At 34.8% G+C, this 928,332-nt stretch overlaps 8 protein-coding genes, 4 long non-coding RNA genes and 2 pseudogenes across 20 annotated transcripts; 5 read left to right on the top strand and 9 right to left on the bottom strand.

The window, feature by feature from the left end:
• Positions 1-6,631: 6,631 nt before the first annotated feature.
• Positions 6,632-14,287, bottom strand: LOC141458610 (legumain-like). The gene is made up of 11 exons (XM_074136852.1): positions 14,031-14,287; positions 13,867-13,964; positions 13,713-13,794; positions 12,347-12,432; positions 11,306-11,444; positions 11,151-11,220; positions 8,866-8,984; positions 8,594-8,776; positions 7,236-7,349; positions 6,970-7,143; positions 6,632-6,883 (listed from the first exon to the last, which is right to left on the bottom strand). Exons 1-11 carry the CDS (start codon positions 14,169-14,171, stop codon positions 6,746-6,748), a joined length of 1,344 nt encoding a protein of 447 aa, XP_073992953.1. The 5' UTR covers positions 14,172-14,287; the 3' UTR covers positions 6,632-6,745.
• Positions 14,288-28,785: 14,498 nt separating this feature from the next.
• LOC141458585 (uncharacterized) lies at positions 28,786-66,234 on the bottom strand. Of its 2 annotated transcripts, none has more exons than XM_074136814.1 (3): positions 66,178-66,234; positions 33,069-33,229; positions 28,786-31,119 (listed from the first exon to the last, which is right to left on the bottom strand). In XM_074136814.1, the coding sequence occupies exons 1-3, from the start codon at positions 66,217-66,219 to the stop codon at positions 29,250-29,252; spliced, it is 2,073 nt and encodes a 690-aa protein (XP_073992915.1). In that variant the 5' UTR covers positions 66,220-66,234; the 3' UTR covers positions 28,786-29,249. The 2 variants fall into 2 exon arrangements, with proteins under 2 accessions (XP_073992915.1, XP_073992924.1); XM_074136823.1 differs by lacking the exon at positions 66,178-66,234 and adding an exon at positions 44,166-44,392.
• Positions 61,649-79,966, top strand: LOC141458627 (uncharacterized). Its single transcript, XR_012461082.1, has 2 exons — positions 61,649-61,919; positions 79,590-79,966. It is a non-coding gene; the product is annotated as an uncharacterized lncRNA (long non-coding RNA).
• Positions 79,967-87,963: 7,997 nt separating this feature from the next.
• On the top strand, positions 87,964-98,564 carry Cdc2rk (cyclin-dependent kinase 10). Its single transcript, XM_074136764.1, has 9 exons — positions 87,964-88,123; positions 88,963-89,102; positions 89,190-89,262; positions 89,482-89,656; positions 94,096-94,298; positions 95,007-95,168; positions 97,145-97,429; positions 97,935-98,083; positions 98,163-98,564. The coding sequence occupies exons 1-9, from the start codon at positions 88,099-88,101 to the stop codon at positions 98,196-98,198; spliced, it is 1,248 nt and encodes a 415-aa protein (XP_073992865.1). The 5' UTR covers positions 87,964-88,098; the 3' UTR covers positions 98,199-98,564.
• A 6,136-nt stretch (positions 98,565-104,700) lies between these two features.
• LOC141461978 (uncharacterized) lies at positions 104,701-121,351 on the bottom strand (annotated as a pseudogene).
• Positions 118,576-139,573, bottom strand: LOC141461392 (uncharacterized; annotated as a pseudogene).
• A 4,964-nt stretch (positions 139,574-144,537) lies between these two features.
• On the bottom strand, positions 144,538-833,563 carry unc-5. Of its 7 annotated transcripts, none has more exons than XM_074136688.1 (19): positions 833,199-833,563; positions 762,675-762,737; positions 603,494-603,620; positions 572,996-573,412; positions 409,679-409,957; positions 310,837-311,004; positions 246,630-246,650; positions 230,424-230,588; positions 228,735-228,779; positions 161,125-161,271; positions 153,149-153,469; positions 151,177-151,401; positions 150,213-150,391; positions 149,292-149,549; positions 146,977-147,123; positions 146,707-146,898; positions 146,479-146,570; positions 146,302-146,403; positions 144,538-146,169 (listed from the first exon to the last, which is right to left on the bottom strand). In XM_074136688.1, exons 3-19 carry the CDS (start codon positions 603,570-603,572, stop codon positions 145,998-146,000), a joined length of 3,009 nt encoding a protein of 1,002 aa, XP_073992789.1. In that variant the 5' UTR covers positions 603,573-603,620; positions 762,675-762,737; positions 833,199-833,563; the 3' UTR covers positions 144,538-145,997. The 7 variants fall into 7 exon arrangements, with proteins under 7 accessions (XP_073992789.1, XP_073992807.1, XP_073992816.1 ...); XM_074136706.1 differs by having other exon boundaries at positions 153,149-153,466; positions 603,494-603,622; positions 762,676-762,737; XM_074136715.1 differs by having other exon boundaries at positions 150,225-150,391; positions 603,494-603,622; positions 762,676-762,737; positions 833,199-833,562.
• Positions 149,510-155,508, top strand: LOC141458570 (uncharacterized). The gene is made up of 2 exons (XR_012461057.1): positions 149,510-149,764; positions 155,295-155,508. It is a non-coding gene; the product is annotated as an uncharacterized lncRNA (long non-coding RNA).
• Positions 833,564-838,716: 5,153 nt separating the features above from the next.
• On the bottom strand, positions 838,717-846,468 carry LOC141451440 (uncharacterized). Its single transcript, XR_012456785.1, has 3 exons — positions 846,393-846,468; positions 844,981-845,532; positions 838,717-838,835 (listed from the first exon to the last, which is right to left on the bottom strand). It is a non-coding gene; the product is annotated as an uncharacterized lncRNA (long non-coding RNA).
• Positions 845,849-862,072, top strand: LOC141451438 (uncharacterized). Of its 2 annotated transcripts, none has more exons than XR_012456784.1 (5): positions 845,849-845,906; positions 848,008-848,286; positions 856,221-856,331; positions 859,631-859,794; positions 861,852-862,072. It is a non-coding gene; the product is annotated as an uncharacterized lncRNA (long non-coding RNA). The 2 variants fall into 2 exon arrangements; XR_012456783.1 differs by lacking the exon at positions 845,849-845,906 and adding an exon at positions 846,562-847,619.
• Positions 862,073-883,624: 21,552 nt separating this feature from the next.
• Positions 883,625-887,135, bottom strand: LOC141458526 (uncharacterized). The gene has a single exon (XM_074136629.1). The coding sequence runs from the start codon at positions 887,066-887,068 to the stop codon at positions 886,010-886,012; it is 1,059 nt and encodes a 352-aa protein (XP_073992730.1). The 5' UTR covers positions 887,069-887,135; the 3' UTR covers positions 883,625-886,009.
• A 16,747-nt stretch (positions 887,136-903,882) lies between these two features.
• LOC141458525 (uncharacterized) lies at positions 903,883-907,406 on the top strand. Its single transcript, XM_074136613.1, has 2 exons — positions 903,883-905,231; positions 905,940-907,406. Exons 1-2 carry the CDS (start codon positions 904,370-904,372, stop codon positions 907,139-907,141), a joined length of 2,064 nt encoding a protein of 687 aa, XP_073992714.1. The 5' UTR covers positions 903,883-904,369; the 3' UTR covers positions 907,142-907,406.
• A 3,278-nt stretch (positions 907,407-910,684) lies between these two features.
• Positions 910,685-911,512, bottom strand: LOC141458537 (uncharacterized). The gene has a single exon (XM_074136655.1). The coding sequence runs from the start codon at positions 911,477-911,479 to the stop codon at positions 910,718-910,720; it is 762 nt and encodes a 253-aa protein (XP_073992756.1). The 5' UTR covers positions 911,480-911,512; the 3' UTR covers positions 910,685-910,717.
• A 2,172-nt stretch (positions 911,513-913,684) lies between these two features.
• On the bottom strand, positions 913,685-914,969 carry LOC141458528 (uncharacterized). Its single transcript, XM_074136644.1, has 2 exons — positions 914,659-914,969; positions 913,685-914,550 (listed from the first exon to the last, which is right to left on the bottom strand). Exons 1-2 carry the CDS (start codon positions 914,783-914,785, stop codon positions 913,685-913,687), a joined length of 993 nt encoding a protein of 330 aa, XP_073992745.1. The 5' UTR covers positions 914,786-914,969.
• Positions 914,970-928,332: the final 13,363 nt, after the last annotated feature.

Below are 928,332 nucleotides of genomic sequence, written 5' to 3'. Positions count from 1 at the left end.
AGGAAAAAACCATACATTACCCCAAAATGTAAGTTTGCAGTGAAGTCTACACTAATGCTGCACGAGACCGAGACGAGGCGAGACTTTATGCAGTCTCAATCTCGGTCTCGGTCTCGGTCGCTCAAGTCTCGGTCTCGGTCTCGGTCTCGTCGAGATATCTCGGTCTCGGTCTCGTCGAGATATCTCGGTCTCGGTTTTTTTGAATTTTTGTTTAAGTATTAAAAGCGGTTTGCTATTAATAATCTTTTCAAAAAATGTTATTATTTTCTAATAATTATTTTAATTTATATATTGGTAATGAAAATGTGTGTAAAAGAAGACAACTACTTACACTTCAATGCATCATATAATACTATTACTGTTATATATCTTTATATAATTTCAAAAAGATGTTAAAAACGCGCCATATGAAAGACCCAAATAACATATCTGCCTGCTATAACAAGTCGATTCGGGAAATAAAAAATACACCTCCCAACAAACTTCCCGCTCCATTAGTTATGGCTGTTGGTGAAGATAAAGAATCTGATGATTCATCTTTTGACGACGACGACGACTGCATCAATATTTTTGCAACATTTGCTCAAAAATCAGCAAATATCACCGAAGCATGGAAGACAGAAATAATTAATTACACCAAATTAGACCAAGCACCAGTAGATGTTGACATTTTAGAATGGAGAATTCCTTCAAAAATTTGTCTAGAATGGCGAAAGATATTTTTAGTATCTGTGCAACTTCAGTGCCATCGGAAAGATTATTTTCGCAAGCTGCGATGATAATGACCAATAGAAGATCTTCTCTAACTTCTGACTCAGTAAAAGCTCTTTTATGAATCAATGTTTGCGCAAAGTGTATCTTAAAAACGAAAATTTGTGGCAATATTTTTTAGGTGCATAGATAGTCTTTTTTTTCAAATTCATTAATTCTAAAATTCTAAAATATAATTCAAATAATATCTAAGTTCAAAGTATTAGATTATTAATAGTGAAATTTATGAAATTGAATGAATGAATGATATGAATAGTGAAATTTAGTGAATTTATGTAAAAATTAGGTAATTCGAAGGGGGCCGCCACGGTAGCCGAGCGGTGCGAGACCTGCGAAGCTAATGTGTATTGTGGTACTGGGTTCGATTCCCGGTCTTAGGCCTTGTATTTTATTTAATGGTTAATATGAGAAATTTACAGTAAAGTATGTTTGCTAGTCGCCTCCGTCCGCGACACCTAATTGGTAGTTGGACGTAAAGCCCCACCTGAAAAAATAGGCGATTACTTTACTTTGCTTACTTTACTTATGTAATTCGAAGTCAAATAGATGTAGTAATATTGAACATATATAATAAAATCGTATCTTTTAATACTTAATTCAATACCCGTAATGATTATTTATTAATAAAGAACACAATTTTATAATTTTGTAGCTAAAAATTAATATTTGAAAAACCGAGACGAGACCGAGATTTGTCTCGTTTCTCGTGCAGCACTAGTCTACACCAAACCTTTCCAGAGAAGTGCCCTAAAACTATTATTTTTTTTGAAAAATTTTAGAAATTTCAGAGCTGCTCGAGTGTATGCTGAGGAGTTCCATGGTACCCTAGATGGATTACCGATTACCGGACGCCAAGTCAACGTACATACTTATTGTACATTCATCTTTTTTACTTGCTATACAGTTGTTAAATTCTTGAATAAAGAGAAAAACAAGATCTGTTATAACGAGTTTCAGGTACTAAAATCTTCAAGACCCTCCATTCCTTTAATAATTATTGGGAAAATAATGCAGGATTATGGTTTTAAAAGGAAAAAAAAAAAATTAATGATTTATAACTGTTTTTATTAATCAAAATAGTCTCCATTACTTTCTATACATTTCTGCCAACGTGTGGGTAACTTTTCCATACCCTCTGTATAGAATTTGGAATCCTTAGAATTTATAAATTCAGAAAACGCATTTTCCAATGTTTTTTTAAAATCGTAACTCGCAAAATATTGCTCACGAAGAAAAATTGTACAAGTAAATTTTACATTTAAAAAAAACAACAAAAATAAACGGATATTCATGTGCATATTGGAACATCATTTGTTCATATTCCAAGGATTTAGTCCAATTGGCGAGAATTAGCTTCTAGAGCGAAAACACAAGAAAATACACCCGAAAGTGGACAACAATAGAAATCCTTTCAACAGTGAGAACAAACAGTAGTTAGACTCAAACTCCTTCAACATACCAGCACATAATTCACCATTCATTCGGTAAGATTATTTAAGTCACGACTCTACACTTATTCAACTCAATAATTCATATTCATCTTCAATTTGTTCATTATACATTAGAATGGCTCGGGTTATTTAAGGTACATTATAGTGTGATTTACTATTTTGTTACTAGACTACTAGACTCAATTATTGATGTCTATTTCACCTTAATTCCATATCATATTATCTCATCATCTCCAAATTAAATAAAATAACTCTACTTCACAATGCCATGCTCAAAAAACAACACGGGTTTTCTCTTTAACATTAATTACTGGTGGTCTACTAAACTCGCTACTTCTCGCAGTCCTTCGTACTCAACCTAAAATATGATCCTAAGGGATACATCTTTGCTAAATAAACAGAGAATGTGTACAAGCTGGTCCTAGATTTAGAACAATCTGAGGAATTCAAAGCAATGGGGGTTTAATTTTCACATATGATTCAATTTAGGTAGTAATTATTTAAATTTTGCTAACAATTTTTTTATTATTTATCCTTTTAATGTAATTTACACCTGTACCTACAGGGTACAATACGTAAATGAGATAAGTGTATAAATAAATAACGTGGCAGACGTGAATGACGGTCATCCAGTGATGGCCGCCATTAGTCACCCAGCTGGTCACGAGGATTGTAGGGTAGCGTAGTTGAAGACAAGTTTGCAGCTAAAGGGTTGAGATTAAATGAGAGTTTTTGATGAAAATTGTTATATCGGATTTTGGCAAATTCGGAGATGAGTGGAATTTGGAGATTTGTATGTATTGTGTGGTTGCTAACATAGAATGGAGCGTCTACTATGCGGCGGAGTATTTTGGATTGGAATGTTTGCAGTCTATTGATGTTTGATTTTTTAGCTGTTCCTTAAGTCCATGTTGGTGTGAGAAGAGCTGTATAGAGTCGTCGTTTGTTCTGTAGTGAGAGTTTTGAGCGTTTGTCGAATAGTCTGGCTAGAAGTTTGTATCGTTTGTTTAGTTCGGTACGTTTAAGTTTCGTATGGGGGTTCCAGGTAAGTCTCTTGTCTAGGTACATTCCAAGGTACCGCACATGGTCGGCTGGTGGGATAGGTGTATGATGTAAGAAGACAGGTAATAGAACCTTGGTTAGAAAACTGGCGTATAAAAATTAACCCAACTAAATCTAAATACATAGTCTTCACACTCAAAGACAAACTCCACCACCTGTCTTCTTACAAAATTAAAACTTATTTAATATGAAATAAATTGTGTAATTAAGATAAAAATATTTCGATTTTAAGATTAGATTGAATAGAAACAAGAAAAAAAAAGGGAATATTGAGCCACTCTGTTTACATGTTTTATAATTATGTCACAGCCTATGTATGAATGGCTTTCTGATGGAACATACATTTAATTAATTGTTGTTTTGATACCACAAATTTGCTATTTTACATCACGTCACCAGCTAATTAAGTTACTTGGCAGAAGGTTATGAAAATTATATATGAAACGGGAAAACTAAAAAAACAATTGCCTATTCTAAAACTAAATCAGCGGCCGATTCAAACTGAATAATGTGGCACATCAATTGTCAAACAAGCAAAATGGATTTCATAATCCATAGCATCTGAATGTGACACCGTCCAGATTTACACCATAATGGCGCCAACTAGTTGACCTACTCATTAATACTAACCAGTAGAAACTTTCAATTAACATGGCGTTGCTCCAAACAAGTTACCAGTACAGACAATACAAAGCTGCATGGCAAACAGAACTCCGCAGCCAACTGCTAATTCTGTACCTGTGTAAATAATTAACAATTTAATACTATTTACTTTTACCTGGTCTAACAAAACTAGTGATTTTAATCATTTCTGCAATAATTGCTTCGTTTTTACCAATTAAGTTTTGAAGGAATAAAGTTTAAACTTCTAAGAACCCACTAGACGAATAGTTGTAAGAGAGAATAGATCTGCAAATTGTGTGACCTTGGTTTGGTGATTCCCCATTTTCAATGTCTTGGTTAATAGAGATGAAACGAGTTTATGCAACACTTATGGGAGATTGCATGTAACCTCCCATGTGGTTTTCAAGTAATTAAGACCCTGCTGTTCATCGATCAAAGCTAATATGGGCGGTCCTCAGACTTGAGTTAGTGACGAGGAATAAACACACGATTATAATCAACTCAAAAGACTATTAGACAACAGATCAAGATTATAGCTACAGGAAAACACTTTACTTAATCCGATATTGGCCTGTTGAGATGAACTGTGGAATTAAGCCAAACGATCTCAACAACTAAGGACATAAAACTTACAAAAAAATCAAAAAGTTAACACTAATCCTCATATCAACAGTGTAAGCTTCTTATTGTTGCTTCTATCAAGAAATTTCATAAAAGTCTACGGCACATCATAATGCCCTGTTGGATTGGCTTTCTTTTCGAACAGCACCTTCATCTATTTCAATACTACGTGCATTGCTGCCTACAGACCGATAAATGTTATTGAGATATCTAGCTAAATTAAAAGTTTTATCGGGAATTCCTTTTCAGCACCTTCCTTTCCGAAAGGCACTCGCCTATAGAGCTAATTTATAACCATGATACAGAATAGACTAAGGAATTCGTTAAGGGATTTGATTGACGTAAATTTCGAGATTGTCCTCAGCTGCAGTCTACATCGCTACTGTATTGCCACAACGTAATTAAAAACCTTTGCCGCAAAAGTTAAAGTACAAGCTCAATTAATTTCAAAAATTCATTACGTCATTAATGTATTTGAAAAATATCTGTATAGATAATTAAATTTATTATTTAATTATAAACTAATTTAATTATAAATTAATTATAAAATCCCTTTCATTACAGATCTTGCTAACACTCGTACCTTCAAATTTCATTCCTCTACAGCAGCTCATCCTAACCCTCTCATAGAACACCTATCTTCCTCCACATTACCAGGTAATCCTCTAAGGAGATTGAAGAGAAGATGGCCTCGTGATCTTCTCTTATCGTGAGAGCAAAGCACGTTACTGGAGTGGCACCACTGGGTGCCTTCTCCACTCATGATTTTCTTTTATTTCTTTTTTTTACCATATTTACTTGTTGCAACAACTGTTGCAGTGGTAAATTACAATAAAAGATAAATATATATATATAAACAATGGGTGAACCGGAAAGTATTTCGATTTTCTGAAAATAAACCCGCCTGGAGCTATTTCCTCTTAAAGATAGCGGTTTAGCAGATTAGCACCCTCTGAATAGTTAAAATTTGTTCAACGTAAATCTGGGATGATTGCGGGCAGAGATGATGTTGGTAATACATGCATTAGTCTAATTAGTTGTTGAAGAAAGACTAGCCAACTTGCTGGTGCCACTTAATTATGCAAATATTGATCATTCCCGCAAAAACTAATCATTGCGTCCTTGATACACATTCATCACATCAAAATTACTTTTCACATGAATAGATAATTACTTTATTATTAATTTCATGTATTAAATAATGCGATGAGTCCGCGTAATTCACTGAATGGTTTGTTGAAATCAATGAAAATAAGGGAGTCTAAAGAGAAACATAGACACAAAATGATCACATCAAGTTTATAACCTCACCAACTTCTCTCCTCGTATTGCGATTATAATACGAACTGATTTGAGCCAAAGACTGTCTAACTATTTATCTAGTTAACAAACAAATCATTTGCACGAAGTTAGAGATTATTTCAAATTGAAAACGATTTCTTCCTGCCAATTAATTGGTTCTCAGTCATGAATTCTGCCCTTTCCACGATCAGTTTTGTCCATAAATGACATAATTCAGGCATTCCATAATCACTTTTTTAGTACAGGTATTGACTTTCTATACAATTCTTCCTTTGGTGTATTTTTCAGAAACATTTTGTTCGTTTGGCCCAACAAGAAAATTACCTCTTATTAAATTCGAACATAGAAAAAATAAGATTAATGGCACAATTGCGTCTAATGGGTAAAATACTTGGAAGAATTATAATTAAGAAAGAAAAATTTGAATTTAACCCAACAAATACTTGCTTGCTATTGTAGTGGTTATATCAATGACGTTCGGGCGCGATTAGTAGCGTGTTACTCGATCTAGGCGCGCCTACAGCCTATGGCACTCTTAAATCTCCTTAACAATGAACACTAAAGCATTTTTTTTATAAAGGTTAGTACCTTTTTCTTGTTTTGAGGTCCGAAATTCATATTTTCAGTTAGGACACTTAACCCTGAAACACCCTGTATATATATTTAATTATTCAAAAAGAGAGCATTTACTTACAATATTCTAATTTTCAAGATGTTTAAGTTTCTGAAATAACATATTCTTTCAGACGATTACTTTACACTTTATTAAAGGTTTAGCTTCTTCTTTTTTTATGACACTGTTTTAATTGATAATATTTGTAAAAAGGATTAGTATAAACGAAACAATAAAAATAAGTAAATGAAATGTTTTTTTTTAATCCTTTTTCTTCCACTAGAATCTCACAATGCGTGAATTACAGTGCAAAAAAGTTAACGTATCTTTCAGGATCGTAGCAAACGCTTTCAATGGCTTCCTTTGCTTTCTCAATATCCAGACTGGGAATGTCACACATATTTATGAATTTTTGTAAATGAATGCGGACATAAGGATTCTGCAATATTAAAAGATTATCATTAAATATAATAGAGTACTTCCACAAACCAAATTAAAATAGTGAACATAAATAAATTTCGTTACTTTTGGCAGATTGAAGCATTTTTCAGAAAACAAAGAGTAAAGCTTCTTGTAGCAAGGAAAATTTTGTTTGTTAAGGGAATGCCTTCCAATCCTTATTTCGTCTTTAGCATCTTCGTCGAGATCTAACAAGTTATTAATAATCTTTTCCACGACTGAATCAACTTCAGATCGTTTCTTAAAAGAAAACATAATTGTAACTAAACGTCAGTAAAATAGAGAGAGAAAATGAGACAGATCTATATTAGAAAAAACTAAAATACAAATACCTTTTCCAGAGTATGTAATTTTGTTTTTAATTCTTTCCTCTTACTAGCATCCGTGTATTTTTCAAGTTGGTTCTTTAAAATTTGAATTGGGACATGTAAATTGTCAAAAACATCCTTAAACATAATAATAATGGTTAATGACTGCATCCATCAAAATAATTATTGAAATTAGTGAAAATATAACACAACGCCATTCACGCGAGCTGCCAACACAGGTCTATTTCTTTGTCTTTTAACCCTGCCAGGGATTCAGTGTAACTTAAAAAACTTGCTATACGATATTATGAAAAGCATGCAAATCTGCTACTGTTATATGAATTAATATTGCTTTTGCGACTCATAAAAATTGGCTTTAGGTGAACATTAGTGATGGGCTATTAGAGCGAATTCGTTCCAGTGGAACGAGTCCGATGGTGGAACGAGTTGATTCAAATCCCTATTTTTAAAAAAAGTGATTCCGCCCCGCCCCAAAAAATTGAGGCAAATTAAAATGAAAATAATTAATACTGTAGTCGTTTACACTAAAATAAAACTGACTTGAGGCTACTATGTAGAAGTTCACTGACACATTCAAACTTGAAAGAGGAATCCACACCAAAATACAAAACCTGGCGAGCTTAAATACTGATGCTTGAAGAATAAAATAAGTTCCAAGGTTTTTTTAGAATATCAATTCTAAAATAATATTCATTTTATTATTTTGTTAATTTCTAAACAAAAGTAGGGGTCGATCTAAGACAGGGAGTCGAAGGAAAAATAATTTCGTACCCAATATAGCGAACCTTGCAAAGAAACACCAGGCACACCCATCTCATTAATTAAACAGCAATGCTGTAGTTACTTTACTTATTATTTAATATATTTTATTTTACATAAAGAAAATGCTGTGTGCTTAATCGAAGACTTTCCCAGAAAGAGAAAATGCAAGGGCAACCATCTGATCTGCAGCACAAATGTTTAGCATGCAAAAGCGAAACTGCGGTTATTCAGCCCCCGAATAGCGGGATGGCGATTTTTATTCCCATCTCAATAACGCTTGAAAGCGTGCCTGGGTGCTTAGAATAATAACTACATAGCAAGCTTAACCAACAGTTGAAAAGTATTCCAGCAGAACCCAACCTCATTGCTACGAACAATGAAAACATGCCTCCATTTCTCGGTAGATTCTCCAAAAGAATCATCTTTGAAGGGTACCAAAGTACCCTTTGATTAGTCAAAACTTATGAAAACACCAAAATTCAAAGTTAAAAAAAAAAATTCATTATTTAGTGGCACTTCATCATTTGATTCAGGATAAAACAATATTGTGAAATATTCCAAATTAAAAAGAAATACTTTTAAAACAAATTTATACTCACTATCATTGGTTCACTTTTTATTTCATTTTCAACAGAATTAACGCTTTTCTTTTTTAATCCTAATACATCCTCCAATTTTGTGTTCCCTATATCTAAGTCACCATACTCTTCAACATGGCTTGTGTTCGTACGAGTTCTAACTCTTTCAAACTGATGGTGGAGATCATTATGTACTAGACTTTCCTAAACAAATTAGTACATTAAACAACTAAAATGAATTCATATTTAATTCATTTTAATTAATTATAAAATCTCAAAAAACAAAAACTCACAGAACTCATATCTTCCATCCAATTAACGCTGAAAAAATCACCCAAATAAGTATTCCTTTTATCATCATAATAGCACGCATAAGAGCTCTCAAAAGGGTCAGCAGCGGTGGTAACAAATACTAAAAGCAAAATCCAACACTTAACAGTAAGTTAATTTTTTCACAATGAATTTAATAATATTATTGCTGGGTTCTTCACTGACTAAAAAGTTTGTTTAAAACTAAGTTGATCTATATTTTAAAACACGCACTTGTCCTTTAAAAATTTAACAATAAGGTCAGAAAAAGAAACTTCTACTCTCTTTCATATTTCTAGTTGTCTTAATAATATATAAAAGTAACCCAATTTTTCTTATATGAAATTATTTTTACTTATTTTTAAGTTCTAACTTTTTTTTGCCATTATCAATAGCACCGTGAAATATATCTGTACCTCGGAGGGAAAAGGCACCATGTCCACTTTTTCGATTTTCAGATTTTGGCATCATTTTACAAATTTTTTGTTGCTCTTTCTATAGGTGTAAAGCACTATGTCCTATGTTTACTATTAAGCAATTTATGTATTTTTAAAAAGCACCATGATACTTCATTACTTAAGGGTAAAAGGCACTACATGGGCATAAATTTTTTTCACAATGGAGATCAAAATAAAATATTTTAAAATATGGGAGTTAAAGTGGCCATACCAACTATAATAATTACGGTGAGAAGTACAGGAAAGAGTATAACCGGAAAAGTGGAACAAAAAATGAATTTGGGAAAATATCTTCATTTGGCACCCCTGTAAAATTTACTTTTTGTGACATGGTGCCTTTTCCCTCCGAGGTACAGATATATCAAATATACTCCAGTTCATACGGGTAGTATAATAGCACAATTGTTAGTTAAATATATTATAAAGAGAGATTATTTCAGTTCCACAATAAAGTAAAATGTTTACACTGAAAATCAGTAATTTATTGCAATTAAAGCTAATTTTAATGCTAACTCAACCTTAGTTCTTTCCATTTTTTAATAAACTTTGTCTTTATACGATTATTAACAGTATTAAACTATTATTTCCCTTATAATTTTGTGAACCTGTATTTAAGAGGAAAATATTTAGTAGTAATTATAAGTACCAGAATACGTGATTTTGCTGTATAATTATGTTGTATAAGTTGTATTTACAAACGATATTCTCGTCGGGCTTAAAAGTGAAATCGGAAAAGCATGACATGATAGAATATATAAAGATACATTGGACCTGAGAAAAATTTTATTCCAACAAAAAACAAATGTAACAAAAAAAAGCTAGCCCAAGCTAATGTGATTTAGGGAAAACCTAGATCAACTTTATAAGGGAAGACGGTTTTTATTTATTTTAAAGAGCGGCAGGGATGGAAGCAATATCAGAGACAATAATTTGTATTGAGGATAATTGTTAGGGTTAACAGGGGGAAAATAAGAATACTGAATATATATAAACAACAACACAATAATAAGAGTTACATTACAATCATAATTAAAGTAAACACATTTTACAAATTAAATTTTATCTTAAGGGCATGTACATACAGTCGAGAATAACACACTAATGATATTAAGATATAGGAAGCGCGCAGCTTCTCCCTTTGCCCCACTCTTCCAATAGTGACAACCAAGACTTGCTGAATGCCAGATATTTTATTTCCTTAACAATAATAAATCAAAAGAAAGAAGAACTAAATCCGCAATGAAGTTTCCTCTAAATAATTAGATACAAACTGAAGAATTCTGTTTTTCATTTATGGCCTGACAAGATTTGACGTAATTGGCGTATGGAGCTTTTTCACTGCTTTACTACAAACCACTGCGTAGGCTTCGTACCTTCCTTGATACCTATTGATTGTGTTTGAGCAAAGAAAATACTCCTTCATTAATTTTATTAAGATACGTAAGCACAATAAAGTAGGAATATTATTCTTCGCTTAAAATGCTTATCTTTATCGCTGCCATGAAAAATAGTATGCCAAATGAACATTGAGAGGAAAGTGAATTGTCTCTTATATAGATCTGAACTGAGGAACAGTAGATTAATGAAAAGCCGAGATTTACATACAGGGAAAATGGCAAGTCTGTAGTTGAAAAGCAAATGCCCAAAACTAAAAGGCCTTCCTTAGGAAAGTAATTGATGGACTGGGAGGTACAGGCACTTTAAAGCAGGAATAAGCTTTAAGCTTAGTATTCTAACGATGAAAAAGAGCTTTAACTAAGAGTAGAAAATTAAATACCAACATTTTTTTATATAATAAAAAAAATACTCACTATTTAGATCATCATCTAGAAGGTTGTCAAACATGGATCCAGAGTAGCATGCTTCAACATAGAGTACTAACTAAAATCGTTTATTAAATGAAATTAAATATTTTTTTTATAAACTAAGCATTATGATGAATTATAGCAAAAATTTAGTGTACTACCTTAGAAAACTGAGAATTGTGGGCCATACTTTTGAGAGCTTTTATAAGATCGTCAGCAGCTAAATCGTCATCAGGGAAGCACAAGACTCCTGGACCGCCATGATCAACAAAATTGACGAAGATATGATCATTTGGTTCACTTGAAACAAAAACAAACAAAAAATAGCTGCTGAAAAACTCACAAATTTCTTTTTTCAAGTCTACCTTAGATTTTTCTATGTTTCAGAAGTTTATTAAATGTTTTATTATTTTGAAGTAACTAGAATGGCGAGAAAAGTTGTAGATTACAGCCACTTAATTGTAAGTAATTTCACTAAGGTGTTTCGACAATTCGGAAATGTTTTCCATAAACACACTAGAGCTTACGATTTTCCTCAATCTATGAATACCAGGACTATATTTATTTCTCCGAATATTATATGGAAAGAATACATGAAGAATTTACTGAACAAGAAGTTGCGCAGTTTCACAAAAGTAACCAAAGAAACATTTCCTGAATTTTTTGTTCCTTCCTTCGATTTTTCATAGTGAGATATTTTATTTTCACGTAGACTACTTGCCAAAAGTGTTCAGGAAACACCAAAACAAACATTTTCATTGAAGTTCAAATTATAAAGATTTGATTCGATTTCCTCTTATAAACTCAGGGAGATGTGAAAAAAAAATATGTATCACACTATCTTCACTTTTTACAATTCTTGCGATCCTATATATCTTTTCAAAAATTATTGGCTTATTTATTAGTAGACTTCCCTTCAAATCTAAATAATCATCTTTAACGAACCGCACTTTTCCTAAAAATATTCATGATTACGTTTGCAAAGAAAATCGTTAAGAGCGTTTCTAAGTAATTAAGAAAAGCTTTCAAAAACTATCGTTAAAATCTACTTCTGGTAGATTGATTTAAAAACAGATTTCATAAAGTTCGGAAAGTATTTGATTACATCTTTAAACACAAGACTTATGAGGCAGCAACAATTCTTCTACCAGGTTACAACTTCGAGGAAACGTTTTAAAAATCTGTATACACCCTATACCAACCTTTCGATAACTCTTCCACTTCCAATTCCTAGAACTGCAGACTTATTTCCAGTGAGCACATGTAAAAATGTTTGGGGATTCACGTTCTGTAAAAAAAATCATTCATTAAAAGGTTTCAGGCAATCTTTTTAGAATAATTTAATCCCCTCTTGAGTTCATTCCATCAAGTGAATTTGAAATGGGCTTTGCATTAGAAAAGATCTCTTGTTTCGGAAAACAATAATTAAAAAGAAATCGATTAGTATTTGTCTAGTTATTTAAAAGTAAGAGAATAGAGAAATATTTCTATAATATTCACAGCCAGGCCAAACGCATCTACTTTCTAAAAAGGCCGAGAATAAAAATACCATACATAAAACTTTTTTAGGCAAGCTACAATCAAAAATAATTTGAGATATAGAAATGAACACAAATTATTACAAATTTTTCAACGAAATAAAGCACTTCCAGTTTACAGTTATTTGTTTATCTGCACCCAACATTACCGCTATTTATCATTAGGTTTTATTTTTCCTAATTAGCCGGTGGTTTGTTTTTATATAGTGGGTGATTTGTCTGTTTGTATAGTTTTAAAGGCACTGTCCATATAGTTGTGTGTAGATTAAATTTTAATTTTCTTTGTCCTAATGTAGTTATACAAGACTGGGTAAGTGTTTGGTAAGTCAGTATAGTGTTCAAATTTATTGGAAGTGGGCAGTACGTCTGTAATATTGCCTTCCACAGCTGATCCCTTTAGTTCTTGTTCTTCTGTAGTCCAAGATGATGTAATTTGCTTCGGCTGTTGATTTCTTGTCGCAGGAGCATTAGTTATAACTTTATAGTTACAAATTAAATATTTGCATAGCATTTTCACTTCATTAAACATGGTTCTCCCGAAAATTGTTATAATTATTATTTATTTAATATTTTTATTTATTGTGGCTATTCTACGCAAACAGATTTGAGCTCATCTAATTAAGGAAATTATACAACCCTATAACCCCCCCCCCCACAAACATTTTATCGTAAATACATTCAATTGATAACATAAATATTATCCACTAATTTAGTAGTTAGACCAATGACTGCCTGAAAAATGCTTTTTTTTAATTTTACGCAATATCCACAACATTTTAAAATATACTCTTCAATTTCTTGACAAGCCTTGGGGACAAATTTTCACTTTATTTGGCCCATTCTTTAGATCTAAGCAGATATGCTTTGTGAGACTAAGAATCATTTGATCCCAAATAATAAAAACAAATAAACGAGTACTACTAGGGCTGTTCTTGATCATTGAAATGTTTTGATTGTTGACCATTGTATTCATTTCCTAATATTTTAACAAACTAATTTCTTGTTAGTGACTAAACCTTATGTACCTTACCTTTCCTGTGTAATCCTTTGGTACTCCATGATAAACATCTTTTCCACCTGGTGAGTTAATAATAACACCTGGAGTTGGGTTCCTGTTAAAAAATAAATAAATAAATAGCATCTGAAGGAAACATTACATCAAAATGCATCTGAAAAAAACTAACTGTGAATTATAAGCGATATCATCTGCCATCATAACAATGATATTTTCATCGGGAATACCATTCGAATGCAAAATCTGATAAGCATGACAAACATCGGCCTAACAAAAAAAAAATATTATTTTCGGTATTACATCACAGTGTGAAAAGAATCACAATAAGATTACCTGGTGTCTATAATTTCCATATCCATCAGATCCTGCAACTAAAAAAGCCCATATTTTACCACCACCCGGTTTAGATGGGAACCCATAAGTGCTAACTACTAATATCAAAATAAAACACCCTAATAACTGTAAGCTATACATTTCCCAGCACTTACAAAACTTAGGTATGTCGTACAAAGCAAACTTTTCGCTTTTAAAACCTGAACATACCTTATGTTAGAACCATTGAGCTTTCCCATCAGTTATATACTACATTCTCTTCAGTTTAATCAATGCGATAGGGAAGACTAGAATGACACAATGATTTTGTAGTGGGGATTATAGGTAATTGTTCCATCAATCTTCTTGACACTAAAACTTACAAACATTGTCTTCGGGTGCTACTAAGTGTTTTAATTCATAAACAACCTTTCAAAATTAAAGTGGCGCTATTTAATTCAAGGGCTATGATGAAGTCATACTGATTAATTGATTTTATTTTATTTATGATTTAAGGCGCTTCAACATCTAAGATTATTGGCGCCCGGAGCTTTTTTCAGTGCACTGCCGGCCTCCGGACAATGTTCTCTCGTTACAGACAACACTGTCCATCACTGGAAGAGAAAATCTAAGGGTCAGCAGCTGGATTCGAACCCGGGACCTCCGCGTGGGAGTCCAGTATGCTAACCGCATAGCTTATCCCTTCCTTATGATTAATTGATGATTTTATTTAATTTTGTTGAGCCTATTTTTAAACAACAAAAAATAAGAATTTTTTTTGTTTGTTTTAATTATTTATTGTAATTTACCACTGCAACAGTTGTTGCAACAAGCAAATATGGTGAAAGAGAAAAGAAATAACAGGAAATCATGATTGGGGAAGGCACCCAGTGGTGTCACTCCAGTAACGTGCTCAGCTACTGCTCTCACGATGAGAGAAGATCACGAGGCCATCTTCTCTTCAATCTCCTTAGAGGATTACCTGGTAATGTGGAGGAAGATAGGTGTTCTATGAGAAGGTTAGGATGAGCTGCTTACAAAAGTAAGTATAAGGAAAAAGAAGAATCCCTTAACCAAAAGTACCTGTTCACTTTTTAAAATGTTGTCTAAACATCTTAGTTTTGTCATTTGGTATTGTAGATCTATAATTTTTAATTGAATATTTTTTCTGGATACTCAGTTTTGGGGAGGGCTGTGGATGATTGCCAATGAAATGTCATTTCATTAAAATGAACGGTTTTAAAAACTATTTAATGTGAGTAAAATTCCGAATTTTAATAAAATTTATATGGTAAAACTATGACAATCATTGTGAAGAAAGAACTTTCTTCTTTTTTTTTAATACAAATGTTGAGAAATGACTCAATTCTGTTTTTTTTTAAGCAAGTTTGTCTAAGTAAACAAGATACTTCTTTTCTTGTAACTAGTGGACAAGAAATAACAGATTTATCATTGTTAACTGATAAGAAAAACCGCATTGACGCTATCATAAACATATACATATGCACAGATAACACAAATTTTGGGAAATTTATTTTTAAAAAAACTTTAAACACAAAAGCATCATCAGAAAAGTATTTAAAATGATTATTTATGGAACCACATTTCATTTTATTTTTTTTGCAATTTATTAAATTTACATTTTGCTTCTAACAATTGGTATCAAATGCAATTATTCGTAAGAAATTTCTAGATGTAAGTAAAGTAACCGCTTATTTTTTCAGGCGGGGCTAAACTTCCAACTACCAATTAGGTGTAGTGGTCGGGGGCGGTAGCTCATACTTTACTATAAACAGTTTTTTCTAACAAATAAAAAGTAATCATACGCGGGATTAGAACTGGGGTCTCCCCAGTTTCTTATATTTAAAAAAGAAGAAAAATGGGATTAGAAGAGAAAAAGATTCTTATGTTACAGGTGCTCAAAAAAAACAAAGAAAAATCAATAGAAATCAATAAAGTACCCATTAAAGCACCTTCTTTTTGGCCTGACAAACCTTCACATTTGATTTTTTTAAGGTAGAAGCGAAATTTGCTTTAAAGAGAACACCTTCAGAACAAACAATATTTATCTAGCAGCACAATAAGACTTGCGGATAATGGACTTGTGGCAAATCATTTTATCTAACGAAGTTCAAAAACATACAAGGCAAAAGAAAGACTGTTCACGAATTAAAAGGAAAGACAAATAAAAAAAGCTACTAAACGAAATTGAACTTGGTGACAATAAGCCAAATCAACTTCCAAGAAAAATGATAAACTTATCGGGAACTGTGATTTCCGAAAAGTTAGAAAAAGGGACAATGGCGCACTGCGGAGATGAATATCCAGATAGATATTCCATTCCAGGAATAGAGGAATCAGCCCAAATATTTTTTCTAAAATAGAGTACTCCGTGCTTTTCAAAACACCTTTAGTGAAAGGAGATGTTCAAAGGCAACCGTAAATACTGCTTTTGGATTGAACGACTTCAACTTTGGATGTAGGAACGCCCCTAGTATTATCTTCTTAAGTTTTGCTTCGTTAATCTTAATGATGTTTCGGTTGCCTCAAATATTTTATACAACTGCCACAGAAGTATTTTACATCTCTAAAATCTTACGTAAGCTTTTTTGGCCAATTTCTTCAAAATGGAATCGGAATAAATGTCAGGAAATCTAGTTTCTATCTATCAAAAGTAAAATTCATTTATCTCATCTCTCCAGATCCAGAACGAGTTCTGTAACTGTTAGCCAAACATTGTCTGTGTTAAATATCTCTGTGCTTTAATTGCGGATTTGAGGGTTCTATGGTTTGGTATGAGTCAATATTAAGTTCCACAAATTTGGATTTTTTTAAATTTGAAATAATTCAGAAGAAAAAATCGTCCTTGGTCGATTATTTCCTTGGCAGGGACTCCAAATGTTTCAATCCATGAGCCGTCACAGATTGAATATCTTTGATATTACTTTGATACTATTTTTGGCCAATTCAGTTCAGTTAGTGTGTCTGTCTACGCACTTTAAACGAAATGATGGTTTTGGTTTTCGACCGTAGTTAATTGATGAATTTTGGGGAATATTGGGGTGCGGTCAGTAAATTCAAAAGCAAATTTCTTAAAAGTCGTAAAGTCAACTTTGGACGGAAAATGTTCTGGAAGGAGAAAATATAAATCAACATATCAAAATACTTTTTAAATAATTAATTATGTTGTACTTTTTTTATTAGAAAAAAAGATGCACATTTAAAAATAAATAGTTTTTGAATTTTATTTGTTAAAAATATAATTGTTATAAAAGTTGCTTGAAACATTTTGTTTTTTGAATTAATTGAGTGTGGTGCGTTCAATAGAAACTCTTATTTTCATAGATTCTATCCCATGGAATAATACATAAATGTATATGTAAGTAAGTAATTGCCTATTTTTACGTACAACTACCAATTAGGTATCGTGGACGGTTGCGACTAGCAAACATACTTTGTTATACATATAACATAATGTTAAACTTTGTTTGCATATACATAAATGTACAAGTATTTATGTTAGAAAATTAATTTGACATTAAGAAAAACGTCAAAATTCTTATTTTTTTGATGAAATTATTGTATTATGTAATAATATGAATACAGTAAATGAAAGAAACAAATTTCATTTATTCATTTCCTTATTAATAATTAAATTCTCATTTCGTCAACTGTTGAGGAACTTTTATTAAAATCATTTTTCTACTGACGATAAGATAGGACTAACTGAAATAGAGTCTTATATCTTCTACGAGGTTAAATTGTGTAATGAACATTTCTAGCTCTTACAATGAAACTGATCAACAAAAACTTGACTGTTTTAAAATTAAAGTTAAGTTAAGTAAACGGCAGAAGGAACACAAGTTTTTAATGATATTACCTCGTATAACATTATTTCAAGTATTTCATTTATATTTCAGCCAGATTAAAACGTTCGAAAAAGTTAATATTTATTGTGAATGTTTTTCACTTTTTCCCCATTCTTCTGAACTGAGTTCTTTTACTAGAATTAGGGCTTTCTTGTTGCTTTAACATTAAGACACATTTGAACAATGTCGTCATAAATCCTAACAGAAGTTACTACAAATACTTTTGGAATTTTTTTCAAAATTGGTTTCACTGAAATAGAATTATAGAATCACATTTACATTTATATTTTTAGAATTTATTAGATGTTACCCCTCACGCTGGCCAATTTCACTTATAAAATATTTTTTTCATTAAAGAGTAACATTTGTAACTAGCTATTTACATTAGATTGATGTAGACAAAAGTTTAATCAAATCAAATTTGTAACACGAGCAATCAAATTATTATTAATGCGTGAGTTTTTAAGACACGCTATTGCACTCACTTGCGTAAAATAGATAATGACGCTAAAAAATTATTTTACACTTTACAAAAACAAACGATTTTCGGTGTAGTCCTACAGCAGTATGAATAGGTATTGTAGGTTTCAACCTACAATAAATATTATCAACATATGTTCATCCTTCTCATTCTTTAATTTGAAGGTTACTGGCCTAAGTTGTTATGTTAAATTATATTATTTTATTTTTATTTTTTATGTATTTGAGACGCCGGACTGTGTTCTCTCGATACAGTCAAAACTATCCACTCTACCAAGCAGTGAGCTGTAAGTTTCTAGGAAGTGAAAATCTAAGAACAGCAGCTGTGTTCAAACTGCATTGGAAGCAGGGCCAGATTTTCCTATAGGCTAACTAGGCTTCAGCCTAGGGCCTCAAGATCAAGAGGGACCTAAATTCAAATCGTTAGCAAAATTAAAATTACACTATTCTAAAAACAGTACTGTCAATGAATACTTTCTTATTATAGGAAACAACTTTTATTGCAATTACTATCAACAATAATTATAATACAATCTGCTATTAAAACATATGTTACCCTAACTAAAACATTGATAACTCAACTTCGATCCCTTACATCTCCCTCTTTTAATTCGCTACTTTAAAGTTAAGAACAATCGTAGTCTTTATATTTTTCTGGCCTTTTAACCTTTCTTATGAATCGTCTATTCCGCCATAGTTCTCCTCCCTTATTCATCTTTACATCGTAAGATTTCTTCCTATCACCATGGCTTCCTTTTACTTTGCCTGGCTCCCATCTTCCTTCCCTCTGTACCATCACCTCTTCACCCTCCTGTAACATTGGTAACTCCTTCTTCCCTCTGTTATAGTAAACCTTCTGCATCTCATGCCTCTTCTTAAGAGCTTCTCTGATTCCTTCAAAGTTCCTATGTATAGGATTGTAGGGCAAAAGCCCCCTAACTTTACGTCCAAATAGTATCTCTGCCGGTGACGGTAATTCCTCACTAATTGGTGTGTTTCTATATTCTAATAGACATAGTTCCATCTCTTTTTTGCCTTCGCTCGCCTTCTTCATCATTTTCTTTATTGTTTGAATGTGCCTTTCTACCATTCCGTTTGACTGAGCATTGGTCGGGCTAGAGCATCGGTGTTCAAAGCTCCATTCCTCTGCAAATCTTCCAAATTCTCTTGAATCAAATTGTTTTCCACCATCTGACCTTACAATTTTTGGGATACCGAAACGTGCAAACACAGTTTTCAATAAGTTGATTACTCCTTGACTGCTTAATGAATTCAATACGCTTACTTCCACGAATTTTGAAAAGTAATCCACTATTAATAAATATGATTTTTCGTTGAACGCAAATAAATCCACACCAATAAGCTCCCATGGTCCCTGAGGTATCTCCAGACTTTGTAACGGTTCTCTAATATGTGCCTTTTGGTACTTCATGCAGACTGTACATTGCCGTACGAAATTTTCAATATCATTATTTATGTGCAACCAAAACACACACTCTCGTGCCCTGTATTTACATTTTTCTATTCCCAAATGGCTGTAATGTATTTTTTGTAACGTATCCTTCTTGAGGCTTTCAGGAATTATGATCTTATTATTTTTTAGCAAAATTCCATTTACTTCTGTTATGTCCTCTTTTAGATCCCAGTATGGCTGCATTTTATCATTGAGCTCCGTTTTTTCTTCTGGCCAGTTTCCTATGAGCCTTTTTAATTCCCTCAAACATGGATCTTTGCTTGTCTCCTCTCTTATTTGGTGCCACCTTTTGTCTGATATTGGTATGAAGTTATTAATTAGATTCACCTGAGCCACCAAACTGTTCTCTATCCATTTATCAAAGACGTTGTCTTCTTTCGCTCTCGTTCTACTCAAGGCATCTGCTAGTAGTAGGTCTCTTCCTGGTGTATATATCACTTGTATATCATACTGCTGTAAGGCTATTCTCATCCTTTGCAATCTCAACGGGCACTTTATCAATGGTTTCCTAAAGATTGTTTCTAGAGGTTTGTGGTCTGTTTCAACCACTACTTCTGATTTTCCGTATATGTATTGGTGAAATCTGTGGCAGGCAAAGACGATGGCAAGCATCTCTTTCTCTATCTGGGCATAATTTTGTTGCGTTTCCGTCATTGATTTGGAGGCGTATATAACGGGCAAATTGTCTTGTAACAGCACCGCAGCGACTGTATCTCTGGAAGCATCAACTGTTAGTCTACAAGGTTTTTTCCTATGGTAATACTGCAGGACTGGCTGACTGGTCAACATGTTTTTTATCTCATTCAGGGCCTTCTCTTGATCCGAACCCCACTGCCACGCAACATCATTTTTTAGTAGTTCCCGTAATGGTGCCGTCACCTTTGCAACATTTGGCAAGAATTTTCCAACGTAAGTCACCATTCCCAGTATTCTTTGCAACTCTTTCTTGTTGTTGGGTGTCTCTATTTGTATGATCGCTGCAATTTTATCTGCATCCGGTTGTACTCCCTTAGCCGTTATGATGTGACCCAAAAATTTTACCATGTTCTTTGCGAAACAACATTTTTCTATATTAAATTTTATGTTAGCGTCTTGTGCTCTTTGCAACACACTCATCAGAATTTCATCATGCTCCTTTGCCGATTTGGCATAAATTAACAAGTCATCAATATATGTTATTATCCCTTCAATTCCTCGAAAAATATTCTTAAATCTTTTGTGGAAAACTTCCGGTGCACAGGAAATGCCGAATGGTAATCGCTTGAATTTATATCTTCCATTTGGCGTAGCAAATGTGCATAATTCTGAACTTCGTTCGCTTAGTTTTACTTGATAAAATCCTTGTGAAGCATCCAGAGTGCTGAAAATATTTGCACCCGCTAGTCTGCTCAAAATCTCTTCTTCCGTTGGCAGATCAATGTACTCCCTTTCAATATATTTATTTAAATTCTGTGGATCCATGCATAATCTCACATTGCCATTAGGTTTCTTTACTATTACCACAGGATTTACCCATTCAGTGGGTCTGTCCACTTTCTCAATTATCTCCAGCTGTTCTAATCTGCCTAACTCTTCCTCTAATTTATCTATGAGGGCAAATGGTATCTTGCGCGCAGTATGAACTACAGGATTATAATCCTCTTTTAACTTTATGTCAAATACCTCTGACATGCAACCAATACCTTCGAATACTCTTTTATATCTATTTACAATCTGTGTGCAATTATCCTGTCTAATTGCGCTTATGCGACGATCTATAAGATTTAATTTTTCGGAAGTTTTCAATCCTATAATTGGTGAACTATTGTTATTTCTTGTTTGGACGACATAAAACTCTTCGTTAGCTACAAAATTATTTTTCGTCTTGAGCTGTAAGTAACATTTCCCTAGCACATCTAATTCCTCATCATTGTAAGTGGTTAACTTAGCTTCCGTCTTATACAGAACTCCCTTGTTTGGAATTTTCTCATAAATATGTTTAGGTAATACATTAACCTGAGCTCCTGTGTCTATCTTAAAATTGATGAACACATTTGGTTGAACCTCAAATGGAACTTTCCATTCCACCATATTAATCCCCTCAATCGTAATGGCCTCCAGCCACAGACGTTCAGTTTCATTTTTGTTCCTTTCTTTAAGTTCTTTTATGGCTTTTCCTTCTGACTCACAACACCTCGCAAAATGGTTCATTCTATTACACAGATTACAGGACTTGCCAAATGCTGGACACTTATTCGCCAAATGAGTTAGACCACAATATCTACAGTTACTAGTAGTTTTTTCTTTTCTGGCAATGAAACTATTTTTCTTATTATAATTTTTTAAAGCATCCACACATGCTAAATTTTCGAAATTTTTCATCTGAACAACTGTATTCTCATGTAATTTGCAAATGTCTATCACTCTCTGTAAAGTAATATCGCCTTCCTTCAAAAGTTTTTCTCTTAATTTATCATCTTTTAACCCACAAATTACCCGTCCTCTGATGAGCATGTCTTCCATTTGTCCAAATTCGCAGGATTGGGCCAAATTCCTCAATTCTGCCACATATTTTTCTATATTTTCCTCCGCACTCTGATTACGCGTAAAGAACATGAGCTGTTCGAAAACAACATTTTTTTTCGGCAAGAAGTATTGATCAAATTTTTCTATTAAGCTCTCAAAATTATCAACTTCTTTTTTTTGAAATTTAAATGAATTGTAGACTGGCAAACTTTCTGGTCCTAAGGCGTGTAATAATAAAGCACACAAACGCTTACCCGAATTCTTACTTGATGAAATGCCACTGGCAGTGACATAGATCTGAAATTGTTGTTTAAAAATTTTCCACTTATCAGTAACATTTCCTTCCCAATTGAAACCCGTCGGTAATTGTAGATGTAATATGCCATCTTCCGACTGCGCCATGTCAATGAATACTTTCTTATTATAGGAAACAACTTTTATTGCAATTACTATCAACAATAATTATAATACAATCTGCTATTAAAACATATGTTACCCTAACTAAAACATTGATAACTCAACTTCGATCCCTTACAAGTACCAATAACAACATGTTTCATTTAACATATTGATATACATATGTCACAGTATCGTAGTGATGAATTTTTATCTCTCATGTAATTTACAAACTTAAAAATGGGAGGTGAAAGGGCCTCATAAGTGGAATAGCCTTTGGCCTCTTTTCATCTAAATCCGGCCTTGCTAAGCATGATTATTTGTGTATATATTATGTTTAGGTTATCCGAGCGGTTAGAGGCGAGACCTGCGAAGCTAATATGCATTGAGGTACTGGGTTCAATTCCTGGTCTTAGGCCTTGGATTTTATTTAAAGGTTAATAAAAGAAATTTACAGTAAAGTATGTTTGCTAGTCGCCTCCGTCCACGACACCTAATTGGTAGTTGGACGTTAAGCCCCGCCTGAAAAAATAGGCAATTACTTTACTTTACTTTTTATTATTTTGATAGAGTTTTTGGATACGTAGAACGGGTTGTTTTCTCCTTAATTAGAGTGATTTTTGATAAGTTAGCGATAGGTTGAATACTATCATTTGAAAGACAGTGTCATTTGTAATTTATGAACAAAGATGTTCATAGTTGTCGACTATTAGAGAATGTAACGGTTAGTTTCAAAATAGTTATCCTTATCACAATACACCTTTTACTTGACCAAACTAGGTGATAGTTCCAAATTAGTTCTTTGTTCTTTGCAAAGATTAAAAGCAAAAACGTCTCTTTTTGTTGTAAGATTTGACTCAAGCTTACATAGCTATTGTCATTACCGAAAAACACCCTTTTCACTCAATCACTTTTACTAGGCTAGGTGTAATTTTCTAATTCATAGTTTTACTCGCAAAGTGGAATGAAAAAACGTCTATCGGTGTTTAAAAATTTAGTACTGAACTAAATATTCGTTGCTACTACTGAGAAACTTCTTCTCTTAGCCAATCTAGCAGTTAGTTCCTAATTTAAGGAACCTTTTACTAAGTTTATAACGATGAGCAAAATGAAAAGGAACCAATTCTGCTGAAATATTTAGCGCTACCGAAATTGTGTAGTTTATATCACAAAACACATTTTATTTACTGGCAAAACTAGATTATAATTTTTAATTTTTTTTTTGTTTTTCACAGTGAAAGAATAAATGAAAAGAAAAAGAACAACCCCGGTTGCAATATTTAGTTTTCGCTTAAAAAGATGTATTACCAATCGCTAAGCACCCTTATATTGGACAAACGAGGTGTACATTCTAATTTTACCCTTGTTTTTTGCAAAGAAAGAAAAGAAAAAATACAACTAACTGATACTAAGTACTGTCTAAACTAGCTAATAGTTTTTAATTTATCTTTCGTTACTTGCAAATCAATGAAAAGAAAAATCTCAAACCATGTTGTAATATTTGGTGTAGGCTAAAATAACCGTTGTAATTACCGCAGATCACCGTTTTTCTGATCAAAGTACCAGTTACATTCAACATTATCCTACGTTTACCACATCGAATTTACTGGTAAATGTCTACCAAATTTTTATTATTTGTAATGGCCAAAGTAGCCACTGTACTTAACATAATATAAAATAATTAGAGTAACGTTTAATATGGCCTAAATAGTTGACTTTATCATAAAACACACCTCACCGTCTAAAGTAGGTGATTATTTTAATTCTTCCTTGATTTTTCGTATTTAATGGAATAAATAATGTCAATCCCTACTGTATTATTTGTAGCTGGCCTAAGTAGGTGCAGTCTTTAACATTAACAACTCCATTCCCGCCTAATGTATTGTAGCTGTTGCTTTTTTTCATTTTTCCTTGGATTTTCGATTAGAATAAAATGAATAATGTCCAGCCCGGTTGTAATATTTGTAGCTGGCCTAAGTAGTTTTTGCACTCTTTTCCCGTCTAAATTAGCTGTTAGTTTTTATATGTTCCTTGGTTATACGAAATGAATGAAACGTATAATTTCCACCCCTGTTGTAATAATTTTAGCTAGCTTAAATTGTCGTTGTATTTATCATAATGCACACCTTTCTGTCCAATGTAGGTGTTGTTTTTTAATTTTTTTTTTGCAACGAATGAATTGATTAATGTCCATCCCTAATGTATTATTTAGATTTGACCTAAATAGCCGTTGTTTTTATCATAAAACACTCTTTTCCTGACTAAACTGTCTCATGAAAGAAAGATATATTTCTTTACCGACGTTTTGGCAAATTTATTTCCTTCTTGAAGGTAATATAAGTTTGTAAAGTTGTATGGTGTAACTACATCATCGTAACTGTTGATTTTGCCGTGAGCTATTGAAACTTTAATAATAAATTTATTACCTTATAATAATTTGTAAACCTTCACCTGATTTTAATAAAATTTGTTTGGAAGAAGTTGCAGGGATTTATTGCAATCGTGCCGATTTCGCATTTTATAAAAATACGAAGGTTTCCTTTTTAGGGTAAGGTATGTAAACGCAGTTGTTCAGTTTAATCTCTTACATGGAGTTGCTATTTACCTAAAAATAAATACCTTCCACTTTTCTTCGAAACCTTTTTCTTATTAAATTTTTTTTGTGTTCCTTGGAGACCGCATTCTTTGGAGAATAAGCATTCTTTTAAAATATATCTCCAGTCATACATATGTATATATAGTTCTGTCGCTACACAACATCAAGTTAGCGTGAAAACTGCTTATTCCAAATGTTAAGAAAATCTGCAATTCAGATATGCAACATTACATAATAGACTTTCTACCGTTTGATATTTTCGGCGAAAAGGTGTTAATGATTGCTTTAAAAGTTGGAATGATAAATTACAGAATATTTACCTATTCATTTTATTGAAAAGTAAATAAAAAAATTATTGGATTTATATTTTAGGGAAATCTATGATATTGATGTCAAATGTCATAAGACATTAAATAAAGTTGTTATCCTCCATTCCCGGCTCAAATCAGCCCAATTGCTTCAGATAACCTAGTATTTATTGACCATTAGATATATTTAAAGTGGTTCATATCTAGGAACAAAAAGAAAAATCTATCCAAAAAGACCAAAAATCTCCTTAACAAAAACTTATCGTTTACAAAGTTAAGCGTAAGTGTTGATTAGATAATAAAATTTCGGTATTAATTAATAAAATAAATAAATTAAATTAAATATTAAAAAAATAATCGATAAAAATACACAACTGGGTTAACATCTTAGCAACTACATACAGTGGTCAAAAAAAGTATTCATACACTACGTTTTTTTACTTTATCTACTGAACTTTTGTTTCTAGGTTGACTATTTCTTCGGCACTGAAATCGAAGATAGTAACAATGAATTTAATGCTCTCATTTTCTTTTATAAACATAGAGAATTGATTAAAAAGCAGAAAAACAATTTATAAGTAATAGGGAACTTGAACCAAAAAACATAATAAAAACTGTACAGCATGGAGGAGGCAGTGTGTGATGGTATGGGGCTGAAAGAGTGCCGCGGGAGGAAGAGAACTTGTCGTCATCGATGGTACTCTTAACGCTGAAAGGTACGTGGACATACTCCGCGATAATCTAAGCAAAAGTGCTGGTAAATTGGGAATCGATAGCGCATACTCGTATTTCTTTCAACAGGATAACGATCCCTAACATACAGCCCAAAAAACGAAGGAATGGCAGCTTTATAATGCCCGGAAACAACTGCCCACCCCTCCACAGTCTCCGGGTATAAACCCTATTGAAAATTTATGGTCTTATTTGGAGCGGAAAATTCGAAAATTGAAATGCTCTTCCAGAAAAGAGCTCATAACCAACTTAAAGAAATCATGGGCAGAAATCACATCTCAAGAGACACTAAACCTGGTGGAATCTATACCAAGGAGGCTTCAGGCAATAACAAATGCAAAGGGATTGCTTACAAAATATTAGGTCTTTAGTTTTACGTTAATTATAACATTCAGACTCAGTGTTTGAATACTTATTTTGCATACAATAAATTATTTTTCTGCTTTTTAATCAATTCTTTATGTTTATAAAAGAAAATGAAAGCATTAAATTAATTTTTACTATCATCGATTTCAGTGCTGAAGAAATAGTCATCCTAGAAACAAAAGTTCAGTAGATAAAGTAAAAAGTGTATGAATACTTTTTTTGACCACTGTATGTATTTGTGTATCTATGGTAATGCCTTAATAGTAGCTTCTTAACAATTTAAATCCTAAAATGAAAAATAAAAGACAAGTAAATACGCAATATGATTTATATTAAATACCATAACTAGCCCAGGTTTTAAAAGTGATATTCGATTGAAGACAAAATATGGCCATAGTACGAACAAAAATAGAACTAATTTGTATTACACCAAACAAAATTGGCCTTTAAGCTTTAATTATCATGTGAATAAGAAATAATAAAAGAACAAATTTTTCTTTTACAAAAGGTCTAAAAAGTTGAAACTAATCAAACACCACCTGGCGTTGTACCTCCAGCACGATTGCACTTTTAACTATAGTACTCACTGAGTTCTGTTCGAGCGGACAACTTGCCTCTCTTCGATAAATATCTTCCGGTAATTCCTCCGTCTTTTTCTTGAAAGACCTTGTGAAATAGAGCAATTCAGAAAATATATCCGCTAATGCTTTCATCTCACCATCTCAGACTCGGCTCTCCTGGTCTGGCCATAGCTTGACTGTCTTTTCTTCGTTTCTACTTCTTCATTTCTTCTCAGCTGTTTTTGTTTCTCGCGCCAATATAGTCTAGAGAATCACATGAATAAATCACGACTAAGGCGCAAATGATTAACTTTAACAATTAAAAAATTCAACTAACGACTAAATTAGTTGTTCTTGTTGCGACTAAATTGTTAGAAAATAAAATTAGTTGTCAATCTTATGGCTACTAAACAGAATTAATCGTTAGTCTTAATAATTTCCAAGATTAAAACTAACCTTTATACGTTAGTCGTAATCGGTCTGTGACTACTAATCTAGTCATGAGATTCAGTCGTTAGTCGTAATTGAAGTATGCCCAACTCTGGGTAGAAAAACCCTGTACAGGACCATATATTTGGGAGAAATGTGCGAATACTATCAGAGAAAGCACATGTACTTGCGCCAACTGTTATGAAAACCATTCTACCAACTATCGTGGTTTTTGAATTCACAAAGAGCTCTAAAGGCTTAGCAAAGAAACAGCCCGAGGCCAGTCTATTATGACTAGAATGCAGACTCCGCAAATCTACTCACAAGTCGATTTTTTCTCGCTTTCCTTCACTTACATTCTGTAAATTAGAGATGAAACAAACATATCCTCAATATCAGCAGCATCAGCTCCGCTACAATTAGCCTTATGTACGGAGTCACTTCTATTCAGAAAGCGCGAGGTTTTATTCTTCTCCTCTTAGTACAATTCCTACCCACCACCAAATCGTAATTCCAGACTTGACAAGCGTATTGAATTCCTTCCAAATAGACGAATTCCACTTCACACTTCTTGATAACGTTCTAAACAAACTTATTACCCAACTTCTGCCTCTCCTTAACACATAAAACCGAGTATTCCCTAACAGTCCTGCTAGGGAATTGAATGGCTTGAACTCCCATAGAGGCGAACTTGCACACCACTACATGACAGACGCATTGATGTACGTTACCTTATTGAAACACACTTCACCAGCAGGTCTCACTTTTACCTTGTTATCGGACATACAGGGCTGATCACCCGGATGATACAGCCCGCGGTGGCGCCCAGTTAGAAACACCAACTACTTCCTCATACTTTGCCGCCAGTAAATCTGTACAGAGAAAGAACCTGTAAGTAGAGGGCTAACTCTTTCACACCTGATGTATCAATCAAGTTGATGAAAACAAGTCATCGATCAAGATCGAGGCAGAAAGATTAAAATTAATGTATAAAATAACGGGAATTAGAAAATGATTTTTGACATTCAGATATTTATTTTACAATCTTTTTACAAGTATGCTCGAGAATCACTTTTCTCTTATAGTTCTAACAGTTCATATTTCTTTACAAGTAGACATTGCCATTTCATTTATTTCTTTGTACAGGCACTGATCAAGATATCGATTTTAGTAATCATTTAATAATCATGCAAGACACTAATTACTAAGTGTCAATTTTCTTAGTTTCATCTTTCTGATTACATATTTTATGTACTTTAGCAACTCGTTTCGTGCTATATACAAACATATTTCATGTTCTTTGCAAACATAATTAATTTTCTCTACTAAAAAATAATGGTAATCGATACCGTGATAAAAACTTCATTGTTAGGTAATTTAAACTGCAACCTCATGTTGCCACTTAATGGGTTCATTTACAAGTTGCTTGTTGTACTTTGCTATCAATCAAATAAATAAAATAAAAATAAGTATAAAAAAAATGGACTTACAAATTTTATGCTTTTTTAAAAAAATTACATCAAAGTTATCCATGAGGAGTGAGATTTTGTTCAAGCGCTACACTCGGCGGTGGAATCCTTGAACCAAACGGCAGAATATCTAATGATTGCACATGCGCCCTTATCGCTATACCATGAGGAAAGCCATAATAATTCTTATTCGAACTAAGGAAAGTGCTATCATCTCCTTTGTCTGGTAAAGTTTGTGGTTTGGATGTGGTCAATGGTTTGTAATAGTTGTAGTCATTGAAATGTTTTGGTGGGATATTTTCAAAAGGGACTTTCAAAAAATCATCATCACTGGAAGATGAAGGCGGAGGCCTAGATGGTCTGAGACCATCCTCTGGAAATGCAGCGTCAGGTCGGCCACTTTGACTAGGACCAGGCCGGGAATCACTTCCACCTGATGGTTTGCAACAGTTGTTTGGAAGATCGGTTGGAAAGTTACTTGAAGGTAACGTTGCGGCACCCGCTGGTGGCCGACCGCTTGGATAACCAGAGAAAGTCTCCTGAGTAGGGCGTAAAGTTGTACCTTGACCAGACGTCGATTGCTGTCCACTTGGAAATTTATCTAAATAGTTGTCTTGAGGGCTAGATCCAAAAGTGTTTGAGGCTGATGAACCTCCACCAACACCTTGTTGACTTCCACCTGGTCGGCTAGCACCCCCTACATAGTCGCCACCTCCACTTCCTGAACCTATACCCAGTGAATCCTCTGAGCCACCAAAACCTCCAGATCCTCCTGAGCCAAAACCTCCAGATCCTCCTTGGCCACCAAAGCCTCCGGATCCCCCTGAGCCAAAGCCTCCGGATCCCCCTGAGCCAAAACCTCCAGATCCCCCTTGGCCACCAAAGCCTCCGGATCCCCCTGAGCCAATACTTCCAGATCCTCCTTGGCCTCCAAAACCTCCAGATCCTCCTGAGCCAAAACCTCCAGATCCCCCTGGACCACCAAAACCTCCAGACCCTCCTGGAGTCCCTGCTCCTGTTCCTCCACCACCGAACAGACTGGTATTGTCAATAGGTCTGCCTCCTCCAGAACCACTTCCACCGAGGCCTCCTCCTCCGCTACCACCAATACCTCCACCACCTCCAGTTCCGAAGTTCCCTCCAATCCCTCCTAGTACATTACTACCTCCCTCTCCAAACAAATCGCTAGTAGAACTTGGACGGTTTGGTCCACGATCAGGAAATGATTGCAAACCAGATTGTGTTGGCCTGAACGGAAATACTGGTGCAAAATTCGGTCCGATGCCTTTTTTAACAATTCTATAACCAATATTGGGTCCCGCTATATATTCTACAGTTCTTTGTTGACCTTTATCATCTAAATAAGTGTAAGAACCTCTTACATTACCAGATGCATCGCTCATTTCTGCCCTCCTCTGGTCTGGACCTGTTGAGATGAATCTGTAAGAACCATCGCCTCCCTGTTGTATAGATGTCGTCCCTCGTAAAGTTTTGCCTCCAGGCTTTGACGGCCTTCCCCGGTAAAAAGAGGCACCAGTAAACGGGACTGAATCTGGGAAAGGAGAAATTACTTTGAAACCCGTTTTTGCTCCAGCCTCATAAAGTACATCATGCCGTTGGCCGACGTCATCTAGAAATGAATATTCGCCATTTACGAAGCCTAGTGAATTGGATTTCTCCTTTCGCGAATAAGCAGGCGTACGAAATCCAAACTCATAACTTGGATCCTCATTAGGATCATGATAGGTGTCATAAGTTGGATTATAATTCGGTGAATTTGGATTTACGGGAGGATTGTAAGGAATCTTATTTTGAGATATATCCATTTTGCGCGCTATGTTGGGTCCTCTCGCCCGAAAACCTCGTCTGCCGGATGTGTACTGAGTTTCAACGATGTTACCGGTTGAAGGATCTCGTGATCCAAACCTGTAAAAGAAGCGTACGTATTTATTAATCTTTTAAAATAATTAAATACATTTTCTTTCTTATCTGAATAAAAATGAGTAAAATGTAGTTCAACATGATCAGTGATAGGACGTCAATCCCTTACTTTATGGAGATCAAATCAAAGCAGAAAGCATGGCCAGGTCCGCAGTGCTAAATCTTTGATTTTATCCGTCTTATCGCGCATGTTTATTGTCTCCTTGACCGGGTTCGTACTTTCATCCATCACCAGAGGTGATTAGTTTGTTGTAGAGATTTCGACTTCACTTACGTCACCGTCTCGCACTGCACTTGCTGACTCAGATCTCGATCTCCAAACTGATTAATCTCCTCTGATAATGAATGCAAGTCCAAAACCCTTCAGGGTTACAATATCCGTGCTAAGACGCATGAAATCAAACATATATGTTAATACTTCACTCAGAACCTTAGTACATTTTTGACACAAAATTTCTGAATCTATATGTTGTTCTTAAACTGTAATTTAACCTCTTTTCTGGAGTCACTATTAGAGCGATTAATAAGTTTTCGGCTTATCCATTAGCTCTCCACAACCTTTTAATTCCAAATTTTTATTTTGTTGTTTATTTTGTAATTCAAGAAAATCTGTGTTTTATTCATGTTATTTGGCATATTTTTTTAATTAATTAAAGAATGGCACACAGTTACTAAACTTGTTAAACGAAAATCCTTTCCTTCAAATTGGTACCCTTATTTAACATCATATACCATTTTCATCTTTTTATTTTATTTTATTATTTATAATGTAAATTTTATATTTTTTGAATATAGTTCTTAATTAATTAATTATTAAATAACGCGTTTGCAAAAAAATGGTACTGGATTTGATGATTCTTATCAGTTATATTCTTATGGTAGGTGAATTCCATTCGTAATGCCGACGCTGCATCTTCCTATTTTTTGGCAATTAATAAGAAATTTCTGTGTATCAATTGTTTAAAATAACCACTATTCATGGTATACCTTTCAAAAGGTGTTTGTATGTAGATGTTTTGCATCAGTAGATCACGTTTTAAACTTATATAATATTTTTGAGAAAAATGAAGTCAAAGTTTTTGGAAAAAAAATAGAAACTTGCTATTTGTTATGTTTGGGCTACAAAGTGAAATACTTGATATTATTATTTTGAAATATAAATTAGCTTATTTAAAAGGAAATTTAACCTTCTTTCTAATGAGCTGATTGAAATTGCTTTAGCTTTAGTAGTTTGAAAAATATATAGACAACTGTTTGCTAAAAAGTAGTAATACCTTGAAAAAACATAAAATTAAAACTAACTAGAAAACGGAGCCGAATCGAGCCATAGTTTATATAGATTTTTTTGTCGAAAATGAAGCCCAGAATCGCCACCCGAAGTAACGGTAGTCTTATGCTGGGATAAAATGAAATTTGTTTTGGAAGCCTGAAAGCTTGAACAGGGCGAATGCTGAATTCGTCCGATAAACAAAGGCCAAAGATAGCTGACCCAATATTGCCTTCTTCTCTGGTCGCTTGGTCAACTACTACAAACATATAATTCAATCATTCAGTGATTCCATACGAACCCATTATTCTCTCATTATTTTCAACCGTTTAGCCATTTTTAATATTTATTTTATAGTTAGTGAACCTCTGAAGATACTGCGAATTTCTGGTTATAGTTAAGTTTTAATGCTACGTTGATGTAATTCTAACTTTATTTCTGTTCTCCCCAGTCGATCACTTTTCTTATTTACAGAAACCCCTCCGCTTGGTGTTCGAAATGCTACTATTGGGTGTGATTGAAACTCCGCATATCTACAACTTCACACCAGCAGCCTCATTCTAATTTGAAATAGTTTCTTTTTAATAAATTTGAAGGAATTTCGGGGTTCTCGAAAATTTGATAGAATTAAGAATGCTAACCGACCACTAGATGAGTAATACTTTACCTGCCAGCCACCTGGTTATCTGCTGTCGCTACAGCAGCATGATAATGCCCACCAAAGTCTCCAGTACGAAAACCAAAACTGTAACCGCCGTCAGGATTTTTGTTGTTATATTCACTGCCAACCGCTGGAACATTCTGGCATTTAACGTTTGTCACTGTCAACTATTAACAAAAAGCAAAAAATTAAAATTAACTCATTTTTAGAAATACTTACATAATTACAGTCAATATTCTATGAGATTAATGCATTAAAAGATGCGTGCCATTTTCGCATCGGTGTGCAATAATTTAATTTACTCAGTTTGAGGTGGACACGGAATTAATCAACAATGTAACTCCTCTAATGCCTATGATGGGGGTCTTACGATATGAGCAATCCAGAACCTATTTCTTATAAAAATTTACGAAATTCTCTGCAAAATACTTAAATTTTGAAAATCATATTCAATCAAGAAGTTCATTGGACAAAGAAAGAAAAAAGGTAATTGTCGGAAGGAGATACTTTTGATGAGACGGCCGAGTGGGGAGGAATCTTCCTCTGGATATTGTTATAAAGGGGATGGGGGTCAAAATCTCTTGGCTTAAAGTAAAATGTCTCCAGAGACCTGTACAATAAGAAGAATTTATTGTACAAACATTTTGTTTTAATCATAAAATGGGTTACATTTAAATAACCTACGAACTATTAAACTATGGATGAAAATTAACAATTAACTAAAAATTAAATAACAAATAATAATAAATAAAATAAGAATAAAACTGGGTTTAAAGACGTCTGAATGGAAAAAAAAAAGTAGAGGTTTGGTAGCGGAACTTTGATTCGAACTTCGTAGTTCGACCAAATCTGCGTACAAAAAAGGGCTGTTCCAAGTAAAGGTAGTAGGGGAAAATAACTCTCGTACGACGTAGTATTGACATGACTACCTGGTGATCGCTTAACATACTCCTGAAGAACCAGATTTGAAGAAGAACTTAACATACTTGAAGAACCAGATGTTGGTTAATTAATCTTCTACATCTCTTTATTTTCTTCAGTATTTTTGGAACCGTAGTAGCAGATAGTGTAAATTAGCATGACACCCATGTAGCCGATTCAGGCGTATCAATGGAAATGCCACCTCTATTCGGCGGAGTTTTTTTACAATATAGTGCGGAGTTCACAATTCGGACAGAAGATGGCGGATGTGCAGCCTATTAAGATCAGGGAACTTTATTAATGTAGCAATGTCTGATTGTAAGTAAGGGAGTAATTTCCGTTTTTTATCTTTTGCTTTTCATTATTGTGGGACCTCAACAAGGTAGGGCGCCATTTTATATTTAGTTATGTACATTACAGTGTTGTTGTGCAAGTATTTATTTAGTTGTTGTATGTGAAATTGGTTATGTTACGAAATTTAACTGAAATGTAAGGTCCAAGTATTAAATATTCTTTTCCTTATATTCTTCCAGGAGTGGCCCGACGTTTCATTACATCTCAATACTCAGCCAGAACTAGATATAGCCTGAGGAGCATTATTAGGATGCCTGGACAACGATTGCCAACAGATTTTATATCTTCGCCACTAACCGTTCCGGCTATCCTGGCGACTTCAATTAGGACTGTATAAATTTACTCATTTATATTCATAGTAAACTAAAAAACGGAAAGTATTCTTAATAAAGATTGTAAAATCATTAACAAATACTCCTTTCTCTTGCTACAATTTCCATGGTTCTAACTTAGGCATTTTTAAATGGCACTTTATAGGGAGCCAATACCTATCCTCCAACAGGATCCCCTCAAACTATTAATTTAAGTAAAATTATTATTTTAAAATTGTGGCGACTAGCAAACATACTTTACTGTAAATTTCTTTTATTAACCATTAAATAAAATCCAAGACCGGGAATCAAACCCTGAACACAATACATATTAGCTTTGCAGGTCTCTCCTCTAACCGCTCGGCTACCGTGGCACCTAATTTATTTATATAAAATCGAGTAATTTCAGAAAAAAAAACTCAGATTTGGTTTCTGTGAGCACCGCCAAATCTACTTTGATTTTAATTTTTTAATTTTAATTTCCATCTTGAAAACTTAATTATTCTATTTATAATAATGGTTTTATCGTTGTCGACCAACCTTCTTCTTGAGTATTAAGTATTAAATGGTACCAAATAGATAAACAAAAACTAATAAAAGATAAAACTACCATTTATTTCTGTCTACTATTTATAAAGTAAATCAAAGTACATCTGCAAATAACTAACATAATCTAATAAATGGTGTAAAAAAAAAAGTTAGTGAATAAAAAATATAAATCGCCACAAACTAGAGAGAAGTGAAAACTAAATATCAGACAAATCAATAAACAAAAATCGATTAAGAGATTTAGTAATTCAAATGAAACTCAAATGAAAGTGAAAATTAATTAAGAGAAGGATGAGAATTTTTTCTATACTTTAGGATTTTTACTAAAAATTCAAATAAAAGTCCAATGTGAGAGGTGGTTTTTAATGTTTATAAACCGCGAAATATTTAAGCGTTATTCAAACTTGTCTTCAATAACTTTCACTAAGGTCTTTTAATTTTTACTATTTGTTAGGTTGTTATTTGGAAACTGACCGTAGAAACAAAGAGCATCTTCTTGGCTTCCTATGGGACTGCCTTTATTGTTAAACAATGACGGCTTAACCTTCGAGGCTGCCGCTATTCCTGATGATTTATTTTGCCCTGTAACTTTTCATAGGTTTCTATTTACTAATCTTATATTCAGGAATTTTTTTTTGTGGTACTATTAATAATGCTAATGCTTCTAACATATTGTTGCTCAAAGAGATTTAAGTATTAAATTGCCTTTTGGAGACAACTTTAAGTTTAATTTTAAAGAAGGAACCGATTTGACTGAGTTTATTAAATATAAGGCTTTGCCAGTACAACTATCCAGAGGTAAACACAAGCTGCTATGAAGTCTACGACAAAACCGTTTAGATATATCGAACTGTATGGTAACAAAAACTACTTTTAATGACATAGAGATATACTATGAATTAGGCATTAAAAAGAAAGCATATGTGACTAATTTTGCGTGACATATGATCGCCTTAAGCGATTTGTAATGAATGCTGATAACTAGAGAATATATTCACAGTCACGAACTGTGAGAACCATTAATTCTTTTTTTAACGAGCATGCAAAATGGTGTTGATTGTTGAGGACCAAGCTATTGGAAAACTACCGTACTACTAGCCAGTCCGCGTCAAGCCTCTTCCAAATCGAATTAACTCTATTATTTGCCTTTATAAACTCTTTAAAAAAAAACTGAGAATAAATTTGATTTATAATTATGAATATTAAATCAATTCGAATCCAGTTAATTAGAATTCTAAATAAAGATATAAATAAAAACAAACTAACCTTAGTGAACTTGAAAATACTGAAAGTACCACCACTCTAACTGAACAAGAAAGAAATTTGGCGGAATTTTACTTGATTACGTAATCTAAGGATGTAGCACTACCGCTTTAACGTTGGTAGCAACCGCAAAGTGCTCCAGAGATTAGAAAATTTGGAATGAGAGTTACTTAATAAAAAGGGGTAAAAATAAATTTAAAAAAACAAGTTCTCTGCGTAATCCCCATTAAACGCTTTTTTAATGCAGCATCTTAAATATTGAATCCATGTTGTAATAGTACTGTAACTAGTCATAATGCTGCGCTACAGGGCACAATTCCGCTTCATTAGTTTGTAATCTTTAGAAGATGTCCTTAGAAGTTACATAAAAGCAGTTGTTTTCCACTTAAATGTAGCAGACCTGTTAAGGCACTTGCGATCTATTGGTCAAAATGGGACTTAGTTTCTTTCCGGAGGAGCTGGATCCATTCTTTGGGCAAAGTTCTAGACAAATCATTGCACAAAGCTCCGTCTATATATATATTTTTTTTTTTTAGTAGCTTAACGTTCTACATCATTAGTTCGACTTCCGAAATATGCCCAGAACAATCTAGCAATGCCAGAGTGTATTAAAAGAAGTAGCTTTAGCATTAGAAAGATAGCAGAGTTACAATGCAGCATTTTTGGATGATACTCAGGCGTTTGATCATGTTTGGCATCCAGGGTGGTTGCATGAATTGAAAAAAAGATCTCCCATTAATCAGATATAATATACTAATAACTATTCCCTTTATACTGTAAGTACAGAGGATAGAGTTTAACCAAACGAAATAAACAATTCAAAAAAGTTCTGTTAGACAAACTAAGTAATTAAGAAAGGTACATTGTAACAATACAAAAATACCATTTTTCAAACGAATCTAAAAAGCGAATCTGAAGCCGTCTGCTCTCCGAATTCAACCATATTTCTAGGTTTCAAATAGTTTTATTTCGGATATTTAAGTTAATTTTTAACTAGTCTTTTCCCCATCGTCAAATTTCAACAGTTACATCAACTTCCTTCCTATTTTAACATGAAGAAAATATTTTCAGACTATTAATAAATAAAATTACCCTCTGAAAACCTTGAAACGAAAAATACGGCTTGTTAGGTCTTTGGCCATTATTTTATTGGTTTTGCCATATTATACTTGGCAAAAATTGTCGCTTGCTGATCTTGGCCGGTTTTTATTGTTTATTTTTTTTTATTATTATTATGTATAAATAATGGACCCAGAATGTATTAGTTCTGCATGGAACCTATCCAGTGTATTTGAAGTAGCTGCGAATTGTTAGAAAAAAGAAGGTAGGTAATCGATAGCGATATTGAACACGTTTTTCTTAGGTTCTACTTAATTATCGAGAAGGTAGTTGATTCCATTCAAAAGCTGCTGCCGGATTACGTATTAGAAGAAACTGACGAGTAATTTTTAGCTGAAGAACACTTTGGGAACGTGTTAGTTAGTTATGCATCACAATAAATCATAAAATAAAACTACTTTTTTGCCGCATTTGACTTGTTTTTATCTTTACAGATTTACGGAATTAGTTAACAAATTACTGATTTTCAATTCATCTTTTTAAGCCTAAATTATAAAGTCTGGGCAACTGTCGCCATGAAATTTATTGTAATGTATTATGTCCGCGGTTAAATTAATTATAATTATAATAATAAAAAACTAAGACTTATTTTTTTTATCGTTTCTAGACAGTTTTTGAAGGATAATTTTTCTCAGCTCTCAGACAATATTTTTTTCACTTTCAGCAATAAAAATTAAGCAAATTGATGTATTGTTATCATTTGACGGTGGAAAAAAGATCCTTTAAAAATTAATTATAGCCAAAATAAAACAATTTAAAACTAGAATTGTTTTTGGGTCCAGGAGGCTCATTGGAACGGACGCTCGATGTACGTACATTCATTGAAAAATAAAAAATGGTTGATATCGGTGACCTTACAGCAACAAGGTCCCGCCTTGTAAGGCCATAAATTTTCTCTGCCTTAAATTTTCCAGAGAAATTAATTAACATTTTTTAAACATAAAATAATGTAAATTCATTTGTAGAAAAATTGCATGGAGTTTGCTAATAATAATAATTATATAGATGGGATTCAATTTTAATTAACTTTTAATTTTATTTTTAAAATCGGAGCCTTACCTTCACAATATCATTTTGTTGAATCTCAAATCACAAACAATTTTTTAAAAAGTCGATTAAAACTAATCTTTGATCGCCTATTACTAAAAATATTTATTATTACCAATAAATATTTATAAATAATCTGTATCCACAAATAAAAGCAGTCTTTAAGGCATTCAAATATAATTTGTCTTTTAAAATAGGTGACTTATCTTTACAATATCATTCATTAATCTCACTGAATGGTTATTAGTAGGGAACGGATTCGTATGTATTTACATATTTTTTTATAGGCAATTTACAGACGTTTTTCAACTAGAAGTGTTCATACTGACACTTTTTAAGCCGTTTGAGTCTACTTTTATTTCACATATTTGGATGTTATCGCATATTTATACATATTTGATTAAAATAAATAAATATTTCTACATATTTAATCAAAATATGTACATATTTTTTCATATTTTTCATTTTGGGCATATTTTCATAATTGGGAGGTGGTTGACAGGAACTGTGAACCACAGACTGTAGGGCTGTGAATCACAGTGGGTACAATGGTTATTGTAATTTACACAGAATGCTGCTAAACAGTGACGGGCACTTGTTAGTTCTTTGAAGTTGTCTGACGTTGTCTGTTCTTTCAGCTCGTTCGTTGAAGTGTCCAATTCATTTCGTTCGGTCACTTAGTGTATTCTTTTTTGGGTGAAATGCCACGAACATCGGCCTCAAACAAACAATTGGTTGCTAAATATCAGCCAAGTCTTTATTCGAGAAACCTACTTTAAGGAACAACCTTGCATTCATTTCTGACAATAGCGTATTTCTTGCACAAGCCATTACCCAACTTGAGTCCCAAAATGTTTGACTGACAGAAAACGTGTCCAACGTTAAAAAAGTCATCGAAAAGGTGGAAGGAATACCTGGGAGTAAGGGAGATCTGATCAGATCAAAACTGGTAGAAGTACTGAGCAAGAACAAAGGGTGGGAGACCATCTGCCTGATTTCTGATATTATCAGTGGAACAGAAGTCACCTCAGAACATCGTGTACCCTTTACAACCAACGAGATAACTTCTTTCAGCAAGGCACCTATAACATCTGTAGATGTTGAACGATCTTTTAGTCGTTACAAGTCCATATTACGCCCAGATCGTCCTCACTTTACGTTCCAACATTTGAAATTTCATGTGGTTGCAAACAATTTCGAAGAGTGAAGTTTTCAAAATTGAAAATTTAATACATCTTTTTATAAATAGTAAAAATGTTCTTTGTTGTATAAATCATTATAACTTGTAAAAACAAATTATTTTGTTCCTAATAAATTATTATAAATTGTAAAAATGTTCTTTTCTTGTATAAATAATTATAACTTGCCCCCCCCCCCAAAAAAAATCCATTTTCATAAAAAAAAATGTCCATTTTACTTAAATATTCCAGAAAATATTTTAACAAAATCACATATTTTCCACATAATTGACGAAAATAAATGCATATTTTAATTAAATATTTGGCATTTTTAAATACATAAAAATCCGTTCCTTAGTTATTAGATTAGAAATGCCTAAAAAGTTGCAATCGAAAGTAGAAAACCCGAGAAGAATTCAAAGAAAATGATCGATGGTAAAGATTTGAGAAGAACTGCAATGTGTGAAAATTTGTGAAAAATCACTGATGAAATTTTGAAAAGATGTGATTGTAAATCCTGACACAAGATCAAGGTATATTTAAAAATGTAGAAAAGAAAACGTTCTAGTGAATCTACAGATGTCATGAAAATACAAGCTACCGCTTGTTACCATACAAAAAAACTATCTAAGGAAGTTGCGTACCATCGCAAAAGGATTAGTCTTCAACACTTGTCGCCATCGTCAGATATTAAAGTATCTTAGAGTATTTCTCGACGAGAATCAAAATTGACGGCAACATAATGAAATGTTATACACACCAACCCAGTCAGAACTTTCTGACAGTGCCAAAGGGGTGTGGATTCATTCATGGATGGATCGATGGATCTATATGGACCATCGATGGATGGGGAGCAGGCAAAACGTTTAAGAGTAATGCACTTGCATGCGAAGATAGTATTAAGGCCAATGATTTCCTAAGCAATTTTTAATAGTTGGCTTGAAGAATTATGCCAGAGCAACAATATGTTCCTTGCTTTAATAAACTTCGAAATATTCATTAGTTTAGTACTTCAGGAGCAACCGCACCTACAGCAGCAATGGAGGTGCTGCTCAACTTGGCAGCGTAAATGTTACAATTAAAAGAGAAGCTATGAAGCAGACTTACTTGAAGACGAATGGCAAGGAAAAGTGGGTAATTAAATTTAGAAATAAGCACATGGAGTTTACAAAGTTTTATCTAGAACATACTGAGAAAGCAATTGAAGAATTTCATTAACAACTGTCGGGTACGACTTGCGAAAGTAAGCGAACATTTAACTAGAACAGAGCCAGGAAAGTTGAGTTTTTACGGAAAATATAGAGCAGAAAGAAACGGGTCTTACAAGAACTGGTATGTGGATAAAAGCTTAAACGATTTAAAGGTCAGACAACCGCTGGACTCAAGCAGAAGTCATAAAGCTTTTAGAGTATTGATCGAGATAACCAGAGAATAACTGGTTAATTTAGTAAGAATTTCCTCGTATAGCCAGGCTGTTTTAAAAGCTCTAGGAAAATAAAGTGTCCATCAAGGTTGGTAAAGACATACAGAAAAAAAAATTGAATTAACTAGGTCAGAAAAAACCCGTGAGCCTTTTCTGGGATCCTGCATCACGAGAAATCTACATAAGCTGACGAAGAAGGTGGTTTAATTTCAAACTTTCGAATGCCCAAGAGTCTGTGTACCGATCAGTAGCTGTTAGGCTGTGAGCTTTAAAGTTTGCGAACCACGTGAAAGATGGTGCCACCTTAACTATCGCGCCTAATTGAACAGATTTATCAAAAAATTAAGGGGATTCCCTTAAGATCGTCAAATTGATCAAGAAGGATTTAAGGAAGTAGGGTGCTGATTACTGGGCTTGCTCTCTACAGGATCAGTGTGATACGTATAATAGTATACAGGATTGGTAGCATACCAAAGATGCTCACGTTTTGTGCGACGAACATTGAAGGTCACTGGAAGGAATTCAGAGATACAAGTTTATACAAATTTCTCCGACGTTACTGTAGCTGGACGGGTAAGTACAAGAGTAGCCAGTGTGAAGATCTGAAGAGGGTGTTAGATGAGCGAAAGGTTCGGTTTTCTATCTGATTGGTTAGGGACTAATCGTGGTCGAGACCTTAAGTCTTAAAGCACCCATCACGTATACATAATTAAAAAGAAATACAGTCGGGTGTAAAAGCTGCGCAATATAGTTTTTTGTAATTTTTTTATTCCAGCTCAAAACTAGACGAGGAAGTATCCGCTTTCCTTCTTAGGGATCGCAAAATAAATTAGTCCTAGACAGTCATCTACTTCTCTTCATTCAAATATTTATCTTTTATAAGTTACTAGTTACTAAGTTAACATTTCAAGATTAATGTTAAATTATAGTTTTTCTTAATAGATGGTTGAATATTTGTGAGACGTAACTATAAGAAACTAATGCAGCAAAGGAAAACAACCGACTATATATATATATATATATATATATATATATATATATATATATATATATAGTGAGAGAGAGAGAGGAGGAGAGAGGAGAGAGAATTTCAGATTATATAAAGTTTATATAACAAAGGTGAGAATTTGGAAGCAATTGGCCTTGTATTGTACATTTTTATTTGTTGCAGTAATAACATCTAATAATGTTATAATGACTGGTAACTAATTATCGTAATATCACAGTAAAAATATCAGTTAAAAATGATTAACTTCCAAAAGGAAATTATTTCTTTACTTATCATTAATATAATCAATAAATGTTTCCCATATTTGGAATTTTAAATGATATTATCCAAATTATAATGAATGCTGTTAGTTATATTATGCTAATTGCAGTGGTCATCACCATATAATAGTGATTATAAAGTTTTATTGTGAAGATGGTAATCAAATAGAATCTGGTGGCGATTTCCCCTCCTCCCTAAAACGGAATCATATTTACGTTAAAATTTCATGTGGCATCAAAGTAATAAGTTCATTATTCAAAAAATGGCAAACAAATTTTATCCAAAGGTTTGAATTTATATTTAAATGGAAAATAAAAGAGCCAATGCACATAACATTAAAAATTAATTGGCCAATTGCGATAAAAAGCAAAAAGTAAAGTAATAGCCTAATTTTTTTGGGCGGGCAATAAAGTCCAGCTACCAAATTAGGTATTGTGGACAGAATAGGGTAGCTCATACTCAAACAAATGGCAGCTCAAATAAATAAAAAGTGGAACTCAAAAAGTGGATCTTTGCCCTTTACTTGACAGCGCTCATCGACACTGCACTAGATGCACCTTCCAATTGTCAATTGCCACTATCTCGCTCCACCATTATAGACCATTATTTTGTTCTCAAAAGTAGAATCGCAAATCTTAGGACTAGTGTATTAGAGGGTACTGCATAATGTGTAATTGTTTTCTGTTCGTTCACGTGAGCCGGACGAATAAGGCACCTAAATTCAGTCATCACTCAATAATGATATACTTACTTACTCAATGATAATGATATTGAGTAAGTAATGATACTTACAATTCTTCATGAGCGTTGCAAAATTAGGGGAACAAAGTCTATCATAAGGACTGGTGTACCCTAATATAACAGCTAAATAGTGAGTAAAGTCCATTACATTACGAACTAAGTTTGAACAACCAATTTTATGGAATTCATTTTTGCAGATGGGAAGAAAATTCGAGCTGCATGTTTATGAAGTATTGCAAAGAACTTTAAGATTAATACCACACTTATTGTTGTGGATATTGTTTTGAATCATCTATCAAAATGGATTCAGAAGTTCTGAGAGAAGTATTTTTAAAAGCTGGAAAATGATCTTTTGCACATAATGAATTGATAATAGTCCTAGTCAAAGGTTTCATTTAAAAAGATTAATCAACATTGCCAAATTCTAATTCCATTTAATTTGAAAAGGAAATAAAAATATTTCTAATGTTAGCTCTGAGACCTAAACGAGAGTTCAGAAAGAATTAAGCAATTCTTCTAATTAAATAAAGCACAATTAATAGTTTGAATTAGTTTAAAAATTTATAAGGAATATTTTAAATTAAATAAGTGCAAAGTCAAAGATTTTTTGGTGGGAGGAAGATTTAGGTTTTATTAATCCAAATTCCAAAGGCTATATTAAAGCAGTTGTAAGCAGAACTAAATTGTAATCTGTTTAATTAAATGCAGGAGTTAAAGAGAGGGGTTGAGGAAGCCGTAAATTTAATGTCCTTTTAGCGTGTTTTGGTTTGAAAAGTTAATTATGGTGAAACCACAAACACGTATACTAGAGATACATCCTGTCAGGTTAACCTCACTTATCAGGTCTGGAATGTCTCCCAAACTAGTGAAATAGGCTTGACTATTTTCAAATACTGCACTACAACTACTAATGAAAGCAATACGTACAATTATTGCGAGGATGGTCCGCTTCATCTGTGTACGAGTGGCGGATGGCTGGTTGCAGACTGTATGATTTGTTGCAGGTTGATGAGCAGAATATTAGAGCAAGAGAGACAGATTGGGTAGGTGGGAGAATGGGGGTGGCATACGATGAATCTGTCAAGTTAATATCTACTGATGGCTTCACACAAACAATGCAACACTGTTGCGATCTGCTCGACACAGCGCACTCTGGCCATTGTTGTCGTTGATTACTGTTTTATACGAGGGGAGAAGGGTTGGTGGATCTGCCGGGGTATGAGGGACAAGTGCCCCCTCTCTGGCTGCTGGACAAGACGCTGTCAGTAAACCCTTCATTGTTGAAGAGTCTGAGCACAATGCTAACTGCTCGCCATCTAAGGTCGCTCTCACGTATTGTATCTGTAGATTTCCTTTAGATACGCTACTATAATCTTTCAACTTAGAATTTGATTATTTAATATTTGTTTGGGATTTTTAAATAATTTTCAAAATTATACTGATTTAACTGAATGCCCGAGCGAAATGTATTATTATCCTAAGTTATTCGCTAATAATTGGAGTCGTAAGGGTTCTAACGTTTCATTCCAATTTAAAACAAAAGAACTAAGCTAAAGGACAAGCTAATACAGACGCTGAAGTATATTTTAAGCAGTTCAAACCTCAGGCAACAAGCCCCCTATATATCCACTACTATAAGAACTTGATAGAACTATCATAGACTATCAATTCCTCTCTCATATTATGAGCTCTGGACTCCCATGCTAACATTTCTGTTCGTTTTTCACCTGGCTGGGGAATTTTACCAGTCTAGTTAGGTGAACTAGATCGAGAGCACACCACGTCCATGGGAGAAACAATCTTTCCTCAGGTCCGCTACATTTAAACTTTGCCCCTGTGGCTTATTGTTGGTCAAGGCGGAGCACACCTTAACAAGGAAAAATTCGGAATATAACAGTTTCTTCCTGAACGATTACTGTGGAAGTCGTGACTTCTATGACGTGTTTGTGCAAAGTCCACCCCTCTGAAGCCTGGTTCTATTCGAACAGTTTCGAAAGGTTTAGATCGCGCAAATGCTTGATTTGAGCGCTAAACTTGAGGTAGAGGTTGAGAAATGGTATCTTGGTAACCCAATCAGAAATTGTTACAAGTGCATTGCTGAAAGTTTCCTATGTCATCAATAACCACTTGGAAATCTCTCTACATTTTCAGACATTTTAAATAAAACATAAACAGACGAAAGATTCCAGTCTACAGTCTACCCTCAAACCAGACAAGCCTGATCTGTGTCATCTCATACTCGAAATGGCCTCGTTGAACTGTTCATGAACTTGTGTTATGCTGAGCGAAGAATGACTGAATCTATTTCAGTTAAACGCAGCAGGCGAAAGCAGTTTATTATTTATAGAAGAGAACATTATCCGGTTTTGACGATAAGAACATTAATAAGACTATATTTAAGAGCTACCAATTTTAAATTAAGAGCTAATTTTGTTTAAGAGTAGGAGACAAGATTTTGAGAGACACTTAGACCACTTAAGAAGTTAGTTTTGGCCATCTTAGAAGGTAGAATCAGCTTAGAATGGATCAGACAATCATGTTCAATGGATGCAACTTATCTGAAGCCTGCAAAATGCTTTTAAGATTACAATTGTCATTATTCCCTGTCTTAAGTCTTAATGCAAAATCTGAACGACTACTTTGAATCTTTAGGGTACCGAGAAATTAAAGTGAAAGCTGTTACGAATTTAAATAATCATTTATTGGTTGACAAATTGATACAATCGATAGTAGTGAATGCTGATTAGAATGTGGCAGGTTGTAATTTCGAGGGGTAATTGTTCAAGATTTGAATTCAAAAGTTAGAACTAGAGACTCCGATTCAGTGATTTTTCTTCAGAACGGTTAAAAGAAAACATTTTTATCGAATTTTCGTGAATTAAAATTTCCAATGAAAATATAATGCGAAGGCGATACCATTACAAAACAAAAAATACGTAAACTCCATTTGATGATTTATGAATAGAGTTTACCGCAATAAGTACCACGTCAAATAAGTCAAAAATTGTAAACTTTTTTTGTTAAATAGCGATATGTTCTTTGTGAATTATATTTGTGACAGTCGCCGTTAATAAAAACTTAAATCTTATATAACAGAATTTTTTTCTGTGAATGAATAAATAAAGGAAGGAAAGTACTTTTTCTCTAATTGGGATACATAATTAGATAAAAAGATACATTAAGTACAAAACTGGCATGGCGTATTGACATGTGCCAGGAGTACTGCAATACTATAAACTTAAAAAATAACAATAAATGAGATATTCCTTGAAATAACACCAGCTTCTATAAATATTTAATTGCAAATCAGGTCTGCGTTCTAACGTTAGAGATGAATGTCTTTAAATTACATATTAACTGGGGCAGTTGATCATTATGGCAGTGCCCTCTGCAGTATTCGCTCTACACAAACCGCTATCAAACGTCTGCAGAGGGAATTTTTTGAAACTAGTGAGATAGACAGAACAGATTGCCGCCTACTGCACTTATTGGTAAAAATTGGCCTAATTTATTCTGATATGCATTAAATGCATTAAATTTCGGTAAGCAATTTCTCATCAAAATTTAGTGAGATAGATCTTAAACAAGAGACGTATTATTTCAATTTATTTTTTATAATCGTTTTATTCTAAACTATGAATTTTCTTCCTTGTGAATTTAGAAAATTTAACTTTAACTTACTTTTACATGCTATACAGACCGACTTGTGAGGAAGTTAAAACGTTTACTGCAATTGCTCAAGAAAGTAAAGAAAGAGTAAGTAGTAAAAGAAGAAGTAATTAAAACAGAAAGGAATGGTAGAGAAACTTCTAAAATAACATTAAAAGTAATAGCCAAGGATGACATTTATTGCTACATCATTTATAAAAAACAAAATTCACGGTTCCTAGTTGTAAAGAATGAAGCGTTTACTGAAAAAGCGGAACTGATCCCAGATAAAGAGAAGAAAAAGTCGGAGATGTTCAGCCGTTAAGAAATAATTCAAGGTCAGTGGGGAAAGATTTTACATTGATATGGTAACAATGTAATTGAATACCATCATTATTACTCCATAAATTTTTACTGTTTGTTTTATTTGTGATAATTAAAATGTAATATGTAATGGATTAAAGCTTTTATTGAGAATGGATTGTTTATAATTTTAACGAATGTGGTACTTATTTAGGTATGTTTAATACGTTAAGACGCTGATCTATTGATCCAATGTAACCGTTTTATATTGTCCCATCCCAAAGATAGTAACCTAGATGTTGCAATAAACAACTTTAAGAAAAGCCGTTCATCAGAAAAGGGTGCAAAAGGTTATTAGAAGGAATTACTTATGACAGGGACATGGGAACAGATTAGCACACTCCCTATAATCCCAGAGTTCACAATTGAGTTCAGCTTGCTTTTTAGTGAAGACATTGAAACCTTTCATCCCATAATACTCCCAGGTTATGAAACTATTCGCTTAAGGAAGCTAAGATTAGTGGTAGGAGGTTAAGCAATAAGACGAGCTCAGATTCTGAGCCGCTTATCTTAAATTTAACTTTAGCTTGAATATACTGAGCAGCAAGAAAAAAAATTAAACAATCCCCCGCGGAAATCCCGAGTTTGAATCCACATGTTAGTCTTTAGATTTTCTAAACTTGTTTTAGCTGAGCCCGGTGATGGCGCTCCGGGAGCCAATGATCTAAGATGTTTTAAATTTAAAAATAAATAAATTACTTTTTTGCTGCCAGTCAAATGGCTTTTTGTTAATAATTTGTGCCATTTGATATTTTAGTTGCACTTCTGGTTGAAAAATGCAATACAACAAATTAGCGAGTAAAACACATAAAATGAAAATTTTTCAAATAAAATGTGAAATATTTTGGTAATACTAATTGGAGGTACAAAATTCGTATGGTTAGAACTGGATAATAGCTTATTTCAAGTGGTAGTTTTAATTGTTAAAGGAAATCCAGTAAGTAGATGTCATTCCGGAAATGACGTACTGTGGAAGAGAAGCTAAAAGCTGTGTCACATCAAATGTTCAACATGTGGTAATGAACTGTGTCAAACTCGATGTCACCCTGCAGTCTTACAGATAGAATTACTAAGTGGCTCAGTCTACCCTTCACTTGACAGAATGTAACCGTCATTATCTGCAACGTTTAACATATCCACCCATTAGGATGGATTTCTCTAATTTGCCCTTTCTACTGGCGAGCAAAATATTGCAATTACGTCAATACAAGTGTCAAACTCAGTTTTCACCTGCAATCTCCGTATTGATGGCACACTTTTTTTATTCATTTTTATTTAGACATTCACAAAAATTATTATAATAAATGGAACTGCGGTCGGTTCGTGGGGGAGAGGCCTTCCAGTAAAGGAAAAGTGATTTTTAGGACACGGAGGATTTAATGGTTACTCTGTCTTTCCGAGGGTATGTGTAACTACAGGAGGCTGAAACTTGGTATTTCGGTTTGGTCGCTCGACTCTATCGTAGAATTTGGGCCTTTATAAAAGAGTAAAATGTGCAATGAGGCCTCTTGGGGCCTTTGATGCCTCCTTTCCGTTTGTATCATTGAAAAGCGCCGGGCCAAGTGCCAGCGAAGACTCCATACCCAGTTTCACTCCGGGATACTGGCGCCAAACAGGAATCTTTTGCTAGCACAATGCGCGCAATCATCAAGCGAATAGAAACGGAGTTCCTGGTCCACATTACCTAAACAGCGGTTTCGCTACTAGTAGTTTCCTATCTTGAGATTCCTCATCTTTACAGGACAGGATCGTTACCTAGGAGAGAGTGAAGTAAAGTAATGTCTATGTTTTCAGGCAGGCGCCACGTCCAACTATCAATTAGGTATCGTGGACGGAGTCGATTAGCAAACATACATAAAGTTCTCATGTAAAAAGTTCTCATATTAAACATTAAATAAAATCCAAGGCCCAGACCGCTCGGCTCCCGTGGCACCTAACTAGGACAATAATCTTCCTAAACTCAACTTCTGTTCTACCAAGGAGATAAGTTAAGCGGATCTCTTCTAGTCCTTCCATAAAGAACTTGGAATGCCTCATGCAATCGTATCAAGTCACTTTGCAATGGCCCCAAAACCATATTTATACGAAATGCCGTAAAATTGTGGGGGGTCTAAAGGTACCAAACAGGAATCGGCTAGCTAATCGGCCTTCTCAGCACCTTCTATAAACTTGGGCCCCGACACCTAACTTAGTCTTACAATTCTTGTTCTTTGCGGCATTTGTTGCCGATCCTCAGTCTGGCGCAGTATGCTTTTAAAGCTCTCAGGTCGGCCTGACTTTAGAGAGAAGGCTATTCTCTGGCAATTCAAATGTTAGACTAATCTCGTAAAACGGTAATTTCAGTTTAAAAAACAGACGGAGTATTCCTACGCCAACTCTTCATGTAGCCCCTCCACTGGCACAGGTCTTGGAGGCATCCGTGTAACGATCTAATTTCTGTTCTAGCGGTTTATCAGCTGGTAATCATAAATTCTCATCTGAAAGCACTAATCTGATTTAAAGAAGTGAGTCAGTTCATTAAATCTGCTGCCTAAACGAGGGATTTGTTCCAAGCCTCCGACTATCTTTCCTAACTCCTCGTATCTTTATGCGCTTCTTATTGACGTTCCTTCCCGCCAAATCATGTCCACCAAATTTTCTAAAGTTGACTTTCCTTGCTCACTTCTCAGTACGATAGAGAGATGATGATGATAATGAAAAATAGGTTTATGATTACCTCAATCCCTACTATAAAGCAACTTTTCATATCATTTTTCACCACGAGGAAGTTGGTTGAGATCAGACTTGAGTTCGATCAATATCAATGAAAACTTGGCGAAAGAAAAGCCATGAAAATTTGCTCGCCACTATATCTTGAAATATTTAGCCTAAAACGGATTGATGTATTTATTACGAAAGAAAAAAAAATCAAAAGAAGCGGGTTCATGATGATTAATAATGATAATGAAAAATACTAAAGGAAAAGAAGAAACGGTTGTAGAGTTGATGGAACAACCCTCTAGGTTACACAGGGTAGAGCTACGTAATAGTTCCGTGAACTCTAGATTAATGTAACTCAATCCAAGTAAACGTTAAATGATCTGTAAGTGGATTGGTTGAAAAATAGTCTCTACAATTGTTTAAGGATTTATGGCCAGTTTGCTATGAAGTATGGAAACAGATGTTCCTCTGCTAAACCGTTCTGATGTTGCAAATGGAGAGACTTCATTATAAAATTTATGGTTACCTGTATTCAAGTTAATATAGTTTCTTTTTACTTCCTTTCTTTAGTGCAATATTTTTTATTGGATTAACATGTTCTTCGAATCATTTTTTTAAATTATTACTTTTTCTTAACTGATAAGGGGCAGCATTCCTGGACAGGATAATGAAAGGGCATTCTCTGGCGTAGTTAGTAAGAGGCAAACTGCGGACAGCAGGAAGGAGTCTTTAGACGGAAGTGGAAGCAGTTAGGGAATCAAAATCAAGAACTCTTCGTTCTTTAAGTTTTAGGTTGGACGCATGTCATTGACAATCCAACAGTGTAAAAACATTTATTAAATCCGATCTTGACCTCCTCGTTTCGCGGGATAACTGCTCCAAGCAGCAGGACGACTTGTTCAGTCATGAGGCAATAATTATAGGTGTGAGAGTAGGATAAGGAAGTCATTCTCTGAATATCTGGAGAAGGCGTTTGAGGGGAAGGAAGCATGTCTGAGATTCCTGCCCTATGCCCAGAATTTCCTTTGCCCATTCCCTTTCCCTCTAGGTGAGCCATTGTTTGCACATTTGGGGTAATGGGGTGCGTGGAGACCCTACGCATCAGAGTTACCAAAAAGGGAAAGGACGCATTCTCTACCTAGAATCCTATTTCTTCACAATATTTTGAGAGGACAATGATTGGGGAGTGGCTATTTGGTTTCAAAAAATTACTAACTGTCGGCACCTCAACTCCTCTCGAACTTCTGCAGAGTATCTGGGTGGGTTGTTTTTCAATTGCCGGAGGTACTGCAAAGACACCTAGCTCTAATGGGGGGAAGCATAATAGATCTTGAAGTTCGCAGTGTATAATTTAATCAACAGTACAAAAGCGATACAGGCCACACGATTTTTATACTGATCTGGAGCATTTGTAAATTCTGAACTTAAAATTAGATTTTGATATTTCTGTTGCATTAAGCATTGTTATGGATAAGGAATAGAATTATGGATAGTAGCACTACTTCTTTGAATGAAAACAGCAATGACTAAGAACGTCTTTTCAATAAACTTAGTTAAAAATCGAAACATATAATTGGTTATAAAGCTTACTGTCTCAAATTCACTCAATAAAGTGAAACCAACCGCACCAGAGGACCCAAAGAAGGATGAGATATATCACGAAATTTTGGTTTTTCTTTACGCAAGATGTCCAAAATATGACAACATAATACTTGACAAAATAATACTTTTTCAACATTAGTCATTGTAGCCGCTGCGACAATGATTTTTGATAGTTTAACAGATGAAAAATTTGTGTTTATTAGAGGTACCAGAATAGAGCACCTGTAGAAGGACAACAGAGAGAGGTAACCGAAACGCGGTATCAAAAAAAAAACTTATTTTAAAGAAAATTGTGTTTTTGGATCCAGCCAATCATATATATTAACAACGTCCAAACTTTCAAATAAATCATCAGAATCTCTATGGACTAAGAAGTAATCAATAGGAGTCTATATATTAACTCTTTGTAATTAGATTTAGGTTATAAAAAGAAAGGACAGTTAAAACTTAATTTTTAGCATTAAGTTTCATGTCAATATTTCAGGTTGTTGGGACACTTTGTCAGAGTTCCGTTAGCCTTATTCAATTTACTTCTGACGTGGACCACAACTTCGGTGGCTCAGTTCTTTACTGATACAGATAATACATTTTTTAAAAAAGTAATTGACGGAAATATATACAATATAGTGACATTAAAAATTGAACGATCGATAATTGCATCCAAATACAATTGAAGTAATTCTTATTTTTTACCACTCACTCTGTCTTCATCTTCTAACATCGTAATTTTTTCGGAGTTGCATATAAAAGTGCCATCCGAAAGTAAGCGTATTTTCATACCAACCTTGATGCTCACGATTTACTTTCTTAATTTTCTTCAAGCACTTTAACCACGTACATATAATTACAGGGTAATACCTTCTTCTTTGTTTCCGTTTGTCCTATTCTTGCCCCGTACTACCTTTCAGTTTTTGGCGAGAGATTCCCTCTTTGATATCTTTCTCAGTCCAGATTGGTCTCCACTTTCAGATGTGTGATCGCTGCTTGGAACTAAAGACAAATAATTCATAGTGAATTGGACCGTGAGTGAATCTCCAATATATTTTTATTTATATATTTTATTTTATTTTTTTTTTGTACCCTTGAAACACCTTATTTAGCAAGATGAATAATTCTCGAACTAGGAAAGAAGTATAAAAACCAATTTCCAATTATTCTGGTTTGATTTGGATAAACATATTTTGTTTATCAAAGCCGCTACTGTAGGTTAAAATATACTTAGATAAAAGCAATGCTTCATTTTTTCAAAAATTATTTTGGATTGGCTCAGCCATGTGGCCTAAGGGATCCTATTTAGTTACCTCTAGGTAGCGCTTTGTAAAATTTCAATTAAGTTAAAGGATTTTAAGGGTCTGGATGTACATAATCTTGAGACATATTGTCTTTTGAGGATAATAAAACTGATCGATAGGACGGTTGCATAAGGGTTGTTTAGTAATAACCATCACTTAGAATTAGCAGGATCTGGATTTTGTTGAGATTGCATTTATTGTTTTTTAATAAGACAATTGCAACATCTTTAAGAATTAGAAAACTTTGGTAAAAAAAAAGGAGGTTGATGGTAATTAACAATAGGAATTCGTAAAATCTATTTGTTTGATCTAAAATAGTGAATATGATCTGCAGATGGTGTAGTGTATTGATGTACGATGTCGTACCTACTGGTGAAATGACTTGAAACAGTTTATATCATAAAAACAAGGGTAAGCTGGAGAGGGAGCCAAAAATATTCAAAAAAAAGAAACAAATTATTTGCAAGTTTTTCAAACTCTGTTCCATAACATGGTTAACAAGTTGGTTGCTTCAAGGTAAGAGTACTTCTTGCTTGTAGCAAGCTATTTCAGCCTCCGATAACGTGCACTTGCTACCAGGTCTGACAGCGTAATATCAACATCCGCGCCAGCTGATACTTCTTACAGTGTTACAACTGTATTAGCAGCTACATTCAAATGTTTGTAATCTTTCTTCTTCTTTTTTTTACCCTTGAAGTAAGTTGTTTCCTATATATTTAGGAGTTACAGATATAACAGTCGCAAAAAGTTAACAATTCTAGGACTTTTGCCAAAAAAGGTTTTACTTTTACTTTTCAGATTTAATTTAATACTTATTTCAAAAGAGAAATTTTTCAGCTTCCCAGAGCCAATCTCCAATCTACAGATCAATATTTTGTAGGCTTTAATTTACAGAATTGCTTGGAAAAGGTGATGGGTGAAACACGAATTTACATCACTGTATATACCCTACAACTAATTCACTATACTTAATAATAATTATTCATTTGAAAATGTGATTATGTAGGTAGCAGTACTGGATATTAATCTTGGATTTTATCTGATTTAGCACGCATATTCTTGTTCCTTTGACCGGTTTCGTACTTTCATCCACCATTAGAGGTAGATGGATCAGTATTGTGTAAAGATTTTGACGTCACTTACATTACCGCCCCGCATAACTTGCTGACTGAGATGACATGGTCTGGTTTTCGTATTATTTAATAAACTTTTTAACTTACAATGCACTTTTTCCTCTTTTTTTATCAAAATGCTAGCTTTCTTATCCTATGAAAATATATCTAACGCTTCGGGCACTGAATTGTTCCAGCTTCTACAACACCTGCCAGCCACTTTTCTAATATTTGCTGGATATGAGCCTGGAAAAATGAGGCATCTGAATCCGACAGGTAGGACAAGGAATCTCACGCTAGATAAGATTTCGGCACAATCAACCAAGGCATTTAGAATTTTAAAAACAAAACGCAGATCAACCCTCAGTCGCCCGTCCTCGAGGGTACTAACTGGTAATATACCTACAAGAATGTAAACAAATTTCTTTTTTTTTCAACCCGCTGCATTTCGCTGCTGAAAATGGATTCCAAATGAGGGAGGTTTACTCAATTAAGACGCTATAATACAGTAGTTTATTGATTTCACGACTTCGGAATCTATGAGTTTCGAATCATTTTAAAAAAAGTTCTTGCATTTTGGAAACCATCTAGAAATGTATTTATAAAAGCCAAGAACGTCTGAGAACAGCGTCTGCAGCTTGCGCATCTGTCAACTGAGTTATTAAATAAAATTGTAACTAAAGAGGAATTAGAAAAGGGATTAGGAAACTAAAAAATGTTTAAACAGTGGAATTGATATAATTAATTTGTTAAAAAAATCTTTGTATATTCGTTAGTCATCATTGTTTAAACTTAAACATAAACCCGTGATAAAATCCTAAAGATGAACCAGGTAATATGACCAAAGTTAAAATTATATTCAATTTTACTAAAGTATTTTGAATTAAAAAATGAGGAATAGTTGATTAATTTGCAATATATACGAACGTAGATGAAAATTTTACAGAATTGCTAGTTCTTTTTAATGCCACCGCAGAATAATGTGTCTATTCAATTTCATGATGTTTCGCAAAATTACTGGTAATTATGCAAAAGTAAAAGAATTATTCAACTTTTACCCGTAGGTCTCTATTATTTATTAAATATTAACAGAGCACTAAGTAAATCAACAAAATAAAATAATGTTTTTAAAATATGAACATAAAATTTAAAAGTTCGCAACGAATTTTATGATAATAAACCAAATTCCAATAAAGAGCAATAAAAATGAGAATATTATACACATGGACGTTTAACAGCGAGTGAATGTACATCTTACACACACGGAGCAGCCAAGTTATATTGTTTTGCTTCTTAAAAGGTTGTTTCTATTCAGCTAGTGCCTACTTAAATGTGGATCAGGTTGTATACCCAAATGAGGCGAACTACCACTTCCTTGACTACAAAGACAGTCTGTTCTTCCATTACGGTTCGATCTTCTTTCAGTCCTTCTTACTGCTATCGCTTCTATTCCCAAAATAAAATCCTTTTCCTTTAAGTCCTTTCCAAATCCAAGTGAGACCGTTTATTATTCTGTAGGAGGTCTCTAAACGAATTTTCTTCCTTTGCTGAATTCAACAGTAAATAAAATCAGCATCTAACGAAAACAATGTTATAAACATTCTTGTTCTTGTGATTATTGAGGATTTAAGAAGTAACACCAAAAAATGTTACACTATTCTTTTTAAAATATTGAGATTTTATTTTTTAATAAAGGTCGTAATTTCTTCTTTCTGTCGTTGCGTCAGGGAACGGATAATAGGTTTATGATCAGAACTTTATTAAATAAACTAAAAATAAGATTACTTAAATACAATATAAATGATCTCTTCTATCACGTACTATTTATTAGTAGGTAAAACGTACTTATACCTACTAATTACAATATTAATATATACATAAGTCTCTAGAATTAGTACAAACAGAGCTAACCAGACCAGACCATATGGTCCAGAGGTTCAAGCTCACCCAAACTACAAAGAGCACATCTCTGCTTTCGTTCCCACTAGACTGAGGCTGCCCTAGGTCTGTCCAGTCCCTCCCTCATAGGCTCCATCGCGCTCTTATCGCGGATCCTCTGTTTATTGCTTCTCTTCAGTTACACATCGTGTATGTACTCTTTTACGTTTAAGCCCAAAAATAATAATAATAATAAGTTGTTTATTGGCATTTCAAAATATGCACATAAAAGTAAGTTTCACATTTTTAACATTTAAGCTTGGACTTCTCGTCCGTCTGCTTGAGTTGCACTTTTGTACTAATAATTACAATTCCATCCCGACCAATTGCCAAAATTTAAAATAAAAACAAAAAATAAACAAAGAGAGAGGCTACATTTCCTTTATAAATATAGAACTGAAACTTAAAAACAATTTTAAAAAATAATACAAAATTAATAATTATAATTTTCCATGAGAAACTGTCTATATCTCCCAGCGGATGTACAGAATTTATTTAAATTAGCCCAATTCTTACCGTTCAGGTATTCTAAAAATTCCGCCCTGACCAACACTTTCTTGCCAAAACACGCAATTCTAAATCCGACCATTATGGGGCATGCAGCCACATAATGGTAGACATTTTCAGTTTCTGTTCTATTGCCCACAGAACACAGGTGCTGCTCATTTGTCCGCCCTATTCTAAAATTCAAATTCATCAGTTGTCCTCTAGCTCTAAACACATTTTTCATTATTAACTTGAATGAATGCTCATCTGAGATATAATGGTTAGCCCCTAAATCAAATCGCAATTCATTATATAAGCTATGATAAGTTAATCGACCAGCTTTAATTTTATTTAAACACTTTACATTAAGAACTGAATACTAATTTAGACCGCCTCAATTGTAACACCTACTGCCCGGTTGAAGGAGCGTAGAATACTGCGAATAGTAAAAGCTATGTCTATTCATAGTAAAACAATTTATTTTCAAAACTTTTAAACATTACAAGTTCAAAATAATTAACTTAAGTAAATGATTGTAAATGAGAATAGTAACTTAAAGGAACAATGCCAAAGAAAAAAGGCTCCAGACCAGACCAACGCACAGAGTAAACTGCAAATAAAATCTAGAATGAATGGGCCAGCCAGGAGTTGCCTTTGTTTTACATCTTAGCGCCTTTAATACAAATATCAACAATTATTGGTAAAATCAATATGCATTCAACTACAAAACGACTTTATATGCACTATTATGCAAAATCAGTTGTGTTTGTGACTGCCACGAACAGTGTTTACACTTTCCTCCCAATCAAGGCGTAAATGGTAACACCTGTTCATATTAGCCCCTTAATTGGTGTTTACATATGTTCAAGGCCTATCCAATGCAGAGATTATGGTAAATAGCAAATAAAATCTATAGAATTACGAATAATTAATTAATTTAAGAGGGTATAATGAAAAAAAAATAATAATAAATTTTTAAAAGTTGTGAACAAAAACGGAGAAGATCTTATAGATACTTTGACTGTTATCACCACCCAAATCAACCCTGTCCAATAATCAAAATAAGTATTGGCAAAGATTGATTTCTAAACTTACATAAAATCGTAAAATGCTGAATTACAATATAAGGTTTAGTGGTGTGCCAGTAGTGGCATGAAAACTAGATCTCTTAGTTTCAGAGCCTAGAATTGACATAACTGTAATGGTAAGTTCACAAACGACGGTATTTACAAATATAATTTGTTTCAAATTATCCATATTGACCCTAAGTATCAGTATGGGTAATTAAATTAGATGATTGAGAATACCAGTTCAATTATACCGGTATATAATTATTATTTTTAACAAGTATAGGTACATCTACAAAATCTTTATAAATAATATTATTTTCAAATTTTCTTAGTTTGCTGTAATTACCTTTTGTTTTAAGTTAATGCCAGTAATCGTAATCTTAAATTAAGTTGATTTGCTAGTTTTGTTAAAAGCATGGCAAAAATTAATACAAATTTTACAATTTTAGAAATTTGAGCTTCTAATCAAATGTTAAATTTGCAGTGAGTACGCCATTGACGCTTTCTAACAAAAAATAAAGGAAAGTTAAAATTGTAAGGACTGAAAAAAAGATTACGTTTAATGTGTGAGCAAGATTCATTAATTTATTAAAAAGAAAACAAAAGCATAAATATATGCCAGGTCTGTTGTCAGAATAAATAGTGGTTGGTTCTAAATTGAACAGAAAAAGAAGAAGGTGTTGGAATATTTTAATATTTTATTTTTTGTTTTAATAGGGGCTTAGTAAATAATGCATTGGTAGCTGAATTTACAGATGGTGTAGCTTGAAAGTAAAATATCAATTTTATATCTGCAACTCAATCAATATTAATGAAGCGTACACTTAGCTGTCAAAATATGATTTTTTAGCCTTTAACAGGTTATAACCCTTCGGTAGTAACAATATGGTTGGTCTACTCAGTTCAGTTCAATCGCACATTTTATGGAAGAATATTTCACTGAAGCCTTGACCTTGATCCTTCGATTTTTTTTCCCCTATGAGAGAAGCTTCGCATGGTCATCAGCAACGAAGAGTAGAAGAAAAAAAGTACAAAACTGGCAACCAGATTAAGGTAAAGAATTTTTCGTTGACGGATTAAGAAGATGGGACAAGAGCATAGAAGTTGGTGCGGAAGACTTGGAAAAATAAACAAAAAATTGTATTGATTTACATTGATGTTCACATTCTGACAACTCTATCTGTATTGTAATAGAATTTTTAAAAATAAATTAATTTCTCTTCTATTTCAGGCTTACTAACAACTAATTATTTGTTTAATTATTGAATGACGCTCGTACAATCTTAGAAGTAATGTTCAAAACTCAAACACAACTTATGGCAGTAAAGTAATGCCTTTTTTCAGGCGGGCTTTACGTCCAACTACCAAATTAGGCGTAATGGCCGGAGGCGATTAGCAAAACATTCTTTACTACCAAGTTCTAATATTAAACATTAAATAAATTCCAAAGCCTAGACCCCGTAATTAACCCAGTATCACAATACACATTATTTTTGTAGGTCTCGTCTATCGGCGCCTAACAAGTTATTTCAGAAAGCCCTCCAATATTTGGCGTTTTTCATAGGTAAGCTTTCACAAAACCAAATAACAATACTACAGCATTAACGAACAACTCATGGACTTAATCGTAATTCAATTATATATTCCACTATTGGAGTGACAAGGGCATTATTGTTATATTAAACAAACATAATCAACTACAGATGTGCAGCAATTTACATTCGCTTAAAATGGATTATTGGTATAATCTATCGGATGAGACCGTCATATAATTAACTGCAAACAGCATTACCTATAAATTAGATATTGAAAGCCTAATTATGGTGTATTATCACAAGCTGCATAAAAGAAATGTACAATTTTATTCGGGAATATTTAGACCAGAAATAAGTTTTAAGAAGGCTGAAATAGAAGAGAAATTAATTTATTTATTTTTTTAAATTCAATTACAATTCAGATAGAGTTGTCAGAATGTGAAGAGATCACTGAAGGATAGGTGCAAGCCTGTTGTAAGTTTGGAAGAGGGAATGATGGGACATGCAAATGATGATGTAGTCTGAGGTCATCCTTCATCTAAAATGGAATTTTCAAGGATGATACAGATTTGAAGGAGTGCCCAGGCTAGGACAGATCCGTTATTTTAATTCAATGTTTTCTTTACTTTAAGCAATATTAATACATAAATTAAAATTAAGCGAACATTTAAAAAAATAACGTCAAACGAATTTATTTTAGTTTCGTTAAAGGCTATTCATGCTATAATTGTAACTTTTGTAAACATTGATGACAAGATCTCGTGGCGGAGCGGGACGAACTTGTGCCAGGAATGGATTCTATGTCTTTGATTGCATCAAAAGTTTAAAAAGTTTAAACGAAGTTCACAGAAAATCTACTCCATTTCGTCAAACGCAGAATAGTTAAAAATAAAAATGAAGAAGATACCTATAACTGGTTAAGGAATAATAGTAAAATATATAATTGAATTACGATTGAGTCCATGAGTTGTTCGTTAATGCTATAGTATTGTTATGTGGTTTTATGAAAGCTTACCTATGAAAAACGCCAAATATTGGAGGGCTTTCTGGACTTGTTAGGTGCCACGATAGACGAGACCTACAAAAATTATGTGTATTGTGATACTGGGTTCTATTTCCAGTATAGGCCTTGGAATTCCCTTTTGAAATTTCAGCAAACATTTGTCAGTTTACATTTAATATCTTTAAAAAAAGATTACACAGAAAGGAATTATAGAGGAAAGATTAACGTAATCTTATTCGAGGAAGGGCCCTTAATCCAATTTTTCAGAAGAAAAAATGCTTCTTATAAAACTTATAAATTTATAAGCTTGTAATCATCACTAAAAAAGGTTAGATAAAAGCTCCATTACAAAGAGTACGTAGTCTTCACAAATGCATAGTCTTCATACTCAAACGTCAAACTCCACCACCTGGTCTTACATCATACACCTATCCCACCAGCCGACTATGTGCGGTACCTTGGAATGTACCTAGACAAGAGACTTACCTGGAACCCCCATACGAGACTTAAACGTACCGAACTAAACAAACGATACAAACTTCTAGCCAGACTACTTGACAAGCGCTCAAAACTCTCATTACAGAACAAACGACGACTCTATACAGCTCTTCTCACACCAATATGGCCTTGCGGACTCGGAACTTTACGGTACAGCTAAAAAATCAAACATCAATAGACTGCAAACACTCCAATCCAAAATACTCCGCCGCATAGTAGACGCTCCATTCTATGTTAGCAACCACGCAATACATACAGATCTCCAAATTCCACTCATCTCCGTACTTGCCAAAATCCGATATAAAAATTTTCATCAAAAACTCTCATTTCATCCCAACTCTTTAGCTGCAAACTTATCTTCAACTACGCTACCCTACAATCCTCGTGACCAGCTGGGTGACTAATGGCGGCCATCACTGGATGACCGTCATTCACGTCTGCCATGCTATTTATATACACCTATCTCATTTACTTATTGTACCCTGTAGGTACAGGTGTAAATTTCATTAAAAGGATAAATAAATAAAAATAATAATAATAATAAATTGATATAACAATATCTATTCTGAGTCACAGTAGATAACATATGTTACATTCACAGGAACACATCCAGGCCAATTGTGTAAATGCTACCTTTTCCGAACTAAGAGGACCTAAAAACGCACCTTTCCGGTTATGACTCAAAATTGAAAATCCTCACAATTCTAAACCTTCTTCGTTCATGAAAATCACGGAAATCAACAAATAGAGAAGGATGTAATGTTATTAAAATGAAAAAGCGTATTAATAATTTTATAATAAATTAATCCGGACAGAAAAAGTGCAAAAAAATGCAGAAAAAATGTAAAAATCACGACTTGTGCTACCTCAACAGACCTAAAAAAAAAAACTAGAATGATACTAATTGTATCATTTGGTCAAAATTAAGCATGAACTAATATATTTTAAGCTAGTGATGCCATATGGCATCATTGAGCTGGAAAGGGTTTTTCGCAATGTCTTGAGGCGGAATTAGCGCTTGGCCAACTCCTCTGTATTCACAAAACTGAACAATTTTAAGGTCTATGTTATTAATTTAAATGGTGCTATTATTAGTTGTAAGTATAGAATGAGGCAACACTGCAAACATGCGTGGTAACTGTTTTGAGATGATGGTGATACAGATTCAAGGTCCTCCTGTTTGAATATTAGTTTCTTTTAATATTGAGCGCTGGAATAACATAAATTTTAAATAACCTGCTATTTATAATTGCTGTTTTAAACATGCCGGATCTCGCTTTGTATGTGAATGTTTTCATTGAGCTATTTAATTGTAAACACAAAAGTGTTGGGTTCCATTGTGCAAAAGTGTTTTACTAGCATGGACTCTTCTAATTAGCAATAGCAGCTGAGGTCAGTGATTGCAGCTGAATCTAGACAAGAACCGATGTTTCAGTAAGTCAATGGCACTCACAAATATCAAAACTGTTCAAAAATAATATCTTAAAGAAATTAATTTCATTAGAACTTCAGATATACGTTTTTAATATAATTTTCTACAAATTAAAATAAAATGGAAGGCCAATTCAAAAGAGTAAATTTAACTAAGTTTACATGAAGGAAAACTGTTTACTTTCCCCAAACATTGAATTCTTAAAGTAATCAATCTACTTAGCGTTTTAATAAGCATTATGAGTTAACAAATGAAATATAACATTACATCATTGCCAACATTTCGATATATGTGCGTGTTGTGTATGTAGGTATTGAAAGGTATGTAAGTGTATTGAGATTTGCTAAGTTGGAACCACAAGTATCAATGCTCTTAAATGCAAATAGTAATTGCAGCAGAATCAGACAAAAAAAAAAAAACCTGAGAACTTGTAATATAAATTCAGAAATAGCGAATTTAGAAATGATAAAAATTCAAGTTTGACGGAGTTTTGAGATCAAAAGACAAACCAAACACCGTAAGATTAATCTCATAAAAAATACAATGAAACAGCCTGGTGTATGTACCAACGAGAATTCGTCTGCAGAAAAACATTCTAAATTCAACCTTTAACCTCACTGTTTGGCTGCCATTTGTCTAATCACTTTTAATTGTTATTTTTATCTTTGCATTTTATACGAGTACATTTAAATTGTCCATGTTATTCTAGTAATTAACTAGTTTCATCAAACTATATTCCTAGGTATGTACTTGGGTATGTGTTATATTTCTTCAAATGAACTATCTGCTCTCGCCGAACTAAGTAGATCTTCTGCAAGACATCAGACAATCACAAAAATTACTGACCTTTATTAAACTAATAATTTCAAATTTTTGTACCAGAGTTCGCTGCTTTCATCGAGGGATGATACTTTGATTAGTGCAAAACTGTTTCCTAAAAAAAAAAAAAAAAGAAAAAAAAGCCTTTAGATAGCAAATCATGGGTTTCGGGAGAAAACGTTATTAGAAAAGAAAATTTGATTGTGTGTCATTGTGTTTCCTATTTGAAATGATAAGAAGTAAAATTGAAACTAATTTTGAAAAATATTGAAGCTACGTTGAAGGAATAACTGTCATTTTCTCCCAAAAATGGGCACTTACCTGCGTCAGTAGGGTCAATTAGCAACTGTATCCCGACCTTGACTATTGGTTACCTTGGGAAACTATATTCACATCAACCATCACACATGACAAGAAATTATCTTAAAATTAATAAATTAAAATATTATTTATTACATGAGTACAAACGCGTTCGTGAGTGTGCGTGAGTATGTAGAGCTTCTCATAAATGATACGTATTCTGTTTTAATGATTAACAGTTTAAGAAAAACCAACAATAAGTAGTACCTGTTATATTTAGCCATTTTAATTGGCCTATTTTTAAAAACATGTAATAAAATTTATCAACAAAAAAAATGCCTCAGCTATTTTGCCATTTGCTTTTATTTTATTTTTTAATCGCTTCCCAGCAGCCTCCAAATTTGAAAAGGAGCAGTACTGTGCGGGAGCTTTCTTCACGGTGACTCAGGCATTTGAAGTGTGGAGTCCCGGGTTACTCTCAGGAATACTACCCCTAATTCCACGTACCGGTTTTGCCAAGTCTCTCAAGATACTCCCTTTTCTCTTTACTTTCCAGCGAAAGCAGGAGTTCCGCAAGGAAGTATTTTGAGATTAATTTTCTACACAATTTACATTGCTGATCTTCCTTTGCATCATAGTACTTCGACCTTTGTTAATGGTACTGCTATCCTTTCTTCTCATCCCGAACATAACTTAGCCTCTAGACAACTTCAAGAACAAACTGCCCTTAATAGAAAAGTGAAAGAAAAATTGGAAGATAAGGGCGAATAAACAGAAAGGCATTCAAACCACTTGAGATCACTACTTATATCGAGACTACTTGCAAAACGATCTAACTTTCATTATAAAACAAACTTATTTCGTAGAATACTTTGCTGTGACCAGAGTTGGGCAAAATTTTTAGTCGCGACTAATATTTTTAGTCGTGACTAAAAATGTGATTAAAAATTTAGTCGCGACTAATTAGTCATGACTAATTCAATCGTGGTCACATTTAATCATGATTAAATTAGTCGTAAGCGCGACTAAATAAAATAATCATGATTAACATTAGTCGTGAATTAGTCGTGACCAATTTTCTCCTACAGATTAAAATTTGAGGTTTCCGTTGAGCATTAAAACCTTTACAGGATCCAATCCTTACAATCCAAAATCCAATCTCTCCAATAAAACCTCGCATAATGATCCATCCATTCACTTCGATCTGAAATCAATCCCACAACTCATTCTATAATCACAATCCTCTCGTACAACAGCTTTCAAGTTTAACCTTACCTAATACTCTTTTTAGATAACTGGAGCCCCAGTGGCTTCTTGACTACCTTCACTAGTTCCACTGGGTATCTTCTTTAAATGTCAATCATTATTCTAGTTCACATTTGCTTGTTGTAAATTTTACAGTAGCAAATAAATGAATAGGTTATTTAAAAAAAAATAAAATAAAATAAAGTTTTGTTATAAGCTGTGTAACTCGATATTTTCCCCTGAATTACACTTCGCAGCTCAATCTATCCCTTCTAAGATTAGTGAATCTCGGAGATCGATTTGTGGTGCATCGAGGCCGTTAGGCACAGACTGCTCAGTGGCTAGTCCAGAGAAATTTATGGCTTTAAACCTCAAAAATACATGCTTACATAAAATTGTTTCAAAAATTTACAGCAAAAAGTATATAATATAGAATGTAATATTTTTCATTAAAAAAATTCAGCTCTAATACGAGATTAAATGGCTTAACTTTTCTACAGTCTTACAGAAACATGAATCCTTCTGGCCGACGCTTTCTAAAAAATAAAATTCTTTAATCAAAAAGTTGAACGTTAGATTAGAATGGTAGGGGTGGTGCGCCATATTCCTTTGTAGCATTTACAGCCGTTTTTAAAATCGATCCATCAAGGAGTGCTTGGCAAAAGACTGATATCAAATATCTAGTCGCTAATCTCTGCAAGCTTTTCAGGCATGCTACAAGAAAGCTGCCACCTCTAAAAACGCAAATATATTGCCGAAATTCTTAGTTTAGAACGTGCAGTAAGTGTCCTCAGAAAACAGATAAAAAGTCTCGTGGAAAAAAAAACTCAATTTGCGATCGAAATGGTCAAAGAAAAAGGAATCTTTTTATTTGTATTAAAGGCTTTTTTACTGCGTAGACATGGCGAAACCCACAGCAGTTTCTTGCTGGTCAACTGTCCATCGTCAAAGTTTAACTATCGTATGAAAAATCATAGAAAACTACCAGCATACACGGATGCCTCGATCCAACATCCAGAAGCTACCTGATTCATTACTATGCTGTAAAACCAACGCAGGACGGCCAATACGGTCTCCGCACGTTATGGTGGGCTTGGAAGCAACGACCTTGGACGGAGGGTAGTGTAAAAACATAGATGCATTGCGAAAAACTATACTATATGATAGTGATATGTTTGTAATTACTATTTGAGAATTACAAGGATATATAGGGATCCCATCCAAATACAATTGCACTATATTAAAGTACTGATCAACTTCATACCGAGGTCAATTATAGTAAAATCGTACAGAGTGTGGGCACACAATTACAGAGCCCAAATGTATCTGGCCAAGATGACGATAGACCTTCAGAAAGCGGGCTCTCCGTTGGTGCGACGACAACAAAGAGAACTAAATTACATTTTAAAGTCCACTGCCGGAAACAATTAAGGAAGGGCCAGTTTCAAATGTAATTACAATAGTTGGTTGAAAACACTATTGACACTCTGATTTACAATTTCCATTGAAATTGACCGGCTAAGGGAGAGAGAAAGAGATCCCTCTCTCTTAAGGGACGGGGATCCTTACGGAGCTATCAGAGACGATATCGCTAACCAGCCCCAAACGAAAAATACCCTTAAGGGCGCCTCTGGCGGGATAGCTCACTCGTGAAAGGAGGAGGGTCCTGTAGACAATCACCCGGGGCGACAGGGAGCAAAATAAAATTCTTTCTTGTGCTGTACTTGAACAAACAAAAGAATACCTTCATTTAAGGAAAGATTGAAACAGAAAAGATTGAGAGATTCATTACAGAAAAATTGTATGTCCTAAACTAAAGCAAGGTAGAATGAAAAGTATATAAAAATGAATAATGATGCTAAATACAACATAATAATAAGAAAATACAAGACTCACAGTGACGATAACGATATCCAAGGCACTAGCCAGGCCGAGCATACGGGAAGGAATGAATGAATTTTTAAAAATGTTAGCGGTAAACAGTATATCGCTCTTGCAGTTCAAGGGTCACTCCAAATTTATATTAATGCGGCATATCCTGCCATCTAAAACCATTTTTCGGTTACAGTCACTATTTTCCTTGGATTCTAAATTCAATTTTGATTTTCTCTGACCAAGAGAAATATTTCTAGAGTGCAAAAGATTGAAGATTGCATGCGAGAAATCCAGTTTATTAATAATAACTTAGACATCTAAACTTGTGAGCTCACTTCAAGCCAGAACTGAAATGGCCTAGAAATGAAATTGCAAAGTGTTTAGAAATTTGGAGTGTAAAACTTGTATAATTCATCTTTTCAAAAAGGCTAGTTTTAAAAGAAGCTATTGTCTTTTTGCTATTGCGAGAAAAAAACTTCTTAGCCGCATAAAGTGACTTTTTTTTTTAAACTTAACCAACTTTAGATTCTCTTTACAATAAATTAGAAGTCAGAACATATCGCAGGCAGCCAAGAGACAGAACTTCTGGAGATTTAGATTTTTTAAAAAGGGAGGGGAGGTTACAGGACGTTTTCAGATAAGCGGTAATGAGGAGCGCCCCGAAATATTTGGATTGTCCAAGATTATTTTCTCTTTTAAAAATGTTGAAACTTCTTTTAAAAAATTGCAATACTAAATCAATAATACTGAGCGATTCTTTTTGCCAGAATTCATTGCTTTAAACCCTGTAATAAAGTTCATATTTGAGATTTGCTAAGCAGTTACAGTAACTTTTCACACGCATTTTATATCCTACATTACATCCCTGTCATTCCTCGTGTTTATGCTCTTTGCGTAATGCAGTTTTTTTCTCTCTTTCTTTTAAAATTATTAGTTATTTTTATATTTTAAAGTGCGTACATATCAGAAGTCATAAACGCTGGGTATCTTTTTTCAGTTTACTTCCAATTCCCAAGTATGAACATTCCTCCAAGATACCTATCCTGAAATAGACTAAAAAAAAAAATCCAGAAGCTGTTCTTCCCACCTTCCAATCTCTTCTTGTTAACCTCATTCTTAAGCAATCTTATAGTTTAGGATTTGTTCTCTCCTCGACATTTTGTCTAAAGAATAGATTTTTTTTTATATCCACCGCGCACGACTAACTTCGCCATGTTTAATAGCTAATCATTTATCAATATAGATTGATGAAAAATCAAAATAGAAACCATAAAAAATAAGAATACAAAATTAAGAAATGAATTAAACTAGCTTTTCATTACAAAGTAATTTCCCAAGTTTGACTTCTGTCATATAAATTATTAAAAAGAAATTCACCTTTACAACCACCTGATGTAGATAAGTTTGTCCTCAAGTTGCGAACTTCGAGGCTGTATTTTGAATTTATAAACTTACAAACTTTATTTAAAAAATAAAAACAAAAATAAGTAAAAAAAAACACAGTGTAAAGGAAATTTCCCAAATAGTCGAGTAAAAGTAGGGTTAAAAGGAAAAAAGCATAGAATGTTTGCTGTTGGTTTTTATATTCTCATTCTCTATTATTTAACATCACACAAATTAGCTTCTTTTTTTAAAAAATGTGAGGTATAAAATTATGGAGGAATATAAAAGAAGTAAGATTTTACTATTTAGTTTGTTTTTAAAAATAAAATTTTAAAAAAATCCTTCCATTAGATTTACAACTTTGAAAGCAATATTTTAAAGAAAATAGATTAAGTAGGGCGCAAAGAAATGTAATTTAATTTGTAATACATTTTTTAAAAATAAAGTAAAAGAAATCCTGAGCAGATAAAAAAAATTCTTAAAAATATATGTTATTTGAGAACTTGAGCTTTCCTTTGTTATATTGAGCTTAAAAAAAGTACTACATATTCATTTCAAACCAAAGAATGGAATGTTTCTAAGTCATATTCGCTGCGTTTGAAAATAATAATCTCTAGCTACTTTGCTATAATTTCGTGATTAGGCTACTTCTCGCTACTAAAGGAATGTACCTAATGAACATAAAGTGAAATGTCCTTATGATACCCGCTCCAAAAGAAGAAGGAAAATGGAGGAACTGTCCTGCAACTGAAAAATAATAAAGAAATCTTCTTGCGCTTAATAAAATTGAATTGTTAAGAAATTATACCTTCCCTTTAAATAAAGAAATAAGACACCTGTGCAATTTCGTGCTCATAAATATCTAGCAATAAGAGAAGCTTCCGAAAATTAGCTGCGAATTTGAATGGAAAAATAAAAAAACATTAAAATCATACAAAGATAACATCCTTGAATCGGCTGACATTCTTCAATCAGGGCTCACAAGTAATTCATCGCTCTCTTGGTGAAGGCAGGTTTCTCTCTCGATCAAACTGCCCCACCAGAACCATCTAGCGGTTAACGCGCATACTTCGTACACAGCGGTTATCTCTCAGTAACTTACTACCTTTAGAGAACTATCAAATCACCAATCCATTTTTTTTTTTTGGTAAGTTATTTTTGTAAAAGATTTATTTTCCATAAGTTTATATAACTGAAGTATACCTGCGTACTCTCAATAATTACTCATTACTGCTAATTCAAAATACATTTATTTCACGATCTTGCTTCTGTACAAAAATACATTTTTATTTCATTTTATGAAATAAATATTTCAAAACGTTGAAATGATAAAAAAAAAAATTAGAAGATCTTACAGCTAAATTTTATCAGGAAAAAACTTCTGTTGATTTAATAAACATTTGATTACTATAGAATGTTGTTCATAGTTTTTGGTGACTGAATCATCAGAAGAAAGAAAACATTATTGCCAATTCCAGTAATAATTTGCTTACTATTTTTTGCCCAGCTTTCGACCTAGGTCATCTTTAGAGCTTATGCTTGTAGACAGCTATAGTATTTTTTACATTTATAACTCAGTACTATTTGATTATTAATTTTAAACAATATAAAGTAAAAGAGGATATTTTAAAAATAAAAATCTGGAGTGAAAATTCACACGAACACTCCAGAAAATGTCCAAAACGAATTTTGCTAGTATTTTTTTTTTAACTCTTGATATAAATATAAAGTTTGGAGAAACTTTCGAAAATAAATCTTAGAAAATTGAAAAATCCATTGAATAACGAGTTATTTTAGAAAATATGAGTTACTGAGGATAAATATATTTAAAAGCAGACCATTTTATAAAAACCTCTTCTTCTTACCCTGGGAGCAACAAAACGGATTTATCCGGTGAAATAACCAAATCGAAAATCAGCACATTAACATGCAGAAAGGAAACAAACAAAGTTCACCTCCTGATGAAGTAATCAACCAACATTTCGCAATGGACTGAAAGTTAATGGGAGTAACAACACGTCGTGCAAACTATTGATTTCCAAATTAAGTTTGCTTATTTTACAATTCGAAATATTGTATGAAAAGTAGCCCGACCCGACCTGTTCACTAAAAAGCAATGAACAACCTGCCACAAAAATATTCCGTCCAATATGAAGTGGCCACATTGCCGACCGGCGAGACGTTCGTTGTGTGTCATTGCAGATCGCGTTCTTAGTGCCCGGCTTTAAGGATTAGAGATCATTCTTATAAAGAGTACTAGACCACTTTTAACCGTTAATACATTGTAAAAGCCTGCATAAATTGTAACTAGTAGAACGCAGTGCCACCAAATTCCTTATTGCATTGTATTTTATTTTACCTGGACATAACGGTAAAATGCATTTTATTGCAAATATGTAAAAATGTGGAAATAATAAAATAGAAGTGTTGAATAAATTTATATTTTTAATCACCGGTAAAATTGAAAAAGCCGTTATCTCTCTCTAAGAAGTGAAGAATGTGATATGCAAATATAACTGGCCTGCTGTCTTGGCGTAAAATAAATAATAAAAGTCCCAAGGCGTCCACTCCTTGCAATCGAGTGAAAGTTTTTTGAAAAAATGTTTACTAGAATAAATTTTATTCATTTATTTTACAAGTGCTAAAAATATAACTAATTTATTCACATGAACTATTTTATTTTCTTTTCAAATAATCCTTACTTGATTATTTTGTAAGCTTCAACTTACTGTGCAGAGCAGTACAACATATGTGGCCGTCAAACAAATATTCATACTCTGGTCTATCTTTCTTACTACATATATTGACGCGATTTAAGTTAGATCTTATAGTCAATTTCACTTCTGGTGACGCCTTGGAAAGATTTTCAGAGAGTTTGAGAGCTTTGACAAAGAGTTTGACTAAGAGATTTGACAAACAAATCTGGTGAATAGCAATGAAAGACTAAAGTGGAATTTTCTATCCGAATGGTAATCAGAATGAAAACAAAAGAACATTGGGATCTTAGAGAAGGTATTAGCTCCGTAGATAGCGTATACTGACTGGATTCTGAGGCGGAGATCCCTGGTTCGTATTCAGCTGCTGGCCCCTTACAATTTCTTTTCCTATGACCTTCTTAAAGCTCATTGTCAGGTAATATACAGTGTTGCCAGTAACGAAAGCACACTGTTCGGCGGCAAAGCAGGGCACTGAAAAAAGCTCCGAGCGCCATTGACTTCGGATGTTAACGATTTTAAAAAATAACAAAATAAATAAAAGAAAACTTTGGGATCCTTATAGAGGATAAAGTAAAAGGGTGCATCAAAAGGGTGGCGTAGGATTTTGGATGCAATAGAATTTAAAAGACTTGGTTAAAACACAGTTCAGCCGTTAGTCCTGGTAGATCGATTAATTGTTAAGTAAATCATTTTTTATTTATATTTTGTGTTGGTCGTTCGTAAATAAATGTGCAGTAGTGTGTAGAGTCTTCTCATGTCCTGTCTGTAAAATTTATTGTGGGAATCCCACACAAAATGACGCTCTAGGTACTAACATCTCAAGTATTTTACAATGTCCGAATTTTTTTTTAAGTAGATAACCGAGTAAAAGTAAAGTAATCGCCTTTTTTTTCAGGCGGGGCTTAACGTTCAACTACCATTTACTAGGTGTCGTGGACGGAGGCGACTAGCAAACATACTTTACTATTTCACATTTAACCATTAAATAAAATCCAAGGCCAAGACCGGGAATCGAGCCCAGTACCACAATACTTATTAGCTTTGCAGGTCTCGCCTCTTAACCCGCTTGGCTACCGTGGCGCCTAGATGAACCGAGTATACTACGCCTTAAAGTAAAGGAGATAAAGTACTATTTTATTTCAGTCATTTCAATTCTACATTTACGAAAACATCCTTCAAAACCTAAATTGTCTTGTAGGTCTCTTCTAGCATCAATAGATTCGGATTTATGTTTTTACCGAAAATCACCTATTTTGAGGCTCTCTGTTTTGGAAAAAGTTTTTTTTTTATGTATGTTCTTGTGTGTGAGTGTGTATGTAGTCAGTACAAATCAAAACCTTTAATCGATGTACGTTCAAATTTGTAATTTAAACAAGATGGCACTGCGGACGCAATAATAAATTTCAAAGATTTCTTGAAACTTAGCACCATTACGATTTGCTTAAAACTTTGTTCATTGCGTAGCTGATGGTCTGTAACTTTTATTTTAAAGAACTTGCCAGAACTTATGGTGCTTCTTAGGTAGTGAGTTGGCGTTTTGCTTCCCAACTGAAGTGTCACTTAGTTGCATTACTTACAAGTAATTGCAGTCTTATTACTTGTAGAATAATAATGAGAATTATATTTGTGATCAAAATTACTTAACTTTAAGTTAATCAGATGACCCTAAATGCTACTTCACAAAAGAGATTTCATCGTTTTTAACGATTTATTTTTCTCATACATTTTATGTTCAAGAAAATTTAATCACATGAATTCGGTGAGAAAAGCCCATCATTTTCTTGAAAACAACTTATCAACGAAACTCTAGATCAGAATAAATATTTTCATTTATTTCAGAGTAATCTATTCATTTTTATCTATTCATTCTCACGAAGAGAGGTTTTCCTCGCACTGCTGTTGGGCTCTTATTGTCACATTATAAATTCAGAAGGTGTTAATACAATACATATATGAAATGTTCCTTTCACTCTCTAATATTGTGATTACCTTCAATTCTTTTTTGATATTATATTATTTTTCCATTGTTTATTTTATTCTCTTTATTGCTATCAACATATTCTAATAAAAACATTTATATTCTTTGAGACTTAGTTTATTAATATTATTACCATGCTAATTATGGTGGTAATTTCCGGGAGAATTCTATTAAATTACGTCATGAATCAAGACTATTAAGACAATCGGAAGAAACTACTTAGTAGATAATATCACACTAACAAGACTAAAGGAATCTGCAAACGAATTTGTTGCCCCCAAAAAAGGTGCAAGAACTCCTAGGTAATAAGAATGTCACTTTTGAATGAAAATAATTGTTCCGTTCCAATTTCAAGCATATGAGGGTCGCCCAACAGTTTTCCGATTGAGCTGAAGTTCAGTTCAATTTTTTTTTTTTTTTTTTAGGATTCGGGGGAGAAGCAAAATTATAACTCGAAAAAATTTCCTACAAATGTGAACCATCTTAATATATAAATAAGGGTAATGAGTGGTTCTATGAGCATAATTGATTCAAGAACCTCTAATGGAAAGTAATCTATGAGTGATGAATGTAAGATTACATTGCTTCTTAAGGGATGGCGCCAACCAGGTACACAAACACCTCTTCGTCTTCTTGATCAGTGGCCTAAGAGGGAATGTGCATTCCAACGCTCGTTACTTTTTGAGGCTCCGTCATATCTCGCGGAACAAGATAGCATGATGGAAGCTACTATAGACACATAGTCACACTGTGAGAGTAGGAATGGTGCGAAGATATATTGTGAGACGCTAATGACCTAAACTGTCGAAGCTCAAAAAAGTAATTTCTATATAATGTGTTGTTGAAAATTGAAAATGATTGATGGTTGTGATCATGAACGGATTGCCAAAAAACAAATAAATGATTTTTTCTACTGCTCTGCTTGATTGATAACGTTTCCCTCTTTACTCTGAAAAATCGTTCAGAGGTAGTGTGAAACAATGTCTAATTCGATTTTGCAAGAAAGATTAGTATAATTGCCAAACAGCATAAATAATAAAAATAGAACTGTCAGACAAAATGGAGTTAGTAGAAATATTCACTCTCTACCGCTCTACCCGACCGAGTGTCCACTCTTTCGTTCATGTTCCCTCGTCACACATAATCATTGTGCTGAAAAAAAAAAAAAACACTGACATCCAGAGACTCTTAACATCTGAATTGATTTGACTTTAGTCGGTCCATAAACGCAATCTAGACAGGAATGTTCTTAGAAAGAAACGTCAAAATTATGTCATTTTCGACCATTATCACTTGGTATTTTGGCCATCGCAAATTGGATGATTTGGATGATGAAATAACAATTATAGAGTCCAATTTTAATCCAAACTTAAGCAAAGTCATCATTTTTATATAAAAGTAATAAACACTCTTTTAAAAGATTGTTCTCCAAGTTTACGGTTAAATCATTCAGACATATCTGAGAAGTATTAAACATAATTATGATTTTTATCTCAAGGTAAAACACAAAGAAGAATTAATAAGACCGTTAATTAACTTGGATTTCTTTATAATGATCTAATAGCTCGCAAGTAGTACGCAGAAAATAACTTGTCGCAATTATGTTAATAGTTTTACTTATCTCATTATTATTTTTACAATAAATAAGTGGCAAAAAGTGTGCATTTGGCCATTCTTTGTACTAAAGTGGAATTTTATTTCTGTTTAAAAAGATTAGCTATTCCATCATTGTTAATCTAGAGTCCGGTTGGTTATGCATGCCCTGATCCCTTCCTTGGAGAACGAATGACAATTACTCTTAGTAAATAACGATCCAATAACCAATAACGATAACATTGAAATAGAGTGCTTTGATAGCTCAACTGGTCGAGAGGGGAAAGGTATTACAGTGGTTATCCACATGATAGATCGGACTGCGAATCTTTAACTACAACTTAAGTTATAAATGCATAAATTATGTAAGATTCTAAGTGCCCTAAACGGTTTGACTCTCAACTGTACCACCTAAAATACACATTAGCCCTCCAACAAGGGTATCAATGTATTCTTTAGGGTGTAAACTTGAAAACACAAAAACATGTTTACAAACACAGTAATAATATTTAACTTGAACCACACTTAGCTAGAGATCCTTGCATTCTCTTTCACCCGTCTGAGTAACTAAGGCTTGTGGTCGAGGTGGCAGAGCTAACAAATGATGTACCTGTGTAGATACGGTTCTCAAGTCTGATAAGCTTACATTTTCTCAGATTATCATGTGAAAAAAAAAAAAAATGTCTAACTTAATTCTGTAGGATTGCACAGCCAGGTAGATGAATGATAATAAACTCTCCTTTCCCTCAAGTACTTGAACATCTATGTAGTTAGCCAATCTTTCCTGTGTCATAGAAACTAAAAAAGTAAATAAAGAAACTAGAAAAAGAGAATACTAAGTATGATATGATAACTGAAGGCTATTCTTTCCCATCTCATCCACAAATGACCTTCCGTTATCTGCCTCTATTTGCCTTTCCTCTACTTCTTATCTTCCTGCAATTATTGCCTATTTTTTCCCTACTTTTTGTTTTGAATGTTCTTTAGTTTCATACTACTTATTGTTTTTGAAAAAAATTCATTTTACCATTTATTTCTCTCATTTGTGATCCAAAATTGCACTTAACTTGTTACATCAGAAGATTAAATTCATTTTAATTTGATTTTGATACTGAAATAAAAGAAATACCAAACCACAAAAACTAAGATAAATATTTTCAAGTGACACAGTGTATCACCTTGCCTAATCGCATTCACTGAATATTTCTTGGGGACTGCATAACTTTCTGAGACCTTTGATAGCAAACACAGGTTTTGTGTATCTCACAATTTAACTTAAGAATTACTTAGTACAGATGGCGGATTTATATTTATTTATTTTTTCTGTTTTGGTATTTATTTTCTAAGATCATTCAGTCAATGAGGCTTCCAATTATTCTGATTTTTTTCAATGGCTACAAGTTAAAAATATCTCTTTGGGAATTATAGGATTTTTTGTTTACAATTATACTTCAGAATACTAAGTTCTGTCCTATAACCAAGTTTTCAAAAGTGTCAAGAGTTGGGATGGATATGTTACTTTGTTCTGGCACTCTACCATTTCTCATTTATATATTTGAATTTTTATTTAACTTAATTTTACATTATTTTTTACGAAATTTATTTATTCTTCTAACATTGACATTTTTATTTTATTGTTGCCTAAATGTCTCATTCATTAGATGATTTAATGGCTGCAATTAAAGAAAATAGCAATGAAATAAGATTAACAGACCGGAATATTAGAGAAGATTCTGCACTTGACCAAGGTTAGTAAGAGATCAAAGATTTGAAAGCCAGTAACGCTTTTCTTAAAAAAAAATAAATAAAATCGATGAACAAGCAATAGAAATAAAGAAAATTTAAAACAATAAAAGCATTATTCATTTCAAGTTAGAAGAAAACTCTGGGTATGAACTATTCAAGGAAATTGAAATAAATTTATGTGAAGATTTGGCCCATATTTACTTTCAATATGATTAAGGGGAAAATATCAAGTGAACAGCTTAAAGTTTTGAAAGTTTCTGTTTCTCACGGAATCGAAAACTCATTTACGATTACAAAGTAAATATTTCAGTTTAGAAGGGAGATGATGAAAACTGGACGCAATGGGTGTCAGGGATGAAGTCAACAGGAGGAACTTCTCTTAATTTCTTCTTCTTAATTTACTTCAGTTGTAATAATTTGAAGATTTTTTTTATGGAATGTCTCAGGTTTTAAACGACTTTTGAATCAAATTCTGTAAATAACTTAAGTAAGTTATACGCGGAATTGATAAATTTTGTTTTGTAGAGTCCTGGATTATTCATTACAATTGTAAGGGTTCTCGCAGTCTGCTTCCGTTTGCCTAGGCTCCACCCTGCCTTGCTGAGCAAGATATGTGTGTGGCAGCCCGATAGGACAATAGGTACCATCCCAGCACTAGTGGCCTTGGTATGAGAAAAGAAAATGTGCAGTAGGCGCTAATGGTCACAGACGTCGATGCGCCGGGAAAAAAATAAGGATTCTCTTTCCGTTTTTTAATTTAGTGTCTCGGTTTCTTATTTTTATTGTAGTGTATTAAAAGAGAAAACTTATGGTCGTGCACTTTCTAGTATTATGTTATTTATAAAAGAATCTCTAACTGAAAATATCAAGTTACTAAGTTACTTAAACAAATTGATCTTTTGCTATTTATCCAGCCAAATTTTAATAATTTTAAGCATTTAATCCGGGACCTAATGGCGCCCCCAATCAGATATTGAAATGCTCAATAATTTTTTATTAAATCAAAATGTTTACTTGAAAATTTTAGTTGCGATAATGTTTTTGTTATATTTAGTAATTTCAATTGTAGAATGAGGATCTGTATGAGAAATGCCTTTTTGATGACATCTCCTCTGAGAGTGTAATTTGGAAATATATTGAATACTCGAGGCCAAATTATACTCGAAACAATGGAGAGTGTAGGTTTTGCAATTGTAGGACAGACAAGTACAATTTATATTGTTACCTTAAGTTGGTAAGAATGTAATAGTCCCAATATGGACCAATCACTTTGCATGAAAGATTTAGAAATTGTGAATCTGTCGGATCTGTTTGACAATAATACTTGCTTTATTTAATAACAAAAGCAAATATATTCAGAATATACTAGACATTCTAATTGTGTTCGTAATACTCGTACAACCAAAAAACCTGGATCAAAAATAGCATATTATAGTTAACTTTTAAGGAACTTAAAAAGGCCAATCACGAGAATAGTGTCTTTTTAAACTATTTTAATGTTAAGTAATCATTTTCATTAATTAAAAATACTACCAAAAAAAGTATTATTTAAAACCTACTTGATACCTTAAATGAGTTTATAAATTCCAAGCAGTTTTGGCTGGCTGTGAGGGTCTGCTATGTTTCAGGTGTTCCTGGGTTTTTATATTTCCATAGCTATTTTAGTCAATCAAACCCTCGTGGGTAAAGTATGAGTGTTAACACGATTTGTTCTATATGATTTATGGAGGAGATCATAACTGAAGCAGAGTATGCCATAAATTGTGGTTTTTTGTTTAAGAGAAGGCCATTTTAAAGGGCTACTTTGTTAGGTTAGTTAAGAGCTGATATGGGTGAAGGGCTAGAGCTGTTGCAGCAGAATATGCTTTTCCAACGAGTGTGGGCTATATCAAGGTATAAGGTGAGAGAGAGGGTTGGTCGGGGAGTTGGTGTGTTACCCTAAGGCACTAAGTGTGGTGCCCTTTGGGTTCATGCCTTTATTTATGAGCACGGGTGAAAAACTCTTTTCACCAAGTGTAGAGCCTTGCGAAGAGGTTGGGTAGGAAGTGCTGTGGCGGGTGATAAAGCAAACTCAATACTTCACAAAGAGGGAACTTGGCGTATCTTCAAACTTGGTCACACTTCAAATAAGAGGATAAAACATGAAAGAGACATTTTTCAAAAAAATAATACCATTTTCCTGTTTTTTTTTTTTATTGTTATTAAAAACAAAGTCTGGTATGAATACTCTCACAACTAACTTTTAAAGCAGTTTACGTAAATAAATTTCTTGCAATTTACACTTTGTACTAAAAGAAAAAGATGTCTTCAAAATTATACATATTTAAATATAAAGCTTCTATTTTCGAAACAATAAACAACAAATACATATTATGTGAACACAGACGATTTTTGATTAGAAGAATTTTTTTTATTTGGCAATGGTTTTTAACAACAGCAATCAACATCGACATGAATTCGCTTCGAAGTCACACTTCGAACGCCTCCTCAGATACAGAGAGCAGTTGATAACCTCCTGGCTTACCTGGCTTGCGAGCCAGAGGAGGCACCTTTGAAGGCACAGTACATGCTTCACAAGTTGAGTAAAGTGCATTATTTGATAAATTAAGGAATAAGTTTGATCCTTTACATGAAAGATATTGATCACTTAAATATGTGGCAGGAGGTTTCCAATTATTTTGGTAATTAAACGCAACTCTCCCAAAATTACCAAATAATTATTAAACCTTCTTGTTTGTAACAGATGTAAAATTAATTTTTACCCATTTTGTGTATGCTTGAGAACATCTAAAGCTCTTAACATTTGATTTTTCTTAGAAAAATCACTCGGAAAACGACATATTTCCCGATATTAAGAAAAATACTAGCTTTACTGCCGGGCAATATTTTTAGTAGAAAAGGGATGAAAAAATACATAAATATGACCTATCGCAGGCTCTTCTTTCACTTTGATAACAATTTAAAAAATTGAAATATGATTAATAAATACCAGATTTTGAAATAGCCTAGCACATTTAATTTTGATATCGAATTGCGGTTACCGGTTCTTTCATAACTTTTTATACTCTTTAAAATTGTGTATATGAAAATGGGGGTCAACTGCAAACCCTCACTTTTGGTCGCGCGTCAGCCGCGTATGCGAGCAGGAATCTAAAATCAAGTTACATATTCTGAAACTAGAGATGACCGGCAACAAATTTTTCCTCTACCATTTTTCGCTCAGATTAACCATTTAAGCATGAAATGCATTTGAGCCGTCTTAAAATGAACACCTGTATGTGTAATGTATGCAAAGTGGTTACCAAGTTAGCAGAAAATATTTTATGGGAAAATATATATTTTTTTATTGAGGTATTTTTGGGGAAATCTGAAAAAATTGAACAATTCATTGAGTGAAGGCTTACTTCACTTTGGGGAATCTTATCTAAACTCTGAATTTTAATAGCAAACTTATTATCGGTAGACAAGAACAGGTAGCACCGTAAATCTCACAAAAATGACACTTTAGATCTTCTAGGAGGAGGATAAAAAACTTCAAAGCGTTTTCAGAAAAATCGATTTAGTGTATTGGCACTTTCGGTAGGCTGAGTTTGTCCAAAAGCTTAAGGCCATCTCCGTCGGTGGCAACTAAACAAGAGAGCTTCCTGCGATTGTTCGTTTTCGTTTACAGGCTGATACAAATACTGGCCAATTTAAAAGAACTACTTTTTCGGAATCAAAAGATCTCAAAATGGATATTTCCGCCGAAAATTCGAAATCAAAAAATTGCCACGATCGCTATAATTTCTTTTACCTTGGAAAAATGGAAGCCTGAATAATAGGGAATACTTTCTTATTAAAGGCCCCTGCACACTTTAGCTCTCAGCTCCTCTCTTATAATTAAGGAGTATGCATAATTATTTATTTGAGTTAATAAAAATTATCTTTTTTTAAAAAAAAAATTAAGAAGCGCCAACCTCTGGAGTCAATAGCACCCTGAGCCTTCTTAGTGCACTTTTGGTTTTTTCTTGTTGCAGACAATACAGCCAACGCTGGAAAGTGAATTTTACATAAATGGCTTCAATAAAGAGAAAGAAATGGCCGGCAGCTAAAGAATCTCTCCAACGAGAACTGTTCGCAATCCACTACTATTAGTAGGCTTAGAATATATATAGTATATATTCTAAAGTATATCTATTAAGTAAAGTAAGCCTATATATTATTTATATTTTATTTTTATTTCTATTCTATGTCTATATATGTATATATGTATTATATATGTATATTCTATAAATTATTATATGTTGAGTTATTATTATATGTTATTTTAAATTATATTTCTTTGTAACTGGGTGATTGCCCGTTTTGTAAATAAATAAATAAATAATTGTTCATAACAGTGATGAAACAATAATCTTTGAGGCTACAATTTTATTAAACAATTAATTCCACTATAGTTAGTAGATGTAATTTCAGTAAAATTAATGTCTAATTGAGAAATACAACATTCCTAGTAAACAAATGATGAAAAATTACTCATTGTAAACAGTTGGGTTAATGTGAGGAAGTAGGAAACATGTTTTCTTAATTCTGTTTGTGTATGTATTTGGTGTGAAATTAGGTGTAGAGTTAGGTATAGTTCGGTAAAGGAAGGTGACAGGGCTGAAGGTTATAGGAGCCCGAGACCAAGCTACTACTTATATTTACTGCCAAATTATGCAATGTCCATTATTAACATTCTCAACCTTCATTCTCTAAATTGCTGCGTATCTAAATCATTCACAACTAATCCTTAATTATGTATCTAATTTATATTCCATTGTTGAGATTATTTTGTTTCTTTTTATTTCCATATCATTTTATTCTTTTATGACTTTTCAGTTAATTTAATCAAAACGTTAAATTAAAGTAACGGCCAAGACTAATGTTTTGTTTGGCCTAGTAATTCGAAGTAAACAAATGTGAACATCATGTCATGATTTATTTTTATTTCTAAATAGTCCCTTTTAGATTGCTATCTCTTACATTTATACAGAAAATTATTTCTTTAAACAGTTTGTAAAATACGGATCCTAATTAAAGGTAGTTTCAAGCAATAAAGTTTTTTTTTTTTATTCACACCTTTAAAAAGGCGGTTTCCTTTTTTTGTTTACAGTACAATTTTAAACGTACCTTCCCTTGTGACTCTAGAAAGTCAAAGCAGAACAAGTGGTAAATTCCTTACAAGATGTGCAGGAATCTAGGTAAGCTAGTCATGAGAAAAAATGAAATATAAAAAAAAATCACAGATTTAAAAAATGCACCATGGAACCAAAACAATCTTAGCTTTACAACTACATTTCATCAGCAGCTAACACCCTCATCTCCTCCCTTAAACTTTATTTCATTTAGATCTGGGCACAGACATTCTGGAGGTCTCAGCATAGCTTGTCCACCCCAGAAGCTTAAACTAAGCGATGACACGTAGGCTGCCTAGTCTTGAGCAGTGGGATCTTGTCATTCAGTGTCATGGACATTCATGCGCATCTAGAGGACACCTAGCAGGCACTAAGTTTCTTGCACCAGCCCGATTCACTTTTCCGACTCATGCCTCAACTCTGATTTAGTTTTTCGGTTCATTAAGCCTAGACTTTGCTTTAATTTCCCGACTGTTAGTGCCTAACCTCCCGCGGATATCTAGCTTGCGCATGGTCTAGTTCTAAAATAATGTGTATTTTATCCCAGGTTTTCGATGAACCTCTACTCTGTGGTCTTATTTGCTAACTCCATTTCCTTCAAGCCTGCTTCCGCTTTACTGATCCCAGTTACTCTTCCGGCTTATTCGTAATGCTGTCCATCATCTCTAACACTAAACACATTCCATGGCAGGTGACTCACTCGTACTTCATCGGGCCCAATTAACACATTTATAGCAGAGCAGTTCCTCCAACAAGAAGATGCCTATGTATTAAACGCGTGTGACCAATTTTGGGCCTCGTTAGTATAACAACAGATTTCCGCCGAGGGAGCTTTTCGACTGGCCTAATTCGTACGCAAGACTTTATATCTTTCAATTTTTCTTTCATGAGAATCCATAGATTCTGCCGTTTACCTATCAATTTCTTTCATTAAAAATTTCAAATTATTAGGACGTAATGGAGTAATCATATCTATATTTCCAGAGGTAGCACTTAAAGAGGATTTTGTACAAAACTGAGGGCCTATTTGCTTCTTTTTTTTTTTCTTCTTTTCTTTTTAAAAAATTTGTTTGTTTCACAAAATGTAAGTTAGGATATTCTACTATTTACATTTAGGTAATGATAGGTTAAGCTTTATTTAAGTGGGGAGTGGAATATTAAGCTCCTCCTCATAGCAATGAATGCAAGAAGTGACAGTTTGTGGCTGTGTATTTACGTAGGTTAGGATTTTATCTGGGGCGAAGGTAATGCAATCAAAGTACTTCACCCCTTCTTATAAATAAATCTTATAGATTAGGTATACCCATTTTAGAGAAGGTAGCAGAAATTAATTTCGAAAGTAGGTGGGTCATTTATTCAAAGCGGTAGCCGCCCTCCAATATGTGCATTAAGCAACAATGATGATAAACGTCTAAGTTCATAATATTTCGGTTACAAGTTAGAAATTGGAAAAAGTAGAGACTAGGAAATTAGAATTGAGGTAAAGTGGTGATAAGGATATAATTAACCCGAAGCATAGAATAAAAGTAAGCAAGTCTCTTCCCACGGTCGAATGGTATAGATGGCTAAAGAGCTGAAGAGAAGCGATCTGCTCTAATATCGTACGACTTCATACTACTTCCGAATGGAAGCTGTAAAGGACTTAGCACGGAAGAAGAGGTGTAATCCTATCACGAGAGGTTAGATGCAGAGACGGCGCTAATGACCAAGTTTTCGATGCGCCGGACAAAAAATATAATATATTTTTAATTTTTATAATTTCATATTATGATAAATTGTTAAGATTAATTTTCGTTTTTTTAAACACATCTGCTGGGAAATATTTAAGTGAGGTCAATTGAAGAAGAAAGAAGACACACTGCTAGGGAAGTGATGTGAGAATTTTATTAGAGAATGGACAAGCTTAGGAGAAGAGTTAAACAAGGATAAGGGGAACATAAGCATTCGTTTTTAGGAGCGCGCAATTAGTAGTGAGCCCAAGAAGAACGTGGTCCTCGGCCAAGGGCAGCCCTCTACCATGACCGGAATGCTCCGCTAGCCGAGTGAGCACTGAATTTCTTCTATCCCCTCCTCTGAGATGCTCCAAGGTAGAAAGAAACCTTGAAACACACTTCACTTCTACAACATTTTATTTCTGCCATTTCAAACTGACCGTTCACCGGAACATCAGCAACATCGTACAAAAGCTCGTAATCATACTTAGCCCAGACTGATTATCTTTATTTCTTTTATCTTAACTTTCTAAAGAGACCCCTCATTTTTACGCAATGTAGTACCATCTCGGTAGTCTCCACGACCTTCAGTGACTGTTGAAACAGGTCTTTTGTTTTCATTCAGTTTCTTTATTAGATCTGTTTAGAGAGTAAGCATGCATGGAGCGAGTCCTCCTCTCTCACTTTTACCTGAAATAAGATATTCAGTGGAACATTCAAAACTTTTCTAGAAGAAAAACATATTCAATGGGCAATTCAATCAGCAAATGAATTGTGCTGCTCCAGGAAAGTAAAATAAAAAAACTTAATTAAAAATTATTCAACGAAATCCATAATAAACACGTAAGCGTTCAGATAGAGTAAATAGAGATAAAGGAAAGTAAAAGTTGGTTGTTGTCATCATATTGGCATTAAAAGGAGCATCATATCAAATAAATATATTTCTTAACAATAATATTCAAAGTATTAAGGTACAATATTTTATTGCTACATTATATACCTGACACCCTATGCTGTAAACTACTTATACACTTTGTTAAATAAGTTAGTTTCATGTTCATACGTATGTGGTACAAACATGTTTTATGAATTATGTTGCATTGAAGTGTCCAACTTTGTTCTGCAAGATCCGCAGAACAAAAAGGTGCAATAACTTAAACTAATTACTACATTAATAACACTGAGTGAGGTGGTAGGAAAGACGAGAAAACAATGTCCGGACCCTCTTAATAAAAAAATGTTTGGTTACGACACTTTTTTGCACAAAAACCATGTAGAAGGATTTGCTGTCACTGTACGTTTCGCATAGGATTTTAAAGTAATCATCAGCAGTTATAAATTGTAGTTATCTCCATTAGATATCAGTAAAATTTGGTTGAATTTAATTTTAAAATATAAAATAATTTTTATTATTAAAGCTTTTTTATAAATACTTTATATTTATGTACAAAGTATATAAATAAATATGGTCTGTAAGTGAGTGATTTGCAGAATTGAGAGGGGCCCTTGTTAGTAGCGTGTCATATTAACCAATAATTAAGTTTAATTAACAGACACTCTAGATCATCTCTGTCACGGCAACACTCCTCTTGCCTTTCTAATGCCAATATTTTCTGTGTAAAATTAATTACTTTTTTTTTATGATCATCATTATTTAAAACAAAAATAAATAAAAAAATTATAATATTCGTCTGAGAACAATTAGTTATTTAAATTGGATGTATTCGCTTGTAGTATGTCAGTGTCACAACAAGAAGAGAATCTTCACACAATAACCATGCACCGAGGAAACAATGATGACCTTTCGCCATAACGATAATTATTTGATCATGATGTACTAATGCGATAAGATTACTTACAGAATGTGTGTGAGTTTAGTTTTTTTTATCAAAACAACCTTTTTCTCTTTTTTATCTTCATCATGTTCAAATTCACCAGCTTTCCGATTTAGACAATCTCAAAGCTTCTACCCTATATCAAATTAAAAACTTATAAGAAGGACATCAACAAATAATTTTGATAAAAATGAATATATATTGAACTATATTGCACTTTTTGGAAACCCCATGGGAAACATCAGGATAATAATTAATTTTGACTTGGTAAACAATGAAAATCGTTTATGAAGATAATTGAGAGGTCCAACTTTCTCTTCCCTGTAAAGCAACAATTTGTGGTCATGGGACTTATAAGTTAAAAGCGTTGCAAAAATTCTGACTTTATACAACTTTGCTAAATGGATTTTTCATTTTTTTTTTTTAATGAAATGGCTCCTATGAATTTCATTAGACTTTTTTAATTGTATTCTGTTGATCTTATTATTCAAAGAAAATCCGTAAATCTAAACTATATTTCAGTGCATGTCTTAGTAAAATTCGTTTTAGCTATTCTAAGATTGTTTAAATCTAGTTGATGTTATTAATAAATGTGTATTAAAATTCAAAGGTTTTTATTCATGTAATTATTTAAAACATTGAGAGGTACAGCAAAATCGAGCGAGTATTCACATTTGTTTTTGAGATTTTTGTGATTTTAAAGTATCAATAATTCCAAAAAAAAAACGTTCAAGAGATTCCTTTCTATAGATATATATAAGTTTAAGACGCGTCAACACCGGAGGTTATTGAAACCCAGAGCTTTTTCACTGAGTAGTCAGCCAGGGAACAGTGGTCTCGCGTTACAGAAAACACTATCCATCACAGGACAGTGCTTAACTCTTTGCATGAAATTTTAGTTCCAAAACATCTCTTTGATCCGGCAAAACTTGGGTAAATTGTTCGCGCAAGACACCAGATGACATAAAACATGCAATAGTAAGTAGTATGTCCTACTTATGCGACTCTCAGAGAATTATATCTAAATAAATTGCCACGGTTTGGTCAAGATACCCAATATTATATTTTGTCCTATTATCCGAAATTGTTAGCATGACTAACACTGATAACACTGTTTTAACTACTTGCTTCTGGTCACTGATTAATTCTGCTTGGTTCTTTTCGTATCTTCTTTTGAGACTTAAGCGATACTTATTTTTTTAAGGTGTCGATATTACAATTTTAATTTACAATTACTGAGTTAATGATTTAAAGATTAATAATTAATAATAAATGATTAATATGAGTACGGATTAAGCAAATGGTGAAGTTGCAAAGTGGTGTCGTAATTCTATACATAAGTAAGTGACTTGCACAGCTGTCTGCCTCCCAAGTCTCTTCCATAAAGTTGAGGAGACAGTAAGCGGTATCCTTACCGAGTCTCCCCATCTAGACTGTGGTTGTACCAATATAAAATACTAACTTCTGTGGGTGAAAAAAATGCATGAATATTTTTATGGAGACTGATGATAAAACCAAAGAAATTATTAAGTTTTCACTCCGCCTTTTTATATTTAAATCAAGGGATGATTAAATTTAGTTTTGTTTAAACTTTTTAAACATTCTTAACCCCTTAACGTGCACGCTCGAGTTAACTCGAGCGCGCTAAATTGGCCAAACTGTGCACACTCGAGATAATTCGAGCGGCGTTGTACTTTATGCTGCTATAATTTTTCACACTCGAATATAATCGAGAATTGAAAATAATGTGAAAGCAAAGAAAAACAATCGTTTTATTGATATTTATCATTTACATGGGATTGCAAGCTATAACACTTACTTAATCGTATAAAATATAGCGGTTTTTTTTCAAAAATACTGTGCATTAAGGGGTTAATTGGGCCGGCTAAAAGCTAAATATTTTTGGACAAACGCTTTATGGTTCCCAATTTAGGGCTGCGATAATTCCTTAAGAAGATAACTTTTACTCGTCTAACTGGATGAATTTCTAGAAGAATAAAGACATGCCGCTGAATTGAAAAGATGACCAAAACCCGAGTGTGATATTGAGGGCAGGCGGCAATACTTGGGGTAAAGCTTCACCCTACTTTTTCTTGAAGAAATTTACGTTTCAAAACTTATTATTTGTAAGATAAAATCGCTAAATATAACAAAGTTAATTAGAAGTTGCCTATCCGAACTAGCGATTTCTTCAAATTAGATTTTTACATTCATGTTACTTGCGCTAAGAAATGGTATAACCTCAATATACTCAAATAGCACCTTACTCTGGATCAAACTTGAGAAGACTGTCAAATAAGAGTTATAAATAGAATAGAATAGAATAATTTTATTTGTTTTCAGGGTTCTACCCTATACAAATGGAATTTGGTTAAGTAAAATAAAATAAAATAATACTTTATCAAAAAAGTGGGTGGAGCATATCGTATGTCGATTTCATTTTCGTATGCCATTTGTACAGTTGAAGTGACAGTTTAATGTCAAGCTGCAGGTTTTTCCATCATTTTTTCCTGCCTTTTTATCCTAGTTTCCTTTAAATATATAATGTGATGAAGGTTGCAATGTAATTACATATTGAAACTTCATGCTTGTAATATATATATTAATAATAAAGTTTTTTTACTACTATTATTTATCTAGAGACAGTTTAGAAGGGGATAGAAGAAAAAAAAAATATTTCCAGCTAATATAAAAACTGGATCCCTGGTAATGTTAGGTTTAGTGTGTAAAAAAGCAGTGGAAACAGTAGAAATAGCAGTGGACCTGAATTATACCAGAGAAGAGAAGAGTCTGGATTTAAGAGATTTTATCTTTAATACTTGTAAAGTGCCTGTTAAGTTAATAACTTTGAAACCACATAAGTTACTTAGAAGAATGATAGAAAATGAAAATAGAATACATTACTGATGAGTAAACAGATTGGTAATAGTAGATTAAGAACATCTTACGCCTCCTTAAGAACAACTTGGGAGCAATGGGAAGTAGCGTAAATTGTTAGAGTGAATGGTTTTCTTTAAATACTGAAAACTTCACTAGAGAACTTAGAGTTGTTCCAAAACCTGAACAATGCTCTCAGCGAAAATAACTTAGTCACAGAGAGGAAAAAACAATGCATCAATAATGTGTTGGTCAGGAATGCAGATCGAAAGAAATTTACTTTAGTCTTTATAACTTTAGTCTTCAATTAGCCTTCAATTTCGAGAATTCCAACAATTCAGTTCAAAAAACAGTCTAATATCAATTGTCAAATGATTCTACAACAATCTGCTTATGGACACTCACTATTTTTACTTTCTATCTGAATCAATACATTTAAAACGCTCACCCAAAATACAATTTTTGAAAAGTACCTACCAAGAAAAATGTCAATGTAATCCAATTGACAATTTACATTTTCATCACATGCAGACATTAAGTTTAATAATAACAAAGTTTAAACTGCAATAAAAATTTATAATTTAACAATAAATGCTAATACAATATTTGTTAATAAAATAATTGATTTGGGGTGCGGCCTATAAAAAGTAAACAATAAAATTTTAATTATATTTATATTATAATTTATAATCTTTCTTATTTGCTTTAAGTTATTTTGGATTTAGCTACTTTGTCACATTTGTAGAAAGAAGTGGAATATTTAATACTAAAAATACATTTGGAATAAATATTTTTTTTGTATAAAAGGGATTTTAGTTGAATTTATGTTGGTAGTACGACAATTATGTTTGTTTTTACGATTGCCGGTGTTGGTTGTTTATGTTACTTTAGGGTGATTAAAGGGAATTAATACATGCAGAAAGTGCTTTAATTAGATCTAATTTAATGTTTGACATGGATGTGGAACGAGGTACGGAATGGCATAATATAGTTAATAATTTTATATATTTTGTTCAATGTAATTTTGGATACTTCTACCCTTCACTTCATACATTTTATTTCTATTTTGCCAATTTTCATTACCACATTTGCTAATTAATTCTAAACTAAAATCGAGGGGGCTAATTTTTTTTTAGTGTTACTTTAAAAGCTTGATTTTGATACAAGGAATGATCAGAGGAATATTGGAATAGCTTCTTTAATTCTTATAGCCTAATAGGAACATAAATGTAGTTTTTTAAAATTTAAAATATGAAATTAATAATCGTGGTGTATCTGAAAAATTAAGATATCCAGAAGTGAAAGAAGAATGGACAAGTTCAATGATAATCTTCTTTCAGTTAGTGATTGGTGTGCCTTTGCTCTATCAATATCGTAATATAAATGTAAATTTTTCAGCTTTAACATTTTTTAATTTTCAGATATCGAAGGCTTAATATTCTTAATATCACTGCTAATTTCAAATTTTATGTCATGTTCAGGAAGATATTTCAGATTTATATTTTTTATTATCGCATAAGTAAGGACTTATTCATTAAGAAAAGTACAATCTGACATTAATTTTCAAATTTATAGTTACCCATAAAAAAATGAAACATCATATTTTGAGGGTCATGCTGGCTAAGAACAAAGCGTTCAGTGTTTTGATTAAAACAAATTATTTTTGTGTGTGTGTGTGTTACGGTCCCATTTGTTCGAATTTATTATTTTGTTTGCACTATTCTCAAGTGAAAGACTATCTTGTTTACTCGTTTAAAAGTTTCTTAAACTGAAAAGGAAATATTTTTATTGTGTTATTTATTATTCCAGCAATGCCTACGAAGAAATTTAAAGGAGCAAGTGACAAAAAAGATAATAAGGAAAATGAAAATAGTAATCCTGTTAATCGGAAAGGAGTGCTCCTTTCGCTCGTCAGTGGTGATCAGATGGAAATCCCAGAAAAAGATATTGTAAGAAAATTTAATAATTTTTAATTAATTTAATTAGAAATTGGGTTACTAAAGTCATCATAAGTATTGCATACATTTACTTTGCAGATGGGGCGTTGTAGATCAGTAACAGAATTTGAAAAACTAAATCGAATCGGAGAAGGAACATATGGAATAGTTTGTAAGCTTTCTTAAATTTATGTTAACAATAACAATGTTAAGAATCACAATAATATAGCTTCAGTTTAAATCTTGTAAAGTTAGTTTGTTGAGCTTTTGGGCGAACATAATCCCTTTTGATTAGCAACATGAAAACTCAATTTAAATATATTTATTTTTGAATAGGGTTTCAATAACAATACCACTTTTTTTAATGAAGTTTTTTTTATTCTATTTTAAGACAGGGCAAGAGATACGAAAAACGATAATATTGTTGCTTTGAAAAAAGTGAGGATGGAACATGAGCGAGATGGTCTTCCTCTGAGTGGACTTAGGGAGATATCAGTACTATTGAGTTGTAAACATGAAAACATAGTTGAACTAAAAGAGGTTGCCGTTGGGAGGAGTTTGGAAAGGTAATATTTATTTAGAAATTATATATCGAGCTTTTATCTTTTTATGATCCTCAGTAGCAAAAAAAAAAAAAAAAAATGATGCGATCTTTTCGATATAAATTATTCAAACTCGAACGCAGCATTCTACATTTGTGTTAAAAACTGTAAGCTACCAGGAGATAATCAGTCACACAATTTTGGCAGAGAGGCCAAATATAAGATCGGAATTGCTTCTCAAATAGCTATGTGCTCAGGTACATGGAAATATTTTGGGTTTGTTACTTTAAATCTCAGAAAAAGAAAGAAATGAATGTATGCGTTTTTCATCTAATACCTAGTTTATCTACATTGGCTTATGATGTAACGATTTCTAAGTTGTGAAGAGATTTTTTTTTTATTATTAAACTATATAAAAATGGATCTCCCTTTTTGCAAACACCAACTCTAGTTAAGTTCGAATTGCAGCATTAACTTTTAGGAAAAAAGGGAGTGACGTAATATTGTGCTAACTTAAGATTATCTAAGCAAAGCATTTGATTAAACTAGAAAAGAAGACAAGAGAATATTGACATTGGAAGGAGAGGAGCGTTTGGTGTAAAGATTATCAGCTCAGAATTGTTAGTGAGAGATCTTTGTTGTTGTCCTACCTGATGCTAGTTTTTATTTGTTGGAAATAAGGTCATAGTGAAGTATAACATTTTGCTCCCTTCCCCCACGATGCGAAACTTGGTAATCAGACTTATGCCCTGCCTGATAAAAATATTGCTTTATTCATTCTCTTGGAGAGGACTAGAGCAGAAAATGTAGATTATACTGTAGTTTATAAAATATATAAAGACGATGGCTTTAATAAGTGCCTCGGAATTAGGTGGGGGTGTTGTTTTAGCCCACTTTTCTTAATCTTAATCTTGGATCGTGCAATAGAAGCAGCGAGACAAAGAATCATTAAATATCATTTAATTTTATTTTTTTTGGCTGTGAGGAACTACAGCCAGTTTATCTTATTTGATTAGGTAATGTTTGCAAAGAATAATAGATTGTCGATAAAACTTTTTATACTTAAGAAATAGCACAAAAACTTATATCTTTGAATCATTTGAAGATTAAAGAAATGAGATTTGGAAGGAACAGAGTGGAAAGAGCAATTTCGTTGGATATTGCAGGCCACTTATTGCAACAGTGATTTGGAGTTTGACAGTAATTTGGAGGGTGAAGACACAACAGGAATTGAGATAAAGGAAAGGATTAAGGCTGTGTGAAAGTGTTTCAGCTGTTTGAAGGTTTCCCTAAAAAAATTAAAAAAAAAAAAAAGGTGTGTCTAAGAAGAGCAAAAAGGGCTCCATTTCCGTTCGAAGTGCAGCAAAATGTTTTATTTATTATTATATCCCTATTGAGAGCAAAGTCCCCTTTGGCATCTATGTTCCTAACAGTACCTTCCAGTTCCTACATACTGGATCCAAACCGAGTTTAGAACAGTGAACTTTAGTCATGGATTGTCAAAGATTACTGTTCGATATAGTTCACAAAACTTTAAGAATATCAGTTTCCAAAGAAAATAGAATTCTAACAGTATTCTAAACCTCGAGAAAACAAAAAAAACTTCTTTATAGATATTATTGATTTTTTTTTTTAAAGATGCTCAACGTGTAAGGTCCTTCGCATCTGGCAATGTTTCTTTATGACACTACACTAGTTTTACTGAAGCCGAGCTTTTATAGCATGTACTGGTCTGAGAATCTATCATTATTATTATTACCCTTAATGGACTTTGGAATAGTTCCCTATATTGCTCAAAAGAGGAAATCAATTTATTTAAACTGCGATTATTCTAAAAACACCAATTCTAATAAAAAGCAGACTCATGTATATAAATACTTTCATCCAAATATGTAAATACAATCACACTCATTAAATCATACCTATTGGGCATTCACTCTCAATTTACTTAAACACTAATTGAAATTAGTGATGGAGTATTTGGTATTCCTCGTGATTACATTAATTACCTAATTTAAGATAACTTATTTACAAACTATATAATTATACATTCATACGACCTTTTCACACTTACGTTGGGGTCGGGGTGCCAATCCCGGCACAGACTCGCACTCCAGAATACAGTGGCCCCTGAAATATGGGAAGAAATCTCTCCTTCATTGTAGCAAACAAGTATAATTCTTCAGATCATTATTATTTTCAACACACTACAATTATGTAAAAATCTTAATTATAGGTACAGAAAACGTCGCTAGTGCCGCCACCTGGGCTACAACTGAGATATTATTTAAATTTAATCGGTTTATTAATTATTCCATTAAAAAAAAATTATTTTAGTAACTGATTCGGACATCGTAACATGAAATTGACTTTGGTTTCAATTAAAATAAAATTTAAATCAGTATTGCAAAGTTTGCAATGTAATAGAAAAAATGCTTACCTTAGCTCAAGAAAGACTAACGCATAGCCCTTGGTATTCGCGAACCTTTTTGCCGTGGCTCTCTTTCCATCTCCTCTCCCTCTCTCACTTTTCTCGGAATACTTGAGTCAATTCTCCTTCATACTACTGCAAACTTCAGAGGGTGAGATGTTGCCTACCCTGTTCTCCAATTTATCTGATTTAGCTGCTTGGACCTCTCTTGGGTTCCCCTTTATGGCCGAAACATGGCGTCCAGTATTCCTTTGGAACATGTCAGATTGCTGACTTGGTATGTCTCCTCCTACACTGACTGCCAAAATTACTATTGGACCTCTGAACCGTGCTTGATTTTTTACGACTCACCTATCTATATTGCTTGTTGGATAAAATCAATATCTCCCACATTATTTTTTGTGGTTCGATAAGTCTTTTGGCTGAAGCTCTTTTTTCATTTGCAACTGAGTAAGTCCGTTTGTTGTCGGATTGTAGCCAGCATTATTATTACCGGAGATTTTTAATCCTGGATACTAAAGTAGAATCGCGTTACACTCTGTTCTTAGGAATATTTAATAGTTTTAAAGGTCGATGTCATGCTTGATGTGTTTAGGCGTACCAATTAAAATTGATTATATATTATTTCAAATAGCTGTTGATTCCTGCTTTTATAAAGGGGCCCAATTAATCAATATCAATTACTCTAATCTTTTAGGGATGAAATTGGAGGCTTTTCTCTTTGTTTCTTTCCCGTGGAATTTCTTATTCATTAGTATAACTCTAGCCTGCCTAGATCTTGACTTCGCCACCATAAGTGCTGCTACAAACAGAGCATGGGAGTTCACAGTTTTGGCTTGCCTATCCGTTGATTGTGCCCAGTTTGAACAGATTCTTTAAAAAAAATAACGTAATTTTGACAATATAACTGAAATTTGTTTTTCATATTTTAAATTACCACAAATTTTGAAAAACTTCACCCATTTCAAAAAAAATTTTTTTTTTTAGGAGCTCAAATACTATAAAAATATGCAACAAAAAATATAACGTTCCATTTGAAAAACAAAAGTTGGATTCTGTATCTCGAGATTCAAGGGTTTAAAAAAATGGGTCAATCACTGAAAATAAACTAGGCTAAAAATGATTAAATACGTGTTTTTTATTTTTTCGAAATTTCCCGCCGTTAAAAAAAAAAAGTGGGTGGAGCATATACGTAACTTTGGTCACCCTGTTTAAATGTACAACTCAACTCTCTGTATGGGTTATGTAACTTAAACAAATAAACTATCTATCTATCTATCTATCTCGTAATTCCTTGATAAGGCTGTAATAATGTGTAAAGTAATAAATAAACTTAGGAGTAACAGTTTGCGGAAACATTTCCTACTAAAGAGTATTTTAATCCATCTGTCTTATGTATATTCGCCGAAATTTTAATACGAATTCTACTCCATCTTTGAATTTCTGGGAGAGAAACCAATTTTTCGCTGGGCCTGTCATGTTAGCTTTAGCTGCCGCAGCTTTAGTTTTACTGGTCCTGTTTTGCGATTTGTCAAATCTAATTAACGCTTTAATCCGTACTGCTTCAAAGCTAAACTCCTTGAGTGAATGTGAATAAGTGAATATTTCATTTAAATCACGCTTTACGGAGAATTCCCTGGATATGGAGATTTTGAATTAGGACTTTACTTTGGGCTAATGCTTATGTTATCCGTAGATTGTTTTGTTGCTGCACCTTCGTTATTACTATTTTAATGATTTGCATAACCTCTGCGTTCCATCCAAACTTCCTTCTCTATTCAGTCTTATAATCCTACATAGAACTGTGACTTTTAACGGGAGAAGGTGCACTTCAGCAAAGAAAGATTTCATCAAACCCTTAAAACAATTATAAAAATTGTAAAATTAACTGTAATTCAGAGGATGTCCTATTTTTACCAACAAAGCTACTTTCAAGTCAAAACACTTCAAATTTTTCCTAGGACCTGCACTTTAAAATAATTATAAAACCTTATTATTTTATTTCATTTAACTGTTTATTTTATTTTTTCAGTATATTCTTAGTAATGGAGTATTGTGAACAAGATTTAGCAAGCTTACTAGACAATATGCAAGCTCCATTTACAGAAGCACAAGTGAAGTGTATTATGATACAAGTTCTCAAAGGACTTAGGTACCTTCACAACAACTTCATCGTTCACAGAGATCTGAAAGTATCTAATCTTTTGATGACTGATAAAGGTTGTGTTAAAATTGGTATGTATTTTTCTTATTTTGTTAATTTTCAATGAATTTTCAATTTATGTTTATTTCTTATTAATAGCTGTAAAATCAAAATGTGTGCTCCTCATCACACTTTTTCGTTCTCAAGGGACCCCATCGTTATAAACATTAAGAACTTTTAGGCATTACTTTCTTAAGAATAGCTTGATATTTTAAAGGTAGCTCGAGGTAGCATCATATCCTCAAAATATGGTGGCCATTAAAAGTCCAATAAGCCATAAATAGCATCTCTAAGCTGAGGAGGAACTGGGCTGGAGATTAAATAAGAAAGTGACAGCTGGGGTCGACTCCAAAACGAACACCATTGTTAAAAGCACGACAATTTTATTGAGAAGGGAAAAGCGGAAGTTCCAGGATCGAGTGAGATGGCTGCTGTTAGATTTTCTCTTCCTAGAAGCCTCCTCAGTTTACTGTATGGTAGAGGACATTGTTGTCTTTGACGAGAGAACACTGTTTGAAAGCGGCGGCACTCCAAGAAGGCTTGAGGCGTCAATGACAACAGTTGTTGAAGTCCTTAATAGAAATAAATAAAAAAAAACATGTCGAGTTATTTATCTTGCTTCTACGAAAGCAATCTCAGATTTCTTTTCACATATGATCAACTTCCTTTGAATTTAAAAAGTGCCTTACATGTTTGTTTAATATTCAGGGTTTTAAAATATAAGAACCACTTTTTTCCAGCTGACTTTGGGCTAGCACGTTGGTTTGGTTTGCCTGTTCAGCCAATGACTCCTCGAGTAGTTACATTGTGGTACAGATCACCAGAATTATTGTTACAAGCCAAAACTCAAACAACGTCTGTGGATATGTGGGCTGCAGGATGCATACTTGGAGAACTACTAGGTAAAAATTTAATTCTTTAGACTTAAACCTTAAAAAATAAAATAACCTATAATTGAATTTTAGGTTCACAGTATTGAAAGTAAAAATTGGGAACTTAACTCTCCAGTCTTTCAACACTTACCTTAAAAATTTGTTTCATGAAAATATGATAAACTGAAGCGGAGGTCTTCGTCTTAGATGAGTTCTTGAAACTTAATATTATCCTTCTAAACTGATTAAATGCCTCTCTTCAAACTCGTGAATTTGTTCGACATATTTTATCTCACTAATAGGCTAATAGGTCAGCAAGTTTACTGCGAGAAGGTTATTTATTGTGAAGTGGAGTAAAAATACTCCAGATGTTATTTTTAAAAAAATCTAGTTTATCTTTTTTATTTAGTATGAAATATTTACTTAGTTGTAAAAATAGGATAGTTCGTGGCATTTTATTAAAACCAGAAACTCTACTCTACTAACTGAGCTGGACAAATACAAAATTGATTTAACAGCTATCCAAGTGATCAGGAGGACCGGCAAAGGAATATTACAGCACGCTTTCGGTACTGGTTTTATCATAAACAGGAAATGAAATAAAATGTCCTTGATTTCAAAGCAATAGTCCCAATATATGTTACCTACGTGTGAAAGGAAATTATTTTTAACTATATTTTGTTAAGATGAACCCCCTGAAGTGTCTAAAGAAAGCGAGAAAGGTGAATTCTACGGACTCCTAGAAAAAACGTTGGATGACTGCCCCGGATATGATATAAAGATAGCGCTTGGAAATTAAACGTAAAAATAGGGAGAGGGAGATCATGTACTATCCAACTGTTGGGCGATATAGTCTGCATGAACAATCAAATGATAATGGGCTAGTTCAGTGATGGGCAAAGTACGGCCCGCGGGCCAACTCCGGCCCGCGAAAGTATTTAATCCGGCTCGCCGAGGGTCCATCGACAGGATAGTATATGGCCCGCTATAATTACGTTTTGACGGTCGAGAAGTATAAAGTAGATTCTACTTAGTAGAATAATAGATGCATAACCTATAGGTTAAGCTAAACTAGCCGCGTAGTTACACAAGTGTGTAATGCTGTAATGTTCTTATAATATTATAATTAAAAGCTTTAACACAAAATGCATTTTTTCTATAATTCTGGCCCTCCTCTAGAATTTCTTAAACTTTGTGGCCCCCCATTAAAAAAGTTTGCCCACCACTGGGCTAGTTAATCTGGTTGCTGCACAAGATGTGGTCATCAGGAACACTTTATTTCCCCCACAAAAGAATTCATAAGGCCACCTGCAGACCATCGAGAGTTCTACCCATAATCAAATTGACCAGCTACTGATTAGTACCAGACATAGGTCAAACATCATGGAAATTCGAGTGTACAGAGGGGCAAACGTTGATTCAGTGCAGTGTAGCACGAACCAGAGTGAAGATCCGTAGCACCAGAAGCGCTGATGTACCGAAAGCCAAGAAATTGTAATATATCTAGATTAAGAAAAACAGCAATCGAGGAAAAATACTCGCAAATGCTCACCTCAAACCTCGCAAGATTAGCATCGGAGCTCAAAATGTTGAAGACGAATGGACGAGGTGCATCGAAGCTATTCGTATTCTTCCCCCAAAAAAGTTATGAAGGAAAGGCTGAACCGTGTAAGAAGAGTCCTAGAGTTGGGTTGATAGTGTAAGAGAAGATGCCAGAAGTATGCTTGGCATCAGGAATGAGAAGGCTTCCGCAATGAATCGAGAGGACTGGGGGAAGAGCATCGAGAAGTCCAAGGCTCATTAGAGGGCTGTTGTTGCCTATTATTGTTGATAATGAAGTTTAATTTTAAATTCTTTAAAGACTTTATCAAAACATCTAGTTTATGTGGACTTTCCACATTTATAATTTTTTAAAATGCTTCATTACAGGATTTAGACCCAAAATTGCCCACATCCCACCAAGCTCAAAGCTTTTCTTTTTAATTTCGTTTGTTTTTGTTTTACAGGACATAGGCCATTGTTACCGGGAAGAAGTGAACTAGCCCAGTTGGAACTAATAGTAGATTTGTTAGGCACCCCTTCTGATTCTATATGGCCTGAGTATTCTAGTTTACCGGCTTTACAGAATTTTTCACTGAAGCATCAACCTTATAATAACCTAAAACAGAGATTTCCCTGGCTCTCAGCCGCTGGCCTGAGGCTGCTCAATTTTTTGTTTATGTACGATCCTAAAAAAAGAGCTACTGCTGATGAATGTTTACAAAGTTCATATTTCAAGGAGCCACCATTGCGTAAGGAAATCTTTCATTACTTTATATTACTTTCTTACTTTACTTAAATTATTTTTTTATAATTCCTTTAAATTACAGGAGTGACTTTGAAATGTTAGTGTAGAAAACTATAATAAAGTTCGTTTGCCATTCCCCTCCTAGCGCGCCACTAATTTGCTAGTTGGAAGTAATGTCCGCTTAAAAAAAAAAAAAAAAAGCATTACTTTAATTCCATTTAATCAAACCCCAGCGAATGGAAACTTCAGTTCTTTTCAAATACCCACACATTTCAATGCTACATAGACATTCAGTTGATAAATTAAATAAAATTTTATGTAATCTTAAGAGTAAAGTTTAATTTTAAGATACATAACAGATGTGTAACCGACAATATTCTAAGTACTTCTTTTCTTTTTCGAGTTTTAGGATAGTTTGCAAAGATTTTTACTTCAAACTTTATGCGCAATCAAATAAAATACATCTCAACGACTAAATTTATGAAAAATTGACGATGTTTTTTTTTCAGCTTGTGATCCAAAGATGATGCCAACTTTTCCGCAACATAGAAATATGAAGACTAAAAGTAATAATGGCACCAATCCACCCGCTCCATCAAGTGCTGTTGATACTGGTATAAATGATCAAACAATGAATTTACCAGCTATCACTGACTTGGTTTGTTTCAAAGTTATCATTTTTATTAATTAATTAATTATATATTTACGTGTTACTACAATCTTTCTTTTATTTTTAGCTTGGTTCTTTGGTGAAGAAGCGGACGTACGATTAAGTAATTTCCTATTGTCTTATATTCATAACGCCTATATTTATGCTGAATTTGTTTCAATAATTACATTTTTGTAATTTCATATCTCCTTAAGCCATGTAATTATATAATTTTGTAAATGAAATTTCTTTTAGTTTATGAATTGCCATAATGAATAATCCCTAGCATGCTATTTAGCTATCCAGGAACCAATAGCTCAAGCATACATTATTATGTATTTTGTTTAGGGCGGCAAACTTATTATTCACATTTATTAATTTAAGTGACAATAGTAGAAATAGTAAGTGTACGTTAAATTGTTGCATGAAAGTGTGAATAGATATTTAACATAATTAAATAATAAATAAATTATGACTTTCTCTTATTTTATTTTTATTCGTTTTTGTTTCTGTCAAATTTAAAAGTTAATGTAAAATAGGAACTGTTTTACGGCAGTATTGAACTATTAAATTGAAATTTCAAATAGAAATACATTCAATATAATATTTTTTCCTCAAAATGGGAAAATTTCGGAGTTAGTTACCAATAGAAAATAACGCCTACTACTGAAAAGGTCAAGTAGCAATCTGATACGTATAATTTGTATTAATAATTTTTATATACTCTTTTAATCTAGACACGAGTCAAATCTGGGCTTCTTATAATATATTAATATTAAGCAGGGCAAAAAAAAAAAAAACGACAACTGCAATATCCTATAATTAACTAATGTCACCTCTGAAACCTCATTGCTTTAATTTTTTTTTATGAAAAGTAAATGATCGCGTATTTTTTCAGGCAAAGCTTAACTTTACGATTGTAAATTCTTGTAAATATGTACATCTGTACTCAGACCATTATTGACGATAATAAGATTGCCCCTGCAGGCAGTGGCGCCAGCAACACTGCAATGAATAAGATGCAAGATTTCTAAAATAAAGCGCTGCCTATTACTTTGGGAACATCTTGATTCATCGTGTATGAACAATTGCACAGGATTTGCCTTGATTACGCAAAGAAAGGGCAACATATTATTTCTAAAGAAGCTAGGTACAACAGCCCCAAATTAAACTACCACTTGATATTTGTATTATATTGAATTTTGTACGGCGATAAAAAACTGCCAGGGAAATCAAAAGATATGTTTCTAATTCAAAAAATTCCTCTTTATGGACGAAAAGGATGGTTTTAACCTTTATCACTAGCGTTAACTTTTAAAAAAATTATTTTTCATTGCGTCGAAAAATTCAATACGATAGTTTATAGTTGACAATAAAGTTTCTATTTTAGAGAATATCTTTTCAGCGAATATAGATGTACCTTACAGCCCAAAACATGCTTTGCTTTAAGTCATAGTAAATATGGCGTTTTATGAAATAATCAGAAAAAAATTATACAATGGCAACACTTATGGCAACAATGCTTTTTACTTCATCTGACATAGTGAGATTTCACATACCCAATTTAAATAATATATTAATAAACTGTTATTAAAGACTTTCGAAATTTTACTAATGTGATTTGTTAGGACAGTTAGGTATATGTAAGGTAGAACAATTTAAATAATCCTAAAACATACTTTAATGTAAAAGCAAAATCAATTTTTCTTTCAACAAAATCAGTACATTTTCAAGTTATTCTGAGCGCTTTCTCTTACTTAAATTCCTGTACTTTCTTTTCCCATCCAGGAAAACACCTCTGTCATTTTCAGAGAAATTAGATTTTTTTTACAGATTTTTAAGCACAGTTTCAATTTTTTCCTCTGATCTCTACATTCTATAACATACCATATTTATGTATTTCTACTTCTATTGCCAGAAGCAGAATTCTTAACCATCCCCAAATTAGACGAAACCTCTAAAATAGTTTCAACAAAATTATGATAAAGAGAATCAAGAGAATCATTTTGAAAATTAACCACAATTTTATTGGAATACATCAGTAATGCATTAAAACCTTCATTTAAGTGACTCATTGAATCTTACCATTGAGAAATTACTTAAGTAGAAACAGGATTGGATACTGATAAATTAAAATCATAATTATATATCTGTGGCTTGGTGCAAGAAGTGCCAATGTTAGATTTTGGTAAAAATGAGTAAAAAATCTTTTTTGATATATTAACCATCAAAATTTTTTTTGCGAGGAGTGCCAAAGTCAATTTCAAAGTAGTTACTAAAAACTTACTAGTGCCAATGTCAAAATTTAGCATCAATATTTCCCCCCCTCCAGGTAAACCAAAGAGGACGTAGATACACTCGTAATCTTTTTTTTGACATTGGCACTTCTTGCACCAAGCCACAGATATACATAGTTCCAATGTAAAATGGTCAGAGAGGGTTACAAAATTAGCAACTTTTAGGTCATCAATAACATCCAAATGATATATTACACCAAATTAAATCGACCGTACTTGCCGTACTACAACCATTTTTAACATAGATAAGTACTTATAATTACCAACAACATCACTCTTCGTCCGGCCATTCAAAAGTAGAAAACCCAATTCTTCCAGTATATCGACAAGTGATTTACCTCTTTTATTACACACTAAATCAAGATTATTTCTGTAACAATATTAGTATGTTGTACTAATTCAAAACTACATTGATTGAGATCAGCCACTCTGCTATTAAAATCACCGCCTATGATAAAAGGAACTTAGCTAAATCTATTTTTTATCCTATTTATAGTTAAAGAGAATAATTCAAAAACTTCATCCTCAGAGGTTGGCTTGAAATATAGTAGACAAATAATAAATGAAAATTTAGACTTACTTATCATTTTAGCAATTATCTAATATTGAGATAACTCTAATAAAATAGAATAAAAAAACAAGTGTTTACTAATAAAACAAGAAAGATTTTCTACAAAAAGTATTCAGGGGAATTGAAGTTATTTGAGCAATTATTGCCATAAATAACAGTTAGGCCGTATTTGTGACCTTATCGTTTCTGCTTGTTTATAGTGATAAATGTTTAAAAAACAAATAAGAATGCAATCCAATAAAAACGGTCACAATTGTATGACAAATATTGGCATTGCTATAACCACAGGATACCCTTAATTTCGTTTTATACATCCTCAAAATACACACTGTATTTTCTGATCAGAGCAGGAATTGTTTGTCACAGATGGTGCCCCCACTGGTTTGGTTGAAATTTAAGAGTACTGGAACAAGTTGAATGAATGACCCAGTAGAGCTTTACTAAAATAAGTGCGCCTTAACTGAACTTTTCTAACACTAATTTTGAAGTAAACATGATGTAACATTTGGTTTAGAGAACTACTGTTACCAGCTCAGTCAAGCTACAAGTAGGCACCAATCTGTACGAATCAATTTCATTAAAAACTAAAAATGTGTCTCTAATAAATGAAGCAATAAGCGTGCAAACATTCTTGAGAGGTATTTATAAAAATCCTTCAGGAGCTACAGTTCCTACAGAAGTAACTACTTTACGGTAGTGTTGATGCAGCAGCTCATGGCCCCCCTAAATCGCTGGAGATTGCTTCAGGTGAACCTCCATCACAGTAGGGGGGGGTCTGCGGCTCTAATAAAGTACATCGAGGAGGAAGATATCGCCATAGTCCTCATCCACGAACCCTGGCTGGTACGGGGGCGAATTACAGGACCTGGCGAAGCAAAAGGTAAGATTTATTATGATCATAACCTTGATAATCCCAGAACATTTTTGTTAGGGAAAACATTACGACTTTACTGCTAAGGGAATTTTGTTTCAAAGACCAGACCGCAATAAAGGTGAAGCTACATTAGGAGAAGGAAGCCAGGGAGATTGTCATGGCCTCGACCTATCTTCCACATGACTCTACAGTCCTACCCCATCGGAGGAGATGCAGTATCTGGCCAACCGGTGTAGGGAGAGAGGGCTGCAACTGGGTGTGATGCTAATTCCCATAATGGGGTATGGGGAAGCTCAGGAACCAATCAAAGGGGTAAGTATCTCATTGGCTTCATTATTGCGAATAATTTGCATGTTTTAAATGAGGTATCGGGGGACTAGGGAGAAAAGGGCCGTGGCAGAAGACTCATTAGCTTCAATAAGGTGGTTTGGGCTGTGAATTATTTTAAGCCCTATAAATCCCCGGGACCTGATGGCATTTTCCCTGCTTTTTTGCAGCAGGGAAAAGAAATAATTACTCCTTTTTTATGCAGGATAATGAATGCAAGCTTGGCTCTCAAACATGTCCCTTGGGCATGGAGGCCTGTAAAAGTTATCTTTATTCCTAAGCCGGGGAAGAATCGCTGGAGCTAACGACAGATAGGAGTGCCCTCAGGGGGGTTCTAACCCCGCTCCTCTGGTGCATGGTCGTGGAAGATTTACTTGAGATGCTAAACCATCGTGGGTTCTCGGTCCTTGGCTATGCGGATGATATTTCAGTGGTGGTCAAGGGTAGGCATGAGATAATCGTGGCTGAACTAATGCAGGAAGCACTCAAGATAATAGAAGATTTGTGTAGAAGGGTAGAGCTTCAGTGAACCCTTCTAAATCCACTCTGGTTCCCTTTACAAGAAGAAGGGACAAGGAGAGCTACAAAAACCTTCGGTTTTTTGATAAAACTCTGGCTTTGTCAGGTGAGGTTAAGTATCTGGGAATTACCCTGGACACACTCACTTGGAAGGCGCATAGAGATAGAGTTACACTAAAGGCTAAACAGGCTCTTTGTAGAAAAACTAGAACTTGTGGGAAGACATGGGGTCTTAGCCCAAAGATAACCCACTGGCTTTATGCACTTATAGTCATACCTATCATCACATACGATGCAGTGGTGTGGTGGAGAAAGACTGAACAGCAGACGGCCACTAAGGCTCTGGCCAGGGTGCAGAGACTGGCTTCAGATAAATACGGGGCCTTCAGTAGTACCCCTACTGCAGCGCTGGAGGTACTGCTGGGGTTGTCTCCGCTTCAGTATGTTATTCAGGCGGAGGCAAGGGCCAGTGCGTACAGAATGGCGTGCAATGGGCAATGGACCGCCACTGGCCACAAGCATTACGGATAAGGTCGCCCCTTGGCCGGTTTTCGACATGGCAGGTGACAGTATCTGTCCGAAATACAGCTTCGAGAGTCCGTTTCAGGTGGTTATTAAATCGAGGACCGAGAATGGAGGGTGGACTGGATGGAACAGAACCGGAAGGGAGGCATTTGGTTTACTGATGGCTCCAAGATGGACTGTGGGACTGGGTGTGGAGTGTATGGGGTTAAACCCAAGGTACTCATTGAGAGATCTCTTGGGAGATACGCCACCGTCTTCCAGGTCGAGGTTTTTTGCGATTAAAACATGTGCTGAGGAAAACCTGCGGATGGAACTTAGAAATAGGGACATCTGCATCTTTTCGGTCAGCCAGGCTGCATTGAAATCTCTTGTTTCCCTCAGAATGACCTCTTCCCTGGTCTGGGAATACAGAATGGTCCTAAAACTGCTGGCTCGGCACAATAAAGTTCGGCTGGAATGAGTACCGGGTCGTGTGGGGATTGAAGGGAATGGGATGGCTCATCTGGCCAAGAATGGATCCAACACTCCTTTCATCTGTCCGAAGCCTGTCCTGGAGATCTCCAAGGGTTCGGTTCGTGCGGCTCTCTGTATTATTCTATTCTAACTACTTTACGAAGAGATACTTACTCAAGGATACTAAATAGAATAGCTTCAACATAAGGACCACTGCTTGTTTATTGGTGCTTCTTGGACTCAAATCCTAAGTACTAGTTTTGTGCAGTGCACATATGTATTGTTATGATTGCAATCTTTTAACCTAGACTCGTGTATCTTTAAAACAAACCAATTTTTGTTAGAATACTGATTGTTACAGAACATGGTCATTTGAGAGATTTAATTTCATTGTTGAAGCTGCATTGGATTAAAATACAATTTTTGAAAAGATTCTATCAAAAGAAATACTTCTATCAGAAATGCCTGGTTATCTGACGTTATCTGAAGAAGATTACAAGTGGCCATTTTAATCTCAGTAACTGTAACCAATTCATAGGAATCGGTCCTCATGGCTGAATAATTACAGAAGCTTGTAACAGAAATAGACATACTTAAGACATCATTATTTACAATTATATAAAGCATTTCAATTACTAAAAATAATAAAGCTGTAAAAGTAAACATTCAAATTCATGCCAAAGACTAGGCAGACCTCCCAAGTCTACTTTAAACTCAGACTTTACCAGAAAAGGCAGGCTCTTATTCAGAATTTCCTGCATTAATGTGTCAGAAAGTAACGAATCATAGTAGGTGTTGCTATTCAAGTTGTGACTCTATTATTACACCCAGAAGATGCTAACTGTCTGGGTCAACATGGACAACTGAAATTCAACATGGCATAGTACCCGAACTATTTCTGCCTCTTCAGTTGGAGTATCTTCATCATTCAGCAATAGGCACTCAATTATAATCTCACGATTTTTAATCACGACAGATTCAACCATGCACCATGCATTTTCCCGAAATTTCCAAGAATAAAAGAAAAAAAAGGCGCAAATAAGTATAAGTCAAACCGGTGTACATTAATTAACTTTTAATTAATTTAATTAATATTAATAAAGTACATTAATTAACTTTTATTAGATATGTCCATGATAAGATAACCTTCCATTTTGTATCACAGCATTTTTTTCTTCCATTTTTAACATCCTTGATTCAAAACTTGCACGTAGGTTAACACGATAAATTCTTAATTTAAAAAAAAAATTTGTAATAGAAATTCTGATATTAATTTTAATTATGATAAAGTTGAAGGGAAGCGCACAGTTCCACCGGATTGTTTAAGAACTAATCAATAGAACTGACTTTCCTGACTGAGCCAAAAGATTCGATGAATAGGAAGGACCGATAAGACCTGAAAGCGAACGGGGAGCTTCATCAAGGGACTGAACTTGATTGCGATTGCACTGCAGCAAGTAGGATGTCAGAGATTACTTCTGGAGACCAACAGTTGAATAGATGGCTGGTTGAATAGATGAACTAACGGTGGAAAAACTATAATCACTTCCATAAGCTTTTTCGCAAGTATGTACTTTCATATGTCTTTGGAAAGACATAGCTTGTTTACAACTGTAATCACATACACTACACTTATAAGGTGATTCGCCAGAATGTACTCTCATATGTTCTTTAAAACGGCTAGAATGAGTACAAATGTAATCACATTCACTACATTTAAATGGCTTCTGACCAGAATGCGTTCCCATATGTTTTTTCAATTCATCAGCTCGTTTACAATTGTAATCACAATCTCTACATTTATATGACTTTTCGCCAGTATGTACTTCCGTATGTCTTTTCAAAGTGCTAGCTTGTGTACAACTGTAATCACATACACCACACTTATAAGGTTTTTCGCCAGTATGTACTCTTATATGTATTTTCAAATATGTAACTCGTTTACAACTAAAATCACATTCACTACATTTAAATTGCTTCTGATCAGAATGCGTTACCATATGTTTTTTCAATTCATCAGCTCGTTTACAATTGTGATCACATTCACTGCATTTATACGGCTTTACACCAGAATGCGTTACCATGTTTTTTCAATTCATCAGCTCGTTTACAATTGTGATCACATTCACTGCATTTATACGACTTTACACCAGAATGCGTTACCATGTTTTTTCAATTCATCAGCTCGTTTACAATTGTGATCACATTCACTGCATTTATACGACTTTACACCAGAATGCGTTACCATATGTTTTTTCAATCCATCAGCTCGTTTACAATTGTAATCACAATCACTACATTTATATGGCTTTTCGCCAGTATGTATTCTCGCATGTCTTCTCAAACTGATAAGTCGTTTACTTCTGAAATCACATTCTCCACAAATATATGGCTTTTCGATAGTATGTATTAACATATGTCTTCTCAAACTGGTAGGTCGTTTACTTCTGAAATCACATTCTCCACAAATATATGGCTTTTCGCTAGTATGTATTAACATATGTCTTTTTAAATTGATAGCTCTTTTACAAGTGTAATCACAAATATTACATTCAAATGGCTTTAGACCAGAATGTACACCCATATGATTTTTCAAACCTACAGCTTGTCTACAACTGAAATCACAATCCCTACATTTATATGGCTTTTCGCCAGTATGTATTCTCACATGTCTTCTCAAACTGGAAGGTAGTTTACTTCTGAAATCACAATCACTACATTTAAATGGCTTTTCGTCAGTATGTATTCTCTTATGTTCTTCTAAACAGCTAGCACGAGTACTACTATAATCACATTCACTACATTTATACTTTTTGGAGGAATGTACTATATGTAATATATACACTGTACTTGTTTGCAAATCACTGCATTTCTCTGAAGAATAACTGCAATCAGTTAACATGGAAGACATATTGCGTGTACTCATAAATATGCCAGTACTCTCCTTAAACAGAATTCACCGGCACTTTAGAAACACTCCTATTACATTTAAGTAACCTGCCTTAAACGGGTAGAATATCACTACATATTTAGTTCAAACTGCAAGCCTATTTTGTAATATTGGGTCTGAAAAATCGCCTGCATTATATATGAATTGCCCAGCAATATCACTCAAGACTGACTTTGAAGAACCAAGCTTGATACACCTGTTTACTCTCGTCAACTCCCATTTCTCTGCAAGGGCTCAACACATCTACATCATTTGTAAGCTTCTCAGCATGAACCATCCAATCTATAACAAAAATATAGTTTGTTTCATTACAATGCTCCAAACATTCAATTCCTTTTCTATATGGTTAAATTCTTTTTCCCACCAACTTGTTACCATTCCCCCATAACATGTGTCAGTTTTTTTTTTTTTCAAACTAATTATTCTCGATGCCCATATATTTAAAAAATCATTGGATGTACAAATTTGTTCCAACCAAGGAGCAAAAAGGAAAATCTATCCAAAAGGTACAAAAATCTCCTTAACAAAAGCTTAGTTTTAAAAGTTAAGTATAAGAGTTGATTAAACGCCAAAAGGTACACAAATCAGTAAGTACCCAACATTTCATTGATACTTCTAGTATCATATTTTTTAGAATCTATCAGATGTCACAGACCCTTATGCTGGCCATCTTCATGCATAAAATATTTGTTCAATACTGAGTAGCACCCATTTAATTTAGATTGTAATAGGAGGTATTAAACTATTCATGCACAGGTTTAAACAAAAAAAAAAAAGTTAATGAAAAATACAAATAGTAATTGTTTTGACGTTAAAAATTAAAAAGGCATATACCAACGTACATACCGATTTTATTTTGTTTTTGATATCTGATTTAAGTGGAAGTTTAGCGCAGCAGAACAAAGTAACAATCTTCGGTTTAAGTTCATTGTTGATTTAAACTGATTGATACTTTATTTTATGCAGTAGTTAAGCATTAATAGTAATATGTAATTAATAAAATTATTGTTAAAATGTTAATGTAGTTTTCTTCAATTAGATTGATAATCGAGGTGTTCTAGACACAATGTTATATAATTACATATATGTAAAATAAAATAGATATGCATATTTTTAGTTGGTTATAAAAGTTCTTTACAACTACTCAATTAAAGGGCTACATTAAATTGAAGTTTGAAAATTAATGAATTATAATAACAAGTATTATTTATTTGTTAATAACTATGCAATGTTTGCTCACGTAAGACGAATTCAAGACTGAAATTTTGTTAAAACTGTTATTCATATCACGGCAGAAATAGACCAACTATAACTTTCTTTTTTTCTTTTAATATGCGAGTGAATGTGATGATTATTCAGAATTAAGATAAATCACAAGAATAATTTGTAATAGAGTTAAAATGAAATGCCTTTTAATACTATGATGATGAGATACATCTTTTATTATTCTGACAGAAAAATATTTATGGGTGATAAAAGGCCAGCACAAGAGTCTGTGACAATACATTCTAACAAATATGATACTAGAAGTATGAATGAAATGTTGGGTACTTTTAAATAAAATTATCAATCTTGAAGTAGTAATTTGAATCAAAATCACTTTGATATTGGGTTTCCGTGGGCTATTGTAAAGATTTACCGTTACCTGACTTACTCATTAGTGCATTACTCAAGAATAAGAGCCTTGATTGAACTTTTCTATTAACACAAATTTTAAAGTTTACTTTATGTAAAAACTGGCTTTGAGAGCTACTGCTCCCAGCTCAGTTAAGCTAGCTAGTAAATACGGTCTTAGTGAGTTCTTACAGGCATGGTGAGTAACAGAACTTTCATCGTAGGTATGCTCCTCGATGTTTTCCAACTTGCAAAGAACCAGAGAGCACAATAATCATCAGTAGTTAGGATACAAGTAGGCAACAAGTTGCATCAATCAATTTCATTAAAAACTAAAAATATGTCTCTTATAAATGTAGTACTAAGCGTGTAAACATTACCTGTAATGTATTTTAAAAAATCCTTGGCAAGCTACTGTTTTTGCTGAGAGGTAACAACTTTTCAAAGATATTTATTCAAGGAGACTAAATAGTAATATAGTTTCAACATAAATATTATTTCTTTTCATTTATTGGTGCCACTAGGACTCAAATCCAATGTACTATTAATAGTAACACAAGAGCAGTTTCTTGAATAAAACTCACATAAATTAAATAAATTGAAGGCCCCTCATACCCAACATCCAACTTGATGACAAATACAGAATTAGTTTGTTCATGTTCCAGTCAGTCTTGACAGTCGGCGTAGTGTCGATACTTATATAATACCCCACTCGTATGAATAAAATTCTCGTATAAGTTTAATATTCCAAGCAAAATTAGGTTTCTCACTCTTTTTTTAGTAAAAAAAAAAGGTAAAAAACTGAATTTTTTTCGATCATGGTGATGTAATCTGCAGCAATATTAATAGTTATTGCAAAGTTATATATGTAATTACTAATAAGTGTTCCCTTAAGTGGGCTCCCTAATTTGGTATCAAGACAGAGTGCCTACTTTTTTGTTCTTTGACTTTTTCAAATGTTCTCCTTGTCAATCGTTAGTGATGCTAAATTGTAAAATTTCAGCTTTTATGCCTTAATATGAGAAAGCATTTCAGAAAAAAGTTCCCCCTCCAGCAGCCTAACCTGAACATGTACAAGGATCTCTTTATTTTTACTATTAAACATAAACATCATAAAACTACATATGTATACATATGAATAAGATATTTAGAATTGAATTATTAAAACTATCCGGTAGGACAGTAGTTCATCATCAAAAACTGCGCGTAAAAGCGTAACGTTCAGAAACACCACTTGCTACAAGTCTTCTTTAGTGCAGGGTTACGGCTTGCCTAATGTTGTAAAACAACATTTCTGGCGCTCAAAAGTGCATTTTAAATTATGTGAAGTCAATGAAAATGCTGTCTTGGAGGTGGTGAAGAGTGAAGATCACTCTGGTTTTTCTAATTTCTTTATTAAGAAAAATGTACACTTTTAAATATCGCGTGATAACTTTATAAACCGTTTTATTTTAGGTGGTTGTTTTCCTGCAGAATTGAAAATAGCGAAAGTGATTCCTGTACATAAAAACAAAAATTAAACGAACCCAATAATTATCGTCCAATAGCTTTGGTCCCCGTCTTATCTAAAATAGTCGAAAAAATAGTGGTCCATCAGCTAAAAAGAAATAATTTGATTATTGAATCACAGTTCGGCTACAGGGAAGGTATTGATGCAGTTTGTAAACTTGTAGAATAATGCAGGCTTAAGAAAATTTTAAAAAAATGTATAGTCAGTTTTTCTGAAAGTCTTCGATATGGTCCCATGAAATTTTGCTATCAAAATTAGAAAAATATGGAAACAAAAAAACTGCATGGAACTTTTTCCACGAATATGTAGCTTCTAGAAGACTACAACAATAGTACGATCATGGAAACTCTGAAACAAGAGAAATTAAGCGAGGTGTCTCTCAGGGATCTGTGTTGGGATCACTTTTATTTTTAAAATATATTAATGACATAGGAATTGTAATTCCCAACAGAAATATTTTGTATGCAGACGGCACAACACTTATCACGATAGGTAGGAACCACAGCTTCAGAAGACGCGGATAAAAATATTTTATGTTTGAAAGAGTGGTTGAAGATAAATAAGCTGAATTTAAATGAAAATATGTATACAAAGAACGAAACATTCAACAACCGTAAAGAAGGAGGGAATGGTGACTCGGCACCGTTTCTAGGTGTTACATTGGACAGTCATCTATCTTGGAGAAATCATATTGATTCTCTGAGTAATAGGTTATCTCTGATAGTTTCCCAATAGAGAAAACTAAAAAATGAACTTTCTTTGGAAGTGTTAAGAATAGCATGTTTTGCACAATTCCACTCAAGGATGACTCTTTGGAATAGAGTTATCGGGATTTAAACCTGGTGCAAGTTCAATTTTCAGACTGCAAGAAAAGCAATTAAAGTGATCCTGCAAAAAAGAATTTATGAAAGCGGAAAACCAGATTATGACTTTGCCTTCTCTCTATATACAGTGAAACACAAAATTTCATACGCTCTGGTTAGCAGAATTAATGAGACTATAATTTGGAAATCGATAAAGTAAGGAAAATGCAATTTTTTCCCACCAGTATTTAAGTAACCTCGACAAAGAATCCATTTCGAAAAAATACATTCATTGTAATTTTAAGCCGCTAATGAAGAAAACAAAACAAAATTACAAATTTTACCTCACAAAAGTTTTCAAACAGTTCAGTGTTATGTCAATATTTTTAAATTTATGACCTTTCCACCCAAACAAACCTTTATTGAATCTTAATCTAATGAATGACAAGGGGTAAAATAAGGAAATATTGGCAAAAATATTTTCTCAGTTGCTTTATGGCTTGGTTAAAACACATAAAGATAACTTCCCTCTTAGGCCCATCATCTCTTTCATATCTTCACCAACCTATCAACTTACCAAATATTGAGCCAAAATTTTACAGCCGTTACCCAACAACCAGTATAATGTTAAAAATTCGTTAGAACTTAAACAACGCTTCCCTCCGATTGTCAAGAACCTCCTGCAAAACATTACATTGCTTTCCCTTACATTAATACCCTGTCGGAAAAAATTAACAAACTACTTCACAGCTATAACATAATCCCCGCATGGAAATCGGGGAACACCATTAAACAATTTTTCACCAAAACAAAGAGCAAAATTCCAACATCATTTACAAAATAAATCGGCAAGACTGTGACCTTTGTTATGTATGCCAGAGAAGTCAGTATCTTAAGGCAAGGTTGTACCAGCATCAGTATGATTGTAAGACGAAGAAAGACGACAATTCCACCGCGCTACTCAGACACCACATTGACAACAAACACAATTTTGACTTCCAGAATGTGACAAGACTTGATAGGGGAAAAAACAGTGCAAACGAAATTTTCTAGAAATGTATACGAATATTAAAATGTCATCCTGCTCTTACACCTACTAAGAAGAAGTACTGCAATCGTTTAAATTATAGACGCGTGAACCTATTTACATGAATGAATTGTCTGTCATTCGATTCGAAATTTTATGTGGATACAGCTAAATTGGAGAAGTAGGGTTTATCATAATTAATGAAGAAGATTGAAAAGCGATGATAAATAATCGCGCCCCGTGGATTGCAATTGGAGCATCTTGGGTTACTTTCCGGGGCAAACTTAATTTATTTGCACCTTTCCGTTTATTTGCGGTGATACCACAGATACCTAAGACCTGAGATTACTGCTTAGCTGTAGCTCTGCCCAAAACAGAAAAGCGGTGTGAGCTGACCTGCTAACAATCCTTCACTTGCGAACAGATTTTTTTTCCCCTGGCGCATCGACCTCTGTGGCCATTAGCGCCTACTACTCATTTTCTTTTCTCACACAAAGGCCACTAGAGCTGGGATGGTACCTATTGTCCGATCGGGCTGCCACACACATATCTTGCTTAGCAAGGCAGGGTGGAGCCTAGGTTAACGGAAGCAGACTGCGCTCCCTCTTACATCATCGGTTTAGCCGAGGAGGGGAATGCGATTTGGCCGATTGTACCATCCCTTATTTTCACAAGCTGACGTTTTCCAAAATTCAAGCAATTAAAAGTTCTTTGGGTTTTGCTTTAACTATTAATAAACATGTGTGTAACCGACTAACGACTTACATAATAATACATATAAGTATTTACAAATACATTATGTATAACATATGTAAAATCTAGTTAATGACTATAGCGTCTTAATCTAGTTCATGTTTATAGTCTATCCTAAGGAGGCTATTTCGTAGAATCTAACTCGTGTGCAGCACTTTTAACAAATGTTCCTGCACACTCTAAAAGTGACCTAATCCTAAATGAATTTAAACCTAAGGAGGGTTGAAATACTTTTATAAATTTCTTTCAACCCCGGATTAAAAGCCTAAACCTAACTTTCATACCACCATTCTCGCAAAAAACACTCGTACACTGATAAAATCATTCTTGCCAATAAATACATTCACAGCAATAGCAATCTCGCAAATAAATACTTTTATGCCAAAAAATACACTCGCTACTAAACACAGACGAACTACTCATTCATACAAGGGAAAAGTACTCGATATTCCTTTCCCCTACTTGCGGACAGATGTCTCTAGTTTCACGCGTCTTTTTCTTGCGAATCGTTGTAGGGTTGAATTTTGTTAGTAATAACTTATGTTTTTCTTAATAATAATAGTAATAATAATAATATTTTTTTTTTTTTTGGCGCATCAACAGCTGAGGTCATTAGCGCCCGGAGCTTTTTCCAGTGCACTGCCGGCCTCCGGACAGTGTTCTCTCGTTACAGACAACACTGTCCATCACCGGACAGTGAGCTGTAAGAAGCTCCCAGGAAGAGAAAATCTAAGGGTCAGCTGCTGGAATAATAATTATTATTATTATTTTACTCTGTATTCTATATCTACTCATTTCATCAGAATAAACTAGCAAGTTCGACAGGCAGCTTTAAGATGGTTGTGCGCGAGTTAGAAGCTGGACGAAATATCTCTGTATATTTTTATTTATTTATTACATTAGAAAGGTATTATACCCAATAAATGGAGTTCGTTTTTTTATTATTTACATGCAAATTTAAATAAGTAATTGAGTTTTTTTTTTTGGTAGGTATATTGTTAAATTTTTTGTTAGAATAAACGAATTAAAATAGACATAACAATGGTAACAACAAAAATTTGTGAAAATGTAAAATAATGATATAAATCTTTGCCTGCTGATTTAGAACTTGTGGCGATAAAAATACAATTATTAATTCTTGGTAATATTCTTAATAAGCCAGAGGGAGAAGGGATTAGCTTAGTGGTTAACATACTAGATGTCAATGTGAAAATCCCGGGTTCGAATCTCGCAGCTGGTCCTTAGATTTTCTCTTCCTAGGAGCTTCTTACAGCTCACTGTCCGGTGATGGACAGTGTTGTCTGTTACGAGAGAACACTGTCCAGAGGCCGGCAGTACACTGCAAAAAGCTCCGGGCGCCAATAACCTAGATGTTGACGCCCTTAAATCATAAAAAAAAAAAATCTCCAAAATTGCTTTCTTGCTAAGAAGGGTGGTCCCTCTGATCTGGTAAGCTATAAATGTCCTCGACCGTAGTCTTGCCATTTCAGCTGATGGAACAGTAGAAACTCCATCAACCGTTGACCGCATTCTATTCGGGCCAAAAAGTTCCCTATTTCATTTTTTTTACAAGCAAGCTTAAGGACTTTGATAATGAGCTTATAACGGACACGTCTGCACCAGTATCCAATTTAAAAAGTACTTGCTTGCACGCCACTAATTTCTATATTTGCATTCAAGGGATCATGCAAATGCAATTCACTCACTGCAAGCTCCCCTAAGTAAGACATTATTTTTTCTGTCTCGTCTTCTTATTGGATTTCCCGAACAGTCCGCTACTGTTGTTTACAGCAATTCTCGCAGAGCAATTCCCGCGACAATGAATTTTTGGTCCTCTCCCAAACAATATAGCAACATATTAACCTGATTTCTTTGAAATCAAATCTGAAGCCATCCTGAATCTTTCGAAGCGTCGAATCCACCTAAGCCAGGGGTCGGCAACCCGCGGCTCGCGAGCCGCATGCGGCTCTTTTATCCCAGTTGAGTGGCTCTTCAGCCTGCCCAAAATACATTGTATATTTTAATTTTATTGAAACGAATGAAAATTTTATTAATTAAAGATATTTTTTCAAAAATAATTTTAAATGTGATAAGTTCGAAATTGAATAGAATTATACAATATTAAAATAAAGTACATGATTATATTATATTGTAAGACTGCCGCCCTTTCATTCGTTAAGTTATTATTTATTTGTTTATTTACTATGCAACTTGTAAAAATAATATATAAAACAATTAAATGTTATTGAATATCATAAAATAATAATTTGTGAATACAAATGATCTACAGAATTTTGTACATTATCATCCTTGCGGCTCTTGGTAAGATTTATTGAAATTATTTAAGGAGAAATGGCTCTCTACTTAAAGTAGGTTGCCGATCCCTGACCTAAGCCATTCGAAAGGGTTCTTAATATCAAATTGTTTTGGAGTCATTAGAAAAATAAAAAACTAAGACCAATTTTTGAAAAATTTTGTGTACATTTTCAGCAACTTTTGTCTCAAAATCTATCAGATCTGGGTTGTTAAAAAAAATATATGTATAAAGGAGGATCTGCCCTACTTTATAAAGAGAATTTGGGAATTTTATCTTTTACAGAAAATAATTCTCAAAGTTAAGTGTTTTTCAACGTTACACTTTTTTGTGCACTTTGTTTGATGGTCAACCCTTATACACCTGCCCTACTGGACAGTTTTAATACTTAAGCCATATTTGTGACCTTACAATTTCTACTTCTTATAGTGAGATATGTTTAAAAAATAAATTAAAAATGGTCACAATTGTAAGGCAAATATTGACATTGCTATAACTACCATTAATTTCGTATTAAACATCCTCAAAATATGCACTGTATTTTCTGATCACAGCAGCATTTGTTTGTCACAATTGCCCCGACTGGTTTGGTTGAAAGCAAAGAGTACTAGAACTAGTTATCTGAATGACCCAGTAGAACATTACTAAAGTAAGAGTGCCTAGAGTAAATTTTTCAACACAAATTTTGTAGTAAACTTTAGGTTACAATTGGCTTAGAGAACTACTGTTCCCAGCTCAGTAAAGCTAGATAGAACATACAGTCCCATTGAGAAAAAACATCAAGGAGAGTAAGAGAATATTCATCGTGTACGCCTCGATGTTCCTAAACTAGACTACTAACTGAACAATTGCTGCCTCCTCAGTTGGATTATGTTCATTATTCAGCAACCGGGACACAATTCTAATCTCAAGATCTTCAATCACAACAGATTCAACCATGCACAATGCAATTTTCAGCAATTGCCTAGACTTAATAAAAACATAAAGCAAATAAGGATAAGTCAAACTGGGAATTAACTTTTATTCGATATGTCCATGATAAGATAAGATTGCTTTCTATTTTCCAACACAGCATTTATTTTTTCTTACATTTTTAACATCCTTGATACAAATCTGGCACTTAGATTAAAATGAAAAATTCTTAATTTAAAAACTGAAACCAAAAACGCCACAATTCGGTTTTCGTCACATTACGGTTTTTTGTCAGCATGTCTTCTCATATGTGCTTTGAAAGACTTTGATGCTTTACAACTATAATCACATACACTACATTTATACGGCTTTTCATCAGAATGTGTTTCCATATGTCTTTTCATATCCCCAGACTGTTTACATCTGTAATCACATAAACTACACTTATAAGGTTTTTCGCCAGTATGTACCCTCATATGTTTTTTCAAATCACAAGCTCGTATAAAACTATAATCACAATCACTACATTTAAATGGCTTTTCGCCTGTATGTATTCTCATATGTGCTTTGAAAGACTTTGATGCTTTACAACTATAATCACATATACTACATTTATACGGCATTTCATCAGAATGTGTTTCCATATGTCTTTTCATATCCCCGGTATGTGTGCACCTGTAATCACATAAACTACACTTATAAGGTTTTTCGCCAGTATGTACCCTCATATGTTTTTTCAAATCACCAGTTCGTATAAAACTATAATCACAATCACTACATTTAAATGGCTTTTCGCCTGTATGTATTCTCATATGTTCTTTAAAACGACAACTACGCGTACAAATGTAATCACATTCACTACATTTGTATGGCTTTTCGCCAGTATGTTCTCTAATATGTCTATTCATTAACGTAGGATCTGCGCTACAGTAATCACATACACAACACTTATAAGGTTTTTCGCCAGTGTGTACTCTCCTATGTATTATCAAATTGTGAACTCGCTTACAACTGTAATCACATTCTTTACATTTGAATTGCTTCTCATCAGAATGCTTTCTCATATGTTTTGTCAAATCATTAGCTCGTGTACAACTGTAATCACAATCACTACATTTAAATGGCTTTTCGCCAGTATGTTTTCTCATATGTTCTTTAAAACGGATACCACGCGTACAAATATAATCACATTCACTACATTCATACTTTTTGATGGAATGTGCTGTATGTGCTTGCAACTCACTGCTTTTCTCTGAAAAATAATTGCATTCAGTGGACATGGAAGACATTTTGTATAAACTCGAGAATATACTCCTTAAACAGAATTCACTGGCACTTAAGAAACACTCCGATTGCATGTAAATAACCTTCTATTTGCGCCCTTAAGCTGGATGAATGGGGTAGAACATCAAAGCATATTCACTTCAAACTGCAAGCTGAGTGCGAAACATTGTTTCTGAAAAACCGCTAGTATTATTTACGACTTGCGCAGCACTATCACTCAAGACTGACTTTGAAGAACAAAGCTGGATATATCTAGTAGGCTGTCGTCACCTTTTATTTTTTAGCAAGGGTTCCTTAACGGACTCAACACATATGCTTCATTTGCATGTAAGCTTCTCCGCAAGAATCATCCAATCTGTAACACAAATATAGTTTAGTTTATTAGAATGCTTCAAACATTTTTTTTTTTTCTTTAAATGGTTTAATGACTCTTATGGCATTCTGATGAAGCTGTTTGCTCATTGAATAAGTGGGTAAAAATTATTTCCTCATTTAAGAAGTGCAACTTAAAAAAGGTTTCTGAAGGATTAAATCTGCCATTGTGCACTAACTATTGCAGGATTAGTTCTCTTGCTGACATTATAACTGTTAAGTGTGGAGCAATATATACAAAAATGTTGTTAATTACATAGAGAAATATTCAATATCAATATTAGGATTTAATTCCATTTCACTTCATTAGGGCAGACCGATCATATCACTTTACCAACTTATCTCCCTAAATTTTTGTCATGAAATATTTTCTATCCTGTAATTATGAGTGTGTTCAAAACTCACTTTTTTGCTAATGTATAGCATTGAGCAAATTAGAATATTACATTTCCTTAGATTACATCACCTCGCCTAAAAATATTCAACAAATCAAGCCAGACACCTGATAGTCACACATTCTTCCTATCCAAATCTAATGTGGATGTGGGCGAATTAAATTAATTCCAAATCACTATGTAATACCGGTGGTGAGCTTATTTTACAGCTGAAACGTACTTTACAAAGAATTCAGTGGAAAAGAAATTACTGACCTGGAAAGATATTCTACTGAAAGTATTTAGGGGAAATGAAGTGATTTGTGCAGTTATCGCCACAAATAATACTTAGCTATATTTGTGGCCTTATTGTTTATGGTGAGAAATGTTTAAAAAATAAATTAGACAAACATTCCAATGAAAATAGTCACAATTATAACGCAAAAATTGACGTTGCTATAAGCACAGGATACCCTTCATAATTTTGTATTAAACATCCTCAAAATATCTACTGTATTTTCTGAACAGCGCAGCAATTGTTTCCCCGACTGGTTTTGTTGAAAGTTAAGAGTACTGGGACAAGTTATCTGAATGTCCCAGTAGAGCATTTTAAACTGAGGGTGCCTTGATTGAAATTTTCTACCAACACAAATTTTGAAGTAAACTTGAGGTAAAAATTGGCTTAGAGAACTACTGTTCCCAGCTCAGTAAAGCTAGCTAGTACATACAGTCCCAGTAAGAAAGAACATCAAGGAGAGTAAGAGAACATACATCGTGTACGCCTCGATGTTCCTTAACTAGACTACTAACTGAACAATTGCTGCCTCCTCAGTTGGATTCTGTTCATTATTCAGCAACCGGGACACAATTCTAACCTCACGATCTTCAATCACAACAGATTCAACCATGCACAATGCAATTTTCAGCAATTGCCTAGACTTAATAAAAACATAAAGCAAATAAGGATAAGTCAAACTGGGAATTAACTTTTATTAGATATGCCCATGATAAGATAAGATTGCTTTCTATTTTCCAACACAGCATTTATTTTTTCTTTCGTTTTTAACATCCTTGATACAAATCTGGCACTTAGATTAATATGGAAAATTCTTAATTAAAAAACTGAAACCAAAAACGCCACAATTCGGTTTTCGTCCGTTACGGTTTTTTGTCAGCATGTCTTCTCATATGTGTTTTGAAAGACCTTGCTGCTTTACAACTGTAATAACATATACTACATTTATACGGCTTTTCATCAGAATGTGTGTCCGTATGTGTTTTCAACGACTCTTTTCTACTTGTACTGTAATCACATACATTACATTTGTACGGCTTTACACCAGAATGTGTGACCATATGTCTTTTCAAATCACCAGCTCGTGTAAAACTGTAATCACAATCACTACATTTAAATGGCTTTTCGCCAGTATGTATTCTCATATGTTCTTTAAAACGACAAATACGAGTACAAATGTAATCACATTCACAACATTTATATGGCTTTTCGCCAGTATGTTCTTTAATATGTCTTTTCATTAGCGCAGGATCTGCGCAACAGTAATCACATACACAACACTTATAAGGTTTTTCGCCAGTATGTAATCTCATATGTATTTTCAAATAGTAAACTCGCTTACAACTGTAATCACATTCTCTACATTTGAATTGCTTCTCATCAGAATGCTTTCCCATATGTTTTTTCAAATCATCAGATCGTTTACAACTGTAATCACAATCACTACATTTAAATGGCTTTTCGCCAGTATGTACTCTCATATGTTCTTTAAAACGGCTAGCACGCGTACAAATGTAATCACATTCACTACATTCATACTTTTTGATGGAATGTGCTGTATGTGTTTGCAACTCACTGCTTTTCTCTGAAAAATAATTGCATTCAGTGAACATGGAAGACATTTTGTATAAACTCGAGAATATACTCCTTAAACAGAATTCACTGGCACTTAAGAAACACTCCGATTGCATGTAAATAACCTTCTATTTGCGCCCTTAAGCTGGATGAATGGGGTAGAACATCAAAGCATAGTCACTTCAAACTGCAAGCTGAGTGTGAAACATTGTTTCTGAAAAATCGCTAGTATTATCTACGACTTGCGTAGCACTATCAATCAAGAGTGACTTTGAAAAACAAAGCTGGATATATCTAGTAGGCTGTTGTCACCTTTTATTTTTTAGCAAGGGTTCCTTAACGGACTCAACATATATGCTTCATTTGTATGTAAGCTACTCTGCAAGAATCATCCAATCTGTAACACAAATATAGTTTAGTTTATTAGAATGCTTCAAACATTTTTTTTGTTTTTTCTTTAAATGGTTTAATGACTCTTATGGCATTCTGATGAAGCTGTTTGCACATTGAATAAGTGGGTAAAAATTATTTCCTCATTTAAGAACTGCAACTTAAAAAGGTTTCTGGAGGACTAAATCTGCCATTGTGCGCTAACTATTGCAGGATTAGTTCTCTTGCTGACATTATAACTGTTAAGTGTAGAGCACTATATACAAACATGTTGGCAATTACATAGAGAAATATTCAGTATCAATATTAAGATTTAATTCCATTTCACTTCATTAGGGCAGACCGATCATATCACTTTACCAACTTATCTCCCTAAATTTTTGTCACGAAATATTTTCTATTCTGTAATTATGAGTGTGTTCAAAACTCACTTTTGTCTAATGTATGGCATTCAGCAAATTAGAATATTACATTTCCTTAGATTACATCACTTCGCCTCAAAATATTCAACACATCAGGCCTGACACCTGATAGTCACACATTCTTCCTCCCCAAATCTAATGTGGATGTGCATGTTGGCGATTTAAATTAATTCCAAATCACCATGTAATACCGGTGGTGAGCTTATTTTACAGCTGAAACGTACTTTACAAAGAATTCAGCGGAAAAGAAATTACTGACCTGGAAAGATGTTTTACTGAAAGTATTTAGGGGAAATGAAGTGATTTGTCCAGTTATCGCCACAAATAATACTTAGCTATATTTGTGGCCTTGTTTAAAAAATAAATTAGACATACATTCCAATGAAAATAGTCACAATTATAACGCAAAAATTGACGTTGCTATAAGCACAGGATACACTTAATTTTGTATTAAACACCCACAAAATATGTAATGTATTTTCTAAACAGCACAGCAATTGTTTGTCACTGATGGTGCCCCGACTGGTTTTGTTGAAAGTTAAGAGTACTGGAACAAATTTTGAAGTAAACTTGAGGTGAAAATTGACTTCGAGAACTACTGCTCACAGGTCAGTTAAGCTAGCTAGTACATACAGTCCCAGTGAGTAAGAAATGGCAAGGAGAGTAAAGGAATAGTCATTGTGTACGGCCCGCTGCTTTCTAAATTACAAAGAATCAGAGAGCATGATAATCATTGATGCAAGTAAGCACCAAGCTGTACCGATCAATTTCATTAAAAACTAAAAATGTATCTCTCTTATAAATGAAGGAATAAGCGAGCAAACGTTACCTTAAAGGTATCCAAAAAGAATCCTTCGGAAGCTACTGTTTGTGCTGAGTAGTAATTACTTTTCGAAGAGGTATGGATTCAAGGACACTAAATAGTAGAATAGCTTCAATATAAGAAGTCACTTCTATTTTATTGGTGCTAGTTGGGCTCAAATCTATAGTGCTTGTAACACAAGACCAGTTGCTCGACTAAAACTCACATAAATAAAATAAATTGAAAACTCCTCTACCCTTCCTGCCGACCTGATTCCAAATACAGAACTAGTCACTAGTCAGTCTTGCCAGGCGTCATAGTGTCGATACTTGTAAAATACTCTATAAATTCTCGTACGCCAAATAAAATTCTCTTAGAGGTTAAATATTTCGAGCCCAATTTAGTTTCTCACTCTTTTTTTAGTAAAAGAAGATATAAAAACTTTATTTTTGTCAATCATAAATTATATGTTGTTGGAATCTGCAGCACGATTAATAGTTTTTATCGCAAAGTTGTCCACTAATAAGTGATCCCTAAAGTGGGCACCCCAATTTGTCATCAAGACAGTATGCCTTCTTTTTTGTTCTTTAAAGAATTTAAATGTGCTCTTTGTCACTCATTAGCGCTGCAGAATTGCAAAATTTCAGCTTTTATGCCGTAATATGAAAAAAGTATTTCAAGAAAAACGTTTCCCCTCCAGCACCGTAACATGAACGAGTGCCGGTTTATTTTTACTATTAAACATAAAAAACTACAGGTACATATGAATAAAATGTTTAGAATTGAATTAAAACTGTTCAGTAGGACAGTTGTATCAGGGTTGAACGTCAAAAACGGCCCGAAAAAGCGTAACGTTGAATCACTTTGAAAAACACCACTTTTTGGGCTTGCTACAAGTCTCTTCTGTAGGGCAGGTTTACGGCTCGTCTAATATTGTATGAGTCCGCGTGGTAAAAACACTCCCTCGAAATAAGAAAATTAATTTTAGGAAAAACATTAACATTGCATTGGGAAAAGTATGCAAGCTACTGAAAGATCTGTGAAATTGTCAATCTGCTGTTTCCTACAGTGCAATCCATAATTCAAAAATTTAAATACAAAAATAATTCATGACAAACCTAGAAGTGGCCGGCCTAAAATTTTAAGTTCCCGTTGTGAAAAACTTATATTACGCTAAATTTGAGCTAAATCCCCATATTAGTGCTCCTAAAATACGTTCAGAGATTAGATCTGAATTAAACATGACAGTAGTACAGAAACTGTGAGGAGGGTTCAGCGGAATGCCGGATACAATGCTAGAATATCCTGCAAAAATCCATTAAATAGCGATGAGAATAAAAAGAAAAGAATTGACTACGTAAATTTATACTTGTCAAAGGATGAAAAATTCTGGGATGAAGTTGTTTTCAGGTGACGAAAGCAAATTTAATCTTTTTGTGTCGTTTAGTTTGGAGAAGAGTGAATAAGGAGCTGAAAATGAAGAATATTAGAACAACGGTCAAGCATGGTGGTGGATCAGTTATGGTCTGGGGTTGTATGTCGTCCTGTGGTCCAGGAAATCAGCATTTTATAGATGGGCTCATGGACTAGTGTGTATACTGACATTTTTTTTTTTTAATTTAAAGCAAAGTGCATCTAAAATGGGATTCTGGAAAACTTTAAATTTTATTAGGACAACGACCCCTAAGCATAAGGCGCGTTAAGTAGCGAATGGCTCCTTTATAATTGCCTTAAAGAACTTGATACTCTTTCCTAAATGTGCCTACCACGCAAATGTTAAGTTTCGTTAAACAAGTATTTAAACAAAAATTCATATAGTTTGTATTTACTCCAAATTACAATTTCACACTCAACTACACTGTTGAAAAAGATAAATTGTTGTAAGCCTTAACAACCCTTTGAACCTACTTACAGATAATCCTTATAACGGAATTAGGTATTAACCAATACGACTAGGTATCTTATAAATAAACTTCCCTGATCTGTTAGACTTGGTTTTTCAAAATTTTCTATTGTACCGTATATGAAACTAAAAGCAAATTAACCTTCGATTATAAAAATAGCACTTGTTTGAAATATTTCCTAACATTGTCTCAAATGTGAATATATAGGTTTCGTGACCGTAAATTGTTAAGCTTAGGATTCAAGATTGGCGAGGAATCGGTCAAATAAAAAACAAACTCGTCTTCTTGCCAACGTTTCGACAAATACCGTATTTGACGGCATATAAGACGCACCCTTATTTAGAAGGCCACACACAAGGGAAAAAAGTTTCAATAGTCCGCCGCGGTACCACAATAACTTAAAATGTGGTTTCTTTTAGTTCTCACGTTTCGTAAAAGCCAAACAAACATTCATTGTATGCAATTACCAAACATATTTTTATTAAGGGAAATTAACAAACGGCAAGCTATTTTGAACATATGTAAATTTCAGTTCTATGGGCGCTAAACTGATCCAAAACCAAAAGAAAGGGTTTTCTTAAGAGTCCACCAGGTCGCCTCGCCCATACGTTCTGTAACCACAGTTTCATTCCAGCTTCATCCATCCAGCCTTTCGGATGAACAGTCAATTATAAATTAAAGCAACGCAGTTTAGTCATTATTAAACCTGATAAAATAATTATGGCAGATGTAGAAAAAGTTATGTGTGTCTAGACCTTTATCCGGGCTAAAAATAGCATTCAGTATTGAAAGTTAACCTGTGTCCTTCACGTATAAGACGCAGGTAACTTTTTTGAGACCTAATTTAGGCAAAAAAGTGCGTCTTATATGCCGTCAAATACGTATATTGTCCTCTTCAGGGCCTGGATATTACAAATACACAAATACAAACAATTCAGTAACACAGAAAATCAGTAAAAAAAACAGTAATATAAAAATAAAATAAATAAATAAAATGAAATACAATAAATTCTTTATAATTATTGAAAACTTACGTGGCTATGCGGGTTGGTTGAGTTACAGAAACCAAGAGCCAGAATTGGAGAACAGGTATATTCATATATATATAGCGGGACTTACACGGGAATTTTGGCAATGCCAATGGGACAGATACGAGTAATCTAGAGTAATTACAATGATCAATTTTGACAATAAAATAGATATTGGGAAATTTCTTTTAATACAAAAAAGCCAGAAAACCAAAACCCTTATGAACTAAATAACATAACCAAATGATTAGTAAATTTAAAAGAACACAGCAATAATTATGTACAGATGTTAGAGATCTTTTTATTTTTTAATGATCAAATTGTAGCAATTGGCTAAATTCGACGTGTCTATCCTAAAGTTTACTGTGTTGTTTTGTTTCACATGTGTCACATTTCCACAATGAGTTTTATTTTTCCAGCATTCGGAGGAAGATTGAGGCTGTTTGGAGAATAACTTATGCTTCAAAATGGTATCAATTTTTAGAAAATTTATCTGTCTTTCTAACCGCGTTATCAGAATCGAATTCGGACTAAAACTTTCTGAGTAATAACATTTTTAATGGAAAAAAGTAATGATTTTGGAAAAAAAATTAAAGTGACGTCACTCAAGAACGGTGGAAAATATGAAGTTGGCCGGCCAATATGTCATTGAACTCCACTTTAGATGTACTACACACAGTAGGCCTATGGACAATACTTACTGGTTCACCCTGTATATTAGCTGGCTCTGAGGCAAAAAGGAAATAAAGGAGTAGTAATCACAGAAAATTAGCACGAATATAACATAAGAAATAAAGGAAATGTTTACTTACCTGAGACCAGGTTAATGAAATCGGTTTTACTTCCGAATCTTGTTTCCATAAGAATCTTTAATAAAATCCCAGTAAATGTAAGACAGTAGAAAATTAAAAAAATTGACCAAATTTTTTAAAAAACTTTATTAACCAACTGTCTTTGTAGTGTAAGAGAATTAACGGAGACCTGGTGATTTTGAACTGAAATGAGTAGTAGTATAATGGCCACGTTAAAGAACAGTGTCGTTTCAGTTTATAATTTATATTTTTTTATTTATTAAATTACATCACAGTCATTTAAAAATTTATTTATATTATTGTATTATAAAGACTTGAAATATATTAACGTGCCTTTTGTATTTCTATATGTTCACAGGCAATAAATAAATAATACCCAAATTAAATTGAACAATTTTTTTCTCATTTTCTATAAAAAATAAAATTCCCAAATTTTCTTTTAAAATGTAGAGGAAATCCTTTTTAATAACTTTTTTTTTTTTTGCAACAGCGTAGATCAAATAGATTTCGAGAAAATAGTTGCCAAAAACTGGAAAAAACAGCTTTTTCAGATTTATTTATTTATTTATTTTTGTAAACAACGTAGCGGCTACATACGATAACCGATTCGTAAATGAAGAGTCATTTTAAAATCGAAATTTCATATAGATTTGCATTTTAGATGTCTCGACGATGTGAATCTTAAGATGGGGAATTGGCCCCACGTAAGTAAGGCCCTCTCAAAAATTATAATACTAATAACTCTATAAATCTTAGCCCGATTTTGATAAAATTTAGCAGAAAGAAGTGGTCAGAGATTTTCTAAATATTAAAATGCTATTCTCTTCTTAACCTACTAAAAAGATGTACTGCAATCGTACAAATTACAGATGAGTGAACCTGTTTACATGAATGGTCATTCGATTCAAAATTTTATAACTATATAAATAACATAGCAGTGTATTAAAAAAGTTAAAAAGTAATTGTATAAATTTAACCTGGACAGTAACTTTAATAATTTTGTTTATAATTATAATCACCTGTAAAATTGTAAATATTATTATTAGTGTTAGGCAGTGTACATACGCATTTAGTTCGATTTTCTTCTTTTTTTTTTTACTAACTTTTTATAATTATCTTTCTGTTTATATTGTTATTCTCTTATTTATTTCTCTTTCACAATGAGCCATTCTAGTGATCGCACAGTAATAGCGACCTCCACGGACAACGAGTCCACTACGTCCACTTCTTACAAGAGGAACTATCCTTCCGGTGTCTCCCCCAAAAAGTTTAAAAAAAACCAAAAGTACACGGAACGCATCAGCCAAGAAAGGTCCCCAGGGCCCACAAAACCTTCCTGTCTTTGTGCAACCAGCAACGTCCTCAGCTGAGAAACCCGAAGTAGCTCGAGGCCTAGCAACTGTTACGGCTCCCCCAGGAGTGCTGACTAATAATCCCTTCGCTCCTTTGGCTGATCTACAGGACATGGAGACAGCTGCTCCTGTCTCAACACGTGTCCACAAGCCACCTCCTATTTACGTAAAAAATCTCAGTCAGTATGCTGTTTTATGTACTGAATTAACGCAACTCGTGGGAAGAGATGCCTTTATATGCAAAGCAAGAATCACAGATCTAGTCATCCACGCAAAAACCATTGACAGCTACCGAGGCATCATCAGGTACCTTAAACAAAACAAGGCGGACTTCCACACATACCAACTGGAGGAGGACAAAGCCTACAGGTAGTCTTAAGACATCTCCACCAAAGCGTGCCCATAGAATTCATAAAGAAAGAACTCAATGAGCTGGGCCACACTGCGAGGAATATCGAGTACTCCACCCCAACATTAGTTAGTTAGGTTAGAAGAAAATAGGAGTTAGGCCAACCGTTAGGTTTGATTCGATCAGATTGACTAGGTGTAGGTTAGGCTGTGTAGTAAAGTGTCTATTCTACAGTATAGTTTAGGTGCAAAGGACCCTTGTTGTTGCGCACCTTACAAAACCCCAAAACAAACAAAACCAGTTATTCACCCAGTCACCAAACAAACTCTGCCTCTCTTCTTTGTGGATCTCGAACCACGGCCAAATAACAGAGATGTTTTCAATATTGATACTCTTTGTTACTCGAGAATTAAGGTTGAAGAACCCACAAGCAACGGATTGTTGTGCAGTGCAAGCGTTGCCAGGAGTACGGACATACGAAGAGCTATTGCCGGTGAGCACTTTACACAAGATTGCGGCAAGATGCCAACCACACCAGCCAAGTGTGCTCTCTGCAGCGGCGACCATACAGCCAGCTATAAAGGGGTGTACAGAGAGTCGCAGCGAGCTCGGAGACAGCCTCCCGTATACGAACATCGCTCAGCACAACGGAGTACTCCACAACCACCGCCAACAACACAACAGTCAAGAAACTTTCCTCCTCTGCATACTCCCTTCACTAACCAAAATCTATCATATGCAAGGGTGGCCGCGGGACCTCAGCCGCCTCCTATTTCTCAAATGCCCAAACCTTATCCACAGGAGACATCAATACACTTCTCACAAGCTTCTTAACAGACTTCAAATCCCTCATCTCTGATATCTCTCCTTACAACTGTCGTTTCCAGACTCCTTCCTAACCAATCTCCTTAATGCCTCTTTCACAACACTCTCTCACCATCATCCTCTGGAATTCTAATGGAATGACTAACCGCAGACATGAACTAGAAATATTACTACGAGACAAACGTATTGACATCGCCCTTATAACGGAGACGCACTTCACTGACAGATCAAGATTTTTCATCCCAGGTTACACGACTTACAAGACCAATCACCCCGACGGAACAGGTCACGGAGGAACTGCAATACTTATTCGAACTTCTTTACAACATTTCTTAATACCCTACAACGCTACACCCTTCCTACAATCTACAGTAGTCTCTTTACTGACAGAGCCCTTCTCCTATACTTTTGCAGCTGTTTACTGTCTTCCTAACCACAATATCCATCAAAACGATTTCTCATCCTTTCTCTCTTCTCTTGGGTCTCGTTTCATATGTGGTGGCGATTACAACGCTAAGCATCCGAGTTGGGGCAGCCGGGTGGCAAATCCGAGAGGTCGAACTCTTAGGACTATCCTCAATCAAAATAGTTACATTTCCTTATCCCCTTCTCAACCGACTTACTGGCCAACTTCTCCTCGCAAAAGACCTGACCTTCTTGACTTCTTTATCTGTTCTAATATTACCTCTTTACACACTGACATACACACATTAAACGACTTGTCTTCAGATCATAGCCACGTCATTCTAACCCTTGACATTTACCCAAAACAAGCTCTTCCCCGACAAACCCTAATAAACGGAACTGTTGACTGGGACTTATTTCGAGAAACTCTTGACGAAAAACTGAACTTAAATGTGTCCTTAAAAACTCCTCAACAACTAGACGATAACGTGGCATACTTGACTACCGCTATTCAGCAAAGTATTTGGCATTCTACACAACGCACTTCACCCAACAGAACTGCACCATTACCTCTCAATCTACCTCTTCACTTGAGAGAACTGATAACGCGCAAACGTCGCGCAAGAGCTCTTTGGCATCGCACCAGATATCCCTCTCACAAAAGACTGTTTAACCAACTTACTAGAGAACTGACAACAAAACTAAGGGATTATTTTAACGACCAATTCTCTGATTATACACAATCACTCACAACTGAAGACAACTCTCTGTGGACAACAACCAAAAGAATTTTCAAATACAGAAAAACTTCTCACCCACTAAGACGCCCGGACAATTCTTGGGCTAAATCCGACGAAGAGAGAGCCCAGTACTTTGCCGAACATCTTTCTACAGTCTTCACTCCTCATTCCGACGTACAAGACTTACAACATACTGAAAATATTCTCAAAGAACTGGACATCCCTCTACAACTTTCACCTCCTCCTAAGCCATTCACTCCTAAAGACATCATGGACATAATCAACTGTCTTCCCAAAAAGAAAAGTCCGGGCTATGATCTGATTACTGCTAACATCCTGCTACAACTCTCCAGGAAAGCAATAGTATTTCTTACTACTCTTTATAATGCTGTACTTCGAACCACTTACTTTCCTATTCTCTACAAATTCTCTTCGGTAACAATGATCCCTAAAGCAAATAAACCTTCTCATATCCCAAGCTCTTACCGACCAATCAGCCTTCTACCCATCCTGGGGAAAGTCCTCAAAAAACTTCTACTACTCCGCCTCCAAACTGAAATAGTCCCTTTAAATACGTATCACTCCTGACCATCAGTTCGGTTTTCGGAGTTGCCACTCGACTGTTCTTCAAGCACATCGAGTGGTGGATGTAATCGCTACTTCCCTTGAATTAAAGCAGTATTGCCCGGGTGTCTTCCTTGACATATCTCAGGCATTTGACAGGGTATGGCACACGGGACTGCTTTATAAACTCACATGCCTACTCTCTTCTACCTTTTACCTCATTCTTAAGTCTTATCTCTCCGACCGCTTCTTCCAAGTCAAACAAGGCTCTTCTTCTTCTCTTATCCTTCCAATACTCGCTGGAGTTCCTCAAGGAAGCGTTCTAGCTCCCTTACTTTATATTCTCTATACTGCAGACTTCCCAACTAACCCGACTACAATTACTTTCACCTTCGCCGACGACACTGCAATTCTTTCTCCTCATTTAGATCCTGTAATAGCAAGCCGTGCACTCGAATCACACATAAATCTTCTCGAGCCTTGGCTGCAAAAGTGGAGAATCAAAGTGAATGAATTAAAATCTAAATACATAGTATTCACTCTAAACAAGAAAACTCTCCCTCCTCTCTCCTTCCAAAATACTATATACCAATTACTAACCAAGTACGTACGATATCTTGGACTACATCTTGACAAACGACTAACTTGGAACCCCCACACGAGACTCAAACGAACTGACCTCAATCTGAGGTACAAAATGCTGAAAAGACTACTCGACAAACGATCAAAACTGACCCTGACGAACAAACGAACTTTATATACCGCTCTACTTGCCCCAATATGGACGTACGGAATACAACTCTACGGAAGCGCTAAAAAATCGAACATAAACCGACTTCAGACCTTACAATCAAAAATTCAAAGAACAATAGTTAACGCTCCCTTCTACGTCTCCAATCATACTATACACTCTGATCTCCAATATTCCTCTCGTCTCTGAAATAGCACAATCTCGTTACACAAAACTCCACTCAAATCTGCACAGTCACTACAACCCTCTGATCCACAACATGTCTACCACAACACTTCCTTCAAATCCACAGCGCAGACTGAAGCGGCGGTGGCCACGCGATCATCTCATCATTTAACGCCGACCTCCTAGGATGGTTGCTGCGTAAGCTTGCCAATCTGGCGAACTAATGGCTTCCATCACTGGATGGTCGTCGTTCACTCCAATCAAGCCCTTGGCGCACATGCATGTGCGCGTATATGTATGGATTGTATGTATGCGTGCATGTGTATTTGTGCTATCCTTATCATTCATCTCTTTTGCTTGTTGTATCTGTTACAGTTGCAAAATAAATAAACAAATAAAATAAAAAAAAATAAAATAATGTAGTTTTCTTCAATTATATTCAAAACCTAGGTGTTCCTATCACAATGTTGTGTAGTAATAGATAAAAATGTGCATATTTTTAGAACAGCTAATTATTGAAGTATATTACTACAAATACTCAATTAAAGGGACTATATTAAATTACAATTGAGAAAAGTATAATTATTGGTAAATAATTTATTTGTTATTAACTGTGTGCAATTTGTGCTCTCATATTTTTCTGTAAGACAAATTCAAGATTCAAATTTTGTTTTAACTCTAACTTTCCTTTTTTCCTTTTAATGTGCGCGCGTGATGATTACTCAGAATAAAGGCATAAAATCAATGAGGAAAGTTGAGAAGCGGGGTTTACCACAATTAATGAAGAAGATTGAAAAATTATCGTACCCTGTGGATTGCAATAGGAGCATCTTGGGTTCCTTTCCGTTAGCAAAATTAATTAATTTGCGCCTTTCCATTTATAGAAAAATCAGAAGAATAATTTAGAACAGAGTTAAAATAGGGTATCTATTTATTTATGAAAAATGTAATATACATTGTATTATTATTTTCACAAAAACATAGATACGAATGAAGTGGCCAGCAAGATAATCTGTGACATCTAATAAATTCTAAAAAATATTTACAAAAAGTTAATTACTTAGATGATCAATGAAATGTTGGGTACTAGCTGTATTGTGTACCTTTTGGCATTTAATCAATCCTTATATTTTAAACTTTTTAAACTGTAGGTTTTATTTTGTTAAGGAGATATAAAACTAATTCTTCATCTAGGAAAACTTTGATTTTAGGTTGTATACGACGAAGAATAAAATCAATGAGGTAAGTTGAGAAGCGGGGTTTACCACAATTAATGAAGAAGATTGAAAAATTATCCTACCCCGTGGATTGCAATAGGAGCATCTTGGGTTACTTTCCGTTAACAAAATTAATTAATTTGCGCCTTTCCGTTTATTTGCAATGATACCACAGATCCATGGCTACTGCTTAGCTGAAGCTCTGCCAAAAACAGTAAAGAAGTGTGACCTGACCTGCTAGCAATCCGTCACTTGCGGACAGATGTCTCTAGTTTGATTTTCTGGCGAATCATTGTTAATCCTTTATTTTGTGGCTTAACTACCTAACTGTTCGCGATACCATTGAACTTCAATAAAAGATAAAAAAAAATATCGATATGGTTAAATTTTATGTTAGAATAAACGAAGTAAAATAGACATAACAATGGTAACAAAAAAAAAAATTATGAAAATGTAAAATGATATAAATTTTTGCCTACATGCAGGTTTGCCTATTGCTTGAGGCGATAAAAATAAATTTATTAATTCTTGGTAATATTCTTGATAAGCCAGAGGGAGAAGACATTAGCTTAGTGGATAACATACTGGATATCAATGTGGAGATCACGGGTTCGAATCTCGCAGCTGGTACTTAGATTTTTTCTTCCTAGGAGCTTCTTACAGCTCACTGTCCGGTGATGTACATTGTGTCTTGCGGTGGTTCTGTGCGGTAGGAGAATGTGCTCAGATTGGAGGAAAAGAGCTCTGCTGTGTTAATGCAATAATAATGATCAAAGCAGTCGATGCGCCTATCCCCCCAAAAAGTGCCAATACTAAGATAACATTGCCATCTGTTTTGTTTCACAGCATTTTATTTTTCCTTTTTTTTAAACATCCTTGATCCAAATGTGGCACGTAGATTAACATGATACATTCTTAATGTGAAAATTATTTGTACATCACATAAAATAGGAATTCTGATATTTCTTTTTATTAAAAGTAAATAAAGTTGAAGAGGAGTGCACACTTTCACCGGATTGCATAAGAACTAATCACACAGAACTAAAGACTCTGCTGACTGAGCCAAACGATTGGGTGAGTCAGAAGTACAAACGGGAGGAGAAAACGATCGGGGAGCTTCATTTGCACTGCACCAAAAGAAATCACCTCCAATATATTTATAAGGCGTTTTCCCAGTATGTATTTTCAAGATCCCAGCTTGTTTGTGTCTGTAATCGCACACACTAAGTTTTTGTGGATTTTCTCCAGTATGTACGAGTACTTTTATATGTCTTTCCAAGCTCCATCTAAGTCCACAACTGAAACCACAAACGCCACAATTCGGTTTTAGTCACATTATGGTTTTTCATCAGTATGTATTCTCAAATGTGCTTTGAAAGACCTTGCTGCTTTACAACTATAATCACATACACTACATTTATACGGCTTCACATCAGAATGTGTGTACATATGTGTTTTCAACGACTCTTTTCTACTTGAACTGTAATCACATACACAACATTTATACGGCTTTACACCAGCGTGTAAGCCCATATGTGTTTTAAAAGTCCCTCTTCTACTAGAACTGTAATCACATACACTACACTTATACGGCTTTACACCAGAATGTTTCCTCATATGTAGTTTCAAAGACCATTCACGGCTAAATCTATAACCACATTCACTACATTTATACGGCTTTTCGCCAGTATGTACTCGCATATGTATCTTTTTATTCCCAGACTGTGTGCAACTAAAATCACATTCACTACATTTGAAAGGTTTTTCGCCAGTATGTATTCTCATATGTCTTTTAACATCCCCAGACTGTGTGCAACTGTAATCACATTCACTGCATTTATACGGTTTTACACCAGAATGCGTTCCCATATGTTTTTTCAAATCGCCAGCTCGTTTACAATTGTAATCACAATCACTACATTTAAATGGCTTTTCATCAGTATGTACTCTCATATGTTCTTTAAAACGGCTAGCACACGTACAAATATAACCACAATCACTACATTTATATAGCTTTTCGCCAGTATGTGCTCTCATATGTCTTTTCATATCCCCAGTCTGTTTGCATCTGTAATCACATAAACAACACTTATAAGGTTTTTCGCCAGTATGTACCCTCATATGTCTTTTCAAATCGCCAGCTCGTTTACAACTGTAATCACAATCACTACATTTAAATGGCTTTTCGCATGTATGTATTCCCATATGTTCTTTAAAACGGCTAGTACGAGTACAAATGTAATCACATTCACTACATTTATAATTTTCGGAGAAATGTACTATATTTGTTTGCAAATCACTACAATTCTCTGAAGAATAATTGCATTCAGTGTACATTGAATACATATTGAATAAACTCATGAATATCCCAATATGCTCCTTAAGCGGAATTTCTGGCACTTTCCAATTACATTTAAGTAATCTGTCTATAAGCGCACTTAAGCTGGATGCATTAGGTAGAACATCACAATATATTCAGTTCAAACTGCAAGCAGCATTATCATTAGAGACTAACTCTGAAGAACAAAGCTGCATATATCTAGTCGGCTCTCATCCATTTTTATGTAAGGGATCCTTAACAGACTCAATGTAAGCTTCTCCGCATGAATTATCCAATCTATAACAAAAATATTATTAGGTTTTAGAATGCTTCATATATTCGTAATTTCCTTTTGTATATAGATTAGTGACTGCCCCGGTATTTTGATGCAGCTGTTTGCTCACAGAATAAGTGGGTAAAATTTATTTCCTCATTTGACAACTGCAACATTAAAAAAGCTTCTGGACGTGGACTAAATCTACCAATTATCTGTTACGATCTATTAAATTAAGATTTAATTCCGTTTCAGTTGCGATTAGACTGTTGGACAGGTAACATCTAGTCTCATATTTTTTTGAATTTCTCATTAAAAAGAACTCTGATTAATGTGAAAGTTTGTGAGAGGTATCGTTAGTAATTTAGTAACTTGGAAATTAAATTTCAACAAATTCTAACGAGTGGTTTTTCGTTTAATTCAACGAAGACTGAAGGTCAACTTTTTGAAAGAAGAGTGAGCATAGGTGAGTTTTGTGTTGGTGGGGGTTATGTGTTGGTCTGTAGGGGTTCACCCTCTCCTCCCTTTCCCCCACTACATAGACTACCCTAAAGTATAATGATGCTCTCTAACTGTGTTGAGCAAGGGGAATGCTCGAATATGATAACTGACCAAAACATGTCAGATGAATTTGTAGAAGTGCCTTTTAGAAGAAAAGCGAAAAGAAAATTTTACACCCTTTCTCCGGAAATGGCCTCCAAGGGGAAAAACTTCTAACAAATACCTTTTGAAACTCCTAATACTGTTTCTAAAACTAAAAAGGTAGCATTTAACATGCCCCCAATAGTTATGTACTCCCAATATAGAAACCATAAGGCATCTATGGAGTCAATAAAGCCTAAACTCAAAGGTGAGATTGAATTTAAAGTCAAACGAGATCGTGTCATTGTTTATACCCAATGCATTGAGGACTACCGCTTCTTTGAACAGTATCTGAATTTTTTTTTTTTTTTTTTTTTTAGTATCTGAATAAGGCTTCTATTGAGTATCATACCTATCCTATTGAAACTGAAATAGGCCATAAAATGGTAGTTAAACTGCCTTCTGCTATAACCGCTGAAGAGATAAAAGAGAATTTACAGAGCAAAAATCTGAAAATTGAAAATGTTATTCAATTTCAAAAAAAAAGGGGCTGATGAGCAAAGTGTTCAAAAATACCCAACATATCTTGTGAGTTTCACAAAAGGTACATTAATGAGGGACATACGAGGGTCGTTTGAAAAGTCCGTGCAAAAATAAAAACTACTTAATTTTTTGGGGTAAACCTTTTTTATTTTTCAACATAGTCTCCTTTTAGGCTTATACACTTCGTCCAACGCTGCTCTAGTTTGTTGATCCCTCCCGAATAATAGGATTTGTCCAAGTCCGAAAAATAGCCATTCGTTTCTGCAATCACCTCCTCGTTTGAATAAAATCTTTTTCCCGCCAGCCATTTCTTCATATTGGGGAACAAATAGTAGTCCGAGGGAGCCAAGTCTGGAGAATAGGGGGGATGTGAAACGAGTTGGAACCCTATTTACATTAATTTTGCGACCACAACTGCTGAGGTGTGAGCTGGTGCGTTGTCGTGATGGAAAAGGACTTTTTTGTGGGCCAATCGTGGGCGTTTTTCTTGCAGCTCGGTTTTCAAACGGTCCAATAACGATGAATAATATGCACCTGTAATAGTTTTACCCTTTTCCAGACAGTCGATGAGGATTATTCCTTGCGAATCCCAAAAGACAGTCGCCATAATCTTTCCGGCCGAAGGAACGGTCTTCGCCTTCTTTGGCGCAGATTCCCCCTTGGTAACCCATTGTTTAGATTGTTCTTTGGTCTCAGGAGTGTAGTGATGTATCCATGTTTCATCCACAGTGACGAAACGACGCTTAAAGTCCTGCGGATTCTTCTGGAACAGCTGCAAACCGTCCTTGCAACACTTCACACGATTTCGTTTTTGGTCAAGCGTGAGCAATCGCGGCACCCATCTTGCGGATAGCTTTGTCATGTCCAAATGATGCAAAATATTATGTACCCGTTCATTCGAGATGCCCACAGCACTAGCAATCTCACGCACCTTCACTCTTCTGTCATCCATCACCATATCATGGATTTTATCAATGATTTCTGGAGTAGTAACCTCAACAGGGCGTCCAGAACGTTCAGCGTCACTTGTTCCCATATGGCCACTCCGAAAATTTTGAAACCCATTTTGATAGTATACTCATTGTTATAGAACATGATCATTTGAGAGATTCAAATTCATTGTTGAATCTGCATTGGATCAAAATACAATTTTTAAAAGATTCAATAATTCGGCGCTCTGTGTAGGCAGGCATCATTAGAAATACTTCTACCACAAACGTCTGCTGATCGACGTTATTTGAAGAAGATTACAAGTGGCAATTTCGAACCAATTTTAATCTCCTTAACTGTAACCGATTAATTGGAATCGATCATAACGGCTGAATAATTACAGGAGATTGTAACAGAAATAGATATACTCAAGGTATCATTATTTACAATTATCTGGAACTTTTCAATAACTGAAAATATTATACTGTATAATTAAACATTCAAATTCATGCCAAAGACTAGGCAGACTCTTAATTTCTAGACTCCTAAGTCTATTGTAAACTCAGACTTTACCTAAAAAGGCAAGATCTTATTCAGGACGGATTGTGCCGTGGGCTGCCACTATCAAGTATCTTGGAGTATTAATGGATCGTAGGCTGACCTTTACCCCCCCACATAAAGGACAGAGTAAATAAAGGCAAGGCTGCCATTCGAGTGTTATTCCCACTGTTCTGCAGGGACTCTAAACTGTCTCCAGAGAATAAACTCCTCCTGTACAAGGTCTGCTGATCGACGTTATTTGAAGAAGATTAGGCCCATGTTACTTTATGCTTGTCTCTCCTGGAGTCTGACATGTCGATCCAATAACGCCTCGCTGCAGATCATACAACATAAATTCCTCAGGCTTGTGACAACTTCCCCCCGCTACACGCGTATTATAGACTTACACTCTTAACACCAACATGGACTATGTAGAACACTACATCAAGTACCTCGCTACTGGTTTCTTCAGTAAGTGTGAATCAAGTCACAACCACCTATGCAGACTAATAGGGGACTATAGTTTGGACACGGAGTACAAACCACGTATCGAGGTTATGTTTAGTTAGTAGCATCTCTTGGAAGAACACACACCAAGTTTCAGCCAGATCGGTCTATTTCTTTGTATTTGGCATTCGTTTGAATCGAGGAAGTCGAGTGATTTTCAAAAAAAGGACGAAAAAGAATTTCGTGTGTTGATTAAACACTACTTTATGAAAGGCAAAACGCCTGAGGAGACTAAAGAGAAGCTTGATAAACATTATGGTGACTCTGCACCTTCGATTAGAACAGTTTATAAGTGGTTTCAAAATTTTCGGAGTGGCCATATGGGCACAAGTGACGCTGAACGTTCTGGACGCCCTGTTGAGGTTACTACTCCAGAAATCATTGATAAAATCCATGATATGGTGATGGATGACAGAAGAGTGAAGGTGCGTGAGATTGCTAGTGCTGTGGGCATCTCGAATGAACGGGTACATAATATTTTGCATCAACATTTGGACATGACAAAGCTATCCGCAAAATGGGTGCCGCGATTGCTCACGCTTGACCAAAAACGAAATCGTGTGAAGTGTTGCAAGGACAGTTTGCAGCTGTTCCAGAAGAATCCGCAGGACTTTAAGCGTCGTTTCGTCACTGTGGATGAAACATGGATACATCACTACACTCCTGAGACCAAAGAACAATCTAAACAATGGGTTACCAAGGGGGAATCTGCGCCAAAGAAGGCGAAGACCGTTCCTTCGGTCGGAAAGATTATGGCGACTGTCTTTTGGGATTCGCAAGGAATAATCCTCATCGACTATCTGGAAAAGGGTAAAACTATTACAGGTGCATATTATTCATCGTTATTGGACCGTTTGAAAACTGAGCTGCAAGAAAAACGCCCACGATTGGCCCACAAAAAAGTCCTTTTCCATCACGACAACGCACCAGCTCACACCTCAGCAGTTGTGGAAATAGGGTTCCAACTCGTTTCACATTCCCCCTATTCTCCAGACTTGGCTCCCTCGGACTACTATTTGTTCCCCAATATGAAGAAATGGCTGGCGGGAAAAAGATTTTATTCAAACGAGGAGGTGATTGCAGAAACGAATGGCTATTTTTCAGACTTGGACAAATCCTATTATTCGGGAGGGATCAACAAACTAGAGCAGCGTTGGACGAAGTGTATAAGCCTAAAAGGAGACTATGTTGAAAAATAAAAAAGGTTTACCCCAAAAAATTAAGTAGTTTTTATTTTTGCACGGACTTTTCAAACGACCCTCGTACGTCCATGATAAGGAAAGATTGCCTTCTATTTTCAATCGCAGCATTTATTTTTTTCTTTTATTATTAATATCTTTGATCCAACTCTAGCACGTAGATAACCATGATAATTCTTAAATTAAACATAATTTGTATGTAACATAAAATTTCTCTTAACATAAAATTTTTCTTTCAAAAAAAGGAAATTCTGATATTAATTTCAATTAACCAGTTAAGCGGGGAATGAAGCCCCCCCCCCACAGTGTGCGGAATTAAAACCAGACAATGACGTGTGTACACGTTGAACGCAGAACTAAACAACCAAAAGTTTTTTAAAGTCGTAATAGTCGCTGCAAGCACTTTTTCTGTAATCTCTGGGGTTCGAGTTTACAGAGCATTCTGTGCATTTCATAATCTTGCACCGCTTCACTTATGTATTGCCTGGTTAACTAGGGACACAAGAGCTTTTACATGGAAGAAAAGAGCATTGAACTCTTTAAAATGATTAAAAGCGGCAATGCACAAGGGTTGAGAGCTCCTATTTGTTTGCGTAATTCCCATGTTCTAATGGGGAGACCAAACATGTACCAACAATTTATCATTTGGCTGGCTTCCACCACCCCCTCCGTATAAAATACTTGGTAGTTCTATTGGTAAGATAAAGGAAACATCCCGCCAAATAATATTCTTGTTGTATTTTATTAAAATTTCGATTTTTTTATAATTAATGGCAATCTTATATTTTTTACGAGTACACACGTCGAAGGCACCATAATTGAGATTTGGTTAAACGTGTTTACACGTCAAAACACTTAACAGGTTAAGAAAGCATAAATTTGAAGGGAAGTGCAAAGTTCCACCGGATTGCTTAAGAACTAATCAATAGAACTGAGAGACTTTGCTGACTAAGCCAAACGATTGGATGAATAGGAAGAACCGATAAGACGAGAAAGCGAATAGGGAACTTCATCACGGGGCTAAACTTGATGGCGATTGCACAGCAGCAAGTATGGTGTCATAGTTTACTTCAGGAGAGCTACAGTCAATTTTAGCTGGTTGAACTGATGAAATAAGAGTGGAAAAACTATAATCACTTCCATAAGGTTTTTCGCCTGTATGTACCTCATATGTCTTTTCAAATCGCCAGCTCGTTTAAAACTGTAATCACAATCACTACATTTAAATGGCTCTTCGCAAGTATGTATTCTCATATGTTCTTTAAAACGACTAGCACGCATACAAATGTAATCACATACACTACATTTATACTTTTCGGAGAAATGTTCTATATAATCACATTTCTCTGAAGAATAATTGCATTCTGTGAACATGAAGGACATATTGTATAAAGTCATAAATATGCCAAGTACGCTCCTTAAACAGAATTCACTGGCACTTAAGAAACTCTAAGATTACTTTTATTACGCACATGTGCTGGATGAATTGGGTAGAACATCACAACATGGTTTAATATAATAATAATAATCCGTCTTTATTCAGAAATAAAATACAAAATACATTCTTGTAGACATACCTCATTGGTCCATGTCCGTCGAAGGGAATATATTCAGTTTAAACTACAAGCTGATGTGCAATATTGTGCCTAAAAATAGCAAGCATTATATACGACTTGCCCAGCATTATCACTCAAGACTGACTTGGAAGAACGAAATTGGATATTAGTCGGTTCTCCATTTTACTGCAAGAGTTCCTTAACAGACTTCCTTAACATCTGCATCATTTGTAAGCTTCTCTGTATGAATTATCCAATCTACAACAAAAATATAATTAGGTTTTAGAATGCTTCAAATATTCGTCATTTCCTTTTCTTTAGGTTAAGTAACTGTTATGGTATTCAGATGCAGCAACTGAATAAGTGGGCAAAAATTATTTCTTCATTTGATAACTGCAACTTTAAAAAGGTTTCTGGAGGAGGACTAAACCTACTATTGCGCACTAACTATAGCAGGATTAGTTCTCTTGCTGAAATTATAACTTTAAGTGTAGAGCACTAATATACAAAAATATCGACTATTCCATCAAGAAATATTTATAATCAACATTAAGATTGAATTCCGATTGACTTCTTTAGAATAGTCCGGCCATATCACTTTACCAACTTAACTCCTTAATTTTCTGTCATGGAATATTTATTATTCTGAAATTATGAGTGGGTTAAAAACTCACTTTTTCGCTAATGTATAGCATCGAGCAAAATGGGTAAAACAGTATTTAAGGATATTCATTTCCTTAGAATACATCATCACGCCTCAAAATATACATCACATCAGGCCAGTCACCTTAAGCCCATACCACACATTCTTCCTCCCCAAATCTAATGTGGATGTGGATGTTGGCGATTTAAATTAATTCCAAATCACTATGTAATACCGGTGGTGAGCTTATTTTACAGTTGAAACGTACTTTACAAAGAATTTAGTGGAAAAGAAATTACTGACCTGGAAAGATGTTCTACTAAAAGTATTTAGGGAAAATGAAGTGATTTGTCCAGTTATCGCCACAAATAATACATAGCTATATTTGTGGCCTTATTGTTTAAAAAATAAATTAGACATACATTCCAATGAAAATAGTCACAATTATAACGCAAAAATTGACGTTGCTATAAGCACAGGATACACTTTGTATTAAACACCCTCAAAATATATACTGTATTTTCTGCAATTGTTGGTCACTGATGGTGCTCCGACTGGTTTTGTTGAAAGTTGAGTACAGGAACAAGTTATCTGAACGTCCCAGAAGAGCATGATTAAAGTATGTGTGCCTTGATTGAAATTTACTACCAACACAAATTTTGAAGTAAACTTGAGGTGAAAATTGACTTCGAGAACTACTGCTCACAGGTCAGTTAAGCTAGCTAGTACATACAGCCCCAGTGAGTAAGAAATGGCAAGGTGAGTAAAGGAATAGTCATTGTGTACGGCTCGCTGCTTTCTAAATTGCAAAGAATCGGAGAGCAAAATAATCATTGATACAAGTAAGCAGCAAGCTGTACCGATCAATTTCATTAAATACTAAAAATGAATCTCTTATAAATGAAGGAATAAGCGAGCAAAAATTACCTTAAAGGTATCCAAAAAGAATCCTTCAGGAGTTACTATTAATGCTGAGAAGTAATTACTTTTCGAAAAGATATGAATTTAAGGACACTAAATAGAAGCATAGCTTCAACATCATAGTGCTTCTCATAGTAACACAAAAGCTCAAGCAATTGCTTGAAAAAACTCACATAAATAAATAAAATAAACTGTATGCCTCCTCGTACCTTCCAACCAACCTAATATCAAATAACGAACTAGTTATAGTTAGTTCCAGTCAGTCTTGCCAGGCGGCATAGAGTCGATACTTGAATAATACTCTATAAATTCTCGTACGCCAAATAAAATTCTCTTATAAGTTAAATATTTCGAGCCCAATTTAGTTTCTTACTCTTTTTTTAGTAAAAGAAGATAAAAAAAAACTTAATTTTTGTCGATCATACATTATATGTTGTTGGAATCTGCAGCAGGATTAATAGTTTTTATCGTTGTCCTCTAGTAAGTGATCGCTAAAGTGGGCACCCCAATTTGCCATCAAGTCAGAATGCCTTCTTTTTTGTTCTTTAAAGAATTTAAATGTGCTCTTTGTCACTCATTAGTGCTTCACTATTCATTTCAGCTTTTATGCTGTAATATGAAAAAACATTTCAGGAAAAAGTTTCCCCCTCCAGCACCCTAACATGAACATGAACAAGGGTCCCTTTATTTTTACTATTAAACATAATAAAACTACATATGAATAAGATATTTAGAATTGAACAAAAACTTTCCAATAGGGCTGTTGTATCAGGGTTGATCGTCCAAAACGGCACGAAAAAGCGTAAAGTTGAAAATCTTTGAAAAGCAACACTTGTGGGCATGTTACAAGTCTCTTCTATAGTGCAGGGTTACGTCTCGCCAAATGTATCACAACATGTCTGGTGCTCACAAGTGCATTTTAAATTATGTAAAGTCGGTGAAAATGCTGCCTTTCTTGAAGGTGGTGAAGGAAAGAGGGAATGAAAGGAAAGAAGAGTGAAGATCACGTTGGCTTTTCTAATTTCTTTAGAACTTTTATATATCGCCACTCACTAACTTTATAAACCGTTTTATTTCAGATGGTTGTTTTCCTGCAGAATTGAAAATAGCGAAATTGATTCCTGTACATAAAAAATCTAAAATATGCTTATCTAAAATAGTCGAAAAAATAGTGGCTTATCAACTGTTAAATCACCTAGAAAAGAATATTTTGATTATTAAATCACAGTTCGGTTTCAGGGAAGATTATATTAATATATTAAGATTATATTGGTGATTATAAAAAAAAAAAACTATTACCCAACTGTCAGAGAATAGTCCATACCGTAATTGCAGTTCAATACTGCCATTTACATTCGCATACCTTCTAATTTTATTCGAAACGTGTTCCCAAGAAAACTGTTTTTGAATTCTTTGATGACCGCAACTCTAAGCATTCTTTTAAAAGATCTCTCCAGTGGTAGTTACGGTTCCGACTTAACACTATATCAGGTTATAATGAAAGTACGCTTATTCCAAATGTTAAGAAAATCTGTAAAGTAGATACTATGTAACTTTGCAGAATAGACAAAAAAATCTATCCAAAAGTTATACATGTCTCTTAAAAAAACCTGCAGTTTAAAAAGTTAAGGATAAGGGTTGATTAAACGCCAAAAGTACACAAATCAGCAAGTAGCCATCATTTCGTTGATTCATAATTTATATCATTTATGTAATTTTACTGCATTAACTTTTCATTAATATTTTTTAGAATATATTAGATGACACAGAACCTTATGCTGGTTATTTTCTTCTACATAAGATTTGTTCAAGTAGCACTCCATAAGTTACATTGATTGTAATATCTATTAATCAATAATAATCAAACAATTGGTTAAATTTTAAAAATATAAGCTAAAAAATAAAAGGTTAAAAATTAATGTGCGGGTCTGATGATTACTCAGAATAAAGGCTCAATGAAGACAGATCAAAATAATAATTTAGTACAGAGTTAACATAAGGTATCTATTTATTTATGAAAAATTTAATATACATTTTATTATTATTTTCACAAAAACATTGTTCTGAATGAAGTGGCCAGCATAATAGTCTGTGACATCTAATAAATTCTAAAAAATTGTATTGTGTACCTTTTGGCGTTTAATCAATCCTTATATTTTAAACTTTTTAAACTGTAGATTTTATTTTGTTAAGGGGATGTAGAACTAATTCTTCATCCAGGAAAACTTTGATTTCAGGTTGTATACTACGAAGAATAAAATCAATGAGGAAATTTGGGAAGTGGAGTTTACCACAATTAATGAAGAAGATTGAAAAATTATCGCACCCCGTGGATTGCAATAGGAGCATCTTGGGTTACTTTCCGTTAGCAAAATTAATTAATTTGCGCCTTCCCGTTTATTTGCGGTGATTCCACAGATACATAAGACGTTGAGGCTACTGCTTAGCTGTAGCTCTGCCAAAAACAGAAAAGCGGTGTGAGCTGACCTGTAAGCTTGAGGCGATACAAATAAAATTATTAATTCTTGGTAATATTCTTAATAAGAAGCCAGAGAGCGAAGGGATTAGCCTAGGGGAGAACATACTGGATTTCAACGTGAAGATACCGGGTTTGAATTTTGCAGCTGGCCCTTAGATTTTCTCTTCCTAGGAGCTTCTTACAGCTCACTGTCCGGTGATGAACAGCGTTGTCTTGCGTAGGTTCTCTAGTAAGAAAATGTGCTCGGCTGTGCTAATGTTTCCGCATAGTTAAGAACTGGTTTAAATACACAAATAGGCAATAGTGACCAAAGCAGTGTCGATACGCCTTCCCCCAAAAAAGTGCCACAATAATAAGTAAAGTAATGCCTATTTTTTCAGGCGGGGCTTAACGTCCAACTACCAAATAGGTATCGTGGACGGAGGCGATTAGCAAACATACTTTACTGTAAATTTCTTTTTTTAACCATTAAATAAAATCCAAGGCCTAAGACCGGGAATCGAATCCAGTACCACAATACATATTAGCTTCGCAGGTCTCGCCTCTAACCGCTCAGCTAGCTTGGCGCCTATGTGCCACCATAATAAATAATTATTTTAGAGAGTTGAAGCAATATTTGCGGCTCCGACGTATCAACTGGTTTTTCCAATCAAATCAATAAGCAGAAATTTAATGTCCAAAAATCTTTATTCTCATAATGATCACAAGATTCCATCTTTTCTATTTGAAAGTTTATGAAGTAGAAAATCATGGCAGTAATCTAACATATAAATATTCTGTTTTTCTTTTTATATGCAATCTATTTTATATTTGGATATTGCATTAAATTAATCCTATTATATACTGTACATCACTAATAAAATCTAACCACTAAGCACTAATTTTCACATTAACTTTTATAGTTTCTGTTTTTTTTTTTTTGGTTGTTCGTTTTTTTGTTTGTTTGTTTTTTTAAATATATTTATTTACAATTTACTATTAACATTCAAACTAGATTTACAAATTATCTTTTTCGATCCTTTTTTTTCTGTTCATCGTTGCTAGTCTATCTAATTGAAAATGTACAAATCTGGTTATTTTTCTTATGTAATTGCAACAGATTTCTATTTTTAATTGTTCAGTAAAAAAATGTTTAATTTCTATAAAGAGGCAGCTTATTTTGGTTATTTATTATCTGCTTTATCATTTTAAAAAATTAAATACTACATTTAATTATGCTTCTTAGCATTGATTTCATTATAAGAATCGTGTTATATATATATATACGAATATATATATCAACTAATTGTACAACAATTTTTATTTTTAAATAAATTTTGCAATTTTTGAGGTCTGGGTTGTACCTTAGCGATAAATTATATACAAAAATTATTAAATTTCAACAAACATTATGTAGTAAATTATCTTCCATAATCTATCTCCAAATTTTCATGATTGTTTTATTTATTTTGAGTAAATATTTGTTTATAAATATTCTTTTTGAAGTTATAGTCACTGGATTGCTTAAGTTTGATATTCCTCAAATCAAATATGTTGAAATAATTTAAATAATTTAAGGAAACAAAGTAAGATGTCAAACAAAAATTTGACAAAATAATTATTTATAGTCTATATAAATAATACATTGACTTAAATTATATATATATTTTTTTGACAGAAACTTGGTTAACATCTGTACAATGAGTACCCAATGAATGTTGCCAGTGAAAATTAAATTATCAAGTTGAAAAGATTGCAAAGTACTGTATATAAATTACAGGAAAGAAAATCGTATTATTTTATTAATAGTAATGTTCAATTATTGCATACATACGTTTGTTTACATGTAGGCCAAATTATTATCGTTATACATATTTTTAAAATAATTTTTTTATTTCTTCTTTACTCAAAAAAATTATTACAATAAAGCAACACTGTTTACATATTGGTGGTCAAGGCATAAGACAATGATGCTATTTATTTCTGTTTTATTTTTGTAAAATAACAGTTGTTTATTGTTCTAAACAATTTTTGTTTATTTCTTTTATCTCGCAACAAAACTTACTTTTAGAACTATACTTAATAACTAGGTAGCCTGTGTTTACAGCATAAATGTTTTTGAAAACAATATTTTTAGGTGAAAAAAAATGAAATTAAAAATATTTTGAAATAAGGTGGGTAGATTATTCGGTGGTAGAATTAAAAAATAAAAAATAATAATTTAATTTATAAACATTCATTTAAAAGCGTCCTTTTGAATTATGAAAATCATTGTATAAAAATATGTAAGGTCTATTTGTTACAGTCCCTTGCGATTAGGAAACATTCACTAACCTACTTCACAAAATAAAATTACAAAAAGTGTGGTGCAAATTTTATATCCAAGGGCCGAGCTCTTTCTCTAATAAAACTGCAGCATCACTGCGTCCCATTACCCTGAAGATGTTCAACAAATCAGTAACTGCAGATGGCTCTCGATGTCTTGCCTCCCATAAGTCTAAAATGTGATCTGTTGGGCTAGCTTTCGTTGCAAAATAATTTATGTACCTACAATAATAATAATAATCATCATCATCATAAAATGAAGAGTTTAATAAGATGTTAAAGATTAAAAATGAAAGATTAATTATAATGTTTTCAATAAATCAGATATTAATTTAATTGAACTATTGAAATTACCTATCAACGTTAAGTTTCTGAGCAAGCATCCTCCAATCATTGCTTCTTGCATTTGGAGGATCAAGACACTGACATAGTTGTTTACGTAAAGTTTTACTAAATCTGTAAAAAAAGGAATATTCACTTAATAACAAGAATAAGAAGTAATAAAATAAATTATTATAAAGGTGCTCCTACCTAAATGGTGGATCACATGTTGTAACGCTTGAACCACATCCACTACTGCTGGTTACTGTCCGGCATTTACCAACTGCTGGACTGCCAGGAACCTAAATTAAAAAAAAAAGAAAAAATCCCATGAAAAAAATTGCTAAAATAAGTTCAAAAGTTAAAACCGCTAAAACCTATTGTTGTTATTTAAATGTAATTTACATATATTGTATCATATACGAAATAAAAAACTACCAAAGAGGATAGGGAAGAATCCGGCCTCAGTTCTGTGTTAACTCGAAATATTTGCCGGTGATTCTGGCACCCTTTTTGACAAGAAAGAACTTTAAAGTTGACGTTTGAAGTCAATCTGTCTGTACGTTCCAGTGTGAATGAACAGTGTAAATGAGTCTGAGTTGAATTCCACACATGTTGAAATGGAATTTCCTGAAGCAATAAAAATCGATTTAAAATGTCAATAAAATAATGAAATACTAAATAAATGGTCAGAGCAACACAAAATACCTGATATTCTGCTTGAGGTTTACTTCTCCACCCAGGTCCAATATCTTCCAAGCTCAAACAAAGATTTCCCCCGCCATCTTGGAATAAAAGAACTTTGGGCTTATCAACAAGACAACCACCAAGCTTTTTCTCCATTTGTACTACTCCCTGGAATAAATAATAAAAAGTGAGAAAGAAAAAGTAATACTTTTTAACCTAACTTACGAAATCAGATTTCAATTACCACCGCAGCTGGATTATTTAATAGAAGATATTTTCAAATAAAAAAATTAACTTCTACGGCCACAAAGCCTAATATTTAGAAACTTTTTTATTTTAATATTTAGAAATTTCTAAATACAAAATAATTCTAATAGAAACTTTTCCTCTAATACTTTGATACATAAGTTTGTTTACTATACTATAAAATAGCAATCTTACAAATTCATTATAATACTTGCATTTTCAAATCTTTTTTTTTATTTACTTAAATACCGTATTGATAATGTGCCGCGTGATCGAAGCTAATGTTAGGCTTCGTTTCTTCGCTTTGAAACCTTCACTTTTTCTGTCACACAAAAAACGCCCTTAGTGCAAACTCCAATAGCTGACTTTTACAGCTTATACATTCTCAGAAGGCTGCACTAAAAAGGCGTTTTGCGATGGCACGAAAGAGCTGAGATACCGTGAGAACTCCCTTTTCCGTAACAGCAGGCTTAATCTTCCCCATTTGTCAACAAGGGTGGAACCCTAGGCCACAAGTAGACCAAAATATATTTAATATTACCTATTCGCGTAAGTTTAGAACGGGTATTATACCAAAAAGATCGAGAGCCATTCGGGCAATCGTGACATCTTGTCGAGCCGGTTATACATATGTAAAAAAAAACTATAATTGTCAATAGCATAAGCCCTGAAGACCCAAGGTCGTTAGCTAGGGAAAAGTAAAAAAATAATGGCTGAAATAGACAATATCCTTTCTTCTTTCTAGATTAATGAATCAGTTACCCAAAACTATGAACAATACTCTTCATTAAAATTATATTTGGTTTTCTTTTATTGAAAATAATTTTCTTTCTTTTCCTTATTTTTTGACTAGAAACAATTTTTTCATTTTACTTAAAATTTATATAATACATAGTTATTTTTATTGTTTGAATATAGTTTAGTTTGGTATTCCTCTCCATTTAAACAAATATAACTTGTTTTTTGACAGTTCTAGTTAATTTGATTTTTTTGTTTGTTTATAAAGATATTTAATATTAAAATCTCACAAAAATTATTCAGACTTATTTTTGTTTATAAATTATCTATTTCTATTTATTGTATTTTGCATTCTTTGTTTGGTTTGTAAAGCTAACTCCTCGTAAAAGGAACACATATTCCTGCTTGCAATAAACTAATGAAATATTAATGATAGTTTTGGTTTTCGACCAAATTGATGATTTTGGGAATATTGAAGTGCGGTCAATCAATAAATTCAAACACAAATTTTGATTCGTCTCACTAACATTTCCGTAAATCTATTACCATCTTCAGGGTCTGTAAAAAAGAAGTATTTCATTAATACGGATACAGATTGAGTAACATAAAAATTATACAACAATTTTTTTACTATTTTTTTGAAATTATCTAGAAATAAATAAATAAAGATATTTGAAAAAACTTAGTGTAAAATTTGTGGAGTTTAACTTTAAGCTACTTCATAATAGCTATTAAGGATTCATGGAAAAGCGGGTTTATACAGAGGTAAGGGATACAAAGAATATAGATATAGCAATGAATCAGTGGATTAGTGAGCCTGTTTTTGTAATTGAAATAATTGGTAGGATAATTACGATTTCAATGTCAAAAATTAAGAATAGTACTGCAATTAGAAAGAATTGGATGGAAAAGGGCATGCGTGATGATCTTTTTTGGATCGAATCCACATTCGAAGGGCGATATCCTTTCTCGATGAAAACAGTAGGGCTGGGAAAAACCAAAGGTATTTTGGTAATTGTTAAGTTACGGCTTGAAGAATGTTATTGTAGAAATTTGAAAGGTTGTTGGTGTCTGTCCTAAAGTTAATGGATGTGCTTTGTTGTTTAATGTGGATCGTTTTGAATATATTGCGTTTGTTTCTCTTGGTATTCGTTGCAAGTATGGAACTGTTGTCGAAGTCTGCTCTCTCTAAACACCATCTAGATCTGCAACACGAATTCTACTTTGACATTTACCGAAACGTTGGTTAGATAAAACAAAATTTGTGTTTGAATTTATTGATTGACTACACCTCAATATTCCGAAAATCAATAATAATAATGAAAATAATAACAATCACCAATGGTACTAACATCAAGAGCTGCTATTGTATCTTCTAGTGTGTATACACGAATACTATAGTCAAGATGTTGAGAGCTGATGGTAGGCATTGGAGCGAATACGGCCAGCCTGAGCAATTTGACGGGCCTAGTTACTGGCAACATTGGATTGGCAGCTTCCCCAACTAATACAAACCTGGTTAGCTGGTCAGAAACTACAAACACTTGGCTTTGGTCCAGTTGGGTAAAAACTGGTGTGTTAATTGTTTCCTCTCCAAGCGTTACGATTTTCTGTAATAAAAATTATAGTGACTTAATTATAGTAAAAATTATTGAATGTTGTTAATGACAATTAAAAGATGTCATTGAAGATTTCATTGTGACATTAAAAATCGAGAAAACTAAAATTAACAAAATTCCTGACTAAGATTAATAAGCTAGTAAATAGAAGAGAATAGCTGAGTGACAAATGAAGATACTAAGCAATCTATGACTGATAATCTCAGGTAAATTTATGAAATTGCAATATAAATTTTGGTCTCTTAAAATAACAATTACATTTCACCCATCTCTTTTGTTTTTGTATTAATAAAATTTGCCTGATAAAAAGGTATGATACCTGATTAACGTTAATCAGTTATTTTATAGACGAAAAATCACTTAGCAGCTTAGCAGACGGATTTTCTCCAACACATATCCAAGAAGTCTTAATTTAAAGGTAACTATTAGAATAAGAAAATTAACTATTCCCAATTGAAGATGGTTGCAAAGAGGCTCACTACTTGGCAGTTATTTCTAATTTTTAATTAACCTCAATCTACTATAAAATTAAGTAAAAACCATTAAACACAATGACGCCAAACATTTGAATTCTATGTACAAAATCATGCAAAATAGAAGGTCGGTAATCTTTGATTTCACAATGACACTGATAAGTTAGTTATAGATAATTACATTTGTATGTACCTGCCAGACAGGGGTAGCTTCAGGTGGCGAATCACTGGACCAAACAGAAACACTCCATTGGCCATGCTTGAGGCTGGCGCAATGATGGAAATTCAGTATCACTGGCTTCTTGAAAACCACACCAGCTGGACCACATAGTACCACTGGACTTAACTGGGTTTGTCGGTCTGCAAAATATCAAATAAAGTGTACCTAATATAAAGTAAAGGCAATCTAATCCTGACGTTTATAGGGACACACTTTCGAAAATTTGGTTTCACTATTTGATTAGCAATATAATGGAACATTTTTTAAAATTATTTTTTGCCAAGCTTTGAGCTACGTAATAGCTCATCTTCAGGGCTAATGCTTCTAGACAATTATGGAATAGTATTTTTTACCTAAACAGCATCTATTTTTTAACTATTTGAGTACCTGAGAACACACTACAACCTTTGTTCTTAAAAAATTACTATAGTTTTTATAGTCCACAAGCGTAAACCCTGAAGGACCTAGTCGTTAGGCCGAAAGCTTAGCAAAAAATAATAAAAAGATTATGACTGAAATTGCCAATAATCTTTCTTCTTTTTGGATCAATGATTCAGTCACCAAACTCTATGTACTATAACAATTTAATATTCATTTATTATACAATCTAGTCGAAAATTAGGGCTTTTGTTCCAAGGTGCATAACCAGTTTTTTTAGCCCACATTCAATGTGGCATATAAAACTTAAAAATGAAAAATACCCCTTAGTTGCTCATAATGATTGCAAAAGCTGTCAACAGGCTTCTAAGGAAACATTAGAAAGTCAAATCAAAATTTTGACATGTCAGAGTCACCATTTTAGTTTGATGTCTTAGATGCAGACCGTGCATTTCACAATTTAATACTCATTTTAGACAATGAACTTGATTGTTGCTCAATCTATATATTAATACAAAAGATTCGAATAAATCTAAACGCACTATACCTGTAAGTTTAGGCCTGTGTCTATCATCCCGTAGCACTGCAATGTAAATATCTTCTTTATGTCCTCGAGGAATTGCTCCTTCAGGCACAGTAAGCGATATGCCAGAATCAGGTAGAGACAATCTCCCACCATTACAGGACATAGTACTCCAGGCCACACAGTCGTTATCTAAGCCTCTTATTGGTAGGCACTTTGAATCGTAAGTGGAATCAACATTAGATGGTGCTGGAAAAATAATTTGCGAATTATAAAAGTAGTAAAAAATAGCAGTAAAATAAGGTGGATTGGTATGTCTTATTCTAGTGGTGAAAACAGAAATTGCTAGAAATGGAATCAAGGAGTCACTTAAAAATAAATTCTTTAAACCGAGAGGCAGTTAAATAATTTAAGCAAAGTTAGTGTGTTATGGAACTTAAGAACTATTTAAAATGCACTAAAAGTTATTCTGGAGTTAAATAGTGTGGCGAGAATGTTATATGGCAGCGTTTCCCAAAGTGTGGGTCGCGACCCGGCACCGGGTCGCAGAAAAATTCAGCTGGGTCGTGATAAAAATTGTAAAAACACAAAATATCTATAACATTTTGCTCTAAATTTAATATTTTTCGAAACTTTTTCAAGTACTGCAGGTGGCAACCCTTTACCACCGTTTCCTACCGGACCGTTTAAATTCGGATGCTCTGATTGGCTGATTTCGATTCGTCATTCAGTGCCCTCTGTCGATATTGAAAAGGAAGAAATGCTTAATCTTAGTGAACAAGAAGTTGATAATTTAATTGAAATTTCATGCGACACCGATCTTAAAAAAGTGTTTGAAACTGTACCACTAATTAATTTTTGGTTGCGCTGTCAAAAGGAATATCCAAGCGTAAGCGAAATTGGTGGCGGAGTAGTATCTATTTCAGTTAGACAGGTTGGAGGGACGATTAATGTTGTAAACTTTCCTGAAGTACCAGAAACGTAAAGGCATTTCGTACTCAGTTAATTACAAGAATTCATCATGCCTTGACCAATGGACTCCTCACTAAAATAAAAAATCTGGGATTTTTTAAAAAAATGAATACTTCTTTCGTGAAGTTCCTCAATCACTAGGACACACATACTGATGCTACAAATTCAACCGGCTGAAATGGTCTCGAATAAATGGAAGGTCTTCTGAACCGTTTGGGATAATAGTAGGACGGTTTCTAAAACGCGAAAAAAAACCAGGATTATGGAAGAGCTAAGGCAAAGCAGAATGGCTGAAGATTATTAATAAGGCAGAAGTCATTTAGATACTTTAATATTTATCACTTTTAGCTCCAAAAGAAAAAAATGAAGCACAACAAAGCAGTCCCCAGTAGTGACTGGTGCAACATTGAGTCGATCATCTCGAACTGCCTCTCTCCAATCAAGAAAGATAAACTCTTGGAAAAACAATTTTATCTTCCAAATGTGTTTCAAGGTTACGCTTTTTTTTTAATAATAAGCTTCCTTTTCACAACTCGAAAGACCATGTTTGGGGGTTTTGGACCAGAGGTTTCTGTAACATTTCCCAATTAATGAGAATTAGTTTCCAGAATGTTTTTTAAAATATATTTTTAAGGAGAAAGTGCTTTTTCGGATAAAGAGTGTCTTTTAAAAAAGGTTATTATTGCTGTAGTTAGTGTCATTCGTGCAAAGCATTGGTAAAGACCAGGAGCTTCTTTAGAATGGAAAGCTTATTCGTTACAAATCGAAAAAGTAAATAGAGAGTTACGAGTTAATTTATCATTGACTGCATCAAATGCAAACCTTTCAATTTATCTATTCCCTTCAAAATTTGTGTTGGACATTTTATATTCATATATTTATTTTTCTGATAAATAAAGAGAGTCGGCAATGATAATGATATAATTCCATACTATGATTACCAATTAAGAATATTTAATGAGAAATAATAATAATAATAATAAAATGAATGAATATTGAATGTTTATCACGGAAAAATGATTACTTGAAAAACTTGTGAGGGAATGTTGACTTGAATGCTGATCCGTTCTGGGTGGAGTCGGCTGGGCAGACGATTCCATTGAATGCGTGGACGTGGATGTAGATGGAGACACACCTGGAGGTGAATTCAGATGCGGTACGTCGTAATGGTGTTCTGAACAAGATCTAGGCAGCCCATATTTATCGGCCGCGTCCGAATACGGGTATTCGTAGCATGCTGGTACGGATAGGGGGATAACCACTGTCCTGGTCAAGTCTGGCTGCTGGCCAGACCCATGTAGGTTCTTCTTGTCATCTTCTGGGTAATACTCGGCCTGATACTCTGCTGGCAGATTTACAAGAGTAAATTTATTATTCTTTTCAGTTTATAACAGAAATTTAAAAAAGTAAAGTTAAAAACCTTGAATTAGGTCGCTAAAAGGTAACTAATACATAAGAAAAAAACTAGTGTCAACATTCACATGATTTCCTCTTAAGCAACTTACATACATTTTTTGAAACCTATAAAAACCTTATAAAGAAAACAGTTGACTTTAATAAAGTAAAGTAATCGCCTATTTTTTCAGGCGGGGCTTAACGTCCAACTACCAATTAGGTGTCGTGGACGGAGGCGACTAGCAAACATACTGTAAATTTCTTTTATTAACCATTAAATAAAATCCAAGGCCTAAGACCGGGAATCGAACCCAGTACCACAATACATATTAGCTTTACTGATCTCGCCTCTAACCGCTCGGCTACCGTGGCGCCTCAGTTGACTTTAATATTGCACATGTTTACATTCAAACCGAAACTTTTGAAAAGAAAACTAAAAGCCATTTTTAAGAAAATCTAAATAAGGATAAGTACCGCAGGTTTAATAGCAAATAGCAACTTTGAAGCAAATAAATAAAAATATGGTTGCGTTTTGAGGGCGGTCCACTTTCGTAGCTCATTTTAGAACGCAAACAATAAATACTGACTGCTGAGTTTCTCTTTTCAAAATAGTTTCATCAAAAATCTAAACATTACTTAGATTGACGCAACTGCCACGGTCATTAGCGCTATCACTCAAGAAATATTTTGTACAGTAATTTTGATTGAAATAATTTTGACTCAACAATAAAGTAAATCTAAAACTATTCTAAAATTGAACAAATACTTGGATAGACCATAAATTTAGCGTCCGTGTGATAATTAAAACAATATTGTGATTTGGAGTGATTGAAGAGACAGAATATTACAATTAACTCTTAACACGTTTTGTAAAAATAAAAAATTTACTGTGATCAATATTTGACATTTTTCTTTTCTTTTGGGAGGTAGGTTGCAGGATAGTAAAAGGATATATTAAGGTAGAATGTTTTAGTAAAATATGTTGGGTGGAAGGAAGCCACATTTCCCATGGTGACATTAAGCTAGAAGTCTCACGATCCATGGAAACGAGCTCTGAGGAGTGATAAAGTGAACTAAATTAGAGGTGACAGTCTTGAGGAGACCATATGACAATGTTCATGTTTAGACCCCGGGGACACATGGCCTATGTGTCTATGTAAGCCCCAAACACACACCAAACACCCCTCTTCGGACACACAGAAAAAACACAAATATACACCAAAATCTTCTGGAAAACAAACAAATTGATATTCAGCGATAAACAGTCACTAATGATGTCTTTCGGTTGAACAAATATTCTTCATATTTAATGTATATATTAACTTATTAGTTTCATGGAGAAATAACCCATTCTCTCGATAACAGACAAATTTATAGCAAAATATAAAAGGCAGAAATACCGGACAGAATACTAACAGACGATTAAACGAGAACTATCACAGGGCTGCTCCAGTATTAAAGATCACTCCAAGACTAAATTGTTATAAAACTGTCCTGCAAGACAGTTGTTTGAAGGTTGATCGTCAAAAACTGCACGAAAAAGCGTAATATTGAAAAATAGCCAACTTGAGTTGTATATTATACTTTTGGTACTTAGTATGGCCGAAATAAACTGCCGGAAAAACAGGCATATTTTATTTTGCTTCCCTTCTTCTACGATTCTCATCACGCAGGAGAAAAAATGCGAAAAAACGTATTATTCTTTCTTACATCCATTAAATACTAAAAATACTAGAAATTTATACTAAACGTTTAATTCAATTTACCTCTTCCAGGCGGAAAAACATGCAGTACACTTACGAGATCACAGAGAGGAACTTGCATTGATCCTAGCTGACATTACAGAGAAGAACGAATGGAACAAGAACATTACTTCAAATAAGAAGTTTTTTTTACTGTTTAAATTGAAAATAAAGCCTAATAAATAAATAAATAAATGCTTAATCATTGTACTAATCATTAAAGTTGACCACGAGATACATTGCAACATGGCCGCCGTTTGTATTTAATGTATCTAAGTAGGTACCATGTTTTTCTGAAGTCAATGCCTAAAAAGGGCCTGTTTCCCCAGCTTTTTATGGGATAATTATTAAACAGAACACAAAAGTATATGGTCAGTCTCAAGTATATACAGGGTGTAAACGGAGGAGTGGTCGAAACTTCGGAAGGTGATTCTGGGCATCATTTGCAATAAAAAAATCCATATAAACTATGGCTCGATTCCGCTCCGTTTTATAGATTTTTTAATTTTATGTTTTTTCAAGGTATTACAGTACACTCTCAGAAATCCGGTCCTTTGATGAGTTCCGTCTTTATGGCGAACAATTATGACAATACTGTCAACGTTTATGTGTTAACGTTTATTAACAATAAGTTGCTGTTCTATATTATACTGTACAGTAGTACTGTAATTAACAGTGAAAACATTTTCTTTTTCCACTTTATTTTCTTCGTTTTTAAACTCCCCTCCATCGATTTCATTGAACTGCCTCGTCAATGTTACTGAAACACCGAGCGCCCGTCGATGCAAACTACTGAACATAACATTTGTATAATGCGGGCTATTTGCGTGCCATGCATATAACATATGTTACCTTATATCAAATCGAACGTTATGTCGTTTTTATTTGCAAGAAATTTTATTTTTTTAATTCAAGATCATCGATCCGGACTATTGAGAGTCCGGGCCTAGTCCGATCCAGATTTCTGAGAGTCTACTGTATTACTTTCTAGCAAACAGTTGCCTATATTTCTCAAACTATTAAAGCTACATCAATTTCAATAAGCTCATTAGAAAAAAGGTAAAATTTCCTTTTAAATAAGCTAATTTATATTTCAAAATAATATCAAGCGTTGTGACCCAAACAAAAGGAATAGCAAGTTTCTAATTTTTTCCAAAAACTTTGACTTCATTTTTCTCAAAAATATTATATATATAAAAAACGTGTTCTACTCATGAAAAACATCTACTTACAAACACCTTTCGAAGGTATACCATGAATAGTGGTAAATAAATAAATTAGCTTATTTAAAAGGAAATTTAACATTCTTTCTAAAGAGCTTATTAAAATTGCTGTAGCTTTAGTAGTTTGAGAAATATAGACAACTTTTTGCTAGAAAGTAGTGATACCTTGAAAAAACATAAAATTAAAAATATCTATAAAACGGAGCCGAATCGAGCTATAGTTTATATAGAATTTTTTGTTGCAAATGAAGCCCAGAATCGCCTCCCGAAGTAAGGGTAGTCTTATGCTGAACACCCTGTGTATAAAATGAAAGTGCGTGATTGGAAAACAAACACATTACTGGTTCACATCTAGAAAGGTTGTGCCGCAGGTCGAAAAAAAAAGCAACAACTACATTGTATGTTTTACAATCACTTTGCCATCTCATGTTTTGGAACATTTGCAGATTCAATTGTCCAGGGATACAATAGTAATCCCAGTTTATGGGGGATCTGCAGCAGGGTCTTTGGGCCATTGCATTAATTCATACATTAATTTACAGTCCCCCAGTGGGCTACACATAACGAAAGGGTTTCTGATACACCCTCCCACACGGACATCCCGCCTTGTTTAGAATATATATGGCGTGTGCGCGGAAGAGAGGCAGTGAAGGACAAAGGTACGCCACTGCCACTCCGCACCAGCTGATCATCTATGTACTGACCCACTAGCTTGATAATAGAGCAGCAATGGCAGGATATCGTAAACAAAGAGGAACTTTCTAAATTTTACTTAATCCCAAACTGACAACATTTAATTATGGTCAAGTATTATGAAAAGGCAGTAAAATGAAAATGGGCGTACATATTTTCTACAGACAATATGTGGCCTTACGATTTATAGTTAAAAGGACAGAAGGTTAATAAAAAAGGCTTGTACAAAGTCGCATATTGGCTTTATTTTAAATAAAAGCTATAAAATAAATAGAATTTTATTTTTGAACTGAGAGAAGGAAAAGCTAATAAAGCTAATACAACAACTGAACAGGCATCTCGATAGTCTAGTTCATGTGGAACAAACCTGAGACTGTCTACGAACCGCAAGGAACATTTATGATTCGTATTTCAAAGAACTGAGAATCACAGAAGAAAAAGCAATAGTAAGAATTAGTTGAAAAAACAGAAATGATGATTGTGTAGAGTAAATTCTGATTCAGAAAGAATCAATGTGAAAAGATAAAAGATCAGTAACTAATCATTGGGTGCTTCTTTTCATCTAAAAATTTCGTCGGGAATTTCTTTGTTACAATCAACCTGTAAAAACCTGTAAAAACTAGTTAAAATATTCCTTTGTAGGATGTAAAAGAAGTAGGACATGGCAACCCTAAAAGTCGTCAGGACTTTGGTCAGTTCAACTATTCAACCGTAGGTACTAGACCATATATTCAATCTGCGGGTAGGAGCGCAGCTATCGGATTATTGCGGATCTGGCCCCTTGAACGACACTTCTTGTTGGAATTAATACCTTCCAATGTCTCCTTTAACTCTGTCCTATTCGTTTCCCAAGCTGCCGCTTCTGGGATTAAGGCACAACATGTATTCGGACACATAAATCGCTAGCTTTTTCACATTTGTAGGTAAATGCGAGAGCCGCAGGATGGCTATATGGGTAAGGGTTGATAGCGAAGGCCCCAAGATATAACTTATTCATTTGGTATATCTAATCAGATCCAAATAAGGCTCACCTCTGGACGAGTCGAATGCTCACAGACATAGATAGATAGATAGATAGATAGTAGATGGGACGGGACCTATGCCCCAAGGCACCGCAGCCACAGAAGACTTATTGTGCCAGTCCCTTCTTAGTTCTAGTAGGCGAACCCTCCCCTCCTAAAGAGGTCAAGGACTTTCCCTACTAGTTCTTTTTGCGCTACTATCTCCTTCGGCCTCAACGTTCTAAAGGTTTCATAGCGCAAACGTTCGATTGCAACGCAATCGAACAACAGGTGCGAGGCCGTTTCCTCCTCTTCCTGACATAATCTGCACAACGGCTCCGAGCTGATAAGCCCCACCTTGCGCAGATGCTTCTTGAACCTACCGTGCCCCGTGAATAGGCCTGTAATCAGAGTAATCTGATTTCTGCCCAAACACAGGGTCTCTTTGGATCTTTGCTTACACAGCCAAGGCATCAAGGTCTTGCTGTGTTTAACCCCAGGACACATCACCCAGTTCTTTTCGTGCTCCCTCCAGATCCAATCTCTGAGAGCCGCGCGAACCGAACCCCTGGTGATCCCCAGGACAGGCTCTGGACCGATGAAAGGAGTGTTAGCGCCATTCCTGGCCAGATAATCAGCTTTTTCATTCCCTTCAATAACCACATGACCCGGCACCCATTCCAACCGAACTTTGTTGTGCCGCGCCAGTAGTTCTAGGGCCTTCCTGCATTCCCAGACCAGGGAAGAGGTGATTCTGAAGGATACGAGAGCCTTCAGTGCAGCCTGGCTGTCCGAAAAGATGCGAATCTCCCTATTTCTAGGTTCCATCCGCAGGTTTTCCTCAGCGCTCACAGACATAAATTGCGGAAGATAAAATAAAATTCAAGAAAAATTTGTAGAGGGATTAAATCTCCTTGTAAAGTAACCGAAAAAAATGTTTTGGTGAAATCATTTACAAAATGATATTCAAATGTGCAATGTGATTGGTATTGTGATCAATAATTAAAAGATTTAGGAAGGTTTCTTTTTCATCCAATCACCAAGATGTGAAAGGAAAAAAAATAGGGTTAACTAGAAACAGTTGTGTGAAACATGTCTCCACCCTGCCTAGGGTAGTTTTTCCATTACTAAAAATTTATGTAACATCGTTTTTATCTGCTTCACAGTCGGTTAGCAAGGCGGTTCTCTTCAGTGAAGCATGAGTGATAGTTGACAGGCCGTCCTATTACATGTTGGGCTGACTGTGCCCCATTTTGTGACACATGCCTTTTCCAACGACACTGGGCCGCCGCATCTCCACTCTTTATGTCCCAGCTCCAAACGTCTCTTCTCTCTCTCTCTCTCTCTCGTATCCCTCAACATCAGCCCATTTCTAAGTCCACTAACCATTTCATCAACCATCACCATTCTACCCAGCACATAGCGTCTTGTTAAAAAACTGACAATTACTGTTCGCCCAACTTTATACTCAGAACGAAACCAATTACTTGAACGTGTCCAATGACAGATAACATGTACGAGTACGTACAAACAGATCTACAGCTAGAGAAGTGAGAGAATTTTTTTTATTATTTTTTTAAGTAAAAGTATAAAAGTTCCAGCTTAGGATTTCATTAACAGTGTGGAAGTTTGGAAAGAAGAACTTCATCCGCTGACGACAATGTTCTATCAATGGTCGTAGCCAGATTATGTATTGAACAGATGTCAAACATTATGGAAAAGTGTAAAAAGTAGGAAGGGAGCCGATGAGGAAAGTCTTGACAGCTTGCAAGGTTGGGGCGGGTTGCCAACAGACGGAAAAAAGGAAATTGAAAAACTCTTGCAATAGTTCAACTTGAAAAACAAATATATAAATTTCTGTTATAGTAATCGGGTCAAATTTTTGAAATTGAATTTTCAAGAAAAATACAAGAAGGAGAACTGTCAGTTCTCATAACTAACACTAAAAAATAACACTTTCAGTAAATTGTCAGAGATGCAAATGTTTTTTTAAGTAATTTATCTTTAAGTTAGATTTTTTAAGCCAATATCGAGAAGCAAGATATTCTTTTTGTTGCAAGATCCTAGAAATCCATTAATTTTTTGTGAGCAAATCTTTTATTTTAGCAACAGGATTTGTGGATAAATGTGTTTTGAGATTTGTGGATAAATGTGTTTTGAGATTTGTGGATAAATGTGTTTTGAGATTTGTGGATAAATGTGTTTTGAGATTTGTGGATAAATGTGTTTTGAGATTTGTGGATAAATGTGTTTTGAGATTTGTGGATAAATGTGTTTTGAGATTTGTGGATAAATGTGTTTTGAGATTTGTGGATAAATGTGTTTTGAGATTTGTGGATAAATGTGTTTTGAGATTTGTGGATAAATGTGTTTTGAGATTTGTGGATAAATGTGTTTTGAGATTTGTGGATAAATGTGTTTTGAGATTTGTGGATAAATGTGTTTTGAGATTTGTGGATAAATGTGTTTTGAGATTTGTGGATAAATGTGTTTTGAGATTTGTGGATAAATGTGTTTTGAGATTTGTGGATAAATGTGTTTTGAGATTTGTGGATAAATGTGTTTTGAGATTTGTGGATAAATGTGTTTTGAGATTTGTGGATAAATGTGTTTTGAGATTTGTAGCGAATTTCGGGTATTAGAATGCTTTATCACTCTCCACCGATCTATCTGTCCTGCATCAAAAGTAAAATTCGATTTAGCAAAGAAGGTGTTACGTTCATCTAACTTCCTCTGCCTGTGTTCCTTCCGCGTTTTGGTGGAACCGCCCTTCTAATACACTCTACAACTTCATCTAAACTAAAGACAACTGAATAAAATTACACTTTTAAAGTTTAGGCTATTCATTTTTGAGTGAATATTTATTCATGCGGCTCAAAAAAGAAAAAAAGCTATCTTGAAATTTTCTTCAATTTTCAATAATAATAATAAGAAAGAAATAGCTACCTGATACAGCCATATTGTACATGGAATGGTCTCGTCCCTTTCTTCTGAACAGCCTGAATATGAGAGCGGACAGCACGGCGAACACTAGACAAGCAACTGCCAGTCCGATGTACAGAGCTACATCTGTCTGCACTTCCGCTCGTGTCGCTGCAACAAACAACAAAAACTGTGAAATAACAAGAGAAATTTGATTTGATTGTTTTTGCTGCATGGAAGAGAAGTTTCTTTAATGAAGGTTGGTTCGGCTCCAAAAAAAAAAGCAGCCCTCCTGGATGCTAATCAGTGCCCAGTCCGCTAATGGAAATCTTTGTCCGCAATGAAAGAATATTGCCTAGAGGAGGGAAGTGCACTTAAAAACTCGAGACTGCAATGGCTTAGTATTTGGTGCGAATTTGAAAATTTTTCTAAAGAACAACTTAATAATAAAACAATCTGGACACAAAAATATTTAAAAAACTTTGATAAGATCACCCCAGTTACATAAAATTTGTTGTAAATAATAGATTTATTTGCATCTGTAGAACTATCTACAACAAAATAAGTGTGTGAACAGAATATATTTATACAATTCAAGTCACAATGAAAATTACCAGTCATCGTTGCCACTCTCTTGGGCGCAAATTTATAAACATATCTATTGTGAATATTTAATTTTAACTTATATTTGCACCTATTTCGTTTATTACTGCAAGAACTACAAGTTCCCTAAAGAATTGGCTAGTCCATTACTTCCTGCAGGAAGAGATTGGATAGCAAGGAGCTCGCCTTGTCTTAAACGACGTGTGGGATTATGAGGATAGAAATTTGTGGATAATAATTAGACAAAGGTGTTCAAGTGATTCGCTAGATTAGTGTGTAAAGTTTGGAATCGGGTGGCTCCATTGACTTTGTAAATTTAAGGTTATGCCTTACAGTACGATTGCAACATTTACAATTCGAAGAACTTAGGCTTCACGAAATTATTGTATAGGTTGGATACTGAATTAACACAGCTCCACAATTCTGCTCTCCACAAATCCATATTGGACGAATTAGTACTTTGTGAAGTAAGAGTTAGTTGTTTTAGTACGGTCGGATTTAGTTTACTGGTAGTCTCCAAGATTGTCCAGAAGATCCGTTCAATTCCTTTCTTTTATATCTTGTGTGGAGGTTCAACGTTAGTTGACTGTCTTTGGAGAGCGCTGGTAACGAATTTGTGTCTGAACTGAAATGGATTATGAATGACAGATCAGTTTTTGAAACCATTTAGAAGAGTAAGATGAATTCTCTTTATGGGTACTGAGCTTCAATGAAAGAGAATGGTTCTTGTACAATGAAAGAGATTGCTAAGTTTATACTTTATGCTTTCTAAGTTTATACAGTAGGCCTATTTGCTACAATGAGTTACAAAGCCTAAGTTACTTCCAGATAGGCAATGCTCCTTAGAGCCAAAGAAATATTATCATGAAAAACAAAATAAATAAAATATGATTGTTAAAAATGAAGGTCTCTGGTGAGCCCGGAAAAAAAATATTAGATAGAAAAATTAATTTTTAATTTAAAAGAAACCTGCAGTTAATTAAGGGATGAAAATAATACAAAAATACAATAAACTTTTATTTCTTAGAGGATAATAATTATATGCGGCAGGAGATATAAACCGCATAGAGTTTAATAGCAATACTTTTGGAAAGTGTCCAAGAAACAAATACAGTTTATCTTAACTAGCCTAGTGATTAATCAAGAATGGAAGATAAAAAAAATTGTTAGAGAAGATAGAGGAGGGAACTGATTTACAGCGCTTTTTCCCCTGTATTTTGATATATTTGATTACAAGAATTTTCGAAATAGCAATCTTGAAGGATAGACTAACATCAGTCTTCATTCTGTCTAGTTCGAAATAACACATTTGTTATTTTTTTATCTACTGTTTACAATCTAAAAAATAAAAAAGAAATGTAATCAGTGAATTTGTTGTGTCTTCTTGGCTGGATCAGCTGGAAGAGAGAATCGGCCCACTGAATTCACATTCTCAATGGAGTTGGTGATATTTACTGTTGGAAGTGGTTAAAAGGCCAACGGACGGGCAGGATTATCTGGAATAGAGGTGGAGGCGAGATTTTGTATCAGAGGATTAGAACAGAAGAGACTTGAAGAATGTTTGATATTTTGAATGAATAATGAAGAGGAGAATTTGATACATAAAATAGGGCACCAGTAATTTACCGAAGAATTCTTGATTGAAAAAACTAATTTTTCATTTTTTTAAATATGAGAGTTGGATTGAACCCCACTACTGAAGTCCTAAGTCCATATCGGTTTGAGTATGCTGTCGTTCCTGTTTCAGCGGTAGCTTCGATCCTCAATTTGTTTCGTCTGTTCAGATCAAGTAGGGTATGAATCGTTTGTCGAATGTAAATTCCAAGGTAGCGAACCAAATTAGCAGGAGGAACAGGCATTGAATATAGTCTGCAGAATGAAGATTCGTTGCAATTTCTTGGGTCTAATTTGATTCGCCACTTTTTGGCCCGAGGCTCTATTCGGTTTAAGTGTGTCTCGGGATGAGATGAAGCTGTAGTTGGACCCAGAGTTGCAGGAATGAATGACAGTATTGTCAGCATACGTACAGAATAGTTTCTATGGGTCAGTTGTGACATAGTGTACAGAAGTATTCCTTGAGGTACTCCTGCCTATGCTAGCGAGTAGAATCGATTCATTCACAACTCAAGTAAAAGAAGCGGTGACATAAATTTAATTTATACGACAAAACCCATTATTATTCCATTTAATTAATACTATTCAGGAAATAGGCAAAGATCGAGCCCCTAAACTACCCATTTATAAAATAAGGATAATAATAACGAAGTAATTGAAAAAGTATAGTACAGACATATGAAGACCTAAATTAAAATAAATGCAAAATCAAAATCTGTTTTGAATCTCTCCGTCAAAATTTCTTAAGTACGTTCAGCTAATGATATAAACGATAAGATGGCGGCATTCTATTATTCCTTCAGTGACGTACACTGGCAGAGGGTAGAAAAGACAAGATGATAACCTCCCAAACAAATCGTTGGACACATATGTGCTGCCTATATTTACATAATTTTATGCCATTTGTCACCTTTTTTATATCTTCTTTTCGGTTCAAGATTTCTTTCTCAACTTATGGAAGTACTCCAAATACGTCCGTCTAAATGTTTAAGCAAATACCAAATCCACCTTGTAATAAATTTAAATGTAAAATTACAGGAAAGTAATACATGTTATATGGAAAGTAATCGCCTATTTTTTCAACTACCGATTAGTAACTGATATTTGTATATACGAGGTGTGTTCAAAAAATAAGGTGAATTTTCATTTTTCTCAAAAAAGATTTATTTATTCATCGATTTTTATTTTGTCTCCTTCAAAGTAGTCCCCCTCAGATATAATAGATTTGTGCCAGCGTTTTTTCCAATCCTCGAAACAGTTCTGATATGCACTTTTTGGTATGTCCTTGAGCTCTCTCAGCGATTCGGTTTTTATCTCCTCAATCGTCGCAAAACGCCGTCCTTTCATGGGTCTCTTCAATCATGGGAACAGGAAAAAGTCGCAGGGCGCCAAATCTGGTGAATACGGTGGCTGAGACATGATAATGTCATTCAACAATTCCTGAGCGATGCTCATGCGACGGTTTTTTTTTTGTCAAAATTCAGCAATTTTGGAACGAACTTCGCTGCCACACGCTTCATGCTCAAAATTTCCGAAAAAATTGCAGGACATGTGCCAACCGATATGCCGACAACCTCAGCAACTTCTCTAATTGTGATTCGACAATTCTTCTCAACATTTTCATCGGTTGTTGATGTGCTGGATGTGCGTCGTCATTCACATCTTCTCGACCTTCTGTGAAAAGCTTGTACCACTTGTAAACATTTTTTTGACTCAGTGTACTCTCACCGTACGCCACTCTCAACATTTCAAGTGTTTTTGAGCACTTAATTCCATTTTTTACACAAAATTTCATGCAAATTCGTTGATCCATTTTTTTCGACAGAAGAAAATCGCCGAACTCGCAAAACACTTGTCTTATTTATGCCTCTAACATACAAACTAAACATGCTATATAGCTACAACTTTGAAAATATGTTCGAGACATAAAAAAAAAAAAACAATCGAAATTCGAATGTACGTAGCCCGCGAAATTTGAAAATTCACCTTATTTTTTGAACATACCTCGTATATCATACAGACAATATTGTAACGAAGTTGACCTGGGCATAGAAGAAAGGCCTAGATTGTTCTAGGGGTTGAGCGATCAAAGTCAGTAACAGGCCGCCACTGCATTAACAAAAGGGCGGTATCTACCTGTGGCAGAGAAGAAAGGCCTAGATTGTACTAGGGGTTAAGCGACCAAAGTCGGTAACAGGCCACCACAGTGTAGACAAAAGGGCCGTCTCTACCTGAACTAGAAAGGAAAGGGCTAGATTGTTCAAGTTTAGTGACCGTAGCCGTAGCGGTCAACCGCTGTGTAAAAGCCAGCTAAGAGAAAGGCCTCAGTTGGGGTGGTGGCATATGTGTTTTCCCAGCCGGTGATTGACAGGTAGGAGCGAGACAGATAGTAGGAGGAGGGCGGCCCCAGCTGAGGTGGTGGCAGTATGTTTCCTCCAGCCAATGAACGTCAGGAGGGCGTGGAAACTTTTGCTCAGAGAGTTGGAGGAGGGCAGTCCCAGTTGGAGGGAGGCACGCAGTTTTAAGGAGTTTTAAAGAAGAGTTCTTAGTCAGTTGTAATCAAGTGCAGTTAGTTATTAGAGTTTAGAGTCAAGTTGTGGAGAGGCACTTTGGAAGTGATAGTTTTTGAGAGAATCAGTGTTGCGGAGTGCTTCAGTGGTAGCTAGTTGGGCAAGTAGTCAGTTAGTGAGTAGAGCTTTGTTTGTGTAGCAGAGACTAGTGCAATTCGGTGCAGTGCGGACCAGTGGTCAGTCGGGGAACAGTTTTGTGGCGTTACGTAGTGAGTAAGTAACAGTAAACTGTTGTGACTGTTGTAAATGGTGACTGTAATGAATAGCGTTAGTTGCTAGTAAATGTTAATGTGAGTAAAGGTAATGTGTTAATAAATCAGGTTATTACTTACAACTTTAGCAAGTTTTATTATTTAATCAAACCCACATATTATTAAAATAACTAGTGGCAGGCACTAGTTGTGTAAGTAAAGTTCTTTCTTAGTAAAAGGACAAGAAAAACTTTACAATATATTAAGTCTTTAAAATCTAACCTTTATTATTTCTCCAGATTTCGATAAGAAAAGTGCTCTACTTTAGGAGGTTTTTAGAGCATTGCTTATTAAGCAATTTGAGAGCAAAGTGCTGATTGGATGACAAAACGTTCTAGTCTTTGTACTTTCGTAACGTCTACTTCTAAATAAAACCCTGCTAGTCCTGAAGAACAACATAAATCCAGATACTCAAGCTTTGATGAAACTAATTCCTTCTAAAACTACTGATAGTAATAGCTAAATCTATGAATGAATTCCGCTCTCGTCTAAAAGTGATTATTACGATATCGATTAGTTTTCAAAATGAGATTTCCCAGATCTCACACTAAGGTCCTCAGCCCCCAGAATTGGTCGGAGAAAATAAAGTCAGTCAAGCCAGAAAAATTGGAAAATTCAAACTTTATTTAGATGGCAAATATTATTCTGAGTCTATTATAAATTCCTACTTATTCCTAGATTAATACTTTCTTGAGTATTGATAGACACCTATAAAGCAATTCATTTAGATTCAAGAATTGGTTAACGCGATTGTAAAAACGCTCAATATCAGAACTGGTAGTATGGCGGAATTCCATTGCAAAACAAATAAAATAATATTTTTACTATCCCCTTGGAAAGGGTTACAGCAGAAACTGCTATTCCTGCGCACATTCTTTTTTAAATATTTAGGTAAATGGAGTAACGAAAAATAAAAAAAATCCAAGCAATGTGCCAGAAACTTCGAGTATTTTTCGAGGGAATTGAATTTGAATGAATAGTTTCTCTGATTCTGTTAGAGCTGAATATTTCTAGAATCCAGAAGAGATTCGGATTTGTCAAGAAGTCTATTTAGTGTTTACATTGCGGTAGAATAATTCTAAACAAATGGTTCTCTCTGTTCTATTTAACTATTTCTTTAAAATTATTGAAGCTTTTAAACATTCTGCCTTAGCATTTGTAATTAGTTGCCGTTTGTGTCATGAGATCTTCAATTAGTTTTTTTTCTTTATTCTATTAAATAATAATAATCTTTTGATTTGTTTAGTTTTCTTGTTCTTTGTTAGACTTAACCGTCTTTTCATTTTCTTTTCTAGCTTACGAACTAAACCGTTCTAGAACCACAGACGCCAGCATGTTTCGTTTCCAGAAAAGAGCAAAATAGAAATTCCCTAATAACTAAAAAAATTGTTATAAAAAGGGATTATTATTATAACTATTATTATTATTTCTCAAGGTGTGATACCTCCTAAATACTACCCATTGAGATCAAAGCACACGCATTGGTGTTCTAAATATTTAAGTCCTTTAAATATTTTTTTAAATTGGAAAACACACACCAAATAATTATTAAATTTGTCATCACTGATAAAAGTGTCAATTGTATAATTAAATCAAACAAAGCAGGTTTTTAATTAAAAAAGGCTGATTTTGATTTTATTGATTGAAACTTAATTTTTCTAAAAATATTTTTGTTACTAATTTTTTTTTAAAGCCAGAGGGAAAATTGATCCACCTTGCCTCACCTCTGGATGCCTAGCCTGTCTACAATCCCTAGTTTTTTCTGTACATAATTAGACAATATAGAAAGTTGCATATTGTCTTAATATTGTTATTAACTCGGTCTAGGCATTAATTTTACTTTTACAAAATGCAAATGCAACAGCTCGTGAAAATGTAATGAAATAAAGACCGTATGCCAGTTTAATGTGATATTTCTCTCGTTATCTCTGAACCCAGCGATTCACAAGCTTGCTTAGACACTAAAAATGATAATATGTTAGTACGAGGCGTTGAAAATATATACGAGCAATCTGATAAGTGATTAAGATATGGACAATTTAAACTAACACGTACACAGAGGTAAAGTGTCCAGCTGGACGGGGCGTGAACAGGTGCAAACATGAACAATTGTAATGGCAGTTAGCGATAAGAGTATCAGTGAAGAAATGTGACCGTCTCTCAGATATCCAGCGGGTGAAGGAGTATATTCGACCACGACACTTTATCTCACGGCATCCAGTTGGTCACAGTTCTAGCCATTACCACATTCCTCCATCTTGATTTCATCTCCTAGACTAATCCATGCTTCCACACATTATGGAAAATGTTCACGAAACAACTAACACTGATACCACTGGTGACAATTAAGTCTTTTCTCTAGCGTCATCATTGAAAGTGCGTTCACTAATATTTCAGGGATCCAGTCTTTCATTACGAGACTGTAGTGACGTAAAACTTGTTTGTCTAAATTATCATATCGTTTCAACTTATCACCTTGTTACTCAAGTAACCCAGTTCAAAAGTAAATTGCTAAGTGGCTTAATGATTTCTGACCAATGTGGGCATCATCCGCGTTCGAAACCATATCCACAAACTAATATAAAACAGATTTAGATTTCTGTCTGTCTCAGATTTCTTCACTTAAGCTCCAAAAATAGCTTTCATTGTTGAACTAAAAACATTTTTTAACATTAAACGTTAATTACTCGAGAAATTAGTGCCTAATAAGGCAAAAGATTTGCATACATTTTATCTTTTGTAAAGATGGATTCTAAATTGAATAAATTTTAGAATTTAAAATTTATATTTACTGTTTGTTAGTGTAAAGTAAGCCTTTATATGTATGAGGTGGTTGTAGGTTTGAAAATTCGTTATTGTTTTTAGATGTATAGGAAAGAGATTCAATATCTTGCTTAGAAATTATACATACATACAATTTGTTAGTGTAAAGTAAGCCTTTATATGTATGAGGTGGTTGTAGGTTTGAAAATTCGTTATTGTTTTTAGATGTATAGGAAAGAGATTCAATATCTTGCTTAGAAATTATACATACATACAATTCTTTCGAATGTTCGAGATAACGTTTTCTCGTGTTTATAAACTAAGAATAACGAAATCAGAAGGGCCAATGACGGGGAACAAATCAATTAATCCACAATCTATCTTTTAATATGGACTAATAACATCTATTACCATTAACTTTTCAATGTTTAAAACTAGGCCAGTTTCTACAACTCTTTTTTTGGGTTATATTTTATTGAAAATTCAATTTTATTACCATTCACTTTTACAACTCCATGTCAATAAAATTACATAAACATAACCAGTTTAGGTTGTAAGCAAAATATTTGAAAGCAATAGCCGCTGTCTATTGGAGTAGCAAGAGCTGAGTGGTGCAAATGGAAGGTAGTATAGAGCTAAAGATAGGAGCTAAGTTGGCGCACCTGAAGCCACTAGCGAGTCTAGAGACCACTCTAGGGCACACAGAGTACTGGGCCACTTGACCTTATCCAGCCACCTTAGTGCCAAGTGGAAACATGTTTCCAGGAGCCACCATCACATCCCCGGGGGTACTCTACCAGCTAAGTTAAATGCATGCTCTAACCTATATAAACACGAACTCTGCAAAGGTAAATACAGGACCCTATTTTCTAAATAACAAATATAAACATGGATAACTTTCAACGCGAAATGTGTTACTGAAATAAGGAAATGTAGAAAATATAAAATAGTGAAGACAAACAGGTTGTAATGTTTTAAAAGAATAACAGGCTGAAGATATAAAGTTTAAATTACATGTGTATAACATATAAAAGACGGTAAAATAATAATCTAAAGGGAAAAACGATTATTGTACAATTTCAATACAAGCTTTCGACCTGGCGACTAGATCAACTTCAGGGCTTATAGTTTTTAAAGATTATAATTTGTTTTAGTACATTGTTAACATTAAAGGATGGTGTTTCTTCTGTTCTGACTGTTTAGGTATCGTACTTTAAGCGCACTTAATGTGCATTTAATGAATCCAATGCGCGTCAAAATCAAGGATCAATGGCGCACGGAGTGCCACCGCAGTACAGGACACTCTCAAGTCAGCATTAGCAAAGAGTAGCGGCAGCGGTAGGGGACATAACACGAAGCGCATCTTGTCCCGATTTGAACTCAGTCCACCGCGCTACCAACGGAGCTAACCTCTTACTGCCCCTGGATATGATACTGTCTATCAAGACGTTCTTGAATGAAGAAAACGCCCTACACTTGAGTCTGGCCCAACCCCAGCTGACCAACACGTGTTCTCTTACACAACATTTTCGATTAACTCCCTAAAATCGTAAAGAGAAAAGTAATTCTACCTATATGTATACAATTGAGTGCTTGAAAATTGGAATTGTTATTTCAAATCAGAGAAGAAAAACAGCGTCAAATAAAAAAGAAAAAATGCTACAAAAGTTCTGCAAAAATCTCATTTTAGTTTACGTTCTTCTGAATAAAATTAAAATGTAAATTGAATGTAAATATTTTGTCTCAATATGTATTTTCAAAGTGAACTTGCATACTCCAATTTTGATAATTATATTAGATTTTAATTATTGGTATTTCATTTAATCGTGTTTCTATTTCAATGACTAATTACAGGAAATTTAATCTTGAATAAAATCAAGATAATGCTCGAATTAAAAATAACCACCCAGGCTGTTAGTAAGAAAGGAATGTTCCAACTTTTCGCCGGGTTAAAGTCTAGCAATATTTAACTAAGAATTTGTAAAATCACATAGATTAGTTCTTAGTTAAATTTATTTTGTTATAGTAAATTGTTGCCATGCCAAATGTATACGATATACATATCTCTACGTCGTGCAAGGGGGTTAGGGCAGGGAGTTTACCTAGTGAAAATATTTGGATTCAAATTTTGGGTTCAAATTTTTAGTATCAGGATAACAAGATTAAGGTGAGACAAGTATTGATTGTTTGCAGACGCATGAAGAAGAACGTGATGAGATGGGTGGGAAATCCCATCAGAATTTATCTCTTACATCAATCTGATCAGATTGTATACGTTGGACCAGCATCCAATCTCCGTGAGAGGGGAAGCTAACATTGGCGGACCGGCTGCAACACTGGACCTGACAGGCCTGTTCGACACATTTAGTTACAAACTTTTATCTGCACAATAATATTACACCTTAATCTGTCTTAAACAGTCTGCACATAAAGAAACTTTAGACAAATGCGTATGGTTTACGCTGTCTATAAGACAAGTCCATTGTTCTGAATGAGTTGAAACAAAACGATGAGACACCCAGTACATACGGCGCTCTGTGAATTTGGAGATCCGTAGGCTGTAACTGTGTAGGGAATTTGCTGTAATGTCCTTCAATGAAATGGTCCTTAATGAAATAGAAGGGAATCTGGTTTAAGACTCACTAGACTTTCTCTTACTACCACTCTCACAAGTTGTGCTTCTGAGTTCTAAAACTAAGTCAGTTTATTACTAAAACTGATAAATAAAACTAAACATTACACTGACATATCTCTAGGGGGAACCTAAACCAGTACTGATCTTAAAAACTCTAACAAGAATGTAGCTATAAAAATAACAGTTGTCGATGTAAATAAATGAAATGAACATGAGAAGTACAGAAACTATGTAGCAGCAATTGTCTAAAAAATACAATAAATAAAGTGGTGATTCAGGTGCGGGATTTCTTGAGAACTGAATATTTTAGCTAAATATATGTACTCTATTTTAGAATACATTGGTGTGGCTATTAAATAACGAGACTGATGCTGCTACAGAAGAATTATGCATGTGCCAAATCCTAACGACCGACAGCTGTGCAGCGTAAAACCTTCTCTTTCGATTGCAGCGTCTCACGTGTTTGTAGAGAAATCTGTCTGACCGGAACCGTCGTTTGTGTAAGAGGTGTTACTTTCGTTTTGCCAAAAACATGGTACTACACATGTAGTAGAGCAACGAATTGTCGTGAAATTTCACATCTTAACTTGATAAAACCGCTACTGAAATTTATCTTTTATTAAAACTGCCGTAAAGTGTAAAATCCATTCTTTACAGCGGTGCTTTCGACTGAAGAAATGTTGATCTTTAAATTATAGTTAGGTCCCCTGGTGTGACTAAATCCAAATCCAAAGAATTCAAACTCTGGAATTGGAGTAAGCAAAGAAATGACCTTATCAGGAGGGCTTTACGTCCAATTACCAAATTAGGTAACATGAACGGAGGTGACTAGCAAACACTCTGTTAATTGTTAAGTAAAATCCAAGGCCTAGCCCGGCAATCGAACCCTCTACCCTAATACATCTCAGCTTTATGGACCTACAGTGGCTACAGTGGCACCTGAATTGCAGTCCATAATCCACAAAGATCAGCAATTAGAAAACGTAACCCATGTTTATTTCATTTGTTCCAGAGGGTAACCTAACTCAGTTCTACTCTTATTTGATTCAGTTAAGCAAAATCAGTTCGCAATGAGCGGGTTCATCTAAATGTGTCTTCTTTCTTATTCAAGGACCAGTAATTTCACGAACAGACCTGCTCTGTATGATTGCTCACGACTCTTGCCCGCTTTGGTGATTGCCAAAGAAACATTTATCCTTGGTGACCAAATATATTAATGTACGTCTTAATCAATAGTAAAAGCAAAAGAGTTGTTTAACCCAAAAAATATGGAGCTTCTAGCAGTCACGAAATAAATGAGTACTTAAATCAAATTTAATAAAGAAAGTTTTATACAGAAAACAAACATTTACATCGGGTAAAGTTGACGGCGAGCTAGATTTCATTATGGAACGCTTTAAGGGAGAAGTTACAAATTGGTCAATAAGAATCTTAAATGAAATGGAGAGAAGTCCATATTAAAACTTGTAAGAAAGTTAGTAATTTTTGTGAGTTAAGTCTTTAGTAAGGGTAAATTTCAAGCTTCTAAAATGCTTAAAACACTTAAATAATATATGTTCACTTAACTTTGATTTCCTCTAATTTCAAGCAATTTTCTTACCCTTGGAGCTTAATTTTGAAGGGCTTCTTTTCTAATATTTACTTTAATGGAAAAATTAAACCAAAATAAGTTTATTATTATATTTGCAAGAAATTTATGTTACATTTACTTCGCGCAGAACAGTTCACTTCCATAATTTTTTCATTTATTTTTATTTTTTTAAGGAAGAATTATCATCACTTGGTTAAAATAATTGTTTAATGGTGTATCTTATTAACTGCATTTTCTAACATTTTTCCCTTCTTACAGCTAATTTAAATTATTCTTGCTTTGAAACACCTTCAAGCTGGTGTTATTAGAAGGGAGGATCTGACTACAGAATTGATTGTATTACAACTGACTATTACTAGTCACTTAAAAATATATCAATGAATTATTTTTTGGATATTGAGTAGCAGATGTGTATTTTACTAAAGTTACACCAAATTTATTGCCTTATTCAGACTTTGTGAATCCTAGAATATAATGATATTTGCTGGGTTTGGAAATTCTATTTAAATTCTATTTAACCACTGGACTTTAGCTTCGGTGGCAAATTATTCCACTGCATGGAGGCTCTAATGCCTTGTACACTGGAAATGAGGTTGGGGCCAGGAAAATTGTACATTTTAACGTAGTGGATGCCAACAGATGCCGGCTAGTTATTATTAGACGCTGATCAGAAATCTTCAGAGAATCTTGGTCAGTGACGTTCTCCTTTATTGGGGTCACAGAACGGAATTTGACCAGAAGAAGAGGCGTTTCTCTATACGGTGCTGTTTTTTAGGGGATTAGGAGTGATGATAATCAAAGCACTATGGTCCTTGCCCTTTCCACATATACTCAGAAGTGTTCCTTCATCTAGTAAGGTCAGGAAGCTGTATTGAAGTCATCATCTCCAGAACGTAAACATTAGTGTGCTAGCTATTTGTTTATTGATATTTTCCTCGTATTCACTTATGGTTTTATTTGTTTTCTTTATTATTGAAGTATAGATGTCGTTGCTAGGAAGGCGTTGCAGTAGAATAAAAGGATTCTACGCCTTCTCAAGAATAATCCAATGCACTTCATGCAGTTGCGGTTCATTAGAAACAGTAATTACATGCACTCAGGAAAAACTATTTTTATCTTTGAAGATGATTTTTTTTTTATAAATTTATTTGTTAACTTACACCAGTGCTGGCTGCACTATTAGTAACAATACTGACACCACTATACAATTCCTAACTGAGGGGAGAAGTTACCCAGCGGATAATCGGTTTAAGTCATCTCCAGGGTTAACTACTCACCTTAGAATAGAGAATATCACGAGGGCACTGGCGTTTTAATTTCCTGGGAGGATGATCTGGAAGGTGATGAGATGGCTAGAGGATTAGAAAGAAACTGGAAGTCCTGATGAAAGTTTTTATAGCGAGTTCGAGCCACTTGACAAATGGAATTACTAAGTCTGTGTGGATGGTTAGATTTGAAACGTAAAATGGAGCGTTAACAATAGTGCGGAGAATTTTTGATTGAAGAGATTGAATTCGTTGAAGATTAGAGCATTTCGTTGAATCCCGCAGTTCAATACTTTACGTCCAGGCAGGTTTTAGTAGAAAAGTTTATTGATGATAAATTTGAATTTTAACAAACTTATTCCCCTTTTGATTCAGGATGATATACATTTGATGAAGTTGAATTAACAAGGATTATTATCGCCTTCTGAAGTGTGGATCATTTTTGGGCCAGAAATAATTAATTGGCGAACTGTTTTAATAAAATAGCTAAAAAATAACTAGATGCACTCATCTAACCAATCAATGAAATTTTCATTTTAATTTAAGTAATATTCGTCGAATTGAACAAAAACATCTACATTATGGGAGCATGAAACATAAAGTTCTCATTATAGCAGAAAGTATATCTGTAAATGGTTGACAATTTGACCAATATAGCAGCTATTGTCGCGGCAAGCACAAAGGAGGAGAAGTGGTGGAATTATAACGTAGCTAACGATATACGTATAAGTGGCGGAATATAACGATGTCGCTTCAAGCTCACAACTTCTCGTTAAAAATGACAAGTATATCTCTTTTTCGATACGATTTACACTGACGACTCTCCGGATAGTCACTAAATGCAATGAAATCCAATTTCCAAGAAGTTAAAAATAAATATCGCCACTTTATTAAATATCAAAATCCTGTGTAAAAGTTAAATTTAACATATTCACGTGTAAGAAGTATTCTCAAAGAATTATATAAGTTGGAACTTCTCAAATGTCTCTCTTACTCAAATTTATGTAATAAATCTTAAATCTGTACAATTAAGATGTAATGAAATTGTATTAAACGTAGAATTTATATATTATTGTTTACCGAACTCCTCATCACCTCCAGAACGTAAGCATTAGTACGCTAGCTGTTTGATTAATGTTTTCCTCATATTCACTTATGGTTATAGTTGAGTTCAGTACTGTTAATTGCTACAATAAAATGATTTTTGTCGAGGAATGTGCAAATCACAACTGTCTTAGATTCAAAATAACATGAATATAACCACAGATTGAATGAAATCCTTTTGACGTTTTCTTTCCAAATTACAGAGAAAACTCATTCCGGTAGATATCCCACTCGAAATTTTAGTTGAAACATAGTTACAGTGGTGCCGGGACTACTGAAATAAGCACTTTGGTAGAGAGCTTAACTTTTCCTCTTTCTAAAAGCCCCGTTTAAACAAGGATTTTGGGAAAATGTTCCTAACACAAGCGATAGACTGACACACATACATCCAACATAATGTTTAAATAAACTTTTTGGAATTATTTTATAAAAAAAATTGCAAAAAAACAAAAAATCTACAATGTGGTATTTTTTTCGGGTGAACTGGTTTTTATCAAATTTGGAATTTCGATAATATGTATTTATTTCCAATGAATGAATAAATTACGTGCTAAGACAGAGTATAAACAAAAAATGACACTTTAGAGGGGAAGCCAACCCCTCACTTTCTCTAAAACTACTCTTGAAATTTTTTTTTCTGAGAAAATACTTCAAATAGAAGTTTCAGATCCGTATATGTATTTAATTTTTTTTTTATTCTTGGTTTTACATTAGTTTACAATTTTCCGATGTCTCAAGAAAATGTAGCATCTTGGTATAGCTGCACTCTTCTCTTTAGACCCACTAACTCTAACATCCGCTTCTTTTGAGATTTACTGGACTCCCTCAAACCCTGAATTACATAATGTTTTCTTTCGTACTTTACCCAATATTCCTCAGCAAGCGATCTCCTGGTAATCTCCTTGTATGCATTTTTAAACCAACTAAACACGCTATTTTTTCCTTTTATGGTTTACCATTAGAACGTCTCCCAAATACAGTTTTTATCGCTGTAAATCGTACAAATAGTTCCTATTTAGAGGATACTCTCAATTTTTTTTTTAATCATTATCTTAATGGACATTTAAATATATAGTTTTTATTGACGATAGCAATGGAAGGTTTTCAACAAAAAATGAAAACTAATAAAAACTCTCAGCAAAGTCATTTGTATTTTTTAATTCACATTGCTAACGTAAGTATAACTGAATTGATTGGGTAAATTAAAGCAGCAAATTTAGAAAATGCCTAGAAAAAAAAAAAAATATTGTCGATAGTACATATTTAATGCGGAGAAAGAAAGTATAAACATAAAAATAATACCATTTAGAAACAGTTTTGGAGGAAGATGGAGGTAATTCGGAGTTAGTTTAAAGTTGGCGTGATGAAATAGCGTGAGATTGACACTGAGATTGAAACCTAACTGATGATGATTAGATTTCTGATGCATCAGATATTTTGAAGAAGACCAGTCTGATAAACCAGCGCCAGCCAAAAGCAATTCTTGCTTTTACCTTTTATTTGGGCTTGCGTTGTTCACAAATATATTTGTACTACAAAAATGACAGACAGATTACAATAATGGTGATAAAGGTAGATTTTATAAAACTATGGCAGATCAGTTACCTAGACAACCATGGTTTAAGGGAACTGTCACTAATAAATGGGTTGTTACGACAATAAGCAGGCTGAGAGCGAACCACGCGGTGTGCGGATCGTATCTACACAGGATCAACAAAAGGTCCTCTCTTCTTTGCGTAGATTGCAATGAGGAGGAGGATTTCAAACAGCTAATAATAATATGTCCACGTTATGTGGTAGAAAGGAAACGAATGTTTGACGATATATACAGGTATTTAGATGCACCATTTCGCTACGAAGACATTATATTCTCCACCAACATTTATGTGCTTAAGTCGATAGCAGAGCTAGCAATGAAATATGAATGTATTTAAAAGCTATAGCCGAATTAGAATGAATGGAAGAAAATGCTTAGAGAAGGATTACGTGATTTTAATTTTGGTTAAGCTCGTAGAAGGATGGCAGGAGCACAGAGTGCTGCTCCATCCATTAGCAGTAGTTTATGTAAATAGCGGTATATAGTAGAATGATGAATGTGTGAAGCGAATGTATTTGTAGGTAAGAATGGAGAGTGAGTGATATTCTAGTGATAAGCACCTAGACGATGCCTGGCTGTATGGCGGAAGCAATGCCAAAAAAAAATAAATAAAAATAAAAAAAAAAATATATTTGTAAGGTAGATAAATGCATCATATAAGTGGAAGCACAGTTTGGTTTTATGTATCATACTTGAACTTACAAGTTATCTCCAATGTCAGAACAAATGTAGACATTGAAATCAACATAGTAAATGTTAATTTTCGTTTATTTCATTATTGTTTTATTCAACTCCTGTTTAATTATACCTGGAGATGACAAAACTTATAAAAACCTCCGGAAATGGTGAAAAACAATGAATAATAATGTTTGGCCTAATAAAAACGGCCGATGAAGAACAGCAATTTCTGGTTTCATTTGTTAAAAATTGAATTTTGAACAACATTTGGCGCAACAATGTCAGCATAAAATTTTTTGTTATCGAACAAGACCATCTTACAGTCCTAGCTCTAGCGGACGTCCAGAATAAGGCAGCCTAAATGCGCCCGAACTAAATGGAGGGTTGTAAAGTAAACATTGTGAGCAATGCGCCCTGCTGGTGCGGTTCCGTACTGTGTGCTCACCAAACAAGTGATTGCTGTAAATCACTAAACTGAAGCCAATTACTTACTCCTGCCACTAAACTATTGGGGGTTCGGTGAACTCAGATGTGTCCAGGATTAAAGTACCAGAGGGATCATAAACAAGTGTGTGCTATAGTTTTATTAACACAAAACACATTTACTTTAAACAAAGCTGCGATAGGTATATATATTTCTATCACAGGCAAATTTCTAAAATGACTACTCAGTATTGGAAATATAGAACTCTCCAATAACTGGCTGAATCGAGAGTCAAAATCCTCTACAAGGTTTATATAATATTTAACAATATAATTAATATATTACTGCAATATTATCATTAGTCATCAGAAAAAATTAGACAGAAGTTAGTGAGTTAGGTTATTGAATAATATTTATTGTTTGGAGAGCTGAAATTTTGTTGGGATATTGCAGGAGACAAGAAAGGTGATGGTGAAGTTCATAAGGTAGTGCAGGATTTCTGCTACCTACAGGACATGAAACCCTCAGGGGGGAGAAGAATGGGCGTCACTGTCGCCCATTGATAGACGGTAGACTGAACATATTTTTTTAGAAGCTGCAATAGACAATGCTTCTTAGAGAGGACATGGTGAATGTATCAATTGCTTAGGCAGATTTAGAGCAGTAAGGAAGTGTTGTATCACCAACACCAGACGTCCAAGGGTGATTATGTGGGTACCCACCTGGACTGCACCTCCCGGTAGAAATCTATCGAACGAGACTACACTCTTCAACCCAAACTTAATTAACTAACTATATAACCCTCTTCTTTAAATTTATCTTTTATGCCAGCGATTCTCAACATTTTTGCCACGCGTCCCAATTGTTTATTTTATAGTTTTTAACATATTACAGAAACAGAATTATATCAGCGAAAATGTATTTACTGGATCAGCTTAATATTACTTATTACGGACTTTTAATTTATGTTAGTGAGTAAAAATTATATTATTAATCACAAAAATGTAACCTCTTTTCTTAATTGACGGAAAAATGTTTTCTTTTTAAGTAAGATATCATTTCTGTAATAAATTTACCCAAAATAAATAATACATTATTTAGAATTGAATTTGAGACACTTATATAAAAATTAAAATAACAGACTAATTGGAAAAATCAGTAGATCGGTGTCATTATCGTTTTAATTTATTATTTAAACTATAGTAACGAATGTAATTGGGTGATTAAAAATTAAACAATAAATTAGATATATTTTCTTAAAATGTTTTGAGGAAACTCACTCAGTGTGGAGAAGTTACCCAGCGGTAACACCCCAATAATATTCTACATTCTATTCTACTGACTCTCTTCATCAGAGAGGAGATCGCGAGGCCACTGTCTTTTAAGACGTCTGGAAGTGTAATCTAGTAGTGTCCTGGAAGAAAGATGTGCCAATGGATTGTATTGAGATTGTGAGTTAATGAGTTAATGAGTGTTAATGTGAGACTACTTTTTAAGATGAAATTTTGGGTAACGGCAATTAATTTAAATTTTATTTATTAAAAACATATTTACATAATGAGATGAGAATACATTACAAGATAAGTATATTTAATGACTTTGCTGTTGCTTATTAATAATTGATTAATCAATTCCAGCTCCAGAAGAATTAATGCTAGCCTCTTTTTGAAAAGCTGCTCTATAGAACTCAAATTACTACTCAGATAAATTAAATTGGACAACTTAATGGTGAAACCTCTTTCGTTTCACAAAAATAGAAAAAATTGTTATTTAATATTACTGTATAATAATAAGGCTAGCATCCATTCAACCTTTTTTCGCTAATTTATGTTAAGTAAAATTATTGTACCGCTTAGACATAATAAATAAGTTCAAGTTAGCTGATGTGAATAACTGGATAACCCCGTATATACATGGAAAATAAATATATGATTTAGATATGACAACTAAATAGCATGAACGGAAACCAACTCATCTACTCCATGTTGAGCTCGTAAAGTCTAGGGAGCATTTAGAGGCGATATTCTTGGCAAACCCTAAACGGTTAATCATTTTTATTGTCACTCAAGCGATATAACTGGCGCTGTTTGTGTGTGGTTAAATTAAAGACAGGGCAAGGGAGGGCTGTTGGTTAATGGAATTTATCGGCAAACGCAATTGAGGTTTCAAGATGGAGTAAGTAAGTTAGAGGGAAGCAAAAGGAGAAACAGGGTATAAGATTTGCCCTTAAGGTTGTACAAGGACCATTAGACGAAGGGAGATATCCCAATATAGTATGTATGCGACTAGGTGTGTAGTAGTAGAAGAGGTGGGGGAATGCGAGCTGGCGAGGATTGACAAGAAGAGAGAGGATGAAGAGTGGATCCAATCAGCAAGGTTGGATTGATGGCTCTTGATGATCGGCGCTAACTCCAACACATGCACAGAGTGGGTGTGATATCGAGAAACTTCACATACACGTCAAAGGCACACCCACTACTAACGGCCATATCCCACTCTTCCAAGTACTTCCACATTATACCTGCTGCTTGTACGTCAGCAGAAGTGTCCAACACTGACTTTTCCTCATTTATTGATAAAAAGAAAAGCGCAGGAAATAAAAAGAAAGAAATCACTAACTGAAAAATAGATGCCATTATTTATTAGGATCTTTTCCAAAGTTGGACAGAGAAATGGAAAGTTAGCCGGGAAAGTGTAGAAGAGACAGGGCTGTAAGGGTTGGGGGGGCTGTAAGGGATAGAGGGGGCTGTAAGGGATGGGGGGGCCTGTCGCAGGGAGTTAGAAATTAATTTCTGACAGGGTTATACCCATATCCACCTCCACATGTAATCTTACTCAATATCATTGCGTCACAACTTACTCTTAGCAAGATTGTCAGTAACAAACAAATCCTTCAAGAGAAAGCAACACTTATCCTGCTCCCCGAGGAAAATACCAAAGTTAGATAAAGTTTAGCGCACATATAACTTTTCATTCTGCCCAAACTAATGATACTTGCTTTTAATTAATGGTCACTACATTGTATTCATGATGAAATCATGATGGTCAGTTATATAATAACAGAAGTACTGAGTTCTACTAAGGACAAAACTTACGCTACTAAGAGACACCAAGAGCTGGAAAAACAGCCTTTCCAGAGGAAAGCTGGGACAAGCTCCAACCTCTACCATAGAGTTATACAGTAAGCTAGGCACAAAACTAAGCACAGCATTGGAATCTTCAATCGATAGTAAGTTCAATCAACAGTGACTTTAGGCTCGGCCATTCGCTAACAGATTTCAGCTTTAAAGCCAATCGTCTTTAAACATTCAGATTTAAAAAAAGAAATCCTTGTCAGTTTATCTTACTTAACAACCAATAATTTCAAGTTATTATCTCTTAGATAGTCAAAGTGTAATGGATCCATAGAAATGAAGATTCACTTTTGACAGACTAATAAATAATTCTGGTAATAGACTATATTTTGAAGAAACAATTTCACATTTAATAAATTACTCTGGAATGCGTGGAATGCACAGTTTACAACAAATTAATATAAATTTCTATTTAATCTATCTCCTGTTAAACTATAACCCCTGTTATACCAATTAGGCTAACTTAAACACTTAAATGTGGGATACTCAAGATCGTTAATAATTTTCGCTCAAAGCGAATGAACTTAAAAATGTGAAAGCCAAATAATTAAATTTTTTTTTGAAAAGATGCGTATATAAAGATTTTCAATTTTGCGTTTACGATGGATGTATCCGAGTGTTGGTAAAGTAATTTTTGCAAATTGGTCAGTCCGTGAGTCTGTCGGTTACTTCAAACAGATTATGAATTAGGATTATGTCTAAAACTGACGCTATCAATATGCAGTTGTTCTCCTTCTCCTACCACACATTTTAACAGATTCCAGCGTTCATCTGATTTGCTTATTGTACTTTTACTTACACAGAATGTAAATTTAAATAAATTAAACAAAGATTCATAGTCAAAAAAAAAAGTTTTAAATATTCAGCTCGAAGTATTTGAATACAGTTGAATACATTTATTTAAGTAAGACATTAAATTGAATAAATTCTGTTATTCTCTGAATGGCAAAAAACTAAGGAAATAACTCGTACTTTATTTTTTCAGAGTTACCACTTTCTATTTTAGAGAGGGCAGAATGTTTACAATCTACTTGGCGACTAGAGAGGGGGAAGTATTACATTTATGAGTTGCAGAAGTACTACTGCGCAGGGGGTGTTCTCAGTTTAAATTAAATTGCACGCTCAGTTACGACTGTTACCACATCCCTTTCTTACCAGAGAATTCCTTGGTCGTTTTCCCCCATCAAGTCTTAGAGCCATCACTCGCTTACAACGTAATTTAAAGTTTAGAAATTAGGTTGCTCTATTCTCTTTTCTGTATTTGTTCGCAAGTTTTACAGCAATGGAAGGTTATTTTATAAGCTTGTCACACCATTTCATTGACACCTTACTCATCTTTTGCTCTTTAGATATCATGTGGTATTTCCGTGAGTTATACCAATAGTTATTATTATTATTAATACTTCCTTGAGAAATAGAAAAGAATTCAAAGATGGCAAATTTTGAAAATACATTGAAAAATTTGTTCTGACAACAGCGAGTCTTGTAGATTGTATTAAAAGGGCGGTACCACCAAAAAGGGGAAGTAACGCAGGAAATCCAAAATGCCCATTGTTCTCCGCCCACCCATTCTCTCATGAGAGGTACCGGGGCTTCAAGACCAACAAATCCATTGCCGGATAACAGTACAATGAACTAATACATTAGTGACAGGACACTATGGAGCATGGCGACTCAATTGCACAGTGCACTGAATAAACCTAGAAAGTTCGTTAAGATTACCAGGTGGCACAAATCTCCGGGAGGGAAACATTTAACCTCCCGAAGACGAGGAAATCTAGTTTTAGAATAAACTGGATATACGAAGGGGTACCCAAAAATAACCGGAATTGCGTTTCCGCGCATGGAGCTTATGTAGTACGCATTTCTGCCGCTAGACGTGTATAGCGCAATTCCTTGCCAGTTCAGTCCTGCCTGTGTTGTCTGCCTGGCTTGTTCTGTTCATCTGCAGTGATTGTTTTTACCAGCGCTGTTTTGTTCTTTTTTTGTTTTTTATGATGGCAAGTTTAAGTGAATAACGTGCAGCTCTGAAATTTTGTTTTCTACTCGGCAAAAATGCTGCTGAAAGTGTTTTAATGTTGAAAACAGCTTACAAAGATGACGCTATGGGAAAAACTCAAATATACGAGTGGTTTACTCGGTTTAAAAATGGCGACATGTCGATTGATGACAAACCTCGTTCTGGACGTCCATCAACTGCCCGAATCGACGAAAATGTTGAAAAAATTCGAGAGCTGGTGTTCACAGACCGTCGACAGACAATTGATCAACTGTCAAAGAGTAGTGGGTTATCTTGGAGCTCGGTTCAGCGAATTTTAACGGAAGATTTGGGGATGAAAAGGGTTGCTGCCAAGTTTGTTCCTCGAGTTCTGACTGACAATCAAAAAGAACATCGAGTTGAAACATGTCGTGCTTTGAAACAACAGCTTGAAACTGATCCAGACTTTCTGTCAAAGGTCATTACTGGTGATGAGTCATGGTGCTATGGTTATGACCCAGAAACAAAGCAACAGTCGAGCCAATGGAAGACGTCATCTTCACCCCGTCCAAAAAAATGTCGTCAAGTCGAGTCAAACATCAAAACAATGCTGATTTGCTTTTTTGATGCCAAAGGCGTAGTCCATTCAGAGTTTGTCCCCCCAGGTCAGACCGTCAATTAAACCTTGTATTTGGAAGTTTTGAAAAGATTGCGCAATAGTGTTCGCCAAAAAAGACCCGATTTGTGGCAAACAGGAGACTGGTTCTTCCACCACGACAATGCACCTGCACACACAGCCATCTCTGTTACACAGTTTTTGGCTAAAAATGGCATAGTTCCGCTGCCCCACGCACCTTACTCGCCTGACCTGGCTCCGTGCGACTTTTTCTTATTTCCACGCATGAAAAAGGGCATGAAAGGTCACCGATTTGACAACATTGAAGAGGTCAAGAAAAAAACGAAGAAGGAGCTGTCAGCAATTTCTAAAGATGACTACAAAAAATGTTTCGAACAGTGGAAGCACCGGTGGGACAAATGTATTAGTTGTAATGGAGAGTATTTTGAAGGGGATAAGGTTGTTCTGTAAAAAATTTGTAAATAAATAGCTTTTAAAAAATAATTCCGGTTTTTTTTGGGTACCCCCCTCGTACCTCTACAAAGTGCCGCACAGTCTCATTGGACTCACTGGATTAGCTGGCGCAAATTGGCGACTGGGTAAGGCCAAACAGCGAGCCTTCGTGGATTATGATAGCGTTTTCAATTGGAATATTCTGGCCGAGCGTTGTAAATCAAATAACTAAATACGAATTTTTCACAATAGAACATTAAATATTTATCTGGTTGCCAAACTCAACAATTTATAGATCGAAACTGGTTCGGCTCTTGCTACCAATAAGCTAAATAATGCAAATTTTTTTAACAATCACTAACACTGCAAATGGTAACAGCCTAAAGATCATCCTAGCCAGCTTTTGTGCCAAAGTAAATGAAATTGCAACCTTCTTGCTTCTTGTAGAGAGATTAAGAGAGAGAGGGCAACTTCTCTATTGCTTCCCACATTTCTCTTTCATTCTTAAAAGACTTGGTACAAGGAGATTTCAATAAACTTACAATGAAACAAATTCGGATAAAGCCTTTAAATCGTGAAAATGATGGATAGATTTTTTGAGGATTTTTCTAACGAGAAATACTTTAAAGTGAAAATTACTGCATCTAATTAAAGACCAGTGCACTGAAAAAAGCTCCGGTATGACCAATGACCTTATACGTTGACGTATCTTAACAAAAATAATAAATAAATGAATAAAATTGAAGGATACCTATCTCAAATTATCTACAAGTATCTAAAAATTATTGACATATACATAATTTTTTGGGTAATAAATTGAAGCTTGCTTTCTTAAAAGCGAAATTTGAAATTCATAAACCTTTGAAGAAATAAAACATTAAAGTTTGAAGTATCTAAATATATTAGAAAGTTGAAAAGAGCGTTTTAGGTGTTTTGGAAAGAATATACCTTTGATTTGTACAATACGCGTAAAATTGTAAGCATTTGTAAATGAAAAAAAAAAAAAAGGAAATAAAGTAAAGGGGGTTGAAAATTGGCAGGGAAAGAGTAAAGAGAAGCAGTGACTGATTTGGTGTAGATCTAGTAAGCAGAGAAGCTGGTATTGGGCGGAAAGGCACTGAAGAAGCACAGTATATTGTGGCTGAAAGTGAGGCTACAGCCAGAGCAGACTGAGGCTAAGTGACTGCTGTCGGCTAACCATTTCTCACCTAGTTCATCCCATTCACCTGGAACAATGATCCTCTGTATGCCAACCCATTCACCTTTGGGATATGTGGAAAGGAAAAAAGGGTCCGAGGAAGAGCAAACGGCTATACTCTTTACATCCATTTCAATCCTTTGTGCAAAGTTGAAACAAAGAACGATGAGTTATCACAAGGTCGATATCATTTAACTTGCCACTATTTCAACAATAAATAATCATTAGCAAGGATTTCTCTCTCTCGATAAAAGAATCTAAAAGAAACGATAAAACATACTCGTATCATAGTGACTCGCCAATTCTGACCACACAATTCATTGGTAAATCCATTTTTAAAACAATCTGGTATATAACGTATGTATAAATGAAAAACGCAACCATAGAAGTTGAACAATGAATTTAAAAAGAAAAATTAATTCATAGCATTAAAATGACGTGTGGGCAACCAAACAACCTAAAACAAAATTGATGTAACCATTTTTGAAATAATTTGAAAAATATTAAAAATAGATTCAATAAAGTGGCACTTTATGACGAAATTCGCCATCATCTTATTTCTGCGTCCAATGATGGGCAAGCAAAACATCAAATTTAAACCGTCAGCGATTTTTAGTTTTTGAGTTAACAGAAATATTTTTTAAAATCTCTTTTGGATTTCACAAACTGGACTGTGTTTGGTGTTACTCTGTAAATAGTAAATAATAAACAACCAAATTAATTATTATTTTTAAATAAAATACTAACGGTACCAAATGAAATTTAAAAAATATATACAAATACAAAAAAATATTTAGAGAAAATTAATATATTATTTCACAAATTTGCTGGTATTGCGTTGTCACAAAAAGAAAGTTTAAGAAAAAAATAATAGTTCAGTAAAGGAATATTTAAAATGAATGCAGAGGTTAGATATCAGGTTATAAGACATGTAAGTATTCTTAAAAGCTTATAGATAGAATCAATAGACTGTAAGGAAATGGGAGAAGAAGCTGAGCTGGAGCAAAAAGAGAACCAATAAGAATGAGACCAACCACAGCGAATGCTCTGAGATAAACTCATATTGTGTGGTAGAAGCAAAGTGAGCAGTTAGCTATACTGGTTTGATTTACTATCAGACGTGAGGTATAAATCGTAATTAGTCGTTTCTGTCAGGACAGTTCGTCTAAAGAAGAAGTTGGAGGTAAGTAGCATTAAGATGGTTGAAAGCAAGAAGTAAAGTCAAGAGATCGGAGTCGTGATCACAATTTACATTTAAGCCATTAACAAGGGTGTATCGCGGAGAAGTACCTGGGCTCAAGCGTACCTGTACTACCTTACTGGAAATACTGTGCAGCTTCCAACTACCAAAAAGGAATATTAAAAAATGTTGCACGATTACTATGCAAATTGGCAGATCAATATTTCAGAAGAATTGATTTTTCCGTAGATTAGAGTAAGTCATAAAGAATATTTTAAGTGCTGCACTTAGATTTTCTCTTCCTACGAGCTTCTGTTCTGTGATTAAATGTGTAAGTAGTGAGAGAACACTGTGTAGTAGCAGGCAGTGCAGTCGGAATGCAACTCACGTCTACTACGAGGGTCGTTTGAAAAGTCCGTGCAAAGTCAGAGAGATAGCACCACTGGCGCGTATCGAGGTTATGTTTAGTTAGTAGCATCTCTTGGAAGAACACACACCAAGTTTCAGCCAGATTGGTCTATTTCTTTGTGTTTGGCATTCGTTTGAATCGAGGAAGTCGAGTGATTTTCAAAAAATGGACGAAAAAGAATTTCGTGTGTTGATTAAACACTACTTTATGAAAGGCAAAACGCCTCAGGAGACTAAAGAGAAGCTTGATAAACATTATGGTGACTCTGCACCTTCGATTAGAACAGTTTATAAGTGGTTTCAAAATTTTCGGAGTGGCCATATGGGCACAAGTGACGCTGAACGTTCTGGACGCCCTGTTGAGGTTACTACTCCAGAAATCATTGATAAAATCCATGATATGGTGATGGATGACAGAAGAGTGAAGGTGCGTGAGATTGCTAGTGCTGTGGGCATCTCGAATGAACGGGTACATAATATTTTGCATCAACATTTGGACATGACAAAGCTATCCGCAAGATGGGTGCCGCGATTGCTCACGCTTGACCAAAAACGAAATCGTGTGAAGTGTTGCAAGGACGGTTTGCAGCTGTTCTAGAAGAATCCGCAGGACTTTAAGCGTCGTTTCGTCACTGTGGATGAAACATGGATACATCACTACACTCCTGAGACCAAAGAACAATCTAAACAATGGGTTACCAAGGGGGAATCTGCGCCAAAAAAAGGCGAAGACCGTTCCTTCGGCCGGAAAGATTATGGCGACTGTCTTTTGGGATTCGCAAGGAATAATCCTCATCGACTGTCTGGAAAAGGGTAAAACTATTACAGGTGCATATTATTCATCGTTATTGGACCGTTTGAAAACCGAGCTGCAAGAAAAACGCCCACGATTGGCCCACAAAAAAGTCCTTTTCCATCACGACAACGCACCAGCTCACACCTCAGCAGTTGTGGTCGCAAAATTAATGGAAATAGGGTTCCAATTCGTTTCACATCCCCCCTATTCTCCAGACTTGGCTCCCTCGGACTACTATTTGTTCCCCAATATGAAGAAATGGCTGGCGGGAAAAAGATTTTATTCAAACGAGGAGGTGATTGCAGAAACAGACTTGGACAAATCCTATTATTCGGAAGGGATCAACAAACTAGAGCAGCGTTGGACGAAGTGTATAAGCCTAAAAGGAGACTATGTTGAAAAATAAAAAAGGTTTACCCCAAAAAATTAAGTAGTTTTTATTTTTGCACGGACTTTTCAAACAACCCTCGTAGCTTAGATGTTGACATGTCTATAATGTTTTTAAACAAATTCCTTAATATATATGGTTTTTTAACAGACATTTAGTAACAATTTCTAACGAGAAGTGTTAGTGACTAGATTGGGTTTAATAATAACTTGAATTTTGTGCGTTTTGTTTTGTTTCTTTATTCGCAGCTGGTACACCATTGCTTTCTGCGCCGAAGCGAATTATATTTCTTTAGAGTGTATTCTTTGTGTTCAAATTACTCTTTGCTCTTATTCTGAAATTCTGCAAAGTTACATAGATTGCGATGGAACAGAAATCTATAGAAAGTGAATTGTGTCGACGAGATGGCTAATCAGGGATCACTGTCATATCCTCTGAACCTTCCATTAGATCTTTCAGAGAAAAAGCCATTAATAAAGTCTTTGTAGAAATGAAATAGGAATGTTCTTATTTCCTAGGAGGGTTCTATTTCGCTTTCGAATAACTTTGCTTGCTTCTGCAAGATTTTCGACGACAGATATCTGAGGAAGTTCTGTCTCACCTAGGGATTGTGGATAAACCGTATTTGCTTTTATATCGTATGGAGGGCAGAAGAAAGGACTTACTCAGCTGTGCATTGAGACAGCCACAACCTTAGAAGAGGAACCCAGTGTAAATAAAGTTCATATTCTAAAAGACATCTAATTGGCTCTTTAACAACAAATGAACAATCACAACAATCCGATCAGGGTTATGCAAGCTTCAATTCCCACACAAAACCAGTACGTGATATTTTCTTGCCAGGATATTATCAAAGTCGATGTCAGCAATCCTCTACTTCAATATTTACTTTGCATCCAGTCACGCTAACGTTACCTACTTAATAAGGTTGCGATGAATGCTTAATTCAAAAGAAAGGTTTCTTTTAAAATTGGTTAAAGTATTTACAAGATATAAAAATTATTTTCCACATTAAAAACTCGTCGAGATTGAACTTTCTACAACTTAAATATTAATATTAAATTAGAACTAGTATGTGGTGTGTTTAAGGAACGGCAGTTTTCCTGAAAATGTTACGCAGACTTTTCTTTCGAAGGTTAATTTTGCAGATATATTATATTTCAGAGGGATCCTTGATCGTATTAACACTTTTCGCAAGGAATCCATTATTGTTTAGCTGATCTAAAAAAATTAAAAAAACTAATTCCTTTAAATTTTAATTTTAAAACCTTTATTCTAAAAACAACGCTTCAGATATCAGACCTCAGAAACTTAAATTATATGGAGTACTGTATGGCCTTAGTTGCCGTCAGAACCAAGAACAAAGTAGATCCAGAACGGTCACAGAGCGCAGTATCCTCTCAGCCCCAAATATCCTCCCTACAGTGATTGTTCCTGGAGAATATTTCAAACAGAAGTTACGCCTTTAGAGGTATACATTGACGAGCCAAGTTAAAAAGAAAATCTCTGCGCTGTTTTCGATAAAAGCGGAAATGATTATTATACGTCAGGAATAAATGTATTATAAACGTCTTCGGAAACTGTATTTAATTTGCATCCAAGGAATTTAAAAATACTTCATGAATGTTTTACTTAAGGTTACGGTTTTTTCGAATGTATTGATCTAACTGCTACTAAACTTGAACCATTGATATTACATTGGTATATATATTGTACATACGGTGAATATAATATATATGTAATGTATTTAGTATGTACCAATTACCTCATACATAATTAAACAGCATCTACAATCTCCATAATAGCCAAATGTAAACAGTCAAACCTCAAATTTACCTTTATTAAAATCTGTAACTACAATTAGCAGTATACACGCTGTACAAAATATTCTAAATCTTGGCCAATTGCTCTTAAATTAATGGATAATTAAGTTTATGGTTCAATGATTAAACGCAATATATATCTCAGTTCAATTAATTTATTCGTATTACAAAAGAAGAAAATTTGTTCAGCCTGGATCCTTACACAATGGTAAGAGGGTGAAACAGTGTAATGACTGAATGATGTAGAAGATGCCATGCGCGCATTAGGTAGCTTTCAATTAATATCGAACGGAAGCATTTATTAATAATTGATGATACGAAGGTCTTAGTGGAAATGATTGATTTAATAATGCGTTTAATGCCTGGCAATAACTAACGAGAGATTAACAATTACTAGCTACAGAAACTAAAGAAAATTATCTAGATGGTGGAGGAACTAAAAATGAATGAAGACTAGAGCGACCGCTAGAGCAACTAGATAGTTCCAGTTCTTATACTTAGTGATCAGAGAGCGACGGCGCTATTAGGTAACTTCTGTTCTTGTCTAGGTTTTGCCTTTTAAACGCCAACGCATGCTTTTGCAATCTTTCGAAGGTGCATGAACCGCAGTTCTATCTTTAAAGAATGATTCATTCCGTTACCGACTAGGACGTACCTGATTAGTACGAGTTGGACGTAAAGGCCATACCGAGAAATTGGCATTGAATTATTTTTTCAACACTTCAGGTGCCGGTTGCAGCAAGAAGTTTTGACATCATATTTCGAACAATGTATCTGTTAATTCAAACATGAACTTTCTGTTTTTTTAAACTTTATAGTTTAGTTGCCAGACTAACTTGAAACTCTCGTTGATTTTAAAAGGTAATTTAGCTGAAACTCAAAGAGAAATTCATCATAGCATTAAATTTTCTATTTTAGTTGCTAAAGAGATGCTAATGAAAAGCCACTTTGAGGAAAATTTGTTAGAACGGAGAAAGTAATGCATGTTAGCATGTATAAAGGTAAACTCTCCTTTACAGTAAAACTAAAACTATTTTGTAAACAGGTAAAACCGCCATTGTGGAACACAACTAAACAAGTAAAACACAAAATACGCGCACACCACAAATAACTCTTCGAAAGTGTAGAGAATGGAATCTGTGAGATCTGTGAAGTTGGAAAGTTCCCTAAACCCTTTTCTCCCCTTTAAGCTCCAGTACAGATAAAAGCTAAAATATCAGGAAGGCGGGTGGTATATTCTGGCGAAGGTGGAAAGGTTAGGCGCAGGAGGTTTTGGAAGTGTCAGTGCTGTATTGACATTGACTAGTCAGATCAACAACCCGTACAGATTTCGAGTTTGATTAATTGCCAAAGGCCTAGCGCTGAGTGAAGCTACAGTAATCTAGCCGGCAGCCATTTCCAGACAACACTACCGTCAGCTAGAGGCGCCTGCTCAAATATCCGGTATGCTTATATAAATTCAGCTGTTGAACACAAATACATCCACATGGTGCTGCGTTCGGTTGCAATGTTTTATCTTGCATTCCCCTAGTTACAATGTTGTTTCCCCTATTTCTTTACAACTTAACTTATTACATTAACTATTTATCTTTCATTTTAAATGTTAATAATAAGAAATACAATATAAAGTATTGGTATTTCTATACCAAGAATTTAGGATAACTGAGTAAGCACGAAGGTCGAAAATTAACAAATAATTCGAACATACGTGGACCAACCCAAGCAAATGCCCAAAACAAAGCAAATTCTCATCCATGCACAAAAACAGACACATGCAGGTAAGATTAGGCCAAGGTAAACGGTGTATTCGTACACGAAAAGGTTGGGGATGAACAAAAATCACAACGGATTCTGGTGTTTCGTTGGCATGATTTAGAAAGAAGATATTCTAATTGGAAAGAAGTCCTTAAATAATCAAAAGTCTTGACGCTACTTTAACATTGCAAATTGCCATATAAAGTTAATTATTTTTCCGAATTGAACGCATTTATAACATAAAGAAAATTTGGGAAAAGTGCCGCTAATACTACCCAGTATCAGGAGTATCGAGGAGGTACACTTATGAGGGCTGAATTGGACGTTTCTCTCAGACTTAGATTGAATAGAAACTAGACTGAATTAGTGTTCAGCTTTTTTAAAATTATAAATTTATCAACTCTACAGAGGACCTTACCATTTCCTAGAGTACAAGGCTATTTCATACGCAACCTTCTTTACAAAGAAGTAACACGCCTTTGGCCTAACATTTTTGTTTTTTAATTAAACGCGTCCACATCCTAATGCAAAAAAGGTTAATATATTCATGAACACAATCATTTAAATGTATACACCATAAAATATGGGAGTGGCGGACGCTCAAAACGAGAGCTCATTACTAACTATTAAGCTTAAGGTTGCTAAAAATATAATTTTATCTGTAGAAATGTACCCAAGTTCTCCAATAATTGCATTTTATAGCAAAATAGAATCAATTATGTTTATAATCAATTTTTTCAACATAGAAATCGCTAAGAAGACATCTTTAGCATAGTACGAATTGAAGTAGTTATCTGAGAATTCATTTACATTAATAATAAAAAGATTGTGCCACAAAAATACTTCAAAGTGCAGATGAAAATCACTGCATTGACTCATTGAATCAAGGCAAAAGTTAGCAATAAACTCAAAATTATCGAAGACAAATTATCTGCACTAGTGGTGTACCATTGAAAATATAAAATTTAATCGTAATTCTTTTTTACGCTATCCACTCACTTGGTCATAAGTTTTTACAACTAAAAAATCATCCGATATCTTATCAAGCTAAATTAAAAACCTTTCTGTAGGCAGCGAGAGAAGTATGAGACGGAAACTTAGTTGAAGCTAAATTTTAAACATCAAATTGATTAATCAAGGTCTGATAATGGACGAAAGTCTGAAAATTCAAATTTCATCATATTTGTACATTTATCAAAACTGTTCCAAATTATTAAATGTGTTTAATCTACGTAGATAAGCCGAAGAGTTGTGCTAGCGCTATATCGGAAGAAATAGTAGAGTTTTAATGAGACTATTCTGAACTGGAGAGCTGCGATTAGGGTCCGCCTGGCTATGTGTGTAGCTAAGATTTACTGTCTAGAAATAATATTATAATTCACAGATTGTATTAAAGTTTTCCCCAGGGTGGAATTTAAGGGTGTCATTGTTCGTCGAGATCTTTTAATTAAAATCGGCCACGGTAAACACTTTATCACTTCATAAAGTTTTCAGATTGGGGTGGATATTATTGCTTGTCATCCATTCTACATGTGCTGCTCTTCTTCTAACTTATTTCACAATTTTCAATAACATTTGATTCACTTTGTTTACAAGGTACCAAATGTTGAAGAATCAATTTAAGGAAAGGAAGGTAAATCACGAATTGTGAAACAAATCCCAAACAACCTCCCAGTGTTTCAAATCAAAATTTAAATTTAATTATTTTCTTTTTAACACAAATATTCTTATTACATTCTCTTACTATGGTAAGAGATGAAGGCTCTGCGGGACATTTCGTTGGCCAGGAGCCCTGTTTTGGGGTTTCGAAGTGTGTGAAGAAAGTGAAGACTGCGGCCATTAATTTGTGGGTGCAGTACTCTGGTCTCAGAGACCTACTGGTCTCAGGAGTGGTGGCTCGTCTCCACTGGACAGAGACAGGCGAAGGAGTTCATCAGAGGCTATTCGCTGAGGCTGACTGCAAAATTAATCCGTCAAAGCCGTGGGGCTATAAGGATAATTGTAGGCTTATTAACTAGCCACTGCAGGTTCAGAAAACCCATGCATCGCATGGGCCTGGCAGATGACAGCCTTTGTAGGTTCTGCCAGGAAGAAGAGGAAACGGCACTGCACGTGAAGTGTTGTGTCAGTGTGAAGGGCTTGTATGGCTGAGGATGTTACTTCTTGGGGAAGGAAAAACCAAGGCCCGAGAGCTTTACTCAGGTGTCACTCTCCAGAATTAAGAGTCTGATTAAACGGACGGGTCTGGAGGGCGAGCTCTAAAGTCGGGGAGCAACAATAGATCCAAAGGGGTCGCAGTGGCGTAGACCTTGAGGCAGCCCTAATTTAATCTATTCTATGGTAAGAGATAATATTTCGATGTGGCAAATTTTCGATTTCAAATCCTCAACAGAAATAAACATTTTTTGATACCCTGAGTCTTCCCCGGAGTATACAGTCGGCATAACTCTAAATCGAATAATTATAGTAAATTCAAATTCAACATTTAAGAGCAATCATTGGACATAAATTCAAACATTTTCAGTATTCACTAAAATATCCATTTTGTGGTCCCCTATGTCCGAAAAAGTGATTTTCACAAATTGTGCGCGTGTGTATGCTTGTGCGTTTACGAGGGTAAGTATCCATGGTAACTCGAAAATGATGAAATTTAAAATTTCAATTTAGAGGTTCCAACAGAGGATGCCAATAAGGTTTTGGTCAAATTCGGTCAATCGAAAATACCACTCTTATTCAGTTTTATAAGATTGTCCTCTTGTTTCAGACAACACTGTCCATTACCGGACTGTAAGCTGTAAGAAGCTCTTAAGAAGGGAAAATCAACAGGCCAGCAGCTGGATTTGAACCCGGATTTCTGCCTCGTAATCCCGTACACGCTAATACTTATTTTAAACACATTCTAATTTTTAAAATATCAGAGAATTTAGGTTCCCGGAAAAACAATGTTCAACAATTTTGATACACAATAAAGGAAAATTAATTTTCCAGCCTTACGAGCAAATACGTAAGAAGGATATAGTTTGTTTAAGTAAAGACTGTGACATGTTGGAGGAGGTTGTAAATACGACAGTGATAACTTCGTGGGTTCTGGGTACTACCATGGAGTGACATGGATAACAATTCTCAAGGGAAATTCAAGCAGCGAAACTCATTCTTTTAAACAGTTTGACCTGCTCATCGTTTACAATTTGAAGGGAGGTTGCTACATAGAGATTTATTTCGTCTCAAATTTCCACTTTACATTCCTCATGCAGTCAGAGAGCAATTCAGGGGTAGTTTCTTAAAAGGATCTCTGAGACAATGAAATATTTGAGTACGCAGGATGGAAGACAAAGAACTCAAGTCCAAAGAAATCCATAGACATGACGGCTTAAAACTTACCAATTAACGGTTTAAATATATTTAGATAGAATTTATTCTGTCTAGTTGACTGATGATATATAACGTAATACGATTGATTTTGAAAAATGAAAAAGAAATAATCTTGTAACTCAAACTAAATAGCTAACTTTATTTTTTAAACTTTTTTTTTTTTTGTTTTAATTTATTTATTTTCACAACTGCAGAATAATTCTGCATCAAGTGAAGCTGATACAACATGATAGTGGAATAGATACATGAATACATGAGGGGAGAATTCACCCATTGGTGAAACTCCCAAAGTGGTACAGTTCACTACTGTACATTGGCTCTTACTTCATTTAGAAGATCGCGTGGCCACCTTCGCTTCAACCGCCTGGGAGGATTTCCTGGTAGAGTGGTAAGTTGAGCTACTAGAGGATTGGGATGTGAGGTGATTGATGTGTGGAATTTAAAGTAACGGGATCTTACAGCTTCTGAAACATAAGGAACAAGGAAATCTCGGTGCAAGGTATGATTGGAAACAAAGTAAGGAGCATTAGCGATTCGACGGAGAGTTTTTGACTGGAAGGATTGGATTCTGTAGATATTGGAAGCTTTGGCTGAGCCCCAAAGTTCCATTCCGTAAGTCCAGGCAGGTTTCAGTATCATAGTGTAGATAAGTCGTTTATTCTGTAGAGAGAGTTTAGATCGCTTGTCGAGTAGTCTAGAGAGAAGTTTGAATCGTCTGTTCAGTTCTTTCCGTTTGAGTCTAGTATGTGGATTCCAGGTTAGGCGTTTGTCCATGAAGAGTCCTAGGTACTTAACACAATCTGTTGTGGGAAGAGGAGAGAGGTTTAGGTAAACGGGTGGAAGGATAGTTCGCCTTAAGAAGAATGTAATGCAATTACATTTGTTTTCATTAATTTTAATTCTCCATTTCTTTAGCCAAGGCTCAAGAGATTTTTTAAACTTAATCATAATATTAAATTCCCTTGACTGTCTTTGACCCTGTAACTAGTCTTTAAAGTTATATCTTTCTTTGTAAAAAGTTGCACTTTCAATTTGTATAAAAAAATAAAGACTAATAATAATAATAATAATAATAATAATAATAATAACAATAATAAGGGAAGGGATTAGCTATGAGGTTAGCATACTGGACTCCCACGCGGAGGTCCCGGGTTCGAATCCAGCAGCTTACCCTAAGATTTTCTCTTCTTAGGAGCTTCTTACAGCTCACTGTCCGGTGATGGACAGTGTTGTCTGTAACGAGAGAACACTGTCCAGAGGCCGGCAGTGCACTGGAAAAAGCTCCGGGTGCTAATGACCTCAGCTGTTGATGCGCCAAAAAAAATAAAAAATAATAATAAATTTAGTAAAAAGAACATTCCTCGCTTTAACAGTGTAAATGAACAGAAAATTCCTATTTTCCCCATTAATAATGGCTAAAATTATTTATGGGTCATACTTCCACAAGCGTAACATTCTAAGCGATACGGGGGCTAGAATTTGGCATGCACCCAAACGGAAGAACACGTTTTTATCAGTATTTAAATTATAGAATGAGCAATGACAGTCAAAATCAGAGATCTCCAGCTTTCATAATTAATAAACCCAGATAGCGATGAATCTATTTCACTTCTTAATGTGAAAAACAGACGCTTCCTAAATACTGAACTGACACACATATTCATGATTGTCTTTGCTTCCGGGATAATTGTACGAAGGGCTCCATTACGATTGTCTCATTTAAACAAGGTAAGAGAGTTAATCTATTCAAAACTATCGAAGAAAAATTACTGCACGAATAGTTTTTAATGGACCATTTCATGAATCCTAAATAACAAATAAAGAAATTAATTTTTTAATATTTAACATCTATAATTTTCAAAATACAAACGAGTTACAAGTAAATTTGATGTAAGTTGTTCAGTTCACATGTTACGACTTGTTACTAATCCACCCAGAAGAGAATCCGGTGATAAGATTAACGGTAACTCCCATTAATAGGGGTCTCTAGGTCACTTCCGCTTCTAGCGACGAGGAGAACCTGCCTGGAAAGTGAGAAGAGGAGAACTGTGGCATAAGAAGATTGGAATGAAGAGCTATTTATTAGCTGAATCGAGACTTGATTAGATCGGTGATCAAAGTAATGTGAATGTTTGATACTTAGTACGGTGCAGTTAAGCGTGGAATTTAGTTTTAACCCCCCCCCCCCCACAGTGTGCGGAATTAAAATCAGACAATGACGTGTATACACGTCGAACGGAGGGCAAAACAACCAAAAGTTTACAATAATCGTAATAGTCACTACAAGTGACTTTTTCTGCAATCTCTGGGGGCTTGAGATTACCAGAGCATTCTGTGCATTTCAAAACCTTACACCGCTTCACGTATGCATTGCTCTGGTTAACTAGGGACGCAAGAGCTTTTACAAGGAAGAAAAGAGCTTTGAATTCTGTGCAAAATGAAATCATGCTCGTACTGAGTTCTGAACCTCTATTTAAGGTAAAAACGGCATTGCACAAGGGTTGAGAGCTTCTAGTCGTGTGCGTAATTCCCAATCTCTAATGCGGAGACTAAACATCTACCAACCACTTATCATTTGGCTGATTCCTCCACCCCCCTCCGTATAAAGTACTTGGCAGTTCTATTGGTAAGATAAATGAAACATCCCACCAAATAATATGAAGTGTATACAACGTCAAACACGCTTAACTGGTTAAGGGATTTCCGTAAGATTTTGCATTGCAGTGTTTGCATGCGATTGGAATTTGAATATTTAGTTGAGCTCCACACATCTGCTCCATATACCATATCGGAGTTCCTTAACAATGACTTGTAGATGGTTAATTTACGAGTAAATACAAGAATTGATCTGCGATCAAGCAATGTACAAAGTAGTTTAAAAGGTCTGATCACATCTTTACAGCTGGCATTTATTTTAAACTATCAGCTGATCAGCGGAAATAGTCGACGATTCTGTATAACAAACCTGATCGATTGAACTCATTGAAACGGTGAAATTGATTAGAGGATTGAATTTTAGAACAAAATCATGGTACTAAGTAAGCGATAAAACGAAGAAGGAGAAACGATTGGATGTCAATTTCTAACAGCGAACCAGTTTTTATGTATGTAAATATAATACCGTGTTTCAATGGTTTTATTTCTCTACCAGAGCTTTAAACCAGTTAATGTAAGCCCGTTTCTTTCTAAGTTTGATGTAAAGAAGAAATTGGTAAGACTCAGAAATCTTGAGAACAGTTTTGAGAATGATTCTGTGAGGAGTGCGTTAGATAGAGGGCATAAAGTATGTCAAACAATTGGTCGTGTCAGGCTAGCCTGACAATACAATAAAGTGACAAGCTATCTATTACTGCGTAGGATGGACAAACTCCCCTCTCTAAACCATTCACTTATATTTTTCTTAACTCTTCTGTGGGGTTTTAGATGGGTGGGACATCTGGTCAAGACACATTGCACACTGGAGCGCGCTAAAGGTAGTGCCGGCAACTAATCCCCAGGGATATTACTTCTCATACCTCCTGAGTGCTTGTAGAGGCTCTTACACAGAGCAGGACAACCCTTAAAACCATTTCATAACGCACTGGCCAAGGATCCCTTGCCACCTCTTACAGGAACATGAACACTCCAACATGGCCACCTCGTTTCCCCGCCTACATTCGGTCCATTAACTAAATTTAATGAGTATAATAACCAGTTCACTTAAGTTATTATCGTCACCAACAATCTTTAGTGTTCAGAGTACCATTCACCGAATGAACTATAAACTAACAATATTATATTCATTATTAAATTTACAAACGACATTACAGCAATAAAGTCTAATTGATTCTGTAGATACGTCATTATATATTTCGCTGAATGGTAATAAGGGAAAAAGTCAATTAGATTGTGCTGGGCAAAATGCTTCCTTGGAACTGTCTAATGGCCGTTGGTGTAATGAAGCAGCGGAAGAGATTAAAGGGAATTCCCTTCTCTCCACCAAATTGCCAGCTTTTATTTCAAGATTGATTCATTTGTCCTTTCCATTCTGTTTTGTTTTTCGTCCTAAAACATCATATTTAGCAATTTTATAATTCTATTCACATCATTTTGTTTTCTTATTTTACTAATGGAAATATATATTTATTAGTTTATTTCCGGTTGACATTATTTTTTTAACGAACAGTATCCTCTTCTGCAATGCCCCAGGCTTCACAAAGTATACGGAAATATACTAATAGTAGAAAGAGAAAAGTTCAGTGGCAAGCATACTGGATCCCCAGCAGAGATTCCAGATCAAAGTCAGAACTTGGACCTCAGATTTTCTCCTCTTTCTCTTACAGCTAACTTACCCGGTGATATTCAGGATTGACTGTTATAAGAAAACCCTGTAATGAGCCAGTATTGCATTGTTAAAAGCTACGGGCGTCAACAATGGCTTCAGATAGTGACGTATCTTGAATAAAAAAAAAAATTAATAACAATGGATATTTTGTAGATAGCTGATCGAGAGAGATAGTTATCAGATAAAAGGATCTGATTCTGTTAGAGGTTTATAGTCCAATGCAAGCTCCAGGGAGTCGCACAAGCCGTTGGTGTCGGATCGAGAGTAGAAGTGCTACTCTTTAGATTGTCACTTTGCAGAAGCTTCTTCAGGGCTTATGTCTTTAGTGGACAGTGATGTCTGGATAGAGAACAGTAGGTATACTGCCTGTTCCAAAGGCCAATTTCCTGAAATGATGCCTTAAAGCTAACAATATAAAAGTCCCAATTTGTAACTCTATTTGGAACTCGATTATTTCACTTATTTCTGATCTACCGATATTTTGTTTTTGCTTTCCTAACGAACGATCAACGATCATTCCCATGCACATTACAACTGAACAGGCATTACATTAGAACAGGCTGTTTTAAATCTAATAATTGCCACATTTTCCCGAGAGAATTGGTTAAGGGCGAGTGTTCAGTCTTCTCTGTAAAGTACCGTTTTATTGAAACTAATAATCTGACTTACGGTTAAACGCTTACCATTAAACACATTTTTACTGACTGTCTGACTTTCGACTCACTTTGGACTTCAGATCGAACTTCTATACGATGACTTCAGCCTCATTGAAATAATATTCGATTACCTCATAACCACTAATCTTTAAAAAATAAATATGAAAGATTGATTAGAATGTTTGGTACATTTATTTGCAGCAACGGGAAAATTTTTTTCACTAGCCGGCCAGCGGCAGATGCCAAAAGGCACTGTAACGACAGTTTAATCTCAATTTCAGAACGGAGGCCGCTTGATACAGGATAGATTACCGCCCGCAGCCTCCTTAGGTGGCGCTAATGCCGAGGGCCACCCACCAGTCAAAAGGATGAGCTATGACTACCATCTTAATACTGCCCTAACTACGCAACACCATAGTTTACTCGCCATAATGTACCATCTAAGAATCATTCCAGGCGCTTGTTTGAGCACGCTAGTTTCAATTACTGTCCATTCGTCTTTAGTACAGCGCTAACACTTGTTTTAATGACTTTTCAAGATGGCATATTCGGCAATTTTGGAACTTTAAAATGTTCACCCAGCGATGTACACATTAATTCACCCCTCGTTTAACCAAAATCATTTACATATTTTGAATATTAAAACGGTGAGTGCTTTTGTTTGTTATGGTCATTTATTTTGGAATTTTAAGTAATTGCAACGTTCGCTAATATCAGTAAGAACACAAGGAAACGTAGCGTTTCTATTATTCAGTCAGCTTCCCTCTTACTGAAGAAAGCAATGCGCTTAGATTTTAACAAGGAAATTTTCACGAGAAATAAAAGTTAAAAGCTTGCCAAATAATAAATTAGAGTTAGAACTTAGAAGACGAAGTTCATTGTACAAATCCCTGCAGAAAGACAGATAGTCTGAAACTAGTCCGAATATCCAACTAAAAGTGTGACGATTAAAACCTCTGAAGTTCAAATTTGCAGATCCAATCATATATTTCATTGGTCTATTTTATCACCAAGTGGTGTTGTTCAGCCCATCTTTGAACCATGATGCTCAGCACTTTATTCTGGAAAACTTTCAGCTTATTTCTTGAATCCTTGTTAACCCTATTCATACGGCATAAGCCGTAAGTAAATAATGGTCTGCGTATAGATGTATACAAGAGTCTAGAGCAATGAAATTAAAGAAAAGAGTTGTTCAGAGAGTTTGGAAAGACTGGCCTAATTTCAGAGTAACTGGTGCATCCAGGATAGTGAAGTTTAAGAGTAACTGGTGCATCCAGGTTAGTGAAGTTTAAGAGTAACTGGTGCATCCAGGATAGTGAAGTTTAAGAGTAACTGGTGCATCCAGGTTAGTGAAGTTTAAGAGTAACTGGTGCATCTAGAGGTTGGTGAAGTTTAAGAGTAACTGGTGCATCCAGGATAGTGAAGTTTAAGAGTAACTGGTGCATCCAGGTTAGTGAAGTTTAAGAGTAACTGGTGCATCTAGAGGTTGGTGAAGTTTAAGAGTAACTGGTGCATCCAGGATAGTGAAGTTTAAGAGTAACTGGTGCATCCAGGTTAGTGAAGTTTAAGAGTAACTGGTGCATCCAGGATAGTGAAGTTTAAGAGTAACTGGTGCATCCAGGATAGTGAAGTTTAAGAGTAACTGGTGCATCCAGGTTAGTGAAGTTTAAGAGTAACTGGTGCATCTAGAGGTTGGTGAAGTTTAAGAGTAACTGGTGCATCCAGGATAGTGAAGTTTAAGAGTAACTGGTGCATCCAGGTTAGTGAAGTTTAAGAGTAACTGGTGCATCCAGGATAGTGAAGTTTAAGAGTAACTGGTGCATCCAGGTTAGTGAAGTTTAAGAGTAACTGGTGCATCTAGAGGTTGGTGAAGTTTAAGAGTAACTGGTGCATCCAGGATAGTGAAGTTTAAGAGTAACTGGTGCATCCAGGATAGTGAAGTTTAAGAGTAACTGGTGCATCCAGGATAGTGAAGTTTAAGAGTAACTGGTGCATCCAGGTTAGTGAAGTTTAAGAGTAACTGGTGCATCTAGAGGTTGGTGAAGTTTAAGAGTAACTGGTGCATCCAGGATAGTGAAGTTTAAGAGTAACTGGTGCATCCAGGTTAGTGAAGTTTAAGAGTAACTGGTGCATCCAGGTTAGTGAAGTTTAAGAGTAACTGGTGCATCTAGAGGTTGGTGAAGTTTAAGAGTAACTGGTGCATCCAGGATAGTGAAGTTTAAGAGTAACTGGTGCATCCAGGTTAGTGAAGTTTAAGGAGTAACTGGTGCATCCAGGTTAGTGAAGTTTAAGGAGTAACTGGTGCATCCAGGTCAGGGAAGTTTAAGAGTAACTGGTCCATCCAGGTTAGTGAAGTTTAAGAGTAACTGAAAATTATTTCTGCATTATTGTTTCTAGGTAACCAGACAGCTATTCACAATAAATCCTCGAAATTATTCTGGTTGAGAGTTTCAGAGAACAATATCAAAATGTTGAGTATTTGCAATAAAAATTAAAAAAGAAAAAAAATTGGCGAAAGAGCTAGTTAGAACCCCAAAGATCAGCGATGTCTTGCGATAAATGTAAAGAATCAAAATATTAATAATCTATTTTGTGCGTTTGTGTATAAATAAATGGATATTTTTAATGCAAAAGTCAATTCAAATCTCATTTTTTTTTGTGGGCAGAAGAATGGAAACCAATCACTGTGTGACATAATGTCGTGCCAGGTATATTGCGGCGTATATGGAAAACGCATGTCAATAACGAAACCAAAAAGGAAATGGTTCTTATGTAGATAGAGATTAGAATGCACGCCCCACACAAAAGGCGCTCGTACATATGTACATATTATACAGATTCGTAAATAAGAAAGTGATGTTTGTTTAAATGGTAAGAAGTAAAATTATTCATGATATATAAATCGAATATATGGTTAATACAATATCAAGTTGTAAAAAAGTGAAAAAAAATAGAGCCTCATAATGTGGGCAGCGCATATTGTTCCATTTGTCTGAAAATTTGAATAACAAAAATTAGCTTTTATCTTTATTGAGCTACACAGGCCTGACAGGTAGTTTAGCCGAGCGTTTTGTTAAATAAAATACATAATATGCATAAAATAAAGATTCTTAGTGTGAAATTTTACCGAACAGAATTTGTTACGTGTCGCCCACCTTTTTTAGAATTTTGTTTTTAAAACCATAGCTTGCCGAAAAATGGAGAAAAATTTACTTGTTTTCTCAAATAACTTTCTAACGAGGCTGATACTTCCCACAACAAAGTCAAATTCAAAGCAACAAACCGGCGAATTAACCCACAATTTAAAATCCCAAGAATCAATCTGCACTATTCGTTTGTCTAAGCTACCTTAGGGTACGTTTACAACGGAGCTGTGAGCATAGATGATAGCGGAGATGATAGCAGTGATGCATCAGCGCTTATAGAATAACCTAGTACATTCTTATGTGAGCGTGCACAACGAAGCTTCGACTAGTGACTATAAACGAGCATAGATCTATAAACGAGCATAGATGATAGAATTGAATTTTTCATTTTTCTGCTAGCTGAACGCCAGTATCGGAGCTTCAAAATGGACGTCGAAAAATTATTTAGTGCTGTCTTTAAACATTATTTTTGGTTATTATTTTATTATTTACTTTTAAACAATATTTTGTTTTTTAAATCGTGCTTACATTTATTTTCATGTGTATTTATTTGTTGTTTTTTTTCAATAAAATCATTACTAACCTAAGAGTAATCACTACTTTTTCTTCTATGGTTATAGGATTTCCATGACAATTTTTCCTACGTTTTCTTAAATTTGACCTTATTTTTTCTAAAATATAGTCGAATGTGGGTGGACCCATCCTCACATATTCAAAAAAACGATCCGGATAATTTCTAAGTTCCTTATATAAATAGTGAAATTCACCCAAAGAACTTCGTTTTTTATTTATGGGATGTACATGATATTTTCTAAAGCGTTTTTTCTTTAAAATATACCTTTTTGTTGCTGCTGAACATAAAAACTCTTCTTCACTACACGACATGTTGCATGTATCACAGCTCCGTTGTGCACACTAATCAGCGATTATATTTTACTCTATCAGTTATCATCTCTGCTATCATCTATACTCACAGCTCCGTTGTAAACGTACCCTTACAAACCAGTAGAATTTGAAGTTCGCTTAAGCATTCAAATAGTTAACAATCACATTTCCTTGTAAAATTTTAGAAGAAAGTTAAATTAGGATATCCTCTGGTATTGGCAACAAATCAATGCTACTCCACCTCCAATATAAGATTATGTTCTTATGAGTGCGGAATATTGTGCCACAAGCGATGGCAAGTGTTATAACGACAAAGGTAAGAAAACAGTTCCGCATTAATTACAATATTTTTCCCGCGGTCAACAAAATTAAAAGAATTAAACAAAATATATGATGAGTTAGAAATGCAGTTTTCTAAGAAAAGTAAACCAGATTACTGTGGTACAAATGTAAACAACAACTTCTACTTTCAAAATAGAAAATATCTAATCAACTTCAATTTGGTAAACAAAGTCACAATAAAACTTAATAGTCAGCAAACAATTTAGTTTCAAATGTAAACAACAAAAATTCTGAATTCATAATAGATACATATAATTTAATTTACACAATATTAAAAGTTATTCTAAACTATGGCAAAAGCTGCATATTATCGGGGTAAGTGGCAAAATGTTGCGAATCTTAAAAAAACTCTATGAAGCTTCAGTGTTCAGACTAAAGTTAAATGGTATTGTCACAGATTGGTCTATTGATATTTCACGTGGGGTTTTGCAAGGGGAGTCCCTTTCACCCTTACTTTTTAACTTGTTTTTATCAGATTTTGAATCATTTTTTAGAGAGCGCAATCTATCTGGAATAACTATAAATGAAAATTGCGATATTTTATGTCTGATGGGGGCAGACGACTTGGTTATTTTTGCCGACTCTCGACCTGATGCGCAGGCTAAATTGAATGTGTTGGCTGAATATTGTGCTCTGAATGATCTTGAGGTCAATACAGACAAGAGCAAGGTAGTCGTTTTCCATGCTGGGGGGAGACTGAAAAAATTCAGGGCTCTGCACTATCTCGGACATGAAGTAGAATTCGTTAAAAGTTATTTATATTTAGGAGTACTTTTCAGCTCCTCTGGTTGTTTTAGATTAGCAGCCCAAGAATTTATTAATAAAGGAATCAAAGCTGTAGGCAGAATAAAGCAAATTCTCATTAAAGGCAAGAATAGTTCATGGGAATGTAAACTCAAACTTTTTGAGAGCGTAGTGTCTGCCATAACTTTGTACTGCTCCGAAATATGGGCCATTCAATATCTGGAAATGGTGGAAAAGGTACTGCAGCACTTTTTCAAAACATTACTGTTATTGCCGCGTAATACGCCTTATCATTATGTGCTAGTGGAAACAGGCTGCAAACCACTTAAAGTTGCTATTTTTAAAAGAACAATATCTTGGTGGCTCAAGTTGTTACATATGAGTCCAAGTAGGTATCCCCGCATTTGTTATGATAAACTTCGTGAGTGTGGCCTCAACAAATACAATAAGTACAATTGGGCTTTACAAATTAAAAACCTTCTGTGTCCTATTGGTTCTGAAGAGTTGTGGAATGCCACTAACCCTCAGTTGGTGAAAAATGTTATTAAAGATTTAACTGAGAAATGGTCGAACCACTGGTACAGTCTAGCGGTTGAAAATGTATTGAATTCCCGCTACAGTAACATTTATAGAAGTATAGCCTGTTGGGGCGATGGAGAGACTTATTTAAAAGCAAATTTATCTATTTCAAAAATTAGAATCATAGCTCAACTTCGTCTCTCTCATAAAAATGTAATAAGGATATTCTATAAAGGCAATAAGTATTGTTTGGATGGCGGCGTGTTGTGCAGTTTGTGCAAAAGAAATGAAATAGAAAATTTGGAACATTTCTTTTTCTACTGCCCTATATACGGACCTCTACGCGATCAATATATATTAAAGTATTTCCCTTCAATGAACCTTGATATTGTGAGTTTGTTTGTATTTGACAGTACAGACAAGATCAACGACATTGTGTATTACGTGTTGGGTTCATTGAAGCTGAGATCCTTTATTATGAATGAATAGTTAGTCAATATAAATGTTTGTGAGTTTGTTAAATTTTTCAAATGTCCAGAAGATATCTTTCTTATACTTGTGCTGCACTATTGGTTGTTTCTTTTTATTATATAGGTGTAATTTTTCTACTTTTTGTAATATTATATTTGTATATTATATTTTTCCATATTTTGTCAAGTCCCAACTCTCTTGTAAAACTGCTAAGTTGTAACAAGTAATAAATAAATAAAAAAATAAAAATATTAAAAGTTAGGTTAACTTTTAAGTTTCTTCGTTGTATTTATTTTTATAATTCAATAAAAACAATTCTTTTGTGCAAATAAGTTAGCCGAAGTTAACAAAAAATGCATTGTGTAATAAAGTTGTACTTTAATATGGTTAGATCCGCAGTGCTGGGTAATATTGTTGATTTTATCCGTTGTTGCAAGCTTATTGTTTCAACCATCTTCAAAGGTTTTATTAATTAGTTTGGCATAAAGAATTCGACTTCAACTATATTTCCGCATCAAGATAGATAACAGCCCGAAACCGGACAGGGATACAATGAACATGCGCGCTCCGACGGATAATATAAATTAAATAGTGAAATCAATATGGCGCGGTAAGTGGACACATTGATTTCGCTTATCAGTGCGGAAATTAAGATCATTACGCAAAGTAGTAACCATGTGGTAAAAGTAGATTTTCGGCCAGACAGAAGGAAAAATAAGAGCATTTTCAATTTTCTGTCTTTTAAACTATAAAGCAAGTCCATAGGTTTGAAGTGAAAATTATTATTTTGTAAACATGTTTATAGTACCGTTGCAGGCGGTTCATCCTTGAACTCGGTATCAAATTAGGAAAACAAATGGGCGATAAAGAAAAAGGCTTATTTTTTCATAGTATTATTATTGCCTGCCTGATTTTATTTTTATCTGCGAGAAAAACAAGGTTAATCGCGTGAGTACTCTAACTTCTATTAATAAACGTAGTAACAGGTTATTACGATCTTGATAAGGCAGTCATGAATAATTCCAATTTCAGCGCCCCTTTATAACTTATATTTTTGTTTTGAATGATTATTTTTAGTAATTTCGCTGTTTTTCTATAATCACGACTATCTTAATCTTATTTTTGTACTAATGTTAAAATGTGGCTTCAAAACCATAATTTCTTTAGTTACATTTTCATTTGTCCAGTTCTTAAAGAAACAACAATCAATTTTGTAATGTTCATTAAATATTGGCTCAAGTTTAATTACGTTAAAAAACTACAACAAAGGATGTTAAAAACTGTAAAGATTTCATTAATTACTTATCTATATAAATCCCGTTCGACTTAGGTCGATTGGCTAGCCTTTCAACTTCCTTTGTACCATTTCTTTTCAGTCCATCGTCGTTTAAAGCAAACATGAAGGATTATCGAAAATGACCAGTAAGTAGGGCTGCATATTACTTGACAGAATTTAACTACATTTCGAGTACTTTAAATGAGAATATCTCATTGCCTTTCTCGTTTAGACTGAAGATAAAGGGGTGGCCTGTTACTAAATATTAATTTGTCTGTAAAACATAAAACTTAAGGAGTTATATTTATAAAATGCTTTTGTTCATGATAAGTGAGTATTGATTTGTTTGTGTGTTGTTTCAATTATCATTAAAAAAAAGTTAAAGAAAATCTTCATAATTCACATTAAGTCAATATTTGTGAATCGAAAAGGGACATGGAAGGCAGGTTAGACGTTTTGTCAACAACTTTTATCCAAAGGTAGCAGTTTTGATAGACTTCTTATCGATCATTTCTCGCTCGCAAGGTTTCTTCAACGTTCTACTCCTTCTCAACAGCTAGTGGCGAAATTCTCAGAATAATTTGTTCGCTGTGGTAAAGTTATTGCAAAATTAAATTATAAGTTAGATAAAACTGAATTGCTAAAAGTTTTATCGTTTTATCTATAAACAAACTAAATAAGTGTTTACTTTCGTTTTATTTCAATGAACGGTGTTTTAATTTTATTAAAATTAGCAGCAAGATGGAATTAGATAAATAGGAGGCAAAAATCAACCAAAAAATAAAAGGAAAAATAATGAAATATTTACTTGAGATAAATAAAAAAAACTGGATATTCTAAGGAAATATTTCTTTACTTCTGACGGAAATGCACTATTCTAATTTCTATTTTCACTTCATAGTTGTTTAAAATGAGTCGTAAAAATTAATTTTTACATTATTAGTTATCAGGTAGGAGCAATCGTAATAATTTTTATCAGTTATTTACCTTGTTTCCAAACTAATTTTTTTTCATTCTGTTTTCTTTTAAATTGAACTGGATTCGCACAATAACAAATTTTTTAGAGTTTTTAGAGGTGAGAGATTTTTAAGGCGGGTCAAAATTTGGAATCTTTGGCGACCGGAGCTTATTTCACTGCCAGCTCCAGGCAATGAATTGCCAGCTCGTTGCCGCCAAAGGTAGCAGTTTTGATAGACTTCCTAACGATGACTTCTCGCTCGCAAGGTTCAGTTCTACGTCCACCTGGATTGTTTGTCATAATGTCCGTTTCCTTCCCTAAACAGTTGTATACATCCCTTAGTAGAATATTGGAAACAAAAAGGTACTGGAACCTTGAAGAAGTAGGGGAAGTAAGAGGAGATATTCCACAGTTACAGAAAAGAAAGGAGAGAAGGAATGGCTGATGATGGAAACAGCAAGGATGGTAGTTTAAGAGGAAGTGAGTGGCTGAAAATGGTAAATGAAGAAGTTAGAAGAAGAAACTGAGTAGTAAAATATTAGCATTTTACCAAAAGAAATTAATGTTAGCGCGGGGGTTGTTGTGGGACAAGTGGTCTAAAGCTGATGGCGAGGTGGCTGACAGGGGAAGAATCAATAAAGCCGCGGTACCAGCAAGTGGTAACGTTAATGTAGCCAAGTCGTTAGTGCTGGCAGAGTGTCTCCTCTTACCTTGCCAGCACCACAATGCTTGAGTACCAACAGTTCCTTCCTTGAACGGAAAACGCCTCATCCTACACTGTTTCAAGATTCCATACTCCCCTCTTCAAATCATAACAGAGTATTTACATAATAACTACGTTTATATTTTAACGCCTCTGGATTTACAGTTCTATGTCCCTTAGATTCTTTGTCATAATGTTCGTTTCCTCCCCTGTTCAGTTGTATACATCCCTTTAACACATCTTCAAACAAATATACACACAGACACATTCCCTCTAGAACTATTCCAAGCCCCACCTCAAATAATTAACATTTCTTTTATAACAAAGAACCAACTAAAGATCCAGCTTGTTTTGAATATGTGTATTGAAGACCAAAATATAGAATTGCACATTGTGCATTGTATATAATGCAGACCGCAATACCATGTGTTTACGTTTATGCAGGGTTGGTAAAGAAAGATTTTTCCATAAAAAATATATTTTGATATCATCGTTCAGAACTAACAATGACTTCTTTTTTTTTGCGTTTATTTGTGTTACAATCAGTGCCTTAGCGCTAAAAGTAACAATGATAACAGAGTAACAAATGAAGCAAACGAGTGGAGAAGTTACCCAGTGGTAACAATCCAAAACATTAGCCGGTTGATGGCTAATCTTCACTTGAGAGGAGATCTCGAGGCCAGACTGTCTCTTAAGACGTCTTGTCGGATTGTCAAGAAGAGTTCTAGAAGAAAGATTTTGAGCTAGAGGGTTTATATGAGATTGCAGGCTGAAGTGGAGTTTTCTGTAACGTGTTTTAGGAACTTGTGTGACAAAACGAATGTTAAGGTCAGTGTGTATAGTCAGGTTGGAGACATAAAATGGAGCGTATATAATAGTTCGAAGTATTTTAGATTAAAGGGACTGAATCCTTTGGAGATTGGAGCGTTTGGTTGAACCCCACAGCTCTATTCCATAAGCCCAGATGGGTTTTAAAATAGTAGTATAAATCAGTCTTTTGTTGTCCAAAGAGAGTTTTGATCTATCGTCTAAGAGTCTTTTAAGTAGTCGATAGCGTCTGTTTAGTTCTGTTCTTTTTAGTCTAGTGTGGGGGTTCCAAGAAAGTCTTCGGTCTAAGTAAAGCCCAAGGTAGCGGGTGACGTTCACTACTCACAGAGGTGTTTGGTTATAGAAGATTGGAGGAAGAGTAATGCGACGAAGAGTGAAGGTGATGTTTTGCGACTTGGTTTCATTAAGCTTAGATCATGGTTGGTGGACAGTAAGGTGGTGTCCTCTGCGTACGTATGTGAGAAGTGTGGTGTTAGGATCAGTTGGTAAGTCTGAAGTGTAAATGTAGAGTAGGACCCAGAACAATTGTTGAAGAACAATTCACCATGGTAAATTTTAATCCGCACTTTTCAAATGAAAATTGCCAGTAGTATTTGATATGGTTGCGATACTTTTCTTACCTAGTGGCACAAAGTTGCAGAAAAAACGATAAAAGAAACGAAGTGTGATAAAGTGCTCAAGAATACAAAATAAAACATATATTTCACATGAAAATTGAGTCTATGAGTTAATTGTAACCGATTACTAAAATTCTAAGTTATCACAGGAATAATCTGAGTTAATCTTCCCCGGAGGGTTGCCATTTGGTACAGGAAAGCTAGAGTTCTTAGTAGCGTGGACCCTTAAGATGGTGCTCATGGAGTTGGTGATCATTTTCGCATCATATTCACTAAAGGAAATGACGCAATCATATTCATAACAAACAGATTTATGTTCACAAGGAGATGAGGCGGCCAAGTGAAAGATGGACAAACGAACTTCGCTGACATTCTCTTGATATAGTGCATCACTTTACAGCAAGCAATGTCAGCAACTTGTTAGAGTGTGATAGCAGCGCACATTGCAACCGCACTTAGAATAAACATGTAATACTTGTGTACTTTATTACAATACCAGGAAACATCCAACTACATGCAGCAGATAAGTACATTGACATGAAATACGAGCACAATCACAATGTGTACACATACTGTTTGTACAGAGAGTACGTTAATAAATCAGTAAATGCAGCAGTTAAATTGACCTACGGGGAGAATGCTAACAATACGCAGAGTTCAACGCACAACTATTGCTCGATATCGCTTTGAAGCTAACTGAACTCAACAATCATTAACCAAGTCATCCAAATGCAATCACTTATGAGAAAAATGTTCGCCAATCCTCTATTTATTACAAAAACTATCAACAAAAGCTGAGTTTTCTTTGTTCGTAAAAGCCAAAATTAACAATCGATTAATCCTAGAACTATATATAATACTACATATTTGTTGCAATTCTTCACTATTTTTCCCAACAAAATGGCGAACAGCGTAAGACCTACTCATCATTTCGCTATTACCAATTCGCATATTATTTTTAAGTCACTTCACTATACTAGGATACATTGCTTCATTGGTGGTAATTCGCCCATCGCATTTGGTGAAGTACTTAGTATAAAGTCTCAAAAAGTTCACATAAAATCAAAGATCAGTCTTAATATGATTTTAGAAAATTTCTGTATTATCCCCTCTCCTTCAGTTAACTTAAGGGCTCACCAACTAAGTACTCTGCGCTTAAAGTAGATAACCTGAAAGCAGGAATCTAATTCCCCTTTGGGATAATTAAGTCTAGAACTGCATATAAAAAGATCCATAAACATTTGATGCAATTCTTCACAATGAAGATGCGAAAAGCCCTACACTATATTATTTCTCCATTTCTAATTTGCTTACTACGTGCAATAGTAATCGTATTAGTGGATTATATTAGCGGGCTAACCACTTAAATTACCGCAACCGAAGTTTATTTACGATAATAATTCAAATAAAGATCTGTTTCCACATTTAGTTATTTCTGCCGTAAAGTTAATAAACCTCTTCAATCGAGACCAATCAAATAGAGTGTTTTTTAAGGTACAAAAATAAAAAAGGTATATTTAAAGTTAGAATCATTAAATGCTTACATAAACCTAAAATGTGGAACTTTATTCAAATAAATCTTTCTCACTTGGCATAAATTTTAAGCAGTCCCATTACGGGGTGTACAACAATTTACTAGAAAACTATAACAATGATCGACTTTTAACTAATGAGAACACAGAAATTAGTGGAAAACAAGAGCAGTAAAGGGACTTCAGTACTAAGTGGGCACAAACCATTGCTGGAATGTAACAACGTTATTGCTAGACCTAAACATCTGTCGAGTAATTGGAGGGCCCTCTATCCTTTACGCAAAACATCTCCACTTTAATTGAAGTGGTTTTTCCAGTGGTTTAAGGAGACAGGAACCGTTTGTGAAGACCCCTCCAGAAAGGTGCAGTTAGTTGAGGGTTGACATGGCAATGCCTTTGGCACCTTCCTCAAGAGTTATTGTCTCTCTCTCTCTGTCTCACACTCATCCCTCGCTAACCCCAATGCTCCCTAACAAGCTGAAACAATCGCCCCAAGGCATCCAACCTCAATAGGCTGACATTGTGAAGAGCCAGCACCCAGGATATTCGATTCTGTTATATCTATGTGAGGGGGTGTTTTTGCCTTTTCAAAATGGTGAAACACGAATATAAGAGGAAATTATTTCAAAATCACTTACTAGTTAGGGGAGTCTAAAACGATAAGGGTGATTTAACAAATTGTACAGGGAAGCCAACCACCTTTTGCAGGCCGAACATATGGCTAATCTCAGGAGATGTCATCCTCTAGAAGAAACAACTACTAAAGGGCTAAAAAAGATTTTTGCACAAAACAAACAGTTCTTGTTTCGAACCCACTCACTTATTACTACTTTTTTTTTGTAATCAATTCCAAGCTAATACATCCTTTAGAAGATCAAGTCTATTCTGTTCTTAGATTTTCTCTCTCAGAAGCTTCCTATAGCTGCCAATGGACAGTGTTGTGTTTTACTAGAGAACATTGCCGAAAGCTGCAACTTAAATTTCAAAAACAAGGTACTAACTAAAGCATTACACTACTTATAGATTTTTTACAAATAGATTCCGTAAGTTCTAAGTTATTATTTTTTGCTTGAATTGCCTGTACATATTTTAATAATATTATTAGCTCGTCATACAAACATAACTAATAAATGACAGCAAATAAAATTCATTAACAGTTCTTTTGAAGTCAGTTACGCGCAATTGTCGAATACCCTTCTGGATTTTTTCTCGTATTATAAATTCTAGCTGAAGAGACTAGGTCTTCTTGTTTTGCTCCTTATCTTGTAAAAATATTAGGCTCCTCTGAATACCTTAAGTGTATTATTTTTTTGTTTTTGCTTTAGGGCCAACCTGAAATAAAGGTCTATCACTATAACGAACTTTTTTCGCAGCATTATTTCAACTGCTTCCTTTACCAATTTGAATATTATGTAAACATCTAATGTGGCTCCCCCATTCTTTAAAATATTAATGCAAAATAGTTCATTCTCAAAACATTTACAGTAGTAACCTACTTCCTTAATTTCCTTCATAAATAAATTACCTGATGACCGTTCAGCGTCATCCACAAAAACCACTGTTTTTGGGAATGCTGAAGAATAAATTTTCAGTATTAGCTTCTTGCAGAATGAGAGAGAGTTTTCTCATAATAATTTTTTCGAACATGAAATATTTTCATGGGCAAAGGTTATTGGGTCATTCATGACCCTTCCTTTTTTTTATCAGTGTTGTACCATCAGTATAAAATTTTTTTCAATAACGATTCGATAATAAATTATAAAAATAAAATTGTCCCGAACACAAACATTGCATTTGATTTCCCTTACAGCGGAAGTCTGATTACTACCAACTGCTATCTGGAAATTTATTAAATTTCCCAGAAAACTAAACGTAAGTACTTGCTTTTGATCCTGCAACATTTTAACTTTTGCATCAATCTAGAATGGGAAACCATTATCGAAAGCGTTGCCTAGATCGCAAACTGATAACACAGTTTTCTTGCTTCTCAAAGGCCTGCATTATTTTCTCTATAAGTTTGAAAATTGCATCAACTGCACTGAAACCTGTTCTACAGCTAAACGAGTATTTATTCAATTATTGCTCTCCAATTAGATTACTAACTATTAAGGTTTAACTATTAAATTTTCTATTATTTTAGATATAAATAATAAAAATAGAAAATCAAAGTAGGCTTCACTTTTTTCCTTTCATTTTCTTTGCAAACTTTAGTCCAATATCCTCACTCCCTCAAGCAATTTAAATTCAGCTAATGAAATGTTAAATGAATTGGTTACATGGATTAAAGTGTATATTTGTGGCGGTTCAATAAAGTAGGAGCTAAACTATTAAACCTTTCAAAAAGGAAAGATCCGATCTCATTCAATCATTTCATTGCAGCTCATTTCTGACTGCGTGGAAAATTTCTGGTTGTATTTAATTTTGTTCTTGTTTTTTTAAAAATAAACTTAATAAAAGAGGATCTAATAAAAGTTGCTGTATTAAATTCACTTAATTTGTTTTTTTTTGTAAAATTCACTTTTACTGCAATTTCAGTTTTGATTAGTAATTTGAAGACATCGCACTGTAAAGAAAGCCAAATAGGTCAATGATGAGCCGTCCGATCTAGAGGAGAACCATCACTCAAAGGAAGTCAAACCAGGGAGAGGATTTGTATAGAGACAGTAGCTGATGGTTGGAGAACTTAGATTGGAACCCTCACTTCACCCGGCTGCAGGGCCGGATTTTCCTATAGGCTAATTAGGCTTTAGCCTAGGGCCTCAAGATCAAGAGCCTACATTCAAATTGTTAGCAAAATGAAAATTACACTATTCTAAAAACAGTGAACACTAAAACACTGAACCGTAAATAAGGAGTAATAAGGATTAATTCTACGCAGATGACTAAAAAACAAACATAAAAATGTAAGTTACAAACTTAAAAATGGGAGGTGAAAGGGCCTCATAAGTGGAATAGCCTAGGGCCTCTCTTTATCTAAATCCGGCCTTGCCCAACTGAACACAATCGCTTTTAAACAGAGGATAAAGCAAGACATTTTAATATTTCTAGATAGTAAAGATCAAGGAAGATAATGAATATATTACTAATTAAAAAAAATGAAACCTTAAACAGAAGATAAGTTTCGTCTTCATGTACCGTACTTAATCTGGACCCAAGATTGTAAATAAGAATCTAATGAACTGCACTTTCCCACAGAGGGACCTTTTTATGTATTACTACTCTGTTACTCAGCGTGTAACGTTAAAACAATCCATCATATTCTATGGCCACATGATTTTGGACGATATTGACCTCAAAGTCTACAGAAAGAAAGAGATATAGACAGACATCCCACCCAATTTGTAAATACCACTATTTTTTTTGTGTATCCAGCTGACCTTAAACCCAAAATATCTTCCATGGAACCTCCAAATGGAAGATTTGGCACAATTGCTATTCTTGTTACCTATAGTACAGTTGGAAGTATTTTTTTTTTTTTAATTTAAGGCGCGTCCACATCTAATGACATTGGCGCCCTGAGCTTTTTTCAGTGCACTGGCTCTTGTTCAGACAACTCAAGTCCAGCTGCAAGAAGTTCTTAAGAACAGCAAATATAAATGCCGTCAGATGAATTCGAATCTCCGCGTGGTAATCCAGAACCTACAACTGAGCTGATCCGTCCGCTAAAGATTGTAATTATTTTAATAAGTGCAAAAGATTAAATTTTGTTTGAAGCTTTTTATTACTTATTTATTGTTTTGTTAATTAGTAGCAAGAGCAAGAAGAAGCTTCCAATCATTCATTATTTAAGAATTGGTAATCTTTCCTTTCAATAGACTGAGAAAGCACAGGTAAAAGAAACGTAGAGTTTAAATTATTTAACCAAATAGCAGGGTAAAATCAGAATAATACTTTTTAATAAAACATCAAAAGAAAAGTTAGAAAAGCTAATATCATTTAATTATTAAGGACTACATCTCTTACACAAGGAGAACCTTAAACTCCAAGACTTAGAGCTATGATGAACTTTTAATTGCGCCCTCTAAAGCAGAATTCTCTTCTCTTCATTTTTGTTTATCTTAATAATTTTCCAAGTTTAATATTTATCCCATGTTATCTAATTGTGAAGTTGCGGCAGTTCTTAAAGGCTGCCTGCGTACACTTTATACACCAGATTAACTGTTTTATAAATGTTTATTTAGAAAATGACTAACATATTGCTGTATATCTTTTAAATTAATAAAATATACATAATTTATTTAATTATTTAAAGTAAATTTTGAGGGGTTCAGTAACTAAAAATTAATTTACCTAATGCGAACTTAGAATTAACTGTTTTGGTGAAGTGTAAAGGTGTGTATTTGAGGTTTTTTATTTTTTTTTTGTCCAAGAGCATCTTCATCAACAGCATGAAGCATGGAGGATTCGAATTCATCTGACGGCCCATATATTTTCTCTTCTTAAGAACTTCTTGCAGCTGGAATTTCCAGGAATAGACAGAGTTGTCTGAACAAGAGAACATTGGAAGCTGCCAGTGCACTGAACAAAGCTCAGAGCGCCAATGTCATTAGATGAGAACGCGCCTTAAATTAAAAAAAAAAAAAAAAAAATACTTCCTCCAACTGCACTATTTAACAGGAATAGCGATTGTGCTAAATCTTCCATTTGGAGGTTCCACGGAAGATATTGGGTTTAAGGTCATTTGTTCAATACTTCCTTGGACGCCATTTCAACCATAGAGTGATGTTCGTCTTTCTATTTAGTCCTTTATTTTAATACTCAGTAATCCTGTAATTCTCGCCACAGATCTCATCTTGCTATTTCAAAGTTAGTCGTTATATAACTCACCTCTATAGATAAGTAAGTTAGAATTAGATTTAGATTATTAGAACCATCACATAGCTTGACTTTTTGCATAAACAATCCGGTATGATGGTGTTTAGACAAAAAAAAAATTGTTTAATCTTAATATTTACGTTAGTTAAACAAGACCGCGCGAGCCTTTTAATTGATAGATACGTTAACTCTGTTCGACTTGTGCCGATGTTTTTTTTCGTCATTACTTCTTGAGAATTCTAGAGAGATTTGAACGGAAAATGCTCTGGAGAATGCTAGGTCGGAGGCCATCATCTTCATCTTCGTTTTTATTGCGTGGTATTTATTGGCGCGAAAGTACGAATTTACCAGCGTAAATGTATTTGTTAGTTCAAACGTATTTATCGGCAAGAATGCGGTAAGGACGTTTAGGTTAATCGAATTTTGGGTTGAAAGAAATTTTCATAAAAGTATTTCGAAGCTCCAGGTTGATACTCTTTAGGGTTGGTTAATTTTTTGGGATGTGCAGAAACATTAATTGAAAGTACATCACTTGGCATCTAGCTTGCAATGTGTTTTTATATTATAACACTCTTAAGTATCTTGAGAATAGTATATCAATAGTTTTAATAGCACTAACACACTTTTGATATTCGTTTGTGGCACAAAATTATCAAACACATTCAACTCGGCTAGATCGATGAGATAAGAGAGGATATTTGATGATCGTTTTCCAACAGCAGACCTGGACACCACCCTGACTTGCTGCGCAAGGTCTTGTTGTGGAAGCGAACAAGGTTAGGTATGCAGTAATCTAAACATTTAAAATCATTTTAAGAATAATTGAAAATTAGGATTTATCCTGCTGCAACTAGCATACCTTCCCAAGAAGGCTAACTTAAATTATAAAAATTAGCGCTACCCTGAGAGTATCGTCTAAATTCATGACTAGAACTACCCGGAAAGAGTAGTTTGCCATTTGGGGTGGCAAGGGCAGGAACGAATGCAAGGGTTTTCGAAGGAATTCCTTCAGAAAGATTCTCTACCTGATTGCCTATGTTGGACATGAACAGTCTACGCAGTCTCTCAGAAGTTACTGCAGTAATGAATATATTTTTAATTCTGCATTGTTAACAATAAAATTTACAAAGGCAGAAAGGAAAGTATACATTGTTGCATTGTGAGAATAAAGCGCCTTACAGTGTTGCGCTGGCATCCACTTGCCTCTTCTTCAACTTTCCCTCTGGGGATAACTTTTTAACTCGTATTACCCCTATAAATCGGCTTTACTTCCTACCCCTCTTCCGTCATCACCAAACCATTCCAGACTCACTCGCTGAAGCCTACAACACTTCTAGTCACACTTCTTGAGCTTCAAGCCGCGCTTTCCCAGTAATGGAATGCAAAATTATTTAAAGTATTCTAACTGAAGAGACGAAGTACGTTTCCACTGGAGCGTTAGACTTGTCTCCATAGGAATAACAAATATAACATGGTCTTGACACTTTTGTCTCCCTTCATCAGTTTTAACGAAGTAATATTTGTATGCAATGCCCAAGTGAGTCTTGCCTTGTAACTTATATCTTATTCTCACAAACTTTAGATGTAGAAGGAAATAAGTGTTAACTAGAAGACTGGCACACATCTGTTAACTGCTAGTCTGCCAACTTAACAATGATAATAATGGAATTCCGTTTCTACTTTGTCCGCCCTGGAGAGCAGCTACAGCAGACTAAATGGCTAAAGTTCCTTTTTGGAGACCAAGATCCATGGTAGGATTGCAGCGCGTTAGGAAAAAAAAGCAGAAATACCAGTTTGGAGGCCTCGCGAGTACGGAAAGGTAGAATTGTTCATCAGCTTTCTCGAATCTGAAGGGCCAGACTGGAAAAGACAAACAATAGAATGCTAAGACTGTCACAAAATATGTATAGCAGAAACATCGCTATAAAGACTGTACCAACACTCCTTCGACACTAAACTAAAAAAGAACACCACCTCCAGGAGAATGTAACAATGGCTATGTGGAGTCTGGAGTCAACTTGACTCCAAGTCAAGTAATCTCCCATTTACAGATATTTTTATTTAAAAAAGTACGTCTCAGAAGGATCTAAAGTCTTGGCTATAGGTAGCGTACTATTGTAGTTTACAATACTTATGTCTAGACTGAATGTAAATAGGGAAATGTAAAATGCACATAACTGCAAAATGAACTACCATGAAGGATACTTAATGATTTCATGAATACATGAACGCTTCGCCCTTCGTTCGCAAGACAATCTCTAAGCTGGATCGAAGCATTAGGCAGATAACAGTGAATACGTACGAAGATTATGAAATCCGCATAACATATATACATATATATATATATTCCTTTTTACAGCTACCAGAAGGCCGTAATTTCCCATCTTCAAACGTCACAAACGGGTGTGGAAAGATTCTCATCTTACTTTTCTAGCAATATCCTAGCTAGCAGTGGAAATTGTATCTGGACCCTTTCGGCCATTCTCACGCACATATTCATATAATATATTTTAGTGAGGCAAAAATTGCGCAGCAATTTCCGTATTACATTTCACTATGTATGCATATTATGTATCTCTGGGCAAGAGAGATACTTCAGGCCAACCATCACCTCTTATAGTTTTATATATACATCCTCAAATGAAAACATAAAGAAAATAAATTGGATTTTTCTGGCATTTTTTCTCCCAAGTCCAATATTCTTGATAAAAATTAATACTTTTTAATTATTTCATAAATATTTTTTAATAAATAGAATTGAAAGGCATGCAGTGTAGCCTTGCATCCTTGGAGAATGCTCTTCTGATAGGTAAAAAGATGTAGGATAGCTGCCTACCGGGTTGTGAGGACAACACAGAATCTATTAAAAAATGGCCCAGCGATATCCAGTTTTGGCCATGCAAACGTGCAAGATAGGGTTCGCCAACACTTTTCTTGTCAGACAAAAGAAGAACATGAAGAAGTGGATAACATTATATATACTAATAGTTACATCCATCTTCTTAGTCTTGACTTTCTACTTCGGACCGGCATTTGTTTCGGCATGCGGAAAAAAATTAAATGACTTCAACCAGGCAGACACTGGACCCCTAACCCATGGAATGGGACCTGCAAAAAACCAACGTTGGTAGAAAGATGGTATGCAACAGTCTATTAAAATGGGCGTTGTATTAAACCTTAATTAAACGATTAGTTCTTTACTACAAACACATTAACTAAAATGAAATCAAGTAATAAATAGAATTTTAAAGAATTTTAAATTAAAGACGTACACTCAATCATTTCTCTTCAAGCAAAAAGCAAAGGAATATTATGTGATCAAATCGGGAAATCAACTATTAATAAAACTAATTTTTTATATTAAAATGAGATAAAGAAAATAAAATTTAGCAAAGTCAAAAAATTACAAAGAGATTTAGTTGATTAAATTTCTTATTATAACGTGCTGCTAGATAAGTCCCAGGGCTTTGCTTTTCATTCGGAACTTAATATAAATCCCTGGCTAACAAATCCCTGCCTTAATCCCTCTTGAATGTCTCAACTAATTATTCCCAGAATTTTCTCATGCTTTTGACTGTTCATGTTTTTTTTTTCTTTTTTTTTAAAAAATCTAGTTTAATTTTCATAGTAATTTTCTTTTATCTTTTACTTCCAAAAATTTTACAGAAAATTTATACAATCTGTTGAGACTAATTTTCAAAATTGTTGTAGCAGATGAGGAAAGAGATCTCATTTTTAATAAAGGCAATAACTAGCAACAATATGGAAGAAAATTGTCATAACATTTTTAGAATCATGCCCTAAAGGTTTATGATTCTAGATTCAAAGACAATCTGACAACTTATACAATTACAACAGGAGAACCTGTAGCGAGCGTTTCGAAACAAATGCTTTCAGTTGAGCCTGGATTGAAGATGCATTGCGATTTTGCAACTCTGTAGCTAAGAGTGGTTACTTTATATGAGTAGCTAGGGAAAACTTAAATCAGTGAAACTTCTCCGAATGAACTCTTTCCTAATGTCGGACTTTTCTGTTCATGGTCATGGGTAAAGGTCATCATGAGAACATATTGAATATGTCTAACAGTGAAAGAACTTCCTTAAAATTTTAATTTAACTAAAAATCAAAATATTTTATATTTCTTGCCAATTAAAATACCATGAAATTTTACGTAAGAAGCTGTGTCTGGTAATACGCATAAATTTCCTATTAAGTGTTGCCAAAATCTATTAGTTGTAATTTTTGTAAAGGCGGAGGTTCTATTGAAGAATTTGTTAAGTTTTCGATTCCAATTAAACCTAAGATCCACAAGTAATATAATTCGGAAAAAACTAATTTTCATTTTCCAATTGACCCGTGTCTCTTGAAATGATAAACAAATTTTCATAATAAAAAATGTACAGCAACTGAATATTCAAATTAAATAACGTTTTCTGTTCAAAATGATAGTGTCATTAAAATGCATCTCAACTCTCCGATAACTTCCGATGGTAGAGGAAAGCTAAGCCTGCGAACACACAATAAGACCCAGTAACCGCAACTGCAATGGAAAACTGCATAAATGCAAGGGACTGAAAACAGGAGCGCCAGATTTAGATTAAAAAAATCCTTGAACGTTCAGACTTGGTTAATTCTTGGAGCACATTTATTCTAAGAGATATTTTTTATCCAAGCTTTTTGCATGCTCAAAATATAGGTAGTTTATACAGGATCCAGGGGAAAAAGTCACAGAATTAAAGAACAGGACAATCTTAGCACTGGGATTGCATCCTTCCTTTATAATATTAATAGGGAATAAATATTTAAGTCAAATTCCAATGTGAAGAAAGTTTGTTGAACGGAAATAACATTTTATGGTTTCTGTCATTTGTCTGTTTAATTCTAAGGTTATGAAACCTTCATAATGTGAGTTTTCGAATTTTACACACTTGCCATTAACATTCCTTACACAAATTTCTTTGTTTAACTTCCACTGCAATTAATTTGTGATCTTTTTTGCGATTTTTTTATGAATAACCGATATAGAAGACTAACAAAAACCATTAAAAAAAAATTACGCTTTTGGGTGTTACTGTTTCCTTGTTACTGTTAAGATTTTTAAGAGGCGTTTTTAACCGTATTACATCATTCTTCTCTAAAAGTACCGTCACATTATTGCAAACTTACATAGAACCGTACTACTATAGGAATATTATTCAAATTGATTACTTTTTTTTTTAAAAATAATAAATAACCGAAATGAAGGTATGCATGGCTGTAAGGTTATAAATGCCGTAAAAGGAAATTCCTTCTTTTTCGACCTCTTATATAACTTCTAGCATCGTGAATTGTCATCATTCTAGAAGCCAACAAACCAGAATAGTAAAGAAAGAGCGTCTGCACTCTATACAGAGCAGACCGAGTAGTAGGGCAATACTGAGAAGAATGTTTAGGGGTTGGAAATCCTATAAAAAGCAAAGCGCTTCGGTTATTGGAACAGAGCGTACAAAGGGGACCTCTGATATACACATCCACCGTTCTGATTTGCACTTAATCGAATACGCATCAGAATTTCAGGTCTGAACGGTTCGCCGCCTTTCCTCTACATTTCGTTTTCCTTTCTTTCAATTCTTACTTCTCTTACAGCAGAAAGTCCCCTCGCTTTCAGCATCAACTACAAGAACTTAATAACTAAGATGCAAGTTGGGGGTGAAAGAGAGAAGCAATGTTCTAATTGATACCATTAATTAACATTCATTAATTTACACAAACCAACAGTTCTTTTACGAGAAAAAATTGGTTTAAACAAAAGTGACATCTGTATGAAATTAACATAGTTTCATGGGAGGAATTAATCGGTTCTTTTGGACTTTTTCTAGAGCAAAAACTGTGATATTTCCTGCCGAATCAAAAAGTATGCATCCTAAGTCAATGCAAATTAAGGAAAAAACAATATCATTTCCAACGTCACTAAAACTTAAATGAAATCCTTCCTAGTGAGTCAACGGGGCTAGCAGCTGTTTACCACACACATCGTTGATCGAACGAACATCTCCCCATCAAACATTCATAGTTTCAAATAGTCATTATCAATGACTCGGTACATCCAATTCTGCTTTGAACCACATAAACAATTGTGATAATCACATCTAACTTCTTCTTGGCGGCTAATCTATTTTAGGAAATACAACAGGGTTTCAGTAGGATAATGAAATAAGGAAGAGTTCATAAAAAAGCAGTACGAGTTTGATGGATGAAAACTGCTCTAATAACCAAGCGAAAGAATTGGCATTAGATATAATTCTGCTTTAGCAGACATCAGTCTGCCAGTTTTTCAAGGGACAACCAGGTGCCTCTGAATTTCTTGAAAAAAAAAAAGAGGGGCACCATCGAGATGTACCTTTAATATAGCGAATCAGATAAAAAATTCACCTTTTAACAAAGGCAGGTTGGACCGTACTTTTTAATTGGGTGAGACACTAAGGTTTGCAGGGCAACGAGACTACTAACAGGTCCGTTTGCAAAACCTTCAAAGTCTGAATCGTTGCTACTGGGTGTACCATGCTCGTGTATTCAGTTCGTGCGACATTTAGTCATCTTGGTCAATTGGAACGAGTTCCGACTTGCTTTCGCCTAAGTCTAACACACCAGTTGTTCTTGCCGACAGTTTGCGCCAGCAAAACATGACCAACAAGATTAACTAGATACTTAAGCGCCCAATTGGAGTTTTGGATCCTACCTAAACAGATTGATACGGAAGAGAAATAGATACTGGAGGCCAACAATAAGTGAAATTAATCATTAATAGAAATGGATTCATATTAACCCGAAGCTTAAGAGTTCCCAGGCGAAGATTCCGGGTTCGAATCCAGCTATTGGCCTAAAATTTTCTTACATCCTGACTGCTTTGTTGCATGTAACAAAAGAACATTGTCCGGAGGTCTGCAGTGTGCTGTAAAAGGCTCAGGGTCTACATTTTCAATATTTGACGCGCCTTAAAATTAAAAAAAATAAAAATAAAGAACAGCGGAGGACGCGGTAGATTAGGTTAGTAGTAGAGAACCAATAATTATGCCATCATTCAGGTGGAATTTAAATTTATTAATTACAATAAAACTAATATTGATTACTATGAAGGAACCATGAAGGAAAACTGCATACAGAAAGTTGAAATACTTTTTAATTTCCCAAAAACTGTCTGCATCAAATTAATGATTCAATTAAAAATAAAAAACTCTGGAGTAAGAATAAAATTAAGTAGATGGTATAAGTTAGGTAATTATAAGACAACACTCTGGAATGTTTAATTAAATTTAAGAATTTTCTAGAAGATGGTAACTGGAAAAGAGTGTCACATTGGAGAACAAATAGGTCTGTAGTCTTCTATCTTCCAAAAAAGGACAAATTGTGACCGTCATTCAAGACTAAACTGGCATAAATTTAATTAAGGTTATATATCAGTGTTTAGTGCTGCAGACTGCGGAATCATGCAGACAATTCCCTAGGTGTTAACATTAGTTGGTATGGTTTCTAAGCTGCACGGGTTGTAGAAGCGGTTTTGCTTCTAGTAAAGACAATTGTAACCAAGAGACGAGTGGTAGGTAAAACAAAGCCAGTTAATCTCTAGCTATTCCCATATCAAATTACCGGAACCTCAGTCTTGCTTGACAACAGAGCGCATGGAGGGGAGAGTACAGAGTGGCCTTCTGTATTATCCTTGAATCCTGCCAGAGAACTTCCGAAGAACGGAGAGGACGAGAGGGTCCCTACTGTTTTCTAGTTAGCGTCACACAATCTCTCATCCTCTTGGCTTCACGCCTTCATTTGTCAGTAATATCCCTTTGTTTCATCGGCTACGTTCCAAATAAGGGCCACCCTTCTATACAAGTACTACAACTATTTCTCTATTCTAACTATTCCCCTTCGATTCGTGCTGTGCTCAAGAATTCCACAAGCCTTGGAAATTGGGTTAGAGGAAGCGGAAATAAATTTCATTAGATAATAAAGCTTTACTAAGGGAACACTTCTGTTTAGTTTGAACGGCCCCTCTTTACGCCCCGCTGGCAATTTAATAAGTACGTTGCAAGAAGTTATTGATCTTATAGATTGGTTTTTAATACCAACACCATAACAAAGTATCTAATCAAGTGATTTTCTATCAACTTTAGCGTAATCGATCGAGCGTAGTAAATATATTTGAAGCTCTACATTTTTTCAAATTCCTCTCAGGAGTTCAGTTTTTTTCTGCAAACGCTTCATTTCTTCAAAAGACTATCTTTCGTAATCTGCAAAATGGTTACATTAGGTGCTTAGGTTAGGTTTTTATATTTAGAATACTGTAAATTTTGAGAACTGTAGAAGTGTAAATACTTATATTAAGCTTTTAAGATATACATTGAAATAGCTGATATATTTTAATTATTACAAATTTTGTAGTTTTATTTTTAAGTAAAATTTTTTACTTTATGTTAGTTTTTTATATAATTCCAACTGCTAGCTACAGCTTACAGGGGATTATGTAAAACCAACATAAAATAAATAAATAATTTTTCAATTGTAATCTGACAATTAGAGTAAGGGAAAGATGGGCGTTTAACATCCTGGCTTTGTAAAAGATCAACTTCTGGGAGAGAAGGTTAAGAATGAAAGAAAAACAGTAAAAAAATCTCATATCCACCCTTCTCAAACCCCAAATTTGGTCCAAAGGTAAGAATGGAAAACATGGCAATAAAATAGTTAAACATTGCTAAAAGGAAGGTCTCAACTAATTTTCTCTTTCAACACCTGAAATTATTGGCGCCATGAGCTTTTTTTAGCGCGCTGCCGGCCTCCGAACAATGTTCTATCCTTTCAGACAACTGTGCATTACCGGAAAGTGAAATTTGAGAAGCTCCTTGGAGGAGAAAAATCCAAGGATACAACTAGTTAAAATGTGATTTGATGCACATATTGTAAAAGGGGAGAGATAGATTTCATTCTGACAGAAAATAAGTAAACGTCACGTTTAGAGGGCGCTGCGAATAAAGGGGCTTGTTAAAAAGTTTCTCTAGATTTCCATGGCAACTGGGAAGCTCACTTTTAATTAGCACCAACTCTAGAGAGAGATGCAGCAGCCTGTTAACAATCTTCAGACGTGTGACCCTACCTAGCAAAAAGTGTCATAGCGTTAACTGATTTAAAAAGGGAAAAAAGTAGGCTATTCCAGGTGGTAAGTGTTCCACTCCTTCCGCTCGTATTAGCATAAAGACAGCCACTGCTGAAGCGAGTCGCCGTTAGTTAACACCTACACAGAGAACAACCCCCGCATTACTGGCGCTATCAAACAGGAGTCAGTGAAATGAGGTATTCTGTAAAGTTTAGCCTTTACAAGATGGCAACCAAATTGCGTTGGACATTAAATAAAGAATGTATGTAGGAGAGCGTGTAATAATAGCCATTATCTTACGTCTTTAGCACTTAATCGCCGTAAACAGCCTTTCTACGAAACGTATGCTAGACATTGTTTATTGCGCATTTCAAATTCACAAACCTGTATTTTTTTTTAAATTAATAAATACAACATTGAAATTTTTACATGTTAATCATAACATTTTTAATTTAGTAAATTCAATAAACTTTGTTTAAACACTTTTATAACTTCCGTAGTCTATTTCACTGTAATGACCACGGAAAGTGGTCCCTAGTTACTGATAACCCTGTCCATCACCGGGAGGAGCTGGATTTGAAACTGGACTCCGCGTGGAATTAATTAAGAAGCAAGTCCCTTCCCACAGGAAAAATTATTAATTTTTCTTTTTTTTCAATTCAAATGCAAACCAATTTTTTCTTTGTGATTTTTCTGCGCAGTAAGACTTTAATTTTTAGATTTTAGGGACTTTTGCAAAAAAAAAAAAAACAACAGAAAAACAGGTTCTGAGTTCATCCGTCAAGTGATGTAGCCCAAGAATGAATGTAAACTCCATCTTGAAATGCAGATCTAGAACTGTAATACGAATTTTTCTATAACCTAGACTTTAAACCAGTAATAATTATAAAATTTAGCTATTTTTCAAAAAATTTCTATTTCTTGTGGAGTCATCTTTCATTTTTCAGCATGATGCACCTTTGGAAACCCCTAAAATTTAAAATAGATTGTCAATATGAACTTCACTAAAAATTGTACTTCCATGTAACGTATAAAATACAGTATCTAATTTATAAGCAAGTATTAGTAAAACTGAGTTATCGTTTCTGTAGACAGTAAACCTCTTGGTACTGCTGAGAAATATCAGCTAAACTTTATTTATTGACTGGAAGATGTTGAGCTCTCCTGGGTATCCTGCTAAATAGTATAACATTCCCAAGTTCAAACTTTAAATTGAGTTCATAAACTTAAAGGAATTAGTTTCAGTCTAACTAAGAAACTTGCATCATTAGAAATGAGGGTTGTAATATAATGATTTGTTTATTTCAATTTAATTTAAATAACTTTATATAAATTTTTTTATTAGACACTCGGCCTTCCTAAAAAACATATAATTGTTTAAGGATTTAATTAGTACTAAATGAGTTACTGAAATCCCGAAATGAAGTAAACCACTACGCCAGATTGCGACCAATCGATTAGATCTAATTAGAAATTTAAATCGATTAAATTTATAAAAAATGTTAACTGTAACGATTTACTAGAGATTATTCAATGCAGCAGAAAAGATCTAATGAACATTGTGACGCTAATTAACCGGATATGCACCAATGGTTCACCACGAATTTAACATGAAGGTAATTTGGCAGGAACAATGTCAATAGTATGGAATTGAAAAGACCACAGAGTCGCATTAACTTAGGGATGCTCCTTTGTTCAACGCCGATTGAAGGTGATGGAGGTGATTCAGGGGTATAAGTTTATAATCCTAGAGAATCTGTAGGATTTAAAGAAGTACTGTAACGAGATTGCTGGGTTTAAGAGCAGCAGTGAGGATAGATTGATCGGGAATTAGTAGGGATTTCCTACCTGGTAGGAAAGAGCCCTCTCATGATCTAGGTCCTGTATCTTAGTGCACCCCAATTAAGAGAAGTTGACTTATACAGTGGTAACCTCAGTCGAAAGATTTAGATGTGTGAAAATGTAGTTACATTAAGAGTTAACAATGAACATCAGTAGATCTTTTACGTTGAATGTCCTAATATTAAAGGTAATAGGAAGTCTAATTAGTACTTGATATAAACTAAATTTAAGCCGTTTTTAATTTTACAGTCTAACTAAAGAGATTTAATTGATAAACCAGGATCCAATTTCTTCCTGACGAAGAAAAGTACTGAACGCTCGGGCCAACATCTTTTATCCAGCAAATGCTTTTGCTCCTCTAAACTATAGAAAGATAACTTTTCAAAGCTACACTTCCAGTAAGAAAGAAAAACAATCTGTCAAGTTGCAATCTCATGCAGGTCACTGCTGGCTCAACTAAAGCATTTTAAAGAAATGTTTTAATAGCATCTAATTTTTTCTGAGTGCGGAGCAGTATTCTTTGACAAGGTCAGCTGTAATGAAAATTAAAGTGAACAATCAATTCAACGTTGTTTGCACCGCCTAAATGGTAATATTTTACAAAATTAACTCTCAGTATATAATTAAATGCAAACAGAATTATGTAAACATTTTACCTTCTTCAGTGAGGTGTGAACCATCTGCACTGTCGTCCTTGCCAACTGCACATAAAGAAAATGACAATTAATCATCAATGGTAGGCTTATGTCCCTCAAAATAAAGCCAAATTGTGGGTTCCGAGTACTTTATTCGGTTTCACTAATACAGCCAGAAGCTGGAACCCTGTATGTTCGTGGCAGAGAGAAAGATGTGAACAAATGTCACACTAGGTGGCAGTTAATGATAGTTTGGGATTTAACCATACTTACAGGCTGCATCGAGTGTAACATTATCAGTTCGCCACTGAATGCACCCACATCACACGATTCACTTTACATTCCACCTCTCTAGTGCACATTATTCCCTCTCTCTCCCACTTAGCCCACTGAGGCTGCTGTGTGGATATAATCACCTCGAAAAGACCACTGTTCAGTGGCAGGAGTAACGTAATGCTTGATGTGAATGTTCGGATGGGGAAAATTCCCCAGCAATAGCCCTCCCAGCTATTATGATGAAAGGGGTTTGATTTAGGAGGGCTACGCCCACTTGCAATATCATGGAACTATCTACATAGTATCTATTATACTTTGGTAGAACTTTATAAGTCGTGTAGCATACACTATTATTTTGGAAGGGATAATCCTGAGAGTTAACAGTTTTAGACCCATTCGTGTCTCACTGTAACACAGGCGGAAGGAAGCTTTCCTCAATTGGTAAAACAACTCACTCAAGATACTAAGGGAAGAAGTTCGAGGAGGGAAAATAAGAGCTAGCTACCACTTTCTCACACCAAACCTTAAGCTACTTTCCGCAAGGAAGACGTATCCTGCCTTAATGCATGGGAACCACCCAGGTTTTCTTATAGAGGGGAGCAGGCAGGTTCAGATGACCACCCTCTAAAGCGCTATCATCCCTCCTCTCAAGGTAAGTTACCCCTTCACTCTACTACTTTATATTGACGAAGGCTTTCCATAGCGGTCAAACACCCTTGCAAGCCTGCGGTAACCAGGAATGGCTTCTTAATCGGAGGAGGCACCCGGTATCTCCGAGACAAAAACTATAACTAACCATTAGACAAACCGAAAAATTTGAAATTTTGGTTATTCAAGTTTATATTGTAAGAATGAACAGTTCTTGATCAGTAACAAACATGCCAATGAAAATGTAATATCAAATATTTTCAATCTATCTGTTGAGAATATTAAAGTTAAGTGATTAACATCGTTGTTAAATATGTACAGTCAAGTGCATAATGTTGTAACGGGGTACAGTTAAATTACCCCGGGAAGTCTCTGCCATCTTTGAAAATTTCGCGAATTAAGAGCTTACAAAATTAAGAGTGAAGGAGATTCAGAGGTTAATAATATAATTGGTCAAGTGAAGTTCTTAGTGGTGTGTTGGGTTTTTCGAGCAAGTGAAGAATCCTCTCCTGGAGTGGAGAAATTGGGTTTACACAGCTTACGCCTGATCAGGTTGTTAGAAGAAATTATATTTTGTTTGAAAAGAGTAAAGGACATGCTTCTTATTGTACTTATATTTTTAATATTTCAATATTAAATAATATGAATCTAATTCAAATCTGTTTTTACAGCTGTAGAGAAACTTTGGTTTTCTAGTCCATTAATAGAAAGAGTAAAAGAATGGTGTCTAGATGAAGAATATTGTGCGCGTAGTGTAAAATTAAATGTTTTAATAAGATTACTTACAGGGACAGGCGCCTCCTGTACAATTGGCCGTTACAGAATCCTTGCCATAACAGAATTTGCCGCCATTCGATGGCGAAGGGTTGGTGCATGAACGTCTTTTGTGATGCCGACAATCAGAACCGCAAGAACTCCATCCTGACCAAGTGCTCCATCGGCCGTCTACCGCTGTAAAATAATAACATTACTTTAGTCATGCCTAATTGTGTTAAGGCTTTTTATAAAATGTGACATATTTTTGGTGACTATTAACGCCCCCAATATCAAAGGTGAATATTTATTTACCTTATTTTAAATTTACACAAAAAAGGAAGCTATAATAATAATAATAATAATAATAAAAAGAACAAATATTTCTGCTTAGGTGAGCTTGAATTTTACTCTTTTATCTCAAATTATGCGATTTATTTTTCGAGTTGTTTAGTCGAGTTTAAAATACTCGTAATTGCTCCACATAAAGCTTTAGTTTACAATAATTCACTACAGTCACCATAAATTAACCAAGTAAGTTTAGGTCTATTCTTTCAGGTAGACTTTAAGCCCAACTAACAAATTGGGTTCGTAGACGAAGCCTTTAGCTGACACATTAATTAAAATATTTTTATCAACCATAGACTTCAACCAGTTAATAAACAGGTTCGTCTTTATCAAAAACGTCAGACTGCAGTAACACACTGTTTATTGTACCATACAAACGCTGATTACAAGAAAACTGAATTTATACAGAACAGTTCTCTAGGTGCATTCTTTCACACTTAAAAGTTTACACTAACAGCTTAGAGACTGAATCGGGCCATTCGCTTTTTGCGAATTCGTTCGAATTTTCCAGATCAATCAGGATGATCAAACTGTCCTGTAAAATCTGTCGAAAGTTGCCTCGACCAGTATAGTTAGAACTCTCAACTAAATCGTGCAGAAGGTGAATTGGAGTTCGTAAGGTGCCTAACATGTTCTCTACAAATAGCGCTTCTGAACTATAATACTGCAATACTTTATTAGAAATGACTCATATAATGTAGTGGCTCCGATGTATCCATGAGCCTCCACCTTACTGACTACATACTGAGGCCGATGTCGTAGGTGAATACAATGGATTTTAATGATAGCCCTGTTCAAGAAGCCTTCCGAAAGATTAGCTGAAAGCTCGCCAGCCACTGATATTATTCTCGTTTAATGAACTAAGATCGTAATCTTATTAAAGAAGATCTTTTAATCAATATTTCTGTTAAACGAATAATGACTCACAGTGAAGCTTAGCTTCAAGGACTACACCGTGGAATTGATAACAAAGGAATCATTGAACCAACTTTGAGAACAAATCTATTTATCGCTTCTTTCAAGGACTAGCAGTGAAATTGATACCCTAAGAGATTGGATCTGCAAAGAAGAAGAGGGAATTTCCTCCCGTACCCTAATAGTATTTTTTACATCAAATCCTACGAATTTGTTAAAACAGAATAAAGACTAACATAAGCGACTAAAACTGTGGCGACAAAAATTGAAGAAAATATTGGCGAACTTGACAGAAAACAGTTCGATTCTTCGATGGATAAATCATAAGAATCATCCTAATCCTAATACTCTGGAAGAACGTACAAAAAACTCTGGAGTGACCGACGTAGATTGTATATAAGAGAACCCACTACACACTGTTATTACTTATTTTTTATTTATGTACCTAGCATTTTTTTGTGATAGTAAAAGTAAAGTGATGCCACTTGGAAGCCGAGTTAGAGAAGCGCTCTGCTAAATTATGGTTTATTGTGACACTGGGTTCGATTCCTGAACAAGACGTTAAATGAGAAAATTAAGTATTTTAGTTATATGATTCCAACCATTCTACTAATCGGAAGGACATAAAACCCGCCTGAAAAAATAAGCAGTACTTAAATTTTACTGTTACACAAAACACTAGGTACTTAAAATAGAGAAGAGGTACTAAAAGTGTGTTGATTGTTCTATAGGACTACGTATATCAGTGACTCCATAGGATTTCTAGTGATTCTTCCATATGTAATTCAGAAATAATAAGGCTTATTTCGGACAATAGGGGCGCTAATTTCCTTAGCTGTCGACGGGCCAAAGAGAAAGAAGTTTATCGAAGAGAGGACTCTAAGAATGTAGATCCGAGGTCTCCCTTAAACACGAAACCTTAATGACTGAATCAGGCTCTCCTCAATGACATGTGTAACCTCACACACTTCAGTTTCTCTGAATCAAACCGTAGACCACAGCATCTTCGTAATCTCATTGGTCCTAAGATATGCACTATTCGAACTTAATGGGTCCATACTAGAGAAAACTGTTTGGGAAAAAATTAATCTTTAAAAAATGAATTAATCAAAACATTTACCAGCAATTCGTATTATATCTACTTGCTCCACAAATACAGAAGTTATGATATAATCAATTTCTAAGAGGATTTATTAGGTTAATATATTTACAAAACAATGTTCATTAAAGGGAAATATAATTTTGTTTGATATCAGCCAAAACCTTGCTGATACTACTCATAATGAAAACCAACTGAAATACAATGCACTGAAATTGGTGTAGAAGCAAACAATGCGCATTACAAGCGACATCGCTACTGTCCATTCTCAGCTTTCCGGTTCCTACTGGCTACCTTTAGGTAATAGACGGCTATAGAGAGAAGAGCGAGAGTTAGCTGAATGGGTGTGGGATGAACCATTAATTATCAAAGGGTGAATTAATAGAGGCAGGGTGACCTTTTGTGACGAGGCCCTGTGAACTCGGCCGCACGCTCTCATTCGGAGAACTGGAGGCCATTACTGCTACATTACTTCCTCCAACAGAGAGACCGCAATGTATTAATCACATCTACAATACCTGGCGGCCGGCCGTTAAGCAAATCTAAAAACATCCCGTACCTAACACATTCTCAGTTGGGCGTTCACCATCTCTTTGGTGTTACATGCTTTCACAATCCCTTATAATAAATTATATTTCCCGCCCAACCTATACAAATGCTGTTAAGAATGACTTCTCCCCCCCCAAAACCCCAATTTTAATTGTCTCGATGAAAGTGAAGTATTAATTAAAGCGCTAATGCAATTGTGAATTAATTAGTACAAAATAAACACAAAAGTTAACGCATTTTCTTTTCTTTTTTTTGCACTTACAAGTGATCAATGGAGGTCAGCAATAAACTCGAAGTGCCACGTTAGAATTCTCTGTTCGGAGAGAGATGTGTGGTCGCCAGACGAGGGGAATCGCTTGGGATTGTGAGCTAGGATTTGCTTAGGATTGCTTTCAAATAGTGGGTGAATTAAGTTTGAACAGTGTTATGAAATTTTTTGTAAAACTTCTTAATTAATGAGAGGTATTTTGAGGTAGAAGTGAAAGTATTTTGAGGTAGGAGTGAAGCATCAATTTCGATAGTAATTTGGTGCCTAAATAGTCAAAAAATGTAAAAATGTGGGTGTAGTTCTAGCTCAGTCAACAGGCTAAACTTACATTTTTTAAAAAATTTTTTAGGGGCAAATGTTGGACTAGTGGTCAAGACCGTGGATTTGTGATTGGAAGATGCCCAGTTCGAATCCTGCGTTTTATTTGTTAGGAATAATTGTTTACAATAAAGTATGAGCTTCCGCACCCGTCCACGACACGTAGTTGGACGTTAAGCCCCGCTTGAAAAAATGGCGATACTTTTTTACGTTACTCTTTTATTTATTTTTTAAAAGATTTTTTGGCAATTTTAAAAATAAACTAGCTTCAAAGAAAGTTGCACTGACTTCGAATCAAACATCCGACATCCGATAAGCAAAGTCTTCTTTTAAGAAATTTGTTTTGACTTATATAGGGTTTCCTTTCATTCAATAAAAGTAAATCGTAACGAGAGGAGTTATCTATATTTAATAATCTGAATAGACTGGCAATCAATAAAAATCAAAATATTGACAAAAACTGGGATCTTAAAGAATAAATTATCTCTCTTGAACTTTCATAAAAGATGAAAGTTACAAAAGTAAGATCAGGCTTAATAGAGTTCCAGTTCTCTTTCTCGCTATATTTTAATTGCTTAAGAAAAATTAATTTTTTAAAATGCATAAAATAAATACTTTCTATTTTGAAAATAACTGATATTTTTAAACATTATCAATGAAATAAATAAATTAACTTAATCTAATCATTTGAATGCTATTAAATTATCTGGAATGTAAGTGCAGTACGATAACTAAAGTACGATTAACTGCCTTGTTTTAATGAATATCGCACGAGGGCATCTCGATTTTTGTATCTAGATGCTTTTACTACATAGGAGATATCTAAAAAAATCATCATTTTCAAAATAGAATGAATATTTTATTCATTTTATTTATTTATTTTTTAATAATTCAAATATTTACAATTAAATGGTCAGGTAGCATTATACGTAACAGCTGATGTAGTATTTTGGGCAACATTAGTATCAGCTGAAAGTGGAAATGCTGGATAAATCACATCTGATTGGTTAAATCATATAAAATTGATTGGTTAAAATTGGTTGTTGAGTTTATGAGCGAAATAATCGCTGTAATAAGGATTTTATTGATTGAAATGGTAGAAGTTGTACAAATTGATTAGCGGCTAAGCATTATTTAATTAAATATTGTACTATTGGTGCCATTTAAAGTAGACTATGTCTCGTGACTGGTTTCCAATAAGACAAAGGGACTCGTGTGAAATTTTCATATAAACAAAGCAGTCGTTTAATCAATTCACGTTCATAACACAATGATGCATTAAGAAAGTTTAATATTAATTGGATATTTAAGACAAAGATTAAACACAGTTTAATAATTTGGGACGTTAGGCAATGAAAGAGAGAATACTAAGAGTTAGATGGTAAATGAGTTAGTTGACGAAATACACGTGGAATACCCTGAAGCAAAGAACTTAGATCGATTGTCGCATCAACGCACAAACATATACAATTAAAGTAAAATCTCATTTTCTCTCTTTCATTGGAGGCAAGACTAAACAATGTGGTGGTTGGATACATTGCTGAGTTGTACCACCATCATCATGTTTACAGCAAGAGAGCGTTACAGGATCTGCGGAAGTAGATAAAGGAGAAGTTAGAGAACAAATACTCACACTTATATGTACAGCTTGGAATGATCTGTTTTAATTAACGTGGAATGTTTGCGGTCGTTGAATGTGGCGGCTCTGTCAATAGACTACAGAGTGCCAGTCTAAGACCTAGAGGAATTGCATGAAGAGAAGTGTGATGGAGAAGAGGACGAACTGTTAGGGTAAGCAAGGCATTAGTACATGTCTTAGAGTCAAATGAGGTAGTTGCTATAGGTATATTGAAGCTGGCAACTTCCGGCATCGATGTACGAACTGGCCGGACCCTATTGCATATCCATGAGCCAGAACCAATACCTCTTACTAATACTACTTCTGCCCACCCTTGCCGACCTCGGGCTGGCTATATCAAACCTTTGGAGGAGTTCGCCATCCACTTACAGTTCCATTTCCATCTCACTCTAAATACCATTCTCATTCCCTCTTCTAATATCGATCCTTGAACAAATATCAGAAGGACACAGCCAGCTTGCCTACTTCTCATAGGCTATCTTGGGCAAACATGTTGGACACGTACACACATCTGCTACTACTTCCACAACCCATCATACCCAACTGAACATCCCAGCTCTCAAGTTTTCTTTTCTATATCGTTGCCAATACACAGTCATACCTGCGATCTAATGTTGACCAACAATCCGTTTAAGTGCTGCGGAAGTTTTCTTTATTTTTTGTTTCAACCGCAAATAAAATATTTTGTTATTGTAGATAGCAATGGAGTTCAGAAGGAGAGAGTACGGTAACATTTCACCATTTTCTATTTTCAATCGGAACGTTTTAAGTGCTCTGCCTGCCCAAGAACCTGGGGTCAGGTTGGACTTTGACCTGCGATCTCCTGTGGGAATCCATGCATCACCAGCTAATACCATTACCTATATGTTGCTACTATCACTTTAAAAAGAAGAATAAATAACGAAATCTAATTATTTGTCCTTTTAAATTCCTCTTTCATTTAAAAGTTGATAAATCTTAGGATATACTCACTAGTGGATTCGTTTTGGAGAGTTCTTTTACGTAAAAAGTACAATAAAGAAATAGGGAGAATGAAGTATAAATGGATGCGTGAAAGGCAGGAGGAAAGAAACTGCCCAGCGGTAAGCACTCTCTACAGGATATGATTTTTAGGCCTTCAGACTGCGAGGAAGTCGCGGGGCCACTGGCGATTCAGTCGGCGCGTATTGTTAGGAATATAGATTCGGAACTAATATCTTAATAAGAAATGTACATGAGTTAAGTGGTTCTTGTCAAAGCGGTTCGATGGAAGTCCTATAATCGTGTAGATGTCCGATTCTGAATTTTTAAAGAAAATACCAGTTTGAATGTGAGCAATAATTGAATCGCCTCAAAGAAAATCCAAGAGAATTAAGAATCAAAATGTTCGAAAAACCAAATAACTCAGAGGGAGTTGTTTTTACTTGTTTGGAGAATATTAAAACAATTTGCTTGGGCAGTTCTGAAATCATTTTACATACTTCATGGTTTAATGTTACCTTTTATTATGTTCATATTTTTCTCTTTTGTTGAAATATGAGAATAATTAAAAAGAGATAATTTTAAATGAATAAACAGAATTCGTATCTTCAGTATTACTGTGAATATGTTAAGTACGAGTATATTGCCATGTTATAAATTTACTGAAAATAAGTTTTAACCAAAAAGACAAGTTTCATTGTGCGCTGAGTTCCAGTTCCGGTTGGTGTTTCTTCTGTCCTGACAGACAGGAGGCAAAAGACCCACCTAGGCGGTCAGGACAGAAGATACACAATCCAACCAAGGCAGAAGACCCAATAAGGCGGTCAGGACAGAAGACACACAAACCAACCAAGGCAGAAGACCCACTAAGGCGGTCAGGAAAGAAATCACACATCTAACAATGTAAAAAATATAATTTCTTAACAAGCCCTGAAGATGACTTAGACCCTATTAATCCTTTTAGATTAATGATTCAATCACCAAAAACGATGAACCATACTCTACAATTTAAGTAATTAAAGAACATTTGATTGTGTTTTTTGTTTTTTTATTTCGTATAAACTTTGACTTTAAGCCCTTTGGAAATACAGGTAATTACTAGTGGATTTAAAGGGCAAACTGGTATTTAATAAAAATTACATTTTTTCAATTTCAATAATTGAAACTTAGAGAATCATCAGGTTTCGTGCGACCATTATCAAATTTAAAAATATATTGTTTTGCAGTATTGACTGGACTGGACACCCACCAATAATCACAACAACCTCAGGACAAACACTGCTCTTTCAATAAATGAAACATAATTAATATATAAATATACATAATGATGCTGTAACAAGTATATGTTGTAGTTAATATTATTGAATGCATGATTGAGGTTTCTGTATTTTAGTAAAAAAGGAAATAATACTAATGTAGGAAAAGTTGAAGTGATAAGTTCAGCGGAGACTTCAAAAAATAGAAAATGCCTATTATTTCTGATATATTAGGTGTCAATAGAATTAATTATACACTATCTTCATTATCTCCTTCGGCTTCAATATTCCACCGCCATTAGAAAAGTATCACTTTACGGCACTAGTCACTCAAATAACTGTGTTATAAATTCTAATCGTGCCATTTTTAACCAAGTAAAATCTAACGTGCCTCTATTTCAACTATAACTGCGCGCGCATTAGTGCAAAGCTCTAGAATATTTGGAACCAGTTCGTACCCTTATAGAAGTAAGCTGCAGTGATTACTTATTCAACAACATTATCGCAGACCCTTTCATTGCGTTTCCAACTACATCACTATTCAGAGAGGGGTATGTCACAACCCATTTGGGCTTACGAATACCACCACTTCTAAACTCTCTGAAACTGATTCACTATTCCGGAGCGTGCTGACGTTCCTCTTAAACAGATTCCTAGTACTTGCTTGTGATACTAGTATATCAAGTTGATACAATATGTAAATAATATTAGCAAAGCATTATCACTAACAGGTAGCATGCTCTTGGCAATAATCAAATAAGTACTGATAACATGGTCTTGAACATGGTTAATGCTGAACTGGAAATGTAAGCTGGTAAATTTAGCATTATTTTCTTTTAGTATTTTGATAATGAAAAGAGATAAAAATTAAACCACAACATACTCAGCAAGAGTGCTATTGATTTTAACCCAAGTACGGTAAAAGTATGATTTTTTAAGTAATCGCCAATCAATGGGCCCAGTATTGTACTAAACCACTGAATTTTGTTTTCAAATCATCTTCATAATGGCCCAACAACATTAAACATGAAATAATGCGACTCCATAAGGAGAAACGTTACTCTTGCTTTGTGGAGATCAGTCGACAAAGCGGGATCGATGAAATATGCTGAAATAGTTGTGTTTTATGATCTCGACAGCACAGTTAGGAGGTTAGATCTAACTGTAAGATATGAGTGCAATGAGTCCTAACAAGCAGAAAAAGTGGACAAAGAAATGGACACAATATATAAAAAGTTGTGTCCCACTTCTCTGCGAAAGATTTAAAGATTTCGGTGACAAAGCGATTGAATGCGACATCTTTCGTCTGGAGCCCGAAGTGATCCCAAAAGTAACTCTAGCTTCTTTCTGTAGTTAGATATCGACTGGAATGATTTACAGATTTTGGATGAATCGAGCATCTTAAATACCATAGCAATAATCCATTACCACAAATAACTTGAGGTTACAATCGAAGGGAATTCACTCCCAATAAACTGATATATTTGTTTCCCAGTGGGTTATTATTACTATTTGTTAAATCGGATTTCGTTATTACCTGGGGCAGGCATGCTGTGTTCTAGTAACCCAATCCATTCGGGTAGTGCCCCATTTTATATAAAAGTTTTACATTAGAGTAATTCTTCTTTCTCTTTGTATTAATAAAAAATCACTAAAACAAGAAGGCTCAAACTTTAATACTAAAAGTGACTGTTAAAAAAGATTTAATTTAAACCTTTGAAAGAGATGGTGAAAATCAATGAGTCTAGTAACAAGAAGAAATAAGAGAAGAGTGACCAATAACATATTGTCCAATCCAGTAACACACACAAAACAAACTTCCTGTAGCAGCCGAGGGTATGGGAATCGTTCTAGTTAATGAACCTGCAGGATGCATTTGATCCTTGCCGAACTGTCTGGATCAGGTGTTCTTCACAGAACCAACATTATGCACTCTTTTTTTTGCACGATACAAACCTTCAGCTTAGCCTTCCGGTTTCTTTACTGTATTGCGCCAAAAGGTTATTTTCTACCCCTCTGCTAACGTCATGGTTTCCAATGATCTGGACAATGTTTTATTGAAAAGGCCTAGAGATGAAGTAAAAAATCTAAAGGTTGCTATCGATTCGTTCCTAATCTAATTTAATTTAGAAGTACAACCTTTTGCGTCCTATTCTAACAAATTTATCAAGTAAATACATACAAAGTACCTGCTTTGAAGAGTTTTATCTCATCAAGCTTATACCACCTCTCACTATATTCTAAAAAAAAGTACTACCGTTTTTATAGTATTTGAACTTTCATTAATTTCATTTCATATAAGGGTACACAATCTATGTTTAGACCAACAATTTTTCCTCGAATAAAAAAGTATCTGCTGATTCAAGATATTGTATTTGCATTTTTAGCTAAATCAACTCGCCCAGACTCCCTCAATCTTTGTGGAAGTGCAAAATTCGCTGGGATTCTGATAACAAAACAAATTTCGGATTATTTGGTTCCGCAATATAATTTATTGTTTTCATTTAAGGCGCTTTATTGTAATCCAGTCGCCAAATTGTGCTGACTGTGGTGAGTCCGATGAAACTGTGAGGCACTTTGTTGAGGTGTGCCCAGTTTATTCTAAAACTAGATTCCTCGTCTTCGGAAGGTCAAATGTCTCCCTACCGGAGATTGTAGCATCTGGTAATCTTAATGAACTTTCTAGGTTTATTCAGTGCACTGGGCGATTGAGTCGTCAAGCTCCCTAGTGTCCTGTTGCTACTTTGTTAGGTTATTATATTAGCATCTGGTAATTTTTAGCCGGATTTGTTTTTAAACCCCGGTATCTCTCATGAGATGAGGGGTGGGCGGGGAACAATGGGCATCAGGATTGCCTGCGTTCCTTCCCCTTTTTTTGGTGGAACCGCCCGTCTTGTACAATCTACAATCTACAAGGCGCTTTATTGTGGGTAATGGAAGAGGAGCCTGCCTAGGACACTGTTCTCGTTACTGATAACGCTACCCATCATCAAACTGAAGAAGTTTCTTAGTAGAGAAAAATGTAATGTGTTTTGAGACCATGTACGAAATGAAATCAATAATTTAAGAGAATAACTATGTACATTGTACTAAAACTGATCTACTTCGTACTGAAGTACTGATGTACTTCTTTAATTGAAGGTGGTCGTATTAGATTGTCACCATGGAACTGATATTTAAACTTCTGTCGGGTAATAGTGCCAACAGATTCCAATATAGGAAAGCAACAATCACGGATTTTTCAAATCCTGGTTGACTTTTGTCTATTTTAAATAAAATAAAACACTAACGTAACCGTTATGTAAAAACCAAATAAAACATGTATATCCTTTTCCTCATATACATATCAGATGGGGAATTTTCACTGTACATTTGACAAGTTGTATGAATGAAATTTACCCAACAGCAGATTGCAACATTTAGGCATGTCTGTTGTTTTCATTAATACAGATTTACGGTCGTACCCACCATGCATGGAGAAGGCCTTGTAGAGAGTACGACTGAATCTGCTCTGGATAAAACCCCCACTTCTCTTTTCTATTGTCGATTTTTTTTATTTCGTGCCGCCCCTTTTCGAAACTCTAACCTGATTTCCAGGCTTTTCCACGTATCAACCAAACCCCTGTTCTATTGTACAACAACCCTTTCCCTAATGAATTTAGCCAACCGTAATTGAAAACTTTCAGATTAAAACAGTGTATTGTTTTGGGTCTCTTTTTTTGTTAGAAATCTTTTTTTTTTTTCTTTTTTATCTTTTATTTACAAAAACATTGAACTAATTATTGTTATTTACAATAATTAATAATTCAACGTTTTGTGAACTAATCACAGGCAGCCAATTACTATAATTGGGAGTGAAATTTGTTTCAACAATTAATAAAATAAACGGTGTTTATTAATTGAGCCATTCATTGCACAATTTGATTAACTCCATAAAACAAAAAATGGAGAAAAGCGATGAAATAATGTACAGCATTTTTTTAAATTTCGTTTATAATACAAATTCAAATAAATTTATCGTTACCACTCAGCACCTGCTACAGAATTTGAGTTGTATTATTGCAATGATTTACACTAGAGCATTGAATTAATTAAAATGACTTCTGAAATAAATTATTTATTATTCAGTGGCCAATTCAATTTATTTGTCGTTTAATGGTGTTAATCTTTATTATTTGTACAATTTATTATAAATATAAAAATCTGTGACCTTGAACCACTTAAATTAATGACATTTCAAAAAGTGAAGTTAATCAGTTTGTGCATGAACGGCTAAATTAACGATGAAACATTAGAAAACAACATGAATCATATGAATGGGACACTAATTTTTACTCACCTTACTAGATTTTACTTTAGCTCATTGCAAAGCAAATTAGATGCAAATGCAACAGCTAAATGCGTTGCAAATGCACAGTAAGATACAGTAAGTCTTTCAGACCTACTTATTTATTATCATTTTGGATTTAAAATTTATAACCTTTTTTTATAGTTGTTCTAGGTTTTAATAAAATCTATTGAAGAAGAGGATGAGAAAAAACTCATTGAAAACCAATTAAAATATGAGATGTATCATTTCTACTGAAAACTGAAAGGGAAAGAGGTACCTCTGGAAGATTTCGTCAAAATTCCTGAAGGATTAATTAGAAGATCCTGTTCTTTTTGAAAAGAAATTAGTTGCATTATTTATTAAAATAAAGTATAGATTTACAAAAAGAAAAAGTTCCTCAGAATGGGAATAAACGATAGTCGAGTGCAGATTATAGCACATTCGCACTAGGGCTTGTACAATGATAGGTGCGCATATTGTATGGGACGCTCGTAGGTACGTGTGAGGGGTGCCTTATCCAGGGTTCACGGGCGATTACACGTGGGGCTACAGGAGAAAGCCACCCCTCTCTAACTAGAGGGTGCATGAGAAGGGCTCGCTGACGGGAGTAAAACCCTCCAATACTGCTAATAATTTATCTACCGGGTCCACCCTTATACACCACGAGACTTGGACTCGTCGTCCCTCTCTCCCGAAATGACAAACCCTTTATTTCCCTGCGAAATGTCCACTATCCCTACTTCTCTTCAATGGTCAGACACTGGACAATGGTAGGATAGATAAAAATCTCCGTACATACTCGCACACATAGTACTTCGCTATTCGAGGTGTAGTGTGGGGGAGCTCTATTCGGCCGCATTTAATTGTTTAGTATAACTGCCCCCCAGTCGGCTCACATCCTAAACCCCCTCCGTATTATTGAACCCGGTAAGTGAAACATAACAATCAACAAAGTAGGCCCAATCAATAACCCTAGAATTGCATGCACCTTCGAACAATTTACTCCAAGAAATATAAAAAATATATTCAATCTTACAGAAACATTAAATAATTTAATATTATTAATTATTACTCAATATTATTAAGATTTTAATTTATTTGTAAGAATTTTTACTTTTACGGAATGTGTTTTAACTTTACGGAACCGCTAAAAAATCAAACATCAATAGACTGCAAACACTCCAATCCAAAATTCTCCGCCGCATAGTAGATGCTCCATTCTATGTTAGTAACCATACAATCCATACAGATCTCCAAATTCCACTCATCTCCGAACTTTCCAAAATCCGATATAAAAATTTTCAACAAAAACTCTCATTTCATCCCAACCCTTTAGCTGCAAACTTGTCTTCAACTACACTACCCTCCAATCCTCGAAGACGGCTGAGGCGCCGTTGGCCCCGTGACCAACTGGTTGACTAATGGAGGCCATCACTGGATTACCGTCATTCACGTCTGCCACGCTATTCATATACACTTATCGCATTTACTTATTGTACCCTGTAGCTACAGGTGTAAATCTCATTAAATGCTAAATAAATAAATAAAAAAATTTGACCAATTTTACAACTAACTTTTATTTTTGACTTTTTTAAAAATGAAATAACACTATTAAACCAGCATACGTATAAATTAAAAATAAATGTAAATCTTTATAGCCTAAAGACACCGATAGAGTTGGTAAGATACCAAAATGAACGAATAAAAAAGTGAATTAGAATATCTTATTAGTTTAAGACTGTTAAAAAAAATACGCGCATTATACCCAATAAATTAATTGAAAACCACAGATTTGCTAAGCCTATCGTTAACTTATTAGTCTTGAAACGCAAGGATTCAGAGCGGGTAAGAGCAGAATTGTAACAGGTTCACAATTACAAGGATACGGCAGATTCCATCTCATTATTTCCGGTTGTTGTCTATATTTGCTCACCACATAACTCCATTGTTTATTGTTTCTGGCGCTGAATACAAGTGTACATTTAATTAGCTTCGTCAAGGCTAAAACCTTTTAGTCTCAAACAAGGGGCAAAGGGAACATCTTCAGTCAGAAAAGAAACTGAATTCGCACCTTAAAATATTGAATGATTACAACAGGTTCCACTACTGCTAATAGTTGTAGTTGGTGCATCCATATCTTTGCGCAAAACAAAACATTTAAGGATTTTCATGTTCACCCGTAATTTTACATAAATAAGGATGGCAGACAATAACCTGTCCTGAATTTTTCTTCGTCTAACCCTCACTTCCAGCGGGGGATACCAGAACGTCAGAACGACTATCGAGTCAGGAGGTAGTAAATGATTATAAATAGTATCAGTTGCGGATCAGAAGAGATAGTGGTACACCTCCTAGTCTTTGTTCGAATCTAAATAGCTAGTATAACATACCCGACATAACAATCTCTGTAAGCAAGACTTCCACCGTCCTGAACACAAGGAATCTTTAAGCCTCTAGAATCCTCTACAAAGTAGCGCTTAGTTTCCTTAGAGACACACCGCACGCAATGCAAATTGGTGGCTGTGTAAAGCTGGTTAAATAAGTGGTAAGCCAGAACAGCGTCCTGGACTAACTGGTCTATTCAGAACCTGTTAAAATTAAGCAGTGACGTCCTGACTAGGGCTAATTTGTGGGCCTTTCTAGTCTGAAGACACTAAGTGTGGAATATCTACCACTTCCGGTTTTTTTTTTTAAGATCCAAAAAATTCCACAACCGAAGAACTTTATGGATTTTTTACTTTCTTTTTAGACTTCTTGAAAATGAGACCAAAGACTTATCGTAAATTTAGTAAGTACATTTTATTGGTATTAGTGAAACATCCTATCCATCATTTTCACTAATGAAACATTAGTGAAAAGAAGCAGTAGACTTCCCTCCAAGATGTTATTGCAGAATAGTGTACGGTTTTGGTCTTACTTTAAAGGAGAACTGAATGTGTCACTGAAATTACAATGCTGGAAGTACCAAATTGCTAAATGGACTTATGGACTGAATGGACTGTGTCCTTTTACCATTTCGGAAGTGGCGTTCTTTTCTTACGCTTCAGTTGCTTAAGCTATTAGCGCTACCATTATTCTTTCTAAATTTTGAATATACTATGTAAATATTGGCCTGCAACTGTTATTAGTTTCGATTAGAAAATCCATTTTAGAACTAGAGGAGGGAAGCAATAACTATGTTTTCAAACATGGAGTTCTTAAATAAATGTATAAGGTTAGGAACTCAAAAATGGAGAACAGAGAAAGACGGTAATAAATGTTAAAACTAAGAGACCATTTGTAATTACAAATATAAGGTAGTAGGGGAGAGGGGGCACATTTGAACAGAATTTACATTTTCTGTTACCGAGTGCACAGAATCGTATTATTGAACCTTTTTATTTTGTTTTCTACAACTTTTAAGTATTCTGAACAGATCTATATCAATAAACAGTTATTAATTTACATACATATCTATATTTTTTTAATTTAAAATTTTTGTGTCAAATGTTAATATCTGCCCCTCTGGTGAGGTAGCTTTGAACACAATATAAAATAGAAAGAAATGCTATTACTTTACTCTGAATCTAACTTCTATCAGTTATTTCTCTCGACTACTAAATTACTTTCTCTTTTAAACCACTGAAATCTAGTTCAAAAATCAAGAATGTCTCTGTTCGGGATGTTGTACCCGAAGTGTGATGGGTTTAGGAAGTTCGAACAGAATATTCGGTTTTTTGCGCTTCTAATGTAGGTTCGGACCATTTTCCCCTTCTCAGTGATTAAACAAAGCCACAAACATGAAGGTCGGTAAGGCACATTTTAACTGTGATGATGAAACGTAGTGCCCCTCTCCTTCCATAAAAGAAAATATATTGTAATATCCAACACTTTTTGCAAGCAAATAGACTTTAGTAAATACTAGGTTTAAATATACGAATTCCAAATGTTAATATGGACTAACAATACTTACACCTTGTCCACTACAATCTTCACAATACACTACCAAAGCTGCAACAAAAATTTGACTTCCACCATACAAAATATAACATTCCTCATTTCTAACTTTACCAAACAATGAAAACGAAGGGAAACTCTATCAATTATACAACAGGTCTACCACAACATATGGAGAAAATTACAATCATGAATGTTTTAAATATTTGGCGAGAAATTAAAGCTGTTCAAAAGTGCCCCCTCTCCCCTACAGTTGTCCATAAACTATTTTGAAAAAACTAGAAGTATACTAAAAACACTAACAAGAAGTATGAATAAAATTTGTTGTGCATTCTGTACCCAAAAAAGTAGCCAAAAAGCATTCTAGATACTATGTACTCTAGGTGTAGGTAGATGCTACTTCATGAAATCCAATGAGATATCGCAAAAAGTAGGCAATTAAATTTAGTGAGGACGTTTAGGCACCGGAAACCCATTAAATATTAGGATTTTTGATTATTGGTGAAAATAAATTGAAACGTGTAAATCAAGCAATACAAGAAACAAATAAAGCTAAAATGAAAACTATTAATAATACTAAAAAAAAAAAAAAAGATAAAAGTGCAGTAAGTGCGTACTTACCATCAACTTCAAACACTCCGTCTTGTGAAAGCAAGGCAAACAGAAGAGAATAAAGCAACGTTAGACAATATGTACACAGGGTAGTGCGCTACTAATTATTGTAATATCCACAGAAATGAGTTTACACGACAAACTTTGTGAGAGCCAAGCCAGTGTAAGAGAGTGTACAAAGAAAAAAAAGAACAAGATGCTGTGAAGACAGTGCTGGCGGTGGCTGTACACAGGACTTGTGTATTCAATGTTGATAATGTGCTTTTAAGCAAGTTTAAACATGCTTGTAAGAAGTCTTGCACAGTTCTATTATAATAGGCGTTATGATTTTTATTTATTCTACAAACCTTTCACTAACGATGTTTTTATACAAAATTAGATTGTTTGTTTTTTAAGTGGAATTTGTAAAGCAGCTAACAGCTAACAGCCAGTAGTTAACAGCTACCTTGACTAACCTTTCGCACACAAAACATCTCTTCAACAATCTACTAATTATAGAACAAATTTCGCTTTTTGAATAGATTGCTGCTGTTTTGAAAAAACCATTTCCGTTACCTTTTTGTAGCATACCACAATACCAAATATTAAATGTTTGTAGTATTTATGGTGATGACGTATTAATATAAAATAATGTAGGCGCCACAATAGCCGAGCGGGTTAAGAGGCGAGACCTGCAAAGCTAATATGCATAGTGGTACTGGGTTCGATTCCCGGACTTAGGCCTTGGATTTTATTTAATGGTTAAATGAAAAATAGTAAAGTACGTTTGCTAGTCGCCTCCGTCCACGACACCTGATTGGTAGTTGGACGTTAAGCCCCGCCTGAAAAAGTAGGCGATTACTTTACTTTACTTGATAAAATAATGTTATTCATGTGACCAGTGCGGAAATCGTTTTTTAATTACAACAAATAAAAAAAAAATTATAACTTCTATTGTATTAGAACGGTCCAATACCACTTCCTTAATTACGGGAGTATTGAGATACAAGCAAAAAGAACAGCTACAATCCCCGAGTAAAATAAAAATTCCATATTAGTTACAATATTTTTCCCTGGTTCAAAAAATAAAAAGATTTTAAAATAATTAAAAACTATTAGGAAAAAACAACATAAATTAAACCATCAAAGATTACACTGATTAATGATTGCTACAACCACACAATATTTCCACATTAAAATTTTATTAATTTCAATTATTATTTCTTAGCCATTGGTAACACTGTGCTTTTATTGGTGAGGGAGTGGCTTACCGTGTCACTACGTCATCAGCTACAGACCGCCTACTCCACATATCCCGTCCGCCAATGAGATTAGCCAATCGATTTTGGTAATTATTTCTAGGAAAAATACTATTTAAATTTTTTTTTACTAATTTTTCCCCCATAGGTATTTGATAAATTATCGAATAATGCAATAAAAATTGATATCGTAAAAATGTCCAAAATAAACATGTTTTCAACATTATATTTCCGTTTTCATACTTCTAATGTAATCCAGAATCAAAAAAGTTTACGAAATATTTTCCTGAAATAAAAGAAAGTAAAATCTAGATGATTGTATGAAAGTAAAAGAGCACCATTTTATATACTGGACAACTGTGCTTTTATTGGCGAGGGAGTGGCTTACCGTATCACTACGTCATCAGCTACAGACCGCCTACTTTACACATCCCGTTCGCCAATTAGATTAGCCAATCGTTTTTGGTAATTATTTCTAGGAAAAATACTATTTAAATTTTTTTTACTAATTTTTCCCCCATAGGTATTTGATAAATTATCGAATAATGCAATAAAAATTGATATCGTAAAAATGTCCAAAATAAACATGTTTTCAACATTATATTTCCGGTTTCATACTACTAATGTAATGCAGAATCAAAAAAGTTTACGAAATATTTTCCTGAAATAAAAGAAAGTAAAATCTAGATGATTGTATGAAAGTAAAAGAGCACCATTTTATATACTGGACAACTGTGCTTTTATTGGCGAGGGAGTGGCTTACCGTATCACTACGTCATCAGCTACAGACCGCCTACTTTACACATCCCGTTCGCCAATTAGATTAGCCAATCGTTTTTGGTAATTATTTCTAGGAAAAATACTATTTAAATTTTTTTTACTAATTTTTCCCCCATAGGTATTTGATAAATTATCGAATAATGTAATAAAAATTGATATCGTAAAAATGTCCAAAATAAACATGTTTTGAACATTATATTTCCTTTTTCATACTTCTAATGTAATGCAGAATCAAAAAAGTTTACGAAATATTTTCCTGAAGTAAAAGAAAGTAAAATCTAGATAATTGAATGAAAGTGAAAGAGCACCATTTTATGTACTGGATAACTGTGCTTTTATTGGTGAGGGATGGCTTACCGTGACACTACGTCATCAGCTACAGACCGCCTACTTTACACCACGTTCGCCAATAAGATTAGCCAATCGTTTTTGGTAATTATTTCTAGGTAAAACACTATTTAAATTTTTTTTACTAATTTTTCCCCCATAGGTATTTGATAAATTATCGAATAATTTAATAAAAATTGATATCTTAAAAATGTCCAAAATAAATATGTTTTGAACATTATATTTCCGTTTTCATACTTCTAATGTAATCCAGAATCAAAGATTCTTGTACCTACCGCTAGTCATCTTCATAGTGCGGACTCCCCACTAGACACGGATAGTTTCATTATAATTATTACACTAATTGCGCTCATGCGCGCGATGGTGGGGGTCAAGGCCAAAAGAGCCAGGGCCATAAAGAGGGCAAACAAAAGACACCCCTGCAGATGAAGATGGAGAAAAATTGATGCTGAAGAGATGAATATGTAATGTTAAGGACACAGCTATAAACAAATAGCTGTAATTCTGTAATAGCTTTAATAAAAAAAAAAAAAACGCACTACTACTTCTCAAGAAGAAAGCTACTAAACTGGACCGCTCTAACAAATAATCGCGTCCTGTGTAACGTCCCTATATTGCAGACCGCCGCGACGACCGCTGGATCGCTGCCCGCTGCGACTGACTGCTTTCTTATGCCCAAGGCCTTTATTATTAATTTTCACAACAATAAAAGTTAGGCTAACTTCGTGGGGGAACTATATCTGTCTAAAGACACTAACTTTTCTTAACAATTATTTCTATACCTACCTATTATTTATTTTAATAGATTAGGCTCGAAATAATTAACCAAGTCTTTTAAGAAAAAATTTGCCTTCTGAATTTAAGTAACGATGAATTTATTTAATAAAATAAAAATAAATAATAAAGGAGAAATCTAAGACAAATAAAATAATGCAAAACACATTCACAGTTATGCAAAATTGTAAATATGCAAATAGGAGTAACAAACAATTTGGACATATTGGAATATGCGTATACAAATTCAGTTGGATGTACTCAAATTGGATGCAATAACATGGAAGCGCAAATGGTAAATCAAAGAATTTATTCGCCTGTATATATGTATCTATGTAAAACAAGAAGCATCCGGGTCTTTGATAAGCGGGAGCGATGGCTGCCAGGAGAGACACGTGCATCGTCCCACCATGTCACAGAGCACGGCTGCTCCGCTGGAGATGCATATTAACAATTATTCGTCCGTGAAATAACGCAAGTGTCGTCAATAACATGTTACTGTCTGCAGGGTGCTAGAGCCGGTGGTGTTTTGACATTATCCTGTGGCAGCCAGACTGCTGTAACAATGTTGTTAATTGTGACTGTGTTTGCTCTACTACCATCTTGTCCTCTCCCACCCCTCTTATCGTGGTGACAAAGTGATGCTGCGCATAATTCCAGCGGCGGCTGGGAAAGCAAGTTTGTAACTTGTGAGAGAGAAAGACATTTCTCCATTAAAGCAATGTTAACTAGGCCACTTTGGCCGTTGATTATCTTAACTATGTCTCAAGTTATCTTGGCTAAGTATTCCTCCACAACCAGCTAAACAATCTGGATGAATGATCAACATCAGAATTGTACACCACGCTTATGCTCACTTTACTGCTTGCTGATATCTCGGAAATTCTCTACATATCTTAAGAGAATTACTTACAACAATAGCACATTAAATTAAGCCACAATTTAACATTGTCTTTGTCTTTTTTTATCTATTTATTGCGTATTTATTTTTCTAGCGGCAAATAGATGCTTAGAAAATTGCTTAAATGCTTATAATAATTGCTTAGATGCCTCTAGGATCCTTAGAATATGTAACGATTTTTTGTTTTTGTTTTTGAGAATGGCAAAATTCTTAAAACAATTTGGGTTAGTAGCCAGGACGCTGGTTCATTATTTACACTTGGAACTGATAGAAGGTGCAAAGTTAGCTAGGAGCACCACGTTCGTACAAGAGAAGAACACAAGAAGAAAGACCATCATGATGAAAATGGTGGGCAACATTGAGTGGTAAGGCCAAACATGCATTGGTTGACTGATGTAAGTGATCCGTTAGAAACTCAAAATGGCACCACAATTAGTAATGATTCACAGCGGAGACTTAGTGTTGAGGACATCTCCCTTCTTCTTCATTTCTAGATGAACGCTCGAGAGCATGTTACATATCGAAAAAACCGCTAGCAAATTTATGCCGCTGATGAAACTGGGTGAATAAATTCCAGCAAAATGATGACTAAATATTTTTAAATGTATCAATAGATATCTCACTCGCTGGCGAGCACCAATACGAAGATTTGAGCCTAATTCAAAACTATAGTATATAGTAGGTCTACAGTAGTATAGTAGGTAGTACATTATATATGGAGCTAGTCCTTGGCCCTTGGGACATAGTGGAGGAGTGAATGTGACCGACCCTTAGGCTAAAAAGTTTGGAGACCCTTGATCTTCGAGATCTAGACTATGATTTATTACGGACCGAATTTGATACTAAATTTGTCCAGGGCCCGACTGAAGGGATGTAGCAATTGTAATTTATTAATAGTTTATTTTTAGTAGCTAAGTAAGACATAAATCAATTTATAATAACCATTTTATTACAAAAGCTCGAACCTTGCTGCAATCGAAATATAGTTTAGTAATTCTGATATTAATATAATTAATTAACCAAAGCGGTAGTTGGTGCAACGGCCGCCTGGATAATAGGCGACTACTTAATTACGTTATTAAAGTGCAGATTCTGTTAAACAATCTCACAATTGAATTTAGCTAACATTCAGTATCAAATTTCATCGGAATCTCCACAAAACTGAACTTGGAGTTGCAGTAAATCCTTTGAAGTACATTTGGAGGTGTACACAATTAGTACTTGGCAAACCACTCAAACGTATCTAATTCCTTCTAGAAGTTTGTAGAATTAGAAATTGCGAGTGGCATAAAATTATTCCTTTCTACAGTTAAGAAGTTTTTACAGCTGTCTACAGCTCTGCAAAATATTTCTGCGTCTTATATCAATTTTAGATTAAATGTAACAGTTATAAACAAAAAAAAAAAGGTCTGCTTTATTATAAACTCTGTAGATTGCCGTGAATTTAATCTCTTCTTGTACACATTGCAAGACAAAATACCGAAATTATGCAGAAGGTTGAATGGTAGCGTGTTAGCTAGTCGCGGATAATAAAAGATTAATAGATTTCAATAATTATGCCTGGCCTCTTCTAAAGCAGATTAGATATGGAAGCTTCTAAGCGTACTAGGGCAGTTAGCTCTTCTCCAATATTCTTGATTTTAGACTGTTTACTGCCGGCTTCTCTGATACTGCTGCTGATAAATATGTAGCTTTAAACTGGTCGCTTTCAGACTCTTTAATAAGCTTATGTTTATGGAAGTAATAGTGGATTGTCTAAAATTTACTGATGTTCCTTTGTAGATAATGCAACCTTTTTTAAAGAAGGGCCAGATCCCATATCCTTTTGAGATGGTTAAAACCAATATTTCTGGCAGGTTCGATAGCTCAAACCGTCAAGGAGCAATTCATCACGAATTACGAATAATAACCAGATCTTTAACAGATATAAGGATTTACTCGGGAGTGAAAAAGAGGAAAAACTATTTCATAAACAAAATGGAGATTTATCGATTGATTATTAACTATTCCAATGTTAATACATCTATTATTTACAAATTATGAAAGGCCGGCTCACTAAGAAATTCATTCCAAGTAATATATCATTTTAATAAAGCGCAAAACACTAAAAATATAATTTTACACATTCATACATGGTTCAACTAAAAAATTCACATAAACAACTAGTGCCTATAAGATAATAACAGTAGTTGAGGAGCCTCTACACACAACCATTTCCCCTTACATTGTGTGAATTATGCAAAGGATAGAACTAATCGATATATCGAACAAAGTAAAACTTATTTCCTCAATCAACATTCCAGTTATATATCAAAGTGAGAGGAAGATGGTATACTTTATATTTTCATCCTTTATTATAAATAGCTAGATATTAATTATAAACAAATTCCTGTTTAGAAATCCAGTGCACTAACCACAGAGCTGAAATCCTCACTATTAAAATTCTGTTAACAAAAGTAATAAAATCACCGATTCTACTTAAAATTGCAATAACCAACAAACGGAATATTAAAAAGCTCACTAATATAAATAAATGGAAACTTAAAAAATTGTAAGTTAAACATTATCGCTATTTTTAATATTAAAATTAATTTTTAAATAATCTGGCCGGTTGTATATTAGATCTAATTTTAGCGGGGTGTAAAGTATTTTCTAAGTGGATTACCTGAGGTGAAACATTTTGTATTCCAGCAGTTTGAGGGGAAAACTTAATTTAAGGAGCCATTTTCTAAATTGAATTCATACAACGAATAGTTCCCATGTTGGGCAAACAGCTTCTCCCACTCTCGAATTACTCTTCTTCTTTTTTTGCATTTTATGTAATAACTAAATTACATTTAATATTAAATAGAACGTAGCTCTTAACCTGTTTACCCGATAACTTTACCAATTAAATATTAAACATTTGTATTTCATGATAAAAGTGAGCCTATATTTTTCTACTTTTAGCCTGAACACAAATAATGGTTAATTTGAGGGTGAAAACTGTTAAAATGGGATTGTAGCTTGAAATATTTTATATTTTATGCAGAATGCTTATATTTAAATTAGAAAAGAAGTTTCAAAAGTCAAACTACATTTTCATTTTGAAATGCAAATTAACAGGAGTCATGTGAGTCTTTCTTGCGATTAGAACTGAAAACTAGTGAATTTGTACTTCAAATCATCTCCAAAGATGAACGACCGGTAACCGATTCAGAAGAATGAGCTCTATTTGCCAACTCTAGACGGCCAGAGATGCTTCATAATGGTGAATCTAAAGTCATTAAAAACTTATATTTTCATTTTCACTCTTTCCTCACAGAATTATGCTTTGGAGAAATATTTGGAAATTAAATGCTAACCAGAAATACAACTTCATTTTAAATAGTTTTTAGATTTTTTAGAGAGAGAATGGTTGTGTTGGCTATTTTCACACCTCAAAAGCCAAAAAAAAGCTAGGGCTATACAATTTGATACACCACTGTATCTCCAGCTGTAAACACAATACAATAAAGCTGTGGGTCTTGATATATACCAAATGAATGCTCTAAATTTTTTACCTAACTGTTGGATTCATTATATTTTAAATCCATTGAACAGTTTGGAATAGTGAGAGCATACCGTCTGAATGGTTTAAAATTAAACATAAAATGATTTTTAAAAAAGGAGATACAACCTTACTCGTCTGTTATAGGGAAATCGCAATTTATATCTCTCTTTCTTTTAAAATTTCAATTATAACATATACTTGAAGTATTTAAATAAGTATTTCTAACAACTTACATTTTTGTAAATATTATTGTTATATTTGCATCCATACATTTTACCTGCGGCACTGCTATGATGACGGCACTGTTACTATGATGAAACTATTTATGCATGTTCAATGCATGTTGCACGTTCAATAATTTATTTTATTTTCTATTAATAAAAGGTCATATAATGCATAATCATAATGCTGCACTTTGTGTTGTTTAAGGCACGCCTCTCCAATCTGTACCTGTACTCACTTTATAAATGCCAACAAAACAATATGCAAACATGTGTTTATTCCTTCTGTCTGTTCATGGGTTAATCTCTGATAGATGGAAATAGGCTGTCGTCTCCACTGATTGATCCCTTAAAGCCTTAAACTCCTGCTTCTTTACAGCTCCGCGTTTAGGTTTATACACATTTATTTGCTGTCGCTCATAATCCAAAAGCGTCTCTCTCAGGTTGGTCCCTCTCGTATTACACAATGATGAAGGTAGGAGCACACCAGGCCAAAGTTTCTACATCATTTGGACTTAACATGCATGGCCGAGCTGAAATAAAGGGAAAGGTCAAGTTGAATGGGCGTGGAAGGTTTTCTTATTGCGAATTTTGAGGATTCTCACGACCAAGCGTAAGGACCAACATAAAGCTGGGAGATGAAACTACTCAAGCGACTGAGGAGAAACCAGATCGAGATATCGCATTACTAGCGGTGGCCCCTGGAAGTTAAACAAGCGAAAGAAGTTTGGGGCAAAGAACCGCTGAGAAGGTTTGGCCATAAATATTAGAATGTGAGAGACGAGGCATTAAGAGAGGTCTTCCAAAGGAATGGAAGAAGTGGAGCCGAAGGAAGCAGTTGGCTGAGAATGGCACGACTACAAGAAGGTTGCCTCACACTGTAAGACACTAGACAGGATGGGACAGGTAAGTAAACAATACTTACATCATCAGATGGTTAGTTTGTAAGGGGATGATTTTGTTTAGTAGTGGGGGTAAAAGCAAGTTGTGGTTTGCTTTAGAACGCTTTACGTCAGTTAATTAGCGAGTAGTGGCGTCATTAATTTGTACAAAGTTGCTGGTCCTCTAATGAACCGGCTGACAGGCAGAAACCTGCTTTAGGCCAACCTAGATTCACTGTGTTCCCGTTTAATTAATAAAACTAATCACTCCACTGATTTAAATCTATTACTTTTTATTGTGTGTTAGTGTGTGTTTTGTCTATTGCAGCTTGTAATCAGAGTACATGCTGGCTACTTTGATTAAATAAAACTAATACAAAAATAGTATAAATCCTCCCTTCACATATTGCCACCTATCCTTGTTTTAAAGAAATAACATTGAATTTAATTACTAAACTTTTTTAATTAAAAATTTAAAGAAAAAAGAATGAATGAGAAGGAAATAGAACAAAAAGTTCTGCCTCAAAGTGACTGTTTCTTTATGAGCGCTCCAAATGCATAAATGAAGCTAACAATGACATCAAATTTGATCATATTTGAAAATCAACTAAAGCAAAAGTTTGTTTATATTTTGGGGATTTCTATTTTAAGACTGAAATATCATGGTATTAATTGAAATAATTAGTAAACAGCGACTATTATTAAAATATTATATATATTCACTATAATTAAAATTACAGATGTATAAAGAAATCGATTTAAAAAGATTCAATTAGATATTCTTTACAAAATCAAGAAAACATGACACTTTCTTCATGGTGCCACACTACAAGTGGATAAACTCATGATCCATCATGGAAAATAAAGGAGAAAATTGTTGGCCTTGGAAATGAACTTCTGGAGAAGCTTTAGCATTTCTAGGATACAACATGTTACCCAACTCTTTGTTCAGAGAGTGTAATAATGTAAAACATAATAGCTTAGAAATAACAATTGATCATAATGGGTTTGGGCGAGAATAGACTGAGTTACCGTGGCTGCGAGGACGGAGAGGATTCATTTGTAGAATTCTGAAGAGAGGAAATGATAGGTAGAGGTCTGGAAGAAGAAGCCTCGGAAAAGAGAAATACGGGCAAGGAAATGTCTTGCTGCATATGACTTATAATGATATATGAATGTTATTCTTGGGCCGAAATGTGCATGTATACAATAATAGTATGACAGTAGGGTTCTGCCACCCGTCATCCGTAAAAATAGATTCTTTATTCCTTGGAGATCCCGAGTTAGTATCTAGCTAGCTGTAGGCTCTTAAATGTTTTTCTCCTAGAAGCGGATGGTGTTTCATTTTTTATAGAACACTGTCCGCTGTTATCAGTGCACTACTGAAGAAGGATCCGGTACCTAATGATATAAGATGTTGAGGCGCCTTGAATTAAAAACAAAAAAAAAGGGAGAAAATATTGTGTTTATAGCTTTAATATGCTGTAACGACAATTTTTTAAGAGGAAAAAAAGATGTCCTAAAGACATGACTAATACGTTGGAAGTAACCTGAAACTGTTTGTAACGGAGTGTAAGGAGGGGGGTTGAGAATGAAATGAAACACAATTTCCAAACTTAAATTGCCAAGGGACAGAAGGAGGGTGTACAGTTTGTGTGATGTTGATGGCCTTGACGATATAATGTACGGAGGGTCCAACGAGGAACGGTGTTGTCGAGACACTGAATTAATATCTCTCTTGCCTCGCAGTTTCCATTCAGGGAGTAACAGGGTTTACAGTTTAATTCAAACTTTAAGAAGAGAGAGAGGAGCGAGCACCAAGGCGCAAGCAGCCGTAAGTCTATCGTTTTATAACAAGGACGCTGCACTGTTTACTAAACTGTTAGCACGAATTACTGCTTCAACGGTGCATGAACATATAAATTTGAGGGAGATAATAACCTAAAGTTTACGCTTCCAACGGTCAGAAGGTTCACTTGAGGTTATCATTTAGTCCGATTTATAGTGGTAGTGCATAGGTTATCATGAGCTGGGGATGGTAGTACCAAGGGGGCCTCCCTTATATGGCACACCACAAAATTATTTTGTGAAACTGGGCTTTATCTTACTGAATTTAAATTTCAACTATTTATTGCCAGAAAAGAAAAATTCGCAAATGAATTATTATAATTCACTTTAATAACATTGTCTTTTTACTTTAAGAGTCGAAGATTCTGGATGAAGACCTACGTCCCTTGAAACTCAACAAATTCCCAGGAAACGAAAAGATCAAAGAGGGCGCTACCTCTTCGTAATTCTTGATGCAACTCACCTGGAGGCTGCATATTTTAACAAAATACCTCGACTGAAAAAGTTACTATAATACCATTAATTAACAGAAAGAGAAGAAATTAGCTAAGTGGTTAGCGAATACTGGATTTCAACCAGGAGATGTTGAGTTCGAATCCAGCTGCTGGCCCTTAGATATTCTCTTCCCATGGAGTTTTTACAGCTCACTGTCCGGTGATGAGCGTTGTCTTTAACGAGAAAACACTGTCTGGAGACTGGCAGTGGACTAAGAAAAGCTGAAAATCTCAGATGTTGAAGCGTCTTAAAAATAAACAAAACATTAACAGAAACAAACACTCCTGCAGTAACACTCTTTAGACCAGGGGTCCACAAACTACGGCCCGCGGGCCCCATGCGGTCCCTTGAGGTCACTTATCCGGCCCCCGCCACACTTCCGGAAGGGTACCTCTTTCATTGGTGGTATGTGGCGGCACCGCTCACGTACAGTACTACTTCCGGTGACACGGTATGCACGCGTCACGGCTCCGGTAGCATTGTGAAATAAAAGCAGAAGTAGGAAGAAATTCAAAGCTCTTTAACTAAACCGGACATAGACAATCTCATCAGCCAAAAGCAGGCCCATAGTTTCCATTGAAATACTGGGCAGTTTGTTGATTTAAATTTACTTGTTCTTCATTTTAAATATTGTATTTGTTCCCGTTTTGTTATTTTACTTTAAAATGAGATATGTGCAGTGTGTATAGAGATTAGTTCATAGTTTTTTTTATAGTCCGGCCCTCCAACGGACTGAGGGGCAGTGAACTGGCCCCCTGTGTAAAAAGTTTGGGAACCCCTGCATTAGACAAACGTCTGCTCATCCTGGATCACATCTAGCACCAACTATCGAAAAGACTACACATTTTTTAAAATAAAGAATTATGAATTGAACTAAACGCACCCACGGTGTACTAGGAACACACTAATACACTGAGAAATCGACATTCAAGCCATTCACACTCACATGACCAAACTAACAGACAACTTCTTCCTGACCCTTCACACACGGCCATCCACATCTCAATCCTAACAAATTAAAGAAGACTAAAACCAATACTTATAACAAGATCTACGAAGAACTGAACTCCACTTGGAATTTGGAATCAATATGTGTAAAGCTGAGTCCATATTTGTTTTGTAAATATAAAAAAAAAACACTTTAAATGGAAAACTAATAACAATCGATTACATCGAAGAATTATCGACTAAAAAAACTTACAGAAAACCCTGCCAGGAATTTTCTTGACTAATATTCATATAAAACGCCTTATACTCCTTAATAATTCCCATATACAGGAAAATATGCATTAAAAAACATTAATATTCATGTACCCGGCGACATTTTTAATAAATAACCTGGAAGCTTTTGTAGAATTGAGGTTGAAGAGGGTATGGCTTGCTTGTGGCTCCCTTAAGTGAAACTGTTACTAATAATAATCCTTTATTTTTATAATAAAACCAATAATACAAAATTTATAATAGTAAGTAATTGCATGGCTTAAGTGAAACTATTTCTATGCAGATTGCAGAGATTTCAAATTTGATATTTAACTGATGTTGCAGCATCGGATGAGGCAATAAGCTTTTGGTTTAGATCAGCTAACCAGAACTGCTACTATGGGAAAACCGCTCCCAGTAGTTTGTTTAAACATGGCGTCCAAATTGGAAATCTATAACATTTATTTACAAAAGTTTTTTCACGAGAAATGTTTACATGGGTGCTTTTGGGCAGGAAATGGGAGAGAGACTTATCTCTAAAGTTCCACTTTAGAGTTATGTACTAGCTCAGCAACTGCACAATGTTTATTAGAAATCAATAAGTGAATGAAATTCAAAATTTGAGAGAATTCAGCCGATCGAGGTGCAGCTTTTACAGAATGAGTTTGAAATTTGAAATCTTCAAAGATGATTTCTGAAAATGTCACTAATGGTTTTTCTTTAGACTTTGAGTACATTCCACTTACATGTAGGAGGCATGGTAGTCAAGCGGTTAGAGGCCCAGCCAACAAAGCTAAGACTAGATTCCTGGTCTAGACCTAGGATTTTCTTCAAAGTCTAATATGATAAATTTATAGAAAGATATGTTTGATAGTTGAATCCGTCCATGTAAGATAGTTGGTCGTAAAGCCCACCTAAAAATCTAGAGTTACTTTAATTTTACCTAAAATTTAGGAGAACTATTGCTTCCAAGCAACTTTATTTAAGCACGGTTTTTTACGAACAGGTGAATTTAGGCTTTGATATTTAATTATGGTATGGCTTATCTAAATTCTTAGTAGGAAAAATATGGCCTAGGAATTCATTTGAACTTCAAACAAAAGGTGTATTAGCCTATTTATTTCCATTTTGGTTTGAAGCTTCATCAGAGAATGTAGTATGGTTCTATGCGGCTGTGACGTCATCTTTTCTTCATCAGCATTACCAGTGATCATGTATAATATTGAGGTCAAATATTTGTGTTTAAACGCTCAAAAATGATAAAATTTTATATTTTAACGTTTTTTTAAAATTATTATTGTTTGCTAACAAATGTAAGGAAATGTAATTAAGAAAAGCTGAATGAAGTTTTAAGGTTTCCTCCCCCTCCACCCACATACTCACACCATTGAGAGAGGAAAAAAGAGAGTAATTAGTAATGAATCATTATCCGTAATTTTAAGGGAACTTCCCAACCATCTCAACCATTCCCCTCAACGTTGAAGCCCTTTCTCAATTTGTGTAAGTGGCATTGTCCTGAGAAGGGTAAAAGGTTTCACCCAAAGATATAAAGGGATATTGCAACCACCCCCCAAAAAAAAGAAGAGAAGACAGAGTGGGGTTGATAAGTATATCCCCCAGCTTGCTCAAGTTATACGAGTAACAAAGATTCGTAGAAAGCACTCTGTGAGTCAAAAACTCACAAAATATATAAAATAAAAAAGAAAAATGAAGAAAATATTATAGACAAGGTTACAAACAAACAGGAAAAGGAAGTGCCAGGAAGAAGTATATACTCGTCCTTCTGGAGTAGCAGTTAACCCCCATCTATCTCTTGGAGGAAGAAATTATTACTTCCCATTAAGAGGCCTTCTGCAGCCATAAAGTGGTAACGTTAATGTTTCCGGTTTTTTAAATAGGCTTTTGTGCGGAAACGACCTCCAAGAATTATTTGCATATGATTTCTTTAAATGCATACATGTAGTCAAACTATTTTAAAAGGGTTTGTTTTAATGATAAAGGGATTTTTGCTTATTTATTTGTTTACAATGCCCTACGGAAGTTAGTAACTCTGAAAGTTAACGAACTTCTATTTGGTTAGAAGGGCCGTTATTTGATTTACGTGTCCATTAGTGGTAAATGTAAACCCTTGTGTAACTGGTTTCATCATATTTTTACCTTTTTATTTTTTAAATGTTTAAAAATTGTTTTTTGATTAAAAAAAAAAAAAAATACATACTATAAGAGGTTGCTCCGGTCCAAGCCAGTCAAAATATACAAACACACTTAAAGCTTCTCGAAACCTGGTTCCGCAAATGGAAAATAAAAATTAATGAACAAAAGTCAGTACACATTACGTTTACTTAAAGAAAATCTGCGAGTCCGCCAGTTCAACTGAACGGTGTATCGATTCCTCCAGCTGACGTCGTACGATACTTAGGACTGTACACTGATAAGAGACTCACGTGGAACCCACATACTCGACTGAAACGACAAGACGTGAACAGACGCTACAAGCTACTTACTAGACTACTTGACCGCGGATCCAAACTCGACTTAAATCACAAACTGACAATTTACAAGACCCTGTTAAGACCCACATGGACATACGGAGCAGAAGTGTGGGGCTCAACCAAACCTTCTAACTCCAAACGTCTGCAGGCACTACAGTCTAAAATCCTACGGAAAATCCTGAATGCTCCTTATTACATTTCTATCCTTACAATTCACACTGACCTTCACATCCCTTTCGTCACTGACCTAATAAAGTCTCGCTACCGCATTTCTCAGCCTCCTAGCTCTCCATCCTAATCCTCTTGTACAACAACTCTCCTCTCCTCCCCTTCCAGACAATCCTCCTCATCGCTTGAAGCGGAGGTGGCCTAGGGACCTACTGATGTGAGTGTAATATCCACTGAGAAAGAGTTCCATCAATGGGTGGCGACTCTTACATGTCTTTCATGTGAAAATTTAACCAGTTTCATCAAATTTACTTGATGCAACATTTGTTGCAGTTGTAAATGCACTAATGAAGTGGAAACAAAGGCAAAAAAAGAAAAAAAAAGAGGTTGCTGTAATATTTTCTATTTGCAACTGCAACAAGCGAATGTGGTACATGATAACAATAGAGGAATATGATCGGAGAAGGCACCCAGTGGTGTCTCTCCAGTAACGTGCTCTTACTAGACTGCTCTCCACGATAAGAGTAGATCGCGGGGCCATCTTCTCTCCAATCTCCTTGGAGGATTACCTGGTAGTATGGAAGAAGATAGGTGTTCTATTAGAGGGATAAGCTGTGGTAGAGGAATGAAATTTTAAGAAACGGGTTTTAGCAAGATCTTTAACGAAAGGGATTTTGAGATTATCGATGGTGAGGTTAGAAATATGGAAAGGAGCTTTAAGTAGTTGTCGTAGTATTTTTGACTGTAAAGTCTGGATGCGTAGAGAGTTGAAACGTTTAGTCGATCCTCATACTTCGATGCCGTATGGCCAAATGGATCGCAGTTACAGCAGGTATGAGTCTTTTGTAGGTTAGATCGTTTGTCAAGTAGTCTGGCGAGAAGTTTGTAGCGTTGGTTAGTTTATGGTCTTCCTAGTCTAGATGGGGGCTGTAATACGAGTTGTTAATACTCGTATTAACAAAAAATTATGACATTTCAATTATTTAAATATGGGACAGCAGTTTAAAGAGATTTCATTTTTTATTTTATTTTTATTTTTAATTTCAGCGTACCACCATAGCTACAGTACCGATTGGTAAAGTATGCTGGCAAGTAGGACTGGCAAGAATGCATAAATCAAGGGGTACTGTGAGACAAGCAGCGAAGTTAATAGTGTGCAAGTGTCAGTATTGTGGCTACAGAGAACAATAACAGAGTGTAGAGTGTCTCGTTGGTAATGTTGTGGCCGAGTTTTGATTTAAGGCTGGCCATGATACCCAACTTCTACAATACCAACAAACCTTACAGCCTCACTCCTCAACACTGCGAACTCGAGTTGGTGAGAGGGGAATGCTGGATGTCTAGTGAAGACACCGGCGGTCCTTACTGCTATCTACCCTAACTCAGACTGCGTTCTTCACACAAGTACATTTACACAGCCAAATTTACACACACAGACGCCCAGATGTAAACATTCAATGGCTATAAGTAATGGCAGATAAATGTACGACCAACCACCCCTAGTAGGCGGTTACTACTAGGCTAGCAATAAACTGCCTGTATATGGCTGCAATTGTAATAACTACAATCATAAAGTCTTCAGGTTGTAAGTTTTAATATATATGGACGTTTTTGCCAATAACCATTTCTTTCATAAAGTAAGTCATACATTTATGTTATTGCTGAAGTTCTCAGAATGACGCTTTCTGATGTTTGATCAATCATTCACACATTTACATCATTCAACGACAACAAACTAATTGATTTCTGAAACGGATTGTAAGAGAAATATGAGCGATTCATTTAAATATTTAATTCTTTCAGCCTTTTTCAAAATAGCCTATACTTCAACTTGATTAGCAAAGAAATTTAACAATCAGGGAATTCATTAAAAATTTATCTTTAATGGAGACAATCAAATACAAACTAATAGTCTTCCTTTGAAAAAAATTGATCTTGATTTTGAGAACAATTTTCTTAGAACTTTAACAACAGGATGTAATAAAATAGTAACAATAAAGAAGGTATATTTAGTGACATCCCGATCGTGAAAACTATCGTCGCCAAAAAAAATATAAAAGTTTTTTTTTTTGTTTAAATTTATTAAGTTATCTACTATCTGTATATAAATATAAGTATACAATAAGTAAATCTGGAAATACAAGATTAATTGGTACGTGAAGAGCAGGAGATAAGGAACTACCCAGTGGTAGCACTCTCTACGGGATATAATGATCTTTAGGTCTTCAGACCTCAAGGAAGTCGCGGGGTCACTGGCCACTGGCGATTGGATTGTTAGGAGGATTGTCAGAGGAGGCGAGAGACAGTACAAGTGGAATTTTAGAGTAAAAAAATAAAATTATAGAACTAGATAAATTGGTTTTTAAAATGTCCTTTGCAACTGCACCTACAACGAGTAAATCTGCAGGCTGACAGATGCTTTAGAAATGAGAGGAGTCATTACACAATGACTCGAAGAATAACTCAATTACTCAGCTCCACCGCGAGTAAATCGCCGTCTTAGTTAACGATTGGCACTGTCAGGAATAGTTAAAAGACGAGAACTGGTCAAAGAGAGGATTATGTTGAGCGGAAACGCGATATTGAAATTTCTCGTAAAGGGGCCAAGATGAAATCTTTATGATTAGTATAAATTGATGGAGGCTGTAGGTACTGGAATGCTTGGCTGTGATGGAACACCTTGGTTCAAGACCGTAAATCCAAATCATTTCCGTAGCGTGTTATAATAGAAATAATTTGTCAGATTTGAAGATCTATTAAGAAGTCGGGCAAATAACAATAACACAAATAACACAAAATACCTACTAATGCAATAAGAAAGCAGTGATATCCTTGATTCGAATTGATGGACGACTCGTATTTTGAAAATATTTATCCTCTATTTTTTCAACAAGCTCCACGTCCAACTAACCACCCATCGAATCTGGAGCTCAGAGGCGGATAGAACATAATTTACCATAAATTTCTTATAAATGTATGAATGTATGAAATAAAGTCATTATCTATGGAGAGCACAAGATTGCCGAATATCTGTTTTTTTAGACTTTTGGAGTTGAGTACTGCTCCTGTGAAATATAACTGGTTTCTTCAGTTGAGAGTTTTGTTGGGCAAATATGGTGTTTCTTTTGAAGCGGCTGATCTCAATGGACTTTCTGCTGGAGAAATAGTTTCAAAACTTCATACTAATTTGCTCCAGTTGGACAGGCAATCTCTTGAATATTCCCGGTTTAGTGATATTTACAATAGCCTACCACTCTTGGCTGGAGTACCTCAAGAGTATATTAATGTTAGACAACCCTTCAGCGTAACTAGGTTGATTGCTCAGATGCGAACTTCTAATAAATATTGTAGTGTCTCTATACTACAGTTATGGAAAATAATTACACTTAATAAAAACAAGGCGTTACTTCTTTCAAATGCTGAATCGAACTGCCTAAATCTTATTTATTTAACATTATTATATACAGAAAATAATAATTATCATATGTATAAAATAGAAGAAAAATATATAGTCCCATATGGGAGTTGAATTCTTTAGAGTGCTGCCGCCACACCAGTCCCCTCCGTAGTGGGTTGGCCGTATCTGTGCGGGGGCAAGATGAGACGGCCAGCCCGCGACCGATATCCTGTTTGGCTGCGCGATTGCTGTAGGTTTCCTGCTTCTTGTGGCGCGGGTCGCTGCTGGTCCTGTTGTGTGGCTTGTTGTGGGCTTCGCTCTGTGATGTAGGTCAGAAACGCCGGCTTGACGCGGTCTATAGGCACTGTTTTTTGCTTTCCCTGTTTTTCCAGAGTGATGGTCTTGTGGTCTCTTGCAATCACTCGAAATGGGCCTTCATATGGTGGTGTAAGTGCACGGCGGTGGCCTTCTTTGCGTAGAAAGACGTGCGAGCATGAGGCCAAAGCCTTATGTACAAATGGCCGTTGTGTTGCGTGCCACTCAGCTGGTACTGGGCGCAACTGACTTATTGTCTGCTTAAGTTGTGCGACGAATTCCGTTTGTGGCATTATGGTTGGTTGGTCTGCGAAAAAATCTCCTGGCAGTCGCAGCGTGGTGCCGTAAGTGTACTCCGCCGGTGATAGTCCAGTGTCCTCTCTGACAGCGGCTCGGAGACCCAGCAACACAGTGGGCAAGTGCACTGCCCAATTTGTAGAGTCGTGTGAGCGTAGTGCTGATTTTAACGTACGGTGCCAGCGTTCTATAATGCCATTGGCTTGCGGATGATATGCTGAAGTGTGCTTAATTTGTGCTCCTGTTAATGCTGCTAACTCCTGGTATAGTCGCGACGTAAACTGTGTCCCTTGATCTGTGGTGATGGTTGCTGGGCAACCGAACCTTGCGATCCAATGCTGGTAAAAAGCTGCGGCAACTTCTGCGGCGGTGACGCTGCGCAGAGGGATCGCCTCTGGCCATCGCGAAAACCTATCCACGCAGGTGAGGCAATAAGTGTAGCCTCGCGACACTGCTAGGGGGCCTACAATGTCCATATGAACGTGCGCGAAACGTTCTTCTGGTGGAACGTAGGGTACCAAAGGGGCTTTGGCGTGCCGCGCGACTTTATTTTTTTGGCATTCAATGCAAGCGCGGGCCCATTCCCTGCAATCTGTCTTCATTTTCGGCCAGACAAAGCGCTGCGCGACAGTCCGTGTCGTGGCCTTGGGACCGATGTGTGCCAGGCCGTGAATCCGCCGTATTACTGACTCTCTAAATTGGAATGGTAAATAGGGGCGCAAGCGTCCGGTTGAAGTGTCGCAAACGAGTGTTTGGCCGGTATTTCCAATGGGGATGGATGACAGGTGCATGGCGGTACTATGTGGGGTGTCCGGCGTGTCTTGCAAGTATGACTGTAGTTGTGAGTCTGCTGCTTGTTCTTGAGCAACCTGGGTGTAATTTAGTCCTTCGAATGCGCTAACCTCATCAATTCTAGAGAGAGTATCTGCTACTGTATTAGCCTCGCCTTTGATATGGCGCACGTCGGTTGTAAACTGCGCGATGAAATCAAGCTGTCTTACTTGCCTAGGGGAAGCTTTGTCCGGTGGCTGCCGGAAGGCGTACGTTAAAGGTTTATGATCTGTACGTATTACAAACTGGCGCCCTTCTAACCAATGGCGGAATTGTCGAACCGCGGCATATGCAGCCAGGAGTTCCCTATCATATGCGCTGTACCTTCGTTCTGTATCACTAAGGCGTCTCGAAAGGAAGGCTAAGGGTTGTCTGCCTTGTGCGGTGAGCTGATGTAGCGCAGCGCCGATTGCTACGTCTGAAGCATCTACAGATAGCTCGAGATTAGGGTTCTTTTCCGGGTGTGCTAGTTGGGTAGTTTCGGCTATCGCCCGTTTGCACGTGTTGAAAGCGGCTTCTGTGTCAGAGTCCCAGTCGATTGGCCTAGTATCGCGTTTGCGACTATTCTTTAGGAAACGTAGAAGTGGGGCTTGAATGTGTGCTGCACTTGGGATGAACCTACGGTAAAAATTGAATAATCCCAGAAATCGCCTAAGTTGTTCTACTGTACGGGGTTTTGGGAATGAGGAAATTGTGGTGCATTTGGCTGGAAGGGGGCGTATTCCCTGGTCATTTACCAAATGCCCTAGAAATTGCACCTCAGGGAGTCCGAAATGGCATTTCTGAGGGTTTATTGTCAACCCATAGTTGTCCAGTCGTTGAAGTAGTTCGTGTAGGTGTTGTTTATGTTCGTCCTCTGTCGTGGAAGCAACTAAAATGTCGTCGATGTAGACGTAACAGGCGGGGAGATCTCGTGTTACCTCGTGCATGAATCTTTGGAATGTTTGTGCCGCATTGCGGAGGCCAAAGGTCATGCACGGGAATTCAAAAAGCCCGAATGGGGTGATAATAGCGGTTTTGGGTATGTCCTGGGTTGCTACCGGAATTTGGTTGTAGGCTTTCTGTAAGTCTATTGTAGAAAATATCGTTTTACCCGCAAGAGAGCTTGTGAAGTCCTGGATGTGTGGCAATGGGTATCGGTCTGGTATAGTCAGTGCGTTTAGTTGGCGGTAGTCGCCGCAGGGGCGCCACTCTCCCGATTTCTTCCTTACCATGTGCAAGGGGCTAGCCCAGTGGCTATTAGAGGGGCGACAGGTGCCTTCCTTGCACATGCGGTCAAATTCCGCTTTGGCGGCTTCCAGTTTGTCTGGGGGAAGGCGTCGCGCTCTTGCGAATGCTGGCGGTCCAGAGGTTTGAATGGTGTGTGCAATTTTTAGTTGTGGCTGTGGCTCTGGTGGCAATAGCCCGACGACTCGAGGGAAGCGGTCTAGCATGGATAAATAAGCGTTCGTAGGCCGGTTGGGTGGTATAGTGGACGTCTCAATGCTGGCTGCAATAATACCAGGCCCGTGGTGCGTTTGCGGTCGGGATGAAAGTAGGCATTGTTGGTGCAGGTCAACTATCCATCCCTGAGCCCGCAGAATATCCGCTCCGAGTATGGGGCGAGATACTCCCGCGATATAGAAACGCCAGCATGCTATTAGGTCATTTCCGAAATTGAGGCGTAGTGTTTTTTGCCCAAAGACCGGTATGGAGGTGCCGTTAGCTGCTATCAAACGCGTAGTAGGGGTATTGTGAGTTGTATTGTTATCGTTTGGAGGTATTGCAGAAACTTCTGCGCCTGTATCTACTAAAAAGGATGTTCCTGAGACTCTATCTGTGATATAGAGGCGGCTAGATATTGAGGCCAAACCGCTTGCCGCCTCTAGCGATTGGCCGAAAGGTTTTCCGAGCGGAATTGACATGGGGGTTTACATTTTTGAGCACGAGCTCCAAAACGAGTGTGGTAGTAGCAGGTGAGTGTTTCTCGCGCTTTAAGGGTGTGCAACTGATCAGAGAGCTGTTTTATTTGCACTTCTAGCTTGGTTATCCTTGAGGCATTAGCACTGTTCTTTCGTTGGCGTATGTATGTGCGAGCGTCTGCGACTTCCGCTTGAGCAAGCCCGTACAGTGCGGTCGCACCTTGCTCTTCGAGGTTCGATGTTTCTGGGACGCTATCGACTGGCGCCATTACTGGTGGCATGTTTGTGGGGGCGGCATAGCTGGGTTGTTGGGCGGTTAAAACACGGTCAGCAATGGCCGCTAACTCTTCTAAAGGCGCGGAATGCGCGACCACTATAGTCCGTAGGTTAGTTGGGAGTCTTTGGAGCCACAACCGTCGTATGACGGTTGCCCCCACTTCCGTCCCAGAAGCTAGTCGCTGAAGGTCGTCCAGCAGTTGCGTGGGGCGTCGATCACCTAATTCGCCTTCGGCGAATAATCTATCGAGGCGCCGTTCGCTCGTTACTCCATATCTAGTAATTAAATAACTGCGCATGGCCAGATACTTACCCCCTGTGGTTGTGCGTATAGCGCCTGCTGCCTGAGCCATTACGTCCGTGGGTAGAAGTGCCGTTAGATATGCATATTTCTTCTGATCGTCTTGCACCGCTCCGAGGTTCATAGCATTTTCAAACTGCTCCAGCCACGTTTCTACATGTTCAGCCGTGAAAGGCGGTGTTAGAGCGCGAGGATTGTAGACCTGCGCTGCCGGCACAGCGTGTTGTGACCATGGTGGTGTTGCTACGGCAGCAGAGATGGCATCATGCGTCTCACCTAGTGCGTTTGGTGAGCTAGAGAGCGCCCTCCTGGCTCTCTGTCTTTTGCCCACCATTTCCGGTTGTCCAAGGCGGGGTCACCAGTGTAGTGTCTCTATACTACAGTTATGGAAAGTAATTACACTTAATAAAAACAAGGCGTTACTTCTTTCAAATGCTGAATCGAACTGCCTAAATCTTATTTATTTAACATTATTATATACAGAAAATAATAATTATCATATGTATAAAATAGAAGAAAAATATATAGTCCCATATGGGAGTTGAATTCTTTAGAGTGCTGCCGCCACAAATATTTTATCAAAATATCTTTACAGAAGTCCATTCACATCATAAATTGTAAATTGTTGTGCACAGTTTGTGATATGCACGTTGAAGAGGATTTCTCGCATCTGTTTGCTGTTTGTCCTCTATATGCCTCCATAAGGATTTATTATTTCAAAAGTAATCTGCCCACTGAGGTACAAAGAGATCTATTGGAACTAATGTACAGTTGCGAAAAATCAAAATTACTTATTGTATATAATTACGTGTTTAATGTATTAAAGTTAAGATCATTTTTACTAAACGAATAATTTCAGTTGTTAAAGTTTTGTTTTTGGGTTTTAAAAAGGTTTTATATTTTTTTTGTTTCCTTTAGACAGAATCTGTAAATATTATTTTATTATTTTTATTACTTTTTGTTTGTTTAGTTTAATTTCATTAATGATATTGTTTTTCTTTTTTAGTTTACTTTTATTATCAAGTTTGATCATTTCATTTAATTATTATATTATGTATATAATTTGTTTATTGAAACTCCGTTTGTAAAAGGCTCAGGCCTTAAGGACAAATGAATAAATAAATAAATAAATAATAAATAAGTCGGGCAAATAGATAGTAGGGTGTTCTGAGGTCTTGCCTTTTTAGGCGTGAGAGTCGGTTCCAAGTTGAACTTGATACTTAGACTGTGCAGAACAAAGAAGTGCAGTACAAAAGTGCCAGTAAGTCAAATGGAACACAAATTGCACATTCGGAAGCAATATTTAAAATTACATGTTATAAATTACAATCGTAAGTTACAATGTAGTAAGTTATAAAGTCATGTTTTTTCGTAAAAATATTATAACAATATTATCTAACTGAAGGAAAAAGTAGAATTGGAATAAGTGTGTGAAGTGAAAAAAAAAGAACTTGAAATGTAAGTGTGATTCTCGTTAGGAGTATTTTTAAAAGTTTACGATTTACTTAAAGTACGTCACAGCACATGACAAAGTGTCCTGGAGATTAAAAAAAGAATGTTTGTCACGTACTTTTTTTATTTTACTGAGGCATTGTGTTGAAGTAAAACATTTATGAGCTATTCTCGGCTATATGGACTATTTATGTAAACTATAAGATTGTTTATTACCAAATTTTGATATGCGCATCTATTTACAAGTCTAAAAGTTGGGCCGTTCTTTGCTTCCCTCTACCTCCGAAAATAAGGGCGTATTCTAGTCGTATACTTATAGCTGTGGAAAGAATAAAAAAGCAATAAGCAGTGCTAGGGGTTTGAGGAGATGATAAGAAGAGACAGCAGCCACAAACGGAGGAAGTGGAGAAGTGGACGGACGAGGAATCAATGGAACGGGACGTTGTCATCCTTGTTTTTAATGTGTCTTTCCAACCCTATCTCTATCCGCTTAACTGGTTATTCTCCTCATGAGCAATCCAGACGCCTAATTGTCCCGCAGGGCAAGGCACAACCCCCAAACTATAGGCTGCAGCAGGAAAAACAGCCTACCCTAACTCTTTTTATTGCTTTTTATTCTGTTCTCCCCAAACATACAAAACTTGCCCATTGTGTGCTAGCAACGCGGATTCGAGGTCGAATTTATTTAGTCTCCAGATCCTCCTTTCCTTGTTGCTGCAATGTAAAACTTTTCTCCATTTCCACTAACTTCGGCAGCTTCCTCCAGGCAGTTTACTATTCAATCCAGTATTCGCTCCTTGGATCGTATTAATGTTACAAATAAAACATATAAAAATTTTGTTCAGTTTATAGCTACAGTTACTGTTATATTTAACATAACGCAACTTTTTCCTACAATGACCGGTTTTAGCTTTTCATTAATAAGGTTCATTTATAAGTTGAGAGTAGAGCAGTTAGGAGTCAAAGGGGCTAAAATACATTACCTACTTCATTTCCAGTGAAAATAATTTTTTTACTTCAATTAATCGTTCCTAGAAACAATTGCTAACAAAAATGAAAAGATGGTTCGAATTCGCACGCCCTCTTTTATAAATTGTAACACGTCCCATTTCCATTGTCAAACATACTTTTACAAAAAATATACTCCCAAAAACATTTAATTCTCACCAACTTTCATGAAGTTATATTATTATTTGTATGAAAATGTTTCACTGCAAAGAAGTAAGAGAAAAGTTGATTCTTTTTTTTTTCAGACGGGCTTTACTTCAAACTACGGACTAAGGTGGATAGCTATACTTATTTTTCTTATATTTTCACATTAAATAACGTCAAAAGCCAAGAACCACAATATACGAGTATCTTTGCTTTGTGTACAACATCTCTAACCGTTGGGCTATCGTGGTGCCTAAATTGTTGTAAAATTAACAGTTTATAAGCTGTAAATAAAACTGTTTATTAACATTCTAATAATCAACCGAACATATTTCACTCTCCATGTTCAATAAACTGGAGAAGTAACAAAAACTTAAATGGAAATAAAATTCTCTACACTGAAGTGATGTTGAATGAGAATGGGATATATGATCTCAGATTGAAGGTTTTGAACCCCTACAGTTGTTCCTGCAGTGTTTAGGTAATTCTAGTAAATTTCTTAGACTTTTTAACTGCATGATAGATGCAAAGGATTCGTCCAGGAATCAAAACAATTTTCTGTGAGGATTCAACAATGAAAAAAAAAAGAAAATCAGATATTACCTAGTACGTTTAGCTACGGAAAATGCATTCACGCAACAAATCTTGGAATAACTACGCAAACCGGCGCAGAATTCAGAGGAAAGCGATCGAATATAACAATGACGATGCTCTAACATATGTTTTGGACACAAGACATAAGGTATCGTGTCCATATCAAGAATAAAACCATAAACATCGTTTAGTAGATTCGTAGATTGATTGATTTGTAATCAATTTTTAGTACACTGCCATAAACATTAAGAGACAAATCAAAAAAACAACTTGTCAATGAAAAACAAAATACGATAATCCTCCTAGGAGCTTCTTGCAGCTCACTTTCCCGTAATAGTGAGTCTGTAACTTTAAATACACAAATAATAATAATAATAATAATAGATAGGGAAGGGATTAGCTATGAGGTTAGCATACTGGACTCCCACGCGGAGGTCCCGGGTTCGAATCCAGCAGCTGACCCTTAGATTTTCTCTTCCTAGGAGCTTCTTACAGCTCACTGTCCGGTGATGGACAGTGTTGTCTGTAACGAGAGAACACTGTCCGGAGGCCTGCAGTGCACTGGAAAAAGCTCCGGGCGCTAATGACCTCAGCTGTTGATGCGCCAAAAAAAAAAAAAAAAATAAAAAAAAAAAAAAATAATAGATAGGTCTTCCACGCGGAAATCACGAGTTCAAGCCCAGCCTGCTCTTAAGTACATTTCTGTTCTGGAAATTCTTGAAGAAAATAATAATAAATCAAGAATAATTCTTATAAGAATGTTCGTTTAGTAGTGAATGTTTTCTCATCAGGGCCAGTAAACCAACTAACAATCAGAGAAAAGAGAATAATAATGAGATAATAAAGTATGTGTTAAATATGTTTAAAAAATACCTATAAAAATAATATAATGGTATCTGAATTAATTAATTGGAAGGTTTACACAGTTGAATGTATAAAAGTGGTTTGGGATACCACTCTTCTAGTTAGTATGGGATACATCAATGAGTTTGTAAACGTATTCAAGTAGAATACACAATTTAGATGCCACGACTGACATTATTTAGTGATTTCCTCAGTTTTACGATCTTTAATAAACAATATTATTCTTTTTACAACGAACGATGTGGAATATATATGGTTGATACTGGGAAAGAGCAGATGAGAAGGTGTTGGCGCATGGATGCTGTGAGAATTTACCAAATAAGTTCAGCAATGAATACTAACTTCACAAGTTGTTTAAGTTGAGAAACAAGCTTAATGGGTTGAGATTGCAGCTTTAGTGTTTACATCATGCAGTTCTTATTAAAGTCTCTATCTCTCCAAGAACATGCTTGGGTTTGAAGTTGGATATTAGCAGCTGATTTTCTTGACTGATCAAAGATTTAATATGTCCAGAGAGCCCTTAAAATTCTAGCTGATCACACGATATCATTCACGAACTCCGACAGAACTAGGAAAACTAATTTGGCATAACAATCTACCACTTTAACCTTCTTAAAAAGTGGGTAGTATTTTCGATCAATGGCATAAAGAGAATCTTTTTTCAAGCGAACAGATTGGAATTCAAAGTTACTTTCAGTGTAGCTCCGCAACCTCCACCAAATCCAGGCTTCACGAAAGAAATGTTAATTTTATTTAAATTTCACATTGTCATGCTAGTAGTTTTAATTTACATACTAACCATTTTCATGGAGAATAATAGTAATAAAAACTTTGCACAAAAACGCAAATCGTTTTCGATACTATATTTTCAAAATCACAAGTTCCATTCGGCTTATTTATCTCCACAGATATACTCGCAAATAAACAGGTTTTAATGATTTAGGGAATGCAAAAACAAAATAAACCCAACTTTTACTTTAGCGTAAATTAATAATAATTATTGAGCAATACAGGCTATTTTTTATGTTAGAACTGCATTGTTTCCCACTGATTAAGCCTAATTGTGCGCTCAAGTCGAAAGTACCAGTTCCTTATTACAATTGTTTGCCTATGTAACGATGTTCACATTACTTCAGGTCAGGATTTCAAGTAATTATAGTTTTTAAAATTCTTTTTATTTTTCAACGTAGGAAAAACAAGTATTGCGGAAGAGTTTTCTAAGAAATATTTACAGCACCAATCACGCAGTCATTCCCTAAATCACGTACAAAAACCATCCATATCCGCTTTTCTAAAACATTCGAGTAATAATGACAATAGTCCAAATAAAATTTGAAAAAAGCTAAACTTGGCAAAATGAACTTATATCAAAATTCAAAGTAGTTTAACATTCGGAGAAAAGAGAAAAATGAACAAAAAGTGTGATGTTTAAACGAATAATTTTGTATAATATTGTGTAAAATACATTATACATTTAAGGAGGATATTCCTTTCGTTAGTGTTTTTATTGAAGAGAAATGTCCGATGAGTAGAGAAGAGTAAGTATTGTTTTGTATAATAAAGGGAAGTGTCGCTTCAATTCCACATCGCAAAGGCAAGTGGAGTCGGCTTTTCATTTGAAATTCAGAAATCTAAGACAGAGGGCGATGAAGTTATTTTCATTTTAATGGAGAACGGTGGAATACTAGAATAACAGATGGTAAAGAATTATTTAGCTTTGCAATATTTTGGACGATTACATTTTAAAGAGGGTTTCATTTCTATTTATAAAGTATAAACCTCCGGAGTTTATTCTTTCAAATACGAGGATAAAAGCTCCTTCTAACTTCAATGGGTGGCTGGGAACCCAAATAATCAATTTTCTTGAATGTTCCACGTATCGGGTACCTCAGGTGTCCTTTTTCAGGAATTGGTTTGTGGAGATGTGGAAGATTGTAATATAAAAATTAGTAGTTCACAAAGAGCAAGGCCAGCCAGAAATGAAAGATGGGGCTGTTGGTCTTCAGAAAAGAAGTGATTGTGGTTGCCAATCCTAACTGTAGAGCGAGCCACTAAAGCGCAAGGGGAGGAGGGCGCAGCTTTTCTCAGAAATATCTTTTGCCTTCAGAAAAGATTCTCTTCTCTCTGCATCTCTCTGGAGAGAGTCATGCCCAGGCCAAGCAGGACATCCTAATCCTTGCCCACGCGATTTCATTTTCCTGAAGGAAATTTCTTTGATAGCGGCGGCAACAATCCTTCTAACGCTGGTTAATGATTCAGGCTGCGGTTGGACTGGGCTCCAATCCGAACGAGGTTCAGCCTGTTTGCACCCATATACTATGTACCATGTACCCATATACCACTGTCATGAACCCACTGCAGAGACACCTTCTTAATAGCTGCTTTGATATCAGCTAACTCCTGACAACTACTGAAATTCTGCAGACATCTAGACAACTACCAATAATCACAATTAATGCTGCTTTTACTCCGATAATATCGTTATTTCGTTAATACACTGTAAAAATAGTACTAATAAAATTAATCTGTTAAAAAAATGCAGGGGGACGCGGCAATTTATTATTAAGAAGAAGGGGGCGACTACAGAAAGTTTGGAAACCACTGCTTACTCAATACTAACTCCTAAATGTCCTCTTCGTCCCATTTAGCTATAAATATACTCTGATGAAAAGTACAACAAACATGAGGAAGAACTGATTCTGATGTATCGAATGGAGCCAAACAATTTGGAACATAACCCTGGACCACCAAGATACCACTGCCTGCTAAATCAAGGAACTTACTTCATTTCATCATTCATTTTGACACATACAGAGGGAAAACATAAAGTCACTCCTCTTATTACAGAGTAAATTTAGATAAATATATCTTTATCTCGAGGGGGAGTGGAGAAAAATTAAGTATAATAATAGATATTGTATCAACTATTGTAATAAAGTTTTAAAAGCTAACGCAAATATAGGCTGTTTAGATTTATGAAAGTATTTCGGTTAAGACGTGTTTACAAGGGTCATTAATAATAACAATAATAACTGTCATTATATTTATACAAGTGGCAAGGTTTTAAAGTGCTGGCAACATGCCCGGTGTTGTCAGTTTTAGAAGATCTTCAGGCCAATTATTCATAAAACTGTTATCGTCTCTCAATATTATTATTAGTAGCTTATGAAAATATATGCCAGCAAAGAATAAAGTATTAGATATCTGAATTTTTAGGCTTAATTACTTTCATTTACACTTCGACGTAGTATTGCAATCAAAACTGAATGAAACATTAGCCATAAATAATGTTTCCAATTTTACCTTGAAGTAGGTGGTTTAATGTAACAAGTAAAGAAGTGAGTTCCCTTCCTTTGCTTAAAACAAAACGCCATAAATTGATAAAGGAGGGTGCAAACAAAAAAAATTGATGTCGAAAGATCGGCATGTCACATTTGTTTTTTATTTTGATAAATATTCTAATACGTCACGAAAATTGGTATGACTGATTTATAGCAGCGAACACCTTATCTTCTAAACAGTAGATATTGATAAAAAGTGTAATTTTAAAAAATAATCTATACGGCGTGATGAATTTTTCACTTCCATAAAAATAAATCATATTTAACAGTAAACTCGCCTAAACAATGGCAGGCATATAATGATTGGAGAGCAATATATTATCAGTAATAGAAAATAGAGCCAACAGATAACCAATAATGTAAAGGAAACAATTGATAGCACTTATCCAAGTCTTAAATCACAATGAATATAAATATTTGTTGAAAAGATTATCGTGTACATTTATTTGATTGCTATGACAGTAAATCAACGGCTATCTGGCAGTAAAATGATTCGTAAGAGCAAACTGTGATAATACACATAATATTAGGATTGTCCAAACCCAAATAACTTTTTGACATGAGAATACTTTTGTTCTGAATTTTAGCGACAATAAGAAAAAAACAGATATTTCTTTCTTACAAACGCGAAATTTTCAAGGTAAATATTAGGTACAGTAAAATTATGAGTTGCGTCAGAAAGGAATTTACGTAAGAAAAAAAGATGAAAAAATACAGAAAGTTAGATGACCCCATTTGCTTTGACAGAGTTCAAATAGAAGTAAAATTTAAGTTATTTTTAAGATTGGGTTGGTGTTTTTTTATTTCTGTGAAGAGCTCACGAAGAACTTCTGAAACTTCTCCTAATTGGTCGACGGGATGACAACATAAATATTTGACAGTCTGGCGTACAATATTTACAAATAAATCCAAATTAATGATAGCTATCATATCTTTTTGTAATCATTAAATCATCAAGTAGATAAATAGGTAAATAGAAAAAATTTGTGTCCAGTTTAAATTGAAATATCATAGTGCAACTTGCAAAGTATCTCTTTCAACTAGTTTGAGGAGACGAGCCCAACAATGTGTTCGCTGCTTGAACCTGCCCTCGTCTTGACAGTAGATCATATTGCACGTAATACGAAGCTCGTACATGAGCTTCTACTTGAATCAAATTTGTAATATCTTTAGATTTATATATACAATTAAGGACGCATTTTTAAGAAGATGCCCTGCGTTAAAGCTTCTAATAAATTCTCGACGGAATTGATATCTTGCGTCGTACAAATATGAATGGAGTTCGTTATCATCAGCTTGTAAAGGTTTTCTTGGTTTAAAATGGATGAAAGGTTGAATTTAAGTAATGGAAATATGTAAATTAATTATTCAATTAAAAATATTACCAAATCATTATGCTGCCTCTGGATAATCCCATCGAAAGGGTCTCCGTAGAGCAGTTTGTGGTTGCAGTAACCTCCTACCCCATAATACAAACTATTATCTGCAGTTACATGGGTTTTAGTCGAATACCGCAAGAGAAATTGATATTTAATTGGTTCTACCAGGGCTATTTGATGATAATAGTTTGGAACGACATGGATTTTAAGCTACATTAGCGTGCAAGAGATACACACGTTTGTGCGTGTGCATTTGTGAAGGCTAGTTATGCGCTTGCATGTGTGGTCAATGATGCTCTGCAACTGAGCAGTACAGTCTCACAGCTTTGTGGACTGCGTTCAAATGGACCAAGCTAGTTACTCTCAATATTGACGCAACAGTGTATCTAATAATAACCACAATAAGGCTCGCCAAGGACCACCAACCTAAAGACGACTGATTTCATTAAATAGAGATTGGTAAACCGCCTTAATTATCGAACATAATGTCTCCATCATTCCAACCTTTCAAATTTTGATTCTGACACATCCACCGGGCAAGCATCAAAGCGCAAAACCAAGATGGGTCTGTGATTAATTCAACCTCGTAACTTAAGCCCTTTCTAAACATCCCTCTTGAAATAAGAGAGATAATAATTAATTTTTAATGGTCCCCCCTTTTGATGCACAAAGTCTACAGCTTTGTATTTAATTGCGGACAAGAGCAGATAGTCGTGAGTTTACGCACAGCATTAATAATAAGTCCTAAATTTAGTAATTACTCCCAAGTTGTTAGTCGATAGACTGATGATAATTACTTGAATATTTAATAAAGATTCTGCAGAGACATAATCACTTCTTTGGCATTAACTCAATTTAACTCTAATTTTATCATTTATAATTCTTTTTTTAAAAAGTTTCTTCGTAATTTAGTGAATTGATCATAATTATAACGAGTCCACACATGGCTTGCATGGCTGTCTTTGATTTGGAGGAAGCCTAACACCAAGGAATCACTTAAAGCATTAAAGTCGGCTAAAGAAGGTCAACATTACTCACTGATTCCATACTCGATGCATCCACTCTAAGAAGTATGGTTTAGCATTGATAGTCAGGATGTCATTTTATTCTGAAATAAGCAGCATTCCTGATCTATATTCGTTCGCTATCTCATTGAACTTCCGTTCAATTAAAAAAAGAAAAGAAAAAAAATGCGAATTCAGGGGTTTTAAACATGTATTTCCTTTAAAACCGAACATAATACATTTGCACAATAATTCTGAAAAAAGCACCGGGCGCCAATAACCTCAGATGTTGACGCGCCTTAAAATCATTTAAAAACAAAAATTCTTCTTTAATGAAACAAAATAAAAATCAGAATAATGAAACATAAAAATATATTTTGTAAGTAATAAATTTAGTAATAATTCTGAAATTATTGTTTCTTAAGAAAAAGAAAAATAAATAAAACAAAAGCAAAGAAAATGTAGAAAAAAGACAAGCAAAAAACAAAAGACTGAAATGATTTAGAAGAGAAAGAAATACAGCGACAAGAGAAAGACTCGAGGGAAATAGGAAGGAAGAAAGGCACATAAAGGACGAGGCTGGGTTGAAGAAAACGAATCATTAGCTTGGGCAGAGATTTTTTGTTTAGACAGAGACTTCTTTATTCTCTCGGCTGGAAAACATTTCGTGCCGTTTACACAGGCTTCTCCTAAAATTTTGCAAAAAGCATGAGAAACAAAAATATAGCGCAAGCATTTTTCTGTCATTAGAAGTCAATTAGCCCCAGGCTAAATATTGCAATTCTCTGTACTAGAACTAGCTGTCACTTCTTTGCCTTAAATTATGGAATGCTTAAAACATGGCGTAACGTTAACCATATTACCAGAGAAGTCAAGTCAATAATAGCGACAGGAAATAGATGCCTGTTCGCGGTTTTGTGATCATGGATTTATCCCACAAGGCTAAAATAATATCCTACAAAACCCTTATAAGGCCCTCTATGCCCTCTATGGCTACATATGGCCAGCGAAACATGGGTGTGCTCAGCAAAGAAAATGAAAAGATCCTCGGGGTTTGGGAGAGAAAAGTACTTAGAAGGATATTTGACCTGAAGTGGGTGAATGGCGACAAGAAGATAAGAAAACAAATGACTGAAATATTTGGAGAGCTAGGAACAGTCGCCGAAATAAAGAAAGAGAGATGGCTGTGGCACGTGGAGAGGATTTCTGCCAGGTGCTTACCTCAAGAATTATTAATTGGAAAACCAGGAGATGCGAGAATTTGAGGGCTTAGGTTGTTGGATGATTTAATGGAAGGCCACTGGCGCCCAAAGGCATCCAGACAGTGTTCTCTTGTTACTGTTACCGTTCATCGCAGGGCAGTAAGCTATAAGACGGTTCTAGGAGAAGAAATCCTAACGGCCGGCAGTTAGTTTCGAACCGTAAATCTCAGCGTAGGTATCCAGGGCGTTAACCACATAGCTAATCCCTTCCCTAACGCATTACAATTATTGCAATAATTAATTGAATAATTACAACCATATAACTGTATACTATACATCTATAATTAGTTCAATTAATTTGTATACATAAATAATTATGCGCAATATACATAATATCGCACGTGTGAGTGCGTAAGATCAATACTTGTATAATTCAAAATACGAACTTTGCTCGGAATTGAAAAAACTGTATTCCGTTCGTAATCTGCACTACAATATGATTTAGGTTATAAACATTTTTACCACTTTCCAAAACAATTTCGTGAAAATACCAAATCGCTTATGCGTAATATTGGGGAAACCGAGACAAGATGTGCGCTGAAGATATTTGTTCATCCTTTGGAGATCGCAAATCTATAATTTGTGGTAATACCTTAACGTAAAAAAATACAGATCTAGTTTTTGGTTGTTCTGTATCTTTTGGAAAGATCAGTATTGACAAAGATGCAGAAGGTATAACAAAAAGAAAAGAACAAATACGGAAAGCATAATATTTGCTAAGGCTAACAAATTGATTGAATTGAAGTTAAGCAACCTGATCCACTGTTGATACAAGACACATAACTTTCTTAATAAAGAAGCTAATCTTCTTAATTAAATTATTATGTAATTTAGCAAATGATTCTCATCGTTCAAAGTGCAGAAATCGAGAGTTCAGTATTCATAAAACATGATTTCTATTGTATGCTGATGGCGAAGGATTCAGAATGTCAGCCGTCTTTTCCATCAGTAATCTTTAACGTGATATCACCAGGTTGTTTGCAGTTCTCTGCAAGAATATCTCCAGTGATCCAGAAGGTAACACTTTAGCAACGATCCATCATTTAGGATGCTTGCCTCATCGGTTACGATCCTCTGGGATTCTCTGCGTCTCATAGTGCCACATTTCTGATAGCTGTAGAATCCCCATTTCCTATTCGTACGTTAGTTTGTCTGCCAACGGACTACGTTATTTAAATTAGAAATCGTTTATTTTTTACATTTCAATTTCTCTAACAATTTTTCGTGATGAGAAGATCCAATGTTGGCTTGTTCTGTGAAAGAGGTTATCAATCCAATAATATACATATATCCAAATATATTTCGCAGTTGATTAAAAATCAAACACACTACTTTTGTAGAAAGAAATATATTTTTACACAGTCGTCAGTTTATGTTAAGTTCCGAAATCAAAAAACTTATGTATTTGCTTATTTCTGATCGATATTACGCAGCATTAATATGGAGTTACACTTTTTATGACCAACTTAATAACAAAATAAATAAATTACAAAATAAAAGTTTACGATGCGAGGGCCGGCGGTGGTTGACCATGATGGACATCAATAGATCATATATTAAACTGTTTCAATTTTGTGCTCAGCTCAAGGTAATATAAGTCGTACTGGTAATCACAATACAATAAATTCGGCTTAAATTATTAGGTGAGATTATATAAATTCTTTAATTTGAATGCTGCAAATCTTTTTCTTTTACAATTTTTTAGACAATTTACTTCATTTCACAAGAAGAAAATGATTATCAAAATTAGTTTGAAGTGTCATTTCAAATTCACTTCTTCTTCTTATGTTGCTTTTGTTTATGAAAGTATTATTTATAAAAAGAATTGGGGAAAACTGTCCCAAAATTAAATATCCGATTAATCCCAACAGATTAAACAACTAATAGATTTTATCTGATCATTGATTTATTAGATGTTCCATTAACGAAGACTCATCTCCGGCGGTAAAGAACTCCGAAACATGTCAGGCACAGAAGTAATGGCGGCCAGGAAAGGGCTTCCTGGCTAAAGAGTGGCGTCTATCGGAATACAACAATAAATGGAAGACTATTTGGTTATTAAACATGCCACAGGCGCAGGGTGAGATGGAAAGGTGCCGAACGGGAGCCAGCAAGGTGCTACTGGACGGGTTAACACCCAGTGTCTGCTGCAGCTCAACCCTTTTGTCAACAGCCAGTACGTGCTACAATCATCCAGACCTGGACTTACTCCTCTCTTAACAAGCAAACATTCTCAACCCTTTGCATTTTTTTTTACACAAATCATCATCATAGCACGTATTTCTTCTCACCAGTTCTCTATATTTGTATGAGTCGTGTCACAATGTGCGATATTTTTATTTATTTTTTATAAGAGTGTTTGTGTACACACCTCAACATAACGTTTTTTTATCCTCCTAAATGGTATCCCCTTTTAATGGTAACACGCAAAAACGAAATTCCGTTTATCTCTTGTAAACATTGTGAAAGTGATACAGACGTTGAACATGCTAAAGGCTTAAACCTCTTCTTGAATACAGCAGCTTTATCACTAATTTGTATAAATAAAAACGTTATTTATTAAAAATAATTCGATTCTTAAAATAGAAATCAAAAATACTATTTCCAAACTTAGGTTACTTCTTACAGAAACAAACGATATTGTTCTGCCACTTCTCCATGATCTACCAGGTAATCTAGCCATTGCAACAAAGATAACACACCTGAATCGAGACCTGATAGGTTCCTGTAAATCTCAAATTTAGTCAGGCGAACTGTGACCTGTAACCCCTCCTCTCATCCTCTCACATAATTGAGCCACTCACTGCACAAATTGATTAACTTCACTTTTTGAAATGTTTTAAATTTACGTGTCAAAGCACTTGGTTCAATCATAGCTTTTTATATTTATAATAAATTTCCCAATTAATAAAGATTAACAAAATTAAAGGACAATTTTTTGGGGGCCATTTTGATTAACTCCGTGCTCTAATCGATGCAATAATTATTCAACTCAAATGCAGTAGCAGTCGTTAAGTAATTACGCTAAATTTATTTGAATTCATATTAAAAACAGAATTTTAAAAACCGTGTACATTATTTCATCGCATTTCTCCACTTTTTGTTTTAAGGAGTCAATGAAGTTGCGCAGTGAACGGCTGATTGTAGATCAAGGAAAAAAACCTGAACAGTAGAAATGGATAAAAAGTTGAATAATAGTGTCTAATTAAGTGGGTACATAATGTTGGAAAGAATAATTACAAAAAACACTCCATTTGAGCACATCAGGGGTCAGCAACTACAGATCACTAGGTCGGACATGATTCCTTCAGTAGCCCAAATTGAAGGGAATTTATATTTCACATGTACCGTAATGGTACATTTCACGTTGTTTTCTCTTATTTATATCTCATTACATATTTTTATTTAATAACTTATGTCTCCCGATAGTGTACAACCTTAATAGCAGAAGTGATTAACTGGCAACAGAAGGAGAAGGATGCTCTTTCCTTTTTTACAATACTTATATAGAGTCAGGAATAAAAAAGAAGATAGAACTCGGGCAGCCTTTGTCATGTATCATTTTGAATCCTTTGCGCATATTCAACAGTACAGTTGGCGGCAGATTGCTCGCACAATCAAGCAGAAGTTCTGGCTTTAAACAAAGCATTGGCACGGACGGTAAGTACATCGCTAGCAGTAAAGTGCGATTCAAGTCGGTCAGCGTGGTAAATCTATTGGTTTTACAGAACATTTACTCTCTAATTCAGTTCATAAAGAAAAAGATGTATAATCTGTCGATTCCTCAAGACATTTCTGTTCGTAATTCATTGGTTAAATGCCATTCAGGTTTGTTATTGGGAATGAAGAAGCTGATCGATTGGCGAAGGAAGCGACTAGTGATGCAAATCTGGAATTAAAATACAACTACTGTCGGTAGTTTTAGGGAAGATAAGAGAGGAAAGTTTACCGGAATGGAACAAAAGATGGTAAAATTCAAACAGGGAGGCTCTGGACCAAAAAAAATCCTGATGTTAAACGGAGTTTTAAAGTTACTCTTAGCGATAGAATAAGCACGGGTAAACGAGAGAAGTACATGTCCTAGATTATTTGCTTTGGGAAAAAGTGTTTGATCGCTTGATGGAATATAGAGGAGAAGATGTCTTTAATAATGTGGAGGAGACTTGGGGCATCTTATTGGTGAGATCATCCTGTGTAATCCAGGTAAATAAACATTCACAATCAAGGAAGTTTCAAAGGGTTACTAAAAGCACAGCTTCGAATAACTGGAGCTTCGAATATTACAATAAAACAAAACATTAGTAAGAAGTGTAGCAAAACGAATTCAGTTTGATGATTTATTCAATGTTATTGAAGCCGCTATTTTTTATAAGCACATAGTATTGGTAGAAATGAGCTCATATATTTTCTTATAAAAATATTGGCCCAGGCAAGTTGTACCCCACGATCATTGCCCAATCATCAGCTAATGAAATAACAATATCGGCGGACAATGATAAATCCTTGTCCAGTTGGTAAGCTATATATATCCGTCTGGATTCCGAACACATACTCCAATATCTAATCCTCCTTTGTCTGTTAATATTGGGCAAGCTCTTTCATTGGAACGTCTTCTTCCAATGATAATCTGGACGAAATACAAACATTCCTGTACATCTTTTCTAATGACCAATTCTTTTTTCTATGGCTACAACAAATCTTGTCTACTTTGTGTACACCGACTTAAAAAGAAATTCTTTAACGAACAACTTCCATCTAATTTCACTCTTATAATTAAACTGAAAATAAGATTAAAAATAAATAATTTTTGTATTAAAATTTTAACCTTTTTCCAATTGTTTTTTTAAATTTCTCTTTTCTCCGATTTAAAAGAAAGTTACTTGATCGAGAATGTCATCAAAATTTTCTTTAGTTTTCTTCGGTCTCTTTGAAAAATACTCAAGCTGATACCTTTTTTCCGTTAAAATTTATTTTAGAAGGGTGTACTTTAGACTTCCTCTAATGTGTCATTTCAGTAAATTCACTTTTTACCACCTAGGTAATTAAAATTGTCCGACAGAGAAGTTGTACAAGGTTGATCGTCAAAAACTGCACGAAAAAGCGTAACGTTGAAAAACAACCAACTTTGACAATTTTTGTCTCTTTTAATAGGTGAGTTTTAAATTTAGTAAAAATTGAATAATATTCTAACCTAAACTCTTAACTGATACTAAATATCTTTTAATTAAAGAAATGTTTAAAATTTTAAAAAAGTGGACTAAAAATGATTAAACAATTCACATACCACGTGCGCCTTCCGTCTCGTCATTAAGTAAATTGTATCATAGGTAGTTATAGAAAATAATTATATGAAATTGTTACTCTCCAGCTGTAAATGAACACGAATTTGTTTCTGAAAGTTTGGCTCTTGGTCAGTCCGAACAGTCGCTTAGCGCTACAGCTTTTAACTCTCTTAACAACATTACTATTTCACTATAACTAAATCTGATCTCATTTCAGGCAGCGTAGCTTCTTTCCACAATAACTAAATTGACTCACAGGCAGGTCTCTCTTAGGAAAACCTTGCCACTTAAGCTCGTATTTATGTGGGATATATTTTTAAGTCCAAAGTCTCAATAAATGATAAATAGTTTAAGAGTTGTAGTTTTAACATCTAAAGTTAACCGTTACTTCTAGGCTCTCTTAACTTAACTAGTGCTCTTAATTCGTAGCTTCGTCTCCAAACCAGGCAGAATACAATCAGTAAGGCTCTTATTCTGTTGGAAATTATGGCCAAATAGAAGGACTTTGGGAGAAGAAGGCCACGGATTCTGATGTCTAGCCTCAATATGTCATTGATGCTTTGGGGAATCAGCATATTTGCAGTGATTTGATTAGTTTTGCCAGGCAGGCCTGGAACTATAGATACAGTCTCATTAGAGAATTCAATTATTAATTTTTTGATTTTGAAAATATTACTTTTTTAATTACAATTAATTTGATTTAAAAAATTTACTTTAAATTTTCACTCAAAGTGTTCTATTTTTTTATTATTTTATTGTTGTATTATTTTTTTTGTGCCATTAAGTTTATTTTCATATAATTTACTAAGTTTTTTCTTTCTTTTTATCTTGTAACCAAACTCTGGCAGACGGCGTTAGCCATGCCTTTTGTACATTGTTTAAAGGATTTTATGTACTATATCTTCTTAAATAAATGTATATTATTATTATTATTATTCTGATGTCTAGCAATCATTACATCAATGCAGAAATAGAGTTGAGCCATGAAAGCAAGCTAGCTATTGATATGGTACAACTTATCAAATGTGAAACACAGATTTCTATTGACAGCAATTTACATATCTTTAAGGGAGTCGATTCTCCTAACTTGGAATATCTCCACTTTACTGAAACAAAGATAAGTAACTTGATATTATTAAACCGGCACCAAAATTTTTTTTAAGGAACCTCTGTAATGTTGGAGATATTAGACAACTGATTTTATTGAAATGAAGATGGAGTTAGATGGGCAATTTTGGCCACTCAATTTAATTCTATTATTATCGTTTTTACAGGAATCACAGACATTTCAAGAGTGATAATCGATCACACTCACACACACAAATAATTTCACTAAAGACTCTTTCACTGCACTAACATCACCGGAATTGAAAATTCTAAAACAAAATACATGAATTATATTTCCAACCAGCATTAGAGGTCGAATGACTCATGCAAGCGACTTCCTTACTGTTCGATAGTTCTTACATCGTCTTAACTTTCATCAGTTACAAGACCTTCCTACAATTTACCGCCAAACAATATATTCATATGCCATGACACCATTATAGATGCTAACAATATTGAGGAAAGCTACATTACCTCCAACGACAGGTCACAGAATTATGCTATTAGTAAACCTGTTGAGTCCAGAATTTCATTCTTTATGCATTATTCAACGGCATAAACTTCTAAATGTATGGTATTATTTTTATTATTTTTTTTAATGTCGAGGTGTCACAGGATGCATTAGGCTAGCAATTCCATCAATTCAGTTATACAGGAAGTTTCTAGCTAATGAATACTTATGCATACGAAGAATGCCGGAAAGCAAAATAAATGATTAAGAATGTGGCCATCGATATGTAAATAGAGAATGGACTTTATAGCTTTTAGAAAAAGTAGCTATCACTCTGGAATATTAGCGCTATTTGTCAATTAAATGTTTTTTAATTAAATTTCACCTTCAACTTCACACCAGAAGCTGTAAGGAAATCTGCCTCACTGTCAACTTGGACCGAACGATTGCAAAGAAGTCATGACACACACAAAATGACTATTTTTCCTGATATTCACAATATTTGTGCCAAACAAAGATAAATCGTACCTTCATTGAAAGATGTGCTTTGATGTGTAACTACAGAAATTACGAATAGAGTGAGACAGAGTAATAGGATCTTTGCTTCCGAGAGTGAAATATCTCAAAAATGGAAAACTGAAGATTTTACTATGGAAGTTTTCCCTCGTTCCGTTAGAGAACCCTAGAGAAGGCCCCCAGGAAGGGAAATAATGGCAACCAACTGAACTACTATATATATATCTTTATTGCTTTTAGAATTTTACATTCATAGCAAGTGAGTGGGAATATAAAATAAAATATCAACTGTTACAAAAAAAATAAAAAAATGTAAACATTGAAAATCAAATTAAATATCTTTCATAAATAAACAAATTTAGATCAAAGCTTTTTGAATACTGATCTGACATTAGTGACTAACAAAGACAGCATAAAACATAATATATAACTTAATTATTTCCAGATAAAATGATTTTCTACTATCTCATGTCAACATGAATTTTATAAATTTTAAACTATTAATTACAAATAGATATACATTGTTAATTTTATTAATATCTAAATCAGATAGCATACATTCAAGATTGTCCAACATATTATTACTTGTAATGTACTTGTCCAGGTATATTGCTCTATAGGGAGAAAGGGCTGGGCAATAAAGCAGAAAGTGAGGCAGATCTTCTTTCTCACCTGTACCACAACATCTACAATATACATCTTTATTGAATTGTATTCTCTCCCTATTTACAACAATCCTAGAGTATTTTTTACCTGCCATTCTCAATTGTGAGATCAATTTAAGTTTACAGAAATTTATATTATAATAAAGATAAGCTTCTGGTATTCCAAGGTTACTGACTCTACGAAAGTATTTATTAAATGAAGAGTTTAATATAAATTCTATATCTTTACTTAAATAATGATTGTTTATACTGTCAATGAGACTCTTCAAGTTTTCGCTGTCCAAATTTTGGCAATCCCATACATTTTTGGCTCCAAGTTCTCTTAGAATTACCCTTACATCTTTTGCCCAATTAAAAGGAACACTTTTAAAATCTATTATTTGCAATAATTTATTATAACATTGTTTGGGCAATTTTTCCTCAGACATTTCCAGTAATTTACTCCACCATCGAAGAGTTCGTTTTAATATTTTACATATAACATGGGAGCGTCCCGTCTCAACTCTAACAAAACTATCTGGAGTATTGACTGGCAAGCTTAACAACATTTTAAAAAATTTTAATTGTCCTCTTTCTACAACATTAGCATACTGTAATCCCCAGATTTCAGACATATACAACAACACGCTTTCAGATAACGAATCGTACACCTTATTCTTTGCATCCCAAGAGTCAGACTTACACGATCCTAATAACCTTCTAACTCTTTGACTGGCAATGGCATTCTTCGATAGAAACGATAAGCTTACTTGTCTAAATTTCCCCGATGATGCAAATTTTACTCCCAGATAATTAAAAGACTTACAAATTTCAATTTTAGAGCTATTGTAAAAGAAATTATTCGTTTTGCCTAATATTCCCCCTTTATGGAATATTACAATTTTTGTTTTTACAATGTTTGTGGGGATTTAGACTTCAAAGTGATCAGACGTATGTAATTTGCTCTGTATAATTTGTGTAATTTTTTAGTGTTTCTTGGAAGTTTCAAACAGTTATTTTTTGTCATTGTAAACTTTGAATACCGTACTATAGTTTTATACTATTAAAAGTGGCATTTATAAAAAGTTTTAAGCGAAAAAAAGAAAAGAAAAAAAGGGAAAAGAAATATTATCTTATTAAGTGATTATCAAAGTTCACAGACTTACCAGTAACATGAGCAAGGTGGGGGAGTCTACTACTGGAACTGGTGAAAATAGTGGGGGTACTGATGTAAGTAGTCTTATCTTAGATAGAATTACTGCTCTGCATCAAGACGTCTCGAGACAAATTTCTGAGATTAATACGAAAAATAAAGAACTAAATGATAGTATTCAAACATTTAAAGATGAAATTAGAGTAAACCTAGGTAATATCAGAACCGATATTAAGAAAATAGATAAAGAAACAACTGCCTTACGCCGAGAAAATGAATTTCTGAAGAAAAAATTGTCTGAATTACAGGCTTCTCTTAGTGAAAACGTTCAGTTTACTTCTTATAATAAAATTAGAATATCGAATGTTCCCTTGCAATTAAATGTTGACATTGAAGAACTAATTTTGCGCATATCTAAGATAATTAATTTTGAATTTCAAAAAGAAAAAATACAAGATTTCTATCGTCCTAAAATGATAAATGAAAATTTTAAACCACCCATATTGTTTAATTTCATAAGAATTGTTGATAAAAAGGAATTTTTAAACTGTTATCGGAGATATATAAAAAATAAAAATAAATTAACATTTGATAAAATTATGGGAAATGAGGAAACGTCTGAAGTTCACACATCTGAAATTTTTATTTCTGAACACATGAGCCCAAATTTATACAAATTATTTAGAACTTTAAGAGAATATAAATTCCAGGGCACATTAAAATATGTGTGGTTCAGAAATAATAGAATTTGGGTAAGAAAGGATGATGGAACACCAAGTTTGTTGATAAAATCGAAAGATGATTTTCATAAATTTCTGGCTGTAACACCTTCTTTAACTATCCATGACTATTCGGATGACGAAGAAATAGAGACTGATAAATCTGAGGGATCGAGGACAAGTGTAACAAGGAAAAGATTGAGGAGGGCTCCTAATCAATTGCGTTTACGTCCTTTTTTACAAGAAAGAGCCACCACTCAAGAGGAAAAAGGAAAAAAGTGATATATGTTGATGGTACAACTGTAAAATTTGGCTTTTGGAACATACATGGATTTAACAATTTTTCTAATTTGTCTACTTCGGAATTTAATCAGTTGCTTGATATGGACATCTTGGGTTTTTCTGAGACATGGCTGACCACTTCGGACCTGAAATTTGCACTATTAACTACCAACTATGACTGTTATTGCAGAAACGCTAATAAGCCGTCAGGTAAAGGTAGACCCAGTGGAGGTTTAATGATTTGTTTGAAAAAAGGTAAATTCTCTAATGTTAAAATTTTGGTGTCTACTAACTGGCTTTTGTGTGTATTAATTAAGTATAAGGAAGTGTATTTGTGTGTAGGAATAGTTTATTGGCAACCCGGATCATTACATGATTCAATTATAGATTCTTTTTCTTTCGATTTATTTAACATTTATTCTGAATATGAAAACTGTTATGTAATAATTGGTGGCGATTATAACTCTCGTATTGGAAATTTAAATTCTTTGGACAATGATATTTTTATTAATTCTAATTTGTCCGGATTTAGAAGTTCATTGGATGACGTTATCAATAAAAGAGGGGTAAAATTGGTTGAATTAATGGAATCTTATGGTATGATCTGTTGTAATGGCCGATCGCGTAGAGATAATAAAGGAAGTTATACCTATATGGGTAATCAAGGTATGAGTGTCATAGATTATGTATGGATCTCAGCTAGTTGCCTAAATAACGTAATCGATTTTAATATTGAAAATGTGTCAGATATTTCAGACCATTATATGTGTATTCTATTAATAAATTTTTACAGTGATTATAAAAGTAATGTAGAAGAATATAAACATGAATCTAACACTGTTTACGTACACAACAGGTCAATTGAAGCTATGTGTTTGTTTAATGAACTTTTAGAATCTTATTCATATCTATGGTTTGATGCTACTTTTGTTTGCTCGCCAACGAGTCTTTATAATTATTTTTGTTATATAATTCAACATACAATGTACGAATCTGGGGCCCTGAAAGCAATAAAATTTAGATCTAATAATTCAATTAAAAAAGATAAGCCATGGTATAATGCTGATTGTTACGCGTCCAAAAAAGAAGTAATTAAATTATATAAAAACTGTTGTAAAACGTCTTTTAAAAGTAAAGATTTAATTAATTTGTATAGACAAGCCAAATCTTCATACAAACAAGTAATAAAACAATCTAAAATATACTTTTTTGAAAATGTTAAATTAAAACTTAGAAACATAAATAACCCTTCTGAATTTTGGTCAGCACTGAAACAATTCGAAGGTAAACATTACACTGAATGCCCAATATCGGTTACGGAATGGGAAGTTTTTTACCAAAATATTCTCCCCCCTAAATATAATAATGAAATAATTTTTTTTACATTTTACCATCCTGAATTGGACGACCGAATAACGTTTGACGAACTAATAGACAGTATAAATAACAGTAAATGTGGTAAGGCAACTGGATTTGATCTCATTCCAAATGAGTGTTTTAAATCACTTAACTCATACTGGATTTGCTTTCTGTTGGATCTTTTCAATCGTATTTGGAGCTGTGAGGATTTTCCTAAAATGTGGTCTCTTATAAAAATGAAACTGATTTATAAAAAAGGTGATCCCAAAGATCCAATGAACTATAGAGGCATAGCTATGTTCAACTCAATTACAAAACTTTTTACATACATAATTTATAACAGAATCTCTAAATGGATTGAATCAAGAGGTTTATTACCTGAAGAGCAGATGGGCTTTAGAAAAGGAAGGGGGTGTAGAGATAATATATTTACTTTATCGTCCGCAATAAATATACACTTAAGGTTAGATAAAAGGAAAGTGTTTGCCACTTTTGTCGACTTTAAAAGAGCATTCGACTCTATTCCGCATAGTAAATTGTGGCAAAAAATGTATGAGGCGGGTATAGGTGGTAAGTGTTTGCGGTTATTAATAAATCTTTATGATTCAGCCTCCATAAAAATTGCAGATAGTTCGAATGAAATCCCCGTTTCGGAAGGAGTGCTTCAGGGTGAAATATTAAGCCCTCTCCTTTTCTCAGTTTATACTGCGGGAATTATTGAATACTTTGATAAATTTAACTTCAAGGGAATTAACCTTGGGGTAGAAAAGGATTTACACATTTTAATGTATGCGGACGATTTAGTGATGCTCTCATACTCTGCGATAGATGCCCAGTTAAAACTTAATTGCCTCTCTAAATATTGTGAATTAAACTCTCTCACTGTAAATTCCAACTGAACTACTAGAGGATTTCTTTTCCTCAAGATGACTATTAGTTTGATTATTACATCGCGATTGATATTATTTAAGGAAACTAACCTTTGAATTTACATCTTAAGATATCATGAAGTTTGATATAAACATTTACTGAAACACATTCAATACAAATCAATAAACCAGCCAGTGTGAAGTAATAGTAATTTTCTCATCCTAATATGCTCTTACGAATCTATCAGGTGACGGACAGCGTTGTCTGTAACGAGATAAAATAGCAGGGGCCCCCATTTGCACACTGAAAAAACGTCCAGGTGTTTATGACATTGAATGCTGACGAGCTTTACATTTAACAAATGAAATAATAATAATAATAATAATAAAGAGAAGGTAAGGGATTAGCTATGAGGTTAGCATACTGGACTCCCACGCGGAGGTCCCGGGTTCGAATCCAGCTGCTGACCCTAAGATTTTCTCTTCCTAGGAGCTTCTTACAGTTCACTGTCCGGTGATGGACAGTGTTGTTTGTAACGAGAGAACACTGTCCGGAGGCCGGCAGTGCACTGAAAAAAGCTCCGGGCGCTAATGACCTCAGATGTTGACGCGCCTTAAATCACAAAAAAAATAGTAATAATCAAAACATTTTTTCCTTCAGATAAGGGCACTTAAATTAATTACTTTTCATGAACATGAAATACTTCTTTCTGAATTGGGAATTTTGTTGATGGTTTCAGGCTGAACTTGTGGACTTTTGGACTTGCTTACAATAGCATTCAACATAATTCAAGTATCGCGAAAATGACTCCATAGCTGACCCACTGAGGTAAATTTTTGTTTTGCCTTTTAACAACAATAATAAAATATCCTCTCAGCCGTATTTACTAGGCTAAAATACAGTCTGTCAGTTTTCTGTTTGGAAGAAGACCAGTGTAACTGATAGAGCAAAAAGATGCAAAAATTCGAAACCTTCAAGGAGACTCGTGGATTGACGGGCCGTGATTAGGTGATTAAAGTTAGTTAACTAGTTGATTAAAGAGAAACAATTTATTCCTTAAATGTGGAAAAATACTTTAAAAGGGACGTAAATTATGTGAAGAGAAGGTGAATGTTATTCAAGCGGCCGGTAATTAACTGTGGAAGGGCGAAAAACTTTGTATTTACCCTTGAATAGTGAAGCCAGGAGTTTCTTTGCCTCCAAATTACCTAAAGTTTTTCTTATCAAGGAAGTATTATAGAAGAAGATTAGAATTTTTTCATCTCTTCCAGCATAAAGAGGAAACAAGATTTAGAAAAAATGGTTTTCCTATATTATTATTATTTTAAAAAGTAGTAAGAGACATTTTATAATATTAAAAAAATAAAATCTTAGGATAAACACTTCGATTTCTCTTACTAGGTAAGGGAAATATAGCGAACATACCAAATTCTTGATATTGGAATTTAATCGAAAATATCAGGTTATCGAAATCCGGAAATATTTTTTAAAGAAATATTCAGCGAAAATTTATATTTTGACTTTGGTCCTCTAGGATAGCCGACGGTAACTTAGTGATCACTATCTCTCCGCCTAAAGCACTGCTTTACCGCAAGGTTATCTCATTATTTTGAGATTTTCTTTAAAAATCGGATAAAACTAGATCTCATAATGGTCTACAATATTTAATTGATACATTTTCCAGGTCCGTTTTATCAAGAGCAGAGGGGCAGGAAGACAGGAAGAAGGAAACATGGCTGGTCTACTTCATACCTGGAGAACTGATTAACTCAATGACTGAGAATAGAATTTAATTGAATTGATTGGGAATTAATTGGAGAGGTTGATTAATTGATTAATCAGGCATTGACGAGGACGAAAACCCGAAACTGGTCAGGAATGCAGAATACAGATAAAATCACGATTATACACGATTGAGGACTCAACCACATTTACAACTCTGATTTTGTGTCTTATTATACCTATTATGAATGAAAATATTAAATTTTGTAAATGTCCGTTTACACCGTTCTTTCGGGATAGAATTTGTATTATGTCTAATATTTTTTACTTTTTAGAAGTTAGAAAAATGCGTAAGTTAGAAAATCAAGAATTGCAATTAAAGGAGTGTTAAAAACTTTTTGTCTAAAAGTGATAATGGACGACAGTTACGCAGTTAAAATAGAGGCTAAACTTGTATTTCCAATCAATCGCAAGAGTAGAGAAACGCAAAATCAATCCGTTTTAATCTCTAGTTAATTACAGCTTCTTTATTTCACAACAAATCAATCAAATACCTGTTTTTTTTTAAGATTCATATTAATAATTTATATTAATTGCCAAATTTTTTAAAATGATTTACCGGTTTGAATTCCCAATTCGTATTCATGTAATCTAAAACTATTAAGCTTTTAATAACTGGTAAACATATAATAAGGTGCAGGTTATATCTTCAAATAGATATCCTATCGATTAGGCTACATTTAAGTGATTTAAAATCAAAAATTATGTAGAAAGAATGATTATTTATTCAGCTACAATCACAGCAGTCTTAGCTAAATGGCAAAGGAACTTTGATAACACGATGGGACGCCAGGAGAAAAATGGTTAACTGCCACCCACTGATGTAGAAAAAAAAGTTGAACTGAAGTCCTTATATTATGAAATTAACTAATAATTTCTTGCTAATTGTGCTTTTTAATTTTAAATTGTCTTTAAAAAATAAAGTTTGTTCCGAGGAAATCTTGCTTTTTTATCATTTGTTGTTTCATACGAACTCAAATAATTTAAGAACACCACTTTACTCATCAGCTATTAGTACAAGTTTTTACAGTAAATATTTACAATATGATTAAAAAAATAACTGCCAATCTATGAACAGACAAGACAGAAGACACACCAACTTTTAATGATGTAAAATAGTACATTGTAAATTAGCCCTGAATATGACCTAGTCCCCGAGGTCGAAAGCTGGCAAAATAAAAATATATCATGACTGAAACTGGCAGTTATTTTTTCATCCTATTGAAACTTACGAGGGTCGTTTGAAAAGTGCGTGCAAAAATAAAAACTACTTAATTTTTTGGGGTAAACCTTTTTTATTTTTCAACATAGTCTCCTTTTAGGCTTATACACTTCGTCCAACGCTGCTCTAGTTTGTTGATCCCTTCCGAATAATAGGATTTGTCCAAGTCTGAAAAATAGCCATTCGTTTCTGCAATCACCTCCTCGTTTCAATAAAATCTTTTTCCCGCCAGCCATTTCTTCATATTGGGCAACAAATAGTAGTCCGAGGGAGCCAAGTCTGGAGAATAGGGGGGATGTGAAACGGGTTGGAACCCTATTTCCATTAATTTTGCGACCACAACTGCTGAGGTGTGAGCTGGTGCGTTGTCTTGATGGAAAAGGACTTTTTTGTGGGCCAATCGTGGGCGTTTTTCTTGCAGCTCGGTTTTCAAACGGTCCAATAACAATGAATAATATGCACCTGTAATAGTTTTACCCTTTTCCAGATAGTCGATGAGGATTATTCCTTGCGAATCCCAAAAGACAGTCGCCATAATCTTTCCGGCCGAAGGAACGGTCTTCGCCTTTTTTGGCGCAGATTCCCCCTTGGTAACCCATTGTTTAGATTGTTCTTTGGTCTCAGGAGTGTAGTGATGTATCCATGTTTCATCCACAGTGACGAAACGACGCTTAAAGTCCTGCGGATTCTTCTGGAACAGCTGCAAACCGTCCTTACACGATTTCGTTTTTGGTCAAGCGTGAGCAATCGCGGCACCCATCTTGCGGATAGCTTTGTCATGTCCAAATGTTCATGCAAAATATTATGTACCCGTTCATTCGAGATGCCCACAGCACTAGCAATCTCACGCACCTTCACTCTTCTGCCATCCATCACCATATCATGGATTTTATCAATGATTTCTGGAGTAGTAACCTCAACAGGGCGTCCAGAACGTTCAGCGTCACTTGTGCCCATATGGCCACTCCGAAAATTTTGAAACCACTTATAAACTGTTCTAATCGAAGGTGCAGAGTCACCATAATGTTTATCAAGCTTCTCTTTAGTCTCCTGAGGCGTTTTGCCTTTCATAAAGTAGTGTTTGATCAACACACGAAATTCTTTTTCGTCCATTTTTTGAAAATCACTCGACTTCCTCGATTCAAACGAATGCCAAACACAAAGAAATAGACCGATCTGGCTGAAACTTGGTGTGTGTTCTTCCAAGAGATGCTACTAACTAAACATAACCTCGATACGCGCCAGTGGTGCTACCTCTCTGACTTTGCACGGAATTTTCAAACGACCCTCGTATGTATCAGTCACCAAAAATAATGAACAGTAAATAGTTACTTTTAATCTTAACCATACAAATAAAATATTCAACGAGAGTAAGATTAATAATGTTATATGGTATATGCATTCACATGACACTATATTACCATATTCTTAAAGTTCTATATCACAATTTTTTTTTCAAAACCGAATGTTTGAAACATATTTAAATCTAATAATTTTGAATAGAGATCCCATAAACGGAAGTAACAGTAATCGAATGTTTTGGAAAATTTTGCTTCAAAACTTTCAGATTTATGTGTTTGTGATCACTAATCAAAGCTTAAATAAAATGGTAGGAGCCGAATCTCATAAAATTTGGAAATTCAATCCCAATATCACACACACAAAGGACCGAATTGTAAGCAAGGGACCAATTTTCGGACTTAAAAGATCTCGAAATTGATATGTGCAATGAAAACTCGGAATCGATAAAATCTGCGCAAGTTCACAATGCGTTCTTTTCAAAACTGCAGCGGCTGAAAACAATCTGAGGCCGTTAATCAGCCTGTTCAGCTATTAGTAACGAGTAGGGGTCTCAGGGTGATTGCCTGAAGAGGTTTGCAGGCCTATTATTTTACAAGTGTTGAACGAACTCTATTTCCGGTAAAATAACTAAAAGTTACACAAATGAGAAAAAGAGGGGAAATTGAACAATGTGGGGGGCAGGAATATTGTCATTGATGGCATTAACTTCTTCTCCAGGTAATTTACTTGGTGGCGAACCGACCCCTAAAGGGTGGCATTTCGTTGGAGAACTAACGTCACCCTCCTGCGTCCCAGCGTTAGTGTGTTAACGGCCTTCATACACGGCAAGCACTATTAGAAAAATTGAGTGGCGAGCAACCCTTGCCAACAGCCGTCTTGTTACAACATATTGATTAAATAAGGTCTCGACACCATACATGATCGACGAGGGGAACTGAGCCGCTTCTTATATCTTGATAGATTGTCTGTCACTCGGTGTAACATCCAATCTTTCTTTTTAACTCGCTTACCTACTTGCTCAGTGGCGATAACGCCAACTTTGTAACCGCTCTGTCAGCAGTATCCAACAAAAAGAAGGAGATGAGATTAACTAAATTATAAAACTAAAATGAACTTTGTTTTGCTTGTTGGCACACACATTCTGTTGGGTTGGTTTAAAGAGTAAAGCCATTCCTTTTTCATAATAAAACCATTTGTTTTAGTTATGATAAATAAAAGTATTTCCTTAAAGAGATTGTTTTTAGTTGTTTAAAGAACTAAAATATATTTAGCCAAGAAATTATATAGCAGTAAAAACTAAACGCAGTACATGGTGGAGCCCTCCGCGACAAAGTATCTTCATAACAGAGGTGGACTTGGCTCAACTACTAAACATTTCTACTTACAGCGCATCCAATATAATGTTCGCAGTACGTATAAATGCTCTTGTTTACTTTAACACCGCAATCCTTCATAATGATCCAAATAAATCTCGCGTCAAACATCTCTTTCTTAACTTCGACAATTCCACTTCAGCCTGTAATCTCATGTAAATCCTCTGGCTCAAAATCTGCCTTTAAGAACTCTTCCTGACCACCCGACAAGACGTCCTAATAGACAGTGTCCTCGTGATCTCCTCTCAAGTGAAAAGAGTGACTACGAGGGTCGTTTGAAAAGTTCGTGCAAAGTCAGAGAGATAGCACTACTGGCGCGTATCGAGGTTATGTTTAGTTAGTAGCATCTCTTGGAAGAACACACACCAAGTTTCAGCCAGATCGGTCTATTTCTTTGTGTTTGGCATTCGTTTGAATCGAGGAAGTCGAGTGATTTTCAAAAAATGGACGAAAAAGAATTTCGTGTGTTGATTAAACACTACTTTATGAAAGGCAAAACGCCTCAGGAGACTAAAGAGAAGCTTGATAAACATTATGGTGACTCTGTACCTTCGATTAGAACAGTTTATAAGTGGTTTCAAAATTTTCGGAGTGGCCATATGGGCACAAGTGACGCTGAACGTTCTGGACGCCCTGTTCAGGTTACTACTCCAGAAATCATTGATAAAATCCATGATATGGTGATGGATGACAGAAGAGTGAAGGTGCGTGAGATTGCTAGTGCTGTGGGCATCTCGAATGAACGGGTACATAATATTTTGCATGAACATTTGGACATGACAAAGCTATCCGCCAGATGGGTGCCGCGATTGCTCACGCTTGACCAAAAACGAAATCGTGTAATGACGGTTTGCAGCTGTTCCAGAAGAATCCGTAGGACTTTAAGCGTCGTTTCGTCACTGTGGATGAAACATGGATACATCACTACACTCCTGAGACCAAAGAACAATCTAAACAATGGGTTACCAAGGGAGAATCTGCGCCAAAAAAGGCGAAGACCGTTCCTTCGGCCGGAAAGATTATGGCGACTGTCTTTTGGGATTCGCAAGGAATAATCCTCATCGACTATCTGGAAAAGGGTAAAACTATTACAGGTGCATATTATTCATCGTTATTGGACCGTTTGAAAACCGAGCTGCAAGAAAAACGCCCACGATTGGCCCACAAAAAAGTCCTTTTCCATCACGACAACGCACCAGCTCACACCTCAGCAGTTGTGGTCGCAAAATCAATGGAAATAGGGTTCCAACTCGTTTCACATCCCCCCTATTCTCCAGACTTGGCTCCCTCGGACTACTATTTGTTCCCCAATATGAAGAAATGGCTGGCGGGAAAAAGATTTTATTCAAACGAGGAGGTGATTGCAGAAACGAATGGCTATTTTTCAGACTTGGACAAATCCTATTATTCGGAAGGGATCAACAAACTAGAGCAGCGTAGGACGAAGTGTATAAGCCTAAAAGGAGACTATGTTGAAAAATAAAAAAGGTTTACCCTAAAAAATTAAGTAGTTTTTATTTTTGCACGGACTTTTCAAACGACCCTCGTAATAGTCAAATGTTTTGGAGTGTTACCTAACTTCTCCACTCGTTACTTATCATCTGTTACTCTGTTATCACTGTTACTTATAACGCTAACGCGCTGATTGTAGCACAATAAATGCAAAAAAAAAATTCTACAGTAACCTTCCTTTTATCTTCCCAACCACACGACAAAAGATCTTTCTTCCACAACTCGTCGCTATCGCTTAGCGATACTTTCTTATTGCTACGAGGGCTAACGTGGGATGACTTCTTTTCCCTGTCCTCTCAGAAGAGAAATAAATAATGATTATTACTATTATAAAAATTATAAAAAATGTTTGTAATTTGCGCATTTACATTTACAATATTTGCGTGATATGTGAGCAATTAGTTTAAATGTCTGTTAGTAGTCTTAGCGATGACAAACACGAAGGAAGCAATAAGCAAAACAAAAAAGGAAAACAATAGAAAATGCATTTATTAATAAAAGATAGATTAGCCATCAATGCCACTGGTAGGCCAAGTGTAGATAATATGGGAGTGTGAAAAACTAATTTGCTACGGGTTTACGCTTCTTTAGTTAGAAACCATCCAAAGATCCATAATATTGCCAAGGGTGTCACTAACAGGGAATACGAATAAATCGCATTCACTTATTAAGAGGGTGCCTGAGTCGAGTTGAAGCTATGCAATGCAGGGAGGGAGTAGATTTATCTATAAACAGTTTTTAGGTACTGTCTGTTCCTTCTTTTACAGTTTTGTCTCTCTCCGCACTTAAGAGGAGGGTCAGTTTGGTCATTAAAGCGTAGAATCAAGATGAAAACCGTGGAGAATGCAATAAATATACGTAAGTCGCTATAATATTTGTTTTAGAGAAAATAAAATTTTAAAATATTTTATGTTAAACATGGTAGAAATTTCGGATTTTCAATACAATTTCGCTTTATTTTCAATTTATATGAGATTTTCTTTTTTTAAGTTAAATTTCATAATAAAACCTTCAATATGGTATTTTGAAATCGTATGATTACTGAATAATGTTATGTATATTTTATTATTTCTAATTGTATATTTAAATATTATTTTATGTAAAAAAATGTAAATGACTTTCACATAATTTTATTTACAATATATAAACGCAAACCATATTCACCAATTTGTAGTGGACTAGTTTTTAACTTGCGGGACCTGAAAACGATTACTTGCTGAGGAAACACGTGATCAGAAATTTGACATAAACGATACTATTTACGTTAATTATTACAGAAATGTCTCTAGATAAAGGAAAATATTATTTCATTTATTTTGTATTTAATCATTTATTTAGTTGCAATCAACGCATAGTGTTATAAGCAACAAGGGTATCAATAAGCAACATATCACACATATCTGAGTGGAGAAGTTACCCAGCGGTAACACACCAATAACATTTTTACATTCTACTGATTCTCTTCATCAGAGAGGAGATCGCGAGGCCACTGTCTTTTAAGTCGTCTGGAAGTGTTGTCTGGAAATGTTTTGGAAGATAGATGTTGATACAAGTGGATTGTGATGTGATTGAATGTTAAGATGGAATTTTCTGTATCGTGTTTTAGTCACTCTTGTGACGCAAGAAAATATTAATAAATAAAAATAATAATGATTTTACTTCTATTCATTCATAAAAAATGCTTTTATTAAGTATGTCGAGTTAGTTAACATTTTATTAATTTATTTGTTCTTTTATTTATATTATATTATAAATGCATTCCAAAAATAGTAGTTTTAATGAACGGAATTTCACTACATTATAATTTTTAGGGTAATAAAGTTTAACATTTATTGTTGTTCATTATTTTTGGTGACTGATTCATAGTTTCAACAAGATGAAAAAATAATTGCCATTTCAGTCGAGTAAAATTTATTTAGCCGAGCTTTCGACCTAGGGACTAGGTCATCTTCAGGGCTAGTTTAGAAAGTAATACTTTTACATTTCAGGGTTGGTGTGTCTTCTGTCCTGTCTGTTCATTCACTGTTGGTGTGTCTTCTGTCTGTTCATTCACATGGACACTCAGTCCATGAACAGACAAGACAGAAGACACACCAACCCTGAAATGTAAAAGTATTACTTTCTAAACTAGCCCTGAAGATGACCTACGAGTAGTCCCTAGGTCGAAAGCTCGGCAAAATAAATTTTACTCGACTGAAATGGCAATTATTTTTTCATCCTATTGTTTGACATTTATTTATTTTATTGCTTTTTCTTTATTGTTGTTCACTATAATGATTATTTTGTTCACTGAAATTGTATCTGTCAGTACTTTTTGAAGTAACTTTTATCCAGTAATTTTGATTTGTTAAACACTAACTTCTTCTTCTTCAATTTGGACTTTATAAACAACAGACATAATTAGCAAACATTAGATGGTATTATTCTCCAAGATACGTCTACAGTTATGAAAACAATTATTTTGTTCACAAACTTTCTTTAAAAAACTAGACGATTATTTAGTCATTCTAAGATTAAAGTTGTAATAATGTATTGCAAATAAAGCTAAATATATAGACCGAAGGAGACCCAAGGGTGTACCAAATATTTCATCAGAGGAATTGCCTAGCAACTTAAATAGAGTTCAGATAGGCATTTCCAACATGCCTACGGGCACACGGAGTCAATAGGAGTCAATAAGTGAAAGTGTGTATATTTGTGTTAAGCTGAACCACAGGCAAACTTTAGCTTCACTAAGCACACTCAATGTACATTAAATCTTTACGCCCAACTCCAAACAGCCAGCAGTATACCAGGTAGGCCAAATAAATGTACCTTTCAGGCAAGTTATCGTAAATTGAAATAAATCTAATCGATTTTACCAGCCTAAATTTACACATTTGGTGACCAATGTTTGGTAGATTCGCTATTTTTATGTTACGTTTGATTGTTCTCGACGATGGATTTAAATTAAATCAAATGGTAGAGAGAAGCCGGTCACATCTTGCTAAACAAATGTAAATATGTTATCTACCAGCTCAGTAATTTAGATCCGCAGTGCTCGATATTACAGCAGGCAAAGTAATGTGAGCTAGAAACATTAAAAGGAGAAATACGATTGCCTTCTTTTTGAGATAAATTATGAAGATGGTTGAAATTCCGAAAATAGACCAATATTGCATAGACATACTTTTATGCAGAAATATTGCTGCATAAAATCTATGCTAGAACAGGCAGGAGAAAAGTGGTGGGGAATCGATATTTTCCAGAAAATAACCAAAATTGCAGAAATCTAATTTTTTTTAAAAAAACGCAGTTCCGATTTTCTTCAAACTGGCATCCAATGAACGCTTTACACTTTCCTTGAAATTGTACAACTGACAGATGGTAAGTACGTATGTACATCGTTGAGACGAGGCACTTTAAGGACGGTTTCAGTTCGAAATTTCCTAAAAACCCATAATAAATCAATTTTCCTTAGTTTTTAATACATAACTAACAATTGGAATTTAAAATACTCAACATCAAAAAAATTAGCTATTCAAGGATTTTTGAAATATTTCAGTGGAAAACTTAACATTTTTATTTGACAATTGAACTTGATTTACATGTGACAAATTTTCTTCGAAGGGTTGGATTGCAAGAAAAAAGAAGTGGACTTGAAAGGGGTTATTTAGGATATGTAGATCAAGAGTATGATTAGTCCAACAGCCGATCTTCTGATGTCGGAATTACGGAGTTACAAAACTAAAATTGTTAGGCCTGCAATACAGTTAGGCCTGCATGGGACTAACTCCTCTCCAATTTGATGTACAGTGTCCAAACCCCCATAAGGCACATCTCCAAGAAATTCCGAATCGAATTCATGAAAATCGATTCACGCGTGTAGGCGCTACTTTGTTTACAAAAAAGGTAACAAGAAGTAGGGGAAGAACAAGAAGAACAAGAACAAGAATAATTTTTGAAAATGCCTTTTTTTGCTCATTTTTGGCAACTTTTTCTCGAAATCTAATCTATGTTGTTGCAAAAAAAAAAAAAACTTTTATAAACGAGTATATTTAATATATTATAAGGAAAATTTGGGAATTTTGTCTTTTATAGAAAAAGAGAAAAATATTGTCAAAGTTGGGTGATTTTCAACGTCACGCTTTTTGAGCACTTTTTGATAATCTTCCCCTTACAGGAAATATTTCATTAATAATTTTTAGATAGAATGTGTACCGGCAATTACGAATTGTAAAAGAGTACGGCGGAGGCGTTAGATCGCTAACGCAGTTCGCGTAAAGCAGAAAAGATATTTAGATCAGAGTGTCAGAGAGACATCTCGGGTTTGGAAACCGCATGTTTAATGAGAAAGTTGCCAGCTCAGAGCTGGGAGTAGTTGTGTGGCTGAAGAGTTAAGAGGTTGGTGTGTAAGCGCTCGGACAATATTTACACTGGGCCCCCAGCTCTCGTCAAGTTTGACTCCTTACACCTTCACTGGACCTCTAAGCCTTCCTTCTAAAATAAGGCAAAATAATGTTTACACTGATCTCAAGCAGAAATATGCCATTCAAATGTTTTTTCTACAAAATAGTATTAAAAAGAAAATAGAATTTAATAATTTTCTTGCAAGTTTTCCATTTTTAATTTCTCTTATTTAAAGAAAGAATTTCATGTAAAGTTAAGCCACACATTGTGTAGAGTAGAAATGCAGTTAAGAAAAATCATTGATGCCTTTATATCTAAATATAGAATCAACCTGTTTGCTGATTTTGTCCAAAACTTTTCTGTCAGGAACTCTAGTGACGCCAATCAAATCTGAAATTTATGCAGTTTTTTAAATTAGGTCAATCTGATCGATCCAGATCAAATTGTAAAACCATTTTTTCGTCCGCTTTCTTTTAAAATCGATTGAACGCTCACAAATTTAACGATTGCAATACTTCCATTTACGTGCAGTAGGTAAGAGACAGTAAATAAATTCCTAATGATTTTACTATCTTTTCCGACATTGAATTCATCATTGAACTGCGAAATGCTTTCAAATTGCTGTGCTTGAAATAAATAATTCGCCTCATCAACGAAACATTTAAACCAAAACCTTAAAATAATGTAAAAAATCATTTCTAGTTCCAGTTAATTCCAGACTATGGGACATGCTATAAAGTCGCCATTTTGAAAGAGTGATGATTGCACCAAGAGCATCAACGAACTATACTCGTCTTCCTTGCTTATTTACGCAAATCCAGTTACATATTTATCAATTTCAGTCTAGAATTTGTTTTCTATTTACCACACTCATTAAGGACTTATATCAATAAAAATTGATCAAAATTGCGATTAGAATTAATGTTTTTTACAATTTTGATTTATCGATAATTAGGGCTGGGTGTTGGACTAGTGATTATGAAGCGAGCTTTGTAAGTGGGAGATCCCGAGTTCGAATCCCGCGTATAGTTACTTTTTATTTGTTAAAAGAAATGTTTATACTGAAGTATATGCTTTCGTTCCCATCCAAGACTCCTGATCGATAGTTGGACTTTAAGCCTAATAAGAAAAAATAGGTGATTACTTTAACGATAATTATCTCGAGACAATAATTCTTTAGAAACAAATTCAGCAGCAGTATTTATTAGATTCAAATTAATATCAAGTTCTCTCTTTCATTTTCATTAATAATAATTTTTTATAATTTAGCTTATTTCTTCAACACACGTGGAAATACTAGAACTCTTCAAATTTTATTCGAACATTTGCTGAATTTTGTCTCGTTAATATATATTTTTTCCCCAGTTGGATTTCATGACTTTAATCTATATCGAACGTTAGAATATCCAAAACGTTTTGGTGAATGATTAAGAGAAACCCGAAAAGGGAATAGAAATGAAAGGAACTGGCAAAAAGTCGGGAAAGAAAGGAAACGTTATAATATGAAAGGGGGTTGGTATGGGCTGGCTCTGGTACATATTACAAGATGAAAGGAAAAACCCTTTTCTGGATCTGCAAGGAGAGATTGTGTAGGGTTCGGCTAAAGCCTATTTTGTATGACTAAAGGTATCCTAGCCGTTTAGGAGATTGTCTGAGAATACTGCCCATTTTCAATAGAATAAAGTCTCCATATAAAATACACTTGTACACTTATTAGAAATGTTCAATAAGGCAAGTAGTTCTTTTCGGCATCTATGGTTTTTAATACTAACAAGTTTTTGGATATTCTGTTATAGAAATATTTACATCAACACTAATTATACAATTCCGATTGAAAAGCCGACTAGCTTAAAATCACAGTTACCCGCTTCGATTTTATAGATTCTCCATTAACAATAATTTTAAATGTGATTTTAGGAAATCCCATAAGGTAATTATGCACAAGGATAATTACTGTTACTACGTGTACATGGGAGACTTTCAGCCTGAAGATGTAGTGAGTACTGAGGTGCCTCAATCCTGACCGTTGCATTTTTCAACCACCTCCTCAGCCTTGAGTGCAGTGTCAAAATTGGAAGCCAATCAATATTAAATTTGCCGAACTATATTAATTGTAATTTCCTCCGAGCGCCAATAACCTCAGATGTTCACGCACCTTAAATTATATACATAAACTATTAGTATGATATAAACTTTGAAATTCATAAAATAGGCAAGGCAGTTTATTAGCTCGGTAAATACGAGTTACTGGATATATCAACAGCTTAGCAGCAGTAGTGAAATATTTTATGCTACCAACTATTTGACATGCCATCTTTTTTTGAAATAATTTTAGTTCAACTGACGTTCAATTATTCTCTTACTGTTGCAAGTGGCATATAGGCGTGACGTACTACGTCTAAAACGGAAATATAAATAATGTATTTCGAAGCGTACTTCTTTCTAAAATGTTTTTACCAACGTTTTGCGCTTAAAACAGATCTCAAAAAATGAATAACCACAAAACTTTAGATTCAATAATACTTATGAATTATCTCTAGATAACTCAGAATAGTTTCCCTGTGAATTCACAAAAGTATTTATTCAAAATACCCGTAGAATCATTCATTCATATCAGGAGGAAACAAAAAGTGAACTTCTTTTCTTAATCTTTGTAACAATAATTAAACCTTTCCGTAAGGACGCAGTAGTCTAGAAATGATTTCAGTCTCCACAGATTCTAGAGAAATGTCGTTGCTATTCCGAAGAATGATTAAGCGACTTAAGAGCACCTCGAAAGACACTTGAGTACTCTGCTATCTGTAAGCTGGCACATGAAAAGAGATGATAGCCAGGGGGGTTGGGTTCTCAGGGTAGTTAATTTCTCCGTTCAACATTTTCCTTATAAAATACTGTCTGCAATTGATTTTCTTGAATCAAGGATATTAATTAATTAATTCATAAGGAGACAAACTTCCGCAAAATGCTCTAATGAAGTGGTCCTTCCATAACTCAGAGTTACACTCCAAAGTGACTCTGACGTGCGAATAAATAATGGACAAACACCGGCTAGTATTCATAACATCACGAATATGTCTCCAAGTACAATACAGATTCCTTCTTCAGTTCTCCTCTAGATGAGAGCTAAAATTCTTTCTAAAAGTCCTTATTTAGGGTTGCTCTAAAGTCCCTTACACTATTCGTTCTACCCAACGGTTCACAAGCAATTGAATAATTAAAAGAGGTTTTATTATTTTTTCGGCAAAAAGAAATGACTTATTGCATAAATAATAAAATAAAATATGTTATATACATACATATTATAAATGTATATTATAGGCTACTCTACTAAAGTGTGTGTGTGTGTGTGTGTGTGTGTGTGTGCAAGGATAATATAATTCATTTTTAATAAATTATTCACAATCTCAAAATTATTTATAATTAAGCTTTATTACTGCGGGCAGCAATTAAGTTATTAAAAAGCTATCTTCTAGAGGAAAGTTAAACAATCCTCTAACTAGCAGGATACAAAAGGAGTTATTGTAGCGGATAAAAAAGAACAATATTTTTTTGCATTTTACTCTATCATTAGATACATCAGATAATTTAGCCAATTTTCATAAATGCTTCGAATAGATGGAGTTTAATAAATCATTTTTCCCACGGAACTAGCTGTCTCCTCTATTACCGGCTCAACGCCTACACTTTAAATTCTCTTAGCTCTATCAAACCAGGAAACTGTACCACAATTGAAGAGCTAGGTGCAAAAAGGAGTTATCTACAGTTTTTTAAAATTTTTAGTAGGGACAAAAAACTAAATATACTTTAAGATGTATTCCTAATGTTGTGTCTGCTGTAAGGATTAGTTAATATATTGTGATGGGGTCATAGGGGCTCAATTTGAACTTTCTAGGTTGCAGTTAACTCTTTTTTGCACAAAATCATAATTTTCAGTAAAACTTGAGTACATATTAATTACTTTAGTCCACAGATTTCTTGTTTTTGAGCTTTTAAGTTGCATTTTGTGTCTTGTCGAAGCGAATGTTAGATATATTATTATGCCTGTCAAAAAAAAAAAAAAAAAAAAAAAAAAAAAAAAATAATAATAATAATAATATCTACCTAATATGAATATTAAATAAACCTGATAAAAAAATTTTGGTTTGATTGATGGCGTCATCTTTTCTGTTTGGAGCAAAAGAAAGTCATCTGCAGTAGAAAACTCATTTTTGCTCCAAATCTAACCTAGGTTAGAGAAATAAGTAATAATAAACGAGTCTGCATAAAGACTCGTTTATGCACCAAAAGATGTAGAATTGAACATACAATAGGGGGCGCCGCTAAACAAATTTTCTGAAAAAAATGTAGATAACTCCTTTTTGCACCAAGCTCTTCAAGACCCAATATTTAACCAGCTGAGAAGATATGAATGAAGGTAATGTCAGATGAGTTTCATGGTTTTGTTGATATTATTCTTGCCAAAAAATAAGGATGTTCTAATCTTTGATAAAACTTCTTTCATTTATGGATTGTGGTAAATGCACCCTGCGGAATATTATTAAATAATATTGATATATCAAAGTGTGCATCAAATTATTGACATATAAATTCTATCAGAATACAAAATAACATCATTATACATTTCCTATGTTCATAACATGTTTTGAATATGGTATACAGAAATTTATTTACGATCAACCACTTCCTTTTAGGGCAATATTCCACAGAGTATGTCTGTCTCCCAGATTCTCGTATAGGCAGTGGCAGTATCGATCAGCAGATATCGCGAGCCCACTCTATGTGCCTGTAGGTAGTCCTGCAGTGGTAGTAGTTATGGCCTCCCTTAACGGAGTTTCGCGCCCGGTAAATAGCCACAAGTTATGGGGACTGAAACAATGGCACCGTACACACACAATTTAGTATGCACCCTCAGAGTCAGATGCTCGCTATGTTTGGCGTACGAATGAACGCCTGTGCGTACGTACATATTTTACTTTAACATCTCTACTAACTATTTTGTATTAACAATAACTGTAGTACCTCTTAATAACAGCCCATTTAATGGAAGTTTATGTATATACATATATATTTAAGTGAACACAGTTTGATAGGCTTGGACAAGAGCTCCTATTGTGAGCTCGTCTCTTTTATGAAAGCAGACTCCTGTAGTTCGCAGATTGGTTTGTAGGTCCCCCTTAACAACCTTCTTCACCATTTTAATATTTGTAAACAAAGGAGTTATGGAGAGGCCCCAAGCTGACATTCTTTCAACACATTCTCGCAGGCCATATGCAGCCAGCAGGTGACCACCTGGGCCTATTTACTTTATATCATATAATGCGCTCGCTAGAAACTGTTTTTGTTCTTTCTATTAATTACTTAATCTCAAATGATTGTTCGATCCGTTTCTTTGTGAAGGTAAAGTATACTTTTAACAACAGATAAAAACCTATTGTGAAGAATCGATATGATGAAACCTTCGCACTAATTTTTTATAGCAAAAAGCTGGTCTAAAGACTCACACGACTTTCAGTGGTAACAAGATTCGAAAATCTGTACGACATCTTTTTTTTGAGGAAGAGGAAGTAGAAACAAATCAGTGGCACATCAAGTTTAATTAATTATAGGTTGAAATAAACGAAATTATTCTTAATGAGGAGATAATTACATGATAAACAAAGCGCTAATTGGCGAAATACATCGCGAAATTATAAATTTGGAATCTTTCCATTCCATCACTCAGAATTACTCTAAATACTTAAATTCCTAAATTCTGTGTAGTGAAAGTTTTAGATTTATGTGTTTGTAATTAGAATATAAAGTTTAAATAAAATCGCAGGTGATGTCTGCATTTGAAAGTACGAGAAATTTTAATCGGTAAAGCGGCAATTCCGAAAATTCAGTATATTTTCTTCTTCTCCTTTTTGATATGCAGATGGAAAGCCATCTGACGGTGTTGGCACTTTAGAGGGAGAAACACCCCCTCTTTCCTAGAAGTGCCCTCAAACGAATTTTACTGGAAAATATTTTAAATACAAATTTTAGATCGATATTTTGTACAATTAACACCGGAAATTTAAAGCAAATCTTAGGAACCGTTTTCGAGAAAGCTAACTTCCTGTCAAGCCTCAATAAACTCGACGTAACTAGCCAGCCGAGGTTGTAGGCTCATTTTGAACAATCAGTCTTCATCAAAGACCTGTTTTCCTGAAGACGTGCACCCTAAATAATCTTATTATAAAATAAACAAATCTTCTAATTTTTCACTTTCCAAAAGGGTGAAACGAATTTACTAACCCATGCGGACATGACAAGGAAGTTTCAGATTTTACTCGTATAAATAAAATTGGAGAAGTATGAATAATGATTGTGCTTTACTAAGGTAGTTATGGCGACATTCCTTTACTCCAGTGCTCCTTAGATAGTTCGTTAGAAACAAAAATCGATTACTCACTCCCAGATGCCGTTGGCCAAACTGTCATAAGTTCCCATCATTCCACTTTCCACTTTCCACAATTCCCATCATATTTCTTACTTTTTCTTTTTCACTTTTTCCTCCTTTCTCAACGTTTCCTATTTTTTCTAAATCTCAGTCTAAAGGCTATTTATGACCCTTCCTTTTTCAGACATATCTCATACGGTGACTACACACTATATAATAAACGACATCTGTAGATGAGACACATTTCTTCCACTTCTGCAGCGAATGAGTAGCAAAGAAGATGTGTTTTCTTGTGCCTGAATGACCATTTTGACAGATATAATCCTTCCAGTCTTTAGTAAATGGTACAGAGGACTTCTACGCACATTATTACAAACGATGTTATAAGTTCTGCAAGGTAATCCATCAATGTAACCTCGTAACAAATATAATATACATTTGACGCTCCATAATCTAATTGTTATGAAGAAAAATCATGATTATTGTTCTTATTCTTGCTCAAAATTACAACAAAAACTGAAAAATTATGAAAACTTGGACAAGAAAGTTTCTTAATATTTTAAAAGAAATAAGTAAAGCAAAACTCACCTGGGCAGACAGAAGTGCATTCATCTTTCTGAACAGAAGACCCCTGGCAGGTCTTGCCACCGTTCAGCGGGGCTGGATTAGAACAGATTCTAGTTCTTTTCTGAACGCCGCGACCGCAGCGAGCGTTGCACTCTGACCACTGCGACCATGGAGACCAGGCTCCATTCACTGAAACAAACCAGATAGTGACATCAGCTTGAGCTTTTAGAATGAAAAGCAGTAGGTTGCAATACAAGAAACTTTTATGCGTCAATGTTAATCTATATCTATTATTTCAACGTTTTTCAATACACTTCGATTTAGGGAAACTTCTAAGAGAGGAGAGGGAGATTTCTAGTGCTGCACGAGAAACGAGACAAATCTCCGTCTCGGTACCACGGAGAGACGAGACTTGAGCAACCGAGACCGAGACCGAGATCGAGACATGATATATATCTCGTCGAGAAATCTCGGTCTCGTCTCGGTTTTTCAAATATTACTTTTTAGCTACAAAATTATAAAATTGTGTTCTTTATTAATAAATAATCATTACGGGTATTGAATTAATTATTAAAAGATACGAATTTGAATTTGAAAATGTTTATTTACAATTTAAAATTGTTTATACAAATATATATAAAAGGAGGTTTCAGGCTGCATGCCTATATCCTCTCCACAACATATCAACATTTACATTGGATACAAGTCGAACTTAATGCTAAGGCAAGAAAATTTAAAAAAAAAAAACCTTACTACATAAGATTAATTAAAGCAAGATATGCTTTAGCCTTTTGTGCTTGCATTTTCTATAATTAAGAGAACTTAAGTTATAGTCCATAATACTTTTTATATGCGGGTAGGGACTATGTGTACAGGAAGTTACGATTTTATTACATATGTTCAATATTACTACATCTATTTGACTTCGAATTACATAAGTAAAGTAAGCAAAGTAAAGTAATCGCCTATTTTTTCAGGCGGGGCTTTACGTCCAACTACCAATTTAGGTGTCGCGGACGGAGGCGACAAGCAAACATACTTTACCGTAAATTTCTTTTATTAACCATTAAATAAAATCCAAGGCCTAAGACCGGGAATCGAACCAAGTACCACAATACACATTAGCTTCACAGGTCTCGCACCGCTCGGCTACCGTAGCGCCCCCTTCGAATTACATAATTTTTACATAAATTCTCTAAATTTCACTATTCAGATCATTCATTCATTCAATTTCATAAATTTCACTATTAATAATCCAATACTTTGAACTTTGATATTATTTGAATTATATTTTAGAATTTTAGAACTAGTGAATTTGAAAAAAAAAAAACTATCTATGCATCTAAAAAATATTGCCACAAATTTTCGTTTTTAAGAAACTCTTTGCCCAAGCATTGACACATAAAAGAGCTTTTACTGAGTCAGAAGTTAGAAAAGATCTTCTATTGGTCATTATCAACGCAGCTTGCGAAAATAATCTTTCCGATGGCACTGAAGTTGCACAGATACTAAAAATATCTTTTGCCATTCTAGACAAATTTTTGAAGGAATTCTCAAGTATTTTCCACCATTCTAAAATGTCAACGTCTACTGGTGCTTGGTCTAATTTGGTATAATTAATTATTTCTGTCTTCCATGCTTCGGTGATATTTGCTGATTTTTGAGCAAATGGTGCAAAAATATTGATGCAGTCGTCGTCGTCGTCAAAAGGTGAATCATCAGATTCTTTATCTTCACCAACAGCCATAACTAATGGAGCGGGAAGTTTGTTGGGAGGTGTATTTTTTGTTATAGCAGGCAGATATGTTATTTGGGTCTATCATTTGGCGCGTTTTTAACATCTTTTTGAAATTATATAAAGATATCTAACAGTAATAACAGTAACATATGATGCATTGAAGTGTAAGTAGTTGCCTTTTTTTACACACATTTTCATTACCCATATATAAATTAAAATAATTATTAGAAAATAATAACATTTTTTGAAAAGATTATTAATAGCAAAACATTTTTAATACTTAAACAAAAATTCAAAAAAACCGAGACCGAGATTTGAGCGACCGAGACCAAGACCGAGATCGAGACTACATAAAGTCTCGCCTCGTCTCGGTCTCGTGCAGCACTAGAGGTTTCTCTCTGAAATACCACTTCAGTACAATGTACGGTCTCAATTTGTCATACAATACAAAGGAAATGAGTTATTAAATTTCCCAGACAAATTCTAAGAAAATTCTACTAAAAGAAGTATTAATTTGATAATTACCTGAGATTATTTTGATTTATTGATTTGAAATTTAAGTATTTACAAATATATACAAATACAGTATCAAGAGGTGTAACAGGCCAGCTGCCTAAACACACCTTAGGCTGGAAACATAGTGGAGCGGCGAGCAAAGCGGCGATGATAGCGAAGAGCAAAGCGGCGAAATCAAACAGAAGTTAACATATGGGACCGCGCATAGTGGCGAGCAAAGCGAAGATAGAGCAACTCTATCTATTTCTAGTGTTTGTTTTCGCCGCTTTGCTCTTCACTATCATCGCCGCTTTGCTCGCCGCTCCACTATGTTTCCAGCCTTTAGTGTGCAGCACTAGAGGTTTTTGTTTAACAAAAAAATAAATAAATAATACAATATGAGATTATTTTATAAAATATATGTGTTAGGTTCATGCAGTTAAATAATTTATATTTGAATAAATTATTCTAAGAAAATTCTTTAAGAAATTTAGGTTCTTTTTAAGGTGTACTTAAGGGTGAACAATTTAGATTATTTAATGATTATTAAAATCATTAAAAATTAATAATTAAAAAAAAGAAAAATGTAATTATAGAAATTCAAAACTGTCGTGAGTTAATTTCTCACGAGATAGTAGAATTAAAATCAAGTCAAGAAGACTTGCTTTGATTATGAAAATTCAGTTAAAAAAGTAATCAATACCATTCTGTGTGCGAGCTATTGTGTGATAGTTTTTTAAGAGGCAGTAAAGCCAATGTATTCTAAAGATTCTTTAACGAAGATAAAATATTGAATAAATAAAAGTGACTGAATAATAATAAAAAAAAAGAAAAAAAGATGAAATAGCAACATAAAGGATAACGATATTTCATTAAAAAAATGGTTCAATATAGACACAATACCGGGAGGTGACACAATAATAGCGGCCCTCTCGCGTATTGCAACAACCCCCCAAACTAAACCTGATATTTCCACAAGAGATTATGGAATACCTGTTAACATTAATCATTCTAATATTATTTAATCTCCTCCCATCACTCTCCCCCTCCATCCACTCTGCCTCTCCCCCCTTACCGGTATTGTGTCACTGTAGAACCTATAAAAATGACTTATGAAGTGCCATGTACAATATAACATGTTTTACATTGACAACAGTCTAGTTAAATATAACGAATATCTCTTCCTCTAACAATTGTATTTTAATTCCCTCTATTTTCACAGATACTAACTTTGTAAAACTTTATATTGATTTAAACCGAAGTATTGTAATTAAATTGAGGAACTAAACTACTTTTTCTTTCACAAAACTTCAATATAAAGTAAAGTAACGCCTACTTTTCCTAACTACCAATCAGGTGCCGTGGACGGAGACGACTAGCAAACATAATTTAATTTCAAAGTTCTCATATTAAAGATTAAATAAAATCGAAAGGTCTAGACCAGGAATCGAACCTAGTACCATAATACTGTATTATAGCTTTGCAGGCCTCGCCTATAACCGCTCGGCTATCGTGGTGCTACAGATACAATCTGTGTACTTCTCAACCTTTACATTGATACCGTGCTAGCCGCATTATCTTCAAGTTTTGCACAAGTGGCAAGTCCGATAATCAGCACCACACTACGTCCCTTGGATCATTACGTTCAACAATCTTGAGAGAATGTTTAACTTTTTTTTTTTTTTTTTTCACTTTATTTGTGTATTTACAACTGCAACAATTGTTGCATCAAGTAAACATGATCTTACTGGTTCAGTTCACTTGTTATGACATGATTAGAGCAATCGGTGAAACTCTTTCGCAATGATTTAGTCACAACAGATCTCTAAGCCATTTTCGCTTCAAGCGACGAGGAGGATTGTCGGGAAGGTGAGGAGAGGAGAGTTGTTGGACAAGAGGATTAGGATGGAGAGCTAGGAGGCTGTGAAAGTTGCGGTAGCGAGACTTTATTAGGTTAGTGACAAAAGGGATGTGTAGGTCAGTGTGTATGGTAAGGTTAGAAATGTAATAAGGAGCATTCAGGATTTTCCTTAGGATTTTGGATTGTAATGTCTGTAGGCGTTTGGAGTTAGAGGGTTTGGTTGAGCCCCACACTTCTGCTCCGTATGTCCATATGGGTCTTAACAGGGTCTTGTAAATAGTCAGTTTGTGATTCACGTCGAGTTTGGATCTGCGGTCAAGTAGTCTACTAAGTAGCTTGTAGCGTCTGTTCACGTCTTGTCGTTTCAGTCGAGTATGTGGGTTCCACGTGAGTCTCTTGTCAATGTACAGTCCTAAGTATCGTACTGCGTCAGCTGGAGGAATCGTTACACCGTTCAGTTGAACTGGTGGACTCGCAGATTTTCTTAGAGTAAACGTAATGTTTACTGACTTTTGTTCATTAATTTTAATTTTCCATTTTCGGAACCAGGTTTCGAGAAGCTTTAACTTTAAATGTGTAAAGATATCTCACATGGTACAAGATTTATGTTGGTGCCACATCTTGTTAAATGCATATCTAAAATTCCAAATTTTGAAAGAAATCGATGGAAGTGTGGCCTACGGATTTGGTTTCCTAGCATTTTCCAATGCTTTTCTGGAAAATGAATCCATCGATATTAAATTAATTTAATATTAACTGTGCACTGTATTAACAATCAATATTATAAAAAAAAAAATAAAGAAAAATTGGGCGAAGCGAGTTCTGTACGAAATACATTTATTTTCTAAATAATATGAAAGGCGACAATATCGCTAATGAGACGCTATAGATAGTCATACCTTCTTTCACTTTATAACCTTACTTTGGAGAAACAGTGTTAGCTGCAAACAAGATTGTCACTTAAATAAGACAAAGTTTAAGATTCACCGGAGATTACATTATTCAATTCACATATATTTTATCCAGGATACTGATGGGAATTAGTAAAGTAAATTTCTGCACATTTATAATTTAATAATGGATAATTATTACAATTGTGGAACGTGCTAAATTGTGTGGAACGAAACAATAGCTGGCACAGTGAATCATCTAACAGATAATTGCAAATCCAATAATTTATTCAAGAACCAGAAACTAAATCCCTGAAATAATACTGTATACTAATACTGTTTAATAGTGCCTAATAAATCGTACCTAATATGCCCTTATCATTATAGTAAAATAATACTGCAAGCAATTAATACTAAAACAGACAATTGAATTTATTGAAAATATAAGTGATTTTACGTCAAAAATAACTAGAATTACAAGTTGAACCTTACAACCTAATTACAATAGCCAAAACTAAACACAGCCATTGATTGGTAATCATTAATTAGGTAAAAGCGTAACATTTGAGGAAGAGAGAGATGAGCAAAAGTCTGACATGCTCACAGAAGAGGTAGTTGCAATCAAAGGAACAGTCTGAATTGTAATCTACCATTGTTCTGGGGGGAAAAAGTCCTTCCGAATGTTTTTTTTCTGTTACGCGCTGTTTTTTTAGTCGTTTTAGTTTGTGTGTTAATTCAAAGTAACCAACAAAGATAAACGTTCGGACAAACTGTCTTTACTTTTTACCATTTGTTTTTGTGTGTATATAATGACAATAGGTTTCTGCAACACTAGCAAGATATAAAGGCTCATTGTTTAATTGCTTTGAAAGAAGAGAATCGATAGTTCAAAATTTATAACCAGCGTGTATTAGCGAGCCGGAGGGCAACCATCTCTCTGGCGAAACTACCTTCCTGCCTCATTCCCCACTTTGTAAAACCATTTTCATACCAGTCACCATTGGAATATCCCCATGTGGGACCGCAAGTTCCTTCTTCTAAACGAGCACCCGCACTGCCTGCCCTTTCCCATTTCTACCCACTGGTTTTTTAAACTAGAAATAATAAAAGTAAAAACAAAGTTTATCTTTCTAAAGCCAAACGAATTGCTAACAAGGTTCGTTCTCCAGATTAAAGTTTTACAAATCATTGCGACCAAAACCAATTTTAGGGCTTCTCCTTACAAGCAGAGGCAAGTATTGTAATTATGCCAAATTATTGAATTTGTGTTTTCGTTGGAATTGTCGGTTTTAAGGTCCCCTCTTAAGTCAGAATAAGTGATTTTAAAAAAATGACATGGCGCATGTAAGTTTGATCAATATCGATATATTTTTATGATTTCTACGAGGGTCGTTTGAAAAGTCCGTGCAAAGTCAGAGAGATAGCACCACTGTCGCATATCTAGGTTATTTTTTTTTTTTTTGTTTGTTTTTTTTGGCATTGGCTTCCGCCATACAGCCAGCATCGTCTAGGTGCTTATCACTAGAATATCACTCACTCTCCATTCTTACCTACAAATACATTCGCTTCACACATTCATCATTCTACTATATACCGCTATTTACATAAACTACTGCTAATGGATGGAGCAGCACTCTGTGCTCCTGCCATCCTTCTCGCTTAACCAAAATTAAAATCACGTAATCCTTCTCTAAGCATTTTGTTCCATTCATTCTAATTCGGCTATAACTTCTAAATACATTCATATTTCATTGCTAGCTCTGCTATCGACTTAAGCACATAACTGTTGGTGGAGAATATAATGTCTTCGTAGCGAAATGGTGCATCTAAATACCTGTATATATCGTCAAACATTCGTTTCCTTTCTACCACATAACGTGGACATATCATTATTACATGTTTGAAATCTTCCTCCTCATTGCAATCTACGCAAAGAGGAGAGGACCTTTTGTTGATCCTGTGTAGATACGATCCGCACACCGCGTGGTTCGCTCTCAGCCTGCTTATTGTCGTAACAACCCATTTATTAGTGCCAGTTCCCTTAAACCATGGTTGTCTAGGTAACTGATCTGCCATAGTTTTATAGAATCTACCTTTATCACCATTATTGTAATCTGTCTGCCATTTTTGTAGTGCTGCTTTTGCAATTATACGCTTGATATCGGTGTGTGGTAATTTATAATTAGCCATTTCCCCACTGTTGGTGGCTTCCTTTGCAAGTGTATCAACAATTTCATTCTCTTTTATACCACAATGACCTCTTACCCACAAAAAATTAATGCAGACTCCCTTCTCTTTAAAAATGGCAATAGTTTCTACAATCTCTGCGATAATGTGATTCATTCCTGCAGCCTGGTTGTGTATATGTGATAATTTACACAACGCACTCTGGCTGTCACTAATAATGGTATAGTTTTTCTCCGACAACGAATAAATATATTTTAAAGCCGTTAAAATAGCAATTAGCTCCGCTGTATAGATGGACGCCTCATCTTCTAATTTAATTGTCGTAAAATAGTTCCGAACCGGATCATACACAGCACTTCCGACTTTATTATTGATTTTGGACCCATCTGTAAATAAACGATATGAGCCCGGATAATGGGAAGAAATGTAATCTTCGAAGGCCGCAGTTCTCATCTTTTCCGGTACCTTTATCAAGTCGAAGGAAGTGTTAACACTTAATTCGCTCAATAAATGTTCGTATTTTAAGTTGTACACATCTAACTTATTATTCGAATATACCTTATCTCTAAAGGTAGAGATTCTAATAAAACTTTCTGTGTAAATGGTTTCTAGGTTATGTTTAGTTAGTAGCATCTCTTGGAAGAACACACACCAAGTTTCAGCCAGATCGGTCTATTTCTTTGTGTTTGGCATTCGTTTGAATCGAGGAAGTCGAGTGATTTTCAAATTTTCGAAATCGTGTGAAGTGTTGCAAGGACGGTTTGCAGCTGTTCCAGAAGAATCCGCAGGACTTTAAGCGTCGTTTCGTCACTGTGGATGAAACATGGATACATCACTACACTCCTGAGACCAAAGAACAATCTAAACAATGGGTCACCAAGGGGGAATCTGCGCCAAAAAAGGCGAAGACCGTTCCTTCGGCCGGAAAGATTATGGCGACTGTCTTTTGGGATTCGCAAGGAATAATCCTCATCGACTATCTGGAAAAGGGTAAAACTATTACAGGTGAATATTATTTATCGTTATTGGACCGTTTGAAAACCGAGCTGCAAGAAAAACGCCCACGATTGGCCCACAAAAAAGTCCTTTTCCATCACGACAACGCACCAGCTCACACCTCAGCAGTTGTAATTCCAAAATTAATGGAAATAGGGTTCCAACTCGTTTCACATCCCCCCTATTCTCCAGACTTGGCTCCCTCGGACTACTATTTGTTCCCCAATATGAAGAAATGGCTGGCGGGAAAAAGATTTTATTCAAACGAGGAGGTGATTGCAGAAACGAATGGCTATTTTTCAGACTTGGACAAATCCTATTATTCGGAAGGGATCAACAAACTAGAGCAGCGTTGGACGAAGTGTATAAGCCTAAAAGGAGACTATGTTGAAAAATAAAAAAGGTTTACCCCAAAAAATTAAGTAGTTTTTATTTTTGCACGGACTTTTCAAACCACCCTCGTAATATGGCGCAAAAATGTTTGTTTAAACTAGGCATACTTATTGAACATGAGCAATTACTATAACTTTTATTCAAAACATGATCCCAAATTAATCGTTGAAGAAGCCTTTTGAGAGGAGGTCTGGGTTTAAGCTTTTCTCAATGTTTTATTTTTAGTATAATTTTTGGTCCTAACTATGAGGCGCTACGGTAGCCGAGCGGTTAGAGGCGAGACCAGCAAAGCTAATATGCATTGTGGTACTGGGTTCGATTCCCGGTCTTAGGCCTTGAATTTTATTTAATGGTTAATAAAAGAAATTTACAGTAAAGTATGTTTGCTAGTCGCCTCCGTCCACGACACCTAATTGGTAGTTGGACGTTAAGCCCCGCCTGAAAAAATAGGCGATTACTTTACTTTACTTTGGTCCCAACTCTTGTACAATATTACAAGATGGATTAAGTGAAATGCTGCTAAAATTCCAAATTTGAAGCAAACCCATCAACCACACTCTTTAACAATTTAAAAAATTATTTTTATTTTTAACTCTAACGGGAAGGATGTTGGCCTAGTGGCCAAGAGCGAGGATTTGTGTGAGACCCCCATTTCGAATCCCATATTCCGCTACTTTTCACTTGTTAAGAACAAAACAAAATGTAGTAGTAAATTATGTTCTTCTGCCGCCGTCTACGATACCTATTTAGCTGGGGAAGTAAAAAAATTGGTGATTAACTTAATTTTACTTTTAATAGTAGAGATCATAGGATCTCTATTTTGTGTTATATAAAAATTAGTTTTATGCAAGTTTTGGGCGGAGTCAGAGGTAGACTTCCCTCTTAAATGACATTTCATAACGAAAAGCTGTATAATGTGAGCAAGAATTAAGTTACGATAATAGTTAAGAATCTGAAGAAAATTGATAGTCCTGGAGAGCGGACGGAAGTAAGAGAAAGAATCGTCTGAGTTCAGATTTGCTGTTCGCTCGGTCGTCCGAGAAGACAGTATATATATTGCAATAAAATTAATAATTTGAAAAAGAAGAATTAAATAGTATTTAAAGAAGTTTGGAGCAAACATTTTTGTTATTTCGTAAAATAATTTAACTTTTTTTTTTTAATCTTTTATTGAATTTACATCTGCAACAAGATTCTTGCAACAAGTAAATGTGGTACATGATTAAAAAAAATAACACATGAAAATATACGATTGGAGAAGGCACCCAGCAGTGTCACTCCATTATCTTGGACATACGTATGCTCTTATGACAGTAGATCGCGGGGCCATCTTCTCTTCAATCTTCTTGGAGGATCGCCTGGTATTACAGAAGATAGGTGTTCTATTAGAGGATTAGCATAAGATCTTCAATGAAAAGGATTTTGAGGTCATCATGGATAATGAGATTACATAGTAGAACGGAGCGTTAAGAAGTTTTCGAAGTATTTGTGTCTGTAATGTCTGGAGGCGTAGTGAGTTGGAACGCTTAGTCGATCCCCATACTTCGATGCCGTATGACCAAAAAAGTCGCAGTAGCAGAAGGTAAAAGTGTCTTTTGTTACACAGGTTGAGTTTAGATCGTTTGTCAAGTAGTCTGGCAAGAAGTTTGTAGCGTTGGTTAGTTTCTTGTCTTTTCAGTCTAGTAGGGGGATTCCATGTCAACCGTTTGTCTAGGTACAGTCCAAGGTAGCGCACTTTGTCCGCAGTTGGAGTTGATGAAGATGGGAGGTAGGTCTTTTCGTCTAAGAGTAAATACTATATATTTTGATTTCAGAACGTTAGTTTTGATTCGCCATTTGATAAGCCAGTCCTGTAAGTGGTTGATGTGTGTTTGAAGAGCCAGAGTAGCAGAAAGAGGACCGGAATGAGGAGATAAGATTGCAGTGTCGTCAGCAAAGGTGGGGAGGACGGTATTTGGGTGTTGATTTAAATTTAAATTAAGAAATTTTAGACACTTTTTTATTTATGATGAATGTGATTTAAACTATTTTTGTGCATTTCAATTTGTATTAGGCACATAAATAAATGGTGTTGAGAGAAGTTAAGTTCGATTATCCACCTTTTCCACCTAAATTAATCGTTTATAACAGGCATAATTAGAGCGCGCTGGGCTTCTGAAAGATAAGCAAAAGAGTTAATTAATGGAACACCATTGTAAATAAGAGTTAACTTTTAGAACCAATAGCATAACCTCTCATCTCAGGCAGAGGCGGATCATGCAAATATTGAGGCGTGAGAGTGAGTGTCTGTTAATGCTGTAGTATCACAAACCGTTGTCCATTTTATTTAAAAGCAATTTACTTATTATTCTTTGCATAAAATTCAATTTTATTTTTAGATCAAAATATAAGATTTGTACCATAGTAACCAAATTCCAAATTTGAAAAAAAAATTAAGCTACCGTGAGTGCCTTAGCGATATTCTTCTCTGGAGTTGTGTGTACCAGCCAAATTCAAAAACGAAAAATCGCCGGAAGTACAAATTTGATATCTGGCTCGGATCCACCATGGGATCCGGAAATAAACTTTAGCACAAAATCAGCGACACAGGAACTACCACTTTACCAAGTCAATTATTCAGTTTTTTGAGATTTTTCCGCTAACTATTGCTAAGATCATCTTTATTCTTGAGGTACATATCACGATAAGAAGTTTACAATTTTTAATTGAAACTTTTTGCCAAAAAAATTCAATTAAGGGCAAAATAGATTCTATATTAGTGCAATTTAAGGACCTAATAAATGTAAAAAAAGAGAAATTGCTTCAAAATTTTGTAAGTGAAGAAAATTGGGCAGAGTTGTAATTCATTGAATAGGTATTCGACGTTTTCGGCGATTATTACGAAAATAGTTTGTTTAAAGAGAACACTTTTAACATTGAAGTAAACAATTGTTTATTGCCAAGTATAAATTTAGAAACTTTAAGACATATTAGAATATCATCATCATCATTAATTCTGTGAAAAAAACAAAATAATATACAGGAATTTTGCCATCAAACTATTCGCCAAAAATTTAAAACAGCGGAAATACTGCCTACGAAAAAGATACTATATTTATTTAAGTGCGGAACTGGTAATATTTTAAGGTTGGAATGAAATTCAAAGAAAAAAGAGTCGATACGGAAAAGGTGACCCAGGAATAAGAAGAAAATAAGTATATTTCTAAGTTATGTGACGGAGACCAGCCATCCATCTCTTCTTGCTGATTCTGCCAGGGTGGTTCTTGTCTTCGAGATCTCTTTAGAAACAAGTAGAAGAATAAAAAGTAGCAACTTTCTCTACCGTGTCCAATACCTCGGTCTTAACAGTTCCACCCTCTTTGCAAAGAGATCCATTTCTGTAATTTATTTTGATAAGATCCTCTTTTCTCCAACCACTCTTCCAATACTTTTTCTTGCTTTCACAATGCTTTCCTGTTTTTTCTTGGCAAAAATCTGATTGTATTAGCTTTCCCAACGAAAAGGGTTTGGTAAACTAAGTGAAAAACTTTTCCAACTTCTTAGGTATACATATATATAATAATATACATATAACATTTGTGTACATCATTACAATACAGTTATCAAGCCATATTGGTTCGATAAAAATTAAACGAGGAAGTGTTTTATATTGGAAATCCAATACACTGAAAACCTGAACGTTAACTAACTAATTACTCAAATTTCAAAATTAACAAGGAAAAAGATTAACTCAGAAGTACTTGTACTCAAAAGCAGCTGATTCCGGTTTTGAGTGCTGCTATTATTTTCGGACTTTCAGGTCTTCTCAGCACCGAGGAGTCAATAATCACTGGTTTGGGTTATCTTGCATGCGTAATAATCAACAAATATAGCGCAGGATTTATTGTAAAGACAGGCGTGTATACAAGTGCAATTTCATGCTGGACGTGCAAACTTGAAATATTAATGCATGTACTCTTCTCCAGTGCAGTGAGAGAGGGATAAAGGGTGAGAATGTAATGAAGTACGGGAGGCTGAGCTGGTGAGTTAAAACGGGTTGCCCAGCCATCCAAATAGCCGCCGGCAACGTCGAGCAGGAGGCGGCCAGACAAGAAACAGATCGCTACCCCACCAGCTCCTCTGGTAGCAGCCTGTCTCGCTTGCTCTTTTTGGGACGACGGATAAAAGAGAAAACTCTAATTTGCATAGTACAACATGGACTTTAAGTAGCTGCTTCATCCTGAACTAGAGGCGTTACTCATTCTGTCCGGCGAGGGCTAGCTCTAGCTCACATGTTAATATCCACCCACATTCAGCTCTCTAAGAACCTATTACTGTAAACTACCACTGTGCGCGTTTATCAAGTTCAAAACTAAAAATCACTAAAATCTAAATTATGCGATAGAGGAAAGAATTTTGTAATTTAAATGCCACTCTTATCTTAAGAGGCTCTTCAATCTCTTTTAATTCAATCTTCGACAAAAGAATTTTTCCAAAAAAAGGTCTTCCTGAAGGACATCTATGTAATTTCCGAGTCCCTTCCATTCTAACCCGTATAAATCCTTTATTCTATACAAAGTGCTCCAGAACCAATTATTTCTATCATTCCCCCTATTAACAGAATGATGTACCTCGCAAATAGGCTTCTGGATTATATTGACCTAAACAATATCTAGAGGAATTATATTATACAAATATCTAATAATTTTTGGTATTTATAAACAATTATTCTTTGCAAATGTATTATGCCAGTAATTAAAAATTAACAAAACTAAAATTTATTTTGTAATTTAAATGTAAATCAAGAAAAAAGAATCAATTTTCGATAATGTGGGTATAATTACATAATTGACCATTTAGACCGTTTTGTTATTGTTTGCGGGCAATTTTAGGTTTATTTGGCGCATCAATTACGACGGTTATTAGCGCCCTAAATCTATTTTCCTACTTCTGGAGCCATTCGAGCTGGATGGTACGATACCGCTTCTCCCGCTCTACCTTGTCCAGCTAGGTAGGGTAAAGGTGGTAGGGTAATTTCTCGGCACCCTTTTTTACTTCATCGCACTAGTCGACGAGAGGGAGCGAGGAATCTTAAGCGGGAAATTTCTAATGATTTTCATGGATTTTCCCGTAAATAAATAAATAAAATGGAAAGAGATTCTAAATAAAATAAACATTTATTTATTTTTAATTTATATAGATATGGCTCATTAGCTTTTCTTTCAAAAATTTTCTTTAATGGTGAGTAAAAAAAAAACGGATCGCCCCTTATTTGGAAGGTATATTTTTTCGTAATGTGGTAGGTAAATATGGAATTTTTGGTATACAGATTTTTAAGACGTTGGACAAGGGTGTATATTTATATACACAATATAAAGTTAAATGTTTTATTGTTCGTAATGAACGTTTTACAGTATTTTGGAAAATTAAGAATTTTTCTTCTACTTCCGGTACAAATATACATAAGTTTTGTACGGTTAATGTGGTAATTGACAGAAAATTGTTTCAAAACTAGTACAGAAAAAACGAGAAAGATGTGGTAATCAAAAGAAGTTAATCAGTTAAATTTAAAAGGATAAGATAAATCATAAGTCACATTATTTTGAATTCAGACTGCGACACCACAAATGTTGTCAATTTGTTGGTTGAATAATTAATAGGCTATTGTTACAAGTTAATACATTAGGATGTCATTAATCCTATTTGGTTGATTGGCTCCTGTATTAGGATCCGATAGGAAATAATATTATCAATACCAATTATCCAAATTAGGAGCGTATACTGTTTGTGACACACCAATATGAACCATCTGACAATGTCCGCACTAACGAGGTTAACTGTGCTGTTACTATTATGAGTTAATTTTAAATTTAAATGCGAGTGAAGTCATTTTTACTAGATAAATATGAGATAAAACTTGGATACTATTAATTGGTTAGTGTTTGAAATATTCCAATTACATATAATTGGTGTATTCACCATTTAATACACCAATGGTTGTAAAGTAGTATCTGGTAATTCAGTTAATTCTACGTATTTAAGCATCACAAATTATTTTTTTTTTTTTTTAATAACGCCAAGCCGTTGGTGCTCAGTCCATTCGGCTTCTGGCAGCCCAATATAATTTGGTCATAATGGCTTTATTTTCATGGGTATGTGGATTTGTGCTGTCGTTCGCGACGACATCTATCAAGGCGTGGCAGACCGGTAAGTGCTGACTGTCCATTTCTTCCTCTTGCAGACACAAAGGACACATAGGGCTATCCACCACCCCAATCCTGTGCAAATGTTTTTGGAGGTAGTCATGCCCTGTAGTCATCCGAAAGCATGCCACAGCCTCCTTTCTTGCAGCTGTTACCGAAACAGGATTCTCAAGCAGCGTCCGCCACCGCTTTCCTTCTGCTTGATGCTGTTGGGTCCTTTTTATTTCTTCATTATAAGAAGACTTTACTACATTTTTAACAGCGGAGAAGGTGAGCGGTGTGTCGGGTTGCTGCATTTCGGCTCCTCTGCGGGCTAGCTCATCTGCTTGCTCGTTCCCCGTTAGGCCGCAATGACTCGGCACCCATTGGAGCACGACACGAGTTCCCCGCTCGATCAGAAAAGCTATGTGGCTTCTTGCTATCCCCACCTCCGAGTGGTCAGTGTAATGTCTACTAGAGATTGCCAGTATTGCAGCCTGGGAATCAATAAAGAGCACTATTTGGGGGTTATCTTTTTGGTCTTCTATTAATTTAGCCAGAGCCATGGAGATAGCTTTGACCTCCCCATCAAAATTAGTGCACATCCTACCCACTGGCTCAGCTAGCGTAAACTCTCGACAGTACACTCCGGCCCCTGCGTTATGGGTCGCCGCTCGGGCGGAACCATCTGTGTAGATATGTAGCCAGTCCCGAGCGGGATATCGGGAATGTATTGTCTCCAGGGCCAACGCTCTCATTTCCTGCTCGGAAGTTTTATCCTTAAGAAGCGGTTGCAAAAGATTTAGTTTTCCCTCCGCCAAGTGTCCGTACTGCACGCAGCTGCGCTCAAAAGGTTGTTTTCTGCCTAGATCCAGGCCTCTTGTGGCTATGACTTCGCTAACCTTAACAGCGAGTGGTTTCTGTGTTTTCAAGCGTTGGGCGGACGACTGTTGCAAATCCCAGTGCTTTATCTTCAGCCTTTTTACTCTTTCAAAGAGGTTTATTGCTGAAATTTCTCTTCTGATTTGAAGGGGTTCTATACCAGTCTGAATCTCCATAGCCGCAATGGGTGTTGACTTTGCGGCTCCCGTGATCAACCTTAACGCCTTATTTTGTAGTAGATCCAACGCTTTTAAAGAGTTATCTGACGCAGTCAGAAGAACTTCATTCCCATATTCTATAGTAGGCCTGATATAAGTCGCATCACAAATTATTAATTACCAAGCTCGAATAGATACAGTGACGGACTTTACAGCTTGCGATAATTAAACAACTCCAAATAAAAACTCACTTTCAGCTCCAGTCACACAGATTAGTAAGCTGGAGTATGCAATTTGCTCGCAGCCTCACTTGAACTATTTTGATGAGATAGTTATTTCCTAATGAACTTCAATGCGAATGTAGACCTACAGCTCAAGGCGCACTTCTTTTTTGTTTCCTTAAATCCCTTTTTAAGTTACGTATTTTTTCATCCTCTAACTAGCTAAAGAACGTATTGCGATCATGAATAGAATAGAACAGAATAGAAAAATTATATATTTCGTGTAATTTAACACTTTTTAGGGGTTCTATGCAAGTAATATTAAAATAATTTTTAAAATTATTACTAATGTTAATAAAAAGTGAAAGAAAATACATAAACTCACGTAAATTTTCAGCTTACATAATAACCAAAATATCAGTACTGGTTCCAGCATCAAAGACAGATAATAATAACAATAATAATAATAAATAGAAAATAATATTAATAAAACAGATACGAATACAGTAATATATAATATAATAAATTATAATATAGTAAATAATAGAGTAATATTCGTGAGCACAAAAAACACACAGTTAATAAAAGTAGATTATTCAACAATAATTATTCATTTCTCAATTGTAATTTAATTTAATCTCCCTAATTTTACTTATAGTAAAATACTGGAATAATTAGCTGTCCTAAAAATATGCATATCTTATTTATTTTATATTACATATATACAACATTGTGGGATGAATACCTAGATTGAAAATGTAATTGAAGAAAACTATATTATTTGCGATAAAGCCAGATAATTATTACCTATTATTATAAACGTTTGACTACTACATAAAGTAACAATTACTTTAATCGAAGAATGAACTTAAATAAATAAAATAAACAAAATCATTGGTGTATGTTGGTGTAAGCATTTTTTAAAAAAAGTTTTTGAATTTTTTAGCCTCATAATTGTTTTTAATTTTTATAACGTTTTTCTTTTTAACCTGTAATGAATAGTTTGATTATTATAAATAACTAGATATTACAGTCAATCTACAGTGCTACATGAACATATATTTTGTGGATGAAAATGGCATAAGGGTCTGTGACATCTAATAAATTCTAAAAAATATTAATGAAAATTAATGCAGCAAAATTACTTAAATAATATCAATGAAGTATTAATGAAATGTTGGGTACTGCTGATTTGTGTACCTTAGGGCGTTTAATCAACCCTTATACTTAACTTTTTAAACTGTAAGTATGTATTATACATAATAAAGAAGAGACAGATATGTTGCTAAATACACTGCATTGAAGAAAAATGAAGCATGGAGTTGATTTTGCGAAAAATATTTGGCTAGGCTCGATCTAAAGCCTAGAGGAAGCTCCCGCCACCATTCCGCTGGGTCGCTAATTCTGAGTTAACAAAATCGAACAGGAAATATTCCACTGTTGAATGGATTTTTGGATTTTCTGAGATTTTTTCGGGAACTCTAAACATTTAACTACATATATTTTTCTTCCAATTGTTGGAGAAGTTTTAGTGAAGTAAAATTGAAAATCCTGCGCAGTGGCAGCCTACCTAGATAAGATAAACTACCAGATAAAATTACTGATTGAATAGAACAGTTACATGTGTGGTCACAATCTCAAACCAAAATTTATGTAGACGTTGAGATGCTGCCGTAAATATGTCGTGTGCTGGTCTTCAAGCGTGAGTTGTGTGGAAGGTGCCATTGAAAGCTTACATTGTATTACACATGACAACTGTAGGGGCAATAATTTCATCGTCGCGTTGAGCATAGCTCCCACATTTCTCTGATAAGCCTAGGCCGCTGGTTGAAGTGGTTGTATAGGCTAGAGGGCGCGCGGATAGGATTGATTCTAGTAATTGAAACCGTCGACGTGGTCGGGAGGTCTCCCAGTAAGCACTGCTCTCCCAATGTGTGTTCGGAGTATCCGGCTCTGTTTGGGACACCTGAATGTGATATATGGACCATTAGGAGCCGAGGGAAACGGCCACTCCAGCGACAGCAGCACTACCACGAGCATGAAGAGTTGGCAGTGTGTGCAAGTAAGGTAGAAGGACGGTTGTGCAAGGGGACTTGGCTGGATTAGTCTGGAGGGCTCCTAAATGCCCACATTCTGCGATTACTCAGGAGGGAGGACTTCCATTCTTACTGCGCTACACACACGCGCGCGAAAATAGTCGTCACCACTCCTTTCCTCAAACATTATCATTATCATTTCGAATCCCCCCCTCTATTCTTTCAGAAACAAACAACTTGTAAGGTAATGCCACTTCTTCTTTCCACAAAATATACTGGTGCCATAATCTTTAAATAACCGCAGTTCTTCTACCATTTATATTTCTTGAGAAATCTTCAAGTATTTCTAAAAGAAGGCATGTCATTACTCATCTTGATATTAGAACATTAGTTTTCTGAGTTGAGTATCGTGTTTTTCCATGATATATCAGACTGGCAGTGGCAGTTCTTGACCACTGCTAGTAACATTTCTTTTCTCAAAATATTCATCTGGTGATTAATTTATTTAATTGCGAATAAGTTATCGCTGGATTCCACTAATCGTCCAATTAGTCTTCCACAAATCGTTTAGAATATTTATAAAGTATCAAAAATACTAATTTTCAAAATTAGCGGCAAAGTTAAGAAATTCGGTAAACTGAATTATGAGAAGCATTTTTTATTCCCCTTACAATCTGTCATAGATAACGCGGATTTTCATAGAATTAAAATTACTGTACTATCGGTTCGAATTACGAATAGAACGATTGCACTTAAATAATACAAGCCAGACGAATAGGTTCTATACTGTGAACTTATTTCAACAATGAAATTGCTTAACGATTCTGACGGTCAAATAATTGTAAATCTTACATTCTAATTCACTAATCTCCACAAAATATTTTAGGAAGTACAGCGGAAGTAGGACTTGTTGTATTTTGAGCTATTTCTGTCCGTCCGGTGTATGTTGATTTGCATAAAATGAAGAATATAGTCCTTCATTCCACACAAACCTCTTAGATACTCAACTTGTTTTTTCTTAGACCTGCCTATATTGCATTTTATAACCTCCCCCAATTTCGTAGGCATGCTTTTGCTGTAGCTCGCAACCTATCATTTCACAGGCCTCTGTGATTGTAATAAACAATCTCGCTTTTCCATAGACCTTTTTTGATTACAGAGCCCAACTCTTTCCCATTCAACCGTTGATTGGCCTGCTTTGATTGCAGCGCAAAATCCCACATTCTAGATCAGCTTAGTTTGCAGTGCACACCCTCTACGTTCATACCACCTGTATCGGTTGCAGCGCAAAACCAATCCGATTTTTTTAGACCGGCTTGGCCTGCAATCCAAAAGTTGAGGAAGTGACTGTGATAGTTGGTGGATTAGAGTAGCTCTAAAGATAGCTCCCAGCAGCTGCCTGAGTTCTCTACAGTTATACTTGTGTTTGTTGGGGATGGTTACGTTGGTGTTGGGATGCCAGTTTGAGATTCCCTTGAGGATGCCAACAATTCTAATAAAGTGACTAGTGCACATCAAATTTAGAGGGGGAATTCCCGTTGAAGCAACTTCTCCATTATTTTCGAGAACTGCTTTCTGAAAATATGAAGCGGGGAAGACACCGATATTTATGTAATATATAAGTAATAAGTATGTTCGTAACTTTTAATTTGTGCTACTTTGAATGTGATGGAAACGATTGCTGTTTTGGTTTTTCTTATCACGAATAGACGCGAATATTGGCAATTACCATCAAAGGGAGGGATAGAAGAATCTCTGACTCTCTAAACTTTTTAGACAATCGTGAGTTAGGATAGACGAAAAAGGGTTTAGAAAACCTACAATTTTGTCCACAAATCCTAAGCTTTTGCGGTTCTAATGTGATGGCTCTAAAGGAGAAATCTTTCCTTGCTTGCCCATTACGATTATGATGGGGTGAAAAGGAATGCATAATCAACTCATTACCGGCAATTTTTTAGTAGTGAGTATTAATATGTTTGTACTTGCCAGTTCGTAGGTCACCAAATAGCTTCCTAATATCTTGGATTATGAAAGATGCTACCCACCAATTATCTAAGCTCACCAGTTCAAAGGTTGCAGGAACAGCCAGAAAGACTTTTGCTTCGTCTCCGATTTCTGGAGATAGGAATCCCTCGCTTGAAAGCGAACGACCGTATATTTTCCTACAACAAGCTTGCATTTAGTCTTTTTCCTTTTTCATTAGCCGCCTTCTGTCTCATTTTCTCTTCCTTTAGTTAATAGCCACTACCCTCCGTGTCCTGCTCTCACTACCCTCTGAGTCCTGCTCTCTTTTACAAAGTTGAAATGGGTTTTATTTTGTCTAAAATTCATGAAGTGAAAATAAAAAATATAAAGAAGCTTATTTCCAAGAAAATGAAGAATCAGAAAGACATGCCTTTTCCTTGAGATATACTTTATTACGCCAAGCATAAGAACGTTCATTAAAGAACATTCTTGAATTTTATATAAATAAAAGAAAAAACTCTAAATGTTAATTGCAACTCACTTTATAACTGTAACGCTATCATTAATTATAATTTGGCCGTTTCCGTCGAAATATTGCCCATACGAGGGTTAGATGGTACATCATTCTCTGCATAATACAAGAACACTGCCGGGGATCCTGTTTCCTCGCACTCTGGCACCGTACCTGCCAGTACTACTGGGCCACTTATACCACCGCATACAATCCTTCTAGCGTCCCACGCACCGCTCCTGGAATACAGAACGTACAATGTTGCTGTGAGGAAGGGCTTTTGCTGTAGACTACACCAATCCTTCTTCTACCACATTCTCTCTTACATCTTGCCTATTTGCACGTGGGAATCTAAATTTAAAATAAGCTCAGATAATGGTCAGTGGCAGTAATATAACCTTCTTCTCTCCCAACCTACCAGTGGCTTCTAGTCTCGGCTGTGAAATTATTTCGAACACCCATCTAGCGCATTATAAGTATTCAGAATTATTACGACGGTTCAAGTAATCCGAGCCAACTGGTTTTCGCAACCAGGTGTGAATGGTGAATGCTCTCACCTCATATTATAAGTAAATGGCAGGAACTTTTGTATCTAATTCACTTCCTTGTAAAATAATCTATAAAGGCTCGATATTACTATCCGTTGTTATGATGCTCATCACGAATCATTTTGTTTGGTGTAGCTAAGAATTCAATTTCAGCAACTCCTACAGATCAAGAGATCTTGAAGGTAGCTGCACGATTTATTTTCCTTCCTTTTGATGCATCAATACCAAAGGAATTATTGATAGTTATAATATGTATAATAGATAGATATAATCACTAATTGTTTCTTTTATACTTTTATTATTTATACAACTGATGATAGATACAATTCCAAAACGGACCAGGATGACAATAAACATTGTACGATGGATAAAATCAACCATATAATCTAGCTCTGTGGACCTAAATACATTTTTAACATTTTACATGATTTACATCACAAAACCTTGTGCATTACAGTGTTCCTCAAAATGTAAAATAAATAGAATTTACCTCATCTTCACTAAAACTCCAAAAGAGGAACTTTTTCTCAATAACGTACAAGAATAACGTCTAAAAAGCTATTGTAGCTATGTATGTTACAAAGTATATCGTCTAAACAAAAGTTATCTTTGGGCGACGCCGAGCGAGTTGTGTATCTCTTTTTAGTTGAGGAGGAAAAACAGCAAGTTGTGAGTGTAGTTGACAGTTTGCGAGGAGCGCCAGCACCCTCTGGATAAAGTTAGTTCAGTACAGCAGGAAATGATGTTGACAAAATAAGTAAAAAAAGAAAATGTTGAGGACAAGTTGTTAACCACCAAGAATAGATTTTGAATAAAAGAAAATAGAAATAAGGAACTCAGCGAAGGCGTAGAGTGATGAAAAGGAAATATGGTAGGCTGGTACAGCGATGTGATGAATAATAATTGTGAGCAACGCACTGCACTGAGAACGGATTAGCTGAGTGGTTAACGGATACTGGATTCCAACGCGGAGATGGTAGGTTCGAATCCAGCTGCTGGCCCTTAAGTTTTCTCTTTCATGGAGCTTCTTACAGCTCACTGTCCGGTGATGGACAGTGTTGTCTGTAACGAGAGAACACTGTCCGGAGGCCGACAGTGCACAGTAAAGTGCATGTGAGAAAAGAAAGTCGGAGATTTTGTTTTTGTTTTCAATTAAAATCAGATTTCAGTCACATAGAAAATTAAATATGATTTAGTAAAATAATTTAAACTTACACGTAAATGAAAAATATTCGCTAATAAAGCAATAGAGCGGAGATTTGCTGGTCCTGAATGGGCCGACGAATTTTCAGTCAACGTAATAAACAAAGAATTTAATAAAACATTTTATTTCCATTTTTTTTTTCTTTTAATTTATTATGGCGCGTATTATCTTTCCGACTACCACCGGAGATCGCAGAAAAGCTAGCTTTCGGTATTATTTATTATTATTATTATTATTATTATTATTATTAATATCATTATTATTAATATTATTATTATTAATAAAGAAGAGAAAATCTAAGGGTCGGCAGCTGGATTCGAACCCGGGACCTCCGCGTGGGAGTCCAGTATGCTAACCTCATAGCTAATCCCTTCCCTAAAATTACTTATTATTATTAAAATTACTTATTATTATTATTTATTTATTTATTTTTTTATTTTTTTTTATTTTTTTTTTTTGCGCATCAACAGCTGAGGTTATTAGCGCCCGGAGCTTTTTCCAGTGCACTGCCGGCCTCCGGACAGTGTTCTCTCGTTACAGACAACACTGTCCATCACCGGACAGTGAGCTGTAAGAAGCTCCTAGGAAGAGAAAATCTAAGGGTCAGCAGCTGGATTCGAACCCGGGACCTCCGCGTGGGAGTCCAGTATGCTAACCTCATAGCTAATCCCTTCTCTATTTATTATTATTATTATTATTATTATTATTTTTTTTTTTTTTTTTTTTGGGCGCATCAACAGCTAAGGTTATTAGCGCCTTCTATTTATTATTATTATAGTTCTCACAATTGGAGTGGACAAGTGCGGAAGTGTAGGACTGCGAAAGAGAGCCTTTGGACTAATTTTGTATACATCCGAATTCTGATTATGGGTGTTCTTTCAGGATTTAGCAGATGAAAACTTCTTGATCGATGTAGTACTATTTAAACGAACATTATTTCGCGACTTAAACGAATCAGCATGATGTCAAGGCACGCGTAGTTCTCATTCTTGTTATGAGGGAGTTGAGAAGTATGTGGCTACCTAGGCCTGGGTAGAGGTGGCCAATGCTAAGTTTGGAACAGATCTACTCCCAAGTGAATGCTTGGGGTGTTTGGAGCTCAATGATATCTCAACGTTAGGCTGGTAGGCTGATGCTGGAAGAAATCTCTCGGGAAGCTTTTCGGGGGAAGGGTTTTTGTGAATGGGGCAAGCAACCATGTCTTTCGAAAGAAATAAGAAAGTTGATTTACACCGAACCCATTCTTAAACAGCACGATCTGACTTTAGCCGAACCTGAATCCAAGCAAATCTTCTTACAGGTTTAAGAAAGGTAATTATAGTATTTTATGAATAAAAACTGAAGATTAATTGGCTTTCACTAATCTGTAACGTTAGTGTGTAATAGATTTTTATGTTTTATTTAAACTAAAGTTTATTGCAAGATATAATACTTGGAACTACTAATTAATGCTGAATAATGTTTTTGTAAAGTACTGCATACAATATTCAATATCATAAATACATTTATTGAACAGACAGACTACATAGTATCTTATTGTAATTTAGAATGTGTGATAACTCCATCATTAGAAGCAACACTTCTTACATCTTAATTAACTTTATTATACAACACAGCCTACAATATTTCTATTGTTTTAAATAAATTATCATGCACACAGTGTCCTCTCAACTACATTTCAACTTTACCAAATAACTATGTGGCTTTTCTTTTTTGAAATATTATTAAACAATATTATGTTCACATATTAGATTATATTTTATTAACTCAGTTTATAACTTTTAGAAAATGTTTTAAATAGGCATTGCAGAAATACTTGTTCACAACACACCGCTGCATTGTTTATAAATGTGACGTAGTGTGTGAGGCACACGAATCTTTAGGAGAATGGCGCCCCAGTCCTCTTGCAATTCATTCTTCTACGGTTCATGCATAAATTATAAGTTCAAACTTTTTTAAATTCCGCTCTATTCGCTAAAATGATCCACATGGTCCCATATAGCATGCCCACAGAATAGAAAATACATTCGTGAAAGATGGTTATCTAATTTCTGATTTCATTTTGTATGTGAATTTATTAAGAACAACAACAATTTTTGAAAATGTAGTTTTTGTGCATTTTTCGCATCGTTTTTCTCGAAAACTAATTAATCTATGTTATTACGAAAAAATTACAGTTATAAAGGAGGGTTTGCCCTACATTTTAAAGAAAATTTGGGAATTTTATCTTTTATAGAAAAAGAGAAAAAAATTGTCAAAGTTGGGTGTTTTTCAACGTTACGCTTTTTCGTGCAGTTTTTGACGATCAACCCTTATACAACTGTCCTACCGGACAGTTTTAATTACTCTAATGTTGAAAAATTTCTTCTAGCTATAATATATAAATAAAATTGTAAAAGTTTGTTTATTCAAAATCTTAAATCTCCGAAATATCTTCACCGATTGCTTTGAAAGTTTGACACAACGTTGCATTTGAATATGGGCGTGTTTTTATTTATATACCTGCACTTTTTGAAAAACAGCGCCTGCCACCTGTTGGAAGCAAAAACATCACAAGCTACACTAAATATTTTACGATTCCATTTCAATGTTCCCGATAGCATTGTTAAATTGAATGTTCAATGTGCAAAAAATAGCCCTGAATCCACCGGATAAAATATTATCTGCTTTCTTCACGATACGTCAAAATGACGCATTTGCGATAACACTGCTGTATTCGGAAGTACGTACGTATTACACATGGGATGCGATTAGAAAAACCATTTAAACGATGCAAATGAGTATAGTCTGGCATATTTACAGAAACTACGATAGGCAGACTGTACACCGTGCATCCCAATCAAAATTAATGCTTCTTTCTTCGCATGCTGTTGGGTATATGTGCCCTGGTCCAATGTCTTCCATTAATTGAGAATTATCAAGAGCGTTACACATGCCACTTTCCGCAGTGCATGTCAAACCCTGAATTTATTGTAGAACGACCGACACTGGGATGTACGAGGTGTGTGTGTTCAAAGGTGAATTTTCATTTTTCTCAAAAAATATTTATTTATTCATCGATTTTTATTTTGTCTCCTTCAAAGTAGTCCCCCTCCCTTCAGATATAATACATTTGTGCCAGCGTTTTTTCCAATCCTCGAAACAGTTCTGATATGCACTTTTTGGTATGTCCTTGAGCTCTCTCAGCGATTCGGTTTTTATCTCATCAATCGTCGCAAAACGCCGTCCTTTCATGGGTCTCTTCAGTCTTGGGAACAGGAAAAAGTCGCAGGGCGCAAAATCTGGTAAATACGGTGGCTGAGGCATGATAATGTTATACAACAATTCCTGAGCGATGCTCATGCGACGGTTTTTTTGATCAAAATTCAGCAATTTTGGAACGAACTTCGCTGCCACACGCTTCATGCTCAAAATTTCCGAAAAAATTGCAGGACATGTGCCAACCGATAAGCCGACAACCTCAGCAACTTCTCTAATTGTGATTCGACGATTCTTCATAACAATTTTCTTTACTTTCTCAACATTTTCATCGGTTGTTGATGTGCTGGGGCGTCCAGGGCGAGCGTCGTCATTCACATCTTCTCTACCTTCTATGAAAAGCTTGTACCACTTGTAAACATTTTTTTGACCCAGAGTACTCTCACCGTACGCCACTCTCAACATTTCAAGTGTTTTTGAGCACTTAATTCCATTTTTTACACAAAACACTTCGTTGATCCATTTTTTTCGACAGAAGAAAATCGCCGAACACGCAAAACACTTGTCTTATTTATGCCTCTCACAAACAAACTAAACATGCTATATAGCTACAACTTTGAAAATATGTTCGAGACAAGTGTACCAACATAAAAAAAAAAAAATCGAAATTCGAATGTACGTAGCCCGCGAAATTTGAAAATTCACCTTATTTTTTGAACACACCTCGTACATATGTATTAATGACGCCGTGCAACACCTTACATCCAAGCCAAATTCGTGCATCGTTTGCAATCATATTGACGGCCTGTTCTCCTTCAATTCCAACACAGTTAAGGTAGAAGTATAAATCGTTCAGGCTGAAGACAAGGAAAATTCAAATATGAACATGGATTTCACAGCAGAAATCAATAACGATTGAAGATTAGTGCTTAGAAATCGCGAACAAAGTTCTCTATCAATTGTGAATGCTATCACCAAATCGATCTACAGCCACAGCAACGCGTGGCCGGGTACAGCTAGTAAGAAATAAAGTTACTAATAAATTTAGCGCGAAGTTCGTTTGCATTTCTCCACCCTTGCAATATTCGCAGAAAGGAGTACATAGTTTATATTCTGCTTCAAATTAATTTAAGAAAAATAACTTAAGAAACTTTATTAAAAATCTGTTAAGAAAGTGTCGAAACTTTGAAGTTTTTCGTAACTTGCAATTAATTTAGTTTTAATGTGTGATAAAGTACGTAAAACCAAAGTTTATGGCTTCTTTTGAATCGTGGTTCAAATCAAACTGTTCTTAACCAAAACTTTCTAGACGTTAAAGTAGGTTACTTTATTTCTTTTCTGAACTCACTTGTTATTGATGGTTCTGTCTTTGGCCGGTGTGGATAGATGAATTATTTTTTGGAGTTTTAAGAAACTAAAGATTTATGCTCGATCGATCTTTCATTGTCACCTTACTAACAGCACGTAACTGATAACTTCTTTCTTTTAGTTACTTTACAGCTGTCGTTTGAATTGCCTCGTATAAAATATAATTAAAGTAGAATTGCTCAGTACCAAGAGACAAGGGAAAGAAAAACTGCTCGCTTAGAATGTGGTAAATGTGCTCTTAGTTATCTTAAGCCACGAATCATCCAGCTAAACTACGTTTTCTCCCTTTGGAGTTTAATGAAAGAGTTGCTCATCGCAGCCAGGAAGGCGGGTCATTAATCTCGCTGTTCTCTCTTGCTTCCGACTGTAAATATTTGTACCAAATAGCAGAACAACATCAATTTGCGTTCAGCGAACTAATTAGAAATGTTTATTAATAAATATGAAATAATTAAGTGCTGAGAGAGAACAAATTATTGTTTAAAATTATCATAAAAAGATCACTCCTTTGTTTATATTGTAACTAGAGCTGCGTGCCAAAGGCGCTTCACCACACTCAATTTAAATTCTTCCCATTCAACCTTAACAACCAATTGTTCACAGTTTCTTAAGCATTATACTCTAAAAAACACTTGATTAAGTGCGCAACTCCTCACTGTACAGCACCATTTTATACAGAACAAGAACGTGCAGGGGAAGTTCACTCGATGTCTCGGATTGAATCAATTAAGTGTACAACTCAACAATGTAAACAGTGTCGAGTGTCACTGTCTCTATACACATGACGTCATCTGTGTGTACGTGTGTTTACACTTTTAGAGAAAAACATATTCACACGGGGAGATGACGTCATCACTCCATCACTACTGTTCACTATGCCTACAGTTAACTCTGCGTTCTCTCCTTATCTCAAGTTTCTAATTAAAGGAATAAATCTTCCTTATAAGTTCTCTTCAAACCGATTATTAAGCAAGTTCTGAATAAGTTGAGAAATTATAACTTCATTGTGAGAACTGCAGTTATCTTCGTGTAATCAGAAATATTTTGTCTTTTAAACTGAGAACTATTAACATTATATTAGAGGCAAGATGGCCTCTTCTGCTCTAGTTATCTAATTCTTCTTCTTCCTCGGCGCTATAGTCCTGAATAGACCAGGGCCTCCTCAATCAAGGCTCTCCACAGAGCTTTATCAAGACCCTTTAATCGCCAACTTCTCCCACCCATTTAGTTATCTAATTAAAAAGAGCTAAATTTTATCAAACACATAATAATACCCAAATAACAGAAATAATAATACTCTTGAGTTATGTTTAACTTAAAAGACAGCAGAGTTGCCAGTATTACTAACAATGGGGAATCCCAAAGGCATCCCTAGATAAGATTGGCTCTTAGGACAAAGACTTACTGTGCCAGAGAAAAAAAACTTATAATCCATTTGACTTGCAGGCAACATCTTACCAACAGAATGCAGTCGCCAACGTTTGAAAGCTTCCTGCAATACTCCAAGGTGATGAAACAGTGTTTCAACAACCATTTGTTAAAGTAATAAGGAGAAAGCGAATAGGAGAAACGCGACAATGAGCGCAAAACCCCAGACTGCTATAAATGCAACTAACAGAAAGATTGAGGGAAATAAACCAAGCGCAATTTTTGTTCTACACTTCCAAGCGATTAAACTGATGCACGTTTATAATAATTGGCACCTGTAATAGTTTTGCACCAATAATTGGGAAAAGAATGATTTAATACAGATGATTTTTCCTGAACTCTGGGGATTGCCTACTACCTAGAGGACAATTGCAACAGCTTAAATTGGGAAAATCATTTTAGAGTCCCAAATAAACCACAAAATTTTAAATACAAGGTAGATGTAAAAAGGAAAATAGTAGGCGCGCACTGAGAGATTCGCTTGTCTGAATTAGATATTACACTTCAATAATACAGACTATATATTTTTAAGTAAAGCACTCAATAAAGTATAGAACATCGTTTTGTGTCCCGTTAAATAGATATTTAAATATATTTTTTCTCTTGGTCTCTAAAGGCATTAATGCAATTAGAACACTCAGCCAATAAAATATAACCATACTGAAATGGCTCAGGATGGATGTAATGTAACGTGGAATAACTATAGAGATGTTCCGCTGTCAAGAGATGTTTCATTGTCGGAAGAATGTTCCACCATAAATGTATTTTCGGCCGTCATATTCTGTACATCAAAGTGAGAATCAGATACATGAATTCTATACCTCTATAAACGCTTAACGGTATCGGCTAATTCCTGGCAGCATCTGGAAATTCTGCGATTATCTAGTTGTCTAGAGAATAGTCAGAAATTGTTATTAACGCCGTCTTTGAGTGTGCTATGTTGTACAGTAGTTACGAGAATTCAATTGTTACAGTGATCGGGACCATTTATTGTGAACAAGAAGGAGTCGATGGTACAGAAAGTTTTGATATCACTGATATCAGGCCAGAAATAAAATGATTAGGAATAAAATAATCACATACGGAGACAGAGCGACGTTTTGTTGACAACAGTTAGTTATCCTAACGGAGAACAGTATCTTAAACGTGTGACATATAACACAGTGACTATTCATTAGCACATCTCTTACCTAACCTTCTGTCTAGATGACAATCTAAACTAGATGACATCTTTCACATTCAACCCTCCACATCTCTAGTTGTCCTAATTGGCAGGATACATTCAAACAACAACAAGATGACACAATCTTAGTCATATTTCATCAAATCTTAATCCCTCCTCCTTCCATCTTTACCCTCTTCTACTCCTGGAATACTTTTCATACACCCTACTCGGACTTAAGAGGAAATTGGACGACATAGGGATGTCAGGGTATTCATTGTCCCCTACCCAATTTCTTTTAATAAAGCAATTCGGTAAACGGCTTATCTTCATCTTCTTTTTTCCCTTATTTGAGTCTCAACTTTTAACAAGGTTTCGACCTTCTGCACAAGAAATATTTAATTCATTTTTTTTCTCTCTGTTTAAGAAGATTGCAAAACTTTTGCGTTTTCGAAGTTGCACATAATGCATAATACTTTAACAATAATACCAACACCAACTATCATGCTTGGTTGAACATTCTTCTTTGGAGGCAGACTCTAATGCAACGCTAAACCGAAAATGTGGAGGGGAAAAAGGCAGGTTTATTTTCAGCTAATAATACGAGGCAGTTCAGTTTCGATGGGTTACTTAGACTAAAATTCTAATCTATATATTGTTGATAATGCCATAAATTAAATTAATAGACCCTCGCAGACTGAATCGCCAGTGGCCCCGCAACTTCCTTGAGGTCTAAAGACCTAAAGATCATTATATCCCTTAGAGAGTGCTACCACGGGGTAGTTTCTCTCCTCCTGCTCTTCACGTACCTATTATCCATCATAACTAATTTTTTCCAAACCAAGAATTTATCAAAGTAAAAATTAATTGCACATTTCTGTATAATACAGGTTTTACATAAGTTTAAACTGGACCAACATATTAGAAATGATATCATAATATTTAAAAATTTCTGATTGCTATAAAGTTATTTATTAAAAGAGTCTGCTAAAAATGTAAATGGTAGATTCATGAATTCAAACGCAAAACAAACGGTCATTTATGACTTGTAAGGAATCTAAAGTTTATATTTATATAATGAAATCAGCTTAATAATTATTTTAACTTAATATTTTTTAATTGTCAATTAGAAGGGAAACCCAACCTTATTCAAGCCATTCTGAGACGATGTAACTACCCTAAAGATAACAATAACCGACTTATCATAAAATTCCAGTCTCAGGCCTAGGCCATCTAAAAATCGCAGCTCGAACTATCGAGCCATCAGCTTAAAGGAAAACAGCCTCCTCCATCGCTAACTTATTCCTAACAAAGGTCCTAAACCCTCCTGACCTCCTTAAGACCTCCAAACAAATCCTCATAAGATGGATGAGTACCTCCTCCACCGTCACAAAAACACCACAGAAATAATCGAACAATGAGTTCCATTGTGTAGAAATGTCCCTTAAACCACCATTCCGTGAGTCCAGTCAGGGAACTAACCAAGCGTTGGGAGAGGTCCTTGGAAGGCTCGGCAACATCTCATAATCAACACCGGACGAGCAAATCACGAGTTATGGACAGCCCACAGAGCTCATCCATAAGGAAGGATGCTGAGAGGTGGGCGATGCCCGGAGTTAAGCTTGGCACAGTCAGTTAAGAGATCATTCAAAATAAAAGAATGAAAATGCGTTCAAATATCACAACATGGACTGTACTTACATTCACTAGAGGAAAATGAACAACAATAAAAGAAGTTGCAGTTTGTGTTATTCCAAAAATCCAAACTGCCAGAGGAACCGAAAGGTAATGTTAACAACCAGAGGGGGTACCCATTTCGTGACCAAGGAGTTGTGTGAGGAAGGAATACCGTCTGAATAAGAAAATATAAGAATGCAAACAGGCGAAGGCACGATATAACACCACGACCCTATTGAGTGCACTACTTTATAAAAGGTTCCAAACGTGCCAGTCGTGTTTTCATTACACTAAATTCCCTTGATTGGAAAATATGGCACGAAATGTCGTTCTAAAGCTGTCTATAATAAATGTGAAACACTCTGTCATCAAGTTAGTAGTATTTTAAATGAATTTAAATTAACGCTTTAATGAATGTTACGTGTGCAATGTTTAAACCATATCTGTGAACTTTTGCATTTACATTTCAATGGATTTCCGCTATTATATTTCGTGTTAAACGATCTATTTAAATTCCGCGGAAATTGTCAGGCACTATTCATTGCACTTATAAATACTTAATAAATGTACCATCAATCTTATCATCAATGCGAACAATGCAATAAAATAATTTTAACATCATTTTGAGCATCAACTCAATCAATTTACGACTATAGATAATTTGTCTTTTATCTAAATGGGTTGGTAAGACTGCTGCTTATTTCGAAAGGGCAATTCGTCACTCTTTACATACATGCGAACGTGAAATTAGTTTGTTATTTCGTTTTAATTGACTAAAAAAATAAGACTACCAATGAAATATCTAAATGGCACCTCTAACAAGCAAAATGTTCTGCAAATTACTAATAATCCCGTTTTGCATTACTTATAAAGTTTTTTTTTTTTAAATAATAATTTTTAATGGTTCATTTTTCCAATATAAATATTGAAACAAGAGGACGATTCAATAATTGAAGATGTTAGTAGAGGCAAGACTCAAGAATTAGTTGGTGGTACAGAAGAGTAAAAAGGCCATGGCATTAAATGAGTAGAGAGTGCTTTCAAGCTTCTCTTCTTCCAAGAAGAGAACTTCTTTGATTCCAAGAGTCAAATCTCGAAGATTTAAAGATGTACGTAATCCCTTTATTAGCAATTGCCCTCTTTGATAATAACTGCGCCCTTTCTTTGCCCTTAAAAGAAGGGGGCAAATGCATTAATTAACTCCTACAATCGAGTGTTTTTTCATCAAATTGAATCTTTCATATTTTCTTACGAACCACATTAATGCATCGTTTACGATGGAGAATGTTACACAATCAGAATGTTGGAGCTTATTCTCTTTGGCTCCGTGGTTCAGCCAATCATAATTGTGTTATCGATGTTTACTATGAATTGATTTCACAAAATATTCAATTAGTATTAACTGAGCAACGTCCCAAATTATTCAGGACTATGAATCCGCATTTAAAAAAACAAAACCTTTTTACAGATTCTAGTCGCTACCTAGGTCAGTACTCTTAAATTCGGTACCATTAAAGTGATTTTAAAAATTAAAAACGTGCAATGGTCTCAAAAACTCACTCTGAAGAACGCTCTCAGAATTCGAAATTAACCAAAATTATCTAGATTTATCTTAATTAAAACTAAGCATAAATATACTTAATTAAACTTAAATATTTGAAACGAAGATCTTGCAACTGCAGCTTGTGATGAGAAACCGCAATAAAGATGTTTTGAAATCCATAGTAATGAAGAAAACACATTCTTCTTTTTGAAGTGTATTTCACATTTCAAAAGTTCACCAAAATGCATAAAGTTTGTTCACGTAAATGTGGATGTATTGACATATTTAGAGGGCCAAATCAATTGTCAAGATTCAACCTATAGAATTTAACAATCATAAACAATTAAAGTTGCTTCTGTTTTAGCTGTTTACTTTTCTTTGAATAATAAAAACGGAAATCTAGGCCTTGCACAAAACATAATTATGGAAAAACAATCAGGTTTCGAATTGAAATGTTTGCTGCTGCCAACATCTGGTGAATGCACATAATGATGCACTTTTTAACAACTCTATCTTACAGGAAAAAGAAGGCGACGAGACCGTTTGAGACTGCGTTGAGTAAAAGAAGGTGTGTTGTTGACACCGGCTAATTAATTTTTACGCTCCACATCTCCTGCTTGCATCCAGCATCCACAGGCCAACTAGAAGTCCTCGTTAAAACTTCCTTCTAATCAATCAACTATTGTGACAAGTAAACCCCAAATCATGACTAAACAAAATGCAACCGATCTATTATTTATTTGGTAGGGAACTTTAATGATGCTCTAGCAATAGAATATTTTAAATTTTTTCGTATAATCGATTTTGTAACTGTAGAGTGTAATCGATTTTGTACTTGTAGATTTTCTTAAATTTTCTTAAATTAGATTCATTTCTTCATTATTTTAGAGGAATTAAATACTTAATAAACAATTAATTACTTTATTTATTTGTAATTCTAAATGTTAAGAATTTTTTAAAATTTAGGTTTTAGTAGTTAGGATGTTAGGACAAAAACTTTGGTGGGTCTAGAGAACCCACAGTACTATTTCCTTCAGTTTCATCTCCTAACATTATTTTGTTTTTCACTATTTCCCAATAGTCTTTCATCAGTTTTTCACGTAATCCATTATTCTAAATCTTCTTTCAGAAAAAGATGGCAACGATCTCATCGCAAGTGTCTGGATTTGATGATCCTAAATTCAGCGACACTCTTCAAGGAAATTGAAATTGACCCGCGCTGACTGGTGCTAAATATTGAAGCTTTGAATGTAGTGATGTGAACTTACGCTGTTCAAATGATGTCACTACAGAAATTAACTACACAAGCGAAAAAGGTACTATACGAGTATCTGTCGATCTAAAATAGACGGGATGAAAATTAGATTTATACACTTACAAAATGTGAAACAAATGAAGAAATGTGCGCCACATAAATCCGCTTGTAATACCAGTTTATTTTTTTAATAATCCGAATTTTTAATGTTTTAAATTTTTATAAATCGTAAAAATCAGTAAATGAAGTTTTTAAACTTATTTTATTTTAATCTTTGCATTGGTTTCACCATCCCAGCGACATTTACTTGTTATTGATGGAGCGGTGTTAATGAAATCTAGCTGTTAAAGTTCTTGCTGCATTTTAGTGCCGATTTGCTTTTGAGCAGCAGGCTTGGTAAGGCATAGGTGACTTTTAACAATTCTTAGCCTGCCTATAGTGCTCATTGTAATTTTTAGTAGTTAACGTTACAATCTAGTCAGCACTTTTGTCTTCCTTATAAGGGAATTTAAATAATAAGTGCATTATTCGCAGTTTTTGTTACGTGCACATCTAAGTAAGTTTTCACTTTATTATTATAACCAAATATCCCTACTTTACCAAATTACTATTTTGTCCCGTTTCTTTAAATGATGTAGAACTTAGTTTTTATTACGTTTATTTCGCCGAGAAGTACCACCTCTATTATTAACATAAAACATTCAACAAAATAGTTAAAAAATATTTCAACTATAAAACTAGAAAGCTAGAAAGCTAGAAAGCTAGAAACATTCCACTGGAATGCCTTATTTAAAAATAAATAAAATGTTATTCTGGTAACTCTATTATCACTTTAATTGAATTTTGATTAACGCTCATATTGGAGACGAGCTATCCATAAGAAAAAATGAAGCAATTTTGATTCGTTTCCTCCCACAAACGATAACCCACTTCTTTCTCTGAAAGTGAATGTTATATAAATTATTTAATTAGAATGCTTCCTCAAAAGAAGACACGAGAAAGAAATCTAATTATTAAACTAATTATAATCAATTTCACTGTCTAGAATATTAATTTGCTATGATAGAAGGCAATTAGAAGAGTAAATTAAAGTAATTTAGTTTCAGCAGCAGTTTGGAAAGAATGTTCGACATGTGTTCGTTTGGAAATGAAAAAATCTAATTTAGGTCTACCACATGACTCCCCCCTTTGAGAATAATTCCAGGAAATCTCTTACATGTCACATCATCTCTAAACAAATTTAAACTATTTAACCTTAATCAAAGAAGTTAACTAATCAGTCAGAGTAATCAATCATTGCAAGTTCTATTTATTATTATTATTATTTTAATTTTTACAACGTAAAATTCATTAAATAATTCAATTTGTGATTGAAACTGTCATCACACTTCAGTGATTTTGAAATTATCATCATATTTTCAACTAACACTTTATCAATATTCATTTAACCCTGGTTACATATTTTCATCACTTAAATTTGGGCAACCAAGTAATTGTCTGCGGACATTAACAGCGACAATATGTACTTGCACTCTTCAAAGTTAGTTGATTTAGGTGCAATAAGACAGGAGTCGTCTACTAGACAGGACGGAAGTGGGTTTGGAAAAGATGTGGCGAGCAATATTCTGTTGCAACCTTTACTGAAAGAAGATCCTTTGGTGTAGGAAGAGTTATAGTTTGGGCTGAGATTAATTTGGAATCTCGGACTGAATTAAGTTTTACAGAGCGGTCTTTTGACAGCTGCTTATAGCAGGTTAGGTTATTCTTTGGAGGCCATTACCTGAATTCGGCCATTTGTTTTTAGGCACGACACTTTCATTAAGAATATTTTCAATTAACTAGAAAATGTTTCCTTTCGATGTATAAAGAGGCCAGTTCTGGATCCCATTGAACATCTACAGGATGAGCTGTACTGAAACTATCCTTCAGGATTACATTCAAAACCTTGTGAAATTGCTGCCACGTCGTGTGCGAACAGTGATAAAACACAAGGGGTAATACGCTTGTTGGGGCTTGATAGAGCTCCTTGCGGGGCTTTCCTATTTACGCACCCTAAAAAGGAGAAGTACGCCCAATGGGGGTCTGCAAGAGAGGGAACTGCAATTACTACCTAATTATTATTAAAATAAAATAATTATAATATCAAATAAATGGGGAAATAAATTAAGTAGAAATTCAATTAATAAAAATAATTTAAATGATAATGAAAAAAAGAAGGAAAAAGTGTAAATACCACAGTGGGTAGTGAGATTCGAACCTACACTGCACAGGCTGGAGGCTTAGGCTTCCAATCAGCTAGGAGGCTGATTCTCAGATGAAGATGATGCAGCATGTCCACTTGTTGACTTACCGATGCGCCTGCAGGCCACCGGAAGCGCGAGTATATGTACGGGGCATACTTCTTTCGCTGCTACATCACTACCACACTCAATTCCCACTTGTACTTTTGTTCGCGTACTTGGTATACAATTATATAGTATTGTCACTGATGATATACATATGTATAATAATATGCAATGGTACTTAGTACAAATGTTAGCCTAATAATACTAATGGTACTTGGTACGATTACAAGACCAACGCACGGAGGGTGTACACGGTACAAATACTGATGGACTACGCGATGTACTGGTTACAACGAATACTTGCTACAAAACCTGAGCTAGTACTTGCTAGCGATGTGCATGGCACGACCAAAAGCAGCTAACTGAAGCTTGTAGCTATGTATGTACATATGTACAACCACAAGGTACAAAGTTTATTCAAGACTTTATTCTTTGCTTGCTGTAAACAGCACTAACTTTTATCTGCTTTATTCGTGGTTATTTATTCCATAATTATAACTTATTTATTTTGTACAACTAATTCTAAAACCTCAAATATGGCCGCAACAACGCTTAATCATAAATTTTAATATTTTTCAGATTACTCATCGAAAATATACTCGTATATAATTTTATGTCCATTTCCAGACTTTATTATTGTAAATATCCAGTTCCTTTCTTTTAAATTTGAAATGTTAACAATAAATGAAGTTGTTTATGAGCAATTAATTAAAAACAATTTTAAATAATAACAGTGTGGCCATTTTTTTTGCCTTCAGTATATTAATTAATGTATAACAATTAGTAGATATAGGATTATAAAAGCGAACAAATTACTCTAATAATATCTAAGGCTGAGTCGATGATTCAAGAGAGGAGGTGCAGATCCACTGTACTTCTACCTGAGCTACATTCAACCTTGCTGGCCAAGGTTCGGCGTCGTATGCGCTTAGGTGGCTGGTAATTAGGGAAGGAACGGAAATTAGGAGCGCCTTGGCCGTCGACGCGCAAAAAAAAAAACATCTAACGTTTCAACTTTTCTTTTACACATTTCCGTTCTCTTTAATTGTAAGTCAGAAACGTTTACGTGATATTTGCAACAAAGTACATCCATTTGGATAGATGACTAAAGCAAATTGCGAAAGGAGTAATACTGTTCAAAGGGTTTAGAGCAGGGGTGGGCCAACTTTATCTTTAAATCGCCACACAAGGTTATTGGTTTATTACCGAGGGCCGCAGTATACATACATATATATTTCTTTTTATATGAATTAATTACTCATTAGTTACTTCTATGAAATTGCTTCAATATCTTCCTTCATCATTTTTTCTATTAAAAATTAAAAAGCTAGACGAAATAAAAATAATGCGATTGCATTCACATTTATAACATCAACTGTTGCACCATCAAATAAATAACTAGAGAAGAAGCGAAAATCCGTATCTACGACGGCGAGAACACGCTCTGTCTAGTGTCAAAGTGGCGTACTAAAAGTCGAGTGATCATACAAAGAAAGTGCGCGGATTACAAATATAAGATTTGAACGCTGAGACAATAATTGTACTAGCGAAAATTATCAAACTTTATTAACATCAAATTTGAAATATTTTATGATTTCAAATTTTATTATTTGCCGTTTTGTGCCGCGGGCCGCAGGAATATGTTAAAAGGGCCGCACGTTGCCCACCCCTGGTTTAGATGCAAGGTAACAAAAACTTTTTGCCTAAACTTGCATGAAGTTGGGAGAAAGTTAGTTTTTTTTATAAAACAAACTAAACGATTTTCAGCACAAAGTTGTAAAATGTAAAATAATTGGAATAAATTCATCGCAATTGAAGAAAAAAAAGGAATCAGTTATAAATTCCAGAGTCCCAAAAATACTTCTTTCTGTAACTAGCTATATTTAAATTCAATAATAATATTAGCTAAAAAGAAAATCCAATACAGTTAAATAGCCACCATGTCAATGTTTCTGTATCTGCACATGTATAAAATAAATATATTTTGTATCCTGTATGCGTGCGTAGAAAAAAAAGAGGATGGAAATAAATAATAAGAAATTGTTTCGAGAGAAATGTCAACTCAACGCGAGCACATGATACGACAAAAATATCGAATTCTTCTCACGCTTTCTTTGCGACATTTCCGTTTCCCAATCTAATGTATTCCAAACTCATACTACAGACACCGATATGTTCTGTAATACATACATTTCGGCACACGCATAACACAACTGGGAATGTTTACAGACAAAGAAAGTTTACTTCATGTTAATAGGTAAAAGGCAAATACAGCGATTTCCATAGGAAATGTCCGCTTTTTTGGTCCTTTGAGTTCGAAAAAGTGTTTTTCTGTGACAGTGGCTGGAACGTTATATTTCGATTTGGTCCTCGATTGTAAGGGAGCCATCAATATCTTTCAACCAGAAGTTTCAATTTTTCAGTCTTCCTTAAGACGGGCTCCAACGTTTTTTATTTAAACTTTGAGTACTTATTGATCTCATGAAGGTCTGCAACGTTAAGTTAAAACGTTTTTCCAGTATAATTCGATTCAAGAGGGTTCTGCGAGTTTAGGATCTTCCACCTAAACAACTAATTCAGTGTAATATATGGTCAAGTGTTATTATTAAAAAGTGTTAAATGATTTGCTAAAATTCTTGATTTAAATAGAATTCCACTAACGGAAGTACCATTCTTCAGTAAGAACGGATTTCTAATGTCCTGAAATTTTTCGACCCTAAATTTACTTAAATTCTCTTAAATTTACCGCGTATTTACAATCAATTCTCTGATTATAACTTGTATAATATGAGTAATTATCTTCATGAAAGCAATTTTTTAGGCGATTCTGAAGAATGAGTTTAGGCTTCAATCTAAGGAGCCGATTGGTCGCAGTGAACAGTTTTACAAAGTGGGCAAGTTAAATAATGAACATTTTGTAATAACTGTTTTAAAATTCGATGTTCAAAAAAAATTGTACACTTAAAACGTTGTGGATTATAGTGACGAGAAAAATGTTAGAAAATTAGGGAGAGAATTGGCTCAGTGGTTAGACATACGAGGGTCGTTTGAAAAGTCCGTGCAAAGTCAGAGAGATAGCACCACTGGCGCGTATAGAGGTTATGTTTAGTTAGTAGCATCTCTTGGAAGAACACTCACCAAGTTTCAGCCAGATCGGTCTATTTCTTTGTGTTTGGCATTCGTTTGAATCGAGCAAGTCGAGTGATTTTCAAAAAATGGACGAAAAAGAATTTCGTGTGTTGATTAAACACTACTTTATGGAAGGCAAAACGCCTCAGGAGACTAAAGAGAAGCTTGATAAACATTATGGTGACTCTGCACCTTCGATTAGAACAGTTTATAAGTGGTCTCAAAATTTTCGGAGTAGCCATATGGGCACAAGTGACGCTGAACGTTCTGGACGCCCTGTTGAGGTTACTACTCCAGAAATCATTGATAAAATCCATGATATGATGATGGATGACAGAAGAGTGAAGGTGCGTGAGATTGCTAGTTCTGTGGGCATCTCGAATGAACGGGTACATAATATTTTGCATCAACATTTGGACATAACAAAGCTATCCGCAAGATGGGTGCCGCGATTGCTCACGCTTGACCAAAAAGGAAATCGTGTGAAGTGTTGCAGGGACGGTTTGCAGCTGTTCCAGAAGAATCCGTAGGACTTTAAGCGTCGTTTCGTCACTGTGGATGAAACATGGATACATCACTACACTTCTGAGACCAAAGAACAATCTAAACAATGGGTTACCAAGGGGGAATCTGCGCCAAAAAAGGCGAAGACCGTTCCTTCGGCCGGAAAGATTATGGCGACTGTCTTTTGGGATTCGCAAGGAATAATCCTCATCGACTATCTGGAAAAGGGTAAAACTATTACAGGTGCATATTATTCATCGTTATTGGACCGTTTGAAAACCGAGCTGCAAGAAAAACGCCCACGATTGGCCTACAAAAAAGTCCTTTTCCATCACGACAACGCACCAGCTCACACCTCAGCAGTTGTGGTCGCAAAATTAATGGAAATAGGGTTCCAACTCGTTTCACATCCCCCCTATTCTCCAGACTTGGCTCCCTCGGACTACTATTTCTTCCCCATTATGAAGAAATGGCTGGCGGGAAAAAGATTTTATTCAAACGAGGAGGTGATTGCAGAAACGAATGGCTATTTTTCGGACTTGGACAAATCCTATTATTCGGAAGGGATCAACAAACTAGAACAGCGTTGGACGAAGTGTATAAGCCTAAAAGGAGACTATGTTGAAAAATAAAAAACGTTTACCCCAAAAAATTAAGTAGTTTTTATTTTTGCACGGACTTTTCAAACGACCCTCGTATACTGGATTCCAATGCTGAGGATCAAAGAGTTTGAATCCAGCTGCTGGCCCAGAGATTTTCTCTCCCTAGTTAGTCCAGTAATGGACGGTGTTACCTATAACGAGAGAACACAGTTTGAATCCGGGAGTGCACTAGAAAAAAACTCCAAGTGCAAATGTTCTCATTTGTTGACGCGCCTTGAATAATTTAAAAACAAAAATTATAAAAATTCAAATGAGCGTCCATATTGGATGTTTCGTTTTGATTGCGCACTAATAAAATTCAAATAAAAAGCAATCAGTTCATCCAACAATAGATAATAATGTACAAAATTAAATGGTAAATTTAATTAATTTTAAATAAATGATGGCGGGGAAAAAAAACTAACAATATTTTTCAAGTGACAACGTTTAGAGGGTTAAAAAAAGAAGAAGACTGAAAATAGGGTGAGAAATTCGGAGAAACTGTGGCCCTATTAAATTAATGATCCCTCAATTTATTTGAAATAATGTGAGGAGAAAATTGATTAATGGATTGCGCAGACCAACCATTTCTCTAAAATGTCTCCTTTCAATTTATTGTCCATCACTCCTTCACTTTCTGCTCCAAAGCCCATGTTTTATAAAATAATATAAAATTTAATTGAATATTATTTTTTTTTAGCGGAAAATATGGTTGACAACGTTTACTTACTGGTTCCTGTCTAGTGCGCAATGGGATAGCTCAGGGGTCGGCAACCTATTTCAAGTAGAGAGCCATTTCTCCTTAAATAATTTTAATAAATCTTACCAAGAGCCGCAAGGATGATAGTGTAGAAACCTCTGCAGATCATTTGTATTCATAAAATATTATTTTATGACATTCAATAACATTTAAATGTTTTATATATTTATTTTCACATGTATTGCAAAGTAAATAAATAATAAATAAACGAATGAAAAGGCGGCAGTCTTACAATATAAATCAAGTACTTTATTTTAATGTTGTATAATTCTATTCAATTTCGAACCTATCGCATTTAAAATTATTTTTGAAAAAATACCTTTAATAAATGGAATTTTCATTCGTTTAAATAATATTAAAATATACAATATATTTTGGGCAGGCTGAAGAGCCACACAATTTGGATAAAAGAGCCGCATGCGGCTCGCGAGCCGCGGGTTGCCGACCCCTGGGATAGCTCATTGTTTATAAAACATTTAGAATTACAAAAATTGTTTTTTTTTTAATACTTTTAAACATTCTTATTCTTTTCTATTTACCTAATTAATTGGTTTATATGAGTAATTTAAAATACACAGAGGTTAATTTTTCCTGTATTGGCATATTATTTAGATAAAAGTAAGGTACTTTTCCGTTAGCCGGGCGCAAATGTCGCCAATTGTGAACCAAACGCGAGCCAAGTCAACGGAAAAAAGTCGAAAACGTTCAACTATAAACAAATATTAATTAATAGTAAGCAAAACAAGTTCAACTATAAACAAATATTAATGAATTGTAAAGAAAACAGTTTTACCCAATACTGTTTTTCGCTTGCGCCCGGCTAACGGAAAAGTACCAAAAGTAATTATCAAAACCAAAATAGTAATGACAAGAAACAATTCAGTCATGGGGTAATCAGTATCTTTATTGATTTTGTAAATTACAGATTTACTGAATAATGTAGCTGTTATTATAGTCTTACTAGTATCTAGTCTTATACGAGATCATTTCATGCCATTTTTTTTTTTTTTAAGAAACCCCGATTTTTTTTAAACTTGGTATTTTATATTTGGCTCTAATCCAGTGTTTCCTTTTTTCTTTTTTTTTTTGTGGATGGGGCCCACTGAAGTATTTCTAAAATTCTGACGCCCCTCCCTAAAATATACATAATCTTTAATATTCTAAAATTGAAATGTTCCCTACAGAAGCTAAATTGATGGGTTTTAAAAAGAAATAACTAGGAAATTGTTGAGCAAACAATGTAATAGTAACTTATCAAAACATGTCACGGGGAACTGTAATTCAAGAACAAAATAATTTTAATGAAAGACTTTTCTACATTATTTTAATTAATAGTAATAATTTATTATTTAAATTTAGTGAGATCCTGAAAGATTTGTCAAAGATCAAAAATTAATAATCACTAAATTCCTATCTTGACCAAAACTTATGGAAAATAATGGATTAAATTAGATGTACTTGGAATGCTCTAAAAATTATGTTTAATGTAGTCGGTACGTGCAGTAAACTTCTTGCGAAATTGGGCACGGCTGTTACAGCAGAAGTTTATTTTTTAAACGCACGTAATGTTTATTTGGGGAAAATACAAGGAAAAAAAAAAAAAAGGTTTTAGTATCAGAACTTCATAAAAGTTAGGAGCTCTACTGTCTAGTACTTGAAAATCTTATTAGCCATTCATTTCTCTTAATTTAAATTGCTTGAATGTAAAATTTTTGTACTACCAACAGCCTACTGGTACCTAGAGGCAGTTTTTACTCGAAGACGCGCGTTAAACAGTACACAATTCATGGGCAAATATTTAGTAATGGCATACCTTGCCTTATACAAGCTTGATGCTTACTGCAAAGAGATTTTTATGTCGGTTTCCAATTTAGCTAACTTCAGTCTCAAATCTCCCCGTTGTGTATGTTTGTTTTTTTTTTTTAGCTTCTGTAGGGAACATTTCAATTTTAGAATATTAAAAATTATGTATATTTTAGGGAGGGGCGTCAGAATTTTAGAAATACTTCAGTGGGCCCCATCCACAAAAAAAAAAAGAAAAAAGGAAACACTGGATTAGAGCCAAATATGAAATACCAAGTTTAAAAAAAATCAGTGTTTCTTAAAAAAAAATGGCATGAAATGATCTCGTATAAGACTAGATACTAGTAAGACTATAATAACAGCTACATTATTCAGTAAATCTGTAATTTACAAAATCAATAAAGAAACTGATTACCCCATGACTGAATTGTTTCTTGTCATTACTATTTTGGTTTTGATAATTACTTTTATCTAAATAATATGCCAATACAGGAAAAATTAACCTCTATGTATTTTAAATTACTCATATAAACCAATTAATTAGGTAAATAGAAAAGAATAAAATGGCCAAAACAATGAACAACGTGAAAGGAAGAAGATGAACAATCAGAACGAAATCTAAACAGAAAAACTCAACCCACAGAAAAAAAAAAAAAAACTCTAAAGCGCCGAAGGGTGTGTGACAGCTGCAAAAGTCTTGGAACCTTTTTAAAGGCAGTTCGTCAAACCGCCCTAAGATAAATCTAGGGTAAACCTTAACAGGGCAACAGCTGTTGCAAACACTGGGTAGCAGAGGCGGTGGAAAGTAACTACTTCTTCTTGTCTTGCTGTTTGAAAGCAATTCTTCTTAAAGAGCCCACAGAGTGACTCAGTGAGTGACAGTGAGAGCGGCCAGAACGGCGAACGAGATGGAGAATTACACGAGAGGAGAGGGAATCCATCAGAGCTTTCTTCGCACCATTCCCTAAATCCTCCAGATTAAGGTAACGCCACAGTGTTCCCAACAAACACACTCCTAGATGGCAGTTTAAAGATCCCACAAATAATAATGTTAATAACAATTCAAGTCAACAGACTAGGATAAAAAAAAAGAAGTGTATTAACTACTTCATGAATTTAAAAAGAATCTACTGCTAGATAATTACAGAAGAATTGCATCGAGTAGATTTGCGTGCAATGTACACGAGCTAGAGTTAAACTTCCAATGCTATAAAGATAGATATCTACAGCTGTTATCACTAAAATACTGTGGAGAAACACGAATATACAGATTGGAAAAAGATTACAGCTAGAAATCTGTTAATTAAGGAAACACGATAAACATTCACGTTTTTCAACCATGCACACTACACTCTGACACTAATCTAATTTAATTAATTGGAATATTTAAATACTATTGCTAAATAACAGAAAAGAAGGGGAAGCTGGCCAGAAATGGCATTTTTAGATGAACAGAACAACAAGAATAAAAGAAGCGGAAACAAAAGATGATTTGCCAATTTCAGTCATAATTATTTTGTTTCTTTTAATGCCAAGCTTTTGACTACGTCATCTTCCGAGCCTGTACGTCTGAACAATTGTAATCTGATTTATAGTTAGGGTGTTCGCCTTAAAAGTCGATGAGTCTTTGGTTCTGATTGTTTGGTTACATTGGGTTCCAAATTACAATTGTTCGTAAATATAATAAGCCCTGAAAATGATCTAGCCTCTAGGTTGAAATCTTGGCATTAAGAAATAAATTTAGACAGAATTTAGCACTAACCGTTTCTCTTAATTCCCCACGTATAGTACAGTCAGACTTTTTTATTTTGTTGGAATAATCCTTGAAAATAGACATGACCTTGTAATCTAAAATTTAAATAGCACAGGTGAAAAATTGGAAATTGTTTCAGCTAAATTGGAAGCTTTTTCAAGTATTAAAATATATCCATCAAAATATCGTAAAAAAAGAAAATAATAATCTGGGTGGGAAAACTTTTTATTTTGGCGTCTTTTCGAAAATCGAGTAGTACTTTTCGATTTGGTTATTATTTTATATTTCATTTAATTTAAATTATCATTTACAAACACTCATTAGTTTAAGGCACACATAATGTTTGAATAATGTTTTTTACGGACAGAAAAATTTAATGTGTAGCGAGACCCTTCCTCCTCACAGTCTAAGGACTAAGGAGTATTACCTGAACTAAAATTTATTTATGTAAATGTATATTTCTGATGAAAATAAATCTCTCTATTATTATTATTATTAAAAATTAACAAATACTTAAACTTCCACTGAAGAATTCAGTCCATAAAAATTATCGCACTTACCGCAGTAAGAGAAAGCGAATGGCAAAACAAGAAGATCAAAGGCTAATTGGATAAAAATATTTCGGTTTAACTCCATTGCGAGCCTAAATTAAAAGCAATAAGATCACTTTTTTTTTGTTTTTTAGAAAAGCTTTCATGCAAAAATGAAAAAGGCCAATTAATCTAAGATGAGAACTCTATTACATGCTCTAAAGAGATTAAGACGTTTTAGATCAAAGTTAGTTGGCAGACTCACAGGTGATCAAGGTAAAAGGGAGATGGAAAGACTGAATTACAACTGGATATAGCATTCGTAAACCAGTTATGTGTGCCCTTAGGGACTGATGGCACTAGAAGGGTGGTCGACTAAAAGACATTCGCGAATAAACCAATTACACCAACCATTTCTAATCGTTGTACGAATAAATAGAAATCTGTGACAAAGTCCTTTGTAGAGGTACCTTTGAACTGCGAGAAGTAATCTGCAAAATGTAATTTCTACGTTTGCTTTGTGAAGCAAGAAGATAACTAGAGAAATGAAGGAAAATAATGCAGTTAAGAAATATGTTAATTTTACCTTTTACAAATCGTGGAACTTAGTTCACAGATTACATGGAGTTCCAACTTGCTGTAAGTGGTGAACAGTAGAGGATCACCTTGAGACAAAATTCCTAGTCAAAAAATAAACAAAATAGTCTATTTTTGGATTACCGGACGGCAAGAATAAATCAACTTCTTGTGTCATTACTGGGAAATCAAGAAACATTAAATGTTTCGCATTCGCCGGTAAGCGATTTTCTGCAAATCAGGATTATTAGCAACTTATTTAATCCACAAAATACAAAGTCGAGTAAAATTTGTGTGTTCTGCAACTTCCTAAAGACAAAATCTCTTTTAGATTTTTCAATTTCATGAAACTCTCTCATTTGAAATGGAAAACTTGCGTCTATTCTGCAATATTCTTAGTCTACATTGCCATGGAAGTGTCAGAAAGTTTGGTATCGCCTGCAGTGGTCGAACTTCTTTTGGTAATACCTAGTAAAAAAAAAAGTAAAGTAATTGCCTATTTTTTCAGGCGGGGCTTAACGTCCAACTACCATTTACTAGGTGTCGTGGACGGAGGCGACTAGCAAACGTACTTTACTACTTCTCATTTAAATAAAATCCAAGGCCAAGACCGGGAATCGAACCCAGTACCACAATGCATATTAGCTTTGCAGGCCTCACCTCTTAACCCGCTCGGCTACTGTGGCGCCTTGATAATACCTAGTTTTCTCATTTTTGAATCTATTTTAATCAATGACTAACGAAGAAAACTTTAAATTTAAAAGAAACATTCCTTATTCTGCTGGATCTATAGGACGTGATTTGTCTTGACGGCCATGACAGTTCATAAACTTCTGGAACCTTTTCGCGATTAACGACTAGTTATAAAGAAGTGCTGTTAATTGTGTCACCTGGTGTCGCCCGTTTGAAATTTCGAGTCTTCATCGTATTCTGCAGCCTTTTATCTAAGAGATAATTGCAGTATACAGCTCTTTCTAATAAAAACTGTCATGTCCACTGCACATAAACACATATATAATTCCAACATAATAACCGAATAATATTAAGAATATTTTACTATTGACTCGAAACATTATTCAGGTACAGAAGCAGGTAACAAAGTCTACAAATTGTTTTAAAACTCGTTCACAACAATATGCAGTTAAAAGTCAGTTCCCCAATTAGAGTCAACTAGTTTTATGCAGCTCCCACCTAACTGAGAAGGCAGACGCTTGTTTCTACAAAGAAACTAATTTTGATGAAAATAAGAAAATTTGCTGGAATTTTGTTTCTATTTACTCTAGGAAGCAATGAAGCAATAATTTTATTGTAGTTAATAGAGAATGTCTAAGGTATACTCGTACTTGTAAAAATAATACTAATGGTATTCATAAGAAACATCAAGACCTCATTATGGCCGATAAAATACTTTAAAAATGAAAAGTTAATAAAGATAATGATATAATAATACAGTTTGAAGCTCTTTACTAAAAGATGAAGGGCGCAGAAAGTGCTGAATTATTAAACAAAAATTTTCAGCCATTGCAATATAAAAGAAGGACTCTCTAATTGGAGGTTCTTCTATTACTGAGGGGGAGGAAACTTCAAGACAGAAGCTGAAGAGACGAGTAATGTTGAAATGCAAAATGCATGATGACTTCCTTCATCCTGCTCTTCCCTCTTGCTGGGGCGATGGTCAATGAAAGCGGCTTCGACCTTCTACAATGTTATTTCCTCCATCAAGAGAATTTTTTATCAACTTCCAATTATGAACAGAGGGTTTAGTAAGAAGTTTTGTTTTAAAAATTGGAAATGAGAAAAAAAAAATGAATGGAAATAAGATCATCAAAAATATTAGACTAAAAGTGAAGAGGTGCCCGAAAGGCTGCAAAGGAAAAGATTTCAGCGTTTTAATTAAGCCTCATGCTGAAGGTAAAGTCAGTCGGAGGTAAAGATTTGCATAGAAGTGTCTCCCAAAGGAGGAATATAGCAAACTATAGTGAATGGCCCAGCTTTGCACTTACAGGAGGAGTAAAATTCACGGCAATAGTACTGTTAAAAATTCAGTGTAGTAGGTCGGTGAATTTGTAGAATCATGTTGCCTTCCTAACACACAATTATATTTTTGAATATTTTGCTGTAGAACAACAGGTTGAATGAAACAATCGGCAAGTGCTCTCCCTAAGGAACGGTGTTTATGTAAAACATTCGGGCATTAATTAATTTCAATCTCTGGAGAATACATACACTCTCACAATTCCTATTGTACCTACAGACGAACACACAGATTGCCAGGGTATTTTTTTTTTACCTCACTGGCGACGGACATTCAGCCCATTGTTTCATTCTCACTAGGTACAATTCCACCGTGCACTCGGCTCCCTTGGTACACTACTTGAATTTAAATTCGTTCTAAATTACAAGCTTAATTAAAAGTACACTCTGGATGAAATTAACTCTCAGTTCCGGCCAGTACTTTTGTAACATGTAACAGGAAATTTACTGCAAATTTTTAAGCATGAACTGTTAAGAATAACAAGTTTTTTTTTTTATCCTTATTTGTCTTTCTTATCCTGAATATTTATTAGAATTATAGGAATTTGTTAAATAAATGAGAGCTATCTTGGGAAAATCAGGGAGGAAATTTGGCCGTTTGCTTTTTTTACTTTGGCACAAAAAGAGGAATTAGGATGGTGCAGATTTTCGATTTTTGTGTTCAGCAGAAATCTCTGGTTTGGAAAACCCTGATTCTAAAAAATGTGCTCTAATTGACTCAAAGCGTGACTCAAAAACAGAAAGGTTGTATTCTGAATCAGTACCTTCGTCGGTAATTACCTTTTGAACCAAATCTCCAAGTTCTATTTATTGCGATTTTTAGTTTCTGTGCCGTTAAACCTCGCGAGTACAACCATTTCAAACTTTTTTTTGTTTTTCTCTAGAAAATTATATCTTAATTATGTAGCTCTTTCTGTGGGAAAATTGGGTAAAGCTTTCCTGAAATTTAATTGAAAGGTCTCATAAATCTGTGTAATATTTACAGGAATCAAGGATGAAAATTAAATTCCATATTTGAGATAAATCAGTTGAACGAAGTGCCATTTTACTAAATTAGAATTAATTTTGCGGTTTTTAGCTCTTTTTTTTTGGCCTAAAATTGATAAACGAAAATTTAATCAAATAGATTGCAGTTAGAAAAAGTCATGTTAGAATTTCCTGACATCACTGACCCTGGAGAACTTTTCCATTACATCACACCGACCTCAAAATAGTGTTCGTCATTGATAATACTGTCCATCTTTGGCCAGTGAGCTGTCAGAGTCTATTCCGAATGGAAAAATCTAAGGGCAGTTAGCTCTGAGACCTGTTATAACTTGTCATGACTTTCTGGATAGTTTTGTCTGTCGAACTGGAAAATATTTAGATCGAAATTAAGCGATTATTACAAACTAAGCCATGTCAATTTATAAATCATGTATTTGAGGAACCTGATTTAATCAAGTATTATAACAAACTAGATGAAGTTAAAAATTGAGCAGGATTTTACGTTTTTTTTTTTTTTTTTTTTTTTTTTTTAAATCATCCTTTGTACAGAATAAAAATAAAAAAATAAAAATACGTCCTGAGCTGCATTGTTAGAAAAGAGTAAAATTAAAAATGGTAAATGAATGTCGCTGCCACTCTATTCCGAACAGTTAATTAAAATTCGCTCCCTAATCTGAACCTCCTTTTACCAGCTTCATTCAAAACCCTGTAATACTTCATTTACTAGAGTATTAAGTAAAAATCTGGGATTGATTCCAGTATCGTTTCCCGTAAAATGTGCTAGCAATGTTCCACTGAAACGTTATCAAAAGATTCAACCTTAAAATGATTTAATAGTCTCATATCATAATGAAAAAAGAATCATTTATGCCTTAGTAATACCGATTCACAACAATGTGGTTGTTTTAAAATTATACGATTTTTGTACCTCTCTACTTTGGACCTTTTTGTTATTTGGTTGGTAAATCTGTTTTAGCCTGCTGACAGTTAACTTTCTCAAAAAAGATATCAAATTGTAGGGAACCAATTTCACCATCATTGGCTGTGTAAAGTAATCTTAAAGTAATAAATTAAAGTAATCAATAAATTAAAAATTAAATAAAGAAAATAATCATAACAAGACATTAAAATTAAATCAGAGTGTAACATAATTGCATTCGACTCTGAAGAAATCGATTTGAGACTAAATTCAACCTTAAGATTATATAGTTTACTATAAGTACTTGATGTCTCTCACAACTATGAGTGCAAAGGAACCCTATAAGGACCAATTACGACAAGTTCCTTTGTTTATAAAGCAAATTATTCAAACATATTGCACTGATAAGGTTGTTGGTATAATACCTCCAACATAAATGTATCTGCTATCTCTATTATGTGAAACTCAGGCATGGCTCAATGTAACACAAAACATACCGCACAGTGATTATAGTGATTGCTAAAGCCCTGTAGGTTCATATATGAGGCCATCAAACAATGATGAACAGTTCCAGAATGTGTTCTTAAACTTGGCCAATGCTTAGCTGCAATCATGCAGAATTGAAAATGAAGAAGCATGGGGAAAAAAAAAAAAATGCAGTCGTAAACTAATGCAACTGTACAGAACTACCTCACCAGGAAGACGAAGACGACGTTAGCATTTAGTAAACATTCAGAGTATGAAGTCCTCATGCAACTTACAACATTTTATAGTGATAGAAAATCGAGTTAGTTCGCTGCGCTTGCATTTAAGCGAATGAAATCAAAATTATTTGCTCACACTGATGGGAAACAAAAGGGCGATAAAATTAAAACTGATTCTCATGAAACAATGAGATTTCTTATGGATCAAACAATAAACAAAACTTTAATTGAGTTTAAAACGATGTAATCTTGTTGCAAGAGGTTTTAAACTTCTTTCGAGAAAGTAGTTAATTGGAGTAGCGAATCCAGAGGTAAGATATCTCAGCAGAGAGAGCATCACTCTCCAAATCTAGATGAGAGGCTCTTTTTCCACTCTCTCCAAAAGGAAAGAGCCAAAGTTCTAATTCTCCTGCCACAGACTCCATTTGTTAAAAAGGAAGTACAGTCCATTGTCCTTACTTCCACCGTACCATGCTGTTTATACCAAACATAATTATTTTAAAATTATAATTACCTATTAGGGTAAAACATAGTTGAATCTGGCTACTTACGGCGGACTAAATAATAAGGGAACATGCCTAAAGCAGTACCTTCAAACCTATCTCGGGTTTACATCTCCAAGGCAAAACGACCATACACTGCACACTTATTACAATATTTTAATAGAAAATAATTACAAAGTTTAAACATCTGCCCTCTCTGTCCAGCAAGAATGCAGCTTAGTTGCATTATTAATATTCATTTGTTATTGTTTTTTAAACACCAAGTGAGAAAGATGGTCTGAAAGAGAGAGACAGCGAAGGAAGAAAAAGTTTCGAGAGATTGACTACGTGATCGAAATTCAAGTCGTGATGCTCTGTAGTGAAATATACTACTCATATAACAAAAACTTTATCTTCTTTGCAATACATCATTTTTGCTTTATATTGTAACTTATGGCTCGGCGATACGATATGAAAACTAATTTCATATAAATAAAGGGTTATTATTCTTAAGTAAAGAATAAATATTTATAAATATTCTTGTTTTTCATTCCTTTCTCCATGTTTTGCCTTTAAATTTCGTTTCTTGCTTGGCTTTTTGTGATTACATCCTTTTTGTTGAATAACCTCCCATTAATGTGCACATCCAAACTTAAATGAAGTCTAAAATGACCCGCCTGAAACTGTCTCCGGACAAATTCACTCCAGGGCGACTGAGCTTCTACGAGCTTCAACCTACGAGTTGCTAATCAAATTCCCGTTTATTTTGTATTCGACGAAACGAATGCCTTATTTCCATTGTATAAAAAAAAAACATGAACGATTTAATAATCTGCGCCCGAAGCTTTTTTCAGGTAACCGCCGGGGTCTTCGGACAGTGTTCTCTCGTTTATGACGACATTATCTATAACGCTACTGTTTTAAGGAGAAATTTATAGACAGATAAGTTACCCTAGATTTCCGCGAGGAAATTTACTGTAACCAAAAAAATTGAGACCACCTTTTCTTTAATAAATATTTAACACAAATCGATTCTCTTTTAAATCCAAATATTTATTAAATTAAGATTTCTCACTGATTTGGAAGGATTGTGATTAAAAGCAGTTATTAATCACTCTTACGAGTTTAATGGGTTTTAATGGTTTAATTGAATTTCTATTTCCAAGACTTGTAATTTTGGTGAATTCCTCTTCTAGGACTAAGAATTTAGCAATTTTTTCTGTTGCAATTTGAGCTGGTCTATTTCATTTCATGATTGTAAACGGTTATTTTAAATAGTTAATTATAATTTTTGTTTTCCTTGAAAAAGTTAAATTTGTCTTTAGATCTAATTCCAAAGGTACCAATAAATAAAGACTTGGGCTTAGAAGCAAACAAGATAAAGCTACATCTTAAACTGTTATAAGCTAATAAAAGACTATGACGGTATTCTGTCGCTTTAATATGCACTTGGTTGGTTGAAATAATTAAAATAGTGCCATCTAATTAGTGGTTAAGTTTGTGAGTGAAAATATCAGTAAAGTGTCCTATTTTCATTGTAAAACATATTTCGTATCTGCATCATGCGGGTATTGAAGGCGACTATTCATTCATTCAGTAAAAATTCTAAGTTGGTTTTCAAACTACCGTTAAACTATCTTGTCATCGCAGCCATTCAAATCAATTTATTTATTTACTTTTATTTTTCAGGAGTTCCTCTACGCTGAGGTTTTCTTCTACCAGATATTTCTTTCAGCTTCCAACTAGATCTATCCCGGATATCCTCTTCTCTCAGTCCATAGCCGTGGATGTTTCCTCGGGTGCTATCTATCCACTTTTCCTTGGGTCTGCCCTTTCTTCTCCCTTCGGCCTCCCAGTCTAGGATTCCTTAGCCATTATATTTTTTTTTGTAAGACCGTACTATCTAAGTTTCTTTTCCACCACCTTCTTTAGAGCATGTTTTTCAAACGTTCATTTTGTTCCATTTTTCTTCGAATCTTAATCTTTGAAACCTTGATATTCGTGCTGCCCTTCTCCAGTAATCCGTCTCGGTGACTAGAAGCTTTTTTCTTAAGGCATTATTCAAGATCCACGTTCACATTTCTTCGCAACAAGTCATTTTTACTTAAAACTTCCTTACTGATGATAGAGCCTAAGAATCTGAACTGCTCAATCCCTGGGATTGTTACGTTTACTACAGTAAGGTCTTCTCAGCTGGTTATTGTCGTGTACTCAGTATTAGCTAAATTTATCTTTATATCCCATTTTTATATGCCTCTATTACTTTGCGCCACATGTTCTCCAGGTCCTCTATATCTTTTTTTAAATCTTTCCAGGTCCTATTTAATAATATAATTTCAGTGTCTCCCTAATTCGGAAAATTTTTAGGAATTTGATTCATATATTTGTTCTTGTCTGTTAAAAACTAATTTTCTCAGAAGGATATCCTATTGTAGGGAAGCACCTCACCACCGTGCTGAAAAATTGTTTTCAGTAATCTTTATATATTAATAATAAGGGCGAAGACAATAAATAAAGCAAAAGTAAATATCAGTAGATGCAGAAAGAAGATACTAGAAGAAATAACGGTAATACTGTCTGATATATTGCATTCAATTCCATATGAACTTAAAGATACTTGGGCTAAAATACTTGAATCTAAAATGAAATTTATTTCTTCATATTCAGAAAAATATATACTTTTTCAATAACATACGGAAGTTCAGTTTTATCTTTCTGGAAACATATATATGAGTTCTATTTTGGTAGAAATCTTTATTTACACTAACTTAAACAAGAGTCATAAGAGAATATTATACAATATCTCCCCTTGAAGCGAAGATAAATAGCACAGAAAGGGAAAAAATATTATTTCAACATCATTATCTCAACTTGATTTTTGTACGAAGCGGAAGTGAAAAAATGGATTTAAGGGATTGAAATGGAATACATCCTTTAAAGAATAGAAAAAATACTGCTCTTCACGCTTAATTAGTTCGAGAACTTCCGTAATTTACGGGACAAAGAGAGAATCGATTAGTTTTCGATATATTTGGAAACATGAGAAGGGAGTGAAGAGCCTCTTTTTCGGATTCATGGTCTCGCATGCATCCCAGCCTAACAAAACACTTTCAATGGCACCCTCACATTTCCGGCACCAGTGCACGGGGTGTCCAGAGGTAGTAAGCAACTATCTGGACTCCGCTAACTTCCAGCCAAACTCTTATCATCACATATCCTTCCTTTACCCCTACTTATACATACTCATATATTGTACAGTATAATCCGTATTAGTATCTTAGATTATTATGGAATTGATTAATGGCTAATTCCTGAAAAAAATATAGTCTATATATGTTTGAAAATAACGGTTTTTGATTATTAATAAACAAGCGACCATTGAGCTGGTATTGCACATCATTGTGTCGGGCTGGAATTTTTTAAGAGATTTCTCCTGCAGCCATTTTTGAAACAATGTATTGATTAAATTAAATCCTGATGAGAAATGAGAGAAATGGGGGTAACCCACGCAAAGAAATTACATCGCAGAAATTTCAAATGAATTGTACCAAAATACACACAGAAAATACTTTGTAAAATAAGAAACAATTAAATATTTTTGGAACAATGATCTAGAATTATTGATATAAGAAGCCAAATTGGAAGAGCAATTCGTTAATACATTTAAGAGATATAAGAAGAGATACGATACTAATGGGTAAGCATGAAGTGGAGGTAAATCGTAGACAGAAGGTTGTCTTCTACAACATCCCGATATAACCTGGCCAAAAAGACTTTCTACTAATAGGATTGACAAACGGAAAATCAATTAGTTCCGTTTAAGCAGACAAGCAAACTGTTGGGGCCGACCGAGCCTTGTAATTGTGGCCTCAGGTTTACCTTGTTGTGGCATCTGGCCACCTCATGTTCCTATTAGGGTAGTCGTTAGGCCATATGACCTAATTTTCTATTTGCTCCCAGTTCTATTAATATTGCTGGTCAGAAGGGAGAATTGTAGACTCTGCAAACACTTCTTTCATTTAAATATTTTTACTTTAAATAATTTGTTTATATCAATCCAAATAAGTGCTGAAAATATTAGTTTTGAGTAACCCCACACTACTTGAGGCGATTAAATTGTTTTTTAAACACAAAATCTGTAGCAAAAAGATAGCTTCATACATGTTCACTAAAATACCGGGATACTTTTGCATGAGGTATTACGTCATAAAAAAAAAACAGAAAGTACAAGATAACCTCAACAATTTTTGAAACAAATCTGATAGGTAAATCTAACCTAAGATACACCTAAATTCAAATAAAACCTTTCAGGCAGCTGCTAAAATATTGCGGAAAACTAGTAAAGATTGTGCAGTCGAAGTATTTGTTTCACAAAGATTTTTTGAGGATTATCATACATTTATTTGAAAGTATACTTTATTGAAATACAGTGACTTCATCCAAAGAATACTCTGAACTTTTGTTAAAAATGAAGGGAGTAACTTATTAAAAAACTATATTTAAAAAATTCATTTTAAATTTGCGATCTCTCTGCCTCAGTTACAGATCTTCAGATAAAAGTGAAAGATCTTCCTTTCTGTCCTCGTGTTCCTCAGCATAGCATTCTTGGGGCCAACCCTCTGCATCAGACATAGGGCTGACATATCCATCCACTCTCTCGCTACAATGTTCAATTTCACAGGTGAAGTAGTCATTTCTTATCCACATATGTTATCGTATTTTGCTACTGCTTTTACTGTTTCTTCAGCAATGGATCATCAATTAGAGTTAAAAATTTTTAAAAATGCCACCAAAATTTAACGTACGCCCTTAGATGAACTATTGCGCCTTCTTTAAGGCGCTTAAATGAAAATAGATTCAGTTCGATACCTTGGATTCTATAGTGAAAAGCAACACCAAAAATACATCATTAACTAGCTCGACTTCTGAACAGCCATTCGAAACTGACTTTAAACTTTAAATATTTTAATTTACAACGCACTCTTTAAATCGATGTGGACCTAGAACTTATTTAGTTCTGCCGAATTTTCGAATATACATCGCCTTCAATCTTTACAGCATAAAATTCTTTGTCAAGTACTGTCACTTCAATTTGAAACAATTCCCAAGAAACTTTGTTTAGTTTGATTCTTTAATGGCAGAGATATACTATGCCTCTAATAGAATTATTCATTACGACATAGACCATTCATTGAAACTCTTTTCTCACTTCATTTTTTTATTTTTTAATAAATAATTCCCCCTTCCCTAAATTCCCAAACCTCTAATTTACACTTTTCCACTTCATTTCTTTTAAACTAACCAATTCGTTGACTGAAGCTCGCGATTTCCTCGGCGATCGACTAAAAGCTGTACTCCTCTAGGTAATCACTCTTCTAATATCTTTCAAAATGTCTCCATTTATTTGTTGCAGGAGATCTGCTCTTAAATTTAATTGTATAATAATCTAGTGTTAGCAGTAACTGTAATGAAAGCAGTTACATGATTTAATTACAAAAAACATAAATACTAACATAGTAAAAATATTTTACCTGAAACAGTTTGGAAACCAGAAGGTACATACCTGCAACAAAGAGTGCAATTAGATACGATAATGTTGTGAAAGAGATGTTGTTAATTGTGCACATTATTTGATAATCCATGAGAGTCAATAGAGACATACAATGGGAACAAATTTAATTAAAATTTTAACCAACTTACCGCTGCAAGTTATAATTTATTTGACCAAACACCGTGAGGAAGATATATAAATTAAAGTTATAATACTCAATCACATTTTCAATAAATAAAACTTATTTAAAAGGCATCTAAAACGTTCATTAAATGAGTTTCATTTGGCTAACAGTGCCGGCTGTAAGGTGAGAATTATTGAGTTTGATCGAGTTGGGCTGGCTGTCCCAATTAATTATACAAACAGAGAGTCGTTGAAAGGAAGGAAACACTCGTTAAAGGAGAAATGGATTAATTTTATTTCACGAGAACATTGTTTCAAAGCAGCTGTAAAAAAAACAGCCTTCAATTAGTAAAAAAAAAGGATAATTTTGATAAAATGTTAAATGATGTCATTTTTGTGATAAAGTAAGCCAAGCTTATTCTAAAGATATTCAGCAGACAACCTTGGTATGAGGCAACTACATCACTACGGCAGCGTGCTTTATCTTTAACTATCATCTTTTGGTACACAGCTTACCCCTCATAAACAATTTACTTAACTCTCCATAACATTCATTAAGTAGAAAAAAAAAATATGGTGTTGGACACCACCAAATCCCTTCTAGAATAATCATATTTCTTATTCAACTTAAAAGCATCAGTTGCTAAGAGGTATAAAAGACTAGTCTCTTTTCTTCTCAATTTGTTTTAGTTCTCATCTGTTGTGGAGTAAAAAGTTACAAGTATTTTTTAGAAAAAAAAAGTAATCATTAGATTAAACTTAAAATAAACTCTCAATCTTGAAGTCGACTTAAGGATGGTGTTACAGGCATTCCGTTCGGAAAATAAAGAACACAACTTCCGTTTTTATTCAGATGAATGCAATAAATAGAAAAAGAAGTAAAAATAAAGGTGTAATGACCGGCATCAACGCTGAATTATTATTATTATTTTTTTTTATGATTTAAGGCGCGTCAACATCTAAGGTTATTGGCGCCCGGAGCTTTTTTCAGTGCACTGCCGGCCTCCGGACAGTGTTCTCTCGTTACAGACAATACTGTCCATCACCGGACAGTGAGCTGTAAGAAGCTCCTAGGAAGAGAAAATCTAAGGGTCAGCAGCTGGATTCGAACCCGGGACCTCCGCGTGGGAGTCCAGTATGCTAACCTCATAGCTAATCCCTTCCCAAGCTGAATTACTTATTATTTTTTATTTATTTTTTTATTACTTGTTACAACTAGCAGTTTTACAAGAGAGTTGGGGCTTCACAAAATATAGTAAAAATGTAATATACATTACAAAAAAATAGTGAAATTACACCTATAAAAAACAACCAATACTGCAGCACAATGTATAAGAAAGATATCCTCTGGACACATCATTTGAAAAATTTGACTAACTCACAAATTTTTATATTGACTAATTAGGCAATTGGAATAATTATTCATTCATAATAAAAGATCTCAATTTCAATGAACCCAAAACATAATACACAATGTCATTGGTCTTGTATGTACGGTCAAATACGAACAAACTTACAATATCAAGGTTCATTGATACAATATTTTAGTAACTATATACTGATCGCATAGAGGTCCAGTAGAAGGGCAGTAGAAGAAGAAATGTTCCATATTTTCCATTTCATTTCTTTTGCACAAACTGCACAACACGCCGCCATCCATTCTTATTTACCTTTATAGAGTATCCTTACTACATTTTTATGAGAGAGACGAAGTTGAGCTACGATTCTAATTTTTGTAATTGATAAATTTGCTTTTAAATAAGTCTCTCCCCATCGCCCCAACAGGCTATACTTCTATAAATGTTACTGTAGCGGGAATTCAATACATTTTCAACCGCTAGACTGTACCAGTGGTTCGACCATTTCTCAGTTAAATCTTTAATAACATTTTGCACCAACTGAGGGTTAGTGGCATTCCACAACTTTTCAGAACCAATAGGCGCTGAATTAAAACAAGAGATACTTACAATACAAAACTGGAGAACCAAAATACAACTGCTTAACTGTTATAAATTTGTTGAAATAATTTTTTTTTGGGGGGGGGGATTCAGGGGACCTCCAAAGAGTTATTCGTTGAAACTACAAATAGTAAATCTTCACGATCTATTACTTCTGTTCGAGCAAGAAAAACAAGAAAAATTATTGTAATAATTCAGTAAAAATTGTCGGGAATCATGTTTACAGGATATGCCAGTCTAATAATGATGAGTTACTTGATCGTTAATCGTAGGCTTACTCAGGGGTTTTGATGCTTAGTTTGTAGATAGAAATGTGGACAAAAATAATACTCACGGCCAATTAATATCTCAGGTTTGTTCGCCAGAAAAAAAGGCAATTAAATGAATCGAAACGTACGTAAATACAACAGAAGAAATCCTCGTTTTAGAAATGTCGGTTTATTAGTCGGCCATCTTGGTGTTTAAAGGCCAAGAAGATGTACATATGCGCAAAGCATCAGCCACAGCTGTTGTGCTAATTTATCTATGCACCCTTGTTTGTCAGGTCTCGTAGCTAGAGGAAACACAAGTTTATTTTTGGCTACTCATAGTACAGACAATGTGCTCAGGTCAGGAACAGTGGTCTGGTAGTAAGTTCCGCGTGTTCAGCTGTAGTCTTCATAATGAATGAGAATCCTCATTACTGTTCCCAGTTCACTCATTAACGTTCCCAGTTCACTCATTAATGGATTAGAGTTTCAGCACTAACCCAGTTTAATGCACACTCAACAGTTGGAACATTACTGTTTATATGCAACCCTTATTTTACAGGAAACGGTCTTGATAGTCATAAAAGTTATTTTTAGGTTTTTCCTTTTAGGAGCTCCAAAAAATATTTGGGACAATTATGTCAGATATAACAGCGAAGATAACACTAACACCAAGAGAATTCAAAGAGCTGCCTGTGAAGTTCACAAAGAATCCTTTAGCCTAGTAATGATCAACAATCGCAGAGCGACCCACGGTTTTAAAATAACCAGTGATACTTATTACATGTTCATTAAAGATACGATCGTGCATGCCCAATAGTTGGAGCAAAATATTGACTCTTCTTTAGAGTGAAAACGTCTTCAGATGATTTCGTAGAAATAGTGGAACGAACATCCCCGCACAAGTCTTACTTATTACGTTAGTCTTTAAATTTTAAGAAATAATTATTGAGAAACATTTTGTTAAAATGCCGCTATAAAAATTTATATTTATTTGAACGAATTGATTTGTTTTAATTTTGGCTAAAAATCAATGATAATGATCGGGTATTAATCACCCAACTACCCAAATTAGCATGGAAGCAATTATATGCATAAGTAATCTTTCTTAAAAGAAATAAAAGTATAAAACTAGCACTAATTATCTCAAACAGTGGGTTCAGGTAACGTCCTGACTGCATATCCCCGCTCACAACCTACCAAAGTGTTTTTTTTGATAAAATATTACATTAAATAAACTCTTAGGAAAATATAGTTCGCCCATCTTGGGAATCACTGAATACCGAACGAAGAGGGTGATGGATTTTGGGCACGCCGGAATACTATAAAGAGATTCGACCTTTTTTTTTCTTTCTAGAAACTGAAGATCACTGCGGGAGCTGAATCGTCTCTAAAACGAGAGAACATTATGCGGGCTAAATTATTATTAAAACTGATAAATTAATATTAATATTATTTCTTTAGAATGGCTGAATAGTTGTTTATTGTATAACCAAAGGATGTGCTTTCAGACACGAATGCCAGCAGTGTCCAGACGAAAGCAGCAAATGTGGCACTGGAACGGGGATATACTAGGCACTTTCCTCAAGTTTTCAATATTTAATTTATTTTTTCTAAAATTGTTTAAATAATTCAGAAGAGTTGGTGTAATGCAATAGATCATTGAATTAAAAATATTGGATTAACCTGAGCTTTAAAAGTGTATAAATAAGAAATAAATTAAAACTTTAAATACAGTATTTACCTACATAATTAATTTTTTTACTAATTAGTTCCTTATTCTCCTTACATCTGGCAATAACAGGTGATCTATCTGTTCAGTCGAACTGATCTTTTCTTGGTGCCCCATCTTTTTAAATTTCCCGCCATGCTTTTCCCGCGTTTTGGTTCCCGCCAAATTTCTGTAGCCTCGCATCTTGTAACCTTCATTTTGTTCTCATTTCAGTTTCTTCTAGGCTACAGTGCACCTCGTTCATCGGCAAGAAGAAGGAGCAACAACCGCCTTCCTGTATCCTTTACGTTACATATTCTCTTCAGCATCAGTTTTTCTCCATCTTCAACTGCAGGGTTATCTTTTGTTTACCCTCTTTATGGCCCTGGCCCTTCAGGCCTTGACCCCCACTTGGTGTCCAACTTTGTAGAGGTGGTGGGGCTTACGCACTATGGGCACTAGAGATTAACCCCCTCTAAAACTCTCGCGTCTTTCGCTTCTGGGTGTAGGCGTCTTTGCGCGCCTACACTATCTGTTGTACAGTTGCTACTATTATAATATTAGAAAGTTAGTTATCTATTAGTTTTCTGCAATTGATTTAATTTTATGAAGAGTGTTATCAGAAAAAATATTCATCATTTATGGTGAAATTAGTTCCTGCAAACCTAAATTTAAAAATGTTTTTATTAGGTAACAGTAAATAGGTAACTAATATTATAAGTAATATTAAAAAGATATTGCATAGTCGTCAATTTAAATTGTATTTACTTACAATCTACAAATTAAATTTATAATACGAGGGTCGTTTGAAAAGTCCGTGCAAAGTCAGAGAGATAGCACTACTGGCGTATCGAGGTTATGTTTAGTTAGTAGCATCTCTTGGAAGAGCACACACCAAGTTTCAGCCAGATCGGTCTATTTCTTTGTGTTTGGCATTCGTTTGAATCGAGGAAGTCGAGTGATTTTCAAAAAATGGACGAAAAAGAATTTCGTGTGTTGATTAAACACTACTTTATGAAAGGCAAAACGCCTCAGGAGACTAGAGAGTAGCTTGATAAACATTATGGTGACTCTGCACCTTCGATTAGAACAGTTTATAAGTGGTTTCAAAATTTTCGGAGTGGCCACATGGGCACAAGTGACGCTGAACGTTCTGGACGCCCTGTTGAGGTTACTACTCCAGAAATCATTGATAAAATCCATGATATGGTGATGGATGACAGAAGAGTGAAGGTGCGTGAGATTGCTAGTGCAGTGGGCATCTCGAATGAACGGGTACATAATATTTTGCATCAACATTTGGACATGACAAAGCTATCCGCAAGATGGGTGCCGCGATTGCTCACGCTTGACCAAAAACGAAATCGTGTGAAGTGTTGCAAGGACGGTTTGCAGCTGTTCCAGAAGAATCCGCAGGACTTTAAGCGTCGTTTCGTCACTGTGGATGAAACATGGATACATCACTACACTCCTGAGACCAAAGAACAATCTAAACAATTACCAAGGGGGAATCTGCGCCAAAAAAGGCAAAGACCGTTCCTACGGCCGGAAAGACTATGGCGACTGTCTTTTGGGATTCGCAAGGAATAATCCTTATCGACTATCTGGAAAAGGGTAAAACTATTACAGGTGCATATTATTCATCGTTATTGGACCGTTTGAAAACCGAGCTGCAAGAAAAACGCCCACGATTGGCCCACAAAAAAGTCCTTTTCCATCACGACAACGCACCAGCTCACACCTCAGCAGTTGTAATTCCAAAATTAATGGAAATAGGGTTCCAACTCGTTTCACATCCCCCCTATTCTCCAGACTTGGCTCCCTCGGACTACTATTTGTTCCCCAATATGAAGAAATGGCTGGCGGGAAAAAGATTTTATTCAAACGAGGAGGTGATTGCAGAAACGAATGGCTATTTTTTCAGACTTGGACAAATCCTATTATTCGGAAGGGATCAACAAACTAGAGCAGCGTTGGACGAAGTGTATAAGCCTAAAAGGAGACTATGTTGAAAAATAAAAAAGGTTTACCCCAAAAAATTGAGTGGTTTTTATTTTTGCACGGACTTTTCAAACGACCCTCGTACTTTATTACCAAATTAGTGATTCATGTGAAAATGAAAACTTACTATGAGTATAATAAAGCACGAATAGCAATAGTGCGGTTATAAAGCAGTAATTGAAATTAGCTTTCATTCACTAATGCTTTAAATTTGAACTTTTCAAAAAGCTTATTATAAAAATGGTGCAATTATTTGGTGATTGCAAAAACAATTTTTTTAAAAATAATTAACAAACAAACCTTGATTCTATTTTGTATTCAAATAATTTTCGTGATTAGAACATTATTTATAAAAAAAAATAAAAATAAAAAAAATGTGAAATCTGGGAATAGAAAGAAGGAATTTGTTTTCAATTTAAGGAGCCAGTGGGACGGAAAGAGCCTAAGGGGTGACAAAAGTGTAATTAGCTTAGTGAGTGTTGTCAGCTTTGTAAATGAGTTACAGCCCGGACCTAAACAATTTCATACAAAACGACAGCCTGCTCCCTGGTGACAAAAGAACTAATTTAAGTAAGAAGACTTTTCTTTAACAGACTGCAAACTAAATGGATCCCTTTTCATTAGAACACCCTACAGTCTGGTCTTCCCAAAATATCACATTAATTACCCATCAACTCCAGCCCGCAAAAGCATACAATAAAACCAAGAAGAAATACTAACTGCAGGGTGAGAGTAAGAAAGGAAATAGCTGATGATAGTTCCAAAACTGGAGCAAGACCATCTCCTCAGTAGTTCTCAGATAAATGGATCAACTGTTTTGGCTAGTGCACCAAGGATATATTTTCGCTAGACCCATAAATAAAAACAGATAGAACGCCCTTGGACAAAAAGGGCCATGTTGGTGGGCAAAGTTTGCCATTATGTAGTCGGCCCAGTAATGAGTTATTTCGCACCATGGTATCATTAATTTAACTTATAAATCACAAACTTTTATTCTTTTTTATTCATTATATTCTATAATTCCATTTAGAAATAGATAAATATAAAACTACAAAATTAAAAGAGTTTTTCTGCAACCATGTAGGGAAGTTCTCATTACTCAATTAAAATCAGCTGTGCAATGCCCAACTTCCCACACTAGTGGGGGGAAATTCCCATTAGTGTCACTTTCCGCACAAGTGAGTGGAAAAACTTTATTGTGCTTCCTTGATATAAGAAGTTTTGTTATTAACATAAATATTTTCTGTAAAACTCTAATAAGCTTATTTAAATTTATTTTATTTAAATAATTAAAAAACGAATATTAAAAAATAAAATAAAAATTGAAAGGAATATAGAAATAAAAATAATACTTTAATAAATAATTAGATATTTTTAATTATAACAGTTAAAAAGGTTATAGTGTTACCTTATAGAAATTTAAAATGGATTCTAGTGATTCCTGTTTAGAAAACACTCCTCCATCAATAAAAGAAACAGCAGAAAATGTAATAAGTAATGTAAATACGTAAGTAATGTTAATAATTGTAATATAACAATAAATGTTTATAATAAATAAATTACTTTTTGTAGACTGTAAAAATGACATTTTTAATTTTATTAGTTAATAAATGGTTGCAGAAAAAATATAATATTTAACTCTAGTGTAAAGTATTTTCCTCACACTCGGCAATTTGCACTTGCACTCGCATCGCTTCGCTCGCTCGTGTGTGCAAACCTTGCCTCGCGTGAGGAAAAGTACTACTTTCCACACTTGTTAAATAAATAACTATTGTCCACAATGCTATGGCTATTGTCGCATGTTAAAGCATTTTTCCAAGTTTTATCCTTAAGGACAAATATCTCCTTTTATTATGTAAGTTATTTAACAAAGGGATGGTTTCATTCCCATTAACTTAACTAATAACAGATAAATGATTTACTAAATAGAAACTTTTCCTTCCAGAGAAATGGACTAGGTACTCCTTCAGGGCTCTATCTTGGTACCCCTGCAGGTATCCAGTTGAACAACACCAACTAATATTCGCTAATTGCCACACATTTCCTATTGTTACCCCTCGCATTTCCCGACAGTTCTAATTTTATAAAGACTAATTCAATTCATTTCTTAAATCGAATATATTTTTTAAAGCTCTTAACAGAAAAATCTGCATTGACCACTCCAATGACCTCCTCTTACTCTAATTTCCACAGTTCTAGACTAAATATTTCCTTCAAACTCGGCGCTTTTAAACATCTTCTACCCTTTATTGTATTACATAGTTCCTAAAAGGTGTACATCACAATACATAATCTGCGACTATGGAGAAGTTTGGTCTCGTCCCAAAAAGAATTCTTCAACATTCCAATTATTCCAATAAAAGTTAATTACTAATATTTAAGATGGGTTCGTTAGTTTCCTGACATTAAGCTGATTGTAACTTATTGTTTGTAATTTAAACAGCTGAGATATTTCAATTGGAAGTATTTTCTTACTCGTCTCGGGACGCAATCACAAGAAACTATCTTTGTATTAGTCACAAAAAGTATTTTCTATATTAATTTCAAAATACTTTTTGTAATTGTGATTGCAAAAGAAGCTTTTGATTTGATGTAATAACTAATAAATAAATTAATTTTATCACATCCCTTTTGTCACTGATCTAATAAAGTCTCGCCACCGCAAATTTCACAGCTTCCTTGATCTCCATCCTAATCCTCTTGTGCAACAACTCTCCTCTCCTAACCTTCCAGACAATCCTCCTCGTCGCTTGAAGCGGAAGTGGCCTAGGGACCCACTGATGTGAGTGTAATATCTACTGAGAAAGAGTTTCACCAAAGGGTGATTACTCTTATCACGACTTTCATGTGAACTTAACCTGTATGATCAAATTTACTTGATGCAACATTTGTTGCAGTTGTAAATATGATTAATAAAGTAGAAAAAAAGAAATAATTTTCAAATATTTCTGAACTCAAGCAAAATATTGTTAAAAATGAAATAAACGAAATAAAAATTTGAGAGTCTACTTTGTTAAACTCAATTTTAAAAGCTCCTGTCCATTTTTTGCAGATATAAAAGAGCGATATACTGCATTTGTGATGATGAAATATAATTTCGTTTTAATTTAAATTGAAATGTAATTTATAGTTTTCTTGATGACGTTTTAAAAGGTGTCACTGTAGATGGCGAAACATTTGTAATAAGGGTTGGTGAAGTCATTTCTAGGGCGTTATTACATATACAGACTACGTTATGTGTTGGCCGTATATCCTTGTTATTAAGGTTCAAACCTTGAGGGATAATATTAATCATACCCAAATCTAAATACAGGTTATGAGATGGAACCGCAGCGCGCTCCTGGCACCCACTGAGGAATGTAATAGTGGCTGGCTGCCATTCTAGCCTCCTTATTGCAAACATCACTCTCGTAGATGCAATGCAAAAATTTCATTTACTGTTTATGTAATCAACATACCAGCAACAATATCCTACCTTCCTTTATGTAACACATGAATACGCTACTATCATCTTCTCGCAGATATCTTTAGGATCGTTTTATTTGAACTTACTGGTGCCGTATTTCTTTTTAAGGGAGGTTTACGCTTGTTTACGTGTTTTTTTTTAAAGAATTGGGCAGTGAGTAAGTGTGTACTTCCGGAACCTAAGCTTTCTGACTGTTGAAACTGGCATTGTTGGGCCTTTTCCAAAAAAAAATTGCTGGCAGACATTTATTTCATTAAACTGAATTAGAAGATGGCAGATTTTGACCGATAAATTTCGTGCAGAATTCCCCGTTTCTTTTTCCAACACGAATATAATTAAACAGTTTTTTCACTATTTTGATATTTTGACTCCTTCCAAAATGAAAATGCTGTTGTGACATCACTAGATGTCCTTAAAGTACGATTTTGATTACAGATAGTACGCTTAAATAAATATTATTTTAATAAAGAAATAAAATTATGTTCGCCGTGCAATAGACGGGAGGATGAGGATATCTATCATTTTATTTGCATATGCCCCATACTGAAAGAATTTCGCATCTTATGTTTTCAGAATACTGTACTTAACTTTGAGGATCTCCTATATTATCTAAATGGGAATGATTGGCCCAATTTAGTCAAGTATGTTAAAATGGCCTGGAAGTACAGATATGAATTAGTCCAGCAATTCAATTTTTAATGATCCTTAATTCTATGGTTTCCTTATTTTTGGTTTTGTTTAATGTATATTTTCTGTTTCTCAGATGCCTCGATATTTTGTTTGTTTATCGTGTTATGGTGTGCAATTTGTATTGTATTGTATTTATATTATCTGTATTTATGTTGTAGTATATTCATATTATATTGTACGCCCTGTCAATGGTTTTGTGCTTATTTAAAAGACGACCCCCTCAGACGGCCTATGGCCATGAGTACGTCTTTAAATGTATTAATAATGTAATCATCCTATGTATACACTGCGCTAAATAAAGACAATTATTATTATTATTATTATTATTATTATTATTATTATTATTATTACAGATAGTACTCAATTCCAAAATTATAATCACATCTTCAATCTTTGCTAAAAACAAAAGAAAATTACAATTCTGTACAAAAAAATTAAATCTTGGATACAATTGTCCTCGAAACTGTCCACCTCCTAAAGAGAGCGTGTCTTAATGGAAAGACGGTTGATATGGATTAGGGGCCACTCAGGTATACCTGAGAAATGAAATTGCAGACTCCAAGGCTAAGGAGGCAACTCACCTGGAGAACCTAATGCTTGAGAAAATGTTAATTGCAGATGTAAAGAATCTCTCTAAACGTACCTATTACAGGGAATGGTCTACAGAGTACGAAAAATCAAAATATTCCAAAGGTAAATTTTACATCTCACTGCCGCCGAAAATACCTATAAGACCGTGGTACACTGACTTCGCAGAAGGTAGAAAGTTCTTCACTACTCTGATCCGACCGCGCTTTAATCATAATTTCTCGCCCCACCATCTCAGCCGTATAGGAATTTCAGTCCCTCCAATTTGCTCTCGCCCTTCTGTCACTATAATAGACGCCAACCAGCTCATCCTAGAATGCACTAGACTCCAGGATGATAGGGACGAACTTTAGAACCCAGTTATAAAAGCGAAATGTCCACTTCCTGCCAACCTACATACCATCCTCTCAGAACCAACACCCGAAATATATTTAGCTATTTTCCACCTCATTACTCAGAACAAAATCAAACTCTGAAAAAAAAATTAAAAAATAACCGTGACCAAAAGCAAAAATAACAATAATACTAATGTCCACAGACATTAGCGCTAATGGCCACAGACGTCGATGCGCCGGAAAAAAAAGAGTATAAATATTAGATGTTTTAAACTTTACTTTATTATAATTAATTTAGTTTCAGATTCAAGAAATAAAGAGGATTGACATGGACAGCGCATTACTTAATTCAACGCAAGTAAACCTGATTTAAAAGAGGCCTCGTGTCGCACGGCAACATTCTTAGTACGTGGATGATGAAACTACAGGCCTATTGTAGGAAGGGTACCTTTAAAGCTTGATGGCAAGAATTTGGACAAGTATTGATAAGGGCAAGGATTCGTACAAGTGTATAAGTGTTGATGAAGGGACAGTTTTGTGGACAGGTTAGTGGTTCTGATGTAAGGGGCCGTACTTAAATTACGTAACGCAATTTAAAGAGCTTTTTAATCCCTCCCCCCCCCGATGTAACAGATCGTAACAAAATGTCAACCTCCCCTCACCCCTAGCCAAATGTACGTAATTTTTTGTTATGGAATATCGTCATTGCATAGTATTTAATTAAAATCAAACATATATTTTTTATTTATTACTTATTTAATTACATTATCACTTAGTATGAAGGTTGGCTATAGTAGAATTTGGCGCGAAAAATATCGTTAGTATTTTTCCATTAATGACCAAAAAATTATAGATTCAATTGGAAAAATTACGTACAAGCATTAAAAAACCCCCTCCCCGAACCATAACGAATGGTAACAATCGAGCCTTACCCCCCTCCCCCCTTGCGTTCGTTACGTAATTTAAGTACGGCCCCTAACCAAGTACTTGTGCTTTGTGGGTAAAGTCAACGTTGGACATATTTAATGAAAATACGTATGAAGTCCTATGCAAATTGTTAGTCTAGCAATCAGTAAAAATATATCTGACGAGGAAGTGAAGGACGGCGAGTTGGGGGGGGGGGGTTCCGCTAAATGTCTGATTTGAAGGCGGCTCAGGATTATCTCGACGTTTAGGTCGAAAAGAGGAGCTCCATTTGATAATCTCGCTTTTAGTTTATCAATTTCTTTTCCATAGTGACACTGATTAGCAAACGAGGTACATTAGTCGTGGCATTAAATTTGGTTTTCTAAAGTAGACAGTGCCTTTAGACGATCATTTCATTTAGACAGTATAGAAAGATTTACAGGATTCTAATATCCTGTTTGCCAAGTCAATAGTTTCAATACATAATCGGTAAGAAATTGTAGCCACTAAAAGAATCAGTCTCAGCAACCACTCATAACTTCTTTCCAATTCCTAAATTGCCAAGAAATATTTAAATAATAAGCAACCAGAGTTAAAGATAAAGTTAGTTATCCTTAGTTATGGCAACCAGAACTGTATGTCAACATTTAGTAATTTTTACTTTTTGCTACAGTAGAAGGCCGTGCAGCCGCGCCAAATATTTGAAACAATCACAGTCCAAAAATTCCTGAGGGGTGGTGGAAAAAAAATGAATGACGAATATATGAAATTCTCTTTTTAAAAAAAATATTTTTAGCGAATATTTTCTATCTCTCCATCTGTGATTTTCGATTGTGGTTGAAATATTTCGAGAAGGATCGTATGTAAATAATATTAATTAAAGAAACAAAGATTATGTTCAAATATTTTGGCCACAACAGTTTTTAATAACTTCAATGATAAAATAATATAATAAAACCAGAATCCTTAAATATTAGCCAATAAATGTCATATCCTGGATATTTCCCGGCCATAATAAAGTATTATGAAGGTCATTACAGAAATCATTAATTAGTAATGTTATCTATTTAAGGAGATTAATTTTAATTTATTTCCAAACTCCCAATATCTTCTTTACCACAATAAATACTGTTGCGACAAGATAAAGACATTAAATTTTTATTTAACACGCCACCATTATTCACCAGCGGGGATCCCACCCGTTCTTCATCGCTACATCTTGCTGACCTCTAACCAACTAACTTAGGCTCTTCGTATATAACAGACTCTCATAGCAGAACATGTTGTTACTAAGCCAAGTTTTTACAGACTTCTTAAAAAGCGATCTAAATTACAAACAATCATTTATTGACAACAGTACCATGAGCCAGTACACATGGACTTACGGACTGCAACAGTGAGGACATTCCAATTCAAGGTACTCCGATAGCCAGCTGATGCTCCAGACCAAGTACCTTACTGTCACAACTCACTAATCCCAAAGGTCTCAAGTACCACGGCTTTCTTCAGTCCTATAATTCATTTACACATACCTTCGTTTCCAGTATTGTCCCTTAAAATCAATCTCTAGGTTTATAAATAACAGGCAAAAAGCCACAAATCTCAGATGTAAAACACTCTAATGGCTCCCTCATTCCGCAATCTGTGTAACATAATTTGTGCTAAATTTGTTTTTAAAAAATCTTCCAAATAAAACCGCTGAGAAAGAATATGTTGTTAGCGGATCACGGATCTCTGGTTCAAATCAAGTTGCTGGCTCTTAGATTTTCTCTTCCTAGGGACTTCTTAAAGTTTACTGTCTGGAGATGGACAGTATTGTCTGCAACGAGTGAACACTGTCCGGAGGACAGCAGTACAATGGGGAAACAAATTTCAATAACTCAATGGACAGGATGAATGGTACTGATTGGTCGGTTTTTGTAAATGTTCTGGATATTAATTAAATTTTTAGCCTCTATTTCGAATTTAATGACAATATTTTTACAAAAAAGATGTGAATTTAGAGATTTTTCTTATCACGTTCCATATTTTCGATTAGACACTAAAGCTTTCTTTAAGATGGGAAAGTAAGTACACAACATGTGTACTATTCCTTCAGTTCAGCTAATTAAGTCTTTCCTATTTTCAAAGATAAAATTGACGCTAGAAAGTGCCAAGAATACCTAACCAAAATTCCTACAATAATTCATATTGTATGAACGAAGTCTTCTGTTATCATTCTTTCTATGGCGACTAGGGCCAACAAGATGAAACCGTGCCCTTAAATATTTGATTCCTTACGTCTTAAATTCGTATTTCTGAGCTTTTTATTCAAAGTAAAGTAAAACTCATAAACTTACAATTTCCATCAAATATTTATTTATTTATTTTGTTTGCCTTTTTTTTGGCATTGGCTTTCGCCATACAGCCAGCATCGTCTAGGTGCTTATCACTAGAATATCACTCACTCTCCATTCTTACTTATAAATACATTCGCTTCACACATTCATCCCTCTACTATATACAACTATTTACATATACTACAGCTAATGGATGGAGCAGTACTCTGTGCTCCTGCCATCCTTATAGCTTAACCGAAATTAAAATCACGTAATCCTTCTCTAATCATTTTCTTGCATTCATTCTATAACTTTTAAATACATTCATATTTCATTGCTAGCTCTGCTATAGACTTAAGCACGTATATGTTGGTGGAGAATATAATGTCTTCGTAGCGAAATGGTGCGTCTAAATACCTGTATAAATCGTCAAACAAATATTTATAAATATCAAATATTTATAAAAATGTCGGAACGCCTCAGCACATTCAATACCAAAAGTATAAAACGATATCTTCAATTGGACATGAGACTGACTAGTAAGACCAGTAAGAGTGTAGGTAATCAAATGATGAAAAAGGAAAGAAAAATGACAATTGGTGAAAAAATATTTGTGATTAAAGGAAGAAGAGAATGGGAGATCATCCAGAACACATGTGGACCTGTCTCTGTGAAACACCAGCGCAATAAGACTGGAAACGGGGACTGTGGCAGGATTGGTCCAATAATGGACTGCCTATCATTTCCTTTGCTCCTCCCGATAAGGATACTAAAATAAATCAAAATAGGAGTCCAATCAATAGAGAAAATGTCTGCAATAAATAATTCAACTAATTCAGTAAATGTTTTTTAATACCGATAATAATTGAGAATTGATAATTATCAATCATTGTGAATCAGTAAACCTTTGCGAACAGATTATTGGAGATAACGTTCAGCTTGCATTGTTAATGATAAATGCTAAATTTTTTTAAATTATCTTTAAATTTGCCGTTAATTTTTGTTTTTAATTTATTCACATTAAAGTTAGTCTGAATCCTATAAAGTGCTTTAAGCCAGCATGCAGCATGATTAAATTGCAAGCTCATATCAAGAGAATCTAAGTTCAACATCCGGCTCAAAACAGAGGCTGTCCGCTAGGTTTCTTGTCTGTTAAGAGTTTTTTTTTGCTGCTGATAATATCATCATTCAATCAAAATCTGCTCTCAGAGAATATCGCTGTTTTTGTCTGCGTCCCAAATAGTTCACCTAACTGCGAGCTCTCGTTCCAATGCCCCACTAGAATGCAGGAACTGTGTTCACTAATGCGAAACCTGCCATCAGCTAGCACTGTTTTCTGCTAGTACGAGGTAAAAACGTGTTTGACAGCATCACTTAGTTCAAGACATTACTGTGCAGGTGAGAGTCTAGTAGAGTGTTAGTCTAATAGTTTCTATTGCCAACCAATTGCTGATATTTCTAAATATTTTTACGGTACAAACGTTCTCGCAATCAGGACAAACCTGGTCTGAGTGTGGTATTTGAATTATCATTCAAAAAATGACCTCTGGTGCCGAATATTTCTATCAGATATGCTCTTGTTCATTTAAAGTTCACGGGTTGTTGTAAAGTTAACTTGTCCACAAGATGGAATAAAGGTATCATTGACAAGATAATGAGGAATCAAATCATTGACACTATCCTCTGCACCAAAATAAAAAGTCCTCAAGTTAATAAATTTCTGCAATTTTTTTGTGCCAGTATCAGACCGAAAGCCGCATTTTCTTAAAATAAGTGTTACGGCTCACCTCAAGGAATTCAGAGCATGCATTTTAACAAATTTATCATGAAACAAAGCTTGAATATTTTGAAAAGCTTTCTAAAATTAAGTTCTAAATGAAAATATATAATTATTATTTGAGTTATTAGTGAACCGTGATCCAAACTTCTTGTTAAATCTGAAGTACATACCAACAATGATTTCTGTTTGTTTTGTTTGGTTAGAAAATATTAATTCTTAGTCAGCGGAATAAACTAATTAAGCGAGGAGCCAGTGAGGGGTCGACTGTTTGAAATATAATAGCAAGGTTTACTCATTAATTACCCGCTAGATCGAGAGCTGATGAAGTGGGCCCTCGTTTCCCTGGCCGACAAGAGGGCTTTCCAGTTCGTTTGGAAGCTGTGCACATACCTACAAACCTCCTCGGACCCGCAGAGATAGAAACACAATGGACTAGTGTTCGGCTCGTACTGTACACAAGGATAATATATGCCAGCTACCCCCAGTCTTCATGGAATTCGAATGCTCCTGTAAACGTCAAATGCCAACGCTATAAACATTATACAGCCGGCGTCCCATTAAAGGCTGCCGCTCACCGCTCCACCCTAGGCACTTCTCATCGTCCTGGAACTCGCCACCAAAAACCAACTGATCAGAAAACAGAGGCAAATGAAAAAAAAAAAAGAAGAAGAGAAATGTACTCGCCTTTGATATGTTCGTTTTGTGCGCACAAAATAGATGTTCGATTCCTATCTTTTGTTGGTTCGATGGGAGTACTTTATTATTTGTGAATGCATTGTTTAGCTTTATTTATTGATTTATATTTACCTTCTACCAAGAAATATGCATTAATTACATAGAAACAATAGAATTACTCCGGCACTGTGATGTACAGATACTACAAAATAATGATCTCCGGTTGTCCTACTTAGGCGACTATGCGGTCTAAGGAGTACGTCTCTTCAGTATTCGGGAATTTCTAGAACAAATCATGGAAACTATCTACCGCACCAACATTTTCCTCAAGTTACAAATTTCTTAACCTAGAGCAATGTTCTGTTTCTTTTCTGTAATAGCAGCAGAATGAAATCACTTTTTCATAGGTAAGGCTCACCAAAAAATATTCAGAGCACGCATTTTCGAAAATTCAGGGTTATATTCTTAAGCGCCATTTTTCATTGGCAACTGAACGAAAAAGTGAGAATTTCCCTCAGGTGTACAATATTATTATTATTATTTTTTTAAATTGTTTCAATTTAGAAGATACCCACTAAGATTAGGCGAAAAGGCTACCAGCTGAAGGATAGGTAAGTAATTAAATTTAGAATAATAGATTAACTTGAGCTTTAAAAACGGAAAAAATAAACTAACTGAAATTGCTAAGGCATACTTAGGTTTAATTTTATAAAAATTATGTTTTAACATTGATGTTTATTGTATTCAAAATTGTTTTCATAGCTGACAATGGTAGGAAAGTAATGCTGCTGTTGGTTACTTGGTTAGTTACTTGTATTAGTAAGTGTTAAGTAACTAATTTATGAGTTGCCTGCAATTGTCTTAATTTTAGGAAGAGTATTATCAGAATTATATTCATCTCTATCGCATGAAAGTAGCCACAGCATCGTGAGGTTAGATATTAGAACAGAATACAAGCCAGTAACGCAGAGGACGTTGTAAATGGCAGAGATTTTACAACTTTTTTCCCTTATTTCTAACGAATGTTGAATGAAAAGTTAAGGCAATTGTTTTGCCCCTAGAAGAAACTAAAATCTGACCATTTCCTCTATCTATTACACTCCTACAGGTCGTGCTGTTATTAAGGCCATAGTTGCGTATATCAAGGTGGTGTCAAGAGGCTAAACAGTAAATTAAAATGCTTTTGGAAGAGGGATAAACGGTTTTAATGCAGTGTTTGGCTTCAGAACCTTTTAATAAGCGCTCCTGAAACCAACGGACCAATGAGCTGGATCAAGAAGGAACACTGAATAAGCCATCCGGACTTACTACTGGAAAACTATTATTCATTTCCATTACACTACTAAAATAGCAATTGCTGTTAATTATTTTTGGTGACTGATTCGTAGTTTCAATAGGATGAAAAATAAATGCCAGTTTCAGTCGTTATTCTGCCGAGCTTTCCACCTAGGTAATCTTCAGGGCTAGTTTACAAAGTAATATTTTACATTACAGGGTTGGTGTGTCTTCTGTCTTGGTCTGTTCATGGACTGGATAGAAGACAAGACAGAAATATTACTGTAATGTAAAATATTACTTTGTAAACTAGCCCTAAGATGACCTAGTCCCTAGGTCGAAAGCTCGGCAGAATAAATGCATAACGACTGAAACTGGCACTTATTTTTCATCCTATTAAAATAGCAATGTAGTCTCAGTAGAAGTAAATAGCCTACCTAGAAAAATATTTCGTAGAAAAGTGAACAAAATCAAGGCCAATACAAAAAATGACCTATTTGTATAATAATGGTAACTACACTGTTTCGTTAATGAACTAATAATTATCAATCTACAGTAATAGAATGAAATGATATAAAGATAAAGCAGAAATACTTTATTATTTAGATCCATAATGTATTTATTCTCTCAACAAACGTTTTTTAAAAAGGGAAGTATTAATAAATAGAAACAAAGCCTATATAAAGGAAATAAACAGTTCTTGATAAAGATTATTGTATAATAAGGTAGCCACCGTAGCAAGATTAAACACATGGTCCTTGTAGTTCCTATAAATATTTAGTTATGCAGATGATGTTAATAAATTAAAAAGGAGACTGAGTCTAATTGAAATAAAAGAATATAATGAGACATTGTATTTTGATTTACCACCCGTTTTAAAACTTATAAACAATAAAAAATAAATGTATACAATATCAGATGATTTTTTATTTTATTAATTTTATATTCACACAGGAAGTTTATGGACAGGAAGTTAGATAAATAATGAAAGGCGAAGTTTATGTTAGCTCAGCGCTGTTCACTCTCTCAGCTCTGGGAATTTATTTAAAATTTAAAGTGATAATTTGTATTCAAATTATGGAATTCTATATAAATAAATATATTGTACATGTCTACCATTATATATTACACATTTAATACGCATTTTTTAGTTTGCTGGCTATTACGAAGAAGTTAGTTCATTTTAGGTAATGAATAATCACTACTGACAACTTGTAAAACTAAAAAAAAGAAAACATGTAGAAGATTTAGTATTAAACTTGTGGGTAAGAAAAAGACTATTGGCAATTTTAGTCCTAATTTTTTTGTTTAATTGTAATAATGCCAAGCTTTCCACCTACAGACTAAGGCACCATCAAGGCTTCACTTCTGGAAGATTGTAATGTGCTTTACAAATTGTTACTTAAAGGTTGCTCCTGTACTGATTGTCACTCAGTCTGAGAGCACCTCAGCAGTCAAGAAGTTATTAAGTTTACTGTTTTGTTTGTTATTTATTTACTTTTTTTCCGTGGATTTTCTTAGTAATTTTCCATTATTAGTTTGACGAAAGCTGATATAATATTTTGTTGGGTGCAACTCTAATGCAACGACGGAGCAAGATCCTTGTTTTTGGGGTTCAAAATGAGTAAATTTTATGCGCGTTCTACTTAGCTAACAAAAACACATTAGTGATATTATTATGTTAAATTCAAATTGCGCCTGGAGCTTTTTTTCAGAACGCTCCTGCTTTCTTCAGTGTTCTCTCATTTCAGACAATAATGTCCATCGTCGGACATTGAGCTGTAAGAAGTACCAGGGCAGCTTTAACCGGAGTATTATTATGCCACCGGCAGAGAGCGAGGAGGCACTCCGATACCAGCTCTCACAGAGAATGGGTCTCTCTTATTAATGTTATTTGTACAGATTATCAACCTTAAAATTCAATATAACAATGTTTTGTGAAAATTAGAGTGGTTTTGGTGTCGCACACCTACGGATCACCCCTTCCACACCTTGTCTGGCCGAGGAGGAGTAAAAATTTATTTCTTTGTGACTGGTGAATCCAGGTAGTAGCCCTATCTTAGTTTACCTTGAGCCGCTGGAAATTTTCCGGGTCATACTAGGAAGAAAAAATCTAAGGGTCAGCAGCTGGATTCGAACCAGTGACCTCTGCGTGGGAACTTAGCACGCTAGCAACTCAGATAATTCCTTCTTTTTTAAATTGTTCCATATTTCAATTCGGGCAGACGAAATGTAGAGAGAGAGAGAATCGATTGTAAAACAAAACAAAGGGTGCTGCCCAAATAGATCGGGTTGCTAGACACACAGCGTACCAATCAGTCAATCAAGATATATAAAGTGGATAAAAAAGAAAGAAGTCAACACCAATACTACACCATTGAGAGATCTTCAATTCGTCAGGCAAAAAAAAAAAAAAAAAACGAAAATCGTTCCTAACACTAATACAATATGTCAACAAAATAAAATAAAATAAAATAAACTAAACCAGCAACAGAAACATCCAAATCAGAATAACAACATATCATAATCATACAATACCAACAAATAAGCGGGCAGAACAATCAAACTCATGCCCCGTAGATGTGGTGGTGGATAATGCCAATCGAGTCCACAATGATAGACTCCGCCAAGGCCTCCAACTCCCTCAGATCAATCCCTAGCTCCTGAAGGAAGCTGAAAGTCAGCTTAGGGATGACACCTCGGGCACCGAACCAGAGACCCCGAACCCGAAACTCTCGGTCACCGAAGTCATGGAACCTCTCTTTCAAGAAGGGGACACAACTCTCATATATACCTTTTTTTTCCAAGTCCACCTGCTCCGCATTGCTCTCGAATCTCACGGTCGGGTCGAGGACTAGGGCCGATCTGTCGCGGTCATGAAGGGCGACTATATCAGCATACCTCGTCGATCCCGCTGAGTCGATGCAATAAACTTCCTCAAAGCATGTATATCCTTTTTCCCTCAGGAGCCGAATTAGCTCGTGCTTGACCTTATGGTGGCGCCGAGTGATAAGGAGGGAGTTAAAAGGGCATTTTCCCAGCACATGAGCTGGAGTTTCCGTCTCCCTGCCACACTTGCGGCAGAGGGTCCCAACTTCTCCCACCATTTGTCCACCGGCACCAGGAACACCACGAAGTGGTGCGTAGTTAGAATTCAATTTTATGGCGTTTATCCACTCCGAACCTGTCAATATTCGTTTATCGAAGAGGAATTTATTCAGTTTAGGCGCATTTCTAAAGTGTTGAGCCCCGATACCCTGCCACTTGCACCGAGTCCATTCCTCGAACGCATTCTCCCGCAATGTCTGCCTCAATTTTTTGACGCTCGTGTGGTGCTCCTGACTCATGTCCAACCTCTCAGCGCACTGACTCACCTCCGCCTCAAAGTCAAACACTGACTGGAATTGTGCATCCTGGACCGAGGACAACCGCTGAGCGATGGACCAATGTTGGAGTGGTGCCTCCCATTGACATCTAACTAAACCCAAACCTCTAAATCTTCGAGGAGCATAGAACATAGCTGTCGACGTGTTAGCTGGTAGTCCAATAATAGCTTTGACACTCCTTCTAATCATAATATCGATGCCTTCAAGCAGGGCAGGTCGAAGTTTCGTGAGAGGAGCTGTTTGGAGTGGATAGGTCAGGGATGGAAAAATATATTGATTCATTATATTTAGTTTCTGGTCCGGTCTCAATAGACTCGAGGTAACCAACTTGCCAAGGTTATCATTAATTTTAGTCACCGAGCTTTCATTAAAGACCAATTCTCCAGAAAACGTGCATCTCAAGAATTTAATCGACTCTCCCTCGCCCACAGAAAGGATTTCATCTCCGCTCCCCAGATGTAGCTTTTCTGGCCTTAATTCGCCATTTATAATGACTATCGCAGTACTCTTACTTGGATTAATATCCAGACCAATTTCTGCTAGTCTTCTTTGCACACAGTCTATGACTCTTTCCCCAGCTCTTACACCACGTGCGGAAACAGCCTGGTCATCAGCGAATCCCGTTAGGATCACGCTATCGTGGCCATCTCCCAACTTGTAACCATAATTTTCGGAGAAATCGTGGTCGCAGACTTCGTGATAAAGATGGTCAATTGCAAGATTAAACATTGACGATGAAAGAGGACCGCCCTGGGGAACGCCCCGAAGAACGTCAATCGCCCCGGTAGCGTGGGCTCCAACATTTATTCTTATTTTATTAGAGCAGAGAAGAGCAGAGATGGCGTTCTTGAGATCATGGGACACGCCTCTCGCTTCCAGAGAGCGAACAATATGCTCATGCCCCACATTATCAAATGCTCCACTGACATCAAGAAAAGCAATGGCACAATCACCTTTCTTACTTTTTGCATCGCGTAAAAGCGCGTCAACCATTCTCGCGTTAACGTGGGCCCCTGGAAGTCACTGTAATCACTCCACAAAGACCAACAAAAATCCAATGAAAGAAAAATAATAATTTTTAAAATCTACGGCAAAACGGACGATAAAAGTCTTATTTCTACTTCACATACTTCTTTGAAAGTAAGACTAAGAAGGACACAGAAGCAATGTAAAACTTGCTATCGGATGGAGATGGAGGGTGCAGTTAAAATAAATATATAAAAAGTGAGACGGAATACAGAGTTTGGAATGATGCACGTGCGCCTCAACCAGCTATAAATCTGGACAATTTCTCAACTCTTCACATAAATCTGAATTACCTTTAGGTAGAAGTCTATCCCAGATGGATTTCCACTACGCCGAATAAATTCTACTTTAGAAATGTGGTAGACTTTTTTTTTTTTTTTTGTTTTCAGTCTAGATACATATGTTGAGATTAAGTAAGAGCTCGCTTGGAAATAGTAGCCACTGTGCGTTGATTAGACAAAAGGGATGAATTTTTTTAGCAGAGCTAGAGAGATTTTTCCCGTTCTCTTTGGGTGTAATTCCGCGGCATAAAGCTAGAAAAGGTTTACACAAAACGTGATGATACGAACAGACATGGAGGACCTAATGAAAAGTGAGCTCACATCCGCTTCCTCTCATTTCCCACCAGTTCCTGTTTTAATCCCGAATATGATATTCATCCAAGAGCCAGTATTCAACTCCACTGAATAATAATGAATAATAAAAAAAAACAAAGAAATTCTTAAATGAAAACCTTTTTAGGCGATTTATAAACATAATGAATGCGTTTGTCTTTTCATCTTTATAAGACTTTTCCTCCAGAAGAAAAGGGAAAAAACTAATCTAATTCCCATTTTGTACTTAGGGAAAACCACATGCAATTGGTTGAAATATTCCTTTAACACAGTAAAAGGAATAAATATTTAAAATGTTTGCTTTGGTGCAATATTTCGTTTTTAACTCTTTTTAGAGGGTTTTTTAAAATATAAAAATTCAACCTTCAAATAAATTTATATTTGAAAATAATAAATCGGTTAAATGCGTAATAAAAGTAAAAGTAAAGTAATTGCCTACTTTTTCAGGCAGGCTTTACGTCCAACAACCAATTAAAAACAAATTAAAGAGGGTATGTTCACGTACACCTTTATATTGATGTCCTAATGGACGGAAACTGAAACTCTGGTATTCATTTGTACTTCTTAAGAAGCAAAAACTACCATAATTCGTAATTATAGTGAAAATGCGTTTAGAAGCCATAATAGGTAGCAGAACCTACGTTTTCTTGAGATGTCTTGAATTCTCATAAAAATGAGTGTGTTAAAAATATAAACAAAAATTTCTTATGAAACTAAGATAAAATTTAATATGTGAAATCGTATTAGATGTGTAGCGCAAAGTTAAAGAGTTGTAGAAATGAAATTGAAATGCGGTTATATACTTATAATTTTAAATAAACTAAGGATTCAAAATTGAAGAGGAATCGGTCAAATAAAAACAAAAACTCGTCTTTTTTCCAACGTTTCGTCAAATATATTGTCTTCTTCAGGGCGTGGCTACAAAGACGAGTTGTTGTTTTTATTTGACCGATTCCTCGCTAATTTTGAATCCTTAGTTCAATAATTTACGGTCACGAAACCTAGATATTCATTTTAAATAAAAAAAAAGAAGAGATAAATAGCAGTATCTTAATCTTAAGTTATGAGGATGACCGCTATGGATGGAAACGTCAACCACATTTAAGAAAAGTAAAAGAAAAATAAAGACATTTTGGGACTAAGGAAATGGAATTGTATGAGACAAATCTCTAAAAGAAGTGAACGTGAGTTAAGATACTTCCAAGCAGGTACATTGCGAAAGCATTTGGATAATAAGGAATGTAACACTAATTCATCATTAGTTAATTCTGTCAGCTGGGGGTGTTTCGCTGATATCTTCCAGGCTGATCTCAATGTGCAGTCATGGATGAAATTTTGATAAGTACTACTACTAAATTCTAGCTGAACCCTATTTGCAGTAAATTTTCGTTCTGAGTATGCACACACATACATATATAAATTCTCTCGGCCTATCTTCCAGTGGACACCCGCGGTTAAACGGGTGAACTAGCTACCCTCGGCCTCAAACTCCCTGGGTTCACCACCGATAACCGTATGACCTCTCTCCAGGGTTAAACAGCATCTCTTCACGATTTACTACTATCTACCTAACCCATTTCTACTGCTGGATTATTCCAGTCCGACACATTAATTTCATTAGCACTTCCTCCACACCCTTAACTTGGCCATATCTCCCTCTCTGCTTGCTGGCAGGTTGTAAGCTGGGTTTTAGAATATTTCGGATAAAATGAACCAACTGGCCAGTGTCTCTCCAAGTGATAATCTAATTCTACTGTCGTAGAATTCAACACCTTCAAAATACAACAAAAAAAATATTTATATTTAATACCGTGTAACACAATTTCATTTGAGCATCCAAATTTTAACTGCACTTTACCATTTCAGACACTAGCAAGGTTTACTAATTGTTCTTCAATGAATATATCGTAGATTAACTTCCCTTAACTTCACTTACTGAAGATTTTTCCTCTCTTAACTTTCCCGAGTAAAGAGGGTAGAAAGCAAGATAAACCAGATGTTGAAGGAGGTTCATGACGTTTAATAAAACGAATTAAAAAACCGCAAATTAGTTTAATCTGCAACATAAACTAACAGCTTTTGCTGTTTTCAATAATTTTACGGTTTAGAACTTTTTTTTTTATTTTGTCAGCTTCCGCCGTACAGCCAGCATTGCCAAGATGCTTATCACTAGAATATCACTAACTCTCCATTCTTACTTATAAATACATTCGCTTCTCACATTCATCCTTCTACTATACACAACTATTTACATAAACTACAGCTAATGGATAGATCAGTACTCTATATTCCTGCCATCCTTATAGCATAACCGAAATTAAAATCACGTAATCCTTCTCTAATCATTTTCTTCCATTCATTCTAATCGGCTATAACTTTTAAATACATCCATATTTCTTTGCTAGCTCTGCTACAGATTTAAGCACATAGATGTTGCTGGAGAATATCATGTCTTCGTAGCGAAATGGTGCATCTAAATATCTGTATATGTCGTCAAACATTCGTTACCTTTCTACTACATAACGTGGACATATCATTATTATATGTTTGAAATCCTCCTCCTCATTGCAATCTACGCAAAGAGGAGAGGACCTTTTGTTGATCCTGTGAAGATACGATCCGCACACCGCGTGGTTCGCTCTCAGCCTGCTTATTGTCGGAACAACTCATTTATTAAACCAAGGTTGTCTAGGTTACTGATCAACCATATTTTTATAGAATCTCCCTTTATTACCATTTCTGTAATTTGTCTGCCATTTTTGTAGTGCTGCTTTTGCAATTATACACTTGATATCGGTGTGTGGTAATTTATAACTAGCCATTTTCCCACTATTGGTGGCTTCCTTTGCAAGTTTATTAACAATTTCATTTTCTTTTATACTACAATGACCCTTTACCCACAAAAGATTAATGCAGACACCCATCTCTTTAAAAATGGCTATAATTTCTACAATCACTGCGGTATTATGATTCATTCCTGCAGACTGGTTGTGTATATGTGATAATTTACACAACGTATTCTGGCAAAACAAACTTATGTGGTATACTTACCAGAAATAGTAGAAAGAAAAAAAATAAAAAGTTTCGAGGAAATCTTAGTAAAAGTGAAAAATCAATTCTCTCGCATTACTTCCGGTACTGTCGAAATTTTCCTCGAACTGGAAACTCTATCAAGACATTCAAGCCTTCACTTTAATAATATAAAAACAAGCAGGGACGTGTAGTATACTGAACAGTTTTGGAGCAAAGCCTAGACTTAGACAGAAATGCCTTAATCGAAGTATCCTAGTAAAATGTTTTAAATAAAAGTTGTACCCCGATGTCAATGTATTTACATTGATTGAAAAAAAGGTACCGCCCATTCCCCCCCCCCAAAAACCCTCCAAGGTGGTTCTTCCAGGTGAGTGATTTCGATTGCTGGTTGCAATCAGGAAAGAATTCATCTAAATATTTCTGTGACATTATTTTAAGCACACAGAATATGATTCAAACACTTGTTGGGTATTGGGGAAATTCTAAAAGGATATTTCCGTGAAAACGGAATCGAAAATTTGGCATGATTGCATTACTTGCTGTACGTAGTAAAAGGTACAAGTTAAGTAACTAGTGCAGAGTTTTATAAGTAAATACCAAACGAACCTTGGCTACATGTGTTTTTTTTTTTTTTTAAGACTGTGCTAAAATGAACTGGTTGCCAAAATAATTGCACAATGACAATATTAGAAAGTGTTCAGTTAGATGCAGGATGCAAACTTCCACATTTTTATACAATTACCTAAAAAAATAAATGATTTCAATTGGCGGTAATCAAAGGAGAACGTCACTACGATTAGCGAAACATTTTATACCAAGGCGGGCCCATCCAATTGAGTCATCGAGAGAGATAAAGCTATATCTTGCAGGAAGTTGGCACCAAGCTAATCATTCAGCAAGGGTAACAAAACTGGTTCTAAAGGTACTGATGGGCAATGAAGCTGTCTCAGGTAGAGGTAGCCTAAACGATAGGATGCATCTAGATTTAGTACCCCTTACAATGTATTTTCTTTCTTTTAAATTTCAACCTTGACTGCACTAAGTTCGCCGAGAATGATACCAGCGAAATATACCTTCTTAACTTAATTAACAAATGAAGTAAAGATGCAGTTTCATAGAATTCGGCCATTTTGTTTCCCGTCACCCAAAGCCTGTGCATCATCCCATCACCAATTATTGACATGGTGCAATGGCAATAACCTCGAAATGGCACCTTTCACCCTTAAAGCTCAACACTGTCATATCCTTCTTCACTTTCCGACGGTGCCTGGTGCCTTTTCCCTGCCAGGATCACCGTACTATCACAGAAGAATCTTTCTGTTCCAATGAGCGCAGAAAGATTTAGAAGAAATGTACCATCCTCTGCAGTATAGTAATTCTTTCAAAATCGGTTAACTACAAAATTATGCGCCTAGAGAAATTTCTCGGCACAGCGGAAGTTCAATATTCTTTTTTCACATAAAATTCTGGATAGACAGATTATTTTATTAAATAAAACCTTCATTAAGATTTACATTACTTATTGTGGCGGGTGATGGTCAAGACAAAATTGGTGGCTTTCTAAGTGGGAGATCCCCAGTTCGAATCCCGCCTATGACTACTTTTTATTTGTTAGAAAAAACTCTTTATAGTAAAGTACGAGATTCCGCCCCCGACCACGACACCTAATAGGCAGTTGGACGTTAAGCCCTGACTGAAAAAAGTAGGCAATTACTTTGGATTACTAGTTTACCAATTTGACCTTTGAATCACAAACTTCTTTTCCATTTTTCACCTAATTGATATCGTTTATTTCTCAAGTTAATGTAAATGAACTGAGAAAATTACCAAAAAAATAAATTTTGATTGGAAATAAATAAATAAAAAAAATATATATAGAATTGCTCTATTTTAAAGTATTCTAAGAGATAATACAAAGAAAAATTCGGAAGTATTAACTATTTAAAAATTAAACGAACTTCATTAGTAAGGTGAAAAACGACTTTTTCTGCATTTAATAATGTCTCTTAGAATTTTTCCAAACTAAAATTCCTCCTAAGTAGAAGTTAGGAGCGAGCGAGCTAAAAGATTTATGGCGGCTTTCTTGGGTAGCAATTTTGTTCACAGAATGCAGCCATCTACAAAATGTAAAATGTATAAGAATGAGTTGGGTCTAAGGATAGCTAAAATTTACCTCTGGGTAAACCCAAGTATAACTCAACAGGTAGCCCTAGTTGGCGTTGCGGGTCACAGTGGAAGTAGTCCTTAAGTTGTTATCTCGGTTACCGGCAGTTAGGCTAGACTTGGTGAAGCCACCAGTGCTAGAATAAGTGCAGTGAATTTATTAAGTACATACAAAAAATCTCAACAGAGGAAAATCTTCTCCTTTTTGAATAGAAGAAACGCGCACTTTCAGTTTCGACGCTTTGCCACAAACAGTTTGTAGTAAAGTGCGCCGGAAACCGGTTTCCATTTAGAACCGGATGACGTTAGTAATTTCTTTGTTATAACATTTTTGTTTGGCTCAGTTTCACCGTCATATTAATGTGTTGCAGTTCCCTATTACTTCATCCACCACACTCTCATTCAGAAAGGTTTAAAGTTTTCCGGGACGAGTAGTATGGAATGGCCTGGAATTAAAAGGCAGGCCCACCAAAGTTCGCATAAAATAATGGTATACATTTAGCAGGTAGAGAGGCAAGATGATACTCTGTTGGTGGGATATGGAAGGAAGGTACAGTTAGGTCGGAGTTATTGCAGCCTCTCCGCCAGTACCTGGTGTATTCATAACAATGTTGGATGGCCGGGGGAGTGTAACTGAGTAGGCCTAGGAACTCGAAGGCCAGAAGAGAAGGTTCGCTGCGTGCCTCACTGTGCCAAGGCTGGGCACTATCTGCATCACAATACTCTTCTTCCTGATTCACTCGTAACTCCCAACTCCAGAACCTGCACTTCTGCTCCTCTATACCAACTCCTCATCCACCTTCAGCTCTTTCCTACTAACTGCCTCTAAATTAATTAAACACAATACTCGTGCCCACAAAGCTTCAGTCCTTTCTCTTCACTATACCCATTTACATTACCATTAAAATGGCTGACGAACCTTTAGGGAATTTTCGCCCTCGTAAGACTATTTTTTATTTGCTCTTGTTTAAAAGGAAAATAATGCGATCAAGTCCCACTTTCTAAATAGAGTTTGTTTTCAACTCACGTATCCGTTTTTGAAGTCCCCCTGATTACAAAAAAAGTGTTTTTAAGAAAATACTCTGAGTGCATTCCACATGTGTGCCTGTGTATCTGTGAGTCTGACAACAAAATATCAGAAACCGGCAATCGTATTATTTCATTTGAAAAAACATAATACAGCAAAACATAAATTACGCTTCCGAAATATTTATTATAGGAATCTCAGAAGTTTGGAAAGTTTTGCTTTTTCAAGAATATTTTTTCGAACGACAGAAAAATAAACATAATTAAATCCTTTTCCTCTAATTTATATAATTACTAGTATGTCTCGAAAATAAAAGAAAGATCCAAAGCGGAGAGTTCGGTAATTACATACCCTTTCATCTCTAGATTATTAGTTTAAACCTATCAATTGCAAAGTAAAATTCTGTAATCAAAACAAGTCTACTATTTTAAGAATAAGTCATTTGAATATTTTAAAGTACTAATTTTGAAAATACTATGTTAGAAGAAAAAACAAACTTTGATTACGCTATTTCATCACTGACTCCTTCCTTTCTTTGACAAAATATAAACATAAAAACTGTGTGCTGGAGAATAATTTGAAACTTTACAGAATATTAAAATAAAAGTGACTTTTCTCTGAAAAAAATAAAAATCTGCTATTCACTCCTTAAAACGATTTCAAAAACATCTACAGGATGCACATTTTATTCGTAGAAGAAATTGTTTGATTCCAAGATAATAAATTTAAATTGACAGAAATACAAAGGTTGGACAACATTATAAATGGATGACAACAAATTTTCAAAACCAATATGGAGATAAAATATAATTTATTTCTGTCTGTTTATTGCAATTTCAGAATAGAGGAAACTGCACTTAATTCCTGCATCAGCTGATATTTAATATTTGGGAGGGAGAGATGGAAATCACTATTTTCATTTATTATTATAATTATACTTTGTGTGTGGGGAGCAACACAGCATTACGTCATCCAAGCACCCTCTGGATTAATTAATATTCATTTGTTTGTTTTATGGTTTTGCTAAAAATGTTAAAAATAGGGTTGAAGGTCTAATATTACTGCAAAAGAACACACCTTGAAAAGTGCTTAAAATAATAGTTTTAGGTCTGTATGCGGGTGATGGAAATTCAAAGTTCATAAAGAAAATTAGAAGATATTTTATAGAAAATCTACGAAAAATGAAAATGCCAAAAAAAAAAAGACCAGTTCTCAAGTTTAGCAACTTACTTTAAATTTGGAATTTTAGCTGGACATTTGATCCTTCTTTATGGTGTAACATATAATGCACAAGACTAGACATTGTACTGAACATACTTCAGAATGCAACAGCATTATTACTTTGCAAAATGTCTCAAAGGTACATCAACATGAGTACATTCATTTGTATGCAAAGTTAAAAGCAGATTGTTGAGGAAAATACCAAAAGAAAGAGGAAAATCCATTCAATAAAATGAGAGTCCCAGCTGAGAGATTTTCATCGTTCAGTTACGTACAAGTCCAATAGAAAGACTTTCTAAATAGAAGGTTTTGTTTAAATTTTATAATTTTTATATCAACCACTTTGATGACTCTCCACGCAAACTCGATATCAATAATGTGACCCGAGCGGAATAGTTCATAAAGAGAGAAAAGTTAGGACCTGCAAATGAAAACACAGTTTTGAAAAGCAGACAATATATTCATTATATTCTGTAAACATCATTTCTCCAAATGAGAAAACGATGAAAAATTAGTTCGACGTAATTGCCAATCGGGCCTTTCCTACAGAAGAGCAACTAGCAACAAATTTCTATTTTTTACATACTGAATTTCTCGATAACAAAACATGATATTAACTAATTTATAATTAAAACTTAGAAATATATCTCACAAGCAACAGAAAGTGTATTTTAATAGCTACTAAAAAAAAACAATAATTAACAAATATTAATAATTTTTTGATTTAAATATCGTTTAACAAACGATTATACTATTGATGATTTTCCAAGACCATTATACGGCATAAAATATTGTTAATTTATTAATGTATTCTAAATGAAAACTAGTTATCATCAACCTCTAGAATGCGCTCCACTCCCACTCTAAAAATTAATATTTACTTATATTGTTTTTAAATAAAATTTTAATACAAAGCTTTTATGACCATAATTTATTACAAATACTGGAATCGTTTCAAACCATTAAATAAAAAAAACCATTTTATAGCTATTACCTAATTTTGAATTTAAGTATTAAAAGCAAAACTATAAAACATTATTTATACAGAACGTTTTGACCTTTAGCAAAATACTTGAAAAAACACATATATTATAGTTACTGTGCAGCCGACGACCAGCTGATCCAGCCGACAAAATAAATATCAGATACTTGTTTTATGTTGAAAAGTTTTATTCCATAATATTTGCTAGTTTATTAGCAATAAAAACTGAATTTAATGACAAAAATATGTTATTACTACCGTTTTGCCAATCGGGAAGTGAATATAATTACACTAGTTGTTCGTATATTGTTAACATTCAATTTAATGACGTAACAATTAATAAACTTTTATAGCAGGGGGCTATAAATTATTTTATTTTATTCTATTTTGTTTAATCAATGATTATTTACATTTTAGAAAAATGTTAACATTTATTACAGCTTCAGTTACCGATAAAAACACACGTATTTCAAGCAGTTTTATAGCGTAATTTAATGCGCTTGCAAGTTTAAAGTAGCGACTTGAAAGAAACTTCAGCAACATCAAAAAATAATAATATTTATTTAAGCGCTGATAGTATAAATTTCATAAAGTGTAAAAGTTAGATTGTAAATTTTCAACATTCAATATATGTAAACTTAAAGCTCGAACACACAGGACTGTTTCAGACTAGCGATAACATTACAAAAGTAGCTCTGACTTAAGAGTAACAACATCTGCTTGGCGAGCAGGTCTTTTGGTCCTATTTAGTTGCTACTGATAAGGTAATTGCTGTACGACTAGGGCGAATGCATGGCAGTCAGATTTTATATCAGCTTAAACTATTAGTTTCACTATCTTATCAACGGCTAGCGATTATGGAAAACAAAATTAATAATAGCAAAACAATCGCGACATGAATGTAGTTACACGTAGACTGTAACATTCATAACTATAACGGAGATAAAGAAAATACATTTAGTACTATAGTACACAATAGAAACTAATTAGTATTTTATAGCTGAAAACTCGTCAAGTCTTTAAAACGCTTTACTAGCTCATAAATTAATAATATTGCATAAATTAATGCAATTCACCCAATAGTGGTTCCTCAGGTATTGAATTTACCTTTGAAAATGGGGCCTAAATAGATAGAAATGCCAAGGAAATAGCTGTCTGGATGAAACGGCCTGCCTTAAAGAATGTAGCAGTTGCCCTAAATTAGAGATTAGAAAATGGATGAAAATTAGCTTCTATATGTTTGATTTTATTCACGGGTGTTTATTGTATCCCTGATCGGTTCCGGACTTTCAAGCATCATTAGAGATAGATTAATCAGTTTGGTCAAGTGATTTCGACTTCACTTCCGTCTCGCACACCATTATGACCGAATGACAAGTCGAAGATTGTTAATGCAGCACTGCGGACCTAACCAAATAGCCTCAACAAGTCCACTAATACTTCCTACCTATTTTGTTGGAGGGAAATTAGACTTTAAAAATCAATATAAGAACATTTGTATTGAAATTAATGATTCACATTGAAATGTATGTTTTATTCGTGGGTGTTGAGTTTATCAATTAACCAAGTAATGGCATCATAGATTTCCACTGAAATAGTTCCTGAATTATATTTATTCACACATGTTTTAATTTTTTAAAGGAATTGCAGTACGACTAGCCGAATGAATAGCAGTCAGATGAGCGTTTTTTTACATCAGTTTAAAAGATTAGTTTTACAATGTAATCAACGGCTACTTTATGTTATGTTTACTTATGTTTTCGAAAATAGAGAAAAGAGAAAAATATAGATGAATAAAATAGATAAAACACAGCCTCTAAGATACTTACATCCTTAATTTACGTCATTATCGTAAGCCGTGAACGTACTCACATATGCGGAACAAAATTTTCAGTTTCGCGTTCAAAAATTACGCCATTTTAAAAATAATTATAAACATTATCTATGTTAATCATTAGTATTAACATAATTTTGTAATCGTTCTAATGTGTATGAAACTAGTTCCAGTGTATACAATTTTTACAACATTGAGGATAAAATAAATATTTTTAAAACGACAGCAGAAATTAAATATTTTTAATTTTCAAGACCAAAATCTTCAAAAAGCTGAATTAAATAATCATTGATAGGCCACAGCCAAATGGCTAATTTGAGAAAACTTCAACATTCTATTATAGTACATCTAAAGTGGAGTACAATGACGTATTGGCCAACTTCATATTTTCCACTGTTCTTGAGTGATGTCACTTAATTATTATTTCTAAAAACATTACTTTTTTTTTGCAATAAAAATGTTATTACTCAGAAAGTTTTAGTCCGAATTCGATTCCGATGACATGGACAGAAAGACAGATAAATTTTCTAAAAATGGATACCATTTCGAAGTATAAGTTATTCTCCAAACATCCTCAATCTTTCTCCGAATGCTGGAAAAATAAAAGTTATCGAAATTTCTAAGAAAACTCATTAGGCTCTTATGTGATCATTATCAGACCTAGGTGCTGGCACTTTTTATAAAAGTTTCCTTGTTTAATGGGCTTTCAAACGGTGTATCAAACGGAAGAGGAAATGGCACATACTAACTGCACCACAAAGAAATGAAACTTCCAGAAATGGGACACTCAGAGAGATTAATGTTCAACACACTAAATATAATCAAAAGAATTGAAGATGCACTCATCTGTTTCTTTTCACTACAATGATATGTACGTACCAAATCAATTACAGCCAAAAATCAAATAAATTAAAGAAAATTTAAATCTAACATCTGCATTAAGTGCGGCTTAGGTAAATCCAGCGGCTTCCCCTTCCTTTCAAAATCCGTGCCGACAAGAGTTAGCCGGGGTGTTTCCACAATTACATCATTACGAACGCTGTGTTGACACTAAATAACGATCTGGAAAGCGGTACCAACAGCGGCCCTGCCAGGGCTAACATCGCCCTTCTGCTGGTGCTGTTTAAATATACCACCATCCTCAAAGGAATTACTTACGGCCGCCCTCCACAACTTCTGTTCTTTCCTCTTAATTTAATTTTCTACCCCCACACACACCAATGCTAACTACACACACACACACACACACACACACATCTGTAGTTTCGAGCTTACCCTAGATATATGTATGCACGCATCTATTGTCAGTTATTAATGAGCAAATATGGGGCATTCTCTCCCTCCTCTAGCAGGGATAAATTCCTGAAAGGAAGTTTTGCGGTATATTCAGATCCAATTAAGGACAAGTTCAACAAGGGGATATTTGAGCCAAATGTTCATGTAGTCATTAAAATGTAAACCAATTAATAATTAAAAAGCGCATACTATTCAACATGAAATAAACCGGTTTGTCGCAATCAGATCGAATTTCGAATGATGTGGGTTCGTCAGAGCGCTTTAACGGGGTGGTCTCGAAGTTAATCAGATGATCAGTCATGTCTTTTAAGTAGGATCGGTACTAGAACCGAGCAGATAATAGCAAATATAGGTAAAAGGAAGGAAGTGATAATGGAAAATCCAGTCCTTAGGAGTGCTGTGCCGTAGAAAATAAAAAGTGAAAATTTAGCTCTAACTTCGAAGGACTTACTACTTAGGTCGCTAAAACTTGGTCTCTAAAGGTAGCTTAAAAGTGAAGTGGAAAGTGTAGAAATGAACTAGGTTTTCATGAAAAGCAATAGCCAATCAATGCGGCAGGTCTTTTGAGTCTTTGAGGTGTAAGAAATTGTAAAGTCTGCTAGAAATTGAGGTTTAATCAAAAAATGGAACCAGTGAAGGCGACAGAGGCACAGAAGAGCTATTAGGGCGCTGAATAGTGAGCTGTGGGGCAGCGCAATTCGAAAATAAATAAAAAAAGGATCGAAGACGCGAAAGCGGGAAGTGTATGGAGTGATGAACCTGTGAATATTGACAAAAGGTCAGCGGAAATAGATAGAAATAAATTAATATGAACACTGTAAAAAAGTCCGGAACGAAAATACCCGATTACTAATGATGTGCAAAAGGATATCCTCAGAAAAAGACTCTTTAATGGTATGGTCATGTGAGACAAATGGAGGATGAAAGATAGCCGAAGGAAGTCCTAATGTGGTCTCTTTCTGGGAGAAATAAAAGGTAGAGTCCAAAGCCTTCTCAGAGGCTGGAGTTTTACAAAGGAACGTAACCTCGAGGATTAGTAAGTACAGAATCGGATGGTCTTGTGTGAAGGGATAAAGAGAAGCACTAATAAATGGAAATTCAAAATAAAAGGTCCCAAACATAGAAAAAAACATATTAATGAAGTCCTTTAGGGAAGTTTAAGGTCTCCCCACTTTTAAGCGGAAAACGTGTAAAATTATTAAAAGTAAAGAAAAAAAGATCTTTTGAAAAGGCAATTGTAGCTATCACGTCAGTTAACAACTTGCTTGGTGCTAATCACGATTAAATCAAAATTATTCCAAATGCTTTGAGCTGTTTCTATTAAATACTTCATACGCACAACGAAAACTACAGGTTTCTAATCTTACTGCCGGTTACTGAAGTGAAAATCTATTTCACGCTTTTAGTAATTGATCAAATAATGATAAAACTTCGAGGAACAGACCTAAAAATTGATTTTTGTTGATTAAGCTAAAATTTAATATTACAAGATCAAAGAAATAAATAAAGCAATGACAGGTTCTGGAAAAGTCTCTGTTCCAACGTGAAGATTGGACTTTATAGAAAATAAAGGCGTAACAAAGAAAAACCTGGGGAAAAATCAACTGATTGGAAAAGTGAAATATATAAAAAAAATCCTCTTTTTCATTCACTTCAGAGAGTTTATTTTCTTTAATTTTTTTTTTTGTATTTATAAATCACGAGTTTAGGCTACATGAATTTTCAGAAATAATTTCAACAATTATAAATTGTATTAATCTCCACAGAAGAGGAAAGGATTGTAGCATGAAACTTAGATGCTCTGATGGAGCATGGAGGATGTGATCAACATTGTAAGGTCAGCCTTGCCTAAGACGCAAAGAGATTGGTCTATGCAGACCCAGAAGACCCGCAATAACCAAGGTCTATGTTTGGTCTTCCAAATAGGTCTTCTTATTTTGGGTTCTAAATGTTCATTTTTTATGCATAAATTTCAGAAGAATAGATTTTAAGAATTTAGCAAATGAATAATTTTGATATGACCGTTAGCATTTTCAAGTGAGTTCCTTTTTTTAAAAAAAAACAATGCATACACAGCGATAAAAACAAAAAATCACTCGTATTTGCCTGAAGTTGTTTCGGGCATTGACACAACCAAAGCACAGTTCAACTTAGTTTGTGTAATAGTAATTAAGTTTCTTTAAACTTAAGAGAAAACAACCTTCCTGTAAAAGTATAATGTAAAGATTTTATGAGTAGAAATAGAGCAAAAAAGAAAATAGAACCAACAATGTACATGTTGGAATCGTTGGAGGTTGGTTAAAGGGTGCGACCAGATAAGACAGGGGAGCGAATTAAAGGAAGTCCAAGTTAAGTGTAGAACATTTCCAACATATATACGTCTTGTTTACAAGAAGCTAGAAGCGATAAGAGAAGTCAGTTAATGATTGTGAGGGTCTAGTAAGCACTACCGCAAGATGGCTGGGTCCAATATTGGGAGTGGGGAAGACGCACTAAGTGTGTATTTGTGTGCGTGTCCCAGATATTATCAAAAGGTTAGTCCAAAGAAACTGCCGCCTATCTTGTACAGTAGTTAATGGTAAACGCATGGGGAGAAGCCCAGATTTCAGTTCCTTTAACAGTACGACATACTCCCATTACCTCTACTTCTCTCCACTGGGCTACAGCTCCAGAGAAACCTCACTCTCTTATCGGTGCCTAAATCCACTAGATCTACTTAAAATATTCACGCGTGCACTGCCAGGCAATGTTATTAGAAGAGATGGAAGTGAACAGCATCCCGACTACACACACTCCAGCAACTCTCAGTTAGCCCCACGCCCCACTCTCTCTCTCCAACTGTAGTCGGCTGTGGCTTAAATCTCGGTAATAGGTGGTAAATTTTGTACAAGCTCTAAAAAGACGGTTAGATTACAGGACAGGAAATTAAGGTGAACCTCAGTTGGTAATACTGGTGATGTGGGTAATCCAGACCACAAATTTCACCGCAAAACATCCTAAATATTTATACCAAACTTCTTCTTGCCGAAATAAACATTTCACACATTGTAATACAGCTGTACTGTTGGAAAATTATACGAAAATTGAAAAGCTCACTTTTATTATTCTGCTCGTTCATTAAAAACACGTTAAAATTTATAGCAAAGGAAATTAACAATGTTCTCTGGAATACGGGATTACATTAATGGTCAATCTGAAGCATGAACAATGATTATGAAAAGGGCCTTGCACAGAGTATGTACCAAAGTACTAAGAATGGACAGCATCATTCCATCATCCTGTACCGAAAGAAGATGGTGCACTGTCAGTTTTACTATTTTTGTACTTTCAATATTTCTTCACGTCTTTTAACAACTACATTCATGTAACGTTTTGTTCTTCTCTTGTGATTCATTAATCCAAAAGGAACAAAGATTATTGCCAATTTCAGTCATAATTTTTCAATAGGTCTCGACGAGGTGCGAATTTGCAGGATAATATCCTGAATTAAAGAATATTTTTCGAAAAAAAAAATCTGCAAATTTTTTGATCTGTTTTTAGAAGAGTTTTGGGAATTATCTGGAAGCAAGAATTTGATAAATATGACAGCAACAAGTTTTAAAGCGATGGAAGAAAGATTGCACTAACAAAAAAATGCCAAATTAGGCGAAAATTTCTTGGACCTGAAAAATGATCACCAAATTGCCGAATTTGGTAGCTGGAACCTTTTTGGATAAAGTGAGATCTAGAATTTATTGCCCAGTAATAAAAGCAAAGTCTTGGAGAATGCGGACGAAGCAAAATTTAATAAAAGGATTGCAAACATAGATTTAAGTAATATCTTTGATTTTATTCGACGTCGCTCGCTTGTTTATTGTATAAACAATGACCTGACTATAAACAAGACTGGTTTCGGACATTCAAAGGTAGATTAATCAGTTTGTTGTAGAGACCTCGCGTCTCGCCCTACACTGCCAGCTAGTCAGCAACAATAGCCAATAGTAAAAATAGGAGATTTGTTATCAGTTTTAGTTATACAGATAAAACTTTTCGCTAAGCAGAGAATAAAGATAATCAACCGAATATTTGAGAAGATTACCGTACGCCAGCAAATGTCAAAGAAGGTTATGGATAAAGCGGGTTGTTTTAGGAGTGAAAAAGCTCTTGGATTCGTGTGATGATCATTAGGGCGGATAAAGACCTTGCTTAGCCTTGGAAACTGAAAGGTTGCGCATTGAATTGTCAAGACTTGTGCGCTCCGTGAAGCTAACGACCTTTCGCGCCGTAATTACCATCATCCACATCTATACAGTGACAGCTGTTCGAATTGAAACACATTAATTCTGGTTTACACCAACCATCCTTGCCTTTAAATTGATCGAATGATTGAATATTGAGCATAAGTATAAAGTATAATTAAATATTAATAAAATATTGAAAAATTTAAACAAATGATTTATCTAAAGAAACACCAAGATGTTTTTTCTCATTGGTTTTCTTTAAAAAATAAACTTTTTTTCCCCCAGAAAGTCGGGAAATAAGTGGAATAAGAGAATGGAGAAATGAGTAAACGGGGAAAAAGAAGTGCAGCCGCGGCGCCACCCTCGAGAAAGGAAGATCTTATCGCAGTAATTGATTTCCAAGCCCTGGTCTTAAAGGAGCCCGACTTAATTGAAAGGCATGAAGTTTTAGAGATTTCCGAATGTTGAAAAAGTAGCTGATTCACTCTATTCTCTCCGTTATATTTCTGTTTTACAATAACTATAAGAAGAAAATATATTTTGAAAAACGAAAAATAAAAAACTTGGTAAGCACTGACATTAGAATCGTCAGACAAAGAACAGCGTTCTTCTGCGAGTTTTTCCCGAGAATAAATGTTGAGGTTCTCTGAATGCAAAGTGGTGTAATTTACGGAACAGATACCTACAAAGGGAAAATCGCAAAAAATTTACCACTATTGACGTTCTCTCCATCAAGATTCTTTCAATCGTAATTGCCTTTTCTGATTTCACTAAAATTGCTCTAAAGATTTAATTTACCCTTCATAAGGGCGCATCACTTGTGTACGAAACGTTTTCCCAGAAAGCATTGTTTTTTAGGGCGATATAAGGAAATTCTGCTGTTAAAAATCCCTTTTTCAGTACAGTTTTCAATTCCGCCACGTTTACATCACCACAAAATTTAATAAATATTTCTAGAAACCAAAGGACTAAGTAGATACTCGTTTAAATTTTTGGAATTCTCTTTTTGAACTGTAAGAGGTACGAAAGGAAATTGTTAATAATAGATACTATTCCTATTAGAAAATGGAAAAATAAAGTTTTTGGATTTTAAGAAATGTGGGTGCCAGGGGAGTTTCTCTCCCCTAATTCCATTGAGGGAACTAACAAGATTAAAGTACGTGGATTAATCACCTCATGACGCTGTAGAGAATTCTTCTCTACGAAATTTTCGTATATAAAACTGGTATTAAAAAAAAAAAAAAATATATACAGGGTGATCTATTTAAAACGCACTAATCGCTAATAACGTTTTAGCAAAGCGGAATTCCGGAAAAACCCACGAAGTAAACTATGTTTTTTTTTTAGTCTAGTTTTCAAATTTTCCACCCCCGATGCTGTATCTTCATTTTTGGCGGAGTTACGAGCAAAAACCTGATTGGGGTAAAACTACACTTTACGTAGTATGATCGTATGACTACACTTTAAAAAAAGTATGATGATTTTTTAAGTAATAAGAATGACTGCAAACGCGGGATTCGAACTGGGGATCTCTCACTTACAAAGCCCCGCTCTTGACCACTAGACCAACACCCTGGCAAGATATTCTTACCGTAATCATAGGTGAAGAAGTCTTGCATACTGGGGTGCATTAAAATGATGTGATGATTGCTTTTATTTGATTATAAAACAAATTTATCCCGATTCACCCATAACCATTACATTGTACTACATATTTTAAAATTTTCAATTATTATTATTTTTGTTCTTTGCGTCCCAAATAACATTTTTTGCGGTCAGAGGACCTTCCAAAGCGTGTATTGAAAACCGTTCACGAATAGATAAAATTGTAACTTTGATCTTAAATATCTCGACAAATATTAGGGACATCAAAACGGGGACAAAGTCATTTTTCACAGTTTTCATAATCACTGTCAAAACCAGTGGTCCTTATGTAACCCCGACCAGGTTTTTGGCCGTAACTCTACCAAAAATGAAGATACAGCTTCAGGGTGGAAAATTTGAAAACTAGACAAAAAACATATATCGTTGTTTACTTCGTGGGTTTTTTCGGAATTCCGCTTTCCTAAAAAGTTATTAGCGATTGGTGCGTTTTAAATGGATCACCCTGTATTTATAAAACCCATCAAATCATCATTCCACTGTTGGCTAGTGTAAAGCATAATTCGTCTCAAAATATCATTAAATGAATTATAAAAACTTTATGACTTTAAGGTAATAAGTCTTCGAACCACAAACAATACGATTGCCATAACACCTCTTCAATCTCCAAAATACAAAAGAAAATCCAAATGACTCCATTATTGTGGTAACTACTACTTCTAAACCACAATGAGGAGTAGAACGATGAAAGATGATAGCGAACTGCTGGAGATGACCACTAAAAACCTCTACCGGAATTACCGCTCGCTGATCAAGAAAGTCGTATCGTTTTCCATTCATTTGGTCTTCATGATTACATTGGAACTGGTAACCAGAGATGGTGTATATTAGTTAACGAGAAAGATATAGAGGAAGATGTATATTTGGGTTGGCGGCGGTGGTCAACCAATTCTGGCGTGTTGGATTACCTTGCGGTCTGGCTAGCCTGCCTCCACACACGACGCCCCCCGCGCCATCTAACAGCACATACTGGTCAGAGTCAGCTCTTTCATTCAAACCAATTGCATTTAACAACTGACGGATAATTTATCGATTACATAGGGCAGAGGTTAGGCAATAAAATAAGGCGCCGAGAGTAATGAAAACATGCCCCAACTATTTATAACCCACGCTAAAAGGAGAACAACATGCCTTCGGTTTAACTAACCAGCTGTAATTTTTTTGTTTTTGTTTTTTTAATAGCACCCTATATCAGGATGAAATATCACGACGAAGTTAAAATAAAGAACAAACAAGGTTAACGTAATTTCTAAAGTTTAAGACTTAAAATAATTCATTGTAAGTTTGATTATAAGGAATTCGAACTAAGTGTAAATAGTTCGGCAGAAATTGTAAATAAAATAACGGTTAAGGGCCAGCTAACATTTTGAATTGTAAATAAAAATCCAGAACGAAAAATCACCCGACTTATTGACAAATTCAACGCTAATCCTGAGTTTACCCAACATGTTTAACATGATTTACGCTTCAAGAAATTAAATGGGACTAAGTAAACCAATCTTACTGCACCACCGCAGAGTCAACTTTTATTCTAGGCTCCCAAAAATTAGTTCTATGCAAGCAACACAATATGAATTTTGGATAGATTTCTAACAGACAGACAAAGATATATTGTAGTTTCTTTGTAAAAACTACTTTTTCGGACTCATCGGACCTCAAAGCGGATATTTCCGCTGAAGACTCAAAATAGGAGAAAGTAAATGATGCTTTAAATAATAAGTTAAACTTACCGTAAACGGTGAGCAGAGCGGGGTCACTAATGCGGCGCGCCGCAATATTCTCGGCCACGCAGGTGTAATTAGCGGTATCCTGCAGTCGTGCCTGACTCACCAGCAAGTGTCCTTCCGATGACACAATAATGTTGGTGTCCGGTTCCAGCGGAGCGCCGTTCCTCAGCCAGTACACCCTGGGCGGAGGAACTCCGACAGGAGGATGACACCGCATCTCTGCCTGATGGTCCACTTCTACTCCTTGGGAATATGGGGGCGATTCGAACTGTTTCTTTAAATCTGTAATCATAAAACATTAAGAATATCGTTAGCAACTTACTAAAAATAGAAAGGTGAAATGTTGTAGCCACTGCTACTTACAACAGTTTGCATGTTCTCCACATGCTATTCATGCATAGGGAAATAGGTTTACTAAAATAGAATCATTAATTCATGAACAACGAACATTCAACAGCGAAGAAAGTGCTATTTATTCAAATTACTAAAGTGTGCTTACGTCACGCGCATAAGTAAAAATAGCCCCTAAATACCGTGGTTCACAAAGGGTCAAAAGTTTTTACCGCTAAAGTACAGTTGGCAAAACCGTATATTACTTCTACCTTGCAGGGCAAGGTAAATTACCCAACTTAATTTTACAAGAAATGAATAACGTACGAATGAACAGAGCTCTTAATCAGTATCAATATCGTATCAAAGTATCCAAAATATAAAAAAAATGTTAAACAGAAATTATTTAGCACCAGAAAATGCAGACACATCCAGATGGCACAAACCAATCTTGTCAAATTTAATCTTCGGTCGTATATTTTTCGACAATCTAAGAAGAAAATACATTTTTGAATTACATTTAAAGGTACGAGCGGGCTGTGGATCTGGAAGTGCTCCATATTTCTCTTTAATCAACAATTTCATTAAATGTATTGTGAAGCAATTAGGAAATCTGCATTATTTTCTAGCTACCCAACTTTGTTAAATTTTTAATGACCTTTTTTATTTTAAATTAATGAATTAATATCATAATTTTTTCATCGCATTTCATTTGTAAATGTAAACTTCTTTTTTCTTAAATTATTTTGTATTAAAATACTGCAGCATCTCCTCTTCGATCATATACTGAGAGAACCCAATAACCCTTTCTGCAGGAAATTCATAATGAAAATCAACCTTAGCATTCTGCAACTGTAAGAGATGCCCAAGCGATGACTCAGATTGCTTTTAGTTTAAATTATTTAACGTGTAAAGTAATCACTCCTTTCACTTATATTCTTTACTATATTTCCGGGGCTTCTAAGGTTCTTACGCAGGGTTGCATCAGAGGCAACAGCCTGACTCCTACCGTTTTGTGGAATTACAGTACTTCTTGTATAAATCAAAAGAATACTATTTTTAATTCATAATAGAGAATATGCTAGCTAATGAGATACTTCCCAAAAGTAGAATGCGTTATTGGCACCTATTGCAGTGCACTGCTAGACAGTGTTCCCTAGTTACAGACAACACTGTCCATCACCGGGCAGACAATTTACTGTAAGAAGCTCCTACGAAGAGAAAATCTAAGAGTCAACAGCAGGATTCGAACCCGGGACCTTGGCATGGGAATCCAATACGCTAACCGCATAGCTAATCCCTCCCCTATCTAAAAAGGAGGTGATATTTAAAAAATGCGAAAGGACCGAATGAAAAATGAAAATGTCAGGTAAGAAATGGGAGTGACTAAATGGATGGAAAAGAGGATAAGAAGAACACGTTACGATGGTATGAACATCGAGAGGATGACAACTCGGTAGATGGCCAGAGATGATGGATCTCCAGCGGAATAAAGAACGAGGAAGACAGCGATAGGAGAGGATGGCAGAATCGGGAGCTACAAAGGGAAGCTCTAAGCGCAACCTGTAGTAGGCTAATTTCCGATCAAGTAAGATATACCGTCATTCACTGTGAGCTCAACAAATAGCTGTGAGCCAATAAAGTTCCTATGAAGCTGGGAACTGAAGCCTTTCTAGAAAGGCAACATTCATCATGTTCGGTTACAGTTGGGCTGACCGTGTATTATCGGCAAAGAGTGTTTGCAATCTGCTTGTTCCCACGGTCTTGATATGTACGTAGTGGTACAGCAAACCTGTTAAACACAATAAAAACTCAACTTATAGCTTCTTTTCTGCATTTAAGTTAAACAGAAAGCGCAGCAATTTAAAACACTAATATCAAGTTTTAAGACGCAAAGGTTGCAAAACAAGTGCCAGCTTTGCGCGGATCTTTTCATTTTTCCGCGAACATACAAGAAGACAAAAAAAATACAAATAAAATAACAGAATGAAAAAGAAAGAGCTATGTAGCATGAAGTGTAGTGTAAAAGTGGACGGTGTGTATGTAACACGTAGAATCTGAAGTGGGTGGGTAATGTGGCTGGGAGGCTGGAGAGTTGCAGACTGAATGAGTGGGTGGTAACTGCTCTCAACTGCACGCGCCGTCACACTGCACAAAAGGAAGGAAAAAAAAATATAGTCGTTGACACAGATGTGAATGAAGTTTAAACGGTACTCGAGATTATTCGCCTCATTAAGAACATAAAGTGGGCTAAAAGGAAGCGAAAGGGTCGGGGAGTAGGCTCTTTCATGTTGTGAAGGGTTCGTGACATTCACTGGCTACGGGCAAAGGGTAACAGTCAGCAAATGTGAACTCCAAGGGGGGCTAAATCGGGGTGGACACCTATTTTCGCTCACTTCTATCCTCAAGCTTCCAACTCACGAATTTTCTCGGTAACTCCGAGAAAAATGTACAGAACAATGCAACTGAACAATGTACAGTTTGTAACCGTACATTTCAATGAAATATAATTTTACAAGGAAGACTACCTCTACTAGAACGTAGAAAAATAATAAAACAATACTCAAATCTATATGTCAGTAATGTATATATACGAAATTAACAGAAAAGCCTTGGGAGCCAGAAACCACACTTGCGTAAAGAGGTACCTCCTGTTGAGGAATTTTATTCAAACTCCAGCACAACAATGCACGAAAGTACATTCCAGGAAAGTGGCACTTCTGTTAAATTATTAAATATATTTGTTCAATGGGAGTATGTGATTATAAACCTTGGGTTCGCTAAGCCCAAATTGTTGTACGTATAAAAAAATATCTCTGTGACATGATATATAATGATGTGATTCAGTCTGGGATACTGGCTAGAACATCAACAACCCTGAAGAAGTAGCTTCTATGTGAAGGTATCTGGAAAGCTTAAAACGAATGATCCCCTCAAAATGGTTTCAATTTTTTTAATCCCAAAATCTCTCCATTCAGATTAAGGTGTTTTTTTTAAAGTGGTTTTTATTTAGAAAAAAGTTACTTAAAAGCTAATTGTTGGGTTTCTCTCATTCCAAGTTATCAAAATGTCAGTCCAAATGTAGAGTTAGAGAGCTCTCTAGAGTCATTCCACGAGAAAGAAACCCAAAAAACTTTTGGTGATTCCCACCTGGAATTGGCCCGTTCTTCTTTAGTGTTAATATTTAATTAATTCCAGTTGTCAGTACTTATTTTGGAATTTATTGGGTGTGGGCAAAATTGTGAGGAAGTGCGGCTTGAAAAAAAATCCATTCTGATTAGAGACTAATGGCAAAATGCAAATCGAAGTCATTTGATGGTTGATACAGAGTACACATGACAGTGTTACTATCTATTTGAAAGATTGGTGTGTGTGTGTGTGTGTGTGTGTGTGTGTTCGATTCAATTGGCACTGGAAATTTCCAGAGAATACATTAGCGTAAATTAAGTGGAGGAAAACGCGAAAAATGACGAATGCAAAGAGAACATAGTGACACTTTGACACAGGTCAATCAGTACAGCAGTATGTATATGCAAAGTGGATAAAAAAGATATGAAAGGGCGGAAGTTAGGTAGATAGACCCTGTTTTTGTCCACTCGGCCCTTCGTTAAATAATGTAAGTGGCCGCCTTTGATAGGCTAGTTGTCATGGCGACATCAGAGGCTAGACAGGAACGGTTTGGTGATCAATTGGACACCCCAGTTGATCGATTCCCTCGTATTTCCTACTATAACATAATCATATTCCTAATGTTTAAGCAATATTACTAACGATGCAAGTATTTTCAAAACCGCCCGGATAGAGCTGTGTAGTAATACACGTGTATATCGCAGTTGCGCAGAACACTAATGCTTGCATCACACATATGATTCTATTCATTGAGAATATGCATGATACAGAATCGTCAAGGTAATGGAAATAACATATGTAGAAACCAACAATCGTAGGCATTTTTCTCATTCAATTTAAAACTATTTGCTAAATAATATTCACAGGGAATTGGTTTGTTATAAAAATATGTTCGGGTGTTATGGAGCAGACACCTGGGTACCTCTAACAGACTAGTTTTTGAAAGAAAGAGTGTAAGGAGTATTTCTGGCTGAATGAATAAAGAAGGCACGCGCCTATGCGGAACAAGTCTCTGATCGAGAATATATTAGGAGACGAAGAGAAAGTTGGACAGTTAAAGAGGGCTAGGACATGTGAAAAGAATGCCAGAATGTTGCATTCAGAGAATTAGCAGAAGAAGAGGTAGACTTAAGGCATAGTGAGATAGTATAGAGGGAAGCTGAGATTCTGGAAGAAATAACCTGGAGATGGTGGAGCCGACGGTGGTTGGGGTTTGCCAAGCCAAAGGGCCATGTTGGCCGGTAGCACACATGACTAGGTAGGAAGTAATTCATGTTAAAGTATTTTTCTTCTAAACTTATAGTTGAATTGATAATTTATATTCTTGGATAATTGATCACCCAAGAATATCTTAAAACTGAATTTACTCACATCATAAAAGTGGTTAAGCACTAATTTAACTGATGTTACGAAACCCGAAAGCCGTTTTCGGTAAAACTTCAACGTTAGTTTTAAATTAATTAATACTTTTTTTTTATAGATTTCTAGCGAAAAATTCGAATTGGTTCCAGCCGGTGATTTTTTTAAAATTTGGAATCTCGTTAGTCAGTCGGTAAGCAGAGTGGTCCAGTCACTCTTATTCCAACTTCACCTGACTAGATCCTCAATGGTAAATATCTTGTAACTGGCCTTCAGGATGGGAGAACACTTTCCAAAAACGATGCACAGACTCTCCCATCTCATTCTCAAGCCATGTACAGAAATCTTCGGGATCTTCCTTCCGAAAGCATTCAAGTGCTCAGCCACAGAAGTGCTACCAGTCACCGCACCAGAACTCTTACATGCTTCTTTCCCAGATCAGACAGAGTGCTTCCGCGAACTTCCTAGGCCTCCTGACATCCTGTGACCTCCATCCAAAGTCTCTCTCATTCCCTTAGCCTCCATTTCTAGATAATCCCGCAACTATATCGCTTCATCATTGCCAAGGCAGGTTCGGATCCATATAACAGAGAGCTAAACCCTTCCCTTGCAACTTCATTAGCTTTTTTTTTTTATCGCCCGTAAAATTCAAACTATCATTTTTGCAGCTTGGCTACTTTTGTGCTACGCTATTTAAGCAAACGCAAGGAAGTATCAAACGGAAAAACCCATGGTACGAAAATTATTTTCTTTTAAAAGATGCTCAAAATTTGGGTAGGTGGGCTACAGTCTTTCAAACAAGAATTGTTTCTGTATTTGAGCCACAATAGGCTGGTTGGGTTGAGGCGCATAGACTGATTATCATCTCCACGGCGTGTGGTATTACAAGCACCAGTCGATTTGTGTGGTATGTTTGTTATCCCAATACAACTTTGCCCAACTGAAAATACACCTCACTTAGGCAGATTATCTCTCCATTCCATTATCCAAGCGGTTTCTTCCTCATCCAAGTGGAATCTGGAAACAGACTCTTGAAATGATGGTCCCTGATATTTTATATAATAGATTGCTAATAATAATAAAAATGATATAATAATATTATTTGCGTCATTTATCAAAATACACTACTCTAATCTAAATTGGATATTTAGATACTTAGTTACTTTGAAATTAGAATTAAACCCGTTAGTAAAATACTTCAAGAAACAAAACATGTTGAATCAGTACGGGCAACTATTCTAAAGTACGAAAGAAACATGCTGTTCATTACGGAAGAGGAACAAAGAGGTATAAATCACGAATCAATTTCTTTAGGCCGGGGTTACTAATTCACCCACTAACCAGCCAGCAGGACCGTTAACAACTTACCGATCTGTATTTGTAAATATCTCCACTTTCACTAATTTATTACCTATTTATCCAAGTAACTGGCTTTATTTCACTTTTAAAAATAACTAAACTAACCGATTTTCAAGAACGTGATGAATTTCAGCCATCAATTAATTAAGTTCGACATGCAGGGTGGTCTGTGGATTTAAATAAAGAACCTACTGCTTTTAGAAAATTTTTCAGATCATTTATCTTTAAATTGTACTCTCCTTGATAGTTGTAGACACTTCTGCCAGATCATTAGAACCAACAGCTTTCTTAATGCACAGCCGATCTTCGGAAGTGTCCTCTAATCTCAGAAAACACTGTCCACCAGTGGCACCTACAAAGAATAAATTCCAAGGACAGCTAGATGGATTTGAACCTGAGATTTCCAGAAGGAATTGATTGCTTTAACCATTGAGTAGTCCCTACACATCCTGTGGGTACTAGTTACCTGAACTTCTACAAAGTTGATGGCGAAAAAAATGAATAGAACTAAAACAGTCTGTCCGGAAATTATTGCGATTTTATTTTAAAGATCGCCAATAATATTTTAAACTAATTTCTCGAAAAACTGCATTTTATAGCAAAGAATAGTTCAAGTGCTGGCCAAAGGGTTTCAGAAGGGTGAGACATGGGACGAGTACAGGCATTAATAGCTACTAAATCAAAATAAATTATTTCTTTAAGTGCTCGTTATTTGGTGGTTAAAAACATATTGAAAGTTATACAGAGAGAAGTATATCCTTAAAAAAAATCAGATCATATTGAGTTGCTGATGACAATGTTAAACAGTAAATCTGAAACGCAAATTAAAAAATTCTCAACAGCAATAAGAAATTGCTTCTAGATATTGCGTTATACAATAAAAGTAAGTAACAAGTAACATTTAAGCAGGATACTAGTATTAAATATATTCAACATGAAGACGATATTAAAAACTGGGTGTAAAACAAAGGAGAAGAGAAAAGAGATGGTAAAAAAAGTATGTTAATAATGATTAGCAGGAGCACAGGAAAGAACTTTGCGGCGGGTTACTCAGCCTTTTGAAGCAGGAAGTGGAAATGCCGGCAACTGTGGGTATTCCAAACGACCCCACATTGTTTTTGCAGACTTCATCCATTATTCAGCAATTTCCTAACGGTTAGGTAAAATGTATATTTATTTGAGAATACAGACAAGTGAATATAGGAGTCTGCACCATCCACATCGAATTTGGTATACACAAAGTTTGAAAATCAAATTGTCTTTTCTTTTTTTTTAACGTTGATCACTGGGTTCAGTATTTTGGCAAACAAAAAATTTAAGATAGTAAAAAATTTGTCATCTCTCACAAGACTTTTAACATTAAAATATTCAATTATTACAAACATCTACATTCTAAAACTACCCATTTCACCGAAATAGGTGACAAACCTACCCTCATTCACGTCGAACATCTTTACAAAAAATTAGCTAAAAATATCATTGAAATAAACGCTACGTATCTACATTTGCGTAATGAATTTACCGTAACCAAAATATTTATCTCGTTTTATTACGAAGCGCTTAGCCACTTCAACGCTGATCTGTACTGCCTGACATTCGGAGCGTATTAAGGTTAAAATATTGTGCGCCGCATTGTAATGAGTTTCGTGTCCTCCAATGCGGCTGATATTATCGTGTCACCATTTTATAAAGTGGCAAGCCATGAATCGCCGCTTTATCATATTTAGTTCCTGGTCGCTCGTGACCCGGGCCAGCCATAACAACAAATGTGGGTTTGCACACAGGAATTGCGTAAAAATAAAGTGCATACATTGATGGCATTTTGGAAATATTATATACTATAGTGAATATTATAATTTTAGACATAATAATGTACAAGGGAAGGGATTAGCTATGCGGTTAGCGTACTGGACTCCCACGCGGAGGTCCGGGTTCGAATCCAGCTGCTGACCCTTAGATTTTCTCTTCCTAGGAGCTTCTTACAGCTCACGTCTGGTGATGAACAGTGTTGCCTGTACCGAGAGAACACTGTCCGGAGGCCGGCAGTGCACTGAAAAAAGCTCCGGACGCCAATAACCTTAGATGTTGACGCGCCTTAAACCATTAAATAATAATAATAATAATGGGCGCTAATGACCTCAGCAGTCGATGCGCCAAAAAATAAATAAATAAATAAAAATAATAATAATAATGTACATCAAAAAGCGTAATTTGGCCATAAAGTTTAGTAATCTGCAGCCTTCGATGCAAACGTGCAAAAAATTTGCCAATGAATGCTGGCAGTAAGTTAATTTAAACTAAAATAAAAATACTTCTGAAGACCGTACCGTTTGTGTGATACCTACAGAAGAATACTTTGATTCATTATTGGAAATCCATAAGGGAATTAGATTCAGCCGTCTAGCTATGTACTCGCAGCAACATATTTGACATCCAAAAAAAAGACAGAAATATTAGCTTCCTTTCTTCTATTTTGCAGTTTTCTATCTGGCCATCCATTATGTCCAGTTTTTAGTTTGGATTTGCAAATATAAGTTTCAATAATGATTTAATTAATTCAACTCTAAAATAATTCTTAAACAAAAGTTAAACTAGAGAAAATTATTATTATGGATGCGTTCTCATCTGTATTCGTTCGCTCCCTAAAATTTTTCCAGTTCGCTGCCGGCCTACACAATGTTTTCTCGTTACAAACAGCCCATCGGCGGAAGAGAAAATCTAAAGCCCCTACATTTGAACTTAAAAACTACCGTAGAACGAATTGAAAGAAAAATGATCAAATATCTTTGATTTTACCCATCGCAGTCAATTACTTGTATACCTTGTAGGTTTCACACTTACATCCATTATTAAAGATATATAATCAGTTTAGAGATTTCGACTTCACTTACGTTACCGTCTCACTCTACAATCAAGGTAATCATCCAGCACGGCGGACCTAACCACATTTTCAATAGTAGCTTGGCGTCGTAGAATATGATTAAAGAAGTCAAAAGTATAAATGAAAAGTCTAAATTTAATTTATTTATTAGGCGCTCAGTTAAAACGACTCTAAATCCTAAGAATAGTCTAATTTCTTTTTTGTTTTAAATAAATTAATATAATACAACCGTTTCGTTGGAATTCTTTCACCAGCTCTTTCAAGTTGGAACTAATTTCACAGCTATTACCATAAACATTAATTTCTGTCCCCTGCAATCACACACGAACAAAGGCAATCCCAGCGTCTTCATTAAAATAGTTTTCTTCACTTACATTTGTGATATTATTCTTAACTTTGACGTTTCATCTGTTTACACGGAGGTAAAATAAGAGAAGACATCTTTCTATATTACCTAAATTGTTTCATTTACTAGAATTTCTATTTTGATTATTTTTAGCAGCTTTAGCTTCTAAAATTAGAAGTTAGGGCAAAGTTCAGATCCTTATGTTCGCATAGGAGCGTCTATTCGAAATCTTCTTTGAATAAAACTTTCAAAAGTTCAATTTCAGTTCAGTGTCTTCACAAATATAGAACTAAGTTTCGTCTAATTTTTACCCCCTGCAAATGAGGCAACAATTCTAAGACAGAGGAATTATTACTTAAAATCGTGCAACTAAATCATGTGTTGAAGTAATCAAAAACTCATTTGTTTGGTCCATCAACCTAAACGACTAAAAGTTTAAGTTTATTTTGAAGTTGAATGTTGTTTCGTGAGATCTGGGTTTAAGGTATCTGACATTGATTGGTGATCTTTGAATTTAGTTTAACCAAGGTATAGAAGGCAGGTAGATTGTCAGGTTCTGATTTTGGGTGTTATGGTTGGTTTTAACTTTTTTTATTTATATCATAATATTTAAATCAGTTAAATAAAGTTATTGTGATTTATAAACAAAAAGTGAAGGCTAACGTGGAGCAGTTGGCCAGAAGCTCGAAAACTAAACTGCTAAGAAGTAATATCGAAACGAACAGAATGATTATTATCGAATCTCAAAATAATGTTACTCTCACTTGCGGAAATTTTTCAAATAATACAAGTGCAAGAAAAGTACTTTTACGGAATCTTAAAGTTTTTTTTTTTTTTTTTTTTTTTTTCACTTTATTTTTATATTTACAACTGCAACAATTGTTGCACCAAGTAAATCTGATCTTATTGGTTCAGTTCTCTTGAAAAGTCATGGTTGGAGCAATCACCCACTGGCGAAACTCCTTCACAATGATTTAATCATAACAGATCTCTAGGCCATTTTCGCTTCAGTCGACGAGGAGGATTGTCTGGAAGGTTTAGAGAGGAGAGTTGTTGGACAAGAGGATTAGGATGGAGAGCTAGGAGGCTGTGAAATTTACGGTAGCGAGACTTTATTAGGTCAGTGACGAAAGGGATGTGAAGGTCAGTATGTATTGTAAGGTTAGAAATGTAGTAAGGAGCATTCAGGATTTTCCGAAGGATTTTAGACTGTAGTGTCTGCAGGCGTTTGGAGTTAGAAGGTTTGGTTGAGCCCCACACTTCAGCTCCGTATGTCCATATGGGTCTTAACAGTGTTTTGTAAATTGTCAGTTTGTGGTTCAAGTCGAGTTTGGATCTGCGGTCAAGTAGTCTAGTAAGTAGCTTGTAGCGTCTGTTCACGTCTTGTCGTTTCAGTCGAGTATGTGGGTTCCAGGTGAGTCTCTTGTCAATGTACAGTCCTAAGTATCGTACTACGTCAGCTGGAGGAATCGTTACACCGTTCAGTAGAACTGGTGGACTTGCAGATTTTCGTAATGTAAAAGTAATGTGCACTGATTTTTGTTCATTAATTTTTATTTTCCATTTTCGGAACCAGGTTTCAAGAAGATTTAAATAGATTTGAATGTTTTGAGTGGCTTGCACCGGATCGGAGTGGGAAGAAAGTATGGCAGTATCGTCAGCGAATGTTGAAACTATTGTATTTTGAGATAGAGGTAAGTCAGCAGTGTATATTAGAAAAAGAAAAGGGCCTAGAACGCTTCCTTGAGGGACTCCAGCTTTTATGGGTATAAAGGATGAGAGGGCCTGCCCTTGACGAACGCGGCAGTAGCGATCGGTTAAATAAGATTTTAAGATCAAGTAGTAGGTGAAAGGAAGATGATTTTTAAGTTTGTGCAGTAAGCCCGAGTGCCAGACTCGATCAAAGGCCTGAGCCACATCGAGAAAGACACCCGAACAGTACTGTTTACGCTCCAAGGAAGAGGATATGGTATCTACCACACGGTGCAGCTGTTGAGTTGTTGAATGAAATGCGCGGAAACCAAATTGATGTTCAGGCAGCAATTCCTCTATTATAGGGATTAGACGCCTTAGCAGAAGCTTCTCCAGTATTTTCCCTAAAACAGGTAAAAGGCTTATTGGACGATAGGAGCTAGGTTGCTGTGAAGGTTTATTGGGTTTCAGTATCATTTTCATTATGGAGTATTTCCAGAGCATTGGAAAGTAAGTCGTTCGTAAAACTGCGTTGTAGATGTAAGTTAGAAAGAGAATACCACTTTTTGGTAAGTTGCGTAAAAAAGCGAATCTTAAAGTAAAAATCAAATTTGAAGTTCCTACAAGTTTTCGTTTCTGAGTTAAGTTGACCACGCAAACTACAGACAAACTGACAGTTTTCTGTTATGTTTATTTTCATTTTTATAAACACATTTTTATTGTTTAGGCACAGGCTAATAAACCATTTCCAGGAATCAGGATACTTCTAATGTAAACTGGTAAATCGATAATTTGACATGACCAAAATACATCCTCTTAATCTCTGGTTAAGTAGTGAGAGAAAGTATAAATTAGTATTCTTCTCTCGCGATCCTCTCCGAGCTTATCTGTAATGAACTGACCCTATCGCCCAGGAAGTAATCTGAAGAAGTCCTAATTTTGGGCCAATAATTGGTGAACATTAGCAAGTTGTTGAAATAAAGAGAAAACAATGCATTAATCAGCACAACTTTGAATCTACAGTAGTTTTTCAAAAGCGGTTATTTCCCAATCTCAAACGAGCTCCTGTATACTAACTTGAGATAGTGAATCATAAACTTCAAACCATCAATTAGATGTAATTCATTTCTCTTATTATCTAGCAAGAAATTATATTCATTCAGTTTTAGAAGCGTTTGAAGTGGACTTGAAATTAAGAAAATCCGAACAGAATAACAATTATCCATTGAGCAAGTCTATACTCGTCACAACGATAGGCACAGTATTTCCGTATCTTACTTTGTACTTATACGAGTATTTCACGTGACAGTATATTTTAATCATGTACAATTGGAGGACACGGTAAGTTTAGGAAGCAGCTTGGGCAGAAATCTCAACAAAGATAGAGCACACCTTCCCTTCAAACTGCAATGACTTATTTCCTACGCACCGATCAGAATGCACTTGCACTTATATTGAATAGCATCAACAAGCATCTAGACGCCACACTGCTTTGACAAAGATAGCCAATATGACTAGTGTTGTTCAATAAACAACTAGCAGCTACAGTTGTCACAGAAAGTAGGACAGAGTGAACAACATAAAGTTTACTCGTGCTCATCACTTTTTGCGTTTAGCCACCATATGCACTTACTTTAACTCCTGATACAAACATTAAACCCAATGCTCTTGTTCTTTATTTTTTTTTATAATAATAATTATTATTACTATTCAATAGTGATTAATCATAATATACATACGTACAACTCACAAATAAATTGGTCTGCGGGTTCAATTAACTTATTATTAGAGTTACTAATTGAGTTATTCCACAGTCCCTTTGTTACTGGTATTGTTTATTGAGAATAACGTTACTTTTTTATTTTTTATGGTTATTATCTTTACTTTTTATTTCTTTAATTACGCTTCAAGTCTCTTTATTATAACTGTTCCGCTTTATTTGCCACTACGTCTGGCGCCATAAAGTTTTCTTCCTTTAATTAACCATTGTGAATACTCTAATGTTTACCTGAAGCGCTTGCAGAATTTAAACAAGACAAAAAATGGACAGCCAAAAAGTAGCAACTCTTGGGACGCTTGAATACAGCTGCAGGCTGCATTCTTGATTTTTAGCTAGAGACTTTATATTGCTACCTGCAGCGGAACTTCCAGCCAAGTGCCAGATGTAAATCTTAATTGAAGATCTCTTCCAGATTAGAATAAGAATTGAAGGGCATCTCATCGTTTTGTGAGGAAGATGGTTAATTATTTCCCGATCGGATGTTCATACATTAAGTACAAGACAAAATGAAAATGTTTGTGTACCACCCAGACGAAACCTAAGTGGTATATTTTATAAGAAAATTCCACAAAATAAAAATATAAAATATAAAAAATAAATTAAGCAAGTAACCGAAACTTGTACACAGGCTGTAAAAAATATTCTACATTACAAGTTCAAATTCAGAGTAAAACTGAATACAAAACAGTATAAATTACTGGCACATTTTAGGGTCAACTTCAATAAATTTAAATAGGATTTTAATTTTAAATGCAATCCTAGACTCACAGAAGATTTAAACAAATTAAAAAAAAAAAAACTTCAAAGAGATGTAGCTTAGACCTCTTATCTTTTATTGATAAAGTATTAAACAGTCTTCAGCTAAATTCAATGAATAAATCAAACATAAAACAGAAACTCAATGCAGACTAAACCCAAATCAAGTAAATAAAAACCGATTTAGTAATCACAGAGTTCAAGAGAGATAACTATGGAGGGAAGAATAAAAAAACTAATTTATTGGTCATCAGAATAAAATGTCTCTCTCTGTATACGAGTATAGCAGGTTGTAATTTATTTACTGAAGGTAAGTTGTATCAGCAAAACGAGCATTAAACAGAACACTCAGTATTATGTTTTATAATTGAATAAGACAAGAAATAAGTGTTATCTTAGTAGCAAACTTCATTTCATCGATAATAATTGCACAAAAAAGGTGTATGTTGATTCCAGAAGAAATATCCAATTAGATATTTTTTTTAATGTGTCTTATTAACAAAACTCTTAACAATGAACCTGAAAGTAGGAATTACCACAAAACCTGAAGAGTCAACACCTATTATTCAACTGTTTTAGCAGGTTTACTTGATCTACTAAACGTCTGTATCATGTTCCACAGTTGCTCATAATAGTTTGCTTGATTCTTCAAAGAATTACCTAAAGTAATACGGATGCATGTTTAATCCATTTCCTAAGCCCAAAATGAACTCTTCTATTTTTATGTCCGCATTCATGTTGAAAGGTTTTTTTTTAATGGTTAATAAAGGGAGTGCAAGGTTCAAAGACAGATTCACGCTCGGAAGATCTGCAATACAGCGGCTTTGTATTCCTCCCTCTCCTGAAGAAAAACTTTTCAACATTAAAATGATGGAAGCATACAATGATAAATGTTTGGAATATACGCTGTAACCCGTAATCAAAATATCTTGCAAAGACAATGGATGTAAAACAAAAATCAGAGGTCCCCAAAGCTATACAAACTTTCAGCCCAGAAAGTAGTACCGATCCATCAGTCATACAGCCATATTGTTGGGATATTAGCAGCAAGTGTAGAAGATGAAGGTTAGAGACACATTATGCATGACGTCAGTGTCATCAGTGTAGCAAGATCCAACAAACGCTAGCAAAGGGTCTTATCGTGTGGCGACACTCAGTGTGACAATTTGCTTGATTACTGTCACCAATCTTCCGAGCTCACAGCCTCTCTTCATCGAACAAACAAGGGATGCTGAACCAGGACGTACAGCTTTTTATTAGGACTGTCTGTCAACAGTACACCAAGGAAATTAATAAGTTATGGGTTTGGCAGGAGAAAAGGACGAGTTGGTTTGATGACAGATGAGCAGCAGTCGGCGTCAACATGCTACTCCAAACACAGCCAGTACTTCAACTAAAATAGACTCGCTCCCTCCATCATTGTTTTCTCAAACTGAGAAATTGGTTTCTTTAGAAATATAATGCCTTTTATTATTTTTTTTTTAATCTCAACACGACACGTGGGAAATTTAATGAAATGGACACGTGGGTCCTTGAGATCCATAACCGAAATTTACAGATTTTTTAGACAGATTAAAAAATTAGTTGGAGTTCCATCATTCCAAATTTTAAGTGTTTATGAACCAAGAACAAAAATACTTTTATTCTGTAGTCAGAGGTAAGGATTTAATAAAAGTTATTTAAATAGAACACAACTACTTACACAAGATGGTAACTAATTCAGTACGATTGTATAACATGAGTAATTATAGGTTTATGAATATTAACTTGAATGTTAATGAATGTTAATATTAGTGGTGTATAGGTCATTAAGCTTTAGAGCCAGCGAGAGCCAGAACTGGAGACACAATGTCCAGAGGAATCAATTCCACTTAAACCCATTGTTCTCCTTCATGCATGTATACTATATACATCCCGCCGCCTCCATCAACTACTGATAATCAACACGTAATTAGTTCACAATGTTAATGTGTTGTTTGGCGTCCATTACCTTTTATTTAAATTAATGCCTACTACAACCATGTATATTATGTTATGTATCCTTAATCCTTACTATATGTTTATTAAAAAACAAAATGCAACAAAAGAGGGTAAATGGGAAACAATTAAAACATAACCAAAGCAAAACCTAGCGCACTGTAAAAAGTTAACTGATATACACACGAAATAAAAACTTCGATTTTGATAAGGACGCGAAAAATTGAAGCTGTTTTTTTCTAAAGGAAACATTCACAAGGGCTTTAACGCTACACAGAGTTTGCTGTTTACATTTCTAAACTGTTCTATCCTCTACCAGACTCCCAGTCACAGCAGATTTACAACATATTTCTCCATACTGCAGGACTTTCAAAATAAACACAACTGGCGAAAGCTTAATTTAAAACAAGTAAAGCAATGCAATATTTTATATCAAGATTCAAAAGATTTGATTTAAATAATCGCAGCAACAGGTATGCTGTTCTTAATTTGATACAGACAGATATAGAAGTAGTATTTCAAAGTTTGAACATCAGAAAGTTTTAAAACTAAACTGCTCAAAACGTTGGTTACTATTGGGTTGGTGCAAAAATAATGCAGGTTTTTGAACTTTCATCTTTTGTTTACTTCTGCTTGCCAAGTAAACAAAGATAATCCTCCAGTCTAGGTAATGGATTATAAACAATGTTTATTAATGTTGTTTTTCCTCAAATATCAGTTTAGTTTGTGTTCCATTTTGTATGAGTTAAGACCTCCGATATTCACCATGTCAAAACGAGATTTTCGTCAAATTTATTTTTACGAGTTCAAACTTGGTCGAAGTGCGGCTCAAACTGCTCGTAACATCAATGTTGTTTGGGGTGAAGGAAGCATCAGTGAATGTACAGTGCAGCGATGGTTCCAAAAATTTCGTGTTGGAGATTTTGATCTCGAAGACAAGGAAGGTCGCGGTAGGCCCTCTGTTGTTGATCACGACCATCTTAGGGCATTGGAGAAAGATAACCCTCGCAAAACCACTCGGGACTTTGCGAGAGAAGTTAGTGTTGACCACTCAACAGTCGTTCGCCATCTCGAACAAATTGGTAAAGTTAAAAAGCTCGACACGTGGGTACCTCACGAATTGACCCAGAGCCAAAAACATCGGCGTTTTGAAATTTGCAATTCTCTTCTGTTGCGCTACCAAAATGAACCATTTCTTAATCGAATCGTGACATGTGATGAAAAATGGATCCAATACGACAACAGGAGACGGTCAGGCCAGTGGCTGGACAAGGATGAAGCACCAAAACATTTCGCGAAACCAAGCCTGCATCCGAAAAAAGTAATGGTGACAGTGTGGTGGTCTACTGCAGGTGTTATTCATTACAGCTTCCTAAATACTGGCGAAACAATCACGGCTGAAACATATTGTCAAGAAATTGACAAAATGCATAGGAAATTGCAAAATCTTTGTCCAGCATTGGTGAATCGGAAAGGACCAATTCTTCTTCACGATAACGCCAGGCCACATATCGCAATGCCAACTCTCAGGAAACTTCAGGAATTGAAATATGAAACACTTCCGCACCCTCCATACTCCCCCGATCTCTCGCCGACGGACTTCCACTTATTTAGACATTTGGACAACTTCTTAAGAGGAAAAAATTTCAGGGACCGAAGTGAAACCGAAAATGCCTTCCGCGAGTTTATTGAGAGTTTAAATAAAGATTTTTTAGAAACTGGAATAAGAATGCTTCTGACACGTTGGCAACTATGTGTTGATAATGATGGAACATATTTTGAATAAATAATCTTAGTTTTATACAAATTATAATAATTATTTTTTTGGCATATAAAAACCTGCATTATTTTTGCACCAACCCAATAATTTTTGATGAAAGCTGTCTGTTTTTCTGGTTTATTTTCAAGTATTACGAAGAAACATCCGCGATTTTCCTAGTATAGTGACATTTTTGTAACAATTTATTAATTAAAGCGATTAAAACGAATCCAGGAACAAAAAAATGAAAAATTATATTAGGTAGCCTTAAACCTGACACCAAAAAAATGTTTTTAAACTTACGAGTACAATGCACTTTTCTCAGGATTTTGATTTTTCCTTGATCTACACGATTGGATTTTAAAATCCCTCATTATACGATTAAGCGAAAGAAGTATTGCAATTGTGTTTAATTTTCAAAATGGAGTCTTTATCGGAAAAAAAAATCTTTGTTGAAGATTTGGAAAAGACGTTTATTGTTGGTGATTTTCCCGCTAACCGCTACAATTATTTTCATAAGACTTTGTAAACTAATTTCTCATAATATTTATTTAAACCATACGTTAGAAGTTTATACAGGAACATTTATTTGTTTGAAGGAAAAGTACAAAGTTGAGGGACAAAGTCCCTGTGTCCTTCAATGGGCCGATAACATTTCGTGTTAGAAAGAAAATTCTTCAGCCGGAAGTTTCACTTTAGTTGTCCATTTTGTAATGGCGTATTTGATTTTCCATTATGGCAGCTCTGATTTTCTTTAAACTAATATAAGCTGGGGTACTCGCAGAATAAGTTTTCATGCGAAAGTGGTTTTTGTTCATTCTGAGCAAGGTTAGAGTAGTCTTTAATGTTTCGGTGGGTGTACAGTTTCAAAAGTTGTATAATGTTAGTTAGAATTAAATATGTTTCGGCATTGGAGTTAGTTGTAAATGTAAGTTGAACAGTTAAAAATGGTACTAATAGTGTTGTGACACAAAACTTCGTTTCACAAAAAGAAAATAATTCTATCAACTGCAATAACCTGGGGTGTTTTATTAAGTGAATAACACTGTGGATAAGAAAGAAAAAGAACATCAATAGTACAGTGAAGAGAAAGAATAGTAAAAGAGAATACACAGTAACTTTGTAATACCGCAAATTTGCAATAAAAAGTGTTTGTTAAAAAACAAACTTCCTTATGAAAAGTAAATATAGCCGGTTCTTTAAAATGTAACATTTCCTTAGCCATAGTCTTGAATAAAGGAGGGATCCTATAAGGGTCAGAAAGGAGCCAACGAGGGGAGACGAACCTGGGAGGAGATTGAATGAGAAGAAAGAGACGGTGAATATTTCATCTCACATTGACGACGGGCGGTCCTTTGAAAGAAGTATTTCCATTACAGTTTGATAAGCTAGTATCGGATTACATTCCTAATAGAGTTTTCTCAAATAAGAGTCTATGTATTTAGGCAAAAATGTTATCAAAAATAGACATTTTATAATTAACTTTTTTTGTAAATTAATTTTTGTGATTTAATAAAATACATATTTTATTTAAAATATTAATTTATTGAACCATCTATTGTTGACTTCCTCAAAATGGAAACATTTCTCATTGTTTGAACAATAGGAACTAAAATAATCAATTTTTACTAAAAAAGTAAACTGTCCATCTGAATACTATTATTGCTAGTAGGTTATGAGCAAATACAAACTGTTACATTTGATTGGGATTAAACTTTATTTAGAATTTTAAAAATAGAGACCAAGTTGATGAAAAGGTTTATTTAATATCTAAGTATTTTCAGCAGAATAGAGTCTCATTGCAAACGCATTTCTTTGATCGGGAATGCCTTAAATCCAATATAAATACTATTCGCAATGCAAATTTGAAGCCTGGTTAACAAATTTATGAACTTTTATTAGTAACAATGTCTTTCTTAACCATTTAAGTAAAACTAATTTCTATACAAACCAGTCCAAGCCAAAAGTCAACGCCAAATAGAAGTAACCCTCTTTTAATCAAATATTTTAAACTAAAAATAAAAATCCTCAAAATCCCTTTCGTTAAAGATCTTGCTAAAACTCGTTTTCTCAAATTTCACTCCTCTACAGCAGCTCATCCTAACCCTCTAATCGAAAAACTATCTTCTTCTGCAATACCAGGTGATCCTCCAAGAAGATTGAAGAGAAGATGGCCTCGCGATCTATTGTCATAAGTGCATACATATGTATCTCCAAGATAATGGAGTGACACTGCTGGGTGCCTTCTCCAATCGTATATTTTCACATTATTTTTAATCATGTACCACATTTCTTGTTACAACAATCTTATTGCAGTTGTAAATTCAATAAAAGATTAAAAAATAAATATCCAAAAATCAAATTTTAATTAAAGCAAATGCCCGAGTCAGTTTAACAATAAAAAAAACTTTCCTTATTAAGAAACTATATTTTGCAAATTATAACGTAACAATTCAAACTTTTCAAATCCTTCTTAATAGCTTTTAGAAAGTGATCATAAAATAGTTATTTATTTAACAAGTGTGGAAAGTAGTACTTTTCATCACGCGAGGCAGGGTTTGCACGCACGAGCGAGCGAAGCGATGCGAGTGCAAGTGCAAATTGCCGAGTGTGAGGAAAATACTTTACACTAGAGTTAAATATTATATTTTTTCTGCAACCATTTATTAACTAATAAAATTAAAAATTTCATTTTTACAGTCTACAAAAAGTAATTTATTTATTATAAACATTTATTGTTATATTACAATTATTTACATTACTTACGTATTTACATTACTTATTACATTTTCTGCTGTTTCTTTTATTGATGGAGGAGTGTTTTCTAAACAGGAATCACTAGAATCCATTTTAAATTTCTATAAGGTAACACTATAACCTTTTTAACTGTTATAATTAAAACTATCTAATTATTTATTAAAGTATTATTTTTATTTCTATATTCCTTTCAATTTTTATTTCATTTTTTAATATTCGTTTTTTAATTATTTAAATAAAATAAATTTAAATAAGCTTATTAAAGTTTTACAGAAAATATTTATGTTAATAACAAAACTTCTTATATCAAGGAAGCACAATAAAGTTTTTCCACTCACTTGTGCGGAAAGTGACACTAATGGGAATTTCCCCCCACTAGTGTGGGAAGTTGGGCATTACACAGCTGATTTTAATTGAGTAATGAGAACTTCCCTACATGGTTGCAGAAAAATAATTATTCTTAATGAATAATGAATCTGTCTCCTTTAAGTTCATTTTATTTTTCTTTGCTTACATTATTATAATTATGTTCCTAATTTTTCAGAAGCTCCAAAAACGGCAGTAATAAAATGTATTTTTAAAATGCATTTTTCTGGGCATTAACAAAACCCCCTTTTTTTTCTTGTAAAAATAAAATGTTTATAACGTTAATTACTGCATTTCGAAGCTAATTTCAAACCTATGAATGCAGTTAGGTCATGCCAAGATATCTCAATGATATCTTGAGTATTTATTGGACGGGTTAGAGTAGAAACTTGGTGGGGTTATTTTAGATGGCGCTCAAAAAAGGTGTTAGAGAAGACTCTAAAAAGGAAGTACAACCTCTTTTGTGCATGAAGTTGAAGCTGAGTGAAGTAACTAATGCTTCCGAAGGTTTATGATGTAGGACTGGACAATAAAATTAATAAAGTAGCTAACGTTCAAGAATAATTGCTACAGTTTCATACATTATGTAATTATAAAATTTAGATAATATAATTTGTGTACATTTCTTGTTGACTATCTGTTCTTGTCATTTATTTGACAGTTTTTAGTAGTAATTTAGTGCCATTTGGTTAATTTAAAAATTCAGACATAATGGAAAACAGTTTTTTAATAAGTAGCTTTTCCAAGTCAGTAAATCTGATTTTTACTTCTATGGAGCCTGGCTTCACATCTTGAACGCGTTAAGTTATGAAGTTCAAACGTAAACAAAGCTAAACTCTTTCTCGGCTTTTATTTTTATTTTTTGTTCAAACTCAAGCAAAAACTAAGCGGACGGCCAGAGTGGTGGATTAACCAAACGACCAACAGAGAATGGAAATGGAGGTAAAGTACAATGCTGTTTGCCCAGTCGTTTTCTGAACACACTTTTACAGCATCATCGGCCCAGCTAAAAGTACCCGATTAGCTGGACCCAAACTGGCGGCTTTACCATCCATTCACACACCCAGCTACATTCTATCGCTTTCTATGTTTATCTTTAAGCTCTGATTCGGCTTTATTGGCAAAGTAGTCATGGCTACCATTCTGGATAGGTTTTTACATTATATAGGATAAAGGTTGATATAAATCTTCGATTTACAACTCTGTGTAGACAATTTCTACACTTGCTCACAAACGGTCCTGGCAATCATTCTAATATATTACACACTCCTTACTGCCTTGGGAAAAAGTTCTGCGGTTGATCTGCCATTTTATTAAAGAATTCTCGTAAATGAGATAAGAAGGTGTATTAAGTAATATTTAGCGTAACGGCTTTTTCCCCCTCTTTCTCTCTTACTCCTCAAGTAAGGAAGGTATTGCAATCGTGAAAATATTCCATTTTGTATTTTCACAGTAAATATAAGAATCACGATCACAAAATCAACCAAAGCATAGGGTTCACTTCGGACCCGAGAGGCACCACGGTTAGAGGCGAAACCTGTAAAGCTAATATGTATTGTGGTACTGGGTTCGATTCCCGATCTTAGGCCTTGGATTTTATTTAATGGTTAATAAAAGAAATTAACAAACAGTAAAGTATGTTTGCTAGTCGCCTCCGTCCACGACACCTATTAGTAGTTGGACGAAAAGCCCGCCTGAAAAAATAGCCGATTACTTTACTTTACTTTTGTATTTTCACAGGGGAGTTTTGTTTTTAAATTCTAATAATCCGAAAAAATTATTTTTAAAAATTGTGTGAGAACCATAGGTAAGTAAAATTTTCCACACCGAAATGACCAATCAACCTTAGATGATGGAAGAAAACCCGAAAACGACCAGAAACAATTAAAAAAAAAATAGAATTTAAACGGTCTGGTGGTGTAAGAGTTGATCGCCAAAAAATGCACGAAAAAGCATAACTTTCATAAACACCCAAATTTAACTATTTGGTTTCTCTTTTTTTATAAAAGAAAATTCTCCAATTTTCTTTAAAATTTAGAGCATATCCTCGCTTATAAGGGTTTTTTTTTGGAACAATTTACATTGACTTTTCTGGAAAAAGTTGCCTAAAATGAACCAAAATGGCATTTTCAAAAATTGTTCTTGCAGTTACCTTTTTTGGTAAAGAACGTAGCGCCAAAACGTGGCGAACCGATTTTCATGAATAAAGTATTCGATTCGAAATTTCATGTAGGTGTGCATTTAGGCGGTCTCGACACTGTACATCGAATGGGAGAGGAGTTAGCCCCATTTATGTAAAATTATTACTGATTCTTAACAAAAACTTATAGTTTAAAATGTTAAGTATTAGGGCTGATTAAACGCTAAAAGGTACCTTATTTATTGACCTTTTGTTGTTTAATCAACCCTTATACGTCACTTTTTAAACTGTAAATTTTTGTTAAGGAGATTGTGTATAAGTTTGCAAAGGATGCTGTTAATGATCATTCAGATACCCTGGATTTTACACTTTAACATTTTTGGACAATTTGATTACACTGTACGAAATGAATGTACAATTTGAGAAACACATATAATCCCCGCCCATTTCATTCCATCTATTGTCAAGAGGAAATTTCAATTCCATTTCCACCAATTATAAAAGTTAAAATTAATCAAAAGCAAGTCTAAAAGCACCACGATAATAAAGTACGGTACACACTACGCCACGACTAGCTGTAGTGTTGCAAGTATTCCGGGCACGGTTCTAGCACATTTCTAAGTAGTAATGTAAAACATAATCCGTGTGGGCATGTCAGCCGTGTCTTAACAGCCTCTGACTTCACTAGAAATTCATAATTTTCTCTTTGTTGTCTCATGTTCACGACTCTTATACAGCATCTCGTTAGTTTAACAAACAACATGGTAGGTTGCATGTTTGTTTAACCACGCTGACACAATACCACAACCTACTCCAGCCACAATTAAACAACAAAACACGTTTTTACTACGCCAATTTTTTAAAGAACTGTTAGAAAATTTGCAGATAAATCTCTTAATAATAAATTATTCAATTGCCGTAGCGGTAAATGAACAGGCCAAGAGTTGTCAAAATAAAGTGATCGTCTATTATTATCAGGGCGGAGCTTATTTGGTCCGGTCCATCTACCCAAATAGGGGTCGGAAGAACGAAGCACGTATTTTTAAAACAAATATCGCTACACGCGGAACACGAACTGGCAATCTCCCACTTACTAGAACACACTACACCAAACCCTTCTAAGGAATTTGAGACTAAACTGCCTAAAATTCATATAATTGGGCATTCCGCTTTTTGCTACTTTTTAAGTTATTTATTTTTTAAGAAGCAAAACCTCTTAATCACTAACATCTGGAAGATTCTCAGGGTTCCCTCGACGACAGCGCATTATTCTCCCAACCATTTTAATTGTTTGCTATAAGTACTTCCTCCCTCTTTTTAATTCAGAATCGTGAAGATTCAATGATTGTTCTCTACTGTTATGAGATGAGTATAACGATTCTAGTTTCAGTTCGTACGTTCTGAATCATCCACTTTTCAGATTTAATTAACTTCCTTTGTTTCATTTTTAAACTATGATAAATGCCAAAATTATGCTTCATCAAAGTGGAGAATTTCTTGATTGTATTTGTTTGAAGAGTTATTCACCAATCTTTTTATTAGATAAATGTTTTGGAGCAAACTTGGACTTCATCTCTACCATAATATCTCACAATGTCCACCCAACAATGTCTATTTACCAAGGAAAAGTGTAAAGTAAATAAAGATTCACTTAATCAAGATGCAGACATTTCCACAGAACAATGAACAACCACCTCTCAAATAAGGGCTTCTAAAATGGAAGATAAATAATAATGAGATCCAGTCCAAATTGTTACTCTCACACTTGGCAGAATAAATTCTCTTCTGAATTAAAACCAAACTGCTCTTCCAACCTCTCCAATATTGTACACTTTCTTGGTCTTTACATCGCTATTGAATGACCACAACTAACAGTCGATTTACAAGTCAGATAAAGGAACACACATATTTTTTTTGTGGGGCAATGAACCTCTTGGTTATTATGCCCTGTGTCCTTGTTCCACACTACAGACTACTCTATCACTGCAAACCACTAACGTACGCAGCATTTACTAAACAGATATTTGGATTTAGGGCTATGATTGTGGGGGTTCCACCAAGCGTTCCAACCGCTAGACATTGAAATCCAGAACATTCCACACAATAATCAACTCCGCTCCATATCTCCAACTAGAGCATCCACAACGACCTGAAATCGTCTTTCCTATCAGGAAGAAATAAACTTTGGTAGCAGATATTCTTTGCCCTCACACCAAAACTATCTTGACTACCACCTCTTATTTTACAATATCCCTGGAGAGCTCCCCCCGACTACTCAAACGCTAGAGGCCCCGTGTCTTCCTCCCTAGGGTTACTGTTAGTGACAATAAATGATTAATTAACATGGTACAATGGGTAGTTCACAACTCGTTATTTTTGTTGAATTGTCAAGTTTAATAATGACACTGCATTTACTTGTGATGCATTACTGCCGCTGAAAATAAAAAAAAAATAAGCGATAGAAAAACGTAGGCCTCCATATTTACTAGAAACGCAGCAAGAGGAATGCAATGACAACTTTAAATAAAAAGCTTGATAATTTAAAAACTACAATATTTCGAGTTCCTCTATTCCTATCACACGGCTGAGAAACGAAAGGATCCCACTACAATTTGGGGCTGATCGTGACCTGTTGGAATGTCACGACGCCATGAACTGCGAATGTTACTGCACAAGAGGTAGCCACAAAGCGAACTTATATTTATTTTAGTAGCGAAGAATGAAGAACATGAAACTATTTTTATGCTAATTGTTTTTGCAGAGTATGAATCAGAAAACATCGTTTATGCCTCAAAAATGGAAAAAAAACAACAAAAAACCAACATAAAAATTATGCAATTATTTGTGTTATTAATTTCAATACCGATCGAAAGAAATATGGCAAAATTAAACAGTACTAACAAGGAAGTTTTAGATATTTTTCAGATTTTGGAATTAACGCATCTTTTATTTTCAACACATAAACTTAGTATAAAGCTAAAGATCGGAAATTGGGGCTAACTTTAGCGACCAGCTATGGTAATCACAAACATGTCCTTCCTTTACTAAAAACTTTGTGTCGTACGCACGAACTTCAAGATAAATAAATTTCTGCAAATACTGCTTTTCGAAAATACGGCACAATTGCACTACTTCCTCTCAAGCGCAGTAAGATTACATAAGAAAATGGGCAGCACTTTCTTTATGGAAAACAGCGCACTGTATAGCTAAGCTACATATGTTCTGCTTTTAATTATTTTTAATTTTTTACTTATTTATTTATTATTTTATTTTTGAGCAATTCAAATCGCAAAGAATCTACTGTTGCTACAAGATGTCCCAACATTAATTTTAAAAAAATCTCTCATTACTGTTGTATTTCTTTCTTTATTCAAGCCGCATAAAACGCAAATCTGTATGATGTGCGGAAAACATTTATTATTTTCGAAAAAGCGGACATTACTTTAGATTTTTTCCAAATAAATGGGCATCCTGACAAGAAGGACCTTACTTTGGCTACCTTCTCGTGGATAATCAGAACAACACCAGCCTTAAACAGACTTCATAGACCTGTTTGGCCGCCTAACTGTTAGAGTAGATTGCAATTCTGCATTAATTACTCCAGTCTTATGATTCAGTAGTGAAGAGGTGTATAACGACTGGCTCCGTCTGAGGGACAGTGGTCAGCACACCTTTTCAGGCTTACGGAGATGCCCAACTTAGGTTTGTCCCAGTTCTCCTGGGTGCCATAGTTCCTCTTTCTTGTAAGCGGTTAGCCGTACCACTCAGAGCCGCCTGACACTGACGGTCCTTGCTTGCAAGACTAGACCGGTATAAGAACTTAGAAGGGAAACAGTCATATTCCGGCAAGCTAGTCTTAGAATGCCACTAAGTTCTCTGACGTTAAAATAATTAAAGAGAGAATAAACGTTGAACCAATTAAATGATAACCAAGTCTAGATTTAATTTAATTACAAAAGTAAAATGAACTAATTAAAGTATATCTCAATAACAGGGCACTGCAATCATACGAGTATTAAATTATAAAACGATTAAAAAATGAACGAAAAGAAATCGAGCTGAGCTGAACGAGAAGGTGAAGTTAACTTGCAGTCTCTTAGCCGCTTATTAATGACACAATACGTCACCAGCCTACAAACACAATTTTCCCAGCTTTAAAGCGATTAGTGAGGTACTCTGCTGGAAAATACAAACTAAATTTGTTTACGCCGAAAATTTCACCTCCATTCTTGTTCTCTATATATCCACAAGCTATCCTCTAGTATTATAAGGCTGCTTTGTAACCGCATTGTTCTCAATGTTGGAACAATGCCAACATTAAGATGAGTTGCTATTTTGTTCCCTTCTGGGCCATGTCTTCACTCCCCTCCGCTTCCGTTGAAGTTCACATAATTTTTTCCCGCTTTCTCCCCGCTTGAGGTTTCATCCATCTTCTTTTCTACCCTCACAAAAAGAAAATAAGATGCTCTCACGAGTTAAAGTTGATATGAAAAATATAAACCACGAGGATCTTGAAATTTAATTAAATGTTTTCCGCATTTCCGAGAAATATTCTCTTTTTTTGCCCCTTTCTTTCAAGAAATTCTAGAAAATGTTGGGCGTAAAGGCGTCTGAACGTCTGAGAGAAATTAATTTCTTTTTCAATTAGAAATACACGTGAACACTTAAATTTATTTGAACTGAATAAACAGAAGTTAATTGTACACCAAATTGAAAACCTTGGCGACCAGTTAATGTGACAGAGATCTTTTCCACGACAGCCTGATTACTTTTGGTTCAACAGCCGTATCAGGCGACGTTCACCTTCTGGATTACTCGAAGTTACCGTGTATATGCTGTCTGAGTTAGTCAGTCTGTGATGTCCTGTTAACCAAAACATCCTGAAGCAGGTCGAATGCTTGAAACTAGCCATAGCCATAAAACAAAGACAATCTCAATGGAATGAATCCATATGTTTTCAACAATGCGGACTTACATGATCGTACGTTAAGTTACTACCTATAACGGGCCACTAAACTCAATGTAATGCAGTGTGTACAACATGAAAGAAAGATCAACACGAAGTAAGAGGTAAGACCCTTCATTTGTCTGAATATTGCATCTCACGCTAATCGCGGGGGGTTGCAAAGTTGAGCCACTTAATCCACTACGCTAATTGAAGATTTAATCTTTTGCAGGAGACAATATGGAGAGGTAAACCTAAATGATTAAACATTCGTAAACGAGAACGTATTTTCTAAAACTTAGCGCAGGAACTTAATAATTGAAATAATTGAACATGTCTAAATGTCTTAAACATTCTAATAACATAGTATTAGGCTTAAAGTAAATTAGACGATTACGCTTTTTGTGGTCGACTAGGAATCGGTGCAACTAATGAAATTATCAGGTAAAAAGTGACGCTGCTGAAAAAAAGTTACATATTATTAAATGCAGCACTCCAATTATGATCATCAGTTACAGACGTAACCCATAAATTTGATATGGCTGTTACAAACATTAAGGATTAACTATACATGACAACAACCTCAACTAACATAATGTCGCCATTGCAGATTGAAAAAAATATATAATATAAATTAATTAAATATTTAAAGAGCATTTCAAAAAGAAAGGATGGGTTAGATCTGTGCCTTTTAGATCTTGCCAGAGTGAGGTCACAGAGAATGGAGTTGGCGGCGGTTGGCGGGTCCAAAGGGTTTTAATTAATTTCTTTCCAAGTATGACAATGGAAAGTCAGACATGAGGCAGCTTAGATTAATCACATGTCCTCTTTCTCTTCTAAACATCATCATCCCACATCCCACTATCTCTATTTTAGTTCTCTATTCTCATTCGTACATAGAACTCGGCCCATCTTTCAATTATACACAATCACTTTTTAAGTTTATTATTAAACTGGTGTTATATTTGGATCTAAGCAGAACACACAATGCTGCGATTAATGGAGTTGTTGCTAGCTAGCTACCATAGTTACCGTCTTACATTACTCACATACAGATCACACAGAATCGATTTCATCTTAAGATAAATTCAACGCTTAAAAATATGTTAATTTCGACTTCACCTGGTTGGCACAAATTGCAAGCATAAGCCTTTTCTTTTCCATAAGTCGTCAAATTGATCATAATACGAATGAACTGCACGCGTAGAGACGGGAATTACCTGCGAAACAAAAATGAACCCCTAACGTACGAGAAAGTAAGGACCTATATTCTTTGTGATGAGGGGGATACTTAGAGAATAAAAGAAAGGACGATGAAGAGAGTAGGAGAGAAAAATGAAAAATCCCGCACGCTATTCGAGGATCGAGAATAGGAGAATGACCTGGCCCTCGGAACGATGGATTCTGACAATAACCACGAAGAACGCTATGAGGAAAACAGAAGAGATTGGTGAGCCTTTAGAAAGGTGATTAAAGTTTGCCTTAGTACAGCTTTAACTGGAATAAAAGAGGTCCGGAAAGGAAGCTTGCAAGGGTAAATACGTAAAACGGAAAATGAAATAGAATAAAACAAGACAATAGAATAAAATAAAACCTTTTTTTATATAATTGCTCAAATGAAAGATTTTCTTTCAATAAGAAAATTCCATTAAGAGAATACTAATTAAATTCTGCTCTTCAACATGCTTTCGAGCTTTGCCTATGGCATTATATTTGTCTGTAAATGGCCCGGTATTTGGGCTGAAAAGTAGATTAGAAAACTTTGCTTATGGGCATTATTGAATACTTTTTAAGTTTCTCAAGTACAAGGAATGATAAGAAAGATACTGATACCAAGCAGGCACTCAAGTAAATTGGATTTGAAAGGATTATTGACGTATATATATATATATATATAAGAAGATTTAAGAGTTAAATCAATGAAGTTACTTTTGGTAAAACGTTAGTTTGATAGAAGTGCTGTTTTGAAGTGTTGTTGAACACCCTAGAGAGTACTCAAGCATTAACTGAGGAGTAATGAGTTGAGTGCAGATAAGGGGGTTGTTGGTTTGTAGAAGGAGATCTGGATCTTGCCTTAAATTCTCCCACACTATTAAGAGATAGCATACTGGCAACTCCAAACTCCTTCTAATGAGGGCTACTTAATTCATACCTCTTTCCCAACGCTCGCCGTTCGTGCTCACTAAACCAACCGCCCCGCCAGCCAACTAAGAACGCAAGGAAGCCTCATAATACTTGAAGGCTGATGCCCTGCTACGATAACCTTGGTACACCCTTCCACAATTCCTCACTACTCGCCGCTGATGTTTTCTCTTTCACCATTGCACAGTGGTAGTAAAACTGCTTCGTTCCAAGTTAACGGTTAATATGTAACGACCCACTGTCACGATAACTCTTCCATTCCAAGGTAAAATTGTAATTAAACAATTAACTGTGCCGGTTAATACGGTAACAAATACAGAACACTGTTCAGTTCTATAGTAACAAATGAATACCAATTCAAAAAAATATTATATTTTCAGGTAAAGAGCTTTTTTGGAAGGAAGCATTTACAAAGAAAGTGATGAAAGGCGGCAGGCCGTTTGTTTTAATCTTTCTCAAATTAATTTTTAAAATTGAGTTTTATACTTATTATGAGCTTTATGGTAACTTAATTACAGAAACTTTTTTTTTTTTTAAGGCAATGAACATATTGGTTATTATGCTCTTTGCTGTTCTGTGGCGGTGCATATGCCAACTTCATACACAAGCTTTTACTAAAACAACCACACTTATGAAACCACATCCGATGAACTGTCCTTATTTTGTCTAACAAAACCACTTATTGGTTCTCCCAAAGTGTTGTTTTGGCAAAGCTAAAGTTACTACCATATCTGTGAGACATTTTTATCAAACTGTCAAACCAAAAAGGTTTTGATTAGCATACAGCTTACGTTTAGGTATTAATTGTTTCACCCGAAACATAGAGTACTGGTTATAAAATTGGTTTTATTTGTATAGTGTTTGTATTTAACATATTTGTTTTCGTCGTATTCTCGGATATTAAATCTTTTGATCTTCTAGATTATGTTCATGTAACACAAATTAGTTAGTGATTTTTTGTTTAATCTTCACTTTCTGAATTTTAAATTTCCACCCGCTAGGTTCCCGTCACTGTTGTAGCAGGAGCACGATTGTCAAGTAAATAAGATTTCATTTCGGAAACTGCGATATTTACGTCAGCTGAGATAAGTTATTAATAAAGGAAGGTTAGGAAGGAAGGATTAAAGCGCAATATTTATTGACTTGCACGTCCTCTACCGTTCCAACAAGATTAGTTGCCTTTGCTGCTTCTATTGAAATCATGTTAATAAAAATGTCACTGGGCATTCGGAATATCACGATCGTAAATTCTGAAAACAGACGGTAATTCAGGTAAATTAAGTAATAAAATAAAGAATTTAATAATTACTACCCGATGAAGTGTCTTTCGCGCTCACATGATATAAAATCCAATTTTAATTTACTTATTTTATGACGCCTTCCATTTCGCTGTGTTAATACTTTTTGTTCTCTTCCACCATCCGTATGCAAAGAATGAACATTATTTAAATAAAGGATATCAATTCAATATTAAATGACAATTTTTAAAACCATTTAATGAAAATGGTTATTTTAATTCTCGTCAATTTTTTTATAAAAGGAGACTCAGCTAGAATAACTTAACTTACTCCAGGGTAATCTAGCTTGAAATTAATGTTCATAAAAATAAAATTATTTTAGCTATTTGCTTATGCATTTGTTAGTTTTTAAGTGTATGCACGCATGTTAAGGAGTTTGATTAGGCATGGATGCAGCTATCTTTCATAAAAATCAAAGATATTATCCAGCACTGCAGACCTAATCGCATTTTCATGGATTTATGCATTTTAATTATTCCTTTTATTTGTGGAAGACGTATCTAGACAAAAGGTGATCAGCAATCATAGAGACGTTAATTGAAGCCTAGAGCTTCAAACGTCAACTGCTTTTCTTTTTTCTTTTTTTGTTAACAAAATGACTGGAAGTCACAACAGACTGATGGTCTGCTTCTGAGAATGAAACTCTTCTCGCTCAAGAAATCCGCGCAAACTGGTACGTTTCCGCATCTGAATGTCAACCCAGGCTACAGCAATAGTTCTTGATGGGCTGCAGCGAGCTTACTCCGAACTTTCTCCTTTACCTGGCGAAAATGAGCGATTGCAGGAATTGCACATGCATTTTATAATAAGCATGAAAAAGAAGTTTTTAGTTTAATTACTTTAGCAATCCGCTTCCGTCCACGACACCTGATTGGTAATTATCGTAGATGCAAAGCGCGCCTGAGTACATGGGCATTACTATTGTACAATGTAATTAGAGACCAAATTACAAAAATAGAAAGAACTAGAAGTGATGCACGTAGCAACAAAGAATTGTTTTAATACAAAACACATAAAAACATTCACTGATTACTCACTACACTAACACACTATTCAAACAAAATTTTGATTGCCACAATACCAAGTAGCATAAACATAGAAAATAACAATTGTCAACCTTTAATATTAATAGAGAACTTTTAACCGCAATCATTGATTAAGTGTTAAAATAAGTAAGAAAAATTCATTAAAATGTTAAAGTAAAAAAATAATTTATAAACTATAGTTTTCATGTATTATGTATCTTGAGTTCGAACCCACTGCCGGTCCTTAGATTTTCTCTTAGCAGAAACTTTTTACAACCCACTGTTCGGTGAAGGACCGCGTTGTCCGCAACGAGAGAACACTGTCAAGAGGCCGGCAGTGCATTGAAAAAAGCGCCGGGCGCCAATGACCTCATATGTTGACCGTTGCCTTAGTTAAAGATAAATAAATAAAATAAATTCTAATAATTATGTTTTCACAAGCCCGAAGATGATTGGCCGGAAGATTGGCAAAAACAAATAAAAAAGACAATATTGACAAATTGGCAACAATTCTCTTCCTTTTTTATTTTTTATTAATTAAAATATCAACAGTTTCTGCCAATCCGTAGCTTTCAGTTCTTAATTAATACTGAAAGCACTGTTGTAATGGATACTTATAAAAATAATGCTTTATATTTCTTCCCGTAGGCTTAATTAATCTTTATTGAATGCTACAAAATTTAATACTTTATTAACTAAAATGCTAAAAATTTCTATTTAAATGAACATTATTTCGAAAAGCAATTTTACGCTTTATTAACGAATGATTAAAGCACACGGGTGAATTCAAGCATTAACAAAAAACGGAAACTAGTTTTAATGGAGTAACTATGCAAACAACGACCTCTTTACGGCTTCCTTCAATGCTGGGAATGCACAGTAGAGGGTGTTGCCCACTTAATAGATGAGGAGAGGCAATGGCAAACTACTAGCTGCAATTAGTTAATTGCATGCTTGTTTTTAAGATTAGTTGTTTAGAACAGGAAAGAGGCCCTTCCCACCTAGAACCTAGTTAGAACCTATTTTAAAAAATATTAAAAACAAAATAAATAACATGATGAAATAACCCGCTAACAAGCAGAACAACCTCAGTTTTATAACTAATATTTAACTAATAATTTTCATAAATATAGATTTGCATCTAGTTTACCGAGTGCACATTAAAATTATAGCGTAATTAGCATGGCTGGTTAGCAGGTGATAACAAGCTTTAAAGGTGATACAATTTTCTTTGAAGACAAGTGTCCTACTAGACAGGTAAATAATGGTTATTATTGCTACAGCAGAGGTGATCTAACAGAAATTTTTCACTTATTTATTTTTAAAAACATCAGCTGTTGTCACTACCGGAGATTTCTGTCAGCCCCCAGGTGATCAACTCCAACTTAATGATAGCCTGTCCTTCTCCAGAGAGCTATGGAGTCCACTATAGGTGGAGAAAATCTGAGGTAACATTGTCTGGACTCAACTGGCGGCTTCCGTTTGTCAGCCCCTCAGTACTAAGAGCTAGTTTCATGCGTATTGTGGACAAGAGCTTATATAGTCCAAATCTCAAAGGTCACTTAGTTCTCTAACCCATAATCTCCACTGCTTAAACTTGGTGGTATGAAACAATGAGGAAAGAATGCTGTCAAGAATGAGACAATATCGAAATACTCGCCACTCTTACACATGAGTCTACATAAGACGGCAAAACATGAAAAGAGAATGTGAAAAGTACGGGAATGTGAAGTAAAGCCTTGGTCGAGGAGAACCTGAGAAAAGGCCTTAATGATAAGCAGATTCTTATTCACTTGGTCAGCCAGAATGCTGAAACCACTTTACGTTTATGCACTTTGCACTGTCAGCTAGAAAATATCATCTTTTGTTTGGGGATGTAAAGTAGCTTTCTCTACCCAATAAGACAGTTCTAGTCATTTGGGATCAGAGGTAATGAAGTTACTGAACAGCTGGCCAGCGCTGGAACATTCACTCCCTTCATTGGTCCAGACCTGTCCTTGATTATTTCAAGATTACGTTGATTGGTTCCAAAGGTATGTTCCAAGAACCCCTTGAAAATAGCTCTTAAGCAAAAACTTGGGAAAGAACAAGACAAATCATGCAAAGCTGTACCAGGAATGAAACATGGTAATAGTATTATGCCCGGTCTGTTTAATGTAAGAACCGAAGAGACTCTGAATATGGTTAGTTATCAGATTGGTCTGGCGGGGACAAAGTAAGGAAGCAACTCCACCAAAACTTAACAAAAAATTTCTGCGCAGGTTCTGCGAGGAAGAAGAGTTAACACGAGGTTGCGATATGAGAGAATTTGGCTCACCGCTTCTAGAGGAAATCTCATCAAAACAAAAGTAAGTAAGATCCTAGACCCTATTAAGACGAGCAGGATTTGCCAAATAGATTATGTAGGGGTTGTTACAATACAACTTTTTACTACGGTGCCTTGGGAACAGCACTCGCTCCTTATCCAAATAAAAGTAGATAATGGGATTGCAAAGGCGCCTGCCTGATCTCTAACCCACCTGGATGCCCTCTGATACACTGTCCCCACCCTCACCACCTCTACCTGTAATTCAGAAAACTAATGTTAACGTCGCACTAGCATAGCATCTTCACATTTGCTGACAGTTACTGCTACCTAAGCGTAGCTGATTATTTCTATTATTATTTTTTAAACTGAACTGTTGAACTCATGGTAAATATAGATGAAAGACCTAAACTAAACTTATTATTCTACAAAACTATAGATCCTCAGTCACACGGTCAATCCAAAACAGCTAGAGTTCAACTAACTAAAAGTACATCATGTTCCCGAACATGAACAATTTCCACTGGTATCATGATGATATCACCTCTTTGTTAATGACTGCATTGATTATTTTTACGGTAGAAAGACATTAATCAATAGCAGAAAGAGTAGAGTCATAATGATGCGTAGTCAGACATCAGCTAGTAAAATGAACGGTAATATTAGATATTATCAACAGAGAGCATCGATTGGAGTAGATGTAGAATGTGAAGGGTATGACCAAGGAAGGTGAACTATCAATAACCAGGTGCAGCACAATGAAAGCCGGGCGAAGAGAAGCGCGAGCAAGAGGACGCTGAAGGTGCCAGTAGACAAGGTGATAAAAACGAGGTGATCAATCGCTCCCCACATTCGACAACAGTCACTGTCTTCAACATCTCCTGCCTACTAGTCTCCATTGGCGCCCATTGTCACGCTAAGCTGACGCTGTACACTGTGCGTGGATGACGCCAGCATAGAAGGGGAGTTGGTGGTGTGTATAACCATATACCCAGTGGTTCCTTCCTTCTGAGCGATGATATATCAGCTCAAGATAGACTTCATGAGGTGGGAGAAGGATTTTGAAAGGTGATCCAGGGTTTTACATTGTGTCACAGTGTTGTGCGCGTGCTATCAAGCAACTTGATAAATATCCTGTCTAAATGAACAATCCGTAACGTGAGTGCACCTGTAATTCAGTAAACTAATGTTAACGTCGCACTAGCATAGCATCTTCACTTTTGCTGACGGTTACTTCTACCTGATTATTACTGTTATTTTTTTTTTTTTTTTTTAAAGGAGCGTCAACATTTAAAATCATTGGCGCCCGGAGCTTTTACCAGGGCACTTCCGGTTTCCAGAACGTCTTTCCTCGTTACAGACAACACCGCCGCACAGAAGATTTCGAAAGGGTTTGGAGCTAGCCTCCATAATCACATACTCTAAGCAAACAATCTTGTCAGTAGAGATCTGCGCATTTGCAGCAGACTAGGTGATGTAGTTCGTAAAAATGTTATTTTTTCACGAAAATTTTTTTTGGTTCGCTCAGCTTTGATGCCTTGCTACGAAATAGTAGTTCAAGATCAAATTTTCGGAATACCTTCAAATGTAATTCACCCTATTTTGTTTTGTCGTTTACTACGAAAACGACTATTCAGTCACATAATTGACTTGTTCTCTTTTAACATTCATTTTTATCTACATTTGTTTTTTTTGTTTTGTTTTGTAAGGTGCGCAACATCAAGGGTCCTTTGCACCTAAACTAAACTGGAGAATAGACACTTTACTACACAGCCTAATCTACACTTAGTCAATCTAATAGAAACTAACCTAGTCGTTGGCCTAACTCGTATTTCCTGTTAACCTAACTAACTAATGTTGGGGTGGAGTACTCGATATTCCTCGCACCCCATAGAGATCTAGCCTAAATTTTAAAATAACCTATTTACACAAAATATATATGTACACTCATACACTCATTCTAATAAATACAATCATCCTAATAAAAACATACATCCTAATAAATACATACATCCTAATAAATACATTCATCCAGATAAATATATATACATTGAGTGGAGTACTCTATATTCCTCTCACTCATTTACTATCCTAAATCTATTTACATTCACGCAACCCATTCATACGCGTGCCAGGGTGCCAATCCCGGCACAGACCCACCCGTCCTAGAAAGCAGTGGCTCCCGAGAAAGTGCAGGAAGACGTCCTGCGAGACAAGAAGACAACTGTTTGCCACCCCTGCCCGGCATTGGCCCCCCCCTACCTCTTTCACACACACACATTCACACTGCCTCTACATTTGTGATGATTACTAGGAAACAATTTACTATAGATAAAATATAGATGCCTACATGAAAGAGGAAAATGGAAAACTCAAGCCCAGGATAGGTAGTAGTAAATTTCAGGATTGTTAAAGGAAGCCCAGGACCTTCTAGGGCTGAAGGCCAAAGGGGCGACGCCATACTGAATAGGTAAATCTGACTTTGGTTAGTTTTAACGTCAAGCCTCAGCTTCTTAACAGATGTCCTATATCAATTATTGCTGGCTACTTCTCCACGAGGTAACCATGACCATTTGTCGCGGAAAACCTTAATTTGAAAAACATCCGTTGAAAGTCCCTAGATACAGATTTTTTAAATAAAATAATTTGTCCATACAAACAAATACTTTGCAAAGAAATCATTAAAGAAATTCATCGAAGAGATTGGAAAAAGTTGCCTTATAATTATCAGGTGAAAATGGATCGTAAGATTTCCCTAATTATTAAGGAAGCAGTAAACAGTTACACCAGCATTGAACCCTTAATTGCAAGCAAAGTCCTTCCAGGGCATTTCCACCCCGATCAATCCTGCTAGAGTTAATTACATTAAAAGGGTGTGTCAGTGGTTTGGAAATGGGACAGGAGACAGAAAAAAAGTTGCAGGCATGTTGGAAAGGAAAAAGGTTCATTGCTAGGCCGCTGGAAAGATTTGGTAAAGTGCCTCCTAATGTTAATTTCTTCAAATTAGTGAAGTAAGTTTTAATTTTTTATAACCTCTTATTTTTCAGGACGTTTTCAAGTTTTGCAGTTTGTAAAGCTCTGGCTTCCTAAGTGATGAACATCCCACCACCAGTGCGAAAATATTACCGAAAATTCAGTATTTGCTAAGATTCAGTAAAGTTTAAAAATTTTAGAATATTTTTTCCTAATCAAGAGAATTTTTTTATTATTTCAATTTAATCAATATTTGTTTATTATAAAGATATTTATTATTAATTCACTTTTTTCATTCCATTCTTTTTTGGTCAGATCTTTAATTTTACTTTCCTATCTATGTTCTTTGAAGATAGAGCAGCATTCGTTTTAGGGAATACATGCTTTATCAAGATAAATCAAGAATTGCAAACAATTTTAAAATGACAATATTTTTGTTTTATTGTTGGGAATTTCTTGTGAAAATCTTGCTGATTCTCTTTTCATCGAACATGCTTTGTTTTTTGCAGTAAAACACGCTGTAACAAAGTATTTCAGACGCTAAAGACTGTAGCAGTGGAAGTAATGATAAAACAAGTACGACAGTCAAAAGAAAGAGGACTGTAGATTTACTGCAGCTGAAGATTGAAAATTAAATTGACTGTATAAGGCTTTTTCCTTTTTCTTGTTTGAAATATAAAGATGTCATCAATTTTTATATCAATTTCAGTTTAATTATGCGGAAATAATACCTTTGTTCTGAGGCAATTCAATATTATATTTGGGAAGGTATATATATCATTTTATAGATAATATACATTTTCTGCTTCAATTGTTGTTTATTGCAGAATTTATGCCATCAAAACCGATTCGCGAAGGTATACATTGGCATCACTTTACAATAAATAATCTTCTTTACTTTTCTCAGTCAGTTGCAAGGGTGCCTGCAGAAAAGCCTTCAAATTGTGTTACCTAAATATGATAGTAAAATGCCTTAATAAAGAAATATATGGTAAAGGGATGATATTTCTCTTATATCAAAACTTAGTGGGTAGATGTAGGTAATTTGAGGCACAGTAGAAGGAGAAATTAACGTAACAGAACACTCGAATTTACTACTCTATACTAGTTCTTCGTGAGACAATAACGCGCTAAATGATTGACGAATGATGACTAACTGAAATGAATGATGGTAACGTAAGAAGAGGAGAGCGACTGGAGCCAAATTGTTAGCGTGAGGTTTCGAGCGTAGATCTGCTAGAATGTTCTTGGCTCCAAAATCTAGTGGAGGATTAGTTTATGGGTGGAACTTTTTCTTGCGCAGGTAAGTTATGAGTAAATTTTGCTCTTAATTCTTAGTTCATGTCAAGTTAGGTAAGTATGTTTTGTTTCAAGAACGTTTTTTGAGAAGTATACAGTGCGCAATTCGCCCAATTTGATGGGGAAGGAAGAATTAAATAATATTAAAGAGTTTTTCACTTTCAAAATAAGGATTATGGCGTACCCCCGGTAATCCTGCGATTTCTTCGAAACATTTCCAATGCTGTGTTATTTCATGTTTAATAACCTGTTGCTCTAAACAAGGCAAGAGACCAATAACTTCTTAAAAGAGTAATTAAGAAATACTGGTGTTGGCTTAGCTGCTTACCCTTTATGGAGAAGTAGACATCGTTCAATGTATTAAAAAAGGAAGATTAAGTTGGTTAGGATGGTGGATAACCGAATCCCTAAGCGCCTATTATATGGAAGGCCCGGAAGCGTCAGAATGAGATGGCTAGATGACGTCGAGGGGAATTTGTGGAAAATGGGTGAGCGAAGGTGGCGACTGAAGGCGCTTGATAGAGCTCAGTGGAGAGCCTTGGTTGAGGAGGCCCTGGTCCTTTTAGGACTGTAGCGCCGAAGAGGAAGGAAGGTGATGGCTTAGTGGATATGAAGCGTAGATCTGTAAATGGAGTTCCCCTGTACGAATCACGCGCATTATTACTTTTTATTGGTTAGAAAAAGAAACAGCATATTCGTTTCCGCCAGGACACCTAATTGGTACTTGGACATTAAGCCCCGCCTGAAAAAAAGATGATAAAAAACTTTTTTATATTTTAAAATTAAAGGACGATTATGATTAGCCTGGTGGCACCCGTACAGCACGGAATTATTAACAAAATTTAGAACGTCCTTCCGTTCTTCGCTCTTAATAATATAATCCTTCCAGATATAAATATTTACTTAATAACAACTCTAACCAATTCCTTCTGCTACGAAACAGGAAAGAACATGTTCATAATCTTCCTGGAACCAAGTTAATTCTAATCTCCATTCACCTACGTCACTTCTTGTTACATCAGTCCTTGTCTCAATCGGTCCTGCGCACAACGTCACATGTCACAAGCAGAGAGTGTGGTCTTGTGTGAAATAGGCTGAGTTACCACGTTTATAATTAAATTTGTATCTCGACTGGGCACTCCTCGAACTAATTTAAAAATAATTATTGTATTGGCAACTTTCAAGTTCGGGTTAATCTGTAATTATTTAAAAAGTGTTTTACTTTCCTAACGTTAAAAAAGGCTGAGAACTCATTTTAAAGGAATAAAAAATTATCGTTCCAAATTTATTACTGATTTTTATGATATAAATATCAATATTTTATAGCCTTCATTCCTATTAACGATAAACTGGAGTATTCGTGGTAATCGCAGCACATTCAAGGAATTTATTGTTATTTGAAATTTGGTAATCATTAATAAAAATTCTAGGAAGTTTGTACATTTGAAATAGAATGGCATCTATTTTACCCACAGCATTATCTGGAGGTGGTCCGACAGAACTGAAGCAATAAAAGTTGGAGAATACTTTCAAGTAATAGTCTCTACATATAGTTCCATACTCTTACATCTAATCGCAGTTCCATTAATACTAAGGACGGGCTCTAATTAAAAAGACTAATAATTTATTACTAATAAATTGAAAAGAAGATAATTTTTTAGGCGCCTGCGATAAGTTTTAATTAAAACAGATTAAGATTATTCCGTTAGGATAATAATTTGTTATAAGGCATCAAGACAAGTATATCATCCATTTCTTCAGAGACCATTGCATTCTCCAGGGTTTAAAGCCAAGAAACCTAAGGGTACGTTTACAACGGAGCTGTGAGCATAGATGATAGCGGAGATGATAGCAGTGATGCATCAGCGCTTATAGAATAACCTAGTACATTCTTATGTGAGCATGCACAATGAAGCTTCGACTAGTGACTCATACTCGCTGGTATAAACGAGCATAGATGATAGAATTGAATTTTTCATTTTTCTGCTAGCTGAACTCCAGTATCGGAGCTTCAAAATGGGCGTCGAAAAATTATTTAGTGCTGTCTTTACTCATTATTTTTGGTTATTATTTTATTATTTACTTTTAAACAATATTTTGTTTTTTAAATCGTGCTTACATTTATTTTTATGTGTATTTATTTGTTTTTTCTCAATAAAACCATTACTTACCAGAGTAATCACTAGTTTTTCTTCTATGGTTATAGGATTTCCATGACAATTTTTCCAATGTTTTCTTAACTTTGACCTTATTTTTTCTAAAATATCGTCGAATGTGGGTGGACATATCCTCACATATCCAAAAAAACGATCCGGATAATTTCTAAGTTCCTTATATAAATAGTGAAATTCACCCAAAGTACTTCGTTTTTTATTTATGGGATGTACATGATATTTTCTAAAGCGTTTTTTCTTTAAAATATACCATTTTGTTGCTGCTGAACATAAAAACTCTTCTTCACTACTCGACATGTTGCATTTATCACAGCTCCGTAGTGCACACTAATCAGCGATTATATTTTGCTCTATCAGTTATCATCTCTGCTATCATCTATACTCACAGCTCCGTTGTAAACGTACCCTAACACGAACTCAATTCAGGCGAAAAAATGGAGAATACTATTCATACTTAGAAGAATAACAATTATTCCTATAATATTTCCAGAATCATAGTTTTCTAGTGGGTGTGGAAACCTGAATTGGAAGGGAGTTGATGTTGAAATGAAAACAGAGCATCTAGACTTAGTACACTTTTGGAATGCTCGGCAGAAAGCTAGACACAGAAATAGATCATAGATCGACACAATTCTCTTTATTTAAAACAAAAAATCTATGAAAAAATTAATCAATTTTTAACTGAAATAAAATAACTGCCTTAAAATAAGGACATAAGTGGTGGTCACCGAGTATCTGCACCAAGGAAATGGTATCTATTTTATTGAAATTAACGTACTATCTATTTTTATCTATTTTCAGGTGGTCTTCGCATCCAACTTTTCATCCAATCTAAGAAATAAACAGCAGATAAATAAAATTCCTGCTGACCTTTAGCCCTGTAATAATCGGCTCTGTGGACCAATTGTAGACATCTTTAATCATACTCTAGACCGATGTCACTTTTATTTCATTCGCTTTAGCAGTCGAAGTTTTTTTGTTTGATCATCTTGCGATCAATTAGAGGCTATTAAGCGATCAGTAATATAGGCGAGATATGCGATACTTGCGAGAGATCCGCGACTGTTTAAGAATCGACTCCCAAGCGATACCCCAGCCTCAGTCTTGCAGAGATTGACAACCTCTCACCTGCCTACCGTAAAAAGTTTTAAATTTTTAAATAATAGACCATAAATTATTTATATATTCTATAATACACTAATTGAATTTATAATTTGCAGCGTGTAAAACTTTATGTGACCTATTAAAACGGAAAACTAATGAAATAAAATTTTAATTTGCCTGGCGAACAATTAAATCTTTGTTTATGTAAGCTACATTAAGACTGGGATAGTAGACGGATTTAAATGGAGCGTTAAATACATTAGCACGTGTATTTAATTACAAGGTAGACTGGAATTAACTCAATTTAACTATGGTCGCTTCAAATGGATCCAATCAGAATATAATTTCGCTAGAAAGATGGGCCAAACTAATGAATGAATGTTCGTTAATCTGAAATGTTAGAATACTGAATTTAAATATAAATAACAATCACTAGAACGTGCTTTGTTGCGATGAGAAGGCTCTATCTAAAAATTTAGAAGAACATCAAGGTTGTTGTAAATGAATTTAATCATGTTTTCCTTAATCAATAACCAAATTTTTAAAAATAATTGAAGATAAATATATGTAGATTGTTTTTTCTCGTAACATAAAAAATATTTGTGCTAATTTGTGTGCATTTAAATATTTTAAACAAAAGGACCCACTGATGTGGGAACATTTACACCAATAGGAAATTATTATTCTAATCAAACTCAGAATACAATTCATTCATAAAACTTTTACAACCTTCAGCAAACATTTACAAAACACAGGTTTTGAGTTTACCCGAGTCCAAAATTTGGTTTTTACTAATTAGTAGGTGTGTGTGTCGGTTAGCATAAAACAAAAATCAAAACCACAACAAGTTAAAATTTCAAACCTATTTTAAGAACCACAATATAGGACCGGGCAATACGTTTTGGGCACAATAAGCCAACCAAAAATGTCACTCAGTTTTTTTGTGAATTTACTGTAAAACGGCTCTAAGGTTTTCTTTAAAGTTGTTATAACTTATTGCGCGTAAGTAGCTCTACGAATTTTGTTCAAAATATTTTCGCGGCAAAGTTCAACTAAAGGAGCTTTAGGGTTAAAGGGGTAGGTAGTAAGCTTCTCTCTACAGCCCTATTTCAATGAACGGACTTTACCACTCATTAAATAATTATAAGGGATAAATATACGAGGTGTGTTCAATAAATAAGGTGAATTTTCAAATTTCGCGGGCTACGTACATTCGAATTTCGATTGTCTTTTTTTTTTATGTTGGTACACTTGTCTCGAACATATTTTCAAAGTTGTAGCTATATAGCATGTTTAGTTTGTATGTTAGAGGCATAAATAAGACAAGTGTTTTGCGAGTTCGGCGATTTTCTTCTGTCGAAAAAAATGGATCAACGAATTTGCATCAAATTTTGTGTAAAAAATGGAATTAAGTGTTAAAAAACACTTGAAATGTTGAGAGTGGCGTACGGTGAGAGTACTCTGTGTCAAAAAAATGTTTACAAGTGGTACAAGCTTTTCACAGAAGGTCGAGAAGATGTGAATGACGACGCTCGCCCTGGACGCCCCAGCACATCAACAACCGATGAAAATGTTGAGAAGAATCGTCGAATCACAATTAGAGAAGTTGCTGAGGTTGTCGGCATATCGGTTGGCACATGTCCTGCAATTTTTTTCGGAAATTTTGGGCATGAAGCGTGTAGTAGCGAAGTTCGTTCCAAAATTGCTGAATTTTGATTAAAAAAAAACCGTCGCATGAGCATCGCTCAGGAATTGTTGAATGACATTATCATGTCTCAGTCACCGTATTCACCAGATTTGGCGCCCTGCGACTTTTTCCTGTTCCCATGATTGAAGAGACCCATGAAAGGACGGAGATTTGCGACGATTGAGGAGATAAAAACCGAATCGCTGAGAGAGCTCAAGGACATACCAAAAAGTGCATATCAGAACTGTTCCGAGGATTGGAAAAAACGCTGGCACTTATGTATTATATCTGAGGGGGACTACTTTGAAGGAGACAAAATAAAAATCGATGAATAAATAAATATTTTTTAAGAAAAATGAAAATTCACCTTATTTTTTGAACACACCTCGTACACCCAAATTTCAAATTTGAATAAAATTGGCAGACCGAAAGTGTATTTTCTGAATTGAATTTTGAAGTTTATAGCATTTTCTTGTAAATGGTATTTTTATAACGAACATGCATAATATGGAAGACAAGCACTTCGTGTTATAAACAATTTGTTACAAGAAAAATGAATTACCTAAACTGCAGTAAGAGAGAGGTACAGTGGTACCTCGGTTCTCGACCACAATTCGTTCCGGAAGTGCGGTCGAGAACCAATTTGGTCGAGAACCGAAACAATTTATCCCATAAGAAATAACGTAAACTATGTAGTTTATTTCGTTTCTAAGTCACAGAAATATGCCATTTTACTGGCCTAATTTTTATATTTTATGTAAAAACATATATCTAAACACAGAAATAAGATCTAAAAGTGTAAATACAAAAACAATTCGGCTCATTTCGGATGTTCGAGTTCCAAATGTTTGTTCGGATTTCAGGACAATATTTTCTCGAATTTCTTGGTCGAATACCGATTTGTTCGAAAGTCAAGTCGTTCGAAAACCGAGATACCACTGTATTTGTTTGTACAGCTGATTTTATTTCGTTCTGCAACCGTTTAATAATGTGATAAGTATGCAACTAAAAGTAGAGGCTAAATTTGTGTTTCTCAAACAATGGAACTGAAAAAGTGGCAATTTTTTCTTCAGGTAGTCTTTGCATCCAATGTAAGGAATTATCAACACCGTAAACAAAATTCCTGCAGCCTTTATACCTGATGCAGAATGCACTATCACCTGTTGCAGGTATTTTTCTATTATATTCTTGATAGTTCATTTTTTAATTCGATTTAACCTGCCGAAAAAAAGTAGGTTTTTTGATCATTTTGGTCTAAAAGTAACTAGGGGCCGATAGTTAAGGTGGTTATTGCTACGAGATTTTTAAAAATCATTTTTCATTTGATCATTTTAAGATCAGTATCGTAAAATGTAACAGAATATTGTAAGCGCTGGTAGTGTAATTATTTCAACAAAATTACGAGGATCATAACAAGCAAAATAAAATAATGACCATTTTGCAAATAATTTATTTAGCGCGTTATTAGATATGTTTGACGGATAAACCTGCTTGAGATATATTTAGTTAGGAACGTTCAGTTCGGAATTTCTAGTTAGAAAGCTGTTACAGTTATAGCAGCGAGCTCTCCGGCAGTAGTAACTAAGCCGGTTGGGAACCGAAGAGTCTGCTAGGATGTTTACGGCGAGATACCTGCCAGTGTGCACTAGATCTTCGCTCGGCAGTAATAATACTGAATAAACTTACAGGTTGTAACTCTGTAAGTTATCCTTAACATGTAAGGAGACAAGCTCGTGAAGGTGTACACGCAAGCTCTGCTTCCATTCCCTAGTGAACACCTGTCACCGTGCACACCATAAAATACAAAAGTGAAATTAATACACCGTAATACTTTATGTTTGCTGTAAGCCGCAATGTAAATACCATTAAAAATGATTTATTCTGTATCGTTTGGAAACACGGAAATGGCCACGTAGGTCTTTAGAAAAAAAAGTGCACTGATAATATAAATTTAAAAAACTGCATAAAGAATTTTACTACCATATATTGCAGAGTAATAAAAATTAGGTTTATACAAAACTGTGTGAATATTCTCCGAGCTCGGCAGTTTATTCTGAAGTAATTCCTTCCGTAACATTATAAGTAACTGAGAAAAAGGAAGAGGTAATTATTTATAAAATTTCAATATGGCTGCTACAATTTTTACTTCATGATCAAAACATGAAGATAAAAGCTTTAAAGTTGCGGCTACCTCTCTAGAGATATAGGAAACGAACCATATTGTTGGCTAACAAAACATTCCACCAACATCTGAAGCTTGAAAGCACACTAGTATCTGAAGTAAGAGCTTTCTTTTATGGCCAATGGTCATTTTTTTGGCATTCGGCTGGACAATGTTTTCGTGTTGTTTCAGAAATGAAAATCTAAGAGCAGATAAGACTCGAACCAGAGATCTCCTCAAGGAAGTCTTTAGCTCTAACCTCTTCTCTCATTAGAGCTTGTCAAAACATCTTAAGTCATTGGCACCCTATGCCAAACTTCAGCCAGTGTTCTCTCGCTAAAGACAAACACTGTCCAACAACCGACCATGAGCAGTAAAATATCGCTTGAGAAGAGCAAATCTAAGGGAAGGTAGGCCAGGTTCGAATCCCGGATCTTACATCGAAATTCGAACACTCAGGATTAACGGTTCTACCTCCTATCTTGCGGAGATGACTGACCACCCAGTCAGCACAATGACCAAAACTCTGCAATGCATACTATCCAGGGAGATAGGAAACCGTGTCTCCCGGCTTCAACATTTTTACGTAATTTTGTAGGCTCTAGGGATAAAATTTCACAGTTCTTCCTACAATCCTTGTTATCTCCGTTATAAAATTGCTTCGTGAAGCAATCCGCTGTTTTGAAACAGAAGAACAATGACAATGATCTCCTCTCCCAGTCAGCTGGTACGTTTTCTACCTCGAAATATCCAGCTTTCACACTGTTTTTCTGTGTAAGACTGTTTGTTGCCTTTTACGTTTTTACACTACTGAACAGCTCTATCACGCCTTGCCTAAAGCCTTGAACGCAACTCGTCCTAAAAAAAAGAATTGATCTAAGAAAATGGAAGTGGAGACTATAAATAATTTAAAAAAAATTATCTTAATAGCAAAATTACGCGCCATTTTTGCAAATTTTAGTCCCAAGAACTCTATGTTTATTGAACTTTTTATACAAAGTTCTGTGAAACTCGTTTTAAATTCAAAATGATTTTCGGTTTAACAAAAAAATTATATGAAATTGACAAATAAATGTTCTTCCTTATTTCAGTATATTGTAAATATCAACTGCTTTTATCCATTCATACATTAGTTATATTAACCATGATAATGTTGGAAAGAAAAATGAAAAAGAAAATCAACATTAATTTTGCAAATTTCAGCCAGAGTTTCCTTCCGCGAAGAAGGGACACACATTGTGTTTGATTATATTTTATTTATTTTTTTTTTTTATTTTTTTTTTTTTTTGCGCATCAACAGCTGAGGTTATTAGCGCCCGGAGCATTTTCCAGTGCACTGCCGGCCTCCGGACAGTATTCTCTCGTTACAGACAACACTGTCCATCACCGGACAGTGAGCTGTAAGAAGCTCCTAGGAAGAGAAAATCTAAGGGTCAGCTGCTGGATTCGAACCCGGGACCTCCGCGTGTGAGTCCAGTATGCTAACCTCATAGCTAATCCCTTCCCTGATTATATTTTATTATTATTAAAAAGAAATTTGGTGCTGGAGGGTTTCTAAGAATGCAAAGGACGTGTAATTTTGGTCTCAGTAGAGGGATCTTTTATTATTTCAAACGTAGATGATTCTTTAAGTTTCTGTTTATTAGTATTCCGTAGACCCTTTTATTTGGATCTTAAGTATCTGGGATCATACCCAAAAGCGAATGGTTGTCTCTGAAATAAGCTGGATATTAAACGTTATGTGGAAGAAAAAAAAAGTAAAATCAGATTACAAACAGAGTAAAGTCCTTAATGTAGCTGTAACTTATAACGGTTTTGAATAAAGCTGATGCATTCTTTATGTACCTGCCTATATATTGTCGGAAGTAATGCTAAGTCCCTTTGGAGTAAGCCTCTTAGTCCAGTAGTAATCAAAGCTATTCACTTTTTAATGATTATTTTTTAAAAATAAAATATTTGTTTACTTTTTTTTTAAATTTAAACACGTCAACATTTGAGGTCATTGGCGCTAGGAGCGTTTTTCAGGACAACCTCCGGCCACCAGACAATACAGACAACACTGTCCATCATCGGGTACTGAGAAACTGCGAGAAGAGAAAATTTATGGGATCCGAACTGGGATCTCCGCGTGTGAATCCAGTACACTAACCTTCCCAAATCCTTCCCCTTAAAATAAAAAATAAAATATTAAATAAAACAGCTTTATTATTCCATTCCCATTGAGTAATCCGGTAATCTATCTACAGAGAAATGAAAAGATTATTTACGAAAACACAATTTAAGGAAATGCTCTCCATTTATTTAAAGTTAGCAACTTTGAAGAAAGATCTTCAAGCATAAAATGTATACAAAGTTATGGAAATAATTAAGAAATATGACATATTTATAATATTACGACGCTAGTGGGTGTGCATCATAAATGAGGAGGTGAAGTTAACAAATGCCTGCGCACTTATGTGTTTAGAAATGTTTTATACATATATGATTATACTTTTCTGATTACTGAAGGAACTACAGGGTTACAAGAGAAGTTAACAATAGAACCATGCAATAGTGTTTTATGTAAAGCAAAAGAATAGAAACTTGTATCATTTATTATAGTTAAATTAAAATAAATAATGGAATAAAGCGTAGCGTTACCTGAAAAGCGCAACTTTGTAAGAGAATGGCGGCGGTAAAGGGTTTGAAAGTTTGTGTTCCATTAGAGGTTGGCGGGGACTCTTAGGGCGGCTAAGGGGGGAGTTTTGTTTTTGTTGGCGATTGTTTTTAACGCCCTGTCCAAATATCAACAATGGTCCATTCGCCCACTGCGCTGCTTGGCATTAAGTAAATATTCATTCACCAACTATGGGCAAGAATTTAGTGTGAGATTTATGTCCTTTATTCTCATTTCAATGGTTATGTATTCCTAACATTCAAGTTGCCGAATATTAAGGAAAGGTAACCAATTCATTTGCATTCATGCTTACATTTCCTAGAGCTTTATTGGCTCGGAAGTGTGATTGTCTACGATAAAGAACGAATTACATATACCTACGATTTCAGAACATTCAAATCGACACAACATTCTGATGTCCAAACCAAATAATTAATACAAATCACCACGTAATGACGTTACGTTACAGTCCCCATCTAAAACCTTAGCTGCTAAATCTAATCCACTAACTTAATTGTGGTTCTAATAGACGGTCCACGACGTTCATGAATTCAAAATTAAATACTTTGAATCCATACTAATCAGTATAATATAGGAATTTGCAACTTTCAAAAATGTTTTCTGTAGGATTTATTGAGTGCACTTAAGGAAAGGCTTGTCATAACTTTCAGTTTTTGGGCCCCTATTCTAGGGAGCAACGTAATGGGTCAGTAGGATTAGTAAACGCAAGAATGGAATTCTAACTTCTACTTGAAGAGCCAGGTAAAGAAAACTAATCATATAAATGAAAGACGGATTACCACTTACCTGATACAGAATAACAACGTTTCGGCGATAATAGATATAGTTTCCCAAGCGAAAACATTTTAATATTCCTAGACACTGATGGAAGTTAAAGCATTATACTTGGGATAGGTTGTTCGTAAACGTATTCTGACAGGAAACAAAGGACGGTTTAGAGAAGCATTTCCCAACCTATGGTACGCGAGTTGCTGGTGGTTACAAAAAATAATCAATAATGTGGACATAAAAAATTAAAAAAAAATTAAATTATAAAAATATTATAGAAACGTGTTTTATTATATGCATAAAAATTATTTTAATTATTAATATTATATCAGTAAAGTTGTTAATATGTACAGTAATAAGGTTAGAGTCTGTCTCAAGATATACGAGAAAATATAATAGCATATTTAACAGGATTAAAATTGTCTTTCATGGAGTATTTTCCCAAAACCCAAAAACACAAAAGATAAATGGATTTCAAACCCCTCCTATAAAGAAAATTTAGGAAAAGCTACATGATTATCGATAAAAGATAAAGAAAATTTGATAGAATTATCATGTGACAGAACTTAAATGATAACTACGTAAAAATCTGCTTAAAGAGACTGCTTGTAATGAGGAAGCTCTATCCAAGCAACATTAAATTTAATTTAAAAACAAGTTTTAAAACTAAGATCTTACAATTTACAAAGTTTATAAAGTGAACAGATACATTTTATCTCTATACAAATAAAGATAGTAATAATAAAATAACACTCGGAAAAACAAATTTCACGAAATACAATCATTTTTACGAAGTGGTACAATTTAGCATGATAAACTACCAAGTGGTACGCAAGCCAAAAAAGATTGGGAAACGCTGGTTTAGAGAAATGAAGAATGACCCAGTCAAAGGCCGAGGATCTCCCAAGGAGGGTTGACTCTATTTTGTTGCAACCGAAATTAAACAATAAAAATTATTATTTAAAAAATACAATTTTTCATTAAAGGATAAAACAAGGAAGAAGTAGCGTTAAGTTGGAGCCAATCAAGCTAAGTTACTAACTAATGGATGATACCATTCACTAACTTCAAGGAAAACCTTATCTATAGAAGGAAAGGTTTTTGGTATTAAAGTTTTCCATGTGGCTACAAAGTACAAGCAGAAGGCTAACAACTCCGAGGTCTGTAGGGCAAAAGGAAATAGTCTAAGAGAAATTAAGGTCAGAAGCAAAGTAGTCCTGAGAGTATGGCGTCTTTATCCAATTAAAGAGTTGCAATCTTCAGAACTCTTCAGCAGTCTTTCCAGTCGGTGGAAACATCAGAATTACTCCCTGCAGACTCACTAACACGTTTCAGTTTTTAAGACTTTATTATGTTTCGGGCAATGTAATACTTACTTAACATATTTGACTAGGCTAAAAATTTCATAAGCACAATCTAAGATAAGCAGCTTTTTTTGAAGTCGAGCCCTATTAGTTTGGTTATTAAGAAAGCTCCACTATCCCATTATGTAATACCTCCAGAGAAAGCCCAAAGCTGCTTCACAGGATTATATTACTAATCTTGTTACATGTTAAAGAGAATAATATTTTATAATTTTTTCTTTTGTAATATAAACCTAACTGAATTTCATATTTTTTGTTTAAAACAAAGAGGAAGATGTTAATAATAGTTAGCGGTGCCTGAATCAAACTGATATTAAAGACCAACTGCACAAAAATAAATAAAAATTATTTTATTTTATATTTTGAGAATTTCCCAAACGCAATTCGTTTAATGAAACTTTTAGCTGAAAAAGTGACGCTTAAATAAGATGTACGATTCTTAAAACAATGCGTTTATCTTCAACTTTGTACTTAATCACAAATTCTACCACTTTTATTGAATGAATAATAGGGTTCTGATTTTCGATGGGAATTTCCTCGCCAGAAGCTCCCAAACCTTATATTATACTATGCTTACTAAAAATATCAAACTTAATATTTTTATTTAAAATATTACAATAAAAGTAAAATAATTGCTTAATTTTTACGTCGGGGTTTAACGACCAAACTACCAATTAGGTATCGTGACGGGGGACGGAAGCACATACTTTACTATTAACAATTTTTTTTTAACAAATAAACAGTAGCTACAAGAGGGATTCGAACTTCTCCCTCTTGCAATGCCATACCACTAGACCCTCAAGAAAAGATTACTATGGAAAAATTGATTTTATGTAGATTATTGGAAGCCGGATTGCACAAATACAAATTTATGATTTGACATTTAAATTTAAGATTTGGAAATTTCAATTTAAAATTAAGACAAAGTACGCTACCTTGGACTGCACCTAGACAAACGGTTGACATGGAATCCCCATATTAGACTTAAAAGACAAGAAACAAACCAACGCTACTCGCCAGACTACTTGACAAACGTTCGAAACTTAACCTACATAACAAAAGACTCTTATATCTACTGTTACTCGACCTATTTGGTCATACGGAATCGAAGTATGGGGATCGACTAAGTGTTCCTAACTCTCGACGCCTCCAGACATTACAGTCAAAAATACTTCGAAAACTTCTTAACGCTTCGTTCTACTATGTATCTAACCTCACTATCCATAATGACCTCAAAATCCCTTTCATTGCAGATCTTTCTAACACTAGTTTTCTCAAATTTCATTCCTCTAGCTCATCCTAACCCTCTCATAGAACACCTATCATCCTCCACATTACCAGGTAATCCTCTAAGGAGACTGAAGAGAAGATGGCCTTCCATCTACTGGAGCGACACCACTCGTGATTTTCACGTATTTTTTTAATTTTTTTATCAGGTACCATATTTGCTTGTTGCTACAATGGTTGCAGAAGTAAATTCCAATAAAAGTTCAAAAAAAATAATAAGATGAAATAATGAAACTAAATAAACAAAAATTCCAATAATCGATTCAGATTTTATTAAAGCTTCTTTTCGGCTCTTTTCATATGAAACAGTTTTATTTGTAAGAATCATTTTGGGTCCCTCAACCATAAAACAAGATTTGTAATTACTAAAGGCAACTATTTTGAAAATATGAACAATTACACAAGTGGGGTATGTAGTTTGATGAATGGACAAAGACCGGTAGTAATCATGCAAATGTCATAATGATGTTGTGATAAGCAATGATCAATATCTGAGGACAATCTCCACTATAGTTGGGTATTGTGGGAAGCGTAGCGGATTTGTAGATGATCCCCGTGTGCTTAAAGTGATATTACAACAGTTACCGCCCAGAAAGGTGAGGAGGGGCGCGCATTGTTGTTATTGATGATGTACAACAATGGATTTGGGTTTATCAAACTGGCCTATATTGTAACGGAAGTATCATGGAGCCGTTCAAATCCCCTTCGTCATTTAGTCGTCATAGAGAAAGAGCTTGGTGGTATTGTCCAAATGGACGCTTGATAAATCTCACTTGAATTAATTTCGCTTTTGCCAAAAGCGTTTTATCCATTAAGATAAATCTGGACGCAGAACGCTAGAAATAAATGGTATAATTTTTTTTTTCGTTTATCTATTTTTGAATTCAGAGGAGTTTGAGAACCCAGTTGAATGATATTGATCAATTTGAATTAAATACAAAAAAAAGAGATCTACCTTTCCCTTCAGGTATTTACCTTGCCATTCAGGTATTACCTTACTCTTCAAGGATTTACCTTGTCGTTCAGGTAAGCCTTACCATTCAGGTAAGCCTTGTAGCACAGTGTATTTTTTTAGTCTAAATTAGGAAAAGACCATAAGAAATTTGATCATCCATATTTTCTTGTCCTTTACAAATAGATACTACATCCATATAAACTCTGCACCGGGTATTGAGACGGCAATGCCCCTTCAAAGGGATGAAACGCAGCTTAGTATAAACATATATTGGAAACGAGTTGTTGAATGCTACAGAGTCGTTGCTTATGTTTTTGGTTTACATTTTTGACTAAACATTTTCGCTTTTAGTTTAAGTTACTCTAGTCTGGCGCACAATGTCTATCTAATTAAACAAAATTATAACCTAGAATTTCCGTTTTAGAAGGTTCTTACTGCTCACTGTTCAGTGTAATTGACATTTCCGATGAAATCGCACTTGTCTCAATTACCTAGTAAGCATAAAAAGAGTAGGTAAAAAGACAGTACAACAACTTATTATTTCACACAAAAGAGAAAAAATGTTTTGTGAACTGTTATATTTTCCTGAACAAACTGAAGTAAGAGTTAATTATATCAGTGGATAAACAGGCAGAATGGCAAATTTCTGAGAGTTTATAACGAACAGTTCATTATAAGCCGGAGCATAATTATTAATTAAAACTTTTTGTCAATAATATATATATATATATATATATATATATATATATATCAGGGGAACAATGGCGGTGATGAAGAGGCGAGAATATTGCTTAATGAGTACCAGCAATATTAAAAGCAACAAATTTGCTGTAAACAGTGTTGCCAATGCTTGCTCCGGTCGCTCTTGGTCTCCTTCGTGCCGCCTCCAGAGTTAAAAGGCCGACGGCAAAGAAGAGAATGGCACACAACTTGGACTTAGTTAAATGGTTTGAAAACTAGATGGCCAAGCGGGCGGACTAAGGGACCTCTACTATTCCTGATATTTCTGAGTTACAATATTCCTAATTGTGTCAGTTTGAAAACTTGTCTTTCTTCTCTACAAACCGTTCAACAATCTGTTTTATTATGGCCAGATAATTAAGAAAGTTAAATTTTTGTCCACGGTTATAAACAGTGTAACAGTTTAAATTAGCCTGTTAGCTCGCTTTATCAATAAGTTTATTGCAATCAAACTTAATTACCAACTAGGTCATTCCATTAAAAAGACCTATATCTTTGTTCCTGGCCATATTGGTTTATATTGAGCAATGGTAAGGTTATTTTATCTCGGAAGGTAGTAAGCCGGGTTGAATCTTCAATTTTACAGCAGTAAAACTTCTCCTAAAGAACTCCTCCAAATATCAGGCTTACCAGTATCATGTCCTTAAAATAAAGCTCTTCAGAACATGCGTAAGTGTAAAAGAACCAACCCCATGCAAAATTTAATTTAGTGATTTCTAGAAGGAAATACCCGAAATTTCTTGAACACATGAGACTGTTTTTTGATGCGGATCTTCACTAACTTGTGAGGAAAACCCTACAATTCGATCTCGAAGAATATCATCTTTCATTAATTCAATTTTTACTACCGTAAAGTTCTACTGCAGTTCCAAACTTAGATCGGATCTTCCGTGGTAATTAAGATGAATTTTCATTTCAATGGATAGCATTACTTGAGCCAATTATTCACTGCACACTGTTAAATTGAACAAATATATTTAGTTGAGCATCAACAAATCAATCTAGGCAGATTCAGCGATACATCAACCGCTCCACCAACTTACTGCAGACGTAAAAGTAGTAAGAGACTAATCGTTCGCTTTTAAACAAAATTCACCTCCCCCCCCCTCAATCGCGTAACTTCCTCCTATTAACCACCAAGGCTGAACCCGCAAAAAAATAAAAAACTTGGCTTTTATAAGTAACTTTTCTATTCTTCGAAACCCAAAAACAACGAAGACCAAAAATCAAGATAGCACCTAAACGCGTCACCATCCTGCTTTAGCGCAGTTCTTGATTTTTGTAACAATAAGAAGTCTGAACGCTTAATGGAGGAGTTAGCCATGTTTTTCCTAAATAAGAAAAATAAGACTGCTTGAGGCAATTCTCTTAGAACTCTGCCATTGCTTGCAAAATAAACTTTAATAAAAATAAAGTAGAGACTGTACAAAGGAACGTTTCAGAAATAAGTTAAAAGTACAAAAAGTGTTGAAATAAAGCATATTTAGACAAGTACAACAAAAAAAAACAAAGCGATGAGAGGACAAAGTGGAAACAAAGGGAGGATATCAGGAGACGAAGGGTTTTACGAGAAAAGCGAATAAATAAGAGTAAAAGGCACGTGGAAAGTAGCCACAGACTTTGTACAGAATGGTAAAACAATTAACGGATGAGTGGGCAGAAAAGAGTGAAATATAAGAAATAAGTTTGATTTCTCAGCGGAGGAAAAAGTAAAAGTTTTACTTCAAGTGAGAAAATAAAGTGTTCGAAGAAGAGAAAGGCTTAAAGAGAATTATGAAAGAGAAGGCGGAGTTTGGCCATGAGAAACTTTATAAGGATCTGTTTATTCTCTAGCATTTCTCTTTGAGAGCAAACAGAATAGTTAAACTACCATCCGAGACCCACAAGTAGGTTGTGCAGGTTCTCAAGAGTCTGTTCGCCACATGTGTCTAGTAGCTGCTGCAATTTTATTATCATATCAAAGCAGCAGATCCCACAATATTTGTGTTCCATGTGTTCCCGCATATTAAAATATTCTCTAAAATGTTTTAAACGTTCGCTACATAACGAATTGTACCCATATTTCCATTAGATACAGAAAAATTGTTAGAGACCAAAGTAAGAATTTAAGTTCCCACGACAATTTAAAGAAAACGCTGATTTCTTTGTTACGATTGTTAAGAATTTTTTAGGATATAGCATTTTAGGATAATAATACATAACGAGTGTGCGTATCCTCTGTCGGAGTTTGAGAGTAAATGTAAACATAGCTCTTGGGATGGACCAAGATCTCAAAATAAAATTTTGTAAGTTTAATGATCGCATTGTTTTCAAGAAACTAATTTTGGATTCTCTGGATGTTCTTTTGGTTTATGTCGTTAAAAATCCCTTCCATCTGTTAGAATGATACAAAAAGTACATTTTAGGCCATTAACGGGCTGGTTCACGTTGGTTTCGTCTAGGTTATTCTCCGAAAATTGTTTTAGGTGCTACACTGATGACTCTAAAATGGAACACATGTACCCTTTGGCTATGGGAATCACTAGGTGATGCCTTTTGGAATGTAAAGCATTTTTCAGGAGTTTTTCAGGTCGAGTTTCATACTATACTTTGCTGTGATTCAGATGAGCAGATTCGTAGCTCCTGGTAAAAGGATTATCTGTTCGGATAGTCAAGCGCTGAATTTATGTGTTTTTACTATCATATTGGTGTTTTGGAATCTTTTAGGTGATTGGAAAAGCTTCTCTAAAGAAGTCTGGGTGCCAGAGTATTTGGTTATTTTGAGAAATGAGAATGAGAATTGGCTAGTACCAAACGAAAGCCTTACTTCCCTTAATTGGTCTCAAGCCAGCTATTGGCGTGTCTATGTCAGGTTTTCAGGCGTGGAAAGACTTGCAGGACTCACCGTTATGCATAAGTTCTACGGACTGTCAAACAGTCTTAAATGTTGATTCGGGGCCAGTCCAGAATCGTTAGTGAGTTACTGAGGAGATTATCAGGAACCTCTCTCTCCAGCACTTGGTTTTGAAACTTTTCTGGATTTTGTGTTTTGGGAGATATCACTACAAAATGCGAGATCATGCCAGATTTTTTCTAGTAGAGTTACCGAAGTTGAAACACCCTTCAATGTTTAGGATGCGATCAGGCTAGAATATTTGCCAGTATTTCAGGTTCTGTGGACGGAATAACTAAATGTTGACGGTGGTGGAGATTAGGCTGTTTTCTCCAAGATTAGTTGTTCAATTCTTTCAGATAGTTTCGAATCTTATGTGGCTCAGACCTGGTACTGGATTTGCATCCTGTATTTATGGTTCTTGTTTTTTGGGAGAGGCGGAGGGTAGCTGTTTAAGTATGGAAAGCGTTTTAATGAGTTTACTTGGATACTTGGTTGCCCGGACAAGAGGGGAGCAGAGCTTTAGGACGCATCAATCTGTGGCACAGTTTGTTATTACTCTCTTTGTGCAATTTATGACGGTTCGGATCTCTAAAGAGTAAAATAACTGAGAACAATCTAATATGTAAATGCTCACATTAAAAATATTAAACTTGAAGGACAAAATCGCCATTCAATCTCATTTAAATTGCAGTTATAAAAAAGAAATAAAGCTACATAAACTATATATAAAGATGTTTGTAATTTACTAACATGTAATAAAACTCTAAACATATAATAAACTTTAGTTGTAGTAATTAATACATTAAGAATTATAAATAAATATTCAATGCCGGTAATATATATTAAAGACACGACACAAAGCCGCAGTGGTACAGATAGCCTTCTCCTCTCTCCTTGCAGATTAATGAGTTGTTAGAGTAACCTCCTGGCTGCTCAAATAGAAAGTATTTACTGATTTATAACTTACTAATAAATGACTTATAAATTAAGGAACCAAATGTGTAGGAGTAGCGAATGTTTTGTAATTATTGTTTGGCTAGTATTTCTTTATAATTAACAATAGCTATCAAATAGGTTTATCTGTTGTATGGGGCTTTGATTATTTATTTGGCAAATATAAAAGAAGAATATAAATATATTTTTATAGCATAATCTAGTACATAATTCAAAATTACAATTTTATCTTAGCTGGAATTCTATTCTTAAAAAAATCAAAGTATGGAATAAACTGAAATAATAGGGTGCTGTCTTTATTGTTCTACTAGGTGGTCGCGGAATCACCGGGGCTTCAGCCTACGAGGAGGATTAGTCAGCAAAGTTTGGGATGGGATTGGCTACAGCGAGAATGGGCTAGGAAACAGATGGGGTTCGCAGGTCGGTGTGGATGTTTTCTTACATAAAAGGGAACTTTCAATAATTCTTCGAAGGACTTATGAAACTTGAACCTTTAAATCGGTTTTAAAACTTCATGAAGAAGGGTGACGTTAGACTTATTTTTTATATGTTACTTCTTTATTCTCTGATTAAAGTAACCGGCTAACCGAAAAAAGGAAGGCGCATTATTGGATATTATATTGTCACTGGTTTTATAATATTTTCTTCAAAAATAATAATAATAATAATAAACTTATTGAAACTTCAAGAAAGTAGCAGCACAAAAAATTATTGTTTGTGAATATTTTATAAATTTTATTAAAATTTTTATAAATTTAAACCTTGGCATTTTTTTAACTAAATATTTATATTTAAAAAAAAATAATCATAAATATTCAAGTTAGATACAATTTCAAAGAACAATCTATTTACCCACGGTTACATCTTCAGAAGAGAAGAACCACCTATTTGCTCTGAGTGTAATAACGTCCCTTTAACTGTACGCCATATCCTGGTTGAATGCCCCAAATATTCCAGAGCTAGGCAAAAGTGTAACATTCCCTCACAACTGGAAGAAGTATAGAAGGACGATGAAAACAGCGTACAAAACACTCTGCGATTTCTAAAAGATATTAATGTTTTTAATTCAATGTAACAATAAACACTTTACTACGCGAGGTCACTTTTAACACACAAACTTATAGAAATCGGTATTTTACAAAAGTTTGGTAGTAGTAAAAATAACAGCAGTATTTGATAATAGTAACAATTTAGGAAGGAGTAGGTTAGGCAGTGTGAATGTGTGTGTGAAAGAGGTGTAGGGGTGCCAATGCCGAGGCAGGGGTGGCAAACTTTTGTCTTCTTGTCTCGCAGGACGTCTTCCTGCACTTTCTCGGGAGCCACTGCTTTCTAGGACGGGTGGGTCTGTGTCGGGATTGGCACCCTGGCACGCGTATGAATGGGCTGCGTAAATGTAAATAGATTTAGGATTGTAAATGAGTGAGAGGAATATAGAGTACTCCACTCAATGTATATAGAGAAATATATCTATTAGGATGAATGTATTTATTAGGATGATTGTATTTATTAGGATGAATGTAATTATTAAGATGAGTGTATGAGTGTATGAATGAGATCTCTATGGGATGCGAGGAATATTGAGTACTCCACCCCAACATTAGTTAGTTAGGTTAGAAGGAAATAGGAGTTAGGCCAACCGTTAGGTTTGTTTCGATCAGATTGACTAGGTGTAGGTTAGGCTGTGTAGTAAAGTGTCTATTCTACAGTATAGTTTAGGTGCAAAGGACCCTTGATGTTGCGCACCTTACAAACCCCCCCCCCCCCAAAAAAAAGAACAATATATTAATTTTTTTGTAACTTAAAAGGAAATAATAACTAAATTTTAATTAATAGAAACTATACTTAGACTAATGAATGCATGGAGCACGAATTTATCTGAAACTAATTTAATTACAAAAAGGAACATTACCAACAAAGTGTAAGAATTGTTTATTTTGAGATGGTGATTTAACGCGAATGAAAGGTGAGTAGTTACGGCCATTAGTGCAGCTAAGGTGAGCGATCTATGTCTTTAAATGTTAGGCTCGGGATTTTATTTGATTTATTGGCTAAATATTGGAGTAACATTAGAAATGTTTCCATGACCTACTGACCTCTGTGAGTTGGAGTAAACATGTCTCTAGAAGTAGACATCAATATCTTTACCTCTAAAATTCGATTTAAAAAAGAAAATGGAAGAATATTTGTTATGATTTCTTTTCAGTATACGTCCGAATCTTAAAAGAACAGCAATCAATTTTACGAACTTTCTAGACAGATTAAAAGATCAAGTTGTTTAGATTTTTACGAAAGTACTTAATATCTACAAAATCAAAATTCTGAACTTTTAGAGCAGTAAGATTGTGAAATAACTAGACTACAGTATCGATAGTAAAAACCAATAGTAATCAATCAAACAAAAAATTGAAAAATTATAGTAACTGGGAATGACCAAATAAAAGTCAAGTGAGATGGAAGTCCTGCAAAATCAGTTTGTTTGTGAGAATCTACTTATTGTAAGAAGAAATTCTTGTTTAATTATTATTACTAAAAATGATCTTTTATAATATTTCTGATACGGGTGAATCAAAATCGTTTGTCAGTGATGCATACTTCATTTTATTTATTTTCTTACTTCAATTTATACAGGTAGTCCTCGGGTTACGACGGTCTCGTGTTACGACGTTTCGAGGTTAAGACTCCCATTTACAGTACAGTACTGTACAGTATGTACTATGAAAAGCCCGCGAACTACTGTACGTGATTTGGTGTGCAGCAGCTCGGGACCGAGAAAGACGGCGTCATCAGCATCCCAGTATGCCATTAAGATCGCTGTCACGATCACTTTTTGCCCTTCATTATGGCACCCAAACGTAAGGCAGACTCTTCTGATGGCAGTGCGTCGAAGAAAAGGAAGGCCATCACCATGGAAGTAAAATTAGATATCGTAAAGTACGCTATTGTTTTTTATTACTGTTTCATTTCATTATTAAACGTACTGTACAGTATTTTATATGTGTTTTTTGATAATTATGTAGAGTATATTGAGTCACTTGTCACTGCTGCATAACGAAATTCTACCGTTATTTGTGAAATTTGTAAATAACATCAATTTTGATAAATTGTAATTAAGTCAATCGACCCAAAAGTGATATTTTTTTATTTAATTATCTTTCTTTTCTCTATTTTGATTATTATGATTTTAATATTCTTTATTATTTTATTATATCATTTAATTTAATATTATTATTTCGTTAGTATTATCAACTATTATTGTTGTTAAATGTTGTATACCAGCATGTATTATACATTGTATAGAGCATGCAGAAATAAAAGAAGAAGAAGAAAAAAAAAAATTATGTAGAGTACTGAGTTAGGATAGGCTAAGTGCTTACAGTACTGTACTGTATATGGTACAGTTTACGTATGTTCCGACTTACGTCGAAAAACGGTTTACGACGCCGCGTAGGAACGGATAACATCGTAAGTCGAGGACTACCTGGACTTGCAGAGTTCTAAGAAGCAAATAGAATGGTACCCTGGAGCCATCCAGTGGAAATTCTTAACAAGTAGTACTTATTTATTGATTTATGCCGCCAAGAAAACCGCGCGCCCAATGTGAACTCATGTCAGAAAGTGTCAGAGAATAGTGGGTTAGAATGGCCTATGAAGAATGAATAATAAATTTTTTGTAGCAAAATATTTTCAAGACTCTGACGAATGGAATGAAAAATACAGAATTAATTATTTTGTTAGAGACAAAGTATAGGATATTGGCTATTCGGCAAAGAATTTCCGACTACAATATTTGGAGGCGGTAGATACTGGAATGTTCGGATGACCCTCACTCTTTATAATCAAATTTTATTGGGCCAATTGGCTCATTTTATTTGGAAGATTAGCCTTTTAAATCACATAAATACCACCATGAATATACAGGCTTCGTGAGCGTAAATTATTAAACTAAGGATTGAAGATTGGCGAGGAATCGGTCAAATAAAAACAACTCGTCTTTTTGCCAATGTTTCGACAAATATATTGTCTTCTTCAGGGCGTGGCTATCTTGCAACTCAACCAACCCGCATAGCCACGCCCTGAAGAAGACAATATATTTGTCGAAACGTTGGCAAAAAGACGAGTTGTTTTTATTTGACCGATTCCTCTCCAATCTTCAATCCTTAGTTTATAAATGCCACCTTTAGCTTTTATCTCTATAGAGTCTCTATTCTACTCCACATTGATAGACGCTGTTCATCACACTTTGCTTTCTGCAAAGGGAGTACATTGTCCAGAGGCCGGCAGGACACTGAGAATACTCCAAGGCTCTAGACATTGAGCTCATAAATAAACAAATAAACAACGATAAGGTAACAGGGAAGGGATTAGCTATGCGGTTAGCGTACTGGACTCCCACGCGGAGGTCCCGGGTTCAAATCCGGCTGCTGACCCTTAGATTTTCTCTTCCTAGGAGCTTTCAGCTCACTGACCGGTGATGGACCGTGTTGCCTGTAACGAGAGAACACTGTCCGGTGGCCGGCAGTGCACTGAAAAAAGCTCCGGGCGCCAATAACCTTAGATGTTGACGCGCCTTAAACATTAAAAAATAAAAAAAAAAGATAAGGTAATGTAATCGGGTCTATCTCTAAAATTATTTTTAGAATAATTAATAATTTGAGATCACCTAATTAGCGATAGTATACGATGTTAAGAAGCAACATATTCGCTTACTTCAACAAACAAGGAAGAAATATTGAAAAAAATAAATTAACGTAGCCAACAGAATGCGCGCCCTCTCCAAAACAAACCCAGCTCTAACTAAATGAAAATAATCGATCGAAAATGCCAAGACTAATTTGTTAAAAGCTTGGATGCTCCTCACGGGTGTAGGAGATATCTTGCAGCTGAACAGATCGTGACGAAACTGAAAGCGATGTTAACACAATTATACCATGCACCGCCCCCGACCTCCTCTAGAAGGCACCTCACTAACTGGCCAGACTGCCCACCTGGTTTACAAAATGGGATGCTTTAATATAACATAACACATCTGCTTGGCCTGTCATAATGAGAAATTTCAATTTCTGATTTCACACACCCTCCAAACAGAATAGAAAAACAAAAGAAGAACTCGATAGATGTTACTTAGATATGCTTTTCAAATTAAACTTTGATAGAAGGCTCATTAAGTGAATTGTAAGGCCATGGAGAGAACAAAATAAAATAATAATACACACTACATTATAAAGGATCTAAAGAAGGCCCTTCATTCAATTATTTTTGGTTTTACAAGGATGGTTCCCGAATGAACGAGAGGTCTCTGGAGAGGCTGCCTACTTTGAAACTTCCTTGGTGGTACCCTGGGGAGTTGGCCACTGTTTTCCAGGCCAAGATTTATGCTAATTTCTGTTGTGTTTTGGACGAGCGGATTTGCAACTCCTTAGTGAAAGGGGTTTGCTTCTGTTCGGAATCAGACTGCATTGCACCATTCTGGTGTTGGATCGTTCTAGGAGACTAACAGAACTGATACTGTTGAAGATGTTCTTCTGTTCTGGGTGTCGGGTCTTATGGGAATTTGGAGTAACTTGGAGGTAGACCGGTTAGCCATTTTGGGAGTCTTACTCCCCAATACCGTCTTAAATCATCTGTCAGCGTGTCGTTGGCGAGGTCTGTCAGATAGCTTTCATCTTTGTGTATTTACGACTGACAAGATTGTTGATTCGAGGCATGGGCGATTGTAACACCATGGGGTCTACCAGAAACTTCTCTCAGACAACTGGTCGGTTCTCTCGTTGTGTATTATGATTAAAGAAGACTACTCCACAAAATGGAGCAATCTTATTGTAGAATTTATAAAATTAAGTAGGATACGTCCACCTATCTTTAGATTTAGAATCTTTAGTTGGATTAGTTGGCTGTTTTCTTTTAAGCTGATGGCTCATTTACTTCGAACAGCTTTGAATTTTCGGTGGCTCAGGTTGGTTATTGTATTTTCAACCTAGACTCTCGAGAATACTATACTTGTTACTGTTATTATTAGCCTAGTTACAAGGGATCCAAGAAACTTAGGATAGTATTTCTTCCCGACCGACATACTAATAAGCCATAATTCAAGAAGTTAGCGCTAAAGAAATTGGATGGCCAATTTTAGAGGAGAAAGAATTGGAAATAAATTGACGTTCTGGGCGTTGGGCTAAATAAATTCCTTCTCTGAATCTTAATACGTTTACTACTTTTGCTTCCAGATGATTTGTTTGAGCAAGTAATTGAAATATTTTAGTAAAAAATAATTTTCAGCACAATATTTCAACATATTTTCTAATTTTATTACTTTTTCGCAAACATTTTAAATGCTGTCAGAGCACAATAACCGCAACGTTCATTGCTCAAATAAATTTAAAAAAAAATTATTACTTTTCCCAATTTTCTGACTCAGTATGTTCAACACGTTATCCCTACTTATTGACAACAAAGTCTATAAGTACTTAACAGCTACAGAACAGCTCTTCAGCCTGACTAAAACGATTTCTTCTTTTTTTTAAATAAAGGTGATTCTTTCCGGCTGTCACTGGTCGATCGTAATGTCACTCGCACTCCGTCCCACATCACTTATTTTATTCTACACTTATATATATAGTGAGCAAATCTATACACACTCTATACACTCACACGCAACAAAGGCGATCCTTTCAAGTGGCAACCTAACCTGGGAAGCGACCGTCCTTTTTCCACAACCCTGTACAGTATGGCAGCACTTTTTTGTAAGCCCAAAAGAAAATACGGGGTATAATAGAGTTCTTTAGAACTTATATTACAAAAACAAATGATTAAAACGACCACTACGTAATATTCATTTCACTACCAAAACAATTTTTGTAATCTTGTGTATTACAAGTGAACACACAAAAAAGAGGGTCTAGTTTTTTTTTTTTTTTTTTTTTTGGCGCATCAACATCTGAGGTTATTAGCGCCCGGAGCTTTTTTCAGTGCACTGCCGGCCTCCGGACAGTGTTCTCTCGTTACAGACAACACTGTCCATCACCGGACAGTGAGCTGTAAGAAGCTCCTAGGAAGAGAAAATCTAAGGGTCAGCTGCTGGATTCGAACCCGGGACCTCCGCGTGGGAGTCCAGTATGCTAACCTCATAGCTAATCCCTTCCCTGACATTTTTATTATTTATGGTAAAATACGTTTTAGGTATTTTTTGGTGCTGCCCGGAGCCGCCTTAAACTAATCTATTGAAAAAATGTTATAAACACTCAAAACAGTTTTTCTTAAAATGCTTTCTGTGCGTATGTTATGTAAATGCAAAGTTTAAAGTAAAGATTCGAATCCATTTTCGTAAAAATCTTTAGAGGGTGAAGTGGAAAAGTAGTAAGACTTATGGTTGAGGAAATGTCCTAACAGCCGTGAATTCTAGCATACGATGAACTCAAATGTAATCTTTCCTGACCAATGGGTTTCACAGCTCTGAGGATGATCTGGTCTCTATGCTGTCTAATGCTTATCAAAAGTAAATAAGAAAAGGAAGACTGAAGCTGGCAGTAATTCCTCTTCCTTGGAACAGTCAATAATTCACCAAAGAAGATGGATTCTACTCTTCAGAAAAGCACGGCTGATTCCACTGAATCGATTCGAAAATTTGACTCGTTTGCAATACATTATTCAACTAGTGTTGAATAATTGAGAGAAATAAATGAAAGCAATGAAAGCCTTATTCTTAAAACAGTTCACCCAATTTAGTCGAAAGTCTGATTAATTACTGAAGTATCAGATTCAAAGCAATAAGAGAACGCGCTATAATGAGAAAGCCTTAATAATCGCAAAGACTCTGTTGGGCTTAACAAAGGGTAAGAAGACAAAATGGAAATGTTAAAGAAAAATGAAATTAAATGTGCGGTTAAGAAAAGATTGTGCGGAAATTGAATTAAGGCATTTTAAAGACGATTTGAAATTGGATGCGTTTCTTTTAGTTAAATTCAGAAGGAAGAAAACTTACGTTCTGTGATGCAGTGCAGCACTACGGTTTCTCCCATAAGTCATGCAGAATGAGCTGCAAGATAAACGTAAGTTTTCGAAAACAATGATTAATTGCAGAAAAACGAACACTTCCTTCTTTTTACATGAAGTATAATGGGCACAATGAACAGTAAATTTGGAAATTTTAAAGCAAATTTAACAAGAAAATCTCTAGGAAAGCCAACATGATGATAAACAATCTACTGGTGCAACGGTCTTCAGCATTTCTTTCTTATCCATCTTTCCTTGCATTTTTTTTATTTCAAATGAGGAACAAAAGAAAATAAGGAAGATCTTGCTAAAAGTTTGAATTTTGATGTATTCAGATTTGCACACAACTTTAGCTCAACAATTAGGACTAAATCAGTAACTCTGGCAATATAATACATAAAGACAGAAAGATTATCAATTAGCCGACTATGATGAAGTAACAAGCTTAGTAATAACCCTAGCTAAAGTCTGAACCAATGGGAAACAACTGCTTCAACCCCGAGAAGAAGATATAACATAAACTTGCTTAACTTAAAAGAATGGTTAACAAGTATCAAACATAAGCCCAATAAGCAATAAATGAGTTTAAAAGTATTGTTGAAAATTATTTAAAAAGCTGAAAATACAGCAATAATTGTTTAAATACGATCGCTAGGAATTTAGAAAGAGATTTATTCCTTCTATAACTGATTATTGCAAAGGGTGGTCATGATAGAAATTCTATAACTCGGAGTTTTATGATGTAATAGAATAATAATTTGTAAGGTACGATAGAGCGTAGACAGTTGTTATTGAAATAGGTAGGTGTTACAATAATGTTTGCAAATATTTGTAACGTTCATTACCACTGTTTATTGGTTAATTAAATTTTTTAAACTGTTATTGATTATTGGTTATTGCTCTATCTAAGAGTATTAAATGAATTGAAGGGTAAATACATATAAAAACTTATTGTTGTTAACTTAGGGTTGTATTTTTAATTGAAAAAAGAACTGTACAAGTCATTCGTAGTGGGGAGCGCACTAAAGATGGAAGGTTTATTATTATTATTATTTTTTTTTTTTTTTTTTTTTTTTTTTTTTATTTTTCCTTTTTTTTCAAATTCCTCGCGGCCCGCAGGCAAGGGAGGAACCTGTTTTCTTTGGTATTACCTGTGGTATTACGGTTCTAACTGGAACCGGACAATTGTCCTATGATAAAGACAAAAGAAAATATGTCCGTGCTAGTCTCTGGCGTCTTCCCTTAGCACTTCCCTTACAATGCGGCAGGTGTGGAGAACCACAGCCTGCTGCATCTCGTATATGATGGTCTTCCTGATTCCCATCATGCAGAGGCCCTCACCCAGCGACCGCGGCACAAGTCCCGTGGCTGAAATAATCAACGGCTGAAATAATCAACAATCAAATTATTATTATTATTATTATTATTATTATTATTATTATTATTATTATTATACGATGCAGAATGAGCTCACAAGATAAACGTAAGTTTCCGAAAACAATGATTAATTGCAGAGATATGAACACTTATTAATCAACGAAAACAAATAAGAAATTATGTATTAGTTATCTGAACAATTTGAAACAATATTTTTTTAAAAAATTACCCAATCATTTTCAACTCATCAATTCATTGACCTATTGTTTTTGTGGAAATATACGCCAAATCCATTTTCCATATTGTTTTTTGGAAACCAATACGAATTCTCGTGGTAGAACAGAAAATCCAAGAAGATTAAACTTGATATTTCGTTGAGATGTCACATCTCTGAATTGAACATCAAATTTTCGGTAAGGATTTCATCAATCGTAAAGAATTTCTTTTTCACTTTTATCATGATTTTTTCAGCAATATGGCCAATAATCTTAATTTTCACAAAATTTAAAGCACTCTGTACAAACATGAAACATTGTTTACGTAATTCAAGAAGGAAAATTTGAATCTTCTAAATTTTTTTAGCTTTATGTGAAATAAAATTTTAAACAAGGCTAATAGGATCATTTCCCCGGAATGGAATACTGGACGGAAGCCTACTCAAAATTCCAGAAGTGCCCCTATTAGTTTTTGATTTTTTTTTTTTTAATTAATGTTGTAGATACACAATAAACGAATGCACAGAGTGAAGTCCTAAGCAAAATCGGAGTGTTTTTAAGAAAACTAAAAATTAAAAAACAAATCATTTGAGTAGAGTGGAATTTGCGGTCGCCAGAGTATTTTCCTTTATCCTGTTAGCAACTAAACCGCACTTGATATTTCCGGTCTAGAGATAAACAGGGGAACTCAAATCGGATACTCCCGGTGTAAGCTCAGAGAGAGAACCAGCAAGATCGCAACACCTTCTCCTAGGAATACTAAGAGGAAGCAATAAGTAAGTAATGTAACAGTAATCTAGAACTGCCATCTATTAAAATGAAGACATAATGTTTAAATAGTAATAAGAAAGATAAAAACATAACCTCTAGAGTAAGGAGAGGGTTGTGGAAGAAGGCGGGTGTGCACTTTGTGGGGGAGGTTTGAAAATAGCGTGTCGAGAAGTGTTGTTGGAGACCGAGGAGGGGCCAGTAGTCTACTAACAGCATCCCTGTTCTCACATACAGATAAATCTACATGGCAGTTGCGTTATTGTGAGGTCGCTTTCCTCTTAGTAAGGTGGTCTATACTTACAATACGTGAGTGGAATATCCTCCACCACTCTACTGGGGCCTACCTAACTGACTGTGTACACACATTGAATACCATCAGCACGTGTCCCTGGCGCTTCTATAGCAGGTCCGGTAATTACAACTGTAAGGTTATATATCGGCAACAATTCTGGTCTAATTCTTTTTAGACGGCAAGTACATTATACTCCATTATTTATATTGTATTCACATTTACCAATTTTTTAAATTCCTATCTGAATAGTTATTTTTCTTAAATCTATTGATTTTTTTGGGATATAATTTTGAGAACCGACCAAAAATGGAATCAATCTCCGATACCGACTTTAAAAGAGTAAAATTAATCAGTTTTTAATTTAATCTGTCAGAGAAATGCTCACCAAGAGAAGCTTTGAGATTGGCGGACACATTGTACATTACAAGTGCTTGTTTTTTGAAGAACTTACAGGCCGATTCGCTAATGCTTCTGTAATTAATTCTTCTAAAACTAAAGCTCCTAGTCTGTCGTAATGATATCTAATCCCAAAAACAATCCTGACGAATGAATGAACATACGTTTATTGTAAAGCTAAAAAGAAAAGAAAAGCCTATTTTTTGAGGCAGAATTTAAGCCCAACTACCGATCCTGACCTTAAGTTCCCATTAAACATATCAAATAAACTCCAAGGCTGAAACCAGAGAAATCGAACCCAGTAGCATAATACAGATTAACTTTGCGGGCCGAGTCTCTAACCACTCGGCTACTCCAGCGCCTTTATGTTTTAATAAACAAACATGTCACAATGGAGTCGTACAATTAGAAGCATTATCATTGGTTACATAATTGAGGTTAGTGGTAAGGAAGAAAGACAGGAATCCCAAATTGGTGCATTAAGGATTAACTGCAAAAGTACTGAACAGAGAACGAAGTCTTCTTGTTTTTTTTTTTGTTAAAAGTTTTAAAATATATTTAACTTTTGTATCTTTAAGAATTTTATTTTTATATGAGTCGCTTAGGCAGGGATTGGCTCAAGGATTAGTGTTGGGAGCTCCTCTTATCAAAACTCTCTGTCAGTAAGACAATGTTATGGAAGTTGGTAGTGCACTTAAAAGCGCTGCAGGCACCAAAAACCTCAAATTTTGTTCTGCAGGATATCAGCAGCGAACTTGTTTATCTTGAACAAAACGCGACAAAAAGGAAATAAAAAAACATGGCAGAAAAATAGATTAGAAGTACTCGGAGAATAGATTAAATTAAAAAAAAAATCTGTAATGAAATATGTGGGTAGTATACCCCTTTGCTTTTTGCAAAGTCATTTATAAAACTTTTTATTTCAGAAATTTAGTCAGTCCATGTAAGTAAACAAAATGCAAAAAAGATGAACAATGCAATCTGAAGGACGTCAAAACTACCGCTTAGTAGCATACTTGACCAGATACCAACATTACTGGTCATCCCTGAAAGATATTTCAGGACTTCTGGAGGTTTAGTCAGCGAGGTGGATAGTCAGGGACGAAAGGCGAGAAACTGTACACAAGGATTAGGGCAATGAAAGAACGTAGTATCTGGGCTAGCTGTTTTGAGAAATTGATATTATTATTTTTTATTTTTAATTTATTTCGTTATTTACAATCTGTATAATATAATATACAATAAGTAAATAGGAGGGAAGGGATTAGCTATGAGGTTAGCATACTGGACTCCCACGCGGAGGTCCCGGGTTCGAATCCAGCAGCTGACCCTTAGATTTTCTCTTCCTAGGAGCTTCTTACAGCTCACTGTCCGGTGATGGACAGTGTTGTCTGTAACGAGAGAACACTGTCCGGAGGCCGGCAGTGCACTGGAAAAAGCTCCGGGCGCTAATGACCTCAGCTGTTGATGCGCCAAAAAAAAAAAAAAAAAAAAAAAAAAAAAAAAAAAAAAAAAAAAAGTAAATAGGGAGAATGAAGTATAAATGTATGCGTGAAAGGCAGGAGGAAAGAAACTGCCCAGCGATAGCACTTTCTACAGGATATGATTTTTAGGCCTTCAGACTGCGAGGAAGTCGCGGGGCCACTGGCGATTCAGTCGGCGCTTATTGTTAGGAATGTCAGAGGAGGCGAGAGACTGTACAAGAGGATTAGAGCTAGTCGAGAGAGTAGTGTGGAATTTTTGATATTTAGTCTTGGCGAGTTGGTCTATAAAGAGGATGTTGAGGTCAGTGTGAAGAGTGAGGTTAGTCACGTAGAAAGGAACGTCAGCTATCTGTCGGAGTAGTTTTGATTGAAATGCCTGTACAGACCGTATTAAAACTGTCCGGTAGGACAGTTGTATAAGGGTTGACCATCAAAAACTGCACGAAAAAGTGTAACGTTGAAAAACACCCAACTTTGACAATTTTTTTCTATTTTTCTATAAAAGATAAAATTCCCAAATTTTCTTTATAATATAGGGCAAATCCTCCTTTATAACTGTAATTTTTTTGCAACCACCCAGATCTAATAGGTTTCGAGAAAAAAGTTGCCGAAAATGAGCAAAAACGGCTTTTTCAAAAAATGTTCTTGTTCTTGTTCTTCTTCTTCTTCTTCTTCTTCTTCTTCTTCTTCTTCTTGTTCTTGTTCTTGTTACCTTTTTTGTAAACAACGTAGCGCCTAAACGCGTGAACCGATTTTCATGAATGAAGTGTCATTCGAATCGAAATTTTGTACAGATTTGTACTTTAAAAGTCTCGACGCTATGCCTCATAAGGAGGGGAGTTCGCCCCACCCAAATAAGGCCCTTTCTAAAACTATTATTACCAATATTTCTACAAAGCTTAGTCCGATTTTGATAAAATTTAGCTCAAATAAAGTGGTTAAAGCTCCTCTTCGTGGCTGTGAAGTGCCATCATGCTCTTACACCTACTAAGAGGAAGTACTGCAATCGTTAAAATTATCAATGAGTGAACCGATTTACATCAATGAATTGTCGTTCGATTCAAAATCTTTGCCTTTTAGGGAGAAGTACTGTAATCGCAGTTTATTTTTCTTGCTCCTCTTAAAAGGAAGTACTGAAATCGCAGTTTAATTTTGCTATTTACGTACAAATACCTTCCTATTTTATTCAAAACGCTTTCTCAAAAAAATGGTTATTGAGGATGGTTTGGGGACCGCAACTATAATCATTCTTTAAAAAGATCTCTCCAGTTACGGTTCCGATTTAACACCTTATCAGGTTATAATGATAGAATAGCTTATTCCAAATTTTAAAAAATCTGTAAAGCAGACGTAACTTTGCAAATAGACAAAAAGGAAAATCTATCCAAAAGGTACAAAAATCTCCTTAACAAAAACTTACAGTTTTAAAAGTTAAGTATAAGGGTTGATTAAACGCCAAAAGGTACACAAATCAGCAGTTCCCAACATTTCATTAATACTTCATTGATATAATTTAAGTAATTTTACTGCATTAACTTTTCCTTCACATTTTTTAGAATTTATTAGATGTCACAGACCCTTATGCTGGCCAGTTCATTCATAATATTTTTTTATTATAATTATGATAAAATGAGTGATGAATTATTCTGAGTAGTCACATATACATGCATGTTAAAGTAGAAAAAAACAAAGTTAGAGTCGGCCACTTTTTAAATTTCAATCACGGAGGATTCAAAACAATATTTCAGTCTTAAATTCGTCTTACCGAAATATTCGTGAGCACAAATAACATACATTTAATAACAAGTAGATTATTCAACAATATTTACTCATTTCTCAATTGTAATTTAATTTAGTCCCCCTAATTTTACTTATGGTAAAATACTGGAATAATTAGCTGTCCTAAAAATATGCATATCTTTATTTTCTTTATTTTATATTACATATATATAACATTGTGGGAAGAACACCTAGATTGAGAATGTAATTGAAGAAAACTATATTATTTGCGATAAAGCCAGATTATTTATTACTTATTATTACAAACGTTTGACTACAACATAAAATAACAATTACTTTAATCGAAGAATGAACTTAAACCAATGATTTTTATTTAAAAATAAAAATAAATGCATAAAATCATTGATGTAAAAAAAGTTTATGAATTTTTTAGCCTCTTATTTTTTTTATATTTTTTATAACGTTTTCTTTTTCACCTGTGATTAATAGTTAGATTATTATAGATAAATAGATATTACAGTCAATCTAAGTTAAATGGTGTGCTACTTGAGTAAATATTTTGTAGACGAAAATGGCCAGCATAAGGGTCTGTGACATCTAATAAATTCTAAAAAATGTGAAGGAAAAGTTAATGCAGTAAAATTACTTAAATTATATCAATGAAGTATTAATGAAATGTTGGGAACTGCTGATTTGTGTACCTTTTGGCGTTTAATCAACCCTTATACTTAACTTTTAAAACTGTAAGTTTTTGTTAAGGATATTTGTAGGTTTGGCTGAGCCACACAGCTCTAATCCGTAAGTCCACATAGGTTTGGGCATAGTGTTGTAATGGGTAATTTGGAGCGTCGTCCAAGTAGTCTGTAAAGCAGTTTCGCACGTTTTGTCATGGCTTATCTTTTAAGTCTAGAATGTGGGTTCCACGTGAGTCGCTTGTCTATGTAGAGCCCAAGGAAGCGCACCAGATCTGTACAAGGAAGAGGATTGCTGTTGAAGATGACAGGTGGACAGGAGCCCCGCCGGACAGTAAACGTGGCGTGCTGGCATTTCTGTGGGTTCATTTCAATCCACCACTTCTTTGCCCAGGATTCTTATATTAAATTAAATTCGAGAACTCGTATAATTATGTAATTCTCAATGGTTACGTAATACGCATTGCAGTTCCATGTAAAACGCTGAGTAAATAAAGGAAAATTGAAAGTATAAAAACCATGGTAACATATTGTCAGTAGAATAATATTACAAAATAATACATTTCATGCAACAGAAAAACGAATTTTATTTTATTACGGTAACCGAAAGGAAAATAGAAAAGAGGAAATAAAACATTTGGTAACACGTGTGCCAACTGTATTTCTTTTGCGCGCACATAAGGGTTCTCAAAGGGATGGAGAGGGGGTGAATAAGAAACGGTAAGGGCTGCCTGTTAGCTGCAATGCAATAAAAATGTAGTCCGTCAATAACGGTACTACCCGGAGAGTATCGTATATTTGGGCTCGCATTGTGCAACACCAGATTGGGGCGCAGGCAGAGAGAGAGACGCTTGAGGGAAGGCCGAAAAAGAAAACACTTGTAGCTCTGAGGGGTATTTGTGAACACTACCAAATCATCATTTAAATGCGCACGACACCACGCTTAAAGTGAGAATGTCTTATATATGCTGTAGACGGATAAAAGACTGGGGCAAAATACAAAGAGTGAAAGTTAAGTGACAGGTATATGCAACCCAGGAGACGACCTAGAAGAAATGGATAACGTCTCTCAACAGAGGGGCGTACTAGTCCGTCAGGGGTGACATTCTTTCACCCTTGCCTGTAAGAAGAGGGGATACGCACTCTGTTTCCCCTCCAACATGGCAATGCCCTACTCAATTTCCGGCGGCGATGTTGGCGGGACATTGATATCTCGTCCAACAAATCTACCCCACTTTACACACCCTTTTACACAGGATACATTTTTTGTGGCATAACGGAAATTAATTAGGTACGAAAGAGGGGGTGACGTCAAAATTTATTGAAACCACAAAGCGCCCGAGTATCACTTTATTAAAATATAATTTTAGCTCGTTCTCTCAGCAATCAATGAAAATGAAATATACACAGATTTTCACATTTAGCCAGAAAAAAAAAAGGAAACTGTGTAATATTTTAATCCCTCAGAAATTTCCCAGCTGCAAAATGGTTTAGAAAACGTTGCTTCGCAGAAATATGAAACGAAAATCACCTCAGCACCTAGATTCAATTTAATTCAACTGACCTGAATATTCCCTACACCAAAGACCTAGTGCTTCCCCATTAAAAACATTCCCATAAATCACTATCACCTACCCAAATCCTCTAATCGTGAAGCTAAACTCCCCGCACCGTCCATTCCTGAAAACTAGAAGTGTGTCGAGAGACCCTAACCACAGGCTCGGGACAATAAAGACAACACAGCTACCTAACATCCTCTATTCACGAAACATGTCCTGCCATACAGTCCAAGAGAATTTGCTATCAGAAGCTTTAGTCAGTCACAATCGTAGAACATTCCAACACCACTTAAGGTGGAGAAGACAAAAGAGTTTGGTGTCATCAACGCAGTTAATTATCAAAGCAAATTGTTCAAGCTCATTCCTACTCCTTTCTGTCCTCCAATGTATGCTAACCGCATCGCACGCATAGACCTCGGCAGTTGTCGTGCTTACGACAGTTCTCGGCTGCTCTTTGCTCTGTGCAGTCACCTCTCAGTATGTGAGTGAGTCTCTCTTCGTTTTACCGCAGTCTGTTCCTCACGTTTGTTCTCTGGCACTCGTACGGAAGTGTTTTCCGTTTTCCGCTATTCTCGCTACACCGCACGTTCACCGCAACTGTACGATTGCTCAGTTTACTACTCTTCCTGTTACACCGCAATTTCAAGTGTTATCCCGTGTTCACTTCTATTCGTTACACCGCATGTTCACGGGTACGCAGTTTTCCGCTATTCTCGCTACACCGCATGTTCACCGCTATAAAAGAATATTTACGCCTATTTGGCCTTCAATCAGCTCGCCTTTAGTCAAGAGGACATAATCTACGCTCATAAAGGTATCTGGGGCCAGGGGGTGGGGGAGTCGACTCTCTTTTCCCTTTGGGGTTTCCATCTCCTTAGAGCTGTGTCACGCCAGTGTCCACATCTTGCAAGGTAAGCCTTATTATTTCATTCTATTTGTATAATTTCATTTGATTGCCCGCTTAACGAACTACACTCTATTCTATACAGTCCACTTACCGCGTTTGTTTGCAAAGATCAAACACAAATTCAAATCCATTAAGAAACTGAGGTTTTAGACTTTCATTCGGAAAAAGTAGCATAGTCTTGAACAGGCAGTTGTCTTACAGTGTCCTCTTTCGGCTTCTTGTTAGAAAACAGGCCGCTTCTCCAGCCCTTCCATCCATTTCGGAACCAAGCGTATGACTTTTAATGTGATTAACAAGTATCAAATCAGACAGCTTTAAAACAAAAAATAGCTTTTATGGAAAATCCAAAATAAAAACTGAAAATCAAACCCAAATTCCATGTTTATAATTACCTAATTGTTGTGAAGTGAAGCTCGCAAATGTTCATTCTTTAAACAACTTTTAGGTACACTGAATAAACAATAAATTGCAATCAAACAAATCAGTAATCCCGCCAAAATCATCTTCCTTCCATTTTTCTTGTAAAAACCGCCATTGCTGGAAGCTTCTTATGCATTTCCAACAATAAAGAAAGAGTGAGACACTATTACGATTTCTTTCATAGGAACATGACACTCAAATTTTAGGCCTATTATTACTCAAAGGACTCTGTTGTAGGGCTATTAAAGTATAAATCAAACCCAGAAATTGTTTGCAAAGAAAATCCTAGATGAAATTAAATATATTTCTGATTTTTTTTTTCCAGAGAAACATGAAGATGGGTTCGTTAAGAAGACAGTGACTTAAAAAGAAATACTAGTTAGATCTTTAAACCTCAAGGAAACAGTTGATGAAGGCCATCCATAGGAAACTTTGTAAAAGACTCGCCACAGCCCCCCCCCCCCAAAAAAAAACACGCTAGTCATAATTTAGAGGCAGACGTCCCAAGAATCAGTTCGAATTTGGATTCGTTTACAAAAGAAGTCATTAAGGAAATCCTGACACTTTCATTGTCCAACAAAATTTCCTACGTTTCCTCAACGAATTTTTAATTACATCCTATTGAATATTCATTCCCAAGAGGACATAGGCGCCTGAAAGCCGAGGTGTGGGTGGAAAAGAGAGAAAATGTTAGAGGGGGGAGATGGAGATTACCTGATCAGAGCAGAAGTGCGTTAATTTCTAACAATCAACGCTCTTTTAATCACAAATTTCCCGAGATTTTGATACTGGGGAATTTTGATAATTTATTGAAAATGAAAAAAATGAAGAGGATTTCCTACGAATCCTGTGCCACTTCGTCTTACAAAAGAGAAAAAGAGAGAGGAGATGTCATGTATGAATATTGAAAATGTATAACTTCTATTTGTTTGGATACTGCCCAATTTATCTCGACATTTTTTTTGTTGGCACGGGACCAAAGTTTTGTTTTCAGTTTGTAACAAAATACTAATGTTAGTTTGCAGTTGACATTTTTAATTTGTGGCCGCCAACAAATTTCGGATTCAATTATTAGACAGTTAATTTCCAGTTAAGTAAAAGTGAAAAAAAAAAAATTGATATGAACACCCGAGGAGTTTATAGTTACCAACACATAATTTGAAACCTGCAATCATAAACAGATAGTGGGAAGGTATAAGTTAGTTCGCAATAAACTAGGAGACCTCAGCTCTTTATATCTTTATCGCGCTCCAATTTGGTAAAACTATCGACGCGAATTTCAAAGAGATGTTACAAATTTTTTTGTTTTTCTTTTTTTCCTGCAGGCGATGTAACAAACAATCGTGTACGTGACTCTGAGAGTGAATTCTGTTCTGTCCCTCTCTAACTTCGTATGGGATTCAGTTCTTTCCAAAAAGCTTACCACAAGCGTATAATAAAAAAATTGCAAGTTCAACGAATTTCATAAGATTAAACTTAGAATGCGCAGAATGCCGAATTAAAGCTAAAAATTAATCTTTGATCTGGATTATTTTATTGTAATAAAATATTTTAGCGCGTAAGAAATTAATTGGGAGTTACAAATGCAAAATAAATGCAGTTCGATAATGCAACGGCAGACTGAATGAACTCATATTCTTCACTCAACATGATAAGGCCAATATGGTTTTTTAAGACATATTAGACTTCTAGCGGGAAGTTGACAGCGTTTTTTCAGGGTACTCACAGCCCTACGGGTACCCCAGTCTAGCAACACCAACACAATCTAACAACACTTAACTGAACTCCCCATACACAGTACACACAGGACCAGAAATTCAATCATAATAGATTGTGTTGGCACGTGCAGCATCTTTTCTATGACTTGATACACCACCATTTTTCTTATTACGCGCTTTACTTCTAGTATTTCTGATGTCACCCCTTTGTGGGAAAGCAAACACCTTTTTGATCAGTTATTCGGGCAGAACTACACCCCAACCCGCGACCATTCTAAGAACAAATGTTTAGAAATACACGTTTTGAATTCTTTTTTCTTTTAGTGATTACGATCTCACTAGTTTATTTGCATAAACGCGTAGTTACAAATCGACTCTTAATGTGTTCCTCCTAAACTTTTTGATCTCATTCTCGTTTTGTCCAATATTGAGAATGGCTGCCTCCATTAATTTCCCGAGGGACATTGCGTGAACAAACTAAATGTCGTTTCTATCCTAAATAAGGCTGCGTACCAAAACCTAAAGTGGCCCCGCGTGTTCATTTCTATGCATCTCCTGCCCTATTTGTTCAGGGTGGTCTGAATCCTTTTCCGGGATGCCTATGTTCATTATGCCTTACTTACTGCACCATCCGGATAAGCACAAAAACTAAATAACTAATAATTAGCACTGGAAGAAAATGATTAGAGAAGGATTACGTGATTTTAATTTCGGTTAAGCTATAAAGATGGCAGGAATATAGAGTACTGATCCATCCATTAGTTGTAAGTTTGTATGTAAATAGTTGTATATAGTAGAAGGATGAATGTGTGAAGCGAATGTAATTATAAGTAAGAATGAAGAGTGAGTGATATTCTAGTGATAAGCACCTAGACGATGCTGGCTGTATGGCGGAAGCCAAAGCCAAAACAAATGCAAAAAAAAAAAAATATTGTAAAAACTACAAACAATGACTTCCCTTCCAACGAGGGAATTCAAGAATTTAATCGCTGCACTGTGGCACTGCCATTTTTGATGGTTTCTTTGCTTTATATCTGATTTTAGTTCGGAAATATTATCATCTATGTTTATAATCATTTATTGTAAATACTGTCCTGCCGAAAACACTGAAGTTAATGAAGAAATTGGGAGGTACCAATAACCTCCGATTTTGTTGCTTTAAGGCTAAAAAAAATTATTTACCTTAAGGGAATTTCCTGTACAATTTGAATCTGCCTCTTTTCGATTCAAAAGTGAATACAAATATACATATTTTACCCAAAAAGTATTAATTTGCCCATAATATGAATGACACTGCCAAGTGCATTTAAATTTGGAAGAATAAAGTCAAAGAAGAGAAGGATTCAGTTCACATTTTTATTTCATTTTAATAATTTTTAATTCCATTTTTAAGACATTGATCCGTTCAACCAATAGGAATCACAACTCTCGCTAAGTAGACTAGTCCTACAAACAAGAAACAACAACATCAATGGCACATATATCGTGATACAGGAGATCGGAAGCAGACAGAAATTAAAACAAAATTATTTTATATAGATTCCCCTTGAGGCCACTCCGATGGCTCACAACATTACAAAACGGTGACCAGACATTATTACCGCCATTAGCATGGTGGCTACCACTTAAGTTGCCCTCGGGGCTTCTCTTCTCGCTTCTGTGCTGTTTCCTAACTAATAAAGTAGTTTGAAATTAAACTAATGATCTGCATTCATAATAATGAAAAGCACACAATTTCTGTATAATTTGTAAGTTTTAACTCTTCAAAATACCGATGAGAAGGCTTAATTTAATACTTTTAGAAACACCCACGATTAAAAAATAAATAATTCTTAGCTGCGTGCTGGCTGCTCTACCTACAGCAGCCTCAGGGCCATTTATAATGAAGAATATAAATTGAAAAAGAAAGCTTTTAAAGAATTCCATATCTACTACGATTAGTGTACGTATGTTAAGGGTTAATTTTGTATACTTAAAGCCTTCTTACGGTACTTAGTGTTAATTTTTAAATTGACTTCCGTTTAATGGACACATGGATCAACTTTAGCTGAACATGGACCAACAAGAACAAGTTCTAACTTGAATAAATATACATATATGTATATGAATTACAAATGATTACCTACATGTTTGTTCATACGTAAATCTGTACATAATGTTCGACACCATCATGTTATTTAAAAAAATAAAATAAAGAAGTATGGAAATTAGAGCAATGAAACGCAGACATGCCAAAAACGTTCAATAATCTAAACTAAAGAGAAGATAGAAGATTTATTTACATAAACTAGGAAGGGCATCATTCTACCATCAGATCTTCCATATTTAATATTTTTCATGAATTACCATAATTTGTTTCTATTTTTCATTTGATTTATTCTTCTTTTTTTTTGTGAACATATGGAAGGGGGAAGTTTTTCCGAAAACAAGTGTACGAGAGTTCTTTTCTTTTTTAGTTTGTATTAATTACACTGCGGCCAGTTTTTGTTAGCTAGAATCGAATATCAGAATTCTTTTTTTCTAGCCTTCTGTAGACAAATATGTAGCCAAACACAGCTGTACAAAGCGGTGAGTTTTTATTCCGATAGCGTGAAATGCATTATCATTAATCTGTAAGTAATTATTAAATGATAACTTGCTATTTTCTTGCAAGAATAATAAAAATAAAACTGGAATTTAAAATTAAATAATTGATAATATTGTCTTACCTTGTTTTAAGATAATACATGAGCAACTTAGTAGATCACGAGTCCAGTAGCACTTGACATTTGACACTAGTTAAATGAATTTACAACACTATTTGCACTAACACTGTATATCACTCACAAAGAATAACTTAAACGCAATTTAAAAATAGAACTTCACTTTACAATGCACTAATATTCACTTTAAAAAATCACATAAAAAAAGAGTAACCAGTAACGAGTTAAAGATGGCCGCCGGCAACTGGACAGGCAGATCAGTAGGTAAATTTAGGTTATCAAAGCAGAGTGACCAACTTGTTTTTCATTTATTTTCATTCATAATCTACAAAAATATTTGTATAGTGAATATGAAGTTAGCGAATCAGGTATTTTATTTGATCTATTTACGATCGATGTTTAAAGCAGATTTTAAATAATCAAAGAAGATTGAATTAAATTAATGCAAATAAAGAAAAATCTGGCGTGAACTCCCACTAGACTTAAAATTTCTTTCAGCTTAAAATATTGTAAAAAAAAGTCACTGGTTACATTTTATTTAGGTGGACTGCGCATGGCAAATAAAGAACAAAAAAAAAGTTGATCACTTGCTTAGATAACCTTACCAGCTGATCTGCCTGGCTGGTTACCGACGCCCATCGTTACTGGTGCCTCTTTATTGACGTGATTTTTTAAGCGAATATTAGCGATTGTTAAAGTGAAGTACTATTTTATAAATTGTGTTTAAGTTATTATCAGTGCGTGATATACAGTTTTAGTGCAAATAGTGTTGTGAATTAGTATAACAAGTTAAGTGCTTTGAATTGGTGATCTATTGAGATGCTGATGGACTTTTATATTCTTTAAACAGTAAATTATTTTTTGTAATGTTTAGTTGTTTGATCAGTCGTTTACTAGCTGTTATCTTAATTCGACAGCGGTATGTTAGAATAGGTTTTAGTAGTTTCTTGTACTTATTGTTAGGGTTTTGTTAATGCTAACTGTCTCAGTTGGGTTATTATTGTTGCAGTTTTATGCTGAAGAGTTATATCGAGATAGCACACTCCTTGATCTTTCTGATTCTAAGAGATTTCTCGATTGTTTAAAGGGATCTTGGATCTTCATTTCGTAATCCTTCTTAGTGGGAAGATTTTTGCTTACGTTTTCGATAGCTTTAAATTAAAAAATTCCTTTTTTTAGCTAATCTGTTATAAGATTAGTTAATGTGTTGAAGTCGATGATGGTCCTGTTAATATCTGTGTTTTCGTCTTTTGTAAATAATATTGTGTGGCAAGAAGCTAACATCGTTATACTAGGTGCAGGTCTGTGCATAGAGTAGAAGACAGTTCTGAAAATGAGCTGAAAAACATGACAACAGTATTACGCTGACGCAACTACCCAATTATTGAGCACCTGCCTCCTATTGTGGCCTCTACCGATTTGCTTGGTCCTGCCAAACAGAACCGCGATCCGATCGAACTCTCCCTGCATTCCCTTTCACTCCATCCATCTTACCGCGGTCGTCCAGCTCGTCTGAATCTTGACGCATCTAAAGGCTCAGTCAGTAGCTTTTTGGAATTTCATCGTTAATAATTTGTCCTCTCTTAAGTTGTATAATAAGTAACATGTCTTATGTGATATAATAGTTCTTATTATAAAAGCAATATTAATTTTAATGAGAGAAAAATGATATCCCAGAGCCAGTGAACGCTAACGCGTTGAAATATTAAAGTTATCAATAAAGTTTACTAAAAAGAAATAACCTACTATGTTTGTCACAGGATTAGTAATTAACTTCGAGCAGAACGGCGAATGCCACGAAATGCACCGGTATATATTTGACAAGAAAATTGAAGTGCTTCAGAAAGAATACTAGTACTTACGGTCTTGGCACGATAACATTCAATCAATTTCTTTAAAGACTTACCTGTAACAAAATAAAAGTGTAATTAACACAAGTGAGAAGATAAATCTTAAAATTATATTCATTGGTCTTAAAATTTTAAAATGCTTGATTCAGAAATGCATTTTTAACAAATTGACTGTCAACTTTTTCTCTGGAATTGGATTCAAATGAATCATTTTAGTTTCTCATGACGTTTTCTTATAAGAAATTAATTTTGCTTTCTGAAAATAAAAATGCCTGCAATTGACTAAATCTTTGAATGAGAAAAGAAAATTATTACTACACCTTAACACACAAAATACCAAATACATACACAAAAATAATCGTTTTATTCGTTTCTTATATTTCTTAAAATGCTTACCAATTCGAGATAGAATCCTGAATGGAGATAAAATGGCAAGTTAATCGTTGGGTCATCATTGGTAAATGTCTATGTACCTTAAATACAACTGAAAGCCAATGAGGTCACGATAATAAAAATTTCCAAAATGATTACAGAATTGAAGAGATTTTGAAAAACAAAAGATAAAATATTTATAGACCAATTTTTTTAAAAATAGAATATATATACTAGATGAACGATGCATTAAGGCTCTGAACCCTGCCAATCAATTTAAATTTTCCTATGATGAAATTTTTGAATAAAGTATACAAAAATCAGCCAAAAATTAGGAACACTATTTCGAAATACAGTCGAACCTCTCAATAACGGACACTGGCGAGGGAAAGCAAAGTGGCCGCTATTTGGAGGTGGTCGTTAGAAGGAGGTAGGCAAGTTTCATAATGAAAAAATATGGGTTTTTCCCCAAACATCTATTTAAAAATTGTTTAATATTAATAGATTTAAAAACGAACATAATTGCATTATTATTTAGCTATACGATATGCATCAAGTTTTTCTTAATTATCCAAAAAAATTATCAAAAAACTACATATTATTGACTTAATTAATAATTTTTATAACAATCATCACATTTATTCATAACAATAATAATTTATGGTAAAATTATCATCATACTATCATCTATTATTAGAAAAATAGAGCAAACCTTTCGGCAAGTTGACGATGGCTCGATTTGGTTTTTGCAAAATCTTCCCAACACATTTATTTTCTCTTCTAGAGTTAACCACTTTCGTTTGAGAGACATATCGGAAAAAATAATATTGTTCGTCCAAAGTAATATTGAAAAATGATTAAAATGGTACAAGATGTATGTGAGCTTATATCGGAAACTTTAGAAAAAAAAGCAAAAACTTAAGAGGGGATAATTATTTTGATCACCGCGTCAAACGAACTTTTAATAATAAGGTGGTCGTTGGTGGGAGGTGAAACATTTAATCCGTTCCCCAAAATCAATGTCCGCGGTCGCTATGTAGAGTGTCCGTTAGACGGAGGTTCTTTTATATAGAAAGTGTGTAGGGGTAAAACAGGAAAATCCAAAAACTGTCCGTAAACGGAGTTGGTCGCTAGTGAGAGTGTCCTTTATGAGAGGTTCGACTGTAGTCATTACTGAACAGCAAATCGTTGGTATAGATAAACACCAATTATTAAAAAAATTGTAACAAAAACCCTAAAATTTAACTGGATATTAAATGAAAACCAACAGCTTTAAAGTTTAGAAAATTATTAAAGTGGTAACAAACCATTTAAAACGTTTAAACCATGATGGTATTATACCTTAATAACAAGTTTTTCTAAGAGAAACACTCGTTTCATAAATATGAGGCTCGAAAAACATTTTGTAGACAAGCTTCTTAATGTGAAATTATGGGGTTTCTCAACCCCTCCTGTTTCTTCAGCTTCCAAACTCACTTTCATACCTAACTTCCTCCATACAATGCTAGAACAAAGTATCCGGAACTAAGAACTTGTTCTGGTTCTTTGCTGAAGACTTTTTAATACAACTCTTTTATTAAATACTTTTTTTTTTGTTATAATTTATATGAGTAAGAAGTAAAGCCCCTCAAGGAAATAAAGCACAAAGCTGTCTGCGAAGGCACGGGCTACTCTCTTACCCTCTCTCTCTAAAAAAAAAAAAAAATATATATATATAAAAAAAATTAATAATAATAATAACTTATTCACCGACTATTAAATAATAATGTTGCCATTTGTAGAATGATTCTGTTCACCGGCCAAATGGGAGTGGGAAGCGATATTTCAGTTTTTGGAATTTTCTCGATCGATTCCAGCGATTTCATCACTTCATGTGCTTATTATTGCGCTGATTAAATATGGCAATATTCCAAGAAAATGCTTCTTAAGGCGCATCTGGGGAAGAGTAGGGGTCCCTCTAATTTTTTTTTTTTTTTTACTTTATTTGTCATATTATACACCTACAACAAATGTTGCATCAAGTAAATTTGATGAAACTGGTTAAATTTTCACATGAAAGACATGTAAGAGTCATCACCCATTGGTGGAACTCTTTCTCAGTGGATTGCTCTCACAACAGTAGATCCCTAGGCAACCTCCGCTTCAAGCGACGAGGAGGATTGTCTGGAAGGTGAGGAGAGGAGAGTTGTTGTACAAGAGGATTAAGAAGGAGAGCTAGGAGGCTGTGAAAGTTGCGGTAGCGAGACTTTATTAGATCGGTTACAAAAGGGATGTGAAGGTTAGAAATGTAGTATGGAACATTAAGGATTTTTCTTAAGATTTTAGACTATAGTGTCTGTAGGCGTTTGGAGTTAGAGGGTTTGGTTGAGCACCACACTTCAGCTCCGTAAGTCCATGTGGGTCTTAACAGTGTCTTGTAAATTGTCAGTTTGTGATTCAAGTCAAGATTGGATCTGCGGTCAAGTAGTCTAGTAAGTAGCTTGTAACGTTTGTTCACGTCTTGTCGTTTCAGTCGAGTATGTGGGTTCCATGTGAGTCTCTTGTCAATGTACAGTCCTAAGTTTCGTACTACGTCAGCTCGAGGAATCGTTACACCGTTCAGTTGAACCGGTGGATTCGCAGATTTTCGTAAAGTAAACGTAATGTGTACTGACTTTTGTTCATTAATTTTTATTTTCCCTTTTCGGAACCAGGTTTCCAGAAGCTTTAAGTGAGTTTGTATATTCTGACTGGCTTGGACCGGATCGGAGTGGAATGAAAGTATAACAGTATCGTCAGCGAATGTTGAAACTATTGTATTTTGTGATAGAGGTAAGTCAGCAGTGTATATAAAATTTCTTAAGAGAATTAGTGGCCTCACCACCTCTATAATATTGGTAATAGAAATTAAATATGAAAGTAGAATTTCAAATATGAAGATAACCGACTTTTAGCAATTTTTCACTCAAAATGGTTTCAAAAAATGTTAATACAAAAACTGACGTAAGAGAAAGTTATGTGAGTATTATGTACCGTGAAATCTATATTTTTGTTTTTGTTTTAAAATGGATTTTTTAAATATTTCTTAACAAAAAAAATCCCATTTTTTTAATTTTATTTTTACTTTTCTCAGTGGACTATTCTCACATATCCCAGAATAGAGAGCCGACTGTGGACATGTGGTTTAGTGGGACGAGGTGGTTCACTTGACCCAGTTGGCCGGGCAGTTAGCTGTCAAGTGCAGCTTTAAACCCTAACCACACAATGGTGCCGCCTGTATGTACCTTACACGATTTACTTTTAAACCATGTCTGCCTTATAACGGCTGTGTTACAATAAATACTGACCGCATTTCTATTTTATTTTGCGGTTCTGGATATTAGAAGAAAATCTACTTCACCTAGCTCGGAAGTAAATTAGTAGACCAAAACATCTACGTCAGCGGCAGCCTTATTGGCTTCCCCATTGTGGATGAAATAAAATTTTATAGAAAACGGTTAAAAAGAATTGTTTGCAAAAGAACATAAATATTGGGCGTCCACTGGACCAGAGACAAAATTAATTAGTACAAGCATCCATCTTTATTTTATTTGATGAATTAATTCAATATTTACCTGTTTTTTTATTTAATTTTTTATTGAATGGAGACAAGAAACTTTAATGGTTCCTTTTCAAACACCCCCCTTTTTTTTATTTATTTTTTTTTTTATTTATCCTTTTAATGTAATTTACACCTGTACCTACAGGGTACAATAAGTAAATGCGATAAGGGTATATGAATAGCGTGGCAGACGTGAATGACGGTCATCCAGTGATGGCCACCATTAGTCACCAGGTTGGTCACGGGGCCAACGGCGCCTCAGCCGTCTTCGAGGATTGGAGGGTAGCCGTAGTTGAAGATAAGTTTACAGCTAGAGAGTTGGGATGAAGTGAGAGTTTTTGGTGAAAATTTTTGTATCGAATTTTGGCAAGTTCGGAGATGAATGGAATTTGGAGATCTGTGTGTATTGTGTGGTTGCTAACATAGAATGGAGCGTCTACTATACGGCGGAGAATTTTGGATTGTAGGGTTTGCAGTCTATTGGTGTTGGATTTTTTAGCTGTTCCGTAAAGTTCGAGTCCGTAAGTCCATATTGGTGTGAGAAGAGCTGTATAGAGTCGTCGTTTGTTCTGTAGTGAGAGTTTTGAGCGTTTGTCGAGTAGTCTGGCTAGAAGTTTGTATCGTTTGTTTAGTTCGGTACGTTTAAGACTCGTATGGGGGTTCCAGGTAAGTCTCTTGTCTAGGTACATTACAAGGTACCGCATATGGTCGGCTGGTGGGATAAATGTAGGGGAAACACCCCTGTAAGGAAAACATTGTAAATTCTAAAACACCTGAACTCAGTTTTCCATTTCCCGATGAAGGATACCAAAGGTGTCCGAAACGTCGTACTAATAATGCTTTCTGTTTAAAAAAAATTGAACTTATTGGACCCCGTCAACCTTCAGAAGAAAGTTTTAATTTATATTAGTCAGTTTTACATTGATTCTTGAAAATATAAAGAAATTTTTACATTTATACTTTTAGTATATAAATGCATGTATTTCTGGACAGAAGCATACATTTTCATGTAGCCCTACACTAGATGTATATACTGCGCTTAGTACGTTACAAATGTATGTACAAAGAGGAATGAAGTCGGTAAGCATGAAAGAGAGTGGTTAGCATGAAAGTTGCAAGAAGATATAAAATGGATAGAGCTGAAGAAGAGTTCAGCAAAGCGCCTGCAGGGCTGAGATCTGTAACTTATTCCTCCTTTGCTCCAAGTTAAAACTAATCCACTTTGTAGTTAATGAGGGCCAGGACTCTGCTCTCTGAGTCAGAGAAGAAGGATTAGTCCTTCAGGTCCTCCTATGTATATTCTTAACTCCCTTTTAAACCCTTTTTGTACATTTGAAAAGTTATAATAAGAAGCTTGTCCTATGTAATGCAGTGTCTTTATTCAATTTTTTTTTTTTTTTTTTATAAAATAATCTGCAACATTAATGTTACAGCCATTTGCTTTTCAGAGACACAATCATTGACCTCTAATTGTAATATTCTGGAACAATTCGTTTCATAATCAGATGATGATCTTTTAAGTGGAGTTCCGAAATCTTAAAATCTCTGCAGTACAACAAAAGGCAACTAGCTAAAGTTGAAGAACAAATACCAAAAAAATGAATGGTATATTTTTTTGGAGGGAATCAATATAGGGACGGAAGCACGTACTTCATAATTAACTTCCTTTGTTTTAAACAAATATAAGTAGCATCACTCGTTCTCGAAATGGAGAGCTCTCACTTACAATTCCACGCTTCACAACCACCACACCTTTCACCCATCAAGAAGAACAAGTGTATGAACTGTAATTGATTTAGAGGCTTTTATAAAATAAGGAATAGAATTTAATCAGATCAGGTCTGCGGTTCTCTCAACTATCACCGTTAACCAAACTTTATACAGAAATTTAATAACAAGTGCAGAAAATTATAGTTATTAATCATGCGCATGTCAACAGCATCATCAGGAATTATATAGTATATGCAGAAAGAAGACTTTCAACTTGAGTTAATTACTACTAATACATACATACGCCTTGTGTTGGTAAGAGCAATGTGTCTGTTCCTCTCCTGACCAATGATGGATCTCTAGCCTACTCTAACGTTCCGACTCCTATTGTTGATTTCACTTGTACTCATTGCCTAAAGTGGATATATCTATATAGCCTCTACTGATAGCATACAAGATTAGTGGTTAATTCAATTATAATGTGTTATTTGATATGAGAGAGTGGTGATATTTTAGAAGGGATTGGATGGTAGAGAATCAGTTCAGCACGAACGGTACATTACGTGAACGAAAACAAAATGAACGAGTGTACGGTGATGAGCGAGGAGGGGAACAAATATTGTGAAGTCAGCCGCACAGCTCATCATCACGAGGCCATCAATCATCCATCATCCTCATCCATTCTTGGTCCAGCAAAGCACCACTTCCCTTGACTTTAAGCGCAGCTAGCACCCTACTAAAGCAAATACAGATTGGAAGAGTAACGCTCATAAAAACAGGCATATCTTCTTTATTTCGCTTTCTAATTTTTTATTTCATTATTATTATTATTTATTTATTTTTTAATTTTGGTTTCGTAGTGATAGTGTTTTTCTTTGTGATGGTCGAGGGGCTGGCACTACTCATCAACGTCCTAGGAGAAACAGGATATTTTTGGTTAAGGTTTACTCGCTTAAACGGGTTGCGTTCACCTCGGCTATGAGACCCATCTTACAAGGGCGCAGTATAGTATCATATAACGCTGAGACTTGGATCTTGAATAAAGCTTTAACAAACGAGCTTCTAACCACCGAGAAGGATTACTAGAGAATGGCAGCACTAGATTAAGATACGAAAAAATAAGGAAGAAAATGAACGTTTCAAAAAAAGTGCTACAGAAGTGGAGGAAAAAGAACTTATATGGTACGGCCAAATAAAATGAATGGAAGAATGGCAAAGGAAATCCTAGGCCGAAGCCAAAGGAAGCAGAATAAATGACAGACCCAAGGAAAAGTGGATAGATGGCGTCCGGTAAATCCTCCATGGTTACAGACTAAGAGAAGAAAGAATCTGGGATAGATCCAAGTGTAAGCTGAAATAAAAAGAAATGTTTTGGAAACCTCAGGACTAAAGAGAGTGCTAAAATATCTTTTTTTGAACAGAACAGCAAAGATCACTAGTATGCCTCAAATTCAAGGATTTAGCACTCTAAAATGCGATAATCGAACAAAATAACTTTTCCAACGCATTCGTTTTCTTGCTGTTGTTCTAAAAAACTAGATTATCCATTGTTCTTAAGGACTAGATTATCCAATGTACTTTAATCTATCTATTAATGTCCACACTCTTAGACCACTTCTTTTTTTTTTTTTAGTGTTTTGTGCTTAATTTTCTGTTTTTTACTTTAAAAATTGTACTCATTTGTCAACGTTTGAGTTTCGGTCTGGACATACATGCTTAGAACCAAACATATGACTTTTTGTCCAAGTTTTCCAGCATTTAGATGGAAAGAAAATTACGCTACTGAAAGAAATACCCAGTTCAAACTGAATACACAAACTATTTTACCCAGAGTTCTTCACAACGAATGATTGCCGTGAAAACTCAAAATGGAGTACCTGCACGAGACCAACACTTATTTCTAATGGGAAATACGAGAAGTTAACATAGTCCGGAAAATCTGGAAAAGTAAAATCAGTGAGTTGGAATAAATTTTGAATTTAAAGTCATTTTAATTTCATGAATTAGGGTTATCTAATCAAATAATGTATCTCATTTGTCTGGTAGGTTATTTACGTTTTAATGAATATAATTAAATCGGTTCATTAGCAATGCAAATATTACTGTTCAATGTCAGAGCTTACACAAAAAACAACACACGTAATATGTTAAATGATGTTTTATAAGAAAGGTGTGTACATTCAAAAAATTAAAAATAAATAAATAACAGCCTTCATTAAATATAATTAAGTGAAATTAGGGAGACAGGGAGCAAGACTTAATAGAATATAAGGAGAAGTATCCAGTGAAGCGCCGTACAATCTTAATAATGTGGAGATACACAGTTATACCACTACCTGGGAGTAAGAGGCGCGCTGCAAGAAAGGCTGAGCACCCAGCGAGGAGAACACTGCTTAAATAAATCAAGATAAGCATTATCAGTGTGAGAGAGTTGGTGAAGGACTAAGCGGTCGGGAGTGCGCAGTTAAGGAAGTCTGGCAGACACAGGACATCGCCAGCAGGAAATGCTGTCTGTGTTGTGCACTGTTGTTGCAGCAGCAGAACTGTAGTACAAGCTTTACTTCATTTTTTCCCCTTTCTCTTGTCCCATTTTATTGCATCCAGCGAGAAGGTAAAACGCTAAAAGTACATCCCCAGTAGTGTATAATTTAAACTTAAGGTTTGTCCTCAACTAAGTCTTAACTGCATTATATATTGCTTTTGTTTAGCTACCTAGGGTCTGGCAAACACTTTACGGTAGTTTTTACATGGAATATAAACTGTAGAGGTAGTTTCTGCAACTATAGCAGGGGAGTTGAGGAGCAGTTTATATGGAAGTCAGTAAGTTAGAGAGTGACCAGAGGCGCCATCCAGTCAGTCAGTCAGTCTCCTAGATGGTCCGTACCGACCTTCCGCCACCAGAACCATTTATATGCTTTTAGAGCTGATATAAGACCAAAACTACTGTGCAACTCTCCCTATATGAATGTTGTTTATAACGATACGGTAAGCCATTCACGATATTATGTGAAACTATAAATTGTTTACACTTTATAAAACTAAACTATTAAAATATGGCTTGCACTTTATGGAAGTTCTTATTTTTATGGTACAGTTTTTTGCCAACATTACCAAAATGGCTGGAAAGCTATTGAAGCAGGTCTGCGAAACCCGCGGTCCGCGGCCATAAATTTAATTAGGAAAAACCAATTAATGACCAAGAACAGATTTAAATAACCTATTGCGGTTACTTTTCTTTTATCAATTTCTTTCACACTACTTGTAAGAGTAGATACTGTAACCGCTCAGATTTTCAATTTTGTGACTTTTTCGAAAATATCCGTTCGGAGGTCCCCTGAGTACAAAAAAAATGGTTCTTACGAATTGTCTGTGTGTTGAGAGAATCCAGCGCAACTTAAAAACAAAAATTTGCAGAAAGCTGAAGCGTCATAATTCGCTTAGCTTACCAACAGAAGATGACAAAATAAAGTTTTTGGCAAAAATCAGTCAGCTATACCACTTTACTAAATCGATTCAACTATCGATACTACTCGATTCGATACAACAAAAAATAAACACATCTAATGCCCATCAGAGATCATTTCCCTCATTACATTTTCATGATGTATAATTATATGCGATAAGGAGAAGAAGCATCCGAATGCTGAAAGTAACGTTCCTTTTTAATGACTGCGGTAAATAATTCTGTCCGATGATATCATCCATTTATCCAGACATCTAGGACATGATACGTCCGAAACCGGTTATAATAATTATAGCGAAGAGTTCAGCTCAGTTAAGTAGCGCGGTAGACTAAATAAGTCGGCAGTTTTGGGTTCAAATCCAGGCGTTCTGCCCTTAGTTTTCACTGAACGGTATGACTTTAGTGAGAGAACACTAACTGGTGGGTGGCAGAGTACTAAGAAAACTTCGGGGCGAATGAACTTTGTTGTTGAAGCAACTTAACGACTTAAAATAATAATTTAATAATAATGCTTGGTAAGATTTAGAATGATATCACTCACTTTAACTCAATTTGAAATTCTCTAGAAAATATATAAATAAAATTTTTAATAAAATAAATAATCCATTGGGGAGTGATACAGAGCCGGAGCGAGGTGGATTAAATAAATTTGGAGTTAGTTGGTCAGAAAATGTGGCGCCGGAGATAACATTAAATAAAAAAAAAGAAAAAAGAAATTCGCATCTCTTTTAGGAGGTTAGTATAAAAGGGGTCGCTTTTTCATTGTTGTTAATTATTTTATTGCCAACAATGATTCAGCTACTTTTTCACTATGTTGTTGGTGGAATCAGAGGATGTGCTGGCCAGTGGACGATAGGAACAGAGAGGAGGGGCCCATGTTTTCCCACAGTGTGCGCTACAAACACACCCCGCCAGCTCTTCGCTAACGTTGTTTGCAGACGATAAATTTTAGTAAAGGTACGCTAACTTCCTGACTAATCGACCCTTGCAAAAAAAAAAGAGAAAAAAATGTTTAAGCGTGTTTGTTGGAGAGAATCTATTAAATTCGTTCTTTTTAACGTTTTTTACTGATGGCGCGCCACTGTTGCAAAATTAAAATGAGACAACAAAGAAACTAAACTGAGAACAGATTCTCAAATTTGGGAACTATAACATGTAGTTTTGCACTGTGGCAGACAAAGTATCGAAAGGCCGTAGGATGACCAAAATAATTCGCTGTTTACAGAATGAGTAAGCTGTTGCACAGTCTCCGTACATAAATACATTGTTTACATCCGATGTTAAAAACTATTTTAAAAAGTTATGCTTTCAAAAGTGGGAAGAAAGTTACGCAAAATCATCAGTTCTCAAAGGTAAATTCTACAGATCCATACAAACCGGTATACCGCAAAAACCTTGGTTCCATAATTACTCTGGAAATAGAAAATTCTACGCCGCAATAAACAGACTTAGATTTAATCACAACTATTCTCCACACCACCTAGCCTGCATAGGAATCACAATAGACTCAGCCTGCTCTTGCGATCATGAATCCACAACCAACGATAATAAATAAAATAAAACGAATTATATTACTATTGTAATTAAATAAATGACAAAACCAACGATTGCCAGCCAAATAGTCACATCAAAATAACAATAATAATGGCTATCTGCTTCAGTATAGAAGGCTACAAAAAAAAAAGCTGTTGCACAAAATATACGTCATCAATATTGAATTTTATAAATAATTTATGATTGCAAACGTAGCGATTTCAAGCTAACATTTATTTAAAGGTTAAAAGTTTAAAAAAAATTAAAATACAGCTATGTTTTTGCTCTTGCTACAATAATTAAACAAGCAGGGTCATAATACAACTTTAGAAAGAGTGCAATCCTGTTTGGCACCATTACCACTTGGTGGGAAACGAGCCTTCTTGTCAGCAACGAAACAAATGGAGCCGGCAGTGAGCTGAGAAGACCTAATCAAAGAAATAGGCCATCTTTAATTACAGCAAATGAAATTTATATTTCCTGATAGTACTTTAACTTTTGGTTGCAATTAAGAAATCAAAATTAGTTGCATTACTGAATTGATAAGATCGAGTAGGAAGCAAAAGTATTTATGTGTTAAATCAGTGTTTACACTAACAAAAGGCGCATAATAAGATGCATCTGGCATGATACAAGAGTCAGTGCTGGTTTCTGTAACCCACAAAGCTAATGGAATGTCTGTTGCTTATTGGTAAAAAGTCACAATACTGCGTTGAGGCTGACTTTTTCAGTGCCGGACTTGCGAGATGGCTATTTTTTACTTGAAAGTAATAACTTCGTATATAATAATATACGAAGGGTTATTTAAATAATTACGTTCATGGAAGCATACCTGTGGCTAACCCAAGAAGTTGCAAAAAACCATCTTTGATTTGGTGAGAGTGGGAAGATTTAGTTTGGGTAAGATATTCACTGTACTTAATCTGGAGGAGTTAATGATGCCAATTTGATGGCTGGTTGTATATTATACTAAACCAGGTCTCAGCCGGAGATTTCCGTTGGTTTACCGCAGACCTACATATTGTGTTCCAATTGGGTTAACCTCTTAGTACACTGATGCATGTTAAACATCTGATTCATACCATAGATTGCAAAACATATCGCGCCATTTTCAAAAAAGAAAAGGATTCAGCTATAGTTTTGTCAGCCTCTATCTTAACTGGCCACGATAATCTATTTGTGATCAGCTTCTATTTTGGTAAATAAGTTCTTGCTGCAATAAATACACGCTCCACTCTACAAATTGAAGGAAGAGATATTATTAATTTTTTTTACCAGAGTCCTTAAATTCAAGACAGAGTTCAAATAACGACTAATGTGGTCACACAGTCAATACCCAGATTTAAATTTAAAATACACTTTGTTGTTAATTCATCTTACAATTTTTGAGTTTGTTTTCTAAATTTGCGATGTTTGTAGCTGACAAATGAATTCAAAATGCAACTAGGTATTTCATATTTAAAATATCTTCTTAACTTTGAAGTCACAATCGAGAATAAATGATTCCTTCAACACGTTTGTCCACTTAGATTAAGTTAGGAAACTCCCTGAATTCTCTTCGCATTTCGCACATAAGTTTTGTCCTAAAAGTACAAATAACACTTCTTTGTTTAAATAACTCCCCGTTCATCAACTTAAAGCAAGCAGATTTATTTCAGTAAATTTGTAAAATATCTGTGTTTAATAAGTTATTTATTTTTTGCAGTTAATCAAATTGGCTCGAACAGTCCGAACTCTGTCCCCGAATCGAAGCGAGTGTAGAAATTGTTTCAAACATGTGTATGTTTCGATCATCAACATTCTTAAAAGAGAAACAACATATTGATTTCTGCCAATTAATGCAAATGATTTTTTATTTTTAATGACCGCTTTGAAGACATTCGAAATAAATTCTTCAGTGTTCTCAAAGACTTTTGGCAAAGAAATGTTTCACTTTTATTTTCTACAGCATTTCTATGTTTCTACCACTCCTTTACTTTCGAGGGAATGCTTCCAAATTGGATCTGAGCTGAAATTTTTAAACATCCTACCCCATTTTTGGAACCAATGATGTAGAATCTTAAAAAGTTAGAAAACAATCTTTTTCGATTTATATATACATCATTCATTTATATACAACATTTTTATCTTGTCCTCTATTGCTTAAATAATTTTTTCAAAAGCGATTTTGAAAAGAAAATTAAACCACTAAGCTAAACATGTAGATAAAAAGCACGATTAAATTCATAGAAGAAAAATATGGGCAGTGATTGTGGGTAAAGTAAAAAAACGGAAAAGTTTCTAGTGAATGTCAAGATGGAGGTGTAGACGCTGCAAGATTCCAGCACGAAGAAGGTAGGGAATGTCCACGATTCTCATTATTTCGTAGCGCGCCGCAATCTTAGCCGAAGAAGCCTGCTGTATCCTTGGCAAGAACACAGACACTTTAATTAAATTCAACTTGCCAGCTACGGACTCACGTTCTCAAACATAATCATCCTAATGGCAAGGTTAAGGTTCCAGCTCTAGGAAATTATATTTTATAAAATTAAATTAATATTTGCTTTTAAACCAGTAATTATTTTAATTCAATACTAACTGAGTAATTGAACTTAATAATTATTGCTAGGTCTTTTACATAACTTGAGACTGCTGTATCTCTGGTCACAGGAAGTGAAAACAAAATGAACTTTGTTGTAACCTTCACTAAGTATAAAAGTGACAACATAGTTGAAGTTTGCAGTTGATTTTACCTCAATTTAGGAGTAATAATGTAGGCAAACAAAAATTTGGAAACCTCATTAAAAAGACAGCCTACTGCAAGCCGATTTCGAACTCACAACGCCCTTTAACAGCAAAAGCTTCAGTCAAAATCTACCAATTAGAAGATACGAGAGTACGCTGTCCGGAAGCCGGATGTAAAAAAGCTCAGAGCGCCAATAACCTCAGATGTTGACGCGCCTTAAATTAAAAAAAAAAAAATTATTAATCATTATTACGATTTGAGTAATTTTGTGCTTAATTATCGATAGTTATTGTAATATTTTTTTATTCAATTAAGAAGACGAAATATTTCTCTCTTTACAGACAACACTGTCCATCACCGAACATTGAGCAGTAAGAAGCTCCTAGGAAAAAAAGATCTAAGGGCCACCAGCTGGATTCGAACCCAGGACCTCCGCGTGGGAATCCTATACGCAAACCGCATAGCTAATCTCTTCCCTCAGTTCATTATATTGTTACTGGAAGAAATAAAAAACCTTTTAACACAGCAACGTTACCGCAGCATCCATTTTTTTAATCTCTTTTTTAGTTTAGGATTGCATTTACGAATAATTTTATTTTATTTCTTTCTTTCCGCAACTATAGCGGAAGTGTTTTCCTACAAATGCGGTTACCTTTGCGGCTCGTGTAGCAATATTCAATACTTGCTGAAAATAATCTCTTTCCTCACGAGTCACACAAAATTAATAGCCTAACAACGTAAAATGCGAGTAAATAATTTCTTTAAAAACCTATAATAGCCACATATCTCATGAAAGCGACACATTTCGACGGAGGAGGTATTAGGTTCTCAAAGAGCAATAAATCGTCCATGTATGTTTTCTTTCCAGCACAAAGCCAAAGGAGAGGGGATAGATAATTAGGTAAACACGTGTTGTGGACCACACAAATAATGGGCTTCACTATAAATTTGTTACTCGACACCAGCTTTTTTGTTCCGTTTGCTTCTGTTTGTGGGTGTGTGGGTACGGTTTTTTTTATGTTTTTATTTATGACGTAAAAATCCATATTTCATAATTCATTAACTAGAAGTAAGTGATGTTATATTTAACCCTACACTTATTTCATTTTTTTGAAGGGAGTCACTTTTATTTTATTACCCGGTCCAAATTATTAGAGCAACCCCTTCAAATAAAACAGGCCACCCACCAAGAAGAAGACAGACGTTAATAATTACAAAATAATTGAAGTTATAATGACAAATGTGTACGTTAAATATTAATTGAACTGGCGTAACCATTGATACGTGGAGGGTCGTTCGTAGAGGGAGAAAAACAGAAATTAAAGAGGCTGGGATATCAGACCAGATGGGTGCATATGCCCAACGCTTACCCTAAAGTGTTTATAATTAGTAAGTAATATTAATATCTAAAAGGCCGCGCTAAGTTGGCGGCCGGATGTACTCCTAGACTCCTAGCACACGCCTCCTCTCTGATTGTTATTAACAGCACACAATCCATTCTAGTTTACAGCTTTTCATTGTAAACCTTAAAACTAAGCGCTCACGTCAATGAATATTTATACAATTTGGTGAGAACGCTAATAAGACTTTTAACTGCATATCTAATTCACAAAATGTCAACTAAATACTGAACTGTACTACATAAATTCTATTGCAGGTGAGTATAGTCGGCGAGAAGTGAACTGGCAGCACAAGATTAATTACTACATTTCTATCACTGCAAAAGGGGGTTATCGATGTTATGAGGTTAGTGCAAATTAGGTTATAATTGTATCAAAAACCGCGTATTTCATTTCACAATATTCAAACATCGTGAACTTAACTTAGGAAATAAATCAGATGGAAAAAATAGTGTACAAGGTACTAAGCAACTTTGAAGAAAATGTAAAAATAGGAAAACCTCATCAGTAAAATGTAAAGTAAAACCAATTTTTGCCTACAGGCTTTAGTCTATCACATGGATGTCGGTGGACGGAGGCAGCTGGCTATCGTTATTTACTAAACAAATTTTCATGTTAACCATTAAAAGAAATCCAAGGCCTAGACCGGAAAATCGACCCAGTATCTCAATAAATCGTAGCTTTAGGGGGCGCTAAATTACTGACTGGAGGCGCCTTTCAACTGTAAACTTTACTTCTTCATGGATTCAGAAGTTTTTTCAAGTTTCTGTAAAAAATTCTTCAACATCCCTTCAGGTTTTGTAGAAATCATTCAATCAAAAGTAAATACTACCATAATTAAAATCACACTGATAAATACTGACAGAGTGAACAGGTTTCAATTACTCTGAGTCACACGTAGATTTAAGTCAATTTAATTCCGTTCAATTCTAAATAGTGCAGTTTTAATTGGGCCGCCTAATTCAGGCATCTAGTTTTTTTTCAAGAATTATTATTTTTAAGAACTGAAGGCAAAATTTTAACGAGGTACATAAAAGTATTAATTCAAAACCAAGCAACCTAACAACTTATGAAATCGTCCTATCTAATTTAAGATTATTCAAATCAAGTCTAACGCTGCCTAACTAACAGCAGTGATAGTTTATTTAAGCCGAATATCCTTCTTCGAAAGACGTTTTATTGATTAAGTAGTTAAAAATTTCAGATTTAATAATTATTCCCTTGAGGTGATTTTTCAACTTCGGGAAGAGAAAAAAGTCACAAGGACTCAAGTCAGGCGACTAAGGAGGTTGAGGAGCCACAGGAATGTTTTTAATGGCCAAAAACTCGTTTATTGAAATATCAAGAACAAGTTGGTGTTGCATCACGATAATGCGCCTTGTCACACAGCAATTTCAATAAACGAGTTTTTGGCCAGTAAAAACATTCCTGTGGCTCTTCAGCCTCCTTATTCGCCTGACTTGAATCCTTGTGACTTTTTCTCTTCCCGAAGTTGAAAAATCGCCTCAAGGGAACTGATTTTAAGACAGTCGAAAACATTCAAACGGCTGTAACCGACCAGCTGAAGGCTATTCCAGTATCGGAGTTCGAGCACTGCTATGAGGAGTGGAAGAAACGTCTCCAGCACTGTGTGGCTTCAGAAGGAAGTTATTTTGAAGGTGACAATATAGAATTGTACAAATTTCTTTTTGAATAAAAAAATTATTCTCATTAGTTAATTTACAACCGTCGTTCAATTAATTTTTGTGCTCAATATTCTAATTTTTTGGCGTCCAAGTAACAAACAAAAAAGTTTTTAATTTTTATATTAAGGTACAACATCTGAAGTAAGTATTTTTCCGTTGCGGATTGCACGCAACGGAAGACAGTCAAATTTAAAAGCCTCTAAAAAAACATTGCAAGAGAGACAGCTGGACTGTATTTCCGCGTGGAAGTACAGAAAACAAATCACTAAGCTAAAACCTTACCTCCCAAAATAAAAGTCCCAACAGTTAAATATGGCGGCAAAATATTGTAAGTTAAATCTTTGCGACTTTTTAATGTTATCAGTGTAGCAGTAAATTGAAAAAAATGAGTAGTCCGCCTTATAAAGATAAAAAGAAGCCCAATTTTGATGTAAAGTTAATACCAAATGCTAGTAAATGTTTAAATAATTTTATAGAATAATATATAATGCATAGTATAATAATTCCACGATATTAAACTAACAATAAATTATATAACAGGGTCTAAATTTGAATAGTATTATCTATTTGAGGTTGAGTGGATCAAGTTTATGCTAAATATAAATGGTATCACATAAATATATACGTACGTAAGTATTATAACATAAATATTTGAGGAACAGAAAGTATTAAAAATAAGGAATTGGTTTATTTTATAACATACAAGGGTAATACCACTTTATGTACTGCATTTGATTTAACATGATGTGTATATCTTGATGTTAAACAAATAAAAACACGAGGTAACAATAAAAGCCCTCTCAGTAAAGGGAACAATGGCGTGCTCATGTATATATTGTACATAAGATATGAAAATAAAAGCTAAAAATATTTATTTAAAAAAAAGAGAAAAATTAAATAAAATTAAAATATTAAAAACAAAGAGCTGCTTATCATGTTTAAAAAATTCACTGGAGTGTATAACTAGATAGGGTTTCCAGGGAGCAGGCAAAAGCTGCGTGATCGTAGCAATGGAACTTGAAAAGGCCACCATATTTATATCTGACCCAGCTTGTTTCGTTAAAATATACTAGTGCGATGAAAAATAAGTACAACGTTTTACTGCAAACAGCAGGTGAAACGTGCAGGCGACAATTCAGTAAACTCTCCGTTCCCATGCTGGATCATTTTTCCCTTGTTATACCTTTATAGTAAAGCTTTTTATACTAATACTTATGCTATTATAACATTATTATTATAACAATTGTATTTTCCAACTATTTAGGAATCAAGCAAATCTCTTCTTCACCTTCATCAAGATTGTAAACTTTTGTCAACAGACAAATGTTGCCAGAATCAACATTAATTGCCAGTCAATCTATCGACCTAACTCGCTGAGTAAACGCATTCCAAATAGGCCATGTGACAAAGGTGTGAAGGTAGGTCAGGGGCTTCTAGTGAGAAAACTCAATCTCGGCACGCTGCTTAGTTAGAGCAGAGATGGCGTATCTTTTGGAATGTCAAAATTTTGAAAAACCCAACTTAACTCATGTAGTGTCACATTTAGAAATATTCATAATTTTTTAAAATTTGCAACCACAGTGAAAAAAAGAACATTATTAAATGACCCACTTTATGAGCATTGTTCTGAGGAAAGTTTGCCAGATCGTTATTCTCAATAAATACCGTAATTTATTCAAAGTAAACCACAAATCGCCCATTATTATTTAAAATTATATAATAATTTTTTCTCTTTGTCGATGCGTGTCACCCAAAATGAGTTGCACCTCTGACACGCGTGTCATAGATTTGCCATCACAGACTAGAGGATCGTCCGTTGCTGTGCGAAGGATAGAAGCAAGTGTTTTGCCCCCGTGACTAAGCGATCACCGGCAGCAGATTAGAAAATTCTTTACCGACAATATCTGGGTTGAATACGCATTCAAATTTCTTTCACCTCAATTATTTATAACATTTGTAAATAAAAGGCCTTGCCTCCTTAACCATAGAAATCTTCTTAAAAGTACAACCCGTCTAAAATCATTTTTACTTTTTTCCACTAGAAATGGTTTTTACAAAATGTTTCACAAGAGTACCATAAAAGATAAAACCCAGAAACTTGATCGACTGGATCTCACCAGGTAACTTGGCGACCAAAATACCAAATCCAGAAGTTTGAAAACCAATTTACTGCATAGATTTCTCAATTTTCTCACGAAACTGTCACGAAATGGGCTCCTACGATTTACTTTGAAATTTGTAAGATGGGCTGAACACCCTACGACTACATTTTTATTTGTATAAATTTTAAGGGAGATTCTGTGTTTTTAGGTCTTTCGAGAGGAGAAAAATAGCAAAATTATTATTATTAGGAATTGGAACAAATGTTAATTAGGATTTCGAATAAAAAGAAGCGTGTGTCCCAGTGGTCACATCAGGTTTTCTGAAATATAGATTTTTTTAATTAAAGTAGTGGACCATTATTTGGATATCTTTGACTTTATCGTTCGTAGCACGCATGTTTACTGGACCCGATTTAAATGATCACATCAGTGTCCGTCAGCAATGTGCAGTGCGCAGCGGTACATAAGTGAAGCCGAAATCTCTACGCCAAACTTATTTATCTATCTCTTAGGTTAGAGTTCAAAACTGATCAGAGATGCAATAAACGTGCTTGTAACGATGGCTAAAATCAATGATGTCCAGCACTGCGTACCTTATCACATTTACAATTATTTGTATATTTAGTGGAGTGTTTAGAGAGGAAATTGATGCCGGCATGCTAAAGGAAATTCGAAAAATATAACCTCCAAAACCTGCTTAGCAGAGTTGTTCTTCCGTTAAACCGAATTCCCTCTACCTTGGAAGCGACGGTGCTTTTAAAATCCAGAATCATAATACTTTTCAATCAACTTGCACTCATGGCACTTGAAATGCCAGAAAATATTACGTACCATCTTCTTAAACACTATTTTATATTATAGGAAGATCTACAGCTATAATTACAGGTTATTATAGAGCCATTCTTCAATCTCTAATTCTCCTTTTTTTTTAAAGATATTTCAGACCACCCTGTGTCCTTCTTCAGTATTATCATTAAGAATACCACAATACATAATACATGATATTATAGTATATTATTAGTTATTGGAACGCCCCTATTTTTATATTTTTAACTATACTATTTTACCATCAAGTTATTAAACACATACAATGTCAATGTGACGTAAATAATGACTTGATTTCGTATGTTAAACTTGACAGTCTAACTTCTATTGTCCTCCAGTGTAAGAAAGAGAAGTTAGTGCAATCGTGCAAATTTTAGATTTTGAAAATTCCTCAGGAATATCCATTTTGAGGTCCTACCGATCGAAAAGATGGTTTCCACAAATTAGTCTGTGAGACGATGTACGTATCAAGGGTAACTTTTTTTTAAAATAGTACTTTTAAAAATTGAAAATTAGGCTTTTTGAAACAACCAATGATGCTATCTTATCAAGCATAGTGTATTTTGGCTTTTTTTTTTTTTTTTAGATAATTAACACTATCAGGGAAGATAGTTGTGTATAGGTTGATCAAACATAATTGTACGAAAAAGTGTGATGTTGATAAAACACCAAACTTTGACAAAAAATAAAAAAGAAGAGAAATAGAAAATTCGAGAAGATAATAATTGAACATAGCAAACCTCATACTTGTAGAGCAATCAACTAACTGTTTAGTGTGTATAATTTTAAAAAAATCAAAAATAAGAAAGTGGCACGTGTAATATTATTTCCAATTTAGTGAATGATGAATAAAAGTGATTCTTCCTTTGATATATGCACTGTTTGACAGGATAATGCTAAGCTTGTAAGGCGTAGAAGTCAACAAAAGGCAGAGAAAGAAGTAAAGGGAGACCTCTCGAGTGTACAAATCATATAGGTTGGACTCCTAAAATACACTGTTAGCTAACAATGCGTTTCCATTCACAAAGGCCCTACAAACCCAGGATGTGCCAACTAGCAGCAAGCTAGAAGTGGGAAGGTAATAAGGTGGGTGGAGATGGTTATTTCCAGATTTCTTTTTTTGTCTTCTTCTTCTAAAAAATGAAAGGGGAGTAAGAAGTGATGCGTTGAGAGTTTTACAAATTTGTTTTCTGCCGCTTTGTTGTAAACCCGGTGACTGGGAAAAAATTAGTTCTTTAATCATACATTCATTTGAATGACATTCTATTAATAGAAAACTTCTAGAGTAAGGGTTATTTACTTAAATGATTTAAATTATGAAGCTTAAGGGCATCCTTCCTTCAACTTACTAATCATACCTCGCTGATCGATTTTTCAAGGTTGTACAAGGTACTTCGTTATCTCCCATATATCCTATTTTTGCCGGTGTCGATGAACACAAGGGAGTATTCTTGCACTCATCGTCTACACAATATACACTGCTGACCTTCCTCTGCATCCAAATACTGCTACCTTTACCTTCGCCGACGATACGGCCATTTTATCGTCCGACTGATCCCATCTTAATATCCTAGAGCCCTGGCTACGTAAGTGGAGAATTAAGGTTAACCAATAGAAATCCAAACATATAGTTTTCACACTAAACCGAAAAACCCTCCATTCCATATATTTCAATCATATCGCTCTTCCTACCGTTACAAAAGTACGTTACCTTGGACTTTACCTTGACAAACGACTAACCTGGAACCCTCTAATACGTCTAAAAAGATGTGAGTTAAACAAGAGATATAAACTGTTAGAAAAATAACTAGTGACGTCACGTAACAAAAGACAGCTGTACCAATGCCCCTACATGGACATCAGGAATAGAACTATTCGGGACAGCCAAACACTCGAACCTTAATCGCATCCAAAATCCTTCGATCCCTAGGCAATGCTCCTTTCTACGTCTCTAACCACACTATCCACAATGATCTTAAAATTCCCTTAGTCTCTGCACATGCCGAATCCCGTTGCCTAAACTTCTACCCAACTATCCTCTCACATGAATCCTTAGCCCCAAGCCCTCTCAACCTCCACTTACCCAACTAATCCTCTAGGATGTTTGAAGCGTCGGTGGTATTAGCGAACAATTGCTAATGTAGCATCGATTAGTATAATAGTCTTAAATCTCCTGCTGTTATGGCATATTATGACTACTATCGCTGGATGTCCATCGTTCATATTAGTCACAACAGTATGTGCTTGTTGGCCCAGCCTACCAGCACACTCTATTATGGACTATCTGTTTTATTTATTGCATTGATTTCTGCGCAGTTTTAAAAATGTAAATAGAAGTTCAAAAAAATAAAATTAATATTTTAACAAGTGATTAACTTAACAAAAGGAAAATGAAAATAAATCTCATGGACTAAATTAAGCTTTGTTAAAAAATAAACCCAATTTATAATTCGGGCATCTCAGCGTAGGGTTCTGCTCAGTGAATAAATAACTGAACACCTCCCCTGAGAATTTGGTAGTACTGCGATCTAAACTCAAATTTCACAAATTCAATTTTCCCCAGGAATATCCATTTTGAGATTCCGTTCAAAAAGTGATTTTATTCATTTCTTTGTAAGCTGTGAGATTAAGTATGTCTGTCCGTCGGTGGACAGTACAACTCAAAAACGAATAATTGGAGTAATTTCTAATTTGAAATTTACTTTGATTGGCACCAACGGACCCGACGATAAGTTTTTGGATATCAGCCATCCTGAAGTGCCACTTTATTGACAAGCCACTTACAAAAGAGAGAGAGAGAGATAAAATGACATTTTTAAGTGCATTTCAATAAAATGTACGTCCTCAACGTCTTTAAAAAGTATTTAGTATTTAAAACTTGTTCGATAGAGGTTCCAACGATTTGTAACGGAAATCAAATTAATTAAATTAATTAATTAATTAATTTCTTTTTACAATAATAATAATATACCCATCACCGGACAGTCAGCTGTAAGAAGCAGTTTCTAATGAATTCAAAAACTTAACAAATATCACAGAGATAAAATGACTTCTAACCAAACCAATAATTATTTGTGGTTTACAGCAATGAGCTAAATTAACTTAAAAAATATAATACAAGAAAGCCATCAAGGTTAAATCTACCCTGGAGGTTAAAGTAGATAACAAGGGTATCCCAGCTTCTAACAAATCGCTGTATAGATAATCTTTTAAAAAGCACATATAAATGTGTTAAGACTTGTTAGGTGAAGAGTAGATCTATCAGACTAATAATAACTTCATTATGTAATAGCCAGCGGACTTTACATCCTTTATAATATTACAAATTTTTATGTACTTAGCTGTTACTAATCTTTAATTTAACTGAAACCTGTTTTCGATTAAAAAACTATTACGAAACCTAAAACTGGATTCTCGTTAATCACAATCTGATTAACTCCATAGTTTGTAGTAAAGATTTCAGGTGTATCTAATGAGCTGGACTAAAGGAAAGAAGACCCAGTCTTGCGGGCCTAGTTTCTCCAGATACAGACCGACCATGTGGTGAGTAATGGGTTACAGTTTGCCTCAAAACCACAAAATATTCCTCACATTAACTACCTTACTTCTGCTTTTATCTCTGGGTGTACTGTATGCGCTTAGATGGTGTCAGTATTATGTTTATTGGGTTGGGATAAACATCCTCATTCCTCGTCTAGGATTGTAAGAAATCCCTGAGGCAGCCGGCCAGAAAAGGAATATCCACACTAATCATTGGTCCAGAACATGAACTTGGTACTACCAGAGGAATTGTGCGAACAGCACTTTAGGCAGTGGCTTTGGAAAAAGCAAAATCCAAGTACTGTAAGGCTATGCCAGCAATCAAACACGGTAAAAGGTCCTGATCTGTGTAAAATCAAAACAGAGGAAACTTCCAGATTAGGCAGGTGATATATTATTCTACTGACTGGCCTTCTTACAGTGCCCGGTAGGTACAGGAAACACTTCCAAAGGATGGAGTTGATTAATCCGGAACCTCTGTGCACACTCTGAAAGGAGGAGGAGGAAGAAAAACGACCTCTCATATCCTTTTTAAAGCTTTGTTATCGCAAGGTATTTAGAGTTTGGCTCTCTAATGCCACATCACAACAAAGAAAGATCCTTGAAAGATGGAGCTTGAAAAGTGGGAAAAGTAACCTCCTAGACCATCAAGGAAATGGTACAATAAATCTATCTGGTTGTGGTGCCTTAGGGACTGGACTCTTACTCAACAACAAGCTAGGATAGGTAGAGACAGCTAATTTTCAGAAAAAGTGGTCCGCCTTCTTCTGCCATGGATATTAATTATATGGTAACAATGACAAAAATTAAGAAGTTGATTAACAAAGGTTTGAAAGTGAAATCAATTTTCTAAAATGGCCAACCTATAATTCAGGCTGAGGCAATTTAATCAGATACGAGACAAATCAACTGAATATATATGGCATTCTGATATAAGGTAATTGAATTATAAATATATATACATATATATAAGGTTAGTGTATGACAGCTAATATGGAGGATTATTATCGGTAATATAGTGGTCGTATATCTGGCACAATGGTAATAACAATGGCAATCTATTAGACAGACAACAATCTACAATATCGCACACTGGCGTGAATCAATACTCACAATAAACAGGAATAAATGTTAAATTTATTTCATGAACTTGGTTATTGTTTAAGGCAGTGGAAAAATACGACATGAAATATATACACCACTTACTCTAATTAGCAAAACCAAAATCGCAAAATTTAGTTAAATTTGGATTGTATTTTAATCTACGTTGGTATTAGGCGCCACGGTTATCATCTGATTGGGTCGCACTTAGCCAAAATGTATTACATGGAAATGGATGTATGGATGAAATGCTTTAGACTTCTATTCCATTTGTTATTATTGAGCGAAATTTGTAATAAACTAAATGTAGAGAAGGATTAGCTGAGTGGTTAGTGAATACCGGGATACCAACGCAGAGATCATAGGTTCGAATCCAGCTGCTGGCTCTTTCTTTTTCTGTCTGGAGGCCGGCAGTGCACTGAAAAAAGCTCCGGGCGCCAATAACCACAGAACGTTTATGTTGTTCGTTTTGGCGAAATTCGCACAACAGTAACTGATTAGAAACTGGGTAGAGATAACGCCAACTTTAAAATTTAGTTGATGATGACGTAAAAACATAAAATATTGGACTGGGCTTCATTTTGCGTATCAGGCGCAGCGCTAAAATAAAAACTTTCGTACGGTATGTATTTTCTTTTATTTATTTTATTTTTTTTAATGATATAAGGCGCGACAACATCTAAGATTCTGAGGCCGGCCTCCGGACAGTGTTTTCTCCATCACCAGACAATGAGCTGTGAGAAGCTGCTAGGAAGAGAAAATCTAAGGGCCAGCTGCTAGATTCGAACCCGGGACCTCCGCATGGGAATCCAATACGCTAACCGCATAGCTAATCCCTTCGCTCTGTTTTTATTTATTTATTGTGTTTTTAGTCTTGTTTGCATATTAACCACGTATTGTTTTCGTGGGCTGGACAAAACCAACAATTGGTAATCATGGCTACTGTTGGCTACTAATTCCTCAATTTACCAATATACTGGAAGAAAAAACAGCCCTATCCTTTTCGACGATCATTTTTTTAAAAGAATTGCCCTGCATTCTCTTTCACTTCTTTCTTCTCCATGACTTCCACGAAATTAGAATGGACTGTACGAGGCATTCCAGAGTATTTAACTTAATCAAGCGACTTACATGAGAGGAACACCCCTAGAATGGTGGATAATAGAACCTAGAAGGAAATATATGTAACTCTTCAGGCGGAGGGAGACCAAGACGTCGTCCCAAGAATGGATGGAAGGACAAGTTGCATCAAGATTTGGTATAAACGTGTAGCCCACCGCCTACCTAGAACCAGGTAGATGGTAACTGTGCAGGAGTCTAAGGGTGTCACCACCTATTGTGCATATTGAAGGACGAAACCAAACAAAAGTGGAAGTTCTTAAAGCATTTCAGGAAAACATTTCATTTAAAACCAGTGTGCATAATTAGGATGCAAGTTGAAAGAAAATCGATGGCTCTATTAGAGATATTGCAGTAACAAACGAATAAATAACTCACCTTTACTTATAACAACCAAAATCGTCTCTTTGTAGGAATCAGAAGAGCCAATGAACTTACGATTCGGCAAATAAAAACTCTTTGAGTGAGATAGTTTTGGTTCTTTCGAACATAATTAATAAATATTCTATATAATTATGAGCAATTATAAAGAATATATAGAAATTTAAAAATTAGCACTCATACAAGGGGGCAAAAATTAGCCCTTTAGACGATGTGCTGTTTACGGGTGACTATTTCTGGCAGGCAGATTTTAAGCCTAACTATCAATCATAGGTCTTTAATTAGCAGAAGGTAAGTCTCGTTCATTTTTCGGAAAATTAAAAATCATCCCAAAGTACTAGTTGTACACGTGTACCCAGTAAGAATACTGCACAATTCGACTACACGTCCACAGCAAACATGTTGCCTCCAATCTTTGAAATATTTACTGATAAAACCGAGAAAAATACCATTTAATGAATATTAAACATATCAAAAGTAAAATAGATGTCTCGTTAAAAGAAATAACTTCAAATTTATTATTAATTATTATTGCAAACAATTTGCATAAAATAAATAAAAATAATCCAAATTTATTATAAAATATAAATAAATATTATTGATAGAGCAGAGCTACTGGAACTGAAATGGGTTTCATTAACTGGACAGGAAAACCTACGCAGATTCTCGTTAGCATAATTCAACAATGACAACAACCGCAAGTAAATTATAAACGTTAATTATTTTCTTTTTTTATTCGCCCACATAAATTCTCTAGAAAGTATAGCAAATAATAGGAGCAGATTGATATCCTAACGTGACGCAAGCTCTTGTTCAAGACACATATTTCATTTTATTTAAGGATATATTTTATACTTTAATTAGGGCACATATAATAAATAAAAATACTTTTTTAACAATTATTTTTAATAAAATAAAAAATAGTTATTTATTGACAGTTATAAAATGGTAAATTCCGTTTTTTTATTTTTATTTATTAAAGTAAAGGTAAAGTTTATCCTAAAATAATAATAAAATTGTTCTTACTAGATTAATTGTAAAATTCATTAAAAAAAACTGTAAATATATTTATTTGAACTCTGAGATACCATTGAGCATGAGAAGAAAAGACGGCCGTCACTTCGCTAGCCACCTGCTAAATCAACGCCATATGGGCAATGGTCGAAATAGACAAAAGACGTTTATTTATGCCCAGAAACTAGATAAATCCAGCGACTCGTAGTAAGTTAATCGAAGCTAATCGCTTTAGTGGAAGAAAGAAGGATTACATGAGAGGCGGGGATAGCATGCTCATGTACAGTACAGAATTTAGTCTACTGTAGGTAGAGCTCATTACGAATAAAATCTGCTGGGAAAAACTCTTAACTTTCTAAGTTTCTAAGTTCTAACTGCAAAAACGTTCCTTAAACTCCGATCGTTTAAGTTATTTAATATCACTTCAGAAGGAATCTACCCCCTGCCACCCACAGGTATGTCCTGAATCTATTTTTGGAGAACATGTTTCATGTAAAATTAGTACAATTATGACCTACAATCACTATGTACGAAGTTTAAGCAAAATCGCACGAGCCTTTTGCGATAAAATCTCAAACATGGATAAAAGCATTCGCTGATGATACTGCTATACTTTCATCCCACTCCGATCCGGTGCAAGCCAGCCAGAATATTCAAACACACTTAAAGCTTCTCGAAACCTGGTTCCGAAAATGGAAAATAAAAATCAGTGCACATTATTTTTACATTACGAAAATCTGCGAGTACACCAGTTCAACTGAACGGTGTAACGATTCCTCCAGCTGACGTAGTACGATACTTAGGGTCTGTACATTGACAAGAGACTCACATGGAACCCACATACTCGACTGAAACGACAAGACGTGAACAGACGCTACAAGCTACTTACTAGACTACTTGACCGCAGATCCAAACTCGACTTGAACCACAAACTGACAATTTACAAAACACTGTTAAGACCCATATGGACATACGGAGCTGAAGTGTGGGGCTCAACCAAACCTTCTAACTCCAAACGCCTGCAGACACTACAGTCTAAAATCCTACGGAAAATCCTGAATGTTTCTTACTACATTTCTAACCTTACAATACACACTGACCTTCACATCCCTTTCGACGCTGACCTAATAAAGTCTCGCTACCGCAACTTTCACAGCTTCCTAGCTCTCCATCCTAATCCTCTTGTACAACAATTCTCCTCTTCTCACCTTCCGGACAATCCTCCTCGTCGCTTGAAATGGAGGTGGCCTAGGGACCTACTGATGTGAGTGCAATCCACTGAGAAAGAGTTCCATCAATGGGTGGTTGCTCTTACAAGACTTTCATGTGAATTTAACCGGTTTCATCAAATTTACTTGATGCAACATTTGTTTTAGGTGTAAATATGACAAATAAAGTAAAAAAAAAAAAAATCTTTATTAAAAATTCTTAAAAAATTAGTACCAAGTCTCTTTAGCAAAAAGTACATCTCTCCATTTTGAAAATCACTAGTAACATTTGAAAGCCTAAGGTGATAATGCCAATTTCTAATTAGAAACGTGATTTTATTAATAAATGATGAAAAAATTTGCATATTTTTACGAGTGAATAAATTATCATTCTAGGCAGAAATTCAAATGGCTAAATTTAAATTATTCCAAGGGTTATTAAATTGAAGATATTGAGAATAATTCTCGTTCATATTAACAATCTCCGCAGATGTATAATATCCAACCTTATCAGATGAAGAAGTTATGCAAATGAAGCAATCAAGCGAGCAGGATGTCAATTTCCTTTATTGCAAGTGATTACAAGGAAACTTGTCGGTAGCATTTATATTCTGAAGACGATCAACTGACATTCTTTCTCTCCACACCCCCCGCCATAACCAAACTCTTTCCTTTTAGTTCCATCACTTGTCCAGTCGGAAAAAAGATTGGAAACTCGTATAGGAAATTCACAACCGCTGTTACTTTTAAAACAATTGTTTGACTTCCTTCCACAGACAGGAAGGAAAAACACTGTTACCTAAGTTTATACTAAGGGCTGTGCTTTGACTTTTTTTTCCCATTTCTTTCTTTATTTTTATTATTTTTTCCCCTTTCTTTATTTCTGCTTAATTAAAATGTCAAACGACCAGTTTTTCTTTTCTCAACCTTTCAGTTTACTTTGGCAAGAAAGAGTTGTTAATCTAGATTATGGTGAAAAACACTTACTGTTCAAGAACACCAGAAATAAAGGTAAATCTGAGGATGAAATGTTGATTTAATGTTCAAAAACAGGTTGGCCAACCTTCTAAGATAAAGTACTTTTCTAAGTGGTGATAAATAACGTGTAGAAATTAAAACTTTTACCAAGGAGTGTGTGTGTTGTTGCTGATAAAAATATTTTATAAAAATGTACCGTCATGCAAACAAGCCACACAAAAACCACATTTAAATTTTAAAAAACATTTAAGCGAATTAAATCTATAATCCTCTTCATAAACCATCCCATATCAATATAGTCAAGAAGTGAAGGAAGATTTGACTGAAGTATTGGTGGTAATGTTTTCCCACGTTTGCAGCTGCCAAGAGATTTAGCAGGGAAAAAAAACAGATTTTTCGAAATTAAATGAACTTCTTATTAGAGTTTAATTTAAATATTTAACAATAAAATCCATTAATAAATGCGAGCTTTACCAGAGGCTAACATTCACAGAATCCAACCATTAAATAAATAAAATTTAAAGCAATCTCTAAAATTGAATTTATTTCCATGACTTAAAAAAATTTTTTTTTTCTTTTAATGAAGCTAACTTACTGCCATTCACAATTAATATTAATAAAGTGAAATAAGAGTTAATAGAGAATTGATTATTTTCTCAAATTATAACTGGAGATGATTTATTTTTTCAGCGACAATTTGTGAATGTAAGATAATGAAGCAAGATAAAGTTTCTAATATAAGCCACTCTTTGGATACTATCAAATTACAATTACAGAAATTTTTATCTTCAAATTATAAATTTATAATTGCCGAGAGAATTTTTTAATCGAGATAAAAATAATAATCTCTTAAGTCTTTTATAAATAACAGCGAGAAGACGTAAAGAAGGCCGGTAAGGTAATTACATAAATTGAATAAATTCTGTATAATATCTGAAAGAGCCGACAAATTATAGTATTTTAGCCGTTAATAATAATTTCACTCAATCTTCTTGCTCATTTTTAATGCATTTTATCGAATAGAATTAATTTTTATAAAAGCATGATTTATAGTGTAAACAGAAAAAATAAGCTAAAAATGTGCGTGCAACTTTACAAAGATTAATATGCAAAAAGTTGTGTATAACCTTTAAAGAAATTGGTTTTACTGAACTGAGACTAGATTTTGATTAATTAAATGAAAAACGATTCACAAAACGCCGATGAAATTATAAATTAATTTTTGTATAAAATCAGGGCATTTACGGCTGGGTAAAGTGATTTCCATGGTATTGCTGCACCTTGTTAGTCACGTAGATAAACAAATTTGAATCCAAACATTACTTTAATTGTTAGCAATTAGCTGGCGAACGGCCCATCACGAGTGAGGGAGAAACATCTAGCAGACTGTGTCACACCTTCTAAAGAGTTAAGCCTTGTTCTGACAATTAATCACGCTGAAGCAAAACCGAGAAACAAAGTGACACAGAATGTTCATTTTGCTGGCAGCAGACGTGGTGAGCGAACGAGGTACCACAGTATAAGAGAATGGTCGTCGGCAAGGTGGATGGGACAAACCGCTGAGTGGAGACTGGAGCTGCAGCCGACACTCTGTAATAAACGAACTGATGATAAATCCTTTCTTGATTTATTATCGTTTCTGTCCCAACTTTACCTTATTTAGCAGCTTAACAATGTATAAAGCATCTCTTCTAGTTTCCCATACAAGGCTGGCATCCATCAAATTCAAACATTATGAGGATGAAATGTTTATGAAAAATTGTACAAAAGCGATAAAAGAAAGAAATCTGCTGCTAACTCCCAGCACGACCTTCTCTCAGCGCGATTTGCGTGAAGATTTGTTTTCTAATATTTTATGCATAAAATGAAATAATTATATATGCAAGTGATTTCCTAAATCTGAAGACAGTGGTCCCACCGGAAGTAACACAGGTTTACAATTTTACCTTTTTTTAGAATATGGTGTGGCCGGCTAGGGGAGAGGGAGAGAGATCCCTCTCTCTTAGGGGACGGTATCCTTACGGGCGCCAGACAGCCGGAGCTATCAGAGACGATATCACTAACCAGCCCCAAACAAAATATACCCTTAAGGGCGCTTCTGGCGGGATCGCTCAATCCGAATAGGTGGGAGGGTCCGGTAGCCAATTACCCGGGGCGACAGGGAGCAAAATAAAATTCTCCCGTGTGCTAGAATTGTACAAAAGAATATCTTTATTTAATAAAACAAACATTAACTTCAAATAATAGAAAATTTGTATAAACTAAACCTGAGAGATGGATAATGAAAAATTATACAACAAAATAATTATGTTACATACCAGAAGGAGAGAAAACTCTTTACCAAATAATAATAAGACACAAGTTAGTAACCTAGAGTAGCGTCAACGTTAATCAAGGCACTGGTCAGGCCGAGCACACGGCAAGGGCAGTCTAAGGGTCACTCCAAATTTACAAGTATATTAATGCGGCAGCTCCTGCCATCAATGACCATTTTCGGTTACAATGGTTCTTTTTTTTTCAGGCCTACAAGAGATATGATGGCTCAACTAAGCGTAAAAGTTAGGTTTTGCAACTAAATATCACTTTTATAATCTACATAAAGTTACAGTTATAGATGGAGTAAATGCAGTTGCAAGAGACCAATGGACTATACAAGCATGGTATGGCTGTGTCGTGTGAATCAATGAAGGCATACTACGATGTTGAATTGGCATGTCAGCAAAGTAGTTTGATGAAAATCAGTCTAAAATATCGCCGGCCTCAAGATATTGGATTAGTAAGATGGGATGATTAGAAAGTAAATATGAGGAAGGATTTTTTTGGGCTTCCAAATGGTGAACTCGATCAAATGCTTTCACACATCTAGAAATCTAACGAACCTATTGTAAGATTTGACTTTTACATTTATGGTTATCTCCCATTAACCTAATGGCAAAAGAAATATGGCGCAGCTACTGTAGTAGAGTACGCATAAATAAAATTCATCATCTCTTTTTGCTCATCCTATGATTTTTTCCACGGCAAAGCGAAGTAGTACCAAAAAGAAGAAGCTGGGAACATCCTCTTTAAGAAAACAGAAGCTCGTGAGGCATCGATCTCGAAGAAATGCCGAGGTAAAAGACGAGTCTACCAGATTATTGTCTCTCACCCACACGACCCATCTTGCTTTTCAAGAATGAACTGAATATGCCCAGATTCTGTATAAAGCTCACTAATCACAACTAATATTAGATTTAAAAATTTAATACATCCACCCTTCGAGCCCTGAGTGTTTAGCTCGATTCTCCTTTATAAATAATTAAATACATTAAATATTGAAACGTACCAGCTATCTAATTATGGAAATATAAATCGCAAAACAGAGGACATCTTTTAGCGGGGAAATGATATTTCAAGAAAGCCTACTGAATATTTTAGGGCGAATACAATCAATCGGCGTCACTGGCAGCGTCTAAGGAATAATTCAGACGAAGATCTTATGGACCACTTGGGTGCCCCCTCCCTTACGGGAAATAGCACTTACAACCCCTTGTTTCTCATTAATCAGAGTCTGTTGGCAAACATGGCACGTACTGGCATCACACTCCCAATACTGGGGCACTCTCTTCTCTAAACATTTACCCAAAGTAGTCAATCAATTCGGTGTTCGGAATGAGCTACTAGGATGCTGGAAAATATGTTTAACGAATCTTTAAGAGTGAACGAGAACAAGTGCCATACAATTATATTTAGGTGCGCTATTCTGTTCGTACATAAGTGACTGTTCATCACAACGACCAATGCTTAATCAATATCTTTAAAATAAAACTTCTATTTCCCAATGCAATAACTGATGGAGAAGAAGACATTTGCGACACTAAAAACTTACCTTATTACTTACTTACGACACTTAAATTTACCTTATTTCAAACCCAAATACCTTGTATAGTTACCATAAATTTCAATAACTAATTAAGAATAATTTAAATAACTATTATAACCTAGATCTAATAGGCAAACCTTTCTATTTAGTAAGATTACTATTTGCATTTATCTCAGTCCTCCTCTGAACCACTTCAATCTAATGCCATTAAGTATAAGAAAATTCTTCAAAGAGCATAAAATATATATATTTAAATAGCTATTAAAAGCTTTAAAGTAATAAGAACATGGTTACAGATACCAACGTGTTCTAATTATTTAAATATAATTTATAAACAAATAAAAGGTACTTATGTAAGTTTACACATAGTCATAAATTCATTTTTTCTAGTTAAAATTTAGTTTAACCGTACATTATCTTCTCAAGGTAAAATTGCTAGTTTTTTTTTTTGTTAAAAATGTTGACCAAATCTATAACAGATTTTATAAATGGCACATATTCTTCTTATACAGACTACCTCTAAATTGTAGTGCGACTTATAAATTTAAGAATTCCATTATTAATCAGCAACTAATAATTCAATTTGCATAATACATTGCTTTCCTGGGGGGTTCAAAATGTATTAAAAAGAGACTTGGGACTGAATAATGGCTTATTTTTATGCATCCAAAAGATTTGTACATTATCAATATCTTTAGAAATGGAAACAAAAACGCATATTACAATTCAATAATAGGTACAAAGCAGGGCATTTGCGACACCTCATACTTACAAATTTACCTTAACTCGTTTTTATCAAAGCAAAGCAGAAAATATAAGAGAGATGTAAGGGAAGGCGAGTCCAAGGGAACTCATCCTCATCACGAAAAGTCTCTTGGCTATCCCAATATCTAATTAAAATAATTATTTTCATTAAACTCTGATTTCGATAACACATTTTATAAAACTATAGAATGATATCCGATCTAGGCTTCTAGGGTTCAAGATTAATTCAAAGCACTTACTGGAGTCATCTCAATTACGAACCAACTGTCTAGTAGACTGAAACCCCAATCAACTATACAGGGTGTTCATTTTAAGACGGCTCAAATGCATTTCATGCTTAAACGGTTAATCTGAGCAAAAAAATGGTAGAGAAAAAATTTGTTGCCCGTCACCTCTAGTTTCAGAATATGTGACTTGATTTTAGATTCCTGCCCGCATATGCGGCTGACGCGCGACCAAAAGTGAGGGTTTGCGGTTGACCCCCCATTTTCTTATTCACAGTTTTAAAGAGTATACAAAGTTATGAAAGAAACCAGAAACCGCAATTCGATATCTTCAAAATTAAAGCTGCTAGGCCATTCCAAAATCTGGTATTTATGAATCATATTTCAATTTTTTAACCTGTTATCAAAGAGAAAGAAGAGCACGCGATAGGTCATTTTTATGTAATTTTTCATCCCTTTTCTACTGAAAATATTGCGAAGGCAGTAAAGCTAGTATTTTTCTTAATATCGGGAAATAAGTCGTTTTCCGAGTGATTTTTCTAAGAAAATCAAATGTTAAGAGCTTTAGATGTTCTCAAGCATACACAAAATGGTTAAAAATTAATTTTACATCTGTTACAAACAAGAAGGTTTAATAATTATTTGGTACTTTTGGGAGAGTTGCGAGAACAGACAAAATAAGTGGAATATTAATTGAAGTTGAAAAATTTAGAAATAGAGACGAGAAAGATCACAATAAAATATTTTCTCATAAAGACTAAAGCAGTTACTGCACATTATTTATTTTATTTATGTCTTAGTCACAATTAAATAAATTATTTTATAAATTTATGGCCAATTTATGATGAGAAATACATTCAGAAGTTTAAGATGTTCTTCGTATTATTTGCATTGATTATTGTAGAGTCCGTTTGTGTTTTAACAAAACATACTTGTATTTATACAAATATGAAATTTGATCTTGATTTGCTCAGGTCTTTGTTTAAACTTTAACTAAACAAAACGTTTGATGAAGACGATTAATTTTGATTAAAACTGTGAAAACCGTGAATGTTAAGAAGTTTCTAGAATCTGGGATTCATACTGGCAAAAAAGCATACAAACCAACAGAAGATAACAAACGATAGAATTAGATTTGTTCATGGTCAGGTAAACAACTAATACCACTGAGGTGGTTAGTTGGTTTCCACAAGGTTTTTGCTACTCCCTGGCTGAACTGGCTGCAAGCGGTTGGGAACCAACATCCCCAGTCTTTCTTCCTGCAAATACCTTCATCTAACCTTCTGGCTAACAAGCAACCCGGACTTAATCAGAGTCTCGGTGATGTATTTGTTTCCCACGTAACAATCTCCGCCCAAATTGGTGCTGAATATTGGACTAGAACAACTGAATTTCTCGTTTCATTTAATTTATACTTTATAACACCAATCTGTACTTAATTAAAATCTAACTAGCAGAAATAATAAATAAAGACAAAGAAAGAAAAAGTAAAGAATAAGAACTGTTTACCAATGAAAAGAAGACTAATATTAAAAATAAATTAAAGTGATATTTTCACTCACAAATTCATTATTTACCATTCAATGATTTCAACCAATCAATTGTTACTACGATAATATAGCATCGTTTTATGCAATCGCGATAGGATTAATCCATTAATCATCCGATACTGTGATTTATTAAATAAGTTCTTTTTTTAAAAAAATATATTATTTTTAGAAATCAAACAGTTGAATCTTTCATAACAATTTTTCAAATCTAATTCAAATGAAATGTACCACACCCTTCCTCTTGTATATTCCTATAGTGCCAGCTACTTATTCATCTTGAAGGGCATCTTGTTGGCCTAGTGGTCAAGAGCGTGGCTTTATAAGTGGGAGATCCCTAGTTCGAATCCAGCGTATGACTACGTTTTTATTTGTTAGAATAAAACATTGTTTATAGTAAAGTATGAGCTTCCGCTCCCGTCCATATAACCTAATTGGTAGTTGGAGGTTAAGCCCGCCAGAAAAAATAGGCGATTACTTTATTTATTCATCTTTTATCACCGATCGTACTACCTAGTGCAGCTTCTCAAAGTTTACATTTCTTATTACGGTATTGGGCCAGAGTTTACGTAAGTCATCTTCAAGAGAAGTAAAAACAAATTTAAATTACAAGGTACGCTCCATTACAAGATGCGCTTCTTTCTTCGCTATCGAAAATTCAGTTTGGATGCCGTCAGATAAAGATAAAATATCTCAAGGTAAAGAAAGTTTTATGAAGCCAAGTTATAATAAATAATGACTGAAATTGGCAATATTCTTTCCTCCTACTGAATTAATGAATCAGTCACCAAAAACTATGTTAATTACAATAATTTTTTACTTTTTTTTAACTACAAAAAAAAGTATCGTGCTAGAACTTTTAAATTACAATAAAGCCGTGCAATAAACTCTGACATTAGTCCATTTCTTGGACAAAGGTAATTGAAACTCGACTAAATTACAGCCTAGATGCTGACCTGCAAGGCGCCGAAGCACACTTCAAAATCAGTATGCTCAAACAAGGCAAAAGCTTATAACTAAAGAGCTATCAGAACAATTGAAACACTCACCAACAATGCGTTTTATTCAATTAACTTCATTAAACACTTACCTAAAACAAAAGAAATATATCATTAGCATAATTATGGGTTAGAAATTATACTTGACTAACAAAACAATCAACCAACTAATAGATTAATTATAGTTTAATAATTTCTAATCATTCACTACTACTCTCACAACATACAGTTAGGAAATAAAAATAAAAAAATTAAATTGGAAATAGACAAAGTAGTCAATTTATTCAAATATTTCTCTTAGCCAAAAATGATAAAAACTGCGACAAATAGTTGAATGATCATCATTGTTGGTAATTTACAAATTGTGTGGGTGTGCCCACCGTTTCTCAAAAACGATAAACTGCAGAAAGATCGCCAGCAGAGGAGGCCACGATTAAGTGTAGGTCCCGATCGGTCTACCAACTGAACAGAGTTCTACATTTTCTATAATCTCGAAAGTGTTAATTGTGTAAAAGTAATTCTAAAACTTTTATTTAAAATATCGTTCAAGAAAATTCAATTAAGAATACTAAAGTGAAAAGAATGTATTATATATTTAACAGATATTTATCGTTTATAGCACGATAGTTCTTCCCACATACACACTCCGTACCTATTGTACCAGAATGGACGTACCATACGTATCGTTAAAAAAAACGTTTTATCGCGATTAGAAAAAAAAATCGACTAAAGCCCAACTTATCATCTCGCTGCATTATAAAAAGCTGTTTCCTAGAGAAAATGCACTTACCCTCTTCCACTGCAACATTTGCATTGGTCTTATTGGGACTGAGATCTGTTTTGGGCCCCCCCTTACTGGTACTAGCCAAAATGCAGTCTGGATATCTAAGAAATCTCAGAATCTGAGAGGATTCTAGGGAGTGTTCGTCCTTCTCCGGACAGTGTACTCTCGTAACAGATAACATTCGACGCTAGAGAGCTGAAAGAGACTGCTAGGAAGAGATAACCTAAGGGATTATTTGTTTATTTTTTTTAAATAATAACCTGCAAAGCTTTATGCATCAAAATGCCAAATTACAAAGTGCAATGAAAAAAAGTAAAGTAAAGTAATCGCCTATTTTTTTTCAGGCGGGGCCTAACGACCAACTACCAATTAGGCGTCGTGGACGGAGGTGACTAGGAAACATACTTCACTGTAAATTTCTTTTATTAACCATTAAAGAAGATCCAAGGCGTAAGACAGGGAATCGAACCCAGTACCACAATACATATTAGCTTCGCAGGTCTCGCCTCTAACCGCTCGCCTTCAAAGTGCAATGAGTGTTGGTTGATAGCTTTTAGAAGAATCTTTTCACGACTGTATACTAATGGAAAACTAGAAAGAGGCCAGCAAGAAGTTCGCTCCATAAAAAGTCACTCTCAAGTCAAAATGTCACTAGAATTTTATTAAAATTGAAACAGTCAATGATTGGAAATGAAATTTACGTTATTATCTTTAGATAATTGATAGGTAACAGGTAGCCTCAAATAATCAAATTATCCTCACTCTAATGAGGCCTGCACAGGTTGTCTATGCTTCTGGTAAAAAGAATTTATAATTAGGTTCAGAAATAAATTACAAGTAGACCAAAAGGAAGTTATACGAGTAGATGTAACTACGAGGCGAGTATATAACGAAATTAAGGACACTGTACAAGTCTTTCATAAATGATTCTACATTTGTTACAATTTTTTTTTTTTACTTGAATGTAACTACAATGAAGCTCACAATGTGGTAAAAATAAAGAACTAGATTGATGACTGAAATAAAAATTGTAAAAAGTAAGTTGGGCCACTTGGGAAACAAGCTGAAACACGAGAGTTCCATTTGTATAGAATAATACTGTTAAATCCGGCGAGCCGTCCTGGAAATTTCTTTATCTTCCTCTATCTCTGGGGGGTTTAAAAAAAAGTACAAAAAAGAAGAAGAATAAGAAGAGGAAAAAGCAGAGAAAAGAGAATAAGAGAGTCACCCTAAGGGAATGGAAACAGCCGTGAAAACACTTTAATTCACTGGCCAAAGGACGATAAAAGTAAGACAAATATTTTATTAGAAAGGGAGGAATACTGTAGGGGATGGAGCTGCAGAGCAGTCGCTTTACAAAGGTATAATTCTCAGACTAGGAGATCCCTTTCTCTTTCTGTTTATATTTTTTTATCTATAAGAGTAAGCGTATAGAGTTCAGAGGAAACTATACTAAAAGTAAGTACTATGTGCATATTTTACAGCGGGGTCTAAGTATCATTACTAACTTTATCCGGTTCTATCCAGTGAAATCCATTCAAAAAAAATCAAAATATTAATTAATCTATGAATTTAATTCATTAAAAATAGTTATATTAACGACAATCCATAATTGAGGTGAGAGAGAATTCTTTTAAGAACATGACAACCAAAATTCTGAGTTAGAAAAATATCGGTCCATCAGAAGTACGGCTGCCTTTTGTCGAGTTTTCTGTAAACGGTTTCTAATTGAACGTGACATCACTTTACTCACGAAATATTGAGTTTAATGAGGTTTCGTACATGTTTAAATAATTTACCGAGATAGATTACATAATTATAATTGCAACTGCATACTTTAGTGTGGTATTTATGACGGACAAAACATATCAAAATCGAAAACATAACTCTAGTAGGGACTACCATAATGATCGGAATTGAAGTACCTAGAGCACTACACAGTCAATCGCTTGACCTGGAATCCACAAATAATGACGAAACAAAAGAAAACAAAACATTCATGAGTCTTATTGTGAAAATAGAATTAAAGTTAGGTTGTTTTCATTCACATTTAAGATGGAAAAGTCGAAGTTCCTTCTGCAGTTCAATAAAATTAAAATGAAAGATTTGTTCAATAGATACTTTACTGCTCAGTTATCCTTATTTATTATTAAATTAGTCATTAAATATAATTAAGTGTTGTTTAATAAGTTCTGTTTCTGAACTATTTACCGCTCCGCTACCTGAGTTATATTAAAAAAGATTCGTGGTGGTAGATTATTCTGAGAAATGCCATTCCCACTAGTCTCAGGACGAATGATTTTATTCTCCCATCCTGAAAAAAGGTACAGAGCTACGGAAAGCCTAAAGGGTTTTCTATGGAGCACTTATTTGTGGCTACCCATGGCTCTAGAGCAGGGGTCTCTAAACTTTTTACATAGGGGGCCAGTTCACTGTCCCTCAGACCGTTGGAGCACCGGACTATAAAACAAACTATGAACTAATCTCTATGCACACTGGACATATCTCATTTTAAAGTAAAAAACGAAACGGGAACAAATACAATTTTTAAAATAAAGAACAAGTAAATTTAAATCAACAAACTGCCCTTGGGGACCCTTGCTCTAGAGGGTTACATTCGCCAGTCAACCCATCTGAGATTATTGGTCTTGTAATGGGAGAAAAGTTTCACATTTGGAAGTGGCTCGATGATTTAAAAAACAAAACAAAAAAATTAAATTATAGGTGTAAGATACTGGAAGAGATTTGCTAAAGATATAGAAGCATTGAAGAAAAAGAAACTGCTAACAATCCAGATTTGAGGAACAAAAGCTACATAAGAAAGCGATTTCAAGTTCTCTCGAAAAGAGTGCACCGATTTTCTTCTAAAAATGAAACGATATTTACAGCATCCACGTTGGTATATATAAATTTAAATTTAAATATTTTTGAATGAAAAGTGATTTTATGTGGTTACTTAAGGAAGGTCATTTTATTTATCTTCTTATTCTTAAATGGTTTGATTTTAATAAACGTTTTTACATAATTTTATTTTTAATTAAATCTGACTATAATTTTCAAGTCAAACTGATGCTTTTTTGAAATTAAGTCCATAAATAAGCCCTTAAATCTTTTAAAAGAGAGTACTAAAAATGTCTTGTATTATGTATAACAATTTTAATGAATATATCAAAGATTTAAATTAAATTATTTAATTAAATTAAACTCAAATTAGAAGAAATTACGTTAAAATTAGCAAAATCATAGCCACATTGTTAGCACTGATTTACGACTTCATAAGTGCAATCTTCACAAACGGGACTTAATTTGAAAATTTATCATGTTTATTAAGCAAGTATTCATACTTTACGGTGGAAAATTAAGCGAAACAGGACAATATAATTAATGCATTTTCAAGCAGGACTATTTTAAGCAATGCTTTAGGACGTTGAGCTGAAACAATCTGGCCAGAGTAAGGCAAAGAAGGCAAAAAGAAATTTCGCCCCGCTATTACGGTAAAACAGAAGAAGGCTGGCTCGTTTTAATAAATCAAAGAGAGTACCTCATTTCCCAGAAGGCAGTGCGCCACTTCCTGTATATTCTGACTTTAATTTCCCCCCTTTTATCTCGACTCCTTCTAGGCGCCTTTAGAAGTGCGCCAACTGGTGCGAACCGGTCGCGTTATGGAGTAAAATGTTACTTTTCTCCACTGCTACTGCTATCATACCCCACTCACAGATCTCTCCCGTTTTCTTGACGAGAAAAATCACCTCTTACGTAAATTGTATTATTATTATTAATATTATCCTTTCTTCACACGATAAAAACGATATCGTTACATTGCAATTCTGCTTGAAAGAATACAAGACCAGCTACCAATATAGATTGTGCTCCCATCGTACTACCTTGATCGCTGCAACCACCAAACACTTCATGTGGAAAGATAAAATAATAATTCCACTTTTCAACAACCCCTTTCCATTCTAAACCTTAGCACTCGCCAAGTTATACAGCATCTCGATCGGGGATTTCATTTCATAAATATCAACCGGGCGTAAAGAACAACACCGATGAGATAAACAATTCTTTGATAAATTTTTACAAAACATTACCCCGAAATACGTATTATTTGGAATATACAAATGGTAAGCATTTTAGTCGCTGTTACATCGCACTTAACAGTTAATGTATATTTGATAGTTTGGAGAACAGTTATACTTGATAGTTTGGAGGTACGCCATTCCGAATATATTCGTTTCCATGATCGATTGATCCCAAATATTAGTACATAAACCCAATAAATAAAGATAAATAGTATATAAACAGGGGCTTCTTCATATAATGTATAAGTGTCACTGTTCACTATTCAGGATGATCTTCCCAAGATAGTTTGATACTGCGTATGTACTAAAACTCATCGAAGCGGAAATATATATACATCTAAAGGGCAAAACAATAACAGGAAACTAATGTGTAGCGTACCATGAAATTATTAGGACTTCCGCGAATTTTTATAACAATGTGAACTTTCAAGCAATTATCGTTCGTTCACAACAATAATTTACTGATACTATTTATTGGCTAACAATCCCTAACTAATGAACTATCTCTCGCTCATTCTAGGTGTACCCGAAAGTAATGGTGCGATTAGAATCGCCGTCTTACGCGTTAAATCATGTTGTGCGGATAAGAAAGTATTAACGATTTAATAACAAACTTACCGGAACATTCCTGGTGGTCTAAGTGGGAATCAAGCCAGTCTGTACTCTGCTTTACATATATATTTTATGGTACGCGGAAGCAAACTAGAAGCAAGTAAGTTTGTTTTAACTATTAGATTTACTTGAACTGTCACACGCAATAACTGATCACAACAAATGTGGCAGCTTTTTAAGCTGAACTACGTTTGCATACGTTTTCTCTAATGATAATCGTTATAGGGTGTATTGAGTTTGAATATACAAACTTCATCAGAAGTCGGTCGTAACTTAACGAAACTTACGTCGATCCAAATCCTGGTCGAATTCGGCACCTTATTCCGGTTCTGGTTTTATTTTAAATAAACGCCATAATTAACGTGTCTACAAGAGAGTGTTAAATTAACTATAAATACGTAACAATTGACTACGTATAAATAAATTCCTCCTCCAGTGACTCCTGTTACTGACACCAAATAATTAAATAAATAAAAAAGTTTGTGAAAGGTCAATTCGTCCAATTCCTTCGAGGGTTCCTTTGCAATACTAGATTAATATAAATAGTAAATTTATTCTTCTATAAAACTAAATTTGCTTCTTTCGCAGTGGTGACTTGAGGAGTTCTAATAATTTCGAGTATTGGAAAGAACAGGTTGCTCAATTTTAGATTGACTCCATTTTTGATTAATAGAAAATTGCATAATATTTATTTAACAGATTGAACAATGAACATCAAAATTGTAAGAGGAGCTTGGCACTGGGAAAAGGGAAAACAGTTCCTTGGGAGCAGCGTGTTCATTCGCACTTAATTTATCACAACACAGAGCCAACTTGTCGGAGTTTGACAAAAGAATACGTAATGAGTGTTTAGGCTAGACGCGTTTAGCGGCTTTTCATTAATGAATGATTTGACTGTGTAAACAAATCCGCTCTAATCGTTTAACTTTGTAGAGAATATTCGCCTTTTAAGTCACATAATTGTTATCGCTTTACGAATGGGGAAGTAAAAGAAAGACATACATTGCAAGTGTGTGTCTATGAGAGGGAGATATTACTGAAGGAGAAACTGCAAGAGGAATTTAGTATCCAAAAAGTGGTGGAGGGATGGATCTTTACAGTGTTCTTTGAAAGATATCCCTTGTCTCCGGCGGGATTGTCAGCCAAGGTTAGAGGGGAAGAAAGAAGGACGGCAATTCCAACAATTCTATGCAGCAAGCACCACAGCCGCCGCAATCCAAAAGCGACTTGTATTAAATTCTACCCCATTGTAGATTTTACCGCCCAGCCCTCTGTCACACGGCTTCTTCCCTCCATCACTCCTGGGTAACAGTAACCAACCGCTTCCCCGCACTAAAACATTCCCTCCTCCGCAATACTCTCCAAACCCTGCCACTAATTAAGGGACAACTATTCCAAACCAGTTCTTACTTGCTACTTGTGTTCAAAGGGTATACAGGCAACTGTCAGACAAGGGGCGCGCAAAAGTCTTCCTTACAGTTTAAAGGAACAGAAACTTTGTCTTAGGTAGGTAACGTAGTAGCATTATTTAAACTTTACATCAAATCAGATACTGTTAATTCTTAAGAATTAAGAAGAGAAAATCTTATGACTGATGCTCAAGCGGTTTGCAATGACGAAAAAATTATGCAAATAAGGTGATGCGGCCCAACCATGAATGCAACTGTTTCTACAGTCGTTCCGGAATAATGAAGAACGTAATCTCGTTCAAATCTGGTGTTTTTTAAATTAATTATTAACAAATTTCAGTCGTACATACTTTTTCAAACACGATTACGCGTTATTCTCAGAAGTTTATTTGATGAAATATACATAAAAAAGTAGAGTAATAATCAATTTTTTCAGGCGGGGCGTAACGTCCTACTGCCAATTAGAAAATCTTGGACGGTGGCGGAAGCATATACTTTATTTCCTAACCAATAAAAAGCAGCTCGTACTTACAAATCCACGCTTAGTAACTAAACCAACATCCGCTCCTGGTACCGGGGTCTTTAAAATATTTACAACCGAACCATTTTAACATCCTCTTTTCCAATTTCCTCATTTCTCCTTTATAAAAATTCTTTTTTCTTGAAAAAATTCATAGAAAACTGTAATTCATTTGTTTTATTTGACTCTTTCTTGTAATTGAACAATAAGAATTAATAGCAAAGGGATTATTAGCTCGTGGTAGCTATCAAGAATGAATAACAGAAATCTTATATTTGAATTGTAGACAGCGCTGAGTGCCCAGAATGATGTGAGCCTCTGCAACACATTGGCAGATGAGAATAACTAGAAAGCCCAGAGTGCGGCTCTGGGCAATGGCCGCTGATTCCAGTGACTTCAGAAGATGGTTAGCCTTGATAAAAAAAAAAAAAAAAAGTTTAAGAGAACTACAGTAAGAGAAACTGAAGAAGAAGCCGATGCTGATCTTAAGAGTCAATCACGGTTTTCTTAACACCAAGAGCACATTAAAGATGTTTTATCTATTTAAACAACCTATCTTTCACATTAGCTTTATCAATTAAGGAATCGAGAATTATTGCGACTCTCCTAAAAGAGTACAAGCAAATCTTTTTAAAAAGAGATAAAAGAGAAGAACCATTTCTATTTTATTATTTTAGTATTATTTCTGTTTGTCCTGTATTCCTAAAGGTACATAAAAACTCATGAAAATAAAATAAAAACTTAAAAGTACTCCTACATTCAAAAATATACGACCACATTAAACCAATTACATACGCGCTTTCACATGGAGAGATTATATGATCTGCCCACACAAAGTACCAACCACATATCTAAACACAAAAGTAATTTACCAGAAATTTTTTTTAAGTAACTTTATTACAGAATAATATGAAGATAGAAATAAGATGGTGACAGTTTTTATGGCTCTCCACAATAGTTTAGAAAATTTTAATAATAAAATAGGCCGATAAATTTCCAGGTAATCATGTATGATTGAATCTTTACTGTTATGTGACAGTATTATCAAGTGGGGACCGTCCAGGATGTGTTCACATTGGATGAAGAAAATATTTCATATGTGATGCGGAAACTCATTGAAGCCTACTCAGCTAGCGGATTAGCTGTCAGCAAATAAAAGAAAAAACGAAATATATATATCTCTTCTCTAAATGCGAGTTCCAGTGAGTTTCAAATCGAAGATTGGGGATTACCTCGAATTACGTCGTTCCAAGTGACTTGGTATCTGGTTCTCCAAGGAAGGCACCAGACAAACAGCGGACACAGTTACAGACATGATAAGGTAAAGGAAACATTAAATTCTCTACTTTAGGAAAAAATATGGTGTCCCTCCCCCAAAAAAAAACAAAAAAGAAGTTAAGCTCCTTTTATTTTGAGAACTTTTCTTATCAGGCTAATATTTTGGACCAAAAAACCACAATTGACCCAAAAATGTGTAACCATGAAGATATCTATCTGAGGAAGAGGTTGTAGGTCCTTTCGACTGCAAAGAGTACGAAATGAAGGAAGTCAAAGTCTGGTGGAAAAAATAAAACATCCTACAGTACTTAGATAACCTGTGTCTTTACCAGTTTGGTCATCTCTTTAGAAATAGTAATTCTCATTGGCCCTAAAAATCTGTTAACTTTCGTACCCCAAGAAAAAATGGGAAGAGGAAAACCAAGGTGGATGGGATGGAGGAAATAAAACAGGAAATGGCTGGAAAAGGATCGCAGGAAGGCGTCTGGAACGGAAGAAACTTATGGAGGAAACTGTATATGATTTAACCTTGATAAATCCTACTGTTGTATACTTCCGTATTATTATACTTCGTGGTGGCGCTGTGGAGGTTTATGGTAAGGCCGCTTCATTCGCCTAGGTTGAAGACAGGCTTTCAATTAGAAGTGTAATTATTGCGTTAAGAGAAAAACTAATGAATGTTTGCCCAAAAATAATAGATCATTCTCTCTAAGGCGAACTATACTGCATGTCCTGATCTTCAAACCCACATGCATTGATTACACTGCAATTGCAACTTGGAATTTAAGACTTGCTTAAATTTTTTCAGGATGCACTCATTACTGTTCGATCACAATTAACAGACACCTAGTCTGTAACACTAACACTGTAATGAACCACAGAGAATCTTTTGGGATGCAGTGATTATGGCCACTCCCCTTATAATAATCTACCTGCCAGCTGTACCATTCTCTCCGGAGATGCTGTTTCTCAGTTACTTTAGTTCTATATTAAGCGAATAACTTTAATTAAATTTCAATGTATTATTAAGAGAATATCTTCCAATAATTTTTTTTGCTTCTGAAACTTTAAATGTTTCATTACTTTGAAAACCTCCTTCGAATTGTGTTATTAATTGAGTTCAAGGCGTTCTCAGTGTACGGCAGCCCTTCGGATAATGTTCCCTCTTACAATCTCACATAATCTGTACATTAATCTCGGCGGATAACAAGCAATGATATTCTTAGGAATGAATCATTAATCGCAGTCTTTACTCAAAAGAGAGGCCACATCTTGGCACGGCGCGCTTCTAATCCCGTCTAATTTTTTAGCAACTTGTCACAGACTCCACTAAAATTAACCCGTTTCTAATTAACATTCGATTAAAGGGAAAAAAAATTACAAAATAATGAATAAACTAAAAGAGAACCCTTTCAGAGCAATTTTAATAAATACTTCGCTAAGAGTAAGCATATTTAGTAATAAGCAGGAGCTCATGCCTTCACTAGAAGAACGTTACAGCAGTTAAGACTGGTTACGTTAAATTGTGTTCACGCTCTTGGAAGTCTATCTATAAAAGTTAGAACACCAGATAGCGATTTAAGTTCTGTGTAAACAAATGCAAACAAACGTTGTTTCAATATTGTCAAGTACAAGGTTGTACGTAGAAACAAAAACGTAATTTTAACATAAAAGCCGTCACATTTTCGAGTGCTCCTTCTATCAATCGGACATCATTTTTAGAATTTGGGATGGAAATTCACTTTATCTTAACAATAATTTTTTTATGAAACTTTTTTTTCAAAACAAAAACAACAAATTTTAGATAAGGTTGGGATTTAGATGTGTGAGTTGATTAGAATGTTACTGGACCAGAGCAGACTGCTGAACATTGTATTTACATTCAATACTTCCAACGTCGAGAGTTTGCCACAATGTCTACATTCACTTGTGAGATAACTTCAGAATAAAATTATCAAGTTATGGTTTAAAACTGACAGCAAGAAGTCTTTTCAAGAAGTCAAGAAGAAATTAGAAGTACTGAGTTTCTTCAATAACATTGTTTTCATTATTGAAAAAGCCAAAGGTAATTTGAATAATAACATAAAACGTGAATGAAACCTTGTAATATTTTAAGATTTTTGAATGTGTTTCATTATAAAATCCAAAGTTTTAATAGAAATGCCAATAAACTATAACAAAAATTTAATTACACTAAAACAATTGGTTGAAACCATGAACTGAAATCGAATTCCTATGGTTCAATCCCAGAATTCCGTTCACATTTAATCTAGTAGTACAGACGACAAATGTGGACTAGAAGGAGAAGAAATGGGCAACATCCCTCTTTGCTTTCCTGTCGAATCAATCTAGGGCCAAGTCCTCTTAAAGGGCAGCTATTGTATCCTTACGATGGTGACACAGAACCGGAAAATCCTTGCCGACAGACGCACGCCATTTGTCCACCCTCCTTTTTCTACTTATTTCACCGAGACAGCTCCTTACCCTTCAATGTCTCTCAACCTCTTAAAACTTTTCCCTATCTATAGATAAAGCAATTCGTTTCAAATTGTAACTAAGAATTAAATATATCTACTGCGACAGCATCAAAACATAAAAAGCTAAATAAGTTTTAAAAAATACTAAGAAATAAAAGAGAAACTTTATCTACTTAATCAGTAGGTTGCAGTTAAGAGAACTTCAATGGATTCTCTGGCGGACAGTAGCGATAACCGTCAAGATCTAGGCACCCATGACCTCACCATAAATTTAAAAAAAAAATTGGTGTGAGCAGTTACACGGATTTCTCTTTCCGCGGTTAACGTGATTAATTTTTCTAACAAACTTACTTTAAAAAATCAATGACTTTAACTCTTAATTGGTCAATTTAAAGGAACTATTTGCGATAAAGTTGTTAAAAACAATAAAATCTAGTGAATTGTCCTTCTGATCAACCCATTTGCTTCGAATTTGGAATTTATGTTCCATATTTATTCCTTAATAATGTTGAATAGGTAGGGGTTTGTAAATTAAACTGCAATAGTTCTTTAGAGAAGAACCTAACAACCTAGTTCAGAAGTGCACTTAATCGAATTTGACCAGGAAACAATGTGTAACAAGCACGATAAGTTAAGTTTATAAAAAATCGTAAAAATAATTTTCGATAAAATTTAAAATGAAAATAAATAAAATTGTGCAGTGTCAGCACCTCCGATTGGATGATCTTTAACCGAAAGCTTATTAATTGGTCCAAATTAGGAACCACGACTAAAATATCAAATTTGAATTTTCTGCGAGATTTCGATTTTAGATAATGCTGACCACACCCAAAATCACTTTTGGGGGGGGGGGCTGAAGGGGACATCAAAACGAATATTACCAGTGGTAACCTGATTTTTGGAACTTGTTATCTAGATCGCAATTCTTCCTTGTAACAGAAAGTAAAAAAAATAAAATTGGGTACGCTTATTATTGTTAATAAGTGAATATAGGATGCTGATGACGTGCAGGGTGATGGGTTCATTAGTTGGGTGGGGGGGGCAGGGTGAAGTGAGGGCTAATGACGACTTCCTCGGGGGTAGTTTCTATTAAAGAGCGTTGATCTCTGTTTTTCGACCTGCAGTGCGCCTAATTGACTCCTTGATAGGTCAATTTAGTGACTCATCTGACTCCTTATAAAGAAACTATTTTTTAGCATTAACACATCCTGTTAGAGAATTATAACATGAAGATGAGATAGTGGTTTCTGTACTTAAGTTGAAACAAAAAAGAATATCCATAAAATATATACACGAGGAGACTACTTATTTGGAGAAGGGAGAATGTAATAAAGCAGTATTTTTAAATGTACCACTTGTGCCAGTAATATCTGCCCGTAGAAAGAGGGTGGTCCTTCAGAAGAGCAGCCTTCATAAAAGCACAACTACCATCATAAATAAATATTTATTTACATAAAAATGTTTACTACGAAAATTAATGTGTTTTAAAATAATTACAAAGCGAAGGGTTCTGAGGCTGTGTTCTTCATTTAAATGGAGAACATCAGCTCTGAGCCATTATTGCCTTATTAACCAAACAGCTACATAAATAGAAAGCTGCCAGTAGCTGGACTACTTAAAGTATTTCGGGCTAGTCGAAGGTACAATACGATCGCATAGTCAAAAAGACTTATTTCAAATAAATTGACTCCTACCCAAAAATAATAGGATCTTTCTATGTTAGTTTTGATATTTTAACGCTTGCAATGTTGAATGATATAGGAAAGCGAATCAATAATAGAATCATTTGAAATATTATCTAATTATTTAATTTTAAGTAATACTTTTTAAAATTTCATATTTATTACATCACTAAGTAATGAAATGAGTTGTTGAATTAAGCATGTAATGCACATATTTTGTGCAATGCAAGCAAACGTAAGAGATACTGGAACTAGAGGAAGGAAAGTAAGTTTAGGATCAGGTCAAAAGTTTAGGTTTAGGTTTTTCAGGATCGTTAGGAAAATTTCGGATAATTTTAGTTTTGTTTTTTAAAGGATTTCCTCATTACTAAAGATTTTCTCAAAAGAGTAATATCCTCAAGGAGTCAGTCTTTCCCATAATTACGGTCTGATGCTTCCTCCGCTGATGCAAACTGTCTCCCAAGAAATCCAAACAAATCCTTTCAAGTTCTCTCTTCTAACACTTTCAACGCTTCTCATTTCCAAATTTGCGAAGGGAATCTCTCCTGATGCATCCTACAAACATGCCAGTCTCTTCTCCACAGTCCTGCTTAAAATAGTATCCTTCATCTCCATTACTTGCTCCTTCTTTCCATTCTAGATACTCTTGCTGCCCTACTCCGGTAGTCCATCTCTGTAGATAGAGCAGTTTTTTTCACTAGTCTTGGAAGTTACTGTCCATACCTCTGCTGCACATTGTTCTATAGGATAAATAAACAATTTTCTGCTTTATTTCACAGTTCGAGGAGCCATCAGCTTTAATAATGAAGGCTAAATAATTGAAGGAGAGCACTCTTTTAATCACATTTCCGTTTGCGGCCAGATCCTTCTGATCGCCTCTTGTGGACAAGTATTAAATATTAATTATGCATATTCTACTTAATACTTAAACATTGACATCCGGAGCTTTGCTTTTATTCGTTAGCCATCATTCTCAGTAATAAGAATCTTCATAAAAATGTCCATGAGAAACACATTATACAACTTAAACTGAACTCGTAAGGTCGTTCTACACTTCAAATTAATCCTAACCAAACTGAAATCTTCACACCAATGGATTCATTTGGAAAATACTGAACTTAAGTGGAGGTGAATTGGATGCGCTTTTCATGTTTGGTAGGAAAGTTTTTATTTTTTTCCTTTCTCTACTTAATAAATGGTTTTATAACGAACGAAGCATTACTTATGGGGAAGTCATAGTTTTTGAGGCTAGAATTATACGTTGCCGGGTACAGAACCCGGTTGTAAGTTATGTGTGTGGGGTCGACCCTCACTGTGTCAGTTGTGGGCGGACCTAGTCTCCATTCGTGAGAACTGATTCCTTTTTACCTATTCTTTGCCCTTTTGCCTTCTCACCCTCTCCTTGCTTTCTGTTCTTTTCTATTTACACTGCCACATTGATATATTGTATAAAATTAGAAACAACTAATATATGAAGGCTAACTTGATAGAAACAATATTAATTTGTAGAACAGAACAATTATAATAAAACAAAAAAAAAAAACCTCTAACTACAGAGCAATTTGGAGTATAAAAAGGCAAAGAAGCTCTTTGTGGTAAAACATAACTAAAGCTTTAAGAACTTGTTTATATTGCCGACAAAGCTGACCACATGCTGAGCTAAAGAGTTCCAGTTTCCATGGCGACTAAACAGGGGTGCATGAAAACATCTTTATGTACAGCGTACATTCAGTTATGATACGGTTAGTACAATAGATTGCCGCAAAGGAAGGACTCTCAATGCACGCCATTTTGTAACATACAACTATTTTTTTTTTTATCAATAGTTTTAGCACTCTGCATGATTGTAGTATATTTCAATGTAATAACAAGTTGTTTGACCTGTACTAGGCGAAAAATATTTTAAAAAGTAGATATAAATTTTTTATGGAAAACTGTGATTAAATATATTTCCTGTTACAAGGCAAACAATCTTGGCTAAATTGATTAACTTAGAGAGGGTTAGTAGTAACAAACTTATCTGTAGAAATTGTAAAATTTTTATCTTCACGAACTGGTGGTAGCAGATGGAACAAAGGAACCCCCCTCTGAACCTCCCAAAAAATATTATAGATCTAATAATATTAAGGGAAGAGTACTTAGCCTAAATTAATTAATTGCTCTTCGCTTCTCGATTATTTCTAAAGGCGAAATTCCAATGAGATAATAAATGAGAATTAGGCAAAATTACTGAAGACAATAATTTGGTTTCCACTCGATAGAATTATTGAAACTGCAGTCAAAATTATCAATCGTTCTATCCTCATTTTAATAATATAATCATTATCGTACGATAACAGGCACTAATAATGGTTGCTCCATTCGCCGGAAAACCCGCTGTGGTCCTCTCCTCACGCAAGTTCTTTGCCACAATATTCAGGTTAGGAAAAAAATAAGTAAGTTAAACTGTTGCCGAGTTCAAGATGTCCAGGATGCTGTTTATTTTCTAGTCCAGTATAAATTTCTATTTTTTATGCATCACTCTTCCTCCTGTCTTTTACAATCTTATTCCTTTACCAGCTGTCAACGCAGTCCGCTACCTTGGGCTTTACCTTGACAGAAGACTCACATGGAACCCTCATACTCGACTTTAGAGAACAGAACTCAACAGACGCTTCCGACAACTGAAAAGACTACTCGACAACAGATCAAAACTCACTTTGGACAACAAAAGACTTATATATGTAAGTATAATAAAGCCAGTCTGGGCTTATGGCATCGAACTGTGGGGTTCAACCAAACGCTCAAATCTGCAAAGGATCCAGTCCTTGCAATCTAAAATTCTTCGCTCTATAGTAAACGCTCCTTTCTACGTCACCAATCAAATCATTCACACAGACTTGAACATTCCTTTCGTCACACAAGTTGCAAAAACACGTTACAGAAATTTCCATCTTAACATTCAAACACATCACAATCCACTTGTACAACATCTATCTTCAAGAACATTTCCAGACAACACTTCCAGACGTCTTAAAAGACAGTGGCCTCGCGATCTCCTCTCTGATGAAGAGAGTCAGTAGAATTTAGGATGTTTTTGGAGTGTTACCGCTGGGTAACTTCTCCACTCTGTTATTCTGTTATTTATTGTTATCATTGTTGCTTCTAACGCAAAATGCGTTGATTGTAACTAAATAAATGATTAAAAAAAATTTTTTTATGCTTAATTATAGAAGTAGCGAAACAATTTATAAAATTATTGGAAAGATCAATTTGCTTTATGTAATGGCTTCGTGAATCCAACAAAATAAATAAAAAAAAAAAACTTTCTGAAAAAACATCTTCTTGCAATGAAGGAGACATGTCTCTCTGAATTCCTCAATATCAAATACCAGTAGAGATGCTGGCATCACGTCATTTTTCTTTACTGTTTACGCTACTTCATATACTATAACGAAATTTGACGAAAGGAGGGTGGGCGGATGAGAAGATGAAATCTCTGTTACAATTGAATTTTATTAAAAATAAAAACACAAGTGCCAAGTCAATCGGACACAAAATGAATTGAACAGATGTAAAGTCAGAATCCATTGTTAAATTTACAATGAATGTTACGAGTGTTTATTCATTTGACCTGTATATAAATGTGACAGAAGAGAGACAGGCCGTTCTGTCCATTCACCCCTTTAGGCCCGACTCTCACTTCACGCACGAACACACATATATACGAGAATATAAATAAAAGAGTGATTCAAGCAACGAGAGTACGGAATATGAAATATATAAACAATGTACTTCTTTTTTTTTTTATAAAAAAAAAAGTCAACTTAAGTTTTCTCACGTACATTCAGTTACAAATCTATTCAAATAAGTGTCGAAATACAGTTCGTTTCTCGAAATTTATTTATGTGATATTGTAATGAAGCTGTGGGACAGATTCTTTAATAATGCCTTAAAATCCTAATATTATCATTACATAGGTAATTTTAAGACAGCTAACGAAAAACTGGGCAGATCTTTCTAGGCTCAGTCTTGACGGCTGCCAAATTGAAAGATGACTGGAACTACACAAAATACTGACGAATTTGGTAAAATCTATTACGCTACTAACACTCCCACTTCACACTAAACCAAATTTAAAGCTCATCCACACACGAATATACTATTTATCTCTGAAAAGAAGCTGTACAGCCCTAGAGAGGGTTTTGGGTAGGATATCGCATCATCCGTCGCCAACAAGTGATTGGTAATAATTAAGTAATAATGGCAACAGAAGTAATTATGCTACAATCAAATGAGATACAGTATAATAGCAGTGTATGGTACTAAACTTAGGTCCTAGCTAGTTAGTAACTATGGCGGACGAATAACCCGGCACAGTTGGGAAAATTGAAATCATATTTACAGTTTAAAAGTGGTTAACAAAAATATATTACCAAAATTCACAGTACAATATGCCGAACGTCACAACATATCTAACTATCAAGGGATTAGCTCTCTGCATTCTGACGCGTAGATCCCAAGTTTGGATCTAGTTGCAGGAGATTTTCTCTTTCTAGAAACTTAGTAGTTCACCGTCCGGTGATAAATAGTGTTGACTGTAAGGTGAAAATACAGTTCGAAACTGGCAGCGCCCCGAAAAATGCTACGGGTGCCAGTGACCTCAGATATTGGCGCGCTTTAAATTTGTAAAAATAATAATAATAAGCGTGGCAGACCAAAGATAACAAGTGAAATCATTTTACCGAAGAATGATTGTTTTCAAAATATTAAATTCGTCAATTAAAAACCGTATCGTATATTAAAAATAAAGGCGCAGAAACATGGGCGTTGGACAGAAGACAGCGCGAGAGACTTTTGGCAGAAGAAATGGATTTTTGAAGGAGATCTACAGATCTTCGAGGTGGGAAAAGGAAGAAATTATGACATTAGGAAGAGAATGGGCGTGGAGAGGAACGTCTTGGAAATTAGTGAAACTAAGGCACTCACGTGGTATGGACATGTAAGGAAGATGAGTCCAGAAAGATTGCCTAAGGAGGTGGTGGACAGCGAGATGGATGGCCGAAGGAAGAGAGGAAGACCTAGAAGTAGATGGAGTGACCAGGTGAAGGAGAGGATGGCAGGATATGGAGTCTGACGGAGGAACAGGCAGAGGATCGTGTTTTTTGGAAAAAAGCATTTACACTCCTTGACTGAAGTGAACCCACGAGGTGTGGAAAACCCTAAATAATAATTATAATAATAAAATTAAAGTATTTATTTTTAGTTTATAATTCTCTAATATAATTTTGTGGTTAACTTTACAGTATAAGAAATAAGATTAAGGCTTATTCAAGATATGGAACCTCAATTATGTGCAACTCAATAATTGAGTGTTTAGAAATCAGCAGTCGGGAGGAAGTAACCAGAATAAAAATGTATTTTATACTCACATTATTACAGTATAGAGTATACTATAGTTTTATGTGCTTGTGTAGTTCTATAAAATCGGGAAATACGCTGAGTCAGAAAAATAATATGCATGGATGCCGTCCCCCGCTGTTACTGCTGAAGAGCAAAATGAAGGAGTTTTCACTGGTGGTCACCATCGCCTCATATTCCGGAAGTTTCTCTCCCCCAATCAATTGCTCTCTCACTATGACGTCTTTGTCCTCCTTGCCCATCCCACAACTACTTCCTTTGGCATCCATTGAGCAAAGAGAGCGAAGCCGGAGAAACAATAGAAAGCTTGCACAATCAACAATACAGACTCGGCTGCTAGAGTAAGCTAAAGTCCCAGATGCGCCAGAACCTTAAACTCTCCCCCACTAATTCAACCTATACTGCCCCAGACATTCCCAGATTATCCTTCTCCATTCAGATATTAAAACTCTGATTGCGGTTTGGCCTAACATTCTCTCGGGAACGAAAACCAATCTCTGATAATCAAAACACCCAAGCGAACCCATATTGTAGACCCTTTATAATGCTATCGAAGCAGACCAAGTAAAGTCCTTAGGGCTGTTATACAGTGAAGAGGAGATTATTTCAAAACCCTCCTCTTAGGGCCGAATAAAACCTCTGCCAGTACCACTAATCCAAATGGTGCTCCGATTAAAAGATACGCCGATACATATGGGTTGCCCTCTGCTCCCTTATCCCACCTATAAAAAAAGGAGAGAGACAGAGTGATAAAGGATTCAAACAGGAACAACTCAATCCATTCTCTCTTTTTAAAACAGTACAGACGCTGTACACAAGACTCAGACGACTTTCCTTCACAAGGATTCTCTAGGTTCTTTTATATATTTTCTTATAACTTCAAATATCGGAAAAAAATTCATTTCTCACCAACTTTATGCAGTTTACAAAACTTAAATGACAAAAGGAAGCGTCCCAATACTGTTCTCCACAACTATCCTGAGGCGAATAATCCTCGAATGTATCGCAAATAAAGGTTATAGATCTGACAAGTAATCTAAATCATTAGTCTAAAGGGAGAATCTCACAACAAGAAAAAGTATTTCCATTTTCAGGATCTTGTTTTATACTCGAATTTTACCAAATTTAAACCTTTCTTAGGTGTAAGACATAAGAATGTACATTGCACTGAAATGGTGCATTAGAGAAAGGCTTAGTCACGCATTAACAAAATGTAAATTCATTATTAGCTCTGGTTTTCTCTTCCTAGACCCTCTGTTCTTACATCACCCTACCCTGTGGACAGAGTTGTCTGCAACCGGAGAATCTGCAAGTGGGTGGCTAGATGCTAGTTTTCACAGATTTTTGTTTTCTTTATAATACAAAATATGCAAGTTAAAAGCTAAGAAACTAGGGTAACATAACAAATTAAAATAGTTAAACAAAACAAAGATTAACTGTGTGTCCTCTTACTTTAGAACTACTTAAGTCGTCTTTTAGAGATCACTTGGTCATCATGAATATCCGTTTCAAGATTCTGTTATTGACTTATGGGACTTATAAAGCACACAGCCTTACAGTTCGATGGACTTGGAAGTCGAAACCCTACTTTCTAGAAACAACTTTTTCTTTCTCAGGAGATTTCAAAATGTGTATTTCCCAAATCTGTTTGCATACAATACTTCCAACAGAGATCATATTTGTACGATTATTTTATTTTATTTTTTGTGTATTAGTTACTAATATAAAATACAACAACCCCTCAGACGGTCAATGACCATGAGTAAGTCTTATTGAATTAATTACATATTTAATAAATTTTCAATATTGAAAGACAAATGTAATAAAAATTTTAAATAAAGACTGTTATTATTATTATTATTTATTACTTCCAACAGAGTTTAGGCAGAAGATAATAACAAACCTGTTGCGAAAAATCACACGACATTCTCGTGCTATAATTATGTTCAAAGTGTAATACATCAATTTTACTAAAAAGCCTTGGGCAGTGTTCAAGGAAAAATCATTCCATAGAATAAAGAGGCACTTTCGGCAAGGGAATTTCAAACTGCATTTTAGAGACACATTTAACACCTCTTAACATTACACAAGAAGAAGGGCCGCAGATTTAAAAACACAAAAAAACAAAATGGCACTTAAGAGCGAATCTGCTCTCCATTTTTCCTAGAAGTATTCAAAATCAAATTATCAGGAAGAAATGTTACAGATAAAATGGTAGATCTACGTACAAACAATTAGTACATCCAGTTTAAACAATGGAGTTGCTTGCGATGAAAATCTCAAAATAGTGAAATATCTGTTCGTCAAAGTGGCGATTCCACTCAGCTGATTCTTTTCAGATTTAAACATTTAGCCTCGCTTTTGATTCTCAATAGATCGCAAGAGGGTACAAAATAAAGAAATAGCCCTTAATAGTTTTCCCCCTTGAAAAATGTTACAAATGTTATAGTTATACTTTGTGCAATTACTGCATCAAGTTTTTAGCAAATTGATCGAGCCAGTTTTGAAAACAACTTTAAAACACAGAAAAATGGATTCAGTATAATTGTATTTCCGGTATGCGGATTTAATGACGTCTTCTGACGGCAATTCAACAAAATATCCAATTAGAAGATTCAGTGATTTCTCATTTTTCAGTAGTGCTGCACGAGAAACGAGACAAATCTCGGTCTCGGTACCGAGTCTCGGACGAGACTTCAGCAACCGAGACCGAGATCGAGACATGATATATATCTCGTCGAGAAATCTCGGTCTCGTCTCGGTTTTTCAAATATTAATTTTTAGCTACAAAATTATAAAATTGTGTTCTTTATTAATAAATAATCATTACGGGTATTGAATTAATTATTAAAAGATACGATTTTATTACATATGTTCAATATTACTACATCAATTTGACTTCGAATTACATAAGTAAAGTAAGCAAAGTAAAGTAATCGCCTATTTTTTCAGGCGGGGCTTTACGTCCAACTACCAATTAGGTGTCGCGGACGGAGGCGACTAGCAAACATACTTTACTGTAAATTTCTCATATTAACCATGAAATAAAATTCAAGGCCTGACCGGGAATCGAACCCAGTACCACAATACACTTAGCTTCGCAGGTCTCGCACCGCTCGGCTACCGTGGCGGCCCCCTTCGAATTACATAATTTTTACATAAATTCACTAAATATGAATTTCACTATTCATATCATTCATTCATTCAATTTCCTAAATTTCACTATTAATAATCTAATACTTTTCGTTTTTAAGATACACTTTGCCCAAGCATTGATACATAAAAGAGCTTTTACTGAGTCAGAAGTTAGAGAAGATCTTCTATTGGTCATTATCATCGCAGCATAATTTTTGAAGGAATTCTCAAGTGTTTTCCACTATTCCAAAATGTCAACGTCTACTGGTGCTTGGTCTAATTTGGTGTAATTAATTATTTCTGTCTTCCATGCTTCGGTGATATTTGCTGATTTTTGAGCAAATGGTGCGAAAATATTTATGCAGTCGTCGTCGTCGTCGTCAAAAGGTGAATCATCAGATTCTTTATCTTCACCAACAGCCATAACTAATGGAGCGGGAAGTTTGTTGGGAGGTGTATTTTTTATTTCACGAATCGACTTGTTATAGCAGGCAGATATGTTATTTGGGTCTTTCATTTGGCGCGTTTTTAACATCTTTTTGAAATTATATAAAGATATATAACAGTAATAGTAATATATGATGCATTGAAGTGTAAGTAGTTGTCTTTTTTTACACACATTTTCATTACCAATATATAAATTAAAATAATTATTAGAAAATAATAACATTTTTTGAAAAGTTATTAATAGCAAACCGCTTTTAAAATTCAATAAACCGAGACCGAGACCGAGATATCTCGACGAGACCGAGACTTGAGCGACCGAGACCGAGATCGAGACTGCATAAAGTCTCGCCTCGTCTCGGTCTCGTGCAGCACTATTTTTCAGTTTAAGTAGATCTAAGCAGTTCTACATTTCCGTAAAAACCACTCTTTCATTTTGAGGTTTCCAAACACAAGAGACCTCAAAATCGATATTACCGGCGAATACACAAAATCGAAAATCGCCGCGATTACGATACTTTTTTTATTACTAGCGGGGTATAAGAAAATTAAAAATTATCAACTAAAGAACTATCGAAACGACGGAACCCTGAAAGTATATCTTGGACTTTATCTATCGCTATTTTTTTTTATCTCTAGAAAATGCCGTGATTAAACGATAAAATTACAGACCTGATTGTGTCATTTCTTCATATTCTTAATGGATATGGTTGTTTGGGAAAACAAGATTTCTAGTTTTCTGTACCTTTCATCATGTCGGAGTGGTTTTTACACAACAATGCCCTGAATTGAAAAAAATCTCCCCTATTACCCTCGGCTAATACAAAAAGTCCATTATCCTTGTCTGTTCGCCATTGTGCCTGTGTGTATATCTTTTCAGTTCTTCTTGCTTGTTTGATCTTCATTTATGCTGTTGTCACTAGCACGCTTTTACTTTTCTTTTCACGACTTTATTGATATCATGTACAATGTGCTTGGCAAAGATGTACACGTGCACAGAACACTCGATTACACGTGGATCTTCCTCATTATTCATTAGGTACACGTGATTTACTTTTTCGTAGTTCACTTCTTGATATGGCATCGAGATTAAAGTACTAGGTTTAAGCGTAGTCGTAATTCCCTAAACCTCGCATGCGAAAATAGGGTATCAATAAATTCAAAACTATTGCACCAGGTTTAAGGTTGAAACCATTTTCCACAGTTAATACCTAATAGGACCCAATTTATAGGCACTTATACTTCTGAATTAATGCTTTTCTCCATAATTAGACATTAACAACGAAAATTTAAACCTTCTGGCGTACCTTAACGTTATTAGGCTTGTTAAAACTTTGATTACTGCTGAATAGGTCCAGCACATCAAGCTGGAAAACCCCAATTTTTCTGGAAAATTGAAAATGGCAAAGCCCCAAACATGATATGTAAGATATTAAAACTTATGAAATACAAAACCGCAAGGTTAATGTTATTTTAAATATTTTTTAAAATTTTATTTCAGGAAGATTCAAATTTCTTTTTGGAAACCTGTTATTTTGACTTCTATTATTTCTTGTCACCGTGATGATGCCGCCGTTTTATCTGACAACCAAGCAATGATAATAGCTTATAAAAACCTTTAATCCCACCTCAAATCTATAGAACAATGGTAAAAAAGAACAATAAAACTGACCAAATGAAATCTCAACACATTATCTCTTCAACGCAATACTCTTCTTACAATCAAATTCCTATACCACAATCAACATCTCGGGCTTTACGTAGACGAAAATTCTCTTGGGATCGTTCATACACGAGAACAGAATTCAAAGGTTGATATGAAAAATTCAAAGACTATAGATCAAAACAAACTGAGTACAAAAAAAGAAGTTATTTTGACAATAACTTCAAACTTTGGGGATCAACCAAACACTCAATCCTCCAGGAAAATCCAATCCTTAAAATCTAAAATTCTTTGATCGATAGTTAATGCTCCTTTCCAATCCTACTGTTAATACTGTTCATAGGGCAGAAGGGATTAGTTGTTCGGTCGCGTGTACTGGTTTTCAATGCAGAGATCCTAGGTTCGAATCCAGCTGATGGCCTTTATATGTTCTCTTTCTAGGAGCTTCTTACTACAGCTCACCGTCCGGGTGATGGACAGTGTTGTCTATAACAGAGAAAAAGGTGACGGTCGCCAATAACCTCAGATACTGACTTGTCTTGAATTAAAAAAAAAAGACAAGGTAAAAAATAAATTCCTTTGGTCAAAAAAATTGATCAAACTGGTTGCAGAATTGATTCCAGATTGACCTACTCGTCCCAGTACACACCTTCCTTCCTCGACTCCAGATAATAACTCTTTTATTCGTTCTAAAACTCTTTTAGTGGCCTCGCGATCTATTCACTTATGACAAGAATAATAGATTGAAAAGTGTTGTTAAAGTATTATAACCAGAGAACTTTAAATAGGTTGCAGTAGTTGTGTATTATTCTTGTTAGTGCAATGACGCGCTTGATGTAAGTAAAAATAACAAATCTGGTTAAACCTCTTGAAGAGAGAGTAAGGTGTCTCTTCTAAATAACGCAGTTCAATTTTACCAAAATGTATGAATTAAATATTTCTTAATATTTGCACTAAACTACGTCCAAATTTGGAGAAGTCAGAGAACGTCCTAAAAACTGATTAGGGGAGTAAATCGACCAATTAATCGACGAATTAAACAAACAATCGTTTTTCAGTGAACGTTTCTTTAATTCTAGGCGCGAAAGACAATTTAATGAAAGATGGAAGCAAGAAACTAACTCTGGGAAACTATCGGAACTATGTTTTATAGTTTTGAAAAGATATACCGCAATTTGACCGATTACTGCCATTTGGAGAGAGTGCGTTATTTTTTAATTTAAGATAAGAAGTATTTTGATTCTCTCCCAGCTTACGAGGACGAAAATTACATTCGTTCGTATCATTTAGAATTCTACATATAGTAAAAATAACTTTAATATAATTGCAAGTTATATGAAGTTCAGTACTTAGAAGATATTCAAGAAGCTACCAGCTGCAGTCAATAATCAAGTTACCAAAAAGTTCTAGGAGGGGTGTGATTATCACTTTGAGTTCCTAATTCACTTGAAATCACACTATCACTAATCTTGGACAAAAATTGGACCCTCGATGAGTCATAGAACTAGTCAAGTGTGAAAAATCCAATGTTTCAACATCAGAATGAACGAACGTTGAAGAACAATGCTCCTCAGAATGTTTCATGCTCTTCAAAATCAGTGCTGAAGTGAATTATAGCTTCACTAAGTTCATCTAACAAGAAGAACATTGGGTAAATCTGATAAAACAATTATATGTACATATATGTACTTATATATACCCTTAACTTACTTCATGTCTGTACCATACAGTTACAGATAGGGTGACGTAGAGGAAGGAAGTTCGTCTACTAATGCAGGTGTGATGTCATGCTTGTGAACGACTCCCGGAAACGTTTGTGACTAGGGAGCGCAAAGGTAAATGACAACCAAACGTGAACACTCCACTGTCTGGTAAACAGTTCTAAACATGTCTTCTCTTATTCAAACATTTTTTTGTTTTATACAATTTGTGCGCAGACTCTAATATTTAGATAAATGAACAGTTTTTAAATTAAAGCCATAATCTATTTCTGACATAATATAAATATTCATTAAGAATAATAGTTGATTTAACGAGTGAGGGGTGTGTACCCAACTATTGTAACATTCTGAGTACAAGTAGAGTTCCGTAGATAAAGGCGAACTGAACGAAGAAGTGAAAAACAAGTCCCTGAAGTGAGCAACAGTAAATATTTTGTTCAAACGTTTCAATAACTCAGAAGGTAAACTCTAAACTTAGGCAAAAAGGATGCCGCTGAAGTTAAGCTAGGTTATTGAACTTAGAATAGTTCAACTTGAGTTTTAGAAGCGTAAAAATTAAGAACCAAATTAAAATTGCTGAGGTAAATCTATATCTTCAAAAAAATATTTTTTATCCCAAAAGACAGCCGCCATAATCTTTCCGGCCGAAGGAACGGTCTTCGCCTTTTTTGGCGCAGATTCCCCCTTGATAACCCATTGTTTACATTGTTCTTTGGTCTCAGGAGTGTAGTGATGTATCCATGTTTCATCCACAGTGACGAAACGACGCTTAAAGTCCTGCGGATTCTTCTGGAACAGCTGCAAACCATCCTTGCAACACTTCACACGATTTCGTTTTTGGTCAAGCGTGACCAATCGCGGCACCCATCTTGCGGATAGCTTTGTCATGTCCAAATGTTGATGCAAAATATTATGTACCCGTTCATTCGAGATGCCCACAGCACTAGCAATCTCACGCACCTGCACTCTTCTGTCATCCATCACCATATCATGGATTTTATTAATGATTTCTGGAGTAGTAACCTCAACAGGGCGACCAGAACGTTCAGCGTCACTTGTGCCCATATGGCCACTCCGAAAATTTTGAAACCACTTATAAACTGTTCTAATCGAAGGTGCAGAGTCACCATAATGTTTATCAAGCTTCTCTTTAGTCTCCTGAGGCGTTTTGCCTTTCATAAAGTAGTGTTTAATCAACACACGAAATTCTTTTTCGTCCATTTTTTGAAAATCACTCGACTTCCTCGATTCAAACGAATGCCAATCACAAAGAAATAGACCGATCTGGCTGAAACTTGGTGTGTGTTCTTCCAAGAGATGCTACTAACTAAACATAACCTCGATACGCGCCAGTAGTGCTATCTCTCTGACTTTGCACGGACTTTTCAAACGACCCTCGTATGTTTTTTGTCCAAACATCACAACTTAAGCTGTTTTCAGCACTATTACTATTTGTACTTAATTATTAAGTTTTTTATTTTACATTAATCATACCAAATATTAATAATAATGTAATATTTTAAGTTCAGTTTAAAAAATAAAATTATTAATAACAAGCTTTTTAAATTGTCATACGAGTATATGACATTTTATACCCTTCTGTTCTGCATCCTCGGAAAAAGATACAGGTCTATGCACTAACATCACAAAGTTTGCGATAGTTATAAATATTTTCTAGGAGAATACTCCGTTTAAAATTCAATTATTGCAAAAAATGATTGATAACTTATAATTAACATAATTTAGGCGCCACAGTAGCCAAAGAGGTTAGAGGCGAGACCTGTAAAGCTGCTATGTATAGTGGTACTGCGTTCGATTCCCGGTCTTAGGCCTTGGATTTTATATAGTGGTTAATAAAAGAAATTTACTGTAAAGTATAGCATCTAAGCGACATCAAATTACATCAAGACTGCTAGTTAAGGAAAATAAATATCAATTTAAAAATAAATTCAGTGCATCTTAGCAACTTGAATTCGTTTTATAATTTTTACCTTCCTAAAGCTCAAGTAGAACTGTTCTAAATGCAATAACCTGAACTTGAACGAGTAGTCTTTTCGATTAAACTTGGGGAGTACCTTTCAAAATTATTTAAACTACTACAAAAGAAATAATAATAAATAATAATAATAAATAATAATAATATAAAATAATAATAATAACCTTGAACAATTTAGGATTTTTTTTTTTCATAGCCTACTCGTTAGACTCGTGTGGACAAAACCAGACTAGGTTTTAGTGAATTCCATTTTCTAACTTGTAAAATAAATAACTATTCCTACCAGACTCGATCCCTTCAAACTTGAACCATTCCTAATTAACTATTGTAATTTGAAAAAAATATTTCGCGAATAGAATGTAAATTAAGAAAGAGTTACTTCATCAACAGCGTTAGCAGGATCCATCGCTCATCAGGTTCAAGAGACACAGGTAGTGTTTTCACCCTCTTCAGTCTGCACACTGAAATCTAATACTTAGCATCACTTGCATGAGGAACTTCATAACATGGCCGTGAAACTGCCAGTGATGTAGGATAAAAGATGACAAACTCTCATACATGGTTTATGTACGAACAGAGTCTGCTTTAATGTAATCACAATCATTGATTATCTTCTAGTTACTGCTGTATATAATGCAATTGTACAAATACTAAAGCAGAATGCTTTATATGCGTGCATTTTGCAACTTTCTTCTGTTCAAGTTCTTTCCTTCGTACCATCCTGCTACTAAGTAAATGGAAGATATTGCGTTCATGCAGATTCTGAATTTTAATAGGAAATATCCATTTCGAAGTTCTAAAAACAATTTAAGAATAAAAATTGAGGTGATTTTGTTAACACAACTCGAAGAATCTCGTAAAGTTCACATTTCATATTTACACTTGTGCCACTTTGGATAACGGCAAAAAGCTTTTAGATAATATCAGTCATCAAACAACACATTAAAAAAGATTAGACAACAATTAGCGAAACAAAGAATGTTAATTTGGAACTTATAGTTAAATGAAAAGGAAGATTTAAATGATACATCATCAAAAAGGTTTAAAAATCAGTTTCATAAAGACAATTAGGTAAACAAAGAAAACTAATTTTTAACATATAATTTTGAACTTTTAGAAAAAGATATTAGTAGGGAATACATCTACATGTAAGAATAATGAAAATTTAATTGATAATAAAGTCTTACCTTGTTTAAGAAGCATAAAAGTTCATCAGCATCTCAATTGTCCATCAGTCCAATAGCACTTGACACTTTTTAAAATAATTGACAATACTATTCGTACTAAGAATAATGCAATGTATCACGCACTAAGAATATCTTAAACACAATTTATAAAATAGAATTCCCTTTAATAATCACTAATATTCACTTAAAAAATCACGTTAATAACGAGTCAGTAATAACAAGTTGTAGATAAGATGGCTGCCGGTAACTGGCCAGGCAGGTAAAGCTGGCAAATTAAGGTTATCTAAGCAGTGTGACCAACTTTTATTTTCATTTAATTTCATTCATATTCTACAAAAATTAAAATGTAATTAGTAAATTAGATATTTTATTTCATCGATTTATTTTAAAGTCGACTTCAAAATATCAAAGATTTATTTAAATCAATGCAAATAAAGACAAATCTGATGTGAACATTCGCACGTCTTCAATGTTTTTAAATTTCAGTTTGAAAGTTTGTAATAAAGTCACTAATTACATTTCATTTTAGTAGATTATGAATGGAATACAGAAAAAAAGAAAGATTTTTTGGAATTTTTCTAAACCTTTTTGATTTATTAAAGTCATAAGTAACAAGTAAAGAAATTTTATCATGTGCGCTGAAATAAAATTAGAGTACGTAGTAAAATTCTTAGTAATTATTTAAAAGTTATGCATGTTTTTGCGTAGGTAATGCTTTAGAACCGTAAAGTGGAAGTTGTAAGATTGTAAGCAGGAAAAACTGAATCCTACCTAATTTTTGATTATCATTTTAACCTTCAAAATAATCAATAATGACATTTTCCAGAACATTTCAAACCTTTAAAAGTTTATTCCTTAAAGTTACATCTGTACATTAAAGTTCTGGTTTACAGATTTTCTTTATTTTTGGAATAAGCAATATTTTCATTACAACTTGATATTGTGCAATAGCGGAAATTGATTGTTAATAACTTATGTAAATAACTATTTATCATAAAAAAGAGTGAGAAATAATTTTATGAACCTTAGAGGCGCCACGCAAAGCGCAAAACCTGACGCAAACCGCAAAACTAAGATGTTGAGTTCCATCCCCAGTGTTGGCATTGGATTGTATTTATTTATATGGGTTAAATATCGAATTTTATAATGCAGGTATTGGCAAACAACGGAGCGTTAGTACACTCATATATCATTATTTTATGTAACCTCAATGATGTTTGCAACTTTTTGTTCGCGTTAATAAACACACATGCAAAGAGAATGCAATTTTGGGTTTCATTGTATCAGGGTAAGTTTCCTGTTTAGAGTAGATATAATTACAAAGTAAATTCAGGCTATCAAAACATAACTTATTAGAAAATTAATTTTCAAGAATTTTGGGAGAGTCTAGGTACATAAAATATAAACAAGAGAATTATTAGTACTGAATTTCGTTTTGCAGGCAACTAATTTTACTGGTGCTCCGTTTATGTGATTATCACGATACGAGTATTATTAGACAGCAGAATAAATTGAATAAAAAATCTGTTTAGAGACCATCTTAACTTTTCGGGTCTTTGGAACCTGCGGTACTGAAACTGCGGTCAGCAATGCCAAAATTGTACGCAATATTTATGATGAAGGCGGAATTCAAAGCCTATTGAAAATCATTGTAACCATTTTCGAGAAAATTTTTAAAATCTCACAAGATCATACAGTGTTTTTTTTTAAAAAAAAATACATTTCTTTCATACAAGGGGAGATGGGAAACTATTCTATTACGGTGAGTTCCACACGGACAACAAGCAGAGGTAGTAGAAAGCAAGATTTGGCCACCTCACCTGACTGTTTAGAGGGTAGGTGCAGTTAGGAAACCTAATAGAAAAGAAGATGGTTACAGAGGATTCGGTCTCATCTAAAGGCGAGTCATTTGTCCGGTTCGTTACACCGATATAGCCCACGTGTAAAGGGGCCGTCCCTCCAGTCTCTCTACACAGTCTCAATAACCAGGCCTCCTCCGCATGCCTTCACACGACACACCACCTAAACTCCAGTTTGGACGACCCTGCCTACACCTTATATTGGCTTACCCTTGCCAGAATTCCGTCCAAAAATTAGCACCTGAGTCCACTGCCCTTATCCAATAAATGTTCACACGCTTTAACGACTACTTACACGCTCCTTACTCTGACAACGCAATATTTTATTGATAGCTGGTCTGTGCAAGAACTACGACGATTTCCCAAATTTAATTGTGTTTTTCATATGGAAAGAAGCCAACAAAAAACCAAATTTTGAACTTTAAAATGGATCTAATATGTAAAGAAAAGCAACAGAAGACGACTTAAACATTCAAATCTCAAAAATAAAATTATTCTCCAAGTAATGATTATTTTTTACATTCTTCAATTGGAAAAGTGATTACAAAATGCTATTATACGAGGTGTGTTCAAAAAGTAACGGGAATTTTTAAATTTCGCGGGTTTGGAGAGTCTGATTGTAAATTTTTTTTTTTATTATGTTGGTACACATGCCCCTGAAGTACGATAAAATTTTCAGTAATATTCACTGTTTACTTCTTAAGTGCCAGCCGTTAAGGTTAGACGTGTTTTTCGAGCTTGGCGATTTTTGTTTGTTAAAAAAAATGGATCAAAGAATTTGTATTAAATTTTGCGTAAAAAATGAAATAAAGTGTAATAAAGTTTGTGAAATGTTAATAAAGGCATATGGTGAGTCTGCTATGAGTAAAACAAGGATTTACGAGTGGTATAAGCGTTTCCAAGATGGCCGCGAAAACGTTGAAGATGACGAACGACCTGGACGTCCAAGCACATCAACAACCGATGAAAACGTGAAAAAAGTGAAAGAAATGGTTATGAACGATCGCCGAATCACAATCAGAGAAGTCGCTGATGATGTTGCCATATCAATTGGCTCATGCCATGAAATTTTTTCGGATGTTTTGGGTATGAAACGTGTGGCAGCAAAATTTGTTCCAAAATTGTTGAATTTCGAACAAAAACAGCGGAGAATGGAAGTTGCTCAAGAATCACTCAATGAAGTCGACAACGATGCGGATCTACTGAAACGTGTTATAACAGGTGACGAAACATGGGTTTACGGATATGATGTCGAAACTAAGGCTCAATCGTCCCAGTGGAGGCATTCTGGATCGCCAAGACCGAAAAAGGCTCGACAAGTGCGGTCGAATGTGAAGGTTATGCTCACTGTGTTCTTCGATTTTAATGGCATAGTGCATCATGAATTCTTGCCACAAGGTCAAACAATCAATAAGGAGTACTACCTACAAGTTCAACGCCGTTTGCGTGATGCAATCCGAAAAAAACGCCCGGATTTGTGGCAAAACAATTCATGGATTTTGCACCACGATAATGCACCATGCCTGTTCGTGAATTTTTGGCCAAAAACAAAACTTTAACGATGCCCCAGCCTCCATATTCGCCAGACATGGCTCCATGTGACTTTTTTCTATTTCCAAACATAAAGAGAACATTAAAAGGCCGTCGTTTTACAAGCATAGATGACATTAAAAGCGAATCGCTGAAAGAGCTGAAAGCTATCACAAAGATCGAGTTTCAGAAGTGTTTCGAGGATTGGAAAAAGTGCTGGCACAAGTGTATTGTATGCGAAGGGGACTACTTTGAAGGCGACAATATTAATGTAGATGAATAAATAAATATTTTTTTCAAAAAACGAAAATTCCCGTTACTTTTTGAACACACCTCGCATGTTTAATCTGGCAGTTTATCTATAGTACATATCTACATAAAATAAATACAAAAATCAAATCTTATTTTCTACACCCACTGAGAATGATGTGATGTAAAATTTGAGTTTTTAGAAGCCATGCTCTAACCGAGTTGGAATGCTCGCTCGATCGCCAGTGTTCTTAGAACGTTAATCGGTAAGAGTACAGCCATGAAGCGTACTCGAGCAATCTAGCAGTTTTTAATTCAATTAGTTTTTATATTTTATCGATAACGGTACCCACGATTTTTCTTTAAAATAATTTTTTTTTTTAATAAGTATTTGTGTAATTTTTGATGATTTCAAATTTTTGAAATCGAGTTTCCAATGGCAATATCCATTTTTGGGATCCCCTGAGTTCGAAAAAGCGGTTCTTATAAATTGGTCAAGATATCCATGTATGTGTGTATGAACCAAAAGTTTGAGCAACTCAGAAAACTTTAGCAACAATGAAATTTTTCGCATCTGGCTAAGGTTTTCTCCCAGTGATTGCTACTATTTACCTTATTTCAACGCTTTGAGACTGTTCTGCTGCGGCATTTTCATGAGGTCTTATGAAAAAAGAAGGTAAATCTGTCCAAGTAATGGATAAACGAGAAATTCTAAAAATAATAACGTTGTCCCATTTATTAATTAATACCAAGTACAGCCAAGAAAGTACAATAATGTAATTGGTTTCCTGACTTATGTAATGATTACATAAGACCCAGTTGACACAGTGACTGAGGCAAATCGTAAGCAGCCAAACGAGTGTAGAATCATTTCCTTTCTATTAACAAAATAACTAATAATATAAACATTGCGTTCAGGATCTAATTGATGTTTATTTTTTCTCATCCTGTTTTAACTAATAAGTTTTGCGGTTAGGATTAATTTAGGGAACTAAATTTGTCCATTAAAATAGTTTTAAAGGGTTAGTGCGTCATTCAGTGATCTTGCGAATGAACGATAGCCGAAATAAGTTTTTATATCAGAGATTAGGTATCATCTTTGGATCTGTTTTCGGCAACAAACCAACAATATGGCGAATTTATTTACTGTCTTATTTTCCCAGAACCTTGAAATTTTAATCTTGTTTACATTACTAAACGCAAAAAGTACTTTTTTAAACTTGTGTGTTTGTGTGAATCGTGTATAACACTCCAATAATATTTTGCTATCTATTGACTCCCAAAATTAAGAGTCTGATTAAACGGACGGGTCTGGAGGGCGAGCTCTAAAGTCGGGGAGCCACAATAGAACCATAGGGGGGTCGCGGCGGCGTAGGCCTTTAGGCCGCCCTAATTTAATCTATTCTATTCTATCTATTGACTCTCTTCATCAAAGAGTTGCGAGGCCACAGTCTTTTAAGACGTCTAGAAGTGTTGTCTGGAAATGTTCTGGAAGATAGATGTTGTACCAGTGAATTGTGATGAGACTGAATGTTAAGATGGACTTTTCTGTATCGTGTTTTAGCAACTTGTATGACGAAAGCAATGTTCAAGTCTGTGTGAATGGTTTGATTGGTGACGTAGAAAGGAGCGTTTACTATAGAACGAAGAATTTTAGACTGTAAGGTCTGGAGGTTTAAGCGTTTGGTTGAACCCCACAGTTCGATAAGCCAAACCCAGATGGGCTTTAATACCCTTAAATAAATAAGTCTTTTGTTGTCCAGAATGAGTATCGATCTATTAAATAATTTTCAGTTATCGGAAACGTCTGTTTAATTGCGTTCTTTTAAGTCGAGTATTCCGAGTAAGTTTTCTCGCGAGATAAAGTTCAAGAATTGTTTTACTTTATTTTTGAGATTTTCTCAAAACTGCATCAAAGATATTCTTTAACTTTGAAAACTGATTTCATGCAGGTAAGTTCTATGCATCTTTAATTTCTACCTTCTCCCCAAGTAACTTCATTCTTATTGCACGGGGAGCGCTTGTCAGTCAGCATTCCCTCCCAAATGCCTTTTCAGGGTTATTTATAGATCAACTATTTCTACAACTTTATTCTATTCATTGAGTTGCTGAAATTGAAGGATTGACATGATCAGAAGAGCGATTTTCCTTAAGAGTCTTTCAGTCGACCGCGATTGTCTCGAATCTTCTCCAGCTCTATTATGCAAGGTTTATTATTAAAAGCATCAAAAGCATTATTATGTAAGGTTTTACACTATTATTGAACTATTTTTCAGGAAAAATCCATTTACAGCACTTCCACTAAAGTAATCCACTATATTACCTAAGAAATATTAAGTTTTACAATTACTAATAAAATTGCAAGTTTTTGGAGAGGAAATCTTCTTCATAGACCCAAGCTTCTTAAACTATCGTGCTTCTAAGTTTCTAATTTTGAAATTACTTTCATAACTTTTGTTATTTACATTTATAAATTATACCTAAGGAATACTTAATAAAAAATTCGAAGTAGCAATAATATTCTCGAGAACTGTTATAGCATCAAGTCGCGTGAGTTTTCTAAAAATTAATATCCACTTATTTTGTCCATAATCTTTACAGTTTTATTTGTAAAATGTTTCTAGGAAGCCTGTTGTAGGCGAACGGCTTCTCAGACACGGCTGAGCTCTGTCATCCTATCAGTTTGAGAGCTAAGCACAACCGACTGCCCTTCATAGAACGATCTAGGTTTAGGTTTAGAGAAGTGCAAGTATGTCTTAGATTGACAAGAGTGAAATTCTAAAGCTAGAATAAGCAACTATCTAACAGCATATAGGATGAACATCGCTCATGTATTCACAACTTTATGTACTCGTAAATAAACAAATTTTATTTCACCAATTCCTATCAAAGAACTACCAACAACTACAACTATTTAATGTAAGTATAAAGTTTGAAAAGGATATTACAACACAACTTGTTACAAATATTACAATATAAATTTAAAGTTGATTATAAAACTAGAAAGAGATTAACAGCATTTATTGCAGCTCATTACTGGTGTTAACTGTAATGTCGTAAATTGCATTTTATTACATCTCCTATTTATACGCCTCCATTTATCAGATATTCCAAGTAGTAAATGTTAACTGGCATGGCTGTGTTAATGCGAGACAATAATCTAAATATTAAGATTAATTAAAACGTTTTTCACTTTTGCCGACTCTAAGTATAGGTGCGATCTTGTCATAATTTTGATTTTGGAATTCGGAAAAGGCTTCAAAAAATTTCTAAGCTGGAACTGACAGTGATTCCCCAATCACTGTTTTGTTCACAACATTTTTATTTAAAGAAATCTGCACTTATCACTTCTTTGTTAAAGTGGACTTCAAGGAACCGATTGCATGCAGCATGATCATAACTAGACTACCAACCACAGCCTCTCTCTTCTTGGAACTTCCTCTGATGAACTTGAATCCCTTTCGTTAAGGGGGAGCAATCCTTAGAGCATCTGAGGAGCGTTAGTGTTGGAGGAAGCCTTGAATGGTTTCCACGTATTAAAAGGAGCATCTTCCCTAGAATAACGTAAAAACCTCTTTGGGAAGTTTCTTCTGAAAATTTAGGGAAGACAATAGAATGAATTAGAATGAGCTAAATGGTGTAGAGTTATGCTTGGTTATCGGTTTTCAATTCTACTGGATTGCCCGGATGAGTAGTTTCACCATTGCGGGTGTTGCAGGACCTAACTGAAACCAGCGTAGGGCAAGAGAACTAATAGAGGGAGGAGGTTAGAGCTCAATTGATAGTGAATACTGGATACCAGCTGCAGGCCCTTACATTCTCTATTCCTAGGAACTCCTTACAGCTCTACTGCATGGTGATGGATAGTGTTATCTGTAACGAGAGAACCCTGTTTAGAGGCTGGCAGTGCATTGAAAAGGTCCCGGAAGAAAGGCACCAGGCAATAATTACATGATTAAACTTTGTTAAAACTCTGGGACTTCTATTTTTTCACAGAGAAATTTAAGTAGGCGAATCGATCAGATCGCATATTAACAACCTCTTACTAGAGCAAGTAATTAATTCAAAAATTAATTCCATCAGCTAAATATTTGTACTGTCGTCCTTATACAAGAGAGTTAAGTATGAGCTGACGAAAGATAATTTATTAGAGTTAGCGCAATTAATGGTTTCATGTTTGGGTTGTGTAGTTTGGTGTGTACAATGTAATTTTAGAGGAACAACATCAACAGCAAACAACTGGACTATAACCAGTCTGTAAGTAGTGGTTTATTTAAGAAAGTTCACTGTAATCTACCTTCTCTTCTTTTATTTTTTGTACAACACCATTTGTTAGAAGGGTCTTCTATTGGTGGTAGAATTTGTCTTGTGATTCCAGTTCGCGTGCTTCTAATCAGAAAACAAGCCTCGCGGAACTATTACTTATGGATGAAAACGTTAGGCTGGGCGATCACGTTCATTTCCAAACAGTACACCCACTAAAACAGACCAATTTCACTACGAGCGATTAACTTAAAATTTCATTGCATTCAGGTCTGACACAGCGGTGGGCCTAGGTCTCATACACACGCACACACCAACACCCATGGTGGGTCAAACACATGTCCACCGAACCCAGATACAGTAAAAAAACTGGTTGGTCCTAAATAACATTTTAAATATTCATTCCCAATACGTGGAATAACTGAAATCTATAACCCACTTGGCATTAAATCACCCACAGATATTTTACGTGCGCGTGTTTATAAATGAAATGACATTTACACCAAAATTAAGAAAAAGATATTTTTTATTTTTTCGTTTTAATTATTTCATATTTTTTTTCTTTTTAGCATGAAAAAAATGTTGCGTGCGATAACAAGAACATGTTGAAACTATACGAGGGTCGTTTGAAAAGTCCGTGCAAAAATAAAAACTACTTAATTTTTTGGGGTAAACCTTTTTTATTTTTCAACATAGTCTCCTTTTAGGCTTATACACTTCGTCCAACGCTGCTCTAGTTTGTTGATCCCTTCCGAATAATAGGATTTGTCCAAGTCTGAAAAATAGACATTCGTTTCTGCAATCACCTCCTCGTATGAATAAAATCTTTTACCCGCCAGCCATTTCTTCATATTGGGGAACAAATAGTAGTCCGAGTGAGCCAAGTCTGGAGAATAGGGGGGATGTGAAACGAGTTGGAACCCTATTTCCATTAATTTTGCGACCACAACTACTGAGGTGTGAGCTGGTGCGTTGTCCTGATGGAAAAGGACATTTTTGTGGGCCAATCGTGGGCGTTTTTCTTGCAGCTCGGTTTTCAAACGGTCCAATAACGATGAATAATATGCACCTGTAATAGTTTTACCCTTTTCCAGATAGTCGATGAGGATTATTCCTTGCGAATCCCAAAAGACAGTCGCCATAATCTTTCCGGCTGAAGGAACGGTCTTCGCCTTTTTTGGCGCAGATTCCCCCTTGGTAACCCATTGTTTAGATTGTTCTTTGGACTCAAGAGTGTAGTGATGTATCCATGTTTCATCCACAGTGACGAAACGACGCTTAAAGTCCTGCGGATTCTTCTGGAACAGCTGCAAACCGTCCTTGCAACACTTCACACGATTTCGTTTTTGGTCAAGCGTGAGCAATCGCGGCACCCATCTTGCGGATAGCTTTGTCATGTCCAAATGTTGATGCAAAATATTATGTACCCGTTCATTCGAGATGCCCACAGCACTAGCAATCTCACGCACCTTCACTCTTCTGTCATCCATCACCATATCATGGATTTTATCAATGATTTCTGGAGTAGTAACCTCAACAGGGCGTCCAGAACGTTCAGCGTCACTTGTGCCCATATGGCCACTCCGAAAATTTTGAAACCACTTATAAACTGTTCTAATCGAAGGTGCTGAGTCACCATAATGTTTATCAAGCTTCTCTTTAGTCTCCTGAGGCGTTTTGCCTTTCATAAAGTAGTGTTTAATCAACACACGAAATTCTTTTTCGTCTATTTTTTGAAAATCACTCGACTTCCTCGATTCAAACGAATGCCAAACACAAAGAAATAGACCGATCTGGCTGAAACTTGGTGTGTGTTCTTCCAAGAGATGCTACTAACTAAACATAACCTCGATACGCGCCAGTAGTGCTATCTCTCTGACTTTGCACGGACTTTTCAAACGACCCTCGTATATTCAAAAAACACTAAACCTAAATTAAATTAAAGAACCCGGAATAAAGAAATAATAACGGAAAAACAAAATTTCCCATGTTGAAAATACGCGCTCTGAACTCTGGAGAATGAGAAAATACAGTTTAGTAAGATCTCATTTGGGAATAAGACTTTACCTTCAGTGAATATATTTATAGAGCCCTGAGAGATTGCAAACTGCTCCCGAAAGCCCCACATACGCTCTTAAGAGGTGTGAATTTTTCATCAGCAAAGGTTATTTCAGTTCATATGGCAAGGAGTCGAGCCGACGAGGTACGAAATATCTTCAAGTAAAGTAATGGCTCTTTTCTCTTAGTTTTTTTGTGTTTTGTTTTTAATTAATTTTCAATTAATGATGAAAAAGGATTGCAATTTTGAAAAATTTTCATATTTAGTTTCAAAAAAATCGAAAAAACTAATTAGTGAATAACAATTTATAACATACAACCTCGTCTTGTCTTTTTTTTTTTTTTTGTCAGTGACTAATGAACAAAAAAAATACATATATTTTTAATTGTTACAATAGCAACTATTACAATGGATACAGTATCCTCTAAAACTACCTGGATTTCCTGGGAAGCTATATTTTTGTCCTGGAATTTTTCAGCAGCAACTGGCAGCTTCCTAAATTAAACCAACTGGAATTTGTTTGGAATGAATCTTTGAACCATTTTATTTGAATTTAATTGCTTTTTACTGAAGTACATGGTAGCCTTAAACTTCCTTTTGATTGGGTGTATAAATCAAAACCAAGTGGTATATCTAATTAAAGTTTACAAATGAAAGTTTAAAATATCGTGGGTTTCATCGCCTTATCATCTGTGATAAAATGAAAAAAGTAAATATCAAAACTCGCTCAGGTAACAACAATTACTTTTTTAGCAGATTACAAACTAAGCATTCCTTCCAAATTTCTTATTCATCAAATTTAATAGCGTGTTGAATGATGATTTTATTGGGGCACAAAAATGGGTTATGAGTTTTCGCTGCTATCAGTTGAAATAATTTTGCTGAGAGGGTAAAAAATAAAAATAAAATAAGTTTAGCAGCAGAAGAAAAGTAGCGATAGAAGAGGTTGGATTTTGAGCTGAATAAGCTTAGTTCGCTCACGGTCTAACCGTACGCAGCTCTGGAAGGCAGTGCTGATATACCTCTAGAGAATGTTAACCTCCTTAGTCACTACACTGACGTAACCACAACATAAATCCGTATTGAGTGAAGCCTTGAAAATAGCTCCTTCAACGAGTTTTTTTTTCTTTACTTATAAGTAATTGCTTGGCTTCTCTGTAAGCTACTTAGTGATGCACAACAAATAATTATGCATTCAAGCTTGAAGACAAAATTAGATGAAAGAAAAATCTATCACAAAAAAAAGTTATTGAAAAATTTAAGAAGCTAATATTTCCTCTGCCAAAGTTCTAATTGCGCAGTCACGTTTGTTATAAAATTGTTACAGAGCTTATTCTTTCATGAATTTCTTTTGTTGTAAATTATTTATTTTGTAATTTCGGCTGTCTCTACTGTGATTTTAAAGGTATAGACATTGGCGGGGAAACAGATCTGCAAAGCTTGTTCTATGCAGACGATTTAGTCCTCTTTTCTCCCACTTGGGGCGACGCTCAAAAAAAACAATAAATTATCTGATTATTGTAAAGTCCCTTCAAGTAAATATAGATAAAACGAAGGTAGTGGTGTTTCGAAAAGGTGGTAATATAGGGAATATAAAAAATCTTGAGTACGAGAATTCGGTAGTTGAGGTCTGTAACTCTTTCACTTATCTTGGAGTTCCTCTATCTTGTTCCGGCAAGTTTAGACAAGCAAGTAATTATTTTTTAGCGAAAAGTGCGATTGCCAATAATAGGGTCATGTGTCTATTGAAATCTTGTAGTTCAGCTTCTTGGGACTCAAAAAACTTATTATTTGATTCTCTGTCTGAAAGTATATTACTTTATCTGTCAGAGGTTTGGGCTTCTCAATACTCAAATCTCTTGGAATCAGGGCAGCAGAAATTCTTTAAAATTTTGTTAAACCTTCCCATAAATACGCCTAACTATCATGTTAGACTGGAAACAGGACGAACGCATGTGAAGTGTAGGATTTTCAAAAGAATGTTCCAGAAAGGGTATGTCATCACCTAACACTTAGTACCTTCCCAGAAATCCAAATCCAATAGCATCGCCGTCATTTGGAAAGTAAATTAGAGTTTCCATCAGTTCCCCACGGAATCTGAAGGATCCATCAGGTACCATGCACATCCAGCTTCTTCAGGAGGCCTTCTGGATCGACAATATCCTACAATGAAAACATTGCAGCTTGCAACAGGTATTTTTACTCAGTCTCTGTTCTAATCCCTTTATAATTGCACCGACTGATTTTCGCCTGCTCCTAGACCTGTTGGTGGGTTGGTTCAGTGCTTTGCTTCTTTTCTTTTAGCTTCTCCAGGATAGATCGTGAGCCAGTCCGGCTCTGTAAGACGGAATTTAGTACTCGTCTTTCCGGGGCGTTTTTTCCCTATCCCATTTTCTTTCCCGGCATATCTGACTATATATTTGAGAATTTTCTATTAAGACCACCTAAGCACAACCAGCTAGATATGATTTCCTTAATCCTTAAAGAGAGCACAGTCTGAGGCTAGGTTTTCAAAGGATTATTATTTTTTTAAAGTATTATTTGTTCCTAGTTTGTAGAAATATTCACAACTGGAAAACTTTTAAATACGATGTCAGTCACTGCAATGTTAACAATGGAATTTTATTTTAACCAGTTAAGCGTGGAATTTAGTTTTAAAAACCCCTCACAGTGTGTGGAATTAAAATCAGACAATGACGTGAATACACGTCGAACGCAGAGCAAAGACAACCAAAAGTTTACGTCATAATAGTCACTGCAAGCACTTTTTCTGCAATTTCTGGAGGTACATATGGCATTGCACAAGGGTTGAGAGCTACTATTTGTGTGCTTAATTCCCAATCTCTAATGCGGAGACCAAACATGTACCCACCACTTATCATTTGGCTGACTCCCTCCACCCCCTCCGTATAAAATACTTGGCAGTTCTATTGGTAAGATAAAGGAAACATCACACCAAATAATATACTTATTGTATTTTATTAAAATTTCGAGTTTTTATAGTTAATGGCAATTTTATATTTTTCACAACGAGTATACACATAGAACAGAGATTTTGTTTGACGAGTATAGGGACGTGAGTACACGTCAAACGCGCTTAACTGGTTAAATGTGTCCTATAAAAGTACGCAATGCTACAAGTTATCTTCCTTTTTAGAAAGCGAATGGCTGTAAATATACTAAAGAATAGAACAGTAATTTCGCTAATAACAAAAAATAGATTAAATATTTTTTCTTCGCGTTCCAAGACGATAATTAAAACGATGCTCCAGGTGTAGGTATTTGAGATGCACTAAATAGTTCCAAAAAGATTTATTGCACTGCCGGATCTGCCCGCACTCTAGTGCACTCCGTCTGACTTAGTATATCATTTAGAAGTAGGATACATAATTTCCCCACACGCTACGCTGCACCACACAAACCTGGAACCCATAATCTAAGTATTTATGTATCCCGTTTTTGCAGCAGCCCTTTTCATTTCCTTGCTTGTCACTACCACAAAATTATTTCTATTTGTAAAATATCCTTCTTTCAGGAGCTTCATGATTCAAAACCCAAATATTGTGGATAATGATAGATTTTTTAATGTTCACTTCAGGAAATTGGGTTTTATTGTTAGCCATTTACAAAGATAATTTTACTTTATTCATTTGTACCTTGTACGGTTAAAATGAGAAAAGTTAACAGTTTGATAGTTTTCACATTTCCTATGCATACACAGTTAAATAGAAGTTCATTTTCTCGCGCCCAACGAGAGCCACACACACACACACACTTGCACATTGTACTATAATTACCACGGTGGTGTTATACCAACACATTTCTATACTTCTACAACAACTGCGTTTAGTTCCTCTTGGCCTTGCATTCTCTATATCCAATTACCCGAGTTAGTCCAGACTTGTTCACGATACAGTTGACACGCATTCGACATTCGACGGAAATCTAATAGAGAAATACACCAGGGAGATCGTTACCACGCAATCAGATTATATATCGTCCAACACCACCTACTTTTCCTTTCATATAGATCTCTGTGGGTAGGTATGTGTCAAAATGACAAAACAACACCATTGAAAACCAATAATTTAACTTACCATTTATTCAACAGACACGTTAATTAATTCATTTTAAATAGACTAATGAATTGGGGTTTTAGCTATTGGTTATTGATTCTCCAGAGACATCCATCTCTAAATAAATAAACCCAATTAATTTCTCATATTTCTGTTTTTGGAAAGTTCATTCGCGGTTAATTGAAAGCCGTATTATAAATTTCAAATTGGCAGAACCTATTTATGGAAGGGCTATTCAAAGTTACCTTTGCAGAATCCGTTACTCTAATAGTCTCTGAAATTGCAGGTATCCTCGACTGGGAACATTCTACAACATTGTCTTTCTGATAATTTATTATTGTACTTTTGGTCTTGTTTGTATTGTTTCCGAGGGCTAGGAAAAAAACCAACATATTGGTATTCAAACTTCTGTTGGCTTCAAATACCTCGAGTTTCGAATGAATGAATGAGTAATTGACCTTGAAAGAAACGAAAATACTAATGTGTCGAAGAATCTTCTTTTAAGATAGATGAAAAATAGAAACTTCTGAAACATGATCTCGGCTGTTTAGTTTAAATTAGAAATGTAATTCGAAAAGCAACAGTCACACTGAACGGATTAAAAACTAACCTCAAATGTAGATGCTCAATTTTATTGGGTTGTCCGGAAAATAATGCAGAATTTTATGTTTTCTTTAAAATACCCATGGCTTGACAAAGGAGAAGCAGCACGACATTTTCCAAAGCCCCCAAATCATCAAAAAAAAAGGTGATGGTTACTGTTTGGTGGGCTTCATTTGGTCTGATTCATTACAGCTTCTTAAATCCTGGCGAAACCATCAATGCCGAATCATATTGTAACCAAATTGACGTAATGCATCAAGAAATTGGCAATAATGAAGCCATCTTTAGTCAAACGAAAGGGGGCCCATTCTGTTGCATGACAACGCTCAGCCACATACTATCTCACGTTTGACTTCCCGAAAATTGTTGGAGCTTGGCTATGAGACTCTGCCACACCCGCCCTACTCACCAGACCTCTCGCCTACAGATTACCATTTTTTTAGAACCTGGACCGCTATTTACAAAATAAAAAATTTATTGACCGAAGAACATTTGAAAAGGCGTTTATAAATTCTAAGGATTCCAAATTCTATACAGAGGGTATGTAAAAGTTACCCCACACGTTGGCAGAAATGTATAGAAAGTAATGGAGACTATTTTGATTAGTAAAAACAATTATAAATAATTAATTTTTATTTTTTGTCTTTTAAAACCAGAAAACCTGCATTATTCTCCGGACAACCCGATATAAATAAATACGTATATATTTCCTTTTCAAATTAGGAATGTGAAAACAATGTATTAAAAAGCCCGGATGGAGAGAGGAATCCTGGGGGTTTAGAAAGACTGCAATTACCAAACTGTGTGCAACAGGTAATTAACATTTCTGGTCTATTAAACAGCTTATTAGCAGTTAAATAATTACAAAAGCAACTAAAAGTATTTAAATTCGTTTTATAGTAATCTCAACAGTTATACCTCAATCCATAAAGTAAATTATTTTATTGAGGAAGGTTATTTTCATTTAATACCTAATTAGTAATGAACTTTCATAATTCTGTACCTCGGAAGGAAAAGGCACCATGTCCATTTTTTTCGATTTTCAGATTTTGGCATCATTTTACAGATTTTTTGTTGCTCTTTCTAGAGGTGTAAAGCACAATGTCCTATGTTTACTATTAAGCGATTTATGTATTTTTAAAAAGCGCTATGATACTTCATTACTTAAGGGTAAAAGGCACTACATGGGCATACATTTTTTTCACAATGGAGATCAAAATAAAATATTTTAAAATATGGGAGGTTAAGTGGCCATACCAACTGTAATAATTACGGTGAGAAGTACAGGAAAGAGTACAACCGGAAATGTGGAACAAAAAATGAATTTGGAAAAATATCTTTATTTGGCTCCCCTGTAAAATTTACTTTTTGTGACATGGTGCCTTTTCCCTCCGAGGTACAGAATTATTTCCATGCATACTGCAGTTAAATTAATTATTCAATTATTTTTTATGGGAGAGAGAAGCTCAAAAGTAACCAACATAAGGAAGTACTTATTGCAGCATGAACTGTTACGGGTGCAGCGGCTTAAGGGGGTGGAAAAATGAGACATGAAAATGATGTTCTAGAAACACAGTAGAGGGAGTTGAAACCTCTTAATGAACAGACGACTGTTCTTTTCCAAAAAAGCGTAGTGACGTGGAGTAGGTCTGCGCAGCAGATACTTTGACCGACCTCCAAGGTATAAGGCAGGCGAAGATCTGGCTGGGCAGTTATGTACCAACCGTAAAACTGTAACATCGGGTACATCGGGCTGAGAAGAAGTAAACGTCGCCAGCCAACAGGCTTCGTCATTGGTTTTGATGGGAGTATGATGACAACCGCAGGTTCTGTGTGTGGGGTGATGGCCGAATTACAATTCAACTCTTAACTAACTACGATCTCATTGTTAAAGAAAGATGCCTGCGAAATTACCAGGCACTGGCAAGGACATGTCCTCCATGGGACCTTTTCAAGAATCTGAGATTACCCGGATATCTTGGCTTAGAGAGGATGTTGTAGAACAAGGAGGCGGAGTGGATCTTCAAAGTCGCAGGTCATCCGTTCAGCTCTAATAAAAAAAAACTAAAGTCTCAATCTTCTAAGTGGATGAAATAATTCGATTTTAGGGAAGAGGAATAGTTCTAATAACAACTAACTTTGCTCTATCTTAAATCATTACTACTGTCACAATCAATATATGTTACTATACTATGTTAGGCAATACTTTTACTTTCGACTAACTCAAAATAAGACATAGACCTTTTTATTTAGGTACAGGACGCCTAATTTGGAAGGTGGGCGGACAAAAAAACTCGCCTGAAAAAATATTTTGTTAATTTTTTTTTTTTTTTTTTAATCTTTTATTGGAATTTACAATTGCAACGGTTGTTGCAACAAGCAAATATGGTACCTGATAATAAAAGAAAATCATGAGTGGAGAAGGCACCCAGTGGTGCCACTCCAGTAACGTGCTTTGCTGTACCTGGTAATGTGGAGGAAGATAGGTATTCTATGAGAGGGTTAGGATGAGCTGCTGTAGAGGAATGAAATTTGAGAAAACGAGTGTTAGCAAGATCTGTAATGAAAGGGATTTAATTTGTTATATTTTTTACAGTATTCTAGACTATCCGGTCATCCAGTAGATAAGTACTAATTGCATTTAAAATAATAACAATAATTTGAAAGTAAATTTTGTAAACTTACATGCAACTTCTAGTGTGGCCGGTTGGCTTTTGATCTGCCCCCGTGATGACCAGGCAATACACTCACACTTGAACTTGTCTTTTCCAAAATATTCTTCAACGTCATCCCGCGTTATATTTACAGCGGCTTCAATGTTTCTAACACCTGTCTGCGGGTCAACAAATTCTTGATGCCAGGCTTTTTCATGAGTCGGCCCACCATTGCACTTGAAAAACACTTGTAGAGCGTGTTCAGCTCGACACTGTAACGTTGCTGGCTTATTTTTGATAATGTAAGTGTCCGTTGGTTCTTCGAGAAATACGGGTAGCGGTACCGATTGTGAAGCATCGTGCACTTCTGATGATGGAATTGTAGGTGAATTAAATGAATCTTCTAGGACATAGCTGTCATCTTCTTCCACTTCATCATCTTCCGCTCCTGCAAATTAAGAATTTCATTAATTAGAATTTAAGATTTCTTTCAATAAAAAATATCTGTTTAAAAGAGAATGTAAGTTAATGATAATCACGAATTATCACAAGATTTCCTAAAAATTATTAATATTCACTTGGTTTTTTATTTTTCTGCCGGCGCATCTACGTCTATGGTCATTAGCGCCCAATATTCACTAGTTAAAAGTATAATTAAAAAAAAAAAAACTGACTCAACCAAATTCTCTGACATTACTGCTGGTTACTCAAAGAAGGACGTAGTGTTATAATTTTAGATTTATTTCAACGAAAATATATTAACGCAATTTTAAACCCACTTATGCCTTGCGTCTGGCATTTACTCATGTTTGCTGTACAAATTTTATGTTATTTTTGGAGTACGTCCTTGAGTGAGCAACTATTTCCGTCTATGAAATTAAATAAAACGGCATGCAGATCAAGATTGACTAATAAACATTAGATTGTCTTCTCAGTCTTTGAATCCAGATATTGGGAAAAGTAGAGAACATTTTTGCAAAATATGTTGTGGCCCGCGTGAATCTTGCCTGTTGCACCAAGTGGCCCGTGTTTTAACTGAGTTTGGCACCCATTATTTAGGGCATTCTGAAGAGAGGCATTTGGAGTTTGAAATATTGTATAAGTTTTAATTCCAAAAATTATAGAAAGAGAAAGCATGTTAATTTTTGAGAATTATTGACAATAATTTTTAATAAATTGTAATCTCTTCAAATATTCCAGTCTTATCACGTGAAAACTTTTGCCTTATACACTCTTGAACCCCTAAAGTACCTACTTAAATAGGGAGCTTGCTTTTCAAGATATTCGCCTCACTAATCAAGGTTACAAAGGCCAGAGTTTCAGAAAGACGAACCATTACTACCTATTTCAGCTGCACTAACTTCGGACAGAGTAAACATTCACTCCAGTCCCGAGACTAAAACCGCTGAAAATGAATAAAAGCCTCTAAACCAGGCCACATATAATTGCATACCTAGTAGCCCAGTAACTACAGGAAAAAGAACTTTTTCTTTGTTATTAAAAACATTATCTGCATTTCGCCCATTACGCCAAGGAAGTATTATTACCCAACGTATCTTAATTCGTGCATCAGGAACAACTACGTGACTGAGGAAATTTGTTCACAGGACGCTCCATTCTATTGCGTAACCACGTTATGTCTAACCTTCAAATACTTAGTCAAAGTTCGTTAACGCCACTCGTAAAATGTGAAACATACATTTTGATTTAATAAATCATTTTTAGGCTTCTAAGAAGCTGGAAACAGAGCACTTTGAAAGTGATATATATATTTTTTATTTTTTGTCTAAGAAAAAGTATATTTTAAAAATCATATTACATTGCCAAAATTTAGACAAAAATGGTACCTAAATAAAGGGTATCTATAGGTTTTAATTTTTCAAAAAATAAAAATGTATTAAGCTGCCACTTGTAACAAAAATTAATCAACTTTTCTACTTTGAAAACGTGACTACCACCATTAAAACGCGACCACTGCCATGAAAACGTTTATAATGAATATTAACTAAGGGTCAAACATTCTGAAAGAGGTGAAATTTTGAGCGTGGCAAATTTTCTGTTTGTTGGTGTATCTGGCAGTTCAAAATCCGAAGGAAATATTTCGCCAAGGAAAGAAACAATGGCTATCACTTGCCTACTAAGTGGATGCTGGGAGCAGGACCAAACCCATTTTTTAACGAGTAGAGATTTATAAGGCTTCATTCTTGCAGCATAAAATAGCCAGTAAAACCAGAAAAGTCACTGAAACAACGTTCTCAGGGAAGCAAACTCCTCTTCTTCCCCAAAAAGAGCGCTGAATCAAACGAGGAACAAGGAGAAAAGAGGAATTTGTCTGTGAAATACTGTACTTATACTTAAAAAAGTAAAGGTAATCGCCTATTTTTTTCAGGCTGGGCTTAACGTCCAAGTACCAATTAGGTGTCGTGGACGGAGGCAACTAGCAAACATACTTTACTGTAAATTTCTTTTATTAACCATTAAATAAAATCCAAGGCCTAAGACTGGGAATCGAACCCAGTACCTCAATGCATACATATTAGCTTTGCAGGTCTCGCCTCTAACCGCTCGGCTATTGTATTTATACAAACGAGGAATTACAAGGCTCTCAGCTTTTACATGAAATATATTTTTTAAGTAAAAAATATAAGAGCAAATTATAAATTTGTAATTATTTAAATAATAAATAATTATAAATATATATTATTAATAAATTATATTATTAGAGCCTTATTAGGCCTTAAATAAGCAATAGAAATATAATAAAAATAATCTGGCAGACGGCTAATAGCCATGGATGTTTTGCTTGAATTATCTAAATGTTTACAAATATTGTAATCAGAATAATTTAAATAAAGCGTTTATTATTATTTTTTTTTTTTTTGGCGCATCAACAGCTGAGGTTATTAGCGCCCGGAGCTTTTTCCAGTGCACTGCCGACCTCCGGACAGTGTTCTCTCGTTTGCAGTCAACACTGTCCATCACCGGACAGTGAGCTGTAAGAAGCTCCTTATTATTATCTATACGGAAAATAATAGTTATATTCTGAGAAATTGTGCCTGAATTAACTAAACTATAAAAGACTAATTATTTCTGTTAAGGACTTAAGAAAATCTAGAACACTGTTTAGTAGTGCATTTAATTATAATGCGAAAACAGTATTGGTAAAATTAAATTAAAAACAGGGAGGCGTGGCAATTTATTATGAACAAGAGTGCGGCAACGCTGCAGAAAGTTTCGAAACCGCAGCTTAAACAGCAAAAGCTAACTTGAGCACGTCCTCTACAAAAAAATGTTCAAATAAAATTTTAGTTCTTTGAAAGTGCCATGAGAGTGTGATTTTAAAAGAAAATTTTAAGCATTGTTTTCGAGAAAACCTGAAAACTTAAGAAATTTTTTCAGGAAGGTGGAATTCCGGAAGACAGATAACTTTTACCCAGACCTCATGGCCATATTTTTTTTTAAAAAAAATATGAGGTTCGAGGTAGTTGAAAAAAAACTTTTTTTGTCCTGAGGAGTTCAGAAGATCATTTTACCACAAAGAAGAGGAAATGAGAGGCAACTTGAGAAAATCGCGTTAAGGGCAAACTGGTACAGAAATCCTTGCTCCGAAGCCGAAATTGCAGGACCAAATTCCTTCCTACATAAACAAAGAAGATACTATAATCAGGATGTAAAATATTTCTCAAATTACTGCAAGAACGCCGCGCATTAATCACTTTTCCACAATATTGTTACGATATAAATAACATCTAATATTAAACGTTGATCAAGGTTTCTATTTGATTTACACCCAATGTGCCCTTATAAAATGCCAAGGGTTTAGTCGAGGGTGGTAGTAATAATAAATTATTATAGCCTACTGGAAATGATTATGGCTGACGAAGAACCGGATACTTTTCATAGATCTATGTGGCATACAGAGGGGGTACACATAAAGCAGGGTTCCTGTGAATAGCTTTTTGAGAAGACTAGAGGAAATACTTGGATTGACTCTCATTTCTTGCAGTGAACCTCACCGGAAGTTTTGAGTCATCCCAATTTTTCACTACCGCCCTTCTTCCGCTAGTTTTATTTCTTAGCTTAGAAAAATAGACACTACTAATTCTGGTATATTTTTATAGAATAGGACAGATTTATTTTTCCTTAGAAATAAAAGATCAAGAACAGCAAGCTTCTCGATAAAATTTTTTACTGCTTCTGATTTCTTCATATCAGCGTTACCGTAACAACCGCTTTTTTTCAGGTTACATTTGAACTTCAAAAAATGGCACAATTTTTGTTTTCTTATCGAAAAAAATTACTATTTTCAATGCAAGATTATTAATGCTTGAATCAGTACTATATTAACTTTAACATTTCTAAAGCTCTTAATAATACGTACCATAAAATTTATAGTAAGTTGTTTTTCAAAGTAAATTCCACTTATATTGGTTTGGATGCCTACAGCGTGGGTCTAATTATGAAGATTAGAGGAGAGCTACTTGACCTAAACTATAAGCCATATATTCAAGGAAGAAACTATAAGGTGCAGTATGTGCAATATGGGCGTCAATGAAGATGTATTTCACTTTCTTGGTCATTGTAGAATATTGGGTTTTATAAGAAAGAAATTCTTTGACAAGGTGACCTTAAAAGAAAGTGAAATGATTCTCTGCTGTTGAATGGTTCCAATTGACTGCCATTAATTGCCTGTATTAAAGAATCTATGGCATATAGAATGTTTCTAGTAGCAAATTTCAATTATCAAACATTATTACCAACCCTTGTCTCGGATGTAGTTTTGATTATTATTATTTTGATTATTATTAACTAGTTCTTTCCTTTGGAGCCCGATTCCCATTCCTTAAATTGAAAAGATTTCTATTTATTTATAGTATAATAAGCTTGAAAATGTTGTTCCTTTAAAATGTAAGCCACAATTTCCTGACAGACGATTGTATTCATGTCAGTATTCGTACAATTCAAATGTGTTATTTTTATTTTTTTTGTAAATATGATAATAAAGTATGTTTTCTATCTATTTATCTATCTATCTATCTATCTATCTATCTATCTATCTATCTATTTACTACTTTCAATGATTATTAGCTTTCTTCAACGTTAAAGAAATAAAATCTTATTTTTACATCCTCTCTTAGAAGGGTGATGCTGATACACAACCTTTAATCCCCTTAAAACTGAGATTTTTTTGGGATGGACGTAATTTTGTACCTTTATTATTTTCGGTTAGGTTTAATCTTAAGCTAAGAATAAAAGGTTCACGAAAACGACTAGAACAAATAAATTTCGCATATCATTATACACACGATCTGTATCTTTAATATAACCATTGAAATGTTTCTTATTGTAGTTGTATATACAGGGTGAACCAGTTAGTAATGTCCATAGGCCTACTGTGTGAAGTACATGTGAAATGGACTTCAAAGACGTATTGGCCAACTTCATATATTTCCAACTGTTCTTGAGTGACGTCACTTTAATTTTTTTTTTTTAAATCATTACTTTTTTCTAATAAAAATGTTATTACTCAGAAAGTTTTAGTCCGAATTCGATTCTGATGACACGGTTAGAAAGACAGATAAATTTTCTAAAAATTGATACCATTTTGAAGCATAAGTTATTCTCCAAACAGCCTCAATCTTCCTCCGAATACTGGAAAAGTAAGAGTAATCTTATTTTTTATGTAAACTCATTAGGCCCTTATGTGACCATTATCAGACCAAGGTGCTGGCTTTACTTCTGTAAAACTGTACTTCACACAGTAGGCCTATGGACATTACTAACTGGTTCACCCTGTATTCTAAATTTGGAAAAAACCGGTTGAACAGAATACCATTTTACTGAACGATTTAGGCTTATTAGCGACTATTTCGAAAAAAGATAATTTCAAAGGTAAAAAAGGTAATCTCAAAGAAATGTCTACGTAAGTTGGGATATAAGAAAGTCACAAGGATGCTCTCCCGAGAAATTTATCAACAAAAATGGACGCATCATAAACTATCTTTGCACTATTTTACACTTAGAATCACAGTGGATGTGTTCATAGGATTAGAGTTGATTCTCTCAGTAATATCTAGATTTTTTTAAACAGGTAATTGCAATAAAGTACAAATAATTCTAAGAACAACTCGGAATTCTCGGAGACACAATAGAATCTCTAAAGTGCAGCGCAAATTATCCCTCACTATCCCATACATTCCTGTCGACATTGTAAGAAAATAAGGCATGTTTCCATTGTAAATCAGTTACTTTTTATAGTTCCTTTTTTTATGAATCATAATTACCCTCCTTAAGTATCCAATTATAACATTAAAACAGATTCCTCATGGAAAGAATGCGGAACGTTTTACATGTAAAATGATTAGCTAGTGAATTACACTTTTCTTAGAAACCATACAACGCATTCAACTGCACCGTCAGTAAGCAGTTCTGGCTGGTGTCGTTGTCCCATCATGGTTGCAAAGTCCAGAGTGTCTGCATTTTCTTACAATTGTCAATTGTTTTACAGTTTTTAATCTTTCATTATAAGCATTTTAGCAGTTCTTTCAATTTCTTTGCTAATATTTCACGTGCAGTCATCGAATAGGTCAAATTACTCCAGAGTAAAGGTCTTTTATACCCTGTGAACTTTTGAGTTGCATCTTACAGATAAAAAATTAAATATTTATAATAAAATAATCAATTTAAATATATTCACAAAACAAGAGAATTGAAAGTTGCGCCGCAAATGATTTCCACAGATAAAGAGCGAATATAAATGTTTACAGAAGTTATGATTTGGAAAAGAAAGTTATTCGAATGATAAAGCAAGAACGGTGAATACCTTAGATGAATATTATTTCGCAATAATGGACTCGAAGCCGAGTGATTTATCTTGTCCTCAGCGAGAAAGGACGAGCCGTCAGGTAAACAGGATTTCTACATTTATGTCTGATGACGTTCAGCTTAATGTTTTGAAACGGAGATGACATTAAATAAAAATAATACTAAAAGAAACAACTTAAAGGTTATCGATTTCCTGAAGCTTAATATAGTGGAAACGAGCGATACGATAATGGTGATTTTGCTAATACTTATATGTACATTGAAATATCATCAAATCGGATCTTCGATGAAACTTCATTCACATTCAACGCTACACCTTTCATATTTTAAATAAAATGTATTTGAAATAATTTACCACTGGATTCCATTATGAGTATAAATATTTAATTAAAGTTCATATCAAAATAATAATGAAGTACAACTATCAAATAGTACCATCCATTGATTGCGCAGTTCACTGGCGAATGGAACACCTTCGCTGACGACACTGCCATTCTCTCCACACACTCTGACCCTATCCTCGCAGTACGCTCACTACAGTCCCACCTTCACTCAATAGAACCTTGGTTAGAAAACTGGCGTATAAAAATTAACCCAACTAAATCTAAATACATAGTCTTCACACTCAAACGTCAAACTCCGCCACCTGTCTTCTTACATCACACACCTATCCCACCAGCCGACCATGTGCGGTACCTTGGAATGTACCTAGACAAGAGACTTACCTGGAACCCCCATACGAGACTTAAACGTACCGAACTAAACAAACGATACAAACTTCTAGCCAGGCTACTCGACAAACGCTCAAAACTCTCACTACAGAACAAACGACGACTCTATACAGCCCTTCTCACACCAATATGTACTTACGGACTCGAACTTTACGGTACAGCTAAAAAATCCAACCTCAATAGACTACAAACACTGCAATCCAAAATTCTCCGCCGCATACTAGACGCTCCATTCTACGTAAGCAACCACACTATACATACAGATCTCCAAATTCCACTTATATCCGAACTTGCCAAAATTCGATACAAAAATTTTCACCAAAAACTCTCACTGCATCCCAACCCTTTAGCTGCAAACCTGTCTACAACTACGCTACCCTCTAATCCTCGAAGACGGCTGAGGCGCCGTTGGCCCCGTGACCAACTGGGTGACTAACGGCGGCCATCAATGGACGACCGTCATTCACGTCTGCCACGCTATTCACATACATTCATCGCATTTACCTATTGTACCTGTAGGTACAGGTGTAAATTTCATTAAAAGGATAATAAAAAAAAAAAAAAAAGTATTATTTAAGTTTTAAACGAAGGTTTTAAAATTAATTGGAAGAATGATGCATCAGCGCATTTATCACACTGATCAGCCACTTCAGATCCGATGCTCTGATCGAGGGTGTCTGATCGCATTTAAAAAAAAAAAAATTATTAATTATTATAAATTCGCCAAAAGACTCTAGGAGGCTAGCTGGCCTCTCTGTATATACATGCCACAATGACATATACCCGTATGTGTACGTAAAAACCTCTTGTTTCCCTCAGGGGATCTAAAAAAAGTATATTTTTGAGTGAAAACTATAAAAATAAAATTAGAAACACAAGTTTTGGTTTTGTTTGTTTGTTTCTTTTTTATCTGAAACAATAATAAATGTGAGTGGAAATAGTAATTGCTGTACGCAAGCGCACAGGAAGTGAGATATATCAGCTACATCAGGACCACCCACGGGGCCACGCCACACTCTCTTCTCTATTTGCTTTAATAACTAAAATTCTCGTGAAACGTGAAGAATTTCACGTTAAGAGAAATATAATTAATAATTTAAATAAATATCTTCAGATATGATTTTTTTTTTTTAAATTTTCTTACTCTTAGCTTCTAGTTCCGTCTGTTAAAACTGTCAAAATTACTGTTTAGACCTGTCTAGTTCAGGAACATTAACTGAAGGTAAGATTCATTAATGTATGCACGTTTAAGCAAATTAAAACTGAATTCTTAGCAATGTATGGTTGGAATTATTAATGGATTGTCTATTTCACAATTCACTTCTCACTTCAGCCAATGAGGACGGTAATTCTAATTAAGTTAAAATAAAATAAAATCTGGTATGATTGTTTGGTATTCTGATGTGAATTCTCTCGCTGCAATTATTACATTGGTAGTACCTTCTTATAACTGGTTGGGACAACGGGGCTAAGAACCGACTTTGAAATACAAATTTGTCTTCTGTCTTCTTCATCACAACTTGTGACGAAAATTTAAACAGCCACTTCAACAATACAGTCCAAAAATGCATCAATTCAACTTTTCCAAAAAAACGCTGTCAAAATTATTAAGGATGAACGTACCTGAATTCAATCACAATCGTCGGAGCCGTTTTTTAGAATTTGGTAACTTACCGAAGTGAATTTCTGGGATAAACTTGCTAATAAAAATAAGAACCCGTTACAGTATTTGCAGTATAGTTCTAGGAATATAATAAAATTGTTGGGTATTTAAGAAAAAAAGAATTGCACTTCAGATTGACGGATTTCAGAAAAAATCTTAGCCTGGTTTTGAGGTGGGACAGTTCTCCAAGCACCGCAGCCAAAGTTAGGCTTGATGCAACAACCCCTTGCAAGACTAAAAAAAGAAAACCATTTTTTCTTAAGGACTGCAATAGATCGTTATAGGTTGTGGATACTATGAGCTCTTTTACCCAGTCATCATCCATACTACATCCAACGACTGCAAAGCAATCAAACAGACAGGACTGCTAAGAAGGTTACTCCTTGCTTCTAGAGATTGTTTCCGAGCCATCCATGCTCTGCAAGAAACATAAGTAATAAAATAACGTTGTAAATTTAGCGAGTAGGTAATCATAAACTTGTTGATCTGTCTCTAGACTAGATCTCCACCCACCATTCTGAGACTTGCGTACACCGATTCTTGCCACAAATGGATTCACGTCCCGAAAGTGAATCGTCGGTTCCAATAACCCCTTTATGTCTTGTATTTCTGGAATCTTGGTTTTACTACTCACTATTTTATTAGAAGAAAGTAAAATATTAGTTAAAAAAGTGAATAAAAATTTATAATGTTACTAACAACATTTTAAGTAATTACTGAAATGGTTTAGACCAAGTTATAAGTAAAAACAACACTCATAATGGCAGTGTAATAAAATTACATTCATACCCAGCACTGTTATATTTATACCGTCATTAATTCAATATTAGAGCCGTGATGGGCATAATAAAATAGTAGGAATTTTCTCAGACAGTTGTTAGAAAAGTTCCCCTTCGCCGCATTCTGCCCACCGCCAGCTCGATTACAACATAAAGTATACATTAACACGACTAAATTACACTATTAAAACCTCACTAATAAGACTGGGTTATAGTTAAAATTAAAAGCCGGCATGAGGCATATTAAGAGTTAGATCTACTTAAGGATGCATAGGTACCTACCATTAGATGCAGCGCAAGGTCTAACACACAACTTATATATGTATGCGTCCGCATGAAAGTAACATGAGTTCGGTGCATTTTTCAATTTTTTGTTTTATTTATAACCAACTACTGTGTATTTCTTTTTTAGCCGATGAATAGTGGGCGAGGCAAGATACAAAACGGCACAATGTTTAGATCACAGTTTTTAATCGAATAACAAATTTAATTGCAGTTTTTATTTAGCATTTTAATCAAATTCATTTAATTTAATAAATGTCATTGGAACTCCGCTGAATTTATGTGTCTATAATTCGATATGAAAAATGTCAAGAGTATGTACCTCAAAAAATGTCTTGTAGCAAATAGTTCTTTATAAGATATGCATGTGAATCTGTTTACACTAAATGCTCTAGACAATTAGATAAATACAAGAAATATTCACTAAATATGGAGATGAAGTTACATCTTTGATTGTTATAAGTAAGGAACGGATTTTTATGTATTTAAAAATGCCAAATATTTAATAAAAATATGCATTTATTTTCGTCAATTATATGGAAAATATGTGATTTTCTTAAAATATTTTCTGGAATATTTAAGTAAAATGGACATTTTTTTTTTATAAAAATGGAATTTTTTTTGGGGGGGGGCAAGTTATAATTATTTATACAAGAAAAGAACATTTTTACAATTTATAATAATTTATTAGGAACAAAATAATTTGTTTTTACAAGTTATAATGATTTATACAACAAAGAACATTTTTACTATTTATAAAAAGATGTGTTAAATTTTCAATTTTGAAAACTTCACTCTTCGAAATTGTTTGCAACCACATGAAATTTTAAATGTTGGAACGTAAAGTGACGATGATCTGGGCGTAAGATGGACTTGTAACGACTAAAAGATCGTTCAACATCTACAGATGTTATAGATGCCTTGCTGAAAGAAGTTATCTCGTTGGTTGTAAAGGGTACACGATGTTCTGAGGTGACTTCTGTTCCACTGATAATATCAGAAATCTTGCAGATGGTCTCCCACCCTTTGTTCTTGCTCAGTACTTCTACCAGTTTTGATCTGATCAGATCTCCCTTACTCCCAGGAAAAAGTTCTGCTGGAAACTTGCGAAGATATTTAGCAACCAGTTGTTTGTTTGAGGCCGATGTTCGTGGCATTTCACCCAAAAAAGAATACACTAAGTGACCGAACGAAATGAATTGGACACTTCAACGAACGAGCTGAAAGAACAGACGTCAGACAACTTCAAAGAACTAACAAGTGCCCGTCACTGTTTAGCAGCATTCTGTGTAAATTACAATAACCATTGTACCCACTGTGATTCACAGCCCTACAGTCTGTGGTTCACAGTTCCTGTCAACCACCTCCCAATTATGAAAATATGCCCAAAATGAAAAATATGAAAAAATATGTACATATTTTGATTAAATATGTAGAAATACTTATTTATTTTAATCAAATATGTATAAATATGCGATAACATCCAAATATGTGGAAATATGTGAAATAAAAGTAGACTCAAACGGCTTAAAAAGTGTCAGTATGAATACATCTAGTTGAAAAACGTCTGTAAATTGCCTAGAAAAAAATATGTAAATACATACGAATCCGTTCCCTAGTTATAAGTATAGTGTTCACTATAAGATCCCTGCCAGGGCAATACAGGAGCTTAAGTTAGTACTGATAATTTTGGACAGAAATAAACACTCAGAGGCAAAATAAATCTTTTCGGTACTTAATGTACAAACAGAGGACATCTGAAGAAGGTGGGTCTGGAACGAGACAGCAAATTCTGTGGGAAGATGGATGAGGCTCCTGACAGACTGAGAAAATGTTGTTCAGGAAAGATTTGGATTCCTGGGAAGCAATTCTCCCAGATTACAAACTTCTCATAGGCCTTGAACTGGATGGAGTAAAGCTCGGCTAATCTGGCCGAGTGACTGGTGAAGAGCAAAATAGAGCTGCAAAGTTGCAGTGCGTTAAACAATAAAAAATCGAATTATGCACTAAAGCAACCAAGTTGTTTGTCGGTTGATCAAAACCGAAAGGATGCGAATTTTTTTTTTAGGGGCTTTTATGGAAACCCACATTGCTATTTCTGCGGCATAAAGCTGCAGTAAAACCTTGACTGCCAAAAGATGATGATAGATACGTTTATTATTGCATATGCAGCCAACATGTAGTACGTATATATTGTTAAACATATGTTAAACAAAAGTTTATTAAAGCAAAAAAGATATGAATACTAAATTACGATGGCCACTGTAAAAGAGTACAATATACATCTAATACATTATGTAAGAAAGGTTGGTTATATGAAAGAGAGAGAAGCAAAAAAACACCTAAAAGAGATAAGAAAAGTAGTCTGACAATGTCAATATCTGTTTATACAGGCCAGTGCGGGTGTTTTACCCGCGTAAACTCTTTACATAAACATATATAACAAAAGAAGGGAGTTAAAGGGAAGATAGAATATGGGAGAAAAACATAATCTACAAGAGAAAGGAAAGACCCTCAGGTTGCCATTCACTTTTTGTCGAGGAAATAGAATATCAGATCTGTCTCGGCATGTTGTTTTATTTTTCCTGTGTGATATAGTTACAGTTAACAAGTAGATATAAAAGGCAAAGGGAGCCAGCAAAGGGAAGCAAAATAAACATTGACGTAGACCATACGTGGATCTTAGAACATTTGAAGTTTACTGACGAAGCGTTTTATTAAGTCACTGAATATAAATGTAAAAACAAATATCTAATTTGTTGCAGCGAAAGGTAATTTAATGCATGAAAATATAGCATTTACTTTCATTTTTGAAATACTGGAAACTAGGAACTTTTCCAGATATGTTTGTGTTTTTCAGATTCTAAAGACCGAATTATTAAAATATATTTTGTTTTCTTTTATGTTCTTAGGTAGATTAGGAAGTCCTGCTAAATTTTCGTTATCAGGATTTCAACAGAATCAACCGTTTGAGGATCCACGAGTCCAAAAAAGTGGTTCAAAAAGCACTTCCAAAGAAGTGGTTGGTACAAATTGGTCTGACAGAAAGAGATTTTTTAGAAAATGGAAAGTGAAATGTAAAATATTTGGAAAGTAAGTTTCCAAAATTCAATTATACAAACTGCAGTGTGAGCAAGTCATGCAAGCGTTCGGAGCAATTTATTTTGTTTTATTTTTAGGGAAAAGAAATCGAGATAATGATCAAGAAACTGTGCTAATACTAGTACAAAAAGTATTATGAGAAAAGTAAATGCAATGTAGAGAAGACCAACGTAATCGACAATCAAAATGCCAAGTAGCCCCAATAATAAGATATCGTCAGAGGGAAATAAAATACTACACTTTTAGCACAGGAGCTCTACAAAATGGCACATTGTCAAGGGTACATCCCAAGATTAATTTATAACAATTAATAGCATGCCAACAATAATGTTCACATAAATAGTCCTAAACGTTCTGTCGAGCAGATTAGTCAGTCTTTCTGCATCAAATTACTCTTAAGAATTCACCAGAGAATTTTGGTTATTAGTGCTGTACAATTTGTTGTGGTTCACTAACTCTCATACTTACGACCTTTGTTGAGACCAATTTTTGAAACCAAATGGCCACACCAAAGTCAAAACTCTCGTAAACACACTAAAAACCAATGTGGTACTTCTGGATCCTTGATTTTAATGGAGAACTTGGCGAAGATTGGGTGGATGGGTACACCAGTCGCCAGAACATGGTGTGACGGAAGTTCTGGTTCTGTGGGAGGGACTTGCTAAATTAAAACCTTTTGTCTCTACAGGACGGTTGTCCTGTTCATCTCTTGCATAACAGATATTGCAAATAAATTGTTGCAGCGAAAGGTAATTAACTGAATGAAAATATAGCATTTATTTTCATTTTTAGAATACTTTTCCACAAATATTTGTGTTTTCCAGAATGTTTAAGGACCGAATTATTAAAATAATCTATTTTGTTTTCTTAGGAATAATGTATTTTGTTAGGCGTTCAGGAAAATACTATTTTTTTTTCTTTTTTTTTTGGCAAAGCAAAACACTCTTAGAATTCATCCATTTGTTTTAAATTTCACATTTATTAAAATTTTGGAAAAGAACTAAAAAAGTGTAATCCGGGGGGGGGGGGCTATCAGAATGTAAATATGAATGAAGTAAAAAGAAAAAAAAGTAAACTAATGCCTATTTTTCAGGCGAGCTTTACGTCCAACTACCAATTAGGTATCTTGGACGGAGGCGACTAGCTAACATGCTTTGTTATAATGTTCTCATATTACAACTTAAATCAAATCTAAGGCTTGTAGACCGGAAAAGGAACCCAATAACGAACAATAGCTTTGCAAGCCACGCCTCTAACCTCTTCGCTAAATATGAATATTACCACAAGAATAATTAATGCGAAGTTCCAAGTATTGAGATTCATAGCTGGCCGAAATATGCACGCCCAGTTTGACGAAATAAAGGATCTTACCAAGAACGGAGAAAAAAGCTCCTTCTTTTTTACAGTAATATCCATATTGCTGCTAGCGGATGTCCGTTTATGGAACTCCACTGAAAGGAATATTAAACGTAGGTTGTGTACAAATCAGACAGGGTAAGAGCGGGAGAAATTGAATACAAAAAGACCATTAAACTCAGTAAATAACCATAAAATACTGCAGAGTGGTTCATCAATCACGTAAATAGTTATTGTTATTGATTTTAAAAAATACATCGTGAATAGACTTTCAATTGGCCAAACTGAGACAAACTTCATGGGCTTGGCGAAGCGCAGAAATACTTCGATTTCCACATACTTACGCAGAACATGGATTCAGTAATTGTAAAGCATTTACCATCAATTACCCAGCTTCCTAACTTTTTTTTTTGTCTTGTTTTTGTTGTAATAAATAAAATGTTTATGTGAATGGCTAAGTATAGTGGACGATGTTCACTGAGCACTCACAAGAAGCGCGTTCTAAAGGAGTGTCGCCATATCGGACAGCCTTTCTCTCAGACGCTGGTGGCATTACAAAACAAAGGAAGACCGCCCATTAGCTTGCTGGCCGCATAGATCTCTCCCTTACATACTGAGCATCACCACTCGCATCATCACTTGCACCATCCTCCCATCGCGTCTTCATCACCACCTTCATCCAGTTTATCATTTAAAAATAATCTATATGTTTTTTATACAAAATTTGTATTTTTATATAGCTTAATCCATTTAATAAGGGCAAAATATTAGCATTCATTCAAAACATTTCAATTAAAAGTTATTAGCTTTGCCTTTCTAGGCGGAACTAACTTTTTGAAGAGATCCTGCCGGAAATTAGTCTTTTATTTTCTATCCACACTTCTTGTTTGCGAATGGCTGCTGCTCCCTAATTACTTACTGTAATATCTCTATTATTACCAGAAAGAACTCTAGAATTATTCCCGATATTCTTTATTTACGTTTTTATACAATTCTGTATTTTTAACTCAACATAAGTTATTTTTATCGCATGGCAATTAATACCAGTAACTAAACAACACTATAACACACTTACCAAGGGGAAACTATGCACCCTTGGTCGTTACTTCTTCATGTTTGAAATATGAACTCATTTTCCTTCAAAGAGAACAGGTTCAAAAACGAAAATAAACTCATGAGGTTAGAGTGCATCCACGATTGTCTCTAAACTGCATTCTTATGTGCTTTATTTATGTACAGGTAGACCAATATCTCTAAATTTGTTCTAATTGTTGTTGACAAGAAATGCATTTTTGATATCAAGTCTTTCAGCGAGGTTACTGTGCAAGCACAATTTAACGTTCAGCGATTCCGAAAGTATTATCGGGTCAACAAATTTTAATCCCGGGGTGTGAGAGATGTTCTCCAACTTTTTTTTAATAACCATTTAAAGGAGTTTATTAATCTTCCGGATAAAATCGTGGTAAAACTGATTTAGTCTTTATAAAGTTCAAATAAACATCCTTAAAACTAGTTTTGAAATGAGTGAAAACCGTTCGCGCACGCGCCAGAGAGTGCACAATTACCAAACCTCCATAGAAGGGTCAAACTATCTTATAATTTGAGTTCAACAAAAACGTTGTGAAATTAATCACAATATTTCCATCGTTTAGAATTAATTTTAAAAAAAAACAAGTTAAGCTTATAAAATATTAAAACTTTATTTATACATGTGTATTACAAAGCAGGACACATGTTGGGATTATAACGTTAATGTTTAGGCAACATGAGTCTATGTTAGCGAAGCACGCAACCATCAAACTTGAATGTATTTCCTACTGTCCGCGCTATTAATGAATTTTGTCAGTCATACACAGCGGGCAGTCTCTCTCTCTGACTCACAACTCCAGTGATGACTCCATTATTTCCTTCTTTGGCCGGCCTCTCTCTCATAACAGTACAACAAACCACCTTATATAGTAGAAGAGTAAAGCTAATTTGGCGGCTTAGAAGGAACACTAAACAGTACTACATGAGAGACATTCATGAGCTTTCTTTTTGGAGATCTGGGAACTCACGTTTGGAGGAGCATTCCCAGCTGAACTCCTTACTTAACCCTGATTCTTATTTTACCACCACTTTCTCAGATTTTTGTTTGGCCGTTGACACAAATTGTGTAAATGGCTGACTGGGATGGAGAAGTACAATTTTTTTTTTTTTTAAAGTTAGACGTCTCAGTCCCTTCTGTTAACCTTCTTCAAGAAGTGCGGAAGAAGAGTGTTGTAGAGGTATGGAAGAAGGAAGGTTATATGGAAGTCACGTAGGCAGTTTCTTCATCACACAGTTTAACATACCTTGAATATGATGTAAGAAGATTTAATTTATGTTAAAATTGGTAAGGCGCATAAACATCTAAAGTAACCTAATGAGATGTATATGTGTATGTGTGAGTGAAAAGCAGAATAGCGAGCGAACAATACCCCAAAACTTCTGAAAGTAGAAAAAGAGAGAAGCTTTTAACCAACCAAAAAACCACGGAGACAAATATGCGTTACAAAAATGCCGGAGGAAAATGTAGATTCTATTGCAGTGTTTCAATTCAGAGACAGAAAAAGAAAAGAAATTAAATGATGCTATAAAAGTTGAGACAGTTGCAAACTGGAGAAGGAAATCCACCTAAGGCTGCTGCAAAGACCAGAAGGGAATAACGACACACATCGTCCTGTTCAGTATGTGATAAAAAAAGATTGCAAAAAGAAAAAAGAAGAAATTTCAACTGCATTAATTACTGCACCTGGTAGCGGGGATTTCTCAGATCTCAACGAGGAAAAAAAAAATATTTCTTTTTGATGGGAGACTTGGGTTGTACCTCTCTGGAACCCCGCGCATCATTATGGCATCCAATAAGGTCCTGAGTCTATTGACCCTGTCACTCTTCCTTCCTCAATGTTTACGGCTTCTTCACTTAAAGATTCCTTGTTTACCGTTTAACAAGAATAAATGTTCTGGTTACTAATTCTACAAAACTTATTAATGAACTTCGTCAAAACGTTAGTCACATTTAATTAAATGATTCATTAAAAGTTGCAAATTAAAGGAAGCACAAATCAATTAGCTTTTAATTGTATAGAATCTATACTAACCTTACGTCATGCAGGAGTTTCATATGAACGCATCGATTAGTTCAACAATCAATTACGTATGTTTTTATTAACAAATTTCATTTTGAACTGAAGATGGCTGAAGATTGACACCATGGAGCGTTAAGACTCCACTGCCGATATTAGCTGAACGCAATTAAACTTGTAATTAATATTTGTTTAATTACTATAGTACAGATAAGTCAAAAAGTAGAGTAATCGCCCATTTTTTTTAGCGTCTAACTACCAATTAGGAGTCGTGGACGGTAGTTCAGATAAGTATAATTGATTATCTCGTTACTATGACATTGGCTAATTATAAGTTCACTAGTTGCCACACCTAAGAAAGTAAGTAGTATAAGCAAAACGAGTGCGTGTTGGCCAACAGCCTAGCGCGATAACCCTGTAATTTGACCTCTTGTCAGTGGATTTATCTGTGAACCGGTCTGTAGCTAGGTCTCTCTATGTGACAGAAGGTTATTCCTTCAGCGGGTGAGAACGTTGACGTGTGGCCGTCAATCATCTAGTTAGCTGACTCCTTCTGTTCGTTACCAAGGTGGAAGGCAGCAGGCGAGCCACGTACTAGTCATTAACTAAACTAACAACGAAATATGTTTGATGAATCTACTATGTGATATAAATAGATCGTTGATTAATTATATTTTGTTTTCGTCATCAGTATGTAAAAGTATTCATTTTGATTTAATTGATTATATTGTTTGTTTTTATAAAATTGCTCCAACCACCTACAAAATTTTTTTTAAACACCAACTTCTAAAATTAAAAAAGTACATTATTATTTTTCAATTTAAGGCGCACCAACCGCCAAGGTTATTGGCGCCCAATAATAAATATTATAATTTTTTTGTTTGTTTGTTTGTTTATTATTTGTTTATGTGGTGCAGTAGAATTCCATTTGTTTGAGCTCTTGTCAGTCAATATTAAAAAATCGCGAAAATCAAAACCATTCTTAATTTAGTTAACAGAGACAGCAATTAGAGAAGCAACATTAAAAAAAACTTACTAACGTAAGACCCAACTGGACACACAGAGGAGTCTGTGGAGTAGGTTGAAAAGTTACTGCATTCCCATTAAGAAATCATTAAATCGGAAACTAGTCTTCCTTCCTTCAAGATCAATTCGAAAAGAATCTTCTGTAGAACGTTAATAGTGAACATTCGTTCCGTAACGTCAAGAATAATCACCTAAGGAAGATAGCAACACTAAACTACCATCGTTTGTGCGCATATCTTTGCAGTACTCAGGACCAGAAAGTGCGAAGTAATAGCACAAACAAATTTATAAGGAGAGAATTATTCTTTAAAAATAATCACCACATCTTAAAACTTCACCTACATTACTTAATTGAAAGAAAAAAAAAAGGCGGACGTTCTAGGCCGGATCCTGAAGGCAAAATCCTGAGAATTTCTCACTTCCTCATACTCTAAAATAAGGAGTATTGTGATGGTCAAATTTTCTATATAGATTTTTTCCCGAAAATTGATAAGTCCTCTAGATTCTAATTTCGAAATTTTCAGCTACGCAAAATTAACTACAGGCGGCCCTCGACTCTCCTATCTAATTGGATTCTGAAATATAATTTAGAGTGAACATTCACTTGACTTTTCCTAGCTAATATTCTCAAAACAAGTTCAAAACTCACAAATTTTCTTTAAACTGCAAATGTTTGTCTCAAATTTAATTTATAACACTTTAAAAAGGCTCTAACCCCCACCCCTTAAAAGTTCAATTTTCTAGTAAAAGTTATAACTTTGTAAGTTGTAAACACAATATACAATGTTCAGATGAAATCACAGGAGCTTTTTGAGAGAAAAAAAAACACAAAATAGAGAAAAATATATTCTGTTAAGAGGGACTTTTGGTCTGCCAACTTTAATCACATTCAGAATTCAATCCCACATTTGGTTCTTATAATTACAAAGAAGATGGCAATATAGTACAATAATACCCCTTTGGAGGAATGCGAACCATTTACCAAAAGTGCTCGGAAAAGATGTTTCAAATAAAATCATTAGATCTAGGAGTATGCAATTGGTACAGCAAGGCTAAAGAGAATCTAGGAGGCGTTTTCGAGACGAAAATCTTATTGTGGCGTCGTCTAATAGCGACTAAGTGAAATATAAAATTTAAACTTTTTGCAGCTTTAATTTTTGAATTACGTGGATACATACACACTGACAGACAAACTGTAAGAGAGGGGAAAGGAGGGATTTTACCAATCTGTAAAAAACCTCTTTTTCGGTCGCAGGTTACCTCAAACCGATATTTACAGTAAAAAATAAACATCGAGAATCTGCAAACTTCAATACCTTCTCTTACAGCGTCGTCTTAATTATTTCCCAAGTAGAAGTGTAGCATTTATTTCACCCGACACATATCGTTTAAAATTTAACTTGTAAGTAGGATAAACAAATCAGTGAATTAGGCGCCACGTTAGCCGAGCTAAGTTGCATTATAGGACTGAATTCGATTTCCGGTCTAATGTTAACAAAAGCAATTGGCAGTAACGTATGTTTGCTAGTCGCCTCCGACCAAGATACCAAATTGGTAGTTGGACGTAAAGGCATTACTTTACATTTATTAATTTTTTTTCTACTTTAAAAAAAAAATGTGAATTGGTAAAAGACCAAAACTGTCTATAATTGAGATTATTTCCGAGTTGAGTAATCTATTTTGAAGTTATAATTGCTTCACAACTGGTGAACTTAACTCAGATTAATAACGATACAGTTATCACAATGTTATGATTTAGTGAACGCTGTTGAATCAGAAAGTCAAAATGTACACATATCCTGTAGCTATTTACTCTAGTTTTGTTGATGGTCAAAGGAAACTGGCCGAGAGTTTGTTAGAGATATCAGATGTGTTTATCTGGCAGGACTGCGGTGGTTTAACAGAATACTAACAACAACTATGTAGCCGCTAGATGCTTGTTACTGGTAGTTTTGGTTTAACCTTACTCTCCACCACTTGCCGGCTGGCAAGCTGCCCCATTTCGCTGCGAGTTCAAGTTACCCTGAGTAAAGTAGTTAGATGTAGGTTAGCCCCAGACATATCCGCACAACTAAGTAATACAACTAGGCCTGTATACTTCGCTCACAGTTAAAACGTACACTCCCACACTGGCCAGTTTCAGAAACTTGACCGTGCAAATGAGAGAAACCCTAAGGAAGATGATATAAGCGAGCAACTAGACAGAGACGGAATGAATGAGTGGCAATAACCAGCAGGTCCTTCTTACACAAAACCACAAAGTTTACACAAGAACCCCCAGCACCAATTTTGGGGCAGCACCTCTTTACTTTCTGCAAGTTTACTCCTGAAGTCCAATCCTTTAGTAAACCTTCATTCGACGATTAACTCTCTTTGCTTTACACTTTAAAGTCCACACAGAGTTTGGTGGACTCCATTAGCCAAGTACGGTCATCAAACATATTTGAGCAAGACACTCTCTACTAAAGTAGTTCACAGGCGGTTAAGAGTGCAAAACGGCCGAACGAATTAATAATGAATCACCAATTTGCATGCAACATATTCGGTTAAACTTTCTCAACTCATTTTTTTTTTTTTTTAAGGACGCTTAAAAATCCACTTTAAAACAATTTTTAAAGATGGATGCTCCTTAAAGCGTACTTTCATCGTTGTTGATAATATTTTGAAGATCAGAAAGGCTATTAACATTGTACTTTATGTTGGCAGAAGCAGCCCCAACTTCTTTTGCTGGTAGCCGACAAAAGAACCCTGCAGTTTTTTATATATTCATATAGCTATTGTGAGGCTCTAACTTAAAGAACAAGTCCAGTTTATTGTTTTCTGTTTGGTGAGAGGACGCTCCAGAAACTTGCCAGTTTACATAAAAAACAACTTTCAACAAATATTTACTGGCTGGTGGCTCTTAAATCTTTCTAAAAATCTAAATTGTATTTTTTGTATATAATCCAGCTAAAATAACGGTTAGGTACATTTGTGTGTGTAAATATATATAAAAAAAAATAAAAATACATATATATATAATATTTCCAAAATTTTGGTAAAACTTAGACACACGCTACTCACTGATGAAACATTAAATATTCTTCTTGCTTGGACTATTAGCAGCACACTGATCCCTCCTGGGGAATAGGTGTACATTATTAGCATGAGCCAAATAATTATTGTAGTTAAATGAAAATTGTTAGAGCCCTCTTCATGAAAATCTTAAACTCCATTCGTAAAGTACCATTATCAATTGCCTTAGCATTTCCTACTAACTTGGAGTTTTAACAGGGCATTGAATTTTCTTGTTGGACGTTCACCGCAGTGATAGTCTAGGTTCTTTCTAATTTCTCAGTTTCCTTAAACTCTAAATTTCAAAACTCATTTAATGGATTAAAAATCGTACATTAGATCAGTATGGCACTTTAGAGCAAGGATGAGCAACACGCGGCCCGCCAAGCATTTCTAAAATTGAATTTATTTTATCGACTTTCTCCCATCAATATATTGTTATAAAATTAATTATAATAAAATGGTAGTACATACTAAACCTAAATATTTTTTTATGGCGAGTTACTTGTCGACGACGTTTTTAAACATGCAATACGAACGCGCCGCGTCTGCGCGATTTTTTTGTGACGAGATACACACTTGTCGATGACTTGTTCAAACATGCAATACGGACGCGATGCGTTTCGTACGAAGTTTCGTAAATTATTAATAAGTGTTAATCTATGTGCGGCCCGCCAAAAAAAATTTAAATTTAAATTGGCCCATTGATTAAAAAGGTTGCTTACCCCTGCTTTAGAGGAAAGAGAACCACACTCAGAACTATCCTAAAACTACTCTTTCCAGACTGTTTCACTGCCGGAGATTGTGACACCTGGTAATCTTAACGAACTTTCTAGGTTTATTCATTTCACTTGAGTCGCCATACTCCCTAGTGTCCTGTCACTACTTTATAAGTTTATTGTTCTGCTATCCGGAAATTTTTAGCCGGATTTGTTGCTCTTGAAGCCCCGGTATCTCTCATGAGATGAGGGGTGGGCGGGGAACAATGGGCATTTTGGATTCGCCTGCGTTCCATCCCCTTTTTGGTGGAACCGCCCTTGTAACACAATCCATAATCTATTCTTTTCAGACAAAATTCATCAAAAATTTATAGATAGATCTATAACAAACGGATGCAATGTAAAAGTTTGGTTGAATCCTAAAGTTTAAGTCCATAAGTCCAGATCGGTTTGAGTAAGCTGCTGTATATTGGTCGTTTGAGTTTTAGTGATGGCATTGATGTCTGCCTTTAGTCGCATTAGTAATTTGTTTCGTCAGTTAAGTATAAGCCTTTTTAGTCTAGTGTGCGACTTCCACTTTAGTCGTTTGTCGATGTACATCCCAAGGTAGCGAACTTAGTTCGCAGAAGGAAGAGGAATTCAGTTAATACTTATAGAAGGACAAGAGTTTCGACGCAGAGTAAAAGTTATCTGTAGGCATTTCTGCGTATTGAATTTGAACTATCAAATATATTTTGGTATTTAACAGTTTTGTTAACGCGCTCATACTGTATTTGTAAAACTACTTTTTAGGAGATTTCCTAACGGATATTTCAAATATAAAAACAATTTTCAAAAATTTGGACGATCGTAATGGTTACTTTTATCAAAAGGAGAAGTTGTTTATATGAACCTTTCAGCTAAATGATCATTTCACGTAAATATTGACAATTGATATCAAACATTAGTTTTGTTTCCTAAATAATATATTTTATTTTCTTCGTTATTACGAAAACTGTGAATAAAAAAGTGCGAAAATTTTCGTCTACCCAAAAATAATATTAAACCGACTTCGACTTGGTAACATTAGCCTGCATGAAAACAAAATTATACTACTCCTTGTTTTCAAAATTAGATATTTATGAAGCGGTGAAGTAGAGAAATGGAAGGTGACAAGTCACAGACATTATTAAATATATATCTACTACAAATGAAAAATACAGTTAGTAAATAAAGTGAAAATAATGAGGTTTTCGATGTGTTTTCTTCTGTTCTGCAACATTCCCAAGTAATTATTCTACTTGTCCTGGGCTATTCGTAAATTTGATTTCATCAAAGTAAAATCAGAAACAGTCAGCTAATTTAATCTATTTTATATATTTAATTTTATTTTTTTATTTAAAATTTATTCTTCTTTTCCAATATTAAGTGAGGTAACAGAGCCCAATCAATACCATTCTTTCAGCTTGCATGTCGAGCAACCTAGTACTTTACCAACTTAGTAATTTGCTCACTTTCTACTATAAAATTTGTGGACACCTATAACTGTTATATCCAACGCTATTTTTAAAATGTCCACAAGTTACAATTTCCAAGCACTCTGAGTTCAACGACATCACTGGGAATTGATTGATTCAATACAGACAGAATAAAAAATAATAATAATAACAAACAATTTAGATTAATATCATATAAATGTAACAACCCTTGGAAATTTGATAGAATTACGAGGGTCGTTTGAAAAGTCCGTGCAAAAATAAAAACTACTTAATTTTTTGGGGTAAACCTTTTTTATTTTTCAACATAGTCTCCTTTTAGGCTTATACACTTCGTCCAACGCTGCTCTAGTTTGTTGATCCCTTCCGAATAATAGGATTTGTCCAAGTCTGAAAAATAGCCATTCGTTTCTGCAATCACCTCCTCGTTTGAATAAAATCTTTTTCCCGTCAGCTATTTCTTCATATTGGGGAACAAATAGTAGTCCGAGGGAGCCAAGTCTGGAGAATAGGGGGGATGTGAAACGAGTTGGAACCCTATTTCCATTAATTTTGCGACCACAACTGCTGAGGTGTGAGCTGGTGCGTTGTCGTGATGGAAAAGGACTTTTTTGTGGGCCAATCGTGGGCGTTTTTCTTGCAGTTCGGTTTTCAAACGGTCCAATAACGATGAATAATATGCACCTGTAATAGTTTTAACCTTTTCCAGATAGTCGATGAGGATTATTCCTTGCGAATCCCAAAAGACAGTCGCCATAATCTTTCCGGCCGAAGGAACGGTCTTCGCCTTTTTTGGCGCAGATTCCCCCTTTTTAACCCATTGTTTAGATTGTTCTTTGGTCTCAGGAGTGTAGTGATGTATCCATGTTTCATCCACAGTGACGAAACGACGCTTAAAGTCCTGCGGATTCTTCTGGAACAGCTGCAAACCGTCCTTGCAACACTTCACACGATTTCGTTTTTGGTCAAGCGTGAGCAATCGCGGCACCCATCTTGCGGATAGCTTTGTCATGTCTAAATGTTGATGCAAAATATTATGTACCCGTTCATTCAAGATGCCCACAGCACTAGCAATCTCACGCACCTTCACTCTTCTGTCATCCATCACCATATCATGGATTTTATCAATGATTTCTGGAGTAGTAACCTCAACAGGGCGTCCAGAACATTCAGCGTCACTTGTGCCCATATGGCCACTCCGAAAATTTTAAAACCACTTATAAACTGTTCTAATCGAAGGTGCAGAGTCACCATAATGTTTATCAAGCTTCTCTTTAGTCTCCTGAGGCGTTTTGCCTTTCATAAAGTAGTGTTTAATCAACACACGAAATTCTTTTTCGTCCATTTTTTGAAAATCACTCGACCTCCTCTGTTCAAACGAATGCCAAACACAAAGAAATAGACCGATCTGGCTGAATCTTGGTGTGTGTTCTTCCAAGAGATGCTACTAACTAAACATAACCTCGATACGCGCCAGTAGTGATATCTCTCTGATTTTGCACGGACTTTTCAAACGACCCTCGTATAATGAAATGAAATTCTAAATTCGCTTTCCTAAGTTCACATAATGTAATGGATAAAATACAATTATTAAATGAATAGATCTAAACGAGATAAATGGGATTTGTTTCGAAATAAAGGTAAATTAAAGCTCTGATCCAATATTAAAGCTGTACAGGTGGCTACATCCCATTGACAGATAAACATCCGAAATTTAAACCATTTGATGTTGAACCAGTTAGGAATTTTTCTCGTCACGGAGTTCAGTTCATCAAGTTCGGCTAAGTTGAGAATTTCACTCTTTAAAAAGTTTTTTATAAGCTAATCTCACTGCCTCTCATCAGAGAGAACTTAAAAATTCTCTACACTATCACCAGAACAAGAAGTGGTTGTTGCAATTTAATTAGATCTTTACAATATATGGTGACAGGCCTTAGTTCTAGAACTAATTTTGTTTTATTTATTCGAAACATCGATCTCATTCGTTTTACATATTCTAATAAATTATTGTTCCTGTAGAAGTGATTATTTTGGAAATATAACAAAAATGTTATTACTGAGGTTAAGATGTACGGTCGAAAGTCGAATTTAAGGCGTTCATAATCATTGAATTTTTTAAGGTTAACTCTTAGGAATGTAAATATCTAAACTTAAAAGGAAATTGAATTACAACCGAAACTTCTTGTAATAAACAGAAATTACCTTTAGTAGACCTTTCAGTCATTACGTTAGTGTTGATTTTGATTAATCGTTACTATATAACCTTCACAGAGTAATAAGTTTTTAATACACGTCTAAAGTATTTATTAAAAGTCTAGAGAGCTCTTAATGGCTAGCTATATTAATTTGGACTTGGTGCTAATGTTGTAAAGCGCGCGTTCTCTTACAAATAATGTACAATTCTCTCCCTCAAATTCTCTAAAATATTTTCCTCTTTCTTCAATTCTAAACTGGCGAGTCAGTTATATTATAAATTCATAATCTTTAAAAGACTACAAGAAATAATAGCATCAGAAGTAAAATAATAATGGTTTACTTTATTTGGGTATAAAATCATTTTTGCCGAAGGAATTCAGACAGAATTTCATAAATTCCTAATATTTGATGCTAAAAATATCTTCCCAGCGGACAGCTCTTGTTTTTCTATTTTATAAGTGAAATTCACAATTACAATTAACTTGTATCAAGCAAATGTGGTGTAAATAGTTTTAGTTCAGATGCTATTTGATTTGTTAGCGTGTAATCAAGCAGTAGAGAAGCTTTTTTACTGTTATTGAACGCATCAATAGCTTCTTAAATTACACTAAATTCGCTTCATGCATTCAAGGAGTATTGTCTGGCTGGTGAGAAGGGAAGAGGGTCTTCGAATGAATGGAAATGAACTAACTAGTAGGCTGTAAAGCTTGAGGCAGGGGACTTCATAAGACCATTCACCAAACAGGATGTAAATTCACTGCGGTACGGCGAAAGAGTTTTCAAAAGATTGTGGATTGTGATGATCGTATGCGTTTGGAATAGAAACGTTTCTATTGAGCTGCAAAATTCAGATCTCCAAGTCCATGTAGGTCTTGTTAAGATATTGTTCCATTTTGAGCCAGGTCAAGGTTTGATCTACGGTCAAGTAGACTAGCAGCAGATAAAACAAAAAAGATTTTAAACCTCTTTTAACAGTGAAGAGTTACAGGAATATGTTCTATCTCAACTTGATGCTTTTATAACATAAACACAAGAATCTCCTCTAATAGTTATACAAACTTCGAACTTTTATCTATCCATACATATTTTTGTTTATTTTTATTAGAAACTGCGCTTAGATAATTTTAGTGCATATATTACTCCTTAAAAAACCTTTGTAGGGTTTGCAGTAAAGAGTAAACTAAACATGGTACATGCAAAGTGAACTCTGACCCGTGGCAGTATACGTTTAATGAATGGATAATGCCAAAAGATGCAGGTATACTCGCTATGGCAGTGCCAACACATTCTCATATCAGAATTTCTAGTTGGCAGAGTTGTGTGAACAAGCATGAATTCCTCCACTGCGCCGTCATCAACTCCGCTGGTGCGGCAGGCCATTACTGAATCCCCGTTATTACCATTATCTTGATGAATAGATAGTTATTTGTATAGAAACACCTGACTGACTTGACTGACAATCTTATCGTGTAGATTATAATCATTATGCACAAAATGATTGCTATTTCTGTTGAAAAAAAAAAAATTCAAGTCTTTCTCAAAAAGTAATCACCGCTTAAACAACTCGTTAGCAATGAGTATGAAAATAAACCACTTATACTACCAACAGGCTCAGTCAAAAGTAACAACTCAGCACCAAAATTTGTTACTTAGGACTGTTCAAAACTGTAACTGAAGTTACATAATTTTGTAACAGTTAAGGATCGCTAAGCTAGAAGATACATTGTTGTGGTTCTGGGCTCATTTTTCGTAACACCCAATAGGGAGGTTATTTTTATCTGGATAGGGGCGAATCTTCTACTTTATTTCAGTGAAACTCATTGTGAAGAACTCCACTGAATGCTGGACTTATCTGTTTGCCCTTAAATAAGGTCATGAGAAGTTTAAGTAAAGAACTTCCGCGTAAAATTTAAATTTAGCACAAAAATCTAAATAACATTTTAAATTTTCGGCGAGAAATCTGTTTTAGGCGACGCCGACGTCGAGAATTTCTATTAATAAAAAAGGTGAGATTACGAAAAAATCAATAATAATATGTTTTATTGGGTGTAGAAAGACAGAAATTATATTAAAGTATTATTGTTCATTCTTTTTGGTGACTGATTTATAGTTTCAATAGGATGAAAAAATAATTGCCATTTCAGTCGAGTAAAATTTATTTTGCCGAGCTTTCGACCTAGGGACTAGGTCATCTTCATGGCTGTGGAACATATTTACAGATTGTTAACAATGATTCTATTGAAATGAATATGTATAATATAATGAAATTTACAAAAAATTAATTACCTAGGTTAGAAAGTAATATTTTTACATTACAGGGTTGGTGTGTCTTCTGTCTTGTCTGTTCATGGACTGAGTGTGATCGGTCTGTGTGTGATATGTGTTAGGTTGTGTGGAAGTCAGTGTTGCCAATTGTCAAGTATTTTGTAATAAGTTTGCGAATATGTTGTTTAAATTGTTCAGAAACCAACATACAAAAAAGGAAAGTGCTAGAAATGATGTACATATCTAAGACAGAAAATAGTTTAAACTTCAAAACAGACACGAACAATTTAAAGTTTATTATACATATTCATTTCAATAGAATCATTGTTAACAATCTGTAAATATGTTCCACAGCCCTGAAGATGACCTAGTCCCTAGGTCGAAAGCTCAGCAAAATAAATTTTACTCGACTGAAATGGCAATTATTTTTTGCACCCTATTAAAGTATTAGTTATTTAATCATTTTTATTAAATTGAAAGCAAGACCTCTATTTTACCAAATAATATGATAAGAAATATTTTTAATTTCCTCTCCAACTAGAAAACACTTACACATTAATTCAAATCTCACAAATAGAAAGAAGTGGAAAAAACATATTAATAGAGGCAGAAATCAGTGATATTCCTGTCCGGAAATAACGAACGAATTTCCTGACTGAACCTTAGACTGCAACAGAGCATTTAGTATAGTGTATTCGTTCAAAATGCTAGTAAGCTAGAGAAGCTAGCCTGCGGATCCTCTACTCTACACTACGAAGTAGTAATCTGGAGCGAACAACTTTGCAAGTGCACAAGGACGCGAAAAGCTCCAGTCTTCAATATAATTCTTGAACGCTAATTTTTCATTTATCCATAGAGCACGTATTTCAAAATAATTTTTATTTGTTCAATTCCTTATTATAATCGATTTAAATTAGATGTCCCCCGTTAGTCGCAATAATTCAATAAATTTCCGGTAAACTGTTCTCTACATCTACAGCCGATAATTAATTTAACAAAACTGCATTAGCATTCTGAAATTTAGGTCACTATAAAAGGTTAACTACCAAAAGTCATGTTGCCTTTTTTCGAATTACATTTTGGGTAGCCTTAGAGCCGCTAGCGAAGCTTTATTACACCATGACCCATGGATGATTTATCCGCGATTCTGGTCCGGTGAGGTTCCTTAACCAAGAAAAAATAATACTGGCTGGTAGCTTTAGGTAAGCTTTTATATTGCAATTCCTAAATGCCGCTATAGTGATCGCTCATCCCCATCGAAAAGAACAATAAATTTGAGAGACATTAGTTAACGAACAAGTATTCAATTATTGTGACAAACGGGGACACCTAACTAGCTACAGCCGATTATAATAAGGAACTGAAAAACGTACAGAATAAATAATAACTTACAAGATATTAAAATTGATTTATCTTTTTCTAATATTTTTTAAATATTTATAGATATAATAAGAAAAAATTTCAAGTGAAAGAGTATTACACACTGTTTTATAAAAAGAGGAAATTTAATTTGAATAAATTATTTAGACGAACTGTAGGTTGTTAAAAGTTTTAATACAATTTCGTACCCCGGGTGCGGGCAAAACAAACCGCTAAATTGATGCCAAGAAAAATAAAGTAAATACCAAGAATTTAATAAATATATTTTTAAAAAAATATGGTGGTATGTTCCAATTACATACACCAACAGAAACATGATTCTTTATGGATGGGTAGAGATTCAATTTAAAAACGGAAGGAGGTGTTGCCAGAGTGGCGAGCCAATGAGTAAAAGGAACGGCTCTGTGTGTTGTGCAGTAATGAAGAGGGACAACTAGCAATCACTGTCGCTCACCGTTAGATATATGAGTCTTGACGTAACGTCTCCAGAGAGAAGGCTAAGAGTGACTTGGTAGAAGATTGACTATCTTCTGGTTTGAGTGTGTTCGTATATTACATTATAGACTCACCTTCAAGTTGAGTGGCCGGAACTGTTGTAGACAGGAGCAGGGCGACCAGCACAGCTAGCCGCAAGAATGGTGGACACATTACAGACGACTGGCTCAGCTTAATATCAAGCCATTATGAACTGCTAGTCTGTAACAGAATACAAAAACAAAGGATTAGTTAGCAGTTTTATGTAACACGAAATAAACATTACCAGTGGAGGCAAACATTTGTGCTTTATCGAACGCAAATCCTAAACTTACTGCCACAGCAGTGAATATAATTGTCGGTATTTATTTAAATAAGGCACCCGGGGACACTTATTTCAACACGAACCTGTTACCTTTTAAATGCGGAGCACATTTAATAAAACTTAGCAAGTCCATCATTCTCAATCTACGTTAATCACTGCGTATAAATATGTCTAAAAATTAAAATAGTTCTTTATTTAACTTATGATTAAAGTAATTCTTTATTCTTTTGCCTAAGCTCCTCCCCAAAAATTAATTAACAGATGATATTAATAAATTTAATTTTAATTTTATTTTTATTATATTTATTAAATCGTTAAATTAGTTACTAAATTATGTAATTACTGTTCACTGTTTCCGAGATCGCGAAAGCTCGGCATAATAAAAGTTTATCATGACTGAAACTGGCATTTATTTGTTCATCCTATTAAATTATGTAAGGAAACATATATATACTGAAATCGTAATTATGATATGGAATGTACTGATGAGTCGCTTATACATCTAAAATGTGTGGACACAATCGTTACGTGACTTCCGACCAAGATCATACAACCGAGAGAACCAGGAATCTATCTTGTTATAGCGTTGATTAAATCAACTAGTTTTACTTTTAAAATGATTTTACTTCTATTTTATTTCTTCCTCCAAATACTAAATACTTTTCATTTTCGTTATCACATTTATTTGTGCTACATTTGTTACGTTCTAACTTCTTTTGCAATGGTGGAGACTGGTTGGAAGATAGAAGCAAACTAACTGCATCAAAGTACACTTTTCACCATCAAATTTATTGAAAAAGTAAACGGAAGAATATCTCCGGAAAAAGGAACCCATCGATGAAATTCATCTTCATAAATAAAACTTCGATAACCTTAAAAGTTTAATGCTTTTTAAGTGATGCAACTTCTCTTGCACTTTACTGGGCTCAAACATGGGCAATAACATGCAAAAAACACTCTTTGTCTACCATGAGAGTCCCTTTTTCTACAGTCCAGAAAGACGGCGACAATTTCCACAATTACCACACTCCGGGAGTCTAGACCAGCAAGATTATGCGGGGCTTCCCGGATTATATCTAGCCCATTACGTGGTATCAACATTTTTATTACAATTATTATTGTGCGGTGTATTTTTGACTTTAGTGTCACTCCTTTTCTGGTAAAAAAAAAAGGTTCAGTTGGTCTTCGAGGTAACTGCGACCCAACAAGGACGAGTATTTCATCATCATTCATTTTCCCACGCCCCCACATACACCTTCCCAACTGGAAGCTCCCATGGAACCATTCAAACTTTTACCCCTCAGTTTATGGTTGCGCCACTAAGTCTGCATGAACTTTTCTTTTCACAAACGTGATAGGTCGGGGAAAATCTTCTTTCAATGAGTGCGCTGCTGGTTAAATTTAAAGTTGGTAAAATTAATCTATTTGTTTCCGATTCAAGTGAACAATATTTATGAATATTTCTCAGCAAGTTAACACAACTCAGCCATTGACAGTTTAGCTACAGAAGTCTTTGTTTCCCCTTACAAAGTCTTACTTCTTTACAACCGTATTTTCATTTTCAAGTGACTTATTTAAAACTCTGTTTACCTACTTAAGCACGTCTGATAAGTGAAATAAGAAAACTCTATTATGTCTTGTGAAAACAGAACGCATTCATTAAATCAGTGAGTCAGTTGGCTGCTAGAGTGATTCAAATGCATCAGTTCTTTTTTCTACTCCCCTACATTATTGTACTCAGGAAGAAGAGAGGGAAGAACAAATGTAGGAAGGAGCTGAAGGTAAAAATGTTGTTAATACCTCGAAGAGGGTGGAAATAGGGTTTTCATCCCTTCTAAGTGTGCTGGCATAGAATACGAATGTTGTATTACCGAGAGCAAGTGTTCATCCCTCCGGGTTGGCCTAAGTAAAGGCGGTGGGACGCAGTACGCGGGACTACGGTTTGTATAAGATCTTATTGTACGTTTCGTTATCTTTTTTTCTTTCTTTCTGCCTTCGTTGAGTAACTGGAGGGGATAAAGCAGCCGGTCCCTACTTAAACATTTATGTTGGAAACTGTATTCTCCTTTACCATTTTTCTCGATCCGTTGTGGTTGAGAGAGATGGTTTTATCGTATAGTTTGGTCGCTCATTTTTAATGGACCCAACACTACAGCCCTGAGGGCCACTCACCATTCATTAGGTTCCATCAACAAGTATTTACACCCTTACTAGGTCATTTCTATTTCATCTCCAAGAACTTGAAACAGTGATATTTATATATAATTTTACCTGCTAGAGAGCCTTTATTACAAACGTAGGTTTCATTATAACAGCGACAGGCTCTATTTCTTCGCACTCGCCTGTTTTATCCTTAAGGGATGTTTTAGACCGGCCCTTGATTTAGGAGCGATATCTTTTCATTATTTATTTATTTTTAATTAAATAAAAAATACTGTAGGCCATAACAGATTCACAGGTGGGCATCGCTTACAAAAGAGCATCTCAAGGCACCAGATTGTCTGAGGATAACAACGGAACTTTAAAACTAGTGCAATTACTTTCTACAATTTATAGATTTTGAACCCATTACAAAAATTTCTTCTAATTACTTTAATATGCGAGAGGACCCGGAAGATGTGGACGCCTTCTATCCTATGCTGTGCCTTGGAGGGAACTGGTCGTTCCTTCATTGTATAGGCAAAGTGGAAATCACTACTGTTCTTTAAAAGCAAAAATGCGGATAGAGAAGTTCTCCCTTGACTCCATCTTCATTAAGATGATAATTCAGAAGATAGCAGAAATAATGGAGAGGATGTGCACAGCAAGTACTGCGGCTAAAGAAAGATGTCTTGGACGCTGTCAGAGTGAGCCATGAGTGAAGACGAATCCTTACGAGTTCAGTAAGGATCTGGCCAAATATGAACACTTCCTTCTTCAGTAACAAGAGAAAGGAAATGTACATTTTATTTTAAATAGACAATCTTTTATGCCCCTAAAAATAAAAGTAGAACCGAATAACATAAATCAAATTAGTAATTATTCATGAATCTGGAGACAATCTTATTAAAATTTGAATAATGTAAGAACATGTTGCTTACATAATGTACAATCTAGTCAGGAACAATGTAATTCGGCTTAGAAAAAAATAATGAAATATGTATGGACCGAAGGATAGCAGAAAAACCCATGATAGTTCTCCAAACCTCTTCCTCTTCACCACGCTTATTAAAGTAACGAAGAGAGCGAATATTTGTTCAATGTGTCTTTATATACGGAGCAGCCATAGATAGACATCTTGCAGCAATGGCTTCAGTTCCAACTGTCCCACAACTAATTCTGTTGTTTACAGACATTATCAGCCAATTATTAAGTAGTCGGCACGCATTAAGTTTTTCTTTATTACCATCTTTTCTGCAAAAGTTGGTAAAAGGAAAACAAAAAACTTACGATAAAGACAAAACTCATGGACAGACTTCCAGAACAAAAATACACACTCACACACACGCACCAACTTTTTCAAGGTTTTTGTAGAAATGTTGTTTTATAGATGACAGAGAAGGGTCGGATGTTTTGATAAGGGATGGACTAGGGATGGTGAGGGGTCTGCTGGACAAGATAACGTCAATAAAGTCCTTGTACGAGTAGAGATGGGAATATCTTGGCAAGAACTGAAGGAGGAAAAGACATATATACTATCAAGATGTGGCTAGCTGATTTATGCGGCCAAGTTATGTCCGAGACTTTGTGCAGTATACAACAGAATAGTGATGACTAAAATGGGAGAAATGTCAGGAGGGGATCATAAAATCTGGATCTCTTATTAAAACTGTTTTCAATTATTCATTCTTTTTTTTTTTTTAAAGAAATGTTAAAGCCGAATTTTAATTTTTTTTTTTTAAATAAAATTATTTAATCAAAAACTTATTTTCAGTTACAGGGATATTTGACATTAACGCAATTCGAAAATACGTTCGCTTGAGAAAACACCGATTTATATATCTCTGCACATCATAATTAATCCTCAAATGGTATAAAAAGGTATTTGTAAGCAAAATGTAGAAATGGTCTATTGTTCAAGAGAACCGCAATCAAAATTCAGCATGCCTTTCATTCCTTGACTCTTTTCGAGATTTTGTAATCGTTGTTGGAGCAAGATCCTCTTTGGTTGCAATGACATCAGGGAGCACTAGCCAGCTCTTTCCTACGGTATCCCTAGTATCTTAAAACGTATTGAAAAGCAACGGTTGGTAGTTCAGAGTAAAGTGATCACTGACTGCAGGCAAAGTCGCTCTTCCTAGAACTACCCTAGAGGAGCTGGGTGAGAGCTTTCATCAACAGGAGGCCCCATAAGAAGAGAGCTGAATCTATTTATCTATTTTAAGATCTATTTTGGTCGTAATGCGATACATATTAAAGAAAAATCAAGACATCAAACAGTTGATTGTACATTTCCACAAAACCTCAGCTTTAGTGAAACGTCGTAGAATTCAATGATAACCAAAAATGATTGCACTAAACACATATAAACTGTTCGGCGTGTCACAAGATTGAAAGTTAGAATTGGCTGAAGAATACTGCTGTAAAAGACAAAGAAGAGTCGGACATTTCGGCGTTGAATTCAAACTTTTTAAAATAAATGTTATGTTTCGAAGAAATATTAAGCTTGAACTTTCTTAGATCTTCGAGACGACACGTGCGAGTAATAACACGTGCGAAAGTATCATTTAATTAAACAAAAGTATAAAGAAATTGTTCAGATTACATTCTTATACATCAGCCTATATTTATAAGGAAACTGGTAATGCACACACTTGTTTACTTGAAATGCCCCATAATTATTTATATTAAATATTTTTCTTTTTTTTTGTTCCCTGAGATGTAAGTGTAAGTAAAAGTAAAGTAAAATAAAGTAATCGCCTATTTTTTCAGGCGGGGCTTTACGTCCAACTACCAATTAGGTGTCGTGGACGGAGGCGACTAGCAAACATACTTTACTGTAAATTTCTTGTGTTAACCATTAAATAAAATCCAAGGCCTAAGACCGGGAATCGAACCCAGTACCACAATACATATTAGCTTCGCAGGTCTCCCTGAGATGTCAATTATCTTAGTTTTTAATTTTAGCCATATTTTACTAAATAATATTAATGATTGGACTAGGAGTTTCCTGAGGGCTAGAGAATAGAGAGGATAAAGTACATTAACGGCTTGACGTGGAAGGCCGCATATTGCCCGAATGTCCAGTTTACAAGGATCTTTTTTTTTTTTTTTTTTGGATCATTTGATTACTTCCTCCACAAAGTAATCTTTACTTTGAGAGTATTCAGTAAGGATTGGAAGAGGCGTTGCCTAGTAACAAGTATACACTTCCTTTCAGTACCAGCAATACCACCTGCGACCAGTAGTCATTTGGAACTCATTGTTAGTAATCATTTTCCAGACTTCTATTATGGGGCAGAACTGAGCACACTCTCGATATTTTATCGACTACAGAAAGCAGCACTGAGGTAATATGCGCGACGGGTTTATTCTTAAAGAGCTTCCAATTTTAACCATTTCGAACCTCTATTTGAGTAGAACAGAATATGACGAGCCGAATAGATGAGTTGGGTACAGTTTAGTCCAAAATGGAGAATCGTCTGCGCAATGCCAATAATTAGAGCATTACATAATTAATTTTTTTGTATAGTTAATTTAGTTTATTTTAAAAAAGTTAAAATAAACAAAGATCAATAAAAATAATTTAATAAAAAGTATAAACATAATGGAAATCTCTTTAAAATAACAATAACCAGGACGGAAAAGAGACAGAAGTTGGCGATGCAGCGGCAGGGGAATACTACACCTTGAGGAATACAAAAAATAACCTCAAAATTATATTTCGAAAACTCTTGAACGTCTGGTAGAGCCACTGGTAGAGCCACTGGTAGAGCCACTCAGTGACCGTAAAATTAAACCCCCAATAGCCAATAGAAACATATTAGGCCGTTAAAACGCTTCAATGATAAAATCCCATTAAAACTAATGTAATGAATACAAAATCTGGATTTTATGATACAATTTCTCAATTGATAAAGGAATATAAAATTTTCGAAACTATTTTAAAACGTTCCTTATAGTTCCCCTAATTGTTTCCCATGAATGCATTAAGAGAATTTAATCATGGATAATAAATCGTACGAAGTACCTGCGGACAAGGGTCTCTTAGAGTATCACCACATACCAGCCAGACATTCTGTCCATTCCAAATAAGACTAAAAAACTAGTGAAAAAAAAATAGAAATAAACAAACCAACATCTGTCCTGGAGACCTTCCATTTTTTATAAGACTGAGCCTCTTTAGGTAGAAATATATTTCAATTTCGTCACCAAAAATGTTTCTCCTCTTAGAAACTTTTCTAATTAACTTTACGTCGTTTAAATAAATTACAAAACTAGCTACTGATTAATTAATAAAGTTAACTTCATTTGTAAAATGATTTATAAAGTTAAAACATTCATTTTCGCATTATTTATATCACTGACAGGCTCACATATGTTTAATGTGATTTCTAAAGAGATGTACTGAAATACCAAACAGCTTCCAACGTAGAAACCACCTGAAAATGAATGTTAACCAATATTCTCCGCTGATTTCATCGAGCCACTTTCTGCTGTTGCAGAGCACTCTAAAATCTTCAAACAGCGAGCTAAAAATGTATGTGGTATGAAAACGCTTCAGAGGTCTGTAACTATATGATGGCCTCCATTACACCTCCATTATGGGACGAAAAAATGTTTTTTTTATAAAAAAAGAAACAGATCTTCGTAAGCTCAACAATTCGTAGCGAGTGTTTTAAAGTTACAAGAGCGAGCTGAATAAAAGGGTTGGGCTAGTTTTTGTTTTTATTTTCGAAAATTGAACCTTTTCACTAGCGAATTATTGTTATCACTTTAGATTTCCTCTTCTGCCCAAAAATACGAATAAAATTCCAAATCCAACTTTCAGACACGCCAGGATTGTCCGGATAGACGTTCATTACTCCCTACTAGAAAAATTAAATTACCTCCAAAAATATAGAATAGTTTGACAATTAGCTTGGCCTTACTACCGATCAATGAAACGTGTTTTCATTCAATGAAGCAAGTAACTTCTTTTGAGCTGTAAAACCGGTTTCGGACCTTTGTCCGGCGATAATTGCTACAAACAAATCTGTATAGAGCCTATTGCACTGCAATTTAACACATATCGATCAATAATTCTATTTAAAACTTTAGCAGTAGGAGATCTTGGCCAAATAATGATTTTTCGCCACTTATCAAAGTATTCATTCTACAGTCCCGTATTGCATCCATACTCATTATGGATACAAAAAGCAAACAGTACATTCACATGCAAAGATATTATGAGCACATCTACTGAGTTGTACATAACACACGTGTATATATCCATTTTACGGGCTACGGTAACCGAGCGGTTAGAGGCGAGACCTGCAAAGTTAATATGTACTGCTGGTGCTGGGTTTGAATTCCAGTCTACGCCTTGGATTTTATTTAACGCTTAATGTAAAAAGTTTGTAGTAAAGTATTTTTGCTAGTCACCTCCGTCCACGACACCTAATTGATAGTTGGACGAAAAAACCCGCCTGGAAAGTATCTCATTTGTACAGGTAAACTAAAAGCAAAATTTGTAAATGAATAATTAAGAACTATTTACAATGAATAAACACTAAACGAACAGAGAGAACGAATGAAAGCAAAAGCTAACTAACTTCCTGTAATTTCTATTTAACACAAATAAAGCGCTCTAAATAGAGTGTCTTTATTTACCGGCAGAGACACAAAACTGATCTAGTTAACGCCAATTTTTGCCGTTTAAATACTAAATCAAATCACATCTTTCTAATATCTACTTACTGACATACCGCACTCTAAACTCAACCATAATCGAACATTTGGTTACAAATGAAAAAAAACTTCTACCTCAGACCTTTTGAGCATGGAACATAACATATTCAGCCCTTACTGAAATTAAAATGTTATATTGGAACCCTTATTTTAAAAATATTCCTCATCAAACTATTACTATCAGATATACAGGGTGTATACGGAGGAGTGGTCGAAACTTCCGGAGGTGATTCAGTAGCTCAAATGCAACAAAAAATATTCTCTTCACTTTGGCCCGATTCTCAATAGTGTCCGAGATATTTGCATTTTTAACTTTTCCGTCGATGTTCGCGTTTTTCGCCATAAAAACGGCCGTAACTTTTCTATCCTTTATCCTACAACAAATCTGCTTATTCCAAACGAAAGAGCATTAAATATCCTATAAATTTGCTTGGTACAGAGCCTCAAAACGATTCTTATAACAATGAAATTTTTACTTGAATGTCTAAAAATTTCGTTCTCGATGATTTCTGTTAAAATTTTCAACTGCATTTATTCAATGGTTAATGAATCAAGGAATCACATAATTTCAGAAAAAGTTGCGCATTTATTCAGCTTCAAGATCATATGGATTTTTTTGGTTTTTAATAAAACCCTACCCCGAACAGAGGGGTGTAAATGCAGAAAACTGGGATTTTGCGAACTGACTTTTCATTACTAATTAGGCCGTTTTTATGGCGAAAAACGCGAATATCGACGGAAAAGTTAAAAATGCAAAGATCTTTAACACTATTGAGAATCGGGCCAAAGTGAAGAGAATATTTTTTGTTGCATTTGAGCTGCTGAATCACCTCCCGAAGTTTCGACCACTCCTCCGTGTACACCCTGTATATTCTGAGTACATAAGTAGATTGATACACAGTAATTATACTCGTATAATAATATTATTAAATCATTGGAGAACACTGTTCTTAATGTTAACCATAATTCCTAATATACATATATATAATATATATTTTTTTTAAAAAGTTCAGGTCGTTCGTATAATTAACTTTGGCGTTTTGAACGTTGTTTTACAACTTTCTATTGAAAGTTCACCTCTCTTTTCTGCAAGCTAAAATGTGTTACTCCTTTATAACTATTCCTTATGACCTTTTCTTTTAGGCACAGGTTTATGAAGTATGCATATTTTTTGTTCAATGTACTGTTTTATATAAATTTGCATTAAGTGTGCAATTTTCTGTATTTAAATAAGGCAGTTTATGCAACGCCAACAAGAGAGCAATTTTGTCTTTTTTACTTCTTCAAGGACTTGCACTTCCTTGACGGAGTGTTAAATGAATGAATTTTATTTATTGTACGGCTAAATTAGCTTTTAATGAATAATCCTGCTCAGCTTTGCCAAGAATAGATAATTTATTTTGATTATTATTGAGCCGAAATTATTCCGCTCACGACTCCTAAATGATAATTCTTGTCTGCTGATAATAATACTAACTCACAATGCAGCTTTAGTTGTAATAATCAGCGTAAAAATAACTTACTTTCCAAAAAGGAATCTTTAAGAAAACTATATTATAAAATAATATCTATACATATATTAATAAAGTATAAGGTGCATTTCATATGATAAACGTAGACAGAAATAAGCTAAAGTTAACCTTCCATAAGATAATACATAATGTGAGTATAAATTAAAATTAGTCACAATATATTTCTTGAAACAGTAATTACTTAATATACAAAGAGATACAAGAATTATATGTTACGTTTAATACGTTATAATGTGATATTGTTTGTAAGGTGAACGTGAGCCATATTGCATGCAGCATCTTTTCTAAATATATAATTGCCGTATCGGAAAGTGAGATTTCAGAAATGAATATAATTGGCCGCCTGTGGAGATGAAGGTGAATTAAAAGGAAACAATCTGGAGAGAAGAAGGAGCGTAGAACGATGATTACGAAAAGGACGAAAAGGGTCACTGAAAGAATCAGATATATAGACACATGGAGGTCACGGCCACCAAAATGAATGTCAGAAGGAAATTCAGCCGCATTGTTGAACTATAAATATAATCTTTGTTTACGAAACATTCTCTCCTTCAAAGGAGAGGTCATTAACTATGATTAGTAAATACTTTCACTCTTTACAATAAAATAATAAATACTCGTTTTCTTGATGAAACATGAAGATTAACCAAAAATTTGGTAAATCATTTCGAAAACGGCTAACAGTAATGTGAAGAAAAAAAGAGATATTTTGTAGACAAATTGGAGAATCCTAAGAGGCCGAATAGTCAACAGGGCTAGCTAGGACCATTAGGCCAAGCGACAATAATGGCTGTGCATTTTAAATTTCCACCTATTAACTTTGTTTGGAGTGTCAACAATGGATGATGACCACTTCAGTATTATTATTGATGGGAGTGTTATCACCGAAAAAAATTCCCTTTTTGAGCCTCATAGGAGGTTCTAACATCACGAAGAGATTTATGCTTCTTCCCCTATCATAGAGTGTAGAGTCACCTTCTTTGCCATATTTCGAAATGATACCACGAGGTTTCTAGTTCTTTGCATTACACAAATAAAGCTATTCAACTTGGTGCATAAGAAACAAAAAGCAAATCCGACAAAAGAGAACCACCAATATAATACATAATAAAATAATCTCTTTATTGAACAAAATATCAACAAAGGCTGTTAGTTTGACGAGTGCCGAGAGCGATTCTTTTTTAAGAATGATAAATATCTTGAATCTAACAAAAGGGATAATCCAGTTCACGGGATTATACTCGGTTTGCGAACCGAATGTAAACTCTTTTTATTATCATTAAATCAAAAATCGAAGTAAAATAAGGACAAAACCTTAAAATTTAATCAGTTAGGTTAAAAATTGAAACAATTATTGCTTGTAAGATTCTTTGCAGGGCTTAAGGTCTAAACGAAATCTCACTTTAAACAACAAATAAATAACCTCAAGTTACATAATTTTTTAAAATAACTACAAAACCTTTCGATAAAAAAAGGGGAGCACAGAAAAAAACCTGGCGTCAGCTTCATTAACAAAACAGAACTCCGACTTCTTACTTCTTCCTTTTTGCCCCTGAAGCTAACAAGCAGTGTAGAACTGTGGAGAGAAGAAATAACTTTTACTATTATTATATTGTCACCAGACACATGGTAAGAATTAACAAAGTGACACACATATTTTTCAACACTACGTAACAAACTCAAATTGGAAGGGACCACTGTTGTGTTGATCCTGTGGTTGATTTGGTGATGCTTAGCCGAGGGAGGTACTTCGCTTCTACAATTAGTTTGGGCCCAACAAACCTCAGCTACTCAAACTCTTGATTATTAACGTCAATCAAGTGTTGATGACTCATTTACCACGTGGCTAGACAACTAAGGTCGCCTACTAGGGCCATCCTTATCATCACTCAATATTTTTTATTTTACTTTTTTAAACATTATTTTTAGCTTCTCATTATGAACCACCATAAAAGTATATTTTTTGTTTTTAACGACAATTTTATTCCAAAAAAAAATGAAGAATGAAGTCTCGCCAAGGTACAAACTAGCCACAAAAAACTATGATCTGACTGGAATCCTACATAGGAAAACGCAAAGTATAAATATTGCTGATATACCTAAATAATATTAATTTATAAATAAATTGCCTGACTTCCTTCTATGAATTTATAAATAAGAAAATAATGTTTATTTTAAGGAAGACTCCCTAAGTTTGGAGAAAATCTGGCCTCCTTATCAGAAACCATTTTTTTTTAACCTACTCCTTCAAGGTCAATGGCTACTTCGGCCATACGACATCTGGATATCAAAAACCCAGGCAGTTTGGATAAACAAAGCGAAACTGCACTTCACATCGTACATCATAAGAGAAGCAGTAGTAGAAAAGCGCAACTAGTCAAGTGTCCAATGCATTAATTTTGGCCCAATACCTCATAAACTTATTTGGATAACAATTCATGTAAACTTCTCGTTTTGGTCTTATCGGTTGACGATTTCTGTCTTGATTAATCAAATTTCATTTAATTTTTCGTATTTGATTTTTCTTGTTTATTTACTCGGCACATAACAATAGAAAATGAAAATATTTTTCCGTCAACTGGGCACCGCAAAACAAGTATTCCTTGGTGAAATTCATTTTAGTACAGAACTTAATTAGTCTATTATATAAAGACCGAAAAATAAAATGCTTTAAATTAAAAACAAGTTGTGTTGAAAGAGGAAAAGACATAGAATACTTGTAGCCGATTTCACAAGCTCAGCTATCTCGAGAGGCAGGCCACCTCCAAGGAAGATAATATCTGCAGTACATTCGACCGAAAGATGCGACTTTAGTTATAGAACCTTTAAGAAGCTAAACTATAGTCATTCTATAGTACCATTGTCCTATTGTCTCCTTCAAGTGCACCTAAGAGACTTCCCAGCACGATTGTGGTAATTAACTAATTTAAATGGCGCCCCTGCTCGTGACCATTTCACCTTCACCACAGCAGGACACGAAGAAATATCTAAGGTAAATCTCGGAAAACAAAAAGACCTTGCCGCACATTCTCGGATACACAATCACGAGCTTTATATACAACCAGCGCACTGTCCTTTTCTTCAGTTCTGTTCACTGGCGGTGCACCCACTCACTTATACATACAATATGCATTGTTATACAGAGAGATCCTTTCTCTCCCCAATGTTCTTCCTCCGTTGCAAATGATCTTCTTATAAATCCGATCGCTATCTACAATACTGGTTAGTCGGTAAGAAGGATTGAAACAGCTTCTTCCAGTACTAGAATGTCTTCATTATGAATAGTCTGAAGGCGGGGAAGTGGTAGGACTTTTATCTCATACATAGTAAACAGTTATTATTCCTTCGAAGTCCCAGAACTTATGTTGAAATTAAGACTTGGAATGGAATATAAAATAAAATAATGATAAAAGAAGAATAAGATTGTATTCCGAAGGAGACGAAAAGAGAGAAAAATACAAAAAATAACTCTAAAAGGAGGTAATTTCTTTGGTACTTTGAAATTATTAAAAAGAAGATTGATAGATAGGTGATTTTTTCCTCAGCTACTCGACTCTACTAAAGGAAACCAGGAGTTCCGTCACGAGAGAAATCACTATGTGGACCGGAGGAACTGGACTAATCTCTTCTTTAAAGTCCGCCATGCGTCTCAGACTAGAGACATCAATTGATTGCCAGTTTCACACCAGTGTTCTCACAGTGCAGACAACATTGTCTATTACCCGAAAATAAAAACTAAGGGTAGCGTTTCTGGATTTGAACACGAGAAGTCGAGCTATACGCTACCTACTGAGCTAATCCCTTATCTTCTAGAATTGATATAATTATCCCTAATCCTCGTCTGCTTGCCAGTAGAAGTATGTAGATAGAAATATAATTATTAATATAAAATCGGTAGAGTTCAATAATTAGATTATAAATATCCTGTACTGAGTTCAGAGTGCAAAGGTGGACATACAGTAAGTAATAAGAGAATGAGACTGGATGCATTAACCGGGATGATCAGTATTGTCGGCAATGAAGAGGCTTAGAGCACAGCTAGAAGTTAAAGTTAAGTATTACTGGAGATATTCCATATCGGGAGGTTCCAGAATCGGGTTTCATCGCCGTTACCAAAAGAAAACGCATTACCGAAATGGACGGCATGCCATCACTGGCAATAAGTTTGGAGAAATTAAAAGCGATGTAAAAGTGTGAGGTGATAATGACTCGCCTCCGAATTGGACCCACAAGACTGACAACGGAGATTGGAAGATTCGTCAACCACCATCCACTGGCCAATCATGCGGTGATGCCCTCATTATTAAACTAATGTTTCCAGACTGCATGTCTCATGCCCACTTAGGACGTCATATTTTCTGCCCCAAACTCCAGCTATCTTGAAACTATATTTTCCTTAAAACCACTATAACACCTCTATAACATGAATTAACTGACTGGATTTTATATAAGGCACGTTTAACTGCAAGTGGCCTTAAATTAATATGAAAAAGACTTTTAATAATCTTCACCACCCCCAAATAGGCTATTTTCCAAGATCTATTCTTTAGGAATCAAGGGACCTCGAACATCTAAAAGTTGAGGTAGTAATCCTAACTTTAACATACAAAAGATCTAAGGCGGTATGAACATGAAGATTGACATCTTACGTACAAGTGCATAAAAACAACAGAATGCAGTTCCAGTTAGGCCATTTTCTTAAAATTATGAATTCAAACATTACTTTGACCTCCCACAAAATTACATTGCTGATTAATAGAATAACAAGCCAACGTATACCTTAAGGGATGCACTTAAATTTTCTGTGCCAAACAACAGTAATCGAGTAACACTTTCGTAATCTGTAAACAAAGTTGTGTACTGTGGGAGCCATTTTTTCCGGATTGAGAGATTATCACCGCCTAAGTTACCGTTGGTTCCCAAGACGGTGCCCAAATGAACTATAAATTTTAGCACCTGCGATTCTAGCCTTTTAATATACTTTACCACCCATAAATAGGCTATTTTCCAAGATATATTCTTTAGGCATCAAGGGACCTCGAATATCTAAAAGTTGAGGTAGCAATCCTTACTTTGGGTAAAAAAGGTGTATTCTAGGAGAATCCTGCAGAATGCAGAATGTGAATTTAGCCAGACTCAAGATTAGACAAACATCAAAAGTCTTCTTTAACCAAAGATTATACAAAATAATATATACTCGTATATTCTAGTTATATATTTTTCAATATTTCTATAAAAATAAACAATAGTTAAATAGCGTATACTATTGTAAGAATTGAGAAATGGCAATTCTGAGGTAAACACTGTAGAAATAGACTTTAGTTAGGCACCTGTGTAAAAGGGCCGCACTAACCTTTACTGGTATGTGGTGGCCACCTGTAATTCTCACACAGCCTAGGGTCCTTTCAAATGACAGCCCCCTATCTGTTGTCCCTTCGGCCTTAATTAATGGGTTCCTGCACCAGAGGCACATATCCTCCCTGGCCCTTCTTCTCTACAGCTCTAGCCAATTACACTCTTTACTCCCAAAGTTAACGCTTATCTTTGACGTGTCTCATTAAAATTCGCAACGGTCCAGGAGCAGCGCGCGATACACTCTCTTACATATCCTGGTCAGCCACATCTCTGTAAATATGTTTTTTTCTCCCCCTAGTGTGGTCTGCAGAATATGTAATACGCTGGACTTTTTTTTTATTCTAACACCATGGCGCGATAAACGAGATGATATCTTTCACAGGGGGCCAGACAATGTATACAATTTTTGTAATCTTTGTTTCATGCAATAAAGTTTAATCTAATTTTGTTAAACCCATACATATTTTTATTGAATAAGCTTTTTATCGAGCTATTATTTCCATAAACTTCCATTAAAACATTAATTCCTGTATGCTCCTCAAAAATTTAAGTCATGCTCCCAAATATGATCATTCCAACTTTCTGTAAAAGTATTCTAACTTGATTACTTATACAGGGTGTATACGGAGGAGTGGTCAAAACTTCAGGAGGTGATTCAGCAGCTCAAATGCAACAAAACTTATTCTCTTCACTTTGGCCCGATTCTCAATAGTGTCCGAGATATTTGATTTTTATCTTTTCCGTCGATATTCGCGTTTTTCACCATAAAAACGGTCGAAACTTTTCTATCCTTTATCCTACCTATCGTTTGGAATAAGCAGATTTGTTGTAGAATAGAGGAAAGAAAAGTTGCGACCGTTTTTATGGTGAAAAACGCGAATATCGACGGAAAACATAAAAATGCAAATTTCTTGGACACTATTGAGAATCGGGCCAATGTGAAGAGAATATTTTTTGTTGCATTTCAGCTGCTGAATCACCACCCGAAGTTTCGACCACTCCTCCGTATACACCCTGTATAAGGAACGTTTAACTGAAAGTGGCCTTAAAACAGAGTATGAACTGGATGCCTTTTTAACATTAACATCCCAATACAAATATTATGAATGAAAATTACACTATTGCATTAACAAATAACTAATAACATTAGAGGAAGGGAATAGGTCAGTTATGGTGCACTGGACTCAAAATGCGGAGATCTAGAGTTTGCGATTCCCGCCGACTGCCATTAGATAGTCTCTTGTTAGAGTACTTGCAGTTAGGTAATGGAAAGGATTTTCTGTAACGAGAGGAGACTAAGGTGGGGCTTAAACAAATTTATACAAACTGTAAGAAGGAAAAGAATTGATTACAGGTAGTGTAAACAGGACTAGGAATCCTTTGGATTGAATTTTCTCCATTCCGGTAAAGTGAGAGCAATCTACTGCAAGAGATTGCTGACCGGGGAACGTTAATACAATTTATAAACAGAGAGCCCAATCCTGTGGGCGACAGTGCAGCCTAGTCTACAGCTTCGAGCGTCCAGGTCATTAGATATTGATGCGGCTTAAATTTAAACAAAGCAATAACATTATCCCAGAAATGCAATATGAAATTTAATGAATTTATGATACAAACGAGCAAAATTTCGGTAGTGTAAATCATTTGAAGGAATTGGAAGCCCACCTTCTCGTCCCCTATTTAAAAACGTCAATGTAAATTCAGTAAATTATTTTTAGTTTTAATAAAAACAACTTTGGTCTTAGTGACGAATCATTTCTACATCACGATTGTCAACTTTAAGGGCTACGAAAACTTGGCTGAGCTCTATTTCTTATTGGTTAAAAAATAATAAATACAGCTGGCATAAATCAATCATACAACAGCACCTTATATCTTGAAATAATTAGGTAAGTTAGGTACTACTACAGGAGGTTTAGGTTTTTTAAGTACAAGCATAAAATAAAAGGAACTTGGTGGTTTAAATGCAGTAACATCTCAAGTACATTTTAATTAGTATTTTTTCGTAAAAAAGAGCAATTGAGAGAAATATAATTTAGTATTCATCACTGGAAATGAATCCGCCCTAGAGTACACAAGAAGAAATGGGGAGGAGCACTGAAACAGCCAAGTGGCCTTTAATTAATTAATGTAATGAAAACAATATATACATATATATATTGGAGCTCTAATTGGCTTCATTCTTATACATTTTTTTATTAGAGTACCGATTCATAATTTTAATATTACTCTATTTAACTTCAGGACTCTCTGAAGCCTTTTAGTTAAATATTGGGGATAACATTCAAGATGTAGCTAGCACTATGAAAGGTACAAAGATATAAATAAAATGAAGATAACAGAGAAACAACATTGTTTATAAAATAACAGCATTGTTTAGTTGTAAAGAATATGGTGCAGGCAAAGTGTGTGACTAGGGTTGCCCGTGTGGGCGTCATGGCGCTTGAGTGAGAGAGAGCTAACCAGGTTAGGCGAGAGGTTCACCGTCCAATATACACACACTCTCCTGCGCACTTGAAGAACACCTAAGCAGACAGAACAACGTGGAAGCCCGTTAGCAGAAGTGTCGACATGTAAAGAGTTGGGACATGCAAGAGGTCGCCAAGCTACTACTATGGTGGGTACAAGGCCAGGGTGAAGGAGAAAACCACCGCCCTCTAGTGACACTTATACCAAGATGTCCCGGTTTGGAACATGATAATATGGAGTAGACCGACAAATATTTTCCTCTATCTAAAGGAAAATGAATTTCCATTTCTCTTCTCAACATCTTCTCTCGCATATCCTCCAAAATGTGCTTCTCTAGATCTTGAAGACCTTATTTTTAAATGATTCCCATCCATTCTTGACTGCTAGAGTGTAAAAACGGAATTTTTTTTTTTTTTAAACAGTCCAAAAATATCTTTCATTTTATCCGCCTTATCACGATTACTTTTTAATGTTTCTGACCAGTTTTGGATTATTTTCACCCACCTTCAAAGCTTGATTCATCAGCTTAATTTGACTTCCACATGTTCCGCTCATACACTACACTTATTTACTAATTACAGTAGATTTACTTAATTACAGTAGATTGCATGGTAAGTGTGCGTAAATGTAGTTAAAATGTTAGTAAACAGTAATAACATAATTATTGTAAAACGTGGTAATAAAGTTAATGAAAACTGGTTCTTATTAAAGAGCTCTCTATGTTTGGACAGTAAATTTAAGTGTTGGTATGATAAAGCTGGTGATATCCTTCAACGAAGTAAAACAGAACTGGCAAAACTGAATTACCTATAGTTCTAATAATATAGAAATTGCAGTTCACTATTCTAGGCTGAAATTTGTTGAGCAACTAACTATGAACGATATATGCATCCACTTCGAAATGCCCATACAGATCTTGTTAAACTCGACCAGAGGTGCTTCAGCTTCTCACCTGGAAATTAGCCACATTTCAGCATAGTGGCTTGACGAGGGTTTACTTCTTGGAGTCCATATCCTTTGAATGAGTTCGTAGAGCAAAGAGAACTAGGTTTTCATGAAGCTTGTACTCATCTCCGAACCCTAGCGAGTATTATTGATCTCTACCACAGATTATTGCCTCTAATTAAAAGATTGCAATGTAAAATATTGTAATGAGATTTATGATTAAAATTTAGTTAATTTTTTAAAGGTGTAGCTAAGTTCTCAAACATGGACATTGCATAATGTAGGTAGAGAATTAATTACATAAAATGCAAGGATTTCATTCTCTGCCGCTAACACAAAGACTAGGAATAAATTTTAGTTTTTGTAAGTGTAAAAAACAAACAATCAACAAGTATTTTAGAAAAGAAATAGGTTTTGTGATGATATTTTTAATAAAGTTTGTTTTGAGTTGTAATTCTTTAACAAAGAGAAGAACAAGAAATACAACAATCCAATTCTCTGACCACAAAAACAAAAAAGAAACAAGAAATGATACCTGGAACAGGAATCAGACCTACATATAAATAATAAGTTCGGCAGCCACACAGACAAAGAAGGGACATAGGACTACCTGGGAAAATAATGGCCACATCTCAGGAGACCAATAATTTGTAGCAATCGTTTTCTTTCCTTCCTTTCATCTTCTACTAATGGACATGTGCTCCTCAATTAGTTCAAAGAAAAGAAGACGTAAAAGGGGAAAGTTACTGGTAATCAATGCACTGGGACAATAAAATACAACTAAAATAAGTAATATTAGGAAATTGTGCACTTATTTGGATTACTGACCCTTTTATGACCCTCTTATGGCATAAGACTTGAGCTGGGTGTGTAGGTATTAGAACCTGGAAATGACTGGGCCTCCTTCAGGAATAATGGCGCCCCTGCGGGTATTCCGGTTAAGAAAAACATTTACAGGAACTTAGAAAACTCTCATAGTGTTAGCAGAGAGGTAGGTTAATGTTGCATTTAGTTAGGTTAGGCCAACCTACAACCACTGTAGATCACCTAGCACACAATATGAGTTCGGAAAGAATAAGGTAAATCTACGAGCTTAAATTTGCAGGGGTCACCAAAACTTCTATTTATGAATAACAATAATAGTATTTATTGGGTTTACAGACTGCCTCCCGGTCAACGACCATCGGGTTTTTTTATGAATATACAGGGTGTCCCAAGCTATATGGATATCGACTTTTTCTCGGAAACTAAGATAGCTAGAAAAAAACTAAAAAATACGTGTTCCTTTAGTTTTTTGTTAGGAATCCAAATTTACTTTGTAAATTTTTTTCGGTGCCTCCAGAAGCGAAATACGGGCACCAACTTCATTTTTTCAAATGGGAAGGTGGGTGCGGTTTTTATTTCAGCAATAGATTCCTCTATTTTTTTTAAAGTAAAATTTACTTGAACGGTTTTTTTCTGTGAGCGATATTTTAGAAGTTATGAATGAAAACATGATTCTTATAAGAAATGACAAAATGATAATATTTTAACGGTTTTTTGATTAAATAAGAAGAAAAGTACTATTTTATTATAAATTTTACTCCTCATTAATGTTACAGATCATGCTCGAAATGGCGTCCACCATTAGAGATGCATAGACATGCACTTTCCTGCCAATTACCCCTTACTGCCAAAGAAATAGATTCGGCTCTAACCGAGTTACAGGTATCTATTATTCTCTGCTTTAGTTCATCTAAAGATGCAATCCCGGCTTGATTCTGATGCACCTAGATTTAGCAATGCTTTTAGATAAGCAGAAATAAGGAAAGAAAGAAAAAAGTTATGAATAATCACCTTGTTTTTCAGGTATCCCCAAAGAAAATAGTCCATAGGTGTCTAATCCGGTGAACGAGGTGGCCACTGAATAGCCCCCGTGATGGATATAATACCATCAGGCATGTAAAGAGATATCTCGATAGGAAATTTGATGGGCGTGTTATATCGACATGGGAGGCGATTCAGTGGCCACCTCGTTCACCGGATTTGACACCTACGGACTATTTCCTTTGGGGATACCTGAAAAACAAGGTGATTATTCATAACTTTTTTCTTTCTTTCCTTACGAGGGTCGTTTGAAAAGTCCGTGCAAAAATAAAAACTGCTTAATTTTTTGGGGTAAACCTTTTTTATTTTTCAACATAGTCTCCTTTTAGGCTTATACACTTCGTCCAACGCTGCTCTAGTTTGTTGATCCCTTCCGAATAATAGGATTTGTCCAAGTCTGAAAAATAGCCATTCGTTTCTGCAATCACCTCCTCGTTTGAATAAAATCTTTTTCCCGCCAGCCATTTCCTCATATTGGGGAACAAATAGTAGTCCGAGGGAGCCAAGTCTGGAGAATAGGGGGGATGCAAAACGAGTTGGAACCCTATTTCCATTAATTTTGCGACCACAACTGCTGAGGTGTGAGCTGGTGCGTTGTAGTGATGGAAATGGACTTTTTTGTGGGCCAATCGTGGGCGTTTTTCTTGCAGCTCGGTTTTCAAACGGTCCAATAACGATGAATAATATGCACCTGTAATAGTTTTACCCTTTTCCAGATAGTCGATGAGGATTATTCCTTGCGAATCCCAAAAGACAGTCGCCATAATCTTTCTGGCCGAAGGAACGGTCTTCGCCTTTTTTGGCGCAGATTCCCCCTTGGTAACCCATTGTTTAGATTGTTCTTTGGTCTCAGGAGTGTAGTGATGTATCCATGTTTCATCCACAGTGACGAAACGACGCTTAATGTCCTGCGGATTCTTCTGGAACAGCTGCAAACCGTCCTTGCAACACTTCACACGATTTCGTTTTTGGTCAAGCGTGAGCAATCGCGGCACCCATCTTGCGGATAGCTTTGTCATGTCCAAATGTTGATGCAAAATATTATGTACCCGTTCATTCGAGATGCCCACAGCACTAGCAATCTCACGCACTTTCACTCTTCTGTCATCCATCACCATATCATGGATTTTATCAATGATTTCTGGAGTAGTAACCTCAACAGGGCGTCCAGAACGTTCAGCGTCACTTGTGCCCATATGGCCACTCCGAAAATTTTCAAACCACTTATAAACTGTTCTAAGGTGCAGAGTCACCATAATGTTTATCAAGCTTCTCTTTAGTCTCCTGAGGCGTTTGGCCTTTCATAAAGTAGTGTTTAATCAACACACGAAATTCTTTTTCGTCCATTTTTTGAAAATCACTCGACTTCCTCGATTCAAACGAATGCCAAACACAAAGAAATAGACCGATCTGGCTGAAACTTGGTGTATGTTCTTCCAAGAGATGCTACTAACTAAACATAACCTCGATACGCGCCAGTGGTGCTATCTCTCTGACTTTGCACGGACTTTTCAAACGACCCTCGTATTTCTGCTTATCTGAAAGCATTGCTAAAAATGATCTATCGCGTGCTCTTCTTTCTCTTTGATAACAAGTTAAAAAAATTGAAATATGATTAAAAATACCAGATTTTGAAATGGCCTAGCACCTTTAATTTTGAAAATATCGAATTGCGGTTTCCGGTTTCTTTCATTACTTTTTATACTCTTTAATACTGTGTATATGAAAATTGGGGTCAACTGCGAACCCTCACTTTTGGTCGCGCGTCAGCCGCGTATGCGGGCAGGAATCTAAAATCAAGTCACATATTCTGAAACTAGATGTGACGGGCAACAAATTTTTCCTCTACCATTTTTTGCTCAGATTAACTGTTTAAGCATGAAATGCATTTGAGCCGTCTTAAAATGAACACCCTGTATACACCCATTTTAACTAATTAACATTTTTTTAGCCTAGAATTTCCTTTACAGGATTTCAACCAATTTCTTCTGTTGAAACATGGGGTTGAGTCCACAGTGCTTAATAATATCGTTGATTTTGTGTGTATGAAGTGAAGACTTCGTATTTTTCTACATTTACAAAGGTTGCTGTATCAGTTTGATGATCAGAATATGACATCGAATTTTTTAAACACAGACTAACCACGGCTTAGTCAGCTGATTTTAATTTTTTTTAGTTTTCCGTAAAGAATGGGATTTTTTTTTTTACTTCTTTCGTAAAAAATAAAATAAAAATTGTTCACCATTTCTAGGCTTTAATGAGAACTTTGAATACATTTTTTAAAATAGTAAATAAATCGACCTAAAATGGGATGAATTAGTTCAGAAACACCAATATACAAATAAATAAAAGAATACAACACGAGATAAAAAAAAAGACTAAACACAAATACACAAGGAACTATTGGAACTAGAGGCAAGTGGACCTTTTTAACATTAAAAGAGCAACAAAAAACGTCTGTAGACAAATAAAAAACAATAATAATAAAAAAAGAATAAACCTACCCATAAAAAAAAAAAACTCGACTACCTAGGCTTCTGCATTATGGAATCGAAGAGGATTACCAATTAACATGGAAATGATCTCAGTAGCTAAGTAGAACCGGTTTCAATTGGGACACGCTGTTCGTATAGAAATAAAGGAAGAAAAATCTGGTCCAGCGCTTACAGATAAAGATCTGATGGTCAGGGTTTTAATTAGATCGATGCCCATGTCTCCATTAAAAAACATACTTCTAAACATGGAGTATATCCATATTACAGCTGTTTCCTCTAGCCTGTCCTTGATATCCGCTAGTAGTTACGAACGCGTTTCACTTCTGGCCAGTAAGCTGTGTGTTTACTTTGTTTAACTAATCTAGATAATTATCTTGAATGCATCTTAATTAGTTTGTAGCATTTCCATTAACTGAATATCCCCAACCTCCAACAATATCTTCATAAATTCATTCTTTTTTAAACATTTATAAATTTAGATTTTATTTGATGTTTTATACTTAAACAAGTTACGGAACTGTATAAGCTATTGATTGATTTGAATGGCTAATTCGCGGTTTACATAGCGATAATCTTGACATTCAGAGTATTATCTCAACAGGTAGTAATTACTTCTCATCTTTCGCTTTTCGCAACCAAGTTACATGGACTCTTCAGCTTCTTTTTCGAGATGGCACTTAGTCACGTCACACTACTATCTTTCTCGCTAATTCCTACCTCCTAAAATCTGGGACTGTAAATTGCTTAGGCTTCTTTGATGCTTCCATAAGCTCATGTCCTATGCTCTTATTCCTTTGTTCTTCTAAACAACGTTTTTCTCCGACTGTTTTCTTCCACTCAACAAAGTGTTGCACAGCAATTTGATAGTTTTACATTATCTTAAAACTAATAAAATCAAGAGATAATATTTAAAATATTCTTGAAGTTAACATCATTCAATTGGTGAAATTCATGAAGAAACAACAGGTAAACTATCAAAAGTCAGATTTGATATAGGGTATACTAATAAATGAACGAGGTGCGAAAAGCAAAGATATTTTGTGGAACTGGCTTAGATTCCCGGTCTAGGCCTTGGATTTTATTTAATGGTTAACAAAAGAAATTTACAGTAAAGAATGTTTGCTAATCGCCTCCGTCCACGACACCTAATTTAGTAGTTGGACTTAAAGCCTGGCTGAATAAATAGGAATTAAACAAAAAAAATTGGCACGTAAGCAACTAGTACAACAATTCTAAAGAATGTCATAGGAGCAGTTTTCAAGTAAATCGGAAAAATTGAAAAATCGACCCAGTAAATGGTGGTATTCCCGATTGATCGTTTTTACAAGATCCCTTGATCTAAAATGAAATAATAAATTTAAGTGATCTGTGGTTTTCCGTTTATTTTTCCGTTTAGTTATGGTAACCACGAACTAACATACAGACCAATTGGTAAAAAAAAAATTTTCGTAAGGAGAGGATCTGAAAACCATTCCAAAGAAAACTCAAAATTTAAAACCTGCCCGACACCTTAAGGAAATGTAAGAGTAAGCAATAACAATCTTATCACAAGGTCAGTAAGTCGAATTTGGTTTACACTATTTCTTGACACAAAATTGTCTACAGTTATATATTTGCAGATTAACCTTTTGGCTTGCTTTTTCTTATTCACTGTGTTGTATCATTTAACCAAAAAAAAGGGCTAAATGTCAACGCGGTAAATCGGAAATTCGAAAAAAAAGTTGTGGCTAAGATTGTTAATTTGTTAGCAAGCGTTTGACACTAGTTTTTAGTCATTTAAGAAAAAATCGGATATTCCAAAGGCAAGGGGTCACAACTCTGGTGAAAACTAAATAAATTTAAACCACTGCATTAAAAGAAATTCAATTACGAGTACATAAACAAATTCAACTAAAGGAACATTTTTTAAAAATTTATAGCAATGTACACATATGCAAAATACAGATCAATTGAAAAATTTAGCGTAGGCACTTTCAGTTACAGAATTATGTTTTGCTAACAAGGCGCCTATGTGGGTTGAAAATAATTTGTATTTTACTCGTTTCTATAATGCATTTGTTACAGTAAATAAATATTTTATTTATTTATAGCAAAATATATAATAATTTACAACAAAAGATTCAAAATAAAATAAAAAATACAAGAGGTTTCGCATTGGAAAAGAGATAACTATACTGGGTGATAAGACGAACAGCGTCCAGACACAACTCTGTGCGCTGCAGGTAAAAGGGGTAAAAAGAAGAAAATATTTATTGTTCTCTTTCCAGATAAAAAGCGAAACATTTATGAAATAAAGATAAATATAGTATAAATATTTTATTCTTATTGTGCCGTACGTATTGCTGCACTACCAACGGTCTAAAACTGAAATATCTTCAGACAACGCTCTACACCAGGGGTGTCAAACTCGCGGCCCGAGATGAACATTTCTGCGGCCCAGTCAAGACGAGGGTCGTTTGAAAAGTCCGTGCAAAAATAAAAACTACTTAATTTTTTAGGGTAAACTTTTTTTATTTTTTAACATAGTCTCCTTTTAGGCTTATACACTTCGTCCAACGCTGCTCTAGTTTGTTGATCCCTTCCGAATAATAGGATTTGCCCAAGTCTGAAAAATAGCCATTCGTTTCTGCAATCACCTCCTCGTTTGAATAAAATCTTTTTCCCGCCAGCCATTTCTTCATATTGGGGAACAAATAGTAGTCCGAGGGGGCCAAGTCTGGAGAATAGGGAGGATGTGAAACGAGTTGGAACCCTAATTCCATTAATTTTGCGACCAAGACTGCTGAGGTGTGAGCTGATGCGTTTTCGTGATGGAAAAGGACTTTTTTGTGGGCCAATCGTGGGCGTTTTTCTTGCAGCTCGGTTTTCAAACGGTCCAATAACGATGAATAATATGCACCTGTAATAGTTTTACCCTTTTCCAGATAGTCGATGAGGATTATTCCTTGCGAATCCCAAAAGACAGTCGCCATAATCTTTCCGGCCGAAGGAACGGTCTTCGCCTTTTTTGGCGCAGATTCCCCCTTGGTAACCCATTGTTTAGATTGTTCTTTGGTCTCAGGAGTGTACTGATGTATCCATGTTTCATCCACAGTGACGAAACGACGCTTAAAGTCCTGCGGATTCTTCTGGAACAGCTGCAAACCGTCCTTGCAACACTTCACACGATTTCGTTTTTGGTCAAGCGTGAGCAATCGCGGCACCCATCTTGCGGATAGCTTTGTCATGTCCAAATGTTGATGCAAAATATTATGTACCCGTTCATTCGAGATGCCCACAGCACTAGCAATCTCACGCACCTTCACTCTTCTGTCATCCATCACCATATCATGGATTTTATCAATGATTTCTGGAGTAGTAACCTCAACAGGGCGTCCAGAACGTTCAGCGTCACTTGTGCCCATATGGCCACTCCGAAAATTTTGAAACCACTTATAAACTGTTCTAATCGAAGGTGCAGAGTCATCATAATGTTTATCAAGCTTCTCTTTAGTCTCCTGAGGCGTTTTGCCTTTCATAAAGTAGTGTTTAATCAACACACGAAATTCTTTTTCGTACATTTTTTGAAAATCACTCGACTTCCTCGATTCAAACGAATGCCAAACACAAAGAAATAGACCGATCTGGCTGAAACTTGGTGTGTGTTCTTCCAAGAGATGCTACTAACTAAACATAACCTCGATACGCGCCAGTAGTGCTATCTCTCTGACTTTGCACGGACTTTTCAAACGACCTCGTATATCCGACGCAAAGTAAAAATAAAATAGAAATGTGAATTAGAAACGAAACCAGCATACAAGATTATAATAAACTTTATTTATAAACTATACGGATCATTTTAAATTGTACGCGTGAAAATGTAAAATTCTAGTTGGCTGAAATGGGGTCCATTTCACACTAAGCTATCAACGGCAAACTGCTACGCATCAGCTCAGCATCAGCATTATTTACATGTTTGGAAGTACTTATCAGTGCGAGCAATTATTTTCTGTTATGAATGGAAATAAATCTCCTGTCCGAAACTGTATTAATAACGTCCAAGTTGCGTCAATTTTGAAAGTAGTCTCGGCCAATAATTTCTCCCGAAATAGGAAAGATAGTATCAGAGAAGAGATGTCAAGTATCAGGACGTAAACAATAATTTAACTTTATAAATGTTTATTAAAATTTACTAGTCAAAATAAAAATATTTGTTTCTATGAACATTGATTTTTTTGTTTGAGCATTGTTTATTTGGCCCAAGTTAGCTTTTGAGTTTGACACCCCTGCTCTACACGGTGCTCGTAGAGGAGAGCTTCATTCTCACAACTGCAGCACCTAACAATATGCTTCAACCTGAAAGTAACCTCGCTTTGACCCGGCCACGTTATGATGTATTCTGATAATTGCAAATCTAATAATCTGTCAGCCTATGAACGGAGCAGAAAAGATTAGAACCATTTTAATGTAACAATTACCTAAGTTAGGAGAAATTAACCCAGGTCATTCCCTCAGATATTAAATAAACAGAAAATGAAGGGGAAGAAGAAAGGGGAAATAATGGAAGAAGTAAATGAATGCATTTTTTAAAAAGTCTTGAAACCTGTGAAATTTCTAAACGGCTAGCAAAACTGGCTTCCATTAGATTTACAAGTTATGGAAAATAAGCTAGAGCACAATATAGTGAAGCAGAGTTTTTTTTCAGGAAGAAAACTTAGCTGACCGCAGAGGGATTAATTACAAATCATAGGAAGAAAGAAGTTGAGTAAGATTTGCAATGGAATTTGGGATCTCTTTTGTAGGACTAGTACTGAATAGAAGGATAGTCCCAATTTTTTTAAATTGCTCACTTACTAAAGTTAACCTGAGTATCGAGTAATTTCAGAAATGAAATAGAACAGGTTATAAGTCAATTTAATGACGTTATAAAGAAACCGGAATATAATTACCCTTTGTTGTTTAAATTATTGTCTGCTTAGAAAACAGTACTCCGCACAAACGTCTGTAACAATAGTTATTTGAGCCTTTCACTGCACAAATCGATTAATTTCCCTTTTTTAAATACAGTGCAACCTCGATTAACCGGCCCTCGGTTAACCGGGATTCGGATTAACCAGGATCATGTTGAGTCATCATAAGAAAACTTGGATCGGCGCCGAAACAAAAGTTAATTTTCGGTCACGATAGGAAAATTTTTTGTCTTCCGATGTAACATAATTGTAGGCGTGATAGCAACTCTTTTATACTTGATTTCCAATTCAGTTGCTGAACTGATTGAATTTTTTCACGATAAGGACATTCCAACCAGGGACCAAGTTGTGCTTTTTAAATTGCGTACACTCATCAGAGAGTGCATCAGGATTGCCGTCCAAGATAGGAGTTGATCTCTGGGACGAAACAGTTATGTATTACTGTGTAATACTGTGTATTCGGTTTAACCGGGATTTCAGTTTTCCAGGGTGGGTATAGCCGGAGATCAACCCGGTTAATCGAGGTTGCACTGTATCTTAAATTTAAGTGTCAAAGCACTTGGTTCAGTCATAGGTTTTTATATTTGTAATAAATTTCCCAAATAATTTGGGTTTGTGCAAATTTGATTCTTCAGTCTTGACTCCAAATTGCGACTGATTGTTTCCCTACACTTTTATTATTAACTTTATACAAGAAATATACTATAATCACGCGTGACCTTTCAGAAGTATCGATGTATTAGATTCGCATGATCGAGAGCTCAGGCAATACTTTTTGATATTTCCGAAACAATATCTCTTGAGATTGAAATTGCACCCGATCAGTTACTAACAAACTTTTTTGGATGGTAATCTTTTAAGATAGTATTTTTTTTTTTAATACTACGACGTCGACAGGATGATATAAAACTTTGAAAATTTAAAAAAAAATGAAGTTTTAAAAAACTTGTAATTCAAGTGTAGAACAGCGAAGGTATTAATTCATAATGAAAAGAAAGTGGATTCGTGCTCCCCAACTGGATTCACCAATACAAAATTATCTTTTACAGGTTAAAAGGAATTTGCTGCTTTCGAAACTATTGACGGCTAAGTAATAAATATTCTTTAAAAAAAAAATAAAAACAACTTTAACGGGTGGAAAAGTCAAGACCTATGATTAAAGATCATAAGTTAGAATAGTGACGACGCTAAAGATATACTGTCATTATAAATATATGTCGATATTAGTTGTGCAGACTTGTAAATACCAAACGCCACGATGTGAATGACAGGCAGCTATGGATGTGGATACTTTATTTTTTCCATTTTTTTTTAACACTTGACTGAAATTTTTTTTAATTAAAAAAGATCTCCAATCTATACTATCTTAAAAGTTAATTCAGATTTAATTAAACTTTGTAAAACCGTTAACAGTTTAGCCAACATTTGGTAGAATAAAGTTGAAATCTGAGTTTTGATCACAAATTTGCTCTTCAAGAACGATTTATATACTCTCTCAATTACTCAACCTCGCTCTCTGTTCCTCACACACATACTCGTATTGGTGTGACCGAAGAAAGTATTTTCTCCTTTTTAAGGTCGATTGATTTTGGAAGTTAGTCCCAATGTTTGCTTTTTCTTGATAAACATGTGATATCACAGAGATTGGGTGAAGCTATGTTAGAATATATATTTAAGGATAACAACTAGACCTCCTACCACAAAACTAGTTTTAATCTATGAATACCATCAATGAATAAGTCTAATATCATGCTTTTGGGTTTTGATTTAATGACAACATGGTTATCAAGGTTCGAAAATTTCATTTAAATTGCCTATAAATACAAATTGAAATCTTGAACAGTTACACGATAAATTTAAATTGTGCAATTGCTGAACGAAGCCGTTTGATAATGTATCTTTGATAACTTGTTGGTTTCTATCTTATAAGATTTCTGTAAGTCGTTGATTTACTTTTTAAGGTACGGATACCTCAAGATCAAGAAAGTTTGGCTTTGCTGGGATAGTCAAGCATTGTCGAAAGCAAAGTTGCAGTAACCTCAATGCCAAAATTATATGAAATATTTTGAATTCGGTGTTAGCGAAGTGTTATAGTTGGTCTTCGATCCTTGTCTAGACAACCTAGAAAGAAAATTAGGTTTTAGGAAAATTTGGAACGTGAGGAAGTATTGTGGTGGCTAAATTAAATGTCCAGTCAACCATTCTAAAACTCAAAATAGAGACTAAAATTCCGGGCTGACCTGGTCACGTGTCTGTCTAGCGAATATAAAATTTAAGAATAGGAAGAGTTCAGGCAAATGTTATCACTTTCGGTTAATTTTTTTAAATATTAATTATGTTTAAATAAAACTTTTCTGTCGTAGGAAATCGATTTATCGATTTTTACGATTAATAAGTGATGAGCTCAAACGTGAAAGAAAAAGGAGTCGAATGGAGCTCATAGGGTACACTTTATAAACTTTCGTAAAGTTACTAGAACGTTTAATTAAAAAATCTATGCTTGAAAACAAAAAAAAAAGAATTATGATCACATTTAATTTTTGTTTAGCTTTGAGAGAACAGAAAACTAATAAAATCAAATTATAACTGCAGTTCAGAATGTTTTAGGGGATATGAGACCTTAATTGTGCTCAAAATGAGCGGTTACGCAAGCGGAAAAATGAAACAGTGACACTTCCTTCCATATCATCAACATGTATCGTATTTATACCTAATTCGCAAGCATTTAAAAAAACACAGTCCACTCGCAGTTTCACTTAATATGATTTTTTTTCGCGTCCTGAATCACTGCACGTTGTCATGGAACATTGCACCAGAACAAGCGACAAAAAAGCTAGAAATTACAGCTGTGTGAGTATCTTACTTTACATGTTTACTTACAAACTTTCTTACAGGTTACATTAACTCAGCTTCTTGCCCTATAATTACTCACCTGTAACAAAGAGAAAACAATAAAGTTAGAAGTAAATAAATTAGGAGTTTAGGTTAGCAAAACACTTGTAAACAAGGCAGATGTTTTCTTCAGGTTTGTAGATTAACAAACTTGCGGTGAACTTCCATTAAATAATAATTAATGATGATAGTTTTTACAAGAGGAAAATCGCGTAATATTTCATAAAGGTTTTCAAGAGAAAATTGATTGCTTGGAATATTTAAAAGGCTATTCATATTTACACCACATAATTCGATGGCATGAAGGGTAAATAATTCTCCGCATAGGAGTCGAGGGAATCATATTATTGAAGCTGTAGAGTACATAAATGCAATAGGGTCGTATAGTAGAGGCTTTGTATGAAATGACCAGTTTCAGTGTCCTGGGCGGGACTTTCAATGAACATGACGCTTTATTTGGCTGGCTTTAACAAATATCGTTCGATCTGGGTTAGACAGGAGGAACGGATAGAGAGCCGAGATGCGTGGAAGAGAGAGAGAGACAGAAGACTGAAATATTTTCGGTGGAACGAGGATTTCACATAAGGGTTCGGGGATAGATTAGAGCAGGAAGTGAACGAGTAAATGAGTGCAAGGGTAGGGTAATAAATTGAGTTCAGTGGCTTCCGCAAAATCGTAATTATATGCGTGATATGTGTACTGTTGCTCTCTTAGTAGGTAGAATGTCCGCCGCAATATTCCGGTTTACACACTAACACTCACTCCAACAATCACCTCCATGCATTGAGTTACTTTAACTACATGCAAATCGCGTGGTACAAACTCATCATTTCGTAGTGTGCTACAGAGGGCCTGTTCCCCATATTAACACAAACACAACCCATTATAAACAATAATGATTGACTCACGTAGATTTCTGTTAACTTTAACTAGTCATCATTTGTTGAATTTTATTTCTTTAAATAAATTTTATGTAAATTTTGTTCAAAAGTAACTAATTTGTCATAATGTCTCTATTTGGTATCAAGTTATATAAATATTCATTTCTTTATCTAAACTGGAGCAAACATCGACACCTACACGCCACGACGACAAACACGTCCTCCCACTGCAATGTGCATCAATCGTCCTTGACATCGCTCGCTCACGAAGTCTCGACGCACAATCGTTTAGAGCAGCGTTTCCCAACCTTTTTTGGCTCGCGTACCACTTGGTAGTACATCATGCTAAATTGTACCACTTCGTAAAAATGATTGTATTCCGTGAAATTTGTTATTCCGAATGTATTATTTCATTATTATTATCATCTTTCTTTGTATAAAGATACAATGTATCTGTTACAAAGAAGTTTAAGTTCATGTTCACTTTATAAAGTTGCGTACTTATTTTTCACTTCAAAATTATTAATTAATTTACAAAGTTCTTCTTTAGGATTACTGTATTTTTGCCCAAATTTTATAAATTAATATCTTTTAAGCATTCAACTATCTGTAATTACCAATTAAATTTAATGTTGCTTGGACAGAGCTCACTCATTGTAATCAGTCTCTTTAAGCAGATTTTTACATAGTTATCATTTAAGTTCTGTCACATGATAATTCTATTAAATTTTCTTTATCTTTTATTGATAATGATATAGCTTTTCCTAAATTTTCTTTATAGAAGGGGTTTGAACTCCAATTATCATTTGTGTTTTCGGGTTTTGGAAAATACTCCATAAAAGATACTTTTAATCCTGTTAAATATGCTTTATATTTTCTCGATTTTCTCGTATATCTTGAGACAGACTAAACTCATTATTGTACATATTAACAACTTTACTGTAAATTAATTTATTAATTAAAATAAATTTTATGTATTATAGGAAAAAACGTTTCTATGATATTTCTATGATTTAAATTTTTTTATGTCCGCCATTATTGATTATTTTTCGCGTACTACCAACCAGAAACTCGCGTACGCGTACCACAGGTTGGGAAACGCTGGTTTAGAGAGAGAACGACGCTTTTAATAAACGAAAAACTTACCCTGATACCTCTGCTTTCATTCAGAGAATAATCATTATTTGAAATGATGGTAAAGTAATAAAACCTTTAGTGATACTAAATAAATAAATACAATCAGCAGCGATCACTTAACGACCTTTCTCTTACCAGAGTTCAGTCATTAAATTTTCTCCAAATTTAAAAATTTATAATCAAAATTAGTTGGTTTCAATATTATACGAGTTCACTTAAAAAGTACCATTTTCGAAAAAAAATATCAAAATCAGTAAAGTGGGAATTGCATTCAACATATTTTCTTCAATTAATAATTTTAATTACAAATTTAAACCTCCCGGACCTATATGGATCTGTGAGGTTCAACGAAACGCTTAAATCTTCAAAGAATTCAATTTCTTCAGTTGAAAATTCTGCGCACGTTACAAAAACTTTCACAGTCTCATTCCAATCATCTTGTCCGCCATTTATCTTTTCATCGACTTCCAGAACATCCTCCTAGGCCAGGCGTTGCCAACGTATGGTCTGCGTTTAATCTTCCAATATTAAAATTTTACTTCCAATAATTCACGAATGGATTCGCGATACTTTATTAAAAAAAAAAAATCCGTTGTAGAAATTATCAACTTATGTACTCGTCTTTTGTAATTTTAATAAACTTTTACAATTTTTGAATGCTCAAATTTTGCAACTTTAGTTCAGCCAGTGAACAAAGTTTTCTTTCCAATGCGGCCCGGAGGTTTCAAAAACTATTGGCCACACTGTCCTAGGCGATTAAAACGCCAGTGGCCTCGTGATTTTCTCGGAAGAGAGTAGTTTTATAGATGACTTAGGGAATGTTACCGCAGCGTAAATACTCCTCTCAGTTAATGAGTGTGAAGTAATGTCAGTTTAATACCAATGTAACTAATAGTGCAGCTAGCGCTGGAGTAACTTAAAAAAATGTTAAAAAGAAATTTGTCAATACAATACAATGGCACATTTTTTAATGAATCGGAAGCGGAATGAATAGAAGCGGAACCTCCAGCCTGGCTCAGAAAAGCCCTTAAATTGAATTCTCAAAATTTGGAGAACAACTTATTCACAATGAGTATACCAATTATTAGAGAAATAGTAGGCGCCGATCTTAAAGGACCCAAAATCGATTGGGTCCAGTTGCTCTTGCGATTGGCTGATTTTGTCCAATAGCATATTGAGGCGGTGCCATGGCGGTACCAAATCAATATATCATTTCAACTTTATTTTCGACTTAAACTGACCATAGACGTACACCCTACAAAATATTCAAAATATAGCAAAATACTCAGATATAAATCTCGCAGGAACATTGAATTATTAGTTCTTTCGCAAATATACCAATGGTCACACACTTGGTTTTCGGTCTAAGGTAAATCATCAATCATTTTTACAACGTTTAAATATCAAATTATGTTAAATTATAAATGTAAAACTAAAGAAATAAAGAAGTTTATTTTGGAACAATTTGAAGAGAAAACGTTTATACATGATGAAAGAATTTCATGGGAATTACATTTATCTATATATCCATATAAATGATTAAAACGGTTCCCTTTGTAAGACTAAAAAGCAGTACACATTCCGGGATTACAGCTGAATCAAATTACTTTAGCGGTAGCATCTGTCACAAAATGTAAATAAGACAAGACTTTATTAGCTTTAATTAAGCAAAAGCAAATTACAGAATTTTAATTACTTTATCAAATATTACCACCAAATGATATTAAAAAGTATTTTATTACATTTATGTTCATATTAAAAGGGCTTTCTTTATTCAGTAATAAAATAGGAATATTTTAATTGAAGGCAATGAAGGGCAAAATGGTTTATTAACATATTTCTGTCGGTTTTTGAAGTTTTGCCCTTTCTACGAAGGAAATGCCACGTCATCTGGTATCATGGCCTGTCACCCAAGGTAGACTCTGAATTCAGCGTGAAAAGCAGTGATTGTTTTGTTTTTTAATATATTTCGTGTAATTATAAAATAAAGGTTAAGTGTTACTTTTTTTGAAATTGTTTACTCGTGTTGATCGACTATTTTCTTAAGGTTAATTCACCAAAACTTATTTATTTAATGGCTCAGCTGATAATGAAATAAAAAATGGTGACACATCCACTTTACGACTTTTATTGCGGGAGTAAAATGAGTGAAGTAAAAGTAATGCCTACTTTGTCAGGCGGGCTTTACGTCCAACTACCAACTATCTTGGACGGGAGGCGACTACTATAAAATTCTCATATTAAACAAATAAAATCCAAGTCCTAGACTGGGTATCCAGTACCATAATACATATTAACGTTGCAGGTCTCGCCCCTAACCGTTCGGCTACCGTGGCACCTATTCTTGCAGGAGTAAACTGGAGTCTTTGATCTAATCAGGGAGAATTAAAAAATTCTTTTTCTTTCTTCTCCGGTGCTTGGATTGGGACCAATCAACAACTGGAGAACTTTCTTAGGCAATTTCAACTCTTAATGTCTTCTATCTTAGCTGTACCTCAAATGTTCTAGCGATAGTTTCTTCTACTTTAATATTTTATTTTTCTCCTTTCTAATTCTAGAGCAGAAAATTTATTAAGGAACACGCTTCCGCACCCTTGAGCGGTTTTCAACAAAACAGAAAAAAATATTCCTTTGGAAGAGAAGAGCGATGACTGTTGCGCGGTGTAAGCCTTCGAGACCTTCAGGAAGTTCTGTTCAGTGTTCAATTGAGAAACAAATCCTCTTCTATAAATTTTGCTTAGTTGCTTAATTTTCCCATCATTTGTTTACTCTTCCGAGAGTGTAATTAACCATTTTAAGTCGTAAAATTGTAAGCCAAATTCCAGGTTTAGCTAAGAGAGAAAAATCTTATATCTACTTCTTCGTGGAGCCTCCTGCATTCAATGAGTACTTAAGAATATATCTACAGAATATACTAATAAAAATTAAAGTTTCTTAACACTCAATTACATTTATTAAAATAATTTGATGGGTATCACCAAGCAGGAAATGTTAAACAATTTTGCGTCATAGATAATAGACTAGAATCAAGCAGAAGGCCTAGAAGCACGGAGTGATAGAGAAGAGAAACATTATCATTGGAAGATTGTCAATTTCGAAAATCTCTATGCGACTCAAAATGCAGCATACTCAGTATGCAGCATTGCGCTACTTAAAACGAGAAAAAAAATTGGAACTATGAACACATAAAGAGATAAACAATGAATGTTGTTTTTGCTAATTCAAATGTTTGGATTGAGTGAGGTTTAAGGCCTCAAACAAAGTCGTGAAATAACTTCGTACCTATTTGCGAGGAAGGTCACGACTGCCAGTTTAATGTGCTGTTCCGATACGGAGGATTCAACTTTGTGGGAGTGGCTTCAATTTTTTTTTTATTTCTGCAACATTTTATTGGCTGTCAGTTTTTAACAAAATAGCCATAAATAATTTTTTTTTAGTAAAATAACCATAAAATTTATATACAATTTACGAATTCCAGTAGAAAATAACGTGGCACAAATATTCTCCTAACTTTAAAAATGGAAACAAGATATTTTGTTTATTCACCTTCATTGCACTGAGTAAATTATTTTAGAAGATGAGATTCGAAGTTATTTCATGAAATACTTTGCATGAAGGGGTTTTTAAATAGATTGCACTTTTTACAAGTGAATCGTGTTTACTACTTTTATAGCCAGTTCGTGCAGACTGCAGAGTAACCTGCATACGAGTATATTACTGGAGTACTGGATGCCGTAAAATCACACCCTTTCAGTTTACGTTTCATGGAGATGTGAAAGTTAAATGTTTATGCCTTTCTACTCAATTTTTCAATTTGACTTTACCGACCGGAAACATGTGAGAAGTGCTAATTAATATAACTTGATTAACACGACTCGTTGAACAGATTCGCCTTCACGTTAGTTGTGGACTCGGAAGGGACTTTTATTCGTGTTTTCCAAGTGAAAATCAATTTTAAATTGCATATGAATAAATTTACTGCAACATTATATAAGTGGCACATTATACGGCATTTACACCGTACTATCCTTTATGGCGTTAACTATTGTTGTGTATTTTGTATCGTTATTGATGAATTCCAAATAATTAATTTAAATTAAATTAATTTTCTTCCCTTTTTTTAAAATTATCAAATTAATTAACATTATAATCTGTTACAGTAAAATATGTTCCACATTTCTGAAAGCGAACTAGTCCCTAGGACTCGAAAGCTCTGAAAATATCATGACTGAAACTGGCAATATTCTTGCTTCCTTTAATATAAATTGTGAAATAAGTATAAGGCCCAGTTTAGAATTAATTGAAACTACACTATAATTAAAACATTGAAAATATAGTTATCATCATTAATGGGGTTATTGAAGAAAGAAGTAAAAGCTGAGAATGATTTTGGGCGAAGAGTAAGATGACTGGTGAATAGTAAGTCAAATTATGTGACTCATTATTTTTTGGACCGAAAAGTTCTTAGAGAAGATCTAAAGCCCTCCTCCAGGGAGGCGAGTAATAGTTGGAAATTCCATAACAGATAATATTACATGAAATGATTAGAAAATTATTATTTTGGACTCAGTTTTAATTAAAATGTTCATCTAAGAGATGAATAAAAATAAAATCGTAAAGTTTGAAGAGAGCCCAGAACAATCAGCACAGCTAACAATGGCCGATTGTAGCAGTAGTTAGTGTTACTTTTAACAATCAAACTTCGGCTGATAACTGGGTGTTCCAGTCTAGTTATACAACACTTTCAGCCAATACAATACAGCCTTTGAATCGTCGTCAGTTTAACGGAATTCTGGAATTGTTGATGAGAATATTGAACTCATTGTAACTAATAATTATAAAATCAACAACTTTGTGAAAATGGAAAGTTTTTTTTAGTGAAGTGGTTTACTTCTATCGGAGTAGAGGAAATAGAACTTGCTAGATAAAGTGAAAGCGCTGCAAGCCCAATTTTAATAATACGACATTAATCACATTGGTTCACAATCGATCTACAGAAACTATTGCTCAGGAAAGTGGAGTTAACATCGGAAATATCTGCTATGTGGTCACCTAAGCTCGGAAAAGTATATTTAGAAAGTGGTGTGAGAAGTAAATACCTCAAAACTAAACAATCGCATGAAGCTGGTCATTTAAAGTTAGATTCATTGATACAAAGCGACCAGACTAAAACTTAGCGTTCAAAATTTCGTCAAGTCGAAGTACGTCTTTATGCGTTGGGATTTTTCACATTTATTGAAGATTTCCTCAAAAATCTGAAGATTCTATTTCAACTTCCTAGTTAATTAACTATTATACAGGGTGTTCAGCATAAGACTACGGTAACTTCGGGAGGCGATTCTGGGCAACATTTGCAACAAAAAATTCCATATAAACTATGGCTCGATTCGGCTCCGTTTTGTAGATAGTTTATATGGAATTTTTTGTTGCAAATGATGCCCAGAATCGCTTCCCGAAGTTACCGTAGTCTTATGCTGAACACCCTGTATAGATTTTAATTTAACCTCTTAGAGTCTAAAACGAACAATTTTTAAGAAATGATTATTCTATAAATTTATCAAATCACATCATTTGAAGTGTATTTAGTTGTGTTCTTATTGAATCAGAACTACTCTTCCCAGTTCAGTTATTTTACCCAAGTTTTCTAATTACTGTGTCTCATTCAGAAGACTCATGAATCATGATCATGACATTAGAGGGGACTCCATAATTATTCTGAAAAGCGCGTTGGAAGACATTTACAAACATTGACAAAATGAGCTAAAAAATAAAACATAAATAAAACGAAAGGAAAGTACAAAGCAAATGAAAGATGCTGGTAGTTAAGCGCAATATATATCGATTATGCGGACCAGAAGAAGAAATGTCTCTAAGTGGGGACAGAATGTGAAGGCTACAGTTTGTGATGATGCTGCAGGAAGAATGGTTGCCTAATTATAGGGAGGAAGTCTTTGTGGCGGATGTCGGTCACAACCACTGACTCTCAAACAGAATGAGCTAAAAAATTCTCTTCTGAAAACTATTCAAATATCAACTTCATTTTTCCCACAGTTTGTGTGTGTGATGATGCTCTTCTACATCTATATATCGTACGTTTAGCTTCCTCTCTTTACATCATCAAATCTACACTAATTTACATTTAAATTGAACTTTACCAGCATCACACTCTCACCAAACTTTTTTTTTTACATCCAGAAGACTCATCCATATTGCGTTAACTCAGTGATACATCAAACCTGCTCCAAATCACCGCTGCACACCTAATAACTGTGTCGTAACTCAATCCTCTTTCTTACTTTAGTTAATACAATGTTCTTGGAACCACTGAATTTTATTTGTCTTCATGAAGGTCCAATATTATGATTAAAGGACTTATGAGCAAAGTGACATTCAGAAGGGTCTATTCAACAAATTTGTATGAAAAGATTACAAACAACAGCGGGAGCCCTTTATCAGAGCAAATGGTGTACCAGGAGATTAACAATTTTGGAACACATAATTTTAGCATCTATTTAAAATTCTCTCTAATAATTTAAAAGATGAATACAGTAAAATTCCTGAAATGGCACCTTAGAGAGAAGCATTTTACCCCCAGAAATGTCTTGTAATGGAGGAAATTATATAAGACCACAAGTACGCAGCTACGCAAAGGAAATGATTGTTCAGGCAGAAAATACTCCATGATCCTAGGGAGGCACATGTAAACTTAAACATAAGACATTTTACTGAAAAGATAATCATGTTAAATAAGGGTGAGTACTCTTCGAGATCTATCTCAATAAGCCAACGATAATCTTCGAGAGGAGAATAATAAGCATTGACGGATTAGGCCTAACCAAGAATTGGACAATCTGACAGGTCATGAAGATAAAGGACGTTTCATTAAATCTTGAAGAATAAGCTGGCTTGTAAAGACTACCAAATGTGAGGATGATCAAGAGAATAACTAGAGATATTTCCTGGAAAAAGAAAAAGAGATAGGGAAAAGACTCAGAGTAAAGACTAGATTAAAGACTCAGAAAATGACCTGTTTAAAATTAGAGTAAACGATTGGAGATCTTGTAGAGGAATGGTCAGGGAGGCCCAAGTGTAACTTGGACTGTACAGCCAGTTAAGTAAGTAAGATGGACTCCTAATATCCATTATTACCACAAGGGACCTCAGGCTTGGGAAACTGACGCAATGATACGATGCTGATCAGGAAGGGAAGGTTGCATAACGAACTTATAATATAGGATGTGTACAGTATATGCAAATTTGAAGAGTTCTTTGTGTACGACTAAGTACTGACACTGATGTCTGAATCAGTGAAGGGGAACATTCAGACCACTCACTTAATCGATTGCACAGACAATGTAATTGTAACGTATTTTTGCAACAGTGAACATTGCAATAGTTGTATACTATTCTCTGCTGCTTAAACAGCTGATATCCATGGAAATCGCAGGTACCTTCAGCGCTTTTACAAGAGATAACCAGTCCTCTTACTCCACTAAGAGAAGGATTGATTTGGAGAATTGATTGATTGATTGAGAAGGACTGATTTGGTCCGATTTTGTTTTCACCGGATATACCCGGATTGAGAGTCCGAGAAAGAGATTTTTACAAATTGGTCTCTCTCCTCAGCCAGGATTACCTTTTAATTAAATTTAAGATTCCATTGTCTCTTCAGGGAGAGAAGGTTGATCAAACACCGCTAAGGTGCCATTACTGTTAATTTTACGGTCTCACCAATTATAAAATGTTAATGAAAATCAAATTTGGAACCAAATTCCCAAATTTGAAAAATTTCAGATTGAACGAAAGTGCCGCTTTAAACTAAAAGAGCTTTTTTCAGTATTTTAAGATTTTCTCAAAATCGACCCCTAAAAATTTAGAAAACTGTGCAGCTTTCATTTGGAACGTTTTTGACGGGAAAATTCGATTAAGAGCATTCTGGCGGAGGAGGGGGAGAGAAGTGTCTAGATTTCCTCTAAAGTATCATTTTCGTGTAATGTACGGTCATATTTCTTCTGTACTGTTAAGGATGGTTAAATTTGCTGCTGAAATTTGAGAGTTTTTAAAAAAATATCTCAACCGGAAATAGGTCTTTACTCAATGGGATTTTCATGTTTCTGAGATTTCTCGGAAACGACTCCCAGGATTGTCTATGAAATTCCGTGCATACCCACACATTTGTTTACTGTTTTTTGTTGAAAAATTCATTTTAGGGTAGCCCCTTCTGAAGAGATTAGGGCAGGCTTTCCAGTAAGTTTACAATTTGTAGTTACATTCTTGGGAATAGCAGTAAGTGTGTTCACACCAGAATGTGATAATCACGAGCTGGTAAATTCGAAACTTAATCCTTCGATTCTATGTAGGATTTGAGATTCGCATTAGAGTCATTCAAGCAATTCTCTACACTTGTCAATCGTAACCTGCACTTAACTAAGCAGCAATTCAACTAATCCGTGAAACTATTGTTGAACTCCTATTTCTAAATACAGAACAGACAAAACATACAACTTTATTTACAAACAACAACAGAAATCTTTTCCAATAATATAAAGAACAGTCTCCAGATATTTTTGAAAAGTGCGCTGCCAGTGACGAAGCAAAGAAATGTTTATATTTTTTAAAAGACAAAGAGCTTTTAAATTCAACATTGTTATTTTTGAGAAAGCTATTCCACATGTTTATATTTGGTCTAAACACAGTAACAAATAGTCTAGAAAAATAGAATGAATGGAGCCCAAATACAAGTAGGGTTCTCTAAATACGTCCTTGGAAGGCTAGGACTTGTCCAACACGACCAGATGTTACCGTACACAAAGCTGTCAAAGATCTTACTCCCTGCCTCTAAGCTCTTTCTACTCAAACTGTGTTTCCCTTAACCTGGAGCATCTTAACACTGGAGTTAAATCTTTTAAGGGGCGGAGGGAATTGGGAAAGAACTGTGTAGTGTTTATATGTTGTAGAAGGGCAGGGAACTGAGTCTGGAAGAAGGGGGTCTTGTCTTCACCATTGAAACTATAAAGTACAAGGACAGGTGCAGGCGTTATTGTAGCCTTAGTAACAGTTCTGTTACAGCAGCTCCGTCACTCAGAAGTGCGTATGTGAAGGTAATGGTTGTGCGCGTGTGGTAGAAGGAGAGAGATTTCGTCAAGATGACAGTGTGAGGGCGTCTCCTGAACATAATTAGTACAAGACTTTGCACTACCTCTTATTTCCTCCACATCGACCACCATTCTGTCACAGGGAAGCCTCTGAAGACAGACCCAGCCACAAGATAAGTAACATTATACTTCAATACGTCACACTTTATCTGGGCTTCATATCAGATCTCAATTTAGTTTTAAATCTTAACCAATCAAGGACCTTTTCTCCGAAATTCTATAAATCTGGATTTGATTTTTCCGTTATTTTATAAAATAACACTACTAATAAGTTATCTTCTTAGCAAAAACTTAGTTTTAAAAGTTAAGTATATAAGGGTTGATTAAAAGACAGGAAATCAAACCCTTATAACTTTTTAAACGGTAAGTTTTTGTTACGGAAATAATAAATTATTACAGAGTTATAATAAAAATATAAAATAAGACATGGCACGAAGAAGACTAAAACTTTTAGAAAAATGAACTTATAGCAAAAGGAAATATGCTGCTTAGAACCATCCAAAGCAAGACATGAATTGTTTTTGGTCCAATCACTTGCTCTCAACATGGAAGAAGGATACACCTCACTTAAGGTTCGATCCTAAAGTAACATATCCAAAAATGTTTGGCTCTTTTTAATGCAACAAACAGCTTCCTTCCGTGATTGTATAAATTCAATTTACCATCACGGAGCGTGACGTCAAATATAGACACCTAGCAGGTTGGACATAATTCAGTAATTAAGGGACACGTAATTAGTAGCAATAACTGCTGGACAATGAAGAGTCGAAAGGAAGGATAAAGTCCACAGAAGTAATGGAAGTGGGAGTAAATAACAAGGAAACAATAATTTTGGCCTTAAAGGACGCTGGTTCCAACTTAAAGAAAGCATAATCAGTTTTAAATGGCAAAAATTACGGACTTACAAAGAACCCTGGGCGATGTGTGGACAGAGATTCTGGCGTCCCCGCAGGTATCCCAGCCTAACAACACTTAACTGCTGACACCTCAACACCCAACTTTAAACAGTTCTGCGTGTTTAACTTAAGTAAATCTGCGGGCAACTGATCACCATCAAACTACACTTCAGTAAGTGTATTCAGTAAAACAATGGCACACGCCTACATTCTACAGATAAACGCGGTCTCGTAAGGAAGCCGATCTTTTAGATGCTGTAGATTTATCATTACAGCCAGAGCCTACATAAATCTACCATCCAAGAACGAGTTTTATTGTAATGTAGTAGCTGCAACAAAAATGAAATTCGATGCGAGATTTTTTTGCATATTGCATAAATCATAATATTAATCAATTAAATATTGAAGTGGAAAACTCGAAACAGCAAGAGCGAAACTAGTAGGTTAAAAATAAATAATAATAAAGATTCATGTTATTCATATGAATAAATAAGAAACCACAAATCGATTCTAATAAATTTTACCTTTAACATGAATATATAATTTATATGCAAATTATTTAAGAATGTAATTATAAAACTGTTAATAATGAAATACAAATGATTTTGCTTAAGATTGAATCAATTTTTACATAAAATAAGGAGCAATAAAAGAAACCATAGGATGTAAACACATATAGTGAAAAAGAAGAATGTGGACACTCTCCAAGTGAATTAACGTAAATTTAAAGTTGATAAAATATATGATAACTCAATCTCTTTAGGAAGTCATAAATTATTAAAATGAGTATATAATCTTTAAATTTAACACTAATTTACGGAATTGAATTCATATACAGTGCAACGTTGTTTTATGGATTCATTCGACGAATTTATAATAATCGCAGTGCTAGAGAGAGAGAAATAAATCTGTAGCTACATTCACTTAAATACAATTAAATCTACTATTAATATTTAGGATTAAACTCGCGAGGATTCGGTCAAAATTAAAAACAACTCAGTTTTTACGCCAACGTTTCGACAGATTTATTGTCTTCCTCAGGGCGTTTTATTGTGAATTAGAGAGAAAACCGTTTTCTGTTGAAATGTTGGCGTAAAGTCAGAGTTGCTGTTATTTTATTTTGACCGAATCCTCGCGAGTTTAAAACCCTAAATTTTAATAGTTTGCGGTCCACAAAAGATAATACAAATTCTACAATTAATTAATTTTTTTTCAACGACAGTTATCGCTTATTTATCTCAGTAAAATAAAAGGATAAATTTGTTGCGAAAATTATTAACTTATTTCCACAATTCGCTTTTCCACTCAAAGCGCCAAATATTAAAAATACAAGTATTTTAGAATATATTTGAGGCAACTTCCGATACACGCCCAGTTGTCTCATGTTATCCCTCTGTCAACCCCCTCTCACACTCTTTCTCATTTCCAAATTTTTTCCACCTTTCGAAACTATTTATTTACGTCTATACCACCATTATTTTCGGCAACCTCTTGCTGAATATCCTTCGAACATTACCCTCTTTATATCGACAATCGTCAAATGTCAGAAAAATCCATTTAAGGGGATGTAAGCAGATATTTACAGCTCACTTTCTTCATGTAAGTCCAAATTTCTCCTTCAACAAATAAATAATTTACCTTCAACAATAGCGTATTAATATTTATTTATATATTTACTTTATTTTATTTTTTTGTTAGGGTCTTATCCCAAATCACTGGGAATAAGTTCAGAGCTATTCCTACTTATTTTCCCAAGATAATCCTGCTGTGTGTGACTCTCCTTTCAGTCTTAATTTCTTTTGAGAACAGACCTTATCGCCACCCTTAATGACAGTTCCTTTCTCACCTACAACCATAGGTATATAATACAAAAATTATAGAACGTTTTAAAATTAAAGAGAGAAGAAAATACCAAAAGCAAACGAAGGCTAACGTAAAATACGAGGGAGTATAGTAGGAATATTTTCAGAAACATTTGACAAGACACAATTTTGCTACGATTAAGGTAGCGAGGGACTGAAGAAGAGTTGGCGATTCTCAGAGTTGTGTGAGCGAGGCCGTCAGGGCAGAGAAATACTAAACTTTATGGCGTTGCTTGTTACGGTCACGCAGCTTGGCGCAGTAAGTTTGCATGAAGCCCACCGAGGCACACTGACGGCCTCGACGGTCATTCACTCACTCACTAACTCCGTCTGCATCCTACTAGAGCCTTGAGTCACGAGTATTGCTTCCTCCAACATCCAGCGGTCGTATCTAAATGGAAGAGGATGAAGTAGGAGTACCAAGTCATTCAAAAACAAGCAATTTTATGTAAATATGTAAAATTTGCTCAACAATTATTTTTCTATTTTTTATTTTTATAGATTTAAAAACAGCAAATAACGATCCAGCCCTAACAATTTCTCTCTCCTAGGAGCTTCTTACAGCTCACTGTTTTGTGATGAACAATGTCTACAACGAAAGGACATTATCCGGACACCAGCAGGGCGCTGAAAAAAGCTCCGGGCGCCAAGGACGCGCCTTAAATTTAAAAAGTAAAGTTATGCTTATTTCTTCACTTTGGCTTTACGGCCATCTACCAAATTGGGAGTTTCAGACAGCTCCTTTCGGCGCCTACATTTGTATTGCCTCAAACCATTAACCTCAGTCGTCTCCTTCATAATAGCCAACTTGCTTAATGTTTGTAAGTATGTCGTAAGCAACATTTAAGTTGTTGAAAAAAGTGCAAATTTGTACAACGTTCAGAAGTGGGATTCAAAAAGCGAAAAAGTATTTTTGGTAAATGAAAACTCTCTTAAATTTTCTATTTAAAATGCCACATTTGCTTTCAACTCTTCTGGCCCTTAATCCAGATTAAATGAACAGGTTTACCATTTCTTGGAACGGTATTTCATTAGTTAAATGTTTCTGAAATTAGAGAGAAATTTGAGCACTATTATTAGTTTACTTAGGAGAGTATTTGAAAGAAGCAAATAGATGCGCTGCGAGTGATAACGCGTATTTATTTAGTTTAAATTTTAATTTGAAGAATTGCAAAATCAAACCATTGCACATCCAGATTCTTAGTTCTGTGAACAAATGGTATCTATTGGCAAGGTAGCGCTGCAATTGCACAGCATTGTTCTAAAGAGATGGCTGTATTAGATACGGTTTTATAGCTAAATAAATATTTTTATTGGGCCGACCGGTAAAGTACTATTTCAGATAATTGATTTTTTCTTTAAAACCTCAAGAAGGGCCGTTTTCATATCCAAGTACATCTCATCCTGACCTACTAGGGGTGCGTTCCACTTGGCGACCACAACGACCACGACCACGACCGCGATTTTGGCCGTTCCACTTGCTTGTGAGCGTTGCGATCGAAAACCCAAGTGGAACGGACTGTGGGCGTTTTAACCGTTCATGTAAACATTGCATATGGCGGCCTCGAAAATAAGTTAGAAGCTTGAAGAGGTTATTTTTTAATTTAAACCCCATGTATAAGCAGTTATAATAAACTTTATTAATTATTGGTAAAGTTGACTTATATTAAAAGAATATATATAATTCAATTTTTTATATTACATTTTAGTGGAGTATTTATAAAATTTACGTTTAAATAAAATTAAAATGTCTTTTGTGGCAACAGTTGGATATTTATTAATAATGCTTTAGAAAGTTCTTTATCTAGTTCCGATTAGAGTGGAATGTAATTTTACAAAATCGCAATGATAAAAAGCGAAAACTTAGGCCACGTATTATTAGCTATCAGAGTAATTGATCTTTATTCAAATGAAGAATTTAAAAGTTATTTCAGGTAAATGATTTTGTGTTATTCAGTGATTTAGTGTGTAAAGGGATAAGTAATTATTTATTTATTTATTTTTTGGAGACTTTCGAGAAACACATTCTATTATTTACATGAAATAATACTTTCATTTACATGAGATCATTTTTTCGGTCGCCATATTTTGTTTTAAAAATTGCGCCAACTCTGAACGCCCACTTCGACCCAGCTCTATAGATGGGGCGTTGTGGTCGTTGTGTGGGCGAAAATAATGACGTCATTAGTGACGTTTTCGCCACGACCACAACGACCGCGGTCGCCAAGTGGAACGCCTGAAAGTATGTTTTGGTCGTTGTGGTCGCCAAGTGGAACGCACCCTAGGAGTGGAGTTCTAGAGATTAACAAGCGCTGAGAAAAGTCAGACCAAAGCTCAAAGTAAGAGAAAATGTCCTTAGTCCTGCGAAGTAATTTTTTCAACTGGTTTCGCGAACAGCATATTTTTAATTTAATAATGTTTTGGTTAATATTTGTTTTGTTTATTAAATCATTACAATTTGAAAAGCACCAGCGACTATAAACAGAGTAACACAAACAGATGAAAGATATGTTTCTAAAACAATTACAATGTGTTGTTAGAAATTTGGGAATCTATTCAAAACTAAACAAGAGATAGGAACTTTACAGGAAACAGAGTATATGCCCTAGTAATAGAACGCTATTGTGCCAGGACGAACATGTGTATCCTAGTTAACAATAGAGACATGTCCCAACCTTTCATGCACACAAAACCCACCAACATCTACACAAATTACCAGGAATGCTTGTTTCTAATAAGAGAATCCATTAGTTCACATAAATTCTGCAATACCATAAATATTCATGGACGTAATGCGAAAAGAAGATTAAGGATCCTTCTTAGAGTTACAACCGATGGTGAGGTTTCAATGATAAATTTTCCAGGAAACCATATTTAGGGATATTTGGAACTATTTGGGAGCCCCAAGGATATCAAATCTCGAACTAAAAACTGATGTTCTAGGCTCTACACCGCGCAAAATGTGCAAACACAAAGAATAAATACTCTTCAATTTATACTACAGAGCTGCTAAAATGAAAGAAGCTGGTACAAACCCCCATGTGACTTTCTCTGGCCCTTGTTATCAAGGTTCTGACTCACTAATTTTCTTCATTAGAGTCATACTAAATTAGCACCAACAATGCGCAGTTAGTAACCGTACATGTCACAGGAATGTAACCTTACTTATGGACTGAGAACTGCTCTAAAACAATTCTTTCTAAAAAATAGAATGTAGCATAGAATGTATACACAAACTTTACAGTAAAGCCTAGGAGCCATTTCCTGCCAAGTGAACAACCCATTGAGTAAAGACGGACTTCTGGCAGAAGAATTTCCAACAAATTTGATATATTTAGCTCTCATCGACAACAGATAGGAATCCCGAGGGAAACTACCAACCACCTTCGCAAAAATAACTGAATCAAATTTTTCAGATTTTTTTTTTTTAATGTAAGTTAAAGTTTATATGTTTTGTAATCTCCGTACAAAATTTTGAATAAAATCGTAGGTGCTTGATTTCGGGAAACTTGAAAATCTATTCGGAAATGTGGTACTACCGGTACCAGATATTCTTCATGTTTGAAAATTTAGTTTTCTATTCCAAATGATTGCTATTAGGTAGCAAAACTAGTAAAACAGTGCAATGAACCACGATGGCACGTTAGAGGAAAGCCAAACCACCACGGAGGGGGGGCATTTAAGTAATTTTCCAAAAATGTTTTAAAAATCAATTTAGTAAAAAATGGAACTTCCGATAGATCGATTAAGGTGGATCGATTAAGGACATCCTTCGTTGGCTCAAAACGAAATATCAAATTAAAACTGTCAACGATTTCTCGTTTACATACCACACACTGACCAATTTTTTAAAATCACAAATCCTGTGGGACCTTATTAAACCGGATGCTTCCGGTGAATTTCCCAAATCGAAACTCTGTTCGATAAGAATACTTCCTCTTATAGCAGTTGGTGAAGAGAATGTTTAATGATTAGATAAATACCTGGAACTCTGAGGTTAACACTGCATAATTATTAAAAACTCAGTACTTTTGTGTTTTTATCAGCAACGTCCAGAAAAAGTCCATTCGGAGAGCAACTCCTTTATGATTTCACTACGTATAGGCAATTATTTCTGGCCTTTATCACCTCTAAAAGGTAATTCACTCACTCACTATCTGGTGCGACAGTCCTTAAAGTAGGACCTGGACCTCCTCAACAAGGTGTCCCCATTTTTTCCGGTCTGCGGCCTTAAGGCGCCATCTTCTTATTCCAGCCTCTACATCATGCAGCTATCTAAGTCGAGGGCGCCCTCGAATTCTTCTGCCTCCTGGGTTTCCTCTAAAGGTAATTGCAGATAAAAATCACCTCTGAAGGTAGAAATGGTACTTGCAGAGAAATAATAGTGAAATCGGTTTCCTAAAAGTCTCCCTAACCGTTGGTGATAAAACTATCTCATCTAAAAGCCTTGACGATTCACTGACCACCTTATTACTAATAATTTAAGAATGAAATACACCGTATGGCGAGCAACATTTACTGTATCCCACACAAATCTATTGTCCAGCATTGTGGACAACGCCAACTATGGCCTAGTCCAGTTTATGTGGCCACATTTAGAAACTGGAATATGTTGGTCCAAAAAAAGTATAACAAATAAATCTATCGAGAATTGAAAAGATAAATAAAAATAATTGTTCAGTGTTGGTACGGATTGAAAATGATTCAGATCCACGCAAAGCGTATTGTTTAGTAAAACGATTCTCACACCACCGGCACTTCAGTTTTTTCCTTTACATTTATTTTTTAACTTCTTTCTGTATTTGACACAGAGCCAAAGCTCTTATATATATTTTTAAGAATAGCGGAAGAAAAAGCGGTTGTTGGAAAGAGTATGTTGTTACAGTGGAGGAAGCATTATGGAAGCTACCAAAACAAGCACTCGGCCAGGAGTATGTGTGTTGTTAGTATCAGAGTGTCGTGTTGTACACATTCGCCGTCGCCTCCGGCCCGCGTCTTTTGATGGTATGGGCTAACGGTTGGGTTCATGTAGAGAGAGACAGAGTGAACAGCAGCAGCTTCACTGTTAAGCCTTCATACAGAAACAACGTGCGCCGCCAACAATCCGCCTCATTTCACACATATTTTACCGGATATTTTATTCATAGCAATGTTGGCAAACCTACTGATCATAAAAAGGGAAAAGCATCTGTTTCAACAATTCTACAATTTCCGAGTATTCTAAAATATAGCCTGGAGATATGGTTTCCTTCATTCTGAATTACAATAAATCTCAGAAAAAGCTTTGGTTAAACTGGAAAGATTGTGGACTGAAAATTTTAGTTAAATTTTAATTTTAAATCAAAACTTTATTTTTTCATCTTTATTATTACGAGGGGCACTACTTATATTTTGAGCCTTGGCAACACTGAGTGTTGTCAGGTGCTATCTGACGTTCCCACTTGAAAGTTTGACAGTTTTCACCATAACCTTCTTCAGAACGTTTTGTTATTTGAGCGCGATTTGTGTTGTTTACAGTCACTTTAAAATTGTGACTCAGCGAAAAATGGAATTAACTCGTGAAAATTTTCGTGCAATGATTTATTACGACTTTCGACGTGGATTATCAAGACAGGAGTGCATTGATCAACTTACCTCCACTTTTGGCGATAAAGCCCCATCCTTTGCCACTGTGAAACGCTGGTATAACGAATTCAATCGTGGTCGTCGTTCGCTCACCGACTGAAAGTCGTGAAGGTCGTCTAAAATCAGTTGTTGTGTCAGAAAACATTGATGCTGGGCAAAAACTAATAGTGCAAGATCGTCATGTGACACACTGTGAGATTGAGGCAACCTTAGGCATTAGTTCTACCAGCCTTGCATAAAATATTGCATGATCATTTAGTCGTTAAAATAATTTGTTCTCGTTGGATCCCACATAATCTGACAAAATCTCAAAAAGATGCTCATGTCGATTGGTGCAAACAAATGCTTAAGAAATACGATGGCGGTGCTCCGAAGACGTGCATAAGATTGTAACAGGTGACGAATCATGGATATATGCGTATGAGCCGGAAACTAAACAGCAGTCGACTAGTTACTTCCTCCCTAGGCGATCGAATATTGCGTTCGTGACAATTTTCCAAGTAACCTCAGTTTCGAGGGCTTCTGGGTTAAAAAAAAAAACTGGCTTTTACAAATTCCTCTCTCTCACTCTCTAATTATTATATTTTATTCCAGCGGAAAACCCGTTGAATAACTTCCCCGGATTAATACTAACTAATGAAGGCTAATTACCCGCAGCTGATCCCAGCATGGGAACACATGTCTCATCCAGTCTGTCTAAAGCGTCAAGCCCACCTAGAGAGAACCTCAAGGAAAAATAGGAAGTTCTAAAATAATTACAAGGAAATTAAAATCGGATTGTGGAATATGCTCAAGGGAGTACTACTTCCGGCTTAATTATGTATATTTGAAATAAGATTCTTTTACAATCCCTGAAAACGAATTACATTAAATTCTCACCATACTTAGGGGGATAAGAATTGTAATCCCTTGAACAGATGGTCAATTCTTAGACACCAGAAAGAAGTAACAAAGAGAAAGTAGCTATTTAGAAAAGGGAGAAAATATACACGCTTTTAGGAGAGACAGTGAGAGGATACTGTAGGGTGAAATTGCCCTTTAGGAAACGCCTTTAACACAGCCTGTAACATCAACCTGTGTTTGTCTTGCCACGCATTACTCACCTTTATCGTACAAACGAACAAACAGAAAATTTCGCAACAACTCAGTAATAAAAATAAACTGCTTACAATCCCTTCCCAAAATATATATACATATTCTTCTTTTAATTCAATGAATATCTCAGCTCTAAACAACTAACTAATTTCACCAATAAATGAAAAATAATTCTGCAAAGAGAAACTTTCAATTTTACAAAGTAAAACACAGGGTTCCCAACATTGAAAGCTAAACAATAAAATGTAATGTAATGCACATTTTTTTCTCAATGGGTTAAAAAATAAAATAAAAAAAAAGTATGCAAACGGCTACTGTAAATAGAAAACACGTTGGTTCTTGAATTATGGGCCAGGAAGACGACATGATTTATGACTGTTGTTGGCTTTGGTACGTTTTGTTTTCACTCGAACACAAGTTTCGACACTCTGTGATATATAGAAAATAAATTACCGTTCCAACAGCACCATAGCTTTTTTATACTTTTTTTAGTTATTGCAATTAGTTGAACTTTACAATGGCGGCGAGTGGCACTTCCATCCGTCTGAGACAAGTTTATTTTTAACTCACAATATTCAGAATAAATACATCCATATTGAAAGTGTGGTTAGTGCTGAATAAAAAATCAGATATTCCTTTTATGAATGTAACCGAGATATATCAAAATCTGTACAAGTTTGATCCGAAATTGGGGGTGAAATTACAGGAAAAACTCAGAATTAAAGAGCAGGACAATCTTAGCCCTAGATCTGCATTTCGCTGGCAGCTAACAAGTGGTATAACTTCTTCATCACTTATTTTTTTAAATTTTATTTTTTTAATTACGAATTCCGTTTTTCAATTACGGCTTCTTGTAATCCAAAATATCACACAGTCGTTTCTATAATTGACGTACAATCATTGCTGCTGTGCTGGTTCTTACTGCCTTCAACAAGATGAATCGCCTAAAAAAAAAAATCATCCTAAAATGAGATATCTTTTTGACGAGAAGATTCTCAGTTGTTGAATTTACTCAACTATTTCGTTTAAATTCTAAAGCAATTTGCAAAATGCGCCAAGTCATTATCCAGGATAACCCCCTTCTTAAGGCAGTTTTTAGGGAGAAGTGAGCTTTATTTTAAGTGTCAAGCAAAATGTGTGCCCACATGTCATGTGCCATATTAAGAGGGGCAATGTAAGGGTGCGGAGACATATTTATGCGGAAATCTACAAGCCATATGTTGCCATTAATAGTTGATATAAATATTTTTAAAATAGATTAAATCATTTAATGCTTTACGGCAGGAACTTGAATAATGCGGGGTAAACATAATTAATTTTGTCGGATTACCTGGTTTCCCTTCAATAACCATAATTTTTATTATTATTAAAAACAGAACCAACTTCTCTCTTACTTAAGTTATTTTTGATTATATTGTCAGTTTCGTCATATTCATAGCAGCTTGCTGAGAATTCACTTTCTAAGTTATTCGCTACTATTTTACATAAACCTATGTACATATATAATCCAAGTTGATTTTATAAGAGAATTATTTTCTTTCATTGCAGAGATTTGTTATTATATTTTATGTTAACCACTTTCATTTGTTTTTTTTTCTCTTCCAGAATATGAAGTCCATTATTATTATCAATTATCTATTCAAAGCAATAGCATCGTTTGCAATAGCTACATTTAATACTAAAACTGTATTTCCGCTAGAACACTCGGAAAAAATCGCAGAATCTAGGAACATCGACTCTAATCCGTACGGAACAACGCGAGCAATGAAATTTAGAATGGGAAAAAGTTAAATTAATGAGAAAGAAGACCTAGAATAATGAGATGAATGAAACAGAAAACACGATTCAGTGATAAATAAAGTAATAACAAGATAAATCTGGCAGAAGTTGATCTGCGGGTCCTCCACTGTTTTTTTTTTTTTTGACCCGAATTTAAAAATATGTAACAAATGAATGTTTTAATTAATGTAGAACTTCAAAACAATGGAAAAGTGAAACTTACGTGAGTAGTACGTGGGATGCACAAACCCAAACCAGTTTATAGAAAAAAAATATTTTTAGGAATCTGGGAAAACAACGCGTTTCCAAAATGAAAGAAGACGCGCGCTCATTAAAGCAAAATAACAAACATGAAGACTTCTTACTCCCCGTTGAGCGAGTAGGGTAAGGGGAGTGACTCTGGAATCAACCTGCTCAGCACGAACTAACAGCACACAAAAAGTTCTTCTCAGCAAACTTAGTTTTTAGTGAAATTTTTCGTCGTTTACGTCAAAGAAGGTAAAAATATTTAAAAAAAATGTTAAAATATCAGTATTATTATATTGCCACAGTAAGGTAGTAGAGCAGGTACCACATACTTTGCTTTCTACGTGTAATCATACTCACAAGTCGAGCAGCCCGATATCTAAAGGGCTTTGAAACCCAAATTGTCCATTTCTGTCTCCTCTCGAAGGAGGTGTCCGCGGTTTATACTTCCGCTGGAGCGCAAGATGTTCATCAGCGCGGACGCAGATTCCGATAAGAAGAAGCTGCAGGTAATCACGCCCCATCACTATTTTGAACTTCGTCATGGCCGTTTACCTTGGAAGAGACTGTGGCTAGGCAAATAGGTCACATTTTTTCATAAAGCCGACCACTAACTCTGTTTTAGGCTGCAACCTATTAGACAATCAGTCTGGCAGAGTTCCATAAGGAGTGCCAGGGTGCTCCTTTCTTTACCAAATAGTCGGCCTTATAATTCCCAGGAAGTCCAACGTGCCTGATGACTGCACGGTATTCAGACAGTTTTGTCTGCTGAATTTGTTAGTAGTTAAGATTGATATATCTCTATACGGCGGGTCGCATTGACAGCGGAACAAGCGCTAAGATTGCCGCCTGAAAATTTATCTGGAACACTGCACTCCTCATCTCGTGAGCCTTTATTTTTTAATGTTCCAGCTTCATAGCTGCCATTTCACCATCCAAGATTCTACAACTCTTTCCTACTGCCTAGGACAGCTTGAAAAACACTCCAGTTCCGGCAATTCCCATATCTACTGTTGTAGTGTATAAGTAAGGGGGAATTTATTTGCAGGATATCTTGCCATTAATGTTGCCAAGTCCATGCTTAGTAAGTGGCTTGAGTTATTTCCTTTCAATGAAGAAGTATTGAGAATATAGGAGATGGTAGAACGCAAGTGGTCGATATATTTATGCTCGAGTTGTTCAGCGATTATTAGTTGTGTGGTTTGGGATCCGGTCGTTGGCCGGACGGTATGTGAGCCAGCAATTTCGTGGAAGTCTTCGTTTAGGTTCGAAGAATTTTAGCACAGCTTTATCACGCCTTGCTTTCAAAGGCTCTATTTGTGTCTGCAATTCCATAGTCAAAATCGCTGTGGATTTCGCCACGCCATAAATTTTACGGAGGGCCTTATTTTAGGCTACGTCCAATTTTATTAGGGCGCGATTGCTGGGAGGGCATAAGGCCTCATTTCCGTATACCAGCACCAGTCTTATGTACGATATGTATGAGTCAGTCAAGGGGCTTCTTGGATCGCCTCCCACTTTGTGCTGCACAGACGTTTTATATACTGGTATTGTATACTGAAGAGGGTTAAAGGTGGCAACATTGTGCTGCTGGAAAAGAAAAAGATAGAGGTTAGAAGTATGGGTTTCTGAACAAGGTTATCTCCCTCACAGGTAAATAACAATGCTTTAGAAGTTTGTTCCTCTCTTCTTAACCTTGTGAACACAAAAGCCGCTCACATTTACAACTAACAAGCGTCAACAATAAGGACAAATTTAGTAGTGAGCTTGAAGAGGGGTAGCCCATTCATGGTTAACTCCGAGACTTCTTGGAAATGAAAAAAATGTCTGGATGTACACAAAGCGTGAATATGGAATATTAATGCGAGTGCTTCTAGAATTTTACATCAGCAATTTATTTACGGTAGAGTAATCTCATTTTCACATTCAACGGAAATATATTTTCATATTCATATGCATCTAAAAGAATCTGCTGACATCTCAAAAATATATAATGCATTACATTTAAAAGCAGGGTAAGTAAATACTTACGTGTTGTTTTAAGAATGCAACAATAATGAGCAGAATGTTAGCAACTGCTTAGCAGTTTATTACAGAAAATAACATTGAAGGGAACTTGTATTCCCTATTAATCTCAATGGTATCTCTGGATACTGTGATAGGTACGATGAGTTTTCGACCTCTGTTTCACTGAGCTGCTGAACAGAGAGCTGTTCTAGACCTCGCTCTTAAAGCTCATAGGTGTACATATTTCGACTGTTAGAGACGAGTGATTCCACCTCGCTTCATTATCTCCTCAATAACCTACATAATATCGAGTATTTCAAACTACATTCCTGAAGAATTGTGACATCTCGTAGAGATTGCAAAAAGGATTGAATTGTGATAAACTACTTCCGGCAACAATTTCCCATAGCAGCAAGAGATTTTCAGAGAGTGAAATGGGACTTATTTGAAACAGAAAATTATCATATTTGATTACAATTTTTGAAACATGCTTTTAAGTATTGTCTGATCGAATGCGGGAGGTGGAAGTTAGATCTACTGGTTTGAATCACTTTTACATTTGTCTCGTATAGTTTTACTTCCCAAATCCTTGCTTTATTAAGGACAATAAGAATGTTTAATAAAAAAATAATTTCAACTTCAGATATTTCCATAAACAGTATTCTGTACGGTATCAAAAAAATACATACATACAATTACATATAAATGAAATTACAGAGCAAGCATTAATATAAGTGAAGTATACGATGCACATTAGTTATTAGAGATGCAGGTAGAAAATAGGTATGAATTAACATTCATATCAGTTGATTTAGATCAGATATCACACCTTTATTGTTCTAATAACATGTACTTATTTAGGTCAAATATCTGTCTTTAGTACGAAATGAGTTTCGTGTACTTAATTTGAAACCAAAGGGTAGAAATAAGTACTTGGACGCAAACATTAACTTGAGGGTTTTAAGTTCACTGGTAATCATTATACCAGAATAAAGATCAGGTGGTCATTAGTGCTGGGTTGGTCTGGGAGGGGATTCTCGCTGCAAGGTGTTCAGAAAATCGAACTGAAACTTTTTTCCTACCTCACAAACCGCTGCAGGAGGTTTTAGCCAATACATTTTATACTTACGAGTCTAACAAAAGCTACTCAAAGCTCACCTTAACATCCTGGCTCCGGAAGTGGAAAATAAAAGGTCAATAATTAAAAATTCAAGCACATGTTTTCATCTTGAATCTTAAAATCCTTCCCGCCGTACATTTCAAGCACACTTTCCTCCCAGCAGTATCTCAAATCCTTGAAAAGAGAAATGACATGGAACCCTCATACCTGATTCAAACGAACTGAATTGAACCACAGGCACAGAATGCTAAAGAATCTACTAGAAAGACGCTCCAAACTCACTCTAAAAAACACAAGCGACAAATATACAACTAATGCTGCACGAGACAGAGACGAGATTTGAGCAACTGAGACCGAGACATAATAAATATCTCGTCGAGATTTATTCGAGAAATCTCGGTCTCGTCTCGGTCGTAATATTTATTTTTAGCTACAAAATTATAAAATTGTGTTCTTTATTAATAAATAATCATTACGGGTATTGAATTAATTATTAAAAGATACGATTTTATTATATATGTTCAATAATACTAAATCTATTTGACTTCGAATTACATAATTTTTTATATCATAAATTTCACTATCATTAATCTAATACTTTAAACTTTGATATTATTTGATTTATATTTTAGAATGCGGTAAGTTTGTTGGGAGGTGTATTTTTTATTTCACGAATCGACTTGTCATAGCAGGCAGATACGAGTATGTTACTTGGGTCTTTCATTTGGTGCGTTTTTAACATCTTTTTGAAATTATATAAAGATAAACAGTAATAGTAATATATGATGCATTGAACTATAAGTAGTTGTCTTCTTTTACATACATTTTGTTTCTTTATATCAATATCAATATATAAATTAAAATAATTATTAGAAAATAATAACAATTTTTGAATAGATTATTAATAACAAACCATTTTTTTATTCATTTTGAGTGGCTCAGATATTGGGTTCATTTTTTTTTTTCATTTTTAATACTTAAACAAAAATTCCAAAAAAAAAACGAGATATATCGACGAGACCGAGACCGAGACGAGATTTGAGCGACCGAGATCGAGACAAGACACTTGTCATACGAAACCGAGGCGAGATTTGCATAAAGTCTCGCCTCGTATCGGTCTCGTGCAGCACTATATACAACACTTTGCTAGCTCCAGTGTTGACTTACTGATTTGAAAAATACGGGACTGCCAAACGCGCAAACCTCAATCGCATTCAATCCTTACAAACCGAAATCCTGCGTACCATAGTCAATGCTCCCTTTTATATCTCATGTGTTGCTTATGTTGGTGAGTGCAATGAAACTACCGCCATTTTGTAGACGCATTGTTGCGTTTATGTCAGTCACTCGGCTTTATATCGGTCAAAAATTTCCCTTCTTAACATTGCCGGATGTAGTAAATTAAACGAACTCTCCAATTTCATTCAGAGCACTGACCAGCCATGATTCCCAACTCATCTAATACCCGGACTTTCTAAAGATCACTTTTTTCGTCTCTTTGTCTTTTTTTTTCGGGTAAAACTTCATTATCTATTTGATTCGAACCCAATACTTCCTCTAACCTTTACTTAAATTAGAAATTAGTGAAGAAAGATTTTGTACTTTGTAACCAAGTGTAACGAAATTCATTTCACGAGACTTAAGCAATGAATGGTTGGTGTATGTTTTGTTTCTGAGCTATCAACTCAACAACTCAACAATTTTACTCGAGATTTCTGAATTACCAACTCAGTAGTCCACAAAACAAAAATTTCTGGATAAATATACATTTTTTTTTTAGATTACCGCAATGATTTCTGCTAAAGAGAAGGTCTCATTCTTTTAGGTAAAAAACAAAGACTACAGGAAATAAAGATTAACCGTTAGAAATTTAAAGGAAATGTTTTGTTAGCGATTACAGAGAATAAAAAAAAAGAAGCAAGAGATAGTAATAACAGTTTAAAGATGGATAATAGTGATAATAAATCTTGTCGCGCTTCTTTATTCCAGCACGCCGTCAAGAAACAGGTCGCGATTCTAATTTACCTCGACTAATAAATAGTTAATGGAGGCAGCAGTACAGCAATAGTGACCGTTGAAGGTTAACATTGCACGTACAGAACTCTGATTTATATTCCAACCAGTGAGTACATATACATAAACACATTGTGTCTGTCTGTTAGTCTGAATTGCTCTGCGGTTTTAGTGTTGGTAAATAGTACTGGACAGTAAATAGAAAGTTTATAGTTGTTATAGCCAGATATGTAACTGTATCTATGTAAATATATCAACTTTTTATTTGTGTAAAACTCGATTTATTTACAAATAAATACCTCATTTACTTTTTTTTTTTTAATCTAGGAAATATTTAAAAATGAGCTCATGACTTCAAATCAAGTAAATGTTTTCAAATGACTTGAAAGAATGCTTAGGTATTAGGTAGTTACACAAAGATTTAAAGACAATGAGTAGAGAAGCCAAGCGTCAAGCATAACAGCTTCGATTGTGGAAACTTGTAAGCCGTATTCAGTGAAATATTTAGGCAAATGTAAGAAATATTACATTGCAGGAAGCAGAGCACCACATGAAGGCACATTGTCCTAATTGTTCACTAAATTGAACCGGAGTTAGAAGTTTAATTTGTATGTATGTAAATTGTGTGCACAATGTTTGTAAAAAATGATTGTAAAATGTCAACTCCTTGCTAAGAGAGACTTGACTCTCAAAAGCAATAAGATGAAGAAATAAATAAAATAATAATAAAAATTGAACCGGAGTTCACGCAAACTTCTTAGCGAGAAATGATTTTGGACTGAATTTATTGAATTGCATTTGGCCAATACATTTACGAGGGTCGTTTGAAAAGTCCGTGCAAAAATAAAAACTACTTAATTTTTTGGGGTAAACCTTTTTTATTTTTCAACATAGTTTCCTTTTAGGCTTATACACTTCGTCCAACGCTGCTCTAGTTTGTTGATCCCTTCCGAATAATAGGATTTGTCCAAGTCTGAAAAATAGCCATTCGTTTCTGCAATCACCTCCTCGTTTGAATAAAATCTTTTTCCCGCCAGCCATTTCTTCATATTGGGGAACAAATAGTAGTCCGAGGGAGCCAAGTCTGGAGAATAGGGAGGATGTGAAACGAGTTGGAACCCTATTTCCATTAATTTTGCGACCACAACTGCTGAGGTGTGAGCTGGTGCGTTGTCGTGATGGAAAAGGACTTTTTTGTGGGCCAATCGTGGGCGTTTTTCTTGCAGCTCGGTTTTCAAACGGTCGAATAACGATGAATAATATGCACCTGTAATAGTTTTACCCTTTTCCAGATAGTCGATGAGGATTATTCCTTGCGAATCCCAAAAGACAGTCGCCATAATCTTTCCGGCCGAAGGAACGGTCTTCGCCTATTTTGGCGCAGATTCCCCCTTGGTAACCCATTGTTTAGATTGTTCTTTGGTCTCAGGAGTGTCGTGATGTATCCATGTTTCATCCACAGTGACGAAACGACGCTTTAAGTCCTGCGGATTCTTCTGGAACAGCTGCAAACCGTCCTTGCATCACTTCACACGATTTCGTTTTTGGTCAAGCGTGAGCAATCGCGGCACCCATCTTGCGGATAGCATTGTCATGTCCAAATGTTGATGCAAAATATTATGTACCCGTTCATTCGAGATGCCCACAGCACTAGCAATCTCAGCACCTTCACTCTTCTGTCATCCATCACCATATCATGGATTTTATCAATGATTTCTGGAGTAGTAACCTCAACAGGGCGTCCAGAACGTTCAGCGTCACTTGTGCCCATATGGCCACTCCGAAAATTTTGAAACCACTTATAAACTGTTCTAATCGAAGGTGCAGAGTCACCATAATGTTTATCAAGCTTCTCTTTAGTCTCCTGAGGCGTTTTGCCTTTCATAAAGTAGTGTTTAATCAACACACGAAATTCTTTTTCGTCCATTTTTTGGAAATCACTCGACTTCCTCGATTCAAACGAATGCCAAACATAAAGAAATAGACCGATCAGGCTGAAACTTGGTGTGTGTTCTTCCAAGAGATGCTACTAACTAAACATAACCTCGATAAGCGCCAGTGGTGCTATCTCTCTGACTTTGCACGGACTTTTCAAACGACCCTCGTATTTTTAAAGTAACACCTAAAATATTTAATTGGCTAACCATGACTTCTCAATACTCCTTAACAAAAACTTACAGTTTAAAATGTTAAGTATAAGGGTTGATTAAACGCCAAAAGGTACACAAATCAGCAAGTACCCAACATTTCATTAATACTTCATTGATATTTAAGTAATTTTACTGCATTAAATTTCATTTATTTTTTTGAATGTATTAGAGGTCACAGACCCTTATGCTGGCCATTTTCGTCTACAAAATATTTGTTCAAATAGAACACTATTTCTTAGATTGACTGTAATATCTAATCAACAAACTATTAATCACAGGTTAAAAAAAAAAACTTTATAAAAAAAGAATATGAGGTTAAAAAATTCAAAAACTTTTTTCAAAAATGCTTGCACCAACATTCATCAATGATTTTGTTTATTTTATTTATTTATTTTTATTTTTAAATAAAAATCTTCGGTTTAAGTTCGTAATTCGATTAAAGCAATTGTTACTTTATTTAGTAGTCAAGCGTTTTTAATAATAGGTAATAATTAATCTGGCTTTATCGCAAATAATATAGTTTTCTTCAATTCTCAATCTAGGTATTCTTACCGCAGTGTTATATATTTGGAATATAAGATATGCATATTTTTATGACAGCTAATTATACCAGTATTTTACCTACTATAAGTAAAATTAGAGGGACTACATTAAATTACAATTGAGAAATGAATAATTATTGTTGAATAATTTACTGGATATTACCTATGCGTTATTTGTACTCACAAATACTTCGGTAAGAAGAATTCTAGACTGAAATATTGTTTTAAATCCGTGATTCAAATTTAAACAGTAGCCGACTCTAACTTTGTCTTTTTCTATTTTAACATGCATGTATATGTGACTACTCAGAATAAAGGGCCTAATAAAGATAAATCAGAAGAATAATTTGGAATAAAGCTATAATAAAGTACCTATTTAATTACGAAGATATAATATACATTTTATCATAATTATAACAAAAAATAAAATATTATGAATGAACTAAGGGAAGGGATTAGCTATGCGGTTAGCGTATTGGATTCCCACGTGGAGGTTCCGGGTTCGAATCCAGCTGCTGACCCTTAGATTTTCTCTTCCTAAGAGCTTCTTACAGCTCACTGGCCGGTGATGGACAGTGTTGTCTGTAACGAGAGAACACTGTCCGGAGGCCGGCAGTGCACTGAAAAAAACTCCGGGCGCCAATAACCTCAGATGTTGACGCGATTTAAATCAATAAAAAAAAAAATTATGAATGAACTGGCCAGCATAAGGGTCTGTGACCTCTAATAAATTCAAAAAAATAAATGAAATTTAATGCAGTAAAATTACTTAAATATCAATGAAGTATTAATGAAATGTTGGGTACTTGCTGATTTGTGTACCTTTTGGCGTTTAATCAACCCTTATACTTAACATTTTAAACTGTAAGTTTTTGTTAAGGAGATTTTTGGACTTTTTGGATAGATTTTCCTTTTTGTCTGTTTTGCAAAGTTACATATCTGCTTTACAGATTTTATTAAAATTTGGAATAATAAATTCTACCATTATAACCTAAAAAGGTGTTAAGTCCGAACCGTAACTACCACTGGAGCGATCTTTTTAAGGAATGATTATAGTTGCGGTCCCCCAAACCATCCTCAATAACAATTTTTTAGAGAAAGCGTTTTGAATAAAATAGGAAGGTATTTGTACGTAAATAGCAAAATTAAAAAGCGATTTCAGTACTTCCTTTTAAGAGGAGTAAGAAAAATAAACTGCGATTACAGTACTTCTCCCAAAAAGGCAAATATTTTGAATCGAATTCATTGATGTAAATAGGTTCACTCATTGATAATTTTAACGATTGCAGTACTTCCTCTTAGTAGGTGTAAGAGCATGGTGGCACTTCACAGCCACGTAGAGGAGCTTTAACCACTTTATTTGAGCTAAATTTTATCAAAATCGGACTAAGCTTTGTAGAAATATTGGTAATAATAGTTTTAGAAAGGGCCTTATTTGGGTGGGGCGAACTCCCCTCCTTATGAGGCATAGCGTCGAGACTTTTAAAGTACAAATCTGTACAAAATTTCGATTCGAATGACACTTCATTCATGAAAATCGGTTCACGTGTCGATAATTTGAAACGATTGCTATACTTCCCCTTAACAAGTGTAAGAGCAGAACGTCGTTTAAATGTTACGTAGGAGTGCCCTAAACCTTTCATCCTGCCAAATTTTATTAAAATCGGGTTAACATTTTCAGAGTTATTAGTAATAATAATTTTGAGAAGGGGCCTCACATATATGGGGCTAACTCCTCCCCCATTTGATGTACAGCGTCGAGACCCCCAAAAGGCACATCTACATAAAATTCCGAAACGAATGACACCTCATTCATGAAAATCGGTTCACGCGTTTAGGCGCTACGTTGTTTACAAAAAAGGTAACAACAAGAAGAACAACAACAACAAGAAGAACAAGACCAATTTTTGAAAATGCCGTTTTTGCTCATTTTCATTAACTTTTTTCTCGTAATATATTAAATCTGGGTTTTGACAAAAAAATTACAGTTATAAAGGAGGGTTTGCCCTATAATTTAAAGAAAATTTGGGAATTTTATCTTTTATAGAAAAAGAGAAAAAAATTGTCAAAGTTGGGTGTTTTTCAACGTTACACTTTTTCGTGCAGTTTTTGATGATCAACCCTTATACAACTGTCCTACCGGACAGTTTTAATGAAGCCTGTATCTCCTTCTATAAGACAGAACTATTATATTCAATGGACGGCACCCCTGTAAAAACCTGTACAGACCACAGAGCACATTTGACCTTGATCCATCCCAACACGTTACCCATGATAACTGGCCAGGTGAGCAAGGCAACAGTATCTGCATGATAAGTAAAGACATGTATTCTACTCATCACAAAATGGAACAACGTGAAGCAGTAAAACTTCTGCAGGTTTCGGGAAATGAGTTCTGGACAAGGTTCTTTCGTAAGCTTAAATGATTTTCTCAAATCTGAACTGCTATTTAGATAATCCAGTTGGCGGACAACGAACATCACGGACTTGATGACAATATTGCCCGGGTGAACGAATTTTCAGACATGTTTTGAAATCAAGTTAAAATATGTTAACAATGTCAAGGAACACCATTTTCCAGTTGCCAGTGTAATTATAAACATTTATACTCTTCAATGACCAACTAATACTTATCTCATCTTATTCAGAACTTTGGCAATATTTAAGCCAAGTTAAATACCGAATATTAAGGGAGCAATAAACGATTAATATTCATTGATGAATAAATTAGTGTCTGATCGTTGTCAACACTTGTTAAGATGATTTTTTTAAAAACAAACAATCCAGAGTTGGTAAAAAAAAAGTGACATGGTGTTTGCAATAATACAGCTGTGCTTGTGGGCGTGACTTTGATGAATAATTAATTGACACAAAAAAAACAAAATGAATGAAGTATTAATGAATGGAAATACAAGTTTAATAATTTAGAAAAAATGAATTAATTTTTAATAGTAGGTAAATTAAAAATGAACTGAATCAAATAAATATTTGAAAATTGCCATAATGGAAAATTGAAATAAAGGTTCAAAGAGGAAGGTTTCAGTTTGAAAAATTTCAAATCAATTTTAGTCAAGATTAGAGGTTACAAGAAGAAAATATTTTGTAAACTGCTTACGTTTTGAACATTAATTAACGCTGCAACAAGTCAACGATTAGCGGTTTACTTTAATTCGTTAAACGTACGAGATATGATTAAAAATTTGACACAGAACATTTAATACCTTGTAAATTAATACATTAATTTATGATATTAAGTGAAAGGTTGATATTTCTTTAGCTCCTAGATAGCAGACCAATTTAGCGCTATCTTCTGTAATTTAAGGAGCTATTTATCGTTTGAATTAAAAAGTAAATCTTGTTTCTACCTTTAAAGATTACATTCAGTGTTTTAGAGGGAGATCCGGATACATGGTTTCAACTATCTACGATCCGAAGCGACTGTTCTATTCCATAAAAATAAGGCAAAATAAAACTGCTGTTATTTCCATCACTACCAGCAAAGATGACCAGAATTTGCATGTCACGGATCAGTACAGCAAACGGTGTATTCCTTTCGCTTATTTCTTAATACCAACAATTTACAGATATAAAAAATTAGTTGAATTACAATTTTTTCATGTGTTCTAGGGCGTTGATTACGAAAATGGTGGCCCGTTCTTTCGCTAAGAAATTTTATTCTTTCGATTACTTCTTTAAAAAAGTTATAAAACACGACTTCTTTTACAGTTTCAAGAATTGTTTTTTGGGGGTACTTTTTTTACATCGGCACAAAAGAATTTTTCTCCGTATTCGAAAAATAAATAAAATAATAAAATTGAAGCATCATGTTCTTACATTACAATGGAGAGAAATGATCCGCAATAAATTAACGAAACTGGCCAAAATGCAGCTCATTTTTGTTGATATTTATTTTAAATGCTTGGAAACCGCAAAAAGAGATTTAAATCAGTTACCCTAAAACTTTGATTTCCTTTATAAGAGGAAGTGTTCCCAATTTCGCAGTAGAGTCTTCAGCAGAATACGATCATATCTGCAATATTGATCGCTTGTTCAAAAAAATACAAATAAAAAGCCGAATGTTTGAACTGAAGTTAACTAGAATGTTCCATTATTCGGTTCGCTCTCACAAACTTGTTATTATTAAATATTGTTGCTTCCTTCATGCTAGTTTGTGCCACATATGAGTTCATTATTAATGAAGCAGTTATATACTAAATAATTTGAACTGTGTGTTAAAAGTAGCCGGAGAGAATCTTGATGGGATAGAGATAGGATCGATTTCCAGGTCAAAATTAATAGGATCTAAATTCTCTCTAAAAAAATAAACATTGACATCCTCCTCAACTTACATTAGAAGTGAAGTCGTTTCGGTAAATCTTTTGCGAAATTTCAATTTCATGGAACAACTTCGTTTAACTGTTATGAATTATGAAATGTAAAAGTATTTACCACGAGATTAGAGAGCAATGTGCGCAATATTCAATATGCGCCTTACTTTTAGCACCTCCTCCTCGCTGGCTATTAGTCAGAGTTTGGCTAGGCAAGATAGGAAGAACATTATTCTCACTGAGAGACAAAAAGGGAGCAACACAACCATGTTCCAAATGTTCTTCCATAACTTATAGATTGTTTGCAGCAGATAAATAACATATTAAACGTCCCACCCATTGGGATGTGTATAAACCATAATTTTATTTGTATTGAAAATAAAAATGGATTACTATGTTCTCAATCAGTGTGTTTGCTAGCTGGTAACGACTTGTTTACTCTAAGTGTGATTTATAAAATTGAGTGAAGCTGAGGGAAAGAAAAAGGTGTACGAGTGTGATGCTCGCAGGGCAAAAGAAGAGGAAGTATTTTTTGCTGGCCATATTTTGAGAGGGAACGGACAAAGAACTGTGGAAGGGTTTGACTGTGCATACATTTTAGTGGTGACTGGAAACACTTCACCAGGGAGACGGGGACAGCCAGCGATGTCTGAACATACAGGATATTGAAATGAAATGTACAATGGAATTGTTTTGCTATATTTATCTTCTTGCTGCCAAACTCTGTGAAAACCAATTTATAATCTCCATGCCACTTGTTTCGCACCGCCTCCCCTTTACATCCTCAACATTTTATGTTCATATGGACCTTCTTTATTTCCTCTTCACACCACATTTACTAAGTATTTTTTAACAACTTTGACTCTGGAGATTTTCAATTACTATGAAGCAATTATTTCCGTTACTTCTGTCGATTCTTCCTTAGAATATATTTCAAATTCTGCCTTCTCAATGAAAAAAAAGAAAAGAAATTCAAAAAAGAAAAAGAAAGAAGAAGAAAGACCCTTCTAGTTCTTTTTGCGCAGCCACATCCTTTGGTCTCACAGTTCCAAAGATTTCAAACCATAGGATTTGGTGGGTTCATAACCAAATGTTTCTGGTTATATACATATACAGCGAAAGAGGCGAGAAAATGAATGAATAAAAAAAATTCATTTTACGCTTGGTCCAGACATCACAGATGTTCATGGCATCAAAATAAGCCTTGATGCAAATTAGCCAAACAAATTTTGAACTGGCTTAGAATATGATATAAATAACATAGGGTAAAGTCGGGTGAGATGGCCAATCGGGAGAGATGTCCAACAGCCGAAATTTAACCGAAATGTCGTCCGACGGCGCTGCGTGACCTCTCAAGTGATGAACATTCATGTCTGACTACAGTGAGTTCATTTTGGTCTGCGTCAAAGCGTTATTAATTCACTCAGAGAATAAAAATATTATCGTCTCAACAAAAAATTGTATGATAGTTGCATACTGCGAGCTGCAGCGAATGTACGAGGGTCGTTTGAAAAGTCCGTGCAAAGTCAGAGAGATAGCACCACTGGCGCTTATCGAGGTTATGTTTAGTTAGTAGCATCTCTTGGAAGAACACACACCAAGTTTCAGCCAGATCGGTCTATTTCTTTGTGTTTGGCATTCGTTTGAATCGAGGAAGTCGAGTGATTTTCAAAAAATGGACGAAAAAGAATTTCGTGTGTTGATTAAACACTACTTTATGAAAGGCAAAACGCCTCAGGAGACTAAAGAGAAGCTTGATAAACATTATGGTGACTCTACACCTTCGATTAGAACAGTTTATAAGTGGTTTCAAAATTTTCGGAGTGGCCATATGGGCACAAGTGACGCTGAACGTTCTGGACGCCCTGTTGAGGTTACTACTCCAGAAATCATTGATAAAATCCATGATATGGTGATGGATGACAGAAGAGTGAAGGTGCGTGAGATTGCTAGTGCTGTGGGCATCTCGAATGAACTGGTACATAATATTTTGCGTCAACATTTGGACATGACAAAGCTATCCGCAAGATGGGTGCCGCGATTGCTCACGCTTGACCAAAAACGAAATCGTGTGAAGTGTTGCAAGGACGGTTTGCAGCTGTTCCAGAAGAATCCGCAGGACTTTAAGCGTCGTTTCGTCACTGTGGATGAAACATGGATACATCACGACACTCCTGAGACCAAAGAACAATTTAAACAATGGGTTACCAAGGGGGAATCTGCGCCAAAATAGGCGAAGACCGTTCCTTCGGCCGGAAAGATTATGGCGACTGTCTTTTGGGATTCGCAAGGAATAATCCTCATCGACTATCTGGAAAAGGGTAAAACTATTACAGGTGCATATTATTCATCGTTATTGGACCGTTTGAAAACCGAGCTGCAAGAAAAACGCCCACGATTGGCCCACAAAAAAGTCCTTTTCCATCACGACAACGCACCAGCTCACACCTCAGCAGTTGTGGTCGCAAAATTAATGGAAATAGGGTTCCAACTCGTTTCACATCCCCCCTATTCTCCAGATTTGGCTCCCTCGGACTACTATTTGTTCCCCAATATGAAGAAATGGCTGGCGGGAAAAAGATTTTATTCAAACGAGGAGGTGATTGCAGAAACGAATGGCTATTTTTCAGACTTGGACAAATCCTATTATTCGGAAGGGATCAACAAACTAGAGCAGCGTTGTACGAAGTGTATAAGCCTAAAAGGAGACTATGTTGAAAAATAAAAAAGGTTTACCCCAAAAAATTAAGCAGTTTTTATTTTTGCACGGACTTTTCAAACGACCCTCATATGTGTCGAAATTTTAGTGTTGTTTTTTACATATTAGATAAGTACAATATACATTAATGAATCCTAACCTCTAAAACTGTCAAAAAGTATGCGTTGAGTTATGTTTATCATGTTGGCCATCTCTCTCTAGCATTCGGGACAGATGGCCATCAAACAGTAGGGATTGATGGCCAATTATTTTTACTTTTCTTCTGTTATAGTTTCGCTCAGTTTCCAATTCACTGCAGAAAAATGCCAACTCATCATAAAAGACAGAACACTAACCGCGGAAATTATACTGAAGAAAATTTGAGATCGTATTTACCCCACATTCAAACTGTCGTTTCTGCAAGAAAACGAGCAAAGTCTATTCCCACTTTATTAATTTCTCCCGAGCACATTGCTGTTGTGAAAAACAGAGTTGCTAAGAAGTCCAAACCAACAAGAAATACCATCCCCAAAGAGACAATTCTGAAAGAAAGGAATGTCCGAAAAAGAAAACGTTTACCTTCCCCAAGTTCCGATGAACAGGACGAAACAGGAATCGAATTTGAAGAGGAAAGTGATGCCATTATAGAAATCGATGATACTGAATGTACAGGATATGGGGAAAGTTACAACAAGACCATAAAAAAAAGATTGGTTGGAATGCATAATATGCCGGAAGTGGATCCACGAAAATTGCTCTTCTTTTGCATACGCTTGCCAAAATTGTAGTAAAAGCGCATTTAAAAAGAAGAATAAGTAAATATTAAGTAACTATTCATTTTTTTTCTGTTATTTTTACGTTTTACTAGTGCAATTTCATTTACAATATGTGGCCATCTCTCCCAAGTTACATTGGCCAACTCACCCAACCCAGTGGGAATAGATGGCCAATTGCTATTTTTTTTTTTTTTTTTTGTAAGAACAAAAAAATGTTTCCGTTAGCATTTTTTCTGAAATTTTTTCCTTATCTTATGTTTGTGAGCGTATGAGGTTTCCAAAAATAATAATAAAGTAAGCCTAGCCCTTACCAAAAATTTGCAGGCACCCTCCAAATAAAATGGTGGCCATCTCACCCTACTTCACCCTAATTGAAAAAATGTTATTCTAGAAACAAATAATTCTATATAAATTAATGGAATAAATGAGATCTTCGAGCAGAAAAGAGGTAACCAAATTACAAAATAAAATGAGGATAAATGGATGCCAATTTGCAAAATAGAATTGTTTGTTTAGTAAAAGGAAACAAAGTAATCGATATCCGGGTGGAATTTTAAAATTGCAGATAAAACCAAAGTTGGTAAGATGTTTTTTGCTTTTAAAGATCGGCTATTAAAAAAGTAAAGATCTTCGATAAAATCCACGGAATGAATGGGAAAAATGCAAATAAAATAAAAACAAATGGTATAGAAGAAATAAATCTAAAGATAAACGTCATGTGGCCGGTATGTGTAATGATGCAGAATTCTAAGATAGCAAGGAGTTAATGACATTTGTAGGTTAAGAAGGAATTTCAAAATGCGGACAATAAATTTCAAAAGTAAGTACAAAGAGTGCTGCAAGGAGACGAGTCTCTAGGAGTCATTATCTACGAGAAAACATTTCTCTGGTGGGTGGTCAGTTCACTCACTGGACATTCTCTCACCGTTTGTACCTTCCCCCGGTTCCTTCTTCCGCTGGAGAGTCACTTTGCTGGTACTTTTTTATGGTGCTTTTTATGAAATAGTCGCCCATCTCACTTTGAGAGTAAGTCCACGTAAAAAATAAATAAAAAATAGAATATTTTAAAATAATAAACAACAAACATAAACTTATAGGTAACTATTTATAATTATTACCTAGGTAGATATTTTCTTTATTTGCAGAAATATTACAAAATTGGGGTCAATAACAGTTTTACAGCTTGTATAAAAGTAATCTCTTTTGAGATACACATTTTTAGGGGCACTTAAGGAGATTTATCTTTAATTTTTTTCAAAAATTAATTTCTGTCGACTTAAGCGAAGATTCAGGCGAAAAATTGTGATTTTACGGCCATTTACAACTGGTTTTTATTAAATTTTAACATGCACGCACCGCATGTCGTCACGTTTACTTCTCCTCTGAGTCTAATGTTTTTTGAGTTGTTCAAACACAAACAGATCCATTCGCAAAATATAGCAGCAAAGCAAAGAAATACTTCACAACAACTCGTGCCTTTTCTTTCTAAAGTAGATCCTCTTTGCTGTTATGGCGAAAGCTTTCTGATCAACCCTTGCAAAATCTACCCATCTTACATCACTCCCACAAATCTCTTTTGCTGCTTGAAGGTTTTAGTCACATAAAGGACACTTCTCCGCAGAATTTGGAGCATATCTAACCGAGTGGAACTGCGCAAAGGTGACTGATTTCAGTCCCTCAACAGTACAACGTGAGCATGTTAGTGAATCGTCTCAACAGAAAACAAAGACTATTCTACTTCTCGCTCAGTTTCACAAAGTGGGATAATTTAATTTATTAACAATGGATTGGCTGGTTTTCATTAACGAGAATTCAGTTCCCAAATCTTAGATTGTTCATTGTCAAATTAAGCATTATGATGGAGCGCATATCCTAAACCTGATGCATTATATATTTATGAAAGTATATGTTTGTAAATACTGATGGCAAATAGGCGCCATGGTAGCCGAGCGGTTAGAGGCGAGACCTGCATAGCTAATATGTTATGTATCACAATTCTGTACCACAGTACTGGGTTCGATTCCCAGTCTAGGTCTTGGATTTTATTTAATGTTAAATACGAGACCTTTACAGTAAAGTACGTTTGCTAATCGTATCCGTCCACGGCACCTAACTGCTAGTTGGACGTAAAACCCGCCTGAAAAAATAGGCGATTACTTTACTTTAAATATAAAAAGCTATGAATTGAACCAAGTGTTTTGACACTTAAATTTAAGATATTTCAAAAAGTGGAGTTAATCGATCTGTGAAGTGAACGGCTCATATAGAACTAATAAATTAATTTGTTTTCGTTGACGAGTACGATCTAAATCGCTGAGACCAAATCCACTAAGAATTAAACTCTTTACTCGATGTAACTGTACAATGTTTTAAGAATGTGTAAATGATAATAGCGTTCGCTTGATTAAACTAAGTTGCAAATAAACTGAGGCGATTATAGAAAGAGATTTTGATCTTGCAGTAGATTCATTAAACGAATCCTAAATACTCCTAGAACATTGAACGAAGAATAAAATAAAATCGGGTTCTAGTTAATGGACCCTGGGTTGGTTTAAAGTCTTGTTCTCTAGGTGTTGCCAATAGCACTTTTAAACATACACGTATAACCCAATAAACTGAAGTCTATGAAATCGAGAAGCTGTAGGAAGTTAAGCCCGCCTAAACAAGCTATAAGGTCATGATGCCTTCGTTAATTCAGATAATAAAAATAAATATTGGTGGTTCAACGCATGCAATGATTTAAATAGATTGTACTGAAGTTATACTTCGAAAGTGAACTTTTTAAAAATAAAAGTCTGAGTAAATATTAAATTATAATTATAGTAACCTTAAAAATTTATTTATTAAATTTTCTGAGCGTTTTTATAAAAAAAAAAAAAAAAAAAATTGATACATGTTTGATATAAGTAATAGCAATTGCTATGTAAATTCTATATGTACTATATAATTATTCATCACCAAATATACGTGTATATATATATATATAAAATAATTATAGGGGGAGTTTGGCTTAATGTTCTCTACAATCTGTCTTGAATTTTAATACGAAAATTCCATTAAAAGATCTTCCATTAAATTACACAACAATAGATAATTATATGAGATGGAGTCGCTGAAGCTCATCACTAGAATATTATGAACAAATTAATATAAAGGAAGTGGACCACAAGGTTTTAGTGATACACGAAGAGGAGTGGGTTTGGTTAGGTTAAACAAATAGTATATTGTGGGGACCCAAAAAAATAAAAGACAAATTAAATACCTACCCACCACTTAGCTATTCAGGTAGATCTCGTTAGTCACCGGCTTCAGGAACATGACTTAATAGTTTGCATTATTCAATAATTCAGTGGACCACTGAATATCATCAATTAAACCATAACTGTTCTTGTAGCGTGAATTAATTGAATTATAAAGGAGTAATTGAAAGTCTGTACAAGAGATTTATGTCTTTAAGATTAAGGGTAGTAAACAGAATTAATCACGAGTACAAGCGAAGGATCCGTACAGTGGTTGTACACGTTTTTATTGTTTCATTTTCTCTCACTAGGAAAGGAAAGCTCAAATTTTCAGCGGAAATATCCAATTTGAGGTCTCCTTGAGCAAAAATTTAAAAAAAGTGTTGTTCCGTTAATTAACCGTTGTTAATTATCTGTGCGTTTATATTTTGTGAACGCTTAAGATTAAAAGTGAAAGCAACCAAGTAGCGCCTTAAATAGTATCTTAAATATCGTTTGGTTTCCTCACCGCAAGATTTGATCAGAGAGTAAGCGGCCAAAATCTCACAAAAAGAAGTAGGATTTTCTAGTAAAATTCTTTAAAGGTTAATTTTAGAAGAATGGCGGGAGATGCTGCTCCTAAAAGTGTCATTACACATCTAAAGAGTATCAATCTATTAGCATAGAATGGTTTTCACGTCAAAATTGTTGAAGTAAATGTTTCAAAAATTAGAAATTTAAGAAAAACTAGGTTTATTACGTGAGACTAGAGCGGGAAGGGATTGTTTTTTTAGCGCGTGTACGGAATATTGCGACAGGAGTCGAAGGCGGGAAGAAAACCACTTCAGCAAGAGACAAATATTAGTATTGTTCCTCCCCAGAAACTTTTCCGTCCCTAAGAGTTCTTTGATAGTTTGAAGTGAAGGGACTCACCGGTCATCATAAAGGGCAGCGCAATAATCCAGGTAAAAGAGGATTTACCTTTGATACAACTTGTCAATGGACACTACCAAATCATTCCACTAATTTAAAGAAGTCCTATATTTGGGAAAACGGCCAATTTATTTATAAAACCTCCCCTAATAAATATTTAAATGTGAAAATTTTTGTTTTTGACGAAAAACACATAACTTCGTTTTAAAAAGTAAAAATAAAATAGCCAGTGGTGAATATATTTCAATTATGTACCTAATTATCATAACCTGTTCCTAAATGTATGGGTTTTGCAATTTTTGTTAAGAGCAATAAAAGTGAAGTTACAGTTAGATACCAAGTGTAAATTATTATCATCTACATTCCATAAGCGTTAAAAACTAATCAATTTAAATTCTTTTCAAACAATTTACCTGTATTATTAGCTTACACGATCTAATTTAAATAAGTGCCAACCACTACCTATAGGTCAGGGTCTATCATTTGTAAATTCAAGTTTATTTCTGAACAACGTCCGTATTACTGTGGTCCAGGTTAGTTGCACTTTTAGATAATAACAATAATTACTACTTTATAAAATGTAATAAATCAACATGGTTGTCAACATTTCCGCACAACCTCCGTCACCATAATCGGTTTAAATCTTGTACAAATTATATACGCTCCATTTGTGTATGGTAGCTGGGCGTATCCGACACAATTTAAATTATATTTTAATTTTTAATATTCTTGCCGAATTAAAGACATATTTAATTAAGTCATGTCAAACTAATTCGTTATAATAAATAATACTTAAGGTCAATTTATTTTAAATTATTATTATAATCGATTAATGCCAAAAATATTTTACTTCATCATAGAATATTATTCAACATTTTTTTTTTTTTAACTTTTAATTCAACAAATAAAGCCACCAAGTGCCAAGAGACGATTATTTGGAAATCAAAAAAGGATCTGGAGGGGGCAAAAAAAGAAACTTTTATTGTCTGCGATTGTTTCAACATAATTCAAAAACTAGAAATCGAGTAAAGTTCAAAATTAATACTGCGATTCGTTAGGGTTCCAAACACCGTAAGTGCCACATTGATGTCGTTTTTTGAAATGGGTGCTGCTTCAATGTGGTCAAGTAAAACATTTATTTGTCTGAAGTGAAACATCTTTTGAGGACAATTTTTTTTTTTTTATGATTTAAGGCGCGTCAACATATCAGGTTATTGGCGCCCGGAGCTTTTTTTCAGTGCACTGCCGGCCTCCGGACAGTGTTCTCTCGTTACAGACAACACTGTCCATCACCGGACAGTGAGCTGTAAGAAGCTCCTAGGAAGAGAAAATCTAAGGGTCAGCAGCTGGATTCGAACCCGGGACCTCCGCATGAGAATCCAATACGCTAACCTCATAGTTAATCCCTTCCCTGTTTTGAAGACAAATGTTTCAAGAAAATTTAATTAAACAGTTTGCGATAAGCGAAAGAAATCAGATTTGCTTTAAATTTAGGACATCAGAATTTAATTATAAAGGAGAATTTGCTGTAAAACAAAGATCTTACTTCTACCATCAACCAGCGAGATTGTATGCAAGTAAGTTAGGTACTTGCAATACCAATACTAATTAGGGTGGATGGAGCAGAAAAATACAAAAAAAAGATTGTGGTATGCCAATAAACATCGCTAGAAGGGTTAAGAAAAGATAGAATCGTTTCGAGACAGAACCTTTTAAGAAGAAATAAGAAAAGTAGTAATGGCGTGATTTAGACTTGGAATATGGGAGTTGACGGCTACAGGAATGGCTGTCCTAAGGGTATAAGTGGGGTGCTATGTAGGGCGAAGGAAGTCATGAGCACATAATGTTCAATTGAGAGGTCAATGACAAGGAAAGATACCTGATAAAGGGTAAAGATATCTGATTAGAGGGAAATATGAAAAGATAGAAAAACAGCTAGATTCTTTGTCTACTGCAAAGAAAATTATGGAAATTCAAACTATGTGACATTTAAAACAGTATGACTTGCATTTATAGAATATTATAGAATAATTTGTCAGAATAATTTAATGTGTAATTAATATAAGATTAGTAATTTTTAGTGTTTGTGAAAGATTGGACAGCTGATTTTGTAAACCTCAAATAGGTCATCATGTAAAATATAATATAAATATTTTTTAAAAAATGTATAAAATATAAAAAATAAATGCAAATTTTAACACGCCTGAATAAATAAATAAAATAGAGTAGTGTACTGAAAGAATATCAGAATTTTAAGATATAAATAAATTTGAAGCATTACGATCAGAAATTAAAATGAAAAAAAAAGGTAACTCTATCAGAAAGGCTATAAACATAGCCTGAGAATATTCCGCTAGGAAAATTACAGGCTTACACTAGACTTTAGAACACAATGGTGACACGTCACAACTTGAAAGAGCACGTATAAAACTAAATTAAATGTTGTATACACGCGTAAGAGTTCCTATTTAGATATTTGGACAAATTGAACGACTCAACCAATTCGTTCAGGAATAATGATGGCCAAATATTCCATAATCACTGTAATTTCTAACGTGATAGACTTGTCTGTCAGTTCAGATCTGTGGCTTGGACAGGTGTCTTCTTTTCTTCAATACTGCGCAGCTAAGAGAAAGGTACACCTTATGCACGAGTATTATACAGTTTTATTTTGATGCTAGAAAATTATTCCAGACTAATCAAAAAGAAATGTTGAGAATTGCCTTAATAAAATTATGATTAGGTAGTGGCGGAGAGCGGTTTTTAATTTCAGTAATTATTGTTCAAGTTCATTTTGCCGGATGCTGTTCTACTTGAGTTAATTTAATCTTAGAACTAGCTAGGAAATTTTTGATTTTCTTTCAAATATACGTTTTGAAACTTTAAATGTAAGTTAATGAACATTCAAATATGTGATAGGAGATTTCCAATTTTTTTGGTAATTAAACGCAACTCTCCCAAAATTATCAAAAAAGTATTTAACCTTCTTGTTTGTGACAGAAGTAAAATTATTTTTTAGCTCTTTTGTCTATGCTTGTGAACATCTAAATCTCTTAACATTTGATTAATGCTTAGAAAATCACTCGGAAAACTACTTATTTCCCGATATTAAGAAAAATACTAGCTTTACAGCCTTGGCAATATTTTCAGAAAAAAGGGGATGAAAAAATACATAAAAATGACCTATTGCGTGCTCTTCTTTCTCTTTGATAACAAGTTAAAAAATTGAAATATGATTAATAAATATCAGATTTTGAAATGGCCTATAACTTTTTATACTCTAAAACTGTGTATATGAAAGTAGGGGTCATCTTGCAAACCCTTACTTTCGACGCGCGTCTGCCGTGTATGCGGGCAGGAATCTATTCTAAGCCATTTCTCTATGACGGCCGAAATTATTTGCTCTAGGTGGAAAGATAATTAGAATTCTAATTGAGTTTTACGGTTCTTCACGTAGGTTTGTTAGAGTTAAAGGCTAACCATCAAAATGTACTAGATCTATCAGGGACTGAGAGATACAAGTATTTTGCCAGAGGCTTGAAATGTTGAAAATAGAAGTCAAAGTTATTACTGCACTTCGAGAAGAAAAAGGAATATCCCACGTTTCAGGAGATACGTTAAAATCCGCACATTATCTTGCTACACGAATCCAACCCCTAATCAAATAGGAATAATCCTCTTCATGTCAACATTTCTCACTCTGAACCTGCTTTTTAAAGCACCAAATATATCCTACAGTAAATGATAACATTAGTTCCTCTTGCCTCATCGCCATGCAATTTCTTGCTCTCTAGGTTCGGTACATTCAGTTCTTTCCAAAATGTATCCTTTAAGGAAGTTATTATTATAGTTTCTAGGTCTAGAATAAGGGCGCATCTACACGTCTACTTTACGCTACTTTCTGCAAGTGAAGTGGTTTATTAATGAACAATAATCTCCTACTCCTACTATTGAATCATCAAGGTTCTATTTCATTAAATTCTCTTCAAACTTAACTCATTTAGGTATATTCAAATTTTGTGCATTTATTTTTCTACACAACATTTTCACTAAATTATTGTTAAATCCAATTTCATTGGATTTAAATTTTAAAGATGCTCCAAAAAGATTTTAACCTTTTGTAATAATTTAAAAGGAAGAAATCATTAATGAGCGACTTCCCAATAATTTGTAATCTTTGCCTAATTTATTTTAGACATAAACTTAAAATTTATATAACTTTTGTAATTTAATACAATTACAGAGAGATTGGAAGGATTTTTTTACTATAGAAAACCAAACAGCACTTGTCAAGTAACCAAAAGGCGGTTTAGTTAAAAATAAAGAAAGTTGGGTAACATTTATGAGTTAGTGAAGTTGGCAAAAATGAAGTCCGCTTAACGAGTGAAACACGGAAAGCCCCCTGTGGCGATGAAAGCTCTCATGTCAGTTTTATGGCTGCCCATCGTAGCCGGTTATTAATAATCACCTTCTAACAATTTCGTTTGTTCTTTTTTTTTTTTTATGAATATAACGATGTTCTCTAAATCGAAAGAAATTCTTTAGCCATTAATTGGGATCAAAACTTAATGAAACTATGTTTACAAGAGCTAAAAATATTTATTATTATAATTTTACTGGGAAAGAAAGTAAATCGTAACTTTTATTTTTATTCATTAAGTATTTTGAAGAAATTGTTTTAGCTTTTGGATTTCAATTAATGTTTTTCTGTGCACGAACGAAATATGTACAAAACAAAAAATCGCTGGAGCTTGGTCTCGTTGAGTTATGCAAGGAAGCGATAATTCGGCTCTCATGATGAAAAAAAAGACTTTAAAAAAGGGGCTGCTCCCCCCTTTCATTTGAATTTCATTTAGCAAAGTTTTCTAAATAATAAATCCATTATTTAACAACCGAAAAAAAAGCAAATTTACGAAGCGATTTTACAGCAGCTCAAATTAAACCGAGTCAAAAGTAAAGTAAACGCCTATTTTTTCAGGTTGGGTTTAACATCCAACTACCAATTAGGTGTCATGACCGGAGGCGGAAGCTCTTACTTTACTGAAAAACAATTTTTCCTAACAAATTAAAAGTAAGCCATACACGGGATTCAAACTGGGAACTTCCCACTTACAAAGTCACGCTCATGACCACTACACCAACACCCACCCCTAAATTGAGTAAATATTGTAGGAAATAAATAAAATAACTGACTAATAAAAAATAGTTTTAAATTTACGTTAATTTCTCGTAAAATAACAGCAGTAAGTCAAAATGAAGATATTTTTTACTTAAAAAACAAGGCGTAATAATATTTTTTGAGTTTCCTTGAATTGGAAAAAAAATGGTTTTTGGGAAATAGTGTGTGGGTGTGCGTTTAGAACAAAAACAAAAAGCTGCAGGAATCGCAAACTTAATATTTCATTTGAACCACATGTGACCCGTCAGAAATTTAGCGGGTAAAATAAATAAAAAATACCGGGAGCAGCGCCTCTACTGAAAATATTTCACTTTGCTGAGATTTCCTTTTATAGTATAAACTTTAAGTTTATTTAACTGATCGAGACAAAATCTCAGCACATTACCTTCACACTTTGGCGCATAGCTCTTCATCATATTTTAGAGTCTGAATCCTTTGCCATTAGTCAATGTAGTGGCCTTACCTTGGGCTCTATCGCTACAGAGACTAACTTTGAATCTTCGTACATCACTTAAAAGAAAATAACTCAACAGGCGCTTCTGACAACTGAATGCTTCTCGACAACAGATTAAAACTCACTTTAGACGACAAAAGACTTATTAAAACTGTCCGGTACGACAGTTGTATAAGGGTTGACCATCAAAAACTGCACGAAAAAGCGGAACGTTGAAAAACACCCAACTTTGACAATTTTTTTCTCTTTTTCTATAAAAGATAAAATTCCCAAATTTTCTTTAAATCTTACTCCAAAACCTCCTTTATAACTGTAATTTTTTTGCAACCACCCAGATCTAATAGGTTTCGAGAAAAAAGTTGCCGAAAATGAGCAAAAACGGCTTTTTCAAAAAATGTTCTTGTTCTCGTTGTTGTTCTTGTTGTTACCTTTTTTGTAAACAACGTAGCGCCTAAACGCGTGAACCGATTTTCATGAATGAGGTGTCATTCGATTCGGAATTTTATGTAGATGTGCCTTTTGGGGGTCTCGATGCTAAACATCGAATGGGAGAGGAGTTAGCCCCCTTTATGTAAGGCCCCCTCCAAAATTATTATTACTAATTACTCTGTAAATCTTAGCCCGATTTTGATAAAATTTGGTAGGATGATAGAGTTAGGGCTCCCCTACGTAACATTAAAGCGGCGATCTGCTCTTACACTAGTTAAGGGGAAGTATAGCAATCGTTTCAAATTATCGACAAATGAACTGATTTTCATGAATGAAGTGTCATTCGAATCGAAATTTTGTACAGATTTGCACTTTAAAAGTCTCGTCGCTGTGCCTCATATGGAGGGGAGTTTGCCCCACCCAAGTAAGGCCGTTTCTAAAACTATTATTACCAATATTTCTATAACGCTTTGTCCGATTTTGATAAAATTTAGCACGAAGAAGTGATTAAAGCTCCTCTACATGGCTGTGAAGTGCCATCATGCTCTTACACCTACTAAGAGGAAGTACTGCAATCGTTTAAATTATCAATGAGTGAACTGATTTAAATCAATGAATTGTCGTTCGATTAAAAAATCTTTCCTCTTTGCCATTTAGGGAGAAGTACTGCAATCGTAGTTTATTTTTCTTACTCCTCTTAAAAGGAAGTACTGAAATCGCAGTTTAATTTTGCTATTTACGTACAAATACCTTCCTATGTTATTCAAAACGCTTTTTCAAAAAAATTGTTATTGAGGATGGTTTGGGGGAACGCAACTATAATCATTCTATAAAAACATCTCTCCAGTGGTAGTTACGGTTCCGACTTAACACCTTATCAGATTATAATGATAGAATTGCTTATTCCAAATACCTTCCTATGTTATTCAAAACGCTTTTTCAAAAAAATTGTTATTGAGGATGGTTTGGGGGAACGCAACTATAATCATTCTATAAAAACATCTCTCCAGTGGTAGTTACGGTTCCGACTTAACACCTTATCAGATTATAATGATAGAATTGCTTATTCCAAATTTTAAAAAAATCTGTAAAGAAGATATGTAACTTTGTAAAATAGACAAAAAGGAAAATCTATCCAAAAGGTACAAAAATCTCCTTAACAAAAACTTACAGTTTAAAATGTTAAGTATAAGGGTTGATTAAACGCCAAAAGGTACACAAATCAGCGAGTACCTAACATTTCATTAATACTTCATTAATAGTCAAGTAATTCTACTGCATTAATTTTCATTAATAAGTTATTTTTTAGAATTTATTAGATGTCACAGACCCTTATGCTGGCCACTTCATTTATAATATTTTTTTGTTATAATTATGATAAATCACATATATACGTACATGCATGTTAAAGTAGAAAAAGACAAAGTTAGAGTAGGCTACTGTCTTGAATTCGTCTTACCGAAATATTCGTGAGCACAAATAATACACAGATAATAACAAGTAGATTATTCAACAACAATTATTCATTTCTCAATTGTAATTTAATTTAGTCCCCCTAATTTTACTTATAGTAAAATACTGGTATAATTAGCTGTCCTAAATATATGCATATCTTATTTACTTTATATTACATATATACAGCATTGTGGGATGAATACCTACATTGAGAATGTAATTGAAGAAAACTATGTTACTTGCGATAAAGCCAGATAATTATTATAAACGTTTGACTACTTCATAAAATAACAATTACTTTAATCGAAGAATGAACTTAAACCGACGATTTTTATTTAAAAATAAAAATAAATAAATAAAATAAAATCATTAATGTAAGTTTTTTATAAAAAAATGTTTTGAATTTTTTAGCCTCATATTTTTTTTTCTTTTTAACCTGTAATTAATAGTTTGATTATTATAAATAACTAGATATTACAGTCAATCTACAGTGCTACTTGAACATATACTTTGTAGACGAAAATGGCTAAAATATTTCCCTTCATTGAACCTTGATATTGTAAGTTTGTTCGTATTTGACAGTACAGACAAGACCAATGACATTGTGTATTATGTTTTGGGTTCATTGAAATTGAGATCTTTTATTATGAATGAATAATTATTCTAATTGCCTAATTAGTCAATATAAAAATTTGTGAGTTAGTCAAATTTTTCAAATGATGTGTCCAGAGGATATCTTTATTATACATTGTGCTGCACTATTGGTTGTTTTTATAGGTGTAATTTTTTATTTTTTTGTAATGTATATTATATTTTTACAATATTTTGTGAAGCCCCAACTCTCTTGTAAAACTGCTAGTTGTAACAAGTAATAAATAAATAAATAAAAAATAATAAGTAATTCAGCTTGGGAAGGGATTAGCTATGAGGTTAGCATACTGGACTCCCACGCGGAGGTCCCGGGTTCGAATCCAGCAGCTGACCCTTAGATTTTCTCTTCCTAGGAGCTTCTTACAGCTCACTGTCCGGTGATGGACAGTGTTGTCTGTAACGAGAGAACACTGTCCGGAGGCCGGCAGTGCACTGGAAAAAGCTCCGGGCGCTAATGACCTCAGCTGTTGATGCGCCAAAAAAAAAAAAGAAAAAAAAAGAAAGATCTACTTTCCAATGTTGAATTAAATTACGCTACAGGCGATCATATTTAGATAATTTAGATTTCTGAGAGAGTTGATACCAACAAATTAAGTAATTAATTTCTAATGAAATCCAAACTATTTTGAACAGAGTTTAAATTATGTTATTTTGTCTTTTCTATTTTTAATTCCAAGATAAGCGGCGAACAAGCACGAAGCAAATGAATTCACGTGAGAACATCTGCGATTCGCCACGGTTCAATGTTCATCCAATTAACTTTGAACAGTGCCGTTATAATAATAATTTTTATAATTTGTAATTATCAGCTCACGAAGAGTGGTGAGGTCACGAAATGGATTGTGGCTGTGCGAAGGTGTTTAAAAAGAGAGTAAATAGTGATTTCTTTCCATTGCTTTGCGCGCAATAAATAATGAAAAATATAATGTTCGCTCAAATGTTTTAAGAGAGTGGTGTCTTTAAGTATAGGTTTGGTGTCAATAGTTTTATTAGCCTAATTAGCCATAAAATCATTAAATCACCAGTGGTCTCGAATCTCAAAGAAATAATCCCCTTTTTTTTAAAACCACCCAGCTAGCCTAATGATCCATTAAGGAAGGAGTCGCTTAATTAAAGAACTATTCTGGCGAAACTGCTTCTTCTTTTTGTAACCAATTTGACCTCCATTGAAGTTAATGATGATTAAACCTGCAGAGTAAGATTTGTAATGCACTAATAATGGACGGCATATAACTACTGCACCATTGTTAAAGTCTACACTAATAACCAAGCTAGATCCCTTTAAAATGGGGGGCTTACGATGAATAGCGGGGATTGATTCTAAAGCCATGTGTGTCGCCCGATTGGGACGGACAGCGGATGAAACATACCGTGCGTTATATTATAGTATGACACGTGTCTAAGTAAGTCATCATCGTAGACTGGTGAGATGTTGTCTCAGTGAGATGTCAATCGTGTGACTAGAGATGTCTGACAACCCTATTCTTGCAGCATGTATTACAGATTTTCTAACAATAGATAAATCATACAAAGCCTGATGAGCAAAGTGACAAAACTAGGTTGAATACGTTTCCTAAATCTTCCAGAAACAATAAACTCTGGGTGATGACTCTTGGAGCGACAACATGCTATAGACTTTTCAATCGGCTGACAGTTTAGTAGATGTGAATAAGTTGCAGGGTTCGGCAAGTTTGCAGTTCTTAATAATTTTATGAACAGGTATTCGTTTCATTAAAGATTAGTGTGCGTTATATTTACAAAGATTTTGTGGTTATTTTCCCAACTTTAGGTCGCTGTAAATGGTAAATGAGCCGCAAAGCGTTAAAAAAAGAAGAAATCCTAGAGGTTGAACTCCTATACTAATTGTACAAAAATTATTGTTACAGTTAGTAGCTTATGTTGACCGTTGAAATTGGTACCATTATTGCTAACATATTTATTTACCAGAAAAAATATACTGATAATTATATCTACTTCTGTTTTAAAAAGAACGATGAAACAATCTGACGATACAAACTTGTCCACTGGATTCAAAATACGTAACAATATACCGATATACAAGGGAAACGCTATGCAGCAAGCGCATCATCCCTTCGTTCGCTTTGCAATCTTGCACAACAGGAGAACATCTATCACTTCATTGCAAACTGTCCAATACAAAAAGGGTATCGCGTAAAGTGATTTAAAAAAAGTGTTCTTACACGACAAGAATTAATTAACTAAAATGGTACCGATTTTAGAGCTTTACAATAATTATTGTAATATGGCTTGGTAGTCCAGATGCTTCCTAATCCAAGAATTTAATTTTTGATTTTCGCTACAAAACCCTAAGCGTTCCCTCTTTTATAAGTACTAATAAAATTACCGCTGGATATTTATGTAAATATGAATTACTTTGGTTTGTAAATGTGGCATTTATTTTATTTTTTTATCTTTGTTTAATATTAAAATGTATAAATATACATATTTAAAATATTAAGTTCGAAGTACTGTTAGCTATTTGTATACAGAAGTTTTATTCATTTTTATTAATGCCAGCTCCCTCTGATGGTGTTATCTTTATGTTGATATTCTTTTCCATGTTCTGTTTATTTTCTTTTAAAATTTGGCCTAATAAAGATAAATACTGATCTGCAAGGCAACAATAAGACATGTCTTTGGAAGATAAGTTGTGGGTCTCAAGCAAGCGCCCTAACTGTAAAAGAGTCCTAAATTCTCCGGAAATAACCCAAGCATTCTAATTTAACTTCCCACACTGGCCTGAATAGTCTCTACATCAAAAAACCTTAACCTTTCCCGTCAAAAATTTCTATCAATCATTAACACCCCCCACACAAATCGTTTTTAAACCATAAACTCTCCTCGTACCCCAGGAAAACGTCGACTGACGCCTTGAGATCTCAAAACATAGTTATCAAATTTCAGAGACATTTGTCATTGGAAGGCTTTTCCCTCCGTATAGCTTGACAGTGATGCAGTATTATCAAATTTACTAATTTAATATAAAAGATTAAATTTCAAATAAAGAGAGAGAAAATCAAAACTTTTAACTAATAAAATAAATTATATGATAAGTATCAACCAACAAATATATTATCTTGCTGAATGAACACATTTTTTAACTAATATATGTAATATAATATTTTTTATCTATATATCTCATAAATAATAAAATTAACAATTTCGTTACAATACAATTTCAAAGAAATATGTGGGGTCGCGCGGCAAAAACGTTGATATATAGTACAAAATTTCGGAACATTTGTCTGTATCCTTGATTGAACGGGCAATTAGTTCCTATCAGGTTAACTCAAAACTGGTTTGGGACTGTCTGGGTGCCCTGAAGGAAATCAGTGACCAAAATAAGGTCTTTCTGGTCTGGGTACCTGGTCATTCAGGACATAAGGGTAACGAAGCGGCAGATTTATTGGCCCGGGAAGGCTCTGCGAGATACTTCGTTGGCCCGGAGCTCTGTTTTGGGGTTCCGAAGTGTGTTAAGACTGCGACCATTAATCTATGGGTGCAGAGTAGGTCTCAGGAGTGGTGGCTTGCCACCACTGGGCAGAGACAGGCGAAGGAGTTTATTAAAGGCTATTCGCCGAGGCTGACTGCAGAATTAATCCGTCAAGGCCGTGGGGCTAACAGGATGATTGTAGGCCTATTAACTGGCCACTGCAGACTCAGAAAACACATGCATCGCATGGGCCTGGCAGATGATAGCCTCTGTAGGTTCTGTCAGGAAGAGGAGGAAACGGCACTACATGTGTTGTGTCAGTGTGAGGGGCTCGTGTGGCTAAGGATGTTACTTCTCGGGGAGGAAAAACCATGGCCTGTGAGCTTTACCCAAGAGTCGCTCTCCAGCATTAAGAGTCTAATTAAAAGGACAGGTCTGGAGGGTGAGCTTTAAAGTTAGGGGAGCCACAATAGACCCAAAGGGGTCGCAGTGGCGTAGGCCCTGAGGCCGCCCAAGTCTAGTCTAATCTAATCTAATCCTTGATTGAATGTTATCCTAAAATTAAAAAGATTTCTGCTATTTTTCTCTATCGGCAGTAATTTCCTCTCTTTCAAAGCTGAGACATTACAAAGGAGTTTGCATGCATCAGTAGCAAAGGAGTCAATAGTTACATCATTAAAATTTACTTTCTCTAGCGTAATTGTGGCGTTGCTTTACTTATTTATTTTTAATAAATACAAAAATATTTACTGGAGAGACCGGAACCACTAAATGATGAGATTAGGTAAGGAAATACTGAAACTGCCCAAGATGTAGCAGTAATCAGAACTAGCTTAGCATTAAAAAAACAAAAAAACATAAATACTTTTATAAATAAAATTATAAATAGAATTCAGCCATATCTTGGATCAACTGGAATACAAAATAATGTAACAATACCGTCCAAATTAGAATGTGGAAAGTGTGTTGATAGAGCGTAGAACTCATGAGGGCTGGTGTATGTCAATGTGAGGGGCACGTCATCTCGCTCGGCTGGACATTGTGCAGAGTGTCACTCAGAGTGATGGACCCACTCTCTCTTGCGGCTCGAACCCTTTCATTGGTAAAATGTACCGTCCCCAACAACGGCCGACTGTCGTTCTCACAGTATCAGCAGCGTTACCGCCCCAATTCTCCAACCTCCTCTTATCCAATTCCAATTTGCATCAGCTAATCCTCTTTGCTACTCAATCTTATTCATCCCTTATTCCCCCACCCGTTTATTCCAAATATAATTAGATAGCTTTCTTAGTTAAGTCTTAAGAACAAGATTAACTGCGTCTTATTTGCGGTTGAAGGAAATTCCATTGGGATGCTGTAGAGTTAATAAAGGCATTTTCGTCTTACACTGAATCGTTTAAAATGAACATAACCGGATTTATTGGCATAATTACAGTAAGAAGCGATTAAAAGCGTTGTTTGCTCTATTAATTTGTCACTTTCCGGAAGGCATAAGAAAGTGCGCATTAAGATAATAAGAAGATCCACTTCTCGAAGAATTCCTTACTAATTTCAATTGCAATAAAGTTTAAGAAATGATCTCCAATCTTAATTAATGTTACTTTTCCTGCCACGAAATATGGAGGGGTTAAAGGAAGAACGCAAGCGCTTTCTCTCGTCTGCCGTCTTTTGGCCACTCTGTATCTTATTCTGACTGAATCAGTCAGTCAGTCTTATCTCCTAGATAATCTTCTTTCCCTAAGAAGCCCTCCCGTCATTCCTTCCTTCTTGTCCCGTCTAGGTATCGATAGCTCTGAACTATTTACTATATCATACCATATTAAACCATATTATCTGCCTTAATTCTCATGGTGATGGAGATCAGATTATCTTTAATCTCTGCTTCTAATTCTATCCTTACTAGTCTTACTTTCATTTTTTATACTGAAGAATTGCATTCCTCTCGTCACCGGTAGTTGGCTTTAATTTGACTCAGTCAGGGAACAGAACATTGCAACCCCATCGGAATGCTGCCAGCTTGATCTCCTTACTCACTTCTATTTGCGCTAAAACTTCTTTAAATGACAAATCAAATTCCTAGCGTTGTTGTTATTATTACGTTAATTTCGTTTAGAATATTTGCCCTCATATTTATATTCATAACAGATGTCTGCTCAGTTGGTTGCCGCGCAATTAGAAATTAGGAATTACTCGTCCGTGCTCAGCCAACTCTTCTGTGTTTAAGAAGAGGAATACTTTGATTATGACTTCATAGGTTTTTCTAATCAAGAAAAATGTTCTTTAAATAGGAATTTAACATTCAAATTCTTCAAGAGCACTCTTGAAGAAGCATCTTTTCTAGCGAATCTAGTGGCAAAGATTCAAACTTACGGACCGTATTGTATTCTTTCTTTTTTTATTGAAATCTGCGACTGCAAAGGTTGTTGCAACAAGCAAATGTGATGTAATATAGTGGTGTCTTGATAGAGGATTGGAGATGGCACCCAGTGGCGACACTCCATTAACGTGATCAGATCACTATACTCGTACTGTAATGAGAAGAGTAGGTCGCGGGGCCATCTTCTCTTCAATCTCCTTGGAGGATTGCCTGGTAATGTGGAAGAAGATAAGTGTTCAATTAAAGGATTAGGATGAGCTGCTGTAAAGGAATGAAATTTTAAGAAACGAGTTTTAGTAAGGTCGTTAATGAAAGGGTTTTTGAGGTCATTATGAATGGTGAAGTTAGAAATGTAGAATGGAGCGTTAAGTAGTTTTCGTAGTATTTTTGATTGTAATGTCTGGAGGCGTAGAGAGTTGGAACGCTTAGTCGATCCCCATACTTCGATGCCGTATGACCAAATAGGTCGCAGTAACAATAGGTATAAGAGTCTTTTGTTTTGTTGGTTGAGTTTAGATCGTTTGTCAAGTAGTCTGGCGAGAAGTTTGTAGTGTTGGTTAGTTTCTTGTATTAAAATTTATTTTTCTTTAAACAAACAAGAAAGTAATAAGGAAACTACTTAAAAACATAAAATAGCTGATATATTAAAAGTAGCATTTTTAATACCGCATTACATAATTTTTGCAGAACACTTTTTAATTCTTAAAAACCGTAATTTTAATAATCGTAAAATCATATTTAAAAAAAGAAATAGGTTTTATAATATTTATATAGACCATTTGCTTTTAGAATAAGATCATATTATTTTAAAAAATTTTATGCTAAGCTTGTCATATTTTATACATAAATAATAATTTACAGCTTCATCAACTATTGAAAACTTAATATTAATTTTTTTATTCCAATTTTACTACTTTTACGACTTTTTTTTTTTTGTCGTTTATTAGTTCTGAAGATATTCGAGTGGAAAAATAAAAGATTTTGGATAAACTGCATGTTATAATTGTTACAATATAGTTAACATCGTACACGTTACATTATAGATAAACAGCTATAAAATATCCTTTAACTACCAAGCTTAGAAAACATTAGAAAAATCTAATTTCATGAGACAAATAGTGTTCTGCATTCATTGTTTGTAAACTGGAAGAGAGGACAGCATGCAATCAAATACACTTCGACGTGAATGAACTATTAAACCTTGCTGTACAAATGAAATAAGATTGCAGACGTTTTTAGTGCAATTAGTAAGAACTCTCTACGAGCAGAAGTTAATCAGTAGCTTCGCCAAACCCTAATATTTGCAGATATCAACTATCTCTGCAGACCACATGAGCTTTTGGAGAGTCGGTTTGACGTAAAGAATAGTTCGTGTTCCTCTGGGTAATCCACAGTGACGCCCATATCTCTGAAGAAGTGAGTCTTCCTTTTGCCACTGTGAAGTGAATTAGGAGACAATTTGTACTAATTTTCGCAATAAAAAAGTTGATAAGAACGTCGACTGAGAAAGCAAATTTAGTGCATGATAGAAACAGAGCGGAAGTCAAACTCTCTACAGCAAATCTGATTAATCTACCTCTGATAGTGGATCAATACCTCTGATACCACTGATCTGAAACCAACCAAAACCTTAAAAACACACTGCTACGAAGAATAAAACCAACGAAATCATCCAGCACCGCGGACCCAACCACATTTTCAATAATGCCAATAGTAACTGCGGTCTGTGGCAATTGATTGAAATACAATACGGGCCTTTTTTGACCAATATGATTCCCAGAATAAAAATAGAAAATTTAAATATTAAAAAGTAAAACAGGGTTCAACAATCCTGCATTTAGTTCATTTCCGATAAGCAATTTACACACCAGCCAGAATTAATTTTAATGAAAAATAATGTCCTAACAGAAAGTTGTAAACGTCACAAGATAAGAAATTTATTATCCGAAACCAATCAACAATCAGAAGATAAAAATGATTAAAATTATCTGGAGCAAATCATTCATAATAAATTCCTCAATTACTTTTAATTTATGGAGAAGGTGGTCATTTTTCTTCGTTATCAGAATTTAAATTAAACAAACTGAAATTCCAACAGTTCTTAAAATAAGTAAATCATTATTATTTTAGAATTAATGGGGTCATTTTAAGAGGTTGAAATGATTCCTCAAAATGGGACAATACTTAACATTAAATCATGGCTATATAGAACTTGATTTAATATTTAATTAATAAATTTTTGAAGCCAGTTATTTTGATTTAGTCTGAGCAGGTTATTAATTAATTCAAAACATATATTAACTAAATTCAGAGTCCCACTATGGATAAATTTTTTTTCCAAATTCCAAGAAATTGGATGCTCCCAATACACTAAATTATAGATCTACGAAATAAGAAATCACGGTAAGTGTTTTCTTGAAAGTGAAAAATTAGTTCAGTTAGTGGTACATCCGGTTGATTGACTTTGGTCTGAATTAAATAGAAAATGTCACCTTCTTTCCATGTTTTCCGTTTTTAAGTTGACAGTGGATACTCACACAAACAAACATCGATAGATAAGAGAACAAAATATTTGGCAGTGTGATCTGCCCATCTCAGCAACGGTTCTCTCTCGTTCAATTCGAGATTTGATTTAGGCACCTCTAGAGTAAGAAGCTTTTCCAAAATTCAGTTCTAACTTGGATGCCACTTTTTTGAAAGTGTCTATACTTTAGTTTTTCTAATAAATAGCTCCATCATTTTCATTTAACTTTGAAAAACAAAACACATGCAGCAGTATTGGCTTGAAACTTTTTTGAAGGAAGATTCATTTTCGCTAAGTTCAACGGAAGAGCTTCAATAACTCAACGCCACTGATATACGAGGTGTGTTCAAAAAATAAGGTGAATTTTCATTTTTCTTAAAAAATATTTATTTATTCATCGATTTTTATTTTGTCTCCTTCAAAGTAGTCCCCCTCAGATATAATACATATGTGCCAGCGTTTTTTCCAATCCTCGGAACAGTTCTGATATGCACTTTTTGGTATGTCCTTGAGCTCTCTCAGCGATTCGGTTTTTATCTCCTCAATCGTCGCAAAACGCCGTCCTTTCATGGGTCTCTTCAATCATGGGAACAGGAAAAAGTCGCAGGGCGCCAAATCTGGTGAATACGGTGGCTGAGACATGATAATATCATTCAACAATTCCTGAGCGATGCTCATGCGACGGTTTTTTTTATCAAAATTCAGCAATTTTGGAACGAACTTCGCTACTACACGCTTCATGCCCAAAATTTCCGAAAAAAATTGCAGGACATGTGACAACCGATATGCCGACAACCTCAGCAACTTCTCTAATTGTGATTCGACGATTCTTCTCAACATTTTCATCGGTTGTTGATGTGCTGGGGCGTCCAGGGCGAGCGTCGTCATTCACATCTTCTCGACCTTCTGTGAAAAGCTTGTACCACTTGTAAACATTTTTTTGACACAGAGTACTCTCACCGTACGCCACTCTCAACATGTCAAGTGTTTTTTAACACTTAATTCCATTTTTTACACAAAATTTGATGCAAATTCGATGATCCATTTTTTTCGACAGAAGAAAATCGCCGAACTCGCAAAACACTTGTCTTATTTATGCCTCTAACATACAAACTAAACATGCTATATAGCTACAACTTTGAAAATATGTTCGAGACAAGTGTACCAACATAAAAAAAAAGACAATCGAAATTCGAATGTACGTAGCCCGCGAAATTTGAAAATTCACCTTATTTTTTGAACATACCTCGTATTATTTATTTTTAGTTGATTGTATTATATTAATAAGAATCAAACGTTAACAATATTCCGAATCTGAAGAAAATAAGATGATCGAAAGTGATTCTGTACTGAACCAGTACTGAAACGATTCATAGGGGTTGCGGAGGTAGAGAAGAACGTCTAGCTTTCTAGATCTTTCATAGAATATTGATTTTAGGGTCGTTAATTTTTCTAAGAAATACTGTTTTATTACAGTGAACTTGTATAGTGCAAATCAAATGATTATTTAGTACAAAATCTATGTAAAAAGAAAATTTGTTAGTTACGATTTTCTTTCGCAGTAAAAGAAAACCCTGGGATTGTTTTCATCTCATTTTCATTTCCTTTTATTATAGCTTAGTACTGCGATATTGAAATCTGTCTAGCATAATTCTTTTAGGACATACTGTAGGCACATTTAAAGTGCAGCACGTTATTTCGGTTTAATATGTAGTTCTAAGCTGTGCATAACGTAATTAAGAAGGGAACGCAATTCAAAATTTGGACAATGAAAGTGCATCTTGGAACCTGGAGAACTGTAGTAAAAGATATGAGTGCATTAAAACAGATTTAATCAAGACAATATTATTTCGATATGCATGAAATTAACCTACATTTTACTATAAAAATACTTAATACAATACACAATTGAAATAAATGAACTCCTCTTCCCAAGGGATCAAATTTTTCATTCAAAGGCATCGTGAAAGACATATCACAGAAGTTCCAAACTATTAAAAGTATGCGGGGAACCCCACTAAGCATTGAAGTAGCCCAGATTCCATCTCTGGCTATAAGTTTAGAGATAGTTGCAGGAGAATGGCAAGAAATTCTGTTACTAATCCTAGTTGATAGTTCGAACAATTTGCGGAATTGGTTTGGTCCATTCACAATCAGAAATGCCGGGCTATTAAGAGCGAAATGTTATTCTAAAATAATAATTTTTTCGTCAAAATTGTACTGATTTTAAAATAGATTAACTACTGATAATTAAAAATTCTGAAACTCTATATGTTTTTATTTTTCTTTATAAATCTTGTTTTTGGAGTGCAATTTTGATTTCTCTTAGAATTGCTTGATTTATATCCAATCTTCAGCCGGCAAGGAACTATGAATACAATTCTCTCCAAGAACTTGCCGAATCACTTTAAAGCTGAGGATTATGAGAAAGAGCTTCCTTTGCGTGCATGCGGGGATCACTTTCCTGCCTTATACGCCTGGGGAGGCCGAGATATACGATACCGTTTTGTAAACACTAGGGAGATATCACAATAGGAGTTCTACTTCCGAACATTAGTAATCTAATGGATGTAGGATTGATCAAAACCGGAGATAGATTTCGTTTTGATTCTCCATGTCAGCATAATGTACGGTTTAACCATTAAAAGCATTTAAGCATGCCAAGAAATTCTTATTTTAAGAAAATCCGTTCGCCAAAAGTACGATTTAAATTTTTTGAACTGTTTTCTAGAAAACGGCTCCCACAATGTTAAACTTGACTTGCTTAACTGCTTGTGCTTTAAACAAATACACAATTTGTTAGGCTGCATAACCGTAAATTGTTTTATAAATTAGTCTCTAATTAAAACTTCAAGAATGTATGTTTTCCTACTCTACATGCAAACCTTGCGGCATTTAAATATCTCACCACCAGCCTAAAACCTGATCATCCCTTCTGCTTATAACATCCACTTTAATTTAAAGCTTTTTTTAATGATATTAAATTAATTATAAATATGAATACATTAATTTAGGCTCAAAACAGAAAAAAAAAAATCATACTTCAGAATTAATAAATAATTACATACGTAATGTTTAAAATAGTTTTACGAAGCAGAACATAAATGTTGGTAAAGAAATGTTATTTGGAGACTACGTTTATAAATAAAAATTGCAATTGCAAATTCATAAATTAGTACGAATATATTTTTAGAGAGTATGAATTTTCTCTGTTATGACCGGGCATATTTATTAATGGATTGAACAAGTGAAGAAAAAATGTATTTTTTCTGCAACCATATAGGGAAGTTCTCATTACTCAATCAGCTGTGTAATGCCCAACTTCCCACACAAGTGGGGAAAAATTCCCATTAGTGTCACTTTCCTCACTTGTGAGTGGAAAAACTTATTGTGCTTCCTTGATATAAGAAGTTTTGTTATTAACATAAATATTTTCTGTAAAACTTTAATAAGCTTATTTAATGTAACTAAATAATTAAAAAACGAATATTAAAAAATAAAATAAAAATTGAAAGGAATATAGAAATAAAAATAATACTTTAATAAATAATTAGATATTTTTAATTATAACAGTTAAAAAGGTTATAGTGTTACCTTATAGAAATTTAAAATGGATTCTAGTGATTCCTGTTTAGTTTTTTTTTTTAGTTAATAACCCTAATGGTTGCAGAAAAAATATAATATTTAACTCGAGTGTAAAGTATTTTCCTCACACTTGGCAATTTGCACTTGCACTCGCCTCGCTTCGCTCGCTCGTGCGTGCAAACCCTGCCTCGTGTGAGGAAAAGTACTACTTTCCACACTTGTTAAATAAATAACTATTTAAAAATTATTTTTTTCATTGAATGGGATAGAGATTAAAATTTCAATGTGTTAAACATTATAAATTTGTGTTAAATACAAAATTATTTTAAATAAAAATAATAAAACTACTATATTTGAATGGAACTTATAAGGTTGTCAGTTTTAAGCTGATGATGACGAAATAAGGTTCAGAAACGTTCTAATATTGAAGAGAAAAATTAAAAATTTAAATAACAATAAAATAACAAACTGTACATTCTTATCATATTGACAATAACAATAGTCTGAATCTAAACCAAATTATTTTGTCTTCAGAATAAAAAAAAAACTAATCATTTTTCCAAGAGAACTATTTTGTGTGGTTCTGGAGACGACAGATACAATTTGAAAACATATTTTAGAACATGTTCTACGGCGCCGAAGCTCAATGACAAGTTGCCTTTCCTTGTCAACAATCTTTCCTAAAATTGGCTAGTCCCATTTGCTAGGAATGGTTAGCTAAAAACGATTGGCAATTTGCCAATTAGAACTGCCCTAATAGGAAGTTCTGTTCTCCCACCAGAATGCTTGGAAGTTATACATTTTTTTTAAGCATGCTAACCTCAAAAAGAGAGGTTACGTAGCCGATCCCTGTTTTATGGCGAGCATTCAGAAGTAAATGCAGCGTTACAGTCAACTAAATATTAGGAGGATGGACTGAAGGATGTTGCTTATAGATAGCTGAGTCTGCTTTAAGTAAGAGTGCAGGTGAGTACTCCATCAATCACACGTCCTCGCCTGCACTGATTAATGCCTAAAACCCCACGGGAAAACGGGGCCTCCTCCAGTCTGTTTACATTATAATTCATCTTAGTTATACACACAGAGGGAAAGAGAAGCCGAAGAAGGAACTACCCACAAGGGTAAGGAATAAGGACAGCAGAGAGAGAGAGAGAGAGCCTGCGATAGCGTCACCGATAGGGGAGGTAATGTGGCTTGCCCTACAGCTGCCCGTCAAATCGTCTACTCTTAGCGCTGACGGTGAGAGACCCTCTAAAGGCAGGGAATAGTGGATCTTCAGCTTTCCACCAGTGGTACAAAGCGATAGCTCACCTTACACACTCATAATATAAACACCCACACATTATCATACAAATCTACAGACAAACAAATATACGGAATTCCCATATGTCTCCTTTTTACACGTGAAAAACAAAACTCGTGACGTCATTTTGTGTATTTTATTATTTCTACAAGAGCTAAAAGGGTGCGCCCCATTTATTGGAATGGAGGCAAATAAAAGAAAACACAAATCCATTTCCTTCGTCGACTACCTGATATTAATACTGCCATTGTTATTATTATAATTTTTAATATTACTATTTAAATTCCTTCTACTAAAAAATATAATCTTGCAGTTTTTATTTTGCGTTTTCATCCAAAATGTCTGATTTGAGCATCCCTCAGTCAAAAATGTCATTTAAAAAACAAAAACCTTTTATGATGTAATTTAATAATATTCTTTTTAATTGGTGCGTGTTTCGGTTCAAACACGCCGTAACTCCAAAGTGAGAAATTGTAGAAAATTCATCATTGATAAGTCGCTTAGGTATTTTAAGGAAATACGAAAACAAATTGTTGGCTAAAGATTATTTTTATTATCATTAAAAAAATATATATTAACGTGAAATTGCAAATATTTCTAAAAATTTGATGTATTTTTTATCTATCCTAGCATGAGTAAAAAAGTTAACGGTTACCTTTTACTAATAAATAATACAGATTTAGCTTATACTTTTATTATAAACTTAGAGAAGTGTTTATTGAACTTAAAACTTTTACGATGCGAAAACTTTTTGAAAAAGTTATTTGAAAACTTTTGCCCAACGAACTTAATCCGTACACCTTTCACACAATCGTTTATTACAAAACTTAATCATAAAAAGTTCTGTTATCGAGAGGGTGGGGAAGAATGAGAAAGGCAAAAAATTAAGGTGTAAAAAGGTTTTTACGAGACTGATCCATTGTATCTCGGAATCTCTTGCTGTTATTCCAGACAAAATCTAGCCTCTTTGTGGGTGTCCCTGATTCCAACCAACAATCCCACTTTTTCCCCCCAAACTTGGTACCACTTGGAGTTCACTGCCCAGTAATGGAATGTGTTGTCTCTTACTAGGAAACACTCTTCAGAGGCTGGCCGTGCGCTGAAAAAGGCTCCGAACGCCAATGACGTTGGATTTTGGCGCGTATTCATAAACGCCTTTTATATTCACAATCAAGGGCCAACTTTAATCAAACTTATTCTTTAATTTTTATCATTAAAGAGGTCGTGGCATACTAGAACTTCTAAACGAGAAATCTTATCATGTAAGTGTTAGAAAGATTGTAAGGAGCAAACTTTTTTTTTTTTTAATCTTTTAAAACTTTTCAAACGAAATATTTTTAAAGATTTTAACGACTTCGGCAAACTTATTCTAAATTCATGTTATCTAAACTACGATAAAACTATTGATTGTACTAAAAGTTTCTTAGCGAACTGGCTGAAATATTGCGTTATTTTAATTGAGGTGATGTAACGGTAGCAGTATCAGACGATAAGCCTTTATTCGAAATGGAAATCCACAAAATAAACATAATTTAAGATGATATGAACTCGCTTTCATGAATACGAGGACTTTTTCAGCTAGCAGTAGAGTCTTACTCGTATTTCAGCGCTGTTACGCTGCGAGTTTGTCTATCTGTTATAATTGTCCTTCTAATTCTTTTTTCATAATTGTAAATTGCGTACCTATTATATTTTCGTCGGTGAATAATTCACGGAACCTCAAATACAATAATTTTTGTGAATACGTACTCAATTCGAAAATGAAAATTTGAGTTGATTATAACCCAAGAATGAGAGAATTATCGTGCGATTGGCAAAGTGTCGCCCCAATAACTATGAGGTAGGCGCTAGTTTGGAGCAAAATAGTAAACGCAAAACAGTGGTAGTCGTGATACTGATCACAGGCAACAACAACCACAGGTATCAACTACCAGTTTTGTAACAACTACCGCAGGTAAATGTGGAAACAGTACTTGTTATTAGTAAAGTAATGGAAACCGCAGTTCTGATAGAAAATGTACAGCAATAAAACTCTCTACACAACATTTGCATAATAGACAATCCTTAAATATATACGAATTGATTTTGAATACAAGTTAGAAATTCAAGCTGGACTGTAAGTACCAAGTTGATAACGACCAATGAATAGTGTATGAAGTACGAAGTATGGGGAAAATTGTTTCATGACGAGACATAATTAAGTAAGAAGAGCGATATATAATATGTAGACCATCAATATGAAATGAATCACTCCCATTGGTCCTCGTAATAGAGAAATGGTAAATATTGGATAGACTTGGCTAGTTGACTTGGTGATAGTAACAATGTGTTTTATTCATGCAAATCACAAACCAAACATAAGAACATAGAAACATAAAATTTAAACCAAGTTTTCCTATAAATCTATGACAACTTTGACAACTCGTGTTTTTTTAAAACTATAATTTTCTTTATTGATTCTTACTTTTAAACTGCTCAAGTATAAAAGGTGTCGCAATGGTGCAGTTTGTCGCTTAGTCCAGAAATACCCAATATGGAAATCCCTTGAGTCCGAAAAATGCTTTTCATATCTCAAGCGTATTCACCGGAACTGAAAAACTAGAAATCGCAGGAAGTCGAAATTCGATATTTTGTTTAGGTACCACTAGAGGATGCATTTCGGAGAAAATTCAGTCAACTGGAAGGGGTAACTTTACTGAGTAAACTGCAGGATTTCCTCAAAAACGCATCCAACGCTTATCTTAAAACTTGATGCACTAGTTGCATATGTAGAGTTATAAGCTTTAGTTGAAGTATTTTTGTAAGTGAATTCGATTAATAAGAATCAAGTGAGAGGCAGAATTTCAAAATTTAAAGCGACTTGGCTGATGGGAAGAGCCACTATACAAGATTTCCTTGCAAACAGTTCCTATTCTTTTATTCAACATATAAATTTTCAACTTTTACTTGAGGCATTTTTTACAGAAAATTCGATTAATGGCATTTCTCAGGGAAGGATTCAGTAGATTCCTTCAAAAGTAATAAGGACTAAATGTATGACTCAAATGTTCGGAGTTCGGAGAATCCTAAAGATTTAGAACTTTGAGAGTAGTAGTAAGAGATAGTCGGTTGGTTATTACGCCAGATTCGTTTTTTTGAATAATAGAGCCAGCCATGAAATCACCCAAACAAATAAAGTCTAAAATTTCTATTGTAATAAGAAATGTTTTTCTTTCCCAAATATAAGTTAGGTTTCATTTAAAAGATATACGTATAAGAACACGAGGCGGTCTAATTACTGCCCTAAGATTTTTGCCTTCCAAGGAGCCTCTTGCACGTTTTTGATATACTGGAGTAACTTACCAATGTTCGACCTGTAAGACTCTCTCCAAATAGGAGTTTTTTTTCTAATCAATTAAGAAAGAGAGTAATCATTTATTTAACAATTACAATTTCTTTTCAGCAGCCAATAAAAAGATAGAAATTATTAGCTAATTAAAATAATAAAATAATGCCATCGGCAGACTAAAGAGGATAAGAAAGTCGTATAAATGAAAATGGCAATTTCCCTTGGAAGTTCAAATCTTGCGAGAGAATTAATTCATTGTCAATTACACAAGATAGTAGCAGCGGAGTAGGAAGTAGACGGAAAGAACAAAAGGGAATATTCTCTAGAGAATAAGATGATCGTGAGGAAACGAGAGGATCTGAAGCAGAAGGAGAAGAATAGAATGGTGGAATTGGGCAGAAGGCGGAGGCGTGAAATCTAGAGGGGCGCTAATAATTGAAATTGACTTAATCCGGCTATGAAGAAGTGAGGAGGTTGGTTTCCTCTTTTTAAGAGGACATTCAGATGTGCGTAATTAAAGACCAATAACTGAGGTAATGAGAAGCAGAGGCGTCTCTCCTGGATGGCTAAAAAGGAGAATTGTCTTTAGTAATATAAACTCCAAGGGGGTGATTAGTGTTGCATGCAGAGGAAATAGTAGCAACCTTCACTTTAATGGTCCACACAAGGAAACCATAAACTGCGTTCTATTTTCATCTCCGTGTGCGCTGTTTCCATCTTTTAACTCAGCTAATAGAGTTTACCGTAGATCTGGATTAGTGTGCGCCAACTAAACTATCGTCTCTCTTCTCTACCTAAGCTACAGACCCATTCATCCACTTCACTTTCATTCCGGAGTCCACACTACTTTGTATGTCTTTTATTTATAGTTATTCTTGTTCCAGCTACCATCCACTTCACTCTCTTTAAGCTCTGGGAGCATAGTTATTTACATTTTTTCATTAATTTGATTTTCTCATGTATTTTTTCACACCCCCGTCTTCAAAGTGGAACAAACTGTAACTCACAAATTTTCATAAAATTCTGAACGTTTTGTTTCTATTTAATCCCGATTCCTTTTGAAGAGATGTATCTCTCTCCCTCTCACAGAAGAATCATTCATCGAATTTTCGTGAAAAAAATGTCTAGTAAGAGTTGTAGTTTTTAAGGGTTTTGTTTGTATGTTTCCACTTTACAAAGTTTAGATAAAAACGTAGTCACCGTTTGCGGGAAAGTCTCAAAATGCGGGAAAATCTAGTTAGATAAGTGAAAATTCCGGTCTGCCAGTTTTCTTCAAATTTAGTAATTTAATACCACATTTGAATTCCACTAGTACTCGTACTGTACAGTAGGCAGTACAATAAACAGTTGAGGAACTTTAGAGGTAAGGTCTCCCTTCTTTTCCACTCCCTTCTTTTCTCAAAAAAAGCCCTTAATAGAATTTTTCTTGCAAAAAATTGTATAGAGTTTAGAGAGAATCGAAGGAGCCCTTTTTTAAGAAAATTAAAAAAAAAAAAACCTAGAAAATTGATTTACGTAGAAAAGTGACACTTCCTTCCGGTTGACCGGGTTTTACCAAAAACTTAATGTGGTTTCTGCGATTTTTCGTTTTTGAGTTATGATGGTTACATACCCACACTCACTCACCCTTTTACAGACTCATGGGGTCACAGAACGGATATTGTGATCTTATCAAATATTCGAAATTGATGTAACAGCGAAAGTATATTTCCCTAAAAATTGATTTTTTTATTTGTTAACGCACTGTATGAATACAAATATATGCCAGTATAAATATACGGAAAATCAAAGACAGCTAAAACTTTTCATTTTGCCTACGGACCAACGCCAATGGCACTGGAATATTGATTACAATTCTAGTCGTCTAGATTCGCAATGTTATTGAATGCTTTGCGATTTTGTTTACTTTTATTTTTATTTTATTTTTTTTTTGCAATTTAAGGCGTGTCAACATCTGAGGTCATTGGTGCCAGGAGCTTGTTTCTGAGTACTAACGGCATCTGGACTGTGAGCCGTAAAAACCTCATAGAAAGAGAACAACTAAGGGACAGGGACAGCATTCGCTAACACTGACCTGATCCGTTCCCAGGTTAAAGATTTTTGATACAATATATTCTTAAAATCTAACGAAAACCTCATTTTAATTAGACTAATTAATGATAAAAGCAACTCAACGTTTCAAGAACAACCAAGCTTTAAAACACTTTCAAACCGATATTATAAAAGAAATTAATTAAAAGCAGGATTCGTTATTTATTCATTCATGTCCATAAAATATGTTTATAACAGGATGTGCTCTATTCGCAACTTTTATCACCGTACTCTCCGTTTCTATAACCTAAGGAGACATTTTAAAAAACAAATCTTTGTGTACCCTCACACGACGTTCTTTAATGACAAAATTTGAAAATTCATACAATAGAATGAAGTGACAACCAAATCTATTTCAAGCCTAAAAATGTAAATACTACTTTCATAGTAAATCATAGAAGATATTTTTCGAAAAAACTATTTTTTTTTTAAATGACCAGAGGCACTTCCTGTGCAGGATTTTCACCTTAGCAAAAAGACAAAAAAAAGAAATTGGTTCACAACCCAGCGGACCCCAGAACAGATATTTCTGGCAAAAATGAATTTAGAATATTTGGCAAAATTGCAATACTTCCCTTACCACTGCGGGGTAAGAGAATTTAAACATTAAAATTAATGAAAAGAAGTAACCATAACTTACAGCTGCACTCAAAAATTAAGATGTAGGATTTCAAATTGATCCCACTACAGGAAACAATGGATACTCTGTTAAGACTCACCCTGGAACAGAAACAAAAAAAGAGAATATTAACCATAATGAAAATATCTATAGGCTGCATTAACAATACTTAGTTGTGTGACTATAGGATGCATCTTCATAATATTGTTTCTAATATTGCGACACGAGTTCGAAGGCAAGCAAACAACAGTTGCTTATTAACCATTTCAAGTTGAAATATCTCACATAGTTACGAAAACAAAACATGAAAATCTGACTGAATAAGTTAGGGAAACGAGTTTTGAAATTATCACACCATGTTGTGGCTATATTATTGATTAACCAAGCAGCAGTAAAAGTTTGGTTAACTAAAGGATCCCTGTTGAAATAAATTAATTAAAACCCCATTTGTGTGAAATATAACATAGTAATGTAAGTTTGTACATGATATCACAATATCCGTGTGGAAATGGGTCACATTCCGCACTCAAATTGATATTAGTGCGAAAAGTAAGTTCTTGAAGGACTTTTCACCCTCGTAATCATCCTGGTAAACACTGACTTTCTTCAAGACCGAAGTAAAATACATTTAGAAATACTTAGCATTAGGAAATTAATAAACTTTAACGCTTAGTGGAGATAAAAACAAACTACCATGTGATTATCTTTTTACAGCAATGAATAATTTATGTGACATTACTGTGAAAGCAATTTTATTTTTAACATAAACCTTATTATCTATGCAACACCCACAATTAGTGTCCGCCGCTGAAGGCATGTAAATACTGTCCGGCACACTAAAGATAAGGGCATTACCCTTGTACGCTTTCTACGGCCAAACTGGTCTCTCTAATCACAAGTACAGTTAGCAGTTTGGAAATTGTAGTTAAAAATAAGATAAGCTGGGAATATTGAAAAATTGATGGCATACTCGTATATCCTGTTTCACCGCCAACTTGGGCAATACGCTGCCGTCCTACATCCTGTTCGCTATATTTCAAATTAATTATTAATTACTTTAAAGTACACTGAAGTAAAGTTTTCTGCGGTAAGAAAACTTAGAACAGTGCATGAAAAATTTAAAAGGAAAACAAATGTGGGTGTTTTGCAATGAAATTAATTTTCTTTCTTACTCTGTTGGGATAACCAAAGTCCGCTATTCAGTTATCACAAATAATCTTTCCCTCAATGCATCTTCTCAATCTTCAACAATATGCAGCACAAACCAAGCATCACTGTGTGAGCCGTGGTAACCTTGAATGCCAAACTCATCTAAATCTATTTTTCCAGAATAATGTTCCAAGAGAATTTAGATATTCACTATTAAATTAAAGAAACGTCAACATCTAAAGCTCTGTCTAGCTTAATAAGTTGTAAAGACTTGCAGAAAAAAGGAAAATCTGAGGATTCTGTGCTTGAATTTGACCCAGAAACTGCGGCTTACTAATCCACTGCGCTAACTACTGAGCTAATCTTCCCTTTCTAGTATCTACGATCTCGAGAATAGAGTAAAGATTTTGAAGATAACAAAATGGACTGATAGAATTCAGCCTTATAGCAATTTTTTTTATTTATTTAATTATTTATATAATACGCTCCAAATTGTCTATGACCAACAAAAAGAAAATCTACACAGCTCTACCAGCCCCAATCTGGACATACGGACTTGAATTGTACGGTACTGCAAAGCGTTCCAATCTCAACCGCACCCAATCCCTTCAGTCGAAAATCCTACGCACAATCCTTAACGCTCCTTTCTACGTAAGCAATCACATCATCCACACTGACCTAAAAATCCCTTTTGTCCTTGACCTAGCCAAATCCCATTACACCAAATTTCATTCCAAACTTTCCCAACCCGCTCACAAACAATCTATTCCAAACTACTCTTTCCTCAAATCCTCGCCGAAGACTGAAGCGTCGATGGCCTCGTGATCACCTGATCGCATGATAAAAAAGGGCATCCTTCGAATTCACTTCAACGGCATCCTGTCTTAGCCGACTCATGATGGTTATCGTTGGATGGACCTCATTCAAATCTTTCCAGCCATGTTTATTTATACAATATATGGTATATTGTAATCCGATTTACTTGTTGCCAGTAGGCAGTTGTAAATTAGAGTTAAAAAAAAAAAAAAAAAAAATTATATAGCTCTAATCTTTATTGGCTAAAATATTTGAAATATTGCCGCAAAGAATTAATTATTAAATACATTAAATTTACAGAATTTAGGGTACACCATTGAATAATAAAAAGTAACAATTATTGCAGAAATTATTGGTAAAATTATAATTTTTTTCGATTATTTCATCTAATTAATTACAGTTATAAAGAAGGATTTTCCATAAATTTTAAAGAAAATTTGGGGATTTTATCTTTTATAGAAAAAGAGAAAAAAATTGTCAAAGTTGGGTGTTTTTCAACGTTACGCTTTTTCGTGCACTTTTTGACGATCAACCCTTATCGGACAGTTTTAATAAAAATAATAAATTAATGTACGATAGCACTAATGACCCACACAGTCGATGCGCCAAAAAATAAAAATAAAATAGTAATGTTAACCATTTAAAAGATTAAAAATTAAGTTGAGATTTCAACAAAACTACTGAGAAAAAGAAATTGAGCCTAATTAAGTTTCTAAATTAAACTTAACTTTCTTTTTTAGTATTCATAACTTTTTTTTACTTAGGAAATAGTAATAAAACAAAATTATTAAACAAGTTCATAATAAATAAAGAAATGAGGAATTTATTTACAGATTATATACAGAAAAGTAATGATGTGAAAGAGAATAGGAGGTAAGGTGAGCCGTTAGAGAGGTATTAAATATTTTTATGACATACCATAAAGTTAGATTAGGATTTTTGAGAAGTAGAATGACGAGACAGAATAGAAAGAGATAATGTGAATAAATATGACGAAAGGAGGAAAAAAAGGACGATGGGTAATGATGGTGAAAGAAGACTTATGGCGTGGAAAGATTTGTACATAAAGGGCGCAAACATCGTGCCCACTTGTTGTTAACCTACTCAGCATGTAGATGTCGCTGGATGGGTTGTGGGTGTTGCCAACTGAGTGGCAGGTGGACTGTTAAGGTAAGCTCGCTTCCTTGGATCAGAGAGGTGATGAACGCTTTGAATCCCATCAAACACGTCTTAGCATCATTTTCGATTCAAAATAGAAAATAATGTACAAAATAGTGAGAGAGAAGTTTGAAAACAGCAAGATTCTCTTAACGGGTATCGCCCGTAACTATACCTAATTTTACTGAAATCCGTCTTTTTGACGGGTAAATTAAAATGCAATTTTTGTAAATCTTTTTATCTTAAATCAACAGATTTTTATTCACAGTTGTCTCGAATACATTTTTTACATGTAAACTCTATTTTGGATGTATACTTTCCGCATACATATTATTAGACCTGTTTTTTTTTTACATAATCCAATTTCCGATCCAGATTGGACTTCATTTATGCTGGTTATTTTTTTAATCAATTCTTTTATAGACTTGTCCATATATCCCCAGGCTAAATAGACACAATATAAATGCAAAAAAATATTTCTTTTTGGATAAGTTTTCAACAAACCTTGAAAAATTCAAATTTTCTCTTATGAAAATAAATTTTTACTGAACTTCCAAATAGCACTTATACAGGATGACCAGAGTTATATGCTCCACCCACCTTTTTTTTTAACGGCGGGAAATTTCGAAAAAATAAAAAACACGTATTCAATCATTTTTAGTCTAGTTTATTTTCAGTGATTAACCCATTTTTTTAAACCCCTGTATCTCGAGATACAGCATCGAACTTTATTTTTTCAAATGGAACGTTATATTTTTTGTTGCATATTTTTATAGTATTTGAGCTCCTAAAAAAAACAAAAAACAAATTTTTGAAATCGGTTAGGTTTTTCAAAAGTTATGGTAATTTAAAATATGGAACACAAATTTCAGTTTACTGTCAAAATTACGTTAGTTTTTTTAAAGAATCTGTTCAAACTGGGCGCAATCAACGGATAGGCAAGCCAAAACTCTGGACTCCCACGCTTTGCTTGTAGCAGCACTTATGGTGGCGAAGTCAAGATCTAGGCAGGCTAGAGTTATTCGACGTATCAGATCATCGATTGAAGCCACGGGATTAAGGATACTGTACACTTTATTTTTTAGTTATCCCCACAAAAAATAGTCCATTGGGGTTAAGTCCGGAGAGCAAGGTGGCCATTGGATGGGACAATGTGTACATTGTCTTTTCATGGAAATTTCTGTCCAGGTAACCTCGAACCACTCTCGCATTATGTGCTGGGCAATCATCTTGTTGAAAATACATATCTAGCCGACGTTGTAGAAGAACATCTTCAAGCAGAACTGGCAAAATGTCTCTTAAAAAAAAGTTAGATACCTTTCACCAGTTAAGTTCTTTCTGTAGAAGTATGGGCCGATTAGTTGATTTCCTAAAACTCCACACCAAACGTATGTAGAAAAAACAACCTGAACGTCGAATAACTCTAGCCTGCCTAGATCTTGACTTCGCCACCTTAAATGCTGCTACAAGCAAAGCGTGGGAGTCCAGAGTTTTGGCTTGCCTATCTGTTGATTGTGCCCAGTTTGAACAAATTCTTTAAAAAAAATAACGTAAGTTTGACAATAAACTGAAATTTGTTTTTCATATTTTAAACCACCATAACTTTTGAAAAACCTAACCGATTTCAAAAAAATTTTTTTTAGGAGCTCAAATCCTATAAAAAGTATGCAAAAAAAAATATAACGTTCCATTAGAAAAACAAAAGTTGGATGCTGTATCTCAAGATACACGGGTTTAAAAAAATGGGTCAATCACTGAAAATAAACTAGACCAAAAATGATTAAATACGGGTTTTTAATTTTTTCGAAATTTCCCGCCGTTAAAAAAAAAGGTGGGTGGAGCATATAACTCTGGTCACCCTGTATATATATATTTTTTTTTTTTCAAAATACACAGTTGAAATAATAACTCACATTGATCTAATTGTATTATGAAATATCACTAAATTTCCAAAGATCACTTGTTTTCTCTGCAAAATGCACCGGTGAAATGATAAGATTTACTCTACTTGTAAACAACAAGTTCAAAGTTCGTTTCTGTAGTTATTGCTCATCAACCGTTATTTGTTTCATTTTTTGTTATTCAAGAGAAGACTTGAAGCAATTTATTGTAAATTTAGTAACCCATCAATTTGACGGATTTTCGTAAAAATGGGTATACGACATATAGAAATAATAAAATATAGGTCTTTCGGAGGAAAAGAGTGGAAATATATATTCGTTGCATTATATCATTAAAAACCTTTATGTAATGTCTAGATAATAATATTTACATGTTCGGAATTTTTAAGCATGAAATCAGAAACCGGTCAATTTGAGTGTCCCTTATGTCCCTTATTGAGAGAAGTGCAGCATATTTCATCATCATTACATCATTGCTGATGATGGCTAAAGCAATGAACTAAGTGAGATCCGCTAGCTCCTCCTATCATCAAAATTATCAAAGTTCATCAAATTTAATATAAAGAAGAAATACGTATCAATTTGGGTAACAAAAAAAAAAATTTTTTTTAAATAAGAAATCCCTTCCTATATAGACAGTAACACCCGTATACGCAGCAGACCGACGTATGACTAAAAGACATGAAAATAAGTCTTTTCGTCATGAGAAGTCTTCTGAAGAAAGAGCTGAAGAGATTCTAAGCTTTTACACGGACAAAATTAGGAATATGATGCGCGTTAGGCAAAGAAATATGTTCTCTGTTACATAGAAACGCGAAATTTCAAGTGGTTTGGCCATGTAATGGAATGGGGAATCCTAATAAATGAGAGGGAGACGGAGAAGTACTTTGCTAGAGAGCACCAACAGTTTTATGAAGGACTTTGAGAGAAAAGAGGTAATGGATTTAGTGCATTGGGGATGCGGCTCAATCCATGGCATCTAATGTGGTGGTTTGGCTTGAAGTCCGTCTGGAAAATAGACACTGGGGATCACAACCACTCCCGTCACAGGAAAAACTAATTAGAGATGTAATTCTGAGCTGGCCTAGGAAAAACTTTAAACTGAAATAATATTTTTATTACTCCCTGATGTTGCAAAAGATCTAATGCAATAAAGAGAAAGAACCAATAATCATTAGTTTTATTAAAATAAGATGGTCCTATGATTCGAAAATGTCCAGGCCTCCAGTTTAAAGCCCTCAAAAAATGTTTCTTCCTTCCATTTTTCCTAGAAGCCAAACATTTCTGAACGTTTATTTCAGTTAAGTCCAATTTTCGAAAACTTCACGCACGATGTGAATGTTTTAAAAGTATGGCGAAGCAATGCATGTTTATTGCAAGGCGACCTTAACATCAAGCAGCTAAATTACAAAGCTTATTATCAAACAAAACCCTTTTAATATAAGTGAGTTCGGTTTGGAATTGTACGGACGTCTTGTACAAGACTATTGTCGAAAAACATGGTGAATCTGAGTAGCCATTATTGAATAAAGAAACGGAAGCTAATTCTAATACACATGATTGTAAATAAATATAAAATGCTTTTTAGCCCGACCATCATAGAATGGTGTGTGAGGGTAAATCTCTTGTCAGAGGCAGGCGAAAAGTTCATAAGCAGGTCTCGCCCAATTCTAATGTGTCATTCTTCCATCAAGACCATTAGAATGATCGTATTCCTTTTTACTGGCCATTGCAGATTGAATAAACCCATACAACGAAGAAACTGGACTGCACGTTTTGGAGGGCTAGTTTCTCCAGGATCCGCGGCTCTTCGAAAAAGTAAAGCCAGTAGTATCTAACCAGAGTATAAGCCTAGTCAACCTAACTAGACTTGAGGAGGTGCTCTAAGTAGGGGATGCCAAAATAGACCATTGGTCTAGCTTACTGGCCAACTCGCAAAGAATCTAAATATAAAGTATGTTCACTGTTTAATACTGGTTTTCTCCCTTGAAAATTAACCAATTTGTAAGAATTATTAGCGATATTATTAGTTCTGTTAAACAACAAATATTTTTCCAATTAAGGGGCCAGGAAAAGAGATAATTAAGCAATGCCGCTAATGAGTGAAGCAGTCCATTAGCCCGAAAAGAAACCAAAAGTAAAATTAACAACTTTGAAAACGGAGTACTAAAAAAATCTGAAATTAACATCAATTACCAAAAATGTAAATTTATTTGCGCCGCAAGGATTATCAAATTTAACAATGTTCGATAATGGCTAGAGTTTAAAAAATTCTAAATGTACAAACTAAATTGGAGCTTTTAGGCAAAGCCAAAGAATGACCGCAAAGTACGAGAAATAGGCAGGAAATGGCTCGCCTTACTCCAACACAGATTGTATTTCCAATTAATTCTGCACATTCCATACGCCGCCCCGCAACTTCTATCCTAGCACATCTTTACTTCCCTGTTGCGATCTAACGACATGTAGAAATAATCATCCCTGGATATTCAGTTATTAAAGGTATACTCACAGTAATAGCAAGGTCTGGGATGAAGAAGGTAGGTAACACAGTTTAATACCCCATACCTTGCTACCATGCAGGGAGAGTTAGCAACACAATGGCAATACCCTAAGCGGGTGACTGGGGGGGGGATAACCTTCCAGTTATATCCAATCCCTAAATTTCACCCTTTCCACCAAACCCAATATTCATCAACTTCCTCAAGTTAACATTATAACTGTTAGCAACAACTTCTGATTAGCCGTCCATTTCTTCAATCAACACCTGCGGTAATTATTGCTATTCAGAAGACTTCGAATAAGAGGGAAAATGTAACTGCCAGTTACCAATAGTTCAGTTCTCTTGTTTAGAAATTTAACCAATCTTGTAAATCTGTAATAGATTGGTGTTGATTAGGTTTCTTTCTTGCGTCACTCAAAAATTATTTAAACAAACATCAATTCTTATTAATTTGACAAAAGTGTAAAGCAGTAATTTTTTACATTCGATTTCTTACTCACAGAAGTGTGTAGCAAGTCAATCAAGCGCATAAAACGAAGGGAATAATAGTAATTCTCTTCGTTTGTAATAGGAATTATTTATTCTTCCTAAATTATTTATTGGCAAACAGAGCCCTCCGTCCTTCAAGCCAATGCAGCCAGAGATGCTTATTGTATCCATCCCCGCACAAGCGTTTAGAAGGAACTGCCTTTCCTTCCCAAAAGTTCCAAGGTTCTACCTAGTACCCTAGCCCAGCAAATGAAACCCGTCAAACAGTAGGGGCGTTTCCTTCTCACCCTGTGGGCACAGGGACTCCAGATAATTCATCTATTCTAGCCGGAAAATGTAACTTGTTTAAAGTCGAGAGTTTTTCAGCAATCAAATTTTTGCAAATGGTGATTTTTTTTTTTTAATATCTTTTATCGTACTCTACGTGAGGAGATGTGTTGTAATCCTGTGAAATTTTGGATATCCTGTTTTCAAATATAATAACCATTTTGAGGAGCCTTAAGTACAAAAAAGTGGTTTTCACAGAATGAACAGATTGTGTCATTTAAGGAGTTCGTACTCAACATACTAGAAAACGAAAATAAGAAATCTGGCGAAGGTGCATCACGGTACTGCTTACAAGCTTCTTAGCAAATTCAGCCAACAATAAGTGCCAATTTACAAAATCTATTTTTCAGCTTGTTTTTTATATTTTCTCCAAAATGGCTGATATCATTTTTTTTTTTCTTTTTAATTAAATTTTGCATTCTTATAAGTAGCTCTACTAGTTTGATTAGTAACATTTTCCAAGGAAAGATCCGAAAGAGATTACTTCTAGACAAGAGGGTAGTTGGGCTCTTTCTGCAAAAGTTCTCCTTTAGAAATATTTGTAGTTACAACGTATTAAATTAAAATTATTGGTAAGACAGTTTTTATCAGGGGTGATCGTCAAAAAATGCATGAAAAAGCGTAATATTGCAAAACATCTAACTTTGACAATCTTTTTCTCTTTTCCTATAAAAGTTATGGTAAAATTCCCAAATTTTCTTTCATATATCTAACTAGCGATTGTAAAGCAATCTGGCAGAGTGGGAAGAGTATCTCTCCTCATTTTACACAGCCTCCACTGCACTTCATTCACTACCGCAATAAGAACATTGCTGAGAAGATGTCTTACGAACTATTGTGTTCTAAGTTAGGATGTGGTAACAACCTATACATCAGAAATTAGTAACTTTATTTTAGAAATCAATCAAGAGTTCGCCTTTTTAGTCAATTCTGATTTTTGACTTAGGAAATGAAACCCGTATAGACACTAAATAACTTGTATGGAAGCAGTAAAATTGCAGTCAATCATAGTTATGACGACTAGATTGACAAGAGAATCGCATTTCATTTTTTTAAATTTTTTTCAAACAGAAAAAACTTATAAGTTGTATTGCAAAGAAAATGTTGATCACTTCGTTGATGGAATAGCGGTACTTCAGTCTTAACATCGTTCTTTCATACAAGTTTTAACAAGTCTTAAGTCTTAAGAAGTTTTGGTATGAATGAACGAACCATTGAGAATAAAATCAGAAAGTTTTTAGATATCTCTCTTTCCTCTCTCAATGTGATATCAAATTAAAGATTAATTATAAGATTTAAAAATAATGTTTAACCCACCAAAGTCAACGATTATAAACTTTATTTTTTTTGTAAAGTAAAGCGCGTCATTATCTGAGGTCATTGCGCCCTTTGTTTTTACCAGTGCACTGCTGACCTACGGGCAGAACACTCTACGGATAGTCAACTATAAGGAGCTCTCAGAAAACGGAAATTTAAAAGTCGTCAGCAGGATTCAAACCGGTAGCACTGCGTGAGAATCAGGGTGCCACTAAGCTACTCCCACCCGAAAGGGGTTTAAACTTCTTACCACTGTTGCTATAAATGTAATTAAACATTTTGTAAGAAATAAACAATTCGCATTTAGGGACACACATATTTATCCAGAGCAAATGTCTCAATTTCCAGGATTAATTGTTTCGTCACAACGCTGTTAAATTAAATACTTCTGCTATCTCAATAATAATAATAAAAAAAAAAAGTGTTATAGATTGAAATCGGAATTATTTGAAATATGCGCTTAATGCCGGCATCCAACTGTGGGGATAAAATGTAGGAATTTCACCCCTATAATTATTGATCGGAATATGTCGCATCCAGAACAGAAGGGTGATGAATTGAATAGTATGCTGATGAGCAGCCACTGAACCACTAATGCCCACGTGCACGGGATGCCGCGTGATAACTTTTTTAAAAAGACCCATGTGTACGAATTGTCAGGATGACGGAGAGATTTCAACATTAGAATAAGAATGAAAACAGACCAATAAACTCAATAATTCAAGTCATTCACCGAAACTAAAAGAAATTTAAAAAAAATAAACCTCAAACATGATTCTATTTTACATCTGCCGCTACCATGTCTAATGTTTACTAAATAAATATTGCTTAATCTCCGTCCTACGTTTGTCCACATCAAATCTGAAATTATAGTCAGAACTCGATGAATTTCATTTTGATATTCTAACGTTAGAGCGTGGGTATTTCTTTTAATACTCCTGAAATGAAATGTTTTAATCAATATTCTAATGTTAAACCAAATTTAGAAATAATTTCAACAATCTCCCTTTTCTAGAAGACTTTTTTAAGGAGGGCAAATTATAGTTTCCTAATAACTGACAAAAGTAATTTCCTTTATAGTTTTCTTTAAGAAATTTTCCTGCACAAATGCTATTAAAAACATTGTGGTTTGTGAATTTTAATTTTTTAAAAGCTGTAAGGGGGCATTTGAACCAAATTGCTCTCCTCTCTAGACACCTGTGGTCTCTCGTGCTTAATTAATAGTGGCGTCTTCATTGGAAAGCACGAAAAAGTACTGTTTTAATTTATTTTGTCTAGGGTGTGTTCAGCACGATTCCAAATAACTAATCAGCTGCAATTCGCAGCATGCTCTAGTTAGAGATCTACGAGGGTCGTTTGAAAAGTCCGTGCAAAAATAAAAACTACTTAATTTTTTGGGGTAAACCTTTTTTATTTTTCAACATAGTCTCCTTTTAGGCTCATACACTTCGTCCATCGCTGCTCTAGTTTGTTGATCCCTTCCGAATAATAGGATTTGTCCAAGTCTGAAAAATAGCCATTCGTTTCTGCAATCACCTCCTCGTTTGAATGAAATCTTTTTCCCGCCAGCCATTTCTTCATATTGGGGAACAAATAGTTGTCCGAGGGAGCCAAGTCTGGAGAATAGGGGGGTTGTGAAACGAGTTGGAACCCTATTTCCATTAATTTTGCGACCACAACTGCTGAGATGTGAGCTGGTGCGTTGTCGTGATGGAAAAGGACTTTTTTGTGGGCCAATCGTGGGCGTTTTTCTTGCAGCTCGGTTTTCAAACGGTCCAATAACGATGAATAATATGCACCTGTAATAGGTTTTACCCTTTTCCAGATAGTCGATGAGGATTATTCCTTGCGAATCCCAAAAGACAGTCGCCATAATCTTTCCGGCCGAAGGAACGGTCTTCGCCTTTTTTGGCGCAGATTCCCCCTTGGTAACCCATTGTTTAGATTGTTCTTTGGCCTCAGGAGTGTAGTGATGTATCCATGTTTCATCCACAGTGACGAAACGACGCTTAAAGTCCTACGGATTCTTCTGGAACAGCTGCAAACCGTCCTTGCAACACTTCACACGATTTCATTTTTGGTCAAGCGTGAGCAATCGCGGCACCCATCTTGCAGATAGCTTTGTCATGTCCAAATGTTGGTGCAAAATATTATGTACCCGTTCATTCGAGATGCCCACAGCATTAGCAATCTCACGCACCTTCACTCTTCTGTCATCCATCACCATATCATGGATTTTATCAATGTTTTCTGGAGTAGTAACCTCAACAGGGCGTCCAGAACGTTCAGCGTCACTTGTGCCCATATGGCCACTCCGAAAATTTTGAAACCACTTATAAACTGTTCTAATCGAAGGTGCAGAGTCACCATAATGTTTATCAAGCTTCTCTTTAGTCTCCTGAGGCGTTTTGCCTTTCATAAAGTAGTGTTTAATCAACACACGAAATTCTTTTTCGTCCATTTTTTGAAAATCACTCGACTTCCTCGATTCAAACGAATGCCAAACACAAAGAAATAGTCCGATCTGGCTGAAACTTGGTGTGTGTTCTTCCAAGAGATGCTACTAACTAAACATAACCTCGATACGCGCCAGTGGTGCTATCTCTCTGACTTTGCACGGACTTTTCAAACGACCCTCGTATGTAGTTTAGGTACGATAAGAGAATCCCAACATTAAATACGAAACGAAATGAATTAGCTTAATGATTATCGCACTGTACTTCGACGCGGAGATCACGGGTTCGAGTTCAGTTGCCACCTCTTCCAAAAAGCTCACTGTCGGAAAGATGTACAGAAAAAAACTTCTAACGCCAATGATCCCAAATGGTCTTAAATAAACTTCTTTACGAAAACTTACAGTTCAAAATTTTAAGGCATAAGGGTTGATTAAACGAAAAGGTACACAAATCAGCAAGTACCTAACATTTAATTCTTACTTCAGCTCGTAGTCTCAGACATACTCATTAAATCTTTAAAAATTGTTAAATAACAGCTCTATTCAAATAAACATACAAAATTCCTTATACAACTGTCCTACCTATCAGTTTTAATACAATTGCTAAGCAATAAAATAGTCATTTCGGGAGGAAGAAAGAATTTGGCCAATTTCAGTCATTGTATATTTATTTATTGTTTGTATATTTCTATTAATTTTTAAGACCAACACTGGACCTAAACCGAAACTAGCCTCAAAAAAATAACATAAATGTACCCCAATATAAATTGAAAACACTAATATGAGAACGATAAAACTTTTAACAACCTGGATATCACTTATAAAAGACTAAGAATTCGGAATATTCAGAAATTCCACGTCCACTGACACTATTATACTAAACAGTTGCCCTACCATCCTACTCAACATAAACTAGTCGCTCTCGAACATCTGACAGATTGAAAACTAAACCTCTTGTACGACCAATTATGAGTGAGAACTCAACATCTTTCTCACAATAGCCACAAATAACAGTTATACACTAACATTATTAATAAATTACTAAAGACTACATCAAACAGGTTAAGAAATCAATCCAAAAAACTAATGGGGAATAAAGAATGCTAATTTTGAACAGATTGACGATTAATATGAAATGTTTAAGGATACACCAAAACAATTTGGAAATCAATTCTAAAAACCTACTACTCTAAAAACAATTAAATAAAAAGGTTAAAGAATACATCGAAAGGTTTAGAAATCCATTTAAATACTTTTTATAGCTTTCCAAATTAAAAGGTTTATCAACACTGAACATATTCAAGAAGTAGCATTAATATTAATTAATAAATAGCGATTAAATCATAAAATGTTACTTGCATGCAAGAATAGAAAATAAAACTGGAATTTAAAATTAAATAATTGATAATAGTGCCTTACCTTGTTTTAAGATTATAAAAGTTCTTAGTAGATCACGAATCCAGTAGCACTTGGCATTTGACACTAGTTAAAATAATTTACAACCACTATTTGCACTAACACTGTATATCACTCACAAAGAATAACTTAAACACAATTTATAAAATAGAACTTCACTTTAACACTCAATAACATTCACTTGAAAAATTATGTTAATAAAGTGGTAACACTATGGAGTTAAAGATGGCCGCCGGTAACTGGCCAGGCAGATCAGTAGGTAAATTAAGGTTATCTAAGCAGTGTGACCAACTTTTTAATTTATTTATTTTTATTCACACTGTTAAAAAAAAAAATGAAATAAGGGAATATGTAATTATAAATATCAAAGTAGATTTAATTAAATCAACGCAAATAAAAAAAAAAGTGTGAAAACTAACACGACAGGAATTTCCTTTGAGCATAAAATTTTGTCATAAAGAGTTACTAATCAAGTTTTATTTTGGTAGATTGGAAATGGCAAATAAAGAAAAAAACAAAACAAATGTTGGTCAATCTGCTAAGATGACTTTAATTTACCAGATGATCTGCTTTGCCAGTTACCGGCAGACATCTTTAACTTGTTAATGGTCTCCTGTCTCTTTATTAAAGTGATTTTTTAAGTAAATATTAGTGAATATTAAAGTAAAGTTCTGTTTTTAAAATTTTATTTATGTTATACTTAGAACGTGATATACAGTTTTAGTACGAAAAGTGTTGTGAATTATTTTAACTAGTGTCAAGTGCTTTTGGACTGGTGATCTATTGGGATGCTGACGAACTTTTATATTTTTTAAACAAGGTAAGACTTTATCAATTTCTTATTTTTATTACTCTTGCATGCAAATTCGAATTTATCAATTAATTAATACTATGTATTGAGGTACTGGGTTCGATTCCCGGTCTTAGGCCTTGGATTTTATTTAATGGTAAATAAAAGAAATTTACAGTAAAGTATGTTTGCTAGTCGCCTCCGTCCACGACACCTAATTGGTAGCTGGACGTTAAGCCCCGCCTGAAAATAATTAATACTAGCACATTAATATTAGTACTACGTCTTGACTTCGTTCAGTGTTGGATATTCTTTTATTTTGAATCCTACCAAAAAAATTTAAATTCATACATGATAAAATACATTATTCTTTATTTTTTTTCTATTTCAAAATTAGCAATTGCTTCAAATTGTATTTTGGAATTAATTTCTCCTCTTGTTTGATGTTTTGGCTTTTTTTTTTTGGCATTGGCTTTCTCCATACAGCCAGCATCGTCTATGTACGAGTATACAGCCAGCATCGCCTAGGTGCTTATCACTAGGCATTCTTACTTATAAATACATTCGCTTCACACATTTATCCCTCTACTATATACTACTATTTACATAAACTACAACTAATGGATGGATCAGTACTCTATATTCCTTATAGCTTAACAGAAATTAAAATCACGTAATCCTTCTCTAATCATTTTCTTGCATTCATTCTAATCGGCTATAACTTTTAAATTCATTCATCTTTCTTTGCTAGCTCTGTTAAAGATTTAAGCACATATTTTTTGTTGCATTTGAGCTGCTGAATCACCTCCCCAAGTTTCGAACTCTCCTTCGTATACATATTTAAGGCGTCTCAACATCTGAGGTTATTGGCTCCCGGAGCTTTTTCCAGTGCACTGCCTGCCTGAAGACAGTATTCTCTCGTTACAGAAAACACTGTCCGTTACCGGACAGTGAGCTGTAAGAAGCTCCTTAGTAAGAGAAAATTGAAAGGCCAGTAGCTTGATTTGTACCCGAGATCTCACGCGGAAATCTATATGCTCACCGCTTAGTAATCTTTTCCCATCAGAGTTGTTATTATTATTATTATTAATAGTTTTAGAGGGAGCCTTCTTTGCGTGGGGCGACATTCGCCCTTAATGTTGCGTAGCGTAGAAACCTTTAAAAGGCATCTTCATGACATCCCGCATCGAATGACACCTCATCCATAAAATTCAGTACACGCGTTTAGGCGCTGTGTAATTTATAAAAAAAGGTAACAAGAAGAAAAACAACCATTTTTTAAAAATGCCGTCTTTATCTAATTTTTGGCATCGTTCAAGAAAAAGAACAAAAAATAAATAACAAATCACACAAACTAGAAATGGGTAAAATATAAATCTCTCTCTGAAATTATTACATAAAAAATAGAATGAAAATAAATCTAACTTACACGCGAGCGATTTTGATACGAATTCAGGAATGCTTCACTTCATTCTGCTGAACATACGTCTTGAATAGACTGTAAATCTTAATTAATGTGGCTTTATTTGCATTTCTGGCGATAATAATAAACGAATCCAAAGAAAAATGGAATTCAATGTACTTGTCACTGGACGAGAACGGTCGGCGACTGCCATTTACAATTATGTAAATACAAATTTCGAATGCTATTATATCACTGGCTGGTCTACAATTATTAAACCAGATTGGCATCCTACACAATTTTAGAAATAATTAATTTGTCGCAGTTTTCAATGCCAAGTATTAAGTTCTGGAGAACTTGGTAGAAATTAATTTGTATATTAAAGCATATACCTACTGTAAATAATAAGACCACAGATTTTGCATAACATGTCCAGATTGTTAATAGTTGCCCTTTACCGTTATGGGTGTGGCTAGGTGGGACCACAACAGGATGTCCAAGTATAACAGTAATATTGAACTATAAAAATGCCTACCCATCAAATGAAGCACATAAGTTCATCTAGTAACGTTTGCAGGTTAAAGATTGAAGAGCGAATGGATTAATAAAGCCAGATCCACCAAAAATATGCACAGCGTCTCGATAAGTGTTAATATTTGTCAAAGATGATTGGTTTATTCTTTGAAGTATACAACCTGTAAATGTGGGCGAATGAAATGAGCCGCATTGAAATCATGTTCGTAAAGAAGTGACGCAGTTTGTCTGTGGTTACGCTAAACCCAACTACTTGCTCACGAATTACTTCTGAGAGTCCTATGTAAGTTGAATGTGCATTGAAGGTATTAGAAAAGTCAGTATTGAGTGTTATTTTTGTTGCTAGGATAGAATATTAGCAGGGAACAACATCCCTTATTTTATTTAGTCAATTAAAATTTCGGAACTCTGAGAAGGTTTAAACGGGTTTTTAATTTGATCCCGAAGGTAATAGCGGTAAAGGATTGTAATGGTAAGATGAAGGATACGAAGAATTCGCTGACTACTAATTTAAATTAATCTTGAAATTTGTTTACTAGATCTGTTATTGAAGTCATAGAAACTGAAATGACCCTGATATTTGGGATGGATTAAAAAAATCCATTCCAAAGCATTGCACTCGTTTAGAAATGATAAGCATTAGAGAAACAAGTTTTCAGTTTAAAATGCATTTTTTAACAATTATTATTAATAATTATAACTAATAATTAGTAGCACTAGAAATAACTAAAACTTACGATAATGAGTAAAATTTACAGTAAAAGTAAAACTTAGAGATGTAATTAAAATTCATGACTAACTCGTATAAGTTCATTAATTAACTGCAGAGCTGCAAATAACAATTAACAATAACAATGATGGGCAAAGGATGAAACGAAAAAAAGATTATTTATTCGAATCTTTTGATTAATTCAAAATCTTTAAATCCTACACAGGTGGGATTTAGAATAACTTTTGGGTGAATTAAATGTTGCCATTGGTACAAACTACAGTTACACCACCTAACTACTGGCGGTTATATTTTTATTATTTACAGAAAGTCACTACAACTAATTCAGTCAATAAGGAAATCAATTGATATCGAATAGTTTCAGTTATTGGTTTAGCCTTCATGTAATTATTTTTGCCTAACAGTCAAGGTGAACTGTTTTGGAATTAGGTAATTGGTAATTAGTTTGGTTTCAGTGTAGAATTGCAAAGGTGGAAATTGAAAACTCAAAAAACAAGTCTAAAGTGAATCCAATTAATATTTCAGACAATCCACCTAAAGTAGGAATTAGCAGAAAATATAATATTGACGAAATCAAAACCAAAAACAAGGCTTTGTTTGATTTTATACATCCAAAGATGGATTATTATTGTTCTTGATGGTTTTCGAGTCCATTAGTGAATCTGGAATCCTCTCTACCCCTCTTCTCAACGCTATCTACATCGACAATGACATTAGGATTACATCTCAACGGCCCAAGTCCCTCTCAATACAATATGCAAATCCTATTCCATGATAATCCTTTTAAACCCATATTGCTTCTGAGGCTTACACCTTAATGTAACTCCATTACAATCTTGAATTATTATTCTTCCAAGTACGTTTGCACACAACCAGACTGAGGTGGACGAAATCTTGTTAATCGCTACCAATATATAACACCGAGGGAGGAAATATAACAACACTTCACAACAACACACCCAATGGCTGCACATCTTGCGTACACCTTTGTTTACTTCCATTTGCTAACGTTCATTATGTTTACACATGATTTTATCTAACGACCAACAGTAGATAACGTTAACTCCTGTGTTCGTTTTATTATCATTTTATGTGATAACACTGTAAATTATGTAACAGAAAAAATAAATAAATATAGAAGAGATTATCAGTTATGTACTGACTATATACATATGAGTATAACAGGCTTAACATTACTAATTTATTTATGTACACAATATATTGCACACGTAATTTTTATCTTAACAAGAACATAGATTTACTTTTATCAGTTTTAGGTATTTAATATCTACTTAGTTTCTATTAGACAGCTCCTAGAGAACTTTCTAGCTTAGATTTATAAAAGTTCACAAACAAGTATAAAAAAGTGCAGTCTGCACTGAATAATTGTAAATTAAGTGATAAAGGCTTTTGAAAATACCACGATGGATAAAAAATAAATTATCTGGAAACTAGGTCGTATGTGCATGTGGAGAGTGTGTTGCCCAAGATGCTTTTATGCATTCTAGTACTCCTGGTAAAGCAAAAGCAACTAATTCTGAATGTTTCGAATAATTTGCTTTGAAAGCTTGGTAATTGAGAGGTTTAATTAGTTGAGTTTTAGTGATTATCCAAACCAGCGTAAGTTAGGAGAGTGCTAAAAACTGCAGTTAGGATGTTCCTTGTTTCCAATATACCTGAATGGTGGGTGTAGCATTAAGTTGAAATTTTCTTTGGCTCGTTACATGACCAAGCTCTAAAATCTTACCAATCTTTAGACACAGGTACTAGTATCTTCCTGGTTAGACACAGGTACTAGTATCTTCCTGGTTAGACACAGGTACTAGTATCTTCCTGCTTAGACACAGGTACTAGTATCTTCCTGGTTAGACACAGGTACTAGTATCTTCCTGGTTAGACACAGGTACTAGTATCTTCCTGCTTAGACAAAGGTACTAGTATTTTCCTGCTTAGACACAGGTACTAGTATCTTCCTGCTTAGATACAGGTACTATTATCTTCCTGGTTAGACACAAGTACTAGTATTTTCCTGGTTAGACACAGGTACTAGTATCTTCCTGCTTAGACAAAGGTACTAGTATTTTCCTGCTTAGACAAAGGTACTAGTATTTTCCTGCTTAGATACGGGTACTATTATCTTCCTGCTAAACACAGTTACTAGTACCTTCCTGCTTAGAACAGGTACTAGTACCTTCCTGCTTAGATACAGGTACCAGTATCTTCCTGCTTAGACACAGGTACTAGTATCTTCCTGCTTAGACACAGATACTAGTATCTTCCTGCTTAGACACAGGTACTAGTATCTTCCTGCTTAGATACAGGAACTAGTATCTTCCTGCTAAACACAGTTACTAGTACCTTCCTGCTTAGAACAGGTACTAGTACCTTCCTGCTTAGATACAGGTACCAGTATCTTCCTGCTTAGACACAGATACTAGTATCTTCCTGCTTAGACACAGGTACTAGTATCTTCCTGCTTAGATACAGGTACTAGTATCTTCCTGCTAAACACAGTTACTAGTACCTTCCTGCTTAGAACAGGTACTAGTACCTTCCTGCTTAGAACAGGTACTAGTACCTTCCTGCTTAGATACAGGTACCAGTATCTTCCTGCTTAGACACAGGTACTAGTATCTTCCTGCTAAACACAGTTACTAGTACCTTCCTGCTTAGAACAGGTACTAGTACCTTCCTGCTTAGATACAGGTACCAGTATCTTCCTGCTTAGACACAGGTACTAGTATCTTCCTGCTTAGATACAGGTACTATTATCTTCCTGGTTAGACACAAGTACTAGTATTTTCCTGGTTAGACACAGGTACTAGTATCTTCCTGCTTAGACAAAGGTACTAGTATTTTCCTGCTTAGACAAAGGTACTAGTATTTTCCTGCTTAGATACGGGTACTATTATCTTCCTGCTAAACACAGTTACTAGTACCTTCCTGCTTAGAACAGGTACTAGTACCTTCCTGCTTAGATACAGGTACCAGTATCTTCCTGCTTAGACACAGGTACTAGTATCTTCCTGCTTAGACACAGATACTAGTATCTTCCTGCTTAGACACAGGTACTAGTATCTTCCTGCTTAGATACAGGAACTAGTATCTTCCTGCTAAACACAGTTACTAGTACCTTCCTGCTTAGAACAGGTACTAGTACCTTCCTGCTTAGATACAGGTACCAGTATCTTCCTGCTTAGACACAGATACTAGTATCTTCCTGCTTAGACACAGGTACTAGTATCTTCCTGCTTAGATACAGGTACTAGTATCTTCCTGCTAAACACAGTTACTAGTACCTTCCTGCTTAGAACAGGTACTAGTACCTTCCTGCTTAGATACAGGTACCAGTATCTTCCTGCTTAGACACAGGTACTAGTATCTTCCTGCTTAGAACAGGTACTAGTATCTTCCTGCTTACATTAATCGTAAATATCAACGCGATCACACCCTACTTTTGTAAGAAATTCAAGAGCTGTCCACAAATTGTCCATACTTACTGAAATCATTGATTACTAATTTAAGGAATTCCTTTTTTTAAATCAAATAAGATTTATTGTGTTTTGCATAGTTATTTAGCCGACTGTTTCATTCATCTGGACCGTTATGCTATCCAGGATTAGTGCATTAATCACAAATTTGAATATCAAATTAATTAAATTAAAATTCTAGACTTAGCTATTTAATTAGGCAATTAAAACCATTTTTCTAAGATTCTCTGTTTAAGTAATGCACACCACACATTAGTGCATCTTCTAGTCTTAGTAATTTAGGAAATAAAATTTTCTATAAATTATTTTGTGGGAACAAAATTTAAACGCCTTAAAATTCAGGGTGTTAAGGCACTTCCTTCAATTTTATAATTTTACCTATCTGTTTTACTTCTATTAATATTACTATTGGGTATGAAGCCAATCATTACACTCGACGAAAGCTACCACGAACCAATTCCTCAAACCGCTTTAAGAATTTTCATAGAAAAATTTTGTAGATCTATTTGGGCGCAATGAGCTCACATATTTAAAGGAAATCGGCGCCATTTTCGAAAAATTTCCTCCCCTCATTAAAAAAAAAAAAATTGAAAAATCAATTACGTAAGTTGGTAGATCTGTTTGACTGATTCACTCCAAACCCTTTTTACCGGGCCCTTAGTACTCCATTGAAAAGATTTAATTTATAATTTCTGCGATTTTCCGTTTTTTAGGTATGCTACTCACACACACACACACGCACACACAAAATTTTCATGTTCAAAGAAAACCACAATCAACATATTACCAGCAAAAACTCTAAACCTCGATGGCGGTACTTTCTTCTGCTAGAAGTTAGAGCATACACAAATCAATAAATTGGAAGTCTGCCGTTTGTTACTACGAAAATTGCTAACAGTATAAACTAAGGTTGCTTTCTAGGGCGATTACAACCCAAATGATTACAATGAAATGTTAGAATAAAAAAAAAAAATTTATATATATATAAGTAACATTTATAAACATCTCAAAATATAAAATAAATAATGAAAGTAATGTAATAAAGATGGGCATTCTGTTTTATATTTTTCTATATAAAGTTGCGTGCATAAAGATCATAGCAAGGTAAATTTGGGCATTGCTTTCAAACACGAAGGGATTAAGGTGTAAATAATGTCTAATTTATACAATGAAGGAACTAAAAAAAAAGGATTAGAACTTGTAATAATAAAATATAGTTGGTGTTGATACTTTAATAGGTTTACTCAACACGGATTTCTATCAGGGCCGCCAACATGAAATGCATGGAAGATTGTATTAGAAAGAAAAGGAAGTAATCCAAAAAAAAAAAAATTGCTTGCTTCATAAATCTTAATTTAGCAACTAGTCGGATTATCGAGTCAATACAGATGTATGTTTACATTGAAATGAAAATTTTCAATGTAACTATAACTTTGCAAACAATATTAAAAAGCGAGAGCGACAAGCCTAGAATTGGCAATGTGTATATTATATATATATATATATATACAGGTGCAAGAGATTGGACGCTAGGTGGAAGCGCAGGAATTCGGTGGATCCTGTACGTCAGTTTGTTGGACAGAGTTTAGACTGTAGCTGTCAGGAAAGCAAGCAAGGGAAGATGACCGGCAGCAGCTTTGACACATTGTTGTATAATAGAGTGATGTATCGGAGAGGATGCCATCCAACGTGGGCGTAGGATACTTGTCTCACCGGACAGTCACTCACACACGAGCACTTAGTTTACACACCACACACAGGGCCAGGCTTAAACACTAAACAGATCAATTACTCCAGAACAAACGTACGCTTCTCAAACCACTACCGGCTTTTGGTTTTAACCTCGGCAATGCCAGTTGATGAAGTTTATGTCAGAACAATAATTTGTTATCCTGTTATGGAGAATTATCTTTGACACCTTAACTCACTTCAATTTACAACTTTTGGTAATAATGAATTTTACCAAACTGAAAATTCAATTATCTTCAAATTCTCACTGAATTTGATGAAATTTTTTTGGGGGTAAAATAAATCTTTTCACACTTTCAATAAAATTGATTAATTTCATTTCAAAACTTTAACATTTCCCTCGGACTAACTCCATATAAGTGAATTGCATTTTTTTCGCTTGAAAATTATTTTCTCTTCATGAGAAAGAACATCAGAAAATAGTTTATAAACTGAGAAAGTTACAAAATCGAGTACCTAAAAGTCAGAGAAACACTTCGCAAAGCTGGAATCTGTAGTTGTACTGGACTCGGATTTAGCCTTAGAGCTGAATTGAGTTGTAAATATGAGAAATTATTGTCTGTTTCATGCCATAGTGCATAGTGCTGCACGAGACCGAGACAAGGCGAGACTTTATGCAGTCTCGATCTCGGTCTCGGTCTCGGTTTTTTGAATTTTTGTTTAAGTATTAAAAGCGGTTTGCTGTTAATATTTTCAAAAAATGTTATTATTTTCTAATAATTATTTTAATTTATATATTGGTAATGAAAATGTGTGTAAAAGAAGACAACTACTTACACTTCAATGCATCATATATTACTATTACTGTTATATATCTTTATATAATTTCAAAAAGATGTTGAAAACGCGCCAAATGAAAGACCCAAATAACATATCTGCCTGCTATAACAAGTCGATTCGTGAAATAAAAAATACACCTCCCAACAAACTTCCCGCTCCATTAGTTATGGCTGTTGGTGAAGATAAAGAATCTGATGATTCACCTTTTGACGACGACGACGACTGCATCAATATTTTTGCACCATTTGCTCAAAAATCAGCAAATATCACCGAAGCATGGAAGACAGAAATAATTAATTACACCAAATTAGACCAAGCACCAGTAAACGTTGACATTTTAGAATGGAGAATTCCTTCCAAAATTTGTCTAGAATGGCGAAAGATATTTTTAGTATCTGTGCAACTTCAGTGCCATCGGAAAGATTATTTTCGCAAGCTGCGATGATAATGACCAATAGAAGATCTTCTCTAACTTCTGACTCAGTAAAAGCTCTTTTATGTATCAATGCTTGGGCAAAGTGTATCTTAAAAACGAAAATTTGTGGCAATATTTTTTAGGTGCATAGATAGTCTTTTTTTCAAATTCAATAATTCACTAATTCTAAAATATAATTTAAATAATATCAAAGTTCAAAGTATTAGATTATTAATAGTGAAATTTATGAAATTGAATGAATGAATGATATGAATAGTGAAATTTAGTGAATTTATGTAAAAATTATGCAATTCGAAGGGGGCCGCCAAGGTAGCCGAGCGGTGCGAGACCTGCGAAGCTAATGTGTATTGTGGTACTGGGTTCGATTCCCGGTCTTGGGCCTTGGATTTTATTTAATGGTTAATATGAGAAATTTACAGTAAAGTATGTTTGCTAGACGCCTCCGTCCGCGACACCAAACTGGTAGTTGGACGTAAAGCCCCGCCTGAAAAAATAGGCGATTACTTTACTTTGCTTACTTTACTTATGTAATTCGAAGTCAAATTGATGTAGTAATATTGAACATATATAATAAAATCGTATCTTTTAATAATTAATTCAATACCCGGTGCCGAGACCGAGACCGAGATTTGTCTCGTTTCTCGTGCAGCACTAAGTAGGCATTAAGCACAACTTTACTTATTGCACAAAAATAAAAAGGGACTAGGAAGGCGCCAGAGTTAGCCGAGCAGTTAGAGGCGAGGCTCACAAAGTTAATGTGAATTGTGACGCTAGGTTCGATTCCCGGTCAATGATTTGGATTTTATGTAATTGTTAATCAAAGAAATTTACAGTAAAATGTATTTTCTATCCGCCTCCGTCCGTGACACCTAATCGGAAAATGGACGAAAAAGCTCGCCCCCAAAAAAGGCATTACTTTACTTTATGAGAGGAGAGAGAGGGGTTGGGTGAAAGAGGTAAGAACGCAGCAGATTCTAGCTCATTCGGTACCATCTCCAAGCGAACTTTCTTTATTTAAAACCAGAACCTGATTCTTTATACAAAACCTGAATACCAAATTTTCTTTCATTCGTGAATTGACGTTGATCCATCACCTTAAGAATAGCTGAGAGTTTCGCCGGAATCCCAAAGTGACCATAAGAGACCACAGTTTTATAGATTAGGGAAGGGATTAGCTATGCGGTTAGCGTACTGGACTTTTACGCGGAGGTCCCGGGTTCGAATCCAGCTGCTGACCCTTAGATTTTTCTCTTCCTAAGAGCTTCTTACAACGAGAGAACACTGTCCGGAGGCAGGCAGTGCACTGAAAAAAGCTCCAGGCGCCAATAACCTTAGATGTTGACGCGCCTTAAATGATAAAAAAAAAGAAAAAAAAAAGTCTTACAGATTAACAAAATACGAGTAATGTGGCAATTACTTGGATAACTTTGGGAAATAGAAGCCTATTCAGATATTGAAATCTAAATGTACATATTCCATTGAACAAAATAGGGTTTAACCAAGTATTTTGATTTCCGTCGAACGCATTCTTTGTAATTAACCAATCTTAAGTTCTAGTTGCCCTCATGTGTCCAACCTAACTCTCCAACTAAATTCCAATATTCATTTCCATTCCGAACTAGTTAAATCTATTTATAAAATGTTTGCAAAAACTCTGCGGACATCCCGACCCATTGATCCTCCAGATGGGTTTCACTACCCTTCCAAGGACAACTGGAGAGTTAGCGTTAGTCTAATGCAGTCCCGTTAATGGGCTAGCTAATGGATCATAAAATTGAAAATCATTATTCCTCATAATTATTCAGTAATTACTTAACATACACATGTGAGTAATTACATTTGTAGACATAAATTAAAAACAAAAAATATCAAAATGCTGAAGTCGAAAAGGCTGGGTGACCAAAAATACAATTAAATAAGAAATTATAAAAAACAAATTACAAAGTAGCATGAATTTTTAATCCACTGCAAGATTATGGCGAATATAACAAGAAATCTGTGCAGCCTTCCAATCAAAAAAAGTGATTTTGATGATGTAAACAGTGTTTGATAAAGAAGTTAGAAGGATAAATGGACCAGACGTGAATATCACATTCAAAGTTCCTGAAGCCGAGCAAAGAGTAGAGAGAAGTATCGCACAGGGGAAGAGGCAAGGCCCAAAGTGAGGGTGCAGAGGCAGGGAGTTTGGTAATGAGCCAAAAGTGGCAGGACGGTGGTGGAGTGCCTTTGACCAGACTAGAACTCCATGAAGAGACCACCCCCGCTCAAATTGGAACTCTACCTAGCTCGCTGATGACTTCCAATCCCCTCCGTTATAGCAGATGATCACTACCCTAGTTGCTTCCACAACTAATAATCATCATCATTCTCTAACACACACACACCCTTGGGGAGTCTTTTCTCTACCAGTGTTGAATAACTAACTAAAAGTTACCATATTTTCTTATAACTCATAAATCATTCCATACTTTTTAACTCTACGTCATTCGGACAAGATAAAACCAAATCATTCATTTATCTTAATTGACACCTTAAAACAAGGTTTGGTACAAAAACCATTCCTCCTCAGAAAACAGAAATAAACACACACTGCCATACGAAATACCCGAAGTTTTCGTCCCAAAAAATAAATAAATTACGTGAATATTTTCACCAATTGGCACTATTAAAAACCAAAAATGATGTTTTTATATTTATTAATTTTATTTTTATTTTTTAATAATTACAACCATTGTCCAAGAACACCTTGAGCTCATAGAAGCTTGGTGCAGAACATGGAGGATTAAACTTAACACTACCAAATGTATACAGGTGACATTCACATTACGAAGACAGGCCTACCCTCCACTAACTATTAACAATACTGACCTACCGATTTCAACACAGGTTCGTTATCTAGGGCTCTACCTAGACAGCCGTCTAACCTGGAACCCTCACACAAGACTTAAAAGACAAGAACTGAACAGACGTTACGGACTACTAAGGAGACTCCTTGGACCAAAATCCTCCATGAACGTACAAAACAAACTTACACTTTACAAAACACTATTACGACCAATATGGACATGTGGAGTAGAATTGTGGGGCTCCGCCAACCATGCAACATCCAGCCTATCCAATCTTTCCAGTCTAAAGTCCTCCGCCGAATCGTTAACGCACCATTCTATGTCACCAAACGCACCCTCCATCATGATCTCAATATTCCCTACGTAAATGAGTTAATCCACACCCGATTTCTAAATTTCCACAACAAACTCTCTGTGATCACCCAAATCCTCTGGCTCAATCACTATCCACATCGTCCCATCCTGACAATCCTCCACGTCGCTTAAAACGGCGCTGGCCACGTGACCTCATTGCCACCTAAACCCCCAATAAGTTCCTAGAGAGTTCCAGCGCTGGCTGGTTTCTCTCATCCCTGTCATCTCTGGTTGTCGCACTGAGCCTGCTCTGTGGCACAATCAAATGTTTCTTTGTACTACTCTTTTGCTAGATGTATACTTTGTACAGTTGCAAATAAATAAATAAATAATAAAAATAAAAAAATAAAAATCATTACAACGCGGTTCTCGTTACTTTCGCCTGCCATCAATATAGTTACTTTTTAATCTAAAACTTTTTGAATTTTAATCAAAATAGATATTTCCAGCAGAAAAATAATTTCGAATTACTGAATTAATTTTGTGGTTTTACAATTTTTTCTTAAAAATTTAAGTTACAAAAAATAAAAAATCATTACGTAAACCGCTGTTAAAGAAGGTCGTATGAGGAGAGAGTCAGAAGGTCTTCCGGTACTTTGATAACACAAAGTACTCAAGAACAGCCACAATCGACACAGACATAGATGCTTGCAGCACAAGAATCGTGTGTAGGGAACAAAGGTCCAGTAATGTTCTGGTCGATTAGGACAACGAGTTATTTGATGACTATTACCAACTGCAATAGCCAAAACATCTTTCCGGCTAGTTTCCTTATTATAATAGAAAAGTGAAAAGCTATACGTCCAGGATGCAGTAATACATCTCGAGAGACGTAGAGATATTAATTTTTCAGAAAAAAAGAAACAATTTCCACGTATAAAACACACGAGGGAAATAACTCATCCGTAAAAGATAACCCTGCTGAAATTATTTATTCGTATAACTTACCCAGGTGGAAGGTAGTTCATCCAATTTCAGCTTCATATTCCCCTCGCTAGTGTTCTAATAAACATAATTTACTGAAATTTGAAATAAATTGTTATCCAAGGAATATTATGTATTCTTTGCTCATCATTTTAACAACTATTCATTATTTCACTCACAAGACATTCTCATAATTTTCAAATCTTCTTGTAAGATGTATTTTCTAATTTTCTTTGCATTTGGCTGCTAATTATTGATATCTTTTGTATTATTTTCCAATTCATTTTCAAATACATGTAAAGGAGATAATTCACACGTGTAAACACGTGTTAGAAAAAGTGACAAGTTGCTCAGAATTATATTCTTAACTTCACTTCCGGTGAAACAATAAATGACTAAGAAAACAATAAAATAAAGGAGTTACATTCAATTCCATGAAAGTATCAAAGACTAATGGGAAAGATAGAGAAAACAAAATGGATTTAAGTCAGGAAACCGTGTCAAGTAAGTTGTCACTCTGGAGACATGTCAAGTGGAAAATCCAAACCATAAATCACAAATTGGCGGCGCCACATGTCTATAACTAGAAAACAGAAAATAGATAAATGGACAAAAATCGTCTCGGAGCTACTAAAAAATGAAAAATAATATTTGGCAATCATACAAATAATAATTGTGAACGAAGCAGACGAGATTAATTACATTATTTCAGCCTCTAGAACAAACACTCCCACTTCAGGGGGTCTCAATCGGCGTAAATTTTGGGTATAGGGTTTATTGGCCACTCTTTTCAACTTACAATCTATCCATGGTAAGCGATGGTCTATGGGAAGAAGGTAATTAGGTAGTGCTACTAGGTATGATGTCAAACAGCGTCAGTGATTAGTAATTTCATATACAGGGTGATCCATTTAAAACGCACCAATCGCTAATAACTTTTTAGGAAAGTGGAATTTCGAAAAAACCCACGAAGTAAACTATATGTTTTTTTTTATTTAGTTTTCAAATTTTCTACGCCCGATGCTGTATCTTCATTTTTGGCGGAGTTACAGCCAAAAACCCGATTGGGGTTCCATAAGGACCACTGGTTTTGACAATGATTATGAAAACTACATAAAAAACTGTGAAAAATGACGTTAACCCTGTTTCAATATCCCTAATATTAGTCGAGATATTTAAGATCAAAGTTACATTTTTATCTATTCGTGATCGGTTTTTGATATTAATTTTCCACCAGAAATACACGTTTTGGGAGGTCCTCTGACTGCAAAAAATGTTATTTGTGACGCAAAGAACAATAATAATAATAATTGAAGATTTTAAAAAATGTATTGCAATGTAATGGTTGTGAGAAAATCAGGATAAATTTGTTTTATCATCAAAAAGCAATCACCGCATCATTTTAATGTACCCCGTATGCAAGACTTCTTAACCTATAATTACTGTAAGAATTATATCGAAACGGAATTAACGTAATTTTTGACAGTTTTTTATGTACTTTTCATAATCACTGTCAAAACCGGGGTCCTTATGTAACCCCAATCGGGTTTTTAGCCGTAACTCCGCCAAAAATGAAGATACAGCATCGGGAAAATTTAAAAACTAAAAAAAAAACATTTAGTTTACTTCGTGGGTTTTTTCGAAATTCCGCTTTCCTAAAAAGTTATTAACGATTGGTGCGTTTTAAATGGATCACCCTGTATAATTGGACCAGTAATTACCTCTCACGCCTTCTATCACTCTATCTCTCTCTAACAAATGCCCCTGAAAAATAAAAAGTGTTGCGTCCGAATTGTAAATCTCTTTGATCTTTAGTAAATCCCACTCGAAATCGCTTCCGGCTTTTTCGTATCAAAGGAGTTGGTTAACTTGGAACATACTATTTGCAAATAAATCGTAATACTATAGTTATAGCTAAGGTAATCTTTTTAAGTGATTAGTGAAATAGTAGTTACATCCAAATAACATAGATTGGTTCTATTCTAGCCTGCCAATGTGGAGAGATCCAAATTTTTCCTGAGCAGTAGAGAATAATACATAGAATAAAATATATGTTAGTAGAGTAGTCCAGGATGGAAGGTGGCACTGTAGCAAGTTTACTATGCTGAGGAGCGTACAACAGAGGCGATGATATCTAAGTATCAACCAGAAAGAAGAAGAACATATCGGACCACTATAGGGGTAAACATCTCGCCGTTAAATCATAGTTATGAAGGGTAGGTGCAAGGGGTTATCAGGGATAAGCCGAACTTGCTCACACTCCTGTAAACACTCTATATAAAAACATGCACGATAGGGTGTGTTAGCCAGACACGATCACAGTGCAGGTCGGCCGTGATGTTTGGCGTGTCCATGGGGAGGAACGAGGAGATAGAAGCAGAGCAAGGGCAATGTGTTCCAGTACGCTCTCGGAATACCCAATGGGACCAGCGCACCCTTGCTCACAGCCATCCTCGCTGGAGACTGTACCCACCTAAGGCCTCTACCCCTTTTAGCTTAACATCTGTATTCTCACTGCTCAGGAATCTACCTTGGAATTTCATTAATTCCTAACACCCTTGTCTCTGTATCATCTTTTGCTACATAAACCCATGTGTCTTTGAAGAACAGAGTAATTCTTCATAAAAGCATACTGGAATGTAAAATAATATGATTCATAATTCAAAGCAAAGAGACTAGAAACATCTAAATGTACAAAATAACGCAATATTACTCAAATAAATTAAAACTATTGCATTGCCGCATTGCTATAAATAAACCAATTAGACAACAAACAAATGTAACTGGAATTAGCCCACTAATTAACCGACATTTACCATGACCGCCCAGTAACATGTCCTCTTCCCATTAACAATAAACCTTTTTTGGAAGCCACTTATTAAATTGCCTAACAATATATCACAAATGGCAATCACTATGAGCCCGTTAGCTACTAAATTTTGTAAATTAATAGTTGCAAGGATTCAATCAATCAATGAAACTCTAATTTTTCGCCAAAGTTTCGGCAAATTTATTTCTTCTTCAGAGTCCAGGATCATAAATACACACTAGCCACAATTTAATATAATTACAAACTTCATTAAAATATGTTATTGTTAAAAATAAAAATTATAATTAGGTATCCTCTCGGCGCTAATGACTCCAGTAATCGATGCACAAAAATAAATCTGTATGAATAAATTAATAATCTCACTTAATTCTAATCATATACTGGTTACAAATTAATTGTCAGGCTTTAAATTATAATGAGTAGTTTCTGTAGGTAATGGCAGTTTCTTTAGCGAGTGGAGGGAGAGCTGCGTAGAGTTACTATGAGGTAACAACGTTATGTTATTCTATTTTGCAAAGTCGCACTTACTTTAAACCGAATTCCTTCAGTAAAATTCTTGCAATTTTTTGATGTTTTTTTAAACATTACTATTTTTCTGAGAGCACTGAACGTTAATTTAATTCATTACTTTGGAGAGGAGCTGTAATTGCTGGTCTCTGAAACAAACCCAATTTCAAACAAATTGTTACGAGTCGTTAGCAGAAAAAAGCAGTAAAAACCGTATTAGTAAAGTGGCATTTCCAGTTAAAATTAATTCGGTCAAAATCTAAAAAAAAAAAAAAAAAAAAAAAAAAACCAGAACCATAATATTAACCAACTTTGTACAAATTCTCGTTTTTGAAATATTCCGATCGCTAAAGAAATGTTTTCTGCGTTTAGCAATGTGACAGGGAGTGGCGTGCGAATAGTGGACTCCAACGCGGAGATCACAGGTTCGAATCTACTTTCTGGCCCTTAGATTTTCTCTTCCTAGGAGTTTGTTACAGCTCACTGTCCGGTGATGGACAGTGTTGTCTGTAACGAGAGAACACTGACCGGAGGCCGGCAGTGCACTGGAAAAAGCTCCGGGCGCTAATGACCTCAGGTGTTGATGCGAAAAAAAAAAAAAAAAAAATTTGACATGATTGCTGAACTGTCCGAACATGGAGAGAATGAAATAAATTATTTGCAATTACATAATGGGAAAATTAAAAAAGAAAACTACTAAAAAGGACAATAATAAAGAAAATCTTCATATTAATGGGTGTTTGTACACAAGGAATATGGTGTTATACTGGCCAGTGGGTTTCCATAGATGTACTCCATAATGCAGTACGTGAGCTTTATAAGACCAACAACGTAAATCATGTGAAAACCTAGTAAACCCACTAAACCAGCTACTAGTACAAGGGAAGAGATTCTAAGGGCACATATGAGTGCATATACAGGGTGCCGGGCGCGATCCAATGAACTATCTCAGAAACTTTGTGCACACACATACATACGCGCGCGCGCGCGCATGCCAAGGGCGAGGGTGACTAGTGGGCAATAGTACGTCCGTACGCACACCAAACATAAGGCTGCATGTTTTAGAAAGCTTCTTTACCTAGTAACTCTCAAGTTTACTGCACCATGTTACACATTCACCATCAGGTGTATTAAATAAAAGATAAAACATATAGCAATTGTGGGCCTTTCATTTTATTACCGCATGCAAAGAAAAAATTAAATAAATTAAAGAAAATAAATTTTCATTTAAAAAAGAACTGGTTTGAACCTTCTCATGACTCATTTTCATAAATTATACTTTATAAGAGTTGGAATTTGCATAAAAGAAAATATCGTACAAATACCCAAGATATACACTTACCCACAAGGGTACTTATTCACAAGGTTCTAGCCAACTAATTTTCTCCAGCTCAGAATATTTGAGTAGCATTTTATTCCCACCAATAATTCCCAATTCCCTACAACCACAATCATTACAACTAAAATATAACCTTACAGAAAAACCAAAATAACCTCTCCCCAAAACTCTGCTCTAAAACGAATTTCTCTAGAAAAAATTATGTAAGTAAAATAGATTTCTATTTGTATTTAATGTAAAATACAAAATTTACTACAATAAAGCCTTGGAGCCATTTTCGACCAAGTGAACAATCCATTGAGTAAAGATTTCCAATTTGGGATTTTTTTTAACTCGATTTTAGCGGCACATTTATCTCTCTTTTACCAAAGTTAGACCATCCATCAGAGAAATTGGCAGTTTAGAGGGCAGCTTACCTACCTCCTTCTCAAAGAAACGCCCTTAATAAAACTTTCCTTCTGGTGCGGCGATTTTGACTACTATCTAATTGCGGCTTCCTCTGCAGTGCCTAAGGAAAGTATATGATCTCCACTTTTTTTGAGATTTATCTATTTTGAGGTACAGTGCATTCCAGCCGGCTTACGTTAGAGTATTCTCTCTAATACAAGACAACACTGAACAATCATCACTGGACGTTGAGCTGAAAGAGGTGCTAAAGGCCTAGCCGCAGCTAGAACTGGGGATCTCCACATGGCAATCCAACACAGCTAGTCCTTAGGCACAATAAAACCTAATATTGTATTTCAAATTAATTGTTGCATTGTCCTCTACAAATTTATAAAAGCCAAAAATTTGTTGACGTCTGCTACAGGTTAAAAAAGATTCGAAAACATCTGTTGTGAATACCCACACGGCTTTATCTTACTAGAATAATCGATTAGTGTTAATTATTAATAAGAGGAAGTAATGTTACAGATCTCATCATACATGCAATTGGGTTAAAAAAAAAAAAAAATCGTTTTAACCGTGCAGAAAATTTTCTGTAATCAGTTTCCAGACAAATTCTAAACAGCTGGAAACTCTATTTAGCGATCTGCCTTCACAAAGTTCTTTATTTCATCCAAAAGCCTATTGTCAAGTCGAATTCTAGAATTGATCAAAGTGTAGTTCTTGCTAATTTTTTCTACTTTGAGTTACGCTAATTTCTATATGCTTACATAGGCTTACTATACGTCCCGGCCTGACCGGGATGGTCCCGGTTTGAGATCCCTGTCCCGGCTTCCCTGTCAAACTTGAACAACTCCGACACCGCGGCCGATCGTTCCCCCGCGCCCATTTATTAATATGTTTTCAGTTCTTAATAATTTTGATTGCATTTCAAATATGAAAAAAACAAATTAAGCGAAAAGCAAAACGAAAATGAGCCTCTTCCTCCTCTGCGTCCCGGTTTGGCTCTTCGTAATTTATGGTAAGCCTATGCTTACATCCAATTTATAAACACCACTTATTTCTCCAAACATTTTAAACTGAATTTTCAGTTTAAAAAAATCAATGTCGAAATTTGACAAATTCATAATACTTCCTCAAACATTTTAGATGGAAGAAGAAGCTAAACATTGTTTGGTTTTCCAAATTTAAAATAAAATATAAATCGATTGCTTCTAAAATTTTTATTTCCGTCAAATGTATTTATGCTTCACTTTTGAAGTGATAAAAATGGACGTACGGAAAAGTTTTTTGAGAATAAATCTCGACTGTTTTTTGTAAAATCGACAGCAGAATATCAACTGATATTTATTATCTGCACGCTCTGTAGAAACCATAACTTTGAAATATCTACTATAAGTTTTAATGATACAATGTGAGGTGAAAAATCTTTTACAATAAATAAAGTGAAGTGTGAAATTACAGAGTCTGCTTTAAAATGAAATAGATAAATTGTTCAGGAAAGTAAAATTGTCCATTGGTCTGTCTAATGTCAATAATACATTGCACCGAGCTCTATAAGTTTTTAATTTTACTTCAGATGAGAAAACGACTTCATAATAATAGAAAAAAAAGTAATAATTTATATTTCTTCGTGAAAACTAAAAAATAAAAATAAAAAGTAAAAATTATAGTTCATCTAATATCATAACCTATTTCCTTGATGGACCTAACAAATGTAGAAAATAGAATATAATAATAGACACGTGTAACCGTATATAAATAGAAACTCATCTCTAAAACTACTCGAGCAGAGAGAGCAAATGAAGAGGGCGTGTCGAATTACTCTGGTAAGCTGACTTTAAATAACAATCTTACCGATCGCAGGGGAAAATAAAAAGAGATCAAGGTGTGTCTTGTCATATCGAGAGAGCCTCAGATATTTTATTTGTTTTATTTCCGTTGTAGCGGTAAAACATGGCTACAGCTGGGGGTGTGGAAGGTATTCGAGACTGGCCAACTCCACACAGGAAATAGCCGCATGTTGCACTGGTATGTGAAGGGCGCAAGGCCTAACTACAACTAAATCAGCAGTTTGTCCTAATGGCAAACTCTTGTACATAGCACTAGCCGGTAATCTGGTTGATACTGAGAAGCTGTGAACCACCATTCTGATAAAACGGTCGACCAGCCATTAGCGATGACGGGTTGCTCGGCTACCTATCCACACTGCCGCCAGGCGTTCACTTGTGACTTGAATAGAGGCAGTCCGATGGCCGCATTCTTAGATAATATCGTCTATTTAAGTTAGATAACTCTACATACTTCTCTTTTTTATCGAATGCATAATTACTACAAACAAAACTTTAAAAAATAGCAATGAAACAGAAATCTGTAATAATCTATTTATTTAAACAACGAATAAATTAAAAACTTTCTGTGAAAAATCACATGACTTTCCCTTAAGGAAAGATTTCATTTTATCGCATCGAATTTTTCATTTAATTCATCGCACTTTTCACTAAAAATTAGTGAACTTTTAACTGTCACCATAGTGGGACCTGATATATGTTTGGTAATAAGGGATGGTACTGGTTATATTCCCCACCACAAGCAGCGCCATATCTATTTTGGTGTCTATAACTTCCCTCAAATCCCTAGTTTCTGACGTTACTGTCCTTTTCAAAGAAGGCGTTTCGTAATTCTTTTGAAATACCATTTAAAAAGGAAAATCGAGGAGTAAAAGTCACAATAATAATTTGCTGGAATTAGCGTTTTGACTGTTGTACAAATAATGAATTAGAAAATTATTTACTAATGGAGTCGCTGCTTGTACTCTAGGATTTTTTAAAGCACAATATCATCCAAGGAGATTCCTTAATAGGCTGTCCTCAGCCAATATCAGCTATTTTAAGCTCCGTACGAGTAATCAAATATTTTTTTTTAATTTTACATATAGCTCGCGCGTTAATTAGAGATATTTATTTCAGTTAAGAATACTCTAGAAGCGTGTGAACCTCATGTTATAGCTCTCGTCTGAATAGATTGAAATTTGAGAAGCTCTTTAGAACACCAGGTGGTAATGTTACCCACTAACAGCAATGAATGTGTTTTCAGAAAAAAAAAAAAATAAAAAAAAATGGCGCCTATTGTGAGGAGAGGGTGCAATAGTCGACACAATAGGTCGTGTCTGGTACAAGCCAGGTATTTGGAGGGATGAAGTTGTCACACACAACATAAGAGGATTACTTGTCAAGTAGACTATAATAATTTATGTCTAGTCAATTACAAACAAATTATTAAATAGCAATTCATTTTGTTTTTTGTTCTTATTGCTGTTGCGAAGGGCTGCAAAATTATTGATCTAGAAGTTTTAGTGGAAATTTAATTGCTACAGCCCAAAATTAGTGTCTAATTATTAGTAGAAATACAGGATGGTGATGCGATTGAGCCGATTTCCTAGAATATCTTAAAAAAGTGAAAAAAAAGTCCCTTAGTAAATAAGTTCTTTCGATTGAGAGATTTTGGCCGCAAACTATTCGTCATGTCCTAAGTATTTAAACAGCATTTTACGAAGGAGCTATCTGCGAGTAAGCAAAATTGAGCTTGGGTGTTCACGTACACACAATGGGCAGATCATTTACCAAAACCAAGAGTTATTTCCTCAAAACTCGACATCAAAACATGGACAGCATAACCGCCATACATTGTTCGCCTAGTGAAGGGAATATAGCAAATTGCCGTCGTATAAAAATTCATCTGCTTCTCGGTATTGTTTTTACAAAACATATCTCTCTTACGAGTAAACAGCCATTACAGCACTCTTCTAAAACTTAAAGCAATGTTTGACATAAAATACTCACTTCAGTGAAGAAAACATTTCTCAAGTGGTTAAATCATCTATGTTGACTGAACTATGTTTTCTTGTATGTTTGTCCTGAGTGAGAAGGGCCTAAAGGGATGAACATGTAGTACAAGTGGTAGAAGGCCCTTAGTGTAGGTGTGTCTATCTGGTCTGCCCTTTGTTATTCTAGAACACTTCCGCTCACGATCCTCTTCTTAGTAGACGTTTACTATCTCTCACGATCTCACCACTTATTTACTTACCTGTTCTAACTGTATTAATTTAATCTACTTTCTACGCTAAATCGTACAAATAAATAAGAAGCATTATTCTTCTTTGTTTAAAGTTCTTGAAAATTAAACTCATTATAAATGTATGTACCTTCTTCCTCAAATCTCAGGTAAAAGTCATCACGACATTCGACTACCATGTTGAAACATTTCTGTCGAAAGAGAAATGTACATTTACTTTTCATCTTCATCCACGTTAACCAATGGTCTAAAGTTTCTGTAATCTCACTTGTACGGAGAACAGCATTCCCATCCGGGATAAGTCTTTTAGCAGTGCTCACTCCAAGCTACAGATATGAACGAAAGAGCCATTGAAACAAGAACAAGTGTTGTAATGCCTGCGGCATATTGCAGACTTAATATCCAACAATTTTTTAGCATAAATAAAGAAATGAAACAGGTACAAAAACTTTCGGCTGAAATAAGTAATCTTTTAAAAAAATGATGAAAGGGAAGGGATTAGCTATGCGGTTAGCATACTGGACTCCCACGCAGAGGTCCCGGGTTCGAATCCAGCTGCTGACCCTTAGATTTTCTCCTCCTAGGAGCTTCTTACAGCTCACTGTCCGGTGATGGTCAGTGTTGTCTGTAACGAGAGAACACTGTCCGGAGGCCGGCATTGCACTGAAAAAAGCTCCGGGCGCCAATAACCTAAGATGTTGACGCGCCTTAAATCATTAAAAAAAAAAAAAAAAATGAAAGTCTTGGATCAAGAAGTAAGAAATTGGATATCTTTTATTCAATCTCTATCGTAGGCATACTTTTTTAAAGGTGCGCTTGGTTTTCTGTTAGATTCTTTGGGCAATCCCTCAGAAATTCATCTTTGAGAGTCTGCATCTTTGAGAGAAACAGTTTTGGTATTTAATCTTCAATTACATTATTAGCTTAATTACATATTATTAGCTACAAGTACTGCCAAGTACACAAATAGAGTTTTACTGCAAGGATTTTTCCTTTGTTGAAATTTCCTAGAAATGACTTCTCGGATTTTCTTCAGGATATCTTGTCAAGCAGAACCAGATTATTCGGAAATTGAGACTTTTCATAATTCTGCTTCCACATTTTGCGGTTAGATGTGGGAGCGCAGTTGTACTGTAATATATGGTTTAGCTCAATGCCAAATGTACTACAATCAAAACTCTTAGAACGATTAAACTTGCGATAAATTCATAATAAGGAAGAAAGAATATTGCCAATTTCTACCCTAATTTTTACTTTGTATTTTGCCAAGCTTTCAGCCTAGAAACTAGGTCATCTTCAGGGCTTAGGCTTGCTTATAAAGAATTATAATATTTTTTACATTGTTAACATCAAAGGATGGTGTGTCTTCTGACGGTTTAGGTTCTCTAAATTTAATCAAAAGGTTGGCCAAATATAAATAAAAAATTATTACTGCAATTGTTAATCAACTTTCTTCATTTTTGGTTAAAGAATTAGCCGCCAAAAACGATGAACAATATACATAATCAATGTGCAATTGACTGTGCTGACCCAAGTACTAACTTTGATGACCAAGTTTACCAAAAGTTTCTTCAAGAAAGATAACTGCAAATGACAGACTAGAATAAAACTCCTTTCCCTTTGATCTTTAGGGATTTGTTGGGCTACAGGCTGAAAATAAACATTGTTAAACTTTGACGAAATTCCTAAGTATTCCTATCGATGGAAAGTTGGCCGAGAGTTATTTGGGTGGACTTTGGACTTACTTTTAAGCCCTGAGCGTATCAACCATAAACTCAAATATTCACAGAAGGGTTATAAATAAAAAGAAACCTTCAAACTGTACCTACAATATGGCTACCACCCTGTGTGACAAACCCTTCACTGCGGTTCATACAATGTAATAAAATGTTTGCTTTCAATCGTACGTGCTCACGTTGACAAGTAAAATGATACACTGTTCACAAACAGTTAAATAAAATAATATGGCTTCTTTAGTGACGTTAATTTTCTAAATGGAAATAAAGGCTCCGAGGAAATGGAATTGTTATATTTATTGATTGACTTGCGATGAAATGATGTCTAGCCTAGTTTAATAATGTAATACATAATATTTAATAGAAATAATACAAAGGAAAAGTTATAGATGAAACCAAGTTATCACTGAACGCTTCGGAAGCTTCTTTTCCGGGACATCCTTGAATGTACGAGTATATTGGTATGATCCTTTTTTAAACAGAAGCATATGCCATCATATGCGTATCCCATCTTCCTTGGTAGCGGTCCTCCAAAGTCTTAATATCCTGGGGAAATCTTTCACACCTTATTCCTCCTAAATTCCTTCACTGGTGTATCCTAAATTTTGAGAGAAACGGTATGCCTGGTTGTGTAATTAGTATACCTTTAAGCTCATGTTACACCTAAGGGATTTGAACTATTAAGCATCTCGTTTACCAGCTCAACATACGAGTAGTTTTCAGCTCTGCGTTTGGCCAGAGAATTCCCGACAGCTGCAGCAGGCAATATTCCAGGCTTTTCGCTTATCGAATTTACGAAGACCTGATCCTAAATTAGTTGTCTTATTTGTGGGCCATCAAATACTCCTGCTTTATTTTTTTTTTTTTTTACTCAACTAAGGCACTTTTTCTTCTTATATACTTTATATTCTTCTTTCATTTTCGTCAAGTGAGCAATTGGTATTGAACCATCTTTGTTCCCATTATGCAGAAGGACGCATTTAAAACTTCGCTTTGAGATGTCAATAAGTAGGCGCCAATCATCCGGAAAATATTCAGGAAGAGCCATTTTTTCAAGGAGTCCTCTAATTTCGTGACAAAATACAAGATTGTCTTCTTTAGAGAAGCAGGGTAGCAGATCCTTTTCTCTTGTACGGTGGAAGGTGATTTTGGTTCCTTGTTCCAGTAAATTTTTGTCGTTCAACTTGGAAGCCAGTAATTCAGAAGCTTCTTTTGACAGGTTGAGATCTCTGGTGAGATCATTGATTGATGACATTTCCTCATAATCACTGCCATCTTCATTAGTATCAGAAGGTTGATCAGAGGGGCAATACTCGACCTCACAGAGCTCTGGTAGTTGGTGGAACGTTGGTATCGGCATTTCCTCTGTGTGAGGGACCGGGCGTCTTGCAGAATCTTAAATCAGGATAAGTCCACTTCCTACGGTTGTTTCGATTGATTACAGTAATATTTACTAGGATCCAGTCCTTGTAAATGTGAATTATAAGAGCATAAAATGGAGTTAGAACTGCACATTTTGTGTAGAACTGCACACTAAAAAATCACTTATCTAAAAAAGTAGAGCTGATAAAGAAAAACTAATTTCATATTTAGATTTAGCGCCCCAAATATAGCTAAAATCCGTTCTAAAAGCCTAGGCACCATTTTTTTTTGTAGGCCTGTGTAATATAACTCAACAAATGAAAATTATTCGTGACTTCATAAAGAATATTTTGACCACTTTGACTTAGAAAATCACAAGTATACCATGTTGCTGATTTTTAACTATTCGCAATTTGTTCAAAAAGGTGCCTATCAATAATTTATTTAAAGAGCACATACTATCTACCTCTAATATAGTTCTTTATATAGTTTTGTATAAAAAGCATGATTTATAATTGATAACGTTTCGACTCATATTTAAATAAACTTCTATGGAACCCCCACATAGTAATGAAGGAATAATTGGGATTATAGTACTGGAAGGGAATCAGGAATCCATATTCCTTGACGAACCATTTGTGGCGATTCTAGGGCATTTCCAATAATTACAAAAATTATATTTAAAACAAATTTTAGCGCAAAAGAAAAATTAACAGTTGAATGAAAGAAATCCCAAATTCAATTAATTTTTCCCCAGAAGATTGGTTACATAAAAGGTATAACTGTTAAATTAAACAAAAGAAAATTTAAACTCGTGTCACCAACGAACAGAGCGGCTTTTGAACTAAGTAAAGCACTTTTTCCGGATTTATCCGTAAATTTTTAGCTCGAAAGCTGGATGAAAGGAATGCTGAATTTGAAATGTTCATGATGTTTCAGTTCTTTATAGATCTGACATTCTCTTCTTCGTACCCTTAAAAGTAGTAGTTGACAAAAATTATTCTGGTTATATTAATAACTAGAGTAATATTAAATAATAAATGTAAGCGCGATAGATTAGCGCAGAGTTTAGGCGTGAGAGACACGAGGGAGAAGAAACGAGTTTGTTTATAATTAGACTAGAAAATAACATTGGTAAAGTGAAATGGGATTACGGTTTACTTCCATTGTGTATTTTCCATTGGCATGAGCGCAGGCAGTAGAGCCAGCAACATACGGCCGTGTAAAATTCAATTACTATTTGTCACAACCGTCTAATACGGTGCCACAAATTATATTATCTAGAAGGAGCCAGAGAGAAAACCTACAAGAAGAAGAACAAGCCTATCTCTTGTTAAGTTAGAGAAGACTCTGTGGTATCGATTGTTGCAGCAACTGCAGCTGAAAAAGAAACCTCATTTTAATAAAAGGACTTTTCGTTCTCTTTAGGATATCAGTGATAAAGCAGCAGTTGTATTAAGTAGTTGTAATTTATTTTTTTGACTTTAACAGAGCAATTTACAGCCTACATTGGTTCTTTCTCGTATGAATGTGAAAGAGTAATTGCCAGGAATCATTTTATTGTAATCAAGAGTAGCTTGTTGAAAACTGAATATATTTGAGGAAATAATTGTTTTTTGGAAAAGCATGTCCCTCCCAAATTTTCTTGCAGATATTTCAACTAAATCACAACATAACTCTTGTAAACCAACGATTATTCCACCAATTATTTGTCCTTCAGATCAGGAACTGATTGCAAAAAAAATCATTCCTTCATTTCAAGCTTTTTTAAACTCTAGCAATCATTACAATACCCACAGATTCCAGAGTATTATTGGAAAATGAGACAACAGTCAAGCGGTTAAAGACGCTAACCTGTAAGCTCAGATGTCTTAAGTAAAGGGTTCAATACTCTGGATAAAATTATAAAGTATCATTTCAGAATAAAGTACGGTTTTACTGAATAATGTTTGCAAAAAGCAAATATGTATTCGTAGTTTTAAGTATAAGTCTGAACCTCGACAATTATTTTGTTTTTTTTAAATGATTTAAGGAGCGTCAACATCTGAGGTTATTGGCACCCGGAGCTTTTTTCAGTGCACTGCCAGCCTCCGGACAGTGTTCTCACGTAATAGACAACACTGTCCATCACCGGACAGTAAGTTGCAAGAAGCTCCTAAGGGCCAGCAGCTGGATTCGAACCCGGGACCTCCGCGTGGGAATCCAATACGCTAACCGCATAGCTAATCCCTTCCCTCTGACAATTATTATAAGCAATAGAAAATGGTGTTTGATCAGAGCGGATTTTGTGTTCATAGAACAAGGCTACTACTACCTGTGTACCAGAGGAACCTTCATTCAGGAATGTGTAAAATAGACAATCTTGTTCTCCTCAAGACCAACAGAAACTAATCAAGAAAATTATGTGACAGTTTAACAAAAAATGACTCTTCAACATTACATCCGTTTCACTAATAATCGTGGAAATGTTTAACTACTAACAACGGAAAAACCAAAGATATCTTAGATAGTGATCTGAAATCGAGATATGTCACACACTTCAGTACTTGTAAAGATTAATAAGATAGAAAAGAGATAAGGAACGTTCCTTCAACGTGAATGCTTAAAAAAAAAATACCCTTCAATAAAATTTCTGCTCAAAATGTAAAGAGAGTGCCGCAGTGTAGGAATAGATTTTGCGTTATATTCTCTAACATACTATATACAAGGGAACAATAAGGAAGCATGTTTATGCATGAACGCCCCAACTAACATTGCGATGGTCGGGGAGTTGTACTTCCCTTCAGATAGATAGCACTAGTTGAGAGCATATGAAATATTCGTAGCCATTGCGGTCTGGAAGCTATAGAGAGACAGGGAGATGCTATTAAAGGCAATTATTCAAATTTTGTAGCTAGACTAGTTAATGATTCAGACGGAAAGGTGATGGTGCAGCTCCATAAAGTGTTAGTACATATCGAAATTCAAATGAAGACAAATACTTGAACTCATTCATCAAAACTTCGCCGAACTTGTGCAAATAACTGCTGTTTAAATAACTAACTACACAGCCAATTAAAGGTGTTCCCACTTAAATGTCAAACCTATTTTACCCCATTAAATATAACCTGTTTCAAAAAAGAGATTACTTTTTTATATATATTAAATAATTACCTTACAGTTCGACCCACAATGTGGACCTAACTTTGATTAAACTAATTTCACGTAGAAATAATCCTTTCGAACGCTTTACTTTAAAAGATGTCAATCAAGTAAATGTAAGATTATTATTTATGAAGTGAAGACTAGATAGGATACGCAATCTCGCATTAGGACTTTTGCCAGAATCAAGCTATGTGAGTTTGCAAGACTGAAGAAGTAAGGGCAAAACGATATTTCTGTTTTTTGAAGCTTTCTGGAAAATCGCTCCACCGTTAACCTCATTGCACAGAGAAATGTTTCTTGAGGCAACATTGGTAGAAGACCTCCAAAGAAATGTACCGTTTTTATTACTTTTTTCAAATATTAATAAGAAAAAATCCAAAAATTTAAAGAAACCTGTTGCTGTTAATGGAATTATAATTAATAATTAATAATTATTTACAGTGATAACTTCGCTAACAAACTCAGCAGCCAATTAGTCTCCACCATTTCAATGATTTCAACCAATCAGGTGCACATTACAGCGATAATGCTCCACCACGTCGATTTCTATCGTCATAAATACTATCGACATAGTATTCCATTAATTACTTGTTGTTCTAATTTTTGGTTAGTAAGTTAGGCGCCACGGTTAAAGGTGAGGGCTGCAATTCTAAGATATATTGTGGTACTGGGATCGATTCTTGGTCTAGGTCTTGCATTTCATTTAATAGTTTAAATGAGACATTCATGAAAAACTTAAGAAAAAAACTCTATTTTGGAAAGGTATCAATTTGGTAGATCTAATCAATTTATAGGTAACTTAGCCTTACTCCAATCATTTGAGTGTTCAGGAAATTATCCAATTAACGTACTAATCGTGCAATAAATTTTCATCAGTAATTAGTATTAGATTATTAACAATAGTTAGCTCTTGTATTGTTATTTCTTGTATTGTGCACAGTGGTTTAATCTACTCAACACTTCTGGAAAGATTATCAGCACTTGTGGCATTGCCTTTGAAAATAAATCCACTCTCCGGCTGATTATACCGAACTCAGAGTAACTGCACTCAGACAACTGCAACAAATGTTGCATCAAGTAAATTTGATGAAAGTGGTTAAGTTCTCATGAATGTCATGTAAGAGCAACCACCCATTGATGGAACTCTTTCTCAGTGGATATTACACCCACATCAATAGGTTCCTAGGCCACTTCCGTTTTAAGCGACTAGGAGGATTGTCTGGAAGGTGAGGAGAGGAGAGTTGTTGTACAAGAGGATTAGGATGGAGAGCTAGGAGGCTGTGAAATGCGGTAGCGAGATTTATTAGATCAGAGACAAAAGGGATGTGAAGGTCAGTGTGAATGGTAAGGTTAGAAATGTAGTATGGAGCATTAAGGATTTTCCGTAGGATTTTAGACTGTAGTGTCTGCAGGCGTTTGGAGTTAGAGGGTTCGGATGAGCCCCACACTTCTTCTCCATATGTCCATATGGGTGTCTTGACAGTGTCTTGTAGATTGTCAGTTTGTGATTCAAGTCGTTGTCTGGATCTGCGGTCAAGTAGTCTAGTAAGTAGCTTGTAGCGTCTGTTCACGTTTTGTCGTTTTAGTCGAGTATGTGGGTTCCACGTGAGTCTCTTGTCAATGTACAGTCCTAAGTTTCGTACTACGTCAGCTGAAGGAATCGTTACACTATTCAGTTACACTGGTGGGCTCGCAGATTTTCGTAATGCACTGATTTTTGTTCATTAATTTTTATTTTCCATTTTCGGAACCAGGTTTCGAGAAGCTTTAAGTGAGTTTGAATATTCTGACTGGCTTGGACCGGATCGGAGTAATAAATAAAATAGAAATCTTTGCATTAAATAGTTGGTTGAAAGGATTTTTAATTATTGAATAGCTTTCTAGAATTAGCAAAGGCATTCATTATTACGTAGTTAACTGCTTCTTAAAAAGTCCTTTTTAATTTGCAATTGGCAAGATAAGAAATGAATTTAGTTGCCAGTAATCGCACCGCGTTAATATTTTTAATTTTAAAAGGTAATTGGGGCACAATGTCGGCTTTTAACCTTTCAAACTGCCCATATTAGTCAATAAATAATTTAGTGCGGTAGTAAAAAAAAAATCGAATAGGAGAAATGAGCCAAGATAGTGCAAACCTAATTTATGCTGCAAGAAAGAAGGGAATGTAGTAGCATTAATTGGGTACCATGCTTTAAAGTAATCGATACAATTAGCTAACAACATTTAGAGCATAACGGAAATATTGAACAAAAACCTGACTATTAATAAGGACGGTAGATACGACAATGTTCATAGAAAGCTGTGGAAGTGAATAGAATAACTATATTAATAGTAAAGTAATAATTTGTATAGAAATGCAAGAGGCGTTACTATTGTTACCCTGGAGAGCGAGCACAAGCTGGATGAAGTGGCGGCTTTATAGAGTCGTTCTGTTATTATAGCCTATCCAACAGCATGTTGAGTACTGGATCTGCAGCCCCTTTCAGTTAGTGAGCCACAGCCGTACTGGCGGATTACAGCGGTAACAAAGAATAACATAGTGTGCTGCGCCAAGTACAGCCAGAGCTTGTTACGGCTGGGAAAGTCTCTTATTACCATTACAATGGTCTAGATGGCAGCGGAGTGCCGACAACGCTGGTCTTAGCTTGATTCCAGGGCATAAACCTCATTCCTGGGCCGCCTAATAAAACATATATACCTGGGGCCCACACTAACTGCGAGAACTGCGGGTGGTAGACAGAATATATAACCTTAGTATTACCTTCTTTATGGAGTGAAATGAGTGGGGATGCCCTGCCCTTATAGTTCATTTCTGCCGCCCTAGAAAACAGTATTTACATTGATACAATATTTACACATGTGAAGTACTCTACTGTAACCAGTAATTACTCATCTACATGTGATAATTAACGCCACTATTATATGAGCACCAAGCCTGTCCACCATCTAAGCCTGTCCACCAACCACTATTTATCATTAAACTTTAAAACTGTGCCACTATAATTCTGCGGCTTAAATATTGTTTTCATGGATCACATCGTTCCACAGGCAGCGCAGGTGTACATTAACGTTATTAAATGTAATAGACCCATCGCTCAATATTCAGTGGACAAACTAATACACGTTTCACTTCTCTGGCTTATGAAAATCAATAATTACACGATAATTTAGTAATTAAAACAGGCCACAACTAAACTTGACATTATAGCTTTCCTATACTACCGTAAATTCACCTTTGCAATCCTTTTTTTATGCTCCCTCCCGTAAAATGTTAGCGGAAATCATATTAGCATTTCATGTGCAATACACAATCATTTAATAGATGCAGTTTTTCTTCAGCGAATCGCCGAATTCCTAAATATCCAAAAGGTTTGTTGCGAAAAATTCTGCTATAAATATCTATAAGCGTTTCTGTAGCATTAAAAAATTGTTTTTATAGGCTGGTGTAAATAAGGGAATAAGTTTTTGGAGTTTTTTTTCACTTAAAGTTATGAAGTAAGCCCTGATAAAATGTTTATGATTTATTTATTTTATTTTTTTATAACTTTTATAAATTTGCGACTGCAACGGTTATTGCAACAAGCAAATGTGATGTCATGTAATTTTGATAGAAGATTGGAGAAGGCACCCAGTGGCGACACTCCATTAACGTGAACAGATCGCTATGCTGTTATGAGGAGAGTAGGTCGCGGGGCCATCTTCTCTTCAATCTCCTTGGAGGATTACCTGGTAATGTGGAAGAAGATAAGTGTTCAATTAAAGGATTAGGATGAGCTGCTGTAAAGGAATAAAATTTTAAGAAACGAGTTTTAGTAAGGTCGTTAATGAAAGGGATGTTGAGGTCATTATGAATAGTGAGGTTAGAAATGTAGAATGGAGCGTTAAGAAGTTTTCGTAGTATTTTTGACTGTAATGTCTGAATGCGTAAAGATTTGGAACGTATAGTCGATCCCCATACTTCAATGCCGTATGACCAAATGGGTCGCAGTAACAACAGGTGTAACATAAGAGTCTTTTCTTTTTTAAATTGAGATTAGATCGTTTGTCAAGTAGTCTGGCGAGAAGTTTGCAGCGTTGGTTAGTTTCTTGTCTTTTCAGTCTAGTATGGGGATTCCATGTCAAACGTTTGCCTAGGTACAGTCCAAGGTAGCGTATTGTCCACAGTTGGTATAGGATTTATTGAAACAATAATTCTAGCCTTGTTGCAACAATAGTTTCTTTAAGTATATATAACATTATTAAGATCACGAGAATTTAGTAAGTTTTGTGGTTAAAGCAAAATAAACTCTTTAAAAGATTATAATAATGTGTAAAACACCTTTTGTGAAAATGATTTAGTATTATCAGATTGGGAATGAACATAAGAGAGGCAGTGACAACTTAGTGGTCGTTACTCAGCAGATCTATGGCCACAATAAAGAAGGCTGCAGGTGCTGAGAAGTTTGGGGAAACTCAAAAGAGAGTAAGCCCTTAGAAGTTCAACAACTTTTCCCACAATGTAGAGCATCAGTTAGGTAACTCCCCTATTCTTAGAGATGTTTATCTTCTTTGGCAATATGAGATCATTCCATAAAAATTCTATTTAGTCTGTTACACATTCACAATCACAAATTGTAATCACTAAAAATGGTTACATATTTAGATTTAGTCAAATGCAACCCAGATAATATGTTAGCTGTAAACATCTATTACTTCTTTGATGATGGTGGGGATACAAATATTAATTATTTTGAACTGTCAATAATTATATTTTTTTAAATGTTTTAAATGAACACTTAGTAATGTAGCGTTGACCATCCAAATCAAAAGTAAAATTGGGCCGTATAGGAAAAATTGTTCAAAACTTGTCGCTTGTAAAACATTTAATGTATCTTGCCTGATATAAATTTTCTATTTCTTATTTTTTCCATCCCCATAACAGAAATTAAAAAGAAGTTCACCATCATAACAGTAATTTGATAGCATATTTTTCTCAAAAACACCTCGAGCAAGATTATATTTTCATAATTATGCAAATAATAACGCTGACGTAAATTTGTTTATTTAAAATATTTTCGGTACAATAGAGAATTCTGTTTTTCTAACGTATAAATTCTTAGATGAGCAGAAATATTTAATAGCAGGTTGGAGGAAACTGCTATGGAAGTACGCTCAAATATGAAGTGATCATTTCCGGTAAATTACCTACCAAAGGTATAGTGGTGATTCTGTAAAGATTGCGAACATGATTGGACTTGGATTGGTCCGATCATGGACTCAATCACAACTCAACACCACAATCAGCTCATTCTGCGAACTCACCTGCTGCCATGGATTCAGGGGAGTTTGAAATGGGAAGTAGATGGGACGGCAGGAGGAAACTATGTTATAACAACTTCACCAGCCATACACCGCTAACACAGCACACACACTAACACACTCACAATGAAGGAAAACCTTATCAGCCTGCTGGCTTCATATTGTGGCACCCCTCTCCTGTCCCGGTAGTTCTATTCTAGAGCATCGACTTGAGTTCCTCAACTGCCAAACTCTTACACATGAAGTGTAATTTATCCTGAATGCGATACCAACTTTAAACATTATCCTTTACAACTCTCACAAACAATCTATTGCCCTAAAATTTCTAATATAACAACCAGAGAATTGTTTATATCACTTGTGCCCTAAATTTACAAACAATTTCGCCAGCGAAGAAATGTTCTTCACTAATGTTCCTAAATGTTCATTTGTGATGGTGTAAACAGTTTGCACATTATTGTGAACTAAGTATCATTGTAGTTTATCTGTTTGGGTAGTTTTTATTCCACTTTCTACTCTCTCCCTAGGAAGTATTAAGCTTCGGCAAATTCAATGATCTGGACTGAGAAAATAAATTAATTTATTTCTGGGTGCCAATGGAGTTAGAGAATGAGTTGACCGACACACTGGCGCCGAGGATCCCGAATTAGGGATTTTTCAGGATAGGCCTCAGATTTTTTAAGGAAGCTGCCATCTGGACTAAACTCTCGGGATTACAAGCGAAGATCTGTGTAGGCAATAATACCTGTCAAAATGATTTAGATTAGATTGTCCCTAACCGAAACTATTGTTTTATTGAGGTGTTTTTAATAATGTAGTACTAGGTTTGAATGTTACCAAGAATTCTAACGGGAAAGAAGTAGGTCTGGTTTCGTACATCAGGTTAAGCGATTAATTATCGTATATTGTATTAAAACGTAGAGAGAGAGGCGCCACGGTAGCCGAGCGGTTAAGAGGCGAGATCTGCACAGCTAATAAGTATTGTAGTACTGGGTTCGATTCCCGGTTTAGGCCTTGAATTTTATTTAGTGGCTAATATGAGAAATTTAAGAGTAAAGTATGTTTGCTAATCGCCTCCGTCCACGACACCTAATTTGGTAGCTGGACGTGAAGCCCGCCTGAAAAAATAGGCATTACTTAGCTTTAGGAGAGAAGAGAGGGGTTGGTTGAGAGAGATGAGTGTGTATCAGATTCCTAACTCATTCAGCGCAATTTGTAAGAAAAGAGCAATACAAGTGTACCTTACACATTTGCAATACAAATTACACTTGTATCACACTTGTATGGGGCTATAACAATTAGTTAGTAAGTTTTCTTCAGTTCTACAAGGAAGTAAATGGCTAACAATTGGATTTTGACAATTTTAAACTCAGGCAAGTCATTTACCAAATTTGAGAGGAATATTTGTTTCCAAATACTAGAAAAACATTTTTTAAGAAAATTTCTTGAGATTAAAAAATTTATTAAAAAAGTTACACTATGATTAGGTACAGTTACTTGTACTCAACTAGCAGCTGCTGCATTTTGGAAATTGAGAAAGTTAGAATACTCATGAGATAGTAAAGATAAAATATAATGGGAGTAACTCTAATTAATAATAGTTATTTATTGTACAATTGTGGAGAGCGTAGGATGAGGGAGTGACACTTCCTTCAAGGATGCAAATTTAAAATGTTTCCTGCAAATCGTTTCAACAATGCGGAAAATTAACTTTAAATTTAGAAGAAAAGGTGACTCGCTGAAGGCTGGACTAAATTATAGGATAATAGTTAAACTCAGAGTTTAGAGAGAAGTGTGTAATAATTAAGAAACCCATGGGCACATTTCGTGAACGTATGTTGTGTGATGAATGTAAAAATGAAAATGAAGTGTTAGCAGAATTAGTTATTAAAACTGAAAACATTTTCAATCAATAGTGATTATAGTTTGAACTCACTTCACCAGGGGTCCCCAAACTACGGCCCGCGGGCCACATGCGGCCCCTTTGAGGGCATTTATCCGGCCCCCGCCGCCTTTCCTGAAGAGGCATCTCTTTCATAGGTGGTCAGTGAGAAAAGCACTATATGTGGCGGTACCGCAAAGCGCTGCGTCGCTCATGTACAGTACCACTTTTGATGACGCGGGATGCACGCGTCAAGGCTCCGAAAATAGTGTAAAATAACAGTAGAAGTAGGAAGAAAGGCAAAGCATTATAACTAAACCGGACATTGACCATCTCATTAGCCAAAAGCAAGTCCATAGTTCTCACAGAAATACTGGACAGTTTGGTGATTTAAATTTTCTTGTTCTTTATTTGAAATATTCTATTTATTCTCTTTTTTTTTTTGTTTTTTTTGCTTTTAAATAGTTGTTTTATAGTCCGGCTCTCCAACGGTCTGAGGGACCGCGAACTGGCCCCTGGGTAAAAAACTTAGGGACCCCTGCTCTGCACTAAGATGCATTAAAACAGGCCCATTATTTAGCGATAGTCCATACAAAAACAAAAAATATTTATTTAATTATGTTTTTGAAACGAACATAATATTATACATCATTTTCCAAAGTCCTACTTGATGCCACATTCCTTAAAATAAGTCGCAAATTGTAGCACGATATAGGAAAACCAAATATTACTGCTCTTGCGTTAATGAACAATCCATATTTAGTCTTTCAAAAAGGACATACACAAAAAAAAAAATAAAAAGTTAAAGGGAGATGATTAGATGTCCTCAAGTTCTGGAAAAAAAAGTTGAAGAAGGAGAGTTCCAGTGAATGTGTAATTAGAGGAAAGTGGAAGACCGTGTCCTGGCCACTAATGAGCTGCATTGATGGTGGCAGTTCCACTCCCCCATCTTGATGCCAACATATGTTCTACACAACTATTGTTGAATAATCTCTTTATTTCGTACCTTTCTATATATGTCGCTTCATTCACCTTTTGTTATCATAACAGTGAAAGAACTATATTTCATAACTTGGCACCCACCCACGGCGAGGCGAGTGACAAATAGCCTCATTATAGTTTCAGTTTGGTAAGAGGTACAAGTAAACGTTCCGCTACCACAGTTGCGTGATCGTTACATTTAACCAAAAAAAGAATCACACAATGAAAAGGAAATTAACAAATTGATCGTTAACTTCTAATCACCATCATACGGCCCCTTAAAAATAGTTAATACCCCTCACTAAAATGTCAATAGTAAAAATATATATAGTTTTCTTGCGTGGCAAAAATGACGTCACCCTTTGGCAAAGCCAAACTAACTTGGGGGTGATTCATGTACATACATGTATAGTAAGTACGGATGCACTTTACCAATCTCCTCCTACCACCTCCAAATTGATTTATAATCCAAGGGTGTAATTTGAGAGATAGATTAGCAAAGAGCCAACATGGGCGTCTGTGTGCCGCCGGACTAATATTCATCAGAAAGATAACACTGATTGCTACAAATTTAATTGTCCCATAGATCAAAATTTAAATATCACATGTAATATACATAATGGATTTTTTTTTTTTTTTTTTAACAGATTAAGTTTTATCTTCCAGTCCAAGGCGGATAGATTTTGCTCCAAACAATTAATGGCTGGAAGTGCAGATAATATTTATAAGTTAATTACTTTAATGCAAACTGTCTAAATGCAATAGAAACTCGGTAGAACCATTCATAGGACCAAATCCCGTATTTTTTTTTAAATTTTTGCCAAGCTTTCTACCCAGGGACTAGGTCATCTTCAGGTTTCATGCTTCAACTATTACAATATCTGTTTACATTTATTATATGTAAGATTGGTGTGTCTTCTGTCCTGTCTGCTTATGTACTGTACATGTTGGCTCTAAGAAAACGACTTCTAAAGTTTAAAAACAACAAGGGCCAATGGAAAGGTCTCACTACAGTCGCCAGTTGTTCTACTCAGGGTAATCATGGTCGCCCAATGATCAATGTCTGTTTCTCACCAAATTTACAATAGGTTAACACCGTGTTACTTCTTAGTGAACTTTTTTTAAAAAATATAACTAGTAAATACTTCTAATTTCCACTTTTTTTTTTAGAAATTTCGGAATCGTAATTGTCAAGAGCTGTAAGACCTTACAAGAATCTTTCACATAAACTCCATTCCTATTTTCACCTTGCCGGATTGAAAAATGAAACAATCATTTTTCAGATTTCAAAAAGTGATTACAATGTTAATAAAGGATGAAATTCTATTAATTAATTCAGTTGAAACTGATTATCTACATAACTTAGTCCATTTACTCTCAAAGCCATATGAAGTCGTCCATATTAACATGCGCTGCCTGCAATGAAATTTTGTTTATAGCTCTGTTCAATTAACCAAGTTACATCATTACAACCAGCATAAAGAACTCACCAAGTATATTTTTATATTACGTAACACATGTTGATGTCAATAATGCCTCTAAAGGCATTAATAATGCTATTGAAATAAATGTATGACAAGCCCAATAAATATGAATATGAATTCGGGAATTAGCTATTAGTGCTGTACATAATTACTAATAATAACCATTCTAAAATAATCTAGTAGAATTTTTACTAATATTAATTTAGCTTAAATTTAAATTAATTACAATTTGGAGGAAGATGTAGCGAGAAAGCATCACTTCCAAAGCTACTGTCTTTTATTCAAAGTTCCGTAAGTAAGTGATTCCTTCTCAGAAATTTTAGCGACATATTTTCTTTTTTATAATTTTAACTGGATCATAAGATTATAATATCTTGAACTTAGTGAATTTGCTCCTTTAAAAGGAATGCCTTCTTCTACCTTGAAATGAATTATCCAGGGGAAAAAATGTCAAACAAACCATCTGTATAGATACAATCCAACTAACTATATAGATGTACCACGTGTTCAGAGAATCGGTAAGAGTCACTTTTAACCTCAAAAATTAAAGAAAAACCCACTCAAATACGTAGTAAAACACTTTCGTTTGGGAGATTATGATCGTCAACGTTCGATCAGGTTCCCAAAACCGAATTGACGTATGTGATTCAAACTTCCAGCGACTTTTGAGATAGTGTTCACAAACACAAACAGGCTAATATTTTCTAAAATCCATTTTTATCACTCAGAGAATATCAAAACGAATATTTCCTGCGAATAAACAATTTCGTAATTTAACACTGTATCTTTGTTTCTACTTATTTGTTGGAGAAAAAGTAAAAATGTTATCATTACATATAAATAAATATGTAATAATTTCAGATTTAGTTGATTAATAAATAAGATTACCTCCTAGACCACAGTTCAGTTTAAATATTCAACTATAAAACAACAGAACTTTTAAAAATTTAAACTGTTTAATGTAATGACAATAATTCTTTATTATTGCAACTATTAATAAAGCTCAGGCTTATCTTTAGAGCCTTAGATTATTTATAATAATTAAGCATAATATTTCTCTTTAACTCATGGCACACAACTTACGTCAATACGAATATTGTAGACTTTTTCATAGCTGACGTGTTTTGCATAGTCAGCTTTAGATATATTATATGAAATGCAGATGGAGCGACTACGCTTCCAGACGACACAAATATTTAATTCTCAGCATTCCTTCAATTTTTTAATGCAGAGGTAAATAAAGTAAATTAAGTTTTATGTGAAATTAGTAAATCACTAATATGTGTAAACTGAATGAAAAATGTAATGACGGATGGTATTTTAGGATCTAAAGAGTTAAGTAAAGAATGAATATGATTGGCAAGTGATGTACAGCCAATTATTTTAGAGGGCATGGTTAATTTCCAATCTTTCATATAGGAAATTAAAAATCAATAGCTAGAATCTAGCCAGGATTAAGAATATTCATCTTCTGTGAGGACAGTAAAAGGATTTCCTTCGAAAAATGGATATTATCCTCCCCAATGTATCTTAGCTTCTTCTTAATATCTCCAACCTTACCTACCATTAGTGGTCTTCTTTCAGAGTAAGCTGGTGTAGAAAGCACAGCTACCGCATCCTTGCTTACTTTTTGAAGCTTAAACTTCTTAGAAATAAACCCACCAATGAACTGTCAGTATTCAATTACCCCCACTTACCACTCAATCACACTTCTGGGGATGATGAGTAGATAATTGGAATCTTGCCTTATTTTCTTTGCGGAAGGTGAGTTACTGAGACAAGATTTCTTATAATAAGAAGGCCACCAAATACTGAAGATGACAAAAGCATCGTGTTTCATCAGGTACAAACTAAACTTGGATGGGTTACTAGAAACGTTTAAGATTAAAGTTAAAATTTCTTCTATCAGATAGAGTCTCTCAATTCTTTTACGCTTTATCTTGATCAGAGAGGAATCTCGATCACACGCCATAAAAGAGTAGCCCCTAACTGGATAAACCAATTCAACTTTGTCCAATTTTCCAAATTTATCAAGTGCCATGATGAAGCTCGCATGGTTCTTATATAAGCCGACAAAGATCTTCAACTTCTTGATATCAAGGTCTCATAAAATGTATCTTTCTATTTAACTGCCTAAAAGATTGCACAGGGTACAGATCGAGTACTAGTATCATGGGCAAAGATATGTACATATTGATGGAGTTCGAGCCGGTGCGGTATCTCGACTCCTGCTGTGGTTTCAAAAGAAACCCTACCTCTCCCCATCCTCGTTTTGAACGAGGTGTATCTGAACCACTATCATTACTAGAAATCGCAACAGACTCTCAAGATAAATAGAGAGAGACTTTCATTATTATCGACAACCAGATTGCAACAGCTGGCAGTGTGTACTAGTGAGTTTCAATTGCATGAAGGAGACTTCTACTGCAGAATTCCTAATTATGCAGTTAGAGTAAATCGATTCATTCATCCTTTTTTTTATAATTGTACTGAAATGGTACGTTAGAGGAAACCTATCCAACCTGACTATGAGAAGTTTTATCTACAGCTGTTTTTGTTTTTTGTCTTAAAAGATATTTTTCATCAATTTTCTAAAAACCTATTATACTCTACGGAAAACTGAAAAATACTCAATTTCGGAACACTGAGATGAAAATTACTTCAAATTTTAATTTTATCACAAATATGACGTTAACTGTGCAAATATTGAAAATAAATAATGAACCTTGGGATCAAATGAGAGTGGTCGTGATTTTATTGATTCGACCCTAAATATGGCTGGCTACTTACTTACAGAATGCTGTATATACAATGGAAGTGAAAAGTAATATACATGCGCATATGTATTCTGCATTTTGTGCCTAACCAGCAGCAGGTACAGGTCCAATTTTCTTTGCACTCGGCTGAACAAAATAACAAAGCAAACATCACTAATGAAAAATCCTGTCCCCAGGAGATCGACAGTCTATTCAATTGAATTCTATGTCTACTGGCTGATGTTGCTGTTGATGGAGTGAGATAAAAGAAGAAGTAGAGGGAGCAGAGTTTAGTGTGTTTGTATGTTCAGTGTGTATGAGTGAGATAGAGCTACCTATATTCAGTGACCTTTTTACCAATCTCTCTCTCTGGCCAATTAACACGAGGTATAACGAGCCACTGACAAGCTTATTGGTTGTGCATGTCCGCTAAGAAGCGACGTGCCTGGTAAAAGCATCCTGTCTAACATCAGTTAGGCGTCCCCCATAATCCAGCTAATAGTAAGCGAACATCTTATCTGCACTACTTCTTAACTTTTTAATGAATGTCTTACAAACGAAAAGACAAACATACAAAGAAATAAATATATATATAATCAATTTCCCACGGCTGAGATTCTTTAATAATTATACCCAAGTATTTTCTAATGACCCATTAGCGCAAATCTCAAGCTAATATCTTAGCTATCGCTGAAGAAAGGAACATTCATGGCGGTCATTCGTCCAACCTTGGAGATGTTTGGTGCGTGATAGAGTATTCCGATATTTCCGTTAATGACAGAACAGTTTAGTAGCTGTGAATTAAAATATGTAAATCTGACAATAACCGGACAGAAACATGCCTGTCTTCAGTTCTCTTAGTACTTTTTTGAGGTGTGCTATTTACTTTTATCCAAACTGCTCTTCGCATCAAGTTTGTGATTCTTCAGAATAAATCGAAGTTAGATGTTCGTACATTTTAACTAATGAATCCATCAAACTGTTGAAAACATCGATTAATTGAATCGATTCTTGAAAGTTCCAATTCCTACCAAAAAAAAAATGGCTTGACTTCAAAAATATGCCATTTTCTGAAAAAAAAAATCGCTAAAAACTGTAAATGTCATGAGTAAAGTTGGCCAATTTTCGAAAAGTTTGTTATTTTACTTTGCTTATTCAGTAAGTAATCAAACTTTATAACTGGTAAGACGATAAAATAGACTGCAATAGCACTTTAGAGAAAAGTTGTTTTCTTTCCAGAAAATCCCAAAATTCTGTAAAATTGATCAAGCAAAGTGTCGTGTTCAGTAGGCCGATTTCATACACCTAAATATCATTGTTGAACTGTAGGCTATTTTTGGTTACCACAGGCACACAGGCAAGATATTAAGAGTAACTATACTGAGGTAATTGCGAGCGTTATATTTTGGAAAGAAAAAAAGAGTCGTCAGCCTACTTTGTGAAATCAAAACAACTTAATTGGACCAAAAACGGGCCCAAAATTTTTTTTAAATTTAATTTGATGAAAATTTGACGCGATCGCAATACTTCCCCTCGTTAGGAAGAAAAAGTAAAAGTATTTCTTTTTTTTAGAAAACTCCTGCCTTCCTACAGAAAAGGCTATTACAGATTCAAACACTAAACTATCTGTAGTACTTTTTGGATTGAAAATTATTCGCGGAAAATGCACTGGGCTATACGAGGGTCGTTTGAAAAGTCCGTGCAAAGTCAGAGAGATAGCACCACTGGCGCGTATCGAGGTTATGTTTAGTTAGTAGCATCTCTTGGAAGAACACACACCAAGTTTCAGCCAGATCGGTCTATTTCTTTGTGTTTGGCATTCGTTTGAATCGAGGAAGTCGAGTGATTTTCAAAAAATGGACGAAAAAGAATTTCGTGTGTTGATTAAACACTACTTTATGAAAGGCAAAACGCCTCAGGAGACTAAAGAGAAGCTTGATAAACATTATGGTGACTCTGCACCTTCGATTAGAACAGTTTATAAGTGGTTTCAAAATTTTCGGAGTGGCCATATGGGCACAAGTGACGCTGAACGTTCTGGACGCCCTGTTGAGGTTACTACTCCAGAAATCATTGATAAAATCCATGATATGGTGATGGATGACAGAAGAGTGAAGGTGCGTGAGATTGCTAGTGCTGTGGGTATCTCGAATGAACGGGTACATAATATTTTGCATCAACATGACAAAGCTATCCGCAAGATGGGTGCCGCGATTGCTCACGCTTGACCAAAAACGAAATCGTGTGATGTGTTACAAGGACGGTTTGCAGCTGTTCCAGAAGAATCCGCAGGACTTTAAGCGTCGTTTCGTCACTGTGGATGAAACATGGATACATCACTACACTCCTGAGACCAAAGAACAATCTAAACAATGGGTTACCAAGGGGGAATCTGCGCCAAAAAAGGCGAAGACCGTTCCTTCGGCCGGAAAGATTATGGCGACTGTCTTTTGGGATTCGCAAGGAATAATCCTCATCGACTATCTGGAAAAGGGTAAAACTATTACAGGTGCATATTATTCATCGTTATTGGACCGTTTGAAAACCGAGCTGCAAGAAAAACGCCCACGATTGGCCCACAAAAAAGTCCTTTTCCATCACGACAACGCACCAGCTCACACCTCAGCAGTTGTGGTCGCAAAATTAATGGAAATAGGGTTCCAACTCGTTTCACATCCCCCCTATTCTCCAGACTTGGCTCCCTCGGACTACTATTTGTTCCCCAATATGAAGAAATGGCTGGCGGGAAAAAGATTTTATTCAAACGAGGAGGTGATTGCAGAAACGAATGGCTATTTTTCAGACTTGGACAAATCCTATTATTCGGAAGGGATCAACAAACTAGAGCAGCGTTGGACGAAGTGTATAAGCCTAAAAGGAGACTATGTTGAAAAATAAAAAAGGTTTACCCCAAAAAATTAAGTAGTTTTTATTTTTGCACGGACTTTTCAAACGACCCTCGTAGATGGAGGCAGCTCTTGAATCTGCATTCCCTAACAAACAAACATAGCTTGAAGTAGTTTTAAAAATAAAATTTTACATACAGCATAAGTTGGAAACAAGCTCAATATAAAGTAATTCGCTCATACTGTAATAGGGGATCCGTATTGCAGATTAATTTATTTAGTTTTATTTATTTTTTATGTTACAGGCAGCTATCTCGGGAAGTCTCGGGTTCCTTGACGGTTCAGTCGGCGAGGTGGGTTGTCAGGGATGACAGAGAAAGCGTGGGAATGTACGATAGGATTAGAGCAATTAGAGAGAGCAGTTGGATCTTGAGATGCAGTGAAAATATAAAATTAAATAAAACAATTCCACTTACTCAATGTAAGATGTGCATGTACAGAGTCGTCCGATGGTGAGTGATTTGGTTCGGACCTCAGTTCTGAAACAATCATATCATCCGGCTTAGAACGAGACAGCAATGAAAAAATAACTGTTATAGTTTTTTATTTTTTAAAAGAATATAGTCTTAAATAAATGTATTAAATTGATAATATTATGTGAAATATCTAGACTTCCTAATCTGTGAATATCTTTTTCGTAAATAAATCCGGAAAGGACCAATAAAAAATTCTAATAAAAAACAGTCTAAATTGATGTAACGCGATGAATATAAAAATACATTTCTAATAATTAAGACTAATTGAAATAACGTGTGTCGTGGCTCTTCGTGAACTGTCATTTTTTTTTTTTTTTTTTTAAGAAAAAAGCCTTAACAAATTGTTCTTTATTAATCTAAATGTTTTTATGATTTGAGCTTTCTTATTTGTGCGTTCAGTAACCTCAAGGACTGGGACCTCAAGGACACCATCATTTTTTATGCAATTTTTTTGGTTTATTCATTTATTTGTTTGTTTGCTTGGTCGAACGTGGAGCTAAAGGACTGAAGGAACCAGATATCTTGACAATCATAAAAAAGAAAATGGAAGTATTGCGAGAAAAGGATGGAGGTCATTCGATTGGCCAAGAAGGATGCTCTATGACGATCCTACGGATCACCAGGGAAGGCCTCGTTTTAAGTGGTTCAATGACATAGAAGCACATATAAGGAATTCGAGAGTGCATAAATAGCTCTCTAAGACCGGTGATCGGGATGAAAGGAGAAGGGTGGATTAGGAAGTCCAAGTCATTGTCCTAAATTAAAGAAGAAGAAGACTGTAAGAATTAGAACAGAAGAAAGCTTTTTTCAGTAAAGTCTTCTTCATTGATGGAGCTGTTAATTAAGTTTATGGATTCCTTGGCATCAAAGAAGAATTCAGAGTAACGAAAACAGTTAATGAGCTGGCAAAGTACGTTCTTCACAACGCCTTGTAGATGCGGAACCTGTGATTACTGTCTCAGCCAACTACTGGGTTGCAAGAATCAAAGAAAGGGAATTGCAAGAGATGGCGCCAACTAAACTCTTGCACCCAGTCAAAGAGAGTTTTCAGAATGTTAAGCAATAGAATTAGCTCGAGATTTTTCAAATGTAGCAGAAACCGTCTAAAGTAAGCAGTTGATTACTGGGCATGCACAATGGCATGTAGTTCTTGAAAGCAATTCGCGGCATGCACAATGTCTGCAATGTGGGTACGTACAATCGTGTGGCGAAAGAACTTGGGAAACGCCCAGCGCTTGGTACAATGCAGGCTGAGGAATGATGGATGTAATCCAGAGCCATAAGTTTAGAAACTGGTCTCTAATGGACTTGAAAAGGTACTGTAATGGCAGGTGTAAAGTTAGCCACTTGGATAAGAGTTGAGGCATCATGTCCTTCCTTTAGAACATCCGCCTTAAATAATACTCTCGAACTACAGGAACTACGCAAAATTTGATATATTCTTTTTTGTTTTCAGCTCTTCTATCACTAATTTATTTCTTCATTGATGGAGCTGTTAGTTATGTTTATTGTAAACCGAAATATTACAATGTTCTACTGCTGTAATAATAAGAAAAAAGAAACGTAAAGAATCATTTAAATAAAAGCTAACGTAGAATGATTTTCAGTTTTCTTTCTATTATACAAATAAGTAGTCACGGTGTTGATTTGTTCTTTTTGGTGTCTATAAAAATCGAAAAATAAAACTAAACACAAACAATTTGACTCTATTCTTTCGACATTAGCAGCAATTTATCGGACTCTTGCAGCCCAAGATGTAGACATGACAAGCACTAACTAGCGCTATTCTCCTCTCACTTAGAAAACAATGAATCATCTATTTTCTCCATCACTATCATTCGGATTGTGAGGTTCTTTAAATTATAAGCCTTTTACCATGTGTTTAATTCCTGAACATCCTTTAAGGATTTATCGTGCTTACTCTGACGTTCGCATGAGTCGACAGTTAAATGACTTCATATTGCAGCAATTTATGAAAACAAAACAAAAAAAACTCTTAAACTAATTTTGTGCGCAAATTGCTAAAAACGAAAAACACCAATAAAGAGGCACTCTCGCTCACAGATACATTCTGAATTAAATTATTTGAAATGGGTAAAACAACTCAACAATATCTTACTCTTTTAGAGAATGCTGCTTCTCAGAGGCAAACAGAAATTGAACCATATTCACCCATGAAACGAATCTTTGGTTGATTTTAATTAAAAAAAAAAGAATAAGTTGTTGGAATAGAGTATCTTGAATTTTACAATGAGCTGGAAGGGATTTTAAAAGAAAGAAATGATATCTGGAATGAAATACACAAATGACTTTCTAACACCACTACGAGGGTCGTTTGAAAAGTCCGTGCAAAGTCAGAGAGATAGCACCACTGGCGCGTATCGAGGTTATGTTTAGTTAGTAGCATCTCTTGGAAGAACACACACAAAGTTTCAGCCAGATCGGTCTATTTCTTTGTGTTTGGCATTCGTTTGAATCGAGGAAGTCGAGTGATTTTCAAAAAATGGACAAAAAAGAATTTCGTGTGTTGATTAAACACTACTTTATGAAAGGCAAAACGCCTCAGGAGACTAAAGAGAAGCTTGATAAACATTATGCTGACTCTGCACCTTCGATTAGAACAGTTTATAAGTGGTTTCAAAATTTTCGGAGTGGCCATATGGGCACAAGTGACGCTGAACGTTCTGGCCGCCCTGTTGAGGTAACTACTCCAGAAATCATTGATAAAATCCATGATATGGTGATGGATGACAGAAGAGTGAAGGTGCGTGAGATTGCTAGTGCTGTGGACATCTCGAATGAACGGGTACATAATATTTTGCATCAACATTTGGACATGACAAAGCTATCCGCAAGATGGGTGCCGCGATTGCTCACGCTTGACCAAAAACGAAATCGTGTGAAGTGTTGCAAGGGCGGTTTGCAGCTGTTCCAGAAGAATCCGCAGGACTTTAAGCGTCGTTTCGTCACTGTGGATGAAACATGGATACATCACTACACTCCTGAGACCAAAGAACAATCTAAACAATGGGTTACCAAGGGGGAATCTGCGCCAAAAAAGACGAAGACCGTTCCTTCGGCCGGAATGATTATGGCGACTGTCTTTTGGGATTCGCAAGGAACAATCCTCATCGACTATCTGGAAAAGGGTAAAACTATTACAGGTGCATATTATTCATCGTTATTGGACCGTTTGAAAACCGAGCTGCAAGAAAAACGCCCACGATTGGCCCACAAAAAAGTCCTTTTCCATCACGACAACGCACCAGCTCACACCTCAGCAGTTGTGGTCGCAAAATTAATGGAAATAGGGTTCCAACTCGTTTCATATCCCCCCCTATTCTCCAGACTTGGCTCCCTCGGACTACTATTTGTTCCCCAATATGAAGAAATGGCTGGCGGGAAAAAGATTTTATTCAAACGAGGAGGTGATTGCAGAAACGAATGGCTATTTTTCAGACTTGGACAAATCCTATTATTCGGAAGGGATCAACAAACTAGAGCAGCGTTGGACAAAGTGTATAAGCCTAGAAGGAGACTATGTTGAAAAATAAAAAAGGTTTGCCCCAAAAAATTAAGTAGTTTTTATTTTTGCACGGACTTTTCAAACGACCCTCGTATTTACGTCATAAAACTTAATCCACAATAAATCAATATGTTCTAGTCCTTTCAAGCTTAATTTTTTTGGAAATATTACATAAGTAATGAGGTCGCATTACATAAAACTTAAGAGGGAATCGAAATCCACCACGCTGCCGATACACCTCAAGAAGCATTTCCATAAAAGAATGTTACTACTAAAAATTGTAAATTTACACGTGTGCAATGTGCATCGCAGTTTAAAGAAAACCGTTAGAGTCACATTAGGGAAAATTTTATAAAACTGAAAATCGATGAAGTAAAGAGGTAGATCCGATTGGTTGATTTGCAAAAAGTCCTTTGACTCATATACGGTGGATTCAAAGAGCAAATTTGAACTCTATGATTTTTCGCGTTTTAATTATGCTAATGATCCCAAATAAACAACACACAAACAAATTTGTGAAAACCACTTTTACGGACTCAGGGGACCTCAAAAACGGATATTTCTGATGAAAACTTTAAACAAAAAATTAGCACCTTCTCTCGAATAAAAATAATAAAATGGTGTAGCTCATTTTAAGCCATGACTTACAAACAATACCGTCATCAGTGAATATTTCTACAATGGAGTAAAATATAGAAGGATTCTCTGTTATCAAGAATTAAAAGTTTTCCAGTTGTAAAACTTCCTTTTAGAGTATAAGGTTGGCTTTCAACGACAAGCACTTCGCTTCAAGAAGTGGGCAAGAAAGGAGAGGCTGTGATCTTATGAAGGAACAATTGGTTTGAGGGTTACTGGGAACAATGCCAAACAGCAGGCACACGCTTACAAAGCAGAACCCACCCGCAACGTCCCTAACCACCATCCTGATATCGACTTTAGTACCTCTTCACCCTCGCAGGTAACTAAACTGCCATCAGATGCCATTTCACTATTACTTCCAACTTAAAGCGATATTGTTTGCAAATTAATAGACGTTGCAAACAACAGGGATAATTTCAAATGGAAAGTGCCATCGGATAAATTTAGATATTTTGAGAAATAATTTATGAAAAAGTAAATTACTATATTTTACATAATTTTTCATTTTCATTTTAAACATTCTTTAAAACCGGAAGTAAACAGTTGGTGTTCCTGCAAAGAAGTTCCGATTGCACGTCAAGTTTAAGCCAAACCAGCTACTATAATCTCTACTTCTTCATTGACTTCAACAGGACTCCACCAAGTGAGTACCTTCAAAGTAGGCTTACCTTTCAATCACCACCTTCATTAGATCGTCCTCCACAGCAACATTTACATCCTGATACTCTTTAGCCTGTTGCATCAGCCCACACACCAGAGACCCAATAACAACTTCTTTCAAGAAATCGAAATCTTCCTTTCTTCGGTACGCGGATAGTATTCTGTTTTTTTTAAATTCCTGACTCTATCGTTATTGGGCGATAACACTGAATTTAGGCTTTTAGTTAACTCTAAATCTTTCCATTAAAATTTCCTTGTTAGATCACCCAAAGCAAAATTGCAATTATTTTGAACCTAGCAACAAATCTAATTCTTATATTTTTACCAATTTACCCAGTCTTCTTTGACAATCACGCTAAAAAAGCTGTATCATTCAAAATTAATTAACGAAACTCACTAAAGGAAATTTCGAAAGTACTGTAATTTCAGTTTCGAAGTTAGATAAGAGCGAGTTAACCAAATAAAATTAAAATTAAAAATGGAATTAAAAGATGTGATGCTGGTTCAAGTTAATTTAAAAGTGTTGCATTAAAAAAATTTTTTAATAAAATTATGTTAAAATGTACAAAGTTCAAAAGTGTTTGTCGTTAATTACCTGCTTACAGAAGGAACGCCCTCTTTCCACACCAATCTCTTTAAAGATATATACTTCAAAGTTAAAAATTAAAAACTTAATTAGCGATATATTGTAGTTCATTTAAATCGTAAGAACTTATTTTCTTTTCAACTTTTTATCTCGAAAAAAAAGGGTTAACTTTATTTGTTAAAATTGCAGAATATAAAACGTTATTCACAAAATAAGTGTTTAAAATAAATTAAACAGCGATTTATCATTAAGGCAATTATCTGAGAAAGTGTTATGAAGTAGCGAGGATTGGTTGTTCCATCGCGTCGAACTTTTCTTTTTGTTTATCGCATTATTTTGGATTTGAAGACTTCTCTATGATAAAATGGTTCTTAGATTTGACGACGAGCTGACATGAGCTTGAGCTCGTAACTCGCACAAAAAGCCCATCTCTTTAGGCCTGCAAAGGTGCTACGGAATCATTCGGCCACCCTCCTTTAAACATATGTACCAATGATCTTTTTAAATTATGACTACGAGTTGGATTTAGGCTTTCATCTAATGAGCACGACAAGTGCAATGAGAGCAAGGAGCGAGAATATTCTGTATCTATCTTAAAGAGATTTAGTAGGAAGGCAGTACTCAGAATAGCAAAGAGAATAGCTGATAACGAGAGAAATCTCTTCTGCGATTCTCGCTTCTGGAATAGAGTAGCCAACAAATAGGATTTATTGGAGAAATGAGGCACCCTTTAATCACACTGTCGTTTCGAACAGAAATTTAAAGGTTATGGTAATGTCGCGTCCAGTTAGATAATAGATTCGCCATTAAGGGTAACTGTGTCATTGTGTAATTCTGTTTTCATTTTGAGCATGAGATTACAGTCCAGACGGAGAATGAAAATTAGTTCTTACTGAATTAGCATATCACATGCGTATAACAGAGATCTTTGCTTTAATTGAAAACGAAACTACAAAATTTTTCATTCATTACACAAATTAGCAGTAAAAGAACTACCCATATTCTCTATTTTATTTTATTATTTAATTTGCCGTCAAGGCCAATGCCTTAATTTAAAAAAGATTGATGGGAAAGTCACACATCATTTCCAAAAACAGTTTGGTACGTAATAACAAATTCCTGTATTTCCGTCAAGAAATTGGAAACCCAACGTATTTTAATGATGTGTGCTTTATGACAACCACAGTGATAAGACCGATATTCAGAAGAAGTTTGTTTGAAGGGTTTTATTAATGTAAAATTTAAGATTCACTCCGGCCGCAGCCTACCCAGATAAAATAATCAGGATATGAACTGATGAATTGGGATATAAAATAAATCGCCACTGAAGGAACTAGAGCTGATGTATATCGTCCAAGGACGAAAAAGAGCCTAGGATTTTCAGAATGATTTGCCCATTTCAGGTGGAATTAAAGGATGGATCAAATGCAACTTTAACATCAATAATGCAACAAATTGTCATCCTATATCTCAATCGACTAAAAAATTATTCTCCTGATAGGGTTAAAGATTACGATCCTCTCCAACAGATCTTTGGAAACGTGGAAAATAACAGAACATTGATAAGGTTTGAGCAACAGCAAAATCGCTTTGTGGCTGCAACGCTCAAAACGAAGTAGGTAGTTAAGGCTAACAGTTTCCTGGTCGTTCCAGAATCACAAGTGGCATCGAGCACAATATTGTGGCTCAAGTGGCATTGAGCCTTGCGGATAGTGTAAAGTGATGGTGAAGATACCTTTACAATTTCTGAACATCTCGCTTATATCCGAGAAATGCTATCTTTAGAATGTAAAGGTTTGGAAAAAGAAATATTCTAACCAGGTAGTTTGGCTTTCTTAGGAAAGTAGAATTTGAAAGGATGCAGCTCGCTGAGCGTCTCAGGGATGTCATCAAACTTCTTTTAGTCAAGAACAGAGTGCTCAAACAGATAACGTTCAAATCATGAAAAGAAAGAAATTATGACACCAAATTTGCTATCTTAAAATGAAGTAGTAACCTTAGGTTCCGGTAACTCCATTGCAACGCTAACATTATCAGTTGTCACAAAATATATGCCAGCAAAAAACTGAAATTAAAGTACCTATTAAGAAAAAATTTATTTTTCTGAAATTGATCTGGAAAATTAAAAAAAAAAATAAGCCTGGGTCTGAGTGCGTCAACTTTAATGGCGAGTGTATGCAGATGAGGTCGGCCAAATAAACTGTTTGAGCGGCTTGACCGACAATTAACCCAGCAATATATTTACTCTAATTGCAAACCAGAGTGTTTATTGCGAACAGTTTAATTCCAGCCGCGCAATGTTATGCTAATATTTCCATACCAACTACCCACAGCCAACAAAATCATAGGGAACTGCCACCCACTTATCTCATTGCCTAGTTTTACTTGTTTTTTTAGACATACGCACTTATATATATAAAACAATTCCAAGACATTAAACCAAACTTAATGATAAAGTTTTATGTTGGCGGTACTCCAATGGTAGTATATTTTTTTATTATTATTTTTATCCTTCATTTAAAACTGCCCCATAATCATTTTAGGGGAAGTAGAAACTGTTTTATAATGGTCCGAAGAATAAATGTTATCTGGGAAAGTTTTGTCGTGATTCACACATCATCAACTGTTCCACACTTTTAGTGCCACATAAAATATAATAGAGCTCCCACTTAGTCTGCTACAACTTACCAAACTACCCCATCCCAAACCCTCCTACCATAAGGAATTCTCTGCCACATTAAAGTAAATAATTATTTCTATCATTATTTCCAACAATAAAGATTAGTTATCATCAATTACGAGCCAAAATGACAAATTTGTGCTGTCTTAGAAGACAGTAAACTGCTCGCAACTATTGAAATCGTAAAATTTTAGAAATTGAGAGTTAACTCAGAATAAATGTATCGAGCCCGGAAAATTTCGAGCGCCACAAGGAAAGTTAAGATAAGGCTCTTACCTGGGTTATCCAGACACACAAAAAATAAAATTAAAAACCTCCTCGGCCTGAGCAGGTGAGTAGGGGGGATCTGTATATACACACAAAAACCACTCCACACTACCACAAAAACCACACTAAAATACAATATTTACAATAATTACTCATAAGAGAGGAGATACGCACACTGCGAGTGCGGGTAGCGGAGTGCTGTCTCCTCGCTCTCCGCTGGTACCATTATTTTGGTGGACTTTACCCTGTCGGGTTAAATCTACCAATATACACAGCGATAATCTTATACTGTTCGGGATTTTAAGCTGCCCTGGTTACAAATGTCTTTTAACCAGTTAAGCGTGGAATTCAGTTTTAAAAACCCCACACAGTGTGTGGAATTAAAATCAGACAATGACGTGTATACACGTCGTACGCAGGGCAAAACAACCAAAAATTTACAACGTCTTAATAGACACTGCAATCACTTTTTCTGCAATCTGTGAAGCTTGAGATTACAGAGCATTCTGTTCATTTCAAAGCCTTGCACCGCTTCACGTATGCATTGCCTAGTTAACTAGGGACGCAAGAGCTTTTACAAGGAAGAAAAGGGCTTTGAACTCTGTGCAAAATGAAATCATGCACGTACTGATGTCTTAACCTCTATCTAAGGTAAAAACGGCATTGCACAAGGGTTGAGAGCTTCTATTTGTGTGCCTAATTCCCAATCTCTGATGCGGAGACCAAACATGTACCAACCACTTATCATTTGGCTGACTCCCCCCTCCGTATAAAATACTTAGCAGTTCTATTGGTAAGATAAAGGCAACATCCCACCAAATAATATTCTTATTGTATTGTATGGTAATTAAAATTTCGAGTTTTTAAAGTTAATGGCAACTTTATATTTTTCACAACTGGTATACACGTCGAGATTTGGTTTGACGTCTAAACACGTCAAACACACAACTGGTTAATCCCCTGATTTCGGAAAGAACTCTTCTTAGTGATTAGTGTTTGAAAAAAACAGTTTGAAATTAAACACAAAACATAAATATGATCTTCCCAATGGATACCGTCGCACCTCCAACACTGAAATTCGTTTGGAATAAGCCAATGAAAGGGCAACTTTACTGAAAGTATTTTTCCCATCTTTTTTTAAAATTTTGTTCTGTTTCTTTGTTCCCAAAAAAAGCATCAATCATTTCGTTACATTATTTCCTACTTTCCGAGTTGGGAAATTGTGAATTTTAACCACCACGTCCAGGATATGCGCCACGAGCGTATAACTGGACAATAAACTGGAAATCTTTCCCTCAAAAAAGTGCACCAGTGAATATTTTCTGCAATAGTTTGAATAATTCAGAAGATAAACTACAAAATTTAGAGGAAATTGATTCCCGCTGAAGATCAGGTAGGTTACTGAATTTAGAACAGTGGAAATACTTCGGATTTGGAAATGTAAAAATCTGTTTAACAATAGTTTCCTAAACTGGGAATGGTAATCTTGACATTAATTAGTAGCAAAAATTGTAATTATAAGTTTTAAGTAGGTTTTACATTAGTTTTCTATAAAGTAAAACAAGTAACCGTTTATTTTTTTTCAGGCGGGGCTTTACGTCAGACTAATTGCCATTTTTTTTTTTTCATTTTTTCTGTACCTGATTTAGTTTAGGATGATGTTATAAAAAATTTAATACTGTTCCATAACATCATGGCGTCGTGAGGTTAGAAGTTATACCAGTGTCTAAGATTTGTTTTATTTCGTAATCATAGTTTAAAACTAAAGTTAATAATAAATTTACATTTCATTATTTTGTTTGTATGATTAAAGTAAAGATCAGCTACCATCACAGAGACTGAAACATCAACTTCCTTTACTAAATTTAGAGCAACAGTGGGCCTTCATTTAACGATTCCAAAAGAAAACAAAAAAAATGTTTTCCAGTGAAAACTGATTTTAAACAATCACGTAGAGGCAATGATTCAACTCTGAACTTGATATTTCCGATTCTGGACGGAACAGCGCGGCTGTGGTGAGTTCTGTAACCATCCAGTTTCATTTACCTGGAACTCTTTCATATCCTGGAGCCTATTAACAATCCTTTCAACAGAGGCGCACTTTTGTTTGAAGTTTTGTAGCGGAAATAACCTTCCTGTTAGATCGATCCCGCCGGTGGTGCCTGTGAACAGAATATAAAGTTTGGAGCTGCCTTGCAGTTTTACATCTTTTAGATATTCTGCTCTATCCCTCCCTAAACAATTTCTTTTCCTTTCTGTCTATCACTATTCATTCACTCACAAAAAAAAAAATTGCTAATCATTTTTATCTTCCTTTAATCCACGTAAGAAGGCATATTGCAGTCATGCAGACTTCCGCCTCTGATTTTGAGCAGGACGATACTAGGTAAACATTTGAAGATAGTTGCGCCGATTCAGCTAATCTAAAAGCTATTAGATTTGTTAAGAATAAGTATAAGAATAAAGACGTTGGCTGAGATTCAAACTATCTATACGTCTTATTTAAGATTTATCACTAATCTTGTCAAGTTAATGGATCGCTGCTAACTCGCTATTGTATTTATTATTCAAATATGGTGGAAGCGCTTAAAAAGAAGGCCTGAGATCGGACCCGATTTAATTCGAATTAACTCCATTCTCCAAACGAGCCAATTACCATCATTATATTTATTTATTTCAAAACGACAAGATTTATAACTCTGGCCTAATAATCTCGCCCTAACGAAGTCATTCACCGTGCGGTGTGCAGCTGCATGCAAAATTAACTTCAACTGCCTGTAGGCGTATCATTTTTCTTCAAATTTAAAGAAGTAATTCAGAAATTTGTAAGAGAGATTTCGAGACAACTGTACACGCCCGAACTCAGGTAGCCAGTTCGCCTACATTCAGAGTAGTCTATTATTTTAGGTGTACATAAATCCCACATTGGGTAGATTAATAATAATAGTGTGCAGCCAGTCTAACCAATATGTAATGAGTATTACAGAATATCCATCTGGCTTTCTCTTCAATCTTATATGAGGAATTAATAAGATCGTAACACCCTATTCACAAGAGTAGTGGCTAGGAAACATTTTAATTAAATAATAAAAAATAAACTTACGATTTAAAAAATAGAAATAAAAAAGTGGGCACAACTAACACCGCCACTCAAAGAGTAGCAGAAAGAAATATTACCATCTCTATTTCAGTTTAAATCTTGTCCTGTAATAACACTGAAAAGAATTAAGAGAGGACTAGTGTTCATAAAGAGGAAACAAGAAAGCGAAGAACAAGCGAACAAGCACAAAACAGCTTTGCAAACAACAAATACGGAGTTATCCAAACAGGCAGGGCTACTAGTTGTTCTACTAATGTACAATACTATGAGTTCAAGCTGTGCAATTACTGTCTTTAAGTATCACTTTTACATCTGTTAAACTAAACTCATTAATGAATCAACGGAGACTAGTTCATATAGGATGGTAATTACGTACAAAAATATTAAAAACTTCGCTTAAAATAACTAATTCTGTTAACTGACTAATGGGGATTTCACATTTACCTGGAGGAATGAAATCCTTTTTAAATCCAGAAATTTCACGTTTCTTTATCTTCTTCACTGAAAAAGAAGGAAAATTCCTGTTTCTGAATCTTTATCGGTATTCTGTGATCATTAACTTATTTGAGAGTTTATTATTTGGCTAATAGAATTATTAATGATTTGAACGGATTGACATAAATATACTGCGGATGGTAGCAAATAGAGCAGAAGTTTGCGTTGTGGCTTCCAGCGTTCTATTTAATAGAGATCTACTGAAATGGATTTTGTCCAAATCCCTCCGTCCCCAGCCTTCTTGTTGGCTAACCCAACCACAGCTAGTAGCAGAAGGTTGAGTAATGCTAAGTCTCGGCTAGTGTGAGGGCAGAATCTTTTGTTTTTGCGCAGTTAAGTTTTGCCGTTAAATATGAAATGCACCAATCAAAAGTGCAAGTTTACTGAACGATTGTTTTTTAACCAGTTTAAGAATGAAATTAAAGAAAAAACAATGGCCCCCTTTCAAAACAACTTTTCTTAAAGCTTTCTTCGTAAAGGTATAAATTAACCCGTCATTTTACAAGGAGAATGTTTGGTCCTAAGGAAACCGCTAGCTACTCAATAAATTGATTCTGTTGGTTGGCAGCAGTTTAATTGGCGTTTAAGCAAAAGAAATGATATGGTAACGTTTAGTTTCAATTTACATTTGAGGATTCAAACGGAATGATTAACCTCTGATGGCATTATTAACTCTTAGATTCCAGCATGGCGGCCATAAAAGCCTTAAAAGCGACCCAATGGATCTATTGTGGCTCCCATTACTCTATAGCTCGCCTTCAAGGCCCGTCTGTTTAATCAGATTCTTATTTCTGGAGAGCGGCTCCTGAGTAAAGCTCGCAGGCCTTGATTTTTCCTCCCCGAGGAGTAACATCCTTAGCCAGACAAGTGCATCTTCGCAATGACACAACATGTGAAGTGCCGTTTTATTCTCCTAGAAAGAGGCTATCATATTAACTCTGTTAGCTAAACATCAAATAACAATTTTCTGCGATTGTTTTTAAATTATGTTATAGATTCTCAGAACGTGTTATAAGAACAACTTTTTTTGTTCACATAGGAACTGAAAATGGATATTTTCGGTAAATAAACAATAGAAAACCTATTGAGAAAAGTAACACTTGATATTGGCTAGTTTTATCCAAAAGCTTATTATTACCGATTCAAAGTCACTAATTTGAGCAGTATTCCATTTTCCGTTTTTGAGTTATGCTGCTCACTCGCAGACCAATTTAGAGAAACCACTACTTGGAACAAAAATCTGGTAAAAACTCGCAAAAACATAATTAGTCGATCGTAATATCTTCTCTTGCTGGTACCGTAAGGGAAAAACAGAAGCAAAGATCTGTATACTGTACTTGCCGGGTCATTATCTTCACTTTTCCTTCTTGGGTCGGACAAAGTAAGCCTCAAAATTACAACAGCTCAAATGTAAAACAAGACTGTACAGGTTGTTAACCCAAGCGCGGAATGTTGGGTTAGCTCGCGTGCTTTGCTCGCACACCCTCTTATAATTATCTACAAGCCAAACCAATTATAGTTATCTAGTTTGTCCCAACGTCCTATATGAAATGGATGTAGGGGAATGGTAATTGATAAAGTAGTTTCTAGGTAGACTGGTGGTCCCCCGGCGTAGTAGCTGGGAAATCCCTCAGATGTATAGACACTGGTGAAGTTGTACTTAGCAACTTGGCAAGCGAGTTAAGTATCACAAGGAATTACTTACGACCCTAAGGACTCCTCCACTAACCTAATTCAGAAACCTCATCTTCCCTTCTATCTTGTAATTGCCGGAGCCTTTACCTACTCCATTACTTTTCACGCGCTTCCATGCTTCTGGTCTTAATAACCACTGCAGAACTCCTTTTCAGACTTCTGTTTCAGCTTTATCAGTAATTCATCGCTTCTGGAAATATCCCAAACTTATCAACATAAGCGGAACTTCCCATTTTGTCATTTATTGTTTAAAACTGCGTTCAATTCAAAACTTTCTCTCCGAAAAGCGAGTAAAACCTTATTTGCTCTAATTAAATTAAGTTTCAGCAATGAAAATAGGCAAAACTTCCAACTCGACATACTTAAACTAATCGTAAATACGTAATTAAGAACCCATTCCGTTCAAAATATGATCCACCTGCGACCACTAATACTTTTACAATAATACTTCTAAAATAAAGTTATACTTTGGTGCCGTAAGCCTCTCAGACCATAAGCGGATTTCAAAGTCGTCCTGTAGCTTCAAGAGAGTTGGGTCGGTATCCATTTTTACTTAATACTGCTTTTCTAAGGCGCCACGTTGAGGCACACTTGCGAAATAAATTTTTCAGCAAAAATCTACATTGAGCGATCTCTTGACGACAAAGTAATCGCAGCGAATCACTAGCTAAATTGTTGCAAAAGCATTGATACAACAAAATTGAGTTATATTCTTCAACTCTGGAATGATTACTCAAGTTTAAATTCTCCATATAGCCCCGGTCCAGGAACAAGGCCTAGAAGAACAAAACTTGACAGTCTAACTTCTAAATTCCTGAGATTCCAGCTAAAAAAAAAAAAAGAGGCAAGAGTAATTGATCCATGAAACCTTATTCCAGGAGTCAGGTCCTCGAAAATAAAACTTGACGACTAACATAATCCCCTAAGGGGGAAGTGGATTAGCCACTCCTTCAGGGTTCTTGGTGTTCCTGAATGTATCCCAGTCTAACAAAATGAATACCCCCAATACATTTACACAGCACACATAGGGCATAGTGGTGATATAACCCCACTACTAAACCTTGCTTCTATCCCTTCTTTGATTCTGTCTATCCCTTTCCTGAACCTCTGGAACCTATCCAAGCTGAGATGGGGCCTTATGCCTATAGGGTGGTAAAATATATGTGCAGTAACGATCACCTTGGGGCACCGGGCGAAACCTCTCTGTAATGTAGCCCTCCTGTGGCAGTAGGGGTCTGCCCAGGTGACCGTTGATCCCAACCTTACGCTGGAATCAATAACCGGCGGGGGGACTTAATTAAGATGCTAGACCTTCGCGGGTTCTCGGTTCTGGGCTATGCAAATGATATTTCTGCAGTGGTCAGGGGCAGCAATAAAATAATTGTTTGCTGAGCTCATGCAGAAAGGACTCAAGATCATAGAAAATTGGGTTAAAAAAGACTGAGAACCCTTCTAAGACTACTCTGGTCCCCTTTAAGGGATAGGGAGCTACAAAAATCTTAGATTTTTTGACAAAACTCTTGTTGTTTCGGGCGAGGTTAAGTATCTGGGCGTTGTCCTAGACTTCAGACTCACTTGGAAAGCACATATAGATAAAGTTACACTAAAGATGAAACAGGCGCTTTGTAGTACTTCTAGAACCTGTGACTCACTGGCTCCATACACGAACAGTCATTCCAAGTATCACCTACGGTATTGTGGTGGAGAAAGACTAAACAACAGGCGGCCTTCAAGGCTCTAGCCAAGGTGCAGAGACTAGGCAGCTTGTTGCTTAGAGGGGCCTTTAGCAGTGCCCCTACTGTCTGGGAATCACCAAGGGTGCAGTTCTGCAGACTGGATCTCGAGAGATTATGAAAAGAACTGGATGAAGTGTCCTGGGTCAAACACAGACTATGATGCCTTGGCTGTGTAAACAAAGAGCCCAAGAGACTCTGTGCTTGGGTAGAATCAGATTACTCTGATAACAGGCGTATTCACGGGGCATGGTAGGTTCAGGAAGCGTCTGTTCAAGGTGGGATTTTATTAGCTCGGAACCGTTATGCAGATTGTGGCCTCTCACTTGTTTGATCGAGTGGTTGTACTATATGAAACCTTTGGATCTTTAGACCAAAGAAAATAGTAGGCGCAAAAATGTCTAGTAAGGAAAGTCCTCAAACTCTTTAGAAGAAGAGGTGTCGTCTACTAGATTCAAAGGGGAAGGCACAATAAGTCTCTTTTGACTGCGGTGCCGTGGGGCATAGGTCCCGCCCCGCTAATTTAACCTTAATCTTCATGGTTCCCATAATCCTCTTTAAAATAAACAGTTACCGGAAGAAGTTCCAAATAGGAGCGATTTATCATTTTGGAAAAATTGCTAAAAAGAAATATGTAACTTTCAGTAAATTTTCGCAAAATTTACTTTTTTGGTCAAATTTCTTCCCATGCTTTTCAATGTTAATAATTGACTAAAATTTTGGCCGTTTTGTCACACTACCGTTTTACTTGTCCCCTCATAATCATATTTCAACAGTTTTTTTTTTTTTGATATGGCAGTAAACAAATAATACTCCTGTTATTTATTACAATAATTTGTTAAAACTGTATAGAAAACAAAATAACAGTCTTTTGATGTTCTTTCTACACCGATTAATATAAAGAATAAATAAAGGAAATCAGACCAACAATATATATAATGATAACCTTCAAATATTTAACGCGGACGAATGGAAAGATCATTTGTCCAAATGCAGATAAATTTAGTAAATGGCAGCCCCTTTCACAATTTATGACGCTAATATATTTACATTCCTCGGTGGAGAATATTTTTAAAGAAGAACAAATTACAACAATTCATTCCCCATACTTTAGATGAATGATGATACAATATACGTCGAAGACTATTAAAAAAAAAAATACCTCATCATTTTAAAGTATACTCTGGTTAAATTTAAAATAAACACAAACCCTGTCGCCTATCCATTTCGACTTCTTGCTAAATTTGTTATTTTTTGTTTTAAAATGTTTTATCTTCGTAATCCATTTTCGGTTATTGGTGCTTCTAACATATTTGTGGCTGTCAGCAAAATGTACTATGGTTGAAAGAATTCCAAATTTTTTCCATCTGAACCATAATCTTTAGTATGAAAGAGTAACAAGGTATAACTTTTTTAGAAAATTAAGTGCTTCGCATTCACAAGGGTTTGAGGATTACAATGAGTTGAAAATAAAACTGACTTTGAGGAAACTTATGCAAACTTATTTGCAGATTGTAAATTTGATTGCCTTTGCAGGAGAAAACACAAATTAGGTAAGCGATATTCCAGACTTTTAGCTCATGCCAGATACGAAAAATACAACGTTTGAGCGTGGACAAAGGACTAGTGGTTGAAGGGGAAAAAAATTAAAAAAACCTAGTATTTAAAAGATGCAAATTCAACAAAGGTTTACATCTCTCATTTTGAGTAGCCACTTTTATGAAAAGATTTGGGAAATATAAGCACTCCCAATTTTTCAGATCATTTTTTAATCGATTGCTTTTATCCATTGGATCCCTTCCTCTCTCTGCGATTGAATACAATACAATCTACGACAATTAATCGCTTAACCAGATGTGTACGAAACCAGACCGTGATCACAAAACAAAGCAGGCTGCACAGGTTAAATCCATGATTGAACTGCAGTACCGTTCTTCCTTGGTTACTCTCCCAGCATCAAAATTGTGTATCACAAAGTTTGTACTAGTTAATAAGCTTAAATTAACTTGACTTTTATTCCATTAAATAATTATTATTAATCATATAGATACTTAATAATAATATTAATTTATAATAATATATGTATATAATCAGCAATAAAAATATAAATAAATATTAACAAAGTGAACTGCTAAAGGAATAAGGATGGAATTCTAAGCATTTTCACATTCACATTCTCTGTTTTCATCCACATGTCCACTCAAGCTGGCGACTGTGTTGGGTGAAACATCTAAATTAATTTAGGGCCACCGAAGCCCTAACACATATCGAGGTGGCATCTATTCGTCGTCCACCATACTAGACATATTCCCTTAACATCGTCCTAGTCGATCTATTAAGTTATTATTTATGTAATTTTCAACTATTTCCTGATGTCTTCGTTTCTAAAATGAATTAATTAGTATCTAGAAGTAGGTTGATTGGTTAATATAGTTCGCAGGTTTAAGAAATTCCTTCAAGAAAACAGTTGGAATTGAAAAATTTGTATTAAGAAGATGTAATCAAGAAAATTAATCAAGTGGGTAGATATAGCAGTTGTGGAAACAAGAAATTACTAAATTTATTTGAGGAGTGAGAACGGCTTGGATTAATTGGCACCAAGAGTGTCAAAGTCCTGACGCAGATTTAGAAACTGGAGGGGGGGTTAAGTTGGTCAGATTTTCCATAATTTTCCTCTTTTGAAACAAGATTTTTCCAGGCCAAAGTGAAGGAATTTCTTTTTCTTTTCAAATTCAAATTAGATTCGTATCGTACGATTAACCGAATATTATTATTACAGTTATTTTTTGTAAAAGAACTGATTAAAAAAGTAAATTAAGTGAAATGATTAATCGGGAAGTCTTATTTAATTTATTGCAATAGCGTTAATAAAATTCCAAGGTAAAGGTAGTGGGTGAAACATCTGAATTAATTTAAAATGTTAATCAATAAAAAATGGCGGAATAATTTCCAACTTGCGATTTATCTTTGTTCACGTATAAATACATATGCCATGGAGAGAATATCAGTGATGCATTCAACAACTAACTCTTCATAGGTGGAAGAAATCATGGATACGGTCCGTACAAGACGTCTCTGTTGTTTACCGTATAAATTACGACGCTCATGAAATATTGATACGTAACATTACTTATCGCAATACCGAAAGAAATCCAACTCACATGGATTTACATTTTTTCCACTTACATTAATTCACAAATCTATTTCCAATTGGAATTAATATGGAGTTTAATGCAATTTTTACATTGTCTATCATTTACACAATTAGTGTACAATGAACTTAAAATCCATAGCTACATGAACTTTTTGATTTGTTCTAAAAAATGTCCACTCAAAATATTCACTCACATTAGAAAATGTAGCCATTTGGCAACAACATGCATTTCAGCCATATCCCTTCTACTGCGACCATTGGCTAAAGCAATGTAATCTTCTGGTTACTAAATCTTACAAGAGAAAAACGTTTATCCTAAAAATAAAATAAGTTAATCAATAAAATACACGCTTCCAAAGACCAAACTTTGTTTCGAAAGAAGAAAAACAAAATGGTACCTCCATTACCTTTTCTCTTAAACACGAGGCACTTATTAGCTCCTGTAAGTTTCCTTTGCTAACTCTTTTTTTTTTTTGGAATTTCTATTCCAGTATTAGGATCGGTTGCCGTTAATGCTACAGGCATAGGAAGTTCGGAAACAAAGTTTACTAAATGAAGCCCTTCTAGATGAAAACCCAAAAACTATATGAATTAGGAGGGAAAAAATATGTAGCGTTAGAACGGATAGATCAACGATTTTAAGGCAATTTGACAGCAAATCATGAGTGACGTATCAGGCCTCGTTTAAATACTAAAATTGCACTTTCGAATGAAGCCTAATATAACTAACATCCAGAATCCTTAGAGGAAACAGGTGATGGTTTCAATTAAAAGTGATAACTCCAATACATTGGCGTATCGTTTGACCCAAGGCATTACATTCATGGTAAGATGCAGCGTCACTCACTTAGTTTAATGCCACTTTCTCTTCATGAACTATACAGTGACGAAGTTTAAATCTATAATCAACTAAAAATGGAAGTCTCAGTATGAATGAATTGCTCGAAGAGATAATTAGCACACCCAGCATATTTCAGGTCTTCGTTTGTAATGTTCTACTTTGATACAAAAATAGAAATCCTTAGCTGTTGAAGCGGGATCACTGACCTTCTGAACGTGCTAGCTACTTGATGACTAATACAAGACTGCATAATTTCAAGCAAAATAAATACCATAAATCACCAATGCTTCAAAATAATGCCACTTCCCGTACTGTGAAAAATTCAAACGACCAACGCTTTAGAAAAATAAAACTTATTACAAAAAGAAGTTCGAAACTGAATCAGTGGGATATTTCTTTAAAATAAATTTTTATTTTCTCCAGATATTGTTTGTTGGAAACCGGGTGCTATCCTCCGGGCTAGTATAGAACCAATTTTCTTACGCCCATAGCTCCATTAAATTGGACAAAGCCTGACCAGTTGACGACTACACAGTTCTGGAGTACACAGTGACGCTGAACATTGGTCTGGATCAAATGAGTCATTTCAAATGAGCCAATTATGAAAGTTGCAGAGTGACAGCAACAATAATATTACTCTTCACTCAAAATTACTTCGCATGCGTAAAAAAAACACCTCCAAGTTTGTTGACAACTGGAAATTGAAAAACCGTTGCCGGCTTTCTTTCTTTTTAAATTTCAAGCGCAAATTTAAATTGAAAACTTGATGAACCTTGTAAATAAGAGAACAAGAGAATTACAGCAATTGCTATGTTTATTAATCAAACATTGAAAAGTAGAAAAATGGTAAAGTAAGTGGTTGTATTTTTAAAAGAATATCTGCGCATTTAAAGTAAAAGTAACTTCTTTTCTTCAAATTCAATAGGACAAGATTAGATATCTTAAGGTGTCAGTGTACACTCGGCGGAGAAGGGGAAATATTTATCATCTACTCACTGCTTACTTTAATACATTTTTAATTCTACTTCCAAAATGACTTTCTTAAGGCATAGCCACACCAACTCACTAAACCTAAATCCGCTCTCCTAACTTTATTTCCATTTCCACTAGAGGGAGCGGCCGTAAAGGAAGAGCTATCCCACCTCATTCAACGGATACAAGCTTTAATATTCCATTTTCATCGCGCGGCGACGCCCCATCCGTGAAAGTATTCAACCAGTTTTTCTTTCATTGAAATTGAACTTCCGTTTTTTTGCAAACACAAGAGGATAAATAACAAAAAATAAAAAAAAAAGTGGAAAAAAGTAAAGAGAAAGAATAAAAACTAACCCAGAGAGACGGACATTATGCAAATACTTTGAAACTTTTGACCGAACCATCCGAAGCTTATAAAAATTTTTATTCTGTTCCGGAAGTGTTTAGGTAAAGGGGTAGAAATTTATGTTGTTATGGAAATAGTATGCAAAGTATAACGGTAAAATATGGGATACTTGTGATGAGCTAGAGTCGGGCGAGGACACATGTGGTGGATCTGGCCAAGTCATTGTAGAGAAAGGAGAGAATTCTGCGCAGAAGGAGAATGATGAGGAGTTTGTAATGTAGAAGTGGGTAAGGCTAATTATGGGTTTTTGGCGGGTTAGAAAGCGAATGAAACTAGGGTGTTCCCGCCCAAATGATTGAGAGGGTGACTTGGCCCGGCTTGACTACTTCACACACACAGTGTTGAGAAGATGGTAAGCCCTTAGTTTGGCCAATACTCGGCTGCCCTCCAGCGCTAATTACCAGCCTTGGCTAATACTCCATTAATCCATCCACAGTGATTACTCGCCTCCCGGATGCTCCCACAGCATCATCCACCTCCACTACCACACACCAACGATTATCAAGGTAATGTGCTGTAATGTTAAAGGATTATGTTATATCCATTTCCTGTTGCCTATGTTTTTTGCTTCAAAATGTTGTGCCATTAAACTGAACCCGAAGGCAAAGCGATTTATAGAATTCTCTAGGTACAATTAGTTATTTCCTTTAGTACGCTTTCATTTTCTATTCAGACAAAACTTAGCGTATCCACAGAAATGCAGGCGTTTAATCCTTATCCATTCTTTCATCAACAGAAACGATAACTAGAGAAAAAGATTCGATTCAATTAAGTGGAGAAATGCTATTGGTTGGAAAAAGACATTTTAATAACACTGAAGAGTCGCTTGTTTGAGTAAGATAGGAGCAACACGAACAAGGTGTAATGGTGTGAAAGGCTTGATATTGAGTTGTAGATGCAATCACACGCATTAGGTGGACCTTGATAAAATACTAAGCGGAAGGAATAAGCGCGGAAACAATAGATAATAGAAAGTGCTACGTAGAAATACATCGATGAGATAATAATTTGTTTAATGATTGGTTTTAAAACAAACTATAAAATAACGAGAGATATTACAAATACAAATCTAGGGTGACTATTTAAATAAGAAGAAAAATTGACTGAATGGTAGATGAACTAATACCGACCTAATATGTAATTGTTGACTGATAGATTAACAATGCTGAACTACAACGATGTTTAAACTAGGCTTGGCAGCATGGTGAACTACATGGTGATTTTGTGAAGCGCAGTCCAGGTAGTTAGTTATACAGCTATCAGATAGAAATAATGCTATGTGGAAACTGCTGTGCATTTTTATGACCTGCCTTTTGCACGCCAATGCAATTGGCATTTTTCTATTTTATTTCTAATTAATGGAAGTTATGAAAATATTGCTCTGGCCCAAACTTCTGATAAACCCTGGTTTAGAGAGAGAAAGGTAGTTTAAACAAAACGCCAACTTTGAAGAAGAGAACCTCTTGTAAAGAATTTAATAGTACTGAACTTTTTATCTAAAAACCATCTGATTTAAATTTTACTAAAGTCATTATCAAATATATTCTCAGTGTTTACATTTTTTGACTCCTCCCGCATGTGTCTTATGGTTTTGTAACTCGAGTGGTAAAATAACTGTAGAGGAAGACCATAATACGATCTTGTATATTTCAGAGTTCGCAACTTTTTACTCTCCTCCTCCACTTTGTAAAACTTTAAGAAGTTGGGTTACTGAGCCTGAGCACGGCTGCATGGAACTGACTTAATGCACATGTTTACACAGATACATCTTCACACAAACTAATTAAGAAATAAATTCTTTGAATAGCCGTAAATGTGATCTTGGAAAAGATGGGATCTTGCAAATAAAGTTTTTCACTTCTAGTCGCCATAAACGTAAAAAGGTGAGAATACAATTGGGAAAAGGATCATATAGAGAAAATCCTCGTTCCTCAATATTTGGTCGCCCTCAATAAATAATATAATGATTTCATTTGCCTCTTCGCCACAAGAGCCCGTCTAGTATAAAGTCAATGGAAAGAAACGCAATAAAGCAATCTTTTTTTAGACATTTCTAATTTTTCACTGAGAATGCAGAACTGGACGATGCTGACCGAAAAGTCGTCTATTTAAATAAATAAATAAGTTCGTGTTTATACACTTATATTTATCCATTAATGTAATGGCTTCTAGTAATAGAATTAGTAATTTTCGGCCCAAAAAAAAAAAAATCGAAAAAGAGCATGAAAATTAAATTAGAATATTGTCCTCATAAAAAAAATAACCAATAGGAATGTTGGCCATTAACGGCCATCACAGTGAAAGGTTGAAACGAGAGCACATGTGCTGCAGATTTGAACATGTGTGACCAGCCGCAACCAACACTACTACTCCACTATTTCCATTCAACATTTGACCGGTTGTAACAGAAAACAAAAAGTACTTGTAAAATTATTTCTAGTACATTCATAAATAATAAAAATTAAATTTACGTCATAAAAATTTTCAAAAAAGTATTTGGCGCGCAAAAATGGCTAGAATCCACAAACTTTATTAAGCATCTCAATCGATTTACTTCTAATTATTGATAAAATCGAATTATCCAGGTCCATGAGACCTGTCTTAACTAGCACGTTAGAGTGATTTTTAACCCAACACACCCACAGTACAGCGTAAAGAAACAATTTTCATGAGAAAATATATCGAATAGGATACTGACGACATTTTTTCTAGAAGCTTATTACTAGACTCCTAACAAAAAAAAACTGTTAATTATTTTTATCCTGAAGAATTTCTGGGCGAATGGCTATCAAATTTTGAATAATGAAATGTTACATGTGATGGGCCCAGAAATGACAATGTACCTTTTTAATCATTGTTTTCTAAAAGTTTCACGAATACAGCTTTCAAAATTTATTCCAAGTTTTATAGATTTTGAGGCCTAACTTTTGAAATAGACAACGTTGTTGTTATGTTAGGAAAAATATCCGATCTAAGAAATGCTATGAACTTCAAAATAGAATAGTTACCTGAGAATAGTTTGGTGAACTCTTTTTGCCACAAGCAGTTAGTTGAGTTTTAAGGCTCTCTCTAAACTTATCTTCTAATAAACTTTCTGCCTGTAATTTAGTTTAGCCAAAGTTGGATGTTTTATGTCCAAATTAAAGACACTAGTTTGGTCTAGTTGTTGCTACCAATTAGTGTATTTTATTTTAGTTATTTATTGTACTACTAGAGTATGAAAACACGTTCCACAATATTAATTTTTTTTTTAATCGTTTTAATTTGGAAGATAAATTCTAAACATAGTCTAAAAGGCTACACGTAATAAATGCCAGAACTCGAAAAGTTTCGAGTAAATATTTTATGAATTTAGAAATATGTGACAATGGGGAAAATAAGAAAATGTCAGCAGCGACGTCTCCTTCAGTTTTTTTTGCAATTTGCCTTCTTATATGCAGCAGTATGTTGCAGCTACTTCGCTGTAGTATTGCATTACCTGCCTCTTGTACATCCCATTCTTGTACTTGTGGTATTAATAATGGAAGAATAAAAGGATAGGCTGTCAGATCTCCGTTAGAAGGGTGCAGTTGGAAGGAAGGGTGGTAGAGGATTCCATTTCGGCTGCTGATGTATTTTTCAGACTCCTTCCCTGACGTATACATTTACACATACTCACGCACAAGCGCATGAAGGTAGAAGCGTTCACTAGATCCATTCCTCTGCCTACCGCCGGCCATAGCACACCCACAGAGTCTCAAGTCTTCACACGGTACACTGGATCCAACGTGGTGCCACCGACCTGCCAGACCCATCCAGTGCCACCACGCAGGATAACAGGAAGAAGGGAGAAAGCCAAGATGGAGGAGGAAAAGTTTTGATGCGATCAAGCGTGAAACTTTTGTTTTTAACGCTCACACACTGGCTCCAATGACGTCCTAACAATAAATTCACTTTCTTATTGACACAACAAAGATTCATTCCATTCATTCGAGTTAGCAACTCAAGATTAATGTAATTCTTCACTATTTCTGAAGTTAAATTGTTTTTACCATTGTGTTTATCTCTTTGTCTTTAAATCTATTTAAAAGTGACATTGTTGCTGTGCCGATAATCGTAGAGGCCCATTGTTCTGAAAGGACAGACATAAAACATGTCACATGCTAATTATATACCAATTACTTTAATAATTAGGCAAAATATAATTAAATATTTTATAGTTTGTAACCAAAGATATGTGAAAGCAGTTTTATGTGATAACATTCTTTACTTCTCTTACTAAGATAATGTGTTACTACAGATAAAAAATTCAAAATAGGATTTTAACCGGAAGTAACTGCATTGGAGCCCCAGAATACGAAAATGTAGTTTCAACTAACGGTCAGCTTGTCTTTGCCTTAATAAAACACCAAGAAAACTGAGAGTTGTAGAAAGCTCACCCTAGCTACTTCGCTTTGTAGCATTGTCACTTCCGTTAGTTGCAAAAAACTCATAGTAGATACTTTGTTTTGCAGTATTTTCTACTCGCCTACGGTGCCATTACAAAGTTTCATGTGTTCCTAAACTTCCAAAATTGTTAAATCACTAGACCAGAAGTATGGATCTCGTAAACCATTTCTATTTAGCACCCGCATCTCTTTCACAAAGTTACAAGATCTGTGTCGCTTTCGTTTGGAATTCTTTTTTTTTTTTTTTTTGAAAACAGATTTTAAAGAAAACAATTCCAAAATAACTTTGATTATAATGAAGCAAATTAAAATTAAGTAAAAACTCACTGTTGAAAGAAAACTGTCGATTGTAATAAGATGAAGTCGAAAGTGTAAGGAATCATTTTCATTTTATTTTTTAATAACATGAATAAAAGCTGAAGCTACTCAAAGATCATTCAAAATTTTACGGGAAGTTTCGCCTAAAGAAAAATAGCACCCAGAGAGAATTTAATTTTTCCAATTAATAAAAGATCGTAAGTTTTCTTTTTTTTTCGATTTTATCAACTTTTATTTATTTGTCAGTAGAGAATACGTCACACCTTTACTCTTAGGGGTGCCAGCCTAACAGTAAAGAGAACTGTTCTTCCGGCAGTCACAAGTAACAATTAAGAAATACGACATTTGGTAGGTGTGCCGACAAACCTCAGCTCACTCCTCTATCACCCACATTATAAACACCCACCAGCAGATATCAACTTCTTTATAAGACTTGTTACGGTGGATTTAAAATTAAAAAAAAGAGGTTCTCAATACAAGTTACATGGTGCTGTCGATCTGGTTTTGTAATTTATCACAAATTCAGATCCATTCTAGATCTTTGGATTTGAATGCGCTAAATATGAGTGAATTCAGAGTGCGAACTGGCATGTATTCACTATCGTAAATCGATCGACAAATCGATTTGCTTTTAAAAATTTAAAATAACTTCTTTTGATTTATTGAAAGAGACGATTCCATTGTTGTTTATCAACGTAAAAAAATACCTTACGAACTGTTATTTCACAACAATTTAAAGCAAAAAACAGTATAAAAAAAATTATAAAATGAAAAAGATCGAATTACATAGGAACATTTCATAACTGTTGGAGGTACCATATTAAACATTACATTATATAGGTAGCGGAGTTTTATGTAACTGAATATCAGATTACATTAAAATCTAGTTTGCTCTTGGAACATAACTGATGGACAGCGGATTCTGGTGAAATAATTCTAAACGGCCAAGATATCTTTTAGTACCGGTTAAAACAGAATACAGGCTGTACTCTGTGGCATCAGTGAGTTTAGTGTTGGGTTTCAACGGGAATGCATTTCTATGCTTATTCTATGCCTTAACCTTATTTCTTTTCTCTTTCGATTATGCATCTAAGTATGCACTAAGTACAATGGTAAAGTGCAAAATTCTCTGCCAAGCCCAGAGTTAGCGTTGCCATGATAACGGCGTTTTAGTGGAATCGCAAGAACAAAGCCTGCCAATATTATCATGTAAGTAAAAGAATAATAACCAGCCTGTAAGTTAAATTCAACTATATCACAAACATCTTCCAGATAACTGATTTACTTTATGCGAACCGCTTCAGGCAACTATTCTAAATTACCTGCAAAATGAGGTCATTGAAAAGCGTCCCATGCCCATCTAGCTTTCGGCAGAGCAGGCCTGAAACCATTCCCAAGAATGTTCTAGAAAGGCAGCAGTACGCTGTACTCCATCACAAAATTGTCGGTGAACTTTGGATCGTTTTAAAAAAGAATTCAATTGATTTTTGGCGCCGAACTGATAGTACTGATAGATGTTACTGACCTCAAATGTTCAACAAAATCGAACCAACAATCGAAACCAGCAGCTCTGCACCAAAAAAAGAGCGTGTCGATTTATGCTGGAAAAAGCATGCCAGTGTTTTCAGGAATGTAAAAAGAATTCCTTCATTGATTACCTTTCAAAGAGTACTAACAATAAATGAAGAATATTATGCAAGTCTGACTTGCGAGACTAACTTGATAATAAATAATTATAATCGTGAAAAATGACCTGGATTACAAAGCAATTTTTTTTTTTTTTTTTTTAGGATAATGCACCTGCCCACAAACGTTTCTTGCCAGACAAACTGAGGAATTTGAAGATCGAATTATTTTATTATCAATTCAATTCACCAGATTTGGTCCGATTTGACTTTCTCAAAAGCATTTTGAGTAAAATGAAGAGATGATAGTAGTAGTAAATGATGTAAGTTGCACACCTTCTCATATTCATATTTCCAGAGATGGATTATATTAATTGAAAAAACATTGAACTAACGAACCAAAAAAGGGGCTCACGAGGAAAATAAATGCTTTTTTGAAAAAAAAAGAGAAGTGTTTTGTGGGCAGTTTCATTGGCGGGCCGAGAATTTTCAGCTGGATCGCATTAAAAAGATGATTATTAAAAACGATAACAAAAAAAATGTCTTATAATTGTGTGAAAGATGATATGGGTAAAATTAGTGAAAATAAATTGTTCAAACTTCCCTTTTGTTGGTAGAGTAATTAGTCCCCTTCGGTAATTATGAAAAGCGGAGAAAGAAGGTAACTATTGTGGAGAAAAAAAGCTATAAATTACATAGGAGAGGGTTTTACCACTCATTTTCCTCCTTCCAGCATATCAGAACGATATGTGCAGAGTGGGGAACATTTGTAAAGCATCGCGAGCAACCAGGCATAGTCAATTTAGGTGTTGCCGCACGCTAACCAAAATGTTGCGCTATCTAGCGCTTCACAGCGATGGTCAGTTGAGAAGGATTGGTCAGGTGAATCATACCAGTCGGGACGGCTCGAATTAATTGTTAATAAGTCGGCGTCTGGCCGACTGGGCGATTGTCGAAGCACGAACATGCTCCTCAACTTACTTCTCTTCCACTCACTTCAGTTTCCAGTTCTTCACCGTTCCTGAGTCACTTATTTACGAGCTGGTTTTGCCGACTAGGCACGCGCCTTATCCAACTTAACAATACCTCTTCCTCACGGCCCATCTTTAGTACTGACTTTCCATAGCCTATTGGCCCAACAATTTTCACCAACTACTAATGGCCAAGTGTCAGGCATATAGTTCAAGTTATAAACAAACTCATGTCATTAATTACTTGTAGTTACACTCCATAACGGCTTGAAAATAAAAACCTCAATCCACCACCGATGGTAAAACCCAACAACGTGTAGTTTATGTAAGGAGGTACTCAGTAAGCAGTTTGTGACAACTTTGCTATACCGTTGTAACATTGGAAGGAGGAAATCGCAGTTAAACCCTCGCAGCAACAACTTTAAAATAATCAGACATCTTCCTTAAATTACAAGAGAGAATGGATTTATAAATTTCCATTTCCCACAGTACCAGAAATCTATTATAATCCAAGTTGGAACACCTGAGGCAGTGTCTTCCTTCAGTTATTCTCCTGTCAGTAAGGTATGCTTATTTAATTTCTCTCTCCCCACTTTGATAGATGTCGCTCTCCTGACCAAATTTTAGACGAGTTTAAATTCAAAAGCGAAAAACCAGTCGGTGGGAAAAATGGCCATTTCTTTAAATAAATATTTTTCCCCACAATCATGTTGAAAATCGTTGTTCGCCACATGGTTACTGGCTTGCGTCATGAACTTACTTTTAGGATTGATATCAATGAGCGTGCATAGTGGTTCTAAAATTAGAACTACGCGTTATATTTTACACGGGCCTTTTTAGTTCAATATGGTTCTGTTATACTCGTATAAATACAGATGAAAAATCCTAGCAGTTCGACATCTCTATTTAATGAAATAAAAACCTGATTAAGGCTGATGATCATAATGTAATAAAATCTTCTAATAGGCAATTGACGAACGACAGATCATGTATCATGGAAATAATACATCTGTAGTCATTTATCTGCAGTCGATTAGAGATAACATGAATTGTAAGGCACTTTACAGTCGTTAGAGCATTCTAAACATTGATTACACAATTGCAATATGCGTAAAGTATTGTATATGGTATTAGTTAGAAAGAGGCGTGCTCATATTCTTGAACTCCTAAGTTAGCTGCATCGTATAAGCAGTATAAAGGAAGCCGACCGAAGTTAAATGCGAAAGACTATTCAAATGCCTACGGCTTATTAACTGTGTGCGAGCCAGTTGAAGAAAGGAATTAATGTAAAAAAAACTGAAGCGAGAGGAAAAGATATCTTTTACAATGGAAGAAGTAAGAGGGAGAAAGACAAGCATCTAAATGCGCAGAAGAAGATAAAAAACAAAATCCTTTCCCAAGTTTTGAAGTAATTTTTGTAAAGTTTTGATGAAGTAGTGTGGAAGGTAATAATGTTTACAAGGTATCGCATATTGTTCTGTGTGATTGTGCTGATTATAGTGAGATAGTGCTAAGTTACCGCTCTATAATGTAATAGCAGTAAATCAATTGGATAACAGACATTTATAGTTCTTCATTATTCCAGCTTTTATGGCAAGCACATCATGCTTGAATGACATTTAGTTTTTTATTTTTATTGATTATTATCATACGCCGAATTGCAATCAATGTTTCAACATATTGTGCTAGAGATAAACAGAAATACATTTTTAATCAATAACATTAATTGACAGTAAGGAGAGTGGATTAGTTTAACCTCTAGGAAAGAAGTTTGTGGTTCTAATTCATTTTCAAAAAGTTTAGATTAACTAAGGTCCAATCTCATACTATAGACCTAAAAATTGTAAAATGCCGGGACCCTAAAACGCACATCTACAAAACATTTCGATTTAATGACAATTCGGGCAAAAGATTTTCTGCGGTAAAGGAGAATCTTCCTTTTATTTAAATAATATATGTTTATTTATTTATTTACTTTTAATTTACAACTTCAGGGAAGTAGAGTTCCTTACAAGTAAATAGCTGACAATAGAAACATGAGAGGAGGATAACATCCAGCTGTAACTTCAGAATGTGATATTTACTTATTGACTTACTTCATCAAGAAATCCAACGCCTCAGACGTCATGAGAGTTACCAAAAAGTATCAGAGATGACAGATGACGGATTACACGGTTAGGATGTCCAGTTAAGAGAGAACGACATTTATTGTAGCGAGACAAAAATTAAATCTTTGACGAAGGAATATGAAGATTCATGAAGAATTGTTTTGGCAAAGGTGTACCCAGTATGGAGCGTGGCTGATCCGGCGAATGATTTTGTCTTCATTGATTGAAGACGTTAGATGTTCGGCTGATCCAAATACTTCCAAGCCTGAGTCTCCAAACAGTTTTCAGTGGTGTTTTGTATCTGATGTATTTTGATGGTCAGCGTTAGTTTTGAACGGTGATGTTCCTTTAGTTCTTGATGTTTATTAAGCTTAACGAGCGTCAATTATTGTCCAAAGTGTAGGGTTCTAGCTATATGACAATGCAAGGAAATACAATTTGGGTAAAGTAAACAGGAGTGCAAGTTGTATTTCTGAGAATGAAAGTAATGCTCCGACTAAAAAATGTCATTTCCATGAAATCATCACTATACAACATGATTTTGGGAAATATTGAGGCGCGCTCATTAAATTCACAGACAAATTTCTTTCTTCATACCAACGTTTCGGTAAATATATTACCTTCTTCAGGTTATTGTAAAATTTGTGGAGTTTAATGTTAACCTTCATCATCATAACTCTTGTTCAACAGCAGTTGTTGGTTTGAATAAAGAAATTTGCCTTTGAATTTACTGACTGTACCTCAATATTCCCCAAAATCAACAATTAACAACGGTCGAAAACCAAAACTATCATTAAGGAGGACTAACTTTACAACAAAATTCCTGAATTGGTGGAAATTGGTGTGATCAGAAGTGCGAATTTCACGAAGGATTTATCAATTTCTGCGACTTCTCAAAAACAAACTCTCCAACTGAATTCTTTTGAACTATTGAAGGCAATCAATGGTTAAGGGAGGCTACATATTTTGTTTTCTACTTCCGTAGAAATTTCTCTTAAGAAGCTCTGGAAGGAGGGAAGGATAAAGATGTAGCGAACCCCTCCCTGATATCGGTCATTTTAGGTAATTTTCCTGCTTCGGGCCACCTATATTAGAGTAGTGTGAGAACTCAATCTGCTGCTAAAAGCCTGAGTACTTTACGTTTTTTTTAACTTTTCATTAAAATTAAATTTTCAGGGATTCCTTGGTAGAATTTAAGTCAAGGTTTACTTGGGTTAACAACAGCGAACAAATTTTGAAACCAATTAACGTAGTAAAATATTAAACTTTGAAGTTAAAAGCAAATGTACAATTAATCGAGAAATGTTGCGAGAAGCTCACCCAATTTTTATTTAGCTTTAAATGCTCCAATTATGATGTAAATCATATCGTAGGATCTTTCTATCCCAATATTAGACAAGAAGTAAGAATTTAAACACAATTTTTTGTTAGTACCAATGATCCCAAATAAGAGATAAGGCCAATCTACTTTAATATGAAACAATCTGATACTAAATTTATTCCAATTCCGAAATGAATCGATTAATAATAACTGATAAAAATTAAGGCACAAGAAATGGGTAATAAATTTAATACTGACAGTATAAATGTCAATTTATTTAAAAAAAAATTCTCTATGCAATTTCAAATGCTTGCACAGTGCAAAGAAAGCGCAGAGGGAAAAGAAGCTGTTCGCCCACGAAACTTGGTCAACTCTAAGTAGCGGTACAATTATTTATATAATTCAGTTAATTAATAATATATTTCTTTTTTGTATTTCGTGTACAACTTCAACGGGAAGCAATTTGGAGAAATCTGAGGTTATACGTAGCCTTTCACAAAGACTCTTGCGTGGGCGCCATATTACATTTTAATGCCAAACCAAAAAACTAGAAAACGGTTATAAAAAGTAAATAAATAAAAAAAGAATAACATTTTTTCAATGAATGAGAAACTTTCCGACATTTTGATTTCAACAATACTTGTAAATTACTGCTAAACAGTCTGAGAAGTAGATATTCTAAGGTGAGCGTATAAACCAATCAGCCATCTCATCATGCACTGCCCAGCTTCACAGTTTAAAAAGAAAAGGTTGTACCCAAAATCAATGACTTAATTGTGGCGAAAACAATAAATTCATTCATAAATCAACATCCAACATTCTCTAATTCTGTAGAACGTACAAGCACTTCGGAATTAACCAAACTGGGTTAAACACACTGGATGTGATAAACCAATCGTTATGCAAATTAGCTAGCTTTCATTCATGCATTCCAGATTGCGAGTACTCTTCTAACTTAGATAAATTTATTTATATTTACTGTCTTTCTCATTTCTGAGATTTCTTCAATCAAAAAATAACCTTAATTTTCCTAGGATGAAAAAATAATTGCCATTTCAGTCTTAATAGATTTATTCTGCCGAGTTTTCAACCTAGGGACTAGATCATCTTCAGGGCTGTGGAACATATTTACAGATTGTTAACAATGATTCTATTGAAATGAATATGAATATTATAATGAAATTTACAAAAAATTAATTACCTAGGTTAGAAAGTAATATTTTTACATTACAGGGTTGGTGTGTCTTCTGTCTTGTCTGTTCATGGACTGAGTGTGATCGGTCTGTGTGTGATATGTGTTAGGTTGTGTAGAAGTCAGTGTTGCCAATTGTCAAGTATTTTGTAGTAAGTGTCTGCTTTGAAATTTAAACTGTTTTTTGTCTTAGATATGTACGAGGGTCATTCAATAAGTAACGAGACAAATTACTACTGCTCAAAAACAGCTAAATTGATCCGTATGAAACTTTCAGGACATAAAGTTGGCAACCTTGCGATGACATCTGATCAGCTGTTCAATTATATTTTGTAAACATAATCCCAAATTTACTCAGTTAACGATGGCGAGTCCACTCGAGAATTGCACCGTGGAAGAACAACGTGCCGTGATCAGATTTTTAGTCGCGGAAGGTGAGAAAGGTAGTAAAATCCACAAAAGAATGTTAAAAGTGTACGGAGACAATTGTTTGAATCGTTCGAACATTTACAAATGGGTAGAACAGTTTCAAAGTGGCCGTACAAAAGTTTCTGACGAGCAACGCAGTGGACGACCGATCGAAGTTGGGACTTCCTCTCTCGAATCTCGGATTGACGCGTTAATTCGGGACAATAGGCGTATCACCGTTGAACTGATAAGTGAAAAAGTAAACGCGAGTGTTGGAACTGTCCATAACATTATTCACAACAAACAGCAGTACAAGAAAACCTGTGCGAGATGGGTGCCCAGACAACTCACGGACGCTCACAAAGAAACCCGGCTTCAAATCAGTCAACAGTTAAAAAATCGATATTCGACTGAAGGAGAAGGTTTTTTCAAAAGAATTGTAACGTGTGATGAAACATGGATCCACCACTATGAGCCAGAGTCAAAACGACAGAGCCTTGAGTGGAAGCATACGACTTCTCCCATTCGGAAAAAATTCAGGACCCAGCCATCTGTCGGTAAAGTCATGCTTACAGTATTCTGCGATTTTCAGGGGCCAATTTATTGTGATTTTCTTGAAGGCCAAAGAACAATCAACAGCCAGTACTACAGTGACATGCTGTAAAACAAGATAAGACCTGCAATTCAGACGAAACGCCGTGGGCTCTTGACTGAAGGCGTGATTTTTCTTCATGACAACGCCCGCCCACATACGGCACAGCTGACGAAAGAAAAACTTCAGAAACTAGGATGGGAGATCCTTCCACATCCCCCCTACAGCCCCGACCTCGCCCCATCAGACTTCCATCTGTTTGGACCCCTTAAAGATGGTCTACGAGGGATTCATTTTCGATCCAATGAAGAGTAAAAAATCAGGTGCAAAAGTGGCTTCGAGATCAACCCAAAGAATTTTATGCCAAGGGTATTTACAAATTAGCAGAAAGATGGGATAAGTGTATAAGTGTTGCTGGGACTATGTTGAAAAGTAACCAAAGTTTTGTACTGATTCAATAAACCGTTTTTGAGCAATAATAATTTGTCTCGTTACTTATTGAATGACCCTCGTATATCATTTCTAGTACTTTCCTTTTTTGTGTGTTGGTTTCTGATTTAAGTATCTTTGTGTTTGGGAAATCGAAAGTGTGATGATTTTCTGTGCTGTGTAAGGAAAGTGCTGTGGTGTTCTTTTTTAGTTTTGTGTCGTAAGAGTGTTGGTACAGTCTTTTTTTTTAAGCACTGTGATGTTTCAGTGATTTCAATATATTTCAATTTTATGAATCTTCATTTCTGTCGATGCAAACTATTGCTTCTAGCACCCCTATTCATCTGCATCTATGCCATTCTTCCTTCATCAATTCTGTTCCTTGGCCAAACAACCTCCATTTCTATACTTCTCCTTTTGATACACGTACCTAACACCTTTCAACCTGTTCAAAATGACACTTAGAGGCCACAATTGAATTCAAACGGCGTCAAAATAATTTTGAAATTTGGAGGCTAAAACCTTCCACTTAATTACCTTTATATTTTTAGTTGTAATTAACTACTTGATGTAAACAGTAATTTAGAGTTTTGAGAACTTTATCAGTTGTATTTGTTGTTTCAATAATTATAATACTTGGGAAATTGGCACGTTTGTACTTTTTTAATAACTTAGTTTTTCCTGTTTAAAGTCAATTTCCTCACGATAACTAACGTTTCGAGTTTAACTCATCGGTGAACCTAATGTGCTGTAATCCTAATTGATTTCGAACTACTCGTATTTTTTGTTTCTTAACAATAATTCACTGAACATCTTTGGCACAGTAAGTAAAAACGATGAAATGCACATAAAGTAAAAGCTGTGACTGAGGTTCAGAGCGCACACACATTGACTTGATTTCGTTTTCGGCGGATATCCAGCGATATCAGCCGATATAGGCTGTTAAGGGGCTATGGAGTACCTTTCTGGACGACTGACGTCAGGTATTCCATATGGTACACGACCAGCGACGCTGTTTGATACATATTAAAATATATATATATATATATATATTTATATATTGGCAAATAACTACAGCAATGAAAAACGAAACGTAGGCTTTAATTAATAGCTAAATTAATAATTATTATGCAAAATATTTGGGGGCACAATAATTTGTATTTAAATTAATAGTTTGTTAGAATATTATTTTAATAAATAAAATTAAACATAAATAATGTTTACGTACCACATAAAACAAAAAAATCTTCAAAATATATCATTAGAATAATCGATGTGTACGTGCTGGGAATAATAACGGAAACTATGAGGACTTTACAAGATTTGCCTAATCTTATGAATGTCTCTCTCACGCACTTTCATAAATTAAGCAAATTTCGATGCCAACAAAGATTCGGTCTCATTGTGTAAATATGAAAAATGTGTGTCAGCCTTTTTTACATTACCCCCACATGTTAATATTTAAAAATGACACCACTTTGAAAATCACTGGGAATATTTAAACGTAAAACCTCATTTCTATATTCTTCATCTGAAAGTGGCTAGTTAATTATTTGCAGCACAGCTGGCGTCCAAACCTAAGGCTTCGATTACGATGGAGAACATACGAAATGAAACACCGTCCGAAAGTCAACATGTTCAGCCAATCAGAATTTACGAACGATCTTGCGTTACATTACATTCTCCATCGTAATCGAAGACAAAATATACTGATACTTGAAAAATGGCTTACTGAAACATTCGGAAGTACACAAGATGTTTTTTAACTACCGATTTCTTAACTTCTCAAAAATTATTCGTTAATAACTGGATTTAACTTTTGAGCCTAAATTGCTCAAAATGTTTAGAAAATCCAGAGAATTTGCAGCCGGAACTAATATTAATAAAATACATTATCTTTGAAAATATACCGTCTCACTTTTCTACTTACATCAACTGTATGCATAAATTTCTGAATCGTTCAATGTATCTTCGAATCAAATAGTCTCCACAGGCTGTGTAACCTGTCGCTTCTCCTAGATGTAATTGCTTTTTAGTAGCCACTATCAACTGGGAGATTTATCTTATTTTGTTAATTATATGTCTTGTTAAAGTTTTCGCCCAACTCTGCTGTCTTGGAATGAGCCAGATACAAAATACAGATCCTAAACACTAGAAATCCATAGTACACCAATAAGGTAGAACAGAAATTTTAAATTACATCAAATACTGATGGAGACAGGCGCCACGGAGACCTGTAAAGCTAATATGTATTGTGGTGGTATTGGGTTCGATTCCCGGTCTCTAGGCTTTGGATTTTATTTAAAGGTTAATAAAAGAAATTTACAGTTAAGTATGTTTGCTAGTCGCCTCCGTCCACGAAACCTAATTGGAGGACGTAAAGCCCGCCTGAAAAAATAGGCATTGCTTTACTTTACTGATGGAGAAAAGGGATGGAATGAGAGGTTTTAAAAACTAACAAAAATTGAATTAGAAATAATAATAACTTTGTTAATATAACTTGAGAATATAACAGTAAATGTATTTTTTTATTGGTCACACAAGAAATGCTGCGCTGATGACAGCAGTGACGAGGCGAAATGTAAACAAACGTCTTGTCTAAATTTGAACAGCCTTAAAACATATGGTTACTGTAAAGGGGCTAATCCATGATTATTCCGACAAAGATTTGTGTTTTTCGTTTTTGGATTTTGAAGAGTAAAATATACAAATCTAATTTGGTATCAAAGTTCAGTTTACTTATTAATTTATGTATAATTTAATTTCTAGTATTATTAATGCTTTTTACTTGGAAGAAGTAGTTCACAGTTATATCGTACGAATTGGTGGAATTTTATTTCTATGGGCAAGGACTTAGATACAAAAGTGCCTCCTCGATTTCGTGACACATTCAAAAGTAGGCGTTAACCTAAGTAATAATATATATTCATAAGGTCGGTCACCCAATCCCTGTAATTATTGTTTGGTAAGTAACACTGTAAATCCCATTTACTTTCCAACCTACTAATTAAATAACACTAAGGTCACACTTTGCAAAAAAGTACATATTTAATTTCAACAATAAATAATGGTATAAAAAATTTGAACAACTAGATTAGATCTAAATAATTTTTTTAAATAATTTAATTTTCAATTAATTTTACGGGTCAACTTTTTGTCTTCAATAAGTTCCCTCAAATTCGGCACAAAACTAAGAATAAATAAAAAATAACTAAAGAACAAGTGCAGGAAATAAAATAAATAAAAGTTGAAGAATGAAATACGTTAAACAATTCACATTATATGATTAAAGAAGAACTTGTAAAGCGTCAAGTGGAAGAGAACAATAAATGTTTAAAGAGGGGAACAAGTAATTGTACTAGGAGGCCAGGGCTGGGAGGGCACTGTCTGTAGGAGCACGCTGAGTTCAATTCGAGATGTCAGAGAGTGGCTGGCTGACAGGATGATTGCGACTGCTAAAGCAAGTTTTATGGACCAACAACGTCATAACATGACGGATACAGACCTTCCTCTTCATTATTTTTATAAATCATACAAACCTCTCAACCTGTACTATAATACAAATATATACATTATTTTTTAAACAATTAGGACAAAAGAAAAGTTGGTAAAACTAGAAATTAGTGAGTAAGGAGAATGTAATTATAACAGAGTGAACTGATAAACATCGAGACAGGACAATACATAACGGCAAAGCATTGCTTCGGTGTTCACAGCAGATGGTCTCATCAATTACAAACAATAATATTTTTATCAACTGCCCAGGCGGGTAATTACTAATAAAAAGTGTAATTTTATAATTTATAATAACGTAAACAACATTAACATGCAACATGCAATAAATGTTACTGGGTAAACATACTGGTTACATCTCAACTACATCTATCTTTTATTAAACTAAGGGTTCCACTATTTCTATATTATTTCCATTTTAAGGAAATCTAGCTGATGTAATCAAAAACCAAAATAAATGCATGATTCTCTTAATTATACAACTCAAATAGCTCACTTTATTCCATCAAGAGACTTGGTAATGCTAAGTTTAATCGAAGTAGATCAATGATTAATCATATTAATTTTCGAACAAAAGTTGTAGGGCTCCAAAAAGGTGAATAAATAAAAAAATAATATGCAATAAACCCATCAAATCATATTCTTGTGGTAAAACAGTAAAAGTTTATTTAATGAAAGAAAATTGAAAAATAAATCAGTGTAGCCTTTTTCAAAAAATTCCAGAACACAGAGAGATACCTCCTCTGTTAATTCGCTTTTTCTATAAAAACTGGCCACTGTTTTTGTCTCTAATTCGGAACTCCAAGAATGTTTTGGTCTGCTTCTAATTACGATACAGGCGAAATAACAATTGATCTGAACAAAAAACATAATATTCACTTACAAATCCTGCAAGTAAGTAAATAATTTTTTATTCAAGCTAGAAATCTAAATTTAAAATTGAACAAAGTAGATTCATTAGTAAGTAATCAGGCGAAACATTAGATAAGAGAGAGAGAGAACGTCTAATAGTGACTGCCGATGGGAGCACCGACTGTTGGCAGATGTTCAAACTAACCAACGAAGCTACTTACCGGAAACTGGACACTGAACTTTCCGCATCATTACACATTTTACTGCAACCGAAAACGTGAAAATTGGATGCAAACTTTTCTTTTTTGTACTAACCTTAATCTATAGTGTATAGATTATAGACGGTCTTTACGAAGAAAATCGTATTTCTTGTAGAAGTAATTGATAATAAAAAAATCGAGTTGAATTTCTCGATTTGACGAATGCGAACTTCTTTTTTTTTTAGAGAACTAGCAGTAAGTTAGGGATGAAAATCCATAACATGGAAGTAACATATAATTTAAGATATTACTTCAATTTGTTTTATAAAGGTCCCTTAAATAATGTAAACTGAAGATAAAAAATTTAAGCTCGTTGAAAAGGTTTCAGTAAACTAATATTTAAAAACATAACTGCCATAAAACACTGTGTAAGCTTCTTCCATGAAGCCCACCACCATTGCTGATAAGAACTAGATAATCAGACACGTGACCAACTGGTTATTCTGTACACAAAGTATCTTGTATATAAATTAAAAAAGAAAGCACTAATTTAGCGATCTGTTACGGACAGTGGCAATTAATCTGCTGCTCTAACCAGATGAATAGATAAAGATCCTAATGAAGCTTACAAAACGTTAACATTTTGCGATAAAGCACATTTAGCTAAAGAACTTAAAAAATCAATTAGAGGAGGAGATTCTGGTACAATTCTTTTATTCTTTTTATATGGATTCAATTCTCACAATAACAATTGTTATCTAGATACTGATCCATTTTAAATAATATGATTAATTTCACTGAATAACACTTCGCAATCAACTAAGAAATTGCTACGTTCTTTTAACATAATTTAAATTTAGTAACTCGAAAATTACACTAATTAATTTATGCAAGCACATATCCCAACTGTAGGCCATATTTGTCAGCACTTTGCCTTTTTCTGTTCCAGAATTCGCCTTTGGATATTCTACATAAAGGAAGTAATAATTGGTCGAATTGTTAAGGGGATATTTAGGGGGCAATAACTTAAATGCTTATTGTGCCTCCCTGGCTCCATCTGCCTTTCTGCCTTTTAAGGCGTTGATTCGGTGGTCGGGCAAATGTAAGGCAAGCGTCATTCCAGATTTTGAGGAATTAGTTCGAATTGAAAAGAACGAGGGGCGTTAGTAGTCGATACACCCGAAAATTATATATTTATATATATTTTTAAAGCAGAATTCGTTAACTTTATTCTCTAAACTTGAACATTTATACCAAACTCAGAAGAACTCTGGCAGAATAAATGCATTTACCCTCACAGTAAAATTGACCAGTACGACTATTGTACAAGGACTGTTCGTCAAAATCCCAAATTATCTTTAAAATAAAGGACAATCCTGTTTTTAAGAGACATTTGTAGGAGATTATTTAGGATTTGTAAGAGATTAAAGAGATTTCTAGAAAAACGTTGCCGAAAATGGGCTATAACGAGGTTTTTATAAATTGCTGCCTCTTATTGTTTGGAGTTCATTTTGCATTATAACCAAGTCAATCTCTCTTTTGGTCATTATCCACACTGTTATCCAATATGGACTTCCTAACAACATTTAATAAATTAATTTGACTTATTTAATTCATTTGTACGCAGCAAATAATTTACCCTATTTCTTTTTAAAAAAAAAATTATCAGCAGTAACGGGACATTCAGATCATTTGATTTAGGCTTCCATTAATGAATCTGGAGCATCACTTTGCTGGACAGGATCCTACATTCACCAGACAACTACAACTACATGTTGTGTGCAAAAATGTACGTTAATATGGCCTAGATGATGGAGGGATCGCTCGGCACATGAGGTACCATGGGTAGCGGATGTGACCAAGCCACTGACGCGTAACACCGCAATGAAGAGTCAATCCAAATTTAGCAGCGTTTGATCCTCGCTTTGCTAACTATCAGTCGCCTGCATTATGGCTCACTGACTACGTCAATAACCATACTGCAGCTAGGTCTCGCAGCTAGGTCTGCAGAAGTGTAATCAGCGATTCCAGAGTGACCTGGTACCCCTTACGATTGTAACATCAACTTTTTCTTTACCCATATTATATGCATGCCCTGCACTATTTGAAGTCTTAAATATATTTGATTCAGAGATTTGTAGGTGTACAGTTGAATCCAATATCAATAACTTCACCTCAAATTCTTCTAAATTACCTAATGGTCGAACAAAAGGCGTACAGCACAGCAACTTATACGAAACTTCTTGCTGATAATTCGAATTATACTTCTGTTTTCAATTATCACATTCTGTGCATATTACCGGATTTACATTTATGCGTACTTTAAATCCATTGAACAGGAGTTAAGTACAGGACTGAGCTTGAAATTCTAAGTAGCTACGGTACTAGATCAAAGCTCATAAATAATCAACGCTCGTTAAAACATGCTTACATTTTGTTTAAAAAATATAGATTTTTTGAAGAGTACCCTAATCTTGTAAAAAGGAAATTATTGTAAAAGTTGTCATTAAAACTGATAGGTGAACGACTTATTAAAAAAATCTATTAATAAATAAACTACTTAGATATTTGACGACTCAGTAATGATTCAAGGACAGTGCAATTTCTCAAAGTAAATCGGCTCTAAGAAAAAATCATAAATATGTAATAATAATAATTAAATACGTCCATGCACATTGTGGCTGTTATAAAGACATTAATCTGCAGTTAGTGTTCAAAGCTATTTTTGTTGATGGTAATAATTTGCAGCGAAGTGCTTTTGGTGAAATGAACTTTATTTTTTAAAGTTTGAGAGTTTGTGTATAAAGGTGTAATGGGAGGTGTGGGGGAGAGGTCGCTGTACGGAAAGTAGTGAAGAGAGAATGTTGAGTTATTAGAGCGCATGTCAGAGAGGGTCGAAATTACAACGGTTGCAAGTTACTACCTCGTTTCCACAGACCTGTTTTTATTTACTTTTTTATTTTTTGGTAGTTTCATTTTTAACGAATGGAAATTGGCTAAAATTGGTCCCACTATCGGAACTTATCACGTTCTTCCAACATAATTTTTGGTTTTCTTTATCGACCAAGATTACTACAACATCAGAAGAAACCCTTTATTATAAGTGCGGTTTTTCAGCAGGAAGTAAGTTATTGACTGTAAATTAAAAAGGCTCTGGTTTACACTCACTTCTCCAAACAGATGATAAAGACTATTCAAAATAATACGCGCCGTTAATATTTGAACAGTAAATATCAATTATTGTAAATAAATGGTGCGTTTCTCCCACCATTGTGCGTAGATTGATAGCTACGCAGTATATTTTTTATACTTTTTATTTTTTAATCCTGTTTTACTACCTAAGGAAATTATTGCGATCAAGCTAAATTCTCAAAACTGGGATTTCACCAAAAAATCCTATTTCAGATCCTCAATTTTTTTTAGAAAATAGTCTGAACTTATGTGCGTCTATCTGTGCATCTTAAGGGGTTATAGGCAGTCAGAAATTTGAAAAAATCGATTTTTTTAATTTTTTATATTAAAGTATAGTATCTCAGAAATTTGTCCTAAAATTTCAAGTCGATCCAAGCAAAATTGTAAGAGTGAAAGTGTTTACAAGCCCCGACCGTTCGAATTACCATCGCTGAGCACAGAGCTCAACTTGCTACGCGGGAGGCAAGAATCCTACGCAGACAGCAGAAATCGGAAAACTTGGACATTTTGGAAGACATGGAGGACTTATTTTATGGGCCTGGAATCGATGACACTGTGTAAGTTGAAAAAAAAAAATTATCCAGGTTTTATTCGCAAACCTTTAACCGCTGAAAACTTTAAACGTGTTTTTCTCAAAACTACGTTTTCAAGGTCGGTGGACACGATATCTCAAAATCTACTGCACCGATCTTTTTGAAATTTTACGTATTTCTTTTACACATATTAAAATCGTACTTGGACGAAGGATTTTTTTTTTCAATGAATAGAACTTGTTTTACAAACATAAAATGGTCAATTTTTTTTAGTGAAAATCGTGACTCAAACTTTAAAGTTGTCCCAAAAATTAAAAATTCAATTTTTTTCTAAATCCTTCGTTCAAGTACGAGATAAAGTCATCTACTAACGAAATCTTTTCGAAATTTTGATTTCAGATGATCCAGTTTCAAGATATCATGTCCACGAGAGGGTTGCATTTTTTTTGACGTGTTGCATTAAAATATTCGCCATTAGTACAATTATTATTAATTTATAACGAAAAAATTACAATAAGTTCTTTAAACATGGACTGATATGACGCAAAAGTTTCCGAATAAAAAAGTAAACACGTTTTTCCCCCCCAAAAATTGAAAAAATGACTTTTTTGGCGCCATTGACTGCCTATAAACCCTTAAAGCATGATCTAATCAGAGCAAGAAAGATTAGCAATTAATTTTAGGATAGGATGCAAATGAATGTTTGAAAAGTCGGCTATTCACAATAAATTTGTTCATAAATAATATTAACCTCCTCAAACAAAAAGGTAGACTTAATAATAAATTCTCGGCATTCCAAATGTGTGTCTACAGTGAAAACTGAACGAGACTGGAACACAGGGCCAACTCTTTTGTCCCTAAACAGAATGTCAACTATACGCGCGTTTTCTCTTTAAAAACCTCTACCCCAAAGGGAATTTTTTTTTTTTTTGTAGCCCTATCCTGTAGTAATATTTGACATTTTTGTTGCGGTTAAACCCTTCCTCAGTCGTTACTTCCTCTCTGTAGTTAGTAACCTTCTTTTCTAAGAGAGAAGCTGTGGGTCGCTTTTATCGTCGGCCACTCAAAGGATTCCAGAACGTTTTCGCATTCTCTAAAACCATTGGTCTAGAAACTGAACAGTACTTTGATGGCTGTAAATTCGTTTGATGGTTTTCATCAGCAGATTTTCTTTGCTAGCAAATATGAAATTGTTCGACAACCTTCTACACAACTATTGCTGGCTTTTACTTCCCTACATCCAACCGTTTGATCAACATTTCTATCAACTGACGTTTAAGTAACATTTAGGAAAGAGTTGTGTTAATGCGCAGGTGCTCTAGTCATTTGTGTATTAGAACCATCGTCCTCTATATATAGCAATTGTAATTTACTCCAAGTTTGTCGCCAGGAATGAGTTAATTGCACTCTCTTACAAGGTACGGAAAGGATTGCATTCTTGACAAAATTTTCAAATTCTTTCAATTAAAATTGAATCCTGTTTCACACCGGAAATAATAAGTTTAGATATGAAGTAAATTTAGATCAATAACTTTTAATAATAAATAATTTTTCTAGGAAGCAATTATGAGGATGTTAATTAATAGTTTCTTTCCAAAATTTCAATTTGGTGAAATGCGAAGTAGTACTGTCTCGTTAATATTAGTGGGCACGGAATACCGGTCAAAAATATTAGTTTTAAAAAATTGAACATTTTAATGATTGAATATTTAATGCAAATGAAAACCTCCAATTAATTTTAAATTGAAGCTCATGTTTGATGGATTTTTAAAAAGGGAAATTGGCAAATATCCATTCTCCTAGTTGACTGATTGATTGATTTGTAACAAAGAGCGGTTCCCCCAAGAGGGGGCTGGAACGCAGGCAATCCAAAACGCCCATTGTTCCCAGCCCATCCCTCATCTCATGAGAGATACCAGGGCTTGAAAACCAACAAATCCGGCTAGAGATTGCCGGATAAAAGTACAATAAACTAATCAAGTAGTGACAGAATATCTAGGGAGCCTGGCGACTCAATCGCCCAGGAGCACTGAATAAACCTAGAGAGTTCTGGTAAAGATTACCAGGTGCCACAAATCTCTGGGAGGGAAACATTTAACCTCCCGAAGACGAGGAATCTAGTTTTAGAATAAACTGGATTACACCTCTACAAAGTCAGCGCAGTCTCAATGGACTCACCACAGCCAACGCAAATTGGGGATTAGGTAAGACAGGATTTGAAAAGATAGTGCGCTAAATTCGCATATTCACTCTACACCTACTGAAGCCAACCACAGCCGTTTTAAGATCAGCTCGAGATCTCCACCGTTTCCAGTGTTATTCTCCTAGTTACAGAGAGGATGTAAAACTACAAGTGGCATTACTTAATCTCCCAGTGTATGGAAGTGACGGCTATGAACTAGAATTACATTTAACTGTAACATTTTTGAAACAATTCCCTCATAAGCACAATGCACCAAACACATAGCTTCTATTTTACAAGAAACAACCATTATAACACTTCTCTTAAAGATTAACATTAACTAAAAAAACGTTTGGTTCAATCAGCAGAGTGATAAGATGACATCGATATGTCCATTATCTCAAGTAAATAAAAAAAATATATAGATTTGAAGGTGAAATTTTTGATAAAAGTTTGATTACTATTTCTGTTTGATCAGTTTTGGGGAGTGTATTTACTTACAATTTGTTGGTAGACTGTAGTTGAGACGAGAGATTCTGTATTAGTGTTTGTAATGAGGTGAACAAATTTTCTACACAATGACAAAATTACTAATATTTCGTTAAGTTTATGAAACGTCACACAACTGTACTAGGGCAATTACGACATATTATACATACAGCGCCTCAAAGGGTGTTTGATCTGTTATCAGAATTTATTTTGTTGTATTATTTGTTTTTTAACAGCGTTTCTTTTGGTGTATTAAGCATCAGGGTCTCTACTAGAAAATTAAGTATTAAGTTTAGTATAATCTAAGTTAAATTATTAAAACTTCTATATGAATAGAAATTATTTATAGTTTTCTGACTGTATTATAGAAAAAGAGGGTCGAAACCAATAACTCGAAGAGTTAAGCGTCAAAGCGAGAGGAATGTTGAGGTAGTGGTGTGTGAGTATTTAAGGAAACACTAAGATAAAATAAAAGATCCTTTCCTCTGAGTAGCCTGCGAACAAAGTAGTATATGAAGTGAAGGAAAGAATTATGTCCTATTCAAGGAAGGGTAAATTGTAGTTGTGTTTGGGTAGAGAGAAACAGTGTATTGTGATGGTAAGATGTTCGTCTAGGGTCTAGGCATTGCCGACCCACCCTAGGCTCTGCACTTGTATCACAACGTAGGCTTGTGTTCCTTATGCTGTATAGTGTGTTAGTATTTGTGAATCATAAAGAAGCTTTTTAGGAGGCAGAGCGTGGCCTCCTAAATACCAGAGTGTAGCTGGCAAGAGAGGGCAAGGGAGGGAAAAAACATGGTTAACGGAAATGTCTGGTGAGTGGCTTGGGAACGAAGGATACTAGATAGTGAAGTTACCTGAAGATAAGGACTTGCACCCTAGCGTGTACCTTGTACATACTTCCGTTCGCTTCCGGCACACTTCAACCAGAAATCGTTGTTTCCTTTTTAAGAGGAAAAGAAAAACCAAGGTGTACAAAACTTCTTTTTTTTTTTTTTACACGAACTGGATAACTTTCTGGACAAACATTGCTTTTTATATAAATTAAGTAATATATATAATATATTTATAATATATACAATAATATATTTAAACAAATTTATCGGCGTTTCAGGAAAAAGCTTGTAATAATCACTATAACTTATGGTTTTGTTAAACACCTTAACAACTTCATGAATTATTTTTATTTCCTCAGACTCTACTTTCTAATCGAGCGGATTTTGGATTAGGAATTTTCATCGGAAATATTCCCTTTGAGGTCCCCTAAGTCCGGAAAAGTAGTTTTTATAAATAATCTTTGAGTGTGTGTGTGTGTCCATCAAAATTCAAAAACCAAAAAAACGGGGAAAGTTTGAATATGGTAGTTATCTTAGAGGCAACAAAGGACGTCCAAAAGGAAGTACAAAATCGATCAATGGAAAGCACTAATTGATTTTATCAGGTTTTCTAATCTTTTATAGGATTTTTCGACCTTAAAAACTTGTATCCGGCCCCTGAAGCTTGTCCCGATCATATCGCCTTATTTTTTTAACTTAAAATAACAAATAAAATTTTAAACTCGCCAGACTACTTGACAAACGTTAGAAACTTAACCTACATAACAAAAGACTCTTACATCTACTGTTACTGCGACCTATTTGGTCATACGGCATCGAAGTATGGGGATCGACTAAGCTTTCCAACTCAATACGCCTCCAGGCATTACAGTCAAAAATATTTCGAAAACTTCTAAACGCTCAGTTCTATGTATCTAACCTCACTATCTATAAAGACCTCAAAATCCCTTTCATTACAGATCTTGCTAACACTCGTTTCTTCAAATTTCATTCCTCTACAGCAGCTCATCCTAACCCTCTCATAGAACACCTATCTTCCTCCATATTACCAGGTAATCCTCTAAGGAGATTGAAGAGAAGATGGCCTCGTGATCTACTCTTATCGTGAGAGCAAAGCACGTTACTGGAGTGACACCACTGGGTGCCTTCTCCACTCATGATTTTCTTTTATTTCTTTTCTCTTTCACCGTATTTGCTTGTTGCAACAATTGTTGCAGTGGTAAATTACAATAAAAGATTAAAAAAAAAAAATTAAACCTAATCGGAGAGCGATTTATGTCGCCCTTCCCTTCTTAGCTCTCACTATTGTTCAACTATTGTTATAAAACAAATTCTACCGCTTGGTATTATTATATCCAGCGCCTAATGCGTGAGATAACATAAATGCTGATAAACAGCATCATCCAGCCTTTCACAAACATACCAGCAAGCTTTATTTAATTTAAATATTTCAAACACTGTCACATTTCATTTGTGCCCCAATTACTGTTATAATACTTCCTGAGAGGTTAGTCCAAATTACGTTTCCGTTAGATTTTGACCTGTGTAATGTCTCAATTTATAAGGTATTGCATTGTCATACAAGTTAGGTCAAGATGGAGAAAGTGAACATAGTACCAACCTAATGCTGATTGTTTAGTATTACATACTATTGATTTGTCGGTCTTAGCAACAAGCGTGTTTATTGTATCCCTGACCGCCTTCGTACTTTCATGCACCATTAGAGGTACATTAGATTCAGAAAACATAGTTGAAGTCAAATTTCCTACACAAAACTCACTAATCTACCTCTGCTGAGGATGATAGTCCGAAACCAGTCAGGGATACAATTAACATGAGAAAACTAAAACGGATAAAATCACACTAACACATTTTCAATACCTATCATTGTTCGAAACATTATCAGTATAAGTTCTTTTCAATTAGTAGTTAAACAAACAATTTATTCTTAAATTGATTTTAGTTTTTTTGTATTTATTTTTTAAAGGAAAGTTGTAATTCGTTTTAGGAACAATCATCATTGATTTATTGGGTAATGTTTGGAGATGACCGATGCGGGCAACCTATTTATCATTAGACATTTTTTTTCCTTGTTAAAAAAAGGGAATTTATTTATATGTCATATTTTACGCATAAGTTGTGTGTGTGTGTGTGTGTGTGTGTGTGTGTGTGTAAAGAGCTATAAAACTTGTAAGGCTCCAGTTATCGAAACATAGGCCCACCAATGCGGGTGCTGTATGAACGCCTGGAACATTTTACTAATTTTTTTTATTTTAATTTTTACATTTTATTTTTAATAAATAATTTCTAACATGAAGACTCATAACTCAGAGCTGTTCATAAGTTCTTTAAATTTTAATGTCCATTCTATGTTTTTTTAAAAAAAAGCAAGATACAATGCTGCCAAGAATTAAAAATATAATGCTCTTTGCAAAAGTACTTAACAAGTTCAGCCTGGAATGGGAATGAGTGTATGGACAAGGAACTATAGCAAGATTTCTTAGCAAATTAACAGATTTTCTTAACTAATTTCTTAGCAAGATAAACAGTCTAGAAGCAGAAATGTCGAGGATATCCTTTTATTCACTTAATTTAGTCAAACCGGAAGACGTAATTAAGCAGACGGCGTCAAAGAAGTTTTAAAAAGTTGCTTCCAGAAGTTGTAAAATATTTTCACTTTGAAACTAAGCGAATACTTTTGAAAGTATAAAACTGGCATTTAAAAGAAAAGTATATAAATGCTACAATTTCAAGCGCCGGCAATAACTTTCCCGGACCTGTCCCGTTCATAGATATTTTTATTTGAATAAACTGTACTTTAAGTTACGTTCTCTCTTTCTCGGTTTACTATTTAGATATCTATCGTATCATTTAACAGTTAATGATGTCATTAAACTTTATTTTAAAGATGTCGGAAAGTGTTCTTTTTATAGTTCTGTAGGTAGAACAGTTCTAAGTGCCCCAGTTAAGTGGGGAAAATTAAAACAGGTTCAGAAAAAAAATGGGGAAAAAAAGAAACTGTTAAGGTAACAGAGTCCGGTTGGATTTAGAACCCATTAAGTTTCGAACAGCCTTCAGGAAATGATAAATTATTTTGAAAAAAAAAAGGACACTATAACAATATCTGCCTCCATCGTACAAAAATAATGAGCAACTTAATTAAACCAAACTTTAACTAATTAAAAATAGTATTAACTTAAGAAACTCGGTACACAAGATAATATTATAAAATCGCACTTTATTAATGAAAGTTCTTATAATATTTCGCTTCATTACATGGTGATAATTTAAATTACTTTTACTACATCTCTATAAAATATATCTGCGGTACACTAGCTGGTAAGCGTCCATAGATACAACCCGTTCAATAAGTTAAATGTCAACCAGAACATATATCCGCTTTACGACTCTTTTCGCCGACATATATACGCGTATTATTATTTTATGTTAGATCATAATTTAAGGTAAGTTATATTTGCCCCATGCTTGGCGTTACCTTTTTCTAACATTCTGTACTGTCCAATATTTCTTTAATTATTACTAGCAATTTATACTACATGCTTCTATTTTTTTAACTTATCTTCGAGGAATTCTCTTATTCGTGACTCGGATTTTTAAGAAATAAATTTGGCGTGAACAATCTGATCCATTTTCTCTTACTGCGCTTTGCGTGATTAAATATTTTCAAGAAACGGTTTACGAAAAAATGTTAAAAAATAAAAATAACAAATCTGTTTAATAAAGTGGTTAACGTGGATTTGGAATACTTTTGGTCACATATTTTTATATATTCAATAAGCAATCGGTTCTTGCATTTTACTGAAATAGCCCTTTACAAGGGAGCCCCTCGGCCGAAACTACCCTTAATTACAAAAAAATTCCCAAGAAAATGTTATACAAATTATTGTACTAGAATAAAAGTAATGCTTCTTGTTTGAAACAACTGTTATAGGCGGAGGCGGATAACTTACCTATACTGTACTTTATTACAAATTCTTCATATTATCAATTTCAATAAACTTAATCTCATGACGGTGAATAGAACCCAGTACTAAAAATACATCTTAGTTTTGCGGGCAGGGTCTCCAACCGCTCGGTTACCGTGGTGCCCGAATTATAATAATACTACTTGCGAGCAATAACTTACTATTCGAATTTAAAGAAAAAAATCATACATATCATTTTCGAGAAATCCTCACAAAACATTTCGTAAAGTTGGTACTTCTAACTGGCCTAAATTAATGCTTATAGATGGATCCTCTCCTCTTATAGCACTAAATATTACAGTACATTTCATTTTTCTGTGTTTTCCGTTTTGTGTTAAGGAAATAAACCCACGAAAGGAGAGAGAGAACGATTTGTAAAATCACTTATTCTTACTGAAAACAGATATTCACCGTTCAAAATCAAAAATTCTGCACGACTGCAACACCTTTCCTCAAACAGTAGAGTCAAAGAAGGCAAAAAATGGAGCTAAAGACTGTGAAGTGTGACAGTGCTCTAACCCCAATGAGAACTAGCTGTTAGGTAGCTCTAGACTCAAAACTAGACAGCACTGGCTTTCCCACCTTAAGGGTAACTTCAATTAAAAAATGACTGGTCACTTAGATCTGCTAACGGGGGGGCCGGATGGTCCCAAACGTGAGAACCCGTCCGGAAGGGGAAGGGCGGCGCTCCATATGACTGAGCATATTGTTGCGCCTCAATGGTGATGTAAACTCGTAGCTATCAAAAGTTCATTGTCCACTTCCTGTTCGAAAGAGCACCTAATAAGATCTTCTCAAGTTTTTGGAATAGAAAAACACCCGATATTGGAAAATGTTCAGCGAATGGGCTCTGGCGTAGATGTGCTTTTGTGGACAAAACAATTTTTAAAAAAAATCTAATTATAGTCTTTTCAAAAATAACCAACTGTTATTCCATAAAACTGCAATTAAATTTGACTTCCATTTTTACTTAAATCGTGTTTGATGATTTTTTAAAAAATATTTGTATTAAACTTCACACACGAAGGAACTCCTATGGCTGTCTTTTTCCCTCCTAGTAAGGATGTTTGCTAAGCCTTTCAGATTTTCACCCATCATCAGATTTCACCTCGTTTCTGACAAACACTGCACTTGATTGCTGCTACATCGAATACAATCAGAGATACTGCCCCAGCCGTGCAGACATCCTTTTCAACGCCCAATGCTTTTATTTAGAAGTAAAGAGAATTAAACATTTGAGGAGGAGACTGTTAAGTTACCTCCATAGTGTTACACCATACAATAAGTGTTTCCAAAGGAAGGTAGATTATATTGTTTCCCCATTACAGAATATTTAATGTTTTTGGTTTTTTAATTCCATGTTTACAGAGCTCCTGCTTTAACGGAGAATAACAAATTTTACGATCCACAAAAAAAGAGTAAATGACAGAGCATTATTTAAATACTGCCATTAACTGCAGTAACTCATTAGGAAACTAAAATTCAAACTAAACTCGGAAAGTTTCGTATAATTACTTGAAAACGAATTAATCATCAAAAAGCAACTATTTATTTAATAAGTGTTAATGTATGTAAAGTGGTTTCAATGAATAATTCTAAAAGACTTTAGTTTGACCGACTGCAGCCGGACTTACACAGTTAATATTGTATCAGCCCGGCGCTACTGTATACTACTTAAAATAGTAATAAATCAGTGCAAAAACAATTTGCATGCATAAATTAAAATTTACCAACGTTTAAATTTTGTTCATTAAAAATTCATTTCTGGATATGATAAACATTTGGCTATTCAGACTATAAATTTTATTTGTTTTTAAAAATTAGAAATTATTTATTATCTTCAGTTCAACGTCACAAATATAATCTGGACTTTTTAAGTCCATGAACAAACAATTATTTATGGGAGGCTTCATGCCAGCGGTAGGTCTGTCCTTCATCATCAACACCATCTATAATGATGCTGAAATATTTTCTCTTCAACTCCAGTAAATCCAAGAGAATAACTTGGGTCACTCACGCGACTTTCTCTTTCTCAACGATTTCAAATAAACTGAATTTAACTGAAATTCAGAATTGTTCTTAATTGATTAGATGGCGAGACCTGAGGTAAATTTCATTCAAGTAAAGTTAATAAAAAGTAACTAAAGTTGATGTGGCTGTCCATCAAACCAGTCGTCAATCAATCAAAGAGGTGTGGTCTCAATTTTAGAGAAATCTATGCTTTCTAAAACCACCATTTTCTCCAAAATGTGACGGATAAAAGAGATTTTTGTTTTTATGATTAACAGTTGTCTCCTTCCAAAGAGGGTAAATTTTGATTTCAAAGTGGTACTTTGCTTTGATTCCCGGCCTTACCCTGGGTTTTATTTGTATAATGAAGAACTTACAACCTTTAGTTTTTTTAAATTTATACATACAGAAAATTATTTAATATTTTAATATTCTCATATTATACTCATATTCTCCTCCTCACATTCCTCTATCTCATCTAGAGAGTGCTACCGCTGGGTAGCTTCTCTCCTCCTGCTCTTCCCGCACCAGTTCATCTCTTTCACCTCCTATTTACTTGTTGTATATGTTTATACAGATTGTAAATTACAAAATAAATAAATAAAAAAAATATTTAATATAATTATTTGAATGAATAGTAGTTAAAATCAATCTTTCAAAAACAAAACACCAAAAAGTCAAATTGCCATAATACATCAGTAATATATATACATTAAGCATCTTAAATTGAATGAAACTTGATGGACCAAAGTGAAGTCTACGTTGGAAGTGACCTCCGAAAACCTATCTTCAAAGGTAGGCGCTACAATGAGATTCTGAAGAAGAAGTTCTACAAATGGGGTCTCAGATATTTGGGGCCATCAATTTTTATTTTATTAGATGTTAGGGTAGATTATTATAGAATTTAAAACTGATTATGAATATGAGAGTAAATTAGGAAGGGGAAAAGTTTCCAGCCAAGCAGAAACTTCGAAACAAACTTAACTAAAATATAGTAATCGCTATAACAACATAAAATTTCTTTTACATCAAAGTTGTATTTAGTTTAAATATTTATAACAAGTTACAAAGCACTAATTTGGCATATATAAACATTCAAATTGAGTAACAGTGTGAGGTCGACAAGCATGATGACGTAATAGGTTCATAGAAGGTCATACGGTGATAGTAAAACAGAGAATTCCTCAGAGTGGCGGTGCTAGGAGATCTTGTGATGCAAAGCAGTGGTCGTTCACTCGAGCTGAGTGAAAATATGGCTATCGTATGACATTAACGATTTACATATTTTTCAACATCCTCTGTCTTGAAAAGTTGCCTTTGTCAATTAGATGGCATGTAGGGAAAAGGATCAGCAGAAACGGAAAAACGGATAAAGATCAAATATTTTGTTTATGTACCGTTTGATCAAAATCGGTGACTTTGGGATGGGTCACGTTTATGGCAGCATCCCTTTTATTGTCATTTCTTCATTTATCTAAGGAGCATTAGTTTTTTATTATTTATAATTAGGAGAAGGATTGAATAGGAAATAAATGTGCCCTATTGTACAATTTTAATCGAATTTTACTGGAAAAACGAGGCAAATACGAGGGTCGTTTGAAAAGTCCGTGCAAAGTCTGAGAGATAGCACCACTGGCGCGTATCGAGGTTATGTTTAGTTAGTAGCATCTCTTGGAAGAACACACACCAAGTTTCAGCCAGATCGGTCTATTTCTTTGTGTTTGGCATTCGTTTGAATCGAGGAAGTCGAGTGATTTTCAAAAAATGGACGAAAAAGAATTTCGTGTGTTGATTAAACACTACTTTATGAAAGGCAAAACGCCTCAGGAGACTAAAGAGAAGCTTGATAAACATTATGGTGACTCTGCAACTTCGATTAGAACAGTTTATAAGTGGTTTCAAAATTATCGGAGTGGCCATATGGGTACAAGTGACGCTGAACGTTCTGGACGCCCTGTTGAGGTTACTACTCCAGAAATCATTGATAAAATCCATGATATGGTGATGGATGACAGAAGAGTGAAGGTGCGTGAGATTGCTAGTGCTGTGGGCATCTCGAATGAACGGGTAAATAATATTTTGCATCAACATTTGGACATGACAAAGCTATCCGCAAGATGGGTGCCGCGATTGCTCACGCTTGACCAAAAACGAAATCGTGTGAAGTGTTGCAAGGACGGTTTGCAGCTGTTCCAGAAGAATCCGCAGGACTTTAAGCGTCGTTTCGTCACTGTGGATGAAACATGGATACATCACTACACTCCTGAGACCAAAGAACAATCTAAACAATGGGTTACCAAAGGGGAATCTGCGCCAAAAAAGGCGAAGACCGTTCCTTCGGCCGGAAAGATTGTGGCGACTGTCTTTTGGGATTCGCAAGGAATAATCCTCATCGATTATCTGGAAAAGGGTAAAACTATTACAGGTGCATATTATTCATCGTTATTGGACCGTTTGAAAACCGAGCTGCAAGAAAAACGCCCACGATTGGCCCAGAAAAAAGCCCTTTTCCATCACGACAACGCACCAGTTCACACCTCAGCAGTTGTGGTCGCAAAATTAATGGAAATAGGGTTCCAACTCGTTTCACATCCCCCCTATTCTCCAGACTTGGCTCCCTCGGACTACTATTTGTTCCCCAATATGAAGAAATGGCTGGCGGAAAAAAGATTTTATTCAAACGAGGAGGTGATTGCAGAAACGAATGGCTATTTTTCAGACTTGGACAAATCCTATTATTCGGAAGGGATCAACAAACTAGAGCAGCGTTGGACGAAGTGTATAAGCCTAAAAGGAGACTATGTTGAAAAATAAAAAAGGTTTACCCCAAAAAATTAAGTAGTTTTTATTTTTGCACGGACTTTTCAAACGACCCTCGTAAAAGCTGCAGTTCAAAATGTGCACAATGAACACACGAAGTAGAGAAAAAAAATCGTTGAATATCGAAGAAGAATTATCTATTAAATAGAGCAGCACTTCCAGCTGCGAGATTTTGGCACCAAATTTACATTCGTCCTCAGGAGTAAACAAACTGAAATATACAGATTCCTGTAATTTTTATGCACACAACAGACAAGTTTTGGGGGGAAAAAATAACTTTTTTGGGGGGCATTGGGAATCTCAGAACAAATATTTCCTGTGGAAACTTCAAATAGAAACGACCGCAACACTTGCCTAGAAAGCAGGAATGCCTCGCTCCAAAACGGAAAAAAGTCCCAGAAGCACTCGAAAACTTTTCATATTACAACAGTTTTTAAGTTAAAGAAAATAATGAAAAATTAGTAAACAAAGGTATTGAGAATAACTGATAATGTTACTGTTGTTGTAGTGAAACGTTACTTTAAAAACCACAAATGTTTAATAAGGAATAGTAATAATTAATAAACAGGAATAACATTATCTTCCTAGAAGCATAAAGGTCCTTCCGTCATGGATATTCCCGTCATTTCTTATTAAAGGAACTGTGAATGTTATAGATTTTTCACTTGAACGACCTTTTGTCTCCGTCAACCTGCCTAATGAAGTCTGACAAATATAAAGGGTTTACTATAAACAGATCTATATTGTAAAATATTGTTCACAGTTTTTAGTGATTGAAACTTCAATTCAAAAGGAAGAAAGATTATTGCCAATTTTCATACATAATACAACGTTTTTCACATTTTTAACAACAAACGTTAGTAGGTACTCAACAGTCAGGAGAAAAGACACACCAACCTTTGATGTTAACAATGTAAAAACTTGTAAATGCAGAAGCAGTGAAGATGACCTAGTCCCTGGGTCGAAAGCTTGGCAAAAAATTAACAAAAACAAATAGAAAATGAAATTAATAGTATTAATACATATTTGAAAATGAAATTAATAGTATTTCTACCTCTTAAAATCAATTTAGTTTTCAAAAAAACTTAAGAGAAATGTGTTAGCAAAATTAACTCAGTATCCAACAGCTCGAAATAATCGAACTTTGCTAACGAAATATTCTTAAACACAATTAGATTACGGGGCGGGTGATGGTGTATTGGTATGCGTTTGGTCGCGTTGTCTTTGTAATTATCAGAAAAAAATGTTAGTAGTAATAGAAAGTGCTTCAGCCCACGTCCACGATACCTGATTGGTAGTTGGATGGTAAGTCCTGCCTAAGTAGGCGATTACTTTACAATTAGTTCTCCATGGTATTCTTTTTCGTAATGCTTTGAAGACGACAGGTGGATGTTCAGTCACGGGGGCAAAGTAGAGAACCAGCTTGCATGTAGATTAGACTATTTTCTATTACTTATTTTTATATCCTACATTAAAATATTTTCTCACTTCTTAACTGGGGCACACATACAGGGGGTGTTCAGCATGAGACTACCGTTAATTCGGGAGGCGATTCTGGGCATCATTTGTAGCAAAAAATTCTATATAAACTATGGCTCGATTCGGCTCCGTTTTATAGATATTTTTAATTTAATTTTATATATTTATTTAGTTTTTCATGAATAGTGCACGTTTTTTTACATATTTTTGAGAAAAAAGAAGTCGACAGTTTTTGTAAAAAATTAGAACTTGCTATTTCTTATGTTTGGGCCGCAAAGTGAAATACTTTTCTTTTTTTATTTAAGGCGCGTCAACATCTAAGGTTATTGGCGCCCGGAGCTATTATCAGTGCACTGCCGGCCTCCGGACAGTGTTCCCTCGTTACAGACAACTGTAAGAAGCTCCTAGGAAGAGAAAATTGAAGGGTCAGCAGCTGAATTCGAACCCGGGACCTCCGCGTGGGAGTCCAGTACGCTAACCGCATAGCTTATCCCTTCCCTTACTTAATATTACTATTTTGAAATATAAATTAGCTTATTTAAAAGGATATTTAACCTTCTTTCTAATGAGCTTATTAAAATATCTTTAGCTTTAGTAGTTTGAGAAATATAGGCAACTTTTTGCTAAAAGTAGTGATAAGAAAACATAAATTTGTTTGTTTTTTTTTTGTTTCTTTTCGGCGCATCAACTGCAAGGTTATTAGCGCCAAAACATAAAATTAAAAATATCTATAAAACGGAGCCAAATCTAGCCATAGTTGATATGGAATTTTTTGTTGCAAATGATGCCCAGAATCGCCTCTCGAAGTAACGGTAGTCTTATGCTGAACACCCTGTATATCAAATATTGTATGAGAATATGATAGGTTTTTACAACTCTCGCTTGAGCTCAATTAGTCAACTCTGAAGGAACGTAAAAAGGACACCTTTATTCTCCAGTATCTTTTTTTTTTGCTTAGTTCTTTTGTAGTAATAGGGCGGATATTCCACTTCGAGTTCTCAACGGGAATATCCCTTTTTAGGTCTACTAAAAAGAGTTTCCTTTTTGGTATGGGTCACAATCAATCAATGGGAAGCAATCCTTTGCTGAATCAATTTTTCAGTTTTTTGGGATTTTCTCGCAAACGGTTTCGACGATTTTATCTAAACTTTTTATTGCGATAGGAAGCACAAAAATCTGCAACATCTATTGGTTGGCCCGGATATTTGATTAGGAGTACTCATGTGAGAAGGAATGGCTAGATAAGAATTCAATAAGACTCAAATGTTCGAAATTTAGAAGAAAATTTGAGAATTACAACTTTGGGAATAGTAGAAAGAGAAAGGTCGTGCTCGCCAGATTTTCTCTTGATTGTTGACTGTAGCTTAACTTCTTTTTCGGAAAATAGGAGAAAATAAGGTTCGACTGACGGCGAAGAAGAAATTTTCCAAAAAATCTTTAACAATTACTGAATAGAGAAAATCATTTAGAGTAGAAAGACCACGTGAAGAGAAGAATGACTATTTAATAAAAACTCTTTTTCCTCTTAAAAATAAGCCAAAGTTGCTGGAAATGTTTAGTAAGCAACCCTTTGGCATTGCGAATCCAGAGTGGGGAGCAAGCTCGTAATGAACAGAGTAAAAAGAAGCATGAAAAATAGCTAATTTATTCTGCGATGATGGTAAAGTAAGTGGGTACACCATGGAAATACCTCAGAACCATCAGGAAAGTGCAGCATGAGCGCTTAGATTGTGCTAAGGCCCTCTTACAAGGGGTAAAGCCACAATGGAGTGAGCTAGTAACACAAAGCATACACAAACCGCAGCCTCTCTGTTCAGCGCCCCTATTTGACACTAAACTAGTCGGATACGTGCTCGAATCTGGCACTATACTCACACCCTAGTCCTGTGCACATCCCTAGTTCAACATCTCCTGTGTTCACCTCGGAGTAGTCTCTATGAAAGAGCCAGGCTGAAAGAGAGTGGTAGTAGTGTATGGTGTTATTCTCATCCCTTGAAGCCACTAGAATACAAGTTTGCCACAATGCGCGCCACCGCCTACAAGCTCACCCCCAACGTGCTACCCACACACAGAGGCAGTCATCGTTGGCGCATAATTTAACCGCCCAATTACCCACAGTAAGGCCACACTCATTCCACATTCATTTATAATTGTTCCTAAATGTCAACTATATTAAATTCAATTTCTTCGCTTGATATTTAATTTTTTAAATATTTAATCATGTACTAGTATAATAAATTCGAATTTCGAAGGTTTCTGTCCGAACTAAAGAAAGTCAGTAATGTAATGTAAGACGGAAACATAAGTGAAGTTGAAATCTCTGCATCAAACCGATTACTCTACCTCTAGTGATGGATGAAAGATCGAAACCGATCAGAAAAAGCTGTAAACATGTGGGCTACGACGGCTAAATTCAAAGATATTATCCAACACTGGAAACTTGACCACATTTTTCGACTTAAGTAATTAACTTAATGGAACACTAAACGCCTTCTCTGACAAAATGATTAGTAACTAATAACTAGCTATGTCTATAATTAAAACGAATTAAATTTTTGTACTTTTTAATATTTTTTACATTTACATAATTTTTAAAGTAATATACAATAACTCGATTGTAAAAAAAAAAAAAATACATAAGTAGCCAAAACATGGTTGGCATACTAACTTTCTTACAGCCTCGGCAACGTCTCCAATTCGTAATGAGTTCAACCACAATCTAAAGTAAAGGAAGTGTACAAGATATATGACAATACAAACACAGATATTTGAACAAATAAAGTAATAACTGAGGTGATCAGCAGATCAAAATAGTAAAGGAAGAACTGAGAAAGAAATGATCTAAAAGAAAAGAATGATTAGGATCAGAAATCACACTTAACAGCTTGAAAGATTAAAATACAATGCAGGATGATATCACAAGAGCAAGAGGAGCATCAAGACTGATGAACTGTGCTATCCTATAGGACAATCGTTAAGGCTTTTTAATGATCAGCTGGAATAGAAATAGCTACTATTAATCAAAGAAAAGGTGGAAGGAGTTCAAGGTGATAAAGTGCTGACGGTCTTAAAAGAAACCCACAGCAATAAATAACCAACTTAGAAGATTAATTAAATAGCTAGAGTAAATGATCATTGCAGTAAATCATTTAGATGCACTTATTTTAAATAAAATATTTGCGAGGCCATCTCGATTTGATGTAGGTGATTTTATAAGTTATCATTGCTCTGACTTGGGGGTTAATTAAAAGCAATTTGACAGAGCTCAAAAGAGATATCGAAATTCATATCTAAAAATGTGTCGTGAACGACGTACTATTTCCCTTTTTTTGGTATCTATACATTAATCCATGTGGAAGATTAATAATTAATCCTTGTACCCTTTAATCCATTACAGCTAATTTTAGTATTAATTTTTTGTATTTGTTGTAATAACAAGCTTTTGATCTAGGGACTAAAACATAAAAATGGTGACTGAAATTGGAAATAATTATTCTTCCTAATAAGACATAATAATATATAATATTAATCAATAATATGCAAAGTAGTAATATCAATAATAATTTATATCATTTAAGATAAACTTTCAGTAATCTCCGAATATCTGAGTCATATCTAATTATAACTAACACTGTACAGATTTGAAAACTATACATTATACCGAAATGTAGATTTTTTGGGTAGCCTTCCACAACACAATTAGTAAGTTTACAACAAAGAATGGAGGCCGTTCTCGAAAAGAACTGAAATTCTAAAAAACATTTTTTCTTTAAGTGCATTTCTGGTTAACTATTTTTCTTCAAATTTGATTCTCATCACTGTTCACAAACACACTCACCAGATAGTAAAAAGCTTTTCTAATTCAGGAGATCTCAAAACGGATATGTGACGAGAAAAACAGAATCCAGAAAAACCGCTCGATTGCAATGCTTTTTCTTTCTAACAGAGTGAGAGCATAGAACAATTATAAAAGCGATTGTAGTTATTATAAGCAATTATGTAGCGATAGTGGCGAAAAAAAGTTATGTTTTAACAATTTTACGTCGAAAAAAAGAATTATAATTTTAAAGATATCTTTAAAAATGAAATAAACAAATGGTTCATCAAATGCCCCCCCTAAATTACTTGTGAAGTTTAAAGACCAAGCCAATTATCTAAATAAACTGTTAACTGACTACTACGAGATTATAGTAAACATGCTTCGTCTGACGTGTTTCACACGTCATTAAATAAATGTTTCACATTTAGCCTATCCATCAAGTACGTGTTATGAAAGACAAATAATTAAAGCAATTAAATTTCTTTTGTTTACTTTGAATGTTCTGTTAGAAAGCGGAGAATGAAATTGGAGAAGGTTAGTGGTAAAACAATCACATGTTCTTCAAGAGGTTTAGTACAATCTGCAGGATAACCTGGGCAAATTGCAAGTACGAGTATTACCTTTCCATGATGGTCCAGAAAAACTATAGGAATATTTTACCCTAATAATCGAATACCAGCAATGTGAATATTCAAAAAGTGCAACAAAATTACTGTATTCAAGTAATGTAGCAATGCAAATGTAATTGTTACACTGTGGATGCTGGATATCATCATTAGGGCTTTGTTGAGATTTTCTTTTTTAAAGAAGGCAAAGGGAGTAGAAAAAGTGTTCATTGCAGTTAATGATTTATAATTACAAATGTATTCAAATATTTCATAGGGCAATTTTCATTAATGCTGAAAACTCTTTTTATTAAGAAGCACTTCTGGTCTACCAATTTTCTTTAAATTTTTCTTATTATAAAGATAGAAAGTCAGTAAAATATATACAAGTGTTACTTCAGAGGGAAGTCCCAGAATTTTACTTTTAATAAAATTTTTCTGGAAAATGTAGCAAATAAAATCTATAGATTTCCATATATAGATAATTAGTAATCCAAATTTAATTAAAATCTTTGCAGCCGTTCACGCGAAAGTTTAAACGCTGAGAAAAAAAAACAAAAACCTAGAGTTCATCATATATTTATGATTGATACAAAAAAACTTATTTTGACTTCCTATTTATAGCATCCTCTGTTGGCATTTAAGCGAAACATTAAATTTGAACTTAAAGTGACTTGAAGACACAACCACAAACTCATATCATTTTGTAAACACCACTTTTCTGGATTCAGGAGGCATAGACAAACTAACAGTTCCGGCGAAAACGAAAATAAAAAATAAAAAAAAACATTAAAAATAACTTCTCTTACGACAATGGATCATTCATCGGTATCATAAGCATGAAATGACAAACCAATTCTTCCTCTGTTTCTAGGCCTATTAACGGGCCACTGCAGGCTCAGAAAACACATGTATCGCATGGGCCTGGCAGAAGATAGCATTTGTAGGTTCTGTCAGGAAGAGGAGGAAACGGCACTGCACGTGGTGTGTCAGTGTGAGGGGCTTGTATGGCTAAGGATGTTACTTCTCGGGGAGGAAAAACCAAGGCCTGAGAGCTTTACCCAGGAGCCACTCTCCACAATTAAGAGTCTGATTAAACGGACGGGTCTGGAGGGTGAGCTCTAAAGCCGGGGAGCCACAATAGATCCATAGGGGTCGCGGTGGCGCAGGCCTTGAGGCCACCCTAATCTAATCTAATCTAATCCTCTGTTTCTAGAAGCTTGCATAAACTTTTCGAAACTGCGATTTTTCGCTTCAAATAATGAGTGACCTTGAATGAGAAGAAGAGAGCGCATGATGAGTGTGGTTATGTGATGCTTGATGTACACAGCATAGCACGAGCGGGTAATTTATCTAAATAAATAGAATCATTGCTTGAGGAATTTAAGATAAACTTTGAAATAACAAAGTGTAATGATTAGAATATGACGAGTGATATGCCAGATATAGAACTAGACAGACAAACTGGCATGGATATAGCATAGTTAACGGTTCAATTAATATTCTTTCTCAACCAATGAAGTTGCATATTTATGCAAAAAGCTTTAGTTGTTTTTCTTGACCCCTTTGAAAAAAAAAACACTGAAGTTGTTTTCCTCATTGCCTTTGCACCTCAATTCCTGCCCACGCAATGGAAAAAAATGTCAGCCAAAATTGAACGTTTATAATTTTAAATTATTTTAATATCTTAATTCCTATTTTTAATTATCAACTTTTCGTCCGACTCCACCGCTGTAGTAGAATAAGTGATACGAAATCCTGTTTTTAAAATGCTATTTCACTTCTGATACTAAAATATATTTACATTTTTTCTTTAAAGTTTGTAGACGCTATATTTGCAATCGAGAATTATGAGAGAGTTCGCAGCATTACTTTTTATTATGTTTTGTTAAATAAATAATTGATCAAGAAGATGTAATTTCCTAAATTAGTTCAGTAAATGTCCTAAATTAGTTAAAGACAAAATCTGAATGAAAAATGAACCCTTTTTAGGATAAAAGCCTAATGTAAAAAAAGAAGACCGAATTTATAAACTTCAAAGAATTCTATTCTTCAAAGAATTCAGAGGAAACTATGAGAAATTAATCAATATTAATTAGGATTGGAATCCAGTAATGCCCAAAGACGGGTAGGCTACAAAAAATAAAGTCAAGGCGTTCTTTAACGAATCAATAACAATAATGTAAACCAAAATGAGAAATGCAAATGAAAAGAACTATCTCTAATATTTGAATAACTTTGAACATTAACACATTGTATTGCATAACTTTAAATTAGTACAAGTTAGCTAGAAAACAATTTAAATTAAACAATTTCAACAAAGTCTAGACTGAAATTACAGGGATTTAATGTTACAGAGAGTTGTGAATTGTAAATTTAAGGTGAAGGTTGAGTGAGTTAAAAGACTCAGTCTCAACCCTACATAAATCATTATTTTTAAATATTTTTTTTTAGGTTACACTGTTTAGTTTTGGTTGAAATATTTGTAAAGTCCGTATGTTTGTAGGTTTGGCTGAACCCTACAGCCCTAGTCGGTAAGTCCACATAGGTTTGAGAATATACTCGTATTAAGCGTTTTTGTGTTCTGTGGGCAATTCGGAGCGTCGTCCAAGTAGTCTGTAAGCAGTTTCGCACGTTTTGTCATTGCTTGTCTTTTAAGTCTAGTGAGTGGGTTCTACGATTGTCTATGTTTGACCCTTTAAAGGTAGCGCACCTGATATGTGCAACGAAGAGGATTTCTGTTGAAGAGGACAGGAGCCTACATTCACAGTACATTTGACCCCAAAAAGAGTTCTTATTAGCTACCAGAAGATGTCAAACAATAATTCACAGCATCCAATAATTACCGATTTAAATTTGTAAAATTGTTTAAATCAAGAAATATACATTACATGTTCATCATATAAACAAAAGGGGACCAAATTAATAACATCACAGAACCGTTGGGCATAAACAATTGGTTGAAAGAATGTGTATTGTAGAAACTAGTTCATAGTAAAGCGACTGGCCGTGAAATTAGTAAATTTATAGGCAAGGCAAACATGGCGGTAGCGAACATGTATTTACCGAAGTATGTGAAAGTAGACACGAGCATATTCGATGTTTCGCCAGTTATATCGAACAAAATCAGAATATATATTTCATTCATGCTTATTCATCGTTAGAATGTTATGATATATTAATATGATTTAAAGTTAAATGTCTATTTAGCGCTTTATTGTGTTGTATTGACAAAATAATATTGCCAACCTAATTTACGACACCAGAAACGCTCTCGGATAACCAAATATTTCCGTTTCTTTACTCTGAAATTTTTGATAGAAAAAAGATGACAAGGATCAATTCAGCAAGACTGGTAACTGCATTGCATTTAACATTCTAAAATCTAGTTGTTTTTTTTTCAGTGCACGGTCGGCTCAAGAAGCTCCTAGGAAGAGAAAATTTAATGTCCAGCAGCTGGATTCGAACTCAGGATCAACGCAAGGATATCCAGTAACCTAACCACTAAGCTAATCCCTTCCGTACTTAATTTTCAATCAATAAATCAATCTTTTTTATTGCTTTTAAGATTTTCTTACAGCAAGGGTTGAGTCGATTTACAATGTACTAAAGAAATTTACAAAATAAATTGAAATAATATAAATAATAATAATATTAAAAAGTAATTACAAAAATAAACTGACACTTATTGTTGACAAAGAAGAGTAAACATGTAAATGGTGGAGATAATATCATTTTACCTAAAGAAAAGAGAAAAAGAAACAAAAGTAAAAAATAAAATAAAACTGCTACTGATTTTGCATAAAATTTTTTAGCTTTAATGATTTTAGAACGTAAAAAAAGATGTTATTCAATTTGCTATAAGACTCTATTGTCAATAAATTTAGCATTGTATTATCGTCCATGGGGTAAAATATATGGTTGGAAAGATACATTTGTCTAAAGCAATTCAACATAGGGCATGTTAAAAGGAAGTGTTCTAAACTATCACTTTCATATGCACATAAGTTGCATTGTTGCTCAGGATTAAATCTATGTGAAACCTTATCAAGGAAGATTCTGCAGTACTTGTTTCCAAATAACCTCAATTGGCTGACTACTCTTAATTTGTTTATATGGCAATGAAAAAAGAAATAAGATTCTCCGAGTCCTAAAGTACTGATATTTCGAAAAACTGGATTATAGGGTGATGTGACCGCCTTGGTTACGTCTTTACAAATAAGGTTATTTTTAAAAGATTCCAATAGGTTGGGGAGATAAGAGGACAGGAGGTTGGGATCTTGAGATTTCCATATATTATCAGCTCCTATTTCAAGTAAATATAACCTAAGTTCATGGCACCAATTAAAGGGGATCTTTCGATTGTCTTGGAGTTCCAACATTTTACTGTAACAAGTTTTCGGAAGTCGATCATTCGGCATCAATAGAAGTTTGAGCCACCATCCTAATAAATATTTAAAAATTCTTAATTTGAGATGAACTCTTCCAGTCTCTAAACGAACGTAGAAATCGGGTGTTGATCGCGGGAGATGTAAAAGAGATTTCAGAAATTTTATTTGTGCCCGTTCGACTAGCTCTGCATATGGTGCGGCCCAGACCTCGGCGCCATACATTAAAACACTTGCGACCAAGCAATCGAACAAGTGAGTCTTGGATTGCCAAGTATCGCTCTTTACCGAGCCGAGAATATTTAGAACAAGAGGGACAGATAGGGAACTTTTAGAGACAAAGTGCGTTGCGGAGCGAGCAAATTTACCGGATGACGAGAAAGGGATTCCTAAATACGTAAATGTCTTACTAGTATTTACTGGTGAGCCTTCGAAATAGAGTTTTTTAACACTTGCTAATTTTACACTTTTTTTAAAAGGTACGATTACGGTTTTTTCCTTATTAACTTTTAGACCATTTTCAGAGCAATAATTTTCTAAAATTCGAAGTTTCCTTTGAATATCATGCCAAGAGGAACCTATGATAGCAAGGTCGTCGGCATAAAAAAGCATGAGCAAATCCCGAGAAGCATCAATACTGACCCCTTGAGCACCATTGCTAGTGAAGTAATCTACTAAATCTGCAATAAAGATATTAAATAACAAAGGGCTCAATATTTCACCTTGCAGTACGCCCGTTGTGACGTCAATCTCCTCAGAGCGTCCCATATTCCCCTCGATAAACATCTTCGCGTAATTATAAATTTGTTTAATGACTCTGATGGCTTTCGCGCTCATACCTGTTTTAAACAGTTTCAGCCAGAGAAGACCATGCGGAACAGAGTCGAAGGCGCGCCTGAAGTCAACAAAAACAACATAAAGTTGCCTTTTATTTAATCTCAGTTGTAAATTTATCACAGAGGATAATGTAAATATAGCGTCAACACAGCCGCGTCCAGATCTGAACCCACACTGCTCTTCGGGTATGACACCGCTAACCTCAGCCCATTTCGGTAATCTACTATGCAACATCTGAGTTAATAATTTAGTTAGCGTATTTATAAGAGCGATGCCACGGTAATTTAATGGATCCTTAGGGTTCCCCTTCTTGTGTATCACTTTCATCCGTACTTAATTTTACGAAATAGTGCAAACAAAATGGGTAATGTTTTAAGCCTGCAAAAAAATGATTGAATTTATAACAGAATTATACAGCGCAATTTTTGTTTATTTATTTCTTTTGCAACTGTAATTAGTTTACAATAAGCAAACTAGATGAGAGATAATGAAATGGTGCAAATACATATGCACGCATATACAATATGTACATACACTCACGAGCACATTTATGTGCGCCAAGAGGAGTGAGTGGAGTGAACGACGACCATCCAATGATGGAAGCCGTTAGTTCGCCAGGTTAGTAAGCTTACACAGCAACCATCCTACGAGGTCGGCGTTAAATGTTGAGATGGTCGCGTGGCCACCGCCGTTCTGCGAATGTGAAAGTAATTGTAAGCGGGTGAATTGAGAATATATTCTGGGGGCCAGAATGCTTCCTTGAGGGACTCCAGCTTGTACTGGAAGGATATGAGAAGAAGAAGAACCTTGTTTGACTTGGAAGAAACGGTAGGAGAGATAAGACTTAAGAATGAGGTAAAAGGTAGAAGACAGTACGCGTTTGAGTTTATAAAGCAGTCCCGTGTGCCATACCCGGTCGAATGCCTGAGATATGTCAAGGAAGACACCCGAGCAATACTGCTTTAATTCAAGGGAAGTAGCGATTACATCCACCACTCAATGTGCTTGGAGAACAGTCGAGTGACAACTCCGAAAACCGAACTGATGGTCAGGTATGATATTTAAAGGGGCTATTTCAGTTTGGAGGCGGAGTAGTAGAAGTTTTTCGAGGACTTTCCCCAGGATGGGTAGAAGGCTGATTGGTCGGTAAGAGCTGGAGAAATGAGAAGGTTTATTTGGTTTAGGGATCATTGTTACAGAAGAGAATTTGTAGAGAATAGGAAAGTAAGTGGTTCGAAGTACAGCATTATAAAGAGTAGTTAGAATTACTATTGCTTTCCTGGAGAGTTGTAGCAGGATGTTAGCAGTAATCAGATCATAGCCCGGACTTTTCTTTTTTGGAAGACAGTTAATGACGTCCATGATGTCGTTAGAAGTGAATGGCTAGGGAGGAGGTGAAAGAGCGCAATTTAAATGTATAAACATAAAAGTTCATCGCTTAATAATCAATTCCTAAATAGCAAAGATGTTAAACTCAAACTGTTATGCGCGCTGTTTGGTTCCATCTGGCGGATCTATTTAAAAAAAATACTATCTGCTAATATTTAAATATAGTAGTTAAATAAAAAACAAATCGTAATGTTTACTTGGATTGGTTAAATTTAATCAATAGTGAACGCAAAAATATTTTTCTATGAACTAAAATCATTTAGACTAAGTATATAATTAAGAAGGCCATAAAACACCGAGGATGGTAATTAATAATTGAATTCCTGAGTGCCCACACTAATTCACCTCTATATTTACAATTATATATCGTCTTTTTGAAGTTAATTATATTAATCAAGTTAATTACAGTGAATTGATCATAATTTCCATACTGGCTGACAGATAGCTCGCTTTATTGAAGTCTCTAATTTAGTAAGAAGAAGAGAATAAAAAAGTGAGTTTCAAAAAGAAGCGGTGGCCAACAAGGCGAAGAATATTTATTTCTTAAAGCCTTTTCCTTAATTCGGAGATCCCCTAATATTCACCCTCAGTTCTAATCTCCCAATTTCCACTGCACTGCCCCTCTCCTTGGCCAAAAAGCATTCTTTCTCCGCCATGCTCCTCTCCAGTCCATTTTCTGCCATTCCAACTACATTCATTTCCTTTTTTCATAAATTTCCTCTTTCTTTCTAGAATTAAGACCAAAGTGAAAGCGATTAATCATTATTAAATATTATCTGGAATTGAGAACTCAAGTTTCAGTTCCTTAAAAACAAAATTCGCCTCGGATTTGTTTTTTGCCAATGCGGCTAGAGGTATTCACAGCCATTCGATTTCAGACAATGTACAAAATAATGTATTGTTCGCTCTGTAACGAACATTTCAAGTGGAGAGCAGACTTTGATTATTTGGTTGGAATCCATTATTCCATAATAATTACCAAATACAAAAATTGGTAAAATGTTCAACCTAGGGGGAATACAATATTAATGTTAGGTAAATTGCATTTTTGTGTAATCCTGTATGCACATACACACAAATTATGTCCAATAACATCACGATCAATAATTTCATAAATAATAAATTATTGGCAAAATAGTCAAAACAATGTAATTATAAGTTTTAATTATTTCTCAATAAATAATGAGGTACGAAATCTAAATAACATAGTGAGTGGTAGACAGAAACAATATCAATTAGATTTTTATAACCCCCAACCAACCCAAAAGCATTTCGACGACTAGCCTTGTCAGCCTGGAATTATTACCAAAATAAAACAAATTTCGCGATTGCCGGACATGAAGGATGAAGTAAGTAAAGTAATCGCCTATTTTTTCAGGCGGGGCTTTACGTCCATCTACCAGTTAAGTGACGTGGACGGAGGCGACTAGCAAACATACTTTACTGTAAATTTCTTTTATTAACCATTAAATAAAATCCAAGGCCCTAAGACCGGGAATAGAACCCAGTACCACAACACATATTAGCTTTACAGGTCTCGCCTCTAACCGCTCTGCTACCGTGGCGCCTGAAGGATGAAGTTACATACAATATTAAAGAAATAAATATAAGGATAAAATTCAAAAACAGAAAAATTTGATAACGCGCTTGAAATTGTCCTTAATTAAAATAATAATTTTGGAAAAGTACATTAAAATAAGTTGTAAAAGTAATTCAATTCTATTAAATTTACATTTTCATGAGCCAGCTTTCCGTCATTTTCATTTTTCCTCAGACTGATACTTTGTACTGCTTAATTTTAAATTGCTGAATAGGTACTCAGAATGGAAGCTGCGCTGAGAAGATGATACTACATTGCGATAGTATTGTATTCAAGATGTCTCAATCACCCTACAAAATAACCTCCTGTGATTTCTATATTAGCTCAGCCGGATTTAAAAGGATCAAACAATAGGTTGCAAAATATCAATAAAAACAATGTGACAAATATTGAAAATAATGTTTCAAATTTTCTGAAACTACTCAGTGATTTTTAATGATTCCATTCAAAATTTGTACAACTATTTGATTCATAAAGATTCTTTAATAAAGTAAAAAATTAGATGTAGTAATATTATATTTTAAGCAGGTATGCACAAATTTTAGGTTAAAGTTACTTAATCTACATAAATTTGAAAGACTAAAATAGTTAAAAAAACTGGCGAGTGATAAATGTAAAGACGATTAATTGGTCAAATTACGATATAAAAAAATGAGTTAATTTTTAATCACATTTATTTAATCATAAGGTGAAAAATGTATTTGATAAAAGCACCCTAAAAGAAATTAAAAGAATATTATAGGCCAGGCTAAAGATATATTTAATTGAACGGACAAATCTGGTCGCAATGTCAACAATGTTTACTTATACCAATCAAATAATACTATCAATCGTTCACAATAAAAATAAAATTCTACAATTTAAACAAGCAACAGGTAGTTGCATTTAACGATCGATCATTTTATATAGATATACGATATGGTATATTTACTTATGCAACTTTTCTTAGTATTTTATATATTCAAGAGAGAATAGAATCACAGGAAGGTAAACACTGCATAAATCAGTATAATTTGATAACTTATAATGCAGATCGTATTAAATCTGTCAAAGTGTTCTTAAATGACGGAAAATTTCTTTTTTTATTTAAAATGAGCAGTTAGCATCTAGAAGGCATAGAGCAACAAGCATGAGTTGGTATCACGTTACGTTTGCATAGAGCATGACGCCTGTCACTACGAATAACATTGAATAAAAAATGTCTTAAAAATTATACATATTAGGAATAATAATAGCGACTGCTGCAGCAAAACAGAGAAATGAATGAAACCTTTCCCACTAAGCAAATAAATTATTGCGGTCATCACAAATTTTTACTACAATTGCTCAAACTAATTGGATATTTAGTGGGAGCCTTAAATAAATGTCTATTAATTATAATGAACTCGTGTTCGAGTATACACAGTTTTCCTGAGAAGTCATTACATCTCACTGCCCAAAAGATAGTTTTTAACGAGAAAACACGTCTCAAAGTCTTAAGCTGAAAAAGCTTAAGGCACCAATGATATCAAAAATATAGACGCTCCTTAAATCAAATAAAAATAACAATACAAACACCAAAGTTGCAATGATAACATTAACTCACCAAAAAGTGACGAGGATAAGGTGTAAATAATCCTTGAAAAATAGAAAAATCTTCCCCAAACAGTCGCTTATTTGTCCGATGAATGAAAAACACACGAACACTGGCACAAAACCCGACACTATAATAATATAAACAAAATAGTTTTCAAAAACAAAAGACAATTTTCTTCTATTATACAAATTTACGGACAAAACTAATACTACAGTTTATGCAAATTAATTAGCAATAAGATAGTCTAAATAAAAATTAGGAATTTTATTTTAAAAATAAGGAGAAAACGAAAAAAACAGTACGTGAAAAACGGTTAAATAACGAAAGATCTGTAGTTCCAGTGGCGAACTCAGAAGTTAGACTGAGCGCTCCACAGGCGCACCACGCCAATGCATTACCCCCACCACAGTGCCTTAAGCCCGCCAGTACGCATCCTCTGCGCCAATCATATTTTATCGTTGCTTAAATAATATGTGTAATAAATCCTATTGTATTTTCTATTTTCAAATCCGATATTAAGATAATATTGTGGATCAGTGACATTCAAAAATTACTTGATAAGAAAGGAAATCAAAGCTTAAGGCAACTTTTTTCAACATTCAATTAAACGTTCTATTTTAACAGAGATAAATAATTCTCCAACAATTGAATCATAAACAAAACGCAATACTAAGAGTTTTTGGGTAATGCTGAAAAGGCTGAATCTCCCTCACTTGTAAATTTAAAATTTTCTCTTTCTTAGCAAGGGATCCGTTTCTTGATTCACGACAGGTTTCGAATTCCTTCCCAATTGAGAGCGTTTTACTATTCTATGATGGAAACCTGTCCAGATGTCCTGTGGCCGAGTTCAAGAAACAAGTTGAAGAAGCGAATTAATACTGCTCCTTCAAAGTTCGGTACACTTTTATGGCAATGACTTAGAAATAGTCTAGCATTGCGCATTTAAACAAGTACTCAATTCAAATTCCATTACGAATTTTAGAAGTTAAAATCATGAGATATTTCATTACATAAGTCGATACCCTGGAAAAAGAGTTTTGTCCTGTTTGTGAGTATTCGTTACCTCTTTGCCATAATAGACGACTGGGCTGCGCTGGTGTCGGCTTTCTGGCAACCCATGTGGGTACGTTCAGGAGAAGAGCACCAACTCGCGTCCAACTACCAAGTTACAGACTCTATCCGTTGATAACTGAAGGTTGACAAAAGCGTTGCCCGATCATCACTCTATCTATGCCCAACGCAGATTATATCTGCAAACACATTTGAGTCAGGCCCTGACTAAATAACCATTCTACGCCACTAGTGGTATCTAAATAGAAAATCATCTAATTCTCGGCAATTTCTCGTTACATTTCTATATTAGTGTTATCCTGTACCTCTTCTATATTCAATTTTAATTACCCATAATACTCGAATAAGTCTAAATTTGTTACAGTTGTGGTGCTACAGGTAAACTTATTAAAGACGAAATGCCAGTATGGACTACTTAACCTTTATGTCGTCTCAGAACTTTAATTCGAAATACTTTTCGCAACACTTCTACAGACCTAAAGAGATGTAGCTGAACGGAACTTAAATTATTTGAACGGGACATCAACAACTAAACTTATTTCATTGTTTTCAGTTTCTATAATAATTTTTTTTTGTTTCATGTAAACAAAACTATAGGTGTGCCCTTCTCCTGGCATGTTGCAGACCTCGCCCTAGGCTTAGTCTTCGGTATAAATCACATATAAGATTAATTAATAGATCTACTCAGGTGGGAACATTCATCATGTCATTGATTTGGCCTAGGAGCTGTCTGGGTGCATCAGTTGCTAACCCTTATCTAATCTCCTCGGGAATCTGGGCGCACATGCTACAGGTCTCTCTCTCTTGCTCCTTAAGGAATACAAGATAAGCATCACAAATCATTTGATTTTCAGATCATCTCATAAAACCGTATGATTAATAATAATCATAATTCGTATGATTAATCGGTAGTAACGGTAAACCCCGCCTGAAAAAATAGGAATTTTACTTTACTTTTAATGATAATTAGAACAATGTTTCTGTTATTAATGTAGCTATTTGATAATTTTTTAGAAGAGTGTTGGGGAGTGGTCCCTAATTCAACGAACTACATTTTTCCCGATATTTCGCAAATTTATTGTCTTCTTCTGTTCTGTACAAAGAAATTATAAAAACGAAATAAACTATTTAGGTATTTCGTCCTCCTTGGCGAAACGCCAGTAGCCTCGAGATTTTCTCGCAACTGAGATGTGAGTAGGTAATTCTAAAGATGACTTAGAGAGTGTTACTTAGACGCTGGGTAACTTCTCCTTTCAGGTAACGAATGTACAGTAGTGTCAGAACTACTGCCATTGTTACTAATAGTGCAGCTAGCGTTGGTTTAACTTTTAAAATCAATTTATCGAATTATTTTATAAATAAGTTGTATGTAAATCAACACACAATTAGTATATCTCCTTAAAAAATTTACAGATTAAAAAGTTAACTATAACTTTAATTTAATTTAACTATAACTTTAGTTAACTATAATTAGAAGGGTAGAGCTTTCAGTGAACCCTTCTAAAACTATTCTGGTTCCCTTTACAAGGAGAAGGGACAAGGAGAGCTACAAAAACCTTCGATTTTTTGGTAAAACTCTGGATGTGTCAAGTATTTGGGCATTGTCCTGGATACCAGACTCACTTGGAAGGCGCAGATAGAGAGAGTTACATTAAGGGCTAAACAGGCCCTTTGTGGAATAACTAGAACCTGTGGGAAGACATGGGGTCTTAGCCCAAAGATGACCCACTGGCTCTACACACGTACAGTCATACCTATCATCACCTATGGTTCAGTGGTGTGGTGGAGGAAGACTGAACAACAGACGGCAATTAAGGCTCTAGCAAGGGTGCAGAGACTGGCCTGTCTGATGATCACGGGGGCCTTTAGTAGCACCCCTACTGCGGCGCTGGAGGTACTTCTGGGGTTGGCTCCGCTTCAATATGTTATTCAGGCGGAGGCAAGGGCCAGTGCGTACAGAATGGCGAGCAATGGGCAATGGAGGCGTATAAGTTCCTGCATTGGCCATATGATTATTTCAGATAAGGTCGACCCTGGGCAGGGGACAGTATCTGTCCTAAATACAGTTTCGAGACTCCTTTTCAGGTGTGTATTAAACCGAGGACTGAATGGAGGGTAAACTGGACGGATCATTACCGGAAGGGAGGCATTTGGTTTACCGATGGCTCCAAGATGGACTGTGGGACTGGGTCTGGAGTGTATGGGGTTAAACCCGAGGTACTCATTGAGAGATCTCTTGGAAGATACGCCACAGTCTTCCAGGCCGAGGTTTTTGCTATTAAAATATGCGCTGAGGAAAACCTGTGGATGGAACCTAGAAATAGGGAGATTCGCATCTTTTCGGACAGCCAGGCTGCACTGAAGGCTCTCGTATCCTTCAGAATCACCTCTTCCCTAAATTCTGCTAAATGTTTGGGTGTCACTATTACTAGTACTCTATCATGGAATAATCATGTTGGTGACATATCTAACAAAATTTCTAAAACTTTGTGCCAGCTTAAATACAATAGGAATATTCTGCCTATTTCGCTAAGAAAACAGCTGATTACTACACTTATATTTCCGCATTTAGATTACTGTTCGCTAGTGTACAATGATTTAACAGCTGAATTGAACATAAAATTACAAAGGTCAATAAATTCCTGTGTTCGTTTTATTCTAAATGTAAGAAGAGATGAGCATATCACTCCTCATTTTATTTTTCTTAATTGGTTGAATGTCAAGTATAGAAGGAAGTATTTATTGGGAAGGTTTCTGTTTATGCTTCTAAAAAATAAACGTCCTGAATATTTATTTAATCTGTTTATTAGGAAGGCCCAATTAGATTTAAAAAATACCAGAACTGCTAATTTCAAATTTTATATTTCTCCATATCGAACAGTTACCTATAAAAATTCATTTCTTGTGCAATCTTCTCTTTTCTGGAATTCTTTACCTCTTACATTAATTATTATAATAATTTTACTTTTATATTATAGAGAACTTATTGTAATTAATTTTGTAATTTAAATTTTGTTTGTTGTCCTTAAGGGATATTGTCCCAGGACAAAATAAAAGTTTCTTTCTTTCTTTCTTTCTTTCTTCCCTGGTCTGGGAATGCAGGAAGGCCCTAGAACTACTGGCGCGGCACAACAAAGTTCGGTTGGAATGGGTGCCGGGTCATGTGGGTATTGAAGGGAATGAAAAAGCTGATTATCTGGCCAGGAATGGGGCTAACACTCCTTTCATCGGTCCAGAGCCTGTCCTGGGGATCACCAGGGGTTCGGTTCGCGCGGCTCTCAGAGATTGGATCTGGGGGGAGCACGAAAAGAACTGGGTGATGTGTCCTGGGGTTAAACACAGCAAGACCTTGATGCCTTGGCTGTGTAAGCAAAGATCCAAAGAGACCCTGTGTTTGGGCAGAAATCAGATTACTCTGATTACAGGCCTATTCACGGGGCACGGTAGGTTCAAGAAGCATCTGCGCAGGGTGGGGCTTATCAGCTCGGAGCCGTTGTGCAGATTATGTCAGGAAGAGGTGGAAACAGCCTCTCACTTGTTGTTCGATTGCGTTGCAATCGAACGTTTGCGCTATGAAACCTTTGGAACGTTGAGGCCGAAGGAGATAGTAGCGCAAAAAGAACTAGTAGGGAAAGTCTTGGACCTCTTTAGGAGGGGAGGGTTCGCCTACTAGAACTAAGAAGGGACTGGCACAATAAGTCTTCTGTGGCTGCGGTGCCTTGGGGCATAGGTCCCGTCCCATCTACTATCTTAATCTTAATCTTAACTATAAGGAATAATTAAACTACAAAAACTACCCAAAGAAAATGTCGTTTTTGCTCATTTTTAGCAACTTTTTTCTCGAAATTTATTAAATCTACGTAGTTGCAAAACAAAAACAAAAATAGGAATTACCCTATATTGTAATGAAAATTTGGAAATTGCCAAAGTTGGATGTTTTTCAACGTTACCTAACGTTTTCCTAAAGCTTTTGACGATCAACCCTTGTACAACTATCCCACCGGACAGTTTTAATAAATACATTTGAAGAAATATGTTCAGTACATAGAAAAGTACAAATTATAATTTATAATTTTCTAAATTAAAAAAATAATATTGAATTTGTATTAAAAATTCCCAGTTAGTATCCCAGAAACGGCCATGAATTAAATCTGATGGATTATACAAATGTAGGTATCAACAAAGTTACGTTAAATGCAATTTTAAGTCAATATTAATAAATTGTGAAAATTACTAGTTACTTATTGTGACAGTTTTGGAAGTTGAGGGTACATGCTCCTAAAGTGATAAGTAAAATTTTAGTAAAACAATTTTTTCTTTAATCGTTAATTAAGTTTAACTCTAAGCTTAGACAAATCCAGAAAAAGTAAGGCGCGTTTTAGAATTTAGAATATTAAATTAACTTGTGCTTTAGAAAAGTAAAAAATTAAGAAACAAATTAAACTTGCTTACTTACGTTCGATTAATATCATTTTTTCACAGATACTTTTTTTTTAAATTGATGTTTATGTACTTACAATCGTTTTCATAACTGGCTGTGGCTTTAATCTTGGTGTTGATTAGTTGCTAATATATCTGTAATTTCAAGAAAATTATCTTTCTGAAGTGAATTTAATTTCGGCAGGAGTTCTAATAATCAGGAATATCGTGTGAAATTAGCCTCTAGTATGTATGAAGGTTTCTCTTGGGTTACAGTAAGGGCTGTCTAAAATGTCATTCAATATTCAAAGGTTTTAATATAGTAATGCCTCGAAATGGAGATTTTAACTTTTTTTTTTAATCCAGATTGATTTAAATTTGAACTTGATTAAATTTATTGTATTTAATAGACCTAATATTTTTGGCGATTGTAGTACAAATGTTTTTAGAAGAAAGTAAATCTATTTGGCTGTGAACTTAAAGTGAGTAAGATAGGTATGCGGTAGTATGGGGAACAACGGCAACTTTAAATACATTTCTATCTCCGTGTGCGTATTTATGTATTAAACTGCATCAGGTTAAACTTTCATGAATATATAATTATTAAATAAATAATATATTTCTTTAACCTTACAATATCAAGGTAAGTTGTACGTTTAAGGCATACTAGGAAGAGAGGGCCAGTTGTGTTATCTCCCCCTCATGCAAGGCTAACTTGGCTATTAATTATCCAAGCGTGTAATTATTTATTTATAGCGATAATTACTAACCAGTTTAAATTAAATTTGTTTTTATCGAAGCAGATTACGATATTTAAAAATTATTATTGAATATTTGCTTGCTTTTTAATTTTTCTCAGAGAACGAATGGTACCAACTAGTGGAGTAATGACCATTGAAAAGAGAGAACGTTAAAGAGTTTAGTAATACATATCATTAGGGTTATCTGTATAATTGAAGATGATTAGTGGGCAGTTGGAGCACACCATTGGAGTTCCAATGGCTCGAGGCGCCGCCTCTTACGGACTTTTGTCGCCCACTCAGTTCCTAAAGGTAACCACCTTCGCAAACTAACACTCAATCAATCTTACTTCATCTAGTTTATCTTCTAACAACGTTACTTATGTGTTTATTGGTTTCTCTGACAACCGCTTTATCTTGATTTATTTACCAGCTTAAAAAAATCACTCGGATTTTTAGGTTGTGCAAAGATGTAGAACAATATAATGTATGTTCCTTGTTAATTACAAAAAAACAAAAAAAAAAAAACGGTACTCTGTGTCTAATGGAAGTATGTTTCAGTCTTCACATTGAGTGGTCTCGTGCTGATCAAAACATGAGCCACCTAGCCTGGCTATTTTAACTAAGTTGGCAGTAAGTAGTGGTGAATGTTTAACATTATATCGTTGAAATGTCTTCTAACCAACTCCTTCGAATATCGGACTCATCTGGATCGTGCTCGTAAGATACAGATGATTAGAATAAGTTATGGAGGAACCTCCTTGAGAAGAAACTTTCTGAACAATTTTAAACCCCCAGAGATATCTTAATGACATTTATTTTTAACGTTTTCTGGCAGAGATACACTCTAAACTGTTTTTTCGAAAATGACTTGCAATTGCCTATCAAGCATTATTAAAGAACACGCACGTGAGAATACGTACATCCCAGCCAGGTAGGAATTAGTTCAATGATTAGCCTGCTGGATTCAAAGGCGGGGATCCCGGCTTCAAATCCGGTTTAACCTTTAGATTTTCTCTTACTATAGCTCATTGTCTGGTGATGGACATTGTATCTGTATTAAGAGAACACTTTCTTTAGGCCGGCATTGCTTTGAAAAAAGTAACGGCGCGTTAACTACTCAGATGCTGAAGCGCCATAAATACAATAACTCTTTTCACTTGTTTTCGTTGATAAAATGAAAAAGATACTACTGAAGTGCCCATTAAATTTCATTTTTTAATTGAAGCCAAAATTACTTGATAATACCTAAATGGGAAAGAGATGAAGAAGCCAGCTTTCGACGGGTGCTAAATCTAAGAGTTTTGTAAATACTGTCACAACAAGGTTTCTGAAGAGTTAATTAATTTGAGAAGAATAGATTTGAGAGACATGATAATGGGTAGTAAAGTGTAGGTCAAACCACCAAATACAGGCTATTCAACATGGGGTAACTTGGACAGGCGATGTCTTACCAATGCTGGATTAACGGAGCAAGAAGAATAAAGTGACATACTACTTATGTAACTGCCAGAGATTTTTTTTTAAAAAAGTTTGAAGTTATTGAAATTTTACAAATGTGTTGGAGAGGAACAGTTTCAGCGATTTATCTCTGATTGGTTTTAGGAGATAGGTTAAGGGACTGTTAGGTTTCTAGCAGCTGGAAGTTAAGTAAGGTTTAGTAAGAGTTTGAGTGTAGTTTGGATGGGACAAAGTTCAACATCACCCATCTTGAATTATAATAAACGAATCTAATTAGTTCAATTTGTGCCACAAAGTGACAGACAGACAAAAATAAAAACAAATTTCAAAACACATCCATTTTCCGAAAATTCAGACAAACAAAAAATTTGAATGAGAATAATTTCGAAAACTTGTTGAACTCTGAAAACCTTTTGGGCAAAAATGTCTCACCAAAACGAGATCACTTTTCTAACACTTTTTTTTACAAAAACTTAAGTACCAGAAACTTCCAGGCTATCTGTCGGTAGAGACAAAGAAATCGTAAGATCGTGGTGTCTTTAATATTATTTTGACAGGTTTTTTGGCCCGAGACAACATCTAAATCGTAAGAACTCCAAAGGTGGTCTAAACCGGCTTAAAACCTGACAGGTTGGACATGATATTTTAAAAGTTATAGAATTTATGATAAGAAATATAAATTGAATATAATTTAATCTGATTAAACTTTAAATAATAAAGCAAAAGTGAGTGAATAGTCAAAATAGACATCCATTTGACTCCATCAATTGAATGGGAAGGTGGTCAATTGCTGTAAATAATCGCATAAAATACAAATTGAATCGTCGCGCCTCAGTAGAGATTTTGATTGAATTGATAAAAAGAAATTACATATCCATGTTAATTTATGTGTGTGGAGGAAGTCGATTAATATTTAAACCTGCTATTTTCGATCTGATAAAGTCACGCTTTCCTTTTATATTTATATATATATTGTGAGCGCAGCTTGTGTGTATGCTTGAATACAAATACTCAGAGAAACACATAGTGTGTTTAAATACACATTGTGTGTTCTAGTATTGGAACATACAAACAATGTGAGCCCCCTAGACGCGGGAAAGTAACAGTTTCACCTCTGACCTTCTTCCGTTATTACCCCGAAGGCTCAGTTAGCCTATCGTACAATAACCGCAGACATACTGTTAAATCTGAATCTGTCTTACTCCCACTAGTGTTTACTTACTAGTCAAAATTTTGTGTGCAATTTAATCTTTAATTTACAAAACAATTATTTACTAATATCTGTGCAAAGATAGTTGTTTTAACATTAGTCAATGAATGTTTTTTGAATTAGTAACTACTAAATTAATCCTTTTAAAAGGGAGGGGGAGATCATGAGATTAAGATTTAAGTTGCTGTTAAACTCCCTAAATAAGTATTGTAAAAATAAGTAAAGCAATGTCTATTTTTCAGGCGGGCTTCAGGTCCAACTGACCAGATTAAGAGTCGTGGATGGAGGCGATTAGCAAACATATTTCACTGTCAATTTCTCATATTAACTATTGAGACTTAGTATACTTAGTATAATCGAAGACCAGGAATTGAATCCACTGTAGCACAATACATCTAACCTTTGCGGGCCTCGCCTCTAACCGCTATCATGGCGCCTCCTAAATACGTATATACAGGGTGTTCAGCATAAGACTACGGTAACTTCGGGAGACGATTCTGGGCATCATTTGAAACAAAAAATTCCATATAAACTATGGCTCGATTTGGCTCCGTTTTATAGATATTTTTAATTTTATGTTTTTTCAAGGTGTTACTACTTTTTAGCAAAAAGTGGTCTATATTTCTCAAACTATTAAAGCTACAGTTATTTTAATAAGCTCATTAGAAAGAAGGTTAAATTTCCTTTTAAATAAGCTAATTTGTATTCCAAAAAAATAATATTAAGTATTTTACTTTGTAGCCCAAACATAAGAAATAGCAAGTTTCTAATTTTTGCCAAAAACTTTGACTTTAATTTTCTCAAAAACTTTACATATGAAAAAACCGTGCACTGTTCAGGAAAAACATCTACATACGATCACCTTTCGAACGGTATACAATAATTGGGGTTATGTTAAAAAATTGATGCAGAAATCTGTGATTAATTGCAAAAAAGTAGGCCTCAAAACAGCGTCGGCATTATGAAAGGAATTCACCTACCATAAGAATATAGCTGATCAGAATAATCAAATCCAGTACGATTTTTTGCAAACGTGTAACTTAATAATTAATTTATTTAAGAACTATATTCAAAAATATAAAATTTACATTAAAAATAATAAAATAAAATAAAAAGAAGAAAAATGAATATGATGTTAAATGAGTGTTAGGTACCAATTTCGAAAGGAATGATTTTCGTTTAATGATTTTAGAACTGTGTTCTATTCTTTAGTTAATTAAAAAAATATTCCAAATAATGTAAATAAATCATCATTTTGAACTACTCAATAAACTTTTGGATTTAACAGGTTGTGAAGTGCTAATGAATAAGCCGAACACAGGAGATTGTGGAGAGCTAATGAATAAGTCAAGAACTTATTACTCGCTCTGATCCCCAAATTAAATAATAGTGGATGGAATACTTCACGGGACCGCCAGTACACCTCCACGATCGTCTTAGCGTTCGGAACAGGCTATCTGGAAAACATCTAGATTACTCCCGCCTAGCTTCTCCACTATTCCCATCTACGAAACCGTAGATGTATAACATATCCCGATATTCAATATTCGAATTCGTTGGCATAATGATAGCAAAATGACAACTAAATATCTAATGAAAATGTAGACTTTAAACTATCTTTACTTCTTGTTGCATTTATTTGTTTTTATAAGCCGTATTAGGATAAAACATGTCAGTTTTTAACGTGGAGATTAGAGCGATAAGTAAGTTCCTTTCATAATGCCGACACTGTTTTGAGGCCTACTTTTTTGCAATTAATCACAGATTTCTGCATCAATTTTTAACATAACCCCAATTATTGTATATCGTTCGAAAGGTGATCGTATGTAGATGTTTTTCCTGAATAGTGCACGGTTTTTTCATATGAAAAGTTTTTGAGAAAATTAAAGTCAAAGTTTTTGGAAAAAATTAGAAACTTGCTATTTCTTATGTTCGGGCTACAAAGTAAAATACTTAATATTATTTTTTTGGAATACAAATTAGCTTATTTAAAAGGAAATTTAACCTTCTTTCTAATGAGCTTATTAAAATAACTGTAGCTTTAATAGTATGAGAAATATAGACCACTTTTTGCTAAAAAGTAGTAACACCTTGAAAAAACATAAAATTAAAAATATCTATAAAACGGAGCCGAATCGAGCCATAGTTTATATGGAATTTTTTGTTGCAAATGATGCCCAGAATCGCCTCCCGAAGTTACCGAAGTCTTATGCTGAACACCCTGTATACATATGTAAAACTATAATTCAGCAAACAACGTTGTAACTGCACGAGAAAACAATTCCTTGGAGTCACACAAATAGCTATATTTGCGGCAACGTGTAACTATTCTATGTGGACCTATGGACTGGAAGTATAGAATTCTGCCAAGTATCCTAATCTTTAGCGCACCATTCTTTGAAAGAATCACCCATTGCACTTATTATGATTCCAATAAAACCCTAAATAATGGCCAATCTATTCCCTTTGTGTCCGATATGATGAAATTCCGCTGTCAAAGATTCCAAAACTCCTTAACCATCATCACAATTCGCTGGTTCAACATTTTTTTAAGACGCACCTTGCCAAACACACCGATTCGCTTCGGTTCTCGAGAAGTTTTTCGGCCGCGAAAAGCAAGAAAGTATTTGTGTTTGTATTTGAGCCTTAATCTACAAGATCTTACACTATCTATTTGCCCTAAATGCGCTCTAGTTTAAAAGAGATAAACCAGAGCAAACGATTGTTATCCCTGTGTTTTATGTAATTCCATCACATATAATGTGAATTAAATGCGAATATTAAGATGTATAATTACTTTTTCTAGCCAACCTATCCGCATTTGTCATTTGTTAACATTTCACGGAAATTGAAGTAATTATTTTTTTTTATACAGTTTAAAGTCACTCACCTTTGATTTTCGTAACAACTGTTTGCGTTACCATCGTCTAGGTAGAAAACTGAATTAGCCAAGTGTTTGCATATCTTACCGCAAAACATCTTTGAATTTGGTTACTGAGAAACAGTGGATGTAATAATGAATTGATATTAATTTAAAAACTTAAAAATGTAAATTACTTGCCCTTTTATTCTTCTTTGTCAAATTAACAACTATAATCATTAACATAACAGCATTAGGCATCATAACATCAGATGTTTACTTGATAAATAAGGTGAAAGAATGATTTGAGGGCTGGCTCCCGAATTAAAAGAAGTAAGAATATACAGCAAAATTAGGAAGATTAAAAAACACCCCTTCTTGTGGCGAGATTCGGGCTAATAAGTCACGAGATTGTAAAAGCCAGAAAGAACAATGGCTCCCGGGTGTTCCTCACAATGACCTCCTGTTCTAAACGTCTTACTCGACTAATTAATTGCTTCTGCTTCACAGATAGAACTAAGCAATGGTTTTTGTCAGAACATCTTCTTGCTGCCCTCAAGGTGTTACTAATTAAACAGCTGCCTGTAAATGTCATCAATAAATTGTTATCCTAATTTCTAAGATTTATGAATATACTCTGTATTTTGAAATAGCTTTCAGAATGTATTTGATCAGCACATATATGATATATTCACTGCACAAACTAATTAATTCCACTTTTTGAAATATCTTAAATTAAAGTGTCAAAGCACTCGGTCCAGTCTTAGCTTTTTATATTTATAATAAATTCCCTAAATTATAAAGATTAACACCATACAACAACAACAAAATTTTGGGCAAACAAAATTGAATATTAAATAATTCATTTCCAAAGCAATTTTTATTAATCCCGTGCTCTAATTTAATTCTTTGCAATAATTCAACTCAAATCCAGTAGCAGGCGCTGAATTACAACGGTAAATTTATTTGAATTTATATTGTAAACAGAATTATGCACATTATTTCATCGCATTTCTCCACTTAGTGTTTTATGGAGTAAATCAAGTTGTGCAGTTAGCGGCTCATTTATAAGACAATACATTATATTTTTAAATTAATTAAAAAACCTCGTTATAACAGTAAAACTCTCTATTCGCTTGAAGTTAGAACAAGATAAATAGGATGATTCAAATAGCTACTAACTTAAAACTGTGGAGAATTTGTCATAGAAGTCAGGCGCCACGGTAGCCGAGCGGTTAGTGGCGACACCTGTAAAGCTAATACAGTCGACTCTCGATAAATCGAAATCCAAGGGACTACAAGAAAAATTCGAATTATCGAGATTTCGAATTATCAAGAAGTTTGAATTATCAAGAAGGGGGGAAAAAAATTCGAATTATTAAGAGTTTTTATTATGTATATACGTATGTACATAGGTATATTGAAAATACGTATGAGCTTACCTAAGTTTTAGACATATATAGCCTCAAGTAAAAAAGTAAAAATAATGAAAACGACAAAAAAGAACAAAAAAATTACATATGTATTAACATTTCAATAAATAATAATATACATATGTACCTAATTAAAAAAATGAAGAACAGTTTTTGTTACAATGTGGCTTGACTTAGTCAGTGACTTAGAATTGTAGAAAGCGTCGATGGTGAAATATTGAAAGTTTTGGCGATATCTTTTCTTTTCGAACCACTTTTCACGGCCGCGATAATTTTTTTTTGTCGGACACAGTAAGGGAGACGTACTTCCCATCGTGACAAACTAGGAAAGAGAATTGGAAAGTTTAACTGGGCTGAAACGAAGGAAACATTACGCAGAAAATGAACAATAAGCGGAAAATGAGAAGTAAACATTACTCGGGAAAATTCGAATTATAAAGAGGGGAAGCGGCCTCGTTCGAATTATAGAGCCTTCTCTCCCCCTGTTGTTAAGAAAAGGATTTCGAGTTATCGAGCGTATCTAAATACACTGAATTTTTTCGATTTACCAAAGTTAACAGCAGTAGAGTTCGAATTATCGAAAAATTCGAATTATCGAGAGTCGACTGTATGTATTGTGGTACTGGGTTCGATTCCTGGTCTTAGGCCTTGGATTTTATTTAAAGGTTAATAAAAGAAATTTAGAGTAAAGTAGTTTGCCAGTCGCCTCCGTCCATGACACCTAATTGGTAGTTGGACGTAAAGCCCCGCCTGAAAAAATAGGTGATTACTTTACTTTTTAATCATAGAAGTCAGCTTATACTATCAGAAGAGCTCGGATTCTCGTTTAGTTAACAGTTTTTTTCTGAACTCGGCCATCGCGATTCTAGAATCCTGACATTAAGCAGTAGTAGTAATATCAGTTCGCCACTCAGGAGGTCAGCCAGTTTACGCAACTTTGCAGAAGGTTAACAAAGTCAACCAACGGTTGAATTCTCTAGCGCTTTCTTGAGGCCCTACAAATAATGTCTAAATAAAAGTTTAATCACGAATGAATGAACAAGCAGTTACAGTCTGAAGAAGCTGAAGAATCCAACATTAGTGTACTCAAAAGTTGCAATAAAAACGGACAGTTTTGCAAGTGTTAGTTATGTGACATTACTCAATGAGCATGCTTTTCTGAAAATAATTGTACTAATGTTCTTAAGCCGCCAACTATAGATAAGAACAGAAACATCAGCATTGCTGGACTTTGAGGTATGAAAAACTAGTTTAACTGTATTAAATTAAGCGAGTTGATGTAGTTCATCTTCCCGAAGACGGATATACGATTTTATAAATATTGAATGATTGACGTTCGTTCACATATATTTTATATTTTTTCCTAAAGTGTTATTTGTGTATAACTCGTAAGACATATTATTGATAATGGAAATCGCATTTTAGAGTATTTAAACTTGAGAGAAAACTGACCGAACCTTTACCTACATTTGAATTAGCGCAACAAAACTAATGATTTGAAGAAAAATGGTTATTTGTAACATTAATAGCTAAATCTCAGAAAGAGAATAATCTAATTTACATCCAATACAAATTATTATTATGTTTCACTTTAAGGTCTTTTTAAATTATTATTTCCTTTCAGTTGAGAAAATACATCTTCCGATTAACAAGATTTAATTATGGCGCGCAATGTTCTAAAGTAAACGGTGAATTTCTTCCAAGCGGAAATATTGGATATGTAATTAGCTAACCCTACGTAAAACTTGTCAAATACATCACCTGCCAAGCTAATGTCGTCATCAACTTGGAACTCTTGGAGATGGCAATTTATTAACGGTTCGAACAGTTTTATTAATTACCTTGGCTGTTGTCCTCTTACTTGGACAAGTTAACTTCATACCTGTCATTAGCAATACAACAGGTAAATAACTTTTAGATAGCAGTTGTATTAGTTAATAAACACGTGGTAGTAATTTATGTGTAAAAAAAAAATATGTTTCGATGAATGCAATTTTAGCTTGCCGTTCTTAAGAATATCGTAAAGAACTGCAGTCTGATTCGCAAATTGATGCTGTTGTAGAGAGAGCTGTACAAGCTGAATTAGTTATCTATCAACTGTACTGATACCCGGGTACGTACCCAGATTCTTTGAATGGAGCCATCTAATGATCATTAAGGCGCAACACTAAAATTGTCTGAGACAATGTATGCTATTATTTTCATGAAATTAAAAAACTAATAATAATTTAAATTTTTGGCCCCAAAAACAAGCTAATTGAAGGAAATTTTTCATATTTTATGGGCAAATATTTCTGTTTAACTTGGAGCTCTTAACGAAGGGCTCACGGGAAACCTTTAGTGGTTGTTAACAATCATGAGGTCTGTCACTTAGTGTTTTAATATTCAAGAATACATAATAGTAATTCCGGCAGACGCTTCTACCATGCCGTAAAATGTGTTGAATTTCTTTACTTTTGTATATATTATTTCTCTAATAAAACATTATCATCATTATTATTATTATTATTATTATTATTACATAATAGTAAGCAATATATAGAAAATAAAAAATAATTTATTATAAAGAAAAATATCGCGACATTTAGTAAAAAGAATAAAATTTAGAGTCAAATAGAAGAATGAGACTTGTTCCCAGTATTTCCTTTTACCAATAAAAGGTTTAAACAAAATGAAAGGTAACGGCAGGACTTGAAAACGTGTACTTCTGGTTGCTTGTTACTTTGGTGCCAAGTAATTACTGGATAAAAAGGTGTTAGAAAATTTATTGGTTTGTAAGAGGGATGAAAGTATGAAAATTATTTATCCTGAATAGAGAAGTGTATAAATAAGGAAGTGTTCTTCAGGGTTCTTGACGTTCCTGGAAGCACCCCAGCCTAACTACCAAAGAACGCGCTTGCGCCATCAACACTTTTACAGCATAATAGGGCAGCAGAGATAGTTGATTTGGCGACTAATTGGGCATAGCGAACCCGCAGTCGAACTCTATCTCGTGGGTTCGAGGGCGCGCCAATGGCGAATACGAGGGCGACTGAAAGCAAATAAGGAAATAGTTATACTTAAGGGAGCGAGGATAGAAGGTAGCAGTGGATTTGGTTTTGCAGTAAGTGCTCCCTTAACATTTACAAACTACAAGGAAATTAACTAAAACTAAAGGGCAGACATGTGCCTTATATGTCCTATCGCCGAACATAGTAATGTTCACTTATTCTACTGTTAAGAAACTAACCCAAACTTATTAGCATTAACATTACTACATTAGTGACATAGTTAATTTGTCCTAATCCCTTGGAAGGTTAGTTCAGTGGAGAGCGCCTATTGGATTCCGCGGAGGGCACGGGTTCCATCCAGTTGCTGGCCCTTAAATTTTCTCTACTGTCTGTGGATGGACAGTGTTGATTGAAGAAGAGATCACTGTCCACAGGTAGAGAGTGCACTGAAAGAAGCTCCAGGAGCCAATAACCTTAAGTGTTGACGCGTTTTAAATAAATAAAAAATTAATAAAAATAAAAATCTGTTTTTTTGCGTTCATTTATGCCACAATCAGCGCGTTAGCGCTAAAAGTAACAATGATAACAGAGTAACAAATGAAGCAAACGAGTGGAGAATTTACCCAGGGGTAACAATCCAAAACATTAGACGGTTAGTCACTCTCTTCACTTGAGAGGAGATCTCGAGGCCAGACTGTCTCTTAAGACGTCTTGTCGGATTGTCAAGAAGAGTTCTAGAAGAAAGATTTTGAGCTAGAGGATTTACATGAGATGGAGTTTTCTGTAACGTGTTTTAGCAACTTGGGTGACAAAAGAAATGTTAAGGTCAGTGTGTATAGTCAGGTTGGAGACATAAAATGGAGCGTATACAATAGTTCGAAGTATTTTAGATTGTAGCGATTGAATCCTTTGGAGATTGAAGCGTTTGGTTGAAGCCCACAGCTCTATTCCATACGCCCAGATGGGTTTCAAAATAGAAGTATAAGTCAGTCTTTTGTTGTTCAGAGAAAGTTTTGATCTATCGCCTAAGAGTCTTGAAGTAGTCAATAGCGCCTGTTTAGTTCTGTTCTTTTAATTCTAGTGTGAGGGTTCCAAGAAAGTCTTCGGTCTAAGTAAAGCCCAAGGTAGCGGCCAACGTTCACTACTGGTAGAGGTGTTAGGTTATAGATGACTGGAGGAAGAGTAATGCGACGAAGAGTGAAGGTGATGTTTTGAGACTTAGTTTCATTAAGTTTAATAGCCCATCTCTTGAACCACTGTTCTAAAAAAAAAAAAAAATAAAATAAATAAAAATAAATAAAAAAAAACGTTATGTTTACAAAAATAGAAAATAGCAGAAATAGCTTTATCATGGATTTAGGTCCTCACTTTTCAGCGTACCATCTTTTCAAATGCGGCCTTACCCAGTCGCCAAATTGTGCTGGCTGTGGTGAGTCCGATGAGACTGTGCGGCACTTTGTAGAGGTGTGCCCCGTTTGTTCTAAAACTAGATTTCTTGTCTTCAGAAGGTCAAATGTTTCTCTACCGGAGATTGTAGCATCTGGTAATCTTAACGAACTCTCTAGGTTTATTCAGTGCACTGGGCGATCGAGTCGCCATGCTCCCTAGTGTCCTGTTACTACTTTATTAGTTTATTATAATAGCATCTGGCAACCTTTAGCCGGATTTGTTGTTTTAAAGCCCCGGTATCTCTTATGAGATGATTGGTGGGCGAGGAACAATGGGCATTTTGGATTGCCTGCGTTCCTTCCCCTTTTTGGTGGAACCGCCCTTTTAATTCAATCTACAATCTAGGTCTTAACTTACATGCGTTTTTGATGCTCGTAAAAAAGTTAAAACGCTATTTAACTGTTTACTATTCGATGTCCTGACCAAAAGAAATTTTGTGCAAGCTAGGAACTTTTACTAAACATTTAAGTACTTGCACAAATTATAACCATTAACAGAAATCAATGAATCTTTCGTCTCGATAACATTTTCTAAAAAAGTAAGGAACACTGAATTTACCATACATGAGCTCGGCTAAGGCTAAACAACAGACCTACTTATCGGACATGGTAGGAGATTCAATTCACTCTTGTTTTTCCTCACAAGCTCTCGCTTTTCCAATGTTGCTCTAAAGTGCCCTCGCCTCAGCCCGCCGCAATCCATCACTATCAATTCACTTACCGCCGTCCCATCCCTTACACACATTCCGTTTTTACAGGAAGTCCTTGTCAATATTAAAGCCCAAACCTCTCTCTGCCTCACTCTACAAAGTTTCAAAACATTTATTTCGTTTTTAAAAATATTAGTCCCCATGAGTCATTGTTGATTCGTAAGATTTTAAATAATTCTGTGATGGATTTTCCAACTATACTTTCATAATTATATTAAAATATATTAATAATTTAAGTGCCTTTAAATTTAATAAATTTTTCCCAAATAATTTATTATTATTTTAATAAATTGAAAGCCAAAACGCCACGATGTTAGTAAATGTATTGTTTTTAATCGCTTTAGTCATTTTTGGAATTATGGTTAAAAGCAAAATTAATCCATATTTCGTAATAATCTCTAATTGCATTACACGTCCAAATAATGTATCTATCAACTAATGCGAGTATTACCATCCATATCCAAACATACCTGTGGAAACCAACAATGTATGTCAGAATTAATGGATGAGAATAATCAGACAGGCGCTAATGTTGGTCGGCTGTTCTGAACATGCAGTGGTGGACCAATAGAGGGGGATTGTGCCTGCAATATTCTGCCCAAATTATACTAATTCATTATTCGATAATAATTGTATCATTTTTGGTTTTCAGAAAAAAATTTAAGGCTGCTAATACTTTATAATCACTTCATTTACTGATGATTAATGTATTGTAACAATTATATACTGGGCCAAAAAAGTCTGTGAACACTAACCTAAATTTTATTACTTTTATTATTATCTTAGTAGAAACTTCTTTTATTTCCAAATGAAATATACTATTCGATAGAGGGAAACCAGCGTTTTCATTTTATATTCTATCTTTTATTTTTGTTCAACAGGAATATCACAATTAAATGTTTAACAAAACAACACCCCAAACGAATGCAAAAAAAGTCTGTGAACAGCTGTATAAATGTGTATAAACATTAAGATAACAAACAGAAAAACGATTGAATAAAGTTTCAAAGTTCTCTATTGTATTGTAGAAACCACAACAGTCAGTTTTGTGAAGAAATAATCTAATTAGTATATATTATTTAAACACTAATATGGAAGTTTCCAGACCAATTCGTGAACTTATTGTGAGGTTGCGAAATGAAAGAAAAAGGGAAGATAGTTCAAAAAAACCCTTAAACGGTGCATAATATAATTAAAAAGTAAGGAAATGTAATTAGTAGGCCTCGCAGTGGACGGCCACCAAAACTTAATTCCTTTCATAATCGGCAAATTCTGAAGTCTGTTCGAGAAGAACCCAAGACAAGCGCTCAAAAAAATCAGTCAAGAATTATCAAGTGGTGATGGTGTAAGCGTTACACCGCAGACAATTAGAAATAAATTAGATGGATACGATTATTGCGGTCGAGTCTCAAGGAAAAAACCTTTTATCAATAAAATAAATCGTAAGCGCCGATTGGATTTCGCGAAAGAATATGTTTCTAAGCCTTCTAGTTTCTGGGAAACCGTAATCTTTTCAGATGAGTCGAAATTCGATGTTTGTGGACGTCAAAAAGTGTGGCGAAAAAAAAATGAAGCTATGAAAATGAAAAATATAAAGCCAACTTTTAAGCAAGGGGGAAGCAACATTCTGATGTGGGGGTGCATGAGTGCTAAAGAAGTGGCAAGTTAGATCTAATTAATGGTAAGATGGACCAATATGTGTATGTGGATATATTAAGACGCAATTTAAGAGAAAGTTCAAAAAAATTAGGGTTGGAGGGAACGTTTGTCTTCCAACAAGACAATGACCCGAAACATACCGCACTAAAAACTCGGGAATGGCTTTTATATAATACACCCCGGCGCCTAAACATCCCTCCACAATCGCCAGACCTTAACCCAATTGAACATTTGTGGGATGAAATCAGCCGCCAAATTAAAACTGTCCGGTAGGACAGTTGTATAAGGGTTGATCGTCAAAAACTGCACGAAAAAGCGTAACGTTGAAAAACACCCAACTTTGACAATTTTTTTCTCTTTTTCTATAAAAGATAAAATTCCCAAATTTTCTTTAAAATATAGGGCAAACCCTCCTTTATAACTGTAATTTTTTTGCAACCCCCCAGACCTAATAGATTTTGAGAAAAAAGTTGCCGAAAATGAGCAAAAACGGCATTTTCAGAAATTGTTGTTGTTCTTCTTGTTGTTGTTGTTGTTGTTGTTGTTGTTGTTGTTGTTGTTGTTGTTGTTGTTGTTGTTGTTGTTGTTACCTTTTTTGTAAACTACGTAGCGCCTAAACGCGAGAACCGATTTTCATGAATGAGGTGACATTCGATTCGGAATTTTATGTAGATGTGCCTTTTGGGGGTCTCGACGCTGTACACCGAATGGGAGAGGAGTTAGCCTCCTTTATGTAAGGCCCCCTTCAAAATTATTATTACTAATTACTCTGTAAATCTTAGCCCGATTTTGATAAAATTTGGTAGGATGATAGAGTTAGGGCTCCCCTACGTAACATTAAAGCGGCGATCTGCTCTTACACTAGTTAAGGGGAAGTATAGCAATCGTTTCAAATTATCGACAAGTGAACTGATTTTCATGAATGAAGTGTCATTCGAATCGAAATTTTGTATAGATTTGCACTTTAAAAGTCTCGTCGCTATGCCTCATATGGAGGGGAGTTTGCCCCACCCAAGTAAGGCCGTTTCTAAAACTATTATTACCAATATTTCTATAACGCTTTGTCCGATTTTGATAAAATTTAGCACGAAGAAGTGATTAAAGCTCCTCTATATGGCTGTGAAGTGCCATCATGCTCTTACACCTACTAAGAGGAAGTACTGCAATCGTTAAAATTATCAATGGGTGAACCTATTTACATTAATGAATTGTCGTTCGATTAAAAATCTTTGCCTCTTTGCCTTTTATGGAGAAGTACTGTAATCGCCCGTTTATTTTTCTTACTTCTCTTAAAAGGAAGGTCTGAAATCGCAGTTTAAATTTGCTTTTTACGTACAAATACCTTCCTATTTTATATAAAAAGGCTTTCTCAAAAAAATTGTTATTGAGGATGGTTTGGGGACCGCAACTATAATCATTCTTTAAAAAGATCTCTCCAGTGGTAGTTACGGTTCCTACTTAACACCTTATCAGGTTATAATGATAGAATTGCTTATTCCAAATTTAAAAAAAACAGTAAAGCAGATATGTAACTTAGCAAAATAGACAAAAATGAAAATCTATCCAAAAGGTACAAAAATCTCCTTAACAAAAACTTACAGTTTAAAAAGTTAAGTATAAGGGTTGATTAAACGCCAAAAGGTACACAAATCAGCAGTACCCAACATTTCATTAATACTTCATTGAAATAATTTAAGTAATTTTACTGCATTAACTTTTCCTTCACATTTTTTAAAATTTATTAGATGTCACTGACCCTTATGCTGGCCATTTTCGTCTACAAAATATTTACTCTTTATTTACTTTAATATGGTTTTCTTCAATTACATTCTCAATCTAGGTGTTCTTCCCACATTGTTGTATATATGTAATATAAAATAAAGATATGCATATTTTTAGGACAGCTAATTATTCCAGTATTTTACCATAAGTAAAATTCGGGGGACTAAATTAAATTACAATTGAGAAATGAGTAAATATTGTTGAATAATCTACTTGTTATTAACTGTATGTTATTTGTACTCACGAATATTTCGGTAAGACGAATTCAAGACTGAAATATTGTTTTAAATCCTCCGTGATTCAAATTTAAACAGTAGCCGACTCTAACTTAGTCTTTTTCTACTTTAACATGCATGTATATGTGACTACTCAGAACAAAGGGCATATTAAAGATAAATCAGAAGAATAATTTGGAATAGAGTTAAAATAAAGTACCTATTTAATTACGAAGATATAATATACATTTTATCATAATTGTAACAAAATAATATTATGAATGAACTGGCCAGCATAAGGGTCAGTGACATCTAATAAATTCTAAAAAATGTGAAGGAAAAGTTAATGCAGTAAAATTACTTAAATTATATCAATGAAGTATTAATGAAATGTTGGGTACTGCTGATTTGTGTACCTTTTGGCGTTTAATCAACCCTTATACTTAACTTTTTAAACTGTAAGTTTTTGTTAAGGAGATAAATAAAAGAGAAATAAGAAACCGTGAACAATCAGAAAACGCTATTTTAGAAGAATGGGATAAAATTCCAACATTGACGACCACAAAATTAGTAGGATCGATGAAAGCTCGCTTGTTGGAAGTGATTAGGAACAAAGGAGGTCCTACAAGTTTTTAAAATTTTTAATACACGTACAATGTGTAAGAATGATTTATTATCTGCAAAGTGTTCACAGACTTTTTTTGCATTCGTTTGGGGTGTTGTTTTGTTAAACATTTAATTGTGATATTCCTGTTGAACAAAAATAAAAGATTGAATATAAAATGAAAAACGCTGGTTTCCCTCTATCGAATAGTATATTTCATTTGGAAATAAAAGAAGTTTCTACTAAGATAATAATAAAAGTAATAAAATTTAGGTTAGTGTTCACAGACTTTTTTGGCCCAGTAATTCAAGTTTATTAATTTTATGTATTTATGAATTAAGATACGATCCAGTTATGGCAATTCCTAATGACAGTCAATATATTATTTTATTCGTATCAATATTTCTAATTGTTAAAAATATTGTTCAGTTCGCAGAGCTGGATGATAACGTTGATTTTTCGGATTTAAATCTTTCATCAGAGATGTTCGGTGCAGGAAATTTGACTTCGATTTTAATGCTTCTTTTACACACTACACTTGTAAGTAGAACTCTAATACTCTACACCAAATTGCTAAATCAATTTACTTATTTATTCAATATTTGTTAGAGGGCGAGCTCCTATATAATCTCAATAAATCCTTGCACAAAAGAAACATTGCTCACTGTATGTGTGTATCAAGAAAATTTATATTATAAAGTTCACATTAATTGATTGAAAAATAGGTTGTATTAAATAATATTGAAACTAATATTAGGAATAGTTATTCCATACAAAATGTATAATACTTCATGGGATAAAAGTAGTAAATACCATAGTAAACCTTTGTAATGTTTCCATTTAATTGATACCAGATAAATTTAGCTTCAAAACTGTTAAGGATATAGTGAAAGGACCGGTAATCGACTTGGCACTAGTAATTGACATCCCAGCAATTATTATAAGGGATATGAGCCGTTTTTAGTGGTGTTTCTTTCAATTTTGTTACTGAGAAGCCTTGTGGCAGCAGTTTCAGAAAGACACTAATTATTGGAAGGTTCCTTGGTATCAGTGGAAGGTTATTTGTGTTAGCAGTTCAAGATCAAGGAAGAAGCAAGCTGTTGCTAAGGTAGTTAAAACTGTCCGGTAGGACAGTTGTATAAGGGTTGACCATCAAAAACTGCACGAAAAAGCGTAACGTTGAAAAACACCCAACTTTGATAATTTATTTCTCTTTTTCTATAAAAGATAAAATTCCCAAATTTTCTTTAAAATATACAGCAAATCCTTCTTTATGACTGTAATTTTTTTGCAACAACTCAGATCTAATAGATTTCGAGAAATACGTTGCTGAAAATAGGCCAAAACAGCATTTTCAGAAAATGTTCTTGTTCTTGTTCTTGTTGTTGTTCTTGTTGTTGTTGTTACCTTTTTTGTAAACAACGTAGCGCCTAAACGCGTGAACCGATTTTCATGAATGAGGTGTCATTCGATTCGGAATTTTATGTAGATGTGCATTTTGGGGGTCTCGGCCCTGTACATCGAATGGGAGAGGAGTTAGCCCCATGTATGTGAGGCCCCCTCCCAAATTATTATTACTAATAACTCTGTAAATCTTACCCCGATTTTGATAAAATTTGGCAGAATGAAAGGGTTAGGGCTCCCCTACGTAACATTAAAGCGACGTTCTGCTCTTACACCTACTAAGGGGAAGTATAGCAATCGTTGCAAATTATCGACACGTGAACCGATTTTCATGAATGAAGTGTCATTCGAATCGAAATTTCGTACAGATTTGCACTTTAAAAGTCTCGAGCCGTGCCTCATAAGGAGGGGAGTTTGCGCCACCCAAATAAGGCCCTTTCTAAAACTATTATTACCAATATTTCTATAACGCTTAGTCCGATTTTGATAAAATTCAGCTCGAATAAGTGGTTAAAGCTCCTCTACGTTGCTGATGCTCTTGCACCTACTAAGAGGAAGTACTGCAATCGTTTAAATTATCAAAGAGTGAACCGATTTAAATCAATGAATTGTCGTTCGATTAAAAAATCTTTCCCTCTTTGCCTTTTAGGGAGAAGTACTGTAATCGCAGTTTATTTTTCTTGCTCCTCTTAAAAGGAAGTACTGAAATCGCAGTTTAATTTTGCTATTTACGTACAAATACCTTCCTATTTTATTCAAAACGCTTTCTAAAAAAAATTGTTATTGAGGATGGTTTGGGGACCGCAACTATAATCATTCTTTAAAAAGATCTCTCCAGTGGTAGTTACGGTTCCGATTTAACACCTTATCAGGTTATAATGATAGAATAGCTTATTCCAAATTTTAAAAAAATCTGTAAAGCAGACGTAACTTTGCAAATAGACAAAAAGGAAAATCTATCCAAAAGGTACAAAAATCTCCTTAACAAAAACTTACAGTTTTAAAAGTTAAGTATAAGGGTTGATTAAACGCCAAAAGGTACACAAATCAGCGAGTACCCAACATTTCATTAATACTTCATTAATATTTAAGTAATTCTACTGCATTAATTTTCATTAATAAGTTATTTTTTAGAATTTATTAGATGTCACAGACCCTTATGCTGGCCACTTCATTTATAATATTTTTTTGGTATAATTATGATAAATCACATATATGTACATGCATGTTAAAGTAGAAAAAGACAAAGTTAGAATAGGCTACTGTCTTGAATTCGTCTTACTGAAATATTCGTGAGCACAAATAACACACAGTTATAACAAGTAGATTATTCAACAACAATTATTGTTTCTCAATTGTAATTTAATTTAGACCCCCTAATTTTACTTATAGTAAAATACTGGAATGATTAGCTGTCCTAAAAATTTGCATATCTTTATTTTCTTTATTCTATATTACATATATATAACATTGTGGGAAGAACATCTAGATTGAGAATGTAAATGAAGAAAACTATATTATTTGCGATAAAGCCAGATAATTATTACCTATTATTATAAACGTTTGACTACTTCATAAAATAACAATTACTTTAATCAAAGAATGAACTTAAACCGACGATTTTTATTTAAAAATAAAAATAAATAAATAAAATCATTGATGTATGTTGGTGTAAGCATTTTTTAAAAACCGTTTATGAATTTTTTAGCCTCATATTTTTTTTTTATTTTTTATAACGTTTTCTTTTTAACATGTAATTAATAGTTTGATTATTATAGATAAATAGATATTACAGTCAATCTAAGTTAAATGGTGTGCTACTTGAGTAAATATTTTGTAGATGAAAATGGCCAGCATAAGGGTCTGTGACATCTAATAAATTCTAAAAAATAACTTATTAATGAAAATTAATGCAGTAGAATTACTTAAATATTAATGAAGTATTAATGAAATGTTGGGTACTCGCTGATTTGTGTACCTTTTGGCGTTTAATCAACCCTTATACTTAACTTTTAAAACTGTAAGTTTTTGTTAAGGAGTTTGATAAGAAGGTAAGTTTACTTTTTTCTTATTTTTCGTTTATTTGTTCATATATTCGTGTGGTTATCAATGTACTGTTATATTCAGTTTATGTTAGTCGATACTATATTTCACTATGTTTCGACGCATTTCATTTATGAGGTAACTTTTTAATTATAAGAAGCATTGAGGTTTAAAATGGTGTTGTCAATCACTGGTCCTTGAAACCTTTATAGCTCTCTTCTTATTGCTCAGATTTCAATGAATTCTATACTGAATTGTAAAGAATAGTTATTTCTATAAATGATATAAATGGAAATGTTCTAATAATTATAGATTATGAGATATAGAAGGTTTTAGAGGTTTTCAAATTCGTTCGAATTTCAAACGTTTATATCTCTTTTCGTATTTGTCAGACTCGCAACAGACTATCCACGATGCACTGAAATTGATTCACTCCATGAGACTGCGTCCATTATCCCTGTATCGTTCGAATCGTTTGACAAGATAATGTCCGAGATAATTTACTTCGCAACTGGGAGGAGATTTGGAAGAGAAGTTTTTCGATTCAATGAGAACAGTATGTATTTTCATTCTTGTTCCTTAACCTAGATTCTCCACTTCTTGGGTGTTTGGGAAAACAAAAAAGAATAATTCATAAGTTAGACACTCGGAATTATAAATGAGAGATCCCAGGGTATAGAAAAGTAATACTATTGAATAAGTAAATAAAATCATCGCAATATCACAAACGAAACTTTCATCAAAAAGAAATTGAACTAATGTATATAAATTCTAAATAATCTCCCATAGAATTTATTATTGAAAATTATACAAACTTTTAAATATCCCCACCAATGAAGCCTAATACTTCTTTTTGTAACAGCGCTAAATTCTTGGAGAATATGTCATAGTTTTACGTCCCATTCAAAAATCATTAGACTGGAATAATCAATGCAGGTCCTATGGCGTGTTTCTATTCTATTCCAACTTATCTACTTACTATCTGTTGCAATGACACCTGTAGAGTAATGTTGCAGACAAAATTCTCTACTCGGAATTCGCTTATACTAATGTTGAGGTTAAATTCTTATATCCCTGATTCAATAGCAATCACCCAGCAAGAATCTTGTAACTCATTTTCGCCCCTCTAGTGATTACTGTCACCCATTAGAGGGGGGAAAGTTGCACCTGTCTGTAAGGTTGTAGAATTTAGACTGTATAACAGTGCTCTCCAGTGGAGCACAAAAGAACTGAGCCTCTCTAACCTGCTTCCTAGTGGCACTGTAAGAAACTATACCTGTCCAACTTCCAAGTTTGTCAAGAGAACACCCGTTCTTTCCATTGAATCGTTATGGATACAGAGGCTGCTTGGGTCCGCTGGAGGTACTCTGATGCTCTGGGCTCCTCTTATTGTCTTAATTTCACTTATTAAAAGCCTAAAAATTAAAATGCCGCTTTAATTTTTAAATTTGTTCATAATTTTTAAAAATTATTTGAAAATACATATGATAAATTATTATTTAACTTGAATCTCACAAACGCAAGTCTGTTACAATAAACATATATAAACAAAAATTGACAAAAAGGTGAATTATATATATTATTCATGTTTTACATATAAGACTTGTGCATAAATAAATATGGACATTTGGTACTTTTATGACCAATTAAATCATTTTTTGGGGAATCATTAATCACATTGTTAGTTAAATATAAATAATATTAATTTTTATTTTTAAGGGGGGATTAGCCGAGTGGTTAGCGAATACAGATTTCAACGCGGTGATCACGGCTTCGAATCCAGCTGCTGGCCCTTAGATTTTCTCTTCCTGGGATCTTCTTACAGCTAACTGTCCGGAGGCCGGCGATGTATTGGAAAAAGCTCCGAGCGCCAATAAACTCAGCTGCTGACGCGCCTTAAATAATAAAAAAAAATCATTTCTTGCAGCAGAAGAGAGGAAATACGGTAGTCAATCCCTAACAGGTAGTCAGTCGTTCATCACAAACATCCTTGCGTTCAGATTGGCCTTTATATTCCTCTGGTGCAAATTAGCAAATAGTTTCCCATTTTAGACAACAATTTTCAGTGAATGATAGTGTTTTTTTTTTGTTTTTTTTTGGGGCAATGAACCAATGGGTTATTATGCCCTCTGCCCTTGTACCTTTTGACTAAACTCACTACTAACTAGACTAAGTTACTAAACGACTAAATACCAAACTAAACAACCAAATACTAACAACAACTTATAACAATGTCCTTAAAAATATGATTTACAGATTCAGTATTATCACAGTAGTTATCACAGTAATATAATATTATCACAGTATTATCACTAACAATATCACTAAAGATTATCAACTATTTAATATTATTTACAATTTATTAATTTCAGGTACATCTAAATATAATTATATATGTGAATATCTTGCAGGTACTTTATGACTCTATCGATAGTGCTCTGGTCATTGCCGAGAGCGTCCTCTATTCTCCTTGGTATGTGATTAGATACTCTACTCCTATTACACCTGGAACAGTCTAGCATTATATGCTTCACTGTAAGGGGGACATCACAGGAGCTGCAAATCGGCGCGTTTTCGTTATTATATTTTAGTTATTCTTAAATATACCCTCAGGTAAAATCTGGCTCAAGAATCAAGCAGTCCTGCCGAAGAGTGGATGCCATAGTGTTATGGAGTAAAGGACAGAGCCTCCGAAGCACCAGACAACTCTCTAAGTGCCATGGACTACCCCTGAACATTCCACCAGACAAAGTGGATCCAGTGTGGATTCATTAAAACCATTTATGTGGTCTATGATTCGGTTATTGTTAAAGCTGCAATAATGTACAACACTAAAAAGTATGGAAGTTGTAAAATAAAATATTATTTAAATTATATTATTCATTTATGCACCGTTTTCTTAATAATCATGTAAAATTATGTATTTAAATATGCATTTTCAAAATCACGATCTTTTGCACTGAACGTGCAGTATAATTTAGCAGTAAGCAGCATTCTCTTTATAAATAATATTTCACCACAAGTGATTTCCAAATTTTCCAATTATTGGTTCATTTGTCACTGAATATTGAAACAATCTCTTCCCAGTTATCTTACTGGGATTCCTTTTCACTTTTTTTTTGGGGGGGGGGCATTTCACAACAAACACTCAAATTGCTAATTGCAAAAAAAAACTTTACAAAAAAAACAACATGGCTACTGGCAAAACTAATCTTTATTTCTGCAATATATCAAAGGAGCCAGGAAGACGTTAACTACGTATTTCAATTTTGTAGCCATAACTACGCTTAAACCAAGCCAGCAACAATCAATCCTTCGACAAACAACAATGAGAAATGCCTTTCATGTTTTCTAGGAGGCAAATTATCGAATGTGATTATTTATTTATTGTATTTATACAAAGTAGAGTTCACTTCTTAGCCTTGTGGCGCTCATTAGAAAATGAGTTAAAACCCTAATTAAAGGACCCAAGCGTGCTAAAAGTGATTAAAGCCCCTGCGCTTTAGAAGTGCAAGATTCAATCAGCATGTGGGTTAGTGCTGATTTTTTCCGTTCTGCTATTCATACACGGCCAAAATACACTAATTAAAATAGTTTTTTTATTCACATTATTTTTATAAATACATTGTGGATCATTCTTTTGTAATTGCTTTTTGTAATTAACCTTAGAATTGGTTTACGTAATATTTTATTTTAATTTCGCAAAATACACAAGCATTGAAACATTGGTTGGAGAAAAAGCTGAGCTCCCAGTTCGATTACAGGATTATATATCAGCCAGTCTAAAAGGGATCGGCCCTGATAATACTGCTCTAATATTGCATGCTACATAAAGACCTAAACCAATAATATTTTTTTCTATAGGACTGAGAAATCCATTCATTCTCTCTAGTCTATTATCGGCTGATCTGCTGCAAAAAATTTTTTCCGATATTCATCTCTCATTCTCTCTGGAGTCCAACATAAATGAATTTTACTCTTCGATTTTAAAACATATTGTGCAAAAAATAGTATTATTAAAAGAAATGTAATTGAAATATAATTCTTACCTTAAAACTCATTTTTATTTCTTTAACCTCTTTCATTTCTTTGCCAACTCTTCTAAATGTTTTAAAAGTTATTCTTGCAGAATCAAAAGGGAACAATGCCAATAAACTTAAAAAGTACTTTTTACCATAATACCCATATTTAGATGCGGCTTACAATTCGAAGCTTTGTCTAGTGATTAATGTAAAAGTATGAATACCAACTTTCAATGCTAGAAATAATCAGATGAATAAATTCAACTTTATTGAAACAAAAAGAAGGCAAACTTCTTATTTCGTTGATTTAAAATCCCAAAACGTTGATTTCTATTTTAAAATTACAGTTTAAAATGTTAAGTATAAGGGTTGATTAAACGCCAAAAGGTACACAAATCAGCAAGCACCCAACATTTCATTAATTCTTCATTAATATTTAAGTAATTCTACTGCATTAATATTCATTAATATTTTTTAGAATTTATTAGATGTCACAGACCCTTATGCTGGCCATTTTCGTCTACAAAATACGTATATGTTCAAGTAGCACTGCAGATTGACTGTAATATCTGGTTATTTATAATAATCAAACTGTTAATTACAGGTTATTTTATTTATTTATTTTTATTTTTAAATAAAAATCGTCGGTTTAAGTTCATTCTTCGATTAAAGTAATTGTTATTTTATGTAGTAGTCAAACGTTTGTAATAATAGGTAATAATTATCTGGCTTTATCGCAAATAATATAGTTTTCTTCAATTACATTCTCAATCTAGGTATTCATCCCACAATGTTGTATATATGTTATATAAAGTAAATAAGATATGCATATATTTAGGACAGCTAATTATTCCAGTATTTTACTATAAGTAAAATTAGGGGGACTAAATTAAATTACAATTGAGAAATCAATAATTGTTGAATAATCTACTTGTTATTAACTGTGTGTTATTTGTGCTCACGAATATTTCGGTAAGACGAATTCAAGACAGTAGCCGACTCTAACTTTGTCTTTTTCTACTTTAACATGCATGTACGTATGTTATATGTGATTTATCATATTTATAACAAAAAAATATTATAAATGAAGTGGCCAGCATAAAGGTCTGTGACATCTAATAAATTCTAAAAAATATTAATGCAGTAAAATTACTTAAATATTAATGAAGAATTAATGAAATGTTGGGTACTAGCTGATTTGTGTACCTTTTGGCGTTTAATCAACCCTTATACTTAACATTTTAAACAGTAAGTTTTTGTTAAGGAGATTTTTGTGCCTTTTGGATAGATTTTCCTTTTTGTCTATTTTGCAAAGTTACATATCTGCTTTACAGATTTTTTAAAATTTGGAATAAGCCATTCTATCGTTATAACCTGATAAGGTATTAAGTCGGAACCGTAACTACCACTGGAGAGATCTTTTTAAAGAATGATTATAGTTGCGGTCCCCCAAACCATCCTCAATAACAATATTTTTTGAAAAAGCGTTTTGAATAACATAGGAAGCTATTTGTACGTAAATAGCAAAATTAAACTACGATTTCAGTACTTCCTTTTAAGGGGAGTAAGAAAAATAAACTGCGATTGCAGTACTTCTAGGCAAAGAGGCAAAGATTTTTTAATCGAACGACAATTCATTGATTTAAATCGGTTCACTCATTGATAATTTAAACGATTGCAGTACTTCCTCTTAGTAGGTGCAAGAGCATGATAGCACTTCACAGCCACGTAGAGGAGCTTTAACCACTAATTTGAGCTGAATTTTATCAAAATCGGACTAAGCGTTATAGAAATATTGGTAGTAATAGTTTTAGAAAGGACCTTACTTGTGGTGGGGCAAACTCCCCTCCTTATGAGGCACAGCGTCGAGGCTTTTAAAGTGCAAATCTGTAAAAAATTTCGATTGGAATGACACTACATTCATGAAAATCGGTTCACGTGTCGATAATTTGAAACGATTGCTATACTTTCCCTTAACAAGTGTAAGAGCTGATCGCCGCTTTAATGTTACGTAGGGGAGCCCTAACTCTATCATCCTACCAAATTTTATCAAAATCGGGCCAATCGGGAACAGAGTAATTAGTAATAATAATTTTGGAGGGGGCTATACGTAAAGGGGGTTAACTCCTCCCCCATTCGATGTACAGCGTCGAGACCCCAAAAAGGCTCATCTACATAAAATTCCGAATCGAATGACACCTCATTCATGAAAATCGGTTCTCGCGTTTAGGCGCTACGTTGTTTACAAAAAAGGAAACAAGAAGAAGAAGAAGAAGAACAACAACAACAAGAACATTTTTTGAAAAAGCCGTTTTTGCTCATTTTCGGCAACTTTTTTCTCGAAACCTATTAGATCTGGGTTGTTGCAAAAAAATTACAGTCATAAAGGAGGATTTGCCCTATAATTTAAAGAAAATTTGGGAATTTTATCTTTTATAGAAAAAGAGAAAAAAAATGTTAAAGTTGGGTGTTTTTCAACGTTACGCTTTTTCGTGCAGTTTTTGACGATCAACCCTTATACAACTGTCCTACCGGACAGTTTTAATAAAAAGTCTTAAATGATACATTATTATCTTAAGTTGTTTACGCAATTTAGTTTTTTTTTTTTTTTTTTTATCAGATTATGAATTTATACCGAAAAGGCAGCTAGTTTTAATGATACGTTTTTCATTATTACAATTGAAGGAATTAGAGCTCCGCCAAAAGCTCAAAAAAATAAGTTTTCTTTGAAATAAGTTTCAAACCATACCTGAAGGATCCTTTCTGAAGTAGTAAAGTCATTACAGTAATTAAGTATTCTGACTACTAATTAATTTTTAATAAAGTGCTAAGAAAAAACGTTTTGAACCAATAGCTATGGCACTACACCTAATTTGGAGCGTTAGACGTTAAGCCCTACCTGCAAAAATAGGCTATTATTTTACCTACTCGTAGATAGATGAGTACATATTTAAATGTAGTTTTTTGTATTTCTTTTTAAATATACATCTATAGACGCGTATTTGGAGTTTCAATAACTAACTACAACCTCCTTCTAATTATAATTAAATTTGTTTTTAATTACAATGTGAAGTAATTTGAGGGAAATCGATAAAAACCAATGCTATGTTCAGCTATATCTAGCAAAGAGCGTTCCTCAACAATTCTGTAGTCCCAGTTATAGTTCCCAGAACTCATATAAGGGAGATTACTGCTGAGTTGACACTTCTTGAAGAATTTTGTAGTGTGTGTTTCACATAAACGATCAACTAGATCCGTTGCAACGTACAGGACTGTGTCGAGAGGAAGAAGTCACCATCCTGCGACATAGCTAGATAATGTCAAAGTTCCAGAGTTATTTTTTGGCAATTGGGTAGAATTGGTCCAAAATAAGTCCTTATTTTTTACAAGTATTCCCATGAAATGATGTTCTTCGAAAATGGAACTTGAACGAAGCATGGTTACTTATCAATTTTGTACAGGTATTAATCTTTATTAATATACTGAAACGCCATATTTTTTGAATAGTTTCCGATAGAAATAATGGACTGCCAAGAACATAGGGTGGAAACAAAGTTGAAAGAAAAGTAAGATAAATACTTTTAAATTAAAAGATCCAGAAGTTAAACGACAATTTAAAGCAAAATTGTCATGGATGATGTCATCAAGTGGATGATCTAGAATCAGCATGGACAAACATTAAGAATTTACTATTAAGAGCGGCGGAAGAGGTCCAAATTGGTATTGCCAAGTGTGGAACAAGGGAAAAGGAACTAGATGGTGGTCAGATGAAGTGAAAAACGAAGAAAACCAAAAGAAAGCACAAATTTCCATTCTTAAAAATGGCATTTCTTGCAAAGCTACTCAGTTAACCCATAATTGCTCGGTTAACTTAGAATTGCGTCATGAGCTTACTGATTCATTGTTTTTTAAATATTTCTTTCAGATAAGCATAACTTCTTTAAAAAAAAACACTCACTTTTTCCGAATAGGGAGACCTTAAAACTAAAGTTTTGTTGAATACCCAAGGGGTTTTTGGTATCACAATACTTCTTTTACCATCTTACCAGCAGTGAGAGAGATTAGTTTGAAAAAATTACAGAAAGAGACTGAGTTAAAAGAAAATAAAACAGTTTTTATCTCTTTCCAAAAAGTGAAGCTTAAAAAGTAAAAGTGAAGAAATAATATAACATTTCGTGAGAGACATCTTCGTAGAGAGGATAATGGAAGACACGGAAATAATGGGTTGTAATGAGCGAACGGGAGATGTGTAATACCACCCAGATTGGGTATTGTTCTATGAACAGTTGCACAAGTTTTTTGTTCAGCTCACAATTGGAAGAGAGCAAGTGAAGAACTTCAGAATGGTTAGTTCTGGCAAGTGTTGCACTACCAGCAGCCCTGTTGTAATCTTTCTTCGATCACAATACTCTGCAATTAAGCACCGTTTCAGATGAAAACAAAAAAGTTACAAATAATTATTTATGTTGTCTTTTGCTGCTGTCTTGACAACATACCTTCTCTATTTTCTTTAACTGGAACCAGCAGAATAATAATGCCTACATTATTTAAAAGAATATTTGTTATTCTTCTTTCTAGATGACGCAGGAAATGGAGAATTAAAATCAACAGTCAGAAAACTCCTCACATTACATTCCAAATAAGGAAAATGGACAGATGTTATAAGTAAGAATACCTTATATGGTTTGTATAATTTGTGTAACAAACCTATAAGTACAAAATAATTGTATTGTATGGTACAGATAGCCGAGAGGTTAGAAGCGACAACCGCAAAGCTAAAACATATCGCAATACAGGGTTCAATTCCCGTTTTTGGCCACAGATTTTATTTTATTAAATTTTTTAATTAAACAATATCCGGAGCTTCATTTCAGCGCTTTGCCGCCCTCCAGAAAGCGTTCTACCATTACAGACATCGTTGTCCATCACCAGACTCTGAGCTTTAAGGAACTCCTAAGAAGAGGAAATCTAAAAGCTGGATTGGAACCTCGTATTTCCGCTCAGGAAGCCAGAGCGCAGATAACACACCTAACCCTTCCCTGGGTTTTATTTTATTAATCGTGAAATTATAGTAAAATATGTCTGAACCTCGCCTCTGTCCACATCACCAGATTGTTTATTATATCTACAAAGTCAACCTGGAAAAAACTTTTTAGGCCCTTCAAAGTGAGTGAACTTACGCTGTCTGAACTAGGCGCAGGTGTCCTAAACTTTGCACAATACTAACAACAGCGATATTTGCATTGTATCTGTCATAGTTTGTCTCTTTCCTATCATTTTGAATTTTCCTTCGTCATTTGTAACCGATTTTTATAATTACAATGGAAGATTTAAAATTTTTCGCTCAATTTTCGTCCTCGGAATTAGCGGTTGCTTGCAAACAGGTATATGAATGGCAGATAAAAAAAACAGTGGAAAAATATTTTAAACAAAAGTCATGGATCCACATCAACCAGTGCTCCGAGTTTAAGGGAAATAGAATGAACCGTTTTTGAGAATATTCAAAAAAATATTTAAATAAATAAAAAATAATTGATTCAATAATTTGGTACTTTTGGTCGACCGAATTTGACCAAAATCTTATTGTGGTATCATCACCAGTCGGCACTTAAACTGAATATCAAATTTTTAACTTTCTCAATTTTCTGTTTTTTTTTGGGTTATGGTAGTTAAATGCACTCGCAGGCAGTATTGGTATAAACGAATTTTTCGTATTAGGAAGACTTTAAAACGGATATTCCTGGCGATAAGTAAAAATCAATCTAAACTCCTTTACTATTAAACTAAAAAAAGTAAAAAAACTTGTTCCTTTTGCCTTGGACAGTCTGCGAAAAGAGTGATACAAATTAGGTTCAGTAAAATATAAAAAGTACCTAATAATTTGAGAATATTATGTAAAATGGTGGCCCCATTTCAGAGTAGTTACTTGAGAGAGAAAATCGTGGCCGTCTGGTCAGCCATTTGATGTATTCCGTTACCTCTTCTTCTGGGTGAATTACTTTTTAAACGAAGCTTCCTCTCGGCCGGGGCAGCGAGCACGAGACGTACCGCTGGCCATAACATACGGGTCCACAGTAGCCGAATGAAATTACAGCCCTTTTCAACCTTTCTTTCTTCTTTATAATTTTTCCCGCACCAAGCCACCCGTGAGTGGGTTAAATTGCGAGAGAGTGGCAACAAAGGAAGTGAAGCAGCCAGCCAGTGGGTTGGCATTGTGATTAGTTCACACACTGTCCCTGTTACAGACACAAATAATTTTTCAACAGCAGACACCACTTGCACTATAATGGGTTACAATTTAGTTGAATTTGTCCTAAAGTTCATTCAATAACAACCCTAATTTCATTTTACCCCATTTTTTCTTAAAGAGCGGAAATCTCTTTTGTTACAATAATAATCTTCGAATAATTTATCAATAACTACAAATTGAAATTAAACTTTTGTTATATCATAAAAACTTTCTGCGTAGAGTTAAAAAATAAACGGTTTCCATATTTTATCGCTTGCACTTCTATCAGTTTAAATTTATAATTAGCTATTAATTACTACAAGTTAAAACAAAATCTCGAATTACTGGCAGAAGGTTGGCGGTGGAAGAATGATCAGATTGAAATATTATGCTCAAGTTATTCCCGATGAGTATGTTTCCTCTTATTCATATATCTATTTTCAGCTCGCTGAATTAGGTTCAATCATAGAGAGCGTCTGTAATAACTGAATATAAGGAAAATCTTTACACATACACATACTCAAAGAGAGCATTTTTCTCCAGAAGCTCGAGCAAATGAAGCTTGAAATTATACAATTTTTACTTCTCTGGAAAATATATTTTCTTAGTAAAAAGTTAAAAATATATTATAAATTCATCTCTTTAAAAATTAGATTTTAACTGAATGTTGCAAACGTCTTCCTCAGGACAATAGAGTTACTTATTACGGTAAAACAATAAGCTAAGTACTAATGTTAATAATATATTTGATTAATTTCATAAAAATCCAAATGAACGAAAAAGAACACTTTCTTATGGAGGGAATTAGACAATTCGAGTACTTCCTCTTATTGCAGTGAGTAAAGTAAGATGCTGCGAGAGAAAGAAATGGAACCAGGTTTATTCCATTCCAGTTTTATGTTGAGTTCATTTTGCAATGTTGGCAAATACTCGTACATGTCAAGCTTGACGTGAAAGTGATGCGGGTTATCACTCGAATGTGTTGAAGGCGTATGTTTCTATTTTTATTTATTAGAAAGAAAGCCTAACGCCACTTCCTCAGAAGTGCATTTAATCGAATTTTCCGGGTGAAAATCTCGCATTTGAAAATCCTAGGAGTCGTTTCAGAGAAAAAAAAAATCTATTTAGTAAAATGGTACTTTCTGAATTGGTACTTTCTAAAGTAGTACTTTCTAAAATCGTACTTTCTTAAGTGGTACTTTTAAAGTACTCTTTAAAGGCACCTTTTAGAGCGTACCACTTTAGATACGGTCTCAAGTGGTACTTTCTAAGGGCGCTGAACCTAAACTTGGAACCATAGGTTCGCAAAACCCACTACGAATTTTCTTGAGCGAACCTTATCTCTTGCCTTATAATTAACCAAATATTTATCTCATAAAGTAATAAAACAACTTATCTTGCACCGCGAGGGAAGTGCAACGATCGCAAGCATTCTTCTTTTGTTTTGTTTATTAGTTTTCAACGGATTTTTGAGGAATTCTTTGGCTAATGGTTCAGATAATTTGCCCCAACCCATTAACTTCTGAGTCAGATACCATGGCGCAGTGAAATCCTGCTTTTAGAAACAACATAAAGTTTATTCTGAGCTATGAAATTTTGAAACACCTGGGCTTACTTCAATTATAACATTTCAAATAGAAACAGAACAGCTGGGGTCCGTGCTCACTATAAAGTTATACTCCCCTCCCTAATCTGACACTTACACTCAATGTGCTACGCCAACACCTCCTGGAAGTACGAATTAATTTTTGGAAAACGTCCTGAGGTTTGTGACTGCTTATACAGGGTGTCCCAAGCTATATGGATAATGACTTTTTCTCGGAAACTAAGATAGCTAGAAAAAAACTAAAAAATACGTGTTCCCTTAGTTTTTTGTTAGGAATCCAAATTTACTTTGCAAATTTTGTTCGGTGCTTCCAGAAGCGAGATACAGGCACCAACTCCATTTTTTCAAATAGGAAGGTGCTGTTTTTATTTCAGAAATGGATTCCTCTATCTTTTTTAAAGAAAAATTTACTTGAACTGTTTTTTTCTGTGAGCGATATTTTAGAAGTTAGGAATGAAAACATGATTCTTATAAGAAATGCCAAAATGATAATATTAAACGGTTTTTTGATTGAATAAGAAGAAAAGTACTATTTTATTATAAATTTTACTTCTCATTAATATTACAGATTATGCTCGAACTGGCCTCCACCATTAGAGATACATAGACATGCTCTTTCCTGCCAATTGCCCTTACTGCCAAAGAAATAGATTCGAATTTAACCAAGTTACAGGCATCTATTATTCTTTGCTTTAGTTCATCTACAGATGCAATCCTGGCTTGATTCTGATGCACCTAGATTTAGTAAAGCTTTTAGATAAGCAGAAATAAGGAAAGAAAGAAAAAGTTATGAATAATCACCTTGTTTTTCAGGCATCCCCAAAGGAAATAGTCCATAGGTGTCAAATCCGGTGAACGAGGTGGCCATTGAATTGCCCCCCCCCCGTGTCGATATAACACGCCCATCAAATTGCCTATCGAGATATCTCTTTACATGCCTGATGGTGTTATATCGACACGGGGGGCGATTCAGTGGCCATACTCGAAAAACAAGGTGATTATTCATAACTTTTTCTTTCTTTCCTTATTTCTGCTTATCTAAAAGCTTTACTAAATCTAGGTGCATCAGAATCAAGCCAGGATTGCATCTGTAGATGAACTAAAGCAAAGAATAATAGATGTCTGTAACTCGGTTAAAATCGAATCTATTTCTTTGGCAGTAAGGGCAATTGGCAGGAAAGAGCATGTCTATGCATCTCTAATGGTGGAGGCCATTTCGAGCATGATCTGTAATATTAATGAGGAGTAAAATTTATAATAAAATAGTACTTTTCTTCTTTTCAATCAAAATACCGTTATAATATTATCATTTTGACATTTCTTATAAGAATCATGTTTTCATTCATAACTTCTAAAATATCGCTCACAGAAAAAAACCGTTCAAGTAAATTTTTCTTTAAAAAAATAGAGGAATCTGTTTCTGAAATAAAAACCGCACCTTTCTATTTGAAAAAATGAAGTTGGTGCCTGTATCTCGCAACTGGAAGCACCGAAAAAAAAATATAAAGTAAATTTGGATTCCTAACAAAAAACTAAGGGAAAACGTATTTTTTAGTTGTTTTTCTAGCTATCTTAGTTTCCGAGAAAAAGTCGTTATCCATACAGCTTGGGACACCCTGTATATGTAAGAATCAGCGCTAGAAGCAACAACTTAATATTCGTAAAACTTCTCAAGAAAACTGCAAAAAACTTATTAAGGAACTGAAGAGAAAATAGAAACGAATCAATTACAAGGTTAAATTTAAGCAATCGCTCAACTTTGCCACATTATTATGTTCAGCGCTTTAAGCTAAGCTTAAAGAATTATGAAATCATTGTACTTTGAGCGATCTTTGTGATTTGAAAGTGCCAAATTGGCTCGCATATATTTCTTTCATTTAATATTCATAAAAGTGTGTTTTGGGTAACAATTCAAGACATCTATTAAGGCTGCAATTACATTGCGAGCCAAACAATTGTCATTATTCCAGAAATAACAGTTTTTCACTTGATAGCAAATTGCATTAGACGACTATTTTGGACAATAAAGAACTCAAGCTGGTAAAATTTAAAATTAAAATCACAATTTGCTAAAAATAATATTTTTGGGTAAAATCTTTTGAATTGTATTCAGTAAATATTCAGCGCTTATCAGCTCGGAATGGTAACCCTTAAAGGAATAATGTTTGCATTCTACTTTGTATTAGCAATTCAAAATAGTTTATTGAAATTTTCAAATTGGGTGTTGTATTTTAATGAAGATACATTTAGTTCTATCTTTACTATTCACCATTAAATAAATATTTATTAGTCCGCAAATAATGGATGATATACGCTCTGTATAAATTTTCTATCTTCCGTTTGAATACCTCCTAGATTTCTCTAGATCGTCTAGTTTTGACAGTGATTTATCCTCTGATTGTGTCCAGATTAATGTAAAAGATCAGATTACAACGAGGTTCGTAAAATTCACATAGTTTAGGTTACAATAAAGCATTAATATCTTTGCAATCGCAGAAACAGGATATTAAAACCTACCTGATCAGGCCTATAAACACTCTTTTACTCACTGGACAAATAAATATCTGTTTTAACACCTTTTTAAAAGGCGTAAAATTTAAAAACCGCTTTCAAATAAAATTTTGAAAATTAAGGAATAGTTCGGTAGGAATCCTACATAATAGCGGTTCTATAAAATGAATTTAACTTTATTTTTAAAAACTTGTGTAAAATGAAAGTCACCCATAAAAGCAGAGAGTTACAGTCTTTCTGGAATTTATTTTATGATATAAATAAATAACTTACACCTTTATAAATGCTTGTCATGTGCAGCGATTGGAGGAAAAATATTTCTTATTACATCTCGGAGGATAACAAAATGGATTTATAAAATAGATTTCAGGGATTTATTTATTTTTCCGTTCTTTACTTTGATTTATTACTTTCTGTTACCACTTGCGCTAGGATGTATTGTGATCGAGATATAGATTTTTTCTAATGAAAATACTCGTTTGAAGGTCCGCTTGGTTTAAGAATATATTTAATACCCCCTTTTTGGACCTCGGAATCTCAATATGTGTGGGAGGTGGTCGAAAAAATGGACAAGATGAGAGGAGGTGTTTTTTTTTGTAGCGTCGAGAATGAATGGATAAATATGTTCTCGAAAACAACATTAAGGATACACTTCAAACTCCGTAAACTTATTGTCCATGTAGATCTATAAATTCTGTCCACAATATTTATCTAGAAAATTTGACTACGAATACTTTAAGGCAAGGATTGTGCCTAGAGTCATTATATTAGAATTTGTGGTCTTAAAACTTCTGTCACTTAACAAAATACTGACCGCAATTTAACAAGTAGCTAAAATTTCGAGTTTTAACAAAAATGACAAAACGAAAAGAAATGGATGACCCAAATTAAAATTGAACTAACTAAATGTCTGAACTCATCAGTTTTCCTTAAAATATTGTTTTTGAAAGTTGTTTTAAGAAAATGTTTCCGGGAGAGAGGCAATTAGAACTTAGAACAATTAGAGAGTCATTTTTGAATTCTACAGTTTACTATCCATTCATTCTAACTTCAAATTAAATATTTGGCCAAAATTCGGAACATCTAGACTATCCAAAGGAAAATTTATCACTTTTAATATGTGAATTGGAGTTGGAGGAAGTCTTTTAAGCATTTCCGCCTAGTTTGTTTGTTGTTCGGTTCGTCAGTTCCGTAGCTGTAAGTTTACCACTCGTAATGTAACTGTAGGATGTACACCCTTTATTACTTTAAACATTAAAGTCGATCTTTATTTCAAAAACTTTTCTTTGCAAAAACTAACATTTAATTATTTAAATAAAAGAAAACGGTGAATAATGGGATAGTAACGAGGAAGGTAAAGCTTTGAAAAAGTGTAATTTAACTTTACGGATTACAAAATACCCATAATTATTTGTGAAAAATAAAAACTAATGAATAAAATATCTATTATTTTAAAAAAACTGTTCAGTAAGTTACCCATTCTTTTGAATGACAATATAATCCGGCGACAACGATCCTCCCAGTTGTTACGCTCAAGTGTTAAATCTAAATGTGATTCCAACGTCAAGTTGAAAACTGAGTTAAGAAAAGCTAGGAAATTTAACGTTATGGGGTCCAATTCAAAGTAATTGTTTTAAAGCAAGTTTGCAGTCGTAAAGTTGGCCGTTTTTGTAATAACCGCCTGGCAATAAAAAGTCATAAAAGCAATTCATTCACAATTGCTACTGTTTTTTTTTTTTAATGCATCTGAGTTTCTACTATCGGGAATCTTCTTGCACACTTCTATCCACGACTCCATTTTGATTACAATAACTAGCATATTTGTCCAATGGTAATTATCAACAGTTCTAGGTACTTTTGACTAATTTCTATGATACGGTTTTAGTGTTAATACTAATTAAACTTTAAGCAGAATTTTTATGCGATAACCAAAATGTGTCCCGTAAAGAAGAAAAAGTCACCTAAAAATTTTGTTTTCACATTCATTTAGATTTCGGCTGAACATATGATAAATAATTGGCATGAATATTAATATTACAACAAAATGGCGTAATTGAATGCCGACTTTATAATTATCATATTCAGAAAAAGAACAATATTAATATTATTATTAACACAAGAAGATTCAGGTTCTGTATCCTTGGGATTTCTTACAATGATCTGCTTGCATTCCTCCTGCTATTGCAGAGCGCTTATCGCAGATGTTCAGCTGACCCTCTGTTTAAACAGAAAAGGCCCGTCTTACTGGGGTACCCGATGTAGCAGTTCCCAGGGCCAATTATCCCTTGCTGGCTAACTTTTCTTCTATTGTATCTTCTTATACTCTGATATTTCACTGGGAAATTAGTTAATTTTAACGTCAACACGCAACTGGTCTTCATACTTTGTTGAAGAATCATTAGTTAGTACTTTCAAAATGGAATCAGTTTTATCGCTGTAACATTCTCTTCCAACTGTTCGGGAAAGTTTAACATCGCAACTGTCTACGTAAACATTTTTTCTCGATTTTAAAAATTACGATTTAGTTAAGAATTCTTTTAAGTTTGATTTAAACTGAAAGTGAAGTTGAAGTAAGTAGTAATAAGTGAAGAAATCGCCTACTTTTTCAGGCGGGGTTTACCGTTCAACTACTATTTAGGTGCCATAGACGGAAGTCGAAAGCACATACTTTACCAGGTAATAAGTAAATATGTTTGGTTGCCACGAACAGTGCCACTATGAAGGTCGAGTAGAATAATTTTAAATTTAGAGTCAAGCCTAAATCTCCAAGAATTTGCACCAAATTTGCTGGAAAGTTGTTACAAATGGAAATATTATATTTTTGCAGAAAGCTCTTACTGAGTTGTGACATCATTTAATAACAATACACCACTGCAATGTTGCAATAAGTAGGTCCTCTTACGATTTTATAATTTTTAACAATACTTTAAATGCAGATGGTAGATGAAGAGGCACTCTGCAGACTGGTGTCCCATTCGTTTTTATTAGAAACTTCGATGGTCAATACGCCTATAGCATTTAGCCTATAGGCCTTCTCAATGGTCCTTCTCATTGCCTACGTCGCCCCGCTTACTTGACTGAGTCAGTGAGCTGCAAAAGGCTCCTAGGAAGAACACATCTAAGAATAGGCAGCTAGACTCAAACCTGGGATCTCAGCGTGGGAACCCAATATGCTAAACCATTTAGCTAATTCTTTCCTTAACTTTATTTATTATTTTATTATTATAAATTACATTTTATTAAAGAGCAACATATTTTTTGTTTCAGTAATATTTAAAGAAAAGCAGATATACGTAAATAAATATCTTAATACTTAATACAAATTCAGTACAAGGGCCCACTACTTGTTAGTAAACACAAAGCGACCTCAAGAGCAACCTTGACCATCTGTTCATCATCGTGCCGTCGAGTCGCCACTTTCACCTAGCAATGTCAACAGTCAAGACGATATAAGTTTCGTATTTGTTTTGCTCATATGACGCGACCTTTCTATTTACTTTTCTGTTATTGTCTTAAAAGCAAGAACTGTAATCGTACAGATTTACTAAATTGCACTTTCACAGTAATCACTTAGCCAATGAACTTGAAGAACCCATGTTTCTGGGGATGAGATCATAATATTTTCAAATCAAAATACCGTTTTTTAGCTCTCCCTTTATGAATCAGGAGTGCGGTTTTAAATGCTTCATTTCATATGGATGTTTACTTGGAAATAGCTGCTGCAATGATTATTATTTGAACTTCGAACTTAAAAGCCCATCATCACTTTTATTTGCGACATTTTTACTAAATAAATTCTTTAGATTGTGAAAAGCTGCAAAATTCAGTTTCTCTGGGATGAGTAGCATTGTGATAGTAGTTTGTCCATAACTTAATCTGTTTACCAGCTGCTGATTTTTCCAACCTTTTTCCCTGCATTCTCTATCCTTCCCGTTCTAAAGTTTCTTTTATGTAATGATGATTGTTGTGTAATTATAGATTGAAACTTCATGCTTGTATTTATTGCATATATTTATAATGAAGTTTATTTATCCAACTACCTATCTCAATCTGTTTCAGAATGATTCAGTAATACAAACTGTCATTGCTTTCTTTGCTAAATTCGCTATTATGAGGAGATCGATTAACCAAAGTAGGGACTTACTTCGAAAAGATTGTATCAAAAACCATCCAATATACTGATCCCACAAATAAAGAATAACGAGATCTTCAATCCCTTGAGCATTTCTGTCCACAGGAAGTCAGCTTATGAACTTATTTTGCATTAAGCTGACCAATGACATACGAGGGTCGTTTGAAAAGTCCGTGCAAAGTCAGAGAAATAGCACTACTGGCGCGTATCGAGGTTATGTTTAGTTAGTAGCATCTCTTGGAAGAACACACACCAAGTTTCAGCCAGATCGGTCTATTTCTTTGTGTTTGGCATTCGTTTGAATCGAGGAAGTCGAGTGATTTTCAAATCGTGTGAAGTGTTGCAAGGACGGTTTGCAGCTGTTCCAGAAGAATTCGCAGGACTTTAAGCGTCGTTTCGTCACTGTGGATGAAACATGGATACATCACTACACTCCTGAGACCAAAGAACAATCTAAACAATGGGTTACCAAAGGGGAATCTGCGCCAAAAAAGGCGAAGACCGTTCCTTCGGCCGGAAAGATTATGGCGACTGTCTTTTGGGATTCGCAAGGAATAATCCTCATCGACTATCTGAAAAAGGGTAAAACTATTACAGGTGCATATTATTCATCGTTATTGGACCGTTTGAAAACCAAGCTGCAAGAAAAACGCCCACGATTGGCCCACAAAAAAGTCCTTTTCCATCACGACAACGCACCAGCTCACACCTCAGCAGTTGTGGTCGCAAAATTAATGGAAATAGGGTTCCAACTCGTTTCACATCCCCCCTATTCTCTAGACTTGGCTCCCTCGGACTACTATTTGTTCCCCAATATGAAGAAATGGCTGGCCGGAAAAAGATTTTATTCAAACGAGGAGGTGATTGCAGAAACGAATGGCTATTTTTCAGACTTGGACAAATCCTATTATTCGGAAGGGATCAACAAACTAGAGCAGCGTTGGACGAAGTGTATAAGCCTAAAAGGAGACTATGTTGAAAAATAAAAAAGGTTTACCCCAAAAAATTAAGTAGTTTTTATTTTTGCACGGACTTTTCAAACGACCCTCGTACTGAAGATGGATGAAAAAAATACAATTCCTAAATATAAAAGATGGTGATATAAAACTTTTATTAATTGATTATTATTACTAATGAAAAATAAAGAAAGTTTGAAAAGAGGAACAGATACAGCACTTATTGGCCAGTCAGCTTTTTAATAATAATAAATTTGCATTTTATTGGCTAAATTACGGTGTTAGAAAGCGGACTTAATTTGGTATTTAATATACTTTGGGAAAGCGACAATCCGTGAATGATCTTTAGGCCAATTTTGTTGTTTGAAATAGAAAGAATCAAGATCTTGGCCTGTTACTTTTACTTTCAGAACTGGAAGTAAGCTAAATTAGCTTTTTGTTTGCGTTCAGTTTTATATTAATATCATGTTTAATTAATTTAATTTCTGACTGAAATAAAATATGATTGTTTCAGATCAAAACAAATTAGATAAGTAATTTGCAATAACTTCTCCAGAAAATGAGATTTTCTAATTTTTTGTTATTCTTCATATTTTGAACTCTTATTTGAGGTCTTCATAATCCACTTCTATATTTACCCAAAGTTTCAGTGAGGATATGTACCCTGTTCAGTAGTTCATATGATTCTACCAGGTTGGGCCAGAAACCTTCGGCGGTAACTTACAAATTGGTTCATGTGATGCTAAGTGAAGAGAGTCTGTTTTATGTAACGGTACTCCTACATTAGGTGGCAGCTGAAGCGGCCATTAACGATATCACTTAAATAGAGTTTTGTTTTGTACATTCCGTTAGTGCCTGTTCTGTAATTTTTTGAGCTAGGATTGAAATGTATGTTTAATCTCTTTTATTTTTACTTCTCTTCGTAAGAAACGAAGTGTTGTAATTTCGCAGATTTTTTATTTTGAGCTATTTCCCAGAAATATCGATGTTTCCATCCCTTGGGTCGGAAAAAGTGGATTTTCACACTTTGGTTGTGTGTGCTGAGCCGTCTATCCACCTTAACACGAACTTAAATCGACTAAAACAATTTCAGTGTGACGTACTGTAGAAAAACTGTACTGTGTTAGTAAAATTAAATATGACTCAAGTAAGCATAGTTTGAAGATAACTATTGAACTCGCCACGTAAAAATAGTGTTTAGAGATAGTGGTGTGAGTGACCACCGCAGACTATTTTGTTGCTTCCTGAAGTTCATGCCTTACTCGTGTTTTCCATGACTCTAGTCTGCAATGGCAAGATTCGTCCTGCAATGGCGCTTAATTACTTACTTTAGACAGTAGATTTATTAAAATTTACGTTATTATTAGTACAAGCTACAGCTGATGTATAGTTGTAACGAAAACGTAAACTTTACATAAGAATTAGAGCAATGATCGGTTATAGAATTGCAGCAAGTGAAAGTAATTTGTGTTCGAAGATGGCGAACAATTCTATATTTAATAGTTTATTAACATTCGCTCCAGCATCGGAGAATATCTGCGTATGTGCGCCAGGCTCTTGCTTTGTGCTCAGAACATTACTAACTTAAATAAAGCACTAGATTATAGTAGTTTTTTTTTTTTTTTAGAAATTTTGGTGTTGTTATACTAACCACCAATAGGCTGTCAGGTTCTTAAATCATAAAATGTTTTAAGGAGGTTTCAGGCCTTATTGTTATTTATGCACATAATTAGTTTGAATCCCCACCGAATACTTCCATTAATAATTGAATTATTAATAAATTGAAGTAAACAAAGTTAAATAAAATCACTTAGTGAATAACCATCGAATAATAACCAAATTGGATGAATCAATAGTAACCTTATGAAATTGGCCACAACATGATGCGGTGGTATCCCTCTTCTAGGTCTAAGCTCTTTAGAAGAGGTCTCAAGATCGAATTGTGTTTAATCTTCTGAACACTGCGTCACTGTCCTGGTCATTATCATCCGCCTCTAAACATACCTAGCTCCTAAAAATTCAGGAACTACTGCACAAATTGATGTGAGCCAAGGTAGTTAAAAAAAATCGTATTATTCTCTCTTATTTTGTGTCAACTTTCAAAAAAATGGGCATTTATTCCAGGTAAATGGCGATAATATTACAGAATCACTTGGAGAATGGAGCTCGCATTATGTAGTACAGTGAGTGTTCAGATCCAAAAATTAGATCACCAGAATGCGGATATATCGAAGAAGTGATCTGAAGTGAACGTTTATCGTCGGCCCGACTGGGACTAGCTCAGTGCACGGTTATTATATAAACTGAATATTGTAGACTGTCCACGCTGAGGTAGATTTGATTGCCTTATTAACTGATTAACCTGATCTATATTTTGTAGATAATGCTACAATAGAAGTAAACTTTCAGTGATTTAGAAAGGTTAGACAGGTTTTATTTCATTAGTGGAGATTTTGACGTTATTTAAAGTTTCTTACTTTCTGGCTTAAGGCATTTCGAAATGGTTCTTAGTACTATGTTGTCAATTGAATAATGAAAATTATGTGACAATGTAGGTTATTGTTTATAATTTCCCCACATTAAATCAACAGCCAATCAATTGGCACCATTCCAATGGTTTTAACCAATCAGTGTGCGTACTTCGACGATAAATTATCGCCACAATAAAGTATCGTCCAGCATCCCACTAATCAGCTGACAATATAGAGACGTTATAGTACTATTAATGTATCAACTGATGTATGTATTTCATTGCTGGACATTTAGTGGTAAACTATGTTAATTACTCAATAAAATAAAATAAGATAAAAAGCATAATTATTAACTTAATTAATAACTTTGAAAAGTATTGATTTGTTATACTTATCCATTTTCTTAAATGAGATACATCTTACATTTCTTACATTCGTTGCAATGTTGTAGAAACCAGATGGACTACCAAAATTACAGGACAAATTATCAGCACTCTTGGTATTATCATCGATAATTAATACCTTTACTAGCAAAAGTTTGTAGATTTTAATATAATTATTAATTAACCCAAATAGCAAAGGAAAGTCAACTGGTTTATGATTTGTGAAATTAGCCGGGTTCAACTAGATTAGGAATCAAAAAAAGTGCTTGAATTGCTCGTGAAGCTAGCTAAGAGAATGGGTTTAATTCATTATATCTTTCTGACATAACGGAAGGAACCAAAAGAGCTTAATAAAGTGACATCATATTACATTCGCATATCCACCATTGCATTCGACAGAAGTATTTCTGTAATACTTATTCACGCTGCCATGCCAAACAAATGAAGGATTATAGTTTGAAGCAACCACCAATGAGTTACAATTTATGGAAGAGAACTTGAAAAACTTGTAAGAAATTGGAAGTCTTCTGCGATTACATTCGCTGCCTGCCACTGAAGTGGAGTCAAGATGTCGTTCAGTCTGCAATACTTACAGTCGTACAGTCGTATCTCTGAGTTCATACTTTCTCTTTTTCAGTTTTTACATTCCTTTATCATGTTCTTATCATACTACATGTGTAGCTCATGATATTATCTCCAGATAAATTTAGTATTTTACATTTAGAAAGTCAAACATCAAGGACATAATAATGGTACAGAGATGTAAATAAAACCAACAATTTAAAGAAATACCGTCCCAAATAAAGCTCTTATATCTTTTATAAAATGGCTTTTAGAGTTTTACAATTTTGTTTTTTGTACCTTTTTGCCTAGATAATTCGATTAAGGGCAATTTTGGGCGAGAGAGATGATTGGGACGCCTCCTAAAGTGCTATTCCAGTGTAATGTGTAGATTTATCACCGACTAAATATTAATAAGACGTGAATAAATAACCTAAATTCCAAATTTTAAGAAAATTGAATGACCGGAAGTGTAATAGATTTTTGAAATTTTATTTGAAAATGTTAAATTTAAATATTGTTGATGTCTACTTTTTGGTACAAAGTTTAGTTTCAAGTCAATTTAATCCTATATTCTGTCTTGAGAGTGATTACACTAAATTTATTCCTATTGAAGCATCATCATCTTCCTTTCTGATAACTGTTATGATTATGTTTAAATCATTATATTATTTACAGTTTTAGCAGATTCTGGTACTGTACAATTGCTTCCATTCTTCTAAGTAAAAGGAAGGGGCAGTAGATAAAAGAAAATGATAAGTGGTTGGTACTTGTTTGGCCTCCGCATCAGAGATTGGGAATTACGGACACAAATAGAAGCTCTCAACCCTTGTGCAATGCCGTTTTTACCTTAGATAGAGGTTCAGACCTCAGTACGAGCATGATTTCATTTTGCACAGAATTCAAAGCTCTTTTCTTCCTTGTAAAAGCTCTTGCGTCCCTAGTTAACTAGGCAATGCGTACCTGAAGCGGTGCAAGATTTTAAAATGCGCAGAATACTCTGTAATCTCAAGCCCCAGAAATTGCACAAAAAGTCGCTAGCAGTGACGTTGTAAACTTTTGGTTGTTTTTTGCCCTGCGTTCGACGTGTATACACGTCATTGTCTGATTTTAATTCCGCACACTGTGGGTTTTTTTTTTAAAAACTAAATTCCACGCTTAACTGGTTAATTCTGTGGTCAACAAAGAAAAGAATAACAGCACAGAATAATGTTTCAAAATTTTGTACATTATCAAAACAAAACAACAGTTACAACTACATATCTACAACATTGGTTTTTAACTACTTAATTCTGAATCAAACAGATTTAGTCAGATTAGAAATATTCGTTATTAGAATTACTGATTCACACTTAATTAAATAAATATATGGTAATTTAATTCTATTAAAATTCTCTTTTAAATTCTGACCTGAAATAGATCTAATTTTAATATGTAAATATTTGTACGAAATAAAACATGAATAATAATTTCATTAAAAAGTGTAATTTACGCATCAGTGATCAAATCAAAGTAAAATATTTCTTAAAATATTTTCTATTTATGGAGAAATATATTTCTTTAGTTATCAAGGTTTCTATTCTAATTGAAATTCTTACCAAGTGCTGGCATTCCAATTTGAACAGCTAGGAGGATGTGCGTGCAGAACTAGAAAAAATCTGAAATATTTTTTCCGTAATACTGAGCTTCATTTTGAGGTCATCAACTTGTTATGGATACTGTCCGTCACGTTTTTGCTTATATGGAGATTTGTTTGTAACTATATCAACTATCCAGAAATAGCCTGATGACTGAAGACAATTGAACAGAAATGTCCATGGATTTTTTTTTGTTTGTTCATGGTTGCACCATTTGGCGTCGATACTGAGGATTTGTTGCTATGGCATTGATAACATGAAATTTTGTAGAAATTATTGTTGGCAACAAGGCAATAAAAGATTATTTATTTTTATAAACGATAATTTGGTTTGAATATTTCTCTTTTTATTCTGAATAAATTAGTCTTAATTATGATTCTTTTATTCTTTTGGAATCGTTTTGACATGTTCAACTGGTTTGGCACATTTTGCCACTTTCAGTTCAAATTCCAGAAATAGTTATATTCATTATAAACAAAATTGTTTTAAATATTTCATTATTTTACACAAAAACATAAATATGTATATATTTAATCTTAATTTACAGAACTTTTCAAATTACGACAGTAGAAATTAAATAACAAAGATATGTGATCATTCGCTCGTTGATCCTTATGTAAGTTCAATTCAAAATAAAAAGAAAAATTACCGATAAAAATAATTATACTATACCTAAATAAAAAATATAATATTTTATTTTTGTGTGTTAGCAGTGGTGAACATCTGTTACAAATAATCATAAAAACGATTGAAATAATTGATGTTATTTTAGAGAATCAGATTCACCCATCACTCGGAATTATGACCATTGATTACGTCAAAGAAAATTACGTCACTGAAGTTTAAAAATTCAAATTAATAAACTAAGCCCGCATGTGAATGCAATATTTAGAGGAAATCGTAGAAGACACATCCGGGAATAGCTAAGTAACGTGGTTTAAGCGCCTCATTTATTCTCCTTGTATAATAATTAAGGCCGAACTTTCTATGGAAAGAGTATTTCAGAGGGAAGCTATTCACCCCCTTCTCCTGGAAATGCACCCAACAGAATTTTCGTGGAAATATTTTTTATACAAAAAAAGTTAAATAGTTTCTAATTTACAATAAATATACCTAGTTCAAGGGAAATCCCAGCAGCCATTTACTAAATATAAAAATAAATAATATGAAATATTGACACTGCCGGTTAAGAGTCTATGTTTCGGTCAGGTCACCTGGTTAAGATTTTGCGTTTTGGAGATATTCAAGACACATTAGACCAGGGGTCGGCAACCTATTTTAAGCAGAGAGCCATTTCTTCTCAAATAATTTTAATAAATCTTACCAAGAGCCGCAAGGATGATAGTGTAAAAACCTCTGTAGATCATTTGTATTCACAAATTATTATTTTATGATATTTAGTAATATTTAAATGTTTTATATATTTATTTTCACATATTGCAAAGTAAATAAACAAATAATTAACAACTAAACCTGTGTTTGAATGAAAATGGCGGCAGTCCTATATATTACGTACTGTATTTTAATGTAATTCTATTCAATTTCAAACCTATCTCATTTAAAATTCTTTTTGAAAAAATATCTTTACTTTAATAAATGAAATTTTCATTTGTTTCAATAAAATTGAAATATATAATTTATTTCGGACAGGCTGAAGAGCCACAAAATTTGGATAAAAGAGCCGCATGCGGCTCGCGAACCACGGGTTGCCGACCCCTGCACTAGACCATCTAAAAACCAATATTTCTAACTGTGGGGACCTCGAAAGTAATATTTCCATTAAAAACATAATTTCCAAAATTTGGCTTCATCGAAATACTTTTCTTACCAGATCAGTGAAAATACCAAAGAAGAATGATTAAGTATGGGTGAAGATAAAACTGCAAGGAAACCATAATGGAGTTTGACAATTTAACTGCGGAGTGAAACGGGCAAATATTTGGTCCACTAACTCAAACCAAATTAATCACTCAATTTCAAATACTGTTTAAATTACTTTTCGTATTTTAGTGATTCCTTATCTAATGTAAATAATAATAATAAATTTAGAAAATAAATAGAATATAGTAATATAAAATTAATAAATCATCAATTTTTTTCCAAATTAATTTTATGTACATTTTATTAAATTAAAGTTTATAAAAGTTAAAAAAAAACATAAATAAGATAGATCTACTCAAGACGACACGATATATATTACAACTAGCCTTTGTCTCTTTATTTTCACTTTTGAAACAAAAAGCTGCAGTCAACACAATGTTCCTCACGAGGACGATAAGTTCCTTAAGAGAAAAGTAAGCAAACCGAATCTGGGAGCAGGTCGTTTGGTGGTGGTTGGCTTGGTGGTTGTGGTTGTTGTTGTGGTGGTGTTTTTACCAGCTTTAAGTTCAAATTGTAAAGCAAATTGGCCAAAATTTGGTATATGATAACCAGATAATGTTGGTACAGATTTTGAATAGTGTGGTGTTTGGTAATGGTGAAGACCATGCAGTCCATGGTAATGGTCAAAACCAAATGTTTCTTGGTGAACTTTAAAGGCTTCGCCAGAGTTGTAATGTTCTAATGGTACTGGATAATGTACTGGATACGGTATTGGTTTCACTACTGGATATGGTATCGGTTTTTCCACAGGTACCGGATACGGTTGTGGTACTGAGACTGGATATGGTGCTTTCACTGGTACTGGGTATGGTACAGGTTTTTCAACGGCCACATGTTTCTCCACGGGTACTGGCACTGGGTAGGGTACAGCTTTCTCTACGGCCACGGGTTTCTCCACTGGTACTGGCAGTGGGTATGGTAATGGTAATTGATGACTATTCGCAGCATCGTGTCCAGCTTCATTTTCGTAATTTAACGTATGAGGTAGATAGTAATTATGGGCAGCTTCAGAAAAACCTTTATCTAAAGGTAATGGCACAGCAAATTGTAGTTTAGTGGTAAATGGAATTTGGTTAGCGGTAGGTTCTGGATTAGCCACTGGAGGCGCCTGAGAGGCATGCTGAGTAAATGTTACCTTACTGTCGTAAGCGTATGGTAAATGTTCCTCTTTCACTGCATTATATCCTTTGAGGGCCAGTTTACTGTAAAGGTCTTCGATAATTTGCGCTGTCTGCTGTTGAGTCAAATGGGTTTGGATATCGTAAGCACCTGCTTCTAAATTGTTTGACAATGCATGGCCTTGAAAATCTTCAAAGTACTGTTGTTCATCTAAGCCGGTATAGTCGCTTTTTTCTTGGCCATCAGAGTTAGTAACTGGAGGACCGCCGAAACATGTACCAACTAGAAGCGAACACAACACTAACACTGAACTGGACTCCATCCCGCTCCAAGTCTCAATACCAACTGACACTCTCACTTGCAAACACGCCCGCTATATATGTATATCTATATATATAACTACATTATATTGACTAAGTTCTTGTAATTCATTTTATTCTCAATATAATAACAATCAATGCATGATTAATTTTGATCAAATAATAGTTAAGATGTGCAATAACAGATATTTTATTGCTAACTCTGCTTTAGCTAAAATGAGTTAAATTACCCATTGTATACTTTATTTCTAGTAAAAGGGTCCCTCAAGAAACCGGTTCATTTAGAAAGCTTAGGAACGTTACAGTCCAGTTACCCTTCTCTCTGCTCAAATCTTTTCACCTACATTCATACCTTGAAGTATCCATGTCTTTATAATAACTTTATAAGAGACGAAGGAAGGGGTTAGCTCAATTAGCGCTGAATTCTAACGCGGAGATCGCAGGTTCGAATCCAGCTGCTGGTTCTTATATTTTTTTCTTCCTCTTGTCAGTAACGAGAGGACACTGTCTGGCGGCCAGAAAATAGCTCCGGGCGCCTATAACCTTTGATGCCATTAAGAGAAAAATTTAAAACAAAAAAGATCTTATACGGGCATCAGGGACATCTCTTGTTAAAAAAATTATTCACCTCCTGCTCCCTCCCAAAATCTTCAACATGATAATGCTCTTAGGTACCTCTGTTACTTCTTGTCCACCAAAGCGTATTAATTTACCACCTGCGATGCGTGTACTTTGTACACAAACTGAATGCGAGTGGCTCGTCATTAGATTGGGCTATGAAGTGGCTTGAACTTATAAGACTTTTCAATCAAAATTTTCCAGAAAATTAAACAGAATTTTGTTTAAACAAATCCAAAATAAATGTAAACTTAATTGTTCAATTTATTTCTAAATTATGAACAGTTACAGGATTTACCGAGAAAATAAATTGCAAAAACCTGGTCAACTTAGGTACTTGGTTTCTATGATATTTCGGCAGAGATTCTAGGTGAGTGCTAAAACAGAATATAATATAAAGGAAGTGCCATTGCGTGCTTCATACATCATCCCGTAATCAGGCGGAAATTGAAGAAAGCACATTGTGACTGCAGTCGTCACGAAGGTAATTTAAGACAAATTAAGGAAAGAAAAGTATTACATTTCACAATATATATAGGTAGGTATATACTTTTTTTTTGTAACAATTTATTTTAACCTTCATGTGCCAGTAATTTTTATTACCTACTTTTTTGATATTTCATTACGGCAGTAATGGTCTTGTCTGAAATAAAATCAGCTGTTCTTCTTTTTTTAAATAATCTTTATTAATCTAATTTTAAAATACAGTGTTTGAAAACAAACTATAGCCATAAAATCAGCTGTTCTTCTTTTTTTAAATAATCTTTATTAATCTAATTTTAAAATACAGTGTTTGAAAACAAACTATAGCCATAAAATCAGCTGTTCTTCTTTTTTTAAATAATCTTTATTAATCTAATTTTAAAATAAAGTGTTTGAAAACAAACTATAGCCATAAAATCAGCTGTTCTTCTTTTTTTAAATAATCTTTATTAATCTAATTTTAAAATACAGTGTTTGAAAACAAACTATAGCCATAAAATCAGCTGTTCTTCTTTTTTTAAATAATCTTTATTAATCTAATTTTAAAATACAGTGTTTGAAAATTTGGATGGAATGCTCCTTAGTTCGTTCTAGAGAGCCATTTCGGAACAATTTAATGTTCCGGCACCAGTGTGATTAAAAGTATTGATCAAATACTATAAAGTTTGATAAAGGTGATTAACCGGCAGTCCAGTCCACTGATAATAGATTTTACAGTTAATTTATGAAACGTTATTTAATATTATGAAACATTACAATGATGAAAAAAAGGATATGCATGGCTATTATTAGTCTAGGAGCAGGTGTTGGTAAATTGTCGGCTAATTTAAGACAATAGATCGAATCAGACAACAGTGTTAGTTAATTTACTCACAATAATATAGAATGACAAAACTATGAAAAATGAAACACGAAAATAAATAAAGAAAATTAATTTACAAAATAATAACGGCATTTTTCTTTTAATTAAATATAATACTGAGAAATTACGAAATGAAGCGAAAAAAGAAATTGAGAGAAATGAGAAAGTGCAAAAGAAATTATTTGCAAATGATGTCCACTGGCAATAAGAATATAATTTGCTGAATAATTAAAATTATACCTAAACTCTGCTTTCGGAAGGGATTAGCTCGATGGTTAGAGCACTGGAGTCTCAGATGGAGATTCCGGGTTAGAATCCAGTAACTGGGTCTTAGATATTCTCCTACTCTGGCTGAAGGACCTCAAACATGACCTCCGAAATTCTGATATTAGTTGATGGCGCCTCAAGAGAATTCACATTGAGTGGAATAGGGCAAGGTTATTTGAGAAGGCTCAGGTCCAGTTATAAGTTGCGTATTTCACTTTTTCATGTAATCAAAATGCTGAAGAGACTTGGTCGGTGGTTCTCACGCGATTTAGCGCACCCTGGTACTCTGCCATCATCTGCTGATGATCATTCCCAGTTATTAATTACTCTTCACCTCCTTTCGCTCATAGTTCTTTTTTCTTATTGCTATGTAAGAATCCTTTTTTATTTCCTCATTTTTTCTTCATAAGAGAAAATGGAAAGGATCTCCACAAGAGCTTTATTAGGATGGACTCATGATTGAGTGGATTTGGTGATCCTAGATGATCAGATCCCATTCCATGCAATAACTCTGAATCCACTCATACCTAAATCGCCAATTTTTACTGTATTACTGGCTACCAACAATTGACACTCACATTACAATTTGTTAAAATACAGAGAAGTGCCCACTTTTGAAATATTTGAATCCCTTCAGCTGTTTTAAATCGCAATTAAAGCACTTTAACACTTTTTCATCTTTTTCTTGTACATTTGAATTGGTGCCAGATTATTTTTGAACATATTACTAAACAGTCTCTTAGTTTTTCACTATCGCAAATTTTCTTAACTTGTCACTAAAATGTTTTATTGATGGCACTGTGTAGAATAGTTTTTTCATTGCCTTCAATATCCGCTATTCCACCGAGAACGTACTGAACTGGGGAGTTCTGGCTCGACATAAACTTGACTGTCCATCACTTCCTACAAATATTCTTGATATATTTGCATTCGACAGTTTTTCCTAGAGGCCATCTAATTGTGATCTGCTAAAATATTTAATTTACAGGGCAAATTCTATTTCTTACGGTCGTGTAGTAAATCAGTCTTTACAAAATGATTACATGGTTCAAAAAAGTACTTCTTTGAATAACGAACTTGCTTACCACACGAAAATTGATTTTGCGTTTAAATTTAGATTACTTCAATACAAATACATACATTCCTTCCGGTCCACGACCTTAAAGTTCCCTATGTCAATAAAGTAATCCATATCCGATTCCAAAATTTCTATCTTAATCTGGAAGATCAGACAAAGCCTCACACCCAATCTTTATCCACATACTCCCATCCTGATAATCCTACAGGTCGACGTTGGCTCCGCGATCTTCTCGCTTCCCATTTTCTTCCTTCTACCTGGAGTGTACCTCTCTTATCACTTCCTCCCGGTTGTCGCGCTCAGCTACCTCGGTGACACATCCCGTAATACATGTTCTAAAAACATGAATAATGTGTATAAACACATTTCTAAATCCATACAGTTTGCAGTAGCTAATAAACAATAAATAAATAAAAGTCAAGTTTTTACACAAATCGTTAAATTGGCCTAATCAGTTATTTGTAGAGTTTTAAATTATTTATTTAAACAAAAGCAGCAAAAATATAAGTTAATCTTTTGGGAAAATTAACCGTTAATTTTTACAAATTGATTAACTTTTTATGTAAAATACTTTGAACTTTTTCTCTCACTTATTAAACATTAATTTAATTTTTTCAACTTATAATTATTTATTTGGACGAGACATTTCAATCTGAAAGTATCATTTGTATCAGTTTCAGCGTTACCATGGTAACCGTTGTATATTTCAGGGTATCTTACAATTTCAAATATAGACAAATTTTTACTTATTTTAATTTCTGACCGAAGGAGAACAATTGTGAATAACCAGTGCGGAACTGTTTTCTTACCACTGTAACTCACCTTCACAGTACTCACCTTCGGCAGTAATTATTCTTTATACTGCAGACCATGTCTTACGAGTAATATTGTTATTGTGATCAATAAAAAAAACGTTGACCTGAACGTCTAACTCCAGTTCCAAATAACACTATCTTCTTCAAAATGTTTTAATAATTTGTAGGAATTTTTAACACTATCGCCGCCATTGAAGCTAACTCAATGAAGTAAAGTTTGAGATTCTTCAATTCTATTCAGACTTTTCCTTGCTGACTTGAGTTTTATGTCTCTACCCATTTCTTTCTTCTTCTTCATTATCATCAGCGAGTCGTTCACCACCAGTTTGGCTGTCTACTTCTTCTCCTTCGTTGACCTCATAATCTTCCAACTGTAATGACGCCTTTAATGTAGCAGCTAAATTTCTTTTCTCTTTTTTTGCCAGTCTGCTTACATCCGTGTAATTTTAGATGCTCTTTTAAGTTTCAGAAACTCTTAGATTTTCTATTAATTCCAATATTCTTATTTTCAACTTTAATCAAAAAGAGATTCTATTAATTACAAACACAAGTACAAATCTATCTGACTTATTGTGAAAAAGATTCTACAATGTTCCCGAACCTCAAAAATGATTTGGGATGCTTAAATAACTACAAACAAAACAGTAGCAAAAATATAATCTCAGAACATTTCTTTACGTACAAAGAACATTTATTTACGTACAAACTTAATGAATTACAGTTTACCTCTAAAATACAACCTAATCATCACTTTAAATTCCCTTTAATCCAGAAGTTACTACAAATTAAATCAAAGAACTTTAATTAATAAACTCAACCTTTAGAACACAACAAAAAATATCTTAGAACGCTTTAGGTACTTCTATTTTAGTTCGTACATATGCTTTTAATTGCCCTCTAGCGGTAGCCAGAAAAACCAGTGCCTCTCAGGTTTTTGATCGTGAGATATTTATTGGAAATAAAGAATGAATAAAAATAAAAGGGAAATGAACAGCTTTCTGGACCAATTAAATTTAATCACGGATCACGGCTACTGTGTGAGCTCTTTCAAGAATTAAAACTGCCCGACATCTACATCGGTTATTATGTAATGTATCCTTCCAAGGGTCCAGGAATTTGTGCCATTGCTGACCTAGTGGCCATCCAAGTTTCCATTATCGATCCCAATAGCATTCACAAAATTAAAAACAATTTTTCTTCAAAAGTATGCACTGTAAACCATACAGAACTTATTACAAAAAAAGAAAAATTCTATGAATTCGCCTTAAAATACAGTACGAAAACCATAACGTAAACAGGCGCTTGGGATTTCAGTTTATCACTACAGCAGAAGCACAAGAAATGATTTGCGTTGAAAGCTTATACTAGACTACAATCTTAGTCTAACTTAGGAAGGTAGAGGCCGTTTGGAAGTGGTTATAAACCGTCCCATAATGCAATAGTAATAATGAAATGTGTTATGGACTTATTTGCCCCATGCGACCAGTTAAGGGATAACAGCTCTATTGCTGTTGATTTACGGATTGCTAAGCTAATCTGCAATTCCCTTAGGCAAAGCGAGTAACAAGTTGAAAATTTACCGCTTCACTACATAATTTATTTGAAGAAAGATTTTTTAAATTTTTATTTACATATATGTAAGTTATACGATTTCATTTATTGAATTTCCATTTTACGCTTTCAGACACTGTATTATATTACCAAAAGTAAGGGTGCGCGATTGTTGATTTATGAAGCCTAAATAAAGTTTAGGGTTTCTAAGATGACGTGGACTCATTCGTGCTTGCAATAGTTCCTTCCCAGAGATTATTTACACCACTTCAGTGTGTAAGCCATTACTGAATGGGCAAGGAATAATCTTGTTTATTTAATACGATTACGTTGCTGCACATAAAGTCAGGGTACGTAAAGATTGTTTGGGTTGAATGGAAAATGCCTTTCGACTTTCCTATATATATATATTTTTTAAAACTAATTGTTTCGGGCTTTTTTGAGCCCATTCTTAATCTGATAAATTTAAAGAATTAGGCCTAGCATTTGGCTTTGTCAAATGAAGTAATTTTCTATTTGACGAACAAAAGAAAACTGTACACTGCTTTACTTGCCCCAATATAGACGTACGGAATACAACTCTACGGAAGCGCCAAAAAAAGGAACATCAACCGACTTCAAACGTTACAATCTAAAATTCTAAGAACAATAGTTAACGCTCCCTTCTACGTCTCCAATCATACAATACACTCTGATCTCAATATTCTTCTCATCTCTGAAATAGCCCAATCTCGCTGCACAAAACTCCACTCAAATCTACACAGTCATTACAATCCTCTGATTTACAACATGTCTACTACAACACTTCCTTCAAATCCACGGCGCAGACTAAAGCGGCGGTGGTCACGCGACCATCTCAACACTTAACGCCGATCTCCTAGGATGTTTACTGTGTAAGCTTGCTAATCTGGCGAACTAACGGCTTCCAGCACTAGATGGTCGTCGTTCACTCCATTCACGCCCTTGGCGCACATGCATGTACGCGTATATGTATGGATATATATCGTGCATGTGCATTTGCGCTATCCTTCTCATCTCTTTTGCTTGTTGTATTGGATACAGTTGCAAAATAAATAAACAAATTAAAAAAAAAATCAGATCCAAACGTTTCGTTTTTAAAGTAATATATGGATTGAAACTCAGATGGCTTTTACTCAATCCATAGTTGGAGTTTGTCTATAAGACAAGCACTTAAACATAGTAAGTAACCAATAAATGGTTTTAGAGAAAATGGGAAGGAACTGAATAATAAAATATGTTTGAATAATCGAAACTTATCTGATATTTATTTTCTGTGCGTCGATTGTCGATTTCTTTCCTAAAATAACCTAAAATATGTGATTAATGAGAAAAAATTAATCCTTGTACAACAGCGCCCTACAACTTTTGGAACAAAAACTTAACCGATTAGTTAATCTTAATAAATAAATAAGTTTTATTGTAAGATAGATATATAATTTTTGTATTCCAAATTAATTTTCTATTAAGAATAATTTTAGTAAAAGAAGAACATTAATTAATAACTTTAATTGTATGAGGGTATTCTACTGTGGGCGGAATGATTTCAGTAAAGCGTTGACTTCCTGTATTATCTAAGGAAGCTTGGGGTTATTTCAGAGAAGGAAGAGTTAAGTTAGAGTTCCTGAAAGGGAAGTCCCGAAGGAACAGAACTTGGGTAAAAGTCAGAGGATTGATCTCCTACTCAGCTCTACATCTTACTGGAACTTTCAAATAAATATGAGTACTTTTCACTTTCAGAACAGTTTTATTGTCAAACTTGTTCAAAGAATCTAACTTAACTAAATCTTGTCTACCCTTAAATCAAGTTTAAAAATTGTTCAAATGAATTACACAGTTAATGAAAAAGTGGAACTCTAAAAATAGACAGCGAATACATCTTTAAACTGCACTGGTATTACAAAACAATTAGATCACAACCAGTTGTCTGGTTAACTGGCTTGTTTCGCTAAATAGCAACAATGTCGCTCAAGTTTCGGTTAAAATAAGCGTTCAACGGTAATAACTACGAATTTATATTAGCTTTTTGTGACCATAAAAATATTGTACAATATTAAAATTAGCGAGGGATCGGTCCAGAAACAGAAACAACAACCAACCAACCCGCACAGCCACGTCCTGAAGAAGGCAATATATATTTGTCGAAACGTTGGCAAAAAGACGAGTTGTTGTTTTTGTTTCTGGACCGATTCCTCGCTAATTTCAGTCCTTAATATAGTAATAACTACGACCCGCTCTAAAGACAGCATCTAAAGAAACTGATAGAGAATAATTACTTTTTTTAGACATTCAAGCTGCACTGCAAAACCATCGACAATATTAACGAAACCGTGAATTGCTGGAGCAGCAAAAATTTATCTTCTACAAAATATCTTCTTATTCAGGAGGGTACAACCTTAAAGGGGCACCCTTTAATCCTGAGAGCCAGAATTGATGAGATTGATGAAGGGACCCACTTCCCTGTGCCCTATTTAAGCTTTTTTCTAATTGGCTCATTTATTACCAAACTAACTTTTGGATGAAAATAATTTACATAGTACCCAACAAATTAAAGACTGATATAGGTTTGCTCGTAATAGTAACAAAATAGTACAAAGAAATAATACAGTTAAAACATCAAGAATCAATCGCTAGACTTAAAAGGCAAGCAACGACAAAACATGCGCAACTTCTTTATAGACTACTTGGACGACTCTCCAAATTGCCCATAAATCTCAAAAGATTTAATACTATCCTCAAGTCTATGTGGTAGACATACGGACTAGAGCTGCGGTACAAACTTTGGAGTCATTCAAGTCAAAAGTATTCCACAGATAGATGAAATCCCTCGCTAGTTGACTAACCTCACTCTTCACAAAGACCTCAATATCCCATTCGAACAACACCTTGCCAAGACGAAATATCACAAGTCTCATACTGCTCTCTCTCTAGTGCTCCCATTCTTCTGTATAATCTCACGCCTCCCCTGACCAGTTTCAGTTTTAATTCCACTTTTTGTAATCTATTCCAACCTTCTTAGAATTTATTCAATTTTGCGACACTTTTTAGCTCCTTGTTAATGGTTCACGCAACTTAATGAATGGCAGGTAACAACCGTAAACCATTTAGGCTGTGTTTCGAAAGTATTGGTGTGGAAAGATTAGTATGTATTGTGCAAAGCTATTAAATTTAAATTAAACATGAAGCCACTTCTGAGTATTAGTCAAAATTCGATAAAAGAAGCATTGAATGTAAAATTTATTGAGGTGGCAAGTCAAATTGTTCACCTTATATTTGGATATTAGTATTTAAGGGAGGAGCCAGCCAATTTCTATACATAATGTGATTCTTCCATTTCATTTTCTGCCGAATGTTTAATTTACATTTTCAATCTCTTAATTTTTCTCAATTGGTGAATACCATCGATCTGAATACAATGCTGAAGTTAAAGATTCAGAAGTAACAATAAACAATTATTTTGAGCTGCAATATTTTAATAGCATTGAGAGCTGTGAATTTCAATGTCCTGCACGATAGTCGCACTCTAATTGAACGTTTTTTGGAGAAAACTTGCGTGAATAAACACTTCAAAGTTTTAAGTTTAATTCATAATGATTTTGCAATATAAATAAACTTTTTGCCGCATTCACGATAGCTTAGGCCTTTCTAGATTTACAGGCACCATCAAAGTAATGTACCAAATTAGCCATTGTAGGAAAGCGTTGCATGTGAATAACACATCTTTCACTTAGACTGTTATATCACACCTGTCTAGAAGTCTATTCTTACTCTCACTTGAAAACGCGTTCGCTTTTAATTGTAGTGACCAAACTTTTTCATCGTCAATTTGTAACCAATTTCATCTTAAAGTTAACAACATGAAATGTTTAATGAAAAAGGCAGACTTACGAGAGATGAAGTGAGAGCACTCAGTGAAAAAAAGTGAAGTACTAGCCTATTTTTTTCTCAGGCAGGTCGATCTACCAATTAGGTGTTGTGGACGGAGGCGGCTAGCAATGTAGATTATTATAAATTCCCATTATGAACCATTAAATAAAATCGAAGGCCTAGTTGGGGAATCGAACCGAGTACCACAATACTTCTTAGCTTTGCGAGCCTCGCCTCTAACCGCTCGGCTACCGTGGCGCCTAAAGTAAACTAGTGAATAACATTGATTCTTCTGCCAGCAAACGAGGCTGTTGAAAGTGACATAATAATATATTATTTATACATTTTATTACAATCTGATTGCTCGAAATAAATCTTCCACGGATGGCTCTACATTTTTATTGAATAGGGCATTTGTTTCTGCTTAAAGGATGTTTTTGAAGGATCTTGGTGATCTCTTTAGTTACCATCATCACTCTTAACACTATAACTTCTCCGAAAATGAAATTCTTGCTCTGTGGCGTCCTGGTTTCCCATGCCTAGATCCCGGATCGGAATTTATCTTTACATATTCCCTTACCAGGAGTTTTTTACATATCACTGACAGGAAATGGACAGTGTTGTCTATGACAAGAGAACACTATCCGAAGACCGGCTTGCTTTGACAAAAAGCTCCAAGAGCCAATGTACCCAACAAAATAAAATAAAAATGGAAAAGTTGACCAAAAATGCCGATATTACTCCATTTTCTGTTAGTAAATGGTGCGAGATACCTGAAGACTGAGCGCTAAAACCTGGTTTTCTCATCCAGAAATCCAGAACATACATTTCGGTGAAACGCTATTTCCAAAATTTTACTCCTTCACAACAATTCCGTTACAGACGAGAGAGAAAGTAAACCTCAAACTGTGACAGCGGCGACAAAACACCGTTTTGTTACTAAAACTAACACAAACTTTTCCCTGCTGATATTTATTTATTTTTTTTGCGTTTATTTGTGCTACAAATAACAGAAGAATACGAGTGGAGAAGTTACCCAGCGGTAACACTCCAAAATAGGCTATTAGTCGCTCTCTTCACTTGAGAGGAAATCACGAGGCCACTGTCTCTTAAGGCGTCTCGTCGGGTTGTCAGGAAGAGTTCTAGAAGAAAGATTTTTAGCTAGAGGATTTATGTGAGATTGCAGGTTGAAGTGGAGTTTTCTGTATCGTGTTTTAGCAACTTGGGTGACAAAAGAAATGTTAAGGTCAGTGTGTATAGTCAAGTTGGAGACATAAAAAGGAGCGTGTACAATAGTTCGAAGAATTTTAGATTGTAGAGATTGAATCCTTTGGAGATTGGAGCGTTTGGTTGAACCCCACAGTTCTATTCCATACGCCCAGATGGGTTTTAAAATAGATGTATAAATTAGTCTTTTGTTGTCCAGAGAGAGTTTTGATCTGTCGTCTAAGAGTCTTTTAAGTAGTCGATAGCGTCTGTTCAGTTCTGTTCTTTTAAGTCTAGTGTGGGGGTTCCAAGAAAGTCTTCGGTCTAAGTAAAGCCCAAGGTAGCGGGCAACGTTTCCCGCGGTCCACAAGATGGGGAAGTAGGTTGTTCGGAGAATTGCGTTGTATATGGAAGTCAGAAATACCACGGCTTTTTTGGGAAGATTGCAGAGAATGGTTGGAGTAATGAGATCAAATCCAGGCGCTTTCTTACGTGAAAGATGATTTATGACTTACTGAACCTCAGAAGGTGAAAATGGTTTGGGTGGAAGAGAGAGAGGATATAAAATGAATTTTAAAGAACTTTAAATTACTAATGTTGACCAATTTTTTTAAATCAAACTGAGGATGGTTTTGTTTCCTTTAACTACTAGTCTAGACTTTCTTCGACTACCGGTCAATGACCATTCTGGGTTTTTTGTTTTATTTTAATAATTTGCGGGACCGGTTTTTAAGAGTGTTCATTAATAGCACCAACTATGTCTTTCTTCTCCACTTCCAGGTAGGACACACACCTGAGTCAACCACTCGCTACACACCTGAGACAGTAAGAACTGGAAGCAATATACTTTCTTTATTGCATAATCAAGAACATTTACTTTTCGGCCCCATGGTTATCACCATTTTTTTTTCTGATATGGAGGTTGCCATAGGGTATGGACGAAATAACATATGATTTTGACAACTTATAAAGTTTTTGTTTTTAAAAAAAAAAATTATTTATTTAGTTACAATGAACGCATAGTATTATAAGCAAAAGGGGTAACAATAAGCAACATTCACACATATCAGAGTGGAGAAGTTACCCAGTGGTAACACACCAATAACATTCTCTACATTCTACTGACTCTCTTCATCAGAGAGGAGATCGCGAGGCCACTGTTTTTTAAGACGTCTAGAAGTGTGGTCTGGAAATGTTCTTGAAGATAGATGTTGTACAAGTGGATTGTGATGTGTTTGAATGCTAAGATGGAATTTTCTGTAACGTGTTTTTGCAACTTGTTTGACGAAAGGAATGTTCAAGTCTGTGTGAATGGTTTGATTGGTGTCGTAGAAAGGAGCGTTTACTATAGAGCGAAGAATTTTAGACTGCAAAGACTGGATCTTTTGCAGATTTGAGCGTTTGGTTGAACCCCACAGTTCGATGCCATAAGCCCAGACTGGCTTAATTAAATATCTTACATATATATAAGTCTTTTGAAGTCCAGAGTGAGTTTTGATCTGTTGTCGAGTAGTCTTTTCAGTTGTCGGAAGCGTCTGTTGAGTTCTGTTCTCTTAAGTCGAGTATGAGGGTTCCATGTAAGTCTTCTGTCAAGGTAAAACCCAAGGTAGCGGACTACGTTGACTACTGGTAAAGGAATTAAATTGTAAAAGACAGGAGGAAGAGTGATGCGTCGAAGAGTGAAAGTAATGTTTTGAGATTTTGTTTCGTTCAAGCTGACGGCCCATTTTTTGAACCATTTTTCTAAGGAGGTGAGGTGAGATTGAAGGTTTCTATGAGCTATTAATGGATCTTTGTTAGTAGATAAGATGGCAGTATCGTCAGCATAGGTGAGAAGAGTAGTTTGAGGATGAGTAGGTATGTCTGAGGAGTAGATTGTGTACAGAATGGGGCCTAGTAGCTGCCTTGCGGAACTCCAGCGTCAGCATGGCTGAATGGAGAAAGAATAGTTCCTACCTTCACTCAAAAATGTCTGTCAGTCAAGTATGATTTCAAAATGAGGAAATAGGTGGCTGGAAGGATGGTCTCTTATAAAGTTAAAAGAATAAGATTTAACGGCTGAGGCTCACGAGAAAACATTTGGAATAATATGGCACTTCATGCAACATCAAATTTGCTCAACCCAGATTAGCTGCTTTTTGGGGAGTGACGCCCCCACGGGTCGTAGTCTCTCACTTTCATCTGCACACATTTCTTACATACAAATACACCCCATACATATCAGACCACACACTAGGGACCTCAAGAGAGAGGAGGTAAGCTTTCTCCCGCACGTTTGCCGTGAGTGTTGGCGGAAAGAGGAGTTCTGGATGCTGAGGCTAACTAAGGATGACCTGCGGGCTTCGGAAGCCAACTCGTCTTTGATCTTGCTCGTCTTTTGGTTTTGTCAAGAGGGATGGTTAGGCGATAACCCTAGTCTGATCAAGCGGCTTGGGATGATCATGCTATGAGCGAGTCTTGAGGGTGAGTATGACGTCCACGGAGGCACTTCCAGGCAGTGAGTGCTTATTGTGTGGATAGGGTCAGCTGCGATTGTCTGACTATGTCGTCTATGATGGTTCTAGGTCCACCTTCGTACCCTATTGCTCCCTTGGAGATGTAGGCTATTACTGGGGTCGAATTGAGGGTCCGGGAAGCTGGACCAGTTGGAGAATGAAGCCTTTTATTTAATATGGAAGAATTTTTACAACTATATAAATCATCAGACACCACTCAATGCCTATACAATGCCTGTTGTGCAATGCCTATAACAGCTATTTGTCCGTGCTGCATTAAATAGCTGAAAGTCCGCCTTATGAACAGGTTAGACAAAGAAATGGTATTTCTAGCAACATTGCGGAGAACCTTGGAAATATTACAGCTCAAATAAACCGGGAGATTCAGCTTTTAAGGGAAAAAAATGTATTTGATCGCATGTAAGACTGAAAGTGGAATTGGCACCTCGACAATTAAGTGAAGTGAGGGAGAAGGAACGAAGATGAAACAAGATCAAGAGAACACCAACCTTCCTTGCTCACATTTGCTGGAGTCTCTATTTTTAATTATTGGCCGGGAGTTGGTCTAGAGGTCAAGAGCGTAGCTTTGTAATTGGGAGATGCAGTAGTTCGAATCCCGCATACTTTTTTATTATCTAGAACAAATATCAATAGTAAATTATGTGCTTCCATCCCTGTCCTCGACACCTAATTGTTAGTTGGGCGTTTTGCCCTGTCAGAGAAAATAGGCAATTTCTTTACTTTTCTCTACTTTATACCCTTGAACTTCGATGTTATGTACCAGCTGGCTGTTATTTTCATAACAAGTATTAATTAGTAAAACTATATTTCAGTAAATCCATTTCATTAGACAGGAACTTTTACAAAACAAGAAGATTGTTATCATTTCAATGTTGTGTACTACATAAACTGCTGTGTGAAATTATTGTTACAAACAAAATGTAGTTGCATAACCAAAAAATTAAATTAATTACAAAATCTATATTCTTTAAAATTTTATATTAATGACAGCTTTATTTTACCAGAATATTATTGATAAATTAATTGTACAATTGCCAGGCTGGCAATAATTTGATGCGTGTCACAGCTGAGGTCATTGGAATCCGGAGCCTCACAAGAGCACTGCAGGCTTGCGGTACACACGGCACGCCCATGCCCAGACTCAAAAAGAAAATGAAAGCAAAATTAGACAGACTCCAACCTAGGTCTACCATTTTGGAGTACGTAAGAGCACATAGCTTTGCATCACTCTTTTTTGTCATTACCATTACTTGCGGCTGCATAACTAACTACATGATAGGCTTGTGGGGGGCTTCAATCCAGGTAGAACTGCATTAGGTTTTCTCTGCATAGTAGTTTCTACAGCCGATTATGGAGTTGGGTGGTGGAAATTAAGAGTGATATTTAGATTGTTTTGGTAAAGGCGCTTCCTACTTGCTCAATATCATCATGTACATGGCTAATTACCTACCCTCGTTGTGCCTGCTCGTTATTCCCAATGAAATAGAAAAGCTCTAATGATCAACGAGAAGCCAGTAACAGTTAAATTATGCACACAAAAAGATAGTTTCAAATCGATTAGCAGAATATAAATTAACTTTCCAGGAGTAGTTAACGATCCAAAGAAACCATTATACTATATAAAAGTTGTATTAGTTGAATATTTTACTAAAAGAGACGAAAAGACCTACCTCATCGTTATTAGAATAATTAACAAATTTTACCAAATTGAAAAGATAAACCAAAAAAAAAGCTAATTGGTAGGCTTAACTGTTTTTGGATTAAGAAAGTATTATACAAAGCTGTAAAGTAAGAAATATCCAGCGGATTTGCTTTTGACTTTTTACTCGTATTTATTTATAAAGGAGAATTTATTTGTTAAAAGTGCGAATTTTTGTTGGAAATGAAACCTTTGTAATCACTATGTATTCATCACAATGAAAATCTAAAAACGAATTTCCTATTTAGATGAATTCACCTTCACAAAATGCATCATTTATAGGAGAGCTCCCTTTAAATAACGTTAGGTTTCCTTTACAAAATTTAACAAATCGTAAAATTCAAAATTGCAATACCGAAACGACCAGAATAAAAATGTTGGACCACATAGCTGAAATGCAGAAATAAAGATTGCGCCTTGAAAAAGAAAGTGAACTGCAATTTAATGAGATGTGGCCACTTATGAGAGAACTGACCCTGAAGTTAGTTTCTCCGTTTCATTAAGTGAAAGTGGTTTGACATCAAATAAAAACAAACTCGCTGCTTATAGTCGCAAAACATATTATTAAACGGATGTTTTTAGTTCTTATTTTTTTAGTAAAATTAAACTCTTAAATTGTCTTTAACTGTCATAGAGTTTCTTATACAAGTTTTTTAAAACATTTTTCGCAGTCTAACTTTAAAAGATTAGCTCAACGTACAAAAAAATTTCATTTTATTCACAGTTTATGATGTAATTTAGACTTCGTATGTCAAAGTGTTTATAGCTTAAAGTGTGAACTGTTTAATTGAATTAAAATTAGGTTGTTTAATTTACTATTTGAGCTATAATTAGTTAATTAATAACTGAATGTATTAGATTTGGATTGACTTGTTTTGTTTCAAAAATAAGCGAAGTATAGCGATTGAAAGTGGTGGGGATTAGAGTGATGGTTCACTGGCCACGCCCATCGTCACTACTGCCGGCAATGTATTACTGGGATCATCTCTAGCTTAATTCAGGCAATGAGTAATGAAATAAAAATTACAGAAATAAAAGAAGGTACTCCTAGTTCAGATAGATTTACTAAGAGAAGGAGAAGTTACTCTTCACCTGAGGAAATTATGGGTAAAAAGGCTCAAGGAGAATCAAGTGATAGAGATGATATTCTATTGAGTAAAATAAATAATATGCTAGATGCTAAGCTCGCAATGTTTCCAACGAAAGAACATTTTATAGCATTTGAAAACAAATTAGACCTTATAATAACGGAAAATGAAAATTTGAAGAAAGAAGTTTTATGCCTCAAGGAGGAAAATAGAAATATTAAGAAAAGCATAGAAGCGATTTTGAGAAAGTCGAAAGCTAAGAATTTAATAATTGGAGGTCTGTCAGGTTTCAAAGAAGGTGATAATTTGGTATCTATAGTTAAGGAATTTTTTGAGAGAGTGCTTGGGATCAGTGAATTGTCGTTAGATAGAGTATTTTCTATTGGGCAGGGTCAAATGTTGTTAGTGGAATTTTTGAAATTGGCAGAAGTGCAGTTGGTCCTAAGTAATACAAGGAAACTTAGGGGTACTGGCATCTGGATTAACAGAGACATGACGCTTCAGGACAGGCAAAAAAGAAGAAAGTTGGCGGAAGTTAAACAAAAAATATTAACTAAGGATAAGGAAGCTAGAGTTTCACTCAGAAGTAATTATTTGCTTTATAACAACCGGAAGTACTTTTGGGATAATGAGGAGGGCCTTGCAGCGAAGGAAGAGGATCTCAAATTTCTAGAGCATTTTTTGGAGGAGAGAAAATAGGCTATGAGTTCAATGAAGTACAAGTACGAAGTGAGGTAGGTGCGAATGAAAGTGTAAATTATGGTGATAGTTGCTCTATTTTAAGTTATAATGTTGCTGGAATAAGTAACAAAAAAGATTTTTCTTTTTTTGATTTTGTTAAAAATTTTGATATTTTTTTCCTTTTTGAGACATTTGTAGAGGATAAAGATTTTGTTTTGTGGGAAAAGTATTTCAGTGGATTTAATTTGTATTGGATAGGAGCAACAAGGGAAAGTGCGTTTGGAAGGGCGAAGGCGGGCTCTTTGTACGGTATAAAATCTAGTAAATTAATTACAAATATATTCAGATTTGTCGATATACAAGGGATTACTTTAGTTCAAGGTAAAATTAATCAAACATTTTTTTATATCCTGCCGGCCTATATAAATTGTAATAATTGGACAAATGAATTTAATGTTGTAGATAATTTAATAAATAACTCATCTTTTAAATTTATTGTAATAGGTGACTTAAACGTGAGAATAGGTAATCTGCAGTCTATACCAGCTGAATACATGGAAGGTAGATGTAATGTGAATGTATACAGGAATTCAAAAGATTTAATTGTAAATAATAGAGGTAAAATGTTTTTAGAAACTTGTGATAATTGTAATTTAATTGTATTGAATGGTAGAACTGCGGGAGATGAAGGGCAGTATACATATATTTCAGGACGGGGGTGTTCTGTTTGCGATTTGTGCGCTTTGGCTTTTGATTTATTGCATATTGTTAAAGATTTTAGAGTAATTCCAGAAGTGTTTTCCGATCATATGCCAATTAACCTGATTATAAAGTTAGACCCTTTAGATAAACAAGATAAACTCTTACCACTTCTTCCAAAATTACCATGGACAGAATTAGATCGTATTAATTTTAAGAATAAATTAGAAAAAAGTGTAAATTTAATAAAAGAGGTTCCAAACAATGTACAGGGAGCTGTTGATATGTTTGTAGATATGATAGTCCAATGTTCTAGTTTAGGTAAACGAGTACGTAGTATAGGTGTTCGAAGTTCAACAAATTTCAAGCAAAAATGGCATGATAATGATTGTAAACAAGCGAGAAATAAAACTTTTAAACTTTTAAATCTTTTTCGTAAAACGGGATTGAAACTGGTCAGAAGTACATATAGTGAATGTAATAGTCAATATAAACAGTTGTGTGCATCAAAAAAGAAAGAATTTTACTTATCATTAAAAAATAAATTTAAGGAAGTTAATGATACTAAAAATTTGTGGTCTCTAATAAAGCATTTTAAAAGTAGTAATTTTGTTAGTAGTGCTGTTATTAGTTGTGAGGATTGGGTGCGTCATTTTAACAACTTATTGAATCCGTGTTTGTCTGTAGATCCCATTCAGTTTGCACCACCACTTATAGGTGAGTTATCTATTGATAAAAAGTTTAATTACACTGAATTGTTGTATGTACTAGGTAAAGCTAAGGACGGTAAGGCACCTGGATTCGATCGCATACCGGTTGAATTTTTTAAAAATAGTTCAGATAATTTTCTTCTGAAATTGCTCGACCTGTTTAACTATATTTTCGAAACAGCGGAAGTTCCTCCTAGTTTTTCGAAATCTATAATTTTTCCTCTACATAAAAAAGGAGATTTGGATAATGTTGGAAATTATAGAGGAATTTCATTTTCAGATAGTATTTCAAAATTATTTAGCGGTCTTTTGTTGAAGCGTTTGGAGACATTTGTTAATGAGAAAGAAATATTAATAGAATATCAGTCTGGCTTTCGTAAGGGTTATTCTACTATCGATAATATTTTTAATCTTGTGAATACAATTAAATTAAAAACATACCGTAATAGAGGGAAACTTTTTTGTTTTTTTGTGGATTATAAAGCAGCATTTGATTCGCCAATTAGGAATCATCTTTATTATAAACTTTATTCTTTAGGCGTCTCCACAAAATTCATTCGGGTTCTTGAAGAGCTATATAATAATACAGAGGCAAGTGTTTGGACGCCAAGTGGTGTTACTGAGAGTTTTGTTACGAGAATGGGACTAAAACAAGGATGTGTGCTCTCACCTCTTTTATTTTCAATTTTTTTAAATGATATTTATGATGTTTTAGAGGGAGGTGTGCGAGTTGCAGGGGTAAATATCCGTTGCCTTTTGTATGCGGATGATATTGTCGTGATGGCGGATCATCCATCCATATTGCAGTCTATGATAAACAGAATGAGCGCCTACTGTGATCAATGGAACCTGAATTTGAATTTAGAGAAATCCAAGATTATTGTGTTCAAGAACGGTGGAAGACAGGCAAAAAATGAGCGTTGGTCTTTTAAGGGGATAAAAATTGAAAATGTTCGAATTTATAAATATTTAGGCATGTATATGACCCCAAAATTATCCTTTAGCCACCATTTTCGGGAAAAATTGTCAGTAGCTAAATTTGCCTTGAATGTAAGTTATGGCCGTTTACTGAAAAGTTATGATGTCCCATTTTCCACTAAACATGAGGTATTTCGAGCAGTCGCCAGAGCGATTATATGCTACGGCGCACAAATTTGGGGTTTCCAGCGATACGATTCGGTAGAGAGGTTATATACTTTCTTTGTAAAAAAAATATTTTTTCTTCCTAAAAATACACCCCACTACATCATTTATTTAGAAACAGGAGCTGAGCCTATGTTTTTGTTTACCTTGAAAATGTTTTTAAAGAATATTAAAAGCGTTCTGTCACTGCCGGACCAAAGGCTGCCTAAATTGCTTGTGAAAGAAATCGTCAAGAAGAAAATTTATTGGTATGATGCTTGCTCTTCTCTTTTTGCTAAATTTAATTTTGACTTTGACAAATATATTACTGGGAAAGATGGGGTCGATTCGTTGAATGGATTGTTTGAGAAAATAAATCAAGAGTTTAAAGATGAATGTCTAAAAAAAGCTTTCCATTCAACCTTTCACTCTCTGTACAAAGAGCTTAAATTAAGTTTGGATAAGCATTATATATCTGATGACAATAATTTTTATCTAATGAGTAATATTTTTAAAGCAAGAGGGCAGCTTCTTAAATTAAATTACAACATAACGCGTACAGAGGCACAGCATTACTGTTCCATGTGTAATTTGGGGGCTGTGGAGAATGTTTATCACTTTATAGCGGTTTGCCCAATTATGAGGGAATTTAGAGTCAGGTGTTTTGGCAAAGTAGAATTAAGCATGGCAGAACTAATAGATCAATTAAATGGAAAAGATTGGCTATTGTTAAATAAATTTATCCGTTCAGCTGGTAATTATAGGAAAATGTTAATCCAACAATTCAATTACTAATTGGGTGTGTATGTAAAAAAGGGTATTTTTATTTTATTTTTCTTTCTTCACTATTTTTGTACAAACAGAATTTATAATTTGTATTAATTTTACATTTTATTTTTTATAATGTATTTTGTGAAATTCAATAGATTGTATGACTCATAATTAGTGCAACTCTGCAGATGGACTATGTCCATGCACTTCGTCTGTTTAAGGTTTATTTTTTGTTCATTATGTAAATTTTATAATTTAAAGATTAATAAACAATTTATTATTATTATTATTATTATTATTATTATTCTATACTTAGTTAAGCTAAGTAAAGTATAAAGGCTCGCATGTTTTGGGCATTAAGGGACTTCTTCAACATTCTTTCCTGCACATTTCTGCTGAGGCGAATCCCTGAGGAAAGCTAACTGATTAGCAATCCTTACCTGTCTCTAGTACAAAGGAATGTGTATGAATGAAGTTGGGGACTTGGATAAAATTCCTCATTTATAAATGGGAGCGATTCTGATGAACCTGACTTACCACTTTTAATCAATATTCAGTTTAGCGATTACTGACATGGATTTCTTCATTCTTCTGATTTGTACCCGAGCAGAAATAAACTGATCGCCAATATCTAATCAATAAAGCAGAAGAATCGCTATTTTCTCTGATAGCCAGGCACCTAAGAGCTTTAGAAGCGTATGCCTTAGATGAAGATTCTCAACGAATGTCGCAAATAAAGCTAAGTTGGTGTCAGGGCATAAAGGTAAACAAAAGGCTTGCCAAGAAGGGGACCTATCTAATAACCTTAAGCCTAGAACCTTTTGTGCGTTTGGTACAAATATGGGCATTGCAGAGTGGCTAACACAAAAGGATCAAGCTTAAAATCACAAGTCTGGAGTGGTTTGACGAGGATGAGGCATTCCAAGTGGTTTCGGAAAGGATCTGACAAGATCCGATAAGCTTATCTCCTTAGCAGATTGGAATTGAAGCTGAGAAAGATTACTGCCTTAGTTATAAAAGATATCTTTTTAAGAAAGCATCTGCATAATTTGGAACTATCTGTGGAACCACTTTTTAGGAAATGCGGACCAAACTACGCCTGATCTCCTTGAAGAATGAGCGCCTTATGCCCGCTAACGATTCCTGTTTGGCATCTGTAATCCACAGCTCTACTGGGGGTCGAAAACTTCAGTCAGCTGTGCCCTGGCTTATTTTTTAATGATACAGGGCTGATGTGAGGGTTTTCGATGAAGAACACAATCTTGTGGCCAATATGCACAATGTCCTTCTCTAGGAGACTCGACTGTCGATTAAATTGTGTTATTATTATAAAAATTGAAAATTAAGCACACTGCGTAATTTACCATAATTTATGGCCCCATTTCTACCAGACCTGTTGTCTTAGGTTTAATCACACATTCATTTAGAAATGCATTTTAAACTGTTATTTGAACATGGGAAAATCGATGGTATAATTCTTAATGAAATGGTTTAAAAAAGTAGCTTTAAACTTATAATATGTCACGAGAATAAACGGCAGTTATCGGAGGGCGTTTAATGTCAATGTGGGGAGAAGGCCAGTTCACTTCACAGTAATGATAACAGTTAATAATTCATTGTAAAAAAGATGATTACTGGCGCCAAACGCTCACCACTATTCATTAATTTTTTATTGGCAAGAACAAGCATCAATTTTATGGTTTTTTAAAAAAATACAATCATTTCCTCTCTCCTGTTCCACCTCATATCATGTTTTCTATTTTAAGCGGTTCGACCTTCTCAATTTCCTCATGAACATTTCAACTGTCCCATAAAACTCCTGCTGAAACTATTTTATTTATGATGAAAAATATATTTTGCATATGGTGGCGAGAAGAAAATGTATTAATTACATTTTTTAATTTAATTACATCTTAGACAAACGGTTGACATGGAACCCCCATACTAGACTGAAAAGACAAGAAACTAACCAACGCTACAAACTTCTCGCCAGACTACTCGACAAACGTTCGAAACTTAACCTACATAGCAAAAGACTCTTATATCTACTGTTACTGCGACCAATTTGGCCATACGGCATCGAAGTATGGGGATCGACTAAGCGTTCCAACTCACTACGCCTCCAGGTATTACAGTCAAAAATACTTCGAAAACTTCTTAACGCTCCGTTCTATGTACTTAACCTCACTATCCATAATGACCTCAAAATCCCTTTCATTACAGAGCTTGCTAACACTCGTTTTCCGAAATTTCATTCCTCTACATCAGCTCACCCTAACCCTCTCACAGAACACCTATCTTCCTCCATATTACCAGGTAATCCTCTAAGGAGATTGAAGAGAAGATGGTCTCGTGATATTCTCTTATCGTGAGAGCAAAGCACGTTACTGGAGTGGTACCACTGGGTGCCTTCTCCACTCATGATTTCCTTTGATTTCTTTTTTCTTTCACCATATTTGCTTGTTGCAACAACTGTGGCAGTGGTAAATTACAATAAAAGATTAAAAAAAAAAATTATCTTAGACGTAACAAAAGTACTTTTTCTTTTTTTACTAACATTTTTCACTATTATCAAATTTCTGAGAATTGACGTTTCGAATTAGTTAAGACTAAACTTCAAGCAACTAATTCATTTAATGAGGTTCGTCCAAATATGCCAACAGCGATAAGCTAAATAAAACTGCTTTGACCGTTCAAAACTTCATTACTAAATCTAGGAAAACAAGTTCCATAAAACCACAATTACTACTCGTTTAAGACCATAATATCAATGTCAAAGATTTCGGAATGTTTTGAATGTGTTAATTAATTATTTGCTAAGCAATTATTTTAAGAAATTTGATCACTAATGTGATAAACTTATTGATAGTTATTGATATTAACAATTTGAATCATTAAAAAATAGTTTAATAATAATAAATTAAAGTTATGGCTTGTTTTAAGACATCATTTAACTACAATATTAAACTTTCTATATTTTAATAAAATAATTAACGTTTGTTAGAGAGACGAGAGTTTTCTCATCACGTCTTTCTCTTTTGTAATTAACGTTTGTTAGAGAGACGAGAGTTTTCTCATCACGTCTTTCTCTTTTGTAATTAACGTTTGTTAGAGAGACGAGAGTTTTCTCATCACGTCTTTCTCTTTTGTAATTAACGTTTGTTAGAGAGACGAGAGTTTTCTCATCACGTCTTTCTCTTTTGTAATTAATGTTTTTCTTGAAATACAAAGAAACATAAAATTAGTGCTAAAAAGTATAAGTTCAAATTCAAGTTGTACTTGTTCTACTTAGTTCACTTGCTTTATTTTAATCAAATTTTAGCTGCTGAATTAAGTTGTTCGCAGAAAAAAAGTCTTAAAACAAAGTGATTGGCTAATATGTTATGACCAGGTACAAATAAATCGCTGAATCACTCTAGACCATTACAAAAACGACGTTCTTTTTAGACTAATATTCTTCCAGTTTAGAATTTCTATTAAAACTTTCATAACTGGTTATAGAAAGTAAACAACAAATTGATAAAACTCAGGCGAAAAATTGCAACAACTCATAAGTAAAAAGTTTATTTTGCATCGAACAAAATTGAACGCAAAGCATGATCAATGCTCTTCTTCTTCATGAACAGGATGGTGACCAAATGGTAATTCAATAGATTTTTGTACTACTACGGGAACGAAGACTTTTACATACTCTGGAACGGCTACTGGATAAGCTTGTGGTCTTGCAACTGGCACTGGATATGGTTTCACCACTGGTACTGGGTAAGGTTTTTCTACTGGAACTGGATATGGTTTGTGCACGATTTCTTTCACTTCTACTGGAACTGGTTTGCTCACGTAATAGGGTACTTTCTTCTCTATAGGTACTATAACTTCATATGGTTTTGGTATTTCTACTGGTATCCTAACTGGCACTGGCACTGGTTTAACTACGGGCACTGCGATATTCTTCTCTACATAGACTGGCACTGGTTTTGGAACATGGTATGGGACTGGATTTTCTATTGGAACTTTAACGGGTACAGGTACTTTTTTCTCGACAGGATAAGGATGAGCAATGGGCACTTTAACTGGATATGGTATGGTTTTTTCAACATGAACTGGATATGGCTGAGGAATATGCACTGGTACTGGCCTGGGAACGTAAACATAGACTGGGTAAGGGATGTGTTTCTCGACGGGTACGGGATGTGGTATCTTAATCTCCTTAATAACGGCAAACACTTTGGATTCGTGATGGTAATGTTCACTGTTCTTATGATGTCCTTCGAATCCTTCAGCAACTCCAACAACTCCTGTACCGACTGCCTGTCTGCTGAGAGCTGTAAAACATAACAGGTACACTAACTTAAAGAGCTTCATTGCAATAGTCACGGAACAACAGCACTGATCTACTTTACAGAAAATCACCTACTTTTATACACAAAGAACTACATGAAACTAATTACTCAACCGACATTCCGTCCAGGCATTGCTTGCCTTTTCCAATTGCAACATAACGAGGCGTTATTTTCATATTTCATTGAATTTTATGGAATTAATTTTGTTTATCTTAATCAGAAATGATGAAAATTAACCGGAAATTCTTGCATTTTAATCAAACTAAACAACTTTTTGAATAAATATTAAGACTAGCTCATTCCACAATAAACATCATCCAAACAACGATACATTTTGCTTGTTGAAGGATGTTTGTAGTATTTCATTTATCCTGAACATTCTGGATTTCCATCCAGCTGAAATGTTGCAACTACGAATTAAATTTGAAGAATGGAAAAAGCAAAAACGTTACTTTTCATTATCTCTTTCGTCTAGTAATATGTATTTATTTTTCACAACACCTGATACGTTTAGCCAGGCTAAAATATAGGCATTATTTTACTTTATTTTTTCATAATTAATTTGTTGTATAACTAGTGAGAGAAGGTACTGTGTTTGTGTAGATTTTCATTTTTTAGATTTTCAGTTATGCAATTTAGATTCAGAGACGGAAAAACAGATTTTAACAAAATGGTTTGTGTGTGGCTACCACCACAAAAACGAAAATCGCCGAATTTGAATTTGATATTTCCTTATCCTCACTCAGCAGCAGCCAATTAGCTTTGAGATAAAATCTATGAAACGGAAGTGAATAGATCCTTGAGTTTTTGAGGTTTACTCGTACATAGTAAAGTAAAGTAATTTTCAGGCGTGCATTGTGTTCTCAACTTATGTACCAAAGTTTTAAATGCAGTTTTCATAAGGCATATCTTGAGGTTACCCCCTAAATTGTAGTATGTAGCCCCATGAATATTAGCAGTAGCTTTACGTTCAGCTACCAAATTAGATGTCGCGGACGGAGGCGACTAGCAAACATAATTTGCTGTAAATTTCTTTTACTAACCATTAAATAAAATCCATGGCCTAAGACCGGGCACCGAACCCAGTACCGCAATACATATTAGTATAGTTGGCCTTGTCTCTAACCGCTCGGCTACCGTGATACCTGAGTAGTAATTAAGTGTATAAATAATCTTTCTAATTAAAAAATAATAATAATGCGAGAACTGGATAAGGTTTTTTTCTATTATATCAGGATGTGCCACAAATTCTAAATTTCAAAAACGTCATTACGTAAACTTCTTTAAAAGAAAGTAATGTGAGTGTACGCACCAGTTTTATGTACAGAAGAAACCATCGCCTCTATAAATGGTTGTACATCAAAAATACGATAATTATAGCCGACATTCACCTGTTTGCAACTGGGCCAATTGCAGTCCATAAGTCAACAAGATTTTTGTTCCGTTCTATTTGTGCAGTTTGAACTGACAACAAGAGGGCAAAGCTCTCACATAAAATGCATTACAATTAGATTTCGGAAAAGTTTGGTTTAATTAAGGCCAATAATGAAGAAAATATACATTTTTTTTTTCTTTGTAGTACCGTTAGGACAGATTTTTCTGACATCAACAGGTTTTATTCGCAACAGTCCCTCGGACCAGTTTCAGATGAAGGATTACGGTCCAAAACCAGTCAGGTGAACAATAAAAATGCGCGCCACGACGGATAGAATAAACGAAACAATTTTGTTGTTTCAAGGATTATTTTAGGTCTTTATAACTTGAATTCTCCTGCATCCTCCATTAAGGATCATATGAATAATATGATTACCGTTCAATGATAATGAAACTATCCAATTAATTTTCAAAATCATTAATTAACAAATATTGTTTAAAAATGATTTTGAATCGAGCGAAATTAATTCACAACGAAATTCAAAACCTCTGAGTATAGCCATCACAGTACGCTGTTTTTCACATTCTAGGCTGGTTTCAGATCATCAGTCTCGCACTAATTCTGCTTACTATGCCGAATTCTCTACACCAATCTGATTAAGCAACCTATGATGATGGATGAAAATCCTAAACCGGTCAGGAAGATAAAAAAAAAAGCGTGCTATTTTAATTAAATAAAAAATCTTTAGGTGAGAAATTTTGAAGCTTTAAAATAACAACTTAAAACAATTACAGATTTATTACAAAAAAATATATAAAAACGTTAAATAAAATATTACAAAGACTTTATTCGTTAATGATGGCCAAAATCGAATTTCCCTCCATAGCCTCCTCCAAATGCTCCAAAGCCACCGTAACCATAGCCTCCTGCGTAGTGAGGCCCTCCATATACCGGAACAGGCACTGGTTTAGGAACTTCCACTGGTACTGGCTGCTTTACTGGTACTGGATAGTTTACTGGATAAGGCACTGGTTTCTCCACAGGGTACGGAACTGGTTTTGCAACAGGAACTGGATATGGACTAGGTACATGGACGGGGTATGGTCTGTGAACTGGTATTTTGACTGGTACTGGTACAGGCTTTTCTACAGGGACTGGATAAGGTTTAGCGATTGGAACATGAACTGGATAAGGTCTTGGAATATTAATTGGAACATTAACCGGATATGGAATGTGCTTAACCACTGGGTAAGGAACTGGTTTTTCGACATAAACTGGCACAGGTCTAGGAATATGCACAGGCACTGGTCGATCTACGGGTACTTTAACTGGTACGGGAACAGGTTTTTCCACAGGGTAGGGCTGCGGGACTGGAACTCTCACTGGGTAAGGCACTGGTTTCTCAACTGGTACAGGGTAGGGTTGTGGTACATGCACTGGCACTGGTCGATGTATTGGTACGTGGACCGGGTACGGTATCTTCCTCTCAACAGTCACAGGCACTGGGACGGATTTAGCAACGGTCACCGTGTGTGGAACACCATGTCCAAAGCCACCTAAGCCGTGTCCTCCAATCCCGTAGCCACCTAAGCCGTGTCCTCCAATCCCAAAGCCACCTAAGCCGTGTCCTCCAATCCCGTAGCCACCTAGGCCGTGTCCTCCAATCCCAAAGCCACCTAAGCCGTGTCCTCCAATCCCGTAGCCACCAAAGCCGTGTCCTCCAATCCCGTAGCCACCTAAGCCGTGTCCTCCAATTCCAGAGCCACCAAAGCCGTGTCCTCCAATCCCAATGCCATAATCTCCATAGCCGTAATTTCCTCCATAACCATAACCTCCTCCATAGCCATAACCTAAACCACCGAAACCATCTAGTCCTCTTTTGTCTTTTTTAGCATCCTCTTTTTCAGCAAGAGCCGATAGACACAGTAACAACACTACAAACCACGTTCTCATACTGAAGAATCACTAGCTGGCACTATGTTACTTACTGAATCACTCACTGAAACTGTCGCTAACATATGGCGATGTGTATTTATAGTTATATAGTTAGTGAAAAGCAACGATGCGATTCAAAAGCGACTTATTTCATAAGTAAGAATCTACTGACCAGCAGGTGACTCCTTAGGTAAGCGGTAGTTGCTACACGCACAATCACTATAATATCAAACACACACTGCCCACTGCTGTCATTTCGAAAAACTTAAATTAGTGGATTATACTTCCGTTAACCCCAGAATGCTATTTAGTTGCGTAATTTCTCCATTTGTAGTTTTCATACAGCGCGTGAATTGCGCTTGGCAATTTAATCAATTCGTTTAAAATCGGGAGTGTACAAAGTTCATTTCATTACCACTAGCGTGAAACTATTTTACCACTTTTGATTTCGTTTAGATCCCTTATAATGTAATTAAATGTCTCTATTGGGGCATCTGAAGAGCAAAATAATTTTTTTTTATATTTTCTTTAAAAAAAAAAATTCAGTCGACTAATTGCCGAAATTAAAAGAACTTCCGATTTTTTTTTTTTTGTAAACTGTAAAATTATGGAACATTCAATGACAAGAAAAATTGAAAAAAATTTCACGATAATTGTCTTTTTTTTATCAACGCCCGACGTGGGATTATGCCAATTTTGCACCAAGCAGCCCATTGTCTGTTGACCATTGAGGCCCGTTTGTCCTCATTTCCGTTTCCCTAACTTAGTAAATATCAACACCAAAGTCCTAGAATTACATAAATCACCATAAAAAGGAAAATCCAACTTAAAATTACTATAAATTCCATACCAATTTATACTTTTCTCAAAAAAGTAATGAATTATTTCAGCCAAAAAATAGTTCCTTTTGCCTCAATTAGGAAAATAAAAGTTTTCTTTTTCTATTTAGCAAAAGTTTTTTAGAAATTGATCGATTTCAGAAAATAAAAATTAATAGAGAGTAGCGGTTAAAAGTAAACTACAAATTGATTGGCCACTTTATTGACTTTTGCATAAATTTAAGTGTAATTTTTCTAAATAATTCAAAACAATAGTGTGCTGGATTTGTTTAAATATTCATTTAATTCTTATTAAAGTTGGTTATAGTGGAAAGGTGGTTTCGAGTTTGGACGGAGTGGGAGGTTGAAAGAAATTAAGTTTAATTACGAAAGGAAAGTTTTGTAGTTAGTTGGAGGAACAAACAATCGAGAACAGAAACGGAAAGTCTATTACAAAATGATAGGGTTTGGGTTTAAATTAAATATCTGGCCAATTTACAATAGATTAGTTGTATAGTAATGTAACTAAATTGAACCAGCCATGTATAAATATATGTTATCCTTCATACAGACTAAAACACTTCATTAACTCATATCTTACTATCATTATTAATAATTATCACATGTCTTTTCTTTAATTAATCAATTTGGGAATTCGATTTTTCCAATATGTACCAAAATATAATTTTGCGTTGATAACAATAAACACGTTGCTAATCTACGTTCTCACAACCCTATAATTATTACGATTTGGTTGCTTTGATTGTAATTTTTTACTGGAATTATTATGCTATTATTACAAATATTTTATTATTATTTTTTAAATTAACTATCGGAGAGTTGTTGTTTAAGAGGTCGGGTAGTTGGTAATTTTCCACATTCGCACGCGTGGTTAAACTCACTTTTAGAGGTAATACCATTTTTAACAAGTATTGGCAAACTATAGCCAGCTGTTACTTGTAGCCACTCTAAAATACATATTTTTAGCACCCATAAAAATATGTTTTTAGAAGCATGTTTTATCTAGTTATAGTCTGAGTTTATTAAAAGTTTAACTATAGGATAGTCCAGGTACAAATGGTTCACCATCGCTTTAAGTATCATCAAGCTGTAAGTTTCAAATAAAGTAAACATTGTGTGGTTATTCTAGCAAGTGGCTAAAAGAATGAGGGGAAAGACGGCAGAGTCCGTAAGGTCGGCGTGGGTGTGCGTTGAGATGTAGGTGCAACTATTTGATTTATTTTATGGACACTTAAGTAGAAACAGGAGCATCCCCTTGGCCGAGTCTGCACATCCTGCTTCAAACTAAAATATAACTTCTTAGTAGATAAAACAAGCCTTTATCTTTTTTCACCACACACACCATTTTGCCACATTTCTTACGGTTGTAAACAATTATTTCTATTATAAATCAATAAACTATAACTAGCTTTCTTATCCAATAATATAAATCGCTTATCGCTCCTCATCTCTCCCAGAGTACGTGAAGACGGATGAAATGAAACTAAATCGAACTAATAATAGTTGTGAAATCTATTATTTTATTTCATATTCATGTTTTATATTTTATGAAGTTAGTCACGATAAGTTGACGTGATCAAAACTCATAAATAGTAAAACGTCCTCACATTTTTGTAATCTATTCAGTTAATTAAATAGATAGAGAATTATTAATATTTTTATGTTACTGATTATTTAGTTGGTTGGAAATTCCGGAAATGTTCATTTAAATGTCGAGCACTTCAGAGATGTTTGGCAAAATTAACACTTGTCCTGCTCTATGGACCCAGCTTCTTTCTTAAAAACGGAAATTCTTTGAAAATATGGCTAGTTCCGCAAGTATGGTGATTTTATCGACGTCACACACATCTTTAATAATAAAGAATAAAAACGGTTTGGAACTTACATATGTAGAGAATTCAACTTCAACCATTCCATCTCACACTTAGAAATTGTAGTGCGAGAACAAAGCTTTAGTCAACGGCTCTACATCGAAATGATTAACCAAACCTCTGATTATGATTGAAAATCCGAAACCGGTCAGGGATTAAAAACAAAATATTAGCGTGCTTCGACTAATAAAATCTGCGAATTCTTTTCTAGCTTGGACGGTAATATCTTTTTTGTCAGTTTACCATATTTAACGTCACAAAAACCCAGCTTTCCGTTTCAGCCCATGATTGAATCCAAAATCTTATAAAAATTTACAGAACAGAATTATTTGTTAATTAATAATAGCCACAAATACGAACTTGGACAAAATCTTTTAAAACAGGAACTGTAAGAGATTTCCAGAAGCTGTTATCTATATGTTCTAAAATATCTTCTGATCGTGACTTTTGGATTTGCGTAGAAATTGTTAAAGAAAGCGTCAAACTAAACCGAGAATTTGTGCCTGGTTTAACTTTTAATAAAAAGAAACATGGAGAAACTGTTAGGAATTTGGATTTTAAAAGCCCTGTTCTTTGAGCTGTTTGTAAACCATAACAGTTACCTACTTTTAGGAAAACTAAAAGACTTTATCTCTGCGGGGAATGTTAAGAATTTTATTAGGTACAACTATTACTCACTTTAAAACATTTATTTTATAGACACCAAAGATACCAACTGTGGCGCCTCAATTAAAAATGAATTCAATTTTGGTCACTTATCACTAACTTGCATATTCCATATTGATTCCAAAAACTTCCTGTGATCTACTAGTGCATCTACATGTTGAATCTTCAATTTGTATTCATATACTCCAGAACCAACCTTTCTTGGCCAGTTGAATTTACCATGGTAGATTAACTTGGTATTCCTTGGGTACTGCATTTATAACAAAAATGTCTTTTGAAATTGCATCTTGTTTTGTTATTAGCTTTATATTCTCAAAGCTGTTCCAGTTATTTTGTGTTCAAGAAGTTGGAGGGAGGTTATGCGAGCTTGAGTTGTACGATGTATTATAGCCTTCAATTAGTCAGGTAATGTAAGCGACAAAAAGGTCCCATCATCTAAGCAACAAGGTGTGCCACGGAAAATCTACTTTTTGTTTCTACAGAAAATTATTTTCCATGTACTGTACTAATTAAGTTTTAACTAAAACCTGATAATTACTATTAAATATTGAAAACGTGATGGACTTGTAACACTAGACCGTCACATATATTCGATTTATCTAGAGCTAACTGATTAAAATTCATAAATTATTATGATAAAGTATAGAAAATAACAATCTGCAGTAGATTGGTAATTTTAATAAAATGCATTAAATTTGAGATTAAAATAAATATTTAAAGCGCACTATTATTCATTTTATAATCCATGTAAAAGCTTTAGAACGTGATACTTAATGAAAGACACCTTACCCATGAGATGAAAAGACTATCCACTCATGACTTGAGGATTAAAGCTCGACTTAATGCAACTTTGTTAATGCTACTTACTACTAAATCCTACATGAATTACATATTAGGGAAATATCTTTTCTCTAAGTTACATTCTATTATACAAAATTAAATATCTGAGAGATTTGTCGGGAAAATTATTTATTCTATTATCTTTTAATAATTATTATTTAAATGTTACCTGCTAATGATTTAATAATTCTGTACCTCGGAGGGAAAAGGCACCATGTCCATTTTTTTCGATTTTCAGATTTTGGCATCATTTTACAAATTTTTTGTCGCTCTTTCTAGAGGTGTAAAGCACTGTGTCCTATGTTTACTATTAAGCGATTTATGTATTTTTAAAAAGCACTATGATACTACATTACTTAAGGGTAAAAGGCACTACATGGGCATAAATGTTTTTCACAATGGAGATCTAAATAAAATATTTTAAAATATGGGAGGTTAAGTGGCCATACCAACTGTAATAATTACGGTGAGAAGTACAGGAAAGAGTATAACCGAAAAAGTGGAACAAAAAATGAATTTGGAAAAATATCTTCATTTGGCTCCCCTGTAAAATTTACTTTTTGTGACATGGTGCCTTTTCCTTCCGAGGTACAGAATTATAAATTCTATACCGACTATTCGCCTTCCTGGCACTGACTCCGCATGATATCTGGCTTAGTGATCATAACAAACTTAACAATCAATATGGACTTGGCCTGTAGGGTTCAGTTAAGTATTTCAACTTCTATCTTCAGATATCGCGGTCAAAACGTTCAACGTCACACTGTCAATCCTCAATATTATGATTCAGTACAGCATTCACTCCTATTTCAAAGTATCTTTTGTTCCAAATTTATTTAGTTCGTCCCACCTGGTACAAGTAACTTCACTCCCGTCTCCTATTCATCCCGATGCTCTTAATGGCCAGCCTATTCATTTCTTACATGGGCACTCCCCAGCAAAGTCATAAAATATTAAAAAATAAATAAAATAAATAAAGTAAAAGTCATCTAATCTAAAGAAAGGGCATCCCTTTTGGGAAAGAGAATAAGAGCTTAAAAGTGGAATACGAAAATTCCGCAAGTGCAAGAAAGTTTCTTTCATCTGACTGACCAGAATCAGAAACTTTGTTCTAAAATGGGTATTTAGTTATAAATAATTTACGCAAAAAACTAATTATTTCTGAATAATAAAACTTATGAAAGTTATCTACTTAAATCTTTTTCAGGCAGCTGAGAAGTGCCGCAGCAATTCTCAAAATCTTAGCAACAAAATGTCTTAAAAATAATTTATTGTGTTTCTCATCTTGCTTTAAAAAAATGTGATGAATTTCTGAAATGAATATCAGGTTGATTTACGGATGGAAGCGTTAGCAAAGCATAATAAATCTATGTACAGATGTATATATTTGATTTATTGAAAGGTGGAGTTTCGAAGAAGGAATGATAAATAAAAGCCGAGTAATTCCGTAAAGAAGTTTAATCACAGAGGCCAAGGTCTTTCTCGATTTATGTTTTATAGGAGCGGAGGGCGATAAAGAGGCGGCGGAGGGTCTGTTTCAATTTGTGCGCCTTCTCCAGTTCATTCATTACCCGGGGTTTCATCATCGGCCCTCTTCTCTTCAACATATTACCTTTTTACCTCCGCGCTTGCTCACTATTAATATATTTCTCTTTAAACTGATACTCGCAGGTTCTCCTTTTAGTTCCTACAATTAATTATACCAGAAGGCTGGGACGAGAATAATATCCGATTGGTCCGATCGTTTCCCCTTATTTACTGGCACACGCTCTCTCTGGCAAGGAACCCCATCCTCTAATTGATACAAATCAACAGCATGATCATGCAATCTCAACTAACTTCTCTACTACCCTAAGTAAGAGAATAGATTGAGTCAAGTCACCTCCGGTATGTTGAGCAATACCTTCGAATAATAAGTTTGTAAGGTTGGCAACCATGCGAAAGAGATTAAACCAATGATTGACATGTAAAAGGATTACCACTGACTGTTTGCCTTATTTATTGAAGCAGGTACTACCCTCTGTTTGTCCTGATACTTGTCCTTCTCGTTGGGATGTTAATGGAAAACATGTGTAGGAAGATAAGGGCTGGGAAAGCTGTCTTTTAAAGAGGTGATTCAGCTGACGAAGCACTTTCAGTTTTCCGGAATGAAAGGAAAGTGGCAGAAACGAATCGGAGTATCTACAGTCAACTCATTCACATAAAAACTGCTGCTGCTGCAAAGAGAAGTTAGCATAAGTGTAAATACTTCGTTAGTGGCTAGCGTTGAGGATCCAAATATGTTTAAAAATAAAGTGTGGACACCCGCACAAATTCCTCTTTCGACCATTCTCAAAGTCCTAACCCACAAGTTTTCTTCAAATTGCGAAGATTTAATTTTTATTACTTTAGAAGGAATCTACTCCTAGTCTAATTTCGGGAGAATCTTTTCTACTAAAAATTTTAGATCAATGGTATTGAGTTCACTATAACGAGTTTCAATAAAATCGTAGTATGAGAGAAAATCATATGAGATGTGGCCACAGCAATAGATCTGATACACCAACACAGACCACTTAGAGAAAAAAAACTCTTTTTAGGGAACCTGGAAAAGATAATTCCAGAAAAATTCGAAATTGATAATCTAAACGAAAACAATGCCTTTTCCAATTCAATAGCGAGAGGGAAGGGATTAGCTATGCGGTTAGCGAACTGGACTCCCACGCGGAGGTCCTGGGTTCGAATCCAGCTGCTGACCCTTAGATTTTCTCTTCCTAGGAGCTTCTTACAGCTCACTGTCCGGTGATGGACAGTGTTGTCTGTAATGAGAGAACACTGTCCTGAGGCCGGCAGTGCACTGAAAAAATGCTCCGGGCGCCAATAACCTTAGATGTTGACGCGCCTTAATTAAAAAAAAAAAAATAGCGTGAGGGAGAATGATAATTGTACAAACTGTGAAAAATATTCCTCCAGTTACTGCGACTTATTCACAGCAAAGTAATGATAATCTTGCTTTAAAATCATCGATCTAAATCGTTGTTCTGCCGTAAGATAATTACGAATTGAGTAGGAGGCTGTGCATTGATGATAACGATGAGCAGTCCAGCTTTATTGCCCAAAATGAAGTTCCACTGGTTAAGTTTCACTGGTTAATGGCAGTTTCCCGAGCTATTGTGTGCTACGGCCGTCAGCTTTGGGGACATGAAGAGTCTCCAGTGCTACTACAACAAAAGATTGTTTGTTTTACTCCTGCTTTTCCTAATTACATCCTTCATACAGGAATTGCGGTGGATCTTGATTATTATTATACCTCAAAACTCCATTTTAAATATGTTCATAAAATTAGAAAATTTCCAGCATCTTGACTTTTTGAGAGCCACGGCATTAATTGGGCCTTCCTCAGCGAAGAAATTTGCCTGATATCTGACGCTTTTTTAGTTGATCGACAGCATTGATCTAAGTAATAGCGATCCTTTGTCTTATTGGGATTAAATTTATTTAAGATTTTTTTTCTTCCTAGGAGCTTCTAACAGTTCTTACAGCTCACTGTCCGGTGATGGACGGTTGTCTATAACCAGAGAACACTTACTGGAGGCCGACAGTGCACTGAAAAAAGCTCTGGGAGCCAATAATCTCAGATGTTGACTCGCCTTAAATCATTAAAAAAATTAAAAAAATGAAACATACACGTTAGTTAAACTGGCACCGAGTATTTTTTTTTTACGTACGGAGCAAAAACGACAATTCTCTTGTTAGCAGATTACTATTGTCGATATTCTGGTAATTGAAACAAAAACGCCCACGCTTGAATTACCACTTAACATCCACCTTCTCTTGGGAACTTGCGAGCGAAATTGCATTATTTATCGTATTCGTAACAAGAGTGCCGCTAGATGGGAGTACTAATCGCAGTTAATGTGCCGAGAACACGGTCTGTTAGGTTCTCGAATAATTGACATTTCCTTCATATAAATTCATATTTCACCATCATATCCGTCTCACACTCCAGCCTTCCATCTCACTCGGTCGCATTATCTCTAGCTCTGCCTAATCTCTTTCTCTTTTCAACCAACAGGGCCTTTTCAATTAAGCCTAATTCAGCCGCATATTAAGTAAAACGACGAACAATGAAGTATACATCCCGTGTGTACACACTGTTGTACACAGCCGACCGATGGACGGACGGCCTACTGTGCAAGAGTAGTCCACTAACTAGGAGGCGGAGAGCCAAGCTACCACTGCCAGATTAATCAAATCATTACTTCCATCCAAATACTGTCTGCATTAGTACCAACGACCTTACAACAAAGACCGCCATTTCATCTCCCGTCTAAATTAACCTAATCTCCTTCTCCTTGATGCCCTACAATTAATCATGACCAACAGTTATTTATCAAGAATTACAACTTCCTGGAAATTATACTTTATTAGAAACATTCATTTGCAAAAAGAGAACAGTTTGTGTAAGTGACACAAATTTGTAATTAGAAATGAAATTACAGTAATTTTTTTTGTTTTGTTATGAGAAATGGAATGGATTCCCTAATTGGTGAAACGAGATTACAGGTTGAAAAGGGAAAATGTGCTCTAATTCGGCGTAATAACAGGTAAATCGTAATAGTATCAAAGAGCATTTATTTAACTACTTTTTACACGTGTAATGAGAATTTACGTCATTTTCATATTTTCAAATTCCACAATAAATATTTTTGAAAATAGGTGTCACATGGCTTGAAACTTAAGGAACTTAAGGCTGTAGTAGGTTTCCGTTTCACCACAGGACATGACTAAACCAGCGCACAGAATGGGGCTAGTGGTTAGCTCCTTATTGCAACCAAAAAGAGATAGATGGACAATAACTTTCAGGATCAGATGCTGCCACGAACTACAGTGAATCACTAGATAACTATTTAATATAAATAAGGATGAAATATTTGACTGAAAGTCCAATTTTGATGGATTTTGGATGAGCGGAAGTCCAATTTTAACGGATAGAACTTTCCATATTTTAAGATTTTCTTGCAAACTGCTCCTACGATTTTATTCAATCTTTTTATCTTGATTGCAAATGCACCTATTTGCAAACTTTTATTGGAACAGTTTTGCCGATAAAACGATTAAGTACTTCTGCGAAATGTGGTGGTTAAAGTCGTTCGAGAATGATAATAATTAAATATATCTCGTGATGTAATGGTTTTAAAAGAGTACCATGCTTATACGTATATCAATAAAGTGTTACTGCATTACAGGAGACTTCTCCAAAGGGTCTCGTGAAATCTGATTACACATCACAGCAGAGAAATTGAATAATTACGCATTTTTTTTTATTTTGAAAATCAAATATACGTAAAATTTATAATAAATCTAATTTAGACTTTGAAATTGACATAGTTATTGATATACAAAAGAAGGCGAATCATTATTCCACATCTTAGTATAATATGCTAACAAATTGTGCAACTCTGTTCGGTTTAGTGTTTTTATTCAATTCTACATTTAGTTTAAAAAACGATTCAGAATTATCTGGGAAAAAGAATGGAGAAAAGGCAGAAACGATTGGTGAATTATTGAGAGAAATTGTTGATGAAGAGGAAAAGGTTGAAGAAACCGAGGAAAAAGTAAAGTTGGTAAGAAGAGGAAAAAGCGGAAATGAACGAAATTATAATAAAGCTGAAATATTTGAACTTTCTGAAATAGAAGCTATTGAGAAGGCACAACAAACAAATGCTAAAAAGAATAAAGAATTTATGAAGGACGCCATTGTATTTCCTGATGAAAATGGAACAACTACTACTAAATCTACTGAGGATAGTAAATCTAATACAAAATATAATCATTTTGGCCAATGAGAAATTTTATTCGTTATTATAAGGGTGACTTATTTCAGATAAATTTGTACCTGATGGTTGGGCTTTTGGTCAGTGTGAAGAGTAACATTTTATACAACACTAAAACTCAACTCTACTTCACAACAATGAGTATGAACTAATTTAGGGCAGCACAACTCCCACTATTTCAACTAGCGGTGGGTATCCTACAGCATCTTTAATATTTAGACTTCTGATCCTCTTTTTAAAAGTCTTGCCTTTATATATTTTCCAGGACCATAGAACCCTAATAGGGTGCAAAGACCTGATGGTTCTATTATTCTATACAAATTTAGAAAATAAAATAATTCAAGAAAATAAATTATTACTTTTTAGTACACCATTACCAACTCAAATGTTTGGAAATGAATGAGTTAGATCTTTGAGAACAGTATTAAGAGGAAGTCAGATGAGTTTGCTGGCAGTTAAGAAAAAATAGAAGCGGAATATCCAAGATGAACACAATCACTGAGAATCGCCAAGACTCCAAGAAAGCTAATTTACAGTCTAAAAATAATCTGTAAGCTACTGTGATTTCTGTTCTATTGTTATTTCGAATACGAATAAAAAATTTAGAGAATGGAAAAGTCACCACCGGTTTTGAGGAAACTCCTTAATTCGAGTCACATCTTTGCGTGCGGTAGAAGAGAGTCCGATTTACATCAAAATATTCAAAGAGCCGACAAGTAAAATCTTACTCATCATGTGAACAGATAAAACATTTGTAAACAGTATTCTATACACATTAATATTATAGATGGGGACTGTTTACTTGAGGGCTGATATACACGTCTGTTAAATTCTGCACTGTTATTTTGGATGGTGGACACTGTCAACAGGAATGTCTGTCATGGAGCATGTGGTTGGACATGTCCACCCACGCACCACTGGCGGTCTGAGCCAAGCTGATACACTTGCAGTAGCCTCCATGAGTCACACAATCGCTTTGTTTATATTTAACATCAACTATACATTATTCTCCATACTGTTACTTCCACATTCCTAAACTTTATGCTCCTTCTTTAAGCTACCCCTATTATTAGTTATTACAATCATTAAAACATTTACTCGCACTACAAAGCAAACATTTCTGCTATTTAAACAATATGTTATTTCTAGAACTGTGATAAGTTTATTACAAATATGTTGGACGAGCATGGCAAGTGATATCTATCTTCAAATTCTATTAAAAGAAATTAAATTGGTGCCTGTGTTTTGAGGCCGTGCATAACATCCTACCAACAGATTAGCTGTCGAGGAGTAGATGGAAACTCTTTACTAGGAACATTTACAAATAAAAATTGAGTCACCTGCAGGACCCGAACTGGGGAGCAGCCACTTACAATTCCCACTCATATCTGCTCCAACGGATCGGTTTTGTCTGATCCTTGAACCAAGTTAAGTTAATCTATCCAAAAGTTGACTAAATCCGATTTGAGACAATTGAAAAACAACTAATAATTGGTATAATTAGGCGAAAGAAAATTTTCGAGTTCTAAATCAGAGACATGCTTTCTACAAAGCTGTGTAACAAGTATTAGTACACCTATGGTTGCATTTAGCAATAGCCTTTTGTGCTCGTTATACGTCGTGTAGCGGAGTTGGGCGCGCCTGATCAAATGATACACAGCGCCCATTTACTTGGCTCACATGCAAATCTGTAGATATCTCGATCTTACAATAGCTTCATTTTTATATTTCTCTTTAGCATATTAAGTTTATTTTGTGTATAAGTGTTTGCATTCTACTCCCGTTCTCGTTACTTTGAAATAATAGTTTATTTAATTCATATTTTTATTTTGATATTACTGATTATTATATTTGATACACCTAAAAAATACATTTACATTAGTTTCGCACCAACGCCTTCCCTCAGAGCTTCAAGAGAGAGTATACCGCACGGGAATGAAGGAATATTGAAGAAAATAAACGAAAGGAGGACTTAAAAGGAAACCACAACACTGAAAAAGGTAGACGACCAAATATAATTGCAAGAAACTGCAGCAAGTGTGTATTGACTTTTCGTAGAATCTGCAGCCTATTATTGCTAGCAAATAGACAAGAACGATGAATCAAGCTTCTACCAGAATATAATTGCTTATTTAGGATCTACGAAATGCAGGTAACTAAGGAATGAATACTTCACTAATGCAGTGGAAGGATTTCCAAGTGATTTAAAGGCTCAAGTTTAATCCAATTTAAGGAAGTAACTTGAATGTAATTGCGTTGCACTTCTTTAAAAATGTTATTTATGTTGATGTAATAAAACTATTACAATATAATGAATTAGGTGTTTTTTTAGTATCATATTCCAGCGCACGTTCAGACGGTCTGAATATTGACCAACTGGAGAAGGCGCGGATGGAGTTGACGGAGACCGACAGACGGTTTGGAGAGGAAAGGGTGGCTGGCGTTCCCATGATTATTCATTAATTCCCTGCCTATACTCCGCAAGGAGCACTACTTCTTTAAATGAAATTCAGTCTGGAGTCCTGGAGCATTTACATTTTTCATGAACTAGGGTGCGAACAGGAGACAGTATTATATACTCCAGGTAGCTAAGTGGGGACTGTCAAGAATACTGTGTATATGATACACATTGTAGCTATTATTTCATTTATCTTTGGTTTGTTTGGAGTTTTCTCATTGGAGAGAGGAAAATGTGGTTTTGGTCGAGGAAAGGATTTCTTCGCCTCTTTAAAGTACTGACGTCATGCTGGCCATTGTGTCATCTTTGGCACGAATCTGATGCGGAGACAAGCGCCTCTTTCTGTTATTCTCATTACCAAAATCATAGATTATTAAGTGTTTTTTATTTTTCATTTTATTTAACACAAAGCATAAGTGTTAACGTTTTGGCAGTTATTTGAACCAAAAACTTTGCATTTATTCTTATTAAATTAAAGTTCTTTGATTAATATAGTGTTAACCGAAACATTTTTATTGACAAATTGCAAGAGCCGTCATCAATGAACTATTAAAAAAGTTGATTTAGAGAATTTGGAGATGGCTATTGTCTGATTTTACCCAAAAGCGTTCCGTCTGTCGGTTATTTAAGACGGTCGCTGAACCAAATATGACATTCGTTTTTGCGGTTTCTCTTTCTTTTAGTTACATGCTAATCACATACTCCACAGACAGACAAGCTTACACGGTTCAATTTGAATAAAAAAAACCTTTCGAACTTAGGAGACCTCAAAGCGGATATTCGTAAAGAAACCTTGACTCATTTAATGAGTACAAAAGTTAGGCTGCTCCCAAAATTGTATTGATTTTTTAAATAAATCACAAAAATAAAAATAAAAAACCCTTAAATAAATATATTTCCAATCACTTAAGTTTTGAAATTCCTTCACAAAATTGGTAACAAGAATGGTTCATGCTTACATAAAAGATTAATGTAGTGGTGCAACATAGATATTACGCATTCATTATTTCTAGTGCACTTAAGTAATTTTTCTAAAGACATCTGTGCCTTTATGACAAGACCAGAAACATTCTAC

This window comes from Rhodnius prolixus, unplaced genomic scaffold (genome assembly GCF_049639745.1).
Source record: "Rhodnius prolixus isolate KJV_2025 unplaced genomic scaffold, Rpr scaffold_1, whole genome shotgun sequence".
NCBI lineage: Eukaryota > Metazoa > Arthropoda > Insecta > Hemiptera > Reduviidae > Rhodnius > Rhodnius prolixus.
Note: the sequence above shows the minus strand (reverse complement) of the source record. Positions and strands in the feature narration are given on the sequence as shown.

Excerpts from the sequence above, each read along its gene's own strand:
- LOC141458610 (XM_074136852.1), bottom strand. The coding sequence starts at position 14,171 with ATGTATAGCTTACAGTTATTAGGGTGTTTTATTTTGATATTAGTAGTT. Across the intron at positions 13,795-13,866 it reads GATATCGCTTATAATTCACA|GAACCCAACTCCAGGTGTTA; the intron begins GTTAGTTTTTTT and ends ATTTTTTAACAG. Across the intron at positions 8,777-8,865 it reads GGATGGAAGATATGAGTTCT|GAAAGTCTAGTACATAATGA; the intron begins GTGAGTTTTTGT and ends TAATTTGTTTAG.
- LOC141458585 (XM_074136814.1), bottom strand. The coding sequence starts at position 66,219 with ATGCTCGGCCTGGCTAGTGCCTTGGATATCGTTATCGTCACT. Across the intron at positions 33,230-66,177 it reads TGGATATCGTTATCGTCACT|TTGACAGTGACAAACGTTAA; the intron begins GTGAGTCTTGTA and ends TTTTGTTAATAG. Across the intron at positions 31,120-33,068 it reads GATAACCAGGTGGCTGGCAG|GTTTGGATCACGAGATCCTT; the intron begins GTAAAGTATTAC and ends CTTCTTTTACAG.
- Cdc2rk (XM_074136764.1), top strand. The coding sequence starts at position 88,099 with ATGTTTGACATGGATGTGGAACGAG. Across the intron at positions 89,103-89,189 it reads AAATCCCAGAAAAAGATATT|ATGGGGCGTTGTAGATCAGT; the intron begins GTAAGAAAATTT and ends TTTACTTTGCAG. Across the intron at positions 89,657-94,095 it reads GTTGGGAGGAGTTTGGAAAG|TATATTCTTAGTAATGGAGT; the intron begins GTAATATTTATT and ends TTATTTTTTCAG.
- unc-5 (XM_074136688.1), bottom strand. The coding sequence starts at position 603,572 with ATGTGTCCACCATTCTTGCGGCTAGCTGTGCTGGTCGCCCTGCTCCTG. Across the intron at positions 246,651-310,836 it reads ATGCACTTCTGTCTGCCCAG|ACGGAGTGTTTGAAGTTGAT; the intron begins GTGAGTTTTGCT and ends TGCTTTCACAAG. Across the intron at positions 150,392-151,176 it reads ACACAGGCCTAAACTTACAG|ACCGACAAACCCAGTTAAGT; the intron begins GTATAGTGCGTT and ends GATATTTTGCAG.
- LOC141458526 (XM_074136629.1), bottom strand. The coding sequence starts at position 887,068 with ATGGAGTCCAGTTCAGTGTTAGTGTTGTGTTCGCTTCTAGTTGGTACA.
- LOC141458525 (XM_074136613.1), top strand. The coding sequence starts at position 904,370 with ATGGAAGGTAGATGTAATGTGAATGTATACAGGAATTCAAAAGATTTA. Across the intron at positions 905,232-905,939 it reads GTTTGCACCACCACTTATAG|AGGGAGGTGTGCGAGTTGCA; the intron begins GTGAGTTATCTA and ends ATGATGTTTTAG.
- LOC141458537 (XM_074136655.1), bottom strand. The coding sequence starts at position 911,479 with ATGAAGCTCTTTAAGTTAGTGTACCTGTTATGTTTTACAGCTCTCAGC.
- LOC141458528 (XM_074136644.1), bottom strand. The coding sequence starts at position 914,785 with ATGAGAACGTGGTTTGTAGTGTTGTTACTGTGTCTATCGGCTCTTGCT. Across the intron at positions 914,551-914,658 it reads TGGCTATGGAGGAGGTTATG|GACACGGCTTTGGTGGCTAC; the intron begins GTTATGGAGGAA and ends ACGGGATTGGAG.